Consider the following 1029185-nt stretch of genomic DNA (forward strand, 5'->3'; position numbering starts at 1 on the left):
TAAGCTGGCTGTAGCTCCATCAAAAGACACGTTGCTCAGGCGCTGCTCATGCAGTGCTGCGAGGAAAGGACTTCACGTCCTTTGTCGAAGAAGGGATCCTATAAACCAGCTTATCCAGCTCTGTTCCTGGTACTTGGCCCTTTGAGCGTGGTTTGAGATTCCCTGTTAACTTCTGCGTTGTCTCTCCACATCTGGACATGCTACAAAGGGAAATAGCTTCTTTGTTTCAACTGAACTGATTAAGATCTGTGTATTATTTATACTGTGAGAGGTACTTAGTTATATACTGACGTTAGAAAGGCTTCCGAGTTTACTCCAGGCTAGCATATGAAGTGCAATGAGCGGGGTCACAGGCCTGAGGAATTATCTTCCAGTACTTTGGATGTGTTGCTGTTTGTTCATGTGTTCATCAATATCTGGTATCTGAATAGTTTACAGTCTGCATGACATATGGAATTTTCAATGTTTTTAAAGGTATATTTCAGTATATAAATATAGTATATATTTGTAATATATACTTTTATACTGACACAGTTTTCTCGGGTATAGTAAACATCAGCTGTTCTATGCAGTACATGTTTAAGTTTCCTGGAACAAGAACAAGGTAACATGCAGTGCACTGAGCTTTGTTACTGCTTTTTTTTTTTTTTTTTTTTTAATATTTTTTTCATCATTAGTGGATTTTAGGAGCAGGGAAATGTAGAATACTTATTAGGGCTAAGATATGAATGACTACCAAGACAGACCACTGAGGTTCAGCTACCTCTGTGGCATTTTGTGTAACCTGACAGAAAAAAAACCCAGGATTGTAAATTTCTAAACAAAACCAAGTTTGTGGCAAGATTCTGACCCTTCTGAGAATGTGAAGAATTTCCACTAAGCTGCGTGGATAGGTCATGTTCTTCTCCACTGCAGGTAGACATACTTGTTTTAATACATCTTTACAATATAATTCTCTCCCACAATGGCAGACATAATGCACAAGCTGTAAGTAAGCATCCAGCAGCAGCTGTGTGGTTCCATAAAAAGTCTTCACGACAAGCAGTGGAAATAGTAGTTCCAATATAAAGTTAAGCTTTTTGGAGAGGACATTAATTTGTTTGTTCCAATGTCAGAAAGTTCTTCTAGAAAATAAAAAGACATTTCTTAAAAAAAAAAATATATATATATATATAATCTGGGCACAAAACTCTTGTGCACCTCATCCCAGTTACTCACCCCAAATCCCAAGACCTCCCATCAGTAAAAAAATATAAATAAATATAAAAAACATACAGAACGTCTTAGACCTTCATTAATCTTCCATCCTCTTCTAGGAGTTTTACCGCAGGAGGGCCCCACAAAATTTGAGGTTTCATTAGTTCTGTTAGTAAACTACATAAAATTGTTTCCATCGAGGGCAATGACAGTTATAAATGATGTCAAAAATATTTAGATGTAAAATGTCTGGTTGTTATTCAGTAACACTCCATATTAAGAAAAGATAGTATGAGGAATTTGAAGTTTGAAAACAATATTCATAAAAAGACAACATCTAAGGGCTCAAATGCAACAGAATGAAAATGAGAAAAAATTTTCTAACAGCTGGTTTTAAACATCTTAAATATCTACAGCAAACCCTTCTTTCTGCGTGATTACTGTAAAGCAAAGATCCCTTTCAAAGTAGAAAACTTATTGGCAAAGGACAACCTGCTGCTGTGAATTGTTCTCAAGTGTGAAAACTCCTTGGCTTCATCTTCAATTAAAAGTGAAACATCAGGAGCATCGATAAAGAAAGAGGAGCGGGGGTTTCTGGTAATGGATTGTTTTCCTTGTCTGCTAATTCCAGTTCTGCCTTTTAGTGAATTTATTCTCCTTGCCCTTCTTCACTGTTGTTGCCTTGGAATAAAATATTTTATATCAGAAATGAGTCATATGGCCTGCCATCTGCTTCATCAACCTTGAAGTACATTAAAGTATACAGTATACTTAGACTCAAGCTGTGACCTCAGTGTAAACTGAAATCTTGTATCCATTCAGGCTTGTTCTGTGATTAGTATATATTGCAAATCTCTTTGTTCTCTCTTGAAGTTACTCAGCAGTTACTGCTGAGGAAATGTTCATCTGTCAGTCTCTGTTCCTGATTCTTGCTCTGAACTGGGCACAGGTGGGATGATGCCCTTTTGATGCTTTTTCTATGAGTACAGGGACAGATTCCATTTGTGTTTCAACAAGTGAAGAGAACATTCTGTTGTGTGTTTCAGTTATTCAGCTAGGGTTTTATAGGGCAGGATATGATGATTTTTTGCCCCAAGTGCTATCATCTACTTGATATATGTTAATATATATATGTTAATAAGGTAGATGAAATAATAAAGACCCTCTTTTATGCCTCCAGTTGCTTGTGGCAACATGGCTCAGTCTATCTATTGATGTCAGCTCTGCTGTTTGCAGCTATGTTATTCAAACAATGATTTGAATATTTCTGTGAATATTTCTGGCCTCTGTTTTTTTACACAACACATTCCTTATGTATTCCTAAAGCTCATTTGGTCTGCAGTCACTCCTTTCAGACTTCATATAGAAAGTCTATTTCAGTCTTCAGTCCCTTTGTTTTTCCCTTGCTGGCTGAATATCATCAGGAAAGAATATATTGCTGCTGTTAATATGATGGAGAAGTGCAGTAAGCATCCCAGTCAGTGCTTTTTCTGTTATTTCTTAAAGTTGAATTAAGGTCCAGTGGAGTCCAGCAAATCTGAGTGACTCACAGAACTCATATTCTCTTTGCTATTTTCCCCTTGAAACAGTTGTCAGAAGTTTCTGATTTCATGAGATATGTTTTGCAAGTGACACACTTTTTATTGGTTTGCTTTTAAATGTTTTTCCTTGAATTATAATAACAAGCAATTCTTGGGCTATTGATTGGTAACTGCATTGTTACCTATACCTGAAATTTCAGTGGTAATGACTGTAATTCTACAGACTGTTTATTTGGGCTTAGTCCTAGCTAGGGCAAATTGTCCTGATGATAGTAACTTCCTTAATCAATAACTTAATGAACTTTTATTTTGTATTTTAATTTGCTGAACAAGCCTCCAAATCTTTAGCCTGTCTTTTTTACGAGATGAATTTCTCTCTGTTTTAAAGTGGTTAAAACAACAAGAGGGGATGCTAGAATTTTGCAAGGTTTGCCATTTTGTTTGAAAACTCATTTTATTTCACAGGAGACATTACTTGAGCATTTTTATTTGCTTAATATTTATTACAGTGTTTACTTCAGTTGTATTCTTTGCTTTACTGTGAATACACATTTGATCTTTGCTATTGGTGAGGCTGACAGTTCATGATACTCAGTGTCCTTAATATACCTCACTGTACAAATAGTTCTTCCGATGATGATTCGCCAAGCTTATAAAAGATAACTGAAAACCGCTGCAGTTAGAGATTCTGACCCATCTCTTTGTAAATGAGATTTGTAAAAAATTTATCTTTTGAGGATTAGCACAGAAATGGCCTGCATGCAACAGCAGTTTATACTGTATTTGTGTACATAAAGAAAAGTTACCTTTCCTGGCAATTACTCTGCTGTTTAAGAGTGCCAAACGAATCATAAGATTTCCATAGGTGTTCCAACTCGCAGTGTGCTGTTTCTGCACTAATGCTGCCTCCACAGGCATATTCATGATGACAGATATTTATTTTCAGCTGTGAAAAATCTTTAGAGGAAAAGTTTTGTGAATTGTTACACATTACAGGTCTATAGGGCAGCAAAATGTTTCCTTTTTACCTAAAAGTTTAAATATTTGGATACTCTGCACTATCTGTTGGTCACCAAGTTAATTTCCTTTTATCCTTCTTCCTCTGGCAACAAAACTGAACTTGTTAAAACACTTGTTGATTGTCACCAGGATAAAATACCACCAAATGTACAATTAATATAATTTTCTTGGATTTTTACTAATTATTTCCATGATAGATTTGTCAATTAATAGTGTCCTACTTGAGTGACACGCTAAAAAGGAATTGTAGACAAACTGAGGACACTGTGGAAAAAGGAATGACGAAAGACTTTGAATGCATGCCGTGTAAGAGAAAACAAAATAAAGTATATATTGCTGGGTCAAAGAAAGAGAAAAAACCAACCAACCTAACAAAAAACCCAACTCACAAAAAAAAAAAGACAGTGTCAGCATTTGATATGTGAAAGGTTTTTGCAAAAAATCATTTCTTCACAATTAACAGGCAAAGGACAAAATAAAATCAGGTTAATGTCCAGCAAAAATAATTAGTCCGGATCCTAACAATCTTGATCAGTAGGAATTGTTAAGCAATATAGCAACTTATTGAAGGATGTTCTGAGGTCTCCATCAGTGTTGGTTTTTAGGATAAGATGATACAATACCTATTAGGGATGATCTTTACATACTTGTTCTTACCTCTATGCAGAGCCTTTTAGTTAAGGTAATTACTCCATTTTGCTATTGTGTCATTTCTCTCCCACCTTTCTCAGGAGACCAGTACCCCTTCATTTCTGCCAAGTCAATTACCTAAGTCAGAATTATAAAATAAACCAACCATGTGTTTCTACAGTTCTTCATACCGAAGGTGGCAGCTTCTGGCCTTAATTTTGTCAACAGGGTTGACTACATCTGCAAATAGAGTCCGGAGGGATAGGATGGTGTGTAAAGTGACTCCTGGTTGTGAAGGGTCATCACATTGAAGTGACAAGGTATAGGGGAATAGTTCTGGGACTGCTGGCTTACCCAGCTGTAGGTATGGGATTTTTTTTTCCTATTTCTGTGCTGTACTTAAAATAGAGATAGTACATAACTACTTTGTGGAGTACCTGAGTTTCTCAGATGTTGCAGTACTTAAATCTGGATTTAACTAGAAATTACTTTGGTCTCATTTTGTCATGTAATAGTTGTAGTCATGATTCTGTGACAGGAAAACAGGAATGGATGACTTTCTTTAAAAAAGTTGAACAAAGCGTTAAATTACACTTGCAAATCAATAAAACCAAGAGAATGAAAATGCTCAATTCAATTTATACAGAAAAGCTGCTCCTGCAAAAACAGTGCAAGAGGTTGAAATAGGTCACAGAAAGCCCTCCTTACATTGCTCAATAACATTAGAAGGATTAATCATTTATGGATTATCTCCTAGAAACAATGATCTGGTGCAGACAGGTAATCCAATCTCCTCTATCTTTCTAACCTGGTTTGCCGTTTCACAGGGGATTGTGGAAGGGTGGCAGTTTTTTCTAGGAAGACATTGCCTGCCAGCTTGAAACATGTAAATTGCTGGAATTTGCATCAAAATATGACAGCTCTTCTCTGATGAAGGTAGGTAGTAAAATTAGACAGGTAAAACTGACTTTTTTTCACTAGAGCACACAGGTTTGGCTCAGAAATTATATCATGTTCACCCTTAGTTATAATCTGTCACTGAACAGAGTAGAGAAAGAAGTTTATCACTTATGTAAGTCAGAACTAGAGAGAAAACTTTATTCTTGGGACTCTGCATTTTGCATAAATATCCAGTAATGTGTTCTTCCTGACTAAATTTGTCCAAAAATTTAAATACAACTTATTTTTGAATACAAAGTTTTCAATGATCACAGCCTCTGTAAGTACATTAGACACTGGTGTACAGTGTGACTTCTATTGAGTTATATACTTAACGTAATACATAGGGCTTTGAGCATACATCTTTAGCTAATTTTGTTATATTTTATCCAACAATAGATCCAAGGCCTGCTGCTGAATGTATTAGAACTGTACTATTTCCATTACTGAAAAGGAACTTTTTTTGCAAATCTCTATTTTGGTAAATTAGGAATTGGACAAAATATTGCAGTAGCAAAGGTTCATCATCAGGATTCTCTATTGCTTATTTCATTTTACATGTAGTTTCCATTTTATCGGCATAATGACATTAGGAAAAACAATACGCAATTCCTATCACAAGGCAGAGCAGCCTGTTCTCCTAAATTGTCTTGTACAGATTACAGATTGCACAGTTAAAAAAAAAAAAAAAGACAATTAGATTATCAAGGTTCTGCTCTATACAGAATTAAGAAATACATCAGGAATAATTGTGCCTCATAGTAGATTTCCTGAGCCTTGAGAAAACTACTAGAACTATGTCAGTTTTTAACTCAGCCAATTTTTTATTATGGAGTTACCGACCTTACATATACTGTGTCTGTTTTATGGCATTATTCTATGCTTATGCTTTTGTTTTCTTGTAAGCATCCTTTTGTGTCCTTTAAGGTTCCTGAGCCACTTCCAATACCTCTAGGTATCTAGCCCTTTAAATATTGAGACTGTCACATACATTTTAAAATGTAGGTTTATATGCTTCTTTATCTCTGAAATCTTGCTGTAAAATACAAGTCGGATTTCCTTTTAAATATTTTTAGCTGATCCTCTTGCAGAATATGCATGTATCAGAGCAATCATCTTTAAAATAGGCTAGATAATTTTTTTATGACCAAATGTGTATTTTTCAATAGTTTTTTCTTGATGTGGTACAGTACTAATAAAGAAGATGCAACACAATTCTGAGAGTAAATAGCTTCTAGAGCTTTTCAGACATGACTGGGAGCAAATGTAATATAAAACACCCAGATGATTTTGATTGCTTTTGATGCTTCTTAGGTTGCCTGGTGTCAGAGGAATGGGAATCAGAATGGAAATGAGAAGCTTGCATGCATTTCATAGGTTATTACACAACTTCAGCTCTCTGTACCTTCGTTTTCCCAGACATAAAATGAGTACAATGTATTTATTCATCATTATAAATTTAATTGAAATACTTTCTTGAAGAGTTATAGGAATAGTAGGCATGATCCAGGGAAGAGCTGATGGATTGCTGATGTATCTATCACAAGACCTTGGTAGAAGTTGCAGGCAGTAGCTGCACTAACTGCTGTCATCCTAATGCTGCAGGCCTGACAAAGGAGCAGGTTCAGGAGCTCTGCTCCATGCTCTGGCAGGGTCAGTTCCTTAGGCCTCTCCCTGCCACCTAAAGCCTTCTCTGGGTGCTCACCTGCCCGCTGGTGTTGGGCTGCATACTGAGAGGCACACACGTGCAGCCAGAGACCTGAGGCACAGTGGCGGTTTGTTTCTTAGTGTAAGCTCCTGTACCTCTTGCTCTTTGCTTTGTCAGGTTTCTCCAGGATGTATCATGTTGTGTGCTAAATTCTGCCCCTAACAGTTGCAGTCAAAGGGTCTATGACATGTTTCTGCTTTGAACTGAAACTCTTAGGCAGACCCACCCAGTTTGGGATGGGATTGCCTTCCTCCAGGGCATAAGGAAGGTAGGCTAAGTGGAAGGAGTCACCATACTTAGCAAAAAGTGAATCTCAACTATATCATGACTAAGTAAATAAACTGGATGAGATCCTAGCCTCTTACTTGGCTTCTTTTCACCAATTAAGTTCTGGCTGATAGAGAATTCCTTTGCTGTAGTCACTCAAAAGAGAGCCATAAAGCTGTCTGCCAAAGATCCTCTGGGGAGCCCTGTGGCTAAGATGTGTGAGGAATGGCATAGGAAGGGTGTTTTAAGGAGAAGACATTAACAAGCAGTTAAAAATTGTGGAAATTTGCAACCAAACTAGCACAAAGCGTAGTGTAAGAAACTGCTGTTGTTCAGGCAGGCCTTCAGGCCTGTGATGGAAGTGGAATTGCAACCTTTAATTTTCGGACCTCATATCCTTTGACTCTGGTGTTAGAAAATAAGTAATCTAATAGCAATGAATCATTTAAACAAGAACATATTGTTTAACTGATTTCAAATGGGTTGTGTGCAGTTATGTGCGTAAAGCAAAATGGCAGTCAACTAGTAAAATATTTTCTACAAAATTCTATGTACAAATTTACTGAATTTTCATTTTGAACATGAATGTAACTTTAGAGAATAATCTGCAAATTAGATTGCTTGTTTTCAAATGAAAAAAAGGTAACTAGTATGTTGTGTGTTGAAACCATCCACTGCTTTCATACAGTAATTTTTCCCCAGTGATATTTCACAATAAAATTACTTTGCCTGTGGAATTATGATGAACCCATAGAGCTTGTATAGGGGTGATATATTTTGTCAGGTAAGGATTGAAGAGCTGGTGAGCATCTTCCCAGTAGATGGTAATGATCACAAATATTATTGAAACAACTCTAGAGTACCAGTTTATGTGACAGGCTTTAATAGATTCTTTCAAAATGCTCATGATCAATACAATGACTGTTTCTCGTTTTCAAAATTATCACCAGTTATAAAATCTAGATAAGTTACGTGATTTTCAAAACAGTTAAATTATTAGACTTTGAGAGCTGCAGTGTAAACAATGCATGTATACAAAACCAGCTGGAGGACCACATCTCCTATTGGTTTTTACTTCTGGTGTGATGCCTTCCAGAGCTGGCCAGGTCAGCTGAGCTTTGCAGTGCTGTAGGTCTAAACAGAGTGCCTGCAGGTCTAAACATGTCAAGCTGGCCACATTTGTCTTTCCTCTACCCCTGTATGCATGTGTGCACCCAGCGCTGGTCAGACAGACACAGGTTGTTTTTAGGAGGCTTGACACTTCCATGACAAAACAGACCTGCCAATCAAGAAAACTGTGTTCCTGAAGTGATGAACTATCCTACAGGGCAGGAATCACCAGAGTCCCCTACTTACCCTAACAGGAAAAAAAATTCAAAACCAGTTGCCAAAAATAGAACAAAAAATTGCCTCTGTAAAATTTTTTCACTCTGAGATAAAGCTGGCATCTTTTTTGCCTTAAAGAAAATTCTCATTAGCTCAGTTTTCTTGAGAAACTTGTCACCTGAGTAACTGATGAGTGGTGATGTCTAGGAGGTGAGCTGAATACGGAGGGAGAGCTGTTGGTGTACCTGCAGTGCGTGGAAGGGGAGTATGAGACCAACCAAGGGGGAAGGGAGGCTGCCCCTCCTGCTCTTTGCTTTAGCTCTCAGGAGTGAGAGTATCCACAGAGGAGTAGCAGGGGAGCTCAGGCTGAAGGAAGGACTTAGCAGGAGAAGACAGCCATGTCTTTGCAATGTATTTATATATTTGTGTGGGAAGGAGCCTGTTTGACTTTGGTAATATCGTGTGTATATATATATATATTTTTTTTAAGATTCTCCCATTAAGGTCTGCTTTGATTTTTCTTTTATTTAGACTCAAATTCCAGCTATTGGAGAACTGACCAAGTAGGCTGTGTATACTTTTGATATTTAGCAACATTTAGGACTTTGGGACCACCATGTGATTCATGAGCTTACTTGACATGAGAGCCAGGCAATGCTGTTGGCTTACAAACAGACATGGGGAATGCTTAAATTAAAGGATCAATAATCTGTTATTCTTGCTCCTTTAGAAAATTCCCAAATTAATACTGTGTAATATCAGGGTTTTTACATTTATTCAACTTCAGATATGCCTTTTATAGGCCCTAACCTAATTCATGGTGATTATTTAATGGTCACACTTCTGCAAAGTGTTCTTCATGGCTTAGTGGCACCATGCCAACTGCTGAGAAGTTTGAAGGGTGGTAACTGTTTTTAAATAATGAGAGACTTACTAAGTAAAATCCAATGCAAGTGAAAGCTGGTAACTGAAACACTGACTTTAGGAGGTTGGCATGGCTGCCGGTATAAGCACACTTTGTCAAACACTCTGAGACAGAAAAAAATAATTGTACAATAATTAAGGTATCGGTACAAATGTATTTTGTTTGTTACCATCATGTCAGCAGAGCACAGAGGGGCTTATTAAACTTACTCTAACCCCCATTAGTTCTTTATGACTGACAAAGAATCAGAGAGGAAGCTAAAGAAATCATCTATGTCTTTAAGTTTGTTTTTCGTTTGCATCTGTAGCCAGAATTTAATGATTAATGTTTGCAAAAAAACATTCTGGTATATAGGCTATTTGCAAACCATTCACTGAGATTATTATTTAAAATATCTCTTTATTGTCATTATAAGCAACATTGTAATAGTTCTTAAAAAGGTCCCGAAGCCAGTCAAACATTCTCTGGAGGGTATGCTAATGAGGCATATAATGTGATATCAAGATGAAGTTATTCTTTTAAATTATACATACAATGTCTATTTTCTATACTTTTTTTACTTTTTTCTTATTAGAAATAATCTAATACTAGAAAATTTTAGAAATACAGAAATATAGAAAGGACTAGAAAATTGTAAAATTATCAAAAGTAGCTTATTTGTGTGTAGCCATAGGAGTACAGTAACAGCAGGGCTTGTATGTATCCTATTGTAATCAGCAGAAAGGTAATAGAGGAAAAAGGTAACTAAAATGTAGGCCTGTAGCAAGATTTTCTGTTAGTTCATAGATTTTTGAAGCTTCTACAGTTTCCTTGGGGCTCAGTTTTTTCTCATATTTCATCTGGGACTGCTTTTTTTTTTTTTTTTTTTTCACTTCCACTGAGCTTATCAAAGACAGAAATTACAAATATCCATAACTTATTTTACCAATGGGAAACTTTGCAAACATATGTCTGGCTATTACAGGCTTCAGTCATTTATGTCATCAGGGGAGCTGTTATGAGCCTTTGTCTGGATCTAAATGACCCACACTGAGCTCACTGGTGGGCTGCTAAGCGCTGGTGGCTGGGCTGACCCTTTCAGCAAGTGCAGTCATGATGACTGTGGTCACCCCTGAGAATGTCCACTGGTGCTAACATCTGTGCTATTTAAGGACACATCTAAGTTTGTTCTCTGATTAGTCAGTGGCTGAGGTGTGTGGCTATTTGAAAATGCTCATTTTGTGACCTTTGGCTTCCATCCAGGACCTATTTCAGTCCTAACCGTTGGCTTGTATCTTGGTTTCCGACTCAGGCTCTTGACCTTTCGTATTTAGCCTGGCTGCTGGTCTTTGGGTGCCAGGTCACTGCTCATCCTAGGCTTGGATTCTGGTTTTGGATATTAGCTCTAACTGCTTATTGCAGCTTGGCACTTACATCTTATTTGTGCTTTTGAAATTTTCCCCTTAGGGCACTAATCACACTTCTTACATTTATTTTTTAGCCTTTATGTAAATGAGTCAAAACTCCTGTGATCAGAACAGCTCTGTTCTAAGTGCATCCTTTCTCTCATGGGTCATTAAACCAAAGAAGCAGAGATATTTGGACACTCCTCCAGGAACCGTTGATTCCTGCTTGACATGGGTAGCCACTTGGTTGCCTTTGTGCTCACACTTCTCTGTAGGGTGGCTCCTGGCCTCCATGCAAGTGAGTGGGTGCCTATCAACTGAGCCTCAGCCCATTTGGGCACAGGAAGCCAGCTTTATGGCCGGGCATTCAAAAAAATCAAAATGATTGCAAGCCTGATAAATCCCAGCATCCTGTTTGCTACAAATCCGTTGCTGAGACACCAGCTTGTAAATTGTTTTATTTGATCAAATGCGTCAGAATGAAAAACTCCCCATAAATTAAAATTAAATCAGTTAATTTTCTTCTAAGAAATTTTATATGAAATTACAACAAACAAATATTCAAGGAAAATAAAAATAATCCCCAACATCCCTATAGTATTTTCAGTAAAAGCGCCAGAAAATTCTGCTGGTTTTGAAGGTCAGATGGCAAGCTTCATGTTCACAGCCATGACTACATGCTCATGTGAGTTTGTTTCCCTTGCTTTACAGGGACTGTTTGCATGAATAACTACTCCTGCAGAGTGAATAAAGGCATTTGCAATCTGGTCCCAGCTGGAAACTTATTTCTGAAGCCAGTTCACTCCCTTCATAAAGCATAGATTCTTTATTTTATCTTGTTTTGTATTTAGTTCAAATGATTTGAGATCTTTGGTTTGATTGCTACTCCATTCCAAATCACTTCCTAATGGAAGAGACGTACATTTCAGAGCTCTTAATTCTTTCTGAACATTTATTTGGAATAGAGATATTCTTTTTGTCTGGGAGGAGAAGGGTAATTGCTGCCTGCCTGGGTATCAGTTAATTAGCAGTCTCCTCACCAGTGGATGCTTGGCTAAATTCACTCCTTTGCCGAGTAATTTATTAAATAACTGCAAGACTATTCAGGCAGCCCCAATAGTATTTTAAAACAAAGCTCTAATTGGTATATTTAATAGTAAAAAAAGGGATGTAAAGAAATACAGGGCATATATTCTCAATTGGAGATCTTGGATCACAGAGCTCAGTGAGTTAGATCCGATTGTTCCTCAAGCAAGGATGTGGCATAATTTCATGGGAGTTATTGACTGTGTTTTATTTCTTCCACAGTTAATGCAATCTTGGCTTTCTTGGGAAAGCAGCATTGCATTACAAACAGAAATCACTGTCCTAGCCTTAGGAAGGCTGCTTAGATAGGGTGAATCAGCCCCACTAAGTGCTGATGCTTGTGCAGTGACTTGGAAATCTATGGAGGAAATGCATGATAAACCTTTTGCTTTGCTCCCCTGTCACATCTCTGGTGTGGCTGTCCATTAACATGCCACTGGCTCAGCAGGAGTGCTGGGGTCTGCCGAGATCACTTGGTAGCTGTCAAGTGGATAACACAAGCTTTCTGGGGAATGTATGAAGATAATTACAGGAAGGTAAAGTTAAATCACATACATGTGCTGCACCAAGTGTTGTGAGCAAAGGAGGCTTTATTCTGCGGTACGGAGACCAGATGGGCTCGGTGACTGTTCTTTCAGTTTCTGAGGGAGAATTCAGTACATATGGTCTGGAATCAACACTTCATTTTGTCAGTTCAAGTCACACCACCACACTCCTTTCCTCCCCTCTCTCCCCACCAGAGTTGTTGTTGTTTTAAAAACAGATAATCTACTGGTGAGTGTGAGCAGGTATGTGTTAAGGCAGCGTTTTGAAATTGCCAGCTCTTTTATCCCTTTTGCTGAACCCCTGCTGGAGTCCAAAAACCCGAGTTCTTTTCTTCTCTTTCCCACAGGGTAGAGACAGCTGTTATTTTGAAAAGAGAGGCTATGTACCATAATTGTTCTTCTCTGCAATTTCAAAAAAGCACAAGCTTTCTGTTGCTCTAATGCCTTAGCAGATAATTTGCTGTTTATATGTACATAATATACTACTCTACAAATTGTGAAAATGGAAGGTCAGTAGATTCAATGGTGAGGTCTAACCCTGATCTTTTAGGAACAGTCCTTGCAGCATAGTTAAGGTATCTTAGTACACAAAAGGTACACACAGGTATTTCCTGTGTATATTTACTTAACGAGTAATACAGATGGTAAGTTTTAATGCTGGGTTGTGCTAACTGGGCAGGAATACACTCCAGTTATTCCAGTTACTCAGTTATTCCTTTCCAATACATGGTTCCTACAAAACTGACACACGACTGTTAAAACATTCTACACAACATTGCAGTTCATATATTGCAGCCTTTCTGCAGGGAAAACAGGGGTTAACTCCATATTTTAGTATACTGAATAATTTAATGTGCTGCAGAAGATTAATTTGAAGAAAGCCCCTATTGTGAAGTAGACAAGCAAATATAATGAAATTGGTTACCTGGCTTGATAACTCCAGTTGAAATGCATATGGCTATTTCGTGGTATGGTCACATAGAAGAATTAAAAAAATCTGTAGGCTATTTGATACAATAATTTACAGTTTAGTTTTAACTAGAACTTTTCTGACACATTTTGAATTTGTGTAAAATCATGAAGCTTTGTATTTAATGAAATGTGTATGGTACCAAGAAATGAACTAGCATTTTAGATATTTGTATATAATAGCCAGAGATCTATATGAGAAGTTTTGATGTCTGTGTGTTAGTTTTTCTTTCAGTAAACATCTCCCCATTCTTGAGAATTGTTTGTGGTAGGGCAGTTTTACTGTTGTTTCATTGCACAATTTTAGGCTATTAAAGCAGTAAATAGCACAGAAAATATATTTTTTTCTTTTTTATAGCCTAGACAACTAACTCACACTGTAGCCAAAATGTGTTGAATATCAGAGCTGAAACATTGCACCATCCTCTTGTTACAAATCATAAGTCACGGGCGTGTACAACACAGACCAGATCATCTTTGGGCTTTGGCAGGCTTGACTTTGAGTCAGCTCAGAACATTTTGCATATGAATAGCAAAACAGAAGTAGGCTTATAGGTTAAGGAGAAGCAGGACCTTGTGGTCTTCTAAATAATTTTTAAATTATTATTATTTAAAGGAATAGTTAATTTTCAAGGCATTGGAAACAATGGTGATTCCTTTCTTACTTGTAAAGAAATCTCCTTACTGAAATGTTATTAAAGCCTATTAGAATGCTTTTATCTAAATGATTAAATGATATTAGATAAAGAATCATACTGAATTCAGAATACTTTCAGATAGTGGTGCCAGTTTGTTCTTTATGAACATCCAAAGGACTGTCATCAGTGGTTACTATTGCAGCACTTGCACCTCACTGACAGCTGGAGCTGCTTTTTTTTTTTCTAAACTCCTGAAGTTTTATTTCCTGTTTTATTGACACTGTCTTGATGCACACTTCCAAGCATTTCTGCAGCATATATGAAATCATTACTTTGAGAAGAACAATTTCCTTATATTCCTTATGTTACATAAAATTTGCATCTTGCATTGTGGACTCTGTAACTCCGTTTTATTTCTGATACCTTAGAAAGCACACCTAAAAGTTCTGAGATAAAAAAGTCATCAAATCTATCACTGACCACTGCACCCAAGCTTTAATTTTCTTTTGTATTTCACATTATTCATTAGTAATGAACATGCTTACTGATCTCACTTACACTTTATGATGCACAGGCACTCCGTATGTGTAAGAAAGACCTGCCAAACTTAGGAGTCTTTTTTATTTCTTTCTCCAGTGAATTGACTATCTTCATAGTCCTGACCCATATCATCTTTATTTTCAACAAGGTCTTTCTACATGGCAGGGGATCAAAGGTGCCTTTAAACTAGCCTGTTTCCCCAGCTAGGACATCAACCTTAAGATGGTGCTGGTTTAGCATGTGCTAGAGGGTTCGATGTCAGATGTTTTACAGCTGCACTCAGAATCACAATTGAAAATCTGGGGTTCGGAGGATAGCACAGAAATAGGTACTAAATAATTTGACACACATTTCTGACTGGCTGGTAAGTCATTTAAGGCTTTGAAACTGTCTAAAAACAGGTGATGTGGAAGTTCTGTTTGGAATAAAAGCAACTTTTATGTGTCTTTAGCAGTTCACGAGGAAGAAGCTTGTAAACCAGCATTTGTTCGTATCTTCTCAGGAGTGACAGTGTAATTCCTTTTTGTGTTAATATAAAATATTGACTTAAGAAAATGGTCACTGTGTTAGCTTTCAAGCACCTTTAAACTTCATAGTCTCTGAATGTGATATAGGCATTAAATTAGTAGCAGCTACTTCTCGTCTCTTTTTGTTCCTTCCTCCCTGATACAGCTGACAGACAGAGGTTGTACGATTTATAAAACATGTGCAAGTGCAGACACATTGCTAAAAGTCAGGGTAGCTTCAGGTAGTTCTTTTTAATTTTACAGTTTCTTTGAAAGCTAATAACAAAAAAAAAAAAATTCCAAAAAATATAGAAAATATAGAAAAAAATAATTCTTACCATTGGAAAATACCTAATTAAAAATATCTTCTAGTAATATGAAAGAAGTACCTGATATGGAAAAAAATTTCAAAGCATTTTAAAATAAAATTGCATTTTATAACATTTCTATTTTTCATTTGGATCTTCTTTCATGTTCAAACTTTCAGATATTTAAATATTACTGGAATAATATTTCAGCAGGGTCTGGTTGATATTTCCAAATTTAAAGACAGTGCAATGCACATTTTACTGAACCTTTTGGGGTTTCAACATTTTGTATCCACTTGGGATGAAAATAAGTCTTGAATTTCTCAAAGGATAGAAAGTTTATTACTCTAACTAAAGGGGGTTTGCCACAGAGCTGCTAAAGTAAGATCCGTGTCCTTATTACACAAAGCAGTGCTTTTTCTCGTGCAGCCTTGACTATCAAAGCGTGAGAGCTGTCAGGTCAGAAGAAATGTGTAGCACATAAAGAACTGTTTATCAGCGACACATTGTTTAAAATTAAAGGAACTAAAGAGAAAAAAAAATAATTTCCACAACAACAACAACAGAAACTACGAAAACCAAAAAACAAAAAGCCAAGCATGTTTCTTTTCACCTTAAGGCTAAATTAAAAGAATGTTAATTGACCTTCAGAGGCATTAGTAACTTAAGAAAATGATGGTTTTTCTGGGCTTTTTGTCAGTGGAAAGCATTTGGCTTCCAAATACATAGCACAGAACTGTTTCTACAGTTCAAGGGATTATTTAAAGAAAAAAAGACATTGTATCAAGATTCTTAGTCTCACTGAAGTCTGTGAGCATTGGATTAGGTCCTTAGATCTGGTTATGTAAACATTTCTGTAACATTTTTAGGCAGTAATGTTTGGACTGTTACTATAGACCACTGCAGTGCTTTTCTTAGCGTTATGTTTTAATACCTACACTTGAAGAGCTTATAATTTATTTTCCACCCGATAATTCCTCTTCCCGTGTTAACATATCCACTGGTATTTAAGAGCATCACTCTTTCCTTTCTGTGCTCATTGAAATATGTGAAACAGTTGCCTGAGGTCTGAAAAAATGTAAGAATGTGTCTGAGCTTCAGTGATCCTTCACTCATAGGAGAGGTCATCTTTTGTATTTTGTATTGAAGCTATTGCCCATTTACCTGTGGGTAAGAACAGGTTATTTGCTCCTCATGCCTAGTGAGTGGATAAATGTAGCCCCCTAGCTGAATGCTGCCTTGAAGACTTTCAACCCATATTCTCTTTTTCTTACTCTCTATAAGCTTTATCCTTGTATAGTCAGTGCAGTCTAAGGTCCTTGCCCAAGAATATTTAACTCCACTTAAAAACCTTGCTTCAGGTGCTGTCTGGGGCTTCAGTGACACAGAAGGGTTGTGCCAGGCTTTACAGGGGAGGCCTGGAAGCAGAGGACTATGAAGCACTATGTTTTGATTCAGGGAGCTGCATGGTCAGGTACAAGATGAAGACAATACTCTTCATTAGAGTGTCCCATTAGAAGGAAATGAGGACCACCATTTTCAAAAGACCAGACTCTTGTTAAATCTGCATACTTCTAACCTAATATTTCCAAAAATGTATATCTCTATTAACAAGGTAGTGTTAAAGGGAACAGGTTGATCTGAAAAGGGTGAATAGTAGATGCCTTGTATCAGAACCGCACAACAATCAAAGCTCTTATACAATAAGGAAATATAATATAAAAAATATAAAAAATACATTTTTTTCCATGTTCAGTAGTTGCACTGCTTTAAGAATGCACTAGACTTTCTCCAACACTCAAACATAGATTATGAAGGATGCACAGCTGCCCTTCTTCACGAGTTGGTGAAAGTACATCGCAGTCCAAACCTGCACTCATTTATGAAGTCAAGGTAGATGCTACCCTAACAAAGTCAATGGGATTAGGTGACCTATGTAATTTTTATCTTACAGACTTTGTTATAACTAATTCTGAACATTGGAACTAAGTACCTTCTTTTTTTTTGACTTACTGGAATTCTTTAAATTCTCATAAAAATTTACTGAGATAATAATAGCAATCATGTGTTGCACAGATAGTATGGTTCATCTCTAAGTGCTTTTTAAAGATAAGCATTTTCACTGATGCTGAAACAAAATTAAATGGCTTGTGCAAAGTCCCACAGCATATACTGGCAAAGATGGGGGGGGGGGAATAAACCATGCAATGCACCAAGTCTGTGTAACAGTAATGACATCTTCGTTCTTACTCTTTTCTAAGGAAGTAATCAAACCTGCTAAAAACTTAAAAAAATTATAACAAGTAATAACTAATATTGTAATTCTATACACACTTTAATATAGCATTAGCTAGCTCTGTTACTCTAAGAAGTGGTCCTAAACTTCTCCAACTTTGTCTATGAGCTGATCCATAGGAACAGAGATTCTCACAGGTTGGAAGATACTTTGGGAAGTCACCCAGTCCAGCCCTCTGCTCAAAGCAGGCATCTGTACTGATCTCAGATGAGAATGCTCATGGCTTTGTCCAAGTTAAAACTGACCCACCATCACATCTTAATTTTGATCTAACTCAGTTCTTTGCTCTGGGTCATTCTGCATCTGTATGGGTACCCTTATTTAGGCTGAGTCGGGAGCAGATGGGCTGAAGCAGAGGGGCAAGTTATATTGTTTCTTGCAGTGGCAGTACTAATTTATGCTACCCTACAATATAAGGCTTACTGTTGGAGTACAAGAGATATGCTCAGTCCTGCTTTCTTCTTGTATCTGGACATTTGTTGGAGCAACAGCCTCAACTGTGCAAGGAATAAGATGAGTACTCTACACTGCTTGAGAGAAATCTCTTATGTTAGTGGCACTTTTCACTCCCCACACCAGTCGAAGTAGACGTATTTTCATACATTCCCTATGTGAAGTCTGATATTAGCTTTTCAGATGTAATATCTGTATGTGCTCTGCCTCTTCTTCCTCATTTATTTCCATTGTACTGCAGCATAAATTAACTTAAATTACCATATTAATACTTAGTCTTCAGGATCTTCAGGCCATTCACAGTAGTTTCATAACACTGAGCAGTCAGTGCAATTCCCTCTCTATCACATCATCATAATAACAGAAGAGATAGTTCTCCTAGCTTAACTTCTTGCATCATACTTTGGAAGATAAGTGTTTATTCCTGACATTTGAAGGTATCTTAGGGTACTGTCCTTGAAGCCTGTGCTTTCCTTTTCACTGCATTCTTACTGTGTCTGTTTGTGCTTTAAGTTTTATGCTCTGCCAAATTTTAGCCTGGACTGACAGCAGAGAAATGAGCATTATAATGAAAGTGCTGACAAACCCTTAGCTGTAATGACGTGAATGGTGCAGCTATCATTTCAGTTTCCTGTGTTCTTTACTTTAAATCTTTAATGCTATTTTCTCCTTTTATCCTGTGTTGAGCAGTGGGATTACTCAAGTGGTTTATGGCTTAGAAGTTGTGCAGTTGAGTGAATTGTTCAGTGGGGTGGAAGGATTCCTCTCTGGGAGCTACCTTGTTCATTTCAGAGGTCTGGAAAAGTTCAAGGTTTAGGGAGGAAGACTGCTGTTATCAAAATGCTCGATATTGCATTGCCATTCCAGCACTGCCATCAACTTTGCCCAGTGTGACCACTCACTCTAATGACACCTTATTTTATGTACCTCTCTCTGAGGTAAGGTCAGTGTCCTCTAAGGTGGAAGAAATAGGGCATTTTGCATTGTAAGGACAAAAGAGCAAAGCCCTAAGTGTGAGAAAATTTAGCTTGCAGTAAGGAAGTGTTAGTTGATGATGTTGGCATTAATATTTTAGGCTGTAAGTCATTTGAAGCAGGATGTCTGCGTTCCTATGTGTATGAATGCTGTCCAAAACATTTTTGACATTACCACGGCACAAATAATGCATGGACTAGATATGAACCTGTACTGAATTGCCCAGTCGCTGTCTGCATGTGCTTGATGTTGCAACAGTAGAAGGACCCTGTGGAGTTTCCCGTTGATTTCCATGAAAGCAGAAACAAATTTTCAAGAGGCCTTTTGAATTAGATCTCTAGCTTTTCTAAAATGGCAGAAGTGCTTTCATCTGGAATCTGCTCTGCCGTTTTAGACAGGATGTGGCTCTGAGAATTGCCTCTGTCTGACAGTATGAGCCTAATTCCAGTAGGATTCAGTAGCTGTGTGGGTGGGTGTGTGGCTCTTGCTGCACCATGTGACCAAGTAATGCTGAAGAAGAGAGGAACTATAATCCCTTTAGCTCCACCGTGTATCTTCCCATGGTGAGTGAGATTAACACTGTATTAATTTGAACAAAATAAATACAGTATGCATATATTAAAAAAGATAAGTGTATGTGCAGAGGGATGTTAACAGCCTACAGATATCAACTGACATGAGGCTCATGAAGCTCAGCCCCATTTCTCCACTGGGGAAATTAAATTCTCATCTTTGGACATGGAGAAGATTTGACTGGGCAAGGCCATGAGGACCCTGCTCTAGGTTGATCCTGGTCTGAGCAGGGAGGGGATTGGACCAGGTGACCTTCGGAGATCCTTTCCAGATGATATTGTTCTGTGAATCTGCTCTATTAAAACCAAGATTAGTTGTGAAACCATTGTTCTTTTTGTTGTGAAACTGACTAAACTTCTGAACCAATGAGCACTTAGACCTGCCTAGAGGGAGATGAATAGCTCTGGCAGGATCACTGCAGGAAGACCCTTCAAGTGTGCTATACCAGCAACAGATTATGTCATTGCTGTCAGAAAAGTTAGGCTACAGATTAGTTCTCCTGTGCTCCCCTGTCACTATGAGATCTGTATTTCTTTCATTCTTTATTATGATCTTTGAATCAAAATGTTTATGCCTCAAGAATTCATCTGCTTTGTCTGAAATCACCCCAGTTTTCCTTTGCTTTACTGTGTGGAAATTATGTTGATTCATAGGGAAGAGATTACTGTGCATTGCATCTTCCTTTGCTCTAATTTTCTTTTCTGCTTTTGACATATGTTATGACAGCATTATATTGCAGGCCTTGCACCCACTTCTTAGGTCCTCTGGGGTATGGTTTGGATTGTTCCTGGAATCCTGTTACACAGCAGATGTGGCTGCCCCAGGGAACATTGCTGCAAGCTGCTTTCCATAAGAAGCAATAGAAACTCTTCAGACTGCTGTCTGTGTCTTTAACTGCCTTCAGTCTTTCAAGATTTCACTACCTAAAGGCGGCACACAGGCATACTGTCTATACAGCTGGGTGTAACATTTGGTTTTTTGGGCTGACAGCTACCATCAGTTATTCATTAATAGTTTTTTGAGGGACAACGCTAATAAGAGTAAGAACAGCAGCAGTGGGGGTGGTATCATGATTCTCTGAGTCAGGTTTGAGTAAAGAAAGTAAAAATCATCAGAAGAAGCTTCTGAGAATCAGAATTGCAAAGTAGGTGGTAACAGCCTTCTCTGGCTTATGTCTGACTTCAGCTAACACAGTTTTCTGTATTTCTGGGACCTTCACTGACAATATTCTGCTGGACCTAAACCATATGAGCATAAGAAAGTTTATGGGAAAATCCAAGTAACTTGCTTGCTTTATTTTGCTTTACCATTATTGTACTTCAAAGTAGAACACAGCAGGTGAAGGAAAGTCAGAACTTCTGAGGTTTTATTCTTTCCCCAGATCTTTAATTACAACAATCACTGTTTCATGACTCTTTGCCTCATCTTACCTCCATGTAAAATGTGGAATTTTTTATCCATATTAGAAGGGAGATTTAGAAGCTTAATTCATTCATCTTTGGAAAGTATTTTGAAATATTTAGAAGAAGACCAGTGAGTCTAAAGGTTTGCTGTTCAGGAGCATACTGTGCTGGGTGACAATGGTAACAAAATCCAGATCTGGTTTTTTTGTGAATGCTTTTCTGGACTCCTGTTTTGCAACATGACATAAAGAGTTCATAAAGAAACCTTGGCAGAAAATGCAGTTATACAGCACCTCCAGAACAGATACCTAGTTGTCTCAGTAACTCCAGAGTTAGGAATATAGGCACAGGAGACAGATACACATATTCTCTTGAATGTACAAAGTTATGCAATGATCAGTAAAACTTGAGTGTTAAGCATTATTCTGGTTTCATTATGATTGCTCCTTGAGACACAGATATGAGCTGAAATGTAATAAATACTGTTTTTTTGAGAGTCTGATATACTCTGACAAAATTTTCAAAATCACCAGCATAACTAGAAGAGTAATAAATTCTAGACTTTCTGTTCTTTGTAACACCTCCAAATAGCTGATGGGAAGTTCAATGTGTCTAATTGTTGTGATTTAAATGCTGAATCCAGGACACAAGTGAAGAGGTAAGATTCAGAAAACTGAATATATATGTTCTGCCCAAGAAGTCACACAATTTTCCATCCCTGAATACAGAGGCAATAGTTGACACAAGACATTGTGGTATATATGGCAACATTTAAACCCATGTTGGTTTACTGTATATGTGACTTAGCCAGCAAGCCACAGAAAGAAGTGCCCTGCAGAGATGGCAAGGTATGCAGGTGTGCTGTCAGCCACCTCTGCCCAGGGACCAAGGATGCTAAGAGAAAACTAGATTTTCATTTTCAGAGGGACCGTGGCGGAGAACTGTGGGAGACAACCGACAGTTCATCTGCCTCTCTGTCTTGGGGCTATCATCAACTTTAAGCGCTGCTAAAACTTGCCCTAACCAGTTTAGCTCGGTTCCCTTTTCAACACTTAAATATATGTATTACATCATCAGCAAGTCTGCATTCTATTCTGAGAATTACTTTCCTGCAGATTCCCCTATGGAGAGCTAACATGTACCTTGTGGGGAGAAAAAAGTGTCAATGTCTGACACATTACATTTTCTTCTATTTTTGCCCTTCATTCATGTACAACAAGAAGCTAAAAATTGTCAAGGATATTTGTTGCTTGTCACTCTTATTTGGGCATGAACATACACATACACCCCTACGCAGAGTCATGGATACTTTTAATTTTAAAATGGTAAGAAAAGGGTTTATATCCTTGTTTATCCTCTAGGCACTGTGCTCTCACTTCTCTTTTGATGCTGATGGGAAAGAGGCTTATTAATGAACTGTTTCAATAGACTTGCTAAAAGATTTTCATCATAATAAAGGGAAAAAAAAGCCCAAACCTCTTTGAAATTCCGTCATTGACTGAAATTACATCACTGGTTTAGTCTTTATTTTCCAAATGACTAAGCATCTCATTTTTATACAGAATAAAAATTCTTGTCAAGAAAAATTGGTCACAGTTCAGATGTTTTCTAACAAGACATCAGCTGCATCATTACTATGGTTTTCCTCTCTAAGCTGAGCATCAGCTTATATGAGAAAGAAGTGATATGCTGAGCTCCACATTCTTCCTCCCTCTCTGATCTGCATATCGTGCTCCATTGCTGTGGTACATTAATTCTCTTGTGACCCAGCCATTCATAAATTAGCTCTCTCATCAGTACAGAGAGTACAGAATTGCAAAATTGAATGAGGGAAAGATCTTGCAGGTCAGCTCACTCCATTTCCTCACTGGTATGAGATAGTTCTATGACACCTGGAGTCTACATATGCCTCTTTGCTAATGCAAATCCATTTGTGTGGACTAGAAGCAAAACAGAAGTGAGAAAGATGTGCCTATGAGAGTGGGGAAAACCAGTGGCACTGAGTTTTCAGATTACTCTGGTGGCATAGGTGGAAACTGGGACAACCACGACTGAGATTCTTACTCCCTGAAGAGTTTGAGACTTTTCTGTCTTTGCAGTGAAGAGCTGGTATCCTTCTATTTAAAAGTATTTCTGCCAAGGAAGAACCCACCTGTCCTTTCCCCACATTTTTCAGTGCAGAAGGACAGAAAAAGAATTTCTATTGTTCAGAACATTTAATTTCAACAAATATGTATTTGATAGGTGAGAAACAAGCTTTATACATGTTCTGTATAGATTTAAATAAAATACATTCAGTTATCTCAAATGTTACCCCAAATGTTCTACATACAGTTGTATGGCAAATTTTGATTTCGGGATCTTTTTCTGGTTTATGAGAATCAGTCTCATACAAATTCTATTTGCTTTGGTATTAAACACAACCTTGTTTACACTTTTTTTTATGCACAAAGCCTTGCAACATTGTGACAGCTGGTGTATTTGCAGACATAAATTCTTCCCAGACAATGTACTCAGATGAAGGCAATCTCATAATTTTGTAGAGGTAAATCTTCACACAACTATTTGTCTTCTGAAATACAATCCCTCTAGTTTTTGTGCTTAGAAGGTCATTTGATAAATTATGCGTTGACCTTGTCTGCTCTTACAACTCAGAACCACTGTTGTACTGCACACTGTAAGCAGCAAGCGAAAGTGTTTGGAATGCTGTGTTGTGCTCACACAAATGGTATGTAAGTTTTGGCTCAAATTTAAAGGAATAAACCCACATATTTTTCCTAATGCTGCCATACTTTAATATAAAAGGCTTAATGCTTTATGTTTGAGAAAATGTAAAAGGTTAAACTCTGGTTATATCTTTTGCACCCATTTTGTAGTATACTGACCTAAAACTTCACAGAACATGATGGTTCAGCTTTCAAATCACTGTTATGCTCCTGGGCTGTAAGAGTGAAAAAGTATTTTGACAATGCCATTCAAGCTATACACCTTGCAACTTACAAATGCCTGTTGACAATTATCTGTGGAGCTGTGCTTTCTTACTGTGTACTAACAGGTGACATAAAAATACCTTCTGTTAGTAGCCAGTGACAAAAAAAGGTTATTCTATATATTTCTTATATGCAGTGGACCTTGCAGTGCTGTTGTTTATACTGATGGGTTGTGGTCACACCTGGGGACATTGCAGTGCTGGAAAAATGGTTAGTCTTGGAGATGTCAAAGGTCTTTTCTAACTTAAATGATTCTATGATTCTATGATTTTCTTGACTATGAACAATAACGTTATTCAGGCAATGATTTCGTTAGCTGAGCTCACAAACATCTCAGGGAGAATTTTGAGACATTCCTCTAAGGCAGTTAAGTTTCACTCTTATGACTGCTGCACAGCTTTGCACATTGTATTTCCATTTCAGACTAATGTGCAGGGTGAGCCCAAAGTCAAATGTCCACTGGGCTTTTAAGCTTAGTCCTTAACCCAGTTCAGAATGAGAAAAAATGTAAATGGCCAATTCTGCAACTGGCTTCCCTGGTGTCAAAGCTAATCAGGAGTTTCTGCATTAACTCCTACCCAAGATCAAACCTGGTAGGGACTGTACTAAGCAAGAACATTTTGTTTCTTCAATAAAGCCTTCTCTTTATGGTCATGGAACAATGTTCAGAGAACCAAATGGAAGAAATCATTTTCTTGTGATAACTAAGCGTCAAAATCACACAAACACACTGAGAAGCCAATTGTACCTGCTGTTGTGAACATAATCTGAAGGATTTAGCAGAGGCACAATGAATAGAGAGAAGTTAAAGGAAATGAGAAATAGGGAAATGGTTATTTAATGTTTTCGAAACCACTTTATTGCTAACAAAGGTTCATCTATGTTCCTTCAGCTGGGAGACATTTTCCTGTTGAGATTTAGCTACACAATAATATAGATCATTATCTTCCTCCCCATCCTCTACACTCAGTAGCATCAAATGCATGTAAACTGAATGGGAATCTTGTAGAGTGTGAGAAAGTGTAGAAAAAGAGGAGGGGAAACACACAGAGAAGCATCTATTTTAAAAATACTCTAGAACTGTTGGATACTCTCAATAGATACTAATTAAGTTGATGGAGAATTTAAACCCTGCAATTTTGAGTTAATTCCCATATTTAAAGAACTACTGTCAATGGGAAACAACTGATGACACATCCAGATGGCAGAGACTGCTTGGTGGGACATTCCCATGTCTGCAAAAAGTGAAAATGCAGCCACAACAATTCAGAAATTGAAGGTGTAGTGCACTGATCAGCCCCATTTTGGCGTCTACTTCATTAACCCTTTCACACTCATTAACTCCCTAACATAAATGGAACTACTTCCTCGTGAAAGGAGTGTTTATTGTGTGTAAAACTGCCAGAAGGAGACCTTAAGGAACTAAAGGAATACTTGGTAAAATTTTATTCATCCTGTACATATTCAACTGCTTTCTGTCTGAGTGTATTTCTAAAGCTTTATTACTTCAGTTTTTCAGTACTAAATAACATTTATGAAGAAGTGATGGAAAGTTCAGTAGTTGCTTCTTTTTCCATTTTTTCAATGAATTTGTGCAGCAAAAAGCTTTTTCTAAAAGATGTCTTCAGGAAAATGTCTTTTATTTTCTCTGCAAATGTATATTGCTGTGACCACTAAAATGTGAGTTTGGAAATGAAAGTAGGCAGTAGCAGAGAAGGTACCATTACAGCTGTTTTGGGAACTGGAAAAAGATGTCATCACAAAGCAACAGTTCACTGCTTTTTGGAAATAGAATCACTATATTCGTCTGGCTGTTGTACTTTCAGAAGTAAAGGGAATTAAAGGAATGACATAGTTATTTACGAAGAAACTTTTTCCAGTCAGCTTTGCACTCAATGTGTGGTCATAATTTTGTTAAAAAACATATTTGAATACTATTTTAAGTAAATATAATACGTTTAATATATAGTGTGTAATCTTTTAAAAATCAATTTAACTTAGCTCACCATGAATGTGCACAGATGCATTAGCTTGTATCTTCATCACTGGGAGTTAAGTGGCTGCTTTAAGCACAATAGTAGAGCGTCCCAGCCCACCATCATATGATATCTTTCCTTCTCTTTCAATGCATTTTATAATTACAAATCCTGCTGCCTCTGAATTGCTGGTGCAGGCAGTCTCCAGCAAAGCTATTAGCCATACCTTTAGCTGCAGGCACCTGCAAAATCTCATTCATGTTCTGACTTTCAGAGCTGGGAACAAATTCATTCTGAGACACCTGCCCCAAATGAATTAGGCAATCATCACATGAAATTTAGAAGAACTTTAGAGAAAATGTTGTTTTAAACAGGAGACAAAGAGTGAACAAAGTACAGTGCACTATAGAGATTCTATAAATAAATCCTGCAGGGCTAAAGTATGAAACTTGCAAACCTAACAATGCGAAGCAGGATTTTGTAGCAGGCTGCCAACCTGTTGGAAAGGAAAGCTTACCCAGCTGAAGAATCAGAGAGAAAGCTCTACATAAGGTCTATGCCTTCTAGGTGGAAACCTCTCCAACAATGGTAATTCAACATGGGAGAAACACTGTCTCACAGCAAGGCTCTTCTTACCTTATCACAAATGTAACATTACTTTAAGCTAACAGGGCATGCAGATACATGTATTTTGTCATTTACATTATTTATTTTATTATTATTTGTTATGTTTGTTTATGCTTACACTGCTAATTCTTTTGAATCTTTCCTCTGATGCTTTGTAGCTATTCAACTTCCTCCTAGCTCAGACCTGTGCTTCCTGTAGTTCCTTGCACTATCTCCCATATACATGTTTAAATTACTTTGAATAGTTTCTTATGCTGTCTTATATGCTTGGCCTTCTTTATAGGTAATTTGTTATACCAAAGTTTCACAGACTGAGACAAATACTTGTTTACTTAGCTGTAATGAAATGATTAAATGAAAAAGTGTAAAATTTTATTGCATCTTTTCTAGGAGGAGCTCTGGTCAAGAGCTGACTTTCTTTTTCCTCTGGAGACTTTTGACTATTTTCCATAAAATATTACAAAATCCAGGATTTGTACTTTCAACATAAGGTTTCTGTTGAGATACCTATGCATTCGTATAATGCAAAGTCTATATGTCTATCAGGCTTACTGCATTTCCAATACTAATCTATATGCATATATATATTAAAAAAAAAAATCCTGCTTGAATGACATTACTGAATTTAGTTTTTGAAACTCAAAACACAAATCAAAGGAATTAATATTCAGTTTAAATAAGAAAATTTCAGTGTCTTTTTAAAAAATGTCACAATCCCACCTACCAACTAATATTTTTTCCTGTTTTCAGTAATAGCTTTTGAATGTGTGGAGAAATATGAATGATTCATTTGTGCTTTGGAAAGATGTTGGAAGTATGATCTTCACTTAACAGTGATTCTACATGACTGTACATAAAGTATAGAACTGTAGATTTTAAAACCATAAGAGACTGTTGTGACTATTTTGATCTATGTAATTTTATGCATGAATCACTGTATCATGTCCAACAGCTATGAGTGAAAGAGAACCAAGCTTTGAGAAAAATATCCAACTCTTATTTGAAGATTTTCAGTGACACGAAGTCCTTTGTGGGCTCACATAAGCTACACAAGACAATTTTTAATGCATTGTATGCCACACTGATATTATCATCCTGTTGCAGTAATCAAAGCACATGTCAAACACCATGGAGAAATCTAAATATAATATATTAATGAAATTGCTCTATCAAAACATCTTAGTCTCAAAAGAGAAAAAGTGGCAAGGCGGTCTGAAAGATTTATCTTCCATTGTCCTATTCCAAGCTGCATGAATTATATTACCTTCCTTTAATTTTTTGTTACTTAAACATTCCAGTGCTAGCTTTTGAACTATTTTGCCCAAGACCTCTTTCAGGCCGACAGAGCTATAATTATCTTGGTCCTTCCATTTACTCTGTTCAGATCGGTATGGTTTAGCTGTTTTTTTCTCTCAAGCTGAATTTTAGTATTGGATTCTTCTTCCAAGGTAGGAAATTGTCCTTGGAAATTTTAAAAATAATAACTGACACTGAATTGTTCACATCATGAAACCACAAGCATATGCCATTGACATATAAAGCTGCTTTCTAAATAATGAAGTTTTATATCTAAAACCCCCACAACCCTGTAGCAGTGGAGGACAACTTAAAATACGATTTTTTTTTTTTTTTTTAAGAATTAACTTTGCTAGAATAAATATTTGAATATTTATCCTTTTGAAGTGTTTAATTCAGTAGTCAGCACAGGATGACTTCGTAGTGCTGGAGTTTCTGCACACAGAAGCGCAGGTTGGGACAATAGGTTGTATTACTACTTGAAGATTTATAATAGTTTATTTAGAGATCAAATGATGACAAGTTAAAACAGAGACCATCTTGCTAGTTATTAAGTAATTTGCAAGAGCAAATTAATCTTCAGGAGAGCTTGAAGCCATCATAGGTGGATTATGAATTGAGAATGGTTCTTGAAGAGAGCATTCTGGTTTACCAAAGTACTGTACTACATTTTTAAATGAAAAAGAAGTAAAAGACACTTGAGGGCTTTTCTAGCAGAGCAACATTCATTCTTTCTTTGTTGCAGACACACAAACAAAATCAAATGCTAGTTTTAGTAGTGCTTAAAATATCTATATCGTCAAGGATAGTGAGTAAAGACTTTATGTTACTAAAGCTCTGTAAAAGAAAAAGGGAAAAATGTTTACGAAACTTTTTAAAATTAATATGCCAGTCTTAAATTTCTCTGTAGACTTCAAAGATTTACTACTTTAATACTTTGCATCCCATACAAAATGGTAGATGATGATTAAAACTAAGCTCTAATGTTTCTCCTGGCTGCAGCTTCATTGCCAAAATATGGTGATTTGAAGGCTGGGTTTCCATTAAAAAGTATTACACTATTCAATACAATGTACTTTCCTGAAGATTTGTTGGTTTATGTTTACAGATTTGCTTCTATATATGTCTATTGTACTTCAGTGTCCATTTTAATGTCTTAAATTATTGTAAGTTACTTCAATAGTATCACGTATTTTTTTCAGTTTTACTCTCTTATAGAGGTATTTAAATTTTCCCCATTGCTTTTCAATGAAAACCTATTTAAAATTAAAACGTGCCTTTTCCATATCTTTACATAATACATTTTGCCATGGTTTATTTTATCTACAACTAGTTTTAGTAGTGAATCCATTACTACATTTGATAGTAAACCATAGAATCAATGTGTATTTTATAGTGTGTAGACTCTATTATGGCAAATCTATGTAACAGGTTCTTTGATATAATAGGACTGTTAAAAGTACAGATCTGAATTTTGCCTGCATGACATTGCATTGTCACCAGCTTAGTGATTGCTCACTGATCTAACATCAGTGAATTTTCTTCCATTTAATCTTCATTACATTGCTGGAATAGTTTATGCAGCAGAAATTTACGTCCTAACACTATTGAAATTACCATCAGAGCACCCCCTGGTTTCAGTAATTCCAAGATTTTATCCTAAGTGCATAACCTTGCCTGGTGCTGGTAAAATCAATATAAAGCAATGAAGGCTACTGTTTTGGGGTGCCCAAAATCATCAGGTTGATTGTAATTAAAATTCATTCTGAATTGTCTGATACAGACAATTAATGTTGTGCTTACATGGGATCCAAGCCTACTGAAATCTTATTCTTTGGGTTCATAAGCACATACATAAACCTTTGTGCTGGCTGTCATTGCAAGGGTGAAGTTTGGCCTGATGGAATAGATGTTTTCAGTGGCATTTTGCCTGCTTGCTCCAGCAAGACACTTGGCTCCAAATTCTGCGTTGCCTGTGATTGCTCTGTAAAGCAATTAGCTAACTAGCCTTGTTCTTAAAGCTCTGCTGACATCAGCAGTGGTGGTGGTAGCCAAAGAGTTTTGGCATGGATCTCTTTAATGTAATGTCATCAAATAAAGCATCTATAGTAGTTTCAGTACAGCCTGAAACACAGGATAGTTTGACTATTAGGGAAAGGTCAGTAAGTAGGTAAGAAACATACCCACAAACATTTAAATTAAGCAGAATTCAATGACATAAAGGTGAAAAAACCCCACAAGGTTGTTTGAATGTGCATTTAGAAAGAGAGGTATCTACAGAGAACAAGAAGTACAAGTGGCATAGTAGTGAGTTTATTTAGTGTGCAAAATAGGGGCAGAAGTATTCTGAATATGATTAAGGGAATAATTGGATAAAATGTATTTTGCAGCCTGTTTTGGCAGTTCTTGGGCTACATACATCACTTCAGTAACCTCTTCACAGCAGAAAATATGTTAATTAATCAAAGAAAGTAAACAGTGTAATTGCATACTCAGGTCTAGAGAAGCCAAGAAAGCACTAGCTTCTCTCTTTTTCAGTGGTTGACTAAATTAGTTACTTGATTCAAAAGGTTTAATTAAACTAACTTTAATTTACAGCGAAGTATGCTCTTTTATTTTGTCTGATAATACATTTTGAAACTAAGAGGGTCAGTGAGTTCCTTTGTTCGTGCTGCTAAATCTAAGGCCAGTGATCTGATACAGTATGGGCCTGCTGACCTTTTATACAGAGAGCTGGTAGAATATAAGGTAAATACCCTGGTGTGAAGGGCTTTCAGCTTTGGGATTATTTTACAGTGCTGAAATAGGACTCATGACTGATCCTGAAATACCCGTTCTTTCAGATCTGCCAGCAGATTTTAATAGAATCAGTCTGAAGGTTTCCCTGACCTTGTGAATATGGGTGCTACTGTTCTCCAGTGGTTCTGCCTAAGTAGAGAGCCAGTGGCTTCTGTGAAACAAAGACAGAAACTAGGGGGAGATTGCAGACCATTGTCTCAAACTGATCTCACTTCACTGGTTTCCCAGCTCTTTCAGATCTGTTTTCTGAAAGGTTGGAGTAACATTCACTCGTTTTTGTGTTTATCTCAAGCTCTTTCTGCAAAATCACTGTGAAAGGGTTGCTGTTGACTGAAATTTTCTGGTAAGTATATTTGTCACAAATAATCTGGCATCAGAGCTTCTATGTGCTATTGGTTATTCTAGACATTTTGAAGACTAGTTCTTATTTTATTGCTTTAAAATCTTATTTTTGCAGTATCCTTCTCTGGAAGTTGTGCTCTCTTTTCTGGTGTTTCGCTTTATTGTATGAATATTGAATAGAAGTGTGCATCTACATTTCTAGCTTTATCTTATTTTGTTAAGCCCCCTCATGCACAGGTTCAGCTAATCAGCTGAACAGCTGATTAACTAACTAACAGTTTAGGAGCTAATCTCTTGTTGATCTTCACAGCACTTAAATATTGTGAGATCCTATATTGTTTTTCTTTCTTTTCTGAGCAATCTTCTCACTTTGTCAGTTGTGGCAGCCCTAACATTGCTGCTGCTGAGTTTGGTTTTTTTCTGCAGCCTTTCAGTTTCAGTTCATAATTCTCTTAATCCTCTTCAGATTTCATGTTCTTATGTATGTCATATACCCTCTATTTTTCCTCAAGAGCTCTTCTGACATTCTTAGTCATCTACATCAGTCTTACCCTTCTTTTATGCCTAGAATAGCTGATCTTCCTCATGCTCTCAAAATCCCTTGACCTCCCTCCCTTGCCCCAACTCCTGTTTTGTTCATTATTTAGCACTGGCTGTGGCTGGATTAAAAGAAATACCAGATCTCATGGAAGTCAATGATATTGAAGTGTCTGCCTATTTAGGGGAAGCATTGATGTTTAGCTTCAGTGGTTCTGAGTCAGCCTTTGCCCCAGGCCTCTGCTTCATTGCTGGCTCATTTGAGCAGTGGAGAAGGTGGTGCTTGGTGATGCAACAGATTTTGCTTGCCAAAAGGTAAATCTGTACGTAAGCAGAATGCTTAGGCAGAGGTAAAAAATAAACTTCAATGCTGCATTTGTCAAATAATGTGCTGAATTCCTAGGAAGCTATAAAAAAAAAGTCCTGTAGAGTACATCAGCTAATGCACTATGCATACATGCCATTTGGCTTTACAGTGGGCACCTGTGCATCAGAGGCAAGATCCAATTTGTTTTCTACACACATACTCCAACCTCAAACTTTCATATTTGAAAACAATTTAAGTAATGTTTCTGATGAAGTTATAATATTGAAATATTGTATCTGAAAACAGAATTAGAATTGAAGGATGGACAAAAAGAATATTTCACATGGGTTTACAATGCAGACTGACAAAAACCCAGTCTGCTGAAGAAGCATTCCTGCTTTTCTTTTATATAGCTTGATTCCCCATGTTTTCTGAATAGTTTAACGGCTTATTATTCTGAAAAACAGGTTCATAATAACCCTTTTTTGAAGTCCTTATTACACTTGCTCTCTCCATAGTTCTGAAGCTGTACCTCCCAGGCAACTCAGCACCATGCCTCATTGCTGTCAACGAGGAACATTTTAATGCCTCATTATAATAAGCTACTCCTTAACTCGAATGTGTGGGCATACGTATGTTGTGTGTACCTCAGTACCTGTCTGCAGTGCTTTTCCAGGTGAGATCTACTGTTGAAAAATAAGGGCAGCAGGAAAAGCCAGCTTTAGCCTTCTTTTCTTGTTTCAAATACTAAAGGAGCCTTCTTTTTTTTTATTCCTCTTGTCAAAACTGCCTGAAATATTTGAGCTCTTTTTTCTTCTTTCCACTCTGAAAGAAAACATTCAACTACAATTTGTTCTTCAATTAGAATTGCTCTGTGGAGAGCTAGCACTGATGGAAACAGGTACTTTGCGGATGTCTCTACATTCTGGCAATCCAGGATTACATCTAGGGGCCAGTCTAGTATCTGACATACATTAATTTACCTTAGAGACTTTTCAAGTATATGTCTTTCTGCAAGATGCTAAGAAACTGGTATTGTTAGGCAGGGATCTCCTTGGCAAAGGTCACAGTCATTTGTATTTCCATTGAGAACGCCATGTACTGAAGGCTAAAGCAGTTCTGAGGTTCCTCTGAGGCATCAAAATAAGAATAGTAATGGTCGAGACAAAGCCTTTGCTAGGATATTTTAAATAATTCCGTTTGTCTCTTTCAGCTTTGTTTAAACCTTGATTGTTTTATCAAAGCTGTATCGTGATTTATGAACCGCCGTGTAACATGCCAGGTACAGCTGCAACACGCCCATGCTGTGTGACTCTAGACTTGTAGGTGTAGAGCACTCAAATGTGTTTTGTATTGCCAGGTACATATATTAGCTATATTAGCTCTCAAGGGGCATACTAAAAGTAATTTCTTTTTCATTAAGTGTTGTTTTACCCACTGCATAGTACACAAAGTAGGTCAAAATGTGCCACAGCTAAGCAGTGCCCTTAAACCTAAATCAACTTAATCTAAGTTGAATTTCTAAGTGAAATTCACTGTTTCATTTGTTCACAATTTTCTATACTCAGCATGAGACAAGAGGAATCAATCTGTATCTTTGGAGCATTAAAATATGTCCACATATAAGCTCAATCACTGGCCTTTGTACAGAACAAAACAAAAAAAACCCATACACTAAATCAGCTAGAAGCTGAAAATAAATGTTGAGATTGTATGCTATGTTGTTGTCTGTCTGTTTAGGTTTTTTTAAACTGTGTGTTTATATGGAACAGCGAGCACAGATTATGCCTTAGTAATTTTTATGGCTTCAGCATCTGTCCCTTTGCTTTTATTCACATATTTTCATAGCCATAATCTCTAGTTTCTTATTTGATGATGCAAAACCTTTCAGATGGAGAAATGGATAAAAGTCTTGCAGAGTCTAATGAGAGTCATTTTCAAGAACAATCCTTTTATTTGACAGGGAATAAAGACCCCGGGCAGAAAAGAAAAAAAAAAAAAAAAAAGAAAGCAACAGCATGCATATTAAATGACTGAAGATATTAGTGTCCAGTGTTTTCATAGCGAGGTTTCTGCATCAAGAAATGCTTGGAGAATTGCTCTACAATAGCAAACTGGAAAAGTCCGGAGACATAATCCACCTGAGCCTGAATTTTATTTCGCATGCATACTAGAGTTTTATTGTGTTTGAAACTGTAGAGCACCTTTACATGATAGGTCAGTCAGCTATCTCAAGCAGATATCCATAATGGGAGATGTCCCCTTCATCAGGAAGTGGAACCCTACTTTGAGATGCCAGTTCCATGGTCATTGAAAGGAGCTTTACATGTAAGTCCAAAGGTGTAAGTAAACTGCATCAGGAAGCCAACTATATGAGACAGATGATGATAAAATAGAGATTTGGCTGCACTCACTGATTTTCAATTAGTTTCAAGGTCATGCAGAAGAAAGCAGGAGTGTGACAGAATTTGTTAGTTGTTTTAGAAGCATTAATATGATGCAAAACTGGAGTATTTCCATTACATTAAACACATCATAGCACATCCTCATTAGACGTGCTTTAGTAGTGGTGTTTTGGATGAAAAAAACCAATCCCCAAACCCTCTAAGTAGCAAAGCGTACCCCACGAACACCTTTTGATAACTGCACCTGCTAGCTGACAGACACGGAGAGTCCACTGTGTCATAAAGGAACTTCGTTATTTGCATCTACTCTATTACTGATTGAAAGCTCCTCTGTTGCCTTGTCTACTACTGACATGATCCCTCAGCACTTTTCTATAGGGATTTGTTTCTGTAGTCTATTAAGCTGGTCTTTGTGTTGTCAAGAGCTACACATTGAAGTCTTATGGTACGAAAGGATATTTACTTTGCTTCCTTATTTGTGCTTGTGTCCCTTCAAACTCTTTGAACTCCAGTGAAAGCACAGTTTTCAGAGGTTTGACCTAACATGGTTCCGTGTCTTGCTGAATATCACCATAAATCCAGAAAGAAAAATATTTGGTAGGGTAGCACTTATATCCTACAGCATTCAGAGAGAGAGTGAAAGGAATTTTTTAACACTATGCAACTCATAGATGTGTTTAGGTACCCATAAAAACACTGAACATATGAACGAGATGTTAAAGTCAAAGATGGGTTCTTTACATGACAGTCTCTGTTCTACCTACTGAGGCACTTTAAAATGACAGGCATATCATCTAATGTTGAGATTATACTACACTTTCCAAAATACTTAATAACCATAATCCTTTACTTCTGTCAGTAATGCAGCTCTTTTGATCTATTCATAAGAATGTAAAATTTTAAAGAAAAAAGACCTTATAAACTTGCTCCAGGGCTGAAAACCTAGACTTGTGTTTTTCTTCAGTAGCATTTTATACTTTTTTTTCCCATTTTCTAACACAGTTACTGTGACTCCTCCCTCATGCTATAGGCCTGTGATTTTCTTATTATCTGTGGCTCCTGTTCCAGTGTGGGGTGCCAACACCAACCAAGAGACATAGCTACATTTTCTTCAGTAGGTATCAATTAGATAGTAAGCTTTCTTTTTACAGTGGTAGTTAGCTTCTGCTTGCTCTAAAACTTGGTTGTGCTTACTGCTAGCCCTACCCATTGTGAAACAGGTACAGGCAAATCCTGCATACTTTTGCTACAGTAGAAATTTGCCTTCCCACAAAATAAGTTTGGAATACATTTTGTGTCATATCCACTGCTGAATGCATTAATTAATTAATCGGATGAAAGGATAAATATAAATATTTGCTGTCAGTTTCTTGCTGTAAATGTAGGTTGTCTCATGCACTCTGTAGTGCATATTCCTGTAAAAGGAAGAATGTGAAACTGTGTCATGATAGAGCCCCAGAATGAAGTAGAACATTTCTTGACCTCGGTGTGCTCAGCTGTGCAGCTGTAGTGTTCTCCAGGAGCTGCTTTTGACACGGAATGTCTCCTGAAGTAATTTTAAAAATCTATTTGGGAAAGATTCTCCAGAGAAATCTGTCAAATTCATGCTTCGATGCTGGCACAGGTTGCCCCAAGGAGTTGTGGCTGCCCCGTCCCTGGCAGTGCTCAAGGCCGGGTTGGATGGGCTTAAAGCAACTCGGTCTGGTGGAAGGTGTCCCTGCCTGTGGCAGGGGGCTGGAACTGGATGGGCTTTAAGTTCCTTTCCAACTCAAAACATTATATGATTCTATGTTTCCTGTATCTGGCAAGAAATAAACATTTTTTTGAATCCCAGGTATTGTGATGTGTTTAGTAACTGGAGTAGAGACAGCTAAACCTGAGAATTTGATTTCACTCTGTGCTCTGCTATATGTTAACCCCCATGAATTTTTACTTATTCCCTAGTCTCTGTGTCGGTTTCTTAATATTTAATAGAGATGTAATGAATTTTACTTGTTCTGGTGAAAATGCTTCCAGACACCACAGCAAAAAGTTGGTTTAAAAGTGCAAATTACGTTCACATTTGTAAGGATATATTTGGACTTTCATAGGAGAAATCAAAGGACTTCCTAGGCAGAGCAAGGACTCTTGCCCAGAAGCGTGTTTTCATTTGGGCTGGGCCCCACTCTGGAGCAGCCCTTGGGCAGCGCCTTGGGTAGCTCCCATGGGGTGCGTCAGGAGAAGCTCTGTGTCTGGAATTCCCACTTGATGCTATTGGACCCAGCCACCCCCTCTCCTGTTGCCTCTCACAGTGCCTGCCAAAGGCTGGTGCTGCTGCTTGGCTGTTGTCTCCTGCAGCCACCGTAGGAGAGCCCCCGCACAAGCGTGTTTGGTTCTGTCTAAAATCCGTGCAGTTTTTAGTAGTATTCCAGCCTCCGGTGCGGGGTTTTGAAACTCCATCACAAGCCACTGTCAGAATATCCTGGAGAAGCTGGAGTGTGGCTTGTATTTATAAAAGTTATTTGTTTGCATGAGGCACATGTGCTGATACTGTGAGTCATCCGTCCATTTTGCTGTGACATTTTCAAGCACAATTACGTGTAGTGGAATTTTTTTGGTAGCTAGCTATGGTGCCCATCTGTGAAATCATCATTCTACTGAGCACTAAAAATAGAGACGAAACTCTTCAGAGAAAATTTTGAATCTACTTAAATGACAGTTTGAAATGTGTTCCTGCAGTCAACAGTTTAAATATTTTCTATCCTAAAAATGGATAGTTTAAATTTAAGGGGATGTAGTCCTGCTGTCACCATTTCACCTTGCTAGCACAGTGATACAGCTGGAAAGAATTTCTGGCTAAGAACCTAGTCTGGTGCCCACCAAAGCCAATTTGCTTGAGCCTCAAAAGACTAGGACTGGCGTAGGCATGAGGGAGTTCTGGAAAATGGATAACACACAGGGTGGAAAGTATTTATTAATAACGGGGGATCACTGGAGAAAAGTGTGAAGACAATCCATGACTGTAGATCTGAGGGAAACAGGAGGAGATGACAAATAAGACCACTAGGAAAAGAAACTGAGATAAAGAGCAATAGCATATACAGTAACTTCTAAGTGGCTATGTTTTCAGCCTAATAATCAAAGGAAGTTAGGGAAAAGATACGGTAAACACTGAAAACAGTGAAGAACTACAGCTAGGAGGGGGAACTGCTGGAAGAATATAAATTGGGTTGCTGAGTAATAGCATCCTAATTGAAGCCACAGAAGCCAAAGAATCTAATTAGTCAGGAAAACACATTACATTCTTAGTAATTTGTTTTGAAAAAATCCAACTGGATTTTATATTTAACAGATTTTTAGTATGTTCGTGGCAGATGATACTGTTTATACTGTTCACATTTGCATATATAGATAATGAAAAATATAGTTTCAGAGACATATACAAGAAAGCGTTTAATTCAAAATCATGCTTGCAGTTGTCCCTTACTATATGGGTACCATTATATAGAGCTCTGCTTACAGGATGGAAAAACTAAATTAGGACTTCTGTTGAGTTGATAAGCATTACTAGAACCATCAGCCATTTCTTTAACCCACAGGCAATCTAAGACATGCTTGAAGCTGTAGCTCAAACAAATACAAGAGCATTGTCAGTGCACACTGATGTCTTCCCTCCTTCTTTTCCTCCTTCTCCCTTCCTCCCTCCCTCCCTGTTTCTGTACAAGTTTTCACAATGAGATTTTTTCCCAGAATATACAGCTAGATCTCCAGCTAGACTGAAGTAGTGTTACTCACTTCATTTACATTTAGCTTTCAAAAATTTGTATTTTTGGTGAGCTTATATGCAAATGATTACATGGTAAGACCTCAGTGAAGAAGGTTTTTTATATCTTGAATGTTTTTGTCAAACACTAAATAGAAGAAAAGAGAATAATAAAAAAACAATTATGCAAAAGGATAAAAGCTTGTTCTTGCAGAAGGCAAATGCAAATTCATTGCTATATCCTTTTGAAAGTTTTTTAACCTATTAAATCTCAAGCATGGATAAGGTCAATAACATGAACAATTAAGCCTCCCTCTCATCATCTTTATTCTATAGTGGATTAATGTACTTTAAAATCCATTTGTGCACAATTTGATCTAGTTTTGAGATCCCAGTTAATGGGCTTTCAGAAGTATGTACTTTTTATAGTTGTCCATATAAACTATACTCATAATAACAAAGTGCTGTTTTCAGTTCTTTAGAGTCACCATCACTTGTACTGACATTCGAAAGATGATATTTACTGATCTGACATAAACAATATACAGACATTTAAATTTCATTGTGTTATTGGATAAAAATTCAAACATCTTCAGACTCAAACTGTAGCTCTACCATACTTCAGATAAGAAGAATGAAAATAGAAGTCTTTAGACAAAGAGAATGCACCTGAAAATATGTGCTAAATTAAAAGAAAATGCATAATATGGACGAGAATGAATCCTGCAAGTCCTTTCTTGCAATGTAGTCATCTTTCATTAAAATATTCCTCCCATGTATAATGATAGTAATAGTTTAGTATATATTAGCATACTAATAACTTCAGCTGTACTATTAGAATTAATAGTGGATTAACCTGCATGAGTGAGAATCCCTGCCTTGTTAAGGCCTAGGCTAGTTCTGTTGCTTCCCATTTTTTATAAAATTGCGTATTTGTTACGCAAGTTCCTCCCACATACGCTGCAATCAGATTTATTCCTTCTTCCTGCAGTGAACCACTGCACAATACTGCTGTGTACCATTCCACATGTTCACAGTGGCTGTAGTTTTGGTTAAGTAGGTTTTTCCTTCTGCACAATGCTCCTAAATTCTTACTGGGCTTTTGCTCCTATCATGTCCATAAGAGACTGCTTCTTTGGCCGCCTCTTTCCCTCATGGAGAATAAATCCCTGAAAACCAGTAAATATTATTGAGGGGAAATTATGTTTAGTTGCAAATATGCAATAAATGTATGAGAAGCATTGAATCATAGAATCACAGACTGCTTTGGGTTGAAAAAGACCTTGAAGCTCATCCAGTTCCAACCAACTGCCATAGGCAGGGACACCTTCCACTAGACCAGATTGCTCAAAGTCCCATCCAGCCTGGCCTTCAACACTGACAGGGATGGGGCAGCCACAGCTTCTCTGGGCAACCCATTCCAGTGTCTCAGTATGATTGTAGTGATTTTTTTCTGTGAAATCTCACCATTCTCATAGTGAAGAACTTCTCAGTATCTAATCTAAATCCCCCCTCTTTCAGTTTAAAGATACTCCTCTTTGTCTTATCCCTACATGTCCCTGTAGAAAGTCCCTCTCCAGGTTTCTTGCAGGCCCCTTCTAGGCTTTGGAAGGCTGCTTTAAGTTGAGTTTCTTCTTTAATTATAGTTCTAATTTTGAAAATACAGTAGGTAATCTGATCTAGCAATAAAGGGCCCATTAGCTTTTGAAATATGCAAAAGTATGTGCTTATAGGTTTGGACCAAATGTTTTTATGGTTTTACTGGGAGGTTCACCAAGACTGGTTTTGAGAAACATTTGGTAGCTTTCAGTACATACTACTATGGTCTGTTGTAAGAACTAGGGTTAGAAAATAGGCATGGTTGAGGCCGGAATCCAGGAATTTCATGAAAACATTTGTAAGGGAAGCAGCCCTTTTCTATAGGATGCTTTTTGCCGGTGTTAGATCCAGGACTTATCAGTTATGAATTTCTCAGTAGTGCCTCAGTGCTTAACTTCATAAGCCTTGTTTAAAAAATGTGATTTAGATACGTGAGTCTAGATTAGTCAAGGCAATAAGTGCCTAAGCAGGTTAGGCACTAACTCCTACTAAGCATGTTAGGTGCCTACTTCCAGTGCCTGCAGTGGTTGTTAGGCAACTAGGCTTGATTTAGATACTTTTGAAAATGTACCAAGCATTTCTGACACCTAAATATCTGACTGTCAGGAAAAGAAGTCCTAATGACTTTCATGGACATTTAAGGCAAGTACCTAAGTACACAGTAGACTGTTTTAATCTGGAGAAACATGTGCTGTAATGATAGAAACCTGCTGAGTGGGTGTGGTGCCTTCCTAATTAAATCTAACCAACAGATTGACTCACGACTCCAACAGCTGAATCCATCGGGTCAGAAGATTAGAAAAAAGGAAGTGCTGAGGTTGAGGTCAAGAAGTCGTACTTGGTTTGTTTTTTTGTTGGGGTGGGTGTTTCTCTCTGGCTTATTCCTGCAGCTTATGAAGGTGACGCCAAAAGGGGTAGGCTCTGTCTAACAGAGGGTTTGTAAAGCTGGAGGATGGGTTTTCTGCACCATGTCCTTGGGCAATACCAGCTGTATTAAGTTTTTACTTCTATTATGTATATGTAATTGTTATTTATTATTAACTTGATGGAGATAGTTGTGAGTGAAGGATGACTGAAAGAGAGTATAAGATCTGAATAAGGTAGTGGTAGAGGAAAATGATAGTAGGAATAGTTTCACTAATATGTTTTCTTAGCAAAATAATACCTTCATCAAAGGTAAAGTTTTGGAACCATTGGGTTTGATCAAAGCCTGTTAAAAAAATATCCAGAAAAGCTCTTAAAAAATATGGGAAAATATTCCTTGCTGAGAAAACAAATTGTAATTTTGAAGTGTAAGCTTCGTTTTGAATTTGTGTGTCTATAACCCTCACTTTGTCTCATTAGTTATTTTCCATAGTGATGGCAATGTTGCCTCGCAGTAGTCGTAGGCAGCTGCCCTGAGCTTCCTCCTTCACGGTACCCCTCCACAGAGCTCTGGTAGCTTCGACACCACTGAAACAAACCCAGAATGAAAGGTCAGGGTCCTGCAGGGAAAGGCGCAGAAAGTAAACATTTTTTAAAGCCGATTTGTATTTTTGGGTAAACTTCGGGAGTCTGGGGCTGAGCACGCGGTCCGCAGCGCGGGGCGCTCAGGCCTGGAGCCGTCTATGGCGGGGCAGTGTCCCGGCGCACCTGCCTCCCGGGGCTTGAGCGGACGGGGCCCCGGCCACGGGGCGGCGAGAGAGCAGCGGTAGCCGGTGTGTGTGGGACCGCCGTGTGCGGTGGGAGGTGCCTTGCGGCGACGAATGGGTTAAAGCGGCGGCGGCAGCAGCTCTATTTGCGGCTGCCGGAGCTCCAGGCGATTAGAGCGCGGTTCCGCGCCCCCGCTCGGCCCGGCGTGCGGCAGCAGCAGGTGGCGGCGGCAGCGGCAGCGGCAGCGGCAGCAGCGAGGGAGTTAACCCCGTGGCGGCGGCAGGAGGAGGGGGCTGAGGAGCGGGCGGCAGCGGCGGGAGGAGGGGGATTGAGGAGGAGCAGGCAGCGGCAGGAGGGGGACTGAGGGGCAGGCAGCGGCAGCAGTAGCCGGGTTGCTAGGGATGGAGAGATCCCGTGTCACCCGGATGTGAGTGTCATGTTGGCCGAAACTCTGAGGGATTTGGCAGCGGCGAAGCAGCAGCGGCAGGAGGAGGAGCAGCCCCTCGCACGTCGCTAGTCACTACCATGGGGGTCGGGTAGAGAGGAGCGCAGGGGCAGCGCACACCCGGCTCGGTGGGGTGGGGGCGTCTCTGCCCTTTTCTTTATTTTCCATTTTCCTCGGACGCACTGGAGAAAGTGGGAATCATGCACCAGCAGCAGCAGCCCGAGCGGCGCCCAGAAGGTAAGAGCCGGCGCTCCCACCAAGGGCAGCGGCGTGTGGGGCTGAGGGAAGGGAGGAGGCAGCGGGGGAGGATTTATGAGGGATTTGGGAGTCGGGGGATTAGGGAAGGGTTGGAGGGTGGGGAACGTTTGGGCTGGGAAAGACAGGAGCGGCAGGGCTCAGGGAGCCACCGGGGATGAGGTGAAGGCGGGATAAGGTGCTGCCCTCGGCGTGTGACCAACATGCGCGTCCGTCCCTTGTCCTGGGGCCATTAACACCGGCTGGTTGCGCTGAGGGAGCTCGCGGCTTGCTCCTCGTTTCCCTCGTACTTGTGTAATCGTGAATAAACCTGCCCGGCGCTGCGGCTCACGGCGGTTCCCCGCGCAGGGGCGAAGGGTCGGGGCAGGGCCGTGGGTGCGATGTGCCCGGTCACTGCTCGGCGCACGGGGCGAGCCGCGAGGCTCCTTGGCACTAATCCCCTCCGGCACTGCCACATCCCCTGCGGTTGTTTATAAACGATTCCTCCCCCGCATTTAGCTGCAAATGTGTGGTTTTGCCCCTGATAGGGGCAAGCTTTGTTTCCCCTTCAAGTGTTGAAGTGGAAGGACGGTGGATAGGTAGATGGGTGGGTGGTTTGTTTGCGCCGAACCACGTTTCGTGACATCCAGAAGGGCAGGCGGAAGGCGGGGGAGACGGCTGTGCCATAGCAGTTTTATTGGGGGGGGGGGGATGTGGGGAAGAGCAGGGATGCTTTGGAATCGTTGGCGCTGACACCCTCGCCTTTGCCCCGGAGCCGGCCCGCCCCCGGCGCCGCTGCCCCCTGTGTCACGCCGCTGGCTAGCGCTCGTCGCGCTGGGGCCGGGTCCCCGCGGCAGCTCGGCCGCCCCCGTGATCCCCCCGACCCCCGCCGCCATCCCGGGGAGCCATCTTAGGGCTCCCGCGGCCCCTCTCCTCGGCGGGCAGCGGCGGCGGCCGCCGCCAGGCTCGTCCCTGTCCACGCGTGTTCGCGGCTCTCGCGTCTTTCTCGTTGTCTGTTTGCCCCCGCATATAGAAAAGGAGGGGTGTGCTTTTTGTGGCTCTCTGACGAGCAGCGATCGCTGCGGAGCTGTTTTCCTCTCCTGCCTGGGTAGATCCATTTCACAGTCGTCTCCTGCTAGCCCTGATTTCCAGCACGCATATTGTGCCGTTCCTCCATATTTCTTCTCACCCGGGCATCCGCAAGTTTTGAGTTTCACTTGGGAGTCTCTCCTTTCTACAGGTGCATACAGCAGTAGACTCTGTTGCTCTAGTTAAGGAGCTTGCAAGGAAAGATCCGTGCGATGAGGTGGTATTTTGCCTTCTTGGCTGTCATGGGGATGAAGAGGATTTCATATTAGTGTTTGGAACGTACAGTTTATTATTTTAAAACCTTGTTAAAAAGCAAAACCAAACCCCATCCCTCTACAATGGTATCATGGTTTTAATTTCTAGCGTGAGAGATACCAGTGCTTTATGAATATGTTTATCAGCAGACTATTGGATTCTTCACTCATGAGAGGCAGCCATGCATTTTTCTTCGAGAATAGAGTAGGGTGAGATTTAACTTGCTTACAGGACCTTCCTCTCTTCTGTACCCCAGTTTTGGTCATTCTTAATTGAACAATGCATAAGAATTTGAAACAACTACTTTTTGACCAAAATGAAATGAGAAAATAGTAAATACGAAGGTACTACAGCAAAGTTCATTTTAAAGAATAGTTATGTTTTATTGGATAAACATGGTGACGTGAAAGCTGTCATTCAGTTACGAAAAAATGCAGTAAGTGGAAGAATCAAAACATGAAGTGTTTGTGTCTTGATGCTTGCATTAAACTCGAAGTTACAATACTGATTCCTGAGTTGCTTTTTTTTTGCTACTGTTCAGCCACACATGCATCTGCATATACTTGTGCTCTGTAGTACATGTCATGGAAGCATCACACTGCCAAGAAGTCTTAAAATAATCTTTGTCTCAGAAATATTGGGACACATTTTAGCATATGAAAAAATATAACCAAGTACTTCTTTCTTTTGTCCCACAGAGGCGAACTATGCAAGTAGCACCAGGATTCCTCTCCCTGGTGACGGACCAGCTATTCAGTCTAACAGTTCAGCACCATCCAAGCCGACTGTTCTATCTTGGCAAGCTGCAATTGATGCTGCTAGACAAGCAAAGGCTGCCCAAAATATGAGTACCACCACAGCCCAGCCTGTAGGATCTCTGTCCCAAAGAAAACGCCAGCAATATGCCAAGAGCAAAAAACAGGGTAATACGTCTAATAGTCGGCCACCCCGTGCCCTTTTCTGTTTATCCCTCAACAACCCAATACGAAGAGCCTGCATTAGTCTAGTAGAATGGAAGTATCCTTTGATGTGGTTTCCTTTTTTACAATCTGTTCCTTGTATCGATTGTTTTATAGCATCTTTATAGCATCACAGCTAACATTAGTTCACTTGCACTTGTAGGTAACTGTCTTTAATATTGATGGCAGTTAATTTTGCATAAGTTGCTGTTAAGGATAGCCTCCTAGCTTGTGTCATAAGGACATAGAATATCATTTTAATGAAATAAGTAGCTCAAAGTCAGAGAAGAGCTTGTAGCTGTTCCTTTTGTCTTGGAGGAGGTGGGGGAACATTTTCAGAACTTTTTTGTTACAAACTTACATTGTATTCCAGCAAACCTTTGTATTGCGTTTGTTGCTTTCCAAAGAAGGTTGAGTGGATAGGAGTAAGTCTAGTAGTGTTAACTGGGAGTTGACCTGAGATATCAAACCTGTATCTTCCATGTTGTAGTTTGGTGTATTGCTGTTAGGGCGAATGAGTCAGATTTAGAAATCTTTTTAAAAAGATTATTTTTCCAGGTACTAGAAATAGGGAAGAGATTTAGTTAAGCCAAGGGCTCACTCTTAAGTACATCAAAGTGAAATATATTAATCTTCTGGACTTTTACAACTTGTGCCTGCCACCAAACGTATTGGCAGCATGCACATGTGTAGAGAGGAGGTCAGACATACTAGCCTGTATTCACAATGACTTCTATGCTGGGAAGGATTCTTTGTCTTTAGGTCAGTGGTTGTTATGTGGAAGTATGTGGATGTCTGTGGCACAACTGACAGCATGTTGATTTGGCATATCACTTAATTCTCAGGAAAAGGTTTGAAATAGAAGATAGTTTTGTTGAGGTACGAGGAGAATACTGTTGGCCTGTTAGTTACAGCAACCTCCCTGTAACGGGAAACAGCTGTTCAAGAGAGTGGATTGCCGAGATAAGACTCATTTTGTTACTGAAACAGAACAGCCAACCTGGCAATAGGAGCTGTTACTCATTTATAGGGCTTGGGGTTTTTTTTCAATTCTTTGAACATAATTCAGTTGCAAATTAAAGATGGTGAAATTGCTGCTTCTTTCATTGGAACTGGTAGAAGTCCAACTAATTTCAGTAAATTGGCCTCTCCTTGGCTAAGGTCAGTTAAATGAAATTACTATGGATCTAGAGTGGAATAATTCAGGGCTGAATTTGTCCCAGTAGCAATACATCATAAAACAAAGTTGTCAATCTTGTGCTGCTATCATTTGCTCATTTCAGTTTGGACAATGCAGCATGTTAAGATGTGTGTTGTAACTTTACTTTGTACACAACTTGGCAGCTGTTGATGTTGATAGGCTTTGTGTGTATAAACTCAGCCCTTGAGGAGACAAACTTTTTGCAAGTCAACAAACAAAATGTAACAAATCTTAAGGGGCAGATGGGGTTTGTAGGAGTTGGTGGTTTGTGTGAATTGTTGTTTTGGGGTTTTTTGTTTGCTTGTTTTGTCTTTTTTTTTTCTTCTCTCCCCCCCCAGAAAGAAATGTAACATGACAAAAATATGCCTTTGAGTATTTTCAGTATTTTTCCTGTAGTCTCCTGTGGGATTCTTGTGGGCATGTATCATGAAGTTGTGCGTTGAATTAAGGAAAGAATGTCAAAAATCACAGCTAAAGCCCTAAATACTCTTTCCAAACTTCATGGATATGTTCATCTGGGTACTTCAGTGTTGGGAGCTACAGTAAAAGAATGAAATGCTTTGAGGGATAGGAAAATTAATGATAAGTTGAAGGATTAACTTCTACTTTAAGGAAATATTTTTCTTTCTGGAAGACAGAAGGTATCGTCAGGTTTCAGTTGCTGTCATCCAGATACGGTATTATCAGTGTGAAGCCTATAGCCTCTCAGTGTGCATGGCTGCCAAGCTAGTAGTGGTTTTATATTCCCCAGTTTGCTCATCTAAACTTTCATCTGCTGTCCTGGCCAAAGCTAAGTTATTCAGCTTCCCAGCTGTCATACAGGAGAACTGTTGTGATTTGCTGGGAATCTTTCTCATATCCTATTACGAACGACACCCCAAATGATTTTTCTCTTTTGGGCGAGCACATTTCCGTTAACATTGAGACTTATGTGAGCAGATGAGGACAGAACAGCTCAGTTAAGTGTTCCTTGACCCTCATGAAGACCCATCTATTGATTTAAGAGTGAATAATTTTATTAATCTCTGGAACTTAATCTAAATTGCTCTGTGGCAGGAAGAGTAATAGTTTTCTCTTGTTCAATGTTCTCTTCTTTTTTGGGAAAAAAAAAAAATCACTGTGATGGAAAATAATGTGGTGCAGCTATATAACTAAAGGAGATTAAGTGTTTGTCATGGTTATCAGTCAAAAGGTTGCCTTAAAAGTAAGATTTAGTTTATACGTGTTGATGCTGAAAGTTAGACTTGAAAGTTTGTAGATAGACGTAATTCATTAATTCCTTAACAAGATTTTCCAGACCATTTGACATATTTATACTGTTGTCTATTTTTGCCAATTGTGTGGCCTTAGCTGTTTACATCCCATTCCCAGAAGATGATTCTAATTCAACAAATCATAATTTGGTAAGTACTCTTGAGTTTTTAATATTTGTTTGCTGTGTAACTTGATGGTCATGATTAGCTGTTAGTAAAAAAGTTAAATTTGATATATAGTGAAAATTTAAAATAGGATGTTTATGAAATGACTTTGGTGTTTTTTCAGTTTTAATGTATGCTCACTTATGTCATATGTCTAAAATAACATTTTTCAGAAGTGAAATTCTTTGGAGCGGAATGTGCATTAATATTAGGCTGCTTGTATAAACGTATTTGTGTGGTATGAAATTTTTAATCCCTATTGCTTATACTGATAAAATATATTTGCTAGCTGTTACTGTGCTCCTTATGCTTGTTTCAGTCCTGAAGTTTTACTGCCTTTCCTTGTATACTTGTCTAGTTTGTTTTCATTTTTTAACAGTGCTGTTTTGCTGTTTATTTTACTAGATATGTTGGCTTTTAATGAGAGGATGGTGGGGAATTTTACATTAATGCATTTAAAAGTGATAGAAACATCAATGTGTATTTTAAAAGCAGTCACTGCTGGTGTAAGAGATCTTTCAAAAAAGGGATGCTAATGCAGTAAGCAGAGCATAGAGATGTATTTCTTCAATTGAAAGTAGCAACTAGAGTTGCAGTTGAAAAATAAAAACTAATAAAAACAATAAAAACTAATTTTGTGCTAATTCTGTATTAAAACTTAGAAAAGCTGTTACATTCAAGGGTAATATTGAATTATTTCAACAATTTCATTGTTTTAACATACTCACCATCTTGAAATAGTTGAATTCAGTAGTCCTGTACGTTCAAAATCTGCATGTGACTTTTTCTGGGTGAGGGGAGGTTTCTTCGTAAAATGAGGAGGAACCAGTAAGTAGGCAATTTTCGATTAATTTACCTGGAAAATTTAGGTTGATGTGAGGTTTTCTATTTATGAACATGTTTGTGTGATTTGTGGTGTGTAAGCCTGTTTATTTTCCTGAAAGTAATTATTCTGTGCATATGACCCATTTTATATATTTTTTTTGTTTATCAAGCTTAAGCAAATATGGACAATAAAAAGTAGTGGCGAAAGGCAGAATAATTCAGGTCACTGTAAAGAATGATTTATGCAGCTGTCTATCTAGCCAACCAACAGTCTTTATTTCTCTCTTCTTCCCTGTCCTCCCCCCCTTCATCATGAGAAATCAGGGCACAAATCTCCATAGCTGTCAATCCACCAAGAGGTCTGCTAATAACTAATTTCATAATGCATTACATGAAAAGGGTAAAGCTGTTAGTTGTGTCAGAGGCTAATAATGCAGCAAGAAATATTGTTAGTTTTAGTTTTGTGAGGCTAGTGCATTGACATTTTCGTCCCTGATGGTTTTTCTTTTTTTTATCTGATGTGACCAGGTTTCTCTAAGCAAATATATATATATTTTTTTTTTTCTTAATAAGACATCCTTATGCTTTTTAAGTAGAAAGGGTCTTGAAAACTCCCAGTTATATCTGTACAAAGCTTACTTAGCTATTTAGAATTCTCTTAAATTCCCATTTAAATTTGTATTCTGTTTCTACTGATGTTGAGTAATTCCACTAAGTTTGCTCAGAGAACAGAATTTATCCTGGTAATGTACTTCCAGGTGCTGGGACAGATTTGAGCTCAATAAGAGAACATACAGGAACATCCCGTGTACTTTATCTAATAAAATAAATAGTTCTGCAATGAGCCACATTGGTTTTTCTTACATCTGAAGTTCTGCCTCATGAAATACACTAACCAGGGTTCATGTCTCTTTCTCTGGTATTTCACTGATGTTTTCTAGTGTAGGCCCACTTCCTTTGTTGAACTCTTAATGTATATTCCAGTGTACTGGGAGAGAATATTATAGAAGAGCTGAGTTAGAAATCTTTGGGCTTGCTTTGGAACCTGCTTGAGCATGCATTTCCTGATGCTGGAGGTGTATGTATAGATAAATATTTGAGAGAGAGGGCTCTCAGTTGTCTTGCAGTGGAAGTAGGGGTTGTTCTGTCAAGTAATGTTCAGGTCTTCTGTGATACTGGTCTAAAAAATGAGACCAAATCCTAAAAATTGGCATTAAATCCTATGAATAGGTTTGGTAGGATTTTAGCCCCCTGGATGTAGACATGTCTTCCGTAAGCCCTGCACTGCCAGTGTGACCTTGCTGGGAGACTGTACCCCACTCCAGCTTTAATTCAAGTTCAAAAGCTGAGCAAAGTAAGATAATTTCCTCTCTCCTTCCAGCAAAGGTGTTAGGTCCTACCAGCCCCATAGCCTCTTCGCATCTCTGGGACGCTGGAATTCATTGACGTGGTGCAGATTGCAGCACTTGTATCATTTAGTGCCTTGGGGGAGAGACCAGAGCGAGGAATGGGAACATGTCCTGCCTCTAGTGCCTTCACTAACTTACTTTGCAAACTCCAGATGTTTGGCTTTATAAATTTGAGTTTTGTCGTGGTTTAAGCCCAGCCGTAAATCAGACCACGCAGCCTCTGTCTCACTCCCCACCTTCCCCTGCCCCGCTCCTGAAGGGATGGGAGGGAAAGTCGAAAGAACGTAACTCCCATGGGTTGAGATAAGAACAGTCCAGTAACTAAGGTATAACACAAACCACTGCTGCTACCACCAATAATAATAATGATAAGGGAAATAACAAGGCAAGAGAACACAACCACTCACCACCTGCCAACCAACAGCCAGCCCAACACGAGAAGTGATCTAGCCCTTCCGGGGTAACTGCCCCCAGTCCTACATCCTGCGCATGACGTGCTGTGGTACGGAACACCTCTTTGGCTAGTTTGGGTCAGGTGTCCTGTCTCTGCTTCCTCCTGGCTTCCCCTCCTCCCTGGCAGAGCATGAGACTCACAAAGGCCTTGGTCAGAGTAAACATAACTTGGCAACAACTAAAACCATCGGTGTTATCAGTGCTGTTCCCAGACCGAAAGTCAAAACCACAGCACTGCACTAGCTGCTAAGAAGGAGCAAAATGACTGCTACTGCTGAACCCAGGACAAGTTTGCATATGAATATTACATCTAGGGCTTGGTTCTCAGGGAGTAAATCAATGTTGCTTCATTGAGTTGAATAGATTAATTGCTTTCCATCAGCTAGCTGAACTGCCTCATATTTTTTTAATTTGTAAACAGAAACCCTAAATATTTATGCATCTGGATTTTTCTTTTTGTGACTATAAAATTCACATAATTTGTAATCAGCCATGGAATGAGGGTACAATGGTACAATAGGCCCAAAACCACTGGGAAGTGGGAACTGAAATGAAAATGGAAATTTTTCTAGGTTTTTCTTGGGGTAGGGAGAAGACAATTTGCATGTCTGAGAATCTGAGCAGCCGAAGTGTTCATTCTTCATGACTTCATGAAGTCATAAAGTCAACCTCAGTCCAAGGGTGTGTGCGCAGAACACCCTTGGTATTCTCTCCTCTTGTGATGGGATGTTAGGAGGTGGCTTCTATATGATGGAATTTCCAAGATTTGTAAGAGAAACCTGAGATGAAATTTCTAAGTCTCTCCTCACCTGTGACGGAGGCAGTGAAACACTGACCATCTGTCATCCACCAAGTGCTGGCTGAGGCCTGTGCTTAACTTCCTGCGAATGTTTCACAAGCGGTGTCTAGTCAGCACAGTTGTATGTTGCAGTAGTAATGGTAAAAGAAATTTTAGCACAAATTACCTGTAAATGCAACAAGCATTTTAAGAAACAGGTAGATGTGTCTTAAGAGAAATATCAAATCAAATCAAATGTATACAATACGTATGTATTGTTTTAAAATAGGTGGTGTCTTGAGTATCTGTTGTTCTTGAATGTGAGTTTTTAATTTTAAACATTCTCACAGACATCTATCTTAGGTTATTTGTGAGAACCCTTATTTTTAGAACAGTAGACTGTGGAAAATTGCTGGTGTAAATTAAGTGTAAGGATGGGACAATTGTGTTTCCGTCACTCATCTTTGCTGATGTGCAAGTTGTGATTATTGAAGTTTTTGTGACAGAGCCAGCAGCATGCAATGAGGTACTTGCGATAACTTAAGGAAGCAATAAAAAGTTTCTTCATGATGTCAATGACTAAATTAAGCAGATGGTAATGACTGATGTGAGATAGGAGTCCCTTTCATTATCAGTATGTTTGTCTTCTCATCTTCTGGGCAGGCAGGCTTAGATTTCCATTTTCCCTTTTCGCTGTTCTCTGAGAACAGAGGGTGTACTACTGCTGTTTCCTTGCACATAGGATTCATGGTCATATTCTCTCTCAAGAACGATCTGTTAGTACTGGGTGGTACAAAACAATGTGTTACAAACAAAGCAGGAGTGCGGAGTTGAGTTCAGGCTGGACTGTGTTTGACCACTTGCTGAGTAATACAGTCCTTTGTTTTGTGGGAAAGTTTGTCTAATCCTTTGTTTAAAACACCTTGACATTGTCTCTGATGTGTGCCAGGAGAGGCAGGAGGAAGGGATCGTCTTTTCTATACTTTGAGTATTTCTCTTATGCTTTTCTATACTGCATGGAGTGCAATACAAGCTAATGAACTTCAAAACCAGTTACTGAACTTGATTCTGAGTTCTACTTAATAATTAGTCCCTAATCACTTCATGTTCTTTCACAAGTGGGCCCAGGCTTTCTGCAAGTAGGTAAGTGAAACTATTATTGAGACAGCGAAGTTGTTTTTCTCTTAACAGCAGAACAGGAGCAGTGTATTCTGAGATGAAATACTCATAAGCTTACGATTTCATATGTTAATGTTGTTTCTTTCATCTACCTTCAGAAGTTTCAGGTGATGTGAACTTTGCACGCTTGATTCAGCTTTTCTTTTGGACGTGTTTCTTGTCTGAGCTTGATAAGAAGCTGTTTCTGGCAGGAAGGGTTTCCTGTATATATCTGTATTCTGTTTCTGTCTTTTCCATTTTTCTCCCCATCTATGCTATATTTCCCTTCATGTCTTTTGTGAACTTCCCACTCCTTCCTTTCTTTCTTATCTTTTGTGCCCACCCTCTGGCTTTCCTCTGTGTTTACTTTTCTGTTTCTCCTCTTCTGCAGCGTGCTTTGCTCTATCCCACTCTCCCACCTCAATTTTTTTTTCTTGTATCATCCTGCTGTTCCATGTTCTGCTTTCCTGAGTGTTGCCTCCTACTGACTTTCCAACTGGTCTGACTAACACTGGACTGCTTTACAATGCACAGTGCAAGTCTGGATCTTGGCTCCAGTCAACCTTTTTGATTGTTACAAACAAAAAAAAAGGTAAATGTGAACAATAAGAAGCATCCGTCCATTGAGAGTCTACACCCCTGAAGTTGGGATTGAGTCTGCTTTGGGTGTACTGCATCTCTAGTGACTAGACCCTGAAGGGTTTCAATGGTGACACTATTCTCTTTGAAAAGAGATTGATACTTGCATAAATTACAGCAAATTGGCAAGTGCAAAGTCATGTGGGTAATGGGCTTGACCCTAACCCATGAAGGTCTGGAACCTAATGGTAATTAAAGACTCTATGCCCCTGATAGGAGGGTTTTTCAGCATTGTTTTTGACTACTGTTGTCAGCAGGGAACCTCTCAAAGAGAGTGGTTTTGCATTAAAAGGTCTTTCCAGCCTACGCTTACAGAGCAGGTCAGGTGATGGTCCTGGACACCTTTTTTTCTTCTAGGCGATTGGGGCTGGGAGAGCCATAGTAGTGGACACTGCTACAGAGAGGTAATGTTTGTGTCTGAGCTTTCAGGCAAAGACTTCCTCTGTAAGTAGATTCAGGTAGATCTTTCAGTAGCTCCAGCAATAGTTGTCCCTGAACTGTTAGCTGTGCCTTCAATCTAGGGCACAGCTGAGAGTACTCGGAGAAGAGCTGGTTGAACTTTTGACTTGGAGATGTCAGACTTCCTATCCTTATCTCATTAGCAACCCTATGACTCATTAAGTTCTCAGGCCACATAAATGATTAATCCATCCATTGAAAAAGTTATTTTTTACCTTACTTAACCTTTACATGTAGCTTATCTGAAAATATTGTTGTACAATGTTATTAATTTTAACCACATTTAGTAATTTTTTTTGTATAATTGTTATATGATATATTTTAGAAAGACTTCTACATATCCTTAGTGTCTTAGCTGTGTTTACTTTTGTAGTTCAGGTGTCTTTAAGGCCTGGATCTATTTCACTTTACTTAGAACATCTTCCAATCTAAATAACTTATACTGATTATTATTTTTTTTTTTTAATTTGGATTCTTAGCTAATGTTCTTTTCTAATGTCTCTGCTAGCTGGCACAGAAGTCACCCCAGTAAAATTTTCAGGTAAAATGAAAGATGAATTGTACTCTACTGAAAAATACTTCGTTTTGTATATGGAAGAACATGGGGGAGATGTGATAATGTTTGTGTGTGTTTAGCCAAGCACCGAACTGCTGGTACTAAAGGAAAATGTCATTAAATTTAATTTGAAGAAGGATTCAAAAATATTGGATCTAATTGTGGCTGATATACCACAGGAATTTCATGTGTGTTGATTCAAGTCAGAGAAATGTATTTATAGCTCTGTGTATGAGTATTCGGGAGGGCCTGCAAGAAAAAACCCAAATGTTAGTAGCTGTCCTTTGTCTTTTCACACAGGCTTAAAAATGAACAAGCTTGAATTCTTTGCCCATCAGTTTATCTCTATTCACGTGTAAATGTTCTCAGGGATAGTTTCAGTAATTTTTTTAGGTGCTGCTTTTAATGTACATCAATTACCCTGATGCCTATTTTATCATTCAGAAAACCCACAAAGTAATTACTCAACTACTGGAGCAGCTGGACCTACCTTAATGAAAACTAATAGTAAAGCTGTTTGGGCATTAGGTGAGACAGCATGCATCAGTAAGTGATTCTTGCACAGCTGCAAGAATTACTTAATAGATGACATTTCTGTTAAAATATTCTCATGCTGTACTCTGCGCTATCTTAATATTGCCTTTTTTTCATATTGCTGTATGAAACTACATATATGAAACTACAAGTATGTACCACTTCCAGTAGCATGCATTGGCAGATTATTAGGGATTGACTTTACTTACCAGTGCAGATCATGTATTTACAAAAACCTTTTCTCCTTTGTGGAAACTCTGAGTTGGTGGTTTACACCCACTTTGTCCTGTAGCCAGTTCCAAGGCCTGTTCTGTCTGCTGTGCAGTATAGCAGCAGCGTGAAATAGTTCTCGAATTTTCTTGGTAAACATAATTGCATGTGTCAAGTCCATCTCTAGTGGTGAATGAAACAGAAATTTCATTTCACACTCTGGCGTAGAAAAAGGGATGCTCCTGAAAGTAAGATATGACCAAGGTGACTGGCAATTTCAACTGGTAGAAAGGTGATTTGGATTTATAGAGGTTTGGGAATAAAATAGACTAGTCCCTGTTGTTTATTTTATGTTTGTGTGCCCCAGTACAACTTGGGCTCTAGCTACTCCAGCACAGCTAAAAATGGCTGTTTGGGGTGCAAGGGTATGGGAAGGTCCATAACTCAGTTTTACAGGTTTCAATTAATGACACTGCAAAAATGATTTTCCATGTTTTTAGTTGCAGGAGATAGCTTCTCAGTTATCCAGACCAGAAGGCCTTGCTAAAAGATGTACTTCATCATTTCCGTTTGAAAGGAAATGTTTTTTTCTGTGTTCAAAGTTGCACGCTTGTTCCTGTGGGGAATCCCTATTAAGGGCTACTAACTGTCCTTAAAAAGATTTGCTGGTAGTGCATTATTGGCAACCTGCCTGGGGAGATACAGTGTAAGTTCTTTTTCTATTATAGCCTAAAGTCGGCCTCCCCAGGCAGAATAGTGCTTGGTAAAGGTACTCCTGGAAAACTGTGAAGCGTGGGCTGGTCACAGTAAGAGTAAATCTGTGTACTTCCAAATACACAGAATAATCTTAATAGTTACTGTATCAGTTGAATGGTCAGTGGGAAAATAGATTTGACATTAAAATTGTTGTAATTCAAATCTAAAGTGAGCATTTAAGGTGAGTGAGAGGAGTTTGGGCTTTTCATACAAACAACTGGAATATAATAAAAGTTGATTTTCAAATGCTCTGAAAAAAACCATGAGCAAGCCTAAGCTAAAAAAGCAGCTTACTGACTGTATGTCAACCCATGTGAATTACTAATTTACTGCAGTGTTGAGCATGTGAATTTAACCAAATGGTCTATGGTTTTACTCCTTGACAATAGCTGCTATGCTGTTTCTGAAGTGTTTACTCAAAAATGAACACAAAAAATTGAGGATCTTTACATGTTGCTGTGTATCAGTGCCACACCAAAAGAGGATTGCCATAAATACTACTTGGAATTGCTTTTATAAAACCCATTTTAAAACTCTAGGTTATGCAGAAAGCTGGTTCCTGGGTACTTCAAAAGACTCATGTAGCTGTTAAGAGCAACTAAATGTATTTTCTAATCTGGTGAGTTCTAATGACAAGATGTTTGCAGTGATGGTTTATTGAGTGTGTGAGTTGGTTCATCATTCATTTTTGCAACAACTAAGATTTGTTTATCCTGTGATGCACCAAAAACCTTTCTTTGGTGAGCCGTCTGGGTGGACAGGGCCCTGAAGAAAGGGTAAATGAATATATAGTGATAGTGGGATAATATTAGTCAGGATGGATTTGCTTTTCAGTGTTAGAGTTTTTGTTATTGTGTAATCCTCTGCAATAATATTTTCATCTAATGAATTACAAATAGACTCATCCTCCACTCCCCTTTCAGAGGAGATTGAAAGCATGTGCTTAATTCTTGCTTGTATGTAATTCCCTTGGTAGCACCAATTAACACTTTACTGTTGTTCCTGTTTTTTCCTAGTCATTTTTATGACAAGTGCTTTTAGTGTTCCACTCTTGAAGAATGCCTTGATTAAGCAGTGTGGTGATTCTCAGAAACCTGGGTGCTTGACTTCAGCATTTGAAACCAAACTTTAAATATGTGTGACTAATGATCTAAATTTAACTATGAAAATAACATTTTCAATGAATTCGACACAGCTGACCAAGATATGTAATTTGCCTGTTCAATGTTATTAGGGAGTATTATTGTATCATACTGTAGTGCTTGATAGTAATCATACTGTAGTGCTTGATAGTAATATTAAGTTTTGCAGAAGATCCAGTGGCATAAAGGAGCATACAGAGTCAGTTACATTTGTATGGTATAAAGGCTGTAAAGCTCTTTACAATGTAAGAACATAAGCATAGGAAGTGTTCCTTGATAAGGTTCAGTAGTTGAATTATCATACTTTCCTGGGTTGGCTGAGAGTGGCTGAAGCCTCCAGCAAGATCACATCTGACACCACTCAGCTAATCAGAAAAAATTCAGTCCTTCCAAGCAAATACCCCAAAGCTCTATTATGTTTATCAGACATTTTGTTAATGTAATTTTTCACTCTGATAGAATTATGATGTCATTACTTATTTTTTCTCATACCCATCCAGAATCCTTTAAAACATGTAACAATGATGTGTGGTGTAAGTCAGTTATTCAACATGAAGTAATATTTAAGTAAGTATATGCTTATCTTCTTCCTAAGAAGACTTGCTGGTTCTAAGTTCAGGTAGCTCTGAAGAAATCAATAGTTGATTTCTTGCTATAGCAAAGGGAAAAAGTGAAAGAAAATCACCTACCAAATTCTGTAGATCTTGTACATTTATTAAAATAAGGTCTCCAAATCTATTGACACCCCTGACTTCACAAAAATAAAATGAAAAAAATCTGTGATAAAAAGAACAGTGTTTAACTGAACTGTACCTAAAAGTCTCATGGTACTGAATGATGCTTAGTAGAGTTTGTGCTTTGATTGACTGCTGGAGCAAAGATGAATACTTCCAGGTACAAAGTCTCTGCTACTGGCAACAGAAAATTTGTCTACATTCTAGTACCAAGTCTAATGGTACTTAAATTTTTACATTTTGTGTTAAATATAATGAAGCTATCATGTTTAACCGAAATTCCCTAAAACATGGTGTTTTAACAGAGGCCACGTTATTTCACTGGCTAATGATATAGTTTTATGCTTGTATTGTCATGCATGTGTTGGGTAAGCCCATCTTAAGATCATACATGCCATCTGCATTCTTAGTATAGTAAGGAGACCTTACCCTGAACTCTGAAACTTCCTGGAGGCTTTGAGAGCTTAACACCCATAGTTAATGCAGATTGAGCATAGGTGGATTGAGCATACAGAGACCTAGTCTGTCAGCATAGGCTAGATTTGTGGCTTCTTTAAAGGACTTTGTCTCCTGTAGTAAAAGACTGTCAGCTGCTTCTCATATCTACGTTTTCCCTAAGCACTGTATGGCTGAGAGCTTTGATTGGTGTGGATGGAAAATAAATGGGCTGCAAACTGTAATGTAGCTCTAAGTCCTGAGAGCATCTCATTTTAACCAAATACAGCAGAAACAAAGATTGCAGATTTTTTTACATGGTTTTCAAGAACAGGAAGAGAAAGTTTGTGTTCCTTCCTCCCTGAAAGGCAGGCTGCAGCAGGAGCCCACTAGTACCAAAACTTATCAACCAATGCCAGGCTGTAGGGCTGAGGCTTTATTAATTTTTGTGCTTACAGAACTGGCTGTCTCCTCTAAGACGATCATTGAATTATGCAGTCTAAGGAAATAAAAAGTTCTGTGCCACAGCAGAAAGGGTAAGAGACAGCAGGTGAGATGTTGGTCAAGAAGTTCAGAAATGAGCATTGAATATTTTAGTTTGTGCCTATCATCTTGTGATCCCAGATGGGCTGTTTATCTTTTTAGTGTTTTGGTTTCCCACCTATAAAATAGTTTCCTGCTCTAAAAGGATATCAAATGGGGAGAAAAAAAGTTTTGAGTCTGTGAAACATACAAATATGGTAAATAGGTTTCATATGAGCAGTAAAGAGCAGTAAAATGAGATCTGGGGGATTCTCTTCAAATAGTTTTCTATTTTATCTTTTTTTGGAAATGGTTTGACTGTCTTTCTGGTGAACACTTTCTGGTGAATTGTGTTGTCAGAGGCTATATTTTAAGTTCAAGAACGTAGAATGTTTTGGCAGCAAATTCTGGTGAGGAAAAAGTGATTGGTAGTGGCAATATAGGAACAGAAGGAACAGCCACCGTTCCCATAGTGATGCAGCAAAAGCAGTGACATTTAGGTAAACAGCAGTAGGAAAGGAAATTTGGGGGAGTTAATGTTAGATGTCTCAGATACAGTATGCTTCCATACGGTGTTTCATGTGTATCTGAAAATGCTAATGTTAAGCTTCTATTTGTTACATTAGTAGCACAAGCATCCCTCGATGTTTGGTTGGTTCACTGACTTCCTTGAGCAGATGATCCGTGAATGAAACCAAGGCAGGCATCATCTTACTGAGCAAAAAGAAATTACGTAAAGCAAAAGAAAGCATGAGATACTGGTTTTCACAGGTATGCGCATGTGAACTCTCCAGCTGGTGGGAGTTACACCATAGAAAGTGTTTTTAGCATGATCGTGTGACACATGGATAACAAGGGTATGTTTAGAAACCCTTGCAGCAATGTTATTATGGATTCAAATATCACATATTTCTTAGCCCCAAAAAATTATTTTAAATACATGTATGAAAGCCCAAATGCAGGACCTCAGTATTGCTTTTACTCAGACTGCTAGGGCAGAGGTGTTGCATGAAGCTGTGTGTATGTCTTTATGTACTGATCAGTGCAAATTCTGGAGTCGTGTGAGGGATTTATTGTGAGGACTAAGCAAGTGATTAGGTGGGTAAAAGTTTCATTTTTGTAATGGTAATTCTTTGAAATAAAAAAGTATGAAGTAGGAAAAATAGGGCATTAAGTGCAGGCTAGGAAATTAATTTCAGACAGAAGTATTGGGAGAAATAGCGTCCTGGAGCTAAAGCATGGATTGGATAGGCTGTCTTCTGAAGTGTTGCACAGAAGGGAAGGTAGGGGTACTGAGCCCTGACTATTTGAATTAGTGTCCACACAGGGACTCTGGAGGTTGATCTAGTCCCCCTTGTCTCTGTGTTAGGGAATGAGGCTGCTTTAAAGAGTATCAGAAGAAAAGCAACAACTTGAAAGACTAATGGAAAGAAAACGAACTTGAAAGAGCAGTTGCACAAAGATCATTTATGTTAGTGGGGTATGACATACTACCTTTTAATAATCTGGATGAGCTTGATATGTTCTTTGAACAAATTTAAAGACCAGGCTACATTGTCTTGCGGGTGCTTTGTTCTGTTCCGGTAAAAACAGGATGAAGACTTGCAGATGATTTTGAGGCTTTGATATAGCTGGTGTTCAGCGAATGAATCATTTCCAGTGAAGGGTTAAGTACCATGGATTGTAAGCATGTTAGAGCTGTATTTTTCTTGCCTTTATATGAGCATAGAGGAAACAGAATACAAATGTGCTAGCAGGTAACCTTCAGGCAAATTGATCATGATGACTGAGTTAAAACTATAGATTTATGGGCTGAGGATACTGGAAGTATTTAAAGAGATGTCTGTCCTTACGGGATCCTGTCCAGTAGCTATTTTCTAATGGTAAGAGAAGTGATAAATTGTCAAGGATGCATCAGTATCCTTCATTTAACACTTATCAATAGAAATGTATTTCTAAGGAATATGGTTATGCATGTAACAGAAGTACATGTGTTATTTTGTAGCTAAAGTACTTTGTAAAATTTTACTTTGAAAATGCTTATTTTGCCTATAAAGAGGGTATCTTTAGGTCAAGCTGGTGATGCTGAAAAAGGCATAATTGGCCTATGTGTCAGCCTCAAGTGGCAAGATCAATGCAGCCTTTTTGGATAGATATATTCTGTATTGAGAAATGCTAGCTTTAATTCCATATTCCATCACTTAGTATAAAGAGATAGAATCATAGAATGGTTTGGATTGGAAGGGACCTTAAAGCTCATCTAATTCCACCCCCAGTCATGGGCAGGGACACCTTCCACTAGATTGGACTTGTTCAAAGCCTCATCCAGCCTGGACTTGAACACTTGCAGGGATGGGGCATGAACAGTCATGTTTTCTTTCATATGTGACTTAGTGAAATACTACTAAATAAAATACTTCTGAATTTGCGTTTATAGAAGTGCCAAACTTTTAACATTATTGCTTAAAACTTTTCTCTCCAATAAAGAGCAAATTTTACATGTAGATATATCAGTATTTGTATTTGGGATCTTTGGAGTGCACAATGTTATTTATTTATTTATTTATTGTAAAATGAATGTTTGCACTTTTAATTTTGCTTATAAGTCAGGGAAAAGAAACAAATATATGTGCCCAAGTGCATGCCGGAAGATACAAGTCATGTGGAGAGGATTTAGTTTCTAGAAGATAATCATCAGACTCTTCTACCAAATGTGTAAACCACGTTTTTGCTGGTTGTGGGAGAAAAAGTCTAAATGCACAATCTTATCTAAATATTCTTCAAACTACTAAAAATGGAAGAGAGCGTGGCCATTTTGTACCGCCATGCATCAGACTCTTGTTTCCAGTAGGGCATTTTGAAGAGTTTGTGTTTGAGAGATACGGCATGTCCTATTAATAATGTCAAAATCAGTCCCTGGCAAATGTAAAGGACAAATCAGGGTGTTAGAGGTCCAGTTACTCCAGGCTATTTTTCACTTAGTTGGTTACTTATTTCCTTTTTTCACTTTTTCTCATTCTTCATGGGAAGAAAGCTGGTAGTGGAAGCTCCAACCTGATATTTTCATCATAATGCACTGTCTTAGCAAGTAGTGTAAGCTCAACTGTTCTTCTGGGAACTAAATCTTGTAGGATATGAGTTAACAGGTAACCTCATCAGCTGTCAATGAACTTAAAGGATTTGGGTGACTCTTCATATTCATTGCACATTCAAGGTTTATATAATATGTACTGCTGATTCTTGCTCTCTATTAAACTATTAGGAAGGTCACTGAGAACACAAGTACTTTAGCTTCCTGGGCAAGGAGCAGATACGTGGGCTTACATTTGTCTGGAGGAGGCATTTTCTCAACTGACAAGCAGCATTCAGTGTGCCAGACACTCCAACACAGGGTCAGCTCTCTGCTCATAAGGTGGCTGTGAAACATCATATTTCTGTACTGTACAATTTGTAATCCCTTCTTAGTACATATAACAAAGCAGGGGAATCCTGGGGCTATAAGAGCACAAGTTGTTTTTTTTTTTTATCCTTTCTCCTCTAAAGCTTTGGAGGAGTAACAGTAAGTAAAATGCCCACGAGTTTGAAGTTAATGACTTTATTGTGGCAGGGCCATTTCAGGGCATACTCTACAAAACTGTGATCATGTATTTTAGCAAAGCTTTGCAAAGTTGCAGACACTTCCTCACTTTTACTTGCTGTTACTCCAGTCATGAATAGTGCATGGTAAAGTCCTACTGGAATGAAAAAAAATAACTGAATTTGAATGTTAGTATGTTGATTTAAGTTTGTGGTGGAATATTTGTCTCTCTGAAAATGAAAATGGGGTAACTGTAGGTGCCTGTATTGACTTAGGGAAGTTAAAAGGGCTTTTTTTTTTTTTTTTTGAAATGCAGTTTTCTTCTGAAGAAGTCAAAGGTTTTGTACTTGTGTGTGTTACAGATGAATCTCCATTGCTTGAAGACTTGAATCTCTTCTGCATTTTAACAACCTGACAGCTTAGCAATATTAATGGTGGTAGATGCTTCACTAGAAATGATTTTGATAGCTTTGGTTTATAGGTGAAAAAATTAATTTCATGAAGTGTACTAAAGCATTAGAGTATTTATCTAGAAGATAAAACTGAGACGGAAAGTTTTATTTTAAAACTCTTATTTATTCTTAAATATGAATCAGTCTTTGTACCTCTGTGTATTGACTTGGGTAGAAATGCCTGGGTGGTGCTCTTAGCCAACCCCAGTTGCCGAGTGAATCGTTTTTTTGAAGGCTGCTCATGTTTTGAAGTAATGCATTTTACTTGCAATTAAGAAGTGTTAAACATGAGCACTTTAAGCATAATGACTTAGCTAATGAGTGATGTACTGCTGTGGTCTTATGATCACATGAAAATACCTGACTCCCATGGAGCAGACAAGTTTTCAGGTTTCATATTGTAATTAATTAAATGGTAGAAATCTTGTAACTCTGAGTAGGATACAGTCTCAAGGGGTTGTACGATTTTAAGTTAAGCCTAGAATGTGGATATTGTACAGGGGACTTGCCTTTATAAATAAAATAGCTTCATAATTCAACTACTGCACCTGTTTTCAAATCAGAAGAAGCATATAGAAGTTAATATTATGAGAAAAACAGTGTCATTTGTAGCATTAACTCTATTATGGATACTTTGTTAAGTATTTTTAAGTATATTGTTAAGTACTTTGTTAAGTATCCATAAGCATCTAGGTAACACATAAGACTAAATACAGAAGTGTTCCCCAGGAGAAGTCTGAAGAATTTGCTCATCTTTGAAAGCCTTTGGATAGGTACATGTTGCAGCAAAACTGGTGAAAACTGGTGGGAAAAATCAGAGTGGATTAATTTTTGCTAAACGTCATGGCTTTATGGGGGAATTTACTCTGTCACTAACTGCTGGGTTGATAAAAAATTGAGAATTGATTCCCTAATTAGTAAGCTTGCATGTCTGTTCACTCTACCAGAATAGCCGGATTCCATAGCTTTGCCTAATGAAGCTTTTTCTTCTTACATGTATAGATTTTTATAACTAGAGAGATTTCAGTGATGAAAATAACACTTCAAAATGCTTTAAAATTGGTGAGTGGTTTCCCTCAACTGCAGTAATATTTGGATGCTGCTATGTTTTCCATTAATATATGTGACGATTACTCGATAATGCTGCTATATCTCTTCAAGCATTCTGTGTATGAGTTAAGAAATATACCACATAATGTAGCTGATAGTTGCTAGCTGTGATTTTGTATAAGTAGTAACAAGCAGTAAAATGTGCGCTACGTGGTTTGCAGTGACCTTCATTGCTGGGAATAACTGAGAATTAAAAAATCGGACATGCTTAGATATTCTTTGGAGGGCTAAATCTGGCCTGTATTCTGCTGTCCTAATTGTGCATAGTGACTGGAGACCTTTTCAGCTTGGACAGACTCAGATCTTCAAAGGGCAGAATCAAAGCTCAGTTTTTGTTTTTATTTTATGCTGCTGTATACATGTCAGCCTAAAACAGGGAGATGTGTTTGTTCTGAGCTATAGATTTCTAGTCTGCATACATTGTTTTTATGTAAATTTGAAAATCATTCATGCCTCTAAAAAGGACTAGGTTATTTTTATCAATAACTTAAGCACCATGATTAGTTGGATGTTAAGTATCAAGATCTATCTTTCAGTTTGGATGTGCCCCAGAATTCACTTGGTCATGCTAGAAGCAACTCTGTTTTATCAAGATTCTCTGTAATGTAGGAACAGCAATTTATATGATGCATTATAGCATCAACCCCCCTATCCTAGCTCTCACACTGTCTCATAGAGAATGTCTAGGGAAAAGAATAAATCCACAATATTTGATCGTGCAGCCTTCATCTTGGGGACTTTCTGAGCCAGATGTGGTCTTTTTGTTTAATGGTTTTAAATGAGAGAATACGCCATACTTTCTTTAAACATTTTGAGAGAATGTCATCTGGTCATGGTGCTTTCTGATTAATTTCTCTCTCTCTCTTTTTTTTTTTTTTTTTTTTTAAAGATGTTTCAGCTGACACAGATTTCTGATTCCCTCCCTCCTCCCCCCAAAAAAACCACTTCCATTATGGAACAGTCTCCCACTCACCTGCAATTGTTTCATTACTCTTTTTGTATGTTCTTAGAAAAAGTTATTTTATACTCGTATCACTGTAATAGATATTCCTGATTTTTCTTTTTGCACCTGTAAAGAAGCAAAATTTAAGAATGCAGAGATTGTTGTAGAGGTATTCTTCAGGAAATAATATTTTGAACCAGAACTGATGACATTTGGAATCCTTGGAAAGATGATTGGAGATGCTGTTATGTACAAGGTGTCGTAATTCAGTATCGGATACATTCTGGCCCAGTATTTACTAAGTAGTGATCTGACTTATTAGAATATTCTGGGTTTGTTTTTCCTGCCTTTGAAGGCTTATGGGTCTCATTAAGATTGTAACAGATAAATACTCTTTATTCAGGAACAAATACTATTTAGGGAGGAGTAAAGATATTATCTGTTAAACTAGATGTCTTCTTAAAAACAATATTTAATCATATCTGTTAATAATATTATGCTTATTTTGACAAACAAACTTGACATGGAAAAGTAGGCAAAGTATTTTCTTAGTTAGATGTCAAATAGAATCTAACAGCAAAGTTGGCACCTGTATGGGTCTTGTTTTCTCCCTCAGACACTCCTGCAATTTGAGTTACTTTTTGCATACTTCAGCTACCCTCCAACATTTGGTTTTCTGATTCTGAATTACATCAGTATTTCTTGTGTAATGGAAGGCATAGTAAGAAAAGTGCATTTTGAGAAGGTAGCAGCTGTGATCATTATACATCTACTTGTATACCAAAAGTAAACAGAACATGTATGTGAAACTTAATGCATCATTTAGGGCTGCGTCAGCTATGCCTTTCAGCAGATTTCACAGTCACAAGTTCCTCATTTTAATTGTATCATTTCACTGTAGCACTTCTGATGAATTTTCTAGTAGAGGGTAAGGCCAGTAGGTCCGGGACAAGTTCTAGTAATCACTTCAGGTAAATGACATTATACTCAGATATTTAAACACAGTTTCTGCACATTGTTGGTAATGATGGTGCATTACATTTACCCATATATAACGATGGCTCAGAATGCTCTTCCCAAGAATACTTTTCTTGCAGTGTTTCTCATAAAAGTATAAAGTAGTATTATGAAATATCTCCTAGCTTGTTAGTAAATAGAAATGTATTCTGTATCATGCCACCATAAATTTGTTCATATTCTCTGGTATTTTTATAAAGAAGGCAGCCAGTAGTGATGAAGTAAGCTACAGAATATTGAAACATTCCTCTCTGGATTGAAATGTGTGGGTACAATTTAACAACTATTTCTTGCTTTGATTTATCTTCCCAAGATTTGAGTCTAATTTCGTATTTTGTTCCTTATTATTGTGTAGCTTTCTTGAAAACAATTTCCCGTCAGCAGATTACCAAGTTAAGATATGTATACAATAATACAGTGCATATTCTTAGTCTTAGAAAATAATGAAAGAAGCTGTTGATGGCAGCTGCAATAGTATGAGAAAAATACAGTTGGACTGATATTTGTCAACAATAAGTAACAGATGTTAAAGAAAATCAACTCTTCTGTTTTCAGACCTCTTACATGGTCTTCATTACCCGATGAGTAGCGAATTAGTTATTGAGTAGTCAGCGTGGAAGTATCTAGGACAAAATAAGATAGTGTAGTTAAATAGTAGAAAACAGAAGTTCAGTTAAAATGAAATAGTGCCTAACTGTTTTGTTTAGAAATCTTTGTTCCCTCTTTGCTTTCTAGAAATAAGAATTTTCTTAGAAGTGCTGAAGGCCTGAAGGGGACAGTACTCCAACCAGGAGTCATGAACCTGATTTTTCCCAGTCCTGTAGGAGATGATGATGGCAATCGCATCACTTAGTTTTCCAGTAAGATTGACCAAAGTCAAAAGGCCCAAATTGATAGTATCTTTCTAATTATTATTTGGAACAGCTGTGGGATCCTGCTCAGACATGCTTTTCATGACTGTGGTGCTAAATGTTCTGCTAGACACTGTTCAGGAAGGAGGAATGGGGATCACTCTAGGGAGGAACCTTCATTATTGGGTCCTTCTTTTGGCCTATGTACAGTCTTCAGTATTGCAGTGGTTCTAATAAATGGATGCCTAGCCAAGATAGGAAAAGGTGCATTGCCCTGTTAGTCAATATATATCATTGAGCTCAACTTTTCCTAGCTTGTCGAGCACTTGCTGTTACCCTTCAACTATCCTGGCCTTCATTAAGCTAGGCATTCAAGAACTGTGGACTGCGTAGTTATTTCTCCTGACTTCTCCATTTTGCAGAATCTTGTATCTCATGGAGAAAGGTAGCTACAGCAGAGCAGAGAAGATGAATAACAAGCAAGGGATACAGTCATCCCAGAGAACTTGTTAACTTCAAAGTCTTCCAGACTCTAAAAGCTAAATTCCTGGTGTGCAGGCATCATGCCTGTATGCTTACTGCTGTTACCCAGCAAAATTATGCCTGCACATCTCTGCACCATTTTTTTTCTATGCATTGTTTTGTCAATGAAACACATTTGAAAATAATTTTTAAATGGCCTAGATTATGGAAAGTTCTCTGACTTGTAAGTACCATGAAAACAATTGGCAAGTCTCCAGAATAAATAAAATGTTTTCCATTCAGATAGGGATGTTGCACTGTAATTTAGGGGAAAGGATAAGTTTTAATACTGCATGAAAATAAGAAATGAAGGTGAGAAGCCAGGTAAACAAACTCAAAAAAATCCCTTTAGTTTATAGGAACTTTAAAAAAGCATTCCTAATTCTTCTTAATTCCTTATTTGGTAGAAGGATCTCTGGTTGCTTGCAGATAAAATAAATGGATTCTTGTTTATGTTCACTGGTGTGTAATTTAATGTACAGTGTAGAAAGTCCTCAGTGGGCGAGATCTTCAAAAATACTGCTTTGGAGTTCTGCCACTTACTGAAAATCAGTTATTGAAGGAAGTCGTCATTGAAGTTGATACCATTTCAATAGAATATCAGTGTGTGTGTTTGTGCATGCACATAAAGATCCATATATGCTATAAGTTTTAAAGAATATATATATATATGATATCACATCAGTTCAGAATGTTTCCTCTGTATGAGAAAACAGAGCAGTTGATACGTGGAATTTTTTTTACCACAACTAGACCAGTCAAAATGGTCACTCATTGTCCTAATTTCTTTTTGGGCTGGTAGACCTGCTTATAGAATAACCAGAATGTCTCTCTTGCCTTTTCTCATCTACCTCCTCATTTATTTCCCTGGTCTTGGTTGTTGAATGTAACTCATTTTTTAATTGGGAGATTGTTCTATGCCCTTGAAAAGTGCCCTCTCTTTAGCAGCTACTGCTGAGCTGAAGTATGTAGTAATCAGTACAGTAATGATGAAACTATATTACAGAAATTCCTTTTGCCATTAAGATGCTTTTGCATTACTGATATTAGCTTCTGTGGGTTTTTAAAGGATGGTTTATCACTAAGTGGCACAGATTACTAAGTAAGGAGCCATCTCATGAGCAACTACAGTGCTTATCTAAGGTCAGCAGACTGTGGGAGGAATCTTGCAGATTGTCTCACCTGAGATTTGTGCCTTTGTCTATAAATTTACATCTCTTAAGAGTCTAGAGAGTATTTGGTGAGTTGACTCAGTCTGTTTGGCATATTTGCACTATGTGGATACAGGATTTTTGTAACTTAACATCCACATGCCACAGTGTAAAAACCATTTTCCATGCAGGATGCCTCCAAATTTCAGTTGTTCTTACTGCATGCCCTCTTGAGTATGTGTAGGAAAGCCCCCCAGGCTGACCCTATGGGCATGTGAGAGCAGATGGTTGTTGTCTTCCCAGCCTTCTGCCCTGGCCAGAAGCATGTGCTTAGAGTGGGATGAGGAAGTTGGGAGCCTCATTGTGTGTTCTCCATCAGTACTGTCTTACTTGCTCATGATGTGGGGATAAGACAAAGTTGGGCATAGGTGTTAAATAGTACCTAAGGGAACTGTAGCCGCTGTCTTGCGGCATTTGTGCTGGCAGTCTACAAGTGTTGTAGTTCATGAGAACAAAAAAAATTTTGTGAAATAATCAACATAACTTATGCCACAGGATGTGCTATTAATGATGGTATCTCATCTTGACCAGAAACAGTGAAGTTAGCAGAAAATGAGGAAATTCTGGAATATGTGGATTCAGTCTTTGTGAATTAGTGTGTTTTTCTAGTAGTTTTACATTTGCAGGTTGTGTTTTTGTGTTTTCTGTGATCCCCCGAACTGCAGGTTAGTGTGTCTTTTGAAGCTGTCTCCGTAATTTTTCTATAGCGCAACTTGCTATTTTTTTAAAGTAAAAAGTTATTCTATACTGAAGGCCCATGTCTGTAAAAATTCTTGTACTTGTGAGAAGAGCCTTTTCATTTAGCTCATCAGTCAGCTGTAACTTTCATTTTTATCTTCAGATGTAGACAGCAGCTGGGAGAAGCATGCTTTGGGTTGCTTTCATTGCTGATAAGTACTTGGAAAATCATGAAAGAGAAGGTTTTGTCATGCTGAGGAAAAATCCTGCTTTGTTGTCTGTCATTCCATGAAATGTAAATGATTTTGTGTGTCTCATTAGCTTTAATGTTATCTGTTCCAAATCTGCCGACTACCTCTAGAAGAGTAAATCTGCAGGTTTTAGTGTTGTTTTTCAGCTATCACAGTGTCGTTTTATCTCTGAACAGCATCCCTTGCAAGCAGCATCTTGCACAGTGAGCTTGCAGATCGAGCTCTGAGTGTTAATCCAGTTTTGGAGGTGGAGAGGGGAGGAAAGAGCTAAGTCCTTACTGGACACTTCGCATGGAATTAGCATCAAGGTCATACGCAGCAAGAAATGCAGTGATTATAAAATTCAGTTATTTGAAATTATGGTCTAGAAGCTTTTTGCTTAGACCAGAACACTTTGAAAATTTTAGTTTGTGTCAAAACTCTGGCCCCTATGAAGATTTTGTGAATAGCTTGTACAGAAATGTCCAGTTTCTATAGCCAGATGTCTGGTTTGCAGTGTCAAAGCCTATCAAACGCCAGGTTATACAAAATCACGGTATTTATGTAAAATTCGTGATTCTCTTTGGCCCTTTATCTAATAAAAATTCCTCTAATTTTTCTGATAGGGATTTCTAATATCCCATTTAATCAATAAAAGTATTACAGAGCTTGCTCGCTTCATCAGTTGCTTTATGGAACATTTTTAGGTAAAAATGTACTGATATTCTGACACTGTATTTTTCCTGTTTTTAACACTGACAACACAGAAAATTAAGGCAATAATATGTTTCATTTAACACAAAATTTAGCAGTTAGCAAAGGGAAGTGGAGTGAAAGTTTATAGATCAAGTGGTTTTCTATTTTAGTGTTTATTCTAAAATTAATTACAGGATTGAGGATTAAAAAGGTCACTAGTAAATGCATATCTTGAATATTCATATTGAGAATGTCTTGGCAGTATAGTCCTCGATTTGCAAGCTGATTTCAGATATCCAGCTGTGATAAGGACATGGTCCATCACCTTGTAACAGCTTGTATCAATGACGGACAAGTTTTTCCCTGGTTTTCGATATCTGAGGCTGCAATTATGGTGGGAGGGGGGTAGAAGGATATTGGAATGGAGATATTTTGAGTGACAGCAGAGGCAATGCACAGGAATTATGTTGTACCATTTTATCTGTCTTTTATTCAGAACACTGAAGATTTGAGATGTGGTTGCTTTCTAATTATACTGTTGAATTTGCCTTTGGGTTTTTTGGGTGGATTTCAGGATTGTGTAACTATAGATTTCAGGTGTTAAACTGCACCGTGTAATGTGAATGTTTGTGTGTGAGTTGTGGTCCTTGGTTCCTGTTTTACATAGAAATTACTATCATTTTTTTAAAATGCTAGAACAAAGATGTAAGAATGGAGCTCATTTCTGTGAGTTTGGAGAGAGGCTAACACTTGTGACAAGGAGTTCAAAGTTGGGATTGAGAAGGGCCAGCAGCAGAACTCTAGGGGCATTCATCTACCCATATAGTCAGGAAATCTAACAGAGAGAGACTCAAGGACAGGTATTACAGTTAAAAATGATCCACGTGAGGTTTCCTTGCAGAACAGAAGTCACAGTTTATAAATGGATGAAGGAAATTAGGGGTGAGAATAGAGGCGAGGCTAACACGGTTATCTGGGATTGAATTTAGAGCAAACTGAATGTATTACTTCATACCTAATTTCTGTACTAAAACTAAATTTGTGCCAGGATATTTGGTGGGAATTGTCTGTGTTTAATATTCTTGTTTGAAAGTCAAGTGTTTAATAAACTTGAATATTTTTTCAAAGACTGGGCAATGTCCCAGTTTGTGATGCTGTTGTAATGAGAAAGTATTTAGAATGAGTGGTGTTGAATGCCACAGCAGAGGCCTTAATAATGATGGCATTTAAGTATTAATCAGGAAAATGGCACATAGTGAAAAGTAACTATATTCTTATTTAAACTTCAATAAGTGGGTTCACCTTGGCTGGATGCCAGGTGGCCACCAAAAATGCTCTCACTCCCCTCTTAAACTGGCCAGGGCAGAGAACATATGGGTCAAGGTAAAGATAGGGAGAGATCACTCTCTAATTGTTGTCAGGCAAAACAGACTTGATTTGGGGAAATTAATTTATTACCAATCAAATCAGAACAGGATAACAAGAAATAAAACCAGATCTTTGAATGAGTTTCCGCCTTCTTCCCAGACTTAACTTCACTCCTAAATTCACTCCACCTTGGCCAGTGGTGAGTTTGTTTTGGAGCCGACTGGCATTGCCCTCTGTGGACCATATCTGTTTTGTGGATAAATGATACTTATATTAGCACATGTCTAAAATGTTAGTTGCATTAGTTCAGGTAATTCAGAATTAATGCCTCTATTTTTTATGCTTCAATGTATACGCAGCGTTGAAGCTTTAATACATACATGATGTGCAACATTTGGTAACGAGATTATTATCTATTTAAGCGCACAGATGGTACCTTTAGTGCTATACAAGGCATGAAGAGAGATGTTGCTGAGTTCTTTTAGTTATACTGATATTGACTATAATTCTGCAGTTCTAGAAATATATCTGATTTTAGTCTTGTGTTTGGGGGGAAAAAAAACCCAAACATATCTGAAAAATTAATGCATTGTTTTTAGGTATCAGCACAAACAAGTGACTTACTGCATTTAACTTATCCTGTGGTGAGAGATTATCTTGTCATACATACATGCAGTAAAATGAGCTCAAGTCCACTCTTGGGAGCTTTATTATTTTCTTGATTTTTGCATTATTAAATATGCACAATTTTCAGTTAGGAGCAGCTTCTTTATTTTCATGTTTTCTAAGGTAAGCTGACAAATACCTGTAACAGTCTACATGCATGTGAAAAGTGTGGGTAGAATTGAAAGCATGCTGTTTCAAGCTGCCATTATTTTAAGGGAAAGTGTGCTTTGCCAGTGATAGAGCATCTGCTCTCTGTTGACATTGTCAGAGGTTGAGGTCAGTAATGGTATTATGATCAACTGTATACTTAGTCAAGAGCAGGGTAAAGCTTCTCTGCTTCTAATGTAAAGAACTGTACTGTGTAGTTTCCTCACATGTATAGCACATTGATTATACTGTGCTTTCAGAGATGAGAGAAGCTGCTAGTGTTCAGATCTGATTATGAAATACAAAAGAGATCAGGTATACTTCCAGTGAATTTAAATTTCTTGATACGCTATATAGATGAGAATATTATCCTGAGTATTTTCTGAAACTTGGGTCTTGCAAATGGAGATCTGTGCTCAACAGTATTGCTGAGGAGCAGTTATGAGGGCTTAGATGGCTTCAGAGTGCTACTAAGGATAATGGGTAGGAAACTGAAGTATATGTAGATGATGTGAATACAGCCCCTTGTGTCACCAGATTCAGCAAAGAAAGGGGGTTACGTGTGATCACTAGTTGTTGTTATGTCATTGTTTTAGTGGTGGTCTGCTGATGCAGCAATGCTGTAGCCACAGCAAATCATACAGCAAAAATGTACTTTCGTGGGCATATTTTGCTGATGCTTCTGGAGGAAAGGAACCTGAAAGGTGCTCCTGTACCAGTGAAAGCACTGTTAGTATTAATTTATCAGAAATCACTATACTATGTATCTTTTATGAAAAGCATAAAAAAAAATGAATCCCCCCCCATATTTGAAATTGTCACTGGAGTATTTTTTGGCCTAACAAAATTTGAAGGGATTCAACGATAAACCAGAAGAGCTTCTTCATTGTGCTGGTGTATTTAATTAAATAGGTTTAGGAAAAAATGGGACAATATCTTTGTTTTTAATTAAAATGCTGATTCATAATTACAGGAAGCACATATGTCCTTAAATTACTGCGCAATAATCAGTTTCTTGTCAGATCTTCTAAATGGTATAGTAGCAGTAACATTTCCTGCAATAGTGGTTTTGGCGAACGAATGCAGCTCCAGTTCAACACAATCTGTGGTCAGTGGTACATCCTGGGTACAGAGTTTGGTTTAAACTTTATATGAGTGCCTTTTGTTAGGAAGCAAAGTACAGCTCTGAAACACTACCAAATTTGTGTATCTGTGGTCCTGCAAGCTGACTTGAGCACACCAACCTCTGCGCTTGTGAGGAGAGCTGTTAATTTTGCTGATGTGCTACGACAGTGCCAAGAGAATGGAGGCAAGTGTTCACGCAGTGTGGTTTTAGTCTTGCTTAGATGTGTGGTAAGGATGTTCAAAGTTGGAATGTGTTACCAGGAATCTTTTAAATACATTGTATAATTGGTTCCTATTGATTACTCTTGCTGTCTTTCTGTGCTAAGTAAATATTTTATTACATTTGAACCAGTTAGTGACTTAGTGTGGAAGTCCAGTTTTAGGCACCTGCGTTTGGGTTTATGCTGCTGAAACTCTTGCTGACTGGCAGTGCAGAGGCAGGTTTCTCCTGTGATGGCAGAGGTGTTGTACATGTGACCCAGGGGCTGTTTTATTTCTTCTTTCTCATTCTAGGATCTGCTTGGGGATCCTTTTAAAATGTTTGCTTGTACTGTTATATCTTGCTCTTTCTTCAGTGATCCGCAAGTTAGGTCAAAATTTAGTATATACGATGTGCGTTACATACGTTATGGACTTTTTTCTCTTTGTTACCTTGAATTGGTTTGCCCCACTCTAAGTCTGCATTTCTTCAGCACGCCGTGGTGGGTTGTTTGTAGCCTCCATGCTCAGCCTCTGCTTGTGCTCTTATCCCATGCCCATACACCTCTATGCTGCAGCTTGTCTTTCTAATTTTCAAGGCCTCTGCTAGCATACTGAGCCTGTATTCCTCCACACTAATCATAAATGTTTAATTCTACGCAAAATAATTACTTATTACTACTATCTACAGAGAGCTATGGTTATGCTATATGAAAATAAACAAAAGTAAACAAAATCAGGCATAGCTGCTTGGACATTAGAAAGAAGTGCTGTTACACCTAAGCCTTAGGACAGTTAACTCAAGGGGAAAAAAAGGACCAATGCTTTATACAGACACAGTGGTGCTGAGGACACAGGAGTGTCTGCATAAAAAAAGTTGAGTAGGGAATGCCCCTCAACAAGTGCAGCTGGTGCAGGCCAGTGCCGTCACTTGTCTTTGTGTCTTGTTTCCTCAGATTTGCAGGCATATCCTCATGGCAAAATAAATGCTATTAGAACTGTCTGTAAGAGAGATATTTTCAACCACTGCAGTGCAAAGCAGGAAGACTCCTTTCTACTTAACTAATCCATTTAAATGTTAGCTGGGAACAAAGTGCTAATACAGTGAAAACCTACATGCCTAACCTACCTGTTCTCACTCTCAATATAGGTTTTAGAGGAAGAAAATACTTGCATAGTTGATGGGTAGCAGGTGGTGCAGTCATCTGTCATGGTAGCTTTCAGGCAATAACCTTGACGTTTTTCCTTCAGAGAAATCCTGAGATCAATATAACAGTCTAAGGTTAAATGATCTCATATTCTTCACTTGAATATAGAGTTAATAAACCAGCAGTGTTATTCTTGAGCAACTGTATAGCTTCACAGTGTTGCTGCAATAGTTTTCTAAATTAAAATTGGGAACAATCACAGTTGTTTAATGTGATAAGAAACTAATCAGTTTGTTCATTTCAAAAAGGAACCAAAATGCATGTAAAAATGACAGAAAAAGACAATTTCAGTGTCTGCTGCTCACATGGGATTAAATTTTAGATGTTCTCCGACGAAGCTTGGTGTACGAGCAAGATGAAAAATAAACTTCAGTTTTATGTGCAGTTACATTTTATTTATCAAATTCTCGTTTACTTCTGATTTTTCTTAATGTGCTCAAAAGCTTGGATGTACACATGAAGCAGAAGAACTAAAGATGGAGTGACAGTATTGCCCTCTTATCTGTTAACTACCCTCATAATTATTTACAGGATCAAATAGTATTTGTGTCCTTATTGAAAGTGCTGTACACACTGTAGCCCCAGTGCTGTGTGTATAAATGTTCTCACAAAAGGAATGAAGTTAGAGGGCTTTTTCTTTGAGGAAGTACCATATCTAGCAGTGTTCTTTATCCAGCTAGTCCTTGACTAGGAGGGGCTCTTCTTTGAGCTCAGTTCCATTTCTGTTTCACAGTGTAAGAGAAGACTACATCAGAAGATATTGGAAGAGGATGCTTTCCAAGTTGATTCTCAAAAATAGCATCTATGGCAAGAATAATAGCTAAGGTTATCACTAATAAGAGCCCTTCTTACTGCCAAATTAACGAAATAAGAGCACAGAAATGGGAAGTTCTGAAAGTATGCAAGAAGTAGAAGAAATATGTGTATGTATTACATACGTACGTGTGTGTGTGTGGATACAGCTGCAGACTGAATAAGTACTGGAGTAACTGATACAGGAAAAATTGCCACAACTTGAATAAAAATATAAGATATAATGTTCATAAACAAGCTTAGTTGCCTAAAGAAGGGAACTTCACCCATTTTTGTGTCTTCTACGATCTTATCAGAAGTGTAATCCACTGCTGTAGGAAATTTACCTAATATTGCAGTAACTGGAGGGGGGGATATTGAAAAGTTTGAAGACTATTAAAAAGCTTGTAAGTATGCTCATTGTCTCTGCTTTGTGCTACTGAAAAATTGTGTAAGAGATGGCATACTTTTTTGTTATGACTAAATAGGCTAGTGTTTCATATATTTAAAGAATACGTTTAATCAGCAACATTCTCTAGGTGTCTTTTATATGGCGATTAAATTTTTTAATGAAAATGAAACCAAGTCATTTTTCTGTTCAACTGTAATGACGGTACAGATCCATAAATGTAGATTATAAACAACACTGTGATTATCATCAAATAATTGTATGCTAGGCCTAGTTAATGCCTGTATGTCTAGTTTGATTTTTAATATATTCCAAAATGACTTAGAAAGTACTGGAGACCTATATTTAGAAGTCTACTATTGGAATTTCTGTATCAGAAGAAGAAATGAATCACCTTTAATAATGTGTTCAAGTAACATGATGCATACAGGTTTTGCTGACTGTGTACAAAAATAGTCATGATAAAGTGGTCATGGTGTGTGTGTTCTCACATGCTCATCTTCTCTGGAGATGGGAAGAAGTGGCTTTGAGTACTAAGTAGAGTCTACCTATAAAGTTCTGTATCATTACAAAAATCACATTCTTAAAAGGAAGATTGATAGTGTAGAAAGCACTTCATACCAGGCTGGCATAGACATGCTCTGGTGGAACACTTTTTGTCCTGACTGCCAAATTTTCTTTGTTAACCTTTAAATCAGTGTAACTTTCTAAGGAGATGAATTGCATGTTGTGGAAGATCACAGAACTCCGCAAAACAGAAGTTCCCTTCTTTAAGACACTAACCGTGTACGTGAATGTATTACAACTTTATATTTTTCCAAATCTTGTGACATTTTGTTCTTTCCTATAGCTATGAATTAAAAAAACCCCACTTAACTGACCACTGCAGCTTATAAAGCAATTGATCTCTATTTTCTGATCTTGTCTAGGCCTATCTGCTCACCTAATGCTACTTTAAAAATTCTGATACAGAGGTCTGATGCATGAAGAGCTATGGCTTCTTTTTTCTTTTAACTTCTTTCAGTTATTATAAAAAAAACCAAACAAACAAACAAACAAAAAAACAAAAAAAAAACCCCAAAAAACAAAAAACAAGTAATAAGGAAATGGTTGCATTTCTACATAGCATTTCTGTTGGAAATTTGAGCAGTTCAAAGACAGCAGCTGTTGCAGCACTTTAGATGGCTCTCAGTGGAATGTACTATTTTTGTTGCTATTTTTTTGTGGATAGTTTTGCAAGCCAGTTACCAGGAGCTCTATTATATAATCCTGGTTTAATCACAGGCTAGTGTAAATGGAAAGTATATTTTACACAGAAAGCCAAACTCATCTGGCTGACCAGCGAAGACCCCGTATTGCAGGAAAACCTTTGTCAACCAAAATGTGTGTTAGCACAGGTGACCACCTGAGACCGTTCGGGGAAAGGTACTAGTTGTGCAGGTCATAAATGTTTGAAATTGTTATTGGTTCTGCAATAACTTCATTACGTGATACGTTGGATTTGGCATTTTTAAGATGCACTGGAAGAATGTAAAGCATCAATCTGGTTGTATTCATGTCTGAAAATTTCTGAATTCAGTTCCAAATGCGTTGTGAGGGGAGAAAACAATTTTATATCTTAAACAGAAACAGTAACTCTGTATAGGACCTTACAAGGTTTAAGGCGTTACCTAAACATCTGATAAGCAAAGTGCAGTAAAAGTGCCAACTATAAATTATAGTTAATCCAAGAGAAAGAGGATGATAGGTTGCTAACCTAGAAGAAAGATTATTCATAACATGTGCATGTTTCTTGTTATGGGACAGAATCTTTTCCAGTTCCTATATGCACTGGAAAGGCCACATTTTGGAACACGTTCAGTTGACTGTTACTATATGTTTTAAGATGAATAGCTAAGAAATTGCAGATATGTGATCTAGGTTTTTTGTTTGTTAGTTTGTTTGCCTTTTTTTTGTGTTTTTTGTTTTCATTTTTTTAAAGTATATTTAAACAATTTTAAGCATAAATATCTACTAATATGGTAAATTAAAGACAGTTGAAATGTATTCTGGTCTGAATTACTTCGTGTTTCTCCTTCAGTAGTTATTCTTGTGGACTTTTTCCTTGTGGAGGAGTAAAAGACAATGAATGCCAAAGTCACATGCCCTGGGAACTCGTTAGCTTTTCTGCAGTCTTGTAATCAGAGCTCCATACAAAGAAAACTTCCCTTGTGTATATGTATTAATCTAGGAAGTACACCTATATTAATTATGTAATGGGAGTAGCTGTAGATGCAGTTTCTAAGTGTTACTTTGTTCCAGAGGACTCTTTGCTCTTGAAGTGGCATTACATTTAGTAATATGCTTAAGAACTCTTAAGTCGTCTTTGTCAAAAATAGGTAACATAATTTGTTTTCTGGCAGCAGAATTACTTTTATCATGTAAAATCTCACGGTTCGTTTTTTTGGTCCAGCCCAAATAAGGAGAAGTCTTTGAATTGATCTGCTTACTATCTTTCAGTTTTTCAAAACTCCCTTTACACTTTTACTTGTATAAAGTGGTGGGACTGTAGTCAGATGAAAGGAACATCTGGACAGATCATTAAACTTTTCAAAGTGAGGAGTCCTGTGGAAAGGGTACATATATGGATTGTGTTTAACTGTGAGATAGACATGTGTTTTAATAGAGTCCTTACTATTTAGTAATAATATGATCCATATGTAATATCAAATTTATTTAGACTTTATTACAAAATATTTTGTTATGTTACAGTTAAGGATGCCTGGGTTTATTTACTGTTACTGTATTAATTTCAGAGGAGAAATGGTCAGCAAAAGGCAGCCATTATCTAATATGCTCTCAAACCTTGTGTTAACCAAATTGAGATTTTTTTCCAAGTGAAAATGATTTATTTTTTCCTAATAATTTCAGTGCTCAAGCGTATTGATTTAACCTCACTTAACTGCTCAATGCTTCTTTGTAGGCAGCAGTACAAATATCTTTGCGATAGTTAAACCAACAAAATTCTGCACTTGGTTTGGCAATTTTTAGTACTCTGGCTTTTTTTCTTGCATAAAACCAGCTAAAGCAAGAGTGTGACTATTTTTTGCTGGAGGAGGTGTGTAAATATTAACTGTCTTATCTGCAATATCTGTCAGGTTGAGTTGGTAGGAGCATTGTCCCAAGTTTTATCATGACTTATTTTTTGACCTGTACTGTAAATTGTGTCCATATGGAATAACAAATACTCAATTACTAGACCTGCTTTTATTTAATAAAGTAGTTTCTGTAGGAATTTACTTTAACATTTGAATGCCTATTCCAGTACTTGAGTAAAAAGTATAGTGTATGAGCAGACATGGGCATGGGAATGAAGTTCAGCTAGTTTCATTCTAAATACTGTTATAGTGGTGTAGAACTGTATTGCGATAAATCATAGTTGCTTTCAAGCTAATGAGCACAGAGCCCACAACCTTAGTTGATGACTACACAGTTGTACAATCAGCTTTTCTTCTCCTGTTTATTCTGAATCTTCACTTAAATTGGGGTTGCTGAAAACTTTTCTGACATGAATAACAAAGAAGTTATGATTTGAGGAATAAAAATTATTTGTCATAGAGTTCACAAAAGAATAATGGAATCTCAACTTTCTGTTTTCATAGATTTAAACCAGACTTGTAGTAGGGATGCTGTGGTGAACAATTTAAAAAATTTGTTGTTTATCACTTCAAAACTAAAGATTTATTACATTCAAAATTTTTGACAGTCTTATCTGTTTCAGTTCTACAGGCATTTTTCTTTTGCTCACCTTTTGTTTTGTTTGAAGCTTTCTGAATATCAAAAGATGTCCAAGGAAACATTTGTATATCTTTTGAGCCCCATGTAAATATCCCATGTGCATCTCTTGCCTTCCAAATAAGGAAATGTTCTTCATGTGAAGAAATGGATAAAAAAAAAAAAAAATCCCCCCAAGAAAGCAAAACAAAATCCCCAAACAACCAGAACAAAAGCACCCAACCAAAACCTTGATTTTGTATATTGAGGAAAGCAGAATTTGATTTGCCTTTTGGAAATCTGGGAGAGAGTTTCAGCATGGCAGTTGAGGAGAGGAGATTCTTGAAAGCAGGAGGCTCTGTTGAACACTCAGTTGTGGCTGGGTTGTGTGGACTCAAAAAGAGGTCTTAATGGAGAATTTTTGAATGGCATTTGTCTGTAGGAATCCAATTAATTTATGGGTAATTTCTTCAATAAATACTGTGAGCAGTGTTCTTGCTAAGAACAAATTTTTTTTAAGGTGGTGGCTGATTTTAAGTCTCAAATTGAGGTACTCCAAATTGCACATATTCTTCTGAAGATTCACTTAGAAATGTTATTCATTAAAGATGAGATTTGCTGCAGTGAGTTAAAAAAGAAAACAAAACCCAAACAATATGTTTGCCTTCCAGGCTTGTGCAGGAGTATGGGGCAGAGCTACCTATGTATCTGCCCTCACGGTTCCCAGAAATTATTGTTTGGTTTTATGGTGTAGGCTAATCTGATAGTTTTTCGGGGGTTTTTTTGTTTGTTTGTTGGGTTTTTTTTTTAAGGGAGGTGTCCAGTTTCAATCACTCTAATAGGCAGGTTCTAACCACTCTTTATGAACATCTGATACTAACTGGAGAGATTTATGATTTGGAATAATTCTGCTGCTCATGTTTATTCACTAACTGTGGAAAATACCACGTTCATTATCTTATGGACTTGTGTAAGCCAATGTCAAACAAATTTCGCCCCCAAACTTGCCTTTGTTTGGTCTGGTTACCAAATGGAGCAGTGCCTACTTCAGCCAGTTGTTTCATAATATACAGCAAATGACTGGTGAGTGGGTTCTTCAGCAAAATTTCAATAGGTTCATGTCCTACACACATTCTAACTCACTTCCAAAAGTGAGAACCAGTATTTTAATCCTTGTTGTCATGTGTATCACTACTTACTCGTTGTAAGTAGTGAAATTACTTATGCACACAATAGGAGCTTTTAAAACTTAGGGTATGATTCAGCTGTTTTTGCATTAAATATTACTTACTCAAAGTGTAATTCTGTTTGTCTTGATTATTAGATGGTTATTGTAACACTTGATCAGGATGACTGTACTTTAATTAGTCTCCAAGGACATGATGTTGTGACTCATCCTCATGCTGAACTATTTTTAGTAAATATTTATATTCTTACATGGTACTGAAAGGAAATGGACCCAGTATGTTGACAGACAAAAATCCCTGCTCTGGAGGTATTCTAAGGTGTAGATTAGCAGGCTTTTTTCCTCATGAGTGGCTTCTATGAAATTAGGATTTCCTAGATCACCTGATTACTGAATGTGAACAAGAGTGTAAGAGCTCAACATAACAAATAAAATTCAAAGGGATTTCAAATCACTGTCTGGTTTCAGGTACATACTAATTTCTGTACTTAATATGGCCACTGCCAGTGTGTCCTTGAACATGTTGATAATATTGAGGGATACTTGATATATTTGTGCAGAAACATGAGATGACTTGTTGCTCAACTTCCTAGATAAGACCAAATTAGACAGTGAAAAATGTAGTAATACAGAGATCAAAGTACTTTGAACATGCAGAAATTTGGGGTGTTTTTGTGAATACTGATACCACTTAATTAATACTGGCTTAACAGGTATGTTGGTTTGTGTCCACTGGGTTGGTAGGCATATATTCCTCTGTACTGCCATTACCCTGAAAGCACAGGCTTTTGGGGGCTTTTTTGTGGTTTGGTGTTGCACTAACTTAGAATCATAGAATGATTTGGGTCCTTAAGGAAAGGATCTTAAAGATCATCTCATTCCAACCCCTGCCATGGGCCGAAGTTGCCCAAGGCCCTGTCCAACCTGGCCTTGAATACTGCCGGGGGGGAGCATTCAGAACTTACTTGGGCAGTCTGTTCCAGTACCTCACCACTCATGGTGAAGAATTTCTTCCTTATATCCAATCTATATCTCCCCTGTTTAAGTTTGAAAACAAAACTTGAACTTTTGATGATGTTCTTCAGAAACTGAAGCTTTTACTTTAGTCTGTCATCATGCTGTAAATTAAAGGCTATATCATAACAGGTAAGGAAAGAATATTTAGCATTTACCTACATTCCATTCTGTACAATTTATGAGCTTTTCTCCTGTGTAAGAGTTTGATCTCAGTATTCCCAAATAAGGCAGTAATATTTCAAAACTGGAAGAAAGTCATGCTGTAAAACATACTCACAGAAATAGTAAAGTTGTCAGCAGCCGCTTCTAAAATACATCCTTGTTAAATATTTTAGGATTCCATCATGTACTCAATCATTTCCTTAGAAGGGACTGTGATCACAGTGGAGAATGTGTTACTTTTCTTTGAGCAACGTGTCTGTAGTCAACGAGAAATAGTTTGAGGATGATGACCTTCTAAAGTCCTGCTGGAATTTTAGTTAGAAAGTTATTCCATGCCTGTGAGGAGGGGATTAAGACTCTCTATGCATGAGGATAGGGGCCTCTGGGAGCAGAAGGTGATTTACATGTACCGTGCTTTTCCCACAGGGCTTTGTTAGCCTGCTGGTTTTAAAGCAACGATCTTAAAAATGAACAGATAATTTCTGGGGACAGGTAATTTCCAGTTTTTTTCTGCAGACTTCGCTGCTGGGCAACAGCTCCAGAGAAACTTGTTTTTTTTTTTTTCATGGCACCAAGTTATGACCAAGGTGTTCTGACTGCATGCGAGCAGATTTGTCTGATTTTTTGTACTTGGGCATTCAGACAGTAAGAAGAAACAACATTAGAAACTGAATATTTGAATGGTGTGAAGATATGAATGAAATTCATTCTGATAAATTTTGAGCTTTGTATTTGTGGTTTTGGGTCCTTGATAGTTCACCACCTATTTTACTGAAAATATCTGCATTAAAAATAACTACATAGAAAAACTTCATTAACCTATGGTAAAGGTGAATAAAATTTCATCCACTGATCAAGGCAACCCTAGTGGATTAGATAATATGAGCTATTGAATATAATAAGCTATACTTCAGGCCGTTTTGGCATAAATATTGATGCATTAAGTATAAACAGTTAAGACTACTTTGGCTTTTTAGTCTTAAACTCCCCTTTGCCAGTCTCCTTGGCATAAATATATAGGGGTACAACAAGGGGTAACGGGTTAAAACATAAACAAAGGAAGTTTAGATTGGATATAAGGAAGAAATTCTTTACTGTAAGGGTGGTGAGGCACTGGAATGGGTTGCCCAGGGAGGTTGTGAATGCCCCATCCCTGGCGGTGTTCAAGGCCAGGTTGGGCGATGCCTTGGGTGGCATGGTTTAGTGTGAGGTGTCCCTGCCCATGGCAGGGGGGTTGGAACTAGATGATCTTAAGGTCCTTTTCAACCTTATTCTTTAAGTCTATTCTATGATTCTGTATTTTTGAAATACATATTTTTGCTAGGTATAAAAACATTTCAGTAACGTGTAACGGAGCTGGAAGTTATTTCTCAGTGCATTAGAAACATTATTGTTTTGTCATGCATTTGAAGAAATTTGTTACAGCAAAATAATAAGTGTAAAATTTGTTTGGAATGGTATCATGAACACATGCCATTGGATTGGCTTCTTTTTTGTTGCTATTTGTGCAATCTTTACTAAATGTAGTGAATATGAAGCAAATAATTGGATGAAGTGTAACTTTAGCTTAGCTCTAGATTGTCATATTAGAAGATTGAACAAAGTTACCTTTATAAGGTACAGATACACCTGTAGGAGCAAAAAGAACCTGAAGGAGTTCTGGAGAAAAGCAAAGACAATTTGAAGTAAAATCTGATTTGATCTAATATTTGCTCTCCAATGGGACTGTAAAATCTTTCCCATCAAGTTCTCTTAAGCATACAGTTAAAAGGTTTCCTAAAAAATACTATTTACTTTCTTCCATCAAAAATAGATTCTTTAATTAAACACTACTGATAATTGATTTCCCCTTCAGTTACTGAAACAAGCAGGGTTAATCTCTGCAGTCCCAAAGGAAATTGTAATCTATGAAAGCAGTTTGCCTGTCTTTTTAATCCCCCAGAGTCCTGCGTTTCATTGCTGTGCAATTGGTGCTAATCCAATTTGTTCCTATTGTACATCTCATGACTTCGCCTGGTGCATTTACTGTCCGTGAAATTATGGGAGATGCAGTCAGTTTTTCCAAACTTGTTGTATGTTGGCTGACTTAGTTGTGACTACTGTTAACTGTGGTGTTCATTAAATGGTGTTTTGCTCATCAGCTTCTTTTTTTTTCTTGCTAGAGACATTTATATCTCTTTAACCTTGATTGCATCACCACTCATTTTTGCATGCAACTCTTTGCTAATCTTGTAATATGTTCCATGGTTTTTCTTTGGGTTTTTTTTTTTTTAGGTAGGTTTTATTGTGTATTATTATTATTAATTTGCAGATTAGAAAATTAATCTGATTTAGAGCAGCCAAGGACATGTTATCAAGATATGTCAGTGTGTATGTAATAGGACTGCAAGATTTCTCGATAGGCCATGAAACACTTGGACTGTGTTAATACTTTTTTTTTTTTTCCATCCAGATCCTAAACCTCTCAGATATAGTGATCCTAAATGCCTTAATGCTGGAAACTGAAGCTATGCAAACTCTGAGATGCGAGGTGAAAATTTTGGCCGAACAATGTAAATAACACAGTTACAGTTTGATAGTGGTTACAGGAGATGCCCCATGTGCATCTGACCATTCTGAAAATAGGATAGGATGCTCTTTGCTGATTGGCATGCAGCTCAAAGTGAGCCAAAGGAAATTTTGTTTTGGAAATTGTAAACAAGGTTTGTTTAGGGTTGTGTCAGAGCTCTTAACCCAGCTGCTTATTGAATTACACAAGGCTTGAGTATTCATTCCTAACACTTCAAACGGTTTGTGTTGTGGTTTTCTTCTGACAAGTTTACATAGGTCTCAGCCAAGAAAGAGCAGAGAACGTCAGAGGTATGTTCTGAGGGCAAAATGGACTAAGCTTTCTAAAGGACATTTCTTTATTCATAGATTATTTCCTCTAGGTTGATTGAAGGGCACTGCTTTTTGGCCTGAAGTAAGGGAGAAGCTTTTATTCATTAAGCTGAATCACTCTCTTGGTCTTTCAGCTTTAAAGTCAAGTCTGATTAAAAAAAACTTTCCCTGGGTTGCTGTGGCAGTCATTGTTTCAGGCGGGCCCAAGGCAAAACCAATCTAGTTTTTTGTCATAAGGCAGATCAGATAACAATGACTTGTGCTTGGTTTTATAGCTGTGTTGCCCTTAATAACTTCTGTGGTCTGATGTTCAGATTCTTTGAAAGTGAAATTTGGTATCAAGATAGTTCTGCTTTCATTTCTTCTCATGCTGAAGCTACTTAAAGGATCCAGCTCTTGATACTTCACAATTGCCCTGCTAGATGATATCTTCAGTTGTGGTTTCCTGTGTCATTTTACTTCTCATTTGGTCTTTCTATGTTTTTGGTTTTTTTTTTTTTTCTTGCCTTCCTTTCCCTTGAAGATAGAATACCTCAGATTTTACCTTGATGAACGCTTTTCATTATCACTGCTTGTTTGAACATTGCCTTCATCCTCTAGTGCACGTTTCTGTGGCTTCGATAGTTCTAGTGTAACTGTACGTAGCTGTGGTGTGGGACAGATCAGTGAGTGAATTTCTATTAAAATGGTCCTCCCCCACAATTTTAAATAAAATTTTTAGTTAACTGGATCAAAATATGCTCAGTAGTTGTTCTCATGTAATTCAAATGCTGTTGCCTTTGTGAGAAAGAGTGACAAGATGGAAAGAGGGGAAAAATAATCAGTTTAATCCAGTACTGCTGCTGGGGAAAAAAGCTTGGCAGTGTCCTTGTCTGCACTTCTTACCGTGTAGTAGACTGGACCTAAACCCATAGGTATTTAATTTTATGTAAAACTAATGTAAAATGAGGAACTGTGGAAAACCTACTCTTAAAGTCCAGTAAAATACAGTGTTGCTTGGTGGCTGAAACTACTAAACCAGAAATGCCATATGCACATCATATAGCATTCTCACCTCACGTAAATTCCTGTAGCTGTTTCAAGTTTGCTAGATAGGGTTTTTTTTTCAGTAAACTTTTCTCTGGCACTTAAAGCAGTGCAGGTGTTGACTCTTTGGCCTACTAGGTCTTTTTCTGGTTTAGGAATCATCTGACCTACTGTAGCTGTCAAACTTGTACAAGCTCCATGTTACATGGCATGAATAATTGAAGAGATATATAATCACGGGCCATGTCTGATATGAGTCAAAATTTTTACTACTGGGTGGACTGACATGGATATACTCTGAATTTACCACCTCTGCCTTCAGACTTGTCTCCATTTTGAATTCTCAGATCAGAATTTAAAGGGAAGAACACATTTTAGCAAGCCACAGGCACTTGTGACTTCAAACCATTCAGCTGTGGATTTCTGAAGCTTGAATGAATAAATGTGAAATGCAGAAATATTTCCCAACACTATAATAATTTTTTTTTGAGACATAATATTATAAAGTATATTTCTGAATCCTGCTTTCTCCTTTGTGTCTAATCTGAATCCTGCTTTCTTCTAATGTGTCTTTGTAGGCTAATGAGTTCCTATTTGGAACTGGTTTTGGTGTTGGCAGGCTAATTAGAAGTACATTATGATGGTTGTTTCTGTCACTGGAAGAAGTACAAATAATATGTGCAGTTGTTGAGTGTTACAAAATATGGTAACAACTTTGCAAGTTATCTGTAAAGCATACAGTATTTAGGCCCTTGTAATGCTTTACTGCAAGGCAGTTATGAAAACACTGAGGGGAACAAGATACCAGTTTAACAGATTCTTCTTTGGTATAGTGTGAGTTTAGAATGAACGTAATGACATCCATTCCACAGAAAGTTAAAGATGGAGTCTCAGTGTATGTTGTGCAGTTAGTTTTTAAACGTTGGCATGGCTTTTAATACACTTTTTCTGGTAAACTGAGGTAAGGTAGCATAAAAACATACCAGCACAACAAAAGTTTTAATACGTATGTGAATGATGCCGTATGAAATATGCTCTTGCAAATTAACTTGAACTGCTAAAATAATTGGATTTCTTTAATAACTGATGAATAAATATTTCCTTACATCTTTCGTGTAAGGCTGGCACAGCATTCATCATGTTGGTATCTAACCATCTGCATTCTTTATGGAAAATGAGTTTATTGCTCAAAGCAAACTGAACTACTTTATCTATAGAAAGATACTATCCAGACAGTGCTCATGAAAGTTGTCAGATGTTTCATTGTGAGCCTCAAGTACTGCAGTAACTGTTATCTACTTGGAACTTGTTCTGCTGGGCACGTGATTCAAGGCAGACATTAGGATGGATTCTGGAGAACTGAACTTAAACTTTATTCAATCGATATATTTTCAAGTTGGTGCAATATAAAGATTACAAGGTTCCTGCCATTTAATCTGCTCAGGGCAGATTTCACTCAGCATACCAAAAGGATTCAGCTTTTTACTTGAACCCTTCTGTTTTCATGCTTGGTAGAAGAACAGAAAATAGAAAACTTGTTATTATGATTTACAAAGTTAGTTCCTTTAAGTGTATGCATGATCCTTCATTACATTAGAGATCGCATTTATAATTGAGTCTTTTATCTGTACTGAATCTTGACTTCAAGTTGTGCCAGACTGAATCTTTGCACAGCTAAGTATGGTATCTAAATTTAATGCTAATTATGGTACTTAATATTATAGTAATATTTACTAACTGAAACATAACTTCACAGTTCAGTCAAGGGTAAAGTTAGAGGGTGTTAGCTTTTTCACTGTTTCCCTAACAGGTTGTCCACCTATTTGTTATGTGGACACACACATGGTAGGGTTTGCTGTGAGCATACTAGTTGGTGATGCTGCATGCTACAGGGAATGTTCAGAGAATCCAAATTGAACCACTATGCATCTAAATTGAGCTTAAACAAATGATTGAAAGGTGAAAAGATTAATATCCTGTTACAAACTACTCTTCAGCTATACTTTAAAGTTTTAGCCCTCTGCTATTTTTTCTTATGAGAACTTTCTGTATTTGCCTTCATCCTATAATGAGCACACAAGATTTTCAGACTTTTTGCCTTAATCTCATTTTCCTGCTGAAAAGCAAAACTTTATGCAAATCTTTGAAATGAGTGTCAGTGATACAGTTTTAATATTAGCAGCATATGGAAGCTGCCATCTCACATGAGGGGGAAAAGAGACTTCTATTTTTTTGCCGTTTGCTTTTAAAGGGCAAAGATATGTAATATAGTAGGAAGCAAAAATTAAGAATTTATTCTTTAAAGAAACATTCATCTGCATTATATTGGTGCGGCAAGGAGAAATTCTCTAGGTTAGGATCGGGGCAGGGATAATTTAGATGCAAATGAATAAAAACTCTGTATTTACATTTTCAGTTTCTCACCTTGGCTTGCTTCCTCTTGCTTTATATGTATATAGCAAACATATGGAAAGGCTTCTGATGAATATATATTTTTATTTTCTCCCCTGCAGTCTGCTATACTTGGCCAGCATAAACATGTCAGGAAATAAGACCAGGTCATACTGACCTACTTAATTTTTGAAGGGCAGGCAAATACTTGTCTCTCCTTGTACTGTGCTTTAGATGCATTTGGAAATAAACCCAAATTAAGGGGATTGGCTTGAATTGAAATCTCACTTTGTCCCCACTTCTCAGAATATGCTACTACAGGGAGTTACTACCAGTTACAGCACCTAGGAAGTGTTGCACTTCGCATTCTGTGCTGTGACAATAGTTTGTGTATTACATATATGCAGACTATATTACAATATACAGAGTAGTCTCTGTGTATATATATAGCCTGTAGAGACTGTAATCTATATAATTATCGAAGCCACCGTTGAAGTATTAAGGAAAACAAGATGCATGTAGAATCTGTACATTGCAGTCTCTCAGCTGGCCAGCTTCAGCAAGGTGGTGTTGGGCTGGGTTCCTGGTCTTGATTTGCAGTGCCTGGTTTCATCACTGCTATGGAGAGTGTGTATTTCTGCGTATGATTCTCAGATGCTGGAATAGAGACCCAGAGACAGCCAGAATGCTCTAATTTATCAGACTACTTTATTTGCCAGTTAATACCAGGTTTTACGGTGCTATCAAACTGCTATGTCTAGCTTGTCTAGGCTGCAGTTGGATGTTTCATTACAGAATACATTGGTTAGATTTTAAAGCTAGCTAACTTGGGCAGAAAAATCAGTGCAGCTGCAGGGTCAGCAACTTCACTCTACAGACTGCAGGTTACTAACCTGTGCTGGTGTCTTCCTGTGACAACTTTAGAGCTGTTACTACTCACCTGGATTCAGCTGACAGTAGTCTACCTATTTATGCTATGGTCACTTTTCTGTTAGCATCATAAGCAGAATATATTCATATGATAAACACCTTTTCATGCATCCATCCTTGATGCAATCAAGTTTGCAGTATGTATGTGCATTCATTACTTTTGACTCAGTTAAACTAATTGAACAAATATGATCAAAGCTTAGCAGGAGTTTAGAAGTAAATTATCTGTTGTGATAGACAATCAAAAGTAATGACACAAAGGTGAACACAAAGTATTTTCCTCTATCTTAGAGCAAACCTAGTGATGTGAGGCAGGAGAATGCAGTAAATATAAGCAAATATGGTGTATTTTTTCTTTTTGCAAACATGTTTTGCACTCAGTTTTTGTGGAATTTGGTGAAGTGTGGCGGTAAAGGGAAACTAAAGAGGTGAAGAGGCTTGATAGCAGTTTCTGTCTTCTGTCTTCTGTTTTCTGTCTTCAGCATAGTCCCTGATCCATCATAGTTCTGGAAGACTACAAATAAAGGTTAAAACCACGACTCTTCCTTTTATTATGAACTATTTTTACAGAAGTATGGGATTTTTCAGAAATCTCAAGGGCTGATTGCCTTATTTCTGCTCTTCTCATTGCTGCCATAGAATCTAAATGACAAGTATATAGCCTGAAGACCTGATCTAACCATATTTTGTAACAATAGTTAAAAGGCCTTGCATTTGTCCAACATCTTTCATCCAAAGTAAACATTACTACAACAAAGTATTGCTGGATACTTTCCAAATTCTGGATTCAGTGCTTCTTCTTTGGACTTAAAAGAGAATATTTTTTAACTCCAGACATACGTGCATGACAGCACAGACATCATCAAGGCTTATGTAACATGGGAAAAGACAACTTTATGCAAACAAACCAAAATAATCCTTTTCCCTCCTAAGGAATTTCACTTAGGTTTTAAGACCCACAGAGCCAGGACTCCCCACATGTGAAACGTTACAAAGCTCTAAATGTTTATGTGAAAGGGTAAGTGGTAAAGGTGCCCTGCTGAAGTGGAAACCTGGGGTGCTTCAAAACTAATGTAAGAACATTTGATCAAATGTGATTGGTAGAAATACTGTTCATTCTTTAGTGGAGTTGAAGTGACAGTCTTGACCCTAAAGTAAGGATTTCAAGGTAGGGAGTTTAGAGAGATTCACTGAAACAGACGTAAGAAATGCATATTTTTGAATTACATAACAGATTTATGTGCATACTTTGTCACACTGTGGAAATTGCTTTCTGACAGGGGGTAAATTAATCATCCTCTTTTGGATCAATTCAAATAAATAGGTGCAGAGGGAGGATAATAGAATGACTATGTAAAGAAAAGTTATAAGAGGGAACTGTAACAGCATGACTTTTTCTGTTAGGAAAACTAAAGAATGAGGTAGAATCTCATTGGGGGAACATGAGAGGGAGAGAAAAGCTGCTTAAGCTAAAGCATAATGTTGGCACAAGAGCAATTGGGTATCAACTAGCTGTGAGTGAAGTTACATTAGAGATTAGAAGAGCTTTCTAAATACCAGAGGGGTGAGATACAGAAACAGACTTCCCGTAGGAGTGAACAGGACATTCATTTTTGCAGGATTGGACCCTGCAACTTCACATATTAGCTAAATGCTGTTGGCTCCCCTTGAAAAGAGGGCAACAAAGAATCAAGCAATAGAATAGAAAATGGGTGCAGATCAGAATTTACTGACACATTAATGAATTATCTCTTGATCTATCCCCAAATCTCATAGTGCCAGACTGTATATTTTTTGTGAAATTATTGTACAAGGAAACACTTTAGAATATCTGCAAAACCATAAAATACCCGGAGTTTATTCAGAACAATTAATTATTGCTACTGCTTCCTCCCACCAAATGCTTTGATATTAGCGATTGATGGGTTATTGAAGTACTTTGAGAGTCCTAAGCAAGTAACTCACCTGCTTCAAATAGCTATAGTGTCAGGATTCAATAATAGTGCATATTTTATTACATTCCTTCCTGGTTTATGCTTTGTAGAATGAGAAAGATAGTGACTTCTGCTTTACGGATGCTTCCCTACTTAGAAAGGCCCTTAGATATTCAATTATATATACTTTTTGTAACAGTGAACGATTAATGGCAGTGATACTGTATTGAAATATAGTTTCACTATGATTTTTTGAGCTCTTTTCTTGAGTGATAATTTATTGGACACATACAGATTAATGATAACCTGTGAAATTAAGAATAAATGACGTACTTGGGCAGAAGTGCTGATAAAGTGTCTTAGAGAAAGAAACTGATGGAACTACAATGCAGATAAGACTAAGATGGAGAACTCAACTGTAAGTCATGTTTTCATTCTTGTTGGTACAACAAGGATCATTCACAGCAATATTGTAGACACTGGCACAGGACCAATATGTAATAGTGTGGAAATACTGACATGTGAAGTGCATACCTGTATCAACCCAAAACCTAGGTTTATTTCTGAAAAGTATTAAGTGACGTTAAAAACGTAGCAAAAATAAAGATTAATTATAGTAAAGAGGAATAAGTGTAATATGGCCTTTTTATTTCAGTGAAATCATGCATTTTTGGGGTGTCTCCTGTTGAAGAATAGGACTAGCTCTTTCAGCACACTCACGCTGCAGGGATCATAGGAATGTTTTGTGTAGTTCTACACCAAATATTACTGTAGGAAATTACACAGTTGCTGGATGTCTTACCATAACTAAATGACATTATAAGACAACAGAAAAATAGGTCTTGAAAAGAATCACTTCTGTTTATGCCTATGTTCTGTTCTGTGATAGTGGATCTGGAGTCTTTCAGTGTTGATTACTCTAAAATTCATCTAGTTTATCCAATTTTCAGTGGCATTACTACGGACTTATGCTGGATGAGGCTCAAACAACAGATTCTGTTGTGGAGCTATATTCCATTTTAAATAATTGTAACTTTAAGGCTAATCTGCCTTTCAAAAAACCCTCAAATTATTCTTTTGTAGAATTGAAGCTTTGTGTTCCTGTTTTTGTTGTCTTCAGTGGTTTAATACTCAGTTTTGAGTGGTCAGTGAACCTTTGTATCATAAATATTATCATTTGTTTGTATAAGTAAATAAAAAATTTTATTTTGCATTCCCATAAATACTTTTTAGGAAAAAAAAACCCTAAGCTTTTGAATCTGAGCTAAGATACCACTTTTTAATAGTGGCTGAAGTACTTAACTTTTCAAGGAGAAAAGCCTGATTTGGTCAACCCTACAAAAATAAAACTAAGAAATTAAGGTTATTCTCTGGTCAATGAGCACATCTTGCTCTCTCCGGGGTGTTTTTGCATGCCCCTTTTTCTTCTTTGCATCTTTCATTTTTTAACTCCATTTCCAGGATAAACTAAGCATGTAGATTAAAAGCTTGTCATTTTCTGTAGACTCTGTTAATTATACATGCAGACAACATGCTTCTGGTGCTTTGAAGAGCTTTCTGCAAGTGATAGCTCTGTCAAACAGGGAGAATAAAGATTTAGCCTTACGCTGTAAAAACCCCAAATGACTGGTTAATATTTAAAAAAGGAAATAGTATCATAGTTTAAATATCAGGTTTGAGATCTATGATCATGTTGAGAATAGAGGTTCATTCCCTGGCATGGTCAGTACAGATCTTAATGTCCCAAATTAAAGACATTTTTTACTATGTGACGTTAGGATTCCTAAATCAACATATATTTATGTACTATTAAAAAAAAAGAATGCATGACATCCAGTTGATTGTTGTGTACCATGGTGCATTCTGTGATTCTATGAGATGGCTTCGTTGCAGTGTACAAGGCAGAATTTGTTCTGGTATTTTTACATATTTTCCTTTAACATAAAAAAAGCCCTCAAAAAAACCCAAACAGAAAACAAACAACTTAAATCCCCCAATCATATAGAAATTCAGATGTTTTAAAAGGATGTGAACTAAGCCATATAATATGGCTGAATTTCCCTGAAGGAGGAGGAGGGTGTCAGTTACGATTAATGTGAACAACATTTATGGCCCTCGAGATGTGACCTCTCGTTGCAGTAAATGTGACAGCATGAATTACTTTCAATTACGGTGAACTACATTCAGCTACATTTGTTCTGACACACCTCACTAGGAGACTACTGCTTTGGTAGCTTCAACCAAAGGAAGAAAAGGCAAAACTTTTGAGTGCAAATGTGTGTGTCACTTGACTAAAACCATAGGACTCTTAAGACATATTATTGCCTCAAGGTTTACACACTTCTATTACAACATTTGTTATTTCCACTGGCACTTTCAGGTTTATGCCTTGGGCACTGGAGAATATGAAAACCACCTTTTTAATAGTCATGTATAATAAATGCAAATGCTGAAATTTAAACAAAAGATAGATTAATTATCCATATTTTTGTCAGAGTCAAAGCCTGCACTTTTACTTGGAACTATGGTAAGTAGGGTTTACTAGCTATCAGCATGTCCTATTTGGTGTGACATAGCTCTCTTTAATGTTCATTAACACTATCAATTTATTATTACAAATTAAATATATCACAACCCAGGATATTTATCACTTGACAGAAACAGTTGTTTTAATGTCACTACTTTTCCTGCAAGGTTCAATTATCATGCTTCACTTTCTACCTCTAAGCTTTCAGAGAATAAAAAATGCCCAGGGCAGAAGTCAACCTTTCACTTTTGCTACAGAGGAGATGCCATCTATTTCACGCTGTGCTAAGTATTCCATTGAAATATGAGTAAAACAATGCCTTTGGTAAATCGTAAGTTAGAAATAGCAGTAAGCAAAAGAAATAGATTTAATTAAAGCGTCTTGTTTCTCTTTGAGGACTGAATTTGTAGAGCATTGGACATTTTTGCTGCAAAGGTGAAGACCCTCTCTTCAAAGGTCTTTTCGAACCCAGACCATCTGTGATTGAAATTCAAGGGCTTGGTTTTGTAAAATCACTCTAGAAAACTTGGAATGAAAAGCTCTCAGATAGCAAAAAAGAACAGAAAATAGTGGTTGCTTATTCCAGAATGATATGGATAAGGCTGTGTAGGATAAATTCCTTTTAGGCTTTATCCCATGTTAAGGGTTCATTTTCAAGCCTCAGTTTTTACAATGTTTTCACTGGCCATTGGATGTTGTAGCAGTGGTTTGTAAAAATATTGGTAAATGTGTCGATAGCTATTTTAAAAACCAGTATGCAGTATAAGTGCATTTCTGTATCACTGAAACAGTGGGAGTCTAATAACATTTTCAGTTTAGCTATTCTGACTGTGAAATGTCCTCACTTAGGCAATCAGATTCCCTAGGAGTGATGAAAATGTGTTGTGTTTTTTTTCCTTTGTGCAACAGGGAACACTTAGAGCTAATCAGAGTACCTCTGTTCTTATAAGCAGTACCTTTGATATCAGGGAGATAACAGCTTAGATCAAATAAAAAAAAAAGATTTTGTGGCTCAATCCTTATATCCTACCTGCATGAACAAAGAGGGATTGGGTAATAGATAACACCTCAGGTTGATAACAATGAATTTTCTCCTGTGTCTGGAGGTGATGTGTGCTATTAATTCAATAGTTTTCTTTATGTATTTTTAACCAATTGTGGCAGTTCATGCCATCAGACCAAAGAGAAGCTTCATAACACCACTGGATTTCTTTTCTGCTGTTCATGCATTTAAGTCATGTGAGGACATTTAAATTAATTTAAGTTAATATGAAGACTTAAATGCATGAACTAACGCATTGAACTAAATGTATGAACAAATAGTACCTGACTGGTTTTGGCTGCAATATATAGGATTGGACTTTTTTGCTTTATGTGCCACCTAAAAACTCTTCCTCTTTCCTCAACAAAATTGGAAAGTCTGGGTGGACTGTCCTTGTGTGCCATGAGGGTCACTAGCACGTTTACATAGATTTCTCACAAGATCAGGAATTCTCCAAAAGTAAGGCTAATTTAATGATTACTGTTTCATTTTTACAAGTATTCATGTACATGTATACCAGAAAAATATAGGACTGATTACCCATGAACATCTTCAGCAAATACGCATTTTTGAAACTCTGTGCATATAACTGAAAGAGGAAAAACAGTTGGTTTTGGCCTTTGGTGTCTCAGTGATTTGCGTATCATCAAAATAATAGCTATTTTTCTCACCTACTTGGAAGCAGTAGAAACTCTAATTCTCTAGGGGAAAATCCTACTTGTAAGTAACAACTCTTGTTCCCTGTAATTACTTTCAAGAACACAATTTGAAAATACACTTTAGGGGCTATCTCACTGAATAGGTGGGAGAAAGGCAAAGGGACTGTGACATATTGCATTAGCTACAGAACAGCACTATAGATGCAGAAAAAACAGGTGCTGGTATACTCAAACACTTGTAGTGACAACGTAGGTGAACTTGAAACAGTGACTTAAGAACATATTGTTGGGGACAGTAAGTTCTCTGGAAATCAAAACTGATATCCCAGATAGGGCAATACACTGAAAAAGGCTGAGATGCGGTTCTGGTGGGAATAATAACAACATAATCTTCCTGAATAAATAGTGTTCTGTGTGAAGTGGAAAATGAAATAAAGTCAAAACCTGAACTCACACCCTGGGCTGCCAAATGGTGTAGGAAGGAAAGAAAGAAAACTATTTTATTAGGTAATTTTGAAATTACAAGGATGAACTTTGAAGTGTTTGAGACCTTTGAGTACTGCATACTGCCTTTAATATTATGTGATGAAAAATCCTCCATGCATAGTTGGTTGCAGAATCTAGAACTGTAATTGTAGCAGGCACTGGAGGGGCACTAACTAATGTTAGTAACATTCCACAAGATAAGAGGAAGACTGATGCATCTGTAGAGAAGAAAGAAATTTGGCTTCAGGGCGGGTAGAGACTTGTGTTTTCTATCAGAAGCTGAAGCTTTTTAACAGTAAGGTTATATCTGATTGCTGAAAGTGAATAAAAAATATTTTTTCAACTTTAGTTTTGCTTTTACTATGCCAAGTTTTCCTGATCCTTCAGCAATGACTCTCCAGCATTCCATGTTTATTTCTTTCAAAATTAGTACACTTGTTACTTTTGTTGAACACTTCACTGCTGTAGAATGTGTTTAGAATGAAGAAAAGAGTAAGGCTTCATGATGGTGCTGTTATTAGAACCCAGCTAAATATGTTTGCATTGACTGAAGAATTTCCAGACTAGTGGAGCAGTGTTGTACCTGAGCACAGCTGAAGTCAAAACAGGGATTCACCAATCCTGTTTGTGGACTGGGGACAAATCAGCATTTTAGCCGTGCTATTTTCTTATTTTTTCTAAGAGCTCCTTTAGATTTATTTATATTTTTACGGAGCTGTTCCACCTCTTAATTCTTCTCCTTGTTCTCTGTGGTTGCAACGTGTATCCAAGCTACCGTCCTTTTACTTCAGGGAGCAAAGGGCTCTCTTTGAACAGTATCATGGCGCATTGTATTTTCTCTAGAGATCTGCATTTACTTGGTTATGGAGCAGCCAGAGCAGTCTCTGACCCTCAGATGTGTAACAAAAATGTTCTTATGTTCATTGAACCTTCTCTTTGAGTTGTAAGAATTATAGAGGTCTTCGCTTTCAAATACTTAATGGTCACAAAAAGTGGAAATCTCTCTGCATTTGATTGCAGTACAAAAATATCAATTTCTGCAGCCAAATTAGATTTTGAATATCTGAAATTTACTACAAGATATTATTTCATAACTAAGTCATTTATCAGTGGAAAAGCTATTAAATAGACACTTCAACCATTTGGTTCAAAAACAACCCTGGGAGAAGAGAAGCACTAAGAACTTGTTTAGCAATCAGAGACAAACGAGGATTGTGCTCCAGTATTTTCATGGGTATTGCAGACCATTCTCCTGTCAGTTTGGATAAAAGCATGTTTGTTGTTCTTCGCACTGTTGTTCTGAACAGTGTCTACAAGGAGCAGTCTCTCCTGCCCTCTCCTGTAATTGAAAATTAATTTCATTAACATAATTTCTGTTGACATTTTCATGCTCTGACTTCTAATGCTCTGGCAGGTTGTCTACTCATGAGGAATGCAGTCTCCCTGGACTTGACTGTTATCTTTATAGTTGAGTACTGCGTGTTACCTACTAACAAATGTAAATGAACGTGTATCTAAGTAAGAGATTCTTTCTACAAGAAAAAAAAACCAAAGAGAGGATAGAGCATGTAGCATGTTCTTACCAGAAAGGCATTAGATCTTTCACAGTGGATAGATCTTTCAAACATTATTTACCAATCATACGTTCTCCTCAGTATGGAAGTCGCATCCACATCATGTATTGCATTTGGTACCCTCTGTATGAAATTCTAGTGATGGTCTGACATTAGGAAATATTAAACAAGAAACAAAATTCAGAGCTAAATATATATTTCTTTGATCAAATTACTCAGTATTGTTATCCCAATATGAGGGACTTAAATACTGAAAGTACTTTTAAAAATTCTTGTAAATTTATTTTTTTAATAACACTTTAATTCTGTAGTTGGTCCTGCTGTGGAAGATCCAGCCTTTGTCATGGAACTTGTCTATTCTGAGAAAGCAGAGGATTTGAAGAAAATGTTCTTTTCTTGATCTTGCTGTCTTGCAGGAGGCAATACCAGATCATGGGTTTAGTGCATAGCTCCTATCATAGTTTCTATCTTGCAGAAGATATTTAGAAAGGCTGTCCCGCTGGGTAGGTTTTTAAACTGACAGAGGCAAAGAGCTACTGTAGTGATGTATCTGACGAATGGATGAGTAAAGTACTGTCATGAAACAATTCTCAGTTCTTTTGTAATGAAAGTGGAAATTTGATTTGCAATCAGATGGAGAAATCTGCACAAAATCCACCTACTCCATGAGTATGTCGTTGTTTTGTTTCCCAGCCAGCACTGTCAGTGCAGAACACAACTGCACAACCAGCCTGTTCTCCATATTGTTTTCAATTTTTTTTTAATTTTTTTTTTTTTTTTACAGAAAGTTTTTGGCTTTCTTGAAACATGGCACTGGAACATTATAGAGCCCACAGAAATGTGAACTTTTTGGTCTTCTCACTTCCTTTTAATTTGGGATTCCTGCAGAGGGACTTGCAGAAAGCTTCCATGATCTATCTCCTGGAAAATACGTTGACTGTCAGGGTAGATTTTTGCTTTGGCAAGCTCACCTGTGTAAAAGCTGAGCACGAAGTGCCCATTGACTGCTAAAGAAAACCAGTCTTTCACACTTCTTAGAACTGTGTTAGTCAAAGGATGAAATAAATAGGTTGGATGGAAAACTGTGAAGCAATCCAGAAAATGGACATAGGAAAAAGTAGATGGGCTTAAATCAAGGCTATTGTAGTAGCACCTGAATAGGTTGACTGTGTTTTTATGACAGTTTAAAAGGAATGTATGTATGATATCAATATCTATTTCTTAAATACAGGTAGCAAGATGTGTATTTGCTCACAGAAAAAAGAAAAAAAAAAAGAGAATTTCACACCCATGAGTATTTTTAGAGCAGTTTGTTTGTTTTTTCTTGTATGTTTCATATGGAAATGCTGAGATGAATTAGTTTGATGTAATTGGTGAGATTTGAGTCTGGAATTTTTCAGTTTCAAGGGAAAACAATTATTTAAGAAAATAAACAATTTAAGGAAAAATAGTTTATTTTGGCTTTTGGAGAATTTTATCTATTTTTACCCACCTTGTCCTTGTTCTTAGTTTCTCTTTGAATGCTCTGGGAAGTCTGTATCTAAGAAACACTTGAACACAAGAAGTGGGCTCATTATTGGTCGTGTAATATTTGAAAGTTTTCCAAGTCCCAACATGTATAAAAAAAGAAAATAAGTCGAGGATTTACTGCTACCAATGCTTCTCTCTTGTTTTCTGCTTGTGGCTTTCTTCATGGTCAGAGGTGAATTTATAGGGATTAGGAAATTCTCTTGGCTTCTAAACTCCCAGACAATTTGAAGATGTTCACTGATCTGACACCAAGTAACATTCTCACCCCTGAGTTTCTGCCGAAACCTGCTCTTTCACAAATAAATAAACCTGCTAGCAAGTAACAGAATATACTTAACATTAATGCTGTCTTATGACTATTTGCAGGTTTAATTCATCACTTGACACTAATGCTAGTCAACCATGTAAAGTAAAATAATGTGACAATATGAATAAATATTCTCTTACCTTATTTTGCTGACCTTATTTTCCTGAATATCATCAATTAGAGGGTGGCAGAAAGATACCCAATGCAATTTGGATTCTATTCCAGTTATATTCTTTATTGCTTACTTGGCCTACTTTCTCTTGTGCAATTCAGATTCTTTGGCATACTGCGCTCGATCTTTAATAGGAATTGTATGGATTTAGGGTTGAAACTCGCATGTTGCTGCCTATTAGCATTTCTACAACTTGCCTTTCACACCTTGCAAGTATACACGGTCATTGCTGAGTGATTTGTTCATTGTCCTTTGTTGATAGTTTTTCAGTAGATGGTAAATGTGTGTGGGGTCTGTTACAGTTTTAGTCAATTACAAGCAAATTTCCAAAATCATGCCCTTTACCTTGTTCTTTCAGAACAATATGAAGCAAAGATGGCCTGTGTCTCTGTAAGCATACGTAAGAGAGCGTGAACAGTGTGTTTAATAATGTACTTGCACATGGATATACCTGTTGTTTCCACCCAGCTTTCACTGAGCGAAGCTCTGCATTACCTGTGAGAGAGAAGAGAGAGTTCTGCTTAAGTAGCCTAGGAAAGAAGTAGACAAAGAATTTGTCTTTTTCCTATTTAATGCTATGAATAGAGAATGTGTATTTAGCATATGTATTAACTAGACCTTTTACATGAGCAAACCCAGCATGGATCCACACAGATGCTTGTGATTAGTATAAAAATTTGTAATTTGGATGCAACATCTTCCTGTCTTGTACAAATGTTCATTTACAGAACTGAGGTGTTTAACTACATCTCCATTATTGTGTTATTTACAAGGTAAAGTGGAAATTGCATGATTAAAAATATGAGAAGTCACATTAGAAATGTAGGTCTGCAGGGCATTTAGAGGAAGTGATTGAAGGAAATGATAAAAAAATCAAGTGATCTGCTTATTCATTTGTCTCTGGCTGCCAGAATCTGTCGGATGAAAGTATAGGCATTACTGCTACCTAAAAGTCTTTGAAGGTTGAGCTAAAGTTTCAGTGATATAAGTTATTCAAATGCTACTTCAGACTACATTGGTTAAAAAAGGGACTTAAAGAAACTTAATTACACTTAATTGCACTTCAGTATATAGCTTGCACATCCATTTTGGTCATTTGCTGTGCCTCAGTATTTGAGATATCCTATTGCACATTCTTTTCATGCAAGCATAAATACCTGCTTGAGATCTAGAAGGTGGAACTGTTGTTAACTGGGGCTATACCAAGTGATTGTGAATTCACAGTTCAAATGGGATGAAAAGATTTTGGTGTACTGTTGGGAACAGGGAAAATCCTGTGAGTGAGATAGGTTGTTTGACAGTGGTCCTAGGAATGTGAAGTCTCTTCAGTTTTATATAGAAGTGGTTTAAGGACATTTATGGTGTGTAGCACCTACTTAGTTCTACTTCTAACTAGAATTTGCATTTGGTGTTGACTTTAAATATCAACCTTGCTATCATAGAATTCCAGCTTCTAATGCTGCCAAATTCTGGATTGGCGGTAGCATGGTGGTGTCCTTCCTATAAAGAGCCTCAAAAGGTTGGAGATACTTCCTGCCTAGAGTTGCCTGGGGTTTATGTGTGAGGCAATGTATTCATTCCAGTTTTGCTATTCCAAACTTTCACAACTAGAACTAAATTTCGTATGCTTTTTGGAGTAGTTACTTTTGTAAATTCCAGAACATGCTTGGATCTGACTGCTGGATACTATTATAAGGGTTAGGAAATGTATTCTCAGAGTTTCACAAAACAGGCTTATGAATGCATAATGACGTATGAAAAGTTTATATATGAAAGCAGCTTAGCCATATCAGTACTTTTTCCACTAATCCCTTCAGTATTTCTGAATTTTGGAAAGAACTACTCAGATCTTTGTCCACACCTTAGTAAAACATCTTTCTTTAGCACATTGATGGGGTGCCTTTAAATAGAGTTGTGGGAATCGGTGTCCTGGCAGCAGTTTAAGGTTGGGGTACGTTCCTGGTCATACATAAAATGATCCTGTGTACATGGAGTATCATGTGCATGTTAAGTGTGGAAACAATGTTTATTGGCCCATGTCTGTATTAAAGAAGTACAATTATGGGAAGGTAATTATATTTTCTAAAATTTCCGCAGAGCTCCTCTGTCAAAAAGCAAAGTGCATTTATACGAAAAGTAATGCTCATGTCTGACATAGTTGAGAGCAGCACTCATGTTCCTTCATGTGGATCAGGACTGATCAGGAAGACACAACATAACTTAATTGAATAGATCAGAACACAAATCCTCAAAACATTGCTTTGTAAACTCTCCTGCCCCTTGTTTGCTGGCATGTATCTAAAGACATAGTTAATCCTAAAGTTATTCTTGAGTGATAAATAATTCTGTTTCTTCTGATAAAGGGAGAATAATTTCCATGTCTAATCTAGGAAGTAAAATTTCATCAGCTTTAAAAACAGAAAAAAACCTAAAGCTCCAGTACTGTTTTCTGACAGGTGTGTGGATTTCCTTTCTGTTCATTTTCTATATTGGGAAACTGCTATAACATGTTCCATGTGTGGGAATAAATAGATTTATTTTCCTTTCTTAGTATTACTGTGCAGCTCACAGATTTTCAGGACAATGCAGGTATATGGAGTGAAAAACAAAATTACAGTGTTTGAAATTCAAGACTCAGTTACTTTTCTGTTTTTATAAATGCTCTGTTTTCCCAGTGGCAAAGTTTGAAAGAATTGCTGTATGTTAAAAAGATAAATGGCATTGTATATTGTTAAGGTATCAGTCACACATCTAATTTAATAGCATGTGATTGTTAGCCCTGAATCAAGAATGTCAAAGTATCTGGGTTTGTGTATGTCTAAGGTTGCATGTATGCAGAAGGTTTGGTTCCTTTGCTTAAATTTAGTCACTTTATCTGCTAAGCAGTTTCTACCCTGATAATTTTTGCATGCAGCATCATCTACATGTATTTGCCCAGTTAAGAAAAAAAGTCTGATCTCTGGTGCCCAGGGAGTAGAAATTAATATGGGAAGACTTAATTATATAGTGTAATAGATTAAGGTTTTGCAAATTAATTACTTTTTAGTTTTGAAACAGTTACCTTGTGAGACATTCTAAGTTAAATGCAGAGTTTTTGTGCATCGCATTACAACATGTAGCAGTAGCTTTGCATATTTCTTTCAGAGATTTTGAAAATATGAAAATAATAAATGGTGACTAATGTACACCATCTGGCTAGAGTTGAGGGGAAGAAAGATTTCTTCCTGATCAACAGGGTTTCTGCTAAGCTGATTTACTTAAAATAAGAAAGCAAATGTAAATTTTCTTTCTGAGAAAATGAAGGTCTAATGACTTCACTGGAACTCGGTGCATAACGGTAGCTTTGTTTTGTACTCCATGATCAGTATCGAGGTGCAGCTCATTGGACTCTATCAGAAAGGCAGTGTGCAGTGTGTCTTATCAGTCCTGTTGTCGCATCGTATATTCAGAAAAAAATTGCTGAGACTTGAAGATTTTAAGCGACGTTGACAAAAGTGTGAGAGAGCTTTGCAGGGACAGCTGCCTATAAAGGGGAAGGATGTAGCTCTGTGCGGTATCAAATCAGTGAAGAAACTACTGTTAATCTATACAGCCATAGAATTGGATCTGTAGTAACACAGATTTTTGTGCTTCATATCTTCTTTTGATTTACATCTGTCAATTTTTTCTTTGCTACATATGTGATGCAATATAGAAATAGATGCATTAATAGGTATTAGAACATATGTACAATTTGTATTGTAATAATACAAATAATTATAATTTAGTCTGTGAAATTTCATAGAACCAAAATTTTCTTCTCAGTTTCTTATAATAAAGATTTTGGTTTTCAGGCAGGCAGTCTTAAGTATTCCCTTTGGTTGCTTGTCTTTTTTCTTAGTATTCCTACTTACATTTTTAATGAAATGAAGTATTCACTTAAATATCTCAACTAATTTGAACAAAGCAAGATATGCAGTTTTCTCCTCTGTAGAGAAAAGAAAGATGTGTGCATTATAAACTGTTAGAACTGCAGTCTTCAGTCCGTATTTTTAATTTGCCTCTTACAGCTTTAGGTTTATTTTTGCACAGCAGCCCGACCTCTGCAACACTTCCAGTAATACTGAAAATGTTATGATACATTAAACTATATTTGCTCTTGAGTAATGATTCTTTAAGATCAGGACATGTAGGTGATTCATCACCTACAGATGTATTTCAGTTGCCAGAGGCAAAAAGTGATGTCTCTAAGTGACAGGCAAGAAGTTACCGAAGTGTGAGAAGGGACTGCCAGTTCTTCCTGAGGGTGAGCAGGTTGTTAACTTTGCAGTTTGTGTTAGAACATCTGTTGGATGCCTACTTATTAAAAGAGAGAGGATAAAAAAAGAGAAAAAAACCCACCACAAAAAACAGCCTGTGAAGAAAGCACAGCCTGTGCTGTGAATATTGTTAACTCCTGGGCCAGTTCATTCGTCTGGCCTCTGGGGAAGTCACAAGTCGTGATTTGAGAGGAGAGGGAAAAAATAAAAAATGTGTGGGAACTTGAAAGAAAAAGGAAGAAAGGAAAAGAGGAAGAGAGAAAAAATGAAACACTGGGAAATAATGAGTGCCTCTGGTTGTAGATGAATAGAAATAAGTGTCCCTTTTCTCAGAGTTTTCAAGAAATTGTGGCTCTTGGATTGCCCAGTGGTTATTGTTACAAAGTGTCTTTCCCTTGTGCCATTGGCTCCATTAATAGCATCATTCTTCATTCTTGTCTTGTATCCATTATGCATATGTTTTTAGGGGCAAATTCTGGAACCAGGGGTATATATGCTTTACAACAAGGATGTAAATCATATATAAAGGGAACAAGGATGGAAGGAAACATTTCCGTTCTTTGACAGAAAGGAAGGAAAACTTCCCCGTGTTTGACATTCTGTAGAATGAGGGCCTTTTGCAAGTTGAATGTGTATTGGGTGTAAGTGCTTCTACGTGTCCTGAAGCACTTGATGACGATGATCACATAGGAATTATCAGAATCATAGAATAGAATTATAGAATAGTTAGGGTTGGAAAGGACCTCAAGATCATATAATTCCAACCCCCCTGCCATAGGCAGGGACACCTCACACTAAACCATCCCACCCAAGGCTTCATCCAACCTGGCCTTGAACACTGCCAGGGATGGAGCACTCACAACCCCCCTGCTCAACCCATTCCAGTGCCTCACCACCCTAACAGGGAAGAATTTCCTCCTTATATCCAATCTAAACTTCCCCTGTTTAAGTTTTAACCCGTTACCCTTGTCCTGTCACTACAGTCCCTGACAAAGAGACCCACCCCAGCATATCCCTATAGGCCCCCTTCAGGTACTGGAAGGCTGCTATGAGGTCTCCAGGCAGCCTTCTCTTCTCCAGGCTGAACAGCCCCAACTTCCTCAGCCTGTCTTCATACATATCATAGTAATAGAAATTACAGAATTGTTAACTGGGAGAAACCTCTGGGGGTTACCTAGTCCTTCAGTGCCTAGGAAGAGTATCACCAGTGCTAGATCAGGTCAGCTACACCTTTGCCTAGCTGCATCTTCAAAATGTTTTACTTTGAACTTGCATGTTCCTGTTTGGCACTACCCTTCTGATACAGAAGTTAATCTTAAAATCTGGTGAACCTACAGACCTGCAGCTTGTGCCTTTTCCCCCTTGTTTTACCATGTGCTGCTACTTGGTGTTTGGCTTCACGGTCTTTTTAACACACCCCCCTTCAAGTAATAGTAGTCTACTGCTAAACCTTCTCTTAGCCTTTTTTGCTGAACAGATCTTTCCTTCACTGGAGTCTGCACTTTCTCAACACGCTATATGAACTAGGAGACGCAAAATTGTAGTAGTGCTGCAGCCTGATGGCACTGAGGCAGGTAGTTTCCTGCTATCTAGTCACCATGGTGTTCCTAATACAGTCCAATATGGAATTTGTTTGATTTCAAATGAGCACATATTTAACTTGATGCCCACTATAACTTCGAGGTCCCTTCTCAGCCCATATTGGTGTGGCATTATTTAACCTGATGCTGCAGAACTTGACATATTTCCTTGCTGAGATTCACATGGCTTCTGTTGGTCCAGCTGTCAAGGTTTATTATGGTCCATCTGCTAAGTGACACACACTGACCTTAAGCCCACCATTGAGTTTAAAAAATGAGCTTCTCTTACATCCCATGTTACAGTACCATTTAGGAAATAAGAAACACTCCCACTTCCATAAAAGAGAATAAAATAAGCAGGAACAAGACCAATATTGTTTTAAAAGATGGATAAGTGATAGGTTAGAGTCGTTGAACAGTCACATTAAAATGAACTTCAAGGGCACATGAGCATTAAGCAAATTACACTGGGAATAGGACTGCCTAGCCCCTATAGCAGAAGAGCATTGGAACATTCTTTTATCAGGAGCAGTGAAGGACAAAGTTGCTTTTTAGGATGGAATCTTGTAGCTTGATGAGTGGAATTAAATTACCTATTTGACTGTAGTAACAGGACACTGGACACAATGACCCAGTAGGTGTCATCCACTCCTGTGTCCTGTGTTCCATTTATGTAAAGAAGCTGTTTAAACTTTGCATATATAAAACTTCTTTTGTCTCACCTTTTCTTTTACTATTATGATTTTGAAGTTTAGTTTGCTTAGAGCAAAGGCCAACCAAAATATTTTTGTTGTCTTTGTGTTGTCTTACATTGTTTATCTTTCTATATTCAAGCTACAGACTTAGTTATATGCAGGGAGACAAAAATAGCTGTTATTGTGAAATGTACGCATCACAGGATTTCCTTGAATTTAGGCATTTTTGCAGTATCTTTCTCAGGAATGCTGATAATTCATACTATTGTAATGTATGTGGTGCTCTCTAGCCAAATAAATCTGATGGCTTTTGGTGCACAAACCAAAACCAATCTTTTTACTGTTTCTTTTGTGAGGCACTTTGCTTTTATTATCCAGTAATTTTTTCCAGTTTACTGGTGATAAATTAAGAGGTAAGTGGAAGGGGCAGTTTTGAAAGAAGAGTTGGGAAGTATGAGGAGAAGCAAGATGTCCATCAGTTTCACTGGGCTGGATGATATCAGGCAAGATACAACACAGCTGAAGAGAAGCTGCCTTGGGTGAAGTTCTACAGTGTTTGTGTAGTGTACTACAGCAGAAGAGAAGGGCAGGAGTATGGGACTGAGCTTAACTGAGCAGGTCCAGGAATCCTTGCTTTGCACTGAGAGAAAGTCTTACCTCTCATGGTGATCCAAGGGTGCTGCTTACTGGAGATGAAGGCCTGGAGCGGAGGCTGTAGTTTATTGATAAGCCTCTATATTTATTAAGTGACCAGTGTCAGAGTTATAACTGGATAAAACGCATCCTATCTATAACCCTAAATGGCATTGTCATGAGGAAAAGAAATCCAGTTTGCCAAATTAAAGATGTTGCACATGAGAATATAAAGATCTTTATTTAAATTACAAATGATTGAGGTTTGGTTTTATTTGGTTGCATGTGGAAGCTGTGTAACAAGTATCAGATACATAGTTTTGTGTGTAATGTCTGAGCTATATTTGAGTATATATCATAGTTAGAAGACTGTAATCCTTATTGATCATATAGTCCATATGATCAACATTGTGAGCAATTATGCATTTATATTTTTGCATTTATTTTTAATTTGTTGTGATTATGCATTGCTGTACAAATTTAAAGAAAGTGTCTTATTCGTGACTCTAGTATTTGCATAGCAACAGGTAATTAAACAAAGTATTAAATGAAATTATGATTTCTGAAAGTAAAAAGAACAAATGTATTAGCTGACCTGCTTTTTTATAGCAGTGACTTGCAATTTATCCAAATCAAATATGCTATGACTATAGAAACAACCCACAAAAATATTATCCAATTAGCAAGAAGACATTTAATGTATAGCTCTCTTTTAAAAAGAATGTTGGGAAAATTAATAAACTAATAATGTTTTTAGAAAAGCATTGAAACAAATCTGAAGTTGGAACTTCAATGATACAAGGTGGTGATCTACTAACTTTAAAGTTCTTCAAGCATATTCGGGTAATCTAAAGAAATTCTGATGATGTGGAAGGAAGAAGTAGTCAGTGTAAACTTTCACATCAAGATGAAAAAGTTGCAAGACAGTGTGAAATGAAGACCCTGCTAAATAGCTTACAACATTTTGAATCTCTTTAGTATGGGATAACAGTGTCTCAATCTCCCTTTCTAGATAGAACTCTGGGTCTTAATTAAACAAAGGCTGAAACAGTGAAAGTATATCATAGCATACATTCTAAGGATAGTCCAGGGTCCTGTTCTACAGCATTTTCTGGTTTTAATGAATGCAAAGAATCCTGTTGACTTGGGTGGGACTATTTAATTAAGCAAAGGTACAGTATACTTACATGTTTGCAGAAATGGAGCCTCTTTCACAGAATGTGAAAACAGGAAAATTGCATGTAATTATGTAATTACAACCTTGTCAGTACAGCTGTCATTAAGTACTATGCAGTTAAAGCCTGTAAAGTAAATTGACATGAAATATTTCATTTCTTTAGTCCTTATCAATACAACTTACCCACTTCCTGCAAATTCTAACTGGTAAAAGAGCCGTCAAATTATGTTGTCATTCATTGTACTTTTTTTTTTGTCTTCTACAGGAAAAAGTAGAATATGCCTTCCTGATAATTTTTACAGTTGAAACATTTTTGAAGATTATAGCATATGGATTATTATTACACCCCAATGCGTATGTTAGAAATGGATGGAATTTATTGGATTTTGTAATAGTAGTAGTAGGGTAAGTAATTTATCCTTCCTTACAGAAAGATTTAAATCTTCTTTACAGTGACGTAGATGTAGTCCTGTTTGGCTGTGAGTAACGGCCTACGTTTCGTTTCTGTTCTTCTGGAGTAAAAGAATGAACTGAGTGAAAAATGCAAGACAAAGTCCTAAAAGTTTTCAATGCTATGTGCAACAACCTTGAAAGTTCTCACAAATTCAGGGTTGTGCCAGAAATTTTCCTTGGTTGTTGCTTTGCAAAATCTTTTCCATTTGATTTTTTTCCAAGGTGAACTCCTGATGTTTTTCCATATGATAAAGGTTGATTTGTTTAAGTCCATACATACTTAATCCTTTTATTCATTTATCCCTATGCTGTGGTTATGAGGAGTTAATCTATTCTTCAAAGATGCCTGGGAGAACTTATGAGGTTTGAAGCGGAGAAGAGTGGTCGGGAGAGACAGAATTAATGGGGTGATTCCTTGGCTTTCCCACAATCTGAGGAAAATTGGACTTTCCGTTGGGAAAATGGGGCGATGCACATCAGGCTCCATAGATGTATATAGAATCATACAGTCCAATTACAAATGGGTGTTTGAGTCACCAAACAAGGTTAGAATTAATTCAAAGTAACACTTCTGCAGTGCCTACATTGCAAATGTTACGTCCTCAATATAACTTTGGCTTGCCTGGGGAAGGATGTATGCTAAATAGTAGGGACTCTTCAAGCCTCTTACAGGATACGTGAGAGTGGACATAAGACCATCCCACATCTACACTACACACCTGCTTATGATAATAATATTTTGTGTCAGCTATATCATGTCAATGGCTGTGCTAGCTTGTTAGGAGATCCTACCTTCAGCTGTCTAGGGAATTAATCTTGAGGCATATATTCCCCAGTTCCTTAAATATTGTGGAATTTATGTTATAGAATCATAGAATAGTTAGGGTTAGAAAGGACTAACCCCCCTGCCATAGGCAGGGATGCCTCACTGTAGACAATATTGCCTAAGGCTTTGTTCAACCTGGCCTTGAACGCTGCCAGGGATGGAGCATTCACCACTTCTTTGGGCAGCCTGTTCCAGTTAAAAAAAAAAAAAAAAAAAAAAAAAAAGACAATTTCCAATATTGTAAATTTTGTTAACAAACATTTTTTTTTTTTTTTTGTGTAGAACATAGAGATCATTATCAACATACAACTTTGTATGCTGTGGCTGGCTTGCAAGGAAGACATTGTCATGCATTGTGCAAGTCTAATTTTGTTTTTAAGTTGAAACTATATCAAGGGTTGCCTGTAATTGGGAAGCCCTTTAACTCATGTCATTACATGAAGGGAATAGAAAAAGAGACAAAGTAAAGGAATCTATGGCAAAGCATTATTAAATTTGGGTCAGTATTATGAATGCCCAACTATTTGCTTCTGAGAGAGTAAATGTTATTGAAGAGATTGTATTTGGGCCAGTTGCTTGGCATTCAGGCATTTTTGGTCCAGGGCTAAAATTTCTATATAAATAGATCCTTCATCAGGTCAGGTCATTCTCAACAGATTGGCCTCTGCCTGAAGGGGAAGCTTGGTGGGCAGGTGTGGGGACTATCACACACAAGAGCTCTATTCTCTTGCCAGGCAGTCACTTGAATATACCTCTTCCCTTTTGTCAAGTGACCATGGAGTTACAGTAGCCCTGGAGCAGTCTAATTAACATGACCTCTATCTTTGGCTCTGTCCTAAATACATGATAACTACAAAATATTCCATTAACTCATAAAACACTCATTATTGGAAGCTAAGTCTAGTTAGGTCAAATGCTCCCACTGAATCTGTGCAAAATATGAACTAAAAAGCACTACATCTTATGAAACACTTAAAATATCACACTAAGATGTAAATCCTAGCTCAAAACTGAAAATTTTGGATTATAAACTATTGTGTAGGTTGTCACCAGTCTAACTGGAAGACAAGATGGACCTTTCATAATATATCAGGCACTGACAAAAATTAGCAATATTTTTGTTCCTGCATCTGTGAGCAATGTTCTTCTTTTAAGAACAGCACAACCCACATAAGCAAGTAAGCAAGCATTAGTCCATTTCTTTAATTAATACTTAAAAGCCCAGTGAAAATTGATTTTTGTATATAACCCAAGGTGGATATGGAATCACTTCTGGATCTGATTCTGTTTGCCTAGTTTCATTGTGAAATTTCATTAGGTATTTTAATAGCTTTGAAGAGCGGCCATGTGTCCTGTGTTGAATGTATTAGATGAAATTTGTTTTATTTGCTTTTTCAGCAGAAACTGTAGCAATCTAAACACATAAATTATGCCAAATGAAGTCTCTACTAGCAAAAGGGAAGCATGTATACAGACTTCTTTCCATAATATCAAATTTGGCATTTAAACTTTCATAAACCATTCAGGAAAATAAAGGTCAATTTTAACAAGGGAGATCAGTGGATTTCTACCTCAGTGTCTTTATAGGATAGATATAAAATGACAGAGCTGTAGACATAGCTGTCAGTGTGGGTTTCTCCCATCTTTGTCACTTCATAACAAAGTATGAATTACTTTCAGAGCAGTCTAGTACTTGTCTGCATGCTATGCCACATAATTTCCATTGATTTTTGCGAAAGAATAAGGTCCTGGTAGAAAAAGCCTTCATAGCACCTTCCTATGCCTATAGCCCTTTAATTTTCTGAATGATGACAGGCTGAAAGCAGTTTCTCTTAATCTGGGGCTTGATTCAGAAGTCCTTTAAATCATCAGTACCTTTAAAGCATCAGTAGTCACTGAAATCATTGAGGCTGCTCCTTTTCTTAGAATTATGTTTCTATTAAATTATAGGGCTAAACCAGGACCTGAAATATTAAATGTCTGGGTTTCTATTGTTATAGCAGTACGTAGTGTTTGTGCCTGGGTTTCACTCTGGAGAAGAATGAAGCAGAATAGGGGATGGGCATTGGCTGATACAGGTCAACTGCTAACTGAGGGAGGAGAAAGTATTCAATATTGTAGTTTGGGAAGCCCATTAATTACTACATGATTCCTCAGAATGATCCAGTGTGATAGGGCTGTGAAACAGTTGTGAAAATTCGTCTTGACAAACCCAAAACCATGTAAATTCCAGGAGTCCTTTACAGGTGTGGAGCATTTTTCATGACTACAAAACTCTATTGTCTTGATAATCCTTTTCAGGAGAAATTTGGTTTTCCAACTACTGAACTACAGACTCAGTGCAAAGGATAATATGGTCTGTATGGTCTAGCCACAGTCTAGGAAACCTCGTATCTGAAATGCAGGTCCAAGCTTGATGAATAAACCTAGGATTATTTAGCACTTCAACCACTTGCATCCCTTTAAATTGCTCCTGGAAGTGGGAAAGAAAGATAAAACTCTTGCCTTCGAACTGCTTTAATGAATGACTAGTTCATTTCTGCAGTGAAGAAATACAGTATAATAAATGAGTCATCTGGGAATATTTTTATTCTCAAGGATACCATGTGTAAAAAACCAAATCCTTTTGGTGTTATTAAGTTTTGGACTCTGATTTTAATATAATCTGTTTTTGCTAACTGTATTTAGACTGTTGAAGTGTGCCTTGGAGTTCATATATTCCACAAAAATTAAAACAGATGGTTTCTAATGAGTATCTATTTCATATTCTAAAGAGAAGACTAATTCTCCAAACCTTACAGCTAAAAGGTTTGAATGAAGAAGTTACAAAGTAGCAAAATAGCTTCATTTATTCAAAAATAGCAGATTGTGCAGAATGCTTATTTATTGGACACTGTGTGATCTTCGCTCTCTGGGGGGTGCGTTCTTGCACCTCATGACTCTTCCTGTCATGATTTAGTGTGTAAATATGCCTCTCATTTTGATAGCTGAACAGCTTTTCAGAATTTTCTGCAATTCAAGTGATTTCGTAATACTTTTGATTGCATGGCAAATGGATGGTGATGACCTTATGCTTCATCTCATTTTCTAGGTTATTTAGTGTAATATTGGAACAATTAACCAAAGAAACAGAAGGTGGCAGCCACTCAGGTGGCAAACCTGGTGGCTTTGATGTCAAAGCCCTAAGAGCCTTTCGTGTATTGCGACCTCTCCGTCTTGTATCAGGAGTGCCCAGTAAGCTCTTTTCTATTTAATTTCATTGGAATGAATACTGTAACTGACCTGATTACTTAACTTTCTTGTTCCAGACGCTAACAGAAATGAGATGGTATAAATTTGATTTTTTTTTTTTGTTGTCTGGTTATGTATAGAAAGTGAGTTTCAAGACGAATAATATTTCAAGTTGAACAAAGGATTGTGAATTCATTTAGTGTATGATCTTCTTACACAGTTCAATAAGCAGACAGGGGAATACACTTCCTTTTTAGAAGCATTATATAAAAGTAAATTACATGTTAAAATGCAAATACACAAAAAAACACAATTTGGATTTTTTTTTTAATTCCAAAACCCTACAGATCAGAAAGTGTAGGTGGTCCTAAATCAGTTTATATGTTGGTAAGTGTATGCCAAAGCACATTACACATTTCATATTTCCTGCGCCCACCAATGCACATGAATGCCTTCTGTTTATCCCAGTAGAGCTAACAGATAAATTAGGAAACTTAAAAAGTAGAACAATATTATTTAAAGAAAGCATTGAATTTTCTGTTAAGCTTTCCTGTTTTCTTTTAATACATTATTAATTACTGAAACAGATTGGCTGAATATGAGATTGATGGCTTAAAACTCAGCTCTTTCCAAGACATTCAAGAGAAGGAATCCTAATGCTGTGTTTATTATATCATAGTCTGCTACGTGGAAATGATCGTTATGGTATATATTTAGCAAAAGAACTTCAGTGAAGAAAGAAGCAGTCTTCTGAAATGTCAGGAAGGAAGTCTGTTAAGAGGCATATTTTGTTCTTACTGGTACTATGGCAGCTTCATTAGTCTGGGATTCACTTCTTTTGGTAAAACCAAGGTTTGGCTAAATAATTAAGGAGAAAAAAAATGGGGCCTTACTCTCTGAAAGTGATGTGAGGAATAATTAAAAAAATAGGTAGCACAGAACTTTTTTAAGGCCATCTAAAATGACCGATAGCCACACATGGACTCCATGCACTTTATTTCTAAAAAAAAAATACAAAACAAAACAAACAAAAAAACCCCCAAACAGCCAGAAACCAAAACAAGCCTATAAATTCTTTTGACATGTTTCAATCATTGATTTCTGTGATACAGCCTTTTTTAACAGAGGGATTAATTTTGACACAGAGGTTTTGATTCTTATGAAGTATCTTATGATCTTATAGGAACATTTTGTGGTTCTGGGCAGTAGTTTTAAAACTGACTCAGTCTGCATGTCTGTATCATTAATCTATAATAATATGTAATTACAGAAAGAAATTACAAGACAGAAAACCGGTTCATATCTTGTATCCTCTTTTCTTTTAGGTTTACAAGTTGTCCTGAACTCCATTATAAAAGCCATGGTTCCCCTTCTCCATATTGCCCTTTTGGTATTGTTTGTAATCATAATCTATGCTATTATAGGATTGGAACTTTTTATTGGAAAAATGCACAAATCTTGTTTTCTTATTGATTCAGGTAAGTCATGAAATTGTTGACTAAATAAGGGATTAAGTCCGGTTTTCAACTCTGTGGAGTTTCAGTTTGAAATAGAATAGGGGCCAAAGCACTAAAACTGTTCTAACTCCAATTTTCACTGTAGTTTATAATTACAGAAAGAGTGCATGAAATTTAAGAAACAAAACCAAAAATGCTTCAAGCCACTTAAAGAACATGTTTTGAATAGGTTTTAGTTTCTAAAGTGTGTAACTGAAATGTCTCTAGTGAAAGTAGTAAGAGTGACTGTCTATAAGGGACAACTCAGTAGTTGTTTGTTAGCTGTTTTTTTCCCTAATCTCTGACTACTGAAAAGCTAGCTAGTCATATTCCAGGGTAGATACTTACTTTCCTGAGCCCACAACTGGGCAGTGTTTCTCCTTCAAGATTGTGGCAGTTTGATAAGAAGTGCAGTTCTGAAATGAGTAGAGAAAAACAGTGCTCCTCCATCCAGGTGAAATGATGAAGTGAAAGTGTTTGTTATGGAAGAATTTTGAAGGAGTGAAACATCGTGAGGGAGAGATTTGGTGGCTAAGGGTACGTTTCTGTCAGGTAAATAATGAAGTAAACTATGCATAGGAATCAATCCAGACCTGTTTTCCCTGGTGGTCCATATGTTAGAACGAAGTGAAAAAACAGTAATGAAGAGGGGAATAAAAAAAAGGGCATGAGGAGATTCTGAAAAAATTTTGCAGTATTATTACATGTTTTTTTCCACTGCTTAATTACTTGAGCTCTTTTATCCTTTCAATTTTGATTAACCTATTTTAAGGTGGCAAGGCCCAGATGTGGGAGTAAAAACTCTGAAGCTCCCGTGGGTTGCCTTTCTCAGGGTATCTCCGGTTGATATCTGGATTTACCTTCCAACAGGGTTGAGATTTCTTCATGAGAAGAGTTCACTCACAAAAATTTGAGAACTGAAAAATCTCTTTGTTTTTGTTCAATTTTCAGATATACTAGTTGAAGAAGATCCAGCACCTTGTGCATTCTCAGGGAATGGACGTCAGTGTGTCATGAATGGCACTGAATGTAAGGGTGGATGGGTTGGACCAAATGGAGGCATAACCAACTTCGATAATTTTGCATTTGCAATGTTGACTGTGTTCCAGTGTATAACCATGGAAGGATGGACTGATGTGTTATACTGGGTGAGTTTAGTAATCACTGAGCTGTGTTTACTTTTAAATAAGCTTCAGTGTTCAAGTTTGGTTTGCAATACCATCAGCAGGAAATCTTGGTGAGTTTTGCAGACGAGCTCAGCTGCACACTTTTTCCAGTTGCAGTGTCTTACTGGACTCCTCAGGCTAAAAAGACATTTTAGAAACAAATTTATTCGTTGCTTATTTGATTTTCTTCCTATTCTATTTGGTTAAATGTAATATTACGTTTATGTCCTTTGGACTAGTTTTTTTAGCTTTTTATGCAAGCCTACAGTTTTAAGTATGTCTTTTCTGATTAAGCTTAAGAGCTCTTTTTGCAGTATTTCTGCAGAATATTTCACGATGTTAACATAAATTAGAACAAAGCAAGCTCTCAACTGTCATGGCTTGCCGTGGGGACTACAAACCATTCGTTAACCACTCAGAAAAAAATCACAAGGGCTGTGAGCCTGATACTGTCCCTGTAGAAGCAGCGAAATATATTCAAAAACCTAACGCTGTAAGTCCCCACCTTTAAATGCCACTCTAGCATCAGGTGTGGAATCTCCACAATCTTACAAGCAGGCAGCTGGACACAAACTGGGAAACTGAAGATATATTTAGTGCTGATTTTACAAATGAGAATGGAGGAAAAAGAACACACACATCTTAAAAGGTAAAAGGTCACCTAAATATGCAGATTGGCGTTTCTCTGCCTAACCCCATTCCAAGCTAAGAACATCAGATTTTTTTGTGAATCATTAAGCACTTTAATATCTGATGTGTTTTGTCCAAGGTCATTCAAGAAGTCTGTGACAGAACCAACCTACGATAGATCCTGAAAATTAATGAGAATGTTCTGTACTACTTGGTACTTAATAAGTCTTTGCAGCATCTAGGACCTGATAACAAATATAATTTCCAATAGGTAAAATGTTAGAAAACTTGAAAGAAGTGATTACTAGTAAGGATTGCTATTAGCAAGCTGTTAAAATTGGATGAGCTATCTCAAGATGTATCTTAGTGCAACTGTATTCTAGGTTTTGTTGCTCACAGCAACTCACATTTTGAATTTCTGTAAGTTTTTCTGGCCAAGTGGGACTATTTAGTAATAACACACCTGTTGTGGAGTGTTAGATGTGATTAAGGATGCATAGTATTACCTAGTGAATGGCCACTTAATTTTATGTTGTCATTTGTTGCAAAACAAGGTGAAATATGCTGTTGCTAAAAACTATAGCACCAGAGTGTAGTCTCAGATAAAATTTGTGATATTAAAATATAGAACATGGAGATGTTTTTACGAAAATGCCCCTGTGAAAAATAATGGAGATGGTAAACTTTTAGAATTGAAAGACAAAAAATTTGGCAAAATATGAATCTCTGCTTCCACTGTCTGTTATCAGAGATACAGAACTTGCTATAAACATGCAGGACTTGAATACTGAAGAGTCTAACCATAATGCATAGCTACATATAGGCTATTGTATTCTTTTTCATAGTGTAAGTTTATCAATTTTTTGTGTTTTGCTCTACAACTCTTCCTAATTTTCTCAAAGAGACAGAGATAATGTAGAAGTAGTATGTGCTTTATATGTCTTGTGCTTGTGATGATAAGTTATTTTTCTCTTTCCTGAGAGAAAGGGAAAGTTTACCATGATTCTCTAGGAAAAAATACATGTTTAACATCTTTCAAGACAAAAGGATGCCCATATCTCAGTACCTGATAATTCCTCCATCACCAGTTAAAAAAAGATAATTAAAAACCTTAGGGAGTTACTGTATTTAAAATGATTCTTACAAAAGATGCAGAAACAACTGAAGCTGACTGGCTCTGTATTATTTTATTTTTTATTATTTTTTCCCCAAAGAATTGAGTGAATTGGTCTGATGCATCTGAAGACTTTGTAGAGTCTCCACTGACAGCACAAAACCCAAAACAATTAAAATAGAATGCTGAATATTGTCATGATCAGACAAAATGAAGGCATAAGAAAATGAAAAACTAAAAAAATTCAAAACTGCTTAAAAGTTACTTCTCTGTAATGAATTCTTGAAGTAGAAGATATTTTCAGGCATATAGATGTCAGTTTTCATTTTATAACAAATGATACTTGGATGATTAGGCAGAGAAGCAAATATTAATTGACCTAGTGAACTGGCTCTGGAATCTCTCTTAAATGATATTTATATAATTAAATTATACAGCTGGATTATTTCTAGCTGTAGACCAATGAATTATCCATTGCCCAGCTGAAACTACTTGCTGATGACAAGAATTTGTGTTTTAATTTTGCTCCTGGATTAAGCTGAGTTAGATCTGGCTATTGCTAGCTAAAAATTGCAAAATACTTTGTTTTAGTTGCAAATTGTGATAACGTTGAGGGTGTACCAGATTGAAATAAAGATGTCCAAAGAATTTAAGCAAACCATTTTAGCTAGAGGTGCATGGGTGTCATGGCTTGCTTTTTATTTCGAAATCTGTTGATAAACAGAGTGAATGGATTTTGTACAAAACATAGATAAAACCAAACCCACAATGTATTAGATACTGCACAAAATTCAGATTTCCATTTGGTTAGCTATATAGGTTTATTTTGCTAGCAAGTGGATTTGAGTGGGCAAAATGTGTGCAGTATTTTGCATTATGTTACATGGCATTGTGTTAGCAAGAACAATGGCTGAAAATGACAGCTTCCACTAACACTCGCTAGCACAGAGCATTATCACCTAGTTAATTACAGTAAACTAGCTTAAAAATTCTCCAAGAATCAATAATGATTTTTCTTGTAGGCATATCTATTGTAGATTGAGGGCTTGAAAATGCTACTGCTAAGCACCTTCAGACCCTGGGGACTCATGTGGAACTACTGCTGCTCACCAGTTTGCATCTGAATTCCGTATACCCTATCAGTTTTTAGCGTGTCTTCATCTGGCTCTTTTACTCTCTCTACCTTACATGTAACTCGCTGGATAACATTTATTACATGTTTCTTCCACAAACACTACAACTCCTTAGTGCCAAATGCTAGACTTAGCTGTAGATGTTAAGGGGTAGTGTCCTTATTTTTACTAACAAGTGCAGAATAAGTGTTCCCAATTAGTGTAATACATTTGTGGCTGCACATCTGTACATCTTCTCCATTTAGATCAGGACTGTGTTCCCAGTCACAGCTCTATTTACTCTCTAGCCCTAACCAAAGGCTTATGCTATTAGTTTTGGATCCCAGTACAGTCCTTGTTATTGCCAAAGTGGCAGCTTCTGCGTGCCCATGTTTTTAATGCTGTAGCTCACGTTCTAAAGCTGAGAGCGTAGTATTCTTTGCCTCTTTTTCAATTTATGCTAGCAAGCACTCAGGAATTACAAAATCTGAGTATGCATTTGCATATCTGGCTTTAGATTTTTCCCCACGTCTTTCAAACATCTAGATTTGCAGTCTATTAATGGCAAACACGTATCTTGTAAATTGCTTTTTATTTTTAGCTTTTTCACTTGATATGTAGGAACACACATAATGAGCAGTGGTACTTGCCAGTAAAACCCCCAATTTTCCCATGAGTACCAAAATTATCACATTTAATTCCTCTTGTTTTCACCATAGTGAATTTATCTTGAGTTACTACACTTGAATAATCTATGCTGACACTACTGTAACTTGAATGAGAGATAGGCAAGGCTTCTGTAAAAGAAGCTATGTGATGGATTGCCAACACAGTTGATTCAATGATGGAGCAACTGTATTAGTGGCCACCTAATTTTGCTAAGTCAATTTTATGGACAGACACTGTGTTATTAGCTGAAATATCAACAACTCCTCGGTTCTTTGATGCCTGGCTAACACTATTCAGATTGATCTGGAGATTTTTGAGGTTGAAGCACTCAAGCTGAAATTGCTGTACGGTGATGTCTTACATGTTCTTGCCTAGTAATACACCTACTGATACCTTAACATGATATTCTCTCAAGGATTGATGTTTAAAACATACAGTTCATTAATTGAAATGCCTAGGCAATCTAAAATGTGTCTAAGGAAAGGGGTGTGAGGCTTTTTAATATACTCTATTAATACATGAGCTTCTTAAAACTATACTACTGTTTTATAGTAATGCACGTTTTTGTCAAAGAAATCATTCATTATTCCTCTGCCTTTATAACAAAAAGCGTACACTTGGAAATCTGTTTCTTGTTTTGAAAGTTAAGCTTTATGTGCCCCAATATACCCTTTGAAGCATCTTAAAACATGTGAAGAAAACCAATCATTTAAGTAGCACAGTCTGTTTAGGATGAACTGCCTATTTGCATGTGTCTAGTATCTACACAGCCATTGCATTAATGTTACTGGAAGTAACATATCAAGATAGAAAAGACTCTATTATCCTTTAAATAGGCTTCAAAAATTGAATGCAAGAGCTGTGGCTTCTTTACTAGCTTTCCAATTGTACAAGACAACTTTCCTTACTGTGCAAAAGCTAAAAGGTAGAAAATAACTATGTTTGTTTTCTATCTGGATAAGAACTGAAAAAATATTCAAATTCCCATATAAACCTATGTGTAGAGAAGAAAATAATTACAGTAATAAAACAAAGCAGTCTGATTATTCAGAATGTTGATCAGGTGATTAAGAACTTCAACAATCTTCTGCTTGTGTCACTTTTTAGAATGCTTCTAGTTCGAGAATCTTGAAGGACAGCCTACTCAGAAGCAATATGAGGGAATATAATGTACTTGAAACCAGATGATGTGCAGCTAAAGATTTTTTCCTAAATGCAAGCACATATTTTGCAAATATATCTCACAACAACATCACTTGGTTCAGACACAAAATGCATTTGTCCATGAACAAAAAGTTGCAAAGTATGTTTGAAGTATTGTCCAAACTGTCACCAGAGTGCTGAGCAAGAATCTCTTAAAAATATCTTGTAAAAAATGAGTGATAGTCAAATAAGTATTAATACTCTAGAACTTTGAAATGTATGAGCTAATAAGCCAATTTGAAACAACTACACTAGGTGATTGAAGTCATATTTGTTCCATTTCAGCTGTAGAAATAGAAGGTATGTTACTGCATCCAAAGCATACTTTTCAGCAATGAATTTCAGCTTACAGGTCTGAGAGAAGTCAAAGAATGCTTGACTGCTTTTTCCCGTTGTAAATCAGTTGCAGATACTCAGCAAAGGATGTTAAAATTGTGAGCAAGGATGCTAGAGAGATCTTAGAAAATATTTATTTTTTGCCTTTGTTATGTGCTAAGGATAGCTTAATGCTGTTCTCTTAGCATCTCAACTCCACTCACAGGTCATTTAAGGGAGACTCTTCAGTGAAACAAGTCAGCTTATCCCCAAAGGCATTGATGTGCTGAATGCACAGTGCTCTCAGCCTTTAATTACATAGCCAGAAATTTAACACATGATATCCAGCTGGAGAGAGAAGGATAGACATTTTGGATGACAGTATTAATATACCGCATAAATCACACTAAAAACCAAGGACTGCAGGCAGGAATTTTGAATTTGTGTGTTAATTACTAGAATCCAATTTTATGTTAAAATCTAGCTTAGCCCCGTGCCTTATAGGTAATGATTCAGACTAATTACTTTTTTATATTCTCTAGACATAAAAAGCTCTGAATCAGTTTTAGATTGCAAAAAGACTTAGATTGCCAATACGTTAGAAATCTCAGAGAGAAAAGGGAGTGATCAAGTTCAGACATGCAAACAGAGCTGCCAAACCAAAGAATATATGTATTACAAGTTTGAATTAACATTGAAAGACATGATCATATAATATAGTTATTTTCAAATTAACATCTTAACACAAAGACTCCCACCTCAGGAGGATTTTAAACTACCGCACAGGGCAGTATCTTCCCCATGAAGTGAACTTGATTTACTCTGACGAGTTATCTAGTATCTCAGTCTTAGCTGACTGCTGACCTGTACTGCAGTCAAAACATGGAACTAATTTCCTGCATAGATCATTGCAGTTACTCAAGAGAACCTACTATTTCTCCTCAGAAGTGTTAAATAAAACGGACAGAAACTGGATTAGAAGTAGGCTAAATTTTAGGTAGTGCTAATAACTCCTCTAGTTGAATAGTGATTTTCATCCAAGAACTTTGCCACAGGAAGCAAACTTCCTTTTAAAAGCATCTGACTTCCCAGACTGTTTCAGGATAACTGTTTGGTAGACAAATTCAGATTCACCTTGAGTACTGGGGTTTTGTTCATTGTTGCTACATAAACTAAAGTAACAATTTTATGTCATCAGTCTGAATAGTACATGTCCTTATGCTTGCATTTCTCTGCATCTAGCATATGGGAAATATTAAATACATCCAATTATTGTATAATGTTTATGGTATGTATATATATATATGACTTAGCAGATATTGAAAGAAAAGGGGTATTTAGTACATATTACCAAAGTGGATATTATAACTCTGCTCATTTTAATGCATTGTAGGTAAATATTTGGAAATAAACACAGTTCATCACATTAGTGAATTCCTTTCAGTAGTGTTTTTAGCTCTTAGATTTAACAAACCTGATCAGGACATAGTCCTAAATAAGTTTATTATGTGAAATTAGTTTGGCAATAATATAAATAGGTAGAAGCACTAAAAATTTTTTCATCCTAAATGAACATGCTGCAACCCTGCTGCAACGTGCTGAACGTGATAAAGGAATCAAACACTTCTATTTTGTTACACCTGGAATATAGTTTTTGTTAAACCTGGTAGAGTCCTCCCATGATCCACTAGAAAACCTTTCCTGGGTACTGTTGTGTAGAGGCAGTACTCTTCATTTTGTTATGGTAGTGTTCATCTGCTGTGGGTTAGATAGCCACTCTGAAAAAGAGAAGAATTTTTGGCAGTCATATTTGACATCTATGCTTTCATTGGAACAATTATTTGACCCCTTCCCCCCCAGTTAATGACAGTAAGCTGATTAATTAAATGCCACCAACAACAATTAGCTGAAATAACATTAGATGCAAAATTAAATATCTGAATAAAAAAGAAAAATGACCTGCAGTTAAACTTCTAATTGATATTGGGGGGGGGGGGGGGGAATTGAAAGCCATCAGCTTTTGAAGAGTAAATGCTTTGAGTATCTAAATTATATACTTCATTAGCAAACAATGGATAAAAATAACAGAAGGAAGAAATTGTGGCTTATTCTGATAGATCAAAATAAATTAATTAAACTGAAACAGCATCCTCTTTGATTTAATTTGGTTTAATTTGAGAGGGTCACTTATGTGTCCTATATGCTGCTTTATAGCACAGTTTACATACAGAAGGTGGAAGCCAAATTTAGAGGTGATAAAGTAATTATGAGGCTCTCTAGTTACTGTAACAATTTTTCACTTCTCCAAGGGATATATTTCTGTTTATGCTACTTTAATGCCATGGAATGCTGATTTTCCAGTTGTTGCTGTACAACAAAGATGAGCTTGGCCAGCCAGGAGACTGTCAGGAAAACCTGCACTTTAATTCCAGAACCCAGATAACACAGAATATAAAATTACATACTTCTTCAAACCAATCTGGAGTTTCCTATGCTTCCAGCACAGCCTGTTTTAAGTCAGCTTTGACTTAACTACACTTCAGCTAGGAATATCCTAGGACACAACCTTTGGAGCTAGAAGGCATTGAAAAGCTGTATGGTCTGCTCTGAAATGAGTAGAATAAATAGTAGAATAAATAATAGTAAATAGAATAAATCTGAGGTTTTGTGAACCTATGTTGTATGCTTTGAAGAATGCAGGGTTAGTAACATTTCACAAAATACTGATTTCTGAAGGATTTTTACTCCTGTCAAGAGACTGAACATGTTAGTTTTAATAATTTTAAAGATTATTAGGTAGGTTATAGGTAACAATAAATAAACCCACCAGTTATGTGTCGATTAGAATGTTATAGAAGGGGGGAAGTAAAATTGAAACCTAAGGAAACTAAGAAGCTTAAGAAATTAAGCAAGTTTGAAACATTGTGGAAAATAACTCAAAATAGATTCTACAGAGTATCTGCAGTAGTACAAATACAGAATTAGAGGTGTCACTGCATTGCTTTATCAATATCCCCAGTCAGAGCTTAGGTTAATACAAAGAGCTTGCAACAGTGTTTGGTAAAATAGTACCAAGTGTACAGAAAAGTAAGACCTTGATCTGCATGTGCAATTGCATGTGGGGATTTATTCACAATTACCAGAGATAGAGATGAGACATTTTAACGATTGCTAATTGGTTTTTTAGATGGGAGTTTGCCATCTGCTGCTGTTTAATACTAATGGTTATGTCTGCTGTAAATTTGACTCTGTTTCACTTCGGAGTCTTGGTCTCGGATCATCATTGATCTACATTGCAATGATAGCTGACTCCAACTACAGTGCAGCTAGTGAGATAATTTACTCCAAATGCCAGATGAAGCACTTTTTCACTTACCAAGTTTGTCCCATAGGCTCAAGATAATTCTTTGAGGCTTTGCAGGCACAAACTCACAAACATATACATGTCAATATAAAGAACCAAATACACAATGAGAACTATTTATTCTCCACCAGTTTAACTTGGATTAGAGTAACTTGTCTCCAGATCTGACAGCATCAACAAATGGCCCCCTATTACAAGGACTTCTGCACCGTTAGTTGCTCTCTCACTTATTGAAAGGGATAGGAAGAGCTTCTGTATTCAATTCGAAGTTATTTTTAAAGCTGCTCAAACATACAAATCTAATTTAACATCTGAATTAAAGGAGTGAAAATGCCAGAGCATATCCAAAAGTGGTATCTCGGGAGAATAAGTGTTTTCAAACACTTAACTGAATAGTACACATCTACCATTATGGTGTAACAGAATTAAGTGAATGAGGAGTCCTTTGTCCCTCATATCATCTATCTCATATGTCCTCTGGTTGATGTGATGGACAAACTAGTTAGAACTGAAATCCAAACAGTAAGACTAGATCTCAAAAAAAGCATGAAGAGAGGCAAGAAGGGTGGTACTTGAGGGCATCTTTGCAATAGGTGTTATGGGTGCTAAAAGCTTAATGAACTCAAAAAGAGATGGGACAAATCCATTGAGAACCATAAAATATGACACCTTCTCTGGGATAGTACATCCCTGAGACACAGAGGATGCGTGTCTTGAAAGATATTTCACTGAGGATTTGGGACGTGGTATCTCCTATATTTCCTGGTGTTACTTGAGCATAATTCAGGGGCTTTTATTGTTTATGTTCTAGTTGCAACTTCCAGTGCTTCTGGAATTTAATGTCTTTGTTAAATCCTTATTCTGCACTTTGGGTAAGAAGTCAGCCTTAATCCTTTCAACTGAGAACAGCTCATTTCTGAGGATGGAGACTTTCCTGTGCCCGTGTATTAACCAATCTCTGCCTCAAGTTTCAATCAGAAAGCAAATTGACTCTTTTAATCTGTCTTTGATTGAAAATTAAAGAAAATGCCACGTGACATGCATGAAACGAGCAGTGAAGCCTTCCAAAAAGAAGGGACATCTTTTTATGTTTTCAACTCTGGTATTAATGCAATCAGAAATATTACTTCATTAAAAGAAATTACAGTGCATTACTTGAATAGAGTTGAATTGTCTCTAGAAGTAAATAGTAAAATTCTTGAGTGGGTGCAGTTTCAGGCTGTTGCTTTTAGGAATTCAATCTTAAATTGGTGCCAAGGTGTTCTACTAGATGAAGGGTTCCCGAATTTGGAATGCGTTTGGGTGCATTCAACATCCACCCAAACCAAGGCATTTCTTCTAGCACTGGTTAGCTGCAGTTCCTAATTTTTGCATCACAGGGCATTATTCCTGGATACATTTGGACTAAAAAATCTGGGTTAAAATCAAACTGCATGATTAAGAAGGAATCTTCCTATATAGTTATGCACTATAAAGTGGATCAAGGAAATCCAAATCACAGTTGCCAGTGCTAATATAGAGCCTTTATGGCAGGTCATGGAAATTTCAGCTTTGCTCCTGAGTTACTAAATTAGCACAATGCCTGGCTTCATGTGTATGTTCTCTCTAGGCAAAAAGAATGCATCAAGTTGGATTGTAGTGATTTACAGAGCTCTTTTTTTCCCAAAGTAAAATTGTAAATATTAATTTTTCAGGTTTTTCAAAGACATTTATAGCAGGAAAATGTCGGCATCAACACTGGAGGAATTTATGCCTTCACTCTGAACTCTGAACAACTCTGAACAACTGTTTACTAATGGATATAGTTCAGTTAGATGTAAAATGCATTCATATGTGTTTGAAATTTGCTCTGAGGAGATATTGTTAGAAAAACACTTTGCCTGTACCATATGAATAATTTCTGTGAAGCAAAATCAGTAATAAAATAATTATGTATATGCATTTTAAAAAAAGGTCAATTTTATCCCTAAACCTAAGGCCAGATGCCCACAGTTGAAAATGTGCAAAGGGCAGTGTACACTGGGACAAAGCTAAAATGTAGTCTGGGCAGTAGGGTATTTTATTAAATACATGAGTCTTTGTTTTTAAGAATTCTGAAATGTTGGGGACTTGCTCTGAAGGAATGGGCATAGGATGATAAAAAACAGAACTCTACAGTGTAGGCACTGTCCTTAGTGTAGGCACCTGCCATGCTAAGTATTGCTAGAAGTATTGCATAGGAGACTTCAAGTAGGTTACTGTGATGGCACTGTTATGAAAGGCTTTGTTTTCCATATGAATATGCTGTTGCAGAATGGGACTATGGAAATTAGGGATGTTTTAAAATTGAAGGTAATAATCCCAGCCTTTCTGAATGACTATAACCCTTCTCCATTTTAATTTCTCCAAAATTATTTTTATTGAAATTAAAAGGAAAAAATGCAGATCAAGCATATATATTTGAGATTTCTTTGTTCTTAGCAAATCTCAAAAAATTTAAGTTACTTTTCAGTATCTCAGTTCAATTACTAAAGCATTTTAGAGGTGATACATAGATTATTTTAAAGGATGTATGAAGTTGTGTAAAATAGTCTTCTTTGGTTACTTGAGAAGTTTTATCAACTAGTATAAAGTGGCATTATTACAGATCACCATTGAAGAGTTGTGCCCATGGGCCTTACCCTGCAAAGACTTAATGCTTGTTCTTATAGCTAACCGTCCGTAGGGCTACCTTGCAGTGCATTTTTAAAAGCAGAAAAAATAAGACCTACGGTTTGCAAAACATTTTTTCTCATGCTTAATATGTGTGTTATAACAGAGATGTTAAGGACAGGAGTCAAACTTGACTATCAATACAGCACAAAGCCTAATCCAAAATTTCAGGTATAACAAACAGCAGCATTCACAGAAGAGGAAAAAAGTTAGTCCAAGGATTGCTCTAAAACTCCATATTTTCCATTTTTATCTGCTGAATTTTCATGGCTAAAAAGCATCTTACGAAAATTATCATACAAACTTGTCAGTATAAACAAAAAAGGGAGAAGAATTCCTCTCCCACAGAAACATTTCCAAGAAGGTTCAAGTTGGAATTATTTTTGCAACTTAACAAAATGTCTTTTAGCACCTGAATGCTACACACAGAACTAATTTCCTTGTGTTTTTCTGAATAGGCCTTTCTAGATTTCCATAAACATGTTTAAGTCCGTTGTCTGATGGGTATAACTCACTAAGAACAGGCAGTGGAAAAGGTCTTCATAGAAAAGCTTATGCGTTTATGAAGAGTGTATTAACACTCAGTTACTTCAACCTTACTTAAAAAACGCATCCAAACAGTAACAACTTTTTAAACTCAATTTAACCTTGTTGTTTGTATTTTTTTTGTTCAGAAGTTTCTGGAGTATTTCCATGTTTCCACTTTGTTTATAAAATTTTATTTCAGTTTTTCATTTTCCTAAAATTGTGTTTGTTTTTTTTTTTTTTACAAATTCATTCTCATTTGTTTCTTTTTGAATTAAATTAAAATGTCTGAATGCATCCAACTGTAGTGATTTCAGGGAAATAAAAATTAAAATTCCACGTTACAGAAAAAAGAAGACTGCTTGTACTATTGAGATGCATATTACTGTTTCTTTTCTCAAAGGATCATTCATAAAGCTAGGATATGTAGAACTAAAAATCATTTTTCAATATATTTTTTAAGTATAATTTTAATTAGTGAGATCTGAAATTTAATTCATGTTCCAGGTGTTCAAGAACAGAACAGTTGAGGTGCATTTGTTTTTGATAATTTTGATCTGAATGCTAGGTTCATTCAGTATTTTGTTTTAGAGTATGTATTAGAAATGCCAAGTGAATGTGGCCAGTGCCTTCTGTCTTGTGTTGTTCTTCTCCGAATACTTCAGGAATGCATAGAATGCTATCTTACCTGAATGATGACATTCTCTTTTTCTCTAACTCTTCGTTGCTATTACTATAGTGATCTATTCTATAAGATCATCTTATTTCTTGCAGATGAATGATGCTATGGGATTTGAATTGCCATGGGTGTATTTTGTCAGTCTCGTCATCTTTGGGTCATTTTTCGTACTAAATCTTGTTCTTGGTGTATTGAGCGGGTAAGCATACACCTTTTTCATCATGAAGGCAGAGTCCTGAATTCAGTTGCCATGAACACACAGGTTATCTTATGCAGGTGAGACTTCAGTTACGATGACATCTTTTAATAAGCCTCTATTTCTTCCTCCTCTGATTAGAACAGAAACGATTTTCTGTAGCTATCATATAAATAAAATACAAATACCAAAACTGGAGCTTAGACATACCAGTATATATTCATGTCCATACTTGTGGCATAATTATAATAATCCTTCTGACATTATTTAAATGTTATTTTAATTAATCTTCTAAGGCATCACATCTACAGATAATTTGGGTAAGTAAAGCAATTAAACAAATATTCATTATTTTATTTTTGAGACCTGAGTAAGCATTAAACTTTGCTTTGAAACCTACGTGATCTGGCAGCTGCAAAAAGGACTCTGCTGTTTAATGAATGACTGAATCATAACCTATTTCCTTACATTTTACAGGTAAATGATGCAATAGGATGTGAATGGCCATGGATCTATTTTGTTAGTCTTATCATCCTTGGCTCATTTTTCGTACTTAACCTGGTTCTTGGTGTACTTAGTGGGTAAGCAGTTGAGTTAACATTGTGTATGCTACTGCTACTTGTAAGATGGCCTCTGCATTTACTCAAGCTTCTCAGTGATGGCTTTTTTGCATGCACTTAAGATTCTTATGTCATTCTACCAGTGTTTGCTCTTTTGACTGAACTGTGTGATTCTAGTGCCTGTATCTGTCTGACGTCATGTTCACCATGCTTGCAAAAAATATTCATTAAATGAGGCAGTAATCTCCTTATTCGGTAATATTCCACCAGGGAGAAATATTTTTTAGCATCCCAAGAGGTGACACACCTGTGCAAACATTCTCCCATATAGTTACAGACAAGTTCATTTTTCTGAAAGCCCAACTTTTGCTTTTGTTCAAATATCCATAAAGTAATTGGTTTTGATGTTTACCAGTCACATTGCGTAATATTTTTAGTGGGTGTTTCAACATCTGTCTTATAGAAAGAATATGATGAGGTTACCTTGACACAGTATTTAGTGCTTACTGAATTGCTGAGCTGTGTACTGCTGTGACATGCTGCACCAGCAAGCTGATATATTTATCAATAATCAAGTATCAATTATATATTTGTCAGTGGGAGGTTGTCATAGCTTTTTGTTGGTTTATGTATGCCGCAGAACAGGTGTCAGTGGTAGCTGTATCATGTGGTTTAAACTTTAGTTGATGGTAACAGTTGCAAAGTTTTCTTCTTACAAAGAAGGTAACCTTACCCTGACAGGTTACAACTCCACTGCTTTTGCCATATCCTGGTTTCTAACAAACTTGAAAGTGGGGAATTTCAGTTTATGGGAAAGATATTTTCTGATAAATGAAAGAACCTGCTACCATTTGAATACCTAAAAAAAAAAAATAAATTGCTATAATTGTAATTATTAGCTTTTAGTTATGTACCATTGTTCCAGTAACCTTAGGCGAGTTTTGCCATCTTTGTTAGCCAACAGAGATATCCCTTGCGTAGAAAGAGGCCTGACACTGTAGGTACTGGTGTCATCAGACTGCTGGTTGTGTGTGCAGCCCTATTCATGGCTTTGCCACAGTACATAAGATTTGAGAGGAATACTAATGCATTATTAATAATTATGTTACAAGAGTGTTCTTATCTGATGAGTGGTTTTACACTTTTTAAAAATCATAAGTCATTTATCTGTGATAGATTACTGTTACACACAGCAAACTAGGGAAAACATGCTTCTACCTTACCATCAGATTTGCTTTACAAAGCAGATGTTTAAAAGCATAGAGGTAGTGCTAAAAACACATTGCTGATTTCTAAATTTCATTTCTTCCTTGCAAGACCTACCCTGTGAAGTCTGATTTATGCAGTTGTATCAGCTCTGTCTGATCCAGGGACAAATGTGTAAACTGTTGCAAAACTAGTGCCTAGCTTTGATGTCACAGCCACAATGAATGAACAAAAGAGGGAGAAGGATAGATAAGTGAGGGTAGTTGCAGTGGAATTCAGCTCTTCTTTTGATGCTATTACCTAACATTGCTGTGTGACTAGACTTCCCATGGAAGTCATTAGAGGATTAGGTTTTCACAGTTCCTTTCCCTGGCCCTTAAGAAGGTCGCAAGTAGCAATTAGTTTTTTTCCTGTTGCGTGAAGGTTTTCTGGAGTAACAGTTAACTTAGATATTCCCCTTTTGTTTTTAAAAATAAGTTGTAGGGAAAGTAATGCCAAATTTGGTGTTTTGTTGCACATGTTCACTTTTTCTACTAAAGCCTTGGAAATTTAGAGAGACCCTCACAGCTAAGCTTTACGTTTGACTTAGTACATTTAAAATACTTTATGAGGTTTGCAACAGTATCGTATGTATGATATTTGTTGGAATATGGAGTTGTTTAGTTCCTGCTACAAAACAAGAGGTGCCCCCCTTGTCAGCAGTCAAGAAATCACGACTAATTTCTAGGCATTGCTTAATGTGTAGAGGTCTGATGCTATTCAGAACCCTTGCTGGCTTGTCTTTGATTTCCACCAAATAGAAGTGACAGTGCTGAGTCTGATGTGATCTCTCCTTAAATTCCTAAAGTCATTAATTCCTAAAGTTATTTTCTGCCATAGTGCCGTCTAACTGTAGTGCCACTTGAGCTTTCAGGGTGCTTGATGAATTGTTTGAATCCATGTTTGCCCTAAATTCACAGAAGAGCCTTCCTAACACTCCAGTTTTTTGATTTCTATGCTGAAGAAAGTTATACCAGTGAACTGAGATATGTGATATATAAATATCACGAATGATTTACATTGAAAGTGGGAAGAGAAAGGCAAAGAGAGTGTGCCTAAAATATACCTATCATACCAAACTAATCTTTGGTATATAAGTGAAGAAAATGTCCTGGCATACTTGTTCAAAACTCTGACAAAGGGCCAGTGTGGATTACTGTTACACTGATTGATTTTCATCATTAAATGCCATTTGTATATAAATAATGAACATTTACCGCATACTTTATATTTAGACCTACATGTCTAAATTTCATGGGTAAAAATCATGTACTAGTAAAACCCTGTGAATGCGTTTGTATTCCTTAGTAGACAGCTAATATTTTTCATTCTGAGCAGGCATTGAGTATGTAACATGCATTCTTTGGTTTTTATTAAGAGTTACGAGCTTTTACATTTTATGCTCTTCAAGCCATAGCATGAAACTTGGTTTATGATAAATCTATGAGAAAAAAGTTAAATTTTACTAAACCAATTGAACTTCAAGAATGCAAAAATTATGCCAACTGACTTGAAAAGCATGGCTTTGCATACAGATTTTGAAGGGGAACCTGAATGCCTAATACACCTTTTCTGTATGAAAGTGTTACTTCCTGTAATATCAACTTATGCCATGTACATTTAAATCTGTCTGCTGTTTTGATCTGTTTGTGGTTTTAAAATAGTCATTCTCTTTGCACTCCTTTGTTACTCTGTGACCATCTGCCCCTTTGTACTTCTGTAATGCCTCTTGTGCACTGCATGTTTGATGTATTTAGTTACTGTACAAATGAAAGAGAATGATGATTTTGGAGATGTTTTGTTTTACATCTAGCCATTTCTGAAGGTGAGTATTTCCTGGTGATCCGTGTCAGTTTTGCCTGATGAAGGTGACATTCTTAAAAATATAGTTCATGTTTTCAATAGGAGATGTATAAAGTAATAGAAATAATATGTGTATGGAATCTGCACGTGGGAGATATTTTGATTTCTGCATGGGAGCTGACTGTGGAGATTTATTTCTAAATATTCCCCTGAATAGCAAGGATGGAGAGAATTCATAGGCTTGAGGTAATTAAACTTTTTATAAATACTTTTTTACCTGTACCAGACACTAGCATTATTCACATTATTCTCAAAGGGAACTCTCAGTTGAAAAACTATTGCAGTTTGCAGGAGCCTACAAGAAAAGGCATTCTGGAAAAAGACTCCAGGTCAAGTTTTAGAAATGGTTCCAGATTCAGCTCAGGCCCTAGTAACATCTAAGAAATTATGGAGCCAGCTTTAAAAAAAGACCGCAGAAATGGTTCCAGCCCCAGCAGTGACCTATACAAATTGTCAGCCACAGAGATGCTCTCCAGCAATTGGCTCCAGCATCAGCACTAGAAAGGGACTGTGAGACAAACACCTCTATATCAGCTCTAGTAAAGGCCTCTCCATGGAGCTTCAGAAAGGGCCATGGGGAAGGACTCCAAAACATGCTCTAAATCCATCTCCAAGAAATGGCTGGGCAATTGAACCTAAATTCAGCTCTGGAAAATAACTCAAGAAATGGCCCAAGTCCCACTTTGGGAATGGGTGCTAAAATCGGCTTAAGATCCATTTCCGGGAATTGCATTAGAGATGGCTTTAGAGGCAACTATAGATGTGGCTCTAAAAAAGGGCTCTAGTGATGACTCTTAGTCTAGCTTCAGCAGAGTGCTCTGAAGAAGGCTTTAGCTCTGGCCTAGGAACAAATTTGGCAAACAGCTCCTCCCTAAACATATTAGAAAGAAGGCTCTGGATCCAGCTCTGGAAATGTGTCTGGAAGTGTGGTTCAAAACATCTGCTGGTTGGTAATTTCTTTCAGCATAGTGAATTTCCTAGGAATCTAGCTGGATACCTAGAATTGTCAGCTGATCTTACACAGTAAGACAGTGTTTTCTGATTCTTTCAGTATTTAGAAATATAGAGCAAAATAGTTGCAGATACGGAAAGCTGCCGTAGATGTATTCAGATATTTTTGTGATGTCATTATCTTGATCTGGTTTGCAATTTACTCATTCATATTACAAATTTAAGCTGTATGTGGCTCTGAATAATTGTTTTAGTTCCGTAAATGGCAGGGAGATCATGACATGGTCACACTCTATTTTGATGGCTGTGTCTTTGAGCCAGCAGCAGGGAGTGGGTTAAGTCTGTTAGAGATCACAGAGCTACTTTTTTTCCTTAGTAAAAATTCCTTTGATATGGTACAAGGATTAGGCAGTGCATCTCTGAGGCAGTTTCACACTTGATGGAATGGCACAGAAGTTGCACTGAGGAGCTGCCCAGCAGTTCTAGCCCTGTGGAAGGTGGTGGCCAGCTTCAGGAGCCTGCTTTAACCTGTAGCTTTGGCTACACACAGTTTGAGTTAACAGCATAAACTGCTCTTGTGTTCTCCAAAGTCATGAAATACTAGGCACGGAAATTGGGATCTGGGGATAGGCCTCCTCCAGATATTTCAGAGTAAAAGACGAGAGGGTATCATGACTACTGGTGCAAGGAACAGTGAGCTGAAACCAGAAATTTAAGTTAGAGATTGTAAAGTTAAGTTTATTAGAAAGTTAACAAATAAAACTAAACCTTAGGAAAGGGAATTCGGACATACTCATCCTTTTAAAGAGCCTTTAAAAGTGTATTGAAAATTGAAAATATGCCAATAATTCAGCATGTATTAAACTGTTTTCTACAAACAGAGAAAATAATAAATTACACAACTTCATAACTTACTTATCAAGAGGCATGGCTTTTAATGATGTATGATAATCTGTTCCTGAAGATAGTCCTTATCATTAGGGGATGGTTTCTGCTGACGGCATTTTCTGCTCAAGGCATTAGTATTTCTTTGGGTAGCCATGGGAACAAATAAGACCTTTCAAACACACTTTAATAAATCTCTGTAAGTTGAATTTATTGCCTTGCTTAAAGGACACCAAAGCATAAGCTTTGACATGTCCTTATATACATCCTCCTACATGGAAGTCTTGCAGGTTATTAAGAGAATGTAATTTTTTTTCATTTCCTTTTTCCCCACAGTATTATTTGCAATATATGTACATAATTCTAAAAGCAAAGGGTATATGTACTTATCCATGCTAGTCTCACGGCAGTATCTGTCAGTTAATGTCATATAAAATATGTTGGCATGGATAAGCTATACACCTAAGAACTGTTTTCTGCAGTATATATGGAAAAAAACATCGAAAAAGACTTTTGAATAATGAGGCACCAAATAGAAACCGGCAGTGAACTGTCATCCATAGTCTTTCAGCAAAAGGGAAATGAACTGGTTTTGACAGTGTTCCTTTCCACAGCAGAGGGAAGGCTTAGTAAAAAAAATAAAAAAAGTTAGGGATTAAAATATAACTCCCTCCTGTAAACAGAATATACATTTAAAATGAGGAGAAAGACTTGAGCTCTAAGTCTCAGCAGGTTATGAGCTAAAGGAGGCTCTTTTGGTTGCTGCATGGCTGGTAAAAACAGAACTCAAACATAAATAGATGCAAACCAAGGAAATACTATCTTTGATCAATCACATACACTAATAGTAAATAATCAGCAGATACTGCTGTCTACAGCAGTAACTCTTATCAACCGCTTCAGACAGAGACCACTAAAGTCAATGGGAGTAGTACAGTACTCTTGAATAAGAGCTTGAAAGGAACTGATTTTATTTCAGTTGTTTGAACTTATCACACAAAGGCTTCTTAGGGACTAGTCCTGTGAGATGGTTGCTGATGAGCTCCTGTCAGGTAACTAATGACATCAGTTTCAAAAAAAGACAAAAATTAGTTGATCACATGTCACACTGGTAGGGTGCACACCATGATGGGTGGCGTGAACACACTCTGGGGTATGGTCCTATGCTCAATACTGCCAGTTCTTCCTCCAAAAAACCTAGTGTGTCCTGAGCCAAACAGGTCTCTGCTCAGGACAGAAGGAGCACATGTTAATATGCAGATGTAATAACAGACTGAAAAATCAGATCTCAGTTTTTGTTGCTCTATCAGATTGATCCTTATCTTGCTGTTCCCACAGATGATCCTGTTGCATTCATGTGCACCCTGGCACAATAATGCTCTAGAGGCCCTCTGCTACACAGAGGTTGTGCTGGAGCCTTTCAATATACATTTTGGAAGTTGCTAGTGAACTATATGGAAGTAAATGTGTAGGTAATATCTTTTTGCATTCCCTCATCGAGAACCCAACGCTTTTTGCTCAAGGAAAATTTCTGCTAGGACTTTTTTGCGCTGCAAAAATTATTCTACAGTGTTCAGCCTATGAGTTTTTATTATTTCTAAAAGAAGAGGTAACACCGAGGTATACAAATCTTCAGTTATTAAAAGATACAATGTTACTTAATCTTTTTTGTCTCTCTACATCTGTTACACATTACACCCAGCTGTGAGCTGTTGCCCATGCTTATCTGTATGGTTTAATCAGTTTGAGTTCTCTGATTCTGCTAATTTATTGGTTGGTATGGTTACTGGAGTGCGAAACCCCTTCTGTGAGTCTGGTGGCCAGCACTGTACTTCTGTGAGTACATTTTTGTTATTATGTGACTGTTCCCTGTGAATAAATGTCAGTCTAGGATGTCTGGGTGACAGTTCTACATATAGCACTAGCATAACACTTTCCACGTACCAGACCCTATGTGCGGTAAGTTGCACACTGCAGTAGATGAATTCTCTCTTACTGTTTTTGCAGTGACACAAAAAGGTGGTAATACGGCCAATGAAGAATTTGTGTCCTGGTTTATATTTAGATGTCTAAGGCAACTGTTTATTTCCTATCATCAGTGCCTAATGATGCACAGAGGACACAGGAAGTCATGTGTGCTGCCCCCTTATGAAGTGTCCAGCTTTTGGCATGGAAGAACTTTGAGCTGATGAAAGGCCAATATAGGTGTCTACTTGGTTGTTATGTCCATGAATTGTAGAGAGAAGAGAGACTATACCAGTTAAATTTAAGAAAACTTGGATTTTTGGTTAATATGACTCTTCCTCAAGTCAAGGTGTGAGAACCAGAGAGCTGTAACTAGGTCCCAGTAGCACTCTCTGTTGCCAGCTCCATCCTGTTGCATCGAGCCATTCGCAGCTGATGCATGCCAGCAGGAGTTATTTCACTCTCTTGGAGAAAAAAGGCCTGGCATGAAAACGATTGCCTCAGTCTATCGAAGCAAGAGCTCAAAACCTGCATTTTATATGCTTCTGCCTCAACAACCATTGATGATGATGGTCTTGTGCCTAAACAGAGAACTGAGACGATCTTTTTTCAAGGAGACAAGGAATTTTTGGGCAATAGACCGAAAACTTGCATATTATATAGTAACTTAGTTATCGCTAAGCATAAGTTAGATTATGTAGGTAAATCTCTTTATAATGCTTTATTTTGCAAGTGATGTCTCCTTTCTGCTGCAGGTGTAATTGACTGTGTTATTTACACTGTGGCTGCAATTTGAAGCTTTACTTAGTTTACAGGATATTGTCATATACTGTGATTTTTATTCATACTTTACTAGATCCAAATTAGTCTGGCTAGGGCTGGGTCATCTGATTTTTTTGCATTTGCAATGAAATAAAAACGTGAATTGTCTCCATCTAAGTAGCAATAGACTTTTGAAGAAAAGATATTTTTGAATGCAGACAGGTAATTAATTATACAAGGTGTTGTTACACAAGTTGTGCAGGTCTCCTTTATAATATTCCTCAGAAGCAGAGATTTGCAAAAAGCTCTTTCTAGCCCTGCTAGCCTGAAGTCTGGATTTTGAAGCATATTATTCTTTAAAATATGAGACAGTACTAAGCTTGCTTTTTCTAGTTATTGAAATTAGGACAAAATATATTCAGTGAGTCCTATGCTTTATGAAAACAAATAATTGTTATTTTCAAACTGACATTTTAAGGGAATATGCCTGATTTTCATTTCACAAATGCTGGTGTCAAATCAGAGTAGCTCCTCAGGATTTGTCAGTTTGCAGCTTGGGTGGAGATTGGCTTAAATCGCATTTAGGGAAGAGACCCTTGCAAATGCTAGCATAGTCACAACAGCCCTTTGAATACAATTTTTGTCATTTTAGTTAATGAGCTAGTCCCCCCTTCCCCAATGCGTGCTTTCAAATGCCAGATCCAGGTCATTTTATCAAGCCAGAAAGAAATACATATTTTGAAGTTTGCTCTTAGCACAGATATTTGTGTGATCAAACATTTACAGAGCTTATGTCCTCTTACCACAATTAATGTGCCACTTCCTAAGCCTATCAACTTCATAGGCTCCTGGGCTGAGTTCTGGGTTGATGACAGTTAGGGAGGCCAGTTCAGGCCATTAGTCTAACCATGTCATACCTTTACATAGCCAGCAGCTTTTTCTTTCTGCCCTGCACCAAGCCATAGACATGAAATGCTGCACAAGCAGCTTTCTTGTTCCTCCTTCCAGGTTATGAGCACGTGTCTATTTATCTTTTGTCTAAATATTCAAATATCTTGTTGTCTAAATGTCTTTGGCAGAAGCTTTAAAGAGGCAGTGTCTCTCCCTCAGCTCACCCCCATCACCTTTTTAAAAAACCTTCTTGTTTCTTGTGGGAAAATTAATAATAAAAAAAACCCCCACACTTTTGTTCTGCTAACAAGAAACTTGTTAGGTTCCAGTTCCTCTTAATTCCACTTCCTTAGTCATGGTATTTCATCAAAAGGAGCACGTACTTCTGTATGTCTGAGGACTGTCACTTCATTGTGACTGTGATAGAAAAAAATACTAGAGAGTCAGATTCCTTTTCCACCTAAAGAAAATGCAGCCTTCTCAGGTTCTTACAGTCAGGTTTTACAAAGAAAGGTAAAGATTTTAAATACAATGGATCTTTCCCTACAGATAAATTACAGCAGCATTTAACAAAACCATGTCTGACTTGCAAGCTGGATTGAAGGTCATAGTTCTGTGTATATAAAAATCTGTGTTCAGTTCTTTGTGTGCAGCCATTTTAAGGTGATCAAAGTTAAAAGGTCATGGGTGAAGTGCTGTGGAAAGTATCAGTCTTGCCAGCTGTTGCATTTTTAAATAACCTTTCACTTCACTTCATGTAACAGCAGCTTTCATTTTACTTCAGCCCCACACATCACTTATCCTTCACACTAATGAAAAACACCCAAAGGAGTTAACTGAACAAACCACAAATACTTAGTAAAAGCCAGCAAAGCTTGTTACATCTGATTTCCCACTATGCCGTGATAGCTCTCTTTTCAGAGATGCTGCCTATGGAATAAGAGTCACAAGTATGTTGCCTCAGTCATATGTGAAGGACAGTCTCTTCTCTCCATGGGAAGCTTAAACCCAGTATTGCATAAACCAAACAAATTTTGCAGGCTTGTAACATCTGTTTCATGAGCGTTTTTGTGACAGTATGGCCTTTTGGAGGACCTCGTCCTTGGATGCTAGGTGAAGGGTAGCAAATGCAAAACAAGCACTGGCATTCTTCAGATCATTGCAGTGCCATCAGATGAAACAGGGTTATCTCCATGTGTCAAACTGAGTTTTTGCCTCTTAGCTTTTGCAACAGAAATCTTTTTAGCTTCTGCAACATAACATTCAAAATAAACCAACTAACAACCCAAAATCTGTATGATTACATGTAAAGAGCTTAACTTTCAGATTTACTAATGTCAAAGCAGAAATTTATTTATTAGATGATGTTTGAAAACTACAAATAATATAATAAAAATAAAAAAGCTTGGAGAGATTATATCTGCAATTCCAAAGAAGTAATGTCTGTCACTGAACTGAAACACTATGTTGAAAAATTGAGAGACTGCTCTGTATTTTGTTCGCAGGGCAATATCATATTGATAGCTGAGTTCAAGTTGTTAAAGCATTTTGCGCATCTTACACTAATTTCCTAATATTTTTCCTCTTGAAAAAGGATACTATTGAGCATTTTAATAAATTTCCCCTGGAGAGGGAATATTTTTCAGGTGAAAGTTCACAAAAAATAAAGGGTTGCAAATTCATAGTAAATGAAATGACGATAGCCATTCTTTAGGTTAATTTCAGCCCTACTGCAAGATTAACAGGTTAATCAGTAGCAGCTTAAATCTCAATAGTGAATTGGTGGACAGTTACAATACAGTTCCAAAAGGTGCTTGCCTACCCCTAATCATACATACTGACACTTGGATAAATTGGACAATGTTTGATCCTTCTAGTGTAGTTACACATTTGGAGCTATGTATCACATCATATCTGTGCCAGTGTTGGTCACCATGTGAAATGAGCGGGTGCAAGGATTTACTCAATAATTGTGTTTCAATTATCATTATCATTAAGGAAATCATAGATTCATGGGGTAATTCAGTTTGGAAGAGACCTCAGTAGGCCATTTTAGTCAACCTCTCTCTCCAAGAGCATGACTTAATTATTTTAATTATCATTCCATGATAATTTAAGCCTTGTCCCAAATAATGAACTGGACAGACAGTAAAATACATTGTCTCACTGCCCCAGTCTCAGGACAGAGTTCAGTTTACATAAAAAGATGTGTTTCTGATCTGCAAGAACAGGGTTTCTAGGTTCTGTTATAGAAAGCACAAGGGTGAAACATCCAGATATCAAGCAGCACAGGTGTGTCTATGCATGAGATAATTGAGAGAGCTTATTAGTAGAATTCTGTGAACCACGCACCGAAATAAGTATGTGCTGACATGGTAAATAAACTGTGGCTGGAAAAGGAAGTATTTTAGGAGTGGAAGCCAGAATTTCCTTTTCACTGAATGTAATACTCAGTTTTCTGAAATGACTTCATTATTGCAAGGTAATTTCTCTTTGTAGCTATCTGGAAAAAAATGGGTTTAAAATCTGTATAGGTGCACAGATAACTAAATGGGAACAGGGGGCACACACACACTTATGTTCAGTTAAGTCATAAAATCTCTGAAAGTTTTGATGGGATGTGATAGGGATTTCCCATGACTTCCTTGCACCACTGTCTTGTTTTCAAAGAAGCTCTCAAATCTTCAGTGTAACTTACTAAGTTTATTGTCTATGTCAGTCTGTTACTCTGCATTGTCAAGACCTAGATCAAAATGCCCAGGAGTTTGACAATCAGTATTTTTTATGCTTTATCTGAATTTGACAGAGAATTTTCCAAGGAAAGAGAAAAAGCCAAGGCCCGAGGGGACTTTCAGAAGCTACGTGAAAAACAGCAGCTTGAAGAAGATCTGAAGGGATATTTAGACTGGATTACACAGGCAGAAGACATTGACCCTGAGAATGATGAAGAGGTTGATGAAGAAGGCAAGCGGAACAGTACGTATTCATTACTCTCTACTTCTTCTGTGTGGGACAGTGTGACTGCTTTTAAGGGTGCTACACTGGGGTGAATGCAGCCTGGCTAATGTCACTTTCTGATTGTCAGTTTGCAAAAGCATTTGTTAGCAGAACAATCATGTCTGTTAATATGTTGAAACTTAGTCATAGAAGATAATCCAGAATCTGCCAACAAAACTCTGCTCTGTGCTGTCAATGTGCAAATCATTGTCTGCACTCGGTCACTACTGAGACTTAAAACCTTTGCTTTACGTGTATTCTGTAAAAGTTAGTGCATGCAAGCTACATGCCACTAAGTATAATTGTCAGTTCTTAGTGAAGAAGAATATGTGTTTACCTGTAGGTGCATGCAATAGGAATAATAATAATTATAAAAAAAAGTTTAAAAGTATGGTCAAGACATAACCTGGTGCTAATAGTGAAGGGGTTTTTTGGGTTTTTTTGGTTTTTTTTGGTTGGTTGGTGGGTTTTTTGTGTTTTGTTTTGCTCTTTGAAGTAGAGAAATTACATTCTCGATCTTTCTGATTTTCAAGAAGACTATTTAAAATCACTTTTACTAGATGTATTAAGAGTGTGAAATAAATGAGATCCTGTGGGATTTTGGTCTTGACACTAAGAAGTATAATTACTGCTTACTTACAGTGTATTTATTTGACAGTATAGGGTATTATGGGAAAGGTAATTTGTGCTGTAGTGGCCCTCTAGTGTTTTGACCTGAGTCGTAACATAAAGGAACAAGCTAGTTTCGTGGTAACTGTGACAACTGTAAAAATTATAATTGATTTCTCTGTTACATAAATTTTGAGTAAAAGCAGTATTTTAATGTTAGAATTTAGGAGAGGCTATTTTAGCCTCTTCACAAAGTGTTCATAGTAGTGGTTAAAATTTGCATGAGAAATTTTAGTGATGTACATAAATGAGAATATGGATTCAGGCTGTTGTTTGTGGTTTATGATTTAATACTAAATGTAAGATTAAAGTCCAAATTTCACTATATGTACTAATGCCATACAGCATTATGATATGACATTATTCATCTTATTATTCATCTGATACTCTAGAAAGTCATGGTATTTTTTTTATTTAGATACCATATGTAAGACAAAGCATCTAGAAGTGGTTTGTCAAAGGCAACTCGGAATATTATTTTCTGTGTTGAATACATTAATACTGTTCTTTTTCTTATTATGCTGTTAATTTATCATTAACTGTTCTTTTAAACCACAGTACTTTTCAGAAGTAGTAAAAAGTGAAAATGATGTGGTTTGATGCTGAGGTATCTGTTTAAAAACTTATCTCTGTCTTGCATGTAGTTAAGCTACTTTTAAAAATTTTATGGTTTTGAGTTTCAGAATTTTATTAGACCTTTAATTCATGATAAAAGCAGGGTATGATTTTTTGTTGCTGACTGGAAAGAAACAAAGATTTTATGAGAGGCTGGAAGGCAGCTTGTGGGTTGATGTTGATGCCAGCATCACCCAAAAAGGAATAATTTATGTGAAAACTGTAGCACAGAGTTTTTATCTAGAGCAGAGCAAAAAAAGCCAAAGAATTTACTATGAGTTGTTGTTGCTACTGATAATGTATGGGAGGGTTTGAGTATCGGTATAAGATCCTAAGACTGAGGAAAAAAAAAAAGGTTCCGCATTTTATTGAGTAGATACCCTTTGTACAAGACTGCCATGCAGGATTGTAGGTGATGCTGAATTTGCACAGAGCATTGGGCAGTTGTCCTGTCAGCTCTGGTGCTGATGGACTTGGATTGTAAATCTGCAGGTCAAATCCCAGGAATTTATTGCATCCTGTTCAAACTGGATGCGTATTAACATACTGCAAAAGAACCATTTGCTCCAGTATTCCTGACTTACAGAGACTTACAGAGTAAAACTAGGAGAAGGAATGTAATTACAAGAGCTTTAAAACAATCCCAAGAATTTTTTTTCAGGTATGCTTATGTATTTGGAGTGGAAATTTACAGGAAAGGGCAATCTCCTAGCACTCTTCTGGGTTTGTGCACATGTGCTTAAATATGTGGCTTGGGTTTTCATTTTTATTATTAGCTGCAACAGGGTGTAAAGGAAGAGTTGCTGAGTTACTCCATCTCCTTGCATTGCAGACATGCTCTGCTGCGTATCACATGGCATGGGGAGGTAGGATGAGAAGCATCACAAGGTGTCCATCCATTTATTCCATGAAAAGCTTTTGGGTTAGGAGCATAGTCGTAATAATGTGCTACCTGTTTTAGAGTGAGATGAAATTTAGCAAGTTATCATCAGTTTAATTATCTTGAGTAGTAAGCCTGGGAAGTGAACATATTGAAGATATAGTGGTGATGTGTTTCTAGAAGTGTCTTTGAAGCATAATGCAGGGCTGGATCCTAAGACAGGGAGAATAACAATTTGCAGGCTTCTTGGCAGCTGTGTCCTTTGAGTACCTAAACCTCTGGATGATGAAGATAGCTGATTTATTGTGATGGAAGATCACCATAATGCTCTTCAACGGTGTGGAAGAGCTCTGGGTTTAGGATACAGAAGACCTCTCTATGACAGGAAAAGGTACATATTTCAAAGGCGGTGAAATCAGTGATTAATAGGTTCTTACATAATACTTTAAAAGCGTAATTTAGGTTTCTGCGACCCAAGCATATTAAAATTTCTAACCAGGGAAGCCATTAAGTCGAATTATTTGTATCTGAACCCTCTGTATTCATAGATCTCTGTTGCTGATAGTGGGCAGGTATTCAGTGCTGTTGAATAATGGAATACCTTTTACTACTAGAATTGTAAATATGCCTTTAGTGAAAGTGATAAGTTTTTATAATGAAGCAATAACTAGTTACCCCCAGGTCAATGAAAAAACTTCCAGTGACTTCAAAGCGTTGTGAATTTAGCTCAAAATGCAAAAAGCAGCGAGAGGTGAGGAGCTGAACTCTGAGCAGTTGTGCTGCCGGTAATTTCAATTGGTTTTGCCTAACCTTGCCTGTATGTATGGGCACTTTTTTATTTTTTTGCGTTGCCACTGCTGCCATCTACTGTGTCCCTGCTGGGATTACATGTGTTTAACACGAAGGGGTTACACTGGCTGACTTAATGGAAGAAAAGAAGAAAAGCAGGCTTAGATGGTTTGGCCGTTCTTCCAATAAACATGGTAAAACATGGTCGGATTTGCAGTTGAACTTTCTTTTGTGCTGATACTGCATTTGATGTGTGAGGTTTTAAAAGCACGCATCATATGTATTTTCTACCACAAAGGCATATACATCCTTGGCATGTAGACTCTTGTGCATGCAGTCCTGCTGGTTTAAATGCATGTTTGAAATACACTGGTGCTGCTGCAGTGCTCTACCTTCCTAAAGCCTAGGCTTTAATTTGTTTCAATTTCCACTGATGTGTTTTTGTCTGTGACTGTTCTTACTGAAGCATAGGTTTTCTTTTTTCAAAAATCTATTTTAAATTCATGTGTGAAATAATTAAAGTACTTTACATACTTTATTAATGGATTGTAGTATAAGCTTAGAACAGTGTGATTATAATATTATTTATAATATTTCTAATGTAGAATCCAACAAAACATAACAAACTTTTAATGTGTCTCTTCTTGTTGTTGATGGTTTTGTTTCTGTAATTCTTTCCCACCCACAATGGAGACGGACAGGGGTTTTAGAGTACAGTAGTTATTTTCAAATCTTGCAGTCTTTTAATACTGGTAAACATATTGTTTTGACAAGCAGGAGGTCTACTTTTAATCCTACCTACAACAAAGTCATTGCAGCAGCTGAATTCCTTGCTGTCCTAAGAGTCACTGTTGTGGCTCAGACTGAGGCTGACAAATCTGATTCACTTACTCCAGAGAAGGCAGAATATTAACTCAGAAATTGCTAGGACCTGATGGATTCATTTTCTACAAATACTGAGTGTGCTTGAAACTGTTCATGTAACTGTTATATATATTATTTAATAGCTCACAGAGCTTTATGGGCTGCAATCATTTTTCCAGAAAAATGGCTGAAAGTGGTTACAGTTTTACTTTGGATGTTTCAACGCAGCCTTTAAATGAGCAGGTTCAGATTCTGATGTCAGTCATGAAACAGCATGGAACTGGCTGAAAACTTGCTGTGGTCTGCTGCAAATGCTGTCTTGCTGCTAGTACCCGACCTTACCCATCGAAGGCATTCTCAAGCATGTGTGTACTGACTTAGTTTCATCTCAATTTTGTAGGACAGGTATACGTTTATGAGTAAGATTCTTCCAAAGTACAAATTGGTGGCCTATTTCTTTCTCTATTTGTGAGAGTACTAAACTGATCAGAGTGGCTCAGATTTAGGCTACCACTGGATTAGAAATCCCACCCTAAATGTTTTGGGTTTTTTTGTTATCTCTACTTCTATTTTTTTTCAAAGCACCACATCTGTAGATTTTACACCACTCCCAAGATTCACAGTGTCATCCTTCAGGCTAGACGTGGTTGGTTCAGTGATACTTCTATTATGAAGACTGATAATTTTACTTTCCTTCCACTTCCGTGCAACCATTCAACCTTATATTGAGCTTCATTGGGCTGTCTATAAAAAGAGAATGATTGTTGATAGTATCAACGTTAAATCTGCACTAAGAAAACAGATACCTCACTACAGTATCAAGTAGAACATCTTCCAGGCAGCGCCTCCTTAAAGTGGATTTACCCCAAGGAGCTTCACAGTCAGAAGCTATCGTACCATTTCTTCCTGATGTGTTTTCTGGGCACACAGCAGACTTGGGAAAATTTGAGATGAATTTGAAATGATAATGTTGTCTCTTTGGGGATTTTGTTGTTCTGTTTTCCTGTTTGACTACCTCAAAGACTTGGTGTAAAGGATTGAGAAAATCCATGTACTGATTTGAGAAAGAATTAGGAGGTTTTTTGGAGCTTATGGAATTGGTTTGATGTTACTAGCAGACAGAAGCCCAGCTGGCAACTAAGTACCATGCAGCTGCTTGCTCACTCCCCCTGCCACTCCCCAGTGGGATGGGGAGGAGAACTGGAAAAAAAAAAAAAAAGGTAAAACCCCATCGATTGAGATATGAACAATTTAATAATTGAAATTAAAATAAAATATAATAATAATACAATAACAGTAATAGGAAAGAGAGAGAGGAATAAACACCACACCTCAAGAAAAAAATCCTGCAAGTGATGCACAGTACAGTTGCTCACCACCTGCTGATCGATGCCCAGCCCGACCCGAGCAGCAACCAGTGCCTCCTGGCCAGCTCCCCACGGTTTCTACACTGAGCATGACATGCTGCAGTATGGAATACCCCTTTGGCTAGTTTGGGTCAAGTGTCCTGTCTTTGCTTCCTCCCAGCTTCTTCTGCCCCTCCTCACTGACAGAGCATGAGAAACTGAAAAGTCCTTAAGTACTGTGTACCAGCAACTAAGGTATCAGTGTGTTACCAACATTATTCTTAAACTAAATCCAGAACACAACACTGTATCAACTACTAGGAAGAAAATTAACTCTATCCCGGCCAAAACCAGGACACTGTTTTGTGAGATAGATTTAAAATTTTACCAGTATAGTGCCTTTTTAAATAATTGTGAGAGTCTGTCCAGTAGCTGTTACTGAATGTTTGACTAGCTGTGCAGATCACTCCACTTGTGAACCTCTTTTCCAGAAGGCCACTCAAGGTACATCAGTGTGGAAATGAGAACCTATGAATCAAAAAAGCATAGCGGAACTTGAACCAGCTTAAAATTATAAATTATATACTTTCTAGAGAGAACATTTCCACCAGTAATACTTGCCACCACAATTCAATAATTCGGGGTGGAATTTACCCCACTTCTGAATTCTACAGTGACACTAAATTGTCATATCATAGGATTATGGAATTTATTTCTTCCAGCTCCAGCGGGGTAGAACATACTGATGCTGATGGACACTGACTTGCTCTTAGCTATACATTAGTTATGTCCTGGAGTGGTGTTTGAAATCCCTGCTGCAAAATCTGAACACTGTTTAGAGTAAATAGTGAACATTATATTATGAGAAAACCAATCTGTTTTCTTATCCACAGAAATAAAATGTAGTAGTTGATGTATTTGACCTATTTTTGTATATACTCAGGAAAGTTTTAAGCTGCATGCTATATGGGTTGTTTATATTGCTAATGCAAGCATTCTTTCATTTGAAACCAGTTACCATAATTTCAGAGAGCTGATAATCTTTCAAGAAGAATGCCAGTAAAATAAAGACAAAAGGTGAACAAAGAATAGAGACAATTTCGTATCTATCTTTGAATATTGGTGTTTATACCAGTTTCAAGATCTCAAAGCTGGCCTTAAGGAGATGACATGGTTTTTCACAAGTTTATCCTGTGTGCTGTGCTTTGCCCAATGAACACCCCACCTTAAAAAGCTGTGGTCATGAAACAGTCTTTTCAAGCCTTGCCAGGTTGCTTTCATTAGTGAGAGTGGAAGTGGTCATGCAGTGCTCTTGCTGTTTTCTCTGGGTAAAGATAAAATGACTTGCTAGCATTTCTGGAGCTAGACTTCTACATGGGGCCTTTCTTCTGTCAAGGTTTCCTTCTGGCATATGAATTACAGTATGGTGGTAGCTGAATGATAGTTCTAATGTCTGAATGGAACTGTTTATGTGGGGTTTTTTTTCCCCTCTTTCATTTTTGTAACACAACACCTTTAAGACGCCTATAGAGTTAGAGCAGTAGCACCGTCTGAAATAGAGAGCAACAGTCTGGCTGTATTTAATAATCAGCAGAACTGACACTGGCTTCAGTAGGGATCAAGACTTTTCTTTGGTACTATGTTTTTCTTTATGCAGTCATGTTCAAAAAGGGCTGGCATTTCTTTGTGGAGGTTAAGGCATCAAGTCTTGAAGTAAGTTTATATTACTTTACACTTTTTTTAAAATTATTTGGCATGTATTAAAGTAAACAGCATTTGTGTGACACTGATGATTTATGAGGACCTGGATTCTAGGTACTCCTTTTAGATGAGGAAAGGGTTGATAAATTTGAAACACAAGTATGAGACACACTGCACATATGTAGTACTTGAGAAGTGGACCTAGCTCTGTTTTCATGAGAGCTTTTAATAATAGTGTATGAAGCAAGACTTCTGCATTCATATTTTGCAGTTGTCCATTACAAGTGCTAAAATATTCATCATTAGGTGGCTGTAATATTGTGTTTCCTAATAGCACATAAGTCACCCAGCACAAGAGAACTGCTTCAGTTCTTTACCAGACAGGGAGACTCCCTGCATTTATTGCAAAAGACCCTGGCATTTTTAAATAAAAAATATTAGTTCTGAAGATGTGAGACTATGTCTGAAATAGTTTTAGATTTTTTTTTCTCTAAATCCTTTCTAATTTTAATACTTGAATTTGGATGTCATCAAAGATCGTTTGCTTTTCAATGAAGTTACTTTTGAACTTTGTAAGCTGTGAAATGCACACAAGATTATCAATGTTCAGTTTATAAAACTGATTTATAAAGAGAAGCATGATATTAGAAGCATGCAATTTCAGTAATATTCTGAACGAATCGTCAAAACAGAAGGACCTTTTGAAAGAAAGCTTTGTTGTGCTTACTGCCTAAAGCCCCTTGTTTATTCAAACACCTACATGAACATTTTTGATCTTTCTTTGTTATGCCAGTTCTGTGTTTAACATTTCATGTCATGGGACAGATTCTCAGCAGTTGCAAATAGCAGCTGAACATTTAGCCCACATAGACCTGTCAGTCTCTCTATTTGGATGTAATTGATGGGGATGAAAACCAAGCTACCATCTACCACTTCCATGTATCTCTGTCAGTGTTGAGGCAATTTATGAGAAACTGTTACTAACAGTTCTCACTTTGTACTTGATCCTTAGACAAATCAGAAAATTCAGGGCCTGATTCTCAAATCTCACTTCTATTAGGATGCAATTAAGTCTGCTCCAAACCTCGTTTATGTTACCAAGATAGTCGTACATCCCTAACAGAGGCATTGTAGCCTTTCTGCCTTCAGTGGTCTCATTCCACAGACATTGGCTTAAACTCTCCCCAGCAAAACAAACAAACAAAAACCCAAACAAGAAAACTATCAAAGCGACAAAAGGTTCAGCCCAGAATACCTGTAAGATCTTTCGTTCCAGCTGTTCTAGTTTCAGTGCATCTTCCACCTCGAATTTTTTTCCTACATTATGTGACATTTCTACTGTATAAACCATCAACATTAATTTTATGCTTTTCTTGTTAGTAGGTTTTTCTTTCATGCTTGCTTTATAAAAATGGAAGTAGTGTTCTTCCCTAGGAAGTACTGAGAACTTTGGCTGTTCATCTTTTCCAAGCACCTTTTGACATGTTTTTCCCCCTCTATATTTCCATTGACTTGAAGATAAATCTTTTATTAGACCTGCAAAAAGTAGAGGCTTTATTGCAATAGAACAGGAGATCATATTCTGTGTAAAGCTTTCTTTGCTATCAATCTAAAGCACTTTCTGTTTCCTCACAGCAAGCATGCCCACCAGTGAAACTGAATCAGTAAACACGGAGAATGTTAGTGGAGAAGGAGAGAGCCCAGCATGCTGTGGGAGCTTATGGTGAGTACACAGGCTGCTTTCAAGTACTCACCCTCATCATCTCAAAATATGAAAGGATCGTTTTCCCCTGTTGTTTATTTAGCCAAAACTGCTTTCAAATAGTCAAGTTTTGTATGACACTTGGGTTTATTTTGCCTTTCTGCTGAAATTCACGACGTAGAAGCTATAAAACAATTCAACTAAACTTCTAATGGGTCATGTTTCCTGAAGCCTTTTATAAAATGCAATATCCATAATAAAAAGAAAATAACAGGAGTCCCCTATGACATGTAAAAAGAAGCATTTCCTGTTAAATTGTTCATGATATGGAGAATATGTATTTTTTAGGCAATAACTGAATTTATGAGAGTATTTCTATATCTCGTGGTGTTCAGTATTTCTTGGCTGATTTTCATGACTTCCACGCAGCTTCTACATGAGCAATTTATCTACTTAGTTTTAAAGGAGACTTCCTTTCAGTTAGAAAACTTGTAAAGAGATTTTCTTTTGTAAAGAAAATAAATAATAGAATTTCAGCATTCCTGATGCATTTTGTTAAAAGTTTGGTTTTGTGTAAATATAATTCCAGTGTATTGATTTGCAGAAATCCCAAAAGAACAAATTTGTGTTAATTATGTTTTATACATTCTTAAAAATGTCTTTTCCCTTTCTTCTAGTCAAACCATCTCAAAATCCAAGTTCAGGTCAGTATTTTCCTCCGCAGTGCTTTTTTTCTTCTTTGTGAATATTTACATATCATGATGATCTCATATAATTATTTCTTATTTACTGTACTTCAAATTTTACTGTGTGAAAACACTTCCTAACAGTTACTAGTAAATATGAAAGTATAAATGAACACTTCTGAAAATCAAACTCCCTGATTTACTTTGCTGATATTTGTGGCTTTCTTTTCACCTACTGGGAACACTTAGGAATATGAGCTTCTATTTTCACATATGATTGCAGAAAGGAAGTGTTACCAGCAAAACTAAGAATCAGTAGTCCTCATAATGTTGACACTGGATGTGCCACTACGAAATCAATAGGTTTCCTTATTTTGATTTTATTTTCCAGTCTTATAGGATGTATATTTGGTAATTAGAAAGGATAATGGAAAGCACAGAAGATACACTCTGTTTAAAAAAGTTAGGTTATTTCAGGAAGGAGGAAAAAAATAAAAGTGATTTAAGGTAAGTAATCAAGTGGTAGACCTAGTGAATCCCGAAGGGCAAAAAAACACTCCTACAGCTGCAGATAACCCACAGAATAAATAATCTGCACAGAAAATTTTCACTGATAAAAAGGGACAAACAAGAAGATTTGGCAACATCTGGCATCAGCAGTTTTGGCAACATCTGGAATCATTCCAATTTTTTAACTTTAGTAAAATTGATTTCAGTGTTGGATGTTTAGCAAGTAATTCATTGGTAACAGCAGTGTATTCTCCTTGCAGCAATGAAGAGGATAGCAAACCCAGGTTTATTCTACTAGCCTTATTAGCTCTAATGACTTACCAGTGCTGACCAGCTGCAAGCAGTTGGAGTGGACTTGTGCTCCTTCTGAATAGCCTTCTTTCTTTTTTGGAGAAGAGCTCCCAGGGAACAGTTGACTTGTGCTTTTCCATACTGAGAGGTTTTTTCATGTGATGCTATGATCAAGGTTTATTTTGTCATCCCTTTCACCCAGCAAACTGGTGACAGCATCTAAATGTGCCTCACTCTGCTGAACACTGCAACCAGTGGAGATCTGGCTATTTAGGATTGTAGTGAATGCACAGCTAACTTTTTAGAAGTTTTATCATTGGTTATAAAAGCTGTATAACTTCTTGTATGCCCTCTGCCACAGAAACTGACCTTAGCTGCACCAAATGAATGAAGCAGTTATGTCCATGTGGACCTTTGAGCTTAACCCTTCATAAGAATTACTAGGTGAGATTGCTTTTAGCTTGAGAAAGAGAACCAGTTCAGTGTGCTAATGGTCTGAAATTCCTCTTGCCATTGCTTCCAGTTACCATTATAGTAGAAAAAAATGGAACACTGCGGCATCTGTTTACAGAAGTTGTTAAAGTCAACAACGGGATGTTGGTGTCTTTCATTTGGAGGTGCTAGAAGTTTTCAATCATACTTAAACTGAATTTGGTAATGGGCTGTGTTCAGTGGTCAAGGGTGACTTAGTGCATTCTAAGCCAAATGCTAAATCTTGGTCTAATTCTCACTCTTCCATCCTGATCTTTGCTCTAGACTCAGGAGTGTTACTCTGCAATGGCAGTACACTGTGTTTCAGGGTAAAATGGTTTAGTGTGAGGTGTCCCTGCCCATGGCAGGGGGGTTGGAACTAGATGATCTTGAGGTCCTTTCCAACCCTAACTATTCTATGATTCTATGCTTGTCAGGGATATTGGTTTGACTGTAAACATCTTTGCCTTTGGATCAAAATAGAAAATGCTTTTAATTTCAAGCTAGCCTACCTGCTGTACCAGAAATGAAGAAAGAGATTAATCCTTAGAAGAATGTTTCTATACAGTCAGATGGGTGCTTGATCAGAGGAATTACATCCTGGCAAGATACATCAATTATCTGCCAGTGTGTTAAGTGAAGGTGTATATTAACCACACATTATGCTAGGATATATATGGAGAAATATTATCTGTGCTGCAAATTTGTAATCTTCCAGGTGGAATTTGGAAACTTTTGATACTAGAACAACTGCTTTTTCTCCTGACGTGGATACAACAGAGCACGGATTAGAGGAAAATGGGGATTCACAGATACAGGGATTCTGCATGTGGTTCTAAACAGAAAGTCCAGTTTAGAAAAATACTGTTATAATGAAAGGTTGCTGATACAAAATCAGCTGAAAATGAATGTACCTACCCTTTGCACAGACTTAGTATCAATACACAAACACACATAAATAGAAAGTAAAAAAAATAAACTTCATAGATTATGCATGACTGACTCACACTGAGTTCAGTTAGAGTCAGTGGAAGACTGGATTTCCCATATGTGGATTCAAATTTAAGACCCGGTACCTAAAGGACCAGCTACACATGAATACCTGAGTGAGTGAAAGTGAAAGTGGGAACACATTTGTAAGAATAATGATGTTCTTATAGATAGTTATGAGCAAAAAATGATTATTTAATGAGAGCAAAAGCAGTACCTAATTTGGTTGGTTGTAACAAAGCTATGTCAACTGTAAATGTCCTTTGTTTATTCAGCTTCTATGTTTTTGTTAAATTTCATGAAAGCAATGTTATATCATTGCAAAGTTATCAAAATGGAATTTCTTTTAAAAATAAAAGGGTACATTTTGCTCTTCCAGAAAAAAAATTATGCTATTTGGTTATAGCTAGGAGGGGCGGTTGCAAAAAAAATAGAACAGTGTCCAGTGAAAATAGTGTAATTTGTTTTCCTATCTTTTATAGCCACAGGTTTTCTGGCACAACAGGCCATCTAATTCACTCTGCTGCTTACTGTTTATTTCTTTACTTGTACCGATCTAATGAAGGTAGAAAATTACTCCTATTCTCCTTTTTGAATTTTTGTTTTATTTCTGTAGTCTTTTTACATTAGTCATATTACCAATTTTTACACATTGCTTATATTAGTCATATACTTCCAAATGTGAGTGCCATTGCAGCCATTGCACACCCTTTGGCAGTGCTGTCATAAATGTATCACTTAACTATGCTATTTTGTCAGATTCTACAGACCTTTGGGGAAAAAAAACCCTCCTTGTTGGCTTCAGAGGGCTCTAAGTAATACGCTTTGGGGCTGCTTTTGGCTCCTCTGAATAGAGAGATCCAAACAGGGATATTTTTGTCTCATTGACTTCAGTGATAGGCTGTATAAAAAGGCTGCTTTACCTACCTAGGGAGTGAGCCATCCTAATGATGGCCATGGTTCACAGGGTACTCGCAAGATAAGAATGTTCTTGAATACTGTGTTGATTTAGGTCAGGACAAGATATTTTTCCTTTATATGGTTAGAACACTGCAAAGGCTTGAATCATCTTTGTAGTGATATCTGAAACTAGTGTTAATTTCCAGTACTACAAGTACAAATTTAACGTGCATAAAGAAAACTCAGTTCAATCTTGAATGTGGTGTCAAGCTCAGTTATATTTATGGTGGTATTATTGCGTATTGGCTCTATTTTCTGAGGCAGATGTAAAGCATTTCTGATTTTAAAAATAGTAAATACAATACCTACTAATTCAGACACTGAAAGTATTAAGAAATTAATGTAATTATTTGTAGCAATTTTCAAAAGCCATAGCTCGATGTCTTGGTACTGCCAAAAGGGCTGCAGTGCCCTTCCCCTGTGTCACCCACTCATTCTTCATGTTCTTTCTGTGATATGGCAATGCAGTGAATTGTATCACACCATCAACCAGCTAAAAGCAACCTAGAAAAAAGGAAGTTGTTTTTCACAGTCAGTTCTCAGCTTTGTCCCTTGTATGTTGGATGAAGCAGTTGTCAGTTCTTAAATTTTATTATCTGAGTCCACAGCTGTAGTTGTGAGTGTATGAATTTTATATGCCTCCCTTTTAGGCAATATCAGCTGCTTCTTAATCCTTCTCCTCCTATGAACCAGCAATATATTTTTCTTCCTGTTTCACAAATGGAAATGCAACCCAGTGAGACTAATTGGTTTGCTTAAGTTCCCAGAAGCAAGGCAGAGAAATTAAATCTAGGTTTATGAGTCCACAGCTAAGCTAATACCCTCACTTGTGAATCCAGCTCATACCTAGATGGGGCCTGTTTACTTATTCTTGATTGTCACTCTTAGTCATTCCACAAACATTTGCCCACTGACACAATTTCAAGGCACATCAGCAGAAACCTCTAGCAGTCATTGACTGAGATTACTAACATTATAGGGTAGATTTCTTAAAGTTGACCTCAATGTTCCTGTCTTGTTTAATCCTGCCGGAATTGTGTCTGTGTTTAAACTCAAAGCCTATGTTTCAGGCTAAATGTAATTTGAATTCTAAGTTGCTTCATTGGCTTTTCTATGCTGCTATTAAGTGTATGGGGCCTGAGAAGACAGCTGTATCTTGTTAGTGAAATGTTAAATGCAGCTTAGTCTAGTTATGTCACAGGCAATTAGAGTCTCTACAAGTTGAGGTCTACATTTGAAAATCTGTAGGGAAATTTAAAAAAGGAATAGCAAATTATTCCTCTCTAATTTTCAACTGGTAATAATTTACGCAACTATCTGAAGTATTGCACGCACGTCTATAAAATACACCTGCTCACACATACGTACTTGCACTATGTTTTCTACACAGAAGAAACCCTCCTTAAGTTCATCTTTTCTGTATAATAATAAATTTTTTTTATTTGAACTTTCAGTCGACGCTGGCGTCGCTGGAATCGATTTAATCGAAGAAAATGTAGAGCTGCAGTAAAATCTGTTACATTTTATTGGCTTGTTATTGTCCTGGTCTTTCTGAACACATTAACTATCTCATCGGAGCATTATAATCAACCTGACTGGCTGACCCAAATCCAAGGTACATTTGAAAATTACTTGTCCTGTTCTTGACTATGAGTACCTGCATTCTATCAGTGGCTACTGTTGTACCTTGCCATTTTGTTGTTATTTGCTGTCCTGAAAGATATTCAGCCCAGCCAAAGGGAGATACAAGAAATAACTGAATGTATTTAATTTCCACAACTGTAACACAGCTCAATGGCATACCAGCTAAAACCTGACAATACTGAATTGTAAATACCTGTACTTTTATTGTTAAACCATGCTTAAAAGTTGAGAAAGCAAATAGTTACTGGCACAGCAAAATATGCTGTGGGCTCTGTTGTTTAAGTTACAGTGTGGATTCAAGCTGTGAGTTGAGCAGCCATGAACTGCACAAAGGATTGGAAAGATGAATTAGTTTATAAGTGGCAGGAAGCTTCACATCCTTGTGTAGCTTTTGCCATTTAGGCATCAAATACAGTCCAACTTAAAAAAACAGCACTTCCTCCTTTAACAAAAGGCTGTGAACTAGTATAGGAAGCATAGTACAAATAAGTGAAAACAAATGGAATCTATGGAACAATTCAGGAATGTCTTTTTGTTATTTTCTTTTTTTAATATTTTGTTTCAGATATCGCAAATAAAGTTCTTCTGGCTTTATTCACCTGTGAAATGTTAGTAAAGATGTACAGCTTGGGCCTACAGGCTTATTTTGTTTCTCTTTTTAACCGCTTTGATTGCTTCGTTGTTTGTGGTGGCATTGTTGAAACCATTTTGGTGGAGTTGGAAATTATGTCACCCCTTGGAATTTCAGTGTTTCGCTGTGTTCGTCTCCTGCGTATTTTTAAAGTAACAAGGTAAGATTAATACTGCTAACTTTAGGGATAGCTGAAGGGTGGTCAGCAATTCTTTTGTAATACTTCATCATGCTCTGCTCTTTTACTGGTTTGTTTCGCGTTTTTTTGGTGTGTGTTAACACACGCATTTTAACTTATAGGCACTGGGCATCCCTGAGCAACTTGGTAGCATCCTTGTTAAACTCAATGAAGTCCATTGCTTCACTGTTGCTTCTGCTTTTCCTCTTCATCATAATCTTCTCGTTGCTTGGAATGCAGCTGTTTGGAGGCAAATTTAATTTTGATGAAACTCAAACAAAACGGAGCACCTTCGATAATTTTCCACAAGCTCTTTTAACTGTATTCCAGGTAACTTTCTTTCATCCCGTATGAAACATTTTACCTTTGATCAGCAAAACTGTTTAAGTGATCATGTTGCCTGAAAATAAAATCACAAATACTATTTATCCAGTTTAAGTAGCATTCTGCTCATTTAATTCAGTACTCTGGTAGCTCTGCACCATTTGTACCATTTGTTTCATGTGTTATTTGATCTATCTATGCAACATAGCTGTCATATTACTTCACAAAATTAAATCTCCTTTGTCCATCGATTACAAGACTAGAAAAAGAGGTGGATTTTTATTTTTATTTTAATCAAATCGTTTTCTTTAACTTCATCAGCTGTATAAAAGTTCAGCTATTCCCAAACAGGAGAAAATGAGAAACGTAGTAAGAGTGCGTATTTGCACATGAGCCATATCACTTACTATAATATAAAAACAAGTTTTAATTTCTTTAAAGAGACACTGTCAGGTTTATTAAAATTTAAAATAACTTCTTTGTTCCTTATGGAAAAGGGCCATTCTTACAGTTTACTTTTCATTATTTTATGATGCTTTTATTTATTTTTCCCAATTTGGATACTGGAATTAGGCTAATTTTTTTCCATCTTTCTAGCCATTTTCCCCATTCAGCTTTGCACATTACAATGTTTTCAGACATTATAAGTGACTGTTTAAAGCTGACCCTGCAAGACTCAATTTAGTGTCAGGTTCCTGTCTCTTTGGTAGAGGTTTCATCTGTTGGCTGCCCTTGAAAGCAAAAAAAAAAAAAAAAATCTTTCCACATAATTATAAAATGAGGAGATCTTAATGAGAAACTCCCTTAAGAGGAAAAGTGTCCTGAAAGAGGAAAATTTGACCTGACATTGCCACTTTAAATATTTAGACTGTACTTTCAAACTCAACTGAGTTGGATTTTATTTAGAATTTAGGCTGCCTCATTTTCAAAGGCATGAGGCTTCCTTCAGTTTCAGAGTAAACTCAGGAACAACCAACCTGTTGGGTGCTCAACAGCTATTAAAATCAGCTTGATAAATTTAGCTCTTCAAAAATGGATTTAAGAATTTGGTAGGCATGTTATTTTCTTGAACAACCACTTAGTTACTTTGAAAGAGAGTCAGTATTACATATATTCTGAGGATAGACCTGGTAATTTTAAGAAGTTACTTAGAAGTGCCCCTATAACCTGCTTTGTAATACTCAGAATTTTTGTCATACAGAAAAAATGGAGTTGCCTCATTGTAAATTATCCATTTAATTATCAACAGATTTCTGTAAGATTCTTCTAGAGTTCATTGAAATTGTGTAAAACAATAGCTAATAAGAGAATCCTGTAATTCTTCCACAACATTGAGCTCCATTCAGTTTAAATTTGCTTCCATTTCAAAACCTGTATTAGTAGTGTGTGTGGTACATATATTAAATAATTTATGATGGGAAGGCAGCCAGTCCCCATTAAAACTGAAACTGGATAGACCAATTTGCAGGACTAACAAATGGCATACACTAGAAAAAAAACCCCACACTTTGGCCACTATTTCAAAGAAAAACAACATTAAAACATATATTAATTTCATTTTCAAGAGTGATGAACATTTGCGGGCATTGCTACATATGTGGCATTACTGAAAATCAAGGCTCTCACTTTTGCATGCTAAAATCAATAAAAGTATAGGCTTCTATTATTATTATTTTGCTTTTTAAGTTAAGTGATGTAAATGCATAGCATAGAATAAAAGCTAGTAGAGTTAAGTCCAAGCTTTCAGGAGATGCTTAGATGGGGCTTTGAGCAACCTGGTCTACTGGAAGGTGTTGCTTCCCATGGTAGGGAAGCCGGAACTATATGATCTGTAGGGTCCCTTCCAATCCAAACCATTCTGATATGCTTATTTAAACAGAAATTTTAAAACAATGCTTGAAAAGGTTATGGTATTGCTTTTTGTGTACAGAAGGTTAGCCTTATTGTGTGTTGGGGTCAAAGGATACATTTCTCTGTTGCTCATTTTGATATTGAGTTACTAATAATGTATCTGCTTCTTAGATTCTAACAGGTGAAGACTGGAATGCTGTTATGTATGATGGCATAATGGCTTATGGTGGCCCATCATCGTCAGGCATGATAGTCTGTATATATTTCATTATCCTCTTCATCTGTGGTAACTGTATCCTTTGCACTCAAAAACCTCCAAATGGGGCTGTGTGCCACAGACATAAGCAAAATTATTTTAGGAGGAAGTAAATTGCAGTGGACATATGAGTGCTTCCTGCATTCACCAAAACCTTTATACAGGCTTTGTAACTATACCCTAATGAGCTAGTCTGCAGTGGTCTCTGAGTCTGTCTCCAGCCACCACAATGGCAGAAACCAGAGCTGGTTTTTTTTACTTCCTCCAGTGGGAAGGCAGCCTTATTCTACCTGCTTGTCTCTATTTGGTTTCTTTGCCTCTGAAATGCGTGGAACGTAGTCTGATCTCAGTGTCAGTAATTTCCTGATCCTCTGACACTTGATATAGCCTGCTTAATTCTGATATAAACTGACAGTGGAGCCAGTGATCCACTGTATAGTGCAGGGACCAGATGAGAGAAATCTGCATGGAGAAATGTTGAGTCAGTTAGGATTAAGTCTGCCAAAACAGTTCTTTTTCTTGCCTTCAATGTACTGGAAATGCTTCCTTGGCCCCATATGGCAACAGAAACTAGTGTCATCCTGAGAAGTTGTAAAAGGCCATGAAGTGATAAAAGGGCAAACCCGTTCCATTTTCTGTATTAGACAGTACTTATATCAGATTTGGTACTTAACTGATATGGACTGAAGTACAGATTTTTATATAGATTGTTGTAGACCAGAAGACAGTGTATTATAAAAATGAATTTTTCAAAATACCTGAACAGTCTTCACTTTTAATAGATAATACTTCATATTTGAAACTTGCTCAGGCTAACTTAAAGGTGGATTTCATTGATAAAAACAAATGTCAACTATTCTGCTATTTTAAAATCAGGATCTCTGCTCATTTTACACCCGGTATTTATCTAGTCCGTTAAATGAGTGTTATTTGCACTGCACTTAAGCATCACAAACCTCTATCCTGTAGGTCGGTAACATGAGTTTTATATCTTTCACGTTGTCAGTGTTTCTGCTGATAAAAACCAAACAAATATAGTAAAGAATAATGTCCTTAAAATGATTTGAAATAGATATCTTGCTAAATGTCTTCTTGGCCATTGCTGTGGATAACTTGGCAGATGCTGAAAGTCTAAATACAGCTCAGAAAGAAGAAGCTGAAGAAAAGGAAAGGAAAAAGAATGCAAGGTAAAATAGCATGGGCATGTTGAATAAGCAGGAAAGGGAAGGAGGACAGTACTGAATTCCTTCATAAGGATATTTTACTTTATATTAATGTCTTTACCTTCTTCAAAATTTATTTGGCCCAGGAAAATACTGAAAAGGTTTACCTAGACATTGACATAACACAAAATTAATATGATTTTAGATATAAGTTGGATAGTAATTAGGAAAATAGGGTGAATTAAGGACATAATGATAAGCCAACTGATATTTAAACATTGCAACAGCAAGATTTATTGTGAAATTAGAAAAAGAATGTATCTGTTGTTGCCAGTGCACAACTCCCTGTGGAATCAGTTCTCTAAGCCTTATATAGACAAGACGAAAACCTTCTTTTGAAATCAGTGCAGGCCTATTGAAGTCAATGCCAGTTGTTTGTGTGAGTCCAAAGGCACAGTTTATCCCTCTAGAAAGGAGTAATGATCATGTGTTGAATTTTTTAGGGATTAGCTTCTCGAATTTTATTCAAAAGTATAATCTTTTTAATGGATCATTGCATTCAAATGCGATAGATTTTTATTGCTCTGGCGCCTGCATCTGTGTAAATCATTTTGAATATTTAACCATGTGATCTTAGGTATGTTGTCTTAACTTCTCATCAAATGAGTATATTTCACTTAAAATCTTTTGTCTTTACATGTTGTGCTTTGTTATTGTATCGTTTTGTAGAAAAGAGAGTCTGGAAAATAAAAAAAGTGAGAAGTCAGAAGGTGACCAGAAGAACCCCAAGGATAGTAAGGTGTTTATTCTAAAAAATATGTTTTTTCTAAGAAGCTGTTTTATAGCTAGGGAGCATTTCAAGACCGTTGGGCATTGTACAATTTCTTTTATGAACCCATTATCCCTATATTTTTATGGGCTTCGCATCCTTACAGAATGTCTTAATCCAGAAAATCTTTTTTGTTTCAGGATATTCTGGGAAGGGAATCCCTTAGAGCATGGAATAGTTAATGTTAGAAAAATCTGGTGTTATTTTAGGATCCCTGTAGGTATTTTGCCTGATAAATCCAATGGAAGAGATTAATGAATGCTAAATTCTTAGTAGAATGTTCAAACTTTCTTGGTAATTTTTACTAGAGCCTCTTGGTTATAATCTCATTGTGACCTACACAGCCAGAAGAATGTGGATACTACACTAAAATAATCTTTTAAAATATGTATTAAACTGTCAGCTCTCCTAGGTTCTTAGAGTTACCCTGTTTCAGAAAACTCTGACTAAGCATAGGTATCACTTCCCTTACTCTACACTCTCTGGTTTGCTTTCTGTTGAATTTTTTACTCCAAAGTACATGTAAATTTTTCTTCTTGTGCATCACTTTGATTGCTACAGGTGACAATTACTGAATATGGAGAAGGAGAAGATGAGGATAAAGATCCCTATCCACCCTGTGATGTACCAGGTATGTGAATACCAGTCAGAAGACAAACACATTTAAGTTTATATGCTAAAATATCCTAAACTTGCTCCTGCTGAACACCAAATCAATCTTTTGGAGTTGGTGAAGTTGCACTCTGTTATCAGTGAATAAATGGGCCTGCATGCTATTAAGTATCATCTTTTCCCGCAGCTTTCTAGACAGTACAAACAGCATATGAGAGCTAATACTGCGAGTCTAAAGACTGCTGTGGTAACACTATCTGGATGTGAGAGCAAATTTTAAACTTTTCTGAAACATTTGACGAAAAAGGACATTCCAGGGCTGCTGATGTTCAGTCAATTTTGTCTTAACTTCTAGTGCAGTGAACATACTTACCTAAAAATCAGTTCTGTCCAACTGTCTGAATGCCTACTGAAGAAATCTGCCTTACCTTTTCAGCACTTGGTGCTCAGCCAGTGCACAGAACTAAGCACAGCTCAGGCAGGGTCTGGTGGTAAGGGGCTGAGATTAAGTGGTTCTCCAGATCTATTTGCAGAGGCTGTGAGTGGAGTCCCCAGATGAGGCTGGTTAGGGCCGATAAAGACTATTAGTTCTCTCAGGCATTTATGCACAGACCCATATATGCTCATAAACCTGGGTCGGAGCAATCCCAGGCACAGCTACAGATTGGGTATAGAAGAGATTCAGCGCGGCCCTGCGGAGAAGGACTTGGGGGTGCTGGTCAATGAGAAAATGAACATGAGCCGGCAGCGTGCGCTCACAGCCCAGAAGGCCAACTGTATCCTGGGCTGCATCAAAAGGAGCGTGACCAGCAGGTGGAAGGAGGTGATCCTGTCCCTCTACTCTGCTCTTGTGAGACCTCACCTGGAGTATTGTGTGCAGTTCTGGTGTCCTCAACATAAAAAGGACATGGAACTGTTGGAACAAGTCCAGAGGAGGGCCACGAGGATGATCAGGGGACTGGAGCACCTCCCGTATGAAGACCGGCTGAGGAAGTTGGGGCTGTTCAGCCTGGAGAAGAGAAGGCTGCGTGGAGACCTCATAGCAGCCTTCCAGTACCTGAAGGGGGCCTATAGGGATGCTGCGGAGGGACTCTTCGTCAGGGACTGTAGTGACAGGACAAGGGGTAACGGGTTAAAACTTAAACAGGGGAAGTTTAGATTGGATATAAGGAGGTAATTCTTTCCTGTTAGGGTGGTGAAGCACTGGAATGGGTTGCCCAGGGAAGCTGTGAGTGCTCCATCCCTGGCAGTGTTCAAGGCCAGGTTGGATGAAGCCTTGGGTGGGATGATTTAGTGTGAGGTGTCCCTGCCCATGGCGGGGAGGTTGGAACTAGATGATCTTGAGGTCCTTTCCAACCCTAACTATTTTATGATTCTGTGATTCTATATAAGCCTTTGACAACTGTATGGATGTTCATATATTGATTCATAGATTTTTAAAGCCATGATATGAATATATATTTCCTATAAGCCATATATATTTTAATACAAGCCATGCTTTTATGTTTTATGAACAAAACCTCAATTTTTTTTTTATTTTATAGTAAAAACTGTTTAATTTAAAGTAGGTGAAGATGAAGAAGATGAGGAGGATGAACCAGAAGTACCAGCAGGCCCACGTCCCCGTAGAATATCAGAACTAAATATGAAGGAGAAGATCACACCGATTCCTGAAGGGAGTGCCTTCTTCATTTTCAGCAGCACCAATCCGTAAGTATAATTTTGAAAAATACTGGTGTAGTCAATTAAGGTTTAGTATTTGTCCTGGGTTCAGCAGTAGCAGTACTTTTTCTCCTTAATAGGTGGTGCAGTGCTGTGGTTTTGACTTTCGGCCTGGGAACAGCACTGATAACACCGATGGTTTTAGTTGTTGCTAAGTCAAGTTTACTCTGAGCAAGGCCTTTGTGAGTCTCATGCTCTGCCAGGGAGGAAGGGAAGCCGGGAGGAAGCAGACAGGACACCTGACCCAAACTAGCCAAAGAGGTGTTCCGTACCACAGCACGTCATGCGCAGGATTTAGGACAGGGGGCAGTTACCCCGGAAGGCCTAGATCACTGCTCTTGTCGGGCTGGCTGTTGGTTGGCGGGTGATGAGTGGTTGTGTTCTCTACCCTTGTTATTTCCCTTATCATTATTATTATTGGTGGTAGCAGTAGTGATTTGTGTTATACCTTAGTTACTGGACTGTTCTTAACTCAACCTGCGGGAGTTACGTTCTTTTGACTCTCCTCCTCATCCCTTCGGGAGCGGGGCGGGGGAAGGGGGGGAGTGAGACAGAAACTGCATGGTCTGATTTACGGATGGGCTTAAACCATTACAGCGTTGAAGTAACAAGGCTCCTTGCAGTAAAGTTAGGAAGAGAACTCCAGTATCCTCAACAGGAGAGAGACTGGCTTCTTTCCTAGAATTTTCTAAATTAATTGGTAAATTAAAAGAATTTGATAAATATATTAATTTGCTTCCCACTGTTGAACATAATAGCACTTTGTACATATACTCTGTCAAGTCTGCACGTCTGAAGAGTACTCTTTAATGTATATTACCTACTCAGTATGTTATTCATTGGAGATGGAAGCTGTTGGTAAGATCTGAGCATCTTATACGTGAGATAGGATTCCTAGTAACCCTAATAACCTTTGTGGAGCCATACGGGTTAGGAAGAAGAGAAAATGAGAGAGAGAAAAAGAGAAAATAAGGAAAAAGAATGTATGTATTCTTGAAGTAACAGCATTTTCCCATATTCAGACAAAAACTGAAGATAAAGACAAATAATTTGAAAAATGAAGAACAATAATAGTTGGGTTCATTCACTGCCCAGTATAACTCCTGAGCATTTAAAGTTTTACACTGATGTAGAAAGCAAGCTTCAGCAGTCAGTTGCTACTGATGGTTAGCTAGAAGTGAACTAAATTCAGTTCCTACAGACTGAACATAGCTGTTATATTTTATATAGCAATTTCATGAGCACTCTTATAAGGGAGCTTAAGAGTTATTTGGCATGGGAGAATGCTCAGACCTCAGTGGTAGAGATCATTACAATTAAGTTGAGAATATGGGTGTGATGATAAAGATGCAGTGTTTTGGGCTTGTATCTTATTTATTGCATGGGTTGCCTTAATTTCTTCAGAATTTTCAAACAAACTGGAAAGAGAGGTATTTAAACTAGCAATTTTAAGAACATGTATGCTGAATGCAAAAATGTTTGATTTGTTGACCATATCAAATTGCTTTTGGCCTAAACTAATGCTGCCTATTCTCAGGGCAAAGTTGCCATCTTACTTAACTAAGATACACTATACTCAAAGAATCTACTTAGTAACAGAAAAAATTTTCACCAAGAGCCTTCTGATTCTTCAGCAGAACTTAGCCAACTTCAGTGGTAGTTCTGAACCTCATCCTGCCTTTTTCCCAACTTAATTCCAGACCTACTCTACCAAGATGCTCAGTGTCATTTGTAATAACCTTGGGCTCAGTGACTGTGAGCATATTTACAGTTCCACTTCATGTTGTGGCTGAAACTTAGCAGCTCTGAAATTTTTGATGCCCACTTGTCCTGTAATTCTTTAGAAAAATCTTCACATAAGATTTTTATTTGGGTTGAGTCTTTAAGTAACACAATGAAATCTGTAGCCTAAGCCACATCTCACCAGATGAGTATTTTTGACAGTTTTGATAAGAATCAAATCAAAATGGGGATCTGAAATGACATCATCTATCATTGGTCTTTTGGCATCTGTATTTGCAGAGTGGAAAAAGCAGTGGAACTTCAAGTGGCATTCATATCCCATTGAACACCAGTAGGAGCTTGGAAATCCTCTCTCAGATTCCTTCAATAAGTTCATCTTCAGTACAGTGGATTGGATTTTGAATTTATTTACGTTTTAGGAATCAGAGCAGTAGCTTCAGCATTTGCATTTTTAGGTGCTGATGGTTGATCTGTTCTATCACTGTTGGCAGAGTAATAGAAAACATGTTGTATATTAGCCATCTACTGAATTCTGTTTGCACACATGGTATATTTTTGTATCTCTTCTTCAGAATTCGAGTGGGATGCCACAGACTCATCAATCACCACATCTTTACCAATCTCATCCTAGTCTTCATCATGCTGAGCAGTGTTTCCCTAGCAGCAGAAGATCCAATTCGAAGCCATTCTTTTAGAAATAATGTAAGTCCTTCATTTTTATATCTGAATATATCCTCAGAGGATAAGTCCTTTGGTGTTAGTGCCTGATTTTTAATTTTCAAGTTAAGAAGCTTTCCTTTTCGTTTTTCAAGTATGTTAGTGAATATATGGATTTGCTTAGAAAGATGGAGATGTGTGGCCACACATGAGTTTCATCAGACCTGAAGATCCTTGGGTCCCTGATTAGCCATATCAGAAACTAAACAAGTTTTACTTCTTTTTAAACTCACATATAAGATGAGGATTGGAGCATGCCCATCTCCTTGTCCACATCAAAATGCCATTTCAGCCTATAATGAATCAAAAAATTTGGAAATCTTCCTGCATCCTTTTTAGATACACTTGTAGGAACAAAATATTTTTAAGGATATTAATTTCAGAAATGTCTCTTGTGATCAATATAGTTTGTTGTGAGTAAACATCTGTGTTCTAAAACAAATTCCTCAAACCCCATTTTAAGTTCTTAATATAGTAGAAGACTTGACTGTTACTCAAATGCACAATTACTAGAGAAGCAAAAATAAATCCACTTTTGTGGCCCCTAATGTATATCTTAAAATTTGAATCACAGACTCAGCTAGGTTGGAAAAGACCTTTAACATCATCAAGTCCAACCTTTAGTTGTTGCACTTAAATTAGTAGTGAAACAAGCCTCTCATGTTATTGCGAGTTGTGCATGCTTTAGTTTAGGTATGTAATAGCAGAGACAATGCAACTTGGTAATAGTCTGTGGGGACATCTGGGATACTTTGACTGAACTTCCGGGCCTCTCCTGTCCTAGATATAAATTGATCTGTAGAGATTGCCATGGAGTTAAAAAAACTCCTTCACCTCTTTCAGGAAAAATGGGCCTACTAGGTCAGTAGAGGTCGTATCCCTTTTTGCTAGTGTAGATCCACCCTCTGAAACTACTCTTGGCTTTTGACTTTCATCAAAGGTAGGAAGAGGTCAAAGCACAAAGACACTCTTCATGTGCTATTCAGTAGATCTCTGTACTTCCCACAACTGTAAAACTAGGTAAGTGCAGTCTTACGAATAAATCACATTGACAGATAAGAAAAAGAGATGATTTCTGAAATTGTTATTGTAGAAATGGTTTGAAGGGCTGGTAATTGTTTTTGGAACTAGAACAGTATTAGGAAAATGAAACTGGAGAGTGGCGGTAACTGAAAGGGTTATTCCCTTTATAATAGTCCCTATTATAAAGGGACATAGGTAAAACATGTGAGTAGTTTCAAGAAGGCAATACTCTCTTCTTGTAAATATTCACAATATGCACCAGACCTGCATATTTTTCTTGTTACTACCTTGAATGATCATGTTCCTTCCACCACCAAGCTCGGCAAGAGAATTAAAGTTTACAAACAAATACCATTATGTTTTGTTTTGTTTTCTTAACTCTAGAATGAATTCCTTACTGATTAATCTTCGTTGCATGGCTTTAACATTTGCCTGTTTTTTCAGCCACAGCAAGGGACAGAAGGATGTGATCTTCAACTGAACATGGGGAAAAAAATAATTTCCTTTTATATAATGTAATTGGAATACTTCCTTTGTATGTTGTCTCTTTGTTTTATTTCTCCTTCCCATTTTATTAGTTGCTGAACTGAAGGCAACATGTTTCTGTGCACAAGTGTTTGCTAGATGGATTGCTGGATCATTGAAACTAAACTTGTAACCTACTGCAGTGCATGTTGATGGCTAAATGCATTGTTGATCGCTAGCAATATGGCCACCTTGAAAGGGTGAAATCTTCATTGTACTGAAATATATGGCAGTGTTCCTGGCATCAGCAGTGAGGTCAATATTTCATCCAGAATCTTTTTAAAAGTTTGCATATCTCTAGGCAAATGTTGTGAGTTCTTTTTAAATTTCCTACAAATACCTCACTGCTCTATCTTCCGAGGTCAAGTAAAATATGGTAGTGTGGATATGAGGTAATTTAGTTATTCATTAATTGGCTTTTTGGCAATCTAGCCCACTCTATACAGGAACAATATAATAGAATCATAGAATAGTTAGGGTTGGAAAGGACCTCAAGATCATCTAGTTCCAACCTCCCCGCCATGGGCAGGGACACCTCACACTAAACCATCCCACCCAAGGCTTCATCCAACCTGGCCTTGAACACTGCCAGGGATGGAGCACACACAGCCTCCCTGGGCAACCCATTCCAGTGCCTCACCACCCTAACAGGAAAGAATTTCCTCCTTATATCCAATTTAAACTTCCCCTGTTTAAGTTTTAACCCGTTACCCCTTGTCCTGTCACTACAGTCCCTGACGAAGAGTCCCTCTGCAGCATCCCTATAGGCCCCCTTCAGGTACTGGAAGGCTGCTATGAGGTCTCCATGCAGCCTTCTCTTCTCCAGGCTGAACAGCCCCAACTTCCTCAGCCTGTCTTCATACGGGAGGTGCTCCAGTCCCCTGATCATCCTCGTGGCCCTCCTCTGGACTTGTTCCAGCAGTTCCATGTCCTTTTTATGTTGAGGACACCAGAACTGCACACAATACTCCAAGTGAGGTCTCACGAGAGCAGAGTAGAGGGGCAGGATCACTTCCTTCAACCTGCTGGTAGCAGAATGGAGAATGATGTGTGATCTAGAAACATCCATTGAAATTTTATTTTCTGATGCAATATTTTGGTTAAAAAAAAAAAAGACTTTTATTAATATGTATTTATCCTTTGTGTAAGATTATGTATCTGTGCTAAAGGTTGAAGAAAGTATCTGTGAAAGCAGGTGGATAAAAGTCTGAGTTGAAAAAAAGTGTTGCTTATTGGATTATGTTAACACTTTAGGGGTGAAATCTAATGTCTAAGTACAGTGGTATCCGATAATTTTTTAAGTAAGGAAAAATGGTTGCACAGTAGCTGTAATTCTAATCTACTTTGTCTAAATTCCCCATCTATGTCCTTTGATTAATTCAGGTGGTGTTGTGCATGTGGTCTAAATTGTAAAAATTTATTAGAGATGGATTTCTCACTGTGGTACGTATTATACCTTGCAGATACTTGGTTACTTTGACTATGCTTTCACAGCCATCTTTACTGTTGAAATCCTGTTAAAGGTAATGCATTGTTAATTGATTCTTAATTAACTCAAAAACAGCTTTAGCAATAATGTTTGTAACTTTTTGTTTACCTTCCAGATCCTAGGGTATGCAGATTATGTCTTCACTAGTATGTTTACATTTGAGATCATTTTGAAGGTAACAGGTTTTAAAAGGAAATTTGTCTAAAAGGATTTTCCTTGTGTGTCACCTGCCAAGAAAAGGCACTTGAAGTGCTCTTCGCCTTTTCTCTAAGCGATCAAAGCTAAACTTTTTAAACCAGAGGATTTTTTAATTTGGCAATTCCTCATAGTTTTGATTGGTTGTTTTTTACCATGTGGGTGCATGAAGAAGCTGATTTTTTTATCATTACATTAATTTAATAATTCCTTTTTTTTTTTTTTTTTACCCTTTTTAAACTTACAGTTGTCAGAAAAGGGAAAAATAATTCACTGCGCATGAGCTTTTCCTTCTCCTTGCTCTGGCATTTCCAAAAGAGATAATCAGTCTTTTAAGGAGGGAGCATGTAATTTGTCATTTCTTTTGCTGAACTATATTCACAGAGCTAAAATAGTAGATAACTATTTTCTTGCAATAGGACTTGCAAGATATCTTGCATTTATCTATCTATATACTAAGATACTTTGCATTTACCTTGGGCATACATTTAAATACACAGAAAGGCATAAATATGCTTGCTTAAATGTATTACCCATGCATGAGTCAAAACTTGGCATTTTAATGTATAGTTTGTGTACTGATTATTAAGAATATCCACTGGGGTTACTCGGATTTTAGATGTATGAGGTTTACTCTGGCAAAGAAAGCATGTAACTGAGGATTAGGTTCATACATAACAAAATGCTAAACAAAGAAATACAAATTTTTGATGGAAATTTTCAAAATATTTTTTCAGAGATTGAGACATGATTCCTAAAGGTGTCATGCTGTCCATATTCATTGTGAGTTTTCAGTTGAGTAACCCTGTTCTATACACTTAAAAATTTTTGGTGCCCTAAGAATCTGTACATAAACTTTGCATTTCCAATTGAGGATTAAGCTTAACAAAATCTCTCCTCCCAGCTTTTGCTCATATTGCTGTGCATACTCTTCACAATGCAATTTGATTAATACTAATTTGATATAATATTTGGGCTGTTTACAAGATTAGCTGCGCTGTAAGTAATAGACTATGCTTGAGAATATTGTCCTAGACATATGTTTATCCCCTTCTTCCTTGCAGCAGGGAAGAGCTTGCTATAGAATTGATTAATCTTAAAGCATTTGTAGCATTCTAATACAAATATCCAAATTTTTTTTGCTAGAGAAAGCCAAACTAAAGGAGAGAATGAACCACTGAAAAGTACTATAGCATTAGATCAAATTAGTTCCCAGTCTAGTGCCCAACTAGTTTGAAGCCTTTGAAATGTTACCAGTGTTTCTGTGGCAAAAGGGTCTGTAAACTTCTAAAGCTTCTGCAGTTCCAAGTGTGTTTCTCTAGAAGACAAAGGAATTATAAAGCATGGCATAAAAAGGCATAAATGAATGCTTTAAGAAAAGCAACATACCAACTAACTGCAAAATATTCTGCTAAACAGTCAAGAGCTATCCAGGGGAAATAGGAAAACCTAAGGCTTGGGCTGTTAAATCCGGCATTGTAAAATATTATAAAGAAACAAGAAGTGTCATCATAACCAAAAACGTAGATGCTCCAGACCATGTTCTCCAGGAAGCTCTGCCCTGCCATGCACTCACGTGTGCTTATAAAGGAAAATAAATTGTACCCTAAACCACAATTTTTTTTTAAAAACATAATGGACCAGCAGAACATGACACATGCACATATGTAGTGCCTGCTTTACTAACGTGATCAGACACTGGCTTTGCTTGCTTACGGCTGGAGTCCTCCATACTTTCCAAGCTGGGTTTTGCGCTGTGCTGTCTACAGTATCTAAGTCGTACAGAATCTGTGCGTGTTCTGCAAGCAGTAAGTTCAAATCCAGACCTGCAGTAACAACAGCACTCCTTAATTTCCAGGGAAAAAGTATATGAAATGGAAATTCAGATAACCAGAGGTAATATTAGCTGTAGCAAAGAAAGTCATAAATGTTAAAAAAAAAAAAATTATTAAAGCACACTGTCTCACCCTGTGCTTTGTCTGAATGACTGCTCTGAAAAGATGAGGATTTTCATGATTTGGTGTCAAGTATATGAATGAGGATATGAATAACAGAAAAGCTGCAATGTCAGTTTTAAGCATGTAAGAATTCTCTTATGTAATCCCTACATGGCGTTGCAATCCAGCTTACAGTCCTGTTAGCAATGCTGGGGAAATGTGAAAACATCAGAGCAAATGTCAGGGTATGGCCTTGTGCTTTTAAATTTGCCCCAGCTGTGCTAATCTCCCAGCCCATTTAAACCAGTCCGTTCTGGTGTGGGATTACAGGCAGGAAGAAAGGAGCAGCACTGGTGGTGGCCCAGGAGCTCAGCTCAGTGAGTGTCCTGCAGCAGCTGCTCTGCTGTGCGGCGGCACTCACCACTACAGATCTGCTCTAGGCTTTGCTTTGGTCTTGATCAGTGCAAGGAGAGAATGATGTGCTATAGAGAGTTGTAGCCAAATGCTGTTGACATCAGAAACAATTTCCACATTTGCTGGTGTTGCTTCAGCAGAATTTTTATCATTTAAGTGAAAGATTTATTGTACATAGTGGGATTGTTTTATATCTCAATTGCTTTTCAAAAGTGAGATAATATTGTATACATTCACACTCTAGGCAAGTGTCTTGTAAACAGCCTAAATGTGAATTTGAATAAATTGAAATATAGACTAAATGTGTAACAATTCTATTTTTAGATGACAGCTTTTGGAGCATTCCTTCATAAAGGGTCCTTCTGCAGGAATTATTTTAATTTGCTGGATTTGCTGGTCGTGGGTGTTTCTCTGGTATCATTTGGTATTCAGTAAGTACTATACTGATGATTTATTTTTGCTTAGGGATTTTCATTCTGAAATCAGTGTTTCAGCTCCTTTGTCCCACACCTATGTGGGTGTGCAGTATCAGTATTCAAGGCTGGGACTGGCTTATGTGAGCCAGCAGTGCTTCTATATAGAGAGTGGTGTAAGTCTCTACTAATACGGATTGGAAACTACTACATCTCGCTATTACCAAGAGAACAAGGAAGAGCACCATTACACTGTATTGTATAGCAAGTAATTCCCAGAGTTTCAGGAGGTTTATATATGCTCTTCTGTGCTATTGCCACATCTACAGTCTAGTTCTACAAGCTCTTTCAGCATTGACCTACTGGGATATGTAACTTGACAGTATTTGTTTTGTTTGGGTCAGGCTAAACATAATTAAAGAGCCTGAAGGTGCTCATTGATTCACTGAGCAGTTGTGCCTCATCTAACATCATCTGTTAAACCTTTAGTGGCTTAGAAAAGAGCAAGGGCTGGGTATCAGTCAACTGCTTCCCACTTTTATATTCTGCTTGTACTAGAATACCTATTCCACAAGCTTTCAGCCTCACATTGTTCTTTAAAAGGTTGTCTGTTGCCTCAAAATGCAGTCCTATCTACTTAAACAGAGGATGTGAGTCATTTGAGATATTTTCATCTGCAGCTGGTTGGAAATTAAGGTATTCATTGATTTACAGGACTTGCATAATGTCTTCAAAAAAGCTTGTCAACACTGAAAAATACTTTGGGGACTATTTTGCTCTTGACCAAACTTAATTGCTTTACAGTGTCAGACAAGCTTCTGAGCTGTTAAATCCCAAATTGCTCCAGAAATCAAAATAATTCTTTTGGCATTTATGAGAAAGATGCTATTTTCTAATATTAATAAAGGATCAATAAAGAAATATTTAAAAAATCTTGTATATATATTAAGATGTTTATGAAATTTCATGTATAGGAAAGTTGCAAGAACATTGTTATTCTTAGTAATAAAATCAGTTACCTTAAAAGTAACAGAATAACTTTTCCCCCCCCAGGTCAAGTGCTATCTCAGTTGTGAAGATCCTCAGAGTTTTAAGAGTCTTGAGGCCTCTAAGGGCAATAAACAGAGCAAAAGGACTTAAGGTGTTTATTTTTATTTTTTAAATTGTTTTTCTGTTGGCCTTACTGTTCAGTCCTGCCTCAGGTTAAAAATTCTTGTGCAAGAAGAATTGCCTCAAGAAGTTCACAGAGCAATGACATAAACCAGTTTCTGATTCTTAAACGTACTAGATCAGGTTCTGCAGTTTATAGGTGGAGGAACAGCAGTGCCACTGAGAGCAGATTTTTACCATAATCCTTGCTGTGAATGAACATGTTAGAACAATATTTACATTGTTTTTTTCATAGTATTTATGTAACTTTTAGTCAGTTGGTGTTGATGGGTCTGTGTGAAAAGATTTCTAGGCAAATCTAGAAAGCAAGTTTAATTATGGTAGTAGGTATAATACTGACATCATAAAAATAGTAATTTAAATAATCTGAGTGATAAAATAGAGTTCTGTGGTGTGCATTCTGAGGTACTAACAAGGTGTCTTAAAATAATTTTGGTTTCTTTCTTTCCAGCATGTTGTTCAATGTGTCTTTGTGGCTATTAGAACTATTGGTAATATCATGATTGTTACAACGCTGCTGCAGTTCATGTTTGCTTGTATTGGAGTGCAGTTGTTCAAGGTAAGTTGACACTCAAAATTTACATTGCATAAAGAAAAGCAAAGCTGAGTTGTATTCTTGGTGGCTTGCTGCTGGATCTGGGTTCATCCAATTCTGAAACAATCATAGATAGTATAAATGTGTTTGTTTCTCATAATCTGCTTTTTGTCATTGCTTTCTGTTTTATATGTAGGGAAAATTCTACAGGTGTACTGATGAAGCAAAACAGAATCCCGAGGAATGCCGGTGAGAACATCTTTGATCTAAGAATGTGACACATTCTATTCTGAATAATTTAAACTGTAGCCGGTATGGGCAGGCATGTGTTAGGCCATTTAGGTTTGTGTAAATTGGAATTTCCATCTTAAATCCACCAGAAAACACTGGTTAGCAAGAAAATGAAACAAGCTTAGGGAGGGAGTGAAATACACAGCTTTGGATAGAGAATTAGGTTAACTCTGAGGCTAGTTTAATATTTCACTAATGACAGTTTGTTTCTTTCCCACAGAGGGATATACATCGTTTATAAAGATGGAGATGTTGATAATCCAATGGTCAAAGAGAGGGTCTGGCAAAATAGTGATTTCAACTTTGATAATGTTCTCTCTGCTATGATGGCCCTTTTTACAGTATCCACTTTCGAAGGCTGGCCAGCGTGAGTGAATTCTCCTTGTTTTCACAGCATTGCTGAAAGACTTGCAGAGCAGTTCTCTGTCATTTACCAGCCATCTGTGGGCAACAAAGCAGTCTTAAGTGATAGCATGAAAAGTTATTAATGGAGGAAGGGAAAAAAAACCTTCTATCCTTCTGAATCTGTGCACTTTTCTCTGTATTTCTTCATTCACCTTTATCTATAAAGGTCAAACTTATATTGTCTGATTCCTAATCTTGCAGCTACTTCTATAATGAGCTATTCTTTAGCTCTAATGGAAGTATTCTATGATTCTATTCCTCTTCCAAGTTTATCCATCAATGCCCTTTAAATAACACTAATATGAAATTTACAGGCATTCAAGTAAAACCATTACTAAAAAATCAGTACACTGCATAGAGAAACCCAGGAAAAGCAAGCTAGCATTCACTGTTTCCCTTAATGAGAAAAGTCTTAGAGGATAACTTTATGTGGGGGTTAAAAGTAAAAAATACAATCATCTGGTTATATTACCTGGATTCTTTTTGAAAAAAGCATGTAACATTGTGTGGTGTGATTCTTCTGGGTTTCATATGCTTTGCAAGCACGGTTAGTAACTAGGAAAAGATAATCCTAAACAGCAGCATTTCTGACACCTGTCCTTTGAGTCTGAATATTTTACTCTCTTTTGTCATTTTAATACTAATAAAGGTCCAATTGTGTTTGTTTTACAGGCTGCTGTACAAAGCCATTGATTCAAATGGCGAGAATGTAGGACCTGTATACAACTATAGAGTGGAGATCTCCATTTTTTTCATCATCTATATCATCATTATCGCTTTCTTTATGATGAACATATTTGTTGGTTTTGTGATTGTTACATTCCAAGAACAGGGAGAACAAGAGTATAAGAACTGTGAGCTGGACAAAAACCAGGTTAAAATAAATACTGAATCTTAACTTTTGAAAGTATTGTTTTTTTATTTATGCATGAAGAGCTTCCTTTCTGCTTTGGGTCAGAAGAGGGCACCAAACATATGTTGGTAAAAAAATTGAAGTCGTAAATGTTATTAACTGCTCTTCAGGTCATTGTGTGTTCCTCTTTACGTAAGCCCAACACATCAGTCTTTTTGTTGTGAACAGTGTTACATTAAGCTTGTTAGCTTCTTACTGTCTCATTTGTTGGTGTCACATTAAGAAGAATAGAACACTTGCCAGCTTATCCATAGGCAGAGGTAGGTTTTACAATAAGAACAGGAAAATAAATTTTGTGTTCTGAATAGTCTGAAAGTGTTCAAAAGATTCTACTTTCCCTTCCCCATTTATTTAGAAATTCAAGGGGATATTCAGATTCAGATTAAAATTAATAATAATAATAATAAAAAGTCTGTGTCCTTTACTGCTTAATCCTTTGACTGAGAAACTCATCAGTCAGCAGTAATGTTTTTTCAGGTGCTCTTGTTTGATTGTAACATACTTCATTTAAATAAAGTTAAGCATGAAACTTTAGCCAGTGTTCGTTCTGCTTTTTGTGCCCTGTCAGTCAGCTTTTATAAGCACTCTTCAAAGCACAAGTGGAAGGCCCAGCCTACATGAAGATTTCAGGCACTAACAGAGTAGGAGGTGAATCCATGATATTCCTGTGCATATGGCATGATTTTGCTGGGCAGTTTAACTGAACTGTTGGGAATAATATTTCCTTAGTAGTTATTTTGCTGACTCCAGGGTTTTATACTACAGTTAAGGTGGTGGTTGAAGACATGCATGACTCATAGATCAATTAATAGTAATGTTAATAGTCATGCTGTTTACTATACATATTACATATGTATAGTCTGTGGTATAATACTGTATAGTAAGACACTGCATAAAAAGGTGAAACACGTCAGAATTTCCTTGAGCATTGTTTGATTCTTTCTATGTGGCTGAGTAGTATATATGACTTATACAGTTATGGATGACCAACTGAGGATTGGTAGGCTACTTATTTGTTAACACAAAAAACCGTACATGAAGTAGATAGACTGCTTGTTTTTTAAGACATACTCAACAATTTGGCCGTATTAATTCTACTAACAGTTCGTTAACTGTTAGGTACTGTCTGTCAATTTTTTATGTATTTGCTTTTACAGAGGCAGTGTGTAGAATATGCCTTGAAGGCACGTCCTCTTCGTAGATATATTCCAAAAAATCCTTACCAGTACAAGTTCTGGTATGTGGTGAATTCTACTGGATTTGAATACATCATGTTTGTCCTCATCATGCTGAACACACTTTGCTTGGCTATGCAGGTAGGAAAACCAGAAGCTCTTTTGAAGCTGTTAGCATAAATAGCAGGGAATGATATGAGTGATACAATGCCTTTAGTTTATAGCAACCTGTATTTTTTTTATGAAGTAAAGTAAGAAAAAAACAAGCACCTCTGATCATAGTACTGTCCTCTGACATGTTCTAATCTGGTCTTCAGTTTTCTGAAGTCAAATTATTTAAAGCAGCTTGGTGTTTATAGATCCTTGTAATCTGATCAAGCTCTTTGAGCTTCATTTTGTAGCTGCAGTGTAATTTAATTTGTATGTGTGTATTCCCAAGATTAGCCATGTGCAAGAATATCTGAAAAGTCTATTTTTTAGATTTAGCAATGTTAGCAAATGTTTCTTCAACCCCTTAGATTCTTTTACTTAGTATATTCTTTTATGCTGTGCCTTTAAGCATTATTCCACCTCTGTGTAGCTTCTGTACTTGTTCTGTGATCATTTTTTATATAAGCTACTCCATATTTGATTCGATTGGACTAAGTTATCTTTAAAGGTTGCTTCCCAAACCATTCTATGATATTTCTATCATCTGTGTCTGTATCTTCAGAGGTTTAAAAACTTAACATGTGAAACAACTCTAGCTTTGTGTGTTAATGCAAACCTCATGCAAACATGGTTTCATATATTAGCTTTGTACCTATATATACACTTGTATTTTTGCATGGTTTTACTTTTTCTACATTATGCATGAAATTCTTTACCACCTAATTCTCCTATGTATTTTCCAGGTTGTTTCTTTCTTTACCCTAGTATTTCAGATATTGATGTGAAAAAGAATGGTTCAAATTCAATTTGCCAAAGCATTCTATCTTTTTCAGTAAACTTGTGTACACTCTATCTTTTTAAAAATATCACTCCTGCACATTCTATGTTATTCTGTGTAGGTTTTCTAAGCAGCTGGGACACAAGTTTGTGCCATTTTAAAACCTAGAATATAAAACTTGTGAAATTGCTGTTGTGTAATACTCCTTTTTTGAGGAACAGTTATCCTCTCAAAACCATCTCTCTAGAAATTCCCTTAGGGTGTAGAGGAACGACAATTTTGTTCCGCTCAATGCCAAAATAGAATAGATTTAAACCACTCCATTCTTGGCCAGAGATATTCAGCTAGCACTGTATAAGTGTACATAATAAATACTATGAGAAAATTTTTTCCTGTGTTGCATTTTTGCCAACTTTGTCTTAGGCTGCCTACTTTCACTTGATAATTTAAAGCCTTTACTTTTAAAAGTATTGTATTTTTCATCCACAGCACTATGGACAGTCTAAGCTCTTTAATGATGCAATGGACATTATGAATATGGTTTTCACAGGAGTGTTCACTGTTGAAATGGTTTTGAAACTGATTGCATTCAAACCCAAGGTAAGTGTTAGATATGCTTTAATTCAGTCATCATCACAGGAATTAAGTATAACATAAGTTTCACATTAGCTATGTATTATTTAAAGAACAAAAAGAACCTATGTTTCCCACATTTATCTGTAGAAATGTTAGTCTGATAATACGTATATATGTAACTCCAGGAAATGAAATGCAGATATCAAAAACGTATTACAAAGTGGTTAATGAGGTCTGGAATATTTAGAGGTAATGAAAATGTCCCTTTATAAATCAGATAAACTATTTCCTGTTACAAGCATTACTGCTTCTGCTATTCATGGTACTAAACTCATAACTTTATGCTAAGTTAATCTCCAGTAAAGACCTATATATTTCCTATTTTAAAATGAAAAAGTGTTTCTTTACTTTATAAAATATAATCAAGTACTACAAACATACACGAGAATAATTTTCATATTCAATGGCCTTTTTTTAGAGTTTTGTATTCAGTTATACATACTCTATATTTGTTAGAGGGCTCCACAGTGAGTAGTTGATTCCTTTCCTTAAAGGGACACTGTCAAAATGAATAATGCAGGCACATTTTCAAGGGTAGATTTGCAAGAGAAACTGATAACTATAGTTTCTAATTGAAAAAGAAGGTGCAAATCAGACTGTACAGTTAATACAGTCTTTCTGTTCATTTCTCATACCGCATTTATGACTGCACGTGTTGATAATAAAAAGCTGACAAAAAAAATTGTGTTTGGTTCTGGGCTTACATTTATATAAATAAGTAAAGTGTGGTCACTTGCTATACATGGAATTTTTAAAAAGTCAGACATGCTATTTGAATTTTACTGATCTCACCATCTAAGGTTGGTGTTTTTAATTTCCACTGCCCTTCTTTTAAAGTAATCAGAATATCTGCATCTGTAATTCGCTGTGAGCTGTGCCCTTTCCTGGTGTTTAGTGATCTGTATGACTCTAGGTTGTGTGGCCAATCTTACTCTAGCTTTAAACAAGCTACCTCTCATACAGCAACATAAGTCATGGCTGCCCAGAGCTCAGCGTGGAGTAGATGTATAACTGCATTCCAGCTTTTCAACACTATTCAGTTTGTATTTAGTCACAAGCTTTGCTGTGGAGCCTGATTTAAAGCTAGCTTGTATTTGCCTGCAGAAACAAATTATCACTTGAGGTCTGGTGTTGAGATGTGAAGTGTGGAGTTCTGGGTGAATGCTTACCCACTCTCCCGTAGTCTTGCTCTGCACTGTCCAGTCTATCGTACATTTCTAATGAATTTATTTGTATTTTTGTGTCACCTATCTCATTCGAATGCTAAGGATTTCACATTAAAAATAACATGATATGAGGCCCCAGAGGAGGTAGCTCAGATATGTGGACCACAGTGTCATGAGTATGCTGATTGTGTTTCCTGATTTGTATTTCCTGTTCTATATCCTTGTTTCACACTGAAGTTTCAGAAGACTTTGCTGCATTTTATCATCTGCTCTTTGAAAGAAGATTGTGAATCCTTGTATGGCTATCCATGCACTTGTGACTGCAGTCAGAAATAGCAGCTAATGCAAAATATAGTGGTCTGATCATGAGTGTATAAATCACAGTGCTCCATACTCCTACTCGTTACCAAATGCAATGTCTTAATGCTGGTCTCTTAAGACTATGTACAAATTGAGATTTAACTCTGTTACAACATGCTTTCTATCTGATTGGATGCTTGTACTGTGAGAGATCCTTGGATCTGAACCCTGACAGTTTGAAGGGCACTCAGCAAAAGGTCCTCATTTCCTGAATTTTGTTCACCTCAAAATGGTGGAACACCTTATACTCGTTAATTAGCAGGACAAGGTTAAGAGGCTGTGGTACTAATCAGGCTTCTGACAGAGATTAATTAGCAAGGAGGGAAGGGAGTTAAATATCTCGGAGGTTGTTCCTGTTATTCTTTGAAGATTTTAACTTTTTTAATAGTCAGATACAGTTAAGCCCCACGGTTTTGCAACATACATTACATAGTTCAGTAATAACTGAAAATCAGCTATCAGTCTTAATCGGAACGTGAATGGCTTTCAGTAATCTAAATTTTAAACTAGATACATACATAAACAATGAATTGCTTTAACTTATATTAAGATTTAATAATAGATCAATCTGAATAATAATGTGAATAAAGATGAATCTGAATAAAGATGAATCTGAATAAAGACCAGTCTGAAACCCAACTTAATGTTTTGCTTTAGGGTCCGTGAGGAAAAGCTAATTCATTTTTTCCTGGTTTGTGTCGCTGATGGGTTTCTTAGTCTAGTCTGGCAGAATGGACAGTTTTGTTTACTAGTTGAGTGCATTTAAAAGTAATTTCAAAGGTGCTTAAACATCACATAAAAGCTCCATTAGTCACTCTTTAAAGTTAAGGAGAAAAACACTTTAGATTTTATCTCATCTGCTTGACAGTGTCCCCTTAATATGCTGACAAAAATCCTGTGAGAACTGTGATCTTTTGGTTTCACTGGTCATGCAAATGTAAGGCTTCTATAAGTTATTGATAGTCTTACTCTGATACTGTGTTGTTTAAAACCCAGGTACTGCAGACTGCCTGCTAGCTGTGAAATGTGTAAAACTTGGAGAAGTGATAGATAATAAAAGTGATGCTAAGCGTCTGGCACACTTCTTGACGGGGAAATGGGAACACAGAGTACTTTACAGAATGAGATCCTAAACTTATTAACAGAGTACTAAAAGGACTAAAATATTTCTGTGGTAGATCTGTAGAGACATATTTTGATGTTAATTCTCTATGCCTACATACTATCCAGGATCTGTGATTTTATCCTTCAGTATTCCTTAATTAACAAATTTTTCATAATGTAGGTTAAAAGAACAGGCATTTTTTCTTCACATTTGCTAAAATCTGTTCCTTAGCATGGTTTAGTACAATACAAAACAAAATATAGCTATGAAATCTAAAATAATCCATCAACACCTACCATATGTACAGCTTCATGGTAGCTAGCTGTTACTTAAACCTTTAATGATTTTCCATGTCGTTTTACATCAGATTTTTGTAAGAAAAAAGGAAAGATGGCTAGTAAGTGAATTGATCTTGGTCATTGCAGTGGTGAAAACAACTTCTTTGCATGATGTTTATTTGCTGTGACTTGTCCATTCCTCCCTTTTCCAATACCATCTTTATTTTCTCTTAGTTTTTCTGTTTATTTGTATGCTTTTGCTTTACGTATTACTTTGAACAATATTTGTCTATACTGATGGAAAAGGTTTCATAAAATAAATTTGTAAAGTATTTTATCTATATTAAATCAAAATATGAATTTATTTTTTCAGTGCTTTATATTGTAGCATATCTAGTACAGTAGCTTTTTCTATAGCTGAAATTACCCTTTATTTGAAGGACCTTTCCTGGTCATTGTTGTAGAGGAAGACGGATGGCACAGCTGCAGATTGTGCTGATTATCAGTTTGCTGTTTGCCAATCGTCTCTTACTCTATTTATGTATATAAATACCAGTATTTTAAAATCCATAAATAAACTTCTTTTAAATAAGAGAAATAAGGAATATGAATGATAAGGAAGAATATTATTATGAGAGTAGCTCCCCTTCTTTAGTTGGCAGCTGCTAATTTCTTTAGGATTATAAATTTGAGTATTGATCAGCATGATGCTTAGTAGAAACTTTGAGAATGTCTTGTTCTGGCAGGATGAGGAAGTAAGGAGCAATAGGGAATTGTGCAGAAGCTCAGAAATGAATGTTTTAATTCAGGAGGCCAAATCCATGAACACTGGCTTTTGCCACAAGATTGGAATTGTTGGTTAATCCAAAAGAACCAAAGTATGCAGCACAAAGGGCTGTGGTAATAATCATATTCTGATCTGTTTTCCTCTTAAATCCCTTCCTTAAATGAGGGAATGATTATAGCCATTTATGCTTTAGAAGAGCTGAGAAAGTAGCATGAGAAACATAATGTGGCTTTCATGACTCTGCTCAGTGCTTACTCTCCTAGAATACACTGTAGAGCTGTTGTCTTCTGTAGCAGCTCTCTCGTGGTCTCCAAGAGCAAATTTCCACATTAAATTAGCTTTTTCGTTTTTCAAGTAGCAATGCACTCAGGTGTAACCTTTAATCTGTGAAGTTACCGGACATTCTAACAGTTTAAAATCTTGAGAAAAATGTTAGCCAAATCTAGAAATTATTGTAGCTGATTTTGCATTTCTGTGCTAACATCACATTTAACAACTTAAACTACTCAGCTAGAAATATCTAACCGGAAAGCGCAATAATAAGTGTAACGAGGCATAAGGTTAGATTAGCACACTTGTAATTTTAAACATTTTTTTAAACTTATTTTCAGTAGTGGCTGACAAGTCAGTAATTTTAAATTGATTAGCAAGAAAGGAGAATGTATGTGTACCAAAGGTACATATCGGCCATTGTCACATAATGCACATTCCTTAGTCATGGTTAGCTGATGAATTAATGTGTCTGAATGTGAAAAAGGAGAAGTTCAGAAATTTTTGCAATGCTGAATTTAGTAATAGCTAGGCAAAATCCACATATAGCAGAAAATCTACATATCTTGGCTCTGCAGAGTTCCCCTAAACAGAGTAATACATCTTGATTTGTTCCCAGTGACAGGTTGATTCTGGAACCTACCTCAAGGTTTCTTCTGATACATCTTTTTTGCTCAACCTTGCAGTTTCAATGCCAATGGACAGCTAATTGCATGATAGCACTTTATAATAATTTGCAGCCCAATGTGCCAGTAATATACATATAGGGAATATATTTAAAGTCATAAAATGTCAGAAGGGAGACTGTGACAAGGAATTTTCAGATACTGGATTGGCTGCATTAAAAGCATTAAGAAACTGTTCCAAGTAGTGATGGTTCTGAGCACTGACTTCACTGGTTACAGAGTCAGGCCTGCCTGCAGATGTAGTGTGAGTTCCTATATTAAACCTATTTTATGACTAGAAGGTGAAATAAGTTCTGTAATATTTATGCACAGTTCAACATTAATTGTGCATTATTAACCAGTGATGAGCTCTGACCCAGTGAAAATTTTTACCAGTCGCTTAGATAGGACTATCATACAGTCATTAACGTTAAGGAGGTTTCGATTGGCTTGGTCTTGGAGAAATATTATTAAAGGGATTTTGTTATGCTGCTTTGGTTAATAAGGTTAGAATTTTTCAGCCATGCTAGAAGTCCAAAATCAGTTTTGGATGGTGGCTTGCTTGCCAACATAGTGCTTATATGATGGTGTATTATGCATGTGTACTGCGTGTGTGTGCGTGCGTGCGTGTGTGTCTGTGTGTGTGTCTGTACATGTATATATATAAAGTATATATATACACACACATGCACATATATGTTGCTTTTCCTTCAGTAGGCAATATTGTTTGTTTTGTTTTGTTTTCTCATTAGACACCAGGTTTTGTTTAACTAATTTCTGTTTATGCAAAACTAAACAGAAGTATGCAAATATTTGACATTTCATGTGTAATCACAAACGTTTGCACCCTGCCTGCTCTGTTCAGGGCTATTTTAGTGATGCCTGGAATACGTTTGACTCCCTCATCGTTATTGGCAGCATAGTAGACGTCGTTCTCAGTGAAGCTGATGTGAGTATACCCCAGCTTACTTTTCCCAGTCCCTACTTCTCTTTCTCTGTCTCCCCACTATTTTCATCATCTGGACAAGTCACAGATTTTGATCTGATGTTTCTAAAGTTTGAGTACAGACCAGTCACAGGTCAATTATGTTGATATGGGAAATAAATAGCCTTTTTTTTCTGCCATTTTTTTTTTTTTTAGCAATGAAAGGGAAAGATTAGATTGTATAGTGGTACATCAGAGAAGCCTAGAGTGTTTCTGTGTTATAACGCTGTCCTTTTCTTCTCTTTTTTTTCTGTTTGTGTTTTTCTCTTGGTCTTTCTGCTGAATGCTTGTCCTAACAGCACTATTTCACTGATGCATGGAACACTTTTGATGCCTTAATTGTTGTTGGTAGCGTCGTTGATATTGCTATAACAGAAGTTAATGTAAGTAGCAATTGTTCATGCACTAAAAAGTAATTGCTGTCATCAAGAAATACGGAAAATGTAAACTTTGTGCCCCCAAATCCTGTTTTAGGAAAGTATGTTTATCCTGGAATCAAAGACCAAAATATAAATGTAGACGTTTGTGCAAGCTGTCATTATAAATCTATATACCCGTATATTTGCACATGCACACAGCATAGTGAGATAATGAGAATGGTTTTTCTATATACGTACAGAAAGTATTTAAAACATTCTGTGTATAAAAAAGGAATTAAGCTTCTATTACTGTTTTACCCACTGATTTTTGTAGGTAGCTTGACCAATATAATTCAAGTTTCTGTAAGATGTTTCAGTGGCTCAGTTTGACAAGTAAGGATTTTTTTTTCTGTGGGAGGTTTGGTTTTTCAGAGCAATGCTAGCATTCATATCTAATGAGGTAGCAGAAGGCAGTGACAATACTTGGAAAGTAACTAGGACAGTACTTGGACAGTAGCTTGTGACAGTACTTGGAAAATTCCATCATTCAACCGAAATTTTGCCCAATGGCTGTTACACTGTAGGTGTTTGGACAACACAAAGGTCCCTTTCCAAGAAATGAAATAGTGGGTTTTGCCTGTTTTCTGTCTGACTTGCTGGTTTTAACAAGGAAAGCTGTATCACAAAAATGATAAATGAAAGATAACAGTGTCAGTTATGTAGTAGATATGCCAGTGATTCCCATATTTACATGTTTCTTTGTTTAGCTAGTCAAAATAAAATTTCAGAGGAAAGTGCCTCTTCCCTCTGATGCTTCTTGAGACCTCCGAAAGGGAGACCGAAGAAGGTGAGACTTGGAATCCATCCCAGCTCAGGGAGCACACAGAACTCTGTAGGTGAGGTCAGAGTATTCCACCAGCTGAAGATCTTACCTGTTTATCATTCTGAGAACTAAGTTATGCAGAAATACCCATGGTGCAGGAGGTCACAAACAATCACGTTTTCCCTGTATCAAAGAACAGATTCATCAGAGAAAGATGGAGATATAAACAGTTGCGCAGTGCTCTTTGAAGATACTTAGCTTGCATGTTCTACAGCAGTCACTGTTTATGATCTTGTGAATAGCATCACTTTTCTCTTAAATTTGTTTTAGTAAGCTAGACATCTGGGGTTTTTTTTGGGCCAAATAGTTTCTTTTCAGTGGTATATTTAATATACTTAATTTTAATTAATTTTAAGTATTTAAAAGTAATTCTGAATTTGAATAAATACTCTTTAGTGGTGCATATTTAAGTTGCACTATCTCTGTCATATCTCAGGAAAGCAAATCCATCCTGTTTGTCATTGCCATTTAATGGAAACGGTTTTTCAGAGAAAACGCATTCTAAATTTATTTTCCAGAATATGTTCAGAACCCAATTCTTAAGATCACATTCCTGCAGTCAGAATAGCAGGAACGATACCTTTTATTCCATTTAGACAGTACCTTGATTTTGGAACTGTGAATACCATGATAATAAAGTTGCCCAGGAACATGGAATAGAAATTGTATTTGAAAAATCTGTGAACCTTTCCTGACATTCCAGGATGAGGGATAAAAAACCACAAATGGACAATTCTCAAGGGTTTGAGGAATTCACAGTTGATTGGATGAGGTACTGACCACAAAGTAATTGCAAAATCATGGTCCATGGTAGGACAAAAATGGGTGGATAAGGATACTGCCAAAGGAAATTGTATACTGTACCTATGCAGGTCTCAGCATATTAGAATTGGTACAGACATCAGTTACTGGCAGTAGCTGTTGTTGAGAAACAGTGATATACATAGTTTTTAATCTTCTTGGGTTCTAGTATATTTGGTAAGCATAGTATAATACCAATTATAAATGCATTTCAACCAAATACAGAAAACAAATGCATTCTTTTATCTTTTTTCTAAGATGGCAGAAGATCTTCAAGCATACACAGTCTTATTAGTCCTCATTAAAGACTTCAAATTCCTTTATAGTAGTGCAAATTCTGGACTGCCATATTAAAAAGTAAACACAATCAAAATAATTCTAAGGCTCATTCACCCTAAAATTCCTTTCTGATTTTATGTTGAACTAAGAGAATCTCAAACTGACTGCATTACTGTAAAGAACAGTGGAGTGATGTTATAAATTGGGAGCAGAAGGACTTTACCCCATTCGTTAGATTTCAGACTGATTTTGCACAGTTCTCAGCAGGTGATGAATTTTCTAGCTGTGAACTGAAGGAACATGAGCTGATGGGAAACGTCAGTGACCACAGAACTGCATCGTCCCATCGAGATAAAGTATAGCTGCAGTTCATGGAGCAGATTTTTAAAAGCCGCTTCTAATTTGTTGGACGGGCGTTGTGTGTTTGGCTTTGTTTGGGTTTTTTTGTTGTTTTTTTTCCCCAGAAGAGTTTGGATTTAGACTTTCAGCTCAAGTATTTACAATTTACCCACTCTGTCCATTCACAGACTGAATGTGTAAAGTGTAAAGGAGCATAGTATTTGAGGAGAGTAAAAAGGCCAGTCATTTAGAATGACTTTCCCCAAGAATTGCAAAATGTACTTGGTTGTGCAGAGGTTGAAAGATATCTGAAGTGTACTTCTGTGAGCATAGAAGATGCCCCTGTATGTAACACTGTATGGACAGTGTTAATTTGACAGTATTACTTGTAACTGTTCACCGCTGAGCTTTCAGCTGTTAAGAACACTGCCATTTGAGTAATTCACACAGTTGCTTTGAAAATATTCTGGAGATCAAATAGTGATCTTCAGGAAAAGTAGACACCTCAGTCAAAAACTAGCACTGTCATTTCTTAGTTTTTCATGCTGTACTCACTAGAGAGCAAAGGCTCATCTTTGTCTTGTACTGCACAGCAGACTGTTTGTGTACTAAGTATTGTCTGTTTCTGGTCTCTTTGACATTTTTTGTGCTTTGTTTGTGCAAGTCAATAATGTATTACAGTTTCAGTGTATTTCTGGGCTTGATTTCCCATTTTCAACATGAAGCAGTGAATACTTCAGTATCCAGGGAAATTTCTTAGATTTTTCTTACTTTTACTGTTTTGCTTGAACTGAATTATTCCTACTTCATCAATTTGTGTAAATTTCTCTAACACAAATGCAGGATTTTAGAATCTTTTCCTTAATACTTCGTGGCATTCTGAATTGTGCCGTTCCACCTGTACCTTTTATCTAACACTGACAGTGATCCTGGGAAATCTACAGCTCTGCTAAGATACTAGAAAGACTTGGTTTTCAGTGGAATTTCAAGCATGATTGAAATGGCACTTGTGAAAATTCCCACTATAGAAACTTCTTAAACTGAGGATGCTCAGCCTTGCTTGAGGGGTGATCTGAAACACTGTAAATTGGTAGCACTAATGTGACATCAGGTCTTGTTGCAGTTGTAACTGCATGAGTACAGCCACCTTAATTGATCAGTGTAAAAGAAGACTTGAAAGAATGTGAAAACATAAAATAATGTACTCAAGGTGAACTAAACATTCTAAAGGGTTTGCATATACAATTGCCTCATGCTGTGGGAACAACTCAGCATCATTCTGATACTCTAACATTTAGGCTAATTCCAAAGGCCAGCAATTTCTTCTAGTATGCAGCATGTTTGTATCTTACCCTTTTTTGTCAAGAGAGTGGGTTGGACTTTCTAGTTACACATCACCTTAATTTCAATACACATTATGGAAATTATATGCCATCTCATTATTTGATTGTTCCTTTTATTATTTTGTAGCATTTTATAATAATGTATATGGTGCCCTGAGGCTGATTCTTCTGATCCAGCAACCTCCCATTCACATACCAGCCAGGAAATTTTGTGATTTGAATATTTTTGGTGTCTGTGGCAATCAGTGGTTACTGTATTCAGTGATTTACAGGACTGCTCAGCAGCCTCAAGGACTGGATCAGTGACCAACTCCAGAAATTGATCACCTCAGAGCAACATATATTTTGGCAATACACTATTTTCTATGATGCCTTTTTTATTTACCCTGTCATTTAATATCCCTTTTTTTAACCAGTTCTTCTTTATGAACCTAATTGGTTTTCATGTTCATTTTATTTTTAGAAATTTTTAGAGGCAAGTATGTATAAGTAAATATATATATGGTATAGCAATAAAAAAAATTAAAAGCACTACTAAAACCTATATAATTACTTTTCGGTTTTGTGACCTTTTGTTTTCAAAAAGTTTCACATGACACGCAAGATCTTGTTTGGTCATAAAAATGGTTCCTTTTCAATTAAAAATGCAGAGCAGTGATTGTGACACCCAAGATGTGGTCAGTCCATTCTGGGAAATGGACATATATAACTTAAGAAAATGAGAAGTAAATAGATTCTGACTAAATGTGTGAGTTCTTAAATGGAAATGACAGGTTTCAATCTGACCTGGCTGTATAGAAAGTATCTTCTTTGGCAGTTTAGAAACCATTTGGATGACCAGCACTTGATGACTTAGAGGCATGATCACATAGTTATAGTAGTAGTTTTGAAGGTTTTAATTCACATTTTATATTTAAATTTCTTTTACCATTCATGTGCTGCCAAAATATCAAGAAAATAATGGAGAGTTCACTTTCCTCTTCTGTTCTGCAAATGTTTAATGCAGTCCCCATAGGGTTAAATTCATGCTTGAATTTAAGTAAAATTCAAGTTCTTTGCTGAAATTGTGTGTAAAGGAACAGCATTGATACCTTCCTCCTGAGCCCCTCAGGAAAACCTGTTTGTCTTGAATCACCACCGTAAACACATGAGGCTTATCCAATGCTTACAACACTTAACTAATGTAGCAATGTCATACACTAAAAAAAAAATCTCTCACAAAACTACAACTGGATGTTCTGTCATTTGGCAAGCAAGAGTGCTGTTATTACCATTTCAGCACTATGCAGTGCCAGATGTTGACTTGTGAAACATGGGATGCAATTTTTGATTGCTAGACTGCTAGTGGAGTCTGTAGTGGGAGTCCTGGTGCTTATTTTCACGTAGTTGCCCACTCACCCAGGAGCTGGTGACACAGCTGATCTTGCTTGTGCCCAGGAATGGTTTAAAAGCCTCTTATCTACCTCCTGTAAGAGATTCTGGACTACAATATTGAACCAAAGCCATTCAGTTTGAATCCCCCTTTATTGAGCAGTATGGTATGTTAAAACTTACATTTTGTTGCTAGTAATTGATATTTTGTAATACTGTTAATACATTTTGTGGACTTTTGTAAGTGTATCTCTAGGCTTAATGATAGGTCAGAAAAATACATTCTCATTTGGCTTTGCTTTCTTCATATGAAAACTTATTGCAATATGAAATCTACTGTGTTGCAATACCTAATTTGGAAATAGAAGTACATTTCTGAGCTGATTTCATGAAGTTGATAGTACTAATTATTTACTTTATTGCACATATTTATTGTTATTTTTAGTTATAATAACCCCCTTTTACTATCAACATGTTACTTATGAACTTAATTAGGAGTTTTTAATACATCTTGAAAAGATACTTTATTATCTACTCCGGGGTCCTTCACATTGATTCAAAATTTTTACTAAATTATGTATATGGCCATTTGGTTCATGCTGAACAGGGGACTAGAAAGCACTGATAAGACTATGAAGAAAATCACTTGCTAGCACATTTGAATATCTGTAATTATTCTCTGGACAAATCACCTACATGTGTACAGATCCACGCTGCACATTTCTGAAGATATTTTGGCAACCTGAGTGCTTTCCCATATATGTTATGTCATCATATGTATTTGTTATTCAGATGTTTACTTCTATATTTATAATCATCATTATGTGTTCATTTGCTTTGGCATCCACTCATACCCTTTGGCACAATCTGTAAGAAGCATTTGACCAACACTGAATACTAATACCCACTGATTTTCACCATGTTTATTTTTTCTTAAACACAGAGCTACAGTTTGCTTCCAATGCATGATGCAATCTGTTCCACACTGTTCACAGTTTTGACATTGAAGCTTTTTTCAGTTAGGATGTTTATTTTGAACTGCCGTTGCAATAAGAAGAGTGTGATGAAGAGTTACTGTTCAGGAAATGTGCTAAAGTTTTCATACACAGCAATAAATATTTGACAAAAATTGGTAGCAGATTGCAAGCATTTTAATCACTGAATCAGAAATTTAGGTTCATCATTGGTTAATCTTTTCTGAGGGTTTAGAGTGGGGAAGAAAGCTGCTGTGTTGAACTTTGATTAAGAAAAAAAGAAAAATCATATGTTACCACCTATTTGGAGTATCTAAGAATTGGCTTAAAATTACATAGTTCTGCAGTGCTTTGCTGAACTAGGCTCTCAGCATAGCTGGCACATGGCTGAGAGAAAAGGTAGAATAATTAAGCCAGTCTCTGTCCTCATTTACCTCTTTGCGGTGCATCTGTCAGCCAAGCAGTGGCAGCAGAAGCTGTTCACTTGTTCTAGCTGTGCCCATTGCCAGCCTTCTAGCAAGGATCCCAGAAGCACATCTGTCATCTTGAGAATCACATAGTCCCAAGGAGGGGGGGAACAAAAAAAAAATCATCATGAGGACCAAAAGCAGCTGGGACATGAGTAGTGTTGGAATGACTGGTGGAAGGTAAGGGGAAAGAGGAGGTTTGGTAGGTTGCCTGACTGCAGGAAATATTTTCATTTCCATTCTTGTCAGCAGCCATCATCCAAAGAGACACTCTGCTGCTCAGCCTGCCCCCTCCCTCAGTCTGCAGTCTATTCTAATACTTTCCCTACATATATATATAATGTGCCACCTACTTACACGTGTACAGCTCAAGTAATATTACTGAAGTTGCAAATAAGATGATGTGTTTGAGTAGTTTATTTTTTCCTTATCTGTAGGAAGCAGACATTTTCTGTTGCTGTTTGTCTGTTACTGTTACTGAAGATTGTGTTATCTTAGTCTTAGTTTCCCAGATCTTCATGTCAGAAGGACACACATAAACATAAACTTTGTCTTGTAGATCAGCATTTCCTTTATAAAAAGTCTGGGTAATTGTCCTGGGTTCAGCAGTAGCAGTCATTTTTCTGACTAAGCCATGTTTTCTTTGTGGTATATCACTATACTAGCTTCATTATAATTAGTACTAATAATATAAACAAAGCTGCTGTCTTATCAGACAGTGATGGACAGAATCTGAATATTTTCAGCTCCAGTAGAAAAAAAATCCTCTGCTAGCAGGAGTTTGTTTTATTGTTTTTAACATCTATCTGCACCTTGATATTTTTGTACAATTGACTTCTGTGAACGGGAGTTTTTCATTCCTGGCCTGCTCCTTCCGGTATCTGTAATTTATCATCCCTTGCATATGACATCCTAATGCCTCCCAGCAGCAGCAATCAGCCATCAGAAACAGGCAAACAGACCTGCAAAATAAACAGGCTTAGTGCAAAGTACCTGAGGAAGAGCGATTTGAAGAGAGGAGTGTGCATTACACAGTTCCCTGCATTCACAAATGTGCCTACACAAATACATTCAGTGCCCTTCAGATAAAAAAAAAAACAACAGGGGATTGATGAGGGATTGTGCCCTCATCATTCTGAGCACCTGCAGCAGAGCTGTTCACATAGTATTGGTGATCATATCTCTGGCTGCATTTTCAAAAGTGAGAATTAAGCAATTACTGAGATAGGCATATGTAGAATTTTTTTTTTTGGCGAGGGGTTTTTCATAACCAAATCATAATGCATACTCATCATTATTCTCTTTAGAGAGCAGTTAAATAAAAATCTGTAGGCCTAAAGTATCCTTTTTCTGTTCTTACCTACCCGTTGCATATTGTTCCTAGCTTATTTGGAACTCAGTCCTTTTCCTGTAACAGCTAGTGGTAGTGTCAGTTTGTGATGATACTTTAAATTAATCTGTTCTATATCGGTCAAATGCTTGATTTTAATTGTTGAAAAAATATTGAATGCTAATCAAGTAATTTGCTCACTGCTTAAGACAGTATCAAGCACAGCATGGGTTAGTCACTGGAGGTTAATCTGACATTTCAGGGTTTGTCTGCAGGAAGGTATCATGAAACCTTTTTTTAAAAACTTCAGTGAAAACAAGAATTCTTCTGTACTAGAAAGCCCACATAAGTGTGGGTCTGTGCGTACTTGTAGCGGTGTGTGATTGATGATAGGTAGACAGCTTTGCAAGCTTGTTTTCATGTTTTGTGATATTTTGGCATTAATGATGTTTGTGATTATGAGTTTCTCCTTAATCTCTATCGTAATAGTTTTATTTCAAATAGTTGAAAAATGCAGGGAATTTCTAATGCAGCAACAGTCTTTCATTTGCAGCATATTTCTTACATATTTTATGTAAGTGCTTACAAAGTTTAGATGTTGCAGCTGATTTTACAAATACTCTGTTTACTGACATCTAATGAGACCTGGGGTTTGGTTAATATTATTGCTTCAATTTAATAGCAATACCTTGGGTTTAAAACTCTTTTTATTTCAGAAAATACTGGTATCCTGACAGGGCAGCAATGTATACGTATGTAGATTGCATGTAGCTGAACAATTTTTTTTTACTTAATTTTACCCTTTTGATACCTTTATATACGTTTTACAAAAAAAGTAATAGACAAAACAATTAGTATTTTAATAAATACCAGTAATGATGTGACTTCAACCTTCAAGTACTACCTATATATTTTTTTTTACTGTAGTATGTTTGTATAATATACTGCCAGTATTTTCTGCAGAATTGGCTTCTCTCTTTTCCCTTCCTCCTCTCAAAGTTTCATCTGAGGTAACAGCAATACTTGAGATTTTACTCACTGAAGCATAGCATTGAGAGTGGGTCTGATGCATCCACAGTGTGTTGGAAGCAGCACTGGGGAAGCATCATCGTTATTGCTGCTATATGTGCCAACAGTTGTTAAAAGTGCCTCTTTAGAAGGAGAATATTTAGGCAAGAGAGTAAGACCCATCACTTAGATCCAATACCCCGAATCCCATTTGTTCTAGTGGTATAAATGTTTTTAAAGATGCTTCTGCTCAGTTTTGGAAGAATCTGTCGGTAAACAAGCAAGCATAGACAGATGGTCCTTTAAGCTTTGCTGGCTGGTTTGCTAAGTGCCTCACCGTTTAGGATACGGAGACAGTTTCTCCAAAGACAGACTTTGTAAAGAGAGAAGTGAGTTTCTTCACAGAGAGTTTGGCTCTGTGAACAAGAAGCTGGTGTGTGCCTTTCTCCTTCCTGTAGCTCTTGAGGGTTGTACACACCTGTTTAAAAGGGTCGATCAAACCCTGAAGCCCTTTATCCATGCCTGATCCTGTTACATGAGCTCAGGTGGATGAGTACTTTGTAGCTGGTGGGAGAGTACAAGTATTGCCTTCCTATGTGCACCTCTGTGGGAGGGTCAGTCTTCATGTCCTTGTACTAAAAATGTTTGTCTATCACTTTAGCAAAGTGAAAATCTGTTCTTGTTAAGCACTGCAAAACCCAGTGTTCATCACTGAGTTATCTCAAGTGAATTACTTTGCTTTAAGGGAGCTCCTGATGTGATATAAACAAACTTACTTGAACATGGTTAGGTTCCACTGATGGAGTAATTAATCAGCAAAAAAGAGCACAGCAGAAAGGGGACCTTGGAAGGCTAGTTTGACCCCACAGCTTTGCTCTTGAGTTTTACTTAGGTTTACTGCTAGAATTTCATACAGCCTGTAGAGGTTGATGGCTAATTTTGTTTGGTTTACATAGGGGAAGATATTTTATTTTGTATTTACTTTCCACTGAGTCTTTTAAACATATTTTATACTAGCAGATTTTAGTATGAGTGAGCCAACAGTGTTTTTGTACGGGTCAGCCAACATGAAATGCTAAAGGGAGGATTTTAATAAGCATATAAATGTTTTGTTCACGTAGGATATTGAGTTGAAATATATTCATTTATATTTAGAAATGAAAAATGTCCTTTCTGTTTATGGTTAAGCTGATTTTTTTAATCTTTTATTTGATTTTAATATTTAATGTTCTTAATTTCTTAAAGCCAAAGCCAACTGAAACAGTCACAACTGATGAGTCTGGGGTAAGATAGTAAACTGGCCCCAGTGGTTTTACCTCTACTTGAGTTTATTTTTTTACCATGTCTATTTTCCACCAATTTTTTTTTTCTGTATTTTTCATAACTGTCTTACTACAAAGGCGTTATGCAGTGGTTTGCATTCATTGTCAGTGTACTATTGAAGTCTACTACAAAAAAATCCAATATGATCCTCATTAACAAACCAGAAAACTTGGAAATGCATGTGATGTGTGAAGCATTTCTACCGGTCTTGTGTTTTTAGCATGTAATTTTTCCTTTCATATCATGCTTATTAAGGTGAAAAGGCCCTCAAGATACATTTTCAAATCTTACCTCTTCCACCGTTGCATTTGATGTTGTTATTCTGGAAGTGTTGCATGTTTGAGTTTGTATCTGGTTTGACTTCTCCATGATGCTCTTCAGAACTCTGAAGACAGCGCTAGAATCTCCATCACTTTTTTCCGTCTCTTCCGTGTGATGAGGTTGGTGAAGCTGCTTAGCAGAGGAGAAGGAATCAGAACTTTACTGTGGACGTTTATTAAATCATTTCAGGTTAGCAAAATTTATTTAATTTTGTTTTATAATTGCATCCATTAATACACCAAATTTTATGAAGCAATACCCTATTGAGTGCAAAAAACATTTTTAAATTCTGCTACCTATAATGAAATATTTAAATATATTTGCATAATAATGTCCAAATAAACTTCACCGGTCACTTCAGTGAGTCTAAGGGTCTGTCTTGGTCATTTAGTGTTATTTGTTACCATGAGATTTCTACAGTACTTCTTAAAAAATATTTGGCATATCTAAAAGGGGTGGGATGGGTTTGACACACACGGGTCTCTCACTTCCTCACATTTTATTAGGTAACTACAAAGGAAGAATTTAATCTATTTTTTAATATAAAACTGATTTCAGAAGTGTAACAAATAGACATTTGAATCCTTGCTTCTGAAAATGCTGATGAATGTGAAGTTAATGGAACTCTGTAACTGTATAGAAGGAAGTATCTTTGTGTTGTCAGAACCAATAATGAAAATAAAGTTAAAAGCTGCTAAAGATGATTCTTCCCCCTGGATTGCTGGCAGAAATAATTTAAAATATAATGAAGTTTGTGCTTATTGTATGCAACAGAATATTAAGAGTGACAGGTTGTAACATTTTAATCACTTGCATAGGAAGAAAAACCTTGGAAAAGCCGATATTGTACAGAAAAATTATTTGTGTAAATAGAAATTGAAATTATGGTGTGAAATTATTAAAAGACAATGCACCTGTCGCATTTCTAGGCTCTGCCTTACGTTGCTCTTCTGATAGCCATGCTGTTCTTCATCTATGCTGTCATTGGAATGCAGGTAATGATAGAATTTTTTTTTTTAGCATTAAATAAAATTACATTGGTGGCTACTCTGAGACTTGTTTGCTAAAGTGCTTATTGAAACTTTCCTTTGATAGTGGTGCTATATATAAGGCAGAGCTTTCACAGTAATGTAAAATCTCTGTTTGGCTGTGATTTTGGTAGCCAGAAAACCCAAAAGAATGCAGGAGAAGAGCTTGGTGTGAGCTCCTAGGATCTTGGTTTGCTGAAATGAGAATTGAACTCATTTCTGTCTCTGGCTGAGATTGGGTACTCAGACTCTCTGTGCTTTGGTTTCATAGAATCATAGAATAGTTGGGGTTGGAAAGGATCTTAATATCGTCTAGTTCCAAACCCCCTGCCATGGGCAGGGACACCTTACCCCATCTTTGCATCTCTTTTTCTCTAGATTCAATATTTTCAGGAGAGCAATTATTTCTTACTACTAGAATGTACAATATTTAGCACAGTAGGGCTTTAATATCAATAAAGGACTTCAGGTGCTAGTTTAAAACAAATGGCATTTTCTCTCCTGAAATACATGAATATGTATTAGTTATTATAATGGTTTATTGATGCCAAAAGAAATGAGAAAGAATTATCTCATGTGTGATAAATTTACTGCATTTGCATATTTATCATGAAAAATCTAAAGAGAGTAAAGAAAGTGTATTCGTGAAAGTATTTTTAATATGCACTTGAAGCAGGTTCAGACTGCAAGGCCTACTGCTTCTGACAGTACAGGTCACTAGGATGAAAGCCCAAATCCTGTGTTATTGTAGGTATTTGGAAAAGTGGCCATGAGGGACAACAATCAAATAAACAGAAACAACAATTTTCAGACATTCCCCCAAGCGGTGCTGCTTCTTTTCAGGTGAGTATACCTTAACTCTTACTTAATGCATCCCCTTTCACTGATCTATGAAAAATGCCTGTATCTTTTGTACCGTGTGTTTGTTCAAAATGTGTTTTCAAGTGAGAAGTATTTTAGGATTACAAGCACATACTCTTTACGGCTGCATGCTGAGTTGTCATTGACACAGCAGGGTTCTAATCGGGTGATACACACCTCAACTCATTACAGCTATTGTGAAACATCTCATTTGTAGTGTAGTTGTCTTTAGGTAGAGCCTAAACATAGTCAGCCCTCATATCACTGTGTAGGTGTTGGAAGAAGTGAAAAAGACTGTGCCCTTCCTGTACTCTAGAAGCACAGCTGTCATGACAGTTTGAAAAGCAAAGGGTTATTGCAAAAATAAAGAAATAAACCATATACATTTGCTGAAGACAAGAAGTAGAGGGTGTAGCTTGCAGAAGGGAAATATCAAAAAATGGTAGGCAGGGTTTTCTGATGTCAGAGGCAGGTAAATCTTGATGTAGGGGGATTATGTAATCTCTGTCACTAGAGAGCCTGAAAGAGGGTAAACATTTGCCAGGCGTGCTTCAAAATGTCCTGGAGAAAGGAGATGGAATGTCATGGAACAGGGATGCCTCTAAAGGTGACAGCGTTGAAAGCGCTCTTGCCTGCGATTCTGTAACTCTACTTGACTCCTATGCATTGTGCTAACCCAGCTGTCAAAATGGGCAGGACATTCCTTATCTAAAACAAAGGGCATCATCCAGTGAGGTCTGAATCACTTGAGGCAGGTAAGACCTTTTCCTTTCACACTAGGTGATGAACACAGCCAAAAATGCCAAAAATATGTGGCCATCTTACCAATATTTCATGGGTCTTTATACAGGCATTACCCTGTATACTATGCAAAAATGCAGTCGCAGAAGTTAGAGACAAGCATTTCTTCAGCCATCCTGAGGAAAAGGCAATTCATCTTTTACAAATAGATACTCCCAACTTTTATGACAGGTTTTCATACACAACACCTCATTTGTACACAGTAGCTCCACTGCAGTAAGTACTTGTAAATCACAGTTTGGGGTTCAAATTTTTACATACAAGCCTTTATGGTGCATTAGTCTACCTTATAAAACATGCCTGCAGTGTCAGATCTGTTCTTGTCTGAAACAAGCTCTGTATTTTTAAAGTTATCTCTTGCTCTGAAAGGTTCACAATTTGCCTTCAGATTTGTCAGAATTTGTCTTTCAGCATTTTGTCAGAATTTAACAAGTTAGTACATCTTTAATCCATTTTAATCTTAATTTATCTTTGTGACCTTGTAAAGGTGTGCAACTGGAGAAGCCTGGCAGGAAATCATGCTGGCGTGTTTGCCTGGGAAACGCTGTGATCCAGAATCTGATTATAATCCAGGGGAGGAATACACATGTGGAAGCAATTTTGCCATAATTTATTTTATCAGTTTTTACATGCTTTGTGCATTTTTGGTGAGTCAACTTATTAATAATAAAGAGGTTTTAGTATTTTGACTTTCTTTTGAGATAAAAGATTAGCAGGTTCAGAGAACAATTGAAAATCCCATATTTAAAATACGTTTGCAAGGTTCTGTTTTTCCAAACACTATTCTAAATCCTGTATCTTATACCGATTTTTAACGTAAAACTGGTAAAACACCGGAACAGGTTGCCCGGAGACGCTGTAGATTCCCCATCCCAAAAAGCGTCAAAGGTCAGGCTGGATGGGGCTCTGAGCAACCTGATGTGGTTGAGGATGACCCTGCTCACTACAGGAGGGCTGGACTAGAAGACCTGTGAAGGTCCCTTCCAACCCTATTCATTCTATGATTCTAAATTCCCATGTGCCAGATGTTCTTCTGACTGCATTATGCAGGAGTGATTGCACGTTTGAAAGCTAAGTTAACGTCAGCTATTATTTCAGGAATTTGTCAATACTATTATTAAATATTCATTAATAACAAAGCTGCAATTTCTTTGACTTACTAATAATGCTACTTGTATTATTTAAATTAGCAGAATTTGGATTTGTGTCTCTACAAGTGTGCTCAAACTGGCACATGAAATGTGAACAGTAACTTTCTCACTAATCCATGGCACAAAGGCTTATTTTCTGTAAAATAATCTTTGAAATATGTTTTTCCTCTTTGCAGGTGTCTAGTCAAAGCTGCTTGATTTGTTCTGTTCACAATACCGTTCTCCTTGCAAAAGGAGAGGGATCAAACAATTTTGTGAACTGATATAAAAACACACATTGTGCTGTTCTGTGCCATCTTCTGTGTTATCAAAACATACGCAGAAGTCTTATTGTTGTGACACTGAATCCTATTAATGCAAAAGCTGTTTCCTGAGATCTATGTTGTTTTGAATACATGTATTGGATCCATTCTTTAATTTGATGTAGTGGGATCTGTCAATTCAAAGAAGAGAAATAAAACCATGTTACAGCGTAGGTACTCTAAGACAGAATCACACTCTTGTCATATCGTTACTTGATAGATTTCCAGTTAGTCAGTTAAATGCTTAGCAAGTATTTTCTGAGGTATTTGATAATATTTGCAAAAATAAAAAATAAAAAATCATCATTTATGAGATCAATTTGTTTGAACTCTTAACCTGCTACCTTATAAAATGATTTTATTTATTGAATATTTTTTAAAATTTCTAAATTATTAAGGCAGATTGTTCTGAATTACTTTTTTAGATTATAAACTTATTTGTGGCTGTCATTATGGATAATTTTGATTATTTGACACGTGACTGGTCTATTCTGGGTCCCCATCATTTGGACGAGTTCAAAAGGATATGGTCAGAATATGACCCTGAAGCAAAGTAAGTTAGATCATTTCTCTGATAAGATTCGCCTGGTAAAACCGATAAAAGCAGAGCACAATATATTTTTGGGGAATGGATGTATGTTTGATAACTGGTGTGTGTTGGTTTTAGGGGAAGGATAAAGCATCTTGATGTGGTTACATTACTGAGACGCATTCAGCCACCACTTGGTTTTGGCAAATTATGCCCTCACCGAGTGGCTTGCAAGGTAGGTTTCACCCTATTTTCTTTGTAGATTTCTCTTACAGTTCATTCATTCACTCATTTCTACCCGATATGTGTCAGGCACAGTAATGTTCATAAGGTTTCCTTCACCCTTAAGTTTTCCTGATGTTTTTCAGGCTTAACTTAAACCAGCAAAACTAATGTAATTTCTTTCAGTGCTCTCACTTCAGTCATTACAACCACTCTAAAATTCTTCACAAAGCACCAAAATGAAAGGGTTTGGTTTGTAAATCTATCATGAGTCTATTATTGTTACGCATATGAATTACTTCATCCCAGCATTTCTGGTGACCCAGTGTCACATACAAGACTACTTCAACCCATAGATACCTGATTTCTTTTCAGTCCCAGGGAGAAGAGGGTGTTTTTCTCCTTTAATTGACAAATAAGTTTTGATACTGTACTTTTACACTACTGTATTCATGAGATGTTTGCTGCACATGAAATAGAAATGAGATTGAAGGATGGGGACTGCAAGTTAATAAACCAAGGCTGTGCAGTACAAAATGTAGCAGCAAATGAGAAGACTGAAAATTAGAGGGAATTTAAAATTGCATAGAATTTGTCAGGCATGATGTGTGAGTTAGATGGGGGTTAACTGCATTTTAATATAGAAGTTGAAAAGCAGCACAAAGGAGATGAGTAATTATAGTGTTGTTTGAGGACTTCAGAAGTACGGACATTGTGGTTTTAGCAATTTCAGTAGGAATAAGATCAAGTCTTCTCATAAAGGATTATTGCAACAGCACTGTAGTTTGGATTTCTTTAATACCTGTTTTCTAAATAGTTAAGTTGATGTATAAAGTGTTGAGTTCAAATGGAATGCCACAAGGCGTACTTATAGGAAACCTATATCTGTCTATGTGTTAACATAAATTATCCAATTGAGTAATTCTTTTAAACTATAATAGAAAAAAAAAGTCAGCAAGTCAGACATTAGAAAAAGATTTTGATGGATTAAATAGTGTCCTTTGACAGACAGTGTCTCAGCAATACTGCTCTAAAATGTGATCACTAATGCACAGATGGACTAATACAAGGAGGAGAGTCCCTTTCACACTAATTCAGTGTAGGTAGTATAAGAGATGCATGACATCACTGAAGAGTTACTTGAGAAATTAACCACCTTATACAGACTTGGTGCTGTGGTTCTTCAAGGAGCATGAGGCTGGTGAAACCCATAGGAAGCCTGGAACATGACTGTGACTGGAGTGCATGCTCTTAAATAACTCTGTCCTTAATACTTGCATAGTGTGGTTTACAGTTGTAGTCAAGGATTAAACTTCAGTGTTTGCAAACTAACTTAATGAATAGCTCATGAAAACTACTGGACTGTTTTAGCTTTTATATGAGCAAATATGTGATTAATATCAGAAAGGAGCAACATGAGGTGGTTATTACACACAACTAGGATGGAAGGCTGAGATTTGGGAAGACTTATATCATTGGATATTATTCTTTGCATACATCAGCTTTTCAGAAATTAACTTTATAGGAAGTTTTTTCAAATAAAGCCACATCAAAATTTGTTTTCCTTTTCTCATTCACAGAGATTAGTAGCTATGAATATGCCACTAAACAGTGATGGAACTGTCATGTTCAATGCTACTCTATTTGCTTTGGTTAGGACTGCTCTAAAGATAAAAACAGAAGGTAAGGTTCTTAGCTGTAAAGACGTTTTTGCACTTGTCAGATGGTTCAATGAGGAAAAGTTACAGTTTACTGTATTCATTTCCTTGGCATGAGGAGGGCTGGCTTAGTGTCACTGAATGTGGTTTGCTTTTGGGCTATGGCCCAAAACTGTATTTACGTTGCTAGGAATGATTTGCTAAAAAAAATGAAAGGAAGGAGATAATGAGGCCAGAGCCCAAGAAATCTCAGAAGTTATTAGATGTTTTAATCTGGTCAGATAAAAACATGTAGCAGCGGTGTAAGAGGAGTTCTACTGCAGGGAATGAACGAGTTCCCCTTTCTCCCCAACCAAGATGCTCCTTCATTACTACTCTTAACTTGGTACCTTGGATCCCACATTAGTGTAACTGCAGTTTTTACACGCTTGAAAGCTACTTCCTGTTTGACTGAGGCCGGGTCTAACTGGGTAGAATGGATTTCTGTCATTTGCATCAACGGGAAAAAGTTTTAAAAACTAGTGGTATGTTTCAAAGAACTTTCTTTCTAATTTCATACATTTTTTCAGTTTTCTACCCTATTTTACTACTTTCTATTCTGTGCCTTTTGCTATTCTCAGCAGAATCTCAGCTCCACTGCCAATAACAAGCTGATTAGATTAAGCCCCCTCAGGCACCACCATGGTTTAGGTGAGCACTGCAAGAGATTAAAAACTGCTCAGTAGTCAATTGCCTGAACATTCAAGCCTGTACAACTGAGTAATTACTGTGATTAAATAAATAAAGGTTCAGCTTTGGATCAGGAAAGAAGTGCCTTGTAAAGAGCAAGTCACCGCTTTCCACACAATTTAAGCAGGAGGCATTAAGCAGTGACAGAGTAGAGCCAAGATCTATAAATTGCAATTGACCTCTTCAGTGCTCCAGAGATCGATTTGAAAGCCCCAGGAGCTCAGTCTTACACCATTTGTTATCTTTGGTTATTGTAGTATTGTTATTTGCTACTTCATGTAGCTTAGGCTTGCTGCAATAGTCTTTTTTTTTTTTTTTCTATAGAGCTAATTAATACCCAAAGTATCATTTCTTGCAGCATTGGAGAATGTGATTCACATAATTGCCATCCTCCATTTTTCTATTTCATTGCTACAGGTAACCTAGAACAAGCAAATGAAGAACTTAGAGCAGTTATAAAGAAAATATGGAAGAAAACAAGCATGAAATTACTTGACCAAGTGGTCCCTCCAGCTGGCGGTCAGTCTGATAAATATTGCAATATGCTATTCTCTGTGCATGTTGGTCTTTCTAGATTGTTAGGAAGCAAAGAAATAAAATTACTGAATTTTGCAATTATACTGACTTTAAAAGACAACAAACAATAATAAAAAATAGATAACACATATAGGACAGATAAATACAACTTCCTTGGAATCATAGAATAGTTAGGGTTGAAAAGGACTTTAAGATCATCTATTTCCAACCCCCCTGCCATGGGCAGGGACACCTCACACTAAACCATCCCACACAAGGCTTCATCCAACCTGGCCTTAAACACTGCCAGGGATGGAGCACTCACAACCTCCCTGGGCAACCTATTCCAGTGCCTCACCACCCTAACAGGAAAGAATTTCCTCCTTATATCCAATCTAAACTTCCCCTGTTTAAGTTTTAACCCATCACCCTTTGTCCTGTCACTACAGTCCCCGATGAAGAGACCCACCCCAGCATCCCTATAGGCACCCTTCAGGTACTGGAAGGCTGCTATGAGGTCCCCACGCAGCCTTCTCTTCTCCAGGCTGAACAGCCCCAACTTCCTCAGCCTGTCTTCATACGGGAGGTGCTCCAGTCCCCTGATCATGCTCGTGGCCCTCCTCTGGACTTGTTTTAGCAGTTCCATGTCCTTTTTATGTTGAGGACACCAGAACTGCACACAATGCTCCAGGTGAGGTCTCACGAGAGCAGAGTAGAGGGGGGTGCAGGATCACCTCCTTTGACCTGCTGGTCAAGCTCCTTTTTATGCAGCCCAGGATACGGTTGGCTTTCTGGGCTGTGAGCACACACTGAAGCCAGCTCATGTTAAGTTTCTCATTGACCAACACCCCCAAGTCCTTCTCCTCAGGGCTGCTCTGAATCTTTTCTCTGCCCAACCTGTAGCTGTGCCTGGGATTGCTCTGACCCAGGTGTAGGACCTTGCACTTGGCATGGTTGAACTTCATAAGGTTGGCATCAGCCCACCTTACAAGCGTGTCAAGGTCCCTCTGGATGGCATTCCTTCCCTCCAGCATATCAACCGAACCACACAGCTTGGTGTCATTGGCAGACTTGCTGAGGGCACACTCAATCCCACTGTCCATGTCAGCAACAAAGATGTTGAACAAGACCGGTCCCAACACGGATCCCTGAGAGACACCACTCGTTACTGGTTTCCAGCTGGACATTGAGCCATTGACCACAACTCTTTGCGTGCGGCCATCCAGCCAGTTCTTTATCCACCGAGTGGTCCACCTATCAAATTGTTGTCTCTCCAAATTAGAGGCAAGGGTGTCATGCAGGACTGTCAAATGCTTTGCACAAGTCCAGGTAGATGACATCAGCTGCTCTACCCCTGTCCATCAGTTCCATAGCCCCATCATAGAAGGCCACCAAATTGGTCAGGCAGGATTTACCCTTAGTGAAGCCATGCTGGCTGTCACCAAGCACCTTGTTTTTCATGTGCCTTAGCATGCCTTCCAGGAGAATGTGCTCCAAGATTTTGCCAGGCACAGAGGTGAGACTGACTGGTCTGTAATTCCCCGGGTCTTCCATTTTCCCCTTCTTGAAAATGGGGGTTATATTTCCCTTTTTCCAGTCATAGGGAACTTCACCTGACTGCCATGATTTTTCAAATAGGATGGGCGTTGGCTTAGCAACTTCATTTGCCAGCTCCTTCAGGACCCGCGGATGGATTCCATCAGGTCCTATGGACTTGTGCACATTCAGGTTCTTAGATCAAAAAGAGAGGAGAATGTTATGCTTCTTTTCTTGCTTGAAAAAAAAAAAAATGCCTTATTAGATCTAAATCTGGTCTTGATTACAAATCATTCAGCAAAATAAACTAAACTTAGTTTGATTTTAATGCATTGAGCAAAATCACGTATTTTGTACTAGTTAAGCTTGACAATGTGCACTAGTTTCTAGCATATATCCTTGTATGTGTTGAATAATTCTTGGATAAAATAAAAAAAATTGTCTTAAAAAAATATATTTTTGCTAAATTAACAAAGAGACTAAATGGTCTCAGTTACACTAGTTTAAACCAGAACAGTTCCATAATCAACAGATAATGGGAATGGTTCAGATTTATGCCAGTATGACTGAGATATGAATAATGGCCTGTGTAAAGAGATATCAAGATTCTAATGACACCAATACATTTGCAAGAACTGTGAGGCCACGTATATTGGTTGTTTCTACTAGCTATAAATTGAAATGTCAAATATTTGCTATATATCTTTTTAAATATATATATTCTTATATATATATTTAGGCTTTTTCAATATATACATTTTTATTAACGTGCTGTAGTGTAGGCTTAGGTGACTGGTTTTACTTGCTTTTTCAAGTTTTAAAGGTGCAGGATCTGTTGCACTGTCACCCACACCCAAGATAGACTAGATCCATTGTAATCTCCCGGTGTGTCTTGTAGTTTATTGTACTTTTATAGTGTTATGCCAGCTTTCAAGACTGATCAAACTCAGGTTTGGAAGCAGACTCAAGATCCCAGGCCCGATGGTGGTGGAGGCTGGTCCCCTTCTGAACGTGATGCTCTCAGTCTCTAGGGGAGGAGGAGCATGCTGGCTGTCCTGCTGTTCAGCATGACCCAAGAAGCAGCATTAGCTTTGTCACTGGAGCCACTAGTCAAGAGTGGCCAATAGCCACTTGCTATTGGTGTGGTGGCTGCCAGATCATGGTGGGGGCAAAGGCAAAAGTCTAGCAATTTTGAGTATTCAAAGGGGAACTGATACTGCACATTTAAAACAACTGTTTGTGTTCTACTCTGTTGTTTTTAGCCTTACACCTAAGTGCTTGCATGGCATAGATGAACTGCTTTGTTATTGTTGTAACTATGTGCTTGAGCTTTTTCTGCAGCCTCTGTTCCTTTCAACTATGAGTCTTTCCGAATATTCTGAAGCAATTCTGTTTTAGGGTGGTGGCATGGAATTAGTGTTGCCTCTTGCCAACTTTATTCCCCTACATTTTTTTATTGAAATAGAGATGCATGCTTCAGAATAGCGAGCTGTGCCTGCCTAAAGCAATATGACAAAGAATCTATAAAGATCACATTCTTAGAACTAATCTTACATAGTAAATCACTGATTTCAGCTTCATTTCATTGCTGAATATAAGCTGTGTATTTATTTTCAGCTATACTAAAATTCATTGCTGATATTTATTCTGCAAATGTAGCTCGTCAGTGTGGCTAGAAGGCTGAAAACCTGGATCACTGCTCAATGAATAGAAAGCAGTGTGGCTTCCACAACCCAGTATAAATAAGAACGTGTTGGGAAGTCCTGAAGATGCATGAATTTTTCATTTGTTTGGTTTGTTTCTCCGTAAACCTTGTTATGACCTACCTGAAAATTGAAAATATTGTAAGCTATCTAGAAAATAGTAGCTGTTTTACATTCGTATGCCACAGGAGTGTAAAGTAGTTTAGTGTGCAGTAGAAACTAATTCCTATTTATGTTTAATATTCAGTAGAATATTCTACATAGAATAACACCAGTGACAGCTGATCTTCTAGGAGAGAAAATTCAATAAAAATGAAAAAAGCATCCAAATTCAATATGTTAAAACTACTTGCACTGGAAAGTATTGAGCAGTCTAGTTTGTAATGTTTTACTCCAGTATTACTTTTGCTGATATTACTGAATGCTAGATCCTTCATCTGCTTGTGACTGTGCCTCCAGAACACAATCAAAACAATTATTTGCAGAGCAGAATGAAAATAATCAGCATAGCCCTTTTTTTTCCTGAATTGTAAATAGATGCACTAGAAGTGGACAGTGAGTTCTTGGTACTGGTTAAATAACTCATTACTATAATTTAATTAAACTGCTCATAGCTAGCAGCACATTTTCAGTACAGAAAAAATGAAATTGCTTCTCAAAAGCATAATATGTTAGTAAAATGCCTAAATGTTTGAATGAGTTAACATTCTTAGGAGACTAGAAAGGAAAAGAAATACATCCACCTCACTAAAGATTCACCTGTATTCTCTAAACTCCCCAGTCTCCATGGCAAGCCCATTTAATCCTGCATAAAACTTTTTGCCTTCTTCCAAAAACTTCCTACTGAAGTGATTCGTTTTGCTGTTGCTAATTGTAATTACAGATTTGTCTATTCTGTGGTCAGTTATGCTTAGCTGTTTCACTATACCTGTCCTTATCTGGCTATATGTGTTACTCGAAAAACAAAGGATGGCTCCCCTTGGCCAGGCTTCAGTTCTTGTGTGCACGTGTCTGCAGTACAACTGACTGTGCCTGTGAAGTACACATGCATCTTGCTTGTATGTAGAGACTTCAGCATGCCCAATTCAGCAATCTGATAATGCATTTGTCTAATATGCTTATAAAAAGTTGGTCCAGAAGGATCAATAAGGGCCCTTCATTTCTGCTTACTGAGATTTCACAGGTATTGTCATCTCAGGTACAGTCAGTAGTCATGCAATGTCGTAGCCTGACTTGAAACATGCTTTAAGTGCAACCACCCATAGTAGTATATGTTATATCAAGTCTGTCACTTCTATGTGCTTGTTCTTTCTAGAAGCCATTTGCTGTCTCACTTCCTTAAAAGTTCTGTTCAAATACTTGAAAGAAAATAGTATAAAGAATGGGTAAAGGCTTATCTTTGGAGTTTGACCAAGGCTATGTTGCAAATTGATGGATTCAGCTAAACTAAGGAAGGCAAGTTTAGATTAGATGCTTTATAAGTGGTGTGTTCCAAATACAAAGCACCACTGGTCTCATGAGGAGCTGCCAAGGGAGATTACAGATGAACATCAAAGCAAATATTTACCAGAAGTATAGAAATTAGATTTGTGGAGTCAATTAAAAAGCTTTTTACTGCTGAGGTGGTATCTGTAGACCGGTGAGCTGTTCTTGTGAGCCATGGAGTTACTGCTATTTCCTAGCAGGAGCTGGGGGGGGGACTTGGACCTTTAAAGAGATGTCATTGTTTGGCAGAGCAAGCTATTTAATGTGCTAAGATATTTACTGCAACAGACTGGTCTCCCAACCAAGATATTTTAAAGCAATTATTGTCAGTATTTTTTGCTTTGATACATTGAAAGTCAAATAATACACTGGGTAAACACATCCTGGGTGCATTTTCACTGAAATTAAAGCCTACAGCCCATTTCAGGCATTATAATGAGAGGAGTTTATTTTGAATGGTAGAGAATTCATTTTGAGGCAAATTTTATCACAGAGGTAGCAATGAATTGTAACACTGTTGTACATGGGTTGGATTTCCCCATCCTTTTTATTGATGTGAAACAAGTCACAAAAAGAAGAAAGTTAATTGCATTTAAATTAGCAAAAGCTGTCATACTACAGGTTAAACTACTATTAGAAATATGGTAATTAGATACATTGGGGCGTTATTATGGATAAAACAAAGACACAGGAGACTTTCAATCAAATGTTAATGTAAGATATCACAGCATATGAGAATTGTTTAGTGAATTTGCTTGACAATTAGTGAAGAAGCTTGTTTAACAGAATTTGTTCATATATAAAAAGAACCTATCACAAAACAAAATGAAAAACCAAATTCAAGTCTGTCCTAAAGCTCCATTAGTGAGTTAAAATATGGAGAAAACAATGGCATAAAAGAAATCCATATTTTCTAACAAAGGTGTGTATCCAACTAGTAACCATGTTGCAAATAGCTGTCTTGAAATTCTGAAAAAAGTCAAGAGTCTAGACAACACAGCAGAAAGGAAAGTAGCTAACATCATGCCAGAGGCCTCCAGGGTAAAAAAGTGTGTGGAAACAAAAGCAATGTTTTTGAAAGGAAAACTAGTTTTCTGGCAAGCAGTACTCTTCAAGAGATGAAACTTGCACAGCTGAATGATTTAGTGGCACTCAAAACAGGCACATAGGTTCTTAACACACTGTGGACCAGGCGATGTCAACATCCTCGTAAGGTACATGCCTCAAACTCTGAAAACTTTGAAATTTGGATTTTGTTCACAACAGTGACTCTGTTAAAAATGCAAGGTTTTACTGCACCTGCTGCTTGTCTATCTTTCGAATTGTACTAAATTAACTGCTGGAAGTTAGTGTAATTCCTATCAGTATTGCAAAGCCGATACAATACAATAATGTGGGAAAGCACAATGTCATTTCGTATTTACTATTATCATCACCTGCCTAGAAAGTGGCTAAGCACCAAATCTTCACTTAACCAAGAGCCTCATAGAAAATATGGGAAATTGTGACCTCTGTGGGATTGCCTCAGAGTCTGGAATCTGTCTTCTTGGGTGACAGTAAGATAGCAGAAGATTCAGCCCAACACGAACATCTGGGACACAAAATTCAAACTGGAAGATGCTCAGATACTACAGGGAACACATAACACCAATAAAAAACATGCACAGCATGTAAAAAAGCAGGATGTAAAGATGCCAAAGAACAATGCTGTTGATACAGTGACTACAAAAACTTGGTTCAGTAGTGAAAAAAAGAGATCTAAGCAGGACTTTTTCTTTCCTTTTTTTTTTTTTTTTAAATAGGGTCTGTCTTATGAACATAGTGTATGTAAGTCATGGTAGCTTGTACTTTAATCCATTTATTCCAGGGGAACTAAAGCCAGCCTTTAGCTTCTGTGCCTGTACAAACATGCTTATGGTTTGTTAGAAACTTACACAAACTTACTTAGAACTACATGAGACTTGGTAAAGTATTGCATTTTTCTTTATTAAGGATGAGTTTGCTTAACTGACTGAGCCTAAATGGCTTGCTAAAACATTGCCTTTAAGCTAGTTACAGGTTCCATGATTGTAAGCTGAAAGCCCAGTACCTCTTGCACCCATCACATTTTTCCCTCCAAATAAGATATGAGTGCATAGGCCATTGATAAATGTGCTGACTTGGGAGAGATCTGTCTGGTCTGTTCGTTTAGATGATGAGGTAACCGTGGGGAAGTTCTATGCCACCTTCCTGATACAGGACTACTTTAGGAAATTCAAGAAACGCAAAGAACAAGGACTGGTGGGGAAATATCCTGCGAAGAATACCACGATTGCTCTGCAGGTGATTTTGTTTTTACATTTTTAACTAAGCATTTTGTGAGCTTACTTGAAATAGCAGGTAGATGAATATTGATGATTGTGCAGTGCTGCCAGGATTTTATTTAGCTGGAACAATTTTGGCCCTTATTCATCAGAAAAGTAAAACGTAATCCTGCTATTCTGTCTAAAACAAGGTAAGTGCAAAATGTTATTCTCTCTGGATTACTCACATGATAGCAATGGTTATAAAATTTGTTAGCAAGTCTAGTTGATACATCACAAACTAAAGTTGCTGATGTAAAATCAGATAAACGAAGTTCTGAGCTATCGTTTCCACTCTTTGTTTTACTTCAACTGTTTAATTTCTTGTGTACCTACAATGCTATTACCCAGTTCTTAGAAAACTTCCTAATATGCATTACCTAAGTTTTTTACATGGTACCATTTCTCTTCTTAATTTTCATTGTTCTTTTACCTTTCTACTTATGATCACTGGTGAAATATTTTCCTATCAGTATTTTTAATAAATATTTACATATTTTGAGCTTCACATCCATCAATTTCTTTCATAGGAAGTAATAATAGCATACTACATTAATGTCATATACATCTGTCTGTCTCTTTAAACAAGCTATCAGATGGAAACCAGAACAATAGACTTTGCCACCTGTGTCTCAGAGGGCCTGCAGCAAGCAGTCCATTGAGTTCATGTGATCTAAGGAGTATATTGTGAAAACTTCTGTCTAGTGATATGCTTTGTATTTGAACTTTGAAACAGGCAAAGGAAAGCTGTCGTCAAATAATTCCAGACATCATACGCTGTATCATTTTTGTTGGATTGGGACTTTCTGAATTTCAGTTAATGCTGAGTAGATTGCTACTGACTATAAAGATATTCAATGTTTCTCATAGCTTTTTATTCTGATGCCAGAATTTAGGAATATGTTGTGAAAATTCTTTTCTGAAAAGGGAGAAATGTGTTAACCTGAATCAGCTACTCTTTGTTAAAGGTCTTGCTCATTTATACTTCGATCCAGCAGAATGATCTTAGCTGTTTTAAGTGAGTGATATGTTTCATTCCTCTTTCCTATAAAGGTCTCTGCTGTCTGCTCTGGCACAGATTCTGTTCCAAGTCACCGTAAGAGATGCAATAGGCAGAGAAGGATTCATCACAATTCTTGTTATTGACGTGTGAACACATGGTTTGCCAGAACAGTACGAACTATATTTGTGTATCACAGAAGAAGAGAAAATTATGGGGAATGGAAGAGATAAAAAGATTGGGAACAGTTGAGAGGAAAGTGAAAGACATTGAATTTTAGGAAGGACTTTGCAGACTTCATTAATAGTAAAATTAACAGAGCCTTAAAAACGCCTGTTGTAAAATTTTTTTCTTCCCTTTCCATTTCCCTTTAGTCTCATTTCTCTCTCTCTGTAAGGTAGTGATACTTGGTCCTGAATTTGATATTTCTTAGAAGTGCCTCTTTCACTATGCAGGTGGCTCTTCAGCAATGTAATGCTAGTGTAACAAGCTGAACTAGAGAAAGAAAAGGAAAATTGAAAGTGGTGGGTGGCCTGACATTTACTTCTGCAAGTGATATCATTCGACCATGTCCAGCATTTGACCAGATTCTTCCAGGCATGGTAGTTTGAGGAGTGGCTGTATTTGTTCCTCAGGGGACAGTGTAGATGTTGCGAAATCAGCAACTTCTGAATTAACAGTTGAACAGGTACAGAATACTTTTTGTTTGTTTGTCATTAAGATTTTAGGTATTTTAACACATCAAACTGTGAAACTTACACTTTTGCCTGAATTTGGTTGCATGAGACCAAAACTTGTATATTGTATCAAGAGGATGTCACTGGCAGCTCCCTCACCATTTGAGGGCCAGAACCTTGACCCAGCTGGAATAAAGAGAGCTATTTCTTCTGATTCTGTAATTGAGAAAAGAACAATAAAAGTTTGGGCTGAGTCAGCAAATTAGAACAGAGCTCCTTGCAAAACTAGATTTGCTTTGTGAATGCCAGAGCATGCAGCAGGCAGGAATTCCTCTTACTCCACAATACTTGCATTCAGTGTGATTTTTATTCTGTAGAGTTCAGGTTTTCCTCAGGGATGCAGTGTTTGCTGTTAGCTGAACACAGGCTGCTGTTTGTGTACATGTAGTCAGAGAAGAGGAAGCAATCTAGAAAGTGAAGTGCATCTTGGGGGGAAGGGAGGGGTGTGTTATCTGTTCAGGCTATCGAGTAAAGTTGTTTTGCCAGTAAGTTTCAAATTCTTCAAATTCTTCAAATTCTGTCAAAGGACACTTCAAATTATAGCCAACAGTAGTTTGTCTGAACTTGCACACTGACACTGAAAGCATCTTCAGAAATAAAATAACAGCATTGCTTGGAACTATGGCAGTTTGTGTTAGCAGACCCAAGGGTTTTCACTGCTTGTGAAGAAAAGCAGGTGGTTCTGAAATGACAGCTGACCCACTGGTGTCACAGTGCCTTATGCAGTGCAAACAAATATATTTTCTGGATAAAATCTGAACAAAATTTCATGTGACACAGTAGTTTAGAGGATGTCTTTTTGTAGGGATGGAAATTTATATTGATCAAAACAGTAGTCACATGGATAGTAAGATAAATGTTAAGTGGAGCATGTACAAGTTTAATTGCTTTCATCTAGTACTTTGAGTGAATGAATTTTACACTATTTTTCCTAGGGAAAACACTTACTGTAAACTATGTAAAGCTTTTATATTTCAAATTTATTTACATTTAACTCTCTTTGTTAATAAATACAAATAAAAATTAAAGGCTTTTCCCCTTCACATTAGAAGTACACAAAAGCACTGTTTTATTGAGCTGAACCGGATTTTGAGAATGCTTCAGATTGAGCTAATCATACTTTCTTCCTCTGCAAATTTCGTAAGTCGTATTGACCCTGCAGTAAACAGTAAAAGAAAAAACCCTTTCTAGTAGGCATCAGCTGTTGCTCAAGTTCAATTTAATTGTGCTCCCATGTTCATGTTGTGTTCCTAGAAAGGCTTAGCTTGAAGGGAGTCTGGGTTTGACCGAAGCACAGAGCTTTTGTGTAGTTGTAGAGCAGTGCACTCAGCTCCAGCGTTAGAAGATGGGCTCTGTGAAGATGCATAACACTGGGGAATCAAGACTTGACTACTACGTCTCTTATGTTCACTGCTATAGTGTAGGTCTATTCAACTGTTTTTCTGCATGCTTGTTTTCTTATTTTGGTTGTTCTTACCTTGTATTCTGTTCATACTAACCTGAGTTTATTTTGATGTTCAAGTGTAGCTTTGGGGGTTTTCCTTTTTAATTTTCTTTGCTATGAAATAAGCAGGTAGTAAAAATATGTTCATTATCTACAAATGTAATGGTTTATATGAACATTTTTAGAGTAATAGTATCCTGAAGCTCTGAAAACCTGAATATTTAAAATTCATTGTTATGCTTTATTTCAGATCTAGTGAGTTTATATAGCATCAGACATAAATATACATAATTTTTCTAAAATGTGTGTAGTGAAGCTTTGCAAGTGTCTCTTTGATTGCTTGGTATCCCTAAAAATGCTCTAAAAGAGGGAGCATTTTGTGTTTTACGTGACTAGAAATAGTGTATGTGACAGTGATTCTTTCTATTTAAATACAGATACTGTGTTTGCACTTCTTAAACTAAGCCTAAACTGCATCTATATGTAGGTTGCAGTATAGCTCAAAATGGATGTGGGCTGAGTTTAGATATAGAGGAATTTATTTTTTTGTAGTTCCTGTATTTATAAGTACTCAATGCTTTTCTAAAAGTTGTGACTCTGGAGTCTTTGCATTATATGCAAATTTCTTTATGTAAGACATAAGTCTAAAATGGTGGTACTATTTTATGTGTACTATAGACATGGAAAATTGGTTTAAAATGTGGCGTTTGTTAAGAGTAGTCTTTTTAAAGCATTTAACTGTTTAATGTTTAGCTTAACCTTAAAATATTTTGGTGTCAGGTGCTTTTCAAACATTGTTATCTCTTAAGCATTGTTCATCTCTTTCTAAATGACCAATTCAGAAATGCAGTTACAAGTCATGTGACATTTTAGGGTTGTGGATAGACTCCTACCATTCTATTATTTCAGCATTTGAAAGCACATGTGTGTCATCTCAATGCTGTGTCAGAGACAGGGGCATCATTAATTGTCTCTTGAGATGCTATTTAGCACCCAGCACTGGTGTATTAGTGCCTCCTGCCATCTTGAAAACATTGCAGGTGCTATTATGCCTCATAAAGCACAGCTGCACAGAATCATCGTGTTAATTTGAAGTCATCTTGTGCATTTATGGGAAAGTCTATTTAAAGACACTCTTGGCTTTATTATGTAATTATGTTGTTCAGCGCTCTGTGTGTTGCTGGTTTACTAACCATTGGACTGATACGTTGCATTTATCTCATGCCTACAAGCGAAAGAATAAGCAAGGAAGGCATAAAAAATTCGATCTTGGAGATAAAGTTTCTGAGTAAGAAATAATTTCTTTTGCAAACTTCTAGTGAAATCTTTAGAATAGAATTAGAGGCAATCAAACACAGTGTAGGGTTAATCTCTCTTCTCCCTCTACTTCAAAGAAACAACAACAAAGTAGAAAAACCTGAGCAGAAACAACAGCTGCCCTCTTGCAGAGTAGCATGAATAATTCAGTGATGTAGTTCTGATCAATGTTATCCCTATAGAGCTTGTGCCTAAATATCTCTTGCATGTTTTGTCTGTTCTGTTATAGACCCTTTTATCTTCAGTGTTATTGTTGAAAACAAAATTTGCTAAAAGGTAAATGCACATAAGGACTTGCACCCTTGTGGGAAGAAATGTGTATTTTTCCCATTTAGAGATACATTCAGCAGAGACATTTGTGTATAGCAAATACTAATACTCTGTGTTGGGAAGTTAGAGAACTGAACTGAACAGTTTCATGTTCTAAAATATACCGGGATTATTAAAGACATTTTGTTAGAGAGCAGTCCACCTGACTGATCTAACAGCCTTGTGAACCAGACAGGGTTTCAGTCTGATGAGCTGAGATGGATATTAGATATCTCAATGATGGCAGAACTGGCCCCTTGTGTCTTGAAATGATGTGAATTGTATTTTGGTCCTCAAAAATAGGGAATAAATCAGTACTTATTAATCGTATTTCCACTTCTTTAGGGAGAAATTTTACAGGTATTTTTCACTGCTGAAATGGCATAAAATAATCTTGAAGCTTTGTTTCAGGAAAGGTGAGATCTCTTTGGACATGGAATTAAGAATCTGCCATAAAAAATTAAAGATAGAAGGGAGACTAGAGAGAGTGTGACCCTTTCAGTAATCTTTACCAACCAAAGGAAATGTTATGCAAGTTTTTATGTTGGTCTTTAGTGCCTACTCATTGTTCCATTTGGGGAAAGTAAAGAGGTTTTAGCTGTGATTTCCTTCAGTGGTAGCTGACTGATCTAATGGATTGTCTTATCAGTAAGAGCTCAGTGTGAGAATTTGTCACTATGTGGCGCTCTTCTGTCGTAAAAATTGTTCTTCCATTACTTAGAATACTGTTAGGTTACACCAGGTAAAATGAGACTGTACATGGGAGTAATCATTTAATGACAGAGTCACAAAATTGTTGCAGGTAGTTCTGTTACAGCAAATAAACTGAGGAATATTTTAATTCACCAGGCAGATGTTGCTTGTAGAACCTGTGGCTTCACTACTGCCTGTGAGTGAATAAAGCTGATGGGTTTGGTTTAACTAATATATACTTTTACATAGAGTGATCTAGGTTTTAGTCTTCTGCTGTTGACTGTCATTGCAAGAGATCTGTTACATGAAAATGAGTATTGCTGTTGGGAGATGAGATGATAAAAGCTGCCTGCATTCTCTTGAGTAAAGGAGTAATTCACCAAGTAGAGAAACAGAAGGCAGTTTGAGATGTAATCAAAATTGAATTTCTATTCAATATGTTGCTTCCAAACACGTGGCTTTTCTCATATTTTGGGCATATCTTTGTGGGACTTTGACAGACAAGAATATAAGCTAGTAGGTTTTGTAGGGGTTAAAATTTATAATACTGCTGTCTGAGAGTATTGTGTTCCCAGAAAGGCTTAGCTTGAAGGGAGCCTGGGTTTGACCGAAAGCACAGAGCTTTTGTGTAGTTGTAGAGCAGTGCACTCAGCTCCAGCGTTAGAAGATGGGCTCTGTGAAGATGGGGAATCACTGGGGAATCAAGACTTGACTACTACGTCTCTTATGTTCACTGCTATAGTGTAGGTCTATTCAACTGTTTTTCTGCATGCTTGTTTTCTTATTTTGGTTGTTCTTACCTTGTATTCTGTTCATACTAACCTGAGTTTATTTTGATGTTCAAGTGTAGCTTTGGGGGTTTTCCTTTTTAATTTTCTTTGCTATGAAATAAGGAGGTAGTGAGTGTGAAATGCAAGTGACTGTTCTTGCTAATGATTGGCTAACTGAATAGGATAGTAATATTCTGCAAAATGTATAGAAGCCATTGGTCTTATACTTTGAATTTTGTACCTTTAAGTGTTAATTTTACTTCCCTTTAGCGCCTTACAAATTGATGACATTAACCTTGCTAAAGTCTTGACTACACAATTATAAGTGTGAGAAAGCACAATGTATTAATGAAATGCATGTTGACTCACAATTAAATGATTTTTAAAGCCTTGTTCAATTATAGTATAACTCTCTATATTCACCCTGGAGGAAGAAAATATAGTTATCAAATACATGTGTTTAAAATGATGAGTCAACTCCATTTTCAGGAAGTGAAATACTGGTATGAGGGAGAAGCATATAACAAATCGTCACCGTTAGAAGGTTCATCCCTTTCCAGGTTCTGTTTGCTTACACTGCATAAAACACCATTTTGTTCCCCAGCAAACCAGCTATTTCCATGCTGAGCTGGAACCTGACCATGATGCTGTGATGTGCTCCAGGGAATGCGCGCAATAGATGGCATGAATGGGACCAAGCCATGTTTGGTACCTTCCAATGTCCTTCAGCTGTGCTTGGAGCTCTGAAACATAAAATTCTCCACACAGATTCCTGCCACCTCAGGATCAGTAACATTCAATGTCAGTGTCATGCCATAGAAGTACAGCTCTGATGGGCTGAAACAGCCCCAACATGTGCATCAAAAAATGCAAAAAAGGAAGAGAAAATTAAAATCAGGCTTTGAGATCATCGATGAATGGAGCCAAGTGCTGTGCATGAGTTTTTGAGGTGTAAAGCGTGAACAAACAAATCTTTGATTTCTTCTGAACCAGAGGAGATTGAAAAAGGAGTTGGGAAGCACAAGACTGCTTTTTGTTTCAGACCATGACAGCCAGAGTTAAAACAGGAAAAACATCTCTTTTGAAGTAAGGCAGGCCTCTACAAAAGCGCTGAATTCTCTGCCCAGAGCATGCTGTCTGTTTAATTTCTAGCATGCAGGTCTGTCCTTGGCAGTTTCAGCATTATTCTTTTTCCTAATGGTTGCTTGTCACAAAGGGCTTAAGAGCAATATGAACCGATACACGCTGTTACTATAGCATGATGGTTTCCTGTCCTAAACTAAAGCTTTAAATTGAATATCTGCATATCACAGTGCAGTGCAGATGAGCTGGAATTATTTCACTGCTTTCTCTCCCATCTGAGCTCTGCTAAAACTGCTGTTGCTATAGCAAAGAACCTGTGTTTCCTTTGTGGACACAGGCTGCAAACGTGTTTTTACATTAAATTTACATCTCATTGAAATGCATTCTATTATAGTTCTTGCTGATTGCTTACACTTTACTATAAGATGAATTTTATTTCCATAGGGCTCCATAAACATCAGTGGTCTCTTAGGATCTGCACCCTGATAATACAGACATGGTCATATCAACATGGTTGTACTGGAATGGAAGCCTCTTCCTAATAGCAGTAAAGCAGACTTATAGTAGGATGCATCCTCTGTGGATGTCAGGATACAAAAACTTGTAAACTGTCCTTTAAAATAAATTTGCACACCTGTAATTAAAGAATGAAAAGAATTTGCCTACCTAATGTATTATGGTATTGTCATTGATTTAGGCAGGACTAAGGACACTCCATGATATTGGCCCTGAAATTCGCCGTGCTATATCCTGTGACTTGCAAGATGATGAACCAGAGGAAAACAATCCAGAGGAGGAGGAAGATGTTTATAAAGTAATGTCAAAACACAGCTATGTGAATTGTTCTGTCATATAATATGAGATTAAAGAATGAGCTTATCCCTGAATATGAAGTAACAATAATAGTAATTAAAAATTCCCTTGAATCAGCACAATATTTAATGAATGAATATATTTTCTATATACCTATACAAATGGTATTACAAGGACATTTGCATCTCATAAATTTAGAAAGCAGTTCCTGCAGGGTGATTCACCTGCCCTAATTATTTCTCATTAATTCTTATTTTTTTCTTAAGCAAAACCTAAGAAAAGGCGTGAACCTTCTCATCTCAAATTTTGGTAGTGGCAAAATTTAATCTGGAAGTTTCTTAACTCCTGCAGTGGTGGACAGGAAGAGGAGAATTGAATTCTGTGCAGCCAAACCACAATAGACAGAGCTGCGTATTTTAAAATGAACGCCTGGAATCACACAGAGGTCAACAAAATATAAATTTAATTTCCAGTTTCCTGTGAGGGATATCAATAAGAACCAATCAGAAAAAAAAAAAAAAGTCTGTTTTCCTCTCTTAAGCTATAGATACTCAGTCTAATGGTAAGCACATAAAGTTGGTATTATAGTCGGGAGTGTTCTGCAAAGCATTTGTCAGCTGGCAAGAAAACTTAATTTTCCACAAGCATTTCAGAAGAAGTAGGTGGAAAAGCTTGCTTTGGCAGTAATTATATCAGAAGCCCCATAGCTTGCTATTGTTCTTCGAAAAAAAGGAGGATGTGTCACTGGAGACAGTGCCACAGTTACCACCAGTAGATGCATTTCTCCGCCAACCATCATTACCTCCTGTCTTCCCTAGATTGAGCTTCAAGACAGACTGCTGTCATCTAAGATCACACCCGGCTAGACAGGGAGGATACATAATCTGGGTCAGACGTGAAAGAGAGCTGCATGCCATAGTCATAACTTAGCACTGCATTCTCCCTTTCACCATCCATTACACTCTCAAGGCTGATAGTTACTCTCTTTTTTGTACCTCTGCAAAAACAAAGAATGGGAGCACTGAAGCTGAATGTTATCTACCTAAGATATGCTTGCAAGCTCTTGCATGGCACTCCATCCTGTCTGACTGACACCTGTTGCAAACCAATGCTCTGGGAGAACAGGATAGAATTCCACCAAAGTGTTCTCAGAAATTCAGCAGAAATGTCCCTTTCTGAGGAACTTGGTGCATGTTCATGTATGACAATCTAGGTTTCTCCTAGATGTGGAGAAAGCTGGATGTCACATTTAGTTGTATGGAAAAAGAATAATAATCACAGCACAGTATTGATTTGACTCTGAAATACAAATATTGTCATTATCACAATCACATCTCTATCACTTGAGGAGATCCCATCTGAAGCGTTGTGAAATTAGAAAGAAAAATCTTGGATTATTTGAATTGCTACTTTTTTATGCATGTAGGAGAGAGAATTATGTTCTGTTCAGGTGTTTGACATAATTTTTTCTTTCTCTTCCCCTAACACAGAGGAATGGTGCCCTCTTTGGCAACCACATAAACCATATTAGCAGTGACAGACGAGATTCATTTCAACAGATCAACACCACACACCGTCCCTTACATGTCCAGCGGCCTTCAATTCCATCTGCAAGTGATACTGAGAAAAATATGTATCACCAGGCAGGAAATCCTGTATACCACAATCATCACAATCACAACTCAGTAGGAAAGCAAGTTCCAAACTCAACAAATGCCAATCTCAATAATGCCAATGTGTCCAAAGTTCATGGAAAACACGCAAGTTTTGGAAATCGTGAGCATAGATCTGAAAATGGTTACCATTCATACTCCAGAACTGATCATGAGAAACGCAGAAGGCCAAGCAGTAGGAGGTAAATTTATAAATATGTATTTGCTTTTAAATAAAGTATTATAAAACCCTATAAGAAAACTTATGCTACATGAAACTAATTTGTATATTTAGCTTCATTTCTGTTGTCTACTGATATATGAAATGTATTGAATATATAGCTCTGATGTATGGGAAATGTACATACCATTAATAAGGTTTGAAAGTAGTAGTTTTCTTGAAAGTGCAGTTGTTAGTTACAGCACAGACGTTGTAATCATCAATGAGTTTCTCCAAGTACCTGATTTTAAAATATCTTTCTCCTTATTTTCATGGTTTACCTGGATAGAACCCGTTACTATGAAACATACATTAGGTAAGTTGGTATATTTCCACTGCAATTGGAAAGGACAAAGTATATTTTTTTCCTTTTCTTCCTTCCTTTTCTTTCTTCTGTACAATTTTCAAAATCAACTATGACAATGCATATGCTGAATAACTTAAGTGACAATTTCAGAGTCACATTTTCCATTGCCTGTTCTAAAAGGATAGACTTCTGGTGAAGGTCAAAATTATTCCAGCCCTTTTAAAGTCCAGACAGGTTTGTGCAGTTTTCAACAGGCAAAAAAATCACACCTAATGGCAGTCCTTATTTAAAATTGACTTGTGTAGACTGGAAAAGCACTGGCTTTAGTTTTGATATTAATGTGTGCAGTTCCATTTATAGGGGACCCAAAATCTTTCCTGGTCTAATCACAGAATTATAGAATGGTTTGGGTCAGAAGGGGCTTTAAAGCTCATCCAGTTCCAACCCCCCTGCCACAGGCAGGGACACCTTCCACTAGACCAGGTTGCTCCAGCCACTATCCAGCCTTGCCTTGAACACTCCCAGGGATGGAGCAGCCACGGCTTCTCTGGACAGCCTGTGCCAGTGCCTCACCATCCTCACAGCAAAGAATTTATTCCTAATGTCTGATCTAAATCTACCATCTTTCAGTTTAATGCTATTCCCCCTTGTCCTATCACTACATGTTCTTGCTCCTCTTCAACTTTCTTTATGTCTGAATATTTTCTAAGACAATTTTAAAAATAGGGTGTATTGTGTCATTTGTAGTGCATTGCTGACTGTGCATTCAGTGCTAGTTTTTAATGCCTAGATCTGCGTGTGCATTTCAGACTTTTCTTGGAATATCTCAGCAAGTGCCCCTTAGTATTTTAGCCATTTGGCAAACATCAGGCATTTGAGAGATGCAGTGTTTTGTCAAAGTACTCTGAGTTTCTGTTTTGTAAAAATGTCTTAAATGTATTTGACTTCATTGAGCATCCCCCTATTAATTATTTTCTTATTTGTACCATAAGAAAATAAAGGGAGGTCATCTTCAGGTAACATGAAATAGACATGTTCTGAACTGTAGTTTGACATAATTCTGACAACAAGAGTTGTTAATACTTGTGGGTTTTTTTCTTTCTTTTTTTCTTGGAAGCACGTTAAAAGAACTGTCTGTAAAATATACAATATATAATTTATATAGATAAAGTATAAAAAAAATATTTGCTACTTACAGATCTGACTCTGGTGATGGGCGTCGACCTACTATTTGCCGTGAAGAGCATGGAGTTCAAGATTATTGCAATGATGATCATTATTTGGGAGAGCAGGAGTATTTTAGTGGAGAAGAATATTATGAGGAAGACAGTATGTTGTCAGGAAACAGGTGAGGATATTTGTTAAACTGGGAAAAGTGTTTTAATAAATTATGTATATGTCTTTAAAAGCTTCACTAAGCACTTACACTGAAAATTCTCTAATGAAGTTAATACTCCACAACTGCAGCTAAGTGCAATGGTGAAGAGAAATAGTATGTGGACTAAAGATCTTTTGTATTTGACATCATGTGCTGACTCCATCAAAACTTCTTCACCAAAGCCAAACACTAAGTTCCTGTAACTGAGTATAAACCAGTACATAACCAAAGAAGTGTTTCATTTTGAAATAAAGTTCCACATACAATGGAAGATGGATCAAGCTCAGATAGAGGAATCTTTAGAAATGATTTTTCGTATAAGGTAAAAAGAAAGGTGAAATTGATGATCTCTGGACTGAGATCATAAAGTAGTACTAGCTGGACCAATAAAGAATTGGACGAATTCCTTTTGAAAATTCTCATTTCACCTCTTTACTAATAATCCTCCTCTTGGGACCATTTTTTGTCTCCTTAGTACAAACACACAGTCATAGTTGTCCTGTCCTTCACATATTTGGAACAGATGTTTTTAAGTTTTATTCATAACCTTTATGGAAAAAGTATCAAGTGAATTTTAGTCAACAAGTAACATTTCTTACAAATATGTCTTTCTGCATAATGGCCAAATCTGCATTAATCTGAGGCTCCTTGCTGTAACTACAGAGTTTTAGTTTTGTAACCTGGTTCCTCTCAGTTTTCAAACTCATTTCTGTTTTCTCTGGCCAAAACTTGGAATACTATTCTAATTAATTACAGTATTTCTGTACAGTAGGGTCCAGTAGTGTTTTTTAACCGCTCTTGCCTCATTCTGTGTATTTAACTCCTGTGGTCTTTGCATTTGATATCTTAATTTCAGATTTAAGAAGAAAAAACCTTTTGGTAAATTAAAGCTTTTCTCTGCAACTTTATTTCACACAGTTTCTTCAGAAATGGACTGGGGTCGTTTTTTCTAACTTTAGAACAGTGGCTCCCACATTAGTTTGGTTTTGAGCATTAGCAGATCAGTTTGATTTGAGCACTGTACCCGTGGCTTCAGCCATAGGGCAGATCCTAAATTTGCACTGGGACCCCTCCTGTACATAAATAATAGGTGTCAAGTTTTTCAGGCAATGTTTTGGTGCTCTTTGGGAGGAAGTCCTGATATTCCCGATTCAGTCTTCAAAATGTGAGATGGTTTCAATGTTTTCTGAGTACCAATCTGTCATGGAACAGGACCTGTATTTGGTAATACTGAAAAGCTTTCTGTTGTTAAAAAAAAAAAAAAAAAACAACAAACACTTTTTTCCAAGTATCTTATTTTTTTTTTCATTCCATAATATTCACCTTTTCATATGATGTAGAAAGATGGGTGCATTTAGATGTTGAGTAGATTGTATTCATCTTCCTTACAAAAGCTGTGTTTCTGTACTGCTGAATTATTCAGTAACTTCTCAAAAATATCCTCTATTTCTATCAAACTTTTTTTTTACTTTGAAGTCCAGCCCAGAAAAAGAGGAATTTATTGCCATTTTATCTTAGATCCATAAGTGCATATGCACAAATGCCAGATATGCTGAATTCTCCTCCTCCTCTTATACCGTCTTTCTTTGCCATCTGAATTCTGGCAAGATTGGCAGCCTGATCTGTGTTTTATTGGTTTGCATAAAAGCTGAGATTTCCATGAAGGCTAAATTTTACAGAACTACTCATTTTTTTATATTGTCAAACTGATTGTATTGATTTTTGATAGTCAGATAACACCCTCCCAAGGTTTGATTTTTCAATAAGAGAATTAACTAGAATGTAAAAGGTTTAAATCCATTCTTCAAGTTTCTGTGCTCCCACATGGTACCAAGGGTTCACAAGAGGGCATGGCAGGACTAAGAAAAGGGTATTTTTATTTTGTGGTTTTTTTCAGCACTGTACATTTGAGCCTGTACTGGCAAGAATAACTTCACAGAAAATAGAATCTGAAAAAAATTTCACCTGAGAACTTACTATGTAACTATACTATTACAAAAGTCTATGCTTGCTATCTCAAAGTCAGTTTGCATACAGAAACTGGATTTTAACCTTGAGTCATGTAATTATATACTGTAGTGTTTGGTTATCTTGCTGGAGAAACTGTAGCATTGAAAATCTTCTAGAAGAAATTTAATAGAGCAATTTACAAGAACTCACTGAAATAACATGTTTTTAATTGTATTTTAAATGCAGGCATATGTATGATTACCACTGTAGGTATCACTGCCATGACTCAGATTTTGAGAGACCGAAAGGTTATCATCACCCACATGGTTTTTTTGAGGAAGAGTATTCACAGATCTGTTATGACACAAAAAGATCTCCTAGGAGACGGCTGCTACCTCCAACACCAACACGTAAGTACATTAAGAACAATTTGTTTGCCAATATGGAACTATTTTAATGCATTCAGACACATTCCAGTTTAAAAAGGCTTCTTTTTAACTTGGATTTCAAACATGGCATCTCTTGATTATGGTTGCCAGTGGTTTATTATGTATGGCAGCGATATCTGTCCATCCTGAGAGCCGTGTCAGAGAATCAACAGATCCTCACTTACAAGTCAGTCTTTCTAATATCTCTTGCCTCACTCCTCCAATAATACAAAAATAACCAATTTGATTACCAGTTTTATCCTGATTTGATAAACGAAGACAGAGCACAGTAGAAGATGTCAGTGGTTTGCTTTGAAACTTTGATCAGAGGGTTTTAGCCTATGTGCCTGTTAGTCACACCTGCAGGTCTGCAGCTCTGCCCCAGTCAGAGCCACTCTCCTCCTGACTCACCTGCTGGCACTTCCCTGTTCCTTTACCAGTCACACTGCTTAATGGCATTGTGATCACTTCCATTTCCATCTTTTCCAAGTGTGAGCTTAATGATGCTTTGATTGTGGGGTTTTTATCCTAACTTTTGAACTGCCTTCAGCTTTTGATGTGAGTTTCTCAAGCCCCTGTGAAAAAGAGCATTATCCTGAGCAAAGCGTCTTATTTCACATTCCCATTGGTACTTTATTCTGCCATCTCAAGAACAATGCTTAATATCCTGTGTTTCTTCTGGGGAAGAAAATATTTCAATTTATAGATTGAATTAATGTTGTCAACTGATTTTTTACCTGTTTCTTTAATTTTCATGCATTCTCCTTAGATCTTTCCCTTGGTTTCTTATCTCAAGCACAGTGTTGTTTTGTCTGCATTTTTTGAAAGCTCTCGTGCTTCTTATCTTGTAATTTTGGTTCTGTATGTTCCAGGCTATGCTGCAGAGATTAGCTGGGATAATTCTCTGGCGAAGTTAGGCACGACTTAAAGCTCTTGGAATTTGGTGTCTGAGCTCTGACACTTAACAGACCCGAAGCACTTGGGGTTGTGAAGTGTAAAATAAACCTCTTCCCAAACCTCTTTCTTGCTGGTGCACAAGAAAAAACACTCAGCTCTCAGCAGCATGCAGCCCAATAGTGTCCCTAAGAGAACCTTATGCATAGCATGGTTGGCACAGCTGGGTCTGTTACACATGTCTTTGGATGATGCTTTCTAATCGGTGCCATCCAAACCAGGCAATTCAGGAGCATTTCTAGAAGAGTCTCCACATTTTGGCTGCTATATGGTGAATTTGCTTTCTAGTGAAAACAGAGTCCTTTCATTCTGCTAATGCTAGCAGCCAGTCACAGTCCATTTTTCTGTGGAAGTACGACTGTAAGGACCCTATGGGTAGAAAAAGGACAGGCCATTTTTGTCTCAAACACCCTAAAGAAAATGCAGGCATAGATTTTTAAAGTGTGTTTCAGAGAAAGTGTAGTGGGATCATTACACATTTTCTGAGGTACAGTCTCAGACTATTTAAAGCTACAGAAAACTAGTAAAAGGCCACAGTGAAGTGTATCATTATATAATAAAAGAAACATTCTTCAGCAATCCTGACAGTGCTGCATCCTCACGTTTGGCACTTGTCTCCTTAGAAGATGACTCCTGCTATCTACTCTTTGGCTTTCTGACCTTAAGGGGCACAGATAGAGAAAGCAGAAAGAATGTGAGTTTTGCACTACAGAGAGTAAATAACTCAACTCGGATGAATGATAGTGAAATGCAGAGAAAGCTGCTAGTTCTCTTTTAGTAGCAGAAAAGGAAAAGACATCAAAGGGGAGGCTGTGAAAGGACACTCTTTCTACAAGCTTTTCTGATAGCAGAGGCATTTTAAGCCAAAGAACTAGATGGATGCTGTATATATCCATCCCATACATTGCAGGAGAACATGCTTTCAAAAAAATCCTCTGGGGCCTTCCCTTGGAAGTGTTACAAAGGGAAGGGTTGGCAGCTCCCTGTGACTGCAGCCTTTGGGACTCATTTAGCTTTTCTGATAAAGTTCTAGTGACAGTATTAAGCAGACATTTCTTTAAAAGAAGCCTACACTTTCTATCTCATGTACAAGAGACTAAATAAATGTACTAGGTAGGGGAGGGTATTTGATAGCCTAGGATAAGAGGACCTAGTTCTGATCTAAGATGTGTATGGGTAATGTAGGAAGTCCTTTGACTTACACCAGCATAAAGTCACAAGAGCACAGTCATACCTTCTGTCATAACCATTTATTCAATGTTCAGGAACACAGCTAAAAAATTTTAGAGGCTTGGTATGTCAGCAGATTTTAAAAGAAGCTCAACCCTATTATTTGTAACTAGTGAATGGACTGTTTGGCCTGGGGAGGAAGCCTTGGTGTTCTCATATGCAGAAAGAAAAAATAAAAATAGAAAAAACAGGCAAAGAAGCAAAACCCAAAAACTTTTTACATTGCACTGAACAGTTTCTGCTAGCGTCTGTATTCAGTCCAAATTAATATAACATATGGTATCTTGGCTGGGTACTGTAGTTAGTATATTAAGCTCTGTGTCAAGCTTTCTAGAGGTTTTTATACCAAACTCATTACACGCAGCATTCGAGCAACTTTCAGAAGTGTACTGAGAATAACTGCCATGTTCTTTCAGACTCTTTCCTGGGGAGAAGTATGTGCAAAGTGTCTTGTTTTGAATGAGGGGGCTTTTTTTGTTTGCTTTTTATTCATTTTGGCACTGGGACTTTTTTGCGTCTGTTAGGATCAGGAGTAAGGCTTCCATTCCTGTGTTTGGATTTACTATAGAAGCAATGGAGAGAGGCAGAAAGTTTGCATTCAGTGGTCCAAACTGAATGAAAACTGAAGGTTCCTGTTTTAATACAGTGGCTCTTTAAGGACCCTTTACTGTCAGTATCCAGCACTAAGTGTCTGGTGATAACTATGAGGAATCCCTTAACTCTTCAATTCTGTACATAAAATTCTTGGGGTTCGAAAAACAGAAACCGAGGATAGTTTCTGTCAGTTCCAAGAGAGCACAATTTTATATCACTGCTTTGAACAGCCAGGCTCCTTCCAGTTTTCCAGTGTGATGATTGCAGCTGTGAGGACATACCTGGGTTCCAATTGCTGTTCAGTGTCCAGGCTTTCTTTATGCTGAAGTTAGCACAGAGGAATGATACCTACGTGCTGCTTCACATTGTTTCACCCGCTTTCACCAAGACTAGCTGAGACATTTTTACATCAGCCAAACACCTTGATCAGTTTAGATTTCTACTTTTCCCATTCTTTCCTTTACATGAATACATAACAGGACAACAGACCATGGCTTGTTGTTGTCGTAAGTAATGGGATAAACGCTAGGAACTGACAACATGAGTCAACTTGGGTATGATTTTCCATATTGCACATTGCCTCCAAGGACTGGGGATTTGGTGTTTCCTTTGGGAAGTCTGGTTCATTAGAAAGAAGAGTTTAAAACCATGGGGAAAAAAGAAGTAATTCTGTTTTGTAACTGTTCACAACAGTTTACAGCAAAACTCTAAAGTGTCTGAACCCGTCAGAACACAAGTTTGTGCTGTGAAACAGCTGCTTCCCATTCTGTCATGTGAGGCTGTGCATACGGTTTCTACCTGGGACTGCATTTGCTCATCTGCGAATCTATCTTTTATCTGATAACCAGCTGTTTGCTTCTGTTAGCACAACTTAGTTCTTCCTGGGGGATATGTTTTCATTTGGTGATTGACTCACACTGGAATTCTGGAAATAATAGACTTTGAGGAAAAGTATTGAATTTTCCTAATGAATTATGGTTTCCCTGTAGCAAATAGACGATCTTCCTTTAACTTCGAATGCCTCCGCCGGCAGAGTAGTCAAGATGACATACCACTCTCTCCTAATTTCCACCATCGCACTGCTTTACCCCTTCACTTAATGCAACAGCAGGTAAACACAGACCCTTATTTACCTTGGTTTGAACTAACTGCTGAAAAGAGTATGACCAAGCATTTGAAATCACTAACTTCTAAAATCCTTCCCCTTACCAGGTCATGGCTGTTGCAGGTCTGGATTCCAGCAAGGCCCATAAACATTCACCAAGTCGTTCAACGCGTTCCTGGGCTACCCCACCTGCAACCCCTCCCAACAGGGACCGTTCTCCGTATTATACACCCCTAATCCAGGTCGATAGGGCTGAATCTACAGAGCATATGAATGGTAGCCTGCCTTCCTTGCACAGGAGCTCTTGGTACACAGATGACCCTGAGATTTCCTACCGAACATTTACACCAGCCAATTTAACTGTACCTAATGACTTGAGGCATAAACACAGTGACAAACAGAGGAGTGCAGACAGTTTGGTAGAAGCGGTAAGTGTCACAGAAACCTCTGAAGTAGCTGAGAGTTTGTGTGTTCAGTTTTTGTGTTAAAATTAAAAAGCATGTAACTCAGTTCACATTACTTTTCTGAAATGTAATATTTTCAGTTTCAAAGCACAAAACTGTTCTTAGGTAGAGACAGGGGAACTTATTCACAGTTGTTATGTAGCAAATGATTTCTACTGAATCCAGATCTTAACATCAGTGTGTCAGAGCACTGGAGAGATTTCAAAGGGGTTTGAAATTCAAATTTTCTAGGTGGGCATCATTATGAAATGTCCTTCTGCAGTGGCTGACAGGAAAGAGATGATGCGTATGCCTGTTCTCCCTGTTGTTTTGAAAGAAATACATGGCCAGTTTTGGAATAATCTGAATGAATCAGTGCACTAAATACAAAGAAGTGAATAACAACTACAGATTGATTGTAGGTGTACTAAAGAATGCTAAGAATTCTCTTTTATAGTAAAAAGGATTTGAAGATAATGAACCAATGTTACTGTTCTTGCTTCTATCTGTCACTTCTTTTCCATTGTGATGACCTAAGCAATACACTTTATTAGATTTTGTTTGCAAAAGGGGATTCACCATCTGTCTTGCATGTACTCTAAAGTACCAAGAACATATAGAAATCTGTGTTTCAGGCAGTTGTTCTGGTTGCACCATCTGGGATATATTAACTGTTGTCTTCAGTATATCAGCCTGATGATTCGTGTTTATCAAAGACTACTTGCAAATTTCTGAAGAAAACGTCAGATGTATTGCACTATTGGTTGCACTATCACACAACTGATACAGTGTGGTTTGGACCCATTTGGTTGTTGATTAGATTTTATTGTTTTGCTGTGGGTTGCTGTAGTGATTCAGTAGGGGGTTTCTAGTATTTTTCACAAATGCGAAACATTGTAATGACCTGTCTGTTCTTCTGTAATTCCACTATATGTATCTCATTCTCTTCCCTTCATCTGCCAGGTACTTATATCTGAAGGCCTAGGAAGATACGCAAAGGACCCTAACTTTGTTTCAGCTACAAAACACGAGATTGCTGATGCATGTGATATGACTATTGATGAGATGGAAAGTGCAGCAAGTAATCTTCTCAATGGAAATATTAGCAATGGGACCAATGGGGATATGTTTCCCATTTTAAGCAGACAAGATTATGAACTTCAAGATTTTGGTACTGGCTACAGTGATGAAGAACCAGAAACGGGACGATATGAGGAAGACTTAGCTGATGAAATGATATGCATTACAAGCTTATAGCATTTAGCGAGGAAAATGATTCTAATAACAGAAAAAGTGCCTCATAGTTTTAAGATGCTAGGCACTAGCTGGAGTGAATAACCAGTCAAGTTTTGTACAAGTGATGTCACACCTCAAGGAAGCCATAACCAATAAATTTATTATCTCCAGGTTGCCGAAATGTGATCAGAGCTGCAGTACATCGTCTCCTCCCACAGGATCTTCAGTTCCTCTGTAGGAATAAGGTTATTTTTAAACCAAGCAGACTGTGACAATCAGTTTTTTTGAGGGCTAGAGTGGGATTCTGAGGTGTAGTATCTTGCCTGTCTTTCAGCCTTTTGCTGCTGTCCTTCCTAGTAGAGCAGGGTTTTGTCAATGAAAATGTCTGTGTGGGTTTGGCACAAAATTGTGTGGGAAATAGCAACAAGAGATGAGTGATGACAACCAATAATGTCATTACCTCAGTACTGAATAGCATATCAGCTACCCACTGCATATCCATTCTACTCTTGTTTTCAAACTTGCCTCCTGATTATTTTTCTTAATGCTCTTCTAAAATACAGTTTGTCATGCTCTACCTGTTAGAGATTGTTGGAAAAAGAAGTGATATAAAAAGTAATCTGTCATATGTAACACCAGTTTACATAGGAAATATCATTCAGATAGTCTGTTTTATGACTATCATGTTAAGGGCAAAATATACTGGAATAAATGCATTCTTACTAATGCACTTGCAACCAGGTTATAGTAGAATTAGGTGAGATAGTTTGCTAAAAATTATATAGTAGAAATTATTGTAAATGAATTGTAATATACAACGATTTGTATTTGTAAAGAGATGTTCTATATTTTGTAATTATTGTACTGTAATTGAACTGCAGCAATATTTATGGACCCTAATTATTGTAACTCTCCACAGAATTCTAGATAGAAGTATTTTTTCTTGGAATATATAGATCTATAGCATAAATATTTAAATAGAGCCACCTCTCTCAGTGTAAATCTCTTCTTGGGATAAAGTGTCAAGTGTGAACTTGGCAACAGAAGAGATTTTTTTTTTTTTTTTTAATTACCTAATTGGGTCAAATGAATCTCTCTGCGTAAGGGATGCGTAGTTGACTATTTACAATCTTATACTTGGAAAGGTAAAATATTTAAGTTATTTTAACATTTTGATTGAAAAACAAGCTGTAATTTTATTTTTTATTAATTTCATGGTAAAAATAAGTATTAAAATCACTAAATAATTGGGAAGTGCATGCCAGGATATTACTGGTCATGAGACAAATTTGTTGTGACAAAGTATGTTACCCACATACCCTACTTTGACAGGAAGCATCTTGGGCAGAAATTTATTTCACAGGTAAATTAAAATGCTTTACTTCAGTAGTACTTACTCTGCTTGGAAAGAGAAGAAATATGATAAAATGATCCTTCACAGAACCAAAAACCTTGATATAAGTAGTACACTATTGCCTCTATCTTTCTGTTGTTCTATGTGTCCTGTTTCAAAGATTTATTTTTATGCAAACAAGAGAGGGCTTAGATATTGTTCACAATGCAGTAAAACCCTGAAATGACTTTGAGGCTGAAATGTCCTTGGAGGAAAATCAAAAAACGCTGAAAGCTACTGTCTATTTTGTTAGCACTGGATAACAAAGACTTGTTCTAACAAGTTATCTTATCAGGTTTTACCTGTAGTTCACATGCTAGATAGCAGTCCAGTTCACATTTTTATAAATGTGATGTTTAAAACATGTCAATAAATGTTTTGTACATAATGACAGTTTCCTATGAATAACTTACAGACTTCCTCTGAAATCATTCTTATTTCAAATGCCAGGATAAGAACAGAAAGGTTTGTAAATTATTTCTTGACCTACATCATTTTGTATTAAAACAAATGCAAAATGTTCTTCAAAATAAAACTGTGTAATAATTTTATTATACTTGGGACTCCTTTTACTAACAGATTTTCACCGGGAAGCTCCAAAGGTAAAACTCTGTTTGCACTGTGTGGAGAATGAAAGAGAATGTGTGGGATATAGTTGTCAGTCTACATTATCATAGTGTGCCAGTCTTCTGTGAATGATTGCTGTTAACCACACAGATATGAAGTGATTACAGTGTTCCTACAAAAAAAGAGTACTATTACTCCCCTACTATCTAGGTAATTATTATTTCCTTAGTTACAGATCTGTGGAAATAATGAGGAAAATCTGACCAAAACCCCCTAAAATGTCAAAACGAATCTTTCATGCTGTCTGCCAGCAAATACTTGGGTAGGTTGTGCAGTAGTAAGTCACCCTGTTACACTTTCTCACCTTACAGGAACAAACTTTAAGAGGCCAAAATAGAGTCTTCTGGATCTGGTGTCACTCTGCAATAAGTAGTTTTTACTTCCACCTACTGTGGTGTACCCACTTCTGAAAACCGCCTTTTAAGGCAATTGAAATTGAACACTAAAAACTGAGGAGGAAAAAAATCCCAAGCTAGGTTACTTAACTGCATGGACTTCTGATAGCGCATCAAATTTGAAAATTGTGCTGAATGACAATCATTTTTCTGGCGAGACACAAAACATTATGCCGACTTCACTGTATTTTCTTGCCAGTACAGTTAGTCTTCAGCTCTCAGTAGTCTGATGAGAGACTCTTCAGGGCAGATATGCTATTTTATAAGCAAATAGTCCTTAAACCCCAGATAATGAAAGAAACTGAGTTACAAACCATGTTCTATATAATTAAGGGAACACATACATCTATATAGATACATAGAATGAATACTTGTGCAATTTTATTACTGAAGTAGATGGAAAAACGTAATCAATATACTCACAATTACATGGTAATTATCATCCTTAAAATACTGCTAATCATAATAATTACTCAATACAAAAATTAGACATTATCTCAGCAATTAAAGTGTATTTCATGAGTTTCCAGATTTGTTTATATATGTATATAATGACAGAAAACATTAGTAAAGAATTAAACATTGCTAAGTCTTTTACAGTGAAGTGAATTCACTGAACAAGTGAATATGTAAAATATATTCCCATTTGAGCAGTGTCTCATTTTTAGAGCTTAGATGACAGAAGAATAGAGACTAAAACTGTAACACCGTAATAAGATATATTTGAGTTCTCTCTGCAATAACTTTTTGTTTTAACTATAATTTTTAAAAATGCATAAATGCTTTTACTAGTCCTCAAAGTATGTTTTGTATGTTTATTTTATAGGAAATGCACATTCCAAGCCCCCTTTCCAGTTCTCCAGTGTTTACATGGCTGCCTCATTTGGTTGCAGCCTAATTGAAATAAAGCACTTAGAAAGGATCTTAAGCTGCAGAAACATCAAAAATTCTGGTGTACAAAACCTTGAGTGGCATTACATGAATTAAATGTAATGCAGTTTTACAAATGCTGCTATTTTCTGCTGCTTTTTAAAAGCACCTTGAACTGAAATATGTGTACAAAAGAAACACTTTGTTCACTTTTCTTTCTCAATCTTATTGTCTCCAGCCAGAGACCTCCAACTGTGTCTGAAGCATCTGCAGCAAGCTGTTACCGTGGAAATGCTGGTGTGCTCACTTGCAAGTCCGTTGCTGGTTCAGGCCATGCTGGCAGGTCTTGTAACTTCCAAATTCTTACATCAAACAGCTTTTACAGTTAACTGGTTTTGAATACATTATATAGTATCATCTCTGCATTTACGTAAAAAATATCTGGGTAGAACTGGGAATAATATTCAATTGCACACTGTATTGTTCTGTTAAATAAGTAAAACTCTGGAATTATGAGCCTGTATTCTGCAGTCCAATGTGGTGTAAAAGATGGTTAATTTTACCAAGCAGAATGCCAGTGCTCCACAGACCGTATTAGAATATCTTGTACCTGTTCTAAGTATCCCTTAGCAGACTTGATTCTGCTAGGAGTAAGAACAATTTTAACAGGAATTTACTATCAGCAACTGGGTACAATGTAGCAGAAACTAATGGTAGCATGATGCAATCTACAGCTTTCCCCAGGGCCCCAAAGCTTTCAAATATGCGAGCTATTTCGTTAGCACTGCATCAAAGGAATGTCATGTGAAGCCTCAACATTCTATAGCAGCGAGACCTAAATTAATAAAGCAACTGCGCTTCACAGTAATGAAAATACTCAAATGTTTAGAAGGGAAGGAATCTCCATGGTGTCTATGTATGTTTAGACCTCCAAGAAAAGATGACGATGTTTCAGAAGTAATGTCTGATCATCTGATTTCATGATGGGGCAATGTGTACCTGAACACAGACACACATGCAGTTTGGCATGTATATCTAACCTTGCTATGTCCTCGTCTTTTTAGTTTGTCATAATGGCAGCAGATACCTCTGTGTGTGTTCAGTGATAAGTTATGCAAGACAGTGGTTAGTTAATTCTCTGCAGTTGCATAGTAACAATTCACATCCTGCATGCCTAGAATAGAAACTCAAGTTGTACATCTGCAAAACCAGGAACGTCAGTATTCTGTCTCTCCAAATTGTGTCCCCTCTCAAATGCACAAGACTGTGGTAAGTCTCACCAGTATATATTACTCTGAGTATCCTCATACTTTGTATTCAAATGACACTAAGATATCTGCTGAATACCTGTAAGTGAAAATCTTAAAAGCACAGGTGCTGAATAAAAACTATTTACCATAAACAGGGACACCATTCACAGTACACGCTTTCCTCAAATGCACAGCTGTATGAGATGAATTGTCTCATTAACAGTTATTCAATTACCTATAACTTCAAATATTCTTGCTCTTCCCCTCATTCCTAAAGAATTCATCACATACATAGATAGAAAGGTTTTACCTGTCTCCTTTTGTAGCATAGTTCACTGCTATCATCTTCCATCCTCACAAATTTTGTCTTTATGCAGATGCTCTAACGAATTAAGTCCTTTCCCTCAGCAGCAGGGCTTCCAGCCCAGCGCCAGGTAGAAGTATCTGCCTTAAACATCTGCAGTTGTCCTTTTAGCCAACACCTGAGTCAGCAACCTTTTTTACAATCTGCTCAAATGTTGTACAATTCCATTTTTTTCCTGAAAAGAAAAGTTTATTCTGTTTACCTCAAGTCCTGATCAGTCTTAGGCTACAGAAGCTTTTGCTTTTAAAATCTGACAGCTGCTTAGTCAAAAGTTATTTTAGAATACTTAAAAAATCCAAACAATTCAATTGATTCAATTTCATTCAATGAGCTCAGTTTCTTTAGTTGTTTGCCTTTATATGTTGCTGTAACTGAGTACCTGAAAGTTTGATGGAGAAAACATCAATCATGTATCTTGCTTTACACATCTGAAGATAATATACAAATTCTGTATATATAACAAAACATATAAATATCAGCTCCTGTTCTACATTTTTCAGGAAAGTAAGTTTCTGATAACTCATGTGTGTCTTCTTTCTGAATACTATGCAATTCAGACTCCTAAGTTTGGTGAAGTCCTTTTATCAGTGAGGATTTGTAAACTGTGCATTCCTTTCATAAAAACTCCACATTTGACAGATTCTGAACACATGCAGATTCCTCTCTCTCCTGTTAATTCTGATATGAACTAGTTTGGCCTGTGAATACGAAATCGCATAAATGCTTACATTTACTTAACCTTTATTTGCAGGATGCGGGGATTACTGACTAGCTGTTATCCTGGGTTAAATCCTGGGAAGTTCAAGTCCTTCCTTTAAATAACAAGGCATACTATAACAGCATGCATTAATCTCTTCTATTCCTTGTGAAATTGCACAGTAGTTTTGGTTTGTGTGCACAACTGTCCTGTCATTTAGAAATAGCTTCTCTTCAACAAAAGATTTTAGTTGTACCACAAAAGGTCCAGAGGAAGCCACGTAAATGCTCTGAGGGCTGGAGCACCTCTCTTATGAAGGCAAGCTGAGAGAGCTGGGGTTGCTCAGCTCTCAGAAGAGAGGCTCCAGGGAGATCTTAGAGCAGCCTTCCAGTATCTAAAAGGTTCCTACAAGAAAGCTGGAGAGGGACTTTTTACAAGGACATGTAGTGACAGGACAAGGGGGAGTGGCTTTAAACTGACAAGAGGTGAAATTTAGATGAGACATTAGGAAGAAGCTCTTAGCTGTGAGGGTGGTGAGGCACTGGCACAGGCTGCCCAGAGAAGCTGTGGATGCCCCATCCCTGTTAAATGAAATAAGCTGCATAAGCCACCTGATTAAAAAAACCAAACAAACAAAAAGCTAGAGAAGAGAATAGTTCAAACTAATAACTATTTTAATAGGATACATTGTTTTGCATGGTATTTATTTTGTTGGCATGTTCAGTATGAGACACCAACATGCTGATGAAAGCTTAAGTAGCGTAAGATCTAGGGGGTGTGAACATTTTTTTATCTCTGTGTTTCCAAGGTCTTGGGCTTATATACAGGAACATTTTTCTCCTGAAGCGATGGGAGGCCCTTAATTATATCTGCAGCTTTCTCTGCTATCATAATAGTTGGGGCATTCAAATTACCAGTTACAACACTAGGCATTATTGAAGCATCTACTACTCTTAAGTTTTCAACACCAATTACTTTTGTTTGGGGATCGACTACAGCAGTGCTGTCTGAAAGGTGACCCATTTTACAGGTGCAGGAAGGATGATAAGCACTCTCTGCCTTCTGCCTTACGAAAGCATCTATTTCTTTGTCAGACTGAACATGGTTTCCTGGTTGAATTTCAGGGCCCTGAAATTTTTCAAAAGCTTTCTGAGCAAAGATCTCTCTGGTCAGCTTAATACATTGGCGGAATTCCCAAATGTCTCTTTCTGTATGGAGAGAAAATAAGAAAACTGTAAGTACATCCTTAATTGAGGAATACATACAGAGTGCATGACAGAAAAAAATACCACCAAAGAGAAAAGGCTAGAGGGAAAGTCTCTCACTGCTGAAAGCCGTAAGGAAGTAGGATGTTTTTCAAAGTCACAGATATACAGTCATTGTGAACAAAACCATCACTTATACTGCGCAGTCCCTAAAGGAAATAGGTGAGTTGAAGAATTGCTCTTTATTTCACTCTATCCACTGTCTAGCCAAGGACACTAGTCTCAGATCCATTCCTTCACAAGCAGAGGAGTGGATAAAATGAACAGTATGATGCAGCAAACATAAGAACCCTGACTGCATCCCCAACAGGTAAGTCTTTTTGATTTATACAGTGCTTTGCACAATGGCCTCTTGATACTAGCTGCTTTTTATAAATAAGAAATAAATAGCACTGCACCAACCAGCACTTTTGGTGTTGAGCAGATATGGAAATCTGCTACTGAAACAGGCAGGAAGTTATTTGACATCAGAGCAAGGAGAAGCTGCATTTACCTGTTGACATGTAGTTAGGCTCAATGATGGGATGGTCATATGGGTCTGTACTCCTCAGCTTCAGCCAGCCCACACTCGTGCTCCTCATGGGTCCCACATGGACCTGCAACACCCACGCTATGCTCATGACACAATCCCACCAGACTTTATTCCCAAATTCAGTATGAAAAGTTTATTTTTTCAATTTGGACAGTCTACAAATTAAGCAAATGTAAGCATTAAAGGGAGCTAACAGAAAATGCCATTGAACATTTTTTCTTTTTATATAAATTTGCAGTAAATATGATATTTCATAAGGGAAGGGAATATACCTGTCTTATCAACTCACAACTGTTCTTTTAATTTGAGATACAGCCATTCCCATTTATTAATAGCAGAGCATTCAAATACAATCAGCAAGAAGACCTATCATCACTAAAGAGATTAGCAAGAAAAAAGTGTATTCAGGAACAGTTCCCCAGCATTAGCACACACTGTTGGATAAGACCATAGCCTAAAATGGGTCTTGGATTTGTGCCAGTGAGTATGTCAGTGGCCTCATACATTCTCACTTAAACCTCTGTCTAAACTGCAGTGGAAGAGGGAACACCTCATTTTAGTTTTTGTACAGCATCTAGCGCAAAGGTGTCCTTAATCAATTGCACTATGATCTTCACTACTGCAAATACTTAAACAGCAGTTCAATACTTGCCTAGCTTTCCAGAGATAAAAAGTAAAAATTTTGGTAGCAATCTCAAATAACAAACTCATGTGTTTTTCCCCATGTTGGAGGTTAAGCCAGCTCTTTTGTATTATACTGAAGAAAATATTCTTCATTATATAATCAAATTATCAATATTTATAATAAAGCATAAGCCTTCTTGCTAATCACTACAAAACATTACCAGAAGATGTTCTTCAACAACTCACCTGGTAAGCTTCCATTGTGGAAGCAACCCGACCATGATCAATCACCTGAGAAGGGAGAAAGTGGAACTGAATGTCAGGGTGAGGAACCCCTGGTTCACTTCGGATAAACCCACCAGATTCTAAGTGGGCAGTCGCTCCCTCACCTAGAGAGTGTAAATGAGAGAGAATATGCCATTAAAAGACATCAGAAAAGGAAGAAATCCACTTCTTAACCCTTGGTTTCACTACTATGAATAATTTGTATATACAGTGACAATTGCAAAAAACACATATCCATTTTGAACAGCTTGTAGTTTAAGCAACATGCATCATTTTCATCTTCTTTTCAATCACTAGATACATGTAAATATGCATAACTTTGGAAATTCTACTTATTTGAGAGTGGGACATTACAGTTACCTGACTGTAACTAGCAGGCCTAGCATCTAAGTCCAGAGGCAAATTTGGTCCCAGGATCCTAACAGATGTGAAGGGAACTGAATGCAGCATCCTGACACTACTGCACTGCATGCTCCATGACATGCAGTATAGTTATTCCATCAGTCATAGGTAACAGGCAGAGCCATCCACAGCATCTGCCCTGAAGGGCAAAGATGTAAGAAAGAGTCTACAATGCACCTCATGTTATGTTAGTTTTGTATCCATTTAAAACCATAAATTAGCACTCAATATTTACTTGCATAGCAAAAAGCCATATATACCCAGGATAAGTTGTGAAACACTAATGCTATAATTCAGATACTATAACTATTTGAAATACTCTGATTTAGAAAGAAAGAAATAGCAAGCAGGCTCCAATTATTTCCCAGAACATAAAAAAATTATGTATGAAGGCTCCTAGACTTTGGAATTCATGGATAAAAGACTGTAATAATTCTAAATCCATCAATGGCAGAATGATTGCATGCTTTGTTTCATACCTGTAAACTTCCAAAGCCATTCTAGACCAATTCTCACCATGTTAACTGGCTTTTGTGCGTTGTATAGCGTAATAGGTTTGGTGCACTTTTGCTGGATGTACACTTCTAAATGATCTTGAAGGTTCTGGCCTACTCCTGGGGAGGAGGGGGGGAAAAAAGGAGGGGTGGGAAGTTATTTATTTCACACTGAACAATTATACATAGCATTTGCAACCAGAAAATAGCATAAATGGGAACTAAACTAAACTCAGAAGCACAGTGATAACTAAAACCATATCAGCTTTTTGTTCATGTCAGAGTAAGATTTTACATAGCATAACTAGAATGAAAATAGAAAGTTAAATGGCAGACGCATCACTTGTTCTAAAATTGCCAGATGACTTCTAAATACAGTACATGCTTTTCTAGCTTTAAGGAAAATTTCATCTTATTCCTTCTATCTTTGAATATATATGATAGTGGGAGTTTATACAATCTGTTATGGATCAAAATTAATTTGAAATTCTGAATTATAAGTATGCTGCTTTATTTAAAAAGTATTCAGTGGCATTTTTCAGAAAGGCAATTTTCACTATCAAATGTAGTGAAGGAAGTGTAGGAGTTTATTGCTCCATTCTAAAATCAATGCAGGTTTCCACTGATTTGTAGCACATACTTTTCAGTCCACACAACCTGACATAAAGACAGCTGAATTTCATGGATTCATTTCATCTAATGCTCTTTGAATTGCACCCATAGGAAGATGTAAGGTTAAAAGAAATGAAATTACCAGGAAGGTGGCAAACAACAGGGATCCCCAGCTTTTTTAGATCATCTGCATTGCCAATCCCAGACAGCATAAGCAGCTGTGGAGAATTTATGGCACCTCCACTTAAAATAACTTCTTTACTGGCAAAAGCCTAAAATGAAATGAGCACAAAAGTCCTAACATTATTGAGCATGATCTGAATGCAAACAAAATGTCAAGAGCTTCAAATGTTACTCATGTTCAGATGCTATTCTGATCCAGATTAGACACCCTTCCCCCAGATTCTCCTCATTTTAAATGTATTCTTATCCTGCCAGGGGTTTCTGCAGAGAGAAATGATCAAGCTTTCACTTTGATCATATCTGTATTCCCTTCAAACTGTATGTACGGCACACAGACATTCAGGTCAGCCAGTATTGTGGCTGCCAAGAGACTCTTCTGCTGCTTGCTAGATAAAAAATACCTGTGATACTCAGATCAGTCAGCTAAGCATCTCTTCCTGTTTCAGTAACAATTTGTAAATTAAAACTGAAGCTCTTAAGGAAGATACTGAATTCAGAGACATGCTAGCTCAGAAATTATCAAGAGCTTAGTTTCTTAATTCAGCCAAGACTAATGCTTGGTTTCATAGCTCTCTAGTCTGTAGACTGTAGTCCTCAGAAGCCCCTCGAACACTAAAGCACTACTGGGAGAACTCTGACTGCAGGCACATACATAATTCTGGTTTGCTACCTCTTCCCTGTTGCCACATCATTTACATTTAGGATCAGAACTATATCACTTAGTGCTTTTCACTGTTAAAAGGGAAAACTGCATGGAGGAAGAAAATACTGGTGCCCTCCTGTTTTTCCCTCTATTCCTTGAAAGAGGACAAATGTGAGTGAAATCAATGTCGTTCAAACCATCTCCTTCTATTCTAATGAGGTGGCTCATGAACACACACACATTAGATGTACTCTATCTTCCCTCATCACACTTACGTTGCCTGTTGAAATGTAAGATGTCCTTTATATCCACCCCAAGTTTCTGAATAGAAATGTTTGCATGTTAGAAAAAAGGATTTGAGATTCACCCGTACTTAAGACAGAATAACGGCACCACAGAAGAAACAAAAAGTACGCAACATTTATAATTTATGCAAATTCTGATAATACCTAAGCTAGTCCAATGATTTAAAACAACACATATTTGCAAAAATAGCACCATAACTTGTATCTGTTATTTCTATCAGCATGACCACAGTGAGGAAAAAATTAGATGAGGTACAAAATTTTGCCCCAAACTTCTCGTTAGCAAGCAAAACCCACAACAGTTCAAGCAAACATATCTGGTATTGTTCATTTTTATTCTCTAATTTCATAGAATGTAAGGTGCTATCATGAGTAGCTCCTTGGTTTTATTTTAGATGAGACATTTAGCTTCCAAAGCAACTCTAAAATGTGCTACTTTTTCCTGGAGTATGGTGAAGTGTTAACAGATTAGCACGGAATGCATATTAAATTGTAGTAATCCTGTCCTTTTTGAATGACACCTCAGCTATATGAAACGATGGTGAGTGAGACTGTTGCTAGTAATTAGATAAAAATATAGTAAGAAGGTGAATTTTGGTATTCTTTTTTCCCACGCTGTTTACCCAATATTGCTGACAGATAACCAGTGCTAATGCTTTTTGTTGTTCCAAGAGTTGGAAATATAATGGAGATATTAATCTCTAACTCAATTCAGCTGAAGTATCATCTACTGTTGTATTGGAAAAGACAACACAGCATAAAGTGCCACTTCTAATGAAATTTTGTTTAAAAAAAATTTGATTTTGCTTTGACTCATACATTTCGTAGTGGAAAATAAAAATTTCTTACCTTTTTCCTTTGCCCATTTCTCACGTACTCAACACCAATGGATTTTGTTCCTTGAAACAAGATTTTTGTTACAAGTGTCTTCTCTGCAACTGACAGATTTGGGCGTGATATGGCTGGGCGAAGGTAAGCACTAGCTGTGCTCCATCTTTGACCTACAATATATATTTATATTGAATAACAAAACAGTCATGTTCAGTATTCATCAAAAATTCTGAAAACCAAACTTAACTATGAATCAAGACTTGCATGGCAGTGCAAGTTTCAGTGAAATACACACTAGACTAATAGCAAGCTGCTGTGAAATGAATGGGGTATAGAGTGCCACAACTGTTTAGTAACCTAACCAACCAAATGGCATTCATGCAGCTTATATGTTCATATTCCAAAATGCTTTCTGAGGTACCACTGGTGAGTCAGGAACACAAATTAAGGACTCCTTTATGATTTACCTTGGTGTACAGTCATGTCCATCCAGCCAAATCCTTCTTGTTGGTAGCCATTCATATCATCTGTGAAGGGATACCCAGCTTGCTGGGTTGCCTCCAGGAATGCATGATGAAGAGGATGGTTTGTTTTCCCTCTTGACACATGCAGGGGTCCATTTCCACCTCTATACTGATCTGGCCCCAGTTCATGTGTCTGTGCCTTCTTAAAATAAGGCAAGCAATGCTCATAGTCCCATCCGATAGCCCCTTCCCTGCTCCATCGGTTATAATCTTCTGCATGCCCACGAATGTATACCATTGCATTGAGAGAAGAGGAGCCACCCCATACTCTCCCACGGGGCCAGTACAGAATTCGGTTATCCAGATGCTTTTGTGATGTTGTGTGGTAATACCAGTTGTATTTCTCATCACAGAGGTTGTATGTTAATGCAGCAGGCATATGAATCTTCCACATCAGTCTTTTACTACCTAGAAGAGTATCTTTAGGGCCTGCTTCCAAAAGTAGTACAGTACTGAGAGGGTCTTCTGTCAACCTGTTGGCTAATACACACCCTGCTGATCCAGCTCCAACAATAACATAGTTATAAGAGTTTGCCTTTTCAGAACTAATCTGAGAAGCTGCACGTGAAATTTTGAATTGTTGTTTGTTGATGCCCAGTATGTTCTTTAACAGGATTCCTGTTACTTTGTGCATCTGATTCACAGGACTGCAACGCTTAACTCCTTTCATTAAGTATGACATCTTTACTGGTAGTATCACTCTTGCAGAATTTCTAATTTTTACCCTAGAAAAGCAAACAAGCAAAAATATTAATTAAGATGTAAGTGTTCATATAGTGCATGATCTCTACAATCACAGAATCATAGAATAGTTAAGGCTGGAAAGGATCTCAAGATCATCTAGTTCCAGCCCACCTGCCATGGTGTCAGTCATTTTCTGGTAAAAATGATGTACTTTACTCATTCTCTCTATCCAAAATGTGAACAATAATGCCCATAAACCAATAAACATTTACTCTGGAACTTACTGTCTTATTATTCTTTCAGTGCAGTCTCTGCATCAATCAACTGTCATACTAATTTGTATTGTATGCAGTCTGATTTTGATTTGCTTCTGGTTCCTGAGATGGATAGAAACATGAAGTACAATATCAAGCGTTTGCTAAAACCAGACAGGATGGAAACCTTTGCTTACCCTGTAGTCTCTCTTTGTCTGCCTCTAGGAGGTAAGAATTTAAGAAAAACAATTTCATAAACTTCTCCATAAGTTTGTGACACTCAGTGATATTTCTTAGCCAGTTCACAACAATGGAAGTACTGGGTCTGACCACTGTACCTTCTGCCAGACCATATCTAGGACAACGTCTCTGCAAAACAAATGTGTAACAGTGAAACTTGGTTTCAGCTACTCCTAAGGGACCACTGGGTTTTGTAGCATGTCTCTTAACACAGGCAAAGGCAAAATCTGTTCATCTATGACTTTCTAACTTACTACTAAAACCACATCCTGCAGGAGTGCTCCGAGTACAGTCACAAACTTAACACCACCAGATCCTCACCCAAGGTTGGAATGGCTTTTTTCTTTTTTTTTTTTTTTTTACCTTCGGAAAAGCCTGTGAGCCTTGTAAGCAGCACAGGTTTAGCTCCATGTTGTACAGGTTCATGTACTGGGACTAAACGCAAGATATTCACAGCCTGAGTGTCATAGATACTGATGTGGCTGGGCATTCTGAAGTATAGAGTCATAGAGTGATAGAATAGTTAGGGCTGGAAAGGACCTTAAGATCATTCAGTTCCAACCCCCCTGCCATGGATAGGGACACCTCACTCTAATACGTGTCACCCAGGGCTCTGTCCAACCCAACTCCATCCAGGGATGGAGTATGTTTCTCTTCCCCTCTCCCCTTGAAACCACTCCTCTTGGTATAAAAAATTATCCAAGAAAATGGATATCCTTGGGCTATAAATAGTACTTTTTCCTGGCCCATGGCTTCTGTCTAAGCTGTTGCTATGGATTCTAGAGACAGCAACCTGTCCAGAGGCTGTTGTGTTGTAATGCACTACCCATCCAAAAGACATAAGCAAGCTTTCTCCTGCAAAAAACTGAATACTGTCTTATATCTGTGAAAACTAATTTTTCAGAAATTAAGTTGTTACATTGATTTACATATATTCTATTTGAGGGTTTTTTTCCCCACTAAAATGTGCCTTAATGGATCATTGAAATAATCAGCTTTTTCTTATAGAAGGTGGAACAGAACTGTATTCATTTTCTAGAGTGAAACACTACAATATAAAGTTTGTGAGAGCACGCACGAGCCCTTAAGGCCAAACTCTGTATGCAGGCTGCTGATAAACTCTAAAAGTCTTCCACATACCACAATATTTATTTACAGTTTGATGTACAATCTCATATGCAAAAGTATTCTTTTCTTCCTCTTGGGAAAAGGATGAGAAGAAGCACACATCTCTTACACTTCTTAGGAAAACTTGTAATAGCCTGTACAAACCCTCAAAGTCATTCTCACCTGGCTAATTCAAAACTGATCCCAGCTGAAGGTGATGGGTTGTCTTTCTACAGGTGGAGGCTATCAAAGAACCTTTTCTTTGAAGAGAGGGTTTAGCAATTTCCTGTGATGCAGCAGGAGAGGATAAAAAAACCTCTATGTTTAGGTGTGGTGTGGTTACATATTCTGAAGCTCTTGTGAAACTGGTGGGTCATGGGATTTTATTGCTGGGTTTGGTAGAATATGGGCCTGGGCCTTGATAACCTGGGAAAGATGCTTTGTCCCTATAATATGAGCTTTGTTGGCTTTTTTTTAATTGTTTTTATTTTTATTGGTGGAGATTCACCATAGTAAGGTAAAGTGATCAACATTACTCCCAAGGAAGTATAACCTCAGATTTTGATGCTACAAATATTCAACACTTAAATACTGGCTGTTTTATTTTGACATGGTATCTATAATGCTGTTAAGTGTTACTGTGCCCCTTAACCAGAATGATGGCTGTTAAACCTACAATCTACCTGGTTCTTGGCTGTAAAAAAGGGTAGATTCTGTAGAACACCTGGAATCACGTCCAGTCAGTGACTGACTTTGGTAGTAATAGAGGCTGTAGTTCTATAGCTTGCTGCAGTATCAGTAGTACCAAGCTCCCAGAAATGCTATGTCAAGTGACACTCCAGAGGCAGCATTGGTGTTACAGGATGAAGTGTTTGTGTCTTGGCTTATGCCAGAATCCTAATACAGAATTCTACACCCTTTGCAAAGCTGATTTGTTAAGAGTCTCTTTCATGTGCAGGCGTTGAAACTCATAGAAGAATTCAACCTTGTATTGAAGGGGTTGGTGTCAAGGACTGAGATCATGAAGTCCTGAAATTAGAACATGATAATACTGCTTTCTAGAATAATCTATGTAGTTTGCTGAGCATGCATGGGGTTAGCACAGTTCATCTTCTACAGAATTCTTGTGGAATTCTGCAGAACAAGAGAACATCAGTGAAAAAATAAATGCATCTTTGAAGTCAACTTTTCCTTAGTTTTATCTGGCGCTTTTTTTTTTTTTTTTTTTTTTTTTCCCTAAGAGGATTTGTAACTACAGTTTTATGGTCACCTCTCTTAAATATCTTAGTACCTATGACAAAACAGAATATGTAGAAATAAGCAGGTTTACACAACATGGTTCTACTGGAATGCTTTGTACTTACCACAAGCAAAAAAGTTGTTTTTTAGACCTTGCTGGATATTACTGCATGTCTTCATTGGGATTCTCACTTATGACCTCTTAATGAATATTTAGTAAGATGTTACTCGGGCATCAGTGAATAGACCTGCAGAAATGCATATAGAGCAACATAAAATATGTTCACTGTATTGCACTGCAGCTTCGAAATCAGGAGTTCATTTTTTAAAAGCGTGCATTTACAAATATTACTATTAAACAAAACCTGTAGACAGCGGCCTACAAGAGGGAAGAGATCAGTAGCATCTCAGCAGGAAAATTCTGTTCCTGAAGTTTAATAATGAGCACCAGGAAAGTAGAATTGGGCAGTGAGGTTGTGAAATGAAGTGTTTTGGGCTCTGTGCATTATTGTTCTAGCATTCAGCCTAGAGACCTAGCTCTTAGACTTACAGTCTACAAGAAAGAGAGGAGGGTAAGTATCCTGCACACATAGGGAGGAATACATTGAAAAAACTGAATAGTAATGAAATGGTTCTGTAGGTGGATGAGGTGGCTAATCTAGAAGAGTTACACAAATACCCTCTCTTGCAGATGTAAAATGCGACCCTGTCCCAGAGCTGTCTAACAGCATGGGCAATACATGGTGTAGCAGAGGAGGGAGACCTTCGCTGGACTGGACGTTTACCCTTCACAGCACTGCACTGCCAAATCCTGTCAGACCTGTCTGTGTAAGACGCAGGAGGAACAGCCCCTTGGGTAACAGCAGCTCTTACCTTTATTCAATTTCTTCCCCCACTGCAGACTGTGTACACAAGTTAAATTCACCTGCTGTGGGAGTGTTTTGGATTAACTTTCCATTCCAGTTCTGCTAGTAACAAAGTTCATTCAGTTGCAGAAACCTTGTAAGTTTCAGTTTAGTGGCTGAACTGTCCAAGCTTACTTACCTCACCATTTCCTCCTTTTGGAACAAGCATATCTGCCGGCCCAGGGCATCCGGCTGCTGTGAACTTCTGCTCGGGGAGCCCGGAGCAGCTCTTGCGCAACACAAAGGCTGGGGGCCAGAGCGGGCCTTCCACGAAGGGCGATCCCGAGCCTGTCCCGGTACCCTCCGCAGGAGGGGGAGGCCTGTGCCTCCCTCAGAGCCCCTTGCGGGGGTGCGAGGCGGCCACCTGCGGTGGAGCAGCGAGAGCCGCGCTGCCGAGTGTCGGCCCCCGCCGCTTCGCTCCCGTCTCCCGGGCCCTTCCTCCTCACGGCTCCCAGAAACGCCCCTGAGAGCCTCCTCTGCCCGCCGGCTGTGGCCCCGCTCCCTCGCTCGTCCTGCGCAGGCAGCCCCCAGCGCGGAGCAGGGGGGTGGTCCCTGCTAAGCGATGGGGCCCCCGGCGGGAGAGCGCGGAGCCGGGGGCGGGCTGCGGCGCCGGGGACCCGCTCTCGGGACTGGCTTCGGCGGGGAAGCGGGTGGAACCTCCCAAGGGAATGTACCCTTTGGCCTCGGTCAAAGTTGTGTCAGAGCGACTTCGTGCCGTTTCGAGACGGGCCGCAGCGACGGCGGACCGAAGTCCGCCGCCTCCCGCACCTTGCCGCTCCCGCACGCCGAAACAGGGCTGCGAGCGGACTCCCCGCGCTGCCTCCAGGAGAGGCCGGAGCGGGGGAAGCCGGGCAGCTGAGGCTGCCTCCCGACCATTCCCGCGAGGGCTTTCACTTTTTAATTCATCGGTGGGGTAGACAAAAAGCGTTAGTTTTCCTTAAACTAGGTCGCCTAGGCTGCAACAGCCGTTTTCCAACGGCAGTGCTGGGAGATGTAAGGCGGTGGGGGTGAAGCGGGGAGCAGCTGGAAAGGTCCTGTGAGGAGGGGTCCCGCGAGCTGGTGTGTGCTGTGTTCGTGCGTGGACACTGTTCAAGGGCAGTGCTTGTAAGTTGAGCTGGAATTGGCAGTTCAAGGCTTTAATGGTGACCCTGAACTGTGTGATGCGCATTTCCAAAACAGGTTAGTTTGGAAGTGAGCTAATAGTAAAATGAATTGCCCACCACCCCAGTGTGTGTTACCTAACTCGTTACCTCAGCAATGACCACCCGCTGTTTGTAGCAGTCATCATTGGTAAGTGTGCATTCAACGATAGTTTTCAACAGTATCCCACTGGGTAGCAAAAAATACTAAGAATGCTACACGGCTGTTGCCACTTCCATACAACTTTTCTGCTGGCTTTTTACTCTAAGTACCCTCAGTATGTCCTGCTTTTGTGCAAGTTCATTGTAGGCTAAACTGCATTCAAACATAGTGATGAGAAGATCCTGTAACATTTATTGGGAAATGGCCAAGGATTGGGTTTGTGCAAAGAGTCAATGCTACTGTGTTACTGTGAAAGTTGGTCAAAGAACTCTCTAAGACTCAATTAGGGGTTTTAGAATGCAGGCATCCTTTGTTGCAGCGCTGGACATAGAGGGGATTGCTCCACCTCATGTGTGCATGATGGTTTAACTATGGAGGGTTTTTTATTGGGGTAAAACATAAATATGCATTAGTTTTCCAAGAAACCATTAATATATTCATAATTTTCTTACAACTCATTATTCTATGTAAATGGTTTATATGCATGTGCACACAGTCTCTTAGGTGGTTGCTGGGGGTCCTCTGGTGGTCTTCAATAGTCTTCCCCACTGTGTCTGCTAGATGAACTCTGGTTTTGTGCATGCCCTGTTGTTCTCTGGCTGTTGTCCATGACTGTTTCTCCAAACTTGCTCATTCAAACATTTTGGTTTACTTTTGTTGCTGTTTCAAGGGCATAGTGTCATATGACTTCCTTTTATCTTGTCCGGACAAGACAAATTTACTTATTCTTTATCAGGGTGGCTAGACTTCTCCAAGGTAGGTATCAACTGCTCTTGAGGGCTTTTGGAGAATGAACCCAAGAGTCTTGTCTCATTCAGAATACTCATGGTAGAATAAGGATGATATAATGAAGACTAATCAACATTGTCATAACTTGCACTCTCTCCTGACATTTTGTAATAACAATAGTCTCTGCTACAGTATCTTCACTATTGCTCACAGGTATTGATTGTTTTCCCAAGTCCTTCCTTATCTCTCTGCTTGGAATGTATTGGATGACTAATAATTCTCTGGGATAACTGCTTGTTAATGCTTTTGCTCTTAGATAAGCAGAAAATAGTGGACAGTCTCTGGGTGGTTTATTATTCATACTCAGGCACCAAACTATGAACTTCTGAATAATTATTCATTAATGGAAAAGACTGATTGTCTCCAGTGAAACTAAATGCATAGTTAATGTAAGTGGTTTGTAATCTTTGTAGTGATTAAGAATACTTGAAATCAAGTTGATGGGGGTTTGCAGTATTTGAATATATTCATACATCTTCAATACTTTAATTCAGTAAGAAAATAAGTCTATAGAAAATCTGTTCAATATGTGTAAGAAAGTAAAAAGTATATAAATATTAGTTAAATATACATGTTTAAAAACTATTATATTTCTTTTCTTTTGAGTGAACAGTGAAGTTTTGATTTCTGGTTGTATAGCACCTGCTGCAGTGTAGTCATAGTCCTGGTCCCTTGCTAGAGCTTTTAAGCACTCTGATGACACTAATAAGAATCAATAATTATTTTTCTTTTCCTATGGGGGAAAAAAAGTACAGTTAATTTGCTGACCTAAAAATGTAGCCTGAATTACTTGTGTGCAACCCTGACCCTCACATGGAAAAAACTCCCAAGCACCAGTCCCCAGAGCTGATGATTATAATCTTATGGCAACTGGAGTTTTTGTTTTTTTGTTAGAAGTGTAAGGGCAGGATGAATTCTGCTATATGCATTACTACAGTTGATTCATGCTACATTTAAACTCTTGGAAAGACAATAGACCAATACATAAATTAGCACAAAGATTAGTGAGTTTTTACTATCTATGTTGTTTGTGTCACAATATGTTTAAATTGTGGCTTTGTGAAAGCAGAACCCTGAAGTTTGTGTGTCAGGCCATAATTTGTAAGGCCACAATTTGTTTATATATTAATGCCTATATTAAGGTACTAATGACTATAATGTTATGTTCTTATACAAGTGACCTATCTGCTCTGGATTCTACTATCTGATGGGCAGAAAATTCATTTTCTAAAAGGTCTTTTCAGTTTAATTATTAAAATCATCATCAAACTTTGAAATAATTGTGAAGGAGAAGATGTATAATACAGCTTTGTCTCATGATAGAGCTTCTTCCCTACAGATTTATCATCTTGTTTTGGCAGTCACTGGTGCGTACTTTCTCCTAAACTTCTTCAGAGGTTAATGGCAAGATGTACTATACTGAAATTTTAAATGTTTTACTAGGAAAAAAAGCACAAAAATCATCTATGCTTGAGATTATAATTCAAAGACAAAAGGAAAAATAAATTATCATGTAAAGGGCATAAGTCATTGGTGTTATGCCCTAGGGGAAAAAAGAAAGTTAATTATTAGAGACACTGTAAATAAAGTCACAACAGGAAAAATTGAGTAAATAAAAGAAAAAGTAAGTACACATTTCTCAGGAATAAAACAATACAGAAAACCAGAAAAGAACCAAAACCACTGATGAAGAGTAATGGATGGGTCCACGTTCTAAAGTTCTGTGGTCCTAATTCTTTAAAATGGATTAGGAGAAATCAGGATTATCTTCAGTGTCAGAAATTTAAAAGCACACCATTATATTTTTGAAGCTACAAACTACAAAAGCTCTGACTGAAGGAGACAAGAAACAAATTCAAAGTGAGTTTGCTGTGTTATCTGTAGGGATACCCTAGGTTTAGTGACGCTTGAGGATTTTCTATAAACTAACCTGTTTCAGTTTTGCTACACCGTCTATTACAATGTATTCTTACAAGAATACATCGTAAGTATTCTTGCAGCTAATACTAACAATTTACACTAATTTCTACTCCAGCTTCTACAAGAATATGAGTAACTTGAGAGGACTATAAAATAGAATTGATTTTTTAATATTCCAGTTCTGTTTAACAGAGCACCAAGTGTCATGACCATCTGTCACTGTTTAAATATGCAAAGCAGCAGTCATATGTAAGCCCTCAATGAAGTGTTAGAATAGAGGTTGATGCTTTTCAGTTGATGTGTTTTTAAGCCCTAGCTAGTGAAAGGTCAATGTGAGTAAATGCTTTCTAGAGATTAATTCAGAATCTGTCACCTTAAGGAAAAAAAAAAAAATAAATCATGAGCCACTGTTGAAAGTCATCATAATAATGTTTATCCTTACCTTTTCAAGGGAAGCAAATGGTAATTAAAAATCCTGCCACTTTTTTCTAGTATTTCTTCTTATTGAAAATTTTCTTCTTATCTGCAAGGAAAAACTTCATGTAGAAAAACCAGAGTCCACAAAGTTGTGCCTGTTGATGCCTGGCTGTTCAAATGAAGATGAAAATTCCTCAGTTCACTTTTAGTAGAAATTAACTTAAATATTTTAGTGGTAGTCTTTTTCTCCCCTTCAGTCTTAATTTTTCCACTTGAATATGATGTTTGCTGTATCGAGGTTATAAGATCTAACTGGAAAGAAAATGGGGCCTATTCTAGAGGTCCAATGCATTCTTTCTATGTGTGGTGTTTTTGAGTATTTTTGAAGCACCTTGATAACAGCAGGGATTAAAAAAGCCTTTGAAATGAACTGTGTAGTGTGGCACAGTAAATCATATTGAAGTATTAAAAATCAGTTACAGTGTTCAGAACACTTTGAAAGTTTAAACTTAGTTTCACTCTACAGCCATGTAATTGAAAGTACCCAGCAGTTATGGCTAGGGTGGTTAGAAATAGTTATTAGAATCAGCTGCCCAAACAGCCACACCCTCATGAAGGAATTGTCAGCTGGGACTCTAGGAGTTTGCCCACAGCTCCTCAGTATTCCTTCTTTCTGATTCTTGGTGACTTCTCTTTTGATGAGATGGTAGCTTCAAGAAGGTTTATGAAGCAGCAGAGTAGTTTCAGCAGTTAAGCGCATTCCTGGAGCACAAAATTCTGCGTTCGCTCTTGAACATGAAAAAAATGGAGTTTCCCACTTAACCTCAAGGGCTCCTCCTGCAGGTGTGCAGGATTGCAGGGGTTTGCTGGCTATTTGTACAACTCAGTAATGCTGTCTCACCCTTGGCTGCTCAGGATCACCCATTCTGTCCTTAGCTCAGAGGACTATCACCTGATCTTTTCTGTCACTTTGTTCTGTTATTATAATCTGGATCTTTTCAGAGGTTTTTGGTTGGTTTGTTTTATTTTAACAGCTTCTTTATTATTCCCTTCAATTGGCATTTTCTAGAACTGCCCTGTTTGGATCTTCCAAACTGGTGTGAAGATAGGGCTTCCATCTTGTTGAGTCAATCCTACTTGCAAGCATACAACAAAAAGGCACTCATCTCTCTTCAGCCATGTTGACAGTAGAGGAAAAATAAATCAATTTTTAATAAGGCATTCTGTAAGAAATTTCTATGTGGCATATGGCCTTGTGTGATTGAAATAAGTATAATGATGAAAGCTACAATTAGGTATTACATGTATGTGTGTACATGCAAAGCCTATACGTGGTTAATGTGCTGTTGATCTGATCATAAACAATTTAAGCTTCTGTGCCTGATTATTTGAATCTTGCCACTTGACACACTGATCATGTATAGTATGGACCTATGTTACTGGTCATTCCTAGGTTCCTACTACGCAGTGGCTCAAATAGGGGTACAATGGAAAACTTGAGCTTGGGGTTTGTTTCTATATACACTTGAGCTCTTTGGTCTTGATCAAGTCTCCCTCTGAGAAAGTTGCTCAGTGCTTTTACCTCAATTCTGCATTTGTACTTCGGCCTTAAACGTTAATGAATATGTTCCCTAAGCTGTTTTCAATAAACTGCTCAAATACTGTTGCAATGATTGTGTAAACTTCAATATAAATAGCATCCTTTTATTTCAATGCAGTTAATAATTTTTTTTCTCCATTGTTATCACAAGATGGATAATAATCACTCTCACAAAGTACAGTTAATGGTTGGATTTGTCATCTATTAAATCTCAGAAGTGGTTATACTGCCTATTTATTTTGACCCCTTTAAAATCCCTTATGTTGAAAAGTACATGTAGACATAAAGTACAATAGCATTCTTACCTTCATTTTGTAATGTAATCTCCTTTTAAAGAGACACTCAAAATTTCATGTTGGCACATTCATTAAATGCATTATGGATAACTTTGGCTCCCAAGAGTATGTTTGTGTCCTTGAATTTGCATTTAAATTGAGAACAGAAGTTGATGTTTCACATTTTTGCTTAATATTTGTAGGAATAGCTGCATGCAAAAACAAGTGTCACTGCCAGTCACTGCGAGATTCAAGACATGCATTTTAATGGAGAAGGGTGATTTTTGGATGCAGCACTAGCTGCTGCCCTGCTGGCATTAGTCCTAACTATTAGAGGGGGAGACTCAGACACAGAAAGGTACATCTAGAAAGTGCTAATAAGCTTGCTTAGGTTTATATTGTGCATAAGCAGCACTATTAACTATCTAGGAAGCCATTAATGTTCCTGCTTTAATTAGATTTAGAATTATAGAATTAGATTCTATAATTAGATTACAGAATTCTGAAGGATTTTTATTACACTGTTGCAGTGGAAGATAGAGGATTTGGAGTTAGCACAATATTTAGCTGTAAAACTGCTTTATTCAACCAGTGGGCTGCCATGTGAAAGATATGAATGCTTATTTCTCAATTTTGGAAACAGTGTGGATTTTTGTTATGTCTTTTCTTTTTTCTTTTTCCCACACTGGAATAACTTGGTTTACTTTTACTTCAGTGGAATCAATACGTAATTTCATCAATGTGAGAATCAAAATGAGCGATATAAGAGAGAGCCTACAGAAAACCTAACAAGTGATGTGCAGATGAAAGCCAGTGGCTAGTTGAATATTTAGCATTCCTGAGTTAATATTCCATGCAAACTAAGTAGAAACTGCTCAGTGGTTTCTACTGCATTATGTATCATATATATTCAGCAGATTTTTCCCTGTATGATTGCAAAAATCTTGGAAAAGCAATGCTTTGGAATACAAATATTTGAATATTGATAGCCTGTTAAGAAGCAGATGACTTTGGTCTTAGATGACTTCATGTACACTGACTGGCCCTGGTGCATTTTACCTTTCATCGCTTAGATTTTCAAGGTTCATGCTTAGTACAGTAATGCTGCAGTTCAGGAATTATTTATTTTGTTAACTATTGCTCATGGTAAAACTCTAAACAAAAGGAGAGAACAACTGATGATGGAGGTACATTCCAGAAATATGGGAAGAACTTGGAGGGAGCAGATTCAGACTGGTATGTCTCATTTCTTTCAAAGTAGGGAAGAAAAGTAAATAAATTAGTCAACAGCTCTGTAGTTTGCAGTGTGATTACTGACCATTTTTCGTTACCTTTTAGCAGGATTTCTCTTCCATATGCAGACATTTGAAATGCTTATTTCAGTAATCCACTAACTGAAGACAGTCTTAGGTGTGCAAGACTTATTTTAATGTGATTGTTCTTTCTCTGTCAGAGATCCTCACAATTGATTCAGCTGGAAGACTTGTGTGTTTTCTCCTTGCTGCTCTACTCATGCTAGTGTGTGTAACTGCTGCAGGAGCTGCGTCATCACAGACCAAGGTAAGAACTCTCACTGTTTTTAACTTTAGTATTTCTGTAATTCCTCTTTGAGTTTTGCTGCAAGCATTTCATTAGATAAGATTGTATGTAAGAGACTATCTTTTAGATATCACTGTAATAGAAACTCTCAAGTTTCTTTAGGCAACTGTAGACGTGTTTACATTAATGTTTTAGTTTAAATCAGTAGTTTGGTTCATGTTGCAGGGTGGTTGAGTAGTGCAGCCTTGATTCTCTCAGATGAAATTAAACTGGAAGATGGGCTCTAGTCAATCTAACACAGCCCAAACAGTAATGGGTGTGTAGGCCACAGGAATGGGGTAGGCCTAAGATGCAGTAACTGACTCCCTGAAATAGTGTTTCTTGGCTCAGCTGTTTTGCTCTGTAGTGTCTACCATTCTATCAGACCAGGCAGGCCTGGCCTTCTTCCTTCAATGTTTTTTACTTCCCCTAAATGAAAAGTAAATATTTAATCTCTTAAACACTTGCAAAATCAGTGAATCATTTAGAGTGTGGACCATTTTTAGTTAGAGCTTTCCTCTTTAGTAAACACCAGCTGGGATCATGTGAGCATTTTGGTGTTTAATTTTTCTTTGCTTAGCACATTTTCTCACGGCTTTCATAGTTTTGCAGAATGACTAACACATTAGGTCTGTAATGTAAGGCTGCTCCCTCACTGTAGATGACCTTAAGTTGTTCTAAGCTACTGAACACTCTTTCAGCTAAACTTACCTGGAGACAGGTTAAGTGCAGGTAAAGTGTCTAAGTTGGATCTATTTCATCATGGAGATGGGAATCTAAGCTTTAAATTCTAATTTCAGTTCATTAGTTTTGCTTTTCATACTTTTTTACAAAGTTATCTAATTTCTTCCTAGGAAAAAGTAAGAGGCACAGAGTCAGTCCCCCCTCTACTCCCCTGCCACTTTAGAATGCCATTCAAATTGTTCACATTGTTTGTAGAAATACTAGTTTTTAAGGGAGCATATGGGGTCTTTTTTGCTGAACAGATTCTTTTAGGCAATTTTTTGAGGTGCAGGTACAAACACATCTTGAAAGTACTGGCTGTATATCCAGAAGTGTGTTTTCATCATACTGTCCTTTCTTTTTCTGGCAGCATGAGGGCTGCCAGACTGATGTTACGGTAGCCATGTGGGAGAAAAGGAGAATTATTGCAAAAGGTCCTGTACATTCATGTACTGGTCAATAACCATGACAACTGGACCCTTCATTACAGAAGAAAATCCCCAAGAAATAGCACTTCTGGAGCTAAGGATTGGTTGTTGGGAGAAAAAGTCAGTGTACCTGTACCATGGGATCAAGGTTGGTGCTGGCTGTATAAAAATGCATCTAGCTCTTCTGGGTGCATCATATTGGATTTTTACTTTTTTTTTTTTTTTTTAATAGGGAAAAAAGTAGATAACTACCATGGATAATAAGAAACTAACAAGAGCTTCTGATGTTGAGAAGAGGGAACAAAAAACACTCCACTTCAAATTTTTAAGTCTTTTAACTGAATATCATCATCTATTATATAAGCAAAATACTAACAACAGCTCTAGTTTTGGGTCTCCATTTCACTTCTTCCATGATGATCTATGTAACAATTACATAATTGTTATGTAATAACAATTCCATCTCCTGGTAATATTAGAGTAGGAATCAGAATAAGGCATGAAACCCACAACCTGCACTCTTCACCTATTGCTTCTGTGTATGTGTATGTGGCATGAATCTTGGTTTAACATCAGCCACATCAATAGCTTATGCCTCAAATTCCCACAAGGTGCAACTCTCATATGCTTAACTTGTACAATACAGATATAGTAAATCTGGAGATGACTGAGATACTCTGTACACAGACTTCAGTGCATACAATTCAAAAGCGGAAGGACAGCAATGCTGAAGTAATGTGCATGTCTTGCACCACTTGGAAAAAATATCAGTTGAAGTTAATTTTAATAAAATACAAAAATATCTATCAGCAGAAGATCAACACATCTGCACTGGAAAAAAGGAGCATCTGGAGAAACAATCTTCAGTTAGGCAGGTTCCACTGTAACTGTATCCATTCATTACCATACAAACGCAGCTCGCTCTCGTAACATTCTGACACCAAACCGCTGCCATTCTCGCTGATATATCCACAGCTCCTGAGTTGTATCAAGACAGGCTAAAACAGCACCTCCCTTCCATGCAATTAAGCGGGGATCCATATCCTAAATTCAAAACACAGATTGTACACAATCAGTGGTCTAATTCTGCATAGTTCTCCAAAGTTGCATGTTAATTTTTCCAACAGAATTCACCTCTTAGGATCTTGGGAGTGGGATGAGAAAGAAGTTTTTCAAAATTACTCAGGAAAAATAGTGAGATAAAAATATGGAAAGAATAAAGATGTTTCAAGAAGTCAACTTTTTAATATGTCTTCTAAGCATGTCATGAACATCCCACATTCAGCAATGTAGGCTCTGAAATAAACTCAAGTTTTGATTTTACAAATTTGTCTGATTAATGCTAAGTGAAAATGGCTCTTTTAATGCCATACTTTATTAATAATAATAATAAAACATAATGCAATTTTTTGCTGAGCTTTCTTAACTTCAGAGGCCAGACTGTTTCTTTGAAAATATGGCTGTTAGTCAAAACTAGTGGTCAATACTAGTAACACTCTTGCTGCACCTCTAACATCCTGCCTATAAGTGGAGAGTGCTGTGTGCTAAAAGCTCTCCTAAATCTCTTCAGATGTTCAACTAATCTGTGGTTTTGAGAGAATAATAGAATGATAGAATAGTTAGGGTTGGAAAGGACCTTAACATCATCTAGTTCCAGCCCCCCTGCCATGGGCAGCAACACCACACACTAAACAATGTCACCAAAGACTCCATCCAACCTGGCCTTGAACACTGCCAGGGCTGAAAGAGTGTGTTTTTTTTAATCTTTCAAAGATTTCAACCAATCATCATTTATTAACCATTTAGTTTTCAGTAAACAGTATACCTTGGGTCTTGTGATGACTTCAACATTTTCAACAACTCTTCTGAAAGAAGGTGGCATTTTGTTTAGAATTCGGTGTTGAAGAAACTCTTGAGCTTTATGAAACATGAGGCCTCCTCCCACTACTAAGATAGAGCTGTACATCTTCTTTTTTGTATCATCAGATGCTGGAATGAATGGATATATAGAAATATAACTGGTTTTTAAAGTTAAAATGGCCTGTATTTGTATTATAAACAATTCAGTGCAAGTCAAAACAGACAGAAAACACTGTTTACTTTTAAAATTATTTTTCTGTTCCCTGGAGATTCAAAATATTTAGCTCAAGAAACCTCAAAAAAGATGCAAGTATAAGGAATAGTGTAGCTACTCTAGAAATGATAAAAACTTAGGGACATACATCTTAACTCAGTGAAATCTAGGAGTTACCATGAATCCACACTGACTAAGTATTTTACAGAATTGTACAAGTGGAATTCTTACCACAGCAGTCAATACTGTGAAGAATGGCTTTGTCAAGGCCTAAGGCTTTGCCTTCAAACTGAGAAATGGCTGTTTTCCTGGACATGTGTGCTGTTAAAGGTTCCTCTGAATCATTTCCAGACATCATACAATCACTCTGGGAAGATCCTAGTTCTACTTCTTGTGGGTACATCCTTTCTGAAATGTCTGAGGCTTGGCCTCTCAAGTCTCCTTCAAATGCAACAGGCTTTGACATAGATTTTCTATCAGCTGTAGCTTTTGAAGACTTAAAAAAAGAGAAAACAAGGTAAACTATGAAAGATGTAAAAATATCTTCAGCAGGTTAGAGAACAATACAAAGACTTAACTAAATGCCATCATATTTCCCTTCATAACAGAAATGTTAAGCACTGCATTATTACCTTGTATAATTTGCATTTTAATCTGCACTGTCAAAATAAGGTTTTATTTTGAACTCCATCAGATTATCAATGCCATAATATGAAGCCCTCAGACTCTGAAAATACACAGTTCTAATTAAAAACTTGTCTAGACATCCATAATTCCTTAACGTAAGTTTACTCTTTCAGGCTCTGATCCAGGTAACAAACTTTGGTTTCTAAGGTGAGCTAATGAGCTCTTATTTTGTTCCCCAATTAAATAATACTTCATGAAAACTAAAATGAGCATTCACACACCTGCTCCTGCTTACTTTGTGTGGCTACCAGATAATGTTCATCATGAGGATCCTCAGGGTCACCTTGTGACCTGTGTTGCAAAGTTGTCATTTTTTGTCCAACAATTCCAAAAGTTGCTGGATAAAACAGAGCCATTGGAGCCTGAAGAATGAGAGATTTTGCATATGTTTACTCCACAGTTTTATCTTTTTTTGGCATTTACTATTAAAAAAAAAAAAAACCCCACCACAAAACCACCCAAAAAACAAAAAACCAAAACCTTGTTCTATTTTCCCCACAGTTCAAAATTAAGTATACATTTTTCCAAAGAGCTTTGTAAAATGCTTAAGTGTCTTCAGCTTTGTGTAATTAAAACCAAAACAAACCCACAAACCAAAAAATACACTTGTACATGTACACAATGCCAGCTTCTGGCATTGTACAGTAAATAAGTACTCAAATGCGGTTTGTTACCAAATTAGAATATTCAATGGCAAGCTGAAAAACTTGCAAAATTAGAGTTCTTTGCACTTGAAAGATAAATATCATATTTAGTTGAAGCTACAACCATTCTAGCTAAAGCTTGTAAGGAAGTCATGTGCACCAACTGAGCTGCATTAGGTGCCTTCATGCATATAATAAATTAATTTTAAAACTATCAACAAGTTAACACATTAAGAACAATGCATAAATCATGTCAACTTAGTAGCACTGGTCCCAAATGCTGAATATAATTCTTGTAATTAAAAAATACTGAAAAGATCACCTGTAATTTTTCATCCCCTAAACGGAACTGGTACAGTAAAGCTGGAGAATCTGGATGCCGAATTTGGAACTCATGATCTTGCAATCCAGAAATATCCTAAGGTCAAAAACAATGTAGACAAAAATTTTATTTTTGTGTCTTTTAGATACACATGATCCACTTAAACTGCAGGAACAACAAAGAGTAACAAAACTATTCAGATTATGAATGTAATTTGCCTATTCTTGCATTGTTTAAGTATTTTCCCTTTAGCATGATCTGCCAAAACAACTTTCTACATGCCTAAGCCTCTAAAATGAGAAGAGAAAAAAGGAGAGGCCTGCTGGCCAAGTAACTGAAGTTGAGTAACAGTGAATATGCAGCTACTTCTTTCAGTAATAAGGACAAAGAAACAACCTTTCTAAGAGCTGGGATTCCTTTTAACTAGAAGAAAAATAAAAGAACTTTCAAATACCTCAAGTTTAAAGCTTTTCAGACTCTTGTCAGTGTTCTACCGAGTAAAATATTACTATTTATTCTATTTATAAGCAATTATAGGCTCACCAAAACCAGCATTCTGTAAAAGAAAAAAAAATTACTTGGAGAATACATTACTTTCCCCTTCTCACTTGGTCTAGATGACAAAATGTCTCCTTTAGGTGCTGAAGCAGCAGGCAATCCAACTTATTAGTTAACTGGCAGTCTCTATATGGGAATCCTGCTCGTTGCATAAGCCAATAAAAACACCTTGAGACATCAGATCCTCCATATGCAAGGCACAGCCTAAAACACAGGAAAAAACAAGAGTATTTTATTTATTTGCTGAAATACTGGTCTTCTACAGTTGGATGCATAGAAATACCAGGAACATTTTAGACATGCTGTGATCATGACTTCCATATAGTTTGCAAAGCACTGTATCAATTCTGCCCAGAGCAGAGTATCAATTCTGCCCATTTTCTTCTTTTAAAGATGTCAGAATTCTTTAAGGTTCATATCATAATATAATGACCTTCTTAGATGACTAACAGTAAAAAACCCCTGTTATTTATAGAAAAAAAATCCCATTTTTAAAGTAAAATCTTTGGTAAGCAACAAAGTACATGCTTATATTTATTCTGCATATTAAAAGATACCTGGTGTTGCGATGAGAAACACCATCTTCGACACAGCAAACACTTGTCTTCTGATCTCCCACATCTACAATGCACGCGCTGCTTAAACCACTTCCAAAGGTAGCACAGACAGATTCCTGGTGTACAACAATTCCTAGCAGTGCAAGAAAAAGGTGTATCTAATTTATGCAAAGTGCCAGAGCCATGTTGCTGATATTTAAAGGACACCTGAATGTCTTTTAAAATCTACATAATAGCCTGATTCTACACAGAGAATCTGTATATTTAGTGAAGACCAGGGAGGGCTTAGAAATTTTTTTGTTGGGTATGTCCTTAAGAGGCTTGGGAAAAGCTATGAGAAGGGAGGATGTCTGTATTCAAATGTTCTTATTTTTTGTAAGATTAAAGATACTGCTGCCAGACTTTACTTGGTTCTTCTTGTTTTCCTAGTTTTAATCAAGTATTATTTGATTAAAATGATTGTAATTTGATTATCAAATTAAATTATCAAATTATAATAATTTGATTATTATCACCTGTAGCATTTTATATATGCCCTTTAAGTAATTATAAAATAAGGTCTAATTTCACCCTCTGCTTTCCTTTAAACCCCCATTAGACCTGTAAAAGAGTACCATTAAAAGAGACACCAGTTATGGGAAAAGCAAAATTTGGAAGGTGCTAGTCTCAGCCAAACTGGGAGTGATGTGCAAAAATGTGACTTAATGGGAAAAAAACCTTAATCTTTACAGTATGAATCATCAAGTGTTTGCTTATGTATTGTTTTACCTGAGAAGCCCATCTTCATTAGGATCATATTTACCAGTTCTTTCACGTGTTGTTTATTATAGATGTCCGGAATCAGTAAAATGCACCTGTAGTACTAAAGATAAGTAAATTAAAGCCAGCTCTCAAATTAAGTTGCTCTTTACATTCTTGAATACCTAATTCTAACGAAGAAAGCGTAATACACAAGTTATTAAAAGAAGTGAAATTACGGAAAGGGAGAAGATTTTTATTACTTTAAAAAATGAGTTCAAAGGAAGTACCAAGTTAAGCGTTTATAGGCCACTAAAATGTTTAGAAGCACATCAGATATGAGAAAATATCTACTTGGCAAAGACAATAAATTATGCAAGTACTAGGCAACCATTCCTTGGTTGCATTCTTTACATTCAACGCAAAGGAAAAAAAGAACCAAACCAAACAGACTAAGACTGAAACCTCCTTGCTAGAAGTTCTATTAACAATTCTTATCTTAAAAGACATGGATGAAATTCCAAATTAAGTCTTAGGAACCATGCTCATCAGCAGAAATAATTTATTTCTTAAGAAAACCATCAGTAAGAGGCTACAAATTACAGCAGGTTGCTTCTCTGTTACAATAAAATTTGCAGAACTGGATATATGTATGTGTTCACAGCTCACCTTTAGGTCTTTCAATGGTATTTCCAGATATTTTTGTATTGCATGTGACCATATAACTTCAAGGTCTGCTAATACTGCAGTGAGGGAGCCACCAGGTCCAGGATGGAGATTCAACTGCCCTCTTCTAATAGGCCAATGTATATTGTATGAATCTAGTGGATTAACATACAGTGCCTGAAAGTAAGAGATGATATTCCACACATTGCTGTTCCCCACAGATTAGTATTAAATACTACACAAATATTTCAGAAGCACATACAAGACATACAGTAGCAAGATGAAACAGCAATACAGTGGATTTATTTTTAACAGGGCCTGATTATGAGGCTGTAAATAAAAAAAAAGACATTAAATACGTGGTTTAAATCATTTCAATGTTCATATCCATGGACATTTACTGAGCATAATGGTATATTTTTCCATTATCTTAAATTAGTAATTAAAATAATTTAAAGACTTTTTTAAGCTCATGAATACCTAATTACTCAGTAGTGATTTAGGCTGAGAAAGTTGGGGCTGTTCAGCCTGGAGAAGAAAAGGCTGTCTGGAGACCTCATAGCAGCCTTCCAGTACCTGAAGGGGGCCTATAGGGATGCTGCAGAGGGACTCTTCGTCAGGGACTGTAGTGACAGGACAATGGGTAACGGATTAAAACTTAAACAGGGGAAGTTTAGATTGGATATAAGGTAGAAATTCTTTCCTGTTAGGGTGGTGAGGCACTGGAATCGGTTGCCCAGGGAGGTTGTGCGTGCTCCATCCCTGGCAGTGTTCAAGACCAGGCTGGATGAAGCCTTGGGTGGGATGGTTTAGTGTAAGGTGTCCCTGCCCATGGCAGGGGGGTTGGAACTAGATGATTTTGAGGTCCTTTCCAACCCTAACTATTCTGTGATTCTATGATTTCACGTACTGATTTTTTAATCAGTTTCTTGTGTTTTCTCTGAATTGTACCAAATGGGCAAAGTTCTAGCCTAGTCCCTGCAGAAACACTGATTTATAGCAGTAAAGGATACAGGACACAACTTAGGCAAATGGGGGAAAATTGTCTCATCTTGCTAATGTTAATAAATACACTGTCAGACCAGAGTTAAGTTTCCCCTGTATTGCTTGACTGAATTTTTGTGTCTTTCAATGTGGGAATCGCCGGGAGACGAGCTCATCCGATGATGACCGACAAGTCTCATTTATTGCTAAGCAGATGGATACTTATATACCTTGCTTGCATGTTTATAGTTTGGTTACAGAGAGCTCATTGGCTTACAGCTTTTACATGTTACAAGATCATTGGTTTGTAGCTTCTACATTTTTGCAGCTACACCGTGCACCCCCCCACCATCCTCCTTCTCCTGCACTTATCACTTAGTGTCCTTGGCTGTGATTGGTCATAGTATGTTGCTGTTTGCCGGTGTCCTTCATTTCCTCATTATCTGGCGTGAGAGGTTTGCATCATGTTCTACACAGATGTCTTGTTTCAGCTGGTTGATGGGAGCGTGACCTTTGACCTTTTTTCGACAAGCTAATCCTCCACATTTCAACACATGCTAACAGAGCAAACTACTACTGATTACACAGCTGCATTAAAATATAATACGGAGCCTCATTTCAGCAGGAAAATGAATCTTACCTCTTCTCCTACCAAAAATTCAGGATGGCTTGATGTGTTTGTCCATTTAGCCCCAGAACTGTGATCTAAAATAGCTGGCCGCATCTGTCTATTGTATGACCTGGCCTGAAATGTCATCAAAGCAAGTTCTGTTGACAAGTATTTTACCAATCACTTTTTATGCATGAAAGGACAAAGAAACATCCCTCCCAAGCCCAGCCCTTGAAGAACCATTTTAGATCTTCATTTTCTCAGATCTTCAGGGTTCAGATCTTCACACAACAGCACTATCTGTATTTGCTGTATAAAGGGTATCTATACTTGTCCACTAAGACACAGCACCACACCAAATGGCTTTACGAATGAACAATTTAACAAAATGTTAAGAATAAGTTACCTGATCAGGTGACACTGGTATGCGCCTCGCGCCGTTTGACATCTTTTTGGACCATATTGCTTGGTCCACCATTTTAAGGCCATTTTGTCTCTGCTCAGTACTTTCAGGTTTCTACACAAAACCCACAAATATGCAGTGTAAGTACTTGCTTTCCAACTACATGTCAGTACACTGGTAATACTGAAGCTCTTATTAAACAATTAAATCATTACTGTCGTCAATAGACAGTAGAAAATACAGAGGTTATACAATGTAAAAAACCCCATGTTTATTTTAAAGAAACTCTTTCAAACTAGAGTTCCCAACAGCTATTTTTCTAAGTCACTTTGAATCTTTTAACTGATTTTAATGGCTGCTGAACTTTATCTCCAGAATATTGCACTCAGGACACTATCTATTTAAGTACAGAAATATTAAGTAAAACAAAAAAATGTTTAAATAGATTCCAATTATTTGAAGATGAGATGTAATATTAGAGACATTAATTTGATTATTTCTTTTTACAAATTCAAATTATGAGCAAGATCACCACATTTATTTTCTGAGCAGGTTGGACTAAGATGACTTGCTGTGTTATCCCAGTTATGAACCTACTTGTCACCAGCACATTCAAAAACAGAGATGTCCAATTCTAGCTCTACAGTTAGCATTCTATAAACAAAAATACTGTGATATGAGAACATGGAGCACAGAAATCAATGTGTACTCAACCTATCAATTTATTAGATTTAGTTCACTGTGAACAAACTGTGCAAGTCTATGGAAGGTGTCCCTGCTCATGGCAGCGGTTTGAAATTAGACTATCTTTAAGGTCTTTTCCAATATAAACCATTCTACGATTCAGTGGCTTCAGTAAAGTGGCATCTACTGCATATTGAAAGCGGGGAAAAAAATTGTCTTGAGACAAACTCGTCTTTTCTGGAAGTACAAAATGCACAAGGGGAATACACACATTGCACAACAGAAGATGCAACGGAAATAGGGCATTAAAATATACGTTTTATGCAAACTCTGTGGATGCTGTCACCGGTGTGTGGCCGCTTACATTGAGCCCGTCCCTAAGGAGCCAGCTGTCCCGGTAGGTCGCCTGCCCCTGCTGCTTGTGCCGCCGCGCGATAACATGGGGAATGCCCACGGGCAGCGTGTCCGTAGCCCTCCCGAGCCGCAGGGTGGCCGAGCCGGGGTGTATCACCACGATGAAGTTACTCTGTATTTGCTGGAATCACAACAACGAGAGCGGGAGTGAGCCGGTGCCTGCACCGCCCCGCACCCAGACCTTTAAAAGGCCGAGCCCAGACCGAGCTGGGCCCGCCCCAGTGCACCCATCCGGCCTGCCGGAAGGGAACACCACCCCGAAGAGCCGCCCCTCGGCAGCCAGGCCTCACCTCCTGCAGGGACTCGGGCACGGCGGCGGGGACGATGGGCCGCTTAACGCCGCGTTGCTCGCGCTCCCTGTCCCGCTCCTTGTCCTTCCCGTTCTCCGCCTCGCCCTTCTCCGCCTGGGTCATGCTCGCCGCCGGGCGGAAGCCGCTTCTCCGAGCGGCGAGCGGCGGTAGCGGTCGGGCGTCAGCGTGGCCCCGCCCCTCAGGCAGGGAGCGCGGGGTGGTGCGGAGGGATCCTCGGCGGTGGTGGCTCTGCGCAGTCTCGGTTCGCAGCGGGGCGGGCCGCGGCGGCGCTGGGTTTTTCCTCGAGCTCTGCTGTGAGGGCACGGCGGTAGGAAGCGGAGAAGCGAGGGGTGCCGCTGCAGGAGCTCGGAGCAGGCAGCAGGCAGCAGGCAGCAGGCAGCAGGCAGCAGGCAGCAGGCAGCAGGCAGCAGGCAGCAGCCAAAGCTGTCAGCTGGGCCCCTCCTGTGGGGAGGGCTCGGTCCGCCAGCTACCTGAAAAATACGGTGTCAATAAAACCGCCTTAGTACAGCGATAGATGTGATACATGTATGAGGAACTAACGGTGACTGCCTGTGCACAAGCGATCTGTGTGTGAGAAGTTCCTCCATGAAGATGCGGCGTCTGGGTGGCATTGAGGAAGATGTGTCTGTTGGACTGAAGGCAGTTTAAAAGATAGTGACTTTGTGCTGGCTACCTGTAAAAGCAGCAGGAGGCAGCGGTGGGGTGACTTCACCGAAGCCAGCTAATTAGCAGATGTGTATGCCAACCAAGAGGCATTGCTGGGTGTTACTAAAGAGATTATTAGAGAAGTGTAACTAGACAAATTGCAGTGGCACCTTTGTAGAAGATAATTTGGATTCTTGGTAGCCAGTCTTTTTTTAAATAGATGCAGCTCTCTCTGGCTAAACAGAAAACCCATCCAAAGCCCCAAGACCAGCAGTAAAAACTCCCATCCTGAAATGGAGCAAATTACTTAAAAGGTAATTACTGTTTAAAAAGAAACTCTTCTGTGTTAGCACTTGGTATTTGAGTTTACTGGTACTTAAGTTTTTCTTCATGTAATGAAAGCAAAGCCTTATTTAATTGAGAAAAGTCCTGTGCAGCAAATGGGCTTTTATGGTGGGGTGTTTATAATGGAGAAGGAAGCTGCTTCAAGAGGTGCTTATGAACCATGTATGCTGTAAAACCCATTATGGCCCTTAAGGAAGTGAGGCTGTGGAATGCATGGATTGTAAAAGTAATTTGTGAGCTGCATTTTAGGCTATCATTAATACCATAAAAATACAGAATGTTAGTACTGACAAAAAATAGAGCTAATACAAAGCCTATTGGGAAGCATTTCTTTGACTCTTGAGGGACCTTCTGTAGCACTTATGTGTTCTTCCTCGTTTGAAAAGGGTTTTCTGTACTTCAGGCAGATTTTTCTAGGAATGATGTGACAAGCCAAATTATTTATTACTTTGCAGCTACAATAAAATACTCAGAAACTACACAAAGACTTCAGACAGTAAACACGTATTTACTGAAACTGTGGTTCAGTTACACTGGATCCTTGAAGGAGTTCCCAGTGCAACTTCATTAATCTGTATCACAGAACAGTTTCCAGTTAGACATACACATTCACAACATTCAAGCTCATTTGGTCCACTGCTAAACTCTTCTTCCCTTTCATCTTGCAAATGTGCACGCTTCTGCTTGCCTCTTCAGCAGGTGTTTACCTAAAAGACAAAATAATTACAGTACCTTTAAAGGCCTTTATTTGTGAGATAAAACTATGTAAGTAATATTTTTTAAAATAAAATCATTCTTAATTTAGCTAAATGAGACATGCTAAAGGCTTGCAAACTTCTATTCCTGAGCAGGTTACACAGTGCTGGTATTACCTAAAAACTCTTCTGGCAGCCTTTGCTGGCCTTCTGTCTTGTCAGAAAGAAAAAACCCCAAACATCAAAATGAAAAAAAAAAAAAAAAAAAAAGAAAAGAAATCGTGGAAAGCACTTTATCCTTCTTCTAGGGAATTGAAGTCCTGGTGCATGTGCTTTTGGAATATGATGTAAATCCCTACAGGATTATATGTGATGTATTATATATGATTTAAATCCCTACAGGATTTACAGGTATTAACCACCTGCATGCGTTTGCTTTTTTCTTTGTTTTTTTCTTGTAACTTTTGTTATGGTAACAATGGGGAGTGGTTCATGGAACAGAAGGATTGTTTACAGAAGTCTTAAAGTAAATTAAACTATACTATACATGCATCCAGTGTTAGATGAAATGCGTACCAGCCAAACTAACTAATAAACCACAATTAAAGTTCAGGCAGTTACAAGAAATATGAAGACCAGGGCTTTTTACTTTTTTTTTCTTGCCCCCCTCTTCCTTTTAAGCAACTCTGATTTATATGCCTTACTAGAATTGAAGATTTGTATAGCTATATCACAGTAACAGAAAAAAAGATTTCTACTAATAGCCCTTTAACAACTTCATTAATTTCTTCCTTTCCTATTGAGAAGCATCTAGTTTAAGTAAAAAACCTCATGTGTCATATGGTAAGTATTAGAAATGCAAACGAAGTTTCAGTCACTATTGTTGTGGACAGGACTTGTCATTTTGTTGGCTGCAAATTTAAAGTTATAAATATTTTTTACCAGTGTTCAAAAATTTTTGCTGTACTCTGTATATCCATTTCTATGCAATTAAAAGTAGAAGCTCAATATTCTGAGCCAAAACCTTTTACTCTCCCTTCTTTCTCCTGGCCCTCCTTTACTGAAAGTACCTAACCACTTTGATTCTCTTCCCAGTTTGGCAACTTTTGCAAAAGGAGAACAAATGGAGGACTCCATTCTACCTTAATTTTCAATTACCACTGTTATTAAAAAAAAAAAAACAAAACCAAAACCAAACCAGAAAACAAAGTTCAAAGCAGGATATGGCAGATTTGGAGTTACCTTCCTCATCCACCTCCAGCCATTGGTGGTGGACTGGGGCCTCCAACCCCGTGATTTATCTGACCCATCCTACGGCGAGGAAGTGCTGGAGGCCTGAAAAGCAAGCAAGAAGAGCATCTATTTAATCAGCATTGAATTGTTAAACTAGAAATAGAGGAACACTGTCTCTAAATTATGGTAATTAGAAAATCTGAACTCTGGAAGAGTTGTTTAGGTTTCGTGTGAAAAGCTGTAAATTTAAATCCCAACCTCTCACAAAAATTCTGATATGCAAACTATTCTAATTACTTCTGTCTCCGAAGAGAAAACTGTGGCTGAGGCTTTTACAGAGTCTTAAAAAAAACCCCGTAAACAAGCCATTAAGAAACTATAACATTATTACAGCTACCCAAAGCTACCTACTGTTATCAGTGAGTTTCAGACAAAATACTGCAGATAAGTAACATTTTAGTCTTACATGATCCAATTCAATGACAACTGTAATCTGAATATGTGTCTCTTTGCTAAGATAAATCAGAAAAAAGCAGAACTAGTGTGAACATGAAAGAATACCCTCTGCCATCACTGTTTCCTGAATAGGAGGATGATGTGTAGCCTCTTCTTCTCAAATCTGGATGAATAATGCTCTGGAAACTGAAAAATAAAAACAGGTGTTGGGTGAACTGATTGCTAGATATAGTTTCTGAATTTTTTGGCTGTGATATAAGAAATGGCCTGAAAAACAGTAAGTAGTGTTCAGGAGCGAACAGCGTTATCTTTTCAAGATCACCATCTTTTAATAAATCTTGGCAATTTTTCTCCTACATGTGAAAATAAAATCTGAAGTAATTCTAGATTATACTCGGGCTTAAACTAGAAAGTCTACTTTTCTGGTAGGTATGCAGTAACTATGCAAGAAATGCATACACCTGCACAAAATATAAACCTGTAAGGAAAATAATGAAGTTGAATATATCAAAAAGAACTTTTAGATTAACTTTGATTAGCTTTGATCCAGGGCCACAATTTTTTGTGATTACTGATGTCTCATTATTTTTACATAGCCAAAATCTATTGTCAGTGGTAGAAAATCTTAAAATAATATTTTAATTATTTGACCACCTATTAGAAACTGTTTAACAAAACCATATGCTTTTGATTTTTTGCACTATTAAAATGGAAGAAATGTCAGACAACTCATCTGGAGTGCCAGTAAGCTAGCATCACTTTTTGTTAAATATACTTCAGGGGGTAATAACTAAAGACACACAAAAGTAAAGCATGTGTTTTGGGGACAGTCAATACAGAACATTGAAGCATAAATCTGACGGTTTTATTGCTGTGTTACGTACAGCACTAAGTAGCTTCTATATAGGACACATCTGAAACAAATCTCACTAAAAGGATTAACTGCTACTTACAACAGAACCACAAAATCTGCTATAGACCAGAAGAAATCTGTTATAGATGACAATCGCCAAGGAGCCCGGCTCCGGTTATCTAAAACTTGTCCTGCAACACATCAAAGCACATACGAGCCAGGGATGAGTGTATGACAGCGTATGGTGTTTTACACCGCAACCTATCTGTCCATTCTGGAGTTGACATGGGGCTAGAGATGGAGAACGCGCCTTCGTTGGCAGCGGCGGGAGGTTTAGTTCCCTGCCGGGTGTCTTCCAAGTACTTGAAATAACCGGATCACCGCCACCACCCAATACTGTGTACGGGTAAACCTACTCGTACGATCTTTGCTTCCCTGTCTACAGTTGGAGTGCCTCCCATTTACGCCTCGGAGGCTTTCGGAACACATTTAGCAGCCCTTAAAGGCTGCTCGGGAGCACGTACGGCTCCAAGGCAGACTGCAGAAGGGCTGATGTGGCAGCGGGAAAGATGCTGGGCTCTCCCCAGCAGCGGCAGGGCACGCTGACAGCGCCCTGCGAACGCAGGCCCGGACTTCCCACCGCCCGCCGCCGCTCACCGTTAGAGATGTACACCATGGCGGCGGCCCCCTGCGCAGTCACGTCACCTATCTTCAACCCCTCTGCGCCTGCGCAGGAGGGAGACGCATGCCCAGACTTGCCCCGTGCCGGAGCCTCGCTTCCGCCGGGCGGGGCTGAGGGGAAAGGGGCAGGGGCGGGGCGGTGTCGGGATGGGCGGTGCTTGCTGCCACGGCTGCCGTGGTCCAGCGCCTACCTCCCGGTTCCGCCCTTCGGTCGCAGCAGGGATCGTTGTGACCGGAGGAGCCTGTTGGTGCTGTGCTGGCCGTGTTCAGGTGCGGAGGCTCCTCCTTCAGAGAGGGGGGTTCTGGTTCTCTCCCGTAGTGTGTTTGTTGTAGTGTTTACACCGCTGTGTAGTGCATCGGAGCTGTCGTGCTGTTCCCGAAAACTATGAGTTTTCCAACAATAGCAGGAAACAGTAGGCGTAGTTAGTAGTGTGCCTGGGACTCTTCCATAGAAATTGGAACTCTTGGGGAGCTTCTGCTCGGTCTCAGACAAAAGCCTGTGCTTTGTCTTGGGTTGCTGCTTCCTTTATTTGTTGAAGAGTCTTGTCTATCCCCATGGCTTTCTCTCACGGGCTATTGACAGTGGTAACTCATTGCAGTGATATTAGAAATATAACCAAATGCAGATAATTATTTAAAACTGCTCTCCAGAGGCAACTTTTACTCCCTTTATGTAGCAACATGTATATGGCGGAGTATTCCCATTGTGTTGGCTGGAATGTTCTGCACAGTTTGCTTATTTTATTTTTATAAACATACTGTCCTGCAAATAGTGGCTATCATTTCTTCTCATGGAGAATCTATGCTTGTAAAGTTGGAGGTAACTATATGCTATATAAGCAAATTTAACATAATGCCTTATCATTTTATTTTTTTTAATTATTATTATTGTTTTAAGGCAGTAGAGAAGGAATGTGCAATTCTACTGGGAAACAGAAGTAGTGAAAATGAGTAGAAAAATATTTTAAAGTATTTTAAGACTGCCTTTGCAAGACCTGTCTTTTCCCTACAATGACAAGGTAATCTTTTGCTAAAACTCTTAACACAAAAGCGTTGTCGGAAGTTGAAATATAAGTAATACAAGGTCTCTGACAATCTAGTTCTTCCCTAGTAAAGAAATTGTTGCAACTGACAGGTGTTTCTAAATGTCATATATTTCAGAAATAAACACTTGGAAGAGAATGAAAGTAATTGTGAAAAAAAGCGTCTGTAACAACACACAGAAAATAAATATTTATCATGATCATTTATCATCAATATAGGAGCTAGGTAATATACCACTTAATAAATGGGGAAATACACAAGTCTTTAGGAAATAGTGGTTGCTACATAATGGGCATAAACGCAGGCAGTGAGACAGCCTGGAGATCTGCTGGTAGGAGCAGGAATACTGCACCTAGTGGGAGAAGCGCCCATTACAACACCACAATTACAAGCAAGATTAGCACCTGAGATTTTAGGACAGTCAGTGGACCTTGCCTTTCAGACTATGTTAAAGGTCCCTGACACTGGAAAAGCAACAAAATCAGTTACAAATATTAGACAAGGCACTTCCGAGCCATTTATACAGTTTATTGATAGACTACAAGACGCCATACAAAACCAAGTAGAGAATCTAGAGGCAAAGGAAGCCCTACTCCTCAAACTCGCCCTAGAAAATGCCAATGAGGATTGTAAAAAACAGTTGCAGACTTTGCGGAAACCTACTCTGATTGACATGATTGAAACGTGCAATCGAGTAGGTTCAGTCACCCATAAAAATGAAGTATTTGCTGCTGTACTCGCCACAGCTCTACAAGTCAACAATAAGGCCTGTTTTTGCTGCGGAAAGCCTGGACATTTTAAGGGAAATTGCCCTCTGCAAACCGACCGAACTGAGATGGCATGAAGTGGATCCCAGCCAGGAGTGTGCACCCTGCACTGGATTCCAGTCCTACGTATGCTCCTGATAATCCTTGATTGGTGGACAACCCACAACCCCTCTCAGCTAACGCCGTGGAAGAACTCCAACATTTGGGTAACCTTAGCTAGGACACTGAATCAAACGACCTTTTGTGCCTCAATGCAGCTAGCAGCACAGCCATTTCATACATATTTCGTAGGAATACCCTTGTCTAATTGTAGTATCGTTACTCTATGACTTACAAGCAGGTTAAAATGACAGAAATGTAAGGACTTTACCTCTTGTATTAATGAATGGGGTATGTGGGATGACGCATTACCTGTGGCATCCCTGGAACCACAAGAAATCGATATTCTAGACAGTGTCTACTTTAATGACTGTCTGTTCTTTAACTGGATGCGAGAACAAGGAAGCAGTGATCCAAAATATATTAATAACATCTCAGGAATTCAAGATGTAACCCCCATTAATCCAGTATTTCAGAATGCAAGTGCTTGGTGCACAAACATCAGGCACAATGTTAGTTACGGGGCACCCGGAACCCATATGCCACGTAAGCTACCCACAGGGGTATTTTTAATATGTGTGGACAGAGCATTTCTGGGTCTCCCTTCAAAAATGGTGGGAGGGCCCTGCACACTAGGTCACCTATCATGGCTCATGCATAACGTAAGCATGATTATAAATCACACTCAGCTACACAGAGGCTGTCAAAAACGAGCAACACTTGACTCCACTTGTGACGATAATGTTGATCTCTGGAATCGAGGAGAAATTATAGCGGCCAGTTTTTCGTGCCGGGAGTAGCTGCTGCTAGATCATTCAAGCAGTTAAACAAACTTGCTTGTTGGTTAGGAGAACAAACCAATGAAACAGCTAAATTTTTAAGTGCCTTAGAAACAGATATTGATTGCATAAGACATGATACAACTAAAGTTTTAAGTGCCTTAGCAGCAGATATTGATTGTATACAACATGCTACCCTCCAAAACAGAGCAGCCATTGATTTCTTGTTGTTAGCACATGGACATGGGTGTCAGGACTTTGATGGAATGCGTTGTATGAATTTATCAGATCACTCTCAATCATTCTCAATTCATGCAAGTATTCAAAAATTAACGGAACAGAAAGGTTAGAACAGGATGACGGGGTTTTTGGCTTAGGAACAATGTTTCAGAATTGGGGTCTAACAGGATGGCTGTTATCATTAGTAAAAGGGGGCTTGTTCTTTGTTGGGGTTTGTTTATCTGTTGTGTTAATTGTTCCATGTTTGTTATCTTGTTTGTAAAAAATGATGCAAAGTATGCTGCAACAAGTATTGGTGGTGGAAAAACAAAAAGGGGGAATTGTGGGACAGTACGAGGGTCAGAGCGATTTTAATCTTGATGAACTGGCCTTGTGTCCTTGAAGTGGAGGAGGGCACCAGAAGAAGGAACTTGCAGTGGAAAGGAGGAACTCGGCTAACGACTGGCGGAACGCATGGACAGCAGCACTGAACCAATCAGTATAGCAGTAGAAGCAGGTGAACACAAGACAGTAACGATGTTATAAAGCCTGTTAGCGAAGCAATAAAGGTCTTTGGCTTATACCCTGCCAGCGTCCGTGTTGTCACTCTCCACATGTAACAACTCACAGAAAATAAATATTTATCATCAATATAGGAGCTAGGTAATATACCACTTAATAAATGGGGAAATATGGAAGTCTTTAGGAAATAGTGGTTGCTACACAGTGCATAATGGGCATAAACACAGGCAGCATGCTAAAATTATTCAGGGACAACACCTATCTTTTTTCTTACTTAGTTTTGTCTATGATGATTTTTTAATTTTTTTCTTTCAAGTAACAGTCAAGTGTAATCATATCAGTTTCAGTTTATGAACTGCAAAACACAGCCTACATAGGTGGAGAAGAAAGCCAGATTTAGTCAGTAAGTCCTCTGACCATCATAAGTTCTCAATGAAACCAGGTAAATGGAACAATAAACTGGAAGATATATTTGTGTACTTTTAATTTATGGAATGCATAGTAGATCTGATATTGTGTGTTAGGTGATACTGTTACATAAATGCTAAGCTTATACAGAAAGTGAAAATATTACTTTAAAAAGGTATTGTCAAATTATAGAAAAATAACAGTACCCAGGGAAAGTATACAAATGCATACCTTTAGTATGCTAACATGTAAAAACAATAGAATCTTTTATTTAAATTCTTTTCATCAATATGCTTTGTTTTCTTTTCACTAGGCTTTGAGACAAAACAGCAAATTAACTTACATTTAAAGAACTATTGCACAAGTAGATAGAGCATGTACCAAGGAGAAAAACAGAGCAAGGGAGGATGGCAAGGGAAGATAATGGCGGTAAGTAGAGATAAAGGTGGTACTGTAAATTTTGTGATGTATTCAGAACACACACAAACTGACTCCTGCTAGTATAAAAACAATCGTCAGAGTCTAAACTTTTCCCTGTACTTTAGACAGAAACATAATAGTGAACCTCAATATGAGCAGGTAGCTATTCCACCTGAAGTCATGCTCTGTATGCAGCCGGTGTTGTCCTGCATGAATTAATGTAATACGAGTTTGAAAAATTCATTCCATTTTCAATGTATTATCTTTCAGAGGGAATGTGTTAATCATGCGGAAAGAACAATGTATTATTTGTTTTCCAAATGACAAAAAAGCATAACCAAACCCAAACAACAAAGATAATGATTAATGGGTTATTTTTTTTTTTCAGTTAATTTTTTTTAAGTAAAATAGTATGTGAGATAGTCTTGGTTTATTTAATAATAAAGTAATAATAAGTATTTTCTCAGTGCCCTAAAATTATATAATTAAAATTAAAACTTTCTCTGTAAAGTGTATTTTTTGTCAATGAAATGAAAGAAAATATAAAAATACCTTTTATATGGAAAGTACTTGTGTGTATATATTCCTAACACAGTTTTAATTGTCCAAGAAATCATGTTCAGGTACTTAGCAGTGGCAAAATAACCAACCAATGCATAAAATGATACATGAAAATGTTAGTATTTTTAAAGTACTTGCATATGTATTATTTATTTAATTTGATTACCAAGTTTTAGACACAAAAATGTGAGATTGAAAAGGTGTGGTTAAAAAGCTTGTTATCAATCCACCTGTCCTCGGGTCAGGGATGGAGTAGAGAGTGGAATAGGAAAGTGGTTATTCATGGGCATTTGTAGTTTGTGGTACCACATCCTACAGTCAGGACAGGAGGTGTGGATATGAGTTCTGGTGGGAGCTCATTGCTGGTGGCATCCCACTCTGAGCACCTGCTCCTTCACCAAGGATGGGGCGGGCGTGTCTAGCTGTTGCTACTTAGGGTCCTTCAGTGACCTGCATCTTTGCTTTCAGTCTGCCTGCCTGATGCTGGGAAGTTCAGAGGACTGCAGCTGCAGTGCATCTGTACTTGAGGAGAATGAGCAGAAGACAGCATTTTGAAAGCCAGCAACAGAAATACAAAAACAGGTGAGCTGCCCATCTGAAGGTGGGCATGAGGAAAAGAGCCAGGCAGTCATTGGTGCATAAGAGCAAAAAGTTAAGATCAGTGCTATTTGGAAACTGGTGAGATTTGAGCATTTGGTGGCAGGCAAAGTAAATACTGTAGGATGCTATGAAGAGTAGTGTAGGCCGTGTATTAAGTTAAGCAATTGAAAAATACCAATACTAAATGGGTTTTTCCATTTTAATGCAATCTGAACTCTCAGTGGAATACCTTTTGTTGTTAGGTGGTTTGCCATCTTAAGCTCTATTCTAGATGTACATATTAATAGTTTGATTCCTTGTGAATTGTGTATTCGTGTATCAATACCTAAGTACTGATGTCTGAGCAACATGTTACTGTGCTTTGGTAATTTTTTCCATTTTTTCATTAAAAGTAGCAAAACCACAGGTCGGCTATTTTTGTAGCATTTTATATGCTAAGGGACAAACTTTTAGTTGTGATGCAAGAGAATTAAAAAATTGGGTGCGTAGAGAAGTGGTGATGCAGCATGCACAGGGCTTGTACTCTCTAAAATTTATGCTACATTTTTAATATGAATGTAAAGAGAAAGTAATTTGAAATTGAACACTAAACCGGGGGAAACTTGACTCTGCCCTAAAGAGGATTCACACATTTGAATAGCAGAAATAGAAAAGACATCTTTTTTTGCTGGACTATTATGTTTGTGGTTTTTTTTTCATAGTGGTTATCATGTTGCAGCTTTATATAATTTAAATGGAAACACTGAAAAGGGTTTTTTTTTCTTAAATTATTCATAGAAGACCTTATTGTCATGTAGCATTTGTCTTACACACACCAGAGTTAATAATGTATGTATGACAGTGAAAAGGTCTTCTAAACCCCAGTTTACAAATGTAGAACATTCATTGTAACATTAGCAGAAAACTTGGGAGCTATTTCACCAAGTTTATTTGGTTTTTTTGTTTTGGATTTTTTTTTAATAGCTTTTATAAGAGAGGTTAAAATAATTTGCTGTTTGTGGAAGCGCTGAAACTCAGCTTTTAGAACTAAATATGTTGATTTAATGTCAGAATTTTCATTAGAACTTATCTGTTGAAAAATAGCTTCCCTTCTGAATGACTGGTTGAAGACCTATCGGGATTTTTTATTCGTTGGTGCCCCCAGGCAAGGATATCCTTATGTACTGGGGGGTTTGAGTTAAAGGTATATGTTGCAGATTTCAACGGAGAGATACATTTTGCAAAACCAGCAGCTCTGATCTCAGCATAAAATCAGGTCAAGAAAATAAGCACATAATTCTGTCAACTATTCCCCTCCTGCCTCCCCCGCTGGGACAGAGATTGGGTGTTCTAGTAATAGGATTTGTCTGCAAATTGGTTTTTTTTTAATACTGTTTGTTGATATCTGAATGATGGGGCTTTAGTGCAAAATCACTACAGTTAACAGCTTGAAAGCAAATATATGCTGGAGAAATGCCAAAGAACTGTTTTAGGATTTTATATTTCTTTAGATAGCATCATATCCCTACACAGAGAAAGCCATAACTGTTCCAAATTCTTCTTAATAACAAAGACTTCAGCCCTCAGTAGAAGGAAACGGTTCTCAATATGAAGTTGTATGAGAGTCTAGAAAGAAACTTTGACACTCCTTTATGCAGGGTGAATAGTGTGCTACGTCTTTAGGCAGAGAAAGTGTGTTCAATAATTGGTGGAGAAATACTCGTTTCTTGCACGGTTATTGAATAGTGGTGATACTTTGGATATCCATCAGGTGGCAGCATAAAGTGTGAAATAACGTTACCTGCTTTGTTTAGTTACTCTGCTAACTACCAAGTTAGTCATAACATGTTTGGCTTCTCTATGATACAAAAATCCTTGTCACTAGAACGTATGTAACACAGAAATGTCAGATTTGGATTAAGGACCACTGTTGAATATGTAGATGTATAATGATTTGGGAATTTGTTAGAAGTCTCAGATTGGTAGACTTTTGGGTGAACTTTAAAGAAATGCTGTATATTTACATTTGTTTATTAAATAATGGGAAAGACTGGGGGGATTTGTAGCTGGTTGGTTGTTTTTGTCGGCTCCCTTCCAGTCTGGGACGAAGCTGAGAACTCTGCTGTGGAACAGCAGACTTCCTATTTTGTTAGTGGTACTGTTGGCAATTTTTTGGTATAAGTGAAAAAATGTTAAGACAAGTAACAATGACCTTTTCAAGTATAGTGGGTAGGAAAAATAATGACCATCAGATGGGTCAGCTGATGTCAAAAATCACATCCTCAAACGTACACAGGAAGTTAATGGCAAAGCCTGAAATAGTTCTGTCTTTCTTATTCTTATACCTGTGTTATTTTCTTGAGGAAACAAAAGCAGTATTTCTGCTGAAATTCTTTATCCTATTTATTGCATTTTCAATTTTTTTTTTTTATTTAAGATACTCCACTACATATACATCTCATGAACTTAGAACATAACATACACTGGCTCAGTGCTATCAGAAGCAGAGCTAGCCCCCAGTAAGAAATAATTGCATATAAATTTATTTAATATTTTTGTCTCCATAAGACTTGGTGACAAAACTTTCAGTTCCTGACATTCCTATTGTTGTGACTTTAAAAATTCCCAATTTTCTGCCTGGCTTAAATAAGTTTTTAAAGTTGGAAGGAGCAACTTCAGGACATCAGAAGAATTCTGAGTAACTTCTTTATGTTGACAGTTAATTTCAATTGCATTTTCATGTATTTCATGCTCAAGGAAGAAAAACCTAGCCTGTCGAGAATTCATAAGTGCTAATTTCATTCACCTATAACTATGGTAAAAATTAAGGTTCTCCAGCAATCCAGTCAGCATGAAGCTGAACTTCAATGGTACAGAAAAAGTAATGAGATAATAAAATTTCTTGTTAAATTCTTCCATAGAGTAGTATGTTGAGTTCTAATTACTGCATCATAAAAAAAAGATATTATAGCAGTACAGAAAATAGTAATAAAGGTTGATTTATTTTAGAAGCAAAGTCAGACATAAAACCAGATATGCAGTAGTACCTAGGTATCTGAGAAGATAAATAATAAGAGAGTTTAAACATATAAAAAATGTAAATGGTTTAAGCATGAAAAGTTTTGCATTTTCCTTGATAATAAAAACATTTGATGTCAGTGAAAATTAATGGGTGATAACAAGTATCAGGAAGCTCTTTATTCTCTATCTTGATAGAAAGACACTTCCATGCAGAAGTAGGTTGTGCTTCAAGCAAAAACCCCACCAAAACCCTTAATTGTTAAGACTGTTTTCCTTTAAAAAGGCTTTGGAAACCAAGCAGTTTAGATTTTATGCTTTCATAGTAGGATTTGCACATTGTAGGCTACTGTCAAAGTCAAATTTCTTTTTTGAAGAAGGAGAGGTGTGTTTAAAGAATGACGTATTTTCCTTGGGCATTGGATTCCTTCATTCTTGTTGCCCTAGGGCAAAAAAATAAAAAAAAAAAGTCAGTGAAAGTGGAAAGGAATTGGATACTTTTGACTAAGAAAAGAATTTTAACTTATGCTTTAAAAACATCAGGAATATAGAGTGATCATGCCTGAGTTTCCAGGCAATAGAGATTAAGCTGAAATGTTTGACTGAAGTAGCTTATTCCCATGTTTATTTCATATGGTATCTCTCATACTGTCGTGGTTTAAACACAGCCATAAATCATGCAGTCACTTTCTCACTGCACCACCCCACCCCCCGCCCCCCATTTTTGCCCTCCCCCTGCTCCCGGAAGGATGGGGAAGAGAATCAAAAGAATGCAAAACTCTCATGGGTTGAGATAAGAACAGTTTAGTAACTAAGGTATAACACAAATCACTACTGCTACCACCAATAATAATAATGGTAAGAGAAATAACAAGGGAAGAGAATACAACACCTCACCACCCGCCAACCAATAACTCGCCCCATCATGCCTGACTGAGCACCAACCGCTATCTAGTCCAACCCCGCAGTGCCCTAGCCCTTCCGTGTAACTCTCAGTTACATCCCGGGCGTGATGTGCTATGGTATGGAATACTTCTTTGGTCAGTTTGGGTCAGGTGTTCTGTCTCTGCTTCCTCCTGGCTTCCCCTCCTCCCTGGCAGCGCATGAGGCTCAGAAAGTCCTTGGTCAGTCTAAACCTTTGAGCAGTAACTAAAAACATCGGTGTTATCAGCAGTGTTCCCAGGCCGAAAGTCAAAAACACAGTGCTGCGCCAGCTACTAAGGAGGAGAAAAAATGACTGCTACTGCTGACACCAGGACACATACTTTCATGTGTTTGACCTCAGTTACTCAAGCGAGCTATAGCAAAGCATTCAATGCCTGGAACTCCTTTCAGAGACTTTCCAGTCAACATTGTTGCCTCCTGCTTACCTTGCTGCTGCAGATCTGCAGCCTTTCTTACAGATATTAGAAGAGTCATTAGGTTTTTAGAGTACTTGCCATTATCTGTCACTCCATTTGTGTTACAGCTTCTTTTTTTTTTTTTTTTTTTTTGTTTCATCATTAATGGAAGTTTCCACACTGTCTTGGCAGTGTTTATTTCTAAGGTGACATAATAGCATACTGCATGGTCCCAGTGCGTGTCTTGCTGAGAGCCAGTAAGCATCAGTTCAAGTTGATTGTGAGAGTAAAGTCGAGCACCAGTTTGAAAATGCAGGGATTTTAAATTAAAAAAATCCTCTGGCTAGCTTTTTTCTCGAGCATATACCTCAACTGAACTTGAAATGCTGCCAAAGACGCAAGGCTACATTGTTTATTAAAGTTCTCTAAACTATCTTGAATATCATTTGTATAATGCTTTAGATGGGTGTGACTCATGGAGAAGGTGCTTCTGAATGTTCCTCACCTACAACATGACCCTGTTGGCTAGCCTTTGCTGTGGACCCAACACACCCCACACGTTCCCTTGTATGTTCGCTGTGCAGAAAGTCTCCAGGTGTGTGACAGCAAGGTAAGCAGGAGACAGCTGGTGATGAAGTTCTGTATTTTCTCGGGTATTTCCTTAACTTGAAGATTCTTTCTGCACCCTTTAAACTTGTCATTAGTTGAAGTCATTAAGTGAGAGAGAGAAGAGGTAAGTAATTAAGTGAGAGAGAAAAGGTAAACAGAATTGATTCCTCTAGGCTTATACTTCCACCCTGAACATTTTGGCTCTTTCTTCTGCTATTTCCCTAATTTGAAAGAAGGCACTCATTCACAGAGTCTTCTCCGTCCTTTATACTACAAGATTCTACAAGATTTTCTAACAGACTGTTAGCCAGGTACATGAATCACTGAATTTCTAATCGGAAAAATAAAACTAAAATAGTATGAGGGAAGCTTCCAAATAATTGAACTCACAATAGATTACAAAGCTTTATTAGGCTTGTTTACAGATTCTTCTTCTAAAGCTCTTCAAATCATGCTCGTGAGAGCAAGTTTAAGGAAAAAAAATCAATGGAGTAGTTTTGGCCATCACTTGCTCTTCTGCTGCAGTGTGACTGGTCTTACCAGACTTGCTTAATGCTGAGAGGCAGAATCTCAGTTTTGGAACCAGTGAACTGTATTTTGTCAGGTTGCTTTCTTTTGTCAATTACAGCTGTTCTGAAGAGACAGGAACATCACTAATCACTTCTTAAATTTCCTTCTGTTACTTTGGGTTAGTAGCTTTCCATGCATAGAAATGTGACACTGTTGCCTTCAGATTTCGGATAGGTTTCATTGTTTGACAGCATCACACGTTGATTTGGCATTTTTTGCCTAAGGCTGATTTTCTAAAGCTGTTTTTCAGATGACACCTGACTGCACTGATACATTTTCTAAAAATAAAAATCTAATAATAGCTTATGCAATAAATGTTTGTGAATGGAAATTGTATAGTTTGCTAGTAAGTTTCAAATTTGCACAGACAATGGGAGACTACTGATACACTAATGAAAAATCCATGTCTTTTGGGGAGGCAAATGTAGAGATCTTGTCTGAGTGTTTGTTTACAAACAATATAAAATCTGAGGGTCTCTTTCACTGGGTAATTTGCTTGTATGGTTTTGTATCTGTCTTGAATCTTAAATTCAGCAGATGCTGATACATTTACAAACACTACAGTGATGACATATCTGGAGTCTGAACATATCCAGTATTTGGGTACCCAGAAAGTAATGTTTCTGCAAGGAGTGATTAAGGACAGAAGAATAATTTATTCTTAGACTGATATAAAAGAGAAGCTGTAAGATAGCTTGGTTGTTTTGTTTTTTTTCCCATTTGAGGCCATTATTTGAATCTCTTCATGTTGACTACATCTGTCTTTTTCTAGCCATTCTTCCTTTTCGATGGTCTTGAAGCAACTCTTCACATTTTTGCAAACAGAAGTGGTGAAAGCAATGATCAGAATTTAAAGATCTGATGTTTTGATTACAGCATCCTTCCCTCTCTTTCCATTAATTTTCCAATTAAGTTAATGTTACATTTTTTATTATTGCTGTTGTTGAAATACTTACAATCAGCTCAAGCTATGTATGGAATAAAGATAGGATATTTAACTACACTGCATATTTCATTTAATGGATGAAACTGAGTAAACCTGATACTTCTGGCAAAACAAGTTGCCTTAATAAGAATAATCAATTACATTTTCCTCTCTGCCACATGGCCAGACATGCAAAGCATAGCTTTCCACCTGGGTTCATCATGTCAGTTGAAAAGACAGAATTAAAAGGGACAGAACAGGGATTGCAGTCCTCTCCATTTCATCACACAAACTTCCCCTCTGTGCAGCTGGTGCACTGAAAGCGTGCCTGCTTCAAAATAGACTCAGTAGATGTTAACTGTGAGAACAAAAGACCTTTAATTCTATAGTGTGCTTTTTGTCCTAGAGAATTTGTATTAATGATTTTGCAGGGATCCATAGTCATCTCAATACTTTGACATAAAATGAGCTCCTTTGCAATATGTAATCTGTAGCAACAGGTACCCTGCAAATGATGCACTTATCCTTACCTCAGCAGTTAATTTCTTCAGTATTTTATAGCCACTAGTAAGAATAAAATAGTTGGGATAAGCAGAAACTTGAAGAGACACATAAAAATAAATAAATATAGAAAAAGGAGTAGAAAAGTGTTTGTTTATGTGTCCTTGCTCGTGTGGGTGCAGTTGAAAACTGAGGTCATCTTCAGAGTTATTCCTCTGTACTCTACAGAACCTCACTTTTAAGTACACGTCTTTGTGGCTTTCTGAGCTTCCAACAGTAACTGTGTTTCTGTAAGACTATGTTGTGGCTTCTACTGGCAAGTACAAGGCAAGTGGTGAGGCACTGGAATGGTTTGCCCAGGGAGGTTGTGGATGCTCCATCCCTGGCAGTGTTCAAGGCCAGATGGAACGAAGCTTTGCGTGGTATGGTTTAGTGTGAGATGTCCCTGCCCTGCCCATGGCAGGGGGGTTGGAACTAGATGATCTTAAGATCCTTTCCAACCGTAACTGTTCTATGATTCTATGATTCTGTGATCTCTCTTGGGCGAAGAGGTTATCTGTTATATAGAGATGGTTTTCACAACCTGTATTGTGAAGTCAGTTTCATTTTCTAATTCATTACTCTTCAGCTAGGATCTTCACAGGGTCTTTATAGAGTTCTTAAGCTTGATCACCGCTTCATGAGACTGTATTGCTATTTGAAATCATAAGGGTCTTTGAGCTCTTAGGCCTGCTGTGACTCTGCAGAACTCATATAGACTGTTACTAATATTTTTGCAGGATCTTTTTTACTCTTTACATATTGATATACTGTGCTCTTCTCTGATATAACTAGTGCAGCATTTTGTTGTAAACTGTTGTTGTAAATCACTTTTATGGTTTGAAATGTCTTTGCAAGGTGGTGGAACGACTTTGCAGAAAATACTGCAGTTGCTGACCGGAGATTCTTTCCCTTAAGAGATAATGCTTGCAAAAAGAAAACATAATATGATAGTGTAAGCAGAAAAAAATCTGGAAGACTTGTTGCCCATTTAGATTCCATGGATGTAATTAAAAGACTTCCTATCTTTGTCACTCTGTGTATATTGTGTATATCCTATACACAAACTTGGCTGATTTGATGAAGAAAGAGGAAAAATGAACTACAGACTAGAAATTTGGCATGGAAGGTAACTATATTGATTTTTTTTTTTTTTTTTTCCATAAGAAATTTTTCTTTAAAATTGTCCCTTCTGAGATCTGAGCAAATACAGATTTTCCTACTTTTGGGGATTTTTTTAGTATCTTTTAATTCCAGCTAATGGAGAAAATGTGCTAAGGAAAAAAAAGCAAAAGGGTTTTGGTTTTATTTTTGTTTTACATGCAAACTTTTATCTAATTAAAAAGGCACACGAATGCCTGTAAAGAGTGCCCTCTTTAGTCTACAGTTATCTGATTATTTATTTCAGTACTGAGTATGTATCCTTAGACCTTCCTAAATGAAAATAGGACATTTTAATCTGACCATGTTTCTATCATGGAAAATACTATTCCAATTATTTTCCTTTTTCCTTTTATCAAGGATTTTATTTTAAATATCTGATGGCTGTTGTTATGCAGCCAGGTTATTTGAAGTCTGATTCATGCTCTCCTAGCACATATCCTGCTTTACACATCTTTATTTTACTGTTGTTAACCAAATCAGATTTAGGTATGATCAGCCATGATGTTTTGTTTTGTATCATTCTGACTTAATCTGGTGCTACCATGTCTTTCTTTTTCTGTGATTGCACAGAAGTTAGCAAGGCAGTGCTATTTATCATTTTTTTTTGGGGGGGGGAGGATTTTTTTTCCCCTTTAGTCTACTCATTCTCTGTCTCTGGGCTTCTGGAGGAATTATAAGAACTCCATGCATTGCTTGAACTCCCAGGAGAGCTGGGTAGTCCTGTGGGAGGAATGTCTGAAAGTAAATGAATTTATTGATGTACTTAGGCTGAGACTCTAAGACAATCACCCTGACACCAAAAAAACCCCAAACCAAACCCCCAAAAAACCCACCAAACCCCCCCACCACAAACCAGACTACCACAGGCCTGCAGATGGCTGTGGGTAGCATAAGACTGCAGTGGTACTTGGTAATAAGCTACTCTAGGACTACAGTGGAACTACTCCAAATTATCAGGAAATTTCACATTAAAAAAGACTGTAAACTTCCAAGACTGTCTTGCCTGTGCCAGATCTGAGGGATGTGTGGTTACATCTGGGATAATGGCTGCTGGTGCTTTCTGACAAAGCTGGTTCCTTCATGACGAGTTTTTTTTAAAAGGGAAGAGTACATATGTTTTAAGCTCAGTGCCAATCGTCTTAGGGCAGCAGCACTAGGTGATATTTCTCTCCCTTTTCTGTTATTACCATTGTATCCCAGATTCAGTAACACTCAGACCAGTATTGCTTTGATTAAGGAAAGAGACAGATTGCCTTGTTAAAGGTACTTCACAGAGTATGAAGAAAATAATTTGAGAACTGCTTAGCTTAATAATTCATAGTTAGCTGATGTGGCAGGACAAACAAAGTACACTCAAAATTCCAGTTACCCGAAGATCATGAATGTCACTGCATTCTTAAGATAATGGACAAGATGCTACTTCAGGACTTTCAGGGACAATGTATTCATTGTTCTTCAGTTTGTCCAATGTAGCAATTAATGTGATTAAGATAGCGCCAAATCTGTTTTAAATACTGTTGCACTGGGTCATTAACTTTAATACTGTCATCATGTTCTCCCTACTGCATTTACCTTATTTAGGGAAGATACTAATGCTTAGCATTCACTTGGATCAAGAATATATTAATGCTTCTCTAGTTCCCAAGATATTATTCACACTGTTCATGCATTATATTGGTCCAGTAGAATAAAAAAAAAATTCAGCCCTATATTCCTTAGCCACTTGAAAATCCCACTGAAATGATAGTAAGTGTCTCTAGATCCATAATTTGCAAACTTACTGGTATTTAGCCAGTTGTGTGTGTGGTTTTTATCTTGATGGGTCTCTGTTAGGATACCTTCAAAATTGGCTAGAATAAAAAAAGGTAGGACTATTTGTAGGTCCTATAAAGGATGTGATGCAACATAGCTCAGAAGAAATTATAAGATAATACTCAAGCAGTTCTTTTTATTCAAAGATATGTCAAGGCATGCTGGATTTTTTAGAACTGCTGGAACTGGCTGGAGGTACCTATAAGGGGTGCTAAGTGACTGTAAGAAAGGGAGAAAAAAATGCATTGCTTTTCATTGTTACAGATGTCAGTTTGGCACTGCTCTTTTTTATTTTTTTTTTACACTTTGGAAAAAGAACGAGAAAAATGTTTAATTATTTAGAATTTGTGCATATTTAATCTTAGGGGAACAGGTCTTTGGACTTGAATTTAAGATGAAGAGGTAATATATTCATGTGGCTGAATACAGAATCATAGAACAGAATCATAGAATAGTTAGGGTAGGAAAGGACGTTAAGGTCATCTAGTTACAACCCCCTGCCATGGTCAGGGACACCTCACACTAAATCATACCACCCAAGGCTCTGTCCAGCCTGGCCTTGAATGCTGCCAGGGATGGAGGTTTCACAACTTCTCTGGGCAACCCATTCCAGTGCCTCACCACCCTTACAGCACCTTACACCTTGTCCTATCACTACAGTCTCTAGTGAACAGTCCCTCTCCAGCATCCTTGTAGGCCACCTTCAGATCTTGGAAGGCTGCTATGAGGTCTCCACGCAGCCTTCTCTTCTCCAGGCTGAACAGTCACAACTTTCTCAGCCTGTCTTCATACAGGAGGTACTCCAGTCCCCTGATCATCCACATGGCCCTCCTCTGGACTTGTTCCAACAGTTCCATGTCCTTTTTATGTTGAGGACATCAGAACTGCACACAATACTGCAAGTGAGGTCTCACAAGAGCAGAGTAGAGGGGCAGGATCACCTCCTTCGACCTGCTGCTCACGCTGCTCTTGATGCAGCCGAGGATACGGTTGCCTTTCTGGGCTGCGAGCGCACACTGAAGCCAGCTCATGTTCGTTTTCTCATCGACCAACACCCCCAAGTCCTTCTCCTCAGGGCTGCTCTGAATCTCTTCTCTGCCCAATCTGTAGCTGTGCCTGGGATTGCGCCGACCCAGGTGTAGGACCTTGCACTTGGCATGGTTGAACTTCATAAGGTTGGCATCAGCCCACCTTACAAGCGTGTCGAGGTCCCTCTGGATGGCATTCCTTCCTCCAGCATATCAACCGAACCACACAGCTTGGTGTCATCGGCAAACTTGCTGAGGGTGCACTCAATCCCACTGTCCATGTCACCAACAAAGATGTTGAACAAGACTGGTCCCAACACCAATCCCCAAGGGACACCACTCATTACTGGTCTCCAGCCGGACATTGAGCCATTGATCACAACTCTGCGTGCGGCCATCCAGCCAGTTCTTTATCCACCGAGTGGTCCACCTATCAGATTGATGTGTCCCCAATTTAGAGACAAGGATGTCGTGTGGGACAGTGTCGAATGCTTTGCACAAGTCCAGGTAGATGGCATCAACTGCTCTATCCCTGTCCATCAGTTCTGTAGCCCCATCATAGAAGGCCCGCAAATTGGTCAGGCACGATTTCCTCTTAGTGAAGCCATGCTGGCAGTCACCAAGCACCTTGTTGTTTTTCATGTGCCTTAGCATGCCTTCCAGGAGAATCTGCTCCAAGATTTTGCCAGGCACAGAGGTGAGACTGACTGGTCTGTAATTCCCCAGGTCTTCCATTTTCCCCTTCTTGAAAATGGGGTTATATTTCCCTTTTTCCGGTCATAGGGAACTTCACCTGACTGTCATGATTTTTCAAATAGGATGGCCAGTGGCTTAGCAACTTCATTTGCCAGCTCCTTCAGGACCTGCAGATGGATTTCATCAGGTCCCATGGACTTGTGTACGTTCAGGTTCTTAAGATGGTCTCGAACCAGATCCTCTCCTGCAGTGGGCCCAAGATCTTCATTCTCACAGTCCCTGCGTCTGCCTTCCAAGACTTGGGTGCTGCGGTCAGAGCCTTTGCCAGTGAAGACTGAGGCAAAGAAGTCATTAAGAACCTCAGCGTTTTCCAAATCCAGGGTAGCCAGCTCTCCTGATAGCTTCTGAGGGGGTCTATGTTGTCCCTAGTTTGTCTTTTATTCGCTATGTACCTATAGAATCCCTTCCTGTTATCCTTAACATCCCTAGACAATTTTAATTCTAACTGGGCCTTAGCTTTCCTAACCTGGTCCCTGGCTTCCAGGATGACATTTCTGTATTCTTCCCAGGCTGCCTGTCCTTGCTTCCATATGTAAAGAAGGTGCTAGAAAAGCCTTGAGTAAGCACATATATCTGCTAGTGGATTTCAGACATGATCTTCAAATGTTCATGGTACTTTACTTTTAAAACTCTCCCAAGTAAAGACAGATACTAAAATCTTGAGGATAATGGGTCCACCTTACATGACATGTGACAAAGTCTGTTAAGTACACCTGTGGATATTCATCTGTGAACTCATTTCAGGTAAGATTAGAATGCCTTTGCAACTCTGAGAATAGGAGGTGGTAGTTGACAAAATGATGCAAGAGTGCAGGCTCAAACAGTCAAACAAACAAAAAAGGTATCAGTCCCATTGGTAAGAAATAGAGAAATTAAGAATAGTGTCTGGTAGACAGGCAGAAGTTTATCATGCATATTATAGGGTGCCCTTGCAATGTGAAGGGGAGAGGAAAAGAGGGTAGTAAAAGTCAACAGGAATATGTGGGAAAGGACACACAAAACTTCTAGCGTATCAGAGCACAGATATTTTCCAGGCTAGGGAAATTGTGCATAAAGTCTTTGTGGGAGGAAAAAGGAAAAAAATGTAAGTTGGCCAACATGTGCAATCTGCTCAGCCTGTGGAACAACAAAGTGTACAAACTGAGTAATAGGGGAATTGGTCAGATGTGCCTGGAAGGATTTGCATGGGGAGAGAATAGAAAGAAAAATAGTTGTGAAGTTATAGTTTGCTGACTTTCCATTAAATCCTTGGAAATACTGTTACAGTAATCAGAATAGGCTGTTTTGTGCATAGTGAATGGTGAAATAGTGCCTGAAAAGGGAGTTAGGATGGGCTGGTGACTGCACTGTAAAGTTCTCCCTGGCTTACAGAGTACTGTTCCATGTGTAGAAAAGCACAAAGATGCTTGTATACATGGCAACAGTTATCATAGTTAAGGTAGCTTTACTAAAGAAAGTTTAGACTTCAATAAGCGACATTTGTATCACATTAAAGACAATGAGAGGGGTTCTCAATGAAGTGAAAACAGATTGTGAAAACATTAAATTTTACTTTTGATACTTCTTTTAAAAATGTGCAACCTTCTATGAATTGCATAAAGCTATTGGATCTCTTTCTGGAACAGGAAGCATTACATTTTTCTGTACTAGTGTATATAAAAATCTCTATTTCAATAATTATTTTTTTTTTTCTCCAAAGTTCTCATAGCTTTCAAAGAAATTCCCTGTGTTTCGCAGTTTGACCTGCAAAAATAATTAAATGCATACAAAACTGTTCCTGTAGAGTTTGTGAAGAATATAGTGGATTCTACCTCCTTGGTGTAGAGCAGTAGACATGCTGGGTTAATTAACTCTCCTCATACCTGCATCGTTCCTTAAGATACGTTCTGGAGAAACGGTTGTAGTTCTGCAGAGAGGTTCACTTTTTCACTTCCCAACCCTGGTGCATAACATAAATTGAATTACTTCTAATAGCCCTTCTGTTCTAAAGTTGTTGAGGTATGTGTCTAGGCAGCCTTTGAAAGCATATGTCTGCAGTACTGTGTATCTTGAAATAAATTGGGAGAGCTTTCACAGTTCTGTAGAATGATCTGACTTGATAAATACCAAAGAAGAGTTTTTCTTGTTCATTAGCCAGATGGGTTCCACAGATTCCATACTACACAATTCTACTCTATAGTCTGGGCAATAGTTAGTTTCAAATGTACAGCTTAGCTTCAGTCTTAAATTTATGATGACCTTCACTTCATTAATTAGTGAGTTTAAAGTGTGCAATCCATCAGCTGTTTGTTTGATCCAGTAGCTATATAGTTCTAGAAATTGCTTACCTTTTTAGTGCTTTATAGTTTTGGAGACAGGGTGGGAGGGAGGAGAATTTCCTGCTTCTTGGACATTTCCAAACTTTCTCAATATTGTGATCAAGAATACGTTATGCTTAAGAAAATTTCCTTTTAATGAGCTAGTCCACTTCCTTGTGAGAAAACTGGACCTCTTCAGCCAAAATCCTCCAAAAAAAATATGTATTTGGGCAGAGGAGATTTATCTGCTCTTCTATCCATTATATGTTCCCCAAATACCAACATATTTTTACATATATAAAATGACAAAACATAGTGAGTTTTCTTTGGAGATTCCTTTTTCCAGGTACTAGGAAAATATGCACTTGTTTATTAGAAATTCTGCGTAGCTATCGCTCCCGCACAACTCGGTGAGAACTGCAGATGTTTGGCACCTTTCAGTATAGTATTCATCATATAACAGGCTGGGCATTCAACACTGGTGATTGTCAAAATCTCACCTTATGTTTTAAATCTGATTCAAGTGCATAGCAACTTTGTTGAATCAGACAACTAATCTTTCTGAAGTAGTATGATGTCTTTTAAGGAAACAAAGGCTTTCCTATGCAGCAGTCAACTGAAAGTAGTTAGAAAGATCTCACAGCTCCTAGGAGGACTTGCTTTTTCTGTTAAAACTAACTGGACCCCGATTTTTTTTTTATGGCAAGTGCCTGTTACGAGTAATGTAGAGGGCGGGTGGAAAGTGAGAAGATACTTGTCTAATTAAGGGACCCTGTGGAATCCTCACCTGAGACAGGAAGATAAAGACTTGTATGAAGGTATCATGGGCTTCCTTTATGGATAAACAGAGAGGAATGATTTTATGACTTATCCCTCCAAGATAAAGTGGTAAGAGCCTGCTTTGATTTCATTCCAAAGGATATGTGGCACATTAAACAATTTAGGGAGGTAGAAAATGTTAGGCAGTGATCCCAAGACATTTAGATGTTATTTTCTGTAGGTTCAGATAAAAAATGTAAGATTTCTTTTGCATAATTTTTTTTCACCTATGATGAACTCATTAGTTCCTCAGAGAACACAGAGCTATGTGATAGGAAACTTTAGGTTCCAGACTAGTGAAAAGTTATCCCCAGGATCATTTTTCTGAAATCTTTCAGATGGAAATCATGCAAATTGAAAAAAATGTACATTTCAAGGTTGGAAGTGATTATTGGAATGAGATGAATGTACCTCCCCAAAAATGCATAAGTTATGCTTTTCTAGGTGAAGCATTTTAAACTATTATTCTTAGTAGTGTTGCTGTCAGTGTTTATAATACAGAATCTAGGAAGTTCTGTCTGTTGTTAACTTCGATGTTTGGCAGAACAGTTAATGTTATTTGCAGCCAGCTATGATTATTCAATAACATTAAGGTCAGTGTGGCATAGCAGAGTTAGTGGGCATCTCTTGGCTGATACTCTGATGCTAATTCATTGCTGGTGCACTAGTTTCACTCACTGCAGTAACTTTAAGAACCTCTATGATCAGCATCGTAGGTCAAAGAGACTGTTCTCATTGAACAATGTATTCATCATTAATGTGTAGTCATTTTTTGATATATTTTCTTGTGGGGTATAAAGCAAATTACAAATGTATCCAATTAAAAATATGGCATTAAATGAAAATGTAAGTTTTATGAATTAAGTGGCAGATAGTGCTTTGGTTCCTGTTTTGATAAATTGCTTTTATTGGCTTCTTACAAAGATGGCTTGAAGCAGATGTATTTAAATTAAGGCAAAGCAGTTTATGAGCAGAATAAAATGGTCATAATGTTTCAAATTGACAACAAGTAAAATAAAATAACTGTACCATAAAAATGAACAAAAGAGATATAAAATCTACATTGTGGGCATTGCGCCTTCATTGTGAAGAACGTTTCTTAGGGAACTTTTTCAGTTCACAACTGTTGCTAGCACTTTAAACTGCATTTTAACCTTGGTTCTAAATATATTGGAATATTTGGAGCTTAGTGACCATGTAGTATGAAAACCTATATTCAATAAATGGCTTGCATGGACAGCATAAATATCAGTGTATATGTATAGATAACTAACAGATAATTACCAGTAGCTGTTATCATGCATACAAAATTCTGTTGATTCTGGGTCAAAAAAATAACTACCTTTCTTTCTCTCTTTTTAATGCTCTTATTCTCATGTGAAAACTACCAATTCTTTTCCAGCTTACTTTTACATGTGCTGTTCCTTTCTGTGAAAAACTTGGGAAAAATCTGAAAAACTGAGGTTTTTTAAGCGTTTATGGGCAGTACATACTTCTTACAGCAAGTTTATCTCCTTTGCAAAGGAAATTTGTTTTAGATCGGACAGTTCACTAAATATGCAGAGTGTCTGTGGTATCATTTATATAACTGTACCCTGTCAGATTCTGTGCAGCAGGTTTTCATTCCAGGGACCATCTCCAAGTTACTGATCAATAATTCGTGTGTAGTACATGCTGTAATAGTTCCATTATAGCATGCACTGCAGAAGTCACTCCAGTCAGTTTCATCCATTTTGGCACAGAAGAACTGCATGTCACAAGTTTGCAAAAAGCTGTGTATTGTTCTCATCATACAATTAGACTGTGGAATCCTTCAATCATGTAGATTTCATGTGAATTTGAAAAATGGCTGTGCAAATTTGTGAAAGACAACTTCTTGAAGGATGGGGAAACACAAATATACCACTCTGGGTCAAGATGTCTGAGTTTCAAACTGGTAGAGGTTGGGAGATAATACTTTGGAATTACTATTCCAAGTTATTTTTCAGGGTTTTTTCTTTACATCCACTCATGGTATCTATTGGAGGCAGGGTACTGAGTTGGCTGGCTGGCTTAATGCAGAGATTCTTACGCTAAGTTCTTACAATACTTTAATGATTTTTCAATAGAAAATATCTTACTGGTGCTTCACCACTTAGCAGATAAGGTGGGGTTGGTGCTACCTCAAAACTGGGGGTAAATGTGTTTGTATCTACTTGAATCTAAACAGCTTCGTTGCTGTTTCCTTTATTGCTGGACCTATTGGGGTTCTATTAGCAAGATTAAGCTACCTGATGAGAACTGATGTTCCCCTGTTTTTAAGATGGTCAGTGGTGGCTGAGTTGCTACCCTGGTGCAGAATGGGAAATGATGTGAATAATTTTATTTATCTTGTGGGAAAGCCAAGTAATTGTGGCACAGATGGAATTCAGCTGTATCATTCCATCTCCTTCCATATAGATGCTTGGACTTGTCTCAGCATATCGCCTGGTTTCATCAGTGTAACAAATCCAAAAAACTGTCAGGTTTCCATTATCACCGTCTCTTTGGCACAAGGTAGATCTTAAGTAGATGATTCATGAGAATGTGTTGTTGGAAAGGACTGTACTGAAATGTGTGTGACAGATGTCAAAGAAATATTGCTAATATATTTTAAGTGCTGCTTCCAACTGGGGCATCTTTGAAAGTATAAATATCCTACAGCAACAAGGGAAAAATTCCTTCTGAGGTCTTCTAGAAGTGCTTTGTATATAGTTTTCTGGAGCTAGGCTGCATATTTATGATACTGACAACAGACATCTTCTTGATAATGGAGAGACATGGAATAACAATATTAAAGTAATCCTTCTGGATAGCATTCTGAAATATATTGTTGTGCTTCTGTGCTGCTTTGCAGGTTTTGTGTAAAGGTTATATCCTCTTCACACGTTTTTACTTAGCACTATAAATAGGACACTTGTTTTTTAGGTTGCAAAAAAGTTTGTGTAAAATGCACAAAAATTCACAGGCACCTTGTAAATGACAATTATAATAGCAGATATACAGGTGAAACTCCTGTTATGTCAGTCAAATTTCATTGTATACATATGCATGAGTGGGACCAGCTTGGAAAAGTTAATCAGATGGAAAAGTTGCCACAGGTGTAAGAATCAATTAAATCTTCTAAATAATTAGTTACATGTCTTGTGAAATAAAGTACCATTTTGATGGAAATTCTTATGATGATGGAAGTTCTTAAGAAATAAGACAAACAAAAAACAAAGCCCAGACTCTCAAAATATTTTAGAAATTCCAGATAAGATAGTAGGATAACAAGGAGTAAAACCTGTTCATACAGACAAGAACGAAGAGTTATGTATGCCAAGCCTAGGACAAGGACCCTTTTGCTCTTGTGTGGCTGTTCTGTAAGAACCATGAACGGAAAAAGCTGAAATTAATGATTTTGACAAGACATAAGCGCTTGTGAATGGCTGAGAGACCACTGTGTGCTGACAAGGATGTTGACAGAAAATCTGACAGTACCGAGGGATAGTGGCAGTAGAAGGGAGTGAGCTACTGAAACTCTGCCAAAACTTTGTGATTTAGTAGGTGACTCCATGAACCGAGTGTGTTCAGTTTCTGGTTTTATTGGAAGAAATTCTTGCAAGATAACAGATCTGAAATGTCTGTATATCTAATGATTTTTAACAATTAATATGGCTGTAAATGGCACTGAAATTAAAAGGTATTTTAGCTTTCTGAGCCCAGTAAAATTGATTTTTTTTTCACTGTAAAATACTGGGGGTGTTCAGTGGACCAAAATAGAATACAGTACTTGCAACTGCAGTGATACTGAAGAGCAAATATGAATAACAATATAGGTTTAAGTGAAAATAAACATCAAGATATTGAAAAAATTACTAAATATACAGTTAAAGAACAATTTAAATTTAAATAGAAAATCATGATCAAAATTTCATATTTAGCAGCTTGATAGCTTTAGTCCTTGCTACAGGACAACATGCTTAAGAAAAGTCTCTGTAATCAGGTATGTAAATCCCCTTCCTATGTTAAAAAGCAAATCATTAGGATTTATCTCTTGTGGAGGCCAGAAAGATAATAGTGATATTTTTCCAAACATAAGTCATATGGATTTTCTGCTAGTATAACATTTGTGAGTATTGGCAGAAGATTATTTGCAGAAGCTGCTCAGCCTTTTTGTTTCAACTGTTTCTTTGGATTCTGGTAGGTAAAAATCACTTCGGATGATCAGTGCATAAAACTTCAGCTCCATTTAAGTTGGTCTATAGAGTGTGCTCATGAGCAGACTGCAAGAAGTAGGGTTGGAGATAAGAGTACATTCAAGGCTAGTTCTAGCAGCAGCAGAGACACTAAGTAGACTAAGTACCTATATACCTTGGATCCAGTTTACATCTGCTTAAGGCAGTGGCAAATCAAGTATCTTAGTTCTGGCTTTAACCAGAGAAAATACACTTTAAAAAAATCTTTAGCAAATGCAGGAGATTATGTGGCTGAGACATACTACTTACCTGCTTTGAGCACTTTTAGTAGTTAGGTTACATATATTGCTATAAAGGGTTTCAGTGGAAGTGCTGACATCCTTAACTGTAGAAACAATGTGCACTGCTTACTGTAGTATAATTAAAGATTCTACTTCTACCAGTCTCTAGCATGAAGCATAGAGTTGTGGCTGCAATAGCAACTATTTTCTCCTTCCAGTAAACTCCACATACATTAAAAAGTGAAATCCTTTTGGTTTTCTGTAATTAAGAATCATCTTTTGTAAGAATTCAGGTAAACACTGTTTCAGATTCCAGTCATTCATCAGAATGGTCCCAAATGGTGATCAAAATAAAGCCTGATGCATTCAACTTCAGTGAAATATTCACTGGCAAGTTTACAGAGTCAAGGCACTAATTTTTACTTGTGTGTTCCCTCCGCCCCCCCGAGTTGTGTCCTGTGAGTTGAAGAAACGTTCTCAATAATATACCCCAATGATAATTTCTATATTATGTTCTCTTCAGGAACATACTTTTTAAAAGTTATTTTTAATTACAGATAAGATTATCCAGTCCATGTCTGTACATAACTAAGACAAGACTACTGGATCCAAATGTGCATAGGGAATTCAGAAGGGCGGCTTTGTCATCTAAACTTTCCATCTTCTGAAAAAGATTATAAATGATATAAAGAAATATGTGCTAGGAACTTAAGCATATAATAAAGTCGGAATCAATTATTTTTGTCTGGAGATGTGACCGCTCATGTAGCAACCAGTGTTTTGATTTATAAATGTTTGATGAAACACTTAGACTGGCTTGGTTGTTAGCAGACTATAGACACATGAGTTCCTGTGCTTGCCTTAGGCTTGCTGAATGTTGCGTTCATACCAGCTGCTGTACCTTTTAAGAGGTTGAGTGAGGCTGTAAGAGTTGCCACTGTGAATTCTGTTTATGCACCTAGCTGTTTGCAGTAAAACAAAATTTTAGAGAAGTCGGTATCATGATTTATGATGCTTTACTTATATATGTGTGTGTGTGTGCATATGTATTTCTATTTGAAAGGTTTAATTCTTGCATTGTGTCAGGTTGCGCAATGATGGAGTTAACAATCTGTTCTTTTGTTTTCATACTCTATGGGCCATGACCCAAGCAATGGCCATAGAAATCATCTTTCCTATTGGTTTCTGTCTGTAAGTTAAAATGAATTCCATGATGTGATACTGTCAGCTAGTTTTGCGCTTTCATGTATTTGCTCAAAAAGAAGTGCACTTTTGATGTTGTTCTACTTACATCTCATCAAAGGTTTTGTAGCAGCTGCATTTCATGGCTCTCTGCAAAACCACCTGGAAAACATCCATCGTCTGAAAGCGATATTCTTAAGAGTGTCTTGCAGACTCAGATTTGCAGGTTGCTGAATGCTGCTAAATTGAAAACGACCTTATTTGAAAGGAGATGGATGCCGTCAATCCTTTAAGAATATCAAAAGCTACACTACAAACAGCTCACAAAATGTAATGGGTGTCTAGAGATCCAGCTGTAAAGCTGCAGTGCTAGTGTAATCTGTTGAATTTTAGTTATATAAAGTAAGATTTTGCATATCTCTCTTGAAATTATTTTATATTGACTGGCTAGTTTAAAAGTTTACTGAAAATGTGGTTACCTGTGTTTACTTAGAGACAAAGCCTATACTTAATGGAATTGTAGTTAAATACTCCTGTAACCTTTGTGTTTTCCCCTAGCAAGTTGTCAAAGAGAAAACCATATGTGTTAAGATTTAGATCTGCCTTTCCAAATGTATATGAATTTAAAGAATCATTGAAAAAGAATCATTGCTGCAATTCAACAATGGCTGGAAGTGTATTTAATTTTTTTTTTTAAGAGAAAGGGAATAAATTATGCATGTTCTTGATGAAGTTACTCATTCAGTCCCACAAGGATTTGTCCATAGACCTTTGCTGTTCTATATAAATCTATACATGCATAAATTATTAATAAAAAAGGTAAATAGTATATATTCAACAAGAAAGTTTGTTTTCTCAACTATTTTAAACAGTGAAAACTTAATTGGACTGCAGAGAGTTTGAGAACAATTTTTTAGTACTAGATGATGCAGTAATATCATAAGTACAGTAAATTATTTTTTTAAGTGACAGGTGATATGAAGAGGAAAATCACATATAATTCTACACAGTGATCTCTAAGTTGGCTATTGTTATTTTGTTATATTGTTTAGGGAAAAAAATAAAAAAGGTATTGAAAGTATTTTGGATGGTTCTCCAAAAACGTCAGCTGAAGCCTTGCACTAGATTTATCCAGGCTTCCTTAGGAAACATTTATGTTGATGAAATGTAGATTCTTTTTTAACAAATCCATTTTGGAAAGCAACAGCTTTATTAAAAGTGTTCTCATGTCCAGCTTGTTTCTTTAAAAGGAAATCAGTCAAAGAAAATTGAGATACTTAAACAGAAAATAATGAGTAAAATGAGCAGCTCTATTGTCTTTTTTGTTTATTTTATTTTATATTAATCTGGTATTAATTTCCATCAGTCATTTCTAGTGGCACTTAATGCTGTGATTCATACCATTAATTTATTCAAAGAATTACATAGATAGTATGTAATAATTAACTACTACATAGTCTAGTGTTGTTTTCACAACCTGCTACATGAAAGGACAGATATCTCCATGCAGGTCTGATATCTTACTGTTCAGGTGATATAAAGGAGCCAGATGCTGGCTGTAGTTAATCAGAGGATTGTTCTGTTCATGGAAAGCTCTCAGCTAGAATAAAGCACACGGCACTGTCTTCTACTCCAAACACTTCTGCCTCTCTGACATCAGAAAAAGGACAAAATTTTGATCCATTAATCCAGCTGATGTGTAATATCTTATAAAAAACGTGTTGCTAGGACATTAGGCTGCTGTTGGCATGTCCAGAGCATTGTGGAGCTGTAATTATTTCATTGTTTTTCAGCTGCTGCATGGGTCAGATGAAGAATATAGGAGATAACATGATGCAAGAAGATTGTGGACTCTACAATTTTTCTGAATAGATGTCCAATTGAAATAAACCTAGTAAGTATTAGGGAGATGTGAAATTAGGACTTTATTTCTCCTGCAACTTCTGCAAAATATTGTGAGGATGTTGTAAGTCACAAGACATACAATGAAGGAGTACTTAAATAAAATGTTTCTTTAAAAAAGGAAATTTATTGTTTTGCTTTTTATACAAACCAGCTAGTAACTTGCCCTTCTCTCTGGGTCACCCAAGTAAGTAGCATGCATATGTTTTCTGTTAAACTGTTTCCCTTGTTGCTGCATTACACTGCATTTTAAGGGAAGGAAGATAAAATCAGATATAGAATGAAAAATTGAACCTTTATTCAAATATATAAAGCTAAAACCTTTTGTGGAGATTTTTACGATTGTTTAAAAAATACAAGGTTTAATTATTTTGTGGTTTTATATCATCTTCTTCTTCTTTCCAAATCACAGAATAAAAGAAATCTCAAATAAATTGCTGTTGGGGAGATTAAAATGTATGGTTTACGTCAAGCATTTATTGTGAAGAATTTTAAATGAGAATGTTTCACAATTGGTAGCCAAGAGGCCATACTCAAATTGTCGGAAATCGCAGCATAAGACATACGGACAATGTTTTTAGCAGCTTCAGCTGCGGTAGTCATTTGATTCCTGTGCTGCTTTGTTTTTTCCACTGGGTGTCTCCACACTACACAGGAAGGACATACGGTGTTTCTCTCAAAGCAAATACTTGAAAGCAGAATTAATACTAAAAAGCATGTTTGAAATACAGTTCAACATTAAATTACAGATAATAGGCATATCTAAACGAATCCTGCCTTCCAGATCTGAAGCCTTGAGTGGCACTTTTCTTCCATTCACCAAAGAATTTTGAAATGCTGATAAATATTCTATGTTGATCTAACTTTGAGGAATTCCTGTCCCAGTGTAGTATCAAAGTGGAAATGGGCATCCAGTGGAAATTCCCAAATCCTGCTGTCCTCCTTTCTCAAATAAAATAAAAAATAAAAAAAAATCTTTTAATGTACATTACTTACAGAACTCCCATCCAGACCCTTCTTTCGAATTAGACATTTGTTTCACCTTTGGCTACAGACAGTCGTTCCTATTTCACACTGCAATGACAATGACTGATAGCTTTGAAATTAACTACCTATCAGTAATCCCTGGAGCCCGTTTCTCCTAGGTGTAGGTTCCTGGCTGCACTCTTAACCGCAGTCATAATGGCCATATCCGCATTGCTTTTTAGTATTCTTCTGAGCACTATGACAGAAAGACTCTTCTGTGCTTTTTTTTTTTCTTCTCAGCATCCATCCCATCAGGGCTTACAGCATCTTTATGCTGGCTACAGAGATGTATCGAGTTATCCATCCACTTTTGCTTTTTGTTTTGGATTACAAAAAGTTGGCATTGCTGCTTTCAGGAGATGTGATGAAACCAAAGTGTGTTTGCGTGGTAGAGAGGTTACATGTTATAATCCCATTTCTCTTTGGGGTGATCAGTAATTCTGACAATCAGAAGAGATATAATTTCAGCACAGTTGCCAAACACTGTGCAATTCTACAGACCTTTGGTGTAGGTTTGATTCCAGCATCAGCCATACCTACGGATTACTGTTGATACAGTGCATTTCACAGTTAGTGAAAGCAGCTAGAGATGTAGGGGACAGCTGGGTAGCACTGTTGATTTTATGTTTGAGGGAAATCTGTCTTAGGGCTGGTAAAATAGGAAACCCTTGAATGGATATTGAACATTTTGAACTTCTAATGCTGAGCAAAGGCATCTTTCAGTTCAGCAGGAATCATTACCCTCTTCATTCATATTTTTTCCTCTGGAATTTAATGTAAAAAATTAATCTGTGATGAAATGGATGTTATTTCTCAATTCTAATTTGAACCCACATAGGAAGAACACCAGATTGCTGATGTAGACATTTTCCTCATCCCTCATAGACTGGTTTTCATCTGTTTCTTTTCTAATGAGATGACAATCTACTGCATATTAACTTCAGGGTCTGCTATCTTTTTACTTCACTATTGCAATTAAAAACCTAATGTATAGAGGTGTTGCTGCAGTTCAGTGGAAGTTGCAACAGAATTAGTGTTAAGAAATGTAGAGGTCTCTCTTTTACAAGTGCATCATGTGCTTTCAATTATATATTTTTTGCAAGGATAGTAAAATAGAGCGTATAAATGACTGGCTCAGCTAAAAGTCGTTTCCCTATTGATTTGGTTACCTTCTTGCTGCTTTTGCCTTGCCGGCCAGCAAGCACTTTTGTTTTCTTTTGTAAACTTTATTGATTAGGAGAGAGAGAAAACATGGATATATGCGTGTTTATATCAAAACATTTCTTCATGTGTTTCAGCAGTGTTCATACCAAAACAATTACTTTTGTGTTACATGAATAGCCCTGTAAGAAAAAGCAGTTTTCAGCTAAGCATGGTTATTAATTTTCCCCAGGAGAACATGGAATACATTCATTAAAAACGTGGAGACAGATGCAACTGGTGGTACTGTTGTGTACCATTGAGAAGCCTTTAATGACTGGTTCTTGAGACTGTTGTCTCTATGGGCTATGAATTGATGCATGTGAGAATAATTATTAGTTCGAGTGCAATCTGTACCAGTGCCCTTTTTAACAGAAAGTTCAGGCTGCAATGTCTAATTGCTAGATTAGATGGATAGCGGTCTACATGGCTCAACATTTAGTGGTTGCACCATGCCTGCTTCTACACAGCTTTGCAGCTGTGTGCTTCCAACTTTTTTTTTACAGATGATGGACACTCATTTGTGGTCTCTCATTTGTGGTCTCTCAATAAGGAAAAAATCTTGCCATTAGTACCCTCATTAGCTTATGGTCTCTGGCCCTTGTGTTCAATGACGCTGGAATAAATGGAAGCGTAGTTTTTTGCAGATGCTTTCCTGCCCATATTTAGTTGGGTATCCCATGAGCCACGTTAAATTCAAAACCAGTCAATTTGTAACCTACCTTCTTATATTAGTTAACATGGTTTTAACATGGTGGTATTTATTGAACTTAGTGTATTTTTGTTATCTTGCCAATAGTGTGCTATGGCATTTCATATGCGTGGTATTTTCTATAAATGTGGAAATACACCTGAAGAACATTTTTTATTCCCATATTGCATATAGGATAGCTGAAACATAAAAGCAGAAAGGTTCACTCAGAGTCCACAAAAAGGGTGTTGTGTAGCTAGCAGTAATCTGAAATCTGGAGATTTATGCTCCTACTTCAGTATTCATAACTGAATCAATAATCTCCTATTTGAGATATAAGGAAATCAAGATTTTGTTTAAATCTGCTAATAGAGGACCCTGTGCTAAATACCAGTGAATGTAAGTTACTGAAACCACAATATAAAGATTGGATTCTCTCGTTGTTTGGAATAAATTGCTTTCCAGATTATTTTTTTTTTAAATGTCATGAACTGACAAAGAGAAAGACACATTATTTTTCCTCAGTGCTGATTTCGCTTCTGACATTGTGCAGCATCTCAAATTCCCATTCTCTCTGCTGAGAAGCTTAGAGAACAGGGGAGAAAGAGACTGTGAGAAACTTTTTGATTGACTGGTTATTCATCGTAGTATGACTACAAGAGGTTTTGTCATGTTTCCCATGTATTATTAAATAGAAAATACTTCTTTTTTTTTTTTTTTTTAAATTGGATGGAATGTATTTTCCTGATAGCAAATGAAACTGTATCAATAAAACTAATTCAGCTACAGAAAAAAATACCTGGACTTAGGCAAATAAATGTTCTTTTCCCTTTATTTTCTTTATGTCCCTGTTACCTTATTCTGAGTCCTATTTAGAGTACTAGAAAGGATGAATAAAAATTTCATTTCACTGTATCCATGTCTAAGTGGTATATTTAGGGAAATGATCAAAAGAATGAAATAAGTATGCTATAAGAATCTATGATATTTGCATTGGAAAGCAGCCTCTCTGGAGCTGCTGTTACTGAAGCATACTGTTTTTAAAGGAGTACATACTGCTTTCCTCTACAAGGTACCTTAGCTCATTAACATTTTTTTCTATAACTGCATCATGGTAATTGTAAATCATTCTGTCAATATGCTCCTTGCATGGGTTATTAAGATTTGAGACATTTATCCCTAGGAGTGCACTTGTATAAAGGAATACTGTCCATTTCCATTCACGAAAGGACACAATCAAAAGTAAATGTGGACACACGCAGACTTGTTTGCCTTTTGGTGTTTGCGCTCTTCCCAGGGCAAATAGATGATCTGGGGTTTAATTCCATGGTCTTGATGCAATTAAGCTTCTCAAATTAGTCCGCTTCTGATTTCTGCTTTTAACTACCATAAGTACATGACCAAAACCAAATTTATATATTATGTACAAAAAAAAAAAAAAACCGTCAACAGCATGTAGTGTGTTAGAAAATAATTTTAGTTTTAATAAATACACCAAATAATTTTCAATATAAGCCAGGTCATGATTTGATGCAAAGAAATTATAAAATAAGAGGCAAGGAAAGATCCTTCACTTGTGAAATTAGTACAAGATTAATGAGTATGCCTGGTAAAGTGTAGTTCTAGAATTTCAAAGGACTGGTGGTCCACAGGAATGTGTTGATGTTATGATGTGCACCACAACATGAAACATGGCTGTGCAACATGTGTTAAAAAGATGCTTCAAACATATTTGATTTTATTAAATTAATAATAAACATTCACACAGCTTCCTGATTGTAACTAATTAACTGATACAGAGCCCAAGCACATTCTTACTAAAGCCAGGGAGACTTGTGCCATATATATATGCATGTGCATAGGAAATATGTAACAGAATCTGTGTTGCAAATAGCTTTGCTTCAGTTAAAAAAATTACCTTACCAGAAAGGCTTTACAGTTAAATATATATGAATATATAAATAGATATTAATAAAAGAACTGTACATAAAATAATTCTTGCTTGTATTTCACAGTTAATGTGAAATACTTTTGTTACCTTTTAAACAGCTGCTTCCTTGAGTCTTTTTAGTATATTCCAAATTTTTATATGTTCCCATAAGGTTGAGGTTCTTGAGGTTACGGATGACTGTGGTGCTAAATTTTAAATCTTCAATTTCTGAAAGCTGTGTGAAGTCAGCTGCCAGATTTGATTCATTGTTTCCATTTAATCTTTCCTTAATATTTCAGCTTTCTCAGCTTGTAGTTCAGACTTCTGAGAAAGGTTGGTTTGCAACTCCAGCAAGTTCTTCAACAGCTGCTGCTGGTTAGTCAGCATTTTATAGATGATTTTCATTGTACAATATGGCTGTAAAAATGCTCTATTGAATAATGTCATGTATATTTAACAAACATACAACTTTTGAGAGCAACATAAACTTTAAAATGCTTCCTAAAATAAAGGGCTTTCTAAATGTCTTTTCATCTGTTGTACCTAAAAAAGAGAACATCGTATTTTCTGAGGCTTCTTTTAGAAATTTCTAAGGTTGACAGCCACAACATGGTTTTGAGTCCTTCTTTGCTGGGTACTAGAACTGCTCTGTGTTGAGGTGAGAGTGCTTTCGTTTGCAGCTTCTATCATGGGGAAGGGTTTTATTTTATGAGAATATTGTGTGTGTGGTGCTTTTGCAATGAGCTGTGAAGGTAACTCTAAAATTACTCCAACAGAGCATTCCCCAGCCGTAGGATCAGAACTGACAACACCTTGGCCCTAGTCCTCAGCTGCACTGCAGGCTCTTTGCACGATGCCAGCAGTGCAAGGTGACTCTAAAGCCAGTTTAATTGGCCATGGAGGGATGTGCTCAACATAAGGCTACTCCCTGGAGACTCTGCAGTATGCAATTGGGTCTTCCTTATGGAACTGCCAAGCTGGCTAGTGCAGAAGCCTTTGGGAACATTGGCAGCCAGTGTAAATCCGATTAGACCCTGGACAGCTATAATTTATGTGAAAAGACTAGACCAATGAATGTGCAGCCAGCCCACTCCTCAGCCAGTGTTTGTGAAGAAATATTTACAGTGTAATTATGTGGTATCAGGATTGGTTCACATGTTTATTGCATATGAATTGTGTACTATGTTAAACTCATGATTGTTTCAGTTAACATTCTAGGAAAAATAATCAATGTATTTCTGGTTTGCTTGTTTGTTTGTTTTCCTGCATAATTATCATTGTGATAGAAATGTCCCAGTCTGTGAATTTAACTTTGAGGCTATTCATGCATAGGGTTATGTACAACCCAGTGTAGAAAGCTCCTTATTCCACTGGAAAGGGTTAATAACAGATGAAGAACAAGCGATGTGCAGTTATTTGCATGAAATTGTTAGGGGAGTTGCGGGAAGCATTTTAATTTTATAATTTTTCATAAATTATTCATTTTTAAAATAACATCACAAATTTGAGCACAGTTAAAGGGTGTCAGGCTTTACAGTGTATCACAGATTTTGCAATCACAATGGAAAATGTGTCCTTTATGTTTTCTTCAGCCATTTCATCACAGAGAAAGAGGAAAGGTATTCAAGTTTTTCTCCTCCTCCTCCCTAGAAAATTATGGCACTGAGTCAGGTGGGCAATTCAGAATAAAAAGAATAGCGTTTGTTTACATTTTTGTATCTATTTTTTGAGCTCTTTTTATATTTCAGAATAATTTTTTCTGGTAGTTCTGAGTGTATATTTTACAGACTGCTCACACTGCATTTATTGATGATTCAATACCATTTGTTCTTCTCTTAAAATGTAGTAATGATTTCATTCCCCCCCCCCCCCTCCCCCCCCCCCCCCGCCTCTTTTCTTCCCTTCCTCCATCTCTCAGATCCTGGAAATAACTGACTTGTTTCTCTACTAAACTTTGAAAAATATTCATTACCACAAAGGAACTATAGTTCAGAATCCCTTTTTGAGTCTTGATATTAGAAGTGTACAAAAATAATAGGGCTACATACACGTGGAAAAGACTATGTACATGCTTTGTGTCTCCTAGAATCTGGGTAGATGGAGTATCAGAACTGAATGGATTGTTAGCTTTGCCACTACTGTGTCAAAATGGTGACAGTGGAATTGTCCACACAGTTGAAGTGGTGATAGGATACAGAGCTTGCTGCTATTTCAGCTGAATTTACTTTGGCCTGAGTGGGACACTGGTGCACCAGAGTGTCATGTAATAATCATGTTGTTGGTATTGATCTACACTGTGGGAAACAGATCAAATCTTTTGGATTACCAAACCTTCTTCAGTATAGGCAAACTATGTTTGTTTTAGCAGAAAGAGAAAGCAATGAATAGGTGCAGAGGCAGACTTATCCTTGGACAGGTACACCCAGACAATGATTGAGGTGTGTTGGCAGATCAGTGTTAAAGCCTCTATGGCTATTTCCTTATGTTGGACCTATTGTCTCAAACATAACTTAAAATTTACATTGCTACCTCAAAAGCACTTCTAATTTATGTTTAAATACTTAAATTATGTTTATGTTAAAAAATTATTGAGAAAAAAAAATTGTTCTATATTGCATATTTATAAAAATAAAGCTATAACCTAGCCGCGATGTTTTATAATCATCAAGTAGTCAGCATTTTACATTCCTTCTCAATAAAGATAGAAGATACTCTTCCAACAAGAGATGCAAAGCCAGACATGAGGTAGAGATGCAGGTCATATTTAAAGAAGCAAGTTTATAAAGTGTGGGCTCAGAACACCCTATTTTATTTGCATAACGTTCTATCTAATGTTTAAGAGCAAAGTGATATAGGTCATTGCTTTGTCTTTTTATGAAGCAGCTATTGAAAACTCTCTTTCAGAACTCTATGTTTCAACTCTGTGTTTCTGACTATATTTTGAAATTTTGCAATTGGAATGATACAATATGAAATATTATTTCCGTTCTTAAATTCATGGCACTACATCCCTTTGGTATTTCTGCTGTTGCTGTAGTTTTTTTTAAAGTAGTCGTCCTGTATGTTTTGTCATACAAAGCATAACATAATACTGGAAATTTTGGTAATGTGTTAAACCAGATATTTTGTTGATTCCTAAATATTGAATATATGGCACATTTTGACATTTTATTTTGTTTTCAACTTCTGCCAAAAATAGTTGTATAGAGGATTCTATCATGTATTTGCCATGCGCCTTCCTTGATAGTCCAATTTAGAAAAAGTATTTTATCTCCTGGACATAAAATAAATTATGGTAGCAATGGTGCTTAGCATTATGAGAGGGTAAAAATCAGTTTCCAGTTAAAGTGTACCATTTAAACAGCTTGGCTAATGTTTTTCCTCTAATCTCAAATGCTAATTGTGACTTGAAATTGGAGCAAATAGACCAGCAAAACAATGTAATGTCACCTGAAAAATATGCCCCTGCAACATTTCACAGTGGGAGATGCAGGTATGCATGGCATGTGAAATTAAATGTATGTCACATACTGGCGTATCAGCTGTGTCATTTCACCCACGCTGTAGCATTGCATACTTTAGGTGACATGCTACAGTTGAAAAGCCAGCATATGACAAGCTCTTCATTTAACTGAGTGTGCCAGATGCTAGGAAATTCTGCAGTCTCCACTCATGTTTTGTATGATCAGTTTCCATGCCATTGTGCTATCTCAAATGTGGCTTTTGAAACCATTTAGGCAGAACAATGATTATCTATACTTTAAGTATGCATCTGGAATAAAAATGAACTCTCTCCCCCATCATCCTACCCCTACATCTGTAAATCATTTAAATCTAGCCATTTATTTCAGGACCCTACATTTGCCAGAAATCCCACATGATGTCCCAAGTGCCAGATTTTGTATTTGGATCTCTGATTTAGATGAATAATGTGTAAAAGTTCATGAGGTGTGAAACTGCATATAGATAGCTCCTCACTGGTTTATGCACATGAGGACATTAAGGTTTCTTCCAAGGTCAGTTCAATTTATGCTCACCAAATAATACTGGAAATGTCACTTGCCTTCAGACATAGCAAATGACTGAGCATTCTGTTAATATTAATTTATTATCCCAGCATGCTTGCTTTTACATGCCCCATATCAAAATACAAAGGATGTGACGACTCACACTTTCTCAGAGATGTCATGATTTAAAAATAAGGACTGCTAGCTACTGTGGCAGTCTTAATCTTCCACATGCATAAGTGCTATGAACTAGATTTGGTATTAAATTTGGTTCTAAGACTTGTTTAGAAAATAATCACAGTAGCTGAAGACATGCCTGTGCCTCCTTTTTTTTATAGTTGTTTCAAATGTACTCATCTGTTCTTTATTTGGACTCATCCCTCCTATTACTCTAAAGCATATTTATAACAATGTATTTTATTTTCCTGTTCAAAATAATTAGTTGACCATATGAATCAGCAAGTGATTTTTTTCCCTAAAAAACTATGTTGCAATTAATAGCACTGTCAGTCTTTGTTAACTGTGAATAGTTGATAACTGCAGGCTACTGCAAATGCCACATCGAAGATTTATTTTTGAAGCATGCAGGTATATGCTAAAGAACTTACTGAATGGATTCAGTTAAATTGGTTTGGATAAAAATGTTGGCTAACACAAAGTGGAAGTTGACCAAATGATGCAAAGAAAATGAAGTGGTCAGTGAATAACATGAGATAAATGAAACTATTGGAGGAGTCCAAGAAGAACCCATACCTTTTATTTAATTTTAATTTATAATACTTAATATTTCACTGGTTCAAATATATTCAGGAAACAGAAGCTTATTGAGATCTGAGAAATGTTGAGCCATTCAATGCAAAAGGCTCTCATTCAGTGCTTCTGCTTATGTAATTCTTTGTGTCATAACAGCTTCCACAATTAAATTTTCAATCCCTTGCTAGTGACTCATCAAAAAGGGGAAGGATTAACATGAATAATAAAGGTTTATGTCTACCTTATCCAATAATGTCCTTTTGTGGAAAAGGATAAGACATGTCTTTCTTTCCAGCAAAACTGTGTAGGGAAGGTTTTCTCTGTAACTAATCAGTTATGTGTGTCACTGAATACTACCAGAATTCTAAAGTTATACTTTCAATCTTTAGTCAGCATTCTTCTTTGTGACTGCTAGTATGTGGTGAAGGTAAATGTTGGTCTTTCCAATTTTTTTTCATGATCTCTGAGAAGCTGCTGATGAGAACAAATGCTTCTGAAATTTTGTTTATGAATTTCTGACTATATCATATTATGGAGAATAGGACTTGAGGATTAAATCAGTAGTTAGTATAGCATAAGAAATGACAAGATGAGGCATTGGTCATGTCTTGTCTAGAAGAGAAGCTGCTTCAAACTGTGCTATTGAAATTTCTACAAGCCTTTTCTTTCAAACCTATGCTAAAATGAGTAGCCATAGTTAGATACAATTTTGCAAAAATGTTTACTTTGAAGTCTAAATGCTATCCATGATGTGACAATGAGTACCGTTCAGTGTTTTGACTTTAGGGTAAGACAAAAAATACTAATTGGGGTGGATAGACAAATATTCTTGCTTTCTAGTGCTATTTGGATAGCCAGGGAATACTAAGTTGCATAAGTGCCTAATATTCATAAGGCAAAACTGGTTTGAAAGAACTTCAGGTTTGGCAACAGTTTTGAATAGGGTACATGTCAGACACACTTGAAGAGAAAGAGGAAGTTCTTCATATACCATATACCTGTTTTTTAGATTTACCTATATGTATAACATCTCCTTTTGTTGCAATTATTTGCTTTAGAACACTTGATCATGGATTGCTCTGTCTTTAGGTATGTTCTACCGATGGAATACTGATACTTAGCTTTCCTTAGGCACTATAAGGCTAAATTTATAAATATCTGGGGCTCTGTTAACTTCTTCATGTTGCAGATGATATATTACCGTGGTAGCTAAACACAAAGGAAACACAGGGCCAGTGAGCCACAGCAAAATAAATACAGGTTTGCAGAACTATGTGTGGCAAGAGCAAAAAACCTCTAGATGTGTAGAGCCCGAGCCAGATGATGGTAGAATATCATGTCACTAAGCTACATATTATGTATTCTTCAAAGAATTTTATAGGCAGGCATTCATCCTTATACTATCCCTGTTTTGTTTACTTAATAGTAAAAGATGTGTTATCAGAATTCCATAATTTCTGAATCATTAGTGCTTGAAAATGTAGGTAAGATGTAAGAAAATTAGGGATAGTTACATTCCTATTGCTTATAACAGAAAGGCAAGCAGCTTTATGTTCACTTAAATGCTTAGTACTCTTACACACTTGTTTGCTCTCTCCTTACTCTCCATATAGTATGGATGATTTAAGCTGAAGTACTGAAGAACTTTTCACTGGAACAACAGGAGATTCAGCATTTTTGTCCAACTGAATTTTTCAGTCCAGCCTAAGTAAAGGAGAAGATCTTACATTCATGATGGCACTGCCTCAAGGGAAGTGCACCTTCTTACTGCCTGCAGCCATTCTTTGTCACCTTCTACCAGCACCTTTTAGAATAAGATCCTAGTCTATTGATGATTCTTGAGAAAGGTACTTACATCATTGTCATGAAATATGTTGACTGAATTTAAAGCCACAGCCTATTGAATGTTTAGTCTGGATTATTTTGGTCATAAAGCTGCAATATGTTTTGTATAATTTTAAACCCTTGACATACAGAACTCTGTTAGTTTTATTAGTTTTTCAGTCTGATGTTAATGCCTTTTTTATAGATTATGGTGATAACATGTAATACACATATATAAATATTTCTCAATTTTTGAAAAAGCAAATTACTGAATTATATCTTATTTTATATTCCCAAGACACTGATTAATTTAAAATAAATTATAATAAATGCTGTGGAATACTTTCATGCATGGAGAATTCCATAGAAATTTCAAATATTAAGGAATCAAGACAGCTAATTCCTTCCATGTATACATAGTAATTGGAAAACATTTGTAGTCTTGTAGCTATTGACATGTTTACAGTTGTTGTAATATAAATAAATTACTGTAGTTGAATTAAAAATAATAGGGGAGGCTCAGCATTGGTTTGCACACCATTGCTGTTTTCTAAGTGTTTTCCTATAAACCTCTTCACTATGATGTTGATCAGGGGTCAGGTTAAAGTATGGCTCATCTTCAGCTTTTGATCGTCTTGGTAGTTTTAGTCAGGGTGCCACATCACTGACCATGAGCAGATGTGTTCATTCTGGAGGTTTTTTTTCCCCCATGGAAATACATTTGTATTTGTTACAAACAAAGATGCTGTATTTCTAGTCAGGTGATTAAAAATGTAAATATGTTGTTCCTTAAATTTTAAAATTGTTTTGTGGCCTTACTAAAGGGGAGAAGAATCAGCTAGAGCTTTAAGAAATATTTGCAGTTATAAGTTGAAATGTTGCTAACTGCACAAAGAAAGACTCTGCTTCCAGCTTACAAGAGGGATTTTTAATGCCAACATTAATTAAAGTCTGTGAATCACACTATAAGATTAAGGACCATGAGGTTCCAATAAGAAGGAAAATTTTTATAATACTAGAATGATTTAAAATCTTTGTTCAGTATTCAATTGATAAGTAAAACATATGTTGCAAAATAAGTACAAATGTTGTCCCTTGAAAATTGCATAAAGAAATGTCTTCAAATTCTGGCAGAAGTAAAATGCATTTATTTGGATGACAAAATATGTAAATGATGAATTTGTTTGAGAAATGATACCTGGAATCATGTATTAAAGTTGCTGTTGCTGATGGTTTAATCATTATGTGGTGCTAAACACAGGGCTTGTAAAACTATCAGAATTTTTTGCAAAAAAAGAATTAATGATTGCTTCACTCGCTTGGCCATCTGAATAGAATTTCAGATACATATTTTCTGTTGCAGTTATATAGGATGTAAACTTTTTCTGGTTTGCCTATTTAACTCCATCAAATTTTACAAGCATGAGCTTTGCATGTTTAATGAAGAACAGCTCAAAAGACTAGGAACAAAACATTTTTGTAGAAATAACATGCACTTCAGATATGTGAGTGCAGAAACCACTGCTTAGCCGCAAATGGTTTCTGTCAGTTTCAGCTTTCAGGATGTTCCTGAAGGAATCTGGATTAACCTAATGAAAATGTTCATTAACCATCTCATTGTAATTTTGGAAATTTCAATGCTGAATAATACACTAGGCTTTATTATCAAGCTTCATGACTGAGACTTTTTATTTAATAGAGTATGTTTTCCACATATAGTTTTGTTTGCATTCACTTTCCTGTATGTCAGCTGTTTTTTTAGTCTAGAATTTGAAAAAAGAAGATAAAATATCAGTAAAATTCTGAGCATCATTATATCATCCAAAATATCAGACAATTACATGTTCCCTATATTTTCTAGTGACCTTTGTAGTGAGCATGTCTAAGGAGATGTTCATTATATATTGCCATGAATTCCAAGTAATTACAATTAATTCCATTTTAACCCAGACTTGAAAATATATATAATCCTTCATCTGGATTTTATGGTAGGATGAGGCATTGCATGTCACTTTTAAAGCAAATTTGACATTCAAGAACAATGAATCATAAAGGAGTAAGTACATATATAATATGCTTTATATGCTGCATTAGTCTTGGATGAAACTATCTGGATGGAAAATCTTTTGAAATACAAAATATTTGCAGTAATATCAAAGAATTTGCAAAGATTTTTCTTAAACAGGATTTTTTCTTCTATCCCACATTGCAAACCCAGAGCAAATGTAATATATAGTGGAAGAACTGATGATGAAGGGGGTTTTCTGTTTCATTCAAGTTATTGACAGCTTTTATTACAGCTTTATATCACTACATGAGTGTGCAGCCCTTTTTTTTTTCTCTCTTCTTGCTCCTGTTTCAGCTTTTAAGCTATTTTCCTTCATAGAGTGTATGATTCCACTGGAGAGTTCTTTACAAAGGAAGTAGGGTTGCCATCAGAGATGGCAACAGAATTTCTCTAAATGCTTCTGACCAAAATATAAAGAATATTTGGTATAAAATAGTTTATTTTGGAAAGAGCTCTGTTAGATATTCAGCTGTTCTCCAGTCCAAATATATTCTTACTTTACTTGCTGTAAGGCAGGTGTCTTTTGGTGTTCCCTGCTTCAGAGCATCTTGAGGTAATGCAGAGTGGTGTAAGCTGTTTTCTTTTAATGACCTGTGCTCTGCATGGATTTGACACAGCTTTCTGACAGCAAAAAACATGAGGCATGACATGAGGCCCATGGGAAGTTCCTTTTGGGCCACTGTCAGTGCTTGTATGTTCAGTAATGTTTTCAGTCTGTGCCAGGGAGTTACCACACTTTCTTTGCAAATACTCAGATTTGGTACTTTAATTTTGGTGAGCTGGTAGATACAAAGAATGAAGTTATATTAACTTCTCATACATAGTTTTTGCATGATGACAATATGCCATATATAGATTGCCAGACACATAGCATTACTAGTACAGCAGGCCTAGATTTAATTTGTATGATCCTAACTGTAGTAAAATAATGTATTTCAACATAATAATATATCAGCATATAGTCCATCTTATGCTAAGCCTACTGTGTTCATAGCAATGTACATGCAGAAAACAGAATTGTTGGCTTTCTGTGCAACTTCATTTTGGGATTTATTATGTTAATAGCATCTGCTGCGGAAGTTGTGCTATGTCAATATTCTTATCATTCTGTATTCTGAAAGACTTACATTTGAGCTACAGTGACATGAGCATGATTCAATGATTCAGTGAAGTAGATACGCATGATTCTGGGAAGACAGAACACATTCTTTATTACGTGGTTTTCTTTTGCTTTGGTGCTACACATTTTTTTTTATCTCTTATCATAATATAGGTTTTCAAAAGTACTAAAGATATGTTTCAAAGCATATGGAAAAATGGATAACATATCCATGTGATCGATGCTAGAAGAGAAGCCAAAATCGTATTATCTGCATTACATGTTTACTTTTGGTTGAATATATGTCCTTAGGATATTGAAAGTATACATATAGGATATTGAAAATATATGTAGTATATATCTATGTATACTTTCAAATTTTTCTAGCCATTTTATTGGTTGACAAGATTGTTGAGTGGGTTTTTAACTGAAATTTATGTACATGGGTGACCAGGTGTTTAAATCCAGATGCTCTGTAAGTGCCCCTTTACTGAATATTTATGATTTTATAATGAATATGTGAATATATGAATACATAATCAGACATAAACTGAGCTAAATGGAATAAATGTCAGTTTGAGTTTACACAGAAGTAGACCTGGACAGGAATTATCTCATAAACCACCGTTCTGTTGGAACATTCTATATTGTTACGTCTCAATGTTTAATGAAAACTTTTGCTGTAATCTGTTTTCCTCTGATGGGTCAGGTTTGTCACAGAGGTGGAGACTAAGCAGATTTAAGAATTTTCCTCATCTGTATGTTCCCACTGTTTCCCTTGCATCAGCACTCATGATCTTGTGGCCACAGGGGTAGTAGTTGTAGCAATGGCAAGTTGATCTCACATGTCATGGGGCAATTTAATATCTAATGTCTGAACCACATAAGGAGACAGAATCATGTGGTTGTCAATAGTCGTGAGGACTGGACTCGCCCTTTTGCATGTGATATGCTTAATCTAATACTGAAATAGTAGTTTAGACTCCATAATTTACTGCTTTAATATTACTGTTATTGTATGAGCAGTTAAAAGGTTAATCTTTGTTGTGTTTCCATATTTAAGTGACAGAACATTAAGCACAGTAATGCTACAATAGTTCGTATCCATCTTTTTGCATCTAGACTCTCTTCTGGATTTTTTAATGCCAAGATTTTGGAATAATAAAAAAAAAGACAGAAAATTCTTTCTGAATTTTATATTAGTTTAATGGCTCTTGAAAGAAAGCTTTGAGAGTTTGGTGTGGGTTCTATGAGTATTTATAGAGTGATTGTCCTGGGTTCAGCAGTAGCATTTTTTCTCCTTCTTAGTATCTGGTGCAGCGCTGTGTTTTTGACTTTCTGCCTGGGAACAGTGTTGATAACACTGATGCTTTTAGTTACTGCTCAGATGTTTAGACTGACCAAGGCCTTTGTGAGTCTCATGCTCTGCCAGGGAGGAGAGGAAGCCGGGAGGAAACAGACAGGACACCTGACCCAAACTGACCAAAGAAGTATTCCATACCGTAGCACGTCATGCCCGGGATGTAACTGAGAGTTACCCGGAAGGGCTAGGGCACTGTGGGGTTGGACGAGATATCGGTTGGTGCTCCGTTGAGCTGGGGGGGGTGAGTTACCGGTTGGCGGGTGGTGAGGTGTCGTATTCTCTTCCCTTGTTATTTCCTTTATCAATATTATTATTGGTGGTAGCAGTAGTGATTTGTGTTACACCTTAGTTACTAAACTGTTCTTATCTCAACCCGTGGGAGTTGTATTCTTTTTGATTCTCCTCTCCGTCCCTCCGGGAGTAGGGGGAGGGAGGAAGGGGCGGGAGTGAGTGAACGAGCTGCGTGGCTGGGTTTAAACCACGACAGTGATGTCCATTAGTAAGATGATAACTCACAATCAAGGAACCTCCTGGATTGCTTGTGCCGAGCCGTAATGAGTTGTAATTGTGATACATCTTATTCATCTAAGATTTTGACACAGTCTTACATAATATTTATTTAGCACATAAGGGACTTAGGTAACACCCCCTCCCACAGGGCAAACAGTTGATAAAGCAATCTAAAATTATTTCTGAAGGCTATACCTAATGCAAGTCCTGCCACAGTCCTTCCTTTGTCAGAAGCTTCAGCAATTCAAAAGGATGCTTGGATGACACCCAGCTCACCAGGATTATTCATTATGAATAAGATATCATACTCTGTTTCAAAATAATTTCCTTCTAAATTTTTTTTCATGTAAACTATTTCTGTTGTCACAAGTACTCCAGGTGTTTGCAAATGATGGTGGGAATAGTGCAAAGCTGGCCTCACAAACTCAGGCTCAGATTCACACATACCAGTTTCTGAAACCATTAACACAAAAGGAAGTGCTATACAGTCTTCAATCCCTTGATATAATTAGTTTGACTTGATTTGCTTTTACACCTTTAAATCCATTCTGGGATGACATAATTACTAACTGGTGGTTGTGGGCACAAAATTATACCATTACAAAGAAATTTGAGAAGAAAATGCAGAGCACACTTTACATCACTGAGGTTTTGCTCTTAACATTTGGATAATACATAAACTCTCGTGTCAAAGAATGTCAGACAACTTTTTGGCTGAAAAATCTGGGATGGCTGATTGACGGGCCTTAACTAATGTTTATGTGATTTATGAATATTATTTGTTGATAATGTGCATACAGTTATTATTAGAGATCTTATTTTCCAGTTATTTTAAAATAATCTCATGCTGTTTATTCACTTCAGAAAGCATTTAGACATTATTTGAATTAATGAGCTGAGAATTTTATCTGCTCTGAAAATGATTATCATGTATCACAAGTATAAGATGAACATAAAGAACAAAAAAGGAAAAGGTCACTCATCTCTCCCTCTCCTGACTCACCATTCCTTTTCTCATGCAGTCAGCCTGTTTTTCCCTAATGCATAAAATGCCACATCTACAAATGTTCACCAATGTATATCAGGTTACTTCACGACAAAAGAATTCAGCTTAGATAATCTGAATATCTTAGGGGAGTGCATTATTTGAAAAGTAATTATTTCTAATCAAAAAAGCTTGCCACAAAAGATGATCAGGGGACTGGAGCCCTTCCCATGTGAAGATAGGCTGAGAAAGTTGGGGCTGTTCAGCCTGGAGAAGAGAAGGCTGCGTGGAGACCTCATAGCAGCCTTCCAGTATCTGAAGGGGGATTATAAGGATGATGGGGAGGGACTCTTCATTAGGGACTGTAGTGATAGGACAAGGGGTAACGGTTTAAAACTTTAACAGGGGAAGTTCGCCAATGACACCAACCTGTGTGGTCCAGTTGATATGCTGGAGGGAAGGGATGCCATCCAGAGGGACCTTGACACGCTTGTGAGGTGGGCTGATGCCAACCTTATGAAGTTTAACAATGCCAAGTGCAAGGTCCTACATCTGGGTAAGAGCAATCCCAGGCACAGCTACAGATTGGGCAAAGAAGAGATTCAGAGCAGCCCTGAGGAGAAGGACTTGGGGGTGTTGGTCAATGAGAAAATGAACATGAGATGGCAGTGTGTGCTCGCAGGCCAGAAAGCCAACTGTATCCTGGGCTGCATCAAAAGGAGCGTGACCAGCAGGTTGAAGGAGGTGATCCTGCCCCTCTACTCTGCTCTCGTGAGACCTCACTTGCAGTATTGTGTGCAGTTCTGATGTCCTCAACATAAAAAGGACATGGAACTGTTGGAACAAGTCCAGAGGAGGGCCACGAGGATGATCAGGGGACTGGAGCACCTCCCGTATGAAGATAGGCTGAGGAAGTTGGGGCTGTTCAGCATGGAGAAGAAAAGGCTGCGTGGAGACCTCATAGCAGCCTTCCAGTACCTGAAGGGAGATTATAAGGATGCTGAGAAATGGACTCTTCATTAGGGACTGTAGTGATAGGACAAGGGGTAATGGGTTAAAACTTAAACAGGGGAAGTTTAGATTGGATGCAAGGAAGTTCTTTACTGTAAGGGTGGTGAGGCACTGGAATGGGTTGCCCAGGGAAGTTAGGAATGCTCCATCCCTGGCAGTGTTCAAGGGCAGGTTGGACAGAGCCTTGGGTGGCACGGTTTAGTGTGAGGTGTCCCTGCCCATGGAGGTGGGTTGGAACTTGATGATCTTAAGGCCCTTTCCAACTCTAACTGTTCTATGACTCTATGATTCTATATACAGCAGGTCAATTTCCCTACAGAGGAAGAAGCACAGCGAACCTCTTGTCTAATTCTGAGATTAGTATTTTCATCGTGTTTGTTTGTACTAGCTTTTATGTTCAGCCAAAAATAAGACACTTGTCTTTTTTCAAGTTTCTGTAAAAACATCAGCGGATAAAAGGTTCTGATTGCAGCTCCTGTTGCATCTAGTCTTGTTTTAAAGAACAGGGCAGGGCACTTACCATATGTCTTGCCATAGTAGCTCCCATTCTGTTGGCCTGGAGTCAAAAATGATATATAAAAGTGTAAGTAATGAATGCAAATAGTGAAAACACTTCTCTGATATGTCTTTATATTGATCATAATGACTCAATGAAAATTGCTAAGTGAGAGTTTTTTAAAATTCCTCTGTGATGAGTAAAATGTTAGAACAGTTTACTTAGGTTCAGATAATAGAATTCCATTGTACTTTCAGTGGTACTTGCCTTAGCAAATCTTGCATATTCAACATTTAGAGAATGTACTTGGTACAAGCAAGTCAATCTGTAGTAAAAATGCAAGGCATTTGAGGTATCAGACAGCTCAAGGTAAATTCATGAAGCTTTTCATCTATCTGTGTTTCAACAGGAATCCAGAGCTGCAGTAACAGGCATTCAATTAATTTTTGGCCTTAGTGCAATTCAGGATTGTTATTCAAATAATTTTTAATAAATCTTCTCTCCCTGTGTAACTGTAAATATTTTTATCATTGAGTCTTTTGCAGTATTATCTGCTGCTTGCAATATCGTCTTCCTGTTTTGTTTGATGATCATGACAGGACTCGTCTTTACTCATACTCCTGGTGTCTGTGGCTAGTTTGTATCATCAAAATATGTCTGCCCTGTGTGTCTCATTGACCCAATCAATCTGATTGATTTTGACCATGGAAGGCAGGTTATTTCTTCTTAATATCTGTGGACATCCTTTTTCCTAAAAGAGAAATGTAGCTACTTGATACTAGTTTTTCTGTAAGTGGATATATGAGGAGTATAGTTCAGACATATGGCCTCTGGACATTTTGGGTTGTTTTAAAATCAAATGGACTTCCAAAGTGGAATTTCTTCTCATTCAGACATATCTTCCAGTGTAAGAGGTGAAATAAAAAAAAAAGTGAAAGGAAGGAAATAAAAGTTATAATTTGCAATGCCTTAGGAAAAGGAAGCATTTCATGCTTTTCACAGACTCATCTACAATACTATTTTTCAGTGTGTGAAAGATACTTGAAGGCCTCTTCCTATGAAGTGCGCTTGTTTTTACTATATGCTAGTGAAGAGGCAGGTAATAAGAAGAGAAAAAAGTTTAGAACAAATAAATGAACTGCAGCCCCTTATCCGTTATCCATTAAGGAAAGAGCATGACAGGAAGCATCTGTGTTGGATAATAACTCTGTACAACCAAAAAGAGAGCTGATATTAGTGATAATGGTCTTTCTGCCTATGGAAGGTTCTATGTCTACAGAGCAAACAATTTGAAATACACTCAAAAGCAAAGAATAAATACTGAGTGAAAATGCCGGATGGCAGACTGAAGCAAAATACAGCTTTGCAATGCAGTGATTGGCAGTAGGGAAAGACATTAATTGGTACAAAAGTGCTACCGGGGTTTACATACAACATTAAAAATTTGAGAAAAGCAAATTAGTATAGCTCATATGTCAAAATCATTGGAATCAATTTACAGGAGAAATCAATGTAGCTATTTCGTAGCTATTGATTCCCCAAAACACCTCGTAGAAGTCGAGAGCACTGGAAATTGAATCAGAACATGTGATTATGTGTGCTGGATTTTGGCTTGCATTCAGTTACTTAGGGTTTATGGTCACTCCTAAGCTTACATATAGATTTGTTAAATCTTGTTACAGTTCTGACATCTTGTATAAAATCAGAGTTAAAAGTAAGGAATAACAGAACGGCTTCATGCAAATGACAAAATGACACTTGAATAGGCTACGGAAGGAAAGCAGGTTCTGGTGAACGTATTTATGTTCTGATAATGAAGACTAGATGATTTTCTACTTTATTTATTTATTCTTATTGAGGGATGTGGATATTTGGTTTTATAGTGATTTCATACACCAGGAATACAAAGATTAATAAAATAAACCTTAAAAGACTTGAATACTTCAAGTATTTTTGCTTCCAGATTTCTGGAGATGGAGTTGATATACATAAGTGTGTGTATCATAAGTGTGTATACATAAATGTGTATATCATAAGTGCTTACAAGTGTGTGTGTGTTTATGTACAACCTGCATACCTGCACATGGTACTTGCTGAGACATCCAGGGCAGCATATGAAATACGAATAGGTTATTCCATGTTTCAAACAGTATAGCTGCTTTATTCTGACTAGGTTGAATGTTGGATTGTAAAGCAACTGGTAAATATATCATATTGATAAAGGCATTTTCCTTTCAAGTAGGTGTTTTGTACCCACAGGGAAATGCATGAAATTGGCAGAGTACCCATGAATTTTCTTGAATTCTTAGGATGATTAAATGCCTACAGTTCAATAGATATATGGCTCTGTATGGAGTGAAAAAGATTCTGTCTACAGCCATTCTGACAAATTCCAGGATAAATGGCATCTAGTATGTCATAGAAGCCTGTAACTAGATATATACTGACTGGCTCATAGGGCCTCTTGTCAGACAAGTGGTAGTGTTACTGGGAAAGTGTTTTCATTTGATGGAGTCTGCCTGGTTTTGCTTTCCTTTGACTAATCTAATTTGCTCCTACTTCATTCTGCCACAGCCAGAACAAATGTCATCTTCTCAAGTTAGAGGAGCCTCAAGAACTGCTACAGTGCTTTGCAGGGGTGCTGCTTTGCCATGATGAGCACCTTGTGATTTCTTTTGCAAGCTTGTATTACACACATAGAAACCACTTTGATATATTGTAGTGTTCTATTCCTTCTAAGCAAAAACCGAAGACAACACTAAAGGTGCCTAGGTGGTGAAGATAGATTGAAAGCAAGAAATTATGAAACTTAAGTGTGTCTTGTTATGGGAGTAGTATGTCAGTCTCGGAACTGGGAGTTGATGGGAAAGCTGTTGCTATGCAAATAGGTTTGTGAATTTAGGGACTAGCTGCTATCAATAAATAGAAGCTCAATGGTTACAGGAGATCTTACTAAGATACTTAATTCCACAGAGATGATGAGACTTTCCAGATTTCAATTAATTTTGTTTCCCCAAACCATATAAAGATTAGCCTTGGAACATTTTCATGTGGACATATGGAGCAGGACAGTAGGCATAACTGCACTCACACCTTCAGCCTAAAAAACATAGACCTAGCAATTTTAAAGTTAAATGTTATATCACCACAAAAAATGTTCCATAGTATTGACAATTCAGGTTAAGAAAAGTCATATTTAATATATTATAAACATTTGTCTTACTTTTTTGTGTTTTTTAACACAAAATATTGTTGTAAGGCCATTGTCTAAATACACACCACATAGCCTTATATTAATGAGAGTACACAAGTGGCTCTGTGTTCTCATTGCCTTTAACTGTCATGCAGTAATATTGCAAGTTGGAGCTATAGACCCAAGCTCACTTTTTTAATAGTAATATCAGTTACTTAAATAAATCTAATTAGACTCAACTAAGAGATTCAAGTATCTAACAAAGTTAACTGTTTTATTTTAGTGAAAAATATAGAAGGCTCCCTTGAGCTGAAGTGAATTCTTTTTAATATGGAAGAGGCTTTTGTTGCTTTTGTCTAATTCTCTTCAAATAGCTTAGTTCTGCACAAGTCAGAGACTAATTTACAGTTTTGTTCAAACATAAAACCGCAATGGAGCTGTTTCTTATGTTCTTTTTTTCTTGTTTTCTTCTCTCTCTTTTGAGGGATGGAGATCTTTTTGGCTGCTGCTAAGCAATGAATGACACTGATAAAATTTGGTTATTTTCAGTGAAATAGAATGAGGTTGATTTGAATAAGGAATCTCTCTCATGCTAGTCAAAATGCTCAGGGACAGAGAAGGGGAAAGGAGGGAGAGAGTGGGTGGTGGGAGGACTTCAGATGCTTTGTTTTCAGGGGAAGTTCAATAGCTCTATAAATGTAAAATTAGAAACTTGCTATATTGAAAAATTAACAAGGAAGGTGGGCAATCCCTCTGAGACATCTAACAAAACTATAATAAAATTATTTGTCAAGGTCAAATGCCTCAATTTAATGCCATTTGACATGTCTTTAAAATACTTACAGCTGTGTGCAAATCTGAAATCATTTTCATCCTATAGTGAAGGTTATACAGTGAAATAGATGATAAATCAGTGGGAGAAAGCACATCACAAAGAGTATCTATAGATCCTAGTAATGGCTTTTTAAGCTGGAACACCTAGTAGGTACTACATGGACTTGATAAAAAGGAACCTTGTCAATAAATGTTCTCAGTTTCCGAACTGGTTTTGCATGATTAGCTCCGATGGCTGTTACTTTCAAATGATTTCAAATGTTTTGGACTGAACTTGAAACACACTGATGCAGCACTTAACTGAATTCTGTCACAGGTGTTCATGCATTTAAAGACAGACTCTTACCAAAAAGCTTTCACCTGTATTCACTCCTGGGTCTGACATTCTCTTGCTGTCTTTGTGCTTCTATGTTTATTGCATGCAAGTTTTACTGCATTATAAACACAAAACAGTATTTTGCACTGTCATAGGATCTTGCTCCCAAGCAAATTCATAATAATATATTAATACCAGCTTAAAGGTATGTCTGCTCTGAGCAGTGTAGCATAATGTAGGGAACCTCAGACAGGCTGATAACTTCATAGAGCTGGACAGAGTCGAGGTTGAGCTTCCATTAATAGGGAAATAATCTGAACTCTATATCAAGACCAATTAACTCTCAGGATGTCAATATAGCTGTGTTGCTTGAAAGACCTAGAAGATCTTTGATGGTACTTTTGACTGAGTTGTTTTTCTTTGCCAGTCTGGCACTGCGAATCAGTCCCATAGTTTACTCTGAGTATGCTTTGGGTACGTGTCTCTCTCAAACAGTCCAATGATTAAAGCACAGTTGTGATGAAGTAGAAATAAACCACTATTTTGCTTAATTTGATGACAAGAAATTGAAATGAGGTCTTGACACCACAGTGCAAAAATGGTAGACTGCAATATATGCATTCTCTTTCACGATTTCTTTGCAAACAGATGTAATCTGTATAAGTGAAAGAGAGGTTTGGTGGCTTTGTATTTTAGGTAGAGGAAAGTGCTTGACTTTGGATACCTCTGCATAAGCCTAGTAGGAATTCCTTTCATGAGCTCCTGTGAGGGAGCTCACAATGACACTCGCTCGTGGGCCTCAGGAGGCAAGGGAAATTTCTCTGCTAATTGCTCCTGGCCAGAGAGATGCTTGTTTGCTCACACTACTGAAAACTTTCCCCAAGCTGGTACTTATCAGCAATAGCACAATTGCAAACTAGCTGAAGACATCTGTGCCAAGTGCATCCTAGTCCACAGGTACTCAAGACCATCTAAGCAATTTTACTTTGATTCATTACTTCAGCAAAGACAATGCTTAATGTAATCTTGGTTTGCAACAGCATGTGGGATTAATAGTAAAACATACCAATGTCCATTTAGCAGGGATTTAGTACAGGGTTTTTGTTATAAGTGTGAAAATAGTGAAATTAGTAAAAATTATGCTTCTATTACATATTTAACAAACATTACCAGTTCTTCTATGCCGCTCATCTGGAGTACATTTGGCGTATCTTCCCTTCAGGGTCTAGAAGCTGCATTTGGATACAAATGCAAATGCCTTTGTTATACTTGGCCAGGTGCAGAAAGCAAACTAGTATTAAAAATAATTTACTGGAGAGAAGGAGGAGAAGAAACATGGGACATCTAATTCTTCATTAACTTCTATCTCTGACTTCACTCCTATGACATTTGCTAGGAGTAGGTTTCTAACACTACAGCTCTGTTATCTCCTGAGGAACCAACCAAACACTACATAACTTTATGTAAGAAACCTAGAGTGGCCTAGTGTAGCATGTGCACCCCTTCCATCTGGCTCAGATCAATCCCTCACTCAGAGTGTATCTATCTCTGCCTTGGTCGAAAATTTTATCAGTGTTTATATCAAAGTATTTGAATATCAACATCTTTTCACAAACGTTTTCCAAGGATAGGTTCAAATTACAACCACTGATATTATAGGTCTCTTGTGTTTCATGAAGTGGGTGAGACTAACTGTGATTTAATCAGATTTTTCTTTCCTAATGCCTCAGTTTGCACAGAGATAGTTCCCATCTGTGCATCTTTTCTTTTTGCCTTGAGGAATTTAGCAGGAAATCTAGTACACACTCAGGCAGTACTAGAGCTGAATAGTTTAGTGATTTCCATTCTGGTCACATCATAAATAATCCTCTGAACGCTTGTTCCAATATGTAATAAAGGAGTTTGGGAAAGATACACACAATTCTGTTGAGTGGAGTTGATTTGGGATCACTGAAGTACTATTAAACCAGCATGTTTGTAGCTCCTTCTTATTTTAAAATTTTGCCATTAGCTATAACCATGTGAGTGAGGGAGATTTCTAAAACTATCTGACATATAATAATGAACACTAATATTTCTTTACATTGAATAGCCATTTCCTTTTCTGGATCTTATAAACGTAAATTAATTTTATCTCTTACCTCTGTGCTTGCAAGCACATACAGAAGCCTAAACTGAAGCACCAAAGCAGAAGTAAACGTTGAACACATTTAGAAAAAACAAAAACTTTGTTCATAAAAAGAGCCAGAAGCAAAGAGCAGAACAATGAAAGTCTGAGTGCTTTTGAAAGGCCATGGTGTTAACAATGAGTTATAATTTGGGTTTAATGAGTTTATTTACTGGTAGCATTGTTTTTATGTCAAACAGAATAGCAGTTGTTCCATTAGTTGAGCAAAGAGGGAACTAAATCAAAGGGGGTAAAGTTTACAGCAAGGATTCTTCATGCTGTCATGGACTCAGCCAGCTTAGTGGCAAAAGTGTCCATACCCGAGTTATTTTAGAGAAACATGAAATCCACTGTAACCTTGGATTCCTTTCTGTCTTTCACATTGTGCTCCAGATAAAAACCTCATCCCTGTGTTTTCAATACTATGTCCTGTTTACCAGAACAATGTTTTCCAATCTACTGACTTGTACTAGACACTATTTTACATTTTTTCCTTTGAATATCTCAGTTCATGAGAAATTTGCAAGGGTATGAAATCTCTGAAATGCCAAAGGTGTTCTCAATTACTGAAGGCTGATCAGGCTCTTGGAAAGTAAATTCTTACTTTAATTACATTTTTAAAAGATGGAAAAATGTCCATTACCTCAAATATGTTACAAATATTTCTGTCCTATATGGTAAGTATTTTAATGCTTAGAAAAAATAGATCACCATTCATTAATACAGTAGGAAAGTGTTTTAATGCAGTAATATTAAGGATAGAGTCATAGAAGATTTAGGGAAACACACCCATATAACTTAGGTGACTTTCTGAGGTTGCTTAATTAGCACATGTTGCATGCCAGGGTTTTTTATTCAAGTCAGGAGATGTGAAGACTGGTGAAATATTAGGATATATGTATTAGGTGTTTAGACATGGAGTTCAGTGCTGGCATACAGCAATAATGGCTTCAGATATTTTAATTAGAACACCTGCAACTGAAAAAATATTGTTAATTTAACAGTTTTTTTCACCCCAAATTATATATCTCTTACGCATTTTTAGCACATGCTATTATCAGCAGCATGTGTAGAGATAATCTGTGTTCTTGAGCTCAGATTACTCGTTCATTACAGTAGTGCCTAGGGACCAACACAAATCACTGATAGTAATAGAGATAATGTATTTTGATGTTTTATCACACATAACAGTTGTCTTCTCTGCCCACAAAGCACCTTAGCTGGCTCTTCTGTTAAAGATTTTTTTCTGTCTGTAAAGAAACAGGAATCCTCTAATCCTTCAGGGCAGTCAAATTGCACCTCTCTAGTAAGTAAAGGAGATTACTCTTTCAAACAAAATTGTCACCTAAAGAAAACATCCTACTATTTATTTTTTTTAACAATAAAAATATTTCATTGTTGTAGATCATGGATCCAGTAATTCCTGAAGGTTGATGGATTATTTCTAAAGCATTCACAATAGCATGTCCACTTAATACAGAGAAACCTAAGATCATCTTGCAGGGTGAATTGGACAGATGAATTTTGTAGTAAATAACTCCAGAAATGTGCAAACTAGTGAAGATCTTTTAACAAAGTCTATGTGGTTGCTTTAAAAACACCACCATACACAGGTGGACCTCATTGAGTGCCTCATTATCTTCACCAGTTGGGATCAATCAACGTTAAATTCAGGTGCTTTAGAAAGAGCAGCTCAGATAATAAGAGGCGATGTTGGGTGCGGGGGAGGACTTGTAGAGGAAGAAAAAGGCGGGAAGTAGGGACTACGGTGTGTAACACTAAGCGGTGTTTGAAGTTAATGTTTGAGAGTTTTCTCTTTTGATTTGTGAGAAAGACGAATGTGGGTTCTGCATGTTAGGGTGAGTACAGCTTCCTGTTCTCATTTACTGTGTGGGTGGATAGTTTGACTTCATTCTGATTTTGTGGGTCTAACTGTATGTTTGTGAAGTATGTGTGGTTTGCAGTGGTAGTGATGCAGAGGGTTAACCAATATACAAGGGGGTTAGAGGAATTCACTTGCTTAAACAAAAGTATTGTCTGTTGTAAACACTTATCATGCCTACTAAGCAGAACAAAGGCACTAACTACTGATAAGGGGAGAAGCAGAGGTCTGCTTCTACTGATAAGCAACTACTGACAAGGAAAAGGGGATGCCTGAGTCTATTGATAAGGGGGAGAAGCAGGTGGTTTATGGGTGGGATACCGACCAAACCTTAAGGCCATGCGTGAAGATTAAAAGGTGAAAAGTTTAAGAAGAGGAAGACTCATTTACTTCATCTTGAAGACCCCTGCCCGTGACCAGAGGGGGGCACTGCGCAGGCGCAAAGGACCTTCTAGCTCATTATAATGCGAAGCGAGGATAGATACTAAATATATATAGGCGTATCGGTAATCTAATGCATATGTACACCTTAAAGGAATAAATGTAAAGGGAAAAACGATCCTGGGTGTGCGTACTCTGGAGGAGCTACCCCCATGCACCTCGGCGCTGAATAAAAAGCATACCTCCTTTACAACTTTAAGGAGTTGTGGAGTCAATCCGCGTTTCAGTTATAGACCTTTGTAGTATGTGTGTATGGAGTTAGCAATGTTTCTAGTGCTCGATCTTCTTGTTGAAATACTTCTTATTGAAAAGTGAGATATTGTAAGATGATGTACAAGTCCTAGTTTTGTAGCAAAACAATAGAATAAGTAGTTGTCTTTTTAGCCTTGGGTGGGGGAGAATGACGCTTTGTGATGATATTGTGAGAAAACTTTCTGATAAGCTTTAAGTTTATCAGAACTAAGTCTTCTTAAACTAAGAACACTTAAGTGTCTTTAGCAAGCTCTTTCCTAGTCTGATTCAAGATTATCTAACTTATTTTCTTGTTCTAATATTTGAAAGATCTTCAAGATCCTATCCCAGGTTTTCATACCCTTCATCCTCTCCCCCTTTTTTAAACTTCCACTCTTCTGGGCTTGTAATTTTAAAAGATCCCTTGGTGTTCTTTAAATGTCTTCATTTTACTTCGTTAAATGTCAACAATGGACGAACAAACTTTAATGTAAAAATAAGAAATTTTCATGTAATAACTAGTGAAGAACACAACAGCATGTCTTTTCTTAATATTTGCGTAAAGTCTCCAGTTGCTGCTTCAGGTCAACTTGGTATATCAAACTGTAGCTTTAACTTACTTTTGGGTAATGTATGTTTAAACTGAATATTAAAGGTTGTGTAAAGCTCGCTTCTTTTCACCTCAACTGTGTGGGTATTAACGCTGCTGCGCTATCTTCTGGTCGTAGTCAGGTGGCAGGTTTTTAATACGGTGTTTATCAGCCTTCAGTAACCTGGCATCACAAACATAGCTGGATAGCCAGTTTATGTTTTCATGTTTGGGCATGCTACCAAGAGCTGCAAGCTCTTTGAATTATTAGCATAGCTCTTTAAAAGTGACAATTTTCTGAAGTGGCTACTGCTGTATCAATTTTCTTGGACAAATAAAGCCTAGGAAAAGCTGTTTTACTTCCTCAGAGGTGCCCTGATCTTCTTTATCTCTGTTTTGCAACAGTATAGCAGTATTTTGTGCTCACCATTTCCCGATAAAGTTTTACCAAAAAAAAAAAATCACATTTCTTGTTAATGGTCTTATTGCACATGGCAGAAATGTCTGAGATCCACTTGCCTGCGTTATTGTACAGCCCTCGGTAGTTCCTGCTCATAATGGTGCACATGGTAGTCTCACCTGCTGCTCATATTGCTTTGAGTTTTAAGGTTCTGTTTAATGCTGCCTAGTACTTAGTGCATTGAACGCTAATGTTTATGGATGTGCTGCTTCTAGCCTGTAAGTATTGATGCTCTGAAAAGAAAATATGCTTTCTGTGGGGTTTTTGGTGTTCCTATGAAGAAAAAGCTCAACAGTGGTGGTGGTTGTGGTTGTTTTTTTTTGTGTTTTTTGGTTTTTTTTTTGGGTTTTTTTGTGGGTTTTTTTTTCTTTTTGTTTGTTTTGTGTTTATTTTGTTTTGAACAACACAACCTCTCTGTGGTCTCATGGTAGAGAAAGGTTGTACTGTAGTGTGAGCATTTTAGAAGAGAGGTTAAGAAGCTCTGTCCACTGTTATTCCCTTTCTGGTGCAGATTTTCTTCTAAATTGAGCAGACTGTGTGCTGTGAGAAATCTCCAGTAATGTACCAGTACCTCTTAAAATGATGCTTCTCATTTATGCAGAATAGAAGTGGAAAACTGGTGACAAAATTAGGCATGGGAAAGTACCCTGAGGTTTCATAAATACATAGAAACAGAGACTTGTCACTTCTGCCACAAGTCACTTGTGTAGATTACTCACCTTCCTACCTACCCGTGCCTGGTATTTTTTGGTTGTGGTTAGGTACCTAGCATGTTTGACTTCTGTGCTTGCCTTACAGAGAAGTAGTTTGAGAAGCTCTTATTCCAAGCTATCAGTCTAAATGTAGGACTATGCTGCATAAGTTAAGCCCAGTGCTGAGTGTACCAATGCGCTGTCACTCTATTTCTTGTTTATAGTGAGCAATGTAGGAATATAGGTGTAGATCTAGGTTTTAGCTAACCCAGTGCTTTGTTCTTGGGCTGGTGGTGAAATGTTGCTCATGCTGGTACAAATACTGTGCTTGTCTGCCTGGGGTACCTTGGGAGTTCCTACATTGTACTCAATGTTTTGTTATTCTTTAACTCTTGACATACGCTTCACATTGGACTTCCCCAAGGGTTATTAAAGGAGCATTAAGGCTGATAAAATCCTTCTTACTTCTTGCATCTTTTATTCACCATTACTGGATTTCCCATCCCCATCACATATTTCTGTCTCCTGGCACTGCATGGGAACTAGCCTGAATTGCTTAGTTTCCCCTTACACCTTATACATTAGAATTATGTATAAAGTAGTTATGTTGGGAATCTGTGGGCTACTTTTAAAAGTTAAGATGGAAAAAGTAGCTACTGTCAGTAACTTGTATTTGTCATAGGGGGAGTCTAGTTGAAAACAGCTGAAAATGACTGATCTAAACAATAATACACCTGCATGAACTTCCTTGTTACAGTTTCTTCAACTCCTCAAAAGCTGTTTGGCTTAGAACAGAATCCCCTAAGGGTTATTTTGTCCTTCCTCTATTGCTATTACTTTACTGCTGAATCATGCAAGTGCTTATTCTCTGACCTAGCAGTCGGTGCCCTTCTGGTCTAAAATGACCTGTCAAACCCCTTTGTTCTTCCTTTCCAAAGCTTTCATATGGTGTGTTTGCTCTGAAGGTCTAAGTCCGCATGCAGGTGATTATGTGGTTAATGTCTCGAAGTTCTGATATGAAAAACTACAATTACTAGTAATCACTTTTGCACAGTGGCATCTTGTTGGAATGCGTAACTATTAAGATTTAAGAACTGAAGTTAGACTTCTGTTGTTTACAAGAATATTTCTTGTGTTAGTAAGGAGATACATGTTTTCATTTGTTTTTTGATCTTTCTGAAGTTTACAGTCTGTCAGACTGTATTCTAAGTGTTACAAAATTAATTAGAACCTGAATTCTAAGTGTTAGGAAATTTCAGTAGTATAATGTGAATTTCAAATTTATGACAATTTAGCTGGTGCAGTAATCTGCTTTCTCTCCTTCCTCCCTTCTGTCTCTTCTCCATGCTAATTATGTCTCCTCTGAGAAAGATCTGTTCTAGCTTGGGTCCTATTGAGGTGTCAGTTTGGGCTGGATTGCTGCATTATTGTTACATTCAGTTATTATCCTCTTACTCCTCCTTCTGCTGAATCATCCTGACTCTTCTACTAATGTCTTTGCTTGTGATGAGGTGGTCTAGTGACCTTGGTGCCTGTAAGAATTTTACTTTGGTTTCTGTACTAAATATGAAGTCAAATGTAAGTTAGAGTTTATTCAGAATGAACCTGTGATCCACTAATAAGTAATATAGACTGCACAAAGGAGAGAATTTGAAAACAAGATCTAATAATACCTTGCTTATGCCTGGCATTTCACTCCAGCCCTTAAATAAATATGACTTACCTTTGGCATCCCTTGCCCAGTTCTCTTGGGGACCAAATTACAATCTGCTTGCTGCAGACTGTTAGATTGCTGCAGCTGACAGCTGCAGAACTTGGGACTGGCCGTCAAGCCAGCAGCAGTGAGTTTGCAGACATGCTTATGCTCTGTATGTCTTATGCAATCTTAAAATAAAATTCTGTAGGCAGATGATACTGATGGTGACTGAATTTACATCTATCTGCTTTTAGTATGTCAGATAATCCGCATATGTATGTGTTTTATCTATTAAAGAAAAAAAAGGGGTGATGCTGGCTTTGTCTTGTTTTCCCTGGCCCTTGTGTTGTCATGTCTTTATTTTCTATTAGATGAATAGATGAAAGAATCTTTAGATGAAAGAATGACTTGGGGGTAGTGGCAGGGAGGCAAACAGGAAAAGTGTTATTTCTTAAATTATAAATATGTCTTTATAAGTACAGGCAAATATGTCACTGTCTTAACATCAGCAAAGGAAATGCCATGTACTGGTGTTTATCAGGGCAGCAATGTATGGCACAGAGGGGACAGTACCCTACACTGAACTGTAAGAATAATATGCATATTTTCAATTCAGTACTGAAACTGTCCAGTTCTGTTCAAGAATTGTGAAGTTACAGATAATTTTTCATCTTAAAGAATTTTCAAATACATGATCTTCATGGCTACTACGTAAAACTGCTTATAACAATCTGTGCTAATAAAAATATAATTTCATAATGTAACTTGTTCTTTTTTCATAAATGTCATCATTTAACTAGCAATTTGGGGGGAAAAAACCTCTAGGGTATGGTAAGGTGAAAGTACCAGTGAGACTCTGTATGTGTTTATCATACAGTAGTTTTTGGATTGGAAGGGACTTTTAGAGGTTGTCTAGTCCATTTATTTAAAACAGTTGCTTCCAGTTCTGTCTGAAACTAGGGAGGAACCTAGTACGTAAAGAATTTAGAGAAACAAAAGAAAAGGCAAGTTATTTAATGTATCCAATTTGTAGATTTGCTTTGATAACTGAACGTTCCCGTTAGATTTTTCCTTCTCAAGCCTGCAGGCTTCTTCCCTTAAATGTAGCAGGGGTGACAAATTAGTATTTACTACCTGGAACACTGTGGTGTAGTTGCTGCCTATGTGAAGAGCAATAGTAGCAGCAGTAGGCAATTTCCTGCAACTGTGTTGCCACTTACTAGCTTCAATAGTCACTTTGTTAAGCAGCTGATATAATATTAATGTTGATACATTATCTCTGGGGCAATAACAATACTCTGTATGCCCATGCAGAAGGTCCTTGAAGGGTTGTAGGCAAGCTTCTGGAATCAGAGATTATCTCCTGCTTAAATGGAGCAAGGAAGAGCTGATTTTCATGTGACTTGGAAACTAACACTCTTAAACTTTGCAGTTATTGTGCTTTTCTCTACTTTCTTTTTAATATGTATCTTCAAATTTGGTTGCTTTATTTTTTTGTGAAACACCACTGTGTTTTCCTTTCTAATTTACCTTATTCTTTTTGGTTTTTATACAGAGACAAAATGATTGAAGTGAATATGTACAGATGAAACTTCCTTAGAAATGAAAGATCACTTTAAAAATAGGATTGGTTTAAAGAAACCTTTCAGGGGTGCTGAAATATACATAAACTATTTAAATAGTGAAAGTCAGTGTTTCCTCATCTTTATTTTTCCCCTTCATCACTGTAGTATTTTCATGTAAAATGACAAATTGATCAATCTCTTGATTTGATAGCTTGGAAGTATTGGATAAGAAGAATACCTGTTGTGATGGGCTGAGCCTGGATGCCAGGTGCTCCCTAAAGCTACTCTATCACTTCTCTCTTCAACTTGACAGGGAGAGAAAATAAAATGAAAGGCTCTAGGATAGGGAGACATGACTTGCCAATTACAAAAACAAGATTAGTTTATTACCAATCAAATCAGATTAAGATAATGAGAACTAAAACCAAGTCTTAAAAGCACTTCCCCCCACTCCTCCCTACTTGTCGGGTTTAACTTCACTCTTGAATTCTCTACTCCTCTTTTCCATTAGCAGAGGGACAGGGAATGGGGGCTGTGGTCAGTTCATCACATTGTTGTCTCTGCTGCTCCTTCCTCCTCAGGGGAGGATTCCTCACGTTCTTTCCTTGCTCCAGCGTGTGGTCTCTCCCACAGGAACCAGTTCTCTGTGAACTTTTCTTGATGTGAGCCCTTCCCACAAGCTGCAATTCTTCATTTACTGCTCCAGCTTGGGCCCTTTCCATGGGGTGCAGTCCTCGAAGAACAGGCCGCTCCAATGCGGGTCCTCCATGAGGTCACAGGTCCTGTCAAGCGAACCTGCTCCAGCATGGACTTCCCTCCCTGTGGGGCTACTGTATGCATTCTGAGTAATTCTTATTTGATGCACTGTCCTACTTGCAGCTTTTCCCTGGTAGACAAGCTATACTGATAAATGGATTCAATCTTCATTTAAAAGTAAGTAATTTCCTGTCTGTTGCTGGTGTTTGGGTTTCTCTGGATTCTGCGTAATTTGCAGATTTATTTTTATTATACTGGAATTCTGTACTCTGTTCCAATCAAGTGTAGAGGAACATAAAATGTAAAACAATTGAGTTTGATAAAAGAAAAACATTCTTCACAGTGATTAGTAAAGCACAAAGGTGGTGCTTATCTTTATGAGCACCAGATGCATGTGTAGTACTCATTAACTTTCAGGATCTTTTGTGCTTTTTTGAAATATCATCTCCTTTTTTATAGACATGGTATTACTCAGGAAAGAAAGTTTGAATACTTAGCCAGAAATCAACTGTGACATTGTATATATCTAAACCAGTAGATAATAGCCCATCTGGTTTGCAATCACCTATTTCAAGAAATGGATTCAATAATATGCTTTAAAGCTATGGATTTTCTTGGATGATTGTAATGGACAATTTATCAAGTCTTCTTTTTTCTAATGATGATATTCCGTGCTTGTGATTCTGGGAACCTGTAAACCACAGGTATCGCTGACTTTTCAGTTATGAAGTAGTAAGATACTTTTGTATTACTTCAGGGCTTGAATAATTGTGTGTGTGCTGACAGTGTGGTGAGCTGTCTTGTAGAAGGAATTTTTTGTTTGCTTGAAAAGCAAACAGGAAACATTGATAATAAGTCATAACTTGATAGGCTGAACCATTACTTTTAAAAATAACACAGCAAGTCCTGTAGTAGTTGAACTATTAGCTAGTCTTTTAATTCAACATCACATGTTGTGGAGAAGGATAAAGCCTTCCCAGGTGCAGAAATGACTGGCTAGTTGTATTCCATTGCTTCCAATTTTCTACTACCTATAAAACACGCTTGTTTTTTTTCCTCTTTTTTAATAAGTGAAGGTTTATGGACCAACATTAGCCAGAGCTGAAAAAGTAAGCTTTTTTTTTTTATTTTTATTCTATTTGTAGAGCACAAGATGGGGGGGAAAAGTGTTATGGGCTGTAATTTTCTTTGGAAAGAAAGTAGGTTAAAAAGGTTACAATGTGCTCTTTTATTGTCACTCATAAAAGCTAAGCTGATACTGGGGCTTATGTGGAAAATCATGTTTTAGTTCGGCCAATGCATTATCGCTTTGCCTAGGTATGGCAGGTTTGGGGTTTCTTTTTCCCTGTATTGTAATTAACATTCTGGAGTCCTTGCAGGTACCTAGCTTAACTCTTATTTACATGCATTAAAAAAAAAAAAGTCCTCTGCAGTGCCAATAGTTTGCATAGCTTTATTAGACCTGGGAAAGACACCCCCCCCCAACTTTGGTGGTGGGTAGTCATCTTGGCTTGTTAGAATTCTGTGAATAACAACTGGGATTTAATTCCTTAGCCAGGATATGTATGAAAGAATTAGGAGACAGAATGATTGGAAAAAGATTGATATGTCTTCAAATACGTTCTAGGTATTTCTTGAATGATAGGTGAAGATCAAGTATAATAAATAGGTTTTGTAAAGCTTTGTGCGCTTGGACCTGCAAGTGTCAGCATGGGCATGTTTTCCATTCTGTTAAGCATGCTGTGTACTTGAAACCTCTTTTAATATATGGGAGCTATGGCCCATAACCGATACAGAATTTCAAAGGTCCTGCAGCTGTTGATAACTTAAAAATTGTTATGTTATACAACATGAAATTATTAACATCAAGTATACTCAATGTGCATATTTATAGTTTGCACGCTGTGTGGTAACAGGCTTGTGTCACCTCACAGAAATAAACTGGTTTTTTACCTGTGGGGGAGAGGAGAGGAGGGGAGTTCCCCATAATTTGTGACTTATTAATGTAGGGAAACTGAGTCTTATGCTTAGTTAAGTTTGCTGTAAGTTCAATTATGTAAGAGCTGTGATATTTAAGGAAGATAGAGTCAGAAGAGCTAAACTTTCAATAGCCAGTATAAAATAAAAACCCCCAAACAACAAATGTAGTAGTAGTCTTTGTTGACTCCTTGGAAATAATTACAGTAAAACCAGTGTTTGCAGATGGTGCTGAAAGGGAATAAATATTGAGCAATGCAGCTAGATGTGAGGAGGTTTTAGTTTAAGTGTCATGTGTGGACTGTTTATTTGAAACAAAGGCATATGCAGATGCCAAAAATGTGTCTCTATTATGGCATTATTGCAAGGAATCTGTATTTTTATTCTCTGTGTGTGTAACTGACTTGCATTTTAAAAAATATTATAATAATTTATATCACGGTGAGGTATTGCAATATACAGTCCACGTTCTTGCAGTACCCACATTTTTAGTTTCATTGATATCAATGTATTAATACTGCTTGAACTCTTAAAGCAGAGCAATAAGACCCTTATGTCATTCTGAAAGATGATTCTAATTTGCATGTGTTCTCTTCTTTGTTTCCACATGCTACTTGTCAGTATCATGAACTTGTGTTCCTGAAAAGCAAAAAGACAAACAATGGAATGTCCCTCCAGCCAACCATAATTTCTTTTTCTCTGTATGTTTTTCCTGCAGTTAAATAGTATAATTTGTGTTTAAGTGATTGGGGCTAAGAAAAATCCTTGATCCACAAAAAGTATTTCCACATGTATTTCAGTAGCATCCTGCAGGTCTTTGTTTTGGTGTCTTCTTAACTGACTGATGGAAGGTACCCGTTTCTAGACTAACGGCTTCTGGAGCTATCACTTGCTTGTGTTTGAGTACTTGGACTTTGCCTATGTTTTCAGGTCCTTGTCTTGCTGTAACTCAACAAAAACTAACAACCGAACAAATGTTGCCTATCAATGTTGTATTTCATATCTACTACAATCTATATAAATGCTGTATATAAATTTTCTGTTACTTATAGAACACTTGTTCTATAAATACATATTTGCTCTTTGACTGGAATAGATACTGTTCTTAATTTTGCCATCTGAGGTATACTGTGAAGCTTTAAGAGGAACTGGATGATATTCTGAAATGCATTACTACCTGTTTTGCATCTTAAATGTGCAGTAATAGTAAAACAGGAGCTGGGACCTTCTGACCTCCTTTAAGCCCCTGAATTAACGGGTTAAATGACATAGATTTACCATTAGTATCAGTCTTTGTGGGCTGGAGGCACTGGGTTGCAGTAACCCGTATCTGCTCTGAGCAAAGAGGGAGGGAAAACCCTCATAGTGAAGAACTGCTTTTACACTCCTGAATCTTGATGGAGGCAATCTAAGAAGAAATGGAAAATAACCAAACACAGTGTAAGAGGTAAGATTACTGAAGTGATATATTTTGTCCATTACTTAAACAGGAAAATCAAGGCAAGGAAATTGGATGTTTGCCTTGGTTTTTCTCTTCCAGTAGTTTCTCCTATCCCTGCTTTTGTCTTGTACTCTGCAGAGATTCTGCCTAGATGAAATGGAGTCTGAGTTTTGATTAGGGCTTGCTTTCTCTTCTTTACGAAACAATTATAATTCAGAAATGCATACATTTTCTGATGAGAAAATGAACATGAGCTGGCAGTGTGCGCTTGCAGCCCAGAAAGCCAACCGTATCCTGGGCCGCATCAAAAGGAGCATGACCAGCAGGTCAAAGGAGGTGATCCTGCCCTTCCACTCTGCTCTCGTGAGACCTCACCTGGAGTATTGTGTGCAGTTCTGGTGTCCTCAACATAAAAAGGACATGGAACTGTTGGAACAAGTCCAGAGGAGGCCACGAGGATGATCAGGGGACTGGAGCACCTCCCGTATGAAGATAGGCTGAGAAAGTTGGGGCTGTTCAGGCTGGAGAAGAGAAGGCTGCGTGGAGACCTCATAGCAGCCTTCCAGTATCTGAAGGGGGCCTATAGGGATGCTGGGGAGGGACTCTTCTTCAGGGACTGTAGTGATAGGACAAGGGGTAATGGGTTAAAACTTAAACAGGGGAAGTTTAGATTGGATATAGGAGGAAATTCTTTCCTGTTAGGGTGGTGAGGCACTGGAATGGGTTGCCCAGGGAGGCTGTGAGTGCTCCATCCCTGGCGGTGTTCAAGGCCAGGTTGGACAGAGCCTTGGGTGGCATGGTTTAGTGTGAGATGTCCCTGCCTATGGCAGGGGGGCTGGAACTAGATGATCTTGAGGTCCTTTCTAACCCTAACTTTTCTATGATTCTATATGGTAATTTTTAGCAGGGCTGTCTTTAATTTCAGCTCAAAGGTAACTGCACTGTAATAGTGCAATTAGTCATTCTACTGCAAACTTGAAAGATCTTTTTGAAGATCTGAATAAGCAAAAATGGGAAGAAATCAAGTGTAAGTTTGTGTTTTCAGCATGCAGCTCTATTTGTATTCCTTGCACTCCCAAGGTTTTTAGTTCCTTGCTCCTAAAATCTGTGTTTCTGATTTTATGTAAACTGCTATACCTCAGTTCTGAGGTGGTGATCAGAATTTCTGCTTGAATAAAGGAATCGTGACATTTTAATATTATCTTCCCCCAATGCTATATGAATGGAAATTAGTGCTATAAAAATAAATGAGAAATGTATCTTTTATTGAAGTTTCTATTTTTAAACTTTATATAATCAACAGTTCCACTGTCACTTTGAGGATTGCAAAAGCTGCATATTAGGAAGTTCCAAAATACATGGTTCTTTATTGAGATCTTTCTTGAGTTTTATCAGCTGTAAGGAACAATTCAGGATAAATCTCCATCAACTCTCCTTGATAAAGAAAGGAGCATTAAGCCACACTTTGGCTAGAGAAATGTAGACTGTTCAGTTCTACAGCTGCTGTCTAAGAACTAGAAGCATGTGCTTCTGCAGCTCTTATTTAGTTATGTAGGACTGTGATTTATGTTTGTCTGTGCCTTTCCCTGCTTCCTTCTTTTCATGTGCTCTTGACTATTATGGGCATATCACCAGGCCCGGTTTCTGTTTTAGTAGTCCTATATAAAAATAAGGGAGAAATTTTCAAAATATGGTCAGAATACAAATGGAAAATAGTGATTTTTGTTTATATCTCTTCTTGGTGCCCTTTATAATAAGGAAGTTGAAACATGTAAAAAATCTTCAGTGACAACTGTGTGTTAACAGTACAGTGATTCCCAAAGCTTTTTGTAATCATACAAATTGTCAGTGACTACTGAATTTTCTGGCTCCTGCTGCTTTGGATGATTCCTGCTTTCTCTCTGTTATCAAGGGTCAGGAGAAAATTACGGTGTCTTTTCCTCTGTGTTGCTGAACCAAGTGCTATGTGTGCTGACTTCTGAAGTTAAACCATTTTGAGTTTGCTTTATTTTTGCATCTCATTCATCTTCTTTCACATAGTAGTATGAATTCCCATCAGAGAAAAGAACCCCAGTATTAGGTTTTCAACTTTGCAGTGCTTGCAAGGCAATCATTAATGGAGGTATTTTGATATACTGTTTTCCATGACAGCCTTAAGCTGTAGCCACAAATAGGTTTTAAAATTTTTTTATTTGAACTCTTGTCTTAATTGTCATGTTTTTTGATGACTGGATGCTGCATTTCAAGTTTCTAAATGTATGTTGGACATATGAAAACATATTCAAGGTCTCTTCTTAAGTGGAAATAAAGAGTGAAGCCCATAAATAAACTATCGGAGCATTGCTTTCAGAGATGTCATGCCTGTTGTAGAGTTAGTGTTACAAACCTTCAGAATGTCAGTTTTTTGGGAAGATTCTTCCTGATGGGGGGGGGGGGGGGAACCCAAGAGAAAAGTAAGAGGGAAAAAAAAATCACTTTGAGGAGCTCCTTGCCTGATTGTGTTGGGGTAAAACAAACAAACAAACAAAAAAAAAAAACAACAAAAAAAACCTCCCAAAAAACTTGATGCTTTGATCCTTCCATCAAATGAAATGACATGAAAAGGGAGAGGGGAGGGAAATGTGCAGCTGCAGAGTAATATGCTGTCTGTAAGTACCACTGAAGATGCTCGTAGGCTCCAGCAGACAGTAGTATAATATGCAAGAATTTTCAGTCAATTGGCGTGGTTTTTGTGCATTAAATTTTTGGTGGTAGAAGGCTAATAAATCAGTAGTAGTTAACTAATCAACAGTTACTAGGTAAGTGGGGATGGATTCAGCATTACTTTGCAAAGAATGAGGATTGTCAATTATGCAATGCTTACTGCCAGTATAAACAGACATTGTTAGGCAAATATATTTACTTAAACACACTGGGAATTTCTTGTGTAGCTCTTACTGGGGAGGGTGAAGAATCAATCTAGCAGACCTACTGTCTGTGAATTTCACTAAACAAAAATTCTACCATTTCCATTTCTGTCTCCACATTTGAACTTTGCTTTACTGTGAACAAAGAGAGGGAAGGGGTTGGGCTCTAGCATCTTGGACTGGTGTGTTAGATCCTCTAGTTCTCATTCATGATATGCATAAAAGCAATTTGGGGCTTTGAGGAGGGACAGGGCGTAGCAAGAACAGCGATGTATATTGGTTGGTAGAGGTACCCACTAAACCCATTGTGATGAGTGGTGGTTGAAGCCTACAGCTGCTAGGGGAGAGGAGTTTGTGCAGAGCCCACAGGTGTATAGAGCTGTGGGGAAAGAAGTAGAGGGCAGAGAGCATGGGAACAGCTTCCTATTGCTTAGTTCTTACTGTCTGAGAAATGGGACTTTATACCATCGCACTAGAATGGGCAGGATGGCATCAAGAAATATTTGGCTCAGTCATTGGTTTTGCCTGAAAACAATGAACTCCAGGATCCTGTACTTGGTATCTGGCCCAGGAGGAGTTATTTCTGTTCTCTGATGTTGTGATTGTGAGTTGCTTTTGAAGCCAAGCTTTGCAGCTGACCTTTCAAATTTGAAGTGCTATCTTCTGTAGCTGAATACAGAACTCTATTTCCCAAGTAATACTAGAGCATTCAAGGTTTTCTTTTTGTATTTTAAGACTTCATTTTTCTAATGTTCTCTTAGTTTTCCATTAAAGAGGATAGAAGAGGAGGAAAAAAGAACAGTAGCAAATGCTTTTAAAGATTCAAATTAAGAGCAATGCAAAATTATTTTTAGTATTTAGTCAGCTCTAATCACAACTTCTTTTTTAGTCATCTTTATTGTAAGCCTGTAATAAAGTTGAATGCACTTCTTCTGTACAGGTTCTGATATTTTCATCTCATTTGACTTACTCCTTTTAGTGATAATGCTGACCTGCTCTGACCGGAGCAGTGGTTCTTCTGCTCCAGTACCTGCATCTGATAGTGATTGATGGCAGCTGTTTTGTACAAGACTAGGATTTAAAAAAAAAAATCTATAGTAGGAATATATATATAACAGCTTTTGCATTTTGGGAGAATTTCTAGTACGTATGGTAGTGTGGTAGGAAACAAAAGAGAACCCTAAAGGGGTTCAGTAGCAAAGATGTGTTCTCTTGCCAAATAATAAACCATTGATTTAAAAAAATAATAGAATTTGTGAAAGATTTACTTTTTGGATTAAAACTAATTCTGTGATTGGCAAAACTTCTAATCACAGTAGGTATATAAAATCAAGAACCAAACCTGCAGCACTCTCTTGTCTTGTTAACATGCAATTGAACTCACTGTAAAGTGAGCTAGTAGTTCTGTCATTATGTGCTGTGGCAACACCTCATGTGCTAACTCCATGTTACTTGTCTAAAAGGCATAAGACTGAATAAATGTGCTTTCCTGGGTTATGTAGGTACAGGAGGCACAGAACATACATGCCTGTTAATGTTGGCTGGTACAGTTTGTGTTTAGTGGTATTCAGATGTATTTTGTACATACACTGGTTTTAATGAAAGTGGTTTGTGTTGTTTTGGAAATGAGTAATGACTTCGCAGCCTGTTACTGTTTTATGTAACACTTAAGATGAGTTGAATAAGAATTATTAGTCTGTTGGGTGAGAAATGCTGCCTGCTGTTCTTGGGTGGAAAGCAACTGTAGCCAGTTCTCACCAAGTAAGGCATCTGAAGTGCTAGATGCTTTTGAAAATTCTAGCAGATGTCTAACTGTAGGTGCTTAAGCAACATTTTAAAATCTGGGCTAAAATGCCCCTGAAGATGCCACTAAAATTTTAATGATAAATTAATGGCTGCTACTGCTGAACTCAGGACATGCAGGTACACAGATGATCTGTTTTGTTGTTTTCTGTAAATGCTGTGGATATTTTACCAGACTTGTGAGATGTTTTACTTTCCAACAATGTAGTATCACCAGAAACTCACTGAAACTACCAGAAACTACTGAAACTGAAATTGTAACAAAGGTTCTTTTTCATGGTATTATTTGGATACAGAGATTACTTTTGGTAGCACCATCAATGGCTCTTGCTCCTTCTGTATGTTATTACCTGTCTGGGCTATGTGTGCCTCCCTTGAGGGAGGACCAGATCTTTGTTTCAGTCATATCGGCGTGCATACCTTAAAGCCTTGTTCCGTTGTCATCTCTTTCCAGAAGCCGTCTTTCTGGGAGGCGTTCTTCTTTTTTCAAGAAAAAGAAAACCTATTCTGAATGTACCTTATTTTTTAGATTTAGTTAAAACACACTTAAACTGGTTTCCTTAATTTGCTACTTCAGGTAGACTGTCCAGCCCTTTGTCCAGTACCAGAAAGGGAATGATCAGGTGGGCTTATTGAGGGAGTATGTCCACCCTCTGTATTTTGGTGTGCAGAGATTGAAATATAAATTCTAGAATGAGAGTAGAAGTGTCAAGCACCCACAATATAACCTAAATATAAGGTAGTGAGTATTTTAAACTGTATCTGACAATGATTTACCTCCCAAGCCTTTACACTTTTTTCTCCTTTCTTCTATTGAGGGTTTCTCAAAATTGTTTCTGGACTTGATATTCCCAAAGATGTTATCAGTTATGTTTGAGGACTGAGAGTTGGTTAGGTGGCTGGTGCGAAATTTTTGCTGTTCTGGTGCTAGGGTGAACCCTCTAACCTTCCTATCCTCCCCCTATGCACAATGGTAAGGAATAGCTGAGGGAATGCTTAAATTGGAATTTGAGATGGTGGTTTTGCAGATAAACTCTCCTTGCTGCTTCTGCCTGAAATTTGGTTTTGGGATGTGAAAGAAAGCCCATCAGTGAAACGGAAAATTTCTGGGCCTTGGCATGTGGTGACTCTGACCTTTATGATGACATTGATTGATGTTCTGGATGACACTGCCCAGAACTCCCTGCCAAGCAGCCTTGGCCATTGTTCCCCAGGAGAAAATAAAAGGCATGGGGGTGGGGCTGCAGCAGCAAGCTTGTTAACCTGAAAGAAAATCCTGAAGGTACTGCTATGTAGACCATTGGGAGCTCAAATCTTTGGGACCTCTGTATCTCTCCTAGGATAAGTGTTCTTTGTTTTAAGCTCTTTTGCTGAAAGAATAACAAAATAATCACCTAATTAACTAGACAGATAAGGGAAGGCTTTCCCTAAAGCATTTCCCAATGAACTGCTGTTAAGCATCAGTTGCAATCTTATTTCCCCTATACCATTAACTTGGTGTTTAAATTTTACCCCACCACTTTTGTTAGCCATAGGAACACTAGTGCCACCTGGCCTGCTTGTTCTTAGTAGAAGAAATGGTTTATCCATGAAGAATAGCATCCATCTGATAATTTTATTATTAATGGCTATGAATGGGTGGGAGGCAGCAGCAACTTAACAGTAAAACAAAATTTTGATGGAAGTTATTAAAATTGCCATGAAAGTGGTAAAAATTAGCCAACTTTAAAAGATACTATTAATATACCCAAGATCTACTTTGAAAAGTATATTTACTTTATATTTCTCTTTATAGAGAAATTTTTCGTATCTCAATTTACGTGGCAGCAGGCAATCAGAATAATTGTGTGCATGGTTTTTGTTTAAATGTGACAGAAGAGTGGGACTATCCCGTACCTTGTCTCTCAAAATGTACTTAACACTTGCACTGCTGTTACTGGCACCACATGGCATGTTAAAAACCTGGTTACTCCTAGAAGAACCTGATGGACTGAAGAAATAAATGTTTAAAACTTGCATGAATTTGCATGCTTTGAAGTATAATTATTTAACATATCGGGCATTTGAGAAGGAAGCTGTTCTTAATTACAATTCCATTCATGGTAGCAGAAGTGATGTACAATTGTCATTTTTCGCAGATGCATTTTTTTATCTTTAGAATTTATCTGATAGATGGTTTTCCCTTTTTTGCAGCATTGTCAACATAGCCTGTTTCTTGTGTGGAGTAGTATGTGAGAAGTCTGTCTTCAGATGGCTTAGTGAAGGGAAAATAAAAACTCTAGAGCAATGTATGAAGTGACCAAGTGAAGAGAGTATATGCCTATATAGCCTTAAAACCAAAGTAAACTCTTTTCAAAGTGTTGTGCTCCTGCCCCTTTGCTTGCTCATTAGGTAGAAGGAATGTGATGAACAAGCTATGCTTACATCTTCCTGATTTATAAAGGTCTTTGTTTCAGTGTAACAAATTATGCTTGCGATTGTGACTGCAAGAATCTCCAAACTTGAATGAGAGAATCTTTACAGGATGTTAAAAATATGTAATGGTTTTGGTAAGTAGTTCTTATTTTAGGAGGAATTTTCCCAAAATGGCATGTGAAAATAACAGCATGTTAGTTTAAAATCTGTAAACAATTCAATGTGTGGTGTTGTGGGTTTGTGGTTTGGTGTTTTTTGGGTTTTTTTGTAGCTACAGTAAATAATAAAAATGTGAAACAGATTGAAATGGGGGGAGTAGTGTGCAAATGATAAATAGATCAAAGCTTTTGCAAAGTACTGTTTTATTTTCCAAGCGGATTCTCTGCATACATTGTCTAGCCAGAAAAAGGAAAAATGTATGGAGTAAGTACAGCAGAAAAGGTGAGCAGAGGTGGGGGTAAGGGGCAGATAATTCGATAAAGAAGTGACACATAGAAAAGGCACAGAAGATTTTGTGTGTGTGTGTGTGTGTGTGTGTGTGTGTGTGTGTGTGTGTAAAAGATCAAGGGTGGATCCAGGGGGTAAAAACCAACTCTGTTTCTACCTAGTTTCCCCCTTCACAAAACCAATGTGGTTGGTGTCCTGGTTTAAACCCAGCCACGCAGCTCATTCACTCACTCCACCCTCTTCTTGCTCTCTCCCTGCTCCCTGAGGGATGGGGAGGAGAATCAAAAATGCAACTCCTACGGGTTGAGATAAAAACAGTTTAGTAACTAAGGCATAACACAAATCACTACTGCTACCACCAATAATAATAATGATAAGAGAAATAACAAGGCAAGAGAATATAACACCTCATCAACAGCCAACTGATAACTCGCCCCACCCTACCAGAACAAGCACTGACTGATACCTAGTCCAACCCTGCAGTCCCAGCCCTTCCAGGTGACTCTGTTACATCACGGGCATGACGTGCTGTGGTATGGAATACTTCTTTGGTCAGTTTGGGTCAGGTGTCCTGTCTCTGCTTCCTCCCGGCTTCCCCTCCTCCCTGGCAGAGCATGAGACTCAGAAAGTCCTTGGCCAGACCAAACATTTGAGCAGCAACTGAAAACATCGGTGTTATCATCAGTGTTCCCAGGCCGAAAGTCAAAAATACAGCGCTGTAACCAGCTACTAAGAAGGAGAAAAAAATGACTGCTCCTGCTAAACCCAGGACAGTTGGTTTATGTAAAAACAAGGCTTTGAGAATGTCTTGTGCAGTGTTCTGGGCCAGAAGATGATAAAGGCTTAACTTGGCAGGGAACAACGAAGTTGAGTTTAGCTGTTGCTACTTGATCCTCTACACTGCTGTTGCTCTGGGTACCAGTAAATTTCCTTTGATATTGACAGCCTGATTCTCTGCATGGGGGGCTTGTGCTGTGCAGGAATTAACCTGCACAAGTGGTACATAGCTGACCTATATATCATTTCAGTACCCACCAGTGGAGATTTTGTTTGAGGAGCCAATCGAGTGTGTTTCTTAAGCTGCCCCAGTGTACACTATCAGGAAAGACTTCCATGGAAATGGGCCACATCTGCTGGCTTTAAAATAGCCAGCCTATCTGTGCCAGGCCAGCTTATAGCACAGATGGGCACTTGGCATGGAGGTAGTGATGCCTAATTGCAAAATGGTTTGAAAAGCAAATTCATACCTTGGAGACCTGAATGCCCTTTCTCAAAGGGTTCATATAGTGTAATTTTTTTCCCCTGTTTTCCCTGATGGTTTGGGGGAGGTCAGGAACTAGGCTGTGGTCACTTCCTGAGGGACTGGGTGCTGGTGTTTCTCTTGATGCATTACTGGATCTACTGTGCAGTAGGATGGGTGCTTTCTTGAAGATGTGTGTGCATAGATAGGACTGCACTGTTTCTTTAACAGGATTGTTCTACTTGCATATGCTTCATATAGCATTTCCTTTTCCTAAATCCTAAATAGGTGTGAAGTTATCTGCTACAAAATAAGTGTGCATTTTCTTTCTCAAATGAGTCTTCAGTCTTGAAAGAATTTGAAATAAACCACACGACACGCGAGGAAAGGACAAGTTATCTTTCTAGACAAGTCCAGGGTGGCTGTACTAATATCTTGGTAATCGTTACAGAACCAGTACAGTGACATAGCACAAAATAAAAGCTGAAATAATTGAAAAGAACCGGGTAACTTTAGTGTGCTATTTTGCTTCAATGGGAACCCTGTAAGGGCAAGTTTTTCAGAAGTAAAGATCTTTTCAGTTGGTGACTTCAAAGCCTTGAAAGTTTTAACTAATGCTTCCTTTTTATTGATCTTGTGAATGCCTGCTTAAGCAGTAATTTCCCCTAACTATCCCAGTGTTGATCTGACACTTCTTTTAGCATCCTAGTTCTCACATATTTAACATTTAACTGGTAAGTTACTCTGTTTTCTATAGTGTTATTCTGGAATAATTCCTTCCTGAAGGGACTCAGCTGTCAGAATTGGAAAGTACTGTGTATTTCCCACTAATAAGTAATAGGCTTTTCTCAATCTGAAGGTTTACCAGCCTGTTCCTTAGAGACTGACACATCTGATTCGCCTCCTGCAGGCATATAACTATTACTAGCATCACTGTTTGCTGCTTTACAATTTAATTAACGCATAGTTGCCAAGGTTTTTTCCAAGTAGCCTAAGGCTTCAGCTAAGAAGAAACATGTTAAATATGCTCTGCTAATGCCACCTGCTGATGCCAAGAGTAGATATCTGCCCGCAGGTTCATTTTATGCAGTTTTTGCATGCAATCCTGTGTACTTCATGTATCTTTCCACATGCTTTGTCATAGTGTTATTTTAGATCTGTTGTAATGGGTTAGTTCAATCTCTGTTCCAATGTGCAGCATTTTCATTCTAGATGTAATCCAATTCTTAAAGTGTAGCTCTATTTGTTAAAAGCAAACAGAGAATCCAACAAAAAGTTTAGTCCTTGCTCTCACTGTTGTGTAATAGTTCCAGGCATTGTGAAACAGCAGACTTGGGGATTTTATAACACTTTAAGGAATTGTTTATTATCTCTATCTCATAAAAACTTGCTTTGTGTGTCCATAAGCATGAAAGATCTTGGACTTGTACATGGCACAGTGCAGTTAAACTTGGTTTTATTTTTGTGACCCAACAATTTGATTTCTCCTCTGGCTGCAGAGGACTCGTGTGCAACATGTCCCTGGTCATCAGGATCACGGGATATTAAAAATTGTCAATGTTTTTACTGGGAGTAGTGAACTTCACTAGCTGGCAGGCATGCCTGCTGATAGCAGTGCAAGACATGAAACAGTTGTGCGTTTCCCTGGGTTTTGTTTGTTTTTAATGCATTTAGCAGTGGATTGTTTTTGTTTTAAACCTTGTGCTTGATTTTCTTTGCTTGCACAGTTCAGTATGATGTGTGAGCAATGAAGTCCTAGAATTACTTTGTATCAACCTGTAGATCAACAGTAATGAGTGGATCTGAAGGAGATTGCACAGAATGAAGGGAACGCATTGAAAGTTGCAAGTTACTGAAAGTCTGATTTTTTCACAATAGCCTCCCCTAAAGGCATGGTTTGGGGAGTGGAAAGAGAGAATACTTACTGGTAGACTAGAATGTGTCAGGCATCAGCTTAAACTGCTGAAACAGAACTAATATAATTTTAGGAGGAAATAAAAAATGCTGAGCTATTAGCACCATTAATTTACTCCTACAGTAGCATGTCCTCATGCTTGACTGATCTGCCCCCTTAAGGGGTGAGGATTCTGTTTCTTTCACATCTGGTTGTCTCAGTGAAGATCAAATCCTTCACCTTTATGGCTAAGGTCATAGCAACTGAAACATGATCTGCTTCTTGGTTTTGATTGTTTTGTTGCTTGAAGTATTTAATTACTATCTATGATTAAGTGCTTTATTGGTCATTCTTAAATGTGTACTTTGCTGTTCTTCTCAGAACCCCTATGTTTATCTTGCATAATTCAAATAGCTGTTGTCAAAATATTGAAGTTTTATATACATTACTAAAATCCAGTACATTTCTTTTTCATTGGGTTTTTACTCTGATTTAGTTGCACATGTCCCAAAGTAACCATATTTCCCTTTATTCGTAAGACAAGTAGTGATCTCCCTGTTCTTGTGGGGCAGTTGTCTTTTGTCTGCCCTGAGGCACTGTGCTTTGTTCTTGCATGGCAGTGCATTTCTTGGTTTAGCATCCTAGGTTGTCTTATTCCCCACTAAACTAAAAGTCCTTTTCTTGTAATTATTTTTTTTAATTGTTCTTCATTGCTCTGTAAGGTTTTTCACTAATTTACAGTAAGAGAAGTATATTTAGACTCTTGACTTTTCTTAGGCTTTACCTCAGGAATACTCATCTTGTGGGTCAAGGTACAGAACTGAGTTAGGGCCTCTGCTGACTGGCACAGTCAAATGCAACAGTCTCTCACAGTATTTGTCTTCCTGTCTGGGAAAATGATTTTATTTAACAAGGATGTTGGACTTGCTTAAGGGTATTCTTTGAGTACATGAAAGTGAAAAATACTGTTGACAAAAACCACATTAGCTTGTTTTTGGTTGCTTTTTTTCCCCCTCTACGTAGAATTGCAGTTTACCTTTTGTTTTTTGAGTAAAATGGATTTTTAAAAGGCATTTTTGGAAGGTATTACGATGAAAACACTTTTAATTCAGTAGATAATTGCTCATCTAGAAGTTAAATTTTAAAGCCAACTTTTATTGCCCAAAAGAGGAGTGGCTGAGGGAAGGAAGACTGACTAGCTTGTTTTCCTTTAAACACCTTGAAGCTGTTTCTGTTGTGCTTGCAGATCCTTGATTTGAGAAGGTGATTCTGATGTGGTTTATTTTTTTAAAGCAATAGGTAAAATTAGAATGGCTTTTGCTTGCCAGTTCCCAACTGTCATCCTCTTTTCTGCTTGACCACACCTCTCCTATCTAAATGTCTGCTGCTGGTCAATACAGAATGCAGAATTTTACTGTGAAGATAAACTGGCACTGAAAATTAAGGACTGTTTTGGGAAGGAAGTCTGTCATGAATTTGAAATCTTACATTGTAGTTCAGTAGATTATGGGCTCTGCTTTACAGTAAACTGAAATTCCTATCAATCTCACATGGATGTTATGAAGGTAACTTCAATATATTTTGGTCAGTCTCTTAAATTCTCAAATTAGGGTAGCTGATGGTACAGAACCATAGAGAAAAGAGACAGATAAAGCATACCTGAAAGTGGAGTTTCTGCCCTTGTTGATGAGAAGATATCAGAGAAACCTATTGTTGGGGAAAAGGTCTGTTCAACATGTTACATGCTGAGGAAAGACAGCCCACTGAATCTTCTCGTCTGTGGTGGGGAGCATAGAAAGGGAAACTAAAGACCCCTGAAAAGGGGAAAGGTAGTTGTTGTAGTAATATTTTCCTAATTCAGTTTTACTGCTTGTTGATACGCATGTGCATAGAACTAACAGCATTCTCTGAGTTTTCAAAGATCCCTGGTTACAACTGCTTGAACTTGGACTGGAACCCATGCTTAACTTCAGCATGTGCCTCTTCTCCCCTCTGCCCACAGCATGACTCTCTGAAGCGGACTGCACCTTCATGCTGTGAAATGCTGCAACAGCAGCTAAATAGTTGCTAAAGGAAATGTGAGGAGTGAAACTCTCACTTTAACGAGGTGTGAGTCATCTTTTGTTTGGAGACCTGCTGCACCCACAAAGGTACCATGCAAAGATCATGTAACTTTGAAACACCATTAAAGAATGAAAAGTGTAAATGATGGGCTGTGTTAATACAAAAGAATAAAAATAAGAAGTGTTACAGAGGGTCTAAATGTATCCAGCTTTTGCTTTTCAGTGTAACAGTGGCTTGATTAGTGTTGTATTGGAGCACCTACATACAAGAATGAGACTGCACTTTAAATGAAGGGGTCTCATAGTCTTCTAGTATTTTCTTCTGAGGAGAAAGACTCAAAGATGCAGTATAGAGGAAACTGCATCTGATCTGCATGTACTCCTGAGTGAATGATTATTTCTAAATGTACTGTTAGAAGCTCAAGGTAGAGTAAAAATATTCATGCCTAACTCTGACAGTGTTCAGATGTGTGTGAAAATTGATCAGACTCCTTATAATCCAGAAATCCAAGGTCCAGCTCACTGGCAGATTTTATATGCATTGTAGAATGTTGTGCGCTCACTAGCAAAAGGCTCACACAACCTTACTTAGCCTGTGAACTTTGAACTGAGTAAGTGGAGCAGACTATTTTGCTGTCAAGTTTTCATTAAACTTTAAAATACATATGCGGGTTTGTGGTGTCAGCAAAGAAAACTGCTGCAGCAGAGTTCAGATTCAGGACTTGAGCACCTGTGTTGGTGGGTCACTACTCCAGCTATTGCTGGGGTGCTATTTATATAGTGTGATGCATAGCTAGGAGCTGAGGGCTCTGCCCCAGTGGAGGTATATTTGCAGTGCATGCATAATCTTTACAGTTTACAATGATCATTGTTACAGCACTTGAAATAGTTTCCCTGCCCATAACAAAGGATTTGCAAGCTCACTGTACATCTCTTCCTAACCTCTTGCTGAGCCTTGACAGTCTGGCACAACTGCAGATTCTGCAGCTGTTTTTCTTTAATGAACTGGAAAAGGCATTATATGGGTGCAGGCTTAGTGTTAACCTGTGATTGATGTGTTATTTCACTAGGTAACTTACTATGTGCGTGTATTAGTGCAGAACAGATATGTTTCACTGCACACAATAGGTTCATTCTTCACTAGGTAAATATAATGTGCATAATTGCAGTTCATTATGTAAATAGCTTTGTATGAGACTTTTATGGAGTAGTAATGGATTTTTCAGAAACTTTTTCTCCTACATAGAATACTGGTTTTTAAAGCAATGTAATGGTGGCCATCAGGAGGAAGGCTTCTAAAGTCTGCTACTTGGAACATTCTGTTATAACTTTGACTTGATTTGAATTGGAAAGAGCAACCCTGACTATTCAACCATCTAACCACCCTACTACTGGGATGGTGGGGAGAAAATTCCCTTCATCATAGGCTTCCCAGTGTTTTTTCCAAGCAGCTCAGTAGTTCAGTGGAAAAATTCTTGGCCGCTGAAAGGAGATAATGCTTTTAAATATCTAGAAATACTGATTAAGCAGTGACGGCAGGCCAGAAGACCAAGTAAAAGGCTATTTGGTGTGATAGACTATATTGTTCATGTTTTGGTTCATTTTTTTTTTTGTAGTTTTTTGTTTTAAGGCATCTAGATCATGGAAGGTGAATGGGGTGGAATTTAAAAGAGGAGAAATATACTCCCCTAAACAAAAGGAAAGTGAAAGGAGGGATTAGGAGGATATGATTAAGAAGAGGAGAAATTAAGGTCTACAAGCACAGTTGTTTCTGGCAGTACCAGAAAAATGTCTAAAATAAATGAAGGCTTCTCCTAAATCTTAAACTTTATGGGGTTTATTTCAAGTATTTCTTTTCCTATCTGCGTATTTGTTAGTATCAGTACAGAGATGACAAGTAATTTTTAAATATAATACCGGAAGTGCATTTCAGTTTGAAATGTATGAGCAGGTCTTCTGTTGGTGAAGGAGCTTTAAGAAAGAAGTATTAAAGAACTGAAAAGATATCCCTGTTAGCCTGATGTGTGGGTTTTTGTTTCATGTCTAACTCTGGTTTTAAATGCCATCTTCTCATTTAACTGCAGCTTTCTGCCTCAGTTTTACATGGTGGCATGCAGAAAAACCTCAGCCAAATGAAAAAACTTCTAGCAACATTTATTCCTTTCATCGCTGTATTTTTCATCATTTATTCCTTGGATTGAAGTGTTTTTATGGAGCTTTTCTATTTGGAATAATGTAGCAAGAAACCCTAGTGTCTGGGTACTGAAACCTAAATCTCTGTAAATGCACTTTCTCATTACTGTTGGATTATTCTCTTTTGAAAATAGAGGATAGTGTCTTTGGTCCTTACGTTGTCTGATAACACCAAGACACACAACAAAGTAATGTCAGCCTGTTCTGTGAAAAGGGAGGCTACATAAGCTTGCAAAGACAGATCTTTCTGTTGTGTCATGGTGAATTCCAGCCAATACTGTAATGTATCTGGAGAACCATAGCAGGCTTCCACTTTAACAATGTCTCTAAAATACTGACACAGAATGGAAGCCTTTATGTGTTTATTTTGCTACAGCTAAGATTCTTGCATATTGAACAAAAACCTGTAATGAGGAAAAGAGTTTCAACTGATTTAGAAAAACAGCTCAAGTCTATAAATGAATGAATGGAAAAGCCAGATAACGCAGCTGCTTTATGTAATGGCTAGCCTGTCTTCAAACAACTCGGCTGTGAAATGATGCAAGCCTTGAGATTATTACTTTTCCCTGTTGGCAATTTGTATTCCTGAAGAGTGTGCACACTACCGTATTTCAGTGTCAGGGTGGGGGTGGCAGTGTACTGTGTGGCTCATATGAGGCTAGTTGTAAGTAAGGTCAATTGGGACACTAGGTTTTTTTAGACAAATCACCAGTCACTTCATCTACAATCCTTCAAAACGTATAACACCACTTTTCTTGGTCATACAGTTACAGCAAGGTGCCCAGAACTATGACATGTGCTGCCTTCAAGAGCTGCACTTCTCTGGTCTTGTGTATTTCTTGAAGCAGTAACTGCTGCTTGAAGTGTCTACTCTTGTGGAGTGCTACCTTACCCTGACCCTTTCCTTGGCATCAGAACTGTGTTATCAGGTGTTACCCAGAGTAGTATGAAAGAGCTTTCAGCTTTGTTGAAGGATTCTGCTGACTGTATGCATCAGCAGGTTAAAGGCTGGACATGCACTGATTCTATCCAGAATAACTTTAAACACTGCCTCAGGAAACTGTTAGAAGCTTTTTGTTTACTGGGTTTTTGGAGAACTTATCTCTTCAGAAATCTGCAGCTTCTCAGCCCTGTGTTTTGGCTACATTCCTTTGCCCAGGAATAGCTAGTTTGGTTAAGCATTCAAGAATAGTAGCTTTTTTGTAACAAATGCCATACCATAATTTCCAGTTAGGATTTTATTCATGTGAATAACTTATATTGGGCTACAGTAAATGTCCAGAAAAGCCATTTAGTCATAACTTCATTCTCCCCAATCTCTTTGATTCAGTGCTATGTGTATATATATAGACATATATATACACACATATTCACAGGCAGGTATATTTCTGTATTTCTATCCTTTCCTAAAACTTAGTTTTAGTCGCTTCTTGGCAGGGTAGGTGGAAAAAATAGGAGAGCTAGTTATTCCAACTACTACTCCCACTGCCATGTGCAAAGAGCAGTTTGGATGGGAAAACTGCCTTAGGAGTACAGTGTTGGCATTGGGACTGAGTAGTTTGGAAACTTACCTGGAACTGAGAGAATAAAACCAGGGTTGCACAGTGTGATGCAGCACTGTCATAAAGCACACCAGTGAGAATGCTGAATTGCTGATGATTTCTAATATTCAACTCTTATAGGAACTTACATAGAACATAGATGTCTTTAACCTCCTCATAGGTTTTCTTTCTGAATCTCGGAAGAAATAATCAAGTAATTACGGTGATAACAAAAGTATCAGCAAAATAAATGTGTTAACACATTAAATGAAAATATGTAGATATGAAGCATCTCCAGAACGGCAGCTATCTTCTATGTCTGATTAGTACTACAAACTTCTTAACAAGAAGTACTATTGAAATCTTGTGGTAATTATGAATTCTTTTCCTTAACAACAAAATGTGCATGGTATTTCTTCAGCAACTACAAAGGTATAACTTAAATTATTTAAAAAGATATTTTAAAGCTTGAAACAAAGTAAGAAATTTCTTAGAACAGCTGCTTGGGAGGAGAATTTTAAACTGTGTAAGTAGATGACACCTCAGGTGGAGATGTCCTGGTGAGAAATAAACCCCAAGTGAATTAGCAGTGCACTGATGAGTGGGTCAGTGGTCTTGATTGGTGATGGATGATAATAGCTACTCTTATGAGCCTGCGGCTTTAATACTTGATTACTAGGCAAACATCACATGGGCATAGTGCATCTTATAAGTAAAGCTCTTCATGAATTTGATAGCTCCTGTTCTGGAGGCTGAGCAGCTTCTGCAGTTTCAATTTATGGTAATTTTGGATAAAATTGAGCATAGGCTGGGATTTAGATGGCTCTCTCTTTTCCAGTCAGAGTATGGGCAGTAGTCTGTATGACTCGAAAGGACATGTAGGCTAAAATAGCCTTTACTGCATTTATGAAGAGGGACTGGAGCATTGAATTTAGGGGTCAAAGAAGTTGGAAAACTGTTTACGGAATTTTACATGGTGTTGTGAGAAAATGGGGAGTAGTGTTCTGTTGATTGGAAAAGTGGGACTTGGAGATTAAAAAAAGGGGAGCCTTAGTATTCAAGTACCAAATTATGCATCAGGTTGCATAATGCTCACAAGAAGTTCTTGGGGTCTGATGCCTATTTTAAGCATTTCTGTGAAACAGTGACCAGATACTGTGCCACTTTCTTACAGCAGCACTTGGCTAATTCTGAAAATACCAGCTTGGGGATGGTTAAGAGCTCATCCTCCGTTAAAATGGAGGCAGTTATTTCTAGTAACATCTGAGATATGGAGGGATAAGAAATGCACAAACCTTTCCTATGTTTATTTGAGAGGTCCTTGTTAAATGGCATATACTATTTACTAACAAATCATCACTGGCCTTTGATCAAATATTGTATAGAATCAATTATCTAAATTTAGTATATTTTTCCAATTTTATTAACAAATTGGAGATTAAGCAAAAGTGTTTTCATGACATAAAGTAGCCAAAGAATGGTAACAAAAAGCATTGGGATGGGATAACACCCGATACTAACAAGTTTGGCTTAAAATTGTGCTGCTGCTTCTATACTTTCTACAATTTATCTAGCATTGGTTGCTTGTAAGTAGAATCAGAGTGTAAACAGGCAGTTGTGGATGGCTCCCCCCGCCCCTTTTTACATTCATAGGAACAATGGCTATATTATGGCCTGAACTTCTTAGTCTTATTTTTTAAAATGGAGCAATATATTAAAAAGTAATGAGCATAGCAGCCTGAGTGTGTCTCTTGCAATGTTAGTGGCACCATGATGGGCTAACAGCTGGTAAAATAGAAATGCATGCTCTGGTAAATATTTTTACCTAACACTTATTAGTATATTTATGGATATCAATTTTGCTTTTACTTTGCATTTTTTAAGCATAATAATGCTTTAATGTATTTTAAAAAAGCCACAACAGCCTAATAAATCTGCTATTCTGCAGCAGGTGAAGCCAGAGCTTTCCATGGTATGATGTCAAGATATATTATGAAAATAGAATTGGACCACTATACCCAAGTTAAAATTTGAAATCTGCTGAATAAAAGACTATCTTGTATTTCTTCTGTGATAGGGTATTATTCTGTGTGATGCTGGAATTATTCATTATGCTCAAGTCCATTTTTTTTTTCCCTGACTTAGGCTATTATCAGAGTGCCCTTAATAACAGATTTTCAGTTTCTTATGGGCAGCAAGGTTTCAATTTAATGTTCACTTGCACAGGTGGAAAAAAATACTATCTCAAATTCGATTCTTATCCAAAGTAACATTAAGTGCTGAAGAAGAGAAACTTGCTTTGCATAAAGCAGCAAGTCTTAAATAGGTTGGTGGGTTTTTTTTCCCAGGTTGTCATTTCACTTTAAGACAATGAGTTGCCTACATTTGTTTTGATGGCAACTCTGAAAAGTTAAGAAATGTATTTAGTGTTTCCTAGTATTATTTTAGTCATATTGAAACCTGTTTGCCCTTTGATAACTCTTGGTGGTCTTACTTTGCAGTTGTCATCACGTATTTAAGACAATTTAATATTCTAACTCTTCAGGACTTTTTTTTTTTTTTAAGTTTATGTATATCTTCTTACTGTAACCAGTTACTGGAATTTATCACCATAATGTGCTTACTTTTTAATACATGCTATTTCCAATAGCCTTTTGAGATCACTTTGATTTTCAGGGTCAGTCAATGTTCATGATAAATAAACAAGACTCACCAAAGTAATAAAGCAGAAATGGATCATAAGTTAGCAACTGCTGCCATAGAATTATACAAAGTTCATTTTCTGTAACATCTCATAAGGGGCACTCTGACTAAACTACCAATTTCTTGATCTGATATTCAAGGCTTCAGAAAAACCACATTTCCCCCTCAGAAATCATACTTCTGATGCGTACCTAATAGCTTTATATAATTACTTGCCATAGCACTGTTTCTCAAATCAAAATCTCTTATATTTTCAGCTTTGCAGTAAGCACAGTGTTTTGAAAATAATTAGATGTTAGACTATGGTTTGCAGGTTGCTTTCAGCTGAGCAGTTGGAAATTTGCCCTCTCTGATGACAAGGGGTCAATAGATGACACTTCATCTGTCAGTGCAGAAGGAGCTCTTTTGAAAGTTTGCTTGGTACTGCTTTCTTCTTTCTCCCCCATCGAATGCATCATTTTTGGTACCTAGTGTTTATGTGTCACTAAACCTGTCAAGATTTGAAGTAAGAGCAATGCTGTTCCTAACCTTTGAAGTTTGTATATTGTGTTTCAACAGGGTCTGGAGGAATTTGCAAGGTTTGGGTGAGCATTCACTGGCCATTATAAATATGACAAGGGGTTTCATTCTAGTGTATAGATAGTAACAGATATGCACTTACATATGTTGTGACCTTTTAGTCTTCATTTGTATGACCAGAGAAAGAATGCTAGATTTGTTTATTTCCATAATATTCTGTCCATTATGTTACAAGCTCTCGATTACAATTTCTCATTCTTTATGTCCTATCTTTGGTTTTCAAGTATTTCAGATGCATTGAAAGCATTTACATTTACAATGTAGCACTAGCTTTGGGAGTGAAAAGGTAATTTATGTGCTTAGAGAAGAGTTAATTTCCTAGCATGAAACACTCAAAAGAAAACAAATGTGGACTTTGTCTTAATAGTTGAAAATTCAAAATAAATGAAGCTTATGCAGAATGGCACTAACAGACTAGAGCTACAGTGGACTGCTGAAATTGGATTTGGTTAGCTATAAACATCATTAGCTTAAAGCATTCTGGCTTACCATGCAGTGTGAGCCCTCATAGGCTGGGAAGTGATAACGCTTTGCTCTTTTACATTTTAACTCCTTGTGGAGATGCTAAAGCCAACTGAGCATAGGCTTTGTAGAAGATAAATTAACCATGTGTTCCTTAGGGGTTTATGGCAAATGGTGAGGTTTATTTGGTGTTGACGTGTGCTAAAGATAATGTGACAGTAACCTAAAATGCTGCACTCACAACGTATTGTGAGTTTATATTGGTATTTTTTAAATCTTTAGAGATTGTACTTACATAACTGACTTTGAGTAAATGTAAACATAGGTTGCATATGCCCTTAATGTTCTCATGAACTGAAATACAAGTATTTGATTTGACCTGAACAGCATGTGAAAACAAGATGAGGATTATTACAAAGCTGCATAAAAAATACTGACACAGTTTAGACTTCTTGCAGGATTTCTGTTACTGCAAGTCACTAGATCATGCCCATTATGTGAAACTGCATTAATTTAATCCAGTGAGTAATGTTACTTGACCTCAGTCTTTGGTTTAAGTGGGTTGGCACTGGTCAATAAATAGGCATGCCTGTATCAGTGAAACATTTATACGCATGGGACTCTGATAAAATCCTAAGAATGCATGTACATATGTTAAGTCTCTACAGAATAGGTCTAATGTGCATTCTCTTGCTCTTACTCAGATGTACAGCTCACTTGAAGCAAGTAAGCCTGTGTTCTCACAACTTGCAAACACTATGTGATGAATCCCTCCACCATTGGGTTGTTCCCAAATCATAAATCCGGAATGTTCAGATTTTGCTTTTCATCTGACAAAGTGCTTTGTGAAGCTGAAGTGACTTTTGTTATCCCTCTGTTTCTTCTGTTTTCATTTTCCATATGTAAGCGTATGTGAAACACTGTAGTTGCAGAGAAGTAAGGTAAAAGTTGCACGCAGTAATTGAAGTCTAGAAGGATTTTCAGTAGAGGACATTATATTAAATTGCTTATTGTGTGAGGTAGCTATAGCCCCTTGCTCTTCCTGCTCCACCCCCAAGCCCCCTCTATTTAAGGGATACCCTTGTAAGAGAAAGGAAAGAGGGGGAGGCATTTTAATCTCTTGATTCAAACAAAAAAGCACTTTGGAGAACACATCTGAGGATTACAATCTTAGTGTTTAGAATTACTAATATACTATATTAGGAATATGGTATTAATAGAATAACAATATACTACAAAGCAAGTATTAACACCACATCATGCAGTGTAGTTAGGACTTGTCTGTTCTTGCTGTATCTGAATCTTCTAATATATGTGGAATATAAACTGTGTATTTTCTTTTTTTGTTTGTGTTTGTTTGTTTTTTAACTTAAATTAAATCTTCAGTTGAGGTGGCTGGCCTCTTTAGCAAGGCTTTTAGCACTTTAGTCTTCTGTGTTTATTCCTCTGTGTTTAGAGCTCACTATACATAAGCATCTGCAAATAGAAATACAATAAACATTTGTGTTAATTATATCATTTCCTCCTACTCTTCTCCCCTGCACCATATGTTCTCTTCTCTCTATGCCTCTCCATTGACTTTTTATTAGGGCTTGATTACGTGTCTAATGGGAAGACCTCAAAGTATGCTCTGCAAATTTGACTTTGTTACTGCACCCTTTAATAAGTGTAAATATATCTGTAGGTAGACAGACGAAAGAACAATGTGATTAATTTGTCAGGTCATTACCATATGTATTTGTGTACAGGGTTTTCATGTAGCCTGTGTTCTCCACTTGAGCCTTTGTGTCAAATCTCGTTTTACCTTTTGCCCTTGACTTGTGCTTTTTTTTTTTTCTGGGGGGAAGAAAAAGGAGGGGAGGTTGTATTGTTTTGGTACACACACATGCCCCTTCCCCCCCAACCCCAATCCCTTGGTTATTCACCTCAATGTGGTCCACTGCAAAAGCTTTGGGGATTCATCAACTTTCTCTGACTGTACCTGTGACTTTCTGTTGCAACACTTGATTCATGTGTCCAAATTTTATTTCTGCTTTCATGGGGAAAACAGCTTCTTTCATTTTCTAAGAGATACTAAGATGTGCCATTGTACTTGATCATCAAAGACAGCAAGAGATTAGATGCCATTTGTATCCCTTTAAAAATAGGGGGTTGGGGTCAATCCAACATAATACACTTGTATGGGGAGCTCTGCTTCTGAGACCACTGGCATGTAACTTGCCTACATTTACTGCTGAGATGCACTTGGGTTTTAGGAGTAAGTTTGCTAAATGCATAAATATTTTCCTTCTCTGATCAGTTATCTGCATGTGTTTTTCTAGCAGGACCACTACTTAAAGATTCTTCCAGATTTGGCAGTTACCTAATAACAGCATAAGGATATGATAGAAATACCACGTTTCTTCCAAAATACAAATTCATTGCTATGCTGCTTTGAAACTTAGCCTTCTTCTGATTTTGCTCCTGGACGTCACAAGATTTATCAAGTAACGAAGCACACTGCTGTATCTCCAGTATAAAGGGCTCAAACCTTTCAGCAGAACTTACCATTTCTTTTTTTGTATTTATTTTACTTGGTGCAAATGTAAACTGTGTAGGGAAAGTTTCTGCATCATTGAGGATAACATAGGTGAAAGACTGAAGTTGCGTTTGAGCTTGTTATCTTGACTGCAGTGATCTGCATACCAGGAATAGTCAGTAGCGGTCAGGCCAGGGTACAATAGCTTGGCAGAAAGTGTTGTCACTTCTACTGCTTCATATGAATGGGTTGTATGTGATAAAGCCCTCTTATAGTACAGGTTTGCTTTTCATTTGCTGAATTATTAAGAGGAACTAAACTGCATGAGTGTAACCACTGTGCATTACTGAAGGAATCTGAAAGCACTCTATGGCATAATGAATACAAATGTTTGTTAGCACAAAAGGAGGTAGCCAGGCTTGTACTGTGTCAGGTATCAACTTCTGTTTCAAGTCAAAAGTGCTGCTTTTTTTTTCTTTTCTGAGATTAGCAATAGTAGAATTAATTTTCTGTAGTAAATATGTGTCCAGTTATACATGCCAAAGGCATAAATTGTAGATTTATTTTATAATCAAATGTGTAATAAACATAAATAAAATCACAGTTTGACAGGTGACTTTATCATATTTTCTTGCCAATAATTAGTGATGGTATTAATACCTGTTAAATATCTCAGGCCTTTTGAATGCAGGCACAGTGTATGTGCTTTCAAAAAGTTTCTAGGACTTTCACTAATTCTTTGAAGAGTGAAACTGTTAACAACTGCTACTTGTCACTTTGGCACTGTTAACTTGAAGCGCGTCAGTATCTGTGTTAATGTAAAAACAAAGTTTGAGTACCGCAAAATAAGCCTTATGAAGGTCCTTCCTGATATTGTTTAGCATGAGAAAAAGCTAAACAGCAGCAGTAGTGAGGCAGCCCACTACTCGTTTTCATGGCTAGGTTTGAAAAGATTCTGTTTATATATGTTCAAAGGGGCACATAATTAATTATATATGGTTAGTCAGTCATGTGCATTTTTACATTTCTGCCTGTAGGTAGGCTGAACATCTGGAGACACCGTAGTGTATTTAAAGCACTGCTTAGAAAATGTACAGTAACAGCATAGGTACTAGGACTTTCAAAATGGTTGGTGAATACACAAAATATTTGTCCCTTTCAACCAAACTTTCATTATTGCTTTCACGTGATGGTGACAGTGCAGACAGAAATATGATCTATTTAGTGGTGGTGATGGGTAGCGGGTGGTGAAAGTTGCAGTGTACCACGCTACTCTGTTCTACCTCTTTTCCCTAGGGTAGCCTTTCTATCTTTAAACCTCTCGTTTCTTCTGAGAAAGCAGAAAGCTTTTATCAGCCAGGTGTTGAATTGAGCTTTTGCTATTTAAAGCCAACTGTTCAGTGCTCTTAGAAATGTTACTGTGGAAAAAAACCCCACAGGTACTACATATCTAGCTTCAAGGCACACAGTGTTAAACAGGGCAAGAACAGTATACAAAGAGAATATTTTGAGGTGTTGATGCTAACTACAGAGGGAAGAAACTGAAATTCTGGAGCGGGCACAGGAGCTGTATTGTATGATGCAAGGATGACTCAGCCCGTGCTCAGATCATCTCCAGGTCTTGCCGTACTTATTTACATTAAAGTTCAATTGCTATTTTAAGTCTGTGCATTTAGTGGAGAAGGTGGTGAGAAACAAGCAGAGGGAGAAGAATAAAAGGAGAAGGCGGGAGGGGAGGTTTTAAAATGCAGCAACAACAAAAATACCTGGACTAGTCCCTTCTGCTCCTCGCGCTGCTCTCTCTGTGAAGGAGCTTGTAATCCTGTGTTTGCTCTATCAAGGGATTCTTCTGTAAGCACAAATTAATAATTTATTCATAAGCTTGAGTCAGTTAGCCCGCATTGATTTTACTTATGCTGCATCTCTCTTCATTCATAAGCCTTTGCTAGTCCGGATCTCTCCGATACTGACTCGCTGCAGCGCTCGGGGGTGGGAAGGCGGCAGCAGCAAACGTGTCTTTATGCACAAGGACGCGATATGTAGGGCTAAATTAAATGGGTGAAAGCGACTGGAGCCCCGGACTCGCTCCGGGAGCTGCTCCCGCTCGCCGGCGATGCAGCTCCAGCAGGGATCGATCCGCTCCGCCCGCCGCCTGCCCGCCGCGGTGCGGTTCCGCGCCCGCGGAGATCGGCTGAGCTCCGGCCGCCCCCCGCCGCGCCGATCCCTGCCCGAATTGGCCGCTCTCCGGGGGGTGGCGGTGTGTGTGTGCGGCCCCCCCCATCCCTCCGCCCCTGCCAACCCGCCGATCCCTCCCCAGAGCAGCCCCAGGCGATGTGCAGCGCTCTCTTCAATCCTTCCTGGCAGGGCTCAACTCCACTTTCAGCTCTTCCAGACTTTGGCTGCCTTTGCCATCCAGAGGCACCCTCCCTCTGGTCCAGCTCCTCCTTTGCCTGCCTCTCTGTCTCGGCGCTATCCCGTTAAAAGGCTGCTGCTCCTGCTCCACTGAACCAGTGCGCTGGCTGACTTGATCTAGGAAGAAGACTGGAGGTTATCAGCGAGGGAGAGGAGAACTCTAGGCAGCTTTCCATTTGCAAAGTGAGCAGTAATTGCAAGAAGACAGCCTCCCCAGTTGGAATCGATAGTCTGCTTTCTTGCTGCTAAGGGCACTTTGGAGCAGCAGTAGGTCACTGAAGTAACTCCAGCACACTGCTGACTGCGGAGTTGTAAAGAACTACGTGCAAGTGGCTGCAGTAGCGCTGGAAAGCGCTTTTCTGTTACCAGGGACACAATAGTTTTCAAATCATTAGAGCTTCGCTTCTGGTCCTCTCCTTCCATTGCACAGAAAGGGTCCTCCTTTGGAAGGATGAGGATGGAGCTGTGATTTCTTTCCGTGTTGTTCTAGCGGAGAGGGGAAAGGTGGGGGAAGAGGCTTTAGAAGCCAAACCTCACTACTGCTGCATTCAGCTTTACCTGAATTTCCCCAAATCTTTCCAAGCGCAGAGAAGCACAATGCCAGAGAATGTGAATCTTCTTCGGGCTTTTGGTTTTTTTTTCTTCTGGACAGCTTTTAACACAGCCTTAGTGGATGTGGTTGGATCGGAGCAGCAGATCCCCTTGTCTGTGTAAGTGCTTTCATGCTACTGCTCTCAGGACAAGTATGAGAACTTGACTCCTCAAGTTCTTATCTTTTTGTATTGCAGATATTTGACTGTTCAAGGCACCTTTGCTCCTGTCTGCTGTGCTTTGAATGGTAGTCTCTAATGCGCTCAGTGCTACTTGGATTTCATTGTAGGAAGCATGTGTTGGTGGAGTTTGTGACCGCAAAGTCTTAACTTGAGTGTTTGTATTTACTGTTAATTCCTTCTCATGTAAGAACTTATCATTCAGAACTGTTTTGCCATTTTTATCTGCTGCTTTCTTTTCAACTGATATATGCTATATAGTGCCAAAGCATGTTTCTGTACAAGCTGATTCTTAAAATTTGAACAGTGAAGGTTGGGTGGGTTCATAACAGAGGCCTTACCTTAGCACAGCGTCTGGTTTGTGCTTAGACTTGAACAGCTGGGCTGATCTTTTGCTGTGCTTAGGTTTCTTAGCGAGCTGTTTAATGCAGAATTGCTAGGATCCTTCTGAGTGCAGCTGAGGCTGTTACAGTCTGTGTTGCTTGCTATGACATGTGTATTACATTTCTTCCTGTCTTTTTTTTTTTTTTTTTTTTATCCTTCACAGTGTGAAGCTCTGGGCCTCAGCATTTGGTGGAGAGATCAAATCTATTGCAGCGAAGTACTCAGGTTCCCAGCTCCTGCAGAAGGTAAGGATCTCTTCAGTTGTAATAAGGTTTTAACAGAGAAAATGGAGGCAGATTTAATTTTTTAAATGAATAGGAAAGCAGTGCTGAACATGCTTTGGTCCAAGATCTATTTTCATATTGCATGCTAGTCCCTGATTGCTCTTTGCATTGCACTGCACTATCTGGAGAGTCCTTGTTTAAGCAGATACTTTTCTGTTTGGGTAATTTTTTTTAATTTTTTTTTTGTTTGTTTTTGTTATCAGTAACTATAAAGTCCAGCACTTATTTCTTGGAGTCTAGGCTTCACCCTAGGTTGCAGGTATTAATTCTGGTTGCTGCACTGTGTTGATGCTTCTGTGTAGAAACAGCTGTTTCTTATGAAAAATGTCAACTTCATTGAAGGAGCAGAATAGTGCACATTGTATTGTTTTCACCCTGAGCTGTATGTACGAAATTCACTGTATCAGGAGAAGGTGGCTGTACTGTTGTTTGTCATCTCTGCAGTTTTTACAATTCCATTATTCCCCCAATCATCTCAACCCAGTGCTGGGATGTATTACATCATTACAGATAAGAGGAATGAATGTGGTTATCTTCTTGCTTAGCTGCACAGCTGGGTAATAAGCTACTGAAGTATTGCAAAAACTTGAGAAATTGGCATAAGTCTACATAATTGGGACAGCAGGTAATGAGAAAGCGGGTTTGAGTATTGGGTATGTATCAAGGGACTGTGTTTATGATAATTTAAATACAGCACCTATAGTAAAGTTTTGTATTCTAGACTATTTTTACAGCAGTTACTGAAAAAAATATGAGAGACTAAGGAATATGCTAAAGATTGCGATTTTTGTGGCATTTAATATGTCATCCTCAGAATGCAGTATGGAAATGGGAAAACATCAGGACATTCAACCCATTTGTTAAATTTCTGCAGGATTTTTAGATGTGATTTTTAGTTCCGAGCAAAACATTAATTTTTTTTTTGTCTGATTACAAAGGAAGTTATTCCTTGATCTTGTAGCACTTATTTTGAAAGGCTTGTAGATGTATTAAATTATGTAACAGTACACGTAGCAGCTGAATCAAAAAGCTTATGCTGTCCATGTAAAATGAAAGCAGCTGACTTAATGATTACTAAAAGCATACAAATTCCTTAAAATTATCCCTGTCTTTTCAGTGTTGTATACCCACTACTGCAAAACGTGGCTAAACATTCATTAAGCTAAAATACAGAGCTATTAGAGGTCTACCTTCCAAGGCTGTTAAATGGCTTCGCTTGAGTATATCGGGCAAACTTTGATTTTAATCTGAAAATCTGGACATTGAGTACTTATACTTCTAGCTCGCATTCTTTAAAGTCTGCGTAGTCTTATCACATTTTTGTATGAACTACTTCCATTTATAAAACAGATGGAGCTTTCAGTTTAGATTAGCATCTAATCAAGTATTATTAAAAGGCTATAATTTTTTATTGGACCATAATAAACAGGTACCTTTATTTAACTTTGGAACTGTTCCATGTACAGCCATTTTTTGTACTAAAATGGCTTTAAAACTTAAGTCTACCAGATACAGATGGTCCATCTTTTTTCTAGAAAAATATGGACTCTACTGTGTTTTGTAATCGCACTACAATCCACAAAGAATCCATCTGAGATCCTTAATCATTCTTCCCTTCCTCACAGTAGACACTGCTGTCATTCCTTCTGTAATGTATTTTTTTTCCTTTGAAGTAGCAAGATAGCTTCCTATTGGTTGTTATAATTGTAGGTAATTGGAAGCTATTCATTTTACCTTTTCATCAGCATCCTTTCTATTTCACTAATGAATCTGTGATTCTGTTTTTGAAGGTGGACACTGTATGTTTCTTCTAAGCTGTTTTGGTTTTGTTTCTTGCTTTTGTTATGCTATTTCATTATTGAATGAAAGAGGAAAGACATAACACAGATTTGACAGGTATTTAGAGCATTTTGATTCCTCTGTTGCATCTTTTTTTTTTTTTTCTTTTTCCCTTCTTGTTGCAATAGTTTTAGGAACCCTCTAATGCTTTTTATTTAGATTTCTAAGTGTTACTGTCTCTTCAAGCTTGCTCTTTCTTGCTGTTGATTGTGACAAATGAGTCTGGATGACAGATGACTTTAACATTATCTTTTTTGTATTTGTTATAAATTCTAGCTCTCCTGAAAGCTTGTGCGAACAAAAACATACCAAAGTTAAAGATTTTAAAGTATTTTCAACACGTAAAATTCAGTGACAGAAAGCTGTCGTAACAATTAAGGAATGATAGCACAGTAAGGCTTCTAAATGCAAATGTGGTGTTTTTTTTTTCTCCCCCCTCCCTCCCTACTAGCCAGCCATCAAGAATCCATTTGGTATTTACTGTGAGCTCTGAGTGATCACAGTCAATGTCTTACTGAAGTCCAGATTCCACTCTTAGAAGCTGTGCAGCTTCTAATATGACTGGGGGAATCCATGTTTTCTGATTGTGAATTAAGCATCATTAAACAAATGAAGGTATAAAATGTGTGTATAATTATGTATCTGGGCAGTATAGATTTCTCAATTACCAGATGCTTTGTTGTGCCATTAAATTTAATAAAGGCTTGCTAAATGAAAAATTAACATAAAGGTTACTTGAGTAATTTTGTTAGCGTATATAGCATACACAGTGAGCACTAATTTCAAAAGAATGTGTTGGAAATCAAGGTTCTGCTGCCTAAATGTTTTACACATTGAGTCATTTGACTCACGATAAAATTTCATTGAGCAAATGAAGTCATGAGAGATACTCAGTAAGCAAAAACTTGCCAGGTTATATTTACGAGCATTGATTTTTAGTTATTGAAATTCTCAAGTCTTGCCGTATGGTGAACATCAAATGAGTAACCAGCATTGTCATCCTCTTGAATTTCAAAAAGATGCATAAAAATATTTTTGTCTCTTTTGGAAACTATTTATTTTCTTAAAAAAACCCACAGGATGTTATTTTCATTGAATATTTTATTATTTTACTATATTATGATAATCTTACTCAAGTATGTTGTTATGCCTCCTAAGAGTAAATGAGATACGTTTTTTCCCAAAAAAGACTTTATATGACACAGGCACTGTAAATAGCTCAGAAAATAACAATAGTTCAGTAAATAACTTCAGAAATGGTGATGAGCAAAATTAGCATTTAAAAATGTAGCATTTCAATGTTTTACTACTTACTTTCAAGGTGAAGGAAGAGCATTCAGTGTTCAAATAACTTAGGAATAATATAGTCGTATTTTCTTCTGTATGGTTAGCTGACTTACAGAGGTTTTACAGTTGTCATAGATTTGGCAGTATACAAGAAGCTGCATGGTGCTGTAGAGGCATGCATACTCTTTACCTACTCAGCAAATACTGCTGGGGCTTAAGAACTGGTTCAAATTTTAATTGTCTCTTAGGTGCTTGTATTTTTTGCCTAGACTGTTGAAAGACATCTGCCTTATTTGAATTTTGATGCTGCTTTAAACTATTTTAAACACACTGATTATGTTTAGTGAATGTGAGAGTGTGAGTGCAGCCCACTGGTAAAGCTGCAGGCTTGCAGTATAGGATGCAAAGCAAGGGTTAGGTACCAGGAAGATACTTCAGCTGCTCCAGTTAGAATTTTTGAGGAACAGGCTTTGGGGAGTGCTACTATTCCCATTACAGTGTCCATGGTAATAATGTGTTTTCAGTTCCACACTGTTGCAAAATAGTAGTAGTAATAAAATGGTAGAAAAAAAATGCAGGTAATTTGCCTTCTGTTAACATTAAAAATAATTGCCGTTGCACATGAAAGTTTTTCTAATATCAATGAAGTGTCTGCTTCTCTAAAAATGCAGTGTGATCTCTACTTTCTCAGACTTCTTTTAGAAAGACTGGTTTTTAAAATAACTTGTAAATGTTCTGAGCTTTTATAATTCTTGAATTGGTCCTGAATAGTCAATATTATTTGATTGCAGATGTAGAAGAGTTTCTAACTGAAAAGGAACTTTCATTTATTGGTTCTGCCTTAAAGGTTTCTTACTGAAGACAAGCTTGTTTTAAGGCTCCCTCAGATTTTTCTTATGTAAGTTGTCCAAAGCAGTCTAGGCTGTTACGCAAACACTGACTGCCCTGGTCTCAGCAGTCTGTAGTCTGCATCTGTTGGCTTCTTTCAGCAAATTCTACCTTGTGTTAGGACTTGTGAAATCATATTATTTTCTCAAAGTAGGTTTTTCAAACAGTATAGCATTCCTGTTTTTGAAGGTTCAGAAGTGCATTTGTCTTACTGACTAGACTTGTTGCTGTATCTTTCCAGTTTCTTAGAAGTATGGAAATGTCAGTGCAGAACTAGTACAACAGGGTGAGTTAGATCAGTTACCATTCAGCTGGTGTGTCTGATTCATGCAGTACATCTATCTTTAGTTTTAAACTGTATAATAGTGACTTAAATTCTTAAAAGTTTAGTCCAATCATTTTGATGTTGATTGCTTTTCTTTTATTCAGCATTATGTTGGTGTTGGTTTTGGTCTTTGTAGACTGATTCTTCTTTGCTCAGAACACTGCAAATACTGCTTAGAAGGAAGTGTCAGTAGGTTTGAGGCATGCAGGTTAAAGGATAGACGTGGATTAGCTTCTTAGATACCAATTTAAACTTTAACTATCTGAGCAATTTTTAGAATAGTAAAAATAATACTGACCTTTTTCCTGTGAAAAACTGGTAAAAAATAATCAAAACCTGCAGATATTACTATGATTTAGAAAGAAACACAAAGCAACAACCCATGACCACCTACTGCAAAAAACCCCAAGAGCAACCTGCTGCCCCTTCCACAACAAGAACAACAGAACCGAAACCCAAACTCAAAAACCCCATCAGCCAGGTAAATGGTATAGAGCTTACCAGAAGCTCTATTCAGAGTCAATTCGTTATGATTCAGACTCCTGAAGCCTGGATTATGTAAAATGTGTCTTCTAGCACAGAGTTAGCATTAGAAAACCCAAGAATCTTAAATCACTTGAATTCCAATGATTAATGCAAGTGATGCTTTGGAACTTGTGGAGCTTGAACCACCTTGCCCTTAAATTCTTACAGATCTTCATACTACAGGGTTATTCTCTGTGCCAAACTAGTTATGGACCATTTAAGTGTGTTTGGTGAAATATTTAATGTTGTTAGCTGCAGACATAAAACTTTTAGATAGATATTTTAATTTATGCTTGTTCAAGAGAAAATATAACCACACACTGATACACTCATAGTGTATTAGATGGAAAAACCTGCTGGGTCCAATACTAATTTTCTGGTAACATCTTGACCTGTAGAAGAAAATATAACAGTACTATAAAACTTTCAGTAGTGTGATCTCTCTTTCTCAATAACAGTATAATTTTTCCTTCTTTCTTGTAACCAAGTTCTGCCTTCTCTGGAGGTATTGGAGAATTTCTTCACTTTCAGTAAAATTAGAACTACATCCTGGATGATCGATGGTCTTATTCTCCTCTCCTGTTTGAATGTTATGGCAAGAGTAATAATTTCTTGGTGTTGGCCATGTTTTTAAAATGTAGCCTAAATGAGCCTGAATCTTTATACTTTATCCTTAACTAAAAGGAAAGCCTTGTTTAAACCATGGTGAATTTATGCTCTTCTGCTACCAGCACTTTATATTTTGCAGTATTTTCTGTCTTTCTGGGTTTTGCAAGCACAGCGTGATCCTCTTATTTGTATTATTGAAAGTAAATGTTTTATTTTTAGTATGTAATTGAAATGTGATATGGCTTCAGTAAGTTTATGATACGTGCATTACATTTTTGTAATGTGTTTTAATATGGAAATTGAGTGGACAATCTAACTGGGAAACATCAGATCTTGAAAGGAAATGAATGTTAATTCCTTTGCTTAATGCATTTATGGTTGGTTATTTTCACATCCTGTATTGGAAAATGCTTACATTTCCAGGTTAAAAGAGCCAGTCTCCATGCAAATTATCTTGGCAGTGAAGGTACGTAGAGCCATGAATAGATGCTGTATTGTAGTGGTGATTCACTTCTAGGCAACTGCTAATCAATACGCTATGCTTTCAAATGTCATTATTGTTCTGTAGTGTACAGTTTTTTGTTGCTGATAATAAGTGGTTATACATTGTCAACACAAATTATATATTGATAGGATAGATTGTATCATAGGTTGCTGTAGAAGCTCCACTGTAAGGTTTTCATGAAATACTAGGATTAGTGTGTTGTTACCACGAAGTTCCATTTTGCTTTTCCTATGTATATATGTTATATATGTATATTATTACAGAGTTGCATAGTCATTTTTGTGACCCTATTTAGCATCTGCCCAGTTCACTTGTAAAACTTGAGCATTTTCTCAGGGTGAATATGTATTTAAAAAGGAAGGAAGTCTGTGCAAAACCACTTTTCTTTTATCATAGTTGGAGAGAAGTTGGAAGCATCTTGCAAGATTTTCCAGAGTTGATGAATCCCAGGGATAGATACTAGTATGCTGTATGCATGAGGACGATGATATGACATGAAGAGATTGTGATTGGTAAAGAGAGACAGACTTGTACTCATAGGAGTGTACAGATATTACAGCCAGTGTATAAAATTTAATCTGGGAGTAAAATAGTAGTACAATACAGAATACAGGAGTTAAGCTGTTATAGAAGAGTTGGCTTCATGCAGTTTTTAGGAGCATCTTAGCAGTAGCCAGAGCATTTTGGATTGTTTTAATAAACTAAACTTGAATTGGCAGACAGAAGTCAAGTTTGGAAGAAAATTATTTCTTTAGCTGGACAAAGGCAAAATATGTCTGTTTCATCAATGGTGCTCTTTGAGAATGAAGGGAGAAACAGATTTGAATTTATAGTAAAGCTCGCGTTAGGTGGTTAAACGTGTGCTTGAAATTACTTGGATTCAAATCTTGGACAAGTCTGTTGGTGTGGGGGGTGTGTTTTGAAATGTGTCTTCAAAATAGGAATGCCTGAGCAACACTCACTGCCAGGCAATTTTCAGGAAGGAGATGGTGGTGGAGTTGGAGGAGGTGATGATGCTATAGTGAAAGGTAGAAATACTTAATATGCTTTTCTAAATGCTTTGTAGAGGAATATGGTTTTCATCTTGTGCACATGAGTTCAGGTTTGTTTCCAGGAAGATACCTAACATAGGAAAAATGTATTTTTTTTTTTTTTCCTCAGAGTGTTTCAAGCTCTGTGAGAAAGCAAATTACCTTAGCAAGAATTTTGGTGGCAGAGATGGGCAGAATTGTTGCTTCTTCTCATAGACTAATTAATGTAAGTAGAGACTTGTATCTTCTACAGATACCTTCAGAGAGACTAAGCGTTTTCACTAGCTTCCTATTATGCCTGAGGTATTTCCTCCCTCCACCTGCTGTCAAATGCGTCCATCATAACCCCGTTATGGATGTGTCAAGTTCTGACACTGATTTACAGAAGTCATTAGAGGAAGTCAGAGACTCTAGGTGTTCTTGTTACTTCTGCTGTCTGTGACTATTGTGAATATACTGAGGGGATCAGGAATGTTTCACCTTCAAAGATTCATCTGATCTGATACATTTTACTTGCTTCCCATTTGTGCCGTATGTTCTAGTGAAATGGCTGATGTGGCTATCTTTAATCTCTGTAGAGATCTGAGAATTGACTGGGAACCTCATGTATGATAAAACATATGTCAAATCCATATTTATGAGTCTAGAAATGTTCTAAACTGTAGAAACTCTTAAAAGTAAGATATTTATGTCAGAGATGAGGGACAACCAGTCCTGAATTCCAAAAACCCTTTCAATGTCTGATGCAGACAGGTATGCTGTGTGAAAGAGACAACCTTAATAAATTAAGGTAGAAAATTGGAGGTGGTGGTGGTAGGAGACCCAAAGTAAAAAATAAAAAAAGGCTTTTCCTTTTGTACTGAGAAAGAAAATGTGGAGAAATGTAAATGGGGCAGTGGAGAGGAAAGAAAGGAAGAACTAGGTCTATTTCACTAGACAGTGATGTAGTGCTATGGGCAAAGCTGTGTTTGAGCATAACCAGTAAAAAACTTGAAATATTGCAACATTCTTAACCTGCAGAAAACCAGGAAGAAGAATAAACGTGTTCTCTGTATCCCTGGTAGATGAACAGGAACTGGTCTTTAAACAGAAGAATTAGGTTTTCTTACCATCAAAATGATGGTAAGAATAGTGTGGAAATCTTCCAGGGTACTTTTTAGGACAGGTTACCTGTTGCTAGATCTCAAACTGCCTTGTGTTAGGAAGATGACTGCATACACACAATAATGTGGTCATGGTCTTTGTGACCCCTGGTGGTCGTTTCTTCATTATTTTCCTCTTCGTTGCTTCATCCTTTGGCTGAACTTTGGAATTGGCCAGACTTGTCCATTTGCCAGCTCCTTGGTTCTAACTGGTTTCCCTAAACAGTAACTGAAGAGTTCTCTTCCTTGCCATTTTTATAGAGTCCATCTGGGTTCCAGGTCGCTTAGTTACAAGCAAAAGGTTTGTTCTATATACAATGAGCTATCCTTCATTCTGTCTTTCTTGTTCTTTCCCTATCTCGCTATAGAAGGAGAAATATATTAAATATAACAGGTGCAGTCTCCATGTATATGACTTGAAGTCCCACAACCACATGGTAAGGCTTCAACAAGGGTTAGCTTTTCAAGATGTCCCAATGTGTCATTACATTAAGTGTGACTATGAAGCTTGTAGGTAATAGAGCTCTGCTAGGGTTTATAAGATAGTGTGATGTTCCAGTAACAGAGAAGGAAATGGTTGATTAGATGCAACCTCCTGGTTTATTTGCTATGTACCTGCCACATGTTCTAGTTCTTTGTTATCAGCAATCGTTAGTGTTCAGTAAAGTTTGTTCTTAACTCTTCTTACTCTTGAGTTCTTCCAAAATATTACTTTGGGAGAGTTTTTGGTATTTTAGGAAGAGCCTGTTTGGTTGGTTGGATAGGGTCATAAAGGCATATAGGTTCTGGCAATAAGTCTTATTCAGGAGAGTGTTTGACAGGTGGTTGTTTCTAGCCATTTGTTCTGTCTGTCAAGATTCCTTAAAGAACTGTAAGAAGTTAAACTGATACATTTCATTGAAGTGATCAAAACAATTTCTAAAATATTAGAAGGCATTCTCTGTCAAAGCACTTACATCTACTCCTGTGTTTTACTTTTGCCTTCCTTAATTTGACATGTTGTTTTATTGTTGTCTTTGTCTCTCTCTGCCTGTCCTCCTCTTTCTAAACCAGTTTATTTATCTTATATTTGAATCTTACTGTTTTAAAATGGGCAGATGTTCTAGAGAGAAGTGGTTTCTTCTCAGACTGATGTCAAATGTTTTGCATAAATCAGTTTGCAGTAAGGAGTCATTGAAAAAGACAATTATTACTATTTATCCTTCAGACTAGGTTATAAGATCTTAGAGCACCCAAGGCAAGGAAGTAGACAATGTAAGAAAATGTTGTTCTCAGGTTCATCAACAAAACAAATCATATGGTGACCTAACTTAGTTCATAAGGTTGGGGCTATAAGGTGGCAAGTATGTGTGTGTATAATTCATTCTGTGTATTTGGGCTTAATGTGTGGATCCTGTTGATGATTTCGATTGCTTAGATTTATGAATTACAATAGTCTCCTTATTTGAAGATTTGTTCTTAGTTTTCAGAAAAGGGCAGAAATTACTTCTGAGATTCTAATAGCTTCATCAAACATTTTCCATTGGTGTATTCAAAATACGGAGTTGACAGGCTTCCCTGAATTTTGTGCAGCTGGCAGATTACATATTACGTTAACACTGTTTGTCTGTAATGTGCAAGTTGAGTAGATCTCCTCTCATTAATTTTCTTCTGAGTACAGTGATACTGAATTAAAAAAAATCTAATTGTAATCTTATAGCTGAGACTTTTGTGTTTGCTACTAATGACTCAGCAAAACTGGTTCTGGGGAAAAAAAAATCTCCTTTTATACAACTGTCTTATTGTTTTCTGCTGTGGAACTCTGGTTTTAATAATTTCTGCAATCATGGAATAATTCTTCTAAATCTTCCACAATGGTATTTTAACTCAAATTCCTGCACAAAGCAAAGTCAATGCTGAAATCTGCACAGATTTCTTGGGGCCTTGTTAAGTCTGATCTTCAGAACCTTTAAGGACAGAGATACTCTAACCTCTTCTTTGTTAGAATGCTTGCTTCTACTCTGGATGAAAAGTTACTTAAGCTGGAGCTTTGCATTTCCGGGTATGACTGCTGTCTGTCACTTCCATGAATAGCCTTGGTTCATCTTCTCTGTAACCTCCTTGTAGGTGTGGAAAGGCATGACAGTGAGTCATGGCGGGCCTCTCTTAGGTCGCAGTCATAGACAGTTTCATACCATCTGTTTAGTTGCGTCATCAGGTCTCAACGCTTTCTTTTCTGACCTGTTCTTTAAAATAGCTTGCACTCACAGGCTCTTAAACTGAACTCTCTGCTTTTTCGTATTCAGGTAGGCTTTTTTCCCCACAGACACTCCTCTCAATAGGAGTATGTAACTGGTCTCGTAACTATTAAGTCTCGAGTAATTTCCACTCAGTTGATTGCACAAATGGGAGAAGGGTGGTGGCTTTTATTTTTGTGTTGTATTTGTCGTGGTAACACAGGAATTTCTCTTCTAATCCAGGGCTGAACCAAAACCTTTAGCTCACAGTTGCTTCACTAGCCATTTTCTTTTACTGTCTTTAGCAGACACAGTATCTTAAGTGACATCAGTGTTGAACAGAAATACTTTGTCAGCTGATAGGTTTTATGCCTTACTGTCTGTTTTCACTTCTACAGTAGTTGGCAAGGAGCTGCTTGGTGCTTTTACACACTAACAAGGATTTGACATGCTTTACTCAAAAGCAAGAGTCCAAATTACACAATCATAGTATCTCTAGACCTGTTTGATCAAAGCAATTTAAGGCATTTGGAAGGCATTATGAAAACTTATGGTGAGGGCCACTGTAGTTCCTCTTGTTCCTCCAGGTTATATTTGAATGTTTGGCTATTCAGTATATTCTCAAGATTTGTGTCAAGCTATCCAAGTTGCTCATTTTCAAGACACACAAAAAAAGGTGTCTAATACTGGGTATTACAATTTTACATTGGGAACACATAATTGGTCACAAAATTAGGTAATTATCTTTTAAAGTGACAAAGCTTCAGAGACAAAAAGCAGCAATATTCAAACTTCAGCTTTACCTTGAAGCTAAATGACTATCATTTTATGACAGCTGTGCAAAATGTATGACTGCTGAGCTGTTTGTACATGATGCTATCGTATTACATTAATAGAAATTTTCACTGATAATGAAAACTGATAGGAGGCGAAGAGTAAGGATTTATGTTATGACTTGCAGCCATTGACTATCTGCATCCAACAGTTTTATTGCCCCCTAAGCACATCATGCCTTTTACAGTATCTTCTGCCATTTCTTCAATAAAGTACAAGAATGATGATGATATAGATGGCATGACATAAAAAAAGTGAAAAACCCGAGTACTCACTTCACATTTCAGATTTCCCCCTGTTGTTACCAACTGCAGTGCAATTTTGCAGTAGAAGTAGAGATGAGTTCTGACACCCCTGGAACTTCCAGTGAGAAACTTTTGTGGGTGGAGTATGAAAGGAGGATTTCTGGTGGCCAACTGGCAGAAGACTGAGATTCTGATGTATCTGGCTTCTTAAGTCTGTGATAACTCGCTTGATGATCTGCTTAAGTCATGTAATCTTGGTGGCCAAAATTCAATCAAGCACTGAAGTATGATATGAATTTAACCTGTAATATTACACATGCAGATCTGGCATGTGTGGTTTGTAGGATTTCATCCAGAATGCCAGAAGCCTTGAACTGAAAGTTAAAACTGTAAACAGGATTCCTCCCCATCTGCCACCTCAGCCCACCAAATAAAGACATAAAGACATAAAATAAAGCCTAACTTTTCCATGTAGAATGGGCCCAGCAATACTGCCTTTTTCCTTAAATTTTTTAACTTTAATACTGTTTGGATCAGGAGCGACACTTTTTTCTAGAGTGTTTATCATATGGAGAGGATCAGGTGGCGAAGACCAGCATTAGCATATGGATATTGAGGTAAAGCAAAGTACCTGGAATGGATCAGCTCTGAGAGTTATAAAGCATTAATTTTACCACACTTTTAAAATAAGGTTTGTTTCACTACTGTAAAGATAAATGGTTTCCTGTAACAGTCCCAAATAACTAAAAAATTGATGGAAGCCTTCTTATTTCTGTTGTTGATATTTGGTATGTGTAGTTGGCCATAAATCTCTATATGGTATTGTGCTGGCAAGTGCAATTGAAAATTTTCTTGTCAGAGAATGGATCCTACTTAGGATACAAAGTGATATGCTACCATACTATTTTGTAATAGATAATAATATCTGTACTAAAAACAATTTTCAGTTTTGCAAACACTTTCTTTGCCTTGTAAATCCATTCTTCCCCTCTGCCCCCCATGCTACCTTCTTATCTGTTTTCCACATAGCTACAGTTCTGCACTAGTTCTCTTTTTGTCTAGATCCTTCAGACTTTTTCTGACTTTTTCTGACCTTTTCTGATTTTCTTCCAAGTGAGATCCATCCAATAAGAATTCGTACAGTCTAATTCACAAATGTCAAATTCAGTTACGTTGTTAATCAAACAATTTTTCTTCCTCCGTTTATGGTTAGTTGGCTATTTCTTTCTGTATTGCAATTACCATAGAAATATATTTCCTGTGTGTACTTTTTCACTCTGTCCATCTCCGTGCTTCTGCTTGTTTATAGCCATTTCTTTTTTCCTCTGGAAATTTTTACCATTAATGTGTTTTTCAGTGCCTTGAGCAGATGTGTTAAAATGATACACTGAGGATCTGGTCAGCTGGAGAAAAATATGCAGAAATAAAATGGATAATGGCTTAACAACACTTTAATACACAAGAACGGTAGGGAGGTTATGCAAATACACAAGTTCTTAAAGTTATCTTTTAAATTATGGTTTTTGAGCCTTTAGAGAAGAATAAATATATTGGGATCTACTGGTGTGCCTTAAATGTTATGAACATTATTGGAAAGAGAAGGTTATTTCCCCAGTAACTGCCAGTGTACTTAGTTGCACCTTGGGTGGTGTTCAGGAGGGTGGTGGGGATGTGGGGGAAGAGGAGACAGTGTTGCATCCAGACTTGAATGGAAATCTGCCTTAGCAGAGGAGGGAGGTTTTACAGCATCTGTCTGACAATACAAAGAGCAGGGGGAAGCCAGTATTGGGAAATAGATGCTGTCCCTTTAAAAACAAGTAAAGGCAAGAACAGGGACGCAAAGTCAGTAAGACAAAGAGTAATAGAATTGAATTCTGAAGAAACAGAATTACCAAGAAAGTGTGATTATTATTATTATTTTCTCTCTAATTTAATATAATTAGAGAAAGCACTTGCATGAAATTCAGTCAATATCTGTGTTCTGGTGGTTATTTTTGAAAAATCTATTACGTGAATAATTTTAATAATAAAAATATATAAGCCTCAGTCAGAAGGTCAAGTTTGCTGTTTTTGAAATGCATGAATACTACATGACTTTAAAATTTTTGCCAAGAACTGAAATTAAGAGGAAATTATGTGCTAAGAAATGTAAATTTCAGTTCAGGAAAGGCATCTGAAATTAAACTGAGCATTAGTAATGACATAATTCTGACTTCTCTATTTGGCTCCCCACATGATTAAAGTTTGAATGCTTTAATATTATTTTTAAATCTGATATTTGCCAAAATCCTTTATTATGTACAGCTCCAGTCTAATAGGTATAAAGTTCAACTCCATTCATAACTTGGCACTTTTCCTGTCCAGTCCACCTTAAGCATGTTGTATTGATATAAATATATGTTTGTTCACTAGAATTTCCTCAGCATTACAAGATGTCTGGGGAATTTTACCTGAAAAAGGATGCTAGGAGATGGCATTATATGTGGGATTGGGACCTCTACTTATGTGTTGGAATAATTCAAATGTTAGTGTAAAGAATTATTCATATATGGCCACATTTATCTGATTGCTTACTGCTTATTTATCTTGGTTTATAAATATTCAAGGTCGTATGACTGAAAACTCTAATTATTCTGAACAGATTTTGTACAAAATCAGCTGCTAATCAGCTCTTTTCAAGAATCTTCAGTAAGTGAACAACCAAAAAAAAAAGCGTCTTGAAAAGTACAAAATTCCCTTTCTTCACGTAAATCCTCTGTTCATATCTGATGTCTTTCTCTCAAGTGTGTAGTAAAATCCTATGGCTTTCTGGTGTGTCCAGAAGGACAACAAATTTGGGCAGACTGTGCTGTGCATTGCTTGAACTTCATGTATTCAAAGCAAAGTTTTCAGTATTACAGGACAAGCCTATAATTTGGCAGAGATGATCCTTTCACATTTTAGTTAGTCTGAAATGTCAATATGCTTGTTGTGTGGGTGGTGCGTTCATTAACTTGAATTAAATAACACTTTCTGCTTTAGAAGCCTCCAGAAAACTACAGTCCTGGCTTGGCCCCTGACCTGTTGATTGACCTTATGCAATTTAACTCTCTTATACATCTGGTTCCATACTGATAGAGATGTGAAAAATTCTGCTTACTGTCTACAGTTTATAAAGGAAATGTTGATGACAATTTACGTGGAAAAAATGCCCCCCCTTTTTTTTTTCTTTGGTATTCTTTGTTTTGTGGTACTGTTTATTTTTTGTGGTTTGTATTGCGATGTTTGGTTTTTTCTTTGCTTTTGGGTTTTTTTATTAATGAAGTTACTATTTCTTATACTAGTATGAGTTGATGATAGATCTAGTTGAAAGAACAGGTCAATTTTCTGTTAATTGCCACGTAGTAGCAGTACTGTCACAAAAGAACAGCCTTGGAATCTGGATAATACAACATCTGTTTCCAAAGGCTTAGGAACTTGAATGAAACCAAGGGGTTTGCAGGATTATATTTATTATTTCAATCTCATTTAAGAGTAAACTAATTACTACAGCATTTAAATTCACATCAGTTCAGGAGAAATTGAGGCAAATACAGATGGGAGTTATGTTGCTTGTTGATATGAGTGACATCTCTGTAGTAGCCTTGTGCCTGGAATAAGGTAATTTTTTTGAAACATTATAGAATCACACACTTGTAGAATAGTTAGGGTTGGAAAGGACTTTAAGATCATCTAGTTCCAACCCCCCTGCCATGAGCAGGGACACCTCACACTAAGCCATGTCACCCAAGACTGTCCAGTCTGGCCTTGAACACTGCATGCTTTTAATATACTTGCGTAATGTTAAGTAGTTCAAGCATTTTAAAAGAATAGCTGATTCTGCATTGACTATTTAGGGCTGAAGGTTTGGTTGTTGTTGAGAATTGATGTAAAGAAGAAAGCTAAGGAAAATAATTGCTGCTGGAACTGGCAGCTAGTTAAGGTACATGCAAGTAAAAAAGTAATTTCCAGATACCTAGGATGTATGAGTAGGTCTGTGTCTGCTATGATTGTATGCTGCCTTTCAAGCCTTTAAACCAGTACTTAGAATGCTGACTATTGTATAAATTGCAAAAGGATCGGCCTTGCAATCTGGAAGCTTTCTTTTATATTCATGATAGTCATACAGAGTAATGAAGCTGTTATCTGTAATGAGACTATATTCTGTTGGAAAAGAGGTGTAGAATATTTGAGGGTGCAATGTTCTTTAGATTGGGAAAGAAACATTATTGTTTAAATACAAAGAGTAATTATAAATCTCCTTGATGGCTTCACATTAAGTCAAACTGTAATTTATTTTAACTGCAAAAGTGTATGTACTTTACTAATTTTTACTTTTTTCTCCTTGGTGGGTGGGAGTATAGAATTGAAAAATGGCTTTGTTTCCTTTTTTAATTGCCTAAAAAGTAAAGTAACTGGAATAGAATAAAAATTCTTGTAGGTGAACAATAAAATAAGATTCTCTCAGCTAGTGATTTCAACATATGTATTTTCTAATTCTTCTGTTCATTCCTTGCTATAGGAGCTGGCAATCCTTCTGTGGCTCTGAAGGAGCTCTTCTTCATTCTGTCATATACAAGGAATTGCTTTTTTCCTTTTTAATATGAGTGGCTTGATATACCACGTATCTTCCGTCTTAAGTGTTTGTTTTACTTCTTCTTCCTGATATTGTTTCACTTCCTCCCCCAGTTCTTTGTCCTCACTCCAGATCTCTCATGTTATTTGATAATTGGCTCTTTCAGGATATAGCTTTCATTAATCCTGTTTTCAGATTTATTTCCTATGTATTAACTTAAAAAAATAAATTACATTAATAGATGTGTGGTAAAGCAATTAGTACCTTCTCAGCTCTTGAAATATCTCAATGCTTATCTCTCAAGAAACATATCTAACCTTTATGTACATTGAATCTGGACTCAAAGAGTACAGATGTTAACCTAGCACTGCCAAGTCCACCACCAAATCATTTCCCTCAGTGCCACATCTACACATCTGTTACATACCTTCAGGGATGGTGACTCAACCACTTCCCTGGGCAGCCTGTTCCAATGCTTGGCAACACTTTTATTGAAGAAATTTTTCCTAATGTCCAACCTAAGCCTCTCTTGGTGCACCTACTTCTCTTTCTATCACTTGTTAACATTGACCTCTCTGTTTCCAGCAATGTAATTCTACCTCCAAATGCCTTTTGCATTTGACTATATTTGATATAGAACTTCTTGGCTGTAGAATGTAATGTCCTTTTAAATGCTTCTCTGTTTGTTCTAATGAATATTTTTTCCCCACTCTTGCCCTAAATCCATTCTGTAATCTCTAGTGCCCCACTGATACTTCTAGACAAAGGAAATTGTATAAAAAATTACTAAAACATGAAAATAAGTTTCTTATTTACCATTGTCTAAGCTTTTCAAAGCTGGAAGAATTGTGCAGTATACAAAGGGAGGGTTGGCAGTGGGGAGTGGGAATAGAAGAAATAGTAATTAAAGGAAAACTGAAAATCTTCATGGCATTATTTCTCGTACTGTTTCTCTCGCTACCAACTTCCTGGTGGTGTCTTCTTAAATTTGATAACAAGGAAATGGGACTCTGGAGACGCAAGTCCTGTTATTATGTCTGATCTTGAGCAAATGATTCTGTCCTTCATACAACCTGTCTAGTAGCAATGTCTTTGAGATAGCCTAGTTCAGTTTTATGCTATAATAGTTGCCTGGTACTTTGCATTTACTGAATAGTTGCAAAGGTGTTGTCTGAAATTTGTTCTTGGTTTGCCACTGTACTTACTGCTCTGTTGCCAGGAGGACTGCAGCCCAGTCCTTCAGTGCGTTTCATCCAAAATATTCCTGTTCACCTATTGCTGCTTGCTGTAAACCCCACAATTACACTGAATTAGGGTCAAGTTGCTTCCAGTTCAGAGACCAATTCAAAGTATATTTTCTTTTTCTGATGTAATTTGCTTTTCTCAAGAATTCTTCATAGGTACTGCTTCATTTTCTTCTTGCTCCTCTCTATGCATATAGGTCATACTGCATGAGTACACACTTAGTTTAGCACAAAAGTATTTAAATGTATAGCAATGAGATTTTGGTGATTTAAATAAAGAAATTTGTTGTATGTAGGAAAGATAGGTTTCTTAATGAAAGAATACTGTTTTTAACTTAATATTTCCCTGCCCTTTTTAGTTTCCCTCTACAAGAACCTGTTTTTCTGGGTGTCATCTGGCAATACTTACACTTGTGTTCAGATAAATCTTTGAAGTGAAGATGGGTAACCATCATTATTTATTCAGGATGAGTGTTAAAAGCAATTAAAATTCCCTTGCGCAACAAAAGCAGAGTAGGATTCTCACATTGCATTACCCTTTTTCAGGAAAAGTTAAAAGCCTAGCCTGTGCTTGTGCTAGAATTATCTGGGCTTTGAAATAGTTATGTATAGTATTGAAATAGTATGTATATGTTTGAGGAAGAATAAGAAATGTCACAGACTGGGAAATAGAGGAGGAATGAAACAGCCTGAAGTAGTAAAGCCCTATAAAAAGTGTTTTTTTGTTTAAATTAACATGGTTGCCGTTAAAAAACAGGTAACTGCATTCGTTTCTTTGTGCAGCTACAGCAAATTATATGACCTTGAGCTAACTACTGTGCCAGAAAGGGGTAACAATAGCTTTATGCCTCTTTTCATTCCATGTTGAAAATTATGTTTTTTAAAACTATTTATCTGTCCCAAGCATATCTTAAATTTTCTTTCATTGTTACTTGAATGAAAGATTTTACAAGATATTTTGTATATATATATATGGCCTTACGCTACCCCTAAAAAAAAAAAAAAGCCTCGCTCAACAAAACATCAAACCAACAGCCCCCTCCCAAATCTCAGAAAATCTTGTACTAACTTGTCAGAACTATATAACTGTATAAAGCATTATGAGGTTAGGTAAAGTAACATAAGTTGCTGATTTGTTTAAATGTACCTTACTGTCCTAGATTGTGAAATGTATCACTAAAGTGTTGCCTTCCTTATCTATGCTTTGTTTCCTTCATCTAAGTAGTCTTTTAAAATCATATAATAGAAGGAAAAAAACTCACCTCAAAAACAAAACCCCAGACAAATAACCACACAAATTCCCCATCCTCCCATGGATTCATTATACATTCAAGGATTGCTCTACCTCTGCAGGGATAAAAATACCAGAGTACTACAGCAAGATGTTGTATTGCAGGAGATGTTCTTTGAGGCATGAAAGAAAGATCTCCCTTACTCCGGTCTTTCTGGAATGTGGAGAAATTGTGGAAAAAGACTTAGTCTGTTGTGCTACGTATGTATTAACAGTAATCTGTTATGAAACACAGAAGTAAAGGAAAAAGAAAAAGGTAGTAGGTGAAATTGGATCCCATTGTTCATTGTACTAGATAAGCCAAGTCTCTTCTTGACTGACCTTCCCAGAGCAGAATTTATTTTAGTTTTTTAGAAGATATCTTTTGGATCCCTGTTGACCTTTTAAAAATAATTTCTTTTGCATATAAAAAAAATACTGTTTGCAATTCTGTTATCAAAATGGTGTTGCATACTTGTAAAAGAATAAGTAAAAAAAAAGTTCTTGAGTTAAGCTGTTTGAAAAACTGTTTTCCATACATCTAGAAAAACTTTCTTTTGCTTCTATTTCTTGACACTGATTTTTTTTTTTCAGGTTTCTCAGCAAAATTAGCAAAGATATTGTTGTAGTTTAAGTCCAGCTGTAACTCGGAACCATGCAGCTGCTCTCTCACTCCCTCCCTTCCCCCTGTCCAGCTCCTGGAGGGATGGGGAGGAGAATTGAAAGAATGTAACTCCCATGGGTTGAGATAAGAACAGCCCAGTAACTAAGGTATAACACAAACCACTACTGCTACCACCAATAACAGTAATGATAAGGTAAGTAACAAGGGAAGAGAATACAACCAACTGCTCACCACCCACCAACTGATACCCAGCCAAACCAAGCAGTGATTTAACCCTTCTGGGTAACTGCCCACAGTTTATATAGTGGGCATGACATGCTGTGGTGCGGAATACCTCCTTGGTTAGTTTAGGTCAGGTGTTCTGTCTCCACTTCCTCCTGGCTTCCCCTCCTCCCTGGCAGAGTGCGAGACTCAGGAAGTCCTTGGTCAGAGTAAACATTACTGAGCAGCAGCTAAGAACATCGGTGTTATCAGCGCTGTTCCTAGGCCGAAAGTCAAAACCACAGCACTGCACCAGCTACTGAGAAGGAGAAAAATGACTGCTACTGCTGAACCCAGGACAATATCCACCCCTTATTCCATACCATTCATGTCATGCTCAGATCCCACATTTTCAATATACCATCTCTCTTATCTCATATATATAAATACACACACACACACACACACAGAGAGATCATTCCTTAGTGCACTGACCAATCCCTATAAAGCTGCTGAGTCCTTCCAATCCATGATGTCTTGCTCCATCTCTTGTAACAGTCTTTCAGAGCAGGAGAGTCTGTGTGCAGTGTTGGATCATTGCCTGTTGATGCTGATTGTTCCTTTACCACAGAACTCATCTGGTTTCATCGAAGTTCATTCTCTGTTGGGATGACGGTTGGAGGGAAGTCAGGGCCAATCACTGGTGATCTGAAGACATCTAGTTGATGGGCTATAAAAGTGCTACATAGCAGGCAACAGCATACAATTGAGTTCATTGGCTGTTTTCCCCTAAAATCAAATACCTTCGAGGTACACATCGGACTTCCCCATCTTCCCGCATTACCCACAAAGTATATCTGGGTCCCTGAGCAAAAGCAATCACAGGAATGTATTTGCCTTTACCTGAAGCAGGAATAACCCAGACTGTCTTCCCCAGCAAATATGTGCACCACAGGAACTTTGTTGCCTTCTACAGTATGTAAAAGTTCTGACTGGGCTGAACCAGGCCTGTTGGCAGATCCACTGGTTTTGACCAACCATGTGGCTTTTGGTAAATGTGTATCCCAATGTTTGAAAGTCCCACCACCTATTGCTCTCAGTGTAGTTTTTAACAGCCCATTGTACCAGTTGATTTTCTGAGAGGCTGGTGAATAGTAGGGGATGTGATATACCTACTCAACGTCATGCTCTTTGGCCCAAGTGTCTATAAGGCTGTTCTGGAAATGAGTCTCATTATCTGACTCAATTCTGTCTGGGGGGCCGTGTCGCCACAAAATCTGTTTCTCAAGGCCCACCACCATTCCCACCAACCCACCAAGGCAAGTGCCATGTGCTTACCATGGTGGAAGCAACCACCAGATGGCTGAAAACATGCGCTGTGCCTCACACTGGGCGCCAAAAAAGAACTGTCGTGGTTTAAGGCCAGCTGTAACTCAGAACAATGCAGCCGCACTCTCACTCCTCCCCTTCCTCCCCCTCTGCTCCTGGAGGGATGGGCAGGAGAATCGAAAGAATGTAACTTGCACGAGTTGAGATAAGAACAGTCCAGTAACTAAGGTGTAACACAAACCACTGCTGCTACCACCAATAATAATACTGAGCAGCAACTAAAAACATTGATGTTATCAGTGCTGCTCCTGGGTCGAAAGTCAAAAGCACAGTACTGTGCCAGCTACTAAGAAGGATTAAAAATGACTGCTACTGCTGAACCCAGGACAGATACAAACCAAAAACCACAAACTAAGATAAATACTAGGTACGAAAATAGGCTGAAAAGGTTTTAATCATCTGGATGTAAGTATACTGACTTTCTCTTAAAAGAGAAATATTGACTCTTATTTAGAACTCTGTCTACTCTTTACCTTATTCAAGGTGTTCATTTGGAAGCTAAAGTTTGGTTTCGTCTAGGTGACCTCTAGAGTTTCCTTCCAACCTGTGTGATTCTATATTCTCTGCTGAGTTGCTGTGTCTCATTTAAAGCATCTATTCAGTGATGATTAAAACTAAAATGAACACTAAATCATGAAAGTTAAAGAAACAAATACCACCAGCCCCCTCACCCTCCCGAGGGCAACTGATTTCCCTAGAGCATGCTGCGAAAGAAATCTTAGTTTTGGTTTATTTTTGGTTGGTTATTATCTTTCTTTCTCCATCCCAAGTTTTTTAAGCTATTCAATATAGTAGCAATTAGGTACTTAAATCATGTACATCAAATGCCATACGAAAGTGGTGTTTTAGTAGTGCTTAGCCGCTGTTTAGGGAACTGCATAGCCTAGACCTGCTACTATTGTCATGTATTCAGGAGAAAATAGTGCTAAAAACCTCAAATGCTAAAAATACTGAAAAATGTGAGGTAGAGGCAAGAGGGCTCCCTTAGTCTACACCTCACCAGTGTATTTTTGTGCGGTATAGGTCTATAAAATTCTCATTTTGCTTGGTAACCAGTTTAAACAAGCTGAAGCTAAAATGGGAAGTTGTAAAGAAAACTTGACATGTGGAATTGTGTTCCACAAGGTTTGGTGTTCAAGGCCAGGTTGGATGAAGCCTTGTGTGGGATGGTTTAGTGCGAGGTGTCCCTGTCCATGGCAGGGGGTTGGAACTAGATGATCTTGAGGTCCTTTCCAACCCTAACTATTCTATGATTCTATGGTGTGTAGCTGATCTCAGAGAGGAAATACTGGAAAAGGAATCTGTTCTAAACTAATGATTTTCCAGATTATAAGATTGCATCATAGCCTAGTGTAAAGGCAGATGTCTTATGGGTGGCCATGTTTCATTCTCTATGAATCTGCTGAGGTTGCTTCTGATGAGTCTTTTTGCCCCTGATGCTGTTGGATCAGAATGTACAGCAAATGCTCAAAGGGAGGAGATTTTATGATTAAATCCTTAAACTCAAAAGTTTTAATTAAAGGCTGATTATTAATGCTTTATCACCTATCTTTTTATGTACTCTGCCCATTGTGTGTCAGATGTGTAGACAAATGTGTTTCTGAAGATCACAGTGTTGCTTGGGTATTTATACCTCATTTCTTCAGCTTTCCTGTCCTGAAACTGGTAATGGCAGCATAGTAAGACTTAGGCTGTGGTGTTATCACATTTCTGTACAAGTTTGGGGTGAAACCTTGTGGAAAAGACTTTCTTGTGGAAGCAGCAGACTAGTTGACAGCTGTGATGTCTTGGGTTATTTTGATTTATTTCAGATAAGCTGAAACCTTTGGGCAATTTATGTTCGTGGCTCTGAGTCCTTTGCTCTTGAAGTTGACCTAGTTGTAGGTTATTTTATGGTCCTTGTTAATTTTGTTCCTACTCTGAAAAACTGTAACAGAGTCACTTTGTGTGTGTGTGAGTGGTTGGCTTTTTTGTTTAATGTTGTCTAAACTAAAACTTGTCTGTCCCCCACTTTCACATCGCCTTACATCTCTTTAAGAGGAACACTGTGTATGTTATAATTATCAATTTGGACTGTTCCTGCCTGTCTCAGTAGGTCTCTTCTAAAATTTATTTTTCAGTACCAGAATATTCTGAAGAGAAGTGACAACAAGAGGAATAGATAAAATAAATGAAAATTCGTACTGTTTTTAGCCTTCAACCATTTTTGTTCTGGGTTGGTGAAGACCAGGTTAATGCAAGTTTCAGAGAAACTGGATTAATAGAAAATACTGTACTAATATGTAGCTTAAGCAATTTAGGGATCTTTAGGTACTAAAAATGAAAATCACATTTTCCTGTGGTTAGCCATCCACTTGTCAATATTTACCTATATACAGGCATCTGAACAAAACAGTATTTTGTATGAAACACCTTTTTACTTGTCAGGGTTGTGGAGTTTTTTGCTCTAATTGCTTGTTTTCATTAGGAATGTGAGGCTTTAAGTTTAGAACTTTGTGGGGAACTTGAAGAGTTTCCTCTAACAGTAAGTGTTTGTCTTTTTGCCTAGGTGTGGTTCTGTCCATTTTTTTCTCTCCAGAGGAAAATGTATTCCTCTTGTAAACAGTTGGCTTTTAGTTAATTGGCTGATACTAAAAAATAAACTGTGGAACTGCCAGAAAGTGTTCAGTCACACTGGGAATCTTGGTTGCACTGACTGCTGTAAGACTAACAGCCTCAGCGGTGAATCACTGATGTACAGATCTCAATCCAGCCCACAATTGTCTAAAAGCCGATTCTTACCTGGACATCAAGAAGTTTAAGCCTTCATATCTGGAATCAAGTTAATGATAAAACACCCCTGAACTCTGCGTCTGTCTGGGTGAGCTACTTGAAAAGTTCCTGTATTCAGACTCCACCATTTCGTGTGTTTCTGTAAAGAGCCTTTCTCACCTAGGTGGAGTTATAAACAATGGATGGTTATGAACATTGAAAATGCAATGGCAAACATGGTATTTTGATCTTGTTGTGCAAACTGATCAATATTTGATTTTCTAATACTTTTTTAATCTAGTTTGATTACTCGAGGTAACTTGCCCTCCTCCTCCTACAAGAGGATGCAAATTCCATCTTTCAGGAGGTTCTCCTTAAATCGGTCCCATGTGCAAGCCAGGCTTTTTAGCTCATCTAACTTGTTTGAACTTTTAAAAATAAACCCTTCAGCAGTTCTGCAGTTGTCTGAGCATTTTCAATCTATGATCTATGAATCTGTGGTCTGTGCTTCTCCCCCACCCTTCCTCCTTTTAAATCTTGGTTAGTGGCTGTGGACTTTGATGGTTTCTATCTTCAACACAAGTGAAAGTACCTACAGACTGTTTCAGTCTGCTTTGACTCCGCTAGTCCAACTGCCAATTTTTCTTCTCAGATATGGTATAGACTCAATGACTATGTCCACACAGCCTTATGACAGGCAGCTATGAGAGTGTCTGTCAGAACAGCATGGTCTGCGGTCTGTTCATTTTCCATTCATGTGACTGCTTTGGGAAGCAGACTGCCTCCAGACTGCCAGTCTGCAAAGCTTGGGCAATGTATTAAGCTGCTGCCTGTACTCTATGTGGAACTGCCAGACATGCTCAGGCAGGTGACATCCTGCATGGTCCCAAAGGCATTCTCCAGCTGTATGTTCAGGTTGCCTGTCTAGACGAGGCAGGTGCTTGTCATCAAGTTTGTCCTGATGTTTCATAAAAAGTTGTTGCCTGTATTTTATGTATTTATTTAATTATTTTTTCTTTCTCCTTTTAAGCCCGGATCCCCTTTAAACCACTGGAGATTCTGATAAGTTTGCGGGGTACAGACAAGTTTGAGTTTCTTACACCTCTTGTCCCTTTCCTTCTGTTTTAGTATCACTGCCCATGTGCTGATACTTGAAGGTAACCTGTATTACTGTCAAGTCCTGTTTCACGCAGTAAACTTGGTACTTTGTCAACATGGGAGGGGGGGATATCCAGGGAAAATCTTATCTTTCTAGGATTTATTACCATTAGGAATAACCAGAACAGCTTAAGAATATTCAGTTAAACTTTGACTTGAAGTAACTGCATGTATGCTTCTTTTTTCAGGAGTGCTCAGCCTAATGTGTAGATTTTCCTTAGAGCCCAGTTCAATCTCATTTCATGTGTTATGGGTACTTTATTTCACCAAGTCAGGAGAAACATTTTAATCTGACACTCTGCCTTGAGGCAAGGTGTTTCAGGAAACTGTTACCTGTTATAGCAGGCAAAAGAAAAAAAAATCACACTGGATCCATAATAAGCTTTTATTAGCTTGACCTATTTAGTAGTTTTGCTTCCTTTTGTGACAGTTTCTGGAATGGAGATTAGAAGTGTCAGTTTATCACTGTGAAAATGATAGAGCAATTACACAGCCCTTTAAGGCATTATATTTTGAAGTTTTATGTTTAATGCAAGACTTTCTTGTAAGCATAAAAGCTGGGAAGGAATTCCAGGAGTATTTCAGTAATGGTTTAGGGGGGTTCTGTGTAACTTTTTTCTTGCATTTACTGTTTTCAGTCACAGGATGGCAGCATGAGTAAAACCCTAAGAAAGGATAGTAGTGAGGCCTTTTTGACATGTTTTAAAGATTTGTACAGGGTTTGCTTTATTGCTCTTCAAGGGGAGTGGTCAGATATAAATTTGCATCATAAAGACTGTGAACAGCTAAGCCTCCAGTGCTTGTACCTTGTCATATAATCTGCGTAGTAAGTTATGAACACGTAAGAGGTGAAGTTGATAAAATTATCATGTGAAAGATGAAGTTTCCATTCAGATCAGGCTTTTAAATTATTTTAACTTTTATATATTGGCCTTTTGTTTTACAGTTTAGAATCCAGAGTTCAGTTTGAGCATGCTTGCAGATGATTTGGAAATCTTTTTGTTTCTAGGTTACAAACTTCTGGCTTTTGAATGTATTTCATAAAACATATACCTGAATCAAATGAATCCCTAAACTCTGGAGAAACTTAGTTATTCTTAGAGCTGTGTAGAACAAACCCGTATTTTAAATAAGTTATTTAAACCAATGATCAACCAGGTCCTGAGGAAGAGCTCTCAAATGATCACTCATTTGTGTAGGACAAGCTACTACTTACTACTAGACATGCTATGTCATATGCAGTGATTGTATCTCAAAAATATACCATATTTCTAAGAATATACATGAGCCTGTACATCTGTTTCAGGCATCTGTTTTTCAGATTAAGTGATTCTTGAACATAGGCATATGTGGTCTGATTCATACAAAATTATGGATCAACTTTTCTTGCCACCTCTTGCCTTAATCATTGAAACCGTTGGCTTACAATGGTAGGACATGAATGGAAGGAACTGCCTTCCTCTTCATGACCTTATACTTTTAGATTTTACTTGTTACTTAAATCTAAACTTTTGAAGTTTAGTTTCCTCTGAATTATAGTCTCTGCTGTTCTTGTGTCCTGCTTGACCACCATATTTAGGAGCTTTATAACTGATCATTCAGACTCTCAAAACTTGTTCCAACTTTGAGAGATACGAAGAGATATCTTTTCCTCCTGAAAACTCTCTGCACTGTGGACTGAATTCTTTTCTCATGTTTCCATAGATTAATTCAATACGAAGATTCTAGGAGCATCTTTGTGGCAAAGTGCTCTGCCTTATAAAGGTTCACTGCTTGGGTACAGAGAGCAGTATGTGTTCATCTGTGCCTACAGGAAGCAATTTCTGTCTGAAAGAAAACCAGCATTTGCCATTATAGTTATACAGCTTCCAGAATGACTGTGGCAGTTCCTGATTAAGCAAGTGACTGTTTTCAATGTTATGTCTGCAAACAGGAAAAACAGACTTGTCTTCTTGTGTCATCTTTCTTCCTTTCCCATGATGGTTTTAATGAGAGATGAATGAACCAAATCTTGCTCTTTTTTTATTGTTCCTTTCTGCCTGGGGGCAAAACCTTTTGATTATAACCTTGGAACGGGGTTACTGTAAGCAAAACAAAAAATAATAAATTATACAGAATTTTGGTGCATGAAACGAACAATCAATTCTGTCCATGTAATTCCTAGTATTTATTAATTTATCCAAAATAACTATTTTTCCCAGATAGCTACTAGCAGTAAAACCAGAATGGCACAGTGCAATAGATGGAGATCTATTTAATTTCATTTTTGTAGGAGGAAGAGTTGTTATACGGCATTGTCAATAGAATGGGGTAATTGGTGAGAAGGTATTAGGCTTACCATGAGTTTTAGGTGGTGCATATGTTAGTGTATAATTCTGACTATGTAATCTCTCTTTCCTTGCAGGCTTCTTTAATATTAGATCTTCATTTGCCCCTGCAGATAATTCTGTAATAAACAACTTAAAATTGTCATATCCTCTCACATAAAGCTACACCAGCCACAAAGCTAACAGTGTCTTTGATCAGTTATGTGGTGTTTATCAGTCACTTTCCTTTGGGGAATTGCTGGGTCCTTTTGAAAGCATCAAAGAATTCTTCACTAATCTCCAATCCTGTAATAAACCAAGACACCCCTTTAGCTGAAGAGGGCTCTGCATTATCTCTCCAGATGCCATTGGTGCTGGTTCTGATTCTACTGGAGAATTCATCAAACAGCATTATAGTACTTTTCTGCTGCTGCTAGGGATCTAAGCAAACTTGTTCTGTAGTGCTCCCACCTGCCAGTAATTTTTAGGGGCTTTAACTATATTGCTCGCTATGCAGATTTACATTTACAAACTCTATTACTTTGTCCATTTTATCCTGTGAGTGGTTCATGTCCTTCCTATTCATTTTCGGCATATTGAGTGTTATTTCAGCTCTAATTTGTTTGACATTCTTGCTAGTAGTGTATTTGTATTCACAGAAAAACATGTGAACAATTTCATCTATTGATGCTGTACAATGTGCCTATTAGATATACAAGTAGCAGTTGAATATATCCCCCAACCATTGTTAGGCCTCTTCAAATGATAATGTGGCCACGTTCCTCTGTGAGGCTGATACAGCATGAGAATGAGCCTGCTGTCTTCAAGGAGCTGTATGTTGTGCTAGGACTGACCAGAAATTGAAAGTAATTACTGCCATTAGTTATGCAGTGAAAAGCAGAGAATATCTGTGGTTTCATAATGTTCATTAGTTTTACTTGTAGATGGCAGCCATTAGCAAATCATACCATTGCAGTTCAACAGACATTTTCCCATGATATTATACTAAGCAGAAATAGAGCGAAAAGCTTTACGCCATTCCCCAGTTATTTCTAGGTGAAGGAGTGTGGAATCAACCAAAGGCTTTGTAAAATACCTAGTTATTCCATATCAGTTCCTTCACTAAAAATGGCTTTGTACAGTGCAACTTATTATGCAATGATAAAAAATATGTACACAAATCTTCTTATTGGCCTTTTTCTACAGAGCTGTCTCTGCATATTTGGAACACGTATAAGCATAAGGAGATTTGCTTTCAATATCCTGGGAAAGAGAAATTATGCTTATTTTGTCTTTTTTTGGAATGAGTGATATTACAAAAAGAGATCTCAATGTAGCATAGCTAGGGTGTTGTGAAGCCCATGTTCTAAGATCCCCTTGAAGGCAAGAACTAAGAATGACAACCCGTTAACATTTATTTCCTGAGCTGAATTTTGGGCAAGTCTGCGTCTTTTACAGAAGCAACTGCGTGGAACAGCGAGCATGTGGGAGTCCTTGTCAAGATCACACTGTGCTGCTACCAGTAATCTCACTGAAAAATAGTAATGAAACAAGAAGGATGTAATGTAATAGTAATATATGTGCTAGTGAATGAGTTCAAATGCATCACAGTTGCAAAATGGAACAAGATCTGCTTAAGTGGGATGTTAACTGGGCATCTTCTTTGGGTTTACGTAGCTTCTCACTCTTGAGAGTGAACTGGGGAAATTCATGATGCAAAGTTCTTGAAATGTTTGCCTTAATGTATTTCTGGCTTAGTGAAGTCAGTTCAGTTACTGCAGAAACTCCTGGAGGCACTTAAAATTTAAGTTTAAAAGCTAAAAATACTAAAATATGAAATAGAGAATATAAACTTCTAAGTGGCTCAATATTGAGCTTTTCATCTCACTTTGGCTACCAGAAAAAAAAAAAAGGTATTGCAGAAAACCTGAATATTGAGTTTTTCACATCATCTGACAGCGGTTAAACTAGTGCTTTGAGTTGGTTAGTTCTTTTCCTTCAAGTGGGATCTTGAGCTGTAAAGTGGACTGTGAGGGAGAGTGATAGAACTTGACAGAACAAAACCCAGCCAAACATTGTCTTCAGCAGTCTGCTTCTGGCAGCTTCCATCCACAGTACTTTGCCCAGAATATGTAGTTTTAAACATCCTATATGATTCCAAAGAAAATTATTAACTTTGGAGTGCAGGATTTTCAGTTAATGGAGGTGAATTCTGTAATATCTGCTCTGTAGTCAGTGGTATCTGAGACACATGCTGCTGCTAGTTGGCCTGTAGAGAACAAGACTTTATTCCAGGTTAGCAATTCATATTGAAACTTTGGCATAATTACCAGGCTTACCTTTGCTTTGGCCTATAGCTCTTTGCTGCTTTACTTGCCTCCATTGAGATGCTGAGGTCTCGTTTTTCTGATGTCCTTGTGTACTCAGTACCCACATGAGAAATACCCTATGCTCTTCTTATAAGTAGATCCGCCTGTGAGAAAGTAACTTAAAACATTTGAAATAATCTTAATAACCCTTCCCCCAGTGAAAGTATTAGTGTGAGCAATTTAGCATTTTGTTGTAATGGGATGGCAAAGGCGGTAGAGAAAAGAAAACAATAGAATTTAAAAATACTTAAGACTACTGGAAGATTGAAACCTGCATTTCCTCTGCTTTGAGACTTATGATTGAGAAACAAGATTTAAGATTGAGAAACAAGGCATACTTGCAAATTCCCAGCTTACATCTAGGGCTGTTATTTGGCATTCCTGATGGGGACAGTTATGAGAGAAAGGAAGCATTCAGTTTTCTAGCAGAAAATCGGAGACAGATTTCCAGTCAGGATAACTTACGGAAAAGATGAAGTAGATTTCCTTCTTGTAGAGAGAAACAGTGAACTATTGCTAGTCTGCAGTCCAATGAAGGTAATTACTGTTGTTGATTTAAGAGCCGGTATTTCATAATGAACTTGAAAAGGAAGCAAACACAGGACAGAAAGTGGCAAGTTGTGACAGACATCAGAAGGAAGAAATGAGAAAATAAAATGTGGCGAAGGCATGTAAATGGGCTAAAACCATGGCAGTGACTGTTGGATGGTAAAAGGGTGTGTGTGAGAACAGATCTTATTTGGGAAGTCGATTCTTTGACCCCTGATCCAGAAACCCCTAAAGTCTCCATTGCTCTCCTTCCTCTGTAAACTAAGTTCTGTACGAAAGAATGAGTATGCCTTCCTTCCTGCAGTTTCCAAACCTGAGAAAAAATCCTGTACCACTAGCTGAGCATTTATCAATGTGCATAAATGGCAAAGTAGAAGAGCAGGCATTGCATCTTGTTCACAGGTAAGGTTATGACCAGCTGTTGAAACCTAAGTGTTCTTGCAGCCATTTCCCCAAATAGTTTTACAAGCCCTAAAGCTGAAATGAGTGAAAGATACTTATTATGTTATTACTCCTATTTTTAGTTTTTAGAATAAAAAGATGAGAATTGACTCCCTGGAGGACAGAAGGAAATGAAATGAAGCTCCATACCTAGTGGAGTTTATGTTCAGGTTAACCTTAAAAAGTAAATGCGATACCTCCATACCTAGTGGAGTTTATGTTCAGGTTAACCTTAAAAAGTAAATGCAATACCCTAGAATTGCTATCATATCTTTTCAGGGGTCATTAGCTGCTACAAATAAGAGGTTCTATTTTGATATGTAACTGTCTTCCTGGGTTGCATTGGTTTCTGTGTTACAGTTAAAGATACCCTGAACATTCTTCCTCTAATATATGAAAAATTATTTAGTGTTAAAGAATATTCACATCTGTCTAGAAAGTGGAAAATTGGATCTTCTGTTCAAAGAGAATCATTAGCAAAAACAGTGTGGAAAAATATGTATCATTATGCCAATCTTTTTTCATACTGAAAAATATTAGGTGTGAAAAATGAGACAGTGAAAACTCAAATTTCTTTTCAAATTTCTACAAAAAAAAAAAAAAGCTTTGAAATGTATAGCAGAAATTTAAATCTTTGGTACAAAGTGACCCGAATGTTCCTTCTAATACTTATGTTCCTAAATGGAGTTTTTAATATCTATGATTCTATTTATTTGTGAATGGCTTTTTGTCTAAGATTATCTGATTATTTTACCAGACTTCTTTTCTCAGATAAATTGTTTTCATAATTTTAGAAATACAGAACTGAAATATTCTTCATTTAAATTCAAAGCATATTTTAAAGGGATAAAATTCTAGTTCTGTATATACTGGAGTAGCTGAATGCAAGTCAAGTGTTTAAACTTACTGGAGTTTATTGCTGACGATGAAAAGAAAAATTAACGTTTTGCAGATTTTAGATACAAATAAACTCTTTTGTCTGTAGTTAAAAGGCTTTGTTTAACCTTTCCCAGTCAAACACAGTATTTGGCAATTGTATGATGTGATGTATGAGAACACTTACAGGGGGCAAAAAGAAAGTTTCACACTTTTTTTTTTTCTTTCAGTATAAGAATGGGTGTAATGTGGGCTGTTGCTGTGCAGTAGGGTAGATTACATGACATGAGGTATTCTGCACAACTTGTGCTTGCTGTTCCTTCTACACCAGGATCCAGGCAGAATGATAACTTTTGTCAATGGTAAATTTTTGGTAAATGAGATTTTAGAGGATGCAGAGTACTAATTACACTAGTCTGACAGAAAATAGAGAAACGGCTTTTTAAGGCATTTATGAATTTCATCAAAGGTACTGAAGTCAGTAAAAATTATGTGACTTCACTGGACTTTGCATCAGATTCTTAACTATCCTGTCTAGTTTAAAATTTGCTTGATCAAAATGTAATTTGGTTTGAATTATTGGAATAGCGTGTTCAACTAGCCATAAAGAAATAAAAATGGTGGAATAGGTCTTTTTTTGTGCTGTTTAGGTTTAGGTTTGTAGCACTGAATTTCTCTCTCTGGATGGATATGGTCCCTAGCTGTTAACTACTAGATAGATGATCTAAAATACAGAAAAAAATGCAAATTCTGTGCATGAATATAGTCTGTACTGATCATAATTTATTCCAAAGGGCAAGCCAAAGGTTGAAGAAGTCACTTCTTGGTACCATGTGTCTGTGTGTCCTAAGGACCATTGGCAGGTTTCTTTTATCTTGTTCATTCACCCATATACCCTACGAAGGATTACAGTACTCTAACATGTTATATTTTACACTCAGTGCCATTAATCTTAAGTGAGTAATTTAATTTATTGTAGGTTATTAGCTGTTCAACTTGAAAACCTGTGAATAAGAATGAAAAGTATCCTGATGTCTCATATTATATATTAAAAATGTAGTGGCTAAGTTCAGTAATTGTCATTAACAGTGAAAAGGAGACAGTGCCAGTTAAAGTACTGTTTTAGATCAGCTGTAATGTAGTAACTCAAGTAAATCATAAAATCATGCAGTTTGGTAGCTTGAAGGAATATCTTAGCCAGGTTTGTTTTTTTTTTTTCCTCCTCACCACAGCATCAAGATATTCTAGGGGACTGTAAACAGTCTTCAGTTTGTAGTGCTCTGTGTTGGATTCTGGAAATTAAAATGCTTACTGAACTTATTAGACTTCTGGGAAAAGTATTACTGACTCTTACATGTATTGTTTTGTTGTCGGTGAAGGAAGGATTTAGCATCATCATTATAAGTCTTCAGAATTTTCTCAGAAAAGAATAAATTAGGATTATGTACACCTGATACACTCTTTGATCTGAAGTATGTAGAGGGCATTCTGACAAAGTTTTTTGTTACTATAGCTGATAAGTTAAAAAGGGAACTCTTCTGAAGAAAAGTTGGCTTTTGCATTAAGTGTTTTACAACCAATATTTTAATCATTTTACAGTTAAATATTTTCAAACTATTTTTTTGAGGTTTTTACTTTAGCTGTAGAAGTTGCCTTTTATAAACAGAATTTAATAAACCCAACTTAAATTTGAGTTCTAAATTAAGATCTTGAGTTAATTGATGTTGCTTTTTCTCTTTTTGCAGGTTAATTTCTGTCAAACTGTAATGTCACATAATTTAAATTCATAACTTCTGATACTCATAATTGTACATGTATTTCAGTTGTAGGGTATGGTGTTTTAGCGCAGTAACTGTGTAATGGAATAATAACTGAGTTTACAGTACTTTTTTATTTTCAAGATGTGAGGAAAAGTAATGTTTGCTTTGAAGGTGGCTGCGTTTCAGTTTTCTTTTTTTAGAGAAAGAGGAAAGAGGATATGTGTAGAGAGGCACAGCCTGGGGCTACTCCCCTCTTCATTATTTCTCTCTCCCCTCATAGGCATACACTTTCTTGACTGCTTCTTGCCATGGTGCATTCTGTCTTGAGATAGAAAAACAAAAAATGTCTTGGTGTTATGGCAATGACTGCAGTTGGTGGAAAGCAGCTTCAGCTAGAAGGATTTTGTGAAACTTGTTTATTTTATTAATTTTTTTTCCATATCTGTTTTGTGGGTATGGGCACATTGATGTATGCAAAGTACTTTCTGAAAATTGAGGGAAGGTGTTTGAAAAGTATAAAGCACAGCCATTCTCATATTCTCTGCCATAGTCTTAGAAAGGGATTAAACTTAAAAGCAGTCTGTTAGGATTAGTTCTGAGAAAGCAGCAAAGGGTTTCAACTCATTTCACATGGTTCAAAATTTGGCAGAAGCTTTTCAAATCAATTGCATTTGCAAAGCTAGGCTTAGCCGTGTTTGTTTGCTGTCTTTTGTATTAAGCCATAAAATTTTCCTTCACCAGAGATAGCTGACGTACTACTTCGTATTTTGGAGTGTACAGGAGGATCTGCTGTCATTACTAACTAAACCCGAGATTCTCGCAAAATATTAATCTCTTGAAAAAATTGTTTGTAATGGATAGCATTCCATTTCTAATAATTTTTTTTTTTTAGGTTTCTGAATACATTCTGACCTTTCTCCACTGAAAACCCTGAGCAGGAGGTGGGGTGAGGGGATGAGAAGCATCATGATTTTGCCTGGGAGTTACTGCTGGTTTGTCCTCTTTGAAAAGAAGCTTGTAATCTTCTCTATTAGAGACGGTGACTTGGTGTGCTCAAAGCCTCGTATTGTGTGAATTATAGATGAAGATACTGTTTTAATATTTTTCAAAAAACATAGTGAGAACATTTAGTGAGAAATATAGAGAACATTTTCTGAATAATATTATGGGAAGAAAACTCATCTTGCAGCACAGGTTTGGGATTTCCAAATAATTGCCCCCATTCAGGTGAGTGTTGTGGGTCCACTGTAAGTAGCTTCCTGTATAAGGAGGGGACTACTGATGCTCAGAAAAATTTTAACTTTCAGAATTTCTACTTGCTGTGAAACCAAAAGCCCTTACAGATCAGATGCTACAGGATGGAAAGCAGCTTTCACTTAATAGATATTGAAGAATCCATAGGAACACGACTGAGTACTTGGCATAGAAGATGGATAGTTGCAGAATATAGGAAATGTAACTTGCAGGGCAGAATACAGGCTGTTCATTTGGATTATTCTGTTTGTCAGTGTCCATCATTTGCCAATGGAATTTTATTATTTCTAAAAATAAAAATACATTCTAAGAACATTCTAATACATTTCTAAGAAAGGCCTGTGATACAGTGGTTGAACTGAGTTGTTATAGCAACTGAAATAGCTCAGATATCTGAGGACAGTATTGTAATAATTAGAGATCATGTTGAGCAAACTTCAATAGAAGCAATCTTTTGTAAGGTACAGATAGCTTTGCTGGGGACAGCTGTTCTCAGAAATACTAGAAATGGTATTTCTCTGGTTCCAGGATGATTTAAGATGGTTCTCAGGCTCTTCTTTAGTAGGACTTCCTAGAAGTTATCTTGAATCAATTAGTAACTTCCCCCTAAATATCATTCTTCTCTGAAATGTATTTATGCCAATTTACCTTATTTTGTTCTCCATGTTGTGTATCAGAAACTGATAAAACTTGCGGTGTTTGATTAAAATTAACAAATCTTTGCTAGGGCAAAAGCTTTTTAAACATTGAATGCTAGGTGTGCACAGAATGTTGCAAATGAAAAAATCTAAGGACTTACTAGATAGATAATCAGGTTGACACTTACTTAAGAAATCTAGCACAATTTTAATAGTTCATAGGACAACAGCTGGTTACTTTGGTTTTGCCCTTCTTAAAACTCAAGCCAGTTTCCTTAAAGAAAAAAAAAAATTTGCATATATATATATGCACACTTCCCCCCCCCCCAATTACTTGATTTAATGTTCGTGTTGTTTCTTCTTCAGTTGCAACCTGTAATCTCTAGAAAAAGGAACACTGATAGAGCTTAAAGGAGCTCTTTAAGACTTCTGTTTTCAGACTTTTTCCACTTAGCTCTTGTTATCTTAGCTGTTGAATTTGAATTGTAGCATGGAGGTACTGTACTGCTTGCACATGGCAGACATTCTGTATTTGGTCATAAATTTTTTGTCCTCTGCTTTTGTACTCTTCTAGTCTTGTGTCAAATCCTTATTTCTTCCTTACTGTCTTCTCTAGAAGTGAGATTCATTCAGATACTGTATGCAGAGAGAGAATCATGCTTATTTTATGTTATATTTTAAATCCTTCACTATTTGGTCTGGATTTGAGATGTGCCTCTATAGAAATGGAAATAAGGCTCCTCAACCGAGTTGTATTGTGGACTGAATTCCATCAGCTGCACAAGTTAGTGAATGGAAAGATGAAAGAATTTTAAATGGGTTTAAAAAGATTTCCTCCTATTACTTTGGCCCTTCTAATTTTTGAAATCTGTCCTATTTTATATTTAAAAATTAAAGTGAACCAGTACTCTTCCTTAGGATGGCATATTTTAGTATATTCTTAAATTTGAAATATTTAAAAAGCTGATGGTTTTCTTAATGTGAGTTTAAGATTACTGCTGAAAGAAATAACTCCTTCAAGCAGGATAGATAAATGGGATAATATTCATGTGACCAAGAGCAATTTTAAATGTGCAGTTGGTTATATGCCTTACAATTGGAAAGCACCATAATACAGAAACCGTGCAAGCCACCAATATATCCTAATATGTCCTAGTTCATGTATCTACTATTCCTTTAGACTGAGTCCTGCAGTTAGAAAAATTAGAATAGTGAAGTGATACATTAGTTATGATTGCTAAACAGCAGTGTCTGCTTTATAGCATTGATTTGGTGCTTGCAGGCTTTGTAATAAAAACACGGTTCAGTTCAACAAATGACCTGGTCAGTCTTGATCTCTGCCTTTTGATAAAAATTCTACACAGTTACCTCTGAGGTGAGATAAATTATCTCAGGGGAAATTGTATCTCTTAAGGGGATATACTGCTAGTATTTCACAAAGGGAGAAAGTGCTATCTTCTCCATCTCTCTTTGGTCACTCTGATTCCCTTTACCTATGAATTTGCGGCAGAAGTGCAAGTTTGTTTGTGCAGTTAAGACCTATAGAATCATGCTTTCTGCAGAGTGGAAGTCAAAAGTGGCAGAGAGGAGAGTAAGAAATGCTGAGATCTGAACATAAAATGAAACATATTACTAGACTGTGCTATTAATCCATGTTGGACTCATGTCTTAAGTAAAATACGCAGTGCTGATTTTCCATCTCTCTAGGGTTACAGTAGAACGGGAAAAGCTGAAGGGAAATCTTTCATATGATGAGATGATGAATTTCACCTTTGCATGGTGAATTAAGACTAGCATAGAAAAAAAATGAAAAGAAGGCAAAGAGTAGCTTGAAAGCTGTGAGAAATGACTGATGACAGGAAAGTAGTGATCAAGAAATTATTCAGTTTCTCTTAACAGAAGAGTTGAAGAGATTGTATGCAATTCAGTTAGAAGTTATTATATAAAGAAGGTGCTGTTTCCATTAGACAGAATTATGTAATTCGTTGTTGTAGAATATTACCGATGCCAAAGAATAAATAAGTTCAAAAAGCAATTAGACAAGTGCACAGAGGATAGGATTACCAAAGAGCATTACAAAATACATAGATACTGATGTTAGTTTTGTCTGAAAGTTCTTACATCACAGATTATTGATACCTAGAAGAATATATTGGGAGACTATTAACTCATACTTTTATTTTTATAGCAAGTTATTTAAGCATCTGGTGCTGGAGACTGTATAGGTGAAGACTCTGTTCATCCACTATAAGTATTCTTGTGTTCACAATGATTATTCATAGGCTACGTAAAAAATATCTTGCTCATTTATACTAATTATGGGTGACAAGAAATCACAGTGAACAACGCAGGTGTAAGTTCCTGTGCCTAACAGCAACAAATCTTCAGAGCATCATCGCAGGTCTTATTTATAACCTGTCTGTTTTCCTTTCCGTTCTAAGTGTCTTTTGTGTGTATGTTAGATTGTTGAGTGTATGACTTAACCATTGTATTACAAGTTTTGGTGATGTTCCAGTATAAATAATATTTGAGAGCTGCACACTAGGCTTGAATGACATGTGGCATCTTTAGCACACATAAAAGGAAGAAAATAAAGCAGTTATTGCCTTTTTGCTGTCAACTATCAACTGCACCAAACTATTTCTTACTGCTACTTCAAATAATATGCCGTGTTGTTGTGGATTTTATAATAGTTCAATTATTCTGAAATTTTTTGATAGTATGATTTCTTAGTGTGACTATTTGCAAAGGTCAAAATTACCTAACCACAGAGAAATCAACTGACATGTGAAAAACTGGAGGCAGCATTGTGTCTGATTCACTGAAAAAAATGGATATAGAGTGAATACAAAGGACTTGCATAGGAAACCTCCCCTGTCAGTTATGTTTACTGAAGGACTGTGAAAGGCATCATGAGTAGAGTTCCATGTTGGAATGTTTGTTCTGGTGTTGTTTCACATCAGTTCTTTAATATTTGTTGCTAGCAATTAATTGTCTGGATGTAAAACAGCAAGAAAGAAAATGAGAAATACAAGCTGATGCAGTAAATCTTTGATACATAGTCAGCATAGTTTGTAGTCCATTGCTTTAAATAGATTATTTAACTGATGAGGTGTCTGTAGCTTCCTTATGTGTTTCCTTTATAGCTATAATAGCAGAGCTGGTTTCAGCTGAAGTTAATTGTAAAAGGACAAGTCACAATATTTACACCTCTTTCTCACCTCTTTTACCCTTTGTTAATTGTGAAGAGCTGTAAGTCTCTGTAAAATTTGAAACTGGGCTGAACAACTGACACCTACAAACCTTATGGCTTACTTATTGTGTGGGAAACTAACTAGCATCATTAATCAAGCTGTCAGGTACAATGTGAAAGTCTTATATTTATTGCATAAAGAAGAACACCATGAAGAAATGGAACCTCTGTGATGAATAGACACTGGACACCAATTATTGTGGTGCTATTAATCATTATAACCATAGTTAACACTGACTAGGGACTATGAACTTAAACTTCTGTGGGGAAGAAATAGGCGTATGTTCATGTCCATATATATGATTTTGTGAGCTTTATAATCTTAAACATTTATTTGATGAGATGACAACTAGAAATGAATGTTGCCAGTTTTACTTAGAAACACTTATAATAGAAAGTATGATGGATGAGACATTTTCTTGCCATGCATACCCTGGGAGCACGTGCATCACATCAACTTTCACTTTCTCTTGCTGTCTTCCTGATAGAATCATAGAATAGTTAGGGTTGGAAAGGACCTGAAGATCATCTAGTTCCAACACCCCCGCCATGGGCAGGGACACCTCACGCTAAACCATCCCACCCAAGGCTTCGTCCAGCCTGGCCTTGAACACGGCCAGGGATGGAGCATTCACAACTTCCCTGGGCAACCCATTCCAGTGCCTCACCACCCTAACAGGAAAGAATTTCCTCCTTATATCCAATCTAAACTTTCCCTGTTCAAGTTTGAACCCGTTACCCCTTGTCCTGTCACTACAGTCTCTGATGAAGAGTCCCTCCCCAGCATCCCTATAGGCCCCCTTCAGGTACTGGAAGGCTGCTATGAGGTCTCCACGCAGCCTTCTCTTCTCCAGGCTGAACAGCCCCAACTTCCTCAGCCTGTCTTCATACGGGAGGTACTCCAGTCCCCTGATCACCCTCGCGGCCCTCCTCTGGACTTGTTCCAGCAGTTCCATGTCCTTTTTATGTTGAGGACACCAGAACTGCACACAATACTCCAGGTGAGGTCTCACAAGAGCAGAGTAGAGGGGCAGGATCACCTCCTTTGACCTGCTGGTCATGCTCCTTTTGATGCAGCCCAGGATACGGTTGGCTTTCTGGGCTGCGAGCGCACACTGCCGGCTCATGTTCATTTTCTCATCGACCAGCACCCCCAAGTCCTTCTCCTCAGGGCTGCTCTGAATCTCTTCTCTGCCCAGTCTGTAGCTGTGCTTGGGATTGCTCCGACCCAGGTGTAGGACCTTGCACTTGTCATGGTTGAACTTCATAAGGCTGGCATCAGCCCACCTCACAAGCTTGAGCTCTAAAGTTGTATTTTAGAGAATTTTCTCATATTTGTCCTTAAGATGATTCTCTTGATTCTGGAGTTGGAAAATTTCTCATTGTATGAGAATATGAAAATGATATGCTTACGAATGACCAGAATGGTGTGTCCTGTGTAAACAGTGTATGTTCCAACTGATAAGAAGTTTTGCACATCTATTTAATGAATCTCTATTTAAATTTCTATCAAATTGATTTCCTTGTGTGGTAGACATCATCATGACTTCCAGGTTTTCATATAAGGTTACTGAAATTTTCTGTAAATAGTTCTGTGACAGATAATTTTTTGGGTCTTTATGAACTTTTATTGTCCCGTAATTCTGGAAATTCAAGTGGCTTAGTGAATTTGACACAAGTAAACAGAAAACCCAAACTGTAGAGGCAGCAGATCTCTAGTACTTTATTGCTGCATAGTACCACTGCAAGGCAGTCTCTATTGTCAAAATGTTGTGTAACCTGAGGCGTGCGTTCTACTTGAAACTGCAAAAAGTAATTCACGGGCAAAGTGGAGATTTTTCAGAAAATGCTGGGAAATCAGTAATTTTTGTGGAACAGAGACCTTCCTCTTGAGTAGGAGCTGTACAAAATGATTTGGATCTTATACCTGTTTGAAAGATCTTCATGAAACTATTTCATTTCCAAAATAGTATGTATTTTAGCCTTCTGTCTTTTGCTCCAACATTAAATTTGAAAGCTTTTTTTTTTGTGTTAATTCCTCTCTCTGAATTAACTCTCATTAATTTCAGATATTTTGAGTAATAACCAGATATAGTTAGTTGGATGACCAGTGCCATAAACCAAATAATGAGATTTAAACTCTCTTCAGTTCATCTGCTTCATCTTTCACTAGCATTTTCACAGATTATTCTGAGCTGTGGCAGAAATCTGAAGTTCAATTTTACTCTGATATAGAACTGTACCGTTCTGTTTTGCTGTTGTTAAAGCAGGATGTGAGTAGAAACCCTGTCTGCTGCTTTGCTTGTGCTTTTCAAATTATCACTTGAATTCTAAAGAGTTTTCAGGATTTCTTGTCCTTTTTTCAGTCTGCTGCAAGCAAATGTTGCCGAGTGTTTCACTGTGCAGAGAGGAAACGAATCACATGAGGCCCCTTTCTGAACAGTCAGCCACTGAACATTGAGTCAGAGCTGAGCAAAGCCCCAGTCAGAATTAATTGTCAAAATTATATAATTACAGCTGCACTGAATGAGACTAGACCACAGCATCTGTTCCAGCCTCAACTGCATTTATGCTTGCTTTTAGGGGAAAAGTGCAAACTAGGATATATTCTTTTCTGTGCCATTTTATGAATTGCTAAATAAAAAATGTGGTTTATTTAACAGAATATTCACAAGTGAAATAGATATTTTAAAAGCACCATATGGTGATAATGTTACCAAAGAAGAACTATCATGTAAATTATCAATTAAATTCTGAAGGGTTAAAATAAGCTATCTGAAGCTAGAGATTACTTTTATGTAATCATCATGAAAGAGAGCAGTAACTTAAAAATGAAAGTTCCCTGCATCCCAAGTCCAAACAAATTAATATTGGGTTTATGCATGCATGAGAAATGCCAAGTTTACCTCTAAAAATCAAGTGAAATTATGTGGAATAGAGTGCTTCTGAACCTATAAAGAGTGTGAAGAAACAACTAATATTACCAATAGCAAAAGTCTAATTTTCTCAGTTGCTGCATTTTCATAATCTAAAATTGGATTATTTTCATGCAATTAAAGTGTATGAAAGGCAGTTTATACTTATAAACATTGGTATGTAAGTAGGCTGAGCCCTGTCTTCTGGTGTGTAAATGCCAAACTGAAGGTACTCATGTGCTCTTCTCAGTTATCTAATGGCTCTGCTTGTCTGCAACCAAGTTGTAGCGCAACTGGCCACACTGAAAACTGCCATGTATCACATGCTTGGGGAGGGGGAGGAGAGGGAAGGGGGGAAATTTACTGGTTTTTAAAAAGCAGAAAGAGGAATTGAAGCTTCAAAATACAGAGTAGGAAAGGCAAAAGCTGCTTGAGTTCCTTGTTTGTGTGGTGAGTTCTTGGTGTCCTACTCCCAGGATCTATTTCTAGGCTATCAAGCAAGCAAGGAAAATGTCCTCTTTGCCTAACAGTACCAGTTCTAAGCAATTAAAAATTGCACATCCCCTTAAAACAAGAGATGGGCTTGAGTGCTAGAGATAGAACCAGTATATTGCACCTGCTTTTAGTTTTAAATCTTGAGGTTTACCAATTTTCAGGATTTACGCTAAAATCATGAAACTTGTGTATATATGCACTTTTAAATTAGAACTCAATTTATACGTAATAACTTTTTTTTTTTCCCCTCAGAAAATGAGTCTTTAAGAAGGCTTCCAACAGCTTGAGATTTGCAATGATGTAGGAAAATCTGTCAGACACTGTTCTGCTATGGAAACTCTAGGAGTTCAGTGTTATAACACAGCATTTATTAAAGCTAATTTATTGTCAAACATTTCAGAAAACAGCTACACGGAACTTAAAGTATCTGCATATTTCACAAACATTTAATTCAAAAATTGCATTCCATGGAATCCCATCCTTTTTAAGATATCTACTAGCATGTTGCTGCTGAATCCTTGTCACTCTCCTTTTTATGTTAGCATCCCTGGTTTAAAGTATGTCTTTTGCACCTGTTAGATTTGTCAATAGAGTCTCGTTTAAATGGTGTCTTTCCCAAAACAACCAGACAAAACGTGTGAGGCTCAAGTTTAATGCAAAATATCAACTAAGAACTGCAGCTCCAGTCATTTCATCTACTGCTCTGTCTTGCTCAGAAGGCAGTTATTGTTGTTTTTTGGTTTTTGTTTGGGTTTTTTTTTCACACATATAATAAATCTCGACAATACTTGTCAAATGTCAGTAAATGGGACAGAGATAAAATTGGATTTCACAATAAAAAGAGTGCTAAATATTATTTAGAGAGTGTAGTTTTTCTGCAGTGCAAATCTGCAAAGCTGTCTGAATTCTGGTTTTATGAACAAGGTATTTTTGCTGATAGAATTGTTAATGTGCTTAATTGTCAGCAGCCTTTGCCGATGCATGGAGGCATACTGCAGGTTATAGCTGTCATCTTACACATTTCTGATGGTTCCTAAATTACATTTTAACATACTTTCCTGTTACACAACTTGGTGGAGAGAGAGAAGTTCATGACTGCATATAAAATGAGTTTTTGAAGATCACGTTTATTTATGACCTGCCTTTTTTATATAATGGTTAACATAATTTAAACTGAAGTCAGAAAACAATAATTATAATGATGACTAAACAATAGGCTTAATAGAGTGATAATATTTCTAGAGTTTTGCCTCCCCTTACGTCCGAACAAGTATACCTGAATATGTACCCATGCTTTTGCACATAAAGGGTAAAATGGGAGGTTATCAGTCCATTAGTTACAAGTATTTATCCACTTACTATGGTTTTCTTCATGTTTTAAAAACTCAGTATATTCTTTTATTTTTTGTGGGGCAAAAGACCACATGGACTTACTGTCTTCTTTCTACTTGCATCTGACTCTTAGTGTCTGCATTGTAAGATCACAATCTAAGACAGATCTTAGTAGGTAGCTCACAGAGAACTGGTGAAAGGTGAAAGTGAATATGTGATAGACTTGGGATGAAACCTTTAAGGCATTTCCATTTTCTTCAAAAGTATCTGTGTGTAATTTGTCACATACAGTGTTCCATGAAAGAGGTCTTCAGCTCGTACTTCAGTCCAGTTTTATAGCACTTCACAATTCTGGATTAGTAAAATGAAATCTACTTGCTGCTTTCCGGTTGTTAATTCTTTACAGTGAAGTACTCAAATAACTCTGTTATTTTGGCAGATAGAGAACTTTATATTTATTTCTTAGTTCTATTTCTGATGTTAATATTTGTTTTAAGGTGGCTGAAGACAGCTTGGCAAATGGGGCTAGGTGCCAGGATATACAAGGGACAGTAAAAGAGTTAGTTATGATGCTATGGGAGAGCTTAGTTTACTAAAAGGAAGCCTGGAGATGTTGTAAATATTGTTTGGCCTCTGAATATCATGTCAGTTTTCAAGAAGCATGCTTCTTGCAGAAAGTGGTTAAACAGCTGTGGGCTACAGTTTGGCTACATGTTCAGGGGTGGTATATGATGCTGAAAAGCAGCACTGCAGTCCATGTCTTGGAGAGCTATGACCATTAAACAATAGCTGAAGCTTTTTTTATTCTTCGAGGCATATCTGGTCTTCCAACTTGCAGATTTTAGGATGCTGGGGTTTTTGAAAACATTTTCTCTTGCTATTGCTGTGTGTCTATAACTGTTCTCAGCTTCTGGATTAGTGAATTTATTAATGTAGTTTGCATAAATGTTTCTTTGTTTTTTGTATTTTGAATGTTCTGTTGCAATGTACTTTTTATTATAAATCGGTATTTAAGCAAAACTATTTTCACAATTCCACAATAGGTGTCTTTTTTTGCAAGTACTTGATACTATGTGAGTTCAACCAGAATTCTGCTTTAGAGTTGCAACTGTTTTCAAATATTTAACACACACACACACGCCAGAGTAATCTAGGGAAATCCATGTTTTTCCTAAAAAAGAAAAAAGGATCTTAGAAATGCAACAAGGAATTTTGGGTTTGAGTTTAGTCTTTTATGGTGTAAGTGTCCTTGTATTTAATAATAGCTAAATGGTTTCGTTCTGGTATGGGACATATTACTACAGGTGTGCTGGGTGGGCACTCCTGCTTTTCTTTGGTTTGGATTTATTTTAAAATAAATTTTCACTGCACAGTAACTTCCATATAAGTATTGGTGACCACCTTGGCAAAAACAACTTCAGGAACATGCTTCTATCTAAAAGATGCACATAGATTTGACAAATAGGTAGCAAATATCTGTGTATTAGAGGAAGTAGCTGCTCTGTGTGAATTAACTCTTAAGGAATTTCATGGTTTATATACCGTTGAGGGGAAATTAACCCCAAACTGAAGGAGTCTGAAAACTCCAATTTGAAATTGACTGATCCGCCTGCCCTCATAACAATTTGAAGGAGGATCAAAGCCCCTTCAAGTCTTTATGCCTCTCCATGTAGATATATAGGGGGTTGTCTTAAATTTTTTGTTTCTGTGAGTGTACAAAGGTTAGAGGTGTTTTAGTGTTGCATGAATGTGTATGCTCTTTCTGTGATAATGAATAAAGATTGGTTAAAGAACAATAAGAATCCAAAAATAATCTATAATTATAAAATTTTCAAGTGAGTTGTCTACCATGCATCTGTGGTCTAAACCTAAAGTATTTCAAGACAACTCTAAGTAGGTCAACTGGCTGTTTAAGTGGATTTCTTGCTTTTATTATGCATTTTTTGGTGCTAATTGTGATCAATCCCATATCCTACTATTTCTGGCTTTCAGAGGTTTCAGCACTCATGTATTTTCTATTCCTGACAGAATGCCATGGTGGTGTAAAGTCTGCTATTGAAAGGACCCTCTAATCGCTAATTCCTTTATGGTCTCTTTAGACATCAGAATAGTTGGCCTTTGTTGTTTTGTTTGAAAATATGGTAGCTCAGAGATATCAGCAGTCTACAGCATGAAGTTTTCATGGATATGCTTATTTAGTGCCTGACATTTATCCTGATAGTATAATTTTCTGGTGTTACGTTCCTGCAATGGTTTTTCCATTTCTTTTTGGATTATGAAATTCGTTTTTATCTGGACTTGACAAATTGGCAGTAGGCATTTCTACAGTGAAAGCGATTCCTGTTTTTGATCAGGAAGTTGAAGCTTGTACGTAGGTCTTACTTTGACTTTATAAAATGCCATGATGAACAAATGTAATTTTTATTCTATTTTACATGTAATAACTGAGGTTTTTGCAGTTTAATTTAGTTTTTAAATAGTAGCTTCAAGTAAAATATATATATTACAGGAAGTATCTTCTGCACTGTTGATATTTTGTATTTGAGCTCAGCTCTCAATCAACATTAACAATTAAAGGAAAATTAAGTAAGAGTTAAGAAAGTGCTTGCAACTGGCTGAGATTTTTCTGTTGGCTGAGATTCACGCCTGAAAGGTATTTTGATGGAAGCCTTGTTATGGGGTTGTGTGTGATTAAATTATATAGTGTCATCCAAACTGTACTGCCTTCAACAATATCTCTGTAAATTACCTTTATGCTTTTTGCTCTTTTGAGTCTTTGGAGTATGTGTGTTTATGTGTTTCTGTCTTTTCAAGGGCCCTTCTTTCATAATGAGGGTGTATCTCTCCCCACATGGTATTTAATGCAGGTGTGATTGCAAACAAAGTGCAGGTTTGTCTAATTTGCTCTATTTATTCTACTGCTGAAGATACTTATTTCCATTCTTAAAATACCCTTCTGTGATTTCTTTATGGAGACCTAAAGATTTAAGTAAGCAGGTGCAATTAGATTACCACCCAGCCCCCCAATTAAAACAGTAGTTTTCCTGTCAATGGGAGGTTTCATTCAACACGTCTGTTTGGTGGTTATTACATGCCAAAATTCTGATGTTTTTATTTAACCTAGGTTGACTTCACTTCTCATAATCTGGTGTGTTAGCCCACTGGAGACACTGGCTCTGGTTCTGCAAAACGTTACTCCCTTGCTGTCAAGAAGACAATTTATGATAATTTATGATGTTGAGCAGGAAAAAATGAGGATAAGGATTGTAAGGACAACTAGCAGGCCATCTTCTTTCATGCGTCCTTTTTGTAGTTCAAACAGGTTGTGTAATGAAGTCCTTCTTTAACCTGCTGAGGTTGTTACTGAGGCTTTGCCTTTTATTGAGTTGCTTCGATGTCTCATTATTGGGTGGTGAGTTGAGCAATGCTCTGGCATTCCATTCTTTGTATTCTGAGTCATGTTAACATGACTTGTTTCCACTTAAGCTTTGAAGAAACTGAGACACGGTTGGAAACCACAGGTATTCCACTTTTTAGTGATATCTCAATATGCACATCAAAGAAAAAGTGGTTCTGCCATCTCATAGTGGCTTTTGAAACTAATTTCAGTGGTCTGATGTAAAATATGTGAAAGAAACACAGCAACACGAGTTGTTGAAATATTTTTACATTTTCTATCTTTTGGAATGTCTTTTATGTAATTCGTTATCATAGGCTCCTTCAATTCATGGGAGATACGTAGAGTGCTAATATTCAGGGAATGAGTCTCCATGAAAGTATCATACAAGAATATACGCTGTAATTCAAGTGAAACATTCTAACTACTTCTTACAGTTAAATCTTTTCTTTAAATAACAAAAAAGCCTAGGAGATTTCTGGACAAATATGTAACTCTGTGTGTATTGGTGTTTATTATATGTGCATAAGCAATAAAGGTAATCTAAACAAATTAATGTGCGTGAAAAATGCAGGATTCTGCTGAATGTAATCCATGGCATGCTTAACGTAGGTTTCTTGGAGGTCTCGAGGACAGCACTTGTTAAAGTGTGTGAAATTTCATTAGATAACTTAATTAAGCTGTCTGGTCTCCATGATTTATGTGGCAGGGTATGCTCTTGATTTCACTTGAGTCGTTAATATAAAGCTTCATATTTGAGTATATGTTTTCCAGAATGTGAGAAGTGTGCATGTTGAGGGCTTTGTAATACAGCGCTAAAAATATCATATGAAGAGGTAAAGTACACTGGGTTTTGGAAAATTCTGCTTATGTTATTTTGAATATCTTTTAAATGCATTGTGAAAAGTGGAGAGACAAAAGAACAGGGAAGCAAGCTTTCAACAGAACAGTAATCCTTACTTTATGTGCAGATTGTATACTGTGTTCTATATTCTTACTGATAGGTAAGGCACAAACTAAAGATGTGGCTGATCAATTCGAGTGCAGTTGCATTAGATTATTCCCTAATTCTGGGGAGATGTACTTGTGATGAATTTCTCTCTTATTTGGAAGTGTTTGACTTAACAGGTGAAAACAGGAAATAATTGAAAACTACGAGAAAACCCTTAAAACCTGGGCTTGGTTGTGTGTATGCTACCTAGTATTAGGATCTGTCACTGAAGGCGGTAGGAGCTGGGACTGTGGTGCTTTAGGCAAACAAAGGAAGAAAGTCATCCTGAGTGTGAAGGACAGGAGAGTTCACGTTTCTGTTGTGCCATGGTAGCTGCAGTGGTTTTAGTGTAATGGTGGGTGATTTCTTGAAAATGCTCGTAAAGACAAGGCTTTTGAGATGTTAATTTGCACTTATGCAAATTAACCTGTCAGTGGCACAGTGAATGTGGAAGGACTCAAGTCTTTTCCTAGAGTGGTTCCTATGGTTTCTGAGGTATGCTTTGTCAATTTGGAAGCTATGAATATTTATGATATACAAAAAAACCTTCACTGTGTTGCAGTTTCTATAATTTTTCTTTAATTTTACATTAAAAAATGTCATCTCTATCCACTGCAGAGGTAAATGGCTTCATCAGCAATCATTTTATGCATGCAAGTGCTGGCCTGATATACAGAACGCTAAACACAAATGGGTTTGTTCCTAATGCTCTCTAGTAGTTACTGTAGGAAACAGTGCACAGTATATGCCTAATACATTATTTACTGAAGATAAATGCCAGACATGATTATGGTAAATTAGACCTTTTGAATTATTTATGAGAGTCAGTGCTAAATGTTTTTCTCCTCCTTGTGTTACTATAAAAGCTGTTATATAATTGTTGGTAAACACTTTTTTTGTTAATTATTCAAGATACAGAAAATAAAATGTTTGGTTAAGTGAATCTGTTATTCACTTAGAGCCATCTGGGTTTTCTTAAACATATCTCAACATTTATTTCTGCTTTCTAAGGTAGAAGTATGAGGGCACTATTAGACAACATTCCCTGCAGTCCTGTCATCTAAAGAAACTGAAAAGCAGAGTGCTGTATGCCCCCTTATCCCCCCCCTTTTTTAATTTCTTTTTAGCCATTTCCCTTCATTTTCTTTCTAATATTTCCATAATACCCGAGTAGAAATATTTTCCATGTATGCATGGCTGTTTTCCATTAAGTGGATTTGTGGCTGAAGTTTGGTGTTTTAGCTTATGCCCTGACTTGCACAGTGATTGCCCTCATTCCCATATAAATACTTGAGCTTTTGAGGACACCGGGTCTGTGCAGTGCTGGCATAATATTTTGTATGGTCCAGTCTCTAGCTAGTTTGCTGGTTTCCAGTAAAATACCACATAAAATTTCCAACCCTGAATTAAATATTCTGTACAAGGTATTCTTCCTCCAGCCGCTTTAATGCTTGTGTGTTGGGCTTTTTTTTTTTTTTATCCCTTATTTTTGTAATTATAGGTTGAAATTGAAATTCTAAGATGCCACCATTCCCAAAGGCCAAATGAACGTAATCTATTTGACAGCAGACTGGCTTTTGGCAGCAAGGACCATGCTGACAATGTGGGCATATACATCCCTTGTCAGTTTTTATTTAGCATGCAAAATATATTAACCATGCTGCAAGAGTTCTTCTGCACCAGTTTTAAAGCTATGATAGCAATTACGTGTTAAAGTCTCATTCTGCATTTTTCACGGAGACAATACCTACTGATTTATTCAAACTGAAGCATCTTTAAAGCTCTACACAATTCATATTTGTTTTGATGCATGTTCCGTGTTACTTTTTTCAGTAAATTGGGATACCAAAATTGACTTGTTTGTAGTTGTTAGGGTATTGTATTTGAATCCACTGTAAAAGTTTTCAGTGCTGAGATGCAGAGATGGCATGTGGGCTTGGGAGAATTAATTCCAGGAAAATTCTCTCCATACTTAGTTGAACAAGTTATTTCATAAAGCATACGAAAACAAGTATGAATGGAGAAGTGCTGTAAGTACATTCAAGGCTGTTGTGTAATTCGCCCAGTTGACATTCAGTGTGTTTGAGTGACTTCTGGAAGAAAAATAAAAAGTGAACTGATGGAAGGTGGAGAAAGTTTGGTTGGGAAATAAATATGCTTCTGCTATCAGATATTTATAATCAGTCTTTCTTACTAAGTTGAGAGTTTAACAACTTTGCTAGGCTATTTTGAAAAGCTATTACTGTTTCTTCTTTTAGTTGATTAACTATCTCCTTTCCCCTTCTCTTATTTTGATTCAGCAAGAAAATGAAAATATCTGAAAGCCATTTTTTGTATCTTTTTTCTCACAAGTGTTTCTGGGAAGTGTTTAATTTTTCCCCGATTGAAAATATGAGAACCTTTTGGGTTTTTCTTGACTTTTTTTTTTCTTCTATCAAAAGTGAATGTGTAGCTCAGGGCCGGATCTGAGCTATTTATTTTCGTAAGGCTTTTGTAAGTAATGTTAATATATGCATTTTATTCAAATACAGGGGTAGAGGACTAAATGCTTAGCAATTAAATATGGAAAAATGGAAAAGAGCAGCTTTAATTTAAGTTAATTCAATTTGAAGATAAATTTCTGCATAGGTCCAAAGTCTGGGGTTTTATCCTGACAAGTTAAATGAAGCAGTAATAGTATTGTTTGGTGTATAGTAGCCTAATGCCTGTATGCACAATTATTCAGCCAGCAATGTTGTCTGAGTCAAGAGGAGCTAGTTGAATACGTGCTGAGCAATGATTTATGTTTCTCCTCTACCCATTTACCAGAAGAATAAGAGAAGAAGAAGTGATTTGTCCATGCATATTCACATCGCTTGACCTATTCAAATTTTTTGATTCCCTGCGATCTTTTCATAAATGCAGGAACTTATCTGGCTTGAAATTTGGATGTGGTTAAAAAGAATCCTTATGAAACCTGAACTAATATACAATAAAGAACAAAATAGCTGCTGGACTGTAGAAAGCATTTTATATTGATTCTAAAAAGCAGAATCAGCCAGCCAGTGTTAAAAAGTTGGTGGTAGCCAGGTGGTGATTAGTGTTAGTATAAAAATAAATACGCTGCAATTGATAATAGTACACTGGACTTCAGGTTCAAATGGAGTGATGGACTGTTTATCATCATTTATACTGCTTGTTTAGTTATCCAAGTATACAGACTTTGTGCCATCCATTACTTTTTACAGCACTGTATTTAAGCCCAGTTTAGGAGCATGATTATAGAGGAAAGATGAAGCAGTGCTTTTGAGGACACTAGTTATCTTTTTCCTAACTAGTCAGTCATTCTATTTATGCGATTGATTAAGGTATTTTTAAAAAGTACATGTAATTTGACGGGCAGGGGTGAAGTAGTGGAGAAGGTGTTAGCTTTTAAATTTTCAATTATGACCTTTGAAGTAGGTGCATCACAGTGTTGCTACAGTATGAAAAATGTTGTAGAATCCCATTGCCCCAAGTTTCTCTGAATTTTACCTCAGATGTGCTTCATTTACAGGGAAAACAGTAAATCAAAAAAGGAGGTGGACTTGTTTACTTTTCTTCTTGTGGCCTTGGGAAATTGTAACTTCAAGTAGGACAGTTTCGTGCATCCTGATCAATAAAAGTCACTTTAGTTATAGTTTCATTAATAGTTTCATAAAATACATGAATTAAAATAACTTATAGATTTTAAGTCTGCAGTTAGCTGCAGTAAAAAAAAAAAAAAACCAATCTGTTGTAAATTGAATATTCTGAGCATAAGTCAGTGTTGTATCCATACTGTATTTTAAGTATTGAGTTACATTTCACTCCCTTTGTTCATTAGAATTTGTATTTTGTCAAGAAAATTATTTAAGGAAGTGTACCTATTTATTCTGTTTTAATTTTGATCACATTGGAGAAAAGTTATATGTATCTAGTCTAGAATTCTTTTTTTTTTTTCCTCACCATTTGGATTCTATCAAATAGAATTAAATACGGCCCCTCTGTTTTCTCATAATCCAGTGACAACCTGCAGCTTTCTGATAAACTATTAGTGCAATGATTTATTTAGAGGGAAAACTAAAATGTTTTGAAGGTAGCTTATCTGGAAAATTATTCTAAAACTAAATGGTGATGTAGTGGACCCAGGGGGCTTGGTGATTCAAACCAGCACCATGTACTAATTATAAGTAAGGTTTGCAAACTAAACCACCAATATTTACAGGTTCAGACAAATGGCGATTTAGCATGCATGGTTAATTTGTACTTTAACAGAAGCCCAGTTGCAAAGACAAAAAGTAACTGCATTTGCTGTTTGTTTGATATAGGAGAAATGAGATTATTTTTGCTGCTGAAAGTAACAGGGATGTCTGCAAGGGATGTGATATGTTCAGTCTCCTGCTTTTCTGTTAAAAACAACCACACGCAACCACACACTAGAAAACAAAAATAAAGCAAAACAAAAGCAAATCACTTAACTAAGAAAACAACCACCACAAAACACCAAAACCCAGGAACTGCTTGTAGTGAGATACTGTGGATCACTTATGAGATGCTGATTACTCTCAACTTTCATTTACTTAGAAAGATGCTGAAGGCACCAAGCATGATGTGTGTTTGGACAGATGCATATAAATGATGAACAATAAAAATACAAGTTTTTAAAACAGAAAATCTTTATAGTTTAGTGGTATGCTGTTCACTTGTTATCAACACTTATTCTTACAACATAGGGTTAACTTCTCTCTACACCCCCCCCAAGAGTACATCAATAATCCATTTAAAATTCCTTACTGGTAATTTTATCATTGGTAGCAGTTTACTGTGCTTTAATGGAAGTGTTGATAAGAAGCTGTGTGGAGACGATAACAGCCTTTTTCCTTTCCTTTTCCCGTGGCCATAGTCGCATATATGTTTGTTTATTTGTATTGCTCAAGGAATCTTAGCTGAATTAAGGAGATGGCTGTGACATACTTCTGCAGCTGAGGAGTGGGTCTCACCCTCACCCAGAATATAGCCATGATTTCACCAACTTCCATATTCCCTGTGTCTTGGTGCCTGTGGGAAAAAAATCAGTGTTCCCCAGATTCCAGGAAAAAAACCTCCGAACACCACAAACAACCAAACACCACAAACAACCAAACCTTAGAAGCATCCTCTTGTAACGGTGTTAGAACACAAATGATGAGGTGACTGGGGCTAGCAAAAAAAAAAAAAAAAAAAACCCACCTCCCCACCTTTTCCAAGGGTTTTTGCTTGTAGTGCAGCATAAAGCTAGAATTGTGAAAGAAGCCACAGTATTTTGCTATATGTTTAATTTCTTCCTAATGTGACTTCCACCCTTGGAAGGAGATTGACGAGGGCAGGTGTCCTATGCTGTAAGAAAAATGTTAAGTATCTCTCCGTGTCTGGGTGTGGGTTTTACTGGCTCCTGTCAAGGAGGGATGGTTAGGGCTGTTAGAAGTACAAGCAGCAATGGGTCTTTGTTTCCCTGGTGCTCCATTCATCACTTCCAAAGAAATGAATAAGCTTTGTACTACCCTTGAAGTCCATACACTAAACCTTTTTCTTGGCAGATGGGATTCTTCCTTGGGAAACAAATGGCCTGCTTCTGCATTTCTGTATCTAGTTGACAAGGTATTTAAGCAGGAGATGAGTAGACACCTGTTTCTGCTTCAGAATACTGGCTGGACACTTACTTCTGCAAACTGTTTCAGGAAAAAAAACGTTTGGAAGTTTTTCATTTATTATGCCGAGTCTTTAATGCCTCAATGTTTTAAACAAGTACTACAGGGTGGTTGACAGTACTTAACTCTGGCGAGTACTGAATTTTCCAGTATCTGATATCAATCACCCTTGAAGCAAAAGTCTGTAACTAGCATCAAATAGCTTAACTTCACTCTTGCTGCCAAAGTCATCTTCACTGTGTTTTGTGGAGGTGACCAAAGCTCAATAATATTGAGTAGCTTTAAAAATTCTATAGGGAATAGATACTTGCCTTTAGACTTCAATGCTGATATTGCACATAAAGTTGCTCCTTCCACATGCAGTAACAAGGTTCTTTGGTTTCAATAGTTCATTATAAAGAGAAACACATCTGTTCTGCACTGATTCGGAGAAATGTCTCAGCATGTTACATAAAGTGAGGAAACTTATGTTCCGCAGATTCCAGGACTGCTAGAAAAATCGGAAAATAGTCTTTACATAATTTTCAATCCTTCTCTAAACTCATCTGTCCAATCAGTGGTGGATTTTAATTTGAAATATTATTAATGACCAACTATATTTTATAATTGTTTTCGGCACTTATGTATTAAAATTCCAATATTTCTCATTTTGAAAATGTACATTTTTTTAAGATTTGGGACTGTATTTTTACTTTTACGTGCTTTCCTGATTGTAGTGAAATATTTGACAGAATATCAAGTAACCGTTTCTAATGAAGTTGAAAGCAGAAGACACTTTTGCTTTCTCCCACAGAATGCAGACTATAATCTGCTTTTTTCAAAATTACTTTCCTATATTACTATCTATATATCTACTTTTTGTCACAGATGTGTAGATAATAGAGAAATTCTAAAGGTGTTAAATAATTGCAGTTATAGACACTGGAATATTTTCATTGACAATAAGAGATCTGCTTGCATGCAGTGCATGCACTCAGTGCACTGAGACTGCTGGATGCCTATTAATACCCTGCCCTTAGTTTTTCTTAGAAATTGCAGCTCCCATAAGCTGGAAAAGAGGAAGTGGAGTAACACTTAATATCCTGTGTGCCACTTGATGATTTACAGTCTGTATGAAAATCCTGAGCTGTAGATTGTGGCATTAAAGAGTATTTAAATGCCTCATCCAGCATATCTTTAGTGGAACTGAGTGGACAGCTGGAAGCAAGCATCACTTCAGTCCTCTCCTTTAAGTTTGGTTGCAGTACCTGTCTAAATGAATGTTTTGTATAGATGATAGTATGAAGGCACTATCTGTTTAAGGTTGTTCTCTTGCAGAAACCTGAGAACCCAGAGTTAGTATGGCTTTAACTGTACTAAGTCAGTGTTTCATAACTATCATCTTTTAGCTGCCTTCTGTGTATTTTGTAGTTAGACAAAGCTTGCATTTGTCTATTTTTTAAATGCGGAATTGGTTTTGGCTGTATCAGAATAGACAGTATATATCAATGAAATGATTGCATATATGGTGATTAATTGCATTTAGTGTGCCTACAGTTCTAGTGTAAGCAAATCTTTAGATGTATTCTCTATCTTTCCTGCCTTAAATGAGAGGAAAATTGGAACTTATATATTAAATTCTGTTCCATTAACAGTTCTGGAAATGCACAATTTTCTGAACCTAAGCAGTCCCATTGGTCCCAGTAGAAATGTTTTAAAGGGTTAGTGACTGTTTAAGAGCTGATTGACATAACTAAGGGTACAGTCACCATAAAGCTCTGTGTTTGGTCTCAGAAAAGCTAGTGCCAAGTGTTGTCAGCTATTATAGTAGCATCTGTATTCTGTGAATACAGAATACAAGTCCAGAAACAGTCTAACCCCCACAATCTAAGATGTCTGAATAAATAATTGTACTTTACGCATAGAGCTTACTCTAGAAAAACACATTAAAATGTGCTTCAGCTTAATATAGGTGAGAATATGTGGAAAACATGCAGGCACTATCATGAATGATGACCCTGCCCATGGCAGGGGGGTTGGAACTAGATGATCTTAAGGTCCTTTCCAACCCTAATTATTCTACGAATCTATGAAGAACAGCAGTATAAAATAATAGACATCTTTCTATGTCTTGAATCAATTTCAACAAAATGAACTTATTACAAAATTGCCTTTAGTCTTTATTAATTGTGTGGCATATTTGCTATGTAAATATGGAAATGCAAAAAGCAGGAAAAAAATACAGTTTATAAACTGGATCTTGTTAGAAAGATCCATCTTAGAGTTCCTCACTTTCCCCAGGCCTCTAAGCTTTTATTAACTGATTAGTGGCCCCTGTGTGAAATCTGCTCTACCTAAAGCAACAGTATAATGCCACACAGAGCCCAGTTCCTGAGACTGTGTCAGTAGGTAGTCCTGTATCTTTGACATGAGACAAATCTGTGATGTGTGATTGCAGAACAGTTTGAAACCTGCAGAAAAAAGCTGCTTGTGCTAAAACACTAATGGTGTGGAGGCTTGCAAGACAGAAGTATGGATGAAATACACTATGAAGTCCCTGTAAAATATATATTCAAATTGAAAGACAATGCTCTCTTTTTATTACCTTATTTTTTTTCTAAAATGTTATCAGTGTAATGGAAGGGTAACATTTGAAGAAGTTTTAAATTATGCTTGATATTTTTAGCAATGTGCAGTGTTTCCCTTAATCCTTTTTAATAGGATTTACAATGCTTTTTTTGATCAGAAGCTTTCAAGCCTTTCTGAATCTTTACTAAAGCTACAGTTTTAGTAAAGCCAAAAAAAGGGTCCTATGAATTTGGCTTGTGGTCTCTTGATGTAATTTATGTACATTCCTACTAAGAGAAACATCCCAACGCAAGATTTCTAGTATGGATCACACTTTCTGTAAGTAAGCATACTTTCACAACAGCTTATCATTAGCTAATCGTCTATATATTTATGTCTTATTTCATGAGAGTATTTTTTAAGGTTTTGCTTAAGGTAAGATTTTTGAGATTCATCAATATATTGAAATTAATTTTGAGGGCTAAACCAGCAAAACTCCACCTGTTTAGAGCATTTACTTTGTCTTGCACATAACGTAGGGCCTCATGATAGGTTATGCTCTTTTTACAAAATATTTTCTTTATTAATTGGCTTCATTTTAATCTCTGTAATCAGGTGTGAGCACACAGTTCCCTCTCAACCAGGATGACTGGACTGTATCCAGGGTTTTGCCATTAGTGAAAACAGGTGCAATTGGACCAATTTAGAAATAAGGCACAGATGCATCTGTCCTGATAATCAGATTTGATCACAGAACATAAACTTTCAATAGCACTGTAGATGTGTTAGCAAAAATGTGCTCTCCATATGCTGTAGAAGTACCCTACCCAGCCAGTTACATAAATTGTCCTCAGTGTATTCCTTTTTACAAAGTTTGCTTGAATAGCTTTTTAAAAATTTGAATATTTTTAAAAATTTCAACCAGAACCAGATAGAAAAGTTTCTTAATTTGTTATAAAGAAAAATCGTATAATAAATCTATGGAAAGTCTAGAGGTCATAAAATTAGTGTTGTGTGAAATTTCACACCTTTTGAGCACATAAATTCTGCTGTTTTTTTTTATTTCAGGCAGAATTTAAAAGTTACTTTAAAACTATAAAAGAACTTACAGGTTACTTTTATATAATAACCCTGAGACATCCTACAAAGCGTGGAAGAAATGTTAATTTTATCTGATACAATGCACAATGGACAGAAAAAATAAATGTATCAAATGCTCTGTTCCTCTGAATTAGGGAGAGGGGAAAAATCTTTTTGGAATCTTGGATCAGACCTTTGCAAATGTTTAGTGAAAAAATGAGCCTTGTATCCTTCCAAGGGACTCACAGATCCCAGATAGTGTGTAAGAGTCAGCACTAGGGTGGTGCAAATACCCTGAAAATGTCCAGTTTTCAAGCATAAATGTTTAAATGCTATCAAATGGTGTTAGCAGCATCTCACCTATTTCAATTTGCTGTGGTTACCCTGAGCATGGTTCAGTTTGTATGCCTATCCATTGCAGTGTCTTCCCAAGATGATTTAGAGCTAATGGTAAGGAGTAGCTGGAGGCAGGATGCTTAAGCATGTGGTCTCTGGCCTCCAGGGTTAAACTGTGGGTAGAGAGCTTCACTGCCCGATGATTTTGAGGAGAATGTGGCGTTAGCATGTTAGAGGAGGAGGTACAGCATGTTCTGAAAGAGAACTGTAGATTCTGTCTGGTGCTGGAAATAAGTATCAAGGAATGGTTACAAGGATAATGGCTTCTGATGGTTGATGCTTTCTGTATTCTAAGACTGGATTTTGCACCTTTTGCTCACAAAGAGGGACTATAGTTAGGTGCCTGACTTGAACTGATTTTCCCATGTGAGAAAAATAAGCATTGTTTTCCTGAAATGTCAGAAGGGTGTCTTTGACCCTTCATTCATATAGGACACTCTTGGGCTAAGTGGTTAAGTGATGAAGAGCTTTGCATGGGGGATTCTGGAGTTATGTTGAGAATCTTGAATGATGACCTCTTTGTATGCTTATTTTTCCTTACCTCTGTAAATATTTTTACCCTGTTCTATCTGAGATAAATGCAAAGTGCACTTCAACAAAGCTTTCATTATTAGCTGATTAAAATCGTAGGTTTTTGTTATGAAGTCTATCAAAGTTGCTCATTGATAAATTCAGAACAGCATAGAGAGAATTTTATTGAAACTATATGCTTCCTCTGAAACGGCTCAACTGGCAGAGAGAGAGGCTTTTGAACAGCAGAAGTGCAAGTAATGGTATTGTATGACTATGGTAATTACAGCGGGTGGTCTGTTTTTAAAACTACTTTCTGCTCTTATTGTCAGCATATCCTTGGGCCCAGAAAGCACAGAGATGAATGTCATTAAAGACAGTGTATTCCCAGCTGTGCCAAGCACAATGCTCTCAAAATGCTTCCTGTGCATTTGGAAAAGTGTTTCTTTATAGAAAGAATGAACCAAAGGAGTTAGTGGAGAAAGTACTTCAGAAAAAAAAAAGATTGTAAACCAAAGCAAATAAACATATTCCTAGTAATTTTTTTATAAATGCAAGTTTATTACAGTAATTTGGATAGAAAAGGTTTTTAGTGCCTAATCTGAAGTAGGGCTCTGGTCTATGCCCCTCACTTTACCTGCTTTAGGGGATACATAAATTGGTTATCACTGGTAGGTTTTTTTTTTTATCTGAAATCTGTCAAGTGGGTCCTTGTACCGCAGGTCACTGCGATAACTTAGAAATTCACTGTAGCCTGTCATATTCACAATGATGAGCTCTTGTCACATGAAACCGGTGTACACTGAATATTTTCTTAGTTCAAGCTGTAAATGCCATGGTTGCCAGGATTCCGGTATAAATGAATTTTATTGCATATTTAAGTAACTTCAGCCACAGTATATCACGAGTGTGCTTTAAAATGGCCTCCTAACTGCAGAAGAGACTGCAAACATGTGGTCTCAGTAAGCATGTATTAGTTGAGAATAGCCTGTGTGAGAGAATAACCTGGCATCCTAATGGCTCAGTAGACATCTCTTTTGCAAAGGAAGGAGTTCTAGATTATCAATGTACTCAAATTTCTAGCTTTTACACTTATGATAATGTATATCTATTACTTTTTAATGTGCAGTTTATCCACTCTGTAGAATTCTGTCACTGAATGATTGAATTTGCCACCCTTTTTAAAAATCATAAATTGGATAATTGCAGAGTGTAAACCAGTGTTGATCTGGATAAACTTGGTTTAAAAGGTCTATCTCTATTTCATATTGCCTATGATGGCTGATAAGTGTTTAAGAACATAAGAAGGTAAGTGCAGAAAAATCCCAAATTCTGAAACAATAGAATTGCAGTCCACAAAATGCCCATCCCCACCCCCTCCCAGAGCCAGACTAAACCTGCATAAGTGGGATTGTGTGCTTCTATTGGGAAAGCAATTAATCCCTTGAGAGAGAGATATCTATTAATGTGCAAATGAAGTTCCTGACATGGTCAGCATATTTTAAACGCTTGTGTCACTAGCAGCCATTTCCATAAGAACAAAGCAATTTTAACAATTTGCAGGAAAATCAAGTTCTAAGAAAAGGAGTTTTAAGTAGGTGATTATACTTTCAAAAGTGCCAATTAGCTGCTTGTTTCAGACCCTAAACTGGACCAACATTAGTGTTACAGCAGCCAACCTTCCTGGCATGAGTGCTCTCAGGCTGGTATCACTTGCTCCCCTTGGCATTTTGGCACCAAGGCTTTAAATCTTAAAACTTTTTCTCCACTTGTCATTTCTGCCCTACACAGCCAGGGAACCGTTAAGTAAAGACACAGACAGTGCCCTTTTTAAAGGGCTAGTGCATTTCTAATTAGCTGTAGGAAGAAGGTGTAGAGAGAGATCTGTGTGGTCAAGGTATATGCAGTCCATGTGAAAGGCAGGGCAGGCAGCTGCTGAGGGTTTTGGCTGGTATTGCCAGTGCTTAATGCTTCTGCTCTCTTCTCTTTGTATTTTACTCTGTCCTGGTCCTCTCTAGCTCCTTCTAGATGATTCTTGCACCAGCCACCCACTCATTAGCTGCCTTTGCTGCTTTACTCCCAGTAGCTGCTCGGCAGAGTGCCTTTTGTCGGCATTGCATGCCCTGCCCCTAATTTTGATCCAGTGATGCAAGGTAAACACCTCTCCTCCCGCAAAGATGTGAGCCAGGACAAAGGGTGTCAGCTGCCTCTGAAGAACCTTTAGAACAAATCCCAATAATACTGACATTCCCAAGTCAGTCAGGTGTGCTCCAAAATCACCAATGTACTTTTGTCTGGATGGTTATGATGGGACTCTGATATATTGATGGCTTTATCTTTCCCTTATGAATTTCACTAAAGGATTTGTGAACTACAGGAGTGTGGACTCCTCCCAGCTGTGTCTCTGGTTAAACTGTGGACCACGAGATATTTGCAGTGAACATCTCACACCTCCACTCACTCACTGAAGCTTTTGAGCTACTTACCCCCACAGCTTTCACCTCCCCAGTCTCTCTTCCAGCTGTTAACAGGTTACACCAGACTCGGGTTTTTCTTTTTGTAGAGGGACACTGCATGCATCTGGTGAGACAGCCTACTTGAAGCAGCACTGCCTGTCACAGCAGTAAACACTGGCCCTTGAGAAGGAAATGATGCTGATATGCATTGCTTGGTGGAGGGTACTGGTTGGAGAGGCTGGAATTTGGAGCCAAACTCAGAGTGTGTGAGGGGAGTGTTGAACTGCAAATCTCGTGTCGTCTGAGGATTCTGACCCAAACCAAAACAACACAAAAAAACCAAACCAAAACAAAATCCTAAACCTCAAAAAACCCCCACCCAAAAACACAACTCTGTAGAAGTAAATGCATAGTTGTGGGATAAAGTATATTGTTTCTTTTGTAAATATGTTTTATATTTATGGCTCAAAATCACTTCTTGAAAAGCAAGGGAAAAACTTAACTGTATATAGTTGAAGAGGTATGAAATATATTACTTTTGTGCAGAAAATCCCAGGGCTTCCAGTAAGCACAGTAAAATGGGGAGCAATAGAGTATGGAGTATTTAAAGTTAAGAGATTGAAGAAAATAGCCATTCCATGATGTGATACAGCTATAGTTTTGCCTATAATGAAACCCTTTGGTTTTCAGTAGCATTAGAAGAAACTCAGTACCTTTTATATTCTTCACATAAAATGTCAGGAGACTGGGAGTGTACTGCTGAGATTGTGTAAATTAGCATAGGAAAATAGTTTGGCAACCTAATTTTATGGTTGTAGTAATCAGGTTAATATTTTTGTGATAGACTGCAGACTACATTGAAGACTAGGGTCTCAAGAAATAAAATAATACAGCGCTTAAAATGTCTGTTTAGTTTCTGAACAGCAGCAAAACTGAATTTTTACCATGAGAGTAAGGAAGGTGCTGAGTTACTATCAGGTATCCAGATGTGCTTGGTCCAGTATTATACTCTGAACTTATAAAATTTAGTTGGCTAATCTTTACCAGTAGCTTACAAAAAGCTGGGGTGTGATTTAATGTACTGAGTGTGCTTATTTTGTAGCGAAGACTTGAGGATTTGAAAATAAATGTTAAAACTGGAGAGTGTCTTTGAAATGCTTTTCATAAAAGTATTTTTTAAAACAGTACAAAACTACAATACAAAAGGTTTGATTTTTATTCCCCTTGAAAGAATATGTTCCTCTTTAGTTTTTCTTTGCCTTGCTATGTAAGTCATATTTTGATGTGAAATGACAATTTTGTAGCATAACATAGTTCAATGATATTCAGAATATGTAGTTGTTGAATATTACTTATTTAATACGTTATTTGATGAACATTGACACTATTCCTATGCTTTATAAAAGGAGCAGAGGTATTTTAGATATATCAAACAATGAAAATGTAAGAAGGAAGAAAAGTCATTTGAATTATAATGAAGTGGTATAAAATTCACAGTACATTAGTTTTCATCTGTGGGATCTCATAATGAGTATTATTCTGCCAGGCTAAAAATTAATGTTGTGAGGAACTCCCCTCAAGTGCTTTGTGATGTTTCATATCTTTTCACTGTGTTAACCATTGTAGGGTTTGACCTTAAGTTCCCAAATGTATCTCATTAACACAGATTTTTGCTTTAGTTTAAATAATAAAATCACTGTAGCTGAGTGTTTCAGTTTGTCAGTGAGATAGAAATCTGTAAATCTCTATTGTTTTTACAGAAGTACCTTGAGAGCATCAGTACTTGCCAAAGTAACTTTGTTAACATTCATTGTACTAAGCTGTACAAGTGTAAATTTTTCAAGTTGCATTCTGTGCAGTTCTACCAGTACAGAATGATATCACAGAACTGTGAGGCAACATCCAGAAACTAGGTACTGTCAGTTTGCACGTCGAGTGCTGGATTTGAAGAGCACAAAGCCACTGTTTGGTCATCTTTACATTCCCAGATTAGTTATTCATGCTGTGTTTTGAAATCGAAGATTCAAAGTGTTTACCTCCATACAGGTTGTAGGAAGTTTGTTCTGTGAAAGCCACATTAATTTGTGGAAGATGATCTCGGTGGGTAGAATCAAAACACTAAGCATTTCTTTTTCAAAATAAAGATGCAAAGGCAAATCTTTTTAGGGGTGTATTTTCTCCAGAGTTTTATAGGAGTGCATAGAATGTAGCTTTTACTTTGATTCACAGTAATTTTCAGCTGTTGGAATTAGTGTCTGGTTTTCTAATGATTCATATCTACATCTGGAGTTATCAAATGTTGCTGCATCCATAGAAATGTTTACGTAATGCTAAACATTAGAACTGAACAGAAATAAAATCGCAATTAAATAGAATAATTTTGTGTTAAAAAGATCGTTACAATAGCAGAATTTCACTTTTGAAATTGTAGTTCATAAGATTGCAAGACCATCCTGTGCAGTGAAAGTCACTGATCTCATGAAGAAACTCTTAGACAAGCAAGAGTTAAGCTTATATTGTAAGTGTTTGTATACATAAGCTCAAATGTTTTTGCTTTTGCAACTGTAAATTGAACTTTTCTTAGTTTACAAGTGCTTGAGTTTGGGGCTAAATTGCCTTTTTTTTTTTTTTTTTTTTTAAGTGTATCTTGTTCATTTTTTATTTCCCTGAGGGTTTTTGTTTGCTTGTTTTTACAGATAAAGCCTCGAACAGGTTCTTATGTTTCCAGCTAGAAACGTTTTTTTGTGATTGTTTGGTGGATCTAAATGGCTGCTTTGGTTGCAAGTACTTAATCTTTAGGACTGATGGTAGTGGCCTGTAGCTTGAGAAGATGATTAGCCTAGAAAAACAGATGGACAGGATGCCACCTGGGGCATAAAGCTACTCTGGTCCTGGGCTGCTTCTGCTGCATGACTAGCCTTGGGTCTCTGCTGTTCTTGCAGATGCCCTTTTTCCTCCCAAGTGCTTCTGACCCCTTTGTGGTAGTGCTGCTGTTGGTAGTGATCTTAGTAGCCGCTACCTAAGAAATCTACAGTTCTTATCTTCCAGTGTTAATGCTGGCGTGGTAAAAAGGGAAAATGCATATGAAAATCCCAGCAAAAGAAAGGAGAAGCTCTTCCCCTGTTACTAACACATAGAATCCCAGAGAAAACTAGAGTAACATTATAGCCTGTTTTTGAATCCTTGGAGAAAATCTACAGCTTTTGCAGCAAACAGTAGCAGTTCTAGTAGGAAAGATAGCAAAAGTTGTTTATTTAGGAAAACTAAATATAGGGGTTGCTGTCTTTTCCTCTATTTCCTCTTTGCACCCAGGAGATTATTAATTCAGGAGTAGGATGGTGTCCTAAAAATGCAAGGCAGCTAAATCTTGCTTTTTCAGAATGTTTTGGAAAAGTCAAAATTCAACCTTTATACTGTCTCAAACCTCAACTTTTGTTTCAGAATTGACATCTGTAATTCCTTTGAAAAATGAGAGGATCAGAAGGGCTAACTCATCTTGACCCAAGCTGAAATAATTTATTTAGCCACTGAACTGAGAAATCTCTTGATTGTATAACCTCTGTAATATGGATAACAATACTGGAAACAAAAATGAGGTAGAAAGTCATACTTTTCATACTGTGTATATTTTATTAAATTATTTGAACATGTTTGTTTTAGAGCATGTCAGAGTTTGGTTGCATATGGGCGATGAAAAGACAATTCTAGCCTCAGAAGTCTGCAGTCTAAATGTAACAGGAGAGAGAACAGCTGGACACTGCAGCAACACCGGCAGTCTAGGAAATAGTGAAATAATTGTAATTAGCAGAACAAGCGGTGGTCACAGCACACCAGCTGTCTCACCAAGATGAGGTAAAGTTTAAAGTGGATTAGATACTCATGAGTTTAGCTTCTCTGGTTCACTGTCCTAAAGCTTACAAGTGAGTTTATTACTTGTCAGATGGGTAAATGAGAAATTATTAGTGGCTGAAATAACATAAAAATGTATCTTGGCAACATGGTTGAGAAGAGTCCAAAGATTAAGAGGATGATGACAAAACTGCTTGTGTCTTTAGAAGAGGCGAGATTCTTTGAACTAGCTTGAGTTAATCTGTATTTATGTCTGCTTTGTAGTAACTCACATAGTAAAAACTGGAATTGGAGGGACTTACTATAGTAAATGAAATGGAACAGCTTATTTGACATAATGCTTTTGGTATAGAAGGAGAAAAAAATAATTTGCAGGCAAAGCTTTGTTGTTATGCGCAGTATGCTGCAGCTTGCAGCATGATGCTTGTAGCTGCCTAGGTTGGCCATGACCTATATGATTGATGTTGGAAAAAAGTATGCTTGTCTATTAGATGAAGGCTAAATTTAGTCCTATATTAGTCTAATTCTCTCTGCACCCTCCCCCCCATCTGATCTTCAGACATCCATATGTAATCACAATTAATTGCGTTGTAAAGTCATGTCTTACTAGTCAGTGTTCCTAGATTTCTTTTCCATACAGGCTATTTTTGTATAGAGGTTTAATAATACTTGTGCTTCCAGAGTATAGCACCAGGTACATAATGACACTTGCTAACTATTCCTGTTAGTTTTACCTTAAGCATATTATTCTAATTACTATTAGTTTACTAGTTTATTTGTTTACCAACTAAAATACTTTAAATAGTATGGGTGCTTTTCTAATTAGGCATTTAGAGGAAAAAGTCTTGTTGTTGTCCGCAAGCATGGAATCTCCCATCTCATGTGAATACAAATAGTGTTGCATACACATTCTTATTTACAGAGCTAATAATTTCTTTCCTTTTAAGCATCTCTGATTCAACATACATATGTCAAGAAATAATTTGTGTGGCAAGTGCACACTAACAAGACAAATGGAATATTCTTCTTTTTTTTTTTTTTAATATCTTCTCATTTACAGCAGTTTTAACCCAAGATATGTCAGGCTCAAACTAACTCTTGAATTTCTTTAAGTTATGGTGCTCTGAAAATAACCATTGAAAATTATCTTACAAAAATAAGTGTTTTTTTTTTTTTAAATTGTAATATAGCGAAAAGGATGTTAATGCATTTCCAGTGTATATTCTAAATTAAACTTTTTTGCTTCTCTCAAACTGAAAATTGTAAAGATTTCATGTAGCTGTAGGGACAAAGAGCAAAGCAGTTAAATGCTACAAGCTATTTCTACTGAAGACTGTAATTTTACCATTGCAACTCAAAACAAATGGGACTGCAGATATTGGTGAAATCTGAATTCCAGGCAACTACAGGTCTGTATGTGTCTTTCCTTTTCCCAAAAGGAGGAAATTGGGAGCACCATGGTAAAGGACAAGGTCTTGATGGACAGTGACTTCTTATAGTGTCATGGCTAGCTTCAGAGAGTAACCTGTTCCAAACAATTAGCGCAAGTTTCATAAAAAAGCCATTAACATTAATATAGAATATGAGGTTACGACTGCTTGAGTAGAAATTACTGTTACCCTGTATTCTGCAATTTTTGTACTGATTGTGATAAGAAAATGAGTGATTATTAAAGTTGTGCACAGTAAAATTTTAGGCCTTTGCTATTTTAGCTTCACTGGGTTTGCTACTGTGTGTTTTTTAATGAATTGTAAAATCCTGAGGCATCTGAGAACAATTAGTGGAGAAAAATATGTTGCCCTTTAGTGCAAAACAGTAATTCTGCACTTCAGCTTAGATTTACAGTTTATATTTGCATTGAAAGAAATTTAAATACTTGCATTAAAAGCTGGTCCATTCTAAAACGACTATTTCACTGTAAACAGCAGTGAAAGCTTATATAACTTGAAAAGAAAAGCTAGAAATAGCTTTGAAATTGCAAGTACGCTGAAGAGCTGAAACTTTCAAATTGAAATTGCATTGCCATTTAGAAATGGCGCACTGGGTTTGCATCATGAGTTGCTCATAGAAAAGCTAACTTCAAGTTAAAAGTTATTTTTCAAAATCTTTGTGCTTAGATTGGATTTTATAACCCCCGATTCATAAATACAAACAGCTGCCTTAATAACTGGAGAGTAATTACTAGAATGGGCAGATCTGCCCAAATGTTACACATACTTCAGTAGTTCCGAGGAAATTGTATGGTTTGAAGCTGTCACCCTTACTAGACGCTTGACTGATGAGGGAAAAATAGATCATCCTAGGAGACAGTTTAAGAAATGTGTATCACTTATATTTAAAAAAAACCTAAAAGAAGTTCTTGCAACTCGTTACTGGTTTAGAAAAAGATATTTCTCTTGTAGTTTTGTATGTCATCCTAAAAATGTTAGAGGTTTCTCTAAGGATGAAGTGGAACAGGGCAATCTAGGAGATGGTGTTTATAAATGTCAGGGCATAATGAGGTATCGTCCAACTTGATCACTTTTCTGCAGAAAAATGTTTAATAGGTTTAGGTCCTTTATAGCCCTAAGCAGTGTCTGACTACTGTATTTACTTGCTGCTAGTTAAATTTCATAAAGGGGGGGGGAGGGATAAAAATCTCCGTATCTCCCACATACAGCAGGCCTTGTCAACAAGGCTTGCTCGATGAATATGAAGCCGGAATCCTCAAAGAACATTTGTTAACATTACTTCTTTGCACTTGTTAGTAGAAACACTAAAGAATACGTTCACATTTTAAAATCCATGGTAAGTCTGCCAAAAGTACATTAATCAGACCAGGAGGAATATGAGATGCTACTAGTAACACCAGTTTGAATATTTGGCTCACTGGGTGTGCAACCTCAATTATTGCAGGTAGTTGAGAGTGCTGTTTGCGTTTTGAATGCAACTGTAAGTAGGTTTCTGTGTATGTACCCACATTCCAGTATGTGTTTGCGCACAGAGTATGCTGACATGCCTTTGATCTCACTCCTTTTTGTGCAAAGCTAGTTGCAATGATTAGTGTTTGTGTAAAAACACATAGCTGTTGTTTAGATGCAGTGTATTTTGCTGAATTTAATGGTGCCTGTACTGAAAAATGTTGGTGCCTTTGCATTTGAGCATTTGTGTAAGTTTGCATAATTTTTTTATTTTATTGTAATTTTATTTTATTTATTTTATTTATTTTCTTTCTTTCCTGGTTTCTTGAAAGCTGATCCACTCAATCTCTCTCTTGCCTCTTTGTCACCGTCTGATATACCTGGACATACAAAACAAGGCCAAGGAGGATATTTTTATTCAGATAAGACAGCCTTGAGTCTTGCTGTGCCACAAACTTTTTACTGCAGCTTAGTTCTCGTATAAGTGGTATTTTATGCTCATTTTACAGTAGATGAATTTTACTCTTGTTTTCAAAGAGGACAGATCTCACAGGGCTCACAGTCATAGTGCAAGTAAGTTTCTCGGCTTAGAAGGTTGCTTATGCTGTGACTGAGCAGGGATGTGTCAGACATGGTGTCTTACTACAAGAACATGATGTGTTTATTGCAAGACAGCATTTTGTTGTAAGTCTTGAGCCTTGAGGAAGCAAGGCATTTCTACTAACTTCTGCCATGCAGTGATGCGGATTTTCTTCTGTAAGTAATAAGCTGTTGTGTAGTCAGCATGAAATCCAAGTCAGCAGTCAGCACAAGTGTGCATTCCTCTACTGGAACTGTGTCATTAAACAAAGATTAAATCAATAAAATGTAGTGGGAAGATAAAAGTGTAATTATTAACCGTGTCTGTTTTGTCTGAAGCAGTAATGTAAGTCTGAATCTACAATATGAAATCTGTAGAACCAAGACAAGTAATTGGAATAATTGTTCAAAAAAATCCAAGAATTAAATGTTTTTCTGATTATTTATCACAAATTCTGCGTAGCTTTGCATAGATTTTATGTGGGAGCTTTTCAGAGCATATCCTTCATCAGGCTACAGGAGACTTCAAGGAGCTCTGTAGCCTCCGTTGCTTTGGATTGCTATCTGTTAAAATGTTCAGGTAGCAAAATATAAATGGGCAGCTTAATCTGTTTGCAAAGCCTGGCCTAAGCCAGGCCTTGTGAAATGCAGTCTAGCAGAAAGGAGTGACATTCTGTAATTATCTTTAACATTAATTACCTCCAAGGAATTCTAGCCCTCTGAAAGGAACAGAGACTGCAAATGCTGCGGCAGAAAGATTTGTTTCAAATGTGTTGGAACAAACTGATTGCTGCTTTTTAGTGATCATAGTGAAATCTTAAGATAATTGCAGATTATTAAAAGTACTTCTCCTTGCTTAATATTATCTATCTTTATCAGTAATAAATGCCACTGTCAGTATTTTTAGGATGTTTGTTAATATGTAGTTTTATAGGATAGTGATATAAGCAATGCAGGGGAGGAGGTTGTACTTGTTTCCTACAGCATAGCAAGCAAACAATGTCTCGCTGAAATTGGAAAATTACCTTTTTTTAATTTTTTTTTTTTTAAACGTGGTTTGTTGACATTGAATGGACTAATTCTGTGTTAGCAATGGCACACAGACACTTAGGGTGTCATTAGCTGTTTTTTGCTGTCAGCTGTTTTCAGAGGGCAAGGATTTTGACATTGATTCACTACCTGTGCATAGCTTTTGCTCAAAGAGGGTATTAAAAAAATACAATACTATGATGAATTAAAAGTGTAAATTATAAAGACGTAAGGGTGTATTTCCTGAGCGCAATACATGCATTTGGTTTAGAGAAGACCTGCTTCTGTGAGAGATTCCCAGTAGGTTTTAAGTGACCTATACTTTACAGCTATCTCATACACACTCTATTGTCAAATTTTGAAAGCATACTTTCATGAAATTTTATCTGCATTTACAGAATAAACATTTTTGTTTAGGTTGCTTCTATTCTTACATCTGTAGTCTGCGTGTGTAAAAGCTAGTCCTGTTACACTAAGCTGCGCTCTGCACCCTTGGCACAAAATAAATGTGTGTATGGGGAGCATGGAAGAAAAATACCTGTTCTTTAGAGAGGATGTGCCATCTGTTTTGCCTGGCTTTGTATTCTGGGCTTCTGAGGGACATTTTATAACTTAATTTTGTAAATTTAGGCATTGCATTTGCAGAAGCTTTTCTCAAGCTTTCCTTTTCCAAAGAAAACAAGATGAATGGGAATAGTACAAACTTCTGGCCATTCATCCTTGTGATTGTAGGACTAAAAAAAATAAATCTATTGGTGCATATTGAAAGGTCAGTATTTATCAGAAAAGGCTTGGTAGTATCTGAACTATTGTCATTCTTTCCTGATTAAACTTTACAAAGCTGTGACAGTACTGTCAGGTGGCTTATGCACTAAGATTCCTAGGCTTTTTTAATATTGCATTTGACAGACTTAGCCAGCTGTTAGATGAAGGAAATGATTAAAACATCTTGGATGAGCATAGATTAACTTTCTGATGATATCAGTAGGGTGGAAATGTAATTCCTTTGGGGGGGGGGGGGGGGAGCCCAAGGCAATGTTAATAACATGGAATGAAGTGGAGCACAACCTACAGGGTGTAAATAGAACAATATGGAGAAAAATGTTTTGATATCTATATATTTAAACTATATGATATTCTCACTATGTTGGCATTATAAGGCCTGATCCTGAAGACATGGGAGTGAAAAACAAAGTTCTTTTCAGTGGGGTGTGATACACCTGTATAAGTGCATGGAGCTTCCTCATTACTATCAATATCAGACTAAATGGGGGTTGGTTTTGATATCACAATTTTTCTTTGCTGCTCTTACTTGGCAAAATTTAATTTTTGTCCTAAGTTTGCTTGCTTCAAAATGTTCCATGTTATTAAGTCCAGTCCTAAGACCTTCAATGGCTTGCAAAAGATAATCTTAGCAATTCAAACTAAATTGAAGTAATCCTAATTCTTTTCACTGTGCATTCAGAACTCAACCATGCTGTTTGCATTGCACTGGTGTCTTTCCGTGTTTCAGCTTATCTTTTCATCAGCTGAGATAACCAAATATTTATGGTAACCTTATCAGCAGAATACTTTTTTAAAAAAAGGCTTCCAGATTGCTGTTATTTCTGCTGCTTTTTACCACTGTGGATACTGTGGTATTGAACTCAATCCCTGTGTTTAGCCGTAGCAAAATTGGAGTGCTTAAGGTCGCTGCTGTATGAGGTCCTGGGAAATCTATTATCAGGCAGAACATTTCACACTTCAGTAAACTCCAAATTAATTACATTGATGGTACATGAATACCAAAAGAATGTGAGCATAATTAATGCTACTTTAGCAAATATCAGAGGAAATATTAGTGATTTCCAATTGACGATAATGCTAATGTGTTATATAAAAGTATTTTAGTAGAAATAGTATAATGTGGTCTCTTGTAGTGCCAGTGTAATGTGCCAGTTTAGTAATTTAAATATTTTTATTGGCTTTTTAAGATTATATCAGTATGAAAATGTATTTTAATATAGTCTAATTACGTGCAGCTCGCTTGTTAGGACATTTTAGGTGTGGGGACAGACAAATCTGAGAGAAAAAAGGAATGTGTTATGAAGATATCAGAAGACAGCAGAACAGCTACCTTGGCCTTCTGAAGAGCAGACTGTGGCTTGTTTAGGAGCCTGGTTGAGGGAGTTCCTTGGGAGGCAGTCCTGAAGGGGTGGAGGAGTGCAGGAAGACTTGATACTGTTCATGGAGGAAATCCTAAAAGTGCAGGAGCAGGCTCTCCCCATGTGCCGAAAGATAAGCTGGCAGGGAATAAGACTGGCCTGGGTGAATAGAGGTTTGATGGAAACTCAGGGGGAAAAAAAGCGGGGAGTTTGACTCTTGGGAGAAAGAACGGGCAACTCAGGAACAGGCAACTCATGACAAAGATGTCATGAGGTTATGCAGGAAGAAAATTAGAAGGGCCAAAGCCCAACCAGAACTTAATCTTGCTATTGTCATAGAGAATAAAAAAAAAATGTTTCTATAAATACATTAGCAACCAAAGGAGAGCTAAGGAGAATCTCCATCCTTTCTTTGATCGTGGGTAGAAACACACTGACAAATGGTGAGGAAAAGTCTGAGGTACTTAATGCCTTCTTTGCCTCAGTCTTTAATGGTAAGACCAGTTGTTCCCCAAGTACCTAGCCCCCTCAGCTGGAAGTCAGGGATGGGAGCAGAATGAAGTCCTGTAATCCAAGGGGGAATGATCAACAACCTGCTACAGCACTTAGACACACACAGGTCTATGGGGCCAGATGTGATCCACCCAAGGGTACTGAGGGAGTTGGCAAAGTGCTCACTGAGCCACTTTCTATCTTCTACCAGAAGTGCTGGCTAACTGGGGAGGTCCCAGTTGACTGGAGTGAGCAAATGTGATGCCTTTTGATTCGAAGGAGGATCTGGGGAACTATGGATCTGTCAGCCTGACCTTGGTGCCAGGCAAGGTTATGGAACAGATCATCTTGAGTGCCATTGTATGGCACATACAGGGCAATCAGGCCCAGCCAGCATGTGTTTGTGAAATGTCCTGCTTGACTAACCTGGCCTATATAACAAGGTGACCCATTTAAAGAATGAGGGGTAAGGCCATGGATATTGTCTCCTTAGACTGCAGTAAAGCCTTTGAAACAGTTTCGCACAGCATTCTCCTGGAGAAACTGACTGCTTGTGGCTTGAATGGGTGTCCTGTTCACTGGGTCAGGAACTGACTGGATGGCCAAGCCCAAAGAAAGGCAGCAAATGAAGTTAAATTCAGTTGGTGGCCAGTCACAAGTGCTGTTCCCCAGGGCTCATTGTTGGGGCCTCTTCTGTTTGATAGCTTTATCAATGATCTGGATGAGGGGATCAAGTGCACCCTCAACCAGTTTGCTGAACACCAAGTTGGGTGGGAGTGTTGATTTGCTTGACAGTAAGTAGGCTCTGCAGAGGGACTGGAACAAGCCAATTGTGTTAGGTTCAACAAGGCAAAGTGCTGGGTCCTGGACCTGGATCACAACAATGCCATGCAGTGCTTTAAGGCTTGGGGATGAGTGGCTGGAAAGGAGTCTGGAGGAAAAGGACCTGGGAGTGTTGGTTGACAGCCAGCTGAACATGAGCCAACTTGTGCCCAGGCAGCCAAGAATGCCAGTGGCATACTGTCCTGTATTGGCAATAGCGCAGCCAGCAGGACCAGGGAGTCCTGGTCATCCCCCTGTAGAGGGAACTGGTGAGGCTGCTTCTCAAAGGCTGTTTTCGGTTTTGGGACCTTCACTACAAGAGAGACATTGATGTGCTGGAGCGGGTCAAGAGAAGGGCAAAGAAACTGATGAAGGGTTAAGAGCACAAGTGTCAATGGGAGTGGCTGAGGGAACTGGGGTTTAGCCTGGAGAAGATAAGGCTCAGGGAGAGACCTTATCCCTCTCTACAACTACCTGAAAGGAGGTTGTAGTGAGGTGGGTATTGGTCTCTTGTCCCAAATAACAAGCAATTGGACAAGAGATAATGTTGCATTAGGGGAAGTTTAGATTGGATATTAGGAAAAATTTCTTCACTGTAAGGGCTGTCAAGCACTGGAACAGGCTGCCACCATCCGTTGAGGTATTAAAAAGGTATGTGAATGCAACACTTGGGGGCATGGTTTAGTGGTGGATTTGGCAATGCTGGGTTAACGGTTGGACTTAATCTCAAAGATCTTCTGCCTAAATGATTCTATGGTATCTTCTAGGTTTCATAGTGCAGCATTAAGAGCAGATGCTATCTCAACACTGCTTGTAAGTCAGTGAGTGACACTTACATGAAAATATCCCATTAATGGTATTATACTTTCTATTGTTTACAATAAGAGCTGTAATGCATTCCACCCTGCCTATTGTAGAGTACTGTAAGAGCAGCCACTGTAAAATGAGCTGTCGGCATCCAGAATGCAGTTTCTCACCCAGAAACAATGTAATAAGAAATATAATTAGATTCTGTCATTAGAAGAACACAGTGAAATTATATAAGGTGTTTTTGATTTTTTTTTTTTGCAGATGTTAGCACTTTATAAATTTGCATTAGAGTCTTATTTCAACCACTAAGACTGACTTTCAAGCAACAGTAAGCAGCATATAGTTAACCACTGAAGCAGAAACTTGGAGTCAATGAGTAATTATTAAGAGCTTTCCAGAATATTAGCTGTTTCACTTGCTGCAGTGATGGAATAGTCCATTAGATATTTCTGTTTCTGGCAACTCCTGAGAATTGATTCTCATACGAAACAACAAGCCATTTTGGTCAATACTGTAATTACTCTTATTGATGGATTGTTTTACAATGATAGTCATCATTGCAATATGTCTGCTCAGGAGGCATCAAGACTGTCCGCTGCATGCAGTAATGCACCACAAATATCTGATTCAAATCAGCACACTATTGAGACTGGGCTGACAAGCGTGAAATTAATTGTTCCACTTCATGTAAGACCTGCATTCTTCTTTTGAGAGAGTAATTTGTTGCTGTTTGTAGCCTGGGAATAGTACAGCCTCAGTGCCATGTTAGGTGTGGCTTTCTTGGTCTTTGTCTTTTCCCCAAAAGATTGGTTCATTCACCCTTTTAAGCATAAGCAAAGGAGTCCATGACTCATGGGGTCTGAAAAAACTAATATCCTTTCATGTTTTTGAGGAAGGAGTTGCACATCTTGGTAAGAGAAAAACAGGCTTTATGATCCAACTTATTGAAAGGTTTTAAAATACAGTAATAACACTGAGGCAATAAAATCCAAAAACCTTGCGTATGAAAGTATAGGAGAGAGAGAGAGAATGTTTGGAAGCCGATTTTTGTTTTTTTCTAAATTGTTGAATCATTGCTTGTTTTTTGTGTGGGTTTTTTTTTTTTTTTAATGTATGCTTACACCAAAAATGTTATCTTCAAATTGCCTTGGTGGGAAAAAATATTACATTTAGGGCAAGAAAATATTTAGAAACATAAATATTGATGTACTGTGCCATGCCACTATAGTCTATTGATGGTTTGCTTAAGTAATGGAAGCTAAGTAATACAACATTTATTGTAATAATGTAGTGATGGTGACTAGTACAGTTCACAAAATTGTGTTCCCCTTTAATACTTTGTTATATTTCAGCTTTAGGTTTAAAGATATCTGTGCTATTGAGATATTTGAACTTAAAAGGTTTTACCTTAATTCCATTTTGTCATTTCCTTGTCTTTCATATGAACTTTTCTATCTCAATAGGAAGGCAAAGTTCGGTTATAAACTGGCATGCACCCATGTGTGTAAGTTTTCTGCATCTGTTTTTAACGTAACAAAATAAAGACTTAACTGTGTATGTATTTCTGTTGTGAACAGCTGGGAGCAACCTCCTTGCAGAAGAGCCCAGCACAGATTCCCTGATTTCATAACTATAAAGCTTTGTGTTTCTTCTGCTTATTTAAAAAAAACCCAACCCTGTCTTAAGGCCTCATTCTCAGATCAGCACGGGAGACAGTCAATCTTTTAAAATACTGCTTATCTAGTTGACTTCAGTGGTGGGTTTTTTTTTGCCTTTTTTTTAATGGTTATTTCAGTGTTTTGAAGATCTGTTGTGTAAGATTGTGGTGGTGGTGAGGTTTTGCTTCTAAAGTGACTTGTTCATCATGTTTCAGTGTTTCAACTGCATTGCTTTCTTAAGGTCTTCCCAGGGAATCTTCCAGAGATGGAACACTACCAACAAGTTTTTAGTGTACCCTAAGCAGGTGCACAGATGGTTTATTTTTCATGAATACCACTTAACAGGCAAAACTTTGCTCCTTGTCTAACAAACTTCTTCAAGGAGTTGAGCTGTGCTCTGAGAGATTTTATGATGCTGATCTCATGAGGTCTCTCCTTCCTCATTTGTTATATGTATTCCACATATATCATGTCTTATGCTTTACTAATCAGCAGTAGCATGGTAACATGTAGCACTGTTCTGATGCAAATTTTATGTACCAAAATTATTAGGCACTGATAATTGCAATAGCATGTATCAAAAAACATCACATGTGCTGTGTCTCACTGAATCATGTTGTCCAGTCTGGCATTCCCTTGTATCATTCAACTCTGCATTTTGTCCTTCAGAGGAGGTATTTATGTGTGCATACACCTCTGTTGCCTTTGTAGTGACAGAGGTTAGAGATGATGCCTGTTTGACAACCCGAGGGCAGTGTTGAGTGGTGGGAGAAAGGCAGTGGTCTACACCAGTGAGGTTGTAACCAATGTGCTCCTGAGAGCATTGTGAGAACTGCTGAACTGAAGCTGGTAGAAGTTTGGTTATGGGGCTTTTCAGGTATGGCTTCCAGATTGGGATTGTAATGTCGGCTGATCCCTAATGAAAATAAAAGCAAGGAGTCTTTCCCTGAGCAAAGGGTGGGTGATGTAGTGCTGGTGGTAGTGCTATGTTGCTGAATTTTGATTTTTTCTTTTTTTTTTTTAAAAACTATGTATGCCTGAAAGTTATGACAGAGAGGAAATAACTGTAAATGTTGTCCAATAGTCAGGAATATTCAAGAAGAGGCAGTATCTAATAGTTCTCATCTTTGTCTAAACCTACATTCTAGTTATATCTTGAGCCTTTTTTTTTTCCTCTCTGATACTCTAAATTAGCATATCTCAGCTATTTCTGTTGATGCCAAAGACATCTTTGTTAAGAAGGATTCATTAAAAGAAAATGATCCAGTGAAAAATGACTAGAAAGATGCGTGTTGCTTGTGACTGAAAATGTCTGCTTTTGCTGATAAGGTGTTTCCTGAATAAGTGCTTACAAAATATTGATGGAACACTTGTTTAATGACAAAATTGGTGTCTCTAGTCACTAATAGTACTTCATGTTGGAAAATATTAAAGGAATAAGAAAGACTGAGGATGCACAGCTATCCCATCTAATACTTCTGCTTGACTTCCACTGTGTGTAGCTGCATTGCATTAAATGCATTGACTTGCTGCACATTTTTTATCTATGTAATTAATAAAATGCAAAGAAATTAATGCCAGATACTGAATTCACTACATATGTGTAACTGAGTGAACTTTTGTTTGCAGAAGTCTGATTATCTACCATAAGAAGTTCAGATAGTCTAACTGATCTGTGAAGAGAGTTCATTTATTTCCCAGCCACTGTCTTTTTACTGTTTACCACATTTAACAGAAGATTTTAGAATCTTCAGAATGATTTTTAAGTAAGGATATTGTATACAAAATTGAAATAATATTTAAGTAAAGCAAAGAATTGAAAGTACAGTTAATTAAAACCATAGTCTATATTTAAATCCACCAAAACCTTTTTTAAGGTATTTTAGAAACACTCAGGAACTATTTATAGGACATAATACTGCTATGAATGAACCTAGATGTACCTTCTGTGGTCTGAGGTTAGTAGTGTGTATCAGCAGGTTCAGAGAATCAAGTAGAATTAAGAAACATTACACCCTGGAAAAAGTGGTTTCATTAAATCAACTTCTCAGGCAGGGGAAATCCTGACTGACCAATTTGGTGGCCTTCTGTGATGGGGCTACAGAACTGATGGACAGGGGTAGAGCAGTGGATGTCATCTACCTGGACTTGTGCAAAGCGTTCGACACTGTCCCACACAACATCCTTGTCTCTAAATTGGAGAAACATCGATTTGATAGGTGGACCACTTGGTAGACAAAGAACTGGCTGGATGGCTGCATGCAAAGAATTGTGGTCATGGCTCAATGTCCAGCTGGAGACCAGTAACGAGTGGTGTCTCTCAGGGATCAGTGTAGGGACCGATCTTGTTCAACATCTTTGTCGGTGACATGAACAGTGGGATTGAGTACACCCTCACTAAGTTTGCCGATGACACCAAGCTGTGTGGTTCGGTTGATACGCTGGAGGGAAGGAATGCCATCCAGAGGGACCTTGACACACTTGTAAAGGGGAGCTGAAGGCAGCCTTATGAAGTTTAACCATGCCAAGTGCAAGGTCCTACACCTGGGTCGGAACAATCCCAGGCACAGCTACAGGTTGGGGAGAGAAGAGATTAAGAGCAGTCCTGAGGAGAAGGACTTGGGGGTGTTGGTCGATGAGAAAATGAACATGAGCCGGCAGTGTGCGCTCACAGCCCAGAAAGCCAACCATATCCTGGGCTGCATCAAAAGGAGCATGACCAGCAGGTCGAAGGAAGTGATCCTGCCCCTCTACTCTGCTCTCGTGAGACCTCACCTGGAGTATTGTGTGCAGTTCTGGTGTCCTCAACATAAAAAGGACATGAAACTGTTGGAACAAGTCCAGAGGAGGCCATGAGGATGATCAGGGGATTGGAGCACCTTCCGTATGAAGACGGGCTGAGAAAGTTGGGGCTGTTCAGCCTGGAGAAGAGAAGGCTGCGTGGAGACCTCATAGCAGCCTTCCAGTATCTGAAGGGGGCCTATAGGGATGCTGGGGATGGACTCTTCATTAGGGACTGTAGTGACAGGACAAGGGATAATGGGTTAAAACTTAAACAAGGGAAGTTTAGATTGGATGTAAGGAGGAAGTTCTTTACTGTAAGGGTGGTGAGGCACTGGAATCGGTTGCCCAGGGAAGTTGTGAGTGCTCCATCCCTGGTAGTGTTCAAGGCCAGGTTGGACGAATCCTTGGGTGGCATGGTTTAGTGTTAGGTGTCCCTGCCCATGGCAGGGGGGCTGGAACTAGATTAAGATAGGCTGAGAAAGTTGGGGCTGTTCAGCCTGGAGAAGAGAAAGCTGCTTGGTGACCTCAGAGCAGTCTTCCAGTACCTGAAAGGGGGCCTATAGGGATGCTGCAGAGGGACTCTTCGTCAGGGACTGTAGTGATAGGACAAGGGGTAATTGGTTAAAACTTAAACAGGGGAAGTTTAGATTGGATATAAGGAGGAAATTCTTTCCTGTTAGGGTGGTGAGGCACTGGAATGGGCTGCCCAGGGAGGTTGTGAGTGCTCCATCCCTGGTAGTGTTCAAGGCCAGGTTGGATGAAGCCTTGGGTGGGATGGTTTAGTGCGAGGTGTCCCTGCCCATGGCAGGGGTGTTGGAACTAGATGATCTTAAGGTCCTTCCCAACCCTAATGATTCTATGATTCTATGTTATTTTGTTCTCTTTTTCTCCTGTAGTTGTGCTGCAGCAGTCTTATTCTTTCAATTATATCTTGAGACAAAACTTCTGAAATTCATTTGATTTTTTCCTGTACATTTTCAGGTGTATCTATTTTTTATACATTTTTATGATTTTTTTTAATCATGCTTTCTCCTTCAGAAGCATGCACACAAATTAATCAACTGCTGTTGTGTTTCCATGCATTAAAAAGAAGAAAACCCCAAACAAACAGAACCCCCAAACAACCAGAAATTAAAAGAAATCCCTCTACAACCTCCTTCTAAAGAACAACTCTTTTTGAAGTTCATTATTTTTTTGTTGGGCTTTGGTTCATTGAAATTGTTTTTTGCAATGAGCTGCTTGAAATCCAGCATCTATCTCTAAATCTTCACCTGAGACAAATCTTTGGGGCAGAGAACATATACCCCTGCTTGAATTTCTAGTAATGCTTTCTATTTCTGAGTGTTAGAAATAAGTTTTCTTGCTGAAATTCTTTGAGATGCTCACTTTTGGTGGGTCTTGTATTTAAGCACTGTTACACAGCTAGTTTACTACTTCTAGTTTCTTTTTATATAGGGTTTTGTGCCTTTTTGTGTAGCAGTATGCATCTGGGTTGTTTCAGTATTACTTCAAAATCAAGATTCTACTAGTTCACTGCGAAATATTAATATGTATTGTTTTAGCAGAAACTGGCTATGCATTTTTAAGAAATTAAAATCTAAACAAATTTAGACAGGATAAAACCTGAGTTGAAACCAGAGTTGTTATTTTCTGACTATCAACTGGCTAATCTATTTATCTTCATACTTTTAATGCTGATTTCAGTTTAAAAACACAAACTACTTTTAGTTTTGGTATGTAAAAATTCTGTTACAATTTTTAGCTAATGTTATTGTAATTACTATTGAGAAAACACTTATCTAAGTTTTCAGGTGATAAACCTCCCAACTTTTTGTAGGCTTAAATGTTCATTGATTCTTACTTTTATTTACTAACTTTTCATATCTCTCTTATAGTGAAGGCTACATATTTATCTCTTTAAAATGTGATCATAATGAAAATATTATGTGAAACTGAACTGGACATATACTGGTTTATTTCTGTACTTTCCAGAGCAAATTGATAAGTCAAAGGAGAAAGAAAAAAATGGTGTCTCTCTGAAAGCTTTTCCAGGTGTACCTTTGGCTGCTTTTTCTCTCATATGGTAATAGTACATCTGAAGTCCATTTTGCAGTTTGATACACAGTGGAAATTCACCCTTCTTGTGTAACAGACTGCCTACTTGGAGCAAGATGCTTTATAAAAATAAGGAAGCAGCTATAAAGAAAAACACGCAGCTATAAAGAAAAGCATACAGAATACTACCAAGTAGGAAATACTTGGGCAGATGGGGTTTTGTGGCTGTTGATACTGCGAGTCTTGTACAGTGACAAAACTTGAGTGTGTTATTGAAACTGAACCTAATCCTGCCTTTAAAATCAGATATTTGTCTCTATTTCCAATGGCCATATTTGAAGTAGCAAGTGCTCAGTATATAACTGCTTTGACCAGATTAGCAGATTTGAGGATTGTGTTTGTCTGTTTTGGAATTGGCAAACGCTGCTTTAAAAAAAACCCCACATGCCTGCACATGTATGTTACTTTTCAGAAATTGTAATTTCTTTCCTGTTTGTGATCTAGTCCTGGATAATATAAATGCAGGCATATATAATGTATTGTATGATTAAAACTTGATAGAAAAATGGATCAAAATTCTGCTTTCATTCACTTGAGTGAACCATCATAAATCTGCCTCTCACAGGTACTGCTTATTCATCTGACGTGGCCAAAAATACCCACTGTCAGCTGAGAATTGACTGTCAACCTAAAGCTTAGTGTATAAGTAGGAATTACTTTTTTTCTTTCTCTGTATCTCTATTGTCATTATTTTGGGGACAAAGCTAAAGTGACTTCATTTTGAAAAACAGACTGAGTGCTTGCTGAAGTAATTGAACGTTAGCACTATAAAATCTAATGGACACTGGTGTGTTCTGCTAACATGAGGTCTGTCTACACTGAGAATTTGCTTCGATCCCTATTTTGTTCCAAGACTTTATTTTTGGCTTGTCTTTGAGAGCCACCAACTTGTTCTCTACCAGATGTATTGTGGGCAGTAGTTTGCTGTAGGATGCTGTCTGAGAGTGCTATATACCATGTATACTGTGCTGAGACTGAGTCGCTCTGCTTTAGAAGGTCTTCAGAGGTGCCACAGCAGGTTGCATGTGTTGAGACATGCCCATATGTTTGAAGGCATTTAGGATACACTCAGTTTTATGTTAGAAAAATCCGGTTTTGTTTTCCTGAGACAGAGCTAATAGATAGTAATAACATGTCAGGCGCAAAGGAGCCAAGAGCAGATGTAGCACAAATGCTGGCGGGACTTGGCACCTGCTGGGGCAGATTGGCCAGGCGTGAACAGTCTGATGGCTCATGATCCGGGGATGAGGGGTTCCTCACCTTGCTCTGATCCATCAAGCCAGCAGAGACTTAGTTGTCCTGCTACCATGAGTTCTCACTAGCAGAGGTGCTTGGAGCGCTGTCAGTGCTTCCTTTGCATGTGAGATGGACCCATGCAGGTGGAGCAGCTAGAGGCAACCACAGGCATGGTTATGGTGAATGGAGCCCAGTCAGCAGCTGTGGGGGAGTGGATAGAATGAAAAAGCTCAGTGCCACAGAATTATCTTGAAATTTTATATATATATATTTTTCCTTCTAATCCAGTTTAATATTGAATATTTCTTGATTCAGTAGATTTGTATGTGTGTAGTTGAAGGCATTATGTATAGCTGTTGTTCTGCTCTACATAAGTTGAACATTTCTAATTCTTTATGTACTTGTTATAAGAGCTGGAAATAATGGTACAGCATGTTTTAGTAACGTACATTACTAAAACATTTTTCAAATGGTTCAGACCTGAGACGTGGCCATTTCTCCTTTTTGGAGTGGAAAATATGAAGGTGTGGTGCATAATATGGACAATTTACATTGGAAGTTTGAGGAAATATATAAGCAAAGTGTATGTGGAAATGAACCTCATTGTTATGTTTTGAAAAACAGGCATTATGCTGTGTATGAACATGTTTCCAACAAAAATATTTCAGTGGCAGATTTATTGGGCAGGCTTGGTTGCCAAATGTCATGGTAAAATGTAGTCGCTTCTTTGGATCTGGATCAATACTCCATATAGTAAATGTAGATGAATGTCTGTATACAGATGACTAAATTTTAAAGCTAAAATTTAATGAATCTGTGTTTTCTATGGGTTTTCAAGGAGAGGACTGGTTTGGTGCACTTTCAGATCTGCAGTTCTTAAACAAAATTGCCAGTGAGACTATTGGAGCTACTGTAGGAATGGGAAGTACAGTATCAGTACCTGAAAAAGAATAAATTGTTCAGTAGTGATTTGTAATTGTTTGAACTCTTCAAATTGTAATAAACCTGATTTTAATATTTTGATTGACTAGAACACTAATGCAAAATACATAATGCAGTGGGGGATTCTTACAGTGCTGTATTTTTAGATTAATAGAAATTGGTGATAGTAATCGTATCAAGACACTGTTCAGTACACCTTCAATCTTAGAAGAAATATTGAATTATCCTCTGGTTATAGGATAATATAGGTTAATATAGGATAACGGTATTGTGAAACATCTCACCTTTTCCTTAAGGTGTAGTAAACAAAACTTCAAATGAAGTAGATAAAGTACAAATATGTTTATTAAAGACAATATGAAATATTCATGTATCCCTCTGTGAAGTGCTACAAAGCACTGTTTTCCAGTACCTCTGCAGGTTTTGGGGCTTCACATTAGGGCAATCACAGCATTTATTTAGTTGTAATAGTATTTTGCTCTTTGTATAATATTGTATTTGTATCATATATAAGTCTGATTCTTGCTGTTGATTGAGTTATATATTGTTATACTTCATACTACTTTTACAGTTGTTTGGACATTTTATTTTGTGCTTTTAGGTTAAAGGTCACAGTCTGGTACTTCTACTCCTCTGAGTACTATTTGCACAAGTAGGAGCTGTGCTGATGTCAGTTTGAAGTAGGCGAAGGAGGGTTTGCAGGAATGTATCATATGCTGTATGCAAATTTCTGAGAGTTTAAAATTACTTAGAACACTTGCATCTAATGCATTAAGCAGTTCCCTCCAGCTTTATGAAAAAAAACCCCAAAACCAACCCCTAAAAAAAGATTCATCAACTCCTACCTCAGAAATTTTTAGGCTAATTAAATCAATTTTTTCCCTTATTCCTTTCCCTCTCCCTCCACATTAACAGTATGAAACAGGTTCGTTAAATCATGGTTTCTTTCATGCTGTTTTAATAACGCTAGCCTTACCTTTGTACCTCATTTTCACAGAGGTTTTTACATGTGGTTAATAAGAAATTTTCTTTTAGTAGAATATGTGAATCTTTCGTTAAATTAAGTTTATTATCACTTCAAAGAAATGTGTATAGTATAGCTAAACACTTTGTGCTTCTTCTACAAGTTCCCATTCAGAAATACATAGTTTGTGTAGAACTCTCTGTATTACTTTTGGCCTAGAGAAATCTGACATACAAGAAAATTGCTTATGCAATTAGATTTTGGTGTTTCTCCATTGGGATGTATTGCACTTTCTGCTTCAGAAAAAATAAATGATTTATGCAAGTACACAATGGTCCAGAGGTAATGAGTGTGCGAGTGCATGCTTTGTTCAAATGAAAATCAGGCAACCATAATGTATAGAATAAATAGTGACAACTGTGAATTAGAGACTCATAATTCCACTGAGGAATTCTGCTGATGACATAAACTTAAAATGTGAAGCCTGGGTGGTTTGTGATGTTCCAGAAGAGCCCACAAGTGGAATAAATTCCAGTTCAACTCCTTAATTCCAAATTTATGTGATTTTTCTTTTGTTGGAATTTTCTATATTTGTAATGTTTTTAGTGTGGTTTTTTTTTTTTTTAATGTCTGAAGTTTGATTGCTCATCAGTCAGCTTAAATTCTTCATCATGTTTGATAAAAGCTTTGAGGTTGATATGTGAATGATTTTATGGAATCTAAATAGAGAATGTGTTTTGTGATTCTAACTGCAATTATTTGAGCCCCTATTTCTTGTGGAGTTATGCATTTTTCTGTCTAGTAGTGGTCTCAAAAATATTTCTATGCAATGCATTTTTTTAAGACTTCATTTTTTGGTAGGGGAAAATAAAAATAGGGCATTTATATGGAAAACAATTGTTTTTAAGTGATATAAAGTCCTTGAGATGCTTCATGGTGGGTATTTGCCATATGCTCAAGAAGTGGATAACTATTTTTACAATCTGAGTAACAGAATATGTGCATAAACATTTCATGATAGATAAATTCACAAATAATTTTTTATGTTTGTTTGAATGTATCACTGTACTTCAGAATGACAGGTATTTTGTGCTCTTCCTACATAAGGAGTGTTGCTTCTTAGTCTGTGTATGTCCTTGCATGTGATTGAGTTTTAGTCCATTAGATACAAGCTTTACTCAAAATTCTCTATTTTTTTTTTTTTTCACTTTTTAAACACTACGCAGAGTGTGTGTACTGAAAACACAATAAAATGTTATAACTTCAAATATTTGTTTTTCTAGGTTTGAATTCAGCTAACTAGCTCTTTTGGTTTTGGTTTTTTGGGTTTTTTTTTTTTTTTTTTTTTGTTCTGTTTTTTTTTTGCTATTGCTGTAATAAGTCTTTGCCTTTTATGTGGTTAAACTATATGTGGTACAAGTACTGTTGGTGGAGTGCTAGTATTGACTATGTTATAACTGTAGTTCCTAGGATTTTTGATGGTGTTGATGCAAACTGAGACTGATGCCAAGTTTTCAGAACAGAAACTAATTTTCAGTCCTGAAACAAACTGTTCTGGGGGCTGGACTACAGGAGGATTTTCATGGTTTTTATTTGTGGTCTAATTTGAAAGACTAAGTTTAAGAGCAAGCTGACTATAGAAATATTATTATCCTTGTTTAATACCTTGAGAAGAGAAGCACTGGGGAATTAACTGATTAATTAAAGGTTATACAAAACCCTGTGGCAGAGCTGGGACCTGAGCCGAGTTCTTTCAAGTCCAAGGTTAATATCTTAACCACCAGACCATTCTTCCTCTAAGAATACAGCCTTGATTATAACCCAAAATTTCACTTATGCTAATTTTACTGCAAAACCAAAATCCTTTTGACTTAAATTTTCCATAGTTGCTCTCAAATAACATGCGAGTTAAAAACTGCTTCTGCAAAGTCTTTGGTTATTATTAAGATGTATTTATTGGTAAAATTTCATTTTAAAAACATCTTAAAAATTAAGTAGCAGACTTTTTTATGCTGTTTGTGACATTCTTTTCACTGTCCCCTAATATTACAGACCATTTTATTATGTGCTTTAGCCATTGCCTGAAAGTAGACAGATCATATTTATCTCAGCAATATTTGAAATACAAAGCATAATGTTGATATATTTATTCTCTCTCTCAATATATATTCATATGTAAAATGAAAATTGAATTCTGAAAAAATTATTAATAACGTCACTGTCCAGTGATCTAAAATCTAAAGCCTCAGAAGAGGGACAGATGACATCAGACTTGATTTATTTTGTAGCTCTCATTTTAAAAAATAGAAAGTCTTGTATTCAAGTTAAAAATGAAGCTAGAGTATATGCTGCCTGCCTAGATGACATAGTATCATACAGAAAAACATCCCTTTCTTCAAATGCAACTTGTGAATCTAAACCTGCAATGGGATTTTTTTTTTTTTTTTAATTTTTATTTTTTTTATTTTTTGGCAATCCAGTCGTGGTAAAGGCTAGCAAGCCAGGACCAGTAACTGGAAGAACAATAAGTAATTAGGAGTCTAAACATGCTTACTAACAAATTATTGAGAAAGAAATAAAAATACGTAAAACTTAAATATCATAGATCTAAGGTGTGTGCTGTTGTAGAAAAAAAATTTTGTTCTATGAACCAAAACAGTTTCAAGGAAATTCAGTTTTAAGATACAGCTTTGAAAGTCATAGAATCATAGAATAGTTAGGGTTTGGAAAGGACCTCAAGATCATCTAGTTCCAACCCCCCTGCCATGGGCAGGGACACCTCACACTAAACCATCCCATACAAGTCTGGTTTGTTAAGATATCCTGCTGGGGGAGAAGTAAAGTTAATGGTACTTCTGGGTATGTATTCATTCTTTTTTGGTTTGCTCTGTGATATATGCTAATACCTGGTCCTCTTAAACTATTTCAGACGATCTTAAATTCAAACACCTTCAGAAAATCTGTATAAATATTTTAGTGAAAGAATTAATAACATTTTAAATGTATAAACATCTTTTCTATACAAGGATATTGAAGAATGATAGCAATTTCAGTATCAAACTGTTCCTGTAAGGCAAGCTTAATTTGTTTTACAAGTGAGGAAATGAAGACACAGAGAAGTTAAAATAATTCTATCAGAAGACTGCTGCAGTGCTGTTAAGATAGCCGCAGTGCTTCAGAGTTTTGTGTTGTCTACAGAATTGTCAGTTAACAAATGCTTTGTTTCGACTCTTAGTGTATTGTGCAAAAATAGGACCTATTTATCCTTTTTGTCCATATATAATCCTTTAACCCACCTTCAACTTTTTAAACCAGAGGATGTATAAGGATACACAGAAGAAATTCTTTACTGTGAAGGTGGTGAGGCACTGGAATGGGTTGCCCAGGGAAGTTGCGAATGCTCCATCCCTGGCGGTGTTCAAGGCCAGTTTGGACAGAGCCTTGGGTGACACTGTTTAGTGTGAGGTGTCCCTGGCCATGGCAGGAGGGTGGAACTAGATGATCTTAAGGTGCTTTCCAACCCTAACTGTTCTATGATTCTGTGAGGAAAGTACTACATTTTTATGGACAATGTACAAAAGTTAAGCTCTAAGAAGCACAGCATCAGGTTATTTTTTTTATAAATTTATTGATCTTTTCATATGCTGTTATTAACTGATATTATTTAGAAATTGAATTACCAAAGAATTCCAAGGAAAGCCAAAGATGACCAGTTTATTATGCTTGACTCATTTGTTGTCACAAAATTTGTAAAGTGTTTCAGCTTGTTAGTGAAATTATTATCTAGGAACAAAGACTTTTTCTGGGCAGGATTATAGCTTCTGCATCCTAATTAACAGAACAAAGAGATGAGGATTCTAGAAGCAATAACAGTAAAATATCCAGGAACAGTTGCATTGGGACGTTATCTTTCTGTCAGCTGTGCTGTGTTGTGTGCTTTGTCATCCCACAGTAACCAGAGACTTTTATGACAGCCTCATGGAAACCTGCCTCTTTCTGTCCCTGTGGCTTTTCTTTTCCAGAGAGTAATCTTACATACTGGGTCAGCAGAAACAGATGGGGGGAGCAAAAATGATCTAGCACTGGTGTTCTTAATGGGGGTTAATGGTTCACCAAAAGTGATAGCAAATGAGTGCCTTCTTTAACCACGAATTGTGAAATAATTTATGGTGAAGTGAGTAATTCTTCAAAAATACATAATGGTGACTTGGGCATCCTCGGTCTGCTTTGGCAGGAGATCCTATGTAGGGATGGGTTTTCCCCCAGTTATTAGGAGCATTCGTGTGCTCTGAATCTGATAACTGATGGTTAGTTTGTACAGGAAAGCACTGATATATGATAAAAGGTTAGTCTGCTAGAAGTGTGTTTTCCCTTCTGGTACTCGTTAACAAACATTAGAGCACATTTAGGTATCCTGCATTTATGTAAAGTTCTGCTCCACTGTTTGATTCAGTAATGTCATCTTGTTGGGGCTACTTGTGGCTTTTTGTGTAATGTATGCTATTTCACATCTTGTGGCACCTAAGCTCTGTTTTTTAGCTAGTTACTTAAGCAAGTGCAATTGCAATTAATGCAATTTTGTATTTATTGTTTTGCTAATGAGCCTCCATGAACCACACATTTCTTCTAAAGTTATCACCAAAAACTCTTTGTGTGAAGCAAGGATTAAAATGGGCTGGAGCATGACTGGAGTATTTGCATGCCTTTCCTTGACTTTTTTTCAAATGCAGTACTGATGGGAAGCTGTAAAACTGACAGGAATCAAATGAAAATTCTTTCATGTAAGCTGTTATTTCAAAATTATCTAATTTACTGCAATAAATGTTCCCTCTCTCTTATAAATGTATAATTTTATTTTTCTGACTTGCAGGGAGCTAATGATGAAGTGATTGGCAGTATCCTTGTGGTTTCACTTTTCATCTCCAGTTGGAACAGGAACATTTTGAACAATGAGCCAAAAGCAAATTGCTGATTATGAGCAATGCATTTTTTTTTTGTTTTGTTTTGTTTATTTTAAAGGCTGGAAAACATTCCCATTTCAGCAGAGGCATCTTTCAACTCTGATTAGGATGTTCTAGAGACATCTAGAGATGTAAGATCAGTACCTTTCAAGCATAAATAATGCTCAGGAGTCCTTACAAGTTCTGCAGGTATGCATGTTAGTGAAGTGTTTCATGCAGGCTTGGGGTGCTCCTATAAAATGACTTTTTCCATTTTGGTCTTGAGATGAGTTTTGGTGTAGATATTACATAATGCGATCGGAATGCTCCTGCATTGTTTGTACAGGGCTACCTGGGAATAAGCAACATGCTGCTTGTGTATTCCCAGCACCACAGAGATCAAACACAACTGTAACAGCTGTCCTGCCTGTTTGTGGTTGATAACTATCAGTGACATTGGGTCTGGAATAGCAACATTGTCTCCTTACATGCATCTCAGTAGTATTTGCATACCTGTAATCTGGAATGCATGTTAAACCAGATGTGGTGGGCAGGTCTTGCGAACTAGCCTTATCGAATTGGTTTACTTGTCCTTCCACCATGGCCTGGGGGAGAGAGGAAGAGTCTCCTTTGATCAGTGACTGGGAACCTTGGAAGTTAGTCCATCTCAATTCACTGGCTCCAGAAGGTGCTTAGGAAGAGTCACCTCTTGTGGTCAAACTTCTCACAAGGAGGTTACTGTGTTGGTTCTGATGCTTCTAAAACAGCAGAATGACTTTCATCTGAGAATGAGACTTCTACCTACTTTCACTAGAGGCTGCTTAAAGTTTTTCCTGCTAAGTGTTTAGGATATCTTGTCAGTGCAGTTGCTTGTATGTGACGTTTTGTACCTTATTCCTGAAATAAAAAAAAAAAACCAAAACCCATAACATAGGTATCATGGTCTTGAAAGCACAGTTGTATTACTAAAAATGAATGCTATAAGGGAGCTTTACTTTGAAAGAATTAAAGGCAACTGTCTTTGATGCCTTTTTTTAAGCCACTGGACAACAATCCATATTTTGTAACTGAAACCAAACTCTGTTGATTTGCCTGATGATATCAAAAAAGAATGGTTGAGTACAAAGCTGTTTTTATTATGCCACAAGATTTTCAAGTACCAGAACCCTTTGCATCTGTAATAGTAATGCAGGCTTTTCCAGAGATTTTTTCAGAGATGAGGGATTTCTATGTAAACATTGAAAGTTAATATAAAATAATAGCTTTATTGTAACAGGTTACATCATGATAGTACGGGTAGAATTCTAGAGTAAAGAAAATATGGGCAGTGTGAGGTATGATTAAAGTGGTGGTTGTGAATTGTTTTCAGTTTGTGTTTTAAAAAAAAAAAGTAGATGGTGTTCTTGTGCAGTCTTTAAAGATATCTTGCATCTTTTGCTAGTGGCTATTATGCATTCAGGCACCTCAGGAACAAATAAATGACAGCGAAATGGATGGCCGGGGTTTAACTAAGTAGGTGATGGTACAGATGAGGCCTGTAAGCTTAACACTTCATCTCTGTGCTGCCACTGTGGTTTGCAAGGAGATTAGAACTGTCTGACTGTGAGGAGGGCAAGCTCCACAAATTCACTCATACATGGCAGTTCTGTAATGAGGTGATACTTCATTCCTTAAACTACTGAACTAGAACTGCACAAACAGATGTATGCCTCTGGCAGTCCTGAGCAGGCAGCACTAGCTCTGCTGTACCTCCAAATGCAAACAGAATGTGCTGTACCTCCAAATGCAAACAGAATGTCCAGTTGCCACAGTTATATTTTATTGCTGTACACTGATCTTTGTACATTCACAATAATAAAGGGAAATTTGCATTTTAGTGAACGGAGAAATTGTGCAAATAAATTCAGGGTGTTTATATTGCAGGGTGGAGTTTGACAAGCATCTAAATAATTCTTACAACTTTTCACTAGGTGAATATGACAAAATCTGGTGCTGGAAATGGAAAGTATTTTGCCCTTGGTTATATACACTACGTTTTTTTCACAGCAAAACTTTTTTAGAAAGCTCACAAGAATGAGATATGCCCCTACGTTATGAGTCTTTTACACAGTTGCTTGTAAACAACCAGAGGTCGAGGTCAATCTCTGAAGTTATATTTTTTGAGCTTGACTGCATGAGTTCAGCAAAACTACATAGGGGTGTGTTGACAGAATGACTGCTGGGATGCTAATTCATACATAAATTGCCTTAAGTGCTGACTTGTTTCTATTGAAGCAGGCAGAACACTTGTGATCTTAAGTATATGTTAATTCTGATGTTGTCTAGAGGTTTGAATGCAGTTCAGCAAGGTCATTGCTTTGTGGTGGGCAGAGAAGAATTAATCAATAGATTGACAGGCAGTAACCTGTGATTCAGGTGGCTTTGTTTGATGTGCTGAGGTTTAGTGAAATTGTGTGTTTTTATTTAGCAGTGAAGCAGTAGCATTTGGCTGATGGCTTTGTTATTATAATGAAGAATATGTTTTAAAAATGGAAACTTTAATTTTGATGTCTTTGTGAAAATGAACTGTTAATTGTAGCAATGTAAAATTTATTTTGTACAAAAATAGTACTTAATTCAAACACAATGAATATTAAGATTCTCTTATTCAGAAAGCAGTGGCACTCATATTAAAACCAGAGAACCAGCAGCTTTATCTTGCTTCCTCTCCTAGAGGCTTGCTGCTTTACAGCCAGTCCTACGAAGTAAAAGGACCATTAAATCTTCTTATTTCTTAAGGAGATGCCTCTACTAGTTGCAGATCTCTTAAGCCTTGTCTTGTTTTTTTTTTTTCCATTGCAAAAAAGCCATTGTTTAACTAACTAGCGAAGGCTGAATAGAATAAACTAAACCTGAACATTAAGCAAACACAATTTTTCAGTGCTAAGGCTTTCTATTACGGTGTAATGAACCACATAAGGCTTAAAACTATTCTATACATGTGCTACCTAGTAGAGTATTTGTGTTGCAGAAATACAATTTTAAACACCTACTGTTTTATATTAATGAACATGCCAACAAGATTGTTTAAAAAGCAAACTTTCAAATTGTAGTATTTGAAAATATTAGCCATAGTTGCATATGCTCCTAAACTACAACCTGTTTTCTCTAGATGAGTGCAAATAATTTTTTTAAGCATATGAACAGAGAAAAGATACAGTAAGGAGATAACAGTATGTGTTCTTTTTCTAATTAACAACTTTTATATGATTAAAGTGTTCTTCTACTAGCTTCCTCTCATGTGTGAAGGGAGCAAAAGTAAATTAATTACCATTAGCCTGAAGGAGAGCGCACTGTATTCTTTACGACTTCATAGCATTGATTTGACTATTATTCATGGCTTCTGTTCTCTGCTATGCAGATTGATGCATCTTTAATTCATAGATATGTTATAATTAATAGTGGTTTATTGACCAAGCTAAACAAAGCTGTTGCTGCATCCTTTCTAGTACAAAAGCTCCATACTTTTGCTGATAAATGTATTAATTTATGCATTCTATAATGGATTCTAGATTTAGATGGCTCATTTCTGTACACTGTGGTGATGAGCTGTCATGGTGCTATATATAATATGCTTTATGTTTTTAGGCAAGATGAATTCTGTTGGTAATGTAATGAATTTCTAAGTTACAAAAACTTTCTAGTATGAGAATCAGATAAGAAGTAAACAAGCATCTCTGTACATATGATGCAAGCCATCGCTAATCTGATCAAATACTTACATGTAAATACAGAAAATACACAAAAATCTAACAGCTTAGCAGTCAACTTATTTTCTTGTTTGGTATCTGTCTCTTTTTAGTGAGAGGAGATGTCTGTAATACAAACATGAGACCATACAGATTTGTAAGTAGATAGTCTGAATCTGGTTATTTTTTGACATACGTTTTGATGAAAATGGTATTAGAGAACTGTGTCCACTTAAACAGATGTCTTGTGCTTTCAGAGGAAAACGAGGACTGAGATTTGAGGCTGATATTCCACCTCCTCTCTGAATAATTTTAAATTGCACAGTGTGTTTATTTTCTCTTTGTAGTGGTGTTTTGGAATACCTGCTTATGCAATAGCATAGGTGTGGTATGATACAAAAGCTACTATTTTGTAGATTATTAATCCAATTTTCATTAAAAACAACAACAACAACAACAACAACAACAAAAACCCACAACAAAGCAAGAGCTACAAACAGCTCCAGCTGTGGTTTTGATGTGTGTCTTGTTTAATGCAGAGGTCATTTTCTTAACTAGGTTTCAAGTTTTTTGTTGTTTTTTTTTTTTTTTTTTTTTAAGTGCAAGGGAGAAAAAAAACTATGAGGGGAAAAAAAAACATTGGGATCTAACAGCATGCCAGTCTAAAAATGTATGCATTATAGCTAAATTGTCCAAAGAGAAAAACATCTGGGCACATTGTGTTACACAGGGCATTAGTTTATATCGTATTACAGTCTTTCAAAGGCAATTATTAAATATTAGATTGAATGTGGTTTGGCATTCAAATTTTAAACCTTTGTTTTTCTATGTGTTTGCCAGTTGGTTTTATGAGGCTTTGAAAGAAATCACTTTCAAAGAAAATAGTGTTCTACCTAAATGTACTGTTTATTGTGAAGTTTTAGAAGTCATTGGGAATCACATATGAAAGTGAAAAGCATTAGCTTGTGTGGGAAAAACATAAATGTGTTTTCACACTTCCAGGCAGTGCCAAATACTATTGTTTGATTTCCGGTTTTGGTTTTTGTTTGTTTGGGGTTTTAGTTTGGTTTATAGTTATCCTGCTGATTTCTCCTCAAGACATCTGCACACAGACCACGTATGTACAGGTTGTCTGATTTTTCAGAGATGCTGAGAACATACTGACATTTCTAGCTTTGATGTGATTGAGGGGAGTTTGGGTTTTTGAAAATAAAATGTTTTTTCATGTTCAGTGATCAAATGAAGAATCAGAAGCTTAAATTTAGGCACCTGAGTTCAGATATTCGTATGTTCTTTTTCTTGTTATTACAAGTCCACTTTGATACATAGTGTTCCGATACCTGTCTAAAACCCTGAATCAATATGAATACTTTTATCAGGTGGATACAGATAAGTGCAATGATGAGATATAGCAGCAGGGATCAATGCTGTGTCCTTCATAGTGACAAACAGTGAAATAAAGCCCATTTAAGAGTTAATGTTGAAGATCCCACACAAGTGGAATGGTGAAGTTTTAGAAGTATTATCCAAGCAGATGAATGTTAGTTATAGAGAATGCTGCAAATTGCAAGCAGAGTTTGTGTCCCAAGGAGATGAGATTACAGGTCTCTTTTTCTGAGGAACAATAACCATTAGCTATTCTAGATGAGCAGTGCTTTTAAATCTTGTCACAAGAAATGGGTATTGCTAAGCAAAGATTTGTCTTCAGGATGCACTTCATTTTTTGTCTATGCTCTACTTTGTCTCTAGCTTGCATTGTTGCTCATTTTATTTTATTGCTCACTGAGAGGCAACCATGGAAAGTGGGGATACAGTTGTCTTGCTTTTCTAGATCAAAAATAAGCATTGTCTAATAAAAGCATGTGGAAATACTGAAACCATAACAACAGCTGTGTGTAAGGCAAGCAGAGGTCCACAGAAATGGAACAATAAAGAGGGAGAGACATACAGTGATAAAAGGAAGTGTAATGAGAAAAAACATTGTAAAGAAAGCCTGCTGAATTAGTTTGTGGATGTATCCTGTGACCTTCCAGCACAAAGCAAGCTCTCTCTTTCAGTCGCCCTTTTATCCAGTAACCATAAAGATCTCAGAGAAGACTAATGCAGGCTGGTGTACAAAAGACAATGTTGTAGTATCTTATCCTAGCTGAGAAATTGGTGAAAATAGTAAATTGTCAAGATCCCTGCTTCTTAATCTTCAGTAACTCAGAATAACTATCCAGGATGAAAGGACCACATTCTTACGTTCTGTCAGATTTTTGTGAGAAGCAGATTAGATGTACATGATTCTAATATAATAGCTTTCACTAAAAAATACAGTGATGGCTTTGCCTTGCATGAGCATTTCTTCTGGGTCATACTGTGATTCTGCAGATTTATGCCTGTGGGGGTTTTGCCCATTGTTTAAAGCAGTTTATATAATACATTGTAGTGAGTTTTCAAGAGTGTCAAGTATGTTGATATGGGAAGAAGAGTCTCCAGGGCAGTTCCAGAATGTTCTTTCTTGGTTTAAATGGGGACTTTATGTTCTCTTCTAAAATAGAAGCAAAGTTATGTATAATAACATAACTGCTGTAAAATGTATTTGTAAAGCAGTTTTTAATAGCCTTGGTTAACTGGCTCTTAAAACACCCATGCTGGCCTGTGAAGATGTTTCAGCTGCCTAAAGGAATTTGCACAACAGTAATTGGCTTTTTCAACTGTTTTCAGTATGTTTGAATTTATAGTTGGGGAAGACAGTGAGTTGGCACTCTTTTGCAAAAGAGCCCAAAGTCCTCTCGGGCAATGCCAGTGGATGCAGTAGCAAGGCAAACCTCCAGTGCTTTTTATTACTTGGGTTAGCCCTGACCCAGAGCAGCTCTGTTAAAGAGGATGTTGGGAATGTATTCCTGACATCTGTTCAACTGCTTACAATTAAATCACCTATCTAGATTGTTATTTGGATCACCCATTTTTGGTGGTGGTCAACTGCTTAGAATTAGATCACCTACCTAGATTGTTATTGGGATCACCCATTTTTGGTGATGGTTATTTAGCAGTAGCTTATTAACTACTTCAAGTAATGAATTAGTCTTAGAAAGCAAGCACTTGAAGCTCCTGGAGTGTGCTTCCATATCTTTTTATTTGAGACTATTACAATTTATGCATCATCAATATGACTGCTGCTTTCAAATTTTATTTGTGATGAGAAGTACTCTGTAGTTTTGAGTAGCCTGTATCTTTCTGCACTAGTTCACTACTTTTACCAGGTATGTATTCAAGACTACTCCTGTTATTGCTGTTTACATGGTATACCTATACATATCTAGTGCAAAGGTTTGAGAAGAGATCTTGTGTGGAGACATTTCACGCACAGGGCAGAGGAATATTGCTAAATCAGGAATTGGGTTGTTTGGTTTGTTGCTTTTTGTTACTGTTCAGTTTAATGCTTTAACTGATTTGGATTTGTAGCATTTGTATGTAGCACTGAGGCAAAAAGAGGTGCTAAGTAAATGTATTTGTAAAGATTAATTATACTGTGGACATAGTTCCCTTGCAATGACTGCAAGATACTTATATTGTGTGTAAATTATTTTGCAAGAGAAGCAGTAACTATCCTTATCAAGTCTGATGATGATAACAAATTTCCCAGGGTAGATGGCTATAAAACACCTGGTACAGCTTTGAGTAGATAATAATAGTAAAATAGTATGCCACAAATATCTCAATATTTTGCATTTCCAAATGCAAATTCCAATATTTTATGAAGTAACTAAATGGGAATTAGAGGCAACAGGAGTTGCTCATACACCAGCGTGTGGTAAGAGTCAAACATGACAGGCTAATAGAAGGCCCGTTGGAGGCATTTGATGAAGTGAATAAAAATTCCTCTGCATAAATGAAAATGTTTGCCACCACACTGGTCATTGATGGATTTCATCAACACAAAGAGGTTCAGTAAAGGTTAATAGGAGTGTGTAATGTGGTGTAACATAAACTCCCAATTATTGAGGAGTTCTCTAATGTCAAGGTGAGGAGAAATATGCTGCTGTGACTCATCTTTCCATGCAGATCAAGCTGAAGTTAAAGTTATCTGTGGTCTGTTTGGTAGGGCACTGGAAGAGTAACCAAGCGAGCTTGTTCTTTTTGTAGTTCTGAACTGTTGTGTGACATTGGACATGTCACTGAATTTATGTATATCTCAATATCCTCATGTATAGAATGGAGACTGTCATAGATACTCCTTTTATAAAGTCTTTGGGACTCTGTGGTTGAAAAATTCTATACCAGCTCTGAACTAAAACAATGTTGTTTATAAATGCTCACCAGCCATCAACAACAAGACAAAACCAACTCTTACTATTGCTTATTTTCTTAACTTCTTTAAAGCTGCTCCACTGAATATGTTTTAGAGTAAGGGGGACCAGAGAATAACAACATACTGGTGGCATTCTAGTTTAAAAAAACCCCCCATACTACCATAGGGTCAGTGCGATAATGGGATAATCTTGCTAAGAAGAGATTTGCCGATGAGTCTATCAGAGGAACGCACCATCTGTATTTGATATCTCTGCTATGCTACTGCCATCTGAGTACCCTTCTGCTAGGTGGAAAAGCTCATATTCCGACTCTCATGCACATGTAATTCTGGAGACTACTTTTTATTTGGCTTCAAGTTCACATTTGTTCCAACAGCTCATACATAATTAGAGACTAACTTCTAATGAAGCATTGAGAGGCTGTGCTGTATAGTTTTAAGTCTTCTGCTGGAAATTGCTCTACAATCTCACATGTGGACAAGGGATGTGTGGCAGTCTGTTAAAGCACTGCAAGAGCTTGAGTCACATAAGGTTTGAACTTTAGCTGGTTTAGTCCCATTAATTTGAACATGGGTATTATTTTAAAATAATATTGTCTTACAAATTGCTGCATTGGGTTTTCCACATCAAAAGCAATTTATATTGTTAGTTTTGATTTCAAAAGTCCAGTCAGATTTCATTAATAATGGAAAGCCTTGCTCTGCATAGCTCCTTAATTTTCAACAGAACTGTTAACGGTGTAAGGCAGCCCCTGATGTGACTATATGGTCAGTTTGCTCCAGATAAATGATAGGGTTTGGGTTTTATAGTAACAATAAAAAAAACCCCATAACAACAAACCCCTTAACAAAATGGCAGTAACCTGCCTTCCCCCCCCCCCCCCCAAAAAAAAAAAAACCCAAACAAACAGCAAACAACAAACCAACCCTCCCCCACAAAACCCCCCTAAAACAAAACTGAAAACTACAAGAGTCCTTTTTAGGAGTTAAGTGCTTTTAAACCAGCCTAAATGTAATTCGTTTTAAGTTTTGTGCATTAGTGTTAATAACATACTCATAAAAAATCATTACATGATGAGAAGAGTATAAAAAATGAATGTGAGATTTATTTTAGCTTGCAATGAGGAATAGATTAGTGAAAGTAAAAAACACTTTTTTTGATGCATAAAAAAAATAGTGTATATTCAGTCTTGTGATCCCTACACTCTAGAAGATCTTGACCTAAAAATCCAAGGTTACTTTGGGTATGAATGTCAGCATCAGTGAAGAAATCCATGGGTTGAGGGGTTAAGAATTAAGTAAGACAGAACTCTTTAAGACTGACATAGCTGTTGACTCTTTAACTAAAGAAACCACATTAACAGCTGCAAATTGTATTAGCTGTAAGCTTTTTGCAGCCTTGCAGCCTCAGTTATTGATTACATTTGATTGTCAAGGCATCTCAAACATAGAATTAAAATAGTTCTAATAAGCCAATTAACTCCTGTGGCACTTCAAACCATCACTTTTGCACGAAAGGGAGTCACTGTAGGAACTTACATGGCAGAGAGCGTGAAGCAAGTTTAAATGGTTCAAGCAGAGCACTGCACAGCCTTTCTACTGGGCAGTAGATATTCACTGAAATAGAATTTGGTGATTTAAGCAAAAGAGCCTGTTTCTGTAATCTCATTTTATATTTGCAGTGTTGAGACATGAACATCTGAATGTGGTTTTGGTGTGAGGTGGGTTTTTTTAATATGTTTGGGATTTTTTGGGGGGTTTTTTGTTTGCTTTTTTTTTTTTCAAATGGCATGGAATAAACACTTTTTCATGGAAACAGTGGGTAAATTGAATAGATACTTGATCTTCCATTTGCATGCTGGTTCTGTTTTTTCATTATGAAACCAAAAATCTGTATGCACATATGTATGTAAAACATGTATGTGAGAAAAGCTTTCAAATAGCAATGTTTGTAGAACATGTACAACTCTGCAAGCTATAGCTGTACATACACCTCGGAGGTATATATCAGTTCCTACTATGCAAGCAAACTGACAGATGACTTTTAAAGCCTTACTACAAAGTTCCTGTTGAGTGAGTAAATACCTTTCTTTAATCAGGATGGTAGTGGTATTTACTGACCCTGGAAATCCCAGGGAGTGGGAAGACTTTTCATCATAAGTGGTTGTAGTGGTCTACACATATGTAAAGCCCCCACAGACTTGTCAAGAGACTGAGACTAAGGATTCTTCTTCACACATTTGTAAGTAACTTGAAATGTTTTTAGATACAGCATAACGGCAATTACCTTGATTTTGATAGGAGCTGATAGAAGTAGATACAAATAGGAACACAAATATGTTTCTTTTGGGAGAAACAAATGAGGAGAAAAAAAATCAACTTGTAGCTGACACATGGTTTCTTTCTGAAAGGGCATTTCTTGTCCTACCTTGGTCACTCAGGCTGTATGATGTGGTGTTTCATTTGGTTTGGTTTGTGTCCGGTTTGCTGTGGGGTGTGTGTGTTTGTTGTTGCTGTTTCAGTGCCAAATACTTGGCTTGCGTTAAATGCTTCAGACTTCAGTTTTGTATAGTTTGCTTGCTGGTATGGAATTTCTAGATGATCATTTATCACACAAGAAAAAGTCCCCACACGTAAATCCATGAAAAGCAGTAGAAGTTCTGACAGTGAAGTACTGTCTGTCTTTCTCTGGTGCTTATGTGAAATGATCTGGCAAAACAGATACTGAAGAAATAATGTATTTTTTTGTGTGCTTCCTCAAATGATGAATGTTCTTGTCTCTCTGGAGAATTTCTTAGTGAATGCTGATTTTTGTAAGCAGAGAGTCAGCATTCCAAGTAATTTTTTTTTTATTATAACTCAGCAAATCGGAAGTTGTGTCTGCTCCATCTTCTAGACAATTGGAAATCCACTTACGAAAAAAGTCCATCTCTGACTCTTCCATACACTTTTATTATGCAAGTCAATTATTTATAGCAAAGCTAAGACTGTTTTCTTTTATTTAATAATAGTTGAAATGTATTCCTGGGTATGTTACACATGTGGAGATTTTTTCAGTATTTTTACTGGAAGAAAATTATGGAATATTGGGGAAAAAAAAACCAACCCCCCCAAACCCCATCTTTTTTTGCAGTGGAGGGAAATGGCTATTTAGGTCACTGCTCTAGAAGGGCCATCCAGAGTAGCAGTACTACCAAGGTAGTTTGCAGGTCTGGAATATAAAGGACATCCTGGCCTGGAATCTAGGTTTGGTTTTTTTTCAGTGTCTTTGGCAGCATTTAGCTTAATTACAACTGTGGTGTCACACTGTTGTTTTCTCAAGATCACCTTAAAATAAATAATTTCATTTTAAAACTATTTCAAATTTATTTCTTTGCTGTTTTAGCTAACTTATTTAAATTAAAAACACTTAATAAGTAAAAATCTAGTAGTGGGAAAATGATTACAGCCTTCAGGTCAGACAGCCTTTGGAGTGAAAGGAAGATAATCCATTATTAATGACATCTTTTGTTATAGTTTTATTGTGGTTTTGTTTTTTCACTACCTGTTGTGATTCAGGTTTCTTGCATTGATATAAAATTAGCCGCTCTCTACATTGAATCTAAATTCCTTGTCATATGCACAGTGAGTACTAAGAGGAAGTGCATAGACATGCACAGGTCAAACTGGTGCCTCTTCCCTCTAGACACAATCACTTGAGCACAAGGATACTAAAAAAAGCTGGTGTTTTTCCAACCACATTATTTCTCCTGTTTTAGAATCTTCCACTGATGGCTGAAAAAATAATAGAAGTATTTTTATGGCAATGAAATACTAAATGTAAAATGCATATTATTATGTAAACCTCTTATTATGTAAACCTTTTGGTTGCCAAGGCCTTGCAGCTCAAGTAAATGCTCCTAGTTTGTTGCGAATGTTCTTAAAGGTTTCCAGCAATTGACTATGCACCATGCAAGATGTGTTTTTTTTCAAGTAGAACCTAAATAATATCTTGTGTTTCCTCTGATTTTATTTTTTTTATTTCTATGTTGGAACTTTGGCATTTAAATTAGGAAAAAATGAAGTTATTCACAATGCACTAGCATACTTATAAATCATCAGTTAATAAATCTTCTAATTTATTTTGAGTTATTATTAATTTTCAACGCACTAGTGTCATGGTTTAAGGCCAGCGTTACTCAAAATTGAGAAGTGTACCTTTTTAATATGTTCTCACGACTGCCTAGTAGACTATATGGTGTGATTCTCTGTGCCTAGAAAATATGTTCACTTCAACTGTTCCATTAAGTTCTCAAACAAATGTGATGAGTAATCACCTGGTCTTCTTCACTTGATGACGAAGCTTAAATCTGATGACCTGAAAACAGTCTCTTCAAGTAATGTGTTTTAGAATACTTTTTGATAACTCAAAGGTCAGGTTTGAAGCAAACCCTTTATATCAGAACTTGATAAGTTGAATGTCATAGGTGCAGCTTGAAATAAGTTGTTCAAATTTGTACTTGATCTACAGACATGATAAATACAATAGTTGTTCATGGCAGTGTATTCTGTTTCATTTGCTTTTATATTCTCCAAAGCTTCAAATCCTGTAGGACTTTGACATCATTAACTGGGGATGTTTTCAATTAGCTGTTAATTTACTATGTCTTATCACAGTTATTATTTGCTACAAAAACATTTACTTCTCCTGTATACTATGTTGTTTTCTCCAGTAACTAAGAAAAAAAATAATATTCTATTTTAGAGAAATCACTGTACTATCCTAAATTAATTATTTCAGAATGGAGAGTAGTGAATTTACTAGTGGCTTAAATGGACTTGAAGAGTTGAAATCAGAACTCCTGTTTATGCCTCTAGGGAGTGAAATGTAGATGGTCTGCTTGGGATATCTTACCTTGGTTAGGTTACTGTTAAGTCTCAGACTGAAGCCTCATAAAGTGAAATAATATAGAAAAATGAAATTACTACTGAAATAACAGAATGTAAAAAAAAAAAAAAAAAATCAGTCTCCTCAATATTTACTGTCGATTTGTGTTTTTTAATAATCTTAACTAAATTAATAATCTAAAATAGTCTGCAAATGATTTTTTTTACCAACTATTATTTGATTATAAAAATATTCACACAACTTTTTGCAGAGAAGTGTAAAGTGCAAAGCAAGTCCAATGTGTCACTTTACCTTGAAAATTAGTTTTGTCAGAAGGAATGAGTACAACATGCACAGGCATTCGGTAGAGTCTTCTGTCACCAGCCGGGACATGACTGGTCCTGACATATTCACTGTTTTGATCATTTAAGTGTTCATCCAGGTGATTTGAACCCCTAGCTTTGATGCCCTTAGTTCTTCCTTCTCTCTCTGGAGTTATATAAGCTTTGGAGATGATTATTATTCTACAGGCAAATTCTAATGATAAATCTTTCTAATGATACCAGCTCATTTTATTGACTCAGTTATTGTGCTGTGAGATGCCCTTAGAGTCTGCTTTAGAGGTCTGGAAGACATTTTTTGGGCACAGGGCTAAAGCGGGTAGAAGCCAGGCATGCTTTCAATCTTCCTCACAGTAACATGGAGGTACAATTAGGTGAATAGGTTAAGGATTTGGTAATGGGAAATAATTAGTTCATCACAATCATACATGTTTTAGGTAGTGGTAAGCAACAATTAGTCTGAAAGCCATCACTTCTTAGAGCATTGTAGTAGTGGAATGACATGGGAAATAGCAATGTTCTCTGTATTAAATGCCTTTTTTATTATATTCTTACAAGCTTCATTATAAGCACTGGTTAAACAGAAAAACACGAGGAAAAAAAGGTTAATATGCAGAAAAGAAAGGATAAAAATTGTTTTGAATATACTTTGAATATATTTTTAGTGCTTAGTCAGAGAGTTATTCATGCTGTGAAAAGAGACCATAAGGTAATGCTCATACATATCATATAAAGGATGCTTTTCTGCTTATGTTTGGATGAAGACTCGTGTTTATGGTTTATTTAGGGTTTTCTTTGCATGGAAAGTTAAGAGTGTCTAGATAAGCTTGTAGTATAAGTATTCATAGTGTAAGTATCTACAGAGCTCATGAAATAGACATCTACATGAAGTTCAGCTGAGGAGGATACTAGGTTGTTAAGGCACAGTAGATTGCCAAGGATATCACTGTTTTTAAATGGTTTTTTTGGATGGAATATGAGGATTTTTTACTTTTTTTTTTTTTTTTTTTGTCCTGCTGTTCAGTTGTAGGGAGGGGAAATTTAAACGTTGTGAAGGGGAATTATTGTTTTCCTACAGTGCACAAGATAAATATTTCTATTACATTTTCTTAATGGAATTCTGATTCTAACCCAGTTGTTCTATCCCTGTGACAGTGTCTTGGCACAAAGCTGCCTTCTGTCACAGAAATAAACATCAAATAAATTAAGAATGTCAGCAAAAGTGTAACATGAAACTAATAATTAGTTGTCAAAATTTCAGCTCGTTCACTGTGAATAACTTTTCCCTAACTTTGTTTTGTTTTTCTTCTTTTCCAGAAATACAAAGAATATGAGAAGGATGTTGCAATAGAAGAAATTGATGGTCTTCAGCTTGTCAAAAAGTTAGCAAAGAATATGGAAGAAATGTTTCATAAAAAGTCTGAAGCTGTCCGGGTAAGCAGCAGATCAATCTCGTATTTCATTCTATGATGTAAAACTAAGTATATAAAAATTCAGGCTCTGCTCTGAAATCTGTACTAGCAATTGAAGGTGTTGTATTGGAATGCTAAAGCATTCAGAAATATTTCAGGATCGGTGTTCAAGAGAATAGGTATAAAGTATTTATACCATCAATAGATAAATGCAAGAGTATAACTAGGCTTGGACTACTAGTTTCCCATATGAGTTTGTAAGCTATCATTTATGTTCAGTAAAACATAACTACATGTAGTTTTGCATTAAAATGTTACATTTCAAAATATCAAACCAAAGCAAACTTAACTTCACTGCTCACTATTATGAAAATACTATTGCAAGGAATCTTCAGAGTTCAATAGCTGCCCTTTAGTTCAAATCTAGAAAGGTAGACCTCACTTGCAGGTATCTCAAATAGGACTAAATCAAAAAATCCTCTAATTCTGGTAAGTACTACATCGCTCTAAGGGCACCTATTAATCATTAAAGAAGTACATCTGTAGCTTTGGCTTGGCTGTTTTTCTGGTTCTCCATTCTGACCCGTCTTTTATAGTAGCTTTAGTGTCCTATTAGGTTAGACTTACCAATAAAATAAAAAAAAGGAAAAAAAAAGAAGAAAAAATTTGTTCTATGTTTTACTATATCAAACAGTTCTTTGTAATGTGTGCGTCCTAAAGAATAGCAGCTCTTCCTGTTACAGTTTGCATTGTTCTTACCAGAAATTCAGGTGACTGTCCTGTTGCATCTCCTGTAGCAATGAGCTAACAGGACGTTATGGCGTTGCCATTTACCATCAGCCGTCTCTTTTTCAGACAGATCTGCCTGCTTAGTTGAGTTGAAGGTCTTTGTCTCTCAACTATTGAGATGAAGGCATCACCCGAAGGCAGGGATTCCATTTGTGTAACTGTAGATACAATTTTGCCTTCAGTCTTTTATTATTTGTTACGGTGCAAAAGAGAGGAAGGAATTTGGCTGCGTTTTAGAGGTTGAATTTTCTGTGCTGGCAGTGAAGTAAAACATATTTCAGCTTGTAAACTGAGCACACTTGGCAGGGAAGCAGAGAAAGACAATAAACATGGAACCCCACAATGCTATTTTTACAGTCTGTTTTTCAGAGAAAAACTGCGCTATAAGATGTGTGACACAGCTTCCAGAAGCCTGCAAAATATTGACTTGGGGGCAAGGGTGGTGTTTTCCTTGTTCCTTAGCAGAGTAAAATGCTGCCCTGAGATCAGAACAATGTGGAAAAAAAACCCCATTCTCAGAGCAACACTCACCAGCAAGCTGCATATTTGCTGTCAGAGGAGCTGTGTTCCATCAGTGTAAATTGGTGTTGGGAAAGAGCAGTTTGTCTCTTGATTAGAACTTTGTAACAAATGTGGGGTTTTTTAATGTTTGTGTTTAGAGCTGGTTTGGCCTCTTCATGCAGATGGTGTTTTTGTCTAAGAAGGAAAAATATATAGGCCACTATGCTCTGAGTAAAAATAAGCCTAACTTCTGTGAAGTTAGACAGTGCGTGGAAGGGTTTTAGTGCCAGAAAATGTGACAAATCCAGAGTCTTCTTTGGAAGGTTTCCATCTTTGGAAAGGAAACTAGAAGCTTGGTTTGGACAAGAATCACTTCCTTTAAAACATGGTCTGTTTGGAGTACCTTCCAATAAAGTTATTCTTCTTTCCATAATTACATAACGTGGTCCTTCTTGGTTGCTGGAGATGTAGTGAATGACCTTTTCTGTTCCGGTAGTAAGTAGTGTTTAACATTTCATGTCCTGATAGGTACAAAATCCTTTGGTACAGTGTAGGTTGTGTATGGATTCCATCTTTGGTGTTTCATAGATAATTTTGTCCTTATGTCTGGGGAGGTGAGTCAGGAATTCAAGTTCCTATGTACCTATGACCTCAGCTCCATGCTGAGACAAAGTAATAATCTATCACCTTGGCTCCAAAATAAAAGAATTTTGACATAAGCTTTTGATGGAAACTTGTATGAAGAGCACTGAAACCTAGAATTCACAGTAGCATTTTATATACACTGGCAGAAATTTTGGGGTAAATACTAAATGAGGAGTACCTTGCAAAATGTCTCTCAGGTCTGGAAATAACGGGGTGACCGTTGTGAGGGTTCAAATCCAGGTGCTCAGAAAACGTTCTAACGTTACCCATTGAGTTAGCTTCAAGTAGACATCAAAATCCATGGTTTCATTTAAAGTACTTTTTAGATAAAACATTTTCATCAACATACTTCAGGTTCTAGCAGATACAGCAATTTGTGGCAATTATTCAGAAAGATGCAGTGTATAAAATATTTAATTTGCATGAAAGGCCAAGAAGAAAGACCTGGAAATTTAGAAATAGGATGGCTTGAAAAGACATTCATTTTTTTTGTTTTGCTTTCTGCTCTCAAACACATTAACTTGTTCGAAGCTACTAATCACATTTGAACTCTCTTCTCCCTCCTCCCTCTTTATATTCTGGTTGAATTTTTATCTTTCTGTCTCATCGCTTTTCACAGTGATTAGTTGGTTCAGTGTGATTTTTATCATATTCATCCACTGTTTGAATTACCCTTCACTATGCAATTATCCTATCACAGACTGTCCTATTTTTGTGCTGTCAGATACATAAAATAAATGGAAACCTGAAAGTGCTAAACCAATTATATAACCTTTTGTCATCTACTTACTGATGGAAAGCCTTGCAAGCAACTTTTTCCCCCCTCCAGTGCTCACTATTTACCTTAAATTTATGTCAGTTCAGGATATTTTGGTTAACTCTTTCCTTCCTAATACTGCCATACTTGATCAATTTTCTGAGGCAACTTAAGGTTTCATTTTGAAATATTTGTGACATTAAGTTAAAACCACTGAAGAGTGGTTTTGATCTGATGTTGCTAGTGCTTTGTTTCTAGCTGAGACAAATGTAGATGTATCTATTTAAGACAATAACAATCAAATTGGGAAATATCTCACTGCCCATAAAGTGGAGTAAGTGGGAATCTTTCCTGAGTTGCTCAGCAGTGAGTTTAATTTTACAGCCAAACCCAAACAATTCCTTTGAGAGTCATGCATAGTTCGCTGTTACTTGTGGTATTGCTTCACTTGCTTGTCTTGGACTTTGAGTCATTTCAGTCATAGGAATGTGCTTGATCAGTCTAAATTTAAAGTTATTTGTGATTTTTGTTTTATTTTTTTTAGAAGCTTTAAAAGGCTTAGTGATTCCACTTACTTGAAACTGAAGAAGAATGGAGCATGATCCCATAATGCTCAGTAAAAAAAGGGACTGCTGCAACAAGCTTAATAGTGAAAAAAAAAAAAAGGAATCAAAACTACATTTGGTGCTTTTACTTTTCCGAATTAATGGTGTAGTAGGAAAAAATCAAAGGAAGACTGAGGGAAGTGAAAAAGAAAGCAAAATGAAAATAAGTTACTAGGGAATATTCAAAAGGCTATTATTAAAACTTGAGCTATGCAGTTGAATTTCTACTTTTATCAGTGTTTCTTTGCAAGTAAAGAGAATCCTTTAAAAATGATTGTTGATTTACTTGTAAGATGGCAAATTGAGTGTTAAGGATTATTTTTCATTAAGGCAACTACCCTTGCTGCAGTGGAAAATGCAAATAAGAGATTTCTTTTTATTAACTTTTCCTGCTGTAGCAGCCTGGTGTTCATTGTGAAGCTGATTCTCATTATAACTGTACTGTGAAAAGTAATTGCTGTTGTACAGTAATTCAATTTCAGTGCATTCATGCATCAGTAAGCCAGTGGGGTTTATCTAGGGAAACCGTGGACTTTAAAGCTTTTTATCATGAAATTCCACATACAGACAAACATTCTTCCAAGGAGTAGAATATCAGCATTTGCATTTAACGAATATTTGCAATGAAGAAAAATGGATTTTTTTTTTTTTTTTCCCCCACCAGTGATTTTTTTCCACCGGTCTTTCAACTGTTTTCAGATGCTATTAAGGTGATGTTGTTTATGCACAGTTGAATTGTAATGTATGCATTTGCAATGTTTGTGCTTATTCGTATACATATCTGGTTAGAACATTTTGGTATGTGGATGTATATTTGTGTGGGTACATATCTTTACACACACGTATTTTGAGGCTTATGTATAATATCAACAGATACAACTTACTATTGATTTTTTTGCATATATATGTACGTATACATGTAAGCAAATTATTAAACTACATGTACTGCATCCACATATTTCCAAGCAATGCTGGTAAATTGCTGTCCTTATCAATAAATTAATTTTTATTAGAAACTAAGAGACATGTTGGTGAGTGCAAAATGAACTTGGTTGGATGAACATGGAGATCGTGGCAAGCAATCCAAAGCAGAGAGGGCAAGGTCCTGGAGTTTCTTTCTCTACATAAGTATTTCGCAGTGCTCTGAGTAGACTTATTTATAAAAGCTTAGTAAAGAATTTATACTGACTATTGTAGCCAATGAGTGTGGCTTTTATTTACAAACCACCCACATATACCTTACTGTTTACTTGAGTGCATTTGGAATTTAACTTTTTTTTGGTTTGCAACTTAATTGTAAGTTTTTTCCCACTTGATCATATGCACTGTTGCAGAAGGTAGGTTTGTTTTCTCGTTGGTTGAGTGTGGCATTTAGAATGGGACTTTGAAACCAGACACTTAACTTGTCTGATTTACCCACTGTTAAATACCTTTCCATTCCAGAAGTTATTTCAGTCATTCACTTTGCTATTGCTGCTTCCACTTGATGTCACTGAACTCATAAATTATAAGACTGTAATCACAGAAAACAAACTAAATAAAACTCAGGTTTTAGAAAGGTATCTTTATATCACATGATCCGATCGATAAGGAAGATTATATATAATCTTTTGGGGGCTTCTTTTGTTCTTAGGGTGGGTAATTTTTGTCACGCTCTTCAGTTGAGAGTATTGACTGTTTTCTTTCCCCATTGTTTGTTTAAACCTATTGTCACTTTTGCCAGTGGTTAAGTCCCTGCAAATATCACCAGAATGAGGAACAAGAGTCTATATCCTCCCTGAGGAAAAGCAGAGAAAACCCAGTCATAAGAAAGGACTGGAGAACACAATGCAGTGAAAGGGCACTATGGGTGATGTAAAAGGGACTTGAATAAGTTATTGAAGGTTTATTTAATGGATGAGGGCTAGAGACAAAAAGCTATTGTGATGTTATATGGAAAATGGGAACCTGATGTAGGATTAAAAACAAAACAGTCAAACCAAAAAATGTGTCTTTCTTTTCAGTAGTCTTGGATCTATGTTCTTAATACCATTGAGCTGTTTTTTGGTTTTGTGTGTTGAATATCTGTGACAAAAGCAGATATAGTTCTGAACATAGGGGAGTATATCTGTAAAATAAGATAAAATCACATTTTTTACTCTGTTAAGTTTAAAGGAAGTCTGGTTTGAATTAATACCTTGCATACATGTACATTTTGCACATAGATTGAAGGAGCATTTAACTCTAAGTGGAGGTATGAATCTGCAGGGTTATCCAAGTAGGTTATAGAGCTTATCATGGGTAACCGTATTGCTGATGTCTAAACATTCACCGGACCTGCAGAGCTTTGGATCTTTTGTGCACTTTACAGCTCAGAAAACTTCCCAGCAGTATAATTATCTTATTTTTATATCAAAGCTATAGATATATAAAATGTAATATACTACAAGACATAGCCAGTGTCTGAGGTCCATTGTGTATTGTTTCTTACAGCCAGGTGTCAATCATGCAGACATCATTATGCATAAAATGTTTGATACTCCTTCTACTATGGGATTTTAAAATAACAGCCATGTGCATTTTTTTTTTTCCATTTTATTTCTCAATATATAGTCTCTGAATTAAGAACTGCTGGAAAGTAATCTCTAGTATACATCCCTGCATGCATAAAAATTTTTAAAACCTGTTACTTCAGGGAAGCTAAGGTTGTCACGATGATGTCATTATACCAGTTAAGATCATTTACTGGGGACAGAATATTTTTGCCTGATGGGGTTTAGTATTTAGATTGTATTTTTTTGACTTGAAAGCCGTTATTTTTCAGCTTCACACAGTGACTAAAGAAAAAATGAGCTGTGAGGAATATTCCAGGTGTTTTTTGAGTTGATTTTTTTGAGACTGCTTTAAATGTACACTGTCTTCAATATCCATTGTGTGTTTTTATTACACTGTATTTATATTCTGATTTTCTATCACTTTGATCAAGGCTAGATTGGGAAAGACATTGTTGAGAAGAGAAGCAAATAATCATTCATATTTTATATTCATATAATAGAAGGTAAAAAGGTCTTAAATGTCAAAACATTACTTTGCCAAGCACACTATTTCTAAATGTAGAATAAGAAATTTTTCACTATCCACTCTGTTCCCTCATTGAGTTATTTTGCATCTACAGAATTAGAAGGAAGACAAATGGCTATCAGCACGCACTCTTTAAAACTGAGCTGTTCAATGGGTGCTATTCTGATCTTTTTTTTTTTAATATGTATTTTTTAAAATATGTTAGGATGGGTGGTTTTTATCAGCAAATGGAAATGAGGCACACCCCCCACCCCCCACTGTATTTATAAAATTACTGGAGGAAAAAATTATAAATGCTTGTGAGTAGAAAGAAATTGTGGTGAATCAACCCCCAATGTTACTATAAATACTTAAAAATAGTTTTCAATTGCAGAATAGAGACATAATGAATAAAGGAGAGATAGCTACATTTGTATTAACTACTGCCAACAAACTAAAGGTTTTGTGCAGTATTTTTGTATTCACATTTACTATTTTAACTGTAATTGTTGCTAGTTACTTCTGCTATCATTTGAATTTTGTTCATAGTTCTACTGGTATCCTTTGTATGTAAGTGACGTATTCGTGTTCTGAAAGCAGTAAGAGCTTTATTTACTTTTTGGCAAAATCAGACTACAGGAGGAAAATGAAAAGATGGTTAGCATTCCACTGATGGCCAAAAGAGTATTCAGTAGCCTGACACATAACCCTTACAGTCACAGTTTGAAGAGTATTTAGAGGCAAAGCAAATATTTTTCGTGTTTATTGCCGCTGGATTTAAGGGCTGCTTTTGTGTAGAAGTTAGAATCTTAAACAAATGAAGCATTAGCAAACCTACTCTAGGTTTGCTAATATCAGCTAGATCACATAATGCTGCTTTGTTTTTCAGTTGAGTTTCGCAAAAAATGTGTATATTTGTAAATGGATGTTGCTATGTATTCTGGAGTTGGGGGAGGTGGTGGGGGTGGAGAGTTTACTTTTATTGGAGCACAGGTGGGCTTCTCTTAACCTTCATTACCATCACAGAGTTGCAATATGAGTGCTGAGATTGTCCTCAGGCACGATGATGGTGAGCAAAGGAAATGAAGGGATGAAGTATAATCAGTTTATCTCATACCTGTACCATTTATGTAATGGAATTAGATAGGCTTAATGGAAGTTAGGGATTTTGTCTGTAGAGCTCTCTGAATTGTAGCAGAGAGACAAAAAGCAGTGATTAAAGCTTCATCTGACTCTGAAGTGTCCTAAAATCCAGGTTAGCTGAATCTAGAGAAAGCTATTCTCTATCACAGGTAGTGATGGGGTGGAAGAGGCAAAACCTGAAAAATTCAATTGCTTTTTCACATATATACTAAGTTTCTCAACATTTCACTTCCACAGGAAGAAAACCAGCAAAACTTCCATGATATCATTCTTCTGCTGCTTAATAATTTATTTCTTAAAAGTTCAGGAATTCTTTCTTTGCAGTGACTTTAAATAAAAAGAACTTTGTAAATCATACCCCTCCCCCCCCTTCTTTTTTTGTCTGCTCACAATGGATTTTCTCTTTTTTGATCTCTGAGGACTGATATGTATTAAAGAAAAAATATGACCTTGCAAGCTACCTTTTTCCAGGAAGGAGCAGTAGATCATGTTGATCATATTTAGGAGATTCAGGGGTATGTATTTGTCAAGATTTCCAGGGAGTTACGTCAATTACATGGTCCATGCGATACCTAGGAACTACTGTTTCCTAAATGCACATGTCTATGGCTCTTTAAATTTGGAGCTTTTATTGTCTTGGTACAGTTTGAAATCAATATTAAAAAAAAAATAGGAAGCAACTTGAACTATGCTTTGAACTTTTGCTTGTACTTTAAACTCCGGCCTTTATGTATGTGGTGAAAAAAAAAAAAGTCCACGTACAGCCTATCCAGTCTTGGGAAATTTAGTGAATTTAGAAAAAAGAAAAGAATACCCTTTAAGTAAGGAAAATAAATAAATAAAATAAATACTTGTAGAGAAGGCATAAAAGGATTTGCTGCTGAAGACAATTAAGATGGTTTCATCATCAGTGCTGAGAAAAGAAATTAAAAGTATTAAAAGATAGCGCACTTATCTGAAAATACAGGCACAGAGAAAAATCAAACCCCAGCCACTTCACACACTAATTGTTATATTAGACTTCCTTGCAAAACAGCGTAACGTTCAGTCTTTTCCATCAACATAAAATAGCTTTCCACACGGCAGGGAAAAAAAAGCCAGTAAAGTAGGTTTGGAATAATGAAGTAGGATAAACTAGCCTCATGTAGACTTACTTCTTATTGCTTTCTCAGAGTATTAGCATATTTTAATGTTTTACATAACCATTAATTATTTTAACAAATACAGTCATATCGTTCAACTTGATGTTCAATTCATGATTTAAACAAGTCACTTCAAATAGCAATGTATTATAATTAAAACTGAATTCCACTTGCACAACTGTCACCTGTTCAACTTACAATTATAATTCTTATTTCATATTATAAATAGATATCACTAAATCTGGTTTTGGAATGATAAAGATGATTCTCAAATTTTATAAATACTGGTAATTTTATGTCAATAAAAAATAGAAAATTTTCAGTCAGTTCACTTTTAGAGCGCTTACTGATATGTTATTAATTTACTATAAATATTCTCTTGAGAAGATGCACTATAGCTTGTTTGCTGTTCATGTAACATTAGCTTGTTTTCTGAATCCAATTTAATGCTTAGATAATGAGAAATGGTATTCTCTTAGAATGCTCTGTTTGGCATAACCTGCATTAGTTACAGAGTGTGTTTTCAAGCTGCTGCCTCTCTTTCTCATTACATGAATGATGCTCGACTCCAGTATTCGGTCTGTGAAGCACAAGAGAATGCTTGGAGCAGGAGTAAGGAGGAGCCCATTAATAGTTTTCTTGGAGGGATTTAATGAAAGGTCATTTATCAATATTTTGAGTGGGAAAGAGACTGTCATCTATGGGTGATTCTCCATTGTGAAGTGCTCAGGAACATATCAATGAAAAGAGGTGTAAAGAGAATCCATTAGGTCTGGGGTTTTTCTGGTTTTGTATTATTGTGGGTTTTTCTTTATTTTCACTCTTCACTCTGCCCTTTATTTGTGATAGTGCTTCTGTCAGTGTTAGGCCTGGTATGTTAGAGTAGCCTAAACTGCCACTGGAGCACCTGTGTGAGAGATGAACCTCATACACAGACAACAGAGGGCAAATACCCCATTTATCCTTTTCACTTTCACCATTCTTGAGCTTATTTGGCTTCAGTGTAATTAGGTAGGAAGATGCCTGCTTAACCTAAAATACTTCCAGGTTAATTAATTTGTTAGATTGTTTCTAACAGCTGATCACGTATTCCAAATGTAGAACAGCACTGGTCAGCACAATTTCTTTCTCTTTCCTTTTAGATTTTTAACACTTTAGTGGTTCAAAAGTTATTCTGCCTCATCTAATTTTCCCTGGACACTATAGTTACTTCTAACTTCATATCTGAATAGAATTACAATTTATAGATTTATATAGGAAACTGTTCATGCTCCTTCCGCTACTTGAACAGTTTGTTTAAGACTGGAAAATCAAGTGGACTCTAGTAGCATGCACAGGCTCTCTGATGGTACTATGCAGCTTCCAATGAGGGAGGGAGTAAAAAAATTTTCTGCAAAAGCACTGAGTTTTAGGTGGCCATAATTTCTGCTTGAGTAAATCAGTATTATCATGACTGGCCTAGTGCTATGTGAAACACTTTCAGGAGAGATAAGCAGATATGAAGTGAGGTGAAATGCTGCTTTGTTTACTGGAAAAGCAGGGTTTTTTTTGAGAGCGAGTGAAGTGAAGCATTTAGTTAACATTCTTGTTTTGGAGTGTGTTTTAATAGCTGTGTGAAAGGCAACTATAATGAAGATCAGACTTGAAGCTCAAACTAGAACATCAGGTGTTTAAAACCAGTGTTTCTTTTGATGAATACCAAGAAAAAATTTCAAGCTTTGTTCATGACTTTTAGATGTCTGAATTGCCCTAGTATGTGCTTCGATGTTCTTGGAAATTGTCACTGGCTCTTCAAAAAGATGTATCTGATCAGCTTCCAGAGGTCCTGGCTTCTCTTTCCTTTCTCCATTACTTTTCCTTTCCCTCCATTGCTCTGTGGCAAATGTTTGTGTGGCTGTGGTGGAATAGTCTGAGAATTATGACAGAATTATCCAGCACAGAAATCCCAACACAAAAACCCAAGAGGCTTCCTTTTTTTCTCCCTTGTTCATCTCATGAGACACTGGTTTTTGTTGTTGGGGTTTTTTCCTGCCCTTTACACCTTTTTCCTTTCTTTTTATTGGAGCGGCAGTGATGGCTTATGGTGGATATTAAACCACCTTCCTATTTGGGTGGTTTTTTAGTTCTGTGGTGACTGTGCAGGTGTTCAGGGCAATTGTCTAATCACTTCTGTACATGAGATACTTCATGTCTGATATTGTGTAGGTTAGTGTGCTAAACTTCTTTGCTCTTGCATCCCATACTAGCAGGTGAGCATCTTTTCCTTCAAATCATTTGTAGATAATTAGTTTCTTATGGATGCTAGCTGCAGAAAGCTGAGTTCTTTAGATCAGACTAGCTATCTTAATAAAAAATGTTTCAAATTAGTTATTGAATCTCTAGTGCTTCAGAAAAAATGCAATGGGACTTGAACTTTGTTTTCTGAGGGAATAAGGCAAACTGGTTCACACATGGCACCAATCTATTGTTAGGTTTGAGTCTTTTGCAAGGCAGAAGGGCAACATCCCAGGAATAACATAAAGCTGATGAAGCCTGAATCTCATAGTGCTCAAACTCTGATGGTACTTCAGTCGTTGGCACTGGAGATCAACCAGCCTTAGGGATGATAGGAGAGGTGGAAAGAATCCTACTAAACCCAGCCTTGCTGTTGATCAATTTTACTGCTTTATTAAAATGTGCTTAAAAAATTGTTAATGGATTTCAAATTACTTTCAAAGACAAGCTTTGAATGTGAGGTTACGTGAAAATGTCTAGGCAAATCTTTCTGTGTAAACAGACAAAAGGATCTTGAAACATTTATGTTATTAGAATTAGGATTTGTGGAAAGAGCAGCTGAGGGCCCCAGCTCTGTAAAGCAGTACTGCAGGGCACTTGTGAAAGAGCATGACACCTGTGCTCAAGATTTATAATCTCAAAATGGAAAAACAAAGATTAAAAATCTGTGTTGGAGTGGGGAGCCAGAAGTGTGGTTTGTTTTTTTTTTTTTTTTTTTTGTGATATTTAAGTTTGGAAGGAAGGATATTGTGTAACTCAGCTTCCTTCTGAAATGCCATTTGATGTATTGTCTTTGGCGCTGCAGAAATAGTAAAAACAATTGTGTAGTCATTTATTTCAAGTAGCATCTTGATTTCAATACCATGTAATTATGCCACATTGACCTTGGTATAGGTTTTAAAATTATACACACTGAAGGGAACAAACAATAAACTGTAGAGAACACTTTATAGGTTGTTTTACTATCCATATAAATAGATACAGCTATGTATTCTTGGGTCAAGTATATTTCTCTGTCCTTTAAGGTAGCACAGCGTATCTTGGATGATTACTTCTGGCATTGCTGACCAAGTACTCCAGGAGGACAGAATGTTTGTGTAAATTATAACAAAAAGGTGCTTCATGGAAGAAATAAACAGTTCCAAACTAGTACTATAAAATGAAGTTTTAATGATGAATTTGTTCTTTATTATATAGGTTAAATTACAGAAGTCGTTGTGGAACAAAGCACTCCAGAAATACTACATTATAAAAAAATCTTGTGCCCTTTATTTCTGAAGGCCCATTTTAGTGCAATAAAAAAATGCAACCTACACATTTGTCGTGGTTTAAACCCAACCACAAACCTCGTCCACTCACTCCCCCCTTCTTGCCCTCCCCCTGCTTCTGGAGGGACGGAGAGGAGAATCAAAAAGAATGCAACTCCCACGGGTTGAGATAAGAACAGTTTAGTAACTAAGGTATAACATAGATCACTACTGCTACCACCAATAATAATAATGATAAAGGAAATAACAAGAGGAAAGAATACAACACCTCAACACCAGCTGACCAATAACTCACCCCACTCCCCCCAGCCAAGCACCGACCGATACCTTCTCCAACCCTGTAGTTCCAACCCTTCCGGGTCATTCCAAGTTACATCCTGGGCATGACGTGCTGTGGTATGGAATACCTCTTTGGCTAGTTTGGGTCAGGTGTCCTGTCTCTGCTTCCTCCCGGCCTCCCCTCCTCCCTGGCAGAGCATGAGGTTCAGAAAGTCCTTGGCCAGACCAAACATTCGAGCAGCAACTGAAAACATCGGCGTTATCAGCACTGTTCCCAGGCCAAAAGATCAAAACACAGCACTGTACTAGCTCCTAAGAAGGAGAAAAATGGCTGCTGCTGCTCAACCCAGGACAACATTATATGCAAGAAAAAAGAAATAACTGCTCTGTACCTTTCAATGTCTATTTTAAAAACAAGCTGGAATTGGTTGAGCAAGCTATGCTGCAGAAAAATGCACTTAGAGATTTCTTGTATCTGTACATCACCCTTCCCAGATTTATCCTAGTATGGGTTAAACACTACAACCTCCCCAAAAGGATTACAGGACAACCTTTTACACGTACCAGAAAAAATTGTGGGGTATCTGAGGTTAATTCTTTGAGGTTAATTATTATGTGTAAGGATAGGACAGTATTTAACTTTAACTGGTGAATCTTTGTCACACAGGTAGGGAACATGTTAAGAGAGAACACTGGTAAACACATTTATTTGCTAGTTTATGCCTTTTGTTTCATCAGTGGGGTTTTTGGGTTTGGTACCCCTTGGAGCTAGCACATTGAGGTTTGTCATGTTTAATGTGCTTAACAGACTAGAATAAAATCTGTAATTAAAAAAATTTGGTTTACATTGTAACTTTTCATCATATTGAAGAAACTTGAGTTTTATCAGGAAAATCGTATTTTTATCACTCATTTCCCATATCCTGTGATGAGATGGTAATTTAACACTTTGTAAATGTGCCAGTAAATTAGTAATTCGAGTCATTAATTTTGCATTTATCTTAATTATGTTACAGTTAGGGATATTTATGGAGTTGTACTTTTTTACACTTGAAAAATATCACTGCAGTGTTATTCTTGAGATAGGTCTAAGAAGACTAAATTATCTTTTTTTAATGCAAATGTTTTTGACGTCTAAAAGTGGAAGTACTGCCTTGACTTGTGAATTAAGCAGTTTCCATTTAAGTGTCACTATGAATCATTATAGAAATGGGAATAGATATTTTCCTTTTGTTTTTTATATAATTCCATGTTCATGATCTACAGATTAAATCACAAACCTCTTGATCTTTATTCTTGATTGGGGTTATATCCAATAAGGGATTGGATAAATTTGTAAAAGATGAGTCCAGAGGTGGCTAATTAATATACTGATGGACAACCTTTAACTCCAGAAACCCATAAAACACTGATTGCCTGTTTCTTCAGCATGCATTGCTGTCCAGTACTGGAGAGAGGTTTGGAGGGCTTTTTTTTCTCTCTTATGTGCTGACATGATATGTATGGTGTGATAACATAATCTGATTTGCTGTGATTCTGTAAACATCTTGAAGGGCTGAACTTTAAAAGTTACGAGATGAATGTTATGCATTTGAAAAACTAAGTAGTTTGCTGAGCTCACAGTACAGTTCTTTGGGAGCTGTTATTATCTTTAACTAAAAAAACCCCATATTTTCTTTTAGAAAATGCTGCATGTTTCTGGCTTTTGTCTTCCTCTTTTTCATCATGCTGTCTGAGCTCAGATAAGTGTGATGTGGTGTTAGACACAACTGCATGCTTTTACTTTTCTGTCCAGAGAGAGAAGTGAACCACACAGATGATGCTGGCCTAGCTTCTTTGTACAAACCCAAAGAAATGTGCAGGAGACCTTGGAGTATTGCAGGATAAAAATGCAGCAATAGCTCCTCAGAACTAGATAAACACAACTCCAAAATGTAAACCCATATAAAGAGAGCTGCCTGATTGATGTCTTTGGGGTTTTCTTTTTCCCCATCTTCTCATGGGACATTGAAAGTCAGCTTTGTTACATATCATACCATGAATGTTGATGGATGTGAGCAGATGAAAGAGGTATATTTTTACTGTAATATTAATCCCGTATTTTTCACCTGTTTCGAGCATATCTGTATCTTTGAGAATGCAGGCAGTATCTTACATTCTGTTCTTGGCTGCAGGTAGCAGTTTTGAACTTTTCCCCAGCGCCCCGTTCTCCATTTGAGGACACAATTAATTGGTGGAAATATATTTTATTTCTCCATTTCCCTGGCTGTATGCAATAGATCACACAAACACTTCATAGAATTGCTCGCCGTTTTTCATGGTCCCATTTAAAAATAAAATTGCTGATTACTGCTTTGCAACTTTTGTAAGGAGCTCTGAGGCAAATAATTCACTTGCTTTATGCTATATTGATGCTGTCTGCCACTTTCTTAGATCCTTTGTAGTCAGGCTGCCTCCCTGCCAACAGGCTTGCTACTTCTTAAGGAACTTCTGCTTTTCTTTTGTTTTATTTGATGTTTAAATTTTGGACTACTTGTTGATTTTCTTCTCTCTTTATCTTCAGCCCTCTGTAAATTATTGTTTCATAATCATGACTACGTCTACTTGGTCTGCACTGCTGGGTTACTCATCATGTGGGTCTTCATCTTACATTCTAATCTGATTACGCACTGCCTAATTCCTTAAGTATTTAGAAACTATGATGGTGTACTTTTTCTTTTGCTAATGACTAGATTTTAAAGACAGTTTTTCATTCAGGTATAACCCAGACAGTTTTGCAAGACTCCTTAATTTGCATACCTATGGGAGTTCTAGGGTGGGACAGGTGAAAATACATGTAGTTGTGTCAGCATGATCCCTGATTATATGATCAGGTGATGGCACGGATAAGAATATGGTTTTACTACAAGACCAACAGAGAAATAGAATATACTTTTAAAGTGTTTAAAAGTTAAAGTAATATAAAATAATGGTTTCTATATTACATGCTCTTAAAGCATTTTTATGTAACATATTGTATCGACCTCTAGGCATTTATGGTTTTACTGCTAGTATCTCATTAAGAGTGCATGGCAGGTATAGGAGAAACATTAGCTTGTGTAGTTTGAAAACCGTGGAAGTCCAGCTGCTCCTGCTGATGATTCCCTATGTTAAAGGGATATAGGATGTAGTCAACACAAACTCTATTTTTTCTGTATAAGTATTTCATCTAAAATGACAGAGCTAAGTCAAAATTAGAAGCCTTTCATATATTATGCATAATTAAATGAAGTCTTAAATAGCTGCATTCTGCAGCAGAAAAGCTGAGAATCATGGTATAATGTAGCTTCATGTCATAAAGACGACCTTAGATTGTTCTGACTGTGTTGTAGAGCAGAGAGCTCAGGAGGGTGCACAACATTCCAGGTGTAAATATAAATTCTGCAATTTTGTTCCACTATTCAGACAAAGACATGGCATTTATAAGTAGCCATGAACACTGTACATTTCTTCAAGTAGAATTTAGGGCTAGTCCTGTGATACAAGCTCCGCGCAGCAAAACCCTACAATTGTTTTGCTCCCATATTTGTGCATATTTTACAAGGCTGGAATCCTTGTGGGTACCAGCGTAACTGGTAGAAATGAGAAAGTGATTTGATGAATTGCACTGCAATCCAAAGTGGGCTGAAATTATAATTTGAGTCTAAAGTAAAGGAACATAAAACTTTATCCAGGATGAAATTCCCTTCAGTCTGATTTCACTATTGGTTGCCTATAATACTTCTTGGGAGACAAACAAGTATAATCTACTGGCATGAAAACAGGCTATAAAATTTATTAAAAGTACAAAACTAACAAAACAACAAAAGGAGGTTGGTAAATTATTTATTTTATTTCAATTTTATTTTAGAAAGGGCATATCAACCTCACTATTTCTTCCCATACAATTTAGATTCTTTTAAAAATCCAGCCTTCCATTTCTGCTAATTATTTCTCATGCTCTTTATTTATGCAGAGTTGAAAGTAGAAAAATTACACATCAATTTTATTCCTTTCCCTTGGTGCTGTTGAATTAGCTGTTTTAGTCTTCTGGTATGGCATTGTATATGAATTACATGAGGCAAATAATGTATATTTTTGGTGCATTCAACATAGTAACATTAACATAATTGGGAAAATAAAGCATTCTTTGCACTGGAATAAATACAGAAAAATCTAGGTAAATACCATTACTCTGCAACATTGAATATCACTTGCCTACTCTTACTTTTATATAGGTTCCAATATCTTCTCAAATGTTTTACGCCTTATCACACTTGTGATTAAAAGCTATTAAATTGTTCCCCTTTGCCTTTCTTTCATTGGGGAATTTGAGTACTCTGAGCCAAAATTAGCGTTCAGGTCATTACAATGACACTGCTGATACTGTATTTCATACTTAATGAATCTTTATTGGCATCTGGGTCTAACCTTGACTCTGCTTAGTGAATCATAACTTGGCAGCCTCTGAGTAGGTGCTCCATTGTCCTATCAAATTCCAGCATAAAAAAGCTTCCCCAGGTATTGGAAATTTCATAATAAAATGCAGTTTTGTGATACTTAAAAAAAAAAAGAATAAAACCAAAAATATCTGTGCTCCAAAAAGACCTCATACCACAGGCAGTTGGGCAATGTTTATGGTCTTGAAGGAAAGCTCTATAAATTTCAAATAAAAGCTACATTAGATTTAAACTGTAAACTTAATTCCATGTCTTAACTTTCAGTATCTTAATGCACAACTGGAGAGATCCCCATCTCTTCTATGGGGCCTGAGTGGGAAGACCTTTCAGTGTTTCAGTTGTCTTCAGTACTCTCCCCCATGCTGCTTCTCCTCCTTGCTCACTAATGCTAAATGGCACTTTTGGTATTTCTCTTCTAATTTCTTTTGATGTCAAAACAGGTAGCACAGAAGAGAAAACAACTACTTTATTTAAAAATGGTGGGATTCTGAGATATTAGGTAATGACTAGTTGTGTCATTAAAACAAAAAAAAATACAGGAAAAACCCACTTTCAAAGTATGAGAAACTCACTTTGCCTTAGTGATGGTCAGACTTGACATTTATCAGGGGGTTGAAATAAAGAAAATAATTTATATGCCAACTTTAGTTTATAAAATTCATAAGTAGAAACTCAGGGAAAACATTTGAAATCCTTGAACACTAATTATTTTCCAAAAAATATATACGTTTCTAGTCGGTGAGTGCTGATGGTATTGTGATGGAGTGACTAGCATCATGATGCAAGAATGAGGTAGCAGAAAAGATCATAAGATTTCACTCAGTGGTGACCAAGGGCTTGATGGGTCCTAGCAGGAGGTGTAGTTTGGGCAACCAGCTGGCTCCAGTTTTCAGCCTTTATTATGTCAGTCTATATGATCATGTTTCAGACCTCAAAACCTCACTTGCAATTTGGTAGTGCTGTTCTGGTCTATGCTGAGGCTTTTCACCTTGTGCTTTCAGCTGTGAGAAAGGCCGCTGTGAACTCCCAATTCCTGTGTAAACTGTCTGCCAAGGAGTACCACAATTTGCAATGCAGCTGCACCTTCAGCAGTGTGGGGTTTGGGTCTTTCGGCCTTAGGAAGACAATAATGAACTTAAAAAAGTTCAGAGAAGAGGAGCAAAGATAATCACAGGTTTGAATTACTTTATTGCAAGTGGATTGAATACATGTGGATTCCTCACTCTGGAAAAAAAGAGTACTGAAGGATGCGATATATAGAAACAATTAGTAACATCATAAATGATAGGGAGAATTGGAAAGCAGGCAGCTGCTCTTTTCCAGAGCAGTTCCTAAGGGGGTTGCTCCATTCTCATGATGTCCCCCAGACTGGAAGCCTGGCAGGGTATTCTGGAACATTATCATATGTAGTTGCATTGTTATTTTGTGCTTCCTTGAATTTCTTCTTTTGGCCACTTCAGAGACTGAATGCTGGTCTAGATGGGCTCCAGGATCTGAGTGTGCACAGCTGCTCTCAAATATAGGAGGGGAAACTATATAGTCTAGTTGTGGAGTAGTTACAGCCTGAAAAGCCCAGACTCAGCAGCTTGCTAGCAAGGAGATAGATTTCTATGTAGAAAGCTAATTAAAATAAAACCAAGTAAGAAAAACTCAAAGGTCGTAATTTCTGTTGCAGGGAAGGGTGTTTCTGAAAGGTCAGCTCCAATCTAGAATCTGTAATGCCCAAATCTAAGTATACGAATGCATTTTCCCAGATGTTTAGATGAGAGCCCCCACTAGTTGGCTGTCATGTATTCAGAGGTCTCTCTCACTTTGGCTAGAAATGTCATTCTCTTCTTGCACACACAGAAACCACTGACAAGTTTTTAATTGAATTTAATTTTTTTGCCAAAAGTCAGCATTGTTCTTTTTGTTTTTATTTTAAGTTCTTTTTAAACCTGAGGACTATTTTCTTTTCTTTAGGTTTGATGTATATGCAGCTTGCGTACTGATAGTTTCAAGGGTTTATAAAGGACCTTTGGCAAGAGATACTGTTTCAGAGTGGTCCCCAAGCAGTGTTTTGGATCTCTTTCTCATTTTAGCAATTAATCTGACTTTTGCCATAGGGCATAGCTAGCATTTCTGCTCTGTGGATATTCCTTACAATTCTGAATATGTCATGATAGGTACTATGTGATATAGGAGGAAAACGTTGACAGCAAGGGATTTTGTGGGACTTAGGTGAAATGTGGAATACTGCAATCAAGAGAATATTTAAATGTCTCACTTAAACTGTCAGGCAAAGTAGGTATGCAGTGATGCATATGTTCTGAGAATATCAAATCTGCTGCATGTACTACCTTCAAAGAGGTGCTTCGAAATAGGAATTGCGACTGAAATTAATTCTGTATAGCACTTTCCTCATTTTCTGGAATTGGCATCCAATTTGCCTCAGAACAAGACAAAAACTAGGCAGAAATACAGAGAGCTCCTGGAAATGGCAAAATTCTCACTGGAGTTGCAGAACAGCAAAACTAGTAATAAGATTTGGTGTATCCTTTAATTTTAATGCGGCTGTCTACTCTATCTGGAAATCACTTAATTAAAAAAGAAAGAAAGGAATACCACCAAGGCATTTATTAATTTTGGGGTAAGCTGTGTAAAATCTGTCTGTCTTAGTTCACAGTATCTGTGAGCTTCATTTTCTTTGGATTTAAAAATAAACCTTAAACCTCAAGGATGAAATGCCACACTGGCTCATTTCATTACTTCAAGCAGATAATAAACCAGCCTTGAATTAGCATGCCTCCCTCTGCCCCCCCCCCCCCCCCCCCCAGCTGTGCTGCTTCCCTTAGGCAGCTGCCTTCTGTGAAGAGAGGCTTGTGAGCAGTGCGCTATTCCGTCTCTGCAGCTCTCCTCTGACTGATACTGGCCCTCTTATACCCAGGAAAGATCTACAGATCCTTGCACTTGCTCTTTAGCTAGTCCTGCTAACTCCATGAATGCAACCATGGAATATGTGCTTGGAATATTCCTACATTTTAATGAGCAAGGCATACTATTGTTAAGCCTTTCCCCTCCACAGCTCACCTTGCTACTTGAATGAACAGCTTGTTTGGTTTTGTTTTATTTTCCTCTGTCAGTGGTCAGGCTGTAGAGACAGTAAGCTTTGACTTTTCTTTCTGGCTAAAGGACAGAATTAATTGGTTTTGAAGTTCCTTAACCTGTGTTTCTGAATAAGAGATTTACAATAAGTGCCTGTGGAAAGGAGCCTTCACTTGAAGGCAAATGGCTCTGAAACTAAAGCAGTGTTGGCTGGGTCACAGACATCTGCTTTGAAGTCCTCTGTTAGCACTTGAGGTGATATTGAAGTGCCTGTGAACTGGCTTGTCTCAGTGCTGTGGAAGCATCTGTGCAAACAATTATTTCATCCTGGTAGCTCATAGGAAATACTCTGAAATCTTCATGTGTTTATTTACTTACTACCCTCTTACGGAACCAAAATGAGTGAAGTAACCCCCAAACCACTGAATTCTCCCGAAACAGTCAGCAGCACTCTGTATTCAGACTGCTGACTCCCTTGTGTCCAGGAGCAGCCCAGGCCCTGGTGATGCAGAGCTGTCTGCTAACAAGCCAGGCAATTTTTTGCTGTAAATTAAATGCATGTTTGCAGCTTTTAAAAACTAAGATTCACAATCATTTTCAAGAAAGTGGTTCTGTGTTTAGTTTTCTTGAATGTGCTTTTAATGAATAGGCAGTGTGAATGATGGGAAAGAGTAAATTCTGGAAACTTGACTGAAACAGATTAAATTTTCAGACAGAAAAATCCATTCTCTTGAACCCAGGGCTAGTGGGGTTCTTAGTGGTGTTTTGTCTGGTGTTCCCAAACTTCTAAATCCTGATCTGGATAAAGGATGAATTCAAACTTTTTGAATAAATGTATATTGTAGCTGATACTGATAGCTTACTACTTGCCTTCTAAACTCCTGGAATGGAGAAATCTGGGTTCTGCCAGATACCATTCCAGAGATCCTAGAGTAAATTCCACACTCAGGGACCGTGGAAAAATAGCTTTCAAGTTGCCAATGGATGTGAATGACTGTGCAATTCCAGTGTGAAAATAAGCATTAATGGCTTAATTTCTGTGGTGCCTTGGAACTTTCCACAATAAAAGCCTGTGGGACGTAGGTTTACTTTTCACATGATACAATGAACTCTAACAGGAATGTGGCAAATAGCCTCAAATTTTGGTTTTGTCCACTCCAAATGCAAAGCACATTCCTTTGTCCTTGCTCCTTCCATTGTATGCAATGTTAATGTGTAAATGTGTTGTTTAAGAAAAACCTATGAATGACTGAAAAGTAACAGCTAAAAAGCAACACCAACTCAAGTAACATTATTAAAACAAAAAAGAAACTGTTATATATATATTGTCTTTTGGGAAGAGTAAAAGATAAGTGGGAAGCTAGTGTACTGCTGGAATTTAACATGCCGACACTGCTGTGTGGTGTTGGAGGCAGTATAATATCCTGCTTCAGGTATGAAATGTGTAATTTGAGCCTATTCATATTTGAAATCAAGCTATTCTGCTACATATTAACATCTCTTGTAGTTTTTTTTTTTTTTAAACATGAATTAGCCGGTATGTATAAGCTTCTCATTTTTGCAGTTGTTTAAAAATCTGTGCTGCAATCATATTAATATATGATTTGAAAGCATAAGGCTCCTCTGCATTTGAGCTTTTAGAGAAAAGCTTATTAAAGCATTTGCCTACAGTAATGTACAAAGACACAATAGACTGAATATAGTATGCTTTCTGGTCGCAAAATGTGATGTGAAGAGAGTATAGTGTTTACTGTTATAAGGTAAAGGTGATAGTTGTTATGCAGGTTGGTTAGAAAGGTTTCTAATATTTGTTCCTCTATAATGTGAAATCACAATTTGCAGCGTTTCAGGCAACATTAGTTGAGGTGGAAGAAATGTGTAAAATCTGTTAAATGAGCTGAGAAGTGAATGACTCCAAGCTACTTTGGGAATGTAAATAGTTAGACATCTCAAATAGGAAACCAAATAATTTTTCAAGATTTGGTCTTTATATGTAAACAATATTTGAATATAATTGCCGTTCAAACTTCAGGAATTGAATACTGCAATTCGAGATGGCTGAACAGATATTTTTGTGCAGCTTTACCAGTATACTTGCAGAAAACAATTGCTGTTTTAGTGCTAAAATGTCTTTTCTTTTTATCCTTTCAACAGCTGAACCTGAAACAAAACACTGCCCATTTTGAAGCAGTGATACTTCCAAATAAGTTTTTACTCAGACGTTTTAAAACCAAAACAGAAAAAACCCCAGCAACAAAACCTGAGATTTATTTCTTAATTTCTGAGGGTGAGTAATGTAGTGCAAAAAGAGTGGCTTTGCACTGTGCTTCAGGGAAGATGACTACGCTACCAAGGTTACTAGAGAATTATGCATTTCACCTTTGAAGTGTTACCTGTCACTGGCAGTATGGCTTATCATTAGCATATCCTTTGATACTTCCATGGCATCAGAAAAAAAAGTAAACATAAAGCAAAGAAGAGACGGGAATAATAAACAAAATAATATTGTTACTATGTTGGCTCACTTAGTGTGGTATTTTTTTTTCCGTTAGGTTTTCTGCAGTGTTGTAAAATGGAGATAAAATTATTTTAAAACCGGTACAAACTTGTACCACAGTGTAAATGATTTGGGAAACTGGCCCAAACCAGTATAGTCTGCATAAATTGAAGTATTATCTATGAAACTGCTTATAAGGATGGGACTGAAAATGTTCAAAATTACCATATTAGTACTTTCTACTAGGCTCTAACTTAGCTATCTTCCTCAAAAACATTCTTTTAAGATGACTTGGTTGCGTTGATTTACTTTATCAGAACAAGAAAGTAGATTTAAAGACAAAGTACCTGCCTGGTAAAATACTATGGGACAATAACTTTATTACTTTAGAGGGTATCAAGTAGATCTCTGTATGATGCCTGCATAAACGGGTTAGGGTTGGAGTTGCAATTTCTCATGACTGTTTTTTGAAATTGTTAGAAGTTAATATATAAACCACACATTTATAGAGTATAATTAAGACGTTATGCTATTTTTTGATGTACCTTATCAGGTAATTAAGTGTGATGGTGGTCAGTGCAACTTTTGCATCACAGTGTGTCTGAATTCATATATCAATATTAATGTTTACACAAGGGATTGTTTACATTACAGTGTGTGCTGGTACTACACTATTATGCTACTGCATTAAGAGCTTATCCGTTCTCATTTTGGTGTTTGACTCTGTCAATAAGGAGCTGAAACATTTACCTGAATATATCAGTGAAGATCTCCAGGTTTTGGTGTCTTCTTTTGGAAATCCCTACTGAGTGCCTGAAGAAGAAAGCAGGATCACAACTTCCAAAAATTGAGGAATTACCATTTACATGGTCTGTTAACACGTTTGTATAATAAAATTGACCTTTGAAGTTTTATTGATTTTATTTATTAGACTTGGCTGTTACCCATACAACTTAAAGATTTATGGGAAACATCTTACATACATATTTTAATTTTTAATATCATTTTCCAAACAGTCCAAACACACATCAGGGGGCGAAAAGGGATTAAATAACTCACGAGAATTGACTAAGCATCATGTGCAAAAAACTATCAAGGGCAGGATATTAAAGACATTAAGCCTGGCCACCAGGACATGATTTTGAATAGACTGTAAATGGCGCATTCTTCAACAAGTGGTGTAATATGTACATTGGGAACATGGCAGTCCCCATATGGAAGTCCTGCTACAGTAGCAAAGTACTTTTTAAGCATAAGTACTGTCATGCTGCTCCAAAGAGCTGTGAATTGTGTGGTGTGGAAGCCTATACCATATCCCTCTTCCATCTGTGCAGGATTGTTATGGTGCCAGACAGGTAGTAGGCTCTGCTGTGCTCTGCTACCCTTCATCTGCTTTCATAACTCCCACTAGTAAAAGCAGAATTATACTGCTGAAATTCAGTTAAATCAATGAAATTCCATATGGCATGAGATTAGTCACTTGTTTTCAATACAGCTAGTCTTTAAAGGAAGTGAGCTTTTAATTGTGAAGATATTTAGGCTCTTAAAATCAAAAGAGCTTTGTTTAAGTTCATGGTTTTAATAGATTGTGTGGTTAATACAATTAAAACCAAGAGCAATAACAATAAAACCAATCAAACAAAAAAACCCCAAACACCTCTCCAAAGTTTGTAGAATATATGTACATATTTAACATGCCTATGTTAATGTAACTGATTTTCCATTTAAAATTTTTCCATTTTAAGCTGAAGCTTCCAAATTCTATTTTCCATTATCAGATTTATTTTCTATAAAATGAGTAGATGAATTTATTATTGTTTTAAGTTTTAAAACTGGAATACAGCATTTTATTTATTTATTTTTAATGCTTGAAAATTTTCCCCAAGCTCAAACCAAATAGTCCTATGGAGTGTTTGACTTCCTTTCCCCCTTTTGTTCTTGATAATTTAGTGGCAAGATTACTCACACCTGGTGCTTTTGTTACTCCTCAGTTTTCTGATTGCCTCTTGAAGCTCTTCACAATTTCATTCTTCTACAAATGGCTCAGCTGTCTGGAAAATGGCCGATTGTTGTTTGCTTTTTTGTTGAGAAGCTCAGTAAGATACTTTTTTGATCCTTCTATAATTGCGTTTGTTTTAACAAAAGTACTTCTGCATTTCTGTGTTCATTCTTTTAACTTATGTGATTTTTTCACATATTGGTATCATATAAATTAGTCTTGCTTTATTAATACTATCTTAGTTCATCTCTTCTGCTGTTCTGTACAAGTTCTGGCTTTTACATTGTCTTGTGAAAATAAAACCAATAATAATGTGTTGGTTTGGGTTTTTATTTTTTTGCATGGTGCTGACTTACAAATGTTTAAAAGTTTCCCCAGGTCCTCTCTTGTCCTGTTCTGGCCCTTCCTTTATCCTCTATTACTTACCTCTTTTGAATGTCTGAGCATATCTTATGCACATGGGATTGATAGTTCATTTGCTGTGAGTATTTTCTGAGACCTCTGTGTAGTCTTCTAAAGCCATTTCCTAATTATACCCTAAGAATTTCTGTCCATGTTTTAGGTTGCCTGTAAAGAATTCTACCTGTGTTTAAATAAAATACATCTTGCATCTCAGAAGGAATCCAAAGGCTCATCCATGCTGTTAATTTCTTTATTACACTACATCTTCTGCCTTGCCCTATCAAGATGATAGTTCTAAGTTAGGCTGGTTACCTGTAGCTCATTTGGTCCCAGATCACTTTTGGTGATTTTCTTTGGCACTAAGGATATGCTTAGCTGCGGTACTAATGTCATTTCAAGGTACATCTGTATGTTCATATGTGTATCTAAATATTATGAAACAATTCTAGTGAGAATGCAGTGTAACTCCTGATTGTTCCCCTGCTATTAGCAAGACAAGGAAAGCCATGAACAAGGAAATCCATTTTGTCATTTTCTAATGCTGGCCCAACCTTTTGCTGTTACAGTTACTTTCCTCCAACCACAAAATACCAATTTAGAATCATAGAATCACACAATCATTTAGGTTGGAAAAGACCCTTAAGGTACAACTGTTAACTTAGCACTTCCAAGTCCGCCACTAAACCATGTCCCTAAGTGCCATGTCTACATGTCTGTCTTGGGTTCAGTAGTAGCAGTCATTTTTCTCCTTAGTAGCTGCTGCAGAGCTGTGTTTTGACTTTTTGGCCTGGAAACAGAGCTGATAACACAAATGTTTTAGTCTGACCAAGGACTTTCCGAGCCTCATGCTCTGCCAGGGAGGAGGGAAAGCCAGGAGGAAGCAGAGAAGGGACACCTGACCCAAACTAGCCAAAGAGGTATTCCATACCACAGCACGTCATGCCCAGGATGTAACGGATTTGTATTCTCTTCCCTTGTTATTTCCTTTGTCATTATTATTATTGGTGGTAGCAGCAGTGATTTGTGTTATACCTTAGTTACTAAACTGTTCTTATCTCAATCCGTGGGAGTTGCATTCTTTTCGATTCTCCTCTCCATCCCGGTGAGAGTAGGAGGAGGGTAAGAAGGGGGGGAGCGAGAGAGTGACTGCATGATTTATGGCTGACTTTGTTTACACCAAGACAATGTCTTTTAAATATCTCTAGGGAAGCTGATTGAAATTTCTCTCTCTGTTGGTTTTGTTTTTTTTTTTTTTTTGCGTCAGGGACATCACCAGATGTAAAGGTTTTTCTGTTAAAACCATGCCAGTGTGATACTCATGCTGTATGGTGAAATTTATTTTTACACCTTTTTATTTTGGCTATTTAGAAAAAACCAAAGCCAGCAGAGCACCAAATCTCAAAAACCTAAATGCAAAGCATTGTTTCCAAGGTCAAGCACTGACAATGTTGGAAATACTAGAGTTACGGGTGGCAATATATTATTGTATTATCATGCCATTGTTAATTTTTTATTTTGTTTTTGATTTTTTTTTTTCCTTACATTTTCTGACCTAACATACAACAGGTCTACTCAAAGGTTAAATCACTGCTGTATGGAATAGAAAATCATGCCTAAAAGAATTTGTATGTGCCTTGCTTCATTTTTTTTGTCTTTAAGCAAATGAGTTCTCCTGTGTAATGTTTAACATTGTGTGCCAGGGCTATCTACTCACAGTGTCCTCCAGAACCAGCACATCCCCCCCCCCCCTTCTGTTTTTTCCGATTTCTGCTCAGAAACCTTGCATATAGCAATCCTAAAGGTGCAGGGTTTTTTTTCTTCAGGTTGGCTTCACTTGAACCCTATGTTTTGTTCTTCATTTTGTTTGCTGGATGTAAGTTGCAAAATATAGTACAATTAAATGTTCACCAGCACAATATTAATTTGCTTGAGAAAATAGGCACTTTTTTTTTTTTTGTTACAGACTGTTGCCAAAAGGTGGCAGTCTTCGCCCCACAAATTCTCTGCTGCCTAGAAAAGGTATGTACGGCAACCATAAGTTATTTCTGGCTCCACTAGATTGTAAAAATTACTTGTTAAGTAGACAGAGGGGGAAAAAAACTTACATTTGAAAGTTTAAGGGTGACGTATCTGTAGTTATATTTTATTTTGACAGTGGAATATTAAAAACCAAGACTTGGAAGGCAACAGTGATGGGGAGAGAGCACTTCACATGTAGACTGCTAATGAGCAAGAACTACTTTCCTTTCAGATTCAGTTAGTGCTTTCAGTATTTCAAGGTTTGGAGATGTTATTAGGATCTGCCATATTAGATCAGTAGGCTGCTGTGTTCATCAGTCAACATGATTAAATGCATAGAAATAACCCACTCAGACAAAAATTCATGGTACAGTACTTGATTTTCAGGTAGATCCCAGCAAAGCACAGCTCGCTTCCTTACAAACTAGTGTTGCAAAAAGTGTATCTGATGATAAATAATAGCCTTTGCTACAGACCTGCAAAAAAATTGGCTATGTGTTTTGTATTTTAAACAGTGGTTATTTTGGTTTTTATTTTATGATTGGATAGGGTATCAAGAAAATAGATTTTATTAATTTTAGAAAGACTCCAACCTTGCAATTGTATTTAACTATCTTTATTCATATCTATACAGGCACTTCAAAAGCTCTGATACTGTATTCTCTGATACTGTATTAAACCATATTAAACCATATTAAACTAGAAAGTAGCCAATTAGAGGTAAAATTTGCAGCATGTTTTTGGGGAAAATTCAGGATATTATTGTGATATGTACACTTGTATATGCCATATTTGTGTAGTGATCACAGCTGAGGGCATGCATTTATATAACTTAATGCCTCATCAAGGCCCCAGTCAGCTGTTGTCCCTTGCCTAGTGGCATAGTGCCTGCATCAAACCTTGCTCCTTCCAAACCACTTGCAGCAGCCCTGCAGTGACCATGGGTGAGCTTTGAATGCAAAAAGCTGTGTCTTTAAGATCTGATTAAGGAAGAGCAAAGCTTGGAAAAATCGTCTGCACTCAGGTAACATTCTAGTGGAACCTCCTCATGGAGGGAAATGCTGAAAAGGTGCCTGTTTGAGCAAGCAGGTTGTGTGAAGAGGGAGGGAGGTTTTGGTAAGGCTCTCAGACCTGTACTAAAGCAAGGATTTTGTCTAGTTAGTTCAGGAAATATTTGAGTAGTCTAGAATGCTTGAGAAAGTCAGTAAGGTGCCAACATGATGTTATGGTATTGAGTTAAAAGTGAGAAGAACTAAGAAGTTTTAGTATATCTTACCAAATTCAATCTTCTTATCGAATCTTATTAAATTCAAATGAATTTGAATTCATTTGAAGTGTGGTAAGCAAATTGTTCATAAGCAATTGAGAATTGTACAGAAGCATGTCAAGAAGAATATAAACTGAGCCGTACTTTATTTTATAAATATTTGTGTTCATTATCTATGCACTATCTCTGTATACACTCTCTATAATTATATTGAATCTTTCTCTTAAGGCTTTTCAGCCAATTTTTATTTCATCTCTTCTTACCAGTAGTTACAGGAGACCACTGAGAAATTTTCTGACGTAAGAAGTCATCGATCTGTCTTTTATAATTTTTGTTGCTATTTATTGGCACTTACATAATTGAGGTCTTATATTGTCTATATGGTTTGTGTTATGTATCAGAAAAACTCCAGTTGGTGTGAACTGATTCTGCATCATTTTAGTGTTACACAGAAGAGTTCTTCATTTTAATTTGGTGTTTGTTTTTTTCAAGGGTCTATGATGAAAGCCTAATTACTGAGCATGTTTGACTCATCTCTGTATCCTGGTGTAGTAAAAACAATAATTATAATGTTTTTATTGTAAAAAATATATTTAAATTAATCTTCATTTCAGTTGAGTTATAGAATGGTTTGTGTTGAAAGGGACCTTAAAACTCATCTAGTTCCAAACCCCTGTCACAGGCAGGGACACCTTCCACAAGAGCAGGTTGTCAAAGCCCTGTCCAACACTTTCAGGAATGGGGCAGCCACAGCTTCTCTGGGCAATCTGGCCCAGTGCCTCATCACCTTTACAGGGAAGAAATTCTTAATAACTAATGTAAATCTAGCATCTTTCAGCTTAAAGCCATTCTCCCTTGTCCTACCCCTACATGCATTTGTAAGAAGTCCCTCTCCAGATTTCTTGACAGTCCCTTTAGGTACTTTGATATTACATAGTTTTCATCACAGGTACTGCAAATCACTTCATTCAGTTTAGTAGTCTGGAATGGGTTGTGACTTCTAAAAGGACATGAAAGCACTATTTAAAAGCCAAGTCTAATACATAAGTCTTTACAAGAGGTTGCCCAACAGAGTTCATAACCAGAGGATGAGAAATTTTACAGTCTAGCATTGCACAAATATCATCAGTTTATCATAAACCCCTTTCACTGGTGTCAGTGGGGTTCCACAAAGGTAATGTTTAAAGATAGCCCTAGTTATCTGCTTAAGGCAGTCTCCTGCTATCACCCCACAAACCCTTGAGCTGAAGGAATTGTCACTAATTCTTACACCTGGCTTTGGCCATGCTATTGCCAGTATCAGATATAGATTTATTGGAGTATACAAAGTCAAGGTGTTCTCAGAAGCTTCAGCGTGCAAAAAGCATAGTCAGCTTCACAGAATAAAGATTTAATGAAAGGGGGAAATCTACCTCTATGTGGAATCACAGAGCTATCTTAGGTCTTTCCTTTCTCCTTTGCAGGTCTAATTTTTGTGATTTTTCTACATTAATGTGTGGGCTTTAGATTGGAAAACCAGAGAATGTAGGGAGCATCTGCAGTTACAGGTCTTTAGGGATTCATGGTTTGTTAGGAAAGAAACAGTTTTGCACGTTTCTCAGATACAGAGTTGACTGAGAGTTAAAACTGCTTGTAGCAGCATTAGTGACCTGGGTGGTTTTGTCCTTGTTAGGACTTTGAAGGTGGAGGTACAGTTGCTCCTTGTAGATGGAGCTGAAGAGCCTGTGATGGTGGGTGAGGGAGTCATTCAGCAAACAGAGGAAGCCCTGCCAGCAGCATGGGGTGGTTCACTACTCTCCCATAATTGAAAATAGGTGGAAAGCTATTGCTGCAATTTACTCACTGCCTCTGCAAACATGAGGTGTCAGTTTTTGTTGGCTTGGTTGCATGCAGTCTTTGTCACTTTTGAACCTGCAGGTGTTGGTTTGCTACGTGAAGACTGATATTGCTCCCCAAGTGCATTTTAGAAGTACTTTGATAGTCAAGAGGAAAATTTATTAAGAAAATGGGAGTATTCTGTGGAATGAGTTCCCTAGGTCATAGCAAAATCTAGAGGTGTGCAGACTTAATGGAAATGAGGTACTGTGTTGCATATGTTACTTCATTTTCCAAATAAACCTATATGATCATTAAATGCTGAACATTTCAGTTGAGAAAAAGTAATTAAGATGTGGAAGTATAGCCATCCTTTAGTCATTAGAAGAATACAAATTACAAGACATTTGCTAATAAAACCCAAAACACCCACTGGGTTTGAACTCATTACCTTTACAAAGAAAAGTAGATAAGGTTTTGATGATGCAATGCAGCCTTTCCTTTGAAAGTGGGAATTTGCAAATGTTCCTTTAATTACAAAGACAATTTAATATTGGTCTTGAGATAGTGCAAAAAAATACTGTTATTACAAAAAGATTTATTTTAAATAATAGTGAATAGATGGGTTGGAGTCTCTACCTATACACAGGCTTATAAGTCTGTATATAAGCATGACTTAAAAAAGTTATGCCCCTATATTATTCTGTGACTTCAGCATTAATTCATAGTGTAACAGAAAATCCTTCTAGGTACGTGGAACCAATGTCTGGTTACTAAGTGCAGACATAAAATGCCAGGGTTAATCAACTAGGTAAACGTGTAACCAGCAAGTTTGAATGTAGCCTTTTTTTCTTTTTCTTACAAGACCTGCTAGAATAAAGAAAATTATGAAAAGACTAAATTATCACCTAGTCTGAAAGTTGCTTTTGTAAATTAATTCCAGCATCTTCAGCAGCAGCCAAGTCTTCAGAATGATAAAGTATGGTCCAGAAGACCAAAAAAGGTTGGAATTTTATCTTTGGATGTCAGTTTTTTCAAAGAAAGAAACTAGGGGAAAATGCATTAGTTTACTCTCTTAAAAATGATACTGATGTTCTTTTCATGCAGACTTTCTAGCACTTCTATGCTTGGGAACCAGCTCTTGAAATTGGCAGGGATGTGGCCTTGACACAAGGTTTTCTTTGAAAATCTGTTCCAGCTGGATCAAGTTGTTTTGTCATTTGGAGACTGTGCACGTAGAGGCATATGGCCATTAGAAACATATCAGAGCAAAACTCTCTGTAAGTGAAATCTTTGCAAATTCTTTGCGCTGTGAATATTCAGCACATGGCTGAGCAAGACTTTCCTGCAGTTACACTATTGGTTTCTTACAGCCTGAGCCAGCAACAGGCAGGGCAAGCAAAGTTTTTCTCTCCTGAGGTAGTGTCAGTGCATCCGTGTGCCTTCTAGGCCCAGGAAAGAGATTACAGAGACTTAAGGAAAGAGATTTCTTGTCTCATCTTCCTCTGTGCTGGTGTAAAGGCACTGGAAAATGGAAGGGTCAGCATTTAAGGGCATTTGTTGATGGATTTAGCCGAAACTGAGGAAGGTACTGACACAAGGAGAATGGAAAATAATGAGGTGGTTTAAGGAGACAAGGGGACAAGGACAAGGGACTGGATGATACTTGGATTTAGGAATCTAAGTGATACAAGATGTTCTAGATCGGTTCAATGAGATTGTAAAGGAGATAGAAAAAAATTGGAAATACGGGTTGGAGAAATAAGGAGGTATTGGTAGGGACCTGGAAAAGACTGGTCATGAATATACTTGGCAATGTGGATTCCAAGGCTAATATGAAGAAGGAAGAATAATTGGTAGGTGCTAGAGAAGAGGTAGAGAGTAGTATGAAAATCCTCAGCAGTGGAGTTTGAGACACCCAATATGAACTTAATGAGCTCAAGACGTGGGGAGAGAGTGAGGAAAGAAATAGGAGTAGGTCTAGGGCCATGGTCAGGTAGGAAAGGAACAGGAGTAAGCTGATATTATGCTTGAAGGCAGACTTGGGTACGTTGTGACATTGAAGCGGGCCAAAAAATCTGTGCCTAAAAATCTGTACCTCTATAACCTGAGATGTAACACTGGGTTTTTTTTTTTAAGTCTTGGGTCAGTGCTTGCAAAATCCATTGGTTATACATATATATATAGGTAACCAACTGCCATCACTCTGTTAGTGTATTTGTCAGTGTTCTAACCAAGCGAAATTGTATAGGAAAAAATGATATCGTAATATGGGGATTGAAGTTATAGGCAACTTTATTCTGGCATTTCTTACCTTAGTTTGGCTTTGTATCCATAATAGTGCTTGAACTTTTTAGCATGATATTTTTGTTATAAAATTATAGAAATATAACAACACTAATACTGATTTGTTTAAATTCTCAAGGCAGTTGCTGTGACAGCTGGAATATTTGGTACAGTATGTTCACTGTATCACCATTTTAAACTGACTCCATGTGTTGAAGAGACACAACCCCTTCATGAATTATTTCTTTCTTCACATCTTTGCAATAATACTCTACTTACCTCAATATCTAGCTTAGAGAATTCTACTTGCAGTAGGACATTGGGAAGGCTTTAGTAGAAAAGTCTGAGTTTGATCCCCTCCCCCCCCCCACCCTTTTTGTTCTGAAGTTTCTCTTTAATTTAGTATATCGGCAACTGAAATCCCGACCTGGGGAAGTAAAGAATAGTGGTACAATTGACTTCACTTTAGAGAGAGTAATACCTACTGTTTTCATGGCTTGGTTTGAAAGCAAAGACAAGGCTCAGAGTCTTGTGATTGAGTACTAGGCTAGGCAATGGAAGTAAGTCCCTGCAAACTGGAACTGACCTTTGTTTTGAGTAATAAATCTTGAGAGTTTTTTGCTGTTGTTGTGCGATAGTAATCTGGTTGGAAACTGAAAGAAGGACAGTATATCATAGCTGATTTTGTTGAACTAGACTGCAGATTGCAAGCTGAATTTGAATTAACTTGAGGGATTGAGCTTTAGTGCAGAGGTGAGGAAAAAGCTGAGAGAGCAAAGACAACTGGTTTCACTTGGTGCTTCTAAATGTGAACAGAACAGAAACACCTCAACTAGTCTGAGAACTGCTGTCAGGACAAAATGTTTCCTCAAGACTCCTTTCCCCTATTGTGTGAGTATAGGAATATTTCCATTTTTCTTCAGCTCATTTATGTTTGCACATATGGTGTGGGATTCATTTCCCTCAAGTTCATTCATATAAACATCTAAAGAAGAAAGCAGTGAAGGAAAAGCTTCAGATTTCTTCCTTTGCCTTATGAGTGATTTTAAAATGGGACAAGCAATACCTTCAGGGTTTTCTGTCTGTACATATGAAGGATGTTTAGTTAACTTCTGCGGAGAGATGATTAACTTTGAAATAGCTGGGGTTAGGTGAGATACATCCTATGGAGATTTGGCAATGGAGGATTTTACATTAAATGAACTTGCATGTAAATAGTTATCCCAAATCTCTCTTCAGTAATGGTGTTGAGAGCTGTCAGAGCTGAAGGTAGTTTTTGTTCAGACACTACATCCTCACTGTACTCAAATGCAAACAGAGGGTCTGTCATCCAAACAGTGTAGATAGGTAAAGAGTGTGACCTGTGGTAACTTAAATGAGTGAAAAAGATTAATAAATCAGATGCATTTTTTTTGGTAATGATTTCAGTACAGGGGACGTGATTAGGGATCATAATTAGAGGCTAGTACTGAATAATTACAGATAAACTATTTGCGTGTGTACACAGGTGGATAGTTGGGTACATACACAGGCCAGATTACTTCATTTTGGACAGAGTTTTACAAAGTAGCATTGTAAACAGGTTTTTAAATTTATGTGGAAGAAAGCGATGTACCAGTTGTGAGTCGTTCATTGAAAACAAAACTGTACAAATTGTGTTGCCATTTTGCAAGTGGAATTAAAAAGATACATAAAGGTATTTCCAGAGAATTAACAAACCTTTGATGAATACAGAATTGATGTGAAATGCTGGTGAACCTTCACCTCAACCCTGGGGTAGAATGGGTGGCTGAAGCAGCTGCTTGCTGCTGTACCCCAGGCAGGCAGATCCAATTTTAAATAGCCCTGAAATAGTTTTAAGTTGTGTCTGCAATTGAACTGATTTCTTGATGGCTGGGACATATGGAATTAAAAGTATGGGATAAAACCGTAGTACGTCATTCCTTCCTGCTCTGTGGTAGACATAATAACATGGCAGGAGCAGATTTGATAATCTGCATATTTTGTATCTTATATATTGGCTTTGTGAAGCCTTTTGAGCACAGCAGAACTCAGTACAAGACAAATGTGTTACCTTCTTCATCTGCAGTGTTCCTTCCATGCCATGGCAGTCTCCAGACGCCATAACTAAATATAGCATTGACCTAGTTAAGTTAGAAATGCATCTAATTACTCCAGGATTGGCTTAGCCACTGTCATGCAATGTGCAAGTTTCATGTACTTAAATCCATTTACAGTTTCATTTCTGTCTGTCCAGCTCTTTGCCAAGCTGAATTCTTTCTGTTGCTTCAAAAAACGAGCTAGCACTCTAACAACAATCAACCTGAAAATCTGCCAGCCTTGAATGAATATAAGTGGATAATTGAAGTTATTTACAATAATTGCATATGCTAAGCTTTTAATTTATTTTTATCTTGTATTTGTAATTTCTGCTTTGATTGTGCTCAGATGCAGCACTTACTGTGACTGAGGATTGTCTAGTTGAGCTGTAGTGGAATTTGATAGCAGTCACAGAACAGTAATTTTTTTGTACGGCATTAATTGCAAGATTGATATCTGTCTTAAGCTACAAGCACTAAGAACTCTAATATCAAGATAACAGGAGATAAATAATTTTCAGTGTGTCTTAGCCAAGGCAAGAGCAATTTTACTGATAGAATTTCCTAGAAAATACCTCATAGCTGAGGATAACAGTGTGGGAAATAAAATATGCTGCTGGGCTTTCTGAAAAGATATTACTGTTTCCCCCTTCACCTTCTCACCCCATCCTCAAGGATTAAAACAGCTGAATTGCTAGTCTTGTCATTGGCCTGTCTAAAAATCCATGTGTTTCTGATGGTAGCAAATATGCCTCCAAGGTCAGCATCAGTCTCTAATACCTACAGTGCTTCTCCATTGGTTATGGCAAACATGCAAAGCTATTAGCAATAAAATAGAGAGATCGAGAGGCCTGTTTGCACATGGGTGCATTCATTGCTATGTTATATGATACTGTTTTTGAGCATAGAAAATAATAGCAAAACTGATGAACAACATCAAATATTCTCTATTGGTTTCTTTACCTTCTCCACTAAATGAACTATGAAAGAAGCAAACCCCAGAACTCTGATGGAAGTAAGGAGGGCTTGTGGCAGAATTACCACCCATGCCAGAATATTACCTAAGCTCACTTAATGCTAATAAATTTTGTTCTTTCCCAAAACAACCCACGCTTTTCAGAAGTTTTCAAAGCACCTGCAGCTTTACAGGTTTCCTGGAAAGGAAATCCTGTTCTCACTTCTGAAATGAATCCCAAAATGGGGAAGGTACCTGGGCAATATCTGTAAATTTCGGTAATCTGTTACTGAGTGCTCCCACATGCACAGCATAGGCTCCTCGCAAAGAAGCCAGTGAAGAAAATTACTATGATGATTGAAACACAAATTCTGGTTTCTCTCCCAGGAATATACTCAACTGCTGAACTATGTTTTAAATACTTATCCGGCTTCACTTTAGGAAATAATTTTGGCATATTCACAGCTCAATTATTATAAACTTTAGTTGGAAATTAGATGTTCAAATCAATAGTAAGGTTATTAAAGTTGCACCTAGTATTTCACGTGAGGAAGGGTAACTGTTGGTAGTTGTAAGTACTTTTCTGTTTTACAGAATACTGCTGGGTTTTGCTTGGTAACATACCTGCAAACTTGCTATAAAACATAAAAGAAATCAGAACTTAAAACCAGGTATTAGTTGGGGCTTTTTTGCTACCTGCTGTCCTTATTAACAAAATTTTGGTTGCATTTCATTAAGATACAAATCCATGTTACAATTCCATACATAGGAGTCTGGGAGAATTTTTAAGGCTTTTGAAGTTACACAGATTCCTGTTTGGGTTTTTTGGTTGTTTGTTTGTTTGTTTTTGTTTGTGGCTTTTCATCTGTTTTATTTTTTGCTTGGTTTTGTTGGTGTGGGTTTTTTGTTATTTTGAGGGGTTTTTTTTGTTCTTTTGTTGTTTTTGTTGTTGTTGTTTGGGGATTTTTTTCCTATGTATTTTGTTTATATGTGGTTTTGTTTGGTTGGTTGTTTTTGGTTTGTTTCCCAAGACAAACTTTCAGTACAGTATATTCACAGATTTTTCTTGGGTTTAGACTTTCTGCTATTTTTTAAGAAGGATGACTTTTCATTATTTGTTTACTTCCAAAACTCATCTCAAATCAACCTTGAAGTTACAGACGAGATTTGTGTAGGAGGTGAACCTCAAACAGATCTGATGGCTGGGGAAAATGATGAGAAAGGATGTCAGGGTTTAGGGCTATTTGTTGCTGTTGGTTGAATGCATTCAGATGCTGGGATATAAGAGCCTCCTACAGGTTTATCTACACTTATTTTTTTGATGGCTATGATATCTTACTGCTCTAGAGCAGGGTCAGAATTTGTGGCCCTTGTCAGATGTACTCTAGATGAAATTCTCATAGACCTTAAATGATAATACTGCATTGTGCAGGGCAATACAGCAGTAACAGGTCGAACTATCAAGATGCACATAATGTACTGAAAGAACTGTTAAAGTGTAGTCTAGTGAGTTTGGAAGAGTACATTAGTATAAGGGCTGCTGATGAGCTCATATCTTTTAACCAACAGAGATCCAAGAAGCATGGCTTCAGTTCTGTAGCAGTGAGGCATTGATTTAGTGACTATTTTTGGCTGGTGTTTTTAGGTGTTGTATTTATTCTGTCTCCAGCTTCATGCCCAGTTTTCATCCATGCTGCATAAATCAGTTAATCTTTCTCATATTTACATATACTGCAAAAGTTATGATTAGTTCTTTAACCAGGGGAACCTGAGTTGAACTGTGAATGTGAAAATTGTTAGATAAAGTTTAAATGCTGCCCTTGACTTGTCTGTGCATGCACATGCAAACACCTTTTCACATGTAAAGCTAAATACTCTTAAAATAGAGAATCTTAAATGGTGTAGCTCTGCTTATTCAGCATTCATAATTCATTCTGTGTAAATGTATATAGATAACTCAAATTCCCTTCAGGATAACCACAGCTTGGTAAGCACTTCCTTGCTACAGCAATGATTTTAGAGCATGTTTACTCAAATGAAAATAGATTGGCATTTTTATTAAGAGTGTCATTATAAACTATTAAGTTAAAATCTCTAATCATGCTAATGTTCAGAATCATTGCTAGGTAACTGTTCAGTCATAAAAATATTTTAAAAGGCATTTTTTGGCCTCCATGTAAAAACGTTGCAGTATTATATGTGGTTTTTATATTTTTGCCTCTAGAGTGTTAAGGAATTTTTTTCATTGCGATTCATCCCTTTGGGGACTTCTTTAAAAAAAGAGCAAACAAAAAAAAAAAAAAAACCACAAAATCAAACCAAAACAAAAATCAAGCCAAGAAAAAATAAAAGCCCAACAAAAAGCCCCCAAATATTTGTATACAGTGTCTTCATTCTGATGTCATCTGTGTATATTCGCTAGCATTATTTCTATGGGTTTAGGCTTATTACTAGCTTACCTCTTCTGTAACTCTCCCAGATTTCTTAGTTTCCTTCATAATGGCGTTGAGATATTTGAAGGAAACTGTGCTTAAGAACTATTACATAGCAAATGCAGCATTTGCTTTTGTTGTCTACATTTAGTGTACCAAAATTTTAATTTTATAGATTTGTGAGGGTGAAGCACGTAGCGTACATGTGCGTTTGTGTCCATGTTGTCAAGGAAAAATGTGTCAATACATTGTTCACTTTGTTCTGTTTCCTGTAAAGAATGTTGCTAAAATGTGATTAGTTTTTATTTTTGAAAGAACAGACATAACAACTGAAATCTTAATAAATAAATCAATAAAGTACTAATCAGTACATTTCATTTCTGAGCTACCCTCCATACCGGATGTTACTAATATTACCTATCTTATGCTTCTCTAGTTATTTCTTATGAGTGGAGACGGGGGGTGTGGGGGTGGAGGGAGGGGGTAGTGGAAATAAATCTTAGTTTATGTTTACTTAGCTGAGGCAAAATTGTAATTGAAACATATTAGGATCGATACAAACTATGTAAGAAGCCATGAATTGTTTTTCTAACCTGCCAGGTCCTAATATCTAGGCACTGGTATCTCATGAAATACTATAATATTTTTTCTTCTGGTGAGTGAGTAAATATTTCAGCACTGAAAAGAAAAAAAAAAAACCCACACCTGAAAAAACAATCAAGAAAGAAAGAAACAAAAAAGAAAGAAAAAAGAAAAAACAAACAATTTTTCTGTTTTTTTTCTGTACTTCTATATGAAGAAATTTTTTTGACCCTGCTTTCACTTTTTTTCTCTCAAACTCATCATGATCTTTTCTATTAAGTGTGCACGGACTTGTCATGCAACTGTGATTTTAATACGAAGGAGTACACACCTGAAGAAATGCATTGTATTAGTTATAAAAAGCCTTTTTCATACTTGAAAAATGAGGGCTTGATTTGTAAAATTCTTTCAGTGTGTCACTAGTGTTCTAAAGGTGGACTTCTGAGCCCAGTCTAATGTTTAAGAATCTGTTTCAGTTGCTGCAAGGCTTCCCCTTCAGAATAGTTAATTTCATTTTTAATGTTAATTTTTATGTTACTTTCATTTTTAAATTAGAAATGCAAAAAATTTGTGGGTGAAATTAGTAATTGGTACGCTTTCAAACTGCAAGGTCTTTTTTTACTACTATTCATACAGTATGGGAACAGAAGGAACAATTCCACAGAACTTCACTGTTTCATTTAAAACTTTTTTCCATGGCTTCCCCTCCTGAAGGATGCTGTGATGCATCATTAGCTGTTGGGTTCTCTCACCTGTGTATGTCGGAAGGTGAACTGTTACATTTTTCAGTTCAGTTCTGATTTGCTCAGTATTGGAACCATTTCGGTTCAGGTCCAATTTAGGTCAAAATGGTTTGCAATAACCAGCTGGATTTACATGGGACAAAACTTTTAAAGGTGGGCATAGTCAGCAGGCAGGGATGTACACACAGCACAAGGCTCTAGGAAGGTGGGCTTCATCTGCACTCTCTTGCTCTTCTCTATCAACCTTGGCATCAGTAGTGTTTCCAGGTTTTAATCAAATCTTTGGGATCAGTAACTCTGCGCTAATGAAAAAGGTATGAAAAACCTTCCCACTTGGGCCTGCAGGGAAGGTGCAGAAGCCTAGCAGAGGCCTGAGGGTTTATTGAGGCTTGTGCTCACCTCTAGGTAAGCTGCGCGAAGAGACAGAGGTGTGGAAGGGAAGGCTCTCACATGCTGCTGCTTTGCAGAACTTGGTGAGCACAAACCCTCCTTGTAACCAGTGAGGCTCTAAGTTAAACTGGCAGGTTTTTGTTGAACCATTTATTCCAAATTGGCAATGAGAAATATTTTTCTTGGTTCAGTTTCCATTATAGTTTGAACTGTATAGCAATCAATATGGATTATGATTCCATTTTGATTTATATCCAGCGACTTAATGAAATGCATACAGTTCTGAAAAGGGAAGCAAATGTGTGCATGCTTCCCACTCTTAATGGGAGCCCATAGCTCACTTGCTTCACAGCACAAAATACTTGAAAATGTACCAGTGTCTTGTAGATCAAAGAAAATAAAATAAATACATTGAGTATTCTGTGGCAGGCTATTATTAGGTTAATTTGAGGTCATATGAGTATGTATATTCAGGTAGATTAAATAAAAACTAGAAAGCATTACTTCCATAGTTAAAATATTCAGAACTTTAAGGAATCCTGAACAAGACCTTAGAAAGGATGTAACGTCTTTTCACAGAGAATGTCTGCAGCAAACCCTTATAAAGAATAAAGATTTTCTAGTAGCTGTGTTTTAGTGCTGCCACCCCTTTTTTTTTTTTTTTTTTTCCTTCAGATGATAGCAGAAAGGAACAATAACATCTACAGGGACTTCTGGATAGTAAGAGGAAAAAAAAATACCACTGAATTGCTATCATCCAGTGAATATTACTTTGGTAGTTGCAGAAAAATCTTCTTGTGATTATTCACTGTATGAAGTTAGTATGTACAACACTTCAAATCAACTGCATAAACCTAGTCTCCATTTTTCTAATCTTTTCTATTTGATGTGTTATTTAGAAATACCTCTTAATTTCAGTGGCTTGAAATGAAGGGCTTAAAAGGAAAAAAATGTCCCATTTTAATGTTAAGAAAGATTTGAAAAGAGCTTCCATGTGCAAAATAAGGTCCGGTGTGAAAGCAACTTTACTTTGTGTTCTTTCAAAAATCAATATCAGAATAAGAGCCTCAGGGTGCTGAGCACTACTAGGGGAAAAGCAATAATTACTCTTTATTTTTTCTTTATTAGTAGATGAGCTGGTCTGAGAGTTTTGTATCAGCAATCCTGGATGCTGAGGGTTTAAAAAACTTGGTGGTTTGTTAGTTTTGTTGGGGTTTTTTTGTGTGTGTGGTTTTTGTTTTGGTATGGTATATCTGGATCATTTATTTCTGTTCTATGAAGTATCATAGCAGATATAATGTGGTGACAGTGAATTACACAAGTCCCAAGAATTCTGTTTTTATACTGGAAAGAACACTTGAATTTAAAGATGCTATTCATTATTTCAAAATACACTTTTTTTCTTTTGTTTTTCAGCGTCTTGTTGAAGCTGCAGAAGATGCTTACCTGAAACATGAGTTTGATGCTGACTTACAGGTAATAGTTTCTCAAATGTTATCATCAGGGTACTCTATAGATTGCTTGAAGAACTGGTGTACAAAGCCAAGCATGTGAGTAATAGAAGGATGCTGATTACAGAAAATGGAATTAATGAAGGCTGGCTCAGTATTATGACAGGTTATGTATTTAGTGTTTGTATGCTGGGAGACCAAGCGAGTGGATTTTTAGAGATTTCATTTAAATTCCCTGCATGTCTGCTTAGGCCAAGATTTTTAAACACAGTAATTAGCAGCATGTTTCATCGTTGCAGTGTACTGGCAAGGAATTGTTCTATAGAGAGTTGAATTTGCAGATGAAGTGGGACCCACAGGGATGGGATTAGTATGACCTTGATTTCTGCAAATGGTATGTATTTGTATCCACATCTAGAGCAGACACCGTTTTTTCCTCTTGCCTGGAAGCCCTCGGAGTCAGACCATTATAGTCTCAAAATGTTGCCTCTAGGAATAACGTGGGAGGGAGAAGCACTGTGGTGGAAGTTCACAGTTATAAAATGTTTAAAAGAAAAGCCTTTGCTTAAGTAAGACACACAATTAAACAAAAAAGATGTTAATTTAGAAACCAAGTAATCTTAACCTAAAATGGAAAATTTAACTAGAAGTGTTACTCATTACTTAAATAAATAAATACCTCCTTACCTATAACGAATTTCTATATCCTTGGTTTCTTGAATGTCATGTTAGGTGAGGTTTTGTTTACTTTGTCTCCATCTAGATTTAATTTTAAAACCTTCTGTGAATAATTGCCCTATGTCTATTTAGATTTTGAGCTTAAGCATTAAGGGAAACAGTAATTCTGTGTATACTTTTTACCATAGATTTATCTAAGAAGTACACAGATCTGTAAGTTCTATTTTCAGATTTTACCATGGTTACTTCCAGTAATCACAAAACATTTTCTTTTAATGAAAATATCATGCGAATTACTGATTTCTGTGCAGGAGGGGAAAACATAGAATGAACTTTTAAGAGCTAAGGATTAAAAAAAAAAAAAAAACAAACAATAAAACAGCTTTGAAGGCTGCGATACCAAGATCTATCAGCCCATGCTGAAGTAAAGACAAAATGAGCTCACTGAAGGTGATAATTCAGATTATTGTTGTATTCAGTGAATCCTGGCTTCTGTATTCAAATGCTTTAGAGTTCTGTTACATTTCAGCCTTGCAGAGGTGTGCTGCATTCTATTTTTTTGCACTTTAAGCCTTAGAGAAATAAAATCTATTGTCTGAATAAATCAGAAACACACTTTACAGAAGCTTTTTAGAGGTCTACAGTAAGTGCTTCTTCACTGCAGGATAGTTCTCATTTTGACAAAGTCCTTCATTTGCTGAGACTTTGAAGATATTAACACTTTCAGGAAGCCAGTTAAAAGCCATTAATGTCAGCAGCATTAACAGGGCAATCAAATGTAGAGCTCTGTTGTTTATTACTGTCATGGTCCATTAAAGCTAATCAATTGTTAATTTTGGTTTCAGCGACCCCTTTGCAACCCTTGCTGGGTGACTGTTGTTCTTTATCAAAAATCTCATAATACCATCTGCTCAATATAAAATAATGGCCAGAAAGACTTGATAGTGTACATTCAAGTGGAGGGGGACAGAAGGCTTATATAATATACAGTGTATACAATTCTGCTGTCAAGGAGGAATTTTTTGGCATTTGTATTGCCTTGGTCAATGTGTAGAAGCCAGGAATAAATGCTTTGAATTAGTGGCATGTGATACAGCATCCGTCTGTGCTCTTTGTGCTCAGATATTCTGGAAACTGAGAAAGCACATAAAGTGCTTTTGTGATTTTATTGGTCCAGCCTCGCTTTCTATGTCTTGAGGACAGTATAGATAATATGGTGTTGGTACATAAAAATGATATAAAGGAGAAATAAAATTATATTAATATTTTTATTGACTGTGGAAAACACCAGCTTAAAGAAAACAATAACAGGGAAAGTTCATCTTTCAGGCTGCTGGTATTCTCTGCAATGCTGAAACTATTTATTTGGTTAGGCTAGACCTGATTCCTTCTGGGCATTTTTCTTAGTAACATTATTAGTTTTGTCCTTAGTTATTCTATGAGCATTCTAATCAATATACTGTAATGCTGTATAATGGTCTAACCACTCAGCTATCTATCCCTGAACTGAATCTTTTGATGCCACCAGCAAACACCTTGTAGTTATAAACATAAATAAAATTTCTAGTGAATGGAAAGAAATAAATCATAATGGGTGATATGAGGTTTAACTCATCAGCATTATATATTGCATGTTTGAGTAATGGCAAAACTAAGAATCAGTGAGAGCTGACTTTAAAGGATTACTGTGCAGTATCTGGACTTTGGGAAGTTCTTTTTTCTGTTAGTGCTGTGAACCAAGAGCTGTGGTTTTAGCAAGTTACGAGAAAATAACCTTCTAAATGTTACTTATATTTGAACCTTTAACTCAATCCAGGGTTTTCTCACCTGGGTGGGTATGGTTTCAAGTTATTCTGTGTTTTTAAAGACTCTTTTCAAGTTGTTGCTTAGTGGAATTTAATCATGCGTCACAGTTTATCTTATATCCCCAATTACCATTTGTATTGCTACAGCAAGTTGCCTTATCACACTGTTTCCATAGGCTTAAACAATCCCTCATCTTGCTTTATAGGGGACATTGTGCTTCCCTCTCTTTAAAATAAAGTACTTCCTCCTGGTTCTGTGGCTTTAACATGATGGAAAAAAAAATAGTATAGGAGCCAACTGCCAAGTAAAGACCCAGTAAGAGTATTGGATGTTATAGGTTTTGAAGTGATTCTACAGCCATCTTTTAGTTTTGTGGACTTAATTGTTTGCCAGAGAAAATTTTGGAAGGAAAAGATAAAAAAGAAGGTAACACCTTCTGTTAGGAGAGAATCTTAAAAAAAAAAAAAAAAAAAAAATTCAACTTACAATTGTTGGAAACTGAAATTTGGCCTCCTGATGGTTTATTTCCTTTGTGCTTGTGTATGTGTTTCCTAAAATGTGAACTGCCTTGTTCACAGAAACACCGTGGTGGAGCAAGATCTCTGTCATAGTGTTGTATTATTTCTGGTTTTCAATAATCTCAGGAGGTGGACACTCAGCAGAAGAACGGATGCCGGAGTTCTCAGTGGAGAAGTAAAAGTAACTTTCACTTTGTTTCTTACAGAGTATATTTTAGAGTCAATAAAGATCTGTAATACTTTGTTCCTACCCTGTTTTCATACTTCTGACCCCAATGACAGGAAGAATTAATAAAAAAATTCATTATGGGTACTGGTTCATTTGCTGAATGGTTTCATTGTACCTACACATTGGCAGGGAATTTCTTTTATTTTCTGCATGTTAATTAGGTTCATTAGTTCACTCTCCTTACATTCCAGCTGAGTTTTCTCTGCGTGTGTGTGATGTGATAATAAAAAAGCAAGGTTATTTCTTTTTAATAGAATCAAAGCTATTGCACAGTTGATGTCACCTGAATTACTAGATGTTTTCTTTTTAGGTTGTTGTAGCTTCGCTTTCTATGTAAGATCGGAGAGGTTCAAGTACCAAATCTTGACCATATTTCAGCTTTATGTTAGAAGACTAGACGAGGATTAATCAAACAGTTTTTAGGGAAGGATTAATTTAATTTAAGAATACTTCTAAAGTTAACTTAGTAGAATAAAAAAAGAATCATGGTATAAGGATGCTTTTCATTAATAATTTTTTTGAATCTGTATGGCTGAGTCTTAAGAAAAAGGTTTTCAAAACCAATACCAGAGTTAGGTACCTGTCTGCCAGATTTTGCTAGTGGTTAACTCTCTAATTGCTTTTCGAGTCCTTGAAAAATCTCATCCTTACCCTTAGAGTACATATGTTTGGTATGTAAAAAAATCTTGTAAAATCAGCAGACAGATAGCTGAAGATTTTTTCTCCAGTGGTTTACACAGGTGAACAATATACTTTTTTATACATATTTAATGATTTCTTTAAAGTTTACAAAAGGTGAGCCTTCAAAGGTTTAGGAGAAAGCATAAATAGCAAAAGAGGACTGGTGAACAGAATTAGTCCAGTTCATATGTTCTACAGCTTCTGAGTCTAATTCTGCAGCTGTTAGTATTACTGGATTTCAAGCGATGCTACCTGACTTCTGGTAATTTTGAAATTCCACAGGTAGCTACAGAGCTTAAATACAGACATGAAAGCACAACTCAAATTGCTTCTACCTGTATTTAAAATTCTGATCTAAATGCTTGTTTAATATAATGATACTATGTGAAAATTTGTACTGATCCATTATTAAATGATTATGTATTTAATTAAAAATTAATCAAATAGTAATTACATTGATACCAGTTACTGGAAAATACAAGGACAAAAGATAATTGAGAATAGCTATTCTATGTAATCTTATTTAAACTCCTGCTATAACATATGCATTACTTTCATGTTAGTATTTCAGAAAAGTCTGTTTGCATATTTATTATCTCACTAATTGTGAATGAGGCACATGATAAGTAGATTTACAGTCCATCAGCATTAATATTTTTCTGGCTGTTAGGATGATGACCACAAGACTGAAGTCAGCTCTTGTGGGGTCCTGAACATCTGCGATGGTAAGGGAAGTTCTGTTGGACTCCAAGCACTCCAAACCGGTGATCGAAATGACTTTTTGAAAAGTACATTTGAAATAGCAGTTGAGCATCTGAAGTTTGATGTACTTCATGGATTATTTATCCAAGCTGATTACTTTCTAAATCAGAAATTAGTCTTTCTAAGCTACTAGCCTGGAAACCTAACATAAGATCTGACATCCTAAATTCCTTTTTAGACTTTATTGATATATTTTGGAGACCAAAGTGCTCTCAGCTATATTTGGATGGGATATGGACAGTGTACCTGTAGCTTGTAATAAGGTAAGAGAAAAAGATCATTAACTAGTACCAATTTAAAGTGTTAACTTTTCATCACCATGTGCAACTCTTACAGAAGAAGATACAAACCCTGGAAACATTACAGTTTATTCAGTTGTAAGATCTGCCTCTGGAGCTCTTCCCCAGGGTGCCTCACACAGGACCTGCTCTCAAGGGGTTCCTCTTCTTGTCCCTCTAACACTTGCACTGCAACAGGTTCTTCTGTATTGTTATGTTCATCCAACTGGAGGCATAATTTAAATACAGCTAAGATATAGAAATGCTGCCAGGACCTGCAGAAGACTTGCTACTTAGTTTTCTGAATAGTTAGAAATAAATCAAATGTAAGTTACTATAACAATTTTATTTTGATGTGTGCTTGTAACTTCTGAGGACAAGAGTGAGCTTCAAAGCTACACACAGAAATGCAGAGTTTAACTTGCTGTCTCAGAAGAAGAGATGCAGGACCTGATTTTTCAGCAAATTCATAATTACTATAAATAATTGTCTGTCATTTTGGTGCTATTCTGTTGTATGCAGAGAGCCATCAAAAATAAATAGTAGTACTTTACCTGTTTAGTTCAATAGCTGTTCTATCTACTTTAGGATCCAACAGCAAAGGAATTGGGAGCCATGGTCTGACTTTGCTATTGCAAATAACATGCTTCGCTTCTGAGAGAGCTTGGCCCAGGGTTCTGGAGATTTGATTCTTCTGACTGCAGTTATAGGACTCATCCTTTTGTAACCCTTACCAGGTTAGACTCATTAAACAACTACCAGAAGTAGTTTCTAGACAGTTCTGGATTTATTGCTGCCTGTTTTTTGTGATAGCAATTGCTATCTGAAGCATGTGAAGAAAACACCGAAGAACACACCATAAATTCAGTTCTACCCATCAAATATGGGCATAGTGTTTTTTGATGATATCTGCCATAAATAATTACAGAAATCTGAAACCTGGAATTGTCAAAGAACTGAATAACTGAGCACATATATTTTGTCTTCCTGATACTCTTCCTTTTATATTTTTTTGCCCCTTTATTATGCTTGATTGCTACCAGAAATGAGAAGGAAATAGCTTTCTCATCCCATGAGTGTTTTCAGAATTTCATGTTCTCTGATTAAACATTGAGATACCCCAAAGTTTTTTCTGAGCAAGGGAACCCACCACTTTGGAACAACTCATAGTCAGATAGGTGGGTCTCTCAGGATAGGAGAAGCCTGCTCAAGCTGCTTCTCTAGTGAATATTAAATTATTTATATGATGTGAAGCAACTGCAGCAGAAGGGCTTGTGAAACACTTTGCTCAGAAAAGCCTGGTGGATGGGGCAGTCATTTTGGACTTCAGAAGCCCTGGTCTGAGTATCTGTTTCGCTTGATTCAGAGGATGGGTTTCAATTGCAGTATAGGTCTTTTCCTCTCTGGGTCAATTCTGCCAAAAAAAAAAAAAAAAAAAAAAAATTCCCAAACTATGGAGAATCACAAGTCAGGTCTAACAACAATAGTAAGATGGAACAGAAAGCATTTACATATGTATAATACATCTCTACAGTTTTCCCTTTCCCATGCTCAAACTATTGAGTATTTCCAGACTGCTTTTTTATGGTCTTCATAAGCATCTATAAGAGCTAGAGACATGTTTAAAAGAAATATAAACTGAGATTCTGCATATTCACATGAATTCACAGGGTAAGTTTATAAGTAAAACAGAAGCTCTCACTAAAATAGTGATTGCAACACCAAATTCTTCCTTTTATTGCTTTTGCAAAGCAATTCTTCAACTTGTTCCAATAGAACAGATAGAATAAGCTAGTATTGTTTAGATAAAGGGATAATGATGTACCAGAAGGAGCCAGTCACATGAAAACAGATATATTACTTTTTGGGGGCGGGGGAAGAATTAAAAAAGAGACAATATGAAATTAAATTTTAGCAGAAAGTTAATAACAATACTTAATGCTGCAGCCTCAAAATTAGATTGAAATTTCTCATATCAAGCTGAGAGTGAATGTAAACTTTGTAAGAACTGCAGGCTTCAAAAAAATTTTATCTTTCAAAATGCCTAGCATTTGTTCCAAAAATGTGGTTGCCTTTCCACACAGTTAAAATAGCATCCCATCAATGCATGCCACAGTTTATAACTGAGAAGCTGGTGACTGTCCCTGCATTTCAAAGCAGACAGTCATTTAGGAAGATGAGCTTCTCTTGGATGCCAGGTCCACTGGTCTGGGCAGTGATATAAGAGTAGGCAGAAAGAGTTAAGTGAAGCAAGGGGAAACTGAGGTTTGTAAAAGGACTTTGGAGGATGCAGAGAAAGCAGAAACAATGCAGTAAAAAGTCAGGTATCAGAAGACTGAAGTGCAGGACAGAAGGCTGGAGAAAGAGAAATAATTTATAAAAGCAAACCTGTAAAATGTTTATATTTTTGTGTTTCAATAGTAGTGACAGTGGTCTTTTTGCATGCCTCTCTAAAATCATTACCTTTGTTTATAGTGAGACTAAAAGGGAGAAATCATTTTCAGCTACTGAAATAAAAAGGCAAACCCCTCTTTCCTCCATCCTGTTCTATGTCAGGTTCGGCAATTATATAAACAGTAAGAAGTTGCCCAATATAACCTTCATTATAAAATGAAAGAAAACTTTAGGGAGAGAATAAGAGCAGGTAACATTCAAATGCCATTTAAAAATGAGTTTCAGAGAAGCTGGGCAAAACAAATATGTGCAGGGAATGAGGGAGGAACACTGCACAGGAGATGAGAAAAAATATCATGATGTGATTGAAAAATCATATGATCCCCGAGATTACCATAAACCTCAGAGAAACTCATCTCATCATTGTCAGAGCAGCCGGAGATGATGTGTCTAAAAACATGTCTGTAGTTTATGGGACTATCAATTTCCAGTTCTAACCAAGAAAACAGCTAAAGTGTCAGAGAAAAGGAGAAATTATGATGCAAGATGAAGTTAGAGTTGCCAATGTTTAATGTTTGGCATATTGGTGATAGCAAAGAGGAATTTGGGATTAAAAATCATCTCATAGTGGAGAGTTATTTGACTTGCCTGTTCAGACTTGTGGCTGAGAAATTAGTGATCATTGCTCTCAGGAAGAAGGAGAGTTTGTCACCTTCTGATAATGCTTTATAACTAGTTATTAGCTTTCTGTCTGAGAAAAGGTCAGATATTCAGTGCCTTGAACTCTGAGCCCTGTGCCATTTACCTGGCTAGCAGCAGCCTTGCCTTCACTGCTGAGCAGTTTTACACTGAGAGTCAGATTTACTTGTTACACTCCTTTAGTCCTGTCAAGATCTTGGTGAATGTTTTCAACAAAATGACTATCCTTTGTTAAGTTGATGCCAAAGGCAAGTGACAGTTCTGAGGGTTTTGATCCTATCAAGATGCATTTTGAAAAATGCTGCTCTGGTTTAGCTTTCCTTTATCTGTGGATGTTCAGTACGTATAAGACAGCACAAAGAGGAGGTGATGTACAGATTGTTGTTCTTTGATTTGTTAAGACTAGTACACCAAAGATGCACAGCACAGTCTATCATCAAAGCTGTGTGGTTGAGGTGCATGTTTTGCCCAGAGTTACATGCTTTCTGGACAGTCTCGAAAGCATGTTTTAAAGAATCGATTTGAAACAGCTGTTTAATTCTGTGTGTACTTACATGCATTTTGTGTCTATGTTTAATTTCTAATATGTTGAAGGGATGAGAGCTAAGGTGCTTAGAGGAGCAAGCAGTGCTGGTGTTAATGTTTTTATTTATAAGGCTCATTGGTTAATGGTACTGAGCTCTCCTGCAGGAAAATAAGATCCTTAATTCACTCTTGCAAAATTCAATGCCCTATTGTTCTCACTTTTCTGAAGTCACTGTTTATAACGTTGCTCTCCTTTCCCCTCTGAGGAATAATATAATTTACTGAAGCAGTTCATTCATAGTCTATGTGATATCTATCTTTTGGGACAGAGATACCTTTCGCATGATGTACACATTGTTAGCTTCAAACTCTTCCTGTTTGCTTTATGTGAAAGGGTTTGTAATCAGGAATATTTATGCGTCCTGGTACCCAATTGTGCTGTGCTTGCACTTTTCTGCTCTTCGTAGAAAATTAAACTTTTTTTCTTTTTGGCTCACACCTGCCTGAGAAGCAAAAGATTTTAGAATATTGCCCTATGGATTTATGATTACTAGGCAGATAGCCAGTAATAAGCAGTGATATCTGATACTACAGCACAGACATTCTCTGCCTTTTTCCACCTTTTTCCTATTATCTTTAGGTTTAATAAACTGTAAATGAGAGGAATAAATGGCAGACCATCTTTTCTCTTTTTGTGCCTTTTTTTTGGGGGGGGGGGGAAGGTGCTTGGTGATGAGATTAATGTTATAGATTCTTTCAACCTGGTATTTAGGAATAGGCAAATTATTGAAAAGGATGGAAGTAATATAGCTTTATTCACTTTTGAGAAAGCAGCATTTTTGCTACACAAAATACACAAATAATTGTAAATAAAAATAAAAGCATTGTAGCTACAGATTGAATGAATATATATGAGAAAGGCAAGATAGAAATTACTAAGCAGTTCATAGCTTTAGATGAGATCATATTTCTGACTTGTGTAGTATGAAAGTCAGTAAATCTTAGATGATAATAGTGGAAATATTTCCAGGGTTTTGTACATGCTAATTATTGTAGGAAAAAAACCCAAGGTACTTTCTTGCCTTTGGCTTGTAAGAATGAAAACCAGCTACACTGGCACCTTAACATTTCAATTGCATATATTGTTTCTTTGTTTCTGAATCTCACACAACTGTGACTACAAAATTAAAATACCAAGTTCATTATTTAAACCCAAAATAAAACTTGCTTTAGACTTATTCTTTGTCTCTAATTGTAGTGTCTGTGTTTTGAGCTTTATTAACTTGAAACAGAAGGAGCCCCCACTTTTTTTGCTGAAGTTAATTAAAGCTGGTAATGATTATTGTCTGAAAATTCTCTGGGTTCAAGTAGGTTATTTTGCCTGTGCTGCTGTTTTCACGCATCATTTCATCAATCATGTGGTTGGTCAATTTATAATGTACAGGATTTGTCTGAATTCAGTGAGCTATGGTTTTTTTTTATCATAAAAGGACGCTTGCATATTTGTTTAACAGTTAGTTGAAAGTTTCTGCTTGTAAAGTAGCCACTGGTGGCTTTTAAACTCAGGTTTTTTTGGTTTTTTTTTAAATTATTTGGAAAAATGAAAGCAATTATTCTTCTGTGAATAATGGGTAATAGCACAAACCACAACAGATTAGTGTCAAAGACCACAGTGAATGGCTTTCAGGTCTTTTTAATTTAAAATTCGAACATTTCAAAACATGACAAATCTATAACGTGTAAAAAACTTTCAGACTCAGAAGTACAGTCTTCTGAGCTGTACTTTGTATGCTAGTACAGTTCTGACCATGACTGATCGTATGAAATAATAATGCATATACATATGCATGTGTAGTTTCGTATTTGCTTTAATAATTTTGTTTAGAATTCTGCATTTCAACCTTATGTATATATGTGTATGTATGTGCACATCTTTGTCATTGGTTTTTTGGGTCATGCTGTGGGAGATGTCCTGCTTAAAAAACCCAACAAAACACAAACAAGAAAACTCCCAACCAGTCAATCAAATACCACTGCCCCTCCCCCAACCTCCTGATGGAAGACCATAGACCATGTCTGAGATCAGGCCCAGGGGTATTGTAACAACGTGCACTAGATAAATGGATTAACTAAAAAATAGAGGATGTATTTGAATAGGGGAAAAGGTTGGAAAAATAGCTGGCAAGTTCTCTGAGAACTCATAGAGGGCACAATTAAATAAGTGTTTTGTTCGTGTTTCACTAAAAAAAAAAGAAGGGCAAAATTACAATAAAAATAATTTGATTAAATGTTACATTTTGTTTCATATTTCAGATTTAAACCTTGCCACAGACTGCATGGTCTTCTCTACTTTCTGTTACACTTCCCCTCTCACTAGGGTGTCCAGTTCGATTTCCCCTTTCTCACTTAGAATCCTGCCCTCATGGCAGAAGCAGTGGAGGGCTGTGGAGGCATTTGGGAAGAAGCTCTGTGGAAGTGTGGGCTACTCTGGCTCATCTTTGCTGTCTTGCCATTGGCAACATATAGTCTGCTGCCCTGGACATTTTTGCCTGCATTCAGCATGGTGTTTGGCTGTTGGCTGAGGATCTTTCTTAGCAAGCCATGTACTACTATTTCTAAGACCATGTGCCACTTAAGATCTCTGTAAGTCTTTCCCTGACACAAGTGTCACGTCTTCTAACGCACTGATATAGTAGCTGGGGATCCAGCTGTTTCCTGCGATTCTTCAGAAACTAATAATCCCATGAAGTATTTCTGTGTTAGCGGCACTTATTAATGATGGAGATAGAGATGTTCAAAGTTAAATGTACACCCCTCAGTGAAGGGGTAAGTCTTATGTTGCCTTTTGAAAATTGTCCCCGTTGTTACTGAAATTCCCATACAGGTAAATGGCTATTGGAATAGCTCTCCAGAGGACAAGTGATTATTGGTCTCCTTGAAGGACCCAAATTTCCAAGCATTAACTACCTCTAAAATATCAATGATATGAAAAGACATAGTAAGGATGTGAAATACAAGATGGTGATGCTATGAAAAATTACTCAATTTCTATAACTGCTGCCCTTCCCTGCTGCATTCCATATCTCAGAATTGCAATTTTCTTCAGATTTTATGAGATCTATGTTCATTGGGATCTATTACAGGTTACAGAATAAGAGATCTCTTAAAGATTAATTGACATTCAGAAAATAAGCATGTGTGCTATGTACTATAAAGATATTTGAATCCCCAAATGTTTGACATTTTTGGTCCAAGTTTTGCACTGAATTCCATAAAATAGCAGCTCAGTTATCACCTACAGTTACCCCATAGGTAGACAAAATGAATTTTTATTTTTAATTTCTTGTGGTCTCTTGGTAAATATCTTGCTATATGTTTTCTCCAAATAATGTCCAGGCTTTGACCTTTCAACATACTGGCAATACCAGTGTTCCTCTGGGATTTTGGAGAAGTGGAATGGTAGTGAAGGAGATTCTACTTAAAGAAGGTAGCAAAGGGTACAAAACGGATACACAGCAGTTTCAAAGAAGGACCCCTTGCAATCCTGCCAATACAAGTTTATACAGTTTGCTTGCTTTCACTTGAATCAAAGGATAATACTTTCCAGTAGCACTTGAGACTGGTTGGAGTGAATGCTATTCAGCCTTGGTAATTATTTTCCCATCCATTGATGAGCATTTTTACTTCCACCCCTAATGTTTCAAGAGTTGTTCCTTCCTTTCATCTTATTCCAATACAGGTTTTCACCTCATCTTCCTGTTTTCCCATTGTTCGTGGGAAGACAAAACTGGGGAGTGGGATTGTTGTCAAGTCCAAAGCGTTTCAACTAATTCAGTTTTTTTTGTCTTACGTGGCTGACACATACCCATGGTACTTGTGTAAACCAGGAGTGATCCTGGTATATCAGGGTAAATCTGGACAGAGACTCAAGGAAAGAATTTATAGAGTACAAAATGGTTTCACTTGTTGTCTTGGCCTTTCTCTTCAGACTGCAGTTCAACTCTGCTTTTGACTGATAATACATTTCTGCGGTGAGAAATCCTCTGGTGCACAGCTGAGGATGTCTGATGATTTCATTAGCTTTTACCATGGTTGCCTAGCTCCTTGTGTGCTAAGTGTGCTCACCCCGGTGTGCAGACACTTCCATGCTTTTGTTTCCAGTTAAGCCCTGACATTAACTTCTGAATTTGGTGAATGTTGTACCTCAGTCTGTATGTAAGTGAACTCCAGACAGAAAGTATCAAAACTGTGTTTTCTGAATTGGACTTTATAGAGCCATGAACAGTGACATCGTTGTATATGCACACAAATATATAACGATGAATACAGCAAATGCAGTCTTGGATGTTGGCTGGAAAATGCATGCTCCAGGCCCAGATTTAATAGAAACTTTCGTATTCCATTCTTGGAATATAAAGCTAACATTTTTGTCTGTTTTGACTTTTGCGTTAACAAAATGAGGTCAGGAAATCTGCTAAAGTTTATCTTTAAAAATGTGTTCAACCCAATCACCTTGTTTTAAAAATCATTTCCGTTTGTTATCTGCACATTTAAGTAGATTGTGTTTCTTCCTGATTGATTCTCTGAAGGAAAGCACTAACAGATTCCTGTAATTGATTATACTTTAATGATACATAATGGCAAGTTCTGTTTTCCATTATTGTTACCCTACACATTGAACTGTAACTGCTGTGATACCAGAATATATATTGATATACAATTGATTTAGTAACATTTTACCCGTTGAACTGTCTTGCATTAACTAAAAGCACGTCTCCACCTCTTCAACAAAAGCGGTCATTCACACATTCAGGGCAGGTATTGTACACATCTCTGCAGATAGTCAGTTCCTTCAGTTTAGTGGAGTTGGCAAAAGACAATGCTGCTGGAGATTGGATCTGAGCAATCATTGTTTCTGGGTTTCGCAGGTGATTACAGATGGGAGTTGGCTGTTTTTATATTTCAAATGTTTCACTTTAATGGCATTTTTTTTTCGTTCTTTTTGATCTTGGTTTTTCAACAAATGATCCTGTACTCCATCCCCCAAATCATTGATGGCAGATAAGGTGGTTGATGGTCTGAAAGTCTTGCTTATCTTCATGATCAGTATTACCTAATTATTTTCTGGTGGCTCCTGCCTATCTGTATAAATCTCTTTGCTTTTGTTTAGATGAAAAACTACAGCAGGGATTACTTTGCATGCATGCATGCATGTGATGGGGGGTGGTGTAGCTGCTGTGCTTGGAGCTGGGGTAGCCGTCCTGTCTGTTGCAGCCAGAGTTTGGGTAGCAGCTGTACTTGTCGCTGGAGGTGGTGTAGCTGCTGTGCTTGGAGCTGGAGTAGCTGTGCTGACTGTTGCTTTGCCCTCAGATGCAGGGGCATTTTTTTCCTTTTGAAGGTGTTGGATAGTGTTGAACAAAGCCCTATAAGCATAGGCCAAGCCCCAGCACGTTGCCGTGATTTGTCCGTCTCTGGTATGGCCAGACTGACCACACACCTCATTTAAGTGTTTTACTAATTCTTCCGGATTTTGCACTTGTTCGGTGGTGAAATTCCAAAGTACAATGAGACAAAAACCTTAGCCCAAGCCCCACACTTGAAAAACAGTACCACAGCAAATACCGGCTGTATGTAATGTACAGAGTTCTAAACCTGTGAGACCAAGAGGAACAGCTTTGAGAGCCAATAAATCAGCATTGTGACGAGTGACTATTAATCCGGTCAGATCTGTCGTTATCTCAACCCTTCATGCCCCACGTTGGGCGACAAAAAGAACTGTTGTGGTTTAAACCAATCCACACAGGTCATCCACTCACCCCCCCCCCCCCCCCCCCACCCCGACCCTCCCCACTCCCGGAGGGATGGGGAGGAGAATCAGGAGAATGTAACTCCCACGGGTTGAGATAAAAACAGCCCAGTAACTAAGGTATAACACAAATCACTGCTGCTACCGCCAATGATAATATTGATAAGAGAAAATAACAAGAGAATACGATACCACCGCCGAACGAGTTCAACCCCCCCGAAGAGAGAGAGTGCCCTTCCGGGTAACTCCCAGTTACCTCTCTGGGCATGATGTGCTGTGGTATGGAATACCTCCTTGGCTAGTTTGGGTCAGGTGTCCTGTCTCTGCTTCCTCCCAGCCTCCCCTCGTCCCCGGCAGAGCATGAGACTGACAGAGTCCTTGGCCAGAATAAACATTACTTAGCAACAATTAAAAACAATCGGTGTTACCAGCTCTCTGCCCAGGCTGGAAGTCAAAACACAGAGCTTGCACCAGTTACTAAGAAGGAGCAAAACGGCTCCTGGTAAACCCAGGACACATGTGCATTTGTAACAGCAGCTGGTGCACCTGAGCTCAGCACCATGTCTCAAACTCCTGCTTGTTCATTACTTACACAAATAATTAGTGTGATTTAGTTGCCACTTAGCTGTACTATAACTCTTGGACATACAACCTGTCCTAACCAAAAGGTTACAGGGAAGGTCTGAGGAGTTATCTATTGTGTATAGGTGGGCTACATGGGGAAAATAAATACATTTTTAAAAGCTAATTTAGATTTTGAGTTTTATGAGTGTTTTGAAAGGGGATACAGCTGTTGTCTTCTAAATACTTAAACAATAGATTCAGGAAACTTAATAGCTAGAATATTATAATAGTGTTAAATTAGTGATGTGTGTTATACTGTGTACTTCTACGTAGTATTTATATTCAGGTAAAGTAATGGCTAACCCTTTCCATTTGCCTTTATTTTAAACTTTCTTTACTGAGAGTAGGATTGTAGTTGAAACTTATAATTTTGGAAAGTTATGCCAACAAATCTCATTTGTTGTATTGCAAGTCAACTTTCACATTACTAGCCATATTAAGCCAGCGTGAGATTTCTTAACCAGAAGTTTAGGGGAAAAAAACAGCAAAACCTGCTGTTTGGGCTTTGTGACTGTCAATATTTGGCAGAAACAAAGTACTTTCTAAAAATCTGCAATATTTTTGTATTTCAGTTTTAGAACCTGAATTTTTAACTTAGTTTAAAATCTGAAAATGAAAAGAATTGCTTCTGAAGCATATAGGCAATTTGATAAGCTGGATTCCAAAACAATGAATTGCCACCACACACAATTTGTATTTTATTCCATGTTACATATATTTTTGAATGTTTTAAATTAGGTTATTGTTTACATCTGTATTAACATTCAACACTTAATTCTGTTAAATATAAATATTAGCTTAAGGGCTTTGTGTCTGACATTGGTTGCAATTCAGATCTTCCTCCATGCTGTTCTGAACTGCTAACAGTAATAACAGCATTTGTAACATTCACTTTCTTTGCCATTCTAGTCATGAACAGTAATATCAATTAATATATACTTAGGGTTGTGTGGTGCAGAGATTATTGGAGAAATTATTTTTACTATCAGAGAACAGTTTCAAAAAGATAAGAACTTCAAATAGTAATCAGATTAGGTTACTTAAATGGCTTGTTCAGTGGTGACATTTGGTAAATCACAAATGTCTGTAGTGTTTCACATAATTTTGGAATATAATACACAGTTTAATTTCCTATTTATTTGCAGTTCTAGAGGAGCAACTTTTGAACTGTGAACTAAAATTTATGCTCTAGTGCTATGTATTTTCGGTTCAACCCCACATTGTAAATGAAACCTCTACACATTTCTTTAATTTAAAAAACATGAGTTCCCAATTAGTTACACATAGACAATGTTAGATTTTTCCAACTGCAAAATGATTAATAGTACGTAATTAAAATGGAACCTGGATCAAGAACTCATCAAGTCTCCCTAATACCGTAATACTCTACCCTTTTCCTCTGCAAAAAAAGTGATCTTGCCCAGGGGATCTCAGTAACTCTCAGGAAATCTGTTCTGCAAATACACTGTCTCCTCTCGTAAGGAATTTCCAAAATTCTCAACTGGGGAACTTCTTTCCAATATTTTCACAGCAAAAATATGCAACTCATAAAAGAGTATTAAGTAAATTTTGGAAAATATCACCGAACATGTACATTATGTATGAAAGTGCTTTGTTAATATTCTTTATAGTTGGAAGTTAATGGTAGCCAAACGTGCATACATGAAGATCAGGTCACTATTAGTCCTATATCTATACTAAATATTTTTTAAAAACTGTGATATTTCTTCTTGCCAGATTTAAAACAAAAAATTCCCATCTACTTGATTCTAAGCTAAGAGCTAACAGAGAGCAGGCAAACAGAATAACACCTCTTCACTTATTCCTTTACATGCTAACCTTTCTTCCAGCCTCCCAACTTTTGCTAGCAAGATACTCACCAGATAATCTATTATAGCCCAGACCATTGTAATGAATACTGTAGAAAAGTTCTGGAACATATCCCAGCTGTTCAGTGGAAGTACCATAACTGTGTGAGCCACTAGATGCCACTCTTGTCTCGTTGCAGTACAAGCCTGAGAGCATTTATAGTTGTTTAAAAAACCCAACTATGCCCTCCCACCTCTAAGGGCCCTTTAAAGATGTTCCTTTGGTATTTCAGCTATTTAGCATTTTTTAAATTAAAGTTACAATATAACCCTATTGTTTATAGTATTCCTTCTGTTCTCAGTAATGTTACAGTTGTTTATAAATATTTCAAAGCTATCCCTAGACATTTTTTATTTTATCGTGGGCCTCTTGCATAGCTATGTTATTCTATGTCTCGCTTTTCTCTTTGGGTGGAATTCACAAACTTCTGGCATGTGTATTCATCTGTGTTTCTGATTGAATTCACAGCCACTTACAGTGCAAGAAGCTCTATGTCTGTTTTTAAAAATTCTACAAAGAACTTCACCTTTGCATTTTTTCTATACCAGATATAGTAGGAAGCTCTTGAACTTCTTGTATATTCAGTTTCTATCACTGCAACCTCTCTACTACATTTGGCGTGACATTTCCATGCCAGTTACCCATCTGTAGATGCCTATCCCCCAGTCTGCCTCTAACAGGAATTTCTTAACCAGATAGTTGATGAAAAATAAGTGTAAAAATGCTCAAGTTATTTGAGACAATACAGGAAAAGTAAAAAAAAAAAAAAAAAACCAACCAAAACCCCCAAATATGATCCTACAGCCTTCAACATAACAATTGTAATGTTTCATCTGCTCAAATGTAATGTAGACTTGGGCCTCAATACAGTACATTCAAATTTCTTTAATCTCATGAAAGGAAGCACTGCACCCCAAAAGGACACACAGTTAAATATTAAGCTTTTCTGCCAAATTCATCTACATTATCAAAAGGAAATACAGCGGAGTTCCGAATATCTGTATAAGAATCATTGCTTTCTGCATCTTCGAATTATGTGGAATGTTGTGGCCACTTGTTTCCAGAGAAATGTTTCCATATTCTGGAATTTCTTCTAAAATGATCACACAAAATTTATAAGAACATGTCTCACAAACTTGTCTGTCTCACAAGAAAACCAAAAGAAATATGTTATGGTGTCACTGACATTGGACAAATAAAACCTCAGATGTTGAAAACATGAACAGTAGAGATAAATGTATCTTACTCTGTTGGTATGACTGAATCTGTTCTGTTTCATTTGTGTGAATTTGATACAGCCTTTAATTAGGGTTTTTTAATACTTTTTTCCATATAGGATCAAATATTTTTATTGCAGCTTTAAATGTAGATTGGAGAGAGCTTTCACATACTATAAAGTACTTGCTTGCCAGCCAGAGTCAATGGCAGTCACCCTTTGGTTGAAAAGCACGCAGTGTATCTGTATTTTGTAAGTAACTTTCAACAGCCTGTGAGTAACAAGACTGAATAACAATGAAAAACTACAGGCATGTAAAGACATCCTGCACATTCTATTAAGTTAGATTTAGATTTATCTGAGTACTTTGTGGAATGCTGTGAATTGATAGAAAAGTGCAGAGGGATACATCTATTGAGAAAGCCCCTTTGTGCCCTGGTTAGATTCTGAGGGGTGAGGATTATTGGTGGGGCTCCATGGAGAGAAATGGGATTTTAACTTCAAAATGTATAAATACAGGAAAAAGGTCTTTGTGCATAAAAATGTGCCAGTAAAGAGGAGACTGGGTTATTTAAATAAAAGTAGATCTGTCTTTCTAGAGAGCTTATAGGCTGTATGATGGTAAAAAGTATTATTCTGTTCTTTTTAGAGAAAAAAACACACCCAAACCTCTTAATGGTTTATGGTATTAACAATCACAGTACATATAGACCAAAGTACAGAACTGAGGATGCATGTGGAGCCTTAACTTTATTACTTCCATATCTTTGAATAATAACTGTGCAGCTTGAAAGTTCCCTTTCTGTCATTTGCAATGGAATGATTTAATTTATTTAAGTTTCTGTGATGAACACTTAATGCCTTACACATGTAGGGAAAGGGTATAGTCTGTGACTCAAGTGCTCAAGTCTTGTAACTACAGTCTGTCTGCAATGCTGCAGTGAGGAAGCTTTTTGTGGTCATCAGGAAATGCTGACCCCTCTGTTTGTATACATTGTCTTGACCATGCAGTTGCTGAAGTACAAGTTAAGGGGGGATGTGGTTAAATCAGTCTGCAATTTTATTAACTCACTTGAGACCATAACAGTTATTAAAGGTCACTTTGTAGATCTGTTCTCCCCTTCCATCAGATCTTCTCTTTAGAGTATCTTCCTGATCAGCTCTCCAGTACTTTCTTTTTCTATGAATATTGAAGTGCAACTGAAGAAAATAAATCTTTTACAAAGCTATATTGGCTCACACAAATGTGAGAAAACATTGCTTCTCCCCAAGGGGCAATGCTTGGCAAGTCTGTCAAAAGAAATTCTGTGCCCTCGGTTGGAGACCTGGATGTCATGGGTTTGCAGATGCCAGTTTTGCTCAAGAGCCACCCATCTGCAGAAGCAGCAGCAGCAGCAGCTCCTGGGCTGCACACACCTGCCCTCTCTTTTCCCATGCCAGGATTGTCACCCCACAGGCATCTCAACCCCATCCAGCTCCGGTGAGGAGCAGCTCACCACTTATGCTCTTCAGCTGAGTACATGGTCCCTGCTGTGTCTTTCCTCACTTTTCCCATTCACCAGAGCGCAGCTGCAGCACATGTTCATGTGGGGTGGTGCTGCTCTGCTGAGGAGGAGTAAAGTGGCTCTGGCTGTGCCTGCAGACAATGTGGCAGTAGTGGTTGAAGCTTTGGCTCCTTGCTGAGATAAGATGAGGTGTCACTTCTCTGTTTGCAAGAACTCCTTACTGCTCCAAACCAGTTTTGTACTCTGGTTTGAAAACCTCTTATGTCTCATGTTGTCACTAAAAGAAAAAAAAGAAATCTGAGTATCCAGTACAGTTTTCCTTCTTGCAGAAGAAGATGTTTTCTGAGTAATGTCTCCTCACCTTGAACCATGGGCAAGTTTCCCACGTCAGGAAACGTCTCCGGCAATAAACTACCTTGCTGATGCCAGTTTTGTGGCAACCAAAAGGGAGAGGGCACAGACCTTGGTACAGGGTTTCTGATCCCATAGTTGTGTTCAAACCCCATTGTTGCGCCTCGACCTGCAGAGGTGGTAGGACCAGGCCAGATTCGAGTGCTGTAGTGCTCATGGGAAACCTCAGGTAAAGCTTGTAGGGTGTGGGAGGCCTGTGCTCTACAAGGATCAAAGCATGTGTGTTGTCAGAGTTGAGGGTGTGCACGTATTTTTCCCCCCTAATTAACTGTGTTTTTCCCCCCTCTCAAAATACTAAGTCAGAATGTTGTCCTTAGATGTAAAAGGGCAGGGATTTTGAAAGAAATTAATTTTAATTTAATAAAGCCTGTTCCAAGACTTAGAATATGCAGTAAGCATAACCTTTTATAAATCAAGCTGAATACAGTACAATATACTGAATTTAAGAGAAGAGAGATTACATGACCAAATGTTGGTTTTAAGAAAATACTGGGACAAGGAAGTTAGCGCAGGTATGTAGCTTAGAGGCCAAGGGCTAAAAATACAAACATGGGCTAAAAACACAAACAAATATAGTTGAGTAAGATTTTATTTTCAGCTTTTGTACGCTCTTTCATATGTTGAACCTGGTTAAAAAAAAATTATTACAGAATGAAAAAAAATGCATAATTGATGAGCTTATGGATATAGTTAGTAGACTATATGCTTTTTAGCTGACAGAAGCAGTAACATAGGTAGCAAAGAATTAAGGATTATTTTATATTAAAATCAGTACAATTACACTTATCAGAGTATGAAGTTGTGATTTGGATGAGGAAAGTGTTATAAAATAACTCCTAGTGTTATGATGCACCATTTATAATTTGTTTATTTGTATTTTTTGGCTCCAATGTACAAAATACATACAAAATAACAATACAACAATAGACTGCAGAAAATGGTAGCTCGGGACAGTTTAAAGGTAGCCTTATAACTGACTGTTGGGTAAAATGCTTAGAAACACTTGTGTCCAGTTTTTCTGCAACAAACTTTGTGCTGCATGAGTGTAAGATGCTGGCCTGACTGCATGGCCAAATGCAGTGCCATGAGGACAGAGACCACATCTGTGGTCTTGTAAGCAGGTCTTTGTAGTATGATGCTGCCTCTGATGTTTTGGGCTCTTCTCTTAATAATTCTGGGGCATAGTGCTGTGTAGGCAAGGTAATACAGCCTTCAGCTGATGTTTTTTATTCAGAATTATGAGAGTTTCTGCTCTTGGCTGTGTTGTACAGAGTAGGTATCCTTAAACACAGCAGTGGTCACACCAAATTTAAAGCCAAATGCAAGATTTGAGAATGAAATTTAAATACTTAGGTATTTCTTTTTTCTGTTGTACTTTTCATCTTTTCAGGACACGTGCAATTTTGGGCAGAGTAGGACCAAAGTCATAATTTCTTTTCTTATGCTTTATTCCTTATATCACTTTTTTTCTCTGTTGCTTTGCTTTCGCTTAATTTTAGTATGGTAAAATACACACTGAATTAAAAAACTGAGTATACATATGAACGTATTACTCTTCCTTATTGCAGGAAAGAAAACACTGGTGAATGCATGTGCTTGCTAAAGCTTTGCAAATCTTATGTTAAACGTTGTGAAACCATGCCAAGCATTGATGAACTTCAGCTATCATTAAAAGCTTAATTTCAATTAGATTTTTGATAAGGTTGAAAGAACTTTTCAAGCAAATTTGAGCCCCATTGCAGTAATCTGAGAACTGCTTCACTGTTCTGCATCAACCTCTAAAAATCTTTGGGTTTCAAGTTTTCAATGTTACAAGTAAATTTTAAAGATTTTTAGATCTGATCCTGACACACAGCTCCAAGCAAAATCCAGAATGAACCAGAGTAGAAATCAAACCTGATTCTTCTCAGACTGTGCTGATGAAATCTGCAGCTTTTTTCCAAGAGCTCTGTATTATGTGCTTTTCAAAGGACTGATAATAGTTTGTTCTTATTTTACAAACACAGGCAAATACGACTTGGCAAACAGCCTTGTGGGAAAGAAATGAACAAGAGAATGAAGGAAAATAGGTACAAAGAAGCTGTGAGCCAACCAGCCCCAGAACCGTACTGTTAAATGATATGACTAAAATATGTGCATGGTAAATAGTGTGACATTGAAAAATGAAACATTCAGTATTACAGCCAAGCAGAATAAAGCCAGCTCCCAAAATTGAGTTCTGGCAGTATGTTCAGAGAGTTGAATAGGCGTGTGCTCGATTGCAGTTGGGGTGAAGAGAAAGGAGATCCATAGAGCTGTATTTCAGTTCTTTATGTATTTTCCCACAGTATGCATTAATCAGTTATAATACTAATTATATACTTGCAACATTCTAAATTCCTGCATAAACTGTGGAAAAATGCGAAGATGTTTCCAAGCTTTAACAATGAATTCGTATATGTGCTTTTCCAATTGTTTGCTGTGCGTCATATTCAAACCAGTTATGTTCTGCAGATTTACTCTTCTGTACTTTGATGATGATTTACACTGCTCGAGAAGAAGTTTGGTGAAACTACGTCTCAGAAATGTAGAAGCTTAATATAAATAAATTAAACACAGGCGCTTGATTTAAGTGAATCACAGTCTTTTGACGTTTATAATTTCAGCACATGATTGTCACCAGCTAGTCAACCTCTGTGACTCATGATGATGCTTAAGCTATTGGCTTGGTAGAAAACATAAAAAGTAAGTTTGGATTTTTTTTAGCTATTCTAGGATGTCTTCTGGCCTACATCCACGCAACTGAGACAGATTCATAGATACTAGCAACATATTAGGAAGACGTCATTGTTACTTATCATTCTGAATTAATGATACTCTGGTTAGCTTGCCTGTAAACATTAGGTCAAATGAAGAATTCCTTCCAGGCTTTGAGATACAGATAGGTCATTATTGCTGCTAGAAGTACAATCATTGCCTGACTACAGGGGTGAAATTATTTCAGCAGGTATATCTGAGAAAGAGCTAAATTCTGTTGCTAGTGTTGCTCTTGACTGGAAATAGATAGTGTTACACAAACTGCCGTGTGAAGATTTCATCCAAAGGGAGCCTGTTAGGAAGTTGAATTGATGTGATCATGAGAGGCAGGTACTGCATTCAGGAATGGCAAGTTTGAGCAGATTTGTTTCAGCATAGTGTGTTGTGTGCTCAGGTAGGGAATCTGGCGTACTGCTCTGTAATATCGTGAGTGGTTTATATTAGAGGATGTGTTGACACAGAAGTGCCAGTAATGCTTTGGAGGGCTAGTAATGCTCTGGAGCATTTTTCATCAGGCAGTTTCAGTCCTGCAAGAATGACAGATGTGATAATTTCTGTCTTACAGCTGCGAAATCAAGACCAATCTCTTCCCTGAGAGATACAAATGTTGATTTTTTTATTTGTTTTCTGCATTTGTAACAAAGCGGTTAAAGATCAGAATCTATTGAAAAAATCAAGTAATTAAATAATTTTCAGCAAATTTCATTGTAGAAATAAAAGATATGCTTGGCTTTTCTAATTTGAAGTAAAAGAAATTACAGTTATCTTGAAGCAAGAAGTAAAACATTGAGTTTCAGAAACAACATGTAGCATTTCACAATTCTTGAACTTTATTAATGTACTAATTTGTGATTAATAGCAGAGCCTCAAATAATAAGACTTTAGTTTCACCTGCATTTCATATAAACTAGATTTAGGAAGAAAAAAAAGAATGAGTAGAATAAGACAGAAACACAAGGTGAAGCCCTTCACCTGTTACCATCTGACAGTATTTTAGCAGGTATGTTGGGCAGCAGTATGATGGAATGTACAAATACTGCCACTGGAAATACTCTGATGGTTTGAGAAAAGTAAATATTGCAGCTAAGCAGGAAAAATATTGGTGAGCTAATCTTGCTGCCTTCCATGGAGGACTGTAGAGGCCCGACTGTATTTTGAGGGCTGCCTTCTCTTTTCCCATTTGTTAATATTTACCTGAAAAAAATCCTGGCTTTCAGTAATTACTAGGAGAAAACCCAACTTGAACCTTGCCTGAAAGATACCAGTGTTGTGCATTAATACACTGAACTGGAAGCACAAGAAAATGTATTGAATGGGTAGATCTTGAAGAGTCAACACGGCTGATCTCTTTCTAAATGACCTTTGTAGTGACAGGACAAGGGGTAACGGGTTAAAACTTAAACAGGGGAAGTTTAAATTGGATATAAGGAGGAAATTCTTTCCTGTTAGGGTGGTGAGGCACTGGAATCGGTTGCCCAGGGAGGTTGTGAGTGCTCCATCCCTGGCAGTGTTCAAGGCCAGGTTGGATGAAACCTTGTGTGGGATGGTTTAGCGTGAGGTGTCCCTGCCCATGGCAGGGGGGTTGGAACTAGATGATCTTGATGTCCTTTCCAACCCTAACTATTCTATGATTCTATGATTCTGTGACCTTAGTGAAGATCAGGAATACGATTTCCTCTTTGGACACTGCTGACTGTGTGAATAATTGGGAGCTGTTAAGAGCCTACTGCTGCAGTGAAGCATGAAAAGTCAAAATTATTTTACCTCAAGCACACTCATACTGAGGATCTGGGGAGTGGGTATTACAATGCGCAGTTGGAAACCCTCTTAATTCTTCTATATATAGGTGTTTTCATATCAGACTAACTCCTTAGTCATATATACATTTCAAGATAAAGGGACAGCTATTTTTTTCAGCAGTAGCAACCACCATTCACATTGAGTCTGAAATCTCTGCATAGCTGTAACAGAGATGAGAACCTTTATTTGATTGAATATGTCTCCTTTCCTTGAAGTATTTAAGACTTGTCACTGTCTAACTGAACCCAAGATGCTGACAAATATGCAAGTCATTTGTAAAGCAGGTAAAGGACAGGATAGATATAGAGACATTCTTCTCATTAGAAAATAATCTTGTATTAATAATAAGTCTTCCTTCTGTAAAACTCTTTCTAAATACAGTAATATTCAGCATGGGAATAGGAGAGATTTCAGGGATGCCATTTCATTATTCCCAATCAGCTTTACTGTAAACACACTCTGCAAATTTTCAGTGTCAGCATACAGCTCAGGTAAACCTAAGCTCATATTCGTACTCTAAGTACCTGAATGTTTAATGAGGAATTATCCATGGCATATTTCTATTTCAAGATGATGTGTGTTACATTAGGAATTTTGAATGATATCCATTAGCATAAGCCTTTCTGTCTTTGAAAATATTTTTTTGTCACTAAAGTTTAGAAATCTGGTTTAGGTCTCTATGTTTGTTTAAACTACAGATGAGTAGTGTATTACATTTCAGGTTTTCTTCATGTTATTGTATGTATTGTTCAGATCCTTGTGTGGTCTAGTCACTCTATATATTATTTCAATGAAATAGCTAATGACAAGCTGGTTGCGTAATGAAGTGTTTTAATGGCACCTTATTTAGGAGGGAGGATCTTTTTCTGGCAGTTGAAGGCTAGTGTAACAATATCTAGTGTAATTTTTTCCCTGGAATCTACGTGTAGTAAGTCATCTGTGTAGTAAACTTACGTCCGGGAAGCCTGAATTAATAACCTGTGGGTCAGCCTCACAAATTTTTCATTATTTCAAATACTTTTTCCTGTTGGTTAAGCCTTTTGCTCAGGAAGACATTGAATTGCAGTGGTTAGATGGCTTATGACTCGTATTTTTCAGGGAAGCTATTGGCACTAAGCATTATTGTATGTTTATGAATATTGTTTTAGCTGTTGCAATAAGGTCAGAATTAATGCATTCAAAACTGATAAATCTTTTCTATAAGGGAGTACATTGTATTTTCACTAATCTGTTTCTACAGTGAATGCTTAAAGGCAATGTAGGATTTTCCTGCAAATCATGATTAACAGCTTACATAGAATCATAGAATAGTTAGAGTTGGAAAGGACCTTAAGATCATCTAGTTCCAACCCCCCTGCCAAGAGCCAGGGACACCTCACACTAAACCATCCCACACAAGGCTTCATCCAACCTGGTCTTGAACACCACCAGGGGGGAAGAATTCACAGCTTCTCTGGGCAACCCATTCCAGTGCATCACCAGTATAATATTTCTACATTCAGATCTTCTTCTTCCATGTAGATACACACAGGGGAGCTTACATACCCGTATATTGTGTTTTTCATTAAGAAGATACTAACAAGAAAAAAACCCTATGTGTGTTCTCTTCAAAGTGTCATTCTTCATATGATATTCTGGTAACAAAAGAAGCAGAACCATAGATAAACATCTGGTAGGAATGAAGGATTCTTCATGTTTTTTACTAGATGAGCATTTGTGACTGAATGATACTGTGTTCCCTCTCATGTCTTGTTGTTTTCAATTTATTCTTTACCAGAGACAGGAAGGGAACAGTGAAATAGGAAATTAAGATGTTTAGAGAGAGTAACTAAAGAGAGCTGCAAAATTATTTTTAATTTGTTTAGATGGCTGAGAGGCCTCTTCGTGTGTGATCTTTCCTGATGAATTGAGGGAAAAGCATAAAGACACCGTGTACCCAGTCTGGACTACCATTATCCGCTGGTGACTTTCTCAGTTCTCAGCAGCTGCTTCACGCAAAGCCCTTCCTAGGAATTTTTCTTAGATTCTTCAGTCTTTGGAAGATGTTATCTATCCAACCTCTTCAGCCTGCACTTCTAATGCTTGTAAACAAGACTGGGAAGCAAGCTGGACTGTGGGATAGAAGTCAAACTACCCGTTATCCCATCGCCCAGATGGGTTTCAAACTAGAATTTTATATATTTGGTTGCTTTGATTTGCCTGATCATCTTTTCTAAAAGAGTTTATCTGTTTTCATTCAAAATAGACAAAGGTGCTACACAAATTACAGCTGGAACATGGAAAATAGTAACATTTCTGAAAATCTAAATAGTTTCTTCAGTTGCTTTCACAGAGCCTTACACTGTGCTATGGTTTTGCCATAACTCTGAAGTTCTTTGCAGGAGTACAATAGCAACACAGTCTACAGCTCAGGAAGCATAGTAGTAAATTGTCCCATGAGCACCTGAGACTTCAATACAGTGAAGAAATAATCATGCAGGCTCCAGATAGTTTCGTAAAGTTGCTCTGACAAGTTCAGTTTATGTAATGTGTTCCTTTATTGCTGCTGTTATGTTTATCATTGTTAGCCTGTCCTTGCTTAATGTGAAAAATGGTTAAAAGTTGAAAACATAGAGAGGCCATTTTTATATTCCATAATCTTAACTCTTGGACTGTACCACTCATTTATTCACACAAGAATAGGAAGTGCATAGTGTGTAAGTGTTAATTTTACCCACATAGCTATTATGCAACAAGCAAGCTCTTAACGTGCCTCTCTTTGGACCTTCTCCCTGTCCCCCAAGCTAGCTCCCAGGCCAAATACAGACTAGTGTTTGAAGCAAATCTGCCTCGGCTGGCTTATGCAGACTCTGAGTTCCTATATCTAGGCTTCATTCTTTTTGAATGAAGTAAAGAAAAGACTCAGAATATGATATGTAAAAGTATTTTCTTTGTGTATTTTTTAAAACTTTATTCATTCAATCAATGCAAAGCAGTACTGCAAAGAATGGAGGAAGGGATACCTGTGCTTCAGCAATAATCCTGTAAGAAGGCATGCTGCTTTTAGCATGATCTACAGTTTTGAAGAGTTCTTTCATAGTGTAACTTGAAATTTAGAATACTCTAATATATTAGTATTTAACTACAATTTGCAAAATATCCTCTCGAGTTTAGGGCTTCCTGCTTCCTTAATTATTCTCATGACTATTTTTTTTCTTTGTGAGATTTCTTTATACATTTCAAATTCATTTTATGAACAAAATACATGCTGTTGTATTTTTTTAATTTTCTTTTTTTCTTCCCTAGAACTGTGTGACTCTGGAGACATGCGTTTCTTTTATTAAATTAACTCATCATTGTGGTCTTGTTATTTCAACTGTGGGCTTAGCTGACCAAATTTCTATGTTGCATGAGAGAGTCATTAATCATTTGAAGAGGATTTGTATACATTCAGTTGCTCAACATCTCATCTCTCACTTTACTCCCAAATAAATTCAATAATGTTGTACGTGTTCTTTTGCTTTCCTTTGGGTAGTCAATAATATTAATTTAACCTCCTGTGTGTATAGCTGGTGGGTGGGAGTAAGCAAACAAACCTTGGATTGCAGTGAGCACCATGAAATTTAGTTCTGTTCTGGTTCTTCAATATTAAATTATTTTGATTACCCCCATTGGTATGAGAAAAATATCTGGTAAAGTGCATGTTTAATTCATCATCCAGAGCCATAGTTAGTGTTCAAATGTTGTCAACTGCTGGATATGAACTGCCTGTTACTTTCTGTTTTAGTAGGGATAGCTGTTAACCCCCAGTCCAGCAAAACACTATATATAGGTTGTCTACTGTCCCTGGGCATATCTTGTTGAGGAGACAGTGCAGTTCTTGCTGATTACAGAGCAGCACTATATGCATGCCTTAGACTATGAAAAGTCTGGGTTAAAGCTGCTTCTCATGGGAGACAGGGGAGATGTAGAGCTTTAGAAATGTTTTTTTTTTTTCTTTCTGCTTGGAAGTACGAATGAGGTACTCGGGGCATATGATTGTAAAAAGGCACAAAGAAGTCAGATACGTATCCACTGATAATTAGAAGCAGCCTTGAGGTTGTCATCAACCTGAATGTGTCAGATGAGCTGAACGTGCATGGGAGTGCACTGATTTTACTTTAAAACTTTTCACCTTATCTGTTTGTGAACAGCTTGGTTTTCTATTTCTATAGCACATTTAAACCTATGTGGAGAGGTTTTTTTAGTGTTCTATATTGAATGCCATTCCTTGGTTACCTTGTGGTAAGATGGAAAACTTTAGAAGATATTACTGTATTGATTTTGAAGCAAGTCTGTAATTTTGCTATATTCTTTTACAGCAACATTTTATATAAGTTGTTGATCCTGCTTGTTCAGTGGCTGTGTTTTGATCTACAGGGGTTTTAAGAGAAATGAAGGAGTCCTGTTATTACAGCTAGTAATGAAAATGGTATTATGAGATTAAGTTTTCCAGATTTTTTGTATTTGTAAAGGCACACAAATGATATAATTTGGTTAAAAATACCTTCACAATGCTGCTCAAGTTTAAAATATGCCTATCTTTATGCCTAGAGCATGGCTAGTAGAAGTCATTAGTTAATCCATAAAAATCACACATGCTTGATTTTGGCTTTTTTTCCAAGTTGCTGAAAAAGAATCATCCTCCTCACTTTTTTTATATGTGTTAATAAAAAGGCAGATATTTTAAAATCAAGGTGCTGTCTCTGTTACATATCAAACTGCATTTCAATTTTTGTCTTTAGACTTTAACAGAGAAGAAACCTGCCTTCAGTGTGTCTGTGCATCTTACCTGCTCAACCAAGCTGCAGAGATTTTGTAGCCCCCCACCCAAAGCATCCTGATAACCTGTCAGCATGTGTTTTGAGCTAAGTATTTTGCATCTCTGTTTAGGCCACACCCCAAGTCAGTGGGATACTACTTCTAATCTAAAAGTAAATGAGGCATAGTGAGGGTTCTTAATGTTCTGAAAATAATATTCTAGTCAAGCTGTACTGTGTAATGTTGTATCTTGTATTTTGTAATCGGAAAAGGGAGGATCACCACCACTGTAGTATAGAAGTAATGGCAAACTTGATATAAATGTGTCAGAAATGTGTTAGCATCCTCAAGTGTTTAGAAGTGCTTATTAGTCATCCCTTGTTTTCTTTGCTCTTGCATAGAGCAAGTCCTTTTGGAGTGAAAAGGTTTAGGCTGCTTGCTGCTTCTTCCAAAGTGTGGTTGAAATAAAGCCCAGCAGACCTCTCATGTTTGTTAGCAGGAAGAATTTCTCTGTGTCCATCAGGAGCAAGCTGAGAAGGTGCATCCTCAGCACAAGCACAGAGCCAAGGAAGCTCTGCCTGTGCTAAGTCCAGGTGAAAGGGCAGCATGAAGCATTTTGAGTGCAGCTGGGAAGAGACTGCCCAAGCCCCAGAAGTATTCCTGTCATGCTCGCTCAGCAATGGGTGCAGAGACAATAAGCATTACCAAAGGGCCACACTACTGTACTGGTAGATTTTTCAGGTTTGGGACTTCAGCCTTTTTATTGTTCCACAGTATTAGCTTTATGGTATTTGTGGCAATTACGTGGTTTTGAAATGCACAATTTGCACATTATTTTATTCTGGTTATAAAATGATTCACTTAAGTCATGAAATTCTTGATTAAAGTTGCTTTATAAATTTTCAGTAAGTTATCTCCATGGTTTGCTTCAGCTCTGTATGAGCATAACTGGCTTTTGTATGCACAAACAGATATTTTAGACGTTACTTATCTCTAAGGGAAAAGGAGGCTTCCTCGGAAACTTGTAAACTGAAGTGATTCCTTTTAACTTTACTGGACGATTTGAAATAACCATCATAATTACTTACTACTTGCCACTCTTAGTGAACCAGTTAATCCTTACAAGACCTCTGAGACCTTGATATGTTACCAATTTACGTGCTGGTATAATTGTTTTTATTCTTTAATGAAGTATTATTGATTTTATACTTTAATGAAGTATTTTATTTATCCTGTTTAAGACCATTTTAATAGGGTAATTGTATTGAGAGGGCATGGATAGCCTAGCCCAGGATAATGTCATCTTAATTTGATTGTGTCAAAACTAAATTGATTGTTTTTGCAAACTTATAAGTGAAATTTTTATGCTATTCCCATAAAGAGGGATTGATCACATTTCAAATGCCAGGTGTTTTCTGAGCTTTACTGTTAAAGACATGAAAAGGGGAGGGTGGAGCAGAAGCATTGGAAATTCCTACAGAAGAGTAAGTAAGAACTTTCATAGAATAATCAGAAATTGTAAAGATGGCATTTTACAGAAGATGCCAGTTTTCTGAAAGCTAAAAGCTTCTTAAAATTCAAACCAGTTTTTATTGAATGAGGCAGTTAGCTTTTATGAACTTTTATACTGCTAAACAGCAGACTAAGTTCTTGAAGACAAGAGCTTTAATCATGTGCTTCAAAATGTAAATCCTCCTTAGTGGACAACTGTGAGAAGAGGCTTTTTTGAGCATTAGAAACTGATACGCATTCAGACATCTGCCTCTTCATTAACATGTGAATAGTAGAGTGGAGACTTGTCAATATGTTTTGTAGTAAGCAACCCTTCCTCAGAATGGGTAACTCTTCTCATTTTGTTTTGTACATATCATGAACATTTCTCCCCTCTTAGAGATGTGCCCTACTTGTCAAAGTCTTGAGAAAAGAAACTTGTCTTTTTTTTTTTTTTTAATTCTCTGATTATAGCTATTTTGATGAAACTGCGGTAGATATTCAAATTATCGTTCATTTCTAGTTGTCTGCTGTTTAATGCTAGGTTTTCCTTTCCCTTTAATATTCCATGTTATTTACTACTTAATTTTCTTTCTGATGCTCCAGCATTTTGAGGTGCAATACAAATTCCATAAAGTTTTCTTCCTTTAGTGTTTCCCAGAGACAACCAGCTTTGTCTTTAGACGAAACACTGTGAAAATGGTTCTTGCATTGGTAAAAATTATCAGTGTAACCCCAATACTGCTATAGTGCTGACCCATTAGTGCAAATCATTCCTGGGTTTGTTGTTACACCTTCCTAGTCCTTATGGTTCTGTGAATAGGACTTCTTTCTTTTTGTTTTGTTTTGTTTTGGTAACAATAATTTCTGTATTATAGAAAAAATCAAACTAAAAGCGTGGCTTGCATTGTTTCATACCTGTAAAACAAACTACTCCATTTAAAAATACAATGAAACCAGTTGATACATGTTTTCTTTTATGTACTAAGAACTCTCTAAGTTGCAAAGGCAATTTGCATTAGAATGTATCTTTTAAATGGTAAATATTTATATTTAAATAAATAAGCTGTTTACAGTTGTAACAAATATTTGATAAATAAACATCACAAGATATCTGTTTACAATAAGTTAAATGTAAATAGAAATACAGAATATCACTCATATACCACAGTTCGTACTATATTGCGATTATTCAAGACATGCATAATACTTTTCAGTATGTATCTAAATTACTGATGTCTTGTTTCAGCAAAGTGTCCATAGTAATCAAAGTGCTTGTTTAGTTGAGACATTATGCCAAAAAAATAAGTGTCTAAATTGGAACAGATATCTTCAAGACTTCTTTCTTGCCTTGCAAATCAGTTCTCCCTTGCTAATTCCCCCATGGTTCTCATTGGATGCCACAGACCTTGCACACTAACACATTTTCCTGTGATACCTTTGAAGGAATTAATTTTTTATCATCACTAATGTGTCTGTGGCAACCACACAAAGAGATCATACTGCACACACGTTTGTATTGTGGCTGAGGCTAACTTACAGTGTTTTAAAACAAAACTTGCCTTTGCTAGTCAGCATGAATGAACCTGTAAAACAATTTTGTGATTGATTTCCTAACAGCCCCGTAAGTCTCTCTGTGCTATGATTATACCAGTATGTTGGAGCAGCCTAGGGTTCTGCAGACTATTCACACAGTATGATTCTTTGGGATATCTCAAATACGGTTAGCTCCTTGCTGAGGCAGGCTTGTCCAGTCCTTGTTCTATTGAGCACTGCTGATGAGTTTATATTGGCTTGCACTGGGAAGGCTTTTTTCTTCACAATGATAAAATATTACAAAACCTGAAACTCCTATTTGGCCCCAATTTTTATGGCTTTGCTGTAGGTTGTCTTCATTATAGTACAGTGGGGGCTTTCAAAATGCTTGATCAAACATTCAGAATGACTGGACGCTGCTAAGGAATGTACAAATAAGAAACACGAGTGTATTTACCTGAGAAAATCTAAAAACACAAAAGTGTAAGAGTCCATATTTAGACCTTGAGGTGCATATAACAGATTATGTGAATGAGATTTTCTTTGACTACTGATTGTCTAGTTCATTGCTCACTGTGCAAGTCTAAATGTAAGGTTGGTGTAAACTCACTTTTGGCCAAGTCACAGTAGAGACTGGCTATGCTCCCAACCTGGATAATTATTTTGTTATTTGACTAATAACTTCTTGGCATGTTTTATTGTACACACTTGGAACTCGCCTGGTTAAGGTTACATCAAAGATTGGCCTTCCTTGACAAGATTAAATTGAAGTAATTTTCTCTTAGCGTTTAGCAGGTAGAGTATTTGTGTTGTCAGCAAACAGGACTTTATCCTCTTTCCCTTGGGCGTGCTCTTGAGTGCAGTGTCAGAACACCAGATGGGTTTACTTTCATGTTTTCGTTTTTCTCCAATTTTTTTTTTTTTTAATTTTCCTTCTACCACCTTTCAGCTGTCACGCTCATCATTGTCCTTGGAGGTAAAGTGGCAGAATCTACTGTAAAACAGCTCTGCTTAAATGCTGATTTTTTTCAGTATAATTATTGAGCTGTATGTTTTACCTGATGTTTAATCAGATTTAGAACTTAAGCTGTCTTTAATATGTTATTTCTGTAGGCTTCTCCCTTGCAAAAAGTGAAAAAACTCAAAAAACCCCAAAGAAACCAAACCCCAACATACTCTAATTGAAACAGAAAAAAACCCCAAACAAAACAACCCAGGAAAATATTAATTAGTGTAATACTGTAAGGACAATTGTATACTACAATTTGCTTTAATATCCCCTCACTCCCCCCATCATATTATTGTGTATACATTTGTAGAATTGAAAGGAGAAAATACAGACTCAGACCAATAAATCAGTGAATACTAAATATACCAAAGAAACAATTGGTCCTAAATACCCTTAATTGTGAAACGAGTGGTTTCATTTTATTTAGAATATAGCAGATTTTAATACTTGGCTAGCCTTGCCACTTGCAGAACATGTTGAAGAAGGATGTCTACTAATTAACTCCTTTGGAAAAGGAAATAACCCACTGAATGAAAGGAAATAATATTCCTTTAGAGGCAATTTCAATGTATAATCTGACATTTTCATTTGAAATTTGACCACTTTTCCTGCAATTTTTAAAGTATCATAAAACCCATGGGCAAGGTATATTTACATCCTTGAAATCACTATGGCTGTGTGTGAATTACTGTAGAAATTATTCCTTGATGCATAAATTCAGTTAAAGGAAAACAGTATACTTCTACATATTTTAGTACAAAAATTTTTATCTTGAAATGTGTTCACCTTTCACTTGAAGTGTAATATTTAAATGCAAGAGTTGGAGTTAGGTGTTATGAATGCTTCCAGTGGTGGTCTTAATAGGAAAATGAAATCCAAACCCCCCTTTGATCTCTTTGTGACAGTCCTGATTTACAAAGCCAAGAAGTGTCATGAAAGCAATACAATGGCTTATCTGTAGCTCCAGCAATTATGGAGGCAATGTCCTTTCCAACAGAGAAGAAGGAAAACGAACCCACCTCTTGAAGGACAAGAAAACAAGTGGTTTAGAAAACAGATGAAACAATCATCCACACCCTGCTGCAACTTGACTGCCCAAGGGTTGTGAAGAGGGAGGTGGTTAGCAAGAAAGAAGCATGTAGTATTGAATTTTATTTATATTGTACTCCCAGAGGATGGAATATCAGCCTTTTTGCAGACTTAGATATTATCTAATATATCATGGAAAAGCTGAAGAACTTGCTCTTCCATGTTGGAATTAGAGTAGAATTGTGTTTTACAACTGTCATTACTGCATGGCTTAATGTTGGAAGGAATATTCTATTTCTCACTAAAATGGGAAATACGAGTTGGGCTTTCAAGTCTTCTGCCAAGTGTCTCTGGCTTTTGCAGAAAGGGTAAACTGAAAAAGCTGCTGTCACATGTGTGCAGCAGGCATGCAGTGCAGTTAATGATCCATGATAAACCTGGATAATAAGCAGAGATGGAGAAGGTTTCTCCCAGATAAAATGAGAACTGTTGTTTCTTGGAAATGATTATGTTTCTTCATCCTTTCGGTTTTGGTATGAGAAGAGTAAAATGTGTAACAGTGTCTTGGTTTAAGCCCAGCCACACAGCCTCTCTCTCACTCCCTCCCACCTTCCTCCCCCCCACCCCTGGACGGATGGGGAGGAGAATCGAAAGAATGTAACTCCCATGGGTTGAGATAAGAACAGCCCAGTAACTAAGGTATAACACAAAACACTACTGCTACCACCAGTAATAATAATGATACGGGAAATAACAAGGGGAGAGAATACAACCGCTCACCACCTGCTGACCGATACTCAGGCCGACCCGAGCAGTGATCTCCCCCTTCCAGGTAACTGCCCCCAGTTTATATAGTGGGCATGACATGCTGTGGTATGGAATACCTCTTTGGCTAGTTTGGGTCAGGTGTCCTGTTTCTGCTTCCTCCCGGCTTCCCCTCCTCCCTGGCAGAGCACGAGATTCAGAAAGTTCTTGATCAGACTAAACATTGCGAAGCAGCAACTAAAAACATCAGTGTCATCAGTGCTGTTTCCAGGCCGAAAGTCAAAAACACAGCACTGCACCAGCTACTAGGAAAGAGAAAAATGACTGCTACTGCTGAACCTAGGACAAACAGTGAAAACCCCCAAATGATATAGAAAAGGGTAACATCTGTGGGGGTGTTGGATAATTCTAGTAACTTTTGGAATTAGTTAATGAAACTACACCTTTAGACAAATTATATCTTTATTCTTTTCCTTACCCTGGGGCTCCTGGAGTTAAAAAGCTACAAAAAGGGCTACTGTGGTTTGTTTTTGTTTTTTTTTTTTTGTTTGGTTTTTTTCTGAACTTGAGGATTCACTAGCTGTCTGTGTATATTCATGAAGTAGATGCAGTAGATTTGGCTCATCTCAGTATAAACTAATAAAGTAAAAGAACTTTTAAGATCAAATGTTTAATCATGTCAGGTTAATTTCTCTTAGATTGATTTTCAGATACTGATGTGTCTTAGTCTTTGTTATATGTGATTAATGCTCTGTGGAATACTGAGTTTGTCTGAATGTTTCTGTCATACACAGGAGGTCCTCAAAATCTAGCTAATAAAGACTTTGTGTTCTACTTTCATCTAAAATCAGAACTGTGGGTTTGCCATTTTGAAAACCTAAAACCTAAAAGAGCAAGATATGGAAAGCTGCTTTCCAAGTAATCTTCCATTTAAGATACCGGTATTACTGAGGTTTTTAATGGAAGTGTAGAGATTGTAAGATTTTAAGTAATTCTTATTTAGTAAAATGAGTTGCATATGACACTAAGAAAGAGTGCTTGTGAAAAGCCTTTTAAGTTTTTGTAGTTGCTGATCTGTTTTAGCTTTGTAAATGGTATGTTTATCCTTATACAGGTTGTATAGATACATACGATCTATGAATGCATAGATTTATGTCTATTATATTGATTTACTGTCAAATGGATAATTAGGACAGATTCATATTTGAATTAATGAGATTCTTCAAAACTAAACTTTGGTCTCTTTCAGTTAAGAAACACATCACAAACTGTTGCCAACAGTTAAGGTTATTTAAGAGGTTAAAAAGTAGTCTTCACTGTTTGTTGCTTCAAAGGTTGATAGAATTTCTTATTAAACTACATCAAAAAGAAATAAATAATTTTATCTAAATTGCTTTTGCTTATCTGGTTAGAGTTATGTACAAAATAGGAGAAATACTTTTCAGGAGTCTGTAACAGGTAGACAGTAATTTCTTTTTCAAAATAAGTCACTGCTAAGTTTATATGTCTGTATTGAAGTATGCGTAATTTTATAAAACTTGCTATGATGTACATATGTAAAATTCAGGATAAAGCTTATATTTTTTCTTTAGGAAATGTCAGTCAGTACATGTTGGGTAAGCAACAACAGATGTAGTTAATATTCCCGTGAAGTAAAAATGTTTAGTTTCTCAAGGCATAAATTCAACACTGATAGCAGTTCTTAAAGTGATGGAAATAAGCTAAATGGATCTATTGATATAAATAATTATCTAGGGATTTATTTTGTATTTAAAATAGTGCATACATTGATTTTGTTCAGGGTGTTGTTGGACTGCCCCTAACATTTTCAGGGCAGCCAGAGATCTGAGGTAATACGGGGTTTTCTTGGGATGTATTGATAAATCTGGTTTCAGAAATGTACCTGTACTAGCAGTACAGAGGGAATCTGAGAGATGAAAAAAATATCTTGGTCTTCTATTCTAGATGGAGATATATGTAAATGCCAATCAATGAATGATAAATATGTTAAAATATTAAAATCTTGTGGTTTTATGCTGAATATGAATTCTGAGTACTGAATGTGGGTTTCTGTTGCAGTATGAATACTTCAATGCTGTGCTCATAAATGAGCGAGATGAAGAAGGAAACTATTTGGAGCTGGGGAAGGAGTTCATTCTAGTGCCAAATGACCACTTCAATAACTTGCCTGTGAATATCAGTCTGAGTGATGTGCAAGTACCAACCAATATGTACAATAAGGGTAAGAAAAGAGCTGGTTTATTTCATCATTTTTCTGACTGAACTAGAAACTTCCTTGCTTTTAAAATGAAGCTGGTTTTAGTTTTCCAGTTTGCAATTAAACTGAAATTTCAGCATTAGAATGCTTCAAATATGACAGTTCTGTAATACCCTTTTGTTCCATGGCAATTTAGCAATTTAATATGGTCAGTGGTTTGCATATTGGACTTGCATGAATTCTGTCATACAATCTGGTAGAATATGTTTATTCTTAATTATTTTCCAAGGTCTCCAAATCAGTTGAACAAGTTACATTCTGTCTTTGCTGAGAGCTAAAAGTGTCTTTTGAAGCTACAGAATAGATGGGAGGGGAATATTTTATTAGATTAATGCTGTCAAGCTTCTGGGAGTACTTCTAGCTGTATAACTGTATATACAGCTGCTGTGAGGTTTTAGGTAATATTTAGGAGTAATAAACAACATTAAAATTTCTACTCCCCTGACTATTTGTCTTAGTTGCTGGATAGTACATAGCAGTAAGTAATAGCTACATTAGATATTAGGAGATACAGACTTAGGTCTATAAGTTGGGAATGCAGACTGAACTCAGGTTCACGCTTGCTCATTTTTCTTTTGCCACCTCTTGGATCAGACAGCAGAATATTCTAATTTTAGTGTGCTTATGCAGCAGCCATCTACTCATTTTACCCAAGCTTGAAATACAAGAAAAATCAAGAAGGAAAGCACCAAAGCTTCTGAAAAATGTCTACAGTATATTTGTCATTGGTCTGTAGAGAGCTGACTAATCTCATTACCTGGTTCCTCTTCTTTGTTTTAACTATGGTAAAAGATAGCTAAAAATAGATTAAATGCTTTCCTCATAATGCAGTCCAGGCTAGTGATTGTGGTAATTCGTGGAAGGATATTGTGTAATCACAAATAGAAGGAGAATTAATTAGGATAGGTTGGGCTGGTAAGAGAAGCAATTGGCATGACAGCCTCCCTTCTAAGTTATGATTCAGACTTGAGAAACCAGAAATCATACAGCAAAGTTTAAAATTAGAGATCACAAAATAGCAAAGTTTCCTAGAGATATGTAAACACTGTAAAATTATTAATATGTTTAAAAGATTTTGAAAATTATTAAAGCTTCTAAAGCTGGCAAACGAATTTTTTTTGTGCAAGCACTAGTATTTATTTAACTGAGCCTGTCTATGAATTATTTCATTCCAGAACTGCTAAAGAGGAGGAAGAAGAAAATAAAATATGGTTGCAAATGGCTATAGAAGTCAGGCAATCACGTTTTTCTGGAGAAGCAAAATCAGAGTAGGTAGTGAGAGCAGTAAAACCGAAGGATCTTCAGTTACGTAATATGTAGAATTGCTACATATAGAATACATTTTTATATGCTGATTAATTACAGTTAAAGGTCAAAGTCGAAAGGGCTTGTTGCATCTTGGTTTATCCTCTAACACAGGGGACTGCCTGTAGAGATGGGGAAGATAGAGCCCTGTGATGATTCCTGTTTCCACTTTGACTAATTCAAACCAGCCAAAATCGTCACTTTGTGTGGCTGCAGAAAAACATTAATTTTTAATTTTATTTTTTAAATGATATTATTGTATTCCAGCTGCTGAAATCTGGTTTGTTGCTGGCATTTTCCTTACACATGGACATGATAGCCTCAGCTTAGAGACTGACAGTGTCTGAAAATATTACTTCTACCAGGAAGAGGCCTGTATACTTGTATTTTTTGTTGTCCATTTCTTCAGTTCTGTAATGCAGAGGGGTGATAACAAGTTAATTAAATCCTAGCCTGAGGTTACAGGCAGCAGATACTGATATATTTACAACCAAGTGTCTGCACAGCACCATTTCTCTAAAAAATGGCTGTTGTTTGTTCCAGGTTATGTTTTATTTTATTGAATTACTAGGCAAAACCACAGCTCAATCTCACAGTTGAATAGAGACAAGTGTGATCATTGAATATTTAAACACAGGACTCTCAAGTTAGAGTGGAAAAAAATGAACTCTTTATTTGTAAGTTAATTCTAAATGTTTCCCTTTATTTTGGGTTTTTTAGTTGTGGAGATATTGACAATTTGTAGTGTGTTCAGAAGAGAGTCACAGGATGCAAAGGACTGAAAAATGTGCCTTAGACTGAAAGACTTCAGGAGCTCTGTCCATTTAACTTATTCAAGAGATGTTTAATGGATTAATTAGTTAATTAATTAATTAGTCTAGTTAATTACTAACACAAAACTCTATAATCTTGTTACAAAAAGTTTAAAATAGATCTGAAGGCCGAAATTGGGTTCCATTATTTTTCCAATTGCACAACTGTGGGTTCAGTTAAAGCATGGGGGTTAGAGGTGTGTTTTTGTTAGTTTTATTTTGATATGAAGATAGTGGTTTATTAGAAGGGTATTATCCTATGTCCATTCCCTCAAGTCCTTAATCAAGATCAGATTGATTTTTCGGTTGTTTTTGAAATGGTCTAGAATTAGTTTGTGGGAAAACTTTCGTCTGGTCAGCTGGTATAATCATAGTGATCCCTCCCACCTGTAGGATAGCTAAAGTGAATGTTCACAGTCCCTAACTAGGTTCTAAAGGAGACTGGTTTGAAAATCATGAGGTGTAAATACGTTGATATTCTTTATGTATCTTTTGGCTCTTTTATCCTCTGCATAGAAGAGTGTAGAAATATTGATGATAACAAGAGAACTAAATAACTTCCATTCTAAAGAAGCCATGAAGTTTATAATGTGAAAATAAAAAGCAAAAGCAAATATCTTGACATTCATGATGAAATCGAGAAAGCTGAAATACCATAAATATCAAAACTATGACATTAAAATTTTACATAGAACATTTTGAAAAGAAAAATAAGAACAAATGAAAAGCCTGACAACTTAATTTGTAAGCATACATGTAACTCTAGTGCCATTTTGCAGTACAGATTGCATGCATCTACTATAAATGTAGAAGAAAAATTAAATTAGTGAATTTACTAAAGAATCAGTTTTGCATTTAGAGTACTTTTGATCACCATTGTAAAATATAAAGGGTTATTGATGGGCTTTTGCACTTTCTGTTCCCCTCTTCTGCACACTCTTCTCCCCTAGTTTCTCCATGTTTTATAGTGCACATCAATTAATGTTAAAAAAATAGAAAATGTTACTGATCTTTGGAATATGAAGCCTAAAGGGCTCATAAAACACTAGTTCTCATTCCTATAATGTTCATATACTTAAGGAATTCAGAAAAAAAGTGGGATGATTGTGCTTTGCAGATAAGCGTGCTTATCTGTCTGTCACTACAGAGAGACCTCTCAGCTCTAGGCTGTTTCACAGCAAGGCTGGCAGCCCATTAAAACGGCAGAATATTGTGATGGAGCAGGCTTACTTTTTTTTTTTTTTTCCCCCCGAAAATGCTGCTTATGATAATGTTTTGCTTTTGAAATGTTTAAGCACACATCAGGATTCTAAATCTATCAGTGAATTCTGTTTCTTCTCTGTAAGTACAGTGTGTATTCACTGCCTGTAGCCACAGGATTTGCAAGCCAATATACTTTTAACTGATGAATACATAATTAAGATTAATTAAGAAGTTCTGTGATAATTGTCTTAGCAAGTGGTAGCTCTTTCTTCTAAGTTGGTAACTGGCAATTATCAACTGTGTACAGATTTCTGACAGGAAGTAGGGAAAAGGGTTCTTGGGTGAATTAAATCAATCTGAATCTAATCCGGACAACACAGTTCCAAGGCAGAAGTCCAGGTATGAGAACCAGCGGGTATAAGGCACTAATTCAGCTTCTGCTGTTTTGTTTGGGCTTTTTTTTTTTTTTTTTTTTTTTTGGGTGGGGGGTGTGGAGTGTTTTGTTTTTTTTTTAAATAAAGTTAATTTACATGTGATATATCTCAGCACCAATGTGAGTTTTCATATCTCTTATTATCTCCTATTATTTTAGAATCCCTCAAATTCTAAAATAATAGGAGACACTACTGTCTCAGACAGTATATACTTCCATAGGTATACCTTCCAAAGATACTCAGATATACCTTTCTACATAGTGATTGTTATATTTTAGAGAGCTGTTGTGGGACCGATTAATAGTAATGAAAAATTATTAATGGTTTGAAGTTTAGCTAGCTTCAACATTTATTTTGTTACTTTCTGAAATGCTAGTAGTCTATTTAAAGGAAGCTAGGAATGTGAAATATAATTAAAAAGTAGGCAGCTGGAATGTGGGCTAGGCTTTCTGGCAACCAGCCATAGAGAGCATGCTTTCTGGCAGTAGAATTGCCACTGGGAAAAAGTAGGATTCTATAATGGATTTATGTACATGAGGAGATGATAAAAGAACACTCAAATCTGATCCTGCAGATGTTGACAGCATATAGAAGAGTAGTAGTTTACTTTCTGTTAGTATGAGTATAAAGGTAGTCTTAACTTCTTAAAATCCTACATTCCTTGTCCAAAGTACGTGCTGTGTCTGAGCTGAAGAACATATTTCAGTTTTATTTTTCTAAGTTTGTGTCAACTTATATTTACCTACAGTAGTAGACAGTAAAGACATGGTTTCTGCTTTTGTGTTTCTACTCCACATTTTTTCAAGTCCTTGGAAGGAGCTATTGAAATACTTGGCTAAATGTGGAATTCAGAGGGATATAGATGAAAACCAAAGCCGGGTGAGGGTGAATGTGTCTTGGTCACATACACTCAGTCAATTCTAAAAGATGACACCTGTGGAAAAGTGATACATAGCATAGTACAGTACCATAAGTGACATGCAGCAGGATCTGAACTGCTTATGTTAGCATTGCATAAAATCTAGGATATTCAAGAGGATGTTGATAAATACATTATCTCAATATCAACTGGAAGCAACTCTTGGTTTTGAGCCTTTGCAGTCTTTGTTTATATGGTAAGGTAAACCTTACGTTTGTAGTTTGTAGAAAGAGAGAAACCCAAACTCTCTTCAATACTTCTGAAATTTCTAGGTGCAAACACTACTCCTTGCCTTTTAAAATATCTATTGTACCCTTCTGATTTTCCCTTAGGTCCATAGAATTGTGAGCTTTTATATTTTTCAGTTTTTACTCTCTCGTTCTCCTAGTGTTCTTGGTAGGTAGGGTATTTTACTGACTAACAAAATTGAATAACTATTAAACTGGCACTGCATTCTTCTTTGTCAAGTATTGGTGCAAACTAGAAGGCTGGACTCCTTGAAGTCAGTGGCATTGTTTTCCAAAATTAGTGTTAGACTGCAGTTGCTTCCTCCATCCCTAGATATGCGAACAGGCAGCCACTTAGGCAGATGCTTGCTTTAATATATCTATCTAGAAGACTCTTTGATATTTTTAATTTCTTGGGAACTATTCCAAGGTTTCTCAGAATATTTCAGGAACTTGAACTTGTGGAATATTTCCAGAACAACTATGAAGTATAAAAATTCATAGTGATTTATAAGGGCAAACGATACCGTATACATTTTCTCAAAAAGTGTCTTTTGTTGTTACCAAAAGCTAAGCAGTTAGAATTTTGGATTTTAAGAAGTCCAGTGCCTACAGCCTTTGGTTAGGTATCAAAGGTAAATGGTAACATTCTTAGCAATATACCTCTATAATTTGATTGCCTTGAATAATTTTGTTTTTAACTTGGGTAAACAATATCTTATTAGGACCTCAAGTTGCAAATGAATACAATGAAAAATAGTGAAGGCTTTTACAGTAGAAACAGAATAACAGAGCTAAATTGGTTCTAATCACAGCTGGATAAAAAAAAAGCAACACTGTCTTCACTGGATCTCTGTTTAGAGTAAACGTGCTCAGTGTAATAATTTCTTTACTGTAAGAAATTTAGACACTTCTGTGCCTGAAAGCTTTTTCAAGTATAAAAATATTATTTATTTCTAAAATCCTTATGTCTCATAAAATCGTCACTGTACCTCTGCCGCCAGATTTGGTCTGGATTAAAATATTGCACAGACAAAGAAGATCTCTCTCAATGTTCTAAACAATAAAAACGCCTCTTTGAATGAGGTCAGTTTTACTTTCCTGGTGGGTATCTGCTACCTCCATTTTCCTGTCTTTGACACAAAGAATGAATGTGGCTATTCAGCCCTAGTTTCGTACTAACTCTTGGGTTAATGTGCACTTTTATCCTCACGCTATTTCACTTGTTCCAGTTTAGGTGTGTACTAACACTAGCAACTGTGCTTTGTGTTCCTTTTCTCACTAAATTATTTTTCCTGTTTACTGAAGGAAGCACTTTCTTCTATTTTAAATCCTTAACTTGTATCTCCATTTTCTGTGTAAGCTAGTTCTTGCTCGATCTCCGTTTGTGCTTATAATGACAAGGCTTTCTGTACCTATAAAGAAGTTGTGAAGTGTCTCCAGACACAATTGGATGCATGCTGTCAGCTGCAGGTTATTGGGGGATAAAAAATTACTGCTCTCTGCCACTTGCGCTTGCTGGGTATTACTGTCCCATTCAAACCTGCTGTCATAAGATGTTCTGTAAGCTGTTTCCAAAACTGGTTCAGTAAAAGGAATCAGATAAAAACTTTGTTTCTAACAATGTGTTTGAAAATAGAATCATTGTGATAGAACTAGGACGGGGTGACTGGATATGAATCTGTTTACCAGCTCTGAACAGTAGTCTCTGATAGATGGTAGAGGAGGCAGACATGTGCCAGTTGAGGTAGATTGGGTAAAGAGGATGATCTCTTTACTGTGATCAGATCAGATGTAGCTTGAGCACCATGTCTGATTTTGCCTTAAAAAAAAAAAAAAAAAAAAAAATTCTCTTGGCAGTAGAAAGGAAGTAGGTTTATGTAAGTTGATTTAAACTAATGGGAGTGTTTTAGTTTTTTCCTTTTTGTCATTTCTAGTTTACTATATGTATAATCTTGGTTTAATTGTTTCATTTTATAATGGAGGAATGTTTCCTAGAGGATATTGACACAGCTGACTGGAATTAAATGCATTCTACAGCTTTGTAAGACTTAGTTATCCTTTGAGTTTTTGTGTTTATTAAGGCATTGAGCAGAGAATCCAAACTTACTACCAGGTAAACAACAGATTTTCAAATTCTAAATACTCTCAGTTATTTTAAATGTAATTTTGATTTCATCACTAGTGAATGCCAGAGGAAAAGACATACAGGCACATCTGTGCTAGATGGTGGAGAGCTGTGCAGCCTGTTCATACCCCAAAGGATGCTGACACATATGCATGATTGACTGGAGTATTGCACGGAGACAGTATGGGTACAAGCCAGTTCTGTGACTGTGGCTCTACAACTAAGTTGTCAGGTGCTGGATCAGAAGAATTTTAATTTATTAGGGTGCAGCACAAGCTTAAAGTCTCTGTTTTGCTTCCTGTCCAGAGATAGCTAGATTGCAGCTCTGCACTGTCTTTCATTTGTACAGCATATGACATGCAGCTTTTGAGAGACATTATATTTCTATATGCAGTACTGTAGTGCTTGCTTGTTTTTCCATAGGCTGATTTCAGTGGGATTCCATTTTATAGCCTGATGCACAGTTTTTCACTTTAAACTGTGACTATTGACGAGTTTTAGACCTGGCTCAGCAATCTGGTGCTCTTCAGCACAGCATCAAGTGTGTGCCACCTCCCCACATACTGTTAGGTTCTATAGATTTTTATGGTCTTATAATGTAATACTTGCTGAACTGCTGTGCTCTGTGGGGAGATTAAAGCCTGTGCTTCAAAATTCTGTGGGACTGACATCTACATCTTTTAACTTGGGCTTTTTGTACTTTACTCCTAGTAATGTCCTGGGGTGAATATTGCATGAATACTTAAATGCCAGTCATTCTAGGTGCACACAGGCAGAAGCACCATGCTGGTACAAATGAATAGGCTTGCTTTGAACAGCCTAAGTTTTGGAAATTTTTCTTCCCTAGTTTGATTTAAGGTGATGTCTGTTCAAATTAGTTTAAACAGGGAAATGTCTGCTCTTAGCTTGGAAGAATTCTTGGACTCTGTGAAAAGAATTGATTACTGTCTTTGAAGTGCCCAAGGTAAAATGTTGATTGGTGTGTGGAAAAACAGATGCAGCTGGTAACGTGCAAAAGGAACATATTAACCTGACTACGTACAGTAAAGTCTACAATAATAACTACCTTCAGTAAATGTCTTTCTGATTCAGGAGGGCACTTTGAATCACCTTCCTGCTTTCACACTTGTTGCTTAAGCTGAACTAAAATACCAGTGCCTGGACACGTGCAGACAGTTGTTCAAATCCATTTTCCTTTTTTAGAAACTAGATGTCAATAACTGCACCCTCCAAAAGGTGGCAGACTCTTCTTCAGAGGGGAACTATATTCTGTGCAGGGGGAAGAAAATACATTAGAATCAATTACCAATTTTAATAATGATATGTCAGAATAAAGCATAACATTTCCTCAAAATTGTTTCATCTGTAAAGTTACTCTCCAGCTTTCATTTATAATGGTGAATGCGGCTTATACTGTTGAATCAACTATTTCCTTATATGAGTACATTTTATATTGAGGAAGCTATGTGAACTTTCAGCATAGTGCTTAACGCTGATTTCATTTTAATGTTGACATTATTTATACTGAATACCTTTCTCTTAACATTTTCCTACAACTTTGCCTGACATTTCACAATGTGTATGAGTATAAAAAACCAAATTTTCCCATCCTTTGTTTTATCAAGCAAGTTATATTTCATATTACAGACACGTGTTTTGGAAATACATTTTGATGTCGGGTCACAGTCAAATTTTTTGTCAGTTTTCTAATTGACTAAGTCTTCATTGCCTACTATAATGCATGTGAGATGGCAACAGGTGAAAAATATGGTTTATATCAAATAATCATAATTGACTTTTTAAAATCTATTCGTAGTAACAGTCCCCTCTTTCCTACCCCTGACATTATACTGTGATACTTGCATTCTGCTAGCTGCTGTTATGGCAGGAAGGAATTTTCTTATTGTCAGATTGGCTGGTCTTTGGCAAATACCTATGGCAGCCCAGAGACTGGTGAGTTTATAAAAGAGCTTATAAAACCTCTGCTATCATAAATCAGCAGGTGCCTTAGTAAATCAGTTCACATTATTAAATCACGGGGCCTGATTCTCTGTTAAATTACAAAATACAGGTCTGCTACAGAGAAGACTTTTTAAAGGAAGCTGGATAATAATGTAAGTATGGTTAAATAAATAGTTAATTTCACAATCTTTTTTGACTGAGGTGTTAAAGAGAAAAAAGGGGAAGGGAGTGGAGTAAGAAAGATGACAAGATGTCATTAGATTGCACATTGTCAGGTATATATCCAGGTATATTTAGATAATGAAGCTGTAGCCCTAGTGCAAGATGCTGCTGCCTCTTTACTGACATTGCAGAAGAACAAAGACAGAAAATAAAATCTATCAGTGCTATACAGTCCAAGAGTTAATCTGCTGCAATGATAAAATTTTAGCTTAGAGAAGTCTGTCTGTCTTCTGTCTGTTCTTTCCATCTTCATATTGTGGTATTGCTGCTGTTCTGGTGTTTTTGAAGTACAGGAAGGGATTTTATCAGTGCTTTCCATAACTGCAGAGTTTTTCTGTGATGGATGCTGAAGTCTGTGAATATTTTCAAGCATTTCTGTCAACAGGAGATATGGTTTATGTCAACTCAACTAACAAACATAAGGCACACAATATGTTGCTGATAGTCTCATGCTGTGTCATTGGCATTTAAAAAAATGGTTCATGAATGTAAAATACAATTAAAAGTTCAATAATGTGTAAAAAGTTATTGAATTCTTCATTAATAATAGTCTAACTTAATTTTCCTTTAAACTAATACCACACTGAGACTAATTTCATGCCACTAATTTGAAATACATCCAAGTATTAGAACTGTTTTGAGTCTGTAACAGTGATCACTCTGAGTAAATATGGATTTATAAAAGAAGTAATTAAAAATATTTTGCAAGTCTGGAAGTCTATTTGGACTTCGCTCATTTCAGAGACAAGAAATATATAAATATCCTATATTTTCCAATGGATTTCAATTCAGTTTTTATTATTCCTCTCATCATTTTCACAATTGAGTGGCTTTCCATGGGAAGAGACCCTATTTACCATTCTTCCATGACAGTATGTTTGGCCTTTATCTCTTTCTATCTTTGATCATGACATGATTATTTTTTAATGCATGTGTACTGTGTTTTGCACCTCTCTTTGTCTCCCTTGTCTCACCTATCATTTACTGGCTGTTCAAAGTATAGATTTTTATCATATGACTTAAGCCTTTGTTTAAAAGCTTTTGTGTTATGATGATTATTAACATTACCATAGAAAGTTGGTGATCAATTGTTTGTGTATGCTCATTTTTAGGTTGTATATCATACAATAGTTTTGGTCATAAGGGACCTTTAAATATCCCCCATAATAAGCAGCGTCTTCAACTAGATAAGGTTATTCAGAGCCCTGTCCAGCCTCACCTTGAATGTTTCCAGGGATGGGTATCTACCATCTCTCTGGGCAACCTTTTCCAGTGTTTCACCACCCTTATCATCCAAAATTTCTTCCTTACATGTAGTCTTATTCTACTCTCTTTTATTTTAAAGCCATTATCCTGTGTCCTGTTGTGAGATGTTTTCTTTCTTTTCTTGGAGTTGTTTCCATCCTTCCTATCTTTCTATCTCCATAGAAATGGAGATAGAAATGTTGTGAAAAGTTTTCTTTCTTTTCTTGGAGTTGTTTCCATCCTTCCTGTCTTTCTATCTCCATAGTCACTAATACTTTAAGAAATTATTTGCAAACAGGATGAATGCAGTAGATCTTCGAATAATTCTGAATTTGGTGTCTTTAATAACAAAAGCTTCAGGTTTAATCTGTTCTTGTCTGGATACCATATTTACTTCTCGAATGCTGGCAAGATTGCAGAAATAGATCTTAGACTTCACAAATTGTCTTTTAAGTTTTGCTTGAACAGTTTAGAGACTGGTAAAGAATGTCACCTGTGTCAAGTGGTATTTCCATTGCATGATTTTCATTGCATTGTTAGAACATGAGTTTATGCACTACAAGTAAATAAATGCAGACTCTAATCAAAAGTTTTGCTTGTATAGGAAAAAACCCCCTGCTATATGTAATAGAGCCTTCTCTGAAAGACATTGAAATGTGATGAACCACAGCCATTTTTTGATTAAGTGAGGTTTTTCCAATTTGATACTTCAAAAGAGCTATGAATATCATTCAGTCATACTTTCCTATCAGTGCCTTCCAAGTGGCTGTCAAAATCGAGATTACCTATTTTCTAGAATATTAGAACCAAAAAAAATAATTTTTCAAGTGATGCAGAAAGATTATAATCTGCAGCTAGCAGATATGTAAAACCCTTTTCCTGCAAGGTGTGAAATTAAGAAATAAAATCTTGTCTGTCACTGTCGTATATGATTTTATGGACTACGCTTCTGAAAATTCGACATCCTGGAGTTGTTATTTAAATAATCATGCCACATATTGTCCTGGACCACTATATTTATATTTTGAAATACTTCCCTTGACTTGTTTATATTCACATTTTAAGATATCTAGGGCGGTGTTTGCACTATCGTTGGTCATTGTTTAATTTAAAAGGAACTTTCTTAGTCTAACTGATTTAGTCAAGGTTGAAGAGAATTTCCTTACTTCCCATATTTCTTTGTTTTAACTCTTACTGGCTATTGGACAAAGATGCACAGACTTCTCCACTTGTCCCGTCTGTTTTTTCTCAAATTCTGCCTCAGATCTGATTCCCAGAGTCTACTCAGGCTGCTGCTTTGTTCCTGAAAAGGGCTTTAGCTTCACAGATATTTTTTTTTCTTTCCTTTTTTCAGTCCTTTGTCTTTAACAGCAAGGTTTTTGGAAGTGTTGGCATCTCCACGCAAGATGTATGCTGTGCTTTATCTTTCTAGTGTCCTAGTCTGTCTCTGGCTGTGGATCTAATCTGTATGTTTCTAATACGTCCACATCACCATGGCAACTAGATGTCAGATAGAGGCTACATGGTAACGTTAAGTTTTTCCTCTAAAAAGCCCTGCTCTCTACTATTCCTTATTTATCAGCTGTTGCCTAGTTACTTGGGGTTGGGCTTTGCATTTTGACACATATGAGGCAGTGAAGTTTTGTTAGTACATGCTATCTCAGGTATCATATTGATACCTGAGACACCTCTGTTAATCATGATGCCTCCCCTACTTCCTTGCTGCTTCTAGGGGCAAGAAAGGGGCAATAGTTTACTATTGGCCTATAATGGTAGAAGATCAGTCTGCCTCCTCTTTTATCTTTCCTTTTTCTGTATTACTGTATCTGATAAGTAGTAACTCCTCTGGTGACTGATTAAAAGCTGTGGAGCCACCATTCTGGCTCCCATTGTGAAGAGCTGTAAGTAGTAACAGTTCAAGGCTGTTATTCCAGTCTGGTTGGGCATGTGTACTAGGTAACCTGTATAGGAATGTATGAAGGTATATCCACAGTACACGCTGGAGCTCAACTGGAGCGTTAAAATGCTAATGCAGAGCATGGAGTTGCAGATAACAAATCCTGCTATAAGGCTCTTCCTGCTTGCCATCATGCTAGTTCAGCACTGTGACTTCCAGCACTGGTATCTCAGTATGATCCTGCACTGCACTGACCTGGGTGTATGTGTAAGTGAGCTCAGTGTGCACGCAAGGAAGTTGGTGCCGAAAGCCAGGCATTATTTACTTAATGTGTGTATCTGCAAACACATTCATTCTTTTTCCTTCAACAGAAATAGGAATAAATACCACCCAAGAGGGTTTAAGAAACAACAATTAGGCCGTCATTGTCCTAACCCAAATGCAGTTTACTTTCTTTATGCTTAGTGCAAGACAAATTTAGTTGCTTTAAATACAAAAAGTGCTCTCCTCCTTACCTTTATTCTCTTCATTTTGATTCTGGAAAAAACATTGTGTTAGAGTTTTTCCTTCCTTCCCTGAAATGCTCTCTTCTGATATTTGGTAATCACTTTGTAGCTTGAAGAAAGGTTTGAGCCTATCAAAAAAAAAAAAAAACCCAAACCAACAACAAACAACCCACCAAACAGGTATTGTCTACACCTCTTTGCAGGGCTACATGGCTGGGTGTAAATATATGTATTACACTGTAAGCATGTTATTGGTGTTATATGCCTAATAATTCTTTGAGAGCAGTTATTTCTGATTTCTGCCTGTGTCTGTGGAGAATTTCTTGTAGGCTTTTGCTCATTATCTTCTAGCATGTAAATTGTTTCCTTTTTTTCCCATAGTAATGTACCTTAAAAAAATTAATGAAAAGGAATTATAATTAGTTTGTTCTCTTTGAAAGTGCTAATTTTCCTTACTTGTATTTATTTCATTATTTCAATGAGGAAAAAGCAATCAGGGAACTGCGGTATGTTCTATTCTTGGCTTAAAGTAACAAACAGGAAAAAGTACCCAGGGTGTTCTTTAGTGTGGAATAGATCAATGAAAAAATCTTTATGATTTGATACAGGATTATTTTTAGTGGAGTGAGTTTCTGTGCTAGGAATGCCATGGAAAGTTTTATTTGTTTTTCATTTATTTTGCTTTATTTTAAGATTTTTTTTGAGACTGTTTTCTCCATGAACTATGTTGTAAAAACACTCAACCTGTAAACTTAGTGGTAATCGACATAATAGTTCTGGGCTTCTGAAAACCTTTAGGATAAAATATGCAAACCCATTTGATTAAATGTTTGTATTGCAAGTGCAAAAAAAAATTAGCTTTTGTTTAGTATGGAGCAGAGAAGATTGACAATTGACAAAGAATCATAGAAATTTACCTGAAGATACATTTTATTCATTTTGTCTACTATTTTAGAACACAGTAATAATTTGTCTCTCCATCCTTCTGCGTAACACAGACCTTTCTTTGATTTTTCTTGGGCTGTGTTGTATGAAGAGGAAAAAAGAAGGCTTGCTCTTCTGGTTAAGGATTAGTATTCTTGGCTGGAATATAAACTGTTTCAAAACATTGTTTGGCTAAAAACTCACAAAGACATTTTTGCACTGTACTTTGTTTATTTAGGTGTCTTTTTTGCAGCTTTTATTTGGCTCATTCCTGAAGAGGCAAATAGTGTTTAAGAATCCATAACTGATTCTGTAGTGTATTAATTCGAAGATGCATTTGCAGATCTGCTCAGTGTTTTCAGTATGTTATAATACCAGCTTCAGAGATTTTGAACAATATCAGTCAGTAACTCAGACCCATGCAGCCCGCTGGCTCACTGTCCCCCTTCCTCTCCCTCCCCCGCATCCCGAATTGAAAGAATGTAACTCCCATGGGTTGAGATAAGAACAGCCCAGTAACTAAGGTATAACACAAATCACTGCTGCTACCACCAATAATAATAATGATACGGGAAATAACAAGGGAAGGGAATACAATACCACCTGCCGATACCAAGCCTGACTGAGCAGTGATCTCCCCCTTGCAGGTAACTGCCCCCGGTTCATATAGTGAGCATGATGTGCTTGTGGTATGGAATACCTCTTTGGCTAGTTTGGGTCAGGTGTCCTGTCTCTGCTTCCTCCCAGCTTCCCCTCCTCTCTGGCACAGCACGGGACTCAGAAAGTCCTTGGTCAGGCTAAACATTTGAACGGTAACTAAAAAAATCGGTGTTATCAGTGTTGTTCCCAGGCCGAAAGTCAAAAACACAGAACTGCACCAGCTACTAAGGAGGAGAAAAAATGACTGCTACTGCTGAACCCAGGACAGCCTTACTGCATTGTGTTAGTGTAACTAAGTTGGCCCATTTCTAGAATTCCATGTCTCTGACTAGCTCAGCAGTAGGAATTAGGCATTTATTGTGAAATGTTAGTGTACAGGTTTGCATGGTGTTATGTTGTTGTAAAGATTTATGAACAGGTCTGTCCTTGAGAAATTTCCATAAGGATGACTTTTGTTTCCAAGACTGCATCTTGCCTTTGTCATATATCACTTTGACAGTAACTCTGCCAAAATTGTCCCTTTTGGTATGTTCTGTGTTAAATATTTTACAGTACAGTTGCCTTCATTTAGCATCAGTCACATTTGCTTTCTTTTCCTCTAATATGCAGTGTGTTTCACAGGATTACTGTATTGTTTCTCATGATGTCTTTTCCTGCCGTGCCACTTGCAGAGGTTTAGATTTCCTGGTTGCTTATAGTCCCTGTTCCATCAGCCTGTGCAGAGATTTCTTGCTGTGTGCACAACTGGCTCTTTTTTTCAGTATTCAAGACTAATTTTGCTTCTGTGATGAAATCTCAGAGCATATGAGGTCTCTATTCAGTTTGGTTAATTCCTATTTTCTGAGCATTTGTTTCCTATTTCCTACTTGGAAAACTGTTTCTAAGAGTGTTTTTTCATGTTCACTCTGGCTCTTAGTTGCACTCTGGCATCCCAGGCTTCTGTGGTGTGGTATTTTCTAACTAATCTTTCAGGTTTTATAGTCTTCAATTCATATCCTGCAAAAATGTGGAAATGACTGGTTTTTTTTTTTTCCTCAAAATACAGAAATATCCTGGTATCCGTGGTCAGATTAATTTATGGAGTGGTTATCTGTCAGCATTACTGGGTTTTGACTTAAACTCTCCTTAGCTAACAACCTTTTAGCAATTGCTGGGTAAGCAATTCTCTGTTGTTTGACTGTGTTAGTGACAGGTGGAAGGTACTATGTGCCTGGTTCCTGTGACAACAGCTTTATTAAAGCAGCATCTTCCTGGGACGGACAGTAAGTGAAGACGTGGAATTTTGCTGCAAGTTCTTCACTTGATTAAAAAAAAAAAAAAAAGAAAAAAAAGGTAATGTTCTTTGTTCATAAGTCCTGCTTAAATGCTGGTTCTAGAGCTTTGTTCTAACAAATTTACAGATCAGCCCACATACTGGCTGTTTTTAGCTGTTACATCAGCCAGGACAGTAACTGAATGGGTGACTTCAAAGGAGCACTGATTTGCTGCAGGACGTTCTTTGTAATTCATTAGCTGGCAAGCTCTTAGCAAAGTCATAACTGAATCTCTGTCCCTGGTGTTAGTGAGGAGTTTGAAGCTGTTAATTCTGGGTTTTAAATGAACTAAAGTTGAATCTCAGACCACCTTGTTCACAAAAATCCCAACAAAACCCACCCAACCAACCAACCAAAACAACAACAAAAAAATCCCCAAAAGAAAGCAATCCACCAAACCTACTCCTGAAACTCAGCATAATAATAAACACATCTGGCCATAGTCCAATTCTTCTGCTGCCACTTGAAAGGAGAAGGGGAGTGTTAGTGCAATGTTGTAAGCTGAAACAAGTAAATGCTACAATGTCTTGAAGTCTTTACCATCCCATATACTTATGAGGAGGGAATGATTTCTGGCACTGGTAAATAGTTGCCAGCACATAAAGCAAAATGGAGAAGCACCTTCTTTTGTGCCTACAGATGGCCAGATGCTTTGATCTGTGAGCTGTGGCATCCATATCACCCAGTAGAGGCAAAGGGAGGAGAAGAGATAGAAAAAAGCAAAGGCAATTGTGAAAATTGGCATTCAGCCCCAGCTCTTGAATATGTTGGACCACCCTGAAAAGCATTCATATTAGTGTTGAGTAGTATAATTATTAGATTGTTGGTGTATGTCCCAGCAAAGTATGTGATTTTGTTATTCTTTAAAATAAACCAGACTAAATATGTTGTCAGTATTATCAAAACTAAGCTAATATTGTTGCTATCTTTGAGCCAAAAAGGTGCTGGATTTTACATTTCTTTTCTAGTGTTTGGTCCTGTAGGCTGTGCTCATACTGCTTTATTGTATGACAGTACTGCTCTGCAATGTTAGGGGTTGCCCTTGATGTTGTTGGATGCCAGCATTTTGATAGTTTTCCAGGAGAAGTTAATTATTGTATTAAAAAGGTAATTTAAAAGGGGAAAAAACCAAGGATCATCAGTAACATTTTTCTTTTCTTAGTAATAAAGCAAGAGTATGGCAAGAAAGGGAAGTATTCTGGACTTTCCTCATAATCACTGAATCCCTCATTATTCTCCTTAATTCTCTAAAACGCTGGAATAATTAGAAGACAGAATGCATTATGTCTGTATTAGTTTTGTTCCATAGACTTATTGTACTCTAGATATTTTTATGGATTCTTTGAATTAAAATATGCTTCATTATAGTGCTAACATTTGGCTGGCTAATCATGGCTATTGCACATTTTTCAGCCTGAATACCTTGGTTGCCTTTGTTGAGACTTCTATTTCGTGGAGTCAGCAGTATCTCTGACAGCAACTTAATTGCTACATGCATTTGTACTGTTCCTTGGCAGTTTTGTTTCAGATTCTTGTCAGTGTACCTAATTGCCCCGGGGATGGTTTTGTATTAAATATCAGTAAAAACGAGGTAACATCTACACAAACAGCAGCAGAGCAAAATCTCATATAATTGCAAACCAGCATATCTAAAAGGCAAGGGAATGGGAATATTTTAATTATATTTTAGCTGTAAGTGCCAGGAAGCAAAAGCAGAAATTATGTTTCAAGAATGTGCAGAAAGCTATTTTCACTTATTGTCTTTGAGCCCCATATCATCATGTTAATGATTTTGCATTTATGTTAAGCTTTACCTTTTCTTCTTTGTCTCCCTCCTCAAATCTCTGAATATTTGCAAGCATTACTTTGCCACTGTTGACATATAAATATTTTGGGGATGCAGATGACATTCACCAGTAATATGAAAACTTAATAATGCTGTTTCTAAATGAAGGACTGAGGGGAAATTTAGACAATTTGGTGAAATTACTGAAATTTAAAATTGCCCAGAACTGCAAGCTTAACATATAGGTTACTAGAAAATGAGACTAAAATTTTAATAAGGCTATATGGTCAGGAACTCTGTTGTATTTAGTATGGCGCATGTGGACAGAGACGCATCCATATAATGGTCATTATCAAATTTGGAACAAGGAGCTTGGGTTTGCAATCCTTCTGCCTGAAGATACAGTAGCCAGTGAAGAATTACAATTTCTACATGCAGTCTGCAGGCGTGCAGTTTTGTACTGTGGACACAGTTTTTTCCCACTGCACTTTGTATTCTAAGGATTAGACTGAGTGTGAACCTTATTTGCTGTATTAATAATAATGGTTGGTGCATAAAATGTAACTTGGTATATTGTAAAAAGAACAGCCATCATAATAGATACATAGCATGCAGGAAGGAAGTGAATTGTCACTGAGTTTCGTTTTGAAGGAGCCCACTCATCTTAGATCACATTTCAATTGTGTCCTCTTATTTGAAATAATTCCTACTAGTTTCAGAGTTGCTGCATTAAAGTTTATAGGGATCAGCATTTGGATGATTAGTGATTAGTGTTGTCAACCTAATGCAGACTATAGGCCGATCCTGCTAAAGGAAAACTTCCTCATTCTATTTTGTCATGGTTTAACCTCAGGGGGCAACTAAGTAACATGCAGCTTGCTCCAGTTTCCATGGAGTTCTCTAATCTGTGGTACAGCTATACCAACATGCTAAGTAGCTCTTCGTAGATGGGCTAAAGAAAAAAATCCATTACTGGGTTGGCATGGATAGTTTAATATATAAATATGTTTTTTTCAAATGCCATCGGAAGGATTTCACATTCATTTTAGAGCTTAACAGGTAGAATACTAAGGTTGTCCCATGACCTTATGGAGCTGGAATGCATATGCAACTCAAAGGAAATTATCATTGGGTTTGGAGGGACAGTGAGGGTTCTGGTTAGGTGAGTAGCACTATAGCACAGATTCACTGAGAAAGGGCATTAAAATTTAGCTTCTGACTAATACAGGGTAGAAGACATTTGATGAACTGATGATATAAAATACTAAGGTGCAACAAGCAGTTTTGGCATGAGATTCAAATGTAACTTTTTAAGGATCACTACAGTTTATTTTAAATATAAATTAAAATGGTATTATTCTGTTTGATTCATTTGGCTTATCACTAATCCTGATGAGTTTATAGTTCTCTAGAGGCTTGAGGAAAGGTTCCTAGGTTCCTTGGCTTTCCTCTGAACAGGCTTTTCTAGCAACACTTCCAAGAAAAAAACAAAGAAAACCAAAAAACCCTAAACCAACGAAATCAACCTTTACAGAACTAAGTTGCTCTTTTCAAAGATGAATTAAACTTACCACCTTATCTTAGTATTGTAACACTGAGTCAATAATGTCACTGTACTTTTTGGTGATTCAGCTGCTCTACCAGAACTTGTTTATAGAAGCATAAGCAGAATATCAATGTTTGAACTAGTTTTGGGAAGTTCCTGTGGGCTGAGAATAGGATTCCCAATCTACTGCCTCATTTCTCAAGTAATATCTAAATACCAAATAGTGGATCAATATTTTGAGATGCTGAAATAAGAGCATATTTTTATAAACTGGTAATAGATGCCAGGATAGGCAGTATTGGTAGGTAATTTGTGATGTCTTGATCACATCTTGTTATTGGAGTAACTGCAGACGTAGAAACAACTGATCAATGGATTTTGAAAGCTAGGCAAGGCTGAGGACTAGTGACACCTGTTTGCTTAATATGTGTCTTGATTGGAGAGATTTTAAATGTATATTTCATCCTCTAGAGAAACAAGTAACTATCCTAGACATGTTTTAAAAATAACATCTGTTTTGTTGACTTTACTTTTTCAGCAGTCTATGTAAACCTAAATATTTAGATGAAAGTAACCTTCAAAGATTTGCAGCTGAGATGTTTCCCTTTTCTGCTGTTTTTCTTGGTGAATGTAAGAAAAGATAATAATTCACTTTCTTTACACTCCATTAAAATCACATTCTAAGTAGTCTTCTGAAATCAATACAGCAATGTTATTTTGCAAGGTAACAGAAGTAGCATTTAAAATGCTTAAGCAAATTTTACTGTGTATGCATGTAGGCACACTTTTACAAATGAAATAATATGCCTGTGATTTTAGTTCTGTTTTTCCCTTTCTATTCTGCTAACTTCACATGCAGATTGTATTGGGAGTATAGTGTATCTTAATTGTCTCATATTTCAAAATTCACAGTTTGAAATTTAGTAACTTCTTAAGATACGTTGATTTATTTCTGATTTCCCAGTACTGAACCAAATCTGCAGTGTAAAACCACATTTGGGCAGCCTGGGCTTTTAGGAATTGATAGATGGGGATATTTTAAACCAAGCCAACCATTTTAAAGCAAGGACAGGCAGCCTGGGAAGAATACAGGGGTGTTGTCCGGGAAGCTAGGGATCAGGTTAGGAAAGCTAAGGCCCAGTTGGAATTACACTTGGCTAGGGATGTTAAGGATAACAGGAAGGGATTCTGTAGGTACGTAGTGAATAAAAGACAGACTAGGGACAACATAGGCCCCCTCCAGAAGCTATCAGGAGAACTGGCTACCCTGGATTTGGAGAAGGCTGAGGTTCTTAATGACTTCTTTGCCTTGGTGTTCACTGGCAAATGCTCTGACCACACCACCCAAGTCTTAGAAGGCAGACACAGTGACTGTGAAAATGAAGACCCTAGGCCCACTGTAGGAGAGGATATGGTTCGAGACCATCTCAAGAACTTGAATGTACACAAGTCCATGGGACCTGATGAAATCCATCCGTGGGTCCTGAAGAAGCTGTCAGATGAAGTTGCTAAGCCATTGTCCATCCTATTTGAAAAATCATGGCAGTCAGATGAAGTTACCGACAACTGGAAAAAGGGAAAATGGATGACCCAGGGAATTACAAACCAGTCAGTCTCACCACTGTGCCTGGTAAAATCTTGAACAGATTTTCATGTGCCTTAGCATGCCTTCTAGGAAAAACAACAAGGTGCTTGGTGACAGCCAGCCTGGCTTCACTAAGGGGAAATCCTGCCTGACCAATTTGGTGGCCTTGAAGGGGCTACGGAACTGATGGACAGGGGTAGAGCAGTTGATGTCATCTACCTGGACTTGTGCAAAGCATTCGACACCGTCCCACATGACATCCTTCTCTCTAAATTGGAGAGACATTAATTTGATGGATGGACCACTCGGTGGATAAAGAACTGGCTGGATGGCCGCACACAAAGAGTTGTGATCACTGACTCAATGTCCGGCTGGAGACCAGTAACAAGTGGTGTCCCTCAGGGATCGGTGTTGGGACCAGTCTTGTTCAACATCTTCGTTGGTTACATGGACAGTGGGACTGAGTGCACCCTCAGCAAGTTTGCAATGACACCAAGCTGTGTGGTTCAGTTGATACGCTGGAGGGAAGGGATGCCATCCAGAGGGACCTTGACACACTTGTGAGGTGGGCTAATGCCAGCCTAATGAAGTTTAACCATGCCAAGTGCAAGGTTGTATACCTGGGTCAGAGCAATCCCAGGCACAGCTACAGGTTGGGCAGAGAAGAGATTCAGAGCAGCCCTGAGGAGAAGGACTTGGGGGTGCTGGTTGATGAGAAAATGAACATGAGCCGGCTTCAGTGTGTGCTCGCAGCCCAGAAAGCCAACCGTATCCTGGGCTGCATCAAAAGGAGCGTGACCAGCAGGTTGAAGGAGGTGATCCTGCCCCTCTACTCTGCTCTTGTGAGACCTCACCTGGAGTATTGTGTGCAGTTCTGGTGTCCTCAACATAAAAAGGACATGGAACTGTTGGAACAAGTCTAGAGGAGGGCCATGAGGATGATCAGGGGACTGGAGCACTTCCCGTATGAAGATAGGCTGAGAAAGTTCGGGCTGTTCAGCCTGAAGAAGACAAGGGTGCTTGGAGACCTCATAACAGCCTTCCAGTATCTGAAGGGGGCCTACAAGGATGCTGGAGAGGGACTGTTCACTAGGGACTGTAGTGATAAGACAAAGGGTAATGGGTTAAAACTTAAACAGGGGAAGTTTAGATTGGATATCAGGAGGAAATTCTTTCCCGTAAGGGTGGCGAGGCACTGGAATGGGTTGCCCATGGTGGTTGTGAATGCGCCATCCTTGGCTGTGTTCAAGGCCAGGCTGGACAGAGCCTTGGGTGACATGGTTTAGTGTGAGGTGTCCCTGCCCATGGCAGGGAGGTTGGAACTAGGTGATCTTAAAGTCCTTTCCAACCCTGACTATTCTATGATTCTATGGTTCTGTAAACTAATGTTATTTTCAACATCAAGGATTTGCTTTGCATTTCTCTTTCTATGGGAATAAAAAAAAAAAACAAACAATAAAAAATTAGGCAGTTATGAATCTGAGTCCAGTGTTTCCCAAATAACAATTAGTGTCATGAGATTTTGTGTTTGTATGTATACCGTAACTCATTCAAGTGTGAAATAAAGGGTATTTCGCTTTCTGTTCCCACATGTAAACTTTCAGATATAGTGAGAATGTTGTTACCAAGTTTAAGATTTAAAAAAAAAAAAAATTGTATGAAGTTTTACCATGAGACATTCCATGCATTTAGGGAAAGTCAACTGAGTAACTAAATGAGTCAATCAAATAGCAAAATTATTTTCTTCAGAACAAGCGATGCATTAGTTCCAGAAACATCGTCTACTGAGCAATTTTAGCTTGCCTAATGTACCTTTTTTTTCCCTCTCCTTCCTAGATCCAGCCATTGTAAATGGAGTTTATTGGTCAGAATCTTTAAATAAGGTGTTTGTTGATAATTTTGATCGTGACCCTTCTCTCATCTGGCAGTACTTTGGAAGTGCAAAAGGATTTTTCAGACAGTACCCAGGTAAGAAGAATACAAGTTCTTAAACTATGACAAAGAATGCTGCGGCTGCAATTTTTCACTCAGTAGTGTCACAAATCATGACTTTCACAGATACTTGCTGGTTGATTTTTTCTTTGTCTAGTTTTAAGAGAGACATTTCTAACGAATGTTTTCAACATTCTGAGGGGATATCTTGAACCAATTTTAATTTGGAGATGAAGCTGCCAAGATAACTCATGTACTTATAAACATTTGTATTAATTTATACATATACATACGTCAGAAAAATAACTCCTAAATAGACTGTGGAGGGCAAAACGATTGGACACTTCTTTATAATACTGAATTTAGATAATGTGCTCTATTGATGCATATAGTAAGACTTCATTGTATTTCATTATTCAGTTTTTAGATTTCCACATAACCTTACATCTTTCTATTTAAAGATTTCAAAAACTTGTTTTAAAGTTTCTCTTTGCACCAGTTTTAATGAAATGCAATTAGATCACTTGTATTATTTCCATAGAAATCTTTTAAGATACAGTAATTTATATTAGTCCTTATTTTAAAGGCTGTTTCTTGTCTTGTGCTAAAGTTTAAAGTTTTGCTTTTTATCATATTTCTTTTGACCCACGACTGCAGGATATAAGCAAAACATCACATGTATGACCTGTGCATGAAGCAGTTAGTATAACAGGACCTGTTGAGACGAGGCACAGGTAGTGAGTGCTCGAGGCTTGAAAGGGACTTCACAAGCATGTGATAAAACTCGTCAACACCAATAACCTAGTATGACAACACTTCCGTGACAGTACTATGATGAATATAATTGTCCTGAAGAAGTTTTCACCTTACAGTAGACTAAAAAGGAGTGAGGAAAAAAATACTGGGTTTGGTCATCCTATTTTATTATTTTTTCCAGTATTTCCTATGCTACAATACAATTCCCTGTTAAATTAAAGTATGAAACTCCATTAAGTGCTGCTTAGGCCAATGCCACAGATACATTTGGAACAGGTACTGTGAAAATATAATTTTTTTAATCTCTTTTTCAAAACAGGAATTAAATGGGAACCTGATGAGAATGGAGTCATTGCTTTTGACTGCAGAAACAGAAAATGGTAGGCAATAGATGACTACCCATGTTAAGAAATTTGAAAGGAAGTTCAGTATTTGAAAGAGCAAGTTGTCTTTTGTCTTAGGTACATCCAGGCAGCAACTTCTCCAAAAGATGTGGTCATTTTAGTAGATGTCAGTGGCAGTATGAAAGGGCTCCGTCTGACTATTGCAAAACAGACAGTTTCATCTATTCTGGATACCCTTGGAGATGATGACTTCTTCAATATAATTGCTGTGAGTGTCTCAAGATTTCTTTCTTCTTTTCATTCCCCCCCCCCCCCCCCCGCCCCATGGTTTTTTGCTCTCCGTCGTGTTTTACATCACACAATACACTTGAAAAATGTCGCATAAGGGTGATGGATGCAAAATGACATCAGAGCCAACTGGACAAGCACTGTGATTTTTCCAGTGCAAGCTTCTTCAGGTGACAGTGTCTTCAAGCTATTTTTCTATGACTTGCAGTCTGAAACCCCTTAACGAGTTGTCTTGAGTTTGGGAGTTGCAAAGAATAGTAATCTGTTTTGTAGTTTGCCTGAGCTTTCTACATTATCTTAGCTTTTAACTTGGAGGTCTGTCCCTTTACACCTCTGCCTCCCTCTGCCCCCAGGTTAATATAGAAGGATTAATAGATGCTAACATAGCTTCTTGTTATTCCTGCTTTCCTCAGCGCAAATCCGAAATGTATGTATGTGTATGTAAGTTGTACGAAGGCACTACTGGTGCTTACTAACAGTGATAAATTAGATCATCAGTAGATCCTGTTATTTGTATAGAGAGTTTTAAGTAGTTAGTTTTCCATGGTAGAGGTACATGTTTTAAATCTATGGCAAGAGGCAACTTCTACAGTATTTAAGAGTAATGGGATTAATCATGTAGTTAAGGATGGCTTTAACAAGTCCAGAACTGACATCAGACCTATGATTTGCAGGGGGGTATAGGAGGAAAACTTACGGTTTTATAAATTCTTCTTTGTTGATGTTCTCTTGGTAATACTTCAAAGTATGTGGGTTTATTATATGCATAGATCCTAAAAAATTCTTCAAATGCTTGAGTGTAAGGAGGATTCTGGCCTTTTTTCCCTACAAAGGAAATGGTTTTTGTATACAGAAATAAATGACCATAGTGACACTAGTGCAAGTCATTGAGATTGTATGGAGAATGGAGTATATATGCTGAAAGTATACATGCATTTATTTTAAATAGATAGCAAGCATTTAGTTCAGAATATCTTTCGTATTAATCTTCTTGCTTGATAATTGCATAATTAGAAGAAACTCATGGAGTGGGAAGACATAATTACATACTGTATCAAAAAAAGATTGACTGTCCTTCAAGAAAATTGTGATTAACTGTAATCTAAATAACTTTAAGTTGAAAGAATGTTTCAAATAAGTAATTACGAAGACACTTGACCAGCCATTTTTCAGTGTGTAATCTCTGTGTTTATCAGTAGTTGTGACAGTTACTGTGAATGATATAGGAAGAAAAAAGAATTTTTTTAACTGATGATTTTTCCTTTGTGAAAACCAGAAAACTCGTGTATTACAAAAAATATAAAAATGTATGTAGCTAGAACCCAAAACAATTATTTTTGCATAAATAGTACAGGAGAAATAATAAGTAAAGACTTGAAAAAAATGAGCAAATATGAAATAACTAAACATCTTTATTTTTCAATTTAAACTTTAATTGAAGATGAACTGAGCTGTGCATAAACCAGCATGGAGTCACAGAATTTTTGCATAATTTATTGCGTGGAAATGCACCAAACTGGTAGCTGAGACTGGTACTGTGGAGAAGGGAGTGGAGGATGTTTCAATGAAGAAAGGTATAGACAAGCTGGGGCTGGATTTATAAACTCCTTTTTTGTGATCTAAATGATCAGCAAAGGTCACTGCTCTGAATAAGCACCAGCAGGGTAGATGATTTTTGTTGAGACTGGAGAGGGTGTCAGAGATCAAACCATACGACAACAAAGCTCACTCAAGAAGCTTCTTGGTGTGAAAGCACTGAAAATCCTTTATAGCTTTTATCTACAGACAAATGTTTGAGTAAGAATATATTTTACTCTTTATAATTTAGGCATAGGCTAGTAATGTGTAAGTGGCTCCTTTTTGCAGGCAAGGTCTTACCATTCACATAGCACACAGCTGATACTTGCTCACATCAATTGTTCTGAAAGGCCTGTCCAAATTGCTCTGTAAGGACTGCTGGACAGCTGTAAGTCTGGGCCAAATGACCAAGCACCTCTTTCTCTTTCCAGGCCAAAATTGGAGGTGGAATAAGAGCTTTATGTGGGAAATCTGAACAAACAATACACTTATTTAAATGAAGCAAAAGTTTTGAGCCTGACTGATAGTCAGGATGGCTTTATTATGTGCAGTGATTAATGGAACAAATACTTGCGATGGAAGACTTCTATGAGGAATCAGGTCAGGAACTGGGAGTCAAATAGATTAAAGAGTTTTCCTTATCCCACAAGAGGGGAGAACCGTAAAGCATGGCTGCATTTTGAGGAAAGGAAGGAAGTGCAAGGAAAATAGTGATGAAATATGTGAGAGGGGACTTACACATGAGCAACAGCCAGAATGAAGCAAGTGGAAAGCTTACACAAGCAGATGGGAAACTTTTGTGCTTGCTACAGTAAGAAAGAAGAGCACTTTAAAGTTAGCCAGAAGAGAACAAGAGGTTAGAGAAGCTGGACTAGTGTAAGACAGGGCTTTGTTGATGGGGGGAGTCAAGGATGGAAAGGAATTAAGCATTGTGAAAATCAGCATTTATGTCAGTGAAAGAAGCAGAAAAAAATCACTGTCCAAAAAGTTATAAAATCTTTTTGATTTTCTTTTCAGATGATTGTCACACATTTCAGTATATCCACAAAAAGACATTTAGGATTCCCGTTGGCTGTAATGGGAGTTATGATCACTACACACTAACATTGTTAAAAACTCAATACTTAGAATTATGCTGTAGGGTAGGAAAAATATAATCTAAACCAAACAAAAACCACCAACCAACTGAAAAAACCCACCAAACCCAAAACGACCCCACCCCCCTAAAAAAACCCACCCAAACAAAAAAGACCTCCAGCCAAGAATAAACCTAAAAGCCACTAGCAGTACATTAGCTGGGTTCTTTCATATGCATTTATTTTTCACTAAATTAAGTTTATCTGTATATATAGAATAAAGGTGGATTCAGTGTGGCTCTTTCCAGAGATTAACCAGAAAAGGGTACTGTTAAAAATCATTTTAGCTTTCATGGGTAGGTTGCTGCAAAATCTATCTGAAATTGATGGACTAGATGATTGAATTGCAAAAAATTATCGAAATACAAGAGTAATTTTGTGCTGCCTATGTTAAAATTTAAGGTCAGTTCACTGATGCATGATCAGAGATGCCTGCAACAACAGAAAAGGCATATTTTTCCATTTCACTTTGAAGTATTATTCCAAGTCATGCATTAAATTAACAATATTATCATAAAATGAGTACTAATTTTGCCGAATGCTGAAATTTTAAAAATGCTTTTATAAAACTGTAAACTCTGTATTAAATTAACAAAATATTAACTGAGCCAAGAATGATACATTAATTTTAATGCTTTAGTGACATTATGTTAGCAAAATTGATTACAATAAAAGTATTTGCTAATTCAAAGCACAGTGGTATATTTCCCTGGTTTTCATTTGTAGAATTTCTCATTATAAATGGTTTCTGGGTAGTCTCTTCTTAGGAACCCTTATAATCATACAGGGTAGATGATGGATAAACTTACTTTTCAGCCTGCTGAATAATCAGGATCTGTACAGCTCATGTGTGAGCAGGCTGAGAAGGAGAAAGGCATAACCTCCATATGATGGCTTCAAGCAGCAGTCTGTGCATGGGTGCCACTTGTTGCACATGGTAACTCTAGTGGAACTTTGAAAATACCAGTTTGTTTCCTCTTCTGGATTGGCTTCACTGTTGGGTTTTAGATTAGGCTATATTGGGTGTCTGAGTATGCCTAATGTAGTGTGAAATCTTTTATCTGTGTATTGCTGCACAACAGAATGTGAATTTGTTTCTGTTGACCTTTCTCCAGACAGCTTCAATATGACAAAGAATAAACATGAAAAGTATGAATTTAAACTAATTCTGTAAGCGTGTTAGTACCATAAACGTGTGTATATATATATATATATAACATTTTCAGAATACAAATAGTATCTGTTTAAGTAATGTTGGTCAGCAACTGTCAAACTAGCTGTATAGTTCCTCTTAGTTCAGATTTTAGCCCGCTTGTTTTATGCCTCTTGTGCAAAGAAATAACTAGAAATAGAGTGACAAAATAATGTGAACTAATAAATAAACATAACTAAGTAAATAAAGAATAACCAACATCATCTGATGTTTAGATCAATAAAAGGCTTTAGAAGAGTAGCTCAGAAATGGTGTAGCTGGTTTCTACTTCCTCCTTCAACAAAACACAGAATATGCACAGATATTGCATAGCAGTTATTACATCACAGCTCTCACAACTGTAACATGCAGAAGTATCATATTCCAGAGTGTAAGGTGATGGGACAATACAACAGTAGGAAATGTAAGAAAACAGTGTAATGCAAGACTCTTGAAAGGCAAAACGCAGACATTTACTAGGTAAATTAACAAGAGATCCATACTGGGTATTGCTGGCAAAGTCAGCAGTTACTAATCAGCCTTTTGACTAAAGATCAGGAAGCTATGCCACGAAATACAAAATCTAAAATGTCTTAAAAAGCTACAGAACTGAATTCAAATTGCTGATGGGGGGGATATTTTCCCCTTTTTTACTTTAATGGTTTGACACAGGTAAAAGAAAGGCATCACCAATAACAGTGCAAAACCCTATGGCAAGGTCAAAGAAATCAAATATATGCTATGAAGCAAAAGATGGGTCTTTTACTAGAAGCTGACAGTTGCACTAAAGATCACTTGAAGATACTATTTTAGCAGAAAACATTGCTTGAATGTTTCACATAGTGCATCAAAATTCTACAGATTTCATGGACTTGGAAAGGCAGATATTTGCTGCTTTGGGAATTTCTTTTTTAACTGAAATAATTTTGTCCAGTGAATTTTTCCATAGAATCATAGAATAGTTAGGGTTGGAAAGGACCATAAGATCATCTAGTTCCAACCCCCCTGCCATGGGCAGGGACACCTCACCCAAGGCTCTGTCCAGCGTGGCCTTGAACACTGCCAGGGATGGAGCATTCACAACTTCCCTGGGCAACCCATTCCAGTGCCTCACCACCCTAGCAGGAAATAGAATCCTTCCAGGTTATGCTTGTTATCCATAGAATACTGTTACATAAAAATACTTATTTACACACCTTGGTGTAATTCTGTTTCTTCTGCCATGCATAGAAGATTGCTTAAAATATTTTTTGATAGTAATAATCTCAAATGCAGATAGTGGCACAATTTGGCTAGGTTTCACAAGGTTGAGTATCTGTGTTTTCTCATGTTCACAGTGACAGCTGAAAGGGCTTTGTCCACGTGTCATCTCTGTAATTGTACCTTTTATGTGAGAATGAACATTTTTATTCATTCTTTTTTTGAAGTAGGTTGATTTTAGGGCTGCTATGGGACTTCAAGCATGTCCTCTGTAAAAGCATGGACATCCATTTTACTATGTCACTGAATAACAGTAAAGGTATAGCAGGAAGCTGCTGGGAGTCTGTGGGTTATGGTGCAGCTAGCAGACATGCATGTCTACACGTCTGTGGGAAAAACCTAATGATATGAGTTACTTAAAATAGTAGTCAAATGAAATATTATAGAGATCTAAAAGGCTGAAATCATGCTATTTAGATACAAGGTCTGATAGAGTAGGATGTTGTTTCCTCTATTCGCTGGTGGTGATAGGCCTGGAAAAAAAGTTGTGGTACTACTACAGCATTAAAAAATTCTGAGCTTGCTTGCATGCAGATGTTTGAAAGTGAGACTGTGACTGAGAAACAGGTAGATTTCAGTATCTTATTGCATAATGACCAATTACAGACACTGTGATTGGTATCATATAAAAAAAGTATCTTTCTGTAAATTCCAATGACAGCTACAGAAATTAGACTGAGAAGGCTAAACCAGAAGGTTATATTTTCTTGTATTACCTTTGGAGCAACAGGCATATTCACAGATTCTTATATGTTGGAATAATATTGATGGGAATAAAATAATTAAGGAAGCATGCAAATTTGCTACAGAAATTATGTATAAATATCTTTTGATCATTTCTGTTTGTTTCTATGCAACCAATCAATTACTGTGTCAATGCTGATGTAAATTGTCTGTAAAACTAGCAATATCAAGTGAAATTACTTACAGCTAAGGACTAAGCCTAGCACAGTGCCTCAAGAATAACTTGATGCAATTCAAATTAAACATTCTTCCCTATGTAACAGTAATTAAGTAATTATGAATGTAGTAAGTTGTGCACTGTTAAAATGAAAGATGATGCCAGGTGTCCAAAGTGGAACCGGTTGCAGGGGTCCGTGGTTAGACCATGTGCAGAGAAAAGAGTGGTGTTAAACCGAAGAAAGTAGAACAAATCCTGAGCTAGACACAGACATAGTGAGAGCTTGCAGTCATAGGGAACCTTGTCTAAGCAGCATTCTGTTGTGAGTCATGTAAGGCTTCTCTTTATTCCCATTGAGGTGGAGGAAGAAGAGAGTAAATGCATATATTAATCTTATGACATGTTTTTCATTATTATTTTTGGCTTGACTTAATGTGTTGTCTGCCTTTGTTTACTATGGATGTTCTGATTCAATAAATAGGGTGAAAATAAAAATCAATATTAAAAAATCATTTAAATATCAAAACTCAATAAATATGGGTGAAAACATTTAAAGCCTAAATGCTAAGTCCTTATAGTTTAATCTGTAATAACTTCTACAGTATATTTAATTGAGAGGAGCAATTAAGTTAAAACTCTGGCTGTACAACTAATTTAGACTGTTTGAAGGTACTTCTATATTAATTTGACCTGTGTTGAAAGGTTGAAAAGATTTAAACAAGTCCAATATTCAATTAAGTGACTTAAGCATCTGTGAGTCTGCAAGATCTACTGACTGCAGATGAGACAGGTTCTTTTAATGCTTAAGATGCTTCTGAAACCAGGAATGGACTATCTAATTTACTTAGGCCTTGTAAGGTAAGCAGATAATTCCTAAAAGATCTGTCACATCTTCATGACTTAGTGTATATTAAGCTACTTTGCTTGACTGAAATTCTGACTGTTGTCAGATATGTCCAGGATTGATTGAAGCTTACAGACTTTTTGGCACAGTTGTTCCACTGTTAACCTTGCAAAATGTTAGCTGGTGACTCAACTATTTGTCAAGATGTCTTCTTTATATAGAAAAAAAAAAATGGGAGTTGTGACTGTGATGTATCAAAAATGACCTCTTAATACTATCCAGATTTAAGCTTGAAGGATATTTGTGCCAGTTGGTGTATACAGTACCCATTAACTCCACTTGGGTGTTGGCATCTGTTAAATTAAATGCTTCTTTTTAAAAGTATAAACTTCGGAAATGTTAAGAATCATGTAAAAGAAAAAAAAAAAAAACAAACAACCACCCACATCCAGGTTTTAAAAATCAACCAAGTCCTTTTGTTCTTGCTTTATGTGCATGCTTCATTGTAGTTCTAAATCATTAAATTGTATTTTTAAAAGCTTTTAATTACAGTCTTCATCATACTTTTTCTTTCTCTTTATAGTATAATGAAGAACTTCATTATGTAGAGCCATGTCTGAATGGAACATTAGTTCAAGCAGACAGAGCCAACAAAGAGGTAAGGAATCAAAGCAGTAACACAGCAAGGATAGGATGCAGTGTGTAACAATGTGCTATAATGATCTCTTCCTAGTACAATGCCTTCCATTATTAGAATTTATTAATTATTCTTCTTATGCCATTTCAAAGGAGTCTTATGTGCCTCAGTAGGAAGAAAAAGAAATCACTTCCTAGTCAATCTGATTGAATAAACTTAATGGAAAATTACAGAAATCACTGAAAATACAGTTAATAAAAATTAGCAATTATTTTAAGTACTTCAGTTGCTTTAAATTGAACAATCATTATTTTACAAAAACTTACGAATCATAGAATCATAGAATAGTTAGGGTTGGAAAGGACCTCAAGATCATCTAGTTCCAACCCCCCTGCCATAGGCAGGGACACCTCACACTAAACCATCCCACACAAGGCTTCATCCAACCTGGCCTTGAACACTGCCAGGGATGGAGCACTCACAACCTCCCTGGGCAACCGATTCCAGTGCCTCACCACCCTTACAGTAAAGAATTTCCTCCTTATATCCAATCTAAACTTCCTCTGTTTAAGTTTTAAACCATTACCGCTTGTCCTGTCATTACAGCCCCTGACGAAGAGTCCCTCCCCAGCATCCCTATATGCCCCCTTCAGGTACTGGAAGGCTGCTATGAGGTCTCCACGCAGCCTTCTCTTCTGCAGGCTGAACAGCCCCAACTTCCTCAACCTGTCTTCATACGGGAGGTGCTCCAGTCCCCTGATCATCCTCGTGGCCCTCCTCTGGACTTGTTCCAGCAGTTCCATGTCCTTTTTATGTTGAGGACACCAGAACTGCACACAATGCTCCAGGTGAGGTCTCACAAGAGCAGAGTAGAGGGGCAGGATCACCTCCTTCGACCTGCTGGTCACGCTCCTTTTGATGCAGCCCAGGATATGGTTGGCTTTCTGGGCTGCGAGCGCACACTGCCGCCTCATGTTCATTTTCTCATGGACCAGCACCCCCAAGTCCTTCTCCTCAGGGCCGCTCTGAATCTCTTCTTTGCCCAATCTGTAGCTGTGCCTGGGATTGCTCTGACCCAGGTGTAGGACCTTGCACTTGTCATGGTTGAACTTCATAAGGTTGGCATCAGCCCACCTCACAAGCGTGTCAAGGTCCCTCTGGATGGCATCCCTTCCCTCCAGCATATCAACCAGACCACACAGCTTGGTGTCATCAGCAAACTTGCTGAGGGTGCACTCAATCCCACTGTCCGTGTCAGTGATGAAGATGTTAAACAAGACCAGTCCTAAGGAAGAGGTTGCATTCTTAAGACAAACTAATACTAAAGTTGAAGCAAACCCTCAAACCAAATGAAAACAAATATAGTATGAATAAAAATAATTAGCATTTCGAAGAGGTGCGTCAAAACAACACTGCATATATTCAAGAAAGTTCTGTGAAAGTGTTCACATTAAATCCTACTGGCATTCTTCAGAAAAAATATTACAATGATTTCAGTGGTGGTTTTATTTGAAGGGAGATTACAGCATGAAAGTGCAGCTTGAATTATAGTTTATTGCCTGCCATCCAGTTGCAGTCGCTCTATGCAAGCATTACTCCATCACACTTCTTAGAAGGGTAAGGTAATATTGTTTATGCCATGTAAAATTATGAAATAAGATAGTTGAAAAGTCCAGTGTTTCTTGTAGAGGGAAAGGCTTGTTAAAGTAAGCCACTTGTGTCGTTATAGAACTTCTTCCCTGCTAACACTTCCTCTGTTCTTAAAGTGACTTGCCCACCTGAGTCTTGCTTATGACTGGAGAGGGCAGTAGTCTTGTATCTTTCTTTAAATATTTCTCTCTTTTTTTATTAAAGGCAGATCCAGAAGAGTTGCAGCTCAACACTGTATTGTGCTGAACATTCAGTATGATAATTCATTATTGCTAAAGAAGTCAATGAGATCTTGCAGGAAGTAGAAGACGTAGCTCTGATAACACACTTCTAAGTGTGTCAGTGCTAGTTCTTTTTATGTATACCAAGACAAAATGACTTTGATCTCATTATGATGTACTTTACTCCATTGTATTATTCACCCAAGTTCTTTGCATTTAACCTACATATGCACCTGTATTTTACAAGAATTATGTTTCATGGGCTGCTTCCTTAATATACTTTCTCCACTGTTCTCCACTGTTGATTTTTAGATTATCTAAATATCATTTGGTTACTGCGTGGAATGACATGAATTGTTCCTAATCATTTAGTGTTGAGCACCCTTATTTGTGTGAGTTAACTGTGATGCAGTTTTCTAAATGAACACTTTATTGTGGGTGCATCTAATGAGACATATGAAAGCTGTGCAAGTTCTAGACTTAAAACTAAAGGTTCAAATATATTGCCCAGATGATCTGTCTGGAATTAATCCTACTGTTAACCTTTCCATCACTCTGCAACTGATCAAAATGCAGATCACCATATGCCCATATGCTACTTAATGTCAGATTCATTTTAATTTAATTGATCAAAAAGTTTTTATGCCACCCAGATGATGCTCAGATTTTATGAACAGTACTCAATTATTCAAAATAGTGAAGAACAATTTAATGTTCTTCAGAGTAAACGTCGATATAATTTCTGGTTAGCTAATTTTATTTTATTTTTTAATTTTATTTCTGGAATCACTTTGTGCTTTATTTTGCCTATAAATTGAAAAATATATCCAATGTTTCAGAGAATAGCTAAATATGACCTGTTTCCTGTTATTCATATTAGTGAGGTAGTTATTTTCTGTCCTTGAAAGGCCGGAACTGGAGAATAAACTTGACATAGGTAATTTGCAATAGTTTGGTGAGCTGAGGTCCTTTTCAAAATCCCACTGAATTCCCTGGAAAATAGTCTTTTGGTCAGGTCCATAGAAAAAAAGATATTTTTAAATGCTGTTACTATGCACATTCCAAAACTGGTCAAGAACTATTGGAGTATTCAGCTATGTTTTGAAATTCATTATAAGATTTCAGCCATTTGGACTGCTACTTTTATTCCTGTGAGTCTGACAGATATGCCAGCCTTCTGTAGTTTCTTTATGTGAAATTGCCAAGTGTCTATTGTAGTAGCAGATGATAATCCTTTGAGCAACCTGTTTTAGTGGAAGGTGTCCCTGCTTGTGCAGGGGTTTGGAACTAGATGATCTTTAATGTCCCTTCCAATCTATGATTCTGTGATTCTATGAAATTACACTTTCTTAACCAGTCTTACAAGGTAAATACTCATTTGTCTGGTCACTGGTAAAAATAGCTCTTTCTTTTGTTTATTGAATGACAAAACAGGAAAAGGAAAAGTATCACCACAAACACTGTAACGTGTTTTTTCAAACAGCCATTATCAACATATAACCAGAAATTTCTGTACTGGTGAATTAGAGTAGGTGATAGACAGGCAATGTTTTAAACTATGTGGTATTGTTTCAGTTTATATGTGTATACATATGCCTGAATTTTTGGTAGTCTAGTGTATGTCTGAAGATGTAACTGTATATTCCTCCTGGAAATCTCTATTATTTGTCATTTAATGTCGAATGTTCTTCTTACTTGAAATGGAGGAAGAACGACCACATCTGTTACAGCCAATGTAAGCTCTATTAGCACCAAAATAAATACAAGCATTTTAAAATCCATTAGAATGTTTTTCTTTAGGTAGCAAGTATTTATTCCCATCTGCTAACTTTAAATGGGAACAATTAGAAATTGCTGTGATGGTATTTCATATTGCTATAGTTTTCACTGTGTGTAAAGAGGAGACATATGCTGATGATGGTTGCAGGGACTTGAATTCTTAACAGTTCCCTCGAAAACTCTTTTACATTGCTGTATGTACACCTGACCTTATGAAGGACAGGTATTTCTTAACGAGGCATTTATTATTGGAAGCATACATAAAACCAGTTTTACAAAGCTATAAATATATGCTGAGTAAACTGTAATTTATACCATTTTTGACAGTCTCTCTCTCTTCCCTCTCCATGAGTCCCATTAAATGACCTTTAAAAAAACCCGTGTCCACTCCCCAATATACAGACACACCCCCCAGTTCTTGCTAACTGCATCTTTCTAGGTTCATCTGACACCACACGTAGCAAATAAACATAGTTCTTAGGAGCAAAGATAAGAAATTACTTTAAGATGTTTGACTGGAACTTTTTATCTCATGAGAAAAGCAGCTGTTTCAATAACTAAATAAAAATTGCTTTCACAGGATCAGTACCCCAGTCCACATTTTTATTGAAAGTATTTATTGAAGAACTACTTTGCTGCCTTTATATAAGGCTCAGATATTCTCACATGGAATCTTGCTACTCTGAGGATGTCACTTAAACATGCTGAATGTCTGTCTTTGTATCGAGTCAGTGCAGTATCTCTACCAAAACGAAGAAATAGAAAATCTTGAAGATTAGGCTATCCTTATCACTTGCATTTCACCAGCAGTGAGCTAAAGGGTGAACCAGCTACTCAGCAGAATAAATGGGATTAAATTATACTAACTTGGTGCAGGTGGGCCAGGGTGGGACTTGAGGAGAGATCAGGTCCTCTTTTGAGGGGGAGAGCATGGTGTATGCTTCTGCTGAGAGAGTTCTCTTCTGCCAGCACAGATGCTGCCACAGCAGCAGCCAGCCTGGCTTTCCAAGATGCAGGAGTAAGTAAAAGAGTTTGGTTGGCCACCCGCAGCAGTCTGCTGCCTCAGGCAGCTGGGCTGCAAGACAGAACTCTTTCTGTTCCCATGCACAGCCTCTCCAGGTAAGATGAAACCTGGGAGCATCTTCAGGGAATGGAGCATAAAGAAGTTGTTTTTTTTTTTTGGTGGGCTACAAGAAACTGCCTCAGCTGTAGGGCTTATAGTAGCCTGCGAAATGGGTGCTTCTTAATGGTGTTGATGCTGAATATTCAATGGGATTACTGGTAGCAAATGAACATGTTTTTTCATATTCAGTGATGGGTTGCAAAAATTCTCCTCTATATTGCACAGGGAATGTAATAGATTTCCTAAAACCAGACTTTCAGAAAATCCAATTAGTGTTGGTAGGAGGGGTGTTGTTGTGGGTGTTTAGGGAAGGCTGTCTGCTGTGTCTGGTTTACACATTTCTCTATTTCTCAAAGAAACAGTGTGAGTCTTGCATTTTTTTAATTAATTAATTAATTAATTTATTTATTTATTTACTACCTCCCCCCTCCTCCACAGTATCTCTTTTGGGGAGGGAAACCGCACTGTAAACAGTGTTAATTCCACACATTGGCTCTGGAGCACTTACTGTTATTTTCTGGACCACAGTGTGGGAACAACTTCTCTAAAAGAAAAAAAACCCTCTCGTTAAACTATGAAAAATAATTTAAGGCACTGTAATGCTCTTATATCCACTCTGTGGTGACACTCTCCCTGGAGTAATGTGGCTCAGTTTTCTGTTTCAAGTGTCAGGAGAGATACTATACAGCTCACTGACCCACCCCCTACCATTTTTTCTGTCTTTTCAGGTAGAAACAGGGGCCTGACACTAGAGTAAATCCGTACAAAGTGCATACAGAGTAAGGAAGCTGCATTTCTCTTTGAAAGACAATCCAGTTATTATTGATGGAGCTGCATTTGTTTCATCTGCAAAGTGAAATCTGTATTTTGGTTGCATCTTAAATCATTATGTCCCCACCCCTGTAGCTAATATTTTAGGGGTCTCTTCTCACAGCCATTTTAGTAAAGGGTGACAAGTGAGATTTACTTTTTAATTTATATGATATAGGAGCCCAAGTTAGCCAAAGATTCTTGATCCTGCATTGTTTTGCTAAATAAAGAGAACAGCATTGAGTACTTTCACCTTTGCAACTTTCATCTTCAATGCATGTTTTGAAGGTTGGTACAGATTTCATAGTGACTGGCATAGTGAAGAACTTTCGAATAAGCCTCATCACATGTGTAGGGGTTACTTGATTGAGGCCACTCCTTGCTTAAAGCATTAATAAATATTTCTGGTGTATTATAGTAGATTTTAAAGGATATAGAAAAGTTTAATATAATTAAGCATTTGAACATGTAACATATTCATGCACTTTTGTTATAGGAAAGGGATGAAAGTTGCAGAAAACAGGTTTTCAGCCCAGAAACTCCAGCATGTTGATCAAACAACATGCTTTTCTTTAAGCAAGAGGATACACTGAAAGAAGTGATGATTCTAAGCATCTACACCTGTTCCCTGCCAGTTTCAAGAGCAGCGAAGTTATGCAGTCTTGAGTTGTAAATCTCTATTTTACTTCTTTTTTTTTTTTTTTTTTTTTTTTTTTACTGCTAGCAAGAACCTATGGCAGAGAGATGCTAATGTAACATGTTTAGAATTTCCGAAGATTGTGATCAAGTATTCTTGATTCTGCTAAATTCTTGGTTCTGTAAAAGTTTGCTGTGTGTAGCTTTCAGAGTAGTAAGGGTCTAATTGCACCTTGAATTGCTGTCATATACAAATAGAGAAAGCATACTCCTTTTGAGAAAATTATGGAATCGAGTCTGGTTTATATATTCATACAAGACAAATAACTTCAAATATGACACTGATGTGAGTGGAGTAAATATATGTGCCACAAGTTTTACCAATGTGCAAGCTAGGTGCCCCAGTACTAGATTTCTTACAACATACAGTATTTCTGCTTTCATTTTTAGAATAGAAGAATATAATAATCTGTTTTAAGAATAGCTATAATTTCAGGTGATATGGCAGGCATTCAGTTGCGTCTTTTATTGCTAAAATTTTTCATAGCCTAGAATTTGTCCTAAAATTTTTGTGTTGGCACATACCCTCATTGAAGGTTCAGTTTAGATGTGTGGGGATGCGTTCTCAGAATGTTGTTGTAAGCTGTCTCTAATTTGGAAAACTTGCTTCGAGTTTCGTTTATCATAAAAATTAAATCTACAATTACATTGGGTAGTATAAATGAGGCTGAAATTAATCTCTGATCCTAACTGTTGTTTAGTAATATAAAGTATGTAGCCTATATTTGAATTTTACCAGACTGATTTATAATCTGGCATTAGCATTAAACAGCTGCTACCTTGAAGTGTATCAATTTGCTATACACAAATTTAAAAGAGAGTGGGAAATAGCTCAGACACTGTTCTGTCACTGTCTGCACTTTCTCCACAAATTGCAAACATGTGGAACTGCCTATTTTAATACTAGTTTTCTTGGGCCAAGAGGTTTTCATCTTTGAGAAACTCCATGTTACAATTTACCTACCCCAAAGGAATCGGATGACAATCTGATTTAATGTAACCCCAGATTTAAAGTAACAATATTACAATATACATTCCTCTTTTATATGTTGTTTTAATGTACTATATATGGGTTGAGGAGATTTCTCTGTAAATATTTCCAGATGAAATATATCATCTTCTAGATGCACAGATAGGCACAGTAACTCCAAACTAAATCAAGAACTTACCCCTGTGTAAATTAGAATGACAAAAATAGACAGATGTAGTGTATAACTTCAAATGAGCTTTATTTTTGTCAGCAATTACCAGAAATTAAATAACCAGAAGACTGATACAGCAATGAAGCTGAGTGAAATTGCCAATATGACTGGTAAATACAAATTCTGCATATTGAATTTTATTTAAGCAAATTACTTAGATGTATATTTATCTGTCCATCTCCAAAAAAGATTGTTGACTGCATTGCTTTGCTGCGAAAAATCATGAAGTCTCACTGAAAGCTACCTTTTTTTTATAACTGGCTAGCCATGCTAGACCCCCAAAACTTCCAACTAGCCCCAGACCACTGAAATTTAGTCCAAAGTTTTCTGTTGCAGCCCCAGGCAACTAATTTACCTAAGAATTTGTTTTAAATCTGAATATATTGAGTCTTGAGCTTCTTGTTCGGCATTTTTTTCAGGATTGTTTTACTGAAAAATCAATTCTAGCAACACAATGTGCAAGGGAGCACAAGCACTTGGGTAATCATCATCAGCAAGCTAAGCTGCAATTGTCTTGGCAGTGAATTTTAAATGGGACTGTGCTTATACACATTTTACAGATGTGAATGAACATTTATCAACTGTTAGTACATGTGGGCAAACTTCCCTGTGACACATCAGTAATCATCACTCTCCCACCTTACACATATGCCTTCTGATTGTGGTTGGGGATTTTTGTTTGTTTGGGTGGGTTTTTTTAACTGCTTTATATGTTGATGTAGTTGATCTTCACAAATCTAATAAATCTTTGCCAAATATGTCTCAGCAACATTTGAAGTTATAGCATTTGTGAATGAGTATTGGAACTAATACTAGGAATAGCAAAGACGTTTAATAGCAAATGCAATTTTTCCAGAGTAATTGTATAAACTCTTGCATTTATCACTTTTGAACTGTTACTACCCTCTTTGAAATCGGTAGAAACTGCTTTATTTGTGTATGCTAAGACTTGAATACATGGTCCTTGTAACCCCATCTAATTTAGGTATTCCTGTTTATCATAAACGGTACCTTATTTTTAGCGATCACAAGAGATAATAAAATGTATCTGCACAGGGATAAAAGTAAAACTTAGGTGATTGTAATAAAAATACTGAAAACTGTAGAAATGGGAAGTTGGCCATAACTCAACTAATTAAAAATCCCTAAACTGGGGGCGGGAGGGGGGAGAAGCTGGTTTAGCTAAGTAGGCAGGAAGAAGACAGATGGGGATTTGATTTGGTCAGAAGTTTATAACAGTAAACTTGCTTCTAGTGTACTTCCATCTTGTCAGTGGCAGAGAAACATAGTATAAAGGCAACAGCTTTTCAGGTCTTCTAGAAAAAGGATCTCCTATAAGCCATAGCAAGCTGAACTTACTGGGTGGTGTATCTATTTGTAAGGCTTCAGGTGGTGTCCTCATGTTAAGATGTGTTAAAGCAGCTTGTGAAATCTTGTGTGCTAATTAAAACTTGAGCCAAGCACACTCCCATTGTGATTAGCTTTGTCACGATGCTAGGGAAAAATCCATCAGTGAAATTCTGTGATTGCTATGGTAAAAAGAAGCTATAATGAAACATGAGTGTGAGATATCAATGATTATCTGCCAGCTGATTAGGATTATTATTATGCCAGCGATAATGATTAATGATTAGCTGCCAGCTTGTCTGCTCTTATTTGTATATGTCTGAGATTGCATGGCTGTTACAGCACTTACCTGACATTTGAGAATTGGAACTCAGTTCTCTGCTTTAATACATGATTACTTGCTTTCAGATGGGTTTGTTTCCTCAGTTGTCAGATGAAGACAGCATACTTTTTTCTTCTCCTTTCTTGTTTGTTAGGAGTGTGACCATGTTCTGTTCACTTCCAGGATGTAAAAAATTCATGTCTTGTGATTATAAATAGAAGTCAGCTTTTATAATCTTGGAGGATAAACCCTGTGAAGCCATTAGAATAGCCTGTATAATGAGAGACCAGTAAAAAGAGATGCTAGAAATGCCTTCAAATTACTAAATTGGGCTAGATAAACCAGTGTGTCGTTTTGACACAGAAGTGGGAGCTTCGGCCATAAAGGAGAAAAATCGGGTTTTCAGTATTCTGGCCTTCATCTCAGAAAACTTTTTAAATTGCCTGCAGTGTCCTAAAACTAGGAAAAGAACATCTTATTCTTGCCTGTATTCAGATAGCCCGCTCTATGTCCCTATATTCTTCTATGCTCCAAATAATGAAAAATTGCTCTGAATCTTTGCAAAGACATACATTACCTCCTAAGCACAGATTTGTAGATTTGTTGAAATAAATTACTTGGATTACTTAAATTTATTAGTTATTAAACCCTTATAAGTCAAAAGTAAGAGTTTGAAAAAAATACAGCTCACTATAATGTTTTGCCAGAATATTTTATCCTAATGCCTGAAGTCTGAAAATTTAATGTAATCATCTAAGTATGGTCCAAAGTTCCTATAATTGTTGATTAAGCTTTGAGGCTAGAAAAGCCTGAGTGTACCACTTTCAATAATCTCATTAAGGAGAAACTCTAAGTTCAAGTATAATAAATGGTTATAAATTTATCATCTTGTTTAGTTATGTCAAAGCCAAATGCAACAGTGGTGTGATTTTAATATTCTGTATAACTGTTCTGTGAAGCATAGAATATGAAGAACCTTAAAAAATCGTTTTATGCTCCTCCTCATTTAATTTCTGGTCCAAACCAAATTAGGCCACCTGAAGCAGAAATGGGCATGTAAATATTATCTGGAACAATAGTGTGAGTATACCCTGTTGTTCTTCAAATAGGCATATTTGTAGCTATACCTAGGACAAGAACCCATTTCCTGATTCGAGGGCCGTCAAATATATTTGTTGGTTTGCCTCTGATTTAGAGGGTTCTAACAAACTTTATACAGTTTTAAAAGGAAAGCAGAGATTCTTTTTGATTTACACACAGGGACTATATTATCAGATGCTAGGATGGCTGTGACTTTCTGGTTTTGTCAGCGGATAGTGTTTATAAACAAACAAAATTAGCAGCATGCAAGCATACAGGACCAAGTGTATGTGTTGCTGATGTTGTGGTTTTTGAAACCATATAGATACATGCACAGACCTTGTCCTAGCTGACATGCACAAGTGGAATTGTATCCTCACTCTCTTCAGCTCATGTTTTTCATCCGCTTCCAAATGGATCATGGATACCTCCACAACTGAACACATCTATGCTTCCTCACTGTAATAAGACACAACTACTCCTGTAGAGCTCTGGGCCTATAATTTTGTAATCAGACATCAGAAATTGATTGTCTTAATTGTGTGCTTAATTTGCATTCAGAATTACCAAGATTATGCATGTCAATTAGGTATTTGAGTCCACAATTAGATATCGCACATTTTGGTAATTGCACATGGAAATTAGGCATACGATTGCATGTGGATGTTTTTGCACACAGTTGGATAGCTATCCTGTTTAAACTCGAGAAAATTCAGCTATTAATCTATAAGGGCTCCAATAGGACAATAAAGAGAAGCTGAGATGAACCAATATTATTTCTTATGCAGTTTAATAAAAGGAGCTATCTAAGATGTAAAGATTAAAAAATACTTTTTGACTCATTAAAAGCAGGGGACTCCTGCTTTCTGGGATCTGTTGGGTTTCTGAGAGTTATTGAAAGTAGAATTCGAGTCTCTGTTACCTCATTCCAAACTCACTTTTCTTTAATTCCAAAATTCATTTTTCTTTAAATGGATGTTTCATTGCTTAAGGTTCTGCCCTGAAAGATTTTCACTACTAGAAGGGCTGAAATATACTTTTCTGTTTTGCAGTGCTTTTGTAAGGGACGAGTTTATTCAGTGGAAGTTGGACACACTAGTTTGAAACTTTGGATTTCTCATATGCAAGAATACAATGCTTTTAAAAATGTCTTTTCCATTAACAAGGAAGGCGCTATAGCACAACTGGCAGGGCATGGCTGTACTGACTAGAAATGTGAAATAAGAAAAAGTGAGTGTTTGGAGATTTGGATTTTTTTCTTATAAATTTGCCTTAAACTGGCATCATCACAGATTATAGTTGTATTAATAGTGTGCCCTTTCAGACAAAATAAGGTACCACTCTTCAAGAGGGTAAAGAAAAAGCAAACAGTCTCTGAGGAAGTGCAAGAGTACATTTTTATTGTTGAATAATAAACCATCTCAGTTACATGTAAAGTGAACAGTCTGAGGAAGCTATTCTTTGTGTTGCCTTTAAAATTAATCATGATTTCTTTGGCATGGTTCCAGTTAATGCCACACATCCAAGGCATCTGGTATGATAAAAAGGGAAACAAAGAAATTTACATGTTGGTATGTGATTTTTCTAGTAGACATACAAAGTGCTGAAATTCTCAAAAAAAAACCAAAGACAAGATTGAAAATAGACTTGATTTAAAAAACAAATTAAAAACCCCATAAACCTCCTCCAGACAAACAAACACCAAACCACGCATGCATTTTAATTATTTAACCGTTTCGCAGAATCACCTTGTAGCATCTGTTCACTCTGAAGCCTGTAGGCAGAAAACACTAATTTGTTAAAATTCATAGTGCATGAAATAAATTTTTAACACTTTAAATAGTTTGAATCAAACAAATGTCACTTATGTTTCTTCATATATCAATAGTATAATTTTCAGAACTTGTGTATATATGGCTCTGGCAAGAGAAAATATTTGTTCTCCTGGCAGATCATGTAAACTGTATTCTACACTAGAGATAATACCATTTACTAGTAATTTTTGGTAATTTCTTTATGCTGTATGTTCATAGTTGATAATGTATATTCATTGTAGAAAATATTCCACAGTGCTTGTTTCTCAAATATCAGAGATTTTATAAACTACTGTGTTTTTTAATACCAAAAATAATTCTAGTTAAATTATGAAGCAGTAATGCATTCCAAAGGGAAAAGATTTGTATTAAATATTTATTTAAGCATATCTGATTTATGAAAAGGTAAGATTAGAAACTTCTTTCCAGTACAAATTTTGGCTTGATCAATTTTCAGAGAACTCTGTTTCGGGGTGAAATCCCTGTATTAGGGGAAGCTTCTGTGATAACTCTAAACTAACATTAGTTCCATGTATTTGGGAGAGATGGGCTATGAGCATAAGGCTTTCAGCAGCTTCAAAATGTCTGGTCAACACAACAATGATGTTATGAAATAATTTTTGATATTGCTGAAACAATAGTAAACTGCTTGTTTTTCTTATTTTTAAATGTTAACAACAATTTTAAGAAATATCAGCTGTATGTAGAACTGTTTTAGCTAAGATGTTTCCTGGAGAATTTTATAAACATGATGTATTTTAGGTTGTGAAGAATCCCAATGAACAATTTTAAATTCATATGAATTCTACATATTTCATGAAAAACAGTTATATTTTCTGAGTTTCTGAAAAGCTTTGATGACTGTAACAGTCTTGTGCTGACGTTAATTCTGTATATGGCCTGATGGCAGTGTGTATTAAAGTCACCCTGAGTACTGAAGTCGGTATGCTCTGAATCTTCCTGTTAGTCAGTTATTGTATTTTGAAATAGCTATGGAAAGCATGCTGCAGTGTGCTGCTCACAGCTGATGAAGTAACTATTGTCTGGGAAACTCCCATCTTTGCACTGCCACTCAATTTCCAGGCCACATTAGTTCAAGTGAAGAATATGCTTATGTGGCTTTTGTTCAGTTTGGACCTAAATTGCAAAGATACATTGAAATGACAAATTGCATCCAGAATAGTAATAGATCAATGCATTTTTGAATATATGGGTATTTTTTATTCATTCTTTTCTTTATTACTTGTTATCAACATGAGAGGCACTGGGACAGTAGTATTTCAATTCTACAATACTTATATATATACTAATACAATGCTTATAATAATGCTTTAATACCAATAAGCTGATAAATAGAATTTTTCATCTCTTAATAACCTGTTGAAGTAACTGTTTTATGCAGTTGTGGAAACTGAAAAATGCTTCACAAATGCACTGCCTTCCTTGCTATTTCCCTCCACATGTGTTTCATTTTCTTCTTACAAATACATTATTATATTTTAAAATGTATTTAAAACAGCAATTGCCAGTACTTATGGAGATACCGATTAGTATTTACTTAAGTTAGCTATGTTTAAGTTGGGGAAAAAAAGAACCATTTTGCAGTGTAGCCATATAGACATTTATGCTACCTCTGTTTATTGAGACATACAAGACTGTGCCTTTTGGCTGTTCCAAGTATTAAGCTGCAATGAACCACATTTACTAGGTCACTATGAAGTAATTGTTTTGAAAAAGCAGCCCTTTTTTTGTGACTTCAGTGTTGCCTAGAGGCTAGGATGTAAATTTTCCTGTTTCATCTTACTGAAATTTAAAAATGAAATAAAAACTTCTCTGCCTTCCAATATACTGCTGTTTGTTGATGTTGCATAGAGAATCTCTTTATGGATAGCATGGTTCCTGTTACTGTTTTTAATGATATATTGCTGCTTCTTATAAAGCTAAGGGAATTTTTCTCCTCTGAAAATTATATTTTTGGAAAGTATTGCTAACATTGTTTTAAAAATGCGCTACTTAACTCTTTATAGTTTACATTTTCTCTAAAAAATTGCAATTTAATGTAAATCTGATATATTGGGTTACACTTTTGTTGAGTACGGAATTTGTGAAATTTGTCAAAATTCTGACATATCTGGAGAAATAGCGTGTGTTTAGAAAGAGGAAAATATAGTATTAATTCTGACTTTATAACCTCTAAGAACTGCTTGTTATAAAATTTTGCCAATGCTCCTGGCCAGCAATGTTGGCAGTACATAATTGATGAGCCATTTAAGTACAGCTACAACATAAAATGAAGATAGTCACATATTGCTACCAAATGATTAGCCCTATCATCTCATGAAGAGTAGTTCTTTATCAGTCTGAGTATTATATTGACTTGATAAACTGCATTTAAACTACAGTTGCCTAATTATGAGGTTTTACCATCTGTTAGGGAGATACCATAACAAAAAGTAGAATCTCAGTGCTAAATTTCAGGAAGGATTATTTTTCAGGATCTGCTAGTTAATCAAACCTCAAAGCTGAATAGTTAGAAATAATGTAGAAGTTACTATGTGAAGTGAAAAGAAGATATGGATATCCCTAAATAGAAATACAAACAAACAAAAAAAAAAAAAAAAAAAGAAAACTATTTGATTGAGTAAGTAGCTAAAAACATACCTTGCTATACCTTTGCATTATTATTGTTCTAACACATCTTCAGGTTACTGTGACTTCATAAAAGTCAAAAGATTATCCAATAATTACTTTGACTTATGAATTAGTGCATGCAGTCATTTAAGCTTAAGAAGTAGGTCTAAAGAAGAATTCAGAAATCCTTAACTGTTGATATTAACATGTGTGTTGTAACAATAAACAGACAAATAAAACTTTCTTGTTCATGTTTCAGCATTTCAGGGAACACCTTGACAAACTTTTTGCAAAAGGAATTGGAATGCTGGACATTGCTTTAAATGAAGCTTTCAACATGCTCAATGAAGTAAGTTAATGCTTTTCAGATTTATGCTGCTGACACCTTTTTTTGCTGTTTAGCTATTACTGGCAATCTTAAATCTTATATTAATCTTCATCAATTAAACTCACTCAAAAATGTGATGATAGTACAATATTATCTATAGATAATTCTATGTAATCTGTGTGGTGAAAGATAAATTTACATTTTTATATGTATACATTTTATGTTAATTTATTTTGTGTCTATATTTACAGTATACACCTACACATGCATGTGTACATTGAAATAAGTTTTATTTCAGTAACTGTTCTAGATGTTAGAAAACTAGGGTAACATGAAAATTTCATGGTTTAGATTTTTTTTTTTCTTTGGAAGAGCTAACATTTTAGGAATGACAGGAATTTCTATATGCATAAACATTTTGTGAATACCCACTGTTATTAGTAATGAATTTATTTTTTACTAGTTTGACTTTTGGCATGACAATTAACATGTCTTATAGTGTATCTAAAATAATTTATGTGAACACTTACACTTCTGTAATACTTTAAGATAGAGGGAGAAATGTAAAACTTTGTGTAACCAGTTCAGAGGTATTAATATTATTTTAACTATATGTCTGCCAAAAACATGAGGCTAACTTTCCAATAACATTCCTGGGAATAATGTCTATAAACAGGAATGCAGTCTCTAGAAGATAAACATCATGATCATGGAGGTAATCTAGTTCAGGGCATCTAGTTTCCATCCCAAACTCCAAATGAAATCAGCGTATCGTTCTTAGCTGTCCACGAAAGGATATTTTAATTAAAATCAGATCCATTGTCTTTGCCTGAAAAGCTTTTCCTCACAATAATCACATCAGTCTTTGTGGTTATCATAAAGTGATTTTATGTAGCATATTTCAGAGAGATTTTTTGTCATTTGTTCCAAAGTAACATATATTTTCATGCTATATGTTTATTCCAGGAAAGAACAATCTTAGCAATATTTTGATACAGCTGACTATACACTTTCTTGGGAAGGTATATTGGAACAAGCAAGGAAAGAAAGGAGAAAAGTGAACAACAGTAGTAATGTAAAGGAGTACAAGGGAGCAAACCAATGAAAATAAAATGCACCATCAAATATTTCTCATGATATTATGAATGAAAACACTAGCTAGTGTGGTAGTACTCTCCTCATGCCTTTCCTTTTCAACTAGTCTTCCAAATCTGTGTAAACTAGAAAAAAACCCAACATTTCAGACAGTGATCAAGACCATCTGAGATTAGATTTTTCTGCTTGCTTTTAAAATCAGTGAGGCAGCTGAAGTTATAATGATGGTATGAAAAAAAATCTCATTAGATAAACTGATAGTTTCGGGAGTAAAAGGAACTGACATCCCGTGTACTGAACTGTACCTCTGTTGAATAAGTCTTTTTTGATCTGTAGGGTCATGATGGATCATGCTACATATATGTTCAGATCTATTCAAGGTGGAGTAATAACTTTATGTTGTTTGTTTGTTTCTGTTTTTTTTTTGTTTTGTTTTTAATAAAAAGCAGTGTGATAGCTTCAAGCCTTTTTCCATATATACTTCCAGAATTGACAGCATAAAAATCTTTTCCATTTTATACAGGCATGTCAGCAAAGTCTCTAGGAGCTTCTATTAAGCAGCCTAGGCCAGAGAAAAAGCTACTTAAAAAAGTACAGCTAACCATTTTCCACTTAACCTACGTGATGTGACCTTTATGTGCCAGAAATTTATTCTTATGAATTATAGGTTAGCTATGGATGTCTTGTCTACATTAAAAACAAAAAAAGAGGAGGTGGGGGAGGAGGAGGAAAAAATGAAAAGGCTTTGTGTTACACATAGTCTATTAATATTCTGGCTGGATTTAAAATGGTTCAGGGGTTATATTCATTAAACTTAGTTAATTTTGCCATGCAATTACCCTTCAGTATTTGCCTAGGTTGTTAAGACTTGACGATGGTTGATACTGATATATTTGAAAAGCAAGTTTAAAAATCCGCTTCCAAATTTTTCCCAATCATCAATATATGCAGTGTTCATTATGCAGCCTAAGAATATAGAAGTGCTTGGTACAGTAGTTATGCACCTACTATGCCATGTGACAACTGCAATTATCTCTTTTAGTGACAAATGCAGTCTTTGCAGTGATTACCTTTAAAAAAAATCATAGCCAATTAAATAAAATTCTGTGACATTTCAAAGACTGTTAATCACAACCAAATGCTGTAAATGTCAGGATGCATTGAAATTTTTGCTGCTAACTGATGAATCACTGAGTTAATTGTAGTTCATCATAAGGCCCTTGTCATTGTTATTATTATGGAAAACACTTTCATCACTCTTGCTATTCAATAAAATTAAAGTTCTAGACAAATATGAGAAGATATTACTCATGAAAGCTTTTGATTTTAATATCATTCTTCAAAATATTCAAACAAATAACTGCAGAATAATGCAGGTGCATACAGTGTGATGTTTTAAAATAAAGATATGGAGGCATTCCCCCTTCTTTTGTTTCCCTTTGAAAGAGACAAGGTATATTAAAATATGTTGTCCATATACAGAATATATCACTCTACAAAGTAAATTTGTCTTTATGAGAGAATATTGTATCTAAGTTCTTAATGAAGGAATCCCACTTGAACAATTTTGATTCTGGTTTAAGATTGGAGAAACTGTCATGACTGAAGAATTTGAAGGCTAGACTGTCTTGCAGGTATCACAGATGAGTTTTCACACAGGCAGTGACCAGAATATAGCTAAGACTGTGAACTCACATTACTTTCCCTGTAAGTAGCATGTTTCTGTTACTGGTTGCTGATATTTCTGTTTGATCAAAAGGAAGCTGATCTGGAGGAGAGGTGCAGATGGTAGAAGTAATCGTTGAATGACATTTATGGATGTGATGACTCAGATATAGAAATGTGAAGGCACAAGAAAAGGTGACAAAGCACTGTTGGAACCTACCATCCATTCCCTTTCCTAACTGCAGGCATGACTACAGAGGTGACATTTTTAGAAGTCAAGAACTTTTTCTAGAGAAAAGGCTTTTAGAGTTTTCAGAACAGCAAATGTATAAGGGTGAGTAGTCAGTAGAAAGCTTAAAGACAGAGCAGTTGCTAGCCCAAATCAAACTAGAATACTCCAAATTATTTCTTTATTTTTTTTTAATCCAGAAGCAGGTAGAGTCACTGCAAGGTAATTCACCTTTAAGCTTAAATACTGCTTCTCAAGTTGAGACAACCCTTTTTAGGGTGGGGTTCATTACAGGTCATCTGGTGAGGGGGAACTTGGCTTTCTTAATACCAAGAGAAAGGCAATAGGATGAGGCCTTGTCTGGTCTCAAAGTTAGTAGTGTACCTGAAAACTAGGAACATCAGAAGAGTACAAAAGGAGATTGTTCATTCATTAGCTTGAGTTCAAATGGTAGCCCAGTCTGTAAAGAGTTGTGTGAAATGCCCCAATTTATTGATCTTTTTGCAGCTTTTTCTTAGTGTTCATGCAGAGCAATTAAAAATCAAATTATTTCCCAACTTTGCTTTTCTTTTGCAAAAAGCTGGATGTTTCTAAGTTCCTTGACTATATAAAATCATGAATGGACAAGTAAGAACCTATTCTGCTATACAGAGACACATGGATTCAAAATTAAGGCACCAATTCCAGAATCAAAAGATCAAAGTTTATTTTATGACTCAGTCCAATTTGACCAGGAGAAAATCCCTTTTGTGTAACAATGAAACTTTTTTTATATACTCTAAAGGATATGTTGATTGCTGCCTAAGTACCTGTGCTCAAGTACTGCTGTTCAGCAGCTTCAATTACTTATGTGTATTCATTTTGTGTAATAGGAGAATCTGAGAATATATAAATATGAACTTGATTCTCCCAGATAAACATTTTAGGAAAAATAACATATGGAATGTAATCCTGACTGAATATGAATGCCAGATGAATAGTCATATGCCTCTGTATAAGTAGTATATCTTCTGTATTTTGCAGTAAAATTGTCCATCATTCATTTCTTCTATTTGTTCTCTTAAAATTATATTTAAATCAAAGCAAAACTTACGTAGATACATCAATATAAATCATGCATCTAAACCAGAGGAATACACTTTTAATTTTGGGAAGTACTGTATTTTGTGTATATTTTTCATTTTTCAAGTTGATAAAATGGAGATACATAACAAATCACTATTCTGTTACTGATTTGTAACTTCAGTTGTGTAAGAACATAATATCTATGACAAAATGTTTTCAACCTCAGACTTTTTCTCCTACTTCTAATCATGGTAGAAGAACAACATTTGACAAGATCCATGTTTATCCACAGTAATCCCATATATCTTCACCTAACAGGAATGTGCTGTAACTAAAAGATTGTTTCTTTTCACAGTTCAATCACACAGGACAAGGAAGTATTTGCAGCCAAGCCATAATGTTGATTACTGATGGAGCTGTGGACACGTATGATACAATATTTGCAAAATATAATTGGCCAGACAGAAAAGTAAGTGGCACCTCTACTTGATAGAGAACCCAAAGCTTCATATCCGTATAAAGTTTATGCCTCTTGAAAAGTCAGTAAGAGTCTTTCTAATCATCTAGAAGTGATTTTTGATAACTGGATGTTTTGCTAATGACAGAAATGATGTTTATGTGATATCACTGGAGGATAGAGATGGCATTTTACTGTAGTAATGAATTTAGGATAATAAGATATTAAGGAAACATTTCCCTCCAGGGTACATTTTTGGCCATTATATAATGATTCCCCTGCAAGATGTCATTAAACATGAAAAAAACCTTTTCTTTCTCCAAAAATACTCATTAATAATTCAGTGGCTTTTTGACGCTAAAGAGGGGTAAGTTTGGAGGACAGTGAATGATTTTCTATGGCTAGATGTGCTGCATTTGATCCTTCTCAGTATTTTTAATTTCTATATTTGTCAAAGTGAGGGGTAGAGTGTGCATTTGGAGAGATTTTATTAAACATTTATTTGGTTCTATCAATCAGCAAGAAGTAATTTCCCCAGAATTAAATTACCTTGTTATATAACACATTGATATTATACAGTAGTGCAAAAATGCCTTGAAAATTCTCTGGTGAGAAAGCCCTAGTAGGCCTTATGTGTGGATGTGAAATATTTTCTTTCTATACTTTTAATCTTCTATTAAAGCAAGTTTTGGGACTGTTCTAGGCTGTTTTCGTAGTTTGAGACCTGCCTGTAGAAGCAACAACCTCACTCAGTTCAACATGAGCAAGTAACTGATTGATATGAGTGTGTTGCATGGAGTTTTACTATTCTATGGAAGTAGTAGTTTTGATTTTTAGTCTTAGGCACATTTCTCTCATTTATAACATTACATTTGTTTTCTCTTCTCCCTTTTCTTGTTTACCTGAACTAAACCTCATCTATTAGCAATCAGTGAGCAAGAAAAAAATGGGAAATTGGTGATTTTTTTTAACTGATCTTTTGAAATTTTGTCAATTACTGTAATTTCATGTAGTAAAAATAACATAGATCTATTCTACTTTGTTAGTTAAGAGGTTTTTATTCAGATAATGTAGAGTAATAACTAACAGCAATATGAAGATCTATTTTTTTCTTCAGATAGCTTGCTTGCTCCTTTTTGTGTAACATGGTTCTCTAAAAGAAGAAAGCTCATAGTTTTTGTGATTTTTACCAGGACATGCCAGGAAGTCTGTTATCTTTAAAAAAATGTAAGGATACATTGGTATTTGCAAATATTCTGAGGAGACCTGTAGTACTTCTCATGTGACTTGAAGCTAGACTTTGCGTAGTGGAAGGGTTGAGGAAGATCGATATGTAATTAATGTGTTAAGATGTATAAGTATATAGTATGAAGGACGTTCCATTGAATATCAGCATTTGTTCATTTTGGTATTTATTGTACTTCATTAGGTCACATCTCAATATTCAGCAATATTGCTGAAATAAAACAGAAATATTTGCTCCTACTCTGTGACATACAAGTACTTCCTTGAAATGTGGTGGTCAGCTATTTACAAGCAGAATATCACCTTTAATCTTGTCTCCTACTTCAGTGTTTTTCACTGACACTATTTACATGAAAATATCTCCTTCCTTTTCTTATTCTGCATTTACTGTTGAAGATGGGTGATTCTCCAGGGTTAAGCTTTTATTGATTTTTCTGTTGATTAATTAGACATTTTGAAAGCTTAGGCTTTATAAAATACATTCGACTACTGAAATTGCTGAATAATTCTGGAAACAGTAACATACTTGAAGTGTGGTTTGGTTTCTAGCTCTTTAAATATTCAAAAATGGAATCTGTTTTTATCAGACGGGTCATGTGTTGTGTTTTTCTTCCTAAGTAAATTAGTGTAATTACTTAATATAATATAGCTTAAGTCTTTTATCACCTGTCTGTCCTCATTTAAATGCCTGATAGTAATACAGTTTCAGTATATCTTTTAAATCCTTTTTTTGTATTCACACTTATTTCTGAATGTTTTCTGAGAGAAACAAGACAACTATAACCTGAGTGTGAAATCATTATTTTACTATCATCTACTTCAGATCACAAAGGTATACAAACAACAAACTTCCCCCTCCCCCCCACCCCGATGTTTGCATACACTTTAGCCCTATAGAAATGGCCTGGGAAGTGTTAATTTCAGCTGTAGGCTTCAATATTTATTCTTAATATTTTAGTCAATTAAGTCTTGTAATGATTCTAAATTTTTGTGGTCACATGATGCGTGAAGAATTTTCATTAAGCAATATATAAATTTAAACATATTAAATAGAGGCTATGAGGAATTTGATTTATCTTTGGAATTTCAGTAAGTATTCCTGGCACATCCCTGATTCCACTAATTTTTTGTCCTTTCCAGTTTTGATATGACTGAGTGGCTTTGTAGGCTACCATTAGCTCTGTTCTGTGTACATCTAACTTACCTTGTTGTACTGGAAAGGAGTCTTAAAAGTAAAAAAAAAAAAAAGAAATAATTTTAATCTTGTGGCCAGTCTTCCATGCTTTATTCAATGGGATATTGAAGTCCTCAACTGTTCCATGAGAACATTTTGCTTTCCCAAACACTGATGCCTAAGAACATTACAGAATTTCTCAAAAGGATGTGCCCCTGATGTCTTGTATTTTCTTATACTATGAAGTTAGTTCCTCTCTTAAAAATAGAAAGAGACCGTGGGGAAACGATCATCAGTAAGGAAAGAATTCTCTGAAACAGCTGAGTGTTTTCACAAAACCTACGTATCTTTCACGTGGAAATCAACAGCTATATCTGAGATGACAATACTTAGCACAGCTGTTGCAATAAGCAGCAGGACAGGTTCCCGTTTGGGTATACTGCTGCAAAGGCCTAGCAGGAAGAATCCTACCTTGTTTAGCAAGGGCATAGTGTTTAAGGAATAGCTTGTACTTAATGCACAATATTCCAAGCAACTCTTCTAAAATATTTAATATATTATAAAGTCTTTAAAATTGTATACTTGAAAATATGTAGAAAAAAGATCAAATCAGTTTGTCCTCTTTTCAGCTTCAAATGTTTCAGTACAAAAAATGTTAAAGGTTTCCATATGTATGCTTTAACGCTTTAGAGCTCTCAATGTTCTTTGTTGGAATTGTTGTACTGGAAAGGAATTATTGAAAATACAATGCTCCACATATTTGTAATGTCAGCATGCCTGAAAATTATGCATGTGGTGCTTTTCAGGATTCCCTGCTTTTGCATTACACCATTTTTATTCTCTCCAAAACCATATTTTATATTTATAAATCACACCTTTGAACTTCTTAGTAGAGTTTCTTCTCCCTTGTTTTTTGTTCTCTATTAATCTGTACATTGCCTTGTCATCTTTCTTATGATTTGTATTTTTCGTGCCATTTTGACTTTGTGGTAAGCAGTGATAGACAAAGTAATAGCTCTAATTAAGGCTGTTTCTGAAGTTTGTTTACCTCAGTTACAGTCAGCAAAGTACCTATTTCAGTTATGTTTAATCTTAGATAATATTCAATGCATCATCATTAGTTGCAGCAGGAACACTTTGTTCTCTTATAGAAAGGAACAAATTCTTCATATAACTGTAAAGGCTTTGCTGGTTTGTTTGTGACAATCTCTAAAAACAGAGAGTGAAAACATATTGTCACCATGTAAATGACAATTCATATTTTCTTCCTTTTTTCAAGCTATCTGTATCTTTGCGAAAGTCTTTTTTAAAAAGGTATTGTGTAAAGAGAGTTAAGAACACGTTATTACATATCATTATAGATATATTCTGCCTGACAACGATTTAAGGCTGCTTCTTTCTGATAATGTATTAAATATAAGTTGTGTTGCAATAATTTTGAAATGGAATAACTTGGCTCCAATTAAATCCCCAAAGTGGCTTAAATTAGTAACTGAGGATTTTGGGAACGATATCAGCCTGATTTTTTTGCATGAACTAGAGAATTATGGCCATCTAAAGACTATTTAAAATTATCTTCTGGACTGTTTGCTTGAAAGAAGGAACACTTTCATTTTACTGTGTATGTTATGAATCCCTGCCTCAAAAGACCTCCTTCCTCCCCGCAATGTTTCCCCATTCTTAAAACATTTCCCGTTTTCTTAATACCTTCTGCTACTTAAAGTGTAAATCTAGTAGATGCTGTTTTTATAACACACTTTTATTTGTATGAGTAAGGGTCTGATTGTTAATGTCTCTTTCATTTTTTATGTGTCTATGCATGCAATCTTGCACCTTAAGGAGGTAGGTTCTCACACGTTATAGAGTTATATAGTTTTACTCATTCACAGAACTTACAATTCACTATTTTTAGGTTTCCGTAATTCATTCATGACAGCTCTGCTACATGAAGTACCAAAAAGAGAACAATTAATCTGTAAAACTAAATCCATCTGCACTGCCATATAAAAGCCCAGGTTTTCAGCATGTAGCAGAAATAAGTATTTAAAAATAATAGTACCAAGGAGGTGTTTGTTTACAATTGCATCTTAGATATTCTGTTTCAGGAGAAAGCCTTTAAGTCTCAAAATATCTTTTTGATGTCAGCTGGAACAGAGAGATTCGTGTTTTTACTGTATATTATTGCTTCTACTATTATATCCAAATGCACCATCAGAAACCAGGCAAAATACTGCACTCACATATTTCACTGGGTTCCTTATTCTAACTTAAAAGCACAAAAAGACATCATTGGGGGGAGAAAGGAGGTGCAGGCAAATGGACTACAGGAAAAGGTAGCCCTTCATGTTTGCTCCCAGAAAGTAATGCCACTAATTGTCTCTTCTTAAATAACACAGTCTTAGTTTCTCTGTATTGGAAAAGTCCAGGAAGTATCTCATGGAAATTCCAAGAAGATTAACCATGTAAATGATGATGAAATGCTATAACATATCTAAAAATTCAATTGCAGTGAGATCAGAGACATTGTCAGAGTTTTGAGCAGTATCATGCTCTATGTAGAAAGCTGTTTTAGTAACTAATTGAAAATTAATAATTTTGGAACAGAAATTACCTACTTAAATAATATTTACCATATTTTGACATTCTAGATATAGCAAGACTATTCTCAGTGTGTTGTGACATTGCAAAGGAAAATAATACAATATAGGAATTCTTGCGATCTCTTTGTGTGGTGATATTGTAACACATGAAAAATCTGGAAAAGAAAGCAAAAGAATCATTGAATCAGTTGAATTGTATTGTTCCGTTTGGGTTTGTCCTTTGATCCTAAATAGCACTTGTTTTCATAATTATCTGTACTAGCTATATGCTATGGTAGATATCTGCAAATCCGGAAGCAATAACCCCTTACTATTTAGTAAAGTGAAATGGAAAACAAAATCCCACCTAAAATGTCCTAATTTTCTAGAATCAAATCCAGCTAGACAGGCCAGAAGTCTTCTGTATTTTGCCACTGGTGGCAAGAAGGAAGGGTGAATGTACTCTAGAATTCAGGCTTGCTTACTTTTTTTTTGTATTTTTTTATGATGAGTTTAAACTACCTTCCCATTCAGTTACCTTGTTCATTGTTCTGCAGCCTTTTACTTATTGGACCAAGTAAGAGAGAATAGAGCTTCATTTGTCTGTCTCCTGTCCTGAAGGCTCTGGGTAGTGTTCATTTTGTATGGGAGAGAAATTCTTTCTGCATATGAACTATAAGAACAAGGCAGAGATTTAAGATGGTTCCTGTCATTGCTAAGACTTCAGGTAGGGTGACTATAAAGAATAACTGCAATAGCATCTTTCTTCTTACCGCTAAATAATTATGATGCAGAAAGACCCAAAGCTAATGCTGCCTATGTCTGAACAGAACTGTTGAAATTACAAGATAAATAGTTCCATGACTTTTACGTATTTATATGTGCTTTTGCATCTGCTTTACATGAAAAATTTCAGTGTGGAAGGTCTCTGTGTCTATATACAATACTTAAAATTGTAATTGAATCCAGAGATTAGCACCTCAGAATTTGCTAGTTTTAGATTTAATTTCATACTAGTATAATACATTTGCAGAAAATAATAATCACTTGATAACTCCTTAGCTATGTGGGAGTTTAATGCATGCTTTTATAGGATCAGTATTTATGGTACCTTTAGTATTAGATGGCATTAAGCTTTTTTAAATACTTAAGAAATTATATGGTCACTACTGGTCACTTGGACACTAAAGACCTTTATTTCAATCCACTCATTTATATTAGTGATCTTTGAAGTAAGTATTTAATAATTTAGCATTTTATTTTTAAAATTAAAATTCTATATAGTTTAAATATGACTAGCAATCTATTGGCTTCAACTGGTCTTATGAAATGAAAGTCTGAGCTTTGGGTATATGTAAAATTCCCCAAACATTTATATTTTGCCTTAAGACAGAAAAGAATGCTTACCTTCCTCTTCTTTAACAAAGGAAGATGAAAACATGCATGGTTTTGTTTCCTTTGTCTGAAAACTATCTGAAAGACTATGAGAAAATGGGTAGCTGTTTTGCGACATTGCATTAGTGACAAATCATCTTTATCTTCATGTCTGCTATTCACAAGGTTACAAACCTTTTTGCAGATTTTTAACCAAGGCCCTGTAGCTTAGAAACCTGCTGATGTTGGCAGCAATGGAACATTAGTACAGCAAATTGAATGTCTTGGGTACAGTGTTGTCTGGATGTTATTAAATTGATTTTTTTCTCTAAAAAGACTGCAGTACTTTAGAAGTGGATGTTATTACTGCTACTGAAAGTGTCTGCTTTATTACTGGTTATCTGAAGAACAAAAGAAGGTCCAGGCGTGTTATAGGCCTTTCAATCTATGGCGTAACTTTCATTAATAATTACCTATCTTTCTAGGCAGCCCTGCAGTATGGTGAAAGATGAGGTATGAGATCAAACAAAAGTTCTTGAATAGGGTATAAAGAGAAACAACTTACAGAAATGCTGTAGTTCTACTTTCCTGACACACAACTGCAATTTTTCATTTTTTTTTTTTTTTTTTTTTTTTTCTGGAGGGGTGAGGTTGCGGATTTTTTAAAAAAGGTGACATTTTTCTGCATTATTAGTTTTTCCTTTTAAAGAGAAAAAGAGGCAGATAGGTTGCTATTTAATGATTTTTTTTTTTGTTTTTTGTCAGAACTGCCATTTACGAATTGGTTACTAGTATGTCTATTTGTCTTCTTTAATGTGATACAAAAAGTAGGTAAGAATTCTTTTCTAGACCAAAGTCAATTTAATTTGCCATGAAGAAACTTTTTCTTCAGTGCCTAAAGCCCAAAATGGGAGATGTTTTTTTGTGAAGATAAGGGTAATTCAATCTTATCCTCAGGGTGTATGTGGATTGTTAGAGGGATTACTGCCTTTCATATACAATGTTATATGGTTGGCTAGAGTTGTATAGTGACTAATGCTTTATGAATGTTTTAAGAATTTTAGTTGGGATGATCATTTATACACAGGATCAATGTAAGTCTAAAGTGCCATTCACTGGTAATATTTGTCATGTAATCAGAACTAGATACAAAAGTAAATTGACTGTGAGTCATACATAATACCTTATAAACAATGGGCAGTCAAAAAGGAGAATAATCCACAATCTGAAATAGATCGTCCAAAGTACTTTTTGGGAACTCATGAGTATCAATAGCATAAATATAATTACTTTTCCTTGTTAAAAATAAATGAATTTTTATGTAGTGTATATGTAGACATAAAGAGTTCAAAAATTTAAGATAAAATATGTGTACATAAAACGTGCCTAGATGACTACAAGTAATCATTATTTGCATCTGGCGCAAACTCCATACCACCGAAATATGTGGCTGAAAGCCATTAGTAACAAAAGAGACCAAAGTATTGTAAGTATCATAATTAGAACCTGATATCTTATGGATTCTCTTTACTAATCCACAAAATGAACATAATAAAACCTGACCTGATATTTGAAGTTCTATAAGGTCATAATTTTTTAAAATATTATTTTTGTGAAGTTCTTATGCCAGGACCAAGACAGTTCTGGTAGGCACAGTAATTGCGCAAATATGCCCATTTCATTCTGTGGACTATGTATTTTCTTGAGGTGCTGTTTTTTGTAAATAATTACATCATCCACTTAAGGCGATAGTGAGATCATCTACTTCTTGAAGTTCTTCAACAGCATAATAAAAACTGTATTCTAGTTTGTGTGGTTTAAGCTGAACAATACTGCAATTATACTGAAAGCTGAGGCACAGCTCATAGTCTGTTTTTTAATTACTTCTCTTTCTAATGTGTGCATCTTCTTAAACACTACAGGCAGAAAAGAGATGCTGAAGGCTGTCAGAGCTGTACTATTTCAGATGAGTTTCTTCAGTTTCTGTATAGTATCAAGAATGTATATTGTTAATTGTGAGTAACTCACCAACAAAAAGGTGACCATAGCTGCATATATGAAAACCATTTGGATTCATTTGACAGTAAAAAGATAACACAGTATTCCAAGCAATCAATCTGAAATAATAATAATTAAAAAAATCAAAGTACATATAATAATAATTAAAAAAACCCACAAAAAAACCCAAAAACAAAAACCCCACAAACAAAAGGCCAAGATGATGTTGGCTTGAATGTCTTCCTATATTACCTATTTAAAGTCTGGCTTCTGGCAGTAGTTGCAATTTTCTGAATCTGTATTACAATATAGAAGAGAACCTCGGTGAAAAGAGACAAAACTAGGGTTATGCTCAGTCATCTCTGCTTCTTTCACCTGCAGCCTGAAATAAGAAGGGTATAATAGATCTGCAAGCCAGCTTGCTTTATGAGCGCCTTCTGTTCTGTAGAGCACAAGGTACTACGTGAAAACTTTCACTCACTTATCAGACAGGGAAGACTGAAAACTTCATATGTATGTTGAAGTAAGTTTTAATAAGCTGTCCTTGTGATGTATTAGGCCCCTCTTACAGCTTTTGGAATACACTGAGATAAAATTTCAATTTTCGAATTTTTCCCCCCACCCCCAAGGTTAAGCTTGATTCAAGCACTATATTATGTGGTGGACAAGCATTAATAGCATTAAAGATATTTTAGTGACTAACAAATAAGAATGTTCCCAGTTACTTGCGGTAATACAAGTAAAGGAGACAGTGCAACGGTGCGGCTTAAACAGGAAAATGGGTTACTGAGTCTTTTCCTAACCAATAGGTCAGACCCATTGCTAGTCCAGTGAGGTACAGCAGTTCCAGTAGCCAGTAAGCAGTCAGCAAGTACACTGGAAAACTACAGAGCAGTACAAAAAATAACCATTTTCAGACGTTTTCGCTTGAATACTGAACTATATTTCTACCTATCTTGTATGATCCATTCTTAACTCGTTCCTGTATCACTTTTCCTTTAATGACATCTTCATATACTTCTATTTTATATAACTCTTACTGAATTAAAATAAGCCTCAGTGTGTCATTTCATTACATAATGAAGCTTTAAGTTGACTTCTGTTGGATATTTACATTAAGTTGAGAAGGTTGGTAAATTGCATGTTTAAATATCAAATCTCAAGAGATGTTTGGAAAAGGGAATGTTACAAAGGGAGGAAGTTAAATGTTTGGTATAGTATTCTCTTGCTGGCATCTTATTACATACAGTAAATGGTATTTCTTGCTCATTTTGCTCTGAGAGGCCAAATTCTGCTGGTTTGGAAATATAACAGACATTGTTTATATGAAATTATTATTCATATATATCATTTTCCCAGAGTACCTCTGTTATCCTTAGTGGTGTCTGGCTATAGAAAATCCCGCAATACATGCACATATATCAAGACAGTACAGAAGATTCATTACATGCAGGGGATCATATATGTGTAGTTTAGTATTCATTTCAGCAAAGCGCTTGCATATGTGAATTATTACATCTCTGCTAACCAAAGCAATGGATTCCGGCATACATTAAAGTGCTTTACTGAATTAAGACCTAAACAAGTTATCCAAACAATCCTGTCCTTAGAACTCTGTTGTGGGTCTGCTTATTCTTTCTGAGTGGTTGAATCTTTAACTGTGTTAGGGGTTCTGCGTTTTATAGAGTACCCATGTAGAGTGTGCTGCTGGTTTATCTCACTATATTTATTATATCTACATTTTCTAAACTGGCATAGCAGCGTTAACTGCATTCTGAGCCTTCTGAAAAGCATGTCAGTCTGTGTAGATTTCTGTGTTTTGTTCCCATGTGCAGACATCTGCTGCAAAACTGATAAAAGCCTGCTCTTCTCTAGGAGGTTCTAAATGCCATCATCTCATAATCCTCTCTCCTACCCTTACTGTAATTGGCTCTGTGCAAAACTGACAGAATGAGATTTGCACATCTGAATAAGTATGTTCTGTTTCTGTGGGATAATACTTGTGCACTGACTCTGTTAAGATTTAAGCTTGGTCACAGGGGTTTCCCCTTCCAAGTTTTCGAAACCTTTTTGCTGGATTTTAGCATTGAAGCTGAGTTCAGTGCATTGTTAGAAAACAGAAGTTATGTCATTAGACATTCATATCTTGAAAAAACATGTAGGCTTTTTGAAATAACCAGGGCTTGTTACTGAAGTAGGCTTTAAATTCCATTGTAGTATTAAAAGTGTAAATCCCACTGGCTGCTGTTTGGCATGTCATTATGAAAATAGAAATGGCTATAAATACTTACTTATAAAACATTTTGAAATTTGTGTTATATTGAGGTTCATAAAATAGAGCACCTACAGAGCCTATGACACTTGGAACAGGCCTTTCGTTGAGGAAGAGATAAAAGAAGCATACTTTTTTTAACGTGATAATTTTGTGTTTTTTTATGTATGTATATAGAGTGATAATGAGAGAAAGTCTACTGGATACAAAATAGGATTTGTTTTTTTTTTTTTTAATTCTGGCTTTTCTGGACAATTCAAGAGAGAAGCAACTTAGGGTGTCTTTTTGTGGAAAACTTTGTATCTCAAAAATTGTGCAGCCAACTTCCAAATCTCTTATGCTTTGATAGGATCTGGAAGTATTCAGCAACTTCTGGTAACATTTTTATGTTCACTTTACCTGTTTTAAAAATAAATAGAAACAGGTTATCCTAGCTTGTGGAAAAACATTGTCACAAACACCCTCAGACTGTTTTCTGTTGTCAAGAAGCCTAAAGGAAAATTTGGAAGCGTGCATAAGTGGAGACAACAGACATATCTGCTAGGCAAGTTCCTGGGCATTTCTGCTAGTAAGAACAAAGTATGAACGTGAGCCGGCAGCGTGCTCTCACAGCCCAGAAAGCCAACCATATCCTGGGCTGCATCAAAAGGAGCGTGACCAGCAGGTCGAAGGAGGTGATCCTGCCCCTCTTCTCTGCTCTTGTGAGACCTCACTTGGAGTATTGTGTGCAGTTCTGGTGTCCTCAACATAAAAAGGACATAGAACTGTTGGAACAAGTCTAGAGGAGGGCCACGAGGATGATCAGGGGACTGGAGCACCTCCCATATGAAGACAGGCTGAGAAAGTTGGGGCTGTTCAGCCTGGAGAAGAGAAGGCTGCGTGGAGACCTCATAGCAGCCTTCCAGTACCTGAAGGGGGCCTATAGGGATGCTGGGGAGTGACTCTTCGTCAGGGACTGTAGTGACAGGACAAGGGGTAATGGGTTAAAACTTAAACAGGGGAAATTTAGATTGGATATAAGGAGGAAATTCTTTCCTGTTAGGGTGGTGAGGCACTGGAATCGGTTGCCCAGGGAGGTTGTGAGTGCTCCATCCCCGGTGGTGTTCAAGGCCAGGCTGGACAGAGCCTTGGGTGGCATGGTTTAGTGTGAGGTGTCCCTGCCCATGGCAGGGGGGGTTGGAACTAGATGATCTTAAGGTCCTTTCCAACCCTAACTGTTCTATGATTCTATGATTCTATGATGGAATTGTGAAATACAGTAGTTATTCCAAGATTTTTTTATCTTATGGTTCTGTTTTTCAACCTCTAATTTTTAGTTGAATTTTCTGGTTTTTAATAATGTCCAAGCTATTACCGGTTATGGTCTGTCTCTGCGGTTTTTGGTTGGTTTAATACTACATGCTATTAGTAAAACCATGAAGAATGTTTCCTTAAGTATAAAGACAAAAGATAGAATAATACTGGTCTTTCGATTAATCATTTATATTTCAGTCACTTTTGGTCAATCTAAAGCTTTAAGTCTTTCTAAATAAATATGCATTTCCAATACAAAAACAAAAGAAATACACGTTTAATATGTCAAATAGCTGCGAGCAGGTTTTCAACCACTGTTCTCGTAGACTTTTTCTTCTCCATAATAAACAAATTAATGCAAAAAAGGAATAGGCGCAACATATTGTAAACTATGGAAGACCATCTGAAAGTTAACTTTTTTTCCATATGAATCTGCCTACTAGACTTTGCAAGAGTAAGAAATCATGCTAAAAACTACAAGGAAAAGGGATAATGGAAAGAATAAGAGAGGGAAGATAGAGGAATTAAATGCAATGAGAATCAAAAGGGGATTTCTCAGACTGCTTTATACAGAATTCTTTCCTTCTGGGGAAAAAGTCTTATGTGGTATGGCATGGAAGGCTGGCTGCAGGGAGCAGTGAATTACCAATATGTGCAAGCCTGGGAGAAGACTGTTGCCAAGCTTTGGACTGGTGTTGCCACGGAATATGATTTCCAGCAAACTGATTATATGGGGCTGCAGCTGACCTCTCCTTCCAATGTGATGTATGCTTCTGGACACATGTAGTACTCCTCATATAATGTTGGGTTACAGGTCAGTTGCAGCATGTCACTTATTCAAGATTCCAGTCTGCCTCTTTTGAGGTGCATACTTTCCCCAGATTTTAAAGTGTTTACAAACATCTACCAGACTAAAAATTACTGCTGGTGTTGCCCTGCAGTAGGTGTGCAGTTGTTTTCAATTATTTTTTATAAATGAAGGGAAAAATCCCTAGGCAGTTCATCTTCCCTATTAACTTAATCTACAAGAGTAAAATTAACTGAGAATACATTTACTAGTTTTGCTCTCACTGTGAAAAAGAAGTGGCTGACTTTTCTGTAAAATGAGAGTTTTATCTAAATACTGAAACATCCGTGGAAGATACGGGTGAAAACTGTAAACATTTGCTTTGGCTAAGTTTGCAACACATTTGGATCAAATATTCATGCTACCAAGTTTTATGGGTACAAATTATGGAAGATTAATTTTATCCTATATGTAAATCCCACTACGGTTAGATTATCTTTCTATCCATCCGTTTCTTCTGACTTGCAATTGAAAAAGAGTCCCTCGTCAGTCTGTGGGAGCACCAGCAGTGTATCATTTTTGCCTTTGTACCGCTGGCAATTTTGAGTGGGGACTGCAGGAAGTGGCTATGGCATATAGATAGTCTGAGATTCCATTGTTGTATTGCATAGAATTTGAGTCTGGTCTTATCGTTTATATTCTATTGAAAAGGCATAATGAGTCCACCATTCAGAAATTAATACACATTTTTACTGAGGCCAAGTTATTTTCTCTTCATTCTCCCACTTCTCCTTTTGCTATGCTATAGTGTCAGTACTACTGACATTTGCTCTGTGCAATGTTGGGAACATTGCCAGTAGTAGCGTTGTGCCATTGTGGGACAGGTATTCATGAGTATCTGGAAATCTCTCGTCATGGCTTTGGTAGGGACTACTTATCATAGGAGTGCAGGCTTTTTTACTACAGTGTTTGTCTCTGCTGTGTCTACATTTGGGGCATCCAGTGTCCTAGCTGGGTTTACCTTGTTTTTCTAGAAAACCTATGCTTCCAGCTGTGCTGCCACTGAAGTCTGGCAAGTGGGCAGCACACACTGCCTGGGAATTGATCAGTATAACAATACTGTCACATTCCTCTATGCTAGAAGAATTTCTTTAGAAAATAGCTCTACTTAAGAGACCAATAGAGTAAGTTTCCTTCTCTCTTCAATCTCCTACTCAGGGGGGAATGTTTGCCAAGACAAAGGAACTTGTTAGCTGCCTTGTGAAGTGAGCTTTTCCTAGCTAGAGGTATTTTATGGCACCTTGTGTGTTATTCAGTACAATCCTGTCACAATGGGAGTTATCTCCTATTCTGGAACTATCTCTCTGATATATCATGGATCACATGATGAATAGTACCCACAATATCTATATAGCAAATGGAACTGTTTAGAATTTAAAAAAAAAAGGTGATAGAACTCAGTCTATAAAAAGCATAATGGAAACTTAGCAGTATTACTTACTAAAAATTTTAACAAACAATTATATCGGTATGATTCTAAGAACTATGATAGTATATTTTAATATTTTGATTCATTTAAACAACCCAAACCAAATTTGTGCAAAATATTCAAATGTGTACACAAACAGCATGAGAAAATCGTGAGTACAGAGATTTTAGCACCATATCTGATAATACTGAATTTTTGGCTAAAAATTATGCTGGCTGACTGAGTACATTTTGACACATGGCACCCCATTTTGAAACAAACTGTTTTATTTAGGCTGGCCTAAATTCTCCTTAAAAGGTCATGTATGGAAACTAGTGATGGGCCAGACATCTGAGGATGCCTTTGTGGTAAGTCATGTTTGTGCAATTTCAGCCAGAAAAATGCGCTCGGCTCTACATTTGTGTGCAGCAAGAGTGACATCTAATAAGGTATTAGATCAATATAATTTGTGTGTGTTTCTCCCTTATAGTATAAGAGTGTTATATACAATACTCAGTTGTATTCAAAGGTGAAACTCAAACCCAAGTTTCTGACTGTGCTCTGCTTGCATTGGCAATAGGAAATAATAAACATAATTTTCAAAATCTTAGTTTGGTTCATAATTAAATCATCACATACTTTCCACATATTGGTAGAGACAACTAGACTGAGGTCAGTCCATTTTTGGTCACATAGCAGCAAGGATGTAGGGAATGTCTTCCCCCTTCTCCTTCATAGCCTTTGCAAAGGTTGCTCATGGTGTTTCTTCTCCCAGGCAAGGAGATGACAGACATTAATCACTGTCAAACAACCAGAAGAAACTTCTCACTTAACAAATACTAAATCTTTAAGGGAATTAGCAAATTCCTTTCATAAAAATGTGAATCCCTCTGTCAGTGCCCTCAGTCCATTTAGGTAACTGGTAAATATTGTGCAACTCTGTGCCAGAGCAACTTTTAGGTATGCTCTTCTGTGAGTATGCCAGATCCTCACTTCTATCACTCTGAACATTTTAAGACTAACTGCTTAGCAGGAGTGGACAGGATCACCAGGGACTCTTGGGAAAAGGAGAGGAATACAGCAGGCAGGTGCTCATACTGTCTAAATAACCACAGCTGCTTTTGCTGAAGTAGAACTTTATGCCAGCTTCTAAGGGATGGCAGTGTTGCCATTTTTCATGCATTTTTCAAGATTCCTTTTGTATCTGTTTTGCTTTATTTCTGAGAGGATTTTCCTGGTAGATGTTAATGATAGAAGCTGGCCATATGATCTTGCTTGAGCTATATTTGTGTGGAGACAGAAGGAAAATGGCAGATGGGCTTCACATCTTAGCTTAAGATTTCCATTCATACAAACCTAATATTGTTGGCCCTTTTTGTATACATTCTGCACAAGATTGATACAGTAATTGCTACATCTCTAAATACACAGGTGCACAGTATTCCATAATATCCTGGGAAGGAGAGCAGTTGTCTATAAATTTTGGAGCAGCTTCATGGCAATTGTTCCTTATGTGCTGCAGGAAAAGCTTTGGGGCACTGGAAAGCTGTTGTTTCTCTGAATCTAAATGCTCACTAGTATTCCCTCTGGGAAGCTATGACCCTAAAACAGGGCTGAAATTTAATGAAAACCTGAGTCTTATATTTTCATTTCGCCTTGTGGAGAAGAGACTAGATTATTTTTAGCTTTTAAAAGCAAGCCCTTTAGTTTTATTTATAAGGCAAATTGGTAATTTTCTTGCATTTGCACTTAACTGTTGATGCCATATTATCTGTCCAAGAAGCATGTGTGGTGTAGTAAATGAAGAAGCATTTTGAAAAGGTGTATTTTCTGTTGATACACTAGAAATGAACAGTAAATCAAGTCAGAAGGAAATTTAATAATTATTTCAGCATTCAGTGTTACTATGTTCTATTTTTTTTATATTTGTAGGATATACCTTTAAACATTGTAAACTGTGATATAATGTGCAGATTTGCAGGAAACTCCTGTGATAATTTTTTATCATTTAGTGAGCAATAGATGAGCAAACACCTGGTTTAGTTATGGTTTAGTTTGCTGCTTTTTAAATGTTAGAACATTTAATAGCCATAAGAGAATAGTGATATAAAACAAACCATATAAGAATGTTAAAAACACTACTAATGAACATTTTTTCTACTCATGTACAGATTTAAACATCCCAAAAGAAAGTGGCTCAAGAAAACATGTGTCTTTCCCTCCTTTCTTCAGAGTGACTTATCAATGGGTTGTTGAGTGGCAAAAGAACCTGGTGTTCATTCCCACATTAATATTTAATCAGGTGCTAACAGCACCACCATATCTACAAGACCCAGAATTACAGGAACTATATCAGTACAAGGTGTACTTGCTCTCAGAGTGAGGCTGGATTATTAAATTAAAAGCATAGGCAAGACTACTGAGCAGATATCTTTGTGCTTTAATTTGCTTGATTAATTTTGCTTATACTTTAAGAATAAAAAGTGCTATGTGGATTTGACTGCCTGTGTATGACTGCTCAGGTTGTGAGCCATTTCCCTCTAGGGAAATTTCTTTCAAGGCATAACTTCTTGTAAGAAGTTTTCTGAAGCAACATTTTGAAATGAAATTGTAAAAACCTGATCTATGCTGTGTGAGTGTCTGTCTCTAAATTTTGGAAGAGTTATATGAAAATCAGATTTCAGTGAGGAACGTCTGTACAATTTTTTTGTAAATTGTGTAAATTTATACTTAGATTTTTACATTTATTCTAGAATGTGTTAATTGAATGTAAACATAATTTGTTAAATTCTATCTGAAAGTGCAGAAGAGACTTGGCTATGGCTGAAGATAGGGACTCATTTTTAATGTGTTGTGCAAACTTTGTGTGGTTTGTTTTGTTTTTTGCTGTTTTGGGTTTTGTTGTTCTTGTTTGGTGTTTGTTGTTATGTTGCTTTTTTTAAATATCTGAGGAACCAGTGAATGACAAATAGACTCGTAAGGGCTGGGCTGTAAAGGACAATTTCAGCCCTTGTTAGGAGTGGGTCTTGTGTTGTAGTGGTCTGTGAGACCTTGTAGTTTGATGCAGCTTCCAGTGCATTCCTGACTGCAGCACACGTTTGCAGAGAGAAAGCCATTCCATTCCCAGTAGTTATCCAGCAACTTTTGCATAAATGCTCCATCCCTGTCAGTGTTCCAGGCCAGGTTGGACAGGACCTTGGGTGACGTGGTCTAGTGTGAGGCACCCATGCCTGTGTCAGGGAGGTTGGATGATCTTAGGGTCCTTTCCAACCCAAACCATTCTATGATTCTAAGGTTACTCACTGACAATGCCAGAAGTGCACTTACGATGATTGCAGTCCACTATTAACCACAGCCTCTGAATCATTTTGAATGCTAGGTGCCAACACTGTGAACAGTGCTAGCAAATCTGTACATGCAGCATCTCTATGGCCACACTAGAAGCCCTTTGTCAATGCAGTATTAAATTATTCCTGTGTTGCTGAAGTTTTCTTTACCTGCTTTCAATGAGGATGAAGTAGCTGCTGTATTTTGTACAAATAATGCATTTACTTCATGGCAGACACACGTAAGCAGTTTTAGTGTCTCTTTGACACTTGTTTGTCATCATGAATAGTTGTAATATTTTAGGAGTGTTCTATTGCATTAACTACAAAAGTAGACAAGACAAATAAAATGTACAAATAAAAATGTAAGAAAATCTGAACTGCCTAACAAAATGTAGGTCTTAATAAAACTAGAATATTCTGAAATTGAACAGGGAATTGTCTCCTTGAAAGATAGCTTGGGACTTAGTTTTTCTTATCCTGTGATTTATCAGTCTGGATCATAATCTCAACATTAATTAAACAGAGTCTGAGAGATGCTGATATTTTAATGTATTTAGCAATTCTATTGTATTTTGTCTGAACTGTACAAATTTCAGAAAAATTAAATCATTTTATGTAAGCATGTCATTGGCTAATCTGTTACATGTTTTCCTGCAAACGCTGCAGTCTGTGCTGCTTGTGTGATTTTCTGTGACAGTACTGGCACAAGCTGTTAATAAATTAGGCCCATAGCCTCTTGATGGCAGTGTATTTCCTTCTTGAGTTCATAGGCCTTACAGAACGTTTATGTCTCATTACAGCCAGTACAGCAGTTTATGCCCTAATAAATCAGAGGAGCTTTGCAGAGATGATCTTGACAGTAATGAATCTTTCTGTTGGCATTTCCACTTCACAGACACAAATAATGAAGCAAAACTGCCCCATCTGGCCACTCAGTAAGAGTCAAATCACAGTGGGAAGCTGTTTTCTCAAGCATGACAAAGGTCATTGTGTGCAGCAGGAGTGAGCAATAGCAGGTTGTGCTGTGAGTGACAGTGTAGAATGAAGCCATTTGTGAGCTTTTATCATTATAATTACATTTATTAGCTCTGCTGACAAGGTTCTCCACGCCCTTCTACCAAGTCTGTGTGCTCTTGCATCAAAAGCTACCTTAACTGATTTCTGCAGATTATTTGCAGAGCTGTTGGTTAGTTATTGCACTGAAATTGATTTAATCAGCTCAGTCAGCTGTTAAAGTGGTATTATTAACGTCTCTCAGTAATTTAAAAAAACCACAACCTTATGCAAATGTATTGCCTTAAAAGAGCAAAAACTAGCAAAAGGTGTTGTATGCTAGTTTATGAGCAAACAGATAAACAGGTTCACCCTGCTTTAGGAACATACGACAGAAATACAGGGATGTGTCATCTCAGATTGGCCTGTGGATCGTCCGAGCCTGCTCTCTTGCTGTTGGCAGTGTGTGAGCAGGTGATCTTCCCACCTGTTCTGAAATCTCAGTTCTTCGCCTGACTTTGTTATGGCATGTTCTTGTTAATAAAGCCCTTGCAGCACAGGACTTGGATACACACCAAGAATCCTTGATGGTTTTTCCATGGCCGTTTGCAGAACTTCTGCATGCTGTGCTTCTGCAGCCGTACAGTACCCCAGCATTTCTATTTTAAAGCATATTTCTTCCATTCTAATTTTTCCCTGCTTGATATTACTGTTGTGTCCAATTTTTTTGTTTTCTAAGATAAATTGCTTTCTCCTTTCTTAGTTTGGGGTTTCTACACTGAATCAAACAATAGAGTTGAAAAGAGCTTTCCTTCTATTGGGTTGCTCGAGTTATTTTCTTTTGTATTTTTTCCCCATCTATTTCGTGCCCTCTTCCTTCCTTTTCAGTCGTATTCTAATCGTGCAAAACCGGTGTGGTAAAATAAAGGTTTTTACAGCTTAAGAAAACCTGGCGAGAAATCATTCCTAACAGCGCCACCAAGTGATATCACGTAGATGTCACCCTAGCCTCCTTCACGGCTCATTGCTCTTTGCGGTTTGGTCCTGCACAAAACGCATTTTGAGTATCTGTAGATGCATACTGTCCTGGGTTTACCAGTAGCCGTACATACATTCACTATTCTGCCTCTTTTCCTGATTCTGGAATGCTGTTGTTTCTGTAGGCATAACTCAGCAGGAAATTTAAAGGGATCAGAGGAGAACGCAAGTAGGTTAATGGCAACATGTGGCAAGCTTTGTACTGATTCCCCTACATTCACCTACAGTACAAGTTTATACTGTAAAGTACAGGTGTACAGCCTGTAAAGCCCAGGTGTACTCTACAGGCTGTATATTTAGGGATCACTTGTCCATCTCAGGAATGCAGGTATTCATTCTACATCAACAACGTGACATAATAGGAGTTTTAGAGGGGAAGTCAAAAAACCTATTTTTCCAGTGGATATTTTTACAAGGGTTATGTCGCATGGTGAGAATGCAGTGACCTGGAGTATACATCAGTCCAGAATATGGGCATAATAACATGCTTGTGGGAAGTACCAAGTGTTCTGTAATAACCACAAGTAAGTACGAACTCATTTTTTTTTGTTCTAATCTTTATAATTTTATATGATTGTATTATTATTAGCAACCAGAAAGCTCCATGCTAATGCTTTCAAATTTGTATGCATAAATTATATATTTTTTTATCCTAACATAAGTTAGTTGTATTTTTTAGTATTCCTGGTATTACTTTTTTTCTTTCAAATTGCAAGTATGGAAAAATACATAATGAAAACTATATTAGACCCTGCAATAGGAATGTAGGTCTGGAAGAATCAGCTTGGGTCAAATGCTGCTCAAATTTAAAAATTATTCTCGGCTTACTGGGCTGAGTTCCCTGCTGGAGCCACAAAAGGAAGGGAAAGGGACCAGGAGTGACTTGGTCAATAAAAGCCAGGATAGCTATAGGGAAGGGAAAGGTGACAGAAAGAGCAGTTGTGAGAATGTGCAGTCAGTGAGGGTCTGACTCAAAAAGGTGGCTAGAATTGACAAGAGCATGTACTTTGATACTCCCTCCGCACACATTTGCAGTCTGTGTAATGCTGTGGCAAATGCAGTTTTGCTATGGAATACCAGAATGCTTTGAAATGCCTGTCTGTCACAGGAAGACAAGAGAGAGAAGAGAGAGAGAGTGAGAGGAGACAGCTTTGTTCTAGAGTGTTAGCTGTAGCATGGGATTGTTGAGTGAAAGTGTCAAAATGAACCTAGGAGTCAGTGTCCTGTGCTGCAGAGGAAAGCAGCAATTCCCTACAGGGCCTGACAAATATGATGTGTATAAAATCTAATCTTTGGTTAAGAATGAAACCTGCTAGCCAGAGCTTCAAGAGTGGGGTTTGGTTTTAGTTTTTGTTTTCTTGTTCATTTTTGTCCTTTCAAGAGTACAGCTGTACTCTATTTCAGTCAGTGAGACTGATAGCCATGGGCTGCCACTAAAGCTTGAGAGGAAAGGGGCAGAGTAGGAGTCATCCTTTCTTCCTCAGTAATTGATCAGCAGAAGGCTTGAATGTGGTATTAACTATATTTTTTCCTATTAAAATTAACATGTACAGCTTGTTTTTCATTTGGCTAGTGTTGGGATATCTCCTCTCTTTTAAAACTAAATTATCACTCATTTGCCTGTTAATATTAATTTTATTGCTAATAGGTCAGAGTTTTATGCCTTACCAAGAATAATGAAGAAGTTGTAATGGTGTTAAGGCAACAATGTGCACACATGATTGTATTGAATAATGAAGCAAAATATAATAGTGTATATATTCCTGGAACAAGAAAGTTCAAGATTTCTATGAGTACTTTTGCTGTGGGTAACTCTCAGCTTACTCCTTACACTTATGAATTTCTTAGCCCAGCAACAAAATCATAGGCCAGCTCTGCAGTGTCAGACAGGCCAAGGAAACTAAATGCCATCAAAAGGCCATGTTTCTCTGAGAAATTATTCTCCATGGAAGGATGAGAGACAAAATACTAAAAGATATGTGAGAGAGAGAGACTGAGAACACCCTGAGTAGTAGCTACTTGCTCAGTGTAGAAAGCTTGTAGCGAAATAGTTTAAAACAGAAAACTGTAAAATTTGGCAGTAAAATGCCCCTGGAGATTACTTGCATACTACTGCAAGCTGTTCTTTTTGAGCAAATGCTATTCCAGTGGGTGTCCAGTGGGGATGAAGAAAAAATTAAACTGTTGAACTGAAAACATAACCCAGAAGATGTTAATGTTGAATGAAGAATATTAATAAATAAGAAGGAAGAAGAACATTGCTATGAAATTGATGTTCTGATATGAGATTGTGCAGGTGGATGGCATCTAAGAAAAGTAACATCTGAAAATGAGGAGGTAGGTATATATTTACAGTTCAAAGATAAATTATATTACAGGAGAAAATGAAGCTTTAAAAGAAAAAAATGTTTTCATTAGTTGAAAGTAAAGGTAGATATGAATTAACCTGATTAGCAGAAGTGTTATGTGCATCTAAAGCTGCAATACTTATGTTACATGTGGTAAAACTCCTGAACGAGATGGTGAAATAGCTAATACCTTTTGCAAAAGATGAGCTTGTGTTCCAAGAAAATAATAGAGGTGGCATAGTTTGTGTTATAGACTGAAGAACGTGCTGCATCAGTAATAGCATTAGAGACCTTGCTTCTTTCCATCTTTGGCTGCAAACTTCTCTTTTTCTTCATCATCCCTGTCCTGCACTAAGTTCACTGGTTGCCCTCTCATCTCATTTTGCCCTTGCATTGAAATCCCCAGTGCTTAAAATTCTTCATGCTGCTTTCTGTTGGAATCTTGTTTTTGCCTAGGATAACTGCACATTGGTTTCTAAGTTCTTACATGTTTTTATGTCTCTCCCTTGCTACTGTCTATATTTGGGAAGTCCTTTCTGATTCAGTTCATTGCCAAAATTCCTTCCTCTTTCTGTTTTGCCTAAAAAAATGTTGTATTTTTTTTTTTCCAGAAACCTCCAACAATCATATTTATATTCAAATTTATTCGGATTTATCCCAAAGCAAAGTAATTTTTTGCAAGACAGAAGGAAAATTAAGTTCTGAAGTTCTGCTTTAGTAGCAGCATACACATTTTCCCAATTTATCCAAGCAGTGAAAAGCTTCAGGCAATCTTCTTGCTCTTTAAGAACAAGAATGAAATGTACAAATCCTAGGCTATTTGTAAGCTTTTTGTGTTTTATCCTTTTTTTCTTTTATTTCCATACCTGAACACCAACAAATTGAAAGATTATACCTTTCAACTGCTGTCTTGACAGGTATTTTTCTGTGGGTTTTATTTTGTCTGTTTTGTGATGGGAGTCACTATAAACCTTCACAAGCCCTTGTGCTAGCATCTGTGAAAAGCAGGGAAGGAAAAACACTTTTAAAGGTTTTGTGTCATGGCTGCAATTTTGATTGCTGATATATAAGCTACCTTTCATAGTGCAGAATCACTCGATTCTGTTTTTTCTTACATTTGTGTGGTTTTATACATTAAGTGATAATATGCTGGCTTTTGTGTCTAGAATTGATGGTGCTTATTTCATTAGCTGTGAAATAAGTTCATTATGAAGTTTCTATGTAAATGTGGTTATTTTTTTCTTAGTTCTTTCAGTTACAAATTTGAAAGGAAGGATCAAAGTAAGTAATTAGTGTTGTGTCAATTCCTTTTGCTTATATATTTTCTGCTTTCATCAAAGTATTTGCCATGTGTTGACTCAAATTTTCAGTGAGAAATCAATTTCTTTTATTTTGAAAAATTACGCACTTTAGCAGAAGAACACATTATTAATTATAGCTTGTAAATGTTAGTGTCCCAAAGAGTATTTTAAATCAAAGTAGTTCTCCTTTTTATGCTTGTCACATGTCGTACCTTACGGTCAGCATAGTATAACTCTGATCTTTCTCTTAGAAGCACTGGTCTTGGATCAGACGTGAACATGTTTTGCTTTGTTTGGTATGATGTAGCAATAGTAAATTTGAGCTCCACAGATTTTGCAGTTTTAACTCTGCATTTTCCATGCTTAGAAGTTTTGCTAACATGTCTATGTCTCAGCTGTAATAAAGATCTCTTTACCTACCATTTCATTAAGCAACTTAAGAGAGTCCAAATCTATAGTGCCACTGTAATATGTGGTACCACCTGCCACTGTGATATGTTCGGTACCAAAGTATGATTGTATCATCTCCTTTTTACTGTCACTAGTGTTTTATGTGCATACTACAGTAAAAAAACCTACCTTAAAAAAAAAAATGAAAATTGGACTAATTAAGTGAAAGATAAAGCCAGAGAAAGTGAATGAAACCAAGTGGTTGATGGACAGAAGGTAAGAGCATAGCATCATGGTTTAAAGTCATGTGAAGCTTAATGTGATGTCCTTTTGGCTGATGTTTCATGAGACAACTGAGTCAGTTTAAAAGTGTTGATGATGTGTAGGGCTTGAGAGATCATGGCCAAGGTTGCTGGGGAAGGACAAAGAAGCCCGTGGGCAGGTGGGGGTAGTTATGACCCCAGGAGCTGTGTGTCAGCAGCCAGAGTAGATTGGTGGCACTGCAGCCCCTTGGTTACCTGTTAAAGCCCCAGGTTCTCCACCCTAGGAGAGTTTGGGGTCAGGAAGCAGCAGAGAGGGCCAGGGCCAGTGGAGAGAATTGGGCTGGATCTCTCTTCCCAACCCTGTCTTGTTTGCATATTCTGTCCTGTCCTAGCAGTGCAGGGGAAGCTGTGACCAGCCGCAAGTGCCTCTGGACCTGGGCAGACAGTGACACCATCAATGGGGAGGTGTGATATGGCAAACAGGAGGCAACAGCTGCCTGTGCATCCTACTGCAGATATTTCTGCTGCTGCTGAAGAGATATCTCCTCCTTTCCTTTTCTCCCACTCTAACTTCGAGTGCATGGTCCTGATCTGGCTCCAGCAGCTCGGAGAGCAAGTTCAGATGAGTGAGCAGGCTAATAACCCAGCAAATGAAGCAAGTACTTTAGACAGCTAAATGTGTTTCACTGAGGGGTGTCAGAAGAGAGACAGAGGTAGTATAAGGCAGACCAGTTTTAATCCTGGGTGTTTTAAACTGAAAGTCTCTGATTTAATCCTGGTATGGTGTCATGGTTTAAACAAAAGTCAGCCATACAGACGAGACACCACACAAGTATAGTGTTTGCTAAATCTTCCTTCTAGAGCAGTTTTGGTTTTATAACAATTTTATACTACTTAATTTACAGCAAGCAAAAAAGAGAGATAACTTGAGGAACTGTCACCCTGATCATACTTCAGTGACATGACATGTGCCTGCAAAGTGGGAGAATAATATGTTTGCTTTCTAAGAAATGTTCTCATCATTTATAGAAATGAAGAAGCAGTACTGATAGGAGCGATTAAGGCATCCTCTCAGTAGCTGTCTGTCAGTTAGTGCCCTTAGCATGTGAATAGCCACATTTCTCTGTTTCTAAGTCAAGCAGAGCAGAAACAGGAAACTATAGAATGCTCTAGAGCATTAAAGCTTCATTTGTCTCCCATTTCTGTTCCATTCATAAATTTTTTTAACCACGAATCGTGTACTTGCACTTTGTATATCTTGATTAACTCCTGTTTACCCATACCCTCTAAAAACTAACTTAACTTGATAAGCTCCTTAAAAGTAGGACTGAGCTTTCAAAGTCATAAAAAGTATACTTTGAAGATTAAAATGAAGGCAAGATCCTTTAATATTAACCCAGTAGACTACCACAGTTTCTACCTTTGAGTTTTTTTTTTGTCCAAGGATTGTCTTTCAGATTACTTCCTTACCTGCTTTTCATTCCTGATTCCATCTTATTAACAACATGTATAATTGATCATGATTTTAGCATATTTGAGTTCCAGGGCCCTTCCCTTCTTCCTAGACTGAGATGCAGAACCTTCTGGTTTGGGATGTAAATTCAGTCTGGTTTGAAGGTAGCCAGCTTCTCAGGGAAGATAGATACTATTTTAGTCCCAGATACAGTGACTTAAATGTTCCTCCTGGTAGACAGGCAAGCTTGTCCACTGCCAACTAGCAGTCGTCTTTATTCCTGACAAGAGATACATGAGGTATATCCCTAGGCATACAAAGGGAAGTTCAAAACCAACTGTCTGTGTGCAAGTATGATGCTTTTGGAAATTAGACTAATGAGGCACTCAAACCTGAATTTTTCTGGGCTGTATCTATATGGTAATGTGCCTCAAAACATGCATTGAGCGTTAGTAGTAAATGCTATACAAAATTTACATACTAACTGAAGTGTATACTTGTTTCACAAGCCAAATTGTTCTCTGTTCAAAGATAAGATTCCCATTTAAATGAGTAGGATTTATGCAGTATGACCTTCTGAAAGAGGTTTATAGTTCACTAATCTCTGTTATGAAATGTTAGTCCTAATATTTTAGTTGTTTCAAATATGCACTGGTTTAAGTGTGTCTTTATTAGAGAAATTTATTCCAAACTAGAAAGTGGATGCCTAACAAAACTCTTACTGTAAGAATGTTTGGAAATGTATACAAAGACTTTGACTACAGAAGGGTATTTTTGTATTTGTGTTTAAAGTGCTCACTGGCAGGAAAACCATTCCATTCATGTTCAGGAGATCAGGATGTCAGTATTCACTTAGCAACAAATGCACTGTCAAAAAGTGCAATTAAAACACGCATTGGTATAACACAAGTTCTAAATGTGGTTTGAGGGCATTGGGTTAATCATGCTAGATCATAGAGAAACTTCCTTGTTCAGAGCTGCATGTTGCCAAGAGCTGTTTCTAATACATATTTGTGATGTCCTTTATATTATGGTATACTTAAGCTACTGGGGTATTTTTTAGATGTCTTCAATCAATGACACTTTCCAGCTGGTAGGAAAATTATTAATAAGCAAAACAGTAATTGCAATAAAATAAGATAAAATGATGATTCATTTGAAATATTGGAAACCTAAAAATATTTCTCTTTTTCCCTGTTTAATTCTCATTATAACTACATTGTTTGCTATGCTTACAGTTCTGTAACTTGTATTTGCTTGCAAAAAAAAAGCTAAACTCGTTTGCTGTAGTTCCCCTAGGACAAATACTGAGTGTCTTTCACCGTTTGCTAGTACATGCTCTTTGATGAAAGCATTCAGAATCCTTGAGATGTGTGTAAATTTGGCATCCATTTAATGCACAAAAATTTTAAATTGCAAATTACAATTGCAAATCTTAATGCACTAAATTTGTAAATTGAATTTTGGGCTTTGGAAATACTGTCTGAATCATTAGGTATTAGTATATGGTGCTACTACTATACGTTTCTGTGAAGTGTGTTTTAGATTTTATTAGTTTTATCTTTTTAATGCATGTTTTTTCTGGATTTCTTTTATATATTGACAAGTTGGAAAGATGTTTATGACTATTTAAAATCCTTTTATCCCAAGAAAAATCTTTTAAAAATGCTAGAAGCATCTCTAAGTACATGAAAGATTAAATAAATCCCTTGGTAATATAATTTATCAACAACTGCATAAGATATTACAGGTAGGAGTCTTTTGCTTCCATTGTGCCATTCTGGAGACAGAAAACCATCCAAAAACAGGGCAAAAAAGCAGAATCTCTTTTGCAGTGAAAGACTGAGCCCCTATTGCAGAGACAATGAGTGTCGTCTCTCTTATCCCTTCTTTGCAGTACTGACGATGGAATTGTGTGAATGGGGCAGAATTCAGTTGAATTGCAGTGTGCTTTTAGTTTTCTTAAAAAAGGGGCTGTGACTGGTAGCCAAAATGATGTGAAGAATTTACTGGATGTGGGCAGCAGATGGGAGCTGACTTCCAGCTTGGGAAAGCCACATGATATGGTCTTTGGTCAGAGTACTTCTTAGTACCGAAAACTATTTTTACATGATATCACAAAGGTATAACAGTCATCTTTACCTGTGATCAAGACAAGCTTACATCATCAGGTTCACCCACTGTAGGTGGTTTAAGGTATTATGCTTTCTAGTTGTAACAGATTTCATATTCTTCATGGTCTGCTATTTTAGGTTTTGATTCTACAGCCCTACTTTACAAAATTTCAGAAAGCATCCAAGACCTTTATTTCCATATATTGCCACATATTCTCTGAGCTGTCATTTGAATATTATCTTGGGAAGGTGGTGAAGGGTTTCTTGGATAAGTTACCTGACCAGTAGAGCAATGTAGTGTTTATCTAGAAAAGGTTCTTTAGAAATTACCATTATACAAAAATAGGAAGCCAGAAACATATTTCTGAAAGCAAGCTTTCTGCAGAATCACTGCTAATAATCTCTAGTTCAAAGCATATATTCAAATAACACTAAGAAGTTAATACTCTAAGGCAGATGCACTGTTCGCATATCAGGGAGCTTATTGCTGCATCTAATTAGAACAGCTTTTAAAAAATTTAATCTATTAATAAATTACTTTGCATACACATTAAGATGTTAATGTTCATATTTGATTTTCTATTGGGTAACCACCAAAGCTTTTTTTTTTTTTTTTTCATTAATTGGTTGGAGGAGATGACTATGACTGAATCTTACCATTATTTAATTAAAGCATTGGTTTAACTTTCATAGGAGTACAATTACCTATATGTGCATACATAAAATGTGCTTTGGTACATCTCTCCTCTTGCATGTTTTTTTTTTTCCAGAGGCAACAGTTTTCTTCCAGACTTCATTTTTTAGATAAATTTAGTTTGCTTTTTATTTATAGACCTTTGTGATCATCATGATTGATGCATGTTCAAGTGAAAAATTAAATTGAGCAATAAATAAGGCAGTATGTACATAAAATGATCATGCTAGTGTATAAGCTTCTTTAGTCTTCTGTGGCCTTTAAAAGTGCAATTTTTCCCCTGGGATGGAAGTGCAAGTACTCAGAGATGGAGCCAAGGCAGGTCCTCTTATGAATGTAAAACTCTCTAAGAGATGTACAAGTTCTGTCATTGCTTCTCCCATGTCAAAATGAGTTGGAAATATTATTGGATTACTTCATATTAAACGAAGGGGGGGAGACTTGCTGTCTCCTTTCATTGTTAGCTCAGGTAAGAATTTGTAAAATCATTGTACTTTGTAGAGAGCAAGCCTTTTAAAGCATTCTGTTGGTACCTCTTTTTTAAGTGATACCCCCTTATAAGATAGGAGTTTGGAGAAAGTTTTAAGAACAAAAAGTCTTTCCTTTTAGTCAGTTTTTGTTATAAATCAGTGATTTGGCTCTAATTTATTTTGGATTACATCTTCTGTGAGGAAGAAACATTTTATTCAACACTTGGACTAGCCACATTCATAAAACAAAATAGAGTAGGAACCGCTGCCCGGGGTTTCAAATATAGTACACTGGCTGTGAAATATTACACATGAATACAGCATCATATTTATATTAGATCTCTTCACATAAGGATATTATCTTTTATTTTCCATTTGTAAGGCTTGTGAAGATTTGACTAAATAGGGAGGTCCTTGAACTCTTCCCATTTTCCTCAAGTTTTGGAACTGAAGATGCATACAGAAGTGGCAATAAGCTTATAGATGTCAGCATGCTAAAGTGCCACTGTGCAGTGTGAAAATCTTCAATATGGCTTTTGAGTACATTTCTGCAAGAGCGCCGCTATGCAGTGCATATCTCAAAGTCTAGAAAATCAGATGACAGGTTGTTATTTCTCAGTATGTAGTCTTATCTTACATTTTGAACTGATTTCTGTAGTTCTTAGCAAAAATTTTGCTCTTGAATAGAGAGCACAGGCTTCACCGTAAAGTCTGTTTCTAGTGTGCAAGAAGGAATCTTGAAGGAAAGTGAGAATTTGTGTGTAATTTTCTTCACTCCAAGCTGTAGAAGAATGTTATGTGATAGCGCTGGAATATAATGGAGACGTCAACAGCTGTGTCTTACTGCTTTAAGTCTGGATCAGAATTTTAACATGGTTCATGCATCTCGGTGTGCATTTATGTATCGGAAACCTAAATTAAAACAAATAAGGCTATGACACAGTCTTCACCTACCCCTATCCCTTTTTCCTAATTAAGCTAATTTCTCTCTGGTTCATCAGAAAAGAGTGATAGTGCTGGAAGTATTCCTCACTGACCTATAGGAACTGTGGGCTAACCTGCCAGGACTGGTCAGACTACAGACAATCTTTCCTAGCAGTATTATGCAGAACAGTTATGCTGATGCAGTGAATACAGTCTTCAAGAATTTTGAATGTTTAACATGTTCACAGTTCTGTACAGTGACTAATTAGTCCTCTAATGTTAGTCCTCTAATGTGTATTTAGTAGCATTTTCTGAAGCTTCCAGGGGTTTTACGTGTGGATGTTGGTTTTGAGAATAACAATTGTCTCCTATAAAATACACCTATGTGTGCATCTGTCATTTAGGATCCTTAAAAAGTGGTTCTTAAGATGGGAAACCTTAACACTCTTGCATCTTTCTCTTGTAAGCCAAATGAAAAAAATCTTTCTCTTCATGCCATAGAATTAGGACACTGATGTATTTTTAACTAAATGTTTTGGGTTTCTGCAACTTTAGAATTTCTGCATACTTTAGAATTTTTTAGAACATAATGTATTAATTAACAGCAGTGTATTTTTATTCCTTTTGCAAAAGCATCATAGTATGGAGAAAAATCTTGTACCTCATCACATGCCGTTTTAATAACATACATGTGTTTGAATATTTGAAGTTTCTTTGACTTCTTGTCTGGCTTGGGCTTTATCTTAATCTACTGTGTAGGAAGCTAGGTATTAAAATTAATAGTAAATACATCAGACATGCTAGAAATTGACTGGAGTGGCTACACAAAATTTTAGAGAAGTGTTGAATTTGGAAAAGAGGAGAGCAGAACCAAAAAAAAAAAAAAAGAGTCATCATGACTATGAGAGAAGAAGGATTGAATACAGTCACCAGTTTGTTGATGGTGAGAGACGCAGGAAGGAATTCCACTCAAGCTGTCACATCTGTGCAGCATTAACAAGAGAAAAAGCAAGAAACCTAGAGGAAGATTCATTAAGAAAGGAGCTTTTATTTTTAAATAGGCTTGTGTGTGTGTGTCTCTGAAAATCCGCGTGCTGTATCCTCATGGGTTGGGCTCTGTGGACTGCCAGTGCACTGATTCCAGGAGCGCAAAAGTGGTGCTTGAAAGTAACTTTTTGGTCACTTTCCAAGTGAAGCAAAGTATGAGCATAAAAACCAGGAGACCATGTAAAGTTTTGAGAGTTTGGTGAGAGCAGTATGACAGAATGCAGCTTCTTTTCATATGCTTCTTAACAAGCATGAGGTTTTGCAACAGTAATATCGGTGCCAGCAGCTTAAAATAGCTCCCTTCTCTCTATTCTCCACTCCATTATAGACAGACTTTGTTTAGTCCTGGTAGAAAAGCAAGCCATCTGCATCTATTTTTCCACCTGTAAAACAGATAATTGTTTAAAGAAAATGGCCTTATATGTTAATAAATAGTTGCTATTAAAAAAACCCCACAACCACAAACAAAACAACAAACTCTGAGCAGGTAAAGGACTGATAAAATGTAAAGGACTTATTCAATGAAGCAGCACAGATTTGTAGTTTTCTAGGAAAATCTGCTTGCGTATTTATCATTGTCTCACATTCAGCTGGAGAGTCTGTGTGTCAAACAATTGAAAAATATTTTCTTACAGGTCTGTTCCTCTTTTTGGCAGTAGCAAAGAAAACTGGCCTTAGTTGTTGTGTGGAAGATACAGATAGTACAGTGTTATGTGACAACCATCAACGCAAGATATCTGGTTCTGTGTATGCACACACACACACATATATATATATATATATACACATACATATGAACATACCTGGTCTATGTTATTCCTTTGTACTATTCTGATTTGAGGCTAGAGACTAATTTTGGAAACAAGGATTAATCCTACCTTTGCACAACCATGCCTAAGCACCAATATGTGCCAGTAGCATCTGAACACCTATGTAACTTATCTTGTGCTACTAATTTAAATTGAGATTTGTAAACCCCATGGAAAACAGAAAACTTTTAAATAATGCCCAGGTTTGCTGACTTGAAATGATTAGATATATTTTGTTGAAGGGGGAGTTCTTCTGATGATATTTTTGAGACCACATGTAAAATTTACTACGAATTTTCAGTTCATTAGCAAACTATGTTTTGCAGAGGATCATGGTGAACACTTGACATTACCAGCTTTCACTGTTGAGTGATTCACCTGTTAGAGAATTAAAATGGCTAGCTCTGCAGCACAAATATGTCATCTACCTGGACTTGTGCAAAGCGTTTGACACTGTCCCACGCGACATCCTTCTCTCTAAATTGGAGAGATATCAATTTGATGGATGGACCACTCGGTGGATAAAGAACTGGCTGGACGGCTGCACACAAAGAGTTGTGGTCAATGGCTCGATGTCCGGCTGGAGACCGGTAACGAGTGGTGTCCCTCAGGGATTGGTGTTGGGACCGGTCTTGTTTAACATCTTCGTCGCTGACATGGACAGTGGGATTGAGTGTGCCCTCAGCAAGTTTGCCAATGACACCAAGCTGTGTGGGCCGGTTGATACGCTGGAGGGAAGGGATGCCATCCAGAGGGACCTTGACACGCTTGTAAGGTGGGCTGATGCCAACCTTATGAAGTTCAACCATGACAAGTGCAAGGTCCTACACCTGGGTTGGAGCAATCCCAGGCACAGCTACAGATTGGGCAAAGAAGAGATTCAGAGCGGCCCTGAGGAGAAGGACTTGGGGGTGCTGGTCCATGAGAAAATGAACATGAGGCGGCAGTGTGCGCTCGCAGCCCAGAAAGCCAACCATATCCTGGGCTGCATCAAAAGGAGCATGACCAGCAGGTTGAAGGAGGTGATCCTGCCCCTCTTCTCTGCTCTTGTGAGACCTCATCTGGAGCATTGTGTGCAGTTCTGGTGTCCTCAACATAAAAAGGACATGGAACTGCTGGAACAAGTCCAGAGGAGGGCCACGAGGATGATCGGGGGACTGGAGCACCTCCTGTATGAAGATAGGCTGGGAAAGTTGGGGCTGTTCAGCCTGGAGAAGAGAAGGCTGCGTGGAGACCTCATAGCAGCCTTCCAGTACCTGAAGGGGGCCTACAGGGATGCTGGGGAGGGACTCTTCGTCAGGGACTGTAGTGACAGGACAAGGGGTAACGGGTTAAAACTTAAACAGGGGAAGTTTAGATTGGATATAAGGAGGAAGTTCTTTCCTGTTAGGGTGGTGAGGCACTGGAATGGGTTGTCCAGGGAGGTTGTGAGTGCTCCATCCCTTGCAGTGTTCAAGGCCAGGTTGGATGAAGCCTTGTGTGGGATGGTTTAGTGTGAGGTGTCCCTGTCCATGGCAGGGGGGTTGGAACTAGATGATCTTGAGGTCCTTTCCAACCCTAACTATTCTATGATTCTATGATTCTATGAAGTAATGCCTCTGACCTATTGTCTTAAGTACCTCCTAAAATAGTTTGTGTGTGCATGTGTGTTTGTGTTTACTCTTGATTTTGAGAATAGAAATAGCACAGTCATTACTCATTTTTCATTCATTCCAAAGAGCAAATTGGGTCAACTAATTTTGAATTTGAAAGCACTATTCAAAGTTCAAGTGACACGTTTTAAATGATACCAGATCTACTATTGGAGGACAAGAAGGGAGTAGTGTTTTTCTTAGTAGGAACAAAATTGAGCTTAAGTGAATAGGGGAGAAACATTTTCCTATGCTGGCATGTTGTATTTCTTCATTGGTAAAGTTAGCAGGTGTTTATCTAAAACTATGGCTTTAATAGCATAGTTTTGCACACAATGCTCCATCACAGCAATGATTCAGAATTCTGTTGCCTACAGTATTACATTTGTATTGTCGTGTTTCGTTGCTTAAATTTTATAGAAACAGTTATATCCATAATATATTACTATAACTTTAATCTCCCATCTACTGAAAATAAGAATTTATCAATCTGTTCATTCTAACTTTCCTGGAGACTGGGGTAGGTATGAGCTTCCAGGTAGCTTGTAATAACAATAAAAACAATAAGGTACTAGAAACTCAACAAATGGAGCACCAAAGGGAATGTTTAAGTTATTTTCAATAGCTTCTTATATTACAAAGTCACGAAGGGAGAACTTGAATTTTGATACACAGGGGTTCTGAGGGATTAAAGTAAATTTAAGGATGAGTCACGACTTTGAAGATATTGAAAGGAATGGCTGTCTTGCAGAAAGAATAGAATGCATCACAATGTATCTTTCTACTCACTTTGTTGCTGTGTTTTCTGGTAAAAAGTTTAGGAACCCCTTACACTTCTAGTAAAACATTGAGAATTCTGTTTAGGAGAATCTGATGTTGAGTGTGATAATGTTCCCCACTCTACTTCACGGTATTGAATGTGTGCAAGCAGAATTTAAACTAGTTATAGGAAACTCATGTTTTAAAAATATAATCCAAATTCTAATTGGAAGCATGAAAAAAAAAAAATACAAAAAACCAAGCCAAAACAAGAAGAAGGTGCTAGTTATAGGAAATTCCTGTTATTCAGAATCAAAATGAGGGGAAAAAATGAGGTAGGTGACAGAAAGTGTTTACTGAGGAGAAACTGCAAAGAAAATTGGAGTATTTCTATACCAGTGCAGATGCACTGGAATACTGTTCTTGTGAATCAAGCTGTAAGACTATAATATTCTGTAATTTACAAGAATGAACAGAGTATTTTATTCTTGTAATTTTACTAAAAATAATAAATAAATAAATAATAAATTTGAATATATTAAATATTTTTTATTTAGTAAATGAAAGCCTTTTGTAATTCTGTCCACAGTAGCAAAAAAAACATTGATTTAGTTCTACAAAACCTTTGTTATTTTTTCCTACATTGAAAGAATGTTTTTAATTCTGGAAGTAGATTTTGGTTTATGGTCATAGACAGCAAAAGGGTACAAGGTTTACAGCTAGCCAAAAGAAGCATTTTGTTGTCAGTAGACTGGTTTAAAGTTTCGTGTTGGAGCTGTTTCTGTGTTAGCCTATATTTTTGGGGGGGTTTAAGAATGAGGGAAGCACTCAGAGTTGTAGGGCCAGGCTTCTCATTGCCTCTGGATGCATAATGCCACTTTTAAGTACACAGTTGGAATATTGCTCGCTTTCAAAGAATTTTTCAATTCATACTTGTTCTTCATTAGTTCATAATGTTACAATTATATTCAGGGAAAACACATGTTTTTTTTGGCTCACCAACAGTCTTTGTTATGTTTCTGATTTTGTCTGTTTGATATATATACATTCATTAAAAGAGAAACATATTGTAAAAGGCGTATCAATGGTAATAGTCAAATGCTTCAAATTTTAATAGGGATGTCAAAATTAAAACCCAAGTGAAATTCTTTGGTTCTGAATGTCACACAGAAAATTGTCTTAGATCAATTAAAATTATGAACACAACTGATGTGCTTATTATACATTTTTATTTGAAACATTTTTCACTCTAGGCTTTTACGATAAACTTCAGAAAATACATCTTCTAAATGCTTCAATTGCCTTTGAAATTTTCACAGTTGACCAGATGATAGTGATAATACTGAATAACAGTTCACTTTGATGTAATGCTTAGTATCTGAAGTCCTCAAAATACTTTATTATTCCTGGAAATAATATGGATAGCGAAAACACATTTCAGAGAAGTAGAATAATTTTGCTCAGAATTCAGGAACTGGTAATACAGCCAGGATTACAATCCATTTGTAATGACTATGCAACAATAGTACAGGAAATTATACAACAAAACTACAGTTTTAGTTACAGATCAAAGAAAACTGCCCAGAACACTGTAGCTGTGTAACGTAAACACATTACTTCTTGTAGCTATGTGTACTTGCATGGTTTCGGTCTTACAGTTTTCTGAACCCTGCAGCCTAATGGAAACTCCGTTAACACTGGCAATCTCTCTTCAGTACTAAGTGATTAAGCAAAGATGTTTCTGTTGTGGCTGCAACAAAAATAGACCATAGAGAATAATCCTGAGCTTTGTCTTTCCCTTGTAATAGCTGTGGTTATGGAGGAATCCTGCTTAACTAATAACTCTCCTACCTGAACAAGCCAAGTACTCATCTCACCCCTGAGAACATGGGGCACTGCCTGCTGCAACTACAAAGCAGAGCTTTAATTTTATCAGTTGCTTACCTGTTCTGGCAACGATGCCACTTAAAATCCTTCTCTTATGGCATGCCGTTTTTTGTGTTTAGGACAGAGCTTGTGGTGCTTTGTGAGGATTGCGGGCAGGCAAGTGGAAGGCAGGATAAAGCCTCGTTTCTTTGCAGAGCTATAAGTGTGTTGCAGCAGGTGCTGGAATTGAGCTAAGTGGAATGGTGCATAAGCCTTTGGGAGTCTGGGGTTGATTCACAAAGCCAGGCTGCATTCATTCTATCAGTGTCTTTGCTATTATTGTACATTGACCTTGCTGGATTAAAACATACTTGAGTATTTCTGTTAATGTGCAACTCCTTCTACTCTTCCTGAAACATAAATATATTCTGGGAAAGTTTTATTTCCTTTCTGGATTGTTAGGTTGACTTTTTACTTTAGAAGATGGTAGCTATGGTAGGTAGATGACGGAAGGGTGGGTGAATTCCTGTTCACTTCTGTTAAAAATGCATATAGCTGTAAATCTGATTTAATCCAAAGGCTTTAAAAAGTGTATTTCTGTCAGCTTTCAATATTTAAATTTTTTTGCAAAACTATATTTATTTTTATTTGATTTTTAAGTTTTGGGGATTTATTTATTTATAGTAGTAACAGGGGATCCCAGGGTGGGCATATGTCTCACTACTTTCGAGTGCAGTGTGGCAGGGATTTAAATAGGCTTAAAGTTTTCTCTGCCACAGCAAGGTGGTATGTTACAGTTCTCTCTGATTAACAGTCCATTCCTATGCATTGCCTCAGTCCAATTTGAGTTGATGTCATTGAACAGTGTAAGCTCTAATAAGCAAGACTTGAGAGAAGACTGTCATGCATTTGATTACTAAAGAAATACCTTTTAATGCTTTCTAGTCATGACATTTTGTTCCCTGAACAGCCTTGAGCATGGCAACTGTCAAGATATTGATTGGATAGTTTCCACTAGGTACTATAGATGCTGTGGTACTGCATCATATAATTTCCAGCTTCTGTTTTTCTTTCATCATTTAGAAAACGGTATACAGTCCAGATGGGAATTTTATGGTCTGCTACCCCATAGGACAGTTTATTTCTTTTTTGGTGGAGAAAGCCTTTGAAAACATCTGTAATCTAGGAAGTATTTATATGGAGTATGTCAATGATGATATCGCAATAAGTGAAAAATAGATAGGGGTCAGTATTCCCTTGATAATGAATGAGAATAATGCAAACTTGAATAGGGTGAAGAAAAAACAAATACCCCAAACTGCATATAATAAATTCAAACATTTGTCACTACTGTGCTACTAATGTAGAGTTTAAGCTTTACATTATGTTTTTGGCACATTGAAGTAGTAAGAGGGCAAAAGAAAGTACCTGGTTTAGGACTTAGCACTCATTGGTGGAGGCTTTCTCCTAGAACTACCTTCATAAAAGGTGGAGGGAGAACTGCTTTTTTCTAGTGGCTCCCTAAAATAAGCAGGAGCTTCTTTCTCTAAATGCTTTAATTACGGGAGATTTGTATAATAATAAAAACTGGAGTTAGCAGGAGATCTTCTAAAAATAATGTTCTTGAGATTGGATACACAGTGGGTTTGTTAATTCTTTAATCTGTAAATTAGTCATGAGTTAAATACTGCTTATGACAAATAGTATTTTGTTACATTGTGAATGTGGGAGGATGAAGTGAAGGGGATTTGCAGACTGGTGAAAACAGTTTTAGACATTTCTGGATTGGTTTCATGCTGGTAGGTATTAAGTCTTTCCTCGACCTCCAAATTCTTTTTCTTTCTTATTGCATACTTGAAAACCTGTCTTCTATAGTTAACTCCCCCAAAGCTAAAAATAGTTGGCATCTCTGTCTTCTATGTGACTTTAACACATTTGGTCTTTAAAATTATTTTTATGCATATTAGTTACTGGTTGTATTTAAGTAGTTATTAAATATTTACATGTGTTTTGCTTTAAAAGCATTATTCAGAAATGTTTCAGTCAAGAACTCTTCACAGTAATTGTTATTAAAAAATCATGGTTCTCTAATCCAAAATGATGAAGATACTACTACATTGCTGCAGTCAGCGGAAGATTACCCAATGTTCAAGTATTAATGTCCACTGTAAATTCAATTAATTAGCAAGTAATTTGGAAAGAAATGTCATTACTATTCATTAATTACTCATGATTATTAACAACCACTATGAGGCATATATTAAATACAAACCCAAGTACAACTGCTAGTTGTAGTTGTAGTTTGAAGTTTCTTTTTAATTCTCCTATCTTTTGACGTTGCTTTCTTTTTTATGTTAAGATGCAGCTGTGATACTGAAAAGGCTGAAGTACATGCTTAGCTTTTTGCACTGGGAATATTCTAAGAGAGTCTTCAGTGAAAAGCATTTTAATTTGTTACCCTGTCTGAATACTCTTATTTGAGTTTGCCACTTCTGTGAGCAGATCTCCCTAAAACCTGACACCTTCTAACCTTACTGCCCTCATGAACTGCCTGAATTTTGAGCTCAGGATACCTAGAAATCAAAACTGGCATAACTTATTCATAACTGGAGGATAGTAGTAGCTGAAACCATTTGAATCTTTCACATTAAATAATTTTTAAAAAATAATATCATGACTTTAAGGAGCTGTTTGGACAGAAAGTTGCATGTAAGGAGACTACGAATTTCTCTTCAGCCTGTGTATTACTAGCATTTTGATCTCATGATGGGATAAAGGCACTCCAGAGGATTCCCCCTCAGGATGGGGATTGCATCAGAAACTGGATCTGGGATCTTTTTCTGCTTCTCTAGCTGCCCAGCATATGGAATCTGAGGCCAATTTAGGTAATTTCTTGCTTCACTTGGGAATCATTAAAAAGTAGCAGTTTTTGGAAGAAAGGACATATAATATTTCTGTCTAACTTTTAGAAAGAGGGCCAAAATCCAGGTACATACCAGGCATATATAGGAGGGCAGTAAACTGATATTTTGTGTAGTGGGACAATGGCGTTACCTAATAACTCTGATACCTTTTGATATTGTGGCTTTACTACCATATCTGTGTTAGAGTCCATGAGGCAACACATACCCTTGGTTGCCTAATGGTATCTGTACAACATGACCATGAGGACAGACGGAAATCAGGCAGTGAGTGCTAGCAAACGCTTACCTGGCGTTAAAAGTTAATGGGGTACCCTGGATGTTTGCTGCAGAAAGTGGTAACTCAGAGGCCTCAGCCTGTGCCTGAAAGACTTCCTAGGTGGTCAGATAGTAGTTTGTATCGTGTGTTTGTAGGCAGTGGTAGAATTCCAGGAGATAAAATGAAGTATTTGCCTATGTCTGTACAAGACTTCGGGGCCCGAGTTTATGAATTCAGGTATAAAGACCTTGTCCGACTGTCTCCAAAGCAAGCAGTGCTGTTGTGTATTATTTTTGGTAATTATTTGACATCATATATGTAGCTGGCAACTGCAAAATCAGCTTATACTTTTCAGAAAGTTTCCCAACTGTGTTTTAATAATGTGTTTAATAAACTTATGGAGATTTTCTACTTAGTTTCATAAACTTTATTCAGGAGCTAGAACCAAAACCTGGAGATTTTTAGAGAGAATTTCTCATTAAAGTTGCCCTGTGCTACACCGTTACTGTGATCTGCCTTGTAAAGTGAGGAAAAGCTACCAGGAGAGTTTGTTTTAAGGAACATTTTTCATGAAAAAATGAACGCCTTGTATGTGTTGTTCTCCCTGGCTTGACCTGGACGTTATCTATTGTAGCCTAGATTTTCACATGTGAATATCTACTGCAGACATTGTATGCATGAAATCTGCTTTATGCTTAGAACGTATGATATTTGAAGAAATAAAAGTCATTGAAGATCTTCTCTCAAAGATTAGATCTTCCGAATTCTGTTCCTGCCTTGTTTTAAGGCCAACAGCCTGCTTAGAGCCTTGGAGTTGCTGTATATCTTGGCTTTTTTAAATGAAGGGATGAATAAACCCACCAAATTTCCACATTGTTTGCAATTCTGTCTGCATAAGTTCTTCTTTATTTAATTTCTTTATACCCCACCTGACTGGGAAATATCTGGAGGGTCTGTCCTGTTACAAATTAAATGGTATGTTCTGTCTGTTTCAGTGTAGCTGAAGTTTTGCATACAAGTTTTAATAAAGTATGGAATTTCATAAATAGCTGGCTGTAAAGCTTAGATTAGTGGGCCATTTGATTCTGGGGTCTACAGCTACTAAAGACAAAAAATGGCTAAAACCCCCCCCCCAAACCCAAACAAAAATAAACCAGACACTGAATGGATAAACCTGAACAAAATCTCTTTGATTGGAGCATTTGGGATAACTGCCAGGCTGGACTCTGAGGTGTTTATAAAAGGTTATGTGTTGATTGAGGAGAGGAGCATGAAAGGTGCAGTTTTAGCACCCCCAACCTATGCCAAAATGTGCAAGAAAGCGGGGACTGCTGTTTGGACTGGGGACAGATCAATTAAATCTTTTAGGACAGGATGCTTTAAAATGCATGTTTGTAAGTTAAGACATAATCTAAACAATTTAATCACAAGAGATTCTGAAGTTTTATCCACCCACTGAGTTCTTGGTGGGGAATCAGCATTGAAAGAGACTCTCCTAGGTCTGCAGCAATTCATTTCTTTTCAACCATGTAGCTTTTGAATTGGTGAAGCATTTAAAATTCATTCTTATCCCCTGCTAATTATAGACTGTACAGAGATGTGGTGATGTAGCTTTTCTTTCAGTTGCAGATCAGATACAGTTTGTTTGATTTATTAAAACACATTTTGAATTCTTTTAATATAATAAATAAATCTTGGCAAGATGTCATGGTTGAACTGTAATCTTAACTAGATATGCAATTTAACCTTTCTGATTCCCAAACTCCTAAACAAAAATGAAGGTTAAACAGGGCTTATTATTTAAGAAGGAGACAAGACACTGACAAAGTAAAAAACAGAAGTAGTTACCATTATTTTGTCTGGCACTTACAGATGAACAATTCCCATGTTTTGGTACTTATAGTAAAACCTGGAATAAGAATCAGTTATTAAACATTTTGTTTGTAAAATGGCTCTGGAGTTAGCAAATTAAAGCATGTTGGTAAGTTAAAAGCTTTGACCAAGAGATACATTCAGTGAGGAAACGTGTACTTCAGTAGATGGAAAAAGTTGGTTGTCTGAAAGAGTAGCGATGGTTTTAATCCAGAAGGTAAAACAAAATTTGACCTGAAATGTACACTTGAAAACATATTTCTTGTTGTGCTTTACATTATCAGCATTGTTTAACTTTTGATAATCTTCTTGTGGGTTATCTTTTGGAATCTAAAATATTTTTTAGAGATTCTGGATTTTATTCCTGAAAGACCTTAGGACATTTGGACAGTTTTGTAGTGTGAGGCATATTGTACTGCTGTGATTTTCCTATTTAGAATGTGATTTTTGTGAAGTACTGTGTTGTGACATCTAGGTCAGCACAGCAAGCACTTAAGCAGATAAGTAGAGCTCCTGAGTGTTCATTGACAGAAATATGATGAATGCCAACAGAGCAGAATTACCTTAGTGAAAAGAAAATGCTTTAGTCAATGTGAAACAATAGAGCTAGTGAAAAAACAAAGATGAAGAAAATGTCCTGTCCTGATAAAATTCTTAACCAAATCAATTAGTGTAGTAATTGTGAAGTCCTCCTTAGTTGATAAAATTAGAGGAAATAGCTTATGTAGAATGGACTGGACATAAGTAAAGTTGTAAAGAGAATAAGCAGGATGAGATTAAAACGTCTGTTTTGAGATTCTGGAAATTAAAGGCTAAAGAATGCGGGAAAAGTAGAGTCAATCAATGTTTTCTTTTTAAGACTGGAATAAAAATATCAAAGATGCATACAATCAGATGGTAAGCTCATTTCTGCTTTATGAGATAGCTTAAAGTCTAAAGTAGCTCTGTTAAATTAAATGGAAATAAAATTTCTAAGATAAATGATGGGTACTACAAGAAATTTAACTTAAAAAGTAACATGAATTGATAGCTTTTTACTTAAAAATGCTGGCAAAGTACAGAAGAATACAGAATACAGAAGAATATTGAATTTATGTGTAACAAATATATAAGTCTATTGGTCACTTTCGAGTTCTGTAACAGTATCTAGACATAAATTATCAGACAGACTAAAATTCAAAGTATGAAATGTCTTTTTCCCCCTAGCTGTTTCCATTTGCTTAAATGCTTTCAAATAAAATTGTTTTCATTAATTGTTCCAAGAAGGATTTTAGCATCTTAATTTTAAAATAACAGTTATTTTAAAATCTCACTAGTTATTATTTTTGGTTTTATTTAGTGTACATGAAAGTGGAACAATGATAGCATGAAGTGAGAAATAACAGCAACTATTTCTTGTCATAAGTCTTTTGCAACGTCAAACTGGTGTATATTCATTTTGATACTAATGTGCTGCTGGTCACAAACATTCTTCGTAGACACTAGTAAATTCTGTTTTTTCTGTTTATTATTGTTTTTTGAGGTGCTAGTAATGATGTGTGTGCATATGAACTGGAAAATTTACTCTTCAGTTACTGCAGTCAGACTGCAAATAGGATATTAGGTAGGCATGTAAAGACACTTTCTGTACATTTTTACAGAGAAAGGAACTGATTTCAGGTATTTGAATCCCAGATCCCTGCATTATTCTTTATTGTCTGGGTGGTAGCTACAGTCAGTTTCCTGAGTGGTGCAAAAGTTCAGTATCTCCCGAGGCAAAATATTAATGAATTCACCTGTCTAATTATTGGACCTTCTATAAATTTGTTATTACTTTTTTATTATATGGGTAACAGTAAAGTGCCTTGGGCATCCTTGTATAAAATAGCTAAAACAATATTAAGTTACCAGTGGAACAACAAACTCTTTTCCTGTTTCTGTGTGTTTGCTGAATTACTTGCTTTGCTGCAAGTCTCTGTAAAAAAGACTCTTTTATTAAGTTCTAATGAATGTCATAGATTCCGGACAGTTTCAGGCAGATGGTGGAACTTGTTCCCAAATGAAGACTTTCTCATGGAAAATGCTCTAATGCGGTCTCCTTTTAAATTAAGGACAATTGAAGCAGCTTCAATACTTTCAAAACCTGAGTGATCCAAATGAGATTCTCAAATAAACATTGTTCAAATTATTTGGGATTGATAGATATGACTTTCCTCTTGAAGCTAGTGTAGAAATTATATTCTGTTTTAAATTTCTGAATTGACTTGATACATTTCTCATGGAATGTATTGCCACAGCCTGATTTTAAGAAAAAGAGTGATCATAGAAGGGATGACATCTGAAATAAATGATTGCAATTCCCTGGCTAGTTGCCGACACAGGAAGCTTTCCTATGCTCAGCTGCTGGTTCCAGAGCAGCTGGAGGATCTGGTGCAGCTCCTGTGTTAGTAATGTGCCTAACAAATGGCAGGAATACACGCTGCATAAAAAGGGAAGATAACCTTTTCAGTGTACAAGCTGACTTCTTCCTTCAAGTACACTGGCATCATTTGAGCTTTCTCTTGATTCAACAGCAGCCAACTAACTGTCAGGCTTATCCTAATCTCCCCCTGACAGTGGCCCAGATAATCAATAGCACTGGCTGAATGAGGAGAGACTGAGGTGGCTGAGACTTATGCCTCCCTACGCACATTGGGTGAGAAGAAATAAAAGAAAGCACATTAGGAGTCCAGCTCCCCATATCTGAAGTACTAGCATCCTCTGGATGTTCAGGAGGCCTTATGTACATCACTTTGTCTGAGGGATACCTTGAATTGTGTTTTACATTTATATATGTTCTCTACTTCTAGTGGTGCTTTAAAATAAAACCCTAGTACAATTTATCACTCTGCTTTCAGAAAAAGGTTACTTAAGGAAGTATGCTTGTATGGGATTTACATAAATCTACAAACATACCTCAGCTTAAAAAAAGAAGATGTTTGGCACTGAATAAAAAATACACTGAAGATTACTGAAAGATGAAATTCATAGGTAAGAACAGGAGTGCTGTAGAAGAAGGCATGTGGCATTAAAAGCTCATAAATAGCTTTCAGTGGGGACAAAAAGGTTACAGAAGATGCTTGCAGATTGGTGTGTAAATTGTATTTGCAGTAGGTGTTGCTTGAATAGGGAGGGTTGTTCATGTTCATTCTATACTGCATCTGTAGGGACATCGGGTTGCTCTGAGAATGAAATCTGAAGTGTCAAATTTGACAGCTATAAACTAAGTGATGATAATGTCTGTGTGCTATTTGCTTCAAATGAATGCACTGTTGGAAAATTGTATTTAGTTTTCTGTGAGATTTCTGAACTACAGCAAGCTGTATATGTATTATGATTCAGACTAACGCCATGTCTATCAGATTTCAGCATGGTGGAGCTCTTGTATGTAGTTTAAAGAAATACGAAGTAAAACCTTTTATCTAAATGATAAAGGCTCTTTTCTGTCCAGGGCCTCCTTTTCCTTTGTTTTCTCTTCCTTCCAGTAGAAAGAAATATGTGGCATTATATAAGTACATCTCATATCCATGTAGTACAGAGCACACCATATATTATAGCCTGTGCTTGGCAATATTGAGAAGTATCTACTGAATTTGAACTAGTATTTCCAAACTCCACATGCAGGTATTCCTGTCCTTGTATCTTCCAAACAGATTAAACGGATAAAAACATTAGCATTTGTATTCTGGATTAAGTGTCCAGTCATGGATTTATTTAGGAATAAGTCTTTTGTTTCAGTTCACACATATCTTTATTTCAGATCACTGTTTAAACATAGCAGTCCTTAAATGCTGTGCGTGATGGTGAGAAGAAATAGTACAGACACCAAGTGTTTTTCCTGTGGAGGAGAAAGCAGTGGCAAACCCAAAGGATTTGTGGAGCTCGGCACAAGAATAAGAAGGGAATGATGGACAGATAGGCAAACAATTTCAGTGGAGCAACGTTTGTTTTCTTGCTCTGGCATTAGCCAGGATTCCTGGAGTTTTATTGCCCCCAGCTGGCCGTTCCGTTTCCTCTGGCACCCACCTGCGTTCCTTGCCTCCCTCTGGCAGAGTGAAAGATCAGTGCTGGGGATTGGACCTTCCCTCGGTGACAGCTGTCCCTGCTCGGGGCCGTGGGACTGCTGGGCCCTCAGACTCAGCTGGTCAGGGACTTATTTCCATGTGTCAGACGTTGTCTGGCTTAATTAACCTACTTCTACATTTTATTGAGTAACCCCTTTTCTCTTTCTGCTGTCTCATTAAAAGGTTGAATAAGATCTCTGTCTTAATTTGTTGCACATTAGATTTCCTTTCCTGAGGCATACTTTTTACAGAGAGAACGTGCACATGTTCACATGTTCTCTCTTCTGTATTTTCGTGTTTTTTTGGTTTTGTCTTGGTCTCATTTTATATGCAGTCAATATTTCCTTTTACTAGATCATAAGATACAATGTTAGACTCATATCTTGACTTCCTAATGCTTATTATTTTTATTACATTTCCTTTGTATCACAGTTGGGCACTTTTTCCCCTGTCTTGCCTGGCAGTGGATGAAGGATGTTTATTCAATTTCATGACACTAAGAGCTCTCAGTGTCTAGTTTTCGGTGCAGTTTGTTAAACTCCCTGTTTTATAAAAACTCCTCATTTTGTTCTGCTGAGCAGAGTCTGCCCTTTACTGTTCTCCAAAGTGCTGTCCTCATTCTAGTTTAAGATTTCTTCTTCTTGAATGCTGTCTTTGTCTTCTGACTTTCTTTCATTCTTGCTTCTCTTGTCTTCTGTTTGACACTGAGGGCATTTACTTTGTTCTTTTTTAATCTCTTTTTTTATTTCTAAAGTATCTTTTTTATATGATTGCAGTGATGCTAAGTGCTACGCACTCACTTTGTCCTTAACTGAAGATAATTGATCCTTGGGACAAATTTGTGATCTACAAACAGCTGTCTCTCCAAAAAGGCACTTGTGATGTCTCTGGAGGCCACAGAATTGTAGGTGGTTTGTTCTGTAATGATCAGCTGAAATTCACTTAATTAAGGATATCACGCAAGATGTGATATGCCTGGGTTTTCATTTCATGTACTGAAAGCTTTTTTTTGAAATTCAGTAGTATTTTCTCCATCATTAGCTGATGTTACCCTGCAATGTAGAAGTAATCTTAGCACACATGGTAATTCACTCTTACCTGAGAATTGTACTATTTTACTTCCTTTCTGCACTTCAGTGAAGAGGATGGCTTTTCCTGAAATGTACTGTTACATAGGGAAGCTATCGTGTGAGAATACCACATCTCCACTGTATCTGGTGTCTCTTTGAAACACATACCCGAAATTTGGACATCTTTTTGTCTAGCTGGATTGTGAAATCACTCTTCATAGACAGATTTATTACTGATTCTGTAATGGGTGGTGATATGTGCTGAAGGGACAGACACTTTCTGAAAATGTTTTCTCTGTACAGGCCATGACCATTCTACTTGTTAGTAGAATGTTGTATGTTTGTGTTTGGGCCCCAAAGGCAGCATCAAGCAACTGTATTAAAAAAATTACTGAAGGTTTAGCATTTTATTTAGATATTTAAAACAACTCCAGGTGTTAGACATGTCCTAGAGTTCTGAATTACTGATGTGATTTTTAGATATTGTAATTGGCATAGTGATGGAGGCAGTAAAAAGCCAGAAGAGGTGCTCTTTGAATAGACTTAATTATTTTCTGAAAAAGATTGCCACAAGGCAAATATAGTGTGTCACGAAGTTTATTAAGAAATCAGTTGCTCAGTGTCAAAACTCCTCCAGTAAAATGAATTATTTCATCCTTTAACTTTGGAGTTCCTTGTTTTTCACCAGTAATGACTTTTTTGTATTTCTTAATGTCAAATGTAAGTCAAATATAAGCATGCTGATGCTCGATGTCCTAATTTTGTTTCCCATTTCTAGTTCTTCCCATGTTTCTCTAAAAGGCGGAGGAAACCCTTTGTTTAGGCTACATGTTCTAAGAGCGAGGAGTGTTTATAGAGTATTCATCTGTTTTTCTTGTCCATGATACGTGTGGTGACATCACTGCATACTTTTATATGGTTTGGACAATGCAAAACCAGCAGTGAAAACGGAGAAAACAAACAGCATGTTTTTATAATTAAGTACAGAACTTAGAGCATAGCGTGTGAGTCATGTTAAACAAGGAAAAAAGAAAGAGGGGTAGGGAGGAGGGGAAGAAAAGAAAAAAAAGTCGCTCTCTACTCTGAATTAAAAGGATGGACCTCCCTAAGCTCTCTCTCATAGTTAGTGTTCAAAGAAGTTCTGCTCCTCATTCTCCATTCTTTCTAGCACCAGGTTTAAAAAAGTCAAAATATTTCTTTCTAAACACCATAACTGCTGTTGTTGATATTTAACAAGTGTTGGAATGTTAATAAATTCAAACTGAGAGGTAAGAACTCCCAATGTTTTGTCAACAGTATGAAAGGGCTAATAGGAAGATATATAGATGATTTTGAGGTCCTTTCCAACCCTAACTATTCTATGATTCTATGTAACCACAGTACCTGGAGTCAGCCACAGGGAAAATCATTGAATAACTTTTTCAGAGCACAGTCAGAGAAGAATTAACAATTATGATGAAGCAAACCTGTTTTTTGTATTTAATGTTTAATTAACAAGGATGAACATTATGTTACAATGTATGTAGCCTTAACTGAAATGGATCTTACTGTTGGATGACATTCTCATTTACAGTGCTTATAAAATTATCTCTGATAGCTAATGAGAATTAAAAGAAATATTCCTGTGGACATGCCGGGTTCCTGCTTTGTCACAGGCTTTTCTAAGTCTCAGGCAGAACAGTGAACACAAAGTCTAGCTAAAGTTTTTTTTCCATTTTTCTTTATCACAAGTAGAGCTGGATAGACACCTCCTTTGTCTTGCATTCATGTCAAGTATTAATTGCCAATTTTCAGCAACATGAAGCAAGTGTTTGATATTTGCTTTTCTTTCAGTTGTTTGCCATTTTAAAATCCAGATTTTTTTTTTCTCGTCCTCTACTAACATATTCCTCATCTTTTGTCAATGAATTATTATTGTCATTAGAATTATCCCTCCTAATTATGTATTCACTTGAACTGGGCTTAATCCTGTTCATTTCAGACTGTTTCTTCTGCACAAAAATACTACTTTCAATTCTGATTCTGTATTCCAAAGTGTTTGTAACAATTTCCAGCTTCATGTCATTTGACAAATTCTTAAGTGTTCTCTTTAGTCAGTCATCTAGATCCAGAATAAGATTATTAAAACGTGCTCAATCCAGGCCAGATCATTCCCCGACTCCACCAAATTCTCTTCCTAATATGACAATAACGAATGCATTTTGAGAGCACAGCTGAGAAGTGCGTTCACCTTATGTTCATTTCATTCGGCTAGTAGTCCTTAGAGGTAGGCAATATCACTAAGCAGATAACGTCCTATGGCTTGTTTTTCTCTCAGTCCCAATTGGAAGTTCTCGTGGATGATATGCTGCCTATGAATCCTAGATTGGTGTTGATCACCATACTTCTCTCAAAAATATTTACAGAATTTATCCAAGATACCTTTCTCCTCCTATTTTCTCTGATGTAGTACAAAAGATACTTGTCATAAAAAGAAACCAGATTGGTTTCACAGAGTAGCTCTTATATTGATGTTGGCTATTTCTTTCTACATTATATGTATATGCTTATGAATTGATTAATCACCTTTGCTATTGTCTTACTGTTTAGCAAAATCTAGGAAGTAATTCTAAAGGGTTTTTTTTTCCTTTTTCTTGGTTTTGAAAATAAAATCTAAAATTATTTAGAAATATGAGTCCCTTTTCTTGTTCTTGACACTCCCTTTGCTGTCCACAGATCTTCAAAAATATTCACTGATGGTTTAAAGATTCGTTTAATTAGTTCCTTGAATACTCTCTGAATAGTTACCAGATTTCATTGAATTAAACACATCTTACTTATCTACCTTTCTTTTCCAAATATGACCTTAGCTCCTAATCCCATAGTTAAAAATCTTTATGTCATAGTGAATGCTCAAGTTAAACTTTCTGGTAAAGGCAAAAATAAATAAGCTATTGACTAGTTGAATCTCCTCATCATTATCTGCTGTGTTTTGTACACTTTCTGTTAGAATTAGCTTGCATTTACTTTCTTATGGCTCGGATTTCATACATACTTACCAAACAAAGCAAATGTTTTTGACTGTTAGAATTTGAAACTGTATTATGGTGCTAGATCTTGGCCAAGGATTGCAATACATTGTGTTGGCCTCTGTTATTTCAGTGGCTTCACACCTGGTGTGATAATTTTCAAATCAGTTGGATTGGAGTCATGTTTTATAAAACAATTAAAAAATATTGTCTATGAATCAGAGTATCATGAATTTGTTTAGAAGACAGCGAACGCTTATGCAACAGAGCTCCTACACTGTTTAGCATTTTAAAGATAATACCTGGTATCCTTAATTTCATGTGGACATGAGTTAGCAGACTATGCGGGTTAAGGCACAAAAAAATGCAATGGTCTCCTTTTGGTCTAACTCAACAAGTCTGTGTGAATCTCCTGCAAGTATCATTTTCAGAAGTTTAACTGTCTAGAAGATAATGCATATCACACTGCACATATGTTTGGAGAGCAGGGAATGGAGTTAAACGTTCTGTATTTTTACCAAGTAGAGTTGTTTTCAAAAATCAGCTGCCCTTTCTGTCATGCGAACTGTACTATTTAATGTGATATCCCTGAATGTCCCAGTTCTACAGAAGAGTATCAGAAAGTTTCCAAGATTAGACAAATTGGAAGAAATAAATCATGAGGTGAAAAGGTTGTGCTTTTACATCTAGCCTATAAAGGATGTTGCAAATTTTTGTGACCTGGTTTAATGAAAGGGTTAAACAAAGTGTTATGCACTGTTTGCTGTCTTTAGGCATTTGTTCTGTATCCATGGACTTATTTTAATGTAAATAGGCACCTCAACAGCTGTGTCCCCTTAAGCACATTTTATTTAGCAGCTGGGTTATACACGTTACTTGGCAGCCATGGATTTTCAATTTTTCCCTGTGCCAAGGGGGCAGCTGGAATAATTTGAGTGCTCATTAATTTGGGAGAAATATGAGCTGTGTAAGTCAGACAACATGAGTCTTCTGTATGGTGTTGTACAAGGATAAGCGGATCAGGGTAGAAGCAATTTGCCCTATCCCATGGGGGTCTTCGTTTTTTAATAAGCTGGTTATGAAAATTCTATTTCTTTGCAGTTTAAAGAGTCTAATTAGAGTCTGTAATTTCTCTCATATAACTGGAGTGGATGAAGGTTAATGTTAGGCCTCCAGAGTCTTTTCACAGTCATTTACAAACTTAAATCAGGTAATAGTTTGTAGCTAATTATAGAATCATAGAATAGTTAGGGTTGGAAAGGACCTTAAGATCATATAGTTCCAACCACCCTGCCACAGGCAGGGACACCTCACACTAAACCATACCACCCAAGGCTCTGTCCAACCTGGCCTTGAACACCGCCACAGATGAAGCACTCACAACCTCCCTGGCCAACCCATTTCATGTCAGAAAATACATAAAAGTATTCTGAAAGCTGTTGCAGTCATTACATCTGCCTGTACGTTAGTAATAAGCACTTGTAAGAATTATGGTATCAGCTAAAATGCCAAAAGTGGAGTCTGGAAATGCATGTAAAATATTTATCTACTCTCTTTATTCCTTAATGAACAAGTTTTACCTAGCATTTACATATACATTTTAGATAGCATTTACATACAGATATAGTTAATATTTAATCATTCCACTTTATCTGTTCAGAAGGCCACCGAACTTCTGAACAGGGTCTGACAGACATGGCTCATGACTCACAGCAGAGCAGACGTGCATCACTGACACCTTGGAAGTAGGACTGACTCTCCTGATGTCCTCAGTCCTGATCGCTCACGCACTGGCTATGCTTCAGTTACACTTCTTTCTCCTTGACAATCATCAGCTTTGTGTCCTACTTCAATTCCTCCAGCAGGTCACCTCTTAACCTTCTCACTGCCACCCCTCTCAGTGGCTGCCCTCATCCAGTAGACAGAGAACATCCTGTCAATGAAATACAACAGTCTATTAAGTATTTAGTTTGACTTGACTGTGAGAACACACGAATGCTGTAGGGCTACAAAAAAGATAAAGTAGAACTAAATTTAATTTTTAATCAAAGATAAAGGCTGTATAGTAATTTTAATACTGACTAGTATGCTGCGATAGTCTGAGCAGCAATTGCTTTCAGTTGCTTGAAATGTCAAGATAGAGACACATGATGTCTATTTAATGTCCTTGTTGTATCACTTTGATGCTTCAAACAATTTGTGGTGTATATACACAGTGTCTGAAGGATTAAAGGCTTTTCAGCATTGCAGACAGTTTTTATGTAAAATCTCATTTGTTTTTCTACCCACTAATTCAACATTTTCAGAAATATTTTCTTAAAGGAATTGTATTGCTTCTACTCACAGAAAGTCCAACAATAAATAGACATTCTTACCAGTTTGCCAAGCAGTGGGTCTGTTCTGTCAGTTATCTGCCTTTTTAGCTCTTGTTTTGGCTGATTTTTGGTTTCAATGAATTAGTAAAGTAATCTTAAAATTCCATGCACAGACTTTTTTTCCTGTTCTTGTAAGTAAAGCCTTCAATTTTTTTATTCTGCTTGTAATTTGTAAAATTCTTTGCATTATATGAGAAGATGTAACTACATTTCTCTGTGCTGCTTCATAAAACTTCCTGTTGCTGGTTGGATTTCTAAAACTTGAACCTTGAGCCATTGAAATCAGTGTAAAACCTAGCAAAATTAAGTTGTGCAAAAATAAACATAGGCTTGCAAAGTTGAGCTCAGCACTATATTGACTTTTACATAAAATGGTTGCTTCAAAGTACACAGGCAGGGATTTACATCTCCTTGCTCAAGTCAAGTCTGCATGAAAAAGGTAGGTGATATCCTGAGTCACAAAACAGAAGTTCACATCAACACAATTTTATAAAGCTTCCATGAAACAGATATTTTATTCAACTGGACATTTTTAGTAACGAGTTTCAGAGCAGGAGTGGCTTTGGTTCACATTTTTTCTGGATTTGTTTTAAAGATATATTTTTTTTTCATTGTACAGAATTTACTCTATGAAACTGTTTTGTTGATTGAATATATAGCATCCAACTAATGCTACTAACCTATAATATATATAATGGCATTGTACAGATGTAGCTGAGTGGATCTACCAGAAAGCCCAGAAGGACCTTGTATCTGATACCTTTTTCAATTATCCTTTCTACAGTTTGATGGCTACAAAATCATTTTGCCTTTGGTAACAGAATTTGGTGCTCAGACAGCAATTACATTATTAGATTTTAGCTAGTGAAATTTTAAAATCCTTTTTACAGGCCTAATTCTTATTTCAGGTGAGAATTGTGCATGCTGATTTGTTTGACTCTGAGTACCTTGGTACCATTGTCTGTATATATGTTAATTCCATTGTACTTTAGACTGGAGTCTCAATTGCCCGTCTTCTTCCTAAGCTTACCCACAGTTTCAGTGAGCTGATTTCTTATCCTGTAAACTGAGTACAGCCCCTTCATCTTGCCTGAAGATATAACCTATATCCTCAGCAACTGGTCCTGATAGCAATGAAGTCCCTTGTTCATTTGTGAACGAGGCTATGTATCTAAAACTGGAGTAGTAACAGTGATGAAATACTTCAAAGTGAAAAGAGAAAAATCCTGATAAATGGAAGAGGTCAGCTAATAACTGAGACAAAATACAGAAGAAATATACTGTATGTGACAGAACAGCATACGAAAAAAAAAGCAGCTGTAACCTCAAAACGGTCAAGCTTTTCTGGCTATAAGCTTTTTCAGGCCTCAGCTTCTTGGCTCATGATCTGTACCTTTAATCTCAAGTTTCCTCTCCAGCATTTTTTGGATGTTAGAAACTCCATTACAGATTGGTAGAAAATCAGTGATAAAACTTCTAAATATCACCTTATTTTGTAACACTGCTTTCCCAGTTGCCAATTTTTATAAAATGGTTTATGGCTGTAATAATCCTCTCAAAATCAGCTGTTATGGGAGATAATAGCCAGTTGTCAGAACATTAACCACCCTTGACTTCACTTTGGGCCATTATGTATCAAAAGAATGAACTGGTGGTGAGGTTGCCAGGTGTATTAAATTATATGATGAATTAGAGAGATTCTGTAGCGGGGATAAGTGTCCAAAAGAGACTAGTGGAGATTGCCAAACCCATTATCTGATATGACTGCAGGCTGGACAAAATCCCAAGGGTGAAAGGCCAGTGCTTTATCCGTTATGTCATCCTCTAATCTGTGTCTGCACCATGCACAGTGAAGTATACTGCAAATGAGTTACTATTGTTCTATGTTACATCCTGGAGCTATATAATAAGAGAAGTGGAGACATTGGCAGTATTTGGTTACTCAGAATTTAGTCTGATTTTTGTTCTTTTCTCATGGATTCTTGCAAAAACTATTGGTTGATATGCAAGAAAACCTAAGTAGTGCAGTGGCAAAAACTGTATGAGCCTGCTTTTTCCACAGAAGCTTCAGTTAGATCCAAAAAAATTGGTTATGTCATGGTTTCCACACTAATCCTTTTCCCTCCTCTCCATTCAGACAAATTAATTTGTTTAGGCTACTATTTTGCATTAAAGGAAAAAAATATCTGTTCTACATTTCAGCAAATCCACCTGCATTTTGAGGAATGGCAGTGATCAGTATAGTTGAATTAACATCAGGTATTTCATCTAAGCTTGGCTGTTAATGGTTTGTAATGACTGATCTTGAATCTTGCATATCAGAACTGGAAACAATTTCTTTAGCTTTTCAGATGAGAGCACAGAACTTATTCCTAGCTCTAATGAGTAAAATCATATTTTACTTTGAAGTAGTAACATTGTTATTATAGAAAACTGATGTCGGGTAATTTTTGGAAGTTATAAAATAGTAAGTTAAAATTTTCTTCTCCCTCTAGACCTCAGGTAGTTGAACTCATGGCATCATGGCCGGCTTTACCAGAAAGTTTCTAAAGCACAGTAAAATATTTCTAAAATAGTTCTTCAGTAAAAGTGTTTTAGTATATACACAGTATTTGGAGGCACTGAATTGAATCAAGATTTTATTGGCATGCTATAGATATACCTGAAATATTTATAACAAACTTAACTCATTGTCTCAAAATAATTTGTAGAAGTGGGAAAAACGATATAGCATGTGCTGAAAGTAAAAGTTACAGCAAAGGTAAGCTGGGGTTTGGCAATGTTGTGGAGTTGTTTTGTGGTTTTGTTCATTTGTGTTTTGTTTTTCAAGTGATAATAACCTTTTGAAAAGGAGACTCTGGCATGTAATTTTCCATACATAGTCTCAGCCCCAAAGTTTAATATTCTCAAAATCTGTGAAAAATTTGTCTTTGATGAATTAACTGTTAAGCAGCTAAAAAGAATTTAGTACATTCAAGATATATAGTGTTGTATTACACTTTGTACCTTACTGATTAGTTATTTGACATCATTAATACAGCTTCATCACCTGCTATCTTGCACAGTATAAAACAGCATAATCTCATCTTCCTCTGCTAACAATATTCCTAATGTATTAGGTGAATTTTGACAGTGGGAATTTATTCTTCATAAATCTTGAGTTACATTATAATTTTCTGTAAATCAATAAAAGATGTCAGCACATTTTCAATGTTAGAAGAACTATCCTAACTTGATGTCTCAAGTAAAACATGTAGCTTGTTTGAGTTTTCTAAGAGTGACTCTCAGCAGCCCTGGACCTAAAGAGTGGATCTAGAAATGCTGCTCAGAGGCAAGTGGGACACAGTAATGCTGTCCCCTAACCACAAGGGATTAACTGCAGCATCAGTTTCCTTCTTTCCTTTTTTTTTTCCTGCACATATTTTCTGAGGTAGGTCTATACAAATAGCTGTTGGGGGTGCGGATGTTTGGGAAAGGAAGGCTCAGCTGCTGGATGATCCCCAGACAGATTAAGTGTTTTTCTTTGTTACTGTTTTGCTTACTATGTCTTGGTTTCCAGTTAATTAGACCTATTAATTATTTGGGGTTTGTTTCCAGTAACTGTCCCATAAGTATTTAGGGTACAATGCACAATATTTCAGATATCACTATAATAGAAAACACTGTTATAAGATTGTCTGGGTACAGGCTGAAGAAAGGGGAAAACATGAGGAAACGCACAAGTGCAGACTTTTCTAAAAGGGGTATTTTAAATTCTACAGGAGGAAAATTAACAATGAAGAACCTTTTTCTAAGTAACTTAAGGTTCAAGGATTCAGTTTCATGAGGTAATAGCTTCAATTTCACGGCTTCCTTGCACTGAGCGCAGTGTAAGTTGAGTCTTTCAGCACCTTACAGGGTAAAGGTCTCAGGGTACAAGATATTGTAGTAGTGCTATCTTGTGTTGTATCACGGGGCTTTGTAGCGCTTATCAGTAGAATTTTGTGTGCTCATTTAAAATGTTTTAATGGAATTTCCTGTTATCACATAGATCCTTAACTCATTTTTTCACCACTTCATAATAAAGAAAGAACTAAATTAAAAAAAAAAAAAAAAAGCTATGAAGACATTTGGAGATAAGGTTAAGTTTCTAGAGTGACCTTGTATTTTTACTGCTCTTTTCCCATGCCTTTTCATTGCCTGGGATATTATGCCCTTTTCAACAACCAGCTACACTGGAGTACACTTGGAATTTGTTATTATTGGAATTATTATTGGAATTATTATTATCAGATTATTTTATGTGTGTGTAGGTTAAAATTAGAAGCTATAACATATATCAAAAATCAGTACAAAAGCAACATTTTTCTTTTCAGATTTGGAAAGGTTATTTGGGCAAAGACCTGTGGCCTGTTCAGGGTTTCTGAATGTGAATCTTGATGAATGGCTCCAGTACAACTCTCAAATATCTCTGACTGCATCCACATAGGATGTAGTCATAAAGATTTCCCCACAGGAAAGTGTGGCAGGGTAATGCACATCTCCTTAACACAGGAAGGAACTGCGGTATCAATTGCCCCTTTATCCTCTGGTGTCTTCTGAGGTAGAGCTGTATAAAAAAGGTTGCAGGACAATTGGGATAGGAGGATAAGATTAAGTACAGAGGAGTGATACCAACGGCCAGTCTTGAAATGCAAAAGGCATGGTGTAATGTTGGAAGGAAAGCAGTGGTACTGTAAATAAAACCTCAGTCTTTTTCTAAATTCGTGAGTGAATTTACATTACCTACTTTTGGAATTTGAACCTAAAAAAGACATCAGAAAATTATAAAGCAGCAGGACCCCAAGGAAGAGAAGCCACCAGTTTTTGACGCTTAAAGGACAAGGAGTTTAGAAGGTTATCCTATGGAACTTATTTTAAGAATACTATGTGCTATAACAAAGGGTAAAAAGAAATGTAGCATGAAAAATTTCATAATTAACAGAAAAGAAGCTGGTTTTTAGAGACAAGTAATTTACAAAATAAAACTGAAATAGCAAAATAATAGAATGAGAAGGGGTTTTTAATTTTAGTTTTTTACTACTTGGTAGACTTCCAAATAGTGGGGAACATTCGTAATGCTATTTTTCTGAATAGAAAAATGGGTCTGCCTGGAAGGGATGCATATGAGAGTTTCCAAAGGAACATTTTAATTTTCACCTTAAGCTCTTGAATTTCCCTCTATACATCCCATGTGCTCTCTTAGTCATATTCAAAGAGAATTCCATCAGAACTTGTTTTTTTTTTTTCAACAGTAGACTTTGAGAATGAAGCTCTGGGGTTGTATTTAGAGGAGTGGTACCAGCTCTTAAGGAAAGTTATTAATCATTCTGCTCTGCTTTTAATCAGAAATAAACACTTCAATATACATATATTTATATGCTTACCTATGTAAATGTTCAGTGCCTTTTAGATAATGCATAAATATGTTTTGGCAGACTAGGAAATTAAATGTCAGTACAAAAATTAGTCATCTTTTTCCTGGTTGTCCATCTTCACTATTCAGATGATAGTACGTAGCACAAGTTAAAATATGTTAATGGAGACCAGTGATTTTTCTTTTTGAAAAGTTCTTTAACAAGTGCAGGAGGCCGAAATAAATGGCAGACATTTTCATTATTAGGTTCACAAAATTCAGGCAATTAGAGAATTGATTTTGTGAATCTTGATTGCAAATCAAATCTAGACCAGCTCTGGTCTCATCTGCTCCTATTGTCATTTTTTTAGCTGTTGATCAAATGAAAATCAAAGTTCTTTGATTAGTGCACCATTGAGACTGTTGTTTTGGAAAGAGTGATACTCAAGTGGGGAATCAAGCATTTTGACCAGGATGGTCACATCCTCTCTAGATAATAAGTTTGCCTGCGACAGTATCTTGAGCTGTATTGGGTGAGATGCTCTAAATTGCTGTTTTGCTGAATCTTTATTTCCAGTGGGCCTCTGGCTGCCTCTCACTACTCCATGGGAATGATTCATTGTTGTTTATTATCAAAGTTATGTATAAAATATTTCCTAATTGTCTCAAGTATGTTCAAAAGACTCTCTCCTGTGTGACTGTTCCTCTGGCTTTCTACTATGATAATATGCACATGTACCATTTCCCTGTGCAGTTTGGTCAATTCTAGAGCAGGAATTGCCTGAAGAAGTCTCTGGGATGGCCAGGTTCTCCAACCGAGTATCTAAAGAACACTTTGAACTACACAAATAGTGTCTAACAGGTGGTCTAGCCATAGCATGAGTCACCTGGGAAAACCTCCAGGACTCTCCCAAGTTCCCACGAGCTCCTGTAACAATTAAGCAAATTCTTTTGTGGCAAGGCTGCTTAGGAATTCAGGCAATCACTCAGTCTCATGTTGATCCATTGTTCCCAGTCAGTTCGTTCAGTCATCTGTGCAGAGACTAGCTAGGGTGTTCCTGGACCACCATCACTTGTAACTATGGGAACTTGAATTTCATCCCTATATCCCACTTATAGCTTAAATTCCATAGCTGTTGCCACAGGACTATTTTTACTTCTTGCTGAGCCAGAAAGGAAAGACTATTTTGCTAAAGGTGTCCGTGAAATAGTTTGCAGCTGCAAACAAAGGTCTGCACTGTCAGGTGCAAGCAGAAGTCCCATTTTCCCTCCCACACTATATTTTAAGTTTCTGGAAATACTATTTTACCAGCTGTTTGGCATGAAGATATGACTTCACAGTTCCAGTGTAGAATATTGCAGATTGACTTGTCTTGCTTAACATAGATAGAAAAAGGTTCCTATTCTCTTCTCTATCCTGCTAGTCAAATGAAGTTTCAGAGGTGAGGACAGTTCAGGGACTGCAGATTAGTCCATGCATAATGGATGAAACTGTTAAGTGGATATTTCAGATTAAGTGGTTAGCACTGAAATAGCTGTCATTTAAATCATCAGTCTTAGGTTTCCTCACTAACGGCTGAGTGTATGCATCTCTGAGATTTTATATAGGCTGTCTGTCCAGAGTTTTAAGGTTCAAACTTTAGAATATTCCCTAGCTGTAAAAGCAAGAAACTTATTAACTTTTAATTTTTCAAAAATTGAAGGGATGCTACAAAGAAGAGAAAGCAAACCACCTGTGTAGCCTAAACCATCATCTGTGCCTAGGTAAAGTGACAAAAGTGTGAGAGACTTGCTGTAAAAACCGGGGAGAAAGCAAGTTAAAAATAATGATAATTACACAGTTAAATATCTACTGATGATTTAAGTATTTTGTGTAAGTTTTGTATTCAGTTTTGTTTGAACTACTGAGCTTGGTGGTTCAATGCCTTAACATTTAATTTTGCTGTATACATGCACAACTTGTGACAGTGGTTGGTATGTTTTGCTTCTTCTGACTAGCTTACTATTGACTAGTGATTTGGACCTGAATCCACAGTCTTGCATGTAAAACCTCACTATCGTAAAATGCACTGTTGCAATTAGTCTGTTGCTTAGAGTGAATATGATTCCACAGTTCAGAATCATTTGAGCTTATGCAGCAATCTTGTAGTAAGAAAAGTAACTGAATGGAGTGCTCTTTCACAGAGGTGATCCTTCTAGGTCAGGAATGAGACATAATAACAAGGTAATCTATGGGAGGTTTCTACAGCTGCTTTGAAGATAATTAAAATACATCAATCTCAAATGGTATTCTTTGCCATTCAACACCCGCTTTAGAAAATTCTAGAAAAATATGAAGTGAGAAAGTCACAAGCTCTATTAAAGAGTCTAGTTCTACTGTCTTTCCATTTCTGTAGTGTTACTATGGAGCTCTCACCCATTTTCTGTGAACACTGGCTTAAAAAAAATCATAGAATCATAGAATAGAATCATAGAATAGTTAGGGTTGGAAAGGACCTCAAGATCATCTAGATCCAAACCCCCTGCCATGGGCAGGGACACCTCACACTAAACCGTCCCACACAAGGCTTCATCCAAACTTGGCCTTGAACACCGCCAGGGATGGAGCACTCACAACCTCCCTGGGCAACCGATTCCAGTGCCTCACCACCCTAACAGGAAAGAATTTCCTCCTTATATCCAATCTAAACTTCCCCTGTTTAAGTTTTAACCCGTTACCCCTTGTCCTGTCGCTACAGTCCCTGACGAAGAGTCCCTCCCCAGCATCCCTATAGGCCCCCTTCAGGTACTGGAAGGCTGCTATTGGGTCCCCATGCAGCCTTCTCTTCTCCAGGCTGAACAGCCCCAACTTTCTCAACCTGTCTTCATACAGGAGGTGCTCCAGTCCCCTGATCATCCTTGTGGCCCTCCTCTGGACTTGTTGCAACTGTTCCATGTCCTTTTTATGTTGAGGACACCAGAACTGCACACAATGCTCCAGGTGAGGTCTCACAAGAGCAGAGCAGAGGGGCAGAATCACCTCCTTCGACCTGCTGGTCACGCTCCTTTTGATGCAGCCCAGGATACGGTTGGCTTTCTGGGCTGCGAGCGCACACTGAAGCCGGCTCACGTTCATTTTCTCATCGACCAGCACCCCCAAGTCCTTCTCTGCAGGGCCGCTCTGAATCTCTTCTTTGCCCAGTCTGTAGCTGTGCCTGGGATTGCTCCGACCCAGGTGTAGGACCTTGCACTTGTCGTGGTTGAACTTCGTAAGGTTGGCATCAGCCCACCTCACAAGCGTGTCAAGGTCCCTCTGGATGGCATCCCTTCCCTCCATCGTATCAACCAGACCACACAGCTTGGTGTCATCGGTAAACTTGCTGAGGGCGCACTCAATCCTGCTGTCCATGTCAGCGATGAAGATGTCAAACAAGACTGGTCCCAACACCGATCCCTGAGAGACACCACTCGTTACCGGTCTCCAGCCGGACATCGAGCCATTGACCACAACTCTTTGTGTGCGGCCATCCAGCCAGTTCTTTATCCACCGAGTGGTCCATCCATCAAATTGATGTCTCTCCAATTTAGAGAGAAGGATGTTGCGTGGGACAGTGTCAAACGCTTTGCACAAGTCCAGGTAGATGACATCAACTGCTTTACCCTTATCCATCAATTCTATAGCCCCATCATAGAAGGCCACCAAATTGGTCAGGCAGGATTTCCCCTTAGTGAAGCCATGCTGGCTGTCACCAAGCACCTTGTTGTTTTTCATGTGCCTTAGCATGCCTTCCAAGAGAATGTGCTCCAAGATTTTACCAGGCACAGAGGTGAGACTGACTGATCTGTAATTCCCTGGGTCTTCCATTTTCCCCTTCTTGAAAATGGGGGTTATATTTCCCTTTTTCCAGTCGTCGGGATCTTCACTTGACTGCCATGATTTTTCAAATAGGATGGCCAGTGGCTTAGCAACTTCATTTGCCAGCTCCTTCAGGACCCACGGATGGATTCCATCAGGTCCCATGGACTTGTGCGCGTTCAGATTTTTAAGATGGTCTCGAACCAGATCCTCTCCCACAGTGGGCCCAAGGTCTTCATTCTCACAGTCCCTGCGTCTGCCTTCTAAAACTGCGTGGTGCAGTCAGAGCCTTTGCCCGTGAAGACTGAGGCAAAGAAGTCATTCAGAAAAAAATAGACTATGGCACATCTCTAGGGACTACATGCTGTGTAGGAATAGCAAGTGTAGTTCCAAAGATTAAAGGTTTTGCTCTTGGTACTCTGCTCTTGCATTCAGTGAATCTGACATCTACAATTTTCAGGTTTGTGTATAAAATATATCAACTTAAAACTAGCGTTTCTGCTTAAGAATATTTCCTTTCTCTACAGCTAACAGTTCATTTTAAGCCTTAATATAGTTGAGATCATATTTTAGAGCTCAGACATTGAAAATATTTTGATTCGGGTATTTCTCTCAGGTATCTTACAAAGCTTTCAAAATTATCCACAACTGAAGGGCTCTCTTTCTGTCATATGTTTTTTTGCCAGAGAGGTGCTTACACTCTCTGGTGTAGATTCCTTCTCAGATAAAAACGGTCTCTTCATTCAGTCACAGTGCTTGGATATTGAAAAGGTGTTTTTCTCATTTGGCGTATACTTAGCTAGAGCATATGTAGACTATGTAAATGTTGTTACTGGATCTTCTGGGACCAGCTTGTAACAACTTTGAATTTATTCAGTCTGCCTTGACTAAAATGTTCTGTTCATATGGATTCAAAAGAATTTTTAGTGTCCTAACACTATGTTGTACCATAAGATACTGATACACCTGTATCAGTGTATATGTATATGTATAGTGTGTATACTTATGTTAAATCTCATAGTTTCTATTGTGTTGTTATCTTTAAGGAACAATATAAACCACAGAATGAGACACTTTATACTTCCTTATCTATTAGAAATTATAGAGATTTCAAACATATGTCTCAGTACTATATATACTTATGAGCAGAATGTACAATATTAGTGTTATATCTGGATTGTGTGAATAAAATAGGCACTTTATGCAATCATTTTGCAGAACAGGACGGCTCTGACACACTTCCCATTCAGTTACTTCAGATACACAAAGAGAAAAAATTGGTGGTCACTATTAACAGTATCTTCCTAACAACATTTATCTTACAAGGTATCTGAGAATATAGATGGATATTAAATCTGGTACCTAATGTCTAGTTATTTACAATGACACCTTCATTGGTAACTATGACATAGCATGTCCTGTTTTTAAGAATAGCCCATCACTGCATAGGTCTTGTTTATGTGCAGAAGTTGAAGTAATTTCATAGAATTATAGAATGGTTTGGGTTGGAAAGGACCTTAAGATCATATAGTTCTAACCCCCCTGACATGGGCAGGGATGCCTCACACTAGACCATATCACCCAAGGCTCTGTCCGACCTGTCCTTGAACACTGCCAGGGATGGAGCACTTACCGCTTTATTGAGCAACTCGTTCCAGTGCCTCACCACCCTTACAGTAAAGAATTTCTTCCTTATAACTAACCTGAACTTCCCCTGTTTAAGTTTAAACCCATTACTCTTTGTCCTATCACTACAGTCCCTGATGGAAAAGTCCCTCTCCAGCATCCTTGTAGGCCCCCTACAAATATTGGAAATTTAGGTTGTACTTCTATAATATTGACTTAATTGTATTTTTATGTAGATTCAGAAAACAGGTATAAAGTATAAGGTATAATATATAATTATTGTGGTATATTGTGCTGGATGCTACCAGCACGTCTGGAATTATTACATAAAATACTTATCCAAAAGAATAAAACTAGTATAGTATAAAAGGTATGTAGATCCAAGTTTGATTTGAAAAATGAGATTTAGAATGTAGACTTATTCACTCAGGCAAGTTTCAATTCTAAAAATTTATTACTGAAATCATTGCTATGATCTCTGAAAGCAGAAAATACGGCAAGTATTTGTAAAATTACTTATACAGGGAATGCTTAAGAACTTATGAGTGTTTCCTACTGCAAGCTCACAGTGAATTGTGCTTACACTGATGGGTTCACTGAACTGATCAAATGAAACTTTTAGAAGTAGAACTATAATTAGAATCGTTTGCTATCAGAGCTGATTTTGCGGTTTCTTCTCACAATTATGCACAGAGTATTAAACAATATTGATAATACCTATTAATGTATCCTTAGGGTCAATGTAAAAGAAAAAAATTAATGCATCAGTTGCATTGTTTTTAACTATAATACTTTCATGTGACCTTAAATGGTTATTTTCTTATGAAGCTACTATGAATAGTATCAAGTAATGACCAACATAGAAATGGTATTTTAAAATTATAGATTACCTTATACTTTGTTTTATTAAAGGTTTTTGATGTCATGTTGACACTGGTAAACATCATTTATATAACATGCACAGTGAAAAGTGCATGGAGAAAAATACACAGCTCTCTGGGATAGGGAAGGAAAGCAGCACTTAAGCTCTGACCGTTCATCTTCAGTACTAGGTCTCTACACTCTAGCTTTTATTTTTATTTCATCAAATAATGCCACAAAGTTACCAGTACTTTCTATGTTGCTTAAAGTATCTTCTAGTGAAACTGGAGATAAACTGTATGTATAAAAGATGCCCAGAGAAAAATCAATAAAAGCCTTTCCACAGTATCATGGAGGGAGCCCTTTCCTTGTAGTGATCTATGATACCAATCTGTTGAAATTTTATTCTTTGCAGTTTTAACAGAGTTAGTTTGCTGCCTAAGCCTACTAGCATGCTTCCTGCACATCCTTTTAGATAAGGCTGGTCTCTTTTCATTAGGAACACAGTGTAGTATGATTCTTTATAGATTAAAGCAGATCATTAAATATAAACCTCTCAGATGTATTCCATCTCATCATAGGCTATATTCAAGCATCATTTTCAGGAAGATAAATTGAGACAGTGATTTATGCTGTATTTTGAGGATATAAATCTCACTGTGCCTTTTCATGTACGTTTAGAGAATAAAAATTTCTTTATTAATGCTTTTTGTAGCCATCAAAGCATAAAAATACCATTAGTTTGATGCTGTGAGTCTTGGATAAGATTATATGCATACTGTTTAGTTCAAAGTATTTAACCACAGTACACAATCAGTGTGTATACTTTTGAAACTATATAAATCATGATTGAGTTCTATGTATGTTTTATGTTTGAAAGACTGGGAATAGGTTTGTGTTTGAAATCTGGTCTGTAGGCTTGATAATAATGTAAAACACCATGAATGTCTAGAAACAGGATCTGGCAGAAAGAAAATGGACAAAAGATTTGTGAGGGCATATAGGATCATAACTGACAGTAAAGAGGGTAACTTTCAGAGAGACTTTAAAATTTTTGTAAAAAAAAAAACCACCTATGGGAACTTTATATTAAGTTGGTATGCTTTACAAGTAATTTCATTTGACTGAGAAAACAGCACTAATTAAAAACCTAAGAAATTCTTTCTTTTTAATTGCAATGAATAAAATTAGAGGTCTTCATAAACTTCTCACATCATGACATTTTTTTCTGCGTAATTAGCTTTGTTCATAATTAAAGTATGTCTGTTTTGTGAATGTGAGACCCAATCAGGTATTGAATAAAATGCTCTGGAGCATGTATTTTGTTGTGTACAGCTTTTTAATGGTGATAATAGAGTTTCTGTAAAAACAGTTTCGATCATGATGATTCTGTTAAGTATAGTGATAAAAAGGTAAAAGGATTTTAGTTTACTTACTATTTTTAGTGTTACAATATGGAGTTAGTGATTTTCTTTCTTCTCATCCATAATGATAGCACCATGTTTGCACGTACAAATTGTAATTTTCCATTCTTAATGTAATTTAATTGTTTTATCTTCAAAATAATAAAAAATAGAACAAGTTCATTAGAAATTTGACTGATTCACAATAAGAAATCAAATTTTTCATCTCTTGTGTAAAATATTGCTGATTTCATAAAATAATTTAGATCGGAAGGAACTTGCAAACATCATCTTGTCCAACCCTCTGCTCAGAGCAGGTGAAGTTAGATCAGGCTGCTCAGGAACTGTTTGGTCAGAGTTTTAATGTCTCCCAGGATGCAGTTTCTGCAGCATCTCTGAGCAATGTTTTCTAATATTTTATCGCCCTCATGACAAAAATATTTTTCCTTATATTGAGTCAGAATTGTTTAGGATGTTTTTCTGACATTTGTCCCTTGTTGTGTTGCCCTCTTAGACTCCTCTTGAAGGTGGACGCTGTCTTTTCCAGTATGTCAGTGTTTTGTATGGGGAAAGCCAAAACTGAGCTCAGTGGTGCAGATATGATTTTTTTTTTGGTGGAATAGAAGAGAATGATCACTTTGCATTTGTTTTACTAATATACCAGTATGCACTTGGCCGCTTTTGCCTGGACAAATCATTAGGGAATGGGTAAATAGTTGTTGAAGTTTAGCCACATGGCATAAGAAACATATGCCTTAGCATGGCAAGAGCTGCAGAGGGTAGAATATATGGGCTTTAGCTGTACCTGTCAGTTGCTGTTCCCAGCAATCTTGCTGGGAGCTTAGATGGATCAAGTGAGGCTCAGTATGCTCCATCTTACCCAGCTATATCAGATGGTAGGCATGGAACTGTGGGGTTTCTAGATGGAATATGCTGAGACCCAGGACTATGATTTCTTTGCTCAGCACACATCTATGGTGGGTACAGTCCCAAGCTGAACAGGCGGGCTGTGAGTGCCGCACAAACTTGTATTAGTGAGGTACAGGAAGCTCTGGACAAGATGCTTCTGTTCCATTCTCTGTTTATCTAGCTAAACCTCACTCAATTATCTTTGCTGCAGTTTCCCATGTATAAAAAAGGGTTGAGAGCAGAAGGTATGGGATAGACAATGCTGTCATCAGCTTCCTGTGAGGGCAAATTGGCACTTTTTTTGGATGTAAGTATTATAATATGGAACTGGGGAGTCCAGACAAAAACATATCAAGGCCTTCCTTGCATCTAGCATTTCCAAAATGTGCCCTTATCTGCCAAGAAATTTTATCTGGGCAGAATTTTAAGGCAAGCATCTTTTTCTAGGATTCCTGGACAAAGGTGTATAGGTCTGGTGCATGTGCATTCACATGCATAGATCAGCTGCACAGCTTTTTGTACAGACATTTCTATCTGTGAAAGGTGGCAACCCAGCACATGATTCCACTGTTTATCACTTGATAGTGCAGTGCCACCTGAGCAAGTGCCAAGTGGGTACCTGCCTCTAAGTTGACAAAGATACTGTATCTTATGGAATCTGTATCTTATGTATCTTGGAAACTGAGGGGAATTTGCTCACCTGGTGTTTCAGATCCTTTACCTACAGAAGTATCTGCTAATTAAGTGCTGCTTCTTCCACACTGCAGCAATTTTCTCAGCTCATAAGTGAAGATTCTATTTGTTGGGAACGTGCAGTTTTGCTTTGTGCCTCAGTGGTTTTAGTTTATTGTCACTTACACTTTAACCATTTAACCATAACTTAAGTTAAATATCAGATATTAAAAACATCAAAAGAGATCAGCCATTTTCTTACATTGAACAAAAGCCATATTTTGTTATTAGAAGACATTACTGGTAGAGATTTTTTTTTTTTTTAACCTACTGTGCTGTTTAACCAGTAATACTTTCTTAAAAAGGGCCTATCCGTATGAATTACACATCTGTATCTGAAGTTCCACTGTATAAGATTTAAATGCAGTATTAATTGACTTGATCTTTTGCATTGTGCTCTCAGGTTCGTATTTTTACCTATCTGATTGGAAGAGAAGCTGCTTTTGCTGATAACCTGAAGTGGATGGCCTGTGCTAACAAAGGTTAGTTAACCTTCAACTGTGAAAGCCTTGTTTTCAAAACCCTATTACTGAGCCTTCCTGCGTACCTGATCCTTCTACAGATATGGTATCACTGATAACTAATCAGAGAGGATGGGTTGTTTTTTTCTAGGAAAGGAAACGGCTTACTTGTCTCTTAGCATTCAATTAAAAAAGATTAACACCCCCCCAAAAAACAAAACAAAACAAAACAAACAAAACATCACACCACACCACACCAAAAAAAAGAAAACCCACAAAAAATTAAATGCATTTTCTACAAAGCTTTTAAAATTTGTGATTTTAAATTTTTGTTCAGAGAACAAACTTTAATTTCAAAGCATTACTTCTACTATAGCTGTTATTACTCAGAGTCAGTTTGATTCCTAAGGAACTGACAGTGTAATTGAAAAAACAGGTTTATATTCTTTAAGGAGGGAGCATTAAAACATGTAAAATGCTGATTGAGATGCTAAAGTAAAAGGACTGACTAACATAAGTAAGAGCAATTCGGAAAAAAAAAAAAACCCAACCAAAAAAACCCCCAACAAAAAAGCCCAACAAACAAACCCCTAATTAATCTTCAGGTTTTCCTTTTCCTTTCCTCTTTCTGCCACATTACATTATGATGAATTGCATCAGGTGCTATCCATTTAGTCATTATTTCTTTAACTACTGTTATGTCCAGCTGATGGAAATTACTCAGCTTGAAGTCTTGTCTTAATCAGCAAATATTACACCATAATTTAGTTTAAATAATAGTATAAGAATCCTTTGAAGCATCTTTTTTGAAGACAATTTAATCAACAAAATTTGTTAGGTTTTTAGTCCAGCTCTACAGATTCATAAGGATCTAAGTACAGCAACTCAGAAATTAGGACTAGGCAATACAGATTGCCTTAGCAGATCATCTGGTCCATGTCTTCCTTACTCCCAGAGGGGTCACCTTTGTCATTCTTCAGGACTACTTTGTTATTTTCAGAGCCATGTGGTCAGAATCTTACTCATATGAATCAATGAAACAGAATAATGAATGTTGCTTTTATGTTTTTTTTCCCCCCTCTCACTTTAATAGTTACAATACCTGCTCTCTGACTGCTTACAATGCAAAAAATCAGCTACCACAAATCAGTAATTAAATACAAAATTATCTAGCTTTGAAAATCAGTTGGAAACAGCGTCAGTCACTATGTCACACAGTGTGGACTTAGGTTTTTTTCTTACAATTTTCAGCTACAGTTTATCCATTTTTTATCAGTGAAATGAAGGATTACAGCACAACAGATGAGGAGTGTATTAAAGGTGGTTTAAAGAATGGCCGAATGGCTGAACTACAGTTTACTACTAGCATGGGTGGGCCAAAGTATGTTGTTGTCACTGAGGGTCAGTGACCTTAAAATCAATTTTCCTTGCAGTGCTTTTCCCCTTGGAAGCACAACATAGATGAAGGCTGTTTGCAGGGTTTCCAGCTGATTGGACTGTGGACAGCAGTCCTTTCCTTCAGAATGGGTCACAGGGGAAACTCATACCACCTTGCAAAACTTCTTTAGCTTCTAGATTCTGATGGTGAAACCTTGAAAAATCCCAAGCATGTCTTTCTGTTACATATTTTTTGTATAAGTAGAGCATATCTAGAGGGACTTGGCTTAATGAAGCAAAGCACTAAACCATTTTAAATACATTAAAACATTCAAGAATCCCAAAGTCCCTCTAGAGCGGTTTGTGAAATTTGTAGTGATTTACTCTTCTGTATCGTAAGCAAGTGCACACAAAGGAAAAGAATAAAGATTTACTAAGATTCTGAAGTGAAAAACAGTAAAAGTTTCCTAGTGCTTAGTGTGCATGTGCCAGATTTTAAAGTAAGCATGTGATACCTTTCCTCAGCAGTCACTTCCAGCAGAAAGCTGTAAAGATAGATGGGAGATGATGCATTACTTACAAAACAGCCAGGATTAATTTTTTTTCCCAGTAAAATTATCTATTGGATTAGTAATTTGACAGCCTCTGTTATTTTTTAATTCATTTTTTATTATGAATCACCAGTGTGGTTGGCACATTGTAAAATGGACAAAGGAAAGGATTCATCAATACAAAGGAGCAGAGGCTGAGAAAGCAATGTAGAGAAAAATGCTTGGCATACTGGAGGCCTGATCGTGGCTCTTTAATTGCCAGCAGAGAACAGATCAGCCCTGAGGCAAATTGTGCCCCAGCTGTAGTCATTTATAGACTATTGTATTAGCAGAGGAGAGCTTCCTACCGGAAGCTCCAGTCACATCCATTACCATTATTAGCATGACCCCAGCGCCTCATGTGCTGTGGGCTTTGGGGGATGGCAGGCAGCCAGTAACAGAGTGTTCACCTGCTTGAGAGGCCTCTGAGGTGGGGGTCATGGTGGATTCTCCCTGGGAGTTTTACAGCTGCAGCAAAACAATGAATTCCCTCCTTAGTCCCCAGCATAAAGGATTTCTTAATTCTGATATTTTATTAGTTGCAAGAATATTGCATCTATTTTGCACAGTGTCCAGAAAACAAGAACTGCTGCCCTTCATGTAAAAATCCATTGTAGGCATTTGAAAAGCTATGAGTCTAATGGTGGACAGTTTAGAGAAAAACAAGCCATCCAAACACTTTGCAAGGACTGTGTAATACAGAAAGGCAGCCCGCTTGCAGAGCATAAGTGTCTGTCTTTAACCACATTATTATACGTATCTCGCAATTGTCATTACCAAATCGTACCCATTTCCTTCGCAACATTTTTCCTGCTGGGGATGAAAAAACTGAGTAGCGCTGACTGTAAGGGGCTCAAAGATGGCATAATTCACACGCCAGGGAGCTGAGAAGCAGGTGTTAGAATGCAAAAACTTAAGCATGGGTTTGCTGCTATTGCTTACATGGCCTCAGCAGCTGTGCTAAAGAACTTCAGTAAGTATTTATCTGATCATTAAACCTTGGTATAGGAAGAGTAAGGTTTTAAAATCCATGGGATACCACCAATTTCTACATAAGAGATAAATTGAGCAGTGTAGGAAGCTAATTCTTGTGAGGTTTGTATTTGTGACACAGAGCTACAATCATATGAATCATCAAAAAGTCTAAATATTCAGTGAAAATGAACAAAGAGAATGTTACCTAGTGCTGTCCCTAGCTATAATATAGTAACTTTTGGTAGAGTTTTCTCATTAGAAGATTGAAAAGTAAACATCAGAACAGGCATTAAAAATACGGGAAATCTGATTCACATTGCTTTTACAATTCCTGTCTTTTTTCTTTCCTTTTTTTTTTTTCTTGTAAAGAAAGCTAAAACTTAAGGAAAACAAGTTCTTGTAGACACAAAGGAAACAGACAAACCATGAATTCACAGAATATAGGTAATTGTTCATGTTACATGAGTTATGGACACTAAAATCGTTGTAGATTTTTCTAATGTGAGCTAGAAAAGCACAAACTATACTTATAAGGAGGTTGATCAGACAAAATGTTTAGTGCAAGGAAGGAGCTCTTCCCAGAAATTACAAATAAAACCCACCCTGAGATTAAATTATAAAAAAGCTAGAGAGAATATTTATGGTTACGTCTTATGACACCATCTTCATTTAAGTCTTCTTTTACATATCTTTAACAGCAATTTTTACATTTCACTAAACTCACTTGAAGTAACCTGGTTTAAAGGAACAGTTTCTAACAATTTCTTTCAAATTTTCATTTGTTGCAGCTTCATATATGAATAAATCTGTGAATCACAGATATAATTAGAAAGATAGGATTTTTTCACCTAATCCCTTTTTCTTCCACTTGCTAACCTTTACTTTTTTTAACTGCCATACTCACTGGACAAGGAGGACTGTATGAATAGCCTTGCAACTACATGCATGCTAGTCTACTACATGTGCTGATTTACCATCTAGCTGCTTCCAGATAGGATGCTCAATGTCATTTCTTTCAATCTTGGAATAGTCACAAATTTTCACTTGTCTTTGAGACCTTTATTTCTTTGCAAAGTTTATATGGAATTCATTCAGACTTATCTCATTTAGTCTTTGGAAATTAGGCTAAAAACTGTTTACTCTTGTACAGTCTAGAGATATGGTTTGCAAGTACTAAAACAAGAAATTAAAGTCTTTAGCGTGCTGCCTAAAGAATTCTGTGTAAGTTGTGATATTACAGCATGCATCTTCAGAAATACTACAGAGAGAAATAGGTAGTGTAATACACATCCATATGAGGAATACTTACAAGGGCTCAAGTAGGTGTGTGTGTTCTTGTTGGTTGTACTTGGTCCAGATGGATGTCTTCCCTTGAAAGGAAATAAAAAAAGATATTTCAGCCTTATCAGTATCTTGTACCATGTATAAACCTGTACGGCACAACACTGAGATGTTTCAGATTGGGTTCTGTTTTCTGAGTTTTTTATTTTTTTTTTAGTAATCTATCTAAATTTTTTCATTTGAAAAACTGACATAAAAACATTTCAAGAGGCAATCAGAACTCATGCTCATTTTCCAGCAAGTTATTCTTTGTCTCAAAGGTAATTTACAGGTTGTGATTAAAGAGTTTTCTAGGCATAGACATCCAGGAGCTTCTTAAATGAGTCTTTAAGCTTTTGATTTTAATGAAGTATGACATTTTAAAGTGTTAACTAAGTGTGATTTCAGCTTGTATGGATAAGAAAATACTGCTTGATTAAAAAAGACCTTTCTATCACCTTAGCTACAGGACAAATTTTTTCAAGTAGTTAATCTCCTCTGACTTTTCAGACATTATTATACTCATATATGTATTGTTTGAGTGCAGGTGTCCTGTTGTTCACTGCACACTAATCAGTGCAAGCAGATCTCTGCTCCAACTGTAATTTTGCACACTGATAGAAGTGCAAGTACTGGCACAGCATGCACTGAAAAATGCATGAGCTCAGCACAACAAACAGTATTGGAGTAGTGATAGAATCATAGAATAGGTAGGGTTGGAAAGTACCTTAAGATCATCAAGTTCCATCAGCTCCCTACCCTGGGCAGGGATGCCTCACACTAGACCATGTCACTCAAGATTCTGTCCAACTGGTCTTGAATACTCCCAGGGATGGAGCATTTACCACGTTGCTGGGCAACCTGTTTCAGTGCCTCACCACCTTCACAGTAAAGAACTTAACTTCCTTATATCTAACCTGAGCTTTCCCTGTTAAAGTTTGAACTCATTACCCCTTGTCCTATAGCTACAGTCCCTGACAAAGAGAAGATTACGTAGAAAACACTGAATCAAAACAGTGACTAAATCTGCTCTTTAAGGACAACTCAAAACTTGTCCATGGGCACAACTGAATGCATGTGGTTGGTAAAAGGACAAAAAGGGAGATGAGCGTATGAGTAGGTCGCCTGCTCTAAATCTCCTACGGAGAAATAAGCAGAGTTCATGTGCTCTTTCCCTTTAGTGTCTTAGCGTTCCCTTATGCCCAAGATGGAGGCGGAAAGGCAAAAGGCCAATTAGTTTATTTTTGCTTCTGTTTAACTTTTTCTGAATTTCTGAGTGTCCTGTAGTCTTGAGTATGTAACTTGAGATGTATGAACTGTGCTGAATATGGCCTCTGAATATTGGCTCTCTTCTAAGCTTTCTGGGATGAGACATACCAAAATTCAGGCACTAAAGCTGCTTTAGAAAAATGTAGGCCATCACCTGTAAAATGAGTTATCCACACAGTATTTTGAATCCTTGATTAAAAGCATTATAAATCACAGTGTGTATCTATACATACATGCATACATGTGTACATACATATATATATATATAAAATTTATGAGGTTCTCTATGTGAATAGCTAATATTGGGAAATAGTCATATTTTGACTATGTATTGACATTAACACCAATTAAAAAGACCAGGTAGTGAAGTGACCCTTATTACTCACAGGAGGGAGAAACGTGTACGTTGACTTGAGAGACTCAGCAGTCTCAAAATTGGAACAGGCAACATTTCAGAAAGAGTAATGTATATATTGCTTTTTTCTTGTAAGTGTTCTAAGCCAATAATTCATGAAAGTACATTATTATTTTATTTTTCTCACCACATACATAGAATTCTGCTTTCTCAAGTACATATTTCTTAATTAAACTTAATGTCAGTCATTTTACTCTATGGCCGAAAAAGCTTTCAGAACCTTAGACAAAAGAATATCCCTGCTCTGAAGCAAGAGTTAAAACTTGATAGTATATGTAGTAGTCAGTTAACATCCTCACACAAGTATATTCTTAATAGAAAAAAAAAATTCCTTAAGCAGAATATCGACTATTTGAACAACATAAATGCTACACTATGATTATGAATCCTATATGAGAAATATTTGAGATCATAGTATAATCAAATTAGCTTTGCAAAAAAAACCCCACGACCTATGCTTTTTCTTGTTAAGTTGAAAATAAGCACTAAGTTACTACTAAGACTCATTTAATTTTATAGATCTCTGCTATAAAGTCTATTCTTATACTGTCTTAATTCATACATAGATGAAATGTATATAGAAACATCAGTTTTGTACTGCATGTATGATGGGCAGGTGTATTGAATCAGAAAGTTCTAACATTCAGACTACAAAGCACCCTTTCAATCTTGCCAAAATTGGCCCTGTCTTCAATAAGCATGGCTCAAAAGCTCTTTGCAGTTGTCATGTTTTCTGCTGTAGCTTAATATTCCTGCTCTACAGAAGTTGTGATCCTGTCAAATGACTAAAAATTGTAGCAAGGCCTCTTTCATGAAAATTATATATTGGTCTTTCCTCATTAAAGTATATGAAGTGACGCATTTAAACACATCCTGATGAAACTGTGGCCTTGAATTTGTCAGAAATTTGCATGATGTGGGCTCCAGATGTCGAGTTTGTGATGTATGAAGGTACTTAACATCTCAGCACTGAAAAGGAAGTGGTGATGGCTCAAATAGCTGTGGCCTCTGCTGTTCTTAATGCTGTCAGGTTGTAGGAGATGTTTTAAAGGATTAACAGAGCTGTGATCACTAAGGCAAGCAATTCCAAATGTAGTCTACATTTTCTGTGACCTTACATTTGTAAATAACATATTGCTATTATCTGATGTTTAGTCACATTCTGTAAGGATGATGAGCATTTTAGAGCAGATGTGACTACTCTTTGGATACCGTAGACCTAATCTCTGATGTTTCTTGAAACTGGATGAACAGGATGAGACATTGGACAAAATAAATACCAGTTCTAACTTTTAAAGTGTGCGGCATTTACCCCATCTTCCCCCTATCCCCGCCTTCTTTACCATTAAACAACGAAAGTTTACTGAAAATAGAGTGCTTAGGACAGTCAGTGCAGTGGTTCATAGCAGTATTGGGAACACAGTGCAGGATTGGACAAAGGTTTCAGAGATTTCTGGTTTTACCAATTAGTACTGTTTGAGACTGCTGCATATGAACCATTCCTTTTTTGCATTTCATTTTTGTAAATAAGCAAGCAGAAAATATAACAGGCCTAAACCACATCATACTCCTTGTTGCAATCTTCCTTAATTTGTGCTGTCTGGTTTATAAGTCTGAATTGTGTGTTTTCACAGGGTTTTTTACTCAGATCTCTACCTTAGCTGATGTTCAAGAGAATGTCATGGAATATCTCCATGTTCTTAGCCGACCAAAGGTTATTGACCAAGAGCATGACGTAGTATGGACTGAAGCATATATTGACAGCACTGTAAGTCTGCATGATAAAGCATTTAATTTAGGCTTACTGCATATGGTGAGGAACTGGGAACAAAACTGTGGTTGTAGACACACTAGTCGTACATCTGATTTCTGTTCCTGGAATGTGCTAATTCAGTGTTGATATCTCTATATTGCAAGTACATAAGTGAAATTACAGAATTTTACCATATATATATACATTGTAAATCACATAAAAAATGAAGCAAACATGAGTAACAGCATTATTTTAAAATTTATTACCTCCAAATATATATATATATTTAATAATAAAAAATGGGCATCAAACAGAAATTTATTAGATTGATTAAACCATTTTTTCCTATATGGTTTAAAACATGGTACTGAATATGACAATATAAAAGTATAGACTGACAAGAATTGATATTTTTAGTATATAAAGGTGGCTGAACATTTAGGGGACAACTGTGATGTCTTCAGGAAGAACAATAAGAAGATTCTACCTTTCAAAGTGAATTGGGTGTGTGATATGCTAACAAAATCATAAGTGTGCAATCTGACATCCTTGTAAAAAAGTGGCGTTTGAAGAAGACCTTTCTGTTATGCAGTGACTGAGCACTCTGAATACTTCTGTATTATTAGTGATAAATGATCAGATTTGCACAGAAAGGTTGTTCATTTCCATGGGCTGGTCTGAAGTAGCTTTTTTTTTTTTTCTGTTTTCTTTTTCTCCCTATGTTTATTTTGATCCAATTAAAATATTTTAGTTTGCATATTATTCACAGAACAAGAATTTGTAGCAAATATCTGTCATTTAGTACAAGGGATTCCAAGTGTTCAGTATAATGAATAGAAGAAAATAGATGACCAGTGGCAAAGCTGTTTTCTTTTTGGTTTAAATTTTTGCCTTCATGGATATGGGGCAAGGTTGGAGAATCTCACCAGCTTCATTTTAATATGGGTGTGTGCGTGTGTGTTTGTTTGTGGTGGTTTTTGTTTTGTTTTGAGTCTATAATGCATCTATATGGTTTAGCTTTAAGTAAATACAAAAATATTCTAGGACAAAAATCCACCCTGGAAATAGTTTTGCCTCATTTTCACATTTGCTTAAGTCTTTTCTATTCTTCAGTTGGCCATGGGTAATGTAAAATAATAAAACTGCATTTATGAGGGAGAAACAGAAAGTTGCCTCGAAATAGTGCTTTGGAGGCAATTTACTTATCTCTGTTTACTTTTATTTTTTTAAGGAACATATTAATTCAGTCTTCCCTTTGTTCTCTTTCTTCTACTGGAACATAAGGATGAGGCAAACAGAAACCACATGTTATCACTGCCCCTTCAGAGTATTCCATGAAGTCAGGAGATGACTACAAGAACCTACTTTTTATCGCTTCTTGATTTTATATGCTTGAAGTAATCAGTGTGTGTATCTGTTGGAGTGAGTTTGTGTATTTGCTAGAGAGAGTAGCACAAGTTGATCCATGTAAGTGGTTTCTCCTTCTTTTGCTTATGAATCTTGCATTGAAGGTGCTGCAAAATAATCTTCCTCCTTTCTTAACACCAAGTCCTCCCCTTTACCTACCAACAAAGAACAAAATGCTGTTTCAGAATTAATTTTACGCTTTACTCTCTTTTTCATCTCTTAATCTGTATTTCTTTGATCATTGCAGGGAGAAAAATATTTGGAGAGGTTAGTCTAATTTTCAGTGATTCTCCTGTAGGTTATGGAAATGCTAAGGAAAATGAACAGCTTAATGCTGTGTGAAATACTAAGTGAATACAGCAGGGGTGAGTAAATGCAAATGAACTTAAAAACACTAGAGGGAGTGTAGAGAAGGAATCTTGAGAAAACAGGAAAATAGAAAACAGTGGAGCTCCTACATTCTTGCATAAAGGAACTGTTTAAATCCAAACAAAACCTGTTTTACTGCAATAAAAATACTTCTGGGTTCTTTTCTTTCTCTTCTCAGACTCTTGAGTAGGGCTGATTCATGTCACTATACACACTTACAAGTGTATATGTATATATTACACACATATGTATACATGTGCACTCATATGCATACTTACATGCAGACACATTTTTAAGTGTCTGGAAAATCCACTCAGGACCCTAATGGGTTGGATGCTATAAGAAGAGATTTAAAATAGAATTCTCTGCTCTGCTAAGTTGCAAACTACCTTTCTCCTCCATCCCTCAAAAAAACCTCATAGGCAAGAGAACAGGATAAATTAGGGTAGGAGTGATATTTTCAGACAGATTCTCATGCCATCTCTAGTGTCTTGGCATTGAAAGTGGAATCTTAATTGTTTCCATCCCATAACTTGTTGATTTTCACTGACAGATTTTGTCCCTTCTCCTCCCTTGCTGCTGCTTGGACCTTGACACGTTAGAAATAGTAGCATATTTCCAGACAGCTTAAATGTTCTTATCATCCAGCTGTGTCAGAACAGCCATGGCTAGATTCTCAGGGCTATATATGCATGGTTGTAATCAGTGTCTCTGTGCCCTAACAGCATGCAGTATACTTCTCCATTCCCTTCTTGCTGAATATCAGAGCTAATTGGCCAGCTGTGCTGTTTCTGAGCAAGCAACATTAGGCTGGAACATACTAGGATCCAGAGAGAAAGAAGCTGGACGGTAATAGTCTTAGGATACAAAACATTCCCCCTGATGCCCCAGCATGTTCTCATCCAATATTTGTCCAGGACAAAGTAATCTGTGAAAGCCAGAAGTTAGGTCATTTAAGTGTTTGATATCATTTAGGAATATTCCCAGAAGAATTTTGCTACTAAAACAAGGCATGTAATTCCTGCATCTGTTCACCTTTCCTGTAAGAGGATGTCTGCAGAATGTTCCTTCAGTGCCTCTTCAGCCTAACTTTGACACTCAGAGGGGCTTCAGTTGCTGTTAGAAAAAAATATGGCATTTATAGAAATGGAAATCCCTGGCCAGATATTGTATGAAGAAAATTTAACATGGAGAACCTTGGATATATGTCAGGTCTGTGTTGCTTTTGACACTGTCAGGCTCTGAGAGCTGAAAAGATTATAAAGCAAACAAGACTACATCTTACTGGGTGACTGCTTCACAGTCACCTGAACTGGCTTCCTTTTTTCTGCCCCTAGACTTTGTTCTCTCACCAGTGTTTCCTGCCTTTTTCTAGAGGTAAACAGCCAGATCCTAGGGTCAGGTTTAGTTACCCTCCACCAGAAAAATTGGGGGAGAAAGAAGAAGGACTTGCCTCGGCATCAGAATATCCAAGTAAAGTAATACATAGTCTGTTGGGATTATGGATAAAGCTCAGAAGCCCTTAATTCATTCTTATGGTAACATCTGGAAGCAGAGAAACATTATTTTTTGCTGCAGGAAATAAGAAAAAAGGCTGGACTGGCCCCTGAGTTCCAATTGTTTAAAGGACTGTGATTGAGAATTTGTTTATTGGGGTGCATAATTTGACCTACTTGGACTTTTGCTGACTTCCTGGTGAAATTTGTTTTTCATAAATGTACCTGAATATATTCTCTAGATCTAATGCACCATTGAGTTCATCTCCTCCAGGCTATTAGTTTCAAGCTGCGAAGCAGATTCAGGCATACTTTACCATGGTGGCCTTGTTCAGTTTCCAACTGGAGGATTTCTTTGCATAAAAAGAGCAAATTATTACTTAATTATGACTTAATTATTACTTATTTAATATTATGAGATGACTGTCCAGTGCTGCAGAATTTATTCACTAAAAAAAACAGTATTGTGAGTCATTACAGGTCATGATTTGCCAGAATATAAATGGGAGTTGTTTTTACTCTTTCTACATTTTTTCAGTGTTAAAGCACCGTATGTTGCTTTTTCATTTGCATTATCCCCACCTTCTCATAGACATACATTAAATTATTGATTTTAGTTGAATTCTACAATTGCTGTTAAAAAAAAAATATGTCCCTTTTCTTTTTGCATTTTTTTTTTTTTTTTTAAGCAGGAATATTTTGAAATATTTTCTGACCAAGAGGCTGATACTGTGATAGTAAGGTAACCTGTCCAAAACCCCATTAACCCTTAAGGAGGGCAGTAATTGAGGTAGCTCCACTGAGCTAAAGACTAAATATTTCAGATATGTTTATGATGTTACAGTATTGCATAAATGACAAAATTTCAATTTATTTTCAGCCTTAAAAATAATCAAGTGCTATGTGTGCACACTTTTCACTCTGGTTCGGGTTCTTTGCAGAAATTTGGTATGAAGTATAGGAAGCTCACACTTCTCAGATAGCTGTCACATCAGAATCTAGGTGTTTAAAGTATGGAAATTTAGATTCCGGGATACAGTTCTTTGTCAAGGGATGAATCCTGAGCCAGTTCTAGAGATGCAAGGGAAGCTGTATTTATGAAGTCTGTGTATAATGTGCAGATATAACAAAGTCCTATGGACTGAAAGCCATTATGCTGGTGTTTTTTCTATCCAGGAGTTTCTGGCGACGTTTAACAATGCTGTTGTTTAGTGCTTCTTCCATTCACATAGTTTTCTTTGTGTTCAATGCACAGAAGAGCTTTTATGAAGTAACAAAATTAAATAGTACCCTGTTTCCGCTAGCTTCTATTCCCAGAGATATCTTCAAATACTTTTGGTGGCACAAGTTAATTGTGCTATTATAATAAGTGGGTGTAATTAACATTTTTATCACAGTAAAAGGTTCCCTGGGCCTCTATTTCAAAACCAGCTTCTAGATTGTAGGACTGGTATCCATTAAAATGCATCAGAGTGCTCAGAATGTTCATGTATGTCTACGGCAAATAAATACTGGTAATCACTGCAGAACTGAATGTCAGGAAATGTCATTAATTAGCAGCTGTGAAAAGAAAATCTGTGTTGCTTTTTTCCCAAATCCACTTTGGACTTGGTTATATGTTCTTACCCTCCCTTGTGGCCAACTTCTCTTAATCTCTAATAATTTACAGCTCTTTACCAGAGAACATCATCACCACTGACTATGAGGTTCCCATGAGAATTTCCTTTGACACTTGAGTGAATTGGGTTAGGGAAGGAAAATCTTATGCATGGATATCAGGCCTTCTGTCAAGTAGGTTTGTTCTTAAAATAAGGTTCTTCAGGTTCTGCTTTGTCTCCTATAGATATGCAGTGGCCTTTTGAAGATGCTGATATGGGAGAAAAAGTAAAAAGTAGTCCTGGGAATGTCTTCTTATCAGTGCTTCAGTTAGGATCAATTTTTCTGGAAAAATATAACAGCTCTGACCATTTAATCTTTTCAGAATCTTCTATAGGAGCATGATTGCAGTTTGAAGTTGTAGACCGTCTGGTCCAGCAGTTATAGTCTGCTCTATTTGCATTGGGATCTTATAGCTCTGGGACAGTGCTTGAAGCAATAACAATAGTGATCAATGCAACTACTTGCCCACAAAGTAAAAAAAGATTGTGGACGTATTTATGCATAGGTGCAACATCTCTTTATGCTGATGATTAGTGGGCTGTCTGTGGAATTCTTCATTGACAGGCCAATAAAAATAAGCCTTTAAGCCATGACTTTTATGAGATCTGTAGCCCAAAGTTTCCAGTTGCCATAATAAAATATTGTCGTTTTCTCCTAAACAGTTCTAATCTGTTTGTTTTACTGTTGGATCTAGAATTAATGAATTGCCATTAACTGTTTCAAATTCTGTAAGATCTGTGTCAACTGTCAAAACATAATGAGTGCTCAAGAATGAATAAACCTCTCAACTGAATAGAATTAATGTAGTCATTATCTTTCAGATGCAGCTCAAAATAACAATGGATGTTCTTTTTGTTAGAAAATACACATCTGATTTACTTACGTTAGGCAGCAGGGTGCTAATCAGTGCAAGGAATGCTGTGCCACTTAAATCTGAGTTTAGAGCCCTCGCTCACACACCAGTACAAGAGTCGTGGTGCAGTGTGTCCCAATAAAGCACACAAATTGAGACCCCTGAAATGAAAATTGGGACGTGCAAAGGAAAACAAAGTCCATAATGACCTAGTGAGAATATGGATACTTTAAGAATGATTGTGCATTGTTCCATGGAAACACAGCATATACAAGTAAGGACATGCATAAGCATAGATAGCACCTATGGATATGTATGTATGTGTGTCTACATGTCTGTGTACCTTTCAGTTTTGTTTGATAAATTACGTTTGCTTTACTCCACTGCTAGTGCTGGAACTTACGCTATTAGAGCAATATTCAGGGATTGCATTAAGCAAAGAATATCACTACAGAGAGCTAATTGCTAGTTGTCAAAGTCACTAGAAAAAAAGCTGGAAGGAAACAGCAATATTTATTTTAATGAATTAACACTTTTCATGTGTATTGCTGTATATGGTATTTACACTATAAAATGGTATATTCGATACATCAAAAAGATGTTTAAAACATCAAAACCAAAAACAAAAGTTCTGCTCTTAAAGAGGAACATAAAATTTCCTGCTGGGGATGTGGAACATGGAATGCCATCTGTATTATATGGCACTGAGAAAACTGATTATGTTTGGACCTCTATTTCATAGCAGATGGGTTCATTAAATTTAATAGCCTCCAGGGCCTTTAGAAACAGTGTTAAAAACATGTGGAACATGCTGAGACACTTCACTTCTCGCCCCACAGTCATTATAACTCTGGCACAGACTATAAATATTACAGTATTTTATTTCCATTGAAACAGATTACTATTATAATTATTTTTGTAGTGTACATTTACATGAGAAATGCAGAATGCAAATTGTACTTTTTCAAACATTAAGATATGCAGTTGATTTCTTTAAATGCATTTTACAATTCTTTGCACTTGGAGGCTTTGATATAGAACTTATTTATATCTTCTTTCTGCAACATCAGCAAGCAGCTGTAATGCCACAGTAAAGCTAGGTCTTAAGCAGCTCTGCTCCCAGGGTGGTGCAAATAAGACAAGCATTATGTTAAGCCATAGAAGGAAAATCAGAGCAGTGTTACATCTTGGCTTTTAAGCTATATATTGATTCTTTTTTCTGGCATTTTATATGATACGTTAACTACAGTTTGACCTTAGTTTCTGTTCATCTTTCATCACTGGAGCACTGAGAGATTAAATATCTAATTCAAATCGTAGTAGTTCCTAGAGAAACATTGCTTTAAGTAGAGTAAAAACTCACCTCTTTTTGAAATACTCTCAGAATTTGATAGCTAAGGGAATATTTTAGTGCTATTTAATTTTTTTTATTTTTAATGATGTTTCAAAGGAGAAAAGAGTTTTGCTATGTTTAAATGCTTTGACACGGGTCTAACATTCTTCTACCTCTCATTTACATGTTCTGCTGTTTAAATTACTGGTTTTACAAACTGTGTCATATTTGATCATGATTTTTCAAAAAATTACCCAGTTTCCCAATAACCGTATCAGCTTGTTCAATATAATTCTCCTTATGTTCTTCTGTTTCCATTTCCTTTCCTGCAAAATGCTGTGACTATCCACACTGTCTTTTACTGTTTTCTAAGGTCAGTCTTGGTTTTAGGTTGTACAGACCATTTAATGTAGATTTTCCCCTTCTTTACATCACTGACTTCAACTCCAATTTTGTCATTCAGCATTGCTGATATTATTATCAAGACCTGCTAATTTTAATAAACCACTAAAGTACTACTAGGGTAGATGATGTATGATGACAGGACTGATTAACAATACCTTCCTGATATAATTTACGCTCAAAGTAATAGGTGAGAATCACCAGTTGCTGAGAAAGGGCAGAGGGTGTAAGGATATTGTAAGACAGTCTAGGTCAACACAGTAACAAATTATCAGTGTGTGAGATCTGAAGTATAAGAGTTAGTATACACACGTACAAGTCGTTCAGATTGTGTGTCCATTTCTACAGGATTCCCACACAAGTGTTTGTGGGAATTAAGGCCTTAAGAGTCATGGACTTCTTGCTTGTGTGTGGTTAAACATAATTTCATGGAAGTATTTAGGCAATCCAGTATTTACAATTATAACTGTGTTTCAAAGCAGTCACATTTCCAAAACACATTCTGTGGATAAACTTTGGAAATCGGAATATTCAGTAAAGTTTGAATGTTAAAGGAATACATTTTGCTTTTTTTTTTTTTTTTTTTTTGAGCTGTCAGGTGCAATGACAGGTTTTTAGGACTTTGTAGAGAATTTAGGACTTTGTAGAGAATTTAGGACTTTGTAGAGAATTTTTAAGCTTTCCTTTGCTGCTTTTGCTGTAAACATGGTGTGTCTTGTGACATGATTGTTTTGCACCAAATTACTGTTTCTTCTTACAATCGTAGAATTGTTTAGGTTGGAAAAGACCTCTAAGATCATCAGCTCCAACCATTAACCCAGCACTGCCAAGTCCACCACAAAACTATGTCCCTAAGAGCCACATCTGACATGTTTTAAATACCTCCAGGGATAGTGATTCCACCACATCCCTGAGCAACCTGTTCCAATGCATGACAACCCTTTCAGTCAAGAAATTTATCCCGATATTCAATCTAAACCTCCCCTGGTGCAATTTGAGTCCATTACTTCTTGTCCAATCGCTTGTTACTTCGGAGATCAACACCCACCTGACTACAACCTTCTTTCAGGCAGAGATTGATAAGGTCTCCCTGAGCCTCCTTTTCTCTAGGCTAAACAGCCCCAGTTCTCTCAGCTGGTCCTCATCAGACTTGTACTTCACTAGCTTCATTGTCCTTCTCTGGATGCACTGCAGCACCTCCATGACTTTCTTGTAGTGAGGATCCCAAAACTGAACACAGTGTTCAAGGTGCAGCCTCACTAGTGCTGAATACAGGGGAACAGTCACTTCCCTGGTCCTGCTGGCCACACTGTTGCTGCTACAGGCGAGGATGTCATTGGTATCTTGGCTGCCTGGGCACAGACTGGCTCATGTTCAGCAGCGTCAGTCAGCACCCCCAGGTCCTTTTCCGCCAAGCAGCTTTTCAGCCTCTCTTCCCCAAGCCTGGAGTGTCATATGGGGTTGCTGTGGCCCAAATGCAGGACCCAGCACTGAGCCCTGTTGAATCTCATACAACTGGTCTTGGACCACTGGCCCAACCTGTCCAGATCCCTCTGCAGAGCCTTCCTTCCCACCCAACTTGGTGTTGTCAGCAAACTGACTGGGTGTCAGTTTGCTCGTCCAGATAATTCATAAAGATATTAAACAGAAATGGCTCCAACAGTGAGCCCTGGGGAGCACCACTTGTGATAGGCCATCATCTGGATTTAAATTCACTCACCACCATTATTTGGGCTTGGCCATCCACCTGATTTTTTACCCTGAGAACAGTATACCCATCCAAGCCATGAGCAGCCAGTTTCTCCAAGAGAATGCTATGCAAAATGGTGTCAAAAGCTTTACTAAGGTCTAAGTAGAAAACATCCATGGCCTTTGCCTCATCCAATAAGTGGGTTACCTTGTCATAGGTTAGTTGAGCAGGACCTGCCTTTCATAAATTCAACCAGGACCTCTCCAGTTAGCCAAGACTGCTGAAAAATAACTGAAAGTGGCTTCTTATACAAAAAACTGATTGTATGTATGCTAAAAGGAATTAATAGAATTACAAATGTCTGTGGGTTTCACCTGCTGGATGATATCCCAGCAGTTGCTACATACAATTTATAGAGAATTGCTCTGCTGTTGAATTTGATTAACAAGCATATTAATGCCAAAGGGTATTGGTCTCGTTTGCAGACACCTGCACATGAGAGAGCAGCTTGGGACCATTTCCAGCTGTGGTCTGCCAATGGCATACAGTGCATTTAGGTGAGAGGACACAAAATGCTTTTCATTTCCAGCTTGTTTCACAGGAGATTCTCTGTTTTGTCTGTGACACAGAAATAAAATCAAAAGTTGATAAGTAACTAGAGGGAGAATTTGTTTCTAGATCTCTATGTGCTATGGTTTATCTAACATTTAGGAGGATATGTCTGCTCTCAGTGAAAATAACTACTTCAAGACATTCACAGCTGATAGCTGTTTGTCTGTTTGATCTTATTGCCTCCATTGTGACTGAAATTGAGTTAATTCTAAGGAAATGGAAGCTATTTTGTCAGATGTATTACCTTTTCTCTCTCTGATTTTGTCTTTAGTTTTAACATAATATTTTTTAGGGTAAATGATAATGTAGGAAAGCAATGAATTTAGTATAATGTTCTAAATTCCATCCTTTGATCTCATATGTCATTCTTCGACTTTCTGGAAGACACAGGGCAGTGCAGTGAAATATAATTTATCTGCACTGCTGGACTAAAAACATCAAGTAATAATAAAGACTTACAAAATTATTGGTGCCATTCAAGTTTTGCTGCAGTGGCAGAATTTACTGCAAAAAAAAAGTAGAAGAGAGAATAAAAGGAAATAATCTTCTATTGTTCTGCAGATATTGAAGCTGTTATTTATAGCTCTCCTTTTTGAATAATTGGAAGATCTCACACACAATTTAGCCATGTACTTATACAACTAATGTTTATCACAGTCATTTTGACTAATACTTACTTTGATGTTAGTAATTCCTGGTGAAATTATTCAGAAATGCAGTTTATTCTACAAGGAACAATAGGATGTTTCTCACTCTTGTTCTTGCTGCTTGACAGCAAGGTGCTCGATTTTTGTCCACATCATTGTATTTTGTCAGGTCAGATCTTTTCAAGCAAGTATTTCACGTAATGATTAGTTGAAAGATGATCTAACCAATTGGCAAATGCATAGCTTCAGCAATATCAATATAAGCAGAAGAAAGCTTAGAATGGTTATAAGTGTTTTCTCTGAAAGTCATAAATTTCAGCTGCACTGAGGCCAGGTTTTTTGGGAGGAAAAATGTAGTCACTCAAAATATTCATTTATGTTGCATAGTTCCAGGTAAACAGTTAAACTGCCCAAGGACTCAATACTGAGGGTTAATGAAAGGAAACTACAGGGCCATTCCATTTAAGGACTTCCTTTACAGGACATGTTTTTGTTGTGTTTTGTTTCCTTGTTTGGGTTTTGGTGTTTGGTTGGTTTTGTTTTGTTTTGTTTTTAAATAGTATTCATTTTGGGGTGCATAAATACTACAAGAGAATGCACATTACGAAGAGTATGCTAATACCAAGAAACAATACAACTTACAAAGTTTGCCAATCTTTTAGTTCTGTTCTAGCTGATGAATAATAATAAAGGCCTCAGTTTTCAATATTGTTAGGTTTATTCCAGAAAACTGTCAAAAAACAGACAAAAAAAAAGTAAACTACCTAAATCAGCTATATGCTTGAATTCCATATGGGTTACATTTGTTGATTATTCTTCTTTCATTTACTCTGCAGTAAATCAGTAGTATCTCCATTTATGTACCTGGAGTTGCATTGATATAAAACAGAAGACAGATTTATTGTATTAAATCTCAGTTTAAGGTGCTTGGATTATAGTTTTACTGAGTGATGGAACAAGTCTTTTTCTTTCTTGGATTAAAGCCTTAAAGCCACAAAAATTTAGGAGTTACAGTGAACAGCAAGTTCCCTTTGTAAAAAAAGAAAAGTTTAATTTTTCTTCTCTCTTTCACCTTGTCCCTTTTGTGTTACAGTTCAGCTTCAGAAAGTGGAGATACAGTAAAAGCAGATTTTGAAATAGGTTTAGGTTCACAACACTTTTGCTGTGTAGCCAGCTACAAGATAATGGGATTTACCATGTTAGGTCCTAGCATGCCTAAAAAAGTATGCTTTAATGTCTGCAAACAGTTCTAGCTCTAAGACATCTGAAAGAATTTTGAGACCTTTTCTTGCGAGTTCTTCTAATGAAGGAGTGAGGTAGGGGTAAAATTTGCTTGGCTTGCTGGATAATGCAATAAGGGCAAAAGAGCAGAAGGTGATGAGGAAATCTGCCTCAGGCAGAAACCATTCCTTAAACTAGATTTCACAAACATTGTATTAAATAATGAGAAACTGCATATTTTAAATTAACTTAGATCATCTAGAAAGGTTCTCAAATTCATGGTCTTACAACAAATCAGAGTCTTAGTTGTTGGCAATCAGGTTAAATTGACTTTTAGGAAGCTTTGAACTTTCAAGTTGTACAGAGTAACAGCCGAAAGCTTCTTCCAAAATAAAAAGGCGAGACAAATGTACTTCTTTCTACAGAGAGAATCTTTATAGAGTTTGATGAATTCAACTTACAGTGTGGAGTCCATAAAACGCTCCATGGCTTTTTCAATACAGTGTAGCTATAATATCTCAGTGTAAAACTAGAACGGTGATATACATTACTTACATACTTATCTAGAAGGATAGGAAGGCAGAACCTGTTCTTCAAAACAGAGCTAATGATTATGCATTGGTTATGTCATTTTATCTTTTAGAATGGTGGCAATAGCTGGATCTATGGTAGTGATCTACCCACAAACTAATATAAAAATATTATAGACCAGAAAGAATATATTTTTAGGAGTTTATCCAACTAAGAGATTTCACAATGTTAAATGATGGAGCACATTATAAGCTTAAAAAATTATAAAAATCTGTGTTTTATAATTTATTTTAAATATGATACTTGTAACAATTGGAGTCTTAAACCTGCCTTCTGATCTTGTACATCTCTGTTAGCTAATAAAATAAGTTGTTTGTTTACGCATGCAAACCTGAAACACACGTGTTTCTAATTTGGAGACACATGATGGCCACCTTGCTACTAGAGTGTAGTATTTTAGCATATTGTTAACTTATTTCCAAAATGCACATTGGATATTTGATTCTTAACTGTTAATACAAAGCTTGAACACAGTTTTTACGGAGATTTCTTTTCTGGTTTTAGGAATATGCCTCCTTTGTTCACACAGCAAAACGGTACATTTACACATCCCTCTGAGCAAAATTCCTGGGGTTTTGACTGTAGCTTTTATACAGTATTTTTGCATGCAATTGTTTCCTTTTACTTTATGCTTCATTTGAACTTTCACAGATGTGCCTTAAAATGGATCCTTCAGTGTTTTCCTCTTTCAGAAGGGAAATTGATAAACAAGAGAAAAGGTGATTCCCTTGGAAAAACTGTTTGAAGCTTTTCATTTACTAGTTGTGATTTTTTTCATTTACTAGCTGTGCCTTTCCTGCTGCTTTCTAGTGCCCTTGATCTATTATCATATCTGTTTTCTTCTCAGAAAAGCAAATTGTGCTAAATCTTTCGTGCCTGCCTTCTTGTTTTAAAATGCATTCCGTACTGTTTGTCAGCTCAGATAATCTCATCAGCGTATGATACCTATCTCATTATGCCCTCCAGAATACTGCTCCTTTCAGAGCAGGTCTGGGCCATTGGTTATTGGCATAACCATTGAGATATTTTGTGCTACCTAAATACAAAATTTGTACAAGAGTTTTGCTCATTCTGAAGTGATAAATGGGGAAAAAAGAATAAAATAATTATTGTGAATATATTTGTTAAATAACTGTTAAAGCAGGTTGTTGCATCTATAAAAGATTCAGTATTCTGTAAAAGAGAATATATTCCAGCACTTAAAGGCCTGTACTGGTTTCAATCTTTAATCAGGCTTCTAGAATAGACTAGTTGATTTAAAAATATTTTTGGAAGGACTTCTTTCTAAGCAAGGAGAGAAAGAATAAGTCCAGTTACTTACAGCCTCCTCTCCTCCAAAACTAGCTCCGTTTTTCTTTGCTTTGACATTCCTAGAATCTTTTGCATCATAGATTCATATTCTTGCAAGATCTAGCCTTCTAGTTATCCAGAACATATAGATTACTTTTATTGTGTGCAACAGTCTTACTGATGAAATTCTCATTGCTGATTTTTTTTCCTCTATGCCTGATTCTTTGTAGTTTGTTCTTGCATACAGAACTTCAGTTGTTTTAAGTCAATCTATATTTTCCATATTTTTCCCCTGTGATTGTGTTAAACATTCCATAGTAACTTTGCAAGTGCCCTGATTTTGTCCTGGTATTAGCCCAAGCTTCCCTTTTCAAATTACAGGTTTATTCTCTTCAGCATGAAGTAAAAAATAAACAACTACAACAAAAAGAAGCTTAATAACGATAATGGGAAGCAAAAGCATATTTAATTAAATATTGTAGATAGGTTCTTTCAGTCCACTCATGTCAGGGCAGTTTTAAACGGAATACAATTTTTTTATTATTAATCCTGTGTCCTTGATACAGAATTATGTATAAACCATTTAATAGGTCAGTTTTGCCTTCATACCTGTAGATAGTGTCCCCTGCAAATAAGAAAATGTTTACTTCTACAGGAAACTGCTGGACATCAAGCAATTTACAATATGTTTCTCCACTGCATGTTTTGTGGTCACTGATCTGGACTGTTTACACCTAATAGAGTAAATGTCAGGAAAAGATTCTTCCTCACGAAATGCACATTCCACAGGGTTAAACTTGAATGTCTGGTATGAGTTGTGCTTAATACAAACTTTCAAAACCAGGCCCTACAAAGCTTTCGTCATGGTAGATGCCTTTACTCCTCTTAGGTTGTGAATATATAGCAAGGGAGAAAGGATTCTTAGTTTTCTAAGTTGTGCCCCTAAAATGCAGGGATTGACAGAGAGTAAGAGAATGAAAGCAGAGTCTTGCTACACCCTTGATTACTAGCAGAGCAGTGCTCTGGACACACAGGAAAACTGGTACTCCATGGAAAACGATGGAGAAAGAGTGGCTTAGGACAATGCAACTATACACGTTCTTATAGCCATTCCCTGGCTTGGGACAGTTCAACTATACATGTTCTTATAGCCATTCCCTTTTTAAGGTATGTTGAATGATTGCAAAATAAGACTATAGAAAAACATATTTGTTTTAGAAGTGCAATCCACTTACTACAATCAGTTACATGCTAACAATCACAGACACTATTAGTAAATCTGTTTTAACAGAAATTCTGAGTTACTTTACACATTCATTAAGTCAAATACAATTTTATCCCTCTTCAGAAAGTGGTTATTTTAAGATGTTGGTCTTTAATTGGTGTAGAGCAAGTAAGGTTTAATATAGAGCAAGATCAAAACCCCACTGAACTCATTGCAAGTAATAGGTACTGCATAAGGCTTTTGTTTAGTTTTGCTTTGAGGCCAGTGTGGATTTTATCATGGGAGAAAGAGGATGTGTGTCTAGCTCCTAAGAAGATTTATGATTTAGAAAATATTTTTCATTTCTAGGACTGTCAAAGCATTTGTTCTTTTCCCAAATGTGAAAGGATATTTATGTGAGAATATATGAAGAAATGAATGAGTATTTTTATATGCACTTATCTTTTGAGGTTGATTCTTTTTTTCCCTTCCTACCTTTCCTCTCTCCTTTCGTGGTAACTCAGAACAAATCTTTACAGTACAAAGAGTTTGGGGTTTTTTGGGTTTTTTTTTGGTTTATTTTTTTTTGGGGGGGGGTGTCTTTTTTCAGGCCTTATTTTACTACAGTGAAGTTACTTGCCTCTTGCTAACTATTTCTCTGGGAAAAATTCTCATGCTATTATCTATTGTCTTACTAACAGTCTTTCTGAATGTCTCATTTAGAAATAATTAGCAATAATAATAATTAAAATGGCACTATCTGTTCTTCTAGATGTGGTACAAATGCTAATAAATACTAAAGAGTACTAAGGGTATATAAGGAGAAAGAGACTAACCATATAATTTGGTGCTATTTTACGTAGGTGAGAACCAGAATCCTATGTCGGATGTCTTATTATGCGTAATGATGTTCAGTTTTAGAAATTTCTTTTCCTTTTGATTTTATGAGTAAGAGCGAGGCTGAAAAAAATCCCAATATCTAGGAATCGGTTGCCCAGGGAGGTTGTGAGTGCTCCACCCCTGGCAGTGTTCAAGGCCAGGTTGGATGAAGCCTTGGGTGGGATGGTTTAGTGTGAGGTGTCCCTGCCTATGGCAGGGGGGTTAGAACTTGATGATCTTGAGGTCCTTTCCAACCCTAACTATTCTATGATTCGATATATATGTACTGTTTTCATTCTGTTGTGTAGGTAGACAAAATGAACATTGTATTATTGTTTTGTACAATTTGAAACCACTTCAGTAACTGGAGTGTTCTGTGAGGTGTTTTTTTTTTTTTTTTTACCAGGCTTTAGAGGTATGATTAGAAGCTCTTTCTCAGTTTCTGCCTTAATTCACTTCTACACCCTGTTCTGGCTTCCCTGGCTCTTCTCTTTGTATGTCTAAAAGCTTTTTGAAGGGCTATTACTTAATACTTCAGGATAAATTTGCTTATAAATTGAGAAATAAATTCTGGTCTTCCAAAAAGGATAAAGAGCTGTTATCATTTGCCAATCCGTATTCAGTTTCTAATACACTTACCTATACCTTTTTGGGATCCAGGAATTCTAATGATTTTTCATCTTTTAAATAAAAATTTGTGATTTAAATTGAGCTTTCTAAACTTTGTGGTGCTTTACCAAAGCAACTAATGCTAAAAGCAAACACACTAAAAAAAGTCGCATATTAAATAGTTTAAAATAAATTAATAACATTAATATAAAAATATTGAAATACTGTTTTCCTCTATCTTAAAAATTTTTCTTATATACTTTACTGTAGGTAAGCTCATATTCTCACCTTTTACTAATCTCTGATCTGGCGCTATGATGTAAGTTTAAATTGATCTTGACCCTGGATTGGTAAAAGCAACATATTCAAGACACAGATAATTCTTATAATTTATTAATATAATAATGTATTTCTATTACTTGAAAGCAAAGCCAAACAGTAGTTCAAACCAAACAAGCACAAAACCCCAGGGTGCAGTGTACATAATTATTTTTTTTTTAAGGCAGCAGAAGTCATAATGGTTTTCTCTCTAAAAATATGATTGCTATACCATAAAACATTTAAAAATAGTTTAAATGTAACAATAGTAAAGATGTTAATTTCTTTTAATTCTTTTCAGATATGCCTAGTGTACAGTGTGAAATATGATTGTCAATGAAATGTAACATCATATCTGGACATGGCTATACATTTTCTCAGTAGCAGCAGGAGTTAGAATAATAGAATCATAGAATCATAGAATAGTGTTCGAAAGGACCTTAAGACCATCTAGTTCCAACCCCTTGCCGTGGGCAACGACATCTCACACTAAACTATGTCACCCAAGGCTCTGTACAACCTGGCCTTGGACACCGCCAGGGATGGAGCATTCACGACTTCCTTGGGCAACCGATTCCAGTGCCTCACCACAGTTACAGTAAAGAACTTCTTCCTTATATCAAATCTAAACTTCCCCTGTTTAAGTTTTAACCCGTTACCCCTTGTCCTGTCACTATAGTCCCTAATGAAGAGTCCCTCCCCAGCATCCCTATAGGCCCCCTTCAGGTACTGGAAGGCTGCTATGAGGTCCCCACACAGCCTTCTCTTCTCCAGGCTGAACAGCCCCAACTTCCTCAGCCTGTCTTCATACGGGAGGTGCTCCAGTCCCCTGATCATCCTCGTGGCCCTCCTCTGGACTTGTTCCAACAGTTCCATGTCCTTTTTATGTTGAGGACACCAGAACTGCACACAGTACTCCAGGTGAGGTCTCATGAGAGCAGAGTAGAGGGGCAGGATCACCTCCTTCGACCTGCTGGTCATGCTCCTTTTGATGCAGCCCAGGATACAGTTGGCTTTCTGGGCTGCGAGCGCACACTGAAGCCGGCTCATGTTCATTTTCTCATTGACCAATACCCCCAAGTCCTTCTCCTCTGTGCTGCTCTGAATCTCTTCTCCGCCCAGCCTGTGGCTGTGCCTGGGATTGCTCTGACCCATAGTACTTTCAAATGATTTATTCCAAATTGCTGTGTTCACTTCTGTACCGGTAATATAAAAGGATGGGCTGGCTGACTACTGACACTAAAGCAAAACAAACCAAACCTGCTATCTCACTGAAATTTAAACAAAGTCTATTAATGGAAATATGTGACTTATCACCAGTCATGTAATTTAGTTACAAATTATTGTAATTATTACAACTTCTGTTATTGTAATAGTATGTATTTAAACAGTACTAAAGTTTCTGATAATTTTCAGAGCTAGGGACATTTAGGGACCTGTATTTAGCTCTGGCAATTAGTTCTGAAACTCTGCTCAGAGATGGGCACTCTATGAATTATACTGTGAGCACTGTATGAATTAAAAACCCCCCTACTAATAAGTAATTTCTTAATTTATCTGATACCCTTGCAGCTCCTGTGTTTTCTCTTTGGCATGTTTCACAAGAGCTGACTTCTTTTCTTTCTATCATCTTTACAAGATACTTTTTAAATAGAACTAGAATTGTTGTTTTCATCTATATTTTATTACTGTCTTCTCCATACCAATACATTCACATATTCTCTGACTTGTATACTTTGTGTGCTGTGCACAGTCTATTCTTGACTAAAATGCTTTAGTTAATTCAAAATATGTGCTAGCACATTAAAACAATTATGTGAACCAAGAAAGATTTGGTATTGAATCCCCTGAAAAATTGTGTGCATTTTCCTCACAGTTGTTGGCACAGAAAGCTGCATGTTAATGTCACTCTTTTAATATTTATACTGAAATCTTAACATCAGGAATATCCCAATAGGTGGCTGATTTTTGTTTCTTCCTCCATGGATGCATATCATTATCTGATGCCTCTAGTACTTACATGGTTCTAGGAAGTGGGCAATAAGTGCATAAATTGTAAAAGAAAAATTGCCAAAATCATAATATTTCAATGCTATATCTCATAGCAACTGAGTAAGTAGATTTTAAAGCTGAAAATTTACATTTTCTGCTAAAAATTGAGAGTTTGAATGTTCTTTCTATTTTCCCCCAAGTTTTTGCCGTTTTTGGGAAGAGCTGTGGAAGTCTTCCTAGCAACATATGAAATGCTTTGCAGTACTTTATACACAAATATAAGCTATTATCTACCCCTACGTTTAACTGCATGATGCCATGAACAACCTATATTACAGAGTACCTGGCACATGTGGGCACTAAATGTTCATTTCTTTTGTCTCATTTTCTTCTGAGGTGCTTCACCGATAGGTATGACATTTTCTTCCTTTCTGTGGTGTTAAGTACGGGACCCTATATGTTTGCCACGATATTTCACATCTTTCCTGAATGTGTATTCCCAAAAGTATAAGTTCTAATATATACACTCAATGCCAAGTTCAGAGACAGTATGCGATATGTACAGGGTGAGTCTGAACATTGCAAACCACCATAATTTTTCTATGCATAGATGTTAAATTGGGCACAGCTAGGAAACTATTTACAGAAATGGCTGTACTATCAAAACTGTCTTTATACTTGTTGATAATTTGCTGTCATGTTTGTACTTAATTTCTATTGATTTTCATTGTATCTGATTATGGAACAATCAAGTCAGTGGGGTTGTTAGCCTTGTTCTGAGACTCGTGACATTTAAATAGTTTGGCAGGAGAATAGGACTAGAAGTTAGGTCAATGAATCTAAAATAAGAGTTATTTCTTTATTTTTGAGTGCTTTAACATAAATACATTGCAATAGTGTAGTTTTTTGACAAAGGTAATTTCATGCAATCATTATTAAAGAGGAAATCAAAGTTAATCTCAGTGATATTATTTTTGTTCAATAATAGAAATCGTAGCTTTTTGTTTTAATGAGAAAATGTTGACTATAATTTAGTCTTGCAGGAGGGTTTTTTTTTTTTTTTCTGTTCTTCAAATAAACATAGGGTTGAATTCTGATCCAGCAGAACAATAACTTTATAATTCTAGTTATGTTTTCCTTTAATACTTCTAGACTTGGTTTCTTGAAAATCAAGGACCTACAGCTACATAATGTATTGTATAAATTGTTGCAATGGCTGTAAAATATTTTGGAAGTGTATGGATTTTTTGGTTTAAAATTATCATGCACTCATTTACAAAATCAGCCTTTCTGAACTTTTGTTCAGGCTGAAAGAAAACAGACTTTTGTGGGGTTTTGTCATAGAGTACTTAGTAGGATTACTGGTCCTGTTACATATGCCTGCTGCTTCTAAAGATAGTATTCCTGATCTATCAATGGCCTTGTTTCACTCAGGTTGGCCTCGCAGTTATCTGATCCAAGAAAAGGTGCAACATCCTTGATGATGCTGGACTCCTTTCCTATCTTGGTTTGTTTTACCACATTAGTAGTGTCTGTAATGTTCTTGATAACACCAAACACATTTCCTGGAAGGGCAAAAACCGTGCAAAGTGGAAAATCTGACACTGCTCAATAACAGCATAACCCCCCCACCACCACCTACAGTTATTTATTCTGTGCTACATTGTGTGAAAAGACCCCAAGTTGACCTGAATTTAGAGGTGGAATTCTCAAAATGTCTTATTGGCATCAAGCATGCTGTGAACTTCAGGGGGCTTACAGTCTCTGAAGGGTACTGTTTTACAGCACAAAACAGAAGAAGAATGGTTTGGTAAAGAAAATTAGTGGTTTATAGGAAATTATGGTTTATGGGAAAGATAGATTAACAGAAAAGTGTTTGAAAACAAATCCCCCTCCATTATCATCCCTGTGTCCTTGCAAGTCTATGATCTATAATCTATCTATAGATATCTATAATTATCTCTATATATTATATATATATATAATCTATATGCTCTATAATCTATCAATTTTTTCAGGTTGCAACAAAATTTACACAGTTCTATCAAGATCCCTAAGTCTGCTTTTCTACACCAGAAAATCCTCACTGGTTTCCCCTGGTGCTTATAAGTCTGCAGGCTTCTGTCCTGGCCGTACCTGGCAGTTCTGCAACAGCTTCTTCTGTGGAGGAATGGTTTGCTTCCCTTCTGAGGGCCCCTCTTAACCCAGCCTGCAACAACTGGGGGACAGCAAATGACCAGACCTCCTCCCTGCACCACAGCCATAGTCTTTTTAAAAGAATATGTATTACCCACATGGTAAACTAGGGCATGTATCTGTTTTGCTTGTTCCTGTCGCCTGTCTTCTGTAGAGACAACTACCGGAGGGAGGAAACTAATGGAAAACAGAGGAACAGGCAGTGCTTTGGTATGGTCGGAGCTGAATGAAGATGTCAAAATGGCACAGCTTTTACCATAGGTGTAAGTGGAACAGAAAGATCCACAGTGCTTTCTGAGGGCCAGGGAAAGATCACGTAGTTTACTGCAAACTGCCTCATAGCAGTATATAAAGGAAACCACAGGAATTGGAGGTACCTGCTGAGTTTTACCCAGAGACAGGCATTTTTTAGACTAGGCAATAAAGGGTCAGACCAGAGGACTATTACTGTTATTGTTAGGAAAATTATTTGTTTCCTATGGCCTCCCAGAAGGGGTAATAGCAGACAAACCCCCATAGTTTATTCCAAAGGAATTCGTAGCAATTATTAAACCGAATTGCTGAAATACAGGACCGTGTAACAGCCAGCTTTCAAATCAGCCACGAAATGAAGATTTGTCTGGCTGTAACAAAGACAGTGAACCTGGATTTTGAAGCTTAGGTGAAAAGTGAATTTAGAGGTGGAATTCCAGAATGCCAGCCCAGGAAAAAGCATTATGAAATGTAAATCTCATCTGTTGACCCTATTATTCTTAATCAAGCCTTTGACTAGTACATTTAGCAGCAAAAAAATATTCTTGGTTTTATAAAAGACTATAAATGGGATTAGCAAACGAGCAGCAGATAAAATGGAACTCTGGTTTGTAAACCCTTATTAATGTGCTCTGGAAAATAATCTTAGTAAAAGCAACAAGGATATCTGGATTCAACTTCAATTTCCAGTTCCAATAGAGCATTTATGTGCATACATTTGTTCTGGGCTTGTGTGTGTTCAGTTTTTAATATTCTTCCCTACCCCACACCCCTCTTCCCTGAACCTATCTCCACTGTAAGTGAACTATAGGCTTTCTAATTTAGTCTGAATATCACCTGAAAGAAGTATTTCTGCAATGACAGTCTGTACCTAAGATTGCATATGCTGCTTTGGATGCCTTGACTGTAGTTGAAGTACTGCTTTTTTAGAATACAGGATGCAAATTAGCTCATTATGAAAACATACGAGTTTGCTTGGGCAAACTGTAGAGTTCTTTAGTATTTACTCCGAAGTTGGGAATTTGGACATAATTCTTTACTTCACCTGTCTTTATCAGCGATACCAATGAAAGGATGCTTGTAATTTTCACATGTATTTAGCAAGAAGGTGGTGTTAAAAAAACAAACCCCAACAAAATAAAAACCAAACCCAACAAAGAACCCTCAAAAAACAGTGTTGGAGAGAAAACCAGTTCCAGTGCTACAATGGGAAATAAAAACAATTATACCACAGCCTTCTCTTTTTGCTTGAATGAAAAAAATGAAAAGCTTCCACTTACCAAAGCAGTTATAACTAAGTTGAAGACTAATAAGTAGATGGACATTCAGAAAAGCTTTAAACCGCACTAAGTAATGCACTGACCTGTTATACAGGATTTAGCTCATGTATTTAATCTGGTATCTGCAATTTCTGCAGCAACCCTTGTATATTGTTCTATATACTAAATTATTTAAACAACAGGCTTTTCAACAAACACACACCGGTCATGCTTTGACATGATCATGGCTCATATTTTGCTAATGGATTATGCAAATGTTAAGATTAAATACTTTTACCTACAGCATTCCTTCCTGCCATGAATTTTGTTATATGTTGTGAAAACAGACAAATTGTGGCTGGTTGCTTTCAGTATTTGTGAATTAGGGGTACTGTAACAATTCTCTTTCACAACATATGCTAATGTGGACATTAGCTTTTAGCAGAGTGCTCTATAGAAGGTTTTTTTTTTTTTTTTCTCTCTCTTTTTTAATTCAGAGCGAGAACAAAAGGTTAGTCAGAAGCTCACTAGAGACCTTGAAGGTCTTTTTGCATTTGGTGTTGATTCACCTGCCTGTTTCTGTGTTCAGCTGATGCCTGTAAAGTAACAATTTATATCAGAAAAAGAAATCTTCTGAGAAACACAAGACTAAATTGTAGTGTACTCTCAATTTATGAGTATGAAAGTAAGAGGAGATGAATTCAGAAAAAGGGAAAACTATTGTCTCTATACTAGTTTATTTTTCTGAATTTTTCTCTGGTTTTCTTTTTCCTAAAGTCAAAACAGAACTCATTTTTCAACTCTTGATAAATAAGGATTTTTTTATATGTAATAGAGTCTACTGCATGTTCTCCATGCCTTTTTACGTGACTTGTTGCTTAAGTGAATACTGTGCATACAACCAGGTATTGTTAAAGTTGTGCAAGAATATCTCTGTGATATAGATACGCATATATGCATAAGCACTTATCTTTTATTTGTTTATATGTACTTACAATCATACTTGTGTTTATAGTATGGAAATATATTGTTCTATGCATATATTATTGCATATTATGCATATATGATAATATGTTTGCACAAGCAGTAACTGTCTATTACCATTTTGTTTTTCTTTCCTCTGTCATAGAGAATACAACCTTCTACTTCAATATGACAAACTGCTCTTAATGTCAGCGTCATTCATAAGTGTAGGTTTAGATGTTTCCAAATGAAAAATATCTAGTTTTAAATCCCGTTTCTGTAGTTTCTTTGTTTTGGATTATATTTATGACTTTATGAACACAACAGCTAAAGTAGCTGTTCAGATTTATGTATAATGATTGCTTGTTCTGTTTTGTTGTTTTCCAGCTCCCTCAGGCTCAAAAGGTAAAATATTTTAATTGAATCTTAGTCATTCAAAGTAGTCACCAGTCCTTCAGTTCCCATGGTGTTGTGGGTATGGTACAGTAGTGATCAGTGAAACAGTTCGCTGCTGCAGTGGGGGCTCTGGAGTTGAGCAGCAAGAAAGGTAGCTGACATCAGGGCCAGCTAAGGTACCTGCTGAGAGCAGCTTTTTAAACATAGAAGCTCTTTAACATTATAGACGTATAGTAGCCTATAACTTTGAAACAATGGGTAGGCTACTCTATCAGCAATTTGAAATAGTAAGAATAAAAAAATAATCACCGCATTACTCCACGTGAAACATCTCTGGATTGTTTTGTCTCTGTTGTATTGACTGCAGAACTCATGGTAGAGCTGATACCCTTTCACTGCTCCCCACTGTATCAACACACCTTTGAATACATCCAGCATCTGACTAATAGGTTGCATACAGTTTTCATATAGTATGCTTATGCCTTTAAACAACTTCTGCATTTGGTGGTATGTTAACAGAGTCACCACTGCACGTTGTGATAGCACAATGATTGTGGCAAACTCAAATAATTGCTTGATGCATGTTGCATCACAGAATCACAGAATACTTTGGCTTGGAAGGGACCTGAAAGATCATCTAGTTCCATCCCCCTGCCATAGATGGGGACACACAGTCATCCTTGTATATTTCACACGTATAATTAAAGCTTCCAGAAAATAGAAAATCTGGATGCTGTTTTGAGGATTGCAGTGAAAAATATTTAAACTAAAAAATGAAGATGCTGGGAAATTGTAATATTCACTCTTCTGAGTTGTTCCTATTGTAAAGAACAAGTAAAGCATATATAGGTAAATAGAATACTATTAATGAGTTGAACATCACTGTTATTAAGTCCTGGATGATGACTTTAATGAAAGCTACAGGGTAAAGGATTTTCAGTGAATAGCTTTTGCAGAATGGTGAGGGCATTCATGGAACTCTGAATAGTTAATTACTGTTATCCACTTTTTAATTTAAAAAGCAAAAAATATGAGCACACAAACTTTTATTTTTATGATGCTATGTATATTTGAAATTTCCTTGCTTATCGACCTCAGAAAATTCTATTTTAAATCTGCACATAATACGCTCTTTTGTGACACTAGACTATGTCCATAGTTTGCTCTTGTGTTTTGATAGCTGCAGAGCCTATCAAATGGGACATGGTAACAAAAATGGTTGCTTTATTTTTATTCCCCTCCCCTCCTCCTTCTGGAAATAAATGGTTTAAGGAAATCTTTTATTTACAACTTTCTAGAAAAGTAGAAGGACTAAAAGACTGGCTAGACTGGCTAACTTTGGCTTTTTCATGTTCACCTGCTTGTCTAAAAGTTTATGGCAAATGCTCTTAACAGTTTGCAGAAAGAAGAGAGAGATGGAGGTTATAATACAGTGGTGCAGGAAGATATAACCAGTCAGGCTGTTTACCAGATTGTGTCATGTGGTGCAGTATTGTATGTTCTGATGCCCACAATTCAGAGCTTTTAAATGTTCTGGTACAATTTACTCAAGTTTGAGGTTAGGGAAAAAGCACAAGTGTCATGGAAGGTCAAAAAAGTGTGTTTACCTCTTGAGCAAACTCGTTTGGAACTAAAGCCACATATTTTGTATGTATGCATAATGTCTAGTCGACTGTATGCTACTTTCACGCAGGGAAAGAGGAGTGGGGTGGGAATGAAGGAATGGGATAGGGAGGAGGACAGATGCGAGTGATCCACAAGGGCTTTTGATAACTTCAGGTAAGAAATAAGCCTTTTCATAAGCATGGCTTAGTACCTTAAGAACAAAACAAGAGACTCTCTTGCTGTCTGCAAGGTGAAAGGGAATCAGCGCAGGGCCAGTGCATGCCTTTATGAATGACTTAGTCGCTAGTGTACATGTTTTGCCATATGGTGTCTGAACTTGTACTGTTGTTTTGTGTTTTTTTTGAATCTATATATCATCTTGCAAATGTTTTCTCTATAAACATTTCAGACAGTCATGTCTCTCTAAACATGTTCACTTTAATCTTTGAGTGATCTGAAAGAAAAACGTGGCATTCCAAGTTTACCTTTACTGTTATATATCCGTTATAAATACTTTGTCATCTTGGTGAAATGCGTTATGTCTTTTATGTGAAACGCTTTGGCTACAGTCTTCTTGGTGTTTACTCAATGTTCTGTGGTGATTACATATTGATTCTGAATTCCTATAAGTTCTCAACTGTCTGTGGCAGATAAATAACAATTAAGTCTGTTACTGTTACATTATCTGCTCTAAATCAAATTGCTGCAAATTCAGAATTGGAGTGCAGGTGAAATAAAGTATGAGGAATTTCAAGTGGATGTCTTTTGCACCATGGTATTTGTCTTGAAAAGATCTTTGTGAAATAACCTATTCTTAAAACAGAAAATACCACGAAACCAAAAAAAAAAAAAAACCCAAAAACCAAACCTAAATTTCTAAACACCATAATTTCATATGATATAGATGCTCAGAAAGGTATTTTGTTTCCTAGTAGGAAAGTTTTACTTGCTTTCTTGAGCAAACACAGCAGGATTCAAAATCTGTTGTCCTACTCCTGCTGTGATGTTTTGTTCTACTTAGCTTGTATGAAGAGGTAGAAGTTAATAAATTAGGAACACAAATCAGAAGCAGATAGTGTTTAGGAACACTTAGATTGTGGGGTTTTGTTTTGTTTGTTTGGTTTGTTGTTTTTTTTTTTTATTTTTGTTTGTTTTTTTGTTTTTTGTTTTTTTTTTAATTCTAATGATTCATGAATGGAATCGAATTTCCTCCATGTAGAAATGTTTTGATGATGTTTGTTGCCCTAAAGTTCCTGACAGCTTTCTTCTCTCTTTCTGTGTTATCCCTTATATTCTGTAAGTAGTGCCCTGCTCTCCTTTTATCTTGATGCTATCATCTTTCAGCCATTTGGGAGCATCATTTATCATTCCCTGCATCATTTACCTTCTTATACTTTGAAGTGTTGAATTAACTGTCACTGGGAATAGAAAATACAAAATTTGCAAAGGTGCTACTTCATTGAAGTGCATGACTAGTGATTTTAGCATTTTTGTAAAATTATAGGAGTTAAATTTAATCTAATGAAGTACAAAATGATAATGAAATAAATATTTTGACCCTGATTTATCATTCTTTTGGATCTCTTTCCTGCTGCTAAGAGGCTGTTGTCTTTCAGTTTCATAATGTTTATGAAGTTGAGTGATCCATTCAGAAAACTGCATTAAAATTTTCACTTACATATTAATCACAATCTTAAATTTAGTTTACAAATTTCTCACATTCCTCAACAAGCAAACTTTCTTTTAATAATATTTTTTGAGACAGCAATGTGCAAACTCTAAGTAACTATTTTACAATTTGAGGGGGTTTTCTTGTGCTTCATTTCTGTGTGCTAAACATGGAAATGTCTCTCTAAGACACTTACAGAGGTTCCTATATTGTTCCAGGCTGTAATTTAAATCTAAACCAAAATAATAGCTATTCTTTATTCTTGTAATCTCTATAAACCACAATTAAATAATCAAATTCCAATTCTCTGATGCTTGCAGCCTACCTCATGACTATAGTTGGATCATAAAAGCACAGTAGTCACAGGAAAAGACATCTCGTGAAGCAAGCCTTTGTGGAGTGGGGAAAGGAAGAACAAGAGTGGGTTGGGGAGGTGGAAGAGTTATAACAAGGTGGTGAACAAAAAAGCTTCAGCATGAGCCTTATACTTCAAATACATCCAATGGAACTGCTGACTGCTGTGGGTAGAGTTTCAGCAGCAGCATTACAGCACTTTGAAATCTGAGGCCTTGTCAGAGGGTTTGCAGTTTTTCCATGTCCCCCAGTTTCACCCCACTTTTATTTCGTCTTAATATAGCAGTGTTTCCCCCTTACTTTCCAATTGTGTGTTGGTAACCTGTTGGTATTTTAATTAAATATAGTGGGAAACAAAGCTCTTGTTGTGGGATCATGAAAAATCAAGTAAGGGCAAACACAAGGACTATGTCAAGCAACAAAAGAGTTATTGTAAAAATTATTTTTTGTTTTGCTGGGCATTGTTGAAATTTTGGGGGTGAAGACTGGATAGAATTAGCACTAGAGAAGTTAACTTTTGAGCTGAGTTAACAGTCCTCCTAGGATTTTCTGTTTTATATCATGGCCATAATAAAAATGTATTTACAAAAATATATTTTGAGGTTTCAGTTCTAATATTTTCTTGGGTTAATGTCTTTTAAATGTCTGAAAGTTGATGAAAAAATTCTAGAAATCTTGACACTAGTTGTGGTTGCCTAAAACAGAGTCTAAGCTATGAAAGATATTGGGAAAAATACAAGGCTTAGGTCTCAAAATTTGTCTCCTTTCTGTTACTAATTATAGTTGAAAAATCAGTGACAAAAAATAGAATTGCCCCATCAAATCTGCCTTTTATTTAATTAATTTGCATATTGTTTATTTTGCTTTTTTTTAAATTCATCCAGAACAGGGAATGTGTATATCTAACATAAAAACACCGCTTCATAGCTAGCTAAAGTAAAAGAATATTGAGTATTGGTTTTGGAGAAAAAAACCAACAAAACAAGAATATAATCTAAAGAAAAAGGATACAGGCTTTGTTACTGTCCTTATTTGTTCTTTCGTCTCAGGACATATCCACTGGTTCATTGCTGCCTTAGCCCGGCTTCATTATAAACATTGCACAATATATATAGACAAGAATATTGTATTAATAGTAATAGATATGGACACTACTAACTCTGTGTCAGAAATTCTGGGCAACCTGCTGTAATTCTTCTTGACTATAAACTCTTAAGGAAAATATTTCAGTGATCCTTTTAAGATTCCTTTTGCCACATTAGAAGCACCTAAAGAAATGCATATTCTTTTCTGTATATGTGTTTCTGAAGTAATTTTGGAACATAGAAGATAGATGTTAGTGCTAGACTTAAGGCTGAACTGATATGCTTCATGTGAGGAGTAAGTGGATGCTTGTTTATTTGTTATTTCTGGAGATCTGTTTGGGGTTGCTCTGCGTGGGGTAACCCTATGCAGCAAGGAGTTAAAGGGAGAACTGTAGGAGTTTAATCTATTTCTAAAAGTTTTCCCCCAATCATGAAACTGTTACTGCTAGGCATTAGAGATCTGTGATTTTCTTAGAGTTCTGTTTCTTTATTCCAAACAGCCGAGAGTCATTTTAGCCTGGGAATGCAGTTTTCCTCATTCATGAGGTGATTTTTAAAGGATTGTTATTGTTCACTAAGCATTTTACCAAACTGAGTGTCCATGAACCTTGTAGAGACTCTTGTCTAAAACCGTTTCCACTAGGTCTTTTCAACAGAATGACTTTCTGTGACAAACCACTACTGTGGTCTTTAATTCATCATTTTAGACTGTAGATGATAGCTTACAAAATCCTGGGATCTAGTTGAAAACTCTGTGTTTTGGTTTGGGGTTATAGTTTTAGGCTTCCTTGCCAGTGTCATCCGAAGTAGCCTAGCAATTCTGAGACAAGGCATACTGGCGCATGTTGCAGAAACTACAAGAGCTTACTGTTTTGCAATACTATTGGATGAACATGTTGAAAAATGAATATTCCATAGCATTATTCATCCAAAATTCAAAAGAACTGAATTCGGCCATTGGATTACATATATATTTTTACCGTTGTAATTCCATGCTTTAGAGAGCCACAGGAATAATAACAGTGAAACAGTTCGGTTTTATGTGAGGATATCTTTCCAGGCTTGAAGGAATAAGAAATATCTGAGGGGCTGTACAGTTCAGCATTTTCCCATATTCATGAATCCACAGAATCACAGAACAGTTAGGGTTGGAAAAGACCTTAAAACTATTCAGTTCCAACCCCCCTGCCATGGGCAGGGACACTTCACACTAACCCATGCCACCCAAGGCTCTGTCCAACCTGGCCTTGAACACTGCCGGGGATGGAGCATTCACAGCTTCCCTGGGCAACCCATTCCAGTGCCTCACCACCCTTCTTCCTTACATCTAACCTAAATTTCCTGGTTAAGTTTGAACCCATTATCCCTTTCCCTATCATTACCAGTCCCTAATGAATCATAGAATCATAGAATAGCTAGGGTTGGAAAGGACCTCAAGGTCACCTAGTTCCAACCCCCCTGCCATGGGCAGGGACACCTCACACTAAACCATCCCACATAAGGCTCTGTCCAGCCTGGCCTTGAACACTGCCAGGGAGCGCTCACAACCTCCCTGGGCAACCCATTCCAGTGCTTCACCACCCTTACAGGAAAGAATTTCCTCCTTATATCCAATCTAAACTTCCCCTGTTTAAGTTTTAACCCGTTACCCCTTGTCCTGTCACTACAGTCCCTGACGAAGAGTCCCTCCCCAGCATCACTATAGGCCCCCTTCAGGTACTGGAAGGCTGCTATGAGGTCTCCAGGCAGCCTTCTCTTCTCCAGGCTGAACAGCCCCAACTTTCCCAGCCTATCTTCATACGAAGAATCATATGAAGAATCCCTCTTAGTATTTCACTGAACCTAATTCCCATGAATTCTTATTGCACCAATTTGACATTTTTGTAGGTCCATTATCCAGTCAAGCACTGTCAAATAACTGGCATTTCATAGCTGTCCAAGGCTAAAATTTTTTCTTGTAATTGTGTAACTGCTTAAATATTCCCAGAATCACCTGAAAGAAGAGGCCTACTCGATGTAAAAGAGATGGGAATGTCTTTTGCTAAGGGCAAGAAGAAAATAAAATTAATTAATGAAGATCCAGAGTTGAAGCTAAACTCGGGAGATTAAATTGAGGTTTATTTTGTTGCTTTTGGTTTGTTAATAAACCCTAGAGGGAATTACATTATTGTAAGCATTTACTCTTAGCAGAAGCTGAAATTTGTAGTGTATACAAATGTAGAACTAAAACAGCCCAGCAGAAAGGTAGAAAAAGAAAGAATTTTTGAAATGGCCGGTGTAACAACAGCTGCTGCAGTATGAAAACATAACTGTACACGGGCAGCACGGAAAAACATTCAGCATCAGGCAGAGTCCTTTTTCTGGTTTTCAGAGAATAACCTGAATATGAGAAAAATACCTTACTGCAAAGGAACTCTGCCTGTCTATACATGGTTTGCTGAGGTTCAGGGTACTAGTATGTGGTGTAACTTTGCTACAGGGACTGTAAGGAGCCTTCACATTGCTTTCTCATTACTGGGAAGATTTTATTCAGGATCAAACCATTTGTATTGACAGCAGAAGCTACTCAACTCTGATACATTCTTGGAGACTTCCAAACACATCCATTGGTCCTCTCTTGGCTGAAGAACTAAGCAGACCGGTACTGGTCAATCGATTACACTGACTAGTAGAATAGTGAAGGCTACTGAGGTTTGAAAGAACTGAATAGAGAAAGGAAGCATAGACTGCTTATTTTTAGGAAGGAAGATGCCTTCACGTGTGGACTGGCATAGACAATCTTTTTTTCCTCTTTTGAAGGTATCTTCCTGATTCATTAAGTGAGTTCCTGATTACAGCACTTATCAGCTGCAGTCCTTAATCAAAATCAGTCAGAGAACAACTTAATTGCATTGGAGCAGAGGAAACAGAAACTGAACTAAACTTTAGGGTTTTTTTTTGTTTGCTTTCTTTTTCTTTTTTCTCTCTAAACAGTGACCACTGTGTTTTCTGGGGCAGCCTACTTCCCCTTATTACATTCCATGCTTGCAAAATAAAACATCCCCATATTCAGATGGATAAACTGTTTCTTGAACAAAATGTCTTTGCAGAATTCCTGTGATAAGGTAAACTCAGGGTTTTGTTTTGAAATGCATAAGGCTCATGTAAACATGCTAAATTCTTGCTATTCTATGGGGAATAAATATCTAACACAGTAAGGAAAATCTGAAAGGACAAGCACTTAGTACCATACTGCATATAATCAGAGCTCTGTATTGTTTAGCATAAAGATGCATTAGTCTGCATGCTGATGCTAGACGTTTAAGATGGTTAGTGCTTTTACAAATACAGATTTAAATACATGCAGGAAAGTATATGTAAATATAAATATTTATTCTATAAACAGAAATAAATAATGCAGACCTGGCTCCATTTTCTTTCTTGAAGAAATTTCTCACTAAGAAAGTGACTGATACCTGTAACACCTTTTTAAAAAACGCTATGAGTAATTTATTTCATGTTTTCCCATTTTGATTTTACTGTCCACATTTTTTTTGGTAATTTTAATTTTCTGACTGAAGCATGTGACAATGCCTTAAACATTGTGCTTGAATTCTTATATTGTATTTGTGTTAGTGTCTGTCTGTTTCCAGTAATCCAAACTTGAGGAAACTGGAATTTCACTTGAGAAACAGTGAAGTACTACAAAAATTGCAAGGAACCTTAACAAGCTTGTCTATGCAGGTGCATTTAAGTAGAAGTCTTAGTGCACTGACACCATTACTGGCCTAAAACTGTTAAAACTGTTTTTCAGTGATTACTTCATGGTTATATTTTGCCAATATTCTTAAAAAGGCATCAACAGTTAATAGCTGTCTAGAATTTTCAGAGGCCTAATGAAATTAGATGCCCAGGTCCCAGCAGAAGCCAGTGGTATTTGGAATCTAAGCTTCCTGGAGCATCTTTGAAAATTTAATCCCTCGGAAATTGCAGCAATATCCAACAAAACTTTTATTTGAGACTATTTTTGTATTTCCACCAATCTTGATTTGGTTCCCTATTATACCCTGCAGGGTATGCTGTACTGTATCTGGGAAGTGTTTAGATGGATCTGAATGCTACTTCCTATAGTATTTAGTTTTACAGCAAAAAATGCTGAGCAATAAATTTTGTGAAAAGCACTTCAAAGCTTGCACCTTTTCCTTAGTTAACATCTGCCGGTAGCATCAAGTTTTGGATCTTGCCTGGGGAGCTTTTATTTTTTTTTTGGAGGACTGGGGATGAAACAGATTTTGTTTCCTGCCTTTTTCTTGTTATTATGTAAGTACTTGAAGGAAATAAAAGTGCAGTAATTGATAAGCTGCTAAACAGGTAAGAGACAGGATTTTAACATGTGTAACTAATATGGTGCCCCATGTAAAGAATAAGCTTAGCACTTACCGGGGCTACAAAGATTGAAGGGGAATAGAAAGCAGCTTGATTTGTTAATACTTAGACTGATGTGTAAAGAGACATTACTAAGCATAGGAAAAAGTACTAGAGGGGAAGAAAAGAAACAGAGGGTTTTATTTGAGAACGGAACAAGAATTCAAAACACTGTTGGAGGAACTGAAAATTATTAGTGGCTCTGCATATATACCTAGATGAAGTTCTAATATTTGGGTGAACTTTGGTCCAAATTAGTCCTTATTTGTGAACATAGTTGGTCTGCCAGCAGCGTTTTGTTTCAGCAGAAACTGTACACGTTACAAACAAGAAAGTAAGCTTAGCATGTAGCTTTAAACAATTTTGAATCATCAGACTCTGGGGAATTATTATGCAGAAAGCATACCTCTGTAAAAGTGGCAGTTACTATTAGTGTTAGTTACTTCTAAGAGACTGGAAGGACAAAGGTGGATAAGGTACAGCCTATTTAAAGATTGTTTGAAATAAAATTCATTGTGATTCTTGTTTCAGTCATTCCCAAGGACTCTTCCCTGAATGTAACTAGTAACCATGCATCTAGCGATGTTGTTGCATTACGTTAGGATAAGTATAATTCTTTGTATTTGCCAATAACACTAGAAAACCTCCTGATTCTACGTGTAACCAAGTTATCTGTTGCCTGCTTAGAAAGATGTATTTTGTGCTTATGGAAAATAATAACAATTCTTTAAGATGCTTCCTATAAGGAATGATTGACTATAGTATTTTCTTTTTTACATGCCTTTATAGTACTTCTGTGAGCCTTTGACTTCGTGATGTCCAGTTGATGAGTTTTGGAATCATAAGGATTGTCTGCTTTTTCTTTTGGGGAAAAACAAATAATAATTGAGTGCCCAAAGAGTTTGTTATTAATTACACAATAATATCAACTGCTAAATTTAGTATATTCAGAGACTTTATCATTTTACATTGATTTTGCTATTCTGAGTTCGTGATATTTAACATTTTTCTTTAAGCGTTAATCATCAGCAAATAATTAGAAGTTTTAAAAAAATAAATCCTAGCCAGTCCTGGGAATATCAGTGATACATGTTTGTTTGGAAGATAACTAATATAAGCTGAAGTTTTATCAGTGATTACACAGCATATTACTGGCTTTTTTCCCTCAGGATCACTAAATTTTTCAGACAGTTGCAAGAGCTGTTACAGAGTTCTTGTATATGTAAGAAATTGTCAGACTCGCAAAGCAACAATGCAAAATACCTAGATCATGGCTTCCTCTGCAATTTGTTAATGGACTCTAGTATTAATTGTCTTAGCAGAAATACCCAGTGGCTGGCATTCTACCATTTCAAAGTTATTTCTGCCAAAATGTCATTGCCCAGGGAATAAAGGTGTGCTCCTCTGCAGCAGGTAATTTCTCACCATCTAAGAATTTTTGTGAAGCAAATACTGCAGCTTGAAATGGTGGCTCAGTGAAACATTGCAAATACGAGTAATCTATCATCCAGTTCTTTGCTGGCCACTTAAGGAAGTAGCCAACAACCTGTTCATCTGCCAAACAAATGAAAAAAACCAAAGAGGCTGGACAGTAATATTGCAATTCTATAGAAATGATTACAGCAGCCAACCCTTGGTGGTACTTGTAGATATCATAATTACAGGGCAATCATTCTCGTCATGATTCCATAGTTAGTTTTGAGAGTTAATGACCTGTTCTCTCAGAATTTCCCAGGAACTCCAGGCTGTTGGGATTTTTTCTCTATTTAAAGAATTTCAAACACCCTAAAACTTTACTGACAGTACCTTGGCTGGCATTCTATCCGATAAATTGTTTCTAGTAATCTCTTGAGAGTGAGTGGAGTCGTAAGATGATAGTGATACTTGACAAATACATAATGTCAGGTAACAACAACCCTGGGCAATCATATAAAATCTCAAAACACTCCAAGATGTCACCCCATAATCAGCAGAATGCTTTCTCACTTCCTGGTGTACATATGTTTGGGACTGTCATACCACAGAAGGCTCCTCTCCATAAAAATCATGTCAGTGTTCTTGACTGTACTACTCTGGCCAAGGAGAGCAAATTTTTGTACTAGTTCCAGCTGCATTTGACTTTCAAGTGCACCTCCTGAACTCCCAATGTTTCACCAAGTTGTTAGTTTTGCCTTTTTCTGTTTTCTTTCTGTTCTTGTTGGTTGTTTTGTTTTTTCTTACCGTTGCTTAATTGATCAAGGATTCTACCAGGGATGGAAATATCTCTTCTTATTAAAAGCAAAACAAACCAAAAAAAAGCAAAAATTATCATAGGTTGGTTCCACCTCATGTCCCTATCGATTCCTTATCAGACATAAACCTTCTTGATTCTAAACCTTATCTGTGTTCCTGTCTGATGTCTGCAAACATTCCTCCCCACCATGAGGTAGTGCCATGCTTCAGGAAGTATACTTGTTTGGCAATCTGAAACCCTCCTGAAGCAGACTGGGAGCTGCAAGACATGTATGTTCTAGATTTTATTTGTGTGATTTGTTAATATGAAACATGCTTCATAAAATGTCCTTGTCATAATATGACTTGTGTTCTGAAAGTTTGGGGAGCTGATAGCTGTTGCTTCATTACTAACAAAAGTTTTGTTAACAAAAAATAAAAATCACAACAATTCTCAATAAAAAAAAAAGTCTAAAAAATTCTGCCTGAGTAAAGAAAATGTGATGCTGATGTAGGAGTAGTAGGAGAACATCCGTTACAATTGGGCATGACTGTCACCTACAGTATTTCTCAGGAAGATTGTCTCTATTGCCTTGGCTAAACACAGATGCAACAAAGCAGACTTTAGTTGTGTTCTATGACATCTCCAGTTGTGATTATAATTGGATATGTCATGCTTTTAAATGTTGGATAAGCTGTTTCAACTTTAAGCATCTTCCCAAATTAGTGGGGCAGAAAGAGTTTTAACAGTATCTCAACTTCCTTCTTAAGTTATCTTCCATGTGCAGATGGTGAAGATCTTTAGGCACTCAGAGCTGTGCTTGTCTTGAGCATCATAGTTAGCCTTTGCCTTATGGCAAAGATGTAGTCTGGCCAGAGGGAGTGAAGAGTGAAGAGACAATAGTATGAGCAGTGTCACTCTCTTGTGGCCAGTGATAAACATTCTACATGTTTCTCTTGAATGGAATGAAGGTCAGGAGATCTCTTTTCTCCTTAAATTGAAGAAGTATGTTGAAACCTGATGTGCACAATCAGCTAATGCTTCATGCCACCTTTTTGCGCAGCAAACGGAAACTGGATGGAGCAAAGATGCTCCTGGGATCCTAACTGGCTGTCATCCTTTCTGCCACTGTGTTAACTGATGAGAGAGATCTCAGTCTAAACCAGAACAAAGTGCATGCAATGCATGACCTCTTATTCCTTGCTGGGAGAAAATAGCCTAAGGCAATTTTGGCAGAGCTGACACTGGGAAAGATGTAGAACAGAGCTCCAGCTGCTTTGCTACTGCACATGCTGCTTCCACAATCCACATTTCAGCTCCTTCGTAACTCTCATGGGAGACTGCAATAGAAATGAAGATGAGGCATCTTTCCTGCCAATGCAGATGGTGGGGTGGACAGAGCTGGTATAGTTGAGATGGGGCTGGAGCTGGGGCTGGGCTGGGCTGCACTGACTGCAAGTCTAACTACATAAGCATCATTTAGATAAATTGCCTTTTAGATAAATCTCATGTAAAATGAAGAGAATGTTATTGACAAATGCAATCACATGTCTGTAATTGTTCCTTAGTTCTTAGATACAATATTTCTTTTTCAAATATAGCTTGCTGATGATCAGGGATTGGTGTTGATGACAACTGTTGCCATGCCAGTGTTTAGTAAGCAAAATGAGACTGTAAGTACTCAAGACTATTTCTGTCATGTGATAATGGTGTGACTTAAGTGAAGTTGCTTTCAGGAACCTAATGAGATTTTGGCCAACTCTAAAAATTTTTCTAGTCATCTCATTTTGTCTGCAGCTAGTATCCCTTTGTATGAAACTGTGGACAAATAATCCCAAATACACTCTAGAAACCATATTAAATAATGAAACTCTATGCCTAAGAGAAAATCTCAGATGATGCTAAGCTTTAGCAGTTTCTTTACTTCTATATTACCTTTTTGCAGCAAATAATCTATATCCTTTTCTTTGCACTGATATGCACCTATTTCATAGGTTGAGAATTTAGTTTCTATGTTATATATATCTGTTTACTAATTTAACAGGTTAGTAAGAAAATTACATGGACTTTCACTTAATGCTTAATTTTTCTCTTTTATTTGTCAAATGGCAGGAGAAATTGGGAAACAAAAGAGTAACAGTGTTTTTAATGTAATTTGTGTGAGGAAGTTTTCTGTTGAGGGACTTAATAGCTATCAAAAGTTTGCATGCCTTTTCTATGTGAATTGCAGCTAATGTGGAAAGAAGCAATATTATTGATTAAATTACTATTTGATCAGATTATTTGTACCAGTATCTGCTTTTCCCAGTTTTTAAAGGATTTGTCTAATGTCTATTCACTTCTGCAAAGTAGATGCAAAGTGAAATGAGCAGTGAAAATTCATTATTATTGTGGTTCTCAGTGCATCTTTTATTGTTCTTTTCAGAGATCTAAAGGGATTCTTCTGGGAGTAGTTGGCACAGATGTTCCAGTTAAAGAGCTTTTAAAAACTATTCCAAAATACAAGGTAATACACAAATGATAACATCCTTTATACTTAGCTAAATTATAATAGCTATAACTTTATTTATTCAGCATGCTCATATTGCTTATACTGATGTAGTTCCAAAATTTCACTCATTTTCCTCAAGAATTCTAGCTCTGTAATGTCTGAGATCAGGTGCAGTTTTTAATACCAAAATCAATATATGGCTTGATCTTCACATTTTTGCTCTAGAAGATAATACCAAGTGAAATCAATGAAATGATTTAACCGTGCAATATAAGCAGAATACCATACAAAACTGAAAACTTGCATAACTTCATATGAAAAGGGTAAAAAAAATCTATCCATAACACGTCTTTAGGCTTCAGATTCAACTTTAGGAAGAAGTTCTTCCCTGTGAGGATGCGAGTTGCTGGCACAGGTTGCCCAGAGAAGCTGTGGCTGCCCCATCCCTGGCAGCGTTCAAGGCCAGGTTGGAAAGGGTTTGGAGCAACCTGGTCTAGTGAAGGGTGTCCCTGCCGGTGGCAGGGGGGAGTGGAACTAGGTGCTCCATAAGGTCCTTTCCAACGCAAACCATTCTATGATTCTTGTCTCTATAACGTGTCCCAGATTAGTTGTCTCACTGAATTAAAGGAAGTGGCACATTTCAGGAACTTGAACAATTTCTCAACTAAGCAGACTAGTGGTTCCTCCTCTCCTATCAAGTACTTGCTAAGTATTTTCCTCTACTTAGTTTTCCAAAGTCAGAGACAATCCTACCATAAAATTCTTACAAAATAATTATTGTAAACATTTTCAAAATTTGATGCACTTCATCTCCTGTGAAATGCTTACAAGTCTGTCACCATAAGCTTCAGGCAAATGCAAAAATATAATTACTTTTCATTTAAATTTTATGCAATATATTAGTATTTCACTACTTCTCTGTGTCTGAAAGGCTTCACTATTAGTGCTATTTTATTCACAAATGAAAATTAAGCAAACATTTTCCAGTTAATTCTTAGTGAATTTTTTTTGCTTTTTGCCAACACATAACACAATATCATAGCCTTTAGCAAAGAGGCCAGCTATTGGAACAGCTACATTTTGACATGTACCCATACTGAGCATAAATTTGTTATGTCATACTTTCCCTTTAATTTGTTGGCATGCTCTCATATACTGATTTCTAAGAGGGTGGAGTAATAAGCTGATTTGTGAGTGCCTTTGAATATTCCTAAATGTTTTGTTTGTTTGTTTGTTTTTAGGCATCCTCCTATCAATTATAAGTCTAGTTTGAATACATTAGCAATTACCAAATTATTTTGTAGATCAATATGCAGTAACTGGAAAATTTAAGTTAAACAAGAATTTGATAAAAATAATGCATAAAATGCTGACAATCACATTGATAAGGTGTAGTGGAGTAATTTCCTGGGACCTGGACCCTACTAGGTTTGGTGCTTTGCCAACACAGAGCAGAAAGTCTGTCCCAGTTGGAAAAAAGTTTGTAGACTGTAGGAAGAGGCAACAGATACCTACATACTGATATAAGAACACAGAGACACTGCTAATCAAGATAAATAACAGAGAACAGTCTCAGTGCACTACCACTGTTGGTTAACTGCATCTTACATTACACTTTTGGGTATGCAAAAATACAGAATCAGTAGAAGATAGAAGAGAAAGGAGCAAAATTTTGAGCAAAGGAAGCAGTCTTTGGGACAATCTTCTAAGGAGTCATGGGTAGAACAAGTTTTACTTGTAATAAGAAGTAACCACAATGTTGTAGTAACAGCAGAAATAAATTCTTGGTTGTGCATGGCTGGATAGAAAATGTAGTATCACAGTGATATTATTCAGAAGTCATCTTTATGATTTGGACATAGTATGAATACAAGAACCTAGAGAGTGTGGGGCCTGAATAACAGGTATTGCAGCAGAGTCAGAGTGATTCAGAAAAGGAGAAGATAGGCAGGAAAATAAAAATTTCTGGTTTTGTCATATGGCGATATATTTTTTAAGACTTAGTTTTCTGTGGAAGTAATATATGATCCTCTTTCTGAATATTAGACATTTTTTTGAAGGAACATTTTATATTGCTTGGTGTAATACAAGAGAGGATTATTACAGAAAGTACCAATATCATGCAATACACTTAGGTTAGTGAAATCGCTTGAGTTATAACTTCCAGTCTCGCATACCATAAACATTTCTGAGCAGTAAAAAGACCATGCAATTGCAAGAGCATAATCACCCTTGGGACCCATTCCTGTAGAGGCAGCATGTGAAATAAAATTCACACAGGGATATAAAATGATTGGTTGGAAATAGAATTCTGCTGACCTGGAATTCTTTCAGCTTCCATGAGGTAGATTTTATGCCGAAGAAGATGAAAAATAACAATAAGCTATTTTCAGTAGTCATTACCTAGACTAAACTTCCCCAGATGCCAGTGGCAGTTTCTCCTGAATTAAGGTAGGGTTGGATTTAGTAATACTTTAGTGTTCATGTGGCATTTTACAGCAGTTAGAAAATATTTTGTCTCTGAATCTGTCATTTAGAGGCAAGAGCTCAAGGTTCAAACTGGCAAAACTGCTGTAAGAGGTAGTATTTCTCAAACGGAAGCATTTTAAGTGTAGAGAGTGTGCAGTTTCACATGTTGCACAATACACAATAAAATGGTGTCCCTGCCCATGGCAGGGGGTTGGAACTAGATGATCTTGAGGTCCTTTCCAACCCTAACTATTCTATGATTCTATGATTCTAAAATACTACCTGTGGAGTCTGGGTATGCTTCGAATAGGCAAATATTTTTTTCCTCTAAAATATACCACCACATTGGTTTCCTTACCTAACTTGCATTGCTTGGATATCATTCTGCAGTTACCAACACAGACAATTATACTTGAGAGCTGATATTTAGCCAACAGCTAGTTCACTTGCCATACTATAATAGGTAAAATATTTCCATTCTTATTATTTTGGTTATCCCTCCTTTATGAAGAGGTGCCAAGAACATATCACCTTCTATTACTTCCACTGAAGTTTATTGCTTCAGGAAAACCGCTAATTTATAAAACGATCGTCTATATGGCAGTTACACTTGACCATATAGAATCATTCACAGAAAGACAGTATAAATCTACCTGGTATGTTTTCCTCCATGGCCTTGCCATAATATCATACTCTGGCTTATATTTCCAGAAACTTACAGAAACCTTGCTGTCGGACACTGCTTGTCCCTTGGAAATGATTCTCACTTGTTAACTTTGCTCACATTGCTTTACGCCGGACAAACTCCTAACCACTTCAGCAAACAATTTAAGAATGTACTGAAGCAAAATAAAAAGCATTTTTGGTAGTGAGGAATGTAAAGTAAATATCAAAGTAAGATAGTTCTGCAAGTATTTATTTTTAATACCTCAATGGAATGAGATGCTTAAAGATATATGGATATTAAGTTACTTCAGAATTTAAGAAAATGGGTGAGAAAGCATAATGAGATGTACTCTTTGCATGGTAAAAGTTACATACTAAAGCTGCAGAAAGATTCTACATTAGCAGCAAGTTTTTATGCTAAGAAGGGATGTTTGAATGACCACATGAATGGTTTGAAGGTACATTTACTGCATTCAGTGGATACAATCAATTGTGCAATAGGCATATTGTTAAAAGAGTCCTATTGTTATTTAAATAAGTACAGTGCTAAATTTAATTATATATACCGTTAGGCCTCATAAAGCATTTCATTGCTCTCAAATGATCTCCCATAGTTCCACTCGCTACAAATCTGTAAACTTACAAGAGTTTCTTTAGTAGAAATAAGCCTTTTCTGTGGCTCCAGATGAATTTGAATTAACAGAGAGGTAAATGCCTTCAAGACTAGAAGGTGTAAATACCAGATATGACAGCCCACTGCTTACTTCTGAAGCTGTATATTCAGTACCACTGATGTAAACAATTCTTTTACAGTATGTCTTGAAGAAGCGAATTAAGTTGAATTAAGCCACTCCTGGCTGTATGTAAATTTACTAAATTCCAGTACCCCTCCTGCTTTGATGCATGCTGTGTTGTATGCCATATGCTATGGTGTCTAATATACATGTGCATATCTAATTCAATCTAAAGCCTGTAGAAATAAGTGCCCTAAATAGCAAAGCGTGTGACACTGAAATTGTGCTACATGCTGAATTCATCACAATGACAGGTCTCATTTTCACTAAATGTCAGGGATCAGAGCTTTGCATATGTTAGAATGAAATACTATGTGGGTAAGGGTTATGAATGCCAGCTTTAAGCCCTAGATAACTAAATTCTTGCTTGAATTTATTTATGCATGTATGTATTCATTTATTTTGGAATTTACTGGAGACTGTGCTAATTAAGTGTTTCTTTCTCATTTATTCTTACAGTTAGGTATTCATGGATATGCTTTTGCAATTACAAACAATGGATATATTTTGACTCATCCAGAACTTAGGCCTTTGGTAAGAAAGCTATTTACTGATGTATTTTATTTAGCTATAGATGTTGCATTTGTTTTTCTTTTAATATGAATAGATTGACATCAATTAAAAAATTAAATATAACAGACCAGTTCATGGTGCTTTGTTATTCTTGGTAAATTTATGTTTTGAAACAAAGGTTACCATGAAAAAAGTCAAGGTAGATAAATAAACAAATTCTTTCTGCAAAAGATGCAGGCCTCCATTACAGCAAAATAGCAAAGCCAGAAATTGCTATAATTATATTCACTTCACATTGAAGCGGAATGTTCTATTGCTATGTAATAACCCCTATTTGTCATGTTAAAGTGTTAAAGCTAATTTAATATATGTGCAGAAACTTCAATAAAACATATTCTTAAGCAGAATAGCTGCACAAGGGATTTTTGTACTAAAAGAGAAATAGGAGCAAATTTTACATTTAGTTTCCCTTATCATCTTGTTTGCATTAATCACAGCAAGAAAAATAGACGTGCCTGTTACTCAAATGTTTATCAGCACCCCAGAGAATTGGTACATTCTTGATCGCATCATTGTTTAGGAACAGCATTTGCAAGTGTTTGATCACTATCAAATCTTAGCAAAGCATCGGTATTAGTACTTCCACTGTTGTGTACACATGGAGGCCATATGTATTTCTCACTTCAAGCAATGCCTGATTTCAACAATATTTTAGTAGAAAACTACTATTAATTGGATTGATAATTTAATATAAAAATTAAATTATAGAAAAGCATGATTCATTAAGTCATTAGCATATCTGATGTTTTCATTCAGCAAAAGGATTTGTCTTTCTAAGGTTTGAGCTAGGAATTACACACTTCATTAACATTTGTATTTACACTTACTGTTTCCCTTTTTTTTTTTAAACTGGAGTAGAGCTTAAGAAAAGTTCAACAGTGGGACTTCCATGAATGGAGAAACATTTTCTCAGTAACATCTCTCTAAAATGAACAGAGCAAACGTTGTACTTTGGAAGGAACTTTAAAATAAATGATTTGACCATTTGTCCATTCTTCCATGTTCTTTCCTTTTCTGGCTGAGATTGCTTGCTGAGGTTTGTTTGGTAACCATGAGAGAAGAGGCAGGAATAGGAGCTGTATAAGAACTCCTTAGAGCACCTGAATTATATACAAAGGTTCTTAATGCACCTTCACATTTCTTCTGCTGCATCTTCACTGCTTTACCTCAGCTAGCTTGTCTATGCCAAGTGACTATTTTTTGTAATTTTGCTGTTACCCAGCTGCACCATAGAAAGAATCTAAAAATTGCTTAAACAAGCTGAAGTTACAAGTGCACTGACCAGATCTAAAGTTTGACTGTCATAGCGTTCTGTATCTTTTCCAAAAATTTGCTATTTCAAAATTTTTATTAGACCAGTTATGTTAATCTACCTTAGTGGTTAAAATGCTGCAATAAACGTTCTTGTGCTTTAATGTAAACTTTTATATTAAACTTTTTTTTGCTGTTGTTGTGGGAAATGTGGGGAGAAGTCTTCAGAATTGGCAACTACCTTCAGAATATTTTTTTCTTCTCTCCGTATGTATTAAAATCCATGTATTTTTAAATATTTTTCTAAATTGCATATAAATGCTTTTTTTTTTTTTTTTAGCATTCTCCAGTTTTCCTAATACTAAGGTCGTGACTTGTTCTTGATTCCTAAAATGCTTTTGAAATCTTCAGGTATCACAAGTACATCTGGCAGCCTATATTTGCAAGCCATAGGAATACATAGTTGAAAGTTCCCTATGCACATCACAAGAGTTTGACAATACATGCATTTGCTGCACTGTCTCTTTTTCTTCTGGCAGATTACTTCCTTCAGAAATATTAGTATATATTCATTACAGAATAGCTATTTTAATAAACAGAAGGTAATGAAATCCAGCAACAGAGAGCAGCTGTAAGTTAGACTGACAAAGGGTGTTATCCTCTTTCCTTATTTCTGTTGTGGTGATGTGTTTTAATGAGGGAAAGGGTGGGTTTCTGTTACTATCCCTCGCTTAGGGTGCACCTTGAGGGCACTTATTTCATTACCTTATACAACAGTCACATTTTAAAAATACAAATGTTGGGCAGTAGCCCGTAAGCTGTCAGCTACGGGGAACTTGTGATATATTCATGGTCTGTTCATTTCATTTTTCTGGAAGAGTAATTTTTAGCTCTGGGTTCTGTCAGTAGTGTGTAACTGGAATCTTCTGTTGACTTCAGTGGAGTTTTTGAGAGTGAAGTGGTTGCTGGCTTTGGCCCTTAGACTAATGTTGGAGGCAATCCTGATACTGTTGTAACTAGCGGCAAAACATTCCATGAATTTTGTGACAAAAAGTATGTGAAGATATGCATGTAGGACTGGAACTAGATAGTTCACCAGAGATAATATCTAAAATTATTTGGGCGGGTTAGAGTTTACATTCAAATTACTTTAATTACTGACTTGATCCACGCTGGTTTATATTGCCATTGTATTTTCCTGTGGTGACGTAAAGCTAGAATACTCATAGACTCCAGAGTTACTAACCCCAGCGGCCATATATGTTAGTTCTGAAGCTGACACACTGCTTTTTAAGGAACTGTCTTATGGGACACTGAGCAGACAGGCAGGATAGTAAACAGCCGCTGAGGAAGAGTGTTTCCTGTTGCACCAGATTTTTATCTTACCCTGACCAGTATATTTAATCATTTGTGCTGATTACCCTATTGGGTGTATGTTTAAAAATGTTTTTCTTGGAGATTTCCTCTGTTTCTCCTGCCTTTTTTTTGTTGTTGTTGAATAAACTTGGCTTTCAGTTAGGATGACTGGTTGTGTGCAATAGAGTAACCGAAGGAAGAGGAAGAAAAGTCCTTTCTAGATACGTTCAAAAGTACTTTCAGACATTTAAGACAGCTGTTGAAGTAGCCCCCAGACTTCTAACTCAGTGCTGGCTGTGAGTTTTCAGGGGTGACTGGAGGGAGCAGAAAGAACCTTTGATTACATTCTTCTGTTACTGGATCGATGAATCTTGACAAATAACTTAATAAATCATAATAATCATGGAATAAGGAATCCCATAGAAATTTGCTTTGGAGAATGAAAAGAGCTTTTAAGGCCTTGCCAATGAAACGATGGACTGTAAATGACGCCTATTTCATATACACTGAAACTGTTGATATTATCTCCCTTCTTTTTGCTGCCCATCTCTTTCCCAGGCCGCCTTAGGCTGCTCCATCTTGTTCCCCCAGCGATGACCGGCTGCCCTGTCAGTGATCTACCCCGGGGCGCGCCCGAAGCCGTGAGCCGGGCTCTCGGCGGCGTCTCCCGGCCCCGGCCTCGGCCGGCTCCCACGGGGCGGGTGGTGCTGCCGGGGCTGCGCTGCGGGGCGGCCGCCATAGGGTGGCGCCACAACACCGCCGAGGGCGCGCCCTCTCGCGGCCCCGCCCCGCCGGCGGAGCCCGTGTGTGTTGCGGTTCGTTATTGCGGCGCTTAGAATTCAGAAAGTCTACTGCGATTTAAATAAAAAAATGCCTTTGTCACTGTGCTGCTGTGTTTCAAAGCCTTTTTTGGGGGGGGTTTGGTTTTTTGGGGTTTTTTGTTTGTTTGGTTTTTGTTTTGTTTTTTTTTTTTTTTTGTGTTGGTGCGTTTTTGTTTTTGTTAGGAGGTGGTTGTGTGCATTTTAAATGGTTTCACATTCACACCGTTCTTAGGGTGCATTTCCTACCAAAAGTACTCCTAAGGTACGCAAGACACTATGGCTGGTGGTAATGGCATTTCGGTTTATTTGTGTTTTTTTTTAATATTGCTGTATCAGGATGCTCCTGTATGCTGCAATTTGACTAAATTCTGGATTTTTACAGAGTAGTGTTTTATTTTTCCATGAGAGATTACTTTAAATAGTATGATGTAACTTGGAATTTTATATTTAGTGTAAAACCACACCTTACTCTTTAGAAAAAACCCAGAATTGTTTGGGAGTTCAGAAGTGAATTTTGAGATTTCCAAGGCAGTAACTTGGTTTCTCGGGCTCCTTGAAACATGTACATGAAGACAAAGTCTTTCCCAGAGGTGGTTATGTGCGATTGAATTGCTTGCCTTTCAGGATCCTGTTAGCACTTGCAGTGTGCTAGGTACTACCTTAAATTTAAAAATGCATAATGTCTCATGATGATGTTACAGTTAGCCAAAGAAATGAGCTTACTGTATGTAAAGTAACAAACAATCCATAATATACTTCTAAAGTACACGTAAGTACAATCACTGTATTAATTGTGGCTGATGGCTCATTACTGTAACTGTCACTGTGTTGTCTGTTAAATGTTGGTACCAGAGGAAACCTGTTTTCTTTGGAAAGTGCAGTGGGATTACAGAGAAATTAAGGAATGCTGCTGAAGATGAGTGTCTGCCACAGTCACAGAATGACACCTTCCTGAATCTTATCTGGTGTTAGGGGTTTGTACCCTTGCCTCTCAGTCCTAATATTTGTGTGGTTTGCAATGAATAATAGCAAGGTTGCAAGTAGATTTTGTGAAGACTGTGGCTTTTTGATTCATAGTCAGCAATGGAATTTGTATTTTTATTCAGGGAGTAAAGAGGGATTTTGTTTTCAGTAATTATTAGGTTCATTTAGGATAGAATACTTGAACTTCCTGAACAAGGAGCTCAAATTCCTTAATTAAAGAAAACATGCATTTAAAGATAAATACCTGTTATAGAATAAAATTGCATCTTTTATTCAGATTCTACCATTTTTTAAATAGATGTATACTAAAGAATGTGGTATGATGTATGAATTAATCTAATAACATCTGTGATGACTAAGGATTTCCTAATATTTCTGAGTTTAAACCAAAATTCTCTGTCTGTCTGAGAAGATTGAGGAATATATTCATACTCTCGGTATAAGCTCTGTAAGGCTAGTAATAGTGATTTTTCAAATGGCTGTACATGAATGCTCTTTTTATCACTCTAAACCAATTCACTGCTTTCTTTAAAATAATGCACATCTTCATTTAATTTGACTAGTTTTAATAGGGAAAGTTACACACAGAAATCAAAGCCAATGCATATATCACAATACACTCACCAAAACATATTGGTGGTTTAGCTGCCAAAGTAACCATTTTAATCTTATAATGCTGACTGTCACAGTATATTGTATTAGGCTAAAGGACCTGGAGTATTTAAAGATTGTCAGATCAATATTAAGTTGTCTGTAGCTGTAAATTCTGGAGGAAAAAAAAAAACTATTTCTCCTAATGTACAAAACCAGAGAAATCCAAATCTCAGAGGAAACATTAATGCCCCACTTAAGCAGTGTTAGCCTTTCATAAGCAGCAAATCTCATTTCTCTCTGGGGAGTCCCGCCTGGAACGTAAGATAACCTACACTTACCCTTGCTTTATTCAGCGACTCCATAAAACTCTACAGCTGTAGCTGACAGCAGAATATTTAAATGATTTGAACAGTGTAAATGCCTCACGTTCATTTAAATAACTGAAGAATTCAATCACTTGAATGCCAATGATTATTCCTATTGGAGTTTACATTTCAAAAAAGACAGCCCATCTGAATCCCTGTGAGAGCATTAAATTGCTATCTAATTAGAAGCGCAAAATTACATATATTTAAAAGATAATTAAAGGTTTGAAGGCTGTTGAATAACTGGTTGTACATATAAATGAATCACTGAAAATTTGTTAGCAATATGTGAAGCTTTCTTTTATTCTTTGCTTTCAGCTTTGAAGTTAGGTATAACTGAGCTCATGGGTTTAAGTCTGGTAGTATTAAGATAAAGGCAGATGTTTTTAATTATTTCTACTCAACCCCCAAATAATTATAAGCAGCTGCCAGTTTTGCATAATCCCAAATGATAAGGTCCTGAAAATGCAAATAAAATCTTAAATGGAAGGATTGTTTTTTTCAGTGGAGGAAATCGCATGCATGTTCCATTGCTAAGCAACTGCAATCCACCTGAAAATATGAGCTCAGCCCATGTACTCTGTCCAGTTTGTAGGTGTATTTTTGTATTTACTTTTACCTCACTCCATGTATTTCCATATTTTGTTGCACCATTTGTAATGCAAACATGGGTTATGAGTAGGCGGAGTAATTTAGATACACGTGACATGAGAATTATTTTTTTCCTGTTACTTTGCAAGATCGTTCTTCTTTGTACACAGTACATCAAATTGATCCTACTTTTTCAGTGCCTGGAAACAGAATTGCTTATTCTCTTTTCCCTGGCAAATGAAATGGCTTCTGTTGTCAGCTTTTCTCTGCAGTGCTTTTGCAAATTTTATATTGTGGCAGTTTTCCCTGCCATCTGGCATGAAAAATTGGTTCAAGATAACTGTTTTCTACTGCCAACCATAACCTAGGAATTTCTTGATTAACAACTTAATAGGCTTGTCATGAAAGTCTGTCTTTGGAAAGGGAAGTTGTTCTTCCTAAGAAAATCAAGATATTATGTTTCTAATATTAAAATCAGGAGCTTTGTGTAGGAAGCAACTTAGTTTTGACTGGACACCTGTCAGTGTTCTACAAGTTCAAGGTTAAGTGCACATCAGTAAAAGATCATCTGAGGCTGCAAACTAAATGGAAATTGTGAAATAAAAGTCTCACAGAAGACAAATCAGGATCATGTGAGCAGGAAAAAAATATCCAAATTAAATAAAGAGCTTAAAAGCCGAGCAGTAGTGATTTACATTGAGATAGGATGCTGCTTCACATGTATCCTCAGGCAGAATGTTTTGGATCTATGTAGTGCATGATGAATGAAAGCTCAGTCACTTGGAGATGTTATATAAACAGGTGAATCAGGAAAGGGAAATTTGCTGTTGTTTTCTGGTTTGGGTATTATTATTATTATTAATATTTTTATTATTATTATTTTGTTTCTTTGTTGGGTTTTTTTTGTAATGGCAAAGTATGAATCAATCTATCGAAGTGATCTCTTCCCCTGTATTCTCATGACCTTTTCTATTACCTTGTCTTTGTCCCATAGTATGTAAACTCTTAGCATTTTATGATAGAAATGTTATTAATGGACTAATTTTGAAGGACTTAATCCACATTTAAAGAAATTTTCAGTTTTGAATTATTACAATCATTGCTGAAAACTAGGAAGGAGGAGCCCCTGTCCCCTTCCTTTCTGTGTGCATTACAGAAACAGATGATTCTGCTCTGAAAATTGGTGTAAACAGAAAATTGGTGCAAAGTGTCGTGGTTTAAGTGTGACCCAGTAGCAGTTTATGCTGGGATGGATAGCTGGTAAAGTTCTCAGTATTTGCTACTGCATTGACCATGTAAAGTAAGGTTCAATGCAGTTTCCATTTCAAACAGCTGCAGTCTTTGCATTACATCAATCAGAGCTACACCAGAGAACAAACAAGTAGTGATGTTAGTGTCCGGAGTCTTAGAGAAGGGAAATACCTGAATAACTGGCTGGGCCAGGGTATTGCAGTAATGACTGTGTATTCAGTCTGCATCTGTTTATTTAAAACGATATGCAAAAATGCATCATTTTAGGTAATGATGCTTTTCCTCGTATATTTCTTCATTCAGCCTTTCCTATCAGACTTTGGAGATAAGAACGCCTTTACAGGATGGCTTGATGTCAGTTACAGTTACGCATGCAATTGTATTGTGTAATTAATTATGTAGAATTCAAGCTCAGCAAAACATGTTTGCATATGTGCAAGTTCATCTCCTCTAAACAAAAGTATTGGGATAGTTCCCAAATCCTTTTTAGATTAATGCATTATCCTAATTTTGTAGTACTAATCCAAAAAGATGAAACTTAATCAATTGATGCTATGTTTTAAAATTGTAGGCATTTTTTTTAGTTCCTGATTCCTTTCTTTTGTATATAGGGTAGAAGTTTGATGATGAAGAGGTTTCCTTTAGAATTATTTTAACTCTAGCTTTTGGTTGTTGTTTAGTAGATACTTTGTCACTATAATATTTTCTCACAGGTGACTCTACAAGTGTGACTCTACTAAGCAAGCTTGCTAAAATCTGTTGACACTTCCAAGACTGCTATCACAGCAACTTACTGTCTCCTGCCTCCCCATTATCCAGATGGAGCATGTCTGAGAAACTCCAATCACCTTAGACCCAAGGCTTGCAGCTGTTAAGATGTAGCTTGCTCCCTCTGTGATCAGATTTCTACACTCTGACTTTCTAAACATGTGGCAGGTCACATTCAATGCAAATGGTTTGGGACTGCTCATGTTTAAAAAAAATAAAGAAATAAAATATCAAAGTGGAGAGTTTAATAATGGCACATGTAAATGCTTGTATACGGGGCGGTGAAAAAATGTGATTCAGTCTTTAAACAGTACATGTCACATGTTGCTTGAATCATCCAGTGGTATAAGAGTTTGGCCAAGCCTCAAATAGAAGATACTGAGTAAGATAAAGCTCATTCTGATGACCAAACAAAATAGTTTCCAGTGTTTTTTCCACAAACAAAAATGCACTGGAGCTATCATGTAGTTTTGAGCAGACAAAAAGATTCTTGTATTGCATGCAGTCCAGATAGCTAAAAATTTTCCTCCTCTTCCCCCGCTCTCCCAGAGGTTAACTGCTGCATAATATTACTGTACTTTTTATACTGGCCAAAGTAGATTAACAGCACACAATTTAAATCTCTTTTCCTCATACACTTAAATCAGAGTAACTTGGTAGAGCTCCTAGTTTCTATCTTTCCCAGTGGGTCTCTTAATAATTTGTTTCAATGCTTTGTAGTAATCTTGCAGATGGGTTTGGCTTCAGCCTCCAATCAGTATTTTATACTTACCCCAGTAGTCTCAGAGATAAAAAGATTAGGTTTGCTACCGGAGAAAAAGATACAGACAAATGCTAGTTTTAAAAGCTGGTGAGTTGCTTCTATGTCCGTGTATAATTTTTACTAAGAAATTAGTGAATCAATAAAACTAGGAAGAAGCTAGAGAAGCATGGCCAGTTGAACAGTAGTGTTATGAAGTATTTTATATTTGATCCACTAACATTTAAGTTTTAGGCCCTAGTTACATAAGCATAAAGGTATGTAAATTTACTGCTGGGAATAAGTAGTATCTTCATGAAGATAAGATTTGTAAGCAAAGTTACCCAGATGTACAAATAATAGTGGGGGTTTTGGGGGGTTTTTTTGGGGCTTTTTTTTTTTTTTCCTGGAAGTTGGTTTTCTTTTTCTCTGCCATCTTTTTTTGCACTATAACTTAAATCTGCTCTTACTGGATTCCTGTGTAGGTAATTGAATGGTACCCCTAAAGCATAAGAGCTGAACTGAAGAGTTAGGCATCTCAGTACTTTCCTAGTTCCTGTCCTAAACGTGTTTAAGAACTGCACTTTCAGTTCCTTTCAGTGATTATAGAGCCTAACCCTTGATTGAGTATTGGGATTTTGGCTTTGTTTCTGCATATTTTAAGGCATGAATGCTTCCAATTCTGGCTTTGCTGCAGAACCTTGAATGTTTTATCCAGCTCTTCCTTTGATTGCTTTTGGTTTTGGTTTTTGCTCTTAGAGTGCAAGGTGTAGAATCTGTATGACTAAAATGAATACAAACCCCATAATCAGTATTACGCAAATGGTTTGCCTTATATTTGAGCCTACTTCTGCAGTCAGACACAAAAGATCAACTCCTATTGTCATAAGTAAGGATTTGCACATGTGTCTGAAAATGCAGTATATTCCAGAAACTCTTCAACATCTGTGTGTAAGGATGTAATTAAATATTGGAATCAGTACAGGAGTTGTTTGCTCTACTCAGATGATCCCAGCTAACTTCTATGTAACACTTTTCAGGTCTCAGTGTTTCAGAGCTTGCCTGTAACCATTTCTATACTAGAATGATTAAAACAGATCAAAGGTTTGCTTGGTTAATTGGTGCAACTGCAGAGAGTAGACATAGTTACTTCTTGTAGAGATTAAAGATAATGTTGGTATAGCTGCAGCCATAATGAAAGGCTTGCAAACCATTAGCTACAAAAATCAAGCCCTGCTAATGAACCAGATGTTATCCTCTCATATTTTATTATTGTAACTATATTGGCTGCAAATTTTGTACTTTAGTATTTGGATATAGTTATCTCCTTCAATATCAAAGCTGTCATGTAGCAAGAATTAATCATAGTGCTGAGCTGCTTGAATTCACAGTCTAGTGTATAAGCATGTGCTGAAATTCTTTACATTTCTCTACCCATCTGTTGAATACCATTAGCACAGAAGTAAATAACCTTGTTGTTACAAGAACTGTGGCTTCTAGTGGAGAAGGGGCAAGAAAATGCACACGAAAGTACTTTTCAATTACATCTGCATGAATTCTCAGAACTTATTCTAAGACGCTGAGAAAGTTGCTAGCATTTTTTGTTGTTCAAAAGGAGAATGCTAATTGATTCAGGATTTTACTCCACATTCCCAAAATAATGATCTGTAGAAATAATTGAAGTATCCAAGTTGTTATGAGCAACAATTAAGGAGGTTCAGTGAAGCCCGTGCTGCAAGAAACTTTAAAGTGCTACCAATATCACAAAATCTCTTTGCCAGTAGTCAATATTTTTAAAGTTTGCTGTTCTTCAGGAAGATTTTGTCATCCCTGGCTTTAGATACTGTGGTCTACAAAATCAACTGTGGGATTCACATACGAATCTTCTAATTTACGGAAGAGAAAAGTCAGGATGGGAATGACCTTAATGCTCAGAGAGCAAGCTTTTCTTTGGCTTTTCTTGTTTCTCTGTAATTTGCAGAATGTGATTGAAAGTTCCTGCACCAGTGGCCCCAGTGATAAGTTGGATGTTTCAAATACTGACAGGTTTGGTTTATGGTATAGTTGGTCCTGCCCTGAGGGAGGAGAATTGGCCATATATATTGCCTTACAGGTGCATTTTCTATGCTTTTATGATGCTGTTGCTGGGAAGTCACAAAAGCAATTTGGGGGTTCTTCACAGTATCCCAATGTCTCCTGTCATACTTCATAGAAGGACTTGTGGTTTTTCCTCCTGTTTATATGCATCATAAGAGATAAAAGACCACATTCACATTATGTTGATCCTCTTCCAGCTTTATTTTTTTCAAACAAATTCTCATAATTTTTCTTAACCATTCAGATTCTTTATTCATAGATATTTTTAAATACTTTTGTCTTCTTCCACCAAGCAAGGTTTTTGTTCTTACGCTAGTAGGCTCTCTGATATTCAGTGCTCAGCAGAGGGCAGAATTTCCTATGTTATAAACACCTTGGTGTCAAATCAATTTGTCACTAAAATGTTTGTTTTAAAAGTGTGATTTACAGCGTAACAGTGTCTAGTGATAAAATCCCATAAATTAGCATTACTATTACTTTTTCTCCCATGAAGTTGTAGATAAAATGTAGTATCAGCAAATGTTAACACCATACTTCCCAAGACTTGCATCTTATCTTGTTTAAAGAGAAACAGGTAAACATTTTGTTGATAAGATTATAGTAAATATAACTTCCTGTACAGCTGAAAGAGCTAGTTTGAGACATTTAACGTAAATTACAAGATCAAGGCCTCATGTTTTCCATGTGGGGAGAAGAACGTACAACTGCTGCGTTTGACTTCCCAGTGTGTACATCAAGAAAAGCTTTGTATTAAGGCAAGAGATCATGCAAATAATCATGTGTGGTGTAGGGTTTTAGTACACAGATAACACTCATGCAGCAATATGATGTACTTTGTATGAATTAAACTGCCTAATATTATGTGTATTGCATACAGTCAGCATGCATCCATCAAATTTTTAACATATTCTGATAAAAAAATCTATGTACAAATAAACCAGGATGTGCTAAGTATTTCACCTTTTTTATGCCAGTATGAAGAGGGGAAGAAAAGAAGGAAGCCCAACTACAGTAGTGTGGATCTGTCTGAGGTCGAGTGGGAAGACAGAGATGATGTGGTAAGTGATGTGTTTAAAAACCCTGTCAGAAGACGTTGCATCCCACTACCTGGAAACTGTTTAAGTAGTCATTAGAGAGGACTGCTTTCAGAAAGGGAAAGACGATAGCCCCTTCATTCAAAATTTTATAAATGGTTTGTATTGATTCTTCCTTACATACGCATTTACTACAAACAAAGACTCTGTATCTTTGGTAAAACTCAGTACCCTTGCATTCTCTGCATCCAATTGTGTGTTTTTGCTTAGTGCTAGAGAAGGGAATAGAATATCTCTTTAGGGCTGGCACAGACAACTGCTGAAACTCAAATGAAGGAATGATTTTTAACTTCTTTCCATGAGATCCCTCTTTCCTTAATATAAGTAATGAAAGCTGTTCTCCTTAATGTACAAAATCTAAAAAAACAGATGCATACGCAAAATTGGATTCTTTGACCTCTGTTCTGAGCACAGATTCACTCTAAACTCCTAATTTCAGACATATGGCTAGCTGCAGAAGCATGTGTTCTATGCCTATCAGCTGTTATGCACACAGTCCATTCCATTAAGCTATTTTTTCAGTGCTCCATCTACTCTGTAGTTCACTCTTACCTTTCAGCCTTTGCCTTTTCTGCAGTACTGTATCAAAAGCTTTCATTATGTCCATGGCTTAACCTTTGCCTGATCTTTCTGTTACTTCCTCAATAAATCTGATTTGTTAGGTATGATTCCTTTTGTGTGAATCAGTGCTGACTGTCCTTAATTAAATTGTAACTTTCCAGGTGTTCCCCCTTTCTGTCCTGTAATTTAGTTTTTCCCATAAGTCCCCTACTGCTAAAGTCACGACTTCATGTCTGTATTTTTCATAGATGTCTCCTCAATCCCTTCTGAAATATCAATACTTTGTTAGCTTCTCTCAAGTCCCTTGTACTTCTGCTTTTCCAGAGAGGTTTTGAAAATATCCACCAAATATATCCATGTTTACTTTGTCATGTCCTTCTGAAATCTGGGATGGATCACGTACAACTGTCCCTGGAGTCTTGTCAGTCTTCAGATGTACTAATTTCTTGATCCCTGTTCTGACATAAGTCTATATTTTCTTTCTCCCTTACAAAATATATATCTTATGTTCCTCCCTCTCTCCACCCGCTTTGTGAATAGTGAAACAGTTAATTTATGTTTTAAGCCATGTCTGTTTCATCGGGTGATAGATTATCCTCATCCTCTCCTAGGAGGCCATCTTACTTCCTTATTTAAAGTTTTGTGTTGGAGTGCACAGTCAAACTTTTAAAAATGTTTCTCGTATAGCTCTGTGCAGTTTTCTATGTATGCACTATTTAAGGCTTCCTCATTAGATTTTCATATACTGTAGCAGCCTTCTGCAATCTTGGCAATCACACTGGCTTCATATTTTATACCTTGCCTTTTCTCTTATCTTTGATCACATATTACTCAACCAGTTCTCTACAAATGACCTTTTAAATTTTCCTCTCTCCTTTCAAATGTTATCACTGTAGTTAAGTACAGCTTTTAAACCTTCGTGATTTTTGTTATTTCTCTTTTATTTGTTTTTATTTTTCCATTTTTATATCTTCCAGTACTTTTCTGCTTAATTTTTAAAGTTTTAATCCCCCATTTTTCATCATATTTTAGTAGAAATTCAGAGTTCTAGTTAATTCCTTGAATAACCCCCATCAATACTAATAAGCAGGCATTCTTAAATGACCATGAGCCAGCAATGTGCTCTTGTGGCCAAGAAGGCAAATGGCATCTTAGGGTGCATTAGAAAGGGAGTGGTTAGTAGGTCAAGAGAGGTTCTCCTCCCCCTCTACTCAGCCTTGGTGAGGCCGCATCTGGAATATTGCGTCCAGTTCTGGGCCCCTCTGTTCAAGAAGGACAGGGAATTGCTTGAAGGAGTCCAGCGCAGAGCCACAAAGATGATTAAGGGAGTGGAACATCTCCCTTATGAGGAGAGGCTGAGGGAGCTGGGTCTCTTTAGCTTGCAAAAGAGGAGACTGAGGGGTGACCTCATTAATGTTTACAAATATGTGAAGGGTAGGTGTCAGGATGATGGAGCTAGGCTTTTTTCAGTGATATCCAGTGATAGGACAAGGGGCAATGGGTGTAAACTGGAACATAGGAAGTTCCACGTTAACATCAGGAAGAACTTCTTTACTGTAAGAGTGACAGAGCACTGGAACAGGTTGCCCAGGGGGGTTGTGGAGTCTCCTACACTGGAGATATTCAAGGCCCGCCTGGACAAGTTCCTGTGTGATGTACTGTAGGTTACCCTGCTCTTGCAGGGGGGTTGGACTAGATGATCTTTTTAGGTCCCTTCCAACCCTTGGGATTCTGTGATTCTGTGAAATAATCCACCAATAAGTAGGTTTTGTAAAACAGCCTACACATCTGGTGTTTGATGAGTAGTGACCAAGTGTTATCTGAAAAAAAACCAGCAGGTTAAATATTCTAGAAAAATGTACTAACATTCCAAATGTTGTCCTAATACTTCAGCAGTGACACGCAAGTGGAGACCTTCATGCACATATCTAAGTAGAAAAAAATGCAATGTCAAACAAATAATATTTTTACAACTATTTTTAAAAGTAAGGTATGTCATTACAAGTTTTTTGTGTTCGTGTGAAATAATATGTAAGTCATTTTATCATGTTACTAAGACCTTCAGAGGGACTGATGGTCAGGAATACTAACAGAAGAATAAAATGGAAGATGTGAAATAAAGTAATATTGGAGCTACAGGCGAAGTTGTTGGCGTTAGAGCTAGAATGAAAATGGAATTTGAGGGAAGTTCTGTAGATTACTGTAATAAAATCCATCTATTTATGAAACTTTTGTGATGTGAGGGTCCAACTGGGTGTCCAAAAATGTAGGTTATTTTTGTTAATCTTCTGTAATAAGTGATTCCTTAATGTTGTTACTTTTAAGTGAGAATTATAGATATTCTGTAAGAGACTTAAAACTTTGTGAAGTAAATTATTGACTTAAGAGCTACATGTGGCTGTGCTTCACCCAAGGCCCTACATTTGACGATCTTGATTTTTTCCAAGCTTGGGTAGTAAAGCATTGTTTGTTCAACTGTAGAGGGAAAGAGTTAATGTATTCATGTAGCTGCTTTTAATAACATAGACTACTACTGGTGTATTTTCTTCCCACAAATCATTTATGTCGTAGCTGATTAAGATATTTTCTTACTTTTTACCACATTAATTTAATGGCTACATAGTTTTCCAAGAATATGGAATGATGTCATACTATAACAGTGAAACTGGGTTGTTAGAAATTGATTGGAATATATTTAGTTGAAGGAGCAATAATGCATATTGCTCGGAATAGGTAAAGAAATAGGTTTTCTCTAATCATCCAGTAAGGAAATGGTGGCGGACCTAAGGTTAGAATTTTTTTCATTATGAAATAGAGTCAGTGTAAATATATTTTTATCACGTCATTTTCCAGTTTAACAGTACCTGCTATCTTGCTGTTACTGCATTTTATTAGAAATAGAAATCTTAGCATCAGCTTATTAAACTAACAGTGTCTTCCAGCAAAGTCTGGGAATGCGCAGTACCAAAGACATTCGGGTAGATTGGACAAAACCCTTTTTCTCATTAACTAACTTCTTAAAATTCTTTTTATTATAATTTCTACGTGAATGAATTTTTTTTTCCAAATAAAAAAGACCATGAATGAATATTTTGGGGCTTGAAGCCAACTGAGGCAGTACTTTTTTTATGCATTTGAGGAGGGAGATGAAACTGCAGAAGAGCTGAGAAACCAGATTACAAAGCCAAGAAATGTAATCACAGCAAGGAAAAAAAAAGAAGAAAAGTAAGACTTTAAATCCCACATGCAGACTTGATCTTGAACACTACTGAGAGTTTGGAGGCCCTTTTTGTAAGTCTGTGACTTGCCTGAGGCTTGTGAGAGGAATGGGCCTTAGACAACTGCAGGCACCAATAGGAGAAAAATGAAAACCACGTTAAAGATAAATTGAACTGTTCTGTAAATGTTAGAAAGTAGATGGTTAATTAAGACCAGCTCTCCAAGTCCAAAACCACAAAACTTAAAATAGGAAACTGTTTCCAGAATTGCTTATTATGTATTGTTAAAAAAAAATCTGCAGTAAAATATATGCTTTACTTTATACATGCCTCCAGCTAAAAATTATTCTTTTACACTCACTGACAGAAGAGTAGGACTGTTAATTCAAATCTGGATGCCCTAGAATTAAATTTAAAGAGCTGCAAAGTTTGCAGTTTTTGATAGGTCAGCCACACTCAACTTGTTCATGAGAATAAAACCAGATACTTCACTGCCAAGTTTGGCCATTCTCTTCATTCCATACTAACTTGGAAAGCCTGCAGAGTGCACTGATACAGCTATCTTCACAGTTTTTCATTAAAATCTGACTGAATTGCCCAATTTGGTGATTAGGCAAGTACTTGAGAACAGGAGATGTTTATTCAGCAAGAACACAATGTCCAAAATTATGTTTAGACAAGCAATAGAAGAGACATAAAACTTTTGTCAATATTATTCTGCATTTTGAATATCCCTGAAGAGGGAATGTGAATTGATCAGTGATAGTGGAATTTTCGTGTGAAAGATTTGTAGGTGCTTCTTACCGCAAAACGCAAAAGAATTACTTCTTCCATTAGAAAATCTAAAAGCATTCAAATAAAATGTTTCCATACATGGGTGGTATAACTGCTACATGGCAACTTTCTTATTTGTTCCCTAGAGTCCTGAACTGGTAAATAAACAAAATCAAAATACTAGGGCTGGAGATTTCTCAAAACCCATGTCTTTTCATTCCTCCATTCCAGGCCAGAGACCCTGCTCTCAGACCAGCTGTGTCTGGGTTGTGTGGCATACTGCAAAACATTTGGGATTTTTTTACTCTTCGTCATCCTGTCATGATCAGCTAAGAGAGAGGGCTGGTAGCCTCTTGGAGGAAGGCTCTTCTTTCCTAGAGAGCAAATAGGTGTGCTGACGGAAGACTTTTTATAGGTTGCATGTGAGGGACTTTGCAGCTCAGATCTGCGAGACTGCAGCTTATGTAGAGGCTAGAAAAAAATTACTAAAAATTGGTGTTTGTGGTAATCTAAAAAGTAACAGACTTAACTTGCAGAGCACCAGGTAGATCGCTGCGTAAAATCCCTTTTTCATTTGTTTTCTGTTTTTTCCCTATCTGCTTTGAGGTTTTGGTTTATATGGTAATTAAACCTGGTTTTGAAGGGGATTTAAAAGTCTTTTGGATGAATTGAGAGGGAATGGTCCAGGCCAATTCTTAAAGCTGCGACTGACCTAGGGCTTCCATTACAGAGGTAATATTTGTTGTGTCGAAAGGGCACCTGGACATCAATGGACAATCAGAGGGAATCACAGAGCACAAGCTGTGTATTGAAACAGGTTACTGATCAAATAGGCTGTCAGTCTTTAGCTAGTTCTAATTTCTGATGCAGTTAGGATGCAATTTAGGATGCAGCCCAGTGCAGGGTATTGACCAGAAGCAGAATGAATAATGTAGGGTAAGTGGGGGTTTCTCTTTTATGCTTTGTTATTATATGTATAATTGTTGATGTATTTAAACACTGAGCCCTTGTCTAACTTCAGCAAAATCCAGTTGGGAAATTAGTCCTTATCTTCCTTTGCAGTAACTGCAGAATAGTAGTCAGTTAAACTGTTTATCCCTCGTCAGATCCAGATTAGTACACAAAGGGATATTTTACTATGAAGAATGCTGAAAACTTGCCTAAAGTTGCGTGGCAGGAGTCTTGGCACATACAGTTGATAATAAAATCTCTAAGGGGGTTGTACAGTGTGTAGTAGAGCTACTGAAGATGAATAAATGAAGAAGACTAAGTACTGCTTGGGCCAAAAGAGTGTACCAGAGAGCTCAGAATTATAGAAAATGTAAATAAAGGAATTGATGTGCATTTCCTTTCATTTCAGCTCCGAAATGCAATGGTCAATCGGAAAACAGGGAAATTCTCAATGGAAGTGAAGAAGACAGTGGATAAAGGGGTACAATGTATAAAATATTAATCCAACTAAGTATAAAGCAAGCAGTTAATTTTTTAAAACAGTTTTAAAGATTCCTATAAATATGATTCACTGCAGTATATTTTTTTCACTCACAGAATGTAAACATTATTTGTCATTTTATCAGTGACTAACCACTTGATCTTTTATACATTTATTATAGCAAACTAACTTCTTCCTCCCTCCCCTTCTGACTTTCTTGTTCTGAATCTAGAAGCGGGTGTTGGTGATGACAAATGACTACTATTATACAGACATCAAGGGTACTCCATTCAGGTAGAGCCGACCATAATAAATGGGCATTTCATCTGACTCATTGGTTTTGCATTTATACAGAACTTGTGAACTCATTGAAAGCTCATCAGCAAAAGTTGACAATGAAATATTCCTGGACAATGCTGAAAATAGCAAGGAAAAGGAGCCTACCAGCATTCTTTTAAGCTTTTCCAGGGATGGAAAGTTTGTGCAAGCTCACACAGTCAAACTCACAGTGTTTGTCATGGCTTATGTTTCATTAAAAAAATATTCAGTTGAGGTTTACATTGAACGAAAGGCTTTTGCAAGTACTTGGAGAGCTATAAATACTCTAATCCATTTAAGAAACTACATATTGAGCCCCATTTTAATTTTTTTTTCCACAACAGAAATGTAATGTAAAATGAGATAGTATTTCACTTCCAATTTGAGGTTTGGATATTTTGTTTCTCTGAACTACCTTCAGCGTATTTGTATAAAAAAAACCTGAGCAAGTCAGCCATGTTATTTTGGCATGCATCTTAGGAGGAAAAAAATGAAAAGAAAGACAGGAAGTCACTTTTCGTATTGCTCATATTTGAATTAAAAATAATCCATTAATAAAAGAACATTAACTGTACCTTACGCTTAAAGTGGGAGGCTTATAGTTGCAATACTCAACTGAGATTTCCTTCAATGGAACCATTTCACAGAGCTTGAGATACATTACACATAGAGAAAATATAGGCACATTTTTCTGATCTCTAATGCATGTGTTTATTGTTAAAATTCACACATGGGTGGTAAAACTCAGTGAGGTCTTCATTTTGTTTTGTTTTCATTTTCTGGGATTTTTTTTATTGTTGTTTGGGCTTTTTTGTTTGTATTTCTTTTTTTTTGTGTGGCACTATGATTCTTACCCTATTTGATAAACGTATATATGGGCTACATATATGCATGCAGGAAGTTCTGATTGTGAGGACAGAAATATAGTAGGAAAACTGTCCTGCCTTTTTCAGCATGGTCTGTATCTAGTGTTGACGGGTAGGAGTACAGATTCAGGAAGACAGCAGGGGCAAGATTTATTAAAATATGTATTGTAGTGTCAAATATGTTTACTGTCCAGCCCATTTCCAGATTGAGCTGTTGATTGCAGCATGTGTACTCTTGGAGCTGGTGCCTCTACATGTACTTAAAGTATCAGCCCATCCATTTTCAGTGTTACTGATTATTGGCAGATTCCTAGCCCAGTATAATCCCTTTGAATGATTGAATGCCAGAAGATACTCTGTGTGTGTTCAATAAGAAGAGGCATGGTATCCCCTAGCCAGTTCATTAAACTTTCATAGTTTAAATGGGAGACTAAATACCAGACCAAACTGGGTATATAACTGCTGACAATTTATGAAGCTGAAGTTAATGCAAAAAAGTTAAACTAGCTAAAAATGTGAAACACAGAACATTAGTCTAAGAGGACTCACGATGTTAATGTCACATATGAACTTCTTTTCCTCTCAGTAGCTCCATTGATTCCCATACTTACATTCTTTCTGAACAGCTTAGTCTGATTTACCAAAAAATGCCTCCCTCATTGTAAGGCCATGTTCAAGGCTCAGCTGAAGAAATCTCATGCTGGGTCAACAGCAGTGAGCTGAGACTGGCTCATTTATTAGTTTGCCAGAGAATGATGGTTTAGAGCACCTCTAAGCACACATAAATACAACCAATTGTTACAGGCACATCAGAACTGAAACAGCATTGAAGCAGCCAGTTGAACAATGCATATGATTGGTGAGAGTTTGGAAACAGAGTTTTAAAGTTAATCACAGTACACTAGCTGGCAATGTTAGAAATTAAAATAGCTCTGAATGTCTGCTATTGTTTGTCTCACAGTTTTCAAGGTCTGCTTTATTTCTCTGCACAGTTTAGGTGTGGCTCTCTCTAGAGGACATGGAAAATATTTCTTCAGAGGGAATGTAACAGTAGAAGAAGGTAAGATACCTACCTTCTCATGTTGCTTACACAGTAGTTTTATTGTTGATTTGGTAGACCTAAAGCTTGTGTGTTTGTCTGCAGATTATGTAAGGTAATTAGATTATTATTTTTTTTAATATCTTTTACTTCATGGGATTTTCCCCCCTCATTTTATTAAGCACAGTCATTGTTCGTAAATCTTTAGATGGGAATAATCTTCTGTCTTCCTCTGTTAGTGTTCCAGGGAATTACTTCGGGTCCAATGTTAATCATTTGTCGTGTTTTCTGAATGAAGCAACCACTAAGAGCACTGTAGTGGTTCTGGCTTTTTTGTTCAGGCTATACATTATAAACGTTTTCAGAGCTGTAACTACTTTGGGATTGTCTACAGGGATTTACATTTTGCATGTTTATATTAACAGTAGAAGTAGCCAGGGGAAGGACTGTCTTTCTTTATGGTTTTACTTTTTGATAAGTCCACGATTAAAATGACTGGAGGCATCAACTGTGAGTGGTGATAAAGTAGTTTGACAACAAGATCAAAATCAAATGTTCCTGAAGATGAAGGAAGAGGCATTTCAGAAGAGAGAAAAATGGGTTAAGATGTTGTAGCAGTTCTGAGCAAAAAATGTTTCAATAGGGGAATGCTTTCTGATCTTATACTGAAGTCTCCATTTCCAATTCTGCTTCTTGTTTTGTCAGTGCTGTTAAATAAGACAGTTAATTTCTTCAGGCATTTGTTCCTCAGCTGTATTTTGGGACATGAATACGTTCCTGTACCCAGGAGAGATTTAAAAATAAATGCTTTGAAGTTTGAGTCCCTTGCACAGCAAATGCATGTCTAGATAGAAAGAGAGCACAGCAGGAGACTTGGAGCTGCTTACTCTCCAAACTGTTCCAAACATCTCTTATACCTGTTTTCTTTCACCAGCCATCATCTCAGACAGTCTTGTCTGGTGTTTCCTCCTGAGTGCAGCACCAGAAATGTTAACATAGCCATAACTAATTGACCCTTTTCTTCCACTCTTACCTTCACTGATTCTCTGTCACTGACACCTAACTATCCTTTCCAAGGATTATAATTATAGTTGTAGTTTTGACTCTTCTGCTTTCCTTAATCACTGTAGCTCTGTCCTTGTTTATTATGTACTCTGGGGGTTTAAACCCAGACCCTGCCTTCAAAATCCTGTTTGCTTATTGTCTATTGACAAGTGTTTTAAGAGTTTTTAAAATTGCCAAAGTACATTTTTATTGAGCTATATAATTAATGATATAGTTCTTATTTACAAGTATTTGCATGACCTGTTAGTACAAGAAACCTATTCTTAGCAATCCTTTAAGTTGCTGTTTGTGTTCATGTGCTGTGTACTTAGGTTTTGAGGGAATTATTCTTTTAAAAGATTTTTTTCTTCTAAAGAGAACAACTTTCATGAAATGAGAAGTATGTATTTTAGCATAAAGAACTTTATAAGACAAATAGAGCAAGGGAGTATGAGTAGGAGACAGTTACCATTGCGTATTTCCTTTGCTCAAGTTTCCTTCTAAACTTCAAATGTATTGTGAGTGATTTGTACGAGTAAAACATAACAGCACAAAAAAAAAAAGGTTTCCCTACATTTTCAGTTTTAGATATGATTTAGTTGGCTTTTGCCAGTTTGTTAGACCCTAAAGTGTACTTGAACATAGTTTACTGTGATTTATTATGTTGTGGTAATAATGCACTTTCCAAGAAGTAAGAGTTTATGTTATGGAGTGTATGCAAATAACCATCTGTTACCCAGATTGCTCCCTAAATAACCCATTATTATTCCTGTTACAGGTTTGCATGATTTAGAGCACCCTGATGTATCTTTAGCAGATGAATGGTAAGCCTTAAACAAAGCATGAAATTTGTGTCTGTTATCCTTCTTGGTTTCATATTGTTTGTGCTTGCTAAGCCAAATTCTTTATGTTCAAAGACAAAGAGAGATCATGCTTATACATATTAACATCTTAATGCTTTGACAACGTGTTCACAGGTCCTATTGCAACACTGACTTACATCCTGAACACCGTCAAATGACTCAGCTAGAAGCAATTAAACGCTACCTCACAGGAAAAGAGCCATTGCTCCAATGCAAGTATTTTGTTGAATACGCATGTAGTAGGCTTTACTCCAGCTAAAATTTTGCACTGAACCTCCTACAAAATGCAAAGCTACTTAGCTTAAACAGTGATAAGTTGTGATTGGGTTGCTTGGCTGTTGTCACTTTGGAGTTTCATTTGGTTTTGAGCTCTTTCCAGTGTATCAATATAGTGATGACTGACTTTTCCAGTAAACAATATGCCTGAACCAAGTTTTCAAGTTTCTGTTCAGATGGTGTAGCTATACTGTGCAATATTATCACTCCATCTGTTTTTGTAAGTTTAACATGATTGTTCTGAATCAAGCCTTGGATCATGCTTCTAAAGAATATGCCAGATATTTCATGAGTATTTTGGGGAGAATGTGTATGCAGTTAGCATTTCTGAACTGTAAAGCAGAATGGAAAACAAACCATCAAACAGATAAGTGTATGTTTTGTCTCTTTGCAGAAATGCAGAGCTTCTGTGACTGTTAGTAGACCTAATTGTTTTAGTTAGTCTTGTCATATACAAATGTGAGCGTTAGATAATACATACATGAATGTGTTACATGAAGTAAAGAATTTTATTTTTTGTTTGTTTTAACCTAAAATTTTGTCAGTGCACTGAAATGATCAATGAAAAACTGCTTTGTGGTAAAATACTATGTAATATTGCATAGTAAATGCTTAATAGTGCAAAATTTTTGAATGCATATCACAGATTAAACATAGTACAATATAAAAAATTATTTACTCATCTAAAAAGTTCCTCTTTATATGCACATATGTTTACTGATTTTAATATATTGTAATAGGTGATAAAGAATTGATCCAGGAAGTGCTGTTTGATGCAGTTGTGAGTGCACCAATTGAAGCTTATTGGACCAGTCTAGCATTAAATAAATCAGAGTAAGCAAGCTTTATGTTGGTCATTATGTGTCAGTCGTGGGTACATCTTTAATAGTTATGTTTGTGAATGTAAGAAATCCTAATATGAATGAAAATGTTATATTAGCCATTTGATCCTAAATACCACTAATTTTGAGTTCAGTGTTAAGTGTTTATGTGTACATAACAATGGTTAGTTGTAAGACTACCTGATATAACTAAAGAAATTGCATTCTATCTGCAACTTATAGCTCTATTTCTAACAAGCAGTTTAGAGTAACTGTGAAATACGATGAAAAATTTACCAAATTTGTTGATGGGATTCGTAATTTGTCTCAAAGCAAATTATATATAGAAAAACTTGCACTAGTAAAGTAAATAATATATTTAATCCTTTTGGTTGGTTGGTTAGTTTGGTTGTTTTCCAGAACTGACTAGAACCTAGGTTCCTGTTATAGATAATCAGGATTAGCTCCTACTTTTTAGAGTTTGCTTTACTTAATTTATTTTATGATGTACGAAGGTGTTAAGTAACAAAATGTGAGATATATTAAAGAAAGCAAGTGCTGAGATTATTAGCTTGCATGAAATAATGTGGTTGAAGGGCAATTCTGGAGATTATCCTTACTATATTTTGCTAAATTTGAATAATTTTAAAGTTGAATGAAAACATATATTGCTGTAAAGCACGTACTCATATTGAATGAGTAAAATCAATGTGATAAGGTCTGAGTCATCAAACTAAGGATTAGCCAGTCTGCACTTAGAAGATAAAGAAATTGTTGCATGCTAATATGTTGTAGACATTGATGAATTTATATAGAGGTTTAATGTTTCTTTGAATCCTCCTGCACAATGAAATAGCAGATGCAGTAAACACAAGGAAGGCAGCTGTGGAGAGATGCTAGTAGATGTTTGATCCCTTTTCATGTTTTGACTTACACAAATGAGACAGGGCATTTTTGAAGAATGAAGTATGAGACAGCAAGATGGCCAAGACTATGGTCCTGGGTTTTGTGGTAATATGACTGAAGTTCTTGTACCCATACAAGAGCTAGTTTTAAAGTAGCTAGCTTGGTACTGACAAAACACAGCAAGAGCTGAGGCTGAGCTACGTGACACATTTTTTTCTTAAGGTCTAGAGGCTAAAGCATATCCTGATGGCAGCTACATTGATTTAAATCTAGCTTAGTTTTTGCTTTCTTGAGCAATGGTCACAGCTAATGTAATATAACCCCCATTTTCAAGAAGGGGAAAATGGATGACCTGGGGAGTTACAGACCAGTCAGTCTCACCTCTGTGCCTGGCAAAATCTTGGGGCAGATTCTCCTGGAAGGCATGCTAAGGCACATGAAAAACAACAAGGTGCTTGGTGGCAGCCAGCATGGCTTCACTAAGGGGAAATCCTGCCTGACCAATTTGGTGGCCTTCTATGATGGGGCTACAGAACTGATGGGCAGGGGTAGAGCCGTTGATGTCATCTACCTGGACTTGTGCAAAGCATTTGACACTGTCCCACACGACATCCTTGTCTCTAAATTGGAGAGACATCAATTTGATAGGTGTACCACTCAGTGGATAAAGAAATGGCTAGATGGCTGCGCGCAAAGAGTTGTGATCAATGGCTCAGTGCCCAGCTGGAGACCAGTAACTAGTGGGGTCCCTCAGGGATCGGTGTTGGGACCAGTCTTCTTCAACATCTTTGTTGCTGACATGGACAGTGGAATTGAGCGCGCCCTCAGCAAGTTTGCCGATGACACCAAGCTGTGTGGTTCAGTTGATACGCTGGAGGGAAGGGATGCCATCCAGAGGGACCTTGACACGCTTGTGAGGTGGGCTGATGCCAACCTTATGAAGTTCAGCCATGACAAGTGCAAGGTCCTACACCTGGGTTGGAGCAATCCCAGGCACAGCTACAGACTGGGCAAAGAAGAGATCCAGAGCAGCCCTGCAGAGAAGGATTGGGTTTGTTGGTCAATAAGAAAATGAACATGAGCTGGGTTCAGAGTTTGCTCACAGCCCAGAAAGCCAACCGTGTCCTGGGCTGCATCAAAAGGAGCATGACCAGCAGGTCAAAGGAGGTGATCCTGCCCCTTTATTCTGCTCTTGTGAGACCTCACTTGGAGTATTGTGTGCAGTTTTGGTGTCCTCAACGTAAAAAAGGATGTGGAACTGTTAGAACAAGTCCAGAGGAGGACCAAGAGGCTGATCAGGGGACTGGAGCACCTCCCATATGAAGATAGGCTGGGAAGGTTTGGGCTGTTCAATCTGGAGAAGGGAAGGCTGCTTGGAGACGTCCTTTCCAGCCCTAGCTATTCTATGATTCTATGGCTTGAAGAATATATGTATCGCAAAGTATTGAATGTACTGGGAGCAAGATCTGGAATTCCAGCCCATCTTAAGTCAGTGGGTGCCAGTGGTTATTGAATGGTTGGTACATAGCTATGCCACACCTTTTTATTCTATGGCTTCCATATAGTTTCTCCTCATGAATCCTACCAAATTTACTGTCTTTCACTTTTTAGTGACTCTTCATATATATAGCATTTCTACATTGTATGTTTTCCAAAAAACACATGACTTTAACTTAAACCCTAGTGTTTAAAAAAAAAAAAAAAAGTTTAAAAAATAAACAGTCTTTCTCAAAGTGCGTACATTTGTACCCTGTTAACAGCAATATAGCTTTATCTGTTTACTGTCTAGAAACATCATCTTTGCTTGTGTTCTGCTATATTTCAGGAACTCTGACAAGGGAGTGGAAGTTGCCTTCCTTGGAACACGGACTGGACTATCTCGTATCAACCTGTTTGTGGGTCCAGAGCAGCTTACTAATGAGTAAGTAACAAAGCAGTATTTGGCAGCAGTAGGAGAAAAGAAGAAGAAAAATGTTTAGTTTTAGGAAGCCCATTTACTGCTTTTCCAGGGTTTTACACTGGCATACTGAAATACATAGAACAAGTTTGAAAGATGTTATGGGATCCCTTAGATTCTTTCTTCATCTGGAACACTTGGAACAATGAGCTATTATACACCTCTAACCCGTACATTTACTCTCTGCGCAGACCCTTGGGGTTAGCCTCATATCTTTATTATTCAGAGCAGAATTATTAATATGCTGCATCTGCAGATGAGGATCACTTTTTTTTTTTCTTTTAATTTTACTATCCTATCTGTAGGCTTTTTCAGGAATTTTGCATCATTGTTATGAATTTTTTTTGTGTGTGTTGAAATAAAACCAAGTCACAGAAGAAGATAGGGTGAAACTAATCAGGAGATCTCACCATTCAGGAGTTTCCAATTTCACTGGGAGAAGATGTAATCTAGTGTAGGTACAGGTTTTCTAAACTGGAGATCTATAAAATAAGGTCCCATAATTAATGACTTTTTCAGGCACCAGTTTTATAGTGTCAGGCAAATCTATATGTGTTATGAATGCAGAAGAAAATCTGTACTTGATGTTTATGATAAACTAGGTGTATTGAATATAAATTTACATAGTGCTTATAAGACCACAAGGAACTGTTGTAGTGTGAGTAGCCTGACAGGTGAAATCAATAGCACAGCAATTTTTTACTGTCAGACAGCAAACTAGAACAACAGTGTGGAGACCATACTTACTCTTTTCACTAATGCAAACTTTCAATTGCATATTATTTGGAAATTAGGTTGTTAAATTACTTTTTCTCATTGCATAAGAGTGAATGCCAGTGGCAACGAACTACCAAATCTCCAGTGCCTTTTCCACTTTGTAAAGTTCATAGTTCTTGCATTGTGGTCAGAGAAGAAGACGTTTTAGACTGAAGCATTTTTATTCCTATACATCAATAGAAATATTTTTAGTGGTACTCAGAGGCACTATTTTCTTAGTACTTTTTCCATCTTTCACAAAAAAAGCAATTGCAGGTGTCACAAATAATTATTAGGGTCTAAAATTAACCCTTTTGTTGAACAAATGGTATTAGAGAAATTGGCCCAAACCATTGCTTTTCCTAAAAGATTGCATTTTGTTTTTTTCTTGTCTTTCAAAGATAGAAATTATTTTGTGCCATACAACAAACAATTATTTTCTTTCTTCCTTCTCAAGAGATTTCCTGACAGCTGAAGATAAGGAGAACATTTTTAATGCTGACCATTTTCCACTTTGGTACAGAAGAGCTGCTGAGCAAATACCTGGGAGCTTTGTCTATTCAATCCCATTTAGTACAGGTCTATAATTTTCTTATTCTCTTAATGTTGAGCAATATAAGATACTGAAAGGATTCCAAGTATGTCAGTACTGAGTGGGCTCTGTAGTTAATCTCAAATGTTAATCTAAAATATGCATTGATATTTGTGGCTAATTTACCAGTCCTTTGACCAGGTACATCTTTTACAGGGCTCCAAGTGAAACCCCAAGATGTGTTGTAACAGTTTTCATTTATTATTTGCACTAGTGGAATTTACAGCTTTAGTGTTTTAAGCAACAAAAGTCCAGCAGAGCAAGCATCCACATTAATGAGAAGCCCAACCCTGGCTGCCAATTTTGTTGTCACCCTTTTTGCCACATTTAGCAGGCAAGGCAAAAATTGATTACTCATTTCAGTGTTTCAAGCTTGTTGTTGGGATGCTGGGGAATTTTGAAATGGCAGTGCCTGTATGTTCTGTGCATAGATAAAACATGATGTTGGCTTTCTAATTTTCTGAGCATTAAAACCTCATGGTTTGTTATTTCAAACCAGGGGGAAAAAAAGTAAAAATCCCAATTTCCTCATTCTGAAATATCTTCTTTCTTTCTTTCTTTTTTTTTTTTTTTTTTTTAATGCACCCTGCAGAAACTGCAAACAAAAGCAATGTAGTGACAGCCAGTACTGCTGTTCAACTTCTGGATGACAGAAAATCTCCAATTGTTGCAGGTAAAATTGTTGTAATTTGTTCAGTTTTTAAAGCAGTTTATGAGGTCACCACTTTCTCAGGAATTTAGCAGGAATTTAATATAGGAATACCATCTTTTAAGAAGAGACGAGAAGGAAAAGATGCAGTTGTACCTTTAAGATATAATTGAATGACTTAGTGTAGAGAACACTTAATGCCTCCTCTCCCTAAGACTATCCAAGCTCCCTATGAGCTATGGAGTTTTTCATAATGGAAATAAATATTATCAATGAAGCATTTTTAGTAGACAAAATTTTAGTATCATCATAAATCAAAATATATTATGCTAAGGAAAAAGAAATACAAGAAAGAACTATCTGGTGTGTAAATGTTCCACACACTCTTCAGGTGTAAAGATCCTGGCCTATAACAAATGATACAAAGCAGTCATTTGTGTAGATCATCACAGCTGTGATTTGATCAGAGCATATAAATTGAATAGCGAAGCTCTACAGTCTACCAGCCAAGTGTGTGACAGTACCTAAAAAGTGAATTTTGAGATCTACAGGTTAGAGATAAAACATACAGATGAAATGAGAAAATAAAAATAAGTAATTTTTAAGTTCTCACTCAAGACCAAATGCTTTTCTGACCAGTTTTCTCTAGTACCCATTGGTTACTGATTTTGAAGAAAGAATTAATTTAAACAAGTCTTATGGTTTATTATGCCAGAAACCAGCTCTCTTATTTCAGGAAAAATTAGATACCTACCATGCAAAGCAAGAACCATACTATTTTAAATCATAAATATGATTTAAAAGACAGTAAGATACAGTGAATACTGAAAGAGCAAGAATGTGCTAGATAACTGGGAAATCTCTAATCTGTTTTCTCAAACACAGAATATGTCCACTGGTAATAGTAGGCTTCATAGGGTCAGTGGGAAAGCACCCTCTGACTTCAGTTTGCGTGAATACATTCTTCACAATTTACTGATCTCTTTTGTAAGATAACAGGAAATCTTAATTATGACTTTGTACTCCTATTAAGCATAAAACAACTTTTATAAACTAATGATAATGCAGATTATCTGCAAATTACTGAAGAAGTAATTAAAAGATATTGCTGTACAATGGAGAAGGTTGATGTTATTTCTAGAATGCTCCATCATTTGGAGTTAGTAAAAGGCTTATTGTGCAGTTTACCATCATCTGTAAAAGTGTGTTGGGTTACTAGCATCCCAATGTTTTTGTTTTTACTCAATACTGTTTGCAATTTAGTGTTGACTACAAGGAGGTATTGCATGTAAGCAACTCTAATACCGTGTCAACAATTTTATTTTTTTTTAATAGTAATTGTAAATGAGAGGCAGATGTTACTTCCTTTTCCCCAGTAATTTTGTTGAATATTGCGCATTCAAAATTACGTGGGTGCCATACTTTCTATCTAAAATAGGTCTTCAAGGGTCTTCAATGATTTTTAATACCAAAGCATATAAAAGATTTCCATGATACCTGTAAATGTATATTGCCATGAAAACTATGAGCAGTGTGTTTACACTGAAGCACATAAGTTTGTTTTTGGTTTGTTTTTGTTTTTTTTTTTTTTACTTCTGTAAACTTCAGAAACTGTGTGCTGGAAACATTTTTTCAGTATGAAGCCTTTTAAAGAGTTTGTTTTGAATAATTTTCCCCTGCCCTCTTGTATGGTTGCATGCTTTGTGTTTGTTTGTCAGTTGGTTCGGGGTTTTTTTTGGGTGGGGGAAGCGTCTTCGGACCTGTACAAACCATTCTCCATGAAAGTATCACTCAGCCAGCTACAGCCGTGCAGAGACAAACAGCTATGTGCATTATTCTTGTCCTTTTAAATGCAACTTGTCAGTTCTACCTTTTCCATCAGAAAATTTTCAATAAAGTACCCAGCATCTAGTTAATTTTTTAGTCTTTGTGATAAGGTTGGCAACATTCTGTTTTAAGCAAAATGGATTTGGAGGGAGAAACTGGAGCGGTGGTAAATGAGAGAAGTAGTTAATATATGGGCATCTGGATAAGTAAGACTAGGATTTGTATATGTTACATACTTGTTTAATTTCCATTCTTTTGGGGGGTGGGGAAAGGTGATGGTTTCATCATTATGATTTTCTTTAAAATAATTTTTAAAGATGCTGCTCACCAAGACAGTTCTGGCAAGAGATGGGAACAGAAGCAAATGAAAGTCATCATGGATTAAAGCAGGCTTTAAAAAATGAAAAATGTTTCTTTCTTGAGGTTTTTGAATGTTGAGAGAGAATGTGAACCTTTATATACGTACTTCCTTATAGATGCAGTTTACTTCAAAAGCTAGAGTACAATATAGGACCTTAAGAGACTTTTGTGTTGAAAGAGGCCATTGCTGTTCACAGGAAACATGAAAATTAGACCCATAGATGTTTAATTAAAGATAACAGAACTGACACAGTCTTAGCGCAAAAATTTCTTAAAGAACATGGAAGAAAATGTCTGATGAAAATTGTCAAGGCTTCTTAGCTTTTATTCATAAGACAAGCAGAACCTGGAATTTCAAGCCTCATTGAAAAAAAGTCCATAGCAGTGCTTAGTAAAATGCTCTGGATGCCTAGTCAGAAGAATGAAGGATTAAATCATACAAAGGCACCGTCTTCAGTCTCACAGTCATGTGAAATTTTGAGGTTGCAGGAGATGAGGAGAAATAGTCCATTTTTGTTTAATAAGAAAAAAAAATGCTTATAGCTTTAGAAACTAAGTACAATTTTTCCTAAATTCTTTTATGCCTATTTTTGTGCAGCCTTTATGCATGTGTGGTTGAGGTTGGAAGTGAAATCTTATTATCTAATCCAATCTCAGTGGACTAGATCTTGAGCAGAATCTTGAGCTAGGGCAGGGTACCCAGGACTGTGTTCAGACAGGTCTTGAATTTCTCCACAGATGGAGAAGCTGCACTCTTTCTGGGAAACCTCTTCCAGGGTTTTACCACCCCTATGGTAAAGTCTTTTCTCTTTGTTTTGACACCAGGTCTGTGTTGTGAAGAAGTATGCAAATTTGTAACAGAAGACCATGAAATGTGCCTGCATTTGCAGTAATGCAGGACATAGAACAGCAAGGTGATACCATGTGAATATGAGTCATTCTAAAGGTTAATAAGATTACCAACTATCTGTATATTACAGTCTTTTAATTTTAAGAAAAGACTATGCTGTCGGTTGCAAAGGACCTAAGTAGACACATTTGAAAAATAAGCCTATAAAAAGATGGTACTACTCTAAAACCTAGTTTGAATGTCATCAGCATATTCTTTCCACAATAGAAAATGGTTTAAAATTATCAGATATATCTAGATACGTTAACTAGATAGAAAAAATGGGGAGGCGGGGGGGTGGGGGGGTATTACTATTGCCACCTATCGATAAAAATGTAGAATTGCAAAGACGTTTGTTGTACCAAAGTATAAAGAATATCTAAATAAGTTATATATTTTCTACCAAAATATTTTATATATAATCGGTTTTGTGTTGGACTTCCTATTTATTGAAGTTGAAATTAAGACACAGAAAACACTCAGCAGGTCCTCCCTGCACAGATGCTTTTCTGTGGTCTCTCAATCGAATCAAGTAATATTTTAATTCACTCACTTTAAAAACATAAAAAACTTTACCAATAGAGTCAGACCTGTAGTTTATGAAGAGAAGAATATCCTCATTGCTCTATGTCAACTTAGCTGGAATAGTAGATTAATGGAAGTTTACTGTAGCTAAATTAGAGAGAAATGAAAATACTCCAATAATCTGAAGATTTCTCTTATTCAGCATGATTCTGGAAAGAAAAGAAATCCATGCTGTTCTTATGTACAGGCATCTTTACAGTCATTTTCTCTCAAAGTAAAGTGATTGCCTAGGATGTGCAGTCAAGTGTTACCATAGTTCTGTGAATCTACCCTCACTCGTTCTTTTCTGCTGAAGCTACATAAAAAGAATGATTGCAGTAATTCCTGTTTGGACAGAAGAGAAAAATCAGTACAGAAGGAACTCTGGTATTCTTCACAGTTGTAAGGTTCTTGATTGGCGTTTTTGTTTTTCTTCTGTGTATTAAGCATTTCTCATACAGATGGCCTGAAGATCAGACACTTGAGGAATCTTTTGTGGTGAAGGTTACCAAGAAGTCTGTAGCTCTTGTAAGAATACTGCACCAATAAGGATCAGATTCTAGCATCCATGAACATGTTGAATAATATACTTTGTATGTAGTCCTTTCAAGGGAACAGATTTACTGTTAGTTTCAGAATGATTAAGGATGGCTACTTTTTTCTCACAGCCATTATATACTGCTGCCAAGCAGTAAAAGCTGAAAAGCAAATGGGAGATACCTTTCTACCATCCATGATTCCTATCTTTATATAGTGTCTTGTCTTTATATGGGTATGTGACACTGAAGATTCCAGGGACTATGTTCTTAAATGTATGGCAGGTGTATTTAATTCCATAGTAGATGGTGCCATAACACAAGGTCATGATAAGTGTAAGTTAGTCCCTTTTCTCTGCCACACAGCAATGCTGAGAGACTAATTTCTCATGTAAGAGATTTATTGGAAAGAAATGTGTCCATATGGCTCAGCAGAATTAGAAAAAACACCCACCTGCTATTGATTCCTGCTAAAACTGTAGCTCATACATGTTATTGTCTGTGGATTTTATTTATATTTAAATGTACACTGAAATATATATTTAAAATACATTGAGCAGAGTTTTGTAGTCAGATATAGGTATAACTCAGTCTGAAGGCAGCTTAACTCTGACTCTTCTAGTCACTGACAGTTTGATTTTAAATGCTCTCACTGAAAATCCTTATTATGTAAACAAGGAATATTATGTTTTATACTGGCAAACAAATGGTTCTAAGTAAAGCTAGGATCCAGTATTTAACTATATGCATATATATATACACATATACATATGTGTGTGTTGTATATATGCAACCTCAAAAATCCATTCAGGTTTTGAGGTTTTTTTAATGAATTCATGTGGATTTTGCGTGCACATTTCTCTTTAAACAAGATCCCAGAACATGCTTTGAAAGACTGACTCCCAATAATTTAGTAAAAATTAGTTTGAACTACTGATACTTCTAGGAGAGACAGATACTGTAAATGCTTCACAAATAGTTAAATCTGCTATTGTTACAATAGCCCATAGGGTAAATATAACTGCTTTGTGCTTCTTTTACTTTTTTTTCTTTATTTTTTCTTATGTGCGTTGTTTTGGTATTACTGTATTATTAAAAAGATTTAAGAAAATGTTACTGTCATATACAGACCTTAAAATTTATGATACCATGTATGAAATTGCATTTTAGTATGAAGGCCTAAGGGAAAATGAATATGTCATCATAATGATACACCAACCAAATTTTTGAGGCATTCTAAAATAGATGTTTTCCTTGTCAGGCAAGACAGTGATTTACTTAATCTTTATTCCACATTATAAGCCACAGAAGATTATATTCAGCAGTAGTGTTTAGTAAATCCCTCAAAATGCTTTTCATGCATTGGCGGAAAACCACTGGTTTATGTTTTTCCAGATTTTTTTGTTAATTTTAAATATTATCTTTGTATTTATAAATCTAATATTAGTATGTAGACTAATGTTTTCAGTTTCAGGAAAATTGAAATGTGTATTTATGCAGTCTGACATTAAACAACTCACAGATTTAGGTTACGAGCCATGACTTAGGAAATACGGTTTGCTAGGTAATGCACAGAGAGAGGTAAGCTCCTCCACAGGATGCTTCAGAACATGTGGCAAAATCCTGCCTCTCTCCATTGGCTGAACAGGGAATCTGAAGTTAGATGGCATATTCACAACCATTCACACATTTTTATTCATTTGTATTTGATCTCAATTCATTTTTACATAGAGAATTAGGGGGTGAAATAATTGAATAACTGGGATTTTTAAGGTAGTTCTCAGCTAGTTTTGGCTTGAAAACTTAACCCCTATTTATCTAATTCTTGGGCTTTCCTCACAGCTTGTTCTCAGAGAATCTGGGGCTCTGAAGGGTGAATTTGAACAGTATCCCAACCTGTATGGTATTAACATTTGTAGTAAATTTCATAGAGCATCCTGCTCTTTGCTTCTGCACTTCTATTTTTTCTTTGGAATCTTTTGTTTGCTTGGCTGGGTTTTAGTACTATGTAATTTGATTGGGGGAAGATCCTTGTGATCTAGTAGCAATCAGATTCTAGGTACGTTTTGCGGACAAAGGCAGCAGGATAAACTGTCAGGTGCTTTTGAAAACTTCAGATAATGTTGTGCAAGTATGAAGCTGGAATCATGTAGCATGTGAATACATTAATACTAGTTTAAGTACAGTAGCTTAACTTAATTTATTTTTCTACCAGTACACCGTATTTCCAAATATTAGCAGTGTTTTCCGATGTGTTTGGTGTGTCTTGAAAAAGAGGATGGCAGTCTTACACAAAAAGTCCAGCATATAGTGTACATAGCCCTGAAGCACTGGGGGTTCCCTCTGTAATCAGTAAGAGAGAGCAACTGCAGCTTTCAGTGGGGATAGTTACGAAGTATGTAGTCATTGGTTGTTTATTATGGGCTTTTAATTCATAGTCCTTCTCCCCTGTTGTGACTTACTGCCACATCCAAATGATTGATCTCATCTGGGTTACATATAGTCACATTTCAGGTAATAGAAACCCTGGAAGTACCAAGACTCTTTTATAGTTATCATTACTATGCCACTTTCAGCCAAGTTGAAAAATCAAAGTTGTAGAAATAGGCGTACTTTCTGGATGCTTAACTAAAGCCTGCCACCTTTGTATTTTGGCCAGCAAAGAGAGATGGGTATTAGTAGGCAACAGTTGTTTGTTTGAGATTTTTTTTTGTTAATATTGTTAATGATAGATAAGCTATGTATAGAATCATAGAATAGTTAGGGTAGGAAAGGACTTCAAGATCTTCTAGTTCCAGCCCCCTGCCATAGGCAGGGACCCGTCACACTAAACCATCCCACCCAAGGCTTCATCCAACCTGGCATAATGTCACTAAATGTTCTACTTTGATATGTAAGAAGAGGGATCCTGATTTTGTTTGGATGTTTTATTTCTAGGGAATAATGAAGCTGAGTTCTGATTAACCTTTTGCAAGTTTGGAGTGGAAAGTCATGTGGCAAGCCAGTTAGTATGTTTCAATTTAGCTTTGTTTCTTTTAATATAGATACTAAAGATATTTTCTGCAAAGAATATTGTCATATGGTAATTTTTAAGCTCTGTTCTAAACCAAAATTTTAGAAAGCCTCTTTGTCTGAAAACAACCTATTATGGTGAGCCTCTGTATAAAGCATAGGAACATAACAATATGTCTACTTTCTCTATCTTTGTAAATACCTTGCAGAGTAGTGTGTCCTGATATTTTGTTGACTTTGAGGGGAAAAGTATTTTTCACAGAGACTAGGAAAAAATACTGTGTTCACTATAATACCTCTCACAAGATTGCTGGTAAAACAACAAAGCTTTTTCAGGAACCTTTATCTGAAAAATAAATCTGTGCAGACAGCTTATTTCAGCAGCAGATGTCCATTGCTAAGCTTTACAAATTAAGGGCAGATTTGTGGGGAATCCCTAGATCTCCGGTCTTTCACTTGTTGTAGTCAATAATTGTTTAGGACAATAAATTGTGCCTTTTATCTCTGTTTTTCAGTAGCTGAACATTCTGTTTCCTCTACTGAAAAAGAAATAAGTTTACACTTATTTAGTAATTGAATCAATACTTTGTTGAATGTCTGCTATTAACTTATCATCATAAATAACTGGATTTGTTAATTGCAAACGTATTTGGGAATCTTACATATACTAATATAACCCTTAAATAAAAATTTATCTGGATTTTTTTTTTATTAGGATTTTTTTTTCTTTTTTTAATTTCTTTATAAAACAGCAGGTTAAAAAGTATGAATCAGATTTTTCATGGATTGGTTTGCTCTACTCCCATAGCAAAGTGAACTAATGAAAGTACGAGATATTTTACTTTCTGGCAGAACTCCATGTCAATTTTTACAGCATGAAAATCCCCAAAGAATCTTAAATGTGACTAGGAAGGGGTTTCTGTAAATGTTGTTGTGCCCTTGATTGCCTCTTCTTCACTTTCTTTCTTTTTTTTTTTCATGGTCTTACTGTAGGGAAAGCCTTGAATGTCTGTGTTGATAGAACTGGTTTTTAAGGACTTAGAAGATTCTTGGCTTGTTCCAGACTAGGAAATATCAATTCAGTTCTCGTTTTTCCTTTGCTTGAAGATATCAGGTGTGGGAACTTATTCACATTGCTGTATCCAAGCCTATTAGAGACACTGTGGGTGAAATCTCTCTAGAGGTCAGACGATTATTAGCTTTCATCTTGGGATCTACGGTTTGGGTACAAGCGTGCTTATTTTAGGTTGTCACCATTAGAAAAGCACTGATTTGGCATGGCTCAGAACTAATTCTTTGGCCTATGGGCAATAAGATCCTATCCTGTATTACTTCAGTCTTCTCTATCTGAAAAACTATTCCATTTATGGCAATAACGTTTTACAAAGCAAAATATAAAGTGTAGAAAATGTAGACCTACACACTCAAATGACTTAGCGTCTGAGATACATTGTCAAGAGATCAGATTTAAAAAGCCCAAATATAAATATTCTATAAATTCTGTTCTGATGATGTCTCAGCTGAAGTAATGTACCCTCTAGGGTACATTAGGGTACCACAAATCTAGGGTACCACATTTTAACAAAATGTAGAACTGAAAAGGTTCCAGGGAATGCAGAGAAAAAAAAAAAAAAAGAAAAAAGGAAAAAGGAAAAAAAAAAAAAAGGTTTGGAGGATGTGGCTGTACAAGAAAACTTGAAACAGCTTGATTTATTTAATTCAGGACAGAGAAGAATGAACAGAGTCTAATAAGAATATGAAGTACTTAACAGTTAAAAAAAAAAGAGACTGTTTTCAATGTCTGCTAGATTTAGATTAAGATTGAGATGCTTAATTTTATCTGTACATGAAAGTAACTGCAGATGCAGGAATGAGCTTTAATATTTAGGTTGCAATTATTGCTAAGTAGATAAGAACAGGGGTTACATGACTCCTGCCATATAGCCCATTACTCAGTTGAGGCTGTTATTAGAATAGCTACAGAACTTGATATTGGAAACCATCTGTTGGAAGGAGAGTGGAATGCCACGGCACAGCTTCTTTTGCCCTTACTGGAGACTGATACTCAGCTATTACTCTCAAGTCTTCTGCCCAATGGAAGAAACTGGCAAGATTTTTACCAAAGGTTGAGGTTGCTAAGACTTTTCTTAGACTATAAGCATAGTTGATTTCTGCATTAGGTACCTAGGCAGGTCTTTAACCCTGTCACAGCAGAGAGTTAGAGAACACATTAGACATCTGTCAAAAACAGCCTAGATACCTTTTATTTAGTCTTAGAAAGCATAGAGGGAGTTGCTGATCTCTGTTGGTTGCTTTAAAATAATTTCTAAGAATTATAAAAAAACCAAAAAACTTCTGCACATTCAAAATATTCTTTCTGTTCCAAACTACTCAAATGGTTTTGGCTGTTATTTCCTCTGATGGCAAAACTGCACTGCAGAAAGTTAGGGTGGACCCTTGACTGAATTCAGCTGAATGTTCTCTCTGTTAAGAGAGAACGTGTAAACATGCAATTATATTATCCTCCTACTGAAGGGCAGCACTGTGATGGGAGCTGCATCTGCAGTCATGATAGTTGCAAAATGGAACATTTGTGTGTGGATTGGGGAATAAGAAGCTTCAGAAATGTCTGTAGCAAGCATATATGCCAGCAGGATAATGGGTAGTGTCTCCTCATATATACTGTATATGCTCATTCAGTGCTTGTGTCTGAAACAGCGTAGCATTTCTTCTTTCCTCAGCATTTTCTCAGCTCTCTTCCTTCTTCCCTACCAACTAATTAAAAAATGATATGTGATAGTTAACAAGGTAGTACCTATTTCGTAATTTACGGATGTAATGTTTAATTGTTGCCTTTTAGGGCAGAGTGGATGGTCAAAAACAAGTATTTGAAAATTTTTTTAACACATTTAAGTTATCAGTATAGACTGGTTCTAAAACCGATTGTGAATTGTATTTCTGGATGCATACCAGATATTCTAAGATCTTGAAATATAGTGAATTATTTGTAGCTATTTTGTATTTTTCAGAACAATAATGCCTTAAGATGTATATTAAAAAAAAAAAAAAAAAAGGATTCTAGGCTTTTTAACCAAAGTTAGGTCTTTATTTTCAAGAAACCAGACAGAAGTAACTCAAGCCAAGGAACTATCAAATAACTCTTTTTCCTCAGGAGTCCCATGTTGTCTGACCGGGGCCAAATGTTCTCTGTGGTATTTAGCAGTAATTGCAGCATAGGCACAACCATAAACAGCAGCTGCCAACATCATTAGACACACAATTCCACAGACAACTCCAGTTATTACTACAGTGGCAATTGCATGACGCAGACTAACAGGCCTGGGCTTCGGTTTGGGTTCACAGTTTGAACGGCTGTTTTCCCCATGCTCACTGTGATGAGTATGCTTCAGAGAACTTCTGTGCTCAGAGCTATGGTGGTGAATGCTAGCCAGATGAAAGTGAGCTGTCCTTAGAGGGCATGCCCCAAATAGCTCATAGGGAACTTTGAGGAGGTCCTTTCCCTTCCGAATCCCTGGGGCTGAGCAGATAATGCCATCACTTATTCCTCCTGAAAAAAAAAAAAATACCCACAACAAAAACAAAAAAAGAAAAACAAGGAAACAACCCAACCAAAACCCAATTTATGGTTTGAAGATTTTATGGTTTCTGAATTATCTTCATGTAAAATTAACAGAAACCTGGTGTATTTATCATCATCTTTGACTTTATAATTTTAAAGATTAATAACTACATTTTTAAGATCTTTTTACAGTTAGATCAATAGTGAGATTATAACACTAACACTCATATAAGAAAGTATTTGTAAGAAGCAATTCATCAGGAATTAAGTTATTTATGACTTTATGGATGTAGAAGTAAAAAAAACGGTGTTAGAAAAGCAAGAACTAAGTCGTAAGTGAAAATAAAGAGGTATTGTTAACAGCAAATTCATTCAATTCAAATTCATACCATTATTTCTTCTTATAAAGAGAAATGGAAATTAGTAAAGATTTCCCGTTCATTTGAAATACTCCATGAAACAGTTATTGTTCTGACATCATATGCTAACTGCAATGAAGCAAAGAGAAAATTCAGTAAGTTGTATGTATACATGAGTAACTTTTTGAATCAAGGTTCATGGTAAGAAAATATATAGAGAGCTAAAGGATTTAGGATTAATTATTCTATTGCCTTGCTCAAATGATAAATTTAATGATTGCCTAGAGCCAGCATCTGCTCTCTCCCAAAGGATGTTTTTAGTGTAAAGGGAAGTCAAGTAGGAAGCCTCAGTCATGGTAAATCACGAAGTTGTTCCTCGGTGTATAGAGGAACACACACTAAGCCTTCAGGTTTCTAATTAGTCCATACACCACGGCTTTAGGGGTGTAGTGTGTCAAGGAGTCAACAAGGCCAAAACCAATGTTTACATATTTTTAAAATTTAACTAATCAGCTGAATTTTCTTCCGCTTCTCTTTCCAAAATAACCCACCTTTCAGCTACAGCCAGGCACAGAAATTTTCATTCTGAAAAGACTTTTTCTGAAAAAGTAGTAAATACCGATGAACCAAACTGACATCTGGAGACTACTCCACAAATATTTATGATATTCCAAGACAGATGCGAGCATAATGGCTTGCCTCTTGGTCTCTAACAGCCAAACCCAAAGTGTGGTTCAAGACACCTCTGATGGGTTAGTTTAAATGTGGATATAAATAAAACTCAAAATCCTGAAACTGTGATCCTTCTATGGTATTAAGTAACTAAATATAGAATCATAGGATCATAGAATAGTTAGGGTTAGAAAGGACCTGAAGATCATCTAGTTCCAACCCCCCTGCCATGGGCAGGGACACCTCACACTAAACCATGTCACCTAAGGCTCTGTACAACGTGGCCTTGAACACTGCCAGGGATGGAGCATTCACAACTTCCCTGGGCAACCCATTCCAGTGCCTCACCACCCTTACGGTAAATAACTTCGTCCTTATATCCAAACTAAACTTCCTCTGTTCAAGTTTTAACCTGTTACCCTTTGTCCTATCACTACAGTCCCTACTGAAGAGTCCCTCCTCAGCATCCTTATAAGCCCCCTTCAAATACTGGAAGGATGCTATTCAGTTTCCACGCAGCCTTCTCTTCTCCAGGCTGAACAGCCCCAGCTTTCTCAGCCTATCTTCATATGGGAAGTTTTCCAATCCCCTGATCATCCTTGTGGCCCTCTTTTGGACTTGTTCCAACAGTTCCATGTCCTTTTTATGTTGAGGACACCAGAACTGCACACAATACTCCAAGTGAGGTCTCACAAGAGCAGAGTAGAGGGGCAGGACACCTCCTTCGACCTGCTGGTCACGCTTCTTTTGATGCAGCCCAGGATACGGTTGGCTTTCTGGGCTGCAAGTGCACACTGCCAGCTCATGTTCATTTTCTCATCGACCAACACCCCCAAGTCCTTCTCCGCACGGTTGCTCTGAATCTTTTCTCTGCCCAATCTGTAGCTGTGCCTGGGATTGCTTCAACCCAGGTGTAGGACCTTGCACTTGGCATGGTTAAACTTCATAAGGTTGGCGAAGCCCACCTCACAAGAGTGTCAAGGTCCCTCTGGATGGCATCCCTTCCCTCCAGCGTATCAACTGAACCACACAGCTTGGTGTCATCGGCAAACTTGCTGATGTGTGTTAGGAATAGAGGACTATTTAGAATAGAATTGAGTCCCACCTGAACTGAAGCATTCTCTGTAATTGGTTGAGTATGCATCAGGTGTCTTTGGCCTGAGTTGGATTGAGCTAAAAATACTGAAATCTTTTGTAGTTACATTGGAATGCAACCAGCAATATTTTTACATTCAGAAAATGTTTCATCTCTAGAAATGTTTTATTAGGACTTGCAGAAATATCTAGCGCCACAATACTATTTTATCATATTTCATTGTGTCAGGTGATAATTTCTAGAGCAATTAGAATAACACATTATCTAAAGGAAGTAATGATATCAGTCTTGATGTTTACCCTTGTGCATCAGGTAAAAAGCTTTTAAACAGTAGGATGGTTTCTAGCAAAAATATATCAGTAGAATTAAAACAAGTGTATGTGCACAAGTTTATTTGTTGTATATATTATATATATGGATATATATGAATACACACATGACCCATGTATTTACAGTATGTATCTGTGCATGCTATACGACTGTTTCTGCTTACTTTCCTTCTTTCTGCTAATATAAAGTTGTTGTGTGATTCTAGTTTGCCACCTGTATTTATGGAAGCACCTATATTCTGACCTATGCATAAGATCAGTTAGATGCTGTTTGAGTGTTCTCATGTGCATTGTATGTAATGAGAAAAATTCCTTACCTCTGTATAAAAAGCTCTCCAGCCACAGTTTCAGGCCAAAGATGTTGCAATTACATTGCCAGGGATTATCTTTGAAAAGAACCACTTTCAGGTTTGGAAGTGATTCCAGCAGAACTCTCTCCATTTTCTGAAGTTTGTTATGCTTCACAGACAGCAAAGTTATATTCCCTGTGCTGTTTCCAAAAGTCTCAGGCAAACGTATAATGCTGTTAGATGACAAGTCCAGTTCTTTTAGGTGTGGGAGGAAACTGAAAGTTTTGTTTTCTACATAATGAATCATATTTCTAGTTAGGTTTAGAACCTGTAGATACCGTAATTTTTGGAAAGCACCCGGTGCCAAACTTGAGAGAGAGTTATTAGACAAGTCTAAGATTTTGAGCAACGGTGTTCCAGTGAATGCATTTTGGTTGATTCTCCAAATACGATTATTCTGCAGCTGTAGTATCTGAATTTCAGAAGGTAAATGGGCAGGAATTTCAGTAAATCCTCTGTTCTTGCAGTCTGCAGTCTTTGAAGCTGTATGGCAAAGGCATTTGTCAGGACATCCACAAGCTCTGTATATTAACAAGATGACACTCAGAACCAAAAGCCAGATAACTGTATCAGAAAAGAAAGAAGATTTAAAATGAGTTGAAAATGTTTGTCTTTTAGCAATATACAGGTTATTAATGTGGGCAAAGTGTATACAGCTTAACAATAAACATAGCATAGAATTAATTTATTTTATACATATATATTTTGCATTCATTAATTACAGATATTATTGAAGTACTTTGATAATGCAGAGTGAATTTAGTGCCTCCATGTTCTTAAAATGAAATACTTCCCATGGCTTAATATCCTAAGTACAGATTTTTCAGGAGGACTTGTCACCAGCAGAGCAGTGATGTTTGAAGGTAATGCAGCGGATTTTTTAAAGTTATTAAATTGGAATGTTTATCTTTCTGTGGTAGTTACAAGTTTAGACCATCTTGTGTCAGAAGAATTGCAAACAGAACTTTCATTATTCTGTTTTTACTAACTGTACTAACTAAAAAGAATTAAGTCAATATGCTGTCAAAAGAATAACAAGTTTCAAAGACATTGCTGTAAAACCAGTTAACAGTATTGTTTCAGCAATCTGTATTCTGTGAGCTTGTTCTTTAAAATATCTATGTTTATACTTAATAATTCCCTTATATGAATGCCAGCTGTACTTCCCACAGACAAAAGTTCCTACACAACCAGCAATCAGTCGTTAAGAAGCCATTAAAAAGATAAATGAGTGGAGAGGAGTAATTAGCATTTATAAGTATCTTCAGCTCCCTGATGTTCAGGTCAGTTTTAACTGAAAAAATAATAATTTGTACCTTTCATAACTTGCCAATGGTCTTATTTTGAAAACAAGGTGCCACTTAAAGCAATGTGCATATGCACAGCATAGAATTTGAAAAAAAACCAGATCATGTGAAATATTTAGTTTTTCTGTGACTAAAGAATGTCAGAATTTTAAATCCACTTGTAACATTGTTTTTAAGATGCCTCAAATCATTTTTATCATTTACTCAAATGGTAAAAATGATTATTATTTCAAAATTATGAATATTTTAATTAATTGCTACTTGAAACCATTGGAAATAAAAGGACATACTGCTTATTGACTTACAGAAATCAAATTTAGTAATACAAATATGATATTAAATAAATAATGTGATTACAACATTGAATCTGGCAAATATATAAATGAAAGCTTTGAAACTACAGCTTAAGTAGCAAACTGCATTTTAATTTTCATGCAAAAAATGAAGTAGTATTTATATTAAATTTTTACATAGTCTTCTGCCATAATGAATTCTACACTGTAGAATTCATTTGAAAGAATTCAGCATTCTCACAAGTAAGATAAGCAATACTTCCAGTTCTTAATATTGTTCTGCAACAGTTGGCTTCAGAAACTGAGACAGCTTCAATGGAGAGTTAAAATAAACACTGCTTGGCAAGGAAAAGATTAAAGAACAGAAAAAATTCATTATTAATCTGAATGCTTTCAGTGTCTCACCTTTCATTCTGGTTTGCTTGTTCTTCACCTTGCAGAAGGTTCAGTCCAGTTTTCTGATGTAGAACAGTATTAAACACTTTATTCTGATTCGCACTTCAAATGTGTAATGTGCTCATCCAGTTTCCTTTCTGTGGCTATTGTTTTTTTTTTTTCATATATATGGGATCTGGTGCTTCTGTAGAAGTGCAACAATTTCTAGTGAGTTACTCTGTCAGCCTGATTTTTTTCTTTGTCATAATCATTCCCCCTCAAACCCCCTTCCTTCCATTTATGACCCTCCAAGACTTACTCTGCCTTTTAATCATTCAAGAGGCCACGTAAAGAATGCCTGTCAACTCTAACTGGACAGCTGTAACGTACAAATAATGATCTGAGAGCCTTGCCTTTTTGATTTATTTAATCTGCCTCAAAAGCAAGGCAACAAGAGTAAAGCTGCCTTTTTAAATCCAGTACAGTTTCTGAATTATGGTGGATTATTAGCTGTGCTGTGCCAATGTTTGCGAGATCAGATGACTCTGTACATGGATTCTCATTATCCTGGGCTGTGACTGGGGGCAGTGGAGTGTATAATATCACTACAGATAGGCCTGTGGCTTGATGACATAGTTTTGACAGTGCACTTGTTTGCTTTTCTAAGCTTATTTGTCTGACATCCATTAGTTTTGCTGACAGGACTTTCTTGCATAGGAACACAGGTCTGGTGGCTTCTTCCATAAAAATGGCATACGTACTGGTATGGTCAAGAATACTGAACAAATGAATTTATTTTCAAAGATATTGGAAAGAAGTGGCAGATAATATTAACATTGTACTTCCTGAGTTCATATGATGCCTTAACTTGTTTCTGTTACTTCTGCAGTATAACTTGTTCATACTGTACCATCTACAACAATAAAAAGATTAATGACTTATGACTATGAAGGAACTCTAAGGTATTAAAATGAATAAGAGATCTGGTATATAATAGTCTTTCAAGGTCATATGATTACTTCACCTGTTAGCTGTCCTATGGAGAGAGAAGTTGCAAAACCAAAAGCTTTCAGACCTATTATATGTAACATAGCTTTCTTGGGTGCAAATTCTGCTTTTAGGTTCTTTCAAAAAGATCACGCAAAGCTCACTTTCTGGGGCAAAATTTACGTTCTGTAGGTAAAGCTATGAAAGGAATCATGGAAAATTGAGATCATGAGGTCAACACTGCTGTCGAAAGCAGGGTTTTACAAGAGGTTATCCAGGGTCGTTCAAGCTGAGACTTGGATATTTCCAGCAAGATTTATTCCATTATTTGTCTGGGCAACCTACTGCAATGTGTAACTCTTCTCAGAATTAGTAAATTTTGTCTTGTGGCCAGACTGAGTTTTCCTTGGAGCAGCTTGCGTCCATCACCTCTTGTCCTGTCACCATACATCCTCATGAAGAAAGTAACCCCACCTTCTCCATAGCTACCTTTTGGTTACTGAAAATCTGTGTTTAGGTCTCTGCCACCCTCACCCACAGGAAAGAGCTGTAACTCTTGTTATTGTATGGTTTGCTGAATTATTTCTGACACAAGTCAAGACACCCAAAGGAACAGTGAATACTGCTGAGCAGTAAGCGAGAATGTAGAACAGCTGACATTCTGTAAACATGACTGTTTATCTCAAAGATATTAGGATTATTGCTAGAAATGTCAGACCATACTGTCCTTGACACTCTTGAATGACCATCATCCCGATACAGGATAAAAGTCTGCAATTTAATATTGAGGGATAGTGTAGATGTACATTGCCTGGTATCATATTAAATAACTCCATATTAAGTCCTTAAGTCATATTAAATAACTCCAACTTTACAAAGGGAGAGGGAGATAAGCTTAAAGATCAGCTGTAATGTACTTTAAATGATTGTCAATTTAAAGTGAAAAAGTACACTAACCGTTATTGCTCAATGCATTTACTTGTTATTTCCTTCCTAACCCATATATGTGCACATATATAGAAACATGTAAATAGACCTATCTTTAATAGTGAATCATTTTAATGGAGATAGAAATAAATCTGAAAAGGGCTATTATAAAGCATCATTTTCCTTAGAAGGTCTATTCTTGCTAGCTGCAGGATCTCTGTTCTTTCATAGAACAGATTTAGGTCAGGTACTTGTTGCTTCAGTGGTATTCCTCTGTCCTTGCAATAATGTATCACTTGTAGCAATGAGACCCCTTTTGATGACTTCTGATTATATCGCAGGAGGTACTAGGTACTCATAGAATCATAGTATAGTTTGGGTTGGAAAGGACCTGAAGATCATCTAGTTCCAACCCCCCTGCCATGGGCAGGGACCCCTCACACTAAACCATGTCACCCAAGGCTCTGTCCAACCTGGCCTTGAACACTGCCAGGGATGGAGCATACACAGCTTCCCTGGGCAACCTATTCCAGTGCCTCACCACCCTTACAGTAAAGAACTTCTTCCTTATATCCAAACTTCCCCTGTTTAAGTTTTAACCTGTTATCCCTTGTCCTGTCACTACAGTCCCTACTGAAGAGTCCCTCCTCAGCATCCTTATAGGCCCCCTTCAGACCCTGGGAGGCTGCTATGAGGTCTTCATGCAGCCTTCTCTTCTCCAGGCTGAACAGCCCCAGCTTTCTCAGCCTGTCTTCATATGGGAGGTTCTCCAGTCCCCTGATCATCCTTGTGGCCCTCCTCTGGACTTGTTATTATTTACCTGTATGGTAAGATCTTTTTCACACTTTTAAATTCTCTTTGGTACTTAAAATTTTATTTTGGCTCATGAATTCCAAGAGTTTCTTTTTTAAGTTCTTTTTCTTTTTTAACTAATGTTTGCTGACCAGGTGAGCTTACAAGCTCCCACAACAGTCATCTAATGGAGGCTTAAAGTATGCTTCTTAACTGCCTCTCTTATTTTAGGTAAGTCTTTACTACTATAATTGTATTATTTTTAGCACGTGCCATATTAAAGAGATGTTCATAGGAAAAGGTCACTGAAAGTTAAACACTGTGGGCGGTTCAGTTCCAACAAACGCAGAGATTGTTTTATGTACTCAAAATTGTGGTATAAGAAGTTATTACCCTTTTTTAAATCTTCATTCTGAGTTCAGATTTGGAAACATATGATTAAATCTGTCGATTTGCTTTTCATGTATACGTGGCTATTTTTTCCTTATATTGAGAACTCTGAATGCATACGTTTTGTAAACAGAAGTTTCCCCAACCTATAATCCATGTCATATTCCCATTTATTAGTAATAATACTTTGGTTATAACAGAGAAGTCTGATGTGGTGAAAATTACAGTTGTGACACAGGTAGAGATTTGCCAGAAACAGAATAACCATGAAATCTACTCTACTTCTGGCCTTTTGAACAACCAGTAGGATTCTTTTCATTTGTCTGATGTGGTGGAGCAACTGTTTTATTGTGACTGCTTAAATTAACTTGTGCCTTGCTGTAACAAGGTATGTTTCCCATTGCAAATAGCAAGACAGCCCAATGATCCTATCGCTGTTGGCTGGTGGGATAAGGCAGCAAACACTTTGTTGCAGTAGTTAGTGCCATCTGCTTTAAATGAGTAGTATGTGTAAGAGTAATCTCTTTTATGAAAGAAAGAACATTATGTTAATTAAACTCTAGCAGAAAGAAAACAGTTCAAATGTTTAAAATATTTAAAAGCTACAGCATTTGGATTCCCCTGCATTGTATATTGAGAAGAGGCAGGCATGGCTATATTAAAAAAAGTTGTTAAGACCACAACAGAAAACTCGTATACATTCTTTTTATTAAATTTATTTTCCTTATGATTTTGAGTGAGAAGGTATTAAAACTGCAACACTTAACAAGTAAATGGCATATGTTTTCTCCTGGCTTATGTGTGTCTCCAGATTGGTAATAGAGCTAAGATATTGCTGGTGACCTTAAATGAAACTCTGGACAATACAGACTACTTGGGTCTTTTTTTGTTTTGTCTTTGGTTCAGGACAAGAAATAATTCATATTTGTTAGTGAAACAGCCTATACCTCTGTTGTTAAAAGTCTCACCCTTTAACTGTCACTTAAGTACAGTAATGCATCATGAAGAGAGATCTTACCCTTTACCAGCTATGAATTGGAATTCTGGGCAGAGAAAGATAACAGGACACAAGAAATCCTTGCATCCCTCATGCTTTTCTTTCTCCAAAGGCAGGATTATACTCCAAGAGTTCAGGACTCTCTCAACTGATGCCTGGCAACAGGGTACTAGGTTTTCAAAAGTTGATAAAAACTGAGAAAGGCCTACTGCTGCCTACCTTTCACAAGAGTCTAGCCAATGGATCAAACCAGTTTTGGCTTGAGGAAGATTTATACCTTAAAAAGCTGGCCATATTTTCCAGAAGAGGTGGCTGCATGAATTTCTTCAGACATTGCTTAGGTACGAAAAGGGAAGAGTGATAACAGTTAGAATTTAATAACATTGAATCAGCATAAGGAGACACCATGATATTTAAAAAGCTGTTTGTGCCTGTCCTTCGCAGTTGTTATACATTGTGTGGTGTATCCCTTTAAGGTGAGAAACAATATTTTGTGACTCTAGAAATGAGGAAACAGGCAGGTAGTTGTGATTTTGTATTTTAGATCACTGACTTTGAGGGGAAGAGCCCTATTTTCTTCTTTTCAGTGGCTTGTTTTGCTTTATTTAGATACATCTGGTACTTGTTTATACAATGCATAATTAATCTATTAAACGCATTGTTGGAAGTTATCCTTGGGCCAAAAGATTAGTAGGATTCATATATAATCTGGAGCCATAGTTACCTCATGGAGCAAAAAAAATCATTTAGAAGGGATATAAACTTTCACTCTTAAGGGTTTTAATCAACCACTAATGGCAAGTTATGGAGAAAAACCTTTCCCTCTGGGCAGTATTTTTTCCATAATTATTATTTATGGGAATTTTTACACCTTCCTCTGACACCTCTAGAAGGGGCCAGTGTATGAGATGTAATAGTGGACTAGATGAACTGGAACATACTGCATTCCAGGTGGAAATTTACAGTGGGGGAAGGGATAGCTGGAGGGATTCACAGCCTTCTTTCTAGTTGCAGCAAGCTGCAGACTGGTGAGGTGTGTGCTGCTCTGTCAGGTGATGTTATTGGGGCTGTTTCAGTCTTTCGTATGCAGGTTTTTTCAGGGTGTTCACTCCACTAAAGTAATGCGTGACTTTCAATCATTAGGTAGATCAGTCAGCAATTTGTTGTGATATAGCTGCAGTATAACGTAGTTAGGATTTGGTGTGGCATAACTAAGTGAATTGAAATCACTGAAGGTGAGAAGGGGTTACTTGGAAAATACTCAAGCATCAGCCTTACAGAATGCTTTGGTAGGTAGAAAATTTATTAGAATGGATGCAAGGCCTTTAGAATGAGGAGAAGCACAGGGAACAGAGATGCTAGGCTTTGTTACCTTAATTGCATGTAAGATGAAGTTGCAGCAAGGGACAGATTATGTGTCAGCAGAATATTAGTTCCACCACAGATAGACCCAGAGAGGGTGGGGAGAAATGTGTGTATGCAGATTCAATTTTTCAATCACTTCCTCATGCCAACCACCTGTTATAGATGGTGGGCATCCATACATAAAATGTAAATCTGGTATGATTGAAGTTAACTAATGAATTCATTTTGCCGTTACTGTAAATAGAAAAAATATTGCCTGACATAAATATAACAGAAATTAAAGAAATAAAAACGAGCTAGAAAAATACATTTAAAAATAAGGTCAGGTTTACATTTTATCTCAACATTTTAGACATTTTTTGTCTTCTCTTAAATATGCTAGAATTAAGATCACTCACAATTATCCTAGACAGCTTATTCATTCTACACCAAAGACAAAGCTGTTTCCTAAGCTTTTTCTTAGGGTTTTTCTTTTCTTACTTTTATATTTAATAAGAATTTCTATTCATGGTCATAGCTCACCCTGGATTCAAACTTAAGAACAAAATATAAATTTCCTCTGCATTCTGAATGGTTTATTTACAAGGCCAGTTCTTGTAAGAATTGGATTTATCTTGAATAACTTCCTGTAAAAGGGTTTTGAAATGTTCTCAGTGTATGCAGAAAGATTGTAAAGTACAGTACGAAACAGGACTTGTCCTTCATTAATTCCTTTTTTGCTTTTAAGGCAAATCATGGTAGTTAATTAAAACACAATGTTAAATGTTGGGAACTCCTTTATTTACGGGCCCAAAAGGACTTTATTTTTCTCTGTGCCCTAGTAGATATTTGAACATGAGAACTTGCAGAAGTAGGGACGACATTTGCTGCTGTAAAGTTAAATAATTAAACTTCTGTTGTTCTTGCAGCACTTTGGAAATAGCCATGGGATTTTTTTTTTTTTTTTTTTTAATTTAAGCATTGTACCAAATAGCTTGACATTAAATTATGTAGCCAATAAATGCTAAATACGTAATTTTTGTGGATTTTAACATTAGCATATGCTTAAGTGTTCTATTGGATCAGGACCGATGTGCACAGTAGCTTTGGATCCAAGCTTTGGTGGAGTATTTCCCTGTCATAGAGTTTCTCTGCAAGAGAAAAGCGTAAAGACTTTAACCCCTGAAAGAATATTGCTGCAGGTAAAGTATGACATGCCATCTGCCAACTACATTATAATGTGCATGATACCAGACTGTAACCCTCTTCAATACTGGTATGTACCAGTTGTAACTAGCAGGCCTCTGGATATGGTAGATGAATAGAACTTAGAACACCAATGTTCGTTGCTTACGGGACCATTTAACAAATGGAATGAAGGGTATTGTAAACTTTTTCCATGACTCCAATGAACAAGAATGAGCCAGATACATATATTTGCTCCTAAAATTCTTAATTTTAATAGCAGATAATTTTATAAGGTGATAGATAGTTTTCTACTTTTGTGTCTTGATTCTCATTGGATTTCATCCCTACTGCTTTAATTGCTACAGCAGCAGGCACCAAAATTCCTCTGTATATGAAAACATCCTAGAGATGACATGGCATGCTGTTATCGTTCCCTTCCTCTCTTCTCTCCTCCCCTCCCCACCCCCTATTTGTAACCTGTAAGCAGGTTTTAAACAAGTATGTTATTTTAAAATACTTTTGTTTTCTCTACAGCGTGCTTTAAATGAAGTGACAGTGTGGGTCAGGTATACAGCTAGACTTCTCATCCCTCAAGGTTAGGTAGTTATGCTGTTTTCAGACATGATAAATCCTTGGGAAACTTAGCAAGTATAAAGGATAATAATCTTTCTGTTCATAATTTGTAAAAATAGGCCACTGAGAGGTCTTTTTTCTTAAAAGAAAAAGAAAAAAACACTTTCAGAGGGCATTTTATTAATGAGAATTACAATACTGGAAAATCTGGTATAGATTAGCAAAGAACAGTACAGTGTATCCAAATGGAACTGGTTGTATAATTAAATTCCTTTAATAGGTATTGAAATTCAAACCTCTTGATACTTCTGATGTAAGCATAGCTCTTAAAAGTCATGGAACTTGATTCTAATAGTGTAATGTGGGAAAGAATTATTGGGATGATGATTAAGGATTTCAAATATCCTGGGAGGAAATTTATATAAAATAGGCATTTAAATAAAGAAAACAAACAACCGAATATTCTCAACCAAACAACCAACCAAACCAAATAAACCTGTAGCTGTAAAATATAGAATATAAAAAGAAGCTTTAATAAAACCATGTATATGAAGGTGTACAGTTTATACTAGCAGTAATGAAGCAACGTGTTTAGAATAACCTAATGGCAAGTAAAGGAAGTTAAAGTTTGAAATCTTTAAGTAACATAATGTTATCACTATTTTTTACACTTCTTTTAACCTGTTCATTATTATCTTCTCTGTTTTGACTCTATGTTTTTCTTATGTCTGTTTTGGTTTCCTATTTCCATGCTGACAAGCACAGAAGGCCCTCATTCTATGTGGCTTTTTTTTCTCATGTATAGAATATTGATTTGGTTTTGTTGTTGGGTTTTTTTTTAATATTGATTACAATTTGTCAAGTCTCTGCAGTGTATAATATGTGCCTTTTCTTAAATTAGTAAAAAAGGCAAATTATTTACTGAGATTTGATGCAGCTGTTAGGAGGATCATACCAAATGGTTGACTTCTTGTCTGCTAAGGAAGAAAGAAAATGTTTTAGCAAGACTGGCTTAAATGATGGAGTCCTGGCAGTCAGAATACCAAGCTATGCCTAGTTTTCATTTGTACTAACCAAGCTTATCTGCAAGCTTTTAACTGTCGTTTCTGTTTTACTGTCCCCCAAGATTGTGAAGGATGAACTTTCTGGGTTGAGAACATTAGTTGAAAGGATAACCAATTTCAAACAACAGTTGGAATGCCCATGAACAAGTATAAAGAAAATATACCGTATAAAAGTAGATTATTAGACCTAGAGTTCAGCATTTAAATGTTGATCTCATATTTTTCTCTTCAGTGTTATATCTGACTTCTGCTTCATCACTACCGAGTGATGCTAAACTATATAGGTAATACATATTATCATTTAATATGATTCCTTTTCATCCAAAGGCCTTTCTGTTTTAGTGCTATTTAATCTGTGGTGTGATCTCAGAAGTTGCCAACCTAGTTGAGCTTTCTCTGTCCATATAGCTATAGATGTCTTGGTCAGAAGGGTGTATTTTGATCATCTTTATTTGCTTTCATTCCCTTCTGCAGTATATTATTTTGGAACATAATGGCAGGGCTGACCTTGGCTACTCATGTTTTGGCTGAGCCTTTTTATCCTTTTCCCTTTCCAAAATGATAGTACGTTGCTCAGTGTCCATTTTCTATCCATCTCTGTGTTTCAGCAGAGTTAGAATAGATGAGTTCAAACAGTACTACTGGCTTCTCTGTTTCTTAAAGTACTCATTGAGAGAAGTAAGCTAACTGTTTTTAGAAGTTCAAGTTATGCATCATGTGCCTAGTTTAGTGAACTACTAATTTCCACATCTGTTTTTTTTAGTGTCAGTAAGATCTTAAATAGGTTTTAATCAGTTATTGCTACAAGCTTACTTTCTATATACCTTTTAGAAAGAAGAAAGAGCAGAACATGTTCTCTGTAATTTGTAGTTCATGATGATTTGGAGATGTCATGTTCCAAACATAGGCACATAAGTGAACACTTGTATTTCGTGCTACTGAAAGGAGCTGTACTAAAGGCTTTTCCTGGAAACTAAAGTCTTTGTCTATTCTGTGCTGTTGGCTGGTCATACTTTTACATATTGTTGTTTTCTTAGCTTTGATGTTCTATTTTAGAGCAACAGTTCTGCATACTTTCTTAAATCGAAAATGTGAAAACAGTTCTGAGAAAGAAGATGCTAATTTATCTGAAGGAGTCACATAATATTTGAGTCTCTGTAATATTTTGTTTGAACTGAGCTTGGCTGAATTAGCCATGCAGAACATTTCAGTTGCATCATAGTGCAAATTTATACTACAAAAGTAAAAAACTGTTTATTTCCAGTCCTCTTCATTGTAGTGTCACAGTACTTCTGCTAAGGCATGTTTTCAAGTTTTAAATACCCCTAATTAAGACTTTGGGCCTGATTCTTCTCTTAAAATCTTAGGGAGCTCTTTCGTTGAACTCAGCAGGGATAAGATGAAATGTAATCTGTACCCTTTCATCAACATGCCATTTGAACTGCAAGTGTGAGTATGGTAAGACCTTTCTGTTTTTCTGAATAAGAATAGTATGTAACAGTAAACAAAAATGCCCACTCAAAGATTCAGAATGTTTTGGACTGTTTTGGACAGATGATGTCAGACCTAGGTTTCTTTCTGGAGTTCTTCTGAGGCTTAACATGTGTTTGTGTGTGGTAAAAATCACATCTGAGAGAGAGCAGCTGTTTGATATTTATTGCTATTCATGTGGTATCATTAACATCATAGAACTGATAATTAGGGTAAATTATGATGAAAAAATAATTGTAGTGGACAAAAATAATCAATTTGCTGCTTCTCCACTGAAGGCGAGGGACAAGAGAAAAGACTCAAGTAGACAATGTCAGCCTTTAGAAGAAGGAGAACATTTAATGAGTGGAATTCCTTTGTTGGAACAAGTCCAGAGAAGGGCCACGAGGATGATCAGGGGACTGGAGCACCTCGCGTATGAAGATAGGCTGAGAAAGTTGGGGCTGTTCAGCCTGGAGAAGAGAAGGCTGCGTGGAGACCTCATAGCATCCTTCCAGTATCTGAAGGGGGCCTATAGGGATGCTGGGGAGGGGCTCTTCATCAGGGACTGTAGTGAAAGGACAAGGGGCAACAGGGGAAGTTTAGCTTGGGTATAAGGAGGAAGTTCTTTCCTGTTACGGTGGTGAGGCACTGGAATAGGTTGCCCAGGGAGGTTGTGAATGCTCCGTCCCTGGCAGTGTTCAAGGTCAGGTTGGGTGTAGCCTTGGGTGAGATGGTTTAGTGTGAGGTGTTCCTCCCCATGGCAGGGGGGTTGGAACTAGATGGTCTTAAGGTCCTTTCCAACCCTAAATATTCTACGATTCTATGATTCTATATCTACCAGTCTTGTGAGCAAAGCTGTAAAATCTGTAAATTGGAACTTAAAATCATGACATTCTGGAAGAAATAAGTATTTGTTGTGTTCTCCTTTTTTTCATATGTCAAGCTTTTCTCCTGAACCACACATAAGAAACTGTGATCACCTTCTATTAGAGTTAGTATACACCCATTGTGTGAGTTTAGAAAATACACTCTTTGGCAGATTAAAAAAGAAAAAAAAAGCTACAAGCTATTTGTGCTGTTTGTAATTGTAGACTAAAAATTGATGGTTTGAAGAATATGGTTTGAAAATATTTTTTCTACCTTTTTATAAATTAGTGCATCCAGTGTTTTTGGAAGTGACCTTTGCTTCTGGATAAAAGGTTACCCATTCTGTACTACAGTTTTAAAGATCTAATCCTGCCGCATTTTTCTCACCCAAGACCGCTTCATGCAAGTTGGCATGTCTGTTTCCAGATTGTACCTCAACCTATAACATGATTGTAAGAATACTTAGCAACTGTTGTCGCTTTCATTCAGAAAATTCAAATCACTTTTCATACAATGTGAAGTATCCTTCTTCTCATTTCACAAAAGGGGAAATGGAGCACAGTAGAGTGCTCTGGTCACAATTGCACAACAGGTAAACAGACCCTAAGTCTTCTAACTCCAGTTCAGTGCTTCAGCCACTGGGCTGCCCTGTCTTCATAAGCAGATGTTCTCTGATAGAAGTTTCACAGAAATCCAGGTTCTGTGGGAAAATATCCTTATATATGAAAATTGTAAAACGAGGCCAGTGTTGTCATTTAATAAAAGAGATTATTTTATAGATGTAAGACCAGTTAACACATTTTAACTAATGGCGATGCTGATATTTCCTGGTTTTCAGAAATTAAGATAGGCTGAACAATGGAGGGTTTCCCATGGCAAAAGTACTGCTGTAAATATTTCTTCTGGTAATGTAATTAGGAAGTATTGGCTCCAGTTAACGTAACTTAAATAAAACCTGTTGTCCTCGGCAAGCTTGTTAAACAGACATAGCCTTGTCTTAAAAGAAAGCAGGGGCATATAGTGTTTCCATGGAAACTCAGTTAAAATACTGATTTGTGGATATGATCATAATCGGTACCACAATCTAATCTGATTGAATTAGATGAGAAAGTCTTAGTTATGAAGTCAGCATAGTCTAAAAATATCTGTACACGTGCAGAAGTTGTAGTTTTCCATCCTTAAAGATGCTTTCTGCCTGCATGTAAAAGCAGGGAAATTTGTGGGGGACCCTTCTCTTTTCCCTTCTATGATCAATTGTACCATTTTTAATGTAAAAAATAAGATCAGAATTTAAAGTAAATCTCTTTAAATATACTTTAATGAAGTTGGTTATATCTTAATGCATTTAATATGTCTGTTTGATTTCCTTTTTCTAATGAAGGGGAGAAGGGTTTTTCCCTTAGGGTAGGGTTTATCAACTCTGTACTCGGAACAGAGAAGATAATCTTTGCTTCCCTTATAGACATGCTGAGGAAATTTATTAATTCTGAAAAAGATCCTAACATCCTTGTTTGTAAAATAGCACTAAAATGCAGAGTCGCTTGAATTGACCCTTTTGGAAAAATAATATATGTTTTATAAAATGTTTTATGGCAGAATTTCCAAGAGAAGCTTTGTCATTTAGAAATGTCTACATTTTGGAACGTGGTATTTCAAAGTTATTTTGAAGCCTGAGAATACAGTAGAGACCTCAGAATAATGACGTAATGTTTAGTGATTTCAGTGTGAAGTGGTTCTGGAAAGCCCATCAGTATCAGCCTCCCTTTGGTATACATCTTAACAGCTATAAAAACCTGGCCTTTGGAAGGCTAACTTTCCTTGTAACTCAGTAATAGTTTTACCTTTATACAGCAACATAATTTCTGAAAATTCTTGCCAGAAGTCTCTCTTTTTGAGTGGAGATTTGATGACTTTTTTGATTCTCCAGAGCTCCATTTTGGAAGGTGCTAAGTATTCTCCTTATGTGCTGGGCATCACTTGACTCTCACAGGCTTCAGTGAGCGCTAGCAGCGCTCAACACCTTTCAGGCAGAAGCCCCAACTGAATTTTCACATATCTTGCAACTTAGTAGAAATGAAAGCTATTTAGTATGATAAATTCTTAGTTTAATGGAATATCAAAGACAGCTACCTTTCAGCAAACCTTCCTGATTTATTTCAGTGCTATTCCATTGAAGAGGATTACAGCTGGTATCCATGATATTGATTTTCCTCAAAAAGTATTAATTTATAATTCTAAAGTACGCTTTACTTCTATATCGACAGCTAAATCCTACTAATCATGAGGATATAAATTGTAATATACTGCTTGTTGAAGCATCTGGGTAATGGTCTATATGATTTTAAGCATAGTCCGTTTATACTTCTGTTGTGAAAGTCATGTCAGCACTTAAGCTACTTCCATAAGCTGTTAACTCACCCAGGGAAGTTCACTTACAGTCATAACTTGGCACGCGGATCTCAGGCAATGATGATATATTTATTAAGAAATTTAAAAAATCTGGCAGTGCCTTTAAATTTTATCTGTCTCAAAATTTAGAAAAATCCTTATTCCTTTGTTGTTTTCTTAGAGTATGTCTTCAAAACATTTATTAATTTTGTATTTGGACATACATTAGTCAATAGATTGATTTTGTATTTTGTGTCATTCAGGAGGTAATTTCAGTTTTGTCTAATGAAGCAAATACTCTCTTAGCTAATTTTCTGTAACATAAAGACCTCCCTCATTTAATCAATATTCACAAGATTAGACCTAAGCAAACAGTTCTGCTGAAGAATGTGTAGGTTTATGTAGCTATTCTGAAGATATCAGTTTGTTACTTTTCCTTAAATGTGGTAAATAGACAAATAAAATAGAAAGCTATCATTCTGTCCCTTCCTGCCTGAACTGTTGGATGTACATTAGCTTCTTTCCAGATCACATACTTGAACTTCAGGTTAGACAAAATGAAAGACAGATTATTTTCCCCAGTATAGTTTATTCCTAAGAAGCATAATTAATATTTCTTGGCAGAGGTTTTTTTTTCTTCAACTACAAAATACCACGGAAGTCTGCTTCAGACATGTAGAAATGTATGCACTGAGTGTTTTGGGCACATACAACTTTTATATTTACCTTTCTAAAACTATACATTAAGAATATGTGTTTAAAAAGCAAAAACATGGTTAAATAAAGTAGTGATTTTTTAAAAAAATAAAACCATGAAAACTATTCTGGAATGTTACAGTGAACATCCAATAGGTATGGTGTTGAAAAGCTGTATTTGTATGCATGGTGAGGTATTTCTGATCTATTATTTGACTTCAAATAACATTACTCACATTTTTAGTAATTCAAGATAATATGATAATCACAGTATAGCACAAAAAGTTTCTATAAAATGTCACTATTATTATAACTTAGTCCATAAGAGATCCAAGACTTGTTTCCAAATTTGACATATACTATTTTCTCACTCAGTGTGTTAAGTCTATTTTGACTAATAAAATTTCATATATTCACAGATCTTGCATGCATACAATGCATACAGTGCATACTCACAATGATATTTGTAGTCACTGTGTTCTGGAGGCAGGAAAAATTGAATTCTGTAAGCCTCTCCTTTCTGTGCTAAGATTGGTAACAGTAGAATCTACATGTCTTGGCCACTACATCAGTGGTAGGATAGAAGGCATTGAACAGACACAGAAGAAACTAGACAGAGACCTCATGAGTTCCTTTTGCAGTGGATACCATAACATCTATTTTTTAATGTCTCAGCCAGACTGTTCTGTGCCTGACAGTAGCACAACTTGAAGCCATTCAGCTATGGTTAGGATTTCAGTTGGGGAAGGGCAAACCTCTTTGGAAATAAGAGTGATACAAGCTTTGCGCATTTCTGAAATTGGCCTGTCTCATGACTCTGAGATATGTAGATATGGACTTCTTTTTCCAGAGTGATTAGGTAGTAACCAGGATCAAGTCTGAAGAAAAGAAAATGCTGTCAAAGTTTGAACATGTTGTATTTCAGTTACAAGTGGAAGCAGAAAGCCTGAAATCTCCTGAGAGAATCCAGTCACAGACTCCAAGAGTTCAGATAAGTATCCTAATTTCTGGATCTTTGTCTGAACTTAGAGCCTCTTAGGGTTCATTAATTGCAAACTTGAAACCACGGCCTTTTGGCTGAGATGTGAAAGGTATACTGGCTAAGCTACTCTAAACAAGGACCTTAGCTGTAAGAAGTAAAGCTTTTATTGAGAACTTGACAGTCATAGATCCTCCCTTAAGATTTATAATGTACTTACAAATATATACCATTCTTTTTTTTCCATTTCAGTCCTGGGATATACTTTGAAAATTGCCAAAAATGAACAAGAAAACAGTAAAAACTAAAAAATGGTTAGGGAGTTATTAAAATACCATCATGGCTTCATTATTTTAGTGTTACTGTGGCCAGATTTCAGTCTTCACATGCTTCCTGTACCATCAGAATTCAGAAGTATTTGGCTCACTAGTGGCCATGCAGGGGAATGTTGGAAGAAAGCTGTTGGCTCATAGGAACTCCCTATTAAAATATCTGCCACCAGCAGACTTTTCTGTATGATGGGGCTTGCCCTTCTTTCTTTGTGCCACTGAAACATTTCTGAGGCTAATAAATATACTATTCAACCCACTGTTTTCCTTTTTTTTCTTTTTCCTTTCGTTTTTAGTAATAGAATCAACCAGGGGTCAGTAGGTATAGGGTATTTTCTAAAAGTCACAGGGAGGATACTCCAGACACCAGACAGGACTTAACTGTGCCTTACCTTACCCCCTTCAAATTGTGCAGTCTGAACCACTCTTTTATACTATCAATGTCCTCCTTGCATTTCTCAGGAACAAGGGTATGTATCTTTCCAGCAAAATGTACTTAGAGTAATTTTGCATGCCAAGTGGTTACCTCCCTCCAGGCTTACGGGAGGTTTGTCTTTTTTTTTTTGGGGGGGGGGGTGGTGGTGGTGATATTCGTTTTCTTGTTTTGTTTGGGGGGGTTCTTTGTTTTGTTTCAGGTTTTTTGTTTGTTTGTTTAATTACAAATGGATTCCCAAGTACCTCCCTTGAGCTGTGCTCCTGGTATACAGAGTTTATCACAGGGGGAATTTCTGTGGGAGCCCTTTGTTAGGATGTTGGCAGCACATCAGCTACTGTCTTGCAAAATCTGAAATACAGCATAACTGTCTGAATGATAATTTACAGATAACCTGTTTCCCTCCAAGCTGCTTAATGAAGCCTCCTGAAAAGCCAATGGACTGTCAGTCAATAGCATCTATATTTTTTATGTTTTCATTCAATTTATATCCTTTTTGTGTTTCCTCCTGCTGCTACTTCATTAGTCCTCCAGCAAGAAGATACGTGTCAGGGAGTCGAACGGAGTCTGGTTTATGGTGATGTTCACAGCCTGCCCTCCGCAGTTCACTTTGTTGGGGGTTGGCTGCAAACCAAGCCCTTCAGCTTTCACTGGTGGTTTGAGTTTGGATGAACTTCGGCCTCCCAGCAGTCATCATCCTGCTCCCCTTTCAGCTTGGCCTCACATCAAGTTCCCAATATCTCCTCCCTTTCTGCTTCAGCTTGGCCTCCAGGAAATACCAGTTGCCACTGCCTTCACTATATCTTGGGAGTTTCCATCCAGATGGCTGCTTCCACCACTAATTCTAAAAATCTGCTGGAAGAAAATAGCAAGTTTGAGGTACATGAGTAAAGAGGCAGAACTTCAACTTTCCATTGTCCATTTGACAAGAATTTACTCATTTACATATTGCATCCCGATAGCTCTAGTAAAGGAACTATTTGTGTTTCTAAAATGTTCTGCTATGATGTAAGAAAAAAATCTCCCTTAACAAATTGATAGTTATGTAGGACTTAGAAATTTATATGTATGTGCAGTCATTCCACTAATTTGTTGATAAAAAGACAAAGGTAAGGTACCAGTAGTAATACAGGATTTTTTCCTGAATATTGTTTAAATTCCAAGACTATATGCTAACTTGCATGTTGAAATTTTTTGTATTTTACATGTTATCTAGGGTAATAAAAGACTAATTTTTTGAAAAATCAATCTCAAATATTAATGAGACACGGTAGCTCAAATTTAGGTGGAAAAAGTGGGTGCATCTTTACATGTATTTCAAATACATTTAATATTCAAATAATTGTAAAATATGAAAAAAAATCAGGGTAACTAAATATAAAATACACATTTTGGGATTAGGCAAGAAGGCTTCATGTCAGAGAACCTACAAGAAAGGTTATAAAAAAACATTAGAAATCTTCACTCAGTTAAATAATAAAGTATAAAAAACCCAAACCAAAACTAAAACCAGACCAACATTGCATTGGAGAGTTTGTGAATAATAGTATCTTATCCAAATGCATAACTGCACCACTGGGGCAGGAAATGTGCTTTATTATAGAAGAACCAGAAGAGCTCACACAACTGCTCATTAGTTTGGCCTGGATTTTTGTCAATTTACTCTTTTTATCACAGGCTACTTGTAACAGTTCATTACAAAGATAGCTGTTATCACCACCAAGTATTGAGGTTGCCTGACACTTCCAACTATAAGCTTATGTTTTCAGTGTGTTTAAAAAAATGGCCAGACTATTGGTCTTTTTGTTTGTTTGTTTGGTTTTTGTTTTTTGGTTTTTGTTTTTTTTTTTGTGCTGCATTTCTGGATCAGGTTCAGACGTTCTGGATAGTAAAAATAAAATTTTTCTTTATGAAAATAGAAAATTCTGGGAGTCTTCTGTTTGAAGAGAGAAAATGAAGAAAATTGGCTGGGGTGAGAAGAGGAAGGTATGGGTAGAATGGAAAAGATCACTGAGATCAAGAAGGAAACAGAATGAAGTGTGAAATTTGGAAAGATGAAACTGTATTTTACTGTGCAAGTAAACTGAAACTGGGATTAGAAGCAGTCTGGAAAGTGCACATTTGATGAATGCTCATTCATATTTTTTTAATATATCCTGTGTATGATGAAAGAATGACTATCCAAGGGAATATAGCTATGTTGGATGATACTGGAGCATAGTTACATTACTGTAAGAGAGTGCCTGTTGGAATACCTCTGATTTATTAACTTAGACTTGGAACTGAGAGGAAAAAAATCTGTACTTTTTTTTTTTTTTTTTTAATTTTTTTCTTCAAAGGCAGTACATAACACATGTCACAGGTGTTTTTAAGGGCATCATCTTTGGTGGTAGGAGTCTTCCATTAATCTGTACTTGAAGTACTTATTGGCAGTTATGGTGTTTATTTCTCAGTATTACGTGCTGGGGTGTAATATTCAGCAGCTCATTCTTTGGGTGAGCTAAAAACTGAAGACAATTTGAACTGAAACAGATTTGGAATATAAACAAAAGAAGTGCAGTCAATGTTTTTAGAGTAATTGAAGGTGTTCTGGAATATTTCACATTTAGTTATTAGATATTTTAAAAGATAGTACTAAGAGGTAATATGAGTAGGAGGAAAGAAAGGAATCTTAAGGAGTCTACATTTAATACACAAAGGCAATACGGATTAAGAAAATCCTGCTACAAATCTGTCTACAAGATTTCTTATTTTGAAGCCAAGTTAAACCTCATTTAAGATAATGCCATCAGAAATAGGAGGCCCAAATTTCCTCAAAATGTTGAATGTCTTTTATATATGGGAAAGAATCTTAATCTATACTGTGTTCTGTGGGAAACTGGAATGGAGACTTAAGATAGTTTTCTAACCTTGCTGATCTAGTCCTTTTATATAGTGCAGTGTTCTGTAGCTATTTCACAGAATGAAAATCCCTTTAGCTTTTACTACTTTTTCCTTAATTTTGTATTTGGAATCCCTCTGCCAGGTTTATAGGGGATTCAGCTTCCCTCTTGCCTGAAATAAATTAGTCTAATCTATTTTCCTCTCTCTTATTTTAAATAAGAGATGATTATTTTTACTTAGAGCCTGAGAGCTCTTTTAATACACAGAAGTAATTTGTTGCACAGAAGTAATTTGTTGAGGAAGGCTTTCCTTATCTTTCTGCCCATTTGCTTTACCATGGAGATCTTGAAATGAACACAAGCAATCATGATCTATTCAGAGTAGTTATTTGTTTTCCTTCATGTTTGCCTTGATACTAAGCAGCCCTGAGCTCTAGCATTTGAGCACTTCCCAATAGTTTTATCCTCAAATCATCTCACTGAAAGAGTGAAATATTACCCTCAGCCATGGAATCAATGAATAAGGAAATTACTTATTTAACAATAATTATCACTGAGCCAAGAATTTAAGTTTGTAGTTCTCAACCATCTGTTATTTCATAGGGAATGCACTAAAGAATAGCAACCAGTTTATTAAATAAAAGAAATAAATCGCAGGGAGTTAATAACTGTTTTCTATAGGCAGCATTAAAGGCATTAATTGGAATCACCTAAGTAAATTTGATGATACAATTGAAAAAAAAATGGCATTTGGAATATTAATTTGAGATTACGCATTTTGTGTTGCATGGAGGAAGAGCCTTAATACCCCTCCATCAGCTTGCATTAGTTGATCTGTACATGTCTAGCTCCAGCCCACTCTCCCCAGTGATATTCCAAAGAAAGACAGCAGTGAAGACATAACCTTTTTTTCTCATCTTTACTGATTTTTTCCTGGCTGAAGAAAAATAATTTGTACCCCTTGGCTATTTAGATTGAACCAAGCCTACAAGTGTTGAATAATATTTTATAACATACTTTAAAATGTATGTCCTGTGTAAAGATCAATTATAGTTTTTGTTAATTGTGTTTTGTTTTGGTGACATGGGAGAAATGATTCTGAAGTTTCCTTTTCTCCCCATATGTAGCCAGCTTGTAAAACATAGATTTAAACATAAAGGAGCTCAGAGCACAGAGATTTCATTCTAAAGTTCTGAAATGCTGAAGGTCTAGGGATCGCTCCAAAGAACGTATTGGCTCTAAAACCTTTTGAAGTATATTTGAATAGTTCTTCAGGCAATAAATGACCTGACCAAAAAATTTCCTGTTCTAGTTACAGTGTTCTCTAAAAGCTCAGGGGAATAAAATCCTGCAAAAATGCTTTAGTATCACCTCAGGGGCTGAAAACTGTTTTCCCATACACTAAGACTGTTAAGTCTTTTGAATGTAGAAAATTCAAATAATTATTAGCTGAATTGAAAGAAGCATTTATAATTATAATTTATGATATATTACATAGTATATAGAATATTTAAAAGTTACTTATTCAGTGACAAGGAAGTTCCTATATGGAGCTGTGCAAGGAACAAGATGTAGAGAAATTAAAATGAGATTAAAATCTCACATTAAGATACAGCTTTTCAAAGGAAATGTCTTTTGCTGCTTTCACCATACCATGTTTATGTGCTAGCTGTTTTTCTTCTGTCCTGCAGCATAGGTACAGATCGTAGAATCATTTAGGTTGGAAAAGACCGTCGAGTCCAACCATCATGTAGCATTTAATTATTTAATAGCAAGTACAACTATTACAAAACTCTAATTAAGGTAATACTTCTCAAAGGAAAGATGCAATCTGTTGTGTGTTATGCTTAAAATACTGCAGATACAATATCGTATTGCCTTGACCAGAGTAGACCAAGTTTAAGATGCGTTTGTGTTTTATCTCCTCCGATGGCTTTGAACCTCAGACAGTGATACAGCTCTTCTAAAAGTTAGGTAGACAAATAAGCTGAATCTATTTTGGAAAAGTAAGGAAGACAGCAAGTAAATTGATAATACCTGGGCCTTAAGTTTCTACACAAGCTATACTACTGCTGAAATTATGGGAACCTGCTCGAATGGGAACAAGCCCAGGATTTCTCACTTTTATTTTCCATCTGAGAAGCATCAAAATTCATAGACGTAATATTATGAAAACAAAGATGTAGCTGCCTGTCTTCTCTCATCTTCCTAAAGAGGGATTCTCTTGCTCTACATTTCATAGAAATTAGTCCCAGTATTTCAGTTGTCTTTATGCTGCGGCATTTTGTTGTGCAACTCATTAAAACATGCACATGGAATCTTTTACAGATGAGCTTTGTTGTAATTATCTTGTTACTGTCTTAGATTCTCTCTCACATGGTAAGTAATTTATACAGGACACTAGAAAACCATCCGTACATATTAATTTTCTTTTTATCTAAAGAAGATTCTAGGCTTTATATTTAGCACTTCTCTACAAAAATCTGCAGTTAAATCTTAGAATCATAAAATAATTTAGATTAGGAGGATCTCCTGAGGTCATCTAGTCCAATATCCTGCTCAAATTTGCATACACATACAGCTTAATTATGGGAGAACAATACTTTTAATTGTTTCTTAATGTTTATTACACTTTCATTAATAGTCTACAAGAACAAAAATGACATTTAATCAAAAGCCGCTTTGCCAGGTATCTTAAACAGGCCAGCCATGGCAGATCAATTAATCTCTAAATTACAGAGGTTTATCACTGGCATGTAATGGAATACCTTATATTTTAATATCACTGCTATTTGTCTGTATTCCTATTTTGCAGTTTAAGATATACTATAGGTGTTGGATAGATGCTATGTATGCTGGATATTATAAGCACAAATGGATGTATGTCATAAACATAGTGGAATAGATCTTGTCTTCATCCGTTAAAGCTTAATGAATGTTTCTTACAGGTTTAAACCTTAAACTGATGTTTGATAACACCTCTGTCCTTTAAATCATCAGGACAATAAATTTGGTAATCTTCTCAGTTTTGGCAGCTGTTTTTCTGCTCTGGGTAGTGGTGCCTCTAATAAGAGTGCAAGCTCCAAAAGATCGACCTTATCAGGACCTTGAATGAAAAGTATCTAACAGTCAACCCATATGTGCCTGTTAAGAGCAGCAGTATTTCTAACTGATAGATCAAGGCTTTAGAGAGCACAGATCCGTATTTTATTCTAAACCTCAGTATCGTGACTTTCTATGTCAGATCCATGTGTGAACTCTGGTATTAATTCCCTTTATATGTCATTTTCCCAACAATAAAATAAAATTAAGACTTAACCACATTTTGAGATTCCTTTGTTTGGTTTTGTTTTTTTTTTTTTTTTTTTTTTGAAGTATTCTTTAGTAAGTATAGGTAGAGGAAGTTGTTAGTGTTTATGAATGAGTGAGGAACAAATTTGTAAGGCACCTGAGAACACACCAGACATGGAGAGAAACATTTTGGAGGATTCATAGGAGTAGTTAAACAGATCTGGAAGCCACTTTGTTATGGAACTATAGAAATCAGTAGGAGTTAATAACAACTCTGCGTAAACGCTTCCGAAAATCTGCATCTTTAAAAATCTGAACACTTTTGAAAATCCATTTTTATTTCAGGAACTCAGCCATTCAAAATAGATTAGCCAGAAGATGCTGTTATCACTTTGAGAAAGATGCAGATCCCTGGGTCTATATATCTCAATTCTTTTTTTCCCCAGGGAAATATGCCTACTATCTTAAACCTCTGACCCAGCTGAGAAGCAAGGTTGACTCCATGTGATCCTGCCAGGTTACTTTTAAACTGAGAGCTCAGAAACATTTAAAAAATTGTAACACAGTTTTCAGAATTTACATTTTTCCAGTGTAAAGAAAGCCATTTCTCACTCCAGTTTAGATACCTTGTTTTATTGCTCAGAAAGCTTGTTCAGCCTGTAGTGTATGGAAAAGAACTTTTATCCTCCATGATCAGAAAGTCTGCAAAAGATTACCTTCTTTGCGGGTTGGAGTCTTAGACTCTTAGAGTCAAGGTACCTGTTTGTGTATCTAATGTTGATCACATGCTTTGGTTCCGGGAATTCAACGTGAATGTCTGTGTGCAAAAAACAAAGCATAAACTTTTCTTGCTGAAATCAATATGGCTTTTACTGATATAAATGGGTTTGCATTTATTCTTTGATAATTAAATAGATTGGTAATGCAAGACTGACATTTCACATACTGATGTAGCATCCAAAAGCAATGTGAATTCCTTGTGGAAAGTTTCTGAAAAGGTCTGTGGTTTGCCTCCATTTCAGAAAAAGTAGGTAGGATATGTAGATCACCTGCATGCTAGGAATGAACCTAAAGGCAAAAATACAAATTTTGAAAACCAGTAGCATTTGTCAAATACTTTAATTTGACAGAATTGCACATAATGCTCTTAATTTCAATTTTCAAGAAGTTTTACTGTTTGGAATAGGCTTCTTGTGTGCCACTGATAATTCATGGATTTAATTACCCAAATGATCACTTAAAATGTTAACCAATGTTTTCATGTGTTTCAGCACAAAACTGTGTGTATGTTCCTACAGCTGTTACATTGGTATCAGTAAAATATAAATTTGAGATAATGTAAACATAAATATGTTCAGCATGTAGTTCTTCTATGTTAATTATAGAGACACATGTAATTTTAATGATGTTTGCCTTGTGTGTTCTTCACATTGTTAGGAATGTTTAACCAAACTGTAAATATATGACTGCATGGTCTCTTTAATTAGTGGTAAGGTTCTTGTTTTTAGTCTGGGGGCTTAGTTTCCCTTTTTATTGTAAGATTGTTTTTCCTTCTAATTAATTTTAAATAATCATTATGAAGGAATTAAACACACTGGGTTTATTTATTTATTTATTTATTTTTGTCTTTCCCAGCTGTAGGTATTCAGATGAAACTTGAATTTTTCCAGCGAAAATTTTGGACTGCAAGCAGACAGGTATATTTTAAAATTTTCTTTATCACTGAATCCACAAGAGCGTTCTAACTGTGTAGATTATAAATATTCAGGATTTTTTTGTCACAAGCAAAACTATTGTAAAGAAACAGTGTATTTAAAATAAACAGTGGGTAGCTCCTCTAATTTCCATTCCAGTTCATCATTATAAAAAAAGGATTGTTCAATGGTCAGAACCAGTTGCTTCATCCTGTATTTATGGAAGCAAGTAGAAAGATTATTAATTTTAGGCCCAATATATAAGGAGTTACTTTGCTGCCCTGACACACGTTGATTTTCTCCCTCAGAAAAAGTTTAAATGGTAAACCAAACTGTGATACTTTCACAGTGATGTTTTCAGTGATAGCAGAATTATGCCTTCTCACTTACTTAAGACCTGTCTTATAATATTAGACTCATAGAATACCAGGTTACAAGGGTCCTCAAGGATCATCTGGTCTGCCCTTTCTTGGCACAGTATTACCTAGAATAGATGTCCCAGCATGCTGACAAGCTGAATCTTGAAAATGTCCAATTCTGGAGAGTCCATCACTTCCCTGGGGACATTATTCCAAATGCTTGATTATTCTCATTGTGAAAAATCTTCCTTGTGTCCAATCAGAATCTCCCCAGGAGTAACTTGTACCAATTACCCCTTGTGTTTTTCATCACAAAAGGCTCATTAACTACTGAATTGTGGTTGGCATTTGCAGTCTATAATGCACTATACTTAGAATGTTCAGGTTATAGAACTTGCACTAGCTGAAGAGGATAATCATGTACTTTCAAAAGATTAGGAGATGTCATCCCTATTTTGAGAACAGAATTGTGTCAGGAAATAAACCCTAAAACGCAGGTCCTACCCCACCCCAGTGGAAAATTTTGTATTCTTGTCTACAAGTGCTCTCCAAGCCTCTAACGCATGAAGGAGATTATGGTGTTTGAAACAGCTGAATTTGTTACAGTGTGAATGCACCCTTTTTCTGCAGCCAGAAACAGAGCAGGATAGGGGAATAGATTTAAAACTTTCCTAGACAGTTTTAGAATAATTGCTGTCAGATAAAAATGTAATCAATATAAATTTCTTTATAATTGTGCTCATATGGGGTTTAAAAATGTCATTTTTTTGTAATCATAAAACAAGAGGTGAAAATGTTTTATGGATTTTTCTATATCATCTCTAGTGTGCATCTCTCGATGGCAGATGTGCTATAAGTTGTGATGATGAAGTAAGTATTTAACATACATTTTCTTCAATTTATACCTCTACTACAGTAGAATGTAATGTTAAGGATTTTATTTTGAACATCTCATTGTATATTAAAATCTCCTACTGTAATTTGGAACCACCTTCTAAATATAGTATTTAGATAGCGAGTCATTTTTTATGACTACTTACAAACATCCATTTAATTACTAGGTTGACGCCAATACCTCAAATGTGCATTGTAATAACTTATACTTTGTGAATCCATTTTAAGAAGTAATTAGCTGTTATAAAACATTTTTTACTACTTTATTTTTAATTTTAGAAGCTAATCTTTGATGTTCACACTAGAATTAGATATGAATTCAGATTTGAATCTGCGAAGGACTAATACATTAATAGCACTTCAGAAATAAAAAAAGAAATAAATGTTTGTTTGGCTTAATGAACTCAAAGTAGCTAATAGTATAAATAATAGGAAATAAAATTTACAGTAAGCCGAAGTGCAAAGGTCTGATGATCATGCCATCTTTAGCAATGAAATGGACCTTATGAGTCAAAACAGTTTAATTTCTTCTGCATTTCTTGCTGTAACAACTTAACAGACTCTTCTATTTAAAGCATATATCATTTTAATCATTAAGTAAACTTTCCTATACATGAAGTAATAAAAAAACCTGAAGCAGATTCCACCCAGGTACAGGGAAAAGTGCTTACCTAGCCCAAATTCCAGGCTGTCATTTGCATATTAACCAGTTTTAAGGTGAGCGCATTATGTTTATTACCTCATTCTCCAAAGAGTGACCAGACATCTATTGAAAAAGGGTTTTGAACTGTTAATTACCTCAGTATTGTGACCTTGCTTTATTGTACCTTGCTATAGATTTCATGTGCAAGCTTTACCTTGAATTGTTTCCAGCCGCTTTAAGTGTTTTTTCATCAATGGGTTTGCAGTCATAACCAACCAGCTTGAGAAGTATAACTGCAGGTAGTCTGGGTAAAGTTAGAGTGTTGTGTAAAATGTCCTCCTTGTTTAACCTAAACCTCCACGATTTTGGGATTAGAGTGGACAGATTGCTTCCTCCATTTGCAATAGCCTTTATGATAGAATAGTAATGTTACATAATTTCTTGTGCAAAACATGATCCTGTTGCAAAGAAAATATTTGCTGAACAGTTATGGTATAAACTAAAGTATTTAAAAGTATTAAGATATCAGTGCAAATAGAGTGGCACAATTGTCATACAGAGAATTAGTTGATGAGTTTGGGTGATACTTTTGATTCTAAAATATAGAAATACAATCAATTTGAACTACTTTTTTTTTTATGAGCGTTTTGAATTTGCTTATTTCTTGTTTTCCTGATGGTTTATATTTTATTTTAATGCTCTGCTTTCTTTCTTTCTTGTTTTTGGTTTCTTAACCCATATTACATTCCATTAATATTATTGTATACTGGAGCTGTGACTTGAACTTCATCAAAGTTGCTGTAATTCAAATGTGTTCTCAGACCTCAGTCAACATTCTTGCTGTGTTTATTCTGGACTTCATGCCTACTCTATTTTACAAGCTCAGGGACTCTCTACCTATGGAACTTTCCTCTTGAAATCTGAAGTTCACTAAACTTGAACCTTTGGGCAAACCTGGGCATATAGTTCACTGCCGCCAGCTTTGAAACTTTGTGAATGAAATCACTTTCATACAGCTCTACTCTATGTAAATGCTGTTGTCCCATGCCTTTTTCTTGAATCTGTAATCTCTATTTATTTGCTAATGACAGGTAAATGCAGCCGACTGTCCTTTGTCAGTCTTACAAACTGTTTCTTTAATGTAGTGCTGAATGTTGAAAGTTATTTCTCTTGCTGGCAAGCAGGTAAATGAATGGTGCTGAATGAATATTTTTCAACTGTTAGTGTTTCTAAAATGGATTGAAATAGAAAACCCTCTTATCTTCATATTCCTCAAGAAAGCTAGAGATTCTGCCTATTGTGTTATGCCTGTTTCCAATAATCATGCTGAAAATTTGTTATCTCTTAAAATTCTGAACAGTGCTAGTGAATGACTATGGCTTAGAGATTTGAGACATGGCCACTAATTCTTGAGTTAAGCCAGTGTTTTCCCAACTGCATATGATCCATAAACCAAGAAATTAAAACTATACTCTTTCTTGTCCAGTATAACTGCTTTCATATATTTTCTATACTGTGGAGAAATATTGTTTCTAAAGCACTGTCTTTAGATTAATCTTTCATGCATGAGGACTGTAAATATGTATCCTAAAAAGAGCTCTTTGTTGACTTAGCTCCTCTTCTAATAAAGTTAGTGGGAGGTTTATGATTGACTTTGGGGAGAGCAGTGTTCTGGTATTACAGTCTACTTCTGAAATTCCACCCTTCACACACCATTGAGGTTAAGTAGCTGCCTCTTCTGAATGTGTTCGCTTTACTCAGTTCTTTGCCAGCATCAGCAGCTTTTCACATTGCATTTGCCAATTTTTGGCTTTCTAGCAGATCAAAGGCTGGAAATGAGTTGGTTCAACTTCCTTTTTGACAGGTTTTCTGTCACTGTGGGTGTCTGTAGCTTAGATTCCCCTGTTAGAATGAATATCTTGCATTTGTGCTAGGGAATTATGTTCTTTCCAAATGTTTGCCAGATTTGGGCTTCTTTGCTTTCTTAAAAACTAAACTTCAAGCCAGAATTTCTGCAAATTTCTCCTCATTTTCAGCCCTAAAGAACAGTAGTAATTTGTGGCCAAAATGAGAATTAGCCACATCTAAGCTTCTCTTGAAAAATTGGGCTGAATTTTCAGAAGTTCTTGCACAACTACTACTGCCTGGGACTGCTTTCCTCTCTAAAAAAAAACAGAGACTTTTTTCTGGATGTGCAGTGTGAAGCAGAAAGTATAGTTTATCATGTCTCTGTGCAGCCCATTTGCAGCAGGAAGGGTTTCAAATCAGGTGAAGCCATGATAGTTCCTATTTTGGAAGACATCCCTCGTGCTTGGCTTTGTTTTTGCTTTTTACACACACGCCACAGAAAATTCAAGAAAGAACGATAAAATGCTTGCTGATTTAGACCAACCATAGAAATAAGTTAAATCTTTAACACTGAGTTAGCTATTTGGAAATACTGAAGAGAAACTGAGTTATGTTGAGTTTTGAGTTGAAGCTTATGTTTAAATTCTGAAGCGCAATAATTAAAACTTTTCCTGTAGCAAGTAATTCACTTGAGGTTAAAATAGTGCGTGTGTGTATGGAGAGAAGCTCTGATTTGGGTTTACCCTGGTTTATACAGTTCATATGTCTGACTTATGAAAAGCTAACAATCCTACCTCTAAATCCAGTTCCCAATTAAAAACACAATTTGAAAAGCTTTAGGAGACCTGTGGGGCCCCTTTTGCAGAAGTTTCTGGTCCCATCCCCCAATGAACAAATTAAAAATATATTACCTGGTCCCCTGTTGGTCCTGAGGCTGACACTGTGTTTTCATTAGTACATCATTAGACTAATGACATTGTGCTGATATTTTTCTCCGCACACAGGAGAAACCATCAGGAGCAAAACTTCTATACCTTTGCAAACTTAATTATAAGTAAAACTTTAAACAACAGATTATAAAAACACTGACCTTGTGCTTTTTAAGTTTGTTTCTAATTATCTTATATCCTCCCTTTCCATACACATCATTGTTTTGCATGAAACAAATGTATAAAAATTAAATCAGGTAACATCCCATAAATTGAAACTACATTCACTTAGAACTTGTGCAAGCTGTTATAACAACCTGAAGGCTTTACCCATTTAAAAGTCACTTAAAATTTGAGTAATTAACTTCTTGCTGTATTCTAAAAAATATTAAATCATATTTTATTATTTTTCAGGCAATCAACTGTTACCTAATAGATAACAATGGATTTATTTTAGTGTCTGAAGACTACAGACAGGTAAGTGAAAGATTTTAGTTCCATTATCTCATATAACACATTAATATAAAATTACTTGTTTTTTAAATAAGCCATTATCTTAAAATGTTAAGGAATAAGTAACATAAAATGTAAAAAATTCCTTCAACAAAGAATGTAAATTGTTTTTCACAGGAGCTCACTTTCTGTCTCCCACTGGGTAGACTCTGCTATTAAACTTGTAAATGTTCTCTTAAAGGATTCTTTGCCTCAGAAGTATCTGTCTTCCATAAGACATTTTTACTGCAAGAGAAGATGATTTTCTGTGGCGTTTTTGCCACGTGAAGAGGATGGGGAGGGAGGATGGGAGGATGCTGCTAACAAAGAGATTTTACACTGAGACTTGAGGTAATGAAATGTTACAGGGCTGTTAGCTGAGGAGTTTGTTTCCTGAAGTGGATTACAGTCATTGAAGGATTAAAACTGAGCACTCAACATCACAACAGAGAGGATAAGGATCATGATTAATGAGAAAATAATTTAAAACATTAATTTGCTTTGTCTTCATGGAAAATTATTAAAAAATGAAAGTATAATGGCTAAATCCTGTGAACCGTATGAATGAACCATGACTATTCACATTAACTTTTGCCTGCAAACTGCTGGGATGGTGTCCCAGTTATGCCAGAATTATCTGAAGTTCGATTGCTTTTATGTGTTGGGATTGTGAAAAGAATATCCACACTCCTACTTAGCCCTCAGGTGAATTAAATTTGTTATGACAAAGTTGGTTGCTAAAAAATAGCTAATTGCTCTGAGTGACTTGGAAGACTGACTGGGGAGGAGATAAACTTGAAATGAATGCTGAAAAAGAAGCCAAACTGAGCATTTTGCTTTAAAATTGAAAGTTTGAATTATTGCAACCTTAAATCTGCTACTTCTGAAAGTAAAAAGACACAGATATTTCTCACCTTTGCATAGTGCAAAAGTAATTGCATGCTGCCTCGTGATCCCTCTTTCCCTTGTTCCATTTTGGATGAAATTTTGGAAAGTCAATTAACACATAATAAACAAGGGAAATAAAATTTTTCTGGAACTATCATCCTTCCAATGGTACTAGAACATTAACAGTTAAGCATGCTGCACTGTCATGCAATGTAGTCGTTCTTCATATGTTATCTTATAGGTAAAGCCAAGCACCAAAATTGATTGTCTTATTTTCTTAAATTTATTGCTTTCATCCCTTTAGAATGTGAAGCATGTTCTGAATATAACTCTAGGATGTATCCTTCCCCAGATAGTATGAACTAAACCTAAAAATGTAACATTGCTTAAATATTAACTACAATATGTTAGAAGCAGCCTCTTTTTGTTTTGTTTTTTTATTTTCCTAGTATCTCCCTTTCAAATCTGTATTTTCTGCTTAGTTGATGAATGAGCTAAGGAAAACACTCATTGCAGCATAATCTTGTCTCATTATTCCTCCTATTGTTATTATTCACAGGTACTTAATTGTGGCTTGTGTAACTCATTTGGTAGTTGATAGTTGGCTACAGTCAATAAATATGATTAAGTAGAGATTTTCTTTACCTGACACTAGCCATTTAATATTTGTGTAAAGAATATAGTGTGAACAACTGCTCTACCAGAACTAGGCTGAAAATGTGTTATGACTTAATTTTTCGTTAGGGCGGATCCAAACCAAAGATGGACAGTAAAGTTGTCTGTATATAATGCTATTGTAAGATCATGATAATTACAATAATGTATGTTTATATATGTATGTATGTGTGTATACACCATACGTATTGTAAATAGAGAAGGGCTAGGCAAGTGGAATGACGCATTATCAATTGTTCTCCTGTCCGGAGTTGCTTCGGCACTGTTTTTCTGTGGACTTCCAAAAGTGCCCTGAGCTGCTCCAAAAAACTTAATTGAGGGAAGAGTAATTCTTCATCTGATTTACAACTAAATCCTAACATACTGAAAAAATAATGATAATCTGGCTGTTCCTGCTTTGGAAGATAACTAGCATTTACAAATGGAGCTTTTGTGGAAAGAACTGTCACTGAAATGTCTTTATAGACTGAAGCACAACTTGGTAAATCAGGTTTATTACTATCTAAGGTTCTACTAGTCATTTATGGTTTGGGCTTTTGACATTGACTGCCTCTCCAATACTTAGGATAATGTTTCTTCATCAGTCAGCTACACTTTTGAAGCTAGTATTTTTAGTCACATAAGCTACAAATGTTCCTTTTGTTTCTAGGGGACTTTACACACCCGCATGTTTTGGAAAATGTCCCAAGTTTCCCTTGGGTTTTGGTTGTTTTGTTTTGTTTTCTTTTTTTTAAAAAAAAGGTAATACATGCTTTTTAGGGAGGAATGCCTTTTTTCAGCTAGGGCTGTAACTTTTCTGTGTGCAAACTCCCAGGTGCGTACTTGAGGTCAGCTAAGTTCCTTGTAATGGAATTGGGGTTTAGTTCATACAAAACCTATGGAATCCATGCAATTTGAGAGTGTAGTGCCCTTTCCTCCCCCTCCCCCCCCCCCCCCCCCCCAAGTTGTGGGATTTCTCCCTTTAAACAGCGCAGAGAACAGACCAAATCCTTCTGGGAATTGAGTCTCTAAAATAAAAAATGTCTTCCCAAACTAGAGAAATGCTGTACCTGCAAGATTTTCCACTGTCATGTGATGGCTGAGGATGATGGAGTCACTTCCATATTATGTACCAAATTTATAACATGAATGTTTTCTCAACAGACATTTGTTTTTATTAGTCCATATCTAGGACAAAATGAGTATTTCATCAGACTGAGTGGTTTTAAGTATGAAATGACTCTGAATGGAGTTAAAATTTGTAGGATTGATGAAATGTACTGTTCCAGCTCCTTAAACAGGTCATGCAGGAATTATAAACAATGCTTTTTAATGACTGTTTATGAAATCCTCTCACAACCTGTTCATATCTTTTTTGAGTAACATTTTAATCACAATGGTTTGTGATCAGATTATTGTGTATTCTTTACAAGCTTTAGGTTTGGGTGGCTTTTATTTCTGATATTAGATGTTATGTAATGTACCTCAATATATTGTTTAAGCTCTCACATCTGCTCAGGGGTAATAATGTAATCTGTATAACTTGCCATGACTGTGAAGTACTCTTCAGGTTTTCATGCAGCAGTAGTCCTGAAAACCTATCTATGTATCTGTCAAAGCCACTCGTGTCAGATTCTAGAATATGCCAGTTCAAATTGCATCCAATATTGTTCTGCATTTATCTACCCTTCTGGTAATTTCTGGCATTTTCCCATTACAGACTGGTTACTTTTTTGGGGAGGTTGAAGGGGCTGTGATGAACAAGTTGTTAACAATGGGCTCATTTAAGAGGTAAGAATTAGCTTTCTATCTCTTAAAAAATGTTGTAACAAAATTAAATAAAACAAACCCAAAGTCATGAAAAAGAAAACCAAGACTGGCAGTGTGACTGGATTCTCATTTATACCTCTTTTCCATATGATCCAAGTGTAACTCATATTCAGTGTTAAGAGTATTGGAGACAGCCTACCGTGAGTTTCTTGTTAAAAGAAGAGTTTATTTGACTATGATGCTAGAACTGTGTGCCTCTCCTCTCCCTGCTGTGCTCAAGTGGAAAAGGGATTGGGCCATATGTACTGCCGAACAGTTTTAAATGGCTCTAAAGCAAATCACTGATGTAACATTAACATTTTGACCTGTAAAAAGTTGGAGATTGCTCGAATTAGGCAGTGCAAAATGCCCTACTGTTAAAGGGAAAGAGTATTCTGCCAGTAATTCATTTTCATTCACATGCTAAGTCACCTTTTAACATTGCTGTGACTATTGACCTGGTCTTACTATCATGATGACAATAAAAACTAACAGTGATTTTATGTGTTGTCCTTTAAAAGAAATTATGCATCCCGGGGAAGTAAGAAAGAACTTTAAGCTGTAACTCAACACTGGAGTCTTCATGGCTTTCACATGTTCTAAGAACTGTTCCTTACCCCTTTGTTCTCTTATAGCATAAGAAAAGTGCTGACTGTATATACTAGACTTTTTCTTTCCCTGTGCATTTCTAGTATAAAAAAAAGACATATCACTGATCCCTTCAACCACTGAATTAAATTATTTCATGTAAGGATGTATACGGAGGCCCTCAAACCAGGTGGTTTGTGTGCTTCCTTGGTAAACCAACTCTCTTAAAGGCAGAAAGCTTTCTGTGCTGCCTCTGCACGTTGTAACTAGATACCACTCCCACTAAATAACTGACCTGAAATGGAAAGCTCTAGTACTCACTGAATCATCCCAAATTCTGGTTTTCTAAGGGTGGCAACCTTTTTTCTGTTTACCACTGCATTCTTAATGTATGCTGTAGAAGGAAGTGAAGTAATACATATTTATAGATTGGTTTCTATGATGAAAAGGTCTGTTTACACAAGAGATGAAGCATTTAATGCAAACAAAAACATGCAGTCAAAATTGGGGGATAATGCTTTAATTCATCCCAATTTGTTTTGTCCTGCATAGCAAAGCATTTCAAACAGAGTATCTACTGAACAATCGATGGTAGTAGGCATCACAGTTGAGAAAACAAAGACTGCATGGCTTGAGTACTCCATCTAAACTGCAATGGGTGCCAATTTGGCATGGATCATTGGTTTATGATTTTGCTGGTCTTGAGCTCCAAGGGAGTTACTGATAACGAAGCCACTAGCTCAGTGCAACTGAGCTGCTTGCTAAAGAAAATGTAAACACAATGAGCCGATTATTTAAGCACAATAAACTGGCCATTGCCAATCAGTTAAAAATGGGAGAGAATCAGAGTGGTGTAATTGCACTAAATGAGCCACCTGCTTTTCCTGCTGTACAACAGATAGCTCTGTGCAGCAGCAGCAACAAAAAATATTGAGCTCTGCTAGATCAGACCTTTAAAATTATTCCAGCAGTATGAAGAAGAAACCTTTGATGGCTCTCATGAAAAATAGTCAGACACATTTTCCATATTTTTAAGATTACTCATTTGTTTGGGTGAGGTTCTGTTTTGCTTTTCCAAAGCTTATTTTATATAGAATAAGAAGAAAGTAAAAAAAAAAACAGCACTGGTTTAATGCAAAAATCTGTTGGTGCCCAAATCTATTACCAGTACCATTTCCCTGAAAGCACAATGCAGATGCTGCATGTATTATACTTGTCATTGTTGCTCTTACCATGGAGACAAAATCAGAAAGCAAGGTCTGTTTGTTAGCATTTCATTCTGATAATGTCCTGAGCCATCCTTTCTTGCAATTTGCTTCTTATATGGCATCTACTGTCCAGTAGTGAACTATATGGCTTTCCCCTTGTCTTGCTCCTTTTAGTTTAGAATTAGAAGGTTCTATGGTGCCTGATCTCCACTGCAGTTATTACTGAATTCCCCAGTACTGTGAAGAATGGAGGTCCTTTCTTCCTTTCACACCAATAAGCTGAGTGGCACTGCACATACGTGCTACCACCTCACTGATCCATGCCAGTTTTCAGGCTCTCCTTCCACAAAAGGAATGAAATAACCCTTTGTGCAGTCTCTCAACTACCACTAATTTGGAGGGATGTAGAAGTTCTTTTTAGGTTTGAGCTGGAAGTGTCAAACAAAAGGGAGCTGTTTGCTGCTGACTATATTTCTTTTCAACCTGCAGCAGGATGAAATTCAATTTTTGTGTTCGCTGTTTATTTTTTAAAGTGAACTTAAATACCTCCTTCCCTCCTCAATTTCTTTAAACTCAGTACTTCTTTTGAATAATGTGTACATGTGTATGTATGTATATTTTCTTAGTTTACAGGTTTTATATTCAAGGAGAAAAACTATATCTGTGCCTCCACAGCTACGTGACATATTCTATGATTTCATTTAGCAATATGATGTTTATCTTATGCCCTGAATATTGCACATAGTTAAATAATTTAAATATAGTTTAAATTTATTATTAAATAAATTAAGATGTGCTTATGGAAAAGTATCTGCTTCACATAACTTAGAAAAAGTTTCTTTACATTTTCCTAGTTTCCTCAACACTTTGTTTACATAAAACACTGAAAAATAAAAATAGATTCAACTGCTCAAAGCATGAAAATTAAAAAAAAAAAAAAACCAAAACTTACCAATCCCACAGTAACATTAGAAAAATTAAGGGCAATTACAGCAATAAGATCCCCAAAGACATGAATGTAATAAATTTGTAAGGGAAAATTAAATCTCTTTACTTCAAAACACTTTCAAAACTAAGCAATTCCATAAGACATATGGAAGTAGCATAATTTCCTCTTAACAGTTCTGTTTCCTCCAGGCATCCTCTTGGCCTGTGAAGAAGAATCTATGCTTTTGTATTTCATCATTTTATCAGGATATGACTGCGGTGGTGTACCCCTGAATTCCAGCTTTCCTAGATGCTAAAGTTCACTCTAATAAGTTCTTGTTGCTTTGAGATCTTCTCTTGTTCCTCAGTTTTACTCTCTGTTCATACTTATTCTTGTGTTTCTTAGTGAAGAACGCATGCTGTCCATGCCCCTATGGCATGGTACAGTCCAAATCTGTCCCTGTCCCAGTGTTCTCAAAATGCATGTACATAGAGGCAGACTTCATCTCTCTGCCTTGACTTGTTGTATAACCAAAAACTAGCAAGTGTTTTGTCTCCAGGTTGTAAGATTATAAAAAAACGCAGAACTCTTTACTGAGTTACTTGCAAAGAGCAGATCATTCTTAAGGCCAAACCATGAAAACAGTAACAAGTTAAGTTGTTCACCAACAGGACACTGAGGCAGTACAGCCTTCCAAATGAAGGTTTTCTTTTTAGTTTAGGCTACTCTTTCTTATTTATGCATTTTTTTAAATTTTAATAAGATATTCTTAAATTCTTTGTGAAGGTGTTAAGTGGATATTTATATTTAACATTTGTGTTATTTTCATGTGGATTATTACAGTCATTGATTTGACCTTCTATTAATTTGGCAATGTTTCTGAATGTAGTATACTTTGGAGAAGATCAGTGATAGATTGCAGGAACAATTCATATTGGAGTTAGCATATTTAATATTGGAGAAATGCAGCTGTGAGGTAGCAGTTCTGCAATGTAGCGGTTCTTATTAAAAATAAAAATAAAAATAAAAATCCCTATCTTTAGTGATTATTTATTTAATACAAGAAAAAAAAATGCTCAAAATATCCTCTATGTTTATGGCATAAATACCACAAAACATAGTCAGGTAGATGAATAGGCATTTTTTTGGATGGGTAGGCAGAACCCATTCAAGGTAGGAAAATGAGCAGCCTATTTCCAATACGTATCTTCTGTATTAGCTGTCCTGCATTGCAAAGCAAGTATGAAGCCTGCACCCTTAATCTTTGATTTCTAAATGAATGCTATGTGATTGTACCACCCTGAAGAATGACATTCCATTTTCATTGACAAAATAACTGTCAGAAAGGCAATGATATAGCAGACTGCTTAGTACAGGTTTACAAGTAGGTACAAAAGAACCAAGTAATATCTGTAACTTCCCTCTTGTCATTACTGACAAGAGCCCTGCTCTGACATACTTTTTTTTTCCCTTTCATTCATAAGATGAGCATCTGATACCTGTGCTCTGAAATACCCACACTGCTGTGTGGTATGTTTTCTGTTAATATTTTGTCCATGTGACCTCTAAAATTAAGGTCTTAAAGCTGTTTTGTTGAGTTAGAGGTTACATCTCTGTAGAGTTGTTAGAGTTTATATCTCTGTAAATATTGCATTGTTATATTTCTGTAAATATTGCTACTAATTTAATGCAATGTATTAGTATATGGGAATCTTTCTACCCACTTACGGAGAAACCCAGGCATGTGTGCTATCTAAACGAATTGTCATTCTGTATGCTGGAAATACAGGTTGAGTTGTAGTTTTATACATGTTGTGATTTGGAGCATCTTGGCAATTGGGAATAGCTGAACAGCAAGGACAAAGATACGTGATGGCACATTTTTTTTGTCAAAATGCTGTACTTTATTTTTATGCATTTCATTGTTTTTTTCTTTTTGGTGAAAGGTATTGGTCTGACAGCTTCTGAACCCTATTTATCTGTCAGACAATGAAGGTGGGAGAGCCAGTACAGCAACAGTATGGGATTTCTTACACTGTTCTACTACCTCCCAACAAGGACTGTCTCTATACTTTAGAACCTATTTAATTCTTCCTACCATTCAACACTGTCCTTCCTTCCCCTCCTTGCCAGAATGCCAGAAAAGACTGTATATCTTGTGTCTGAGTTAATGAGCATTTTTCCACTGCAAGTGAGCGGTAGTCACCATTAATTTTTACATAGACTACTGAATAAAACATAGTAGCAATAGTTAGGACTTCCTATATTATTGGCTTCCTTTGCATGATCATAGAATCATAGAATAGTTAGGGTTGGAAAGGACCTCAAGATCATCTAGTTCCAACCCCACTGCCATGGGCAGGGACACCTCACTCTAAACCATCCCACCCAAGGCTTCATCCAACCTGGCCTTGAACACTGCCAGGGACGAAGCATTCACAACCTCCCTGGGCAACCGATTCCTGTGCCTCACCACCCTAACAGGAAAGAATTTCCTCCTTATATCCAATCTAAACTTCCCCTGTTTAAGTTTTAACCCGTTACCCCTTGTCCTGTCACCACAGTCCCTGACGAAGAGACCCTCCCCAGCATCCCTATAGGCCCCCTTCAGGTACTGGAAGGCTGCTATGAGGTCTCCACGCAGCCTTCTCTTCTCCAGGCTGAACAGCCCCGACTTTCTTAGCCTATCTTCATATGGGAGGTGCTCCAGTCCCCTGATCATCCTCGTGGCCCTCCTCTGGACTTGTTCCAACAGTTCCATGTCCTTTTTATGTTGAGGACACCAGAACTGCACACAGTACTCCAAGTGAGGTCTCACAAGAGCAGAGTAGAGGGGATGCTTTGGAGCACTTACGTTTTTTTCTATGGACTTGACATACTTCCATAGTAAGAAATTTATTATCCCTACACATTACATGAAAAAACCCAAATCTCAAAGCAGTGACAGAACATTTGAAATTTTATGCATCGAAGATCTTTCAGCTGTTACAATTGCCAGTCAGTGATGAAATTTTACACTATCAAGTGGAAATCCATAGATAGGCTGAAAAATCTAGCTGAAAGCAATAGAATACATTTGTTGATATAGCCTGTGCTGCTGGTGGGTCTTAGAAATTTAATTTTCTTGAACCAAATTCATACTCAATTTTATGTAAATTGCCAAGTACAGAAATTGCAATTTACTGTATCAGGAAACTGAAAATCAAAAGATTTTCACTAAAATGTATTTGACACCTGAACATGCATAGAATGAGGGTGCACATTTTTTATTAAAAGTAAGTTATTTGCCATTAGTTAAAGATGACTGCACATAGTCTGTGTTTGTCCTATGACTGATGTTGAAAACAATTGCTCTGTAGACTTCAGCATCCGGGTGTGGAAATATGGGCAGTTAACTGCATGGTGATGTCAGAAAGTCTGAAGCATGTTATCTATAGCAAGAACAAAGCTCTCCTGTGAGGTGCTGTAATACATAGCAGGGACTTGGGCACCTAGATGGAATTAAAATCAAATCCGGGGAAATAGGAAGTTATGTTTACTAACTATAGTCAATTGAATAGGATATGGTTAGCTGCAAACAGTTACTTAAAACTGAAGTATGATCACTTTGGAAAAGCTAATCTGGAAGCCTGCCTTTCTGCAACACTGATTTAGGTCTGTCTGAGTGAGAGGAAAGCTTACTTTCTAAAGTCACAGAAAGATATTAGTAATAAAAATATGCTCTGGAAATGACACTGAACAAGGAAGTACCACTGTGTCCTAGGCTGCTATTTTGACTACAAATCCTGTAATTGCTTTTATAAGGGATAAGGCAGGAAAGCTCTTACCTTCCTGTTAGGTTTGCAAGAAAAAAAACCAACAACCAACCAAAACAAAACTGGGTTTGAATTTGTGAATGCCTTGGAATCCCTCTATACTGAACCGTAATACCATTCCTAGTGACAGAGAACCCAGAACTGATTCACTATACTGCAGTGTTCAGATTTCAATGTGGTTATAGGCTTCATCCACTGATCTTTGAAGTGTGCTGCTAAATTCCTATTTCTTTTTAGCACAGAAGAAGTGGGTTTTTTAAGATCATTTTGCAATAATGCTTTTGCTGGTATATTTTGAACATCCTGTACCATAGTAGTTGGAATCATCTTTAGAAACTTTCAGATAGGTGTTGAACCTGCTCATTTTGAAAGTTACTGAGATGGAAACACGTGCGAAAACCAAAACTCATTCTATGCTTTTGTTAAGTGATCTGTCTACCATATACCTTATAAGGATTTGCTCCTCTAGTGTTTTTTTAACCTGGACATGTTATCTGTTTTCTAGTTTGTTCCTGAACCAGAATTTTCATGCTGGAAACACCTTCAAATAGACTTCCTAAAACTAAACTCGTAATTTCATCCACAGTGGTATTCAGGAATTTCCAAACAATAATTTTGCAGTATTTCCAGTGATTTTGAAGGGGGTTTATTACAAATTTTCCCTTCTGCCATCACTCTAAAGTTTAGTATTTCTTTCTTTGTTAAATGAAAGTTTTTTAACTATGCATAATTTAATATTATTATTTTTATGTATATTTTATGTTGTGTTACTCTTGCTCATAATACAATATTAGATTGTTGTATACTCCCTATGATATAAAAATCTACAACAAATATGATCTAACATCAGAGTACAATATTATATTTCTGATTATTTGTCTGATTAACTAGTTCAATCTTTTAATGACTTTTTTTTTTCTCAGGGCGTCTATTACATCTATTACAGTGTAACAATTACAGAAGAAATGTAATATGAGTACAAAACTTGGTGGGGAAGGCTTTTTTCAATATTTGAAGTGAAGTTCAAATTATAATAGACACTCCATGTCCACACTATAGTAGTATTTGATTGACACTTTTTAGCATAATATTGAAGTCCACAGATTAATCAAGCAGTTTTGCTATTTGAAATTGAAAGTCGAAAAAATGATTGCACTTTCAAACACCAGATGGTCACCAAACTTACTATATTGAAAATTATTTACAAAGAATAAAGAAAAACTGAATGCCATTTTACTTGGAACACTACATACTGAATGAAGCAGGATAGGACCATTTCATCCTTATAGAATTCCTTGACTGCTTTGCAGAGAGCACATTAACATCTGTAAACCGCCTTTGTTCGCTTATCACTTGCCACCATCACTAGGAGGTCTAGGTGCAGTCTTTGGATCTAGAGGAATAAAATAATCAAGCCAACTGAGACTGGAAAAGCTGAGCCGTAGCGATTACCTTACAGGGGTTGGATTCTGACCATGGTAAACGGGGGAAAAAAGTTAAAAATAAGCTAAGGAAAGTGGTGTATTACTCCATGCCACACAGGCAGCACAGCTTACACCATGTACTGCTCTGTTTGTCTTGGCAGATCTGTGTGCGCGGATCTGGCTGTGGGCGTGATTCTGCCAAGTATGGTCAGTGTTCAACTTACACCCATGTTTAGGTCTCTAGTTATGCGTTTGTCTACCATGTGCCTCTCTCTGCCAGTCCACAAAACAATGGCTTCCTAGCCATTTCTATTCTGAATGTAAGATAAAATTAATAATGTAAGCAGTATGACCATGTACTAAATGTTTAGTTGAAGCTGCAAGTTCCAATGTATTAGATATTTTGCCTGTAAGCCAAAAGGAAAATATAGGCATAATAAGCTTTTAGTGATGGTTGCTGTCACAAAATTAGATCAGAAAAATTATGTACAGTTTCTACCACAGTGGATTACATTTTATTGGTACAGGTTGCAACGTTTTATGGCATGCAGTGCAGAATGCCTCATGGTGATGCTAATGCATTTCATGACCTGGTTTTGGCAGCTTTCGTGACATCCTTTATGTAGCCGAATTTGTGTGCTCTCCTTTCCTCTTCACTTAGAAGCAAGGCACATGTTGCCAAACATCAAGTCCCATCTCGCATCTTTTAACCATCTATGTCCAGTTGTGTTCCTTTTTCCCTCTGCTGATGCAAAAGTCAAATGGATATGTTCAAATAATAGTAGTGACTTTTATATATTTACATTTGTTGCAACTTATCAGCTAAAGATTCTTTACATCTGCTATAGATGTTAAATCTTTTTATGTGGACGGATATAATTAGTAATTGCTCTATGGACAGACACATTTAGAGAAAAAATAACAATTCTGTATGCTGTCTTTGAGTTCTGGATTTTACATTTAGATCTTTGAAGTGTATCAGTGATAACTAAAATCACAAGCAGAAAGAAATTTCCCCATTTACTATGCATCTGAGGAGGCTTCTAGCAAATGCTGATTACAGCAGGTACCTGACGTGGAATATTTTGCCCTCATGAAAAGAAGGAAAAGTAAACCTATCCTACTTCAATTGTCTGTACTGTGAATACACTGAAATTGCTTCCAAGGAAATGCCTTCCTTGGAAGCAAAACCATGTTTTTCCAAATCAGTTGTGCACTGAGATGCTGGAACTATAGAAGTGTCTTTCTGCTTTTATTGGAGCTCAAGAGTGGTTTGTTGTGAGAAGCCCCTCACATGCATAGGTTTTTTCACTTTCTGGGGCTAAATGTGCTGATCTTAGTCCAGAATCAATTGTTTAAGCATCATGTTGAATGTGTATTCTTCTCCTCGCATTGTTTATATCATCGTGTGTTACACTGTATGTGTATCTTCTCTGGTTTCTCCCAGTTATGTTTTTGCGTTGTTCTGTAGTCTGATAAAATCCTTACAGAGTTTTCACAGTATTTCTTACCTTTATTCTCCTTTGTGTAACTTGTATTTTAATGATCCCTTTCCCTCTTTTCCCTGCTGCTCTTACAATTTTTATTTTCCTGCCTGCTTTGTGGGCAGACTGTTCCATATCATCATTTTTATTCCACTGTTTTCTTCTTTTAGTCAAGCAGTTTTCTGTTCTTCTCTGTAGAATTACACTTTATGACTACCAAGCCATGTGTAGAACAAACAAAGAGAGTAGCGACAGTGCCCATAGCTTACTGGATGTAAGTATAGTAAATTTTCTGAGCACCTTTCCATGCAATCATCAAAGAAAATATCTCATGGCCATTGTAAGCCTATTATTTTGATTTGGAATGCTTACAGCTCTTGTGTTTATCCTCGTGCATTTAAGGAATGTTTCATTATAAACAAATGCAAAGTGTTAAGCATTTTCAAGTTCAAATACTTACACAATCATTTTTAATGCTGGGCCATCATTTCTGAGATTCTGTCAGAATGTTCTTTGTACCATATGAATCCTCCTTCTTAGGACTTCAAAATTTGGTGATAGATTGTCTTTGTTTGGGGGACTGGAATCACATATGCCTTTTTCTGTATATAACCACATGCATGCCTGCAGAAGCATAACTAAAATTAAAAGTTGGTGGTTTATTTGATTGGGGTTTTTTTTATGAAAAGTAATTGTTCATTGACAAGGCATGTAAGTTAGTGATTTTAACACATTTCCACCCCCCATCCCCCCACCCCCCCCAGTACTTAAAGATGCTTTTTAAAGTAACATTTCGATGCACTTAACCCTTGTCTTGCAACCAGATCTGAATACAAACCCTGTCCCTCTGCAGGGCCTGATTAGAGTCAAGCTGGGTCTTGCAAGGCCTATGCTTCCTTGTTGCTAAATCATATATCTAGGTAATAACCCAGAGGGTATTTTATAGTCCTGTGTATGTTTTACTAATCACTACAGTAATCTATCAGAACTGATGAGGTGTTAGATAAAGTATAGGTTTTGAATACTAAAAAGGAACCATTTTAACAAGTATATGACAGTATTAGTACCAAAAATTCTTATGTAAAACCAGCAGTAAAACACTATAGCAATTTTACCAGCCTGGAAAGTTATCTGATGGTATTTTTAAATGCACAGGAATCTAGCTAGGAAAAAAAAAAAGGCTACACATAGTTAAACTGGTGACTAAATCTCAAAGTTCTGGCAACTTTTAAAAAATACATAAAACTTCTATGGCTTAATAATCATATACATTTGGGGATGTTTTAATTTACATGTTTACATTACTGTTTTTCAAATACCTGCAAATTTCAGTTTGCATTCATCAGTCTGTTATCTGCAAAAGGCTGAATCTGAAAAAATATTATCTTGACATGATAACAAGAATCAGGCTGTGCAGTGAGACTTACATTGTCAAGGAAATAGAACAGGATGCTGTGAATCACATTTGCATTAAAAAAATTGAAATATATTACAACTCTCAGCAACAGCCTTCATCCCAAAGCTTGGGGCTTCAGTTTATCTTGCTTAAGCACCCAGCGTGTAAATCTGAAGCATTTCTCTCACAAGTGGGCTTTAATCCAAGAGATTTTTGCTATTCTGATTTTTGTCCAGGCCCTGTTTATAGAGGAAAAAATCCTGCAGAGCTGTTGTGGGATATGCTGAGACACAGCAAGAATGTTCTTTGTTTTTTTTAAAGATAGCCAAACTTGTCCTTAAACGTCAGTGAGTTTTTCTGTGATGTTCAACATGAAAGATGGGCAGAGCTTTGGTTATTTTATTATTGCCCTGTCCATTCAGTTACTTCTAATAACCATGATTACAGAGAAAGTATATTAAAAAAAAAAAAAAAACATTAAATCCAGGTAGACTAGATTCCTCAGAAGTTTTGTTTTTTTTTTTTGTTTTGTTTTGTTTTACTGGTTTTATGCCCAGTTTTTTATATATAAGTTATTTAGTTTAGATAAATGTTTATCCTTCCTTTTTTAAATCTTGTTTTTACAGGAATAGATATTCAGACAAGACTGAGACTCTTAAAATAAAAGTTCATACTTGAAACAGCATACAGGTGAACCATAGGCATATAAAGGCTCTATGATACTACAGGAACTATCATAACATTCTGCTAATATCATGGATAGCAGGTGTCAAGGCCGGACCCCTCATTCTATCACAGATTTTTAGGCTGAGGAAGTAAAGAAGAATCAGGACAGGACTAGAGTTACAGATCACCTGTGCCCTTTTTTACCAGTACAGATATCCAGATACTTTGTTATTTTCACATTTTCTTAATTTGTTCAAGTCCTAGATAAGTCTCCAAAGAACCACTTTGTGGCAAATGCATCGGTGCCATAGTCACCCAGCTCAATTCCTTTGGCTCAGTGATGGTTTCAATACATAGAAAGAATAAAACTACAGGTTTTGCTGCAGTTTTTGAAGGAACAGTCTTTGAAGTGGAAAAGGCTGTCTTAGTAAAATCACATTTCATAAGAATGCTTTTACATCAATGTAATGAAATGTTTTTCCACTAAAATTTCAAAACAAATTCTTTTTCTGTTCATATTGTTGAGTTTTTTTCAGATATATTGAGTTTAAAGAATTTTGTTTAGTTCTCATATTAAAATAAATATATAATGCATAATATATTTTTATTATGTATTGTCCGTAAGTAATAATACATATATTATTTAACACTGAACAATTTGGCACTATTACCAAAAAATAGTATGCACAAAGTTAATTACTTGGGTGTGAACTTTCAGGATTTATGATTTGGAATGAAAATAAATAAGACGTCTCACAGGCTGAAATTTTGTTTTCTTTTCATCTCTGGAAAAGACTTGTAGCTTTTTATCTTTTCCTATAAGACAGTCCTTAACAGGTGAAAATCTTTACTGTCTCAGGCATTTTGCATTCTGCTGGCTTGCTATTTCAGCCTTTAATGCCATGGACTGATACTGGCTCATTGCTGTCTGAGTTATCAGCCCTGTGCAGAAATACTTTTTGTGGCATCAGAAAAGTTCAAATGGCCAGTTACTGCTGTGCAAAATGGCACTGCTTCAGTAAGGTGCTGATTCAGGGCAGGTAAGCATGACTTTAGGTATCTGAGTAATTCTGTTAGTCAGTATGACTCCTTATACATGCTAAAATACTCTGTTGATAGGGAATCTATGAAGTCTGCAAAATGTTATGAAGCTAGGAGATCCTAACGCAAAGGAGTGGGACAAAGATTTCTGGAAACTGTCTTTTCTGCCTGAGACTCTTTCATAAATGAATCCTTCTATTGGTATTCTTTTAAAAAATAAAATATTCAAAATGTCAAAGTACAGTAAACAGGATTTTCAAAGCATTTGCCTAGTTCTTGTGATCCAGCAAAAGCAAGGGAGGCGGGGAGAATCTTAAAAACTACTTAATGTGCTTACAATGAGCCTTCAATATGACACAGATAACTTCATTTAGGTATATTCAAACTTCAGAGGCTTTTCTAGCCTAATTAGACTGATGTAATGAATAGAGATTTACATTACAGAGAAGCAAGCTTTTGAATTGCAGCAAAAGAAAAGCTCATATTATCTACCAGAGCTGTTCCTCCAGCAATAGCCTGGGAAATAGGAACCCCTAGAGGTTAAAGATTTAAGAGTCATTTGCAAAACTTTCCTCTTCTATGTGACCAACCGCCTTAAAAGGAAATTTCATTATTATATACCTTAATATTCAATATAATAATGTTTGGTTCTTCATAAGAGAAAGTTATTGCTTTTTCTCATGCTACCATCCATTAGAATATCCATAACATTTTCTTTACATGAAGCATTCAGTTAAGATATAAATACAGCATGTTTTGCCTTTTTATTAAATGAGTTGCTTCTCTTCAGCCTTACAATGCCTTCTTTGCTGCAGTAAAATGGATTATGACTGAGCTTGTCTTGTAAGTAAACTCTATGAAGAACTTAATATTTGTATGAATTACTGAATATTTATATTTGTGCATACTTAATATTTGTACTTTTTGCCTTTTCCATACATTGTCCTGCTTTTATTATATGATTTTAAAATGGTAATATTTGTCAATTTTTGCTTTCTAATTTTACACTGTTAAAATCTGAGAAAATTTTGGCTATTTGAGTGCACAGTTGCACTTCTATTACATTATTATTCATTGTCTTCACTTATATCAGTATGTCTTTGCTTAGTAAGTCTAGCAGACTGCAATATACAAACCCAATTTATTATTGTGGTTACAGTTAAATATTATATAAATGTCTGGCTGTTTGTAATGCTTCTTGGGTGGGCTGTTGTCAGTATAGCAAACTCTTAGAGTGATTCACTATTTTGTGTGTCACTTCATGAAATTCTGTAAGATGGACCTTTTACAGTGTATGCCAGATAATGTGTACTCTGGATGTTACTGAATTTTTTTACCTTGCCTGATTCTTCTAACATTTCCAGTTAATATGCAGTAAGTATTTCCTTTAAGAGAGAGAATTCACAGGGAAACATTAGATGGAGAAAAGGAAACCTTAAAATTTATCATGTGTTATTAACCTATATGTTTATTACAATTCTTATTGGAGAGCAAAGTTGCAGATTTAGGTGAATTTTATCTTGATTGAAATAGAACCTTTTTTCTTTCATGTTGTTGAATTGTTTTAATTGTAAATTGTGTGAGCTTTCATCAAAGTTTGAAGTAGGCGTTAAGGAGAATTAACTGAACAGCTATTGCTGAAGGGCAGAGATTGATCTTAAAAGCAGGTTTCAAATTTTAAATATCAGGGAAAGGGATCGTGTTAAAATTAGACTTTAATGCTAGTATATCACAGCTTCAAACATTTTGAGAAACCTTCTGTGCCTATAAGTACTGTAGTTTCATGTCCATATGATAAACTGGATGTTGGTTTCACATTCTTGCAATAACTGATAGACTGACAAATTTCAGTCCATTCTTCAAAGTAAATAGTAGTATAATTTAGTGAGAAAATGCATTTTCTACATGTCTAGTTAGAGTTTATTAGATGCTAGTTAAACTATCTTTTCTGCTTCTAGAAATAAAGTAATTTTATTACTTTAGCTCCAGAATTCATGTAAGAAATTATTTTTTTGTGTACTCCTGTACTTTAACCAGGACAGTTATAATCTTATGGCTTTTTACTAGGGTCAAAATGAAGGAATAATATTTAATAATGTTCAACAGTAAAACTACTGTAAGCTGCTGTGTATTGCAAATTTTAATGGACACTTCAAATAAGATCAATAATTTTAACTAATAACAGGTAAATCTATGATTTCTTGGTGGGGTTAATTTCAGAATAAATTCGCAGTGGTAAAATACAACCCAGTGAAAATATGAGAATAGCAGTAACGAATGATCCCAGAGTTATGTTAATAATATGAATTTCAGTTCTATGCTAGCTTTTATTTAAAATAGGGTTTATGGTATCGAACTACTGCCAGTTTAGTGTGCTGAAAACATTCTGTGGGGTAATATTAAAACTCTAATAATTTCTCTAGATTCCTTGTGGAATTTAATCTATGCAGTTGGTGGCACTCTGATCTAACAGCAAAAGGTAAGTCAAATTTTTCTTCCTGGCTATAATGGCAGAAATTTCTAGATTAAATTGGATTTTTGAAATTCAGATGTACTTATAAAATGTTTTAGATTAAAATAATAGACATCTGATAACAATTGTCTCCCACATCATCATCCTCTACTTTGTTAATGTTTCCAAAACCAAAATTCCAAAACCAAAAGTAAGATCTTCTAAAAATATCCACAGAGTGCTTGTGTACAGGAATACAGTACACTACTATAATGGAGAAGTTAAAGCAGTATCTTTTTAAAACCTATTTCCCTTCATTCCAAAACAGTCTTTGTGAATAAAGCATTTTTTCTAGAGCTGCTTTAATATGGGGGAGGGGGCGGGTATTGTGCTGGTAAATGCCATTTCAACAAACAGGAACATGGTCATCTCAATATAATTTCATACAAAAATAATCTTTAAGGCTTAAGAGAGCAAATTTAATGCTTTTAATTTTAAACAAGACTGGTTAAAACTCTTTTGTTTTAGCTTTCTGTTCAAAATAGACATATAAAATTAATAAAATCTAGATGAATTACAATTCAGTTTACTCAAAATAATTTTAGATAATGTGAGGCTTCATTTGAAATAACAAAATTTTAAATTCCTGTAAGAACTAGAAAATTTCATTGTTAACTGTCTCATATTTTAGCAGACTTCATGACATTTCAGAATCGTTGCTCAGAAGTAAAAAGCTAATTTACAAAAGCAGTGCTCTTCAATTGGCTATTTCCTAGGCAAATTATGCTGCATGCCTTTTACTGGTATAATGACTTAAACTGAATTCTTCAGCCTCATATTTGCAGATTTGCATATTCCTTAGCAAAACAGGAGATAAAATTTCTACTTTAGGCTTTAGTTTATATTTGCATTTCTGGGATACTAGGCTGTCTTTATGTCAAAATAATATCCTGTCTGAAGTTCAGATATTAGGAAAATTGAACATAATAATGCCCTGGAATATTCCAGTATTACCTGTAGTAATAAGATGCTGGAGCAATTCTAGAAGAAAAATCTATCCTGCAGCAACCAAAAAGTATGGCAGTAAATGGCAAAGAACGTGTCAGGCAGCTGCCTATCATGTTGTAAAAGCTGTGTAGGGAGAAGGGGAGGCTGAGATGGGTGTCTGCTGGAGGTGAAGATAAAAGCTTTCTGGAAATGTAGGTGCATGAACTTAATATAGCCTTTCTGACACTGATGTAAACTGTACACTGCATTGCAACACTGAAGCCAGTTTTTCTGTCACGTGAACAGTGAGCCCAGTTTAGGTTGGATGCACATACACAGTTAGGGCTTAATGAGAACCAGCAAGACACTGATTTTGGGGCTGCTTCATAATCAGCAGTGCCTAGACTGCTCTTCTGAAAACCAGGACTAACTTTCCAGTGATTTCCCATAATCATGCTGAAAAATGTCTCTTACACTGATGGCTGGGAAGGGCAGTAGGGTTTGCTGTGCTAGACCCAGAAACTGCAGAACTGACCCTTACATCTGAAGAGGAATGGCAGGTATGCCAGTCTTAGTCCTGACAGTGCAAAGCAGCCAGTGTAGGAAACAGGTAACTTTTCTGGACTTTTTCAAACTTGCTGCACAAATACACCTTTATATATCCTTACGTGAAACATCTAATGGCATTTGCATTGTATGTTAGTGAACCTATTCTTCAGAGACAGTAGCCATCATCTCATGAAAATGATGTCTGTTTTGCATTTTAAGTGTGTACTAACTACAGAAGGCAGACATTAATAACTTCCAAGCATTCTTTTCTTTAAGAGAAAACTGTCATTGCAGCACTTTGACAGACAAGTGTGACTGAGGGATTTTAATTAATGTTTTAGTCGAAACTGAACTACATAATTCAGTTGCGCCATTTCTTTGGTCAGTAAGAGTATTGAAAAGGCCTCTCATCATGCTCATTGGAATTTTGTCATTTTTAAGGCACTGCTCGCCCAGTTCAAATTTGGTTAGGTGGCAAGTGATAGTTGTTTGGAAACCAACATGTGTTAGTAAGCAAAAGCAAGAGAGATCTCATGAGAGAGAAGTCACCAGGAGAAAAACACGTGCTTAGGTATTTTCTTTCATAGATGCTGTGTTACCACTAATAATAGTAATAATTATGACTGCACTTCATGAAATTAAAACTAATGAACTTGCACATTTTTTTACTTACCAAAGCTCATAGGGGTGGGGAAATAAATTCCTCTAATGGGGAAATTACTTCCTGCTCAAATTGTGACATTAATAGAGTGTCACATATTACAAAGATCCTAGAGTGTTCCTACACACTTCCCAATTTATCAAACCCTAGTATGAAAAACATTTCTGCACAAGATCTTGTAATCTCAATCATATCTGTAAATGAGAGAGAAGAAACCAATGTCTGAAAGCTTGAGCAACCTTATTATCTTCTAAACTCTAAAGCTGGAGACCTGAGACCCGTGGATCTTTGGCAGACTCTTGTTACACCAGCCATGCCTCAAGCCAGGCTTGAGGTGCTTTCCAACCTCGTATTCTATATGTTGGTGCAAGTGAGGGTAAACCCAAAATATAGGTGATAAATTTCAGCCATTCTTGGCAATAGGTAAGAACAGAAGAGAAAGGGAGAAGGTGCAGTAGAGCTAGTTAAACAATTAAAAAACAATTAAAAAAAGCGGAATTGTGAAATGTATCACAACCATAATGAAATCCTGAGAAATAACAAAACTTTTCTGAACAACCTTAGTAACTTTCTTGAGATCTGTGCATTTGGGGGAATATATAATTAAATATAAAAATTATGAAGATTTCAGAAATGTAGGTGCTAGTGTGTGATTGCTAATGCAGTTCTGGTCATTCCCCTGGAACTGCAAAGTAGACACATCACTAGCTCTGAAACTGATTATCTTGAATGGAAGATCTGTCAAGTCCAAGAGCCTGTTTAGTGTAATCTATTTTTGTCATACCTTGTCTTGTTTTTTCACTTAGCAATTAGTTTAAGATAGGCTTAACATTTGTGCTGATGTGCAAGTGTATCTCCATGTGAAGGAAGAATGAAGGGGTGGGGAGGAAAAAGAAAGGGAGTTAAGGAGAGACATTGTTTAACAGATACATCAGTGTGAGAGTCAGAAGAGCTGCCTTCAGTTCGCAGCTTTGCTGCTGTCCTGTAGTTTGACCTTGAACCGGTTTCACTGCTTCCTGGTACCTCAATATTCCAGTCTTTAAAATGTAAATAGTATATAGTGACACTTTCTTTTCCCTTGCACTGTAGGGCTTCAGGTTACGGAGTTTTAATCTTGGGAAGCAGATAACAAGCATTGCTTCTGCCCTCCACCTATGGAGTGATTCTAACTGATGAAATTCTGCAAAGGTTTCCAAGCTGTAATAAAAAAAGAAAAAAAAAAAAAAAAAGTGGTTTGGCTTCAGTAAAATGTATCACAATTTAGATAGCAAATAATTGTAAACAGCCATACATAACAGTAAGTGATGCATAGTATCACTGAAATAAAAATGACAATAAATCCACCTTGAATCTATAGAGAAAGAATAAAAGCTTGTGCTTAAATGTGAAGTAGATTGGCAATGGCTGAACCATGAATAACTGCTATAACGGTTATGTCTTACGAAATTACATTCCATGGATAAACTTTTTTTTCCTTTTAATTGAAAAAATAGTGTTATGCACTGCCTAGGAAATCTCACAGGGTGGCAGAAGCTGAGTAACATTTCCATTCTTTGTGAGCTCTGTAGTACAGCATCTCATGTTCAGAATTTTGTGTGCTGTTCTTGCCATGTTAACATCAAGATTTTTTTTCCTGTGCATATAGCGCAGAGGTTGAAACAAACGCTAGAGCCCTGTGATACTGAATATCCAGCTTTTGTTTCCGAACGCACTATAAAGGAGACCACGGGGAATATTGCTTGCGATGACTGTTTCAAGTAAGCCCTTTCAATTTTTTTTTTTTGTTTTTTTTTGTACAACTGTTTGTGAGAAAGCAATAAAACTGACTTATTCAAGGTTATGTTGAAGAACGTACAGGTCTGTTATGTTTTATCTTACATAATGACCTCTGTCAGGCTGTAATTTCTCTTATTACAGGGGTCATTAAAAAGTTCGATACTTTTAAATTAAAGCAGAACCTATTATTTCTACCAAAAAGAGTAAAACCAGTAAAGGGTTATGCTAATTTCAAATAATAGTGAATGTTTTAAGAGTTTTTCTAGGTACAGGCAACATTCTAAGGACATGTTCTGTAAGGATTTAGATACAAAAAGGCTAGTTCTGTTAGCTCTCCTACATAGGAGTGAAACCCTGCTGGATAGGTTAGAAGTTCCCTTGTGGTATGGTGAGATCTGGTTGCTTTATTTGAATGCCAGTGTTTCCTTCTTAGAATTGTTAGGCTGAAAGAGTGTGAAAGGATTAAATCTATTCCTCATGCTTTCACTGCTGAGATGCTGAGTTAATAGCAGCAAATCTCACGTCAGTGCTGCAACTTTGTCAAGGTAAAGTTGTCCCTTATAGGGTTAAATGAAGAGAAAGATTTCAGTCTAGCTTTCCTCCTTCATACTGAAAATGTCTTTTTTCTGTATTTAGTGCCTGTGTGCAGTAACATTTTTACAGTAGTTATGGTACATTTTAATTGAAGAATTGCATAGGTATTGTTTATGTGAATTTTTGTGCTTCATTAGGTCTCTTAATTGGATTTTCTTTATGCTGAGAGGTCATCATTGCAAAGGAGATTAGTATTTACAGCAATAATTTGCCTATCAATGTAAATACCAGGAAGAACTTATAAGTTAAACAAAAATTGTTACAACTCTCCCTTTCCAGACTAAATCAATATGCAATTAGCAAACAAAGGTGAAAACTTTGCCTCTTTGAAGTTAATAGGTGTGCTTCTGGACTTGCTCCTAAATTTTCTCCTTGGTATCTTCATTGCTTTAAAAGAGGAAATAAGAGTAAGTGCATCGAAGATATATCTTAAGTGCTAAAATTCACTTTTAATTTGCTGCTGGCCAACTTCTAATTATACATAAATTATTAACATCTTATATGAATACTTATTTTTATATGGCTTTGCGGGGTAGATTTATGAAAGTGCTTTGTAAATTTATCCTAGGGAATCCTTAAGTGTAACAATAGGTCCCACTGCCTGAAAAATACAAACTAGATGAAATCAAGCAGTGATTTTTTCCACTTGACATATTGAATACAATGTATGTTACACTGCTGTGAATGCTTCATTCCAGCATTGTAGAATTCAAGCAGCCTTATTTTGTGATCATTTAGCAGAAGTTGTGCAACAAATTATCATACATCCCTGGTACTGTTCAAGGACATGTTGGTCTGAGCTTGGAGCAACCTGGTCTACTGGAAGGTGTCCCTGCTCATGGCAGAGGGGTTGGAACTGGTTGATATTTAAAGTCCCTTCCAACCTAAACCGTTCTATGATTCTATGATTTTGTTTAAATATTGCAAACAAACATGGTTCTGTGACAAGATTCATTTGACAGGACCAGGTTTTCTCAAAGGAATGCAGATTTCAGTCTGCCTTGTTAGGTAACTTCAGGTCAAAGGAAATAACTTTCAAAAATAATACAATTCTGCAGTACTTGGACAGCACTGAGTTGGAAACTGAGTTTAGTGAAAATTATAGTATTTCAAAAATAATGCACTAAGATCTTTTTCATAGCAAAACATTTTGTGCTCCACAGTGGAACAAAAAACTAAAAGAAAACACTGTAAGTTAAAAACTGATCTCAAGGCACCCATTATTTTTCTCCACAAGCAATGGCAAAAGCTAAAGAAATAATCCAGAAAAACTATTAGATTCTCATGGGAAAGTTCTTCGTTATACCGTTTACCCACTGTGATTAACAATCTACAAATTGCATCTAAGATTGCAGACTGCACTGGATTCCAAATATTTTTGTTATAACCCAGGACACTTTCCCGCAGAACAGCTGAGGAATGTGACCCAAAGTCCTTTGTAGACCCACATCTTCTGACCCAGTTTTCTGTTTCATAGCCTCAGTATCAATAAATATTTTTACAAGCAAGTGTATTGCTTAGTACTTGCAATTTAAGAATGATGGGCTCAATCAGTCAAAATTAGGGTCCAATCTTATGCACCGTGAGTCTTGAACTGACTGTTCACTGGCTAGTCTGCATGGCATCTGTTGCATACTAGGTTCTCTATTCAGATCCCTTTGAGTCAGCAGAATTATTTTCTGTGTGCTTCTTGGATCATGTTATACATTAATCTGTGATATATACCTGCAAATTTTGATTACAAATAGAAAAAGATATCGGTAAATATTTAGCTGCATATACACCCATTCTAATATTACAAACATTTTGAAAGACGCTGGAAATGTTAGTATATTGTGAACATGTTTGCAAACAGAAGTTGTGCAAATGCTCTGCTGCAAGAAAGTTTGTGTCACAAGTTACTCATTCAAATCACTGTCTTTTGTTCCTACAGTGTTAGGCACTGCTATAGAGTCCTTGTCTGAAAAAGGAGAAAAAACAACAGTCTCTTGGTAGAAGTAAAAATGATGACTGACATTAATTGAAACCATATTATGTTACTTAGATAAGGCATTTTGGAACACAAATACTGTGTTTTTGCTAACAAAGTCACAGTCATAGTCAACAAGCTCACATAGGGAGAGTCAGGAGCTCAGTCTAACTCTGTCCTGGTGTGCTGTTACTGATCGTACAGAAATACTCTGTACTTCACAGTTGCTAAGGGGAACACTTACCAACTGCAGTTATGAAAACCAAGCCTTGTTCTTATGAACGTTACCAATCAAAATTTTAATCATGCATGTTTGGATGTAAATCAAAGTATCCACTCAAATAATTCATACAGTAGAAAGGCCTACATGCTAATTTCTTCATAAATAGCGGGGACACCTTCTCAGCCATCTCTGAAAACTGAAGGGTGCCTATACACTTAAGCGGACTTTGAGTTGTGCACTAAATGTATACTGAAATATGAAATACACTCTCTATATGTAAACTTGCCTCTTACTAGCAAAAAATAAATGCAACTTTGTGGTAGTTTGCAGTGTTTAAAAACAATTTTCAAAAATATAGGTTTCATTAAGAAAGCAGGAGCCTAAAAGAAAATAAGAATTAACATAAGAATGTCATTAGGGTCAGGGTTTGGCTGTCCCACATCATAATTTGCTGTTATTCAATATCCCAATGATTATTAAATTAATCTGTTATTTAAACAGCAATCAAAAACAAGTCAACCCACATTTTCTAAGCACTGTCAACAAGAGAGGAAAAACTGGGATTTTTAAAAACATCTGAAACGCTTTCATATTTTCCAGTAAGCTATTCCCTTTTATAGCTTATAAAAAAAACCCACCATTACTTCTGAAAATGCAGATGATAGACTTTTGCATGTTTATGGCAGTTTCAGTGTTAGAAATAGCTAATTTCTAAAGGGAAATTTTTTTTTTTTTTCCTTAAGCAATGTCAACTGGAATTCTTCTGTTGAGTCATAAATACACTAATGCCAGACAGACTTGATATGGGTTTTAAAGGTGTTGTGCTGCAAAAACACATTGAGATGTGTTTTTGATTACACATTAAATTTAAAGTCTTTGGTTACATAACCATCGCAATGCTGCTTCCATTGAGCAAGTGTGTCAACCAAAGTTCTTCAGCATTTTTCAGTGGTTACATTACCAGTTTTTGATCACTAGAGTGATCTCAGCATTGCAAAATTTAATTGCTGATACTCAAAAATCACTAAAAGTCTCCAAGGAATGTATCCTTAGAAAGACAAAGTTGTTATAAATTAGAAAGAATAATGGCTGTTAAGATATTTGACCAGTGAAAGTTAACTGATCTTTCTAGTATAACTGCTCATCTGTTTGTAGAACAAAGTTTTCTCTAAGTGCAAGTCTTGGTTGTGAAAGAAAAATTCAGATGTTTTCATTCAGCTTCGTTTGAAAATTTGATGTTTTCATTCACCTTTTTATAGGACAAAACCATTAATTTCAGCATTAACTCAGGCTACTATGAATGTGAGTATTGATCTTCTGTAGGCACAGCAACTTACTCAGCTAACAATAGATTAAGTGTATATTTTAAGATTTCAGAGTTACAAGGAACCATTTGAGTGCATAGTTGCCAAAATTGCATGTTCAACTGTAAAAACTATGGGTATACAAGTCAGGCAGTAGTTGCACAGTCAAATGCTTAAATGTCTGCCCTTTTAACCTCTCCCGTTCATGGGTGATGACATATTGGACTTGGATGTAGATCAAAAATCTGGCCTTGCTTCCAATGACCCAGGGAGCAAAGCCCCCTTCTCTTTTAATTACAGCACTCATGTGTCCGGAGGTCAATACCAGAACCCCAAAGAAACTGTTTTGTTCCCAGTTGATTCTTTGTGCACTATCTTAAGACACAAAATAAAGAGAAAAGTAAATATAAGAAAGCCATATTCTCACTTGGGAAGCAAGGAAGTATGGAGCTACAATCATCCTAACCCTTGGAAAGACTTACAAGTATATTTTAATTAGGCAAGATGAATATAAGTGTTCCCTTTACTTTGTTGGACATCACATGTAAATTGCCTGTTAAATTTCTAGGAACTACTTGCTTGATTAAACACTGTCCCATGTATTATATATTTGGTCAATTGCAGTGCTAGTAAGCAGACAATTTAACAGGGAAGATCATCAATAAACTAAATCACTCTTGCTTTCTTATAGACTGGACACTAAGTGATATTCATTGTTGATAAAAAGAGGTAAATGGCACTGGAATTACAGTTCAGGATGACACTGAACCCTTCATGTAGATTTATAATGGCAAATTTCAGGCTTGTCCATTGGATGTGCTTATTTGGCAGTGAGAGATAACAATATGAATTAGATTCAGGGGATGAGTATATTAGTGTCAGGAATAGTGCAATCTGGAGACATTAAGATGGTAATGGTTTTTAAAAACCACTTAATCTTGAGACATACCACCATTTGCTAAATTATTTCTGCCTGCCTTTCTCAGTAGAAGCTTGCCAAACTACTGCACTTGATCGTGTTTAAAATGTGTAAATAAATATGCAGTTCAATTTCCCATGAAATAAATAATCACTTGCCTTTTCAGATGTAGTTAGTTTACTTCTAAACAAATCAGCTTGCCACATAAAACAAGCAAAGCATCAAGGGCCAATTTCTTCTCATTTGGAGCTCTACGTATATCAGAATATCCCTGTAGATTTCCCATGGTAGTTTGGGCAGTAAATTATAACCAGTCTCCTACAAGTCATTTTGGTTGTGTTCATTTTACTGTTTCCACCTCATAGGACCCTGAAGAAAACCAAATGTTCTCTGTATTTCACCATAGGTTGTATACACTATATGTTTTTAAGTGCTTGCTTTTTCAGCAATGATGCCAAGTACATACATGATACTATGCACGTAAATGTTTTTGACCTATGCTCATGTTGAGTCACAGATGTGCTGTAGTCAAAGTGCTTCCTGCTGATCCTGGCAATGTTGAACAGATCATTTCTGAAGGCCCGCTCAGATGTGTGTGGAAGCTAAGGGGTATCTTCATGGGAAAAGTCAGCATTTTCATACATCAGTACTTAATTGTTGAAGTCTTAACAATCAAAATCTTAGTTTATAGTCATCTTGTACCTCTATTTTGAAAGTCAGCTCTCACAGACTTGCAGAATATTTATGAGCATTAAAAAGTCTTTATATTTCATAGAATCACATTTGCGGCAACAGTAGTATTGGTAGAAACTTATCATAGCCAAAACCCTAAAATTCTAGAAGATTCCCAAAGATTTTTTTTTTTTTACAGTTCTTTCCTTCTAAAAAGTTTCAAGTTATGCAATTTAAACTTCGAGAATTACTTGTTAAAGGCCTTTATAATTAGTTTAAAATCCTGTGTTGTGTGTTACAGACACATCTCCACTTGTATGCTGAGAAACTTCCTCTTCACTCCAAAGACAACAGTGATTATGATGTTTGTCATGCAGGTGCAATTTAAAGTCACAGTATGGGTAATTTAACTCCACCCTTTGATAATGTATATTTTGAAAGACCAGTTCAGGAAACACTATAAATTACTATTTTCATTTAAGAAAATAGGTGTATGAAATAATAGAGCAAGACATAGTTACTGAGCAGATCTGTGCCTGACAGTCATTAATTTAACAATCCCTTGGACAGGTTTCAAATAGTTTTTTTTGTTTGTTTGCTTGGGGTTTTTGTTTTTAACTAGGCAAAGATTTTCAATATCATTTTTTGTTTCAGAACATTTTTAGCATGCTTGTTGGATTCAGAATTGTAGCTGCCTATACACAGAATGCCACCTTATAACAAAAATAATCTTTCATCATTATCTCAGTTTCTATATCAAAGGGCTCCCCCCAGAATCAGAACCTTGGAGCTTGTTTATTTAGTTGACAAAACCATGTAATTAGTACAAATCTGTAATTAAACAAATCTGTAATCAGACAAATCTGTATTTGGATTCTCCCTCTCAATTTGCTTTGCACTGTAATCATAATAAAAAAGGTAGAGAAGGAAAGAATCAATGTGGATCAAAGGCTAAAAAGTACATTTAATCTAAAAAAAAAAAGTTCTGACCATAGTAATCTTTTTCAAAGAGCATTTTAAATGGCAAGGAATATATATTGAATGAGAGAGGGACTCTATAGAAGGAAGAGAAAGGTGAGGAAATGTACAGATGTTATTTTCTTGCAGATGTATAGAGCTTTTTCATTAGGCGACTTCATAGCACTGACCATGTGGTTTATCTGTAAGTGCTATAAAATCCTGGAGCTAGGTGGGCCAGCTTCTTAGTAATTCAGTTGATTATTGTTGTCATTAGTTCTGCTGTAGGTTTTTTTCTGACAAGTAGGCTGAGATGTGCACTCTGTCTTAACTCCACACTTCCCTGCTTATGTCATCTAAATGATCATAGAGCTGAGAAGCATAGAGCTTGAGAAGTTTATAAATACAACTTCTGTATGGGAAGGTGGTGATTTCCAGACATGGACTGTTAATAGTTAAGCTCATAGTGCTGTAAAATATAAATCATAGAATCATAGAATCATAGAATAGTTAGGGTTGGAAAGAACCTTAAGATCATCTAGTTCCAGCCCCCCTGCCATGGGCAGGGACACCTCACACTAGACCATCTCACCCAAGGCTTCGTCCAACCTGACCTTGAATATTACTCTACTTAAAAGTTAACATAATTTTACATTTTAAACAAGCAGTAATAAATATTAATAGAATGGTAGATAGTAGCTGATGCAATGAAAGCTTGTTTTGTAATGACAGGAGATTGTAAAATGTATGAATGCCAGAATATATAGAGCTGAATAGTCATATGTACATCAAAGATGGCTTGGAATAGGAAGACTAATTAAATTCACTAATTAATTTAATTAAAGACTAATCAAATTCACTGGAGTGAATTCTTAAAGTCAGGCACACTTGTGAAGAATTGCTACTAGGAAATTTATAATATAGTGTAATAATTTAAATATAATTTAATTAATCTATAATTGAGTTTATAATATATTCATATTGCAAAAAATATGTGTATATTATGTTAAAACCAATGCAAACATGACTTGGGTGAGATTTGGGTACCATGCAGGAAACATATTTAAAGTCTGTGAGATTTCTGAGCATGATTTCTTTGCAAAAAGTTTGCAGTCCATTTTAAAGCTAATGATCTGAAAGACTTCGTTGTCTTACATCCTCATAAGGGTGGACTAGTAAGCTTAGGGCCATTGTCAAATTCCTCATTACACAAAGTACTATTTTCATCCTGAAGCCTGTATATTCAAAGCTTTTGGATGTTTGCGACATTTTTAATATTCACTTGGTAAGGTACCTGCATCTCAGCATCAGCTTTTTGAGGAAACATCTCCTGATTGATAATGAAAGGGGAATGGCACCTCTGAGGTTTCTTACCTGAAACAAAGTGGTTACCAACCATGCCACAGCTCTCCAGTACTGCCAGCCTTTGGCAGACATAAGAATGGTGAGGATGATGTTGTTAATTTAAATCATAGAATCATAGAATCATAGAAGAATTAGGGTTGGAAAAGACCTTAAAATCATCTAGTTCCAGCTCCGCTGCCATGGGCAGGGACACTTCTCACTAAACCATGCCACCCAAGGCTCTGTCCAACCTGGCCTTGAACACCGCCAGGGATGGAGCATTCACAGCCTCCCTGGGCAACCCATTCCAGTGCCTCACCACCCTTACAGTAAAGAATTTCTTCCTTATATTTAATCCAAACTTCCTCTGTTCAAGTTTTAACCCATTACCCCATGTCCTATTAATACAGTCCCTAACAAATAGCCCCTCCCCAGCATCCCTGTAGGCCCCCTTCAGGTACTGGAAGGCTGCTATGAGGTCTCCACGCAGCCTTCTCTTCTCCAGGCTGAACAGCCCCAACTTTCTCAGCCTATCTTCGTGTGGGAGGTGCTCCAGTCCCCTGATCATCCTCGTGGCCCTCCTCTGGACTTGTTCCAACAGTTCCATGCCCTTTTTATGTTGAGGACACCAGAACTGCACACAGTACTTCAAGTGAGGTCTCACGAGAGCAGAGTAGAGGGGCAGGATCACCTCCTTCAACCTGCTGGTCACGCTCCTTTTGATGCAGCCCAGGATACGGTTGGCTTTCTGGGCTGCGAGTGCACACTGCCGGCTCATGTTCATTTTCTCATCGACCAGCACCCCCCAGTCCTTCTCCTCAGGGCTGCTCTGAATCTCTTCTCTGCCCAACCTGTAGCTGTGCCTGGGATTGCTCTGACCCAGGTGTAGGACCTTGCACTTGGCATGGTTAAACTTCATAAGGTTGGCATCAGCCCACCTCACAAGTGTGTCATGGTCCCTCTGGATGGCATCCCTTCCCTCCAGTGTAATGAACTGAACCACACAGCTTGGTGTCATCAGCAAACTTGCTGAGGGTGCACTCAATCCCACTGTCCATGTCAGCAACAAAGATGTTGAACAAGACCGGTCCCAACAGCAATCCTTGATTCTGAGTGTTGCTCTAAGTAGGTATACTTACACTGACACCAAATTGTGCTGCAGTCAGTCAGGCTGTATGTGGTAGCAATATTTTGCTAGCTTGGGGTCAGGTTACAGGCCTCAGGCTGAAAGTTTATCTGTCTCTTTTTATATGAGAGAACCACTAGCTGCTTTTTCATATACTTCAACTGTTCCAGCTCTCAGAAATGTTGTTATTGGCATATATGTTATTTTTATAAATTGCATTGAAGATACTCCATTCTCTATCATTGTTTATTTGGGAAAAAAAAAAATAAAGAAAAAATACAACAACAAAAATCAACCAATAAAAATCCCCAAATAGCCAAGCTTGACTGTGATATAACCATTTCATTCATTCATTTAAAAAATGTGATAAGTGAGAGAAATGTCGGTTGGAAATGTAGCCAGCAGCCTGGAAAGCACATGATAGGAGTTGAGAAACAGCACAGCGGATATCTACACTTCAGCTGAATGCTTGAAGTTTGTTCCAGACCACTGGGGTTGAACATTTGCAACCAACAGTTATGTGAGTAACACATATTTGAGTGCAGAGTGCACAATATTTTCCATTTACTCTACCTTGGTGCTGGAATATTTTTTCTTTCTCTAAAAAATAGGAAAGATTGAGTTTGACAGAAATGAAATGTAATCCCAAAATAACAATTAATCTTAATCCAAAATACTCAAACTTCATTAATGCAGGTTGGCACTCAGAAAAATACGCTGAAAGGCACAGAGGGAAATTGCTGAATTTACAGATGCTCAAGCATTGAAGCACCCAGTGGGGGCTATCTGAGTTGAGTACCGTGGAAATTCAGAGTGCTTTTTCACATCTTTGTGCATGTGTTTAGGTTGCCAATTTGAAAATACTGTCCTGGGTTTATTTCTTTTCAAACTACTCGCAGCGAAATTCTTTCATGCTTCTTGTGCGGAAGCAAAGTATGCTTTGCTCATCTGTATGAGCAAAACAACTGGTAGCTAAAAGATCTTTTCTGTTGCCTCCTAAAAATGATTGATATGATTATGTATGTGCAGGAGTGACATATGCTAACACAACAATGAGCCATTGTTCTAGTCATAATTTGAATGTAAGTCCCACAGTCATCACTGTAGCATCAAACAATAGTATTAAGTGTTCCTATGGTCATTGCAGAAACAAATGAAAAACGCATATATGGATTTTTTCTTTCTTTTTGAATCAGGCTGTTAAAACTCCTGAACATGAAATTATAAATTAATATATAGTTTGTAAAATACACCATCTAGATCAATAATTCTTCTGAACAAAGGTGTTCTGCACAATAACGCAGTATTTCTGTGCGAAAACACGAATTATTTTTTAGCGAGAATCACATAGCACTGATTTTAAACAAGTTGAACTGCTTTTAATGTTGGTGCTGTGCTCAAATCACCATTAAATTACAAATAAATATCTTCCATTCTGCAGGATAATGGGAATATATTTTTACTATACTTTTTGGTTCCTCAAATGTAGTTTTATCCTGTAAGAATCTTCAGAATTCCCAGCTGCTTGTAATACATTTTGGTCCCTCAAACTTTTTGCAACCTTTGCTACTATTTGAAGAAAGTAGGAGAAAATTTGTCTGAAAATCAGAGGTTTCTGGATGCCATCAGGAAGTTTATTACCATTCTTTGTTTTTGAAACAAGACACGCAGCTGTGTCACTGGCCACCAGCTAATGGCAGTGTGGCTATAAGCCAGGAAAAGAAAAATATTTCAGTGCAGTTGGCCAAGAAATTATGGTATTTGGGATCCTCAATCTGATCTGTAAGTGACTGCTTATAAGTAGGAGAAACTTAAGTCTGTTCAGTTTATATCCTGTCCAAAACTTAACATCAGTGGGCAAAGAAATGGATTATCTCTCCTGTATTGAAATACAGAGACTAAGCTTTTTAACAGTAATATCGATTTCCTTTAATAGCAGACATAGTCAGATAGTAGAGAGTAAACAATTTAAAGGTTAAGTTTGCTTAGCTGGACAAGACACTTCTCTTGCATGTTTGAAACTGAATCAGCTTAGCTTTGCCTCTTATGAATCCAGCTATGTTAGGAAAGTTGAAACCAGCAGCATTTCGGAGACAAGGTCTTAAGCCTACCACAAACAGATTTTTGCACCTTATGATTCAGGTAGTTGTTTTGAAGCAATTATTTGCATTAAGGAAGGAAGTGACTTACAGATGTGTGTGATCTTCTGGTTGGCGAGTAAAACATTCATCTTACTTTAGGAGATATAGCAGCCTCATGACTATAGCATCCAGGAAATAAAAATGGTCTGGATCTTCCTTGGTACTGCTGTGCCTGCTTTAATCAATGTGGGAGATGCTCTGAAATCCCTAAGGGGGCAGACTTCAGAGGCCCCAGAACAAAGCCACCTGCTGCATCAATTAATATGTTAACCTTCTTCCCTCTGTCCCTTTCCCACAGGGCACTGACTCTGCTTGTCCTATCATCACTGCCCTGGAACATCTTCCTCCTTTTCAGGGAGGTTTATCCCCCTCCCGGTTGCCTTACTAGTACTTTACTACCCAAGAGGTTCAGAAGCTGGAAGATGAAGAGAAAGAAGCACACAGTGTGGAAAGAGGGCAGTGTAGCAAGAGTAGTGTCAACTCAGTCCCTATCCCTCTACTGCCCTGAGTACATCTAATTACTACTCCTCACAGGAGAAAGTAATTCATGTAATAAGGAAAATAACTGATATTTTTTAAATTAGGTTGATCTTTTGGTTGCCTCTTTTTGGTTATAGTGGGGTTTTTTGTTTCTTTGGGTTTTGTTTAAGCATAGTCTGTGGAATAAATTATTATGGTAACAAAATAATATACATTATAAGTGCATTAAAACTTTTACATATACAAGCAAAAGGAAGAGATTCAAATTGAAAAAAAAAAGTTTGAATGTAGCATGCTGGCTCTTTTAGAACAGGTGTTGCAGTCTGCACTTAGCTTTAGGCCTCACATTTCACTGGGTTCAGGATTCATTTCTCTGCAGGATCACTATTCAGCCATCAAAAAGAGAAAAAGACCCTCCTGCAGAGGGTAATTCAGATCACCAAACCCAAGCTTCTGCTCTGAATTACCCTTGACTAGCCTGTGTCTCTGCATGTACTCTGTTCAGAGTTGGAGACGGTTACCTTTCTAATGTAAGAACTTGAGTTACATGCACAAAGGCAGCTGGTGTATCTGCGCTCCAAGAATTGTATTACAGTCCTATTGTGATGCTTTCCAGATTCTAGGCAATCTTAAGAAATTAGAAGGAGCTGGTTCTTTGTAGGAAGAGTAATTTAGTTACATTAAAAGTGAGGTTTCTTATCATGCTTTCATAAGCACGACTTCAGCAAATACCATTATGAATTCAGCAGTACTTGAATTCCAAGTCATTTCTTTGGTTTCATTCCACAATGAAAAAATTAATTTTCAATGAACAGCTTAATAAATACTTGCATTTTTGAGCAAGTACTTACTATTTGTAAAACATAAAGCTGGTTTGCTTGGCTTTTTTTCCCCCAGATAAAACTGTGTGATATTTGTGCAGATGTTTTTATGTGAGCCAATACAGAAATAGGTTAGAAAGAGACAGAAAGTGTGTGCAACATGAGAAAAGTGCAGTGTGATGCTTTGACTCAAAATGCAGACTTTCTTGCAGATTTACTCTCTATTCTTGTTTTTCTTCATTTGCAAAATAGTTTGGCATGACTAGATTTTCTTCCTCCTCCTCTCTTTACCCTTTTCAAGTATTAAATTTCTTCCTTCCTCACCTTCCCTGCAAAGTGAAGAAGTAGTTTGTGCTCAGGTCTGTTTTAAGCCTCTGAACTTGAACATCAAATAAACCAAACTAGTTCCTCAGTGGATGAAAGATGAAGGAGAAATCATTAATAAGGTTCTTACTGACTCAATAAGGTTCTTACTGACTCAATGTCTTCAACATAATACAAACCCCAACATTTATTCCATTTTATATATGGAGACATATGCAGAGCTTTTTCCTGAGTATGATGACAATACTGGTGTAAAGGAAAAAGGTTCAAATCAAAAGATTTTCATTACTTAACATAAAAGAAATTTACCTTTTAAACATGAAACATTTTGTGTAAATATTAAACATAAGCTATTAAGCATACACTAGCTTCTTAAACTACTAATAAAGGTCAGTAAAACCCCTTACTCTGTCCTTGAGAGCTGGCGCCCATATTGCCAGTGACACAAATGACAGCCTAAGCCAGCAGGTGTTCAGAAATACTTATTGTAAAATCAACCTTAGAGAATTCACAGTGGAGCTCACTTAAAAAAAAAAAAGGGGGAAAAAAAAAAAAACAAGGCTGTTTTCATTACTTTGTCAGCAACTTACTTTGTTTCCCAGTGCAGTCTTGGAAGCTGGTTTGCTAGAGGTTTTTCTCCTTGCAACTGAATCGTGTCTTACACAATGAAACATTTTCGTGGAATATTTCAGTATTTGAAAGACTGTTCTGACTATGCTTATGCACCTTTTGTTTTCTGTGAATGTTTGGTTCCTGAGACTTACTGGCATGCACATTCACTCAAAATGAATTTGAGAGATGCATGTGCATGTTACCATGGAAACTGAAAGCTGAACCCAAACAGCGGACCTGCTGCTGGGATGATTGTGTGCTTTATCCAGCTTGGGCATGGAACCAGTGCCATGTGAATTATCTGAACAGACACAGAGCAACTGCAGTGGTTATGACTGACAGAAACTTCTTTGTCATTGATCTAGTGAGGGTAAAACCACGTTGTGGCTGGAAAATGATCTTACATTACAGCAGCTTAAAGAAGTATAATTTAGTTGTGCACATTCTACTAATAGAAAAGAAAACTTAAATGGACACAAATAGTTTTTTTGCCCCTAGTTATTTCCTGAACTTAATCTGTCTTCACTTCTTGATATGTTAATCCTTTCCCTGCAAGCTCACAAGTCAATGGCTGGTAAGGACACGCAGTTGGCTTTACAACTTCATTTGAAGATTATATCTGAGAATTGTGAAAGGAAAAATACCCACTGCTTGTGGAAGATAAGATTATTTGGGTTTTTATTTACCCCTAGTATGGTGGATGAGAAGGTAGTAGTTCCACTTTGCAAGGTATTTCTTAAAATATTATGCAGCATGGAAAAAAATTCTGCAGTTAGCCAAATGTTGCATCTTTAATGGCTCTTTAGATGGCAGTCACTATAAGGTTAGATACTTCACAAAAATCTGTAGTAAATAAAGAAACTGTAGATCTTTAAGAGTATTCACTGTTCGGTAAACTGAACCAGTGTAATTAGGTCTATTGCATAAGTCCTAAAGTAGAACATTTTTCTTTGACTTAATATATTGCTCTTTGCAGTTCCTTTCATTCATAATTTCCATCAATCCATGCATATACTGCATTCCCCAAATTACCAGGTCTAGCAAAATTTTCTGTATCATTTAACTCCTACAAACCTTTGTAGTTTTTGATATTTTTGTCAGAGAAGTCACATAGTAATATTTTTCAGTATCATAGGTCTTTAGTGCAAACTCTTCTGGGTTAAAGTGCTTTCTTTTCCCATTTTGGCTAAGTGAAATGCTAGGAAAAGCTCCCAATCTTTTTTTACTACACACACCCCCCACACCCTACCCTTACTGCCTCCCCCCCACCCTACCCTTACCACCTCCCCCCAACTCCGTCTTTAGCAAAGCAGTAGCTTATACTGTACAGCCCTTATGGCATCCCAGAGAAGTGGGTGAGAGAAGATACAAAATGGGAAACATGACCACCTTTAATGAAATGGCACCTTTAAGCCTGCCTATATGATACATCCCAGGCTTCTGTAATCACCTGGAGGCCACAAAAAGGGGTTATGACAGAAAGACTTGGATTCAGGCAAACTGTAAATGCAACTGAAGAGTGATTATTCCCTTCTCATCAAAAATAGAAATTAATCATTTCACATCTGGTTAATTGTTACAAGACATTATGCCCTTCATGTCCTTTTCTGAGCTAGAGATGCAATAAATAGAAGTTTCAGACTGCACAAAATTCAAATGGTGCCAATTTCTGGGAATGAAATTAATTTTTTAATTTTTTTTTTTTTTTGATCCTTGAAGGTTTGATTTATTCATAACTGTTTTGAGAAATTCATGCAGTACAATTTTGGTGTTACTGTCTGTTAAAGATTTTCCTTCCTTTCCTTTTGTTGGCCCCATTTCTCCCACACACAAATCCACAAAGCCACAGATGCTCTGTTACAATGATGTCAGTCTTGCTACATGCTCCAGCTGTTTGGTAGGTACATTTATAAAGTTCAGCCTTTTACATTATGCCATAAATGTATATTTCATGTATAAACATAAAGCTAACATATTGCAGATCACTCTAAGTGTAATTTTAATGGAGGTTCAGTAAGTTTAAAAAATACTGAAGAGTGTTTAATCTTTCCGTTGGCAACATACTCATAGTAAGTTTTCCACTTTAATTTTTTTTTTTTTCTGAAGGTAGGTTTGAATGTTCCCTGCCCCCTCTGCTATTTCATCCTCTGTGATCTTTGGAGAAAGCAGGGAGTTATTTTAGTAAGACAATATGTATTTTAAATAAAGATGTCTGAGGAAAAATATGTTTCCACATCTTTTTGGTGCTTAACCCTTCACTTAATGTTCTGCACATTTACCAGCATACCACACTGAAAAACACCTAATTCCTGGAATTGCCAGATTTAAGTGCTATTCGATATGGTAGATAGTCTGTTGATATGACATATAAATTCTGACAGATTTTTTTAACAATTTATCAAGAATTGGGTGTGAGCCTTAAAGCTTTTCTTTGTATTGTGTCCTGAATTTCAAAAGAAAGGCTAAGCAGTGCCTATTTGGCTCTGCCTCATTCCCCTGTTCTCACTGGTATGTGCTTAAGAGTTCAGCTCATTGTAACTGTGTGGATCATTGAATAGTGCCCACAGGATCCTTCGCTGGTCTCCCCTGGGTGCTTTCCTTCTTACAAGCAATGTCTTTATTTCTTGCTCTCCTTTTGAGTTGCCTACTTTGTCTTAATTTGAATGTGATGCTGAGTTATCACCGTATTTGTACCATACAGTCATCATTATTCTAAAATAAATCTCCTCACTTAGGAAGATTTTGAGGCTTAATCTCTGTTTTGTTGGCTCAGTGGTAAAATGACTCTCAAGAGGACGAGTGAAAGCTGAGATCTTTCTCAGTTGTTCATGAAGCTTCAATCAAGACCCAGAGAGAATAAAGACCCTAATGTGATCTTTAGAGGCTAACGTTTGGGCTCATGAGTTATCACTATGTGGCTGCAGAAGAACCTTCATTAACTTTGCTGATTGGTTTCATGTGTACTTAAAAAAATCCAGTTCATAAATACATAGAGCAGAGATTCAATATTGAAATCTGAAAAATAAAAAACTGATAAACTCCGTGGTAATTCACTTGTGTCCCAGTCTCAGCATTAAGATATCAGCAGTATCCGTTCTGCTTCACCTGTGTTCCTTTCAGCATCACTTGCATGTCAAAATGGACAACCATTCTGTGAAATAAGGGCAGCATTGCCTTTACACCCTGTACTTTTACAAGGTGTGGTGATACAGTATGATATATAAAGCCAGTGTTATTTGTAACTGTAATCCAGGTGTCAACTTAAAACCTAAGAAAACCTGTTGCTCAGAAATACAGATAATGTAACCATTATTTGATTTCTTTCTAATTTGCAGGTCTTTTGTTATCCAGCAAATTCCAAGCAGCAATCTCTTCATGGTGGTAGTGGATAATGAATGCTTCTGCGATTCTGTCCCACCAATTACCATGGCACCTATAGAAATAAGGTATATCCTTTTTAGTTGCAAATTTGTCAGAAAGATATTCAAGATGCAAATATTGAAACAATTCTCATTACATAAAAACTTGCATTGCATGACTTAATAAATAATGCATCATTACGCACTATAAAGTGGTTGACTGTTTGAAATTAAGCTAGATGAGACTACATTCTTACTTATTTTCAAGGAGAATTCACTTCTTTTTTTTTTTTTTGAACAGCCAATATGAATTAAGCAAACACCCTTATGTGCATCTTTAAGCATCATAAAGTCGTGGTCATCTTTAGATAGCTGAACAAATTAGTATAAGTATGTAATTTCCTATAAAAATAGATTTCCTGATATTGGGACTTCTAAAAGTCTTTACAGTCTAGATATTTTTTTTTATTTCAGGATTGGACTAGAGTATTGAAAGTATTTTGGTAACCTGCTTTCTAAAAATATAGATACGTAGCAAATAAATCCATCACTTGATTTTTAGCTACCCTACTTTTTTATTTCTGTAGGTATTTTAGTTCTGTAGGTTTTGTTTTCTCATATAAGTTCGAATTTATCAAAAGTAGCTTACAGTGTGCTTTTATTTTAGACTATTTATGGAAAGACAGGTTAGCAAGGTAAGTACAAATCATACTCTCTAAACCATGAATCACTGAGGAGAAAGCGCTAGAATTACCTTTTTCTTGTGTTGACCACACATACTAACCACTCCCTTTCTAATGCACCCTAAGATGCCGTTTGCTTTCTTGGCCACAAGAGCACATTGCTGGCTCATGGTCATCCTCCTATCCACCAGGACCCCCAGGTCCCTTTCCCCTTCACTACTTTCCAGCAGGTCAACCCCCAACCTGTACTGGTACATGGGGTTGTTCTTCCCCAGATGCAAGACTCTACACTTGCCCTTGTTAAATTTCATCAAGTTTCTCCCCGCCCAACTCTCCAGCCTGTCCAGGTCTCGCTGAATGGCAGCACAGTCCTCTGGTGTGTCAGCCACTCCTCCCAGTTTTGTGTCATCAGCAAACTTGCTGAGGGTGCACTCAGTTCCCTCATCCAGGTCATTGATGAAAATATTAAACAGCACCGGTCCCAGCACCGACCCCTGAGGAACTCCACTAGTCACAGACCTCCAGCTAGATTCTGCGCCATTGACCACAACTCTCTGCCTTCTTCCTTTCAACCAGTTCTCGATCCACCTCACTACTTGATCGTCAAGCCCACACTTCCTTAGCTTATCTATGAGGATGCTGTGGGAGACAGTATCAAATGCCTTACTGAAATCAAGAAAAACTACATCTACCGCTCTACCATCATCCCTCCACCTAGTCACTTCCTCATAGAAGGCTATAAGGTTGGTCATACATGACTTCCCCCTCATAAAACCATGTTGGCTGTTCTTAATGACCCCCTCATCCTTGATATGCCTAGTGATGGAGTCAAGAATAAGTTGTTCCATCACCTTTCCAGGGATGGAGGTAAGGCTGACCGGTCTATAATTACCCGGGTCCTCCTTCTTGCCCTTCTTATAGATTGGTGTGACCTTTGCCATCCGCCAATCCTCAGGCACCTCGCCCGTTTCCCACGACTTACCAAAGATGATGGAAAGTGGCCTAGCAATGACCTCCGCCAGCTCCCTCAGCACCCGTGGGTGCATTCCATCCGGACCCATCGATTTACAGATGTCCAGATTGCATAGCTGAAGGAGTCCAGCGCAGAGCCACAAAGATGATTAAGGGAGTGGAACATCTCCCTTATGAGGAGAGGCTGAGGGAGCTGGGTCTCTTTAGCTTGGAGAAGAGGAGACTGAGGGGTGACCTCATCAATGTTTACAAATATGTAAAGGGTAGGTGTCAGGATGATGGAGCTAGGCTTTTTTCAGTGATATCCAGTGATAGGACAAGGGGCAATGGGTGTAAACTGGAGCATAGGAAGTTCCACGTTAACATCAGGAAGAACTTCTTTACTGTAAGAGTGACAGAGCACTGGAACAGGTTGCCCAGGGGGGTTGTGGAGTCTCCTACACTGGAGATATTCAAGGCCCGCCTGGACAAGTTCCTGTGTGATGTACTGTAGGTTACCCTGCTCTTGCAGGGGGGTTGGACTAGATGATCTTTTTAGGTCCCTTCCAACCCTTGGGATTCTGTGATTCTGTGATTCTGTGATATCACTTTGGATTTTTGATTGAGAGAGGAAGTAGCTGAAAGACTATGTTAATTTCAAAATATTCACATAAAAATGCAATGCTCAAAATATCTCTCCTTAACTACCTTGTACATAATGAATCCCTTAAATGTGAACGCTTGAAATCTCAGAAGATAAGAAGGCGCCCAGAGTCCTGTCATGGATTTCATCCTGAGGTAAGTTCCTATCTATTCTTTGTTTTGGACTCTGATAGATGTTTTATTTCTCTAAAATGAAAAAAAAAAAAAAAAGAAGAAAAGCTACCTTCTAAGATGAAACATCAGGAAATATTCTGAACACTCAGAACACAGTAGGAAAGGGAAGTGGGTGACTTTTTAAGTGCTGCATATCTTTTGAGTGCTCCTGCAGGCAATGTGTTGATTTGCTGCTTTTATAAACTATTTTGTATCGTGCAAGAGAATGTGGTAGGATGTGAGCATGAGCTGGCAGCCAGGAATATCTGAGAATTTCTCTGGCTCAAGCACAGACCATAATATTCCTCATTAGAGATGGCCTGGAACTTTGTACTGTTAAAGATTTTTTCAGTAACTAGCTTTAGTATTTCAACTGTCAATATATTTACACATATTGCTTGGGAGAGATCTTTACTGCTCTATTCTGCATAGTAGGCTTACTTGTATAGGGGCAAAAGTATTTGGTAGGGACTGGGACATGATTACAGTGGATTGTACAGCGTATGTTCATAGACATCCATTTGACTCTGGAGTAAATTCTATGCCTTCGATGGTGTAATGCAATGTAGAATGAGACTTAAAGTATGGCATGGAGGGGATATTACATGCCTATTGATCATGCTCACTTTCAGTCTACAGTGTAAATTTTTTCAAATGAAAGTCTGTACGTGTATTACTTCCTGAGTATATTTAGTTCATGGGTTTTGTTGTTTGAACCTGTGCTACATAGACAGAAGAGGGTAAGAATGATCATGTGTATCATAATTGAGTGTATTTATTTCCCTCTTTTTTGTGTGTGTGTGATTTTTTTTGTTTTTTTTTTGTTGTTGTTGTTTTTTGTTGTTGTTTTTTGTTGTTTTTTAGGAAAACGCAAGAGAATGTGGTGGTGTCTCAGGCCTTAGTGCTAAACCTCTTGTTGCTTTTGTTCTTCCTCTGCTATTGGTGATTTTCTCAAGGTGACATTGACTGATGTATTCAATTGGCATGCTAATACATAGATAAACTGTGAACTGGGAAATGGTGCAACATAAAGGACATGAAATATAGTCAGAGCATCAGCATTTCATGATTTTAAACTGTTGGTGATATAAATTCTTAAAGATATGTTGAAAAGAGATTTATCTTTTTACTTTGCAAGTCATGCAGATGTGAATTTGGCATATGGTAGTCATGATTCATCAAAAAGGACTTGGTAGATAGAGGTGACCATTGCTTTGTCCCATTGAAAATAATTTAAAACTGTGTACTTTTTTCAATAAAGTATATTAAAATCGCAGTTTCAGAGTGTATTTTAAATATTATAATGTATTTGTTCTATTAATTAATGATGGGAAGAGAATAAAATAAATGGAAGATACTTTATTATGATTGAAGCCTATTTCTGAAAAGATTAAGAAGAAAATGTGGAGTTATATTTTTAGAATAAGGTAGAAGAACTTTTATTAACAAGTCAAAGAACCACATGTGCATGTATGAAGCTAAGCAGGTAGTATGCTGTGCTGAATTATAGTGGAGGTTTGGTTTCTGTAAATATCTCAGTCACATTTAGAAAGTGAGCCAAAGCCTGATTAAAGCCTTTTGCCTAACTTGGTCAAGCTTTAGATCAAATAGGTTGATTTGGTTACAGATGGCAAAATTAAATACTTTTCATCTGTTACAATTTGTGGGAAGATATGTAAAATAACCACTATAAAAGGATGATGCTGTTCTGTCAGTGTTCTGCCCTACAGACATCGTGTCATCTGGGAGAAGCTCGTTATTAGGAAATTTATAAGCACAGAAAGTTTGACTTGCAACACATCTGTGTCAGTAGAACTCATGGTTTTTACTGAGAATTTATTGAAGCTCACCCTGAACGAGCAAAGATCGAGACCAGTATTTTTTTGTTCTAGGTCTTACATTCTTCTTTGTAAGGGAAATGAGAAGATAAGATTTTTCTTGAGTCTTTGAAAACCCTTTCCATAGAGGGATATTTATTCTTCACCTTGTATGATGAGTATATTCCTCTTGTAATTGTTAGCAATGTCTGTTGTGGATGTTTTACGACTATCTTGATCTTCGAAGTATGTTAATCTCTCAGTTTATCTTTGCCATTTTATATGAAGTAGAGTGCTATCAAGTGAATATAATGTACTTCTAACAATATCATACATTAGATGGAAAATAAAATGCCACTATTCTAAATCTGGTGCTTGAAGATTGAAGTTTCCTGATTGTGAGTAAGTATGATTTTAGCATTAGATAAATGCTAAGCAGATTTACTGTGTGTCTTTAGGTGAGAATAGGGAGCTAAAACAGCTAAGGGGCTTTGTTTTAAGGAATGCTATCCAGCTTGCAAGAGGAAGAACTAGTAAAATAAGATTTCCACTTCAATGCTTTAGCAGGTTCAAATGCACACTGGTACTTCTTCTGGTTCTGAAACCATACAGAATTTTGTCTGGACTCATAATTTTCATTTCCTCACCATTTTTGGTTAGGAATATTTTTCTACTTCTCTGTCCGTCCTTGTTGGTCTCAAAATCACTCACTATGGGAATAATTTTCCAGCTGACATACAGTCGATCTGTTGTCCTAGCGACACGCTCTGTTTACTAAGCTAATTGGGAATTCAAGGCACTTTCTACACTTGGAGCGACACAGATATCCTGCAGTTCTTTGCTTGGTTTTGCTCTAAGCACCATTCCCCCTTACCCTTCACCATTCTTCCCAAAATTAATCTCAATACTTTATTCATAAAGTATTTTAGTTTCTGATTTTCCTTGAATCAACAACAGTATAGACTTATAATGATTTTGTATGCTTGTTATTTCTTAATGCAATTGAAATGGGAAATCTTTATAAACCGATAGAGTCCAGGTGATTTTTCCTTTTATTAGAAGTTGAAAAGAAAAATCTTTCTCATTAGAGCCATTGAAAAGCTCTGTGTACAAATGCCTGTACTGTCTGATGTATAAATTATCATTACTCTTGCAAAGAAAAGAAATACATTAAAGGAGAAAATGTATTTCTACTGAACCAAGATTAAAATGTCTAATAATAATTCATCATTAATTTTGGAAAGGGGTGGACAGTTCTGTAATTAGAAAGGAGCCAGGGAGTAACAACAGAGATTACAATATGACAGTCTAAATTAATATTGTGAAGGAGATTGAAATGTGGATATGGAAATGAATATTGCTCAGAGAAATGTGACAGTTCATTTTCATACATTAAGACAAAGTTATAAAGGCAGAATGTATTGGTGTACATAAACAAGTTACTATGTGAAACAGAATAGTCCAAATAAGTTGCTAAGTGTAAAAACATTTATGAGTTGCAATTTTTTGCTAATGAAGATGTCTATTTAATTTTCTGTTTATTTCTTTAGAAGTTTCTGTTGCAATGTAGATTTAGGTATGTAAAGCAGCAGTTTAGGAGAAATAGAGATGTTGCCTTGGGTTCATATGTATGGATCATTGCCTGAACAGGTTCTCCTATTCAGTTGAGTATATTCAGTCAGTAACATTTGTGTGGCTTTTTCTCAATTTCAAACATCAATCATGAGTGCATGCCATAGATCAACAAAATATGCCAGTGATAATGCTGTCAGATCTCTTTGAATTGATTTATTTGAACCAATTGGCTGCATCTACACTAGTAAAGTGAGTGTGTCTGGAAACATTTCTTGGCACTGAGGCCAACTAAGTGGCATGTGTATATGCTAGTAAGATTTCTTGGTCTTCAAAACAGAGTAGCTGCAATACAGTCTATGTCCAAACACAGAAACGATGATTATGAGTTTTATGGGACAGAGCTAGCTGACACAGGCTGAAAGCATGCCAAGGACTGTTCAAAAGTTTTACAGAAAAGCTGATCTCATTCTAATGCATCGGAATGTTCCTGACTGCTGTTAAGTTTACCAGTCTGTGTGTCATCATTAGCTCTGTAACACTGAGAAGGAGTCACATTTCATAACCTTACTAGTGCTGCTCAATCAAATTCTGAAAATATCATGCAGGCTCTGATCCAAAGTCCGATGCAGTCAATACCAAACCATGGATGTATACGAATGCATACATACAGCTGCATATATGTAAATGATACGTACTTTTAATAAACAGCAAATTCAGACACCATCTATATTTTTTATTTCCTTGAACCTGAGGTCAAGTCCAAGGAGAACCAGGACAACTGTACAATCTGTTTCTATGCAGCAAGAGGTATTGTTGAAAGTTTCGGTTTCTGCAGGCCTTGGTTTTGTTTTTGTGGAGGCTTTGTTTTGTTTTGTTTTGGGTTTTTTTTTTCAATGTCTTTGTTAATGGCATTGATTTTCAACTTATTAGCCCTATCTGTCGCCTCTTCCTTTGATCTTAATACAGCAAAAGTTGTTTGTGGGAGCAGGACTGGCCACGTACACACCATTTTTAGTAGCTTTGTGTGGGAAAACTATCTGCCCATAACTGTCAGTGCTGCAAACAGTCCTTTAAAATCCTGTAAGCCAGAAAGCCTCAGGCATGTTTCTGCAGCTGTGCTATCTCCTCTCATTGTTTTTGTGACACTGGGACAGCCTGACCCACTACATTTTGCTGCCAGGGCCAATTCTGCAATATATATGCTAGGCAAAACAGGTGGTTGCCTAAGGCAAGAAGGTATTAAAAGCAGCAGTGGTTCTTTCATTGCCTAAATAGCTTCAAGAGACTGTTTCAGGTTTTTTCTGATCTCAAGAACCCCCAGAACAAGGCACTGGTCTTTTGGGTTCAGAAGGCGAGTTAGAGGTTTGGCTCAGAAGATCTGTGGCTAGAAGATGCCGGTTATTTCCATTTGTTTTGTGAGCCATTTTATGGCCTCCAAGGGCTTTTGCATCTTTGGACTTTCCAACTCATGCAACTTTAATGTAAAAAGGCATTTGCAGTTGGAAAGTTTCTGCAGAATGGTGCATCAGTATCTTTCAACTGTAGAAAATATTGTATATCTAATTTTCCTACTTGATTATTCTTTTCCCTGTGCTAAGATATTTCCATTAGCATTTTTTCTTCTTGTCCAAGTTCTTCCCCATGGTTAGAAAGGTTTCAAGTACTTATTTAGCTGACTTGCTATTTATCTGTTTTACAAAGATGTACTCTTTCTGACAGGTCCAGCTCCCATTTATCTACTGAGGGAGATGCGGTTCCCATATACAGCATCTTCAGAAGATCTCACTAGAATTTATCCCAATCTGGTCTGAGGGCACTTTTCTTCTGTCTCATCTTTAGCCTTTAGCCATTAGGGTCAGATCATATTTCTTCCAGTGTAATAATATTCTAGCTATAGTTCCTTGGGAAAATTTACCTCATTTTCAAGAGTCAGTCCTAAGTTTCTTCCTAAGAATACTTTTGGACATGGATGCTATAAGTTGGATATACCAAGTCATAGTGTATTCTTGTGATGCTCTGAGTGGAAGGATATGCTGCCAACTCTTTCAGACTTTTTTCTTTCTTCTTGTTATATTGGTCAACAAAGCCAATGTTATTTTATTTTTTGCAATTCCACTAGAAATTATTTTAAAAGTCCACAGCTCTGTCTACCAGATGCTTTGAAGAATTTCAAAGGACATTGCTAATCTAGGAAGAAGCCATTGAGTTTCATTGTATTAGAGTTAGAACAAGAGGCATTTTTGTGTTAGTATTAATTTAGATGCAGGTTAAAAATAGTAATAATAAAAAAGCTATGCTACCCTTCAGTAACCAGTATTAACAAAATGTATGCAATAGATTTTAAAACAAAAAATTATATCTTGCATAACATTTTTTTAAATGCCAGATGGCTGCTTAATGATCAGTTTTAAGGACACGAAACTTTGTTTGCAGAGCTAGATCTAATTCCAACTGAAATGAGTATAAACAAGCCACACTCTTTCATTGTGAAAGCACTGCATTCCCATGTGCAGATATGTTAAATATCTAATTACTGAGGGTTCCTTTAGTTCTGTAATTTAAAAAGAAAACTGCTCCTTATTAAACAGAAAAAAATAAAGAGTTGTAATTATTTTCTCCAAAGTCTGAAGGAGGCCTTACTTAAAAGTAGCCAGTAGAGCTGTGAATTGGTCCAGCCAACCAAGAGACGAGGTGCTAACACCTTAAGAAGACAATTTCCATTTCAACAGTTCTACAGATTTGATTGCTCATCAATGTGGCAGAAATAACCAGGTAATTGTGTTTATGTCAAGATAGCCTCTAACACCTCACAAGGTGTAAGATCTAACATTTGTTCTCTGCTCTACTGCAAACTGAGCATCATATGGGGTGTGTGCCTACAGAGAGAATTGTAGATAGGTAATTCACCCCAAATTGACAAAATAGTATTGAAAAAAAATCAATACAGTATTAAGTGACACAAACCCAACTGTATTCCTTGTGATATTTTCATTATTAACTGAACATCCTTTGTTATCTTTATGTTAAATGGAATTGAGTCTGAATTTTCAGTTTATCATGTCAAAGTGCTGCAGAATCCAAGATGCTTGTTGAAGAGTTGAGCTCTAGTTCAAATCAGTGCAGAGTTTGGTTATCTCACTTGAATTCTTTTATCAAAAGGTTATAAGGAGTTGACAGCTAGTAGGGCCTCTGTAAGATCAATCTTAAAAGATGGCTTTTTTGTTCCAGATGTGTTCTTGAACTGTACTTATATGTGTTTAAAGCAGCCTTGTAAGATTCTGAGTCAAATTTGAACCTTAATACCAGAAGTTCAAGTGGTTAATTTTGGGTTTGTTTGACTATGTTAGGATTTAGTTTGCAGCTTTAACACACTGAGTATTTCACTTCCAGGAGGAAGGGAAGATCAGATTTCAGTTCATAGCAAGAAGTGTTTTAAATAAGCTATTTAAATGTCTTAGGAAGAGTGCTAAATGTTTAATAGAGAAAGCTAGTCAGGACTAGTTGGGATAGCTGAGCTAATCGAGAATGCTTTTGGCAGACATGCAAATGTGCAGATGGCTCCTGAGACAGGAAATAAAGAATTGTTTTGTTTCATTTCTTTGTTAGTATTTTGGCACTGGTCAGTTGGTTTTAGCTGGAAAATTAAAGATTATTTTTCATTTGCCCATGTTGTTTGTGGGGACAAAATAGAATTAATTTGTAAGCAGCCAGCTGCATTCCTGGATCACTGTCTCTGAGACATTACTGTAATATGTGCAACAGTTAAGATATAATTCCAAGTTCCTGTCAATATTTTATTATCCGTTATAGTTAATAAAGCTGTTTAGGTACATCTGTTTCATGTCTACAGATGTGAGTGAAATATTTAGAGAAAAAATAACTTGCATTGCTAGTTTCTAAGCATCAAAACCAAAGCAGAGCCACAATTAATTTGTAATTTCATTATCTCTAACATATTCAAAAGAACAAGACACAAACCCTAGTGATAATGGAGATTTGTGATTTCCATTCATCAGGTCTTTGTGGGTTTCAGAAGGGCATTTTTTTTTAAAGCAGACATTTTTCCTGCTTTTTTTTCTTCAGTGTTTCGAAGTCCAAACCCAGATAATTTCAAGAACTCCCAGGAAATCTATTCTCTGGAGAAATGATGAACAAAGACTATTTTGACTTCAGCTTAAAACCTGAAGTTAATGTGATACACTTAAATTCATACAAGTATGGACTCAATAAGGAATATATAGTTAATATCCTTTAGGTCCACTAGTAATGATAAAAGCAGAGATCTCTGTAGGAAAATAAATATTCTGTGAGATATGAAGGTCAAGATTTGTTATTTTCCACTGATAAAACTTTCTTGGCAGAAAAACTCCTGATTTTATTTAAAAGAAAAACTTTAAAAACTTGGGTTTATGAGAACTTAGAGAGGCATTGCTTAAGTCTGGTTTTTAACCATGAAATCCTTTTGACATATGGCAGTCATTACGTATTTGCATTTGTCTATTTTGAAAGTTTTTTTTTTCTAATAGAAGATACACATTTAACATATTTTTCAATAAACACATGAAAACTTCTTAACAGTAAACAGTGATCTTAAACTGCCTTGCCAAGCATGTAAATGATCTACAACTCCTAATGCACCAAAGATTGTTGCATATTTTCAGCTCTGCATTTGGGACCTCTAGGCAATGCTGTTTCAGATTAGGACACACCATGAATTTCTAAACTGTTTTATTTGATAGAAGAAGGCTTTATCCTTCTGATATTCATGGCAGAAAACCTGGAAATTTGTACTGCCCATTCCTTTCCAAATACAGCAACCCTATCTTCATTAGTATCTGACAGATTTAAGATCAGCGGAGAATATACTAATGCAAAAAAAATTGAATACTCTATCAGAAAAATAAACAGAAAAAAACCCTTTGAGCTTTATACTGCTTTCCCTGCACATTCAGCTATTGCCTCAGTCTTGCACAAGAAGAAAAATCCCCTGTTACATGGCTGGCATAGAAAGGAAATATTATAGCCTTTTGAAAGCGAAGAAAGACATATTTTTCCTTCTGCTGTAACAGTCAATAAAAGTACCCAAGCAATGTTCTTGGAAATATTCTTGCTTTCACATAGACCTACTGGTAAAACTACCTATGAACAAGTAAGGCGTATTAGATTCAGCTTGTTTAGGTGCTAGAGTGCTATCCAAGAATGAGCGCAAACCCGAACAAGAGAGACCCAAAGCTGAAGCAATTGAAGACAAGGGAACAGAGGAGGGAACTTGCCTTGGAGTAAATTCTGAAAAATAGCAAAACAAAAAGACAAGCTACCCACTGAATTAGGTTTGGTCTTGTTTCAGCAGAGGGTTCCTCTTAAATTCTTTTCCCTTATTGTCCTGATTTTATGGTTTGGGAGATGTAAATGCACGGAGCTCAGGATGTGAATCCCTTGAGATTTTACATTTCTATTTCAAATAGGAAGTGGAAGTAGTCTATCGCTTGACCTGACTGGACTGTATACTTTGCCCCAGAAATGTTACATCAATCAAATCAGGAATTAAAATTGAGGACCCCAGTCATTCAGTCAGTTGTGTGGAAATGATGTGAAGATACGGCCCCAAAGAATTTTACCTGTTACCTTCATGTGCAGCCTGTTAAACTACGCTGTCCTAGACAAGGTAGGCTGATCATTAAAATTGCCACTGAATAAAAAAATCAAGTGAAAAATATCTGCTGCAAATGCTACTAAACTCTTATCAATTTTTTAATAGAAATAGCAGGGATATAGGCACAGGTATATTTCACATATCTTTAGTGAACTTTAGCTTGGAGCATATAGTCCTTCATCTGAAATAGCTGTTATCTTAAGATCAATGCTAAAGATATAGAAGCTGATTTGAGAAATAATTCTTAACATATGTTGTGTTTATCATGCTTATCAGAAGTTCAATTTTCTCTCAAAAAAGGGAAATTTTGAATGGTGCCTATAAGACCTGAAGTGTAATATCCTAAAAAGACTACTTGATAGAAGAAAAGAGCATTAAGTTATTCTTAAAGCCTTAATATAGCTAAGTAACCATGTAACATTGCAAAATACTCCCAACAAGCCTCTCGGCCCATTTGCTACGAAACTTCTAGAAACATGATTTTCTATTACCTGCACTGTCTTCTGGAAGAGGTTTGCATATCGTATAAATGAAAAAGCAGGTGCTTATCAAACAGACAACACACATCAGTAGATCATGCTTTGCTTTTTTATTTTTTCTTTTCTAAAAGCCAAATAATCACCGAGGAAACACAATCACAGCATTCGTGAAGAAGAAAAGAGAGAGCAAATGGATATAAAATTGACCTATCATTTTTTGTTCCAGTCTTTGGAGACTGCTGTACTCCACATCTGTTTCTTCTCCATAGTTTTATCATGATGGATCTTTTTTGCTGTAGCTTATAGGGCTCTAGGTCCTTTTAAATTCTTCCATTTTGTGTTTCTATTCCTACTTATTTTTTTTCATGAGTTCTGAAAAAAATCCTAAAACACCCAGCAAACCACCAAACCCTAGCATCAGATCAAAAAGATTAAGAGCTCAATTAATATTTTTTGAGTTTTCCATATAGTCTACTACCATTAGAACCAGAAAGATTGGTTTCAAAGTACAATTAGGGGATGTGTGTGTGTGCATATATATGTATGTATAATTGTACACATTATAGTTCTGGAAAAAAGTTACGTTGCAAAGAGCATTATTTTACTTACACAGATACTGATAAGCAACATGTCATCCTAGAACGTCCTCACTTTCTGGTTCTGATTACACCCTCTTAACCTAGTCTATACCTATGCACTGGAGTGCAATAATTCATGGAATATTATGGGGCATGTATATTTCAAGCTGGCTTCTCAAGTGACAGCATAACTCTTTCACAATCTTCTGGTCCAGTCTTCAACAGAGAATGTAAATCCTTGTCTCCTTTCCCTCCCCAGTGAATTTGAAGAGTGAGGCAATGTTCCCTCTATCCATGCACTGCACAAAAAAGCTGCCTACATTTCTTTCCATCTGTCCTCCCTCGTGGACTGCCTCTAAAGTGTCTAATGTATGGGCTGGGGGGAAAAGATTAGAAAAGAACATCTATTGAGAAGCCTCAGATGACTATTTTTTTCCAGCTCTGTTTGCTTTCACTTAATATTTTTCGAGGAATTGTTGGAGAGAATTAGCTTCAGTTCCTATTTATTCATTCACATAATGTGCTTTTTAGCACTTGTGCTCCACTTGAAGTGGCTTTGCAGGGCCATTTACAGGTAATTGAATTCCACGGTACACTTTAAAATCATGTTCTTAAATGCAGTACAGAGTACAGTGCTTTAAGATTTACCTGTCAATTCATCTTTCCTTTAGTTTCAGGGAAAGAAAAGACACTAGATTTATCTTGAGGCTTGACTGTAACAAAATGCTATTTTTCCTTCTGTTTCCACTGAGTTTGCTGGAAACTGTATCTGAAAGGAGCAATGACACCTATTTACAGCAATTTCAGCAGGAAAAAATAAGCGTATATGGTCCTGATTCTGTATTCTACTGCAAGCAGTGGGTGTTTGAGGTGGCCACTGACAAATGGAATCTCACTGTTTCTGGGCTTCTGCAACTTAAATTTTGGTTTTCTTCACAGAGTTTTAATTTATCTGTTAGCCTCATGGCTCTTAAGACCTGCTGTTTCAAGCTCACTCCTGTGCTGACTTCTTCAATTGCAGTGAATTTAGCTTCTCCGTTAACACAATTGCAAGAAGAATTGCCGTTTTATCTGTAGTGCTCCTGTGTTTTCCCCCTTTTACTTATAAAGTTCTTAGAAAATTACTGTTCTTATAAGGATTGGAAACCATGATTATTTGTTTTATTCAGTTGTCTCAGGTTAATATATGACCTTTTACCTTTACTGAGGAATTTCCCCATATGTCTGCTCGAAGAATTTCCTTGGATGATTCTCTGTGGATTTCATTCCATGTTTTGTGGAAGTGAATTATGATTGGATTAGAAAGGCGTAAATCTTGCTGAGTTTTCAAGAGATGATTTCCTGGATTTCCAAAGTTAGCAATATGTCATTCTATCTTCACCAATGCCATGGGCTCTGTATCCCTATTCCAGGTGGAATTGGTTTCTGCATGGTTGAAATTCATTTGCTTTAAGTAGGAGTTCTTAAATTTTAGCAATCAAAAGCAACTGAGACCATGCAAATACAAGCAAAGGGGTTTTGAACATAATTGTTAAAGTGATTCAGAAAGCCTACTGCTGAGAAAAGAGTCTAGCTAATTTTCTGTCTGTAGAAGACAGCCCTCTACCAGGTGAGATGTATTTGATTCAATGGGATAAGGAGAAACAAAGAGCTAAAGCTGTCTAATTGACAGCAAATTATATTCTTTTATTTTTTTTTCTTGCAAAGAGCTTACGAAGTTTTGCATATTGCTAGTATTTAATGTTTGTTATTAAGAGAAATGTGTATTCTTCAGAATAAACAGAATTATTACTACAATTATTTCTGTTTATTTTTCTGTTGAGATAATGGATAACAAATGGATAATAATGGAATAAATCGATAATAATTGAATAAATGGATAATAGAAAATAATGGATAATGCTAAGTGAAATGTTAGTTTAAACATGTTTCTTTAAAAATTTGAATTAATATTCTCATTTTTTTCAATATTCCATGAATGCAAAAAGATTCCAGTTTCTGTGCACCTCTGTCAATATGTAGAGTAACATTACATTGCATGGAGGGCCATATCTGTACGTAAGAATTTAACATGTCAGGAAATTAGTAGTGAAACAAATAATAGAGATGGAAAATACACGCTGTAGATGCTTCTTTGCTTCCTAATTTAAGGAAGTAGAATATTAGAGCTGATTCCTGAGTACACCATGTAAGCTTATGTTTTTGCATGAGGGTCTTTCAAGGAGCACTGAGCAGCTGGCATGCTTCCGTGCTCTGATCCTGTGTTGGTCAGCTATTACAAGTGCTACTATTTCACTAAGAATTGAGTAGAGTTCTTGATCAATTCTGATTATTGACTGCCAGCACTTTCCATAAGTATAATTGCCAAGTCAAAGTATTTGTAGCTGGTGCTTCCTGTATTACCCACTGTAATTTCAAATATTATCTCTACTGTCAGTCTTCATCCCCTGCTGCAGTTTCAGGCAGTGCTAATGGGCACTTCCTTCCTGAGGAGAAGGTCATGTGGTACTACACAGGCTTCCTTCTGCTTTCTCACCCTCTTAACATACATGAGTGTGCTAGGAAGGATTTTCTGCAGGGGAACATTTTCTTGCTTGGTTATGCTGGTATAATTATACCAGGTGTAATTACACCAGTCTGGCCAGTATAAGTCCTCGTTTGGATATATTTAGTATGGAATAAAGATATCTTTTTCTCCTGAAAGAGCTTTCAAAGTGACATAAGCTAAACCAGAGATAAGCACTCATAGTCCATGTATGAATGTTCAAATAGAAAGTTATATTTATATCCCAATTATAACAGTTATAATTAAGCCACTGTAACTATGCTGGTAAATTTCCCAGTGTAGAGAATCCGTTAATTAGGAGGTATGGTCTGAAAGGTTTTCAGTTGGCTAATGCCACCCAGCTTTAAAACAACACCATGTCCAATTTAGCCAGCAGCGTTTTGTGCCTAGTTCAGAGTGGGATAAGTCTGAGGCCAGAGGGGGACCTTTACAGGCTGTTCCTAATATATCTGAAAGTACAGATGTAGAGTCTCGGGGTGGGGGGGTGGGGGGGAAGAATGGGGAGGAGTTGGGAGTGGGAAGAGATGATGTGGCCAGTGTGGTGTTTCCCACTTTTCTTAAGGATTCTTGGTCAGGGTTCTTCTTTGGGTCAGGCTTGTGTATGGCAGAGTTTAACTCTTTCTTTCTGATGTGGTCCAGGAGCCTTTGCCACTTCCAGATAAGGCAGCTGCAGTGCACATTTGATTAAACCATAGCTCCAGGAAAGTAGATTGATAAAGAACGGGTCACCTACTTAACAGCTGATGTTGCAATAGCTCAAGGTTCTGCTGCTTTGTCATCTACAGGTATTACCTCCCATACTGAATTTAATACACTAGTTTTGATTTAGAAAACTCCAAACTAGCTTTTCTATAGCTTTGGACTATATAATAATAGAATCATAGAATAGTTACAGTTGGAAAGGATGTCAAGATCATCCAGTTTCAACCCCCCTGCCATGGGCAGGGACACCTCACACTAAACCATCCCACCCAAGGCTTCATCCAACCTGGCCTTGAACACCACCAGAGATGGAGCATTCACAACTTCCCTGGGCAACCCATTCTAGTGCCTCGCCACCCTAACAGGAAAGAACTTCTTGCTTATATCCAATTTAAACTTCCCCTGTTTAAGTTTTAACCCGTTACACCTTGTCCTGTCACTACAGTCCCTAATGAATAGTCCATCCCCAGCATCACTATAAGCCCCCTTCAGGTACTGGAAGGCTGCTATGAGGTCTCCACGCAGTCTTCTTTTCTCCAGGCTGAACAGCCCCAACTTTCTCAGCCTGTCTTCATACAGGAGGTGCTCCAGTCCCCTGATCATCCTCGTGGCCCTTCTCTGCACTTGTTCCAACAGTTCCATGTCCTTTTTATGTTGAGGACACCAGAACTGCACACAATACTCCAAGTGAGGTCTCACGAGAGCAGAGTAGAGGGGCAGAATCACCTCCTTCAACCTGCTGGTCACGCTCCTTTTCATGCAGCCCAGGATACGGTTGGCTTTCTGGGCTGTGAGCACACACTGAAGCAGTCTCATGATCATTTTCTCATCGACCAACACCCCCAGGTCCTTCTCCTCAGGGCTGCTCTGAATCTCTTCTCTGCCCAACCTGTAGCTGTGCCTGGGATTCTTCCGACCCAGGTGTAGGACCTTGCACTTGTCGTGGTTGAACTTCATAAGGTTGGCATCAGCCCACCTCACAAGCATGTCAAGGTCCCTCTGGATGGCATTCCTTCCCTCCAGTTTATCAACTGAACCACACAGCTTGGTGTCGTCGACAAACTTGCTGAGGGTGCACTCAATCCCACTGTCCATGTCACCAACAAAGATGTTGAACAAGACCGGTCCCAGCACTGATCCCTGAGGGACACCACTCGTTACTGGTCTCCAGCTGGACATTGAGCCACTGACCACATCTCTTTGCGTGCAGCCATCCAGCCAGTTCTTTATCCACCGAGTGGTCCACTTATCAAATTGCTGTCTCTCCAATTTAGAGACAAGGATATCATGTGGGACAGTGTTGAATGCTTTGCACAAGTCTTTCCAGTGCAATACTGTTATAGTTCAAATGAGCAAAGGAATCTCCTCTACCTCTGAAGAGTAAAGGCAGGTGTCTATAAATCCCTTGTTAATATCATCCCTTACTGGAAAAGCCTCAGTGTGCTGATACATCTTCAAGGCATTTTGCAAAATACATCTTTTGTATGAATTTTGGAGCTTATATGTTGTGATGGAAATTGGAGCTCTTTAAGGGATAGAAGGTGAAGGAGTTTTGCACAAGCTTAATCCCTGGTTGTTAAGGAAGGACATGAATATTTCCATCTTGTCTGCATAGTTTAAAAGGTACAGAAATATTTTGGGTAAGTGCTCATTCTTTGTGACAATTTCTGTAAATATTTAAACATATACTGTCATATGCACTGATAACCTTTGACCTCAGAATTAGTTATATTTTAGTTGTAGGTAGAATAGTTTAAATAAACTGTTTATACAAATTATATACCCTTGGAGAGCTAGCTGTTAGGGGAAACACCTTTTGATTTATATTTATTTATAGTAACAAATTAATCTGAGTTCAGGAACAAGCATTGTACAAAGCATGGAAAAATTGCTAGAGATATTGTATGATTTTAGAACTCTAACCCTCATTTTATGATACTAGATTTTGGCCACTGAAAATAATGTATAATATCAGTAGAGCTTTGCAGCTGTCCTAAAAGACAGACCAAAAAAAAAAAGAAAAAGATGAATAAATCCTCTAAATTGTTGAACACATACAGAAGGGAAGGACATTTCAGCTAGTGCTGCAGATAGTGAGAAGTCAGTGGGGGAAATCAGATAAAAACTGTAGCATTTGCAGATAAAATCTAGAGCTCATAAGTCAGGTGCACATCTTCTGCTGATTCAGAGTGGAGCTGATGAATTGCAGAGATTGATGCTAATGCTTTAATTCAACACTCTCTTGCTTTTCCCAGTAATGCTTGAAATGAGAAATGTCTGGTAGTTGACAATCAGTATGTGAGTAGCAGGTCTACAATGAGAACAGAATATTTTCACTGCTGTCAGAATTGTGTGCAATAAACAGCGGTGTTCTGCAGGGAGCAATGCACTTGATTTCATCCTCCAGCAACAAGTTAGTTACTTTGTCATGCTTCCATCTTTCCTCACTTTATTGGGGGGATCTAATTCTAAGTGCTTTTGCACAGGGAAATCTGCAGTTGAAGGTAGGAGATACTTGGCTGCTGTGAGGCTGTCATGGAGTTAGTCTGATAGCTTTGTGAAGTGCTTCAGTATCCTTTGGGATGACATGTGCTATATAACTTCCAATTATTATGTTTTAAACTGTTCATTTAAAAATGCCTGCCTAAGTTTTTGGCACAGAGAGGCAGGACTTCTCGAACCAAAGTTGGAGGCGTATGTAAAAGTGACAGTGAGTGGCTTTAATGAAGTTCTCCCTAGGCTCTATAGTTTGAAGCACTTCTTGGAGAAGTGTGTGCTGCCAGGCTGTTTTTTCCCAAGTTCTTACAGGTCTAGTAATACGGTTTGAAATGAAAATAAAATACAGAAGTTAGTTAACTTATGCCACTTTCTTAGGTGTGTTTAACACACAGGCTGACTCGTGAATTTATTTGGTCATTTTGATGATTGGCCAGTTCTATATAATACACTGTACACAGGCTTTTTATTTCCTATTTAATTCTGAAAAACAATTACAGTACATCTCTCAGAAACGATTGTAGTCTTTTTAAATGCCACAGCATATTAAATATGCATGTAGTTTGGCAATTGGCATTACTTCTTGAAAGATCTTTTATGCACACTATAGATAAAAGACAACAGATTTTGAGGAAAGATTGCATGCCATAGGAATAAGGAATGGCAGTGGTACAATATGTGTAGCTGCTAAGTTGTATTAAGTTGTGGTCAACATTTTTGGACAAAAAACTTGTAGTATGGTTTTGCTGTAACCTTTTTTTTTCCATGGAAAATATTTTATCCTTGGGGAAAAAAAACAACTTTTCTTTCTTAAAAACAAAAGCAAACAAACAAGACATAAAATTCAGACCTGTTTAGTTCGAACCGACGTTAAGAAACCAAATGAACAGTTTCTGTTCCAGTAGAAGTATGTAATTTTGAATTTAACATCAAAATGTTTATTAGAATGATAAACGTTAGCTTATTTGTTGACTGCCTGATCCTTTTTTACTTTTTTTAACTTGAGACCTGTAAAACTGCAAAAAAATTTAAGTGTATGCAAATAGCTGCGTGTTTGAATAAGGAAATACAATTCTGATCTGTCTGATTGTTAACTTTGGGAAAAGCAGGTGAAGAATGAGACACTGTCCTAAAAATGCTGTCTCTGTTCAGTAAGTTTCCCCCTTAGTATTGCTGTATAACAGTCAGTGGCCCTGATCCAACATGCACTAAACTGGAAGGTTTGTTCAGATTCATGCACAGTTCCATCAGCTTTTGTAGAGCAGCTTTTATGCTAAAAATTAAGCACATGCATGAATGCCTGCTGGAGCAGAGCCTAACTTAGCAAAGGGAATTTACCCCCTTGAAGCACAGTGCTTCACAAACCCAGTACTGTGAGACTGCATGCACAGTGTGTTTCAGAGCTATGCTCAGTGACTGATTCGTTTGACTTCAGTATGTGCTCATTTTGTATTCTTTATTCCAAAATGTGGATTTGAATACAAATGAGCCTGAACACAAGCCAACAGAGGGACCTCCTTCTGTCTCAAAGTACTAAATGCCTAAGCATCTTCAATTAAAAAAAATAAACAAGGGACCTGACACTGACTGGCCTGAGCTGTAACAGACATGTGCTTATATGGTTTTATTTTTCACATGTGTGTAATTGAACACTATCAGGGCAAGCCACAATAAAATACAATGGAACTTCAGCATTAACATCTGTTTGCCGGATGCTGTGCAATGGAGGCAAACAAAGTTTACATTTTAAATCAATCTCTCTTATATTCTCCTTTCCCCGTAAGAGAAGCCCCTGGGCACGTACCAGGCCTTGGGCATGGACCAGGGCCATCGCACTGTTCATTCAGGTAAGAAACAGGGTGCTGGTGCTGGTTGTGCTTTCAGCTAATCTGCTCAGACGGACACCTCTGTGATTTGTATGCCCTTTCTGATCTTGAACTGCAGATCAAAGGAAAATGCAGGCTGATAATGTCAGAGCATGCAGATCACAGACTGAAAGCAAAGAACAGCACCTTGAACTGCAACTGTTCAGGGAATCTGCTATAAATCCTGTTGTGGCATTAGAGCAGGACAGGTGAAAGCCACCCACCATGTTTGGCTTGTAGCTGCCACTTGGGTTTTACAAGACTGTTCACTTTGTTTTTCTGTTAAGATACTTTGGTGGTCTCTTACAGTGCCATGTAGTTCAGTGCTCTTACAACAGCAGTGACTTGCTAGAAGATGAGAATTTTTTGATGAAATGCCTGCCAGAGGAGTGACAGGCATTAGTGGCAGCAGTCAAGACTTTCAGTCAAGAAAGGGAGAAGCCCATTTCCATTCCAAGGCCTGATGCAGTCTTTAAGCTTTGAGTTTGGACTAAAACCCTGGCAAACTCTAGGTAAGCAGCAAAACACTCAATAATCAGGATTAGGCAATAATTTAAACCATTTATGGGACCTTTGTGAGTCCTGGGCATGGAGACAAATTTCCCTCACAATTTCCGCTGAATCTGGGGAAAAAGGCAGAGTGCCCGAATGAAGATAGAAGTATGTAGGAAGCAGTAAATGATATCACATAGCACTGCCACAGAACTGCTCAATAGGTAAATCCTATCCTCAGAAACTGACAGTTTTGGCAACAAAGATTCAGGAAGGTGCAAGCTTAGACTTTAGACTGTAGGAAGAAGATGCAAGCTCACCGTGCTACAACCTGCATCCCTTTGTTAGGAAAATCTCTGATCGCACTTCAAGAAGAGGTTTGGTGTGTGCTGGGTAGAGAGTTAGCTGCTCTGGTGATTTTCCATCTTCTCTCCTGCCTGAAATACTACAGAATTTTTTCCTGGTAGACAGCAGCTAGACAAGTGGTAGAGTAATTTTCTGGGGAAAAAATGATGCTGGAAGGAGCATGAAGCAAGACAGGACAATGTCTCTATTCTTTGGTTGAAGTCCTTTCAGCTTTGCAGGAAACACAAGCAGGAATGGTTATTTAGCCACCCTCAGCCCTGCAATTGAGTGAATGAAGGAGTTGCTTACTGCTCTGGAGGGTCCCTTGGTGTCTTAGTTACTTTCCTTGTGTGATCATTACAGGCATTTTCTATAATCCCAAATTTGGAGCAGAACCAGTAGTGAATCAGGTAGCAAAAAGAAACCCTAATATTAGAAGTTGTTGTGGTGGACTCCAGACTGTTTCAATGATGCCTCAGGCCAGAAGACTTTAAGCTCGGTGGGGTTGAGTCCAAATAAAATGTGCAAAGATACTTCCTGCAGGAATTGCCACACTAGTGGTTGGTTAAACAATGAAAACAGATGGGTTTTTGTTCTGGGTGCTTTGTAATGAGATCTATTCAAATGATTAATGAGTTACTGGAGAACAAGTATAGGCCTAACTATTATTCTGTATGGCATTCATGAACTGCGTGAACATAGCTGTTTGGCTGGAGAAAAACTCAAAAGTCAGAGCTTTGAAAAGCTTAAGTACATAAAAGTGTTACACTATTTGTGTCTCCAGGAAGCACACAGTAATGTGAAACATCTACCACATGCTTAAATTGTGTAGGATAATTTATATATGTACGTGTGTGCGTATATTTATAGGGGAGAGTGAAATAAAATTATGATACTACAGTTTTAAAGCTGTTTGCAGATATTCTATAGCAATTTTGTAAAAGCAATGTCTAGAATGAGAGAAATGAACACCCAGCATTAAAAAAAAAAAAAAGTAAATCAGATTGTCAGATATCATGCTGGTCTAAATACTTCATCTGCAAGAATTAATGGAGGAACTGGACCATGAAAACCAAGAAATGAGGTCTGAAAATAAACTTGATTAAAAAGATAATGGTCTAGATGTACAAAGGAGGACTGATTAGCATGGATGAGAATGTCAATGAACAAGCAGAGGAATAAATCTAACATAGACAGCTGCTCAGATCAGATCGGAACATATTTAAAAGATGAAAGATAACATAAGGAGCAATTTCTCATTTAGACTGGAAAGGAAGGCCTCCAACCGATGTATTCCTTCTATAAATGGCTTTCGGCCAAGACACTAAGCTTCATCCACAAGCAAATACGGTAGTTGGTTTGCTTTTATCCTGACAATCTGTAGAAAGACCATGACAGGAATTCCCTTATTGGAAAGGGATACAAAATTATGAATAAACCAAATTTAATCAGCAAATACATTTAAAGACAGAAAAGGTAGTAGGTTGTCCATATGAGGGTTGGAAAGAAGTTACAACTGATAGCTTATGCTCATGTGAAGTAAATGTCCCCTGCACTCACAGTGGCTTTGTTGGGAAGAGCCTATTGTGATTTCTTTTCTTTTTTCCAAGGGAATAGCCTCAACCAATTCAAAATGTGAAAGCATCATTAGAGTACAGTGCTATCTGTTTATTGCTTATTGTGATGAGGTTTTAAAGAGTGAGAGTAAGTCTCCAGATGATGGTTCATTCTGTAAAAACTGAAATGCATCATCTCTGCTCTGAAAGACCGGAAAACCCAGGAGCATATAAATCCAGGTAGGTATATATGCTACAAGGAAATGCACATGAGCAAACTTAGCTAGGAGAGCTTTTTTCCTATTTTTTTTTTTTTTAATTGGTAGTAGAGGCTTAGAGGAATAGAACAGAAAGAAGACCTGAGCTTGTTACCTGTAGTTTACCCAGGATGAGCATATAGACATTTTGTGGCCCAAGAGAATTGAGTAAGTGGAGACAGAACACCTAATTCGTCTAATGCTCTGTTTTCATTGCTATACATTTTTTTGGTGAGTCTAGTTCTGAACGGACATTACAGACATTACCATAGGGTGGCTTCACCAGCCCGATGTGTCTGAACGCACACAAGGTTGGGTATTTTCAGTCAGCACAGGCAGTCACAGCTGTTGCTATTTTTGCACTGACTCCTCTCTAATCACTCAACACATTTTAAAACAAGATATAATGATAGACTGTGTTGCCAAGACAGAAAAATCAACAAAGTATCTAAGGGAATATGAAAAGAAATAAAATTCAAACCGTATCTGGAAGAGAAATAGAATAGACAAAAAAACTTTTGATAAAGGCTGTTTCTATAAACTTGGCAATGTCACTGCTGTAAGTAAATATGACTACCTGTCTTGCTTTATGTTCAATGCATCCAAAATTGTATGGGTGTGGGGAAAATACAAGGAAGTCTGTTCTCTTGGTATAGCCAACTGAGTTTTCAGGCCTAATCCATTCTGAAATTGAAATTAACTCAAATGGTTGGATTCTACCAGGAAATTTAAAATGCAGAATTTGCTTTATATATATGGATAAGAAGATGACAACTATTTGGATGTTCTACACAGTGACTTCGATTAGGAAAAAAAATTAAAAAAAAATATATATATTCCCAACAGTTTACCAATGGTATCTCAGAATTTCAGCTATTATTTTATACATGACTTAGAAGTCCCAAATCCCCATTACTAATGGAGTCTCTATGGGATTATGTTGACATTTTTAATGGTAACCATTGAATCAGTTTACATGGAACCCAAGGACAAAGTTCAATTAACTTCAGCACTGCAGAATCAAACATAAGAAGTAGTAAAAACCCTTTCATTTAAACAAGTTAGGAAACACCATGGTTTAGCACTCCCTTTCTAAGCAATAAAAGTCCCAGTCCAAAACAAACTGACATAAGTAGAACAACTTGTGTTTACAATATCAAAGGCTTTTGACTGCAGCTGCAAATCATGGTGAATTAAGCATAATCTAGCTATGCTTCTCTTTTCTTCATTATAAGTACTGTCTTTCCATCTCCATTTTGGGGAGAGTAGGTGAGTGTTTGTTTTTTTATCATTATTTTTTGATAAATGGTAGTATTTAGAATGCCAAAAAATGTTTTCTGCAAATGTAGAACAAATAAATTCCATTGTAATGGAAAAGAATAGGCCTCCTACTGAACCAAGTACTCCATATACCATTGTAAAAGCTGAAATATGTGACTTTCAGGAAACAGGTCACTGGTAATTAGTAAAACTGTATCATTTATGTTTGAAAAATATACACTGCATCTACATTAGCAAGCCATGTGCTCAGCAGGAAAAAGTCTGTAATGTGATGCAGTTGGTGCAGTGTCTCACATCCCAGCATACAGATAAAGCCAGGACTTGAACCCTGGGAAAAGTTTAACCCAGTCCCTTGACAGATCACCCAACAACATCTCCAGTACTTTACTGGGTCTTCTGAAACACATCTGCCAGTTCAGGTTCCTCCAGATCATGGGTGTCTCCACAGCTTCATGGCATGAAACTCAGTCAAGCAAGTGCGGGCGTCACTTCAACAGGTATGTACCTAATCCCCAAAAATGCTAGTGTGAGTGCACACAAAATAGGGTTGTTTTTCCTGTTGATGTTGCTGTTAGACATTCTAAAATACTTTCTGAAGACAAAGCCATAGTGTAAAATTTGTGGATATTACTTGCCAGAGTTCTTTATGAATTAACTTTACTACCTCTGTCTGAATTACAGATTGTTATTACTTAAAATAAGAGATAGATGGATTACACTGGAAATATGTGGAAAAAGAAAAAAAGACTGTGGTTCACAACCTGTGTAGGAGGTCCATACGAAGTCAACATGGAAGCTGTTTAATTTCGTATGTAAGATTTCATAACTAATGTATTGTTTCAAGTGATAGAACCAAAATAGTTTTCCTTCAGACCTGTGTGATTTACTAGTACTGACTGGAACTAGTCACATAACTGCATCTCAGACTGGATTTTTCACATTATGTTCTCTGCTATTCTGGGTACTCAAAAATCTTAGTTACCCAAAGTAACTTTTCAGAATTACCTGTATGTATCATGCAAATGTTTCTTCCCATTGCTTTGCTGATGCAAGGGTCAAATTTGGGGTTGTTTCTCAGGACATGCAATTAACACCCTCCATTGTGGCACAAACACAAATGGCAAAATACAGGCAATGCATGCAGCTTTGAGTATTAATTTCTTTAAAAACTTCTCTGGTACATCATAGTATGAGGTAAGCTTTTGTCTGGGGACTGTGTTTTTGGTTTGTATAATAGAAACATGATAAATAAATAATAATAGCAATAATTCTTATAACACAACTAAACTTGACAACAAGCTTTTGGAGAAGAGGATCTCATTTATGACCATTTTGATAATTTACATTTCCCTGTTATTTTCTAATTTAAATATCATTATATTGCTGCTATAAAAATGGGTATTAATTTTAATATTTTTCTTAATTTACACTTGTCTCAAAATGCCCTTAGGGATAAATCTGTACTCTACAGCAACATGAAAAGAAAATTTGATATGTAACAGTTCTGATTTTATCCAAATAGAATAATTTTAGCTAATTTTCTAATTAATAAGATTTGCATTACAAATAGCACAGACTCTTTCTATGCCTACAGCTATTTCAAATATAAATATTTTCCCTTTTGCAGCATTTAATTTGTCTATAGATACTTACTGAAATCGAACCCCAATGTGAAAAACGTACCAAAATATTTTAGGTAGAGCCAAGAAGTAAGTAGAAATAGAACTCCACAGGAAAGATTACTACAGATCCTCAGTATTAAGTAAGACAATTCAGTCATAGACAATTATTAACATATAGCTCAAATCTGACACTAAGAAAATATTTGAATGTTTTTTTCTTCAGATGGACAATTTTAATTTCTCACTTCTTCATAGTTTTTATCAGGGTCCTGTTTCCCGAAAAAAGGCATTGCCTATGTAATGCACCTGCTTACTATAATAATCTACACTTGGCACTTTTGTTTTCCAGAATGAAAGCAGCTGTGTGTATGAAGTGTGTATTTGAAGTATTTTAACATACTGGTACTTTTTCAGGTCTGTAACTTTGCTTTTATTTCCAGAGACCACCTATATATGGCAGGACAGGTAACCCCTGAGGTACCAATCTGTATCCTGTTCCCCCACCTGCCTGGACCATGAAGTCTCAAGTGCTCTGATCCCTGCCTGGCCCATTTGCTTCAGCTCCATCCCAAGGAGAACAGGTTGTCCCCACCTCTGGAGCCAGGGCACAGCCAGGAGGAGCACACAGGACATCAGGATTCGTTTAACATACTCTGACAGCAGGCAGAAAATATCTTGACCCAAATGCCATTCAGACCGTTGGCAAGGCTCCTATAGACTTCAGTGAGGTTTAGACCTGAACCTGGAGTTCAAGTTTGATTATGTACATAAATGTTAAGTATTCAAAATATGGTGAGCATTGAAATTCAGTCTTGAGTTTGGGCTATTAATATATTTATTGCATGGTCGTGGAAGATTCAAGTGTCAGCTGATCAGGTCATATAATTGTTTACTTAGCAGGGTTGGAAGCAAATCCTGCAATTTCAGTAGCTAGAGAGCCTTTTAATACCTGGAGGTATTAAATGTAGTAAGTATCCTAGAAGTCTTTAAAAAGAGATTATTTAAAAACAAATCCATAGCAAGTCCCACTTGTGTACCCATTAAACCAGTAGTGTCCACTGTTGTCACATCAGTATTATTACATCTTCATTATCACATCTATGTAATGTTGAGAGGAAAAACAGGTAAATATTTCACTTTCACTGCACTGTATCTACTCTCCCTCCAAGTACCCCATTAAACAGCTGCAGGGTGGAACTGGAATACTCTCCTGTACCTGCTCCACTCTTGGGGTTTCTTAGCTGCATTTTAGCTTGGGCACACAGTACTGAGGATCTTGTCATCAACTGACAAGGATAAATCTTAAGTGTGTACACATATAAAGAGCTTTATAGGGTGGAATATGAGTGTCTGATTCATCCTAAAGACTGTGGAAGGCCCCACTCAGCCACTGGGATATGGATTGCAAGTTGTCAGGCTTCTGAAGATCATACAGGTAAGGGGGACAAAAGAGCTGAAATACTTAAAAGTCAAATACCTGTACAAAGTGAAATTTATAGGAGTATTCACTGTGTTTATTTTTCCAGAGTCAATCTTGTTCTAGATCTCATGCTTTGCTTTCTATCTAAATTGATTTCTTAAATGCCATGTTAAAATATGTTTATCCTGCCAAGTGTACGGGAAATATTTGCTAGATTAGTGTATTTAGTTTCTTCAACCACTTCATACATTTGTTGCAGCCTGAAACAAGAAAACGAAATGGCTAAAATTCCAGTACCTAGTATACACCTACACCTTGTTATGCAAGGTCACCCTCAGGTAATACCTGTGCCCACTTAAAATAATGGAAGCTAAGGCATAAAGGAAAAGAGTATATAAAGGAGCAACAGCATGTGATACCAATTATGTTACAGCCAAAAATAATACTTCTGGGCATGTTATTCTTAAACTGTGTTCTGTTAATGTTACTTGGATATAGGCAGTTTTCAATGTAACTTAGTTCCTCAGGGGTCGGTGCTGGGACCGGTGCTGTTTAATATTTTCATCAATGACCTGGATGAGGGAACTGAGTGCACCCTCAGCAAGTTTGCTGATGACACAAAACTGGGAGGAGTGGCTGACACACCAGAGGACTGTGCTGATATTCAGCGAGACCTGGACAGGCTGGAGAGTTGGGCGGGGAGAAACTGGATGAAATTTAACAAGGGCAAGTGTAGAGTCTTGCATCTGGGGAAGAACAACCCCATGTACCAGTACAGGTTGGGGGGTGACCTGCTGGAAAGTAGTGAAGGGGAAAGGGACCTGGGGGTCCTGGTGGATAGGAGGATGACCATGAGCCAGCAATGTGCTCTTGTGGCCAAGAAGGCAAATGGCATCTTAGGGTGCATTAGAAAGGGAGTGGTTAGTAGGTCAAGAGAGGTTCTCCTCCCCCTCTACTCAGCCTTGGTGAGGCCGCATCTGGAATATTGCGTCCAGTTCTGGGCCCCTCTGTTCAAGAAGGACAGGGAATTGCTTGAAGGAGTCCAGCGCAGAGCCACAAAGATGATTAAGGGAGTGGAACATCTCCCTTATGAGGAGAGGCTGAGGGAGCTGGGTCTCTTTAGCTTGCAAAAGAGGAGACTGAGGGGTGACCTCATCAATGTTTACAAATATGTGAAGGGTAGGTGTCAGGATGATGGAGCTAGGCTTTTTTCAGTGATATCCAGTGATAGGACAAGGGGCAATGGGTGTAAACTGGAGCATAGGAAGTTCCACGTTAACATCAGGAAGAACTTCTTTACTGTAAGAGTGACAGAGCACTGGAACAGGCTGCCCAGGGGGGTTGTGGAGTCTCCTACACTGGAGATATTCAAGGCCCGCCTGGACAAGTTCCTGTGTGATGTACTGTAGGTTACCCTGCTCTTGCAGGGGGGTTGGACTAGATGATCTTTTTAGGTCCCTTCCAACCCTTGGGATTCTGTGATTCTGTGATTCTGTGATTTCTATTTGAGAACTATTAGGAAAATATTTTGAAATTACGATTTTCAAGCATATGGAATGAGTTGCCTCCCACAATTATATGAACTACTGTATAGCAGAGCTATATTAGCTTCCCTGCAACTAATGAACCATGTCATTAATTACAGACATTCAAAATAAAAATTACTCCAACAAGCCAAATATTTACTATAAATAAAAGGGTCAACAACTATAAAGTAGCCATTTCATTCTAAACCAATTGTGTTTAATTTTTATGCTCTTTCTCCTCAAATTTGAAGCAGATTAACTTGATTTTATTTGTCAAATCTGACAGCTGTAGATGTACCCCCAATGAGACTTCCATCAGGGTTAGGATCACTGGAAGATTTTCAGTAAAAGCGCTAACTATTTTAAATATGTGTTTATTGAATTCATGTGACTTGTACTCAGGATAGGTTTCTCTTGGATATAGCTAGGAAGCATTTTTTCAAAGGCTTCCCTTCAATTGTCTCACTGGCAGAACCGCCTTCAACTCAGAGGAGCTGGCTCATCTCAGAGGAGCCTGGGGCAGAGGGCAGAGCCCTGGGCCTGCAACCAGGGATGCTGGGCAGAGCTCCTGTTTGTCAGAGCAGTGAGAGAAGGAGCCCTTCACCCTCTCTGTTTCTTCTCACACACTGCATTAAATGGAACCTGGTGGCTGCCACCAGCCTTCTGACATGTGTACAAGTGCTCTCTTCAGTGTCCACCAGGAGCTGGGGTCCTGCAGAGCTTTGCATGGTTGAACTACTGGCATAGTGTTAAGCTGCAGATGCCAAAAATTCAGATAGGGCCAAAAGCTGACTGCTGCTGTTGGATTTGATTTAAAATGCTGGGGTAGAGAATGTCCACTAGGCTGTCTTTGGTGTATTAGAGCCTGGCTGTTGCCTTAATGATAGTTGATGAAGCTGTAAAAGTCACCATACTCATTCTACCTGCAGGAAACATATAGCAAAAATGTGTGCTTTCTTCCTCATTTCACGTAGCCACTTTGCTCCTCTGTTATTTGTTGGCTCAGTGGCAGAGCGGGGCAAATTATTATCATTTTTGTATAAATCTTTCTGTGGAGGAGAGTTTTTCTTGTCAGGCATCTAAGGGGAAACCTTCCCAGGTCCCTTAGTCCTTCAGGGAGAGCAGTAGGTGTTGGTAGATGAGGGCACTGCCTGCTGGCATCATGCAACTGCTCCACATCCTGTGTTTCCTGTAGCTTCTATCCAGAGTCAAGCTCTCTTCACTGCCCTGTACTAATATTTTGCTTGTGTGTTTGTTATTTTGTCTAGGGTTATTTTTGCTTGGTTTGGGTGACTGACTGAATGATTGATTTTTAACAGTTAATACGGTCCTAAATAATGTAATCACGTTTTCTCCTGTGAACTCATTATAATGGTTTGTGTAAGTCACACGATGTTACGTTATTGCAAGCTACATCATCTAATCTTTTATATTAAGCATAATGTAAACTGTTTGCCCTCTACTTTCTTCTTTTTCCCCTTTGAACCACATTATTACCTATCCGAAAGTCAGGAATGAAGGCAGACAGATGCACTGACCATATATATAGCAAACAAGAAGTTTCCCTAATGAAACAACCACATAAAAGCTCTTCAAACACCCACCCCATGTTTGTAACTTAAGTGTTTGGTGTAATAAAGATAACAGCAGTAGATAATTACTTTATCTGAACGTATTGCCAAGAACAAAAGCAGACAAAAGGATGATAAAAGTATTACTGCTAGTAGGAAGCCAGAAAGTGCCACAGTTCAACCAGATTTCATATTATTTTCAGTTAGTTACAGCTGTGTTCACAGTGATTTTAACAAAAGTGAGAATAAGAAGAGGAATTGGGTGGAAGCAAACGGCTCAAGTAGGCTTTGCTGGAATGTGGAAAAGTTCCTAAAAGTCATATTAAAATCAACAGAAGCATTCAATACAGGTCTTGGAGAAAGAGGTTGTGTTTAAGTAAGATAAAGGGTCAGCTGTTAAAGAAAATATTTGGGAAATATGAAAAATTACAAATCTTTTAATCAGGAGTTTGGGACGGATTGCGTGAGGGTGTACAGGCTTAAAAGTGACAACAGCTGAACGACGCTTTCGCAATGAAATCCTGGCTTCATTCAAATCAATGGCAAAATTCCCATCCGCTTCAATGGAGCCAGGATTTCATGTATATCTGTCTTTTCTCATTCTTTTTTGATATTTGTATCCCAACTATCTGGCAGCTTATTGTCTGTACAGGATGAAATTACAGCTCTCTATTCATATGTGTCAGAGTTACTGCCTGTTTTCTCACCCCAAAAAGGAGTGAAATAGTATGTTATGCATACTTGTAGTGCTATATCATTCACTTTATTGCTCACAGTAAAGAGAAAAGAATTGTTTGCTGCATCTGCTAGGAGAAGGACAAAAATGCAAGTAAAAGGGCTAAATGCTGCTGTGTGTAATTCTTAACTCCCAGACTCTTAAAGAGCTCTTATTTTCAGCTCTGGGTATATTAAGTTTCGGATATGGGTGTCATGGGAGTTAAGTAGGAGCAGAATTACCTTAATGCTGTCTCCCCTTAAAAATGCTTCCTGAATATGGAGAAGTACGGCATGGGCAGGAAGGAAGGTGACTTTCATCAAACAAATCTGTCATGCAGTGAGAGTATTTAACTCATCAAACAAACCCTGGCATTTGTGCTTCTGAATATAAGCATTAACATAGAGGAATGAGAGAGATTAATGAAAATTCAAATTCAGAAAATGAAAATAAGTGATAACCTACTACTTTGCAGATGAATGAATTTTTTAAAATGCTTAAACCTACACAGCTTGTCAAAATGTACCGAGAAGTGCCCTGGTAAGTGAGAAATGACACAGAGAAAGTAATAAATGTGAATGAGGAGCTTTGTGTTCCCCCAGTGCACTATTTGTATACTACAAAAGCTTTAAAAGAATTGTAATTCTACACTCACTGTTGCTTATCTTGAGGAAAGTACATGCGGTCTGCAAAGTGGCTACCGCTATTCTGGTTTTAAAGCCCATCTGAGAGCATATGGACATTACAAGCCAGAACATTTCACAAATATAATGGGGAGCCCTAGAAAAGTAAGGAAACATTCAGAGAAGTGGAAATCCTTTAAACACAAAGAAAGTTAGAAAAGAGGCAATATACCAGCTGACTTTAGTTTGTAGATGGCATCGTGGTAGATAAAAACAATACTCATGATAGACAAGATATATGTGACAGTACATATATATCTATCAAAGACAAATATGTCAATAGTTAATGAATCCCACATAAGAAAATAATAATCACATAGTACTGATCTCCAGAAAGAATTCAGTGCCAGGCCGAGTCCAAGAACAGAGCAGTTTTGGATATGGGCAGTAAATAAGAACATATTCATGTTCTGACATTTTCTAGCCTATTAACTCTTCTTGTTGCTGTTATCCTAGCTGAAGCACAAGTTACATCAAAAACATTACTGCATCATTACCTTACTGGACAGCTAATCTGATCAAATATATCTGTTGTTCAATCTGGGTATAATCTGTTGTATATCTGGGTGCATGAGCATGGTATTTGGTTTGCAGTTGCCATTGGAAATATTTGTGAGTACATCGTTAATGTTCACTACCACAGTGGTCATTTCTGAAAGCTGTATCAGCAAATATTTCTACTAGCAGTCTCTTTCTGAAGCATATTAGTAGAAATTTAACACACTTGGGAAGTACAAACAGCAGGGTTGACAAGCCTGGGATCAGTGCCAGGGTAATGCAGCTATACAGTCAGCTGCATATCCTACAAGCTTGGAAAGCAGCTAAGGGCACTGCATCCCTCCATGGAAGGTGTACATAAACATGGCCAAGACACCAAAGCAAACATCGTAATTACAATCATAATGCCAAATATATCATGTCTTTTCTCTTCAGCTGGCCAGTGGAAAAAGAAATCCTTTCTAAGTAGAAAAATTCATCCTGTATTTAATTTTTCCAATTCTTCAAGGTCACCTTCTCTTGATTTAATTGTCTTTTTCAATGAGATGCTGAATGGTGTTTTGCTCACTGGAAAAAATGGATCATGGAACTGTCATTTTTCCTTTGTTACATTTGCATATTTAGGGGTTTTTTTAGTTTTTTATACATTGATAATGATGAGAATTTTATTAAAGCTAGAGCCTTAGATTCACAGAGAAAAGCTGCAACAAACATGATTAAGAAGTTTGCTGTAAATCTTGATTGACCTAATTTAATCCGGAAGCCACAGAGAGGCAATAAACATGGTAGCCCCTGTTGCCACTTCATATGTTACTTTTCAAATTGCAATAAGACCATAGCTTAATTGTGTTTACCTCAAGAATCTCTTTGGGATATTTCCATGAAATTCAAGATAATGAAGATTAGTAATTCTGTTTTGGGAGCAAAATTATGAGTGGTTGCCAAAGAATTGTGCTGCTTAATTGAGTTTTGATGTTCTTGCTGCTATCTACAAACCAAATTTTTCCATGTGACTTTGTGATGAGGTCCAAATATCTGTATCAAATGTTAAAACCCATGGCAGTCAGAAAACAGAGAGATTTATGTAATGAGCAGTGGTTGATTAAAATAAGTTTGATCTCACTAGGGAAGGGGAGACATCTGATTGATACTTTACGTTATATGCAGAAGACTGATAAAACTGACCTAGACAAACTTTTCCAACTGGCAAAAACACAAAATCAAGATGACATAATGCACATCCTAGGAAATTAGGAGCAGGTAGAAACTTAACATGAAACTACTGTATTTCGTTCAAAGGGAAATACACATATTGAACTGATTATAGGAAATGTCCACTAAGAGCAGCAAAATCAATTCGTTCAAGAGATAGTTAAAGAAATTGTAGACAGAAATGATTGAAGGGCACAGGAAAAAGCAGTATCTTTAAAAGGACAAAAAGGCAAAAGTGTTCCTTTCGTTTCCACGTACCTTGACTTTCTGCTTTAAAAAAAAAGATGCTAGATCAAAAGCACAGAAGCAGGAAATTATATACTGAGATATTCCAAGTCTAACATCCCATTCCTGAAATACATCGTCTTGCTCCTATTATATACTAACCTTCAACATCTATTGAATAAGACTTATATGGTCCTCTTGTGGGAAAAAGTCAATTCTCAATTGGAACAAAACAGTAGTTCTAACCAATTTCAGATGACAGCACTTCCCCTGTCTTTCTTCAAACTCAAAACTACAGAGGTGCAGCAAGCAAGTAGTGAAAATCTGACCATGAAAATCAGTTATGAAATTCAAACTGTTTCCCAATACTGACTGTTAATGAGGTCAGAATCTATTGAATGTAATCTAGATATTTTGGGCATGTTTAATTAGGTCAAATGAAGCTCTTTTGACTTAAGTGTCCTTTTGGTTCTTTTCGTCATGAATCTCTCTTCCGGATCTGACCGTACATATTTGTAAGCCCCACTGACACGTGAATTAGCTCAGAAGCACTACTCACAGTGAATAACAGTTCAATAGTTGTCTTCCATTCCCTGAAAAAATACTGCATTGTCCTTCCAAAATCAAAATTGACAGGTGTGTTTAATTGTGCCCTCCTACTTAAAAGCATTGTTTCACTGTCATAAAAAAACTTATATGCATCCAGGAAATTATACTCTTCCTCCTAGAAACAGAGAAAACTCTTCCAGTTGATCCAACTTCAGACTGGTCTTAACATAGGCAGGATTATAGTTTTGTCCTCATCAGCAAGACTACCTCCTGCACCACCTGAGACAAGACCTCCCAGCAGCACCTGAGTAGATTTGCTTGTCGTTGCCTTGAGGACTCTTTGAAATGACAGTGTTTAGCCTCCAAACCAAGTAACACAAGTTGACTGGCTGCAGTAAAGGCTTCATGACACATGATCTTTCCACACTGCAGATGGTGACACACTGTTAAACCTTCCCAAATTCCACCCAGGTGTGAGCTTTTTAGAGCAAAAGAATGGCCATATCTAATGTCAGGTGTTTGTAGCAAATCTAAAGATTGGGAAAATCCTTGAATAGACAGAGAAAAATATAGTCTGAAATACTGAGAAATTTGACTTCAGCAGGGTGGAAAAAATGGTGATATCTTGGACCTGAAATTTCTTTTGAATATGAGATCAAATAAAGACTAAGGACGTTGGCCAGTGAAGAGGAAGTTTGGTTTGATTTCCCACAGATGTCTGGTAAGAAAGCACTGTGCAGCAAGGTAAAGGGACTATAGTCCCTTTAGTGCTACAGTGCAAGGAAAAATTCCTTGAAAATAGTCAGGAATCTCGAAGGATAAAATGTATACCTATTTTCTATTGGTAAGTTGAGATCTTGTGCTATTTTTTTATCTTCATTTCCATTTTCCACCAAGTGTCCCTGAAAAGGACAACTGTAGTTTGTCTTTTGAACCAGCATCATTGGCCATTCACTAGCTAGGGTAAGTCTAGGGACAGGGAGAAGGCCAGCTAGCTCCTCATACACAGAAGGCCAGCAGAAAGATGCTGAGTCCCTTTTCCCAAACTATGTGCTACATACCTGAGTACCTGTGCAAAGGACATCTGCCAGAGGTAAGAAAGCATCATTGTTGCCTGTTCAGGCCAAAAGGAGTAGCTTAGAGACTGTGTGATGGAGTAGCCTCATCAGGGCTATTCTCACTCTAACAATTCTTTGTTAGACATGAGGGACTAAATTTACAAAGAAAGCAAGATTCTAACTTGCTTCACTGGCTGAATCAGAGCCTTGAAGCAGTAGGGTATGCAGGAAAAAATAAGTCTATTTCTTGCCTTGTTTGTATCTACTTGTAGATAACGGTTTGTTAAGCCCCTCAATTAACTACAAAGAAGAAAAAAAGGGTCTTACCTCTAAAAAGAAAATATTTCTCCTTCTTACTATAAGCATTAAGGCTTCTCTGGCAAGTGTTTCTGTTTTGCTGCTGTTCCGGCAGATTGTTTGAAACTGAGGAGCTGCATTAGCACTTCTGGAGCAAGGAATAAGAGAAACCAAGAGCATGAAAAAGCATTGTGGAAGCCTTCCTGCTCAAGACATTTAAAATTTAACTGACTGAAGCTTTCAGGAATGTAGTGTAGAAGACTGACACCAAATTAACAGGTAAATAAGATTTCCTAGGAGTAATTTTCAAGTTCAAAGTTTTGCCATTCTCTGGTGTTAGCTGGGACATTTGTCTGAGTTGTTGCCAGGTAAATGACTCTGTTTCTGCTCCTACAGCAGGCTCTAGACAGGAACTGACAGGAGGGGGAGGCAAGCAGAAGGTCTTATAGGGTATAACTCACTGGAGGAATGAGCTTGGTTGGCTCTTGGGGTAGAGTGATCAGCAAAGAGCACCAAAAAAATTAAGCATTGAACGTTCAGGTATCTCTACTAGCAGGAACCAAGAGAGGCCTGTTTTGCCAATACCAGTAAAAACTGAATTTTCTCCCTGTGCACAGTCTCACCCCCATCATAGTTTGTAGAAGGGGAGGTAGAATAGAAAAAAATTCTGCTTAATATGCCGCAGCGCAAAAGGAGTCAGACTGCTGACAGGCTCTGAAGGCAGGTCCATCACAGCTCTAGCACCGGCTGGCCCTGCAACGCAGCCAAGGACCAGGCTGCAGAAGGTCAGAAATTTTGTAAATGAAATGTGTGTTGGAGGCAATGAAGATCTTAATATCCATTGGTTCAGTTAATACTAATCTTTATATTTAAACAATAATTATTTAGGGATTCTGGTAAATGTTATAACCATATATTCAGGCCCTGAACATTGTTCATTACAGTTATATTTCTAAGAGTGACAAGTAAATCTTCACCCTGCTATTTAGCCTCATCTGCTGTTTCTTGCCTTGTCTTGTCTGTGCATCTGAGCCAACAATGAGAAAACTTTCTTTTCTACTTAAGCAGATGTTTACCTTTCAGCACCTAAGCTGACCTTTTGACTTAGGTTTGAAATTCTGGCCCTGCTGAAATGGATGGAAGTTTTGGCACTGATTTTGATAGAGCAAGCATTTCATTCCAGGTGCTTTGCTCAATAAAGCATATAAAATTACACACCATAGGCCTTTTCTCTTTCTCAACTTCTCAGTCATCCGAAGTATCACTAAGTGATAAACACGAAAATCTTGAGGAAATAAAATGGCATCTTAAAAAAAGGGTCCTACATGAATTATTAAAATACCTCTTAATATATATAATAGGTACACCTATGCACACATGCACACACATATATAAGATGTCAATGGGATCAAAGCTTTTCTCCAGCACTTTAATAGGTGGCATGCAACCTCACTTATCTGCTAAAATCAAAACTTGTACATGCACATGCAGGTGCTAGGAGTTGCTTTTTCATATTGTTGGCACAGGGCCACATAGTAGAGCCATACACCTTCATTTTTTAACAAGCCTGTGTTTTCTCAGGTGTTCATTTATCTCTGTGAAGAAGTTTCTCAGACCTGTAACCTCAGGTTTAGTATGCTAATGGGAAGAGGTGTTCTTACTGCCAATAAATGGGCTTTATTCTATCCTAGGTGCAATAACTACAGAATTCTTTTTAGATTATTTTAAAATATTTTTTCCAAATGTAAGGATCATGCACATGAAATAGTAACAACTGCCATTTGGAACAGGCTACCAAAGGTGTGGTAGGTTTTATACCACTGACAGTTTTACCATCAAATGTGGAAAACTTTCTAAAAGACAAGTTTGGATTCAATCTACAAGATGCCGTCCTAGAGGCGTGAACAACTATATGAAACGTACAGCCTGTGTTGTAATGGCTCTTCTGGCCTTAAAAATCCATGAGTCCATGCTGGTTTAGGTGACAGAAAGATACCATGAACAAAAGCAGAAAGAAACTAAAGATTATTTTCCTTGGAAAAAAAAAATACTAAATTGCATTGAATAATGAAGCAGAGTGAAAGAAGGTGAATATTGCTGCCATCCGTGTCAGTAGTAGAAGCACTCTGCTCAAGCGGGCAAGTCTTTTAATTCACTGCTAACTTTTAAAATTGCAGAGCAGATTGACTGAATTTTTGAGTGAGTGACTGAATTGTTTATACTGAATATCTCTGTGGCAATTTAGGAAGTGACACCATTCCTGCTACTTGAGCACGATTACAAGAATCATGCTTTTTTCTGCAGGCAATATTGTCAGTTCCCATTTCTCTCAATGCTCTGCATTTTGACAGCAACCTAGGAGTCAGATTACTGGGTTGGTTTTTTTCATTGAGAGGCCTTTTCTGCACTTGTCTACTTCAAGGGTTCACTCCTCTTTTGCAGTCAGTAGAGTTTTATTGTTGCCTCTCACAGGCTAGGTACAGGCTCTGGTTTTTCTTTTGTGCATTTATTTGATCCAAAGAGCTGGCTCTTGTTATCTAAATGGAAAGTCACTTTGTCGTCCATTAGTCAATGTATGGGAAAGATCAAAAGTTTGGGGGATTTGTTGGTGATTCTAATCTCACAACATTTTTCATTATTTACTGCCCTTGTAGATCCTGTATTTGAGAATTTGGAAAAACTGTTTTCAATGTCAACATCCAGGTACTTCCCATAAATAAAAAAGCTGGAGTCACTTAAGATAGTTTCAAAGACTTCCCCACACAATCTCAGATGGAATAGTCTGTAGTTTCCCAGTATTAATCTATGCTTTTGTTTTACAGTGTGGTGTTATGTTGCCGCTTCTTTTTTCTAGTCATTTTAGATCACTGCTGTAATGTATAAGGTTATGAAAAGAAATTATATCTTTAAAGAATGCTAAACCCTTCTAATTTCTGCTTACTTTTATGGGTACTCTGGAAGATGTACTGTTTTCAAATCTTATTAGGATCAAAAAATATTTAGCTTCTACCTATTTCAGAGTTTCCTGAATGGACCTGAAATAAAAAAACAACCCCAAAGAGCAAACAAAAACACAGATTACTTAAAATTGTATCTTTTTCTAAGTACTAAAATAAGAATAACTTTCAGAGTCAGCATCCAGCTGCCCAAGAGTAACCCAGTGCTTTATGGACAAGTTAACATCCTGCGTGTCCACTCCATGGAGCAGCAGGGACCATTAGAAATATTCTGAGGAAATACTGTGGCTCCCCAGTGCCAGCTAGCACTGGCACTGCAAGAGGTGCCTTAGACAGTGTTTGTTCTGTACCTTTAAATGCTCCATTTCTGCCATTCCTGAGTCCCTATGTTTTGCTGTTGCTCACACAGATGCTGCTACCTCACCTGACAGCAAGTGATACCCATAAAAACGTATTGATACTAAAGACACTATTTTCCAAAGATTCGCTGCAATATGCATTGCCTTGTCAGCAGATCACCCTTTACCTTAAGGTTCGCATCTCCCAGGAGGTGTCTCATCAAAGCAAATACAAACTTGTGTCTGCTTTCTTGGGCAGTACACAATCACAGCTGTGGATGGACGCAGCAGTGTTACAGCTTCCTGCTGTCAGGGCACCTCTGAATTCTCGTGAGGAGGTTTGAGATTTGCAGCTTTGCAAATGAAATTTGAGTTGAAATATGCCATTTCTCCTAACATGTTGTTTGAAGTCTTCCCTTTTAAACAGCAAAGCTTTCCTCAAGACCATTGTCATACACTAGGGGGAACCTCGAACAGCAGTGACACTGCCAGTGGGTTCATCCCAGAAGCCAGGCAGATCTGAGACTAGTGCCCACATTGCCATGTTCACTGCTCATCAGAAAATGTAGAAGCCACCACTCCCAGTAGGATACATCCTTCAGTGTCATCTTTTCTCTTTTTTTATGCTGTTTCACAGGAATTGTTTTTAGTAGTTTTTATGCCTCAGTTCCTCTCTTCAGTGGATTCAGTGGATAGTTTATTCTCTAATTTCTGGTATGGATTACTTTGGTCAAAGTAATTTTGTTTTCTTAGTACACTCTTTAAATAAAGCAGGATGAATATTGCTTGAGAAAGGGTTTGAATAATTCTGTTGGCCTAGTTTGGTACTTGCAACCACTTAATTTACTTTCATTAAAATTTCAAACAGGGTTTTAAAAAATGTTGTTATTTGTGGACACAGTGACAGGAAGAATAAAGCCTGTAAATAGGTATAGACCCAATATTTAAATTGGAATCCTATGCCTGTTTATTTTGGATACAGTACCTGAATACTGTACTGTAGTTTGGGAAGTGAGTGATAGCATGGGGCTCACGTGGGCAGTAATTATCACGCACGATTAATCCAAAATACTGCCCATTGCCAGTGGCTTTTCACAATCCCTAAGGTGAGTCGAAGTTTCTTAGAGCTAAAGACAGATCTTTAGTCAAACACATCTTCAATGTGCTTGCAAAAATGCTAAAGTTGACTTGAAATAGTTTGCTAACACGAAAGGGCTGTGACAGTCATACTAAATACCAGACATGGATAACTAGCCATGGATAACTAGTTTTGATATTTTTTGAGTTCTGATACATGCAAGCTTTATTTCTACAAAGGAATTTGCATGTAATCCTCTCTAAACTTCCCCTTAATTTTGTTTCCAAAGAACGACCATCTATATGTATTTTTTGGGTAGTGCCTTTATAACATCCTTTATTCTCTCACTGATGTGTCCCTCCCCAGTAAAAAACACAAAGCAAACCGTAGATTTCAAAATGTATGTCCTCCTAAGCACGTTCCTAAGAATTTTGCTGAGCTTAAATGTCTTCAGTATGTGTGAGAAAGAAAATATACAAGTAACAGAGTTCTTCCTTCCCTGGGTAAGAGCGTGTTATATAATTGAAAAATATTATTCTTGGCATGATAATTAAAAAGAAATAACACATTTGAATAGTACTAGCCCACAAAATGCAGGGCTTACAACTGGCAAGCCATATATCGGTATTCTACATGGGTATATGTCAGAAGCCTTCGGCTTTAGTTAGTTTTTTGTAGTAACACTCATACAACTGAAACCATAATATTTTATGTATTAATTTTGCAGAAGTAATTTTCTTCTCATTTCAACTGGACAGTATCAAGTGAAGTCCAAACATACTGAATCCAGCTCTGTTTCACAACAGTATAATGATTTCTTAATTTGTTTATAAGATTTCTTCTGACAGCCCTAGCAGCATATTGGAGGTTATACAGAACCTGTCTTTTCTCATCCTCCTTTCTCATTTTGTGCTGTAGCCAGGCTAGTACAGTCCAAGTTCCCAACGTTCTCCCAGGCATCATGGCCTCTCCTGGAGGCATCATTCTGAGCACTGAAGTATCTGCCACATTAGCGGACGATTTGCAATTTGTACTGTTATTAAAGATCATACCTATACACCAAAGCGTACATTTAGCATCCTTCAGGTCAAGCATGGAACCCTGGGGAGGCTGTGAAGCTCTGAAACCAAATGCTTTTTTCTCATTTGGTTGGTTTTGATGGGTGGATTTGCACAATGACTTAAATACTGAGACACGGACCACAGTTTTGTTTTAAATAACTGTAACCCTGAAGTACATAGTCAGTAGCAAGAACCTTATGGAGGGGAACCTGCTGAGGTGATGAAGCAGTTGCACTGCCAGAAAGTACCCCAGCCTCTGTCAGTTTCTGTTTTTCCTCTACCACATTCTCATTATCCCCTAGTGCAGGTGTAATCACCGTATCTCCCTAGGAAAACATCTTAACAAGAAGGAAGAGAAAAAAATCCCCCAAACCCAAATCCATTCATTTCAGTTCTAATGAAAGTAATTATCAGTTAATACAACCCATCAATAATATAAACGATCAGAGAAATCAATGGGGTTTTAGTGATTCTTGGTTCCAATGGGACAGGCAGATGCAGCGTCCCATTTTCTTATGGGAGCTTAGCCCAGCACCACCAGTGCAGATGTGATGGCCAGGAGCTGCAGTGTGCCAGTGGGCAGGCTGGGGAGTGGTTGCAGCATCACCATCTGATGCTGAAATCTCTACTTACCTTCAGGCAAATGGGCCGAGCCACAGCGCAGGGATGCTGTCGCTGCGTGTCTGGCAGCACGCTTCCGGCAACTATTTAGAAGGATGGCTGGTGGCCATGCCTGCCTGCAGCCACAGAAGAGGCTTGTAGTTCCCACCTGGTAGAAAGGCAAGGGCTTGTCCTGCATTATGTTGCCAGTGTATCTTCCTCCACTGTAGTTTATTGCAACTAGTCTATAAAACAAGGAAGACCAATATGAAATCTTCCTGATGGGAGAAAAATTGTAAAAATATTCTTCCCCACTCCATTATGTACGTGTGAAGTGTTGCTGAACGTGACACAAATACTGTGAGAAGGAAAAAAGAAAGCACGTGTCACCTTGTGCAATCTCCCTTCTTCACCGCACCAGCCCATATGGAGGCTCAGGACTTTTGAGCTGAGGAGAGCTGGGGAGGGATAGTCTGTGGTGAAAGCCTGACAGACACTCTGAATCTGCAGATTATTTAAGGGCTTGTTATTTTCCATTGTGCATTAGTGTATGTGTGTGCGTGGGCTGGTGGGTTCCTTAGGCACTGATAGTCTTTGGGAGGTCACAGTGTATTTGAGAAGGTTTGCTTTTGGCATCATGCAGCTGGAGTCGTTTGGAGCCTGATTGTGCGCGAAAGAACATGTCAGGAAACCACAAGACATAGTTTCTCTGTGTGGCGATAATCTGCAGGGAGCCTGGATAGCTGTAATGGTACATTGCTGCTTGCTTTATGTCTGGCTTTGCATTAACTCTTCAATTTGCTTGCTTTGGCTTCCCTGACTGTTAAATACATACACGCAGGGTCACTTTGACATAGTAAAAATTGGTTTCTGGAATCAGCTCCCTAGTCTCAAAACCCTGGAGCTCCTCACACTGGTCTTGCTCCCACATGCTGCATGGGGTCTCATGCACCTCGCCGCTGGGGTAAGTCACCATCTCACCTTCCCTTGCTAATTTGCTGTGACAGTGACAAATTCCAGAGGCATTGTTTAATGGGGTAGGGATTTTCACCTGAATAAAATTTACAAGGATTATTTTTAACTATTATCAAATGAAAAATAGTTTTTAAAAGATCTCTGTCTACAACTCCTGCTTTTGCTGTGCCAAACTCCAGCAAGCATGGGGCAACTGGCTTAACCCTTTTTACACTTTTCTCCTTTTAGATCTCTTCTGCTAATGCAGAACCTTTGCCCTTTCTACCCGGCCTAGAGTGTTCCACTCCCCTTTTCTCTAGTTCTTCTCTCTTTTAATCATTTAGATGTAAAGAGACTGGACAAAACCAGTAGTTGGAACATTCAAAATCTGTCTTTGGAAAAGGAGATTGTTGTCCTACTCTCCCCACAAATCAGGACAGTGCTTTCAGGGCTGCAGAAGCACCATTTCCTCTCCCAGTCCACAACAATTTACATAATGAGGTCTCTCAGGCCTAGGACATGCAAAATATATTGACCTGGGAAGTAATATCCCCATGAATTTGTGGTACTGGAGGAAACCTTAAGTAATTATTGCGAGATATAGTTTTTGTTGGTATTTGCTGCTGCTTTTATTTAGGCAAATGTGCTTTAGCTGCATTATATTTGTGCTGATTGCATCTAGAAAAACCAGCCAAAATAATATTTGATTAAAATAGCATGTTATTCAAAATGCATTTTTCTCGAATGACTATCATCAAAAGTAAATGAACTAAAAAAAGATCTCCATATTTTTCCATGCTAAATCCACCCAACCTCAGATTTATTCAGTTTGTGACTTTAAAATTAGATTGAAGAGAGGCAACGAAGAACTAAATATTAACAACAGAAAGAAAAGGAACAAAGCATCTGACAGAGAACACAACAGATGCCTTCCTACCTAACCTGCTCTTTGACCTCTGCTCGTAAAAAGGAAACTGGTCATAGGACTAGGTGAGCTGTAGAAATAGAAAGATGAATCTTAAGAAATAAAAATAATTAAAAAAAAAAGAAAAATTCAGAGCAGCAATATAGCTGTGTATACCAGAAAATATTTGGCTTGGCTGGAGTGTCAGTTTAAAGTTTAAGCAGTTCTTGATTTTTTTCAGGTCGGTTTACGCATCATTAACAAGGACCGCACTACAGTTAGCTCAGTCACACAGAAGCTGCTCCCAGAATTTCAGTATCTTGAACTACATATGCTAAAGGTATGAAGGTATGACTGAAGTCAGAATAAATATACAGTGTTTATAATGTATACTCAAAATTAATAATGCTGTGTTGTCAAATCTCAATTAGCCATGGTTTCTTATTTGGTCTAAGGATTATCTTTGCCACGGACTCTGCGCACTTGAACCTGGCAGATTTCTTAACTGAGATAAAGTATTGAGCAACCCGGGCTCTTCTGCCCACAGGGCTGGCTCAGCTCTGCACACACTGGGCATGGGACACATTGCTAGGCCAGCAGGACCCACTGCAGTCCTTCATAGCCCATCCTTTGCAGTCTGTCCTTTGCAGTCCATCCTTTGCAGTACTTTGCAGTTCTGATTGGATTCTTCATGATTTTACTACTTAGAGATTTTTCTACCGATCTCTTACGGAAACCCCGTTAAGGATAAAATAGTGATTGACCATTATTGCCTTATTAGTAGAGAAAGAAGCAGTGTAGCTCATAAATAGTAAATTAGCAGAGAAATAGTTACCCTCCTTGTCATGAGTGCCTCTGTGGTAAGGGTGATGGTGCCATGGCAGGGTTAGATGGTGCATAGATAACCATGTGCTATATTTGTATATGGCACAATCTGCATAACAGTGTTTTCAGTCATAATATGAAGGATTGCATTTGAATATAAAATAAGTGCAAGAAGTTCCTATCATCTTAACATAAGAGGGAATAATTTTTTAAGTAGAAGCCTGAATTAGAAGTTAAAAATGCCTTCTATAAAATACTGTCCAAATATGTTTTTTTTTCTTCAGATAATGCAGATGCTTTAAGACAGATTAAAAAAAAAAAAAAAAACAAAAAAAAAACAAAAAAACCAAGCAAACAAAAAAACAAAATAAAAAAAAAACCAAACAGTGTTTAAAAAAGCCCTTTCTACAACTCTGTGAATGGATTTAGTAGTAAATGATGTTTCTGGAGTGAGGAGGGGTGAAGCAAGCTCTGCCCTGATGGCTCTATTTCGAGCTCCAATAATATATTCCAGAGTATCTTGCAAGAGATCCTATAAATGTGAATACAGAAAAACTGAGCATTCTTTTACAGAGACAGGTCTTTTCCTCAAGCATAAATATTCTTAGTCTGTTTTTTTGAGATAAAGGCTGTATCATTACCAGACCAATGGCTGGAATTTCTCTTTGAAAAGGCATCCTTGTAAATGTTATGCTGCTGAAGCCAAAAGCTGATAACTTCCAGTGAAAATCATACTAACTAGCACCTTTCAAACTTTACACACAGTTAATATTACATAATGTTGAAAAAAGAGAAAGTTCTAAAGCTACTTTCTTATGTAAATAATTTGGAGGGTTTTATGCTTAAGTAGATGTAAGTCACTTCAGCTTTTTGAAATTATTCATGCACCTAAATACCACAGGATGACATGGAAGTGAGGGCTGTAAATATGAATCAGTGTCTATTTTTCTTATTTATTATTAATTTAAATCTGAGCTTCCTAAGAATTTTATTTTTTAACTTTCTTTAATTAAAAAGTAAAAAATGTAAATATGCAAGCAGTCATATTCCTCAGTGTGTGCATGAAAACACATCCACTATCTAAAACTCCATAAAAAGCAAGTTTTACCATCATGTATAATGTACCAGAATATGTTTACAGTAGTTTAGAAGATTATTTTCAGCCAGCACTGAGTTCTAAACTATACAGAAAAATAAATAATAATTTCATTAGGTCTGGGTCTTTTAGAGTTGTTTGTTTGAGGATACATGGCTTGATTTAAAAAACTTTAAGATATTCTTTGCCTTTCTTATGACAAGTAACATAAAAAATAAATGATTTCCCCATATAACAGTAGCCACTGGTGTCCTGTGTCTGGGTATTAACCTTTTTAACCCTGTCAGTTGGCTGGGGCCGGGAAATATAGACTAGTGCTTTACAACTATTCTGTGTGTCACAACTTTATTACGCATCACATTTTTACTCTTCTGAAGTGTCTGTAGTACTAAAAAGAATAGTCTTGTAAAGAGAATGCAGTGTTACATGGCTAAAAAGGTATGTAGGACTGAATATCATATATTTTTATCAAAGCAATGTCCTTCTTCATCCAGAGTGCGTTATTGTTGCTCTGTAAAATCTTAACATCAAAGAAAGACTCAGGGTTCTGTTTCATATTTTGTAAAGGTGATCTCTGAGCATTTCTAGTTGAATTATTCAATGGTTTGCTGTATATCATTTTGCTGATGACAGAAAAGCTGTCTCGTACCTTTAGTAGTGTTTGTATAAAGTTGGCTTGTCTTTCAAGTTAATATAAAGCCATATATAGCTGATTAGCAATAAATATTTCAACTGCTATTAAAGAAATCTTAGTTCCTACAGACAATACTATTGTCCACTACTTATACAGATTATACTCTTCTCAGAGAGCTTCCATTGTACAAAACCATTATGAATAATGAAAATTATATGTGCACTTAGAAATCTCTTCATGGCAAGATGGCATCATGTTGCTAGGAGAATCAAAGGACAGCCTTTAATTCATAGAAAAACATTGCTTTATCACTTAATTGTAAATCTTCAGAGATTTACGCTTTATTTTCAGTAATCCAGATGGTGGTAGAAGAATGTTATCATCCAGTAAGTATAATTTTGTTAAATATATAACAGCTTTGGGCATTACGTTGCAAGCTGTATCCAATTCTCTTTTCATTGCTGGGGTTATAACTGATGCAATAGCTTGGCTCCATGTGCCTTACTTTTATGTCCATTTTTTCCAGATTGTCACCCATAATTTACTATTCATGTTTATGCAAAAGGTTCACCTCCAAGCACTATTTCTTCAGACAGCCATGGTAGCAATTTACTTAGAGAGAGTGCCCTCAATCTGTAGAGGTGTCTGACCGCCAGAGACAGGAGCATTATAGCAAAAAGAGTCCTTTCTCCTGTTTTGACCCTAACCTCAGACCACCACCTGGTGCAGGCAGCCCCAGGCATCACCTTTGTCCGGGAAAAGCTGCTCTGCTGCCTATACTTCCTGCCTGCACTTCTCTAGGATCTCCTTCATATTGCTTACACCTCTGCCACTGCTCTCCTACCTTGAAGCCAGAAATGTGTAAGGTTTCCACCACTGATGCAAAGTTTATGCTCTTTGATGTGCAACCCTGACCAGTCCTACAATGGGCTTCCACTTCCCGGTTCACAGTCCAAAACCTATTACCTTGGGCCCTCCAAGTTCTTGCTTGTTTTCTTTTTTTCTATTGTTTTTCTTTTCTTTTCTTTTCTTTTCTTTTCTTTTCTTTTCTTTTCTTTTCTTTTCTTTTCTTTTCTTTTCTTTTCTTTTCTTTTCTTTTCTTTTTCTCTTTTCTTTTTCTCTTTTCTTTTCTTTTCTTTTCTTTTTTCTTTCTTTTCTTTTCTTTTCTTTTCTTTTCTTTTCTTTTCTTTTCTTTTCTTTTCTTTTCTTTTCTTTTCTTTTCTTTTCTTTTCTTTTCTTTTCTTTTCTTTTCTTTTCTTTTCTTTTCTTTTCTTTTCTTTTCTTTTCTTTTCTTTTCTTTTCTTTTCTTTTCTTTTCTTCTCTTCTCTTCTCTTCTCTTCTCTTCTCTTCTCTTCTCTTCTCTTCTCTTTTTTTTCTCTTTTTACTAGGGAGAGTGGAGTGTGTTCATTTGATTTCTGCCTCAGCAGCCTCCTTTGATTTAACTTCTGGCAGGCAAGCAGGGTAATGTCACACAGATAACCTGAAGGAACTGTAACATTTATTCCCCATAACTCTGTCATCCTCCACAGCAGGGAGGGAGAAAGCTTAAATATTATCCCAGGAGCATTCAAATGAGGCTTCATCACAACTAGATAGAACTTGGTTCCAAATCACTATTTCTCCTTTGCAACTTTAGTCCTTTAGAAAATAGTGGCAAAGACTGTGACAACACTCCCTGTAAGGAGGTTTTGTGTACTGCAGTGGGATTTCAGCTTCATCCCAATCCCTCGGTGCACCTCTGGCAAACTTTGGTAGACAGCTTTTTGGGAGATGGATTCTATCAGGAGGAGCAGTAAGAAATAAAATGAACAGAAATTTTCCCATTTGGTGAGATGATACAACACTGCAATAATCTGTAAATAGACGGACTGAATAGGCTTTTACTTGACTGATTTATAAGCGAAGTAGACAAAATAAAGGAAAATATACTTTCAAGAATAATCCCAGCTCAGAGTTTTCATCTGAAACTAGTCTGAGTTGGTCACTATTCACATTTTCCATTTCTTAAGCTAATCAGTATTCACAGTTTCCAGTTTTTTAAAAAATGCTTACCATTCAAAATGCCCAAATCTTAACCAATGTTAACTCATTCTGACCTGAAATAAAACCATGGCATTTTTGAATTTTTACACAGAATCAAAATTCTGGAGAAAAGAATTTTCCCCTCACATTTTTATTCTGAAATTGTAAAATGTGTTCTCAATCTTTAGATATATTTATAATTTTGCAACATATTTGTTATTACAAGCCAGTTCAGTTCCTCACTAGTTTGTGTTATGTCAATAATAGTAATATGATAATACAGTTAAGTATGGTCTGTTCATTTTTAATTAAGGAGAAGAAAGGCTCATCTGGTTAAAAACCCTCCTCTTTCACAGTAGGTTCATCTCAACCCCCCCGACAGCACTTTACTTCACTAGAAGAAAATCCATAGTGGCTGGTGTGTCTGTATGGTCCAGAGCAGAGCGATGCCGAGAGGTTAGCAAGGGTCTTTAGCTCAACAGAGCAATGCTGGAGAAGTTAGAGTCCACAACAGCTCCAAGGCCGTTGGACTACCTGTAAGGGATCCACAGCAGCAGGTCATTGATTTGCTCCATCCTTCTAAAGAGACTAGTGGAATTCAAGGTCATGTCTGTCTTTTCACTCTTCAAAATTGTGCAATGCATTTCAGTCCATGCTAAGGAGCTAAGGAGGACCAAGAAATCACAGTGACTTTGTGTCCTGTTAGGCATCAGTAATTTTGTACACTAGGTACTTCTACTGATGTACCAAAAACTTAAAATAAAAAAAAAAAAAAAAGAGCATTATACGAATCTCTTCCTGAAAAAAAAAAGATATTCTAAATTAAACTTCAAAATATTCTAAGATTAAAAAGAATCACAGCAAAAAATTGTTAATTTCAGAATATTTTTATAGAGATGTAATTCAACTGAAATTTCTGGTCTAAGAAGTACTCATTGACTTGGTGGAAGGACAATGTCACCCTTCTTTTTTCTCCATCACAGGGCTTGTTTACTTGAGAAATATGCTTTAAACCATCACATTACATTTTAGGTGAAAATGTGTTTGTTGCCTTGTTTTGGTTTTTATAAACTTTATACATGCTATATAAATACTATCTTGTTTTGGTATAATAATCAATATTATCCATGCTAAAAATAGAATTTCCTTGTTCTACATTTATAGCTGAAATATTTTTTGTATTCAAGATATTATTTTCATTTTTTAACTGAGTGGTTAAAAGTAGTTGAAGTTGCAATGCTTTTGTTTCCAGCAGCCTCTTGGGATGCGTTTCATGTAATGCATGTCCCCGCTTTTCCAGGCTTTGCCTTTCCCTATTGTCTTTTTCCAGCGCAGCAAAGACAATTGCTTTCAATTGCTTTATACCAAGTATCACACATGATCTTTTTTTTTAAAGGTTACTCCTTTCTGGCATATTTTTCTAATTAATAATATGTTAGAGTCCATCTTCATTTTATTCTTATCGCTGGCACAACTGAGAGTTTGGAACTTGGTTTTAGATTTTTGTCTATATGCAGTTAAATGCAATCAACTGTAAAGTGTTGGTCACTTAGTTCAAAATGCTGAAACAACATATCCATTTTTAAGGTTTTTGGTTTTTCTTCAAGACACTAATATGGTGTTCATTATCAAAGGACAAAGGGCACTCTGAATTGTAATAAGGACTTTCTGGTTTTAAATTCCATTACTTGCATTAAAACCACTTACTGCCACTAAGAAAAATGAGTATAACTTTGTGCAGTTTGTGGCAAATAGGCAGTCTTTTGATATCTTATAGCAGAATGTTTCAGTTAATAGGCATGTACTTGAAAGTACCCTTTCACACCAATGGTTGCAAGTGCATTCTGTGTTTTTGTTTAAGTCTGACATCCATGAACAGACAACCAAGATCTGTTTCTTATTGTGCTTTAAAGAGGATTCTTTGGAAATTGCTGAATAACTTAGCAATATGCTCTGTATCATTTTTACTGATGACAAGAGAGAGATCATCTCTGGTGCATCTGTCTAAAGTATCCTCTTGGATAACTTCTGTATATCGCAATCTGCTTCATTTCTTTGAATGGGAAGCAGTTTCAAAAGCCCTGTTAATTGTCAAATACCAAAATATTTCACATATTTGCAAGAGACAAAAATGGGGCATGTTGACTCGGGAGGAAAAAAAGCCCACAACACTCTTGCACTTAAGAGTAGAGCTGATTTTTCAACACAAATACGTTGTATCATTTAAAGCAGTCATGTCTTTGGTGTTTAGTGATCACAGCTGTACCAAATTGGTTTATCTTCCAGTGAAGGTCAGGACAGCTGGTTAGCCCTGGAGACCAACTTCTATTGTATTTTAGTGTTTAGATTAATTTTGTTTTGTTCATCACTTTTGTGCTTGGAACTAAAAGATTTCCAAACGCACCCTTTAGAATTGAGATGTAGCCTACATCTCCCACTGGTGAGGCTGCCATCTCACCAGGCATTATCTGCAGGATGGCTCAAACCCGTTCCCCCCTGGATTTTCAGAACTGAAACAGGTGAGTGTTGAACGCAGGCAGCACATGCCTGTGCTGGGAGGCAGCAGAGGTTTTAGCTGCTGGTGTGTCTCATACGGAAAACAGCATGAAAACTTGGTGTAACAGCACTTGGGGCACAGCCTAAAATATACCAATGCTCCAGCTGCATGGTGGTACACCTAGCATATTGGCTTTTGTGAGAAACTGGGGAGTCACTGCAACACATAGCTGAATAGGTTTTGAGCAATAGACATTTCCTGCAAATATTCCACTTCTTTAAAAACAGAACAGCAGGAGAGCAGAGAAAAAAGGAAGGGAGACAATTGGAGAGAGATCAAATAGGGTGCACCTCCAAGTGCTGGCTGGTGTGCTGGGTATCGTCTCAGACATCAAGTAAGACTGCCTCTGCAGCTAGTGTGGGTTCCCAAATATAGAAAGGGACAGCTCGGTGGTGGTATTGGTAAAAAGAAATCTGCCATAACTAAGAAAATGTCCATTACAAAACTGAAGTAATTTTCATCACATTTTACTCAACAGTGCTAGCCAAGGATGTTAACATATTTCCTTGTACCCAGGGAGTTTTTGACTTCATAACTGCCTGCTGCAGAAGGCCAAGAAATTGGTAGCCTCTAACTGTAAAATCCTCTTGAAAACAGCAAACACTGTTCAGTGAGATGTGAAGAACTTTACTCTTATTGCTACCTTCACTGCTTGCTCTACCCTTCTTCCTCCCAAAATAAAATATAAAAGATAGAAAAATGTCACCATTTAACGGTAAAAAAACTGTCTCTTTTCTTTTTATGCTTATGCTTTGTTTTCTTTTTTTAGCAACATCAGTTCAGGCAACATCCTTGTCTTACACTTACATTGTGTTTTTAAGTTGTCATCAGAAACATTTTACTGACTGCCAGTCACTAATTACTTGTCCTGTATGTGGTCATAAACATTACATGCAGATATATTGGTATATAATATTCATGTGTTTTGTGTTTGTATAAACATACTGCTAATACTGTGTTTCTCCAATAGAGAGCTCTATAAATCTAGACCTCCAGAGATACCTTATAATGACTTAAACATTACACCAAACAAGAGATTCCAAGGGGACACGATCAGGATGTAATAATGGGCTAATGTCAAAAAGGATTTATGATTATTATTCATATGACTCAACCATATGCTCCAGCTACTGCTGTAATCTTGCGAGTCTTGGTCTGACATTTGTAGTGATAATGAGTAAAATTGCATTACGCCACAGAAAAAAATAAAGACACTTTAAAAATAACTAGTGGGCTGCCAGGAGAAACATTGACCTCCTCTATAGGGTCAAGAGATGGTTTTAAAATATGCTGGATGCTCCTGACAAAGTTGGAGCACTCCAAGGATCTGGCAACCAGCTGTTCTAGCTTTATTAGAGAAGAACTTAGGTATAATTGAATTCCTAAACCATATGTCTTTATCACTGCAGTTAAATACCATGCATGATCCTATCAGGTTGACTTTAAAAAGAGGAAGTTACTTATTTCATTTTATGTAGGAAGACAAATGGTATCTGTTCTAAATAATGTGAGATTGGGGAAGATACTTAAATAATCTGTATTTCCAGGATCACCTGAACAGTTGTGGTACCTGTCTGTCTTTCCTGGTAAAGCATCAAGCTTCCAGGTGACTTCAGTGAAAAGACAGATATTCCTGGTTCGTTTCCCTCTTGGTCTTGGTCTGTCTTGGTCTTTTATGGAGTAGCTCTTGACTCTGGCTACAGCTGAACCTGGTGCTGACTGGGAAACAGTAGTTTATCTGTGCTGTTTCCAGGTGTCCCTCTTCAGTGGGAATTTAGCAAACATGCAAATACTTTCTGGAGAGGTGTGCAGACACTGAGAACTCCTTCCTAATTCTGAATTAATATTTGGTGTTGTGCAAGGTAAATATGATTGTAGACTTCTTTAGTTTCTGTCAAAGTCCATTAATGTTCCATTACTGACTTCAGCACTTAGGTGGGAGGTGAAAACTCATTCATTTCTCCGTAAGAAAGAGAAAACTCAGGTGAAATGGCCTGTCAACCCTCCTAATCCTGCAGTGGTGGTTAGCAGATGGGCGCAGCAAGCAAAAATTAAAGGAGCTAATGCATAAGTGGGCTAAAACACAAACCACCAAAGCTGCTATAAAATCATGGCCAAACATAGCAGTAAAGGACAAATATTTAGGCAGTGTCAGTCAGTCAACTAATGTATGTATCAGCATATTAGTGAGGAAATCCCCAGGAGCTCTGTGGGAGTTTTTCTTTTTGATCTGCCACCACCTGCCAGGCTGCTGGCATTGCCCCTGCAGCCACCAGGCAGGCGGGAGCAGTTCCCTTGGGACTGGAACAAGTTATTCCTTAAGGCAAATAGCCACTTCATTAATTCAAAGGCAGACTGAGCAATCAGCAGCAGGTGAGGAGCAAAAGACACACCAGACTAGAGGCAAGCTTATCTGCCTGCCCCAGAACAGTGACAGTAAAGCTCCTTCTGTGCTTGTTAATAGCAGCAAATGTTCTTAGCTGCTGTCAGACTTGCACAATCTCCATTTTGCTCACACTAAATTCTGGTGCCTCTCCTCATTCTCTTGAGATCCTCAGCCAAAAGACAAGTTTGACATCTGTGAAGCCTGAAGTCTTGGCTCGCATGAACACAAGCACTGGTAGACTCGAGATGTTATTTTAAGCACCTGACATCCTCCATCTGTCTTCTTTATTTTTAATTATTTCTACTCTATAGAGTGACCTAATCAAACAAGCTCCCGTCTGATGTCAAGGTTCTTTCTTTGCTTTAATCTCTTCACATTTCTTTATAATTTCTTTTTCCTCTGGAACTATCAAAGAATTTTCTTTAACAAGCCCATCAATGAAAAATAAAGTCTGCATTCTTGAATTCTAAGTCACACATAAACCTTAAAGATGCTGTTTGCTCAGTGTTGACAGAAGCAGTCGTCTGCCCTAATTTACGTTCTTCATATGTTTTTATTAGAGCTGTGAGAGCATGCATAAACTCACCAGGGGGACATGCACGTTACAGGGCTCCTTTCTTAAACTCTCTCAGCACTAATAAAAACACACAAGCTAAAGCACTATGCCATATTGGCAAAGCAATACCTCTCTGTCCTGTGTTCTTTTAGTATCAGAACAATTGTCTCTGAGACTATTCACTCACTGAAAGTCATCACAACAGCACTGAAGGAATGGTCTTTGAGGAACGATCTTGAGGAACTGTCTCTCTTCTACTGATGTTCTTCTGATAAGTCCTACTAAAGAGCTTAGTGATGCTTTTCCTCTAACTCTGGTGTCAAGGCTGATAGCCCTATTCTCACCCAATTATTTTTCAGGTGCTTATAAGAAGTAAGTGGTGCCATGGACTAGCAATAACGGGCCCCCAAAAGTGACTAAAATGGCCAACCTATTGCTACAGGCTCATATATTCAAAACAGGATTTCCATATCCAGTGTGAAATTTTTGAGGCCCCACCAACTGACAAATATTAGATATGAATGTATACAACCACATGCATAAGCATCAAAAGGAGACAATACAAGCTCAACAGTAGGAGGGTTATCACTGTGGCTGATTGGGGTGCTTCACATTTAACTTTTAGAGATCACTTAGATTAGAGAAAGGTGTCATTTGATCTTCCATTTTTCCACAGATGCTGCCAAATAGTTTTCTAAATCAGTCCCAAATGTGGCCTGATCTCTGTGTTGGGCCAGTGTGAGTATAGTAGTGGTTTTGTTCTTCCTTACTACCTTTCCTTCTCCCCCCATGCTTCCTCCCAGACTTTGGGGTGAGGGCACTGAGCCCCAGATTATTGCACAAGTTAGACAAAACAAAGCTCCAATGTGCACTAGATATAATAACCTGCAATGTCTCCCCTGTCATCCCAAATTACTGGAACACACTGTGTTTGAGCCTTGCCTAGCTACACTCCTGCCTGTTGGAGAGCTGGACTGGTGCAGAGTCAGGTATCAGCTCCTTGCTGAAATGTGCTTGCATTGCATTGTGCTTGTCTCCAAGGTCATGGGCAAATGGTGCTTATGCTGGTCACCTGCAGGGGTCTTCATGAATTATGTGGCTTCTCAGAAATGTCTGAGGAGTTGCTGAATGTATCCAGTAACACTGGGGAGATTGGTCACTGCCGGCAAGCAAGTCAGGCACACAAGACACCCCAATAACTAGCTGGTGCTTTCAGCAGTGGCATAAACCCACCTCCCCATTCGGAGTTGGCGGGGGAAATCTTTCCCTCTGCACCAGGCTGGCAAGGCTGCACATTTGGAAGATATGATTTGTTTAAAAAATAACTCTTCTATGACATGATATGGAAGTCATTTCTGAAGAGATCTCGGATATGCGTTCAATAAACTCTCTATCATGGGGAGATAGGTCTTTGGTGATGTCATTGATTGCTTGCTTTCTTAATGAAGTTAATTGTAACTTTGGTCTTTTATCTTTCTAGTGGGTGTTGAGAAATCACTGAAGGCCGCAATGGATGGGTTGTGCAGTCAAGTACTCTTCAGGCTCTTCTGTGCAAGACACTTCACTGCTGCAGTCTCAGCTGATGGGAATTTTTGAGCTAAGGTACTGTTTCAGCATTATAGTTCTTGTAGTCCTAAAATAAGCCAAATCCCTTGAAATGGTTTATATAATAGGTGTTTGAAAATTCACCTCAACCAGGCAGAAACATGTTAAAAAGTCCTTCTTGAAGTGTACAGCAAATGTCAAAAGCTACATGACCATGAGTATTTGAAGATATACACTCTTCCTTGAGATTAGGTTGACCAAGAAGAAAACATTTTCCAGAACCACATGGCGAGGGAATCCACACCTACAATTTTATTGCAGCCATTTGCTCTCACTAGCCACATATTTTTTCTTCTCTTTACCCCATAAAAAATCCAGCAAGTGTGGCAGAATCCTATGGCCTGTCACACCACCAGTGAAGACCAAACCAGATATTTTTACACTACTTTCTTGAAGCCTGAGTATATGAGTTTGGAGAAAACATTGTGGCAAGAACTCAACGGGACTGAAAGGACTTGTTCTGTTTTTATTTGGCTTGCACAATGTAATTTTTTGCTTGTAGTGATATTATTTAATGATGATCATGGCAGAAGTAACTGCCAGTGTCAAGCAAACTTTTGCTAGACACTAGGAAAAAGAGTCCAGTTTAATCTTGCATTTATTTTTAATCTTTTTTAAAAAGGCATCAGTGGAGCACTGAATGTTCAAGAGAACAACTGAAAAGTCGAAGTTCAGAGCCTCAACTGCATCTCTACTTCACTTTCAGATGTGAGCTGACTAACGCAGCTAAGAACAGAGATGTAAGTGGAAAAGAATATGCATCATTTTATACATATGAATATTCAAGGTAAGATATACGCTGTTCTAAGAGACTGACTAAATCTTTACAATAGCAGTTGCCTAATTCACTTCTTAGAGCCTGTCTAGAGATTATGCTTCCAAAAGGGCAATCTGGAGCAAGAGACTTGGAGAATAAGACTAGAAAGTCATGGCGTGTTCAATAGGGAAAGCATAAACACAGGGATTCAGGAGGCAGTAGAAGTGTAAAATAAAGATATAGTAATTGGCACTATGGTAAGATTAGTGAAGATAGATACATGTGAAGGGATTATGGTTAAGAAATATGCAACACTTTTCTGCCCATGTCTGGGTCACAGAACTGAGGTATGTGAGTGGTTTCCATATCAGGGTGCACTGTACTAAGCTAGGGGTGCATGGTAACAACATGGCATCTGGATGTTACACGGTGGAAAATGGCATGGGAAAGATCAAATTCCCAGAGCCTGAAATGGACTGAAGATAGTGTCTGTTGGTGTCATTGCTTCCTTTTGATGGTTGCTTTCTATAATTTCTATTGGTACCATTGCTTCCTTTTCAGCACACCTAGTGTGCTTTTCTGGGCATAGAAGTATTCAGGAATGCTTGAGTATTGTCAAAGGTGATGGAAAGAGATATCCCATAGTTTAAAAGTGCAGACTGTTAACAAAGGTCTTTTGGTAGAATGCAGCCTGTATAATTGCTAATCTACCAAAAATGTTAATCCAGAAGCAGAGGGTCCAAAATCAACCCAGGAATCAACTCAGGGAAATTTCCTTCCAGTGGTCACAGTGTGAGAATAATCACTGCCACCTTTGTATCATAGGGATTTCATATCTTTCAACAGACTTTTCTATCATCCTTGAAGTAGTGGTTTGTGAAATGAATGAGGTCCCATAAGTGAAAACATAAGTAAAGTAAGCGACCTTCATACATAGAGGTATAAAATAACAAATCAAGCATCGCAAGAAGCCAGCAGTGCAGTGTGCACAGATGGAAGCAGACAAAATAAGTTAAACCAACGTTGATATCTGCTCTATCCCCCAGTATCCCAGAGGCTCTGAAAAGTCACCCACATTTTTTTTTTCCAGTTGCTTATATTCATATTTTTTAAAGTCCAGAATCTTCTTGATAGATATTTTCCCTGTTATTTTATGACAAATTGAGTGAAAGACTACTATAATTTCAGTAACTAATTGAGGTAGTAATTTAATCATGTTGGATGGCAAAACTTTTTATTTTCGGTAGTAATTTTTACTCTGTTTTGTGCTCTTTAATTTAAGATCTAAGCCACTTTTTTAAAACATCATCTTAAAACTCTGAACAAAGAAGAACTTATAAAAGGAAGTAGCTGAATGCTAGTTTCAGGATGTTTTTATTAGAATACTTTTAGAAGAAATTGTTGGTGAAATATTGTTCTTGTAGCTCAGTTTTCCTTACTACTGAGGAAAATCAGAAGCAGAAAAAGAGGTGGTTTCTGGTCACACCACAAATCTAGAGAATTAGGGCTCAGTCTCTGCTTACCACTTCAACTCAAAATGTGTAAGCTCATCACTTAGCTCAGTGGAGTTGCTCTGATTAGCTGGAAGCAGTGCCAGCCTGTTCACCCGGTTACTTCCAACCAGATGTATGAGCCCATAGTCTGCCTATCTGTACCTGTGTCCCCAGTGCCAACAGGAAGGAGCCAACACATCCTTCTGTAAGCAGAATACAGCCATGATAGTGTGTCACACCAGAGATTTCTTTATTGCAGAGTTTGATGTGGTTTATAATGGCACAGGAGTGCCTTTCTATGTAAATTCTAGCATCAAATTCACACTGAACTCAACAGGTTCAAACCAGGGAAAAATTTGAATACATCTAGAATAGAAAAATCAGAAACAGAAAAACAGGGTGGGTTTTGTTGTTTGGATTCTTTTTCATTTCATTTTATTGTTTTATATGCTGAGTTCACAGAGTTTCTGGAAGTTTGAATGCCTCTATGAGAGAAGAGGCCCCAGCAGAGGCATAAACTGGGCAGTTTTGTATACCTGGTCCCATGTTTTCACCTAATGCATTTGTGACATTTAGCTAACTACATATATAGCTACACAGCTAGCTCTCTATGCAAACAGCATTTCATTAACATTTTTGTTTTCTCTCTTTATTGTTTTCTATGCCCCGCCATCACCCACGGGGTCCTAAATTTACAAAAAGCACTTACTGATGCATGAATATGTCAAAACTCCAAAGCAAAGGAAAAAGCTAGGTTACTGCCCTAACAATTCAACCAGCCAAAACATTCTATCTGTTGTAATCAAATGTGCCTGTCTCATTACCACGCTTAAGCAAGCAGGTTAATAGGTGGCTTAGTCCAAGGGCATACAACTCAATACAAGAAAACCCTGCTTTGTAGTTTGTCTCATGAAAAGCAAACCATAGATTATGCCCTGGAAGGTGTTTGCAGAGTAGCTCTAGGTCTGAGCTGAAGATCAGGTTGGTTTTCAGCCTTAGGATCCCTTCGGCTTAGTCTCTTGTTGGTGCTTCCGTGCTGCCCAGAGCACTGTTTTCCCAGAGAAGTCGGAGTGTCCTCTGGTGGCTGGTACCCTGCTGTAAACCCTGCGGGCCTCCACCGACAGGAGGGGGGGTGTCGGGACTGCAGCTGCTGAGACAAATAACCGCGGCTTTCATTTTGTAAATCAGATAGTGAGGTTTTTTTGCCATCTTACTCTCCTTGCAAGCATCCTTGTTATTCAAAATACCCTGTGATTAATGCAAATGCTCGAACAGATCCTGCAAAGCGTGGCCTCTCCTCTTGGGTCCCTGGAGTGGCTCTGATGCTCTCACTGGTGCAACCGTGGCATTCCTACCACTGTAAGGGGGCATGACAGGGCAGGCTCAATGACTTCTGCTGTGAGATTTTCATAACGATGGGTTGTGTCTGGGAAAGCTTGTAACTCAGCTTGCGTGCACCCACATCACACAGTGCTGTGGGAGCTGCTTTTGCCATGAGGGCTAAGATTACAGAGCAGTTTCCTCCCAGCCTCGTGACTCCACACGTGCACTCATGCACGTTTCCAAAATACTCTGTTCTGGGGTATGAGGGGGTTTTTTTGCTGGACTCACTCTTCGCCAGAATATTCAGCAAAATCTTTTGAGCTTGCTGGGGGTGGTGAAAGGATAGCAATGATGCTTTTCTTGCTAGTCAAAAAAAAACCAACCTCTGCTTATTTCAGCAAGCAAGAAATAAAACTATTGTGGGTCTCACAGTGCATCTCTTCACAAGCCTCCTCTTCTCCAGTCATACTCCTCTTTCCCAAAAGCATCGTTTCACTTTCCTCACTGCAAAACTCTCTCTTCTCTCTCTCCTTTCTATCAAAGCTGTTCTTCCTTTTCCTAGAAAATCCTTGCTTCTCACTTTCCCTCAGTCTTTTAAATACCAACTTCTCCCCTGCTCAGGCCTTCCCTATTCCACTCCAAGTGAGTGGAATTTGGCCCCTTATCGACCTCCTGGACAGGACCCCAAACTCAGGGTTTACAGGAGTGCCCATCGGATGATTTCAATGCAAAAGGCACTATTTTATTCTCTTCCATACCATTTTAAGCAAAGGGCTGGATTACCCAGATAATGACAGTATTTGAGCCCCAGTGATCCCACAGTTTCTGTAATGAATTGGCTGGAGTATTCCTGAGAGCTGCACTTTGCTGAAGCCCCTGCACTGATTGTCATTTTATTCCATTAGCATGACATTTCAGTGGAGTCAAAACCTCTCTCTTCACTCTGCCCGTCACTCACATGAGTGAAGTTGGCCCATTTGGATGTCAGAGAAGGATATGGTCCTGTTACTTTGTGCTATCTTTCTGTTCGTAAATTTTGTCTTCGGTTACTTTAGCCTTCATGAAGTGGGGGTATCCGACATTTTAAGTCAATCTCTTTGTAACATCTCTAAATTAAACACTCCATCTTGTTTGTTAGTTTGGTTTATCTTTACTGTTATCTACCACGAAGCTACAAACTCCACATCCTTTCAGAAAACAAACATGACTGACAGCAATCGTTATACGGAAAAGCCGAAGCAAACCATGCCTTGATGGATTTTCTGTTAGGATTCATAATAGCATGGAGTTAAAAGAAAGAAAATAGGTGCTTTGGAGCATAAGATCGTCAAATGCTAATTTCAGTGACACAGTGGTGGACTGAGTAAATATAGAAAGGATTTATTATGAAGTTCTTTAGTGTTGTTGGCACTAAAAGCAAATTGCTGGGCAGCATTATATCGCCAAAATCCAGGAAATAGCACAAACATTGAACCACTGTATTTTCAATGACAATAATGAGAGAAGCTTTGGTATTGGTTGGCATCCCCACAAAAGGCACATGTTGGCATGTTCAGGAATGTAAATGATAGATCTGCTGCTTGAAGTTTATAATTATTTAATCAAACCCAGACTGCAGAACCTGGAGGGACAGCGTGTATCCTTAGAGGAGAAGAAAGAGGGAGAGAAAGAAAGAAAAGCCATATTTTGCAAATGACGGAATGTATCAGTGCCCTGGGTGTGCCTACCATGAATATGTGACTGCTGCAGAATTTGTGGGTGATCTTTTCTGCTTGCTACATCACCATGTATTTAAGTAGCCCTGCAGAAAGCAAATTGCCGACAATCTCTTTTATGTGCTGATGGAAGGCAGATCAATTATCTCCACTTCCTTTCATGGAAGAAAGAAAATCTACAGATCAGAACAGGAAACCACTCATTTGATGAACTATTTCTACACTACTGTACACACACACACATACACAAGCTCCCCCTTTCTCTCCTGCAAACAGACATGCATACAGCTAACAAGCCCTCTCTCTTCTAGACACACAGAGAGGCACGTTACTTTCAGCTCACATTTCATGTTCAGATTATTGCTGCTATGGAATTTCAAGAAGACTTATTTTGTTCCTATTTTTTGTAAGAAAAAAAAAAAAAGAGAAAGATAATGAACATTCCGTCTTCAGAAATAAATCTCCCAGCACTGTATGTCCTGGCCGGTAACAGGCTGAGTAGCAGAGGTCTGCTCTGTTCCCAGCCTGGGCTTTGCTGCCGACTCAACTTTCAATTTAGTCCTAGCGTGATGGAAAAAGAAAAAAGCCTTTCAAAAGCAGTAATTGTGTGTTTCTGGGGAGAGAGAACAAATTACTAAATCAAATTAGCATTACATTTCATTCCTAGACCCTAGGAGATTCAAGGATTTACATAAGATACTTTCTTAAATTATGTTGTTAGTATAAACATTAAGATTCTGCACAAGGCCCTGAGAAGCAGTGCATTGTTAGGTGATGTCAGCGAGCACTATTTTTTCTTAGAAAAAGGAAGAAATGCCTTAGATGCACATATCAACATGATTGCTCTATTTTTAAAAATAAAATACAGGATTTAATTGTATTCTGAAGGGTTTAAAGTCATTAATCCATTCACTGTGTGTGCTAGGAATACTTGCATTGTTTTTTTCTTTTCTCTTCTCACAGACAAAAATATTTCCTGTAGGGTATTCATGGCTGGAGAAGATGAAATCCAGGCCCCACAGAAGGCTGTTGAAAAGTTACCATGGATTTCTATCGGGTAACCATTTGACTCCAGTAGGCTAAATAAGGGTCCTCAATATTACTTCATTTCCCATCCCGAATTTCTGTATCTACTGACATCTTCCTTCTTTTCTGAAACTAAATTCTCTGTAATTCTATTTCAGTTTATTGATTTCATTTTTGCACACTGAGGTAGAGCAAAGTTGCCATGTGGGGCTCCGCAGGTCATTACTCTCCTATGGGCAGCCACGGTCTGGCCCGCTGCCGCAACCAGCCATGTGGCGCTGGGCTTCCTCCAGCTCAAGTTTCAACCTCACTTTGCCAAAAAAAAAATAAAATAAAAATGCAATGGTCAAAATAAAAAATAAGTAAATAAATAAGTAAACACTTCTTTTTATTAATTTTGTAAGTTTTGAGTCCGTTTAACTGCTGCAAATGGTAAAATGAGAAATGAAGTAAAATTGTATTTGTGTCTTAAGACATGTAAAGGACAGTCAGTGCAATTATTGAATTAGAACTACCCCATTTGAAGAGCTAAACCACAATAGCATAAAGAAATATGTAACTTATGTTAATTTATTTTTTAAGATGACTTAGTCATAAAAAACAAAGACAGCATTAAAACATATCCAAGTCAAAAAGCTTCAGAACTGTACAAAATGTTGTTTTATTTTAAATTGGACTTAACAGTTTTGTTAACCCTAGGTCTCTCTGTATATGTTTTCTGTGTTTCTGACAATAAATGCTCCCCGCAAATTTATGCAATGATATGTAATATATTCAGGAAAACTAGTTACTGAAGAAATTTATGTTTGGAAAGTTATCTCTGAAGCCAGAGGGATGGAAACGTTTTGTGTAATGAGAACTCACATCCCACACATATTTTCTTTTATTTAATCTACCTGTGCATAGAAACCTATTATTAAAAAAAATAATAATAATTGGCAAAACAAATTCAGCAGTTGAAAGGCATAAGAAAAGTATGCAAATTGTGAAATAAACAGCTAAAATTACAGCATTTAAAACTCCTTTATTAAAAATAATTATACAGCTAAAAGTTGTGTGCGCATCATAGTATGCTATCTAAATGCACCCTTCCACTGCCATGCAATTTGTATTAATAGAATATTGATAAAAAATGAGCAATGACCTACTCTTACTATTTTTGGGGGGGTGGAGGGTGTCTTTTCTTGAAAAGGATTGTAGAATTTACATTTCCTGGGTTTTGTTCATTTGTCAGCAGTAAGGCCATCTCTGTGACTTACATTTTTTGCATTTAATGATTTTCTCAAGCACAATAAGAAATTTTTTAGTTTTCCTTTTAAAATCTTCAGTATTGATAAGAGGTTTTAAATAAGATCTATGATAAAAGAAAGATATGGGTTTATTTAACAGTTCAGAGTTCTTTTAAATATAAATAAATTAATTTAAAAAGAAAACAAACACAAAAACCAAACACAAAAAAAACCTCAACAAACAAAACCAGGATCACTTGGGAAAGCCTTCACTCATTGATTAATGTGTAAGGATCAGCCAGACAGGTGAAGGAATATCTACAATATCTGATTATATTCGTATGAAAAACATAACCCATGCACATTTTTTTGTGTGTTGCAAAAATTTCCATTTCCTGCTAAAGTTTCTGGGTGTGCTGCTTAGTTGCTGGTCTTTCTCAAAGCCTGAAATTTCAAATGAGGCAGATCCATTACCCAAATACATGTGCTCTCTGCAGCTGATCCCAAATCCAGGGAAATCAAGGGGAGACCATGCGTGAAGATCAGACATGCCAGCTGCTCCACACAGGCACCACTTTACTGAAACCGGAGCCACATCACTTCACACCAGAAGTAATGCTGCACAGAGGTTGGTTTTCACTAATACTTTAAAACCAGCTGGATTTCTCAATGCACAGAAGCTCAGTATTTGAAGCATGTCGAACATCTATTTTGCATGTCAATAGGTTCATTGCTAATAATGCGTCAAACTGTATGCCTATAACATACCTAGACGCTCCCTAGGTATGACCAGGAGCCATGCATTAATAAAAATCAAGAGAACTGGGTTTATTTATTGGACACCTATGCTGCAAAAAAATGTGTTTCCACTGCAATGATTTCTTTTTTCTTTCTTATATGTCCTCTCAGCCTTCCTCTAAGCTACTTGCTATGTTTGTGATTTTTTCCAAATGCCATCATTGTGACTATGTCAGCTTTCCTATCCAGCAGTTGGAAAGTCTACACAATTCCTTTCTGGTTGTCCAAGAGTGCTGTGTGCACCAGCAGTCTGTATTTTGGGAATTAAAAAAATGTAATTATATGCTTAGATATCTTGTGTCCCTAACTCATTTGCTGATAAGTAGCTGCCAATGTTTAGCCATGGATTCTTGATCCTCTCCAGCACCAGGAGAATTGTGTGTGGCAGGGGGAGTTTTGGCACATTCCCAGGGAGGTGCCAGCTGTGCTTGAGCCAGCTGCACTTCTCCCTTCTGCTTCTGTATCACTGCATGCATCTTCAGACACTAATGTTGTTGACGGCAAATATGTAGCTTAGTTTGTATTACAGCAGGGTTAGATAAATTATGGCTCCTCTGTTAACAGCCATCCTCCTTTTGCCATTTAGGACAAAATTTGTTCTTCAAAGCGCACTGCTTGGTTAAAGCATTTGTGTACGATTGTTACCTGAAATTTTGTGTTACAAGATTTCATTTTGACAAGCACATATAGAGCACATGGTATTTTAATGTGGTGTATTTATAACAGATGTATACATAGCAAATCATCCTCATCTCTGTGTATCAGAGAGTTTTGTGTATAATGTAAATAGCACAACTTTTCCAAACAGCACTTATGCTTCAACAGCCTAAACCTCCATTCACTGTATGTTAGCAACATGAACAAGTTTCTCCAACCCTTCAATCCAGAAAGTTAAACTTGTGGTTGAGAGGTGAACCCTAAATTAATGGCATGGTCTATGCTGATGTCACTGGACATGACAGTAATTCCACAGCATAAAACTCACCCAATATAAAATCAACACACACAAGACTTCAGACAAAGTTTAAACTGAACCCTTTTCTATGAAGTGTAGTGTTTCACAGTTGAATTATTTTGCAGAAATGTGCTTATATAAACAACAATGCTGATGTGGAGAGACTTACATTGTTCTTTCAATTTCTTTTTAATAAGAAAGACATTACAATATGAAATGTTTTATCATTTTAATTAATCCTATTGGATTTTTAGACCATATTACTAATTACACCTGTTTAAAGTTATAACATAACACAATGATGAAGAACATTCAAAATAGAATATTTCAGTGACTGTAAGCCATAATGTTTTGTAGCTTTCAGTCTTGTATCAATATTAATGTTTCAGCTCATTTTTAAGCCTTACAATAATTTATTTTTCATTCCAGAATAGCCACTGAGTTGGAAGTTCTGATTTCTGATCATCTTTAGAAAGCACAACATCAATATTAGGAGGAAATTCTTTGCAAATCTGAAGAATGTAGTCAAAACTTCATACATATATTCATATCCTTCCTCTGTGACTCAATTTGCCCTTTTGTAAAAGGGAGAAAGATAGGCCTTCCATTGTAAGATAGTTTGAGATTAACTTATGCTTGTGGAAAATTGTTTTAATCTTTTCTATTATGTTCTTTTTTTTTTTTCCCACCAGATTCTCAGAAGCATGGAGCTACCCAGATGACTCACATGCTGAACCTTGAAGCAACTTCCTGCCTAAAAATGTCTTTCCATCATTTCACCTGATTTTTCTGACTGAGCATGTACTGTGCTAGCATTTACCTGACTCAGCTACTCCAGACAGGGCTGTAAGTACCCTCATCAGCTGGAACAAGAGCTAGATCATGCAGCCAACCTTGTTCTTTACTAAATATTGCAGTGTGTGCTATAGGACAGACAAGATCAGGATCATGGGCTTTATTTTGAATCAAAATGGGTTTTGGCTGGCACAGTTAGATGCAGCCTTTTTGTAACTGAAGTGTGGGCATCAGACAGCACAAATGCATGCTTTTACTTAGGCAAAACCATGCAAATGCACCTGGCATTACCTTTTGAACTCTCCCAAATACATAGCATGAACTAACTGTGCATTACACCAGACTATGTATACGCTCAATGGATAGATAATGTTTTGTTACATACTCAAAATCAGCCCTGTAGAGAAATTGAGTGCTGTTGGATGAGCTAGCTTGCACAAACAAAACACACTGGAGATTTTGGCTATCCTTTTGGTCTAGAAGGTAGCATTGTGTGGCAGTGAGCAGAAGACCCAACAATACAGTGCCAGGGGTATCTCAGAGATAACAGCCAGAAACCTGGGAGAACAGGATGTGAAAGGCACTTGAAAATCTTACAAGGTTGCTGTCGAAACTAAAAAAATAGCAAAATTGCTGTTAAAGTCTTATTTAAATTCTACTCTGCACTATTTTCCATTATGTTTGAAAACCTGGTAGGAGTTCAGCAGCCTATCAAATGAGAAAAAAAGGAAAAAAAAAGATTATTTTTCTGCAAGTGGGAGGACTGACAAGATTACAGCAGCTGGACATCTATTACTCCAGACTATATTGTACAGAGCTAAAATGAATCTTCCTGCAGAAAGTTGATCAAGGTGGAAGAGAAAAAATGGGTTCATTAACAATCCCCATCACTAAAAAGTCAAACAATTTTTCAGTCTTCAGTTGAGTCCAATTACAGAGATATTACTAGAAATTGTTTTTTCTGTGATAGAGAGCTCTGATGGTGGTTTTTCTTTTTGGCACTTTGCTTACTGCTCACTTGCATTGCACCCATTGCTGAGCGGAGATTAACACCTGTTACTATTTTAACAGAAAATGATGAATGGTGCCATTACTGGCACAGCTTTATGTGAACAAAATTAAGCTTGTGTGTGTTAACTTTTGTAGTTACAGCAATTACCACAATTACTTTCAAATTATAGTTTACGCAGACTCTACACCAAAGCTGAACAACTGAGAACAACCATCCTCCCCATTTTCTTGGAGAGAGCTGTAAGCATAATGTAAACTGCAAGCTTGCTCCATGCCTCCCTTGACTCAAGGGAAAGCTATAAAATACACCCCTCATTTTGCCCTCTCAGCTATTGATTTTCATAACTCTGCTCTAATAAATGTATAAGGTTCTCACATTTCAGTTTATAGCTACATTTGACTCAAATATGAAATGGATATTTATAAAGCTTGATTCAAATCTCAAGTGCTTATCTGGATTTTTGAAACCTGACCCATGTGACTGAATTAATGGGCACAGTTATACTTTGGCTTTAAATATATATATCAGCTGTACCACTAGTTATAATTCACCTCACCTGGTGTTGACTGTTGAAGGTTTGAGTTCCAGTCTAAGTTGCTCATCGAGGTTTCTTCTGTAGTCATTTGGGATCAAGATGTGTTAATCCATCAAAGATAGGCTGCTGGTATTAATGAGATTGGTTGCCATCCAGAAGTGCCTATTCCTTTCTTTGACCATAGAGGGAGCTAAGACAACTGTTTTGCACCAGAAAGCTGAGCTTTTATTTAAGATTGAATTCAAAGCCATCTTGATGAGGTCAAGGAAAATTGCCGTCCTCAGATAGTCACTGCCTTTCAGCTGGACCAGCTAATTAAGCAGTTGCCTAGTGCACAGTAGCATGTTCTGCTGGATAAACTTCACTATTAAAAGAGAGATGCCTCTGAAAGCAACTTTTCTGTTTCTCTTGTCAGCAGGCTGGGTTCCTTATAGTGAGATTTGCAAAAATCATAGCCCATACTTTCTGAAATGTGAGATGTAAAAATGTAGTTGTTGAGATCTAATAATCCTTTAGATTATTGAAACTATGGCTAATAAAAACATTAATGACATTAAAAAAAAATTTCCTGCAGCTAACCATGAAACTCGACATCCTGTCTCAGTTCTATGGTGAGACCAGAAAAAGTACCCTTGCGATTTAATCTGACGTAAAATGTTCTTTAAAATACTACACAGAAAAAAAATTCTTGCAAACAAATAGATTTTCCAGAAAGAAAAAACCCAAAACAATTCCCATATCACATTTCTTGGAACTAATTATCCCCATTCATACAAACTAACCATTTTATCTTCCTGTTGACAGCACTGTGTTTTCTTTTCTTTTTTTCCAAGTACATTTGTAGCATGTGGATCAAAGGTTTATGGATTCTTGTCTTTTCTTGAACCCACAAGCAAAGTAGCAACACAGCCAAGTTTTAAAAGTTTGCAAATCATTAAGAAACAAAGCAGACAAAACATATAGTGTTCCCAAGAGACTTGAGACTTGAAAGCATCTGTGTTGTGATGTACGCACACAAGATCTGTTGGGACTAGACTTAGTTGTTCAGTAGGACTTGGAATGCACAATGATTGAGATCTCCTGTTGCAACTTTAAGGAGTCGGTCTATATATTTTGCCACAAATCCCCCCAGAACTATGTCTGTAATGGAGTTGAACCTGTTCATTACTCTGCTCATAACTTCAGATTTTAGGACACTGATCTCCATTCAGATTTTATGTACATGTCTCATAATACATGCCCTACTTGAATATAAGCTCTGCAGAGGTTTCCTAGGTTTTGGTTTCTTTACAGATCTTATATGAAGAATCTATCCTTACGGAAGTTAGTGCGGCTTTGCCACTGCCTTCAGGATTTCATTCCTATTTCTTGTTGTTTCCTTGCTATGATGCTCTGATGATAGACTTTCTGGCCTCCTTTCCTGTTTGCTCCACCTGAAAATGGTTAGCTTGGCTCCGCACAGTGAGCAAGAGCAACATCAGGAAGGAAACTGGCACATGCTGCCACATGCAACTATTACCCCTTCTATGATGGGACTATGGAACTGATCAACAGGGGTAGAGCAGTTGATGTCATCTACCTGGACAGTGCTCGACACTGTCCCACACGATATCATTGTCTCTAAATTAGAGAGATATCAATTTGATAAGTGGACCACTCGGTGGTTAAAGAACTGGCTGGATGGCTGCACGCAAAGAGATGTGGTCAGTGGCTCAATGTCCAGCTGGAGACCGGTAACGAGTGGTGTCCCTCAGGGATTGGTGTTGGGACCAGTCTTGTTCAACATCTTTGTTGCTGACATGGACAGTGGGATTGAGTGCACCCTCAGCACGTTTGCTGATGACACCAAGCTGTGTGGTTCAGTTGACACGCTGGAGGGAAGGAATGCCATCCAGAGGGACCTTGACACGCTTGTGAGGTGGGCTGATGCCAACCTTATGAAGTTTAACCATGCCAAGTGCAAGGTCCTATACCTGAGTTGGAGCAATCCCAGGCACAGGTACAGGTTGGGCAGAGAAGAGATTCAGAGCAGCACAGAGGAAAAGGACTTGGGGGTGCTCATTCATGAGAAAATGAACATGAGCCGGCTTCAGTGTGCGCTCGCAGCCCAGAAAGCCAACCGTATCCTGGGCTGCATGAAAAGGAGCTTGACCAGCAGGTCGAAGGAGGTGATCCTGCCCCTCTACTCTGCTCTTGTGAGACCTCACCTGGAGCATTGTGTTCAGTTCTGGTGTTCTCAACATAAAAAGGACATGGAACTGTTGGAACAAGTCCACAGGAGGCCACGAGGATGATCAGGGGACTGGAGCACCTCCTGTATGAAGACAGGCTGGGAAAGTTTGGCCTGTTCAGCCTGGAGAAGAGAAGGTTGCATGGTGACCACATAGCAGCCTTCCAGTATCTGAAGGAGGGCTATAGTGATGCTGGGGAGGGACTCTTCATTAGGGACTGTAGTGATAGGACAAGGGGTAATGGGTTAAAACTTAAACAGGGGAAGTTTAGATTGGATATAAGGAGGAAATTCTTTCCTGTTAGGGTGGTGAGGCACTGGAATGGGTTGCCCAGGGAAGCTGTGAATGCTCATCTCTGGCAGTGTTCAAGGCCAGGTTGGACAGAGCCTTGGGTGGGATGGTTTAGTGTGAGGTGTCCCTGCCCATGGGAGGGCGGTTGAAACTTCATGATTTTAAGGTCCTTTCCAAGCCTGACTATTCTATGATTCTATGATTCTACCCTCATTATCCACTCTTCCCATAAACTACTTTACTCAGTGCTGATGCCTTAATCAGGCTATAGTATAGTGAGGAAGCAAGTCAAATATCTTACACAAATCTTATATCTGTGTCATTACCTTCATCAAAATGTTTGACAAGACTTATTTTTCCATAAAGATGTCTTGACTGGCACCAACTATGCTGTCTTTCTTTTATTTTATACTAATTGAATCTCTTATCAGCTTTACCATTACTTTGCTTGGGACTTATGCCAGACTAACTGGCCTGTAATTACTGTGATCATTCTTCTTCCTCCCTTTGGCTTTTGGCAACTTTGCTTATTTCTACTGTTTTCTAGCAATCTTTGGATTTATAGCGCAAGGGCTCTGTGATATAAAAATATTAATCTCTAATAAAAGGATTTTAACAGTGCTTTCCTGGGCAATGTGATGCAGGGGAGTTTATTATTATTGTGTCATGAATAGATGAATATATCACCGTTTTTTTCTTCAAACACTAATTATTAGAGTGTGTGTCTTCATATGTCTAAATACAGTATATATTATCTCTGTCTTATCTGTAATATTCATAATAACATTTATTTAAGCAATCCAGTAATGCATTCATACCATTTTAAGGAATTGGAGGGAAGATGGTATAGTTCTGAAAAAAAACCCCCACCAAAACCAAAAAAACCAAACCCTATTATTCTTCTTAGCAAAACATATTTTGTTAGTTTTCTTTATCATATGTCTACATCTTTTTCACTGCTAATTTATACAGACCACTGTTCAATTTGATATATGTATATGTACATATATGCAAGTGAGAGAAGGTTTTCCATGTTGTACAGCAATGCTATGTTTTTGAGGTTTCTGCCAAAAAAAGATGTAATATCACAAACACTGCTCATATGTAATCAAATGATCAGAAAAGATGTTCTGATGGAATTTAATCCGTTCTGTGCCGAATGGTGTTATTTTACAGCCCATAGCATTTATTCTAGTACGTTCCAATGTAGATCATAAAACACCCTCACCTCGAGCTTCTCTTTGTTTCCTTTTCCGTTGTCCTTTTTTTCTTTTGTTTGAACATGAGTTGTTTGGTAATTCTTATTCTCCTAAACTCATTCACTTTTCGTTCAGATGGTCAGTATGCTTATATTACTGCACTGATGCATACCAACATTGAAGCTTCCCAATGATACCCTGACAGCTGAAGCTTGTGTTCTCAATTTACTGGGTTTTGTATCTCTCCTGTTTACTGTAGCTTCACAAGAGAATGATATTTTATAAACACCTGGTAATTTAGTTAAAATAAGGACCTGGACTTTTAACAAGAGAGCATTTTTTTAAGGCTTGGCATTCAGATATAAAACAGATGTTTATTGTGGGTTTTAAATGTCCAGGAGATCTTGTCAAAAGTGTCTGGCATGTATAGTTATTTTTATATTATATATAAGTGTATATTATTCTTTGTTTTCATGTATTAACACATGTATATTATTTCATAAATCAATTTTGTTTTCTTATTATGGAATAATGCTTTTGGTAATTGCCCACAGCTCTGCATATAAATGTGCTCTACAAAGGTGTTTGGATTAAAAATGTCTGGCTGCAGCTTTATTAAACAAACTGTTAATTAATCTCAAATATTATCTAGCACGCCAAAGGCTTTCCCTTTGTAAACTATGTAGGTTTATCTATGGAATCTCCAGTCACTTGGGCTTTCTTGCATCTTATATGCCAAACCCATTTCAGTTATTTCCCCATACAGAACACTGGGTGTATAATGCATGTGCAGCCAAGACCAAAAGACTTGATATGCACTTTTGCCAAATCACATTACCAGCCTGCACTGGACTATTGTCCTCACATTGCAGCCTGTAGATCTCACCTTTAAAGTTGCATAACCCCACTTCTCCCCAAGATCACTTTTTTAATGGCAATTTCTGTTGGCATATCAGTCTTTTTCAAGTATTATTCTTAAAAGAGAACCTCTGTTAAGAAAGCAAATCTCTGAGAATAGCAGCCATTCCCACCAGATTCTTCAGAGTCCACAAGTTCCAGAGCTTTGGCTCAGCTTTTACTCTTGAAATAAGGACTGACAAAGCCAAGAGGGATTGCTTCTTAAAATCTCTCAGAAGACACAGTTTAGGGCTAGACCTATTGTTTAATGCCAGTCTTAGTCTGATTCTGCCATTGTTGATACTAATTTAAATCTAGTGCAAGACTTCAATAATGCTCCAATCAAGGAAATGAAATTCTGAATTTTTACCTATTTTTCTTTATGTTCTCTTTCATCTTACCTGTTTTGTCTTAGCATATATCCACTCCTTTGCGTGAGCTAGTGAGTCCCCCTTGCAGATTTGTTTTAGCTTTTGTCTCTGATCTTTTTCAGATTCTTCTAATGAAAATACATAGTCTTATCCAAAAGTTGGCGAAAAGGTGTTTTTCATGGACTAATACACATGAGAGGGGTAAAATACTTCTCTCTGTGCCTTTTGATTAAAAAAAAAAAAAAAAAGGAAAAGAGACAATTATAAATGAGCCTAAAATTAGAATTACGAGTTTGAGTCAGAGCCCACTGAAGACCATAAAAGTCTTTCCACCAGCTTCAAAAGCATATGAAGCACACCTAGCCTCACCCTGCTACTTAACAGAACTTTAGGTTAGAGCTGTAGTAACAACCCAGGGAATCTGCCTTGAAGGATAAACCTGCTTTATTTTCAAAGGGAAAGTCTGACAAATTTTGCTGGACTCTGGAAGTAAATTAAAACTGGAAAATTTCAAAGTGACAACTACTTTACGACTCTCTTTTTTTCTACCTTTCTTCTTGGGTGGATCAAGTCAAGTAAAAGAAAAAATAGTATCTTTGTTTTCTGGGAAGTTTTTCTTTCATTCAGACAGCTGTAAGAACTGCTTTCACAGAGGGGAATAAATATTACTTAGACTTCTTCAATATTTTATGCAGAAATTATGTTACAGGCTATTTATACATATTGTCTTGTTATTACACCAGGAACATGTCTGCCATCTTTAAAACAAACAACTCATCAGCAGTCATATTGTTCCTGTGATGATCTCAAGTATCAGAACTGTATTTACAAGTAGCTTTTGCTTTAACTGAATGCAAAATAAGTCACTAATTGCAGGTTTTAAAACTAATTTATTTAAAAAATGGTTACTCTGATTCACTATAATGATTTCAGGCCTGCTTATGTTCCCCTTTTAACAGGACCAACCACTCGCTGCAGCAGTTGCGAGGTGGAGATGGTGCTCCCATTCATGTCAGTGGATCCCTTAGGTCAAATCAATTTGAACTGCCTACTTCCATGAAATATGCTTTTTTTGTTTGGTTGGTTGTTATTTTTCTTTTTTTACTTTGGGGGGTTGTTGTGTTCCAGAGCTTTAAAGCAATGCCACACGGTACTGCCAAGGCAAGCATGCACCTCAGGATCCAGAAGGCATTGAGTGAGGTGACAAGGATCATGCTGGCTGTGCTCACCTCCAAATTTATAAGACTCTGTGTGTTTGGTTTGTGTGCACAGTATGCACTTTTAAGTGCTATGGTATGGTGGCCCTCCTAGGGAACCACGGGACTGTCCCATCCATCTTTGAACTGTATTGTATTTACATGAATATTGCATGTAAAAATGTGTGTAAATGTAATATTTGTATAAAATAAAAAAACAACCAACAACTGGTGTCCATATAGACATGTATTTAACTATGTACATTTAAAAAATTTCTAGCATTGATCTAAATTTTAAAATATTTTTCTTTGTTTAGATTCCCTTTATCACATTTTCGATTTTCTTGAACCAGGAAAACAAAAGAAACAGCAAAAGTAAACTCTTTTCTCATCTCAATTTATAACATCATCTGATAAAATGTATGCTTCTCCTTCAAATAAACTGTACATGAAGTTAGCATTTTGCCAGAATCCCTAAACTGCCTGTTAAACACTTAACAAAAGGCTTGTTTTGACAAAGGATACCACCCCAATTGTCAAATCCATTCCAAACAAAACTGGGAGAAGATGAGTGGATATTTTCAGTCAACAGTCAGGCCTTTGAAAACTTCACTGTGGACAGTCAGAGCTAATGCTGCATTTTTGTCTTATCAGTCACAGTTTCATGGCTTTTATTATTTTCGTGAGTTGCTTTCATTTGATGCTTCAGACATAATGTTTGACATGTGGAGAAGATGGACATGACAGGACAGTGTTTGGAAAGAAAACAACTGAACTGATTTCCTCCTTGTGTGCTGGTATGTTTGAGCCCAGGCTGCAAGGCGGTGAGCTGGGCAGCAGTGGTGTACCTGACAGAAGAAACTCAGCTCAGGAGTCCAGGTATAACAAGGTTTCTCAGATTTATTTGGAGTAACATCTGCTGAGAATGGACTGAGCTTCTCCTCCATTTCTCACTGTCCCACAGGGGTGGTATCCTATGGTCTCTTTGTTTCAATTCTATTTCACTTTATTTTCTAATCCCTTTGAGGGCTGTTCCCCACCCTCTTTTCTTTTTCCAGCACTTAGAGGTAATTGTTGTCTTCCTTACTCCAAGGTCTTTGCACTTTCAGCTAGAATTCATGACATTTGGGTCAGACAGCCAAGAGAAAACTGGATCCTTCCAGATTAGGAACCAACTTTGCAGAAGGACCAGCCCTGAAAACTGTTGAAATGAAGGGAGGCTGCATATTCATATCTGCCTGTACATTTTAAAGGCTTTCTTTTCAAACAGGACTCTGGTTTTTGGAGAAAAGAAAAACCACAGGATGCACTTATGAGGAAAATAATTTCTAAAGCCATGCCAGATCCTTATTTCTTTCCTCTGGCCCAGCGCTCAGAAGCAATCTTCTAGCTGTTTGCACAAGACATCTGGTGATCCTGTGGTATAGGGGAGTCATCGTGCTCCTCAGCCACTTCAGGACATCTGCTCTTTTTAGCTTTTGGAGAGCAATGGGACCCGGCCAGAATTCGCAGCATTTCGAAACAGATCTGTCAGCAGAATAGTCTCTGGAGAACTTTGTTCCTGCTGGTGTAATTTCAGGTTGGTTCTTTCTGCTCTATTTCTGAATCAACCAGAAAAGAAAGAAAGATGAGACATCAGAGGGGTGTTTTTTAAAGCAGCTTTTGCCACCTCTGCGGACTATGCCCAAAAATGTAGGTTTCCAGACAGGAGGGATCTGTTCTGAATGTAATTTTTTCCAGGAAATGTCTTAGCCACTACAAGGACAAGAAGTGTGTAGCTTTATAGAGTCAGCATGAATAAAGAGCTAGAGATTGTATTAAGCCATTATGAGCAGGGCAGTTGGTAGATCTCTGAAATTCCTTGGGCATGTTCTTAGTGCCAGATCATGCAAGCGCTTGATGTGCTGGTGGTATTTCTGTATGTCAGAAATGCTAAAGCTCCAACCATCAGCACTACCACTTCAGACTCTTTGTACCACCTTCTGCTCCACTGTTCTTGGATTCAAAACTTCAAAGACTTGTTTGCATGGAATTATGCTTTATTATGCTTTTTTTTGGAATTATGCTTCAATTATACTTTATTTGCTACAAAACAGATGAACATATACTCAGTCTTATTGTTCCTACCTGAACAGAAAAGTAGAGTAAATCATGAATTAATCACTTTCTCCCACTCTCTGCTACCCTTTTTTGGTAATGATGGCCCAAACTCCATCAAGAAAATGAGATAAATAAAAGCATAAGGTAAACTCATTTGCTATGAACTTAAAGAGTATGATATAGAAATGTCCATCCTCCTCCCATGCTATTTGTGGTAACTGCATAATTAGCAACTTATTCTGTCACGTTTCTAACATATTATTCTGCTCATAAAGTATGTCTCACGAGTGCTTAAACCATATTTATCTGGATTGATCCTCTGAAAAGTTTGATGTTTTTTGACTTTAGGTAAATACGCACTCAACGAGTACACACTCTGACTTCTGTATGGACAACATGGACTAGGACCTATAGAATGGTATCATCCTTCATTGCAGAAAACTGGGTCGGTATGTACTAAAATCTTTTTACTCTTTAAATATTATAGGCACTTCTTTTCATAGCTCTAAAGCTACTTTCATATTTGCATTCTAGAATGCAAACAAGGGAAACATATGCAAATTGTCAGGAGGATTGTGTCTAATCTATAAGATAGCCATTGAAAGTGCAGATATTTTTAACCTTTTCCTGAACAAATGCAAATTCTTTGTTGAGGAAAAAAAAAAAGACCACCAAACAAACAAAGGTGTGATTCAGTCATTATGCAAAAGAGTAAATTATTTCAGTTGGGTAACAAGGTGTCTGTCATGTGTTTGGAGTCATGAGAAGACATGAAAATTGCAAGGAACATCAGTGTTTGTGTAATTGTAAATTCCTCTTCAAGTATCTTAAGCACTGAGGAGTAAACCAAGCTGTGGAATAAGAAGGTGTAAAGCCTATTGCTTTCAAAAAGAGTCTGTATTGTTTATGCTGTCACTGAATCTGATGCAGAATCATTTAAACCAGTAGGTCTGATCTCCTGAAATCATCTTCAGATTTAAGCTTTTTCTACAGGTCTTCTAGTGACAGACATGTGTCTAGAGACATGAACTTCAGAATTGTAATTACTTTTTAAGACTGCTGGCACCAGTGATATGCATAATTCACAAGCTTCACATTGCAGACGTGTTAAGGCAAATGAACTATTGCAACCGTGTAGCTAGTTACCGTGTACATATGAATCCAGAAGTAAATATTGTTCATACTTCACTGTGAGGTTCAAAACAACTTTTTGCTATTGAAATACAGAGGCAGTGTTTTATGCTTTCCATGGCCATGAAGAGATGTGAAGGTGAATAGGTGGATTTCATTATTTCTGTCATGATGGAGAATGGCAGTACAAGTTCCTTTGCACAAGTCTTAATTATTAAAATACATAAGTCTTAATAGTGATTAGAACTTTAATTAGAGATGCATCTTCTTATTAATTTTCTCCTCTGCTTTCATTCTTCAGAATCCAAGAGCCCTTTTCTGAATTCAGTGCAAATGTAGTGGAGGATTTTGAAGCAGTTCGTTTGAAAATCTCAACCACAAAAGAAAAGCAGTCACCTCTAAGATAATGAAGGTACCGCCTCAAGAAAAATGGCAACAATGTCAACATTTACCACTGAGGTGAATGAATTTTTTTGTTTAGGGCATCCTTAACTTTATTAAAAATCTTTTTGTGTCTCAAAGCCTTTGAAGGGAGCCAAGATGCTGGTTGTTAATCTTTGTCTGATGCTTATTTGTTCATTCCTATTTGTCCTCTGTGCAGCATTAGCCAATACATGAAGCAAAACACCCTTCCAGTGCTCCCCGTGTGCTTGATGTATCAAGTAAAGCCACCCATGCTTCTGAGAGATGTTCCTGGCTTTTGGAGCAGTTCACGGCAGGGAATGCAACAAAAGGGTTTAACTCAGGCAAATTAAGAATGATCTCTAAGATAAATATATATTATTCAGTAACCTTATTTAAATTCCAGGAAGTCTGAAGTCCATACCTCTTGCTTTGTGTTGCCCAAAGCCTGCTTTTTGTCTGCTGTCAGATTTCAATGTATGACTGGGGGTGACTGACTTTTCCATTCATTTGCAGGCATGACTATTTTCTCACTCTTCAGCAATGCCTTTCAGATATTTGTCACAATCAAGCTTTGTGACTGCTGCCATGAATTCCATTAGGTCTGAAGAGGAGGAGGGTATTGCACATTTTCACCAAGACAACTCAAGTCACTCTTATTTCTGCCACTCTCAGCTGTCCCTGTCTAATCAGAAAACTTTACCTTTCACCTGTGACTTTATATAGCCTTGATGATACCTCAAGAGAGTCACTATTTCTGATTTTTAAAAGTCTTTTTATATGTACTGTCTTTCTGTTTAACAAAGGAGGTAAAAGAAGGAATAAATAACTGCCTTCAGTTGTTCTGCTTTGACTGAAGAAGGGTACGCTTTAAATTTTACATACCCAGTGGCGTGAGAAGGGTGCAAGAAGCATAAAGATTTCATATCTTGAATATGGAACTATGAAAGATGGGAATAAAGTACACCTTTCTGCAGTTATTGCTCAAGTGGAGCTCACTTTTGACAAGGCTCAGTAAGTGAGGCAGGGGAACAATTGTTTACCCTTTGGGGTTTTTTGCATTCATAATAGAAAATGATGCAAATTAGAACTCTGTCAAACATACGGGATCCATCTCATGCAAGGTCTTGAAATATGGCTTTGTTCCAAATCGGATCAAAGCTCCAAAATTTCCAAATGTTCACTGAAAAAATGTTGGTGAAAAATAACATCCTGGGATGGCTGAATTATTTTACTTCGTCAAAACTGAAGTGTTCTATTTTGGCTTTGATTATTTAAATTTTTTGTGATGCATCTAACCTGATGCAAAATTAAATATCTCATTCAAAACTTTTAAGTCCAATAATACTGGAAAAAGGCACCTTCTGGGTTTCCTCCATGAGCTGAGTTAGGATGTGTTTCCATATCCTTGGAAGATATTTCTGTGAATTTGCCTTGGTTTAGGACCAGCAGGACCAAGGCCAGCAGGTGTGCCCAGATCTTGCAGGTGGGCTTTATGTATCCTAGAACAGCCATTGGCCATGATGAAATATTTAATGGCTGTGTTATCCTTTTTCTTTATTTCCAGGACCTGCTAGAACACAGCCTGGCTGTGTAACTGGGAATATGTTTTACAGCGATTGAAGCCAACACTGGGTGAAGGGCTGTCCTGTCCCTTCTGCTGCCACAATGTTGATCTTGTGGGGCTTGTTTGGTTTAGTTTGTTTAGTAATCAAACAGGGGTCATTTTAGTCATTCTTTAATCATGCAGCAAAACTCCCATCGCAAAGAACTGTCATTAACTTGTGCACATTTATTTGCTTAAGGAGTCTAATAATCAATCATCAAATTTCTCCACTTGTTGTGTGGCATTGTATTTCATCACTTGGGAGGGTATGAAACATTATCATTCTTTACACAAGTTTGTTAACGGAATATTTATTTGAAGAAGTTTCAATATAAATAAAGATTTCCTACATGTATTTCTTTAAAAATATTTATTTTTATTTCAACTATTTGCTTTCCTATGAAAAATCTCCATGAAAAAATAGTTCAGAAGTGTCAATGGCATGAAAATGGAATTATCCATCAAATGGAAGGAGTGATCACTCCAAGTCAGGTATGCGGCTTTGGGTGGGGTACAGCAAATGGCTTCATTGGTTTATATGTTTGGGGGATTTCTCCCTGTATCCCTCTCTCCCCACTACTGTAGACCATTTATTCCTTGAGAAAGAAAAGGAAGGCTGGTATAAATTAGGAATGGAAATGTAAAAACTTATACCCACTGCATAGAAGTTTTTCAAATTAATAAAGGCATTAAATTGCCAACATTTTTTCCATGTACTGCCAGTATTAAGCATGACATGCCTGCTAGGGTTGGTATAAAGTTTTGTCAACATTTTTGGCATACAAGGTCTCAGCCTAGGGTCAGTATTTTTTTGACCAAATTTTGTTGTTTCAGTTGCCTTTTTACACTCATATCTTGTAACTCAGACATTTCCAAAAAAAGTCAAGTTTGGCAAGCTATTAGTCCATAATGTGGTCTAATGCCTTTGGGTATTTTTTTAAATGTAAATCATTGAGATATTTAAGGTTTGAGGTTCAAGAACTGTGCACACACTTTAACAACTTCTTTTTAAAATATTTAGTATGCCTATTTACTACATATGTGTCTTATAGAGACTAGAGATTAAACTGGAGATTACTGCTAAAATATGCAAACTTCTGTCCATGAATAAACAACCTCATGAATGCCTATTAAAAGTTTCTTATTTAAAAAAAATGTATAAAACTACAATAAAAGCAAAGGGATGAGGGGAGAGAAAGATGAGGGGATGAAAACGTGACATTTAAGTAACCTTAATAGTTTAACTTGGCTACAGAAAATAAAGAAGTTCATTTTTTTTCTTCTAGGATAAAATCCAAAGCCCACTGAGGTCAAAAGAAGGCTTTCCACCTATTCCCACGTGCATTGGTTCCAGTCTCAGCTCCCTGCTCTCTGTTGCTCCTTTACTGTACTATGCTGTTGTATACTACATAACACAGTAGCTCACTCATCTGCCATATGCATTACATAGTTTGGGGTAAGTTATGGGTGGCAGACGAACTCCGTTCTGGAGTGTCCTTCTTTCCTCTGTAAGTTTGATTCAGATGCCCACTTTTGCTTTGACATATCAGTGCTTACGAGTTATTCAATATAGTCCTCGCAAAGTAAAATATGGGAGGAAAATTGTAGAATCCTGCAAATGTACGTATGTCCTAGTGTCGCAGTATGTCCCAGCAGCATTAGAGCATCCCTCAGTGTAAGAGTTCTTCTAGACATTAACCTTATTTCAAAGTCATTCCTAACATCAGTCTGCGAATACAGTCTATAATTTTTGTTAGTTACAAATGACAGGATTTGTGTAATCAATGAGCACTGGCGCCATCGCATGTAATCCTCGTTAGAATGCAATTCCTGCAGTTCCTGGACAATCTGTTCCTTATGGTGATTTCTGGGAGCTTGTAAACTCTCACTACGATGCTGGCAACATCAACCAAACATCTCAGACACATTGTCTTTCTGAACCTGAACTTTTTAAATGGTGGTTAAACATGTTGTCTGCTTTAGTTTCCTGTCTATCTTCATCATAAGCCAGCACCTGTTTCTAATAAATTATACACAGAGCTGTATCAGCAACACCTTGGCAGCAGCTGCCACCCTGAAAAGCAGAATGCCCTTGAGGACAATACACCTGTGAACACATACAGTGTTTATTTAGCTGAAAGGCAAAACTTTAAGTTACATAAAGCAATTATCTAAAGCCTAATGTATGCCCATTATTAACACAAAATAACCTTGTTCTTAAAAACCAATAAAAATCTATTTAAAAGCTTTTTCCAAATCCCAGGGAAACATGTACTAGCACTGTGGATCTGCTGTTAGCCTGGGACTTAAACATCTGATGGTGGGAAGACATGCGGGGGAGGATACGTGTGCAGTTACAAAGTAATAGGGCACAGATTTCGGGTTTATTATACATCAAGATGAGAGAAGAAGCCAAATCATTTTCAGAGAGGCTGTTGAACAACAGACTTTTTTACTTTTTTGTTTCACACTATAAAGTAGCGTTTTGTTGCTGAAGTATAGAACCACTGTGTTCAAGACAACGTTTGATCTTTCCATCTCTATGAGACAGTAGGAGAAAGTGGTCCCAAGAAAAAGGTTTTCTTATTACTAGAACAAACCTTTCATATCCAGTTCACTACCAACAGTCCTTTCATGTAACAGCGAGCCTATTTTAGCAGCAGTAAGTGGAGCTGTTTGTTTGTAGCAGATCACAGGATAATGGCAATGAAAAAAAAATATGATTAAGATAGAACACAAATCTGAGAAGTTCTCAAGTTTTGGTAAAGCAAGAATACTAGGAACTGTGTAGTTCAACTAAACTCTAAAACAGATTTTCAGTTCAATATGCATACTTTAAAGATTATTTGGCACATGAACCTTACAAATCACTTAAAGAGGAAAAAATGTTTCAGCTTGGCGTTTCCAAAATTAACACTAAATATGAAAAGTTTAAACATGGGTGTGCATGTATGTATATATTCCTGTATTAAATGCTCATAAAATGCTTTCATTCTAAAGGCATATTTTACAATACTTTCATTCCCTGTTTGATGCCTCCTGATGCCATTTAAGTGATCAACAGGAATGCTCTTAGGTGAAAATGTGTTTTAACACTTCTGTTTGGCCAGACCTGAAAGCTGTGGAAGGACTTGCTAATGAGTATTACAGCTTTCTTAGGTGTCATTTTTTTTAAACCTTACAATGGTGAATATAAATACATGTAGAGTGGTGATACGAGCACATAGATATTCTCCCATCAATAACTTTGTACAATTAGTTCCTATGGGTTATGTTACATTTTATGAAGTGCAAAATAAACTTCCAAGAGAATGTCATTAGCCTAACCTCTCAATAAATACTTTGTCTTTTAAATCTCGTTAAAAAACTTATATTGTTTCATATTTTATTGTCAGATAGTGTTAAGTTTAAAACTAGCTATAAGTTTTCTAGTCAACTTTCTCAAAACTGCTCTATTTTCATCTCAGAACAAGTATGGGATGTTTCAGAGTTCCAAGCTAAAACATATGGATCAAGTCAATGATTCAGTTTACAAACCTCCAAATGACTGTTCTGGTTACTCATGCAAATCTATATTTTTGCCAGGTTTCTTTAAGACTTTAATACAACAAAATTAATAAGAACATATTTTCGTCTCCTAATGCACATGAGAATATGATCCAATGATGGTGTCCATATACAGATACAAACCTGCTTCTTAATTTCAGTTTTCTTGGCTGTGTTTCATTCTAATTGAATATAAATGCTAAGAGCACCCAGCTAAGATTCCAACCAAAAGGAAATTCATATATGGCTACAGAATAAAACTATTTATTTTCCCCTGGAGTGTTTAGCTTTTATTAAATGTCAACAAATCTAAAAACATGTTTTATTAATCTATGGTGTGCAAGGGAAATAAGTCACAAGCACAAGTCACTGAAGATAATGTTTGCTTCAGTTTAGATAAACAGATTCCAGAGAACCGAAATCTTTCACAAGCATTTAAAACCTACCCCTTGTTTTCCTTTAACATTTGTCAGATCTCCCACTGGTGATCAAAGAATGCCAAGCTGTGATTTAGTACTCAAGCTAAAAGCAGACCTACATTTGTGACTGTTCACTACCCTCTGTGATATGTTTATACACTAGTTTCTTTTCTGTTGAGTTTCATAGATGATATTAACCTAGAATGTTCTCAAACAGAAAATGGGATTACCAATGGAAGATGCTGCCACTTGGAAGGCACCTCCCTCTGTGCTGCCCACTGGAGAAACACCTTGGGAGCGAGGACCACAAAATCAGCTTTGTGCTGGGACCAGCCAGGAGCTCCACCTTGCTGCAGTATAAACTGGATTCCTCCTGACCTCACATCTGCGTTCACATAGGTTTTGTGGAGTTTGGGACGTTAAAGTGGAGGTAAGCACTATACATAGGAGAAATGCATTAATTATAGAAGACAGCACAATATTATCATGCTTCCTTCGGCACAATTTTTCATAGGTTCAAGGACGGTAACAGGGGTGCAGGGCCATGTGGGTCAGTCTAGTCTCACCTAAGACATCTCAAGTTTGGTTCCATTGATTAGCTGTCATCACTGGGTTTTTCACGACGTGATGCTTGGTTCAGATAAACATACAGCTTGACTTTGATCTCCAGTCAGATGGCATCCAAAAATAAGTATCAAAAGGCACCCACCTCTTTTTTAAAAAGCCAAACAGAAGAAAGTACAGATGTAAAATACAGTTTGGATACAGTAGACAAACCACCACCAAATAAGGCTGGGTATGTATCAGATAGTCTTCTTGCAGACCATTTTATCTCAAGCACAGTAAGGTGGAAGGAGAGCTGTAGGTATGAGAGTTTTATTCACTGCAATGCTTTTCTACCATTTTAATTACATTTCTTTGCACTCATGGAGCTACACAAGACAATAAAAGAAAGCAATATGAAAGTTCACAGTATGCAAGATTCATCTTGTATTCACAAATTTGTGTAACCCATTTTAAACAGATGTTTGCTTGTTTAAGAATGCACACCTGCACATTACCGCTTGTAGTAAATAAGTTTATTAGCCAAGGAATGTCTGAATACTTATGGAAATCTTGTGTAAAGGCAGTTATGTTCTCTTTGGTAAAACATGCTATCCCACTTCCATACTCCAGGGAAAAAACAAAGCAGTAAATGATGTACAAGCATGCAGGAAAGAAGCAGGTGAAAAGATTCACAGGGCTTAAAAATGTCATATGCCTGATGATTCAGTATGTCTTTCCATGTGCAATTTAAGCATTCTGTTTCATATTAGATTTATGTCAGATCAAACGTTCCACTCAGAGAGTAGGACTTTATTAGAGACTCATTTGTATTTGTTTTTACTTTGAATTAAAACATAAAGGTGGTGACAGAAGAAATTCTGATGCTTGGCATAGGATTAATACTTGAGGGCCATTCAACTTTACTAATCATCCATTTGAAGAGAATTTCCTTATGCAAAGAGATTGCTCCACTTAGGACAAAACCATTTTTTTGTCATCTCTGAACTCTAAAAGAGCAGAAGGGTGGAAAGAAAGTGTGCAGAGGCAAAGAAACATAGGGAGACAGAGCAAAGTGGGAAGCTTTGATCCTTTCACCAAGGGGCTGAGGCAGTTCAAAATGAAAGAATCTCTCACCACCTTTAAAAAAGAAAAAAAGAAAAAAAGGAAAAGGAGGAGAAACAGAGAGAGCAGTAGGACAGGAGACAAAAAGTGAAGCAGGAGCCCCAAAGTAAGGGTTGATCCCAGGTTGATCTCTCTGAAGGAGAAACTTTGCAAGGAACAGAAAAGAGGAAGCCTCCTAAACCCAAGTATCTTCCAAGAGAAGTTAGGAAATCACAGGAATAAAATACATTCAAGTGACTTCTGATTTTGCATCATTGATTACATTTCTTGCACTATCTAAATTATAAAATAATTGTGCCATAACCAGACTGAACAGCCTGGAGCTATGGACAAAAGCATGCCAAAGCTATTGGGCAATCTGCAAGAGGAGCTCTGGCTCCAAAGCCTTCAGCAGTAGCACTGAGAGACTACATTTCTAAAGAAAAGAAGAGATGCAGCCTGGGTGTGTGCCAGGGTTTGGGGAAGGGGCAGTGCTGAAGCCTATATGGGTCATGGTCAACATGGGATAAACCGGGTGTACGGGTGTGCCAGCAGGTCTATCAGCTGGTTAACAACCCACATGGGCCATGTCTGCTACAACTGTCTCTCTGATTTAAAATGAGCAGCAAATTAATTAATTTAGCAAATTAATTTTGTCATAGCAAATTTGACTGGTAGTTTATTCCAGCCCAGTGAAACTAGTAGGGCTTCCCACAAAGCTGAGAATTATTACACTTGAGGCAGGATCAGTCTTCTAATCTGCCATCCTTATACAGACAAGTTTTCTTTGTTTATACCTGTGCAGTTACAATGCCTACAACATCTGTCAGTAAGGATCTTCTTGGCAGGCCAACAAATTGAGGTGGATATACGAAAAAGCCAATTTATCTGCACCTTCACTTTTGCCAGGGATCCTAATGGGGTATGAACATACAGCCCAAACACTGTAGTTTGCCAGCACCATTCCTGGCAGTATGTAGTTAAGCATGAACAACCCATGATTTGTTGAAGACTAGTAACAGACTTGAGTCCTTCTTAATTTGTATTAAGATCAGTTTTAGCAAAACAATGTTTGCTATATATGTGGTGCTTAGTATGCTTTTATTTTTGCATGATGGTAACCTCTACTGTCACAATTTATTATTAAAGAACTACAGTGCAGAGGTAATTATAAACAGCATATGAATTTAGTGCCTGAATAATTGCGATTTTTTTTCCTACTAACAGCAGTCACTATACAGACATTTGAATGATAGAAACAGCATACACACCTACCCACTGTAATTTATTTCAGTCATTTTCAACAAGATGCCCTCTTCAAGAAAAAAAAAAATCCTTGAAAAATCCACGTCAATCCTTCATTTCTCCTCTGAGCAACGTGTATTTATATTATTCTTGAGCCAAGAATGGATCATCATTCACATATGCAAAAGAAAAACTATTTCTGGAGTTTGCCCATTCTTATTTTATTCTTTTCAATTCTGTGCACAGTTCATGTTAAACAAGTTCGTCTGCTGAATGTGATACGACTACCTGGAACCTTGCACAGAAACGAGTGCTAAGAGGCTGAGTGAACATTGCTACTTATTTTTGCAAGAATTTTCTTTTTTTATAAAGCAATAATACAAGGACAGTCTTGGGCAAGCTATAGCAAGGTACTGGTTTTCTGAATCCTTCTGGGAATACTATTTACAAGCATACCAGACCTTTTCTTTGTCTTATTCAATGTCGATGCTCAAAGAGAACAGGATTTCACATTAATTTAGCTGTATATGTTTGTTATTTCAAGTAAAACTCCCAAAGCATCAAAAGACCTCTATATATCAGGTATTTTGAGAAAGCAGACCCAGGCACACCAGATCAAAGGTACAGAATACAGTCTGATTAAGCTAATTTTTAAAAAATGCATTCAAAGAATTTTTTTTTTTTTGATTTGGGAACATGAAAACCAAACTACCTTTGAACAAAAAATTCCAATGAAATCCAATATTTTTTTAATAATTCAAGAAAATCAGGGGTTTTAATGTTTCTTTGCTTTTGCCCTTTTATATGTCAATTAGAGTGGGACGGAGCTATTGCATGAAATATATATGGGGTCAAAGCCTAAAGCAGAGCCATCAATAACAATGTCTGCAGAACATCTGAGTTTTCTTTGAATTTCATGGCACTTTAGAGCAAAGATGTTTGCAAAAATCTTAGCACTAATCGACATTTTTGGTGGATAATTAAAAAATAAACAGAGACCAAACCTTTGAAAAGCACATAAGTATGTTTACAATTATCCCTGTTAAAAAAATTGGGGACTTAGAATCATAAGCATCATAGAATCATTTAGGTTAGAAAGTACCTTTAAGGTCATCCAATCCAACCATTAACCCATCAGTTTTCTCTCTTGATAGTTCCCCTTCCACAGAAGCTCAGATTATACCATTTGTTTTGCTTATCAAGATGCATTGTTTGTGTAAAATGTGAACATTCAAAATATTTGCTCAATAGTCAATAACAGGTGATTTTATCTGCACCTTTTACTTCCAAAGGTTGTCATGCTTGCAACAGGCAGCTCCAACCAAAAAAGGCAAAAAAGTTAACTGTAAAGTAATTCAGAAAACTGAACAGCAATTTATCAAGCTGCAGATTGCTTGAACCCCCACATTTTTTTATGACAAGAAACAAATACCTGGTTCAGCAGCCAAACCAACAGCGCAGATGATTCAGACAGTTGGAAAAAATATACAGAACTATTTTAAATAACATTTCAAAAATAGGTATGTCTCACATATGCGAGGTTCAGGAAATACAAATCCTCTCAGGGAACATGCCCACTCATACACACATGTGTATGAATGGGATGAATTTTTAAAGACTGGTGTGCTTTCTTACTACAATAAAGATGATCAATGAGAAGCAAGTCTTCTCTCAAATATTTCACAAAGATACTGTAAAATATGCAGAAAAGAACGTTGAGAGTGACTTCTTTTCCCTTCAGGATTTATCATGTTTAGCTATCACATGGCTGGTCTCAGTGCCATCCTGCCAGTCTCACGAGATGTAAAGTATCCCCAACATTCAGGGCATGAGAAACATCATGGGAGAATTTAGGAGCACATAGAGATTGTTACTCACAGAAGCAGTTAGATATGAGTCTTGTCTATATCTTATTTTATGTAGAATTATAGTATATCCTCACTGTATGCTCCACTAAAAAAAATTAGTTGGCTCCATCCCTATCATTTCATTAGTTTTGATGCTTTGGACATCAACCAAGATACTGCTACAGTTTCTTACCCTATTTTATTGATAAAAATAAGGAAGCATGTCTCTGAAGATCTGAAGGTTTGGAATTTTTCTCTTTTCCATTGACAAGAATTTCTGCAGCTAATGGCATACTTCTAAAATTCTCCACAAGCCTAAAAGCCTTCACAAACTTTATTCCTGAGCTCTGCCAACAGCAGCACACTAGATCACAATTTTGGTAGCTTGTATGTGGGAGAATATCCAATAATATCTAGTTTCTAGTCAGGATTTGGAACCAGTCTGGGAATTAAATGGTCTCCTCCTAATTTATCATTTTTCCATTCTACAAGAAATTGCTTCCAAATTGGTTGTCTTTTCATCAGCTTTGGTTTCCTGACTAGCTGGGGCTTTTTAGTGCTCTTCTTATACTGTTCAGTTGTCACCTCTTTCATTTCCACAGCCTCTCAGCTTTCATCTTCAAACTGTCCTTCAGAAGCTCTCAAATTCTCTGAGCAAATAAGCCTGCCTTATGGCATTCATATATTCCTGAATCTAACGCTCTGGTCAAGGCATCTTCTATAGACACTATGCTTTTCTAGAAAGAAAGGTACAGTGCCTGATGGAAGCATTGCATATAAAGTCACCAACTTTATTTTCCTACTGTCAATGGATTCACAAAGCATGTTTTGAAAACTGTTAAGCAAAAGCCAAGATTGTGAAAAAATTTCCCAGTAGTGAGTAAACTTCACTAATTATGCTTATAAAGATGTGGTAACTACAATCAGTGTGAAGGCTATGAGCTTTCAGCAATGGCAAGCACAAAAACACAGGGTATCAGTGGCTGTTAGTGTATTGCCTGCCATCACGACAGAAATAAGAAAATGTCTATTCAAAAGTATATTTTACCTATTTGCTAGGCAGCTAATAACAGTCACCTTGACCACCAGTTGCCTGGTTCTTGCTCATTTTCAGGATATTGATCCAAACATAGTCTTTGGACTGTGATCATAATAAACAAAATCCTAAAGACTCACCAAGCAGCTGAGTGCAAAGGGACTGAAAAAGCTGTCAGACATTCTCATGTCTTGTCTGTGCTGTAATTGTTTCCAGTGGTCAGCAAAAAATTAAATCGAACCATAAGGTTTTAAAGATTAGGCTTAAAGTCTCCCGCATAGCCTGATGCATGATATGGCCCTTTCCTGGAACACTGTATGCTCTGAAAGAGAATGATGAAGCAAAAGAATGGGCACTATGCCATTGCATCAGATGAAAGGGACGTTGGTGGATATTTGCCATGGGAATACTTGACTGTTAAGCACTTGATCTACTGTCTGTTAGCTCATGGGAATGGAACTAGTAAACTTGGGAAACCTCAAATAAATTCCCATTGTATACATAATATAATCCAAACCAGAATCTTCCCAGGAACAATTGCTAATGATACTGAAAGTCATCCTTGTTTAGTGGAAGAAGAGACAATTTTCTATGATCCATTTCAGTACAGATTTCTATACTGAAAACTTTTACCCAATATTTACAAGGTGGGAAGTCTGTCATTAATGAAATCTCCATCAGCTTACTGGGGTACTACAAAGAATGTTTTTTTTAAAAGCCTGCTTCTGCCACCCTTGCAATGACATGAGGAACCTTTAAAATTACCTAGATGATGAATTACTGTTTCAGAAGAATTCTTGAATGAGCTCATCTTTGTACCCTATCCACCATAGCCATGGTTTCTGTTACAAATCAGATGAGCTGAACATTTACCTTAGATCTTTTTTTCTAATTTATGAAACAAATGTGTAATAAAGACAATGTTAATTTTGTGTACAAATCTTTTCACTGACATCTAAAACAATCCAATGTTTTCGTCACTGTATGTTCGGAGATGAAACCATTTTAAAATTCTTCCTCAGTCTAAAAAACTGCTAGGTTTTTTTATATCAATCATCTGCAAATACCTCACACTGAATAAGTCATGCATTTCTAGTGGCTTCCCTAAAAGGGTTTTGGTCGGTGTTTAATAGAAACCACCAAATCATTGGAATCAGAATACACAGCTAACATATTAACAAGTCCAGAGTAGAATACATCTGTAAAGAATTTCTTTTTTAATTACTAGACACCAAGCAATGAATCAACATAGACTAGTGAATGATGTCAAATATACCTTATAAGGTACATATAAAAATTTAAGTAGTGTAGCACTGGAATTGGGGACGTAAAATATAATGAAATCTTTACATATGTTCTTTTAGAAACTAATATGACTGCTATCAGTTTAATAAATTTTCTGTTATAATAACAGTTTAATAACAATTTTTCCTGCCTTGCAGATGTTGTTTTAATTTGTCTATTCTAACCCTTGAAAGCATGTTTCTGTATGCACTGTCTAAAACCCAGTATCACCATTCAAATTTTATCTCAAAACATCGCTATTACACATTTCTTTTACAAGACATAGTCAGAGAATAATGTGTCCCAACTGCCACAGAATGCATTCCACAAAAAGAATGCACCCAAATTTGACCCAGGGAACAAGATACACCCCACAGTATATAAAACTCTTAATATTCAGTTGCCAGAAGAGTATCTGGTAGGCTCCAAATTAAGTGGCTTTTCAGCCCACTTTAGCTACTCTGTTACTCCATAACCTTCCCATGGCCCATTACTTGTATGTACTTCAAAAGGAAAAAAAAAAAAAAAGGAAAAAATCAGTGTGTTAGAAAGACAAATCTTTTCACAATAACTCCAAGGTGCAGGTGAAACTCAGTTTCCCTTTTTAAATTATGCTCAGTTTTCATTCCTCTCTTTGTCCACAATCTTCTCCCTTTCCTATTTAAATTGTGCTCAGTTTTCATTCCACTCTTTGTCCACAATCTTCTCCATTTCCCTTTCTTTTTCTGACCTTATTTCCGAATGGGTTAAAATTAAATTAAATTCTTTAGAAAAGAAGGGGTGAAAAGACACACGCATGCATGTCTTCTCAGCTGTTTTTTTTAAACTCTCACAGCTCTAGTAAAAATCCTGTATACTTAGGCATTGCAAACTAACATTATTTTTGCTGTAAAAACACCACATGGATATTCTTAGACATGAGTCCTCTGTGCAAGACCTTTTCACACATGCAAAAACAACTGACATTTCATCACTTTCATGCAGGGATAAATAGAAGAACCATGGAAGAGAAATCCACTGCTGTTCTTGTCTGTTTTTCTAGTTACAGATGCTGCTTCTTCAGCATCAGGATTGTGCATGTTGATAGCAATTATGAAAGTCATCTTCTTATATACTGTCTTCTCCAGTGTCTTTTACTGTGCGAGTTTAAATTACTTCAGTGTGCCCTGCAGTTGTCACAAACTTCTTACAAAATGAGAAGAAAAACTCATTTCCTGAACCAATGTCCTGCTGAACCTAATACAAGTACTAACTTACTATCCTATGTCACAGAATCACAGAATTGTTGATGTTGGAAGGGAGCTCTGGAGATCATCTGGTTCAATCCCCCTGCTCAAACATGGCAACCTGGAGGCACTTGCTTCATCTCATGTCCAGATGACTTTTGAAGTCCGAGGATGGAGACTGCAACATCTCTGGTCAACCTGTGCTAGTGCTTGGTCACCCACACAGTAAAAAATGTTTCCTGATGTTCAGATGGACCCACCTGGTTTCAGCTTCTGCCCATTGCCTCTTGTCCTGTCACCAGGCACCACTGAAAAGAGCCTGGCTCTGTTGTCTTTACATTCTCCCTTCAGGTATGTATACACATTTCTGAGATTTCTCGTACACCTTCTCTAAACAGTTCCAGCTGCCTCAGCCTTCTCTCATATGAGAGGTGCCCCAGTCTTTTAATCATCTTCCTGGCCCTTCACTGATCTTTCTTCAGCGTGTCCAGTATTTGCAGGTAAGGGTGGGTTTAAAGCAAAGTAAAACCTGTGCTAAACATGCTTGAATAAGGCAGCAACACAGTCAGTGAAAGAGAAGATAAAATAAGCTGAGCAAATAAAAAATACCAGAGATAATGTTACACCCTGGATTTTGTACATAAAGCCTTAGCTCACAGGAATACAACTTGCCCGGAGCATGTTCTGCTTTGTTTCTGATGGGGTGCAAAGAGGGAAAACCGGGCATCACAGAGAAGAACTACGTGGGACAGAGCAGAGATGTTTAGAGGTGATGTGCATGGATAGATGCATATGTCCATGTGTCTGTCTGTATGCATGATCACAGACAGTGATCTGCTACTGCTAGGGCATGGTAACCTGATGCAAACTGTTTCTTGTATTAAAAAGCTGCATTAGTAAAAACATCTTTTCAGAAATAGACAGATGTAGTATCTATGCCAAAAAATGACATTGCAAAGGGATTAACTGTTTAAGTGGTCAAATTAAACACGACAGAAATAGTTAGCTTCCCTTGGCCTGTAGCTCCTCTACATGAGGCAGCTTGTCTCAAGTTGCCAATACCTTATTTCTACTAAGGCAAAGAGACAGTGACGTTAGGAACTGGGACAATTCCCAGTTTCTCACTGTCTGACCTTATGCCTTGTAGTCTTATCTGTGCTAGGGTAGGATCTCCTAATCTCCCTATGCCTAAACCTAGGCCGTAGCTGAGTACTTTTCTGGTGTAGCTATTTCTAGAGAACTGTCCTAGAATTTGGCATAGACATGTTTATTCTGGCAGAACTTCACTTTTGCTGCGTAATATGGGTGAAATAAGCTACCCTTGTGAATATGCAGTTTTGTCATAACTAAGTCCACAGCAGGGACTTCTGCTGATGCAACAAGGGATAATATTCTTTGGCTGATATTGTAGTTTGTAGTTGAAGCCTGGCCTAAGTCCAGGACTTGGACCTATAGCCTGCTTATTATTATTCTTATTAGCAGTCTTATTTAGACTAAGGCACTGGCTTGATAGTTGATTCAGGAGATTAGGAATAGTCATGTGCATATGGAAGAAAACACAGAGGTGCTCTGGCCAGACCAAGGGCTATTCCAACACAATTGTGATGTTTCTGGCACTCAGTGTTAGTTTTCAGAGCAAGCTCAGCTATCTTTGGACAGTATTGCCTTCTGCCATAAAAATAGTAGGTCTCTTAGAAGAGCAGTAGTTGTATGAGACAGCATCAGCTGTTTACTTCTTCTTTTCTCATCAGTAAGAAAAAAATACTTTATAAATACCTATTCAGTTGCTTGCTTTAGTCTCAAGTCCCATAGCAAAGTGAGATGTGCTTTTGTTCTATGTTAGCAATGAAGGAAACAGCTCCCAAAGTCAGCCTAGTCCTTCCAAAATCTATACCTAGTCTCTTCTCCTTCCTGCTTGCTTAACTACTGTAATTTTTCCAGCCTCTGTGTACACAAAACCTGTCACTTCACTGCTTACTGTGGCAATGAACAGCCTCCCTACGTAGGCTTAGCAAATGCCCACACTGCAGTTATTATCTCCTTTAAGCTTGAATAACGTCTCTGCAGCAAACCAGAACCAAGTTGCACATTGCCTTGGCTACTCCTGCCAGAATCTAATGCCATGAATTTTGAACTAGTGTCTTTGTAGCAAACCAAAATTATGGTTTGGCACAGCTCTTGTAGTGTCTTGAGTTAGGTTATTGAGCTTGAGTTGCTTAAAAACACAACGGCTTCATACCCATGGGAAGGTGTGCTTCTTCCCACTCCCGTTGCACCTATCAGTTGCAGTGATACAGCGCAGTTGTCCTGTGACAGATATGGGCATTCTCCATTTGGCATCCCTTATTTCTCACACAAGGTATCCTAGGTGGTCCATTGACCCTGCTCCAGACCACGAATAATAATCACACCAGAAAGACCAACATATACCTTCCAGACTTTTCACTACCAAAGCAAACCTCCTACAATTCTCAAATAAAATGACAGAGATTGTTAAAGTTCCTAACTAGAGAAAGTTGGCTTTGCAAACACCATAAATTGGAAAAGGAATAAGAAATGAGTTGGTAATATTTGCTACTGATACCAGCTTCTGAAAGATAACAAAAACATTTGCAGAAGAATTGTGGCTAAATGCTAAAATGGCAGTGAACACGCAGCCCGGCTGTGTGAGACAGTGAAGTAGTTACTAGCACTCTTAGCTGAGGGAGACAGTGAAGCAGTTACTAGCACTCTTAAGGAAATGAGATCTGTAGTCATATGTCAAGTTAGACCGTAACAAACTATTGGGAAATAAAAATAAAACTGAGAACCGCCCTGTACCTATATTTTGAATACAAACGTACAATCCTCATGTCTTACATTTCAAAAATAACCAGGAAAGGGGCAGAAAAGGATACAAAAAACTGGCCAGTCCTGCAGAGTGCACGCACAGAAGGATAGGCTGGGTAGGGCACAGTCCCCTTGCTGTCAGTGATATCGGAGGCAGAATGCAGCTCTTGATAAACCTATGGTCAGCCTTTGCATTTTGGGATTTTTAATGTGCAAATCCTTCTTGGAGCTAGATCTGCATGGTCTTGAGTAGGTGGAAGGAAACCTGAAGAACAGGCCAAGTAGCGAGAAGAAAACAGAATGTCCACAGTCTCTGAAAGAGCCAGTCAACACAGCTAGAAAAAATGTTCTTGATAAAGAATTACAGCCAGTACAAGTGGTGGAGTGCAGTTAAACTAGAGCAGTTCCAATCGGACTTTGTCAAAAAACATGCTTGTTCAAGCAGTATCTTCAGTATCATTCACAAAGCCGCCAGTGTCAGTGAAGCTGCTTTTACCCCAGGTAATTATGCATTTTTCTACTTTTAAATATTATCTAGATCTACAAAAATAGCAGCAGCATCTCCAGTCTTCTACAACATCTATCTGGAAGTTAGCTGGACATACAGACAGGGATTCACACATGCAGCCACTGGAGCTGCATCTGAAGTCTGGTGAGCTACAATGAACACAGCAGCTGCAGAGCTTACAGTGATCCAGGGGCTGCCTCAGGTGTCAGATGACCAAAGTACTAATACAGCAAATTGCTAGGGAAACGCTGAGCACACTACATCGTTGATTCTGTATTATTTGTGCTGCATTTCTCATTTATGGTGTCATGTCTGACTATTGCTATGGCTTTGATCACAGAGGGACCTGGCAAAGAACCATTCTAACTGTGTTCTGCATTGTTCTTTCTTTGAGCAGCCTTGGCGTGGTTGGTATCTCCCTGTACAGGTTGCCTGTTTGCCACATGTTATCCTTATATGTACAGACATATGTACATGCCGATTAATAAGCTAATTTAGCACAAGAATTCGATGCTGAGATGGAAGACCCCAAGAGAAAAGTTCTTTCCTGTTGAGATAAAGCAGCAACTCTGTTAGCTTAAGCCAGCAGAGACTTTTTGTACGTTACCCAGAATTGCTTAGACTGAGTTTTTCTGAACATCTATGCATTTGAAAAAGACTAAACTATTTGAAAGGAGCTATTAGCATGCATACTTTAACTTCACTTCTTTTTCATGTTTGGCTTTTACGGAAAAATACCAGATTTTGATAGGAACATCTGTTTCATGTTTTTCTAAATGTGAGCTTAGTATGAAAATTAACCCCTGAATTTTTGGTTTCAGCAGCCTTCTATCTCTGCAGCATTCAGGAGCCTGGTCAACCTAGTAGTGCTAGCGTCCTGGTTCAGCAGTAGCAGTCATTTTTCTCCTTCTTAGTAGCTGGTGCAGCGCTGTGATTTGACTTTCGGCCTGGGAACAGAGCTGATAACACAAATGTTTTAGTCTGACCAAGGACTTTCTGAGCCTCATGCTCTGCCAGGGAGGAGGGGAGGCCGAAAGAGGTATTCCATACCACAGCATGTCATGCCCAGGGAGGTAACTGGGAGTTACCCTGAAGGGTACAGGCTCTCTTCGGGGCGGAGGGTGTCAAACTCGTTCGGCAGGTGATATTGTATTCTCTTCCCTTGTTATTTCCCTTATCATTATTATCATTGGTGGTAGCAGTAGTGTTTTGTGTTACACCTTAGTTACTGGGCTGTTCTTATCTCAACCCATGGGAGTTACATTCTCTCAATTCTCCGCCCCAGCCTTCCAGGACCGGGGGGGGGGGGGGGGGGGGGGGGGGGGGGGGGGGGGGGGGGGAGGAGAAGGGAGAGGGGGCGGGGTGTTGGGGTGTTGGCAGGGAAAGAAAGAGGAAGAAAGAGGGAGGAAGGGGGGGAAGGGGGATGGGAGTGAGTGAACGAGCTGTGTGGCTCAGTTTAAACCACGACAGCTAGGAACATAGCTCAGCCTGTGGCTGCTTTGCCTTCTGGAAAGAACTTGGCAAATACTGAATGTGTTTAAATGTTTAATGAAGATATTTTTCACACAGTCACCATTAGGAGCTGTCACTTCTTTTTCTGAGGCACCCTAATAGAAGCAACTGAGCTCTCAGTCTCAGGCAACCTCATTCAACTTTTATCCTAAGAAAATGTAAGGACATTGAAATCATATTTGCTCTTTCTAGAAATATAGTTACTAGCAGATTACTAGCAGACATTTAGCAAAGGTGAAACCACTCTAGAAAGCACAGGTGTTTTCTCTCCCTCCCCAGAGGACTAAGTCATTAGACAGTAACGTATTTTTAGCTACAAAAACGAAGATAATTTCCTTTACTATCAGTTTAGGTATATTAGTTAAAAGTAGTGACAACTAGTAAATGTCCCCAAACGCAGGAATTCCATTCAGCATGGTGAGCACTCAAATGCTAAAGGATTTTCTGAGTTATCCCAACTCCACAGGCAACAAACCAGACCTTTGGTACCTTCGTTTTCATTCTGGCTTAGGAAGCGCTCAGATGTGATCTTCCTTTTTGACAGATTGTCAGTTCCCATACAGAGTTAAAGGGGGACTATATAAGGGGCAGGAGGGAGGGAGGGAAAGATCTAAATATTTCAGACACGATTCAACTCACCAGTTTGGCTATATGTGATCATAACAGGATTCTGTGTCAGCTTATGGAGATGGTAGGTATTTTATTCTGTTACTATATGAAGAAACCATTTTTCTTTTACCACGGTGAGAAAGTTTTGCACATATTTGCACCAAGGTATCTGCATCCAGCAGTAGCATCTTTCAAAGCTAATGAAACACTGTTAATCTCCCCTTCAAATGTATAGGTGATGTAGGGGTTTTTTTTAACACCTGTTCATGGATTAATTTTTTTTACATGCTACCATTGTGTTTCTGAGGCCATCAGTGACATCCAGTGGCCAACTAGATTAAGCCTAGACATGTTTTAAAGACATCTGCCTACTGCTTTCCTCAGGGAAAAAAAAAAAAAAAAATCTTTTAAATTGTTAACCATGCAGTTGACTTATTCAGCTCAATTCTCTCACAGGCGTGATAGGAATCTCCCTGGAGAAAAGCTCACAAGATTGAATCCTCAGTCAATCCCCTCCCACTGAACTGGAGAAACCCAGATGTTTCACAGGAGGCACAAGGATGTGATTTGGTCTTTGCCACCTTCTGTACCAGTATCACTGAAGTGAGTCAAAACTGAAGCTGTAATCTCTCAGGATTTGATTTGTTTCAAAACTATAACTAGATTTCATTTTCTTCTTGATGCAAGCAGACATGAATCTTGATATAACCATGTCCGGTCCTCTCAGTTTCCTTAAATGAGATTTCATTTTTACTAATTTATTTTATATGAACTGCTCTAAAAGCAGTTAACAGTAAAGCAAGAGAAATGCAAATGTTATTCACCCCCAGTCATCTGATCAAAAAAACAAGTGTGAAGCGCTACAGAAGAGGTAAAACTCAGCACTACAAAAATGTTAGTCATACTGTATCTTATAGAAATATGAAAACTGTATTATGTGTAGTAACAAATTTCCAGTGCTGAATTTTAAGCTTGCTTGCAATCAGTAACCATGTTATTATTAACTCTGTTAATAGCTGTTGTTGGGTGAAAAAAAAGGTGTTTTGGAGAAGGTAGTTGACGATGCTCAACCCCTTCACTGATGACAGAAGGGCAGCAAAGGGTAGCGCTCACTGTTGGTTCTGAAGTGCGTGTCAGGCCCAGGCACCCACTCCTGTGTCCCTGGGACATCTGGGATATGCAGTTCAGTTCAGCCCAGTCTTGCTGTCCACAGGTAAGTATGCCTCATATGGTGAAAGTGAACACGAGTGATGTTTGCCCTCATATGGTTAGCCCATACATAGTACAAAATGATCATATTCTTCTTGTAAAAGAGCTCTTTACATAGAAAGGGTATGAAAGGAATAGAAGTAAAGGACCAATACTTTTGGTGTTCAGTTACTATGGTATAGGGACTTGAACTGGTGATTTAGCACTGCAAAGTCTGCATAAATTACCACTGGTGCTACACGGTATTCCAACAGCAGTAGCAGTCATTGTGCTACTAACATGTCCGTTTTGTAGTGCCTCTCATCTTTTAATAGATAGTTAATTTTTTTGTGACCTGCTCCAATGAAGTACTACATCTGCACTTTGCATAAATTGCAGAGCCAAATGCAGTACATTGGTAAAGGACATTTGTGCCAGCTATTACCATTGTCATATTTGTGATTTATTCCCCCCCCCTTCCCCCCATTTATCCTTTCTGCATAGCTGGCACAAACTGAAGAAACAGGGCTGCTTATGAAAAATAGTTGTGGTCATCAGAAAAAGAAGGGAAAATAATAACTTCCAGAACCCTAGTTTAGAATAAAATGTTTTACTTCTGGGAAACATAGTATAAGTATGAAGTAGCACTGAACAAGCACTTAAGGTCTGTTGTTGATTAGTCCACAGATAATGAATTAACAATACTTCATGGCTTATAGCATGCAAAGATGGAATCTGTGCTCATGTATACTATTGACAAGGAGGAAGAGCATGATGGAACTGGAAACTCAGCATTTAGACTAATACTGTTGGAGAAGGATCCACCCCTTTGTTTATAATATTTTAAATTCTTTAAATATGTAAATATTATGCCTTTAACTGATCAAGAGAGGACAGAACCAACCCCTTGGTTGCATAAGTTTACATATTTGAAGTTCATTAAACAGGCTTTAAATTAAAAGTTAATGGCTGTTTACTAAACTTTCTTGATTCTTGCCAGGTTGGACAGACTACGTATAGGGCAGATGGCCATAGCAAATAGGCCACCTTCTCATTGTAGGCAGAATTTTTTTCATCATTTGTTCATTCAATCACAGTTCCATTTTCACCTCTCCCCTTTTCACTGTAGCCACAAACCACTTAAATGTCAGTCTTGTGCACTGGCTGTCAGCGAGCAAGTGTGAGGCACCATTAATACAAATATATAAATACTTGTAAATAATGTATATATAATATATTATATTATACATATTATACATATATATTATATATACTCTGTATATTATATAGGGAGAGAGAAAATTAATTTCATGCCAAGCACTTGTCCACAGACAGCACTTTAATGAAGGTGTCATTACAAACAGATTCAGAATATGAGTGCCTTCATTTTTTCAGTGGGAGACCAGCAGTTTCCTCCAATTTCACAGCAAACAGAAAGGGCAAAGCTTGTGGAACTTCTGCGAATGAAATATAGAAAAATTGTTGCGGATCATTTCTGTAGTAATTCCCCTGAAAGCCAGTAATACATTTAGAAACTAGTAATTATATGTGCAAGGCATCGTTATTGGCAAGTAGCACTGCAATGAAAGGCTGTATAGTTGGTATTGTGGTTACTGATGGTTTGCTCTGTTCTGCTATATGGTTTCCTTTTTATGTATCATCTAAAGATATTTTGATGATGTTTCACCACTGTAATATACAAACATCATTTTCTATGAGGCAGAAAATTAAAATCCAAGGTGGATACCCAAAGGCATTGAGAAAATATGTTAGCTACTTTATTTATGTAGTTATTTAAGGAATCTTGTAAGAAAAATGGCATAGCTAAGCCAACAGTACTCATTTGGACAGGATTGCTGAACTCAGGATCTTCAGCTCACCATCAGCTGGATATTCAGCTCATGGCATGGAGCTTTTGTCATATGTTTTCTTTGCACTGTGCTGATAACACAGTTTTAAAACACCACTTAAAGCTATGAAAATACCCCACAGTGAGCAAGTAGGCGCTGTGAGAGGATAGCTGTGCTTGTGGCCTCTGCCTGAAGCCCTCCCTCTATTCCCAGAGCTAGTCAGCAAAAGCTGCCCAGTGGCAGGGGTCTGCCAGCATTCCTGGGAAGCTGCAGCACAAGAGCATAATGCAGATCTGAAACAGGGGAAGGTACAACCCCACTGATAGTGCTTGTCTAAATGAGAGGCTTTCAGTTTCAGGCCTCTGCTGGGGTCTGTGAGTGTCGTTGGTGGGATATGGCTTTTACAGCAATAAGAAGGACTTATGCAGCTGGATCAGAAACCATGCACAAAACACCTGTTGATGTTGGGCTGTTTGGAAGCATCTTTGTCAGAAATATCTGAAAAGTGAACAAATACTGGAAAAAGTACATCTGTTTCTTGGTGTGTCTCAGTCTAGAGGAAGTTCAACCTCATTTAAGAGTCTGGCAACATCCAAGCAGCCTGCATGAAGGGAGCATCTCGGCAGAAGCTATGGAAAGAAGGCGTCTGTATTCTTCACTAGGCTTCCAGATGTGAAGGATGGGCAGTAGGTTCTCCCAGGAGGAGCACAGCTGTGAATGTGCACCTCTGCCTTTTACAGCTTTTTCAGTGTGGAACATTTACTGACTAATCATATCTGCATTTTGGAAACCTTACTTTTAAAAGGCCCCATTGCACTTCTAATGATGAGATTCAGGTCTGCTGACATTCTTCTTGATGTTGCTGAACCTATTTCATTAGCATTTCCTGGCTACATAGGCAGCTGATCACAGCACTGGCAGCACTGTGTTTCCATCTAAGGTCTGACTCAGTTTTGGTCTAGGTTAAAGTAATTATGGAATTAATTATTGGCTGTACAGCTGTTCTCCCCTGCATCCTGCCAAAAGTCAGCTTAGCATACAGTCTTTCCTGCACAAAATGCTGGTGACAAAGCAAATCTGGTGTGCTTAGTACAGTGCAGAAACAGCAACTCCCATCATATAGACAAACAAGAGAATTACAGGCAATTGCCTGCCAGGAAAGCTGCACACACCTGGTGTGCCTGTCACTCTGCAGCCTTTAGGCAGGTGTTGCAACACATCTCTGGGATCTGTAACATGCCATATATGAGAGTCAGAGGTGCAGACTGGTTTGTCCTTAAAAGGCACTTAACCCCTGTTTAGATCACCAAATCCTCTATCCACTTGTAATACTGAACTTGCTTCATCAGTTCTAGCAGAATTAATTTTCAAGTACATTCTATATACTGATTGTCCCTTATGTGGTCCTGTGCACTTCAGGTTGCTGACATGTTCAGTCTACTTCTTTATTGACACCTTTTTTCTCTAAGAACTAAAGGTAAAATTACCAATAATCCAGTCTAATTGGTGTCACCTTCACCTCTCCACCTGCTTCCATACATCCTGCCCAACCACTGCCCCACAAAATGTGCTTCAGAAGAGGAGGGTAGATTATTGTTATATCTTATTTGAAAGAGTCCAAATAATGATGTGTATCCTTGGAAAGTATACCCCTTGCATCAGCATGACTTAATTTCATTTTCAAAGTGTAATGCTGGGCAGCTCCTGCTCTCAAATCCCAGCTTGGCACAAAGATTATGAGCTAACCAAATGAATTTAAATGTTGGTTTCATCTTTGAGGATTTAGATGGCTCACAGGTATATCATCTCTGTTGATGAACTGATGAGCCATCATATGGAAACTGAAGTGAGTGCCCCACAAGCTTCCTGTGGCTAGGGAGAGGGACAGCAGTACTTCCTGCACACCTAGTGCCCCATCAAATGGGGCTGCTGCAACCCCCTGCCTGCTCCTGCCCTCAGGACAGGAGCCAACAGAAGCACCCAACTCCTCTGCAGGTACAAGGTGTGGGCACAGACCTAGCATGTGATTCTTGATTGCATTTCCCTTAGTTTTTTTCCTTTGTTTTAATCAAAAAGCCAACATGTACCTCTTTCTGCTAAGATCCTGTAAAAAGTGCCAAGCAACCTTGATGCTCTAAGAGAAATTCAGGAGTCTGTTGGTCCAAACACAGCTGCCATGAAGAAGCAAACTGGGCTGAATTTAAAGCTGCAGCTTAAACAAAGTGATGCAGTTCAGCAGAGCTCTTCCTCATGGCTCTCACCATACACATGGTCTAATTCAATAGTCCTCACAGCATCTCAGCAGAAAAGCATATATCCTTGAGTGTGATGCACACTTTTATCACCACTTGTAAAAGGAAGAACTTGAAGCCGACAGGGATGAGAAGTCAAACTTCCAAAGATATCACTAATTCTCCATTGCTATGTTTGAAGTTTGCTATTCACTGGATAACATAAATCACCCAATCAATGACCAGAAACAATACCACAGTGCTTCAGAACCTAACCACACTAAGTCTTCTGACATTTGAATAGTGAACCCTTACAGTGAATTGCATGTGTGCTATTTAAGAAGCGAACCAATATTTTAAAAAAATGGCAATTAATTTTGAAAAAGTAGACTAGATAATTAAAAAAAAATGGAAAAAAAAGCACTCCCTGTTAATTGTAAGCTAACTTTCAGTCTTAACTTTTGCTAAAACAGATCACATAGCTAGGTGTTCTCACTCTATCTTAGAATAATAGAATCAGAATAGTTAGGGATGGAAAGGACCTTAAAATCATCTAGTTCCAACCCCCTGCCATGGGCAGGGACACCTCACACTAAACCATCCCATTCAAGGCTTCATCCAACCTGACCTTGAACACTGCCAGGGATGGAGCACTCACAACCTCCCTGGGCAACTATTCCAGTGCCACACAGGAAAGAACTTCCTCCTTACATCCAATCTAAACTTCCCCTGTTTAAGTTTTAACCCGTTACCCCTTGTCCTGTCACTACAGTCCCTGACGAAGAGTCCCTCCCCAGCATCCCTATAGGCCCCCTTCAGGTACTGGAAGGCTGATGAGGTCTCCACGCAGCCTTCTCTTCTCCAGGCTGAACAGGCCAAACTTTCCCAGCCTATCTTCATACGGGAGGTGCTCCAATCCCCTGATCATCCTCGTGGGCCTCCTCTGGACTTGTTCCAACAATTACATGTCCTTTTTATGTTGAGGACACCAGAACTGCACACAATACTCCAAGTGAGGGCTCATGAGAGCAGAGTAGAGGGGCAGGATCACCTCCTTCAACCTGCTGGTCACACTCCTTTTCATGCAGCCCAGGATACGGTTGGCCTTCTGGGCTGCGAGCACACACTGCCGGCTCATGTTCATTTTCTCATCGACCAGCACCCCCAAGTCCTTCTCCGCAGGGCTGCTCTGAGTCTCTTCTCTGCTCAACCTGTAGCTGTGCCTGGGATTGCTCTGACCCAGGTGTAGGACCTTGCACTTGGCATGGTTAAACTTCATAAGGTTGGCATCAGCCCACCTCACAAGTGTGTCAAGGTCCCTCTGGATGGCATCCCTTCCCTCCAGTGTATCAACTGAACCACACAGCTTGGTGTCATCAGCAAACTTGCTGAGGGCGCACTCAATCTCACTGTCCATGTCACCGACAAAGATGTTAAACAAGACCGATGCCAACACCTATCCCTGAGGGACACCACTCACCACTGGTCTCCAGCTGGACATTGAGCCACTGACTACAGCTCTTTGAGTGCAGCCATTGCAGAGTGCAGACTGGGTTTATGTTAGGAATTTTTCAGGAGATCCTCTACAGGAGAAGTGGAGCGGACTGTACCAGATATTACTGACCACCTTTACAGCAGTGAAGATAAAGGAACAGCCTGCTTGGATACATTATTCAAGAGTAAAGAAAGCACCAGAGCCACGGAAAACATGGCAGATCGAACCTTCAGTTCCCTTACATATGAAATTGCGTCGATCATGATTTGGACTTACGTGATAACTGGCGCACAAGCTTGGGACCAGAATTTGTACCTGAAATTAGTGCAGAATGTTACTAATATTTTTAATCGTAGTGACTGTTGGGTATGTGCACAGTTGCCTAAATCAGGAGAAAGCCTGGATCTCCCATTGATTGGAATTCCAATTCATAACACTGTCTCATGGACAAATTTGTGGGTGAACACTAGTAATCTATATCTGAAATAAAGGTTAAAATTTGGAATAGTTAATAAATATTACACCTGTGCACAAAGATGTATTGCACCAGGAACCAGGGTAGGAAATCATGCTTGTTCAAATGCCACAGATGTAGGTCACCATTCAAAATGCAATCATACTATTAATATAGATGGTATCATAGTTCAGTGGTGGCCTGTTCCTAAAGGGAAAGTATGGTATTGGTTATGTGGAGAAAATGCTTACAAGATTCTACCCCCCAACTGGAAAGGAGCATGCACCTTAGGTGCTGTAATACCCGATTTTACTATTATCGACAGGTATCCTTCCGGGACCTCGATTAGAAGTTTTGCTAAACAGATTAAGCAAGGGTTTAACCCTATTATTGAACAGCACACTGCATTTCATAGTTTTGTATGAGGGCTAATTCCATCTTTGGGAATAAGTGAATTAGAGAAGGCAATTATAAATATCTCAGCATCCACAGAGGAAATGGAAAGTGAAAACATTGATATAATCCAGGCAGAACAAGAGATAACTAGCCTATCTAAGGTGGTATTACAAAACCAAATGGCTCTAGACATGTTATTGAGATCACAAGGAGGGGTTTATTCCATAATCAGTGAAAGTTGTTGCTCCTATATAGAACAAAGTGGCAGAATTGAAACAGATCTGGAGGAAATTTGGAAACAAACTAAGATATTTCATGAAATGGCCATGGATGACACCTCCTGGGGTTTTGAAAAAATATGGAAAAAGTTAACTTCATGGTTACCTGATCTCTCCTGGTTGAGGCAACTGGTTGCAGGTATATTGGTGTTAATTATTTTAATATTGATTACTTGTGGTATGATACAATGTTCCCTCTGGTGTTGTAAATGATCTATGATAAATTATGAAGATTGGAAAAGAAATGAAATTAAGCACCAAGTAGAAACAGGAAATTTCAAAAAGACTTTCGATGGTAATGGTAACATATAAAATGTTGCAAAAGAATTTGCAAGAGGACAGAAAAAGGGGGGAGTTTGAGACAAGGGGGCACAGAATCACAAAATGGAATATATATAAACCTTTAGAATTAGTTTTGAGTAATGTTAAGTTTAATGGCTTTGTAACAGTAGCAGTGGAAAATTACTGAGGTGCAGGATACATAGAGAAAAAATAGAGTACAACTAGAGAACACACTGAGAATTCTCTCACAAGATAAATCGTTATAGTTGACATAGTTTTAAGAAAAACAGTCCAGAAAAACAGGACAGCGGATAAGGAGTATCTGGGAATTGCAGGTGTCCAGGATGGGCTACAGCTAAACTAACTGATAAGTAGGAGGATAAGAGTCTCTGGTGCTAACGAACCAATTAAACTGGTATAAACATCTACTGCGCATGCTCCAAAGGCTGCCAGATGTGATGAAGATTGTTGGAAGAAGTAAACGGCCCTCAGAGACCACCACCACAATTCTGTACGCATGCGGGGAACTTTCTGGAAAATTACATAATGTATGTATGACCAGGGACTATATAAGGACAGCTTGTGTAGCAACAGGGAGACACACGTTAGGAGGAGCTATCCCCCATGTCTCCCAGCACCGCAATAAAGAATAACTGCTTGTCAGCTTGAAAACTTTGTTGGCAAGTTTGTTCCTGGAGTTTTCTCCGAATCACCATCCAGCCAGTTCTTTACCCACCGAGTGGTCCATCTATCAGATTGATGTCTCTCAAATATAGAGACAAGGATGTCTTGTGGGACAGTGTCAAATGCTTTGCACAAGTCCAGGTAGATGACGTCAACTGCTCTACCCCTGTCCATCAGTTCCATAGCCCCATCATAGAAGGCCACCAAATTGGTCAGGCAGGATTTCCCCTTAGTGAAGCACCTCAATGTTTTTCGTGCACCTTAGCATGCCTTCCAGGAGAATGTGCTCCAAGATTTTGCCAGGCACAGAGGTGAGACTGACTGGTCTGTAATTCCCTGGGTCATGCATTTTCTCCTTATTGAAAATGGGGTTATATTTCCCTTTTACCAGTCATTGGGAATTTCACCTGACCGCCATGGTTTTTCGAATATGGTGGACAGTGGCTTAGCAACTTCATTTGCCAGCTCCTTCAGGACCCACTGATGGATTTCATCAGGTCCCATGGACTTGTGCATGTTCAGGTTCTTAAGATGGTCTTGAACCAGATCCTCTCCTACAGTGGGCCTGAGGTCTTCATTCTCACAGTCCCTGTGTCTGCCTTCCAAGACTTGGGTGGTGCGATCAGAGCCTTTGCCAGTGAAGACTGAGGCAAAGAAGTCATTCAGAACCTCAGCCTTCTCCAAATCCAGGGTAGCCAGCTCTCCTGATAGCTTCCAGAGAAGGCCCATGTTGTCCCTAGTCTGTCTTTTATTTGCAATGTACCTATAGAATCCCTTCCTGTTACCTTTAACATCCCTAGCCAAGTTTAATGCTAACTGGTCCTTAGCTTTCCTAACCTGGTCCCTAGCTTCCCAGACAACATCCCTATATTCTTTCCAGGCTGCCTGTCCTTGCTTCCACCTTTTACAAGCCTCTTTTTTCCTTTGAATTTTCCTCAGCAGCTCCTTATCCATCCAAGGTCAAGTATGGCACCTCTCCTTGTCGGCTCCTCTATTTCTTGCAGAAGGAAATTGTCTTCCACACAATTGAGGAACCTCCTGGATTGCTTTTGCCAAGCAATACCATCCCTCCAACAGATATCAGGGTGGTCGAAGTCCCCCATGAGGATAAGGGCCTGTGAGCATAAAGCTGTTCCTATTTGTCTATAGGGTGCTTCATCCACAGTGTCCTCTTGATCAGGCAGTCTGAAACAGATCCTCACAGTAATGTCTCCCATTGCTGTTCTCCCTTTAATGCTGACCCACAAACTCTCTGTTGACTGCTCACCTGAATCTTCCTGATCTTCCTCACAATGGCTTTACTTAACAGGTAGCTGAATTGTTTTTCTTTTTCTTTTTCACCTACAAGAACTATATTAGGTATAGAAGTGGTAATAAGGATCTTTTTGGAACAATATATTTATTTTCTAGTTAAGTGAGTTTTATTGTTATCTTTATTCTTCTCTGTAAGCAAAATCTGAATTGACCTTGTAATATCTGTGAAATTGTACTTCCATGTCTATCCCTGACATAGCTTGTAGTTTTCAGTGATTTTCAGTAAGTTGTCCACTGGCTCCCTGCCAATCTGAAAGTCTCTGTAAATGCCAAGCAACTCTCTGAGGATCACTTTGGAAGCACAAATACTTTAGGTTTCAGCAACAGACAAGGAAGAAACTAAAAAAAAAAAAACATTTGAGGATATTTATTTGTACAGCACAAATATCATGCTGTTAGAGTTTTAATTACCAAACTGCATCTTAGCAGTTCAGAGCTTTTTCCCTCCTACAGTGAAGCCTGACTGTTGCAGAAGTAGAGAGAAAAAAAGTGAGATTTTTTTTTTTTTAAATGGTATGAAGGTTATCAGTAACTAAGAGATCCAGTTTCACCCCTCTGGTACATATGAATCTGAAATGACCTGAGTGGTTTCAGCTGAGTCATTTCCAGTTTGCACCAGCATATCTGACACTGGAATTTTGCTTCTGAGTGAAATTCATCAGCTGCTTTTCTTTTTCTCTTTTTCTGCTTTTAAATAATTATGTGCTCAAGCCTAAATCTGCAGTCCAACACTCATGGCTCAACCAGCCCAGATTACAGGTGAGGTCTGTAGGTGGTAACACCTGTGTTCAGCGGGTTGGAGGGCGAGGACTGGACCCAGACAATTAACCCTGGGGGTTTGATGTTGCGGTTGGCTGGTTGTTTAGTTTGGGTTTTTCAGATCTCTGAAGAATAACAAAACTTTGTAAATGAAGAGCTGGGCAGACAGTTTGCTGACAAAAAAAAGGAAAATAGCGGGAGTGAGCAGATGTTAGGACTGAATTTTCAGCTACCTCAAAACAACCAAGAATTCACCTGGATAAAGCTCTTTGGGGCCAGACAAGTATTTCATTCCAACTGAAGGGTTTAGGCTTTAGTTTCTTTTTTTGAGTGAAATTATTTCTGGCTAGCTTTTGTTGACCTGAATAGATTTATATTTTTTTTAACAAACTGTCCAAAAACTTCATTCGCCTCAGCTGTAAAGGTCAATTTTGCACTGCTCATTGCAGAGCAGTGGAAGTTCACCTATAATTTCTCTCTGCCAACGCAAGAGAAATAGTGGACGCCACCATGCTTGGGATCACCCCAGCATCTCTGTGTGAGTCGGAATATGTGAGAGCACAGATACTTGCAGGAGGGCTGAGCATCGCCCCCCCCCCCCCCCCCCCCCCCCATTCACTTGCTTTATCGGTCACAAAATACTGTGCCATTTGCACTGGGCTCAGATCAAAAACCTCTCTAATCCAGAGAGAATCTGGGATGGAAATGCAGAGGTAGGGATTTGTTTGCTTATTTTTTTAAGATCCTTACCACCACTTCTTTCTCACTATTATGCTTAGTTAAGAACACTATCTCCTCTGAGGTTTATCGATTTAGTAAATGTATTATCAGCTGAGTCATCAGCCTGAGTAAAGGAAGATCTGGCCCATTATATTTTTCCTAAGAAAACTACTGTGAGAATGTATGTACAGGAATTGCTAATTCTTCACTATATATACGTATTTGGTCCTTGTAACAAATTATGCAAAATCAAGAGACATGCAGAAAGAATTCATCCTCCTGCAATAAAGCCATTCATCTGCTAATGCTATCACTAAAGACAGGAATCAATTCAGATTAGTAAAGAGGAAGCAATTACAAGAGACAGTAAGATATGCTTTTTCTGCTGCTGTTTTCAGCAGCGCTATTTTTATAATCATCTTGGAAAACTCCTGTAGAATTAAGATGAAGAGCTGGCTGAAGTGCATTGAGTATCCAGCAGATACACAAGAGCAAGTGCTTACCCTGGCTTTCATAAGCAGAAGGAATCTGGCTGACAAGTCTTTCTCATTCACTCAGGACCAGAGTCAGCTCTGAACAAGGAGTGAGCAGCCAGCAGAAATGTCCACAGATACCCGATGGCCATACACTGGTCAAGCACCTACATAAAGTAATGGAAGAGCTGTTAGCTTGCACCCAGTACTGGTTCTGGAGGAAATGGTTTAAAACCAGATAAACTCACCAGCTCAGTGTGTAGAAGTTCCTAAACCCTGCATTGTCCAGCTCTGAACTGGGGAAACTTTGATCACCTGATTTTACTCTCACTGCTTACACCACTGCTTAGGAACTAAAGTAGAACTAACTAGAGAAGAAAGAGGTGGAAACAGCGTAAGTAGGATTTCCAAAGTTATGCAACAATGCTGGCACAGATCAGAAATTGGGCCTCTTCTCCCTTTCTCCTGAAAACAAAACCCTACCAAAGTCCATCAAAGAGAATGATCATCAGTGGCGATTCTTTTTGCTTTGCACTCCAAAATGACTGCACAGGCACTGATTATAATAAAACTAATATTGATTGTGCTTGCTGCACGCTGACAGCTGTCAGATAAACTTTAAAAGACAAGTAATTATAACCTTCCTAGATTATTAGATTAGATTGGGAAAAATGCAGCTGCAAAACAAAGTAGACATGAATTTATTTACCATTCTGATCTTCTCTTGGTATGAGAAATACTGACTATACTGACTATACTCGTGTAATTGCTTGCTTTATATATCAAGCCTCGTTAAAACTACTGCTTAAGTTATTAAAGCACTGAAAAAGGTAAAAATTGCATTGCAATGGTGAAGTATTATGCTGAAATAGCCTTTGAATATTACACAGTTCTAAGATCTAAAATAAATCTAAGATGTAAAAAATACAAAACCTAACTTTCATCTTTTTCAGGGCAAATAAAACGTGGAGCTGCTAAGCACTAGGGAAAATACAATATCTGTTCAAAATATGCCCTCTCTTCTATTAAGAATTTCTGAAATTTTTATCAAAAAATAATTTTGGTGAAAAATCTGGGTATTTTTCCCTTCCCCAATTAGCATTTTAGCACTGATTATAAGTCTTTCTAATGAAATGAAAGAAGGAATCAGTGGGACATCCACCCAGAAAATGCTCGAACTGGGCCCAAACCCATGAATTTACTGAGAGTTCTACTCAGGAAAGTAAAAAGTGGAGTTCACCACCGAGACCTGTGTGATTTCATATACTCTAACTGAAAACCCACAGTCCTCTCTATCTTCTGTATTGTGAGATCAAAGTTTAAGAACTTTGCAATGTGATAACAATGTGATGGGAGATTGGAAAACTCCTTTGCTCTGGTGTGAAAGGAGGCATCAGTTCAGCTCCCCTGGTAGACACAATCCCATTTGCACATCAGAAATAGCTACCATTCCGTCTTTAGAAGAACAGAAGAGCGCTTCTTTATAGCCTTTTCCATTTTTTTAATTTTCTTTTTCCCTTTTGGAAATTAATTGTAATACCTCTTATTCAGTTTATCTTTACCTTAGATAGCAACAACTACCACTTTTTACAGTTGGGAATATCTGTTGTTGCTGGTATTCATATTCAGCAGCAAAGAACTGTGCAACATGAGCTTTTGGAAACAATCACTGCACTCAGATGTTCATGGACAAGTCCCACTGAACCTGGGGCATAACTTCACCTTATAAATTGTTTTTATCAGCAGCATAATGTTTCTCTATAAACTGTTCTGGATTGCTAGAGCAAATGTAAAGTGCTATTTCTGAATAGTAAAGCTATTTCCCCCCAAGAGGTAGAACATGCTCCTGTGTTTGGCAAGAAACTCACTCTCTACACTGGGATAGATTCAGTGAGTAAAAGGAACAAACCCCTACGAACTGGATACTAAAGAAAGAAAGAAAACTCTCCTCCTGCTTGAAAACAGAAGACTGGTTCATTTGCGCATGCTGTATAAAACTTGCCACAGAGTTCTTTGTGCCATCAGCATGAAAAGAATCCTTTGCCCAGGCGAGAGATTAGGGTGGCCAGCGGGAATCCCTGCACCCGAAATTCAGATCAGAATGGGTAAGTTCATGGGAAGCTGGGATTTTAAAGGGATTGTCCTGATGATGCCAAAAAAGCAGCAGTAACAACTGCCAGCTCTATGGGCCCATCCAAATTTTTGTTTTCTGTTCAGTAAAGGTACACTGAGACAGGGTGAAAGGGGCTGGTTTTGTTCACCTTTAAGGGTACTAGACAAGAGTGAATTATAAAGGTGATAGCAGGTACATCAGGCATCTGATTTGAGACCACTACAGCAGCCTCTCCCTCCCCTTTGCATTAGCAAACCCTGCGAGATTGCCGCTGGTGTCAAAAGCCCTGCATAGAGGTAGCAGCGGCAGCTGAACACTATGGTCTCATGCAACACAATCAATGCATCAATCTTCCTTACATTGGTGTCTTATCTTGGCTCCCAGAGCTGTAGTCAACTCCAGAAATTATAAGGGCACTGGGGAGCGGGTGCTGAGATGCGGGCGTGCAGCTGCCACTCCCCTCCTGCGCCGGCAATTGTGCTGCCACCTCGGGAGTGCTCCGGCCGCCCGGCGTGGTCAAAAGACCTTTGAATTAACCTTTTCACTGGAAAAGAGATTGTGGCCCTATAGAAAAGTATGAATTCAAAGCAAAGCTTTTCTGCAGGATTAGTCCATTAGAAGCAAAAAGGAGAAAGGTTTTTTTGTTGTTCTGCAAAATATAAGTGATTATGGGATTTAAAGAGAAAAAAAATCGTCTGTCCATAGTGGGGAATATCAATGTTGGAACAATGCATGCTCTTATCCTCTGCCTAAGTCCTTGTACTGCCCTTATCTCCATCACATCTGACTGCCTGCCAGGATTGTGAGCTAAGAGATATAGCATAACTGCTGTCCTGTGTGGTCCGTTCCTCCGTCCTCTCTCAAGAGAAAAAGATGTATGTGAGATGTAGATCTGCTTTGGTGTAGGATTTTTTTTAGGGAAGGGTGAGGGCTGTGCTAAGATTTTATATCAGAGGCAGAAAAGCCAACAAATTCCTGCACAGAATTTCTTGGTTTCTTCTTTTTTCCTTTTTTCCTTTTTTTTTTTTTTTCTTTCTTTTGGGTAGCATTTTCTTTCCCTCTGCTTTTCAAGCTTCTCCCAGTCATTTATTTGTCCCATTAATAGCCAAAGCACTCCCACCAGTTAATCTCACCTCTGGGAGAAAAGTAAAAGACAGTGGGCTGCAAAATAGAACACTCTCCTCATCACCTTAGAAATAAAGAACTTTTCTGTATTTTCCCAATAAAATATCCATACATGTGGATACCTGCTTAGTTAACATGTTTTTTGTTTTTTTTTAATGATCAACTATTTGGGGGACATTTTCAGTTTGGTGACAAAGTTGAGTCATTTTAAAAGCGAGATTCCTTTTTTCCCAGGGTTGGAGAATGCCACTGACTAAGACATCTGTTCCCTATACAGTATCTAAAAAGTGGTAGAGCACAAGGAATGAGCACCTCTGTTTTAATTCATCATACAACCTTAAATAAATCTGGAGTTCCTATAGGCCCCAGAGTAACTTAAGGTACATGGCTATTTCAGATCATGCAGTCCTTATGTCAAAACAATTTAGTGCAAACCTTATGATCAGACTTTCAAATAGATTCTGATCTTTGTTTAGAAACCATCTGGCCAAAGAAAAATAGCCAAGTGTTTGATCTCTTTTTTTCTTTTTTCACCCCACCCCAAAAATATGTTTTGAGATCAGCATTCCACTTTTCATCCCTCTCTGTCAAATGTGGTGAAGGACTTTTAAATATTCAGTGCACGTTCGTTACACATAACAAAGTTTATGTAATCACATGTTTGTGATTGTAGTAGTAAAATCCGACATTCCTTCCCTTTATGGATGGTGCAGTAATTATCATTTAGCTCTCTGAATATAAGTCAAGGTGTGTATGCATGCCAGCCCACCCTTTTACAGAATTTCAAATGTAGCCAGTTTTCTGGTTGTATGGTAACATTAAAATTCCCCTTTTGCAACACTTTATGCAAAAAACAAACACCTGGATTCCAAGTTTCCTAAAGGAGTCATCTGAAAATAGGTACTTTCTGCCAAAATGTCATGAAGATTTATGTGCTTACATTCACGGATTAAATTGAGGACAGGTGGGAGAACATTCAAGTATGAGAAGGAATGATAGCAAATTTATATGTCAAAAAAAAAATGAAAAGGCAGGGGAAAGGGTAGTTATTATGATTTTTTGGTGGTTTGGATAAAACAGATATAGATTTTGTAAAATGTAAGGTACCATGCCTGGAAAGCAATCCTTCAGCAGTGAAATAATTATCTATCGGATTGTGTTTCCTTAAAATGAAAATAGAGGCATTCAGGAGTCCAAAACCTACTGTCTCAACTACAACCATCGCACTCACTGAGTGGCACTTGGATGCTGTGCAGTGCATTGGAACAGACGTTAATGGCGAGGATTCCCAGTGTATCAGCACAATGCAAGCAGGCACTGAATCACTGCAGCTTGCTTCCCTTCCCTGGCCAGGATAATTGTTTCTCTCCCAAGGACAGCCCCTCTCATTATAAAACAGGAGAGAGTGACAGCTACTGCAGAGGAGAACTGGATGGTCACTGCCATTCTCCAGAGCCCCTCACACGTGGTGACCTCTAAGCTCTCTGCAGAAAGCTTGTGAACAAGTCAGCACTGGTCACTAAACGCGATTGCAACACCTTACATCAGTGTGAAAGGAGACTCAAACCAAGTAAGGTGTAGTAAAAGCAACAACGCCACCAAGCTGTATGTGAAAATTTGGTTTTAAATCTGATTAGTATTCCAACTTTCAAAAGTATTTATAGTATTTACTCCTTTTTAACACTTGGGTATTCTTAAAGTATGACTACCTAGTGACTGGCCTACTAGAACTGGATGCTGGAGTCTGACAGATGTCCTCTTACCTGGGTTTGGGGAGAGGGTACGTGTGTGTGGTGTGCAAAGTCCTGCTGTGTTCGGAACCTATATAATATACTTTCAAAGTAAATTTACACTGAAGAAAACTGTAACACAGCTCAATAGTCAGCCAACCCGGCTGTAGTTTCAGCCTCTCTAAAGCACCATCCCAAATATCAGCATCCATAGCTGTGTTGTAAATCAAGTTGCCAGTGGGCACTAAATTCCTTGTAGACTAAAATTCACACTGGTTCAATCCAGGCACCATAGGCTGGCTGTGTATACACTGTCGTTCCTTTAAAAAAGCAGTGCAATGAAGATCAACATATTCCCAGCTTTCAAATCACAAAAGATGATTACACTGAGGCAAGTGAATACTGAAGCATATCGACAAGATGATTGCTTTTTTTCCCCCTCTCTGTAGGAAATGACTGTAGAGGCAGGCAGTCTAGTGTTTCACAGAAGTACTGTGTTTTATGTAAATAAATATACAGCTAGGAACAGTCATGGAGGTTAAAGGGCACCTGTGAAGAGAAAACTATGATTCCTAGACTCTTTGTTAAGTTTATTTAGTAGAGGGAAGAGAGAAAGTTTCAGATTGGGCTGTAAGGTGCTAATAGTCCAACCAGATAAATGTTAGCTTCCCAAGTCTGGATGCCAGAAGAAACTGTAACATGGTTAAGAGCTGACACAAAATTCTTCTAGCCAAGAAAAACATGTTATTCTGCACAAAAATTAGGGTATAGAGTATTATATCACAGTATAACATTGATGTATTATGATTTTCAATTTCTAGCCTTCAAGGTTGTGCAGTGTTATTTTTCTATACTAATACTCCCATTTAGTTTGAAAATTGTTAAGTGGAAACCATCAACCTATGCTTCATAATTTAAAATTTATTTTTAGTCACTGTTGCCTATAATTACTTACTAGAAATTTAAAGCTGAAATAGGTTTCCTGTCTAAATTTATTTTTCCTGTATTCCACCTGCTTAATTATTTATCAACATAGAGCGCTTGAATTAACTCTGAGCCACTGGAATTGGTGTTCTGTCCAAAACTGAATTAAATTATTTATACAGGGACAGTGACTGCAAGATTAGGCTTAATTACAGCAACACTTTTGCAAGCAAAACATGTTGAATTTAACAACTTTATCAGTCATAATCATTAACTCACTTAACTCACCTGTTCAGTGAGTATTTCATAATTAACTGATTTAATGGCATGCATCAGGTAATTCTCTGAAGACAGGGGCATTTTTTACTGTTCAGTTCCCCTGTACCTACAGGGTTTCATTCCTGACCATGATCAGGGTAACTCTAGGCCATCTGGACCCATCTGTTGTTTCTGAAATCTGAAAGAAAGGTTATTTTTAAAACTGTGTCTAGTCATTTCATCCTGCCAGGTACAACTGAAGCTTCTGGGAGTTCATTATTCTGCAGACGACATAGCGTTTCCTGTCTAAGGCTCACCAGTTTAACACAGCCTCTGGAAACACTTAAGTTAGACTAACATGTTATAGCTACAATGTTCGCAAACTCTTTGAAAAGTGGCAGATTCAAAGCATTCTGTTTCCCCAGCAGGATGTTTTGTACCTATTTACATGGTGGGATCAAATCATGCCCCCATTTTCATCTGTACAGTCACACTGAAACCAGTGGAAATAGGTAAGTAAGTGAAAAAGAAAGCACAGATAAATGAGGTCATTGCTCCTTTTCTCTAATAGATAAGAAGATTTCACAGAGCAACACCGTCTGGGAAGCAATCCATTTTAGACCAAATCAGTCCCCGCGGTACTATTGATTTTTAGCAACTGTGTTACACCAGGGATACACTTAATCCCACTGTTCTTTGTTGTTCTCATTAATAAGCCACATTATGTCACTCAGCCTGCATGCAGAAGTGTCATTACTGTTATTTAATTACTTTGTTTTTATAAGGAATACTACCAGATTGTGTTGCATGTAACCAGTAAGTGTGGCCAAATCAAAGCTGTGCACTCCAACCCAAATATTTTTTACTTTATTTCTGCACATATAATTGCATGTAATTTTTAGTTGTGTACAGAATTTGTATGATAAAACCTCATTAATCACAAATTCATCAATGCAGCAAAAATACTTCCAAGCAAATGTGGTATAATGTTACAAACGTAAGACATGTTTTAGGATGGAAAGAGGCCAGGATCCCCATTTTCAACTATCCCCTAATGTTACATAAATGACTAAGTCATCATATCAGTGGTTTCCACATGGAAATATAAACACCATTGAAATTCCACACACTATAAATGGCTATGACTCTAGAGTGCTTAAAATTACCAAGAGTACCATAAGAATAGTGTACATTATATCCATTGAAGGATGAGAACAGCTAAGGCAGTGCTGGCAGCATAGTGCAGCTGATGGGGGCATTAGTTGCCATCCAGGCTTCTGCTCCTGAGTGTGTTATCACCTTCCCCTGTGCCCTCACACACAGGTTGCTTCAGATCTCTGGCTGTTCAGTCCCCTCCAACTCCTGAAGTGTTTGTTGTTACACTTCTGTCGCTCTGGTTATTCAGTTCTGAAGGCCTAGCATGCATGCCTATGGCTCCTGAGAGAATAGTGTCTTAATTTTATTTAGCTCCTGAAGCCCTATTCTAGCTCTAATGAAAATAATCTTTCTTGTAGGGCACTGTGGACCCAGCTTCACACTCTTTTGCAACACCAAGAGCTGAAGCCAGTGGAGTTGCTCCTAATCTACAGCAGCATCCAGGTGAGAGAAATTTTGTTCTGTCTTTGTGTTTGCTGCTAAACCAAAACCAGGCTACATTCTGATCTAATTATAGTCCTTAAATCAGCAGCGTGTTACCAGCTCAGGGTCTTTTTAGCTTCAGAGTCTCGAGAAGACAATTCACAGACAAGCGGCGGTTGTGAAATCCAGTCAGGCAAGACATGCCTCTGATTCCAAAGCAGAAACCCACTCAATGTTGATGGCACTATTGGCTCAAATATCATATTTACATTCTAGTTTTTAATGGCTTGCAGTTAGGAATCAGACAAGCTGTTCTGTAGGTGGTCTAAATTATATCCTGTGTGCATGCTGCATGCTGAGAAGAGTTTGCTGATCTAACAAATGATAAAAGACTAAGCAATCACCCACTGTAAGTCCAAATCTTTACCCTGGCAAAACTTACACTGATTTTTCACAGCAGTTTTGCCTGAGTAATGACTGTAGAATTTGGCCTATTTTGACCACACCAGTGATTAACAGTCCAGCATCAGGACCCCTGTCCCTGTGGTCCACTTTAGGTATTTAAAGCTGATTCACATTACTGCAGTGACCGAAAATCTTACTATCTTCTAGTATTTTTAACCTCAAATTTCACTGTGATGAAGAGATTTTCTCCATTTAACACTAATGTATTTTTTACATCTGGTTACCTAAAAATGTAGATGCATGCCTTGTGGGGTTTTCAGGAGTATCTGAGTGGCTGTCTCTCACTAAATTCAAACGAAATAACTCCTAAATGGTTTTAATGAGTCATACCAAAATGACTAATGAAAAAAATCACCTTAGAAAGCTTTGACAAAACAGGAAATTTATTCTGCCATGCATACGCCAAACCACTACTCAGGTCCTGCACTTGACTTCTACTAAAACCTTCATCCTCATTCTCTTCATTTCATGTACTTTAGAAAAGGGATCTCTAAGATATGACCTGATCTTTCAATCTGTACATAGCTCAGCAGTGAAAAATCTTAATCCTGGGAGAGACTGGGAATTACTGAATTAATTAATTCAAATAAATGGGAAAACCTTGAAGTGGTAGTGGCACCACTTTCCATTTCTATTTTTAATTTATTTTGAAATAGACATGCTTGTAAAAGGGCTTCCTTATTTGGGAGGGTGGGTGGGAAAATTTTAAACAATTCTATGACAGGCCCCTAAATGGTATGAAACCTAGCACCTTTGTGCTATAAAAGTCACAGAAGATGCTGTGACAGCTTCTGGTGCTCTGCTCCTTCCCAGGAGCTAAGCAGCACAGGCTGAAGGCTCAGCCCCAGGTGCATGCACATCAAAGCCTTTTTACCCTAACCTGCTAAGGGCAGAGGCTGCAAGGCTCCTACCCCTTCTGGCCTGGCATATTCACTGCTATATCTATGCAGCAAGTAAGTAGAGCAGCCATAGTGGATCTAATGATGTAGACCCAAAAACAACAAGGGGTGAATTTCCAGAGGGAAGGGGAGTAGCTCTGGGATAGTCCCTGTGGCCTGTGCTCATAGCAACAGCAGCAGCCTGCACACCTCCCAGGAATTTGTATTCTGAAAATACACTGGCTAGTGGGAACAACAGGGAGATTTACTTGCTGATCCAATGTAACATGAGACATCAAGTACGAATAAGATTTAAATTATTAGTTTGAGGGAATTGCAGAATAAACAGGCCTTCTTTATGTTACTTTTTCATAATCCTGACATAACCTCTGGAAGAAGGCAAATTTCACTTTCCTTCAACACCTGCTAATATGTTTGAGATACATGTTGTAGCCCTAATTCCTCCTTCCTTCTTGTTGGTCTTTGGCTTTGCTGGGGAGAGATTTCTGTAGCCATTTCTCTTATTGAGTATAGTTCTGCTTACACTGTGAAAGTTCCTACACAATCTCAGCTCTCCTTCAGGCTTAGGAACAAATTAAATAACAGTTTAGCATATAAAGTATGTGCTTCTTTCCCCTCTTTATCCCATCACCACCTACAATGCTTGTGAATAACCACGGAAGGACAGGAGAAAACTCTCCAACAAGTCCAAGTCTGCTGACAGCCCTGATGGTCAGGCAGAGAAGGGAGCTGGTGGGTCCCCATGCATGAACATTGTCTCACTGGGGTGCAGGCAAGGGAAGCAGGCAACAAAACCTGTGCATGTCTCACTTATTGGAGCTGCTACTACGGTTCATGGACAGGCCATGGAAATGTGGATCTACACCTGCTTTTAGTAATCATCAGTAATATAAAAATAAATATTTTCATTCTTATAGGCAAAAATTACTCTTGATTTGCTGTTTCGCATGAAGAGCATTACTGAAAGGTCATTGTATTGATGTAATGTAATGTATTGACATGGACGGTATTTTCAACCTGGGTGTAACTACCTGCTATTTTCCTGCCCAAGACCTTGGAGAAGGCAGGACCTCTGCACCATGCTGGTTCTGGCAAGCCAGGTGGGTCAATGGCTATGGAGTGATAGCATTTACTCAGAGAAGAAGAGTTTCTTCTTCCGGGAGCAATGTCCTCATCTCCATGTCTTGCAGGCCCTCAGCAGCAAAACCTACAATTCTCCATGGCTGTACTTCCCCCCTTTTTCTCTCCCTGGAGGCTGCCCACAGCTCTGACAAGATGCCACAAGTTACTGCTTCCTCCCAGCACCCTGGATTGAACCATAAGCTGTTGCACTGTCAAACATGCTTTTTGGTGGGTGCACACAATGATGTTTTGTCTGCTGCTCCTTCTAATTTGAGTTCATTTGTCTTGGTGTTTCTCACAGATGGTTACAATAAAGCTGCAAATTGTTTCCCTGCTTAAAAAAAAGAGCAACGAAAACCCCCTCTCCTTTCTGATTTCTTAAGTGAAACTTACAAATCTTTGTTAAGAAGTCTACTCTGGATATTATGTCAAACTATTCAGTGAAGTCATTTTAGTTTTGCTTGCCTGGAGTTTTAAATAGTCAAATCTCTTTCTTTGGGATAGAAATGTTCCCTCTGCAACCCAGGAAAGAAGAATCTTTTCTGCAGTGTCTTGTATGGGAAAAGTTATGTATAATAACATCATGGCAATATTTTCAACTCTATTCATGGTCATTGCATTAATCAACCCTATGCGTAAAAAGTAGTAGGTTTTCTGATCTGCTTATATATTTTTTTTTTCCATCTAGCTTGCTAGATCATGATGAGATAAATTCAGGAAGCCTACAGCTAGATTACTTCCTGCTTGCACTGACTCTCCGCTCTGAACAGCAGGACATCTATCCACACTAATATAAGAAAAATAAGAACAAGTTTTCACTGCAAGAGGCTCCTCTCCTAATTCATTCAGACTTTCTGGAAGAAGGTATGAAAATGGCTTTTGAAATATAAAAGACTGCTATAGCTGACTCTTCACTAGGGTTTGTCATATCCCATTAGCAGTGATCTAGAAATATCAGTGTCATAATGTGTTGGCAATCACTCATCTGTACTAGTCATATGAATGACTGGCCATGTTAATGAGCAACCTGTCACACAAACAGCTACAAAGACATATTGTGTAAAAGGAAAAAATTGCTAATGCACATAGACTTTCAGGTTACTAAGAGAGTAAAAAAATGTCTAGAATAACATGCTTTATCCCATAGAGAATGGTACCTATGTCAGTGTACCCTAGACAGAAAACATCACAATCACAGGTGCTTTCACCCCCTCTGCAGATTATCTATTTTCAATATTCCTTTAGCATCCTTGCTGTATATTTATTTCATGGCCATAGTGTTTGTTGAAGTTCAGATGTAAAATACAGCTCGCTTGCCTAATAACACCACATTTTTTTCAGTTAGGCCCATTTTATTGCCTAAACCTCTATGTTCAGTCATTGTAAGGGATTGCTATTATATATTCTTATAAATTGTTCACTTTAAGAATAAAGTGAGTAGGAATTTGCTTCCAAAACATTTTCATTAACATACTGTCAGCTTACTACCGATACCTTCTAATTACATGGGCTTTTTTCTGGAGATTTATCCTTAAATCTCTTAACAATCTCAGCAAATTTTTGATGCCAACTAATGGACCTTACAGTGCAATTATATCAAGCAGAGAAAAAGATCTAAATGGTTCCTTCCCTTTTTTCTCGATTTAATAATACAAAATTGTTAAATGGGAATAGAACTTAGGAAATGCCAGTCCACAAGTGAGAAAACTCTCAGTAAGACAGACTGGCTTAAAGGGCTTCCTCTGGACAGAAACAAATCAGCTGCATCTTTGTGGCCTGCAATTTCATCTTTTAGGAATTTTATTTAGACTTACAAATGAGTACGCGTTATTTGGCTTTTGTCTGCAAATGAAAAAACAAAGCAAACTATGCCTACAAGAGCTCAGAATGGCAAAAAGAGAAGCAAAATTCTTTAATTTGGAATGAAATTTAGATGTTAGATGGCTGAGCTGTTTGAAATCTAATTGTAGATGCAAACATTCTAGGGTTGCTCGGTGAAATTTAACAAATAAATAAAAAATTGGGTGCGAACACAGCGTTGATCTGGGCATTCGGCAAAGTGCCATCTCCTACAGACCTGTGGAGGTTTTGTGCACATTTTTCTGAGTGAATGCTATTCTCCCAGTCAGTCAGAGCACAGCACAAGTTGCCAGAAATCATTCATCAGCCCCTTGCAGAAAAGGCTGTCAGCTAAGGCTACAGGCCTAGCGCCAGGCTGTCAAGTTTTGGGCTTGTAGCCAGTCTGTCATGGTTTGAGGCTGGTAGCCAAGCAGTAACTTTGATGTTTAAGGGGTTAGCCAACTGGTATGTGAGGGTGGCCTATCAGCTCAGAAATAATATACTGCACTCAAAGGTCATGAGTTCTGAAACTAATCTGGCTGTTATAATATTTCTAATAAAAACTGAGGTAGACCTTTTATATTGTAAAAAGTGTTCAAATTATTTCAGTATTTGTTTTGATGAAAATTTCCATTACACGTGCTTTTCATTATGCAACTCAATTAGTATATAAAAGATTTTCTGTTTAAAATGTTCAAATGAGCATAATTGTTCAATTTGGAAAGATTACAATGCTTTTATTTAATTAACACTGCAATAAATACTTCATTTTGTAATGAACCCCATACTTTTGGGCCATTAACCATTCAATAAATTTACAGTATGGAAGGTTCTTTATAGGGAAGAAGATAAATAAAGCTATTTAAATGAATGTGTAACAGCTCTGATGCTAAGCAGCAAATTATAGCTTTTTGCTTCCCATCCACTAGAGTTGTACCTCAATTGCAAACATATGGGAATATAATAAACACTATACATTTCAATTACTATTTTGAACATGAGTTACACAACACTCTTTCAAATTTGCTACGTAGAAATGCAGTCTGCTTTCATGCCATCTTCCCAGAAAAAGAAGATGAAATAAATTTTCATCTGCCTTTTGCCTTCCCTTTCTCCCATTCCCCTGTCCACAGCTTCTGCGGTTCTGAAAATCTGCATTGGAATTTCCTGATTTAGATCCGATCTTTTGTTTCTTTATGAGAATAAAAGGAATCGAAAAACTCCCAGCTATTCAATAGCTCGTTATTTGCAATAGCAATATGATGAAGGAAAATCCCCTGGTAGCAGTGCAGCATGGTGCACTAGTGCAGACACCAACAAACGAAATAAAGGAGACCTAGGGCTCTGACACAATAACAGGAATATAGTGCAAAACCTAGTCCTCCAGTGGGATCATGTATTAACATCCCTCCATTCTGAGGCCTATGACAAGTGTGTCTAAATCCGTAAGCCAGAAAGAGGCTTGAGAGGTGAAAGCAGCTCTCTCAGGTAGTGGAAGCTCAGAGTCCAACGGGTAGCAAGAGCCTGGAGTCCCACTCAAGCAGAGTGACCAGAGCCAGCAGTGCCTGGATGTGACCAACCGCAAGGTGCTAAATGCCTTCAAATCCCAACAAAGCAGCAGAGCTGGGAGCTTTGGGCACCTATAAAAGTTGTTCAGCATCCTGGTTTGCCTCTGGCTGCCTGGGGAGTGCTGCTGGCTGCAGTGTCATGCACCTGCTGAGTAGCTCTCACGAAAAGGGATTTGTTTTGAGCAATACTCTGTGTCCTTTCATGGTTGTATGCAAGGAGGTAAAATGGGCAAAGCTATTCTGGATCAACTGAGCAACTCAGCCAAAAAAAGCTCACAGAGTGCTATTTTGACAAAAATGGTAACATAACCAGCTACAAAATTTAACTTGTGAACTTCACTGGGAAAAACACCTCTTTGCAAAACTCTGGTATCATCTAGGAATATGGATTCAAAAGATTTTATTGTTTTATTAACCAAACCTCCCTTCACCTTATCCACATTACAATCCAGAAACTTTCAATGAAAACCAAAACAGACCAAACCAAACAAGCAAGAAAGTACTTCGGAAATGCTTTAGACTTCCCTTTTTCACACTTTTAAAATAGGCTGGGCAGCATTTTCCTACAATGTCCATTGGAGTTCTTTCAGATGCTGTGTTGTGTTTACAGGATCAACTGTTTACAATAATTTTGAAATTAAAATAAGCCACATAACCATGTATTTAGGCATTCCTTATGAACTGTAACCACTGAACAAACTACTTGAAAAACATTACCACATGCTGTATTTCTCAACTGTTATTTGAAGACTTTTTTCCTAATCTGAAAATAATATATAAACAGCACAGACAAGACTAAAGATGTAGATTTGAAGAACATTTAAAACTACAGATGAAAAGAAAAAGTAAAGTACTACTGGAAATTGGCTTAGTTTCAGTTTTTCTCAAAAGTATTTAGAATTCCTAAGTATACCTTAAAAAAAAGTAAACATTCAAAATAGATTTTTCTCAGGAAATCAAGCCACCTGTTTTTATATATTTTCTGGAAAGGGAAAAAAGATAAGAGTCCTGTTGTGCAAAAATAAATTGTGCAGTTTGTGGTAACTTTAATAAAGATGAGTAATTTTTAAAGCTAGCAGTGAGACATGAATGTTTAACACAAGAGCCTCTTTCTTTTGGAAACTTTGAATAAGGACATGCCTGTTTTAAACTGTAGATTTACAGGGACTAAAGGAGCAAAAACTATTTTAAAACATAAACTGTGTAGTCTGGTCAATGCAAGTGTTAAAATTGCAAGCTTAATGAATTAGGATATGGGCTTCCATGTATTTCACTGAGGCTGGTCTCACTGCAGTAAGAAAGTGTAACAAGACTCTTAATGTTCCTAGGAGAAGAAAGGATATAATCCTTAAAATCTATTTGTAGGGCCTATTTCAAGGACCTGATTAATTGATACACCTAAGCCTATTTCAAGGGCCTGGTTAATAATCAATATACTTAAGCGTGTGCTACATTTCATGGTACTTAAACAAAAGTAGTTTAGTTTAAACCCAAATGTTTATCTCCAATACTAATCTCTATTTGATTACTAGTTTTGTTTCTAATTTCAGACTATGAGAACTGCTCTTTTCTTGCTTAACTGCATGATTTAGGGTCAACTAGATTGTGAAACGATAAAAGATTCCTTCTTAATTAACTGATGTTATCAAACTCCAGACATAAAAGTCAAATATTCTGAAAAAGCAGGTCCTCTGGGTCTGCAGTCTTGTCTTTGAAGTCTCCACCTATGGAGGGAGCCATCTCTGTTTTAGAGCTCAGGTACCTAGGAAATAGGATATTCCTACCTTTCACCTATATGGCACATGATGAAAATTAAGACAATCCTGCAAAAATCTTCATCCTTCTCTTTTTATGGCACTATAATAATTGAAAGTAACACTGATACTTTCTCCAGTGCTGTCTTCCCTTATACCTGAACCTTTATCTACTTACAGCCTCTTAAGAAAATAACTGAAATTATCAGAATGGCAGATTTTTCAGCTCATTTAGTACATGATTATGAACCAAATGTGTTACTTTATGAAACATGTGTTGTAGGACTCTGCCACTGTCTGTAAAGATAAGCTGGGAATACAGTCAAGAATGGTAGTTTTTTGACCAAGCTGTTTTTTCATGATGGTAGAAAGTGCTGGGGATTTGTGGGCTTCTTTTCTTTTTTAACTTTGCAGAAATCTGAAGCTATGCCATAAAGACACTTCTGAGTTACATGACCAGCTGTCTGGTGCCTGAAATGAATGTCTTGTCCTTTATTATATGGATCAGAAGTTAAGTATTGCACGTCCCATATGCTCAGCACTCAGCACTCAGTGTGACTCTTCTGAGATCCTTATCTTGAAACCAGTTTTTCTTCAAAGTTATAAACATCTGGAAATTGTGCACTATTCTTGCTATAGAAATCAAACAGTTGAGTCCTTATTTGATCTCTCAGGGAACATTCCCATTACTTTCTTCTGTTGTGTATGTGCCACGGGATTTGACTTTCTATTTGACAGCTTCTTTTCTTAGGTGACTGGGAATCAGACAGATAAGGATAAATTAGGTCTTTTCTTGTCAGCTGCATTATTTTAACTAACTAAACAATAAAATGTTCAAGAGACAGTAGGTGGTTTTATACTGAGGGAAAGTCGTTACAAGGAAATAGTTAAGATTAAGTCTCAGTTGCCCACAAAGTGCCCAGTGCCATAAAGGCTTCACCTGTTCTAGAAAGCCGTGGGTCGTGGGCCATTATGAAATCCAGAATGTTAAACATGCTCCTGGTTGTGGGTGATACATGTACCTAACATAATGTTTTCCCTGACTAAAGAAAAAGAAATAAATAAACAGGGTAGGTATAAAGTGATTTCTCCCTCAAGAAGCTCTTGCAGTTTCTAGTGGTATCAGACTTTGGGACTTCCTAAGCTGTTTTCTAAGAGATAAGACTCAATTCTGCCACATAATTGAAACATTAATACTTTTTTCCAAAAGAGAGAGATATTGCTTCATCTGAATGTGGCAAAAGTTAAACTTGGCCTGATGTTTAAGAATGGAAATTTCCATAGCAGCTTCTCAAAAACAGGTTTCATAGAAGGCTCTCGTGTGTGGCCATGGCTTGGCTTTAAAGGATTATTGGAAAGTTTTTACTATCTCATCCCAATTTTCCCATTTTCTGTGTTACTATCATCAGATGATCTCAGTGGCTTCTAAAGGAATTGAATTCAAGATTATTTTTTTTTAATCAAGAAAACCATCAGAGGTATATGTTACATTCTTGATTTCTCTTTAGAGCTAGGGAATACAGTATCCCATATTACAGTGATCCTACCAGCATTATGGCTAACATCCTCTTCCCATCAAAGCAGAGCAGTCAATATTCCCTTTTTTTTTTTTTTAAGCTCTTCATTCAGAGAGATTCAGGATGCCTCACATATCTCAGGAAGCAATGAGCATGTGCTGTTTTTTTCATAGAAAATACAGTCTGAAGAAAACAACATGAAAATAGAAGCATGAGCTGTGTGTTGGAGAAACAAATCTTCCATTTTTCATCTTAAACACATCAATTTCTTTTTGAAGGAAAAAAAGAAAAAGCAAGCTTTCTATCCCTTCAGATTACATGAATTCCCTCCTGTTTTTATTTTTATTTTCATTTAATGTTTCCTTCAGGTAAAGAACAATTCTGACCAGGTCTATTTTTCCAAATGCTCAAATGCAAATTTCCATGGCAGCTTTCCACCTGAAGGATGTGACCCTTGCAAGCGGAGCAGGAGCTGCTGGAGGAGCCGGCCTGTTAGAGCATCTCGTAAGTAGGAGAGACCAGAAGCAGGTGAGCTCAGATCAGATCAGATGTGTCTCAGATCTCAGTTTATTTTTGTGCCCTAAAGCCTGAAGCTGTTTCATATAAATGTCTGAATTGTAAGTCTGTAAATAAGATGCACCAGATTCTGAAATGGAAGTTATGAAAAAAAAAAACCAAACCAAAACCCAAACCAATTTTTTTTAAACAGTTTACCCCACATCATCAAACTTTCTGAAGGACTGCCTGGATTTCTTAAACCTTTCTTTTTGCCCACCCCCTTCCAAGATATTTAAGTCTTAAAACTCATTCAGAGGATATTGATAATTATGATGAAGGATAACATTTTTCATGCGGGCATCTGAATATTTAAAAAGAAAAAAAAAAAAGTGATGAGACTAACTATACACTGCTGAAGCATCAAAAATGTGTTTATTTTCATGAATTCAGGATGTCAAACTAATTTACGAGCTGCTGAATGAAAAAGAATTCTAAGTAAGTTCACGTAAGTGGTCATCCCAGATAAGTAAAAAAAAAACCAACACTGCTACCCTCACATTTAACTACTGGAGATGCTACCTGTCATGTTGGACCATGTATATTATCTGTGCAATAAGGAACAAGGGGAACTTAATGCTCTTTAAGGGGTCTAAAGTGTACATTTAGTGGTATTAATAAGCAATTGTGGCGCAGGAATCTTCGTGGCTGGCTGTCTTGTTCTGGTCTGGGAATTGTCAATCTCTCTATAGCACGTGAGAATAACACGTTGGGATGCCACAAGTATGTGGGTAACATTTATGTAACCTTCAGCCTTTGTGGGAAAATAAAAGCCTTTTTTACTTGGATTTGACTCTGGACCAGATGGTATGAATAAATGTTTGCAATGCCAGTGTTGTTCAGCTTGGCTGATCAATTCTGTCATACTCCCAAGGAGGTAACAGAGGGCTTAAATAACTGATTCAGGATGTAGGAAATATTTTCCTTTTCCTGTTGCAGTAGTATTATGTAGAAATGATGCTATTCTGACTGCCAGCTTCTCACTCAGTGAGATGAATGAATTATGTAAATATTGATCAGTTTTTTAGCAAAGCCCATTGCTAAGTATTAAACATATTTTAATTAATACTCAAAGATGCTTAAGCTGCAATGATCACCATCTTTTTTTTTATTTTATTTTTTTAGTATTATTATCTGGACTAACCAGACTAACCAGAGAGGATGCAAAATCTGTGTTCAGGTCTTGATCAAATACTCTCTCATTTCCAGCGTGGCCAACAGATGCATTCTTATGGCAGAACAATTTAGCAATCCTTTCTTTGGCCAATATGAGTCTGATGACAGCAATCACTTTATTTCTTATGTGTGGAATATAATGCCTGGTGCCTGGCCTGAAGCTGACTCAGGGCTTCTAGATGCATGCTATGAATAAAAACAACAAAGTGACTCATTTATGGAGATGGTATAACTGTTCTTTTTAAAATTTCTCCTTTGTTTTCAGGGTCCAAGGTGGTGGATCTCACAAACACAGGCACCAAGGCCCCACAGCTTTTTTTTTTTTTTTGGAAGAGTTCAATCCCCTACACCCGATATTCCCAAAAGGCTTCAGCCCTTAAAGTTTCATCATGTGTCAAGCTTTACATGGACCCTGCTAAAGCCAGGCAATGTAGCCCAAATTGCTTTTTTGGGCGAAAGTGCAACAAAAAAACTTACTGATATTTCGTAATTGCCAAAAGCATGTGCTACTTTCAACTTCTGTGCTACATACAAAAATTCACTGAAACACCTACTGTGGTATCACGTAGGAAAACTGAGTTTCTGCATATTCCTTATGAAAAAATATTTTCAGTTTGGAAATGTCACATAAACAGTTTTAGGTTGATTTTTTTCTTCAAATTCCTGGTCTATTTTAAGCCTCTCCTTTATTTATGCCGCACCGTGTCATTTAGAAATCTGTGAAACCTCCAAGGGTTTTTCAGCCCTTTTATATTCTTACCACAGTACATATCAGATGTGGTCTTGCAAAGGATTCCTCTCTGCTTTTATCAGACCACAGCAAAATCTCAAGATAACAATTCTCCATATCGTGGAGTGGAGGAGAGGTGTAAGTATTTAAATATTGGTGTCTACAAAACTATTGTTACAAGGAAAAGGAAAACCTCTGGGAAAATTCACATATGAATAATTTCACTGATACCAATAGAGAAAAGCTGTATTTACAATATTGTAACTTAGAAAGAAATTCTCCTATCTCTATCCTAACTGAATTTATAACAGATGCATAAGTACTCTTTGAGATATATACATTATGAACACAGAACTGTCATCACAGCACTTGGGACTACATTTTAACCTGTACATGTGGTGTACACCTGTGCTCTTCCTGACAAGGCACTTGATTTGCAGTGTGGGAAACTCCCAGCTTCAAAGCTAATCTAGTATCTTTTTTTTCTCTTATGAGATCTCTTTAAGGTTTCCTCTGTAATTCTTACACAGCTTCTAGGGTAGCTGCAACTTTATTTCCACCTCCTTTAAGAATATGGAATTTATTTTCACTAATATAGAGTTAACTACTAAGAAATGAAGGACCCGTTGCAGAGCACAAAGCATTATGATGTGTCACAGCAATATTGTTCAAATGCCCTACTCTAAATATTTTCTCTCAAAGCCAATAATGTTCAAGGAGAAATCAACTTCATCAAATTCAAAAAAAGGACAGAAAGTCAAACCCCACACCTAAAGGTAAAGCTTCTTCGCTGTTTCACTTCAAAAACTATAATCATGACCTCTGTTATATTCACCCTGCAAACAACCCTTGCACTTACAAGTGATGATCTTTCCATTTCACTCATTCCAAAAAGGGACCACCAGTCTCTTCTCTTTCTCATTCTTCCAGGCCAGACTGCTTATGGACCCAAATGCGACCATCCACCTCTTCTCCCTTTCCTTGTACTTTCCTCACTCTCCCTTGCTGTACTCAGGGCAGCTGCTGCATCCTAAATTCAAGAATAACAGAAGTTGGCTATCTGGTCTCTTACAGGCAAAATGGCTATATCCTATACGTGGAGTATACTAGCCTCTTTGTAATTTAATGCTGGCATCTTTGACAAGGTAGCTGCATTCTGTCTCACAGCATGTTGTATATTTTAAATGCTGTTGTACAACTGCTAGCCAGACCGCACAGTATAAAGTAATGGCTGAACAAAAAAGGGATTCAGTACTAACAGGCAAACCACAAAAGTTTTGGCTGAGCATCCAAAACTGTTAATGCTTATCGGGACCTCCTGAAAGCCCCCCTCCTCCCTGCAGCCCAGAACTCTCCACCGCCAAGTGTTCTGATCCTCATTAACTTCACATCACTGTTATTTGCTAGTTTTTTGCAGCAGCAGCCTCCGCAAGCTGCTTGGCACTTCCCAAACACAGTAAAAGGCATGCTTTGCTATTGTTTTCTCCTTTTATTTTTTCTTTTTCTTTTTTTTTTTTATTTTCCTGTTAGTTTTGGGGGATGGCAGGAGACATGAGCTGTGTTGGAGAGATTACAGAATTAGTGCAAACCCTGCTCTGTTTCTGTGAGGCAATGTGGTGCCCTCTGATGAGAGCAGGAATCTGGCCTCCACAGCCCTTCAGGGGTCCTTTGTTATTATCACACCATCAGGCCTCCAATCCTACCAACTTAGTCTGAAGCATGGAAGAAGCTCCATTAAGTTCAAAAAAAGACCCATTTTAAAAGTTGTGCCCGAGAGCTTACGTGTTAGCAGAGACAAGCACATTTACTTACACACATGATATGAGAGTGCATAAGAAGTGTAGTTAAAGGAAGTTTAAATATATCTTGTTATGTAAGTGTCTACACCAAGCAGTTACCTGCTCAGGCTTTCCTTCTCCTCCCCATTCCTCCTTGGTCCATGTCTGCAGAAGCAGAACCACAGCTGCCATCCACAGCACAGCAGTGCTGAGACTCCATACCTGTTTCTTGACAGAAATAACATCACTGATCCTTACCTCCACGCTACAGCCAGATCATGTGGTTTATGCAGTTTCTTAAATACAGCCTGGGACCACGGATGAGTTTCAGGATGCACCATGTAATCACAACTTATCTGAAAACTGCAATTGCCCTTCCAAAGGACAGAAATTAGAGGAAGGTAACACAGACTCTATCAGAGGATTAATGTTTTCTTCACTGATTCTTCTTTTTCTTTGCTTCCTCTTCCTCCTTTTCTGCATGATCTTCTTCTCCTGGTGTTATTTTACCAATTTGGCTTCCCACAGCAGACTGCCCTGCTTCCTGCCCTCTCTCTCCTCTGTGCTTTTCCTTTTGCAATACTTTGCTCCTACATTACAATTTATGAGTTATGTTTGCAGTCACAAGACTGAGTTGCTAAATGGCTGATCAGGTACAATGACATGTGTGACCTAACACCAGCAGATCGATTAGCAAAACTAATTTTTCTACAGATGGTTAAGACTCACAGTTTTACAGGAAAGCAACTTCTCTATGTCTTGACAAACAAATCTGTGACCCGCTGGTGCCCTGGGGAGTATCTGTTAGGTGTCACCAACACTCGAATAAAAGCACTTGCTAACATGATTTCACTCAGTCAGAGTGTGACAATATGATGTTATACCCTGGATCTGATCCACAATGCCAAAAAGGGTGAGTATGTACTGGGGATTTTTGTTTGTCAGTTTTTAACAATAGCGAATGTGGCTTCTGGCTTCCTTGTGGGTGGTATCTTGAATTTGTATTATTTTTTCCCCCTAAAGAGATTCAGATATGAATTTATTTTCTCCCCGCCCTCCTTGAACCATAATATTGTGCTAATATTAGTTACATCTTGGAGTTGCTACAAATCAGATATGCTAATTTTAGATTTTTTTTTTTTTTTGCCAAGAGGTAAAAAAAGAGGAAAAAAGAGGAAAAAAAATTAGTTAGCATATGATGTACCACCAAAAAAATCCTGATTCCCAGGTTTTTCATAACATGCAATGTCTTCTTATAGACATAATCTTGCTGTAGATAATAAAATGGTGTAGGTTCAGAAGTTCTGGTGTTATTCCTTAGCAAAAGGCAGCAGTGCAGATTATAGATAAAGCAGCAAATTGTCAGAGATACCATTAGAAAATTCTCATGATCCTGCAGACATGTCTCCATGGGAAATGAAGCCCATGAAGTGACTCTAATTAACTAAGTAGTGCTTGTTGGCAGTTGAAAAACTAAATAATCCTTTAGTTTAGGAAAGAAGTTGAATCCAAATAATAATCCTCTGAGGAAAAAAAGCCCATCTTCATTGCCGTTTCATTTCTCACTTAGTTGATAAGGAGATGGGCTTTTCTTTCCCCAGCTGGGGAAGAAGAAAATAATGCGCAACTCACAAAGCACATGAGTCTTTTTAAACTACATATTAGAATTACCCAAATCATCTAACATGCTGCATTATTAACAAGAAATTGAACTCATGGGTATTTCTTAACAGGTGTATTAGAAAAAAAGGAAGGAAAAAAAAAGCCCTACCTAGAAACATACTTACTAAAGGTTAGATATTGTGTGAAATAATGATCTTGCACTAACTCCTATGAGTGGACACCATATTTTGGCCTGGGATTACACACTAGCAGCTAACATATTTCATAATTATATATTATTGCATAGACACTTCATATCAGCTCCACTGCTTTCTGGACATACTTCCCTCATCTGTGCCACTCTGCTGTATAACCTTACAGTGGAAGGGAACAAGGCCTTTACTTTGTGTTTCACTGAAATTCTGTTTTATTTAAGATAAAAATATGTGTTCAAAATGTCTAGAAAAGTTTCAAGAGCAAGCAATTGGACAGCATGTTTTCTAACTCTCAGAAGCATCAGAAATAATGACTTCCCACTAAGAAGTCCCCTCCAAGCACTTTCCTCCCTGGCTGGGCAGTGTAAGAGGTGTTTATATATGTATACTGGATTATATACAATCTTTGTCTGGCTAAATCTTTTGCTTTTAAGTTTGTTAATCCTGGGTTCTGACTTACAAGTCAGATAGTTATCTTAGGATGTCTGTAGTGATTCCTGCTTTTTGGCGTCTGGACCACCCGCCTCTTGGAGATCTTCCCCCAGTCCCACCTTCATTGCAGCCTGACTCATCAGCTAATGGACCAGCTGTCACACTCTTGCATCTTTCTTTAAGTAAGAAGGGAATGGCAAAAAGCCTCCAGCATTGTGCTCATCTGCAATATGGGTGATGCAGACTTGTGTTCTCTGACACTTTAAAGGAAGTTAAACTCAGTTATCTGAATTCTGTGCAAAGAGTAAAAGGACCTCTCTCCTAGAGTAAAAGGACCTCTCTCCTCTCCTTACCTCCATTCACAAAGATTTCATCAGCACTGTTTTGCCATGTTGTATGTGAGGCCCTTATCTATGAGATCAGGCTGTGCACTCGCATGTCCTTGAAGCCTATTTTTTTTGTTGTTTGGTAATGGAATGAGTATTAATACAAAGCTTCTTGTGTTCCCACTGGAATAAGTTACCCCTAGTAGTGGCATTCAACTTGGGCAAATCTATTTGTACCTTGCCTAGTACCTAGAGCTTTTCTATTCTTGACTTTTTGCCTGCAAACTTTGTTTCAGTTCTTCATGTCTAGGTTCTCTGTCACCTGTCGAAACAATATTATTTAACAGGGTTTTTTTATCCTCAGACAGTTCCTCACAGAATTTTACCATCTGGCCTGTTTTTCTGCATGTCATCTGGTTTTGATTTAACAATTCTGGTTTGTGGTTTAGAAACTCCCGTCTGTGACCTCTGTATCTTGAATATCCTCTGTGAGTCACCTTCATCATCACTGTCTTTTAATTCCTCTCATTTCTTCTGATCTCCTCTTCTTCTACCTGAATAAATAGATTTGTTTATTTTGGCCCTAGTCTAGCCTCTGATCTTGTGCTTATTTAATCCTTAATCCTCTTAACACCTCACTTGAGATACATTTTTCTTTTGGGGGCATCTGTTCTTTCTAAATCAATTCTTAACTACAGAGGTGTTTCAAGCAGCCTTTTAATACACAGATCTTCCTCCTTCTTCAACACTAATAGCACTGAAAATTTGTTACTGATGTCAGTAATGTGGTGCTTAAGCAGTAGGTGGAATACAGAGCTCAGATACCAGGTCTCCTGGCAATATTTTCATTGCTCACATAAATGCGGCTAGACAACATGAGCTTAGGCTATGAGACAGAAATTTCACCAACACAAATTTTGCTGCTTACAAAAGAATATACAAGGCTACCTTCAGTTTGACCTCTTATCCATCAATAACACTATGTCCAGGTTTTCCTCTGTTGCTTGTGAAGAGGCAACAGGGCAGTAGTCACAGCTAAGTGTTTTTCAGTATTGAACTCTGCAGACCACTGGCCACCTTTGATAAGACTCCTGTTTCAGAAGGGATGAGTGATCCCTAATATTTCTTCATTACCCCTGTGTGCAGTATTAAATTCATGAAAATTTTATGTACAACTGCTGGAGTGCAAGAAGGATCGATTAAATTAACTTACGCATTGATTCACCAATTTATCCTACTCTTTCTACAAGACTAGTGATCAGGACGAAACTTGGATCACCAATATAGTGACTGGAGCTACAGAAACATCATGTGGATTGCAGTCAATAATTTAGGGTTGTTTTTTTTTTTTTCTTTTTACTAGTGCAGCTTCTCTGGAAAGATGACCTCCATTTGCCTAGTTGTCTTACCTTGAGACCACTTGAGGTAGCTGTCAGGCAGCCTGTGTGGTGGGAGCATCACCTGACACATCAAGCATTTGTGCCATCTTTTTTTTTTTTCTTCAGTTTTGCACTGCTTCAGTTTGTAATGCATTGATAGGAACACAGCAGATGTTGGGCATATTGATTGCTGCTGTGCTGTTGTCTGGAGATCTCCCCACACTGCTGTCCTGGTTAGCTAAGTAAGCCCTCAGCCACACTTTGGCACTTTGCTCTCTCCTACAAATCTCTGAGAGATTCTCGTTAAGGAGAAAACAAACACTTTAAAATATTGCTTTCCTTTATATTTATCCATGCTGGGAAAATGATTCTATACCAAGAGAGGAAAACACAACTGAAATGGTATTTAATGCAGACAGTTCTTAAATATTCAAAAACATAAACTGACAGTAAGTTCTTTGTTAGATAAACAAGTATTTTTTTTAGCATTCCTTTTCATTTTGGGCTTTTTTTTTTTTAATTCTTGTTCTTGAAGGGTTTCATAAAAGCATTTTGTACATGGCAGAACATGTAAAAGACAACTACAACAGATCAAAATATAGAAATTCTTTGTAGTATATGAAAGCTCTTTTGTTGCTCTGGCCATTTTAATCAAAAGAGCTCTACAACACTGTTAAAGGCACACATGCAATAGCAACAATGTAATTTAGCAATTTGTATTAATGATGGGCATTAAAGAAGTTTACCTAGTTTGCAAACACTTTCCACATTTAGGTACATGTTATTAGTGATTAATAAGAGTTTGTGTTTCAAGCAGATGAAGGTCTTTTTTGTTTTTTCTGCCTTGAAGTAAAGTTGGTTCCTGGAACATAGCACCACTGTTTTTGCCAATGGAGTGTTAAAAATAAATGTTGATACACAGGTGAGTAAATGTAAGCAAATGTGCCTTACCATACCTGGGAATCATGAGGACTGTATTTGCCATGCATTTGAACTACACAGACCCAGATCTTGGCTACAACTTGGCAGAAGGACAATATATAGAAATGTGAGGATAACATTATTATTCCATCATCTGTGGCTCTGGTAATGGTGATGTAAAATCAATCATAAATCATCACATCTCTGTGTGAAAGTGTCACTGGGCTCTCTTGACTGTTGTGGTTTTGGAGTCAGGCAACATAAATTCATTGCTTCTGCACAGACCTAACATCTTTAGAAAGAAAAGGACAAAATGTCTAAAAGGCTTCCATTTCATACTTCAGTTGGCACTTCATTTTTTTGCGAGACTACACTACTAGAACAGGTGTGTACAGCTTGATATTGCTTGGCTCTATGATATAATATGAAATAGATACAAGAAATAGAAATCCTGATGGTGTCTTCTAGCTCTGGTAGCCTTACAGCAAGCTGCTGTCAAAATTCTAGTCTTCCAGTTTGTCTTAAGCTCCCCCCTCCCCAGGTAAGAAGAATGACACACAGATGCTTGTCTTTGGACCTTTGGGAATTGACTGTAGAAATGCATAACTACTCTGCCTTTAAGAAAGGAGAACCTCAACTCCTGTGTAGCTTTTCCAGATAAGCAGCTAAAAATTGTGATGGTTTCTCTTTCCTGACAATTGCTTCTTAACTTTAAAAATATTACCTCTTTTCACATCTCCTTATTAGGTAATTCTAATCACTTTGCAGACATGGCAAATTCACCCTATTACTAAGAACAAAAAAAAAACCCCACAGTTCAAATAAGCCATGTTTCAGAATATAAAAGCAAATATTTTCTACAGCAAAATAATTTGTTATCCAAACAAACATAATTGGAAGCAATCTGGTGAAACAGCACTCACAGTCCCAGTTAGTTTATAAGAGACTAAGAGAAATCAAATCATAAACAATACCTAGCATCTTTCTTATGTATTTTTGTCTGATTTATTCTAATTTATCCATTAGTCAAATTTTAGAAGTCAAGAAAGTAACCATACTGTAGACGTTTGGCCAGAAGCTTGAATCAATCTTGCCATCCAAACTACAGACCAAGTCTGGGCTGTAATGACTTCTCTTCCTTGAAAAATATAGTAAATAACTTTACAGTGTATATGACTAAATTTATCATTGGCCATGCTAATTGGTATACACTTTACCATAGCCAGCTTAGCCTAAAGTAAAAGCATTGCAAAAGTGAAAGATGCAGAAACAGCCCTAATCTGTATATGTTATATACACAATTAAATTTATCAGTTTGTAGTATTAACAGAACCAATCTTCCAGAAAGCACGGACTTTTTGTGAAATGTTTAAGCACTCCTTAGCTGTTGACATTCTTTAGAAATGAATAATTCATTTGAGTTTGGGAGAGTAGCACATGATCTAATAAAATAAACAAGTCATTGTCATCTGCAAGTAGTGTGCCAGATATATGACTTAAGCCTTGGTGGAAGGAATAGTACTATTTGCATAGAATACTCATTTTAACTCTAATGTCCGGAAAGCTCTGCTGACAGTTCTCAGCCTCTTCAGGGAAATATGAATCTTCACCTGCTGTCTGCTCCCACCTGCTGTTGAGGTCTCTCATAAACTTAAGGACAGCCCTTGGCTCCTCCAAAAAAAATTAATCATTCTATATATAACTACTCTCCACCAATCATTTAAAGTATAACTCGCTATCCTCAACCTTTTTATTAGTACTCATATGATCATGCTAGACTGCATCCTTTGTGAAAATAAATATGAGTGATTGTGATTGGTGCCTTCTGCTCTACTCAGACTGAGGACAAAGGCTGTATACAACATCCTGTTCCCAGGCAGCCTTCCTGGCTGAGTGGACATATCGAAGGACTCCAACTGGCACATTCAGCGCTTCATGGTGAAAGGGTGTCACACCCAAAAGGCAGCCACTCCTGTGTTTAAATCCCTATCTCCCAAGACAACTGACTAGTCCAGTGGAACTGAGTACAACTTGGCAAAGATATCTCTAATACCATCATAGAAAACTGCATCAGCTCCCTCAAGCACTTATGTTTACTCAAATGCTCACTATTTACCATGCTGAAGGGTTTTGTTTTGCACAAAGGACATGACTAGAGAACTAAGTAGAACACATATTTTAAAAGTTCATGGATTTGTAACAAAATTGCAGGTTTCACCGACTGTTACACCATGGGAACTGATAAAATGTACAATATCAATTAAACAGACTTGCTAGTTATAAAAAAAAAAATAAATGCATGAGCTTTTAAATGTTCAAAGCATTGACTTACAGAGCAGGAACTAATTAAGCATGCACTAATGAGGTATGATCTTGTTAAACAAGAATTAATGAAACTTCAAAGTGCTACCTTTTGAAATACAAAGCTGGCAAAAACAGCTCCAGATAATTGCCTAACTACTCAGGAGTCAGGTCCCAGTCTGGGCTCCAAGACTGGCCTAAAAATCAGTCGACACCCCTTCCCACAGCCACTAGGAAGTGCATAATCAATCTGGACTAGCTTCTGATGGTGACATTTAAGGATTTGCTCCCCAACATATATATATTTCTATAATATGGACAACCTCCAGCAGGAAGTGAGCAATACCATCAACTTGCCAAGAGGAAACAGCTGGGGGCTAAACTACACAAAGCTGTTCAGTCCTTTGTCTGCAAGACTGTTTTGAAGTTAACAGAGAGAAGACAAATTCCTGATCTTGGCAGCTGGAGCTTTACAGCTCTGCTATCTGGAACTTTGTAAGCTAGTGTTTAGGAGTTTCTCTAGCTAATGTACCAAGGGAGTGACAAAATCAAGGGTTGGAGTGTCCAACTCTTGTTGCTTCCCTTCCTGCCTAATGAAGAGTTAGTTAATACAAAGCAGGACAGCTATGAAATGAAAATCAGGAACACATCCAGAAATAACAAACAGTCTGGTAGCTAAGGATGCTTGCCAGACATGCATAAGACCGCCTTGTAGGTCCTGGCTGTGAACCAAGGCCAAGCAAGGACTCGGTTTTGGTATCCAGCACCCATACCAGCAGGTTACAGAGGTCACAGATGCACTTGTATTCTCCATCAGCAAAATACTTTTCTAGGCTACAGAAACATTGTGAAGAATCACTTGTTTGGGAATTTTTCAGAGCTTATCAGTGCAAGATGTGTCCCTTCAAAAAAAAAAACAAAAAAAAAAAAACAACTGGGGATGAGACTACCTGGTGTAGAGAATGTGTTTTGAGATATTTTTCTGATCAGGTCAGCCTGATCATCTCATCTGAACTTTCAAGGCTGCAGTAACAATTGCTAAACTTTCATTCACAATTGCCTAGCTTCTTTTAAAATGTTCTTAATCCATAAAATTATGTTGTTGATTCTTTGCTTTGACTACAGATCATGCTTCACAATAATTAGTCTCTAACTGGCCTTCAGGGCCACAGGAAGAATGCGCGTAATAAAACAAGAAAATGGCTTATGTACTAGTAAGGAAAATACAACCAGGAAATGATGCATTCTAACATGTTACTTTCCATACACCACAAAGTCACTTATATGAAACATAATTGTAGAACATTCAATATGTTCCCTGCACCCAGAGTTCAGATCATTATTGACTTTAATCAGAAAGACTCTAAGACCTTTTATCATGTAAAGCCTCTATAGGAACTGTGTCAAACAAAAACTTTTTAGGAGCTATGGATTTTAGCCACTCTCACTAATACCTCTATGATATTCATATATATATATTCATATTTATATTTTATAAATATGTATACATTTAGCACACTACCAGTATTTAACATGTGCCTTGAGGAAAAAACCTCAAAGTCTAACATATTAAATGCACTTTCTTCCTCCAGGTACTGTAGGACATCAATAAATTACATTCCTAAGCCTCTAATCTGAAGTTTATTATTTGAATAGATCTCAGGTGACTGTGTATGAAGCACAAAAGTCATTGGAACATCAGTCTGGGTTTATTTCACATCACACTAGAAAATGGTGCTGTGCAACAATACAGTTCAAACTTGCCAAATAAAATCTGCATACTGGATTTCAGATATAAAGAGATAATTTTCACCATTTCATAATTTCTTCATGCATCCCAAGTTTGGATTTAGAATATTCTACTGTTGACCTTCTCTACTGCATCTTGTCATCCACTCAGACTTTTGCTGTATGAACTGCTGCCTCCCGACCTTTTGCACTGTGTCCACTGTGTATCATAAAGATTTTTAACAGCAAAATCTGGAATTTTAATCTCCCAAATTATTGTGCCTTCAGTTTCTTCAACAGCTCTGGTTTTGATCTGATTTATTAGCACTTGTCCTTATTTTTACTACACTTTCAAGGAAAAAAATGAAAACTGTCATACAAATTATTGTTCTCATACATACACAGCTTTAAAGCCCTTTTATTCAAAAATAGTTCATTAAAATATCTATTAAAGGTTAGTATCATACATATATAAGTACATACATATAACTGTCATAAATTAAAATCATACATATACTGTATCTTTAATACAGTATATGTATGATGTATAAAGTTTAATATCACACATATAAACATACATACATATAACTGTCATACACATATTAAATTCATACATATAGGGAAAAGCCGGATAAGAACACGCATCTGATTTTTCCATATACGTATGATTTAAAAAATTTAAAGCACCTTTCTTTTATTTCAAAATAGTTCATTAGAATGTCTATTAGAGGTTAATATCATACATATATACATACATATAATTGTCATAAATTAAAATCATATGTATACTGTGTGCTTAATACAGTATATACATGATGCATAAAGTTTAATAACATACATATAAATGTACATGCATATAACTGTCATACATATATTACATTCATACACACACTGAAAAAGCCAGATATGCATTCTTATCTGGTTTTTCAGTATAGGTATGACTTACAAGATTTAAAGCCCCTTTCTTTTATTTAAAAATAGTTCATGAGCATGTCTATTAAACTTTGCTCAAATTTTCATAGATACATTTTTGCCTCCTTCTTTTTATTTTTTTTCCCTATAGGAAATTACGTTCTAAGGGCATTTGGATACGTTTTAAACAGATAGACCATATCCTCACCTGGTGCAAACTGATGACAATCCATTTCTTTCAAGGCTAGCTTTGTGCAACCACCCTGGTTTTTGCCAGTTGTGGGTCAAAAACTATCTGGAAAACAACCACTTTGGAAATGTTTACATGCCGGTTGGTCTTATTCTAGCCTCTTTTGTTTATATCTTAAATATTTTGCACCAGAGATATGATTAATTCGGTGGAAATTTTACCCTGGTTACTGATGAGTTGCTTTACAGAGGTTTGATTTAACTTCAGGGAGTGCAGAGATTGTGTTTACTGATGGAGGAGAAAGAAACAACAGTCATAAACGCCACACTTTGACGCTGCCAATGTGCCGGAATTCTGCATACCATCCTGTCAGCATTGCACCACACTTTCATACTTCTCCTCTCACAGCTTACCAGTGAGATTCAAGATGCTTTCAATTCCCAAAGCACTCAAATCTTCTAGACTGAGGCCAAAATCTAGTTATCACAGTAAACTTCAGTGAATTGTTATAGTTTTTCAAACTGTATTTATAGGCCAAGAGGAGGATTTGTTTTGGTTTTCCCCCTTTGAAGCTTTGGAACATATACTTTTTAACAAGATATTATCTTCTAATTAGAAAAAAAAGAAAAGGCCTTCTGGCCCTAAAATCTATGGCATGTAAAATAAACATACAAGCTTTCTTCTTTCATGTTTTCCAGACCAGACATCTTTACACTCCTGGGAAGCTCCTACCTCCTGTTCCTATCAAAGGAAGACAGTGAGGAGGGGAATAGGGGAAGCCGGGCTTTCAAAATTAGTTTATTGTGGGATCAATTGTGACTCCGTGATGCTGCTTTTGTTTTACAGACACCAGAGCTCAGGGCTTCCTTCCTTCCACAGAAACCAAACCTTTCTTGTCTTCTCCACCACTTCTGTGGCTATCAGAACTCTCAGCTACAAAGAAGCTGTAATGAGAAGAATCTCTTACAAAGCCCAAGTAGGTCGGGAATAACTTTCATACAAAGCTAACTCAAGCACAAGCCATTCTCCCAGCTCAGGTCAAAAAGCTCCCTTGCCACTGCCTGCTCTTAAAGGACTGGGCAAAAGTCACATCCTTTTGCATTTTAATGAACAATTTTAATGTCACAATACTGACACCAGAAATTATTTTGACAGAGATCCCTTAAAAATACTTCATTGTAAGAAACACAAATTGAGAGAATATCCCACAGACAACTGAATGGGTAGGGAGAACATGTGAATATAACTCCCACAATGATGTTGAATAATGCTTAATGCACTGTAATTGCTTATACGCAATAGGAATACAGTGAAAGCATATCAAGTATTTTCAGTTGTCTTTTAGTGAGAAATAGCAGGTAGAAATAGGGAGAAGTAGCAGTTGACCACAGACCACAAGAGCACCACAGACCATGGAGACCTTCTATCAGGATGGCTTAATTCTGTAAAGCTGGATTTGCTTCCTGATATTCAGTATAGCCAGATCTACACACCTAGAAATTATGAAGGAGACCCCCCCAAATTCATGAGACTGGTTTTAAAATGAGATTTAAGAAAAATATTACTTTTATTTGCTTTCTCAGTGTTCAGCCTCTAGGACTAACATTTCCAAGCTTCTGCTTGTAATCACAAGGGCTAGAAACCCACTATTTAAAAAACTGAAACTGAGATTTGTACATGCTGTATGGGCTGAGGTGTGAAGAAAAGCCCTGCGCCTTGTAAGAGACGTGATAAAGTCATCATAGTTGGCAGTGCTGTGGATATTATATAGTTTGGCCTTGTCGAGAAATATTCTCTTTAGCTGCCAATGTTACAAATTCTCCTGGTCTCTACTTGTGATAATGCTCAGTCTCAGGCAGTTCCTACACCTCTGCACAACTCTTTTGAACTTCAAAATGTTTAGAGTTTATTCCACAGTCAAGTTAGCTCAACCCTGAACAGCCTGATCAGCCAAGGAGCCAACATTAACAGCTTTTCACAGTTTGGTTGGCCCCAGGAGTGCCAAATATACCATAGCAGATGGATAGAAATCTGAGACATATAATATTTTTCTTAAAAAAGAGTTAATTTTCTCAACATCTAATTGAATTCTCCAGTAGTTTCACTGAGAAGTCTTGTGTTGGTTTCATCTCAACATTTAATGAATACTGATTTTTTAAAGAAACTGTTCATTTGCATTAAAAATTTACTTCCCACATTCCCCAAAGTATCAAAAGAAATCGACTGTTAGAATTATAATTAATGTGGTTTGGATTTTAAAAGAAATTTTTTACAGCAAAGAACATTTCCATAAATCATGTCCATGATTGAAAAAACATGGTTATAACTGAAGACAAAACTGCTTCATTTTGCATCTGTTTCACATATATAAATGTGTCAGGTTTACATAAAACATACTGATAAAGATGAAGAAGAGGGAAGAAAATTATAAAAATAGCTTAGGTTATATCAGTAACACCTCTTTCATTATAATTCTCTCTGATACTACTGTGACCAAACTCATTACTTTTCTTGCCTGGTTTAGTCACTTAAGCTATCAAAAAGTTAAAAGAAAAATAACTTTTATGGAATTAAGCTCTTAGTTCAATCCTTAAAAAAAGCTGGCATGCCCAATGTGTCATTACCTTATTTTCTTCTGACCACTTCACAGGTAACAGCCCTAAATTAGTTCATCACAAAAGCGATTTCTTTCTGCTCACACCAAATGCGGTCATATTGATAGCTTTGATATCCAGGCAAGCGTTGGCAGGACAATGCTCACTTACACCAGGAGAGGATTTGCCCAGCTCTCCCATAACACAGCAGAAATAAAGTGAATCAGTTTGCCAACAGAACCACTTATCACATGCAATGTCCTACTTGTAGTATTACTCTACAGCATAACATATGTCTTCTGAATAAATAACTTTGCTGCCTAGTTGGCCAACAATCTGCTATTAATAAAAAAGGAACAGAAATACGTTTCTTTTAATATTTTTAATTAAAATATACGTCTTAAATATATTTGACTTCTTTTTACCACAGCATTTTGGCATGAAACATCAGAGAGAACAAGAGTATACAGAAAAAATAAATTAAGTGTTTAACCTACCAGCATCTTGATGGGAAAGCATATGTAGTAAATTATTCAAACAGAGGTAAGTAATGCGCTACATAACTTTTTTTCTCATAACAAGTGTGTCGTTGGGGTGGCTAATGGGAAGTGTAGCTCCTTCTTCACATATAAAGTCCCTTTAAAGATGTTTTCAGGCTCTTTCCATTTATAGTGAAATCTCCTTTGTTTACTTAGGACTTAAGTATTTAAGTGTGCATATAAATACACACAATTCTTATTTTCTATAGCTTCTTTTAACAGCATTATTCTAACATTTTTTAGGAAAAAAAAAAAAAGAGAAATTTCTGCCAACAAGTTCCCCTGTCCTTCAACTGTAAGGTATGTGATTCTGTCCATTCATTTACAAATTGACAGGAAGAAAAAGAAGAATCCTTAAACATTCTTCAAGAAAACGTAGGTAAGAAATAAAACTATCACTCAGTTTTCAGGTGCTCTAATTAGGCAAATTCATATTCAGTTTACAAGCTCAAAGGGATCTAAATGAGACTGACACTGTATAGGTGGGTTTTACTTACTTTTCCTTACTAGTTTTTAGTAAGCAAAAGTCTTAGAAACTTACTGATTCAAACTTTGGTCTGCCTCTGCCCTCTCTGTGTGATAGCAATGCAGTGTGGCAGCTTTTACTCCTAGAGGCCTGTCCATCGCCATTGCCCATGCACAGGGGATGGCCACAGGGCCTTCTCCCCCTCTCTGGAGGCAGCAGCCTTCCCTTGCTGCAGGACCTATGGAATGCTCTGGCCAGGGGCCATCCCCCAGAGCACAAACAGGGCCGTGGGGCAGCAAGGCCCCATGGCGGCCCAGCAGCCAGGGCTCAGGATTCAGCCCTTTACACTCTGCTTTCCCATCCAGCCTCAAGAGGCTTCTAAAGCTGGAGTGTGGCAGGCCTCATTATTGTTTTGTGCTTCCTTTTTATTTTAGTTGGCATTTATTTACTTGCTGAGGGCAAGGTATCCTCCAAACTAAGGCAAACCGCATTTTTAGAGGCACAGAAAGAAGTGATACCATTTGTGCTGACAAAATGGAAACTCAATTTGCTTCCCCACAGCCCCTGCAGCTGCACACTCCCTAGCCACAAGGCCCTGACATGGCCGCCCAGCGGGGGCCAGGACTACCCTGCAGCCCTCACTCTTGGCTCCCTGGTCACCGGCATCACTGTTGCCGCCAGGCAAAAGAACATTCAGGAATATCATGGCCGTTTGTGAACAGCCCCCCCAGTTGTCCTGAATGCCATGTGAAAGGGATTTCAAATGTCCTGCCCCTTTCCCACTGGCTGAGGGTGGGCCATGACCGGCACCCCCCAAAGTGTGTGCCATCCCCAAGTCACCAGTTGGCCGCAAAGTGCTTCACAGCAGAGAAGAGCATGGCTCTGTTCCTTTCCCTGGGGCCAGAAAGCACCAAGCAGAGAGCCAAAATGCAGCTGGTTTGGGCCAGGGGTCCTCAGGACACTCCCACCTCCTGCCCAGCACCATGCAGCCTTGCTGGCACGTCTCAGTGCCCAGTCTGAGACTGAGATTAACAGGAAACCAGACAAAATAAAAGGAGAAGAGGAGGAGGCAGGACAAAGAAAAGAGACAAAGGTTTAAATAAATATAAATAAAACAATGAAGCAACAGATACTGGGGGTGAATCCAACAAATGGCTCCCCTGCTGACAGCCAGCCTGGCACTGGGACTCACACTTGAGCAGGACAGCTTATGCACACACAAGAGCTGGGGTGTATTTTGGGGGAGCCCTGGCTGTGTTTCCCCTGTGGTTCCGCGAGCAGCCCTGCCTTCTGTGCCTCCTGCTGACGAATTTGTCATTGCTTCAACCGGCACAGACTTCACAGAGGGAGGAGGCAAGAGAGGAAGGTCGCACCTCCATCCCCCCGCTGCTTAGAGAACTGTGTAAACCTGACAAGCAAAGGACGCAATCGCGTTTTTTCCCCTAGTGTGAAAAAGCTGTATGAGAAATTTGTTTTCCATGAGCAAAGGCTGCAGGACTGAGTCTAGGGACCACCTTACGCTGATGAAATATTTCTTCTGATTTGTTTTTTTTATTCCAAATCCTTGCATTAGGCAGCCTCCTGAATAGCAGCAATGCCAAACTTCCTTTTACTGAGCCTCAGTCAGCTGGTTTGAGGTGCCAAGCCAAAACAACAAAAAAATGTATTGAGTGCTGCTATCTCAAGCTCACAACAATATATTACTCAAACCCTGACATCTTTAACTGTGCCAAGCATTCTTTATCAAGGAGGTACCTGGATAGGAACCTTAATATGCGAGTGTTTCTGCAAAGAATAAACTACTCTTAATGGGAGGAATATTACAAGACAGATATATTCTGGCTCTATAAATTTGAATTCTGTACTGATTTAACCCCATATACAAAAGAACTTATAAGAACAGCCGTACTGGGGTGCATCTATCCTAAATCAGTCTGCAGCAGTCTCTCAGCTGGCACACAAGGAAATAAAAAAGAAAAAGAAAGGAAGGAAAAAGGAAAAAAGAAAAAAAAGAAAAAAAAAAGAAAAAAAAAGGAAAATAAAAAATAAAAACAAAGATGTTGAATAATCACAATACTGGGAGCATTCTCCCCATCTTAAGCTATTTTCAGCTCCCCTGATTCCCAGCCCCAGAGTCTGGTTTGCTCAGTAACCCTCAGAAGGGTTACTCTCTCATGAGTCCTCCTCCAGTCTTGGCTGAACCCCATGTGAACATCTGACACGCAAGATGTGCTTGGTCCAGAGGTTCTTCTGCTCCTCTCATGGAGAGCTTTGGGGTTCTGGACCTGGCCCCGACAGCTCTCACCTGTGAGCCCTTGTTCTGCTGTCAGAGACAGGCAAGAATCAATCCCAGTCCACATAGTCAACCATTTTCTAAACTTTAAAGCAAGTAGTAAGGCACTGGGCTTTTAAGAAGTGAGGGGCAAATGAAGAAAAGGGCAATTAGGAGGTAATAGCTCTACTGGGTGAGCTATTGAAACACTTTGATTTCCACATTAAACCAGTAAAACTGTGATGTTTCCAAGTTCACTGGGATGTGTGTCCAAATTGACCTTTTATTGCATATGGTCAAGTGCTGTGAAAAATCCCACCACTTAGCATCTCTCTGTTATCTCAGCCACAGGCAGGGAAATTTTCCCCTTCAAAGAGAACCATAAAAAGAGATAAGAGAGACTGGGACTTCTGTGCCATCAGCATTTCAAACTCCACATCCCCTCAGGAAAAAGGCGGGGGGGGGGGGGGGGGGGGGGGGAGAAAGGGGGGAGGTAGTGAGGGAAAAAGGGGGTTATTTGTAAGAGTAAATGGATGAATGGCAGCAGTTTCTCACCCACCAATCTTATGCAACACAGAAAAAGAAATGCCTCCGGGCTCTCCACCTGGAAAACTTAGTAGCAAACCAGTGCAAGTACAAATCTTGGAGTACTAATCTGGCACTAGCAGCATTGGTAAATCACCTTACCACACACACATGTTTACAATTTTCCTGTATAGTTGCAGCTTTCTACCCAACTCTTAGTGACCTCCTTTCAGCCCCCTTTTTACCAAGGAACATGATTTTTCATACACTAATAGATCTGTAGTCAAAACTTCTGCTGTATACTGAATGCGAAAGTAGATGCTGGTGTATGTGGGTGGGAGGGAGAAGGAGTCTGCCAGTATAGCACATTTCATTCAGGGAACTGGTATAAACTACATACAGACAAAACACTAGCTTGCCAGTATAAGCTGTGGCTACACTAGGAAAGTTTGCCAGAATAACAAACTGCCAAATCTTTTCTAGCATAGAGAATCCATGCTATGCCGCAGATAAATGTTGCTTCAGACATTAACTCTCACTAGTCTCACCATACTGCATATAGGAGCTGATGCCACTGATACATGCTACTTGTTTTCTCTACAGTCCTTCTCAGGTCTGCAGTTTCAGGAGGCCCAAAATCTTCTAGGGAAGATGGGAATGGGAGGAGCCTTTTAAGACTAGGTTATACATCTATATGTATACATTTGCTGCAATGAGAGAGGTCCACTGGGGCATGGCCATTTCCACATACAGAGACAGAAGACCTGGCTTTGCTGCATTAGAAAAGAAAGGAGTACCATTTAATTTCACATAGCTGGAGTAGTCACTAGTATCCTCAACTAAATTCATCAAGCTGTCTTCTATCATAAAACATAAAGAAAATTGTTTTACTGGCAAGTGAGAGGATTGGACAACATCTTGACAAGTTGGAATAAAAGCATGTAATTACAGTAGGGAAAAAAAATCACCTGGAATAGCAACATGTAATCATTTCACAGGGTTTCACACACGTTTGTGCAGGACCTTTTTATGTACCACCTGTGGCCGTCTTTCCTATACTTCTGTCCAGAGTCAAAGCAATGATGGCAATGGTCCCTCATAGACCACACACTTTACAAACTGAGAGAGGACACAGAAAGGCCCAATATCTGGCACAGTAAATACCATAGATGCAGAAATGGGATTGTCAGTCTAGCACAGAAAACAAAATAAGTGCATTCCTTTTTTATTTTTTTAGATAGCACTTCAAGTTACTGCCAAGAGCTTTGCTGGGACATCATATGTAATGTAATAGAATATAATCACATCTGAAAGCACACCAAAAAATTATTAAAAAGATCTGTATTCAGATGTATTCAAAGGCTGTGTTCAAAGCCTTTATCACAGCCTGAGAAAATCCTTCTTATTGTTCAAAGTAATCACTGACCTCAGCATCTAAAAGCAGATAGATGGAGGTAAAGAAGCCAGTCAATCATTTAGTGGATTGTTGCATATATGGCTTTTTCTGTGCAGGTTGGGTTTATTTAATGGAAATGTGCTCACATTCTCAAAATCTTGGTAATTAATTTAAGAACATTTAAACACTATTTGTCTACCATTGAAACTACGAGAAATAACCTCACTCTACAAAATTTTGGAGATGATGCCTAAGGCCATCCAACAGTAGCTCATGCTTTATGCCGCAGTGAAATAATTCATTTCTGGTACAGGTTTAAATTCCAATAGCCTCCCTTAATAATAAACTTTACTTACTCGTTTCATGTATGCATTTCTTTTCATTTACTCCTATATCATTCTGTCTTTTATTAATCTAATTTCTGAGAAAAATGAAATCTTCAGGTTTTCCTTGCATCCCCAGGCTGGCTGGCAATTGGTCCTACACTGTTAAAGGAGAGATGACAGTTTATTAAGCATTAAGCTACAGACTAATGACCTCTTGCCAAAGCCTGTCAGAATTAATTCATTTTCCAATGAAGTGAAATAAGTGGCTGAATGGATCAATACAATTGCCTGAAATCAGTACTCCTCCACAATAAATGCAGGAAAGCACTGCCACTACCATTCTGGGGTATTTGCTATTAGTGACTAAAGTCTCAAATTACCCAGCTTTTCTTCGGGCTGCTTTTGCAAAAGTGGTTTGCCAGGGAGGGTGAGGAAATTCAGGCAAAGTAAATAACAGCGTTATTAACTAATTTCTTATTCTCGTCCAACATTTTTCCCCCCTATTGCCCACATTTGCCAGCACTCAGATTTCATGTCTCCTTTGACTTTCAGGAAGAAGTATTTCAGTTTCCCGTAAGGGCCAGACTTTAGCTATCTTACTACTGCATGGGATCTGGCTTTAGAGATAGTCCCACACATTTCTGGGAGGGGACCAAAAAAGAAGCAACAGTGGAGAAGGGCTTCAGATCAGTGGAAATACACATTCCTGGGTTAGACAGTCTTTAATGTGAGCCAACGTGTTAGTGTGTTGCCACCAGGTTGTCTAGACTAATTAACTTGAAACACCACTGTTTATTATTAACATTGGTTTCACAGCTTTGTGTGTAACTCCCGAGCTCCTGAGTTGGTTCCTGTGTCTTATTCCTCAGAATGCTCCTGCTCCATCCCCTCAAATTAGAATAAATTACAAAATCCCCCTTTCCCTTGGCCCAACCACCTTTCCCGGGGATAATGTGACCTAACTCACACATTAGCTCTGGAAATGCAAAAGGCTCTGGGACTTCTTTAACATAGCCACTGACTGATTTAAGAGGTGGTTCTTATTTATGATAAGTTATGTTAATCCATGTTCATTGTTTGGGAGATTCAGGGGGCTTTGTGTTACCTTTAAAGAAAGTGCTGACAAGCTGCCACAAGTGTAAGGAGAGAGGCCACACAAAAGGAGGAAAAGAAAACCAGTGCTAATGGCTGTTTGCTCGAATATGGCTGATATTCTTCATTCAGTCTATATTTCTTTAGGAACTCAAGGAATATTACAATTGTGCAACTAGTTGGGGGCTACTCCATTTTATAAATTGGTTCACTTATTCATATCAAGTGCTCAAAGCCAATAAATGTCCTGGTTTGGGATGTATGACACTGAAGTGCAGAGTCACTGAGGAAGGCAATGAGTGCTCTCCCTCACTCCAGCACTCAGCACTTAGCAATTGCTGGCTGTTACATAAACACTCTGCTGTATTATGATATGTGCTAGGCACAGCCTTGTTCTTTAGTCGAGCCCCAGCACGACTGCTTTGGCTCTGCACAGAAACAAGCCAGCTCCTCTCTTCAAACTTTGACATAGGAAGCAGAGCCTAGTTTTCCTTTCCTGTGTTTACTTATTTCTTGTGTCTTCTTACTTTTAGTCAAATTAAATTTGTTGTCTTTCTAGAATCAAGAATTTAAACTGCTGATAATAATCCCTTCTCAGGATATCGTCACAAGCAAACTCCCTGAGAGATAAATTGGTCTGTTAACAGCAGAGGCAGTAAAGCCTTCTTTCCTAAGAATTTGTGCCTGATACCAAACTGCTGCACGGATGCGCCGTTACCTGTAATAGGAGATTAACAGTCACTACAACCCCTCCTTCGATAGGGACCCAAGTCAGGTGTCTTTTCTCCACTGGGGTTATTTTTATAAATAAATAAAAATGGAAGGTGTTCTAGAGCTCTTCTGCAAAGTTAGGTTTAAGCATCATTGGGCGAGAAAGGAGGAAAACTGACAATCTAAAACCAAAATCCCCTTCAAGAAAGAGCACTAAGTATCACATGGATCAAAGGTTGAAAACTCTAGTCAATTCTATTGCAGGTAAGAAACAGCTAGAATAATTTTTCAAGAACCGTGATTAATATTTAGCTGATTAAAAAACTAAGGCATTTATAGGATTCAGACAGGGAAAAGGAACATACAGTTTAAAAAATCCTCACATTAATTTCAGAATTACACATCAGAAACTGTAGAGTTGATATAAATATAGTAGCAGTGATATTTTTATTTCTTTTATGCTACTTCTACATTTCATCAGTATTTGTTAATTCTAGCTACTTCTGAGACATTTTTATTTCCTTTTAATTCTGTATTCTGCAGAGATAACATTATAGAATAAATCTTCACATCCCAGGCCTGATGTTTTCTTTTGCTTATATACATACAGGTGCATTATCCACAAGTAAACGAGACAAACAAAACATGTTTAAAAGAATAAAGAAATCATTATTTAAAGCCAATATCTCAGTACTTTGAGGGAGATGGAGGGAAGGGAGAACAAACAAGATTAAAAGGACCATGTCACAGTTTCAGAGTTTTTACAGATACTATTATATGGAGCAGCTTGAAATAAATAGGCTGAAACTAACATGCTCTTTCAGCAAGAAAGATACCACCATTCGGAGTGCTCCCTTGGTACCTGTGCTTAGAGCCAAAGCTCACTTTTTTTTTTTTTTTTCCAATCCTATATTTTTTCCTATTTCAAATCAGAGACCTGCAACTTGGTTATGAGACTGTCAGATATAAACTATTGGACTAAGGAACAGAGCTCCCTCTAATGGTGCTTCTATAGCTATACTGATTTATAGTATATTGTTACGTCATGTTCTTCCTACTTGTTGCTAATAAAGTCAAGCTCAGGACTTGCTTTGTTGCACATATCTGTGTTTATTCATTCCCATCTGGTACTACAACTTCTCCCTCTGGAAAAAAAAAAAAAAAAAAAAAAAAGAAGCAGTTTATTGCAACGGAATCTGAATATCAAAGGCAGCTTATGCAGAAGAGGATCATTATTATGTATTAAGCAACTCCAAAAGGGAGCAAAGCATTAGCATCTAGATAGTATTTAATAAGGCTTTTTATCCTGTTTGTAAATACTGGTTACTTGCTTTCAAAAAAACATGCATTAAGAAAGATTGCAATACTTTCTTTGTATGTTTGGATTTTCTTTATTGTTTTCTCATTCTGGCATACCATCATGGGAGAGGCTTCTGCTGTCTTTGGGATACTGCCAGGCCTATAATTGTTGAGGTGTTTTGAATATAATGCAGGATTCAAAGAGAAAATTTGAGGAAAGAAGTGTAAGCACTTGACAAACCTAAAGAAAGATAATATGAAAACTTGCTGATGCAGAACATTAGTTCATTCACTTGTTTTTCATCTAGAAATCAGCCAAAGCCAGGCTTATTTCATATAATTCTCCCAGCTCCACCCCACTTGTTGCAAGCTCAAGTGAAACAATACCCAAAGGCAAACCACTCTTAATTTTGATCCGGAAAAACAAAAGCTACAACAAAGATTTTGTTTGTTTGTTTTACCGCCAAAGCACTCCAATTTTTCTCAGAAGAGCTCAGAATATTCCAGCGTGACCACAAGTAGAAATACTCTACAGTGCCTCATCTTTCCCTTCATTTGTGCACATCACCAGGCTTAGTAAATTAGCACAATTACAGCTACTTAGCAAAGGAACAAGCATAATGTGGAAGGGATATTGCCAATATGAAATAAGAGGTATTGACATGGTTGTGTAAAGAAGTCAGCACCATTAATTCCCACTTTGCTATAAGTATGAAGCTCATGTACACATATTCTTACACAGGAGATAGCAGTGGACAGAAGCTTTACTATGCAGTGTTGAAAGAAAAATAAAGCAAGGACAATCTGTCCAACAAATATTAGGAAAAAAAAAAAAAGAAAGAAAAGAGCTGGAGAGAAAGGAACAAAAGCTACTGGAAAGAAACATGGCTGCAGAAAACTGTAACTATGCACAGCTATGTTTATATGTATTTTGGACTTTATAAAAAATTATGAGTATACACCACATCATTGGTTTAAGAAAAAAGAGCAGCAGAAGTACTGAGAGAAATAAAACACACCCTTGGCTAAGTATCTTGGTCTGTGTCCCCAGGGAGAGAAAGCATTTTTGGTGGTCAGGCAAAAAGGAAAGCAGGGATTCATTATTACTTTTGTAGAACTATATTCTAAATGCAAAAGGCAAGAATATGCAGAAGGCACTTATTTTAACTTTCTCATGTTAGCACAACTAACATTGGTAGCACAACTTTAAATAACTCATTCTCTTTCTGCATAATACCTGCTTATAAAAGGGTTAGCCAGTAAGCAGTTCATTCTTTAAGTTTTGGGTGTTTTTAAGTTGGAAGTGTTGAAAATCCATCTCCTGAGAAAACCGTCTCATAGGTTCAAAAATCAGGAAATCAGGAGTTAAAAGAGGCATCATTCAGCAGCTGGGATACTGCAGGTGTACAGGTTGCAAGTCCATTTTAGGACTCAGCAGTGGGTGGTAGTGGGTGGCACTAGCAGTGGCTTATTTGATCCTAAGCTACCATCTTATTTGAGTTTGAAAAAACACCTATTCGTGGTTTTCAAATTATGGAATGAATTTAATTAAACTGTAAAACATTAAACAACACTAGGAAAGATGATATCCTTGTGGGGAAAAAAATAGAATAAATTGAGTCCCTTAGTGACTTTGAGAAAACAAACATAAACTGGTTGTAAAAATATTTCAAGAGTTTCCAGTTCGATCCACCACCTTTATAGTGCAGACAGCAAGGTGAATTTGCCTTTTTAGAGAAAAGTTTCTTCAATCAAAGAGAAGAAAAAGCTGATATGGATGCATGTCCTTTCTCTTTTTTTTTCCCTCCCCCTCCTCCAATGTCACTCTGCCATGCTGAGAGCTGCACACTCCAAAAAGTTCAAATGTTTTCCTGAAGCTAAAGAAACATGGTAAAATGCAGAGCGCTACAACATTACCACTCTAATATATCAAAAGCTTGGCGTGTTTCTCAGTATGTGTGAGTAGGAAGGCAGAAAGATGCATTTTTGACAGGTAAAATCATGATTGGAGAACTTTATAGAAAGTGCAAGCAAAAAAAAAAAAAAAAAAAGGAGAGCAAAGGAAAATAAATAGGAAACAAGAAAAGGAGAAAAATATATGGTGGGGAAACAAATTCACCAGTTTATCTAACATTTCATTAAAAATCAAAACCTGTCATGAATTGTAAAGATTTTCTGCATGGTAACTGAAAGAAAAAAAAATAGATAAAAAAAGGGGGGGGGGGGCTTACCAGCTGTCATGAAAATATTGCACAATGACTGGCACAGAAAACTAACCCTCAGTGTTCTCAGGTGTGTTTTTTTCTGGTGGCTTTTATTTTTTATTTTGTCAATGTATAATCAATGTACTGCAAAAAACTAAATTGGAAAAAGAAGATACCACTTCAAACAAGCAAAAGCCTGGTTCTTCTCTCCATGTAAAAATATTGAAGATAAGGTGATACTGAGATACAACAAGGTATTTAACAGTGTGCCCAACTTCCAATCAAAGTGACTGCCCAGCTGGATCAGTGAAATCCTCTGAGTTAGGGCTGCAGCAAAAATCAGGGACAATCTTGGTATCTTCTGTATAAGAAACTGTCAGTAAGAAATTAAAGTCCTTGGTCTTTAGAGGACTCTTGGAACTGAGTAAATTACAGAGGTTGACCAGGAATGTGAGGACGAAGACTGTCAAAGAGATAGGCTGGGACTATGTAACACCTTACAAACAAGGAGAGCAATTTCAAAACCAGTATGGTATTTGACTGGCAGCCAATACATTTTCAAAATAAATTGAATGTGCTCCTGTCATCTCCTTTTCATAAGAAACCTGGCAGCCACATTCTGTGCTAGTTGGAGTTTATGTAAAGTCCCCAGTTCCCTTAACATAGTGAAAACCCAGCCTACGCTACAAGTATTTTCACTGTTCATCTAAACCATACTTGCATCCTCATACACCACTGTTTTCCCAGGATTTTCATTGTATTGCATTTATGAAGAGTCTTTAAAAGCTTAAACTGCACTGATGAAAAACAAAATAATTTACTTGTGGTGTATGATCTCAGGAACATCATAAATAGAAGATTAATTCTGTATGTATAACTGCATACTAAACCAGATCTGCTCATTTTTCAGAAACAAAATTAACTAATCTCATTAAAATTTGGAATGAGTTATTGCTTTCTGGGATTCATTTCACATTAGTGCTTGAATAGTTGGGGTTCTTTTTTTTTTAATATGGTAGTATTCTTCTCCAAGCATAGTGTATTAATATTGAGAATTAATATTTACTATAACAGAAAAAATATTTCAGCATCAGTTCAATTCCGAAAAATGAGTATTTTCCAAAGATTAAGCAGGGCAGAAATTGGCACCAAGTTATGGGGAGGGAGGGGAGGGAAAGCAAAGGTATTTCTAATCATTGCAAAGGAGGAAAAAGATGCATGCAAGTATGGTGTAGTAAATCTACATTTAGAAAGCAATGAAACAAACAGCCAAAACAGAAAATGAAAAGCCTTGCCAAAATGACACACAATAATCTGCAGCAACAAAATCTATAAGTGGGGAAAATTGTTACACTTTTATACAAGTTAACAAAACCAACTTACTATTATGTTTTTAAAAGTCCAATAATATAGAAATGTCCAGATTCTTAATATCATACTCTTGATTATAATCTGGTTAAGATTTCATCAGAAACAACCAAGACTCATACAGCAGCAGAATTTTAGGTGAGAGAAAAAAATGCAATGGCTATAATGTATTGTCATTAATGTCTTTGTAAGGGCAAAGAGCAAGTGATTGCTGGATAGATGCTAGAACCAACTTTACTTAAAATCTTCATTAATGATCTATAAGAGGGAGCACACAGCATAGTAACTAAACATGCACAGCACATCAATTAGGAAGTGCTACAAACATCAAAATGGACCTAAAGATGTTTAAAACCACAGGGAGGAAAAGCCAAAAGAAGCACCACCTGGACAAATACAACTAATACCGTCTGTAAAGAGGCAGTTAAATTCTGCACTGAACATGGAGGTTTAGTGGCTCTTACAGTATATGCTGAAAGCAAATTAACAATGCAACACTTGCTTCACATAATGCTACACAGGGCAGAACCATCTAGAATATTTTGTGTGCCTCCTTTCAGAGAGGGAAAGATACTCAAGCTTCACTGTGGCAAGGCTAACTCTTCACAATGTTGTGTCAAGGGAAGAATGCCATGTTTTGCTAGGATTTATCTAGATAACCAGATAAATTATTAGGCATTATCTTATCTAATTCCTGTAACTTACATCTTCCACCCTATTAAAACTAGAAGAGTCCTCCCTCTGATCCCAAATATGAATTCTAATTAAAAAAAGAGAGTGTGCTGCAGCCTGATCACTATGTTTTACAAGTTATTTGTCTAAATTATGTGGCCTCTATATGAATAATTACTCTTTATAAATCAGTTTGCTCTCTATAAAGACAGCTGAAAGCTAATTAGAAATTGTTCAGTGGTTAGCCAACACTGCCTTTGATCACTCCTTGCTTTTAAAGTTTGTGCCTGTGCCCGCACTGCATTCCCAAGATGTTTTCATTTACCATCAGGAAAGCAGATAAAATTAGATCATGTCAGAGGGAAGGACTGCTGAGAGGATGAGTAAAATCAGTGCAAAAATATAAGGAAGAGTTAAAAAAAAAATATTTTTTAAAATAGGTATTTTAGAATTTTTTAGTTCAGAAAGGAAATTGGTACAGTTCTTCCAACATGCTTATGATCAAAACCACAATGTGGCAGCCAAATATCCAGTGCTCATTGCTTCAATAGCTCCTTGTTAATTCACTTAACTCAAATATTGAAGTTATGTTTGGGAAGCCCCACTCAAAATTTACATGGCCAACTGACTCAGAAATGTCCCCCTGCTTCCATTAACTCTTTTTATATCTTCCTTTCAAAGCCTCATCACTCATGGAAAATAAGCCACTTGTGGCAGGCTCCAATTTTGATGGGAACTCCTTGGGAAAGGTGATTTACACATAGGTGGGGTGGGCAGAGGACCGTTCATGTAGCACTCTCCAAAGCTGTGGGTACTGCTGTATTCAACATCACAGCAAACAAGGAAGTTATCAGGACGGACTCCCCACCACTGGCCATTTGATACCTGATTATGCAGCAGGCTTGCCAGCAAGCTTGCTGAATAGGCTTTAAAATATCTTATATGGCTCAGTGGTCTCATAATCCCCATTATACGAGACCTGGAACATCTCTTTCAGAATTCACCTCTGCTTCGTTCAGTGTAAGTCTGTCTTCAGCCTAAGCAGAACATATTGATCCCATTTTATTCTACAATACATCTGCTTCAAAGAGGTTTCACCATTAGTTTTTACTGTGAGGAAGCTTCACTATAAAGGGCAGCCTGCTGCCTGCCCAGCATTTATCAATATCTATCTTCAGGGAAAACAAGCTCATTAACAATGTCCTGTGTGGAAGATCTGGAAACAGGGAAACTGCATAACAAATGACAACCCCTAAGTTAGAAAGTAAAACATGCTGTAGCAGTGATGGACAAATGTGACATTACAGCAATGTCCCTGCCCACACCCAGTGAAGTAAAGGAGGTCTGCACTGTGTTTGAAGTTTGTTCTAGAGAGTAAACAGTAAGTACTTCTCTTGCATTTGTCTTGCAGAATTAGCAGTGTGACTAGAAGTTGCTCTTCTGGGAAATGTTTTACATTTTATGTTCCACATTTTCTTGAGAATTGTTGGCACCTCTGTCTAAATCTTATCAGCAGGTTTTACCAGCTATCTCCTTCCTCACTCCAATTAGCATAGAGAGAAAAGAGCATTTGTCTTTGTCTTCTTCAGGGGCTGAACAAGGTGATACGAGTGGGAGATAATACTGGATTCATTACGGGAACTTTTAGATCCATAGCTGCATGCACTCTGCCCTGCAGCACTGAGTTCCTGGCACTCTCCAGCCTCTGAGGTCTTCAAAAACACATTGCCAGGAAGATGGTAAGCAGGAATATGTATTTTAAATACTGTGAGTGGCCTCTCTAATTTTTTAACAGGAACTTGCTTTCCTCCTTCAGAAGACAAGACCCAAGCTTTCCATGAGTGTCAGTACTGAATTGGCTCACAGATGGATCCAGCTCCATATTCTGCCTCTGACAGCGATCCCTAGTAGACAAGGAGAGGACAGTAAGGATCGTCTGAAGATACTTATAGACAAGTGTACAGTGGTACACCCTCCAGTATCTGCCCTTCTAACTTCCAATCATAAGGTGGCATAAGGACATCCAAGGGCTGCAGTTGGGCCATAGATTTTAATAGCCCCTGAAAGACTCAGCCTCCATTAATGTACCTAGTTCACTTTTTAACTTATACTTTCCACACAGGCCCAAGGTTCATCTTTTCCTCTCTATCAGCTCACGAGGAAGGGGGAGACAGTCAAAACATGCAGTCGCTGCTTTCTGGCTGCTTGGCTGTGCCTCTTTCGGAAATTTCTAATGATTGCTGAGGTGACACTTGAGAAACGGCTAAGCAGGACTTCTGTTTTCATCGTGTTTAAGAACAAACTTCCAACACCACCCAAGCAGTCCAGCAGCACACAGTAAATGGAATTGTATCCACTGCTGCAAGTCCTGTGTGGGAGATCGGTGTATTAGATGTGAAACAAGTAGTGCTGCAGAGCAGGATTTGATACATGAAAGACTAGACTCCTCACAGACTCTCTCTGCTATTGAAAATAAAGCGGAGTCTTTTTCTAAAAGATTAGAAGGTGCTGAAAACAAGTTTGCTGGTCTGCAAATTAGCTGTGCTGGATATGTTGGCATGTTTAATATGTTGCTCAAGGAAAATAAAGTGCTACAATACAAGATAGACAAAGTAGATAATGAGGCCAGAAACAGGAATTCTAAGAATAGTTCTGCAGGTCTGAGAAAACCAAAACAGGGAAAGGGGATGTTTTCTCTGCACAGTGGCCTGAGGATCTGAATTACTGGGGGAGGACTGGGTGCTGACTGCTTTGATCTCTGCCAGAGGAGCACCACTGAAAAAGCAATATATTCTGCAGGAGTCTGTTATCCAGCAAAGGGAGCCCTTCAACGCCAATGGGAAGCTCCCAGATATTGGACTATCTCAAAGGTGGCTCAAGGCTGGGGAATTAACTCCCCCATCTGCTCACCATCTCTGCTCACAGGGTAAAATACTGCTTTTTGACCTCATCTCCTCTAACAATTGTACATAAATTGCCACATAATGCCACAGTGCAGCCTCTTATCTTTGGGATGGGGACAAGACTCTCCAGGGGCTGCTGTGATTCATGCATGGGTGGAAAGCACCCTCAAAGCAACAAGTGATCCCCACAGCCTCATTTACTTGCTCTGGTGTCTTGTGAAACTTACTCTCCTTCCTGCTAAACACAGCACCCAGCTGTTCATTTCACACATGAATGTCTTGTTCCAGTCACATCAAATATTCACCTTAAACTAGCTCAGAGGTCCTTTTCTCAAGACATGTCTCTCTCATACAAGCTATCAACTAAATGATAATAACCAAAGGAAGCAGAAATTCTCAAAATCTGTTTCCTTTTACACTCAACTCAATAGCATGTTCCTCTGACATCAGCCTGCCCATTTTCCCAAGTGCAATATCTGATGAGTACAGTACTTTCAGATTTGAGGTCATTATTCTGACATGAGGGGCATTCTCTTGATTTGCATGTGAGAGTAAGTATGCAAAAACTTCTATCCTGAAATCCCTTTATTTTTTCTTCCACTTTGTTGCTCCTTCACCTCTCTTCCCCCTGACAGAAAGCATCTTCAGCATCTCCTCCTCAAGAACACCAGTAAAGCAGCTGTTTAAAATGCCTACATGGTTTCTGAAGAGAGGCCAGATGACATGCGTGTTTAAGTCTTTCTAAATCAGTGCTACAATTAACACAGGCCACTGTTAAAGTCTTAGTTAGGCAGCTTGTTGTAATAGGGATCGTTCGCCTTTTTACCAGTGCTAAAAACATTGGGTCGCTAATCCTGATTTATTCTAATGTTGCATAAACAGAAACCGTTTGGTGCCTGGTGAATAAGAACAGTTTTGGTGCATACAGCAACTGCTCTACATTTACAGCTCCAATTCAGCTTGTTTAGATACCCACAAGTTGCATGCAAATAGGTTTGTTCCTGTTACCCTGCTGCATTCTTGTCCCTTCCGTCACTGACTGCTGTTGCAGGAGATTACAAACAACTCCTCACATAAAAGGCAAACTAAAGGTCATTCTGCCTCTCCATTCCTAAAGCACAGCCACTCCATTCCGTTTGCTGCAAGAGGGAACAGTCCTCTTTGCAAAAACTCTTTGTTAAATCTGTATGATTTACGCCTAGATTCAGAGGGTAAGAAATGGGGGCATCATCTTGCAAACACCCATTCACATCAGTAACCTGAGCCTGAGGGCTGATTGGAGTCCAAGTGCCCTGTGCTCCATGAACAGTGGCTCACACGTACCAGTGCTGGGCTTGGGGATTGCAGGGATGTTTTGTAAATTTTAGGAATTACTTCAGGAGAAGACTATGGAAGGGTTATTCAAAATTCAGAAACATCTCCTTTGATGTTGCACACTTTCACCCGTCATTCAAACACATGGTTTTTTGTTTAAGGATGATTAATATATTTTTAATGTTTTTCCTAACTGGAGGGAAGCCTGGTCTATATATTAAAAGAGGCTAGAAAAACACCCCGAAAGCTGAGCTGGCATAAGTGGGTAGCCTATATGTGATGTTTATTATGGTTTTTCCTTAAGATCCTTGTCTTCTCATTTTTCACTGTTTCTTTTTGCATTTGTCACTGCCCTGTTTGAGGCATCTTGTCTTCACTCCTGTATTAGTCCAAGTCCCAAGAAGAATTCAACCCAAAGCATGCTTTGAGAAAGCTTTAACAAGTGCAAAACTGAGCCAAGCTCCATGCAGAGCTTTGCAGTACTTACAGAGAGCTAACTTTACTGCCACTGCAGTTCAGCTTGCCAAAAATCTGGGTTTGATAGTGCAAGTCTGAGGGTGTTTGTCAGGTGCCTGGCTTGGGGTACAACCTGGGCCATTCACGCCTGAGTTTGGAAGACCCAGAGCTGCTGCTTTGGCAGGGGAAGAGGAAGATTAACCAGGAGTCTCAGGCCAGGGCTCTATGCTTGCCCCGCACAGCTCCACTCCAGCACTCTGCGGGAGCCATTTGCCCAGTCCCAGGCAGAGCTCCTGCCTTGTCTCTGCCTGCTGTGCATGGAAAAGGCCTTTTGGTGCCTAACCCTGAGTCCAGGCAGGTATGGAAAGTCCTACCAAAGTCAGGGAGTTTACTCTCTCTGTCTCTCATGATGACAATTTTCAGTTTTAACAGAGGCAACTGCAGGGCATGGCTGTGCTTGACACACGGGAAAAAAGTGGCAGAACAAAAGTTTGTTAGCAAACATTCGGATATGAACAGTTCCTGGAACTGGATTCACAGCATGTGTTAAACACTGGAACTGGGGGAGGTATCAGGTTTAGCAGCAATGACTGAATCCGAGCTCAGGCTTGAGTCAGATGAAAGAGATGCTTAAATGTCCAGGAAAAATGCATGTTCCAGCTGGCATGTGGCACAGGCTGTAACATTTTTCAAATAAACAGCAATCCATGAGGTCCTCACATTCAGTCATTTCTATTCCTATCATTTTCACCTTGCAGATAAGGTGGAAACCTCATTATATTTTACTTTTCTAAGTTTTATGGCTCTGACATACACTCAGAAAGATTGCCTTTGCTGCTGTTAACTACCTACTGTCACTCTCATTAAGGTTCATTTAGGAATAATCTATTACCAAAAAAAAGGTCCAAGTTTCAAGGATAGATTATTTAAATCACAGCATGCTGTTTTGCAGCAACAGGAAAATGGCCAGTTCCCACCACCAGCACCTCTCAGAGCTGCTTAGTAGGGAAAGAGGCAGCCCATGGGAGGGCATATTGAATTTCCAGATGGGAAAGTAATGGTAGAAAAGTCAAGACACCACAACTCTAGACAAGTGCAAAAGACCAGTATTTCACTCTAGTATGAAGAGCTGTATGAAGAATATACATTCTGTACTCTCCATGAAAAGCTATCCAGATGGATGATAAGAATATTTAAGAAAGCTTGTGCCATGTAACATTGTTTGCATAGTGTTCTTCTTACTTGCATTTATAAAGCAGAGATATAGAAATGCCTAATATATATTCTTGGGAAAGATATAAGCATAGACAGAATACAAGGCACAAGGCTATTCTAAACTACAGGTAATAATACACATACCCATTTTTTTGTTTGTTTTAAAAACTACTCTAGAAAGTTAAATGCATCCTTGAATCAAAAATTAACAAATATTATAGTTTATATTACTATCCAAATATTTTTGATGGTTCACTTTAATGTATTTCCCATCTAATTTACTTTTTTAAATGCATTCGAGTATAAATATTTTAGGAAAAGACAAAAAAAAAAAAAAAAGCTAATGGAATAAAAGGAAAAAAAATCAAATAATGTTGACTGACACATAAAAAACTAGGTTTTGTTAATGTTATATTCATTACCTTAGAAAACGTTTTACAGGAAGTATAGTAAATCCACCACAGATGTGATAAAGATTAAAACCTCTTTTAAAGCAAATCAGTCTGTTTGAAATAACCCAAAAGGCATGTGCAACATTTCTCAGCAATTCTCCACGTAAATAGCTGATGAAACAAACTCAATATTAAACTGAAGTATTTCATAAATTCTATGCAAACATAGTCCTGTTAATTAAGGTGAAAATCACAAAATCCATATTTTTCCCTTCATCTGCATGAGATATTAAAAAGTTCTTAGAAGCTAATTTGAAATGGCAGTCCATTTGCTCTAGCATGGTGCTACCTACCACAATGAGACAAAAAATCATTTGCAGTGCAATGTACAGGAGACTATAAGCACTACGTTTCCCTTAGAGCACTACTTTAATTAAAAATAAAATTAAAAAAAAAAAAAACAAAACCAAACCAAACACATGTTGTAATACAAGCATCTAAATTAAGAGTACATTCTCTGATATATTTAAGGCAGGAAATGTTACTATTTTATCCACCACATTTCATTTCATTTTTTAATAGATCTTTAGATGAACCAGAATTAAATATTTGCATTAAACATACCTATAAATGCCATCAAACAGCTGGGTCCTATCAACCCAAACATCACAAATGACTTACAAGACTCTGATTACTACATGCATATTAAATCAGCATTAAGCTTTTTTCCTAAAGAATATATGACAGTGCAGTAGAGTTAAATGAGAGTTTAAAAACAGGGAATTAAACCAGCTATTTCATCACGGGAACATGTTGCATTTCACTTTCCTCAAAAGAGTGTATCCATCCCGCAGTTTTCATTTAGGTTTTCCATCATTCTGCTATATATTTAACCAATTTTTTAAAGCAGTTGAATTAAAAGGAGTATTTAGATCAACAGTAAGAACATAGAAAAAAAAGTTTTGCATACAAAAATATTTTGCTGTTGCTTTGTAAGACGTGGTATAACCTGGTCATTACACACTACTCTCACAAATGAGAGCTATAAGAGAATACAAAAAAGATGAAATGGTGCAGCTGAAGAGGAAAAACAGCCTTGGGACCCAAACCTGCAAACATTTTTTCCCATGATTAACTACTCTGCCATGAGGAATCTCATTTGAATCATTAAGAGTACTCAAAGTACCAAAGTTAAATACATACATAAGTATTTACAGGCTTGGACTTTGATATGACCCGAGGAAGTGGCAGAGAAAATCCATCCCTATTTTTCTTTGTCCTCAGCTGAGCTAATTCCCATTACTAACAGAAAGGATTTCTGCAGGAAAAAGACCAGTCGTTGGATGGAAGCTTCCCCTGGGTACACAAAATTTTAATTTGAAGAAGAAGTTATCTCTTCCTCAACAAAGCAGTATAAAGAGAACATGTGTGCAGAATGCAGCCCGTAAAACAACTATATATAACTTTAAATATTTGCATATCTTCTTATGTTAGCTTGGCAAGAATTAAATTTGCTACTCATGAGTATTGCTGACATTCCAAGTTCATGCCAAGAAATGTATTTGCTACCACACACTGCCATCTTCTATATAACATATGTGTGTGTTTATATACATATATGCATACACAGTCAAAATGAGCTGTGCCATAAATAATAATAATAAATCAAGTGAAAATAATATTTAACCCACACACACTAAACTCACTAATCAACACAAGCAATGTACAGACAAAAAATATGCTTGACTTTCATCATGATGTAATTGCTATTTCAGATCAAACTGAGAAAATTAAGATGCTAGCCAAACTAACATGAAGTAGGACAATTTGGCCAAAACACTCAATTTCTCACTTTCTTTCTGCAATAAAAATATTACTGAAAACTTCCCATTATGTAAATAAGGTAGGAATAAATAAAGTGTTAAAAATATAATTCAGTTCCAATGGAAAAGGAATATACAAGTGTAGGAACCCTACTTCATAATCAGCCTAATTCTGTGCTGAAAAACAGTGTGCAGGTTGGGGTATGCCAAAAGGAACACAGGGGATCCAAATACAGCACCATGTATTACAAGGAAAATGTAACTTTTTTCTTAAAAGAAAGCAATGCAGTAAGCATATAGACTTCAATGCTTAAGAAATATTCCCCATGGATAGCATACATAATTTGATATATTATATGTATTTCCTTCTACATTTCCTCTAAATTCCTATACTCGAATTAAGTCAGTTGTAATACTCTATTTCTCAACAGGAGCTTTAACAGGCATCAGATCTTTCATTCATCTGTGACTATGTTATTTTCTCACAGAAACAACCAAGAATCAAACTTGCTTCCAATTAATTCCCTGATATCCCATGTCTACAAAAGAAGAAGGCACCAGCGTAAGTGGAGTCCGCAGCACAATAGCAATTGTAGAGACTTGGAGAAAACACAGTCCCTGTGCCCATGGGGTTGTTGCAATAGCTGCATTCTTTGCTGCTCAGAAGGTGGGGTATGTTCAGTGCTGAACAAGAGAGCCATGATTTACCATTCACATTTGTATCAGAGCTTAAGAGGACTTCATATGCAGATGTGGTAATGGTACCAGATGTCCTGATACAACACTGTTGGGTCCCTGCGCTTGTTTTGATCCAAGAAAAAAAGCATCTTCTTCTCTCAGGGGGTTTTCACCTGCTGAAATAGTCCCCAGACTATTTCACTATGCCACTAGTCCTATGTGGCATAGTTTAGAGCAGCTAAAAAAACCGATCCAGACCCCCAAAGCAGTTATGAGAGTCACCCATGTCTGCACCATTTGTGTGTCCCTTTTGACATTATTCTTCCAGTTCAAGCCTGTAACTGAGCCCTGCAAGAGCTGCAGTGACTCTTACAGGTCACATCATGTCAGCTACACAAAGACAAGTATGCTCCCCACTTCACAGATTTCTCAGGCCAATATCAAATGTTTATGTAGTCCAAGACCACATCAGTTATACAAGTCAATATAAAGTTCACCATAAAAAAAAAACAACAACCAAATCACAACATTTGGGTCAATACACAAAATTCCACAGAGAGTACCCTGAGGATTTCTCTTAATGAGATGGAGCAAAAAGCCCATAAAATGTAGACAGGTGGTAATGACATCATGGTAAGGAAGCCTCTACATACTGCTTAGCACATTTCAGTTTGAAAATGCTTAAGCAAACTACATAAACTGAGTGCAAATCATATATTAGTAATTTACCTTCTCAATAAGAAAAACAATTTAAGGGGAGACTAAAATACACAGCTTCAGAAGTTGTTTGCATAAGAAAGACACATCCTAATTTTTGTAATGTATGATGTCAATAGTATATATTTAAATGAGCCCGTATATTCTGTCATCCTGCTATGCTGTTTCTTTAATCAGCAGAAACAGGGGCCTGGATGTCAGCAGTTCTGAAAAAACACAGCTCTCTACCATCTGCAAGAGCTGTGCAAAGCGCAGCCTTTGCCAGGAGGAGGTCTCCATGGGACAGGGCTGCCCCTCACCCTGCTGAGAGGTGCAGACGCTTGCTCTGGCATAGCTGCCGCCGCTGCACACCACGCTCTCTTCTTCTTGTGAAGGCCTCAAAATTTAATCTAGTGTTAATTTAAGTTTGCAAATCACAACCACTATTCAGTAACACACTAAAGTCAGCACAAGGCCAGGAACTATCGGTTCCTGTCTGCCTTTCCAGATACAAGCCAGCTACAATTTCAAGAACAAAATGAACACTACCCGCAAAACTCTTGTGTTGTCACTAAACGTAAGTGCAACAAGTGGAGCAACCAGTAACTCCTATAGTAGCAATTCCAAAAATCAGCATTCCAACATAGAGCTCATAAAAAGCATACATCTATTTAATAAGAAAAAATCATTGTGGATTTTTTTAACTTTAAAGTAATTTATCAGCTCCTGAGAGGTATTAGGATTGTACTTTGTGATGTTGCCCAGGAGGTAGTTTGAGCTGTGAAAAAGCTTTAACCAGTGCTTTGAGGTCCTTGGGATTTCTGGAGACACCAAAGCATCACTCAAGCCCCACTGATCTTTGCAGCAGCATGACTAGGAAAGAGAAAGGGATGTGTCCCATCCCTAATGTCAGAGCATTCCCCGAGCACAGGCTGGCAGCCAAAGTGGGCAGAGAGGCTGAAGAGCAGTGACCGTGCAGAGGGGCGCAGTGCAGTGGCAGCAGGAGTGGCTGAACTGGTCCTTCCCTGCTTCAAGCTCACCTCCTTCTGTGCGCTCTCCACTTTCAGCCACAGGAATATAAACCAAGATGTATTCTAGCAGCTCTGGGAACACGGGTGTCATGGTGTAGCCCCAGCCAGCAGCTAAGCTCCACGCAGCCACTTGCTCGCTCCTCACAGGTTACATACAGAGCATGATGTTCTACGGTATGGAATATCCCTTTGGTTGGTTCGAGTCCACTGTCCTAGCTGTGTCCCCTTCCAGCTTCTTGTGCCCTCCCAGCCTTCTTGCTGACAGGGCATGAGAAGATCAAAAGTCCTTGACTTACATAAACACTGCTTAGCAATAACTGGAAACATTGGTATGTTATCAACATTATTCTCATACTAAATGCAAAACATAGCACTATACCAGCTACTAGGTAGAAAATTAACTCTATCACGGTCAAAACCAGGACAACCCATCCAGAGATTATTTGTTCCCTGCCCTGTGTTTACCAGTAATGGGCACCAGTGCAGCAGGAGGAGATGCGTAAGAGCTGTGGCAAACAGCTGCAGAGCAATCTTCTAAGCACAAATTCTTCTAAACCCTTAGTCTGCAGTTACACGTGTTCTGAGATTTTAAGTGCATTTGGCTATATTTTAATATATGTCATCATTTAATTGTAATTCTGTCTTTGAGATGTGCTTTGTATATAAATAAGTTTCAGACAAAGCTGGGTCAGTTGGGGGACTTATTTAACAACTACCTGGAAATTCTTATCTGAAAGCTCACAGAATTAACGAGTAAGCAGATGACTCTCGCCATTGGGGTTCCTGGAGAGTCATCAAAATCACTTATGAAATAAAAACAAGTAGAAGAAACTGCCCCCTGCCCCAGATTCAAGTTGATGAATGACACATGTGAGTGTGCCCTTAAGCAAACCAACAAGACAACAACAAAAAGAGAGAAAAATAATAAAAACTTTAAAAAAATCATTAAAAAAAAGGTTTCTCAATTAAAGAACAAGCTGTTGCCTGGAAAAGCAAAAACATAAACAAATACAGTGACTGTGAGAGCTAAGATGAGCAAAACGGTTTCAGTAAAGAGCCTCTCCAACTTCTCTAAAGCACAAGCTGTAAGCAGTAAGCTGAGCCCACGTCACCTGTATGGCTGGCGCCAGTTACTACAGAGACCATTAGATACCAAAATGTGCTGAATATTTCAGCACTGATCCCAGCTCCTTCCACCTCCTGGAGTGCATTTATCATCTTCTTCTTTCTTTCTTTCTTTTTTTTTTTTTTTTTTTTTAATATATATATATATATAATTGTGGGTTTGGTTTGGGTTTTCTGAAGTAGCAACACAAAGTAAAGGGGCGGAACAGGTTGAGATGGTGATGGCATCAGGTTTTTATCACTTGCTTCAAAGAAAATATGCACACCCAAGTATCAAAATAAAGTGAGCATTGTTTAATGCTACTTGCCTGACTTTCCCTTGCCTTGTACCTTGTGCAGTTGTACAGATCTGAGCCAACAGGATGTAAAATGCTACCCAACCAGAACTATCCACAATGCAGATATTTGATACTCATGTTGCCTCTTCTTGTTTCTTCAGTCATTTTATAAACGCCCTTTTTACCTTGATCCTCTTTGTAATATTTAAGTAATTTTCAAAAGAATACCAAACTCCCATCTGACACACAGTGTCAGAAAGGTAAAGTCATTTTTCCAGGAAAGCTTCCCTTCCTCTCTGTCAAAGAACATCAGGCTATGGTGATCCCCAGAGCAGGTGACTGATAGGCAGAAATGTTCTGTACAACAAGAACTGTTCTCTGTTAATCAAGAATAACTGCAGCTGCTACAAAGGTAGCAGCAGCATTATGTGCAGTATTCTTTTAAATGGCATAGTTATAATACTGATGTGCAATGAGGAGCTTCCACACAGGCTTAAAGTTGTCCAACCAGAAATAACTCAATTTATATATTATTCATAAGGATTCAAAACTTTTAGATATCGTTAGCTGGGAAAACAGACAAGAGCCCCTTGCTTTCTCCAAGCCTCCCATTTCCTATTCTGCAGTGCAATAAAAATGCTTGCAAAAGTTTTTGGACAGTCTCCTATCTTTTCTCCTGTTTGAGGAGAAAAATAAATGTTCCTCAGATTCCTTGTAACAGAGAGAGGTTTAAAATAGTTTCTAAAAGATTTTATAGCATCTTAAAATATTCTCTTTTATCTTTTATATTTTTCTTACAGTGTCTGTAGATTATGGGCTGAGTTTAAAAAACCCTTGGGTGCTACTTTTGGAGTTGAGAGAATGCATGTGGTGCACACATTTCCAGCTAAGTGATGACTTCCATGAGACGTAGTACTATATGTGGGTGGGATGCTGGCAAGCAACGGATTTTAATGTACAATTCAAATAAGGGCATGAAAATCCAAGTTTTGCAATAAAAGAAACATGTCGAAATTCAATGGGAGAAATTTGAAGTTATTTATTCTCTGCCTTCAAAAGAGCTGGGATTTTTGGTTGTGTCCTGAGGCTGTACAAAATGGCTACATGGAAAATCTGTCTCCAACCAAATCTGCCTGGGACTGTGCAGGCATTAGGCTGGTTTTGTGATGTCATCTAGAGTATTGTTTCACAGAAAATATGGAATTGATTGCATTTCGCTAAGTGAAGTGGAAACAAAAAGATTTCTCATGCTCAGTTGTAATCACTTCAAAATTGGAACTCATACATCTCTGTGCCCTCAACAGAAACCTCTTTACCTATAAGTGACTTCAGCAGCCTTGAACGAGGTATACTGATACCATATCAGCCTAGGAAGTGCGTGATGTTAGCTGGCCAATAGCCATGGTGGCATTAGGATGCGGCTAGTGTGGTCTCTCAAGATGGAGTAGCGACACTATAAAAATTCTTTGCCCAAGGCACTAGCACAATTAGGGATGGCTCTGATCATTACTGCTGGAGAAGCAGTTATATTGTTTTGCAATTTATCCAGTACCAGCAACATTCTCAGTTCTGTACAGTACATAGCTCACATTTGTTTCCTTCCCCAAGGAAAGTATAGGTTGACCACACCATGAAATGTGCTGCAACTGGGACACTGTGTCCCGAATATGTTATAACATGCTCTGCGCTTTGTTCAGTAGACACTGTTACTGTATTGTATTATAGTTCTACATTAATAAAATATTTTTAGGTCCTTAAGTGCGCTAACAGCATAGTATCTAACAGATTCTTGAAAGTCTAGCATCAAATTTGTAAAGATCCATGTGATTTTCCAACAAAAGTCTGAAAGCAAGGATTTGTTATAAAGACAGTTCTAAAGAAAGAAAAAGTTGGTGTCTGTTTACTACAAAAATGCTCACAAATGGAAGGGGTGAATGGTGTCAGCACAAGGCATAGGAATGTAAGTGGGAGAAGGATGAAAATTTCGGGTGATGCGGTATCAGGAAAGAGCAAGGGGTTATGTAAAACTAATGAGACATGCAGAGCCCCAAAACTACATGCTATTACCCAGGGATCAAATCCCACAAACAGCCCATGCAATTTAAGAAAATCATTTTTTTCTCATCAGATCTAAGACATACAATATAGTAGGAAAATGGCATCTTTTTTTTTTAAGCTTGGCACATCATCAAAGCTTCCTGTGAAGTCAAAGCAAAGCACCTCCACCCTAAACGGAGGCTTCCACATGGGGAAAGAAAACATGGTCCTTTCACTGGCTATTTCTATCACTGAAAGCAGAAAGTAGGTGGGAGACACACGGAGCCATCAGCTCTTCCCATTCCACCTCAATTAAGCTGGAATTCAGCTAAGACACTACTTTTACAAAAATGCCATCGAAACCAGTAGTGATCCAGCCCACCCCTTCACAAAGATGGCACTTTTGGAAGTCCACCACTTTCTTAAGCACTGATTTACCCCTGGCTCAGCAGGTAACCCACCCACTCCCCATGCGCCTGGGCTTTGGTGGTTTTCCAGAGAGCTGCAGAGGCCTTGCCCTCGCCTGCAAGCTGACAGCTCCCAGACCAATGGGCAATGGCTGCAGACTTGAAAGACACACTGCTTAAAAGGCTCTCTCATGTTTCAACTGACCATGTGTTTTCTCTTAGTACCCTGCGAGTTCAAATACCTCTGTATAACAGAAGTCAGACTGAAAAGGCATTGTGCATAAAATAATTCTTATCCACATTGGTACGAGGCCTTATGCTTTCTAAAAGCATATACGAGTAAGCAGGGTACTATTCATGCTATTTGGTGCATAGATTGCATCTTGTTCAAATTCAGTGATAAAAAAAAAAGGTTCACAAAGGTTTTCTTTTTAACCTGATCTGTAGCAGCACAAAAGTGTTTAACAACATCCATGTCGTTCACAGGTAACTATCTTTTGAGAAAGAACAGATTTCTCTCTCTTCCCATGAAACAATGCTAATTCAAGTTCATGTGCCAACCTCAGGATCAAGCTTACAGAAATGACACAGTTTGCAACAGCATCCTAATCAGTCACAAAGCCAACTCCAAATCACACAGCTGTTTTCTAACATAAATATAAATAAATAAAAATTGTAGTAGCAGTTCGGTAGACACACATCAGTTCATCAAAAGTGTTCTCTCTTACTTATTTAAAGGTTCTGGTTTTACAGTTTATTCAATGTACCCAGAATGCCACTAAATGTGTAATCACTGAAGTAAAACTTCCACATAGAACAAGTAGTCACTGTCACAAAAGAAAGTGGTACTGATTCAAACTGGGGCTTCTTGAGGACAGCATCTTAAGAAAGAACTTTAATTAAATTGAGAGGTTCTTATTTTACTTTACTTTGCTTTCTACCAAGTTACTCATTGTCCACAAGCAAACATTTCAGCAGCACTCCTCAAAGTCTTTGCATTTATACTGCAAACTCTGGCACTTGCTTATAGACATCATTTAAGACAGTGTGATGGACTCTGCATGCTTGATCTCACTATCTATTTACCAAGCTAAGCCAGTTGTGCAGTCATTGGTGTGGGAGTTAGGAAGCATCTGAGGTGTCTTCATTGATGATTTTAGGTATTAACAAAATAATCTTGTGGTGGTGAATTTCCACCCTTGCAGATACATAGTCTAACATTAAATTTAGACAGACACACACACACACTTTTCCACTAGGCACTCTCAGAGCAAGGTGGCATTCTAGGTTTGCTGACAAGATTCAGGGAGAGCCTTTCAGTGTGGGTGCCACTGTACAGCATTGTCCTCACTCTGCAGCCATCATATCCTGCCCCTTGCAGCCCTAGCATGACTTTACCACTCTTGTTTACTTGCCTTTTTTTCTAATAAGAACATAACATAATAAGAACAGGATTGCCCATACTGCCCACAGACACTCCAAACTCCTGCAGACCTGCACTTAGATTAATGTCAGGCATTAGGGATTTAGCCAGTCTTCCACACAGGTCAGAAATAACTCCTCTCCTGCCTCCCTACTGCTGGTTAATACCTGAAGTCTAAAACCAGAGAGCTCAGGGATGCATTTTGAGGCAGAACAAATAATCCTCTCTTAGGCTGCCAGGAATCCTTTCCCCAAACCAGGTCAGCAGGGCTGAGGGAGCTTCATTTTCTTCTGCGCCACACAGCACTGTGCGATGCATCCACCTGAGCAAATGGAAGTGCAGCAGCTCACAGCTGCCAACAGCCTTCTGCAGGGCATCACTGGGGGTTTCCTACCTGTAGTTTAATTTCCCAGTTTCCCCTAATCAGCTTGTGTGGAGCTCCTCACCACCACAACCATATTATTCCAAGTACATAACTCATTCTGTGGGTTGTTCTGTGCAGACTGCCCTTGGAAACACAGCATGCATAACCTGATGCTCTCCTATAGGTTTTAGGAAACTACAAATGCTTGAAAAACCCATGTTAACATACTGCATCCCATTGTCATGAGAATTTTTATCATTAAGGAAAAACTCCAGTGTCCTAAGAGCATTTATGATAATAATGTCTATGTCAGAATGGAGTTTTATAAAAGCTTTCTCATTTTATAAAAATCAACATACTTTGTTAAGCAAAATGTTCCCAACTAAACGCAAGTCTAACTCAAGAACAGAAAATAAAACTAGAGCTTGTATTATTTGTATTTGAGCCAGAAACAATTAATTATAAGATGCTTATTAATGTATACCTTTATTATTGTTTTGACTCAGCTTTCCATGTGTTTCTTTTCTTTACACCTCACTCCATACCACCCATCCTCTCTGTTCACACAGAAACCTGAGACTGGCAAGCCTTTAAGAATCACATTAACTGGAAGAGCTAGAGGTATATTTCAGATTTCATGTATTAAATTCCCTCAGCCTGATGACCTCTTCTATTCTCAGGGAAAACACAGGCTGCATCGCAAGGCAGGACTTCAAAGCAATTAGGGGCAGGGATTAGACACTACTGGACTAGTCAGGGTGAAGATATTCTTTCCTTAAGAAAATCTACAAGACTTATGCTTGAGTTCTTATTTGCAGTTTTACTGGAGCACAACATGATCTGTGTTGCTATGGGTTATGAACATGTGTTAGGGAAATTAAGTACCTAATCCAAGCACCACTCAATTAATATTGTGCTGTTAACAGGGTTATAACTGCATGCATTTCATGAGAATTAACCAGATTTGTTTGCATTAACATGGTCTTACATCTCCCAGGTGACAGCAAGGACCATGCAATCGGGATTTATGTTCTGCTCTGGCTGCTGTCACCAGTGCCCAGAGGGTCTGGGCAGGGACCCTGACACTGGTGAACAGGGGCACCCATAATCTTCAATGCCCTCTGGGGAAGGGCACAGCTCACTCCCTGCTGTTGAAGCCAACTGTACTTTGCATGGGGGAACTGCTGGTGGCTTGGCGCAGAGAGAGGGGAGGCGACCCTCTGGCCTACTGATTAAATGGACTAGAACTGAACTTGCAGCAAAAATAAACACAGCAAGTACACAAATCAGCAACACTTGCGTGACTTTATGAAGACAAAAATCAAATTACTTCAAGATGATCTTTACAATTACGTTAGCAAGTTCAATAGAGCATCAAAGTTGAGAGCTGTAGCTTTCCATGGCGAGAAGCCCGCAGAAGGCAGTGACAGAGCTTCTCTGGGCTTTGGCAGCAGCAGGGCTGAACCCCTCTTCCCTCTCATTCCTCAGCCATTACTCACGAGTACCATGATTTTCATTAAACAGTATTGGGAAGAAAGTTAGGATAGACATGATAGTCCTGCTTTGTATATGGCACTAGCTAGCTGAGACTTCTACTATTTTCAGTTCATGATTGCCTCCATTTCCTTCTCCTCAGTTGTCTGTCTCACCGACTTTGTAAACTCCTGAATCTAGAGAGGAGATACACCTGCACTGCTGCCTGCACACTGCCAACAGCAATGCCCAGAGCCTTAGCGATAGGCCCAGGGTGCTGACAGCAAAACTGTGGGCATAACTCTGCAATAATGAATTTTGCTGTCTATCTATATGGCTATTCATTATAAAAAGAAATTACCTTGCCGTTACCCATTTCAACTGTAACAATATCTTCCAGCAAATCATACCCCTCCAAACACTGTATTTGCCTCTATTAGGAGAGTTAAATTTATCCATTTTCAGAAGCAAGTAGGACCCACAGCAATTTATAGATGAACACCACACCAAATATTAGGTTTATACCCTTGAAAGGTCATTACTATGTGTTTGATGTGGAATACACAAGGTTTAGCCAAAAGATGCAGGCCACATTATAGGGCAAATTTCTATAGATCTAAGATGAGGTCTACATATTCTGCTAGTTCACTCATTTGCGAACATCTGTAGCAGAACATACTGATCTTCCACTACAAAACCACACAAATGGAGTCAGTTCCATTTGTTTTCCATATATGGGAAGAACTGTCTCTAAACAAATTTAATTCTTGACTCCAAGTGGATTGAAGATGCTTTTTAGATAAGAAGCGGTAAAATAAAATCACAAGAGATCACAGAAAATGATGTTGTTATTCCCTTCCTGCAGCATTCATCTAATTTTATGTTTCACATTGGGGCAGTTTGGCCTCCTCATAAGACCAGACAGACAGCAGACAAACAGCAGTTGAGCAGTGGTTAGACTGCACTCATATAACCCAACAATCATAATTCAAGGGAGAAAATGATTTCCTGTCAGAAATATAGACTGAAACTGCCAAGAAAATCTCTCCAAAGCTACAAACTTATCACCATTCACCCATTAGACTTGTGATGAGGAGAAAAATCAAAATTGCACCACTTAGTAAACCATGGATGGAATACCACGCAGAGAGGAAGAAAAGAAGACGTAGCCATGAAGTCAGCTTGAGTTCTACTAAATACTTCGTTTTGAAATCACATTTCTAAAAAAAAATCTGAGAAGTAGGTAAAAATGCAGTTGCATTTACAGCCTACCCACTGTGACGTGTTTTCCAGACAACTGGCAATATTTTGTATTAGCTACAAAGCCATGTCTTAAAAATCCTGTGGATTCACTCGTCTCTCCATCCTTGGTGCCAGAACTACCATGTGTGATGAACAGTGGGTTGGCTTTAGGACTCCGTGCATACAATGCTCAACTGAGAGGGACACTGACCTGGGAGCGAGTGACTGGATTCAGTCCTCCCTAGCTATACCCCAGCTTTCATAAGGTTTATACAGAGATTACAGTCTTTTAAAGTTAAAGGAATCAAGAAAGTTTGAGAGGTGATGTTCCTTGAGCTTTTTCAAATGTATTTGCCTAATGACAGTAAATCTTCCTCCTCGGTATGGGGTGTCCTGCTCCTTTGGCAGCAACAGGGAAAAAAGGCTGCACAGTGTGATTTCCTGATTAAGCTACTTGTAAATGTAGCCTTCTTGGACTATTTGTTCTGCAGGGTTGTTGGCTTTTTTTACAGTTTCAACTGCAGAGCCCAAAGGAGACCCATGTTAGAAATGGCTGGTTTATAGCAACATTATCTCACACAGCATCAGAGACCTTCAGATGTGAAACCCTTGTCCAGTTTCTTTCACACTGGTGGCTATAGCAGATAAAGCATCATCATTAATGCATTATCCAAGATATTATTTCAATATCCCAGAGGAAAAACAGACTGGAAATTCAATTATCTATTGCCACAAGTCACTCTGTTACACCATGACAACAGAAAGAGCTTCAGAACACAAAACTTACCAAGAAATAAGAAACACAGTAGGAGCTGAATCTAACTATAAATTCTGACATATCTTCACTAGTAATGATTAATGACTAAGAAAAAGAAAGGGAGGCTGCATGCACAAATGCCAACCTGAACTGACATTAAGACATGTAGCTATTTTAAATATTTTCCCTTCTAATTACATATTTCTTACTACTGTACAATACTCAACACACAAAACCAGATTGGCTCTAGTGACTGTCTCAAAAGCAGCAGGCAGTCAGAATAAGCTCTGAAAAGCTAATTCAAATGACACAAGTAAAAGCACTGCTGTTTCTTGCAAAGAAAATCCAAATAAAGCTCATTTACTTCTCTTGTGAGTATAAGGCAGAGGTATTAACAGCACAGCAGAGTTGTTGTACAGTAAGCAATGCATGAACAAGGAGACTGAATGCCCACACCTGCAGTCCCCACTGCAGAAGCCAAGATTTTTACTCACATTTCAGTGGGAGCACAACTCATTTAACTTGTGGAAAGGACTGTGGCCACACGAACTCAGTTTGTTCACCATTACAAGATTCATCTCTGAAAGAGAGATCTCATGAGTGCACTAGGAAATAGCACTCAGGATATGCTACTTTGTTCACTGCTTTCAAAGGACAAAAATTACTTTTCCTGGGCAAAATGTCTGTTTTTAAGACAGCTTTACAACTAATGCATGGCCCTTCACATTCTACATTACCCATGTTTCACTGTTCAAGTGCAAAAAATGTTAGTTTTAGTATTTCCTCCTTTTATTGACAGCTGTAAATGAGAGGTTTGCAAGCCAAAGAGCATATCTGGACAAAACTATGCATGCAGCAGTAAAGACTGTTAGAGCTCCGTGGGTCCACATAGCAGTGGGTGTTATATCAGCACCATGACATCAGCAGGAGGCTAAATGTTTGTGGTATAAAACATACCAACGTTATTAGCATGACACCAGCATGATGACCTGCTCTGCACACCACTGCTCAACCCACCCTGAGTGCTGCTTTACCTTCTCCCTCCCAGTCTGGCTCCTGAGGAAGAATGGTGTCTGTGCAGGAGGGGGGCCTGTGGCTCTCCTCCTGCTCTCCAGGAAAACTGCCTACACAAACCAAAGCTGCTGAGCAGACAGATTCAGGGGGTGTTTAGTGTTTATGGACGTGGGTGAGGGAGAGTTTGGGTCATGCCAAGGGTCCCAGCTAGGACTGGTTTCAGCAAGGCCACATCTGGTAAAAAGCAAGCTCCTAGTGACAGAAAACAAACCCCATCCCTTAACGCCACTGACATCTTGTACAAAAAGCTTAATAGCGTGTTGATATTTGGGGAAATCAAGGTATCCTTTTCGCTGCCAGTTATCGTGCAAGATCAAAATAGCATCATTTGTCACTGGTTCAATGCCACATAACACATCTGGAAGCAGGGTGTTGGCGGTGTTTGTGTTATGTTCTCAGCAGGAGACGATTTGCTGGTAGAGATCATGACAGCACTGCTGGAGATGAAAACACCCAAAAAAGTGTCCATGACTGGCAAGTTTTAGTTTGCAACATATGTAAAAGTCTTGTCTGTGATGTGGCACAACTAGCTATCGTATGATGTAAGGGCAACAGTGCATATTTTAACATACAATTGCCTGGAAGAACTTAATTTTGCTCCCCATAGCGAGACACATTACGTGGCAGCCACGTCCTGAAAAGTGCTCTAGTCCCCTTAAACCAGTACTGTGAGCTGAAAGAGCTTCTCCCAAGGCAGGATGCACTGGGCAGAAATTTCCAGAAGTGAACTGTAAATGGAAAACCCTTAAACAAACACAAATATTAACCAAACTGGATGCAGAATTACTAGTTTGGGTTGGGCCTCCTCAGAGTAATGAAGCAATTCCCTTAGAAATGCCTCTATACATTCAGAGCCTGCACTTAAGGCGGATTAGCCATGTTGTCATCTTATGCGAATACCAGTCTTTGCTTGGGAAAATGAATTAAGACCACACCAAAATTACTCCAGTGAAGAGTTCTCAACAGAATTCATAACCTCAGGGATGCTGTTATAACAGCAAAAGGAACCAGCAAAATACAGACTGGTTTACCAATGCTGTTTTACTGCAGAGCAGAAATATGGTTTATGAAAGTGAAACACACCAAGGAAATACTTTGCTCAGACCCCAGCACGGTGATGCAGTTCCTCAAGAAAAGAAAGTCCTCCTTCATCCCTCTCAACACAGAGCTTAGGAAAAAATCACATCTGATGTGAGTCATCTTCTCATTCAGACATGAATTCAGTTTATCCTTGCTGGAAGGATGATCTAACCCTTACCTTCTCCAGACTTTCTCAACAGACGATCCAGGCACAGGGGTAGAGAGGAGCTCAGTGACAGAGGTGAAAAGAGGAAGGAAAAATATACACAAACACACAGAAAAGCGATAATTCTGGAGCTTTCCTCCAGGAAACCATGTGCCACTGCATGGCAACAAAAATAACCCAGGGGTTCCCTCTCTGCTCCGGCTCCCTGTGAGGAGCCACTTTAAAGCTTTTAGAACATTTGCAGAGTTTGAGAGAAATGTTTTTTGTTTAACTTCAGCTACTTCAGAAATGCCTGGGGCCTGAAGAAACATATTTTTGGATTGCTCTTAAAGAACAGGCTGAACTTTGAAGTTTGGAGGATTTTTTTCAGATCAAATGTTAAATTAATAAACACCAACATGACAAATTGGTCTGAGTACTGGGGAGAAAACAATCACTAAAAAATCTTCTTGGATTAATTAATTGTGGCACATTGTTACTTATGCGAATATGTTGATAGGTTTGGCACTTCAAGTCTTACAAGCCATGCTGCATAATGTGTTTTTGCATCCTAACTAAGCGTGTTTGATATTACTGTCCATTTGCCCCTACAAAATAAAAAATATCATCACCATTGAATAAATTTCAGTTTGGAAAACAGTGAGATCATTAATAACTAGTTTACTTGTAGATCTTTTAAGTTTAAGAAATATGCATAGAAATTCAAAGTATCCAGAATCTAAATTACTTCTTTGTACACAGCTTCTTTATGCCAGAAGTTTCATCAATGCCACTGAATCTACCCTGCACTTTCTTATTAATTGAGGTGCTCGACTAAATTGTCCCATGTGACCCATTTATTGTTCACTGTATTGCAAGAAATGGCTGGCTAAGGAAACCTTGACTCCATGGGAAGTCATGGGTCACTCAGCTGCAAGCCACACACAGACTATTAATTACAGCTACGTGGTTGGAGAATCATCTGCTAACACTGTACAAACAGGAACTGTAACATGCCACATCCACATTTTTGTATTTTTGCCTCAGTTTTCCTCACCCTACTTTCAGAAGGAAAAACATTGATTCATTCTTAAGAGATGCCCTATTAAGTATTTAAAAAGCAACCTCCTCTATAAATACTGGTAAACAACAGTTCACTCACCACTGTAGTTCCTTGCCATCCCAGTGAAGTATGGAGGGGGAACTATTCAATATACCTTCCTGTAGATTTCAGGGACATTTTTTCAGGAATCTCAGAACTGCAATGCTTCAGCAGCCCACAAGTACACCTACCAAGGACCACAGGAACAAGCTTGCTTCTCACAAGGTAAAAAAATGTACACCCCCTCCAGATTCTGGTCTATTCTCATGAATGCAAGCTAAGCTAATTGCACCGGGACATTCTTACTACAGGGTAGAATTGAGATGGGATAGTTCCTATGGAGTTTATCCCTGTGGAGTCTAACACCAGAATCACCTCCCTAAAAAATGTGGTCCCTGCACAGGGCCAGATTCTCAGCAGCCACTGAGGGACAGGGTGCTTTGATTAACACCACAAGCTCCTGAACCAGAACATCAGTGCCCTGAGGAGGATTCCAACAAACATCTGTTGCCATTAAAAATCACTGGTTGAGATCTACACCCAGAGAGGGCCAGGGCTGAGGGATTACATAGTTCCTCTCTGAGGCTTAAACAGCATACAGATTTGTATGTTAGTGGAGCAGCATTTAAGGAAATCAGCTTCGGAATCAGGAATGAGGAATGTGAAGCTATACATTTAGTAGTTTTTCTAATGCTTCTCCATTTCATATTTGCAAATTTAATATTTACACATGCAAGCCTTACAAAATTATGTTACAAGGAATAGCTTCTGTACTTCTCATAATAAACAAAAACCCCCAAAATACATGGTATGTATAGCAGGGTTTTACAGCTGGGATCCTATATTATTTCTTAAAGCCATTTATCTAAGATCTAGTATCTATAAAAAGCCTGTTTGCTATTTACACAGGTGTCTTAGAGCATTATATAATCATGTAGCCAACCAACATAGCCTTCAGATCTCAAAGTATTATAAAAGTACATCAGGACCATGACATAGAGGGGAAGTGTTGGCTACCATTTGACACTGGCCTTTTATTCCTTTCAGAAGTTCACATGGACATGGAAGATAGACAGACATCTTTAGTTCTTCATGAGGATAAGGCAAAGAAATCACATCTTTTCCTAACCCTGCTTGCCTAGATTTTTTAACTGTAGAGTCATGCTGGCTGCTCACATAAATGTTTAAATTTTGACACTCTTATGTAAGCTGAGTAGTTCCACTAAACTTGGTAATAGATCTCCTACAGTAGGGTTCACAAGCCAAGGGCCTTACAAGATCTCTACTTTCAAGAGTCAGGCTTCAAAAGTAATTTAAAGTATTCAAAATATACCCCACCAAGAAGGACAGTAAGACATGAGAGATGACAGAGTCTACACAAAGGCATAGATGTTTCCACATATTCTTTAACCGCAGAGAGGATCAGAAACTACATTACAAATTAAAGCAGATTCTATGATGAAAATCCAGAAAAGGCATATATCATATCCTAAGAAAAAAATAAAAGTAACGTACTATCCATAAAATCCTCCACAATGTCTAATCTCTCATTTCAGTCAGCCAAATCCTGAAGACACAGTTTGGATCTTAACAAGGTAACAACAAAATCCACTGGAATGTAAGAACAAGGGACATATTCAGTTCCTATTGCATCTGACTTCATTAGAGCTCATTCTGCTTTTAATCTGCTATAATAAAGACCTTACGTTTGACTAAAGATCTTAGCATTTTACATGTTCATATAGAAATACATGTTGCATGCAAATGACATGGCAAAGGCAACACTAGTACATCAGACCTTGTACTTACAATGAATGAATTACGTTCTCCATTCATGAAGTGCTGTCATTCTTTTGCAAAGCATATGTTATGCAGGATCTACACATACTGCCTTTTTACAAGAGACAACATCAAAATGAAGAAAGTTCCACTTCACATTCCCTAAGCTGTGTACAGCTTCTGCTTACGCCAAGATGTTGCACCCTCTCCCATAATTTTTAGCAGATTCCCGTATATATTAGAAGGCTGTAGCAAAAAAAAAAAAAAAAAAAATCTCATCTATAATGCAATCCACATCATAATACTTTTACAAATTTAAAAACATCGCCTATTTGCAGGTACAAGCATGTTGTCGTGCACAGAGGATCGCCAGAGGTTATAGCTAACAAGCATTACATATAATGCATGTAACTACCAAGAAGCTGCTCCCAGGCTATCACTGGCATTTGCCTAGTTGTACATATATAAATAAAATGTCAATATGGCTTCAACTGGACATAATATCTGACTGAAGTAACTATATGCCTGCTTAAAACTACATTATGTGCTACTACTTAAAACACTGACTCTTAAAGGTATTTGTTTGACAAATCTTGCACTGTTTGTTTTCTTTTTAATGGGTTTGTTTTTGTGGCAGTTTTTGTGTTTTGGGTTGGGTGTTTTGGTTTTGCTTTTTTTTTTTTTTTTAGTTTTGTTTGTCTGTTCATTTGTTTTGTTTCTTGGGGGGTTTTTGAGCTTTTTCTTTGGTTATGGTTTTACTTCTAGTTCACTAAGTCCTCAAACTTGATTTACTTACAGGCTCTTTACCCACAAATATACTAGATAAGATGAAATTATCAGCAAGGGAATACTTTTGTCCAGAAAGTATAGATACAGAAATACACAGCTTCTTAATTTTAAATTAATGTTAATGAACACCAGTGAAGACTCTAACAGAGTATTTGCCCACCATAACTTGGGCTTTTCCCCATTTTCTTTAGATACTTCACATCTTCAGATAGTTCATGTCTTGCTGAGTAGCAACTTTCTTTTTCATGCTGTGAATCCTATCACCACAAGGAAAGGAGAAAAACGCAGATGAACAGCATTTTACAGCATCAACGACCTCAATCTCCCCACCCTGAGTAACAGCCAGTTCAAGTTTACTTAGGGATTACCCTTTACTCCTCCAAGGCTATGATTTACAAAGCAAAGAGATACCTGAGAAGACCTAAAACTGTTTGCCTACCAAGCATTAGCTCTTCTGAAGTCAACAGTCATGGAAAGTAAAACCCAGCCCATACCTGAGAAAAGCTGTGTGAAGATGCAATTCTCCTTCTGAAAAACACAAGGAAAACCTACCAGGAAATGAATTTGCTTCCTGGATCGAAAGAAGAGGCAGAAAGCAGCAGCAAACATTAATGACTAGCAAGCTGCAGCTGCTGCACTCTGCTAATTAACTACAGGGGAGAAGCAGGACAGCCTGGGCTGTGGGTGGTTTCTGAAAATGGTCCTTGCAATGTAACCTGTCACTGAGGACCTGGGAGTCAGCAGAGGAACTGCACGGAGATTATCATCTTGTATTGTGGGGCCCGTTTCCTTTGCTCATGGCATGCCTCCCTGAGAGGGGCTTTAAAGAAAATATATGTTAAAAAAAAAAGAAATTTGGAATGGGCTGCTTTACAAAAACAAAACAAAACCAAAAAGAACTGTGAGCCACGCTAGGAACTCCACACTACAGTTTGCATTTTTTAAATTCCTTGCAATGGAATAAATCAGCAATGGGTCAAACCGGTTCAGAAAGTGTTTGAATAACTGCCCATGGAGTGCCCAGGGGTTCTCCGTCAGCTGAGTATTTTGACTGCTGCTGTTCAACTGCCATTTGAGAAAGCAGGACTGCTGGGAAAGACAACAAAACACAAACCAACACTGGCTATCAAAGCATACAGTGTACCAATATTCGCACTGCACAGTCTGGGTTTCAGAGATGTTACCAAAAGCAGCTTTACAACGCACCACTCCACGACGCTCCTAGCTAGCAATGTTCGATGCAGCCAAAGGTAAGAGGTCTTCAAGAAATTGCAATAGCCCAAAATACCTAATTTTATCTCTGTAATAGAAACACTAATTGACAAATCATTATTTTACTTTTATAAAATATGTGATGAGGAACATACCACATGCATTCTAGACTTTCTGTCTGCATTGGAAATCAACTGGGAAATTAGGAGGTATGGCGTAGAAACATCACTACGAATATACTGTATTACTGCTTTTGCAGCTGCAGTCCCAGAATTTGTTTCACAATAATTCAGTTACCCATGTTTAAATAACCAGCCAGCAGAAGAAAGGCTGATATATTTCATATGCATTCTCTTTGAGCAGGGGGGCCTTCACGTCTGGTCGAAAAATGTCAGGCTCATATGACACCACCAGAGTCAGGAGAGATGCCTAACCATAACTAAAAGCAGAATTTGGCCAACACAATTGGAAAATACCAGCAGAGTATATACAAATGCACACACGCAATCTCATCTAAGAGCAGAGCATGAGACAGATTGGATTTTTTTAGTTACACCTTTAAAGAAAAAGAAATTTCATGTACAACCCCCTCACTGTGCTATTACATGGTTCATTTATCCCACTGCAGCATAAACAGACATACCAGAGCCTGTAGTAAGGGAGAAGGGGAGAGAGAGAGTTTTTCTTTTTTTCCCCCCATTGAGGATTTTCAATAGTTTGAAGAGCAAAAGAACAGATCTGGCCTGCCTTCCAAACCGACTTCAATAATAGATAAACCATTTTAAGACTACCATAGTCAGCAAGTATGCACATAAGCTCTACATGAATATATTTACCTGTACTTTTAATAGAGTTTATTTTTCCCCTTTGTTTTCCTGGTTTCCTTTAGCATACAGTCTAGAAATAAAGAGCGAACGTCCCTCCTGATTCTGCAAAACCACCCTTTCACAATGGATCTCTTAGCGGTTCAGATATTATTTCTCAAGAATCCTTACCCAAAAGAAAGCAGTCTTTCTGTCAGCTTCAGTACCAATTTGTACAAGTTTTCGTAAGATCATTCTTGTCAAACACATCCTTCAGAAAGGAAGGATTTTAGCTTGCTTGCTGCATGCAGTGCCCGACTCGAAGCTGCATTCATCAAGTTTCTTGCCTCTTCCTGGTACACATCCTGTTAACACTTTCGTATACACTTCAATATTTTGCAAAAACAGGGTGAAAATGGGTAATGGCAAAGCAAACACAAAGATTTGAAGAAATTACTAAAAATACAAGATCCTAAACCAGGGAATAACAGCATTTTTAACAAAATTAAACAGATAAACTTTGCTGCAAATTAAAAACAATTCTGTTGTATCTGAGCCCATAATGATTATTTTGAATATAGATATTTACTGCTGCCAATAAAGAAACTTTTTGGTAACTCTTCTGTTATTGGGAAGAGCTTGAATATAATCCAGTCCAAAAAAATGCTGACTTTCCTAAATAGGGGCTGTGTTTTTGCAATAAAGAATACTGGTCAATATACAAGTGAAGGAAAACTGAACCAGATGTCAGTAATAGGACCACAGAACGTTGCATTTGCCCAGAATCGCTATTTTAAACACACGATGTTGGTCTGCTGGTTTGTGGGATAATACATTCTTGGCAGCCAGAAGGAGTTTCGATATGTTAGAAGGTTATCCTTAAGAAAAAAGAGAATAAAAAAAAAAAAAGAAAAAAAAAAAAGGAAGAAGAAAAGAAGCAGAAGGGAGGTAAAGAAAGGCCACTAATTCATCAAGCTCCCTATGGAAGAAAATTATGACTTACTCAGGAAATCAGTTCGAAAAAAAGGCAGTCTGAAAACAGAAGGCTTGGGGTTTTGACATTAATGTTCATTTTCTGCATTACTTCCTTACTACTACTACCTCATTGTACTTGGCCTTTTTAAGGTTTCTTCCCTACATACACACTTAGTTTCTGGACAAGAAGCCTTACAAAAAAAAGAGAGAGCTTTTTTCTTGCAGCTCCCGTGCAGTCAAGACCGATGGGTGGGGGAATCACCTCCCCCGCAACCGCACACACAACCCAAACCCACAGAACCTGGTCCCAAATCCTTTTGCATTGGAAACCTTTGCTCACACCAGGATCCTTCTGCCATCACTGGGAGGAAGCTGTTCACAGGATCAGGCCCCACTGTCCCCGAATCACTACAAACGGCTCTGGAAGCTACACGCACACAAATAATATTAACCCAGGTCCCTATCCATGGCCAATTAAGTACTTACCCATCTCTAAAATGCTTTTTAGTTCAAACTCACAGAGACTTGGGACTGGGGATTTTTTTTCTCCTTCTATGTAAGAAGTAATTAGATCTGTATGCCTTCTTAATGCAGAAATAAAACTTCAAGATGTACTTGTATGCTTGGCGAACAATCACTTCCCTGTTTTACAATGTAGTACATTTAAAAAACAAACTCTGTTCGTTGTTTTAACAAACCCTTATCTGAAAGATAATTAAAACCACTTCCCAATATACAACCAAAGTTTTATTTTTATAGTCTATCTTCCATTATGGCATAATCCTTTCTTTTTTGTTTTTAAACCAGTGAAATATACAAATCACGCAAGACAGAAATATGTACATTAAATGTACAGAACAGAGAAAAGGACATAGGAGATTTACATATCTGAATGACAAGTAAAATATTTTACATTAAATAGTGTTTTAATAGCTGGGATCATGAGATTCAGTTCTGCTCAGACCAAAGTCACTAAAAAGGAACATGAGGTGATTCACCAAATGAATGAAAAAATGATCATGGTTTTTGTACAATAAAAACCAAAGTGACATATTCAATGAATTAGTGCTTTATTTATTTATCTTACTTTAAAGATATTCTTTGCAAACATCTGAAGATGAGGGGTAAATATGTCCTTGTACAATAAATTAAGAGCAATAAAGCGCCATTTAAGAAACTGATAAATGATCATGATGAACTTAATGATACAGCTTAAAGGCTTGTGAAAAGTCAAGGCTTTAGTACAACTAGGCTAAAGTGAAAGATTTTCCTCACTTGGTATTTGAAAAACCATTTTCTTTAACTTGTTGGATGGGACCGAGTTGGAAAGAGGCATTTGAACCAATGATGAAATCCTGTATAACTACACAGTATAGGGGGAACACACATTATTCGACAAACAATTTCCATTTAAAAAACTGAAAAGCAAGGGCCACATGCAGCACATTTTGGAGTTGGAAGGTGTCTCCTTTCAGCAACAATCAATAATGCCCTTAAATGTGAGATTGGAATTGAAGCGATCTCCAGACCAGTATCAATTCAAGTGCAGGGTGCTGCCTCTACCAACTGCCCGAGACAGTCCTGAAGCTGGGAAGAGGCTTAATTCTTTGTGACTATCCTTAAAACTTTAGAATGATAAAAGCTTTAAAGCTTAAAAATAGAAACACCGAAAGGTTAGAATCAATCTAGTAACCCTAAGAGAACTGAAAAGGAGAATGGGGGATGAACCACCCCTGTAATTTAGACATTTTATTATTTCTTAAATCATTAAAATATATATGTACAAAAAGCTTTGAAATATCAGACACCAGCAGACCACAGTTCTCCCGTATATATGTAACTGCTCAAGTATAGTCTGAACAGTTGTAGTGTATATCTGCAATATATTATCTAAAGCATGTGTATTAAAGACATAGGATGATAAATTTGGTATTGCTGCAACACTTCATTCAACTATAATAGTCAGTTAATGTTATTAAATATGAAACTATTGTCTCCTTGAGTGAAAGCGTTCCCAAAATCTGCGACAAAAAAATATAAAAATCAATCATTCCAAGAGTGGATATCTAATGATTTATTTTCTCACATAAAATTAGAGGAGTTATTTGTCAAGCTGTGTTTTGAAAGACAGCCAGCTATTACACCATCTTTAAGGCATTTTTAAATTTGGGGAATTCTGTTTTCTATGGGCTTTCCAAGCTAGGAGACCAAAAACTGCTTGCAAGCATTGCAGCTCCCCTCCACCCGGCCACAGTGCCCCATGCAGTCTGCATCTTGGCTCTCTCCACCCTCAGTAGGAGTGAAGCACTGCTCTGTAAGATGAGACACTTGAACATCACAATTAGCTAATAAGGCCAAATCCTGCCTTGAAGAATATCTTCATTATTCATCAAGGCAGACTTTTTTCCTCTTTTTTTGGTCTTGTTAGGTTCTGGAACCAGACACGGTGACTCAGGTATAGCGCAGTTGAAGCCTCTATGATCCTTTGCTCTTTAGCCTTTGATGACATTGCGTATTCAAGTGGGCACATTCAGATATGCAACTGACAAGGTACTTTGTGATGAATATACCCCCTTATTTACAGAGCCCTAAATGTACTTAACAGCTTTATATGCCCTATTCTGATAACTTCTAGTGTCTGAAACTAGAAGCCATGGACAGCTCTGTGTATTCCTCACATCCGTAAGGATTGTTCTAACATCCCAAGCACATTACATGGTTGCTCTGCTCCTGCGGGACTAAATGGGGGTATGTTGGATTTTCCCCTCAAACTACTCTAGTGTTTTTTAAGAAAAGTCAATTTTATTTATAATTTTTTTACTTTGTAAAATAAATATTCTCAGGTTCTCCCCCCTTATTGCCAAAAATATAAGCCACAAAAAGTTCTGGGATGGACGCAGAGAGGGTTTCCAGGCACTTCTCTTTGCAACCTGTATATTTTTCTTTATTTTTTTCCTTCCCCCTGCCTTTTTTTTTTCTCTCTTTTTTCTTTTTTTTTTTTATTTTTTTTTTAAGAAGACGACAACTCATTGGACTCTATAAATAAATTGGAGATAGTCCTGTAGAAAGGGAGAGGGGCCTGCACCCCTTGCTGGCAGGTAGCTGCAGTTCCTTCCACCTTGTCTGTCCCCTATTTGCACACAAATTGGTCCACAATCTCTGTGCACAACTTGCATTTCACATAGCAGCACCAGTGGAACTTGCAGTGGCAGCGCTCTCGCTGCACCGTCTTGAACTGGTCATACCCTCGGCCGCAGCACATGAGTTCACAGCCGTCCATGCCCTCCGAGGTCTTATTGCAAAGGCGGCCCTGGGTGCCCAGGGACCCAGTGCTCTCATTGCGCACACAGTAGTCAGGGCTGGGATCGATGTAGACCAGGTCGTGGATGGTGGGTGCGTTGAAGCGGCTGTTCACTTGCACCAGCTTGCCCCGGCTGTTGAGTTTCATGGCAGCCGCGCTATCGTACTTCTCCTTCAGGGCATCGCCTACCTTGCGGAAATCAGCAAGCTGCAGCCAACAGGTCTTCAGGCTACAGGAACCAGAGACACCGTGGCACTTGCAGGCCACGTCAGCCAGGTTGTACACAGTCTGAAGAAGCCAGGGAGAGAAAGCAAAAACGATGATGAAAGATTAGAATGGCTGTGAACGCATTTATTCCCCTCATTTCCTTCCCTCTGTCACATTCCCTCTCGCCCCTCCATAATATTCACCTTAGCATCCTCTTCCCTCCTGCAATATACTGGGAAGGAAGCGCGAGAGAGCCAACATGCGTGCACCCCCTGCACCCTGCTAGCTAGGAGGAGGAGGGGAGTGCTCTCACCATCCTCTCCCCATCACACAGACAGCAGCCACAGCACACAGAGCCCAGACAGCAGTGTCAGGCTGCAGTCAAGTTTGAGGAATTCGGTCTCAAGCCAGAAAAGGATTTTGCTGTTTCATTGAGAAATGTAAAACATCCCTTTATTTTCTGAGTTACTCTCTGTATTGATCTCTGCTTAAGGCTGCAATTAGAGAAAGAGCTAAGATTCCTCTTGCTTCTGGCTCAGCTGCAGCTGATTGTCTACTCTTGGCTCAGCATCCTCCTCCTATCCCAAATACTATTCTGCAAAAGAGACTTCATCCAAGAAGAAACCCCCAAACACCTATGGGTGGGAGACAGAGCTACATAGCAATATCCTCTTTACAAAGCTTTGGCAGGGAAATATCAGTCACTTGCCCTGTACAAACAGAAATAAAAGCCAGTGTTGACACTGCCCCAAAAATCCTGGGGTCTGACACATTAGATGATACTGTAGACAACTTCCACCCAGCAGTTACAGAGTATCAATGCTGCCAAATGGCACTACAAAGGTGAAGCTGAGGAAGGAAAAAATCGCTCGAGCCTCCGTAAGCAACTGTGAAAGTGTCATTTTTCTTCTTGCTAATAGTAAATTGGCCTGTCCATTGCTTTCAGACACCCTCCTCTCACATTTAAATACTATTAATTTTCAATTATCTTTCATCCTTCTTCACCTTAGAACACAAGTGTAAAGTCTCCAGCTGACTACTTCTGGCACTTCAAGCTCTAGGAAAATAATGATTTTGGCTCTTCATTTTCAGACTATTAAAAAAAAGAAAAGTTTACACCCATTCATTTAAGGTATTTTCAAGATTAAAGAAACCATAAAGACATGTTTAACCACAGAAGACCATGTTTTCTAATAGTATGGAAGAGCTTTTCACATCCTTTTAAAGCAGGGATAGAAAAAAAAAGAACATAGAACAATTCTGCGGCACAATTCCAGCCTGGGAAGGCCAGTGTGTCCCTCTTCCCTCCAGCGCACACTGCCCTGGTTGGAAATACAAACTAATGAAATGCTGTTCAGAGATTCCACAGCGAGAGGGAACTTTCAATGAAACAATATACAGGGAAACACAACACACTCCGGTCCCAATCCTCTTCCATGGGGAAGGCAACTGGGCTGTCAGACAACACAAATTCATGTACTCCCCACCCACCTACACCCTGCATGTGCTGTTTTCTTGGTTTACGCATTGAAATGAACACAAGGCTTGGTGGCCACTCATGGCCCAGTGCGGCCCCATGCCCTGCTGAGGCACATCTTCCCCCGAAAGGAGGGATGGGGGCAGAGGGAGGTGCTATTTCACAGCCACTTACTCTTCTCCCGGCCTCGTTGTTGTGCAGGTTCATCATGATGCGGGCACTCTCATAGGAGCCTCTCTGGTAAACCCTCTCGCGCTCCCGGGCATCAACAAACTCCTTGGCGAAGCGGTAGCCATATTCGATGTTATCCCCACAGCCGCCCCAAAGCCAGTCCCGGGGCAAGTCCTTGGGCCGCGCCGCTCGGCTGCAGCCGCAGGAGGAGAGCTCACCCTCCCGGCAGGCACGGCTCATGGCGTTGACCACCCCAGCTGCGCTCACCGCATAGGTGAACGCCGTCTCCCGGCTGCCTGCACAGAAAGACAGCGGTGTTAGGGGAGAGCCTACCACTCACTCCCTGCCTGCTGATGAGCCGTGAGGGTGAAGGCTGAACAGGAGCCACCAAAATTAATCTGCCTATTGAAAGGTAGAGTAACCTTGAACCATGTTCCTCAAAAGGACTAAAAACCAAGTGAAACCAATCCACCATAGCACACAAGGTGTTTGTGAAGAGCAGGAGTCGCTTCTCGTTCGTGGTTGGATGACAGAGCAGGGAGGAAGGAGGTGAGTTGGGTCTGGAGCACAATGCCAGCCAGGCTGAAGCAACGGTGCCTGCGTGTGAGGGGCAGAAAGGGAAACAGACTCTGTCTTTCAGAAAAAAAGAGATGTTAAATACAACTTTTAAAAGTCTGGTTCTTAAATTACTACTTCTCAAACATGATTTATGCACTTCACCCACTTGTTCCAATTTATTTAAAGTTATAGCATTTTACAAAGCCTCCTGGTATCAAAGGAAATGCATAGCAGAAGAACACGTAACTTTCCACCCTACGCATAAGCCAGGCACTTTTGTAGGCTATTTAAAACTAACAACAACCTGTGCTGCTTAGTATCCACCATTCCAGCACATGTGAATATGGCAAGTGAGTCCATGGGCAATCATCTTTACAAATTACAGGGAAGGATAAAACCTTGGCACAAGGCAGCCTTGAAGGTTTTCTCCTGCATCTGGTGCCCTTAAATGGAAATTGAAAACCTCGAGTTTCAAACTTTCAGAAGAAAAACTTACAATACCCACAGCATAAAACATGGCCACGTACCGTCCTCTTGACAAAATCTAATCCCACCTTTATTCAGAGCCCAACTTCCCCTATTGCTTTTCCAAGAGCACTACAAGTTCTGACTACAACTAGAAAAGCTTTCAAAGAAGCAAAAAACAAAACACAAAACTTGCACCAGAGAGCTCACTTGAAGTTTGTTTTTCATCTTAAGAGACAGCATCCCCCTGGGTCTTTTCCAAGATTCCCAGAATGACGGAGAACAGACTCAATATTTCTTTTAAAAAAAAAAATTATGCGAGTTAAGCTTTATTCCTAATCTTTAGTCCGATCAATAGATCAAGCTAGTTTTTAATCTTGATTTTACAAGATTTTTCTTAGGGAACAGCATGGGGCCTTATAAAATTTGGGCCTTAAAGAGGTTGCATTTTGGACATGTCGCATCTATTTAGGCAGCAACATTTTGAGGCAGAAACTCTTTGTACACAACCTACCATAACAGGTCAAATCTGAACAGGAACTTTTGAGCACTTCTGGAACACAAATAACTTGCAGTGTGGTCCATACTCAACATCAAGATGACACCATGCTCACAGCAGCTTTGTTAATGTAACAGCTGTCATCTACTGGATTAATTGCAGTAATAGATGCTGATTTTTAATGGGTAAAATCAGAAGTCTTATGTTGATCTTTCAATCAGATTTAAGGAAGATGAGAAGCACTTTGGTCCTTTACTTACAATCCTCACAGACACCTGCTCATGGAAGTACTTACATGAATTATGGGTATAAAGGGTTACATGAATAGCCTTTTCAGTTAAAAAAGATTTGGCTTTATACAGTGACTTATGCCTTGCATTCACTGCAAACTGTAGCAGGGGGAACCTCATACAGATTTTAATGTTCCCATTTGCTCTGTAACACACATTTTTGGATTAAATCCTTAAGCAAAATTTCCACTAGATTGAGAGGAAAGAAACGTGGTCTGCTTCGGGCCACAGGACTCGCCTCTTCCGCTCTGTTTTATTCTTTTTTATGTTTAGTTACCTCACGCTTTCACATGGTTAACTACACCGTTTATTGCAGGATTTGAACTCATAAAACTGACTTTTTTTTGACTAGTTTTCATTATTATCCTTGAGCATACTTTAAAGAACCTACTCTAAGTGGGAAGAAGGAAAGGCTGGGGTACAGAACAGGTAGTTGCCCCCCCAAGTCTCCTCCTTGAACATTTAGGCAAACTATAAAATAGCATCAGCTGCTGAAGTAGATTTCAAGCCCCCACAGCCTGCAAGCCAACATGGCCTCAAGTCATCGACCCCAGGAACACACTGAGAGTGACGGTTCCACATGGATGAGTTACTCTGATTTTTGTTTTAAATCTTCAGGCACAACTGTGCTTTCCTTCACTGTCAAACATATCTGTCTTTTCCCACAGTCCAACATTTCTTTCTATTGTAGCCATGGCAAGGAAACACACATTCCAAACACACTCGAGTCCCCTCTCTCCCATATATATAAAACATTGAAATAGAACTGTTCAATATACACACACTGTAAGAAGCCACCCACAGAGCAAGGACCTGCCCTTTACACTTGATATGCATAAGTCTGCAAGAACAGAACAATTTTTTTTATAGATACACCTGAACATAAGATACAAAATGCTCTTTGTCTCATATTTTAAAAGCATTCAACATCAGGCAGCAGGCATGAATAAACTGGAACCCAACTATACTGAGCTGCTGGGGGAGGATCCAGTTATTTTATGATATGTTAGCACTTAGGTATTTGCAAAGCCTAAGCGCAGCCAGCCCTGGGCTGGCCCCAAAGCCAGGAGATGGCACAAGGCAGGGAAGGCAGCAAGGACCATGGCCTGCCCTGGGCACCAGCAGGAAAGGAAAGCAGCAGAGAACAAAAGCCCTAAAATTTTGCAGTTCAATAAGCCACAGAGCAAGTTTCCAAACCCAATGCTAGGTTTATTTGTACAGCTTTAGCTAACTTTGCAGGATAAATCCTGGAAGAAAGACTGTCCATTTATACACTGGGGTAATTACTGTGCTGTCAGTCAGTGCCTGGCCTAGGCGCTCCTGTGCACAGCCAGTGACAACGCCTCCTTAACTCGGATGACAAAATACTCCTAAGCTACACGAATACAGAACCTGACTACCATCTTCTCGTGTCAGCAAGAGTAAGGAGTATCTGGCAGTCCCTGACAAGCCAGGGCACACAGGCTGAAGTAAAACTGAATCAGGCTCTGGAAGTACCCATTTTTCCTTCGACTCAGAGGAAGAGCAACTGGTCATTACCAAAGGTCAACATGAAATAATACAACTGTTTCCCACAACACCTTTCTTGTTCTTAGTGAATACACTCTTTAGGCTCCTTAACTGTTGAATATGGCCATTAACCTTGCTTCCATCTACAATTAGAATAAGTGCCTTAATTACATGATGAATTGCTGTGTAGACATTGGCTAATACAGTCATATTCAGCAGAAGGGTGCAGCAAAGTTATTTAACTTGAAAGAAACCACCTTTAAATAGATCTGTCATGCTTGGGAAGGGCAGAAACTTCTATTCCAGAGATACCACAAATTGCGAGCCCAATCCTGTACCTTTCTTCACACCAACAGTCCCCTTGAGCTAATTTTCACTTGCTTGGATACTAAATAATGACTAAAGGATGAAGGCCTAAATGTTAAAAAGATTGGTTTTCTGACATTTGTTAGATTATGAGAACAGAAAGGCATACAGAAAAAGCTTTCTTTCAGGTCTCCTGTGCTTTTAGACTTTTGCTCGGGTAGGGTGAAAAAAACAAACTCTATGAGGAGGGTTAATACTGTGCTTGTAAAAATCTTAGGGAAGGCTGTTTATCTAAATTCAGCTGTTCCAATTAGGTACTTTTATGCAATAGATTTTTTTTCCATTTGTCCATCTACAAATAAAAACTTCTTTTAACAAAAATTGAGACCAAATGTGAATTGATGTATTCCTTCAACCTTAACCGGAGTTAGCCCATTTATAGATAAACCTAACTTGAGTCTGATTTTAAAACTTTATTTTGTTAAAGCAGGACAGAAAAACGTGGATATAAAAGCTTTACCTCTCCGATTAAAAAGCACTGCTGAGTTTCTCAGTGTATTCATTACTACATAAAAAATCATAACTTTCAACCATAAACATAGGTGTTTCCTAGTTGCTTAAACACAATCAGGAATCTGACTGGGAAAGTCAGGGGAAGGTTTCACCATGGACCCAGTTCAACAGCACTGGTTAAAATTTTGCCAAGGACTTTAAAATACGATGTGACAGGAAAGGCAGGCAACACACGAGCACTGGAAAAGCACATTTCAAAGAATAGCTGATAGGAAAGGAGTTGGGTGCCCATCAAATTGTGGTAAGATGTTAAACAGGAATCTGTCTCTCATACCAGCAATGTGATTACATTAATGGCAAGTTACAATCACACATTTTGTCCAGATAGATCTGTTTTCATAAAAACTACCCTGCTAACATTATGTTAATATAACCTTTCTCAAAAAAGAAAAAAAGCTACCAAATCTGCTATAAAAAAAAAAAGAAGGAATTGCTTATAAACACTAACAGAGAGCACAGCAATTTTCAGTTAACCTCCAGACCAAAAGCAATTTATCATGCAGCCGCTCACTTTGCAACTAGACATGGACATCTTTAATTTTACAAGACACTGCTGCTTTTCATTCTCTTAGGTTGCCTTCATTTTGTCTCAGGTTTTCTAAAAGGAGAGTTCAGAGATGCATTTTCCTTTCTCCTTTATGCCCATATGCAAATATATATTCCTACTTTATCTTACAAGACACATGGCTGGACAGCGGTGGGAAATCACCTCCCTCTACAAATAATTCAACTCCTTTGCCAACTTTTAAAAACACTTGATTGTATACAGTACTCAGTAAGAACCTGGCAAGAGAACTAAGTGCAATGCAGCATGTACCATACATATCCTTAGACAAGAGTTTAATCATAAAGATGTTGCTTCCTACCTATCTGCATGACTCTGCCAAAAACAGAGTTGTTGTCCACAGTGCTGCAATTCCATCTTCTATGTCTGAACTGATACTGGCACTCCTTAATGCCCGTTTTTGCACCCTCTCCAATGAACTGCATATGGTCCTGATACAATTGGCAGAGTTTCTTCTGTCCTTGGGAAAGCCCTGCTAGCTGGCTACACAGTGGCTGGGCTCCTATTATATATACCTCTGACATCTGAACAGGGTTCATGGGGTTCATAGGGTTCATCCCTAAAGACCTGCATAAAGAAAGATTTGGATTAATAATGAGAAGATTCAAAAACAAAGAAAAAAAAAAGTCTATATGTCCCAAACAGAACTATATCTTATACATGAGTATACAACTCCTGGTTTTGCTAACAAGTGAGAAAAAAACAAAACAAAAGAAAAAGCATACTTATATATGAAACTTTTGTTTAAAAGACAGTTCAGAAGTTATTAGCTCCCAGCCATGTGGTTATCACAATACATCAGAGACTGAAGCAAGACGCAGACTCGGAAGACTTGCATCTAGACAGTCCTTCAGCAACTTAAAAGGACGTAGTACAAATACCAGAAGTTCCCAACAACTGCAAGGTCAGAAAAATAAATAAAACCAAAAAAGCCCCCCAAACCCCAACTTCTTTTAACATGCATTTCAGATTTAAGTTTGGATTTTTCAATCTGTTCTACTATAAAGAATCAGGGTAACCTTTAACAAGCCAGAAGTTTGAAACTTGCTACAGACTACTCCTAGCTTCTTCCGAAACACACACAAAAACACAGAGGCAAGCATATTCACTGTAAACAAAAATCAACTTTGTTTTCTTTGTTCTGAAAGTACTCTTCACATCATATATTTCAATTAAAAAGTGACCATTAATCCAAAAAGGATCATTTGAAGCAGCAGAGAAACACCCATTTAAAGAACTCCCAACACCGTACACCATACAGAAAAAGCTAATTTGCCAAAGCAGAAATTTAAATGTATTTCTTTGTAACAAAATACACTTACAAACATTGATGTTACAGGAAAGTTCAAACCAAAACTTTAACAAAAGTTTTTACTACCGAAACTATTCTATGATTCTATACTTGTAAATCAGCATTCTTGCTTATATATACAAAATTTCTAATCTAAGGGAGTCAAGATGACTTTTAAGAGAGGCAATTCTAGTCATTTAAGGATGATCAAATCCACAGAGAATCTACTGTACAACTTTCTAAAAACTGAATTTTACAACTCGAGATGTTGAACATTTACACTATGAGAGAGACCCGTTCATTTTACCACACAACGTATTACAACTAGAACATTACTCCCCTGCTGTCTCGTTCATGTGGTACTCCCTCTGAAATGAAGTACATACATAAGAAGTAAATAGATACTTAATCAAGCAAACCTTCACACCCCCTTTTAAAATCAAGTCGACACAAGATGCTTACCACCAAGAGCTGGCTTCTATTACAACCTGGGTAAAAGAAGAGAAAATGGCCAGAGCCACTACGAGGTACTGAGAAGCCATTGTACTGCCAACTGTCCCCAAAGCACCTCCTTGGATTAATACTGCAGTGGATTTCTAGAGGGGGGAGAGAAAGGATCAGATTGTTTATTGCTTCTCAGACTATTTTCGAGCATTCAAGTTTAAACAACGGAAGTACCCGTGCCCCTTTTAACGTGACTCTGACTCGCCTGCGCTTCTCCCCGTCGATGCTCTGGGGCCAGCCGCACGTCGCGGCTCCCGCTCCACCGGGCAGAACCCACCCCCAACCCCGACACCGCCTTCCCGGGGCGGCCACAGGACCGATCCGCGCCCGCCTGTCCGGAGGCCCCGCAGCTCCCCGCCAACGGCCGGACAGGACGGGGCGGCTGCCCCGGACACGGGAGACCCCGCTCCCTGCCCGGCCATCCCCCCTACCCGGGGCTATAGGCGACCCGCGGGCCACGGGACGGGCATTACCCCATCGCTCCCCGCTCCGGAGCCAGCACCGTCGACACGAAACGCTCCCGGCCAGCTAAAGGTGCCTTCGGGTTGGCAAAGTGAGCCCGAGCGGAGGCGGGAGATGCCGGTGCCAAGAGCGGTCGGTACCGCAGGGGGCTCCGGGGGGGCCAGCCGGCTCCCGCACGGTAGTCGCCCTCCCCCTCTGCCCCCTAAAGCATCTCGCTGCAGCCGCCCGCTCTCCGCGATCACCGAGGCAGCCCCAAGCCCCGCGCTGGCGCCGCGGCGACAGCCCCGACGGCAGCCCCCGGGCCCGGTACCGGCCCGGGGAGGTATCAGGAGCTACAAGGGCCGGCTCCGCGTCCAGACCCGACCCCTGCAAGAACCAAGCTGCCTCCTTGGAAGTCAAACGCTTCCCCCGACAGGTCCCGCGATCACCGCCTGCGTCCTCACACGGGACTCTAACGCGCTAACCAGTGCCATTCACTGTTTTTTATTTCCCCTCCCCTCGGAAGGAGGGAAAAAAAAAAAAAAAAGAAGGAAAGAAAAAAAAAAAAAAAAGACGTTTCGACACTTGGGGGCTCCCTATTCATTCTCAAAAAGTCTTCACTGCTGAATTCAAGGTGCTCTTAATTCTAATTTATTTCTGCTTGAGAAGGGTCGGGAGGAGAGGCCGATCGCAGCGCCGCGACGGCGAGCAGGGCTGACACGGAACCTGTCGGGATACACGCAGAGAAGCCGCGGTCACTCATACTGGGGCTCTTGCACCGTGCCGGGGTGAAGCCTCCGTTCGCCCATGGCCGCTTCCTGCGGGTCCAACATGTCCTGCCCCGGGGGGGTCCCCAAGTCCTCGGTGCTGGGGGGGCGTGAGTAGAGCCGGTCTCACACAGCAGAATTATCCCGTCCGCTATCGACGGGAGCAATCCCAGGAAAGGTGCGAAAGCAGAGGGCATATTTAGCTAGGGACGGGGCAAAGCAAGGAGTGCGAGGAGCTCGATGGGGCACCCAAAGACCAAAGTTCTGGGGCTTTTCTTTCATCTTTTAATTCTTAAAAATAATAACAAGAATAATTAAGAAATGTCGTGGAACTGCCCGAGCCCTGAGGAGGGACACAATGGTGTTCAAGCGGGACACCAACAGATGTGCAGCCGCCAAGATGCCCCGGCTGGGCGGGTGACAGGGGCTCGCCGGGCGCGGAATAAGCCGGTTGCCGGGGCACGGCGGGGAGGGCAGCGGTGTCCCCGGTGCAAGACCCGGACGGCGGGGCCAAAGTCCCGTTCAAAGGGCCCGGGTGTCCCCCCGGGACTGGCAGTCGCCAGCGCCGCATCCGGCCCGAGCCACGGTCCTGAAGCCCCCGGGGAGCTGTGCCGCACCGCTCCCAACAGGGGGCGGCCTCGGCCGCCGCAGCGCCGGGACGCGGCGGGGACGGGGCGGCTGCTGCCCCTCCGACGGCACCTCCCGCCCCTCATCACCGCTGTTATCGCCCTCCTCGTCCTCCTGCCACAGCACTGCGTGGCGGGGCGGGAGGAGGCACCTGCGGGTGGGGGCCCAGCCCTTCCCTTCTCCACGCAGCAGCTGACAGGCTGCCATCGAAACCAAAACAAAACTATAAAAAAACAAAACACCCAAAAAAAAAAAAAACCAACCAAAAAAACCCTCTGGCCGGCAGCACTGGCTATCAGGAGTGTAAGGCACCGTTTTCAACTTTGTAGGGCCGCGGAGATTGGTTTTTGGTATTTAATGCACCCCATGCGGAGCCCGCGCTCTTTACCGAGATGAAAAGGGACGCTTTTACAGATCCTGCAGCCGCGGGATCGCCTGTGATCCTGTTTTACACAGGGTGTCTGGAAAGCCTGCGAAGGCATCTGGTTTTCTAGAAGCACTACCTGCGGGAAGGCGGCATCCAGAGCTCCGGCTCCGGGGGGCTGTAAACCGCGGCGGCCTCCGCGGGCGGCTGCGCGGCTCCGCGGGGAAGCCCCCGGCCGGCCCCGGCTTCCCGCTGCGGCTTTACATCCATGTGGGACGGGAGGAGCCCAGGTTTCACGTCTGCAGAGAAAGGCACCCGCTGGGTCCCCCCAGCCCAGCTCTCTCCCACCGGAGAGACAGCAGGGGAGTCCGGGGGGCCAGGGCGCACCTCCGTCCTTCCCTCCACGCCAGCCCCGGCGGGCGAAGGGCCTCGCTCCTCGGCCCAGCTGAACTCTCTGTGACCCGCCGAGCGCAACCGATTTAGTATACAATTGCCAATTAAAAACAAACAAACAAACAACGAAAAGCCAACAGCCTTTCCAACATGGAGTCTTCGCAGCGCCAAGGGGACCCCGAGGACCGCGCTCCTCCTCGCTGACCCAGGCGGGACCCTCTGCAGATGCAGAGTGATAATCTCCAGAAACTTAGAATAAAATTAAAAGGGGGGGGGGGGGGGGGGGGGATGGATCTGACTCCAGGTCCTCCGCTGGCCCCCAGCCAGCTCTCCTTAAAGGTACAGGCCACCATTAGCGCCGACGCCGAACTCCTCCATAGCAATCCTCCTCGGGAAAGTTTGGGAAGTTTGGAAAGTTGTCTTTAAACTCCCGTGCGGAGCCGCTGCCAGAAAGATGCACCGGGACGCGGCGGGCAGAACGAGCCCAGCAAGTGTCCCTGCGGCGGGCAGCCTCTCTTCGGAGAGGCGGGGGTGGGTGGGGGTGGTCGCAAAGAGCAGGGAAAAAGGAAATAAAGGTTTTTTCTCCAAGCCGGGAGCAGCGCTCTCCGCGGTGGGTGAGAGCGGAGAGGTGGGAGCACCCAGCGGCAGCCCGGGGAGGAGAGGGCGGCCCGGGACCAGCGACCCGCGCAGGGCCGCGCCCCGCGGAGGTGCAGCCCACCCTGCGCGCCCGCGGCGATAGCGCCCCGCAGCGCTGAGCACCCGCGCCCAGCGCGGACTCACCTCCATTGCCGCGGGATCACCGAGCGAGAGCAGCCAAGTAATCCAAGTGGAGCAGGAGGGGAAAGCGCGAGGCGAAAATAAAATCCTGGATCGCAGGAGCCGAGTGGTATCCTCCCGGGCAGCGGGCGGCGGCGGCTGCCGGGGGAGCGCGGGGGGCCGCGGGGCTGCCGGGGGACGGCGGGCGAGTGTTCGCTCTGTCCGGCGCAGGCTGAGCGTGTCCGACTGCGGAGCGGGGCACCAGTGTAGCCTTCTTTCCAAGGTCCATCAGCAATCACAGTAATTAGGGCTTTCCACCACCAGAAGAAGGAGGCGAAAAAAAAAAAAAAACCCAGGAAAAAAAAAAGCCAACCCAAGACACGCACACAGCGCCCGTGGGCGTGATTGTGCGGAAGCAAATAAAAATCTTCACAAGCGGCAGCGAAAGCGCCGCGGGCGATGATCCGTCCCACCAGCCCAGGTGGTGCCGCCGCGGGGCTCCCCGCGCTCCCACCTCGGCTCCCGGCAGCGCTCGGACCGCCGGCGCGGCCTCTCCGCGGCTGGGCGCGGGGGACGAGAGGAGCCGAGCGGGCGCAGGGCTCTCCCCCTGCACGTCCCCCTTCACTTGCCTACAGGCTGGGCGGTGCGGAGCCGGGCGTCCGCGGCTGCAGAGCCATCCTGGGGCTGGCTCCCTCCATTTTACACAGAGAAGAAAAAGCCCAACAGAAAAAGAAGTTTCTGCACAACCGGGAAAGGGGGAGGGGGGGGGCTTTGTGCACGCGTGTGTCTGTCTTAAGGGGCGACTGATCCTGCAAGGCGAGTAGGGGCAGGGGGAGGGGAGAAGTCCGGGGCTTCAGGAGCTGCAGCTCCCCCAATCCATCGCTGGTGAAGGCGCCCAGCGCCGAAGAGCAAGTTACGCGCGGGACGGCGAGCCGGAGTAGACGGCGTCGCGCCGCAGCGGCGGACCCGTCCTCCTCGGAGCTCTGCCCCTGCCTGCTGCAGCCGGCCCAGCTCCCCCCGTGCCTCTGCCTCGCTGCTCTTCACCGCTGCTTAAAACTGTTACCGAAAAAAAAAAAAGGAAGAAAAAGGGAAAAAAAAGTTGCAAAGCCAACGGCAGCTGAAAAACTTTCTCCGCAGCGCATGCGCCCGGAGCCGACCTATTGCAGACTGGGCTGGATTTTAAAGCTGTACGGCAGCGAGCGGGACCCCGGTGCAGCCCCGTGGCGGGTGGGGGGCGGCTAGGCTCCGCAGCCGCTGCATGTTCTTTGGTACCTGGGAGCGCGCCCGCGCCAGAGGTGCCCCGCAGAGCTGGGCCCGTCTGTGTTTCCAAGCCCGGTGTGATACCCCTTGAGCACAAGCTCTTCCCGCAGCGCGGTGCCCTCCCCGAGCGCCGGGATGCGTGCGGGGCTGTGCTCCCGCCCCGTGCCCCCGGCACCCCGGCTGCGTCCTGGGGCGGGGACACACACGCACGGAAACCGGCCCCCGGGGGCTCCCCCTCGCATGCATGTGCGCGCAATGTGCGGCGCACATGGCCGGACCGAGGGGGCCGCTCCGATATTCCTGGCGGGTGGCTGGTTTGACAAGTCCCGTCCGTCGCCAGCTCAGGGACGGGGGAGGCGGCTGTGTGCGCCGCTCGCCAGGCGCCGGAGACCAGCGGCTCAGCCGGTCGTGTCCCTCTTTCTCCAGCATCTTTTTTTTTCCGCTGTAAATTTAGCAAGTTGTTGACAAAACTTTGGGTTACATCATATAAGACCCAATGAGAGCTACAGGCGAGGACGGCTTCGCTGACCCTTTGTACTTCAGAGTGTTTTCCCCGCTCTGCAGCCCCCAGCCAAAGGGGTTTTATTGCATCTTTCACATCTCGCATGCACCCAAGTGCAGGAAATGGGAGCGTTCCCCCAGCCACGCCGTAACTCCGCATTATTTCCTTTGTACCCGCCTGCGACTGTAGGTCCAGGGGGGATGCAGGGGAGGGGTCACGTTATCAAAGCCGTCCTGGGAAATCCAAACAGGCTGCGAGTGCAGCTCCGCTATCAATAAATGCATTCACTCCTTCCAAATCATTCCAGTGCAAATAAAATCCCTTCAGAAGCCCAACGGGGGGAGAGGCACCTCTCAGCCGGCCTGAGCCCTCTGCCACCAGTAGCGCCCCGACGGGACGGTGGCCGACAGGTAAGGGCAGATCTCCCGGCATCAGCGATCGCCGCATGTCCCCACCCCGACCTCCGAGCCACCCTCCGCGCTCTGCCTGGCGCCCCGCTCCCCGCCAGGCCCGCCGCCGCAGCGGGAGGGAGCCGCGCTGGAGCGGGCACCGGGTCGGGGAGCCGAGGAGCGGGCAGCTGAGGCCGCGGATACGGAGCGGGACGGTGTTGGAGCGATGCGCTCCACTGCCTAACGCGGCGGTAGACGCGGCTGGAGTCCCCCGGGACCCTGCCCAGTACCCCCGCCGACACCTGCCCTCCCGTACGGGGCCCGGGGCCGCAGTATCGCTCCCCGCACTTTTATTTACTCCCTAATATCCGAAGAGCTTTTCCATTAAGCATCCTCCCAGCCTCGGTTGAGGGTCACTCCCCGGGATGGCTGGTGAGGAATTTACAAATTAGGTGTAGCACCAGGTCTGGGGAGGGGGGAGAGGAATAAAGGGGTTGTTCGTTCCTTTTAGGAAGACCAACCTTAGTTTTATGCCTAGTAAATAATATTTTATTGCCTTTGGTTTACTGTGGCATTTCAATTATCCCCTTTAGGAGTCTGAAAACTGCGTGGGTTAAAGGTCATTTCTCAAATCACTAGAATTAGTAAAGAATAGCAGAAAACTGTAAAAAGGGGAGGAGCTGCGCAGTAAACCAGGAAAGATCTCCTGAAATAAACTAATAAAGAGCCCCGAGCTGTTTACCTCTCTCATTGGTATTCCCGAATGATGTTTATCGTCATGTAATTGCATAATGTCATCGGGCACAGGAAAACGCCCAGCTCGGGATGATCAATACAGGCAGGGGAGCAGGCAGGGCTGCGAGCAGAGAGCTTGGCAAGAGGCAGAGCCAACCCAGATCATTTGCCTAGCCGGGATTCCTAGTCGTTGCTTTTAGAAAGAAAACTGAACAAGGAATTTATAAATCACGGGCAAATTTTCAAGCTGTGGCTCATAGAAGTGGAAATAAAGGGCAGAAATCCAAACATCCTGCAAGGCTTTAAGAATTTTAATTTTTCCTCGCTATTTAAAACAGCTGGGTGAAGCTGGAGGGGGCAGGAGGAAGAAGTAGTGACAATGTTACAGGCATTCGTGCTGCCCAAGTTTTTGTTTTCCAGGTTTGCTGGCGGTGGAGCTCTTAAATTAACCAGACAGTTGATCTGGTGTGCTGTACTGCCAACATCGAAGTGGGCTTTGGAGGCAAAAAATAAGTGCTCAGAGTGATATAATAGGAAGTGCAAAGATACTGTTGAGTGTCCAAACCGCAGAACTCTGTACAGCAAAACTGCAGGGTTTTAGAGATGAAGGTCTGCTATGGCTCTTCAATAATCTGCAAGACATAAATAATTTTTGGTCTTTTAGATGTATTCCTGCCATTTTTCTGCAGAGTAATGCATTTTAACAAAGGGGTGGTCACATCTACATATCACACGCATGTGTTCATTTTAACATGTAGTGCTATGTGATTTCTGTCATTACACCTTGGCCAATGGTATATATGCAGTCAGAGGCTGATAGGCAGTTTTTCATCATGAAGAATCTGTTTGGGAAGCAGAACTTTTGAGGGAAAAAGGTATTTTCCTATATGTCTTTTTAGTCCATCATGGCATTTGAATATATAATACAGAAAATATTACGCATACTGCACTGAAATTTTGTGAAGCCATCTGCAGCTGCTTTGGTGTTACTATGCCTAGTGTATCTGCATATATTATTTTTTTAGGTGAGGGCCATATACATTGCCATCATGACCATTTGAAAGAGAAGATATGTCATGTTACTTTTAACATGTAACCTGCATTCTGCCCACCAGCATATTTGCTACAGGGATGACTTTTTATTTTAAGCTCTGAGGTACTTAGATGTATTGCCTTGAAATACATGCACTCTCCTAAGGCTGTTTTCTTTCCTAAAACATGCTGTTGCTTTCTTTTACAGACCACCCTGTTATCTGAAAGATGGCTAAACTACAATAGAAATGCCAAAGATTACCATTTTATGCCAAATCTTGCAATGATTTTTATTTTCCTATATCCTTAGCCACCAGAGGCAAGAAATAGCATGGGAAACTCTCTCTTTCTGAATAACCATTTTATATTTTTAGCTTGCCTAACTGCTGAAGAAATTTTGACAAGTTAAGAGAGTACAAGACCAAGAAAAGAGTATGGATGTCCATCATGTTCATACCCCCCCCCCCCCCCCCCCCCCCTCAAATCCCCAAATCATGATGATGAAAGAAGCCAGGATGTTTGGGAGCAGCAATAACCAATAGAGAGGAAGAAATAGAGTATAGGTTAGCATCCATCTTTACCAGCTGAAGATGAATTTTAGATGCAAATAAAAAGCAGAAGGCAAGAGGGGAAAGCTTACCGGGTAATGGAGTGTCACAGATTCTAGTAAATACACCAATCTACAAACCTGTGAGGTCTGTAGAAAAAAACCTATGCCATTTTATATTTGAATTGGTGATAACTATACAGATTTGTTATTGCTAGTAATGAACTGCATAACAAATAGCCCACTCAAATCACTCTATTTTTCTACATTATCAATGGGAGACAGACAGTTGTGGACTCATTTTTAATGTGCAAAACACAGGTGAGTTATTTTCATTCCCTCCTACTGAGATCTGCTAGACCTTGCTGCCATTGCGGGTATCACAGCCCAGGTATAACGTGTGTATGTGGTGGGTTATGTAGTAAAATAGATAGGAAAATTCTTCACAAAAATGAGAAGTAGCTCTAAAAGCTGTTGAACCACAGTGAAAGACCGTGAAAGGGGAGCTTCTGACATTTTTTAGTTTTCCCTCTGGAATAGCAAGGTTGTTGAACTCACTTATTGAAGGGATAACTTTATGCCCACAGAAGCTTTTGCTGTTTTCTCCTCTCTCCTGCCTCTCTTTGGGGCAGGTGTCCCTCTCCTCGCACCTTGTGCCTTTGCCTGTAAGCTGTGAGTCTTTATCTTGGTGATACTCTCCAATCTGCATCTCTGCCATCCCCCTGCTGCCACCATATGTCATTGGAATGTTTCAAGTAGTGAGTCTGGTTTACTTAAAGAATAGTGCTTTTAGAGGAATAATACTTTGCTTTGTTTCCATTAGGACCTTAAAAAAAACGTTTATGGGAGGAAAAATAAACAATCCCACCGCCACTCCTTAACAACAGAGTACTTTCCCTCTCCTAATGCTACCAGTTCCTTCTTTCACTGAGGCCAAAGGCACCTCCCATAAAATCTGGAGGGCTCTTACATGTTTCTTCTGAGTGGCCTGAACATAACTCTCCCCAATATGCACGCACACAAAGGCACACAGAGAGTTCATTTTCCAGAGATGACCAGGCAGGGAGCTTTGTCATACCGACTACAGACCAGCACAGTCTCTTGGTTCTTCCTCAGAGAGCCACAGAACAGCTGAAGCATGGAAGGCCATAGCCACAGAGAGCACAGGAGATAACAGGGAAAAGACTGGACAAGGCTTTTTTCCACAGCCTGCCTGTATCATTCATGTGTAGCAGCCCCGTTCTCACATGCAGGTCTCTGCCTTGTGGCTGTGCTTCAGGTTCCCAACTGCAGCAGCAGAGAGGGCAGAAGCGGCTCAGCACCAACAGTAAGGGTGACGGATCACACTGGGGTGATCTCTGCTCTTTAAACAGACATCCCTATAGGCAGACTGCTGCTGCTCTCCATTCACACTGCTAAAACACTCCAGGCAGCCTGAGATGTGGTTTAGGGCTGCGCATATGGTGTGGGGTGGTACATCACCCCACTTGTTTCCATCCCCCTCGAACTGTATAAGATGGTACTCCTGTCTTAAGAAACTCTTTAATCCCATTTTCTGCCTGGCATATCTTCATGGGTCTGTGTGACTGCTGTGCCATACTCATGACCCACAGGCACCTAGGACTCAAGGAGATCTTACTAATGGCAAACCAGCAGACCATGAATGGGCAGGAAGAGAGGAAAGGGCACCACAGCCTTCCCATGAGCATGGACCACATGACTCCTGACATGGTCACAACCATGTGGGGTTGCCTGGGGCTGTGTCCACTACTGAATAGTGCTCTCATCTCTGAGAAGATTAGAAGATTATGCTTGAGTTTATAATTGTAGCGATATTAGATCCTAAAGTCTGCATAGCTGAAGGAGAAATGCAGGTGGATGCGTCTGAAGCTCTCAGCTGAATATCACTAAGCATTTCTTTAAAATATCTTCTCACATATGTCATCAGTAAGGTGTGTTTAAGAGTGAGAGGAGGGAGCTTGGTTAGCCCTTATATGACACTTATCTTAAAGACTACTGAGCTAATTCATCATTTCCTTAGCACTAAAGATATATCGTAACAGCTAAGCCAATGTATATTTGTCCATGACTGCTTAAAGCAAATGTAATTCTGAACATAGCTATCAATCTACGCACCATAAGCAACACAACTGATAAATTTAACCCTATCTTTCAAGCTCCATAATAGTCTGTGAATTGACCTTGATTCTTACCAGTTTATTTAGAATATAGGATTGTTTGACAACTCATATTACAGATATTTAAGGTTTAGATTAGTTTTGAACTCTTCATTTTAAACGTTTAATTAGACAAACCTTGTGACTTGTTGCCCTGGTGATACTGTTTCTATATTTTTCATGGAATGATTAAGGTACCAGTTTAGTTCTACATTATTTTCCTGAATTTGTGAAAACTTTTGAAAATGGACAGTGCAAATGTTTCCCCCAGTGAATAGCAAGAGGATATGCTGATAGCACGGGCATAGGACCAGGCTGAGTAAGTGTTACGCTTCTTTACAGAATAGGTGTAATGGCCACATGTGTAGACCTGGCACTTAGAGCAAGTGCTTCCCCTGCTAAAATCACTAACTCAGCCTTGAAAAGTTGAAAATTGAATTATCATGGACCACCTGTCATTCTCTTCTGCTGTTTAGAGCCTGTAGACTCTAAAACTGTCACTTTTTGAGGAATGACCTGACAAAAAATGCTTATAGTATAATCTTGGAAGAAAAAGGACCACTGTGGTGGAAAGTGTATTGTGCCTCCAGGCAGGACCTGGCAACAAAGGGGATGAGGGCTTCTGCAGCAAGTTCTCTGCTCCACTCCAGCCTACCTAATTTCTGGCATCAAAATCCGTAGCCTGTGTATGTGTGACTGCCTTGTTCTTCTGCATCAAAGGCAGAGAAAAACCATCCAAGCAGCTTACTGTGCTGTTGGAACTGACAATCCCATGGAGATGGGACATGATCTTTTGTTCTTTATAATAGTACAGAACACTGTAAGCTTTTTTATCAAGTAGCTGTATTTTTGTTTCTGGGAGAGCATGACAGGTACTCATTACTGCCTAGTGTGCTGCTTTGAACATCTATGGTAATTGCCCAGCCCTGCCTTATTGGCATCTGTCCTGGTCACAGCATTTTGTCCACCCAAACAGTCAGTAATAACCTGTAATTCAAAGCATAGTGGTGACTCCATGATACCACTTTTAACAAAGCAGCCAAGCAAGGGAACAGCTACAAAAGTAGCCACTTAATTGCTTGATAATAATCATTGCACTTCAGTTTATCTAATTGTCTTTATTACAGGTTGCCAATTTAGCAACTTTTCTTTATTTAATCAGTTCTTTTCCTTATGTTTTCATAAAACACTTCCTTCCAGAATGTCTGAGGCTTACTGGGTGACTTACCCAGCACAGAGGTGCATGTACTGAGTTACTGCTAGTTGCAGTGAACTCCACAGGAAAACAGTATCTCGTTCGTTTCTCTAAGGTTTTGTGCAGAACATTTATTGCATTTTTATGATCAGCTATGTGATTTCCCCAGAATGATGGAAATGCAGAGGCTGGTATCCTACCTGCTTTTCAAGCAGAAGTGCATTTCCATGCAGTTCCATCATCATGTGACTTTTTTTTTTTTTTTTTTTCCTTTGGACAATATAGTATAAAGTTATTGTGAGGATTTCATTATCGCAAGTAGGATATCATGAAGGTATTCTCTATTTCAGTAGAGGCTGGCAGTATTTCTTCACTATCCCACAATACCAGCTTGTGTTCCTCAGAAAATATTGTCAAGTTTTTCAGTATTTTCTTTGTATCTTTCCTCTTTATCAAAAAGGTACCTTAACTACAAGTTGCAGCTTGACTGTAAAAAAGTATAGAATATACATTGTAAAAGTCACTTCAATAGTTAAATGTATGTCACAGCAAGGCTTTTTGTCACTAAGTAGGCAGGGTACTGCCCTTCATAATGCTGGACTTTATACTTGCCATTTGCACTGGAATGAGTATTGACAGTCCCATCCCTGAGACTAGAATAGTTTGGGGGAAATCATTCCTTGTCTGAAATACAATTTGAGCAGTATTTTATTATACTGTGACCCTGTGAGTATACAATCAGGAGGGACTCCTGGGGTTTATTTCAGCTGATTATGGAACACAGGGCAGAATACAGCCAGTGACCTCTGTAAATGATCACATATTTGACTTTTGGATAAGAAGTCATCTAGTCATAAATGATTTATCTAAAAGATTCTATCTGATCTAAGACTAAGCTTCACTCTGCTGCATTAGCAAAGCACGTAACAATTGATAAATTTCACATACTGTAGTACTTTAGAAATATATTTACATTCTGTATTCTTTACATATATCTGGACTGAATTTTGAAAGCTAATTCAAAGTGAAATCAGATTTTTAAAATATTTGTTAAAAAGCCCTTCCTAAAAATCTGGTATTCATTTTAAGATGATATCCTGTATTTAGAAAGCATTGTTAATATTGTCTGTGTAGCATAATTACAAAATTGTACTGAGATGTGGCACTTGAAAGAAGTGACCTTTTCATCTTCATTCCTGTGGTGCAAGTAGGATGTGTATAACATCAAAACTATCTCTTCAGCTGCCATTTTGTTTGGAACATAGTTTAAGGCAGCAACTTTGAAATTATTTGAATATGGAAATAGGAAGAAATTTAGCAAAATAAAAACATCTGCATTTTGAAATTTGTCCCACTCCCCTGGTGTTTGACCTTCACCTAGGCTATTACACATCAAGGCACTGTTCCTTTCCTATGAGTTATTCAATTCATATATCTCATTTACTTTATTTTCCGACTGCAGCTTAATGTCTGTGTTGCTAAGAAATGCAGATTCTTCTCAGAACCCCCTCTGGTGTCAAGGTCCAACAGATCAGTTGCAGAAAATGCCCCTTCAGTGCAATTTCTCAGCAATCACTCAGAGTTTAACAAATGTGCATATATCATGATTTGTATTTGGAATTTTGAAAGTGAGAGGGGAAAAATAACCATTGAACCAAACAGACTAGGCAAGCAACATTATAAAAACCCAGCATTTCTAAACAGCTTATTTCAGTATTTCCTGATTTCTTTGGGACACTAATGATTGCAACCTAATGGACATTAGGAAAATCTTGTAAGGTTTTCCATATTTCAGTCTCTATCATGCAAGATGCTGATTACATTCAAATCCCACAGCAAGCAAAGGAAGGAAAGCATTTTCATGTCACACAGAATAGGACCCATAGGTAATCCAAGTCTGAAGCAGGTGTTTAATTTCATACAGTCTTACCTTAGGTGCCTCCTGCTTCGTGGATAGTCCTCTGTGCACCCCAAAGAAGATGGCAGAGCAGCTGAAAAAAAATCACAGGATCCCTCAAAAAGAAGTTCTCAAAGACTTCATATGACACTTCTGTGTGAGGGAATTTAGACCCAAAAAATGTGCAAAGTGCTGCAGAAAGCAGAAAAATCAGTCCTGTGCACCCCTATGGCTGCAATGGAGAAAAGCAAACGCAACAGCAGCAAAGCATAAACCTTTTAACTGAAATAATTCCCTGAGATCTATGTAAAGAACAGATGAGGATGAGGATTGCTATGAAAATGTATCGGTATGACCACGAGCATTCACATTACCCCAAAGGCATTTGTAATTGATTTCAGGATTTAAGTCCTGTAAAAATTTGCTCACATGAGTAGCTATGTTCTTCTGTAAACTATCTGGCCAATTAGAGCCAAAAATGCCAAGCACTGATACCCCTTACTCACTTGAGGAGGACTGAGAGTATCTCCTGACTTAAGTAGCATTACTCAAGGAAACAGGGTGCTACTCCTCTCTGGTTTTAAATTCTTAGCTGGTTTCAAAGACACTAATGAATATAATCATCTATAGTCAGATTAGTAAACATTTCTCTGTATTTTAGCAGAATAATTATATCCAGTGTACTGCCCTTCACACACAAGGAAGATTGTAAGATACTTCAATTAACTTACCTGTGAATTTCTATACTGATGGTAACCTTGAAGAAAAAAAATAAGAATACCTGCATAATACTCAGGTCTGAAGAAGAGGCTCTCACTGAAATATTCATGTTCTTACAACGAAGAAAAAATTCCTTATCATACGAGCTGGACAGGTCTTTTCTTGTAGTTTTCAGACCTTGATGTTTTATTGACCAAACTCCCTGCTTTAGACTTGAGCTCATGTTCTCTGAGGAAGTACAAGTGGTAATTATGCAAGTCTTTCCTCCCCTGTCATAGGCAATGTTCACAAGGGAGATTTACAACCTTCAGCTTTCAGATATGGAGACTGGTTGTTTAGCTTCAGTGAGAATAACATGGTGAATGGCATCAGAATTGGAACAAATCCTCTAGAAGGTGGCTACCTGGGCAGCCCTCAGAATTAGATGTTGGGGGGTGGAGGGGTGTTGTTTCCTCTTCTTTTTCCTGTAGTAACCCCAACTGAAAGATTGGTCCAATTTTAGAAAACAGACTTCTTAAATATAATGCATTTTACAACCTTAGGCAACAGCAAATCTATCTATAGCAACAGCAAACTAACTTGTGGGTTGAACAGTACTTATTCAGTCATAACAAATACTATGAGATAAGTGAGCATGACGCAGAGACACTCTAAATAATGAGAGGCTGTGTTAAGAGTTGACAGGAGTGCTGGCCTAGAAACACAGTCAGGACAGCTATAAATAAAATACATTGTAAGTGAACGTAGGTTTAATTAATGAAACCTAAGATGTATTTTCTTATCACAAAGCATTCAAAAAGTCAGGGAGTTTGTTCATCTGAATTACAGTTAACTCAAATTCTGATATATCGAGGAAATGGTTTGGCCCATGCTCCTGTAAATGTACACATCTGCTCCAGAAAGAAGCAAGCAGGATACAATCAGAAACTTACTTTAATCAATAGTCATTCAGTTCACTGCAGTAAAGTTTTGATTAGTCCCTTAATGCACAACCAGCCTTATCATGACTGACAGCAGTCCTGCTTTCATACATTCGATTGATCTAAGACTGGAGAAGGTACAGAGGGCAGGAGTGTTACAGGAATACAGCTGGTCTGTAATGACCCCATTTCTATGACCCTTAGTGGATTGTAATAAGGATCTTTTTATTAAAACAAACCAAACCAAACCAAACCAAAATAAAACTATCAGAGCTCCAGGGCAGATCTGTGTTCTCTTTTGGCCTGTGTTAACCTCTAACCAAAATCTGGCCATTTAGAAAAAAGTGTACTTCAGCTGGTTTTCTTTATTTTTGGAAGTTTAAAATGAAATATAAAGCCCATAATAAAATGCATACACGGACACAAATCAATAGACTTGAGAACTATGTTAAGAACTACCCAACCATATAGGTCTTCATTAACAAGGGTGTCCTTCTCATGAAATTCAGAAAATGCTCTTATTCGTTTGTGTGGTGTTGTTCATGGTGGTTCTTATTTCTATGGTAACCAAAGCAATAAATACAGCAGTATTAGACAACAATAATCAACATAAAAAAAAAAAACTTATTGCAAAAGAAGACAACTAAGAGCCAAAACAGAGGTGTTCAGATGATGGTGTAATTTGCTATAATAACTGTTTAGCCACATATTTGGCAAGCCCTGGATAACTCACTTATGAGTAATGCATTTGTCCAAATTAAATTAAAGTAAAAAATAGTTGCCATACTACATTATCATGCATTCTGCACAGATATTTCCTCTCTATTGATTTTCCCATTACAAGAAGAATTCTTATTGAACTCAGGTTAACTGTGGATTGATTCTTACTTCTATAGCGCAGCCTCTCAAAAGTTGGTTAGGTGATGTGGAGCCACACATCATCAGTCCTTTGCTATCTGCAGCTATCCAACTTCCTTGTGCAGCCTCCCACTCGCCTCTCCGCTGTCTGTTCCATCTGGAGGGAGCTGGCTGCTCTCCTCCAGCCCCGACTCCCCAAGCGCAAGGCAGCCTGCAGCTGCCAGAACATCTGCTGTCTCTGGGCCTCGCTGGGGTAAGTACCAAAAGTGTGGCCTTTTTAAAGTTGGACAGTCGCCTCCATTAGAAACTGGATGAGTTCAAGTTCTTGCATTTGTCCTAAAGCTTTTGTAGCTATGTGGGAATACACGGTATAACTATCTGTAACACAAATTCAAGTGCAAATTTCAAAGGGATACATATGTTGTCTTTGGGATGCACAGGCATTTTGCCGGTTCTTCCCCTGCATCTGTGGCAATATGGTTTTGGGAATTGTCTCATTTGGAAGAAGGAGTAATTTTGAAGAGCAAGGAGTGGAAGGAACGTAAAACCAAACAAAAGCAGTCCTTGAGTCTGCAATTACGTCTATCAAGGGTGGGCTTCTCAACAGAGCTGCTGCTGCATCTGTGCCTCCAGGCCGTACAGACTGTACGTAGTGATGTGTCATGGGCTACTCCTAGTGAAGGCAGAAATCGCCTCTTGTTTGAAAAGGTGCATTTGAGATAGAGGTGTCTTGTCTGAAAAATTAGGAGCATGAAATAATGTCACCCATCTCACAGGACAAAAATCTGTACAGCAGCCCCACATTAGCTGTCCTTTTCATATATGGGTCAAATCATACCCTGGCAACATGCGGGGTTCCTGCTGGCTTCATAATGGGAAATGTATTACTTATTTAGAGCTGACTTGGCTTTATTTAGAATGATTTAATACATTAGTTATTGAAAGTTTTGTGTTTTGGAGAAGCAGTGTCAACAGGTGAAATGCAGTCAGGCAGTTTTTTGAACCTCAGTTCTGTACTTTCTGACAGGTTTCTGCACAGGGCAGGACGCAGGGTGCATAGTTAGCACGGCTCTTCCAGGATCAAATCCTGGTCTTGGAGCACAGTGTTAAAAACTGGGAGATGCAGTAGGTGTTCTGCAATTGGCTTTATCCAACTTGTGCTGGCACAGAGTTGTTCGGGGCTCTCTATGTCTGAACCAACATGCTGGCTTGAAATATAAGCTGACACATGGCTTCATCCCCTGAATGTCCCCCAGTGCTTATATTTTTGTATGCTCAAACCTAAAGCTACTTTGGCTTAAGTCTGGAGTGAACAAGCTGGCTCTCTTAGGAAGAAACCTCAAGCTCAGAAGGGGTTGACCCTTATTCAGGCTCTCTTTTATAGGGCTGAGCAGCTGTTGACTGTATGAACTCAAACTTCAGTTTGAAGTGAGATGTTCCTGCGGCCAGAGCTGCCCTCTCAGGAGCTCCCCACCTCTGAGGCACCCACCGGACACAAACACATTGGTCCTGCCCCTTCCCCTGGGGCCCACACACACCCTTTCTACAGAGGAAAGAGGGGACTCCTTGCTGAAAACAACCTTAGAGAAAATGGGGCTCAAAAGCCTTTTACAGTTTCTCCAGATCCGCTGTCCTATGTCCATAGCATGACAAGTTGGCATGCACTGTCCCCTTCCCTGTGCAGGGAGGCAGGAGCTGCCTTTAAAGCAGGAAGTGATTAATGCTGAAAATAGAATTTAAAATGTGTGTTTCCAGTGGAGTGGGATTTAGAGTCCCCAAACACGGGCACTCTCTGAATATAGAACAAGGCCATTGTGAAAACTTGTGCAGGTCTAGGAAGAAGACAGAAGCAACTGCTACTCAATTGATAGTATTGCAACTCAAAGCTAAGTAGCCGTAAGTAGAATACACAATAAATGTATATTTAGCTGTAGTTAAAAGTGAAACTTAATATCCTATGTTAGTACATAGTACTCTCTTACCAAGAAACTAATTTATAGGTAAAGAAACAGAGCTTAAAACTAAGAGACTGTGTGTTTTTAAATAACCTAAGTAAAATGCATACTTACTTACCTTTTATTCTCCTGCTGTGTGTGCCCTGAGCTGGTCCAGGGAGTTCTATGAGGTAAGAAATTCCTGTTCAACAAAAGTTCCTTTTCTAAAAAAAGTGAACATAATGGAAACGGGGAACCACTTACCAGGCAGCTGAAAAAGGAGCTGACTGTGCAGAGAATTTCACACCTTATGGCTTTTGGTCAGTAAAGTACATAAACAAAATGTAATTTTCTATGCAATTACACAGGGTCACACAAGAATATTATGTTTTAGAAATCCACTCAAAAGCATATTGCTCTCTAAGAGCCCAATCCAGAAAATGGTTCCTCACTTTAGCAAAGTTGCTCGTAAGCATTTCTGGGACTGGGGCCTAGGAGACATTTTCCTTTTTATGCTTTCTTAAACAGTT

General features: G+C 37.4%; 7 protein-coding genes and 3 long non-coding RNA genes across 16 annotated transcripts; 4 read left to right on the plus strand and 6 right to left on the minus strand.

Moving 5' to 3' along the window:
• The first annotated feature begins 41856 nt into the window (after nucleotides 1-41856).
• On the plus strand, nucleotides 41857-227701 carry CACNA1D (calcium voltage-gated channel subunit alpha1 D). The gene is made up of 48 exons (XM_065687166.1): nucleotides 41857-42164; nucleotides 44204-44522; nucleotides 46963-47068; nucleotides 107118-107257; nucleotides 111223-111365; nucleotides 112688-112840; nucleotides 113810-114006; nucleotides 127000-127103; nucleotides 138451-138620; nucleotides 147141-147228; nucleotides 147885-147911; nucleotides 152570-152730; nucleotides 153325-153550; nucleotides 153691-153898; nucleotides 155915-156035; nucleotides 157072-157186; nucleotides 157892-157961; nucleotides 158553-158622; nucleotides 160169-160313; nucleotides 162641-162770; nucleotides 165938-165997; nucleotides 168693-168799; nucleotides 169835-169922; nucleotides 170403-170510; nucleotides 170683-170735; nucleotides 170998-171144; nucleotides 171855-172056; nucleotides 173253-173411; nucleotides 174688-174798; nucleotides 180331-180414; nucleotides 180750-180833; nucleotides 191309-191437; nucleotides 192178-192243; nucleotides 193028-193119; nucleotides 194426-194585; nucleotides 195817-195944; nucleotides 196059-196155; nucleotides 197723-197825; nucleotides 198947-199048; nucleotides 205961-206091; nucleotides 214162-214278; nucleotides 215768-216132; nucleotides 216439-216465; nucleotides 217655-217804; nucleotides 220031-220194; nucleotides 223980-224101; nucleotides 224203-224523; nucleotides 225502-227701. The coding sequence occupies exons 1-48, from the start codon at nucleotides 42128-42130 to the stop codon at nucleotides 225793-225795; spliced, it is 6501 nt and encodes a 2166-aa protein (XP_065543238.1). The 5' UTR covers nucleotides 41857-42127; the 3' UTR covers nucleotides 225796-227701.
• An 839-nt stretch (nucleotides 227702-228540) lies between these two features.
• On the minus strand, nucleotides 228541-243175 carry CHDH (choline dehydrogenase). 3 transcript variants are annotated; one of them, XM_065687164.1, is made up of 10 exons: nucleotides 242639-243175; nucleotides 241720-241842; nucleotides 239039-239131; nucleotides 238014-238795; nucleotides 237565-237716; nucleotides 235727-235856; nucleotides 234958-235092; nucleotides 234038-234180; nucleotides 233129-233231; nucleotides 228541-232578 (listed from the first exon to the last, which is right to left on the minus strand). In XM_065687164.1, the coding sequence occupies exons 4-10, from the start codon at nucleotides 238750-238752 to the stop codon at nucleotides 232160-232162; spliced, it is 1821 nt and encodes a 606-aa protein (XP_065543236.1). In that variant the 5' UTR covers nucleotides 238753-238795; nucleotides 239039-239131; nucleotides 241720-241842; nucleotides 242639-243175; the 3' UTR covers nucleotides 228541-232159. The 3 variants fall into 3 exon arrangements, with proteins under 3 accessions (XP_065543236.1, XP_065543235.1, XP_065543234.1); XM_065687163.1 differs by lacking the exon at nucleotides 239039-239131 and adding an exon at nucleotides 239206-239377; XM_065687162.1 differs by lacking the exon at nucleotides 239039-239131.
• A 1324-nt stretch (nucleotides 243176-244499) lies between these two features.
• Nucleotides 244500-294056, plus strand: LOC136018169 (uncharacterized). 3 transcript variants are annotated; one of them, XR_010614277.1, is made up of 5 exons: nucleotides 244500-244557; nucleotides 250256-250362; nucleotides 270243-270358; nucleotides 271379-271492; nucleotides 293823-294056. It is a non-coding gene; the product is annotated as an uncharacterized LOC136018169 (long non-coding RNA). The 3 variants fall into 3 exon arrangements; XR_010614278.1 differs by lacking the exons at nucleotides 244500-244557; nucleotides 250256-250362 and adding an exon at nucleotides 266239-266361; XR_010614279.1 differs by lacking the exons at nucleotides 244500-244557; nucleotides 250256-250362 and adding an exon at nucleotides 269890-269963.
• On the plus strand, nucleotides 251422-256772 carry LOC136018170 (uncharacterized). Its single transcript, XR_010614280.1, has 2 exons — nucleotides 251422-251679; nucleotides 251764-256772. It is a non-coding gene; the product is annotated as an uncharacterized LOC136018170 (long non-coding RNA).
• Nucleotides 251848-261323, minus strand: ACTR8 (actin related protein 8). The gene is made up of 13 exons (XM_065687161.1): nucleotides 261163-261323; nucleotides 260823-260993; nucleotides 259778-259888; nucleotides 259402-259506; nucleotides 257781-257954; nucleotides 257142-257235; nucleotides 256374-256506; nucleotides 255867-256020; nucleotides 255259-255354; nucleotides 254514-254654; nucleotides 253837-254101; nucleotides 253357-253520; nucleotides 251848-252575 (listed from the first exon to the last, which is right to left on the minus strand). Exons 1-13 carry the CDS (start codon nucleotides 261283-261285, stop codon nucleotides 252432-252434), a joined length of 1875 nt encoding a protein of 624 aa, XP_065543233.1. The 5' UTR covers nucleotides 261286-261323; the 3' UTR covers nucleotides 251848-252431.
• On the minus strand, nucleotides 264107-266175 carry SELENOK (selenoprotein K). The gene is made up of 4 exons (XM_065687165.1): nucleotides 266068-266175; nucleotides 265511-265601; nucleotides 264663-264743; nucleotides 264107-264203 (listed from the first exon to the last, which is right to left on the minus strand). The coding sequence occupies exons 1-4, from the start codon at nucleotides 266084-266086 to the stop codon at nucleotides 264107-264109; spliced, it is 288 nt and encodes a 95-aa protein (XP_065543237.1). The 5' UTR covers nucleotides 266087-266175.
• Nucleotides 294057-321146: 27090 nt separating the features above from the next.
• Nucleotides 321147-819822, plus strand: CACNA2D3 (calcium voltage-gated channel auxiliary subunit alpha2delta 3). The gene is made up of 37 exons (XM_065687615.1): nucleotides 321147-321263; nucleotides 357628-357709; nucleotides 459493-459609; nucleotides 500494-500553; nucleotides 537814-537976; nucleotides 560523-560654; nucleotides 561694-561754; nucleotides 561836-561986; nucleotides 569501-569575; nucleotides 584489-584578; nucleotides 588967-589080; nucleotides 655418-655496; nucleotides 663056-663189; nucleotides 699743-699814; nucleotides 700567-700647; nucleotides 705021-705095; nucleotides 716926-717009; nucleotides 722959-723030; nucleotides 723263-723324; nucleotides 725207-725274; nucleotides 727076-727121; nucleotides 727275-727372; nucleotides 728177-728270; nucleotides 730989-731084; nucleotides 732334-732455; nucleotides 733061-733141; nucleotides 771902-771963; nucleotides 773145-773189; nucleotides 777048-777110; nucleotides 780388-780458; nucleotides 790122-790197; nucleotides 793817-793869; nucleotides 795450-795505; nucleotides 799321-799432; nucleotides 816273-816385; nucleotides 818646-818728; nucleotides 819611-819822. Exons 1-37 carry the CDS (start codon nucleotides 321256-321258, stop codon nucleotides 819704-819706), a joined length of 3147 nt encoding a protein of 1048 aa, XP_065543687.1. The 5' UTR covers nucleotides 321147-321255; the 3' UTR covers nucleotides 819707-819822.
• Nucleotides 743440-748703, minus strand: LRTM1 (leucine rich repeats and transmembrane domains 1). Its single transcript, XM_065687614.1, has 3 exons — nucleotides 748691-748703; nucleotides 746659-747249; nucleotides 743440-743873 (listed from the first exon to the last, which is right to left on the minus strand). Exons 1-3 carry the CDS (start codon nucleotides 748701-748703, stop codon nucleotides 743440-743442), a joined length of 1038 nt encoding a protein of 345 aa, XP_065543686.1.
• Nucleotides 819823-995093: 175271 nt separating the features above from the next.
• Nucleotides 995094-997002, minus strand: LOC136018428 (uncharacterized). The gene is made up of 3 exons (XR_010614409.1): nucleotides 996930-997002; nucleotides 996596-996692; nucleotides 995094-995892 (listed from the first exon to the last, which is right to left on the minus strand). It is a non-coding gene; the product is annotated as an uncharacterized LOC136018428 (long non-coding RNA).
• A 3157-nt stretch (nucleotides 997003-1000159) lies between these two features.
• WNT5A (Wnt family member 5A) lies at nucleotides 1000160-1015663 on the minus strand. 3 transcript variants are annotated; one of them, XM_065687486.1, is made up of 6 exons: nucleotides 1013728-1013810; nucleotides 1013480-1013639; nucleotides 1011100-1011233; nucleotides 1009648-1009913; nucleotides 1004585-1004877; nucleotides 1000160-1003014 (listed from the first exon to the last, which is right to left on the minus strand). In XM_065687486.1, exons 3-6 carry the CDS (start codon nucleotides 1011177-1011179, stop codon nucleotides 1002556-1002558), a joined length of 1098 nt encoding a protein of 365 aa, XP_065543558.1. In that variant the 5' UTR covers nucleotides 1011180-1011233; nucleotides 1013480-1013639; nucleotides 1013728-1013810; the 3' UTR covers nucleotides 1000160-1002555. The 3 variants fall into 3 exon arrangements, with proteins under 3 accessions (XP_065543558.1, XP_065543556.1, XP_065543557.1); XM_065687484.1 differs by lacking the exons at nucleotides 1013480-1013639; nucleotides 1013728-1013810 and adding an exon at nucleotides 1014514-1015663; XM_065687485.1 differs by lacking the exons at nucleotides 1013480-1013639; nucleotides 1013728-1013810 and adding an exon at nucleotides 1011615-1011921.
• Nucleotides 1015664-1029185: the final 13522 nt, after the last annotated feature.

The sequence above is a fragment of the Lathamus discolor genome, chromosome 7, assembly GCF_037157495.1.
Source record: "Lathamus discolor isolate bLatDis1 chromosome 7, bLatDis1.hap1, whole genome shotgun sequence".
In the NCBI taxonomy this organism is placed as follows: Eukaryota; Metazoa; Chordata; class Aves; order Psittaciformes; family Psittacidae; genus Lathamus; species Lathamus discolor.

Excerpts from the sequence above, each read along its gene's own strand:
- LRTM1 (XM_065687614.1), bottom strand. Across the intron at positions 743,874-746,658 it reads GGAGAGCTTTTTATACAGAG|GAGGAATAAGTGATGGCATT; the intron begins GTAAGGAATTTT and ends TTTTTTTTTCAG.
- CHDH (XM_065687162.1), bottom strand. The coding sequence starts at position 238,752 with ATGTCATACTTAATGAAAGGAGTTAAGCGTTGCAGTCCTGTGAATCAG. Across the intron at positions 237,717-238,013 it reads GGACATGACTGTACACCAAG|GTCAAAGATGGAGCACAGCT; the intron begins GTAAATCATAAA and ends TATATATTGTAG. Across the intron at positions 235,857-237,564 it reads GAAATGGGCAAAGGAAAAAG|GCTTTTGCCAGTAAAGAAGT; the intron begins GTAAGAAATTTT and ends ATTTCATTTTAG.
- CACNA1D (XM_065687166.1), top strand. The coding sequence starts at position 42,128 with ATGCACCAGCAGCAGCAGCCCGAGCGGCGCCCAGAAG. Across the intron at positions 147,229-147,884 it reads GCATGCTGTGGGAGCTTATG|TCAAACCATCTCAAAATCCA; the intron begins GTGAGTACACAG and ends CCTTTCTTCTAG. Across the intron at positions 194,586-195,816 it reads ACATGCTTTGTGCATTTTTG|ATTATAAACTTATTTGTGGC; the intron begins GTGAGTCAACTT and ends TTACTTTTTTAG.
- WNT5A (XM_065687484.1), bottom strand. Across the intron at positions 1,009,914-1,011,099 it reads ATAGAAGCCAGCTCTTGGTG|GTCTTTAGGGATGAACCCTA; the intron begins GTAAGCATCTTG and ends TTCTTTATGCAG. Across the intron at positions 1,004,878-1,009,647 it reads TGGCAGAGTCATGCAGATAG|GCAGCCGGGAGACGGCGTTC; the intron begins GTAGGAAGCAAC and ends CTTTCTGTGCAG.
- CACNA2D3 (XM_065687615.1), top strand. Across the intron at positions 773,190-777,047 it reads CTATAAGTTGTGATGATGAA|GCAATCAACTGTTACCTAAT; the intron begins GTAAGTATTTAA and ends ATTATTTTTCAG. Across the intron at positions 777,111-780,387 it reads TGTCTGAAGACTACAGACAG|ACTGGTTACTTTTTTGGGGA; the intron begins GTAAGTGAAAGA and ends TTCCCATTACAG.
- ACTR8 (XM_065687161.1), bottom strand. The coding sequence starts at position 261,285 with ATGACCCAGGCGGAGAAGGGCGAGGCGGAGAACGGGAAGGACAAGGAG. Across the intron at positions 256,021-256,373 it reads GTTTCTCATCGCAACACCAG|GCTGTGCCTTGCATATGGAG; the intron begins GTATCTTTTAAT and ends CCTGTGTTTTAG. Across the intron at positions 255,355-255,866 it reads CATTTTGTCATCTAGACCAA|GATATTTCTGGATTGCAAGA; the intron begins GTGAGAAGGGGA and ends TTTTGACCTTAG.